Source organism: Pseudorasbora parva, chromosome 21 (genome assembly GCF_024679245.1).
Source record: "Pseudorasbora parva isolate DD20220531a chromosome 21, ASM2467924v1, whole genome shotgun sequence".
NCBI classification, from domain to species: domain Eukaryota; kingdom Metazoa; phylum Chordata; class Actinopteri; order Cypriniformes; family Gobionidae; genus Pseudorasbora; species Pseudorasbora parva.
Window position 1 is genome coordinate 6,883,654 of NC_090192.1, and position 1,153,433 is coordinate 8,037,086.

General features: G+C 38.6%; 12 protein-coding genes, 4 long non-coding RNA genes and 1 pseudogene across 33 annotated transcripts; 9 read left to right on the forward strand and 8 right to left on the reverse strand.

Annotated features, from left to right (window-relative positions):
- Positions 1-2,611: 2,611 nt before the first annotated feature.
- On the reverse strand, positions 2,612-145,760 carry LOC137056379 (uncharacterized). Of its 2 annotated transcripts, none has more exons than XR_010900319.1 (3): positions 145,549-145,760; positions 145,108-145,197; positions 2,612-3,051 (listed from the first exon to the last, which is right to left on the reverse strand). It is a non-coding gene; the product is annotated as an uncharacterized lncRNA (long non-coding RNA). The 2 variants fall into 2 exon arrangements; XR_010900318.1 differs by lacking the exon at positions 2,612-3,051 and adding an exon at positions 122,465-122,858.
- On the forward strand, positions 145,118-154,270 carry si:ch211-131k2.2 (protachykinin). 3 transcript variants are annotated; one of them, XM_067430432.1, is made up of 7 exons: positions 145,118-145,181; positions 151,596-151,653; positions 151,877-151,961; positions 153,342-153,374; positions 153,726-153,776; positions 153,887-153,958; positions 154,055-154,270. In XM_067430432.1, the coding sequence occupies exons 1-7, from the start codon at positions 145,153-145,155 to the stop codon at positions 154,093-154,095; spliced, it is 369 nt and encodes a 122-aa protein (XP_067286533.1). In that variant the 5' UTR covers positions 145,118-145,152; the 3' UTR covers positions 154,096-154,270. The 3 variants fall into 3 exon arrangements, with proteins under 3 accessions (XP_067286533.1, XP_067286531.1, XP_067286532.1); XM_067430430.1 differs by lacking the exon at positions 145,118-145,181 and having other exon boundaries at positions 151,409-151,653; XM_067430431.1 differs by lacking the exon at positions 145,118-145,181 and having other exon boundaries at positions 151,409-151,653; positions 154,058-154,270.
- Positions 153,973-168,425, reverse strand: kat7b (K(lysine) acetyltransferase 7b). The gene is made up of 14 exons (XM_067430425.1): positions 168,211-168,425; positions 167,692-167,839; positions 165,418-165,663; positions 165,138-165,220; positions 164,827-164,910; positions 164,428-164,526; positions 163,673-163,783; positions 163,336-163,527; positions 163,165-163,254; positions 162,869-163,009; positions 161,239-161,332; positions 157,414-157,560; positions 157,192-157,298; positions 153,973-154,771 (listed from the first exon to the last, which is right to left on the reverse strand). Exons 1-14 carry the CDS (start codon positions 168,223-168,225, stop codon positions 154,670-154,672), a joined length of 1,659 nt encoding a protein of 552 aa, XP_067286526.1. The 5' UTR covers positions 168,226-168,425; the 3' UTR covers positions 153,973-154,669.
- Positions 168,426-170,486: 2,061 nt separating this feature from the next.
- ptges3l (prostaglandin E synthase 3 like) lies at positions 170,487-173,194 on the forward strand. Its single transcript, XM_067429715.1, has 7 exons — positions 170,487-170,659; positions 170,841-170,954; positions 171,666-171,732; positions 171,945-172,043; positions 172,489-172,578; positions 172,704-172,763; positions 172,859-173,194. The coding sequence occupies exons 1-7, from the start codon at positions 170,631-170,633 to the stop codon at positions 172,865-172,867; spliced, it is 468 nt and encodes a 155-aa protein (XP_067285816.1). The 5' UTR covers positions 170,487-170,630; the 3' UTR covers positions 172,868-173,194.
- Positions 173,195-177,403: 4,209 nt separating this feature from the next.
- g6pc1a.1 (glucose-6-phosphatase catalytic subunit 1a, tandem duplicate 1) lies at positions 177,404-185,670 on the reverse strand. Its single transcript, XM_067430428.1, has 5 exons — positions 185,338-185,670; positions 184,710-184,819; positions 181,852-181,957; positions 181,644-181,759; positions 177,404-181,448 (listed from the first exon to the last, which is right to left on the reverse strand). The coding sequence occupies exons 1-5, from the start codon at positions 185,553-185,555 to the stop codon at positions 180,937-180,939; spliced, it is 1,062 nt and encodes a 353-aa protein (XP_067286529.1). The 5' UTR covers positions 185,556-185,670; the 3' UTR covers positions 177,404-180,936.
- Positions 185,671-188,936: 3,266 nt separating this feature from the next.
- g6pc1a.2 (glucose-6-phosphatase catalytic subunit 1a, tandem duplicate 2) lies at positions 188,937-192,365 on the forward strand. The gene is made up of 5 exons (XM_067430427.1): positions 188,937-189,216; positions 189,293-189,402; positions 189,504-189,612; positions 189,725-189,840; positions 190,985-192,365. The coding sequence occupies exons 1-5, from the start codon at positions 188,987-188,989 to the stop codon at positions 191,485-191,487; spliced, it is 1,068 nt and encodes a 355-aa protein (XP_067286528.1). The 5' UTR covers positions 188,937-188,986; the 3' UTR covers positions 191,488-192,365.
- A 5-nt stretch (positions 192,366-192,370) lies between these two features.
- On the reverse strand, positions 192,371-199,788 carry aarsd1 (alanyl-tRNA synthetase domain containing 1). Its single transcript, XM_067430426.1, has 12 exons — positions 199,678-199,788; positions 199,222-199,350; positions 198,968-199,127; positions 198,046-198,103; positions 197,800-197,956; positions 195,421-195,537; positions 195,176-195,306; positions 195,025-195,091; positions 194,843-194,934; positions 193,791-193,845; positions 193,602-193,696; positions 192,371-193,351 (listed from the first exon to the last, which is right to left on the reverse strand). Exons 1-12 carry the CDS (start codon positions 199,714-199,716, stop codon positions 193,213-193,215), a joined length of 1,239 nt encoding a protein of 412 aa, XP_067286527.1. The 5' UTR covers positions 199,717-199,788; the 3' UTR covers positions 192,371-193,212.
- Positions 199,789-200,972: 1,184 nt separating this feature from the next.
- Positions 200,973-248,324, forward strand: sgms1b (sphingomyelin synthase 1b). Of its 2 annotated transcripts, none has more exons than XM_067430094.1 (6): positions 200,973-201,243; positions 236,771-237,573; positions 240,304-240,421; positions 244,216-244,369; positions 246,778-246,944; positions 247,027-248,324. In XM_067430094.1, the coding sequence occupies exons 2-6, from the start codon at positions 236,960-236,962 to the stop codon at positions 247,198-247,200; spliced, it is 1,227 nt and encodes a 408-aa protein (XP_067286195.1). In that variant the 5' UTR covers positions 200,973-201,243; positions 236,771-236,959; the 3' UTR covers positions 247,201-248,324. The 2 variants fall into 2 exon arrangements, with proteins under 2 accessions (XP_067286195.1, XP_067286196.1); XM_067430095.1 differs by lacking the exon at positions 200,973-201,243 and adding an exon at positions 235,131-235,363.
- Positions 248,325-250,083: 1,759 nt separating this feature from the next.
- asah2 (N-acylsphingosine amidohydrolase 2) lies at positions 250,084-263,484 on the forward strand. Its single transcript, XM_067429747.1, has 21 exons — positions 250,084-250,213; positions 251,012-251,121; positions 252,666-252,809; positions 252,902-253,078; positions 253,203-253,330; positions 254,975-255,052; positions 255,241-255,361; positions 255,481-255,483; positions 255,667-255,792; positions 256,937-257,023; positions 257,107-257,211; positions 258,083-258,164; positions 258,912-259,027; positions 259,218-259,312; positions 259,417-259,456; positions 260,237-260,335; positions 261,454-261,549; positions 261,646-261,798; positions 262,172-262,228; positions 262,324-262,412; positions 262,941-263,484. The coding sequence occupies exons 1-21, from the start codon at positions 250,084-250,086 to the stop codon at positions 263,137-263,139; spliced, it is 2,235 nt and encodes a 744-aa protein (XP_067285848.1). The 3' UTR covers positions 263,140-263,484.
- Positions 263,485-267,964: 4,480 nt separating this feature from the next.
- a1cf (apobec1 complementation factor) lies at positions 267,965-286,795 on the reverse strand. Of its 6 annotated transcripts, none has more exons than XM_067429131.1 (12): positions 286,637-286,795; positions 282,443-282,586; positions 281,210-281,344; positions 280,827-280,957; positions 280,508-280,746; positions 280,107-280,271; positions 279,213-279,310; positions 278,853-279,132; positions 277,597-277,790; positions 277,367-277,503; positions 276,705-276,847; positions 267,965-269,204 (listed from the first exon to the last, which is right to left on the reverse strand). In XM_067429131.1, exons 2-12 carry the CDS (start codon positions 282,539-282,541, stop codon positions 269,065-269,067), a joined length of 1,761 nt encoding a protein of 586 aa, XP_067285232.1. In that variant the 5' UTR covers positions 282,542-282,586; positions 286,637-286,795; the 3' UTR covers positions 267,965-269,064. The 6 variants fall into 6 exon arrangements, with proteins under 6 accessions (XP_067285232.1, XP_067285230.1, XP_067285231.1 ...); XM_067429129.1 differs by having other exon boundaries at positions 277,597-277,814; XM_067429130.1 differs by having other exon boundaries at positions 281,210-281,359.
- A 14,753-nt stretch (positions 286,796-301,548) lies between these two features.
- On the forward strand, positions 301,549-543,885 carry prkg1b (protein kinase cGMP-dependent 1b). Of its 3 annotated transcripts, XM_067430423.1 has the most exons (19): positions 301,549-301,702; positions 302,366-302,745; positions 338,341-338,507; positions 384,546-384,659; positions 460,690-460,795; positions 464,496-464,559; positions 484,504-484,581; positions 485,572-485,666; positions 504,247-504,312; positions 513,531-513,605; positions 535,156-535,252; positions 536,905-537,044; positions 537,135-537,224; positions 537,306-537,447; positions 537,776-537,939; positions 538,054-538,176; positions 540,994-541,056; positions 541,289-541,355; positions 541,901-543,885. In XM_067430423.1, the coding sequence occupies exons 2-19, from the start codon at positions 302,483-302,485 to the stop codon at positions 541,997-541,999; spliced, it is 2,013 nt and encodes a 670-aa protein (XP_067286524.1). In that variant the 5' UTR covers positions 301,549-301,702; positions 302,366-302,482; the 3' UTR covers positions 542,000-543,885. The 3 variants fall into 3 exon arrangements, with proteins under 3 accessions (XP_067286524.1, XP_067286523.1, XP_067286525.1); XM_067430422.1 differs by lacking the exons at positions 301,549-301,702; positions 302,366-302,745 and adding an exon at positions 312,075-312,625; XM_067430424.1 differs by lacking the exons at positions 301,549-301,702; positions 302,366-302,745; positions 338,341-338,507 and having other exon boundaries at positions 384,638-384,652.
- On the reverse strand, positions 409,318-412,574 carry LOC137056378 (uncharacterized). 3 transcript variants are annotated; one of them, XR_010900316.1, is made up of 4 exons: positions 412,490-412,574; positions 412,121-412,219; positions 411,804-411,850; positions 409,318-409,767 (listed from the first exon to the last, which is right to left on the reverse strand). It is a non-coding gene; the product is annotated as an uncharacterized lncRNA (long non-coding RNA). The 3 variants fall into 3 exon arrangements; XR_010900315.1 differs by having other exon boundaries at positions 412,121-412,552; XR_010900317.1 differs by having other exon boundaries at positions 411,263-411,850; positions 412,121-412,552.
- A 4,541-nt stretch (positions 543,886-548,426) lies between the features above and the next one.
- dkk1b (dickkopf WNT signaling pathway inhibitor 1b) lies at positions 548,427-550,429 on the forward strand. Its single transcript, XM_067429820.1, has 4 exons — positions 548,427-548,867; positions 548,953-549,097; positions 549,188-549,322; positions 549,859-550,429. The coding sequence occupies exons 1-4, from the start codon at positions 548,664-548,666 to the stop codon at positions 550,107-550,109; spliced, it is 735 nt and encodes a 244-aa protein (XP_067285921.1). The 5' UTR covers positions 548,427-548,663; the 3' UTR covers positions 550,110-550,429.
- A 15,526-nt stretch (positions 550,430-565,955) lies between these two features.
- Positions 565,956-663,702, forward strand: LOC137056567 (uncharacterized). 2 transcript variants are annotated; one of them, XR_010900386.1, is made up of 10 exons: positions 565,956-566,161; positions 620,474-620,543; positions 640,954-641,061; positions 651,313-651,454; positions 652,293-652,474; positions 657,214-657,458; positions 660,486-661,934; positions 662,207-662,259; positions 662,372-662,425; positions 663,198-663,702. It is a non-coding gene; the product is annotated as an uncharacterized lncRNA (long non-coding RNA). The 2 variants fall into 2 exon arrangements; XR_010900387.1 differs by lacking the exon at positions 640,954-641,061 and having other exon boundaries at positions 565,957-566,161.
- On the reverse strand, positions 636,383-957,411 carry pcdh15b (protocadherin-related 15b). Of its 4 annotated transcripts, XM_067430706.1 has the most exons (38): positions 957,208-957,411; positions 919,869-919,983; positions 898,214-898,228; positions 897,803-897,868; positions 868,602-868,762; positions 863,856-864,011; positions 859,617-859,736; positions 858,121-858,231; positions 856,031-856,201; positions 818,885-818,993; positions 818,201-818,313; positions 814,472-814,678; positions 811,365-811,499; positions 799,302-799,451; positions 797,628-797,821; positions 790,781-790,913; positions 788,488-788,567; positions 778,819-778,912; positions 760,270-760,398; positions 740,481-740,786; positions 735,769-735,996; positions 728,254-728,370; positions 718,303-718,443; positions 714,797-714,909; positions 692,364-692,473; positions 689,629-689,769; positions 684,133-684,260; positions 668,502-668,717; positions 664,539-664,627; positions 659,796-659,972; positions 657,289-657,507; positions 654,811-654,819; positions 653,915-654,025; positions 643,410-643,431; positions 642,171-642,209; positions 641,921-641,994; positions 640,943-641,072; positions 636,383-638,986 (listed from the first exon to the last, which is right to left on the reverse strand). In XM_067430706.1, exons 2-38 carry the CDS (start codon positions 919,963-919,965, stop codon positions 637,487-637,489), a joined length of 6,111 nt encoding a protein of 2,036 aa, XP_067286807.1. In that variant the 5' UTR covers positions 919,966-919,983; positions 957,208-957,411; the 3' UTR covers positions 636,383-637,486. The 4 variants fall into 4 exon arrangements, with proteins under 4 accessions (XP_067286807.1, XP_067286805.1, XP_067286804.1 ...); XM_067430704.1 differs by lacking the exons at positions 636,383-638,986; positions 640,943-641,072; positions 641,921-641,994; ... (2 more) ...; positions 653,915-654,025; positions 654,811-654,819 and having other exon boundaries at positions 656,886-657,507; positions 957,337-957,355; XM_067430703.1 differs by lacking the exons at positions 636,383-638,986; positions 640,943-641,072; positions 641,921-641,994; ... (3 more) ...; positions 654,811-654,819; positions 957,208-957,411 and adding an exon at positions 934,420-934,556 and having other exon boundaries at positions 656,886-657,507.
- LOC137055962 (uncharacterized) lies at positions 671,183-677,491 on the reverse strand. The gene is made up of 4 exons (XR_010900142.1): positions 677,202-677,491; positions 676,844-676,885; positions 673,362-673,426; positions 671,183-671,390 (listed from the first exon to the last, which is right to left on the reverse strand). It is a non-coding gene; the product is annotated as an uncharacterized lncRNA (long non-coding RNA).
- A 175,804-nt stretch (positions 957,412-1,133,215) lies between the features above and the next one.
- On the forward strand, positions 1,133,216-1,133,332 carry LOC137056596 (5S ribosomal RNA; annotated as a pseudogene).
- The last annotated feature ends 20,101 nt before the right edge of the window (positions 1,133,333-1,153,433 follow it).

Genomic DNA, 1,153,433 nt, shown 5'->3' on the forward strand with positions numbered 1-1,153,433 from the left:
TTGTTTCTTGAGTAGAACACAAATTATTATTTTTTAACTCAAACCGTTGCAGTCTGTCAGTTCGTATAATACATGTGAATGGTAACAGATGAAAGCATGAGAACTATGAGAGTAAAAAAAAAAAAAAAAACATAAAAACAAACCAAACATTGATGTCTTAAGACACAAAATGATTGGTTTGTGTGAGAAACCGAACAGTATTTATATAATTTTCCCTTTAATACACCTCTCCAACAGCCTTCACAGTGCGATCACTTCCGGTAAGTGAGGTCTGTACACTGTAAAAAATTATTTCGAAAAAAAAGTTAAATGGTTGCCTTAAAATTTTGAGTTCATTGAAATTACAATTTTGAGTTAATACAATTAATTTTTTTTTGAGATTCGACAACCTTTATTAAAATATTATTAAAAGTTTTTGTAAGCATATTGGGTAATTGTGTGTGTTTTATTTATGATGACACAGTGAAAGCAACTTTTTTTTTTTTTTACAGTGTACACGATCTGGCAGTTTACACAGTTTGTGCCAGAAGTGATCTCTTGCACGTATCTCTACGCCATTTCGTGTACGTTGTTGACCTCACTTACCAGAAGTGATCGTGCACTAAAGGCTGCTGGACATAGTGGCGTATTAGAGGTAAAACATTATATTATGCAATGGTTGGAGTAAAAAATCTTCCATTTGTGTTCTACTGAATAAACAAAGTCATCTATATCTTGGATGCCCTGGGGGTTAAGCAGATAAACATCACATTTTCATTTCTGGGTGAACTATCCCTTTAAGTGAACGTAAACAGTCGAGAAAGACAACACATGTACAGTATATTGGATCTGTGCAGTATGTCTTAAAGTGACAACAGCCTAATATTCCTGCTGATGTTTGGGTTTTTAATGTTAATTAAACAACAAAAGACAAAGAAAAAAATCTCCCACTGCTCTTGACTGAATAACTTTATTAAGGACTAATTTATATTACCTGAAGAAATAATTTACATTACCTAAAAAACCCTAAAAAACACCATTTCATATATATCTTTAGCCCCTTTCACACTGCACGTCGGACCCGCTGTAACGGATTCACAGAGGCAGGATTCAATTGCAAGTAACTCAGTTTATTTAGACAGAAGTGTCACAGAAGTCAAAACTCAGAACACTGAAGAAGTCCGGATAAGACGGAGCAGTGAGAGAGGCTCTGTTGGCGACACGGGCAGGCTGTGAGCAGCTGTGACTCGGGAGGTCGGTACAGGTATTCCGGGAAGGGATCCAGCGTTTCACGGAAGGGGGAAACGACAACCAACACGGAGACACAAGGGGAAACATCCAACAACGCTCTGACAAAGACAAGAGAGAAACAGAGAGACTAAATAGGGTGAAGGTGATGATTTGCAGCTGGTGCAGGTGATCAGCCACAGGTGCGTGATGAGCCAATCCCAGGCTCCGCCCTCACCTACATTCAACACGCACCCAAGAGTGAGACAGGGAATCCATGAACCGTGACAGTACCCCTCCCCCTAGGAGCGTCCCCTGACGCTCCCAGCCGACCTTACCTGTTGATTGTAATCATCAATAAGGGAGTGATCCAGAATGTCCCTAGCAGGAACCCAACTTCTCTCCTCCGGACCGTAACCTTCCCAGTCCACCAAGTACTGGAAACCGCGTCCCCTCCGTCTAGAATCCAGAATGCGATTAACCGAATAAGTTGGTTCCCCATCTACGAGTCGCGGCGGTGGGGGAACCGGGACTGGCGGATTAAGGTGGGAGTGAAAAACAGGTTTGATTTTGGATACATGGAAGGCGGGATGAATCCTCCTGTACGCCGGAGGGAGTTTGAGGCGGACTGTCACCGGACTAATGATCTTGGTGACAGTGAACGGGCCGATAAATTTGGGAGCAAGTTTATTAGATACGGAGCGGAGAGGAATGTTCTTGGTAGAAAGCCACACTTTTTGACCGACGACGTAAACGGGAGGCTTAGACCGGTGGCGATCGGCTTTAGCCTTGGTGCGCGCTCCCACCTGGAGCAGAGTCTCACGGGCTCTGGTCCATGTGCGATGACACCTCTGGATAAAGGCGTGAACAGAGGGGACCGCGACCTCGGAATCCAGACTAGGAAAAATAGGTGGCTGGTAACCTACACTACACTCAAATGGCGAAAGGCCCGTAGATGACACTGGTAACGAGTTATGAGCGTACTCAACCATAGAGAGTTGCTGGCTCCAGGATGAAGGATTCTTGGATACCAAACATCGCAACACTCTTTCCAGATCCTGATTGGCTCTCTCGGTCTGACCGTTGCTTTGGGGGTGATAACCCGAAGACAGACTAACCGTGGCTCCTAGTAATTTACAAAACTCCTGCCAAAATTTGGACGCAAATTGGGAACCTCTGTCGGAGACTACGTCCATCGGGAGGCCATGTAACCGAAAGACGTGGTCTACTACAGATACCGCGGTCTCCTTGGCTGAGGGTAATTTGGGCAAGGGAATGAAATGTGCTGCCTTCGAGAATCGGTCCACGATGGTCAAAACGACCGTCTTGCCCTGGGAGGGCGGGAGGGCGGTAACAAAATCTAGAGCGATGTGGATGGTGTGTGGGGAATCGGCGGTGGGTCGGGCACAGTGGGACCGACGAGTTGTTGCATCTGTTGGGTCAGCTCGGCCACCCGTGCCACCAAGGTGTGTACTGCCTGTCCTGTGGCAGTTAAGTTCGCCTCCTGCTGGTCCAGTCTCTCGTTGCTGCTGGTCAGTAGGGCGTTGATACTCGCTGAATCCATGGTGGGTCAGAGCGTTCTGTAACGGATTCACAGAGGCAGGATTCAATTGCAAGTAACTCAGTTTATTTAGACAGAAGTGTCACAGAAGTCAAAACTCAGAACACTGAAGAAGTCCGGATAAGACGGAGCAGTGAGAGAGGCTCTGTTGGCGACACGGGCAGGCTGTGAGCAGCTGTGACTCGGGAGGTCGGTACAGGTATTCCGGGAAGGGATCCAGCGTTTCACGGAAGGGGGAAACGACAACCAACACGGAGACACAAGGGGAAACATCCAACAACGCTCTGACAAAGACAAGAGAGAAACAGAGAGACTAAATAGGGTGAAGGTGATGATTTGCAGCTGGTGCAGGTGATCAGCCACAGGTGCGTGATGAGCCAATCCCAGGCTCCGCCCTCACCTACATTCAACACGCACCCAAGAGTGAGACAGGGAATCCATGAACCGTGACACCCGCAATATTCCCGGAACATTGCCGGGTCGCCTTCTGTGTGAAAGCAACCACGTCCCGGGATTGATTACCGAATTCGACCCGGGTCGGGGACCTAGTAATATTGCGGTATTCGACCCGGGACGAGCGCTGTGTGAACAAAAGCCGTAACATATGCCGCAACGTGTATGTAGTTATCGTGCGACTCCTAGAGCTTGTTTTTTCAATAATACAACCCTGCAGTACCAGAAGAGCTAGTCGGTGTTTTAAACGCAGAGAGTGTTCGTATACAAAAGAAACTAAAATTAAACAAGCAGAAATGTGCACAAACTGGACACAAGTCGAGACCACGGAGCTCCTTACTATCCGGGCTGAAGCTGAGATCGGTCGCCACTACACGTCACATCAGGATGTCACGTGTCAGCTCGACCCGGGACTGTTAAGCGTTGTGTGTGAAAGCGCACATATTACGGTATTTCGCTGGCTGTGTGAATGGACCAAATCTAGCGACCCGGGAACAAATGCCGGGTGGCATTATCCGTGTATTTGCCGGAATCGCAGTGTGAAAGGGGCTATAGTTATACACTTTTTATTTGTGCGTTTTTTTAGTAATTTGATTATTTACTCTTTTTTTATAATTGTTTTGGACTTTGCATCTTTAAGAATGTTTTACGTTCATATAAGTTAGGCTAGTACTTTTAGCTGTTGTATCGAAATGGCGAATTTTGGTTTATATTGATTTAAGTTGTAACAATTGTTAACTTAGCAACATGCTATCCCCAAACTCCATTTAAATCCCTTATTTGAGTCTGCTGTGCATGATCCATGTACTATATGATGCACATGCCTATGTAGATTTAATGCCTATGTAGGGCGTTTTAATGTGATCCCATTTCTATTAGTATGCTGTCTTAAAAGAAAGCTGCCTATGTAGGCCGTAGAACACATTTGATCTCACTTAGATTAGGAACAGAGCCGTAGTGTTTTGTTTGTTGCCAACTAAAATGTGCATCAATCCCAAAGTTCTGCACTGATTGATCTTTTATGATGTCGGTGTAACTCTGTTCACTGTGATCTTCATGGCTCCACAGCCACATTTTAATATGTCCACACAAAGAGCTGACCTATTGTTGAAGTGAAAGACAGCGCCCTCTACAGTGGCTCAGGGTCACATGAAGATTGATGTGAATGGATCAGCGACCTTTGAAGAAGATCAAAGCCGCACAGGTTACATACGTCTGCCTGTTTAACTCTTTCATCTTCATGCAGCTCCGGGAGTCATGACCTGAGCCTGTTTATCTGGCCAGCCCACTGGTGGGAGCCTGAGAGATGCACCTGCACACTTTATTCAACACATTTTTAATGGAGGCACTATTGAACAGGTATGGAACATACTCCACCTGTCACTCTTAAACAGTGTTGGGTAAGTTATTTTAAAAAGTAATTAATTAATAGCTACTAATTCCATCTTCAACGGTGTAATTTGATTATTGTACTAATTACTCTCTCTAAAATGTATTGGATTACTTATTACAAATTACTTCTAAATCCCATATCGACCCCAACCAGCTGTACAAGGATAGACACAAAACTGCACTTTTGACTCTTTTAAATAAACATTATAAAATGGCATAAATTATTCTTGATCTGACCAAAGTGTGTAAAGGGAGAAGGTTACATTAAAACATTTAATGCAATTAGCTGCAATTCGGATTATTGAAACGTTCTTCACATTAAAAAAATATATTATTTTAAGAACCATTTACTGAAAAATGGTTCTTTAAAGTGTACAGCAAAATGTCAACAAGCAATAAAAAGCAAATACATTATAGCTCTTGTTGACTACATAACAGAAGCAGCCTAAACGTGCAAAGATTTGGCCTCATTGGTGGGTAACAAAGCGCTATTGCATTCCAGCAGTGAGAGTGAAGTCAATTAAGCCATTTCCCCTCCAATTTATCTCCCTGCAGCACCTAGATCAATTGGACTGCAGCTGCAAGGGCCATGTGTGTCTGGGAAAATGAGAAGATTGAGGTAAACCTCGCCTGGCCCCTAGGAGAAAGACTGGCAAGATTGTCTTCATACCTGCTTCAGATGAGTGGGGGTTTCAAGTCTGGCTGTCTTTAGGGTGTGTGTGTGTGTGTGTGTGTGTTTTGGGATAAGGATGGGGTGTGGGTTGATATAGATTTGTCACATGTAGTCAAAATCCAGAAAATGCTATCATACATGTGGCCTGTAATATATATTTGTCTGCCTCTTCTCTGCACTTGCTACGAACAATTTAAAATATAATAACTTTTTTACATTTTGTTTTTCTCACAATTGTTAGTTTACATTTTGCAATTCTGACTTTTTTTCTCAGCATTGCATGATATAAAGTCAGAATTGCGGGACAAATTAGCATGACAAGCCAGACCCACATCAAGATGTTTGGTCTGGAAACTCACCATTGACAGAGCTCAATCTGAGGGGCGGGATAAACGGTTGTCTTTCAAACTCCCTCTGCACGCGATAGGATAGCGCTACACCAACCAGAGCAACGAAGGTGAAGCGGAGCTTGTTGACAGATTAAACATTCACCGTATCCAGTCGGCTAAACTCCGAACACATCTTCCCTTCTTAAGAATGACTTCAGTGCCGTTCTTTGTTCTTTTCTCAGAGAAAAGCTTAACTCCAAGTCCATTATGTTAAGCCCTGCCCACCGACTCTATACACGCTGTGATTGGCCCGACCAGAGTTTGGCGATTACAGCTCAGAAGGGTATTGAGAGTTGCTAGACGACACTCGCGGACAGATTAGATTAGCTGCCGCTAGGGTGCGTCTAGATTTCTTAGCTAGAACAAACTTGCAATTGTGACTTGTAATTGCGAGTTTATATCTTACAATTCTGACTTTATACCTCACAATTGTGTTATAAAGTCAGAATTGCATGTTATATAAACTACCAATTGCGACTTTATATCACGCATTTCTGATATACTGTAAATTGCAAGATGTAATTGTGAGAAAAAAAGTAAGAATTATGAGATAAATAGTCGCAATTACCTTTTAAATTGCGACTATTTATAGCATAAATAATACTTGTAAAATTATAAAGCTCAAAGTTCAATGCCAAGCGATATTTTATTTAACAGCTGTCCAATCACAACACGGGAAGCGCTGGCCCAATCCGAACTCGTTACGTATTTCTGAAGGAGGGACTTCATAGAACAAGGAAATCATCAGGCCGTCTTTAGGACAGAGGAAACAGCGCTGTACAGATAAGTAAATTGTGTGAAAAATACCGTGTTTTTTTACACGCGAAACATGAACTCATGTTATATTGCACACTGTAAACATAATTAAAGCTTCGAAAACACGCGAAGAACGGGACCTTTAATTTTATTCTGTGGCAGAAACAACCTTCCATTGCTATCAGAACTCGAATAAAGAAGCCCATGTAACACAATTGAACTAGTCAATTTTTTAGCATTTTTCAAAGTAGAACTTTACACAATTTCTACTTATCTTTACTTAAAATTTAAACGCAACATTTCAATTTCAGTAATTAAGTCATTTGTCTTTTTTAATGTCAAATATACTTTTGATGGTGCTAAAAAAGGACAATGAAGAACACCAGCTAACAATTTTGGTTACCAGAACATTTTGAGAATGTTAGTTTGGTTTAAAAAAAAAAAAAAAAAAAAAAAATAATAAAAAAAAAAAAAAAAAAATATATATATATATATATATATATATATATATATATATATATATATATATATATATATATATATATATATATATATATATATCTAAAAAAAACATTAAATACATTAGGAATTGGTTTTCAAATAAGTAACATATTAACATAACATTTTACACACACACACACACACACACACACACACACACACACACACACACACACACACACACACACACACACACACACACACACACACACACACACACACACACACACACACACACACACACACACACACACACACACACACACACACACACACACACACGTTTAATAGGTCCTAGTGTATCATAAAACTATGCATCACATGACCTAAACAGAATCTTGTCATGATAAGTAAAACATTCATAAACCTAGTTAGGAGTGTTATAAAACACACTATAAGATGGTGTTGCATTTTACACCAATCTGACAATATATAAGGTAATGATAGGCTGGTGATTTCCCTTCAGAAGTGAAAAACTTTGAGATCTCTCACATTTCTTTAGATTCTGTGGTCGGTAGGCATTCAGCTGAACTGTGACCGGAGCCATCTGGAGCATTTCCCCAAAGGCACTCCAGCGCTCCACTCCAAACCCAATTAGCCAAATCACATTTCAAAAGTGCTTGAGTTTACCTGCCAATGGTCAAATCCTTCAGGTGTCAAAAAGAAGGCTTAGACCTGGAGGAGAGAACCAGAGAGCAGAATGGAGTGGGATTAGAGTGAACAAAAGGGCCACAGATATCCTCCAACACCTGTGCGGGTACTGTGGCCAGTGGAGTGTCTGCTAATGGGAAAAGCCTTTGGTCCAATTTGCAGGTGCTCAGAACCTAATCTCCCATCTCTTAGGATGGGCCGGGTATCTGTTTACCTCTGTACTAGTTTAGCAGACCCAGTCTCGCTTGATAGCAGAAGACTTCCATCCACCCTTGCAGCATAATCTAGGTGATCAATCATTTACATCAGTAATTAGGGCCTGGTGTCAAAACAGAAACGGAACATGAGCCTGGGGACTTGTGTGTAGCCGAGTTGACATCAGACTTGGCAAGTGTTATGGGTGATGTGGGTCTGCGTGGGTGAGAGTCTCTGTGGTCTCAATGCCCAACTGTGGTCCAGAAGCCTGAGGTTAAGACATTCCACACAACTTGATCCACGTTTAAGAATACCATTTGTTCTGGGACAAAAAACTCAAAGAAAAGCTCTATTAGAACTACAAGATAAAAAAAGATAAAAAAAAATCTCCTGAATAAAAAAAAATCTAAGATGAAAGATTTAGGAGCCAAGTGACCGTTGCATGATCCAATAGCATGATTCATTATTAAAAGCAAAACTGTTTTGTGAACATGAATCTTTACATGCTGCATGCCAGATGAAAGAAACTGACAGTGGTTCACTGACAGAGTTTGATTTACTGTGATGCAAGATCGAGACATGTTTCATGAATCAGTTTGTCTGACTCATTTTAAAAAGAATCACTTATATGAATCAGACATGACTCAGTGCTCGATGTCGCGTGCAGGTTTTCCTGAATTTAGCTAAATGTAACCAGACTTTTAATTATTGTGTATTTGTGGAATTTTGAGCCATTTTTTATTTGTAGTCTAGAACCCTATTGTCTTAAAAATAAAGTTTCTTAATTGGAGTTGACAATTCCATGAAGAAACATTCATGGAACCTCTACATTGCACAAAGGGAAGTGAAAAAAAAATCTTTAGGTTATTACAATGTTCTTCACAGTTCTTAAGTATGGTTTACTGAAAGGTTCTTTAGGGAACCAAAAATGATTCCTTTATAGCATCGCTATGAAAACTCCTTTTTGAACCTGGAATGTTGGTCTTTCTGGAGAAATACTGACTGATGGTTCATTCGCTGAATGTAGTTCAACTTATAAAATCATCTGGAATAGGCTGGTGCACAATTCAGAATTGAATTGAGAATGACTTCAAATTCCAATAAAATTCTTGAATTTGAATTGAATTTGAACTGATGTCAAAAACAGGATGTAGAATTACAATTCAAATTTAAATTGAAGGAAGTAGAATTGAAATTCAAGAAAAATTCAAAGAAATTCATACACATGTCCATCTTGCCATAGGAGCTTCCTCTCTCTAGTGTTGAAGGACAGATCTTCAGATCAGAATGCTGCAGACTCAATGATTCAACATTTGAGGAGCGACTGAGAATTAGATCATCAGTGTTGATCAGTGAGTTTTGCATTGGAATCAATGATAACTGCATTTACAACAACTTTGTGTTATTTTATTACTTTGAAATTAAAATAACATTGGAACAAAACTACATAAACAACATTGAGGGGTTAATTTATTTAAATGTATCATTATCTGTATTTTAGAACAAAATGTATGCAGGGTTGAGGAGCGACACTGTAAAAAAATAATCATGGGTCTTGTAATTTTCACAAAAAAATGAAGGTGATAAATTAAAAATAGTGAGTATTTGTTCTTAAGGAAATTGTGGTTCAGTGTTGTATAGAAAAAAAAAAACAAGAGATACACGTTCCTAATTATTTTAAAGAAATGTACGCAACTTTGAGGCTTGAATTGAAGAAATGATTAAGATGATAAAATTAAGGATAATAAGATGACTTGTTGATTTGAAGAAAATTAGCTCAATTGTGCAGTTTTATTTAGAGACACCATTGTTAGTTCCCAGCATGCTTTGCATATGGCTGGAAATGGAGATTAATATTGACATTTTTTAATGTGTTTTTGAGTGAAAGGAAACATCTGTTAATGTATAATGTTCATTTATGTTTGACATTTGAAAGAATTTGTTTTGTTGAAGTTTTGACCATTACCATTGTGCAGAAGAGTAGAGCTTATGGTTAGATTGTGATGTGAATAACTGCAAGTATTATTATTATTATGATGATGATGAAGAATGTCGCTTTGTTCAATGAGCAATAACTTGCTAGTGCAATAACAAGTTTGTTTCTACTTGTGCCAGCATCACACAGACTATTAATTGAATAACAACTGAAAGTCAAATATAAACAGGTTATTTCCATTTACTTTATTTTACATTTATTTTCCGATTACATTTCCAAAGTAACCTTCCTAACACTGAATGCATGTGAGAGTCAACACATTCTTTCAGTTGTGTGACTGTGGAATGTCATGAATTGCCATGAATTGAATTCTACTTCCTGTCATTCCAATTCCAATTCAACTTCCTGTGGGGCGGAGTCAATCCAATTCATGAATTGAATGGAGGCCAATTCTGAAATTTAGAATTTTGCACAAGCCTGATTTGGAGAAAAAAGGTTTAAAAACTAAAAAAGGAGCCACCATATTAAGTTGTGCAGACCTACAAAATAAAAGTAATAGAAATGATAGAAAATAAAACGTTTTAAAAAGTCACCAAACTGTACTGAAGCTGGGAATTGAAGCTGATTGAAGTTTATTACCCGTGGGAACAAGACAAAGTCTGCTCTTACAATAATAACACCACAACCCGATGAACTGAAGGTGTTTCACTTTAACCTTTCACGCTAAATACCAGTCCTGTAGCCCAAGGGAGGGCGAGAGTTTAAAAGTCTGTCTCAGAACGAAGAGTTTCTCAGCTGAACTAAATGGCCACGCTTTGAAGAGGTGGGCCAGGGCCATCAACTGGTCCAGGAATGAATTAATCCACTGGAGGAGGCTGTCCATGGGTGGGGCAGAAGATCAAAGCATGTTTCTCTTATTGCCTTCACCTGAGGTGAAGTTGAGGCATGCAGCCAGTTGGGGAGATACACTGTCCCACGCATCACCAGGAATGCAGAGAACTTTGTATCCCTCTAGAGTCGGGTTTCACTGTGAATGCTGCAGATATGATTTCATGCATGCATAGAAATAAGTTATTATGAAAAATGACTGCGGTCGAAATACCTAGCGAGCAACTGTAAAACAGAAAGGATTACTTAGTACAGAGAGGATAGATTCTTTGGAATTAAAAATAATGAATTTAAATGATTTATAACAAACTGTTTACAGAGATGAAGTATCATCTACGACTAAAAGCTGGTATCTAAATGCTTGGTAATGAGTGGTTTAATATCTAAAGTAGTGACAGATCCTTGCTTCCATATTGTGATGTACATCCAAGTGAAATGCTTATCCAAAAAATAAAAAAGTAGGGCAGGGATCTTTTAAAATGTGGGCGTTGCACTCAAAAATGGAGGCAAATCTGAATGTGAGCTAGCTGTTGATTACAAAATCAGAAGATCAAGTTATGAACATTTTGAAAAAATGAAACTTGCATGGAAAATTCTGATATGGTCACAATATTAACGATATGAACGTAAGAGCTTTTGGAGCATCACATATGAAAAAAAAAGGATCTAGCAGGGAACCAAGCACCTATTTGACATACATTCGTTTGTATGCCAGGTAGAAGTGATTTCTGTTTCACAGATGTTATGCATTAAAGATGTCTCTTTGGGGTTTGAACTTGGCTTAAAGTGTTTATCTTGTTTCTATCATGATTTCACATTGCTTATAGTGTTTGAGGATGCATTATGTAGTGACTAATTAGTATGAATATGCAAATTATATCATTATAGAAATGTATCTTATAATCTTAGACTTCAAGCTATAATGTCATCTTGGATTAGTTACATAAATCAGGCTTTACAAAAATAAACAAAATTTTTAACAAGTATTTTTTTGAAGCATTGAAATCATGCTAATAGATTTGTTTACATTTTTATCTCTTTTTTATGTAGAAAAAAACTCCCTTTTTCGTCCCTATTCCTCCATGGGATCTGACTTATGAGACTCTATTAGAGATCATCTCCTTTGGACCCTATTTTTAACCAGAATCCGCACAATCTGCCTCGGCCATATGTACGCAAAGGGAGTAAGACTGAGGAATTATGCCAAGATTCAGCTGACTGTGTAATCGGTACAACACAATCAAAATCTGAGAAACGTAATTTGCTTTGCTTCGCCATTGCCTGCCAATCATCAGCTTCCACTGGGTAAAGATAAAGCGCTCATTTGGAATAATAGCTCCTAACGTGCACTGGGATATAATCCTAGTCAACAAAGAAGCACTTTGAGAAAATCCACTAAACAGAGCAGAGGCTCTCCTGAGAACGTCCACTGTATGAAACAAACATCAGAACACATACAGAAGAGCCACTGAGACCTCATCTCACCGAGCTGGATTACTTTCCTGTGGGAACAAGTCGTCAGAGATCCATATTTGCCGCTCTCAATAGTTGCGCTGTATTTACTGTGCAACCACCGAGTGTTAATGCCATAATCACGCGGCTCTGCTGTTACTCAGACAAAGTGGGCTGTCCCCTAAAGAGGCTGTCGATAAAGGCAAAGCAAACCGGGATTTGTTTACATCATTCCAACACCTGTTTTTCCCACAAGTTCTTGTGAATGGTTTCTCTGTGATGCTGACTGGGGATGCGTGTGAGACAAATGGTCTTGGGATGTGGGACCTGTTGTTGTCTGTTCCTCTTGAGTCAACACAATTATATGTGGTAGATCAAGAAATCATTATCGCACAATAGCGCGCTTAATTCATAAACACAACCTCATGGGTGGAAAAGAGCACGGAGGAATAGACCCTGCACAGTTCCTGTAATTGAAATGCAAGAACTTATTCTTTATATTCAAAACAAAAGCTGTCATTTATTATCATTGACAGGTTTGAAGCATTTAAAGGAGTGAGGAACGTGGCTAGCCTTTGTGGCTTTTTGATTAGCCTTAATGATCTACCAATAGGGAAGTTTGGTTGAGATCACAAAAGGATGTGGTAGAGAGAATGAGAGAGAGTGAGCCACAAACCACAAACAAGACTAATGAGATAATATGTTTGCCTGCTAACAAGGTACTCTTCAGATTGAAGAGAAACAGCGTGAAGAAAATCCCTAGGGTGTCATTTTAAAAAAACAATGGAAAGCCACAAACTGCCAATTCAGGAGCGCTGATTTGAACTTTGGGCTGAGAAAAACTCAACATAGGCTCATTGGAAAAATTAGCCTCTACCCTAAAAACGTACCTATACATATAATCCACTGCAATTTGTTTTCAGCAGATTATGACAGATTATGGATTAATAAAGATTTATTTTTGTGCAGTTCCTTGCACAATACTATGTTATTATGAGTGTCACCATAATACAGGATTTGTAAATCTAATACATTTGATGTTTGCATCACATAACTTTCTCCATAAATATGACTTTTCTAATAAAGTTGCTTGGTAGCTAACATGGTCAGGGAGAGCTGGGCACACTAATGCGGGGTTTTCATCTCTGTTTTTTGTGTTTATTTAAAATGAGACATATCGGATATCTTTGTAATCTTATATCTGTTATTTAATAGTTCTTTAATGCTGATCTAACCAGCAGAATACACGAGACAGTGTGCAGGTGGGGTGCGATGTAACACTGCGTTACATTGGGCCTCTATTAGAAATACGCTATTATATTCTATACTTTTATTAATTCTTTTGAGAAACCATGAGAAAAATGTGAATAAAGACAGAGTCAATATTCAGAAATGATTCATTATTATTATGTTTTGAACTATGTTGTATAGCTGTATTCAGCGATGTGTTTGTTGTCAAACCTAACAATTTGTGTATTTTTAATGATAAAAAATGCCATAACTTGCATTTTTTTTTTATTATGGAAGGTAACAGGTATTTTATTCAAGATATCAGGTAACATTTTAAGCTGTCATTTGCTAATGTTACAATCTACCCACCCCGTATGACATGCTGTCACATTCACTTGCATTCTTTCGGGGTAAATCAAGAAAAAATGTATACACTGTATTAATAAAACAAAACCACTAGTACATAATTGTACTAGACATGTGTGAAATTAATATGGGAAAAAAATGAAAGTGGATTTACTCAAACTGAGAAAGTCAAAAAGCGTTAGGTTGAGCCCCGCTCTCCCATACAGCATCGCACTTGCCATGTGGAGCACTTCGATATGAATTCTGTGAATATGAGTGATGAAAAAAGAGCTAGAAGACTTGAAGTTAAAATGGCATGGTAGCTTCAGCAAATGTGTTTTTATCTCATGTTTGGCTTCGTCAAGAAGGTTTAGTGATTTGGTGTAGGTACCTTATTTTCAAACACAATAGAGCACTAAACTTTCAGCAGCACTGAACATTTCATTTCCGGACTGCCGTGATACATACAATAACCAACAGAAAATGTTGCCGGATTCACATCAGTGTGTTTTGGATAAAAATGAAAATGCTTTTAAAGCCAATTACTGCACAATTCACAGTGTCGCAAGACCTACAAGAAGTGACGTAATATCATTTTTCAGAAATGTAGCCACAGGCATTTTCTGGGTTGGAAAAACTAGGAAAAAACCAGGTTCAGAACAAGATAAGCAAAACTGACAGCATTTGCGGCATAATGATGATTACTTCCTTTTCTTTAAAAAGATAAATATCTACAGTAACGCACTTACAATGGAAGTGAATGGGGAAAAGCAAAAACATGAAGCATATCATTGTATAAAAGCACTTTTTCAATGATTCTTTTAAAAATTATGTTATTTAAGATGAATTGAGCCATTTTAGGGTTTAAAGACATTGTTATCAAGGCATCAGAGTTGGAAAGCTTGAAATAAACGTATGGAAAATGGTTAGTAAGCAAGTTTTCCCCCTGTAAAATCATGTATACATGCATATTGTTTATGTCTTGTGGCTATACCGTTGAGTATTTTAACAATTATGGATTGACCTAATTTGTTTTTCTTGAAGGAGGGAAAAGTCTAAATGTTTGTGTGTGGTAATGAACATTATGCCTAAATGAGCTTAAAAAGCAGTGAACCCACAATATTCCTTTAACCAAACTACTACCAGTTGCTTTGATTGAAGATTTTTGATTTCCTTACAAATATTCAACACAAAGTTACAGTACACGGACAACCCGAACACTCTGAAGTGAAGGGGTTGACAGGTGTGTTCTGCCCGTGATAATTATTCCAATCAAACCCAACACCTGTCTGCTGCGTGTCTCTCCCACATGTAGGCTGTTAGCCCCTTGACATATGTCACCTCTCAATCTCACGAGGGCTAATTCAGCGGTTAGCACAAAGAAATAAACACAGATGCTTCTGGCAAACTCAAAGATGACCTGCAACGGCTTGGACTGCGAAAGTAACATTTTCATATCAGTACTTTTATGCTGGTTTATTGCAAACGTCTATTGATTCTATTTTTTTTGAGGTAAGACAACAATGGATTGAAATCCTTGTGTTAGCAAATAAAAGAGTATGTGTGTGGTATCAGGGTCTTAGCTCTTTCCTAACGTTGCCTGTGTTTACCATCAAGATATGTCTCTGATGTGACCAGAGGGTTTGTCTTTTTCCTCTTTCTGACTCAGGCTACAGCGAGATCGCTTGATAAGCTCTCTTGGTCACGTTAACACAACCTCCATTACCCATTATCAGCTCCCAAGGGCCAAACTTGAAAAACAACAGAGGGTAACTTAAAATCTGCTCGAAAAAAACCTTCTATGTCTATAATTATCAAGCAGGACAGAAAAAAGCTCTTATCTGATTGACTTCGCTGTAGCAGTTCCTTTGACTGGCTTGGTAAAAGAGGATTTTTTTAATGCATTAAAATCTAGAAATTGGCAGGGGAAAAAAAAGTTAAATGATGCAGAACGGTTCTGTTTCACCCCACATTGCAAGTGATTACGACCTCTCAAAATTCAATTCTACAGCAACTGTGCCTCCCAAATGAGCAAGTCCCTGCAGAAATAAAAATAAAGAATGAGTGCTGGAATGAAAAAAAAACTGGAACGAGTGCTGCAACGCAACAAGTATTACGCAAACATACTGTTTTCACATGTTTGGGTGAATTGACAATTCAAGACCCCATTAATGTATCTGTGCCGGAGAGAGAGTTCATAAATGACACTAGAGAGTAATAGGAAGAACAATGTTTTTGAACCTTGAACATTGTATAGCCCATGGCAATTTAGGCTGAGGAATTCAGCTTTGAGGTTTGTCAAAAATGTTCAAAATATCTGAGCATCTGAACTGCCAAGAGTTTCTGAGATTCTCTTTATCATTCATGTAAGCATATGTATTTCAGGCCCCGTCCACACGGAGACGCGTTTAGCTGTATACGTATACATTTTGTACCGTATGAGCATTTAGTCCACACGGATCCGGCGTTTTAGAAGCATGAATCCGTTATTTTTTGAAACCGGGTCCCAAAGTGGATAAATCTGAAAACGTCAATCTTCCGTTTTCGTGTGTACAGCGAATCCGTATATTTTTTGAAACGGTAATGTCATCAAACTACGTCCAGCACGGTGAAAGAGTTAAGGGATACAACTACGGGCACTGGGCATGCACACATCAATATTGCGTCATTTAATTACCGTATATCTGCATTATTGTAAGGGTATGTTTTGGGTTGGGGTAGGTGTAGGCATTAATAAAACACATCTGTTAAGTAGCAAATGTATTTATTGTCATTTTAATGTGAGATTTTGCCTCACCTCCTACCATTGATTTACCCCTTCTAGCCACAACTCTTCTTCTCCGTTTTTAGGGTATTTCTGTGGCAGAATTACAGCGCCCCACACTGGCCTGGCATGCAAACTACACCGTTTTTAGCCGGTTTCGGTAATCTCATGTGGATGAAGATATTTCTTGAAATAAGGAAAAAATAATATTGGATTGGGAAAGCTCTGGCTTCGTGTAGACAGGGCCTCAGAAACATGCATCGAACAAAGGCAAAATCTTCAAATAACACCAAGTTTTAGATGAAAAAAGCTGATCCTAGAGCAAAGGAAATGCCTGAGTCTGGAGAACTGTTGATAAGACTTTCGGCCCCACTTTATATTAGGTTGCCTTAAGTACAATGTACTTACTGTGTTCAAATTGTATTGCAAAACACCTTTGCTGATATTGAGGTGGGATACGGGTAGAGTTAGGGACAGGTGTGGTGGTGTGGGTCAGTTTAAGGGTAGAGTTAGGGACAAGTGTGGTGGTGTGGGTAAGTTTAAGGATAAAGTTAGGGTCAGGTGTGGTGGTGTGGGTCAGTTTAAGGGTAAAGTTAGAGACAGGTGTGGTGGTGTGGGTCAGTTTAAGGGTAGAGTTAGGGACAGGTGTGGTGGTGTGGGTCAGTTTAAGGGTAAAGTTAGAGACAGGTGTGGTGGTGTGGGTCAGTTTAAGGGTAAAGTTAGGGTCAGGTGTGGTGGTGTGGGTCAGTTTAAGGGTAAAGTTAGGGTCAGGTGTGGTGGTGTGGGTCAGTTTAAGGGTAAAGTTAGGGTCAGGTGTGGTGGTGTGGGTAAGTTTAAGGGTAAAGTTAGAGACAGGTGTGGTGGTGTGGGTCAGTTTAAGGGTAGAGTTAGGGACAGGTGTGGTGGTGTGGGTCAGTTTAAGGGTAAAGTTAGGGTCAGGTGTGGTGGTGTGGGTCAGTTTAAGGGTAAAGTTAGGGTCAGGTGTGGTGGTGTGGGTAAGTTTAAGGGTAAAGTTAGGGACAGGTGTGGTGGTGTGGGTCAGTTTAAGGGTAAAGTTAGGGTCAGGCGTGGTGGTGTGGGTAAGTTTAAGGGTAAAGTTAGGGTCAGGTGTGGTGGTGTGGGTCAGTTTAAGGGTAGAGCTAGGGTCAGGTGTGGTGGTGTGGGTCAGTTTAAGGGTAAAGTTAGAGACAGGTGTGGTGGTGTGGGTAAGTTTAAGGGTAAAGTTAGGGTCAGGTGTGGTGGTGTGGGTCAGTTTAAGGGTAAAGTTAGGGTCAGGTGTGGTGGTGTGGGTCAGTTTAAGGGTAAAGTTAGGGTCAGGTGTGGTGGTGTGGGTCAGTTTAAGGGTAAAGTTAGGGACAGGTGTGGTGGTGTGGGTCAGTTTAAGGGTAAAGTTTTGGGTCAGGTGTGGTGGTGTGGGTAAGTTTAAGGGTAAAGTTAGGGTCAGGTGTGGTGGTGTGGGTAAGTTTAAGGATAAAGTTAGGGTCAGGTGTGGTGGTGTGGGTCAGTTTAAGGGTAAAGTTAGGGTCAGGTGTGGTGGTGTGGGTCAGTTTAAGGGTAAAGTTAGGGACAGGTGTGGTGGTGTGGGTCAGTTTAAGGGTAAAGTTAGGGTCAGGTGTGGTGGTTTGGGTCAGTTTAAGGGTAAAGTTAGGGACAGGTGTGGTGGTGTGGGTTAGTTTAAGGGTAAAGTTAGGGTCAGGTGTGGTGGTGTGGGTCAGTTTAAGGGTAAAGTTAGGGTCAGGTGTGGTGGTGTGGGTCAGTTTAAGGGTAAAGTTAGGGACAGGTGTGGTGGTGTGGGTCAGTTTAAGGGTAGAGTTAGGGTCAGGTGTGGTGGTGTGGGTCAGTTTAAGCGTAAAGTTAGGGTCAGGTGTGGTGGTGTGGGTCAGTTTAAGGGTAGAGTTAGGGACAGGTGTGGTGGTGTGGGTCAGTTTAAGGGTAAAGTTAGGGTCAGGTGTGGTGGTGTGGGTAAGTTTAAGGGTAAAGTTAGGGTCAGGTGTGGTGGTGTGGGTAAGTTTAAGGGTAAAGTTAGGGACAGGTGTGGTGGTGTGGGTCAGTTTAAGGGTAAAGTTAGGGTCAGGTGTGGTGGTGTGGGTCAGTTTAAGGGTAAAGTTAGGGTCAGGTGTGGTGGTGAGGGTCAGTTTAAGGGTAAAGTTAGGGACAGGTGTGGTGGTGTGGGTAAGTTTAAGGGTAAAGTTAGGGACAGGTGTGGTGGTGTGGGTAAGTTTAAGGGTAGAGTTAGGGTCAGGTGTGGTGGTGTGGGTAAGTTTAAGGGTAAAGTTAGGGACAGGTGTGGTGGTGTGGGTCAGTTTAAGGGTAGAGTTAGAGACAGGTATGGTGGTGTGGGTCAGTTTAAGGGTAGGGTTAGGTGTAAGGGAAGTGCCAACTGTGTAATTACAAATGTAACTACAGAAATTAATTACAGACGTAATTACATGCAGGTATTTTTAAAATGTAAGTACAATGTAAAAACATGTATGTACATGTGGCAAGGGGGGCGTGGTTCAGCGAGGTCTGCAGCGGGAGAGAGAGCCGCGGGACAAGCGGTAAGTGAGTGGATTGGAAGCAGATTAATAACACCTGTCTCTTGTTCTAGTAATGAGCGCGGAGAGGGAATAAAACCTCGGTGGAACCGGAGATCAAGGAGAGAGAGAGATCGGACGGTTGATACGAGCGCACAGAGACTGAGTTACCGGAAGCCGGAAGTGCCGACCCGGAAGTAAACGAGCGTCTATGAGAATCCACACCGCAGTGTGTGTTGTGAAGTTTATTACAAGTTTTGAGTTATAAATAAAGAAAGTATCAACCGTCCAGCCGACCCCCGTGTCCTCTTCCTTCCTTCCATTATCGAACTTACTACAGTGGTGCCGAAACCCGGGAAGGAAGTAGGACCGCGCCGCCGCCATGACAACACCAACGCCCTCCGCCACGCCGTTTGCGGACATCATCACCGCTCTCGCGGCCCTCCACCAGGAACAACACCAGTCCATGCTGGACCTGCGGGCGGACCAGGAGCGCCGTTTCGAGGCCATCGTCCGCGGCCAGCAAGAGGACCGCGAGAGGTTCCGGAGCTGGACAGCCCGGGAGGTTTGCACCGAAGCCGCCGGGCTCGCCAGCGCACCGGTCCACGTGCCCCTACATAAGATGGGGCCACAGGACGATCCCGAGGCCTTCATCGAACTGTTCCAGAAGGCAGCGGAGGCCTGCGGGTGGCCCCGGGCACAGTGGCCGGTGCGCCTCATACCACTGCTCACGGGAGAAGCCCAGGCGGCCGCTCAACAACTGCCGGTGGCGAACCTCCTGGATTATGAAGACCTAAAGAGGGCCATCATCCAGCGGGTCGGCCGGACCCCCGAGCAGCATCGACAGCGGTTCCGCTCGCTGGCGTGGGGTGAGGCCGGTCGGCCCTTCGCGATGGCCCAACAGCTCCGGGACGAGTGCCGCAAATGGCTATTGGCCGGTGGAAGCGACGTGGACCACATCGTCGATCTGGTGGTACTGGAGCAGTTCATCGCTCGGCTCCCCAGGAAGACCGCCGAGTGGGTCCAGTGCCACCGGCCCACGTCGCTGACGACGGCCATCAACCTGGCGGAGGACCATCTGGTGGCGTGCCCGGGGGTCGGTGAGCCCCTACTAACTTCTCCCTCTCTCTCTCCCCCCTCTGTCTTTCCTTCTCGCCCTGTCCCTCTCCCTAGGTCCCGCCCTCCAGGGCCCCCTCGTATTCCCCCCAGAGGTCGGGGTGGAATGGGCCCAGGGCAATACGGGAGTTCGAGGGCCCCGCCCAGGGGGGCGGGGCTGCTGGGGTCGGGCGGGGATAACGGTTCCGGTTCCACCCCCCTCCGCGCTCATTTTCCAATCCACTCCCCGCCGCAGGGGCGGCGGGCAGGCCTGGGCTGGCCTGCTGGCGGTGCGGCGACCCGGACCATTTTGTGGACCGATGTCCGATGATGGACGTCGGGACAATGATCCGGGTCCCGGACTTCCAGCGGACCACCCCTGATCAAGCAGGAGAGTACCAAATTCCTGTGAGTATCAAGGGGGGTACATATCAGGCCTTGGTGGATTCCGGCTGTAACCAAACCTCGATCCATCAAAGCCTGATGCAACCGGGGGCATTGGATACAAGCCGCATGGTTAAGGTGCGGTGTGTGCACGGGGATGTGGTGGAATATCCGGTTGTCCCAGTCACGATACAGTTTAGGGGAGAAAATCATAGTGTTGAGGTGGCGGTTAGTCCCCACCTCCGGCATCCGCTAATTCTGGGGACAAATTGGCCTGCCTTTCCGGCATTATTGGGGTCGTTATGCGCGGATGCCGCTTGGGAGAACAAGGCTAGGAACGGGGCGATGCGAGTGCAGGTTGGCGAGACTGATGCGGGGCCCTCGGGAACCGCTTCAGAGGAAACGAGCGGGGTCGAGAGACTGATTCTCTCGGACCGCGATGACTTCCCTCTGGAGCAGTCCCAAGATGAGACTCTAAAACATGCTTTCCAACAGGTCCGCACTATCGACGGTCAGTCCCTTCAACCCGCCTTGCCCGTCACGTATCCTTATTTTGCCATAATTAAGGATAGGTTGTATCGAGTGACCCAAGACGCTCAGACAAAAGTGGATACAACCCAGTTGTTAGTACCAAAGAGCCGCCGGGAAATGCTTTTCCAGGCGGCTCACTCTAACCCAATGGCGGGCCACCTGGGACAGGCGGCCACGCTGAATCGTTTAATGACCCGATTTTTTTGGCCAGGCATTCACGACAATGTGCGCAGGTGGTGCGCGTCTTGTCCTGAATGTCAGTTGGTGAACCCCCTGGCCTCCCCAAAAGCGCCATTGCGCCCCCTTCCATTAATGCAGGTCCCCTTCGAGAGAATTGCGATGGACCTCATCGGGCCATTAGAGCGATCCGCACGCGGACATCGTTTTGCGCTAGTTATCGTGGACTACGCAACACGATATCCGGAAGCAGTGGCTCTCCGCAACATCTCGGCGAAGAGTGTTGCGGACGCACTGTTTCGTTTAATCTCCCGAGTGGGGATTCCGAAGGAAATCCTCACTGATCAAGGCACGGCGTTTATGTCACGCACGTTAAGTGAATTATACGGGTTATTGGGCATCAAATCGATTCGGACAAGCGTCTATCACCCACAAACAGACGGCTTGGTCGAACGATTTAATCGCACTCTTAAATCCATGATCCGTAAATTCGTACAGGAAGACGCCAAAAATTGGGATCGGTGGTTAGAACCCCTCTTATTCGCTGTGCGAGAGGTCCCGCAAGCCTCCACGGGGTTTTCCCCCTTCGAGCTTCTCTACGGACGACAGCCCCGTGGGGTGCTGGACGTCCTACGAGAAACTTGGGAGGAGGGGCCCTCTTTGGCCAAAAACGAAATTCAATATGTGCTGGACTTGCGAACAAAACTCCACACCTTGGGGCGGCTATCTAGGGAGAATTTGTTGCAAGCCCAGGACCGCCAAAGCCGGTCGTATAACAGGGGTACGAGACTACGCAAATTCACACCGGGAGAGAAAGTGCTTGTATTACTCACGACATCGAGCTCTAAATTAATGTCGAAATGGCAGGGGCCGTTTGAGGTCGCTCGACAGGTTGGAGATCTCGATTATGAAGTGATACGGTCCGATAGGAACGGAGCACGGCAAATATATCACCTCAATCTCCTGAAGAAATGGAATGAGGTCGAATCAGTGTTGTTGGCGACGGTGATCGGGGGAGAGGATGATCTCGGGCCAGAGGCGAGCATCAAAGCACAATCGGTCGCACTGGCCCCTGGGGGAGATCACCTCTCACCGTCCCAACTCACTGATCTTTCAAAACTACAGGCGGAATTCGCCGACGTGTTCTCGCCACTACCGGGCCGTACCGACTTAATTCAGCACCATATCGAGACCGAGCCGGGCGTGGTAGTTCGCAGCCGGCCGTATCGTTTACCTGAACACAAAAAAAAAGTAGTTCAGGAAGAATTAGGGGCAATGCTCGATATGGGAGTAATAGAGGAGTCCAACAGTGACTGGGCGAGCCCGATCGTTTTGGTCCCTAAAACCGACGGCTCGGTCAGGTTCTGTGTGGACTACCGCAAGGTGAACGCAGTGTCGAAATTCGACGCGTATCCAATGCCGCGGGTTGACGAGTTGCTTGATCGGCTGGGCACGGCTCGATTTTATTCGACATTGGACTTAACGAAGGGCTATTGGCAGATCCCCTTGTCTCCATTGTCCAAAGAAAAAACAGCCTTCACCACGCCGTTCGGATTGCACCAATTCGTCACGCTTCCCTTCGGTTTGTTCGGGGCACCCGCTACCTTTCAGCGCCTCATGGACAGGATTTTGCGTCCCCATGCCGCATATGCTGCTGGCTACCTGGACGACATCGTGATTTACAGTCACGATTGGCAGCGGCATATGCAACATGTCCGGGCGGTCTTGAGGTCGTTGAGGGGAGCGGGGCTCACGGCCAACCCGAAGAAGTGTGCAATTGGGCGGGTGGAGGTAAGGTATCTGGGCTTCCACTTGGGTCATGGACAGGTGCGTCCCCAAATTGATAAGACCGCCGCAATTGCGACCTGCCCGAGGCCCAAGACCAAAAAGGAGGTAAGGCAGTTCTTGGGGCTGGCGGGATATTATAGACGGTTTATACCAAATTATTCGGACCTCACCAGCCCCCTGACTGACCTTACTAAAAAGGGGCTACCAGATACGGTCCAATGGACGGAGCCGTGCCAGCAGGCCTTCACCCGAGTTAAGGCTGCTCTATGTGGCGGGCCGCTTTTACACTCCCCTGACTTTTCTCTCCCTTTTCTGTTGCAGACTGACGCGTCGGACAGGGGGCTGGGCGCAGTCCTGGCCCAGGAGGTGGAGGGGGGAGAGCGGCCGGTGCTGTACATTAGCCGTAAGCTCTCGAAGAGAGAGGCTAAGTACAGCACCATCGAAAAGGAGTGCCTGGCCATCAGGTGGGCCGTTCTCACCCTCCGCTACTACCTTCTGGGGCGGGAGTTCACCCTCTGTTCGGACCACGCTCCTCTCCAATGGCTCCACCGCATGAAGGATACCAACGCGCGGATCACCCGTTGGTATCTAGCTCTTCAGCCTTTTAAGTTCCAGGTGGTCCACAGGCCGGGTGCTCAGATGGCTGTGGCCGATTTCCTCTCCAGAAATGGGGGGGGGGGGGGGGGGGGGGGCTGCAGGCCGGATGGCTCCCCGGCCTGAGTCGGGCGGTGGGGGTATGTGGCAAGGGGGGCGTGGTTCAGCGAGGTCTGCAGCGGGAGAGAGAGCCGCGGGACAAGCGGTAAGTGAGTGGATTGGAAGCAGATTAATAACACCTGTCTCTTGTTCTAGTAATGAGCGCGGAGAGGGAATAAAACCTCGGTGGAACCGGAGATCAAGGAGAGAGAGAGATCGGACGGTTGATACGAGCGCACAGAGACTGAGTTACCGGAAGCCGGAAGTGCCGACCCGGAAGTAATCGAGCGTCTATGAGAATCCACACCGCAGTGTGTGTTGTGAAGTTTATTACAAGTTTTGAGTTATAAATAAAGAAAGTATCAACCGTCCAGCCGACCCCCGTGTCCTCTTCCTTCCTTCCATTATCGAACTTACTACAGTACACAATAAGTGCATTGTATCAAATGATTCATTACAATGTTAGTACATAAGGCCACTTAATATAAAGTGGGTTTAGACTTTCTATAAAAGCCTGTATACTGTGCTAAAGTAACAATTCCCTGACTATTAAGATGCTAAAATCAGCCTACTGGAACTGTTTTAAATTTAATTCATCAGAATGGGATTTTTGTTGTTTTACAATGGAGCACACTTGAGTCATGTGAGTCAGCCATTACCAGCAAAAAGGTATTATTAATAAATATAGCTGCAAGAAGCAATTATCAGGGCCAAGCACAAAGAACAAGATAAGTCATGCCAACATGGTTGGGAGCATCAGATCAACTAAAACAATGAGCATCATATTATAATATTATCATAAATAATATTTTTCCATATGTGATATCTTTGTCAAATTCATTCACACATTATTGGAGAACAGTTTAACAAATCAACTTGAATTCCCTATATTTTTGTGAAAATCAGATGAACATCCCAGGAGATTAAAAAATTCTATTTTTTTTCAATGACGGAAAATGACGTTATAGGGTGCAAACATCATTTTGAGCCAAGAAATCAGAGATTTTGTTTCTAGCCCTTAAGGTTCAAAAGTTATTAGCATAAATGAGAATGTGACTTTGGACAGTTAGTGGCGCTAGAGGAAGTGAGTTAGAGACTCCAAAATTGTTACTGTGACAGTTCAGACTGTCCTTTATCTTTGTGCCTGCAAATGGTTCTATGGTTCATAGATTAAGAGTGAAAGAAGAAGAAAAAAACAGAAGAAGAAAAATAAGAATGCCCACGAATACAAAAGGTGCCTATCCTGGAGGAGTTTTGGTTCCTTGCCACTGTCGCCTTTGGCTTGGCTTGCTCAGTTGGGGACATTAAAATTACGTTACAATAAAGTTATTCAACAAAATATACAAATAAAATGAATTAATATTAATAACAATAATACTGATCTGCCAACATTGTCGCTATATGATAAATTAAAATAAGTTGATAACATAACCGTTTTCTCCAGAACGTACGGCCCAAGCCTGCAGTCTCCCTCTCATTTACTGAAGCTTTCGCGCCTCGATCGCCCCCCCCCGGTGACCGGTCCCAGTATAGCCGCCCCTCTGTGTTTTCTAATGGACGCGAGGCAAACTAAATAATAAAATTACACTTCAAAAATTTTCCCCCAAAGTTAGTTTATGTCACTGAAGGCAGTTATCATCATAATGATTTCATTTCAGGTGTTCCTTTTAAAAATAAGTTTAGTTTGAGTTAGTTATTTGATGCTATAAAAACGGGGGGTGTGACGTCATGATTGACAGCTGAGACCAAGCCTGCAGTCTCCCTCTCATTTACTGAAGCTTTCGCGCCTCGATCGCCCCCCGGTGACCGGTCCCAGTATAGCCGCCCCTCTGTGTTTTCTAATGGACGCGAGGCAAACTAAATAATAAAATTACACTTCAAAAATTTTCCCCCAAAGTTAGTTTATGTCACTGAAGGCAGTTATCATCACGATGATTTCATTTCAGGTGTTTGTTTTAAAAATAAGTTTACTTTGAGTTAGTTATTTGATGCTATAAAAACGGGGTGTGTGTCGTCATGATTGACAGCTGAGACTGACGGCTTCTCTGAGTGAAGTTGTCACTGAGGCACTAACGGACTTTTTTCGAAATTTTTGGGAGCAGATTAGAGCTTTAGCTTTAATTTCTACTTTTCTATAACTGTTTATTTCACACCAACATCATTAATTGTTCTGCATCTGCGAGAGTGTGGGCGGGTTTTTGATATCGCGACTATACTTCCTGCTCTACTTCCTGCGCTCTACTGCGCAACTCCGGTCCCGAAATCGCTACTGCGCAGACTCGGTCCCAATATGTCCGCGCTGTGCAAGGCCGCCTAAAAGCTTCATATCTGCCAAGCGGAAACGGATGATGTCGAGTCGTCCATATTTTTTTACGGTCTATGGTACAGCCAAATAAAATTTTGTTGCAATATTGTCCTGTTTAACACTGTGAAGCTGCTTTGAAACAATCGTCATTGTAAAAGCGCTATATAAATAAAGTTGACTGATTGATTGATTGACCCGTAACTATTATATTGTGTCATGGTCAAGCAATATATAATGTCTGGTCACAAGGATGAATGGTAATAGTAAAAACAAAGAAAGAGCAAAGTAAAATTTGCATGACTGAAACTTAAAGGGGTACTTCTGGGAAGATTAATCTCTATTTAAACTGGGTCATCAATGCAGTAGAAATGTGAAATTATTTTTGAAATTGGTGCCTTCTAGACTGAGAAAAGACAGAAAATGTATTTTTGTCTCATGGTGATGAAAGACTACAATTCCCAGAATGCTTCGCTGCCCTGTGAGGCCATTCCCAACTTGATTACTGTTGGAGAAGTTGGAGAAGACACTACAATTAAAAACTGAACGTGTCTGTTCAATATAATGAGTGAGTCACCGCGCGAGTATCACAGCACTGAGCACTAACTGCACGAGTGATGAGAGCTGAGGTAATCGCGACTACACTCGCGGCATACATTTACAACGAGAGTTCAGTCTGGCGCTTCAGTTCATGCCTTTGCAAGCTTAACTTTCATAGAAATTAATTTGAGAAGTTAAAAGACTTACATTGCTCACCATAGCTCCGTTTAAATGAGTGCCTGTAGCTGAGCTGAGCTCTGAGTGTGATCTCCATCCCCCATGCGTGGGTTCAAAACATGTGGAAATAGCTCCTTCTGCTGGCTGTAGTCTTTAGCCTTTGGCCAAACATTCCTCAGGTGATGCAAATATCGTTAATTTGCATCATAGGAGGAATTTTTCCAGAAATCAAATGCATAAATCTCTTGTCTAAGGGGATATGAGGGAGAAAAGCACAATCATTTGAATATATTCCAGGGTTTCTGCTGATGCAAAGCCATATGCTAATCGCTGAAGTAACCCTTTAATTGTCTTGTCAGCACAGTAAGCTCGACAAAAAGAAGAAAATCTAAATGTGCATGAGTAAAGTAGCAAGAAATTCTCCAAAATCATAATTAGAAAGTAGAACAAGTACTTTACACCTTTCATTATACAGGTTTCATTGAAAGTGTACCAAGTTTCTATAAAAAAAGCCTGAAGACAAGGTATCAAACGGATGCGTTTTGAATTTGGTGTGAATTCAGCTTTTGAATTCAGCTGTGTTTCTCAGCATACGTAATCAAATGCATACAGTACACCCCAGCCTGCAGGTGTTAAAGCAAAAGATCCCAAAAGAAAGCAAAAACAATAGCTCGTCTATCTTCAGCTATCCTCAGGTAAGGCTTTAGTCCACCTAGTACAGGTGAAGCACATAAAGCTGAGAAGGTCTGATCTGCCCCTTCAACTAAATATTGGATACAAAGCACAGGGCTTTAGGGATTACAGAAAAAATCTCTATCAGGCCTCTGAGCTGTGGTCAGGAGGAAGGGTGTGGCTGCCACGGCCTGCAACCGAAGAGGATAAACTCCCTAAAATCTCAGTATCACACCCCTCCATCATTTTGCATCCATGATGTCATGGGTGATTATACGTTGGCCACGCCGTGCTCTAGTAACACCAGGGACGGCGGGAGGCCGAGATGACAGAGATCTCGCCAATCTTTGTACTGCACATTCAAATATTCGACGGAAACCTTGCCTGGACCTCAGTCCATGGCTTAGCCCGAGGCAACCAACTGCACAGTGGCCTTCTCATTGTCATGCGTCAATGAGTGCAAGAGCCCATGGGGTCACATGGCTTGGAGGTTCATCCACCATTGTTTTTTGAGCTTCTGAGATTTGAAAACCTTACTTTTCCCCTACGTCTTCCACTCCTCCCCCACTCTGCCATCTTGTTACCTTCCAGCATTGAGGACTGGAATGTTTTTGAGCCTCATCAACAATGACAACAACAACAAAACCGGGACTTGCCCACCTGTGTACCCGCCCCTTCTGAAACAATGCTGCGTCCGAATCACCAATCTAGGCCTGCCAGTCATTCTAACCCAACCCATGGACCCCTGCAGATTCGGGAATGCTTAAAGAGACGCCTGATTTTTGTGTTTTTTGCCACTCCTTAAGTTCTCAGGGAGATTAGCTATAAAACTGGAGGGGTGCTAGTCTCCTATCAAACACTCCAGCTGTTTCTTACGTAAATATGAGGGGTGAGCCTAATTTAAACACTCATTAGTGACATCCATTTTAAATAAATATCACTGATGTAAGCAAAAAGCTACGTTATATCATAATGAACTAATATTTATTTTTTTGTTAATTCTTCATTAAAAAAAACACACAACAAAAGCAAAATACATTATATATTTACTTCCAGTGATACATTTGGAATAATCAAGAAGTCTCTTACGCTTGACAAGGCTGTATTTATTTGATCAAAAACTACTTTATTTGAAGTAAAAACAGTAATTTTGTGAAATATTACTGCAATTTAAAATAAATGTGTTGTATTTTAATATATTTTAAAATATAATTTATTCCTGTGATGGAAAAGCTGCCATTACCTCAATCTTCAGTTTCACACGATGTTTCAAAAATATGTATGTATTTGTTCTCAACTCTCTACACACTGAATAGATAGTGCTACATTAAAGGTATAGTTTACCCCAAAATGAAAATTCTGTTATTATTTACTCATCCTCATTGCTAACACACCTATATATATTTCTTCTGGGCTAGACAAGCACATGTTTTGAAGAATTTGTGCATATTTTTTCATGGAACAACAGGTCATAGTGACTTCCAAGTTTCAAAAAGGACAAACAAAAAAACAGCACAATAAAAGCAGTCCACATGACCAGTGCACTATATTTCAAGAATTCTTATAAGTTTGCTTTGTGAAAGAAACAGATATAGAAAATAATTATTACAATAACGTGTGCATATACACTTGAGAACCAATGATGTTTGATGTTATTGAAGCACAGCCTGTTAACTAGTATTACTAACTAATAATAACTTTGCTGGAAAATAAAAATTTCCAAACAATAATTGCTCCACTACTAACCTTAGTGATTGTGAAAGGATGGCTAGAATGTTTAAATGTTGCTAGTCAAAGAGGTATAACATTTTTTATTTTATTTTGCAATATGTTATACATACTTTACTGGCACCCTGGCAAACTATTTTTGATTAGTTCACAGGACACAAGTGAGAATGAGCTGAGTGGATTGGTGGGAAAGCCTCTTGAATCCGTGTCTGTACTGTAGGTACATGTGCACAGCACATTTTAAGCATCGCCCTCCAGTAAAATCAAACTGTGTTACAGAGGAAATAACAAAACAACAGCAACAACAAAAGAAAACAACAAAAATGACAGAGGACCACATAAATAAACAGGAAATTAGACCCCAGTCAGCAGTTGAAAAAAAGAAGAACTGTTTCTGAATGAATGAGATACCCTCACCAAATCTCACAGTAATAAGGCTGTGCAGTGATAGGGTCTTTGGATAGGGACCACATGGTAATGGGGAGCACTGGGCGTCTGGGCTTTATCACTCTGACTGACAGCTGGGTGGGGGCACAGCCTCTGGCAGTTTAATAGCAGACCTCTTAGCCCACCCACCTGACCCTGGCCAAACCCACCATCTTGAAACACCTATATTATGCTCTCAGGAAGAGGGTTAATGAGGGAAAAAGGTTCCGGAATCAGGAGCTATTTTTGGATTTAGGATTTCAGGCAGTCGGCAAGTGAGCACAAGAGATAAGTGAGTTATTGTTTTTAAATCTGAAGTTTGTGTATTGCTGTTTAAAATTTAATTAAATTAATTCAAACATATTAACATTTAATATAAAAACAAATGAACCGAATTAATTAACAATTAATTCACTAACATTCATTACTTTATAAAGTAAAAAAATGCCACAAAATCTGTCTACTATCACAAAAGGCCTGTTTACACCTGGACACTTCAGGTGTTTTTACCAGCCCGATCTCACGAAAATGCGTATAAATAGTACGAGTTTGCAATCTCGTGGAATGTATATGCCAAAATGAGTTTTGGCGTGCATATGGTACGCGTTTTTTTGCATGCATACGCAATACGCACTTTATGGCGTATTATACATACATTTTTTGAGATTCGACAACCTTTATTAAAATATTATTAAAAGATCTTTTAAGCATATTGGGTAATTGTGTGTGTTTTATTTCTGATGACGCAGTGAAACATGCCAAATAGCGCTATTTTCATGATTTATCACATTTTTTATGTGGTTCAGATACAAAAATATTTTGAGTTTCTATTTATTAAACAAATTTCCTTCATTGTATCAACTCAAATTTTTAATTTCAATAAACTCAAAATTTTAAGGCAACCAGGTTACTTACTTTTTTAAGTTAAACCAACAAAAAACAACAAAATTTTTTTACAGTGTAGATATATTACTACTAACAATGCAAACATGCATCTGTTTTTTCCCATCATCCTTTGGCTAGCGTTACATTATATGATCATGCTCGTATTCATGCAAGTGCTTTTAAACCATTCAAGACCAAAATAATGCGCTGTCTGTAAATGTCTTGTGTATGTGACACACACACGACGCACCGAAAGATACGCGCCAGTATCGTGCGCACAAACAGCAGCCAGAATCGAGTTCTCTTTCATGGTTAAATCAATAACACACAATTTTTGCCAAAATGTCTGTGCTGTCGAGTATCCTCATAAAAGCAGTCTTAAATTAATCAAATAATGTCTTAAATGAGCGTAAAGAGTTGTGAGAAATGTGCAGCAGCGGCAGGTCTTAAAGTGACAGCAGTGACTAATGTGTGTGTCATTAATGTTAACCAAAGAACAACTGTAACAGATACAATTACTCACTGCTCTTGACTAAAGATCTTTTGTAGCTTTAATAAGGAGTAATCTACAATATATTACCAAAAGTATTGGGATTTCGTTTGCCTTTACATGCACATGAACTTTAATGACATTCCATTCTAAATCCGCAGGGTTTAATATGGAGTTGGCCCACCCTTTGCAGCTATAACAGCTTCAACTCTTCTGGGAATTTTTGACCATTCTTCTAGAAGAACATTTGTGAGGTCAGGCACTGATGTTGGACGAGAAGGCCTGGCTCACAGCCTTTGCTCTAGTTCATCCCAAACGTGTTCTATCGGGTTGAGGTCAGGACTCCGGGCAGGCCAGTTAAGTTCCTCCACACCAAACTCGCTCATCAATGTCTTTATGGACTTTGCTTTGTGCACTGGTTCGCAGTCATGTTGGAACAGGAAGGGACCATCACCAAACTGTTCAAATAAAGTTGGGTGCATGAAATTGTCCAAAATGTCTGAAGCATTAAGAGTTCCTTTCACTGAAAATAAGGGGCCAAGCTTAGCCCCTGAAAAACAAGTCCACAGCATAATCCCCCCTTCACCAAACTTTACACTTGGAACAAAGCAGTCAGGCAAGTACCGTTCTCCTGGCAACCACCAAACCCAGACTTATCCATCGGATTGCCAGACAGTGAAGCGTTATTCATCAGAGTGCTCCAGAGTTCAGTGATGGCGTGCCTTACACCACTGCATCCCACGCTTTGCATTGCACTTGTTGATGTAATGCTTGTATGCAGCTGCTCGGCCACGGAAACCCATTCCATGAAGCTGTTGACTTCTGCGCACTATGTGCCTTAGTATGCACTGACCCCGCTCTGTGATTTACGTGGCCTACCACTTTGTGGCTGAGTTGTTGTTGTTCCCAATTGCTTCCACTTTGTTATAATACCACTAACAGTTGAGCATTGAAAATTTAATAGTGGGGAAATTTCACGAATGGACTTATTGCACAGGTGGCAACCAATCATGGTAACAGGCTTGAATTCACTGAGCTCCTGAGAGCGACTGATTCTTTCACGAATGTTTGTAGAAGCGTCTGCATGCCTCTGTGCCTGGTTTGAAACACCTGTGGCCGTGGAAGTGATTGAAACACCTGAATTCAATGATTTGGAGAGGTGTTCCAATTCTTTTGGGCAATATAGTGTATATTTAATTTATAATTTATGCAGTGCAGACCGTTTGATTTATTCAATTTCTGTATATTTTCTATCTGTTAGAGAGATAAGGGGCACAGGTAAATATGACATTTATTATGTGAGGATATTTAAATTTCACTTCAATTAAAAGTTTATTTTCTTTTGAAGCCTAATAAATGTTAAAATTGATTAAATTACAATCTAATGTTGAAGCGCTATAATTAATGTGAAAAAAAAAAGATAATTGAGACATCAGTGGCAGTATTCATTCAGCAGTTTCATTTGTGAGTTTGTGTGTTGGCTTACTGCATCGATACTCATGCTACTCATCTTCAGCCATGCGTGTTGCAGCAACGCTGTCATATCTGGCTATAACACTCTTTATTTATTTTTTTACATTTTGGGAGGTAGTGTGTGGATTCAAAAACCATGCATTTACACTTTAGTGTAAGTCCAGTTTCGATTGGAATGTCAGACCGTCACCTGAAGTGGTTTGAGTTATTAGATTTAGTTTTGAAGTCTTGAAAGCGTTTCGATTGGCATAAACACCTATCTTTTCACGAGCAGATAGCTGTCGAATCAGATAAAATACTGGTATTTAAAAGTTCACATGAAATGAGTTGATATATGTGAACAGAGGAGAGCAAGAATATCTGGCCAATTGGAGTAAAGCCAGACGTTCTGAAAGAAACTTTACACTTGCCAACTATCCCTTTAACATCAAATGAAATCTGGAAATAAACAGAAAATGTGCAAAACAAAAAAATAATAAACAAATTAATATTTAGGCCTGGTTTCACAGACAGGGGTTAGATTAAGCCAGGATTAGGCCTCAGTTAAATTAGGATATTTAAGTAGCTTTTATAAACATTCCTTAGAACAAAACAACAAAAAAACATCACCAATGTGCATCTTGAGTCAAAACCATGGCACTGACATATTGTTTAAGAAATGTCAGTGCAAGTTGCTTTGGTTTAAAACAGCTCAAATTTGCAATTTTAGTCTGGGACTAGGCTTACGCATTGTCTGTGAAACCGGCATTAAAGTTCTGCACTTTTTGTAGGTCACTCACTAATCAAATGTAAGCAAATTTGTGACACTGACCGTATTGACATTGTCAAATTATGCTGGATAACATGGATCATCTGGCTTTCTCATGTAAGCTCAAGTGATGCTGTAAGCAAAACATTACAAAATACAAAAAAATCATGTTAACTGATGTAACTTATATATATAGTATATATATACACCAAGTTACATCAGTTAAAAAAAAAAAAAAAAAAAAAATATATATATATATATATATATATATATATATATATATATATATATATATATATTTTTTTTTTTTTTTTTTTTTTTACTTAATTTCAATAATGCATCAAGCCAAACACCGGCTTGATACTTGAGAGAGAAATGTAACTCTTGCAGGTGCACTTTTTGTATACCCTCTCTCAAAGTCTGTGAAATAAACCAGGAGTATTTTTTTGCATGTGCGAAGGCAACCATTACAAAACGGAGACCAGTGTAACTTGGCAATGATAAATTTCACGTCTGGAATGGCTGCTTTCCAGATGAAAACAACTAATGAGGAAGTAAGGTGGAAAATCAGTCAAATCAGGTGGGTTCAAGGCGGGTGGGCTGAGGTGTCCACCCATCACCGGCTTGATACAAACCAGAGCACCTCGGAACCTGTAGTTTAAGTCATATTCTCTCTCATGCAAACACTCAAAATCAATGTTCATTCATAGACGCATTGAAATGAACATGGCACACAGCGTTATATTTTCGTATATAAAATAAGGAAAGAGTTGAACAGTGAACAGAAACAGAGGAAAGCAAGAGTATCTGGCCAGCTGGAGGAAAGCCAGAAGCTCTGTAAGAAAATTTGGCTGTTAAAGTCAAGGGCACATTACACTACAAACCTGCGATTACCAAGTCCCGAACGACATTTCGTAAAACGAAGAGGCTATTAAGCAGTTAAAGTAAAAAATAACATCAACTGTGCAAGTTCAAACATCCCTAAACCAAGTGTATACTTTTATCTGCATGCATACAGGTCAGAATATCTCCAATTCTGAGATAAAACATCTGTTTCAAGCTTTTATAATGTTTTTTTTTAAAAAATGTGTGTGAAAAATCTCTCAAATTATAATCAAATTAGCCATACATATTTAATAAACTACCACAAAAGGGGCAGAAGATGTGTAGATCTTGCATGATAGCTGTTCAAGTTTTTCTGTGAATTTCACATGGTCTTGCCGAAAACCTCATAAGATTAAACAGAGCTCACCTTGTGTTCAGTCAACCACAACCGTTAATAATGATGCTGTTTGCAACTGTGACCACAAACAGGTCTGAATCAAACCAATTACTTAGTCTGTCCAAAACCAGGCTCTAATCAAACCAATTACTTTACTTGTCCAAAACAGACATCCATAATCCTTTGATACTTTCCAGCGCTAAAGCTGCGATAACTGGTTTATTTGTATTTTCCGCTTCACGTTCCGCTTCATAGCCAGCATAGAAATAACAAGGGTTTGTGATTTACATAGATGAGCGAGATGCATGAATTTAGGATGGAAAGCAAATGCCTCTGTAGGACGAGTGTCTACGATATGAGTGTCTATGATGTATTTAAAAATAATAATAATAATAATAATAATAATAAAAAAAAAAAAATAAATAAAAAAAAATCTATATATATATATATATATATATATATATATATATATATATATATATATATATATATATATATATATATATATATATATATATATATATATATATATATATATGCATAAACACACACACTGGCCTACAGAATTATTAGGAACACCTGTTCAATTTCTCATTCATGAAATTATCTAATCAACCAATCACATGGCAGTTACTTCAATCCATTTAGGGGTATGGTCCTGGTCAAGACAATCTCCTGAACAACAAACTGAATGTCAGAATGGGAAAGAAAGGTGATTTAAGCAATTTTGAGTGTGGCATGGTTGTTGGTGCCAGACGGGCCGGTCTGAGTATTTAATAATCTGCTCAGTTACTGGGATTTTCACACACAACCATTTCTAGGGTTTACAAAGAATGGAGTGAAAAGGGAAACACATCCAGTATGCGGCAGTCCTGTGGGTGAAAATGCCTTGTTGATGCTAGAGGTCAGAGGAGAATGGGCCGACTGATTCAAGCTGATAGAAGAGCAACTTTGACTGAAATAACCACTCGTTACAACCAAGGTATGTAGCAAAGCATTTGTGAAGCCACAACACACACAACCTTGAGACGGATGGGCTACAACAGCAGAAGACCCCACCGGGTACCACTCATCTCTACTACAAATAGGAAAAAGTGGCTACAATTTGCATGACTTCACCACAATTGGACAGTTGAAGACTGGAAAAATGTTGCCTGGGCTGATGAGTCTCAATTTCTGTTGAGACATTCAGATCGTAGAGTCAGAATTTGGTGTTTAACAGAATGAGAACATGGATCCATCATGCCTTGTTACCACTGTGCAGGCTGGTGGTGGTGGTGTAATGGTGTGGGGGATGTTTTCTTGGCATACTTTAGGCCCCTTAGTGCCAATTGGGCATCATTTAAATGCTACGGCCTACCTGAGCATTGTTTCATATATATACATATATATATAGTTTTTTTATGTATATTTTTATAGTCAATGATCAAAGTTTTGTTTAAAAAATATACTACTAACAAACCTTTTCAAGAATGTAATTTTTAATAAGGCTTCTTGTTCATTATATCATTAAGATACTTGTACTTAACGCCCCCCAAAACATCAAAATAAAATGCTAATCATGAAAGAGCAGCATTCAAGTTTTAATATTTTTCGGGACCAAAATTTTATAAATTGATGCATATCAGATACAACAGACAGCAAGTTTTAGAGATATTTATCTATAGCTTTTCTTTTTACAACTTGACAATATTCAAAATATCCCCCTGTGAAAGTGAATGGGATGCAATGGTGGTGATCGAAAGACATGTCTCGATGGGAACATATGGCAGCAATTGAGAAGAGAAAGCGCTGTCTGACCAGCTGCAATTAGCACTGCCTCATGTCGGCCTTTCTTTTAATAGCTTGGATTGCCCTGTTTAGACTAAAAATAAATGGGCCAATTTAAGGCTGTGGGGACTGTCATTTCAGGAGCATGAACTCTGACCTTGGCCAAATCTGAATGTCCAGATGCCGTGGCACAAAACCCCATCCCTGCAAATCCAGAAGAAATGGCTTCCACACCTGCATGCATCACTGCAAAAGATCTGTACACTCTTAAAGTCACCATTAAGACCAAGTATTGACTTCAAGTACTGACAAGAAATCATCATTTATTTTAAATAATTAATTCTTGCATGCCATAAAAAAAAAAAAATCATGTGTACTCATAATCTTTAATAATAAACTTAATGTCTCCTCTCTCTTGCAGCGTTATCTCTTTTATTCTCTGATTATGTATTAAGGGGCACAATGGCGGGACAACCTGTAACTCACAGGAGATCCACCAATAGCAAACCACAACCATCCAATCCGATCCAATCAATTCCCCAGTCCTGTCCAACATGTTTTCCTGTTTGAGAAGTAATTTTACTCAAATGATCAGGCATAACATTATGACACAATATTGTGTTAGTCCCCCTTTTACTGTCAAAACAGCCCTGACCCGTCGAGGCATGGACTCCACTAGACCCCTGAAAGTGTGTTGTGGTATCTGGCACCAAGATGTTACTGGTAGATCATTTAAGTCCTGTAAGTTGCAAGATGGGGCCTCCATGGATCAGACTTGTTTGTTCAGCACATCCCGCAGATGCTCGATTGGATTGAGATCTGGTGAATTTGGAGGCCAAATCAACACCTCAAACTCATTGTGCTCCTCAAACCATTCCTGAAGCATTTTTGCTTTGTGGCAGGAGCATTATCCTGCTGAAAGAGGCCAGGGAATACCGTTTCCATGAAAGGATTTACATGGTTTGTAACAATGCTTAGGTAGATGGTACATGTCAAAGTAAAATTCACATGTATGGCAGGACCCAAGGTTTGCCAGTAGAACATTGCCCAAAGCATCACACTGCCTCCGCCGGCTTGCCTTCTTCCCAAAGTGCATCCTGGTGCCATGTGTTCCCCAGGTAAGTTACGCAAATGCACTCAGCCATCCATGTGATGTAAAAGAAGACATGATTCATCAGACCAGACCATCTTCTTCCATTGCTCCGTCATCCAGTCCTGATGCTCACATGCCCACTGTTGGCATTTTCGGCGGTGGACAGGGGTCAGCGTGGTCACCCTGAATGTTCTGGAACTATGCAGCCCCATACATACGTAACAAAATGTGATACACTGTGTATTCTGACTAGCCTGACAAGTCAGACCCACATCAAGATGTTTGGTCTGGAAACTTAAGCTTAATCCGAGGGGCGGGATAAACGGTTGTCTTTCAAACTCCCTCTGCACGCGATAGGATAGCGCTTCAACCAACCAGAGCAACGAAGGTGAAACAGAGCTTGTTGACAGATTAAACATTCGCCGTATCCGGTCGGCAAAACTCTGAACACAGCTTCCCTTCTTAAGAATGACTTCAGTGCCGTTCTTTGTTCTTTTCTCAGAGAAAAGCTTAACTCCAAGTCTTCCAGAGTCGCGGTCAAAGCTGATTCGAAAGACCGCCGTTCGCCAGCTTCTGTGTTTAATAGAAGCACCCAAAACAAAACTCGGCCGTCGTCATTATGGCCCCGCCCACCGACTGTATACACAATGTGATTGGCCCGGCAAGAGTTAGGGGAATACAGCTCAGAAGGGTATTGAGAGTTGCTAGACGACACTCGCGGACAGATTAAATTTGCTGCCGCTAGGGTGCGTCTAGATTTCTAGGCTATATTCTGACACCTTCCTATCAGAACCAGCATTAACTTCATAAGTAATTTGAGCTACAGTATCGGACCACATTGGCCAGCCTTCGCTCCCCACATGCATCAATGAGCCTGTCACCGGTTCAACACTGTTCCTTCATTGGACCACTTTAAATGTAAAGAGACCACTCCAGACCGGGGACACCCCACAAGAAGTCTAGCCATCACAGCTTTGAGGACAAAATGTTCACTTTCTGCCTAATATATTCCACCCACTAAGTCATGCCACATAACTTTTCAAGGTTTCAAAAAGGAGTAGAAGAACCATTTTGGATTACCCAAAGAACCTTTCAGTGAACATTCTTAAAAGAACCATGTTCACCTTAGTGTGAAGAACCTTTTTTTTTAAAAAAGAATCTAAAGAATACCTTTTCCCTATAAAGAAACTTTTGTGGAATGAAAGGTTAATTTTCCATGGATAATGCATAATAAAGAACCTCTATTTTTAAGAGTGTACCAGTTACACATAACATTGTCTAAACAAAAATACAATGATTCTTTGTAGATCTGTTTAAATTTCCATAGCAATTACACTGGATTTCTCAAACTAGAATTGGCGTTATAATATAAAGCCGGATCCAGATCACTATCTAGAGTTTGATGGGGTGTGAAAAGGAAACCCTCTGCATTTGGGACTCCGATAGCCAATCCCTAAATCACCTTCCATGTCCGCCCTGAAACTTTCTTCTGCTAAATTACCCTCTTGTTTAAATGGAATTTGCAGCCAGATTCAGGCTGAATTTGTTCCAGAGCACTGGGCTTGACCGGTAGTCCGGCACAGATGTTCAAATAAGCCCAAGAACAACAAGGAGAGCCCTTCACACCTGGAAAGTCTCAACACAAAACTTGGCACCCCAGAACCTGTAGACTTGTCCTGGCTCAACCTTTCACCCCTGGTGATGTCAACGCAACCTTCAGCCAATCGGAGTGCTTCGGCCCGCCATTGACTTTGCCGGCCCAGACACAAAGACAAATGAATCTATCAGATTAAATGTTTTTTAATGGCATATGGAGAAAGTCAGAGGACCTCGCTAGAAGCCATATGTGGATTTGCTCTGATAATCATTCAAAATGAGCTCTAATTTGTAATCCGCGAATGGAACCGCTTTGTCTCATGGGGGCCCGTGTGCAATCTGTGTTGTTTGTTTCTCCAGATGCACTGTATGTAATAACAGAAGAGCTTTGTAGTGTTAGAGAAAGGCCAACTCTTAGTGTTCTTGCCTACGGCCAAGTCATTTATTCCATCTGAAGCGGAGGAATACATTTGAAAATGTCAAGGAAAGGCAAACTGGAAATAAGACACAATAAGTCATGGTACTATTCCTTCCAGAATGAAATGGAGACCACCTGAGAATTACTGTGTCCAAATCACATCACACTTAATTAAATAGGACTGATAATGGAAAGTGCATGAAAAGCCCGTTAAATATTGTGTCTCATGTGACACAATGTCCATAACTAATTGCTCTGCTTTGCAAAAGTAACAGCCAAGTTTATCTGAATCATACTGGAGAATATCAAATGTAGTCAGTGCCTCTGAAGCTGTTAATGCAATTAGACATCCCAGAAAACAAATTCTTACAAATAATTAAGAGTGTTTGTTAAGACAACCCTGACTATTATGTATCCTCATACTTGAGGAAACCTCTGATCTTAAGTATTAAACTTTGGCGCTTAACTTGTCTTGAGCTGTGGGCATGAATCATCAGAGTTATGATTTTCACATTGCAGATGATCCCATGGAGAAAACAATCGAGATCCAAACTACATCTAGAGACAGAGTATCATAGAGACATGTGTTCTTCTGACTGGTGTCAAAACCCCAGAGCACCCTAGAAACAAAATAGCAACCCTCTAAAAGCACTAAAAAGGCAAATAGAGACAAAACAAACTACACAGTGAGAGCACCGAAATCCTGCAGTCCAAGAAGCTCCCAATGATCATCGGTGCAGCACAAAAGAGGCTTTTCAAAAGCTGCGCAAAGGTCAAGTGATGCTCCTACAAAAAGCTGTGGGTCATTTAGATCAGACGGACACTGTCCTCCTGTGGCGTTTCTTCATTAAACACACACAGGTGAGAGGACAGTTTGGATTTTGGCCCAGTCAAACCAGCCTTTACCTGTGATCACTAAAGCGTGAGTGGAGAGAGAGGAGGGGTTCAGGACCCTAGCCGAGGGGCAACCTCGTCACTCACCTGGGCTGTTGTCTTTGGACAGGACACTCGACTATCTGTAACAGCAAAGCACCCCCACACACAGCTTATTAAGGGCAGGTTTGTTCTTCCTGACAGAGCTCAATTGTAGATAATTGTCTCTTTCAGATCACTGAGGGCTTGTGTGATCCTCCATCCATTGAAGTCGAAGGAATGACGGATTCTTTTCGCATGTGGATGGAGGGAGTTCCACTTCACAGAAACCAATAAGGAGTCAAAGACCCTTTTTTCTCAAGGTTTAATTAAACTGTTACATTCAACAGATAGCCAATACATGAATTAAAAGGATATTTTTACTATTTAGTATCATTGCCAGTCTCAATATATTTATCCTTATCGTGAATATATTTAAAGTCTAATACATTTTTAAATGTATTATATTAACAGTTTCACTGTTTTCTTTAACATATGTGGAAATAAATAATACTAATAAAAATATATAATCATATATAAAGATATTTAAATAAATCCCTTGGCTATTATATTAGTGTAATATAGTTAATAAAAATCGCATACATCCTTAAATGAACAATAAATGAACAAATGAACAAACAAAAACAAAAAACATTAATATAAAGACAAAACAACAGAAAGCATTCCCAATGCACTGGAGGTGCAATTCAATTAACACCAACGCCACTACACCTTCAAATGATTCCAGTTCAACTTTCAACTTGTGATAACGTTTAGCTCCAAACTGTTTGACGTCATTCGAATAGAGAGGTTCCCTTCGTTGCGTTTCCTTCAGCAGCTCACGCAAACACACGCACAAATACACATACATGCACACACCTGCAGCTGGTCTGATTAACAAACTCCCAATGGCAGTCCGTTAACAGACCAGCTGTAGAACAGCAACAGAACCATGTGTGAAATTAGCAGGCTACAGGTCCTGTTTTGTGCCTAACATGGGCTGGCCCATTACTCACACACTAACACATACCTCTTTAAACTGAGATGAAGCCTGGTTTATTTGGACAAGAGGGGAGTCATTCCTACAAAAAAGTGCATTATCATGTCTCTATCATATGTCAATATATTGGATAAAATATTAAAGAAATGGGAAAAATACTTTGGTTTATATGCCAAATAACAAATTTAGATATTATAAAAATTATTAAGCTATTCCATATATATATATATATATATATATATATATATATATATATATATATATATATATATATATATATATATATATATATATATATATATATATATATATATATATAGTGTAAATTGTTAATAGGCGTTTCTACTTCCTTAATCTGTCAAGTAAATTCCCTTTCCTTAAAATAATCCTTGCAATGAAAAAAGTTCAGTTCCTCTAATGACATCATTCTCCAGGAATTGATTCTCCTTTTCAAGGGAAAACAATAGCTAAAATATGCTTTGCGCTATAAGCTTCTTTCCCTCTTATTTCTTCCATTTCATTTCATGCAATTTCCGAAATTGGTGTGATATTATCAACATTTTCAAAGTATGTTAAAAATCTCAAAGGCTCTGCTGTAAGATATGAATCAGGGGTCTGTGAGTATTAAACTATTTAAATGTATAATTAAAAATTGTTAGTAAATTGTTTAATTCATAAATAGCTCTTATAAAAAATAAATAAAAATTATATAATAGTCAAATAGATATCCCTGACGTAGATAAAGCATATTCATAAAAAAAACAAAAACAAGGATTGGAACGATGAAAACTGACACGTTGTCTTTTTTAGCATCTCGATCTTATAGCAGATCTGTGACAGACCCCAAGTTACTGTAAGTGTATTGAGAGCGATGAAGAGTGTCCCTCAGATAAGACTCAATATTTTTACCCTTCTTCACTCTATTCAAACCCATTCACAAAAACACACTCACATCCTCAGCCTCATGATACACTCAATGCACCAACAAAGACGCTGTACACATCCTGGATGGTCATGTGGTGACAATGTGTGCGCTGTGGTGGAAGTCTCCGAGAGGAGGAAGCGAGCTGTTGCCCCAAGCGACTCGTCCTAGGGAGGAATGTTTATCGTGTCCAGTGTCTTTGATCTCGCCCACTTAATCACTTCCTGCACACTGTACGTGAACTGCCGCTCTGCCACATAGGGGAAGCAGGGGGAGGCCATTAGATGTGGTTACTCCTCCACTACCTTCCACAAGTCATTAGATAGGGTCAGCGATAAGGTGCACAAATCCCATGGTTTCAGGGTGTTGTGGCTGATTCCTCGAACATCTCTGAGGACCCAGTAAGACAGCCTTTAATTGCTGTCTGGCTTCGATTGGCGTCTCCAGTGCTGGGAACTTCGCAGTATGGGGCGGACAGATGCTGGGCCGCCCTATGTTAGTTTTTACACAAGGGCTGGGTAGTCACAGAAATGTAATGATTTGTTTTGATATTGATTCACAAGCGTGCTATTCGATTTAGTTTCAATCGTGATTCAATTTGATTCGATTTATTTGGCTATCAGGTTCAGTACCTGTACATGTTTCTCAAGGAACAAATGTCTCTCAATTAATGCTGTAGAGAAACCGTTCAGTTAGTGTATTTCACTGTTAAAAAATACCTGTACATTTTACAGTAAAAATAGTTACAGTTACTGTTATTTTTACAGAAGCAGTTCTGTATTTTATCCTATAATGCCTCTGTAGATTTCAATTTTACAGCAATATTCTGTATATTTGAATCAAACCACCACGCAACCCCAGAATGCACCGCAGTTTACAGTAATATTTAAAGCACATTATTTTACAGTAATTTGTAAAGCAATTCATTATAGTGTATAATATTAAAGGTTAACATTATTTCTAAACTTCAACACAATTATAACTGGTTTATTTGTATACAAACATTGCACACAAGGCAGTTTTGAAAATACATTTCAATGACATAATTATGTTCCTACTCCCATTTTATTTTTAAGCGGTGGCTGTCATAAAACCTTTTTATGAGCAATCTGTCAAGCCATAATGGTAAGACCGCCAAAACATAATTTATTGCATATGTTTCATGATACAAGTGACAGAATTTGAAAGCTGAGACTTTGTTTCATATCATTTTTACGGTTTATTGGATGAGAGACATTACAAAAAATGTTTAGTGGAGTTTTGTTCATGCAACTGAAAACAGCAAAAATGTATTCCTAAGATTTAAGAATCGATATCGGATCATCAAAATTTGAATTGATTAAAATTGAGAAATCAATATTTTCAACCAAGCCCTACTTTATGCTCTCTATACGGCAGTCTTGGGCTTCGTTCCTTGTGCACACATGGAGGCCAAAGTTCACGAAACACTAAAAAGTGGTAGAAGAACCATGAAAAGGACTTTGCGCATGCCGCGACAAGTTGGAGGTGTTCTGAAAGTAACCTCCCCCTACTATATCTGGTTCTCACCATGATTTGTTTTCTGGGGCATTCCTGTCAATCATAAAAGCGACACACTGCTGCTGGGAACTGTGACTCAGTGCAGGCCAGCAGACTCCATTATAACCCCTTTACAGTCTCGCTCGGGTATCGGTGGAGATCTTCGCTGCCCTAAGTACAACTCAAGCCCTGAGGTTAACCGGCTCCTCCCTATGCAAAGCCTATTGCATGTAGGAGATTCTCACAAGCCTTAGAATAGGGATAAACCTGGCTCCACACATGGGAGAGGCACAAGCAGGGACAACCTGTTGGCTCGCCCGTGAAGGATTGGCTATTCGGGAGATTTATATTTTGCACTTCCTTGTCCTCAACCCTTACGTCAGTTGCTCTTTTGACTTTTGGCCAGGATTCAGTCTGTCAGTGGCGTGATGATGGCTGGGCAGTTGGCACGGCGTGTCTGCGCTCATGTACTTCGCCAGAGCCAACGGGTGTAGCTGATGAGTGTTACAGAAAACCTTTTGTTTCTCAGTGAGTGACGAGATCTACACAAGGAGGATTTACAGAATGTTCCTGAATCCATTTGTTACCGAGGGTCATGAACTGTTGATTCCCATTACAGCTTTCTGGGTGTTCTAGGATGAACAAACATGGCAATTATCCAATATTTGCAGCCTGTACTTTAAATAAAAACGTGCTCAGAAGTGGTATGTTGCAGAATTCAAATGTGTGACATTGGCAAAATCCTATGTATCGGACACCCTTTGCCCGTTTCTTTTTGTTTATTTGATGTCACTTTCAGCTACCAATCAGAGTGTGACTCCATTCAACACAAGTTTGAATATTCTAACCCACTACGTAGGATTACACTGATTTTTCATTGCAATCAGTGCTAAAAATATGAAAAAGTGCAGGGAAAGTGGGCCTTTTTATTAAACTTTTTAAGCTTGTATACACAGATATGGTTCTCCATAAGCTAAACATGGGATTCACTAAGGCGCAATGCAAAATACATCAAATATAATATTTACAGGATAGTCGGATCAATGACATATAAGAGTGTTCACAATAAAGAAAAGGGAAAAATTAAAAATCTTACTGATCTTCTGATATCGTCCTAATGTTGGTTTCAGATAACTTTTATACAGTTTTGGAATTAAAAAAAAAAATTCATTACATTTGGTGTAGCCATCAAATAAAAAAGCATTTCCCTGATATACTGAATACATGTGATTGTACACTTCCTAATAATTTATATATAATAAAAAATAACAAATTATTAATTCCTAAATATAGTCAGCCATGCAAGGGTTCCACAGTATGATGTCATATCCTGTTTCTTTGCCGAATGTTGGTTGGATTACATTATGTAGTTGTCACATTATACTTTGCTGACATTTAAAAAAATATGAAGTTTTTCTTTATTAAACAATAAAAAAAGATGATGCAAGCTACTTGGGTTTTGTTTTGAAAAATCATGAGGCACTTTATCATTATGATTTCTGGCCAGTTTTAGCACACTAACATGTTTTATTGTTTGCTTTATCATATCAAATACAATTAAAAATATGCTCATCATAGAAGAAGTGTATTCAACTTACTTTATGTACTGTATATATGTACTGAATTTGCATTAAAAAAAACTTATATATAGGCCAGGACGGAAAGAAAATGAGTTTCATGTCATTGACCAAATAAACAAACAATACAAATATTAAATAGTGGTAACTATGTGAGATGTGCAGGTTCAGATCAGCAGCGCGGCACAAACACTGTTATTATGGTACAATGTGTCATAGCAGTCATGGTGAAAGGGCCGGCATCTTTCATATTTTTCATTCAGCAATGCCCTCCAGCCTGTTTCTTTGCTGTCAAACTGTGCAGCTGGTACACATTCAGAGCCCGGCTTTCTTCCAAAGAACGTTTAGGATCTGTAGTCTCAAGAACTCGACCTGCCCAGTTTCTATTGACTCACAAATATGGGAGTAAAAATTCCTGCTCAGTTACATTCTGTTTGCAAAATATACTTTTTAAAAAAGTGCTGTAATCTATAAATTAAGTGCCACAATAAGAGTGCAGAGAATATATGTTCCTATGACAGCGTAATTGTTTCAACTGACAGGCCACTTGTTGGACAGTAACAAATGTCTTAACACTCCCATATTCTTTTTATGGTGGCACCACCCACATGTTTACAAACATAAGCCTAATTCTGGAGTGCAGGAGACATCGGTTTATGAGAAGACAGTTAGGTGGATCTATTTTGATACCAAAATATGCTCCATTAAATAAGGCGGCACACACCAGACCCCTCACACATTCACTCTCATAAATGCTAATGAGAGAATCGCAGTGTACAAAATAACTGCATAATAAACTATCATTATCATTTCAAGTACACATGAAACCCTCACAACCCAGTTTACTTCTGAAATTACATCATGTTATTTAATCAGGATACACACAACTAGCTAAAAACAATTCTCTAGTGGTCTCTGTTTGTTTGGAATGCAGGGTTTGATATTCAAGGTTTAAATTGCTGTGGAATTATCCGGACATAGTTCTTCCTCCAAACACTTCCTTCAAAGTAATCTGAAATGAAAACTTAAAGGGTGGAATAACACGAATCATTCACAATAAATGCAGATATATATATGTTATAGAAGTAAACAGGGTCAGTTTTGATTTGATGCTGACTTGACATTTAAAAATAAATCTTATTGGAAGCCAGGTTAACAGGAGACACGATGTTAACACAAACAATTAGCATAAATGATGTAAATAACGTTCATATTTAAGTCACCACATAATAATTAAGTCACAGAGGACCCAATTATCGATCCGAAGTTCATAATACCCTTCAACAAATATTAATACAAAGGCAGTACCCACAAAATACCAAGAGGAGCTGTTCTGGCACTGCGTGTACATGTCGGCTTGCGTGACTGGGGTGTGTGTGTGCAAAGGCTCCAGTCCCGCCTGAGGGTGCCGGCACACAGGGAGCAGCTCTTTACTTTTAATCCTTGAGAGTCTTAAAAAAAAAGTCATATAAAACAACAAACACTTCAGCTTTGACATAGGATGCCAACGATGCCCTGAACAACCACAAGCGGAGGTGACTTAGTGCAGAGTCTGCAAGCAAAGAACCAATACACACAAACAAGGGTACCATTATTTAGGAGAAAGAACGCTGTGCCAAGCACTGAGGGTTTTGGAAATGTTTTGGTGCAATGGTCTAAACACAGGGAAAACATTCAAATGAAGGGTCATATCAAACTGTTATCATAATTCAAGTTAGAAACACAACTATGGTCTGGTATGACAGTAGCAATGCAGCTGTTCAGTCAGTAGTGAGTCAGAACAGACAGGAGTTTTGGAAACACCTCAAATACGTTGACATGTCTAATGTTTCTGAGTCATACTGGTCGCACTCATCCTCCCAGCACACATGGCCTCCACAATACACAGAGTATCATTGTGGGCATTTCCGGATGTATCTTCCGCAGTGAAGCCACTGTTGACTCTGTGCTTTGTTGACTTGACAAAAAAATGCTAAATGTAAATTGGTCTTGTATAGTAAAACGTAGGTTAGAACTAGGGTCAACTAAAACTAAAATACTAGAACTAAATCTATATATATAAAAAAATTCTTACTTAAAAATAAAATATACGTTAACTGAAAGACTTTTTATTTCAGCTATACATGCCAGTGCAACATTTCTCACTTCCATTTTGTTTAAAGGGATATTTTCCTCAAAAATGCTGTCATTAATTACTCACCCTCATGTCATTCTAAACCTGTAAGACTTTCGTTTAGAACAAATGAAGATTTTTGATGAAATCTTGGAGCTTTCTGACCCGTAGAGATTGAAATCTTAGAGATTGGCAGCTACACAACTACCACTTTGATGCTTCAAAAAGATCATAAAGAGATTGTTAAACGAATCCATATAAATTCAACGGTTTAGTCGAAAGATTTTGAAGAAACTTGATCGCTTTATAACAGGAACAGTTTGAATTTAGGCTTTTTATTCACATATAAACATTTTATGAAGCGAACATAAACAGAAGCTCAACCAAACCTGCTTGTCGTGTGAGAAAAAACCTCATTGAGTCTTGCAGAACCTCAAACTTTGCTGCGTAAAACGAGAATGAACCTCATTGGTTCTTACAGAAGCTCAAACATGTAACACGAGAATGAACCTCATTGGTTCTTGCAGAAGCTCAAACGTGCTGCCAATTGCAGAATTATATATTAAATGTGATCATGTCTCATTCTGTCTTTAACTATCACAAATATACAAAGATAAGTAGTGCTTTTGTTCCTAGTATATTGGTGCCTTAACTCAAGGAATATTCCACATGTATTTTAGATAAACTTCCATGTCTTGGATAAACTGCCTCTGAAGTTCCACTGAAGTCGATATAAGGCACACAAGACACTGCAGAGGTTTTCTTTGGAAGACAGTTTGTTTGCCTTTGATTGGTCTTATTCGCCTCATTTACATTACATCTTTCAATTTGATCTGTGTTATGCTGGCTACCCTTACAAAGTTTATTCAAGTGTTCTGTTAGTATACTTCTTTTAAACTAAAAATAAGAAAGTATACTTTCAGTCTACTTATCATATACTTTTTAGAAATAAACTTTATGTACTTTATGAAAAGTCTAAGTAGTGGCATATACTTGTACTCAATCTTTTCATCGAGATATACTTAAAAGTATAATTAATTAGTATTAAGTATACTTGGCTTGTAATTGTACTTAATCTTTTTATTGAGTAGCCTATTAAATATACTTTTTTTTAACATAGTTTTACATACAGTCTTATTAAACTTACATTGTTCGAAAATATTGGTAAGAATATTGATATAAAACAAATATGTTCCTAATTCTGCATGTCTAAATTTTTGTGTAGGCTTGTCCACTGGTACATAGGAATTTACTTCAAATATACTTTACTCCTTCCCCTCCATTGACTGTATTTTCCAGCGATACGTTCACTGTTATATGGTAGGGGGCAGTATGACACATCTTCTAGTACAGGATCAAAATACAGGAGAAGAAGCAGAAATCAGTGATATAAGATTGCTCACGCAAATGTAAAATAACGCAATCCTCAAACATTAAACAGCAACGTTACCGGATTAAATGTCGAACTCATGAAGAGGAAACGACTGTGAAGCTTTGGAGGTGCTGATGGACTCGATCTACTTCATCTGTGTTTTGATCATCATTCTGAAACTCATCCAGACGTAGTCTTTGACAAAAAATTTGATTTTCTTGACTTTGTATTTAAAATGTTGCCTTTCTTTATGGCCCCATTTACACTGCATGGCTCAAGTGAAAGAAAACCACATGGATTCCGATATCCTTAGATTGGATTCAGGCCTCACTCATATGTCGTCTGCCATGTAAGCGGTCAAATCAGATTTTTCCCACTAAATGCGAGTCGTACGTCATTGAAAAACTGAAAAAGGCGAATGACATCAACTCACATGGACACGAACTGCGATCAAGGGCTCTCCTCTTTTTTTCTCCGCCTTACAAGATAAATGTTTTGCTGACCTTTAAAAGATGTGTGGAAAAGTGTGGAAAGCAAAACATTGAATACTTTCATTGTTTTACTTCCTTTTCTGGTTAAGAACGTCTTGGGCTGTATAGAGTAAATGCAAATATTGGATACGGGTTGCTTTTAAAAGATGATGTAAGCGGGTTGTCAAAACCCCCCCCCGGATATAGTCACCAAATCAGATTTGTGCATCAAGACCAGCAGTGTAAATGCGGCTTATGAAACTCAGATTCAAGTGTTGATAAAAAAAGGATGCATCAAGCTATAATAAAATGTTTTAAAAATGAAAGTTCAGTTAAAGGTATATTTCAAGTAAAAAAAAATGATATCTACATTTGAACATAGTAGTACTTGAAAGTACTGAAAATTAAAAAAAATAGTGAACTATAATTATAATGTTATGTTCACTTAAAGAAAAACTACAAGTATACTTGCAGTATGAACTACTAAAATAGTTTACTTATAAGTTTACTTGTAGTACAGATGCAGTACAAATGAGAAACCAGTTGTGCACATAAAGTTTACTACTTTTACACTTATAATACACTTAAACATATATACTAAAAGTAGGACAATTTAGTCTCAAGAAGTACTGAAATAGCACACTTACAAGTTTACTACTAGTACATTAATATTACTACATAAAGTATACTTAAAAATGTGTTACTTCAGTGATTAGCATTAAGCTTTGTATCAGTAGAAACCCGGTAGCATATTCAAATCATCGTACTTCCCCCCTCATACCTCCGGAGATAAGAGAAAATTTTGTATTTTGTTTCTGGAAAAAAACCTCAGATGATGCAAATAACGTCATATTGCGTCATCAGAGCAATTTTTGGCCTTGAGGCTAAAGACTACACCCAGTAGAAGGAGCTTGTTCCACATGTTATCAACCCACAGGGGTGGGATCGCACTCACAGAAAGTAAATGCGCACGGCCGTTTGACCCGGGCTTTCATTACGGAGCGGTGCGGAGCAAAGTGAGTGTTTCAACTTTTCACATGAATTCCTATTAAAGGTGCACTATGCAACTTTCCGTCCACTAGAGGGTGCCTATTCTAAACAAAGGTGTAGTTTGATGATGCCAAGTGTGAGCGCAGTATCTTGGGACATGTGGTCTTCACCTCACAGCCGGTGGAAAATAGGACTCGGGCAGAAATCACGTTCATGGATGCGGTTTTTAACGTTACTGTAGTGTAAAGCAGAGCCGGACCGAGTGTTGTGGAGCTGAGCACAGCCGCTGGAGAGATTGTTATACAAACACACGGCTCACGAGTACCGGGACTTTTAATATGACGGGACAGGACACAGTCGCCGGGCGCCTGCACTTACGCTTTTTTCGGTCATGATTAGGTAAAGCAGGTAAAGCAGCTCTGTTTATCATATCAGATACATTTAAGTGTGTTTAAAATGATGTTATGGCGTTACACTGTGCGTTCGCTCGGCGCTGATGTGACATGTTCACACTGCCAAGAGAAAAGCGCTTCTGCAGAATAAAGCTGAGGGAAACGCAAATATGACGCGATTGACAGGCGACTCGCTCAAACGCAATGCTGAAACGTCCTGGTTCATTGGTTAAAATGGCAATTTTCTCACCATTTACAAATAGTTGGAAACATTTGGGATATTGTAAGTACTCAACTGAACAAAATAACACTGGCCTAGTGTTTTTTGGATATTTTACTGCAAAAATACTACATAGTGCCATTTTAAAGTTAAGATTCCATAGACATGATCTAAAAACGCTGAACGCGTCGTGAATATATGCCAATGCCGTGCTTACCTCAGCTCTGCTCAGCTCTTCGCTCTCGTGATGAATGCAATCTGACTCCTGCTGCGTTTGTGCCGTGACTTTCGTTAGGCTCACTCACATGTTATTGAACAGACACATTCAGTTTTTAATTGTAGTGTCTGTTCTGAACTAAATGATTCTAGTTGTATGAAAATCAAAACGGCGATGGGGGCGGTGCCACGGTGGGCAAGTGATAACCAGTAACCATGGCTTTGGGAGTGGCCCCGTAGGGCAGCAAAGCAAGTGCATTCTGGGAGTTGTTGTCTCATCCACATGAGAAAAAAAAAACATGTTCTGTCTTTTCTCAGTCTAGAAAGCACCAATTTCAAAAATATTTTCACATTTCTACCTTTAAGTATACTTTATAAAATGACATTGAAGTATACTTCTTTTTCTTAAGGGTAAAGACAAATTTTCCTTGCATTTGGCACTGAGTGAGGTTTAATTTTGAATCTTGTCTGCATCCTTATTAGATTATATTAAAGGTGACATATTATGGGAGTTCAGAAACAGTAACTTTGCAGACCTTTTTCATGCTAGAATAGCGACATTACATAAAGAAAGTTGAAAAAAGGACCCAGTTACCCATTTTAATCAATATGACAAATTATAAATCAATTGGAAAAAGCAGTTCCTCGTCTCATGAGAGACACTTCCAGGACTGTGAGTAGGTATACAGCTGGTTCCTGCAAACGGTCGGTGTGCGCGAGCGCGCGCTTCTGAGAGCAGAAAGGTGGGAAGGGTGAGGAACCTGCTGTGTCCCGTCACAGGTGAAAGGCTTTACGTGGGGAGCAGTACAGAGGGTCAGGAGGCCCAGGCTCAATACCTGCTGTGCCTCTGAGACCCCCCTCACCTGGTCGACTCGTGTCTGAACAGGCACAACCTGAGCCCATTGTGATCAACGGCTCTGTCTCTCACCAGGGGCCAATCTGACAGGGCTGAATCTGCCGCCGCCGCTGCTCTCCACAGGCCAACTGCCTGACACCCATAACACGAGGGATAAAGACTCCCATCTGCTGGCCTTGACTTGGTGCCAGATGGGCTGAAGACTCATTGCAAAGCTGAGGAACCAGGAAGAGGCCGGGAGGAAGGAGCTTTTTTCTTTTCAATGAGTGCAAACGCAAGGGAACTCGTCCAAGAACAGCCAAAATCCTCCAAAATTGCGTAACCTGTGAAATCTGGCACACCTCTTGACTTGAAAACAATGGACCACCTTTAAAAGATCCCAATTACATTTCTGACAAGCCAGGAATCATCACACCTCCAAACATCCTAATGAATAAACACAGAACCGTTTCACCGATATTGAGATCCAGAAATAATGGTTTACAAGACTTCATATTAAGCAACCCCCATCTAGAGCCGCCGGTTCAGTTGTTGTGACATTCCAGTAAATCCATTGTGTGTTTGTCCTCTGTGCACGTGACAAGAAGTGGTTGTTTGGAGAAGCGAATAGAATAAAAAGAAAAGAAAGCTTTTGTTTACTGGACCTGGCCTCAGGTGCAGGTGACCTTTGACTCCTTCAGCTCGCAGGTGGAACAAAAGACCCTTGAGGTGGAAACATATGTCCCTCAAGCTAAGCCCCTACTAGTGCAGAGAGAACTAGCCATGAAATACCAATAGAAGGAAACATTGCTATAATTAGAAATAAAAAAACAGACCAATGATTGGTAATATAGACATCAAAGAGACACTCGCGGGTGCTAAAATATTTAGGCAAACAAATTAAGGGATGGCATGTAATTTATAGACCAAATGCAAAAGTGCTGTATAAACATTACAACATACTACATATTTAATGAATAATTTCAGGTCTTTTTTAATTTATGTTCCTGGTGTTTCTATTGCAGTATTTTATTTTATCCTATATTCATCACCTGTGAGCGACTATGCAGTTTAGTTTTTTTGGGGGTGGGGGTAGCCGCCTCTAAATATTAAAAAATACTGTACCAAATATTTTATTAACCATTTTCATTCAAATGGACCATATTTATTCAGGCCATTTTGTTTTCATTTAATAGGCTCTGTTCTTGGTATATTGCGTTGTATTATTGAAATGTCCAATTTGATATGTGGTGCTTACATTTAAAATAGTTGGTAGTTATTTATAAATAATATACAGTACATGCGTCTGTGTAGACGGCATGAGTCAGTTCCCCATCAGGAAGTATTACTATTTCAGCAGCTTTCCCAGGAGCGATGATGACCAACCATCAACACCAGTGAATCCCTGTTTGGCAGATCGATGATTGATTATTTATCTCTTTGGAGATTACATTTTCTCGAGACGTCTCATCCTTCAACCCATTCCCAGAAGCTAAAGACAGGATACGGTTCAGTGACAAGTAAGTCTGGTTGAAAGAACAGGAACAATACTTCCTCTTATTGCCAGATGACAATAGAACTAGTGACAATGAGTGCAGGGATATTTAAGAAAAAGGTATACAAATACAGTAGCTATAGTTAATCCAAAGAGAAAAAATACGTCTACAGACTCAATGCAGATATCCGCCACTGCACTAACTGTAGAAAGAAGAGTTTGGGTTTCTCCAGTGGTTATGTCCCGCATGCAGCTGTGTTTGGGTAGGTGGGTGTCTGTCAGACTGATACTGGCTCAACACTGCCACCAAGCGGTGTATCCTCAAAAAGCTGTGGGAAAATAGGACCTCTCTGCTTCTTGTCACTCTCTGGACGGGGTGAGCTGTGGTTAGGCTGGTGAGATGACCTCACTGGAAGGGAAACACATAGAACGGGATGGGATTTTCCATTGCGCTGTGGTGCGAGAATGCTTAGACCCTCTTGTTACTCCGCACGCTAATAAAAAGAAGCGTTCGTTTGAATTACAGGCAGAATCCTTAGCAGCCAAAAGGGAAATCCTTGTAATCCTTTAAGATTTCATGTTCAACATGTCTGTTTGTGTCAGAGTTATCAGACAGAGGGAAATGTGTCTTTGTAAAACTGAAAAAAAGTTGCACTGCAATCAAAATTATATTTTTCCAAGACAGAAATATACAATTTACAACTCTATTTATTTGGAAAATGCATGACATGAACTTGTCAAGCACATTCTGCCAGAAAAGGATCTTAAAATATCATGCCTGTTAAAATGATTTATATAGTAAACACTGCAATTCAAATAAACATTTTCCAAAAGAAGTCTGACTAAAAAATAAAAGTTTACATCTCACTATTTGGGGACACAAGATATTTGGGGATGGTGGACAGGAGGAAAAATGTCCTCCCACGTTACCCGTAGGTTGTGATTCCAGTAAACAGTGGGAGTGTTGAAGTGTTGTAAAGAATTTGTGTACTTGTATTTGTGTCCTCTACTTGTCTTATGGGTGTGTGGGAATGTAAGTACCTGGTAATACTCAAAGATGGCATACTATGAAGAACTGACTATAAAGAGTCAAACAAAAATGCTAAACAAATGCAAAACAACACTTCAGAATTAAGTACCATCAAATAACCTACAAAATAAGTGAAACAATGCTGCAATGTTAAGCCACCAACATACAACATTTTTATATATTCATTTATATATATGTAGATATATAAATTACACACACACACACACACACACACACACACACACACACACACACACACACACACACACACACACACACACACACACACACACACACACACACACACACACACACACACACTTAATTGTTTAAGATTTTTTTTGTGTGAAAATTAATTCCCCGAGAACTTTGAGTTCCTCACAAAACATAACGCGAACCTAAAGATTCTCAGGGGAACACACAATTATTGTGAAGGAGCATGATGTTTCTTGGAGGAATGCTCATTTTACAAGTTAAATTCTTTTTGTCCCATCTCACATTTTTTCCACCACCATGTTAGGGGCTCCGCACCTTTTCCCTTTTTCTTTAAAATTTATTAAATCTTTAAAATTAATTTAAAAAAAAAAAGAAGCCAACTCAACGACAATCATCTGTTCAAGAAGTGCACTAAGAACATTTTCAATTCTCTCATTTTTATTGTTTTCCTAGGAAATCTTAAAATACGATACATTTATGGAAATATCAGCATGAAATTCCGTTCTAGGAAGCATCTTTAAGTTTTACAAGTGTAGGCAAAACAACAACAACAAATAAACACTGTCCATCCTGTTACATGCATTCTGAAACCATAATTATATCCCAACATATACTACAAGCTTAAGATTGAAAAACACGAGAGTCAACCATGTCGCCTCGTAAACCGATTAAATTAGTGGTATTTATTCAAGGTTTATCACTATTCGCCATTTACAGTACACAAAACTAATTGTACAGCCAACATTCACAATTATGATTTAATGATAACTAACTTTAATTAACTTCTACAATGATACTTCAATTGAAACGCCCCAAAATTAGAAAGTCAGGGCCCAAAGAAAGACTTGATTACATCATTTAGGTAAGCTCATCTCGTAAATACAACCGTTCTGATATTACCTGTATTTATAGCATTAGTCGCGTTGAACGCTGGGGGTGTAATTATGGTGTGGTTACTGGGGGTTTATGATGCCCAAAGTATGCTGAATAATTCAAACGCAACGTCATCACATTAATGATCTCTACTACTCTTAATTCGACAAGCACACATTAGCATTAGCATACGCATACAAAATTCATCCCAATCTGGTTGAGATCTGGTAAATCTTACTATACAATAAAAAAGCAAACACTGAAGCACACAAACTTTCAAAAGCAAACACTCAGATGTAAAGTTGTGCATGTTGAAGTCGACACACAAAGTGCCGGGATTAGTGGTGTTGGCTTTCTTTCCATCGTGTGAGAGTGTGTTACCACAGGAAACCCGATCTTGTTCAATAATTCACAGTAACACTGGACCACTACAGCATTCTCCATTAGCCCAGCTCAAGACCTCTGGCCTCACACCTCTCATTTGCAGTCTTTCTTGGCAGTGGCACACTGGATATGTCAACACTAGATAAGCTACAATATTTCAAGTCCATAAGACAAGCACTGCAAAAATTAAACAAATACATTTACTTCAGCTGGACTTTGAAAGATAATCACACTTGTGTTCATTGAAAATATCATGGATTAAGTTGAATTCGGATTTATTGAAAAACGGAGAATTGAAAAACTGACATTTTACTGACAAACAAGTTTTTGATAAAGATTCCCCCAACTGTTCTGTTATCTAGGATATACCAGTGGCTATATCAGTATCTGATGATTTTTAATTTATTATTAGGGTCAGTTACTTTTATTAGAACATATAGACGTTTTTATTGATTTCTATAAATATCACCTAACTAATTTGTTCCCTATCATGAATCATTTTGGAGAAATGCGTTTTTTCCCTCAAAATGTTTCCAATTTACTCCCATTTAAAATAAAATAAAAATACTTAAAAAAGAAAACCAAAAGCAAAAAAAGAAAAGCATTTAGTCAATCTCCCTCAATATACTTTTTATTCTTGTTAACAGTGTCTTGAAATTGAGTTATGTCAACCCTGTTACAATCCCTTTTTACGGAGACCCTAAAGGGACATGGTGTGTGATCAGATAGACATAAATAATACAGCAATGCTTTTGCGTTCTCTCTCAAATGTTTGGTGTTCCCCAAAGAAACTTTTGGTTTGCAAAGTTTCTTGAGGGAATGCAAAAGTATTGCGAGTAAATACAATGTTTCTGGAGGGACGCAAATGAGTAAAAGAGTTTTAAATGTGTTCCTTTTTTAAATAATCTTTTAAATGAATCAAAAATCTCAACGACATAATAAAGAACATGTTAAATTCTGGCATTTATATATATATATATATATATATATATATATATATATATATATATATATATATATATATATATATATATATATATATATATATATATATATATATATATATATATATATATACCCTAGATTTTCAGTTAGAGACAATCTTAAAATATCAACAAAAAAAAATTATAGTATACACATGACAATTTATTTATAGAAATAGTATAAATTAATAAGTTTACAAGCTTAAACAAAAAATAAACAAACAAACAAAAAACTGTCCATCCTGTGCATTCTGAAACCAATTATAAATGCAAAAAAACTAAAAAAACAAAAAAAAACTTAAGAGACAAGAAATTCAATCTGGAAAAAGGCTTCCGTTTCTCAAAATGACCCAAATCACTCCAAGACAGACAAAGCTGTCATAAGAAGGAAAAGCAAAAAAGCAAGTAAAATGGGAAGACGGGAGACAAGGTGAGACAAGAGTAGTGAAGTGCTGGAAAAGCATCAGCCCTGGTCAAAAGCTCTCATGTGCACTTTGTCTCCATTTACTTAATTAAGATGTGAGGCAGCGGCCCGTTCTTGGAGGGCATAAATCCTCCGGTTGTCCTGGAAGATCTATAAACCACTCATGAATTATAGAGACCAGCAGCATGAGCGTGACTAATACCCACATCACATGCTTATTCACACCAGAGCTGCAGCCAATGAGCACCTATGGTGCCTTGACAAGACAAGTGCGTCACCTCTTTGACCGCGATGCTCCTTACAACCACTGGGCTGACCTTATGTGCTCTGTCACAGCTGATCATGGTGGTAAAAACGGTTGCCGTCTTTAATATTAATGACATACATAAAAAACATTTTTTTGTCAGCTTGTCTGACAACTCTGTAGAAAGTTAGACGTGTGGAAACAGAAGCCATGCTATCTACGGTATAAATTTTTAAGTGGCTCCTAAATTCACATGCCTGAATGGAGGAAATCCAAACTGTAGCTGCTATGAATGAAGCTGCTGCATCGAGCTGTAAGGACACCCTGATAGTTCCAAGTGAAGTAATGATATGTTTGATGCCACAACACCCTGCTCCTGTTGTTAAGCTGGTGAGCCATGTGGAACAGCCAACTGTTTGCGTGAGAGAAACTTTATGGCTTGGTGCCCATGTGTGGAACTCTGGAAACCTAAGACACCAGGACAACACTGATGCTGTTGTTCTTGACACCCAACTCAAGTGGCACTTTCAACGCAGTTTCATTTGACGGGACGCAGACAAGGCGTCCCGTCAAAGACAATAAATGCAGACAAGGCTCTGACGGGACGCTTTTAATCTCAAGATCAAGACTTAGTCTTAGCGGATCTCCATATTCAAAAACAACAACAAGGAAAACCAATCAACATTACAATCATTTATGACCAATATAACGTAATACAATTATTACGGTTTTGAAAAGGCTATTGCTCTGGTGGAAAAAGTGATATATTAAGAGACAATGTTAGATTGGTAAATGTAATTGGGTTAAAGTCAACAATGAAAACCATTCAACCCATTATCCTTCCATAATGTCATGTAACTGCAAATTTGAAACAGAATATTCAACAAGAAAATGTGGAGGTTGGAGACTCCAATGAGAAAGCAAAAGAAAACTGTGCAACATATTTTACAACAGATTGTACAATATATCATAGCTTAGAAGTTAGTCATTACTGACCTCAGTGACTAAGTGTTTTACATTGTCAGTCCGTGTCACGCATCTCTACAATGATTGCTACTCACCTGGCATTTGTATTTCTTCTGTTGTAGCTGCCGGTATTACCCGTTTCTGCACTCCTATTGGTTCTCCAGAAAACAAGCCAGTCTTTAAGCAAGTCAAACTTTAAGCAAGGGAAAAAAATACTATGGAAGTCAATGGCTCCAGTTAACTGTTTGGTTACTGACATTCTTCAAAATATCTTCCCTTGTGTTCAGCTGAAGAAAGACATTCATACAGGTTTGAAACAACTTGAATCTATCCCTTTAAGAACTATTATGAATTTTACGATTTGGTGAATTTGTTGCGAATGTGTAAAATCTCATTCGTATCCTACATTTAACCCTGTGAGGGTTAGGTCTGAGGTGGATCTACGTAAGGGGTTTATATACAAATCTTACATTTTTATACAAGTTCGACCGCACAAATTGATACAAAACGTGCAATACTTATGAATTCTCATTAGTTTGGGTTGGAAAGGCACACTAAGCGAAGACTATATTACATTTACAAAATACATTTTTTATGATTTGTCTCAAACAGCAAAATTGTACAGGATGCACAATTAGGGTTAGATAACCCTAACCCTAACACATAACCCATGACTTGAAATAAAATCCTGAAACACTATTTAATCCATTAAATCAATTCACTTCATCAGTCAAACATGTTTATTCTTAAGAACAACTCAAAGTCACATAAGTACACACAGGTCTCGTCTTAAGATCCATTTAGCATCAAGTGCTCGAAGCAAACTGTATCTATGTATACAACACTATCACCCAACAGCATGCCGCTGTTTTGAATGGGAGCAACCCCTGTAATGACAACATCGGCAGTTGTGTTCAATGGAGATACTTCTACTGATTCAGCTCTGGAAGAACCTGCTGCTATCTCACAGTCCTAACACAGAAACTGGCACCTGGGGCCCTACAACTAGCTTGTCTTAATTATCATATCAGCTGTCCTTCAATTAGGGTTTACTTTAATGGATGCATCCATTGCATCCATGCGCCAAAACCCAGACTAATGTAAATTATTGACAACTCGCGGCAAAGCAATTACAACCTAATTACAGCTTTTGTGATTCAAATGACAAAACTTGCAAATGGGGCCTGTAACCTGAAACTAATCATTTGTCGTGTCCCCCCCCCCCCCCCCCCACCTACCTACTGTACTGGCTTTCATTTCCCTTTCCACATTTGTTAGCTCGTTTAAAAGACCGTACAGACATAACAGAACAGGTAAGAAGAGGCACAGGAATGTGCAAACAGCCGCTTCCTTCTATCTCAGTCTGTCTTGTGCAACCTTTTCACGTTCTTTGTCATGACAGACAGCTGCAATCATTCCCATTGTGTGTCATGCAACATCAGACTCAAAGCGACAGAGATCCGCCTCTGAGCTTCACCTTTCAGAGAGCGTGGATTCTTTGATGCCGGTCGGGATGCGGAAATGGTACAGAATATTCCCTCTTAATCGTACATGTGGCTGTAAGGCTTTAAGCTGCGGTGGGTTTGCACCAGCATTTTACTAGAGTATTTTATGTGCTTAGCTTTGGTATGAATTATGGCAAATTTTATGGCTATAAACTATATAACAAATTCTGAGCTCTTGCCTGATCTAATTTAGGCCTCTAATAATTTTCATATGTCTTCAGAATGTCTGCCAGCACAGTGCTCTGTTAGTAAATCTGACCTCTTAAAACGTAGTGCATGTAGTCATTTGTTAATATGACTTTTAATATGGCATAAATTCTGGTCCAGTTTGCAGACTGGCCAAAAGAGCCGCCCACTGAGACATGTTCATCCAAAGTGACTAATCACAGTTTGTTTCATTTTTCGGTGCACAGTAATAAATGGGTGTGGATTCAGAATCAAATAATTACACTGCAGTGTGAGTTCAAGACTGTACAGATAACAATGAATTAACAGAAACGGAACTAAATGAATTTTCCTCTAAATCAACATATGGAAATGCTAACTATGATTCACAGTGATCTATTTAACAAACAAATGACATAATGCTAATTGGGCATTCCTGAAGCTTAAAAGTAGAGCATGGCACCAGCAACATTATATGATTTTGATTCCCAGGAAATGCATGTGTACCTTGAAACAATAGACCTCCCAAATGCATACATGTAACTGGAATTTACACTGGTTGCTGGAATATTATTTTTTAGCCGTTATACACAGTCCACTTGTCAAGAAATGTTTGCATTACAAATCCTTGAATAAATATTTTATATAAGTATATGTAAGTAATTTTTCAATTATCATCAATGGTTATTCCATTTCACATTTGGTCAAAATATCTGACTATAAATATGGTAAAAATAATTTTTTACCATATTATTATAAATTATAGATTATAAATACTTAATAAATAAAAAATAAAAAGTACTGATATAACTTTCCATTTTATGGTTTTCTTCAAACGGATGCTTGTATATTGATTTTATTCCACACTGACTTTGATTTGGTGGACAAACGTTTTTTCCAAGTGTTATTAATACTTTTGCAGTGGGGTAGGTGATTTTTTGGAAATGATGTGTTATGTCAATAATTTACAGTCTAAATCAATAAATAAGATGTAAATAAAACTCTTTTGTTATTGTAGTCCCATTTTATTGTAACATCAACATTACTTTTACTTGTATGTGTTGTTGAACAGATTGAAAAAAAAAACATTTGTACAGAATGTAAAAAAGTACTGCACAAAAAACACACACACATCTTGTCATTGACCCAATAGCAACACAGTAATTTGACTGCAGAATTTTTCAAAGCCTTCATCTCATATTCTATTATGAAGGTGACAATCATGGTGAGTGCTTGGTGCCAGTCGCATTATCCACTCTTTATGACGTGCAGAATACTGTATAGTCACACAGACATCATAGCGCTTTAAGAACTGGCTCTCTTAACTACCACCCACAAACTCATGAGAAAAACAAGACCTCTAGAATGAGCCGCAGTCAGCGGCGGGCCGGCGGCCCACACAAACATGATGCAGAAGGGGAAAAAAACCCTAGAAGAATGTGAAGGTGTTGGTGGTTGACGCCACTCTAAGCCAGTGTGGCTCAGGTGAGCATAGTGCTCTCGCAGGCCTGTTGTCTGGGCTTGGCTCGTCACACTCATGAGAAACTCCCATCGTGCCTTCGGGGCCTTCTCTGCATGGCAACAGGTATGCGTGTTGACACATGCTGAATCCCTCTCTTTTCTTCTGTTTTTTCTGCTCAAAGTTCTTGTGAGCATCGCGTAACGCCCTGTCTAAACCGCAGACATCAGAAAAACCACCTGAGTGAAGCTCTGACTTGTTTGATTGCACATGCTCACACCCTGGTCTCTCCCACTTCACCCCCTTCCCATTCCCAACCAGCCCCATCCCAAAAACACACACATGCACAGCTCTGATGGCATCAGCGATGCCACCTGTCCATCACGGTGCACTCCCCTGAGGCCTGATCCGGCCTGGGCCGCTGCCATGCGCTGGGAGAGAAGACATGCTGATAGATGGAGGAGGAGGTGGATTCCAGCGGCAGGTGAAGGAGGTGCCACCTTTGATCTGTTTCAAGTGTAGAGCGAGCAGGAAGAGAGAAAAAAAAAACAAGTGACAAAGCACGTCTCAAAGGTCAGACACTTTGTCATCATGTCAAGTGGTTGAGAAGCGATCCGTTGCCCTCTACATATGGTGGCCTTATATTTGGCTGTTATTGCATGATACACAGCAGGGTTTCCCAAATGAAATAAATAGGGATTGCATGATAATCGCGATATAGCTTAGTGTGATTATCAAATTGAAGGGTTTACTCTGAATGAATCACAAAGTGCATTTCATTATTACAATTAGGGCTGCAACAACCAATTGATCAACCAATGAATTTGATTAATAATGACCCGCGTCTGCGCACGGCGCATGGGAACCGTCAGCCAAATATCACATCGCTTTACAGTAGTGAATACTGAATAACCCATTTATATGGACAAAACCTATAGAAAATAGCTAAGGACTGGGGAGTGAGCTGCTGCGGGAAAGGTACATGATGTAACCCGAGAATGCTTTATATTTAAGCGCTTCATACAAAAGCATAAGCGTTTACCGCGTCTTGCCCTGTCGTGCTTTGACAGATGCTTGTGATGTTAAATGCCTCTGACACGTTTACTCACCGCATAACTTACATTTTATTGTTATATCCTTATATTTAACTGTTAGAATGTCCCGCAAGTATTTCCTTTTTGCATATTCTGACAACATGCTGTTAAACTTCAGTGACTTCATTGAAAGCGTCAAACAGATGGAGCGCAGTCTAAATACGATCACAATTTTGTTTAAAAAAAAAATTGTTTCAAAATTACATGTAACAAGTAATCATATGTTCAGACGAGTGCATGTGTGCGTTCTTCATGCCTCGTACAAGTTAACATTTTGGGCTTTTGTAAAATTGTAAGGGGGGGGGGGTCAAAAGATTATTAAACTACCATAAGAATCATTAAAAATAGTTGCAGCCATAATTCACACACACACACACACACACACACACACACACACACACACACACACACACACACACACACACACACACACACACACACACACACACACACACACACACACACACACACACACACACACACACACACACACACACATCATTACGTTCTTGTGTTAGTGTAACATAGGCCAGCTGTGCATGTAAACTTCACTCCCTGTGCTAGCAACTGATGCTAGGCTGTGGTCTTTAGCCTCCTTTTTAGTGTGCCCACTTCCCACACTTGGAGACCCAGGTTTGAATCCCCCTCGGAGTGGGTCGAGTGGAACTTGTTACATTTGGTGCCATGACCCGGATGGAAGTGATTGTAACAGAGGCCAGTAAGACTGTGCGTATAAACCTCACTCACCTGGTCTCAAGAGGCATGCTAGAGGCTGTGGTATTTAGCCTCCTTGTTAGCGAGCCCGCCTCCTACACAGGAGACCCCGGTTTTAATCCCGCTCAGAGTGGGTTGAATAGGACCCGTTACATTTGGTGCCGTTGACCTGGACGGGAGTGAGGTTTAGGGAGGTGAGTGTAACTTAGGCTAGTAAGGCTGTGCATGTAAACCTCACTCCCCTAATGCACTAGCGACTGACGTCCTTGTCAGGGTGTCCACCTCCCACACCAGAGACCCCAATCGAATCCCACTTGGAGTGGGATGAGTAGGACTGGTACATTAGCAATGGTTACCCCTAAAGAAAGATATGCAGCCATCATTGCTGTGCATCAATAGGGCCTCACATGTTAGGAAAGAATTGCTAAAAAGAATATTGCACCTGAAAGAGCCATTTACTCAATACTGAATAGCTTCAAGGAGAGAGGTTCAACTGCGGAAAAGAAGGCTTCACATCCCAAAGTGTCCAGCAAGCGCCAAGACTGTCTTCTCCTGAGGTGTCAGCCACCAGTGCATGCACAGTAAGGCCAAGACTTTCGGCAAAGGAAGGGCAGCAAAGAAGCCATTTCTCTCTGAGGAACACATTAAGGAGTGACTGAAATTCAGCCAGAAGTACAAGGATCGGATTGGGCAGCAATCTGTTATTTTCTCTAATAAGCACTGTTTGGGACATCTGGAAAATTGATTGTCTGGTAAAGAAAAGGTGAACACTTCTATGAGTCCTGTGTCATGCCAACAGTGAATAATCTATTAATTCAAAGGTCTTGGCCATCAATAAAGAATGGTATCAAAACATCCTACAGAAAGAACTTCTCCCAACGATCCAGGAACAATTTGATGATCTGTGCATTTTTTTCAGCATGATAGAGCACTATGTCACACAGCAAGAGTGATGATAAAGTGGTTTGGAGATCATCACATTCAAGTTTTGGATCTGTGACCAGACAACTCCCCAGATCTTAATCCCATAGATAACCTGTGGTCAGTCATCAAAAGGCAAGTGGACAAGCAGAAGTTCACAAATTGTGATCAATTCTGAGCACTAATAAGGAAAGAATGGTTCGCCATCAGTCAGGATTTGGCCCAGAAGCTGATATCCAGCATGCCATAGTGAATTATAAAGGTTATAAACCAGGATAAATACTGTAAATATTGACTCTTTGAATGCACTGAATATAGCCTTTAAAAAAACTATGCAGTGCTTTTAATTATTTTCCAGTATACCATAAGTTTCAAACTTGAAATTCCAAAAGATTTTTTAATTTAGAAACAAATCTACCATGTTTTCTATCTGTTCTAAAACTACGATGCGGTGCCTTCAAACAATGTGTGGCACCAATCTTGATTGGCAGATATTAAAAATAATTTGTTATGCTGCTATGGCGACCATATCTGCGAAGAAAGATGAGCAAACAAAGTTGTAAGTGACACATGATGAAATATTAGCATTGCAAAAGAGCCAAAAAGCAAATAGTCTGAGTTGCAGTGCCAGCACTTCACTGTTAGTAGGTTACAGACTGCTGAGACATAAACACATGTTACACAATGTACAATCTGTCTAACAAACAGAAAGTGATATCAAAAGTAGGGATGGCGAAAACTAAACATTTTCGTGACCGACCACCAAGCCTCATTAGCCGGTTGAAACCGGTAAACCGATTAGTTTAAAATTTGCTGCGCTATTCGAAATTACAGCCGTGAGCCGCGCCTGCAATTTCGCAACTCTGTCGCATCTCTCTATGTTCTCTCTGCCACTCTCTCTCTCTCTCTCTCTCTCTCTCTCTCTCTCTCTCTCACACACACACACACACACACACACACACACACACACACACACACACACACACACACACACACACACACACACACACACACACTGTCCCGGCGCCACCACCTCCCTCCCACTCACTTTTTTTAAATCCCCTACAGCGCGAAACAGTGTCCCGCAAGCGCAGCGCCGAGGAGCTTGTTTGTAATTGGAGGACAAATGGCTCCTTAGTTTCAAAATGGTTTAGGTGATCACGTTGAAAATAAAGGCATTTGTCTAGCGTTATAAGCTCATTTGTAACATTGCCGCGGCTCATTTAAGAAAATGACAGCTCCGAAGAGACGCCGCTTTAGTTCGAGGTAGTGCTAACAATAATAAAGAAAGATGATGATCAACACCTTATGTGTTACCACTGAAATGTAGATATAATATATTTCCTTATGCGGAATGCACGCTTCATACTGTCGTCTGCCCTGGCTCTAACCTCGAGTGTTTTAGCCTGTTTACTTTTTGCAAACCTTGTGAGCACGCAAACCCAAACGCTGTGACCTCATGCCAAATATTTTTATTGGTTTATTAAGTACAAACAGGCAAGTTATGAAAAATTTAGTGTGAGGGATTTGTTCACTTCACACAAAAAGAATGAGATTTCTAACTGTAGTAGCGTTTAATCCACTGTCTATAATAGCCTAATTTAGAGATCAAGTTTTTTTAACCGACAACTTTGATCGATTAACGTTGATACGGTCAACCATCGGTCAAACGGTCATCGGTTAACATCCCTAATGAAAAGCAACCTGACTCTCTATTAAGCCTTTGTCAGACTCCCAATATACACACACATAAATGATTATTAGGAACACCTGCTAAATTTCTTATTAATGCAATTATCTACTCAACCAATCACATGGCAGTTGCTTCAATGATTTAGGGGTGTGGTCCTGGTCAAGACAAACTCCTGAACTCCAAACTGAATGTCAGAATGGAAAATAAAGGTTATTTAAGCAATTCTGAGCGTGGGATGGTTGTTGTTGCCAGACGGGTCGGTCTGAGTATTTCACAATCTGCTCAGTTATTGAGATTGTCACACACAACCATTTCTAGGGTTTACAAAGAATGGTGTGAAAAGGGAAAAACATCCAGTATGCGTCAGTCCTGTGGGTGAAAATGCCTTGTTGATGCTAGAGGTCAGAGGAGAATGGGCCGACTGATTCAAGCTGATAGAAGAGCAACTTTGACTGAAATAACCACACGTTACAACCGAGGTATGCAGCAAAGCATTTGTGAAGCCACAACACACACAACCTTGAGGTAGATGGGCTTCAACAGCAGAAGACTCCATTGGGTACCACTCTCCTCCACTACAAATAGCAAAAAGAGGCTACAATTTGCACAAGCTCAGCAAAATTGGACAGTTGAAGATGAGTCTGATGAGTCTCGATTTATGTTGAGACATTCAGATAGTAGAGTCAGAATTTGACATTAACAGAATGAGAACAGGGATCCTCATGCCTTGTTACCACTGTGCAGTCTGGTGGTGGTGGTGTAATGGTGTGGGGGATGCTTTCTTGGCACAATTTAGGCCCCTTAGTGCCAATTGGCCATCGTTTAAATGCCACGGCCTACCTGAGCATTGTTTCTGACCATGTCCATCCCTTTATGACCACCATGTACCCATCCTCTGATGGCTACTTCCAGAAGGATAATGCATCATGTCACAAAGCTTGAATCAATTGGTTTCTTGAACATGACAATGAGTTCACTGTACTAAAATGGCCCCCATAGTCACCGGATCTCAACCCAATAGAGCATCTTTGGGATGTGGTGGAACGGGAGCTTCATGCGCTGGATGTGCATCCCACAAATCTCCATCAACTGCAAGATGCTATCCTATCAATATAGGCCAACATTTCTAAAGAATGCTTTCAGCACCTTGTTGAATCAATGCCACGTAGAATTAAGGCAGTTCTGAAGGCAAAAGGGGGTCAAACACAGTATTAGTATGGTGTTCCTAATAATCCTTTAGGTGTGTGTATATGAAGTCACACTGCAAGTTATAAAGTCGCAATTATGACAAATAGTGTAAGACTACAAAGTCACATTACGAGATATTAAAGTCACCGTGGAATCAAAAGTGATATTTTATGGATTATTGCAGTGTTTATTATAAACAATTCTTTAAATTCCTGATTGAATTACAACTTTTTTAGAAGCTGTTTCAAAGAGGATAGTATCCCTCACAATATAGAAGCCAATATTACCACAATTTCTGTTCCATGCCTCGTTTGTCATTGCAAGATAAATAAGATCCATGAAAATGTTTTTTTTAGAAACCATTGTTTGCCTCAAAAACATTTAAGTTTCCTACAAGTTCCTACAAGACTACTCATTAAACACATATCCTTGTGGTAGTTGAAACCTTTTTTAGCAACTTACACTCTTGAAGGACAGAAAATGAAATGGTAAACTCAAGAATTTCGTTTCAAGTTATGTTCGACGCTGACCTTTTTTTTCTCCATGAATCGAAAACTACCATAAAAACCCATTAGAAATTCCCTAGGGAACCCTTGGCTCAAAAACGCGAATTCTCTTCTGGGTTTTATGACTACAAACTGAACAGCTCTATATAAAACACAATATGGTCCTTTAAGGACATTTAAAACTTTTACTGGTGAAATTTGGGTCTTCTCTAATCCCAGCTACAGCTGTGAGCGCAGACGCTACAGGCAGCACTGAAAGATGTCTGCCTCAAAGGCACCAGTCGGTCCAGTGCAGGCAGCATTGTATCACACACTGTACTCATAAACAAGGCTGTCTTGTATTTCCTGTTGCTTTGCACGCCATCTTCTTGGCTGCCCGAGACGGGCTTGGCTGCAGTGACATAGTTGAGGTGGAGCGCTGGTGAAGCTGGGACACTGGGCAATTGGCCAGCAGAGAGGTGGTGGTTCAGACACCACCCTGGCTTCAGGCACTGCAAAACCGCAGCCCCCTTAAAAAAATCAGGCATGCTGGATACATCAGCCCTCCTCAACGACCCCCAAAACCATCATACAAAACCAAGACAGGATCCCAAAGTCCAAAACGTTCACCCGTCCTCACGGTGCAAACCTGAGAGGTAGCCTCATCCACAAGTTAATTGTCATAATGTAATAAAAGACATGCACAGCATAAATCATTTTCTTTTAAATAAAAGAATAATAAAAAATACTAAATAAATATCTAATAAGATATATTTCTACTACAAGTCAAACATCATTTAAAAAATAGATAAAGGGAATATATATATATATATATATATATCAACATCATTACTCCAGTCCATCATTACTGTGATGCATTTTTCCCCCATTATTCTTTGATGAATAGAAAGCTCAAAAGAACAGCATTTATTTGAAATAGAAATCTTTAACATGTGTCTTTAGTTTCACTTGAATCAATTTAATGCATACTTGAATAAAAGTATTAATTTCTGTTGAAAAAAAACAAAAAAACATCTTACCCCAAACTTTTGAATGGTAATGTATCACCGTTTCCAGAAAAATATTAATCAGCACAACTTTTTTCAACATTCTTGAGCACCAAATCAGCATATTAGAATGATTTCTGAAGGATCGCAGGATGCTGAAAATTCAGCTTTGACATCACTGGAATAAATTATCATTTAAAACATAAAAAAATAGAAAAAATATTTTTAAATTTTAATAATATTTCATAATAATGTCATAATAAATGCAGCCTAGGTAAGCATACGAGTCTTCTTTCAAAAATCGTATTTATTCCAAACTTTTGACTGCCAGTGTGTACACTGTTTCTATTAAAGGGGATGTCTAATGTTATTTCATGCATTCTGACTTATTTACACTGTTAAAGAGTTGGATTCTCAGGCTAAACATGGCCAAAGTTTGGCCAAAAAACAAATTGGATGTATGACAAAGTCATTTCTGTGCCAAAGGATTCAAACAAGTGTCAGAAGTCACAAGTTTTTTCTTTTCTTTTTTTGAGTATGGCCCTGTCTGATGTCATAAAGGCCGGGATTCCTTGTATGGGCACTTCTCCCGTGTGCACATCAACCAGAGAAAGAGCAAGAACATGCACTTCGAACTCTGTTCGGGTTACAGAAGCTGTCGGCAGCGCTCTCATTTAGTTTTAGACCATGAAATCAACAATGTCACTAAAGAAGTGTGTTTTTGGTTGTAAGGGAAAGATAACCTTGTTCAGCTTCCCAAATAACCCAGCATTAAAGGTAGGGTACGTAGGAATGATCTAAAACACTTTTGTCCAAATTTGTTTAAACTTTCTTTATATATTAATATATAATTAAAATGTAAGTACTCTGAAAAAGAGAGTATAAAAAATGAGTGACTCTAGACTTTTTAATCTGCAATAAACACCGCTCATTATTTTTGTTCGGGACGAAACAAGTAATTGGCTTACTGGTACAGTAATTTTACCACAGTAATTTACATGGTTCATTATATTTGGTATTTATATCCTTATTTACAAAGCGTGAAAAACAACACATCTGTCATTGCTGCAGTGACAGAAGATGGGTTTCCGTTTTCAGTTCGCCTTCGCCACTAACATTACAACAGCTGTTATGGGCTGCGGGGTCATTTTTCTGCCACTGTTGTGGCAGGCTTGTGGAGGACTGGCCTGTCATACTGGTAATATTTGGGCTTTACAGAGGGCCAGGGTATAGATAAGACCAATGACATTAGCACAGAAACAAGTGGAGCTAACCACACATTACAGCACACTTAATACTGTTACTAATTTCCATCCCTGGCGCGCGCGCTCCGAGCCGATCTCAGACTGAGCACCCTGTTGTTTTTTAATACTTATTGGGATGAAAATAAATATATTCATGAATACTTTTTGGAGTCAAATTCTTTTGACAAAGCTTGAACAAAATTGAATACCTTATAAAAGCATGATTAAGACTTTGTAATACCTTTTAAGGGTCTTCATTTTCCCAAAATGGATTTATCAACTTTTAATACTTTTTAAGACCCCGCGGAATGACTGTTTTGTAGGGAATCAGAGCGTGAGTTAGCCTGACAAGCCAGACCCACATCATGATGTTTGGTCTGGAAACTCACCATTGACAGCTCAATCCGAGGGGCGGGATAAACGGTTGTCTATCAAACTCCCTCTGCACGCGATAGGATAGCACTACACCAGAGCAACGAAGGTGAAATAGAGCTTGTTGATAGATTAAACATTCACCGTATCCGGTCGGCTAAACTCCGAACAAATCTTCCCTTTTTAAGAATGACTTCAGTGCCGTTCTTTGTTCTTTTCTCAGAGAAAAGCTTAACTCCAAGTCTTCCAGAGTCGCGGTCAAAGCTGATTCGAAAGACCGCCGCCGTTCGTCAGTTTCTGTGTTTACTAGAAGCACACAAACGCAACTCGGGCGGTTGTCATCATGGCCCCGCCCACCGACTCTATACACGATGTGATTGGCCCTACAAGATTTTGGCGTTTACAGCTCAGAAGGGTATTGAAAGTTCCTAGACGACACTCGCGGGCAGATTAGATTTGCTGCCGCTAGGGTGCGCCTAGATTTCTAGGCTAAGCGTGAGTTTGTCTGGCTATCACCCGACCAAGCTCAATTTAAAATTGAACATTGGTCTGGGGAGTCTGCTATGTATTTTCCACTGCAAAAGATGTGTGAACAACTGGAATTATTCAAAGAACTCTGCGCATTTGGATAGTCCTTCAACCAATCAGACCACAAGAGGCGTGATCAACGGGCAACGACCCTACTTATCTATCCGTCATCGTGTTAAACCCGCCAATAGCATGCCAGGTGGATAAGCCAGTTTGTGATTGGTTCCTGCAAAAGTGTAACGAAGCAGTATACATATATGTACAGGTTTCCAGACTGAATTGCTGGGCGCAATCAAATCACTGGCAGATCAGGCTGGTTTATAAGATTAAAGACTCTTTGGAGATATGGAGGATGCAATACTACTCTAAAGGTACTCAAGACTGACATGAGACTGGCAGAAACTGTGTTATGTAGGCCTACCCTTTAAGGAGTTAACATTTTATTCTACAAAAATCGAATTAACCTTGATGCAAGAATTGAATTTATATGACAGATGTGTGCTGATCAGTCATTTCACATGCTATAGTTACAGGTGTACTCAGTTTTACAACTATATTTTGTTGGTGTAAAACATGCTTGTAAAGCAGATTCTTGTAAAACAAGTCTTCATTCTGTAATGTATGAGGTTTAAATAGTCATAAACAGGGCCTAGTAAAGAATTATTTGCTATAAATAAACAGCACAGCAAATCATACAAAATAGACCTTTCATAATAAACCTTTATGATTTTCTTTTTTCCGTAGGATACAAAAGAATAAAACAGTAAAGGATTGAACTCCTTTCTATGTCACTACAATGAATGTGGCCTGGTTTCAAACTTCAAACCCGAGAACAAAAGCATCACAGTGCTCAAGTCTATACAACATAGTCTTCTGAAGCAATATGACAGCTTTGTGTAAAGAACAGCAAGAACATCTGCACAATGTTACAGTGAAGTGTTGAATGAAGTGTTCATAAACCATGTCTGTTCATCAAACATTAATTTGATTAATTAGTTCATGAATAATTAGCCGTGGCCTACGGTGCTAATGGTATAAAGACCTTTTAAATGTCAAAAGAGCAAGGCAAATTGCTCTTTTCGGTTAACATCACACTGGAGATGACAGCTTATCTGTAAAAACAAACTTACATTTCGGGATGTTCTTCACACAAAAATATCGTACGACTTGGAACATAGTACATGGCTCATATGGACTACGTTTATGATATCATGTCCTTTTCAAAATATCCAGTCTGTAATTATTTGTAATTACTTTGAATTAAGTTGTAGATCCTTCAAAATTTGCCATTTTGTGTCTTTATAAATTAAAAGGGGTCATGACATGAGAAATCAAATTTGCCTTGCTCTTTTGACATTTAAAAGGTCTTTATACCATTAGCACATCCAGCAAGTTTCAGAGCTTAAAGCGTCCTCCCTATATATGAAAGCATTGATTTATTCAAGCTCCAAATCCAGCTCGTTTTAATATAGTGAAATCACACAGGTGAATATATTTGCATATGAGAGCAAGACATTGACGAATAGTTATACTTCATCGCACCGTAGGCCACGGCCACTGGAATTCAGCATTAATTCAGTATTATTGGCATGTTACGTCAAAAGCAAATAGAACCCATTATAAACAGATGCTGTCTACACTGGATACAGTTGAGTTTACAGATGCACGTTCCGTTTCTGACCTGCTCAACGCATTTGAGTCTGCCGAAAACAGGACAAATGGAAGAGTGAAAGAACCCTTCGTACATGGATTACTCAATTATCTGGATTTTTACTGTTGACGGTTTGACATGATCCAGGACTGTCAGGTTCAAAGCTCATCCCAGAGTTGCTGTTATAGCAACAGATTCGTAAACTCAAACCTGCTCGAGAGCCGCTTATTTCATGTAAACAGGATTGATTGATTGCTGGTACAATCAATTAGATTGATTCTTTTTAAGCAGAAACACACATAAAATCTGTTCCAGCCACTGCTACTTTTTTACAAGAGTACCCTTTTGAACAAGGGAAAATAATAATTTAACATTAATCATAATAATTTACATTTATAATATGAAAGTAATCATTTACAATGTTTTGTAGTCACAGCGAGGTTTACTCATTGAGATTTTTTTCTCGTGGCTGATGTACAGTTCACACTGTGATTTTACCCGACTTTGACTCGCTAAATTCACAGGCAAATCGGTGCTCATTCACACAAGTGACAATCACGCAGTGTGAATGATCAAAGGCACGATCCGAGAGAATCGCAGACGAGTTGCAGACGCCCGTGAGATAGGCCATTTGGCATGCTAAGTATCTGGACCTGTCAGTGATTCAAAATCCTGCAGTGTGAAATGTGTTTTGACTGAAAATTAAATCTGCAATGACTAACAGCCAATGAGGGAGCAAGATACAGGGCAGCGGGAAGTTCAGGGAGGAGTTAAAGACCAGAATATCAGTATTTTAATAGATATGTTTACAGTGATATAAAACAAAAACAAAGCACAAACATTTGCTTGGCCAGCCGCTACAGCAACACTTTGCAAAATGATTTATTTACCTCTAACTTTCTTTGCAGAACACAATCCTTGCTCCCCGCATCTTCCCGACCATTTCCTCCAACATAATATTTTTCTTTGACTCCTTTTGGCTGCAAATCAGCGCACGGACAATTTGGATCACAAACTTTCTGCAGGCTATAATTTTAATGATATGTTCACATTCAGTATTGAGTGGGTGCTGATAAGGTTTAATATGCAATGATGTTAGCCAATATTAACAGTAGCTGTTTACTGACAAGTTTTATGTAACATGCCCTTTACTGATATATATATATATATATATATATATATATATATATATATATATATATATATATATATATATATATATATATCTTAACATTAGTTAATGTTAATGTTGTAACAAATGTAAAGTGTAAAGTGTTACCATTTAAAAAAAAAACTTTTTACTCAGGATGAGTATTTTTGGGAATCCCTGTTTTGTCAATAAATACATGAATTTTCAATAATAAAATAAAAAAATCCCAATGTAGGAAGTATGGGAGACTTAAAGGATTTCCCTTAATGTCCCTACAGCATGTTCTTCTGTCCTGCTGTCCCCCTCCCTTCATCTTGCTATACCTCCCTCCATCCCTCTGTCCCTCCCTCCTCAGAGTCTGGGATGAACAGTCTGTAATTGTGGATAGGCCACAGCACACAGCCAGGGATATAAATACCCATTTCTCCTGTTCCTGTCAAAATAAAGGACCTTATGAAAAAAGAAACAAGGACTCTTTTTTTGTGGCATCCGCCTGCCAGTTTATTTTGGGTGCTTATGGGCACTGCATGCGTACCTACAGCATCCTCAAACTGCTTTCCTTAAAAAGATGCACTTGACATCCTCATACACAAATAAATTAAAGTTTATCTTTTAGAATTTTATTTAAGGGTTCATTTGCCTGGGAGTCAACCCCTTGAAAACATGCCCAGGTGAAATTTCAAATTTCAGAAAAATAAAGCATGTTTTTAAGATTTGAGACATTATTTTTATGGCAATAAAAGGTGGGGTGAGTGATATCTGGTAACCGTTGTTTATATTTTAAATCACCAAAACAAACACGCCCCTAACCCCAAAAAGGGGTTCAGCCCTATATCGATAGCTCTGCCCCACACATACATAACCCAGGCAACGACTATGGCAGAATCTCTGTGTATCTAATCCAGGTCGAATATCCAATGAAAAAGTCACCCCTTCCATCACAAAAACACAAACCGTTCTCATAAACAACTTGATAGTACACGAGCCGACAGTCCAGCCAACGACATATTACAATTATGACAAGATTAGAGTTATAGCGATCACAAAACACAAACAGTTCTCATAAACAACTCGATAGTACACAAGGATGATAGTCCAGCTAATGAAATATTACAATTATAACAAGATTAGAGTTATGGCGATCACAAAACACAAACTGTTCTCATGAACAACTCGATAAAGTTAGTAGGCTATACAAGCTTGATAGTCCAGCTAACGACATATATTACAATTATGACCGGATGGGTAATATAGATGTAAAGAGGAAACAAACATACCGGTATATTAGGAGTATAATATCTTACCTGTCAAACACATTTTTTTAACATGACGCTTGAAACCTTGAGACAATCAGGGGATTTAGATGCTCCATACGGTGTGGACATGAACGGGTCTTTATCATCGCTGAAGTGAGCCACAATACGATCACAAATGGACTAACAAGCGAACATGACACAGCATATTTAAGCAAAAGCCAGCATATATTAGTTCGTTCTTGGCTAATGTCCTTCCTGTGTGACTCGTGTTTTGAATTATGACGTGCACTGGGCCTCTCTTCTTACCGTAGACACGCCCCTTACCTGCTGATTGGCTATAAGTTTGTTATTCCACTCTGCCCGAGTCCTTTTTCTAAAACAGTTTTGAAATAACACTTATCCCACCTTTAAGCATATTTTACTACAAATTACCGCACTGCATATTGATGTTTATTATAATAATAATAATGCGTTCGATTTATATAGCGCTTTTATAGGCACTCAAACCACTTTACATTGAAGGGGGGAATCTCCTCAACCACCACCAATGTGCAGCATCCACCATGATGATGCGACGGTTTTACATATTTGAAAGGGATAGTTCATCCAAAAATTAAAATTTGATGTTTATCTGCTTACCCATAGGGCATCCAAGATGTAGCTGTGTTTGTTTCGGCGTAGAACACAAATTAAGATTTTTTAACTTCAGCCGTTGTTCGTATAATGGATGTCAATGGGTCGTTTTTCTATGAGAGCCACTATGCGAGTAAAAAACACAGACATACGAATCCATATTAAACCCTGTGGCTCATGACGTTACATTGATGTCTTAAAGGTCCTGTTCTTCGCGTGTTTTCGAAGCTTTGATTATGTTTACAGTGTGCAATATAACATGAGTTCATGTTTCGCGTGTATAAAACACAGTATTTTTCACACAATTTACTTATCTGTACAGCACTGTTTCCTCTGTCCTAAAAACGGCCTGATGATTTCCTTGTTCTATGAAGCCCCTCCTTCCGAAATACGTAACGAGTTCTGATTGGGCCAGCGCTTCCTGTGTTGTGATTGGACAGCAGCTCAGCGCACTTTGTCCGGAAAGGTCCCGCCTCTTACCATAACCGGGAGATGTAAGTGCTGAATGCGCGCTCTTCTCCTCGTGGGAGAGCAACAAGACCACGCCCCCTATTTTGCGTGTTCTTGTGGGCGGAGGGTTAGTCAACAAACGGTTCTAGTGACGTCATTACATCCCTGCACTTTCTGCTGTAGTCCAAATCGGCCGTTCGCTGTAGGCTTTGAAAGGGAACTTCTGTTAAATAAAATATCTCGCTTGGCATTGAACTTTGAACTTTATAATTTTACAGGTATTATTTAACCTGTAGACACTAACTAAAGTTTGAAAGATGGAATCGCGAAGAACGGGACCTTTAAGACACGAAACGATCAGATTGTGTGAGAAACCGAACAGTATTTATATAATTTTTTTACCTCAAATACAACACTATGTATATCAGCCGTCCCCGCGTAATCACTGCCTATAAGTGAGGTCAAATTACACAATATGGCGTAGAGATACACGCAAGTGATCACTTCCGCCACTTATATACCATTGAGATACTCTGTTTCTTGTACATTTTACCTTACTTGCCGGAAGTGATAGAGCTAAGTGTAGTGTTGTATAAATACTGTTTTGTTTCTCACACAAACATACATTTTTGGTTTGTGTGAGACTGCTCTCCCAGCCTCACACAAAACTGCTCACCCCTCCCTTTCAATGCAAATAAAGATGCTACGGTGGCTGACACAGGACGCCGTCTGAGACAGCAGATAGTGACTAGCGCAACCTGTTAGCAAAATGCTTTGGAATTTGGAAAGCAGAGGCCTTTTTTTTTCCAGCAGTAGCTCCCAGCATCTTCTAATTAACTTTCTTTTGAACATAATGACTGTAGGCAGTAGGAGAAAGCAGCCAGTGTACTAATGTGCAATGCAGTTCTTCCAGTGTTGTTTTCAAGAATGCAACCGATTTGGACCTCATAGGCGGTAAGGAATCTATTTTAACAACGGCCTTGTGACTTTTCCACCGCAACCTTTTCTATATTAGTGGCAACACGCAATGTGCCAAGATAGAGAAAGGTATGTGACTACACATAGTCTCATTTAAAGGGGTGATGAATTGAGGAATCCACTTTCCCTTGAGCTTTTAATATATAAAAGGTCATGGTAATATAAGAATATCCTCTAAGTTTTAGAACTGAAAACTTCCTTGTTAGTCAAAGAAAAGCTTTTATAGACACCAGGTCGTGAGCTTCACCCTGACGTCACTGCGCGACGAAACACCGTCTCTACAGCACGTTTAATTTAGTAGCCCCGCCCACCGACTCATGGAGCTGTTCGGTCGATCACAAACCAGCAGCAATAAACAAGTGGAAGAAGCAAGATATTGTGGAAGAACACAGTCGCTGCATGAGCTTCCTTCGGCTCATAATATTAGTAATGTGTGATACTACATTTATTTTTAATGAAGTTTCAGCTCACGTGGGGAAGACAGTGGTGTTCACTTCAGTTCACTGCGGAATCGTTTGTAAACAAATCTCCAGTCGATGCTGGATTTGGATCCGACAGGAACGGTGCAACACACGTGAGTAAAATGTGTTTTTATTGTAGTGTTGCATTATTACAGATCGTTTTGCTTATGTGTACGTGTCCAACAAAACATACCTCAGCACGCTGGACTTAGACACGTATGGGTAAGGGCTCGCAAAGCCCGGCAGGCCGATAAATCTCATTATATTCTGTTCTTGTTCTGCTATTCTCTCTCTCGAGTTGACATCTGAACGTATATGTGTGGGCGCAAGGTTCACGCTCATATCGTCCGATCTTGCGGGCTATGTGTAATATAAAAATAATAGTCCAATCAATCGCGGGTTGATGAGAAATAAATAATTGTGTTTGTTTGATAAAGACGTTTATGAGCCCTGTGATTGAGAGAATCATTCTGGTTGCCGCTTCTCCCTCATTCTCTCCTCTCTCATGCGAACTGACAGGGGAGCTGAAGCTCATTAAATGACTTAAACGCCGTGGGCGTTTACTTCCAAGTCTCCAGTGTGGCACGCCCACCAAAACCCAGCGTTCAGAAGACAGCCTCAAAACCAGTGTAGAAAATAGCCTATTACTTATGAGTTATGATGTTTTTGAATGTAAAAACCACACAAACGTCATTAATTGACCTCAGACAACAGTATAATTTTGTTTAAAAACCAGTTCATGACACCTTTAAGTGGGTTTCACGGGTACTCTGAAGATCTATGTAGTATTATGTACATATAAATATTGTTTTAATCTGTAGCCTAGTACACAATGCAGAGAATAGAGCAATATTTCCCCTGAAAACTCCATCAGTAACGATCCAGAACTGTGTTAATTTTAACAAATATTACACAGAATATCATTATCGGGTGATACATTTTATAAGTTTAACCAGGATCCTTAAAATTAACACATTTCTGGATCATTACTGATGGAGTTTTCAGGGGAAATATTGCTCTATTCTCTGCATTGTGTACTAGGCTACAGATTAAAACAATATTTATATGTACATAATACTACATAGATCTTCAGAGTAATCAGATCTCCTGATGATGAACCATAAGATATAATATATTACTGAAAAGACAGAAGTGTTGCTGCTATTGCCACAACAAATGATATGGATCACTGACTCATGCTGGTGTAACCCGTATAAATATGTGCTTGAACTGAGGACAGTGTATTCTGAGCTGTGCGCTGTGCACAATTTCCTGCCGGTTGCTTTATTTATTCATTTCTCCCTTACTGACAACAAGTATGAAACACGTAGATGGAAAGTTTGCAAGATATTATCTGCCCAGTTTTATCAGTTTTCTCCTACTCTCCCACCATGAGCTGTGAAGTTTTTATTTTCCTATAGCCCATGATGCCACAACCCTAATAAACATCATGGATTCAAGATGATGTGCCTGTCTAGAAGATCTCCAGAGAAGTAAGTGTGGAAGACGAATGGGTGAGAACTTAACCTTAAAGTTTATCCTACGTTTGAGAGGAACTACTACGGAAGAAAGCTCTTTTCGTATTAAAACGCATAACTTTTGCTACGATTGTCCACACTATTCCGGAGTTTTCTGAGACTTTTGGTAAGGCTGCAGGTCCCGTTTTAGTTTGAAAACTCTAGGGTTGATTCGTGATGCCCATATCATATATTGTATGTAAACAATAACATGTAGATGGAACTGCAAGCTTTGCTGATTTTGGGTCCTATATTAACGATCTGAGCTTATGGTCTGAAGCCCATGGCACAGGTGCACTTAGGGTGTGTCCGAATCCACTTTTGCTAATTTAACCACAGAAAAAAACAGTCGGCGCGCCAGGTGCATGGTCCAAAAGTGTTGTATCTAGTCTCTTCATGAGTCATGGGTGTGTTTTGGGCGTAACATGCAATAAACCAATCTGAGTCTCATCTCCCAATTCCTTTAAAAGCCAGTTGCACTTCCATCATGGCGGATTTGCCATTTACATGATGGAATTTGCGAGCAGAAAAGACTGAACACTTCCCCAGAGAGAAACTCTTTTATTTTTAATATTTAAAAATGTTTGTGTGCTGCTGCGCTTCCCTGTGTGTGTAATAAGCAGAGTGTATGTGTGTTGTGCACCCACCTATACACATATTACTAACATGCCCTCTAAGGGTGTTTTCACACTTGGGTCCTCTTAAAAAGAACCGAACTTAAGACTGCTTTAAATAGACCAAGAAAAGGTGAAAGTGAAAAAGGACCCAGTTCTCTTTATGTTCACACTGTCCCTTTACCTAAAAGCGGACTCAGATCCTTTTTGGTTCACTTTAGTAGGAATGTGGTCTCAAACCCCTCTGTGTTCAGACTGGACAGATCTACTCCGCGGACTCAGATCCTTTTTGGTCCACTTTAGTAGGAATGTGGTCTCAAACCACTCTGTGTTCAGACTGGACAGATCTACTCCAGTTCAGGGTTTGATGGCTGACCCTACGCCCTTCAACATTTGATCCCATTCGCTGACATTGTTTGTTCCTCAGTAACAATGATATTTGTTTATGACACTGATACAAATGCTGTTGAATTAAGTAGTTTATCATTTTACAAAAGAAAAAAAAATACATTGAGAAATGTATTTTTACAATAGCTATATCACACGTCCACCTTTGTAACTAACATTTATTTTGTTTTAATCAGCACAGGCTACAAAAAACCAATTCGATATACAAAACAATAAAATAAAATAATAAAAGAAAGATGGAAATGAAATAAACTGCTAAATTGTCCAGGTAAAGTATCCACAACTTTCCTGCAAGTCTTAGTGGGCGTCGCCATGACACTCGATACTTCCGGTTGACGGTCTCTCAGTTCCGGTTTAGCGCACATAACAGTTATGCTGCGTTCACACCAGACGCGAGTGACGCGAATAAAGGGCGCTATTCGCGCGAACTTGGACGCGTGAACATTTTGACTCCATTCGCTTCATTCACTACACAACAGATGCAAATTTGCGTCATGGGAGGGGCTTCTACCAGGCAGCGGCAGTATTCAGAAGGACGAGCCGAGTTAAGGCTGCGCTCGCTGGGGTTAATGAGCGCTGAGCGCCTGGGTCTCACAACTCCGAAACCTTGCTTCCATAAACCATGCAACATAAACGGACCCATTTGACATGTTGCTAGCACCCTTCGCACTCCATTCAATGCCTAACGAGCTTCAAATAAACTCTGTGATTCGTGATGTAGAAGTAATATTTATATTTTAATATTTGTAATTGTTGAAATCATGTCAGACATTGTCAGTAGACTTTTTTTTAATCAACATGAAAATAGATGCATGAACTTCAATTAATTTAAGTGCATTGTAATAAAAATTAACATTTCATTGCTGTAAATTTAATTATTGAGTTTATATAATATATTAGTTTAACCTATTTAAAATACTGCAGTACAACTGTATAATTTTTTACAAGGGGTATGTTTATTGTTTTCAATAATTAACAGATTTATTGTGTAGCAAGACCGCTCTAACAACCTAACGTTACCTTCCAAATAGAGACCTGCACTCCCGCGGGACCCAGCACAACAGAGTGCGGCGCGGGATCATATTTGATGGTGAATGTGGATGCGGGCGGCAAGATATTATTATGTGCGTGTCGCGGGAAAATAAAATTATTTTGCGGGACTCCCGCAAAGTGGAAATATCTAACAAAATAAATAACTAGAAACAAATAAACCTTTATTTATAATAAAATAAAATCGATTTACAGGCACATGGACGGAAGGTAACTCTTGCGTGGTTCATAGGAACAGCCAAGCCGGCCTACCACACAGTGGCAAAATGTGTGCACGCATAACTCGTGAATCGCGTGAATCGCTTAGTGCAACAGATATTAGTAAGTTCTTGTAAGATAGTCAGATCCATGTGACCATCTGGGAGATGTGATCATTTTGCCTGAAGCGTTGTTGTAAGTCTACTCCTGAATCCTGATAATATAACCAAACGTTTAGCTGATAACAGTGCAGACTAACGTAAACCGGAAGTTCGTTACCGGCGTGTTCTATGTTGCCATAGCGATCATGGGAATGGTCAGAGTTCGGGAAAGTTGTGGATAGATATGCCTAAAAGCTAGCCTGACAAGCCAGACCCACATCAAGATGTTTGGTCTGGAAACTCACCATTGACAGCTCAATCCGAGGGGCGGGATAAACGGTTGTCTTTCAAACTCCCTCTGTACGCGATAGGATAGCGCTACAACCAACCAGAGCAACAAAGGTGAAACAGAGCTTGTTGACAGATTAAACATTCGCCGTATCCGGTCGGCAAAACTCCAAACACATCTTCCCTTTTTAAGAATGACTTCAGGGCCGTTCATTGTTCTTTTCTCAGAGAAAACTCCAAGTTTAACTCCAAGTCTTCCTGAATCGCGGTCAAAGCTGATTCGAAAGACCGCCGTTGGCCAGTTTGTGTGTTTACTAGAAGCACGCAAACGCAACTCGGCCGTCGTCATTATGGCCCCGCCCGCCGACTCTATACACGATGTGATTGGTCCGGCAAGAGTTAGGGGAATACAGCTCAGAAGGGTATTGAGAGATGCTAGACGACACTCGCGGGCAGATTAGATTTGCTGCCGCTAGGGTGCGTCTAGATTTCTAGGCTACCTAAAAACAGCATTCAAGTAAGACATGCAATACCCACATGGAAAAATAAATCTGCATACATAGCCTATTCTTCACTGTACTGATTCTTTTATTAGGCTAATAATGCAGATGTTTACATTAACTTAGGCCAAACCACCTGTTTATGTGAAACTTGTGTGTTTTTGACACTTACAAATAAATGGAATAAGACGCTAAAGATTGTGTTTATTTCACGCGCTGTGACAGCTGGCTTCTGGCCAGCCGCCAGCCGCGTCTCATTTCGAAAGCAGTTGAAATTGCAATATACAGGTGTATGCAATAAACAGCCGAGTTGTACATCTTATGACCAAACTACATTGGAATTCACGAACAGAAAAATAAGCCCAGGGCGGTTTGTGTTCAGACTGCGTTCTCGGTTCGCTTTAAAGGGGTCTGAGATCGTTAGAAGTGTTCACATATGGGCTATAAATCATGCAAACCGCGCTCAGACCCCTGAAAAGGACCAAGTGTGAAAACACTCTAAATTTTAGACCAGGTCAATGGCGTTTTCAGTTCCTTAAAATAGCAACGCAACAACAATGGGCCTGAATACACCTCGTCGTCAGACCAGCACGCACATGGCCGAACAGATGGGTGCAAACGCATTTGCTTTTGAATCAAACTGGACATGAAAATGATAACTGCGTCGGGCTGAAACTAGCAAAAAACACTTGCGTTGGGCCTGGTGGCGCATTGTGCTGGGTGTGTTAAAGGCCCTTAGAGATTCCTTTATAGCAGTCATTTTATAATAGTGCCTACACACACAAGAGGCAAACTATTATTAGAGTATTCACCGATGCATTTTCGGTGGCGTAGTGTGGACGGAGATCTTTTTGGTGGGAACCTTAGTATGGACGAGGACCATTTTCATTTAAAAAAAAAAAATTCTGTTACAATGAAATGAAAACACACTAGAGTGGAACTCAAATAACCTAAGAATACCTCAGCAGTACTGAGTTTTTTGTGTTGTATTCTTTTCCATACGTACATGTTTAAAGAATAAGATGAAAAATGTGTCTGTGGTCTGGTATTATGGGACAGAGGTGTTGATAAGAATTCTCTGAGCTGTGCGTGCATAGACAACTGTTGACGGGCCGCCTCGTTTGATCTTGGTTTTGACGTGCAGAGTGAAATCACGCTTCAAGGACCACACACCTGCCGCACAGGTTTGCTGCACTGTTCATTTTACACACACACACACACACACACAAAAATTTCAGCATGGTTTTAAATCATTTGCAATAATACCATAAAATATTTGCCTATTTTCCACATCTCAGACTTGCACAAAAAGGTTATAAATATATCACTAGAAACATACGAGTAATCAAAACTGACCACAATTACATTAAGGCAAATCCTAGGCTGTATCCGAAATCGGATACTCTAGTACTTATTGGCAGTGTTGGGAAAAGGTACTGTAATGTAGTAATACATTACAATATTGCATTACTCACTAAAAAGTAACTAACTGAGTTACTTTTTGTGGAAAGTAATGCATTGTGGTTATTTTGCATAACTTTTTCTTAAATATACTGAGTTTGTTTGTTTGTTTTTTTAGTAACAAAAAAGTAGTTCTATTTTTGGAAAAAATGAAAGGACCTTTTTATATCAAAAGTAAATAAGCCTCAGGCTAAAGGAAATGCAAATTCACACCTGTACAGTAGACGGCGCAGTTCAAACAAACCTTTCAGCTGTGCTGCCATTCTAGATTTCACAAGAAAGTTCAACACTATTACTTCAGCAATATGATGTTTATATACAGTAATTTTTGCTTATTAGTATGGTTTGTCAGTGAAGGTCAGCAGCAAAGACATTAAATACATAAAGTATATTCGTGTAATATAACATCTCATTATTTAAGGTTTGTGTAATATTCTGACTTCACATATCACTTTAAAAAAAAAAATAATTTAGAGGAAAACTGAATCTGTTTTTATGCAAGTGAGATGAGTAAATGCAAACTCAAATTTATTCTGTTTATACAGCCAACACAACTCCGCACTTACTCCTGATTTCACTCAACATGGGAGCAGGAGAGCTATCAGTTATTAAATGGGAAAACAAAGTTACTTATTTGAAAAAATAACTTAAATAAATGCGCTGACGTTCTCTTCCACTTGTGCACCGTCTCGGTTGCTTGCACTCAGCGGGCGGTTCGCTTGCTCAACACAACATTACAATATGACATAATTCCAGCCAATCAGAGATGAGACTGCTAAATTCTGATTGGCTGACTTAACCTATAACAAGACTGCATTTATCTACAGCGGACAACGAAATATACATGGTGGAAATATACAAATAGGATGTAACACTGTTATAAAGTCTTTGACATTATTGAAGTTTAAATGTCTACCATTTAACAAACACACATAAGCATCTTATGTTTACTAAATTAATATAAAAGGAAGAAGTATAAAAAATGTGTATGCTTGTTCAATCATGTGTATACTCAGAATGACAAATATACATTGGATGGTTTTGCATAGACTATGCATTGTCTATACAGTACAATACTGTAAAATATTTTGAGAGTGAATTACTAATTTTACATACTATTTAGGTTGGATAGTATGCACATTGAAATGCAGGCTTGTACTTTCTCACTGCAAAAAATACCTAGCTAGTTAAGTGGGTAACAATTACACATATGCAAATATAATAGAAAGTGAAAATCTTGGGTGTGCAACCCACAAAGTAGTGTCTTGATCTTCACTTAATGGTATATTAGCATGTATGTAATTTGTGTAATTTGTAATGTAATTTTATGTTTATTTTTTGCAATGAGGAAGAACAAGCCTGTTGTCACAACTGCACAGCCATCCCCCTCTGACACAGACACTCTGGCCACTCCCACTCATCCCCAATCGCCGGTATTCCATACACCTGTGCACAATCACCAGTAACACATATAACACTCCTCATCCCTTCACTCAGGGTCTGGTCCTGCACCGATCAACACCACTACTACCTGATCCTTTCCCGAAGCTTACCTGCCCATCTTCATCTTCATCGTCACCTTCATGGACTGCATTTATATATGGACTGCATTTATATAGCGCTTTTATCCAAAGCGCTTTACATTTTTGCCTCACATTCACCCATTCATACACCGACGGCGATGTCAGCCATGTAAGGCGCCATCCAGCTCGTCGGGAGCAGCTGGGGTTAGGTGTCTTGCTCATGGACACTTCGACACTTGGTCAGGTGGAACCGGGGATTGAACCACCAACCTTCTGGTTTGCAGACAACCTACATGAACCACTGAGCCACTGCCACCTTCATCCTCGTCTTCTTCTTCCTTGTGATCATCGTCTTCGTCTACTGTGATCACAAAGGAAAGTCCTTTATCTGTGTATCTCCTTCTACATGTTTAAGATTCACCTTAAGTATTCCCTGTGTCCGTTACCTCTGTTTAATAAATACACTTGCACTAACCATCTGTGTCCTCCTCTGTGTCTGACACCTGCATTCCAATGGACGATGCTAAAACGGACAGCAAATCTCTATCTGCAGGGATATTATGGGAGGCCGTTTCTGCATAAAAACGTTCCAGCGTTACTCGTCGTAATTATATTTTTACTAGTAACAATTCAATTAAAGAGCTCTATAATTCAATTTTTACTAGTAACAATTACAATTACAGAGCTCTATAATTCAATTTTTATTAGTAACAATTACAATTACAGAGCTCTATAATTGTATTGTTACTAGTAACAATTATGATTATAGAGCTCTCTAATTCAATTGTTACTAGTAACAATTCCAATTAGAGAGCTCTGAAATTCATTTATTACTAGTCATATGTCTCCATTGACTTCCATTCATTTTTAATTATAGAGCTCTGTAATTCAATTGTTACTAGTAACAATTGGGATTATAGAGCTCTCTAATTCAATTGTTACTAGTAACAATTACAATTGTAGAGCTCTCTAATTGAATTCTTACTAGTAACAATTGGGATTATAGAGCTCTGTAATTCAATTGTTACTAGTAACAAATACGATTAGAGAGCTCTCTAATTGAATTGTTACTAGTAACAATTCAATTAGAGAGCTCTGTAATTCCATTATAGAGCTCTGCAATTACACATATCCTTAATGTGTATTTTTACTAGTAATAAATCATTTGAAGAGCTCTGTAATTCAATTGTTACTAGTAACAATTCAATTAGAGAGCTCTCTAATCGTATTTGTTACTAGTAACAATTGAATTACAGAGCTCTATAATCCCAATTGTTACTAGTAAGAATTCAATTAGAGAGCTCTATAATTGTAATTGTTACTAGTAACAATTGAATTACAGAGCTCTATAATCCCAATTGTTACTAGTAAGAATTCAATTAGAGAGCTCTATAATCCCAATTGTTACTAGTAACAATTGAATTACAGAGCTCTATAATTAAAAATGAATGGAAGTCAATGGAGACATATGACTAGTAATAAATGAATTGTAGAGCTCTCTAATTGGAATTGTTACTAGTAACAATTGAATTAGAGAGCTCTATAATCATAATTGTTACTAGTAACAATTCAATTAGAGAGCTCTATAATCATAATTGTTACTAGTAATAATACAATTATAGAGCTCTATAATTGTAATTTTTACTAGTACAAATTGAATTATAGAGCTCTTTAATTGAATTGTTACTAGTAAAAATATAATTACGACGAGTAACGTTGGAACGTTTTTATGCTGAAACGGCCTCCCATAGGGATATGATAACACAGAGAGTAGCGTTCACAAGGCCGGCGTGTTCTGTCTGGTGGCCATCTACTCAGTGATTGGTGAAGAGCTAAAGCCAAACTTGGCCCAGCATGTTCACACGCACTCAAACAAATCAAGGCATTGCAATTGCATAAAATAATATTAAAGTTTCAAATAATAACTCAATTACAAATTATGCAAATATCTATTAAGCACATTGCAAAAATGCACAGTATAAAATAAAAATAAAAATACATTTTATTTTATTTTTCCACTGGAGAGCGTGTGGAAGCGCTGGTAAATAATAATGTACAGGCCTACTGGCCTGCAGAAAGCAAATGTAAAATAACTGCATATTTAACTGTTTAAATGAAAGATTAATCCTTATTAAACTTACAAAAGCTATTCAATCAAGAGTAGTGAATGATGTCTTTATCTTTTGTTTGACATTAAACAGACAGCAGTAAAGGCTACTGCCCCTTTAAGACCTAATGCAGGGATATGTGCCGTCTTTCTCGACTGTATAAAGTTCACTTAAGGCATAAACAGACTGTGTCCGCTAGGATACTCATCAAGATGAACATGTTGACATACTTCTTGTGTGAGTTTGTCCGTGTAAGCACAAGACTTTAAAGGGATAGTTCACTTTAAAATGAAAATTATGTAATCCTTTACTCACCCTCAAGTTGTTTCAAACCTGTATGAATTTCTTTCTTCAGCTGAACACAAGGGAAGATATTTTGAAGAATGCCAGTGTGGCAAGCAGCGGGGCGAGGGACCGCGAGAGCGGGCCGGTGATGAGTGGTAATGAGTACCAGCTGCGCAACACACCGGTCTCGTCTCGCGGCCGAGGGAAGGGAGCATAAAAGGAGGAGCGAAGGCAGCGGAAGACGAGAGAGGACCAGGCCTGGACTTTACGTTGAGTTTTGTTTATGTTTTGTTGTGTGTGTACGGGCTGTCGTCCATGAGGGGCTGCTCACATTTTATTATGTGTGTATGTGCGGGCAGTCGTCCGTGAGGGGCTGCCCGTGGTTTACTTTCGTTTTGTTTATTTATTTTGAATTAAAGTTTGTTAAACCTTCGCCGGTTCCCGGCTCCTTCCTTCCATCAACGAGCCTCGTTACAGTCAGAAACCAAACAGTTAACTGGAGCCATTGACTTCCATAATAGGAAAAAAAAGTCAATGGCTCCAGTTAACTGTTTGGTTACTGACATTCTTCAAAATATCTTCCCTTGTGTTCAGCTGAAGAAAGAAATTCCTACAGGTTTGAAACAACTTGAGGGTGAGTAAAGGATAACAGAATTTTCATTTTAAAGTGAACTATCCCTTTAAAGAGAACTCAATATTTGCGCGCTGTGAGATGTGCGCGCGGTTTCGGATGATGCACAGAGACAGATCTTCTCTCAGCGAGGGAGTTCTCATTCGCGTCTTCTGGCTCTACACCCGGATGATGACGGCGAAAACGACTGGTCATATTCGAACATACGGCAGCACTCGCATGTATTGAACAAATACATTTACAAAGAGGTGAAACAGTATGCTATTTTTTTACCCACCACGGTGGCCAGTAGGTGAAGCGAGTTTACCCGCCACAACTCAAAATCATCCGCATTTGGCTGGTGGCAGGTGTTAATTTCCATTCCTGATCGATGCACCCTGGGTTTTGTGGTGCATTGTGAGACTTTTAAGGGAGCGAACGTTTGAGTAAAGTGGAACGATTCTGCGATTGAGACAGCCCTTAAAATGGCCAACTCATGGATCATGACTACTGAACTAGAGAGCTGATTGAGACGCACCCCTAGTCTTCTAGTATACAAGCATGTGTGTTACTGCAAAAGAAAAAAAAAAGCACCATTTTTTTTAAAACAAAAACAACTGATTCTGAAACAATTTTCTTTTCAGCTGATGTAAGGAAGGTCTTTTATTATTAAACCCCTCACCATCTAAACCCTATTATCCTGTTGTATATCCTCAGAAACAACACATTTCTGAATGTTACTAATGTTTTGCGAATGCTATTTCATGTTGACTTCAAAAGAATCCATTCGTATGGTCCTGTTCTGCCACTGTCCCAGAAAAGGCTCAATAAAACTCAAGCAAGTCTAGATCTAATTCCCAAGAAACATGCGACACAGAGTCTTCAAAACCAGACATGCAAAAAACAATGTACACATGCATAAAAACATCCACACCTGCAAGCCAAAACACACACATAAATGTTCATAAAAAAGCACACACACATGCATCAGAATTCCCTGTCTGGTACGGCTGGGAAGGGCTGGGATGAGAGAAGAGGAAAGAGGAGGGTTATGTGTGGAATGCTCCAAACCCGGGCTGGTGTTGCGACTCGTCCCAGACTCTGTGCCGTCACCGCTGGGGTCTGTGGCCAGACCTCCCTGTGCCAGACCCACTGGCTCCAGAGACCGCCCAGGCCAGTTTAGCTGCAGCACAGGGCCCATAATTACCCAGCTCTACCCCCTACTCTCTCTCTCTCTCTCTCTCTCTCTCTCTCTCTCTCTCTCTCTCTCTCTCTCTCTCTCTCTCTCTCTCTCTCTCTCTCTCTCTCTCTCTCTCTCTCTCTCTCTCTCTCTCTCTCTCTCTCTCTCTCTCTCTCTCTCATACAATCCCTACAGCAGGGGCTTGTTAATATTGTTTTAAAACCTAGTGAGCTGCCTACATAGGCAGCATTTAAGGCATCATGCAAGTGCTCCCCAGTAATTTTTTATGGATATTTTGAAAGTAACTTCCATACAGAAGCTAATCCCATTATGTATTGCAACAAGCTCACTATGGAAAAAAAAGTCACAAGAACTGCAATCTAATATAAATATTGAGAATTACCGTAATGTAATAACATAACATTTTTAAAAACTATATTTGTTTACACAATATTGGTGTGGTGTATTTTTAGTATGTTTAGCTATGATAATAGTATATTGAATGAACTACATGAACTTTCTTTGTATGCTATTAATGCAACATGACACAATCAAAGCCAATCAAATATTAAATGTTTAACGCAAATGTAAAAGTAGTGGCATTTTGGACCAACAACAATTTAAAGTGGGTAGGGCAAGAATATTGCCACCGACATAGAAACTGTAGGTCAAATTAGGACAAAATTGTGTTGCATTGCCTCTGGTTAGGACATACTTGCAGCAGTAGCTCAAGAACATTTTAATATCAACCTCTATAGAGCGGTGTAAGGATGAATTCATTTTGTACGCCAACTCATATGTAAGCATCACCCTTGACACAAACCCAATAGGATTTTTCCATTGGCTTTTGGATTATTGCAGCAAATAAGCTCTGTGACCAACAAACTTATGATTCTTACTTGTTTTGTTCATCAATATAATCTTCTTATATAATCAACTTTTATTGATTTTGAAGCCTAAATACAAAAGCTAAGCATATAGACTATAAACAAACTAGGGGTGTGCGATATATATCGTCTGCGATCATATCGTAATTGTAGTTTTAACGACGTGCGATCTGACATTATCGAGTATATCCCTCACACACACCCAGAGTGTGCATACACTACGTGATATAGTCTTGAGGATTACTGCGGATGCACAAATCCAGATATCTAGCATAACAAATGTGATATTGGTTTTATAAAGTTTAATAAACAAGAATTTAATATTAAGTGACTTAAATTTTAGACAAAATATTGCCCATTTTTACTCCATTTTACCAACGAGAATAGTTCAAAACAAAGTCACAGCACTGTAAACGCGTCTCTGAGCAGCACACACGGTTTTTCCTTAATGAATGAATCATCTTTTTGAACGAGTCATTTGAATCAATGATTCAGTGACTAAGATAGATTAAGATAGTCAAATGATTCGTTTTTGAATTAATCAGTAATTTGAATTAATCGATTGAATCTCAATCATTAACAGTGACTTGCTGCCGCCTACTGCCAGTTTTAATTTTACATTTAAAGAATCTTTTCATGTTTTAAATAATTTCAAAATATCAGTATTCAATGTCATGTGTTTAAAACATCAAAACATTATTTTTGCATAACTGCAGGTTCTTTGTCACCTCTAAGCTCATTAAACAGTCTGTATCATTTTTGGGTGAACTGTCATTTTAAGAGAGGTACAACTGTTTGAAAGAGCGTGATTATAAACACAAACAAGGCTGTAAAAGTGGACTAGTGAGTAAATGAATTTATCTGTTTGGTGTGATGATTAATTTGTCAGGCTATCACCAGACCAAGCTCAATTTAAAACTGAACATTGGTCTGGGGAGTCTGCTCTGTATTTTTTCTCCTGCACAAGAGGCGTGATCAACTGGCATTATTCAAATAACTCTGTACGCAATTGGACAGTCCTTCAACCAATCAGACCACAAGAGGCGTGATCAATAGGCAACAACCTATGAAATGTAGCCGCACGTTGATCTGCCATTTGTGGGTCTTTAATGCAGAGACTCTCCCAAGGGGGTAATCTAGCGCTCGGAAAGCGTTCCACCCCTAGGGGCTGCCATTGCTAACCAAGCCATCACCTGCTGTTAGCATCCCATTGACTCCCATTCATTTTTGAGTCACTTTGACAGTGAATAACTTTACATCTGAGACGTTTAAAGACTCCATTTGTCCATTGTTTATTTCTAAAGAAACACGACAATGCATAAAAGGCTCCGTTACCTTGTATCTTACACTATCGCCCCACAGAAGCTGTTTTTGTAAAAATAGGCTAACTATTGCGTCATAACCAAATTAAGAAAATTACCGTCTAGACCTGAGGAGACGCTCGCAGGCAATCTTTACTGTCTATGAGGCAGTCGGGGGGACGTGGAGACATAAAGTCTGATAAAGTCAAGGGGGACGAATGGGGAGAAGCCCATAGTGAGCCAAAAGCAACGGGACAAAATATTTAAACAACGGGATTCAGCTTTCACTTTCCACAACTACTAGAAGACCTACAGCTGTCAGACAGGAGGCTCACGTCACATCTACGTCGTCAAGCTCAGTCTGAGCCTGCGCAGTTCGCTCAGCCATCAGGAAGTGAGTGCCCCTAGGTTGACTTCATTATTTCGCCGTTGACGTCAATGGGGTCGCTCGGTCCATTTCTTTTACTGTCTATGGACTCTCCTCATGTGTTTGCAGTTTAAATATAATGACGCATTTAAGAGATAATGGCCAAACGAGTAATTACAAAAGTTCACAATGCTGCTGCAGGTGAAATATAATGTGGATAGCACTGAATAAATATATTTTCGTGAGTTTAAATACTGATAATTGATCACTCAAACCTTTATCTAAACCACTCTACTTAACCGTTTGACTCGCACATCCATCATGTTTGTAGTTTTTTAACACTGTTTATCCGTGTTTATAGTTCTAATCGAATCCTCGTCCAACTCGCAATGAGTTGTGGGCAATATCGGCCGTTACAGTGAGCATTGATCCGCACTCTGAATTCTGACCGGAAATAGTAAACCATCCGTGTATCATTGGAATACTCTTTGCAGCATACTACGATTTGGGACATACTAATTCTATTTTTTTAATACTATTTAGTATGGATAGTCTGCCAATTGCGATGCAGGGTATATCTGTCATCGTGTTAAACCCGCCCAAGTGTGTGAATGAGAGAGAACCAAGTGGTACATTGAGGTTACAGGGAGAAGAGGTAAAGAAGGTGCAGGATTTTAAGTACTTAGGGTCAACAGTCCAGAGCAATGGGGAGTGTGGAAAAGAGGTGAAGAAGCATGTGCAGGCAGGTTGGAATGGGTGGAGAAAAGTGTCAGGTCTGTTGTGTGATAAAAGTGTACCAGGAAGGAATGAAAGGAAAGGTGTACAGGACAGTAGTGAGACCAGCAATGTTGTATGATTTGGAGACAGTTGCGCTGAGGAAAAGACAGGAGGAAGAGCTAGAGGTAGTAGAGCTGAAGATGTTGAGGTTTGGGAGTGACGAGGATGGATAGGATCAGGAATGAGTACATCAGAGGGACAGCACATGTGAGATGTTTTGGAGACAAAGTTAGAGAGGCCAGGTTGAGATGGTTTGGACATGTTCAGAGGAGAGAGAGTGAATATATCGGTAAAAGGATGCTGAGGATAGAGCTGCCAGGCAGGAGGTCAAGAGGAAGGCCAAAGAGGAGGTTTATGGAGTGAAGGAGGACATGAAGGTCGTCGGTCTGAGGGAAGAGGATACAGAGTATAGGACTAGATGGAGGCAGATGATTCGCTGTGGCAAACCCCTGAAGGGAACAGCCGAAAGAAGAAGAAGAAGAAGAAGAAGAAGAGGAAGAAGAATATAAAACCCACCCATAGCGTGCCAGGTGGATAAGCCAGTCTGTGATTGGTTCCCGCAAAAGTGTAACATAAGCAGTAGAAATGAATGTACAGGTTTGCAAAATTGCAGGGAGAAATCAAATCACTGGCAGATCGATTAATGCCCTCAACAACCTCTTTAATCCCAATTAACTACTTTTTAAAGACAAGTAGAAGCTTTAAAAAAATAATAAAATAAAATAAAATAAAATAAAATAAAAATCACGGGGGAGTATTACTGATGGATCTTATGTCGTAGAATAAAACATGAAAATATCTTGCGCTTAAGAACAGACATTTCAGGCATTTAACCATTGGCTTCAGGAAGATGGAACTGGAAGTGCTAAAATTGTGTTTTAGCCTACAAATATGCACCATCTCTGCAACATTCTTTTGAATTCATTTGTTAGTAAAGTAAGTCTCAAATGCAGAGCATTTTTTGTGTGCCATTATTTGAGTTTTTGCTTATGTAGAGTATTCTAAATCAGTCGAAGGCAGCTCGCTAGGTTTGGAGTACTCATTATTTATGTCATTCACTGCTGTTTTATAGATGTGCTACTGGGAATCACATAGCACAGTGTGTGGTGGGATGAATAAAAGACTCATTAAATGAACTGCTTATAAGTTTCCAAGTTTGCTAAACCATCGCTCTACATTGTAGAAATAGGGTGGAATGTGTTCAGCAGCACAAATGATCTCATAAAAAAGCTATAGTTCTCAACTTATGGTGGTTATAGCAAAAAAAAAGGTCAGTAAAATGCAGCAAACCATAAAATCAAATGTGTAATAAAACTATTTTCAAAAAGCTAGATAAAACACTTCCCAATATCTTTTCAATATCTACTGTATTTTAGCACAAATTCATTAGGAGATATCAATCATCAGAGGAATTCAAACTAATGTCTCCTGCATGAGAAACAAGGCTCAGGCTACACAATACGGATACATGAAAACTGTGTTTTCATTTCAAAACACTCTCCCGGCACACTGAAACTTAAAAAACCCCCGCTAAATTCACCTCACTGCGCATGCGTAAAACCTCATAAAAGCTCACTGACAAGGCGGATCAGACATCATTTCTCATGCTATTCTTCTAGCAGGGTCATTTTATTTAGCAAGATATCTCACTATCTATCTGCAGGTTTCACCAAGTCAAATTTAAGACTTTTGAAGACCTTTTTAAGACCATTATGAATTAAATTTAAGAACTATATTACAGGGCATATTACATATATTACATTATATATATCGGGCAATTAAAAAAAAACATACAAAGCAAATGCAGAATCACTAAATTACTTGCAAAGCAAATTCATTTATTTAAATTGAACAAAGTTTTAGTAAACTTATTATTCATAGCTCAATCCCTCCAGGATTAGTATATATATATATATATATATATATATATATATATATATATATATATATATATATATATATATATATATATATATATATATACATATACATATATATATATATATACATATATATACACACACACACACACACAATATTGTTATTTTATGTGACATCAGTTTTCAGCAGTTTGACACGCGATCCAAAACATGAATCAATACACTGATTCATTCAACAGTTTGAATCTTTATTTGAGGAACACAAACACGGAAGAGAAGACAATGCTGAATAAAGTCGAAGTTTTTGCTATTTTTGGACCAAAATGTATTTTCGATGCTTCAAGAGATTCTAATGAACTAACTGGTGTCACATATGGACTACTGTGATGATGTTTTTATTCCCTTTCTGGACATGGACATTATAGTGTGCATACACTTGCATACGCTCTCTGACTAAATATTAAATATCTTAAACTGGAGGTCTGATGGGTGTGGAACGATATTAGGGTCATTAATGACATCAATTTCATTTTTGGGGTGAACTAACCCTTTAAGACCTAGAATGCAATGCTTCCACAAATTGAAGACTTTTTAAGGCATATCTTTACCAAAAGTGTGAAAGTGAATAGCACATAACAGGCACAATACCAGCATACAATATGCGCCACGTGACTAAACGTGTCATTGTTTTCAAATACCTCTCTTTTCACAGTCCACACTACAATGATAAAACAGCATTTTCAGATGCATCCACTTGGGAAAGCGTTTTCAAAAAGCTCAGTTTTTGCAGGTCAAATTTGCTCAAAAAGTTGCCACTGTGTATTATTACCTTCAGTGTGGATGGAAGGCCAAAACGGAGAGAAAAATACGCTTTTTTAGATAAAAACAAATTACTGGACAAGGCCTCAGTGTTTCTGAACAAGTTTGCTAAGGTGGGACTCACCTAGACCTCTCCTTTAGACTAATGGTGAAATTTACGCTTCTTACAGCTGCTTTTGAGAGACTAAAGAGCTTGATTTCAGCTGTCATTGAGATCAAAGCAAAATCTGAATAAAAATCTGAGAAAATCTCCAAAAAGAAGCCGCTTTTGCATAACATTGCTGTAAAAGAGACAGAACGTAAACCCTCTAAAGTCCATGATTAAGACTTAAGGAGACACACAGAGACAGCATAATGATGCTAAGTGATCAAGGAATGTTCCAGGTTGAATATAACTTAAGCTCTAGCAACAACATTTGGGGCATAATGACGTTATGAAAATAAATTCTACTTGTACTTCAGCCGTTTTTTTTTTTCCTTTAACAAAGACACAAAAGTGGCAGCTTCAGTAAGGCACTTAGAATGGAAGCAAACCACCCATCGCATGGCTTAAATGCAAAAAAGAGGAATTTTTATGAGTTTATATGAGTCTTTTATGAAGTTTGAGTTTGTATATGAGTTGTGATTTTGCTTAAAAAATACAGGAACAAGCTGAAATTATTTTCTGGTGGTTAAAGATATTATTTCAAAATTCTAAAAGCATTTACACCTCCCTTGAGAGTAGTTAGCAGGCTGCATGACTGTGCAGCATTGCATAAAATTAAAGTACAATGATGATAATACGACCCTACATGCTAACAGCTGCTAACTGCTCATTTGTGGCCTCTAAGCTTTCCATGGAAATGGCTACACTGGTGACTAGTGTTGACAGTTTTACAACACAAGATGAAGTTTAGATAACGTACGCAAGCGTGCAGAAAGGGTTACAGCAGGAGACGCCGAACCCCCCACTGCGGTCTCCACAGCCTAAAGAAGACTGACATTGTTTATCTGGGGTCAAAGGGTTGGACCAGAGGCTTCATAAATCTAATGAAGCCTTCTCGAGGAATACCTCATCCTCCATGAGAGAAATGAGAAAATTATACACTCTACTGACCGCCTGTCCTTTTCTCCCCCTCTCTCTCTCTCCGTTTTACCACTGCTGCTATAATTTCCTCTAAAGCAAAGCTACCTAAAATAACTTTAACCTAAAATTCTCCATCCGGAGACTTACAGGACTTCCTGGAGGTCCTCCTGGGTGGCTTGCCTGCTTCATTCGCACAGGACTTTGAGCTGCGAGGTGGCTCCTGATTGATTAGACAGATGCTTAGAAACCAAAAGCCTTTGGTTTCCATGACTTCCATGATCATTGCCATTGGTTTGTTGCAGATTATGGCTGGTAGATTGAAAAAAAAATCTTAATCAGTAAAAATATCTAAACAATTATCTAGACAAAGCACTTGTTTCCCATGTCAACAATCCAATAAATTGGGTAAATTATTGTCTTCTAATTAATTTAAGGAGCAACAAAGAAGACAAAGTTGATACATTGGACAAGACATAAACGAGACTTGAATGTGAATGTCTGAAAGTTCTGTGTTTCAGTTGCAATACTATTTTCATCCTGGACATAAAGTTCATGCAGATAAAAACAAGTGTAGTCCGTTCAATGTCCTACTGTTGGATGTTGATCGCTCTACCGGGTGGCAAATAATTGAAAATTTTTTTTTTGTGGAAGGCCATATTTTTTATACAAACCCGATACCAAAAAAGTGGGGACACTTTACAAATGTTGAATAAAAAAAGGAATGCAATGATTTAAAAATCTCATAAACTTATATTTTATTCACAATAGGTCATGCCAAATATTGGCTCATTTTGGGTTTTGTGAGAGCTATACATTCCATAAAAAGTTGGGACAGGTAGCAATAAGTGGCCGGAAAAGTTAAATGTACATATACGGAACAGCTGGCTGACATATTTGCAACTTATTAGGTCAATTGGCAACATGATTGGGTATAAAAAGAGCCTTTCAGAGTGGCAGTATCTCACAGAAGTCAAGATGGGCAGAGGATCACCCATTTTCCCAATGCTGCGACGAAAAATAGTGGAGCAATATTAGAAAGAGTTTCTCAGATAAAAATTACAAAGAGTTTGAAGTTATCATCATCTACAGTGCATAATATCATCCAAAGATTCAGAGAATCTGGAATAATCTCTGTGCGTAAGGGTCAAGGCCGGACAACCATACTGGATGTCCGTGATCTTTGGGCCCTGAGACGGCACTGCATCACATACAGGAATACTACTGTAATGGAAATCACAACATGGGCTCAGGAATACTTCCAGAAAATTGTCGGTGAACACAATCCACCGTGCCATTCGCTGTTACCAGCTAAAACTCTATAGGTCAAAAAAGAAGCCATATCCAAACATGATCCAGAAGCGCAGGCGTTTTCTCTGAGCCAAGTCTCATTTAAAATGGACTGGGGCAAAGTGGAAAACTGTTCTGTGGTCAGACGAATCAAAATTTGAAGTTCTTTTTGGAAAACTGGGACGCCATGTCATCCGGACTAAAGAGGACAAGGACAACCCAAGTTGTTATTAGTGCTCAGTTCAGAAGCCTGCATCTCTGATGGTATGCGGTTGCTTGAGTGTGTGTGGCATGGGCAGCTTACACATCTGGAAATGGACCAGCACTGCTGAAAGGTATATCCAAGTTCTAGAACAACATATGTGACCCGTCTGTGAAACCAGTGACACAAGTCGGCAGCACTACTTTTGAGCAAAATGAGAATGAAGCTGTTTTTGTTGTTGTTGTTTTTTTCAAAATAGGTGATTTTCGCTTTTTTGTAGAATCTGTTAGTTGAGATCACGAAGATGCCTCTCCGTGTTTGAGATAGCAGTATTGGTATATCTAAAAGTAGAGGTCGACTGACAGTGGATTTTACCGATACGGTAACTAGGTTGGAACGCACTTGCCGATAACTGATTAATCGACCGATAGTTTTTAAAATGGATACTGGATAAAAAAAACAGTGCTAAACTTTATTACAAGAAATAAAAAACAGTACTGATGAATGAAAATGTGCTAAATTAAAAACATATAAAAATGAATATTAAAATAAGAAGTTCTAACAGAACAAATTCTTCAGAAAATGATTGAAACATTAAAATATCACAGGTCAAATTTGTTTCTTTACCTATAACCTGGAAACATGTATAAACATATCATAGGTAACAATATTCAAGTCCCTATACAACAAGGATGTGTTAGCTTACATGAACTATATGATTATGCATACATTTTTACAGCATTTAATATGAGCAATATTGTACCTTGATCATTCATGTTAGTTCATAGTGAATTAACCAAGGTTACCAGATAAAATTTAAATTCAAACTCAATTTAATGTTGAGATTACTAACAATGAACAATACTTCCATAGAATGTATTAACCTTAAAGTTACAGTTGGAATCTTATTGTAGTGTTACCATTTCATAAATCTAAACAGTCTGCCTTTTTAGAAGAAGATTATCTAATAAAAAACGAATGCGTTTCTGCTTTGTTTATGTTTCTGTCGGCAGCATGACGATACAGTTTGCTTTCTCACATCACTAATTTTATATATGCAACATTTATATATGCAATTTTTTTTGCGTCCTCTCAGCCTTGTCAACAAACATACACACTGCTGTTCTTTAACTGTTAATTTAGTATCTAGTCAAGAAATAAACTACTTTATAATGATTTGACAACAAGTACTGTAGTGTTCAGTATTCATACCGTTTCGCTGTTGTGTTTTAACCTGTTAAGCTGACTCCGAAATTTTGAAAAAATCCTAAGAAATGCATACTCTAAAACTATAAGACTAATAAAACTTATAATTAAACTATAAAACTTTATAAGACTAAAACAAATACAGTTTGTGAATCCTTTGCACTAAAAGCATAATTATGGTCTCATTTGAAAGCAGACACTTGGCAGTTTACTGTAAAGTCAAAATGATAATATTTTTCATAATCAAAAAAAGCTATAATAAGCTTCAAAGTTTTGTAAAGTTATTAGAAATTTATTTGTATGAAATATCTTTATGAAAATAAAATTGAAGTGGGCCTTGGAGAAATCTAGAAATGCACTACAGCTAAAGCCACAAGTCTGACCATGTTATATTTCAGATCTGAAGATGATCAGTCTAAAACTCTGAATTTTATTAAACGTTTTACAAGATCGTTTCATGTGATTTTATTTTGAGATATCTCTAAAATATCAACTGATGTTTATTGCCATGTCTTCTCAGCTTTCATTCACTATTTTGCCTCTATTGTTTAGAGGTGCAAACTGCCCCATTCAGTTTGTCTCCCCGGCACACATTCACACTTCTGCAGACTGGTTATGGCTCTAATTATTATTCGTTTGTCTGCATTATAATTACTAACGATTCTCTATTCAAACTGTTCTATTCAAACCTCATTTCTAAATCAAACTTCTCACTTTACCCTCACTGAGACTCTATCGAATGCATTTCGTCCAAATAAGCATTTCAGTAGTTTTACATTTAGAAAATGTTCATAAAAATAAAGTATTTACTCAGTGGCAGGTGCATCTAGGGCAAGCTAGCATGTTAGCTTAGCACACCAGCAAAACAACAATTTATACGATTAAAATCATGTTTTATTCAAAACTTGCTTCATATCACTTTATAATTTTTAATTCGAGTGTTTTATATAACAATATGTGATCTCATGTAGCTTGGGGTCAAAAAATCTGACAGAAAATATACAATGCTAAAAGCTATGTGGAATAGCATTGCATTATAAATATCATCTATTATGAAACCACCCAACATGGCATAAAGAACACAGACCAACCATATATTGCCGCGATTGTGTGTTTATTGTCTTAAAACGTGTCTATCTGCATAAAATAGCGATCTGACGATCTCATGAAGCAGTTTTGGAAATGTCAGATACTTCCTGAATGTCACATGGTGTGTCTGTTCTTCATCTATGCATATGGGAGTGAATTTTCAGTAGTACAGCTTTCCAGCGCCCTCTGGCTGCCAGAATGAATTGAAAACACAGCATATCACAGTCTACTGCTCTCATAATCATACATCCGTGGATTTTGGATAAAGATTGAATAAATAATACTTCTCTGTATAGAAATTTGACTCAAACATGTGAGAATCTATCAATATTTCTCCACATCTGCACACATTTGAAGTAAAAGCCCTGAGGGAAGTTGTTTTGTCGAGTGTCTTCATGACGACCACAGAGGAGTTTTTTATGAATGGGAGCAAATGACACGCATATTACAATCAATAGTGACGCCCAAGATCATATTCATAACTCCTGGCACATATTAACACATTACGGTCACTATAAGACTTTGAGAATAAAACAGAGGTAAAAAAAATTAAACTTTAGTCTTAAATCTTTTTAATGATGTACAGTTTGTCAAGGTAATTACTTACATCTGATAGTAATTTTGAGCTAATTTAAGCAAAGAGAGCTTCAGCACGTCCTCGTGACGGTTAACAGGTTTTAAACGCGCATCTGATGTGTCAGCACGCTCTGTAGGCCGCTCTCATGCTATTTAATGCCAGCAGATTCTTTTCTGGGCTTTCGTACTGTGTAATGACAGTGCACCCTTCTAAGCCGCTCCAGCAATAGACACATCCTCAAAAAAATATCGGTGTGGATTTTTGCCGATATCCGCTTGTTCCACCAATCAGTTATCGGTGCCGATTAATCGGCAAAACCGATGAATTGGTCGACTTCTATTTAAAAGCGTACATTTTGAGTTTGAAATCGCCTTGTTTTGTCTGTGCTTTTGTTATTGCCCCACTCTCCAAGGCAAGCGTAGCTTATTTATTCAGCTTAAATAAGCTTATCACTTATTTATGCAGCGCTCTGGCTGACTCTAGATGATATCAAAATTCAATGAAGATGGACGCCACAAAGATTATCGCAGACAAGCTGAACCGTGGCCGTTACACCGAAAATGTTTTGAAGTAAGACAAGCCGGATGCTTATGAACAAGCTCACTGATTCTGACGAGGATCTGAGTGACGATAAAAGTGCCACAATAAGACAGAATAATATCCCTAATCTATAACTGAGTGAAAATGAGGAAGAGGAAGAATGTGGTGTCAGACGAGTTGGACCGTAATATATCAGAGGCTATATCGATAGTAACATTTGATGGGTATAAAGAAAGAGAAATAAGGAAAATCTGTAACTTTGACTGTAAATGCTACACGAGGAGAAAAGAGAACTCTCTGCATGGGACAGTTCTGTAGCCAGAAGCTTTGTCCAGACATTATGTACAACATACGGCTGGATTCTTTAGCTTCGGAAAAAGAGTGGCAGGTCATGCAAATTATTGGACATTTAGAGGCAAACAGACGCACAGTACATCCAAAAAGAAGACCCCGACAAACAGAAAGTGTGCCCGAAAGACTTATTTCATTGGAGGCAACGAGATCGGCAAGAATTTAATTATCTGTTTTTTCTGTTTCTTATGGGGAAATTTTCTGTTTCTTATGGGGTGAGTTTACATAAACATCAAATTTTGCCGTTTTGTGTTCATTCTAAGAACATGTACACATTATCTCATGTTTAGACCTTCCCATACCTACCTATTGTTATTAACCGTCATTTTAATTGTAATCGTTAGCATTATATCACTTGCCAAAACCCCCCATTACTATAATGGGCTTTTAGATGGTAATGTTAGCATCTGCTATCCTTTATTATTAATAGTATTCCGTCCGATTTTTCCCGTTGCGTCTGTCATTGCTATGCAACCATGCATCTTTACAGGGGGAGGTTTACAGGGGGTATGGCTTATCTAAATGAGATGTAAATGAGCCATAATGTCACTTCCAGCAGGTGATAACAGGAGAGAACTTCACAATCTTTAGAGGCTGTTTCTTCAGTTTAAACTTTTTTAAATGCCTACCTTCAAATGGCCACAAATTCTCCAAATATTATCAGATTTCCATGTGTTACACAACGTTGGAAAGCTACATTTTCAGAATAGGGGAATAACTCAAAATACCCGAGAACTGACTTGTGTCCCTACTTTCCGTGATTGGTCACATATGCTCCCATCCAGACGTTGTCTCTTTTAGTGAAGACCTTATATTTTCCTTATATTATAACATTAAAATGCCAGACCACATACTGCATCAAATACAATTCAAATACTCCTTTTTCTAGCCAACTATTGAGGACATCAAATGCATTTCTAAGGTAAATGTACTTTAACATGCATTATATTGTTTACAATATGTTTTACTGATGCCTTTATTAGCGAAACCAAACATTTCAGTGTGTATCAACATACCTTCTAATGTTCATTTATGTTTATTTTGTGCTATAACTAGTAGTAAAGTAGTCTCAGCCTCAGACATCATGGCCCACGGACCATTGGTTGAACATCTGATACATATTGCACACTTATCTGGAAACACTTCAGGAGTTTCAAAGTCATCTTTTGAATGTGCTGAATTCTACATTCTAATTCTGTGGAAGAAGAAAGCCGTCGTGTTTACAACTGTGACAATTAGAGCTTACCAGGATCAACTAAATACTGGATTTTCAAAAGTATTTAAAGTTTGGTGCTTTATTATTGCAGTGAACTTACACAACATTCTAGAATTAATAATTTATAGACGTGCGCCAGTCCGTTATTGCAGGACCATCGATTTTACATTGTCACACTACTTAAGGTGACGTGGAACAAAACAAACTGTGATTGGTTGTGATACATGTCAGTCAAAGTCCTCTTGGGTAATCCTTGGCCAATGATAACTGTGAAAGAGTCCAGACCTCCTTCTGTCAGTCTGAAGATCTAGCTATGCGAGACTAGTAATAAAAAGGAAGAGATTATTGGTTCACGTTCGATCTGCTATCTGTAACGCTACATTAAAGAATACAAAAACTACATTTATTGTTTGAAGTTTGTGATAAAACTTGTGATACATTTTTTTTTCGAAAGATAAGACATTGTTTCATATCAAAAGTAACTAAGCAAAAAACTTAGCGGGAGCTGTTACAACTAATGTTTAGTGAAGTTTGGCTGATGCAGCAACTAAAATACCAGACCAAAATATTGACCCTGGGATTAAAGTACCAATATTGCTTTATCAAAATTAAGATAGGTTGTCATTAAGGTAGATATTGTCAATCCAGCCCTTTTAGCAGCTCTGTAGTTGCTGTTCAAATGTCACTTCAGTCCATTTATGTCAAAAAACACACTCAGCCTTTTCTGTCTCTAAAGTAACTTGTTTCACAGTCAGACTCAGATTATAAAAAGGTAGTTCTTAGAAGTAACCACAAAACCACAGAATACGATTGATGTCTGTTGAAACAGAGATGCCCATGATCTCATTTGAACCAAACGTTCTGCCTTTCTAAATCGTGAGCTCGTGCTCTGTAACACAAGCCTCATATTTCTCTTCGTGATCATCCCTTCTGTATATCCATCAACAGTAGTGACTAGCGACTGCTTATACAGTCGTGGAAAAGAAAACACAAACCTACAAATTTCGGTTAAGGTATGCAGACTAAAACATGGCATCAAAAAAAGACTGTGATTTATGATTTATGGTTACTTACTGAGACTCACTTTGTGGTTTTGTTGTTACAGTATGTGCACATTGTAACTGAGTGAAACGACAAAGGACAGAGTCTCAGTGTATTCAGTATGAAGAGCATGACAACCTTTAGTACACTTAGCAAAACTTAATACAGACATTGCGAGGATAAAAATGGCGATATATGCTTAAAATATTGTACACTAACTTATCTTTATATAAGGTACATAACACACAGTTTCTGCCAGTCTCATCTTCAGCTGAACACAAGGGAAGATATTTTAAAGAATGTCAGTAACAAAACAGTTAACTGGAGCCATTGGCTTTCATAGTAGGAAAAAAAAATAATACTATGGAAGTCAATGGCTCCAGTTAACTGTTTGGTTACTGACATTCTTTAACATATCTTCCCTTGTGTTCAGCAAAAGAAAGAAATTCAAACAGGTTTGAAACAACTTGAGGGTGAGTAAAGGATGACAGAGTTTTCATTTTAAAGTGAACTATCCCTTTACTTCACTATAGGTTTGTGTTGTTCACATTATATGCACTTGTTGTTCACATTATATACACCGATTACCAACAAAACAGACATTTGATGCAGTTTCACTCACCGCCTGCAGTTACAACTCATGACCAGGAACAAACAAACACACTTGCAAAACTCAGTGGATGCTGGATTATTTAGGAAGCTGAACAAGGTTATCTTTCCCTCGCAGCCAAAAAACAAACTTATTTAATGATTTTATTCATTTTGTAGATAAAAACAAAAACAAAATGACAGCGCTGCCGATGGCTCCCGTGACCGAACAAAGTCTGTTGATGGGCTCATCCGGGAAAAGTGCTCATACAAGCAATTCTCGGTGCCAGTCATACAGCGCCATACTCAGAAAAAACTTTCAGCACAGAAATGTTCCATCATACGTCCAACTCGTTTTTTGAAAGGTTGGACTATTTTTTGAAAGTAAAGTTTGTAATGTTGTGACCCACCTTGTAGCTGGCTGGCTTTGTTCATGGCTTATGACTTTTTTTATATCCCTATGAAAAAAATTAATTCTTCTGGAACCAACCATGCTGAAAACGTGGCCGGGCACTAATGCACTTTATAAATTGCCTGGATAAATTCTATTTTTAATGAAGTAAAATAAAAACAAATGTCAAGTATTATGTACAAATGCAAGTGCACTTAATATAAAATGCCATATTAGTACAAACTGAGAAACTCGACACACACACATTCAGACTCTCTGTCTAATGGAATCTCATGGGTGGCACTGGATAGGCAGAGCGCTCTGGAAATAGCTCAGGAGCAACCCCTCTGTTTCTCCAACCCAGATTTCCTTTTCTGAGGTCAGCGCAAGGGCTGGAAGTGCTGTGCTGCAAACCTCCAGTCGCCATGGCCAACCGCAGCGGCTTCTCTCACAGCACTTCAAGGGCCCGGCGGCAGTGACCAGATGGCCCACCTCACTGGAGCATCTCGTAGACTCTACACTCATTCACTGAGACTGTTAGACACACTCAATATAGCTTTTTTATTTCTGCCACACTAAAACAAAAATAAAAAAGGTAATTGCAACTTTTTCTCTTTAAATCACTTTTTATTTCACAATTCAGACTTTGAATTATGAGATAACTCAGAACTGCGCGATAAAAACACACAATTCCGAACTGTCCTCCAAAAAAATACGAGACTATATGTCATTTTTCAAGCACCTTATTATGACCTATATTTACGTTTTAAAAACATGCGCCCTCTAGCTAGCATAAAAATAATGACAATTACGTCTGACCTCATGAAATGTCGTTATCAATCAAAATGTGTGTTCATTTTAATGCAATGTGTGAACTTTTTACCACCATTTGTCATATTTCCATTTAGAAAAATATTTTTTTACATTTAAAACTACACCAACCCCATCCCTAAACACGTGTTCCCTTGGATCGAACTCACGATTGCATGATCACGTTGATAATGCAATGTTTTACAAACTGAGCTATGCAAAAACTGAAATATTAAGCATATAAAAGGAAAAAATGCTATAAAATGAAAGTGTCCTGCTGTCAATAGGAGCACAACTTTAGAAAACACTCCTGCATCGTATTTCATGAATTAAAATATTGTCGATAGGGTTGCAAGTTTAGTAACCGCTTCTATGGGTTACAGTGCCTTGCAAAAGTATTCAGCCCCCTTGAACTTTGCAACCTTTTGCCACATTTTAGGCTTCAAACATAATGATATGAAACTAATTTTTTGTGAAGAATCAACAACAAGTGGGACACAGACATGAAGTGTCCCACAGTCATGAAGAAGTTATTAGGAGAAGCGCGTCGGTCAGTGAAGCAGCTCGAATCGCAAGTAAGTGTTTCTGAAATACTCTGTATTTGCTGTATTGCTTAGTGTATTAATTACTACAAGAAAGTACATTTCGATTTTGCTCTTTTCTTCTTCCCTTTTCTGGTTTTTGCTACTCTGAGCAGTATACAAATCTTGGTATTTGGGGCACTTTTTGTGTTTCTTTGCCTCTTCTTGACAGATCGCTTCCTGTTCTCCTGAGTTGTAAGTCGCTTTGGATAAAAGCATCTGCTAAATGCATAAATGTAAATGTAAGTGGAACGAAATTTATTGGATATTTCAAAAAAAATTAACAAATCAAAAACTGAAAAATTGGGCGTGCAAAATTATTCGGCCCCCTTAAGTTAATACTTTGTAGCGCCACCTTTTGCTGCGATTACAGCTGTTAGTCGCTTGGGGTGTGTCTCTATCAGTTTTGCACATCGAGAGACTGACATTTTTGCCCATTCCTCCTTGCAGAACAGCTCGAGCTCAGTGAGGTTGGATGGAGAGCGTTTGTGAACAGCAGTTTTCATTTCTTTCTACAGATTCTCGATTGGATTCAGGTCTGGACTTTGACTTGGCCATTCTAACACCTGGATATGTTCATTTTTGAACCATTCCATTATAGATTTTGCTTTATGTTTTGGATCATTGTCTTGTTGGAAGACAAATCTCTGTCCCAGTCTCAGGTCTTTTGCAGACTCCATCAGGTTTTCTTCCAGAATGGTCCTGTATTTGGCTCCATCCATCTTTCCATCAATTTTACCCATCTTCCCTGTCCCTGCTGAAGAAAAGCAGGCCCAAACCATGATGCTGCCACCACCATGTTTGACAGTGGGGATGGTGTGTTGAGGGTGATGAGCTGTGTTGCTTTTACGCCAAATATAACGTTTTACATTGTTGCCAAAAAGTTCAATTTTGGTTTCATCTGACCAGAGCACCTTCTTACACATGTTTGGTGTGTCTCCCAGGTGGCTTGTGGCAAACTTTAAACCACACTTTTTATGGATATCTTTATGAAATGGCTTCTTCTTGCCACTCTTCCAGAAAGGCCAGATTTGTGCAGTATACGACTGATTGTTGTCCTTTAGACAGAGTCTCCCACCTCAGCTGTAGATCTCTGCAGTTCATCCAGAGTGATCATGGGCCTCTTGGCTGCATCTCTGATCAGTCTTCTCCTTGTATGAGCTGAAAGTTTAGAGGGACGGCCAGGTCCTGGTAGATTTGCAGTGGTCTGATACTCCTTCCATTTCAATATTATCGTTTGCACAGTGCTCCTTGGGATGTTTAAAGCTCGGGAAATCTTTTTGTATCCAAATCCGGCTTTAAACTTCTCCAGAACAGTATCTCGGACCTGCCTGGTGTGTTCCTTGTTCTTCATGATGCTCTCTGCGCTTTAAACGGACCTCAGAGACTATCACAGTGCAGGTGCATTTATACGGAGACTTGATTACACACAGGTGCATTCTATTTATCATCATTAGTCATTTAGGTCAACATTGGATCATTCAGAGATCCTCACTGAACTTCTGGAGAGAGTTTGCTGCACTGAAAGTAAAGGGGCCGAATAATTTTGCATGCCAATTTTTCAGATTTATTAAAAAAGTTTGAAATATCCAATAAATTTAATTCCACTTCATGATTGTGTCCCACTTGTTGTTGATTCTTCACAAAAAAATACAGTTTTATATCTTTATGTTTGAAGCCTGAAATGTGGCAAAAGGTTGCAAAGTTCAAGGGGCCCGAATACTTTCGCAAGGCACTGTATATTTTAAGGAAGTGACAAACGACCTATATAGGCATATTGGTTGGAGGACATGTTGCGCAACTCTGAGAAGAAAAGTCTTAATTAATTAAAGGGGGGGGTGAAACACTCAGTTTCAGTCGATCTCATGTCAATCTTGAGTACCTATAGAGTAGTATTGCATCCTTCATATCTCCAAAAAGTCTTTAGTTTTATCATATTTATAAAAGAAATATAGGCTGTACCGAGTCTTTCCGGAAAAAACAGAGCGCCTGGAGGCGTATCGTGTGGGCGGAGCTAAAGAATGACGATCGCGAACAAAGCGGTGACGTCCTCAAGCGTGGAGAAACCCAATGGCTATCTCAGCTAATACAGATAATGATCCACAATCAAATCTGAGGCAGAAATAAATTGAACAGGAGAAACGGCAACATCAGGACGTCCGTCTCTGTGGTATGTACTGTATTTAGGGGCCTGTCAACATTTCTGTGTCTTTACAAGCAGTTTATGAGGACATGATTCGGTTTATGGACTATTGTATGCGACTAGACCTTAGAAGTAGCAAGCAAAACGGTTTTGCACGTCAGAGTCAGACTAGTGTAACGTTATACAGAACAACAATGGAGTAACCGTTAGCACATTTGAATGACGAAGCACGCGATCGTGTCGTTTACTGATGTTAACTCACGCGACGAGCAAATAGCACAGACATTTGAAGCAGTTTTACTCACCGGCTGCTTCCAAAGCAGGACCGAACCTTTATCGCTGGGACCGCTCCGTCAAAAACACACTTCTTTGGTATGATTTGGTGAAGTCCTGTGACAGCAGTGGCGTGGAAATCCACTTTGAGACGCAACTGAAGCGATGCTTTGAAGCTTCCCGTCATTTCTGCGTTCAAATCGGTTAAAATGCAGCGCTGCCTTCCCGGAAAGCTGTGCTGAAGCGTTGAAGTTGCTCGACGTCACCCATAGGAATAAAGTGGAGCGCGGCGTGTGACATAAGTCTTCACGGATGACTGGATCTGCACCTGAGAGAGTGTTTACAGCGTGCATTTCCTCTCTCGCTCTAGTCACGCGCGCGCGCACACCCTACCGGGAGAAGAGCCCGTACGGCCCATACAAGGACCTCCTACGTCAAGTAGACCCATACTCGAAAAAAACCTCTCCGAAACTTGTGAGAAACCGGAAGGAGTATTTTTGACACAGAAATACTCCATCAAACGTCCAACATTAGTTTTTGAAACTTTGTCTATGTTTAGTATGGGAATCCAAGTCTTTAAAGGTGTAAAAAGCTCAGTATGCATGAAACAGCATTTCACCCCCCCTTTAAAATAAAGTCTTAAAAGTTTTAAAATACAAAAATGTAATTACCTTTTCTTTGTTTCTTTTTTTGTTATTCCATGGTGGGAACAAAAATAACTGAAATTGGGGGTGTAAACTCTATTTATAAATTGTGAGATTTTTATAAGAAATAGGTGTGAAAGACAAAAGAAAGAATTCTGATTAAGAATTTTAAGTAATAAATAGTTTTTTTCACCAAAAAAAGAAGATTCACTCACTGCCATGTCATTCCAGATACATATGACCACCATCCCCGTGGGATACAAAAGAAGATATTTCGAAAAATATCCCCGTGGGATACAAAAGAAGATATTTCGAAAAATATTCCTGCTACTTTTTTCATACGATGGAAGTGGATGGACTATTTCAAACTCTAACTCTATTTAAAACTCTTTTAAATACCAATTTTGACCACTTCTTTCTTGATTTCTTCGAAGGGAAAATGTATGGGTAGTCAATCTTTTTCAGATCTTTCTATCGATAAATGGATGAAATAAGCTCCCAAATTTCGTTTCTGCTCAGGAATGGTGAGAGAACATTGTGCTGGGTATGTTTTTTGACTTCTAACCAAACTCAGCCGACAAAGTATAAATCCTGTCTGGCTAGCGCACTTCCCATAATGTTTACTCATTGGATCAGTAGGTGGAGAGTAGGCGGTCTTTTGTGGCTGTCAGGAGGCATCTGACCACATGAGCGTCTACACTACAAAAGCAATCTTTAGAAGTGGTCGATAGTGGAAGAGCTCAAAATGACTTCATCTACACCTGTATTTAGTGGCATCCACTTGTGTTCAGATTGACAAAATCGCTTAATACCAGGTTGAGGGAAACACGAGAGTGGATTTTAAAACCTTTCCTGTCCCACTCCCACAAAAAAAAAAAAAAAAAAAAAAAATCCCATCCCATGAAAAAAACTGGGGGAAATCCCGTCCCAATCCCAGAAAAATGACTCCCATTCTTCCCACTTCTGTGTTGTGTTTTTTCATTTACAGTAAAAAGATAAAATAATATTTGACAGGGAAACTAGAATTAAGTCCCAAATTAAAATATTTATTTTATCTAAACGGTATATTTGTGTATAGTTGGTATAATAGGTATAATACAATTTCCAGTTTCGCCCACTCCTGCTGAATTTTTTTCTCTCCCATCCCAATCACGTGACTAAGAGTGATTTGTTTCCCATCCCGCGGATTCCCGAAAAAATGTCATCCTCTAGTGTAAATAGGGCCTCAGTTTTTCTGACATCATTTGTGTGATTGAATATTTACTGAATATCCTGCATTAAAAAACTCTTTGTCAACATTCACTTTCATTGAAAACAGCAGTCGTTCAGTTATAAATAACTGTTTTTCTGTTCCATGGAAGGAAGGAAGTCATATTGCTATCAAAAAGAATGAGTAAACGATGAGAATTTTCCTGAACACAGTTAAGCAATGTAAAAAGAGGACACACACACACAAACAGGCAGTCTGCCTGAATGTTACAATTTTTAAATGTTAGTATAAACTCTAGGTTTCCATTTTTACAGTCATTTTTACTCCGGCCAATGTTTTTCAAGCTTTCAGAGGGCTTTACGTTTCCTTTTCCTGTGGTTTTCGCAGACAAGAACAGCCAAACCCAAATGTAGATTCTCAGCTTGGCACATGGATGACTTAAGCATGCCGGACAGACAAGGCACAGAAGACAAATCAAGCCCGTTTATGCGTATGCATTTTTATTTCTCAGTGGTTATGCATTTTGCGGCCCAGACATGCAGACCCCGGGGATGATATTCCTACTAGACAGCTGATTTTTTTCAGCTGACTTACATTTTGGTTAAGGTAAAGAGCGCTAACGTCAATCCCAAGTGTCTAAAGATTTGTGCACACTGTGACTTGTGTCCCAGAGAATGTAGTATTTCCTCCATAAAGCAATCTCGACTTCAATACAATGAATTCTTTGAATAATCTTTTTCCTTTCCTCATGTCTTTGACAAATAGATGGAACTTGTTTATTTATCTAAGCAATCAGACTTTAGATTTTTGCCGGGCAGATGATAAAATAGACTAGATATCTAGTCAGATTTGCAGGGTCACAATTTGTTGTCCTATTTTGTAGTAAAACATTTTTTAATGGAAATCACACACAGTTTAAATTCATTTTAATTTTAATTAATGTTATGGGGCATAAAGAAATGAAAAGCAAAACCTTATTAAGATATCTTGCATTATAATTTCTTGATATATCACCTTGCCTAAACTGCTCCACTGCCTAATCATATTTGAAAGTCATGTGGTCCCCAATGTTTAGTGCTGTCCTAAACCATAAAATTCATGAATGAATCATTTAGATTTGTTAAAAAAGTGACTTTATATATATATATATATATATATATATATATATATATATATATATATATATATATATATATATATATATATATATATATATATATATATATATATATATTGAAACATTTGCAAAAGTAATGATTAAAGGGGTGGTAAAACACAAAAAACACAAGTAATGTTGCTGTTTGAGCATAAACAACATCTGCAAATTTACAACATTCAAAGTTTAAAGCAAAATATTTGCTTTTAAAGAAATCTATTTCTAAGGACTACAGCAAACAGCCAGTAGAGTACTACAGCCTTTCCTCCAGGCTTGCTGACATCAGTATCCCCAATATTTACATAAACCCCTCCTCCTCGAATAATAAATAAGGGGGACGAGGCCATTTTTTTATTGCTGTGGAAAAATAGGCTGGAGTTCTGCCAGTTCTGCAATGCCGAAATGCTGTTATTTGGATTGCAGGTCCACTTTGTTCAGTCTTCCTAGGGATGGAAGAGTTAGGGATCAATGGTTAAAATCTAAATTTCGCTCTCTGTGCTGCACATTTTAGGGAGGAAAGCTTCCACAATCGTCGCGAGTTCAATGCAGGATTCGCACAGCAGCTTGTCCTGAAAGATGGAGCAGTTCCAACTTTAAAAACAGAAGCTGTTTACAGGCCACAACCTGTAAGTATTTTTTGTCGATGGGTTTTCCTTTAATAGTTTGTTTTGTTAATTGTACATTTTAGCAAGGAAGTAAACAAATGACAATGCTGTTTGGTCCTGCAAACCAGTTTGTTAGCCCTTGGACACGTACAATCACATTCTAGGCTGGATCCCTCAGTGTACAATCACAAATGTGGTTAGAACAGTGATCAACTGCCAAATTCAAAAATGTAAATCTGCTTTAGCGCGTTGATTGAGAGACTGACTGAGCTCAGTGGCTTTTAATGTTTATTTTAGGTTTCATACAGTTCAAATTACATTCCACAATCACAAAAATGTCACATATATCAGGAGAAGTGGATGACTTGGAGGTTGGAGTGGAGGTGAGGTTGTAAGGCCGGAGACACACTGCAAGCGTGGCGTGGCGTGAGTGTGGTGTTTCTGTTGCGTGTCAGCCGCGGGGCGGCTGCCTGGCGTTTTCTCTGTCTTTGCACACCAGAAGCGTGTCTGACGCGGCGCTGCTACTGCTATTGATGTACAGGGAAGCCCTATACTTCATGTTAAATATAAATATATTGCCTACTGATACAGCAAAGACAACGTCGTCAGTAGCCTATTGACCATACATTGTCCATATGTATTGACGGCAAAATAGGCTACAGAATATTTCGTTCTGTATTGACACATTTAATATTTCAAAATCGATAATTGTGTTGTTTTTTATTAGTCAAAAAATACATTTATACGGTTAGTCCTATATCTGCATTTATGTTAACCTAGAGACTTTCAAACTTGAAAATGTAATTTATTAAAGACATTTTAATAAATGTGACTAATTGTAAGGACTAATATATAGGAATAATATATAGACATATAGGGCTAATTGTAATGTAATTTATTAATGTATTTGTGTCAAAATGGCAAATAAAAATATTTTCCTATTTTGCCTGGAAACGCTTCCAACACACTCGCGTGTCACATGTAAAATAGGTGTCTCTTCTATTTCAAGCATGCACGCATTTTCCGCGCGGCTCCAGCCGTGTGTGAGCTACGCGTGTCACGCAGCCAGTGTGCAAGCTCTAACCGGTTAACATGGGAACCGAAATAAAAATGGACACGCCATGCAGCCAAGACGGCACGCTTGCAGTGTGTCCCCGGCCTAGGGCTGGGTGATATAGCCCCAAAAAATTATCACAATTTAATTTTTGCTCCTGAGTGAAAAATGTAGAAAACAGACAGTCAACTGTGGTTTTTAACTATCTTTTATTGACAAAAACAATTTATTAAAACTGAGGTAGATTTATTTATTAAAATCTTAATTGTGGTCAGCATTTTTTTACTCTACACTGTAAATCAATAATATCATTACTTAATCATGTAAGTAGTAAAACTAAAACACAAATTGGCAAAAAAATATCATTCCTGTGTGTGAATGTAGTTAATGTAGATTTACCGTTGTGTTGGGCTCAATGTTATATGAAAGAACTTCGAAGAATCACGATAATTTAATAATTAAATCCCTTATTGTGAACGTGAACCTATGATAAGCAGTCCACATACGTCGCTCTGTTTTATGTCGGGTAGGATCGCCCAAATATCTCCAAACCACTGAAGTTGAGCGAACTAACTTGTCAACGATATCTGTGTCCTCCGAGCTGGTCGTGAGCTCTGATTTTTTTCTTCACTCTTTCTCATTTTTATCGCTCCTCTTCACTCCGATCCTCCAAGCCTGTCAGTCACTGACTGTAAACAACAGCGTGTGCAGCACCCAGAAGCCCGGTCTGCAATACACATGCGCAGCATTACGCATAGCGCGTAAGCAATATATCGAGAATTTAATTAACTGTCGTTATCGTTTTATCGAGGAAAATTATATTGTGATAAGCCCTATATCGCCTAAATCCAGCAGGCCCCATCTCCGTCAGTGTTTAAACATATAACAGCGGTGCGGACATAGCCCATGATAACTTTACCGATCAACTAACACAATCATTTTCTAAGAACTTTGCATATGATTTTTTTTTTTTTTTAAAGGTTTCCTTTTGTACTTTTTTAAAATCAAAGGTACTTTAATACATCACTGACCCTGAAAGAACCCTCAAACACCTAGCAACCATCCAGAACCCCTTAGAAACTACACAGCAATGCCCTGGCAACCACCCAAATGCTCTATATTAAAGCCACCACACTGTCTCTGAAGGCGGATATTTCCCCACCACCCAACTCTGACACACTGTCGCCCGCGTAACGCACTGCAGTGACCTCACTGTCAGTGTAACGTATGGAACCAATTTAACATGCTCCCCTTTCCTCTTCCTGTGTGGATGGGTCAAATCAGTGCACATCTGGGCCCTCCTCCAGCTTTACAACATCCAGACCCCTGCATGTCAAGACGAGCTGAGATGAAACAACAAAAACTGAGAAGCCACAACAGCCTGACGCAGGCAGCCAACATGAGAGCTCTGCTAAAAAACATGGACAGCAACGCCTCGCAACTGAACCAAGATCCCAGGCATGCGTTTACACACACGTCATATTGTGCTTTTTTTTTGTGACAATTATGATTCTTTTACAGTAAAGTTCACGGGTCAAAGACCTGTAACTTATTGTAAAATAATTATAAGAAAGAAAGAAAGAAAGAAAGAAAGAAAGAAAGAAAGAAAGAAAGAAAGAAAGAAAGAAAGAAAGAAAGAAAGAAAGAAAGAAAGAAAGAAAGAAAGAAAGAAAGAAAGAAAGAAAGAAAGAAAGAACGAAAAATTTATAATAAATAAACAAACAAATAAATACAGATAACTTACTTAGTTTAAAATACCAAATAAAGCTATGTGGGAAAATAAAAATAATATTTATAATTAAAAAATACATAAATACAGATAACAAATTATAATAAATAAATAAATATAAATAATGACTTAAAATAAATAAATAACTAAATGCTAGATTGAAAGAAAAAAATAAAATAATTTAAATAAATACAGATAACATAATAAATGAATAACTAAATGCTAGTTAAATGCTTACAATTTAAGTAAATACATACTGATAACAACTTAGAATAAATAAAGAAATCAAAGAGACAGAACAATTTAAGAATGCTAAAAAAAATTTTTTTAAATTGTTTATAATAAACAAATAAATAAATACAGATAAAAATAAAACAAATAAATCAAGCAAGTTGTAGTAACAATGAATTAATATTAAGTAAAAAAAATTAATAAATAAAGAAGAATAAATCAAGCCATAAATAAAGCTGGACATAAATAATGCTAATAATCTAAATAAATAAATGACACGGGCAGCAAATATTAAGGCTCTACTAAAAAACATGCGCAGGAACGCCTCACAACTGGACAAAAATCCCAGGCATGCGTTTACACACACACGTCAGATTGTGCTTCTAGACAATTATGATTATTTTTCAGTAAAGTGTAGAGGTCAAAGAATTAAACAATTATTTCAGTCACTCTTCCTGAATGCAGATCAGCTGGACAAGTAATGCAGGCAAACACATACGCACTTGCGTGCATAAATGGAGGACAGACAGGTTCTGCTGTTTGGCACACCTTATGAAGCTCTTGCCCTGAGGTAGATTCCCTTGTGCGCGCACACACACACACACACACACACACACATACACACACACACAGCTCATTCTTTGGCCTGCTCTCACATGCTGTGGGGAGTGTTGGCTGCCTGGCCTCACTGGTCAGGTCCGTTGCCAAGCCTCAGCCCAGAACTGAGAGGCCTGTGTTTGCCGCACGGAGCCTGGGTGCTCTCCCTCAGCCTTGTTTCTAAATACACTGCGGCTTCAAGGAACAGCTCTCTCAGCAGCTGGGCCAGCAGCCATGGAAAATGTAGACGCAATGAGAAAGACCAGGAAGAGGGAGGTGTGGAGGTGTTATTTTGTTTTCTGAGGTTTTTAAACCCCCCTTGTGAGGGGTTATTTTCATGTGCTCATAAGAATTTCTGACAACTTGTGATTTTCTTAAAGGTTTTAACACATTGTAAAAGCCTAACGGCCCTCATCCCTCGAGAAATCTATAACTGTTGTTTCTGCTTATTTGGTTTCTTCAGTGGCTCTTTGTTTGCTGGTAAAGCTAAGGCATTTGTCCAGGTGCTCCATTCATGGGCAAATTCACCTAACTGAGCCAAACCGAAACCGAATGCAGCACGCCGTCACGTCGGGCAACATCTGAAGTATATCATGCCCGAGTGCCGTGTTCAGTGTAACTGATGTAGTATGTCATAGTTAAGCTGTTGAGTGCTATAATTATCTAATGAAATTATATACTGCTGATCTGGCAGAGTGGTTGATTTAGATTTTGACACCTCACCTGACTCTCAGTCATATAATGACAGACTTTCACACTAATGATCTGTGTAACATGTTTATTTACTACGGCCCTTTCACTTCAATGACATAATCGAGCACTACAGCGATACCAAAACATTAAGCACTCCAAGATTTATTCTGGAGAATGAAAAGACAAAAGGAAAGTGCAAAACTAACCAAAATCACACTAGGTTGTTGTTAGTGCTATTTGGTTGGTTAGTTGCTTACTAGCCCAATTTAAGAGAGGCAGTAAATAAATAAATACATATAGCAACTTAGAATTAATAAAGACATCTAATAACTTAAAATATATAAAAACCAATAACAACTTAGGATAAATAAGTAAGTAAAGAAAGAAAGAAAGAAAGAAAGAAAGAAAGAAAGAAAGAAAGAAAGAAAGAAAGAAAGAAAGAAAGAAAGAAAGAAAGAAAGAAAGAAAGAAAGAAATAAAGAAAGAAAGGTAAGAAGTTATAATAAATAATATATCTGTATATATTTCTTTGAATGGTGTCCATTTGGTTTGCTTGTGTAACTCAAGACTTGTTTCAACATGATTGTTTCAACTGAAGGTCTCAGCAGCGGTTAATGATTTTATATCCGAATGAATCATCTGAACTTCTTGCGTAGGCATACGTTTGGAATAATACGTTGGAAGAAAAGTAAACTGTTATGAAGAAGCCATTTAAATATGAGGCTTGTTTATGATGGAGGTTACTGATGAGGTCACTCCAAATCCTGATTAAAGAACCTTCAGACTCGCAGTAATTGCAGGTGCAGCCAGAGCAGTCTGGGATATGTGGCCAGTTAAAGAATGATGGAGTCAGATAAGAAACTCTGTGCACTTCCTTGTTCTTTCTGCATTCTGAGCCATCACGCCAAATTCGAATGCAACCGGCCCATGGTGAGCCGAGATCACAAGGCTGTCGGCCTCCACTGGGCGGGTTATCAAAATGTTTGGCAGAGATGGCAATCAAAAACTAATCAGCACAGCTTGGAGGTCACCCAAAAGAGCTCCTTAATCAGTCACTGCCAAATCTAAATGAAAGCAGCACTAAAACCACAGCTAATCAAACAGGTATCTGAAGTCAATCAGAAACCAACTATAACATATTTCCACAGACGTTTTCTCTGGTGTGTTTGGATTAGCCAGCCCAATCTCATTTTTGTGAGGTTGTGATTTTTTGAGGTTGTATGAATTGTTATGATATGATTTCTATGGAAATATTTGGAAAAAAAAAGGAAGCAGGAAGACCCACCCCTAAACCTTACCACAATTCGTAACATTGAGTAGTTACACATTCCAATGAGAGTGTGTAGGAATACATACTATATAGCATATTTCAACTGTTTGCAAGCTGAAACTATATTATCATTCAGCTCTAATCTGCTAAATGCAACAATAAGGCTTGAAGATATTAAAGGGACATTTCACACAAAAATGTTTTATTTAATGCTTACCCCAAGGGCATCCAAGAAATAGGTGTTTGTTTCTTCAGTAGAACACAAATAAAGATGTTTTACTCCAACCGTTACTCATATAATGCATGTCAATGGGGTGTTTTTCTATGAGAGCCACTATGAGAGTAAAAAATACACAGACATACAAATCCATATTAAACCCTGCAGCTTGTGACGATACATTGATGTCTTAAGACATGAAATGATTGGTATCCGCAAGAAACCAAACAGTATTTATGGTATTTTTTGACCTCATATCAGACGAATCTCATCCAGTATTCCCAACGCCATTACTTCCGCCGAAGGTCAAAAACCCAGCTCGATCATAGATATGTGTACATAGATGCCTCATTCAACTGATTCGCGCAGGCACTAATGAGGATTATATTTTCTATGATCGCGCCAGGTTTTAGACCTTCTTCTGCGGAATTAATGCCGTTGGGATGGTAAAATGGTCTGCATCCCAAGCACATGGTCCAAAATGGTTGTCCAAATTCTCTTAATGAGTCATGGGTGTGTTTTGGGCGTAAACCAATCAGTCTCATTTCCCATTCTTTTTAAAAGCCAGTTGCGCTGGCAGATGCGCTATTTACATGGCGGGATATGTGAGTGGAAAGACTGAATGCTTCTCCAGAGAGGAATCCTTTTATTTTTAAATTTTTTGTGTGCTGCTGCGTGTCCCTGTGTGTATTAAGCAGAGTATATGTGCGTTATGCACCTGCCTAGGTGTATATTACTAACACACCCTTTAAAAACACACCCAGGTTTGTGTTGGTCAATGGCCCAGTCGTTTTCAGTTCCTCAAATAGTAACACGCCAACAATGCGCCTGAACACACCACATCTTCAGACCAGCAGAACAGATTGTGCATTCAAACAACATAATAATACTAATAATGCGTTCGATTTATATAGCGCTTTTCTAGGCACTCAAAGCGCTTTACATTGAAGGGGGGGAATCTCCTCAACCACCACCAATGTGCAGCATCCACCTGGACGATGCGACGGCAGCCATTTTGCGCCAGAACGCTCACCACACACCAGCTGATTGGTGGAGAGGAGACCGAGTGATGAAGCCAATCAGGATATGGGGATTATTAGGAGGCCATGATGGACAGGGGCCAGTGGGCAAATTTGACCAGGATGCCGGGGTTACACCCCTACTCTTTTTCCGAAAGACATCCTGGGATTTTTAATGACCACAGAGAGTCAGGACCTCGGTTTAACGTCTCATCCGAAGGACGGACATGACGCTGAAAAACACCTGTATTGCACTTGGTGTCACATTGCACTACTCTAACTATTTCTGTAGTATGTAGTATGTACACTAATGTGCTGTATACAATGTATTTATTTATTTGTGTGTGACAAATGAACTGGAAGCAACCAACATTTCTTAGGACAAAAAAAATGCAGACATTTTTTAATAGAAACAGATTGAACATTTTTCAAGATAAAAACAAAGTGACAAAGTCAAGTAGTGTTGCAAACAACGGTTTAAAATATGTATTTTGCATAACGTGTTGTTCCATCTGTTTAACCAAATCCACTTACAAATGAGGACCAGTGTGAACAACTTTTTTCAACCAAGTACATGTGTAAGTAAGCTAAAGAAGTGCACAAACTATAGCAGAAGTGAAATGCAGAAGAGTATACACTATGCTAGTATTGCCTTCCAAATGTAGCCTAAGCATTTGCTGCTCCGTGTATTTAGGTTTAGAGGTTTATTTGTCTAGGAGTGTGCCGTTCAAACTGCGCATGAACTCCTTAACCTAGAATGCAGCGGTGCATTGGAGATGTGGGTTTGGCACTGTTTGATCTCTATAGGAGGGATGCAAAGGGCTTCCTCTCTAATCTCTGGCTCTAAATGAAGGTCGGCACTTCAGACAAGAGATCCAAGCAGACATAAACCCTGCAGGAGGTGCGCTGGTGGCACGGCTGCAGACTCTCCTCTGTCTAGTGTCCCGGTGTACAGGTGTACCCACACATCCTTCCAGCTCACCACAAGCAAACATGCATGCAAGATCCTAAAAAAAACCATCACTTGTATTACCTTAAAAGGGTTGAATGCTTAAACCTTAAATGCTTTTAATTCATCCTTTGCCCCCCCTGGAAATTTGGCCAACTGGTGGGTCCTAGTTGATTACCACTGGAAAACAGCATTTCATTAATGGGATTGATTACCGAATGCATGATTTGACATCCACACCACTAGGTGTCAGTAAAAATTGCTGTTCCCACTAAGAACAATAACTATCTGCTTTTTCCATCAAGCCTACTCTTTTAGATTGGTGGGCACTTCTGGTTTCAAAAGGACTGACACAAATCATTTCAAATCATAAGGTTGTGGTACAAACAATCCTTATCCATCAGTTTGAATGCGTGAGCTGCAAAATTTTCTTCATTTTCTCACGTCCAGACTTCAAGAGAATATCCTAATGCTTGGCATTTTAATGTGACATGGTATATCAAGAATACCACTGAAAGAGCTCTTTCAGTCGCTGCATTCTTCCCCCTTCTGATTATTTTCTTTTTTTTTCTTTGTATTTCCCTGTAACAGTATGAACAGAAGACTGCACACTTGAGGTCTGCTCTCCTGATTTCATTTATGATAGATCCCATGAATAATTCACTAGAATGCACTAAGAATCTCTCATTTTTCTCCCCAAATTTTCAAGTCTCTTTTCAGGTTTATTCCACTGAAGTTCTAAAGCGTAATTGCCTTCCCTTTTTACTTCTAATCCCAGTGTTTACTGAAATGTTTCTAAAGCAATATTTGTTGTCTGTCAAAATAACAGAAATCACAAGACATTGTGTAACATAATACAGACATTCATTACAGTGTTATTTAATAGTGGTCACCATGAAACGGAAGTTGCGATTGGCCTTTTTTGTTCCCTGTTGTGATGTATAGTTGAGTGAAATGGCTTCTGAAATGAAAACAAATTGTAGGGTGGGGCTTGATTTTGAACTTCGGGAATTGATTTGATTGTTTGCAGTTGGGCTTTGCTAACAAAATGGAGACAGAAATGAGATAGGCCGCCCTCGCGCCATAGCACATGACATGAACAGAAGTCGTTTCAAGGGGGAGGGAAGGTTTACGATTTCATGATTTGATTTTAAAGTGACTAACATGTCCGTAAAATAATCAACTTATTCATGGTGTGATGTAGTAATTTGGTAATGCTTTTACACTTTTAAGTGTCCTTTTAATGTATGATGGTTGAAGGATGAATAGAATAATGTCAGCTGGTTGTACCCAGTTTTTGAAAATGCTCATAATTCATGGAGCGAACCTTATACCTGCTGATTATTTAGTTTAACGGAAGTTACTTCAATATTTCATGCATAAACTCATTACACAGACTGTGATGATGTATATTTAAAAAAATAAAAATGCTGGAAAAGTCGGTTTGAATCGCGCTCAGAACGGGGTGAGTAGAACCAGAAGGGTTAGATCTGGTGCCGTGACCCATATAGGGGTGAGGTTAATGGAGGGAAGCTTGTAAGAGTTCTTCAAGTAAACCTCACTCCCCTGGCCTCAAGAGGTGCGATAGCAACTGATGCTAGAGACTGCTGCCTTTAGCGTCATTGCTATTGCATCCGCCTCCCATGACAGAGATGCATTTTCGAATCCCGCTTGGAACGGGTTGAGTAGGACTGGTTACATTTGGTGCGTAAACCGGATGGGAGTGAGGTTTAAGGGGATGAGTGTAACAGAGACTAGCTAGTAAGAGCTGTGAGCAATAAGAATAGGACCAGTTTCATCAGTTAATGACCCTTTTGTTGTTGGAGCAAATGGAAATACAAAAATTTGCTGTTGTCTCCTGTTCACCCTTTCACAGACGTGTACTCAACAATGATGATTTTCGCTTCTGAGAACCCCTGAAATAGGAAAAGGGTCCATCCAAACCATAATGTTCTTTTAATTATAAGAATGCGCATTGATCATGCCACAAACAATATATTTACTGTAGTCCTCCAAGGCTATTTTTACTATTTCGTTATAATCTCTATTTAGAGTGCTAGCTAATTAACTAATCTATCCTAACAGCTATGTTGAAACCCATTTGCATGATTCTACCATCAGCTTAGCACTAATCTAAAAAAATATTTGACTGAAGAATTCCGATTGGCCAATCAGAATCAAGTTTTCCAGAGAGCAACAATAAATATACAAATTTATACTCGGGTTATCCTTTTATATAATTTTTCAGTGTGTATGGGCAGTTCATACCCACAAGAATGCCAGCAAACGCCAGATATACCCAAAATGAAACAATGACTTCACAAGTGTGAAGACAAACAAGCACGTTTGAGCAAACACACACACACACACAGAAAGCATTGTGCTATACTTCTGTGTATGTCTTGGTGTCTTTATTTATTTTGGTGTAGGTGTTGCGGGTGGGTGGATCGTCTGGGTCTGTTTGTGCTGTCTCTCTTTTTTGTTTGGTGTATTTAAAGAGACTCAACATTCCAAGTTTCTCTCTCTCTCTCTCTCTCTCTCTCTCTCTCTCTCTCTCTCTCTCTCTCTCTCTCTCTCTCTCTCTCTCTCTTTTTTTTTTAAAGGAGCTGTGCTGTGTTACAGCAGTCCTGAAAGTTAGGTGTGGGTTTTGGCATAGTTTTGAGCTGACTGTAGCATCACACGCCAATGCTGACGAACAGCACTACTCAGACAGGGTAGGTATGACGGAAACATGGCACTACAGTGTTCTGGAGTTTTGAATTGTGTGTGTGTAAATTTGTGTGTGTGTGAGAGAGAGAGTTGTACTTCCTGTCTATATTTCTCCGGCCCACTTAGACAGTGAGGGAATCTGGGCGGACTGCTGGCCACATGACATTTCTGTGCTCTTGCAGAGTGATGTGTTCAGTCCTTCCCTCCCTCCCTCTGCTGCTCTTCAAAGCTTCGACATGTCATCTCCCACCACAAAAACAGAGGTGGGAAGACTCACTGGCGCTACCGCTGCCTCAGGGTGTCTGGCGCTAAAGCCGCCTGCAAATACAGCGGAGGAGGGGAAGAAATGTACCGTATGTATTAAACAAGCCTCGTAAAGTCAATGGCATCAAACTCTGTGTGAATTTGTGTGTGCGTGTGAGCAATAGCTAGCTATCAGGTAGGTTTCTAGAAATCGGTATATTTAGGTGCCCCGTGTTTAAAAAAAAAATTATTATTATTAATTGTGAGGACTATTACATACAGTATGTTAGACAATCTATTATCCAACACACAATTAACACAGCATTAAAATGAACAAGCAAAATGTCTGTATGAGACCCAAGTCTAACGTCATTTGGACCCTTTCTACATTATTCTGGGAAGATCAAAATTTTGGAATACATTAATGCTCAAAATACAGTAAATAAGTAACATTGTGATGTTGTTACAATTAAAATGAGCTGTTTTCTATTTTAATATGTGGCAAAGCTTAATTAGCATCAATACTCCAGTCTTTAGTGTCACATGATCCTTCAGAAATCAATCTAATGCTGCTTTGCTACACAATAAACATTTCTTATCAAACTAAACTCTTCAACTTTTTTAAAAAGAAAATTATATTTAAGGTATGTTACTTTTGGCCCTCTAGCGGTTAAAAATCAAAATTGCATTGATTGAAAACAACTGTCATTGTTTTACTGCTCCAGTTTAGATGGAAATGATCTCAAGCTGATTAGCTGAAGACGTTACTGTAGATATACCTATTAATAGACGCAGTACTTTAATGACGTATGGCAATTTATATGTTCAATGAAAAATCTTACTGACCAACTCAGCAATAAAAACATCATCTCTGCATCGCTTTTACAACATTTCAAATCGCTTAGTTCTCGATATCTCCGCAAAGCCCAGCCAATGTTGATTCTCATTTTTATTATGAGCTGTGTCGTGTTCTCTTTTGGCCAGCAGACTCTCCTTTGTTTGCCGTTTTTGTAATATTTTTTTTTTTAACAGGCAAGTGAAGTATGTACCAATTTCCCGCTAAAACCATCCCTACAGGTCCAACATATAAACGCTTAAATTAGTTTCTGCATGAAAGCTCATTAGGCCATGTTTACACCTGGTATTAACATGCGTTTTGGTCAATTGAGTCACAAGTGGACGAAGTAAATACAGGTGTAAACAGGGTCTAAAACGTTTTGTGCTGGTCCAAGTTCGACCACTTCCAGAGGAAGCTGAAAACACATTAGACCGGATTGCTTTAGTGTAAACACCCATGTGGTTGAATGTACTCTCTGCTTACTGACCTAATGCGAAAACATTACGGGAAGCCAGGTGGAATTTACATTTTGTCAGCTAGAGGACCGAAGTTTGAAGACGAAAAACATATAGAGAGCTCATAGACCCTCCCCTCAATAAAATTAGGACAGAAGTGGTTGAGAGTGGACAAAAAAATATGGATTAAAAAATTACACCAGGTGTAAACGGGTATGCGCCTCTCTCTCATCCACTTGTGATCTGACTGGCCAAAACGCATCTTAATACCAGGTGTAAACAGGGCCTAAGACACATTTTGGAAGGATTTCTTATTTATTGACTCATTATTTAAATGTTATGTCAATTTTAAACAAGAAAAAAGTACGTAATTGATTTGTATAATATAATATAATATATTATAACGTGTGTATTTGATGTTTATTTAAAGGCACAATACAAAACTTTCGCCGCTAGAGGACGTGTGTTCAAAACAAACGCCTCGATTTCAGAGAATCGTGGGAGTTGTTGTCTTCACCTCTACAGGCGGTGGAAAAGAATCTGACAGGACTCGGGCAGAAATCATATTCATGTATGAGCTAATATATCAAAGATTTATTTACGTTACTGTAGTATAAAGCAGTGGGGCTGAAAGCTTTAGGAGCAAATGCTAATGAGAGACAAGCACGACACACGGCTCGAGAGCAGTGTGCTACAGTCTATTTATTCATAGACTATGTCGCCACTACCAATTATTTCGCTCATGCGTATGTGGGATAACGCAGTGCTGTTTTATCATTTTAGATACATTTGAGTGTGTTGAAAGTTGTTATAATGCTACTAATGTACATTTGCTTGGCAGCTAATATGAGACACTTGTTACACACTGCAGTGAGCTGGATCCATATTAGCATCTTTGGTGTTTCTACAAAATAAAACCGAAGGTAATGTGGATATGATGATATATGACGCGTCTATATCACGGTCTGGTTAAAATAGCTTATTTCTCTGGATTTAAACATTCTTAGAAACATTCAGGATAATGTAAGTACCGTATTTTCTGGACTGTAAGTCCCACGTTTTTCATAGTTTGGCTGGTCCAACGTGATCTCATGAAAATACGTGAGTATTTTAACGTAAAGTGTGATTCTACTACACGTACATTTACTAACGTTTTCACACACAATAAAATGTACAATTCTGACTTATTAACAGCACTAAAATGTACAATATTGACGTAATGACAGCACTAAAATGTAAATTATCTACGTATCCAAGTGTGAACGTGTAAGTTACCAGCCACCGGCTCCCATAAATCGTGGCATTAATATTGTTTATTTTATATCCAATAGTCACATCAATACATGTTTTCAGTCACATTCATTAAATGCATTTTACTAAGTTAATCAACCTAATATAAAATAACAGAAATATAAAATAGCATTTTGCTCTCGTGACTTCTGCTGCAAACTCATTTCGGATGACTAGATAATGTTAAAAGAAGACTGAATTTTAAAACCGTCAGATGAATAACATTCTTGCCAACTATTTTGTAGTATTTATCTTGTTGTTTGCTGTGAGACATAAAAAAAAGGCATTTTCTCCTATTCAGCAACTGGCGATCACAAGATACACCAAAACACAACATCAATTCACAAAACGCAACACTTTATTCGTTCGCTGTAATCCAAATCGTTAGAATCCATATGTTTGCGAGAAACAAATCCAAGTTGAGCCCGGTGACCTTCATCTCCATTAGTCTTTATCTTCTCTCAGTCAGTAGCGCGATGGTAAAAATCAAATCTCACGCTCGTTATGAATTCAAATTTAAAAAACGCGCTCTCATGAAGCGTTACGACATGATTTACGGCAGTGGCATCGAACGCTCATTGGCTCTCGCCTGCTTCGTCAAGCAGGTCATTTTGACATGCCGTGTTTCAGTCGATTTGTATTTGAAATGGGAAACGCGCAACTTCACAGAGAGAAGCCGGATTAATATTTTCATTGATTAATAGCTAACATTCTGCTCTGTACCTCATACAAAACTATTAACGTTATATACCACCAAAGAGGACTGCGACTGCAACACATCTTCATTTGAACTACTTTTGGTACCGCTTTTGACATTTTTGCAATAAATAAATTATTGTGATTACACTGGTCTGTCTGTTATGCTTTGATTTATAACAGTACGTTGTTTTAATAAATGCTAATGGGTAGGTTTAGGGGTAAGTGTAGGATTAGCCGTTAAAAATATTTTTTTAATGCTATATTGTTACCAAAATCGTCATTTTCCAACGTTTTACCTTTTATTTTATTTATATTCTGTATTAAATTGGTATGTTTAGGTTTTGGGTAAAAACCTATGTTAAGGGGTCGTACATGAATCAATAAAATGGTCAAAGGGAAATTATATAGATATCTTTATGATATAACAAAACAAAATGTTTTTACCAGAATAAAGTTTTGTATTCTTAAAAAAAAAGATTTCATGATGGATTCGTAAATATTTTACGTTTTTTAGCTATAAAAATGTAAAAATACTACGTTTAAATGTTGCAAATACGTCTATATTCTACATTTTAGCACTCCTCCAAACGTACTAAGACGTACGTTTAGTCTCTTTGAAAGTAACGTATTAATACCTACGTATTAACGATGAGACCAGGCTGGCTGGTCCTGCGACTTATAGTCCAGAAAATACGGTATACAAGTCAACCAATTATAACACTGTTCTAGTGGTTTTTAGATATTTGAATCCAAATATCTTACATATTATGCCTTTATGTTAATTGCTAATTACATAAACACACAAATCAAGGTTTAAAACACTACCCAAAAGTTTTCAAGATTTGGTCAAAGTTGCGAATTACAAACTAATTTTAAAGGTTGCTTTTTCACTGACCATTTGTTGCAAAAAAAAGTGAAAAAAGGACATGTTATTTACTGCATTCAAGGAAACTGCAACTTAATTGTTTAAATGCCATGTATAAGTTAAATGACAGCATATGAATTGGATATTAATCTGTAACATACATCTAGGCTTATTATAATAGGCTAAATAGTCCATAGCAACACCCGCCTAGCAGCAAGACAAACACTGCAACTGTATAATGTAAACATTAGTTACTATTAAAGGGAAAGTTCACCCCAAAATTAAAATTCTGTCATTACTTACTCAATCTCAAGTTGTTCCTACTATGGAAGTCAATATTCAACATCCACAAAGGGTGCCATGAACTTTCTGCTTACCAACATTTTTAAAAATATCTTCTTTTGTGGAACAACTTGAGGAGGGTGAGTATAAGTAATGACACAATTTTCATTTTTGGGGTGAACTGTACTTTTAATACTGAAGTTGGCACTACTTTGAAAGCTATCTAATTAGCTACTCCAACTTTTATTGATGAAGAAGTCATATCATAAAAGTATTTATAATATATATTTTAAAACAGTATTAGATAATATAATATAAAATAAATAAAAGGCCACCTAAGTGTACTTCAATGACTGTGCTTCTTAACACACTAAAGTACACTTTAAAGTGCAAAAAGTGCACTTAGTAACAATGTCAAAATAAACATAATTTAATTTGATGGAGTTGACTAACTTGCTAAAGCACATGTAAAGTAACTAAATATCATTTGAACCGTAGTTTGCATTTGATATTATATTTAAAGTTAATATATTTTAAGTTTACTAAATTGCAGGTTTATCCTTACAAATATCTTTCAACACATGACAAGTTTAAATAGAAGTGACATTAAACATATACATGACATATACTTGAACATCTTCAAGTATAAATCAGTGATATACATCCAGACTTACTGCTGCAGTGTGGCAGTAACAGTAGGAATGCGTCAAAGCACACTAGATCTGATAATTACAGAGGAGGTCAAATAGACATGAGGGATATGTCAAATAATAATCTATTCTGACGTGACTGACACAATGCCACATTGTGAATTTATTGCCATTTTCCTCATACACATTGGCCGATTCAGTTGTACAACACTCCCAGTCGAGCCATTATGCGCTTGGCTTTTGCACCTCTGTGGTTCACCAAAGTTGCTAGCTATTGGCTGGAAGACAAAGTAAGCAAATTTAACCATGCAAAGCGGAGCATTGTAGTGTAGTTCTCTGAGCACACAAAATTGCACTGAAAAATTGAACTGCATTCATTATGGATGCATAGCAGTTGTAATTTCAGATTGCTGAAAGGAAAAATGTTAGGACATAACCATGATAACAAGCTTTCAGGTTTTGGTTTCTGTGTGCAGCCATATGACCAGCCATCTAACAGGCAAACACAATGCACCACTAAGAGCCATCCTTACAAATTTAAGTCAGCGCCTGTTAAAAATGGTAAATAGTTGCTTGTGATGACCGTTATGTTGTTGGCAAAAGAGCTCACCCTTAATTACATAGTGTACGAGTGTGTATATCAGAGCATCTGGGTTATTGTTTATAGGGGACCCACATCAACACACAAGTCTGTGAGAAAGTGTCATTGTGCCCATGACTGATGTTTGTTTGAAATGGCAACCGTTCACTGCACAAAATGCTGGTTGGCACCTAATAAAGTGGTGTGAATTTAAATAAATACATTATGTGAGGTTAGGGTTAACATCAATTTCTACACGTCTGTCTTAGGAGCGACTCGACAATACACCAGACATCGGATATTACTATAAATGTATTACAATTATTAATTATATATCAGTTATTGAATTAGTAAGAAGATAAGAAAGAACTATAAAATGTATAATACAATCACTTTATTATATTATACTAAAAATACAGTACAGCATATACTATATAAAACATTTATTGTCATTACAAAAAAAAGAAGAAAGTGTTTGCTTCTCTTGGATTTGCTTCATGCAAGTCAAATGTTTCTCAGACTGTGTGTATTTTGGTGCTTTAATAAGTTGTATTCTCATGTGACGACAGAAATTCAAATAAAAAAAATGTCTCAAAGTCTCAAAGGATCTGGAGGTTTGCGGGGCTTTTACTGGTGAAAAGTGTGAGAGAAGAGATGAAAAAATAGAAATAAAAACAAATGTTACTGCCTCAAAGTTCCCTATTGCTTTCTCGTAGGCCACATAATGTGCTATGGGTCACAAAATCAAAGAAAATAGACTTGAGGAACATGAGAATCAGGCCTTTGGGATCAAATATGCAATAGAACAGGCTGTCTCTCTGACAATTTATAGCTCTATGCAAGTCTGGATGCTACGCCCGCTATTGTGACTAACTAAGACTTTATTTCAGGAGTCTGTCTGCACCATGCTAGCAGCCCAGAATGTTATATAACATAGTGCTGAGAGGATTTTGCCGCTATTATCGGAAATAACATTATGTAGTTTGTTTTATCCATGGGGGTGAAACACAAAAAGCAGTTTCTGGTGTGGAATTATTACACAAACGTGAGAAACAGCTTGAATTGGTTGTTTAAAAACAAAACAGATCCAATGAATCTTAAGAATATAAGCATATTTGTGTTTTTGTGAAAGGCCTGTGAATGTGAGAGGATAAAGATGCTGACATTATGGAGTCAGTAAAATCTCAAACAACTATGAATATCGTATAACCACACACACACACACGCACAAGGACATTGTACTTTCTAAAACTGAGCAGTCAAAATGCCATTGTCTACTAATTTTTTTGACGAAAGCATTGTTGTATATTTCTACAAGTCCTTTAACAGCTTTAGGTATGGAGATGGTCCAAACACAAACGTCCAATATATCAACATTTTGGATTGGTGCCACTTTTGTCACTGAAGAAGCTTGACTGGGAATTACAACAGCATTCATACTTTAGCCGCAGATAATCACACTTTTATTCAAGATAATGATTGGTTATTACTTGGTAACTGCAGATATAAATGGAAATGGTAAATGCGAGATTAAAGTCAGGTTAATGTTGGTAAACAGAGCATAGACTGCCAAGAAGAAAAAAAAGTGAACAAGGATCTGTCAGGATATTTTTAATGTTTCATAAATGAAACAAGACTGCCCTCTAATGACAGAATAAGAATCTGTCACATCAGAGCAGCTCCAGTTTTAAAGAGCCAATTTTTAGGCATGTTTGAGAGGCAACTATAATATTTTCAGAGTTTTCATTTTAGTTTCTAGGATCATTTCATAATGCATGCAAGGGAGATTTGCATACAGCTGGGTTTCAGAATGGAGGGGTTGATTTACATGTGGTGGCCTGAAATGCACTGCATTTAAAAGTCTACTGCAGTTATATTTTGATTTGTTTAATCTAGTGGCTCAGAATCGTTGTTGTTTTTACACTTTACAGATCAAGTCGTAACCAAAATGGCACCATTTTTTCATGCAAAAGTATAAAAACCAAATGTACCAAAGGTTTATTATACAAAATCAAACACTGAATGCACTGATAAAAAATATTCTGTGGTGAAGTAAATAAGACAGACAAAGTTTTAAATTTCAAAGTGAAAAAGTTAGTTCTAAGCATATTACTACTCAGTTCAAGCATTAAAGCGTAAATATCAAACGTTATAAAATTAAGTAAAACTACTCAACTTTTCTGATACGGGTGTTCCCATCATACACTGTGGTTTGAAAAATGTATGTTTTGCTGTATTTTGTAGTTTTATCTTGTTGTTAAGATTAATAACTTGCAATTTTGTGACATTTTTTACTAAAAATGACATTCACTACACTCAAATATACTATACTATATATTTATTATACTATATACTATACTATACTATACTATACACTATATACTATGCTATACTCTACAATACACTATACTCAAAATATGATCCATCGAATGGTACTGGCACTGTGTATTGAGTACCAAGTATTGTGGTCTCTGTGATCAGGTCCTGTGTTACCATATTACGCAGATATGGTGTCTGCACAATATCTTTTGTGTTATTTACTTAGATGTTTTTTTAAGTAAAGCATACTCTCTAGAAGCGTGGTGTAATTCAGTGTTATATTGTGTGAGTAAAATTATTTCAAACGACACTTAGTAGAAATTACTCAAACTTTTACTAATGTTAAAAAATGCTAAATTATTACCATTGGTTTAGGAAAACTGTCATTAAACAGCAGAGGTGTGATTTACCCGCCAAAAACATGGGACAAATATTATTGTAATTGTTTTAGTAATATTGAAGTCAACAGCATATTCTCTTTGCTTTTCAAAGTTCATATGCATACAGTATATTTAGACATTTCTATAAGTATATTTAGAAATCAGTATATTTACAGATTTCTAGAACATAAGTTATCTTTGAGTTGCCAACCATGTTATTTGGGGCAAATAATAAATTAAATTGGGCCTAGTACGAAACCCTTTGGGATTTTTTTAAATGCCGGAATCCAACCTTTCTCTCTGATTTAATATAATCCAAGTGTGACATATTCTAAGAATATGCAGATCCAAAGATGTCCATCAGTAGTTTGTGTTTGACTGTTAAATTCTGTTGCTATTATTGAAGCACAAGTCAAGACAATTATGAATAGCGTGACTAAAACTAAGTGTCATCTCTGAAGAGATACTGGCCTCACCCTGGTAGGATCACACCTGAAATAAAAGGTATTGGTTGAAGCTGCTCAGACCGTTCAACCTGGTTATGTGATGACTCCATGGGAGGAGACCTCAGGAATCTTGGAAGGTCAAGGACCAAATAAACTTGTCAGACAGGAATTGTCCCCAAGCAAGGGTTTACAGTCCTGCCTTGGTACACAACAGCTGCATGAGTGGTGTCTAATTTCCATGAAAGGCACAAAAAAATCTTGTGAACAATACCATCTGGTCAATTCAAACAAATAAAAGCGGTCCTACCTCCACATAACACACCCAAGCTGAAGTACTCGTCATTCCAATAGCAAAACAAAAAAGCGATTTACCAACCAGTTTAGTAGATCTAATGGCAAGTCATGTGTTTGTTCATCATGTCTGTTCTAAATATATTGTGTTTGTTTACATTGCATTTGCTTTTTGTTAAACCTATAGTACGTTTATCCAAGGTTTCAAGTGGTTTACAAGTGCTGGATAATGATTCTAATATTTAATCAGAAAAAAAACTATTAAATTAAAACTCAAAATCATTAAAAATGACAAATTAAAATGTATTTGTGATTAGGAGCACTATGTGAATTGTGGCTGCCCACTTTGACAGTGTCGCTATATCATTTTGTATTTCAACTTAAAGGTCCCGTTCTTTGTGTGTTTTCGAAGCTTTGATTATGTTTACAGTGTGCAATATAACATGAGTTCATGTTTCGCGTGTAAAAAAAACCAGTATTTTTTCACACAATTTACTTATCTGTACAGCGCTGTTTCCTCTGTCCTAAAAACGGCCTGATGATTTCCTTGTTCTATGAAGTCCCTCCTTCAGAAACACGTAACGAGTTCTGATTGGGCCAGCGCTTCCCGTGTTGTGATTGGACAGCAGCTTAGTGCACTTTGCCCGGAAAAGGTCCCGCCTTTTACCATAACGGGGAGATGCAAGCACTGAATGCGCTCTTCTCCACGTGGGAGAGCAACAAGACCACGCCCCCTATTTTGCGTGTTCTTGTGGGCGGAGGGTTAGTCAACAAACGGTTCTAGTGACGTCATTCCTGAAGGAAGTGCAGGGGTGTGGGCCGAACCCTGCCGTTCGCTGTAGGCTTTGAAAGGGAACTTCTGTTAAATAAAATATCTCGCTTGGCATTGAACTTTGAGCTTTATAATTTTACAGGTATGATTTATGCTCTAACAGCAACATTACACACTAACTAAAGTTTGAAAGATGGAATCGCGAAGAACGGGACCCTTAATGACTGTGGGATTAAAAACAAAAAATGTTTATATGGATTGACTTGGCTTTGTGGAATACAGCTGCTGGTCATATAATTAGAATATCATCAAAAAGTTGATTTATTTCACTAATTCCATACAAAAAGTGAAACGTATATTATATGCATTTATTACATACAGACTAATGTACTTCAAATGTTTATTTCTTTTAATTTTGATGATTATAACTGACAAGTGACAACTATAGAACATCCCAAATTCAGTATCTGAAAATTTGAATATTAATTAAGACCAATACAAAAAAGGGATTTTTATAAATTTTGGCCAACTGAAAAGTATGAACATTTACAGCACTCATTACTTAGTTGGGGCTCCTTTTGCCTGAATTACTGCAGCAATGCGGCGTGGCATGGAGTCGATCAGTCTGTGGCTCTGCTCAGGTGTTATGAGAGCCCAGGTTGCTCTGATAGTGGCCTTCAGCTCTTCTGCATTGTTGGGTCTGGCATATCGCATCTGCCTCTTCACAATACCTATAGATTTTGTATGGGGTTAAGGTCAGGCGAGTTTGCTGGCCAAATAAGAACAGTGATACCATGGTCCTTAAATCAGGTACTGGTTGCTTTGGCACTATGTGCAGGCACCAAGTCCTGTTGGAAAATAAAAACTGCATCTCCATAAAGTTGGTCAGCAGCAGGAACCATGAAGTGCTCTAAAGCTCTAAAGAAAACACAGTGGACCAACACCAGCAGATGGCAATGCACCCCAAACCATCACAGACTGTGGAAACTTTACATTGGACCTCAAGCAACATGGATTGTGTGCCTCTCCTCTCTTCCTCCAGAATCTGAGACCCTGATTTCCAAAGGAAATGCAAAATTTACTCTCATACTTTCATCAGAAAACAAACCTTTGGACCACTCAGCAGTCCTTTTTGTCTTTAGACCAGGTGAGACGCTGTCTGTTGTTCAAGAGTGGCTTGGCACAAGGAATGCGACAGCTGAAACCCATGTATTGCATACGTCTGTGCGTAGTGGTTCTTGAGGCACTGACTCCACATGCAATCCACTCTTTGTGAATCTCCCCCACATTTTTGAATGGTTTTTGTTTCAAAGTACTCCCCAGTGTGCGGTTATCCCTATTGTTTGTACACTTTTTTTCTACCACATCTTTTCCTTCCCTTTGCTTCGCTTCTTTATTACTGTGCTTGGACACAGAGCTCTGTGAACAACCAGCCTCTTTTGCAATGACCTTTTGTGTCTTGCCCTCCTTGTGCAAGGTGTCAATAGTCGTCTTTTGTACAACTGTCAAATCAGCAGTCTTCCTCTCGATTGTGTAGCCTTCAGAACTAGACTGAGAGACCCTTTAAAGGCCCTGAGTTTATTATCTGATTAGATTGTGGCAACAAGTGTCTTCAGTATTGAACCTTTTCACAATATTCTAATTTTCTGAGATACTGAATTTGGGATTTTCCGTTATAATCATAAAAATTAAAAGAAATAAACATTTGAAATATATCTGCCTGTGTGTAATGAATGTATATAAAATACAACTTTCATTTTTGAACGGACTTAGTGAAATAAAGCAATTTTTTTATGATATACTAATTACGGTCTAAATCGATGCATTTCAAAACACTTATAATGGCTTCAGAGGTTTTGCACGATACCAGACGAGGAATAGGGTCTTATCCAGTTCCTCCAGGATTTTGCGATGTAGCGATCACAACTATTAACGCAACTTCAACAAATCCCAGTGAATTCAGTGTGCCTCGCAATTTTGAACAATCATCGCAACTTTTCTGCAACTTTGACCAATCATCACTGTCTCCTGCTAAGCAGTGTCATATTATATATATAGCCATAGGCCTATATTAGGGCTGTAAAATTAACGCGTCAACACGAATCCATTTTAACAGCACTAAATTTATTAACGCAGCGTGCATTTTCTGTTTGATCCGTGGCATAGCCCATAGTTTGAGAAATCGAGATGCCATAGGCATAGAGGATGCAGCAGCAAACATTAGGGAAAGAAAAAGGTTAAGATTAATATTACTATTCTAAACCAAAGTGCAGTTATTGCCTACAAGCTACCAAATTTTCTGTTTTAACTTTTATTAGACTCCAGGTCGAAAGAAAAGCCCTTTTTTTTTACTGGACACATTCTCTGCAGCCCGAGTGCGATTGCAAGCTCACTCCCGCTCATATCGGGTAAATAATAATGCCATCACCACTTACAGTACATGTGTTTTATTCGTCTAAATACATTTCAATCGGCTGAAATGAATACGCAGGTTACTTTTCTGAACAAGAGCGCCCCCAAGTCCGTGTTTCTCACATTGTTCACCTGAATTGCGGCATAGTTCGGCGCGCACACAAACAAAATACAGGTAGTTCAAAAGGTAACACGCATCTCTTAAAGGGGCCACACTATATTCCAGCTCTTAAAGGGGCCGCACTATTCCTACTCATATCTTAATTACCTAGAGATATAATTATGCAAAATTCAAAAAGTAGTCAAAACGCAGATCATCTAACAGAACAGAAGTTGTTTATGTTTTACAGCATTATGTGCATTTCTTTTTTAATTAATGAAATGTAATGAAGACAACAATCTTCAAGATAGTAAAGACAGTAAAGCTCACATGTATAACGGATTGTCGCATCAAAAACAGTCCTTTGTGGTGGAACAAGCAATGCTTTAAATATAGTTAGCATTTTAATGTAATCCTTATTTTATTATTTTATTAGTTCATTAAACAAATGTAATGTAAAGAGCTATAATTACTAATTAAATATAGTAAATGTATAGATTAGAATTGCCGCATAGACTAAAGATTTTTCTAGCCAACTAGTAGTCATTCATTTAACCAATGAGTCGACTAATCTCATATTTATATTTCTGTTGAAATACTGGGTGCATGGAGGAATATAGCTTTTTTTCTGCAAAAGTATTCTAATAATAGCCCTACTGTATGTCTGAAAAAAATTAACAGGTAAACTTAATAAACAAGTGTTTTCTAAATCAGTGTCGGCTGCAGACTTATCTCCGTACATCTATGCTTTCGATTCGATTATTATATAATAAGACATCATTTGCTTGGATTAAACGGTTTATAATCGACATTTACATTTTTGCTGGTGCAGATTAAGAATAAAAGTTTAAAAATAAAGCTTAGTTTGTATTATTTTAATATCGTTTGTTTTGCCTTTTTATAAGGTTAGTTTTGTTCTCCTTATCAATATCCTTTTTAAATTGTAATGATTTAATGATTCAAATAAATAATGAGGGTGTTCTATGCTAGCAGCTAGGCGAGCATTATAATGTGTGTTTCAAAGTGAGTATATTTGTCTCTGAAGTAAAGGCTGGACTACAATAGAGCAGATGGTGAACAGTGTTTTCTGTGGGACATGGTAAGTCCCTTTGGGGTGCACTTTGGGCTTTTTCATTTTGTAAACCTATAACATAAACAAAAAAGATATTATAACACAATAAAAAATAAAAAAGCAAAAATAAGCATAATGAGCCCTTTAGGTATAAATTGATCTACCTTTGCTTTTTTAACCTAGAAAAACAAATGGCGAAAAACATCGCAACTTTCATTGCAACTTTTAAGAAAAGTGGCCGCAACATCAGGTATTTTAGGCCCTAACAATCACAAAAAAGGCCCGTGAAATCCTGGTGGGACTGCTTATCTAGCAAAATGTCATACATTTTTTTAAATGAAACCTAAATTTTCACTTTTTAACCTAAATTGTACCAAATTAACCTACAACGTTGAAAACGTCACACTAGAGTAGGCGCATCTTCAAAATGTCCGACATCATTGTTTTACCTTTTGTTTTTCTTTCCTAAAGGGTGTGTTTTATCAGTCTTTGCATGTGCGTTCTGTAAACACGGGGGCGGTACTTCTGCCTACATCAAGTGTGACATTTTCAACGTGATTGCGCAATGACTGGCATGCTCTAGAGCAACGCAAGATGAGCAATTAATGTTAAAAAGTATATTTATTTTTATTGTATTTTTAAAATGACACATTGTTTCACTAGATAAGACCCTATTCCGCTATTAGCACAATATAGAAATGTTAAACATGGAGTGGACAACAGTGAACTGTGAACTTCAGCTCTTTTTTCTGTTCAGAAAAGCTTTTAACTGTTATGAGTTGGTTGATTGTTTGTATTATTCTATATTTTTACTAGTTAATCATTTTTTGTTATTTTTTTCACATTTCCGTTGTTATTATTATTATTATTATTATTATTATTATTATTATTATTATTATTATTATTATTATTATTATTCCTCGTCTGGTATCGTGCATATCCTCTGAAGCCCTTCGAATCGCTTTGAAACTCCATTGATTTGGACCTTTAACCAGTTGGTTGCAACTGAAAACCATTATGCGAAGAAAAATCCTGAAGTGAATAGTGGCCTGATAGTGAATGATGGAAATGGAAAATGAATGTTTTCCTCAAAAAATGACTGAAGAAAGAAAGATACAAACATCTTGGATGAGATGGGGGTGAGTAGAATATCAGCAAACTTTAATTTTGAAGTGAACTAGTCCTTTAAAGTTATTTATTTTTCTGAATAAATAAAGCTGTAATGATATCACAAATTACAAGCATGACACTTGTAAATTAAATACTTTAATATACAGTTTATTAGTCTGTAATAAAAATATTAATCAGATTTTTATCATTTATGAAATGGATGATAAAAAAATAATCCATTGAGCTCTAAAATAGTTGTAGGGTTGACAGCATCAAATGATGTCATGCCACCCCCACTTCATGTGCACAAATGTTAAATCCAAAAATAAAATACACTGCTCAAAAAAATTAAAGGAACATTTTTTAATCAGAGAATAGCCCAAAGTCAGTTAAACTCCTGGGATATTGATCTGGTCAGTTAAGTAGCTGAGAGGGTTGTTAATCAGTTTCAGCTGCTTTGGTGTTAATGAAACTAACAACAGAGACCACTGACATTTTTTCCCCCAACTCATCTTTTCTGACAGTTTTTCACCAGTTTTGCATTTGGCTAGGGTCAGTGTCACTACTGGTAGCATGAGGTGATACCTGGATTAGGGATGGACATTCAATTAAATTTTCTTAGTCGATTGTCGGGAGAATTAACTATCGACTATTGATTAATCATTAATATTTTTATAATAAAATTAATTAACTTTTATAATTAAAAATGCAATGAATACAAAAATTACAGCGTTTTTCCTCCATGAGACCTTTATTACAAGATCAACTTGTGGCAGACAGATAAATTCAAACCAAACAGATGTGCGCGTGCATATGCTTTTCTGATGCGTGGCGCTTTCTATGTCTTTGCACACCAGAAACGTGTCTGATGCGCCACTGCTAATGCTAGGTGATGTACAGGGAAGGCCTATACTTCATGTTAAACATAAATATAAAGCCTACTGATACAGTAAAAAGACATTGACGGCAACATATGCTACAGAATAGTTTGTTCTGTAACAGGTGCAATATTTAAAAATCGATAATTATGTTTTTTATTATTACAATTAGACCTTTATCTGTATTGATGTTAACCTAGAGACTTCCAAACATCAAAATGTCATTTATTCATATGTATTCGAGTGAAAATTACATATAACCATCTTTTCCTATTCTATTTTGCCTGGAAACACTTCCACATGCTTGTGGGTTGTGTGAAAAATGGGTGTCGGCTCCATTTCTAGCATGCACGTGTTTTCGGCGCGACTCGAGCTACGCGTGTCATGCAGGCAGTGTACAAGCTCTAACCTGTTAACATGGGAGCCGAAATAAAAACGGACATGCCACGCAGCCGAGAAGCTCACATCACGAAAACACCCGCTCTGAGTGGACTGACGTTGCTGGGATGCACAGGTACCACTGCGCTAACTTGGCCAGCAGGATTCACCGACATTAAAGCAATATTTCACTTTTTAAATCAAAATGGTCCAACGCAACGCCACACTTTGCCGTGACCTCAAGATTATTCTTTTGAAATCAAAATGAAAGATCACAGATAACCGTGTGTTATTAAATATTGCACCCTGGTGGTAAAATGTTTAATTGCTGCCACACAGTAAAACTCATTTAATTGCTTCAAGACTCACACTATGCAATGCAACCAGCATTAGATTTAAAAAATGCAATAGATTAAACGATAACAAATTAACGTGATCTACAAAATTCTTAACGATTAATGATCAATTGTCAATTAATCATGCCCATCCCTAACCTGGACCCTACAGAGCCCAACTCCTCCAGGATGGCACATCAATATGTGCCATTGTTATAAGGTTTGCTGTCTCTCCCAGCACAGTCTCAAGAGGGAGATTTCAGGAGACAGACAGTAACTCTAGGAGAGCTGGATAGGGCCGTAGAAGGTCCTTAGCCCATCATCCAGGACCAGTATCTGCTCCTTTGTGCGCGGAGGAACAGGATGAGTTCTGCCAGAGCCCTACAAAATGACGTCCAGCAGGCCACTAGTGTGAATGTCTCTGACCAAACAATCAGAAACAGACTTCATTCTGTACTCACTACCCAGCACCGTGGAGCTTGACTGGCATTTGCCATTGAACACCATAATTAGCAGGTCTGCCACTGGTGCCCTGTGGTTTAACATCGATCAGCATGACTGGTTTGGTGGTGGGTCAGAGATGGGGAAGGTCTGGGGAGGCATATCCATTGAGGGATGCACAGATCCCTGCAGGCTAGACAATGGCACCCTGACAGCCATTAGGTATGAGGATGAAATCCTTGGACCCATTGTCAGACGCTATGCTGGTGCAGTGGGACCTGGGTTCCTCTTGGTGCACAACAATGCCAGGCCTCATGTGGCAAGAGTCTGCAGGCAGTTCCTGGGGGATGAAGAAATTGATAGCATTGAATGGCCACCACGCTCACCTGACCTAAATCCAATAGAACACCTCATTGTGTTCCTGTCCATCCGACAGCGCTAGGTTGCACCTCAGACTGTCCAGGAGCTCAGTGATGCCCTGGTCCAGATCTGAGAGGAAATACCCCATGACACCATCTGTCGTCTCATTAGGAGTGTGCCCCGACATTGTCAGGCATGCATACAAGCATGTGGGGGCCATACAAAATACTGAGTACCATTTTGAGTTGCTGCAGTGAAATTTCAGCAAAACGGACAAGCCTGCTGCATAATTTTTTCACTTTGATTTTCAGGGTGTCTTTGAATTCAGTCCTCTGTAGGTGGATCATTTTCATTTCCATCAAACAATGTGGCATCCTTTTGTTCATAACACATTACCTAGTCCATATTAGTATAGATATCCAGCATGATATTTTCACCATTGAGTTCTGATGCGTTTTCAAAGTGTTCCTTTAATTTTTTTGAGCAGTGTATTTAGATTACAACAGGTTACAACTGCATCTGTCGGGTGGGGGGGTGGGGGAATTACTTTCAGAACTTTTAATATATTCTTATTTTAAAAAGAACTTTATTAACATGTATTTATCTCTAACAAGTAACCTTTTAGGATACCTTTCAAAAAAAATTGAATAATAATTTTTTTGATAAGCCTGTCTGGGTGGAAGAGGTTGAGAGACGAGAGAGCGATTTTGTTAGTTAAGCCAGGAAGATTTGTCTTCTAGGGTACTGTTTAAAGGAACAGTTACCTGAAAAATATTTTTAAACCAAATGAGAACGAAGATTTTTCTGCAAGGAAACTGTTTAAATGCAGTTACCTGACAAATATTTTTGAAGTTAGCCCTTGAGTTAGGCCAGTAAGATTTGTCTGCAAAAGTACTGTTTAAACGCACAGTTACCTGACAAATATGAATAGCACAATCATAAACCTGACTCTCCATTTTCGTCCACTCCAGATAGGGGTTATACTATATATAGCCTTTATTTATTTATTATTTCATTCTTCTATGGATATTTTAATTCCATTTCTATGTAAAGCACTTTGAATTGCCACTGTGAACGAAATGTGCTATATAAATAAACTGGCCTTGCCTTGCCTAAGGAGACCTCAGAAATCTGAAACCAGAATAAAGAAAAAAAAGATTTTGCTCAAAACGGTGGTTTCTAAACAAAGTGAAAAAATAAACATGTATCAGTATCGGTATGGCAATGGCCAAAATGAGTTGAAAAAGATCGGCATATAGGATTGGCAAAAAAAACTATATTGTGCATCCCTACATATAATCATCTTTAAGAGCCTGTCATATATTCAAAAGATCTGCCATGCTGATTTATGTGCTGCTACACTCCAATAGCTAGTAAAACAACAAAAAACATCAAGATCTGTGATCACAGATTTAATTTGCTATAATTAAAGCAACAGTAATATGGTTTGCAATTTGAACGGGAATTAAATGGAGTCTGTAGACTCAATGATTGTTCTCACACACATACACAAACTGGCATTTAGCCAATCTGACGGTGAATCTGTCATCACAGGATTAGAGCACAATGATTTAACACAGAGTCCTTTAACAAGAAAGGAGACGTTTGGAGAGCCGAGGGCCTGGCTGCAGAGTCGCTGTCTTTATTCAGCGTAGACACAGTCTGTAAACATGTCCAACATGTCCATCCTCTTTTTTTCTCTTTTAAATATACCATTGCATCACATCTATCCTATCATATTTGATCCTTCAGGCTTTTAAAGCACATGTACTATGACATAGGAGAATATATGGAGCTCATACTTGTGAAATAAAACTCAGTTATTTGAAAACTGATGTATTTGCTAATATTTATTTGACCAAAAAGTAAGATGAGAATCGTGTGATATAAATCAATGAGATATTAATGATATCTAACTGTACAGCAGACTACTTTCAATATCTCCCAGAAATCTTATGATATTTAAATGCTTGATCCAAGCTCTGGGGAGGCAAATCATATAATACAATGATGACTGAGAGATGACCAAAAAAAGCTTTCCTCAAAAGCCATCATATTCAACTCACATCTGAATATTACTAACATAATATTTACTCTTACGTTGACTTTATAAAAGTCATTATTTTAAGATTTTACAGCAAACAGACATGCGAACCACTAGCTGGAAGCTGGACATTTTTACAATTATACTAAAAGGCCTTTTACTTGCAACAAAAGTATAATCCATCAATCAGTAAAAGTAGAGGTCTGTATAACAAATATGATTAAATAGGCCTTATCTTTTTCATTTGTGATTTTACTTTCCTATGCAGTGTAAAAAAATATCGGTGATCAGTTGACTTAACTTAAAAAAAGTGAGGAAACCTGTTGCCTTAAAATGAAGTAAACAAATATTATGCCTAATTGAAAAAAATACGTTGTGAGGAATTGGCAGGTTCACATAACTTATTTTTTTTAGTTTTATCAGTTAGGTCAACTGATCACTTTTTACTGTGTGGAATTATTTAGCTGACTGCAGCTAATTTCCCTGAAAAACCCATGATAAGTTAATGATCAAACGTCATATTTTAAAGAAATTCGAATGACGTTTTCAAGTCGACACTCAAATTATTGAGTTAACAGAAGATATTCTGATCAAACTGTACTGGTACGTTCTTTAAAGCTTTGGATAGCTTTCAATCTCACATAGAAATTGAACATGATTCATTTTAATGGCTGACAAAAACCTGTTCCAGCACACACTGTTCCACTCCTAACAATGCGAACCTGGACCTGCACTTCACTGAGATTCAACTGATTTGGACAAGAAAAAAATACTTGGAAATTACAGTACAAGTTGAACTACATCTACAAAGGCAAGGAATGTCTTCTCACATCTATTTAAAAGCAACAATATCAGCAATCAGGTGATGCACAAAAGAAGTTGAAGTACCTCCAGGAAATGTCAAGGGTCAAAGTAGCTGCAATCAAGACATATAGATTCCCAGTCACGATTTCCCACCGAGAGCACGACACTCCGCAGGAGGGCAGAAAAGCTGACCTCACAACGTGTATAAGGATTGCTAACGGATAAAACATTCAATTTACTTTAACAGTGTTATAGTTAATGCACTCAAAAATTCTTTTACATTTAAGATTTATATTTTTGAATTGCATATAAAGTACCCATCCATTTGGAGTATACTATTTAAACATAAAATAGCGTAAAATGGTTATGTAAGCAATTGAATTTGCTTGCCAATATGCAAACAGTTTAAAACAAAACTTAAAAACGAGACCTTCACAGACATCCTAGGCTGTCTATGGCTGCGTCCCAAATCACATCTCTTGAGTAGATACTTGTCAAGGAATTATTTCATTACTGCTAAAAAGTTTCTTTGATATAGTCTGAAATGTAATTTGGATGTACTGCAATCAATAAAGTTGCCCTTATCACGTGACCTACCGTGCCATCTGTTACTGTTGGGCCGAAATCGCATACTCTTGAGCAGTGTTGGGTTAAGTTACTTTGAAAAGTAATGCATTACAATATTGCGCTACTCCCTTGAAAAGTAACTACCTGTGTTACTTAGTTACTTTTTAATAAAAGTAATGTGTTTTTGAGTTACTTTTTTCCACCTGGGTTTTTTTTTTCTCACTGGCCAATGTAAAGATCTTTCACAAAATTTAATTAATAAACTTCAGGCTGATGGAAATGCAAATTAACGCATTTTAAGTAGAGGGCGCAGCAAACAAATCTTTCAGCTGTTATTCTGGATAACAGAAGAATAGGATGCAGGAGAAACAAGTACTTCACCAATAAAAACTAAATCTAAAGTCATTTTTGCTTACCGGTATGTTTTAACTGAATCATAAAAGGTCAGCATTCTCAGCAACAGAATTGGTCCAAAAAGTGAGATTAAATGCATACAATTATTTTTTTCATTAACATATTTAATTTTGGAGGTGTGCATATTATACTGATTTTCCATTTCACTGATTTTAATCATTTTAAGGAATACTGAATCCTTTTTTGTGCGAGTGAGATTAATAAATGCTCGCTTACATTTATTCTAAAACTAAATGAAAGGGTTACTTCAGTGATTTAGCATTAAGCTTTGTATTTAAACTGGGTCATTAATGTAGTAGAAAAGTGAAAATATTTTTGAATTTGTTTGCCTTCTAGACTGTGAAAAGAGAGAAAATTTATTTTTGTCTCATGGGGATAAAAGACTACAACTCCCAGAATGCACTTGCTTCGCTGCCACGCCACTGTCAAAGCTACTGCTACAGGATCACTGGATCAGTTTCCCACCGCGTTCATTTTCATAAAATCAGTTCAGTTAGAGAACAGATTCTACAATTAAAAACTGAACATGTCTAAAATAATGATTCAGCTGCGCAGCGAGTGTCATGGCACAAATGCAGGAGTCAGATTACATTCAGTGTGATGAGCTGAATGAGTTCTCGTGATGAGAGCTGAGGTAAACACGGCCGCGGCATGCATTCACAGCGTGGTGCATCCTCAGTTCATGCCTTTGGAATCTTAACTTTCATAGGAATTCATTTAAAAAGTTGAAACACTCACTTTGCTCCACCGGCCGCCACTCCGTTTACATGAATGCCTGAAGCTGCTTGAGCTGAGTGCTGTAAGTGCGATCTCACCGCCCCTGTGCGGGGTTGAAAACATGCGGAGATAGCTCTCTGTGCTGGCTGTAGTCTTTAGCCTCTGGCCAAAAAATCCTCCAATGACGCAAATTGACAATATTTGCGTCATCAGAGGATTTTGTCCAGAAATAAAATGCATAAATCTCTGGTCTAAGGGGGATATGAGGGGGGAAAGCACAATCATTCAAATATACTCCAGGGTTTCTACTGATACAAAGCCATATGCTAATCGCTGAAGTAACCTTTAACCTTCATGTTCATAAACAACACCTCCTTACTATTTTCTTAACATGTGGACAGAAGAGCTGTCAGTCAATAAATGGGAAAACAAAGTAACTTGCGTCACTCATTTGAAAAAGTAAGTGGAGAAATATATTATTTTTAAACATATATATATATATATATGTATGTATGTATGTATGTATGTATATATATATATATATATATATATATATATATATATATATATATATATATATATATATGTTTAAAAATAATGCGTTAAAAATAAAAATATATTTTAAAAAGCAATGCGTTACTTTACTAGTCACTTGAAAAAGGTTATCTGATTACATAACTTAAGTTACTTGTAATGAGTTACTCCAACACTGCTCTTGCAAGCTAGGTACTTATTTTTAAAGTACTTTATGATGTCTAAAAAATTATGATCTATTTATTATGAGTGTGAGTAGCATGACCATGTTGTCATCGTCATGTGACCTACCAGGATCCTCTCTGGGGCCTCATGGGATAGTAAGGTCCATCATATATGCAGCACACTTCAGAATCTCGGCGGAAGTAGGTTACTTTCTGCCTATATTAAAAAATGATAATCAAAATGAATGCTGCCTTCAGGTGCTACTGGAAATGTCTTACTTCACACTTCAAAAATCGTGATTTCAAGCTCATTGACAAGCTCATTCAAATTTTGACTTGAGAGGTTCATGTCCAATTTTTTTTCAAAGAGGAAACTTTACGTAATTCCGATAGCACGCAGCATTATTAATCAAAATGTGATGGTTCTGTTCTACGGGCACAATCAATGCTTATAAAATATTCAGAAAGCTATTCTGTACTGTAATGTCAAAATAAAATTTGTCCGCAAAGAACTTAGTCCAAATTGTTTGACATAGCCAAATATAGACTATAGTGTCATTTGAATTACCTCAACTGTCGACATGATGCTGGTGAATTGCAGAGATGGTGTAAACATATCCACATTGCTGCTTACTTATGTTATTTTCTCACCGCTGTCATTTTTGTTGTCTTTATTTTAAGAAAAACATGCGGAACACTCGCTTGGTCGTTACTGTAAATGTATTTTTAACTTCTTTTTACTTCGATGCAAAGACAGAAAAATAACTGCGCCATGACAAGGCCTATATCGGGCGGGGTCTTGTCTTGTTAGTGCAAGAGAGCACGAGCAATAAGTTACTGGCTGCAGTTCACTTATCGACCACTAGTGTTCTCTAATAACAAGTGTTTCGCAATTCTTCAAATAGCCTCTCTAGTATGATGCATTTGCCAGTCAAACATAAATGAACACGAACAAATGTCTACACTCGAAAATTACATGTTATTTGTTTATTTAATCGTTTATTCAAATGGCTTAGAACCTCCATAAATCTTTGTGAAATTGATTCAAATCATTCAGTTAAAAATTATAAGCATGGATGAAATACGGCTAGCTGTGGAACAAGCAATATGCAGTTAGTTTAAATATGAGATTGAAATCAACTGGATTTACTAATTATAAACAGATAAATCTGGTAATTGTGTATTTAGAACACATTCAGTTTCTTAGTAGGCTACTATTACAGAAATCTTACCCGTTTCATTATGACTGACAAATATGCAGCATCACATTAAGTTGTTTATTATGTTTATGTTAGCACATGCAATGGATGGAAATTTAAATGAGGATCAAATACATTCATCTTACCATTTTGGAGTTTTTTTTTAGGGTGCATGTCATGATCAACTGTCAATGGAAGCTTGTTCCATCCTATAACTCTGCCTGATAGGGCTAACAGTTGAGTATAACATGGTAATATGGTGTCAGCATTGTCGGACCCCATTGAATGAAGCAGTTTTCATATGCAAATGAAGAGCCTCTGATTCTTTTTGATTCAGCACTCAATGTTAGACCTCTGTGGGCTTGGAAGCGCATGAGTGGCGTTCAGGTGAAATTATCGAAAATTGGTTTCTTGCTTTGTTAAGCACCTGTGGTGAGATCAAAGAGCACAAATCCGGTGTGTCATCTAGGTTTCAATGAGAGGTGTTTTTGCTACGTCTGATACGTTAGTCATTTGGAATTAAAAAACAACTTTTAAATCTAATTGTCAGAAGAACACAAACAATGCATCAATCTTTTGAAGTACTTAATAAGTGATTTTTAATTGCTTCAGAGAGACAATTAATGCGTTTTGGGAGGATTCTCAGACGTTGACGTAATCAAATCCTCATTTCATTTGGATTCTCATATAATTCTCATATAATTTTGATACCATGTAAATATTACATAGAGACCAAAGGTTTTGTGAGGTGCTTTCATATATAGGAGAACCTTTTAAAAGTTGCCATCATGGGATCATTTTATGGATTTAGTTTTAATTAATTTAGTTTCAATTTAATTTGATAAATTAACTGAAAAACATACTTTATCACAGTAAAAGAACATGACAGTTAAAAGTGACAGTATTATGCCATTACTTAATATGTTTATTCTTAAAAGAACCATTTTGGCATTAAGGGTTCTTTACAATTGATTCAAGAACCCTAGCGGTCCATAGAATCCTTATATTTTCTTACTGAGTATGTTTTTCTTGTTTTACAGAACACATCTCAACATTTATTCAATCAAAGTACATTAACTTGAGAAGAAAAATGTATCAAAAAATAAAATAATTCTGCCAAATTGGATAAGACTTAAAAATATCTGAAGTCATTTTGCTTAATTTGAGAAAGCTGATAGATAGATAGATAGATAGATAGATAGATAGATAGATAGATAGATAGATAGATAGATAGATAGATAGATAGATAGATAGATAGATAGATAGGTAGGTAGGTAGGTAGGTAGGTAGGTAGGTAGGTAGGTAGGTAGGTAGGTAGGTAGGTAGGTAGGTAGGTAGGTAGGTAGGTAGGTAGGTAGGTAGGTAGGTAGGTAGGTAGGTAGATAGATAGATAGATAGATAGATAGATAGATAGATAGATAGATAGATAGATAGATAGATAGATAGATAGATAGATAGATAGATAGATAGATAGATAGATAGATAGATTAAAAAATGTTGGTTTAAATTTAAAAAGTAAGTAACCTTGCTTATATAAACTTTTTTTTTTTAAATAATTGTTTACAGTGTGTTTTGCAGTGCATCATTTCATAATTCCATTGTGATTTCTGTTTAGTTATTTTTCAGATGATTCCCTTATATTTTTTTTACCAACAATCCCGTGCCTCTTCATTCCACGGGATTTTACACTCGTACTATTGATACTCATGACCATGAGATCGTGTTGATTATTCCACATGTGTAAAAAATTATATGATCAATAAGTTATTAAGTTAAGACAACATACATTGCAGGCCAAAAGTTTGGTTACATTACTATTTGTAATGTTTTTGAAAGAAGTTTCTTTTGCTCATCAAGCCTGCATTTATTTGATCAAAAATACAGATTTTATTTTATTTTTTAAAATATTGTGATATATTATTACAATTTAAAATATTTGGTTTTCCATTTATTATACTTTAAATTATCATTTATTCCTGTGATCAAAGCTGAATTTTCAGGATGGTTCCTCCAGTCTTCAGTGTCACATGATCCTTCAGAAATCATTCTGATATGAGGATTTATTATGAGTGTTGGAAACAGTTCTGCTGCCTCATATATTTGATGAATAAATAGTTCAAAAGAACTGCATTTATTCAAAATAAAAACATATTTTCAAATAATATAAATCTCCTTTACTATCACTTTTTATTAATTTAACACATCCTTGCTGAATAAAATTATTGATTTTTTTTTTCAAAAAAAGAAGGAAAATGACTGACCCCAAATTACTGACCAGTAGTGTATATTGTTGTTACAACAGATTTCTATTTTTAAAACATTTGCTTCTTTTTATTATTATTATTCATCAAAGTACTATAAAAAAGTATTACATGTTATGAAAAATATTAAGCAGCAGAACTGTTTCCAACTGAAAATGAATCATCATATCAGAATGATTTCTGAAGGATCATGTGACACTGAAGACTGGAGGAATGATCCTGAAAATTCAGCTTTGATCACAGAAATACATGATCATTTAAAGTATAATAAATTGAAACCCAATTATTTTAAATTGTAATAACATTTATTTCTGTATTTTTGATCAAATGAATGCCGGCTTGATGAGCAGAAGAGCTTCTTTCAAAAACATTAAAAATAGTAAAGTGTCCAAACTTTTGGCCTGTACTGTATGTTTTTACATTGCATTAACTCATCAAAATTAGTTAAGCAATTTTCAAGTTTTTTCTGTCATACAAGATTCAACTCATTTGAATTCATTTTAATGTGATTTAGGTTGAAATGACTTAAACATTCAAGTTGATTGTACTTAAGAATGTAGTTTATTTTACAGTGCATGCACATAAACCTAAATCATTTAAACAAAGCCAAATGATGATCCATAGGACTGACACTTTAAACCATCTGAATCACTTTTCAACCGAATTCTTCATTTTCATCATATCATAAGCTTTAAGTGGTATAGTTTGAGTTAGCTGATTCTGTAAACCCAGGCTCATTTGGAAGCAATGGGCTTTTGTTTACAGGGATCTTGTTTGTGAAAAGAACTTACTGTACGATTAAGTACTTAATGATTTAGTCAATACTACTTGTGCAACTGAAGGGATTGTTTGCCAAACCCTGTTATATAGACGCCTTAGTCAATTTGTTTAGCTCGGGAAAAAAAGAAAGCTAAAATGTCAGAAATGTTTTTATAGTAAATTCCTCTCTAGTTGTACAAGCAAAGAAAAAAGAGGCCAAATAATGCCTAATGACATTTCAACTGTACACATAAAAAATTACTAGATAAAAATTTGTTTCAGTTTTTATTTATTGTTTTATTGCTGAAGTAAGAGTGTTGCTGTCATGTTTAGTTAGTATTCATTTCATTTTTAAGGACTTTTAGTTTGTTTCTCTTCAGTTATCTACCTGTTCACTTTGTTCAGTTGTCATGGATACTCATTTAACAAGCACATCTGTTTTTATTTTAGTTTGTTAATTATGTATTTAAAGGGTACATAACACAGTTTCTGCCAGTCTCATGTTAATCTTGAGTTGGATCCTTCGAAGAGACTTTAGTTTGAACATATTTATAAAAACAAATACGCTGTAGATTCTTTCTGAAAACAGTTAAAGCGTCACAAGCAGACACATTCCTATGACACACACACAGTACATCATGGCATTATCCCTGGATACAGACTGATCAATTTGCTGCCCTATAGGCAAGATTTTACTTGGTACCCCTAGTATAGAGGTTTAACACTAATGTTACATGTTATCAGTTTAAGTGGTGGAAACACTGGCACTGTTTTATTTTTGAAATGCATATTGTTGTTTTTTATGTTGGTTATGTTTTAAAAATTGTACCCCCAAATCCAGTCCATTCTACCCCGTCATTGTGTTCATGTGTATATATCTGCGCCCAAGTAGCAGTGCTTCGCCTGTGCTTCCCCATAATATAGTCCCAAGTTAGCCTAGAAATCTAGACGCACCCTAGCGGCAGCAAATTTAATCTGTCCGCGAGTGTCGTCTAGCAACTCTCAATACCCTTCTGAGCTGTATTCCCCTAACTCTTGCCGGACCAATCACATCGTGTATAGAGTCTGTGGGCGGGGCCATAATGACGACGTCCGAGTTGCGTTTGTGTGCTTCTAGTAAACACACTCTTTCGAATCAGCTTTGACCGCGACTCTGGAAGACTTGGAGTTAAGCTTTTCTCTGAGAAAAGAACAAAGAACGGCACTGAAGTCATTCTTAAAAAGGGAAGATGTGTTCGTAGTTTAGCCGACCGGATACGGCGAATGTTTAATCTATCAACAAGCTCTGTTTCACCTTCGTTGCTCTGGTTGGTGTAGCGCTATCCTATCGCGTGCAGAGGGAGCTTGAAAGACAACCGTTTATCCCGCCCCTCGGATTGAGCTGTCAATATCTGCCTAGGAAATCGCCAGTCTTAATCTGCATCACTATTTGAACTCGTTGTAAATACACAGGCCACAGGAAGTAATTAGGTGGGGTTTTTTTGATCACTTTTACTCGCGACATGCTAGCTGGCAACATAGGATTCCATTCATTATGCTAAGCTAAGCTAGCGGCGACCCTGCCAAACTAAAACAATGCATGCGCTGAGACAAAAATGCATTTGCCCACATATCTAAATCTAGGAGAGAAGTTGAATAAGCCCAATTTCTAAACAGGTTGAGTGTTCCTTTACCCACATGGCACATAACCTGCTTTCTAGAATACCCCTCTGGTGTGAAAGGGCCTTTAAATGTGCCAAAACTTTTATGTTAGTAAAAAACAAACAAGCAAGCCCAGCCCAAGTGAGGAAAAAGTAACACAAAAGTAATCCAACTCATTACTTTCCATAAAAATAACTAAGTGTGGGCTACTTTGCAATATTGTAACATATACTTCCCCCAACACAAAGTCACTGAATTATTTGGTTATATTTTTAAATCAATTATTCTATTATCTACCAATCTTCCATAAAAGGACCTAATAATGGATTAAATAACATTTTGAAAAAAATCTTTCATGAATTATTTAGCATTTTCACTGACGTGTGATGGCTTGATTTAATCCTGGAGTCATTGATCACTTAAGTCAAGTGGTATTTATTTGATTTTTTTTTTAAAGAGGAATTGAATTGATGATGGCAGAGAGATGTCGGTGAGTGGTTTGGTATCTCCGAGCAGGGAGGGGGTTGGCAGCCGTATGGATATAAATGCAGCCTCTGGTTTCAGCAGACCCTCGTGCAGCTGGACAGATTTACCCACAGGAAAAAACTCTTATCCGAGAAACATTTTTCTGTTGTATTTTAAGCCCATTGTCTGTTTTAAACACATATAATACTTGTAATTGCACATTTTCTGTTCCTTATGGAGATTTGGAAACTCTCAGCATTAATGCTCACCACACTTGCTCTTGCCTACAGTGTTCAAGGATTGTCTTTCACTTTAAATAGAGATCACTGGATTTCAGATAACTGGAAGGTGAGTAATGAAGTTTTGATTCTTTCTGATTTTATTTTATTTTTATTTATTTTTGCCGATTGTTCATTATGTAAGTGATCATTATGGTTATGGTGAATGAATACATTAATCTGGCTTTTTATCCATTACAAATGTTGGTACTAAAAGTTTTGTTTTTCTATCTAAAACAGTATGAAATATTCCTTTCACATCCACTATCTTAATGGTTTGGTTGTTAACACAGGATGAGCCAGTGGAGGAGACACTAGCCAGTCTACTTAAAAGATCTAAACCTCATCAGTTCTATGGGCTAATGGGAAAACGCTCCGGTAAGACGTAACCTCTTAACCATGTCTTTGTCTTTTGAATTTAGTATTTTTTCCAACTAATTTCATTAATTAGAGCAAAAGAAATAAATTGTGTGCTTTTTTCATATATATAATGTTATGCCATGTCCTTGTATGTGGACACCGGGATTCTATAACGGGACTCTCAGAAAAATAACACAAAATGACATGGATATTCAAAAACAATGGGATTTTTCTTTCATTAACCAAACAATTTTCAGGGTTCATGATTATTTTTAACCAAACTCAGTTTAAAGATGTTTCCCAAATATGCTATGAAAGATGTAACAAAATGAATTAATATATTGTTTTACATTATGCAATATGTTAGTAAAATGGCCATATGTGGATGTTCCTATTTACTGCAACTACAGACTGCATCTAATTTGCATATCAATGTGTTCTTGGAGCAACATGTAATGAAAAGAAATGTAATTTGGGAGTAATAGTTGGCAACATTTTCATAATATCGGTAACACTTTAATAAGAAGTAAACTACATTAGTTAACATGAACTACTGAACTGCACTTCTACCGCTTTTATTATTAATCTTTAATGTTAATTTCAACATTTACTAGTAAATAAAAGTTGCACTTGTTAACATCAGTTAATGCACTGGGAACTAACATGAACAGCTTTATTGACTTTATTAACGTTACCAAATATTACCACATTTTTTCTAATAGTTAGTTCATGTTAGTTAATACATTAAAAAGTGAAAACTTGTCTAATATTTTATAGGAACATTGATAATGTAATTTATATCAATATCAATCATGTAATTACCTATCACTTCTTGTCTCCCAAAATTCCTGATAATCATGCTTTAAGTCCCGGTGTCTGAAATGTTTTGTAACAAAAAGTAATATTTTGATTAGAATCCCCATAACATTTCCCCCAAATTACTCAGATTTAAACAATTACAAAATATTGTGTTTTCATAAGAATGCTAAATTTGATCATTCAGTCACTTTTAAAGACCGAGTTGTCCTGGTGAAACCTCAAATCAAATGGGATCTCTGAAAAACGCTGAATGTGCTCTTCACAGGACATCCTGACTAAAACTGACATGGTGTCAGAGAAATTCACTAAATTATAATGTCTTCATATGAGAACAGTGGCACCCAGGAGGTTAAGGTTTGATTTTGTGGGCTCTGCGATGTCCTTAATTCCTTTTTACTACTAAGTATTTATACCAAGAATATTTTAAATTCTAGTGCAGTATTTTAGAACAACTTGCCAATATATTCTTTTTTTTTTTTTACCAGTTATGCTGGTAACAATTTACAATGAGATAAAAACAAAAAATGAAAGCATTTTTGACCTCATTATACATAATCTTATTTCCCTTACTTGTTCTAGGAGTCCTCCAGCCTGTGAAAATGGAACGGAGAAGTGAGTAAATTCACTTATCTGAATTAAATACTACTAAAAGGTATGCAAGTTTATAACATCAATGTCTATATTTCAGCAGATTCATTTCTTGCCATTGTCGATGGCCCAGTTTCAGACGGCATAAACCAGGATTAGGCCTTAGTTCAGTTCAGCATTTAAGTAGCTTTTATAAACGTGCCTAATTAAAAAATATTACTGACGTGCATCTCAAGACAAAATGACATCGATGTATTTTAAGAAATGTCAGAGCAGGTTGCTTTCTGTTGAAACAGCTCAAATATGCATTTTAGCCTGAAACCACAGGTAAAGGTCTCATCTTGGTATAAAGACTCTTCCGTTGTTTCCTCAAAGGGCATAAGGGGGATGTGTTTGTGGGACTCATGGGCAAGAGGTCTCTAGGAGGTATGGCTTTACACTGCTCTACTTACACCAGCAATAACATGTTTTATTTAGTACTGCCAGGCCCTATTAGCTCATGTTTATACCTGCAGTAAAATGGATTATATCTGCAGGTGCTCTCACAAGAACAATCCCAGAGACCAGTACATCAATGGACAACTCTGCAGACGTGAACAAACAAAAAGGTACAACACTGAAAGAAGTGTATCAGAACTAGATTTATGCAAAAATGATGAAATGAACCAGTAGTTTATAAATCTGAAATCATGTTCTTCACACAGCAGATATTCGAGAGGAATGGGACAGACTGCAGTACTACTGATGACATTTTTTCAGCGCTCTGTTACAGACTTCACTAGCCTCGGTGTATCAGTATACAAATACTCTTCACTGGCACCAACATTAATGAGAACACATTTGGGAACATTTTGTTTTAAGCAAGTAAATGTCTTGCTATTGATATCAAATGTGACATAATAAAAGTATTTATCAAAAATTTGTTTTTTTCCCCCCGTTCTGATTTACAATGAAAACCTTTTCACAATCCATTCAACACAAATAAACCAAGAAACAATGTTTGAAGATGAAGAATGTGAAAATGTAAATCTAAAAACTTTTTTTGTAAGGCCCCATTTTTTTCTACATTCAATTGATAAACTATTTTTTGCTTTAAAAAAAAAATCCTTCCAATTTTAAAATATATGCTGGGGCAAAGATACTTTGGCCAGGGACTTCAAAAAATAAATAGCACTGTATAAAACAAAAGTGAGAGATTCCAGAGTTACAAAGAGCACATAAAAAGAGACAAATGACAAGAACAGCTGAAGCCATTGCAAAAGACTAATGGAGTCATAAAAAGATTTAACGGCAGTTAATATGAAAATGTAACTAGTCCATTAGGTTCCTTTGGGAGGGGTCCATTTTAGAGAGCTGGGGTCAATGGTCTTGTTGTTGTTGCCTCTTTTGGTCTCTTTGGCCTTCCACTCGTCAATCAGGTCCTATACCATTCAGAAACAAAAAAGAATCACTGTTTAAAGGTAGGGTAGGTAAGAATGATCTAAAACACTTTTGCCCAAATTTGTTTAAACTTTCTATATATGTCAAATTAAAATGTAAGTATTCTGAAAAAGAGAGTAAAAAAATCAAGTGACTCTAGACTTTTTAATCTGCAATAAACACCGCACCGTGAGAGGTCTACAGACACTCAATTTTTAAACTTTCTTTTTCAGAGTACTTCCATTTAATTATATATTGATATGTAAAGAAAGTTTAAACAAATTTGAAGAAAAAAAAAGTTAACCAATTCTTACCTACCCTACCTTTAATTCACAGAACCCAAAATAGCCAACACATCCTGTTAAACTTACAGGAAAAGGGCAGCAGTGGTTGCAAGATAATTTACATCTTATAACCATATCTTATTCTTACCAATCTACACTGAACTTTAAAATGTACCGAATTTAACGGAGTAACTTTTATTTTCAACTTGTGTTTTGGAAGATAGTGCTGTTAGGAATGAAATGGTTAAAGATTTAATAATAAACCATGGTAAAAATACCAGATAAATGTAATCTTCCCTCTGAGCAATGCCTAATAAAGTAGTGTGTCCCAGGGAAACCGCCATTTCTGCGGTTTCTGAAGCGCCACCTGCTGTCAGAAAGAGGATTTATATTTTCATTCAGTCTATCAGCAGTTATTGTTCAGATCAATGCGAAAATCGGATAGATTTTTGTTGAAAATATTTCTTCGATTTTCGTTTCAAATAGAAAATAAGCTAGTGCAATCTAAAAAATCTAAATCCAGAGGTAGAATTGATTATGGAGTACATTTCATCCATTATATAATTTTTTTGATGAATTATAGGTGTTATGTACTCCATAAACAATTCTACCTCTGGATTTAGATTTTTTAGATTGATGAAGTTTACCCGCAACAACTCAAAATCACCCGCATTTGGCTGGTGACGGGTGCTAATTTCCATCCCTGGTGGGGTCCATTTTAGTACAGTGAACTCATTGTCATGTTCAAGAAACCAATTTGAAATTATTCGAGCTTTGTGACATGGTGCATTATCCTGCTGGAAGTAGCCATCAGAGGATTGGTACATGGTGGTCATAAAGGGATGGACATGGTCAGAAACAATGCTCTGGTAGGCCGTGGCATTTAAACGATGCCTATTGGCACTAAGTGCCTAAAGTGTGCCAAGAAAACATCCCCCACACCATTACATCACCACCCCCAGCCTGCACAGTGGTAACGAGGCATGATGGATCCATGTTAGCATTCGGTTTATGCCACATTATGACTACCATCTGAATGTCTCAACAGAAATTGAGATTCAGAAGACCGGGCAACATTATTCCTTCATCAACTGTCCAATTTTGATGAGCTTGTGCAAATTGTAGCCTCTTTTTCCTAATTGTAGTGGAGATGAGTGGTACCCGGTGGGGTCTTCTGCCGTTGTAGCCCATCCGCCTCAAGGTTGTGTGTCTGGCACCAACAACCATGCCACGCTCAAAATTGCTTAAATCACCTTTCTTTCCCATTCTGACATTCAGTTTGGAGTTCAGGAGATTGTCTTGACCAGGACCACACCCCTAAATGCACTGAAGCAACTGCCATGTGATCTCCTTACACATCCCCTAACCAATAAATGCTTTCATTATTATTATTAAACATTTTGTTTGGCACTTTATTTCCACAATTAGAACATTTTCTTCATTTTTATTATAAATAAATGCCTTTCCGATGTGATTTGTAATGAGAAAAGATAAAAGAGCAAGCTTTGCAAAAGGCGGATTCAAAGCCGTGTTGATCGGGACAAAACCGCAATCTATTAGCCATGCATACACTTTACTGATTGCGCCACCTAGGATGTTGAATTATGGGCGGGTTTTTTAAATCTTGTTTGGCACAGCCAGGCATTGTTAGGCGGAGCTAGTGCGAATAGCACTTGCCAACAAAGCAAGCTATTTGCACTTGGTGTAAAAAGACACTTCAAAAAAATAAATCAGCAAACCTTTATTTAAACCTTTAGTCTGTGTTAAATTAGTAGATAACGTATATCACACAACTATATTTTCTAATATTTATATAAAATGTTTCACACCATTTTGTCTCTAGTAGACACGTACGTACATGCATGTGAACAATAATTTTGTCTAAAATATTGCTTATAATAACATGCAATTAAAATAAATGTTTTATGCAATATGTCTGCAAGAATAAAACCATAATGTAACTGCTAGAAAATTTGCATTTAAATATTTAATGGAAAAATATATTTTTAATATAAAATAATTTAATTTATATATAAAAGAGAAATAATAAGATTAAATCATCATCAATTGTCTATGAAAATAGCATCGTAAATGTGTGCTTTTTAAAATAAATAAATAAAAGAAGATTTTCCTGATACCTGTCGCTTCAAGACCAGATGCTTCCCCTTCCAGTACTTGAGCATCTGAAGTGACTGCAATGTACTGACAATGTCCACAGGGTTCACTGCAGTTTCTTGACTGATCTCTGAACAGTAGGGAACAACAAACAATGTTAAATCTGCTTGGATTTTACAGGGATGTCATAGTGAACATGCCTACAAATGTACATTCTCTTGTGTAGCAAGGCCATCTTATCTTACCCTTAATGGAGATCTCTTTGCCCTTGAAGTTGTACATGTACCGCAGCAGAACTTCCTTCCAATAGCTGCGATAACTAATGAGGCCCAAGTCCGAAAGAGGACGCTCGGGTGAACCAACCTTCTCTTCAACCTTCGACAGCAGGTAACCTAGAACCATGCCAAGCAAAGCATGTGATGCACATGTTGAGGAATAACAGCACAGAGTAGGGCTGGGCAACAAAACTCATTTTTTAATTAATCGTTTTTTAAAATGTGATCAATTCAAAATCCATTCTCAAAAGCCACAAATCGATTTTTTCCCCATATTTATTCATGCAAGCATTGTACGAAAATTGAATTACTAGTCTTCTCCACTAGATGTCACCCTCTTATTTCCCTTGCATGATGCTACAAAGGAGTGAGAGGCGTGCATGTCATTCATTCACTCAGTGCTTAAATGGCGGCTTGTGGTGTAACGTTTGTAATGCTGAGGTGAAATGCTGTAGTAATACCACATATCTGCAGAACCATTTGATGAGACATTACTCAGACATTGCAACACCCCCAAAGATGAGCACACAACTGCTAAAAATAGATCACATTAGGGCTGTATCTATCGATTCTTTTAGTAATCGAGTATTCTACCGATTATTCAATCGATTAATCGAGTAATTGGATAATAGTTACTTTTTTCTTTATTAAAGAGCAATACTAAATATATAAGAGAAAATAAGACATCTTAAAATTAACATCTAATTTGTTTTCTTTTTAGAAAAAATAAGTTTTATTGCTGAAATTGCATACATTAATAACTGAAACTAAATTTTAATGCATTCAATTGCCATATTATAAAAATCTATTTCAAATTACTTTAAAAAGGTAAACATAGCTCAATCTTAAACTAAACCTACAACCAATAAACCAAAATAATAGTAAAATAGATACTAATAATGCCTAAACATTGCATTTATGTTGTGCAACTTAACTTTAAAGTTTCAGCTTCAGTTCAGCCATGACATAAGCCTTTATTGTCTTCTGAAGGATTTGTGGCTTTTGTAATAATGAAAAAAAAAATTGGACAGGAAGGCAAGTTGAAATAAGAACAAGAGTAGAGGTGGGCATAGAGATCAGCTCTGGATCCGCTGTTAATAACAAACCATCCACCCGCACAAATTCAAATCCTCAGTGTTAAGCGCGATATGCAATTGTCACATATTAGCTACACTGAAGTAGGTTGCTTTAAAACAATTATTCTTCGGCAAAATTATATGTCTTAAAGGGGGGGTGAAATGCTGTTTCATGCATACTGAGCTTTTTACACTGTTAAAGACTTGAATTCCCATCCTAAACATGGACAAAGTTTCAAAAACTAATGTTGGACATTTCATAGAGTATTTCTTTGCCAAAAATACTCCTTCCAGTTTATCACAAGTTTCGGAAAGTATGAGTACGAGTCCGCTTGACGTCAACAAGAGCGGATTGTCCTTGTATGGGCCATAACGGCTCTTCTCCTGGAAGGGGGAGCGTGCGCGACCAGAGCAAGAGCAACACCCATTAACACGCTTTGCTTGGCTTTAGGGAAGTTGTTGGCTAAGCTGCAGTCACAGGACTTCACCAAATAATGTCACCAAAGAAGTGTGTTTTTAATTATCAGGGCAAGATAACCCTGTACAGCTTCCCAAAGAACCCAGCGTTAATGGGACAGTGAATGGAGTTTTTTTTTCTTGGAGCAGTAATGTGCAGTTGTGCAAGTGTTTTTGTTTGTTCCCTGCATTTCGGCGGCGATTGTTTTTATAAACAAGCCCATTTCAACTCTGGATTTGTAGTGCATCTACTACTAAAGGATGGAGCGTATCCTTTAAGGCACACGGTCATGCGTTGGAAGCAGGCGGTGAGTAAAACTGCTTGTTGGCTATCGGTGAGTATGTGCACATTAGTAAACAACATGATCAAGTATAGTTAATTTATTAATGGAGCATGCAATGTTATTTCATATTAAACCTAGGGCATTTTCATTCAAATGCAATACTATTCCATTTTTCTATTGTAAAAACACTTGTATGACGTGCAAAACCGTTCTACTTGCTACTGCTAACGTTAAATTGGATACAATAGTCCATAAACCAAATAATTTCCTCGTAAACCACGAGTAAACACACACAAATGTTGTAAACTCGCGCATGACAAGCCCCTAAGCAAATACGGTTACAGTACATACCACATAGAGACGTCCTGCTGTAGTCATTATTGCTGCTCCTGTTCAATTTCAGCCTCTGGGTCAGATTCTGTATCATATATGTATAGTTGTATAGTTGAATCTGATTGATAGCCATGGTTTATTTAGAGTAACGTTTTCTTTTCCACGTTTAAGGATGTCCGAGCTTTCATACTGGGCGCTCTCAGTCTCAACGTAATAGCTGCGCACACTCACTGATTTTCCTTCAAGGATTTTTTCAATTCGAGTAACTCGAGTTACACAAGGAATCGTTTCAGCCCTAGATCACATACACAGAAATGCTAGCCTTGTATTATGAAAATAAACTTAAGCGTTCACTTATGCAAGTATGTTAGCCATCATAGACATACTCAAATCAAACTTAGTCAAAAGACAGTGCAGGACCAATAATTCAATCGAAATCAAAATTGAATCAATCCATAAAGGTCTTCATAGCAATTTTTCGCAAGCTCATACAAATATAACATTTATATAACATATAACAGATATAACAGAACTATAACATGATATATAGATATCAGTAGTGTATGGTGGTTTTAAAATGAGTAGGCAAAGTACTCACTTATTTTATGTATCAAAAGTAATTTTTTTTCCCTAGTTACAATTGTTTTGTGGTTAAATATACATTACATAAAAAAGAGACCAAATACATTCTATTTTATATTTTTACACAATTCGTTCTCTTCATTAAAACCAAGTGTGAATTTAATCAAGTTAAGTAAATGGCATGCCACCTTCTGTAACTTCACCTATGGGCGTCACTGTTGAGTGATTTTTACACTGTGTAATGTCACATTTTGTAATATTTGAAATGTTTTATTTTTGTAATCTAGATTATTTTCTTATCCATTTTTTTGAGAAGACACTGCCTCCCTTGCCTCCTCGGAGGAAACACCCCTGATAGATAAGATATATTTTAGAAACTGATGAGGCAATACCATTTATATCAATATAAATTGATATATAGTGAAAAATAGTGGAAGAAAGAGTGAGCTGCTGCACGGAAAGTGCACCATCCAATTTGTCCTAAAGATGAGACGATTTACATTTTAAATCTTTAAATAATTAGCCCCTTAGATTGACACTATACCAGTTCATCCTTATTCAAAAGAACTCATAAGATACAGTTAATGCATATATTTCAAAGCGGCTTGCACTGTCAGATGCTTTGACAGATACTTGCACTGTTTAAAGCTTTTGAGATGTGGCGTTTTCCTCAGTGCTTACATTAGAGGTATATTCTCATCTGTAAATGTAAAAAAATATATATATCCTAGAGTGGATGAGCCTTATGCAACCAAATAAGAGGGCAATAATAATGATAACTACAAAATACATTTTGCTTTTTTGATATTTGGATATATTGATTTGTTGTTGGATAATAAATGTGTTATGTCAAATTTTAAAGTGATTTATTTTTATGATAGCAGTAACTGTAATGTGTCTACTGTTATAGGGTAATCAAATGTAGGCTAATATAATAACTAAACTCAAATGGTTGAATGCGTGTTTCTCTTACCAGTTACCCATCAACCCGAAAATACATAGATATGATTTTTTTGGCCATATCGCCCAGCCCTAATAGCAGACAGGATGTAACAGATACTCACTAAAATCAATCAGCATCTTGCCATAGCCCTGTCTCATGTACTGTGGCATAGTCAGGATACAAGACACGTTGTAATTCAGGAACGAGTTCTTCTCCTGTGGAGAAAAGCAGCAATTTAGCCGGTGCGCACTTTCCATGAAAACTCTCCTGTCAATGTTATGATCCAGCCAGAGACTTCAAAGACACTACCGACTAACATTTCTCAAAATTAACATGCAAATAAACGTAGCATTATATTTGCATGTTCTGCTGGTTTATGAGACTTTCAGCAGACAATTAGGGTGAAGTGCTCTTCAGGTTAGTACCACCACAAAACACTTTAGCCTGGTTCAAAATTTTATTTCCCAAAAAAAAACCTTTAAATAATTAGCCCCTTAGATTGGCACTCTATACCAGTTGATCCTTATTCATAAATTTAGAACAGAAAATATACAAAGATCAAAACAGAGAAATTAAGTCAATTGTTCCCTCCCTAGTTTCAAGCAGCATCCAACTAACCACCTTTTGTTAACAGCTACCGCCAGTCTTTGCTGAATTTATTCAGAGGTCTGTAAATCTAACAGATTAAGAATGGAAAAGGGGTTTTCAGACTTTTAAAGTGTTCTGTGTGTCTGCCCCTTCATGGTTGTTGTGGAAAGTTCACCCACCACTTCACTGAAAAAAAAAAAAAAACCTGACATTCATAAACTTGTTTTGCCTCTACTTTATTTGTATGTGTAAATATACAAATAAAGTAGTTTATCAGTATAAATAGTAGTTTATAGTAGTTTAAAGTAAAAATTATGCGGCTAACCAATGATGGATAAAGATATAACTATAAAGCTTTAGTTTTCACGAGTATTTTGCAAATTAAGAAACGTATGGAGATTATTGTTAACCTGACAAGCTAGACCCACAATAAGACGGGAACACACCATTGGCAGGGCTCAATCCGAGGGCGGGATACACGGTTGCCTTTCACATTCCCTCTGGATGCAACAGGATAACGCTACAACCAACCAGAGCACTATTAGTGGTGAGACAACAATCACAAGCGAGTTGTGGCTGAGTCCCATGCATTTTCCCACCAGCGGAGCTAGTTGATAGATTAAAATTGACGGATCCGGTCACCAAAACTCCTAATACATCTACCTTTTAAAGAATGACTTCAGTGCCATTCTTTGTTTGCAAGGAAGTAGCAGGAAATTCACGTGGAACCGTCGCAACTCTGCCGTCGTTATGTTAAGCCCGCCCACCGACTTTGTGGTCATAATTATAATGAATAATACAGCAGCCCTAATAAAAAAATTATACACCTTCATTTTAAAATGCTTGGTTATGTAATTTAGCATGGATAAACATAAGTGATATTTTGGATTTGTTTTATAATGAAAATGCTTGAATCTGATTTGAGTTCTTAAAAGTGAAGAAGTTCACCGGTTGCCAGCCAATGCCAGTTTAAAATTATTTAAAGCAAGTCTGGTGTTCCAAGAGGAGCGGACGGTTACCTCAGCAGAGACTTGAGTCTATGTGAATGAGGCTCATGAAAATAAAAATAATTTGCTAGTGGAACATTGGCCCTAAAGGCAAATGTGTTGATAAGTGATTATGTTTTTTGTACAAGTCACAACATGTCTCCAGCAACATATTACCTTTGAGAAATATCCTACAAGGTGACAGCCTGTATTATCAGCTTCAGTCATGACATAAAACAGGAACGGTTCCACATCATAGTACAACGTTTTATGGTCCAGGAACAGCTTGGCCAGCAAACAGAGGTTCTGGCAATAGATCTGTTAGGACAGGGATAGAAAAGTTACATATGTAGCAAACAACACTCATCAACAGAACATAATTTAATGTAAGAGGGGAAATGGTTTCTTTCACAAAAGCCACAAAGGTTGCATTTATACAACGATCAATGAGTGCATTAACATTAATTCCTCACCTTGTTCTTTTTTCCATCCACCTCAAACACAGAGATGGCACCTTTTCTGTAGACTTCATCACCAGGAGGGTGTTTCCACACACATTTTGCCTACATATTCCACATAGGATGAATATTTTAAACTACTTTCCTTCCAAATAGATTAATCAAGTAAGACGTTACATTTCATACCATATGTCTGCGCAGGATGGTCTGGCTCTTCATGTACTTGAGGCAGAACTCACAGACGTACAGACGCCCTAGACGGGCATACTCCTCAGGGTAGGGAGAGTGGTACCATGTGTCTAGCTCATAACGGCCAAACAAGATGGTCTTGATCATGTTACTGCCCTCTGTAATCTGACCCTGCAGACGCAGTTTCTCCTGCAAACACCAACAAAAAAAACATTAAGACAAATCAATTACATAACTGATTATTAATTTGATTAAATAACTGCTATTTAATTTTATGGGATGCAAGCCAGCTGAGCTGTGAAAAGTGTGAAATATGAGGCACGACTGTTCTCACCAGATCCTCTGATGCACGGGCCTGAGCTTTTCTGAAGAGCTCCAGATCATAATCACTTGTGATGTTCTCCAGCAGTGGTTCTCGAGCAGTACCATGCGTCTGTCTGTGTTCCTGATACATAAAATATGAACAGATGTATTTAAATCACAAACAACTATCCCCAAAAGGTTTGCTGCGGTAGTCTGTGTTAAATGGTGTTTGGCCATACATCAATCTCATTACCCAACGCAGCACTGCACTAACTGTCGTTTTGCTTTTCTATAGATATAAAACCCATTTAGTTCAAATGGACAATGGAAACTACAATTATAAACAGAAAGCATCTGCTCTCAGTCTACTCAATGACTCAATCACTCTCTTATGACTACAATAAGAGATAGCACTCAACGAACAACATCTTATTTTTTTAAGGATTTAAATAAAAACACAAATTATAAGGTAGCCTAAAAATGTATGTTGTTAAATTAAATTTGATTCAACTATGGTGTAGTTAGTTTACAACCTACATTTAGCTTTAAGTTGAAAATTATCATAATGAACAAAATGTGTAAGAATCAAACTGTTCTTCTGTTCTGCATTCATCTAAAAGCCAATGAAAAAAAACCTATTTGTTGTTGTTGTTTTTTGCAGAGGGAACCAGTTTGACCGGGCTGGCCCATAAAAAAAAAACATCACTACAACACTTTTAAGCCTACATGAATACGCAAACATTAATATACAGATATTTCAGTAAATCACTAAGAGAACACTATTACCATGTACTTTTCTTTTTGGTCTTTTGTCAGGCCAGAATCCCTCCTCTTCCTAATCTCCAAGACCTTCTCTTTATATCGAACCTGTCTTGGAGTGGGTGCCTGTGGAAAAGCAATGCAAATTAATTACACCACACTTTTACTAAAAGGTACATTGTGTCTGATCCAACTAAAGCTCTTCATGCAAAGCTCATCAGTCATAACTTCACTGTGGTTACCACAGAATTTATGGCTTGCAAACAATCACATCTCATCTTATCTTAAAACAAGCACCAAGCTGCTGAAGTTAGGACTTCAGGCAAGCGTTTCTTTTTTATCCAAAAGCATGCATGCACTTAAGAGGCATTAACGCGTTTGTGTGATGTTTGTTTAGTGTTGAGTGAACATCTGTTTGGTGAGAACCTGATGTCGAGTAGCGTGTCTGTTCTCCTCGTTCTGGCCCTGACTGCGCTCTTCCTCTTGCTTCTCACGCTCGATGGCTTTTACCTGAATGAGATGAAAAGCACACAAAGATAAAAAAAAGAGTGCTAAACAATACAGAAAAAGGATAAATCACACATGCTTATGCTAAAGGAAAATTACAATCTAGCTGTCGACCTAATTTTCTTTTAAGTATGAAGATCATACCTTTTCAATCCAAGAAGGTAGCCAAACGATACAATTTAATAATAGCATATAAGAACGCAGACAAGTATACTTTGGGCTTAACACACCTTGCACTCATCTGCTGACAGGTTATGGTAGAGAGGGCATCCTGATATGGAGAAATGTCGCTCATGTTTCCCTGTTAAATGTCCTGAACAAAAGAAAATCCGAAAAATGCACAGATTTTAGCTTTAAATTTGACTACAACTAATCCACAGAAATTTAAATTTAAATGTTTTAAAACACTACAAACATTGTTCTTATTTTCAATTAAGCCCTTGTAAACCATTAGCACTGAATTTGATTATTAAGCAAATGCAAAAGGAAATTAATTTGAAGAGCAATTACCCAGAGAATTGCACCCAGGTGTGGGGCACTTCATATTGAAGTTGTAGCTCTCATGAAATCGGCGGCGTTTTGGGCGATGAGAGGGATCGCTGCCAGAATCTTTCTGGTCTTTAGTCACGCTTTCATCATGGGATGCATTGGGGCTGGATATGTCGATATCTGATTCGGATGAAGGGGCGTTTCCTGTGGGCGTCCTAGGGGGAGACTCGTCTCTCTCTGCTGCTTGCTTCACATCTGGTGGAGCATCTAGATCAGGAACATAATTAACTTCTTATAAATTTATATAAAAGGTATTAAATATAATACATACAGTTTTTGCAGTTTTTTGTAATAAGAACAGCTTATTAATAACAGATTAGTTATTGACATAACTTTCAATAATTATAAAATATTTTAAAGGAAAAATACATCATAGCAATGAGTTTCTAGGAATGTGTGTGATTTTGAAGAATAAAGTGTCACACAATTTAACACAGTTTTAGGTTTTCTTTATTTATTTTCATCTATAATACAGTGATTTGAGTTGTATTGGTTCTTCTAATAAGTGATCTTTTTTTGATAATGTGATATAACTTTCCTAATTTAAAAGAAAAATGTAAAAGCTGTTTGCAATTTATATTGTTATGTGCATATAAAATCCAGCGTTTAGTTGATCCTGATTACCGCTCATTGTCCAGTTACATATATAATTATTTTTACATTTATTTTAATAGCCTCCAGTTTTACAACTGGACAATGAGTGCTTACCAGGATCAACTAAACGCTGGATTTTCAAAAGTATGTAAAGTTCATGACATCATTGTTGCAGTAAATTTACACAACATTCTCGAATTAATAATTTATAGTAACTAGGCTTTATAGGTCTGTTACTGCAGGGACATTTTCACGCCTCTATACATGACGCGGAACAAAACAAACTGTGATTGGTTGCATTAAATGTCAGTCTAACGTCCTCTTGGGCGGTCTTTGACCAATGAAAGCTGCGATGGAGTCCAGATCTTCAGCCATCAATCTGAAGGGTTGGCTATGTGAAACTATCAGTCGGTCAAAGCAGCGAATCCACATGCAAAATCTGTGTTGGAAAATCTTTTGCTGTCATGCAAAATTCCCAATCTTGTGGATTCCAACTGAGATGGCTGGATTGTATTAATTATGGAAATGCATTACTTAAATACATAGATTAGACATATGTGACTCAAAAGGAGTGTTCATACTAGTAGTTCAGTTCTCTTAGTTTGTTTGGTCCGGATCAAAAAATAAAATTATGCATTTAGTCCAGGTTTGCTTAGCTTCCATACTGTCATTTTTAACACCAATCCTCAATATAAAAAAAAAATGCTCTTATGGTGTATATTTTGCAAAAAAATTAAGATCTGCTGCAAGAAGATGCAGTTCCAACACCTGTATCGAACTGTAATGGGCAACTTCTTGACTATTATGAGAAAAAAATGTCTTTTACTGGGTCGCATCTTGAGACATCACGTCCTGTTATTGGTTTGTTTTGCTGTCTTTGGACACCGATGTGCACCAGGGTTAGGATGTCAAGGTTCACACTTATTAAAGGGTTAGTTCACCTCCAATTGAAAATTCAGTCATTAATTCCCCACCCTCATTCATCTTCAATCACAAATTAAAATATTTTTGATGAAATCCGAGAGCTCTCTGACTCCTCCATAGACAGCAATTTAATAAACATGTTCATGGTCCAGAAAAGCAGTAAAGACTAAAATCTACCATGACTAAAGTGGTTCAACCTTATTTTTATGAAGCAACGAGAAAACTTTGCGTGCAAAAAACTAACAAAATAACTTTATTCAACAATTTCTTCTAGTCTGTGTCAGACACTTACGCTGCTCCAGAACACCAGCTTACCATTAGCTAACGCTGTTCATGAGCACCACAACATGCGCACAAGGCACTCTGCAGTTGAACTAGGAAGCACTGCAATGTTTACACTACGTCAACAGTGTAGGAGACTGACAGACTAGATTTTTTTTTTTGAAAGTTGTTATTGTTTTGCGTACACAAAAAGTACTGATCGTTTCATAACATTAAGGTTGAACCACTGGAGTCACATGGACTAAAAATATCTTAACTTGCATTGCGAAGATGAACAAAGGTCTTACAGGTTTGGAACGACATGAGGTTTAGTAAGTTAATTAATGACAGAATTTTCTGTAACTTTTTTAAGCTCACACTTATAGCCCACATAAACCATCTACTGACACATACTGTACGAGAAACCAATGTATCAGCTGCGTGTTTAAGTTATACCTTGAGAGCTCTGGCTCAGGCGCAGTGATGCTCGGGTCATACGGGTATTATTGCGCTGATTGGCTTCACTATGGGAGCTGTCGGTCTTCTCGTGATCCCCAGAGTCGTCAGAATCAGCAGTCCCGTCTGAACTACTGCCTGCTGTTCTCTGCAAACAGGGTGTCAACACAGTTATATCACCATGCGTATGTAAACAGGTCAGACTAAAAATAATAAAGACAAACAAAACAACACACACACATAGCATAAAAATACACCAGAAACATGTTATTATACAGGCTGTGTTGTGTTTTAAAGCCAAACCGCTAACTAGCTTCATTATCAGTTTAAAACACCACATTTCGGAGGAACTTCGGCGTTTGTCGATTATCATGCGATAAAAAGTTAGCTTCTAATAGTGTTGATAGTGCTAATAGTGTCAATTATGCGTGGAAATCAAACTATATTTGTCCGAAAATGTAAATAAACACTGAGCTAGCATTTAGCGCGCGCCGAGGCAATTCTCGCATTTTCTCTCACCTTTCTCCGCGGCATGTTCCGCCTGATAAATCAGACCGCTGTGCTTTTTATAAGTTTGTCAAACGGGTATATTTCTTCTGTGCTATCTGATATAATAGAGCAGCAGTGTATTCATAAGTTTGTGTGTTTCTGTTCTCGCCGATTGTTCACTCTCTCGCGACTCGCGCCACACATTACCACAGCGGAAGTGACGCAGAGACGACAAACATGGCGACGCTGGAGCGCCGACCAATGTGAAAAAACATTTTTTTATATATATAAAAAAATGGTGTAGAGTAGAATACATACAATTATTTATTTATTTATCTTTCAAAATCAAAAATGTAATCTTCACAAAGCCAGAGCAAAATTTAAACCTAAATTTAGGATGTTTTCTTCGGAGGTAAAATCCCCTTTACCTCATTTGACAACAATATGTCAAAAATATAACATGAACGTGTGATGAAATAATTTTTTGTTGTGATAAATTGTTATGCTTCTGTTTTTATATGATGCTATTATAGGCCTAGTTTTCTTATGTTCGCCATATATTAAAATAATTATTATGTGAATAATAATGTTAACCTTCTTGGTTGAAATCGCGCTATTATTATCGATTAACCCTATAGCATGTTTTTACTTTCTTTTATGCATTTACAATGTTCAAGTTGTTTGCACAAATAAAAGATTTAAAATGTGAACATATGTTTTAAATAATCCAAACATACTGTTTTATCTGATTGAATAATACTAGCTCAATATGTGCTCAAAGCGAACTGATTTATATTTGTAAATAATTGTCATTTTTACTCATTATTTGTTGCAGACAATCACTAGCCTACAGATGGCGCTGCAGGACCCCCACTTTAAATGACAGACCATTCTCAATGACATTAAACTGATTCATTAACACCAGTTCTAGGGGGAAAACAAGAATCTCTCAATTTCACATGAAAACAAACAAGACAAGTTTGGTACAAGACAAAAATAAATGCAAAGAAATTAATGAATTTTGTTTAATTGCCTTTCATCTCTTTCAGCTTTATATCTACAAATGATTTAGTTTAACTCTTTTTTTAAAGAAAAAGAAAATAATGGCCTTTAAGGGTGCACTATAAAATAAATAAATATAATGAATCATGGGTCTTGTAATTTTCACATTTTCTTTTTGTAAAGGAAATTTAAGCAGTTTTGAGGCTTGAATTGAGAAAACTATTACGCCTAAGCTGATAAAATGAAGGGGAAAAGGCTACCTATTTAATTTAAGATAATTAATTAATTCATTTATTTTTATTTATTTTTATTTAGAGACACCTTATTTCCCTTTGCATATGGCTCGAAAATGGAGAGTTAAAATATTAGTTCACTTTAGAAGGAAAATGTCCTGATAATTTACTCACCCCCATCTCATCCAAGATGTTCATGTCTTTCTTTCCTCAGTTGAAAATACATTTCTTCAGTCAAAAATAAATAATCGTCTAGAGCCTCTGAAGCCATTAAGCGCTTTGAAACTGCATTGATTTGGACTTTCAACATTTTGGTTGCCATTGAAGTCCATTGTGTGAAAAAAAATAATCCTGGAATGTTTCCCTCAAAAAAATTATATTATTTTCCACTGAAGAAAGAATGACATGGACATCTTGGATGAGATGGGGGTGAGTAAATTATCAGGAAATTTTAATTTGGAAGTGAACCAATCCTTTAATATTAAAATTAGGTGTTATGTTTTTTGAGTGAAGGTAAATATCTGTTTATGTTTGTTTCATGATCAGTTATGTTAGGTTGTGAATAAATAATAATATGAAACATTTTACTTTGTTTAATGAGCATTACCTTCTAGAAGTTTGGTTCTACTTGTGCTGTGCTAGCAGCATACAGTCTATTAATTGTACAACATAACTCAAAATAAAATATAAACTGGTAATTTATATTTTCCAGTCACTCTAATTCACAATTTTTTGGTGTTTTTTTTAGTTTACACAGAGATGATAAGGGTATAATTTTTTTAAATGTGCACTTTGATAACTGATGCCAAAAGGCCCCCAAAATGCTATATTGTTGTGTAAATAAAGGGCCAAAAGGATACAAAGTTTTTCATTTTTAGTTGAAACCCTCAGACTCAAATAAACATTTGTTGAGGTTTGCATCTGTTTCTCTGGCAGATTCTCACCCGGGGGAGGGTTTTTTTGGAAAGCATATCATGGTCTGGGTGAGGGTAGAAACTACAGTGATTTTCCAGAGTGTTCCACCACTGCCTCTAAATGTGAAGAGCCAAAGGAGGGTGGGGGTGAAGCAGCTGATACCATCCATCCTAAAAATAGAGTCAATCACTCAGCCAGCCACACACTGAGCTCTCTCCAGTCAAGTCTGTCTTTTCTAGGCAGTAAGGAGAATCTTTCAAAACATTTGCACAAACTACATCAACTCTCTTAGAAGTCAAGATGCCCAAGATTGTGAGACCAGAGAACTGGTAGGTGTGAACGTCGTTGCTTTTGTGAAATGGCAAAAGCCGCATTCTGATGTCTTCATGGTACATGTGACTTTCACAACTTAAACTATATGGTTTCATCATGTTAGATGACAAAGTTGTGTTTTTAAAGAGCAACCAAACGAGAAATACTTTGCTTAAATGGGTTCTTTCATTTTTTTAGTCAACCAGCCAAAACTCTGTGGTTTGATCGGAAAAAGTACGTCACTATCAACTTTGTGGTTCAAAACCCAAAAGATGTTCAGATAGATATTCAGGAAACAAAAATTATTTTGAGGTAAGTAAATTATATTATTTACAATATTTATTATATACTGTAAGTATTAATTAATTTAGCTTTATAGTTTTTTCTCAGTAATATTGGAAATTCAGACTGTGATTCTCAGACAATGGGATTAAATACAAAGCAAATGCAGAATTTTGCTGACATACACTCTTAAAAATAGAAGTTCTCAAAGGGTGTTTTTACAGTGATGCCGGTGAAGAACCATTGTTGTTTCCCCAGAAAACACTTCAGTCAACAGGTCTTAAAAGAACCATTTCTTCTTGTATTTTACAACTTTTTTTTCCCAGTAAAAAAAAAGGACCTACTTTGAAAAGTTTCCAAGGTTGAAACAATCAATGCCATTGCTTTATTTTTAAGAGCTCAAAAATTCTCCTGTTCTCTTTTCTAGAATTCAGAGATCTCAACAAACAAGTGTTCAACATGAACGCAAAATCTATTAATGTTCATTTTATAGCATTATACTCTTGCTAAACACTAACTTTTGACCAATAGCTTTGTTTTATTTATTGTAAGAGTTTTAGAAGAAACATCCGAATGAAACTTATGATAAATTGAAAGCTCCATTAAGTCTCAAAAGCTCAAAAAGAGCCACCTTTGAGCTATAAAATAAAGCTTTGGGGGGACTTTCAGGTAAATTATGTATTTCACTATTTACAAGTAAGACATGGTCTAAAATAATAATAATGTATCACTCTTTTTCAGCTGTAAAGATGTGGATGACAACAATATCTACAATGAGATTGAATTTTATGACCGTGTATTTAAGTGTGTAAGTAGCTTACCGTCCTTTTTGTGATATAAAAATAAACCCTGGAGTTTGTGCTACATGTGCATATTTAATTCAGATTTAGTAAACATATTATTGTGTTTTACTGAAAGTAAAGGCTTGTTTTGTTCACCCACAGTTTATGAAATAAGTGAAATGGGTTAATTACATTTTAAGTAAAATAACTAATAACTTTGTGGATGATGCTCTTTTAGGATTCAAGGGACAAGGTCTTTGACCGAACAATTAATGTCTTAATAAGGAAAGTAAAGGAGAATGTGGCATGGCCTCGACTCCAGAAAGATCTGGCAAAGGTATCTATCTATCTATCTATCTATCTATCTATCTATCTATCTATCTATCTATCTATCTATCTATCTATCTATCTATCTATCTATCTATCTATCTATCTATCTATCTATCTATCTATCTATCTATCTATCTATCTATCTATCTATCTACCGTCCGTCCGTCCGTCCGTCCGTCCGTCCGTCCGTCCGTCCGTCCGTCCGTCCACGTCTCTATCTAGATAGCTAGCTATCTAGCTACTTGCTTGTCTGTCTGTCCATTTGTCTGTCTATCATCTGTCTGTTCATCCATCCATTCATCCATGGTCTTTCTATCCATCTGTTTGTCTGTATGACCACCCACCCATCCATCCATCCATCCATCCATCCATCCATCAGTCCGTCCGTCTGTCCCTCCATCCATCTGTCTTTCTATTGCATTCATCTGAGCTTTCTTTCCTCCCCCTTTCAGCCAGCATGGCTGTTAGTAGACTTTGATAACTGGAGGGACTGGGAAAATGAGGAGGAAGATGGCATGGCAGAATATGAGCAGTATGTAGATGTAAGTCTCTTAATCTGGATGTGGCAGATATCATTTCACTTACTGTTATGGGACTTATGTAGTATGTTGATTTTATACTAAATTCCTACCTTTCTATAAAAATGAATGACTCTTTTGTAATGTAGATGCTTAATGACATTAAGAACAAAGGAGAGCCACCTGCCATGGATGATCTGGATGATCTTGTGAGTACCAAAACCATACCAAATGGTTATGCAATCTTTGTTCATTTCATTTCAGTTTTGTGTTCATTATGACATTTTTTTTGTTTTCTTCACAGAGTGACTGAGTGGAACACCATTTTCCAAGATGAATCTTTACAGTCCAGTTTTTTTCAAAATGTTGAATGCAGTAAAAGCCCATTCACATTGCCCAAATAGATTTTGGGTTTTGTTATATCAGTACATAAACCCTGGCATTGTGAGCTAGACGTATGTAATATATAATTGTCACATGTTTACCTTCAAATACTTCAAATTATTGTTGCTTTGTGTGAAACAAAATTAGACATGTATTTATTTTCTATTTGTTTTGTTATAAATACGACTGAGGAAAGTTTATGCATAATTAATTTGCTATAAAATGTATGTTTTCTACATTAAAGACTTCAAAATGCTTTAGTATTGTTTTGTGAACAACAATTTTTATTAAATAATCAGTTCAATATAAATTATACATAACATACATTTCAATAACCCCCCCCCCCCCCAAAAAAAACAAAAAAGAATAACTAAATAATAAACCAAGTTTAATATTTTGATTGTTTATATATATATATATTTCACAAAATATTTTTTTTTGGGGGGGGGGGGATCTTGGGGGGGGTGGATGCTAATAAATGATCATATATTTTCAAAACATGCAATTTATTGTTTTAAATAAGTATTGTTTTATATTCAATTCAAGAAAAAAGACAGACTAAATATAGGCTCACCTATTATTCATTGAACAGCCTCCGCTCCTGCAAGCACAGCAGGTCTGTGAGCACAAGCGTCCATCACTGTTACGCATGGACAACTGTTGCTCAACTCTTACACAGCAGGATTGTGCCATCCTTCATTAAATACGTCAGCCGAGGTGACCCCTCAACTTAAGCCAACTTGACCTGTACTGTACGTCTGTGTGAGTATGTGTGTGTGTGTGTGTGTGTGGAAAAGCCTTTGCTATTTTATTGCAGATCATTCATGCAATAGACTGGAAAACAGGCCAAGTAGTCATTAACCTTACCTTTTTTGAAACTGGAGTCCATTGATCAAATCTTGTTTATCACTGCGTACAAAGAGGAAGAGACCCACTCAAGACTCTGTACTACAGCGATAAAAACCGATAAGGAGATTGTGATTGCTTAGGTGAAAGGAAAATATCACATGATTAGAGTCTGTCATCATTTACTCTCCTTCATGTTGTTTCAAACATGTATGACTGACTTTCATTCCTCTAAGGAATGCAAAAAAAGATATTTTGAAGAATATGTTAATCAGGCTTTTACAATGAAGAGGGAGAGAAGGACACAAAACCAAAATAAAAGTATAAAAAAATGTAGAGAAGTCACCTGAAGTCAAACCATAGCTTTGTGTGAGATCAACAGATCAACATTTAGGTTGTTATTCACTATAAAAAAGAATCCTCCTCAGCACATTTATTAAATGTTCTTGAGGAAAGTAATGTGACCGTATTGTTCTTTAGAGTAACATCTGTGTTTTAAAGATTGACAGCTTCTGACGCATTACCCTAGCCTAGACAAATGTAATTTTCAGCCAGGGTCAGCAACTCTCCGTTGGCTTGTGAGCTTGAATGAACTAAATCTATTCAGGCTAATCTCATCGTTTATAGAGTCGGTGGTCGGGCTTGGGTGGGCTTAAAGGGGGGGTGAAATGCTGTTTCATGCATACTGAGCTTTTTACACTGTTAAAGACTTGGATTCCCATCCTAAACATAGACAAAGTTTCAAAAACTAAGGTTGGACGTTTGATGTAATATTTCTAAGTCAAAAATACTCCTTCCGGTTTCTCACAAGTTTCGGAGAGTTTTTTTTTCGTGTATGGGTCGGCTTGAGGTCGACAGAGCGGAAGGTCCTTGTATGGGCTGTACGGGCTCTTCTCCCGGTAGGGTGCGCGCACGCGCGACTAGAGCGAAAGAGCAAACTCACGCCCATAAATACTGCTCTTAAGGTGCAGATCCAGTCATCCGTGAACGCTTCTGATGTGCCCTATGGTCGCGCCGCGCTCCACTTTATTCCTATGAGTGACATCAAGCGACTTCAACGCTTCAGCACAGCATTCCGGGAAGGCAGCGCTGCATTTGAACCGATTTGAATGCAGAAATGACGGGAAGCTTCATAACATCACGCTTAAGTCGTGTCGCAAAAGTGGATCTCCACAGTCACTGCCGTCACAGGACTTCACGAAATCAACAGCTACCAAAGAAGTGTGTTTTTGACGGAGCGACTAAATACAGTACATACGAAAATCAACAGCTACCAAAGAAGTGTGTTGTTGACAGGCCACTAAATACAGTACATACCACAGAGACGGACGTCCTGATGTTGCTGTTTCTCCTTTTTTCTCCAATTTATTTCAGCCTCCGGATCTGATTCTGGATCATATCTGTATTAGTTGAATCTGATTTAGGGTAGCGTTTTCTTCTCCACGCTTGAGGACATCACCGCTTTGTGCGCGCTCGTCATTCTTTAGCTCCGCCCACACGATACGCCTCCAGGCGTTCGTTTTTTTTTTTTTGAAAGACTCGGTACAGTCTATATTTCTTTTATAAATATAACAAAACTAAAGACTTTTCGGAGATGTGAAGGATGCAATACTACTCTATAGGTACTCAAGATTGACATGAGATTGACTGAAACTGAGTGTTTCACCCCCCCTTTAACATAATCACGGCAGAGTTGCACCGGTTCCGTGTGAATTTCCTGTTACTTCCCTGCTAACAAAGACCAACACTGAAGTCATTCTTTAAAGGAAGATATGTTTGGAGTTTTGGCAACTGGATACGGCAAAAGTGTAATCTATCAACTAGCTCCGCTGGTGGGTAAAGGCATGAGACTCAGCCACAACTTGCTTGTGAATGCTGTCTCACCACTGATAGTGCTCTGGTTGGTTGAAAGACAACCGTTGGTCCCACCCCTCAGATAGAGCCTTGCCAATTGTGTGTTCCCAGATCCAACATTTGATGTGGGTTTGGCTCGTCAGGCTACCATTACCCAGAGGGGTTGGGCATTTGATCCCTAGTTGGGCCCCACCTAGAGCCCATTTTTCCCATAAAATAAAACGCACACAGGAGAACCAGCTGATGATGTTGATCGTCCTCCATTTTTTTTACTACAATCGACAGGTGTGTGGTCTCAAAGTCTAGACGAATCTTCTAGTGTGCATTCATATTTCTCTCTACTGAAAAATACATAAAATAACACTTTAATCCCTACATTTACTCTCCTAGTGCAGTCCCTTGCAAAGCATGCTGACAACTGCAGATCCACTGGCCAGTTTGTTTGTTTCACTCAGCAGTGTTAAGTTGACCGAACAAACACTTATTAAGTAAAGTCAATACTCATTTTAGTAGAAACAACTCAGTAAATGTAAGTTCATGTTGTTACAGTACATAGTTACAGTGAGTTTTTTTAAGCAATTTGAACAAGATGATTTGAGTGCAACTAACAAAAGTTGTGTGTGTGTGTGTGTGTGTGTGTGTGTGTGTATGCACACTCCTAAACCTTGTGGAAACCCTTCCCAGAAGAGACTTAGCTGTTGTAGCTGCAAAGGGTGGGCCAACTCCATATTAAACCCCATGGGTTAAGAATGGGATGTCATTAAAGTTCAAGTGCATGTACGTTTGGCAATATAGTGTATAAAGATGTACTTAAAAACAAGTTAAGATTACTACATTCATAGAAAACGACATACATTTTCATTTAATCATAAAATAACAATTAAGCATCCAAAGAAAATTACATCCAGTTAAAGTGCTCTTTTTCAGTTAATGTGACTTCTTTCCACAAGGGTGCATGGAAGTATTTCACCCTCTAACAGAAGAATTAAACTAATGCAGGTTAAAGGCTTAGTTCACCCAAACATGAATAAAGTGCCATTATTTCTGTTCCAAACCTGTAAGTCTTTCGTTCATCTTTAAAATACAAATGAAGATATTTAAAATTAAATCAAAAGAGAATTTAAATGAAAGAGATTTCTGTCACAACTACCACTGTCACGAGAGATCGTAAAAGTAGTCCAAATGAATCGAGCGATTAAGTCTTACAGGTTTTGACGACATGAGGGTGAGTAAATGATACATTTTTTGCATAAAATACACTTTTTTTATAAATTTTTTTACAGGCAATGACCAAATAGCATTGTCCAGGACAGAGCAGGGCTGTGTTGGACACGTTCAACCCGTAACCTTCAGTGAAGAGTAAAAAAACATTGATAAGGTTGTTTGTGCAGTCTGTGATGTAACGGGCCACAGATTCTCCAGGCCACCAAGCGCATAAACAAAATGTTCTGCACTTTGGCCTACTACGCCCATCACAAACCCCACAGAAGAACAAAATTTAAACGTCTATAAAAGAGGTTAGAGAAAAGTCGGCAAAGGAAGTTAATATTTAAAAGCAGTGCTCAGGAGGAAAATTAATCAAAATGGATATTTTTCAGAAAAGTGAAATATTTTATTATAACACAAACATTTTTAACAAACCAAACATAACGTAAAGAAAAACTTTTCAGTTTTAAAAACTAAAAAAACTAAAACCCAATTTAATGAATTAATTTGTTCATACTCTGCCTTCTGGCTCTGGAAAAAGTAATACAGAAACAAAAAATGTCTCCCACTGTAAACATTTATTATTTCATTATGCGACATCATGTGCAGATAAAGTCTGCAAGTAAAACTGAAAGTCATGCCTACATGCAATTACATTGTTAATTGATAAAATATAAAGAATTATAGACCTATCCTAGAGACAGTATTCCATAATTAAAGTCATAAAAGGATGCCAAGAGATATCCCTGGATTAGTACTGCATTAGAATCAAATTCAGTAAATAACATTAGCATATCAATACATTTGTACATACGTACAAATATCCATTTGTTAATCTAATCTAGTGCAAATAATCTGTTCTTTGTTCATGTAAAGTCAGGTTTTGGTAGGACGTTAATGTGTAGCTCCAAGTATTCTGATATAGTTGAATGGTGCAATAACTCGCTTTGAGATGAATGATTCCTATAACAGCCGTACAATGTACACAGCCTTACTGTATGCACAGATCATGACTGAGGGACCTTTGAACATAAGATCTGAATGAAAGTTACTTAGTGAATGGGTCAGCCTCCTTTAAAACCATTCACAGATAACAAGATATGCAGGGAGGCTCCAGAATATGAAGACTTGCCAACCACATGCTCAAATAATCTTGGAAAGATCTGAGTGAAAATCACAGCTACATAAATTAGTCATAGTCATGCGAGAGTATTCCAGAGGAGGAACATCTTGAAAAGTAAATTCAATGTCTCATAATGCAACGTTTCATACTCAATAGGTTCTATTCATTTACAACTTAAATTTTTATAGCTCACCATTTTAATTTTTTAATTTTTTTATATTTATAAATTGCACATCAATTCAATGTTACTTACCATTGTTCCTATACCAATTTTTGTACCTACCAGGGCTGTCAAATAGATCAATCTAACATAAAAGTTTCTGTATATATACACACTCACCGAAAGGATTATTAGGAATACCTGTTCAATTTCTCATTAATGGAATTATCTAATCAACCAATCACATGGCAGTTGCTTCAATGCATTTAGGGGTGTGGTCCTGGTCAAGACAATCTCCTGAACTCCAAACTGAATGTCAGAATGGGAAAGAAAGGTGATTTAAGCAATTTTTAGAGTGGCATGGTTGTTGGTGCCAGACAGGCCGGTCTGAGTATTTCACAATCTGCTCAGTTACTGGGATTTTCACGCACAACCATTTCTAGGGATTACAAAGAATGGTGTGAAAAGGGAAAAACATCCAGTATGCGGCAGTCCTGTTGGCGAAAATGCCTTGTTGATGCTAGAGGTCAGAGGAGAATGGGCCGACTGATTCAAGCTGATAGAAGAGCAACTTTGACTGAAATAACCACACATTGCAACCGAGGTATGCAGCAAAGCATTTGTGAAGCCACAACACACACAACCTTGAGGCGGATGGGCACAACAACAGAAGACCCCACCGGGTACCACTCATCTCCACTACAAATAGGAAAAAGAGGCTACAATTTGCACAAGCTCAGCAAAATTGGACAGTTGAAGACTGGAAAAATGTTGCCTGGTCTGATAAATCTCGATTTCTGTTGAGACATTCAGATGGTAGAGTCAGAATTTGGCATAAACCGAATAAGAACATGGATCCATCATGCCTTGTTACCACTGTGCAGGCTTCTGGTGGTGGTGTAATGGTGTGCGGGATGTTTTCTTGGCACATTTTAGGCCCCTTAGTGCCAATTGGGCATCGTTTAAATGCCACAGCAATTAGGAACAACAGCCACGAAGAGGTAGGCCACGTAAAATCCAAGCGGCAACCTCCCACGATCTCTCTTGAAGCCAATACGGAAGTAATGCAAACTGCAATTCCTCAACTGGCCACTAGGGACAGGCTCCAGAAGGGAGCAGAATCTCATTGAGCCCCATGTTAAAATTCCCAACTTTACAGCAGGAAAAAACATGTTTACAGTCTGGTACAAATTGTGGTTTTGGCCTATACGGCTAATCTTGACCTTCATGAAAACTGTGAGCGGGTTGATTTTTTTTTTTTAACTCATTCCTTTACGTTAAGCCTTAAAGTTATGCATAATTAAGGGCGTGGTCACTTTGAGTGACAGGTGAATAGCCATTTATCCATCGTCTATAGTAATTGCATCACCTAAGCTCCACCCACATCCCACCTTTTTGCCCATTTTCTGTTATCCTGGAGTGACGTGCGCTGACTCGCTTGCAAGATGGAGACGCCCAGCTCGCCCCTACTCTAAGCTTCAGAACGGCTTATCGGAATCCTATGGGTGATATCACGGACACTACATCCATATTTTTTTTACAGTCTATGGTAAAATCACAGATGCTGAGGTGCACAGTGCACAGAAATCAGTCAATAGCTACAGACCTCCAAACTCTGTGTGGCCATCAAATTAGCTCAAGAACAGTGTGTAGAGAGCATCATGGAATGGATTTCCATGGTCGAGCAGCTGCATCCAAGCCCTACATCAACAATAACAATGCAAAGCCTGGGATGCAGTGGTGTAAAGCACGCCGCAACTGGACTCTAGAGCAGTGGAGATGTGTTCTCTGGAGTGATGAATCACGCTTCTCTGTCTGGCAATCTGATGGACGAGTCTGAGTTTGGGGGTTCCCAGGAGAACGGTACTTGCCTGACTGCATTTTTGCAAGTTTAAAGCCTGGTGGAGGGGGGGTTATTGTGTGGGGTTGTTTTTCATGTGTTTGGGCTTGGCCCCTTAGTTCCAGGTAAAGGAACTCTTAATGCTTCAGCAAACCAATACATTTTAGACATGCTCCCAACATTGTGGGAACAATTTGGGCATGGCCCCTTCCTGTTCCAACATGACTGCGCACCAGTGCATAAGGCAAGGTCCATAAAGACATGGATGAGTGAGTTTGGTGCAGAGGAACTTGACTGGCCTGCACAAAGTCCTGACCTCAACCCGAAAAAACACATTTGGGATGAATTAGAATGGAGACTTAGAGCCAGACCTTCTCGTCCAACATAAGTGCCTGACCTCAAAAATGTGTTTCTAGAAGAATAGACAAAAAATTGCATAAATACACATCTAAACCTTGTGAAAAGTCTTCCTAGATGAGTTGAAGCTGTTATAGCTGGGGGGCCAACTTATTATTAAACCCTATGGATAAAGGATGGGAAGTTCATGTGTATGTAAAGGCACCATATGTGTATGTGTGTGTGTGTGTGTGTGTGTGTGTGTGTGTGTGTGTGTGTGTGTGTGTGTGTGTGTGTGTGTGTTTGTGTGTCTGTGTGTAACCATATGAGGACACAAATGTGTATAATGACATAGGGTATGACATAGGTATTACAAGGAGAGGGTGAAATATGAGGACATTGGCCATGTCCCCACTTTTCAAAATGCTTATAAATCATACAGGATTAAATTTTTTAGAAAGTAAAAATGCACAATGCTTCCTGTGATGGGTAGGTTTAGGTGTAGGGGCAGTGTAGGGGGATAAAAAATACAGTTTGTACAGTATAAAAACTGAATCAGTTGCAATGCAAAACGGCATGAGTCAAACTCTATGGTTACGATTCACCAAGTTCAAGTTTTGCAAGATATCTGCACTACAGGTCCTTTTTATGCTTGTTTTCATGTAAAATCCAAGACATCGCTCCAGGAACAAGTGCAGTGGGAAGCACCAAAGCAACAGCGCACTTGCCGAATGAAAGAAGGTAGAAAAGTAACTGGTTGCTCGAGGAAAACGTCATCTTATCCAGGACCTGCAGCAACACCAATGACACACCAATACATCCTGTCCTGAAAGAGGCGCTAATGTGTTTCTTGCTACTCATTTCATTGTTGCTTGACAAGTGAAGACCAAGCCCCAGACCGAACAGGGTACCCATGTTCCTCAACAGGCTGGCAAAGGGGGTTGTGTCCATAAGGACCCAGTCTGATTTCACACACCATTTCTGGGCCTTTGCCAATGTCCAGAGCAGATCCACACCAAGAGCTTTCAGAAGCACATAGAAGCCCACCGCGAAGAGCAGCAGGAACAGCGTGACGTTGAAATACTTTCTCAGACTTGCATTGTAGATCCACTGCACTCTAGAGAAAGTTTCTGCAACAATTATACCTGGAAATAAAAGACCAACAGTTGTAAAATATTTCTTCAAATATTTTTCCTTTTTTTCATCATGGACAATCTGGACCCTATTTTAACGGTCTAAGCTCATAGTCTGAAGTGCACTTGCATCGTGCCTGGCATCGCATTTCGCATGCATGATAGGGCCCTCAATGTTATTGAAACACAAAAAATGAAGACACCTACCTGAAATAACGCCGCTGATAACTTGGTGTGGGAAATGTGCTGCCAGGTAAACTCTAGACATGCACACCAGTAACTCCACCAAACCCAGAAGCATCCAGAGCATCAGCTGTAAAAATCTAAAAGCAGACATTACTGTATATTGAAACATTAAGATCATTCTTGAGTTCATAGATCTTTCACAGATCTACTTATCACGTCTCAGACTCACCTATAACTTAAAGGAGGCATTTTTCTTTCAGCAACAATGGAAAGCACTGCTGTAACCATTACATACCCAACTCCTGCAGAACCCATGGCATGACCAGATGGACTCCCTGACAAAAAAACAAAAAAGCATTGTGGTGAAAAACAGTTTAGGGGAAAGTTAAGGCTTTACACTATTGCGTTACCGCAAAAAAAAAAAAAAAAAAGTAACTAAGTTAGTTCGTTTTTATGGAAAGTAATGCATTGTGTTACTTTTGTGTTATTTCTCTGTTACTTATATGAATTAGCTTACTAAAATATTTCACGTTCGTAATTGTTTTGACTTTTGCCAACTTATTCAGGTTTACAGCGCACACCAAAAGTGAATAAATCCTCAAACTGACACCTGTACAGTAGAGGCCGCAGCTCAAACAAACCTTTCAGATGTGCAGCTATTCTGGAGAAGAATGTTAATCTCTCATGATGCTCATCTAAAGTAATTTTTGCTAATTTGTATGGTTGAATTGGACACAACACTACAATATAAACATGTTCACACTGCTCGCAAAGCATCTGCACTTACTCCTGATTCTCTCAACATGTGGACATGAGAGCTATCAGTCAATAAATGGCAATCTAGTACTTTTCTGTACTTAATTAAAAAAGTAACGGATATTCTGTTGCAAATTTAAAAGTAGTGTGTAACTTTACTCGCTACTTAAAACAAGTAATCTGATTACATAACTCGTGTTATTTGTATTGCGTTACACCCAACACTGGTGAACACAGGGCAAAGGTTAAACAGAGATTATATGAAAAACAATTGTTTGATCAGAGATACATCTTGTCAGGAACTTTTCAGCTCAGCTGAAATCAGCCTAAAGTGGTTTGCCGGTCTTGGCTGGTTTCTTGGTTGGTTTAAGGAGGGTTTCGAACCCTATTTTAACAATCTGCGTGCATGGTCTTAAAGGTGCACTATGTAGTATTTTTGCAGTAAAATATCCAAAAACCACTATACCAGTGTTATATATTTTGTTCAGTTGAGTTCTTACAATATCTTAAATTTTTCCAACTATTTGTAAATTGTGAGAAAATTGCTATTTTAACCAATGACCCGGGACGTTTCAGCATAGTGTTTGAGCGAGTCGCCTGTCAATCGCGTCATATCTGCGTTTCCCTCAGTTTTATTCTGCAGAAGCGCTTTTCTCTTAGCAGTGTGAACATGTCACAGCAGCGCCGAGCGAACGCACAGAGTAATGTCATAACATAATTTTAAACACACTTAAATGTATCTGATATGATAAACAGAGCTGCATTACCTGACCGGAATAAGCAGAAGTGCGAGCGCTGGCGACTGTATCCCGTCCCGTCATAATAAAAGTCCCAGTGTTCGCGAGCCGTGTGTTTGTTTAACAATCGCTCCAGCGGCCATGCTCAGCTCCACAACACTCGGTCCTGCTCTGCTTTACACTACAGTAACGTTAATAACCGCATCCATTAACATAATTTCTGCCCGAGTCCTATTTTCCACCGGCTATGAGGTAAAGACCACATGTCCCAAGATACTGCGCTCACACTTGGTGTCATCAAACTACGCCTTTGTTTAGAATAGGCGCTCTCCAGTGGATGGAAAGTTGCATAGTGCTATGCACCTTTATGCACATGGCGCAGGTGCACTCACTGGGTGTGTTGCACTTTTGCTAGTTTAACGACGGAAAAAACGGCATCAGGCAAATGGTCCAAAAGGGTTGTATCTAGTCTCTTAATGAGTCAAGGGCGTGTTTTGGGCTTAACGTGCAATAAACCAATCAGAGTCTCATCTCCCATTGCCTTTAAAAGCCAGGTTTGCATTCATTGCAGCATGGCGGATTTGCCATTTCCATGGTGAAATTTGCAAGCAGAAAGACAGAATGCTTCTCCAGAAAGGAATCCTTTTATTTTTTATTTAAAAATGTAGTGTACGCAATTTATACAACCACCTTTAGTCGCAACACTCCCTTTAAATAACACAAAACATACTGTGATACACCCATATATAGGTGCACATCACAACAAAAAATACATTTGACTTTAGACCAGGTTTTTGTTGGTCAATGGTGCAGTCATTTTCAGTTCCTCAAAATAGCAACACAACAAAAATGCGCCTGAACACACCTCGTCTTCAGACAGCACACTCATGGGCAAACTGATGGGCATGAGTGCGTTTGCCTTTTAAACAAGATGGCGCTGGATGTGAAAATGATAACTGCATCGCGCTGAAACTAGCAAAAAACACCTGCGTCATGCCTGACGTCGCATTTTGCCAGGTGTATGATAGGACCCTTCATGATTGTCAGACAGTGAGACCAGCTAAAACTAGATAAAACCAGCAGAATACAAGCAGCCATTTAGATAAAATATCAGTTTATATCAGGTAATTTATGAGCCATTTGAATACTAATTCAGGTCAAGAATGAATGGATACTCGGCAGCAATAGGTGTAATATTACTCATAAATAATAGGCCCTTGAACTGAAGTGGTACGATAACCAGGTGCCAGATCCATTTCCACATGAGAGATTAGATCAGCAGAATAGATCAGTTAAATTACATAACTACTGCTATATAGAGTAGCAGATTTAATTGGGAGCTGTAATTCACACATGGCATATTCAGTTATAAAGTAATAAGAAGGGGATGTAATATACAATCAGCCAAAAATTGGCAATTTGGAAGCAGATTGGGAAGCTTTAATTCAGCAATACTGACCGATTTAAATTTTATTGTGTAAAAAAAAAAGAGATTGTAGATTGCCAAGTCTGTGACCACTTGATTGATTTTGATTGGTCAATCACAGCTTTCTCAGCTTTCACAGATAGCTATGCAATATAAATTTTAATATACCTGGTCCCGTTTCACAAGTGATGGGGAATTGTTGCAGTTCAGGATGTTTTATAGGGCCATAAAACTTAGTCTCATTCACCCACCAGTACGGCCTCTCACCGAAAAGCACCCTATGAATATCACAAAATATAGAAATATTTAAATTATTCATTTATTTGAAGAGGGAGAACAAGAGCACAAAGATAACATACAACACAATTTAATAATGTAATATAAATATTATTTACCGGTAATGAATAATAACAAATAATGCAAGTTTAATATTAATATAAATAATTAAAAATGTATATTTCTGGTCCAACTTTAAATGAAGTGTAATACGGGTAAGGTTAGGGACAGGGTTGGTGGTATGGGTAGGTTTAAGGGGTAAGGCAAGGGTCAACAGATTAATTACAAATTAATTACAGCTCTAATTAATTACATATAACTACAGTGTAAAAGTGCATCAGATCATTCATTTAAATGTCAAAGTTAAAGACACTTAATATAAAGTTGCTCAATATTTCTGATAATGCACCAATTTATTATGCACCAGCATAATCTTGTCACATTATATACTAGTTTGGGGATTTTTTTCCGCTTTGAGAAACGTTTTAATTAAGAATACACAAACCAAAGAGCATCTCACCACTTCAGGACGAGGTTTAGCCAGTCTCCAACCACGGCCACCCAGATGAGTTTAACACCCACGTCTCTGTGCAGATGAAACCAAATGGGGAAAAACACGAAAAATGTGGTGTGGAGATCCGCCACCGAGGAGACCCACTGAAACAGATTCTCATAATCCCGGTATTCTGTCTGCAAATGGACAGCTAGGTTCACCCCCCAGCTGTGAAACAGGTCCATCTCTGAAGCCTGAGATCGGGACGGTCACCCTGGACGAATGCGCGTTTGGTTAGTAGGGTAGACGCAAGGCGCAGGGATGGGGATCAAAGTGGAGATATGAAGGCAGGCTGCCAGGTTTCGTCTAAACTCGACCCCAGTTTTCTGTTCTAGTTGGACTTTATTCAAGGCTAGGTTTTTTTTTGTTTGTTTGCATGCTGGCTGGAGAACTCCGGGGCCCTCGATTTCATGACCTTTCACCTGTGATGATGCTGATGAGGCAAACACTGATAAAAAAACCGATGAGAGGACACAGTTTAAGTTTTGTCTTTGGTTTCATGAAGTGTGATGTCACTATGATGACATCTTAAAGTCATGCATTTAATGCAAATGATTTGACTTTGACTTTAATGGATCTGTATGGCTTGTGATCCTTCGTCACTCAGTACATGGGAAAAGGAAAGATTACTGTTTTGCAAAATCATTGATCCATCCGTTTTCTGACTTGAGATTTGGTTTTGTTGTTCTTTATGGTGCTATGTTCTTACAACACGTTTCAATTGGGCTCTTTCCTTAAGGAAAAGCACATTTACCTTTAAAAAAGGGTACTTACTACAGAAATAATACATTTATTTTAAACGTATTCACTTATTAATTTATATGTATGTATTTAGATGCTTAATTGCATGTTATTTATATATGTATAATAGTTTAAATGTATATTAAATACAATTAGTGCTTTTTGACCCACTTAAGTACTTAATTTCTTTATATGTAATTCTTAATTATTTCCATAGTTCCATAGAAATAGAGTTAAAGTGTAATAAGTGTAAAGTGTAACATATTACATACACATCACATGTTAGTCAACACATCAAAATAAATGACCTTATTTTAAGTACAACAAAAGTCTTTATTTATAAGACATTATTACAAAGTGGACTTTTAAAAGTGTACTTAAGTGTGTTAAGAAAAAATCATGAAAGTGTACACTTTAACTTTACACTTAAGTGGCCTTTTATTTAATTAATATAACATTATCTGCAAGTACAGTTTTTTAAATGCACTTTTAGGATTTGAAGTACACGGGAAGTGCACATTTAATACAATCAAGCAAACCTCTTTTTCATAAGGGTTTTGACTTAGGGATGTGTACTTGATCTCACATTGTTCGAAAAAGTACCCGAATGACCTACTGCTTCCGGCGAGGTTGGAAAGACACTGGAGAGGATTTGTGAATGGAGGTGAAATGATGCTGGGAGGCCACGAAACAGTAACAACATGGTGGATGGAGTACGTCTAAATTTCTTTAATTCTATCTAGAACATACTTTTTTAAACATTTGTGAAGTAAAATGAAATGTAGTACCTACTCAGTATACAATTTCGGACGACACATTTATTTATTTATTTATTTTTACCAATCCAACACCTTTGCAGAGTTTTATACTAGCAAACACCACTCACATTTTATTTGATGCAAGGATGGTCTGTAAATATATTTGACCAGGGGAAATATAACTGAACACAAATATCAGCTAGAAAAATCCATGCATTCATTCCAGTTTAGCTTGTCATTTAAGCAGATCAACTTAAGTAATGATTGATTTACTTTGTAACTACACACACGTAAACAAGTGATTCAATGCAAATCAGAAACTGCTTATGCAAGCAGCCAAATGAGTGGCTGTCTTAGAGTGATAGACTGCCACAGCTCTGAGGTTATCTTCTGAACAGGATTCCCCTTGTTGTTTTGGGAAAGTTTTGCTCTAGTTCCTCAAGTGTCAAAATGACGTAGGTCTATAGATTATTACAACACATGTTTGTTTTGGTGATAAAAGAAACTCAAATAGACTACTAAGAAAACAACAAATTAGGCTTGATTTTCTTCATGTAACATATAAATTCACTGGCCACTTTATTAGGTACACCGGTTAAACTGGTAGTTAACGCAAATATCTAACCAGCAAATCATGTGTCAGCAACTCCATGCATTTAGGCATTAAGACATGGTGAAGAAGATCTGCTGAGCATCAGAATGTGAAAAAATGTGATTTAAGTGACTTTAAATGTGACATGGTTGTTGGTGCCAGACGGGCTGGTCTGAGTATTTCAGAAACTGCTGATCTACTGTGATTTTCACGCACAACCATCTCTAGGGTTTACTAAGAAAGGTCTAAAAAAAGAGAAAATATCCACTGAGTGGCAGTTCTGTGGGTGAAAATGCCACAGAGGAGAATTTCGAGACTGGTTCGAGCTGATAGAAAATAAGCTCAAATAAGCACTGGTTACAACCGAGGTCTGTAGAAGAGCATTTCTAGAGCACAACACATCAAACCTTAAAGCAGATTGAATACAGCAGCAGAAAGGACACCGGTGACACTCCTGTCAGCTGAGAACAGGAAAATTAGGCTAGAATTCACATAGCCTCATTAAAATAGGAGAAGATTGGAAAAAACATTCCCTGGTCTGATGAGTCTCAGTTTCTGCTGCAACATTCAGATGGTAGGTTCAGAATTTTGGTGTAAACAACATATGGATCCATCCTGCCTTGTATCAACAGTTCAGGCAGCTAGTGCTGTAATGGTGTGATGGATATTTTCTTGGCACACTTTGGGACTCTTAGTACCAATTTAGCATTTTTTAAATGCTACAGCCACTATTAAGAGTATTGTTGCTGACCATGTCCATCCCTTTATGACCACTGTGGTCTTCTGATGGCCTCTTCCAGCATGATAACGTGCCATGCCACGAAGCTCAAATCATCTCAAACTAGATTCCTGAACATGTCACTGACTTTACTATACTTAAACGGCCTCCACAGTCACCCCATCTCAATCTAGAGCATTTTGGGGATGGGAAAGAGAAATTTGGAAGTGCATCTGACAATCTACAGCAACTGTGTGATGTGGTCAATCTGGACAAAATCACTGAGGAATACTTACAGCAACTTGTTTAATCTATGGCATGAAAAAGGCAGTTTTGAAGGCAAAAGAGGTCAACACGGTTCTAAAAAAGGTGTACCTAATAAAGTGGCCAATGACTTTAATAAATATTATTTTATTTATTTGTAAGAATCACACATTTATTTTAAAATGTGTGCAAATAGTTGAAGACTTTTTCAATTTCAAAGAATTTTGAGATTATATACAAGATGTTGACTGAGGCTGGATGTGTTTTTGAGGTCACAGATGAGTTCAGTGTTTCACTGTTACGTCTTTTCTACGTCCTTTTTCTCCTGAACTTGTTTGTGCGTTATCTCTTCTGACAGGACAAACACGCTCTTAACTCTGGCAGGGTTTTTTCTGTTCCACTCTGTGTTTTATTACACATGTGCAAGGTTCAAAGATCGGTTTGTCCATGCGTTGTGGTGGTGGGCCTGCTAGTATAAAAACCACAGGCAGGTGGTGGAGGACTATCACTCTTGACTAGCTCTGCCTTAGAGAACATCTTAAGATGAACGCTGTGATGGATACAGTGCACGGATTCGGGGTGAGTAGCACCCAATACCTGCAGACCCATTACAAAGACGCCCAAGGATGGTTTCTTTTCGTCTCCTTCGCGGCAGATCTGAGGAACACATTCTTCATCTTCTTTCCCATCTGGTTCCATCTGAAAGAATCAGTCGGAATCAAGCTCATTTGGGTGGCTGTGATAGGAGATTGGCTCAATTTAGTATTCAAATGGTAAGCAAAGGCAAAATTGAGTCTTATTAATTGATATTCATTGAGAAAAAAATGACAGTTGATTCATTTATTCAAGGATCCTGTTTGGAGAACGTCCATACTGGTGGGTCCATGAGACTCCCTACTACATCAACAGCTCGGCGCCACATATTGAACAGTATCCCATGACCTGCGAGACCGGCCCAGGTGCGTCTTTCCCTTCTAGAAGTACCACATTTGTCCACCAAACACTTTTTTCATCATACATCAAAAGCCCACTTTGATCACTTATCTCCTTCTTGATGCAGGCAGTCCATCTGGTCATGCTATGGGCGCTGCTGGGGTTTACTATGCATTGGTCACCTCCATCCTCGCCATAATGCTGAGCAAAGAGAAGAAATCATCGTCCAAGAGCCTGTAAGTCAATCTTTAGCACAATTAGGCTACGTTCACATCATCAGGAGCTTGTTTCAAAATAGTTGCTTCTGCAATATGTTTAAAATTTCTTTTTCTTTTTTTTTTAAATCAGATACTTGCGTGGTTCACTTTGGACACTCTTCTGGACAGTCCAGGTCTGTGTATGTCTCTCCCGAGTCTTCATCGCTGCTCATTTCCCCCATCAAGTTTTCGCAGGTGTTATTTCAGGTAAGCATCTCATGAAACCATCATAATGTTGAAACTTAAAATCGACAGTTTGGACCGGTCAACAATTTAGAATAATTACGATTTAAAAGTCTCTTTTGCTCACCATGGCTGCCTTTATTCATTCAAAAATGCAGTAAAAACTGTAATATTGTGAAATATTAGTACAATTTAAAATAACTATTTTCTATTTGAATATATTTTAAAAATGTAAATCATTTCTGTGATGAAAAGCTGAATTTTTAGCATCATTATTCTAGTTTTCAGAAATCCTTCTAATATGTTGATTTGGTGAAACATTTCTTATTATTATCAATGTTAAAAAAACAATGTTTATGTTGCTTATTTATTTTTTGAAACTGTGGTACAATACCATTCAAAAGTTTGGGATTAGAAAGACTAAAGAAAAAAATGAATTGCGTTAATTCAGCAAGAACACATTACATTGATCAAAATTGACAGCAAAGAAATTTATAATGCTACAAAAGATTTCCGTTTCAAATAAATGCTGTACACTCTTAGAAGAAAAGGTTCTATATAGAACCTTAAAAGGTTCCCTTTTTAAAGTGTCAAAAGGGTCCTTTCTTGTCTTTATAGAACCTTTTTAGCATAAAAGGAGGAGTTGAGTAAAGAACGCTATGGTTCTATAAGAACCCCAATGAACCCTTTTTTCTAAGAACGTAAACTTTCTATTCATCAAAGAATCCTGGGGGAAAAAATGTCTCATTGTTTTCACAAAAAGATTAGGTTTTCAACATAAAAAGCACTGTTAATAGTTGAGCACAAATTTTATATTAACTGAGCAGCAAATCATCATATCAGAATGATTTCCGAAGGATCATGTAACTGGAGTAATGATGCTAAAAATTCAGCTTTGATCACAGGAATAAATTACATTTTAAAATATATTCAAACAGAAAAGAGTAATTTTAAATTGTAATACTATTTCACAATATCCAATGTTTTAACTGTATTTTAAATCAAATATATGCAGCCTTAATGAGCAAAAGTGACTTCTTTCAAAAACATTACAATGTTGTAATTAATCAAACTTTTGACAATTTATATACATTGAGCTACTGCAGCATGAAAGTAATGTGTTAAAGTATTTAGGTAGTACAACTGACTTTATAATTGTTCTTTACAGGCATGATTGTTGCTGAGGCCTTCAACAGACAGAAATGGATCTATAGTGCCAGTCTAAAGCATTACTTCAACGTCACACTGTTCCTGCTCTCTTTCGCGGTGGGCTTGTACGTGCTCCTGAAAGCTCTGGGCGTGGACCTTCTGTGGACCCTCGAGAAAGCCCAGAGGTGGTGCGTCAATCCAGCCTGGGTCCATTTGGACACCACACCGTTCGCCAGCCTGTTGAGGAACATGGGCACCCTGTTCGGTCTGGGACTCGGTCTTCACTCTCCACTGTACACGGAAAGCAAGAAGAGCAGCAGTGCTCATGTCAGGATCGCCTGTATCGTCGCCTCTCTGTTTCTGCTGCATCTCTTCGATTCCATTAAACCTCCCACACACACCGCTGCCCTCTTCTACCTGCTGTCTTTCTGCAAGAGCGCCACCGTTCCTCTCGCCACGGTTAGTATCATCCCGTACTGCGTGTCCGGGGCCCTCGGTTTACAAAGCAAGAAACAGCTTTAAGCTGGGAAAGAACTCTACAAGACTGTAAGCAACTGCACAACTATTCACAGTATTTAAGACTAGCACATTTTCCATAATCCATTCCATCAGTCGAAGGAGCTCTGCATGATGAACAATTTGCCTGTTTAAATGTGTTTTTTTGTAACTAAGGAATGCAAAGTTTAAGTTAAGCATTGTTATATTGCATGTATTGTTTATGGTGATGTATTGTGAGATGAAGAATTTTGAATTTTTATATCTAAGGGGCCGCTTACATGACGCCATTTTGAACTAAACATTAAAAACTTTTTATGTGTTTTAGCCATTCACTGTTATGACGGCAGCGTTTTGGGGGCGTGAAAACGCAAACATTTGAAAATGGGATTCAAAGTGGAAGTTTAAAAAAAAACACTATTGTCTCCATGTAAACTACAAAAACTCAAAGTTGTGAAAATGGTTCAGTCATGCACATGCGTATTATGTGTTTAGTCTATAGATGTGTAGTTTTTCTTTACAACTACTGGCCTGGCAGCAGAATACAGCGTTTTTAGTCATTTTTGCGGATCCGTGTAAACGGGGATCATTTTGACAACATTGTCTTCTGTACGTAGAAAACACATATAGGAAACGCTATTCAATTTTTAGTGTATTGTTGTCGTGTAAACGTACCTTTAGTGTCTTTGGATCTAGATGAAAAGGTCCGGTATTTGACAAAAGAAGTATTACGTTCTTTTTTGAGAACTGAAATAATAAAAAACTACAGTATAAATAGGAGGACACATTTTGTCCTCCCTAATATGTGTACTTTTTTGGATGTTTTTTGTGTGTAATATTCTATTTTTTGGAAATTCTTTAGGTCTTTTTTTAATAAAAAAACAAAACAAACAAAAACACTGAAACTATGTCTTGTCCAGCTTTTTTTTCTTTTATTTTGCAGTTTTTTTAAGTTACATTTATAAAATGATGTATAATGTAATGTGTGTAGTGTGCAATGCAGTGAGCTAAATTCATACTTGTAACCATTAATATAAGGTTATTGAAATGACATGCTGCACAATAATTGGGAAAAAGTTTAAAACAGTTGCAATATTGCAGATTAAGAACCCAAAAGGATTTCATATCAACTACCCATCTGATGAACCAAATCATCTTCAAGAAACATGTCAAGCAGGCATCAGTCATCATTTAAATTTTGTTCAGATCCTCTTCTGAAGACTTGTAGTATAGCACATGACGCAAATAGACTACTTTCATGGTACATTTTTACAAAATTGACCAAAAAAAGTGACTTTAATTGTATGGGAACAATGGCTTGAATATTCTGCAAAATATCTCAATACAAAAAAAAAAAAAAATACTTCATTACTGCTTGAATCTTTACTTCAGGATTGAACACAAATACGGAAGAGAAAACAATGCTGAATAAAGTTTTAGTTTTTGTTATTTTTCGACAAAAATGTATTTTCAGATTACTCAGCCCCACTTTACTCTTCAAAACCGCTCTTCAGAATCCTATGGCTAATGTCACGGACACTATGTCCATTTTTTTTTACATTCTATAAGTAACACACATTATGAATACTTTTAGAATGGATTATACATAAAAGCTTTCTAGTAAAATTACTTAATTTGAAGGCCTAAGACGAAAAACATCACTGGCGTGGCAACTTGATGCATGTGTTCCGTGCAGACACAGTCTGGATCATCATCAGTGCACCTGTATGCCAGCATTGGTCTGTGGTCGTTTTACTCCTCTCCAGCGGTGAGTTTGCAGCTATGCTCCTGCAATAAGGCCTCAGCCTCTGCCCTCTTCACCAGACTGTTGGCTTTACCCTGGTAACGCCCAGCCTTTCCAGCTCCTTTACCCTGCAACAGCTCTGACACCCTGCACATGATGACACAAACAGAGAGCATTTCATTAAGAAGAGTGGCACCTACTGGAAGCATCACTACACAACATAATTCGGCATGCAAAAACTATTCAATTAGATTTATTACAGTATTGTTCTCTTGACAGACTTAAAGTCACATATGATTAAGTACAATGTAACTATTTCACATTAATATAAAGTGTAACCTTAGATTTTCCTGACTATTCATGTCAGATTTAACAGGGTTAAAAAAAAGGGTCTTACCTAGGTCCCACTTCAGTGACTATATTCTCAGGCCCAGCGAATAGGAACAGTCCTGCACCCTTCTCCTCACCCACGGTCAGGAAGATCACCGTGTCCTTCAAAACCACAGCAATGAGACTGTAAGCTACAAGTCAATCTCCAAAATGGGCATCTGTTAATAACACTGCCCATACAAAAGCTGTGGTTCACCTGAAATCCAATTTCATTCGCGATGATGTTCATGAACTCATTATCACCATCTTTGCTGTGAAAATATCACCAACAGGCAGAAAAGTTGATAAATGGGTTGAATTCAATCTTCCCCTACTACTTTCAAGTCGAATATCTTGTTTCATCAGGAAATACATCAGGTCATGGAAGTACAACGGGCTGAGGACAGTATTTCTTGATCATTTTATTCTCTCATAAACCTTTAAAGTCACCATGAAAATTAAGCCATTTTCAACTAAAAACGGGACAATAAATTACACGTTTTGGTCATTCATTTATACAACAACAGCGTTTTAAGGGTGTGAAAACGCAAGTTTTTGAAACCCTGTTTCAAAATGCAAGTTATCATCTCAGTGTAACCAACAAAGGGCCCTATCATACACCCGGTGTAATGCGACGCAAGTGTTTTTTGCTAGTTTCAGCCAGACGCAGTTATCATTTTCACATCCAGCGCCACGTTGTTGAAATAGCAAATGCACTTGCGCCCATCTGTTCTCCCATGGTCTGAAAACAATGTGTGCTGTTGGCGTGTTGCTATTTTGAGGAAACTGACACCAGGCAGCAGCACAAACATTTTTAAATATTAAAAAACTACAGGATTCTGCTTGCAAATCCCGCCATGTAAATAGTAAATCCGCCATGGTGCCACTGCCTTTTAATGGGAATGGAAATGAGACTCAGATTGGTTTATTGCATGTCACGCCAAAAAACACTTTTGGATTATGCACCTGATGCGCAGACTGTTTTTTGTTGTTACTAGCAAAAGTGGATTCGGACACGCCCTAAGAGCACCTACGCCATGGGCTTCAGACCATAAGCTCAGGTCATTAATAAAGGGCCAAAAAACACACATTTGTTAAAATAGTGACATTCTGCACATGCATATTATGTTATAATGAAATTGTCCAATAGCAAACCACAACCACCGAATTATCCAATAGAAAAAATTAAGCCCTGCCCTACATTTTTTCTTGTTCAAGAAGCCGTTTCACTCATATATAAGGCTTTAACAGTAGAAGTTAAGCACGCACTTGTGTAAGCTGAAGAAGTTTCCTCTGTCTGGTTTGTTTTTGAAGCTCTGCGCTATCAGAACAGCCATTTCCCTTAGGATAGTAAGATTACTCTGTCACAGGAACACAGGGTAATGATTAATAAATGCTAGTGAAGTGAAATATTAATCCTTGTTTTTCAGACATAGTAGTTTCTACAGTACCTTCTGAAGACGTTTGACCGTCTTTTGTAGCTTGTCCACGGCATCAACATGCTCATCGGCCCCAGTCCTAATATACCACCATATGGAGAAACGTTAGTTCATACTCGAGGGCAAGTGGACAGGTCACCTGATTCAAAGGGAAGTGACTCACTTGAGGAGGACGGTCAGAGATTTTTCAATGTTGTAACTCTTCTCAGCATATTTTAGCACTCTGTTGCCCGCTATGAAAATCAGGTTGGTTTTATTCTTCTTCCCTTTTTCGGTCCCCAAAATCTTTATAATCTAACGATCATGTAAACACATTTTTTGAGGGATTAAACAGAACCAAACATCATGTCTCACAGATTACATTGGTGGATGACCTAAATTGTGCTGGACAAGGACACAAGGGCTGACCTGTAGGTGACTGAGGTTGGACACATGAGTCCCACAGCACATGTTGGCGTCTACGTCCTCAATGTCAACGATCCTGACGGGTCCAGCGTGGTCATCAGGAAGACCACGGCTTCTAACCTATTTTTAGTTAATCAAAAGTGACAGTAAAGACATTTATTGTATGAAAGGTTTCGATTTCAAATAAATGCTGTTTTTCTTATCTTTTTTTTTCTTTTCTTTTTTTTTAACTTTATATTCAGCAAAATAATAAGCAATGTTTTTTGAGTACCAAATCAGCATATTAGAATGATTTGAAGGATCTTGTGTCATAGAATAATACGGGAATAATACTGTTCCTACTATATTTTTTTTATTAAAAAAAACAAGACTTATCTTTTCAAAAATCTTAACAACCCAAAACTTCCAAGCAACTGTGCATATTATATTTTTGAATATGACAAATAACATATGATGTTATGTTATCTATATATATATATATATATATATATATATATATATATATATATATATATATATATATATATATATATACATACACACACATATATATATATATATATATTTTGGATACCACTGAAATTTCCTTATTCATATCACCATTTTCAATATCACTTAAACTAATACTAAAACTAATACTAGCCTAAAAAACACAAGCTCACTGAAGACAATTAAACAGTGATTAAGGGCAAAGAAAACTACTAACTATAGAATAAAGACACAAATGAAATAGACCTACCTGAAAAATTACATAAAATATATGAATTAATCAAATGTATAAAAATCAATGCATAGTAAATTAAATAGACATTTATTCTTATTAAAGTTAGAAAAGTGATTCAGTCATATGTGTAATTCAGTGAGAGATTCAGTGTAATTTTTTTCTCTCTGTTTTATTGTTTGATTAGCATTAATAATGACAGCAGGTAAATGTGGATGCTGTCACTTTAAGACTGCATGGAACCATTATACTAGTGTGTTGTTCTTTCTCAAATGTTCATTCAAGCCCAATTAGGTGGGAAAAGACACTCAGTTCAGTTTTTACACGCTTTATTAGAAGCTACTTCATGTTGCGGGTCGCTCAGAGAGCGTGTGCAAATACTGAAATGAGTTTTCTCAAAGACTTTATATAAAACTGTGCAATTAGATTACTTATAAATGGGAGAAAGTGAAATTTGGGCGAATAAGTTACGGCTTCTAAATGAAAGGGCCATTTGTTGATTAATAAAGTCGTCGCCTCACTGCAGCTGCCATTAGAAGCTCTGATTGCTTTTTTTAGGTCTGTCCAGAATTTTTTTTGTTGTTGTCATGATTCATGAGAAACTACATTTAGAAGACAGTTATTGTCAGATCTCATTGGTGATTTTCAATATGACATTTTATCGTAAGCTAGGTGAACAGTTTTGAAGAATTTGATGTTTCTACATTTCTCAAAGATTTTTCAAATAACATGTTTTTAAACCGCAGTGCTTAAAAAAATGCATGGAAACGATAAGCTTTCATGACCTTGCAGCACAGCAACATCACATGAGCTTAATCCAAAACCAAATTAGCTGACAATATTCTACCGGTATAACGCCCACCTAGCCTAGAAATCTAGGCGCACCCTACGGCAGCAAATCTAATCTGCCCGCAAGTGTCGTCTAGGAACTCTCAATACCCTTCTGAGCTGTATTCCTCTCAATCTGGACGGGCCAATCACGTCGTGTATAGAGTCGGCGGGCGGGGCCATAATGACGACGGCCGAGTTGCGTTTGCGTGCTTCTAGTAAACACAGAAACTGGCGAACGGCGGTCTTTCGAATCAGCTTTGACCGCGACTCTAGAAGACTTGGAGTTAAGCTTTTCTCTGAGAAAAGAACAAAGAACTGCACTGAAGTCATTCTTAAAAAGGGAAGATGTGTTCGGAGTTTAGCTGACCGGATACGGTGAATGTTTAATCTATCAACAAGCTCTGTTTCACCTTCGTTGCTCTGGTTGGTTGTACCGCTATCCTATCGCGTGCAGAGGGAGTTTGAAAGACAACCGTTTATCCCGCCCCTCGGATTGAGCTGTCAATGGTGAGTTTCCAGACCAAACATCTTGATGTGGGTCTGACTTGTCAGGCTAACGCCCACCCTCACCAAACACTGAATTATTGAAAATAAGTCCATGAAATACTGAAGATAATTCAGCCATTCTGTAGCCACATGACTTTGGCCTCTACAATTTAATTTTTATAATCTAACATGTTTTGTTGGGAATCAGAAGATATCTGCTGTTTTAAAGCATGCATAAGTGCACTTGCTTTCTTACCTACCTAGGTAAATGCAGTATTTAAGCTTCCGAATAAAGACTAAAAGATGATTTATGATATTATTAAGATATTAAGTTGCACACATGCCTTCTCCACAGCTGGATCATCAATGGACAGAAGGTTGACAGTGACTGGAATGTGTGCACGAATTTTCTCATTCACAGCAGCTTCCAAAGCCTCCATTTCTCCAGGCTTCACCGAGGCGGTGTCCAGCTCTATGCTGCTCCGCTGACGTCCCAAATCCCTGTATCATTTCATAACCAGCATGCTTTAACATTTGGAAATCTAATTTAGTTTAGAGTTATTTAATAAATCCTATACCAAAGCTCTTACCAAGACGTAGTTTTGTATCCAAACATTGTATCAGCCAAAGCTGTGATCAAGTGCTGACCTTTAAAAAAGACAACATGCATGAGATAAAAATCAGTTTAAGTTTATTTAATTCTATAAATCCTACTGTATCATATTTGATTAGCAATTTTTTAAGGCCTCTAAATTGAATGAAATGAAAAAATGGTTGTGCATAATCTTCCACATGACTTGTCATCCTACTGATCCTACTTTTTTACAATCTTAAATGTATTTTAGTTCAATTCTAATTGTAGTATAACTGTGAGTTTGTTGTGAATATAACTGTAAGAATGGCTTTTATAGTATTTCATTATGAACATTTACTAGACCGAAGCAACTTTTTTCTTTAAGGAAAAAAATCACGTTTAGATGTGAGAATTAAATATGATGCGTTATTCATCCCTCAATCATCTGCATTTCATTGCATTATATGTTTTGCTTCCCCAATAAAAACTACAGCGCTTTGATCATAAAACTAAGCATTTAAATGTCATCTTAATAAGACATATTACTGGGCGATATAGAGAGCTTGATATTTAGATGCATTTTATGCAAGTAGTCCGGATTATTGTTATAAAAATCTTATTCATTTACATTACAAGCTACCAGAATTTAATCTTTTTGGCCTTTTAATTATATCATCAACTAAACCAAATTGCATATTTTGTTCAGTTAAGATTTTTTTTGTTTTTTTCCCTCTTCAAGCTTTATATAAATTTTATATTCTCCTATAGCATATTATATGAGTCATAAAAGTTTACAAACTCATTTTTAAGATATATCTTTTATAAATAAATTGTAAAAAAATAAAAAAACTTTTTTTCCCCACTATTATTTTATTTCATATGTCAGGTTTTGCAGGATTAAAGGAATGGTCCTCTCAAACATATTCTTTCTTCCTTACCCGAATGCTGCTGCATGTGGTCAAACCGTCTCTCCCAGTCCAGTTTGATGTGGACCTCCTGACCCTCCTCCAGAGCGGAGCTGATGAAATGCACTGCCTCTGGACCCTGTCTCAACACACGCAGGACTGGGACACCTCCGACCGTCCCATGATCATCAGGCTGGGAATGAAAAAAAGGCATCAATCTCAAATCAAGCTCATGCTATAAAAATATATATTTAGTGATTGCATGCAATTAGAGAAAGGAAACTCACCTGTCCTCCCCCCTCTGGAAACAGAATTGTGTCTTTCAGTTTCACATTAAAGCCCTTCAGCTTTTCTTTTTTCCCATTATTCTCTAGTTTTAATTCTGCAGGCACGCAAGACACGACAGACGTGTCAAACTGTAAAAGGCAAGTTAACAAACTAATTGGACATGGACTTTTAGGTGTAACTTTACATGTATACGTCGCTGAACTAAATAGTTCTGATGTGACAAATGCATTTTAATACAATAATAAAATTACAACCATGAATATTATCAACATGTGTGTAATATGTATACAATGCTAACTGCATGGAATCTCTGCAGCTGTCACTTCTCGACATGTAACAGTTACTGTCATTGAAAACACTGCACAATGTTCACACATTTAGATAATGTTCCTCATACACTGCTATGGCGCTACACATATATTGAAATGTCATAAAAGTCTGCAAAAGTCAAATACCTCAAGCATATAACTGTCCCTCTGACACTGAAAAGCCATTTTGCAGCAAACGAAAAGTACAAGTGATCACTATTTGCTACAGTAACCGCGACCAAACGAAAGTTAAAACGCAGCCATTCTTTTCAAAATAAAAGTATCTTTATTACTCATATCGGGTTTATTTGTCCTATGTAGTTTATATATATATATATATATATATATATATATATATATATATATATATATATATATATATATATATATATATATATATATATATATATATAAACTTATATATAATCACGTAACGTAATCTTGTATCAATGTAAGACATTTTACCCACAGCCACTGTTTTCAAAATAATAGTCCATAAACCGTTTCCATTTAATTTTCCCATGTAGTTTGTAGGAAATGTAAATTAAAATTAAAACGTGGGTAAAATGTCTTACATTGATACAAGATTACGTTAAAAGATAGTATCTACTATAATAGTGCATAATAGTCGACAAGATAATAATACAAGAAAATAGTTCATTATATACCGTTTCCATTTAATTTTCCCATGTAGTTCATTTATTTCTGTAAATATATGTAAAGCTACTTCAATACTTTTTGTGATGTTTTTAAATGTATAAATAAATAATTTGATACAGAATGATTTGCCATAACTAGATAATAGATGCTGTATTTTATTTATGAAGGCAATCTGAAGAGAACCAAATTCCCTAATCTATTCCGACTTGATGGCACGTCCAAAAAAAAATCTTCTTAAAATAGTACACAGACATACATAATTTTAAAGGTGGCAAGAAACTTCTATCCATGCACAACACAATGCAGACATAGCCTAAGTATAGGCCTTTTGTTTTTTGTTTGAACTTTTCTACAGTTTTTTGAGGGAGCATTCACATTCTTGACCAGCAGGTGGCGCAATTGACCAATGACAGTCTAAAGTAGGCTGTTTTAATGAAAATAATTGTAATGAGTGTTTTAAATGCGGCATGCTATTCATTTATACTCATAATACCCCAATATGTCTGTTGTATAGGCTCTCCGTGTGTATTTTACATTATTTACGTCATTGTTGCCTACATTTCAGGGAATATCTATATGTAAGTTAATAAGAATAGTCACTTAAGGACATTTCCTATGGAAGTCATTTTCTCAGCAAACAACAAAACAATCAATAATTGCATTCAACTGCAGACAACAGCCCATTAACTGTGAAATGAATATGGCACGACTTCGATTTTGCCATTCTCATCCTTTTTGCCCCCCCACAGATCCATCCTACCCAAAACAAGGTCTCGCCCCGCCTTCAGAGTGGTCAGTGATCACAAACCCTGGAAAAGTCTATCGGCGACCTACGTGCTTGGGCTACTAATAATCCATCAACTTCACCCACTGATTTCTGTGCAACTCCCAACACACAACACATGCGTGGTGAGTGAGTGAGTGAGCTGCCTAGAGCAGCGGCAGTGGAGTGGAGACTCTTCAAGACGTCTGCAGGCGTGTTTACGGTGACTTGCTCCAAGATGAATCTCAGAGCACACGCATCCTGTGGGTTTGTGAAGATCAGCTCTCGTGGTATGTTGTCCTGCATTAAACAATCTGTTCACTGTATTCGCCGAGCGCGTTTTAATGCAACAGCCTGCACGTCGCTGCATTACAGCGGTTATAAATGTTTCATCTGTTGATCATCGCAACTTTCTGCTGAGCTGAATGCTTACAGTGGGTTTTGCACTGAATCATGCTAGAGCTGCTGGTTTAATGCTGTCCCAACTGTTGGGAATTCATCATGTACGCACAACGTAGAAATGTATGATTTATGTTGTAATATCGAGCAGTGGCAGGATGATATCGTGACCTCAAAGGTTGCAGTCTTTCTCATTATGCCAATGTTAGCCTACTAGCATCCTAATACTTTTTTAAAGTAGGCTACTTAAAAAGACTCGAATTCTCCCTGTCACAAATTCGTTGGGGAGAAAGCAATTGGAAATGTAGGGCTATGTTACTGTGCCATGCATTGCTATTGTATGGAAAATCTGGAAATATTAGGGAATTGTTATTCTCTCCAGGCCTGGAAAAGTCATCGTCTTGCGGGAACCCTGTAATGTAGATCTCTGTAATGTGAATGTAGTTGTTTTCGCATTGGATTAATTAGTTTTTTTTTTTGCAAGTTTGTATAACATTTTCAACCCAAAATCAGATATAATGATTAAAAAAGGAGAATACTAAAAAGTTTACTGTAGAAGTATAAATGCAATGTTGTGTTGAAACTAGTGCTGTCAATTAATCACGATTTATCGCGTCCAAAAATAAAAGTTTGTTTACATAATATGTACTGAGTATAATTGTACACACACACACACACACACACACACACACACACACACACACACACACACACACACACACACACACACACACACACACACACACACACACACACACACACACACACACAAATTATATAAGTTATATACAAAATAATTATACTACACACACATATTATGTACACACAAACTTGTTTTGGATGCGATTAATCATTGTTGACTATTTTGTCCAAAGAAAAAGTATAAAATTAATAGTTTGAAACGTTAAAAGTGAGTTAAAGGGTTAGTTCACCCCAAAATTAAATTTCTTTCATTAATTCTTCACCCTAATGTTGTTCCACACCCGTAAGACCTCCGTTCATCCTCGGAACAGTTTAAGATATTTTAGATTTAGTCCGAGGCCTTTCTGTCCTTTGAATGTAAGTGTATGCCCTCTTGCTGTCCATGTCCAGAAGGTAATGAAAACATCATCAGAGTAGTCCATATGTGACATCAGTTGGTTAGTTAGACTCTTTTGAAGCGTCGACAATACATTTTGGTCCAAAAATAACCAAAAATACGACTTTATTCAGCATTGTCTTCTCTTCCGTGTTCCTCAAATAAAGATTCAAACGGTCATGAATCATGATTCGGATCGCGTGTCAAACTGCTGAAATCACGTGACATTGGCGAAATGAATCATGAATCAATCTGCTGATTCACGACCGTTTGATTCTTTATTTGAGGATTGAAAACAAACGCAGAAGAGAAGACAATGCTGAATAAAGTCGTAGTTTTTGTTATTTCTGGACCAAAATGTATTGTCGACACTTCAAAAGAGTCTAACTAACCAACTGATGTCACATATGGACTACTCTGATGATGTTTTTATTACCTTCTGGACGTGGACAGCAAGTGGGCATACACTTACATTCAAAGGACAGAAAGCCCTTGGACTAAATCTAAAATATCTTAACCTGTGTTCTGAGGATTAACCGAGGTCTTATGGGTGTGAAACGACATTGGGGTGAGTCATTAATGAAAGAAATTTAATTTTTGTGTGAACTAACCCTTTAAGGTGTGATAACATTATGTATAAAAGACATTTCAAAGTACTATTAAATGATTGGTGATATTAAAAATGAACTTTGAGTGCTAGATGACTGCAAAGATATTCGGTAAGTTTACAATGAGGTTCAGTTCGTTAACCTTTTTCTGCATGCATTAAGGATCAAAAAAAAAAAAAAAGCCAATTTTAATGTAACTATTTGTTAATGTATTATGAACAAACATTAATTAACTGAACAACAGTACATTTAGAAAATAACATTAACCAAAATTCTGTTTTTATTTTTCAAATTCATTTGGCTAATGTTAAATGTGTTACCATATAATCATGAAAATGTACAAAAATAGGCATATGAAATTAAATTTAAAATGGCTGATACATTTACAAAAAAAACCTGTTTTTGCATTTTAATTAGTGCTGTCAAACGATTAATCGTGATTAATCGCATCCAAAATAAAGGTTTGTGTTTGGATGTGATTAATCGCTTGACAGCACTCATTTTAATGTTTTTGAATAACTTGATATATCGTAATGTTGTTTACCCTATTTATCTTCAATAACATTGTGTACTGTGTATTGAGCTGCATAATTGTTTACTGAAATATTCGAAACCATATGCTTCAGGGAAGAAAAGGGTGTTTCAGGTTTTGTAGGTTGACATAATGCAGCATTTGTCTAGGTGGTTTCAGTGCAGGCTTTCTCGGATGACTAATGACTAAATGTAATTAGGATTAAGCAGGAGACATTTATTAGCTAGTGGGAAGACTGGAGCATGTGGTGATCTCTGGGTAATTGGCTGTCTCTGAGGTGTGTGTGTGTGTGCTCTGGAAGTCACTGGAAACACACGGCTAGCAGCTGGGTTTCAGTCCTAGAGGGTTCAGCTATAGAGACTTCTGAAATATGAATATGTACATTTTGAATGTGGAATGAAATGGTTTCTCTGTATAAAGTTTATTCAGCTTTGCATAAAGCTCTTTTCTTGCAAGTAGTCTCACAATTATCTAACCTCAAGTTTAAGTCTGAATGGGTGCTAATGATTCTTATCAAATGGTTTAGCAGCATCCATCCACTTTAATGTTGATTTAGTTTGTGGCTGTCCACCTCAAGCTCACATGTTGGTATTTGTTTCCTGTGTGGTCTCTCTCTGTGGTACGTTGCGGCTGACACTACTGACTCCAGGCTGTTTATGGAAAATATGAGGCATACACACTCTATGGAGACACCGACACGTGCTCCTAATATAGACTTTTTACTGTGGAAAGCACAATGCTGTCGAGTGTGTCTGTGGTTAGTTTGCCGCTGACACACTGATGTGTTTGTGTGTGTTGCAGAATTCCGTTTACTGTATGCAGGGTCAAAAATATTTTGAAGAAGCTGTAAATAAAAAAAAAAGAAGAAAAAAAAGAAATATGTTTTAAAAAATGTCACATTTCAGAGGCCGTTTACACTGTTTTCAACTAAAAATGGAAAACTTTTTATGCATTTGGTCTAGGGATGCACAGCTATGACAATATTATCGTTGATTATTTTTTAAATTATTCCCTTGACATTGTAAATTAAATTTGTATTAATTACATCTATTCATCTATTGAAAGTCAAAAATTTAATCTAAAGAGAATACTTATGATAAAGTTTTAAGCTTATTCTTAAATATAAACACTGATCAATTACTATTAAAATTATTTCACAAATATTTGCTAATTGAGAATTTTGATTGTATATGACCAATAATAAGCTGGAAAAAGAAGCAAATCTTTGCACTTGTATGTCAGAGTATGTCTTTGTTACGGTATGTGTGTGTGCTTTAGAATTGAGTGCGAAATCTCTATTAGTAGAATTATGTGTATCGCGCAAAATTCAGACCGTTTGCACACTAATACTATCACGCTGTCATGAGGAAAAATCCAGCAGAACGCACATTCGCTGTGTTCAGGCTAACCGGGCTGAATGAGAATAGGCAGTGCGTGTCAGCTCGCTGTCCGTCAGAGAGGAGAGGAGTGCGAAGCTGGGATCGATCCTGTAGAAACTGAGTTTTGTGACAACACTAGTTGCAGTCTGCCGACCCAGGCAGGCTTTTTAAAAGTGAAATAAATCTACACTTTAGAGCGCCACTTACTGTGCTCCATGGCTGCAAGCGGGCACAGCAAGCACTTCCAAGCAAGCAAATCAGGTGGCCACTATGGAAACCAAAACTTGTGGTTTGGAACCGATGATCGGAATTGAAAACAAATTTTCGAAACGATTCCAATGGCCTCGTAATGTTTAAACGGTTCCAAGTTAGAACCGGTTCTCGATTCCCAATCGGTGAATATGAATCAGTGAAAACAAATTTTCTAAATGATTCCAATGACATCGTAATGTTTAAACGGTTCCAAGTTAGAACCGGTTCTCGATTCCCGATCGGTGGATATAAGTGTGCAACACACACACGCACACGCGCGCGTGCACGCCCCTTCAAATATCACATCAAGAGAGTGAACAACACATCAAGAAATTAATGTTATTTCACTATTTAAGACTCACCGGCCTGCCGGCAGGCTTACGTTAGTAGTCTGTCTGGAAAACACACAGCCCCAGGATGCTGGGCTTTGCGAGCCCTGGCCCAAAACATTACATGTCCGAGTCTGATCCCAAATCATAACGAACCAACCAATAAAGGATTCTTCAGCCTGTGACAGCGCACTAAGGTATGTTCTGTTAGACACGTACACATAATCAAAATGATCTGTAACAATGCAATACTATGACATATATAAAAAAAAAATCTCACATAAGTGTGCTGCACCATTTTCAGTGTTTTAATCTCAATATGTCTGCAAATCCAGTGTCGACCTGTGTCTTGTTTACAAACAATTCCACGGTGAAATGAAGCGAACAAGGCACAGCGTAATATCTTCGGCATGTCTATTGCTCGTTTAGCTCCATGAGACGGTGGGCGGGGCTACAGAAGCAGACGCACATATTTATTTGTTGAGGTGGTGTTTCCCCGTTTTATTATGTCATTGATCAATATATATTTGAGAGCTCTTATTTTCTTGGCCTGGTGTCAATAAAAGCTTTTCTTTGACTAACAGGGACATTTTCAACTCTGAAACTTACGGGATATTCTCATATCATGATGAACTTTTATATATCAAAGACTTAAGGGAAAGTTGATTTTTCAATTCATCAGCCCTTTAACAAACAAATGCTTAGAATTCAGCATAATGTGTGCATATATGTAGAGATCTGCTGTTTTACATTAAGGAAATTACTCAGCCAGGTCAATAACTCTCTTTGTTGTTTGCAGTCATTTTTAGAATGGTTATCTTCTTGATACTTTTAACAGAGGGAAAAATCTTTAGATGTCAGTGAGAATGTTTAACCAAATGAAGCCTGAAGGTTTTTTAAATGCAGTTTATTGCTTGACATTTTCCCCTTACGAGTAAAGTTTCCTTTGTTTAACTCTTGCTTCGATGAGAGTGGAGCCAAATGATGTGATAAATAACATATGGGACTGGTCTGTCTTCCTGGTTCTTCACTTATCTGTAGGGATGCACCGAAATGAAATTCTTGGCCGAAGCCGAAACCGAATAATAATGAAATGCTTGGCCGAAGACCGAAGGCCGAATACCGAACGCGGTGTTTCGCATTTTTTCCATTTATTTGGCAATTTTTTTTTACCATTACAATAATTAAATAGTAAAAATTTGCTTTTTACTATTTTGTGTTGCTTTTCAGAGAAATAAATCAAATAACAAAAATACAATATCAAAATATTTATTTAACACTGAATTTTTTTTAACATTCCAGCAGATATTATACAAACTAAGCACAACATAACTTAAAATAAATAATTAGTAAAATAAAAAAATATATTTTTATTTGGCCATCTTAGAAGCCCCCCTTCTTGAATAGCTTATGTTAGGCCTATAACTGACTGCTGAAAGAATGTAACTCTGTATGTCTACAACAACTAATGTGCATTGAATAGTGCAAAAAATGTGGATGAACCCACAACAAATAAATAACTGTCTTAGACATAAGCCTACTTAGCCTACTTCTTCAGGAAAAGTGGCAGGTTCTTCTTTATGAAAAGTAGCTTCTCTGCTTTCTCACATGAAAGTCGGTTCCTCTTCTCATCGATGACATGAGCACTAAATTTCAGCACTAAACAGTGCTTCCACACTGCTGACATGTTTGCTGCATAAAGCACGCAGCTCTCACTCTACGTGGGTTACTTTTTGATCGCGTCATTAAAAACGTCATTGTTCGGCCAAAATTATTCGGCCTTTTTACTTATTCGGCCGAATGCCGAAAGTGCTTTTTTTGGCTATTTTCGGCCGAATAATTTCGGTTGCCGAATATTCGGTGCATCCCTACTTATCTGAGAGTATCCTGTTTTCCTGTGATTACTAAGCATGATTTAACTTTTTTTGGTTTTGGTAATTTAGCATTTTGTTAAACGTCAGTGAGCATGTAAACTAGAGTACTAGAGATGACAGTTAACAACGGTGTGTTCTGTGATTGTGATTCCATCCAAATCTTTACTTAAGCCCCCTACAACTGACCTCCCTAATTGTTACTTAAAGGTCCCGTTCTTTGCTATTCCATCTTTCAAACTTTAGTTAGTGTGTAATGTTGCTCTTAGAGCATAAATAATACCTGTAAAATTATAAAGCTCAAAGTTCGATGCCAAGCGAGATATTTTATTTAACACAAGTTCCCTTTCAAAGCCTACAGTGAACGGCTGGTTTGGACTACAGCAGGAAGTGCAGGGATGTAATGACGTCACTAGAACCGTTTGTTGACTAACCCTCCGCCCACAAGAACACGCAAAATACGGGGCGTGGTCTTGTTGCTCTCCCACGTGGAGAAGAGCGCACATTCAGTGCTTGCATCTCCCCGTTATGGTAAGAGGCGGGACCTTTCCGGGCAAAGAGCGCTAAGCTGCTGTCCAATCACAACACGGGAAGTGCTGGCCCAATCAGAACTCGTTACGTATTTCTGAAGGAGGGACTTCATAGAACAAGAAAATCATCAGGCCGGTTTTAGGACAGAGGAAACAGTGCTGTACAGATAAGTAAATTGTGTGAAAAATACAGTTTTTTTACACGCGAAACATGAACTCATGTTATATTGCACACTGTAAACATAATCAAAGCTTCGAAAACACGCGAAGAACGGGACCTTTAATTGTTAAAACAATTTTTTTACTATTGGAAAGCATATATTGCACATATATATATATATTTTTTTATCCACATATTTTACATTATTGCAGCACCTCTCTTCCCAGTCTGTCAGTAACACCTTTTTTTAGTTCCTGTCTATATAATGCCCCTCCTTCCAAAAAGCTCAGTGTGTTCTGATTGGTCGGCTGAGTGTTAGGGGTGTAAGAAAATATCGATACACTAGTGAGTATCATAGTATGTATGAGTATCGTAATATTATGTTTGGCGATACTGTATCGATTCTTAAAAACACTATCAATATTTCTTTATTTATTTACATCCAAGATTCGTGGCTTTGTGTTTGAATTAAACCACAAACTGTATACAGCCCAACCGTTAGATCGCAGCGTTATCTCAGAACGTAACTGACACAGAGCTGGAGAAGCGCAGGGTGAATCCTACACTGTAAAAAATTATTTAGAAAAAAAGTTACCTGGTTACCTTAATTTTAATTTCAATGAACTCAAAATTTTAAGTTAATACAATGAACATTTTTTGAGATTCGACAACCTTTATTAAAATATTATTAAAAGATTTTATAAGCATATTGAGTAATTGTGTGTGTTTTATTTCTGATGATGCAGTGAAACATGCCACATAGTGGTATTTTCATGATTTATCAATTTTTTTATGTGGTTCAGATACAATAATATTTTGAGTTTCTATTTATTAAACAAATTTCCTTCATTGTATCAACTAATTTTTTTAAATTCCAATAAACCGAAACAAAAACCAAATTTTTTTTGTTTTACAGTTGTATGGATTAAGAATGGGATATCATTAAAGTTCATGTTCATGTAAAGGTAGGTGTTCCAAAACTTTTGGCAATATAGTTTAAATGTCAGCCGATAACATTATGATGGCTGATATATTATGCATCCCTAAAAGAAAGTTGAAAATTTAAAAAAAACATTATATGTCCTCTATAAAATAAAACAGTAACCGGCTCATAAGAGTCACTTCTGAATTAGACTATATAGGCAACAGTTTTTCCTTGTTTTAGCGTGCAACCAGAGAGACTAGTGCAATATAAATTTTTTATTAAGACATGTTTTCATGTTCAATAGAATTGGAATATGAAAAGGTGAAGTAAGGCCTGTTTCAGACCTCATGCATGAGCAGTGCATAAGCAAGGCTGAAACCTCAGCTACACGTTAATATTTTGATGAATAGCCTATTTAGTTTGTAGTTTCATAAAAGACTTCATTGCAAAATATTATGTTGATGAATAGATTTATAATGCATTTTCAACATATTTTCAGTTCAGCTCACAACATGCAGCAAAATGTTTTAACCAGGGTTGTGCAATATGGCAAACATATACAGTTCTTTCAGGCAGGCAGAACCACAATCCACGATTCTTAATTGGTTTGAGACTCTTGCAAGTTTCTGAGAAATTTAGCCAAACTATTTTTCCCTATTAAAAAATACAGTTCTACAAGAAGAAAAAAATACACGTTTTCTTTAATAAAAGAAGAATGACTCATTTTATTTCATGATAATACTTATTTTATAATTTTGTTATTAGATCAATGATGAAAATTACATATAAAAATACAAACGAGGAGCAAAAGCAAGGCATTGAGAGAATATTTAACCATGTAAAAATGATTCACATTGACTTTTAATTAATAAATAAATGTTTAAAGGCAAGTAATAGATATAATGTGGTGAAAAAATTGTTGTTCCCTATACGTGTGTACTCTCAGTATCAGAAAGGGCAGACACTACCTCCAATCTTGAAACCTTACACCAACACTAAAGGACCAGAAAATGGATAACTCTTCATGTTAATATTAGAATAGAAAACCATCAAACTGAATAGACATCACATTTTCCTCAGTAATTCCTTTTTTAAAATGTATACAATTTTTTCAAAACAAAGCAGGGTGGGGACAAAAACTAATAAAATACGAGTGTGTGTGTGCCTTTGTGTTACTTGTATCAACAACCTTAGTACTGCACTGACTGATTCAGTGCTTTTGTCTGAGTGTGCAGAGAAATGCATCTATGAAAGAAGCTCCTTCCACTTTGATATCTGACTTTTTGAACTGCTCAATGTATGCTAGTGTGAACTCAAGCCGTGCAGGAATTGCTAATGAAGTTTCAGCTTATGGAATGTGAGTCGAGGAGTTTAGAAGGAGACAGAGAGTGATTGAGAGACTGAATGGATCTATTGTTGCCTGTTCTTCCCCATCAGCAGTGTTGCTGGCCATCTTATTCTGACCTGTAGTTTTAGAGTTGTGCATTTAACTGACCTTACTGTAGATTTTGAAATCTGTTATGATGAGTGGAGCTGGGTGCACACTGTGCGATTTTGGCCACGATTTGGCCGTCTGAGACAAATTGAGCAAATCTGATGTCTTTGAGCATTAGTTTGACAGGTTCACCAGCAGCCGATTAATGACCACTGCGATCAAATTTTAAATCAGACGAAATTCTGCCAGTGTCAGAAGATTTAGCGCACAATCCTGCAGTGTGACTTCTCCAACGACGACCGTCAAATATTTCGTTTTTTCAAGACAAACTATGACCAAAACGAGAGCTAGAGATTTCTTCATAGCCAGCATTTCAGTCCCGCGTGTAATGCAGCTCACTGTCACCGAACACGTCATTCATTGATGATAAACACCGGACGAGTGTTCTTGTGCGTCTGTTTTTATCGTGGCTTCACTATCGTGCAGTCTGACATTAAAGACAACTGAGATCTTACAGTGTGACATGGCTTACATCTGGGATCATGTTCGTGCAGTCTGACAAGGGACATTCGCAAAGGATTTGGAAAAATCGCACAGTGTGCAGGACCCATTAGGTCGGTTGATAAATTACAAAACAAAAAACGGTATTTTCAGCAATTTAAGAATATTCAATAGTTTCTCTATTTATTAATATTTATGTTCATATGCAGAATTGTATTGTACATGATCATTAGCCATCTCAAGTAAGTGCCTCTGCCTTGACATGTTTATTTTAATTTTACAATTTCATGATTAAATGTTAGTAGGCCTGTCGTGATTGGCTGATAAAATCGACTGCGCCGACGCTGATAATTAGTTGACGCCAATATTTTTAGTCAACTGGGTAAGTTGGGTACGATATGAAATTGTATTAGTAGCGGTACTTTAAAAATGGCAGCACTCTAATAAGAGCAGTATTTCTTAATTTGCATCTTTGTGAAGGCAGGAGTGAGGACGTGTGTGTGAGCTCCGCTTCCGCCGTTCACTAAAAACAACAGAAACGCTTGCATTAGAAAATAAAGTGCAGTGTGCCGCGGGTATGATACATGTTTTATTCAAACAATGAATAATAAGTTCTGTTACTTTTACTGTTAATTCAATTACTTTTACTGTTTTTTGCCATGGTATCGATTCGGTATCGATTTAGTATCGTAACAAGGTATTTTAGTCTGGTATTGTATCGAAGTCATAATTTTGGTATTGTGTGACAACATTATACTATATAAAGTATTTGCTGATAATCTCTTTTTTTGTTATGTTAGTTAACAAATTTGTAAATTTTATTAAAGGCTTGTTTACATTGATATTTTTTATAGTACACTACTGAACGCCAAAGTTGCAAATTAAATTGAATGTGTTTAAGTACATTTTGTTGAAAATTATTGCAATAAATTAGCCAATAGGTTAATCGATTGATCATTTAATTAGTCGATAGATTAATTGATAAAAAATAGTTGTTAATGGCAGACCTAAATATTAGTTTTTTATTAACTAACTTAACTCCTGCAGTTTCCAAGGAAACAAAATCACCGACATTTGAAATCACACTTTAAAGAGTTAGTTCACCCCAAAAATGAAAATTGTAATTCAGGGATGGAAATTAACTTTTTTGTCAAATTTCAAAATCTACCAGCCACTCAATGTATTTACCAGCCACTTTCTTGTTTATAACCGACAATGTGTAACTGCACGTGAAAATTAATACTACAAGCTCTACACTACTTAAGCTGTTTATTTAATCTCAAATCTCAATCAAATACTGACATTTTTTCTTTCACTCTTATACACACACAAACCATGAACTGATATACATTTCATTAAATGAGTAGGGCTCTGTGTGCTCTTTTTTTTTTTTTTTTTTTTTTTTTTTTTTTTACCTGGATGTGGCATTTGGATGATTCTTTTATGGCTTCCAGTTTTAGGTTTTTAGTACCAACAATGAAACTACTAGTTTTGGCATCTTCTGAAGCGTGTTGACGACATACCGAGCAGAACATTGTCAGTAGGGATGCACCAAAATAAAAATTATTGGCCGAAACCGAAGCACTAAAAGAAATTATGCCAATTATTCATTGCATTTATGGCTAATGCTATGACTGTGTAACTTTACTAAAAATCAAGGCATTGCAATTGCATTAATTAATATTAAAGTTTCAAATAATAAATCAATTACAAATTATGCAAATATTTATTTAGCACATTGCAACATCAAACAGTATAAAATAAAATTCAAAGTAAAATGTTTAACTTGACCTCACTCATGTGTACATTAAATAATAATGTACAGGTCTACTGGCCTGCAGAAAGGTTCAGAAATTGAATAAAGTAATCAAATGTAAAATAACTGCATATTTAACTGTTTAAATGAAAGATTAATCCTTATTTAACTTACAAAAGCTATTCAATCAAGAGCAGTGAGTGATGTCCTTTTGTTTGACATTAAACATAGCAGTAAAGGCTACTGCCCCTTTAAGACCTAATAGAAGGATATGCGTCATCTTTCACGAATGTATAAAGTTCACTTAAGGCATATTCAGACTATGTCTGCTAGAATACTCATCAAGATGAACATGTTGGCATACTTTTTGTGTGAGTTTGTCCGTTTAAGCACAAGACTTGAAAGAGAACTCAATATTTGCGCGCTGTGAGACGGGTGCGCGCTTTCGGATGACAGTGACGGATCTTCTCTCAGTGCGCGCGAGTTATTATGGTTATTATTCGCGTCTTCTGGCACTACATCCGGGTAATGACGGCGAAAACGACTGGTCATATTCGGACATACGGCCGCACTCGCATGCACTGAACACAGTTTATAAAGAGGGGAAACAGTATGCTATTTTTATTTACCCGCCACGGTGGCCGGTAGGTGAAGCGAGTTTACCCGCCACAACTCAAAATCACCCGCATTTGGCTGGTGGCGGGTGCTAATTTCCATCCCTGTTGTCATTAATTACTCAAACCTCAACTCATGTTGTTCCAAACCTGTAAGACCTTCGTTCATCTTCGGAACACAAATTAAGATCTTTTCAACCCAGGCCCGAGAGGTTTCTGACCCTCACATAGGCAGCAGTGTCACTGCAACATTCAAGGCCCAGAAAGGTAGTAAAGACGTCATTAAAATAGTTCATGTGACTACAGTGGTTAAACCTTGATATTATGAAACAGCAAGAATACTTTTGTGTGTAACCACACACACACACACACACACACACACACAGGCGAGAGAGAAGTAGAGAGAGCGTGAGAGTCTTACATACCACGCAGAATCGACCCGCTACATGTTAACAATATTCTTTGTTGTATTTTCCTGTCAAAATACTAGAGTTCATTTAGAAATATTCAGCTTTTAAGAACAAGCAGAAGATATTCAGTTTTCTTTCCAGTAGAGGGCACTCATCTTTTCCTGTCACTGTTTTGGATCAGTTTGAGCGAATGCTGTCAACGTGATTAATATTCATGAACCCAGCATATATAGTATATTTGTATAAAAGTATAATATTATATAATAAAGTATATCAGTCTGGCGACTAAACAAAAAAATGTACTAGCCAGTGGTGATTCTATTGCCAAGGTGTGCGTAGAGGGTTGAGTTTGGAACAACATGTGGTTGAATAAATGATAATGGTATTTAATTCTGTCGGGTCTCCTCAGTTACATTAGGATAGAGAACTAAAAACTTGTATATGAAACTTGTATATGCTATGCCCTTGCCTTGTAGTTATCATAACAATCAATCTAATATTATGTGCACGTGTTCTTGCACAAATAAACCTAGATACAGCAGGTGAAAGTAAGTGACACACAATACCGGTGGGAGTAAGAGAGATAGCCGTTTTTGTTCAGCCTCACACCTTCTGTTTGCTTTGCATAGGAGAAGCTGTTAAGTAACTTAAAACCACCTCGGTTAACAAAGGCTGTCTGACTTCTATAGATGGTTTAAAGAAATCAGGCGTGCATTTTTATTAGGTTCCTTTTTACAGAAAGTTTCGGTTTGTTTTTTCTAAAAAAGGAAAGTGACGTGTGCGCTGTACTCGTCATTTCTAAAATATATCCAGCAGTAGTTATAGCAACTGCTTTGCAAATACATGGTATGAGTAAGTTCAGATGAAATATCACTTATTCCTTGTAGCCATTGTGTATTTGTATAATGAGTAACCAAGCAACTGGATAAAGGAGTGAAGCAACTCCCTAAACTTGCATATGCTCTTTTTTTCCTTGAATACATTTGATTGGTTACTTAGGAAAAGCAACCAAGAGTTGTCTAGCATACATGTGCAATCTTTCAGTAGTGTTTAAAAAACATCCCACCTGCACCTTGTGAAGCTGGTTGAGGGAAAATAAAGATTGTGCAGAGCTTGAATAAAAGAATGGTGATTTGTGGTTTAACATTTGTCACTACATAATTCTTCAAGAATGTGACGAGGAATCATGAGGGTGGTAAGAAAGGCCTTTTCTGTGACCGCAAAGTGTGAACTCGACTTGGTTGCATGGTTTGTGAATCTGTTTAAATAAAACTATTGTTCAGATGTGTAGGTCAGTGTCTTACTTACTCAATCTGTATGCAGGGCTCGACATTAAGCACCGCCCGATGTCCCGGGGCCAGCTGAACATTGCTCAGGACAGTTGCTCGATCAAACCAGTGTTGCATTGTCACGGAAGTTTATCATTTGCATGTTTTGCAAATTAACTCAAAAGTTAACTAGTTATAAAATATTTCAATCAGCTGTAAGAATTAAAGGGTTAGTTCACACAAAAATAAATATTCTGTCATTAATTACTTATCGTCATGTCGTTCCAAAACCATAAGACCTTCGTTCTTCTTCAAAACACAAAGGAAGATATTTTTGATGAAATCCGAGAGCTCTCTGACCCCACAGACAGTAATTTAATTAAAGGGGTGGTTCATGTTTTTTTTTCTAGGCTTGGTTGTGTTTATGTGGCGCAGTATAACATGTTTTAAGACTTTTTTTTGGTGAAAAACACAATGGTCTTAGATTGGTTAGATGTATGTCTGCAACTCTCTAGCCTACTGCAACACCTATCTCTATTCCGTAATGACTGTGATGTGGCCACGCCCACTTTGTTGTGTTTGCGGGGGCAGTGTTTATGTTAATAGTAAGGGTTTATGATGTCACCAACCCAGGAAGAAGCTTGTTGTAGTCCAAACCAGCCGTTTTTGTAGGCAATAAACTGCCATAACTTTAAAAGACAATATCTCTGTTTGCATATAACTTTCAGTGAAGCACCTTTGCAGATACTGTTTATGCTCAAGCAGCAACATTACACACTAACTAAAGTTAAAAAAGTGAAATCACATGCAACCTCCACTTTAACACTTCAAGGCCTAGAAAGGTTCTGAATTCTGTGGACTCTAAAAAAATATGGACGTAGTGTCCGTGACGTCACCCATACGTCTCTGAAGAGAGTTTTTAAAGCCTAAAGTTGGTCGTTGCCATTTTTGCAACGCATCACTCCCCGATGACTGACAATGGGAAAAGAGTTGGTAAGTGGTCACCTGAGCAAAAACATTCTTTATACCAGACCTGTTCAGTAGTAATGGGCGATATGAACGATAGGCAATATAAAATATACAAAATTGGCCTACGATAGAGATTTTAGTTCTATTGCATGATAAACCGTTTGGATGACGACGCAATCTACCCACGAAATTTAGAGCCATGAGCTGCAACTGGCTGCAATGCATCATCATATTCATCATCTTGCGTAAACACGGTTAAAAACAAACGGAGGAGCTGGTTAAACATCCATTATTTGGATATAAGCCGTTCGACGAGCAGCAGCAAACTATACTGTAGAGTAGGGATGTGCGATATTGAAGAAAAATGCGATTTACAATACCTTGTTAAATAATGCGATATTCAGTATGCAATACGATATTGCTATTAGTGTAAATCTATTTAAATAATATTTTTTAAATAGAATGATACCATTTATGTGTTTCACATTATTTCTAGGAAAAGAAAGCATCGCTACAACTCAAAGTGACCAGCAGTGTTTTAGCAAAAATGTATGTCACAATCTGACAATATGATTTTAACTTCAATGTAAACAAACAAAAAATGTTATGCAAATATTTAAATACCAAAAACTCGTTGCTTGACTTGGTAATATACTGTAGTTATATCAACCTAAAACTTTACATCAAGAACATCCAGGTAAACAAAAACTCCTTAACTGGGATGGACGATTTGTTATTTTAATTTATCTTTGTTATTAAAAATAATAAAATAAAATAAATAAAATCTTCACATTAATTAAATATACAATGATACATAATAAATCTACAATGGTTACTTAGCCAAGAACACTGAGTCATTTTCTCTTTTTCTTTTGTTGTCTGTCACTTTAAGAGCTAATGCAAAGATCCTATTGACACTCATTCGGTTTCTTTCCCCAACTGATATTGTTCACTTAAAGCATAATCGACTGTGTTTACATAAATACTCATCAAGACATAACTGTGTGTGTATTTGACAGTTTAAATGTGTAACAAGACACAAAAACAAATTTTCCGATAGCACGTGAAGGCAGCATAAGCATGAGCGCCGGGGGCTGCTGAAGGCTCGCACTCATCGCAGGAACACCGAGTTTCTTTCTCACAAAACCTTATAGCATGCCTTCTGAACACTTTCAATATATGGCAGGCTGAGAACACTGTATCATTGCTTGATACTTTTGTATCCTTTTCGTAAAGTTTGAGCCTGGTCGGCCATTTTAGAAACTGCCATTATAGGAAGGAGCGCGTTTTGTTGTTGTTTCTGTTTATTTCTGCTTTTGAGGTCCGAAAAAGATAGAAGGGCATAGGGCATTGGAACAACAGCAGGTTGAATAAAAGATGGCGTTATTTTATTTCTTTTATTTTTTTTCTTAGAAAGTCTCTACAGCTAGTGTACTTGAGTTGTATTTCTTTGCAACATTATGTTGTATAATTACAGTTTCGCACAATAAATGTTCTCTAAACTACATGCAACGTAATGTTAACATAATGCAATGTAATAAATCAACCTTAAATGTTTGTTTATTGCTTATGAATTTTCTAATGTTTTCTATATCAGTTTTTTTAATACTTACTATAGTAAGTTTTTCATAATTTTTAATGGCAATGATCCCTAAACAATCCCCTTGTGAGATAAATTCTTTATTAGGCTTACAATATAAAATATTAATTATAACAGCCTGTAACATCATATAAAAACTAACTGAAGTATTTAAACTGATATATCAGTTTAAATGCTTCAGTAAAAAACAAACTAAACAAAAAATAAGTAATTTAAAAAAAGGTATGTTCAAGGGAACATGTGAACTCTTATAGTTATCTAAACACCTCTGAAACCCAAACCACACACACAAATCTATTTAAACTGATGTGTTACTGAGGTGTTTTAAGTTTGCATGCTACACTTTTGGTGGGTGTGTGAATGTAAATGTCTGTTTTGCTACCGTGTTGTGTCCATCATTCGTTATTTCCACCACACTTAATAAAGCCACTCTTCTTTAAAACATGATGACGCTTTATTTCACGTTTTTGTGTTTCACATTGCCTCTTATATTAAAGGGTTACTTCAGCGATTAGCATATGGCTTTGTATCAGTAAAAACCCTGAAGTGTATTCAAATGATTGTGCTTTCCCCACTCATATCCCCCCGAGACAAGAGATTTATGCATTTTATTTCTGGAAAATGTTTGACCAAAGGCTAAAGACTACAGCCAGCAGAGGGAGCCATTTCTGCATGTTTTGAACCCGCGCATGGGGGATGGAGATCACACTCAGAGCTCAGCTCAGCTACAGGCACTCATTTAAACGGATCTATGGTGAGCAATGTAAGTCTTTTAACTTCTCATATTAATTTCTATGAAAGTTAAGCTTGCAAAGGCATGAACTGAAGCGCCAGACTGAACTCGCGTTGTGAATGTATGCCGCGAGTGTAGTCGCGATTACCTCAGATCTCATCACGAGAGCTCAGCTCATTTATCTGACTGCTGCAGTTAGTGCTCAGTGTTGTGATACTCGCGCGGTGACTCACTCATTATATTGAACAGACATGTTCAGTTTTTAATTGTAGTGTCTTCTCCAACTCAGTCACAGTAATCAAGTTGGGAATGGCCTCACAGGGCAGCGAAGCATTCTGGGAATTGTAGTCTTTCATCACCATGAGACAAAAATACATTTTCTGTCTTTTCTCAGTCTAGGTACCAAATTAAAAAATAATTTCACATTTCTACTACATTGATGACCCAGTTTAAATACAGATTCATCTTCCCAGCACTGAAGTACCCGTTTAAGTTATTTGGACCGCAAACATGACTCTCATTCTCATTCTGACATTAAGTTTGGAGTTTTGGAGATTGTCTTGACCAGGCCCACACCCCCTAAATGCATTGAAGCAACTGCCATGTTATTGGTTGATTAGATAATTGCCTCAGAAATTGTACAAGGGTTCCTAATAATCCTTTAGGTGAGTGTATATCATTTTTAACCTCAAATACACTGTCTAAAACCCGCGAGCACGCCATCACTTCTGCTGGGTAAGGTCAAATGTACACGATATGGCGTATCTCAATGGGATACAAACAAGCGGAAGTGATCTCTTGCTCGTATCATAAGCCATATTCTGTAATTTTACCTCACCCAGTGGAAGTGATGACGCGGTCACAGTGTATTTTAGGTAAAAAATTATATAAATACTGATCGGTTTCTCATACAAACCAATCGTTTCGTGTCTTAAAGGCTCACTAAAATCAAAATTGAAGTTTTTTAGCTTTTAGTATGACTATGTTAGCCTTAAAGTTATGAATAAGCTGGTGTGTTCCAAAACAACATTTTAAGTGCTTACATTCTGTTTTTTTCCCTTTTGGACACAGCTCTATTTCACATCGTTCAGCAGCTTAATGGAGTTTGGCACAAATGATAATTTTAAGCGATTCGTTTTACATTTTGGTACACGGAGTCTTCTTCCTGATAGCAGGGTATCAGGGAAGAGGGGATGTTTAAGATCTGATTTAATTTTCATAGCCTGTTTAATAATTGTCTGATCATACAGGCTCTAGGCTCGTAGTATCTCCTTCCTATAATTTTTATTGCCGTTTTGTGCATGTTGGCAAGCTTGTTTTTCAGCTTAACTGTTACGTTGCCAAACCTAGCACTAATTCAATATCTGATGACACTCTCCAATATTGCACGGTAGAAGATTATCATGATCTGACTGCTCACACCATACAACCTTAGTCGCCGTAGAAAATAAAACCTCTGCTGCAGGTTATTGCACAGGTTGTCAATGTGTATTCCAGCAATGAAGATTAGCGATGTGGACATCAAAGTATTTGTATGAGGACACCTGAGTTACGTAATGGTTTTTAATGACCACTGGCTTGTAGTCTGTAACTTGCCTCAGGTCAAAGACCATCTCCTTTGTTTTTTGAATGTTTAAAATTAGATAATTTGTATCACACCATTTAATGAATGTATCTATATCGTCCTGGTACACAGAGGAGTCACATCCTTGTACAAAAGGCTCAAGATCGTGGTATCATCAGCAAATTTCATTATATAGTTGTTACAGTGTAATTTCCTCCAGTCTTTGGTGAACAATGTAAAGAGTATTGGTGATACAACACAACCCTGAGGAACTCTTGTGTTACAGTATTTGACCTCCGATAGTGTCCTATTGACCTTCACTTGCTGTGCCCTGTTGTTTAAAAAAGAATAAAACAATTAAAAAATTAAGATAGTATTAACATTCATGTTTTTAAGCTTCTCTAAAAGCATGAGTTTGCACTGTATTAAAGGCTGAGCTAAAATCGACAAACAAGATTCTAGCATAAGCTCTTATGTTTTCAATGTGTTTAGAAAAAAAGTGTGAGATGCAAAGAATTGCGTCATCGGTGCTGCGTTCTTGCTTATTGGCAAAACACATCTAGCTTTGACTCTACATCCTTCATGAGTATAGACACAACTCATTTTTCAAAACATTTCATTACAATCAAGGTTAAAGCTATAGGACGAAAATTGTTATTCTCTGAGGCGCCTGGTTTTTTAGGCAGTGGAGTGATTTCTTCCACAGAGCTGGGACAGTATGAGTATCCAACGACTGTAGGAAAATAGGGCACCCTGCCATTGATAGTTCTTGTTTTGAGCACAGCTTTTGAGCAGAAAGTCTGGTAGGCCATCAGGGCCCGTAGCCGTTCCCGTATTTACTTTGCTGAAAAGTCGTTGGATGCTACATGGCTCCACTTCCAGATAACAGGTAGAGTCAGTAGCTGGCAGGGACTGCAGAACACTGTCGCATTCCTGAGTGAAGTTTTTGGAATCAAATCGCAGGAAAAAGTCATTCAGCTCATTTGATTTATGTTGATCGTCCAGTGTAATGATATGTTGTTTTGCAGGGTCCATATTAGTCACTGATTTCATTGTGTCCCAAAGTTTTTTTAATATTTAATGTTTGGACCTTTTGTTCCATCGTTTGCCTGTTTTCCCTCGCATTAGTGAGGAGTTGTTTAAGTTCTTTTTGGACCACTTACAATCCCGCTCTATCTTTGCTTCTAAAGGCTTGCTTTTTCCAATTTATGCAGCCTTTAATTTCTTTTGTAATATAGGGTTTGTTGTTGAGGTACACTTCTATATCCTTCCTGGCCACCACATTTTCAACGCAGTATGTTATAGTACTAGTAGCCTCTTCAAGCTCTAAGGAATGAAAAATCGACCAATCTGTAAAACTTGCAATGGATCCCCTGGTCTTAAGATTTTGTTCAGGAGTGTATAAAATATATACTTCCGGTAGTGCTGCTCTGTAGCGACCCGGGCGTGTGCTGCGTTGCCTTTACGTGTTTTAAGCGCGTGGCGTTTTGTTTTAATTCTGAACCACGATAGTAGTCGGTAGCCCCAAAAATTGCCTCTGGCAGGTTGTTCGGTGGTGTTGATTTAAGTGGTCGGAGAAACAGCAAAGTTTCTCTGGAGTAACCACGACTTAGTTCATGTCCCCACAGCATGATTGTCACAGAGCAGGAAATGAAGTGATCGCTGATAAAAATCAGTACTTGAAGTGGAGGCCCGATGCCATTTTGTGGGCTACCGACTACTATCGTGGTTCAGAATTAAAACAAAACGCCACACGCTTAAAACACGTAAAGGCAACGCAGCACGCGCCCGAGTCGCTACAGAGCAGCACCACCGGAAGTATATATTTTATACACTCCTGAACAAAATCTTAAGACCAGGGGATCCATTGCAAGTTTTACACATTTTGCACATGTGGATCATAACCGGGTTGTAAGTGCTGCTTCAAAATGCCAAAAGAAGAAACAGGAGTAAGAGACAAAAAATAGAGAGTAGGCAATTTATTGAAAACTGCATTTAACCTCAAACAGGCCGTTCATCAGCTGATCAAAAGTTTAAGACCATAGCCCTAAAATAAACCCACAACAGTACTAAAAGTGTCAAAATAGGACTCAGTAGTGAGTAGCCCCACCGTTCTTGTTGATCACTTCAAAAACTCGTTTCAGCATGCTTGATGCGACTGTTTCCAGGAGGCTGGTGGGAACGTTGCTCCATGTGGTGAAGATGGCTTCACGAAGGGCATCCACGGTCTGGAACTGACGTCTATTTTTGTAAACCTCCCTTGTCATCCATCCCCAAATGTTCTCAATGGGATTTAGATCAGGGGAACACGCAGGATGGTCCAAAAGAGCAACGTTATTCTCCTGGAAGAAGTCCTTCGTCAGGCGGGCTTTGTGAATTGCAGCGTTGTCCTGTCGAAAGACCCAGACATTACCGCACAGGCGGGGGGCCCTCGGTCAAGAGGGATGCCCGCTGCAACAGATCCACATAGCCAGTCGCCGTTTGACACCCCTGCACAACCTGAAGCTCCATTTTCCCATTGAAGGAAAAAGCACCCCAGGTCATGATGGAGCTCCTCCACTGTGCAACGTAGAAAACATCTCAAGTGGGATCTCCTTGTCATGCCAGTAACGTTGGAAGCTATCAGGACCTTTCAGGTTACATTTTTTCTCGTCAGAGAATAAAACTTTATTCCACTTTTCAATGTCCCATGTTTGGTGCTCCTTTGCAAATTCTAAACGGGCAAGTTTGTGTCGTGGGAGGAGACGTGGCCTTTAAAGACGTTTTTTGTTCTTGAAGCCCTTCTCTAGCAGATGACGTCTTATGGTTATTGAGCTGCAGTCAGCATCAGTAAGGGCCTTAATTTGGGTTGAAGATCGACCTGTGTCTTCACGGACAACCCGTCGGATCCTGCGGCTCAGTGCAGGTGAAATCTTTTTGGGTCTACCAATTGACTTTTTTGTCCCATAACTCTCAGGATTTTTTAAGAAATGTAAGATGACTGTCTTACTGAGTCCAACCTCAGCAGCAATGGCGCGTTGCGAAAGGCCTTGCTTGTGCAGCTCAACAATCCTGCCACGTTCAAAGAAAGAAAGCCTTTTTGCCTTTGCCATCAGGAGATCTTGACAGTATGACTGCTTGAAGGACAATGACATGAAAGCCATATTTATGTGCAGATTTGACCTTTTTATGGCTATGGTCTTAAACTTTTGATCAGCTGATGAACGGCCTGTTTGAGGTTAAATGCAGTTTTCAATAAATTGCCTACTCTCTATTGTTTTTCTCTTGCTCCTGTTTCTTCTTTTGGCATTTTGAAGCAGCACTTACAACCCGGTTATGATCCACAAGTGCGAAATGTGTAAAACTTGCAATGCATCCCCTGCTCTTAAAATTTTGTTCAGGGGTGTATATTTAGTATATTTTTTAGTATATTAAGTATATTTTTTGTTATAAAGATGCAAGACACAAGACTGACCACCGGTCTGGTTAGAGGATGAGCAAAAATCAGCTGATTCTGGTCCCATCTCTAAAATGTCATTCTAAAACAAAGCTATTGTAATGTGATTTTTACAGTTGGCTTTCAAAAAGCTTTGAACTTAGGACATCAGTGGGGTTATTCTAAAGTTAAGACCGTTTTTAGTGTTTTTGTTGTTGTTGTTGGTTTAGGATGCTAATGCACTTTTCCTATCTGTAGTTACGATAAGATACTGCACTTGTGTTATTCTGTAACAACTTTTGTCCTAAATGAGGTCGTAACGGAAATAGCCATGGTTGCCAAACAGATAAGAGGATTCTAAAGTTAGGATCTTTCTGTAATATGCCCCATGCTCTGCATCTGAGTGTTAGTTGCCATTTTGGGGTACTTCACAGAGTGTGTTTGTTGGGTGGTTGGGGGCTGGTTGATCTTTCATGGAATATAACAAATAATTGTCTCTGAGCCAGGGCCGGCTCTAGCTCTTTGGTTGCCCTAGGCGAGATGGAGTTTTGCGCCCCCCACCCCTCCACCCCACTCACTTTTATCGTCTCTATTCTAATTCAGCACATGTCTGTTTTCCTAGGCCTATAACCGAGAAGCACTTATTATTAAACACGTTCGACGCTTTATTTCCACTTTTCAAACATTTTCTCACTTGTTATTGAAAATAAATGCCTTTCCGATCTTATATGTGATGGGAAAAAGTAATAGAGCGAGTGTGGCAAAAGGCGGGATCGAACCTCTGATGGATCTGCATCAAATCTTGATGCCATGCGTCTTACCACTACACTACAGCCTCTGTGAAGAATTTGGTGAACACAGCATATTTGTCTTTAATGTAAATAATATGGCATCTTTCGTTAGGCTGCTCTAGTAAAAAAAAAAAAAAAAAACGAGAGGCCGTATTTATTTCCTTCCGATGCCCACGTAGAGAGCGTTTGTACTTTTCATAAATAACATGTTTACGTTATCCATATTTATAACGAACTGGACTTTTGATATTTAAATGACATGTAGGTTATTGATTATTGTCAGTGAAGTTATGTTTGCATACGTATAGTAATTATGTAGAAAACTAGCAAGTGATAGCTTAGTGACAATATTAATAATATTTATAAAATAAATATTAGTTGATAAGATTGATACTAAGTAATTTTATTTTGTTTGACAACTTATTGGCTGAGATAAGAAGACTAACCTCTATACTGGGCTTTCTTTCGATTTTCTTCCTTTCTTTTTTTTCTCTTTTTCCGTCCCTGTGCATCCGCGGGGTTTAGACGCCTCATTTTTGATTAACGCGCAAGATGAGCACTTGCCTGACCTAACGCCTGAACTAATAATCAATAATCACCATCAATTCAACCTAATAATCAGGTTGATAAGTAATTAAACGTGTGGCTGAGGGGGCGCCCTATGATGATCATGTTTAATAAACATTATGTTGTATTTCGCTTGTTCCAATTCTATGCTTAATGGGAAGTAATGGGCGGCACTAGAGAGCGCTCGCGCCCCTAACACAATTGTCGCCCTAGGCAACCGCCTAGCTCGCCTATAGCAAACGCCGGCCCTGCTCTGAGCTGTCTTAATTGCTACATGTGTGTTTTTAAGCTTTACCAGTTTAAATAGTCAAGCTCCTCAAGAAGATGCGAAAGAGAACTTCCGTTCCGCAACGTTCCGCCTGTGTCAGACTGATGCTGGCCGGACAGGATTTACCACAAGTTTTGAAAACAGAATCATAATACAATTTTAAATGATAATGTTAATTATCAGTACATTTTATCGTGACACTGGTAATTGTTAGCCTAGAAATCTAGACGCACCCTAGCGGCAACAAATCTAATTTGCATGAAAAACCAAACTCTGGTCAGGCCAATCACATCAGAGAGTCAGTGGGCGGGGCTTAACATAATGACGGCAGAGTTGCGGAGGTTCAGCGTGCTACTAGTAAACACAGAAACTGGCGAACGGCTGTCCTTCGGGTCGGCTTTGGTCACGACTCTGGAAGTCTTGGAGTTAAGCTTTTCTCTGAGAAAAGAGCAAAGAACGGCACTAAAGTCATTCTTAAGAAGGGAAGACGTGTTCAGGGTTTTGCCGACTAGATACGGCGAAAGTTTAATCTGCCAATTAGCTCCGCTTCACCTTCGTTGCTCTGGTTGGTTGTAACACTATCCAATTGGGTGCAGAGGGAGTTTGAAAGACAACTGTTTATCCCGCCCCTCAGAATGAGCCCTCTCAATGGTGAGTTTCCAGACCTTGATGTGGGTCTGGCTTGTCAGGCTTGGTAATCGTCCCATCCCTATTAAAAAAATCAAAAATTTGATCAAATTAGCACAGAATCAACGTGCGCAGCTACCTGTGATCACATCAAGGATGAGCCAAATTTCCATGTGCATCTTGAAAAGCAGATGTTTTGGAAAGCGCCATGGAAAGTTTTTTTGCCATCTAGTGGATTAGAGGAAAATCAAATAAAATGCGCTTTTTACACTTTATATGCACAGCGCAGTCATAGTTACAGCATAGGAATATACAGGTGGGGTAATGTGAAGTAATCAGCAATCATGGGATTCATTCATGCTTTTTGATGCCAGGTTAGGATTATACTCTATTTTCCGTCGTGGTTTATGAACCCCCTGAATTAGCCTGGCCATCCGTTTTATAAAACTCTAGTTCCACCTTTGCTTTTATAGCCACTGAACAGCTGAGCAAACAAATTCATGGAATGAATGTATAGCTTTGCTCATATAAGTTAATGTTCTAAAGAGGCACAGGACATTGTGTGACTCAGAGCAGGTGACAAGCTCAAATGATTATGTTTTTTATGGAGTTTATATGTGAACATATTTTCCATTCTCTAGCATAGTTTCACATCTTTATTTAGCGGTGGTGCGGAAGAGTTTCCCCTTCTAGTTATTCATTGACATTTATGTATTTAGCTTGCATCTTTATACAGTTAATTCATTGTATGAATGCTCTCAGCATTGTGCTGGCCGAAGTAGTTTCATGAAACTATAAATTCAAAATCGAAAATATTTGATGTTCTCTTTTGCTTTGACAACTTAAATGTGGGTTTGTTTGTACTATATTAATAGTTCATTGTCATGCTTGGGTTTTGACCGTAGATTGCTTGTTTAAATGGATTACTCATTCAGACAGAGTTTTAGAACTAATGTCTGAAGGCCCTGAAAACTTTTGTAGCACTTCATGTAACATGCATACCAAATGCAGATACGTCTTATGACTACAGAGAGACACTAAATCTGTCTTGAGAACTTGATTAAGCTGTTAGTCAGCAGTTACCATTGGCGTTTGACATTAACTGTCACATTCTCAGACTGGTTATCTTCACTTGTTTACCCCTCTGTCTGTGGAGGAAAGGCTTCTTTATGTCATTCAAAAAAACATTGTTTTGTAAGTTAAATAAAAAACGCCACAGTGAATACGTTTTTATTTTGTTAATCCTATAATGAAAATGATATATAGATAAGTAATATACATATGATAATGAAAAACTGACTGTTCGTTTATCCTGCTTATTGCATGATTAATACTTAAAGGGGGGGGGGGGGGGGGGGGGGGTGAAATGCTGTTTCATGCATACTGATCTTTTTACACTGTTAAAGACTTGGAATCCCATACTAAACATGGACAAAGTTTCAAAAGTTAAGGTGGACGTTTGATGGGTGTATTTCTTTGTCAAAAATACTACTTCCGGTTAGTCATAAGTTTCGGCAAGTTTTTTGCGATCATGCGTCCCCTTGACGTTAATGGGGGCGGAATTTCCTTGTATGGGCCGTACGGACAATTCTACCGGAAGAGCGTGAGTGAGAGAGGGAGAGAGCGAAAGTAACAGGCTACGCCCATCAAAGCGCTGGCTCGTAGGCTGCTGCACAGGTGATGTGCACAATTACCAATGACATCAAAAAGTGCGTTTTTGGTTGCCAGACCAAGACAGTCCTGCACAGATTCTCCAAAACCCCGCGGTAAGGCAACAGTGGATGGAATTTGCTTTTCCGGATCAGCAACTGAGTTGCGCGAATGTTTATATCTGTTCGGTGCCGACTGTTTCATAAACAAGGCCCAGCTTGACGCCGGATTTTCCAATCGCCTAATGCTGAATGATGGAGCAGTCCCAACGATAAAGGTCCCAACGTTAGAACCGCAGGCGGTGAGTTAGACTGCTTCAAATGTCTGTGTTTTTGCCTATGCTCATCAAGTAGCCCAAACATGATCACGTATAGTTACAATATATATTACTATATATAGAAATTGATCAATGGAGCATGCGATGTGTAGTGCGTGTACATTTGTTTAGCTGGCCACTATATGTGTAACTTTATGTTTGTGTATTGTAAAAGCACTCCAAACAACAATACACAAAGAGGGGGGAAATATGTTGAACTAAATAAGCGCGCTTCTTCATTCAAATGCGCTACTATTCCGTGTCTTTCTATGTAAACACTAACTTAGCCTGCCGTGCAAAACCAGTCCGCTTAATAACGTTACAATTGTCTACACAAACCAGGCGTAAACACACACACACACGTGCACAACTGGACTTCTCACATGTACACCTTCAAAGACAAAAATACGACGATATAATTCAAGTATAAATATGTAAATAACACAAGTCGCTAAGCATATTATATAGTTAGTGTATAACTTGTACCACATAGAGACGTCCTGCTCTAGTCGTTTTTGCTGCTGCTCCTGTTCAACTGCAGCCTCTGGGTCTGATTCCGGATCATAGATGTATGGCTGTATCTGATTAAAAGCCATATTTTTATTTTGAATAAAGTTTTTCCCGCTGTTAGGGATGACACAGCTTTACGACGCACTCGACTCAACACAATAGCAGCGCGCTGCTGCACACGTCATTATTTAGCTCCGCTCACACGACACGCCCCCACCCGCTCGGCTTTTTCCGGAAAGACTCGGAACAGCGCATCTTTCTTATATAATTATTAAAAAAATAAAGACTTTTCGGAGATTTGCAGGATGCAATGCTACTCTGTAGGTACTCAAGATTGACATGACACTGACTGAAACTGAGTGTTTCACCCCCCCTTTAATTCCCAACAATAAAAGCTATACAAGAGATTTTTGTATGGACAAGGCGCCTGACAACCGCCAGTCTGCTCCACACGGAGATCTGATCTCACTATCATCGAGTCCATCTGGGATTTCATGAAGAAACAGAATAAAACTGAGACAGACTAAATCCAGAAGAACTGCGGCAACGTTTGCAGCAAGACGCTTGAGAAAAACCCTGCAAAGCTACACTACTGTGAAAAGTTTTATGAACTAGTAATGCTGAAAAGTGAGGATGTTTTCAAAAATAAAAATGTATAATGTACATCCAGCTGATTGTTATTGCAGAATAAGGGGTTTATTTTGTGATTTAAAACTGCCTAGATGTACATTATGTGAGTCAAAATATTGTATTAGCTCTTAAAAACACAAAGCTTCCGAATTAAATACATTTACATAAAATATTGATTTGAGTTTTAATATTTTATTTGCTCATTAAACACAAAGCTTCCATGATAAAAAAAAACGTTCCTAGCAAGCAAAAAGCGCTGACTTCAGATACCCAGATGTGTTATTAGTTTTAACTGGTTGTTATTGGGGAACAACATACTGCTTTTTACTGATTGTGTAATTAACCAATTAGAATCAAGTATTTCACAGCGCCATGCAATAAATATCAATTAACTTCTATTAAAGGGTTGGTTCACCCAAAAATGAAATTGATGTCATTAATGACTCACCATAATGTCGTTCCTCACCCGTAAGACCTCCGTTCTTCTTCAGAACACAATTTAAGATATTTTATATTTAGTCAGAGAGCGTATTCAAGTGTATGCACACTATACTGTCCATGTCCAGAAAGGGAATAAAAACATCAGAATATTGTTTAGTTTCGCTATTTTAAATGAAGATAACTGTGTTGAGCTTCAGGATGAGACGCTGAACATTAAAGTTTAATTTGTGGCGCGCGTCAGCTGAAGAGATACAACTCCAAACACATGAGCGTGATGGATTTTGCAAATGGATTCCTGTCATAATGTGTGAAATATTTAATGAGACTTCATATATACTTCGAAATACACCATTAAAATGTCTCAATGGTAGGCGCAACAAACATCAGAACAAGCTGTAATGCGCACATGTGTGTGTGTGTGTGTGTGTGTGTGTGTGTGTGTGTGTGTGTGAGAGAGAGAGAGAGAGAGAGAGAGAGAGAGAGAGAGAGAGAGAGAGAGAGAGAGAGAGAGAGAGAGAGAGAGAGAGAGAGAGAGAGAGAGAGACACGCAGATCATTTAAATCTCAAACTTATCATATTTATCATAATCTCACTGCTCATCATATTTATAGTAGCTTAATAAAACAAGCTGTGTTACAATGATGAATATGATTCTGATCTGTTAGAAACTTTACCTGAATTAAACACAAACTCATCTCTCGCGTTTGCTCATGTTCCAACAGTTACTCCTCCGTATAGGTTGTCAACCCTGGTTTAGGTTATTTAAGACATGTAATTTCGCCAAAGAATAATTGTTTTAAAGCAACTTACTTCAGTGTAGCTAATATGTGACGATAGCTTATCGCGCTTCACACTGAGGATTTGTGCGGGTGGATGGTTTGTTATTAACAGCGGATCCAGAGCTGATCTCTATGCCCACCTCCACTCTTGTTCTTATTTCAACTTACCTTCCTGTCCAATATTTTTTGATTATTACAAAAGCCACAAATCCTTCAGAAGACAGTAAAGGCTTATGTCATGGCTGAACTGAAGCTGAAATTTAAAAAAGTTAAGTTACACAACATAAATGCAATGTTTAGGCATTATTGGTATTTATATTACTATTATTTTGGTTTATTGGTTGTAGGTTTAGTTTTAAATTGAGCTATGTTTACCTTTTTAAAGTCATTTGAAATAGATTTTTATATAATATAATATAATATGACAATTGAATGTATTCAAATTGTTTAGTTTCAGTTATTAATGTATGCAATTTCAGCAATAAAACTAAATTTTTCTAACAAGAAAAGAAATTAGACGTTAATTTTAAGATACCTGTCTTATTTTCTCTTATATATTTAGTATTGCACTTTAATAAAGAAAAAAGTAATTATTATCTGATTAATCTATGGAATAATCAGTAGAATACCCGATTACTAAAAGAATCGATAGATACAGCGCTAAAACACACCTAGGCCTACATCTTTGATGCCCTGGGGGTTAGCAGATAAACATCACATTTTCTTTTTTGGGTGAACTGTACCTTTAAGGCCAATTTGATTTCTCTTGTCATGACCCCTTTAAAGATTTTATGCTCACCATATATATATATTAGTTCATACTGAAACTGCCCATGGCCAATTTCAATTACAGTTGGTAATAAACCATAGTAAACCAAGAGACTGCAGTGAGGAGGCTGCATTTCATATGTATTTTAATAGAGTGAAAAAAAGAAGAAGAAAAAACATGATTATGCTCAGTATATCATGACCAATTAGAATCAAGTATTCGGGATAGCTGCTTAATAAAGTGGTGATAAGAAAGTTGGGATGTAAAGGATGCCATTGTTCTGATTTAATGCATTGATCTTGCTCAGCTTGATTTAGATCTTTTATACAGGGTTGCATGCAAGGGTGAGAATGTCACAGGAAACCACTGTACACTCTGATATGATTATTGTGCATGTGAGATACTTTGTGTTACTTCACTTTGCTCTGCATTGCAAAATCATTTACACTAACTGGGAATGTTTTGCACTTCTCTTAAAACCAGTCTTCTAGTATGTAATTCTGCAAAATGGGGAAGGTTTCTCATGGCTAAAACTACTTTTGTGTGGTATAGCTTGCAGCCAGCAACAAGTTGTGACAGGAAGGAAGGCCATTGCATGCGTGTAGAAAAAGGACCCCTCCCTTTATTTATTGTGCACACACCCTAAGCAGCTGGTAAACACACAAAGAACTGTGATTGGTCCATTTAAATGTTATTCAAACAATGAATGCCTGTCTAAGTAGCTGTCTAGTTTTTGTCCAAAATACTGTGAATGCCTGTCTAAGTAGCTGTCTAGTTTTGTCCAAAACACTAAGGGTACTCATTAATGTTATTCATATGTGTAAAAAAGTTATTTTTGCATTTTTCTAAATGTGATTTCTGTCTTCCGGTTTGAAAAGCTGATTTGGAGCAACGTCACAAATGCTGACGTCAGCGTGTGCTTTCGGCCCAAGTATGAGCTGCTGGGGACATGCTGACGTCGACCGTTCCGAGCGATTATCTATATATATATATATATATATATATATATATATATATATATATATATATATATATATATATATATATATATATATATATATATATATATATATATATATATATATATATATATATATATATATATGTGTATATATATATATATATGTGTATATATATATATATATGTGTATATATATATATATATGTGTATATATATATATATATGTGTATATATATATATATATATGTGTATATATATATATATATATGTGTATATATATATATATATATGTGTATATATATATATATATATATATGTATATATATATATATATATATATATATATATATGTATATATGTATATATATGTATATATATATACTGTAGTATGCATACAAGATAATTTAGTTGCATGAGACAGTCACTTCTGTCAGGCTCGTCTTCTATCATTATTGTATGTTAGGGAAGTTTTGAAAGCAGCGTGTGTGGAAAAGTCAAGGTGGAAAGTGAGGCGTTATGCTGATAGGAATAACGTAAGGGTGCCGAGCGAGCTGTAACCGGGTGCGTCTGTGGAAGCCTTTGCTACAAAGGCTCGGTAAAGTACAATTAACTTGAGGAATCGCACGCCGAACCTGCAAGCGTTGACTATCTCATTTATGTCAGTGCAAAATAACTGATCTGTAGGCTAATGAACAATATTTTTGATGAAAATATCAATAAGAATCAAAAGCCAATTTTTCGTTTTATTTGTGGTCATAGACATGCACTAAGCAGCATGTGTTCGGGCTCTTAGTGAAACAGTGTGCGTATTTGGATATAGATTTAGCTGCCGAGTGACAGAGTGGATCGTCACGGCAACCCAGCGCGCATCGCTCTGTGCTTCAGATGCGTGGTCGAGACTATGAAGCCTCAAACCTCTTCGCTTTTACCCCGATCTAGAATTATGCTGCCTTCACGTGCCATCAGAAATTTGATAATTACGACTTCTGAAGTCATGATTACGAAATCATTAGCCTAGAAATCTAGACGCACCCTAGTGGCAGCAAATTTAATCTGCCCGCAAGTGTCGTCTAGGAACTCTCAATACCCTTCTGAGCTGTATTCCCCTCACTCTGAACGAGCCAATCACATCGTGTATAGAGTCGGCGGGCGGGGCCATAATGACGATGGCCGAGTTGCGTTTGCGTGCTTCTAGTAAACACAGAAACTGGCGAATGGCGGTCTTTCGAATCAGCTTTGACTGCGACTCTGGAAGACTTGGAGTTAAGCTTTTCTCTGAGAAAAGAACAAAGAACGGCACTGAAGTCATTCTTAAGAAGGGAAGATGTGTTCAGAGTTTAGCTGACCGGATACGGCGAATGTTTAATCTATCAACAAGCTCTGTTTCACCTTCGTTGCTCTGGTTGGTTGTACCGCTATCCTATCGCGTGCAGAGGGAGTTTGAAAGACAACCGTTTATCCCGCCCCTCGGATTGAGCTGTCAATGGTGAGTTTCCAGACCAAACATCTTGATGTGGGTCTGGCTTGTCAGGCTACGAAATCATTGCATTTTTGCAATTATCGTAAATACGAGTTTCCTAGGTAAAAATTGCAACTTAAAATGTGTAATGTGCAATTTTTACCTAACTCGTATTTATCATAATTGCGAGAGCACCTGAAGGCAGCATTACACCTCTATCGCATTTGCTAACATGTTCGTGGGTGGTTCACGTTCTCTTATCACATCGGAGCGTTGTTCATCTTGCCAAACAGTGTGCATATTTGGACAAATATAGTTTAATTATCACATGTTTGCAGAATATTTTGTCATACAGAATAAAATTTATTTTCATTTCTCACTGAATTATGCTGATTTGAAGAGCTGAAAAACTTGCGATCTCTGCACTTAGGCCCTGTCCACATGAAGCCAGCGCTTTCCCAATCCGATCTTTTTTTTTCCTCGTTTCAAGAAATATCTGCGTCCACACGAGATTACCGAAACCGATTAAAAACGATGTAGTTTGTATGCCAGGCCAGTGTGTGGCGCTGCAATTCTGCCACAGAACTAAAAACGGAGAAGAAGAGTTGTGGCTTGGCAGGGGTATATAGCAGTGGTCGGAGGTGAGGAAAAATCTCACAATAAAATAACAATAAATACATTTGCTACTTAACAGTTGTGTTTTATTAATGCCTACACCTACCCCAACCCAAAACATACCCTTACAGGTATGCAGATACGGTCATTAAATGACGTGATATTGATGTGTGCATGCCCAGTGCCCGTAGTTGTATCCCTTAACTCTTTCACCGTGCTGGACGTAGTGTGATGACATCACCGTTTCAGAAAATATACGGATTCGCTGTACACACGAAAACGGAAGATTGACGTTTTCAGATTAATCCACTTTGGGACCCGGTTTCGAAAAATATCGGATGCATGCTTCTAAAATGCCGGATCCGTGTGGACGAAACGCTGATACGGTACAAAATTTATACGTATGCAGCTAAACGCGTCTCCGTGTGGACGGGGCCTTAATGTCTCAGAGCTCTCTCATTCGCTGTACTCATCCCTCATATAATCTCACTGTTGTAAACAATGCCAACGTGAACCAAGAACATGTCTCAGAACCGCTATAACTGCTGCTGTTGGTATTGCTAATCTTAACGCACCTAATGCCACTCCCCTATTTATGCAAACCATTCCCTCTTTCCACACAATACCCATCCCACCTTTTCACAGTCGACCACTCCCCATTTAACAAGCCTTTTCAAATCAAAGGTGTGAAAAAACACTGATGCAGCAGGGGAGTTTCATGACCCTTTAAAGTTTCAATGAAATGGAATTAGCAACCGATCTTTTCTTCCTTTTTTCGATGTGAATTGTGATTTATTAAGAAAAAAATGTTGGATGAGGACTCTCTTCACTTCTATGCATCAGTTTGATTGGTCTTTGAGATGTGGGCGTGGGCGGAGGCAGGGGCGGAGTTTAACTGCACTCAATGATTGGAGAAGACCTGAATACACCAGAGACAAGTCTGTCAATGGAAGGGTCAGTTTTGACATTTTAATTTACCATTGCAAGGTCACATTTTATACAAAAATAAATAAAAACATTTGTGGACAAATTGTTCAAATGAAGATTGAACATACGATATACGTACATGTGATATATATGCGAGTGAAACGGCTCTTGAACAAGATTGTTTTGTATTTTGACTTCACTGCATGAGTTTAAAGCAAAACTCAAAACCTATATTTTTCTTTGGCTTTTAATTGTAAATGATTTGTGCTGTGTCTGGTCTGGTTTGTTCTGTGTAGCACCTTGGCCAACAAGAGTTGAGTTGAGTTCGAATCCTTCCGTATATAATTTATTGCTTAAAATTTACCTCATGGTTTTTCAATTGTTTTTTAGTGTAGGCAAATGAAAAGTTTTCATTCAGTTAGTCTCATTCAGTAAATGCAAGCCAGATGTTGTCCATGATAGATAGCTCCCTTCCCCCTACTGCTGTAATATAAACAGTCCTGCCACACCCGTGGAAACACACTCGAGAGCTCCTGAAATTCCTGCAGTCGGACGATGCATGTGGTCCTGATCAGTGTGTTTCTGCTTTAGCTCTCAGCTGTTCTGAGAACTAAATGTGCTTTTTTTGTAAATACAAGAGGATAAAGTATAGCAGGAGGTTGTAGCAGTTCACGGTTGCTGTGTTGACTACATGGGGTCCAATGTCATGCAGTTTGGGAAAGTTTCTACTCTGACAGTAAATTATGCCGAACTCGAGAGGAAAATGAAACTCGTGAGTACAGTTACAAGTGTTTTTTTAACTCTTGTTTTGCCATATTGGACAGCTCACTGGGCGTTGTTGTATTCTTCTTAATCTTGAATCGTTTTATGCACATGCGATCATGTACAAGTAAAAACGAGTGAAAATGCATTTGACTGAATTTGTCATCCTAAAGATGTGTTCTTAAAAGATTAAAATTAGTTTTGTGCCTAAATATGAATAACATAATGGATATAGTACTGTTTATATACCGGTATATATTTTATTTCGGCATGTATTTTAATTTTATTTGTATATGTATTTCTATTTTAATGCATAAGGTGGAGCAGATAGTGAAGGAAAATCAAGTGTCAGCATGGATGAGAACTTTTTCAGAACTTTTTAAAAGCATCCCAACACCTCATGAATTAGTTGAAGGATTTTTGACAAAACTTAAATAAAATGTAAAATTACTTTTACATTTCTTCATTGATACATATATGTTTAATTCCTAGGTCACCATATATTTCCCATATTTCCATTTGTGTTATTTTATACTTTTAATGGCTTTACTATTATTCTAAAATGTGTAAATTTGTTTTAAATAGAAATAGTATTTGTGTCCAGTTGGGGTGTAACGGTTCAAACGGTTCGGTTTTTATCAGGGTTCTGTCACAGTTTCTATGGTTTGTTATGTGCCATGTTCAGAAAAAAAGGACTACTGTTAAATAAAAATAAAGAAAATTAGAACAAATAATCAAACTACAAGCAACAGCACAAACTGTATAGACCTGCACTTGCTTGCTATCGACACCCGGGTGAGGATGCCATAAATGACTGATCATATTGAGCATACCGTATCCTATTGAACATAGTTTACAAAGGGTTACTGTTTTGTCCATATTTTTTGATCATTGCAGTTATAACACATTGGGAAGCCATAATTCATATACATCAACAGAAAAGTACAATAGCCAAACGCTATTTTCAACAAACATATTACAGATGCGAACAAATCATCGTTGGAGAACGGTACGTTTTTATTTTTTTACGAGAACCGTTACACCCCTAGTGTGCAACATGTGAAATAACATCTGGTAAAGCATTATTTTTTTATTATAAGTAAGATACTATAGTTTTTATTTCGGTTTTAGTTATTTTAGTATATCAAGTTAAACTAAAAAAGAATGAGAAATTTAGCTTTGGTGACCAGCTGAAGTAAGTTTGTTTAATTAATAAATGTAATATGATTTTTATATATTTAAAAAAAAAACGTTTTTTTCAGTTAATTAATTATTTTTGGTTTTAGTTCACTATATTAACCCTTTGTTGAGAAGCGTATAAGAAAATGTGGGGCAAAAGCATGCTGTGAATGTCTGTGTATTTAGATGTTTCAAAAGTGCTTTAAAAATGAATGTCCTTTTGTCCTTTCTGTTACAGGACAGGCGTTTATGAAGGGGTTGTAGGTGTGTGTCATATTTGGATTAAACTTTCTGGAAGTTGTGAGCCAGTCTTCCCCAGAACTCTTCACTTGACCAATGAGCATGGTTGGAGAAGGACTTCGTGCTTCGTAGCAGTGTGTGCCTATGTCGGATTCTCCATTACGTTTCTACAAGCTCAAGGGCTGATATGAATAAAGTAGAGTCGTGGTCAGAGGAGGAGGTCTCGCTCTGGCTGACTGATCAGGGTTTGCAGGAATATTCTGAGCCGTTACGAAACTACGACGGACAAGCTTTATTAAATCTTACCACGGAGGACTTCAAGAGGGCATCCCTCTCCAGGGTCACATCAGATAGTGGTCGTTTGCTCCTGGAAAAGATAGAGACTCTTAAGATTGAGCATCACATCGTTGTCCACAAGAATGGGCATGTCAATGGGCTTATGGTGGTGAATCATAACGGGAAGGCCGGGAGCGCCGGCAAGGCTCAGCGGAATGGCATGGTGAATGGCTTTCACAAGGAACCAGTGCAGATTCCCATACCAGAGCCAGCTTCTCCGCAGTTCCCTCCCGAATGGGGAAAGACCGCCGTGGCTCTTGTCTATGCCTTATGCTGCTTCGTCTTCACCACCATCATTATTTCTGTGGTCCATGAACGTGTGCCTCCTAAGGAGGAAACTCCACCACTCCCTGACAAGTTCTTTGACTTTTTTGACCGGGTGGAGTGGGCTTTCTCTGTATGCGAGATCAACGGAATGATTCTGGTGGTCTTGTGGATTATACAGTGGAGTCTCTTAAAGCACAAGTGAGTTTTCTGTATAGCACACGTCTATATGTGTATCATTTGAGATTCCTTCATGAATGTTGTCATGAAAACCGGATTATATTTCACCCCAAGAATGTTTATTTGGCTTATAAAAATGGTCGAAATCTGAAAATTATCTTTGTTCTTATGACAATTAATATAACATTTTCTCAAAAATTGTATTAAATTATATTTCCTTCACCCCAAATTCAATAGAAATACATAACTTTCATTTTCAGAATTTTCATACTTTGACTATTACAATTAAACACACTTTTCACTTAAAATTACATTACTTTAAGTCTGAACTAAATGTGTAATTAAGTGTAATTTGCTCAAAACAATTATATGAATAATATTTAAATATTTTCGTAACAATCACCATTTTCACTAAAATTATCATTAACTTAATGAAAGTAGGGGTGTCCATGGTTAACCGATTTACCGTTAAAAATTGCGTAACCGAGTAAAACATTTTGCTCGGTTAAGTGGCGTCAATGACGTGCTTTGAATTTAGTTGTAATATATTTTTGCACCACTAGAGACTGCCAGAGCGCTCCTAGACATTTGTAATATCCACAAGAAGAAGTCATGACCAGTTTTCTAACATGAAGCGGGCAAAGAAAAGTACACGTGGGAGCACTTTAAAATTGAGAGTGACGGGGCAAAATGCAAGTATTGCAATGCAATGCTTACCGCATTTTTCAGGCTATAAGTCGCACTGGACTATAAGTCGCATTAGGGCAGAAGCAGAGCGCGAGCCGCGCGCGTTGTGCATAACGGATCAGAAGAAAGAAAGTTTGAAGTGAGAAACTTGTGAGGGACTAGCGAAAAGCAGAGGTTACTTTAACTGTAATGAAGAAAACAAAAAAAGCTAATCGCGGACTGAAAGCAAGATGGCCAGAGCTGAAGGAACGAGTCCACAGATGCTTGGACTCTCTGCCGGGAGAGGCTCAGCCGCACGATTTGAACGCTGTGTGAATCGTTCTCGGCTGCATATTTTACTACACGCCCTTATCATGCAGGCGCCCTCGCGGCCACTTGCATTGCTCTGTGAACTGGAGCGCGCATCTCATCCTAATTTAACGAAACTCAGCGTACGCCTCACAGACATGAAATATATCTTATGAAAGCTTGAAATGTCTTTTAACAATTTAAAATGAAAAGAAATAGGCGACTCTCTGTTTATGTAATCCATGATGTGCATTTCTCTCTATAGGCGCATTCACTACGGAGATGGCGGTCGTCAAATTAATAAGCTAAAAATAATAACCCTGACGCACACTATGGTTAACTGAGTATTAACCGCTAAGGGCCTCGGTTAACGGTTATTGAAAAACTTGAAAACGTGCAGCCCTAAATGAAAGAAAATAGTCATATTATTCTCATACTATTTTCTTTTGATGAGCAGAGTGCAAGGTGCACTATGTAGGATTTATGCAGTAAAATATTTAAAAACCACTAGGCCAGTGTTATATATTTTGTTCAGTTGAGATCTTAAAATATCCCAAATGTTTCTAACTACTTATTAATTTTGAGAAAATTGCTATTTTAACAAAGCAACCAGAACGTCTGAGGGAGTCGTCTGTCAATTTCGTCATATCTGCGTTACTCTCGCTTTCCGGTTTTATTCTGAAACGCTTTACTCGCTTTACTCTTAGCAGTGTGAACAAGTGTATGGCAGCTGCTGAGCGAACACACAGAGTAACGTCATAACATCATTTTAAACACACTTAAATATATCTGATATGATAAACAGAGCTGCGTTACCTCATACTCATGACCGGAAAAGCTGAAATGGCCGTCACAATCAAAGTCCCGTTGCTCGCGAGCCGTGTGTTCGGCAACAATCGCTCCAGCAGCTGTGCTCAGCTCCACAACTCTCGGTCCTGCTCTGCTTCATACTATAGTAACGCTAATAACCGCATCCATCAACATGATTTCGGAGCTCAAACTTGCCGTCATCAAACTACACCTTTGTTTTGAATAGGCGCCCTCTAGTGGACGGAAAAGTTACATAGTGTATCTTTAAGCAAAACAATTATTTGTATATTTTGTTCTGATTGCTGTAATATGAAGCATATTTTTCACACAAATTCTCATCAATGTCTAATCCGTCAAAATGTCGAATTATTTAAAGGGGTGGTAAAACACGATTTCACTTTTCTAACTTTAGCTAGTGTGTAATGTTGCTGTTTGAGCATAAACAACATCTGCAAATTTACAACGTTCAAAGTTTAAAGCAAAGGGAGATATTTGCTTTAAAGAAATCAATTTAAGGACTACGGCAAATGGCCGGTAGGGAACTACAGACATTCCTCCAGGGTTGCTGACATCACTAACCCCAATATTTACATAAACCCCTGCTCCGAGAATATTAAATAAGGGGGGCAAGGCCATTTTTTATTGCTGTGGAGAAGAGTAGGCTGGAGTGCACTGGGCGGTTAGCGAATCAGAACACAGCTGGGCCAGCTAACCAATCGGAGCCCATTTGTATATTTTTGAGGAGCCGACTTTATAGAACCAAGAAACCATCAGACTGTTTTTACAATGAGAGACAGAGCAGTGTAGAATAAAGGTCAAATGTATGAACAATAATGCAATTTTAATATGTTACAGTGCACTACACAAACACAATCCAGCCCTTGAATGTGTTTTACCACCCCTTTAAATGATCTGTAAAGCAAATTTCTGTAGTTCACTCATATGAACCATATCTTCCTTCCACAGATCAATTGTTGGTCGACGCTTCTTTTTTATAGTAGGGACGCTCTACCTCTACAGGTGCATCACCATGTACATTACTACTCTTCCGGTGCCTGGCATGCACTTCAAATGTTCTCCAAAGGTAAAAACTAAAATATCCTTTTCTTCACTCTTCACTTTTCTTTTAAACGTAGTTGCATCATAATCAGCAATAACTTGTTAGACAGGCATGTTGGCCAGAGTAGTTTCCCCAGAACATTAAACCCCAATTTAAGCCATTTTTCAGTGAATATCATAACATAGTATAAGAACAACTGTACACAAACTAGAGAACATTAGAAAAAAAACTATAAAGTGTATGTGTGCTTTCTTTGCTACAGTGAATAGTGATGTGCTTTTTATTGATGGGTTATAAGCAGCTTATGGGGAAAAATGTATCCAGTGAATATTCTTGATGAGTTTTGTGTCAATTTTTGTCCAGTTACAAGAGTAAAAAACATATCTAATTTTCCTAGCTCTTGTAATGATCAATATTGTGCTTGTATTATCTTCACTTGCATGTTTTTGTATGTTCGATCTTACAATTTTATTCCAGAACCTTTTCAGCTCATTTTATGTAACGGGATGAGTCAGGCGACCATCTATGTTTTGAAGTGCTGATGTAAAGAATTTGTGACTGTTCTATAAATGTCCTCAGAGCAGAGGTCACAGAGACATATTTCACATTGAAGGGAGAAACCGTTCATGGAAAATGTGCTATTTTCATCTGTTTTTCTTTTAATATGCTCTGGCAACCCATTTATATTGAGGAAGACACGGGGGAATAAAGCGATGGAAATATGTTGATAGGATTTTTGGTACTTAAAGGGTTAGTTCACCCAAAAATGAAATTTATGTCATTAACTCCTCACCCTAATGTTGTTCCACACTCGTAAGATCTTCGGAACACCGTTTAAGATATTTTATATTTAGTCTGAGAGCGTATCTAAGTGTATGCACACTATACTGTCCATGTCCAGAAAGCTAATAAAAACATCATCAAAGTAGTCCATATGAGACATCAGTTAGTTCATTAGAATCTCTTGGTCCAAAAATAACAACAACTACGACTTTATTCAGCATGGTCTTCTCTTCCGTGTTTGTTTTCAATCCGCAAACAAAGATTTGAATGGTTATTGAAGCGCAAGTAGAAGCAAAAGAGAATTTAATATAGTATTCGTGAACAATGTTCTCTAGCCTGCATGCGTGCATGGCCGCGCACAAAGAATAAAATGCTGTGCAGACGACAGATGTGCAATGAGGGGAGAAATCCATTTGATGATTGTGGTTTAAATGAGAAATAATTGCAGCGCTCTGTTCAACCGCTATAGAGTTAGTTTTGATATAGTGTTAGAACCGGTGAATGCAGTTTACATGCTTCATAGAGAGAATGATGTCACGTGTGAGGTGAGCGGCATCGAGTCATGTTTGCTGTCCAAATAGCTCAATATGAGAAGTCATGTGAAACACAAAGACAATGCAACACAAAGGTAATGTCAAATAATGCGTCATCATGTTTTAAAGAAGAATGGCTTAAGTTTGGTGGAAATAACAACTGATAGAAACGGCATGATAACAAAACAGACATTTACAGTTCCCACCACAAGTTTATCGTGCAAACTCAAAACACCTCAGTAACATGGCAGTTTAAATAGATGTGTGTTTGGGTGTGTGTGTGTGTCTGTGGTTTGGCTTTCTGAGGTGTTTAGATAACTATTAAAGAGTCCACATGTTCTCTTGAACATACTATTAGATCTATTTATTTACTTCCTTTTTTTTCTTTCTTGTTTTTTTCTTCTTCTTTTTTTTTACAAATTGAAGCATATATAATATATCAGTTTAAATACTTCAGTTAGTTTTTATATTATATATTAAATGCTGTTATAATTATATTATATTGCAAACATAATTGATCTCACAAGAGGATTGTTTAGGGATCCTTGCCATAAAAAAATAAAAATAAAACGTATAGAAAATCTATGAAATTCATAAACAATAAACAAAATTTAAGTTTGATGGTTTAACCCCTTAACTGTCACCTGCCCGTATACGGGCATTCTACATTTACTCCACTATATTAGTATTAATTCCTAATGTAATCATGACAAACTATATATTGTTGGAAAGCTCTAACACTCTTGAAGAGATATGTGTCCGCTGTTTTATGATAAAAATTACATGATGACAGTAAAATAGTAATTTATGACGAGAGTGCCCCTCAAAAAAAAAAAATCTAAATCATAACAGCAGTTGTAACCTTTAACTACTTTATAATGAAAATCTTTTCTTATCTTGACAAAACACATATCATTTGAAAGGTCTGAGTCTCAATGTTCCATATTTGGTGACTGTTTTATGATGGAAGTGATATTTGGACAGAAATTTACAGGAAATACGTCAAATAAACAATCAATGAAAAACTGAATGACACCTGTGGCTATTTTTGGTATAGCGCCTAAACAAAATTACTTTGTTTTGTGGACTTCAATTTTTGTGATATCAACTTCAAATTTGGAACACAATTTGGTTAGACATAAGGCTTTGATTTCATAGTAAATTTAGAGTAAAACATTTTTTTGTAAAGTATTTATTTTATATAAAATAAAAATATTTAGTACTGTATTTTTCATTTTCAATAAATGTAAACTTCCATAACTTTTCTATTTATACATTAAAAGGTGCTGCCTGTCACCCAATGAAAACAATCTCCGTGTAACTGCTTAATTTTGTTTGTATTATTTTATATGATTATAAAAATTTAACTGTTTTGGGTGAGATTTTTAATAGCATTTCTATTTCAAGACAATTAGAATCATTGTATATAAAAATGTTTAATAAAATGTGCTTAAGTGACTTCTGAATAACTGCTTTAAAAAGAAAATAATAATATATCACTAAGTTATACCAAGGGTGAAACAAAATGGAAATAGCTTTATAAGTTATAACTGCATGATGAAACCACTTTTTGTGTTTTTGCTCAGGTGACCAAAATGTCCGCCGAATAGAGAAAAGTTTTGCTCGGGGAGAAAATAAATTAGGAAACATTGTTTTTGCGCTATACGAGAAAACGAATAATGTGTGAGAAAGCGAGAAAGCGAAACTCACAGAAAGCGAGTATGAATAATGTGTGAGAAGTACTAATGCTAAAGGTGAACCATTTTATTTTTATTTAAAAAAATTATATATTGTGAAATTTATTGAATCCAATTAGGAATCCAATTTGACCATAATCAGTTGATCAATTAAAAAATGCAACATTTTACTTATAATTATTACATCATCATTGTTATTATTTAAAGTGCAGCCGCAGAAACTTTTGGAGCATTTTGAAATAAGTGTTTTATTTTCTTCAGAAATTAAAGCGGAACTGTTTCCCCCACTCGCGGGCCTCTTTCTGTACTATGTGAATCTTAAAGCACAGACTGCACTCACTGGAAAATTTAGCAATATTATTGTGAAACGATTGTTTACGGTGCATCTGCTCTAGTGTTGCTATGCTCTCAGGCCACTGATGATCATTTTGCAACTGTGTGTGTGTGACTCAGTGTGGCGGATGGGAGGCTGTGAACATGCACTAGCTGCACATGGCAGGAAATCCACACCACAGGACATGCAGGAAACCTTTATTATCAAGCCCAGCAACTTGTTCACTCTTGTTATAACCTGCTTTCCTGTTGAAGGCATTTGCTGAAATAAAGCCTAAACATAAAGGGCAAGAACCTCGCTTTCTAGGAGCTGGCTGTTGCTTTTATGTTTTGTCTCAAAGGGATTATTTGTTGTTTTATGCTCTTGACCTGAACATATGCTTAACAGATTGGGTCAAGCAGTGAATGGAAACGGATTAAGGAATGATGGGAGAATAACATGATGCTGATGTTTGTTTGTTGTTTCTGGCAGCTGTATGGTGACTGGGAGTCTCGGATGCGGCGGGTGATGAAACTCATTGCAGGAGGGGGTCTGACCATCACAGGCTCCCATAACTTGTGTGGCGACTACTTGTACAGTGGTCACACGGTCATGCTCACCCTCACTTATCTCTTCATGAAGGAGTGTGAGTAAATGATTTGGGACAACGCCGCCCTCTAATGGACTGTTTAATACAGTTGTACGAATTGTTTTTTTTTAAAGAAATGTAGGAATGGTACATTAGATAACAATAAAAAATAATTTTTCAATTGGAGTATCTTTCAACCCCTATAATGCATTCAAAATAAGCACACACTTTTTGCACTTTTGAAAGATCTGTTTGGATCAAGTGGAGCTTATAAATCAAGTGTAACTTAATATTTGTCAATTATAACTATATTACATCTGATTAAATTATTGAATGCATAGCAATTTCAAAGTTATGTACGTATCACCATGTTATTACTACGTTTATACCCTTTTTATTACTAAAACATTCTTTGAAAGTTACATTTTTATGAGATTTTTCAACACTCATGAGAAATTTAGTTTGAATATATATTTTCCATGAAATTTAAAGGAACACTCCACCGTTTTTTGAAATAGGACTTATATTGGCAACAAAAAAAGGGGGGGCCTCAGGTTTCTATGCCTATATTAGAGATGCTAATGCACCTAATTTAATTGGTCATAAAATGTCTTGGGAAAGAGATTTAGGAGGGATGTTCAAGGAAGAAACATGGAATCAGGTTATATTAAAATGGCATAAAAATGTTTGTGAAACCCAATCCCAGTTGATCAATTATAAAATTCTTAACAGATGCTATTGGACTCCAAGCAGATTGGCTAGACTTAATCTAAGGGATACTGCACTATGCTGGCGGTGTAACAAAGATACAGGAACTATGGTTCATATGTTATATGAATGTGACATGGTAGAGGAAATGTGAGAGAAAGTTGTGCAATTTGTTAATAATATTTTCAACTTGTCATAGTGTAAAAACCCTGCCTTGTGTATGTTGGGTATTATACCGGAGGATATAAATATATCTCGACAATAGTGCCGCTTAGCTATGGCTTCTGGGTGTAGAATAATTCTGAGACATTGAAAGTCAGTCACTCCTTCCTCATATGACGAATGGATGGAACATATGTCCAATATTGCTAGTTATGAGCGTGTGATATTTAGACATCATGGTTTGTTTATGAAAATGTGGGCTCCCTTTCTTTCCCTAAATGAGAATGTATTATAAAAAGAGGATGAACCTCTCCCAGATATGACCTTTACCTCAGTGTTGTAACATACTATTCCTGTAAAGTCTAAACACGGTTTATTTAATCTCTCCACTGTAACCTAACTTTTTACTGATCTGAGTACTTGTTATTTACTTTCCTGTTATATGTGCTATTTTGTATTGTGTATTATTATTATTATTATTTTTTTTTTGTGGGATTATATTATTTTGGGATAAAATTTAAAACATGTCGCTGTTAACACTTAATTTCTGACTTATGTTCATTTTCAAAAAAAAAGAAATAGGACTTATTTAACTTCTTTCCTAGATTTAGATATGTGGGGAAATGTATTTTTGTCTCAGCGCATGCATTGTTTTAGTTTGGCAGGATCGCCACTAGCTTAGCTTAGCATAATGAATGGAATCCTATGTTGCCAGCTAGCATGTTCTGAGAAAAAGTCATCCAAAAAAAAAAACTAAACACCCAACTAATTACTTCTTGTGGCCTGTGTATTCACGAGAACAAATAGTGAAGCAGATTAAGACAAGGCGATTTCCTAGGCAGATTTCCAGGCGCAGAGATATCACGGCTCTCATCCTCACATCCTCTGGCTGTTGAGCAATCTCAGTGTTGTGTGTCTCAGTGAGCAATCTCATATCATCAATCTCTCTCTCTCTCTCTCTCTCTCTCTCTCTCTCTCTCTCTCTCTCTCTCTCTCTCTCTCTCTCTCTCTCTCTCTCTCTCTCTCTCTCTCTCTCTCTCTCTCTCTCTCTCTCTCTCTCTCTCTCTCTCTATATATATATATATATATATATATATATATATATATATATATATATATATATATAATTATTATTTTTTTGGATCACTTTTACTCAGGACATGCTAGCTGGCAACATAGGATTCCATTCATTATGCTAAGCTAAGCTAGTGGCGATCCTGCCAAACTAAAACAATGCATGCGCTGAGACAAAAATGCATTTCCCCACATATCTTGTAGGAGAGAAGTTGAATAAGCCCGATTTCTAAAAACGGTGGAGTGTTCCTTTAACAGAACATATAATCTGAATATTAACTTTTAATTCCATTGAAATCAACACAATTCCTTTGAACTCCTGACTGCTCTTTTTTTTTTTTTAAATGGACCCAAATGCATGATTAATTCAACATATTTAAAATATAGACAAAAAAAGTTACATTATGGTTGTCAATGACACAAGTTGATAGTCCATGTGATGACTTCCCCTTTGCTTATTTAATTCTTCACTTTACTAAAGGACATAAATCATTTTAATTTAATTTTCTTGCACCTCACAGATTCTCCTCGAAGGTTCTGGTGGTACCATTGGGGCTGCTGGGCTTTGTGTGCAATAGGAGTATTCTGCATCCTCCTTGCTCATGACCACTACACGATTGATGTTGTTGTGGCCTACTTCATCACCACACGTCTCTTCTGGTGGTATCATACCATGGCTAACCAACAAGTACGTCTGTCTGTTTCGATGTCAGTTTCTATTCAGAGCCCTATATTGTATTTTAACCTTTAACCATCTGCATCCGTATTAGGTGCTCAAAGAGACATCTCAGACCAACTTTTTCACCCATGTGTGGTGGTACAGATTTTTCCAGTACCTGGAAATCAACGTTCCTGCCGTCGTCCCCCGTCACTACCAGAAGCCTTTCTCGTGGCGATCGCTGCAGTGGGGTCACGTGAAGTACACACGGATAGATTCAGACTGACTAAGTTGGCGTCCAAAACATGTGCCCAAAGTGCCGGAACAAGCCTGACATTGTTGCTAATCCCTTTAACTGACAGGCTAGCCATCCAAACTTCTCATTTCTATGTGACGTCCTCACAGGATTGATTTTTGGATGCAAAACTTATCACGTTTGGGGCTGAGAACAATAGAGTAACCATGGTCAGTGATATGCAAGCAAGTTGGCGTGCGATGGCCTGTAATATCATCCTACATCAATAAAAAAATCATTAAAAAAACGAGCCAGCAAGCTAAAGAGTAGTTATTTATATTTTTCAAAATAACTTGACAGTGTCTCCAAGTACCTTTGCCCCTGTTTACAGGCACTCAGCCGTCTTCTTAAGATATTTTTGTTAACTCAAATAAGCAATTTATTGACACATTAAATATTGCAAATCTGAGCAACATAAAATCAGTTTTGTACAGCCTTACATTTTCTAGTTGTCTGCTATACAACATGTGCTTTAAGAGAAGGTTTATATGAATATAATTTGTATTTTTGAACTAATTCTTTGTTGTTTTGTTTTTTACTTCGAGCTACAGATGATGTATATTGTTTGGTTAATCTAATGCTCCTCAGTGCCTTAATAGTTTAGAGGGAACTGTGTTCTGTCAGTCATCTATAATATTGTATTTATGTTCATTCAAAGACAATTTCAGTGTTTTGGACTATATTCAGGGTGGTCGTGCCATAACCGCCCTTTGCGAACCACATATGCTTGAAACAGAACTCACCTTGTTCGACCGAATGTAACAGTCCTGCTCGTTTTGAATGATTATTTCCATGACAATGTCAGCTAAGCTAATTTCGTTGTCTATAACATTTCTCTGATGTTGTTTTCGGAATGTATTTATTAATGTCTTTGTTGTTTCCATCTGGAATCATATTTTGTCAGACAGCTGGTGCTTTATGGCTCTCTTACTGAACTCCAGGTGTCTGGAGGTTGTTCTGGGTTTGAATGACAAGAATGACCCATCCTTTCACAAGCCAGAACAGATGTTCTGTCCCAATTCAACAAGCTGCTATATTGTGATGTAAAAGTAGGAGGTGTTCGTCCATTGGCAAACAAATAAATTACAACTATTAGCACAAAACTGCTTTGCATTATTATTTATTTTGTAGTAAAAACGTGTGAATATACAAACCCGATTCAAAAAAAGTCGGGACACTGTACAAACTGTGAATAAAAACAGAATGCAATGATGTGGAAGTTTCAAATTTCAATATTTTATTCAGAATACAACATAGATGACTGTTGTAGATGACAACATAGATGACATTAAACTGAGAAAATGTATAATTTTAAAAGAAAAATAAGTTGATTTTAAATTTCATGGCATTAACACATCTCAAAAAAGTTGGGACAAGGCCATGTTTGTATGGCATCCTCTCTTCTTTTTACAAGTCTGCAAACTTCTGGGGACTGAGGAGACAAGTTGCTCAAGTTTAGGAATAGGAATGTTGACCCATTCTTGTCTAATACAGGCTTCTAGGTCAAACACAGTATTAGTGTGGTGTTCCTAATAATCCTTTAGGTGAGTGTACCTTTCAGCATTGATGGTGCCTTTCCAGATGTGTAAGCTGCCCATGCCACACACACTCATGCAACCCCATACCAACAGCAGGCTTCTGAACTGAGGATCCCAAAGATCCCGGGCATCCAGTATGATTTTCCAGCCTTGACCCTTATTTTGTAGTAAAGACTGAATATATAGATTATATAGATAGCTGATTATATTGTAACTTTTTTACCGCATGTATACCACTAAATTTGTTATATATATATATATATATATATATATTTTTTTTTTTTTTTGCTCCTAAATTAATACATTAAATGTTTTGTTTTGTACTGTTTATCAATAACTGAAAATTCATTCTGTAGTTAAAATAAACGTCTTGATGGTCTTTGGTATCTCAAAAGTTATGCAACTAATCTAATCTAATCAGAGTTTGGTTTCACACTGTCAACATTAAATACGGCTATAAACGGGGGACAGAATACCACCTTTGTCCTTGTGCTATACACTATAAGTGTGCATTTTTTCCACACTTGATTCAGTTGTTTCTTCTGTCCACAATCTACACCATTAACTGAGTTTGAACCCAGAGGAACACATGTAAGTATACTATAGTTTTCCGCATATTATGTATAATTATTTGATAATGTAAAATGCTTGTACTAAAATGTTGCTGGTATCAAATTGGTTGCGTGTGTGTATTAATTAAACTGCACTACTATTTTCAACATTGATAACAAGAAATTACACATGAGAACCAAATCTGCATATGATCATCTGCAAATGATTTCTGAAGGATCATGCTGTTACACTGAAGAAAACTTAGCCATCACAAATTAATGACATTGTATTAAAATTGAAGACCGTTATATTAAATGGTATTTAATATAATACATAAAATAAACATTACATCGCTTATTATATTTTTGATTACAAAAATGCAGCCTTGGTGATCACAAGATACATAACATTTTGAATGAGTGTGTGTGTGTGACTACATTTAGCAACACATGCATTTGTGTTTAAATCGTGTAACAGTGTAATTATACATGTAAGTACTGCTTAACATTAATGAACTAATGTTCATAAGGTAACGAATAGGGATTGGTTTAGGGTTAGTTGCATGTAATTAAGCAAATTCTATAGTTATTAGGCTTTATTACTGAATGTAATTGTTTGTAGTTTTATGCAATAAACAATAAAGACGCACGATGATTCAGCCCTTGCTTGTTTATTGCATAAAACTACAAACAGTAATGTGTTACAAGGACACTGTAAAATAAAGTGTTACCATATTTTGTATATTGCCTGACATGTATATGTTCTGTGTGTCTTTCAGTGAAGGATGGCACGCAAGACCGTGGGCTGTCGTCTCAATGGTCTGGAGCTCTCGCTCATAGTTCTCTTCCTTTTGATGACAGCAGTGTCAGTGGGGCTTATTACAGTCTTGGCCCTCAGAACGGATTCGGAAAAACGTAATAATATGTTTTAAAGTAATTTTGAACAGTACACCTGGTTTAATTTGAGAAAAAAGGGTCAATGGGGTTCTATAGAGCCCAACACTGTAAAAAAAAAAAAAAAATGTTGTTTTTTGTTGGTTAAACTTAAAAAAGTAAGTAACCTGCTTGCCTTAAAATTTTGAGTTCATTGAAATTTAAAATTTGAGTTGATACAATGAAGGAAATTTGTTTAATAAAAAGAAACTCAAAATATTATTGTATCTGAACCACATAAAAAAATTGATAAATCATGAAAATATCACTATTTGGCATGTTTCACTGCATCATCAGAAATAAAATACACACAGTTACCCAATATGCTTACAAAATATTTTAATAATATTTAAATAAAGGTTGTTGAATCTCAAAAAAATTTCATTGTGTTAACTCAACATTTTAATTACAATGAACTTTTAAGGCAACCAGGTAACTTTTTTTCTAAATATTTTTTTTTACAGTGTACAGTTCTTGACTTCTATATAAGGAGATCATTTCATTTTTAATGGGTTATAATTGTTTAATTCTTAAAATGTCATTAAAACCAAATCCATAAAAGGGATTCTAATATGAAGCACCTCATATGTAACTTTTATTCTCTAGAGTTTAAAATAACATTATATATCTCATAGACCAAAATGTATTTTTCTTGAGTGAAAATATAAAATATAAGCAAGCACTGGTGGTCTTAGACTTGGTTCCCAAGTGTAAATTTTCCATTCATATAAGCTTATTGAAAAATCACATGGTGTCTGGTTTGAATTATTTGTGCACCAGAAGAAGTGACTCCAGATGAACCGACCCCGACGGTAAATCCTCCAGAGAACCCGTATCTAATCGGTGTGGGTCGTGCAGACTGCACAGGGCCGGTGGCTGATCTGCCTATGGTTAGTTTCGTTTTTCATGTTCAGCTGATTTTTTGGATCATTTGATTTTCTTCCAAATAAAATCTATTGCAAGCTGTTCTGCTTGATTATTGGTGAAGCCTCTATATTTATCCAGAGGCAGACAGAGTATACACAGCTTCATTACTTGAGTAAAAGTACAGATACCCCTTGCTAAATTTTACTCAAGTACAGGTAAAAGTACTACAGTCAGATGTCTACTTAAGTAAAAGTACAGAAGTACTTGTTTTTAAAAGTACTTGAGTTTCAAGAGTAAATTTTCATTACTACTGCCACAGTGCTTACATTTATGTATACAGAAACATCCTACATGGAATGACAGAGTTAAAAGGTAAAAAAACGTTAATGTTAATACCTTGGAGAATGTAAAATCATCTTTATACCATGTTGCTTTATTTTACATTTCGCACTTGCCCACAAGGCAGTAGCACAATGGCAACACTCTGACAAACCTCTGCTAGTTTTAATGGATTTTTTGCACCCACATTTGAACCTGACTGTGTTAAACACAGCGCATACTCAAGAACATCACGGGTCGGCACATTCCCGGGATGGACCTGCTGCGTCTTCATCCATAGTTCCGTCTCTTATCTAAATCTGACCATGGTGTTGACTTTGGTGGAAAGCTGAAGGTGATTGCTGTGCTTATAGGCTGTCCCAATCAGTGGCGCCTACACAATCAGTCATGCCAGTAACGCGTTAATCTAATCGGACTACTTTTTTCCAGGAACGAACGCGTTACTTTTTCCAAACCAATAATCAGATTAAAGTAATTTATCCAAGTCACTGTGAGTTACTATTTTAGTCAGTTTCCTTAGTAAAAAATAAAATATATATATTTTTGCTTTCTTCTTGCGTCTCGGGGAGTGTATTTTTCAGAAAATATTTTTTAATTTCAACTTAAAATGTCAGGAGATACATTATTGACGTTACTGTTAAAAATGCACTTCAAATAAAGTGAGTGCTGGCAAAAACGGTTATCAAATCTATGTTGAGGCGTCAGGGGTGTTGTCAGCAACTGCTGAATGTAACTAATAAAGTAACTTGTAATCTTACTTAGTTACTTTTAAAATCAAGTAATCTGTAAAGTAAAGGAGTAATCAGTAATCAGATTACTTTTTCAAAGTAACTGTGGCAACACAATCACGTTTGAGAGGGGGAAAAAATGAATCGAGGGTTTCCGATATTTTTTAAATGATTTTTTTTAGTAGTAACGGGGATTTAAGGTTTAGGGCAGAAATGTCGTGGAGTAAAGAGTACAATATTTGCCTCTCAAATGTACTTGAGTGAAGTTATGAGTACTCCCCAAAAATGATACTCGAGTAAGGTGCAGATCCCTCAAAATTGTACTTAAGTACTGTACTCAAGTAAATGAACTTCATTACTGTCCGGCTTGGTATTTATCTGTTGTGAGAGTCTGATAATGTTTATGACTGTACATTGATCAGATAGAATGACAAGGGCCAGATAAGGCCTTTAAGAGTGTTGTGAATGCTGATGTTTTTGTATTTTTCTTCATGGGAAAGATGGGCTATGCCAATACTGAGCAGACGGCGAGAGGGATCCACACACGTCTGTTCAGTAGAGCCTTCATTGTGGATGACGGCAGTAAAAGAGTGGTGTTCGTCACTGCGGACATCGGCATGGTCTCTCAGAGGCTGAGGCTAGAGGTAGTGCACACTACACACTGACGCAGTCAATAAAAATGTGAATATTTGTATAGAAAAACATATTTATTTTTTATTGTCTCCTACCATTTTAGGTTTTTCGAGAGCTGAAGGCAAAATACGGAGACCTGTACCGACAGGACAATGTGGTCATGAGTGGAACGCATACACATTCAGGCCTGGGTGGCTATTTCCAGTACACACTCTTTATGATAACCAGTAAAGGCTATATTAAGCCGTCTGTTCAAGCCATCGTCGGTGGAATAGTCAAGGTATGCTTGTGCTGGCAAACGCTCATTTGAAATACATTCATATGTGCCTATATGATGCTTGCTCATTAGTTCATGAGAGTGCCTTTGACATGTCATTGATATTGATTTCTCTCCTCTCTGTCAGAGTATTGATATAGCTCATAGAAATATGAGACCTGGGCGAATATTCATAAATAAAGGACAACTAGTCGACAGCAACTTGAACCGAAGCCCACATTCATACTTGAACAACCCTGAGGAGGAGAGAAACAGGTTTGTTTGTTTACTGAAATGCTTATAATATTGACCCAGCTGCTGTTTAAAAGAGCTGATCCCACAAGTAAGAAATTGACTTTTACCTTTTGACTTTTTATTTTTATTAATAATAATAATGGTAATGGTAACACTTTAAATTCTCATTTGAACTTACAATGAACTGAACAATGTATTCTTACAGTTTTTATTCACAATATTATGTTAATGTTAGTTAATAAAAATGTTCTTGTTAATTAACTACTCCTACTGTTAACTGATACAACTAAAAGGGATAGTTGAGGCAAAAATGAAAATTCATCAAGTCATCATTTATTCATCATCAAGTTGTTCCAAACTTGTATTCCTCTCTTTGTTCTGCTGAACACAAATATATTTTAAAGATTTTTTTTTTCCTTTTGTAAACAAACAGTTGAGCACCATTGACTTCCTTAGAATTTTTTTCCATACTAGGCCTATCAACTGTTGCTCAACTGTTTGGTTACCCATATTCTTCCAAATATCTTACTTTGTGTTCAGCACACTGTAAAAAATTATATGTTCAATAAGTTATGACAACATATGTTTTACATTGTTTTAACTCATCAAAATAAGTTAAGAAATGTTAAACTTGTTTTATTAGTTATACAAGAGGTAACTCATTTTTTAAAGTCAGTTTAACATCATTTAAGTTGAAATAACTTAAACATCCAAGTCGATTGTACTGCAAAAGTTCAAAATTTGCCCCCTTTTTTTTTTTACAGTGCAGAAGAAAGAAATGTATACAATAGGGAGATGTGAGGGAAGATGTTTCGGCCGGGACTTTTTACTGCGCCGAGTCGAAGTACTTTCAGAAGTGCTAATCCGCCATACATTATAGTTCTCCTTTTTAATCCGCTTAGAAAAGCGCCACGTTTTATTTTATGTCCATACTTGATCGTTCAACTATTCGTGTAACTGTATTTAAATAGGGGAAACGTGGAGGTGTTTTGTCACTTCTAACTTGATCTCTGTTTGGTACCATAGTGAATGAACTGGGCTTAGTGGGCTAAGCTAAATGCTATCAGATCGTCACCGTGCTTTAGAGCATTTAAGTGCACACACTCAGACGAGAGAGGTATGTATCAACTCGTTTTAGTTAAAGGAATAACAGTTTAATATGAAAAAGCGGTGAAGTAACCCTTTAAATTACAAAATCAAATCAACATGAAGTACAAAAAGTCTGTAAATGATGCATAAGACATAGACAGGGTTATTAGTTATATTCCGATAACTTAAGGCTTAGAGTTACATTTCAGAAATTTAAACATTCCAGTATATCTTTATCTTTTTGTAATAGCTCTAGGGAAAAATGTACAGGTTGACTGTTATAATTTTATACACTATATACATGGTGACTTCCGTTTGAAGACGGTCCATTGTATGATAGAATATTATTGTCACAATAGCATGTTTGCGGTTTCATGAATTGCTTTGTCTCTCAAAATGTTTTCCAGTAAAAATGTGACAACTAGCCCCAAACTCTCATAATGTATTAACTTTTTCATCAAAACTAATTTCATATTAGCTACACATTTAACATTACTCGCCTCTGAGACAATTAATACATATTTCTGACAGCTGAAAGTCACTACAAGTTCATTTATGACTCTGTTTCCAACCCAGATATGAATTCAACACAGACAAGCAGATTGTCATCATGAAATTCACAGATCTGGATGGGGATGGCATGGGGTTGCTCAGGTATTATACACCTTTTACCATAGCTATTTATTCACATAAGAATTGATGATGCCACAACAACGCGTAGCTTCTGGTTATGAAACCTCCTTGATGAAGATCTTAGGGTCTTCAAGTTAATTGACTTCTGCTAAATATAGTGATAATTACTGCATCGGTAATTGATTTATTGGCTTTCCATCTGCCCTCAGCTGGTTTGCTGTCCATCCCGTCAGTATGAATAATACCAATCGCATGGTGAGCTCGGACAACCTCGGCTATGCATCCTATGCCTTCGAGCAAGAGAAAAACATTGGCTTTCTTCCTGGTGAGGTAAAAGGTCATCCTTTTAATTAGTCCCACTCCCTCAGAGCTCCACCATCAAGGTTAATTGATTGTCTTTATTACTTGTAATCTACTCGAAGAGTACACAAGGACGTTTGTCACTACAGAAAGTCAATAGTTTCCATTAGAATGCTGTAAACGCAGAGGAAGTTTAATAAAGATGGTTAATGAATGCTTCTATTATATGAGACAAGATACAATTTGTACTGCTTATGTTGATAGTCATCAGACTTTTTAGTTGTGGACATTATGACAAGCTCAGCGCTAACGCCTCATGGTCTGTTTACCTCCAGGGTCCTTTTGTTGCCGGCTTTTCCTCCAGTAATCTTGGAGATTCATCTCCCAACATTCGCGGCCCTGTCTGCGTGAACACGGGCGAGAAGTGTGACTACCTCAACAGCTCCTGCCCCGTCGGTGGAGTGAGTCATTATTACATACATGATGTACTGTATATCAACACGGTTGTGCATCATTTACTGTCAAACTGAAGTGAAGATTTCTTAAATGTTTACACACATTATGTGTGGTATTTCCAGAAACAATATTTCAGTGTCTTAAATGGGTAGTTCAAACAAAAAGAACAATTCTGTCATTAATGAATCACCCCTGTGTTGTTCAAAAACAACTAAAAAGTGTTTAGTTTATCTTCAGAACACAAATTAAGAAAAAATAAGTACATTTTTCTGTACCACCACTGACAACTATGCAACTACCACATTGACGCTTCAAAAAGTTCATAAAGAGATTGTAAAACTAATCCATATGAATTAAACGGTTTAGTCCAAAATTTCTGAAGAGACTTGACTGTTTTATAAGAGGAATAGATTGAATTTATTCACATATGAACATTGATCAACTCATCAGTTGTGGTAAATGGAAACTCGAACATGTTCATGTGACTTGCGAGATCCAATGAGGTTCATTCTCGTGTTACGCAGCACATTTTAGCTTCAGCAAGAGGTTGTTTTCGCATGTCAAGTTTGTTGAGGTTCTGTTTATGTTTGCTGATCAATATGAATAAAGGCCTAAATTATGTTTGTTTATCATATCATGCGATCTCTTCTGAAAATGTAGACAAAATCGCTCAGTTCATATGGATTCGTTTTTACAGTCTCTTCATTAATTGTTTGAAGTGTCAATTGCGTAGCTGCCTATGTAGGTACACATCGTCAAAAAAAATCTTAATTTTGTTTCGAAAATGAACTAAATTCTTAAGGTTTTGGGTCGCCATGGGGTTGAAAGAATCCCTTTAAGTACCATCTCTATTTAAAAAAAAAAAATCTTTCTACTTTTTTCTTTCAATTTATTTTATATAGTATACACAGACATCAGTCGAAAGTTTGAATAATTAAGCTTTTTTTATTTCTTTGAAAGAAGTATCTATCTGTGACATGCAGCTGGTGCTCATCATCAATCACGCACTGGGCTTGCGCCGCTCTCTCACGGCTCTCGCCCGCCCTGCTTGTCACACTATCTATCTAACTCTAACCTTGTATTTCAAAATAATTATAGACCCTTGGAGAATTCACTCACTAGTTCTAATTCAAATGTGCCTTTCAATAGAAAAAAGAATGCATAGCTTTTGGGCCGGGTGAGGACATGTTTGAAAGCACAAGGATCATAGGAGAGAACATGTACAAAAAAGCAAAGGTGTGTCACTTGTCATATTCCTTAATCCTTATGAGTATCTGCGGCATGATTGCTTTTCTTCACCTAGTGAATTTGTTCTGCAGGAGCTGTACAGCAGTGCAAAGCAGGAGTTACACGGGCCGGTTTACGGCGCACATCAGTGGGTCAACATGACCGATGAGACTGTCCCAATAAACTCCACTCATACAGTGAGTACAGGGTTACTGTGCACAAAATACGTTGTGCACAAAAATTACATTGAACAAACAGGAATTACATGTTACTCTACCTAAACAAGTACCGCAAAAGGGCAATTTAATACAACTTAGAAATTAAAAATCACATATTTTGTACCGCATAATTCCTGTATATGCCTCTTAATTATGTTTTTAACCCTCTAAAATTATTTGCCTCATAGACTGAAATTGTAAGTGCATCACCAAAACACAATTTTGCTTTGTTTTTCCAAACTAAAGGTAGAGTTAAAATGATCTGCTAAAGTTAGTAGCTGATTGTCACAGATCTAGTTATCCTTTATTCACCTTCAAGATGTTCCAGACCTATATTAATTATTTCTTCCATTGAACAAAAAAGAAGATATTTTGAAGAACAAACAGTTGATGGACCCCATTGACTTCCATAGTATGGAAAAAACAATACTACGGAAGTCAATGAGCAAAGTGTTTTTTTTGTTTTGTTTGTTTTTTACCAACATTCTTCAAATTTCTTATTTTTGTGTTCAATGAAAGAAATAATGAATATAGATTTCGAAAAACTTCAGGGTGAAGAAATTGACATTTTTCATTTTTGAGTGATCTATCCCTTTAACATGTTTACAGTAGCATGGTAAAACACCTGTTAAAACAGCTGGTTTTGTCTTTTGCACATTTCATGTAAGAATTCACCTATGCAATGCCACTTATGCAAAAGCAAAGTGACATATTTCAGAGACAAAAATAAGAGTACATAAGTTTGCACACCCCTGATCGTATACTTCGCTGCAGCACACTTTGGACCACAGACGCACTGTAGAATCTGGAAACTGTGCAAACATCATGCTGACATGCTTTCTGTCACCAGGGACGGACGTGTAAACCTGCTCTGGGCCACAGTTTTGCCGCTGGTACAACTGATGGGGGAGGAGAATTCAACTTCATACAAGGTAAGGAGATAAGCAAATATAGCTATGCCAATGGCCAGGATATTCCATACTTCACAAGAAAAGCAGGTGCTCAGTGGCCTTGCATAGCTTGGCAAGTCCTTTGAAGAAAAATGCAATATACCATACCTTGTTAAATAATGCGATATTCGATTTGCGATACGATATTGCAATTAGTGTTACATTACATAATGTACTTTTTTTTTCCAATTAAAACTGAGAATGATACCATTTGTGTGTTTCACATTCTTTCTTGAAAAAGAAAGCATCGCTACAACTTCTGAAAGTGACCTGCAGCGTTTTAGCAAAAATGTATGTCACAATCTGACAATATAATTTTAATATCAATGTAAACAAACAAAAAATGTAATTGCAAATGTAATGCAGACACGAAACTGAACTGAAGGGATCACACGCTTTTAGAGAGGCGACTTGTGCATGTTCAGGTGTGTGTGTGTGCCAGACAGCGCGAGACTGCAAAAGTTGTTGTTTTTCGCAAGTTATTGCGTTTAATAACTCTTTTTAACAACAAGCAAGTCACATAAGTAAAAGTCGTGTGCCCAGTCTATTCTCTGCTATATGTGTCGCAGCTTCGACCTAAAACATAGGCCTACACTTTTTCACAATGTTGAGCCTATTAAAATCATTCAGGTGTTGCGTGCCATTGCGATAATTTAGATATATTGCGCAGCCCTAGTTCTTATTGTTGTTACATATCTGATAATTATGGTTATTTTTTCTTGTCACCAGGGGATACAGATGGAGACCCCATTTGGGATGCCATAAGAGATGCACTTGTGGGACCCCCGTCTAACGAGACCACGGCTTGCCATCGGCCTAAGCCTATCCTCTTCAGCACCGGGGAGGTATACATAGAGCTCATAAATAAACAGAATAACAAATTCTGATATACACAAAAGATAACAATGTGGCAATCACTCCACAATTGGCACATTTTAGACTTGCTTGACAATGGCTAATGGAAAGAACTTATAAGACACGCTTGATTGTTTCATTTGTTCTGAAATATTAACAGTGATTGCTGTTTTCATGCAGCTGGATTCACCCCTCCCATGGCATCCAGCCATTGTGGACGTTCAGATCCTCACTATTGGCACTTTGGCCATAGTTGCAGTCCCTGGAGAATTCACGTGAGTTCTGTTGACTTGAATAAGCAGCAGCTGTGTTAATATAGGAAAAAGTGTCTCCATAACTAAGCAATATTGTTAAACTCAAGTTGTCTTCAATGTTCTAGTACCATGTCAGGGAGAAGGATACGGGAGGCAGTCAAAAAGGTGAGAACTGCACATACAGTCTCGGTCAAAAGTTTAGAAATATTTATTATGGATATGGATATTGATATATATATATATATATATATATATATATATATATATATATATATATGTGTGTGTGTGTGTGTGTGTGTGTGTGTTTATGTGTGAAAATGCGCAACAAGGCAGCATTTGTTTGATTAAAAAAACCCTGTAAAACAAAATATATTACTGTAATTGCAAAACTGAATTTTCAGCATAATTACTGCAGTCTTCAGATCTGTCAAAAATCATTCTAATGTGCTGATTTTCTGCTCAGTTTTTAATAATGGCTATTATTATCAATGGTAAAAACAGTTTTTGCCACATAATATTTTTGTGGAAACCATAAAACACTTAAGAATTCTTTGATAAATAGAAAGTTCAATAAACAGCATTTATTTAAAGTAGAAATCTTTTGTAACATTATAATTGTATGTCTTTATATGTCTTTTTCTGTCAATCAATTTCATGCATCTTTGCTGATTAAAAATGTATTTCTTTAAAATCTTACTTAGCCCAAACCTTTGAATGTTAGTGTATCACAATTTCCAAAAATTCAACACAATGATAAAACAAATCTCATTGATCTCCTTTTCATGTCTTCTATATTCAATAATTAATACTATTAAACCAGCCACAACAGGCTGACACACCATTTATGAATCCAAATATGAATTAGGCTCTTCATTTTTTTATTTTTTTACTGTATTCAGTTATGTTAAATACATGTATTTAAAATGTATCTCATGATTTTCATAGGAGTTGGAGGTGCAAGAGTCTTTCACTAATGCAGAGGTGGTCGTCGCTGGTCTCTGCAACATCTACACCCACTACATCACTACATATGAAGAGTATCAGGTATATATGCTTCAGTGTTAGTCCTGACCACCGGCCATTGACCACCGTAATACAGTCATGGTATTACAAAGATAGTTCACCCAAAAATAAAAATTCTGTCATTAATTACCCCCCCCCCCCCCCCATGTTGTTCCAAACCCAACTTTTGTTCATCTTCAGAGAGCATTCTGTCCCTCCAGCGGTTTAGTCCAAATTCAAGCTTTTATTCACATTTAAACATTGATCATTGAACATAAACAGAAGCTCAACCGAACCTGCTTGACGCACAAGAACAAACCTCTTGCAGAACCTCAATCGTGCTGAGCAAAGACTGTTATATACTATAAAATTGTGTAATTTTGATCTCGCAGATTGTTCTTGAAAAATCATCATTTCTTATGGTTGTCCGAGAACTATTATGTGGTTGGAAATGTTAAGTGGGCGGGGCATCTCTCATATGCAGAGATATGGACATGTTCAGCACCTGCTTTCTAATGAAGTATGGAATGTCCTGGCCAGAACAAACTTGTCTAAAAATGTCTTTTTTCTTGTGGAGTATTTACCAAGTTTAACACAAGAATGAACCTCAGTGGTTCTTGCTAAAGCTCAAACGTAACACGAGAATGAACCTCAGTGGTTCTTGCAGAAGCTCAAACCTGTTGCGTATCACGATAATGAACATTACTGGTTTTGCAGAACCTCATTGGTTGCACATCAAGCTGAACATGCTTGAGCTCTCATTTACCGCATCTGTGTGAGTTGATGAATGTTTTTAATTACATTTTTGCTAATAGCCTAAATTAAATCTGTTTCTTCAAAATTGATTTTCTACTAAAACGCTCAATTCATATGGATTAGTTTTATGACCTCTTTATGAACTTTTTAGTTACAGAGTTATATTTTAGTTACAGAGTGGTAGTTGCATAGCTGGAAGGACAGAAAACCTTTCAGATTTCATCAAAAAGATCTTAATTTGTGCTTCGAAGGTGAACAGTCGTAGGGGTTTGGAAAGAGGGTGAGTAAATAATGAAAGCATTCTCATATTTGGGTGAACTATCCCTTTAACACGGTGCTCCAAGGTAAATGAGATGACAGACGTGTTATTTGTCTTTTCATTTGGTTTTCTTTTTCTCTTACAGATCCAGCGATATGAGGGCGCATCCACCATTTTTGGCCCTCACACTCTCTCGGCTTATATCCAGCGCTACAGAGGATTGGCCAAAGCTATTGCTCATGTAACTATCCCCCTTCCATTGCCTTGCAGTGGTTTGTAACTTTTTGATGAACTTAAATGATCAGGCTGATCTCACGAATGAACCAATCTTACACAGGGAACAATAGGAGAGTTGCCTAAGGGTCCCGAACCCCCTTTCTTTGATGAAGACAAACTTTTTAATCAAGTGAAGGACCCCGTGGCAGATGTAGCACCAGCTAACGCCACCTTTGGAGACGTCTTACAGCAGGTTAACCCTGTCTATAAAGTGGTAGGTCAATAATTGTGATGGACATGCAGTAAAGTTAAGGTCATCAACAAAATTTTGTGGGCGAAATCCAGTCCTATTTCAACAGGGATGAAAGATTCGCATCAGGGCAAATAAGTCTCCCTTTCCCAGATTTGGCTTATTTTCAAGTAGTTCATGTGAATTTGCTGCATCGACCAACAGAAAGCTGCTTGTTTTGAAAGGAACTTGTGTTGGCAGTACGCTATTGACAATGGACATTTTTGCCCGCAAAATTTTACATAATATATATCTAATGTGACTAACATTTTACTGAAACGATTCAACTAGTGAAAGCTAAGCTTGAAACATACGTAAGCTTGCTATTATATATTGAAAAGGTTTGTTTATTCCAAAGGGAGAAATCGCTTCTGTCACATTTGTTGCTGGAAACCCGAGACACTCTGGAGATATTGTAAGTTCTTTATTAACAATAACCATATAGTAATCTTTTGCAAAACATGCTCTTATGCATGAGATATAACTAATCTGTGGTGATTATGATATCAGAGAGATAAGACACTCGTCACTGTGGAGAAGTTTCACAATGACACCAACACATGGGAAATAATTCACACGGATGCATCATGGGAAACAAGGTAATGTTATTTCTACATACTGTATACAGTATATGCTCAAGTTTTTCTTTAAATGTTCTCTGTGCTAATGTTTACATATCACATTGATTTTTGATATTTTGATACTTTGAGCTCGTGCTAATGAAGCTGAGTGTATCTCTCAAGGTCTGTCCCCCGATAAGACAAGGGTTCGCTTAACGCTGAGTCAAGGTCTTATCACTTATTATAGACAATTCAATCCTCAGGCCGAAATCCACGTACGATCCTAAATGAATTGTAGATTAGACAGTATAATGGCATAATTGGCAAAGGCAAAACACAAGTACGTCAGTAACACTGGAACTGAGAAAATGGTTTCAAGTTTTTTTGATTGTATGTTCATTTATTTGATATCAGTGTTTTTCAAAATCTAAATCTCTAAATCTGAGCGTAGTCTTTCAAAGATGAAACAATTTTGTTAAAAATATTGTATAATAATTACATACCTATGACCTACTATAATATAGAAGCAAAGATTCAGACTTATTTTGTGTATGTATGTGTAACCAGGTTTCACTGGATTAAAGGATTATTTGGCAGGAGTCAGTCAAAAGTGGAGTGGCACATCCCGGTCACAGCTCAGACAGGAACTTACCGGATTCAACACTTTGGACACTACAAACAATCCAGTGATAACAACACCATCATCACTCCATATGTGGGCACCTCTGATGCTTTCAAAGTCACCAAAAGTTTTTACTACTTTTGAGCAGTGCATTACTGAGGAAGAACATTAGATGCTGTATAATATTAGCTGCTCAGTTAACAGCATCAATCTGTAAACTAATGTTGTCGTCTAGGTTAAACTTTCATATGTAACAATACATCAAATGCACAAACATATGCCTTTTTATATTGCTATGGTAAATTAGTTGTTTGGTGAAGCCGATATCTTTTCCAGTCCTAACTTCTAATGGATCTCTACTGCTAAAATGCACAATATAGGCCCTATTCACAATATTGTACAGCACACACAAAGGCAAACTATTAAAGTTAGGTGTATGTCTTCTGAATGTAAGTCTTCTCAACTTTCAGTTGTTTTAAACTGTGCTCTAGAATAATATTTGACGTTGACATTGTAATGTATTTAATAAAATCATGTATGCCTATTTGTGTCATTATTTTAATTATGCACTAATTGTTTCGTAAAAGTAGCAAGCACCCTGTAATTGGAAGAACAAAATGATTCAATAAAGAATAATCAGTCTTAATGATAATATAGTTCTTCCAAAAAAGAAAATTCTGTCAATAATTACTCACCCTCAGGTTGTTCTAAACCAACTTTTGTTGATCTTCTGAGAGCTTTCTGACAATCATTTTTGGCTTGAGAAAGCCTGAATGGGCAGCCTGAGTCAATAGAGCCACAGCACGTCTGTTCAGTGTTCTGGAGCTGGCCCCACCACAAGAAAATACATTTGTTTTTGTGTATTTTGTATTCTAATAAATATGTTTATTATTACCGATTTAAAAAAAAAAAGTTCACAATAAGCAAAGTACAAGCAATGGCACAAATAAATCAGGTTTCAGGTTTGTAGGGTAGGTACAGAAATTGAATAATTAATCAAATAAAATTTGCTACAAAAGTTATTTTTTTCAAGAGTAGTGTGTGATTTTTTCTTTTTTGCATCACCAGGCATTAAAGTGCCCCTATAGCTAAAGCTCATTCGAATATGCCTATTCTCTTTCATGCAGTGTGTAATATATCTGTTTGTTAAAGGTGCACTATGTAGTATTTTTGCAGTAAAATATCCAAAAACCACTAGGCCGGTGTTATATATTTTGTTCAGTTGAGTACCTACAATATCCCAGATGTTTCCAACTAGTTGTAAATTGTGAGAAAATTGCTATTTTAACTAAGGACAGGGACGTTTCAACATTGCATTTGAGGGAGTCGCCTGTCAATTGCGTCATATCTCCGCTACCCTCGGTTTAGGCTTTTATTTGGCAGGAGCGCTTTACTCTTAGCAGTGTGAACAAGTGAACGCACGGAGTAACGCCATAACATCGTTTTAAACACACTTAAATGTATCTAATATGATAAACAGAGCTGCATTACCTCAAAATCATAACCGGAAGAGCGGATCTGTGCAGGCGCAGGGCACAGAATAAAAGTAATAAAAGTCCCGGTATTTGCAAGGCGGTATTTGTTTAACAATCGCTCCAGCAGCTGTGCTCAGCTCCACAACACTCGGTCCTGCTCTGCTTTAGACTACAGTAACGTTAATAACCGCATCCATGAACATGACTTCTGCCCGAGTCCTATTTTCCACCGGCTGTGAGGTGAAGACCACATGTCCCAAGCCAGCCTGGTCTCATCGTTAATACGTAGGTATTAATACGTTACTTTCAAAGAGACTAAACGTACGTCTTAGTACGTTTGGAGAAGTGCGAAAATGTAAAATATAGACGTATTTGCAATATTTAAACGTAGTGTTACATTTTTACAGCTAAAAAACGTAAAATATTTACGAATCCATCATGAAATCTTTTTTTTAAGAATACAAAACTTTATACTGGTAAAAACATTTTTTTTTTTTTTGTTATATCATAAAGATATCTATATAATTTCCCTTTGACCATTTTATTGATTAATGTACGATCCCTTAACACTACCCCAAACCTAAACCTACCAATTTAATACAGAATATAAAGAAAATAAAAGGTAAAACGTTGGAAAATGACGATTTTGATAACAATATAGCATTAAAAAAATATTTTGAACGGCTAATCCTACACTTACCCCTAAACCTACCCATTAGCATTTATTAAAACAACTTACTGTTATAAATCAAAGCATAACAGACAGACCAGTGTAATCACAATAATTTATTTATTGCAAAAATGTCAAAAGCGGTACCAAGAGTAGTTCAAATGAAGATGTGTTGCAGTCGCAGTCCTCTCTGGTGGTATATAACGTTAATAGTTTTGTATGAGGTACAGAGCAGAATATTAGCTATTAATCAATGAAAATATTAATCCGGCTTCTCTCCGTGAAGTTGCGCGTTTCCCATTTCAAATACAAATCGACTGAAACACGGCATGTCAAAATCTGTGACGAAGCAGGCGAGAGCCAATGAGCGTTCGATGCCACTGCCGTAAATCATGTCGTAACGCTTCATGAGAGCGCGTTTTTTAAATTTGAATTCATAACGAGCGTGAGATTTGATGTTTACCGTCGCGCTACTGAGAGGAGATGAAGACTAATGGAAGGCTAATGGAGATGAAGATCACCGGGCTCAATTTGGATTTGTTTCTCGCAAACATATGGATTCTAACGATTTGGATTACAGCAAACGAATAAAGTGTTGCGTTTTGTGAATTGATGTTGTGTTTTGGTGTATCTTGTGATCGCCAGTTGCTGAATAGGAGAAAATGCCTTTTTATGTCTCACAGCAAACAACAAGCTAAATACCACAAAATTGTTTCTCAAGAATGTTATTCATCTGACGATTTTAAAATTCAGTCTTCTTTTAACATTATCTAGTCATCCGAAATGAGTTTGCAGCAGAAGTCACGAGAGCAAAATGTTATTTTATATTTCTTTTATTTTATATTAGGTTGATTAACTTAGTAAAATGCATTTAATGAATGTGACTGAAAACATGTATTGATGTGACTATTGGATATAAAATAAACAATATTAATGCCACGATTTATGGGAGCCGGTGGCTGGTAACTTACACGTACACACTAGGATACGTAGATAATTTACATTTTAGTGCTGTCAATACGTCAATATTGTACATTTTAGTGCTGTTAATAAGTCAGAATTGTACGTTTTATTGTGTGTGAAAACGTTAGTAAATGTACGTGTAGTAGAATCACACTTTACGTAAAAATACTCACGTATTTTCATGAGATCACGTTGCCCAAGATGCTGCTCTCACACTTTGCGTCATCAAACTACGCATTTGTTTTGAATAGGCGCCCTCCAGTGGACGGAAAGTTGCATAGTGCACCTTTAATATAAACGTTGTACAAAGTTGTAAAGTCGAAAGTATACGATAAATAAAGCTACTGTCTAACAAAAGAAAGAATCGACTCTAACCGCCAATACGAGTCGTTTTTTGTTTCGAATCTTACTGCGTGACAGTTAATTCACTAGAAACATTTGCATAATGCCCAGCTTGAGCGATCCGCTCGCGAACAACCTGACGTCCACAAACACTTCATTTTACTGGCGACTAACGTTACTACTCAAATCTCAGAGTTCGACTCAGGATTCGTAAAACACTTGCTCTTACTCTTCACAACCTGTAATTTTGATTAATTATTGATTTTCTACTGTGTTTTGTGTAGGTCTCTCTCTCGTGTCTGGCTAACCAGCTAACTCACGTTAAAATAGAACTGCAAACCAGCTGTGGCCACTATACAGTGTTGATTAGTGCAGATTGTCTGTTGTTCTTATTATGAGTAGATAAAGGATAGAGCAAGATTTTCAAGTTAAAGTTACAACAGTCATTCAAGTAAGTGCTGGATGCACCGTTATTGATATAGTTCCCACATTTGCACCTGAAATAAAAAATATACAAAAGAAATACACACCCACATGGGTTTGTTGATGGACTTACACTTGTTAATGCCAATGGTGAGGAATTGCAGCAACATTTCATAGTGTACCTCAAACTGAGTAGCGCATCACTGAGAAACATCCTGCTCAAGTTGTCCTTGTGATAAAATTAAATTACTAGTTCTTCCAATGTTTTTTAATCAGACTTGCACTAGGATTGATATTGTAATAACTGAAAATTATTCTGAAGAACGTGGGTTTGATCAAAGCTAAGCTAAACGTTTACTAAGCTAATTGCTAGCAGAAAATACAAGCACGTGTCCTATACCCTGCATGACAAATTAGTGCTGCTGCCTGTGACCATGCAAGATCAGCCACATTTCCACTTGCATCTTGAAAAGTGATATTTTGGAAAGAGCTGATACAAGTTTTTGTGCCATCTAGTGGTTAAGAGGAAAATAAAATCAAAGGAGCCTTTTGCCCCGTTTTTTTACTGTCTATGTGTTGTACCCTGTATTTCACCAAAAAATGACATGACTTGCGGTCACTAAACGTTGCAGAAAATCCTCACGCCAGATATTTTTGGCCGGGAACATCATAAGTTAGATCAAAGACAAAACACAAGTGTAAGTTACATTGGTACAGCTTTAAAAAGGTTGAACAATTTGATGATAGAGTAGTTATGGCCAGGTTGCAACTTTTTGTTGGACAGGTAAGAGGAATCATTATTTCGTTTACTTCTCTCTAAAACTTGCTAGCAAGCAGGCTTATCAGTGTAATTTACATAAAACTCAGATGACATTCCGAAGCCTTTAATATCATTGCAGCATCAGAACAGCAATGCTAACGCTAGCTAAAAAATAAAATAAAAAATAGACTCTGGATGCCCCTCAAAATATTACAACACACACACACACACACACACACACACACACACACACACACACACACACACACACACACACACACACACACACACACACACACACACACAGACACAGAGACGCAGAGATACAGACATGTCTTTAGTCCTGAATTTGGTTTATTGATGGTTAGTTGATTTACTGGAATTATATTTTCACTACTCTCTTACTTTGTAGCACTATGAAGCTCTCAGCTTATTTATTTTTCCTGACGATGCCAGTCCAATTCTTCCTCCTGTTCCAATGCCAATCATCGAAACAATAAATTATCAGTCTTTTCTATGATCGAATAACAAAGTTCATATAAACAGAGCTGGAATTCAGGTATAAAAATAAGTTCTAAGTGCTACACAAACTTTAATACTGTCACCTTTAAGGCATCTTTATATTTAACAAAAATGTGTCCATGTATATTTAACAGTGCTCTCATATTCCCAACTTATAAGAATGAAGAGGGAAATATTAGTAGCAAGCCTGTAAATATCTTATAAAATATTGCAAAACTAAATAACCAGATACAAAGTGTCATTCATATTTAAAATGATCCCAAAACATGCAGATACACACAAAAGTGTATGAAAGCATATGATCTGTTAAAACTCTCTGTACTTGGGTGTTAATGCAAATACTGAAATAAAACCAACACAAAAAAACAAACCACTTTAAATACAACTTAATACCAAAGATTACTTAAGTAAATGTCTAAAAGTCCGTAGCATAATAGGGTCTTACTGTGTGTTTCAAAATGACTTGTATTCAATTTTAATGATTCAGTGTTAAAGGCAATCGTTCTAAGGCAAGCACTGAACAAGGGCCCAGCCTACATTTCTGTAATTTAGATCATTTAAAAGCTAGTAATAATCATAGATCAAATTTGATTGCGTCACCATTCTGGATGTCCCCAAATTATAAAGTTTAATTCAAGGCAATTTATACCTTGACAAACTGCAATAAACCATAAAACATAAAAATTGACATTTTCTGGAAACGTTTGGGATTGAGTTGTGGACAGCCTTCCGGTCGTCCTCTTCCTGAGTTAAGTCAAAAGTTGACTCCTATTCTTCAGTATCGCAAAATGCTCATAAAACACTTGGGAAGAAATAAAGTTATAACTCTGAACGAAAACTACAAAACATATAAACACAAACGAATGCACAGAACAGATAAACATAACAATGACAAAGACTGTTAGTAAGGGGTATCAAAACACTCCATATCCATCCCCACGGGTTGCCACAGCAAAGGCCGGGTAACCCTCGTAGGTTGCATAGGCAGTCAGGTCCTGACCCAGAGAAACAGCCTGTTTCAGCTGGGTAGCAGTGGTGCTGGCAATTGTATAACCTGTGAAATCAAAAGGAAAATACTTAGGGGAAAAATAATAACTATTGAAAACAAAAGTGTTTTTTTGTTTTGTTTTTTTTAATGTGTCTGCCCGTGTACTTTCTCTATGTGCTTCAAAAGGGAGGGGGAGTGGAAGACTGTTACAATTCACAAACTCAACACTAGATGCCGCTAAATTTTACACACTGAACCTTTTAATAAAATATGTATTTTAAAGACCCCCTGTGATGAAAAACAAGTTTTTAATGTTTATATGTCTATAGTTCTATCCGGCCGGTAATTGTTTTTCATGTGGTTGTCTGTAAAAATAAATTTGCATGCCACCTCAGAGATAAAACTCGTGCATTCGGATGGTGAACTATTCACAGTGGAGGAACGAGTTTTGTGATCCTGCGCACCTGGGAAAAATGCTCACGTGGTCAGTCTAATAATCGTCTGCTGTAAAAATGTCATGTGCTTGGAATAATAAGAATAAAATCATATTTAATTTAATAATAGGAAATTATGAATTATTTAATGAATTAAAGGGGCACTATGTCCACTAGAGGTCGCCTATTTAAAACAAATGCGTAGTTTGATGACGCAAAGTGTGAGCGCAGTATCTTGGGACATGTGGTCTTCACCTCACAGCTGGTGGAAAATAGGACATGGGCAGAAATCATGTTCATGCTTGTGGTTATTAATGTTACTGTAGTAAAGCCCTGCATTTATGCCCGAGCCCGACGGGCCCCGACTTTTTTACGCCCCTCGGGCCGGGCTTCGGGCCAATTTTCATGTCATACCTAAAACGCGGGCCGGGCTTCGGGCCTTTTTATAGGCTTCTCCTTCGTTTTATATTTATTTTATCAATTAAAAGGAACAATGAGTTCTGCGCTGGTGGAAACAACACGAGACCATAATAGCTAACGCAACTGTTAAGATGGCTCGCACAGTGTTCAGAGCATAGGTTCAGAGTCCGCGCCAGCAGCAGCGCACGTTTCTTCAACACGGAGACACACTGCAAGCATGGTGTGAGCATGGCGTTTCTGTTGCGTGTCATCCGCGGGGCGTCTGGTGCTATTAATGTACAGGGAAGCCCTATACTTCATGTTAAATATAAATATATTGCCTATTGATACAGCAAAGACAACTTCGGCAGTAGCCGGCCCATGCCATATCCATGGTATTGACGGCAAAAGGCTACAGAATAATTCGTTCTGTATTGACTGGTTTAATATTTCAAAATCGATAATTAGGCTATGTTGTCTTTTATTATTACAATTAGGCCTATCTGCATTTATGTTAACCTACAGACTTTCAAACATTATGTCATTATGTGTCACAATGTTTTATGGGCTATATGTTGTAGTCAGATAGATATGATGGTGCTGCAACACGCATCGCCGCAAATGACTAATGCAAGCCAACGCAAATGGCCGTAAATGAAACTTAAAATAAGTCTAAGATAGTCAAAAACACCATCATCTTCAATAAAAATGAATGAGATGAATGAGATCATTATCTTACCAGTGCGTCGCGCTCTCTTATGTGGTATTTGAATCTGAAATAAGCTGCTGAATAAAATGCATCTTAATCTTTTGCTTCCGTTGCTGTAAACTCCGTTAAATGAGCATATACCCCGGGAATTGAAGATGGGATTTATATTCATTTGCGTAGGTGTAAGGTAGGCTATAAGACAACCTGCATGTGCTTTTTTTATTTTATTTGTTTAGCTCCGTTTGCGAGAGCCGCGAGCAGAATCAGCCTGCCTCAGCTCGTCAAAAATGCCTTTTAGGCTACTGGTGGTAATAGTTGGCGAAATTAACTAACATTGTGATGCTTGAAGTGTTTTATGGATTTTATTATAGGCAAGACAAGTCAAGAGTTGATTTGAGAGACTAAAATAATTAAATATGCGGTTAACTCACTGTCGGCCGCTGGCCGCTTTTGGTCGTCACTTAAAAAAATTAAAACTTTAATTTAACAAACAAAAAAATGCTCTAAACATTTTTCTAAATTAACGTAACAAAGAAACGAAACGAAAAATAACTACTTTGACATTAAAAACAAAACAGAACTATTTTAATGGCTGCAACAATGTAAAAAAAAAAAAAAAAAAAACGGGCTCCAGTCGGACTCGGGCCGAGAATTTTGATAAGCTGTCGGACACGGGCCGGGCTAGGGCCTCAGCGTCTCGGGCCCGGGCCGGGCTAGGGCCTAGATTTGAGGCCCGTGCAGGGCTCTATACTGTAGTATGAAGCAGAGCAGGACTGAGTGTTGTGGAGCTGAGCATGGTCGCTGGAGCGATTGTTATACAAATACCCACCTCGCGAACACCGGGACGTTTATTATGACGGGAGATGGGACACAGTCGCCGGGCGCCTGCACAGATCCGCTCTTCCGGTTATGATTATGAGGTAATGCAGCTCTGTTTTAGCCTAGAAATCTAGACGCACCCTAGCGGCAGCAAATTTAATTTGCCCGCAAGTGTTGTCTAGGAACTCTCAATACCCTTTTGAGCTGTGTTCCTCAAAATCTGGACGGCCCAATCACATCGTGTATAGAGTCAGCGGGTGGGGCCATAATGACGACGGCCGAGTTGCGTTTGCGTGCTTCTAGTAAACACAGAAACTGGCGAACAGCGGCGGTCTTTCGAATCAGCTTTGACCGCGACTCTGGAAGACTTGGAGTTAAGCTTTTCTCTGAGAAAAGAACAAAGAACGGCACTGAAGTCATTCTTAAAAAGGGAAGATGTGTTCGTAGTTTAGCCGACCGGATACGGTGAATGTTTAATCTATCAACAAGCTCTGTTTCACCTTCGTTGCTCTGGTTGGTGTAGCGCTATCCTATCGTGTGCAGAGGAAGTTTGAAAGACAACCGTTTATCCCGCCCCTCGGATTGAGCCCTGTCTATGGTGAGTTTCCAGACCAAACATCTTGATGTGGGTCTGGCTTGTCAGGCTAGCTCTGTTTATCATATTAGATACATTTAAGTGTGTTGAAAATGATGTTATGACGTTACTCTGTGCGTTCACTTTTTCACACTGCTAAGAGTAAAATGAAACCCGACAAATAAAACACGACACTGAGGGTAACGCAGATATGACGCAATTGACAGGCGACTCCCTCAGACGCTATGCTGAAACGTCCCGGTCCTAAATTAAAATAGCAATTTTCTCACAATTTACAAATAGTTGGAAACATTTGGGATATTGTAGGTTCTCAACTGAACAAGATATATACAAAAAAAAAAAAATTCTCTTTTGAGCAGTGGTGAAAATTATTCTTGTAAATACTTTCCAGCATTTCAGTAATAGGCTAGAGCTTTAAAATGCATCCGAATTACAGCGAAGCGCAACAATACGGTGCTCTGCAGGGGTCAAAAAGGATATAAAAAGTAAATTTTGAAGCAATCTATTCTTGAAAACTCAGAGATGTGGATTCGGACGGCAATTAAATCACCACAAGAACTTGGTGTTTGTCTAAAAACAGTAGGTCATTCGGCTGGGGATTTTTACACGGGTGGTGGGAGAAAAACACTGACATTCTGGATTCGGACGGCAACAAAATCAAAGACTAGCCTTTGTAAATGGTGAAAATACCTTACGACCCCACGAGAAACAAATACCGTCCAAAAAGGGCTTAAGTGGTATTTTTAATATGCTTTAAAGCAGCACTAGGTAACTTTTCAACCTTCACAATATATTTGTAAGACTCTTGTGATGATAAATCGACTTACAATAGGTTGAATGACACGTCTGCCATAGCCTGATGGGGTCTGTATCGTTTTTAATCGTACTTTTAAACTTCGGGTTTCGGGTAGTAACCCGAGAAAAAAAAAAGAACTACAAAATTCGACTGCTTTACGGCATATACGTCACTTCCACCAACACACACACTTCCTTACATTCGGACGTGCGAGCCCAACTTTGTTCGTCGGATAATATAGTCATGTCCGAAGCAGCAGAGACAAATAAGAAAGAAAAGGTTTTGTTGGAGGAAAGCAATAAGAGGAAATGAAAAAGTGATGTGATTAAAGGCAGGATGAGGATCAACATGTGACCAGGGTTTGCTCGTCGGCGTGAGCTGAAGGAGGCGTGCCCGACCGATGCTGTCCTGCTTGTTACGGTGAGCTACCACTCAAACATTGAACTGAAGTATCATATAGATTCTGTAAAACGGTAACCAATAGACTACTATAATGACGCTGGCTTGTAAACGTGAGCATCGTGTTTATTTGGCATTTGAAAAAAATAAAACCCATGAAATTATATTCATATGACATGCTGAAAAACATATGCCACTGACTGTAACGTTACCTGGGAGGAAGACATTTCACACGCGACGCCAGAAGAACTCCTCTTGCAGTGTTCAGGGGAACTGTTAGTGCTGCACCGACCCGCGGGACGCTTTTATGAAGTTATTTGGCCCGCACCGCACCACTGTATATATTTTTACAACCTGCCGCGCACCCGCGACCATTAAATAGACATACGGGGTCCGCGGGTTATGAGACGACCCGTGCATCACTAGTTCAGGGCTATCAGGGCTGTCATGTCAACAAATGCACGCGCGATGGCATCCCCTGTTGTAGGATGACAGCTCTTACGACAGTAGTTGAGGACATTATTTTTTCCAAACTGTAGGGGGACCCCGAGAGCAAAAGTAGCCAAGTGGGGCTTTAAGACAAACATATTTTCTATTTAAAACTGCAGTGAGAAAAGGGCCGTCTCAAAAACGCGGTTTGAAATCACTTGTTTCTTCAACACATCACAAACTAATCAATCACATCAACGTGCGGGTGGGCTTGAATTATGTATATGATGGATATTACAATGTTATGATAAGCTATATACCTTTCTCCACCGACGTTCTACGAACCTGATTCCAAAAAAGTTGGGACAGTGTATAAATTGTGAATAAAAAAAGAATGCAATAATTTATAAATCTCATAAACGTATATTTTATTCACAGCAGAATATAGATAACATATCAAATGTCGAAAGTGAGACATTTTGAAATGTCATGCCAAATATTGGCTCATTTTGGATTTCATGAAAGCAAAAAAGTTGGGACAGGTAGCAATAAGAGGCCGGAAAAGTTAAATGTAGATATAAGGAACAGCTGGATGACCAATTTGCAACTTATTAGCTCATTTGGCAACATGATTGGATATTTAAAGGGTCACTTTCAGCGATTAGCATATGGCTTTGTATCAGTAGAAACCCTGGAGTATATTCGACTGATTGTGCTTCAATCAGCGTTAAAACACAGCGTTTTGGGCTGTGAGACTCCCTCAGCGGCTAAATCACATATTAAACAGACACGTTCAGTTTTTAATTGTAGTTTCTGTTCTCTAACTGAACTGATTTTATGAAAATGAACGCAGTCGTGGTGGGAAAGTGAAAGTGATTCAGTAATCTAGCAGCGGTGGCTTTGGGAGTGGCCTCGTAGGGCAGCGAAGCATTCTGGGAATTGACTTTCATCCCCATGAGACAAATATACATTTTCTGTTTTTTCTCAGTCTAGAAAGCACCAAATTAAAAAATAATTTCACATTTCTACTGCATTGATGACCCAGTTCAAATACAGATTCATCTTCCCAGCACTGAAGTACTCCTTTAAAAAGCCTCTCAGAGTGGCAGTGTCTCTTAGAAGTCAAAATGGGCAGAGGACCAAATAGCTGCGGCAAAAAATAGTGGAGCAATATCAGAAAGGAGTTTCTCAGAGAAAAACTGCAAAGAGTTTGAAGTTATTATCATCTACAATGCATAATATCATCCAAAGATTCAGAGAATCTTGAACAATTTCTGTGCGTAAGGGTCAGGGCCGGAAAACCATCCTGGATGTCCGTGATCTTCGGGCCCTTAGACGGCACTGCATCACATACAGGAATGCTATTTTAATGGAAATCATGAAAAGGGCTCAGGAATACTTCCAGAAAACATTGTCGGTGAACACAATCCACCGTGCCATTCGCCGTTGCCATGCTAAAAAAGAAGCCATATCTAAACATGATCCAGAAGCGCAGGCGTTTTCTCTGAGCCAAGGCTCATTGACATGTGGCAAAGTGGAAAACTGTTCTGTGGTCAGGCGAATCAAAATGTAAAGTTCATTTTGGAAAACTGGGATGCCATGTCATCCGGACTAAAGAGGACAAGGACAACCCAAGTTGTTATTAGCGCTCATTTCAGAAGCCTGCATCTCTAATCGTATGGTGTGCATGAGTGCGTGTGGCCTGTGCAGCTTATACATCTGAAAATGGACCAGCACTGCTGAGAGGTATATCCAAGTTCTAGAACAACATATGCTCCAATCCAGACATTGTATCTTTCAAAAAAGACCTTGCATTTTCCAACATGACAGTGTCAGACCACATACGCATACACATCGATTACAACATCATGGCTGCGTAGAAGAAGGATCCGGGTACTGAAATGGTCAGACCGCAGTCCAGACCTTTCACCCATAGAAAACATTTGATGCACCATTAAGAGGAAGATGCAACAAAGAAGACTTAAGACAGTTAAGCAACTAGAATCCTGTATTAGACAAGAATGGGACAACATTCGTATTCCTAAACTTGAGCAACTTGTCTCCTCAGTCCCCAGAAGTTTGCAGACTTATAAAAAGAAGAGAGGATGCCATACAGTGTTAATCATGGCCATGTCCCAACTTTTTTGAGATCTGTTATTGCCATGAAATTTAAAATCAACTTATTTTTCCCTTAAAATGATACATTTTCTCAGTTTAAACATTTGATATGTCATCTTTGTTGTATTCTGAATAAAATATTGAAATTTGAAACTTCCACATCATTGCATTCTGTTTTTATTCCCAATTTGTGTCCCAACTTTTTTGGAATCGGGTTTATAAATGTAATTTTGTTTTTCAATGATACGTTTTAAAAGAGATAAAATGATTTGACTATAGGGAGACTTTTTTTAAAATTCATAATTCTATGCTACATTTGAAATCCCCTTTACCACAGTTGTACATCATAGAGTATTTAATACAAAAATATGTCTGTCTGAGAAAAACGGTTCTGGTTCTTAAATTAATACATAATACTTTAATGTGAGTTATTAAAATAAATCTAGTTAAAAAGTATGTTCAGTTAAAAATTAAAAAGTAATGAAAACAAAATGAATGAATTATAACTATATTCATAAAATCATCCCATGATGGGAACCCCTAAAATGTTCTTCTGTATGAAGCACCTGACGGTTCTAGTATATAGAACCTTTTCTTCTAAAGGTAACTTCCAATTCTGTGTAAAGACACAGTGCAGTGTAAAAGCTAGATAAAAGTAGGCCTGCTCTGATCCTCCTCAGCCCCTAAATCATACAGTTGTAATTGTGTAAATGCATTTATGCCACCCCACATTTAACAGTCTATGCAAAGACACCTTCATAAGCACTTCTGTGCCATCTTTGCAGTGTAAATTTGGCATATGAGTGTATATACTCCATTATAACAGAATTAGCATCACAGTAAAATAAGTCTTACAGACCTCACATACCTGGGAATGCAGCAGCGACGGCCGCAGCAGCAGAAGCGTCAGCGCTCTCTGTCTGAACTCCAAGGATCTGCAGAGTGTGTTCAGCTGCATGCAGCTTAGCCTCATCCATCGATGTACAGAGCTTGGCAGGGGTGAACGGGTGTCTGGTTAGGCACATATACAATTATATTACTGAATATACAGTATATGGGGTTGAGAAAATAGGCTAGATATACTGTATGCTGGGAAGTGTTGTATCAATGTGAGATATGGATTGCTACATGTCGTGTCTGAATGAAGAGTGTTAATTTATGGCTACACTTCAGTTCATTTGAAAACTTTTCATACCTCTGAGATTCATTGTTGCTGATACTTTATACAATACATTAATTCACCAATCACCATATTCTTCCTTGGCTATTGTAAAATGCCGGTCAGGAGGGACATGTTAGCGGTGAATTCATAACCAAGTTGATTAATTATGACATGATTTTTGAAATGAACTCAAAAACAAAGTTATGGTTATTCAAACATAATTTAAATGGCTTATTATTAGTATCTGAGGTAATGAAGTAGTAAAATTATTGTGACTGCATTGCACAAAAATCTATCCAGGTAGGCTGCTCACTAGGTTATGAGACATAATTAATGCAAATATGGTTGAAGCAGAGGTTATTGCGTACATATTTGGATATTGAGTAGCCAGAGCAGGGATGGTCACTTTGTAAAGGAACAGTTGCCTCTGATCTGGTCCAATAGCAGAGTGAAGCTGGTAAACTGGTTGCCCCCAGTTATTCTTTTGGCAAATATCCTCCAAGATCTGCAAAAACAGCAAAACGGTCCTTGGAGAAATGTTTCTTGAAAATTCCTACCTTTAAAATCCCCAAGTGATCTGTTCAGTGAGGTTATGTACCTGTGGGGCATGTTTGATGCCTTGGGGCTTCAGAGTGACTGGGTTCATGGGTGTGAGCTCCATGCCAGGAAGAAGGTCATAGAGTTTGTCATCAGGGCGTTTGTCTGTCTTGAGTTGGTATGTGGTGCAGCCACGACCCACACCTGCATAGGCAAGGTATCCTCGCCCACCCAAACCACGTACGCCCGCTGCCCCTACAGGTACATTCATGTAAATTTCTAGGAATGCAAGAAGGCATTAAGTCGAATCAAATCACCAGAAATCACCCAGGTTTCAATCAAGATTCAGAGAAAATGAAAATCATATCGATATACAGTATTCCAAGCCAGCACATTACAGAAGCTGCACCTCTGATTCTTTTGTCTGATCATAACTTTTATAGATTTGAAAGGCTTGATTTCTATTGATTTATTTTTTTGTACCCCATGCATTCAGAATAATATTGTCACTAGACTGTAATATGCAGGCATGGATAACACATTCAAATGCAAGATGGGGCAAGAAAAACAAACAGTATAACAGAATATATTGTTTATGTTCACATGCAAAGAATATGCAAATATCCCGTAAATGAAACCTTATGTAAAGGTCTTTCATTAAAGAGTAATTTGCCTCTTTAAAGTCAACATAAAATTAAAATGTTCTCAATGTGCTTCCTGATCTTTAAGCTCCCCACCCCTGAATGTTTCATAATATTTAATTGAAATACAATAAAAATAATTCCCACTACCTGGCTCCATTCAGGTGCATGTATATAACACTCTTATTGGTTTTATCTAATTAACAAGGTTCTTGTTTTTTCATATATTTTAATCTCATTTAATATGGCATTTCATGAATAAATGTTTTTCATGTTGACTTTAATATTGTAGTTAGGCCTTGCCTGTATTCCTTTTGTTTCTTACTTGATTTTTATTTATTTTTTAGATACAAAGAGCCCCTAAAGGGACATGGAAATTATTTGGCAATGCTTTTGCATTCTAACAACTGTTTTGTGTTCCCCAAGAAATTGTGCCTTTTTGCATTGCCAAATTATTTTTCCTCTTTGCCATTTTTTTCTTCTTTTCCATATCCCTTTAGGGGCTCTTTATTTTGGTCATTAATATTCAGAACAATTTTATTTATTCATTAAGAACTGCATTTGTTTGCAGATATTTCACAAGCTTGATTAACATGAATGTGATTTATTTGTAGATGATTGTCATCCCTTAAATTACGTTTAGAACAGATTTCAACAAATTAATCAGATTACCCACCTCTCACAGAGGGCGAGCGCACCAGCCCTCTGGTGCTGATGTGCCCTTTGGCACTAGGGAAGCGGAATTGATTAGGGATGGTAGTGTATGCATGAGGGGCGTAGAATATTGGGGCTCCTAGGTAGGCAGCTGAGGGGTCGTACATTTGGCCCACGGTGTAAGCATAGTCTCCTTGGAGCAGAGAATTGCCACGACCCCCCGTGCCTCGGGTGTACCGCACATAGCTGTCCTTATCCACAGGCTTGGCTAGCGTGACCTCAATGGGAGAACCGTCAATGACCTGGAGGGAAGTCAGAGTTTTTTATACAGCATTTTTCCGTAATGATTACATTTTCCTTTATAGATTTCGACTAGGTTCACCTTTCCATTCAATGCGTCCATGGCGTTGATGGCATCTTCTCTTTGAGAGAAATGAACAAAGGCATAATCTCTGATCTTCTTTACCCTTTCAACAGCACCTGTAGATTAGCAAACTCTCTAAATATTTAAATGAAATCACATAAAACTAATACGTTCAGACTTAGAAACAGGTTTTTTTTTGTTCCTTTCTAAGGTAGGCATCATAAATATCATTGTTCAAAAAACTAAAGTTATATGAACTTAACTTTAAAGGGATCCCAGCATGCAATAGTTTCATTTCTTTGGTTTGGTTTCATGTTCTAGATGAGTAGTCTATTCTTGGACTATGGTTAGACATTCATACAACTTTTACTGACAGCCCAAATTTTGCCTGGTTTTAGCCTAGACTTTAGGGCTGTGTTTTCTTTTAAAAGCAAAATTGCTTGCTGGGATAGTTCAGCCACAAAGTTTCTCCATGTCATCACAAACCTAAATGACACAAAATTAATAATTATTTTGTCCATACAGTCAGTGAGGTCCAATGTTGTTTAAAATGCTGTTGAATGTTGGTTTGACACTCTTCAAAATAAATTAGTGTTCCTAATAAAAAAATAAAAAAAGTTTAGAGTGACATGAGGCTAATGACATTCAATTCTGTGTAAACTTTTTCTATGAGTATTAAACTTTAGTGCATAACTGCAGGTTTAATACTTATAGGAATAGTTTTCTGCAAAAAAGTGTTCTATAAACATGAATTGAAAGGGAATGCTATTACTGTTCTAAGTTATCGCACTTCTGGTTTTGCCTAGCGTATGATATAACGGGTGAAAAACCCCAAAGACTTAATAGAAGTGACCTGAGCCATATCCAGAGACCATAATATTAAAGTGGCTTTTTATTGTTTCAACAGCTCACCAGGTTTGATGCTGTTAAACTCTTTCTCAATGGTCTCCTCTGTAGTGGGCAACATCAGATTGCGAACATAGAGGATTTTCACTGTGGCCATGGTGTCCTCATCTACCTCTACTTCCGGTTCAGCCCAGTCGACTGCAATAGGATGACCCCACAGTTGAATTCTGCCTGGAATGAGATATTGAAATCTGTGTCAATGGCTATTGGGCAATGAACTAAGTATCTTTGGACTCAACATGAGTTCAGCCGGAGGGAAATCAATAAAATCTTGTCTTGCTTTGCAAGTGTGTTGGAGTCTTTTTTTTTTGGACATTATGGTATAATATTACACGATAATAGTAAGTAATATGCTATTACAGTATATCTGATATATAACTGAAATTATTTGTTGTATTGAGTTTTACCTGGAAGCAGTTTCCTCCTGGCCATGGCCGCAGCTCTATGGCTTTCATACTCCACGAATGCAAAACCTCGGTTCTTGTTCTTGTCAGCAGCACTTGGATAAACAATGACTTCCATGACACCGTCCGTCACCTTCTTCATCTCTGCCAGGATTTCTTCTCTTTTTTTGGTCTTTGGAATGCCGCCCACAAATAGACGACAGTTGTCTACACTTGCACACACGCCCAAAAGTCTTCCATTCCTGTGTGAATATGTATGATGATTGTAGTTTTTTTTGTGGTTACAAACTGCTTCATCCATTAGATGTCCACATCCACTCACCGGATTTCATAGTTGTTGAGCTGTTTCATGGCATTTTTAGCCTCTTGTTTTGTGGAGAAGGTAACAAATGCATAGCCTCGATTGTTGCCATTGAAGTCCATCATCATCCGTACTTCATAAATTTTGCCAAACTGCAGAGACAGGTAAGCTTAACATTTCTAAAGCTACACACTAAAGTGTATCTCCAAACATTTTTACATTTTTAAAATAAGAAATATTCACATTATGAAATATGAAATTTAATTAATTTGCAATTGCAGTTGTGATTATATTTAGATTTTTTAAATATTCTTAGGTAGAAACAGGCTTCTAATATCCTATTTGGTGCAAGTAATTTTAAATGTTATATTTAAAATGAGTTTGTTGATTACTTTCGCCCTTACTTTTTCACAGAGTGGCACCAGTTCATCCTCAAATAGGTCTCGAGGAAGCTTTCCCACAAAAATCTCACTGCCTCTCTCTGGAGAAGGGCCTTCCCAGCCAGGAGGTGGACCACCATATCTCCTCTGGCCATTTTCCTGGAGAGAAAACAACTGTGATGGCTTATAATACATGAGGTAATGTGCACACTGAGATCACCACAAGGACTAAGAAAAAACGTCAATGATTTAGGTACTACTACAGACCTCAAGGATGGACAAAGCATTGTACTGATCCACATTTGCTGCTTTTTTACAGATGGAAAGGAAGGAGTTTTTCTTTTCCACCACATGATGGTGCCACTATACTACATACTAAAACTGCTAAAGACAACCAGACAGATATACAGTCAGAATATCTCCAGTAGTGAAAACGTGGATATTATGGACCAGCAACAAATAGTTTCAGTCTCAGATTTCCACGAGTTAGTTCACCCGAAAATGAAAATTACCCCATGATTTACTCACCCTCAAGTCATTCTAGTTGTTTATGACATTCTTCTTTCATACGAATACAATCTGAGATATAGTACAAAATGTCCTGGCTCTTCCAAGCATTATAATGGCAGTAAATGGCAGCCCAAAATCTGAAGCCCAAAAAAGTGCATTCCGCATGGCTCCGGGAGTTAATAAAGGCCTTCTGGGGTGAACCAATGGGTTTTGTCAGAAAAATATCCATATTTAACACATACAGAAAAATATCAAGCTTCCGGCAGACCACTTTCCGTTTTCAACTTACGGAAAAAACACAACTGGTGACATTGAACGATTTTGAACTGCGAGAGGCGGTAAGTGTTTTGAACTGCGAGAGGTGCTGAACTTTCTTCATAAGTTGAATACGGAAGGATGTTCGCCGGAGGCTAGATATTTTACTTTATAAAGTTTTAAATATGAGTATTTTTCTTACAAAAAACATCAATTCACATTTATTAACCTCCTGGAGCCGCATGGATTACCTTTATAATGGATGGATGCACCTTTTGGGCTGCCATTCACTATCATTATAAAGCTTGGATTAGCTAGGACATTTTTTAACATAACTCAGATATTCGTCTAAAAGAAGTCATATACACATGAGGTGAGTAAATTATGGGATCATTTTCATTTTTGGTTTAACTATCCCTTTCAGCAAGTTTTTCTGCCCCTTAATCCCACAGCGGCACCTGTCCTGTTACCTAAGGCTGTGGTAACTCCTACCTGGTGTATGTGATATCCTGTGCGCTGGATCAGAGTGCGCAGCGCAGTCTCTTTCTGCGTGCCAGTCAGTCCATCCCCGCATTTTTGATTGGTTTCCATTGTGAGTGATTATCAGCAATAAATCAGCAAAATTAGGGGTGCTCACTGAAATTAAATCAAAGTTCAAACACACATAAATGACAGGGTAAGATAGCACACTCCTGCTTTAAATCTGAACATGATAAGAAGCCAAGGCATTTTGCTCATTGAGAGGTTCAAAGGTAAGTTGTTCCTATGTCCTAACCATGCCCTTTTGAACAACGCTGATCCATTACTAAATAGCCATTCTTTTCATTTATATGTAAGTGTGTGAACACTCTGATCCAGGTAAAGGGGAAACATGTTTGGTCTTAATAAAGGCTTGTAACATTATACCAAATTATTATACCATAACAATTATTATTGTTTCTGATCAAAGTCAGTTTGAACTGTATAAAGAAAGCTTTGGGGTTATGCTGGCTTTTTATCTACTGGACAGTGTTGGCAAGAAAAGTGGGGAAAGAGAAATTTTCCTCACCTCCAGGTCAAGGACCATGGTGTAATTATTAACTGAAGAGAGCAAATCAAAACAGCAGACGATCAGTTAGTCACATATGTGCTTTAAGAGGGGGACATCTGTGCCCTCCCTCATTTCACACCTTGTTTCATCTAAAAAAAAATATCTTACTTCAGTCAGAACTTAAAATTTAAATATAAAAGGATAATTCTATTATTACATCTAAAGATTGCTTCGACTATATAAATAGCTCAGCGCTCAGAAGACTTTAAAGGGATAGTCATAAATGAAGATTCTGTTATCATTCGCTCATCATTGTCACTCCAATCCTGTATGACTTTCTTTCTCCTGTGGAACATAAAATATGTGTACACTGTCAGAAAAAAGGTACATTTCTGTCACTGGGGCGGTACCCTAAGGTACAAAACCGAAAAGATACTAATATGTACATTTAAGGTACTAATTCGCACTCTTAAAGTACTGATATGTACCTTTTAGGGGTGAGTAACCTACAAAGATGTGCCTTTTCACTTTTGTACCTTAGGTTACCGCCCCAGTGACAGCACTCAGCGGCGTAGCACCAAATTTTGGGCCCTGGGTACAAACCATCTTACTGGGCCCCCGTACCATGTATGTGTATGTATAGAAAACTGACTTCTAAGGGCCCCCCCCTGCCTCGGGCCCTGGTTACTCGGTACCCTTTATCCCCCCAGTCCGACGCCCCTGACAGCACTGTACCTTTTTTTCTGAGACTATTTGCCAATGCCATGAAACTTAATGGTGTCCAAAACAACAATGACTCACTTTATTGACAAAAAATATAGACATTTTTCAAAATATCTTGTTTTGTGTATACTCTTAGATGACAAACAAATATCTTCTTTTTTAAACTATAACTTTACGGTATGTCATAAATGACAAGAGTATAGATCTAAATAGCAGCTCTGAGCAATTTATTAAATTTGATGACATGTTCACATATCACATTTGCTGTCTGCAATCAAAAGTGATATATATGTATGTATCACTTTTGATTGCAGACAGAAAATCTGAGCAGAGTTTAAGTAAATGTTTTCTTCTAAAACCGGATGGAAACTACAAGATTACTAAACTCTGTATCTGAGGACACAAATAGGGCAAGCTGGAGAACTAAGCAAAATGTATGCGCAAGTGCCCATTTTTCTTGATCTAATATTAACAAAATATCCTTTGTGATTATTCTTTCTTTTGAGATGAGTGCTATCAAGTGTGATTGAATGACACAACTACAGGTCTTTAAAATCATCAGTGGAGTGTCTATTTGTCTTTGTCTTTTTCAGCTTCACTTGATCAAAGGGAGATGCTGAAGACAACAAAAGATGGTGAGTACAGAATAGGGGTCAAAGGTGACATGACTGCTAGTCATTTTCAAAAGCTCTTGTAATCACGTCAGCAATCATGATACCAGGATTTCTGGGGCTCAAACAAGACTAAGGAAAACTGTAACTGTTTCTTTGGTTTTATATCCATTTATAGACTGATGCAAAAAATTGACATCTTCACCCTTTGTTCAAATAATATTTTGTTTTTGTAGGTATATTACATAGCTGTGGTTGTAGTTAATTGTTTTATCGATGAAATTAAGTGGAAATCCTTTTTGGCTGCACAAGCTGTCATAGAAAGCATGGAAGCTTGTTTCCACCACAGAATTAAACAATTTAAAAGATAACTGCTTATCTTACAATTCTGACTTTTTTCTTACAATTGCGAGTTTATATCTCACAATTCTCACTTTATAACTCGCAGCTGCAACCATATCACGCAATGCTATGAAAAACAGTCAGAATTGTGAGATAAAAAGTTGCAATTACCTTTTTAATTTTTTATTCTGTGGTGGAAACAAGCTCTTCAGGGACAGTGTCAGCCCAGATCCGGTCCACATCGGGTATGTGTTGAATCCACGTGCACCAGATGTGGCCCGGATCTGGGCCGACACTATGTTGCTGTCTAGGAAATTATGAACACAAGCGAAAACTAGAGAGAACCAACAAAATATTCATAACTGATTATGTTGTAGTCAACGTATGCTTTTTCCTTTGTTTTTTATGCATTAAAATAAAACCTGTTGCTATAGTTTGCCATTTTTGCCAAATAATTTTGTTAGATGAATTCCTCAACCATGCTTAGAGTTTTGTTCTTCCCTCATATTTAAAAAATGTAAAATATTTTCCACATATTGTGACAGTTTAATTGAACTTGTAGGGTCATTAAAGCAAATATCCCCTCTGTACATCACTTTTGACCTGTATATACCTGTTTGACCTTCTACTGTATATACAAACAAAAATTATGCCAGCACTCTAATACATTCTACACATATAAAAAGAAGCACTTACTTTTTAGAATATACTGGTTTCAAGTCTTATCTTGCCTCTGATTGCCATTGGTGCTCCCTTAAAAATAGATGCATGATGCCCCTGTGTGCCGTTTTAATTTTAATCTATTTTTTTGCCTATTTTTTCTATTTTCATTATACAATGCAATGCAGCTAACCAGCAATGACAGCGCTAATGTGTCTGCCTATACAAATTCAATAGCTTGCGCAAAGCACAGAGTTTATCCAAACTGAAAAGACTCGTAACAGATGACTCACGGAGTGAGATGCTATTACAGCAAGCTTTTGCAGTTAGTGAATGTTGCCTTTTATTCTGCCCATACAGTGCACGAGACCAAAAATCACAAATGACAGTTTTCTTGTTGCTCAAACATCAAGGGTATAAGAGAGATGGCTGAGCATTAGGAATCCATTAAAGAGAGCGTTTTAAGACAGTTGAGAAAGGGCTCCATTAGTCTGCAGTCCATCCACTGCTCTCTCCTAGACAACCTGGTTACCGTTTGCATAAACAAGATAACTAGACGTGCGCTTATCATGCCTGGATCTCTTGCTGCTTTTCAGCCCATGTTGACTGAGGCTAAATACACTTGTTCTGAAGGCCACTGTGCTGGACAGAAACTGCAACACAGGTGCAGGGAATATTATATTTGTAATTGCACTTCAGTGGCATTTGCTGCCTGCATCTGTATTTAAGCTTTTAAGGCCATACATTAAACAATATCTACCACCCCAACCGTACAGTTGCTACTGTTTAAATCCATCTGTGTGGTTGTAATTAGTCAGCATGGTGGTGTTAAATGAAACCGTATGATGGTGAAGTACCATATGCTGAAGCATTTTGGGTTGCAGCAGTGATTAGTTTTGAGTATATGTCACAGCTCACCTCTTAAAACCTATACTGATGCTCACATGTGCATGTACATATGTTAATGTTACAGTTGAAAAAAGTGATGAGTGGCTCGTTTTGTCATAATAAACACAGATGAAGCCTATCACAATAGAGTTTGCACAGTTGAATCTTTAAAGTGAATGATCTTTCCTAAAAATAAACTGTGATATTTACATAATTAGTTAGAATTAATGAGTATAATTCATTGGTGTCCCGTTTTGTATTATAGTATTTTGCCTAGACAGTGTCCTTACTGGACAGTTTAAATGCAAAATGATTAATTGCATTGCACAATTAAAAGCATTAACAGAGCCATGTGGATGAGCACAGTGTTTTCTAATGCCACTACCGGACAAGACTTGTGTTTCACAAATTAGAATTAAAGATGCAACTTACCTGAGCAATTTCAGAGATCACCACCCGGAAGACTCAGACCCTCATTCTGCTGAATTTGGCAACGTGTCACTGGGGTGATTCTGTAATCACATCATATCAAACTCCAAAGGTTCACTGTCCTGGGGCTGTTTTACAAGCCGGCGTGGTTAAACGTTAACCAGCTCTATCTCTGCCTCTCGCTGTAGGCCAGCCCTTTGACCAGGAACAGCACGATCATGGTTTGCCTGCAGCAGAGTGCCTTCTGAACTAGAGATCATGCTGCAGAAGGAAGTAGCCTTGTTTTGTCCCAAATATTAGTAGCTCTTGATCTCTTTATTTTTACATCATCATAAAGGCCACATTTAAATGCACAAATATACTGAAAATTTGTATATATTCGCATAAATTCAAGGGGCCTGAGATTAAGATGGGCCCCAGCAATTGAGCGGTATATAGACAAGTTTATCAGGGTCCCCCTCGGCACATGGGCCCGGGACAATGTTTAAGTTGCCCTTACTGCTAACGGTCTTATATATATCCTATTTGTAAGCTAGCATTTAATGACATAAGTCGCCGTCATCTCTTAAACAGAAGGGTTTTGTATAAGGGGGCACTAGAGGGTGCTAGAAAAAAAAAAGAGAAGAAAAAAAAAAACAGACAACCTAGATCTTTCAATGTCATTAAAAACACTGTTCAAAGGTTTTTTTCATCCAGCAACAGAGTATTTAAATTGATAAACTAAAATTCTGAAAAAAGACATCACAGTTTTCAAAAGAAATATTAAGCAGAACAACTGTTCTGACACTTTTCAACATTGAAAATAATAAGAAATATTTCTTAAGCTCCAAATGAGCATATTGGAATTATTTCTGAAGGATATGTGACAATAAAGACTGAAGTAAAAAATACAATTTACATAATTTACATTAAATGAGGGGACAAATATTCTTCAATAATATTTCACAATATAACCTTTTCTGTATTTTTTCCTGTCTTGGTGAACATAAGGTACTTTTACAAACAAAAAAAATCTGCCCTCAAGCCTTTGAACGATCCTGCATATACATAGTAATAATATCATAAATCTTTCCTTTACACAGAATAAACATGTCTTTAATCATGAAAATATGTCTTTATATTTTAGGAATGGAACCCCTGATCATAATTTTTGAGGGTCTTTTGCATCAAAGAGTCTAAAAAGACTGACCAAGTGCCATATTTTTCTGTTTTAACCTCCTAGATTGTCCTTTCTTTCCACTCAACACCAGGAATTGATAAAGTAAACATGCTACTGCTGTCTTGTTGTCATGGCCCACTGTTTGCTGTCTCCTGACTTGTTTGACTTTGATATGGGCAAGTGGTCCCATGGTCCCTGTGCTCTCAGGACAAACTTTGCTGTGTTATATGTGCTACACAGTATCTGACCTGGATTTCACATGGATACAGCCACTACAATACAACTGACGTCCAACAGAGAAATTCACCATGTATGTATTAACTAAGGAGGCATCCTGTCTGTTGGTCTATAGTGAAGATGGGAAATTGCTAGTATTTATGTCTCATAATTAATGGCGCCCCCTTGTGATGAAAATCACCCTCTGTCTGTAGAGTGGGGGTATGTGGGGCATTATTTTTGTATGTGAGATCCTGACATTCAGGGGTGTGAGTGGTGATTCATACAATGCTTTGCCTCTTTAAATGCAAATGTGGCTGTGGATAGACCTTTGTCTATAAGACATATTGAAAACAGTTCCACAGATAGTAACAAAGAGGATATATGCAGCATGTCAAAAAGCCTGAGAGCCATTGAGTCTTAAAAAGCTTCTTTTACTGACTATTGATTTCTGGTCCATGTGCAAATTGGGCTTTCTTTACTCAAGCTCTGCCTCAAACAATCACAATCACTCGCACTCAATATCACACCATAAAGCTCTACACAATCTCTAAAGTGTGTTTTATAATATTTTCTGAAGTAACCATGCAGGCAGGCAGCAATCATGCGTTTCCAGTGTGTCTTGCTTCATTTGCTGCCGTTGTTCTCCTCCTCTCTGACTCGGCCGCCTCTGCTTGATGACCTTTGACATTCCTTTGAGAGGACAAAAATGGATTAGTTCAGAACCCTGGTCTTCATAGATACAGTAAAAAATGTAAATAACACTTTATTTTGATGGGCCACTTTAGACATTCTACTAAGTGCAATTTCAACTAGATGTCAACTACCAGTCATAAGAGAATGAGCACACTGTTTGCTTAATATCTGCTAACTCTTTGGGCCCTTTCATACATCTGGCGTAATGCGGCTCTAACTGCAACGCAAGTGTTTTTTGATAGTTTCAGCCTAATGCAGTTATCATTTTCACGTCCTTTGCCATGTTGTTTTAATGTGCTATTTTGAGGAAACTGAAAACAACTGCACCATTGACCAACTGAAATTTGGTCTAAAGTCAATTGCGCAATATTTGTTTTGTTATTTCAGACTGATCTCATGAAATGCCGTATGTATGACACGCCAATTCGTATGCCAAGACACATAATCGCTTTTTATCAACAGCGTTTCATTCTACCCCCAATTTATTCAGAAAGTACAAATATTCCAAGTGTCAAATGATTGATGTGTGTGAAGAAATTCCCCAAAAGCGATCAGATCCATCTGCCAAAGATTAATAAAACATTTTAAATATTGCCGCCGGAAGAAACATCAGGTCAGGTTTGACAGCATTGGCTGTCGTGTGTCTCGTGACCAATTGCGTCACTCTAAACTTATCTTGTGTATCATTTGAATCAGAAATATTAACAAGTGGGTGTATGTTCTGTTCACGAAGGGGTGCGATCATCATTTCAATGACTAAAACATTAATATCAACTCTGTTCTTCACATGAAGATATCGTATGACTTCAGAAGACTTGGAATGCAACATGAGTTAATACTTTTATACTGTTTTTTGGTCCGTTTTTGCAATAAATACATGTGACTGTACATTTTTGTTGCCTGTTACGTGTTTAATATTGTTGAGAGTGGGTAGGTTTAGTGTAGGAGTGGAGTTAGTTACTCCAAAATATAGAATTAGGCTATAAATATTAATTCTGTCAGATCAGGTTGGCGGAATCACACGGCGTAGACATACACGCGGAGATGATGGTTAGTTTCAGCGTAGACATACACGCGGAATCACACGGTGTAGACATACACGCGGATAGCTCAAAATGCGTATAGATAACAGGCTACTTGGCTTTAGAAAGTGGCGTGTATGTTTACGCAAAGTCATGTCATGTTGGTTATTTAAAGAGCATGCTAGTAATGTGTGCCTATAGGCAGGTCCACAGTGCAAATACACTTTGCTAATTACACACTCAGGGATGCGCAGCAGCACATAAACATTTTAAAATATTAAAAATAAAATGCTTCCTCTCTGGAGAAGCGTTCAGTCTTTCCACTTACAAATCCCACCATATAAATAGCGAATCCACCATGGTGCAGGATCAAATGGCTTTTAAAGGGAATGGGAGATGAGACTCTGATTGGTTTATTGCATGTTACACCCAAAACACACCCATGACTCATTAAGAGAATAGGGAAAACCCTTTTAGACCATGTTTGGTGCACCGGCCATTGTTAAACTATCGTTAAACTAGCAAAAGTGGATTCGGACATGCCCTAAGTGCACTTTCACCTTGCCCTTCAGACCATGTGCTTAGATCGTTAAAATAGGGCCCTTTATTATGATGGTCCCTCAACAGACTTTGGAAGTATGTCAAATGATTCCACTTACCCCAATCCTAACACTTAACCCTAACCTAACAGTCTACTACAGTCTACTAATACTCTAATGAGAGTAAGATGACATGTGGTTTCTTACGTATAGTTAGTAGAATGTCTAAAGTGGACTATTGAAATAAAGTGCAACCATTTGTTCTTATAAACAAAAGCATTCAGGTTTTTAAAATGCATATTAACTGCATATTTTATAGCTCTTTTGTTATTCTAAAGTTAGCAGTGTTTAAAAAAAAAGTATGCATTCTGGTTTAAAAAAATGGCCTGATTTAAATTTTCTTATTGACATAGTACAAATAATACCATAAAAGAGAGCTTTTATGTAAGGTTAGGTTGTGCTTAATTAGGTTTTTATGCTGCCAAACAAAAAGACATAATAAAGAACAATATAATTGGTTCATATGAGTTTTCCAGATCCGTTTTGAGCTTCGGAAGCATTTAAATATGTAAACTGTTTATGCTAGACCATACAAACACCAGAACTGGTGTTAAAATGTAACCACAACTAAGCATAATATGGGAATTACCAAAATGTTTGCTCTAAAATGTTAATCTTTGACTGCTTTCTCAGTAAAACTGGTGGTTATGAATATAAATAAATGTCTGAAAAAATTACATTTTAATTATTAAATAAATATTTATATTGATTAGCCAAAACCAACACTGCTTCGTTTGGACATATTGGCTGTCATTTGTTTTGTGTATACTGTATATTCTTGCATGCATTATTCATTCATTTAGCAATGGAGAAATTTAGCAGCTGAATAAGCGGCTGTTCAATACAGTCCTCTCTGCCAAGCTGCTGTTGTGCACAGACACAGTGTACTGTAGCTAATAGAAACATTTCCCACTAGAATGCTAACTAATACATTTAGCTCCCTCTTCATAAGCATAAGAAGACTCAATTACAGACATGATTGTTTGGAGATCAGCTAGGAGAGAACTTTAATTCTCTCAAATCAGATCAGCATGGAAATACCATAAGTTCATCTTTATCTGATTTAAATATAGGTTAACTATACCCTAATATACTGCATGTGTGCATCTAGGCAAGATGATAAGAAAGCCATAATGTAAGATAACAAGTGATTTTAAATCTATTTGATAGCAATTTATATTATCATTATGTAGTACACTCTTTACCATAAAGCCCCTTTTATTGGCATCTATGATTCCTGCTTTAACATTGATTTGTGGTTCCATTCCACAAAAGGTCCTTTATTGTGGAAAAAGGTTCTGTAGGTTTTGAAAAATTTCTTGACACTTGAAAATAGCCAAACGGATACATAAAGGTTTTTGCAGTGATGCCATAGGATAACCATTTTGGTTTCCCAAAGATCATTTGAGTGAACAATTCTTTTTTTTTCTTAGAGTGTCCTGCAGTAGGCTAGTGCATTATGTGAATTATTAACTCAGCATGCTTAGAGATGTGTTTCAAAGGGTGGCTTCCTTGCCTGGTTTGTAATATATGCATCAATATACTGTAAGTAACCATCAACACTGAAACTGAGTCTTAGTTTTATCCGACAATAGGTATGATAAATATAGATTTGTGTGTGTGTGTGTGTGTGTGTGTGTGTGTGTGTGTGTGTGTGTGTGTGTGTAGCATTTAAATAACCCTTGTACCTTCTTGCCTTCTACCATATTCACCTTTGCTGTTTCCACCTTTGTCTGATGTTGTTCTTACAGGCCATTTACCATCTTATTCTTTGACTTGGAATTCAGCTAAAGCAACAACCTACTGGAATCAATTAGTGAGTCTATGTGTTCGAATAGTAGATAAAAAAAGTAGTGATTCTGTGTCACTGTCAACAATTGCTTAGTTTGTTAGAGGCAAAGAAAGGAAAAGGGGTCCTCTCCTACATACCCTAATGGGATCTCAAATCCGGCGGCTCTGGAGTCTTGTCCAACGGTGTTCTTTACCTTGTCTTCCAAATAAATTTTGGGGGGAGCTTCCGCATTACGCCCACAGAGGCCAATCATAGCTCCCTCGTCATAGTCATTGAGGTTTCATTTCAATCTCCAGACAACCAGGTGGCACTCCAGACTGCAGACGCTCGTCTCTGCCACCCCTCAGTCTACAGTCCTCAAACTCTCCTGGGACCCAGGATATATAAAACCAGAGAAATCTTTTGCCTGGTCCTGTACCTGCCCTGTCCTGGTGGTCACCTCTTTCACCTACTCCATCCTGCTGGCCACCTAATCAGTGAGGTCTACTCTGGCTCATCAGGCTTCTGGGACCCAGCAGCGAGCCCCATTTTCCATGCTCCTTCCCATCATGGCAGTCGGCTCTGACCTGAGGCAAACGCCGGTGACTCTGCTCACTCTCGCATGGCAGCCGACCATCCATAACCTTTGTGGACAGCAGCGAGTTCATCAGTCATCTGCTTTGGAAATAGATTAACTGTTTAATGAGTGATCTTGAGATGAGTCCCTGTAGCCAATTTGACTCATATGATCAAATGTTGTTTATTTTACAGATAAAAGATTATACATTTTTACATGATTTGTTATATCTAATTACCCCTTAACAGAGTTTTACTCATTTACCTCAATTGAATATAAAATATGGTTACACTTTATTTTAAGGTTACAGTGTAATTATACATTTAAGTACCGAGTAAGAATAAACTATGTGTACTTACTATAGAGTTAGTTTTAGTTGCATGTAATTTGGCATAATTTACTGTAACAAACCTGTACATTCACTACATGTAACAAGGACACTGTAAAACAAAGTGTTACTCATTTGTTAACATTGTAATCATGCACTTTACAGGTGCTTTAGCATGTTATTCAACATATCGAATCAGGGTGATAGAAAATATTATATACAGATTTAAAATGTTGTTTCAAAGTGTACTCTAAAGTAAAACTTTAAAGGGGTGATGAATTGAGAAATTAACTTTCCCTTGAGCCTTTGATACATATAAGTTCATTGTGATATAAGAATATCCTGTACGTTTCGGAGCTGAAACCTTGGATGGCTTGGGTGATTAGCTAAAAATGAGTGAGTCACTCCAGGACGCTCACTTGGCATATGTCAGATAATAATTGCATCATGAAGCTGATCAAACATTACCTACCAAAATTGTACCAGTTCTCATAATATCTTACAAGATATATCATTCAATGCATCATGATATGTCATACTTAAAGAGGTTCTTCCCATTTTTCTGATGCTACACACAAGAGCCTTTATCTATCCCGACAGTTTCTTATTATTTTGTCAAAACTAGTCTAATTTAAGTGCCCTGACCTTTTTGTCCGTGCACTGGCACCATGGATATAGACACAGAGGTGGGGGAGAGACAGGCACTCAAGGACCTCTGTTGAATTTCAATATCTCTACAGCCTGAGGGCTTAGAACGTTTTGGAGTTGCGAGTACACGTAAGCTGGTTTAGGATTAAAATGGCCCTCTGTTGCCCACACATTCGTTCTTTCTTAGCTCTGTGATGCGAAAAATGACATTTGAATTTTAGAGGCATGATTATTGTGTTTAGGCTTAGGTTGTGTTTAGGTAATGTTTAGGCTTATTGGCATGATTGTTGTGCCTACAATATTGGGACAGCCGGAACACACACACACACACACACACACACACACACACACACACACACACACACACACACACACACACACACACACACACACACACACACACACACACACACACACACACACACACACACACACACACACACACACACACACACACACACACACACACACACACACACACACACATGTTGGTCTATGTGGTTTACAGGGACTCTCCATAGGCGTAATGGTTTTTATACTGTACAAACCGTATTTTCTATCCCCTTACACTGCCCCTGCCCCTAAACCTACCCATCACAGGAAACATTCTGCATTTTTACTTTCTCAAAAAAACATCATTTAGTATGTTTTTAAGGCCATTTGAATTATGGGGACATTTGATATGTCCTCATAAACCACCTTTATAGTGTAATACCAGTGTAATACCCATGTAGTTATACAAATTTGTGTCCTCATAAACCACATAAACAGGCTCACACACACACACACACACACACACACACACACACACACACACACACACACACACACACACACACACCCTTAGAAAGTACACTATCATGTTAGAATGATTTCTGAAGGATCATGTGACACTGAAGACTGGAGTAAATACGCTGAAAATTCAGCTTTCTCATAATTAAAATAAAATGAAAGAAACACCACTTTGATGTACCAATCAATTTTTGCAGCTGTAGGAAAGAGGTATCATCTTCTGTAAGTTCCATCCACAGGGTCCAGTCTCCGGCAATTTGAATGAGGGCACTTGCGAATCATATCCTGGAAGGAGTGAGATCCAAGTGCTACAGATTCAGTGGATTTGAAAGGTATTGAAAAGATGAGTTTCATCACCTGGCAATTATAACAGCCAAGGAAGTAATCTGTGCCACCACTGTGAGAACGGTGCGAGGCCGGTGCGTGATTGAAGATGAGTGCCAGCTGCGCATCACACCAGTCTAGAGTCCTTTCACGAAGGAGCTCGGAAGCATAAAGGGAGGAGCGACGACAGTGAAGGATAAGAGAGGACCAGGCCTGGATTTTATGTTATGTTTTGTTTACGTTTTATTATGTGTGCACGTGGCAGTCGTCTGTAAGGGGCTGTCTGAGTTTTACTTTCAGTTTGTTTATTTTGGAATAAATTCTTTAAACGTTCCCTGTTTTCCGCCTTCTTTTCCCCTGTAACAAGTTCTTTAGGTAAGGAAGGTAAGGAAGTTCTTTACTTTTATTTCTCAATAAACTCAAAACAATGTACACTTCAACGTGTGTCTTTCTCAGTCTGAGATCACTTCCGAGTTGCGGTTTTACATCCGTTTCCGGGTCACTCAGGGTCTCTTGGGTGGAGCGTCAGCAGTCCCTCTCTCTCTCCCATGCTTCCGATTCCACAGGCGTTTTATCCTCTCCCCACGCCCATTACTGGAACAAGATACAGGTGTTATCAATCTGCGTCCAACCCACTCACTTACCGCTCATCCCGCGGCTCTCCCTCCCGCAGCTCTCTCTCCCGCTGCAGACCTCGCTGAACCATGCCCCCCTTGCCACATCCCCATATCAACATTCTCTCATTGGTGCCGAAACCTGGGCGGAAGGAGGGACAGCGCGGCATTTGAAGAGAATCTACTGTACAGCCTATATTTTCCCTGTAATGGGTCCTGCACACTGTGCGATTTTTCAAAATCCTTTGCGAATGTCCCTTGTCAGACTGTACGAACATGATCGCCATGTCACACTGTAAGATCTCAGTTGACATTAATGTCAGACTGCACGATAGTGAAGGCGCGCTAAAAACGGACGCGCGCAAGAAAACTCACCCGGAGTTCATATCATCAATGAATGACGCGTTCAGTGACAGTGAGCTGCATTACACACGGGACTGAAATGCTGGCTACAAAGAAATCTCTAGCACTCGTTTTGGTCATAGTTTGTCTTGAAAAACGGAGATATTTGACGGTCGTCGTAGGAGAAGTCACACTGCAGGATTCTGTGCCAAATCTTCTGACACTGCCAGAATTTCGTCTGAGGTAAAATTTGATCGCAGCGCTCATTAATCGGCGGCCGGTGAACATATCAAACTAACGACCAAAGACGTCAGATTTTAGCCTAGGATCAGAGGAATCTTTTAGGATTTGCTAAATTTGTCCCAGACGGCCAAATCGTGGCCAAAATCGCACAGTCTGCACCCGGCTTAAGTGGTTGATCACAACACATTGATCCAGCCAACCAACCAGAGCGCATTGTGTTTTTCAGAAGGAGGGGCTTTGGACAGGAGCTAAACAGAATGTTACTGACAGACTGACAAGAGATGAGCTGCAATAATATAAAACAATAATAATGTGCTTTTTTAAACATTCATGAGACCCCAAAAACAAACTCACTGCGGGGCAGAGAAGGTCGGACAGCGTGGAAAAATAAAGACTGCGAGTGGCTGGCCGAGGTGGTGGTGCTGGAGCGAGTGAAGACCCGGTGGGACAGATCCTCTTACGGAGGAGCTCAGAAGGACAAGAGTGGCTCAGTGGTTCATGTAGGTTGTCTACAAACCGAAAGGTTGGTGGTTCGATCCCCGGTTCCACCTGACCAAGTGTCGAAATGTCCATGAGTAAGACACCTAACCCTAGCTGCTCCCGACGAGCTGGATGGCGCCTTACATGGCTGACATCGCCGTCGGTGTATGAATGGGTGAATTTGAGGCAAAAATGTAAAGCGCTTTGGATGGCCATAGGGTCTGTTAAAAGCGCTATATAAATGCAGTCCATTTACCAGGGGCTACACACGCGCTAAAATAGTTAAATCATTTTTTTTTTTTTGCTGTGGAACCGAAATTGGGACAGAGTACCATCAAATTTTGGAATTTTGGGACCGTGACATCCCTAATAATATTTGATTTATCACAGTTGTTTAAATTATTTTAATGTAATTACACAATTATTATTACATTTCAAATACTAAAATAAATGGTAAAATCTATGGTTTTTACATAATGACTGAGTTCGATTGACAGCTGTGTTAGGCAATTAGTTGTCAGGCATCTCATGCATGTTGTTCCTGTGAGTTCATGAAGTGAACATACCATAAACTGGTGGTAGTAATAGTGTAGGGTTAAGGTGCATGGGATAAAGTTCTGACGCAGTCCACCTTTTGAAGAGCTCGCTCTACTTCCTTTTCCCATCACATATCAGATCGGAAAGGTGTTAATTTGCAGTAAAATTTTTAATACAATTCTGCCTACACCACTGGTATGCGTGCCAGCTGTCTGTGAGGGGCTACCTGAGTTTTACTTTCAGTTAGTTTATTTTGGATTAAAGTCTTTAAATGTTTGCCGGTTTCCGCCTCCTTCTTCCTATAACAACATACTCCATCAGTCCCATTGAAAAGCTGGAAAATAACAAACAATGCCCACATCATAGTGAATTCCAGCAATATTTCATTCTTCAACTCTCTCTAGGGTACAAGGGAATAGTTCAAAAACTGTCATTACTGACTCACTTTAATACCATGCAGAGAATATTTAAATAATCTTCATGAAGCTTTCTTGGATTCAGCAACATTTTATACATGCCTGTCAAGCTTCAAAAAGAACATAAAATACAAGGACCATCCATACAAAACCATGCTGCACATATTTTCAGACACATTTTTTTAGGCCAAAACCAAGGAACAAGTTAGCATTGTAGCACTTCCGGTTCCATTGTCCTGAAGTCAATGGGTTTTTTGAAGGTTTTTTTGGTTAAATGCCTAAAATAAGATAAGTGGTTAAGTGAAGCGCAATATATTTTTATGTTTTATTACAAGATCTACAATATAAAATACATCACCTTGTGATTTATTTTTGTATTTATTTATAAAGACTTACTTATTTTGAAAAAAGGTGGTTTCTGATAATTGGCTAAATGGGGAACACCATCACACCGAACAAGAAAACTCTACTTTACTAAAAAAAATGACTAGTCTGCATTCACATCTTAATTGTGTTTATAATCGTGCTATTATCATCATAACACAAACTTTCAGGGTAAATGTTTAAAAAAAAAAAAAGAGATGTTGGAAGCTAGCCTAGAAATCTAGATGCACCCTAGCGGCAGCAAATCTAATCTGCCGCGAGTGTCGTCTAGCATCTCTCAATACCCTTCTGAGCTGTAAACGCCAAACTCTTGTCGGGCCAATCACATCGTGTATAGAGTCGGTGGGCGGGGCTATAATGATGACGGGTGAGTTGCATTTGCGTGCTTCTAGTAAACACAGAAACTGGCGAACGGCGGTCTTTCGAATCAGCTTTGACCGCGACTCTGGAAGACTTGGAGTTAAGCTTTTCTCTGAGAAAAGAACAAAGAACGGCACTGAAGTCATTCTTAAAAAAGGGAAAAAAAACGGATACGGCGAATGTTTAATCTATCAACAAGCTCTGTTTCACCTTCGTTGCTCTGGTTGGTGTAGCGCTATCCTATCGCTTGCAGAGGGAGTTTGAAAGACAACCGTTTATCCCGCCCCTCGGATTGAGCTCTGTCTATGGTGAGTTTCCAGACCAAACATCTTGATGTGGGTCTGGCTTGTCAGGCTAGTTGGAAGCTTAAAGAGGACCTAATATGCCCCCTATCAAAGTCTTGAGTTTGTTTTTGGGGTCTCATGAATGTTTAAAAAAGCACATTATTATTGTTTTATATTATTGCAGCTCCTCTCGTCAGTCTGTCAGTAACATTCTGTTTAGCTCCTGTCCAAAGCCCCTCCTTCTGAAAAACACAATGCGCTCTGATTGGTTGGCTGGATCAATGTGTTGTGATTAACCACTTACAGGGCAAATATAGGCTGTACAGTAGATGCTCTTCAAATGCCTTATTCAAACTAGCATGTCACGTTCAGTTATATAACACATGTGTGTTACCAAACTTAGTGTGCCTTAAATATGAATCTTAAGCTATTACATAAATGCTTTCAAAGTGCTTGAAATGCAGCACACAAGTTGCATGGACATGAGGGTAAGTAAATGACATTTTTGGGTGAACTATCCCTTTAAGTGCTCTTCTGCATTCGTATTGAGTAAATCTGTACTTAAGACTCCCAGCCCCCTCCTTTCATCACAGTCTCTCAGCAACATCAGCTCAAACATTGTCTCCTCCTCTCTCCATTTAGATAAATCCAGCAGTATAGGCGCATGATGACATAAACATCATTGATTTTGCAACATCCTGTCTTCACTTAGGGACGCTCTACAGTTTCGATGAGAGAAATCGTATGCATTACAGGAAGACCATTGACTGTCAGGCCACTGAATGTCTGTCTGAAAGCTGATACTCCTTCCCCTAGAGAGGTGCGGATGGCATTGCCTCATTGGGATGAGATAACCAACCATGCTCAAATTTTGTGAATCACAGCAGCTTTTCCTTTGTGCAACATAAACAAAGCAGAGAGGACACAAGTCAAGGTGACCTGATCAGTCAAACAGAGAAAAAAATAGCTGAACAAACAAAAAAGGGCTATATTGTTTTGCTGAGAAAGAATTCATAAAGTCAAATTTGAAAACTGATATAGTAACATAGTTGTTGTGCTCAGGTATTAGTCTTTACCATCTGTAAGGTTGAACAGTGAAATTCTATTTCCATATTTTAGACCAGTGGCTTTGTAAAGATTAACTTTAACTTTTCTTGGATGACTGAACCAAGGCAACAATATGCATAATATGATATCTGAGGTGTTTCCATTAAGAGGCTGTAAATAACAGCTTTTGCTGTTAATGCAAACAGACCGATTGTATAATAGGCCTAGTAAAATAAGAAAAGAACAAATTTAAAGCACCATTTTCTCCCTTATACTTACTAAGAATATCACAAATTTAGCGTCAGTGACTGAGTGGATCAACCCGATCACACATAAATGCGTATAAATAGTACGAGTGTGCAATGTCGTGGAATGTATACACCAAAACTCATTTTGGCGTGCATATGATACGCTGTTTTTCACATGCATATGATACGCACTTTATGGCGTATATATGACACGCTCTTGGGTAGGTTACACCCCAAAATGAGTTTTGGCGTATACATTCCACGACATTGCACACTCGTACTATTTATACGCATTTTTGTGAGAATACCCTGGAGTGGATAGAGGGTATATAGACCTGAAGAAGCCAGAACAAATATACAGTAAGCCTAACAACTTAATAAATTGCTAGAAATTAATGCTATAAATAACAAACAAGAAAATAAACATATAAATACATACAAATGTTTTTATATATCTGTAAAACACAAAACAAACCAATCATTTTAATAGTGTGTATTTATTTAATAAATATACAATATAGATAATAATAGTATCTTTTTAAAATAAAATTAATGTCAGTCACTAAAAAACAATCACACAAAAATGTAAACAAGCAAACAAACAAATAAATAAATAATTTGAAATGTATTATAATGTTGTTTGCTACTAAAATACACTATATTGCCAAAAGTTTTGGGACGCCTGCCTTTGCATGCATAAACCCATTCTTAATGAAATCCCATTCTTAATCCGTAGGGTTTAATATGGAGACTTTCCACAGGGTTTAGTTTGGAAGTGTGTTTATGGGAATTTGTGATTCTTTTTCTCGAAGTTCATTTGTAAGGTCATGCTCTGATGTTGGACGAGAAGGCCTGGCTCACAGTCTCCGCTCTAATTCATCCCAAAGGTGTTCTATCGGCTTGTGGCCAGGACTCTGTGCAGGCCAGTCAAGTTTCTCCACACCAAACTCGCTTATCCATGTCTTTGTGAACCTTGCTTTGTGCACTGGTGCACAGTCAAGTTGGAAGAGGAAGGGACCATCCTCAGACTGTTCCCACCTGGAAGCATGAACTTGTCCGATGCTTTTTATTTTTTATTTTTAGGGATGTAAGGCTTGGATGCAGCTGCTCGGCCATGGAAACCCATTCAATTAAGCACTCTATACACTGTTCTTGAGCTAATCTAAAGGCCACAAAAAGTTTGGAGGTTTATAGGTATTGACACTGCACAAAATTGGTGATTTCTGAAAACTGTGCACCTCAGCATGCGCTGACCCCGCTCTGTGATTTTACGTGGCCTACCACTTCATGGCTGAGTTGTTTTTGTTCCCAATTGCTTCTACTTTGTTATAATACCACTAACAGTTGACTGTGGAATATTCAGAAGCGAGGAAATTTCACGAATGGACTTGGTGGCAACCTATCAAAGCACCACACTTGAATTCACTGAGCTCCTAAGAGCTACTCATTCTTTCACTGATGTTTGTAGAAGCGTTTGCATGCTAACTTAGTTAGTGCTTGATTTTATACACCTGTGGCCATGGAAGTGATTGGAACACCTGCATTCAATGATTTGAAGGGGCATCCCTATCACCTGTCAAGTATCCCGGTTTGGCCGGGAAAGTCCCGTATTTTACCCTTCTTTCCCGCCGTCCTCCCGTATTCGTATTTTCCCTTAAATCTCCCGTATTTTAACCTGCGTTATTAAAAAATAATAATAACGGAGTAAAAAAACAACAACAACAAAAAAAATCCAATCTGAGCTCTGTAACTAGCCTCGCGATAACTGCCATCTGCAGTAGCCTACAGGTGGCCGTTGTCGCGAGGTTATAGTGCGTGAGGTCAGATGACAACGAGTGACAACGCGGGGAAAAACAAAACAGAGACGGATGATGGACGTAACTAACGATAGAGACGGAAGGCACTCCTGCCAATAAACCCAAACCCTCGTGTAAATACCGTGATCAATGGGACAGCGAATTTCATTTTCTGAAGAGGAGCAGGTGGGTGACAGTCACGCGTTTTGTAAGTTTTGTAACTGCGACTTCATCATGTGCGACAGCGGAAGATCTTTTAAAGTGACAGTATTCACTTATAATGACAATGTAAAGAACAAAAGTAATCGCTCACTAAATATGCTCTGCTCTTGAGTAAATAACTTCAGTACCTTTAATAAGGATTGATCTATATATAATTCATAACTTATGCAGTGCAAACTGATAACAATGTATATTTACCACTTGTTAAGTTGTTATACAAGTAGGAAGAGCACAGGTACAAATAAAATGTATTATTATTATTATTATTATTATGGGTTTATGTGAGGGCATAATGATAAATATACGATTTAAACACACACACACACACACACACACACACACACACACACACACACACACACACACACACCAAACAAAACAAAAAAAGTTATTGTGGGTTTTCATTGTTACAGAAAGATAAATTATATTTTTGTTTATTACCTCTGCGTGGACTTACACTAAGGCACATCACTATATATACACTACATATATGATTATTGATTCTATTTAAGGCTCAATCGTGTGTTAAGAAAGCGTTCGCGTTAGACTGGAACGGAGTGACCAGGTCTCTCCGGTGAAGGAGGGAGAGGAACATCTAATTGGTTTCTCAATCGTCCCATTCTGCAGGAAGGGTGCGCACGGAGGGAGCGCAGCTGCTCTGTGGTGAGGTGAATCTTGACTGACAGAGTTAAGACATCATTCCGCGGGAGTTGCGTTCGGTCTTCTTCTGTTCAAACTTCAAACATGAGTGAGTTAGACGAAGAATTTGCCAAGATGCTGCTCATAAAAGAGGAGAGGATAAAGGAAATGGAGAGGTTGCTGTCGGCAAAGGAGCAGGAGGTGAATGAACTGAAGAGAAAGCTGCACAAATGTCAGTCAGTGCTGCCGAGCGCTATTGGACCCAGAAGAACCAGGCGCGCGCAGGGCATCTCAGCGGAACCGCAGACCTTCAAGTCTTTCCAGGACCTGACAAGCGAAGATTTGCGGAAACACCCCAAGTCGGACAGGTAAGAGCCCTTCATTTACTATGGGTGCGTCTCAATCAGGGCACTGATCAGGGAGTCAGCCCATTTGTTTATGTCCTGATCAGAGCCCTGACTAGTGAACTAGGGTGCTGCTTGAGACGCAGGGTATGTATAGACGTGTTTTTTTTTTGCATCGGTGTCACAACCAGACTGTGGACGGTCTCCCTCCGAATCGAGTCTCTGTTACCCCGCGGTGTGACTATAACTACACTTAGCAAGATTAGATTTTCACACGTGACTATACAACAATATCCCAGCTATAACAAAATATGTTCAAAGGACGTTTTGCTTACGTTCCAGTTAACTTTGAGAGAACATTGCCAGAACGTTAGGGGAGTTCTGAGAATGTTCCTTGTCAGCTGGGATACGAATACACGTGACAATACTTGGTCAAATTGTATGACAACTAATATGCTTCTACTTTAGGGGAGAGCAGGGGCGAACATACCATTTTTCAGAAACACTTAATTTTAAAAGAAAATTTGTACAAATGCAGTACGACTACAGTATAATTTTACTTTGAACATAAGATGCAGATTGTTACTTTTGACCCCATCAGTTGAGACGAAAGTAACACACAGGTGGGTCAAAAGTAACACAACAATATAAGGCAAGCTAGATTGTTTTGTGTTACTCTTGTTTTTATTAAATATACCTGACTACGACCTTGTTAATATGTATACTATACTATACTAGCCTAAAAAAAAAATTGCCGAAAAATTACTTTTTTCACGCTCTCAATGTGAACAGAAACTAGTCGAGGCGTGATCTGTTGTATAATATTGTGGACAGGTTCAGATTAATGGTTTCTATATTTTATTGATTGTACTTTTTGTGCTTGATTGTATTGTAGATGGGCATCACCATATTGTATTGGAGAAATCAGTTCTTAGAGCTTACTGAGAATGACTTGGTACTTCAGTGTATTGTCACTGACCTGTTAAATATTTCAGTAAAGTTTCGGTAGCCTACTTGGTTTTTAATGCAACTTTCTGGGAATTAAACGAGTGTAGCATGCTTTCTGAAGCTAGGAACGAGTTGTGGGTTAGGATCAGGGTTTAACATGGTTCTTTCTTTTGAAAGATGTGAAAAATGTTTTTCTTCCTCCAGTTTTGCCTCTAACCTGCAATAGATAAAATTAAATGCAGGTTCCATGTATTTTTTTAATTTTAATTTTTTTAAATATAAGCGTTTATATCATGGCATCAAGCTATATGCATCATAATTAGCTGACATTAACATCATCTTGGTCTAGATTGCCTAAATATAATGTATTCACATAAAAGTTCACATCTAGTCTGGTCTTTATGCTCTTGCATAAAAGCACTCTTTTGCTCGATGTCCAATAGGCCTCTGTACAGCCCTAACCTTGTTGAATATTTAATGCTGGTTGTTAAATATTTAATGTCATAGATATTCACAACTATATTTAGGATTCATATATTATAACTTTCAACTTTTCCTGGAAACACGTGGAATGTGCCAGATATAGTGGGAATAAGTAAACCCCATTTCTGTAAATGAATATCTTTATTAACTTCTGCAGGGGGCAGCTGGAGCTGTGGCTTGCTGAATATGAATGAGATGTATGCTACATTTGTTTTTGTTTTTGATAATAATAAACAGAAACAGTTTGGGATTGTAATAACCAATCTTGGCAGTTAACTGCACTTTAAAATAGCTCAAAAGTAAAATGACTTCCTGTTATTGGCCACTAGATGTCAGTAAAATGTCATCACCCCATTAGGGTTTGATGCTAAAACAGTGAGGAATCTACTACACTATCAGACTTTTGACAGGGGAAGTGAATGAGTATCTCTTCATCACAGGACCTTTTAGTGGGTGGGATATATTAGGCAGCAAGTGAACATTGTGTCCTCAAAGTTGATGGGTTAGAAGCAGGAAAAATGGGCAAGCGTAAGGATTTGAGTGAGTTTGACAAGGGTCAAATTGTGATGGCTAGACGACTGGGTCAGAGCAGCTGCAGCTCTTGTGGGGTGTTCCTGGTCTGCAGTGGACAGTATCTATCAAAATTCCTCAAAGGAAGGAACAGTGGTGAACCAGCGACACGGTGGGGAGCGAAGGCTAGCCCGTGTAGTCCGATCAAACAGACATGTATACACAGTGCATCACAGTTTGTTGTCTATGGGGCTACATAGCCGCAGAACAGAACATAGCCATGCTGACCCCTGTCCACCGCCGAAAGTGCAAACAATGTGCACGTGAGCATCAGAACTGGACCACAGAGCAAAGGAAGAAGATGGCCTGGTCTGATGAATCACATTTTTTTTTTTTTACATCACATGTCGTGGATGGCCGGGTGGATTTGAGTCGCTTACCTTGGGAACACATGGCACCAGTATGCACTATGGGAAGAAGGCAAGCTGGCAGCGCAAGTGTGATGCTTTGGGTAATGTTCTTCTGGGAAACCTTGGGTCCTGCCATCCATGTGGATTTTACTTTGACATGTACCATTTACCTAAGCATTGTTGCAGACCATATGCTCCCTTTCATGGAAACGGTATTCCCTGGTGGCTGTGGCCTCTTTCAGCAGGATAATGCGCCCTACCATGGTTCAGGAATGGTTTAAGAAACACGAGTTTGAGGTGTTGACCTGGCCTTCAAAATTTCCCAGATCTCAATCCGATCGAGCATTTGTGGGATGTGCTGAACAAACAAGTCCGATCCATGGAGGCTCCACCTCACATTTTACAGGATTTAAAGGATCTGCTGCTGACATCTTTGTTCCAGATACCACATTTTGGCAGCAAAAGGGGACCAAAACAATACTTAGGTCATAATGTTATGCCTGATCGGTGTATAACAGACACTGGAAGCTGCTCTCAAGGTTGCATTTCAAATCGCACACTTCTCTACTGTATAGTAAAACAGAATGTGATAAGAAGTATGTCCGAATGTACAGTACTTAGAGTAGGCAAAACGTATTTACTACTTCTGGTGAGATTCTGAAGTGTGTGCATATGATAACACTTTACTATCCCATGAGGCCACTGGAGAGGGTTTGTGAATGGTTGTAACGAGATGAAATGGACACTGGTAGGTCACATTATAATGACAGCATAGTGGATGTAGTACAACCAGATTAAGTTAGCACTACACACATTTATACTATACAGATAATACTTTTATAGCGCTTACAAAGTAAGTATTATTCAAAATAAGCAAGTATGCGTGTGTTTTTTTCAGTTTTTTTTCCTCAGTATTGTTTTACAGTGGTCATTATACTGAAATCTATCATGAAGTGTGGATGGAAAAGAAAACATCATTGGTTGATGATGCTATTGTAGTGCACTTAGTTATGATTGTAAACAATTTATACAGCAACTAATAGCAACTGAGTTATTGAGTGAGTAGTGTTTAGCGGTGTCCTGTGATCTCTACATGGCAGCCATCATGATGTTGGACATGAAACCAGACTGGCACATTGAGACATTGAGAACTGCCCCCCCGACTGAGTCTGGTTTCTCCCAAGGTTTATTTTTCTCCATCATGCCCTGATGGAGTTTTGGTTCCTTGCCACTGTCGCCTTTGGCTTGGCTTGCTCATTTGGGGACAGTAAAATTTTGAGTTGTTCAACTAAATATACAAATAAAATTAATGAATGAGGTCTTATTTAATTCTATAAACTATAATACTGATCTGCCAACATTGTCGCTATATGATAAATTAAAATAAGCTGATAACATCACCGTTTTCTCCAGAACGACTGTACAGCCAAATAAAATTTTGTAGCAATATTGTCCTGTTTAACACTGTGAAGATGCTTTAAACAATCGCCATTGTAAAAGCACTATAAATAAAGTTGACTGATTGATTGATTGATTGATTGAGGTTGGATAAAAAAAGCTTTTTCTAGGCCACTGACATCACTGAAGCGTTCATTACATGTGATTCAGTTTAAACATTTTATCAAAAGTACAATTCATTTAAGGGTAAAAACAAAATGGTGATTGAGGTTTAAATGAAGCTATATTTATCCATATGTAAAATATATGTAACCAATGTATGTATAAAATGTACAGTATGATAGTTCAATTAAATACATTAAATTAAATACTTTTGGCACATTATATATTGAACAGTTTATATAAGTATTTGAACACCCTGCTATTTTACAAGTTCTCCCACTTAGAAATCATGGAGGGGTCTGAAATTGTCATCGTAGGTGCATGTCCACTCTGAGAGACATAATCTATTTAAAAAAATCCAGAAATCACAATGTATGATTTTATAACTATTTATTTTTATGGTACAGCTGCAAATAAGTATTCGGACACCTGCGAAAATCAATGTTAATGTTTGGTACCGTAGCCTTTGTTTGCAGTTACAGAGGTCAAACTTTTCCTGTAGTTTTCACCAGGTTTGCACACACTGCAGGAGGGATTTTGCCCCACTCCTCCACACAGATCTTCTCTAGATCAGTCAGATTTCTGGCCTGTCACTGAGAAACACAGAGTTTGAGCTCCCTCCAAAGATTCTCCATTGGGTTTAGGTCTGGAGACTGGCTAGTCCAAACCAGAACCATGATATGCTTCTTATAGAGCCACTCCTTGTTTATCCTGGCTGTGTACTTCGGGTCACTGTTATGTTGGAAGACCCAGCCTTGATACATCTTCAATGCTCTAACTGAGGGAAGGAGGTTGTTCCCCAAAATCTCGCAATACATAGCCCTGGTCATCCTCTCCTTAATACAGTGAAGTCGCCCTGTCCCATGTGCAGAAAAACACCCCCAAAGCATGATTCTACCCCCCCCCCCCCCCCCATGCTTCACAGTAGGGATGGTGTTCTTGGGATAGTTCTCATCATTCTTCTTCCTCCAAACTCGTTTAGTGGAATTATGACCAAACAAATTCTATTTTGGTCTCATCTGACCACATGACTTTCTCCCATGACTCATCTAAATGGTCATTGGCGAACTTAAGATGGGCCTGGACATGTGCTGGTTTGAGCAGGGGAACCTTCCGTGCCATGCATGATTTCAAACCATGACGTCTTAGTGTATTACCAACAGTAACCTTGAAAACGGTGGACCCAGCTCTTTTCAGGTCATTGACCAGTTCCTCCCGTGTAGTTATGGGCTGATTTCTCACCTTTCTTAGGATCATTGAGACCCCACAAGGTGAGATCTTGCATGGAGCCCCAGTCTGAGGGAGATTGTAAAAAAACAACAACAATTAAACAGCAAATAGTGTTCTTAAGCAGCAAACCAGCATTGATTACATTTTTTATATTTTGATTATTATTTTAAAATAAATTTCAACAGAAAACAGCTCTTTTGAATTGTAATAATATTCCACACTATTATTGACATTTTAAACCTTATAACATTTTAACATTTGTTCTTATTTTGATATAGCATCATATACACTGTACATAGCCGGGTTCTTGTGACTGATAAAAAGCGATCTCTTTGACAAATACTGCCCGCCCTCTTCTCTGATCCTGTGTGTTCTAATGTAGAACTCCTTATATAATCAACAAGCTGCTTGAAAAGCACTTGAGAATGGAAAGTGCGTTATCTTTCCTGTGCTTGTCCTGCAGATACGGGCTCAGGCCTTCCACATTAGCATCACATCTCTCACGTCCACATTGGAGCAGACACTTTGATCTGTGCCCGGTCTCCAGTTCGTGCAAATGGTCTGCGAGAACGACAGAGCCTCATCAATAGTGCTTAATTGGTCTTTTCTGCTATGCATGATAAATGGGATTCACGTTCATTTTAGGGCAGTGCTCATGGAAAACATTTAAAAGGAAGGCATGGACTAGATACTGAATAATGTCCCTGGTGAGGTTTGTGTGCTACATTGTGGGTTTCAGGATTTAGGACATTTATTAACCAACTTATTAACATCCTTTAAACTAACAGAATGGTATAAAACAAGAAATGTTGCTTGTGAAATGTATAGAGTGCAGTGGAAAAGACATAACACACATAACAGTTTGCAAACATGATTTCTACAGCTTAATCTTATATATATATATATATATATATATAATATATGTGTGTGTGTATATATATATATATATATATATATATATATATATATATATATATATATATATATATATATATATATATATATATATATATAATCGGTTCGTGCTAAAGGGTTAGTTCACCCAAAAATGAAAATTAGCCGACGACTTTCTCACCCTCAAGCAGTTCAAAATGCTTACACTACTTCTGACAAGCTTAACTGGTGTGCAATGTCGTCAGATATAGCGTAAGCCAGTATTGTAGTACAAGTCACCAACTGTCGAGTCTGAGTCGAGTCCCAGTGTTCCAAATCCAAGTCTGAGTCACCAAAGACGAGTCCGAGTCGAGTCACCATTACCTGAGTTTGAGTCCGAGTCAAGTCTTGAGCCCCAAAATTCTGTTGCTTTATATTTTTTCATAACCTCTGTGATACTTTTTTTTTTAAATAGGATTCTTTGATTAATAAAAAGAGAAAAAAAGAAAAGAAAAAGCAAATGTTTTAAAAAAAATTTGTTACAACAATATACACTACTGGTCAGTAATTTGGGGTCAGTAGTTTTTTTTTCTTTCTTTTTTGAAATAAATCAATAATTTTATTCAGCAAGGATGTGTTAAATTCATAAAAAGTGATAGTAAAGGAGATTTATATTATTTGAAAATGTTTTTATTTTGAATAAATGCAGTTCTTTTGAACCTTTTATTCATGAAATATATGAGGCTGCTGGAGTAATGATCCTGAAAATTCAGCATTTAGAACTGCAAGGCCGTGGGCGTCATCTGTAAATTGAAAATGCATTTTAAAAAAGTATAAAAAATATGGATATTTTTCTTATACAAATGCATCCATTTGTTTCAGAAGGCCTTCATGTGGAGCTGTGTGGTGCAGTTATATGATCGATATTAATGCACTGTTGGACTTCAAAATCAGAACATAAACAGTCACTGCCATATAAAGCTTGGATTAGCCAGGACATTTTTAATAAACTGATTTTCATTCGTCTGAAAGAAAAATGTAATATACACCCACCTAGGATGGCTTGAGGGTGAGTAAATCACAGGCTAACTTACATTTTTGGGTGAACTAACCTTTAAATCTTTATTTATCTCCGTCTGGGTATGTTGCAGATGTTCTCCACAAGAGGGCGCGTTTGATCCTATTTTTAAAATGGTGTGTTCTTGCCATATGTGACCCTTTAACACAATGTAATGACACACATTGTAATTGATGTAATAAAAAACCATACATCAAGCTTATTTATTCAGCTTTCAGATGATGTATAAATCTAAAAAAACAAAAACGAACAACAACAACAACTTATGACTGGTTTTGTGGTCCATGGTCACATATAGCGACTTATTTTAGCTTAATGATTATATATGCATATGTATGAAGTAGTTTAAAAAAAAAAAAAATTTAGTCAAGGTGTGAAGCATACTCAAAATTCAAAATCTTTTGCTCTATTTTATTTAAAACATGGAGGAAAACACCAGTGTAAATCACAAATGAATTATTGAAGGATTCACACAAAATGAGATATACGAGACGAGAGAGCATGACTGTTATTTTAGTATCATTAATATATTTTTATTAATATTTTGAATTTTCTGCTTTCTATTTAATTTTAGATCAAATTTTAGTAAGGTTGTAGTTTTTTTTTGTCATTTTATTAGTCATTTTTATCATTATATTTATTATTATTTTAGGTTTAGTTTATTTAGTTTGAGTTATTTTAATATTTCAATTTAAAGAAAAAAAAAGATTAATGTTTTTTTGCAACTAGCTAAAAAAAAAGAGTAATAATTAAAAAAATTAAGAGACCACTTAACAGTGAGAATATATTTAATTTCAGTTTCTTTTATAAAATTGTATTTAATGATAATAAGAATTCTAGGATTCCAGAGGTTTCTATCTCAGGCTTTCTGATAGCGTAATACACATCAAGTGCACAGAGAGCAGACAAGTGTAGCAATTTCACTCTCAGACTAACAATTTGAGCTTTTTCCTCTCAACCAGACGGTGGGGCAGTTAATGAGGTGAAGTGGAGCACCAGCTGGTCGTGTGTTAATGGCAAGGAACGATCCAGATGATGTTATAGGGCCTGTGAAGCAGGTTGAACTCCAGAGCATTGTCTACAGCTTGTTCTCTGCTGATGAAGTAAAGCTGCAGTGGGTTAAACAACTTCCACAGAAGCTTTGTGCACATGGACATCATTAGTGTTGTATTTAAACATCCCTGAACAGTGAGAGTCTGCAGTAAATCACATCAATGAGATACAGTTTATTAATACATGAACTTGAACAGTTCATAATTGCAGCAGTGGTAAATATTGATGGATTCCTTCTAGACTATAAAACGTATTTATATCATACCCATAACGTATTCTTTAAATTTAGAGGGAAATGATAGGAGAATAACTCTGCTGTACAAGCCTAAACTGTAAACATATCTCTCAAATCTGATTGGTTGATGGAAATGTTGCTCCTGGATAACAAAGATGTTGATCCAGGAACATGTTGCACTTAGTAAAATGACGTTCATCAAACTTCACTAAAAGTGACATTTCGTTCATATATTTTGTTTTTCATAGTGGCAGTGATTCTTCTTTGACACTGTAGGAACAAGCTGAAATTAAAAAAGAGAATGTAATTGATGTTAAACAATGATGAAAAACCTCAAAAAAATGTACAAAGCATGTTTAGTTCAGGAAGTGTTTTATGAAACATTGGCAACACTTAAATACAGTCGTTCATGGTAGCTCACGGCGCATTAACTAAAGTTAACAAACACAACTTTTGATTTTAAAAATGTATTAGTAAATGCTGAAATTAACATGATGTTCATGATGTTAACTAATGCAGTTAACTAATGTGAACTTATGAAACCTTACTGTTAAGTGTTAATGAAATATTTTATTAAATAAGCCTTTCACCAAAAGGTCTTTCTCAAGGAGAAAACAACAAAATACAAAGGTTGCACTTTTTATGCGAGTTATTATTTTTGTGGCAGTGTGTTTATTTAATTTGATGTGTGTACATTTAGAGTGAGTTTACCTGGGTAAAATAAATAAATATTCAATTCGTTTCGCTTTGATTAATGTAAATGAACTGTCATTGCAACTATTGTTTAAATATGCTCGTGAAAATGGCGCGCTTGAAAGCTTTCTCAGCAGCTGTTGCAGGTGCGCGCTCGAGTCTTTCCCCATTGGCTCGTCAGGGAGCCACGAGCATGCTGCTCTCACAGCGCGTTCACTGCGCGCCCATGGCGTTCCACTCGCGCCCGACGCGCTCCACAGCTGCGACTGACGTATTTGGACAAAAAAAAAATTAATGCCCTGTGAAACTTCGTCTCCCGAATGTGATGTCTGCTGACGCCGTGGGTGTTTCCCCGCTCATTCCTCCGGTATAAGTACTCTGAAAGCACGCCGGTGGATTGGCGCGGCGTATTTTGGCGACCTTGTCACGGAACATACGAGCAGAAGCTTTTTGTTTTAATTTCATGAACGAAAACTGACCGTTCGCCAAGTTGGTAGCGGCCGCGGATCATTAACTGTGGGGAGAAATGGGCACTTTACGCGATCTCCAGTACGCGTTACAGGAGAAGATTGAAGAATTGAGACAGAGAGACGCGCTTATTGATGAACTGGAGTTGGAGCTAGACCAGAAAGATGAACTCATCCAGAAGCTACAGAATGAGTTAGACAAATACCGATCCGTTATAAGACCGGCAACGCAACAAGTCCACAAGCAGAGTGTCCTTCAAGAGCACCAGAGGACCAAGAGACAGGCGATCTCAGCCGAACCTACAGCCTTTGATATTCACGAACTCAGTCATGTCACCTTGCCTTTCTACCCAAAGAGCCCACAGTAGGTGCCACTTACATCTGATCAATGTTGTTTTGAAGGTGTCCATCAAATTAACCTGAATAAACCGATGATGATTTGCATTACTGATGACATTATGCATATGCAATTGAGCTGTTCTCATTTTACGCAAGCGATCTTGGTCACTAGGACATCTTGAGTTCTATACTCGTACCATAATCACAACCATCCATCAAACCTGTCTCCCTCATTACTTCACTAATGTGATGTATCGTGAATATAGGCAGACAGCCAGTCTGGTGTTTTCACCTGTTGATTTGTTCATCAACTTTGAAAGGGAGAAAAAAGTGCATATTCAAATTCAGTTTATACAGTTCATGCACATTGTTTTTTTAAAGAGAACATGTGTATTTTAAACATATATTTTTATGCATCATAAATATTTGATGGCAGTTCAAATGACCACTGTGGTGCTGAAGACATGGCACATCATTTAGTTTAGAATAGTATAATGTGCAAAAACGCATAGAGACCCCATTAAAACTGGGGAAGTTTAAGGATTTTGATAAATGTACTGTAAAACCAATAAGACCAATAAATATTTAAGATTCTGTATCAAAATATACTATATAATAAGCATATTTGTGACATTGATCACATGAACTCTGTACAGACAGTCAAATTTGATTGCAGCAGAACATCTCAAATACATCTGTTTTTTCCCCTCCTATATCCTGTTTTTTTTGTTTGTGCAAAAAACTTTATTAACATTATAAGTGAACCTCAAGACACCACACACACACACACACACGTCTGGTTCACTATCTTTGTGGGAACTCTCAGGCATAATGTTTTTTTATACCGTACAAACTGTACGTTCTATCCCCCTATACTGCCCCTGCCCCTATACCTAACCCATCACAGGAAACATTCTGCATTTTTACATTTTTAAAAAACATCATCCTGTATGATTTGTAAGCCTTTTGAAAAGTGGGGACCGCAGGCTGGTCCCCACAATGTAGGTGATCTCCGGTTTTACTATCCTTATGCTGAGTATATCTCTGTACAGTGTTTCATGCCACTCTGCACATCCAGACTTACATTAATAAAGTAATAAATGTGAAATAAAAAATGTTTGGGCATGAATGATCAAATGGTTTCAAGCACAGTTATTCAGGGTGTCCGCGGGGTTTTAAAAAGTATTAAAAAGTGATAAATCAAAATTGTCAAATTTAAGGCCATTAAAAGTGTTAAATTTGGCCTCAGAGGTATTATTTCTTTCCAAATTAGGTATTATTTTTTCAGACTATCAGGTGTCCTATTATATTGAAATTCTATCTGCGTTCGCGTTAGTTCGTTTAAATATGGGCTTCAGCATATCTGGGCACATAATCAAAGATCTTTCGTCTCCATGCTGACGTCATATTCAGTGGTCGTTCGGCATCATCTCAGAGCACAGCGCGCTCAACAGAAGTGGCTGGCTTACGTTTTATTTTAGACTTGCTTCAAGGCATATCTTCAACGACTATCCTCATAAGAGCGATCTTAAACGATGTATATATAGTCTAAAATGAACAAAGAGTTGTGAGAGAATGAGGCGCGATCCATAGATCCGCGTGTCTGTCTGCTCTTAAAGGGACCGCAGCCAATAAAGCTTCCTGTCAGTAAAGTTAAAGAACAAAGGGAACAGAGAAAATGACTCGCTGCGCTTGACTAAATAACTTTTGTAGCTTTAATAAGGATTAACTATTTAATTTATAGTTTATGCAGTGCAGACTACATATAACTTTGATAACTGTATTAAATTTCTGTATATTTCCTTACTGTTAAGACAGGAAGGGCAGGAATAAACTATAAATAAATTTATTAATAAATAAATGTATTATGGATTTATGTTAGCATTGTTTTAAGTTTACTTAAATTAAAAACTGTTATATTTTTGAAATCCTAATAATGAATGTAAAAAAAAAAATCAGTAACTGTATTGATATCAGTAATACTGGCCTTCATTCATAAAAAGATGCCATTTAAACAAGTATTTAAAATATACTGTCTTTATGTTGTTTCTACATTAATTTGATTAACTGTGAAATTATTATATTAAAAACGTACAAAAACTTTTTTTATTGCGATTAATCACAGAAAAAATGTGTGATTAATCTAGTTAAAGTTTTTAATCGATTGACTAGTTTTTAGTATTTTGTTTAATTCAACAACTTATCACAGTTATAGAAATGTAATATTTGGCTCAGGTTTTGTTGTTGGGAAAAAAACACTAAATAATTAAATTGCTGAATTACCAATTATTAATTGAAATCAAATGTGTATGCAGTCGTGCTTCTCCTCAACCAACTTTTGTGAATGTTGAGATGTATTTTACTGTGTCTGAATGATAACTTACAACAGATTTCCTCCTGGTGTCGATTCTAAATCTATTCTTTTTTGTTTGTTATATATATCAAAATCTGTGTAAATAATAGAAAGGTCGCTGATTAACACTTGCAATTCAGTGTCGTGATGGTTTTAAAAAATATTCTGAAGGTAGTAAAAAAGGTATTAAAAAGTAGTAAATTTAACTTAAGGATTGCTGTATATACCCTGTTATTGTTTTAGTGAAATTAGTCTTGCATATACCACCAGTGGTCATGAATACTAGCACAAAGTATGTGATGTCTTCACAGAAATGGTAGGCACCTGGCTCTCGACCAAAATCCACACCGCGACAAGAGTAAATATTGCCCAGACATAAACACAAGGAGTTTTGAAATGCTCACAATCTGTGAAAAAAGAGAGTGTAGGGAGGCTGTAAGTTGCAGAAGAAATTATGGCATAAAGGAGGCTTTTGGATAATACGGCTATAGAAATGCAGCTGAGGAGAAGATGGAAATATTCTCAGTGGTGCAATGAATTTGCTTTCCAGTTGTGTGCATTTCATGTTTTACTGAACAGGTACACCAGTTACTGATATCTGAAACCATAATCTCTCCCCCCAAGAATTTAATTTCTTCAATCTTCTGTTGTGATATTGTTTTAATATACATTTACATTTAGTCATTTAGCAGACGCTTTTATCCAAAGCGACTTACAAAAAGAGGAGAGCAATAGAAGCAGCGAAACAAACAAGGCCAACAACCTGCAAGAGCTGTAAGAATTCTCAGTTAATCGAGCATAGTACACTAACTTTTTTTTCTTCTTTTTTTTTTGACAAACAAACAGAAAATTTTATTTGATAGTTAAGTGCTAGTCTTTATTGGTCAGGTGCAATTGGAAAATATGTGTCTTAAGAGGTTTTTTTAAAAATGGCTACAGACTCGGCAGCACGAATTGAGATCGGCAGGCCATTCCACCAGGTGGGAACGGTCCAGCAAAATGTCTGTGAGAACGATTTCATGCCTCTTTGGGATGAAACCATGAGGCGTCGTTCACTCGCAGAGCGTAAGCTTCGGGAGGGTGTGTAAGTTAGAACAAGCGAGTCTAGGCATATTGGTGCAGAGCCAGTGGTTGCTTTGTAGGCGAGAACTAGGGCCTTGAATATGATGCGAGCGGCCATTGGCAACCAGTGCAGTCTGATGAAGAGAGGTGTGACATGCGCTCTCTTTTGCTCATTAAAGACCACTCTCGCTGCTGCATTATGGATTATTTGCAAGGGTTTGATAGTGCATGCTGGAAGCCCAGCCAGAAGAGCATTACAATAGTCCAGTCTAGAGAGAACAAGAGCTTGAACCAGGAGTTGTGCAGCCTGATCTGATAGGAAGGGTCTAATCTTTCTAATGTTGTATAAGGCAAATCTGCAGGACCGGGCTGTTGCAGTAATGTGGTCAGTGAAGTTTAACTGGTCATAAATCACAACTCCAAGGTTCCTGGCTGTCCTGGATGGAGTTATGGTTGATGAACCGAGCTGAATGGAGAAATTTTGATGACGTGCTGGGTTGGTTGAGACAACAAGTAATTCTGTCTTTGCAAGATTGAGTTAAAGGTAATGCTCCTTGATCCAGTCATAAATGTCTGTCAGACAGGCAGCGATACAAACATCGACTGTAGGATCATCTGGTTGAAATGAGAAGTAGAGTTGAGTGTCATCAGCATAGCAGTGATAGGAGAAGCCGTGTTTCTGAATGACAGAGCCTAATGATGACATGTAGATGGAGAAGAGAAGTGGTCCAAGCACTGAGCCCTGGGGAACCCCAGTAGCTAGATTCACCTCTCCATGACACCCTGTAGGACCTACCAGAGGGGTAAGACCTGAACCACTGGAGAGCAGTTCCTGAGATCCCCGTCGTCTTAAGTGTTGACAGGAGGATCTGGTGTTTAACTGTGTCAAAAGCAGCAGACAGATCCAGCAGGATGAGCTCTGAAGATTTGGAAGCTGCTTTTGCCAGTCTCAGTGCCTCAGTTACCGAGAGCAAATTTTAATTTGTTTTACTGACAGCAACACTTGCGCTGATGTGAACAAAATTATTATTTTCTACCCTCATTCTAACCCTCTGACAAAACAAAATGCTCTGAACAAACATAATCATTCCACGCAAATCCAGGACCCCATTAAAATAAATCATACACTTGTTTCTGATGCTGGGATCTTTCTGAAGTCTGTACAGAGGCACAAACAAGCTGCTTAACCAGAAACGTTCTTTAAAGTAAACATTCTTTTACTCTTTTACTAACCGACTCAAGTACGTTGTATGTATGTCAGAAATTGAACTGTTTATTGTATCCAATATAGACTGCGTTTGTAACATAAGTCCACTGAAGGCAAGTTGGAAGAACCCAAGCACAGTTTAATCAAACTCAAAATCCAAACATAAAACAAAGACTTGGCTTGGCTAAATGATAAACTTGGCTTGACTAAGCTTGACTTGGCATGGCACGAACAGACTTGACTTAGAACAGACACTCACCAACAGTGGCTTACCACATTCAATAAAGGACAAAGACACAACAAACAAAATTGGGTTTAAGAAACTTAAAATATTATTGTATCTGAACCACATAATTTTTTTAAATATATCATGAAAATAGAACAATTTGGCATGTATATCCTCAACATATCTTCAGATGTTAATTTATGTTTATTCTTTAACTAGGAAGAGATGATCCTATACAGATATCCTACACTGATGCTCCTACATAGTGATCTGTTATGTCACATTAAAGAATGTCATAAGCCGCGTTTCGACCACAGGAACTTTACCCAGGAACCAGGAACTTTGGGTGGTACTCGGTGTGTTTAGACTGCAGGAACCAGGGTCTAAATGAAGTTCCGGGTAAATATTTCCCCCTCCAAACGGCCCTGCTCGCGAGGTAGTACTTTTTCAAAGTTCAGGAACTTTCGAGGGCGGGACTTGGGCGCTGAACATGCTGATTGGTTTAGCATTTTAGTTCAACCGGCATTTTTAAAAGTCTTTTGCGAGGCTCCTTCTGAGTTCAGTAAATATCAGTCTTGCTCTCTGTCTGATGGCGCGCGTTCGTCTCACCCATCTCACGTTCAATGTCCGTAATAGCTGATAATAATATACATTGTCATTTTAAATCTAGCTTTACAAGCTTTCTGAATATGCTGCTGAATCTGCATATAGTGCTCTTTTCTGTCGTTGTTAATTAACTCTTTAGAAAACCTATACATAACCAGCAAAAGCAGCACAGTTTGAATCTCTTCCATACTCGTTATTAATTTTTTTACAGTCTATTTTTCACCATGTATAACGACCTGAGCGATTACTTTTAAGTGTGCGTCCTTACATGACGTGACAGCGCGCGCCGCGCTCATGTTGACAAGAGAGGAAAGTACATTTTTCTGAGGAGTAAACTTTTTATTTCGTAAGTTATGAAGATAATGTTGAAATAATGACACAGTGTATATTGCCCCAGGCAGTTTTTACTTTAACTGCGCCTGACAGAAGATTTTTTTTTTCTGAGATGATTATTACACTTTACAACAAATAAATAGCTTATTATATAATACTGTATTAGTCCTGGTGGCCGTTAAGAGTTGCTATGGCTACAGTTAACACATTCCAGCTGCTGGAGAAAACAGCGTTGACATTTTTGATGCGGCAGACAAACTGCATGTGACAAAATGATTGCGTTTGAAAGTCATCACATGTAAACACCAGATCGTTTTAGATAACGTCTCATGTAAACAGTCCACTAAATCTTTCAATCGGTACACGCAAAAATGATTACTGTCCATCACTGACTTGGAGGAGCAGTTGTGGGCAGTCCTACATCACCAGACTAATCTGCCTAATCTTCACGGAACTTTAGATCGCGGTGGAAACGCAGACAGTTGCAGGTCTGGGGGGGAGAAAAGTGCCTGAAAAAACGTTCCTGGTACAAATTGTTCAATTTTGGTGGAAACGGTGCTATAGTGATAGTTGATAGGCTGGAACTTTACATTATAAAGTTTTAAATATGGATATTTTTCTTACACAAACTCACAGCTTCAGTTCAGAAGTCTTTAATAAAGCTCCGGAGCCGTGTGGAGCACGTTATTTAATGGACAGATACATTTTTTTATGGACTTCAAAAACAGAGCAACAATCTCTGCCATTATAAATCTTGGATTTTATTTGTCTGAAAGAAGAATATCATAAACACCTATAGACTTGAGGGCGAGTAAATTGAAGTCTTCTTCCATTGTAACCCGTGGTGGTTAAAGGGTTAGTTCACCCAAAAATGAAAATTATTTCATTAATTACTCACCCTGATGTCTTTGGACACCCGTAACACCTTTGTTCATCTTCGGAACCCAAATGAAGATATTTTTGTTGAAAGCTGATGGCTGAGAAAGGCTTCAGATAGGCCTCCATTGGCATTCAGTACATTTCCACTGACTCACTCCCACTCAATAACTTGGTGAATAAAGTCGTTATTTTGATTTTTGTGTGCAAAATAACTATTTTTGTCGCATTGTAAAATTATTGTACAGCCACTGTAGTGATATGGACTTTGTAACGACGTCTTTAGTGCCTTTTATGGGTCTTGTGAATGGGTCAGTGGAAATGTACTGAATGCCAATGGAGGCCTATCTGAAGCCTTTCTCAGCCATCAGCTTTCAACAAAAATATCTTCATTTGTGTTCCGAAGATGAACGAAGGTCTTACAGGTGTCCAACGACATGAGGGTGAGTAATTAATGAAATAATTTTCATTTTTGTGTGAACTAACCCTTTAAGTGTGTCGGCGGTTGTTATCTGGGATTATTACACGGCTCTGTGGAATACTTGATTCTAATTGGTCAATCGTGCATTCCAGCGGTATGTTATTCCCAATTAACAACCACCAAAAATGAATAACACACGGCTCATCCGGGTACTATACTGGAAAAAAATATTTTTAAAATAAGTTACCTGGTTGTCTTAAATTTTTGAGTACTTTTGAAATAAAAATTTGAGTTAATACAAAAAACATTTCTGAGAATTGACAACCGTTATTCAAAAAATAGTCAAATATATAGTAAGCATATTGGGTAATTGTGTGTTTTATTTGTGATGACACAGTAAAACATGCCAAATTTTTCATACATTTTCATAAATCATTTTCATGATTCATCTCTTTTTGTGTGGTTCAAATACAATAATATTTTGAGTTTCTATTTATGGATATTTTTTTTTACACCAACGCATCGATTCGAATCAGAAAGCCTCTATTAACCAATCGGAGCCGTGTGTGGCACGTTATTTGACGGAGAGCTCCTTTTTTTTATGGACTTCACTAATAGCTGCAACTACTGCTTGGATTAACGTTAGCCAGGACTTTTTAATAACTCCGATTGTGTTCGTCTGAAAAAAGAATGTCATAAACAACTATATGACTTGAGGGTGAGTAAATTATGGGCTAATTTAAATTTTTGGGTGAACTAACCCTTTCAGCATTAATTTCAACATATATGGTAAAAACAAGTCTTCAGCAATAGATAAAGGCTTAACACCGTTTGGAACTATTTTTCTTCGCGGAAGCTTTGCGTAAGAGCTAATAAAATATTTAAACCCAAGACAATACATGTATATATATTTCGTGTCTAATTTACTTGACAAGTAACGTTAGCCGTGGTATAAGCGGGATAATGTACACCCAGCCGGTTGTTATCGCAGAATAAACCCAGACAGAGTGACAAAAGACCTGATCACTCTGTCAGGGTTTATTCTGCGATAACAACCGGCTGGGTGTACATTATCCCTTACATAACATACCGCTGGAATGCGCAATCGACCAATCAGAATCAAGTATTTCACAGCCGTGTAATAAGAAAAAATACAATTCTTTATAATGTTTTTGAAAAAACTATATGAAACCATCAAGACTACTAAGATTTCTTAGAACTTACTTAGCACATCTTTTTTTTATAATGGTCACTGTTAATTGTCATTTACCTTTTTTAAACATCAAACCAGTGATGCTGACTCATTTTACATTTATGGTAAATAAAATGCTATTAAGAATGGAACTAATATTGTACTAATATTGTCAATATTTCAAAAGCTGACCATAATTGCTTGCTCAATAAAACATCATGCATATATGTTTAAAAACAGACACACTATTTTTGAAAGTGGCAGTTGGTTGCCATATTTTAATTGACATTTGGCTTTTGTCACAAACAGAAATCGTGGAAGCAAAACGTACATCTATATTGCAAAAATAATTCTCCCCATGGAATCTTTTAAAGCACAAACATTACACAAAGGCTACTTCTTTTGTCCTTTATTATACGGATGCACTGCAGTGACCTTTCAAATCAAATGCTGGGGCACCTGGCATTTGTTTTAATGTTTGTTACAGACACGGTGAACAACTATGAGTGTCTTCTCATTGTCTTCTCCCACTCTGGGGCCCCTGTTAAGTTTTGCGGAATGTATCCATCTTGCTTCCCACCAAAAGAGCATATTTTCTCCTTTTAAGGAAATCACTCTGTGTTGTTCTCTGTGCCTGGGCAGACATGAATCTTTGTTAAACAAAAGAGTGGAGAGTGGGTTAAGAGCTGTAAAAAGCGTGCTGAGAAGGGAAGGACTGTTAGGTAGGAGATGGCAGCACACACTGCAAGTGTGCCAATCTACTCTATCTGCCAACTTAACAAAGCCATGCTCCATCTGGCCAAAAAAATCACTCTGGCATTCCACCGAGCGGCCTGCCAGGACACCATAATGATGCCTCAAATATCAAAGACTCTGATAAAATTGCGAGGTGGCATTTTCTGCACTTTTTGCTATGGTAACCCCTTTGGAGCGGTACCGTCGCCCGTCTCTGAAGACTTTGAAATCTGTCCACCACCTGCAGCTGTGAGCTCAAAGAGAAAGTTGGTTGTGATGGCTTTTTAGTTTGCACTAATGAACATGAGGAAACAGGGTTTGACACTGATCACGGGCCAATGATCAGCCAATATGGCACCAGCTTCCTGTTTATTTTCTCTGCTTTATTATTTTTAAAAGCATCATTATGGTTTCAGTCAGCACTGTTCATTTCCTCTGGAACTGCATGTTGGTCCACTTGGACTGTTTCTGGTAAATGAGCCTTTGGGAATTGAGAAGCTAAAATTAGGCAAACATGAAGGAATGGCGCTCTTGCATGAGAACACTGCTACACCATAAGATACATTATTTACTGCCTTCATTCATGTCAGTGTGCTTGTGAATGTGGCCTGTGTTCTGATCATGATCTGCTAAGCGGAATACTTGAAAATGATTTATGGATTAGTGATTTGCCATTCAAAATAGGTCATGATACCAACGGTCTGATATGGTATCATATATATGGGACGCTTAGAGCAGGGTAGGCAAATGTTGAATGAAAAACGTGTCAACATGAAATCAGATTTCACCCTGTTTGCTTTTTACAATGCAATCAGTTCCCAAATAAAATCAAGCCTTGCTTTCTAGTTGATTACGAAATATATTCAGTAATATTGATTTGGCTGCACTGACTATAGGATGAGAACAAAACTCAAACTGAATTGAGCTGAATAATTATTGTCTTTGGTAGAGCTGCTTTATAGCTGAATTATTGCATTGAAAAGCACACCATTATACAATGTGTTGACGTAATTTCCACTGAAACGGGACGATAGGGCGGGACATATTGATCAACTCCTCCCCTTTTTTAAAATAGCCAGTAGTGTTTGTTTATATCACAGCTCGGCCAGAGCCGTTGTGCTCGGTAATGCCACAGTGTCCTGCTAATCTCCTCCATATCACTTTAAAATATAGCATTCTGTTCAGAATTTAAATGGGTCCAATATGTTTTGTGGTCTGTGCCGACTTGTGGGATCTGCTCTGTGTTATTGTGATGGTAATGACATTAATGCAAAACCAGACTTTATTCGCCCCAATGGAAAGCATATTTACACTGTCTATATCGTTCCCTATCCCCTATAGCGCATAATGTGCCATTCACCATGTAAAAAATAGTAAATGTGTGAATAAGTGACTGATTTCAGCTGAAAATTCAGCATCTATTTGGGGGCGGGGCGCTATAGATTAGAGATTGCATTTGATTGGACAGAAAATCTGATGAGAAGCTGAAGTGCGGAGTTATGTCATATTGGCGGAAATGTTAGACTATACATTTTTAATGCTTATATCTTCTAAAATCTTACAGTTAGACTAACATATTAACACTGAAAGAAAAAAAGAAAGAAAAAAGTTTAATTTCCTGGGGAAACATCAACAGAAAACATCAAGCTCTGATCGCGTTTGCCCCCGTTGTAAGGCATTTGTATTGCGATTAGAACGCGATTTGCAATATTTTGAAAATAAAATAATATTGATGAGTCTTTGGAAAATTGTCTCACAAACTTTATTCAAATTCAGTCATTTCAGATGTGTTCTTCTTGAGCATAGTTATGCTAGTTATTTATTTACAATTATTTAAAATCTTTACATGACTACCAGTTTGGTAGGTCTGAGGAAATAAGCACAGAATGGCCAGATCCAGAGCTGCTGTGTGTGTTAGCACATGATCACACTCCCAATCCTCCTCATCAAAGTAGCCGGTGTAATCCACATCTAGTAGCCGAGTGTTGTTCTTTGCTCGGGTTTTAAGGAAAAGGAAACGTTGAAATCGCTTAAAACAGATGTGATAGTTGATTTGAACGAGTAATGTTCCACAGCTGCATCCATCTTTGTAATGTACAAATCTGCTTCACCATGGATACACTGGCGTAATCGAGTAAAGCCCGCCCCAGCGCTTCTGATTGGTGCCGGGATTTCGATGGATCGGAAATGGGTTTGAATGGGCTCTATGCCAGACTACTTGCAGAGCAAATCTTAATGTGCCAGAAGTTGTCTGGGTTTTCCCAGGCTAGAAGTTTGCATCATTGATTAACTTTCATTTCTGTGGATCAGTTCAAACTGCCAATTTTAGTTAAGTGATTCAAAGCTGACTTTTTTATATATTAAATATGATAAATGATATTACTATACATTAAATATGTTTTCCAACTCTTTTCTAACTGTTTTTATTTGAATATATAAAAAATCATTATGAAATGCTAATTTGGTTTAACATTTATTATTATTATCAACAACAACAAAAAAGTGTGGGAACCGTGACAACGCTTTAGCAATCACATTGTAATGTTAATGTCATTTCATATAATATTTGTTTTGGGAATGTGAGCTAATGGTATAGCATCAGACTGTGAGAAAAAAAATCCAAACAGAAAAAGTACTGATTTTTCTGCCAGGACATTATCTGTTCATTTTACTGACACAATTTTGGATGTGTAATTCAAAATACAGGTAAAACACCTACGAAAAATCAATACTTCTTATTAACAAATCGTTCCTAATATTTACATACTTTTCTTAGAGTGCACCTGTGCCTTTCTGAGGGATTAATCCTTATCTGGCTTCTGTTTCTCTGTCCCCTTGTCTTTTTTTACACCTCTCATTATTGTTGGTCAATGGCTGCCCATATCTGTGTGTGAATAATAGATTGCCTCACTGCAATGTCTTCATCAACTATGAAACGTGGAATGATTTGTCGTTAATCCTCTATTCAGCTTCAGACAGAAGGAACAATCGAGGCCATATTTCTCTAGACAATTGCATGATCGGGGGATAAGAAAACAACTCATGAAATTAGTTTATATTCCTATAAGTGTTCCATTAGTTTCAGTCTAATGTTCCCTTTGGAATTCATATGCATACAAATGATGTCTTTATGAGTTTGATTTGAACAGTTATTAGTAGTGATCACTCAAACCTCTTATCAGCTGGTTTGAACTGTATGGCTAAGAGACAAACATGATTCACATGAGGTGTATTTGGTTGTTGTTCAGATCAGTAGTTCACTGATTCTTGAGCACTGGGACAAAAAACATTTAGGTAACACTTTATTTTGATAGTCCACTTTAGACATTGTATTTCAGTCATTTGACATTTCAGTAGGTTAGTCTGTATTGGATCTAACATTCACGAAGTCATTACTGCTGTGCTGTTTGGGAATGTCTGAACTTGTTGAAGCTTTATTTCTTGTTAATTTAGCCACAGTATCAAATAAATAGCTAGGGTTGTGTGTGTGTGTTCTTGTAAGAGAGTCGAAAAGTAGGCAGATTTAGAAGTTTTCCATGCCTCTCTGTATACAGTAACACCATCCTTCCACATAATGAAAAATAATAGTTTTTTTTTTCCTTCTAGCTGCACTCTTTCTTTTCAGGCTGCTCTCTTGAGGGCACAAGTGTGTTTATTATACCACAACATTTACCTTAATCTTCTGTAAGTGCAAAGGAACAACCATGTCTAAAGTGCTGGAAGACAGAGAGTCAATAATCTTTGTTGTAATATCGAATTCTTCTAAAGGAATCTGGTATGCTGAATTTTTTTTTTTTTAACTAATCAGGCAGAATATTCATAAAGCAATATGTAGTGGTAGAAGTGATAGTTTTACCATATTTGTAACAAGGAGTTGGTTTTACAACTTTGGCTAAATGGAGTAAACACGAGACTAGATAATGATCTGAGATGTCAATATGTAACTGTAATGGGGTTCATAGATGGAAGGAAGGAGGCGGGAACCGGCAACCGTTCAACAACTTTTATTAAATAAATAAACAAAACGAAAGTAATGTGGGCAGCCCCTCACGGATAACTGCCCACACACACACAACAAAACATAAACAAAACTCAACATAGTCCAGGCCTGGTCCTCTCTTGTCCTTGACCGATGTCGCTCGTCCTTATATGCCTCCGAGTTCCCTCATGAGAGGACTTGAGACGGTGTGGCTCGCAGGTGACGCTCTTTCGCAATCACGTCCCTGGTCTTGCTCACTTCTCCCATGTCTCTCGTTAGTTCACCTCGCAGGCCAGGGGGTACACCCGAGACGGTGACTACTCCCCCCCCCGAGGGACCCAATCTCCGCGTCTTACACATCTGGGGTATGGGCAGATGAGACGAGAAGCTGGAGACAAAGACCGAGCGACAGGACGAGAGAGTGGAGAGAGAGAAAATAAAAAAAATATATATATATTTTTCCGGTTCCCGGACACACTGCCGCTCGGTCCTCACCAGCTGAGAGGGTCTTCCTTGCGGTGCCATGCGATGGTGCTGGAAGGCCTGATCCTCCTCCGCCCCCTGGTAGCCGGCGGTGGCTCCTCCGCTTGAGTGAGCCAGAAGCAAGCTCTGCGTTCCCTGCTCCTCCCATTAAGGCGGACTGCAGCAGGCTCCAGCCCACGGCGAATGCCGGCAACTTCTCCGCTCCCCACAGGATGGCCGCCTGGGCATGGCAGCGAGCTCTCCGTCCCACCCATAGACCGTAAAAAAATATGGACGACACGACATCATCCGTTTCCGCTTGGTAGATTTGAAGCTTTTAGGCGGCCTGCACGGCGCAGACATCTTGGGACCAGCAGGAAGTACAGCTGCGATATCAAAAGCCCGCCCACACTCTTGCAGATGCAGAACAATTAATTATGTTGGTGTGAAATAAACAGTTATGGAAATGTACAAATTAAAGCTAAAGCTCCAATCTGCTCCCAAAAATTTCGAAAAAAGTCCGTTAGTGCCTCAGTGACAATTTCACTCAGAGAAGCCGTCAGTCTCAGCTGTCAATCATGACGTCACATCCCCTGTTTTTATAGCATCAAATAACTAACTCAAACTAAACTTATTTTAAAACGAACACTTGAAATGAAATCATCGTGATGATAACTGCCTTCAGTGACATAAACTAACTTTGGGGAAAAAATATTTGAAGTGTAATTTTATTATTTAGTTCGCCTCGCGTCCATTAGAAAACACAGAGGGGCGGCTATACTGGGACTGGTCACCGGGGGGCGATCGAGGCGCGAAAGCTTCAGTAAATGAGAGGGAGACTGCAGGCTTGGTCCCACCGGTCTTCACTCGCTCCAGCACCACCGCCTCGGGCAGCCACTCGCGGTCTTTCCTCATCCGTGCTCAGCACCAATGTAACGGAGTTCATAGATGAAGAAGGAGGCGGAAGCCGGTGAATGTTCAACAACTTTAATTAAATAAATAAACAAACCAAAAGTAACGCGGGGGGAACAATAAAGTGCACGCACTCAGACGAGAGAGGTATGTATCAACTTGTTTTAGTAAATGGAATAACAGATAAATATGAAAAAGTGGTGAATTATCCATTTAAGCGTTTTAGAATGTCCCTAGCCACAGACATTTTTTTATATCATTGTTCTTTGTTTTAAGAATTTGCTGGGCAATCTGAATCTGTGGTTTGTCTCATTTGCAAACAAATTGTTACTTTAAAAATCTAATGTGAATACAGATTACAAAGCATTCACCAAAATCATGTGTTTTTGAATTGATTTACCATCTAATCAAGAAAGCAACATAATGACATGCTAATTAAAAAGCCACCTGAAAAAAAAAGACAAATTACCCCCCCCCTCCCCGAACTTTACAAGGAAACTGACAAACAACCAAACCAACCTAACCTAACCTGTTTTGATGAACATGATTCCCATTTTTTTATATTCATGATTTCATAGTGTTTGTACACCCTTATTATTTTAATTTCAAAGTTGTAATTTAATTTTTAATTCAACTTGAATAACAGATTTGTTACATGACGGCATTAATTAATATTTTTTAAGGGTCAAGATTAAGTTATCTGCATCTCCTGTGCCACATCAAGCCACTTCCTAGTTTTGTCACGATACCAAAATTATGACTTCAATATGATACCAGACTAAAATACCTTGATACCGATACTAAATCGATACCACGGTAAAAAACAAAAAACAAAAAAACAGTTAATATGAATAATATAACAACAGAACTTAAATTATTCATTGTTTTATTTTTTGTAAATGAAAAATTCACTTGGCCAGCATGTTCCTGCACTGGTTTTTGACCATTCCCTCCTCTTATTGCTATAATAACTATGACTGTGTGAACATCCTTACAGTGATCACATTATCAATCATGTTATCGTTCACCAACCTTTCACTTCTCAACAGGTTGGGATGACCAAATTAGCACATCCTGCGCCACGCTTTTTCTTCTCATGTGCGCATAATTCTGTTGGTTTCTTTGTCATGCGCTGGACGTATATATTTAACTCTTCTACTTTCAATGTTTAGTGAACGGTGGAAGCTGAGCTCTGCGCTCACGTCCTGACACCTGCTGTCACGCATTGACGCAAATTAAGAAATTCAGCTCATATTAGCGCTGTCCTCCTTAAAGTACCGGTACTAATAAAAGTCCATATCGCACCATTTGTAATAGCAGGGTATCGCAATACTTTTCTAGTACCGGTATATCGTGCAACACTACCACTCCCATAATACCCATCATCACTCAAATTAATGCACGGCTATTATACAGAATATGACAGCAAGTACAGGATGAACGTCGAAGAACCAAACAATCCAAGATCATGCAAATTGTCAACAATCAAATCCAGCTAACGATATAAGAAGAACTGACCCCAGGTCCTCTCTCATTCTTGACTGTCGTCGCTCCTCCTATGCATCCGAGCTCCTCCGTGAGATATGAAACTGGTGTAATGCACAAGTGGCACTCATTTGCAATCCTGCCACAGGCCTCGTGCCATTTTCTCACGGCTCTCCCCTGACTTGCTGGTCACACAATATTAGATCTAAAGTATGATTACATCACTAAGTGGGTCCTGACATGTGTTGTCTAACTTCAATTGAGTTTAGACTGTCTATAGATGCAAATTCCAATGCTGTCATGGAACAGTGAGAGAGGACTCAGGGACAGAATGAGATTAAACAGTTTATTTGAGACACACAGCAGACAGGACAAGAGATTGTGGGAGAGGAGTCGAACACAGTCCAACAGAAGGCAGGGAACAAAGCACCAAGACTGAACCACACAACAGGGAACGCAGACAGGAACAACTTATGGCAAAATCCAACAACGGGCAAGGAAAGCATATAAAGTACAAGGTGTCACAGGTAGCACAAATACAACAAAGTGGCAAAACATAAGGAAAAGAGAACCCAATAAGGGAGCAAAGAACATGAGGAACATAAAGGTGAGCACACTCAGAACAATGAAGACTTTATGAGGGCTTTAACAAGGAGGCGTGGTAACAGGAAACAAGGAGGCTGGAAGAGAGGAGCACATGGCCAACACAAACAGAGACAGAGCCATGTGGAACAACAAAACAAACAAGGAAACATTAAACCAAGATAAGACAGACAGAACAGACAGACAAGAACAAACAAATGCATCTTTTTCATTATCTACATGGATATTAAAATCACCAACAATTAAGACTTTATCTGCAGCCTCTATGTACTAATAAAAAATCAGCAGAATAAAGTCTGTATGGTGCCCTGTAGCACTGTCACTTCTAAATAATTAAATTTAATAATTAAAACAAGTCCTCAGAGTAATACTGAAAATATTACTATAAATTGCAGCAACACATCCCCCTTTGTTCTTCAGAGGAGGCTCATGTTTATAACGGTAATCTCAGGGAGTAGACTCATTTAACATAAAGTAATCGTATGGTTTTAGCCAGGTTTCTGTTAAAAACAGCAGTTTATTATCTGATCATATAATTTACAAAAAGTGCTTTTGTAGAAAGGGATCGGATATTTAGCAAGCCAAGCTTTATCGCTTGTTTTTTATTTGTTGAACACACATTAAAGAAATACCCTTAAATTGAATCAGGATTTTTTTTTTTTTTTTACCAGATTGGGGGACAGGTACAGTCTCTATATTAAGACATCTAGTTAAATGAATCTCTGTGCTGAGATTGATCGGACTTCTGTGACATGAGGCGGCTAGCAGGCGGTCGGTTTAACCAGTCTGCCTGCTTCCTGACATTTCAACAGGTCAGGTCTGCTCCAAAAACATGTTCAATTGTGTATGAAATCTATGTTATTACCCGGACACCACTTAGACATCCAGCCATTGAGTGATGACAGTCTGCTATGTATCTTGTCAAGCCGGTAGTAGTGGAATCGACCTTTAAATTGTTTACAGAGTATAGTGATAATGTAATATCATATTTTGAAGTAAAAAGGAAAAAAATGACATTCTAATACTTTAGAGATCATATCTGATTAATTTTATTGCAGAAATGGGGTGTTTCCCCAACTAATGGTGGTTAAAATCACAGGACATGTTTAGTCTCATATCTCAAGAATCAGTGAGTTGTTTAGTGGGAGGTCAGTTTCATATACAAAACGCCATTGTTTGTAGCGCTGGTGCCCACATGGATGACGAATCAGAAACTGTGCTGATTGTTAATGTAATTTAGTCCAGGCAGAACCACAGATCTTGAGGTCTTATCATCCGCCCATGGGACATTAGTACCCAGCAGAAATGTGTGAGAGGTAGTAATGCAGTGTATCTGAGCAGTCACCTGTCCGCTCCATGTCCTCCTCGGACTCCAGTATTCATGCACTCTTGCACAGATGGTCAATTTCTTGCTATCATTTTTATGCCATTTCTAATCAAAAGAGAAAAGCAATCCAATATTTCCACAAGCAGACAGGCTTGTGCAATAATTGAATAATCAAATTTACCTGTTGCATGATTAAAAAATAGATTTGTGAAAGAAAACTTGGAATGCACTAGCAAGGCCATATGTGACAAGCACTGTCAAATGAACTGTGGTGTTGTCAATGAAAATGACTCATCACATCGCCAAGATGCACTCCATATAAAGGTATTCATCCATTAATGTGGCGAGGTATTGATTTCATTCACAAACACAGCTATGGGGGATTCTCTCTGATTATTTCAGAAGTTGATACTTTTATGAATAATCTCACATGCTGTGGTGCTGAATAGACGTGTCTGGGCTCTCAAAGAAAAATTAGAGATTTGTGACTCAGTTTTCAGTTCTGCTGCAGCAACCCAATATTTCAGTTTGGTTTTGCTCATGGATTTTCAAAAATGTCTATCTCTTTTTGATTTTATAATTACAGAACGAAGACCTTCAGGAAGAACATTGAGTTTGAAATTGCCTGGTTTAAATGCCTTTTACATGCTTTAATAAGTATCCAGCTAACAGTGAACATTTAACACTTGGTTTTGTTATATATTATATTGTTATACACTATTTTTGCCTTTGTTTCTTTAGTTACCCTTGTTTTTCTACAAATGTTGGGGGTGTATATATTAATGATCCCCAGCGGTTGCATCACTGGTAGCGTTCACCTGAAAATCGCCTGTTTTTCTGTGGTGTTTTTCACAAACAAGATTTACATATGAAGGAGGAAATAATGGTTTTTGAGACTAACTGTATGAAATGTATGGGATAATGTACACCCAGCCGGTCGTTATCGCAGAATAAACCCTGACAGAGTGATCAGGAGGGGTCTTGCATCACTCTGAAGGGGATTATTCTGCAATAACAACCGTCTGGGTGTACATTATCCCGCTTATTACACACTGTCAGAAAAAAAGGTACAGTGCTGTCACTGGGGCGGTACCCTAAGGTACAAAACTGAAAAGGTACTACTATGTACCTTTAAGGTACTAATACGAACTCCTAAAGTACTGATTTGTACCATTTAGGGGTGAGTAAGGTACAAAGATGTACCTTTTCACTTTTGTACCTTAGGGTACCGTCCCAGTGACAGCACTGTACCTTTTTTTCTGAGAGTGCATGGCTACTAGTCTCAACTAAATTAGACACAAAATATTGTCTTGAGATTAAATATTTTATTAGCTCTTACACAAAGCTTCTGCGAAGAAAAACAGTTCCAAACTGCTTTAAGCTTTTATTTAAGCCTTTAAAAGCTTCCTGTTTTAAGCTTTAGGGTTAGTTCACCCAAAAATGAAACCAAGCCTATGATTTACTCAAGTCATTATAGGTGTATATGACATTCTTCTTTCAGACAAATAAAATCGGAGTTATATTTAAAAAGTCCAGGCTAACGTTAATCCCAGCAGTAGTTGTAACGTTAGCTGTTTTTGAAGTCCATAAAAAATGCAGCTGTCCGTCAAATAACGTGCTCCACACGACTCCGATGGGTTAATAGAGTCTTCTGATTCGAAATTGATGCGTTTGTGTAAGAAAAATATCCATATTTAAAACTTTATAAAGGAAACCCGCCTTGAAGTCTTCCATTATTGCCATGGCTGTTTAAGTATTTAACAGCCACAAGATGGCGCCAGCGTTAAGCATAGAAGTAGTACCGGTCAAGATAACTCGTAGTACCCGGATGAGCGGTTGTTATCTGGAAATAACATACCGCTGAAATGCGCGATTGACCAATCAGAATCAAGTATTTCACCGAGCCGTGTAATAAGTGTAGTAAGCCGTGTTCATCACACAAAAATATAAGTTTTGAAAAGATTTATAAAAAGCTTTAGTTGTCAATGACCCAAGCACAAAAACATAATTTAAATGTTGTTCATGGAACTTTTTTCACCTGAAACATTTCAGTTAGATGTTCATTTAACGATTGTTCCCTTTATCGAGGGAACTCAACACTGCGTCGTCGAGTGACGACACTCTGGGAACGCCCCCAGCGTGACGGCTCTGAAGTATGAATGAAATCAGTCACCAATCCGATTGGTGCAACGTCCTACGTAGTAGGCGACGGCGTAAGCGGAAGCTATAAGAAGGCGCCGCCCCAAACGAAAGACAGTCTTTGCTCTTCAGCGAGGCGCTCTGTGTGATATTGTATGTCTGTCACCGCATTAAAACAAGCGGGCTGATTAGGAGGTGTGTGCACCCGTGCCCGCGCTTCATTTCGGGCTCGGACACACACCGGCTGTGTGTGCAGTGTCTCGGGGCGCAGCACGCTCGGGCAGCGCTTGAGGGTGCCGCCTGCAGCGGGAAGCTGCCGCTCCGGGTGCTGCGCTCACGGCTGGCCGTGTCTAAGGAGAGCGGCCGGGCTCGCAAGCCCCAGGGATCCGGTCCCGCGTCTGTTGAGGCAGCGCGGCGGCGTAGATCATGGGGCTCACAACTGGGTCTCGCGACGGGAGGCGGGCATGCGGAGGCATCTTCCCAATCCTCGTCCGATGATTCAGACGCTCTTCCGCCTCGTGAGGAAGCCCGCGCTGCGGCTTCTTCCTCCGAGGCGGAGAACCCGATGCTCGAGCCGTCTGATTCTGAGGAATCGGACGCGCACAGCATTGAGGCCGTCGAAGCGTTAAGCCAGTAAATACGCTACTTCATTCATAAAATAAAGGCGCGCCGGCAGCTCTCGAGGGGGTTGTCTGTAGCTGGCCAATGTTCTCATTTCTCGTGTGGAAACCCACGCTGTGGCTTTTTCCCCCGGGATGGAGAATTAGATGCTTGAGCGGTCCGATTCCGAGGAATTAGACGTGCTCAGTATCGAGGTAGCGAAGTAGAATGAGAGCTTGTGCTTCATAATGCAAGGCTTAATCGCGCGTTGCCGAGGCAGCGCGTAGATTACGGTCTGTAATATTAGTGAACACACGCCATCGGTGCACATGTGAGACTGTTTGGCGCGAGTGCAGTCAGCTCCTGAGGGTGCTGGCTGTGTTTGTTGAGTATCTCGCAGCGTACAGCCGTGCGTTTCGAGTGTTTCAGCCTCGCGCCTGTGGTCTTTCATCTCGAGGGATGAAAGCCAAATATGTTGTAACGAGTCGAATCTCGCGTTGCTGAGGCAGCGTGTAGATGGCGATTCGTTAAATACATGTTTAAACAGTATCGTCTGGGAATTATGGCTGTATTAATTCTGAGGAATTATAATTAAACATTATCTGACTTTGAGGAGTTGGGTATGTTTATTCAGCCTATTATTCAGACCATGTTCACCTGAGGGATGATTAGGGGCATTTAATTCTGAGGAATTAAATGGGATTTATCTAACTTTGAGGAGTTAGATTATCAGCCTATCATCCAATTGTGTTCACTGGGCTTTTTATAGCCCCTCTCCTGGGGAGCGATCGAGGTCGCCTCCCCTGTGGAGCTTTCTGGAAGTCGATGCTTGCGGTCCGCCGTCTACACGCTCTGACCACATTGACTTCCAGCGAACGCATGCTGCTCTAGCCGCCTCTAGAAAGACTGCAGCTGGGCAGCGAACGTGTTCGCGCACCGAAAATCCTCCCCGACTAAGCCCTGCAGGGTGGCCCTTCAGGGGGTCGGGCAGGAGGCGCGGTGGGTACCAGAGACCAGCCTTGAGAGGCTGGTTCCCCTAGTCGAATATCGCGGCGCATAGTTATGCTCCCGAATATATCTACTTGGGCCCTGTGTACCGTGGGCAGAGGGTACAGACCGCAGTTCAGTGTTCCAACACCGAATTCTTCAGTGTGGTCTGGACTGGGGTGTACCCAGCCCAGTGGCCTGCGGGCCAGCCCCCTCTCCCGGGGAGCGATCGAGGTCGCCTCCCCTGTGGAGTTTTCTGGAAGTCGATGCTGCGATCCGCCGTCTACGACGCTCGGGCCACATCGATTTCCAGCGGACGCATGCTGCTCCAGCTGCCTCTAGAAAGACTTGCAGCGGGGCAGCGACTGCGTTCGCACACCGAAAATCCTTCCCGACTAAGCTCTGCCGGGTGGCCGCTTCAGGGGGTCGGGCAGGGGGTTCGGTGGGTACCAGAGACTAACCCCGAGAGGTTGGTTCCCCTAGTGGAATATCTCGGCGCATGGCTATGCCTCCCGAATATTTCTGCTGGGGCCCTGTGTACAGTGGGAAGGGGGTACAGATTACAGTTCAGAGCTCCACCACCGAAGTTCAGCGGTGTGGTCTGGACCGTGGTCCCCCCGGCCCAGAGGCAGGTTATGGAACAAGAAGTGCAGTCTCTGCTGGTCAAGGAGGCGATAGAGAAGGTCCCTCCGCCAGACAGGGAGTCGGGCTTTTACAGCCGCTATTTCATTGTTCCCATAAAGGGTGGGGGCTTACGTCCAATATTAGATCTGAGGTACTTGAATCGGTCTCTGAGGAGATTCAGGTTTAAGATGCTCACAATTCAAATGACCGTGAGCTGATCCAGTTCGAGGACTGGTTCGTCACGATAGATCTAAAGGACGCATACTTCATGTCTCCATCCTTCCTGCCCACAGGAAGTTCCTGAGGTTCGCTTTCGGGGGCGAAGCGTACCAATATCGGGTGCTTCCTTTCGGCCTAGCTCTTTCCCCTCGCGCGAGATGGCGATTCGGCATCGAGATGTCGTTTTAGCCCATCCCAGGTGCTTGGGGCTGAGACTGAACACAGCCAAGAGCGTGTTAACACCCGCCCAGAGGACCATGTTCCTCGGTGTAGTATGGGGCTCAACCTCGATGCGAGCGAGCATGTCTCCCGCACGGGTGGGTTCCATACTGGCGGAGGTCTCAGGAATGAAGCTAGGCCACAGCCGCACTGTGAAGCAGTTTCAGAGACTGCTGGGACTCAGGGTAGCAGCGTCCAATGTGGTTCCGTTCGGCCTGCTATACATGAGGCCCCTCCAGTGGTGGCTAGGGACCAAGGGGTTCTCCTCGAGGGGAAAACTTTTCCGTATGATCAGGGTAACGCGCAGATGCCTTCGTTCCCTCGTCATATGGAGAAATCCGAGGTTCCTGTCCCAAGGGCCAGTGTTAGGAGCGTTATGTTGCAGGAAGATCCTTTCAACAGACGCCTCCCTCACGGGCTGGGGCGCGGTCATGGAAGGCCGGTTTACGAGAGGTCTGTGGGGGCCCCAGCATTCCTCCTGGCACATAAATTGCCTGGAGATGTTGGTGGTTTAGAAAGCTCTGAGGAGCTTTCAACCCGGACCTCCACGGCTACCATGTCCTGATACGATCCGACAACATGTCGGTAGTGTCGTGTCTAAATCACCAGGGGGGTCTGAGGTCGCGCCCACCATGCGGGTTGGCGCATCAGATCCTCCTGTGGTCCCAGGGGAAACTGTCGTCTCTCAGAGCGATGTACGTCCCAGGGGACCAGAACCAGGGAGCAGATGTCCTGTCGAGGCAGGGGCTGAGGCCCGGGGAGTGGCGGCTCCACCCGGAGGTGGTGGAGGCCATATGCGAGAGGTTCAGCCCGGTGGAAGTGGATCTGTTTGCATCTCTAGAAACGACCCACTGCCCGCTGTGGTTCGCCCTCAGGCTCCGGCCCCGCTGGGGCTGGATGCCATGACACAGACGTGGCCGAGGCGGCGTCTGTACGCATTTCCCCCGATCGTTCTGCTCCCGGGAGTTCTAGAGCGAGTCCGCCGGGAGGGCATCAGCCTCCTATTAGTGGCACCCCGGTGGCCGTTCCGAGTTTGGTTCTCCGACATTGTGGCGGCCCCCCCATGGCAGGTCCCTCTGAGGAGGGATCTGCTGTCTCAGGCAGGGGGAATGATATTCCACCCCAGGCCAGAGCTGTGGGATCTCTGGGTCTGGCCCTTGAGGGGGCACAGTACCCAGGGAATGGCCTGCCACAATAGGTCGTAGAGACCATTCTCAGCTCTAGGGCTCCCTCTACGAGGAGACTGTATAGCCTTAAGTGGTATGTCTTCACTAGCTGGTGTAGAGAACGGGGGGGGGTGAACCCAGTTAACTGTGCAGTTGCCTCAGTGCTGGAGTTCCTCCAGCACCGTTCCTCCGCCGGTTTGACCCCATCCACCTGAAGGTGTATGTGGTTGCCATAGGGGCTTTCCACTCGCCTTTAGAAGGGGGCCCGCTGGGCAGACACCACTTGGTAGTACGGTTCCTCTGTGGGGCTAGGAGGTTGAGGCCTGCGGCTTATCCCAGAGTCCCAGCTAAAGGGGACCTGGTAGTGGCTCTCGAAGGGCTGGTTGAGGCCCCCTTCGAACCATTAGAGTCGGCTGAGGCGAGAAATCTGACCCTCAAGGTAGCTTTTCTCCTCGCTATCACTTCTCTGAGGAGAGTGGGGGACCTTCAGGCCTTGGCGGTAACGCCAACTTGCTTGGAGTTTGCCCTTGGCGGGGTGAAAGCTATCTTGTACCCCAGACCGGGCTACGTTCCCAGGGTCCCATCTACGGGGATGGGGTCGGTGTTTCTTCAGGCATTTCATCCTCCGCCTCACGCGACGGCAGAGGAAGCTAGGCTGCACCTGCTCTGCCCTGTCAGGGCATTGAGATTTTATTTGGACAGGTCAGCTCATTGGAGGAAGTTGGACCAGCTTTTGGTGTGCTTGGCCCCCCTAAGAAAGGGTTGCCTGCGGCGAGACAGACTATTAGTAACTGGATCGTGCAGGCTATAGCCACGGCTTATCGGGTGCGCAATCTGCCTTCACCCATAGCCGTGAGGGCTCACTCTACGAGGGGCTTTGCCTCCTCGGTGGCCCTCCTTTCGGGAGCCTCACTTATTGAGATTTGTGAGGCGGCAGGATGGGCTAATCCACACACCTTTATAAGATTTTATAAGCTGGACCTCCCGGCTACGCTGGGTGCTAGAGTGCTTGCGTCCTGAGTGTGCCTGGTTTCCAGCTTCACACCAGGACGTGCGTGTCTCGGTGTGGCATAGTGGGTATTGACGTTCCCAGAGTGTCGTCACTCGACGACGCAGTGTTGAGTTCCCTCGATAAAGGGAACGTCTCGGGTTACTATTGTAACCCTTGTTCCCTGAGAGGGAACGAGACACTGCGTCTCGTCGCCACACCTACACGTAGAGCGCTCGCTTCATCGCAAAGGCTGTCTTTCGTTTGGGGCGGCGCCTTCTTATAGCTTCCGCTTACGCCGTCGCCTACTACGTAGGACGTTGCACCAATCGGATTGGTGACTGATTTCATTCATACTTCAGAGCCGTCACGCTGGGGGCGTTCCCAGAGTGTCGTCACTCGACGACGCAGTGTCTCGTTCCCTCTCAGGGAACAAGGGTTACAATAGTAACCCGAGACGTTTTAGTGGTACTTGTTTCAGAATGTGTTCCAGAGAACATTTAAAAGTAAAGTTCCTATAATGGTTGCAAAAGGATAAAAATTTAATGTTTCCATAACCAAGAACAACTGTTTTAATAAACTGGATGTTTTCAATTTCAGAGAACATTCAGAAATAATATTTTCATAACTTAATGGGAATGATAAAAAAAGGTTCTTGCATATTGTTAGCTGGGTATTAACAAAACGCAAGTAAGAGGTGTATATTTACAGTTTTATACTCTTTGGTGGAAATAACCTACAAATTGCTTTGAGCATAGTCTTGGTTATCTTTGGATATTCAGATGAATATGAGTGATGAGTGAGTGATAATCTAAAAAAAGACCATTGCAGTAAAATTGCAGGACATGTTTTGTCTAATATCTCAAGAATCACTGAGTTAAATGCTGGTGTGGCAGTGCAAGGTTCTCCGTGTCCGGTTCTGTTGGGCGAACCTTCTTGTATAAAGTTATAAATATGAATTTTATCTGCTGAGAATATCTGATTTTATAAATTAAACAATTTCATCCTTTCATCCACAGGTCTAAAGAACTAATTAAAGAGGCCATTCTTGACAATGACTTCATGAAGAACCTGGAGCTATCTCAGATTCAGGAGATTGTGGACTGCATGTACCCCGTGGAGTATGATAAAGAAAGTTGTATCATCAAAGAAGGCGATGTGGGCTCCCTGGTCTATGTCATGGAAGGTAGGTCATGTCCAAGTATCTTTGTTTTATCCTATGTTTACTTTACTATGTTTTACTACGGTACCAGATGATTTACAGACAGGGCAGTAAGTCACAAGAGGCTGTTTAACTTTCTAAGTATTCAATACTTAATACAATAGTGCATTGTTTTGTTTTGTAAACAAACAAAATGCATTTTAACATGTATTTACATTTACAATTATTAAGCATCATTATATAGGGTGAATTAATGTGAAAAGAAACCACTTTTTGCAAAGACTGTCAAAATGTGGCCCAGTTTACCTCATTTCACCCGATGACATGAGACAGCCAGTAACACTTTACAATAAGGTCTCATTAGTTTCACGTTATTTTACAGTCCGTGCACTTGCATCTACCTACTTAAGAACTGGGTAGCATATGGGTTAAGGTTGGTTTTAGGGGGTAGGTTCGGGGTTAGCACCTAGCTATTACCCAGTTGTTGGAATTACTATACATAGTATGTCGGGGAACAGGCCTGTAAATTAAACTAACTTGAACTAACAACTAGCAATAATTTTTTTAAGAATGTATTAATCTTTGTTAATGTTGTTGTTAATGAAAGTACTGCACAGTTGTTTATTTTTTTATGCAAATTCACAGTTTTAACTAATGTTAACAGATTGATTGATGTATTTCAAAATACATTAGTACATCCATGGCCAAAAGTATTGGCAGTGACATAAATTTTGTGTTTCGCAAAGTCTTCTGCTTTAGCCTTCATAGATTAGTATTAATATAATTAATGTCACTGCCTATACTTTTAGCCACAGCTAAATGTTGAAATTTACATTATTTAAAGGTTAATGAATGCTATAGAAGTATTTGTCATTTTTAGTTCATGTGAAGTAATGTAGTAAACAAATGTTAACAAATGAGACCTTATTGTGAAGTGTTACTGTCAGTCTTTGACTACTGATGAAAGGGACGCTGTGAATTTGTTCCTCGTATCTTTTTCTTTTTTGGTGGGGAATATTTCACCACATGGAATTCTGGAGGAAAAGACATAATTCAAAAATTTCTAGACGATTAAGCAGTTTATAGATACAGTTGGGGGTTTAGTTTTTGCCGTGTGGATTAATTATCACTTGTAAATTAGATTTCATTATTTTATAGTTTGTAATAGCTCTCACGGGCCCTCTCCATTGTTGAATTAATGACTGTTATAAAAGGAAATACATGTAGTAGCTCATAATTCTTTTTTTTTTCTGTAGCCACAGTAGAGGAAACAAGTTCATAATCAAATGATATGTGAACAAAACCATATGTTTAGCTCTCTGAAATAGAACTGATGCTGTTTAAAAGTTGGTTTAGAACTGAACCTGAAGAGTAATAAACATAGCCTGATTTAATGCACTTCCAATTTAGCTTTTCATCTCGAGGCGGGTGGTTTAAATGGCGAGTTTTATGGTCACCTTGGATCTTTTAACAGACATAACAGAGATATTTGTGCGACCTGTAGCAGGTTCTGCTGCAGCGCTGTTGTATGTGTTCTCTCTAATGCTGTTTGTGACACACACACACAAAAAAAAACTATCGTTGTTTTGTTGACCTTAACCGATCGGTCGTCCTCATGGTTTGTTTCAGATGCCAAAGGGTTTTTCTGAATGCAAGGCCACCCTCTGTGATCCTGCAGTCTCTGGAAGCATTTAAAAGTTCACGTATGGCTTGTCTGAAAAATTGTCTGACATTGATTGTGAAGTGCACCTTGTAAAAAATACTTTTTGGTGCCAAATTGGTCTCTGAGTTGCACTTTGAAAATATTAACCATTATTCAGATGGTTTCTAGCCTTAAAGATGTCTCTTTAACTGATTTCATAGTGTCTGCTCAGCCACTGATTGCATGGACATAAAACAAATCAAACTAATTATAGCAGTGTTGCCAACTAGGTGGGAACACATCATTTCTCACACTCAAGAGTCATTGGATGTTTAGCAAGAAAGATTGCTTCCAAAAAATGTCAGTCAAGATTCAAATTCATCATTAAAGGGATAATTCACCCAAAAAAGAACATTCTGTCATTAATTACTCAACCTCATGTTGTTCCCTTGTCAATAGGCAAGCTTTCTGCACCTCCATCGACGGTATCCAACTAACACTTTGATGCTTTAAAAAGTTAATAAAGAGATCGTAAAATGAATTCATATAAATTGAGTGGTTTAGTCCACATTTTCTTAAGAGCTTTAAATGATGAATAACAGATTAAATTTAGGCTTTTATTCACATACAAACATTCATGAAGTCATTGTTGCAGTAAACAGAAGCTCAAGCATGTTCTCTTGATGATCAGGAACCAGTGAGATTCAGTCTCATGCGTTACACAGCATTTTAAGCTTCTGCAAGAACCAATGAGGTTCATTCTTGTGTTGTGCACAACATGTCCTCCAACCAATCCTATATAGGTTGTTTGTCACTTCCTTGAAATTTGACCCATAGAAGCGTTTACTAAACTTGCGACCCTATCGACACTATTTTAATTAATGAAATACGATGCAGGAGATTTTTCTAAAGTTGTGCTCCTACTGACAGCAGGACACTTTCATTTTAAAGCATTGTTTTTATCAGTGTAATATTTCAGGTTTTGCCTAGCTCAGTTGGTAAAGCATTGCATTATACAACAACAACATGTGATCATGCAATCGTGAGTTCGAATCCCAGGGAACACGTGCACATAGTGTGTATGCACTATAAATCACTGGGTAGGTTTAATGATGGGGTGGGTGTAGTTTTAAATTAAAAGAAATATTTTTGCTAAATGGAAATATGACAAATGGTTTAAAAAGTTCACACATTGCATTAAAATGAACATGCATTTTGATTGGTTACAACAGTCATACTTCATTTCATGATGTCAGATGTAACACGACACTGTCATTATTTTTGTGCCCTGCATGTCTTTAAAATGTAAATATAGGTCGTAATAAGGTGCTTGAAAAATGATCTATAGAGTCATTTTCCATAGAGAGGACAGTTTGGTTATGCAGCACATTTGAGCTTCTGCAAGAACCAATAAGGTTCATTCTCATGTTACACAGCACATTTGAGCTTCAGCAAGAACCAATAAGGTTCATTCTCATGTTACACAGCACATTTGAGCTTCTGCAAGAACCAATAAGGTTCATTCTCATGTTACACAGCACATTTGAGCTTCAGCAAGAACCAATAAGGTTCATTCTCATGTTACACAGCACATTTGAGCTTCAGCAAGAGCCAATGAGGTTCATTCTCATGTTACACAGCACATTTGAGCTTCAGCAAGAGCCAATGAGGTTCATTCTCATGTTACACAGCACATTTGAGCTTCAGCAAGAGCCAATGAGGTTCATTCTCATGTTACACAGCACATTTGAGCTTCAGCAAGAGCCAATGAGGTTCATTCTCATGTTACACAGCACATTTGAGCTTCAGCAAGAGGTTTGTTTTAGCATGTCAAGCTGGTTTAGGTGAGTTTATATTTGTGTTCACTGACCAGTGTTTAATTGTGAATAAAGGCCTAAATTAAATTTGTTCATCACTCAGTGATCAAGTCTCTTCAGAAAATTTTGTCTAAACCGCTCAATTCTTATGGATTCATTTTATGATCTCTTTATGAGGTTTGTTGAAGCGTATAATAAGCGTAGCTGTCAATGGAGAGACAGAGATATCTCAGATTTCATCAAAAATATCTTCATTTTGAAGAACAAAATCTTATGGGTTTGGAACGACATGAGGGTGAGTAAATTATGGCAGAATTTTCCTTTTTGAGTGAACTATCCCTTTATGCACTGTAGGATTTAGGTATTTACAAAAAAATAGAGTGGAAATATCGTGTTATGAATAGGTATTCAAGTGAGGCAGATGTACCATTATGTTAAGTAGAGCCACTTACTGGGGTGTTTTTTTTCACAGCGCTGCACCCATGTGCAAAAAAGTCCAACCACTTTTCCCTCTCCAAACTAACCCCTGCTAGTCACCACAGGAGGCATGCTCTTTACCTCCAAACCCTTCATTCTGCTCCCAGTAATGTACACTCTGCAGGCGGCTCACCTCCTCCTGGTGTATTGTTGTCCCTGTAGAATATGTCTCACTAGTCGCCTCTGGTGACAGAGATGCTAATTTACTCTAATTTATTACTTTGTCCTTGGCTTGTATCTGCCCTCTCATTTGATTCCAACCCACTAAGAATGGTTGGGGTCAACCTCACTAATAAATTTGAGTTTTTGGCATTAAACAAGTCACCTTTATTTTTATAGCACTTTATGCAATGCAGTTAAAAACAGCTTCGGAGTAATGAACAGGAAAATAACAGAATAAATGATGCAAACTTCATCAAATATGAGACAAATTATATCTTGAATTGTCATTCTTGAATAGCTAAAGTCAGTTCAGTGTTGATTCAGTTCTGTTCAATTTCCATTTAGAGCTTATCAATTATGAAATAAGTTAAATTCATCTATATGCATTTCAACAGAAGGCAATAGTGCCGTTCAGTTCAGTTCAATAACGGTGTTGATGCTGCAAAATTCATTAATTATGTAACAAATTTGATTCAGCTATAACACGTCTTTGCAGAAGACAATAGTGTCATCATCCAGCTCAATTCAATTCAAGTTTTGATCTTATCCGAGTGTCAGCGCAGTCAAATCGACAATATTACTGAATTTAAAGTGTCTTTGAACATGTGTTTTGTTGCCCTGATATTTGTTCTGCTGTACCCAAACTGAAAGTTTAGTAAAAAAAATTGTCATTTTAAATGTTTTAAAATCAAAATGCCTTGATATCCCACGGTCCTGTGTGTTCCATTCTGTCACAGTTAAGCTAAAAAATAAAGATGGTGCCTGAGAGTTGCAGCTGGATGTCAGTTTGTGTGGAAATGTATGTTTTTGACAAATATTTCCATTTCTGATGTCATTTCTAATGAGAAATTACTACTGTAGTAATTAAATATGTGTGTGTATTATTACCAAAGCTCTCTCTATTTTGCTGCAGTTTAGATACATTTAAGTGTGTTTAAAATGATGTTATGACGTGTGTGTTCGCTCGGCGCTGCTGTGACATGTTCACACTGCTAAGAGAAAAGCGCTTCTGCAGAATAATACTGAGGGTAATGCAGATATGACACGATTGACAGGCGACTCCCTCAAACGCTATGCTGACACGTCCCGGTTCATTGGTTAAAACAGCAATTTTCTCACAATTTACAAATAGTTATATTGTAATTAGGATATTGTAAGTACTCAACTGAACAAAATATATAACATTGGCCTGGTGGTTTTTGGATATTTTACTGCAAAGATACTACATAGTGCACCTTTAAATAAGGTTTAGGGTTTCTGGATATTTGATTGTATAATTGATTTTGCTTTACTTACAGCTGTTATATTATACTTCATAAGATTAGAAAGCAACATAAGTTAGCCTAAGAAAAATTCATTTCATTAATAAAACATAAAATGCACTTGAAAAGATTATTTCGGTCAATGACATCTGCGATTGTTTCTTTGCACTACTACTTGTGCAGTTGTAGTAGTACCCTTCTCATTTCTAAACATTGCTTCGCTTGTTTGAGCATCTCGACCAGCCCGGCAACAGTGGCTTAACCAATGACGTGAGTTTGAGCAGGACTCTGTTCAATGGCAGGTGTGGAGAGTGTTTGTGAAACCTGTTGAAAAACTCAGAAAGTCAGAAAGAAATGCAATTCACCTTACATGGCCCATACAGTAAGCTTCAATAGCTCAACACAATTACTACCAAATGACTAGAAAATATAATGGATATTCATTTTACGCCAACTGAATATGCTAAATTAACTTTAAACCGATGGCTTTGGTTCACAGCTGCTTAATTTGAAACAATTACGTATTTGAAGCAACAGGTCACTGGATTTTCTGGGAAGCAAGTTAAAGAATCCAAGGTTAGGAATATATTAATCTGACAGCTGTTAATGAAAAACCCTTTTTGTGTTAGTGTCACATGTCAGATACATCTAAATAGAATCAGAAATTTAGCTATATTGTCCAAGTAACCTCTGACAGATTGAATTGATTGATTGTAAAAATCGATTGTTGGCCAGTGATGTTTAATTATGTTGAAATATGATGAAAATATATAAACTGATTTTAAAGCCATTTTATGTCAAATAAATTGGTATTATCAAAGTAATCAGCTAATTTTCGATATGTTTCAGGAAGTTATCAATTATGTGATATGATATATATATATATATATATATATATATATATATATATATATATATATATATATATATATATATATATATATATATATATATATATATATATATAGAGTATATAAAGTATGTGCTTGAAGTCTGTTATCTCTTTGTGCTGAAGTGTTCTGTTTCTGCGATGAAGCAATAAAAGCTGTTTTTGTGTCTGGACATTTGTTTTTATAGTTCTGTGGTGCTTCATTTAAGGCATCAGCTGAAAGATATGGTGTGAGGGCTCTCTGACTGCCCCCCTTTTAGATGTTGACTCATAAAGGTCCTGGAGGAAGGGCAGATTGCAGCTGATGAATTTCACTCTGCTTGGATCCAGTGCAGATCTATATCAGATGGTTATGGATGAGTTGATGATAGGTTCAGTGATGCCTCTTGGGACAGAGGCATCATTGGCAGATTTAAGTTCTTGAAGTTACTAACTCAGGACTTACTTCCTCTTTAGTAGGGATGTGCATATTGACTAGTTGGATTGCCTAACTAGTATTATTTTACTACAAGACTGGGATGACACATTTCCAGTTGTTAACGGTCCCATGGCATGAAATGTTAATTTTAGGTTTTTAAACATTATGAGTTCCCCTAGCCTGAATATTGTCCCCAAGTGGCTAGAAATTTTGATCAGTGTAAACCAAGTTCAGGCTGTCTTTCTCTGCATTTAAGAAATTGAGAGCCCAGTGATCAAGTCTCTTCAGAAAATTTTGTCTAAACCGCTCAATTCTTATGGATTCATTTTATGATCTCTTTATGAGGTTTGTTGAAGCATTTAATAAGCGTAGCTGTCAATGGAGAGACAGAGATATCTCAGATTTCATCAAAAATATCTTCATTTTGAAGAACAAAATCTTATGGGTTTGGATGTTAATTTTAGGTTTTTAAACATTATGAGTTCCCCTAGCCTGAATATTGTCCCCAAGTGGCTAGAAATTTTGATCAGTGTAAACCAAGTTCAGGCTGTCTTTCTCTGCATTTAAGAAATTGAGAACTCAGTGATCAAGTCTCTTCAGAAAATTTTGTCTAAACCGCTCAATTCATATGGATTCATAAGAATATATATAGTATATATATAGTATATATATATATATATATATATATATATAATATATATATATATATATATATATATATATATATATATATATATATATATATATATATATATATATATATATATATATATATATATATATATATATATATATATATCAGTAGTGCACACTTGTCCAAACTAACTGCCATTTGAATGACGCTGTTAAGCTCTTACTGTATTCATGTCGGTGTCGTGTTTGTTGTTAGCTGTGGTGAAAGCATTTTGTGAGAGAAATAATGTTGCAAAGTTCACTCGTGTTAATTCAGAGCTCTCAGATACAAACAAAATAAACTTGTGCTCTCAACAACTCGGTACAATAACAGTTCCTAAGGAATCTTTTCCTAGTTCTCTGTCTCTGGACTGGCAGTGCTGCAGCTGCTGCTTGTGCCTCACTAAACCACGCCCCCTCTGCCACATAATCTCATTTAAAATGTAAAGATGTCAGCCAATCACAACAGTGTTTTTTTTTTACTGACGTCTCACAATAGACACGCCCCTTGAAACAGAGCATTCAAGCCAGAGGGCTAATATCAGTATAGAAAAAATGCATTTTATTTCTAAATTATGACATTTTTTGATGTAAAAACATACTAACAATAGAAGTACCTTCGTTTTGGCGCGTTTGCGGGACTCATGTTTCGTGCTGTAGGTGATTTTTAAAAAGTGATGTGAGTGGAAGGGAGGTGGCGGCGCTGGAACAGTGTGTGTGTGTGTGTGTGAGAGCTGGAGGCAGAGCAGCAGAGAGATGCGACAGAGTTGCGAAATTGCAGGCGCGGCTCTTATTTCAAATAGCGCAGCATATTTTAAACTAAACGGTTTACCGGTTTCAACCGGCTAATGAGGCTTGTGGTCGGTCAAGAAAATGGTTAGTTTTTTGCCATCCCTAGTCAGCACCCAAGTCCCACACCCGAAAATTCCTGAACTTTGAAAAAGTACTACCACTGACTTTCTGAAGGGGAACTTTTTATCCAGAACTTCATTTAGACCCTGGCCCCTGCAATTAAATTCGCTAGTTCCTGGGGAAAGTTCCTGTGGTGGAAACGCAGCTTATGACAACTTCGAGAACTTCGATATCTGCCCAGCCAAAAAAGTCACTATTTGGATTTAAACAGACAAATGCTTGGATCTATGTATATGATTGGACCATTATTGCAGTGATTATGATGTTTCTAGCGTGTTATATGTTTGGCAACAGTTTCTTAACCCTAATTAATTGCGTGTGTAGCTTTTTATTTGTGATAGTTGATTAAACGCCTACTTTGGTCGAAGAACATCATGGTCATATTCCAGGATGACTGTCAAAATCAGGCTCAAATTGTGAAAGAACGTTTGGGAGTGAGAATGAAGGATCATTTTCACATATGTTTTGGTACCTCTGAGTCCAGACCTTAAATTAATTGAAAGTCTTTGGGATGTGCTGGAGGAGACTTTAGAGTGATTGACTATACAAGATATTGATCAAATTGATGCATCTCTTGATTGAAATAGCATCACAACCTTAATTTGGCATATGTATACATATTTAAGCCACAATATGTAATTTTTTTTGCCGCTAGAGGTTGCTTGTTCAAAACAAAGGCATGGCTTGATGACATCTTGATTTTGATGCTTCTGCTTCTTCCCATTCATGCATATATGTGGTAATGCAGTGCTGTTTTATCATATTAAACAATTGAGGGTAACGCAGATATGACGCGATTGACAGGCGACTCCCTCAAACGCTATGCTGAAACGTCCCGGTTCATTGGTTAAAATGGCAATTTTCTCACAATTTACAAATAGTATAAATATATAACACTGGCCTAGTGGTTTTTGAATATTTTACTGCAAAAATACTACATAGTGCACCTTTAATAATTATTTTAAAAATATTTGCGTTTGATCTACTTCTAATAGTGGCTTTAACACAGACCTCAGATTAGTGGTGGAAATTTTGATTCTTTTAAGAGAGTCGTTCATTTTCAGTTCGTTCACCGAAATAATTTGTTCAGATTCGTTCAGTAACATTTAAAAAAAAATATATATTACCGGTAATTATGACCGCAGGTGACGAAAAAGAGTTTTATGTGTAATGTCTTAAGTCAACGAACGTATTTACTTACAAAAAAACTGATTTGGCTTTATTAAAATGTGCATAATCTACTCATTAAATAAAATAAGTCTAAATAAGTGGTTTAGATGACCAAAGCATGTTTTCTTGCATGATTAACATTTAATTGTTTGGTCAGACATTTAGACATTCATATATCTGGGATTATGGTAAACATGGGGTTATAAACATGAGGTTTGTCTATAACTGTGCTTTGCATCCGCTTTCTGCTGATTGCTGAACGAGACTGACACGCATGCTAAATGACCGAGGTAACTGTTAGCCTAACAGTTCGTTCACGAACGAGATCTCTCTCGTTCAGACTCAAAACAGCGATTCGGTCAGTGAAGTTCGTTCAGTAGCACAGAATGCTATTAACTGATGTGACACACAAGATCTTTTTAACCATAGCTACTGTCACATTTTTGTTTTGTTTTAAAGATTTTAGAGAAGTGCATGACATGACTCAAACGTAATGAAGAAACCGGTTCAAAACATAAAATACAAACATGCACTTGACTTTACTCTGTAGTAATCATTTAACCATCAACCTGCATTATTACACTGTTTTCATTACAGTGGTAAAGTGTACATTTCTTTCTTTGCTGCCAAACATGTCACCTTCACAAACGAATGACATGTACCAATTCGTTCACGACAGAGTCAGACTCAAAGCCTCTCGGTCAGTAAAGGGTGTATTCGTTCACTGAATTCAACAAATCACATGCTCCGTCACATCTCATACTCGAAAGCTATTGGCTTGAGGTTTTGTCATTCTTTGACAGAATGAAACAGTCGACAGAGCTGCGCATGCGCTCGCTGCTAATAGCGCCACGCTGCGGTAGAGGGAGGAATTTCAGTGAACGAGAAAAATGAGTCAATAGACTACGTGAACGAGAACGATTCGTTCAAAAAGAACGATTCGTTCACGAACGTAACATCACTACCTCAGATTGTTCCAAATATTCTCAGACAGTCAGAGTGTTTAGCAGTTGGCAAATCGATTACAATTTAAATAAACTGACAACAAAATCACTGCAATGTTTTTCAGAAGAAGACAGTGTTTATGTATCAGGCTTCTCTCTGGGCCATCATCTGTGGTTTCATGCGTCACACACTAAAGCTTTATTAGAATTCACTGATGTTCTGCCAAGTCGAGCCAATGATGACTAGTGCTGGATTATAAAACATGTTTCAGAATGACCATCAGTGACGTAAAATAGTCACAACGTTTTTGCGCAAGATCTCTTACGTAGGATAAGGAGTTGGCAAGAGACTCACTACATTTCCAGCACACAAGTAAGTGTGATCTAAACAGGAAAAGCCCCCCTTGACAGAAGCGATGATGAAACTGAGCTATACTTAGCCGTGTGAGATGTGAACACTGAGAGCATGACTTGCCACATTTACTTTTGGAAAGACGCAGATGCAGCGGATCTCTGCTCTAGAAAACAGCAAGAAACAGTTTCTCCATTTTTCGGGCCAAACTGCCACAAACTGTCCCTGTATGATGATAGTTGCATAGCAACACCATGAATGCTCACCCGGGGTAGTTTATTTACATCCGCATTAATATACTGTGCCCCACAAACCCAGCATGGGGCATTACATAAGATTGTCTGATGTTTCAACTATGTGGAGCACTATGTGGATATGTGTGAACTATGGTGAGAAAACATGTTAGCTGTCTGGGAATCACTGTTTAATTGACAGGTCACTGTAAAAAAAAAGCATAAAGAGGCTCATTCATTTTTTTTCTCTGATTGGTTTGTACATACATTCTCATGCAAATTGTTGCATGATGTGGTAGTTCACCCCCAAATGGAAATTCTGTCATTATTTATTCACACTCATCTTGTTCCAAAATACTCCTGTTCTTTTCTCCATGGAATGGTAAATAAGTTTTTTTTGTGTGTGTGTGTGTGTGTGTGTGTGTGTGTGTGTGTGTGTGTGTGTGTGTGTGTGTGTGTGTGTGTGTGTGTGTGTGTGTGTGTGTGTGTGTGTGTGTGTGTGTGTGTGTGTGTGTGTGTGTGTGTGTGTGTGTGTGTGTGTGTGTTGTTATTATTAAATTATGATAACTGACTTAAATTTCCATCTGTTCCTCACACCAAAAAAAAAAAAAAAAAACCCTACACAAATAGAACCCAAAACCCAACAAGTTAAAGGGGTACTTTACCACGGGTAGACTGGGCCTTAAATAAATCTAGGCTGTCTTTACAGTATAAAGACAAAACTTTTTTTAAATTGGAGCTACATGACTGAGAAAAAAGCTTGTTGTCTTCCCTTTTGCCACATAGATAAGAACTTCAACAACCATAATGCACTGGGCGTGTTGCCATCAAGGCCACTCCCACCAGTCTGCTATGGAAACTCAGAGTAGAGGATGGATACCCGACCGGAGCCCGACGGTACCCGACGGGTCGGGCAGGTTCGGACAGATATTTAGAAATGACGTTCGGGTTCGGGGTCAGGCTCGGTCACGTCAGCTAGATAAGGCATTAACCTTTTAAATTTAAAACGGCTTATTATGTAAGTAGCCAATGGGCCTTTTTAACTTGATGAAATGGTTTGTTTTTGTGATTTAAAATAAATGTAAAATATTACCCTAACATCCGTCTTCCTGTGTGCCTTAATGCCTTTCGGGCTCGGGTCGGGTTCGGTTACTGCTCTGTCGGACGCGGGCCGGGCTCGGACAGAAGAATGCAGCCCGATCTGCACTCTAAGTCAGAGTAAAATACTGCCTTGCTTTAGTAGGAAATACTTATTGGTAAACTTTTAGGGCCCTGTCATGCAGCCGGCGCAATGCGCTGCCAGACACAAGTGTTTTTTTTTGCTACAACCGAAAATCTGAAAATTGGGATGTTTGTTAAATTGGAATAAATTGAAAATAATCACATGAGCCAATATTTTATTTGCACTAGACCATAAATAACATAATAACATAATATTTTTATACTGTTATACACTAAATAAGCTCATTTCAAACTTGATGCCTGCTACAGGTCTCAAAAAAGTTTGGACGGAGGCGTGTTTACCATGGTGTAAAATCTCCTCTTCTTTTTAAAAAGTTTGAAGACATCTGGGCATCGAGGTTATGAGTTTCTGAAGGTTTGGTGTTGGAATTTTCTCCCATTCTTGTCTGATATAGGTTTCCAGCTGTTGAAGAGTTTTTGGTTGTCTTTGACATATTTTTCTTTTAACGATGTGGCAAATGTTCTCTATAGGTGAAAGATCTGGACTGCAGGCAGGTCGGTTCAACACCCAGACTATTCTACGACGAAGCCAGGCTGTTGTAATAGCTGCAGTATGTGGTTTTGCATTGTTCTGCTGAAATACACAAGGCCTTCCCTGAAATTGACATTATCTGGAGGGGAGCGTATGTTGCTCTAAAACCTTTATATAACTTTCAGCATTAGGGCCTTCCAACACATGCAAGCTGCCCATACCGTATGCACTTATGCCCCCCATACCATCAGAGATGCTGGCTTTTGAACTGAATGCTGATAACATGCTGGAAGGTCTTGCTCCTCTTTAGCCTGGAGGACACAGCATCCATGATTTCCAACAAGAATGTCTAATTTGAACTCGTCTGACAAAGAACACCTTTCAACTTTGAAATATAGTCCATTTTAAATGAGCCTTGGCCCACAGGACACAACAGCGCTTCTGGATGTTCATATGTCTTCCATTTTGCATGATAAAGCTTTAGTTGGCATCTGCAGCTTTAGATGGCACAGTGGATTGTGTTTACCGACAGTGGTTTCTGGAAGTATTCCTGGGCCCATTTAGTAATGTCATTGATACAATCATGCCGATGAGTGATGCAGTGCCGCCCGAAGACCATAGGTATCAAATAAAGGTCTTCAGTCTTGTCCTTGTGCACAGAGATTTCTTTGATGACGTTATGCACTGTAGATGATGAGATTTCCAAAGGCTTTGTAATTTGATGTTGAGGAACATTGTTTTTAAAGTATTCCACAATCTTTTTATGCACTCTTTCACAGAGAGCCCATCTTTACTTTTGAGAGACGCTTCCTCTCTAAGACATGTCTTTTTATAGCTCTTCATGATACAGACCTGATATTAATTAGTTGCTAGATGTTCTCCCAGCTGAATCTTTTCAAAATGTCTTGCTTTTTAAGCCATTTGTTGCCCCTGAGTCAACTTTTTTGAGACCTGTAGCAGGCATCAAGTTTTAAATGAGCTCATTAAGTGGATAAAGGTGTAAAACGTCTCAGTTTAAACTTTTATGTTATTTGTGGTCTATTGTGAATAAATGATTGGCTCATGTGAAAGTCTTTTAGGTTTTATTTTATTTAAAAAAACATCCCAACATTTCCTGAATTCAGGTTGTAGTTTCATGACCGTGCCACGTTGTGTAAATAGCAAATGCACTCTTACCCATCTGTTCGCTCATGGGCGTGCTGGTCTGAAAACGAAGTGTATTCAGTTTTGAGGCAAATGAGAACCTGCGCCATTGACCAACAAAACCTTTTTTAAAGTCAATAGCACAAAAGTTTTGTGTTATTTAAAGGGTACGTTAGTAATATGCACCTATTGGCTGGTGCACAACATGTTTACACTTTGCTTATTACACACAGGGACAAGCAGCAGCACACAAACATTTTTAATTATTACAAATAAAAGGATTCTTCTCTAGAGAACCATTAAGTCTTTCTGCTTGCAAATTCTGCCATGTATATAGCGAATCCACCATGGTGCTAGCACAACTGGCTTTTAAAGGGAATGGAAGGTGAGACTTTGACTGGTTTATTGCATGTGTGTCACGACGCGAAGAAGAGAACCTTAATGTGAAGTGTTACCAGGTTGTTTTTTTGTGTGTGTGTGTGTGTGTGCAAATTCACCACCCAGTCTCTGTTGTGTCCTGTATTACGTAAGCAAGCAATAAGGTATGGGAGGCTATGTCTTTATGAGTGAGTCAGTCAGTAGCGAAGACTTTTATATTGACAAAATGCTATATCTATTTACAGGTAATACACTCGCTCACTCTCTCGCTCTCTCACAATACTCTACACATAATACAGTAAGCTTCATGTACAATATCAATGAGATCAGACATATGTTTAGGCTTACGTTGCTAAGAGTGGTTGCTAAGGGTGCGGTGTTGTAATACACAGAAACGGTCATAGCCGTGTTTTATTGTGAATAAAACACAGCTATTGACCAATCACAAGGACCGGAACTAGCTGTTTCATAAATGTGTTTACACCACTTTCATTTTATTTAATACATTAATCAGTAAGTTATTAAATTACTAAAAATCTACATTGCTTATGCCAGCTTGAAAAACAATGTATGCTTGAAGTAAATTCCCAAAAAATATTTCATGAACGAGGCTTAGTCAGTGTATGCTGCTTTCATTCTGTAATATTGAATAATCTAATCATTCAGCCTGTAACAAGCTGTTGATGAGCAGGAAACAGAACCTGGGGTGCAGCAGCAAAACAATTAATACATTTCCAAAACAGAGGAATTCGTTTTGAGAGCCTTCTGGGGCGAAGACTCTCATGGGAAATATAGATCCGGTTTGATGTAGATTTTTAAGTGTTGCTTTTATGATGTGTTTTAAGTATTTAATGCCATTTTGTAATATTTCAGACTGAAGTGGGTAGTGTTTGGCATTTGGTGCGAGTTGGTGTGTGGGAGTTGAATATTGCAGGCTGGACTTTAGATTGCAGGCCTCAGCTTTTCATGCTTGCATTGACTCATAATTGTTCGGGCCAGTGTGTGAGACCTCCAACTCGAGGATCAAGTGTCAATTAAAGAGACATTGTCAACAGCAGGCACCACTAATCTGAAGGTTAAATCCAAAGGCATGAACGTTTTGCAATCAAATGAAGGGTAAATCTAGCTTGAAGCTCTGCTACGGGTAATGCTCATGAGGTGTCAGCGAGGGCAGGCCAACTGGAACCAAAGGAATATGGCTTGTTTTAGTATTCACAAAGATCCCCCATTTTTTTGTGTGAATTATGTTCTTCATTGTGCTTGTCGACAGAGATGATGGCAGTTTATTTCAGGTTCCTTTGAAACCTTGAAACCAGACTAAAACATCTTTGACCTCTACTGCATTATGTGGCTCCGTTATGCAAGAATGTATTCAGATAATTTCTGACCTTGTCCATCTATGAGCCTGTATTGTGAAAGCACCAGTGAATTTAGTTTATTTTTATTTTTTATTTAGTTTTAAGGAATATATTTTTCAGTGCTGGAAGAACACGATTTTACTGCCACGTTTTAAATTAAGCTTGCAGCTGATTATATAGTTGCATTATTCATAATGATGTCACAGTGATCACAGACCAGGCTTTTAGTAATTTAATTTAATTTCAATTCATAACAGCAAGGTTATCATCTAAATTATAAATACATAGTGACCTTATGTTGCTGATTTATTTATTGCATTTTATCAGTCAAAGTGCGGAACATAAGCACTCTTATTAAATGAAGAGTTCCGCATTATGGAAATGTTATGATGTTTTGTTGTAATGTTACTTTTATAATGGCTTCAAATGCAGCTCATCAATCAGATTTGTAATATTTTTATTTTTGGCTCTGATTTCAGTCTTTTTGCATTTATGAATAATCTTATCTTTTGGTTCGCAAGTTCCAACTGAGTAGAAAAAAATGTCAAAACAGTCATTTGGAAAGTATTAAATTCACTAGATTATCAAAAATTCACATTACTACATGATTATGTCAAATATAACTGTACTAAATTCCTTATATGGGTAGCATTTCTATGTGTATAATGTAGTTGTGCACGTACTGCGTGCTGACGGCAGTTCTGTCATCGCGTCTTTGTTTACTCTGTTTCGTTTCTGCCACCATATTCTATGAGTGATAAATACTACTTCATTATCTTTGATTTATGAGACATTCTGGCATTTGTTTCAACGAAGAAAAATAAATAAAAACAAAACAGGGTCATGACATGAGAGTAAATGTGGACATAGTTTTCCTTTTTGGCTAAATTATTCATTTAAAAATCCATGAACAGACAGAAGCTCTATGCTTCATTACCTTAAAAAACAAACAGACAAAAACAAGAAGACATGAAGTAATTTGCTGAAGGGCATGGAGCAAATGTTTAGAGCAAGTGTTTGGTTTTACTTGTATCCACATCCCTGGCCACCCAGAACAGGTGTCAGAGCAGTTTTCTTCCTTATGAGACAGGGGCAAAGAGCAAATGTTAATCATAAAATCAATGATTTGCATCTCTGTGTCCTGACTGAGCTTATGTAAAATTGACTGCATGAATATTAATGTAAACCATAACGTAGCCTGTGTTTGCATTTGTAAAGGAGATGCTCAGGAGATCTACTGTTAAATGAAAGATGGCTGTATTTTTTCTTTAAATATTTAAAGTCCCTATATTCACAATAATAATAATATTTGAATTTGGTATATTTGTAAAAATGGATTCCTTAAATGTTTCATTTATAACTTTGTGATCTCAGTGTTGCTGAGGCAACACAATCTGTAATTGTATCGCACACGCAGACCCTGTGGGCTATTTTTTTCTCTTGCTTCTAACAGTGAAAGCAAATGGCCTATATATACGGTTTTTACCACTTATTTTTTTTACTTTTTATTTTTGATTTGATTTGTTAAAGCTGCACTATGCAATTTTTCCGTCTGCTAGTGGGCGCCTATTCAAAACAAAGGCGTAGTTTGATGATGCCAAATTTTAGCGCAGAATCTTGGGACATGTGGTTTTCACCTCGGAGCCGGTGAAAAAGAAACTGGCTAGGATTTGGGCTGAAATCATGTTCATGGATGCAGTTATTAACATTACTGTAGTATGAAGCAGAGCAGGACCGAGTGTTGTGGAGCTGAGCAAGACCGCTGGAGCGATTGTTGTGCAACACACGGCTCGCGAGCAGCGGGAATTTTATTATGATAAGGGACAGTCGCCGGTGCTATTTCCGCTTTTCCTGTCATGAGTATGAGGTAACGCAGCTCTGTTTTTTAATGTTAGATACATTTAAGTGTGTTTAAAATGATGTTATGACGTTACTCTGTGCGTTTGCTCAGCGGCTGCTGTGACACTTGTTCACACTGCTAAGAGTAAAGTGCTTTCGGAAAAAAAAACAGAAAAACCAAGGGTAAAAAAAAACGGAAACCAAGGGTTACGCAGTTATGACGCAATTGACAGGCGACTCCCTCAGTCACTATGCTCAGATGTCCCGGGTCCTTGGTTAAAATATCAATTTTATTCACAATTTACAAATAGTTGGAAACATTTGGGATATTGTAAGTACTCAACTGAACAAAATATATAACACTGGCCTAGTGGTTTTTGGATATCTTGCTGCAAAAACACTACATAGTGCACATTTACGGTCACATACTGGTCAAATCTCGCTTGGAAGCTTTTTACTTTTGCTACTTTTGCTACTTTTCGAATCCATTTTATGTATTTTCTTGTTTTACCTTTTTTGGTTCAATTTCTAATCAGTATTAAATTGTCAAATTAAAAGTAAAAAGTAAATTATTAATATTAATTTGGTATATTTCTGTTATAGTTAATTAAACATAGCAATACAATATATGCCATTAGTGGATTTCCATATTTAATCACTGTTAAAGAGTTGACAAGTTAAATAAACTAATAAGTTTTAAAGGAGTCTAGAGCAGTGGTTTTCAAACCTTTTGGGGCCAGGGACCCTTTAAAGGGTAGAACATTTTCTGAGGACCCAAAGTTAAAGGAACACACCGACTTTTTGAGACTTCAGCTTATTTACCATATCCCTCAGAGTTAGATAAGTTCATATATATCATTTTTAATCTCTGTGCGTGCCATAACTCTGTCTGACGCATGTTATAATGTTATGTTACAAAATACATGAATGCGCCTCACCGGCCGCTCAGCTGGAAGACGTATTATTTACCCGAGAGGAGCGGAGTACATGTAGTGACATCATGTCAGAATCACATGTAATAAAAATCTAACTTTATCAGTATGAATATAAATAAATAAAATATATTTTAGTACTCACTATCAAGCTAGAATACCGATACGGGTAAATAAAAGTTTAAAATAAATTTTTGTTTGATTCGGTAACGAACTAGTTATATTTATAAGGCAAAGCTAAAAACGGGTAGCATTGATAAAAAACATCAGTAAACATAGGTAGAGAATATAAAAACAAACCAAAGGAAAATAAAAATAAACGTTCCCGGTGAAAAGAGTACCGTAAAAGGTAGAAGAGTTCAGACAGAGGGTAGTAGCTAAAGCTAACTTACTTCTAAAAAAAGTTCCTGGATGCAGTGTACTAGATTTTACACATGCATTTTGTTATCTAAAGTTAAATTTTCCGTAATTCAACATGACAGCGATCAACTTGAGCTAAGCATATTGAGTATTTATCATCTCTACTAATGGCTAAGTGTATAACATTGTAACCTAATGCTAAGTCATGTTATGTTAGCTATATTAGGCAGCTTCATATGCTAGTGATATATGCTTCATAAAAACATAAACCAAAAAAATGTATAATCAAAATGAAAGATTACCTGTCCAGCAGAATTACAGCTGCAAGGAGTCGTTTTTCAGCCCCTTGAGGTCCCTCAGCTCTCTCGTTGAAAAGCCACGCAGATATTTACTCGTGTTTGATTTCTTTGTTTATCCAAAGACTTTCTGTGCATTGCCTTTTCTCGTACTGTCTTCCTTTTTTGCATTTTGTCTTTGCTGACTGCAAAACCTGGCACTGTGAATTTTGAATGCTCTTTCTCTGCCGTTATTTTGCTCTGCGCGCACGTGGGCAGATCCTGTAGCGAAAGCGGTGGTTGCCATGGTAGCGAGAGAGAGTGACAGTCACCCAAGCCAATCACTTGTTTCGGCCCAAACGAAAATAATGAGCGGCGTTTTTAATTGCAGATTAAAAAGTCTAGAGTCACTCATTTTTAATACTCTCTTTTTTATACTCTCTTTATGTATTGACATATAAAGAAAGTTTAAACAAGTTTGGACAAAAGTGTTTTAGATCATTCTTACCTACCCTACCTTTAATGGTAGCCTATTCAGAAAAATAAATAAATAAATGCAATTAAATAATGACATGAAATAAATCAATAGCCTGATTAAAAATACAATAATAGATATAACAATAATTATATTTATAATTATACATATATTATTAATTATACATATAATAATAATATAGTTGCATTTTTGGTGACTTTGGAGCTGTTTACTATGTCTTGTTGTCCAGAGAGGTGGACTTAGAGGTTTTTGCAAACAAACAAAAACAACAACAAAACAAATAAAAACATGAATGGACTTAGCTGGTTTTTCAACAATCAGCATGTTCTATTTTAGTCTGGTATTCTAGCGTCTCAGTCTCTGTGAACTGGAGCGCATCCCATAGATGACCCGAAAGCATATACTGGAGCACAGGCATGAGAAATATGTCTACAAAAACCTTTTAAGCATTGAATTTTAAGTGTCTTTGTTTTGTTAATTAGATGTTAAATGCATTAGGCTATATTGGTCACTTTGGAATATAAGTTGCAGTATGTTTTAGATGAAAAAAAAAAAAATTGACATAGCCCAGCAAGCAATTTTGAATTTAAAAGACGTCTAATAGCTCTAAACACAGCCCTGACGTCTAGGCTAAAAAAATTCAACATTTGGGCTGTCAGTGTAAATTTAATAGACGTCTAACCATAGCCCAAGAATAGACTAGTCATCTAGAACACTGGTTCTCAAACCTGTCCTGGGGACCCCCCACCGGTGCACTTTTTTCATGTCTCCCTCATCTGACACACCTGATTCAACTCATCAGCTCATTAGTAGAGACTGCAAGACTTGAATTGGGTGTGTCTAATGAGGGAGACATACAAAATGTGCAATGGTGAGGGGTCCCCAGGACAGGTTTGAGAACCACTGATCTAGAACATGTCAAAGAAATGAAACCAAACACCTTGTAATCATTGTTGACCTTGCTTACAATGAACGAATATCATACATCAAGTTATGTAGGTAAAAACAACATTTTATTTTTGCTAGAAGTGGGTTACTCATAAACTGACTATATTGGGTCTATAGCTTACCAAAATGGTAAAATGATGGCTATTGTTTGCTTGGAGGCCGTAGTCAGTAAAATATGGTAGCCTATAGTAAATTATTTTGCGTCACGGACACTTCTTTAAGAACCGCTGAGGCAAAAGTGTCCATGTAGTTAAAGAAACACCCATTTATCTATTGTACTGTAGCCACCATGTGTTTATGAACTGCATATTAGATTAGCAAAGTATTTATCAATGTTATACATGACCACTCATCATCCTAGAGAAGAATGTGTGATTGAGAGTGTTTGACACTTAAACATCTGGATGAAAAATAAGTGGCCTCCTTTGAAATGTCATGCTAAAAAAGGGTTAGACCGCTGAATTGTTTCCAGACGTTTTGTTTACTTGTGCACGACAAGCATCAGCGACCCAATGTCGACTCCTCTCTCTTCGCGGATCAGATAATGTGCAAATGGACCCATTGGGATTTGCATTATTGGCTGTACTTCAGCTCCCAGAGTTAAGGAGGAAGTGAGGGCGTTCTTGCTGTGGTTTCAGATAAAGGATATCATTAGTCCTTTGAATAAAGAGCAACATTACAGGGGTGAGACAATTTATGAACGGTTTTAAAAAGCAGTTCTGAAAAGTGTTATTTTTTTACAAGAGCTTATCCATATTTTGCATTCAGTAATTGCTGAACAGAGTTTTAGTGGCTATGTAGCTTATATATAAGTATTTATTTTGCAAGTTCTCCCACTTGGAAATCATGGAGGGGTCTGAAATTGTCATCGTAGGTGCATGTCCACTGTGAGAGACATAATCTAAAAAATCTATCTAGTCTACTAGCTAGAATTCTGACCCTCAAAGACCTGTTAGTCTGCCTTTAAAATGTCCACCTCCACTCAATTTATTATCCTAAATTAGATGCACCTGTTTGAGGCCGTAAGCTGCATAAAGACACCTGTCTACCCCATACAATCAGTAAGAATCCAACTATTAACATGGCCAAGACCAAAGAGCAGTCCAAAGACGCTAGAGACAAAATTGTACACCTCCACAAGGCTGGAAAGAGCTACGGGGAAATTGCCAAGCAGCTTGGTGAAAAAAAGGTCCACTGTTGGAGTAATCATTAGAAAATGGAAGAAGCTTAACATGACTGTTTATCTCCCTTGGACTGGGGCTCCATGCAAGATCTCACCTCGTGGGTTTAAATGATCCTAAGAAAGGTGAGAAATCAGCCCATAACTACACGGGAGGAGCTAGTCAATGACCTGAAAAGAGCTGGGACCACCGTTTTCAAGGTTACTGTTGGTAATACACTAAGATGGCATGGTTTATAATCATGCATGGCACGGAAGGTTCCCCTGCTTCAATCATGCTTTGGGGGTGTTTTTCTGCACATGTGACAGGTACTGCATTAAGGAGAGGATGACCGGGGCCATGTATTGCGACATTTTGGGGAACAACCTCCTTCCCTCAGATAGAGCATTGAAGATGGGTCAAGGCTGGGTCTTCCAACATGACAATGACCCGAAGTACACAGCCAGGACAACCAAGGAGTGGCCCTGTAAGAAGCATATCAAGGTTCTGGTGTGGCTTAGTAGTCTCCAGACCTAAACCCAATGGAGAATCTTTGGAGGGAGCTCAAGCTCTGTGTTTCTCAGTGACAGGCCAGAAACTTGATTGATCTAAAGAAGGTCTGTGAGGAGGAGTGGGGCAAAATCCCTCCTGCAGTGTGTGCAAACCTGGTAAAAAACTACAGGAAACGTTTGACCTCTGTAATTGAAAACAATGGTACAGACTACTGCACCAAATATTAACATAGATTTTCTCAGGTGTTCAAATACTTATTTGTAGCTGTATCATACAAATAAATAGTTTAAAAAATCATACATTGTGGCTCTTTTTTTAGATTATGTCTCTCACAGTGGACATGTACCTACGATGACAATTTCAGACCCCTCCATGATTTCTAAGTGGTGGACTTGCTTTAGACATACCTAAAGGATTATTAGAAACACCATACTAATACTGTGTTTGACCCCCTTTCGCCTTCAGAACTGCATTAATTATACGTGGCATTGATTCAACAAGGTGCTGAAAGCATTCTTTAGAAATGTTGGCTCATATTGATAGGATAGCATCTTGCAGTGGATGGAGATTTGTGGGATGCACATCCAGGGCCAAAGCTCCCATTCCACCACATCCTAAAGATGCTCTATTGGGTTGAGATCTGGTGACTGTGGGGGCCATTTTAGTACAGTGAACTCATTGTCATGTTCAAGAAACCAATTTGAAATGATTCGAGCTTTGTGACCTGGTGCATTATCCTCCTGGAAGTAGCCATCAGAGGATGGGGACATGGTGGTCATAAAGGGATGGACATGGTCAGAAACAATGCTCAGGTAGGCCGTGGCATTTAAACAATGCCCAGTTGACACTTAGGAACCAAAGTGTGCCAAGAAAACATCCCCCACACCATTACATCACCACCACCAGCCTGCACAGTGGTAACAAGGCATGATGGATCCATGTTATCATTCTGTTTTCGCCAAATTCTGACTCTACCATCTGAATGTCTTTGAATTGAATTGAGACTCATCAGACCAGGCAATATTTTTCCAGTTTTCAACTGTCCATTTTTGGTGAGCTTGTGCAAATTGTAGCCTCTTTTTTCTATTTGTAGTGGAGGTGAGTGATACCCGGTGGGGTCTTCTGCTATTGTAGCCCGTCCGCCTCAAGGTTGTGCGTGTTGTGGCTTCACAAATGCTTTGCTGCATATCTCGGTTGTAACGAGTGGTTATTTCAGTCAAAGTTGCTCTTCTACCAGCTAGACCTCTAGCATCAACAAGGCATTTTCGCCCACAGGACTGCCGCATACTGGATGTTTTTCCCTTTTCACAACATTCTTTGTAAACCCTAGAAATGGTTGTGCGTGAAAATCCCAGTAACTGAGCAGATAGTGAAATCTTAGACTGGCCCGTCTGGCACCAACAACAAGGACGTTGTCTGCCGTTTTTTCACTGCTTCTCTGCTGTTTTTGTTTGAATTATGGTATTCTAGTTTGAAGAACATTTAACGTTACTCACTGCAGCTGCTCTCTCTTCTGGGTGTCGACTGCTCACTGGTGTTCTCCCTCAGACTTAAGCTACATGGTGTATTGTCTCGCTGCGGTTTGGCCTCGAATCGGACCTGGTGCATAGCAACAATTGCTTTCGGTTGATCATCTTTGTCCCACTGTTGATGAGCCCACAGTTAGACCATTGAGTCACTGGTGTCCCTTGTTGCCAGAGGGAAACTATGACTGCTGTTGGCCTAGCTCAACTTGACTGGTGAGCTTGTACTGTCTGAAATTGCCGGTTGATTAGCAGCGTTTGCACCGTGCTAACGTCATCAGCGTCCGGCATGATGTTAAAATATTTCGCTTCTCAACTGCTGAGTCTCAACTGCATCACTGCTCCATCTTGCATTACAACCATTAAACAACTTGGACTTCTGCGCCAACTCCGGTATATCCACAGAAGTGCCCGGAAAAACTTGTGCGTCCTGCATGGGGCCGCGACGAGACCCATCATCTGGTCTTCAGCTGAGCGTGTCACATCTCAACGACGTCATCAGGACACTGCTGCATTGGGAATATGTAGCAACAGAGCCTCTATCTCTGGGAGAAATGTAAAACATGGAGTGGACCGGTGTATTGCAGAGCTTACAGAGACTTCCACCATCAGCTCTGTCTCCTGCCACTATGGATTTATTCAACACACCATATTTTGAATAAAGGACTGAACTTAATGTGCCTAGTGGAAACTTGGCACAAAACAGGAGATCACTCAGTGCTCAATGAAGCCTGCCCCCCGGGGCTATGGCTACATGGAAAAAGCCCATAGCTCTGGTCGTGGGGGTGGATTGGCTGAAACTTTCTCTCCTGCCACTTTCTCTGATCTTACCTTAATGGAATGTTTAGCCTTCAAATGTAAACCCCCATACTCCATTACAGGTCTTATCATATGCTGTCCCCCCAAAGCAAACTCATAATTTCTCTCTGAAATTCATTATCTTCTCACATCACTTTGTTCCATGTCAACCAGACTTGTTATTTTTGGTGATTTGAATATTCATATTGACAAACCCTTCTATCATCTTGCAACTGAGTTCCTGAGTTTGATTGACTGTCTTGGTCTCCAGCAACATGTGAAGGCTCCCACGCACATCCAGGGCCACACCCTAGATTTGATCATCACTGACGCGACCCCCATAAACAGCCTGGAGGTGAATGATATGGGTGTGTCTGACCACAAGGTGGTCTCTATGGCCATTACATTTTCGGCGCCTATTATCAGACCCAAACGCCAAATATCTTTCCGGAACTAGAAACAAATTGACCCAACCTCCATCACTGTAGACCTTCAACAAAACATCAACTGCCCAGTATCTGCAACAGTGGACGGACTGGTGGATCACTATAATACATCTCTGAGCAGTGTTTTTGACCTCCATGCTCCTATCAGGACACGGGTTGTCAACTTTAAACGCTCTGTTCCTTGGTTCACTCAGGAACTGCGGCAAATGAAAACTGAGAGCTGTAAACAGTCTGGTCTAACTGTTCACAAGCTTGCCCTCTGCGACCATCAAAAAGCTTATCTTAAGTCCTTGAAGGGTTCGCGCTCTTGATTCTATTCCAACCTCATCAATAAAAATACTGGAAACTCTAAGCAGCTTTTTTCCACAGTAAACAATCTCCTGAAGCCGAAGTCATCTTCATCCATTGAAACCATAGTGGAGCAATGCAACAGCTTTATTGACTTTTTTAGATCTAAAGTCAATAATATTCACTCTTCAATATCTGGCTCTTCCTCCCTGTCTCCACTGTCCTCCAACCACTCGCCCAGGAAATTGCCATCCCTTCCACACTTTACTGAGGTTCAGCAGGGCCACGTTGAGGAAACCATCAATAAAATGAAGTCGTCCAACTGTACCTTGGATCCCATTCCGACTGTTGTACTCAAGTTATTCATTCCCTTTGTCAGCCCAATCATCACCCAGTTTGTTAATCTCTCTCAAAACTGGTCACGTCTCTCTTGCCCTTAAAGGTGCTTTCATCCGTCCTATACTTAAGAAACCAACCCTAGACCCGGAGGTCCTTGCTAATTATATGCCGATCTCCAACCTCACCTTCCTGTCAAAGGTTCTAGAGAAGGAAACCGCCTCTTAGTTCCACAACCATCTAAAAATATTTCAATCAGGCTTTCGCTCTGCCCACAGCACCGAAACTGCTCTGCTTAGGGTGACCAATGACCTTCTAATGACAGCTGATTCAGGATCACCATCACTGCTCATTCTCCTCAACCTATCAGCGGCATTCGACACCGTGGACCATACCATCCTCCTGGACCGCCTCCACAAAACAGTTGGATAATCTGGAGCAGCACTGCAGTGGTTTCTGTCCTACCTTTCTGACAGGACTGAGCATATTATTTTGGGAGAATGTGAGTCCAGGCTGCTCCCTGTTACATGTGGAGTTCCGCATGGGTCGGTTCTCGGCCCATTTTTATTCATCCTCTGCATGCTTCCCCTCGGTCCTGTCATCAGCAGACACAGACTATCTTTTCATTATGCTGATGACACGCAACTTTATTAAAACTGCCCCGAGCCCCTCCACAGCTCTGCCACGACTCACCACATGTCTTGAGGAGATCAAGGCATGGATGGGAACTAACTTCCTCCAGCTGAACTCCAGCAAAACTGGTTGGCACCCCTCATCACATCCAGACCACTACCAGATCCAAACCTAGGGGTTCGGTTTGACCCACAGCTGACCTTCAATGACCCCATTAGGCACATTTGTAAAACTTTCTTCCACCACCTTTGAAACATCTCCAAACTCCGTCCCCTTTTAACCTTTCCAGATGAAGAAAACTTGTCCATGCCTTTGTCTCCACCAGGCTGGACTATTGCAACGGACTCTTCAGTGGGATTTCTGCCAGAAATATCCAGATGCTTCAATACATCCAGAACAGCGCTGCCTGAGTCCTTATGAGAGTCCGTAAATATGATCACATAACTCCTATTCTACACTCACTGCACTGGCTCCCTGTTTCTTCCCAGATCGACTACTCACACAAAAAATGCATCATTGTACATGCATCTCCATATCTACAGGAACGTATCACTATGAAATCCTCCACCTGCACCCTCAGATCTTCCGGCCACCTGCTTCTTCAAGTTCCTACCACCAGGCTTCGTACCATGGGGGATCGAGCTTTCTGCTCGGCTGCACCACGGCTTTGGAACCACCTTCCCAGTGAGCTGAGAGCAGTACAGAGCCTGGGCCAGTTCAAAGCTGAACTGAAGACTTTTCTGTTCAGAAAGGCTTTTATGTGTTGATTGTTTGTATTATTCTTTATTTTTACTTTTTATTCATTGTTATTTTTCCCTTTGTTATTTTTTTCCATTGTTGCACTTTGAGATTCTTCTGAATGAAAAGTGTGTTATAAATTAAATCTATTATTATTATTATTATTATAAATTAACCATTATCTTTTTTGGTTTATTTCATTGCAAAGATTACTTTTTTAGCTATATTTTGAAAAGCAATTAGTCTCACACACACACACACACACACACACACACACACACACACACACACACACACACACACACACACACACACACACACACACACACACACACACACACACACACACACACACACACAAACAATTAAAAAGCATCCTGCAGAGATAATTGTATTTAATGCAGAAATCTATAACATTTATGAATATGCTTTTAAGCCCATGTGGAAACCTCTTTTCTGTAACGTCATTATCCTCATCATTTTGATGTTGACATGGAGCAGTGAAAGCTTTAAAGTAAACCTCTTTGTGATTATGTTTACTTTGTGTGTTAATTGAGTTTGTGCCTCACGTTAGCCTGAACTCAACTTAGAGAAAGGAAACCTGGCATGATTATGATTTGTAAGTGCAATTTTCTTCTTTGGCATTGTAAGTAATGGCAACGAGTAGGAGTCAGTCATTGTAGTTAAGCACAGTATATCTGCTTTGCTTGGTTCAGTGGTTCTGAAAGCATTGCTTTTTTTTGGTGATACAAAGAGCAAAGATAAGGCAATGAACGGTTATCATGCTTTATCAGCTGAGACAATGAGAGAAGAAATACCTGCATGGCCAAAGAAGAAGAAAAGGTCTGAAGTCAGAATACAGAAAGAATAACAAAGAAAAAAGTAACAAGTATGGCTTTACACAAGGTGGAAAGATTTGATGACAAATACAGTATTGAGTCATGATGCCCAAGTTGCATGTCCTCCTTAGCTCTGGGACCATTTTTGAGGATTTGGTCTTCCCAAATTGAAAAGCTTCCCATTCCCATAAAAGTTGTCTAAACACACAATTTTGTGTAATTTTACAGTAGACCATTTGAAGTTACATAAACACTGCTAAAAGTGATAAACATTTAAGTATAAGTTGTCTGAGCTGTAATAACCAAGCTAGCCTAGACAGTTCTCAAAAACTCAAAATTACAATTAGGGTACAAAACAGATTCATTTCGATAGATGGCAGTACAGCATCTAACACCATTGAGATATCTGTATTTTAAGTGCACGAATAACAGTGATTCTAACACTAGCTAAAGAACTACTGAAAATACTTTCAAATACTTTTTTATGGTCCAGCTGCCATTACTGAAAGGCCTATAAACATATTTAAACATATCTGAGGTTCTATTGTGTTCAATGGATATGTCTGTGATTGGTTACAACATACAGCTTCTGTAAAGAAACTGGATTTTTTACCCAATGGGACCAAATAGAATGGAATCCGTAATCGTCACTTTTAATGGTTAGTTAATTGTGGCAGCTGTAATCTCAGTTATTAATTGATTAATTGGTCAGCCCTGCCAGATTTGACTCTCACTGTAATTGGACAGCCACGATACCTTGGCGCTAACCATAAGCAGCATGACACCGCAGCAGCTTTTTTCCAGAGGCTGAGCTGGTTTAATTCACTGCCATGTTTGCCAGTCTGGAGATGACACATGTGATTTAGGACTGCCGGCTGTCTGAAGGGCTGGGATCAGCTGTAGAGCAGCCAGGAAGTGCATAAACCCCGCTGGTGGATGTCAGCTCTACACCTGGCATCGACCACAGCTACAGGTCATCACTGGACCAGAACCAAACCACTGAGTCCAGCTGGAGCCACTGCTGACAGGCTCATTTGTGTGTTCCCTGCCTGAGATAATGAGCCAGTACCGTGGATAGATCTACAGGTCATAGCCATTACCTTGGCAAAAAGTGTTAGCAAGATCTAGCTTTGGTTTAAGCTTTTTTGACAATGTTCGAATGATTGTATTCTATGCCATCATACTGCATTAATTTACATGATGACAATTGCGAGAACCAATTTTAGATGGCCTTCAAATGTAGAAGACATCTTTAAAGGGTTAGTGAATGTCAATTGGTCATCAAGAAAACAAAAACAAAAAAACCCACACTGGGTATTGATGCCTGTGTGACATTCAAACAAAATGGAGAAAGCCTATGTGAGGGACGTCATGTAGGATGAACTCGGACCCTTAGTTCAAATCCACATTCTAATCTAATTTAATACCGGCAGAGATATAAGAAAGAGAAGAGGATATGATATGTGGAATTGGGTATAGCATTGATATGAAAAGCATGTGTTTTAAATTGGGAATCTAGAAAATGTGATCCATATAAGGGGGGAAAAAATCTTTGGTCCGAGAACAGAACCCTGGGTTACTTCTGTGATGATGAAGCGCAGATTCAGAGAGGATGTTATATTTTAATAAGTGCTTTGCCATTGCAGAAAAATAAAAATATAGTTTTACATGTACTTTTTATATCTTACAATATTGTAAGATATGCAGCTTTGGTGAACAATAAGACTCTTCTTTCAAAAACATTACACTTTTGAATGGTATAATTCAGCAGAGGACCTCAACAATCAATAACTAGAATTATGATAGCTTAATAATAAAAAAATCTGTAAATGTGTAAAAGGGCTTTATTTGAATTCTAGTTGATGGTTTTTGAACAGAGTGTACTGGAGTTCACAGCTTCTAAATGTTTCTTTTGTGATTTTGCAAGAGAATTCAAACATGTCATTTTTCTTTTATCCGTTTTAAATCAGCTGAATCTCAAATCAAACATTTATTGTCTTCTTTTTAACAATTGAAAGCATTTAATGATGGTCCGTACCTCAACACAACCTGCATGAAATAACTTTTTTTTTTCTTTTCTTTTTTTTTTGTCAGATTGGATGTATATTTGAACAGGATTATTCCAGCTGAGCTGCATCTTTTTTAGTGATAATTCCTCTACCATGCTGAAGGAACCAAGTCCTGCCCTAGATGCAAGATACCTTTTTTATTTCATTGCTTTTGGATGCTCAACTCAACTCACAAGTTCATAGCTGTTCTGTTTTACTGTATGTTATTTGGGCTAACACTCCATTGCTAAAAGCACGGGGAATATGTATGTGCCAGATGACATTTTATGTATGGTGTATTTAAAAAAAAAGAATAGTGAGCAGAAAAGGGATGCCCTCTTGTTCTTCTCATGTGATATGCTCTTGAGAGGGGAGTGTGTTCAGGGTGAGATGAAACAAACAGGTTTGAGTACACACTGAAAGTACGAGTGGCCGTTCCATCGATCAACAGCACTCTTCCTCGAATTCCTCCAACACAGAGGCACTTTAACGTGAGAGCGCTGCAATGGGACTCCTACACAAAACCATCAGAGATGTCACAGGTCACACAGAATGTCTGAAATTATCACGCTTTCCTGGCAAGATGCATGGTCTGCATAAGTGCAAATAGAGGTAGATGTTATTTGCACCTAAGTGTATTGTAGTATAGCCTATTATAAAACAGTATGCAATATTAACTACATATTCAGTGTATATGATATTTAACAGCATCTGTAAGGATTCTACATATCCATATCATCACGTTTGAACTATTCCCGTCTGAGAGGCATGATAAGACATTTTATACCAGTATTTTATGAATGAGGAACAGTTTTTCCCCAGAACCATTGACGCTCTGAATGAAGCCAACAAGCCTGTGTGTTGAAATTTTTTATTTTATTTTAATTGTTTGGCAAATTTGAAGCCTACAGCTGTAGCCTACAGCTACCCCTTAACCTATCCATAACCCTACCTGTTATACCCAATTTTACAACCCATTCTCACTCCCAAGGTGTCAACATCTGAAGCATGGTCAAGTGCCTTCTGCGTCACAATGAAGAAACTAAAGGTGCCTCTAGGCGTCACAATATTGACGTGCAGGGTGCTCCATTCATTTCTGTTCTTTACCCAATGCATCAGATCAAGACGCATTTAATTCTTTGCATTTGTAAAAGCAGACATGATTTTATTCATATTTAAAGGCTACTTTTATATTTTGGAGCAACTAACCCAACTCCTTCAATATAAAACCCATAACAAGCAAAGAAAAGTACAGTGACAGGTATTTATTGCAAAACCAAAGGTTTCTCATTGAAATGAATGGAGCACCCAGCATGTTGAAAAATGCCTAGAGGCAACTTTCACATCTTCATTGTGACGCAGAAGGTACTTGCTTCGAATTTTGACACCTTGGGAGTGAGAACGGGTTGCATATTCTTATGAGATGTCAATGTCATTATTTAATGTTACTTTGGTAATTTGTTACTAAATGAAAAGTCTCTCACCGTAGGAAAACAAACTTTTCTGTCCTGTCAGCACAAATACTTTTTGGGCAAATTGTGTGTGTGTGTGTGTGTGTGTGTGTGTGTGTGTGTGTGTGTGTGTGTGTGTGTGTGTGTGTGTGTGTGTGTGTGTGTGTGTGTGTGTGTGTGTGTGTGTGTGTGTGTGTGTGTGTGTGTGTGTGTGTGTGTGTGTGTGTGTGTGTGTGTGTGTGTGTGTGAGAACAATAACAATTCAGACTCATTTGTGAATCAGTTTAACTGGCTCAAAGACTCACGAGAATAATATTTTCACAATCATTCATGCACTGTAAAAAATTATTTAGGAAAAAAGTTACCTGGTTGCCTTAAAAATTTGAGTTCATTGAAATTAAAATTTTGAGTTAATACAATGCACATTTTTAGAGATTCGACAACCTTTATTAAAATATTATTAAAATATTTTATAAGCATATTGGGTAATTGTGTGTGTTTTATTTCTGATGACGCAGTGAAACATGTCAAATTGTGATATTTTCATGATTTATCCAATTTTTTATGTGGTTCTGATACAATAATATTTTGAGTTTCTATTTATTAAACAAATTTCCTTCATTGTATCAACTCAATTTTTTTTATTTCAATAAACTCAAACAACCAGGTTACTTACTTTTTTAAGTTAAACCAACACATATTTTTTTAAAGTGTGGCCACTATCATATAAAAAAAGAACAGTTACAGGAAATGAGCTCATAAATGAATAAGAGGTCATACAGGTAAGAAAATAATGACAATGGACTATTTCCTTAAGCATCTCCTTACCTTTGTCCTTGAATAACAGATTAAAAGGTGATTGATAGTCTCAGTCATGCTGGTTTAGGGTTAGTCAGAGTAATTGGCCTCATACTGGAGGATTCATTAACCCACAGAATCAAATTCCATGGTCTCATTTCAAGTAGTAGAAATGTGTTGCATGCTGTGAGACTAATCCTAAAAGTACTGCACTGTAAAAAATTATTTCGAAAAAAAGTTACCTGGTTGCCTTAAAATTTTGAGTTCATTGAAATAAAAATTTTGAGTTAATACAATGAACATTTTTAGAGATTCGACAACCTTTATTAAAATATTATTAAAAGATTTTGTAAGCATATTGGATAATTGTGTGTGTTTTATTTCTGATGACGCAGTGAAACATGCCAAATAATGATTTATCAAATTTTGCATTGTGGTTCAGATACAATCATATTTTGAGTTTCTATTTATTAAACACATTTCCTTCATTGTATCAACTCAAATTTCAATAAACTCAAAATTTTAAGGCAACCAGGTTACTTTTTTAAGTTAAACCAACAAAAACCAAAAACCAAAAAACATTTACAGTGTGATGAAAAAGTTACCAGTCTGATAATAAACTACAATACAATTCCTGATGGTTAGCATTAACTTTTAATATTTTAATTATCTTTAAAGGGGTGATGAATTGAGAAATCAACTTTCCCTTGAGCTTTTGATATATAAAAGGTCATGGTAAGAAAATCCTTTTAGTTTCAGAGCTGAAAACTTCCTTTTTAGTCAAAAAAAGGTTTTATAGACACCAGGCCCAGAAAACGATCGTGTGCTTGATCCTTATGTCATCGAGCTACAAAACACCGCCTCTAAAGAACGTGTAATCCAGTAGCTTCGCCCACCAACTCATGGAGCTGTTCAGATCACTAACCAGCAGCAAAAAACATGTGGAGGAAGATAGCAAGATATTGTGGAAGAACACAGTTGCTGCATAAGCTTCCTTCGGATCATAATATTAGGAATGTGTGATACTTCTTTTTTTTAATGAAGTTCCAGCTCACGTGGGGAAGACCGTATACGTGTGTTCGCTTCATTTCACTGCGGAATCATTTGTAGACAAGTCTCAGGTGCTGGATTTGCAGACACAATGGTGTTCCATCAATATTGGATCCGACAGGAATGGTGCAACAAACTTATGTGAGTAAAACGTCTTTTTTGTAATAGTAGTCAGGGGGCTGTGTGTTTTCCAGATGTTTTGGGCGGCCGTGGCTCAGTGGTTCATGTAGGTTGTCTACAAACCGAAAGGTTGGTGGTTCAATCCCCGGTTCCACCTGACCAAGTGTCGAAATGTCCATGAGCAAGACACCTAACCCCAGCTGCTCCCGCAAGCTGGATTGCGCCTTACATGGCTGATCTCGCTGTCGGTGTATGAATGGGTGAATTTGAGGCAAAATGTAAAGTGCTTTGGATGGCCATAGGGTCTGTTAAAAGCGCTATATAAATGCAGTCCATTTACCAGATGGGCTACCAAAACGTACGCTCGTCGGGAGAAATTCTTTCTTGATCTAGTTGTGTGTGTGTGTGTGTGCGCGCGCGCGTGCTGTTCATGCTTATATCGGCCGATCCTTCGGGCCATGTAATACAGAAATAATATTCAAATCAATCGCAGTGGATGAGAAATAAATCATTGTGTTTGTTTAATAAAGACGTTTACAAGTCATGTGGTCGAGAGAATCTTTGCAGTTGCCACTTTCAAAATAATCTCTCCCTCATGTGAACTGACAGGGGCTTAGATATGGCAGCGGGGCTGAAGCTCATTAAATATGCAAATCTTCTCCAATCCTAGCCGTGGGTGTTTACTTCCAAGTCTCCAGTGCGGCACGCCCACCAAAACCCAGCGTTCAGAAGACAGCCTCAAAACCAGTGTAGAAAATAGCCTATTACTTATGAGTTATGATGTTTTTGAATGTAAAAAACACACAAACGTCATTAGTTGACCTCAGGCAACAGTATAAAAAAATAGAGTAAACAGTAAAAAAAAAAAGCCTTTTAAAAAAAGAGTTTTACAACCTCTACAACCTCTGCTGAGGGAAATTATATGAATGAATGATGGGACTTTGTTTTGAAAAGGTTAGATGGAATTTTCTTTTTATCTTACATTTATGTAATGCCTAATATAGTAGCGTTTATAAGGGCAGTGCTCAGTGGAGAGATGACTCCAAAAGAGTTGACTCTGAATAGCCCTAGGGTCATGGTCGACTCCAGCACAGCAACCCTCTTTCTTGACACCTTTGATGTGTCTTAAATTGGTAATTCTCTAATTCCTATATAGAACATTGCAGTTTGGTGCACTACAGCAACCAGTGAATGAAATAAAGCAAGGAATTATGACACTGACATACTTCCATTTATAACATGTTATGTTATAATGTTTTTATAAAGAAAAAAATTACTTTCTGAAATAATATTCGACCACAGCTGTTTCTTGTGGCTTTTACCTCTGTAAAATTAGGTTTTAACAGCTAGATAATGACATAGCTACTCATCATTTCAAGAAACAAAGTTGGGACCATGAAATTGTCCAAAACTAGCCTGGATGCCAGCCGAACCACAACATTTTTAGCTCGGGCAGTTCGGTCTGGCCTTGCTCCATAGAGAAGTAATTATCCCGGAACAGAAACTGTTCGGACCAATGAAATCATCAGGGCGGGCTTTAGACGATGACGGACAGATGATCAACAGTAACGTAATCATGCACGTCATCAAAGGGGCTTGGATTATATTTTTTCGAATCCTAAACGGAGAGCTTGTTTGTATATGCATTCACCTTCATAATTTCTCTCAGAAATGATGATCATGTTGGGTAAATACTCTGTGTATCATTAAATTATTTAATTTTTTTACAACACCGGCAAAGATTGTGTATTCCAGCCTGATTTCAGCGCGCGTGCAGACAGGGTTGCCAAGTTTCTACAACAAAACCCGCCAGCTACTAGCCCTAAACAATAGCTTCTCGGGGGGGAAATGGCGTTTGGGGGGTAAAATGTGTTATTTTGGCAAGGTTGCCTGCTAAAATTCGCACTCATGAATCTATATATCACATAATAGTCGCTTTAACCCGCGGACATAAAAAACATGCGCGGGGGGGGGGGGGGGGGGGACTTGGCAACACAGTGCAGTTGAACTATGTTGACATTTGACAATGCGTAGCTTCGTTGCTCTGATTGGTTGTGTAGGTCTATCCAATTGATGTCTTGATGTCATGAGTATGACCATGTCAGGCTAGTCCAAAACGCATTGGTATGCTGAAGCATTAAGATTTCCTTTCACTGGAACCCAGGGGCCATGCCCAACCCCTGAAAAAAACAACCCCGCACCATAATCCCCCCTACACAAAACAACTGTGACATCACAATCATGTTGCATTTTGCATGGGATCTCCCTGAAGTGTACATTTGGAGTAGACGCGCTGCCTCTGTCAAAACTGAGGGGTTGAGCATCTGTGCAAATTAACTTCCCCCATCTACTTGACGAAGTTGAATGCACTTAAAAATGGTGGTGGGAATTCCCAAGGGGAAGTGCTGATGAGTGTATGTCTAAAAGTTAAACAGCCCTATTGTAGGAGTCAGGAGCCGGAGTCTATCTGAAATCCCTGAACACTAAGATTTGTGCTAGCAGCACTTACAGCGCCACCTACTGTCAGAGTATGGACTTCATTTTTATTTATTCAACAAACCTTTTATTTTATAACCAAATTGTATTATACACTGTCAAAACATTAAACTTAAATATACTAAAATATTAATTCAAGTTACTGATAATTAAATTGTGCAGAAATGCAAGTGAAAATTATGGAAAACTAAATTTGTGTAGCTAATATGTGGCTACAAATACAGTGTACACGTCACATGAGGAAAAATATTTAAACATTTTACTAGTTTTATATAATTTAAAAACTTCTACAACAGCAGAGATGTATGGGCATTAATTAGCATTATTTTACATAAAATTGCAGTGACATAAATATGGACATGTCCACATTTAAGAATTTCAATGTACAGCTCGACTTCTACAGCAGATTTTACTTCACTGATAAGTGTCAGGCATGACCTAAATGTTTTGTTGGTTTTCAATAAAAACTTTTTTTGTGAACATTTCCATTTTAATACCGTGATAACTTCACTGTAATCGTGAAATGAAATTTTCACACCATTTCTTCTCTACCTCTCTATGAGTGCTGTCTCTACTTCTGAGAATTACTGATCACATCTCATGTGATAGAAGCCTGGAGATGCCTATCTTCAGTAGATCTTTAACCCTTTCTGTAATGAATAACCCTGTGTTTATTAAAACACACCAGCTTTAATATATAGACCTCAAGACAAAGGTTAGTCCAAGTGTCATCTTCAATTTTCAGAGCTCCCCTCAAATGCACTTTTTCTAATCTTTTTCGGGGACATCTATCTATCTATCTATCTATCTATCTATCTATCTATCTATCTATCTATCTATCTATCTATCTATCTATCTATCTATCTATCTATCTATCTATCTATCTATCTATCTATCTATCTATCTGTCTGTCTGTCTGTCTGTCTGTCTGTCTGTCTGTCTGTCTGTCTGTCTGTCTGTCTGTCTGTCTGTCTGTCTGTCTGTCTGTCTGTCTGTCTGTCTGTCTGTCTGTCTGTCTGTCTGTCTGTCTGTCTGTCTGTCTGTCTGTCTGTCTGTCTGTGTCTATGTTGGGGAAGCTTTAAACTATAGCTTTTGTTAAAGCCGCACTTGGCTACTTTTGCTCTCGGGGTCCCCCTACAGTTTGGAAAAAATAATGTACTCAACTACTGTCGTAGAGCTGTCATCCTACAACAGGGGATGCCATCGCGCATGCATTTGTTGACATGACAACCCTGATAGCCCTGAACTAGTGATGCGCGGGTCGTCCCATAACCCGCGGACCCCGTATGTCTATTTCGCGGGTGCGCGGCGGGTTGTAAAAATATATACAGTGGTGCGGTGCGGGCCAAATAACTTGGTCGGTGCAGCACTAACAGTTCCCCTGAACACTGCAAGAGGAGTTCTTCTGGCGTCGCGTGTGAAATGTCTTCCTCCCAGGTAACGTTACAGTCAGTGGCATATGTTTCAGCATGTCATATATGATTTCATGGGTTTTATTTTTTTCAAACGCCAAATAATCATGATGCTCACGTTTACAAGCCAGCGTCATTATAGTAGTCTATTGGTTACCGTTTTACAGAATCTATATGATACTTCAGTTCAATGTTTGAGTGGTAGCTCACCGTAACAAGCAGGACAGCATCGGTCGGGCACGCCTCCTTCAGCTCACGCCGACGAGCAAACGCTGGTCACATGTTGATTCTCGTCCTGCCTTTAATCCCATCATTTTTTCGTTTCCTCTTATTGCTTTCCTCTAACAAAACCTTTTCTTTCTTATTTGTCTCTGCTGCTTCGGACATGACTATATTATTCGACGAACAAAGTTGGGCTCGCACGTCCGAATGTAAGGAAGTGTGTGTGTTGGTGGAAGTGACATATATGCCGTAAAGCAGTCGAATTTTGTAGTTCTTTTTTTTTCTCGGGTTACTACCCGAAACCCGAAGTTTAAAAGTACGATTAAAAACGATACAGACCCCATCAGGCTATGGCAGACGTGTCATTCAACCTATTGTAAGTCGATTTATCATCACAAAAAAATATATTATGAAGTTTGAAAAGTTACCTAGTGCTGATTTAATTTTGTTAATGCTCGAGACAAGAGAGGTATGTATCAACTCCTTTTAGTTAAGGGAATGACATAGTTTAATATAAAAAAACGGTGAAGTATCCCTTTAAAGTTAAAGGTTTTTACAGAGGGGGTTTTGTGACTCTTTTTACCACTGAAAATACTGTCAACAGCCTTTATTAAGGAAATACTGCAACTCTGTCAAATTATATATGAACAAACCCTTCTGTAAAAACCTTCAGAATAGATTAATCAAATAAAACTGGCATGTTTGGTGTTGACAAGTGCTACTGAAGAGTATTGTAACGGAAATATTCACACTAAAAATAGATAAAAGGGTTAACAAACCGTTAAGAGGTTTGTTCACCCAAAAATGGGTGTCATCATTTACTTACCCTCATGTTGTTCCAAACCCGTGGGACATTTCGGTCATCTTCGGAGCACTGCATATTTTTAATAAAATCTGAGCAATTTCTGTCTCTCCATTGAAAGTTAATTTGTTCATTGTCATGTTATGTTTCAGCTTTTGCAAGAACCAATGAGCTTCATTCTCATGTTACTCAGCACGTTTGAGCTTCCAAGAACCAATGAAATTCATTCTATTGTCAGGCAGCACATTTGCGCTTTAGCAAGAAGCAATGAGCTTCATTCTGGTGCTACGCAGCATGTTTGAGCTTCCTCAAGAACCAATGAGGTTCATTCTCATGTTAGGCAGCAAGTTTGAGCTTCAACAAGAACCAATGAAGTTCATTCTGATGCTATCCAGCACGTTTGAGCTTCCTCAAGAACCAATGAAGTTCATTCTGGTGCAATCCAGCACGTTTGAGCTTCCTCAAGAACCAATGAGGTTCATTCTCGTGTTACGCAGCAAGTTTGAGCTTCAGCAAGAACCAATGAAGTTCATTCTGGTGCTATCCAGCACGTTTGAGCTTCCTCAAGAACCAATGAAGTTCATTCTGGTGCTATCCAGCACGTTTGAGCTTCCTCAAGAACCAATGAGGTTCATTCTTGTGTCACGCAGCACATTTGAGCTTCAGCAAGAGGTTTGTTCTCATGCTCCAAGCATGTTTGGTTGAGCTTCTGTTTATGTTCGCTGATCAATGTTTAAATGTGAATAAAAAATAAATTAAATCTGTTCATCATATAAAGCGATCAAGTCTCTTCAGAAAATATGGACTATCCGGTCAATTCATATGGATTCCTTTTACAATCTCTTCATAAACTTTTTGAATCGTCAAAGTGGTAGTTGCTTAGACTGTCTTTAGAGAGTACAGAACTGGCTCAGATTTTATTTAAAATATCTTAATTTGTGTTCCGAAGAAAAAGGTATTATGGGTTTGGAACAACACGAGATGCACAAGTAAATGATGAAAGCAATTTAGAAGAATATTATAACATCTGATTGGAATATACACAGCATTATTTTTTAAAATGCGCATCTTGTTCTTTCCGAGCCCTAAAGCATACCACATTTTCCTTCCTAGTTACAGTTATTTCCCTCGGTTGCGGATTCATCAATGATAATAGAGCACAAGTCAGTGTGACCTGCCCGAAAACAGGCTGATAGTCACAGCTCCCTGATAACAACATCCTTCTTTTGTGCCTGGTCTCATTCCTCATATTGCCCTGCCAAGATAAAGCCATCAGAACATGATGGAAATCTAATAAAACTTTAGGCTGAAGAGGAGACAGTGACAGCAGTACATTTGGTTTGATGTATTACTGTGGTGCATGTTTCAAATTGGACTCAAAATGTGTGACTGAATTTGAATGTTTGAGACTTGACTTTGAGATTCAAGTTGCTGTTACTTTTGACTTGACTCAAACTTGCGTGTCAAACACTAATATGATGTCATATAAAACAGAGTACCATTCTTCCATGGCAATAATGGCTGATGTCAAAGTATGTTGTTGATGATTTGACACAATCCTAGATTATTCTGTTCTTCAAAGCTCACCTCAGTTGTTTTCAGCAACAGGCCCTTAAACTTAAACCCACTCAAGAGCAGGTACATGTAACATACACAGGATTAGATGGCTTGAGATGGTGATAATCAAAGTTTGTCCCAGACACAGCTTCATTCTTACGTGAGAACCATATTAAACCATAGGCAATAACATTTTAGTGTTAAAAATTACACTGTAAAAAAATAAAATAAATATTCAGGTCTGATCATTTTCTAGTGACTGGTCACATCTCATTTTTTTAGTTGGCCAAATTGAATTGATGTTAACTAAATCGTATAATTTCACAGAAATTCAATTTGGCCAACTGAAACATTTAGATGTGACCAGTCACTAGAAAATTTTCAATTAAAGCCTGAATTTTGTGTGTGTGTGTGTGTGTGTGTGTGTGTGTGTGTGTGTGTGTGTGTGTGTGTGTGTGTGTGTGTGTGTGTGTGTGTGTGTGTGTGTGTGTGTGTGTGTGTGTGTGTGTGTGTGTGTGTGTGTTAGTAAAGGGTATCTTGCCCTTAAGAAATGTATTATGATTTTTATTGTGCTTCAATGCAGCTGCTTAACTGGCTTTCAGATTATTTTTTATGGCGTCATGCAACTTTTTAGCTACAGTATGTAATTCAATTTAAATGTATTTATAACCCTGACACTGACAAAAACAACAACATACAACCTGCCTAGCTACAAGCATAAAAACATAATTAAATTGGAAATAATTCAACTCTTCATGTTCACAACCTGGTTTTTAAATAAACGCATTACTCTTTATTCTATTGTTTTGTTTGTTTCCTTGCGTAAATAAAATCCATGAATATTAATTACAAATTCTAGATATTTGGAATAATTATTATATAAAATGTTTATATATATATATATATAGGATCTGAAAACCCTGAACTCTAAGATTTGTGCTAGCAGCGGTTACAGCACCACCTACTGTAAGAATATGGATTAAACAATTTTACTCAGCTTGTCTAACATTTTGATTAGACCAATGTGAAAATCTGTAAATTTTAACCATTTGATGAAAATATACATTCTAAAAATCTAAACAATTAGTGTAATAAGGTATCTAGAATTATTTGCAGATTAAATACCTATAATCATTTATCATTTTCGAAGTACACAAATGAAGCAGCTGAGTTAAAGTAGCTACAGATACCCTAATAACTAGAGTTTATTTTATATATATATATATATATATAATATATATGTGTGTGTGTGTGTGTGTGTGTGTGTGTGTGTGTGTGTGTGTGTGTGTATGAGAGAGAGAGAGAGAGAGAGAGAGAGAGAGAGAGAGAGAGAGAGAGAGAGAGAGAGAGAGAGAGAGAGAGAGAGAGAGAGAGAGTAAACTCCAGTAAAAATACTCAAATTTCATTTGGGGGGAAAAAGGTACTCGGAATTGAATGTACTTGGGTATTAAAAGGGTAAATTTTTTTTTTTTTTTTAATACTTTTATCCCAAGTGACTTAGAAATGAGGAGAGCAATATAAGCAACTAAACAAACAAGGGGCAGCAGCTTGTAAGTGCTGTAAGAAGTCTGTTAATCTAGCGGAGAACACAGTACAGTACACATACACTTTTTTTTTTTTTTTCAGCATACGTCACTTACTAGTGATGTTAGGTTCTTGAATGAATCGTTCTTCTAAACCGGTTCTCAGCAAGTAACCGTCGAGCCGGTTCACTAATCGAACTGAATCGAACTTAAGTTCCGTGTTGATGACGCAAGACGCAAAAGCCGAATTAGCACGTCCGACTGAAAAAGAACCGGTTGAGGCGCTTCAAATATCTGCCGAAGTTTGCTGAGGATTGCCGAGGCGAGGCTGATTGAGTTGACAATGAAAGTCTGATGCACGTAAACTACTGGAAATGTGCTTATTAGGATGACTACTGTTATTAAATAACATTTTATTATTAATGTTGATCAGTGCCTGAATGTGTGCTGTAGTTGAGCAATTTTCAGTCGAATCCGACACGAAGGATAAATGAATTAACTGAACACAACACCATTAAGTAGGCTAAATGAAAGGCAATAATCAGAAAATGCACTCACGCGTATAACTATTTGATTGTTTCGATATGCATTGATACAGATTATTATTAGACAATTATTTGAATGTTCCCTTGATATAACATGACACAGAGAAATGTATTAAAAAGCATAAAAGAAATGCATAGTGACATCATTGCTTGATGACGTCAGGAAATTATGAATCGGCTTTTTGAACCAGGTCATTGAGCTGAACTGTCCGAGAAGAACCGGTTCGCGAATCAGTAAAAATGTTCACGAGCAGCTATAATGCATGTATTTTGAATTGATATTTCATGTCGAAATACAATGATTACACACTTAAAACTGATCATAGTGTTTATATCTCTGTAAGACTGGCCAATCTATAGAGCAATGGCAAGGGAAACTAACTTTATTGCACTCCAAGAGCCCCTCGTGATCGGGGCCCACCATATATTTTGGAGTAGCCTGTGCACTTTTGTTTTTGTTTAATAATGTTCATGCTGCATTTTAAGATCATCTATACATGTCATCATCATCTCTGACATCGTCTGGGACAAGTAACTCATTTAGAATTTGTCATATTATCTTAAATGTACAGTATGAAGTTATGAAGAACAGGGCTGACTTGTTCATTGACACACTCCGAATCATACCCGGACTTTGTCAGCAACATTTACTTTTTTTTTTTTTTACACTAAACTCAAAATGATAGGTGTGTAGTTAGCTAAGCGGTGGACCATAAAGTAAACAATGTAATTTTAGCTTTCCAATGCCATCAGCTTTTCACTTGACTCTTTGTAAATCAGCTGTTACAGTCATTGAGCCAGTGAATCTGGGTCAGATTGTGAAGTATTTGGTAATTACTTTTTTACTGAGTGTGTGACCTGATTTTATCCATTGCAAATTGTTGCATTTGGATAAATACTTCACGCGCTGTATTTCTATTCACAACAGTGTTCAAAAAATCCACATGATTTCTTTATTTATAATATTTGCTATGTCAAACAGACCAGACCAAAGCCTTCAACTTGGTTTGATTCGGTCCTGCAGCGTCTAATTCAATCCAGGAAGTCTAGGATTGGAGATTCGTCTGATAGGATGTCCCAGATGTTCAGGTTTAATCTAAATTGTAAATTTAAAATAGGCCTTTACATTGTATGTACACATTGAGTGCGTGGGCTGGTGTTCATGGTGGGGGTAAAGTGGATGTGTTTGTTTCGTGCTGTTAGAGCTCAGGATGGCCAGTGGTGATTCAGATCCATCATTAGACAGACCCCAGGTGGCAGGAGAATAGAGCCAGAGCAAACTGATTCTGGGTCAGTGTATTTGTAGCCTGTTTGAATTAGGCTTGCTGATAGCATCAGAACTGCAGACTAGCCTACCAAGAATTATGATGAAGAAGATAAGCGCAACCCCCCCCCCCCCCCCCACACACACACACACACACACACACCCTGTGGAGAGGACCCTTACTGTCAGCTGATTAACATTTAAGACTCAAGTCTCTTCTGCTCACCAAGGCTGCATTTATTTGATAAATGAAGGAAAAACAGTAATATTGTGAAACATTATTACAATTTAAAACTATATTAGCCTACTGTATTTTATTTTCATGTAGAAATAAGTTCCATTTTCTGCAGCCATTATTTCTGTCCGCAGTCACGTGATCCTTTAGAAATGTTTCTGAATCTGTTTTATTATTATTTATTGTATTTTATTTGTTACATTTTTGTGATTCTTTGATGAATAGAAAGTCAGTGAAGAGCATTTATTTGTATTGTAGTGTATCAAGGTTCCCACAAAAACATTTAGTTTCCATTAAAATTGATAAGCAAATCGGCATGCTAGAATGATTTCTAAAGGGTCATGTGACTGAAGTAATGGGAATTCAACTTCACCATGACAGAAATAAATTGCATTTTAAAAAACATTCAATTGGGATTGGGGATTGGGATCTATTTTTAGAGTTTCGACGTACGTTGAACGTGACTGACTGAAAGGGAACTGTTCTTTTAAATCATAGTAATATTTCAGAATATTAATTGTTTTATTGTATTATTAATCAAAAAAATATTTAAAATAGTGTTGCACCAATCATGATTTTTCATGGCTGATTCCGATACCGTTTTCCGATTTCTTTTCTTCTTGTTTAAGCAAATGTATTTGTTTATTTGCTATATAACAAGAAAAATGGCCCTGAACAAAAATATTTGAAATTAAAGGCAACCACTGCATTTTAACCATGATCTGAACAAAGATGTTAAACACATGTATCATGAGCTGTAGTTTTTAGAGCTGTAGATTGTATAATTTTTTTGTAGAGCTGTAGATTGTATAATTTCAATATTTAAAGCAAAAATGTTCTGTTAACCTGTTAACAGAATTCCCTGTTTGAGGACATGAGCCACTCTGAATATAACGTCACGCGTTGTCATCTTGATACTATGGTAAATACGACGTGACATGAATGCAGCATAAGTCTGGAATAGAGAAAAATGTGTGTTTGGAGAAACAAACGCCCGGTTCTGATTTATGGCCAGTCTAGTGGTGCATTAGCCTGATGTTGTCATACTCAAATTCTGTTCAGAATATAAGTCTGATACGGCTCCATTGGGCTGTGATTATGGGGTGTGTTTCAACTGAACCAGGAAAGAAAATACCTTTCAAATGGATAGACCTACAACCAATCAGAGCAACGATGTAGTTGATGTATGTTGAGCGATGCATAGTAGTAGTGGGGAGTTCAGATCATTTCACGGAGTCAGATCTTTGAATCTCGTTCAGCCAATTGAACAAATCTGTTTTCATTTCAGTAATTTAGTTCATGTCAGCAGAATGTAATTAAAATGTCACATGTTAAATTCGCCAACACATCTAGTTCTTATGCAAACGCCAAACGTTGATCACATTTGGAATAAAAAATAAATTATAAGCTAATGCAGCTTTAAGAAATAATTAATTAATTGCTTTGCGGGGTCTTCAGGCTATGCAGTCTGTTAGTTAACCTCACCTCCGAATCAGAGTCGTTCTTTCTTTTGTCCTCTCACATTTAATCACGTCTGTGCCCAGAAAAGATTGGTACAGCTATCCTGTCTTCGGGTTCAAGACGTTAGTTCCGTCATCAGTGTCTGATCTGGGCCGTGACAGCCCTATGAGCAATGTGTGCCATCCCGATGAACAGAATTGATCACCTTTCGAGTCTTTGGGTTCGAGTCATTCGTTCACCAACACACAGCCTCATAGGCTGAATGCAGAAGATCCTGTACAGAACCGATGGCCTGTAGGGCATGCGCGGTCAACACAAAACTTGACTCATATTAAAGTCATGTTAAAAAAGAACAAATTGTTCATGAACGACGCATAGTTGTTAACATAACTCAACTGCACGCACGCTGAAAGAAGATAAGTGTAAATGATATTTGCTGGTGTTTAAGGAATACACAGAGTACTTACTGAAACTATCATAATTTTTGAGAAAAATAAAGGCAAATGCATAAACGAACAAGTTCTCCATTTAGGATTCTTTGGTGATGTGGATGATTACGTTACTGTTGATCATCTGTCCATCATCGTATAAAGTCCGCCCTGACGTTTTGATTGGTCCAAACTGCTCTGCTTCAAGCGTAGCTGCTCCACAACAGATCAAGCCCAGAATGAACTTCCTGACCTCAAATGTTATGGGCGGGGATGAGTTCGGCTGGCGTCCAGGCTAGTGGTGCATCTCTAATACCATACTGAACCCAACATCGTGTTATACAAAACCTTCATCACGGGCCCCCATGCTTTTTATGAATAACATAAGATTGTAAATGTCGGCATAAACATCTTTGCTTTTATTTGCTACCTCGCTGTTTCCAGCATTTAGCAGGAAGCATTTTCTTAGACCTACTTTATTCCAAGTAGGCCCCCACGGAAGCTTTGGTATAATTCGAAAACTGCATGAGGTGACAGATGAGCTCTTCAGCCAAGCCTGTTGTTGAATTTCCCATGAGCTAATGCAGAGGAGTTACGTGTGTCTTACGCATTAATCCTGAAATAAGAGTCCCAGGCCCTCTCGGTATGGTTTCACTGCATCTCATCTAATAGTTCAGGCATAATATTTTGCTAATCCTCCACTCCTTTTTTTTTTCTTTTCTCTTTTCACTGGCCTATTTCGCTCTGTGCCCGTTACATTAGAGAGCTCCTACCTTTCCTAGTCATTTCACCTCCCCCACTCCCCTCATAGCTTCTGCTCATGTCTGCTGGCCTAATGAAATGAGACTGTTATTGGAATGCATTAGGCCAGGCTCGGTCCAATCCAGGCAGTCGGCACAGATGCATTTCCAGACTGTCATGCTTACTTTCATGAACAGAGCATCATCAATGGACTTAAGGATATACCTCCTGATTGCTTTCAGATGGCAAGGTGGAGGTGACCAAGGAGGGCATGAAACTCTGCACCATGGGACCGGGGAAAGTGTTCGGAGAGCTCGCCATCCTCTACAACTGCACCAGGACTGCTACGGTACAGAGTGAGTGAGGAGAACAATGCACCTGCACATTTACAGTTCATAAGTTAATCCATTCAAATTGAGTGTACTTTGTGTGCAAAACATCAGTTACATAGGAGCAAATGAGATTGCATACGCAAATATGCAGACACACATGCACATGCATGAATGTGCACATAGAAAGACCCTTTCTCTTTATAACTGTGCAAAGATGAACCACAATCTGGAGTGAGTAACCATGGAAACACATACACTGTGTTGTCATCCTTAACTTAGCAAGAACAGCTACTCTCTGGAGGGAGTAACCATGGAAACGTAACACACACACACACACACACACACACACACACACACACACACACACACACACACACACACACACACACACACACACACATACACACACCGTTAGGGATATATACTATATCAACATATATGAAGTAGCTTAAATTCCTTGCATAGTTTTTTTCTTCTTCTTCTTTTACATATTTTAATGCAAAGCTTTAAGGCATGCTTACCAGCAAAACCAGTAGATTGTCTTGTGATTTTTGTGTGTTTTGTCTGCCCAGTAAACAATTCAAATATTGTTCCCTATTGCTCTATTCGAGTTTGACAAGGTCTTGTATTCCTAAAACAATATGACAAGCTAATTTGTATGCATGACAGCCTGGCAAAATAATTTGCAAGCCTCACTTAATTTAATTATCAAAATGTACAATGCATAATGGCTCCAGTTCTTCCTCTGTTTAACCAGATGCAACACTGTGTTTTATTAGAAAATTACATATTGTTTGTCTTGCTGTGTGATAGTACTTCAATCTTTACTAAATCACTGATCTTTCATGTGCTTGCATTCCTGTTATTGACACTGGTAGAAACTGGTGGCGTGAAATAGTGAGATTTATACCAGCAACGGAAAGAAGTGAGTCAGAATCTCTGTCTCATCTGCATCTCTTAAGTGCGACAAATGCCAGGCCACTTCCTCAGATTTGAAGAGAGCCGCCAAGATGAGAAACACAACCACAAAGCCATTATTTTGTCATGATGAAGTACAATCTTCAGCATCTTATTTCTTTCCCCAGCTTTTTGCCTCTGAGGCAAATGCAAATACAAGTGCTCCCCAACTCTCGTTCTGTTTTTCTGTTCTCCTCTCCTCTCCTCTCCTCTCCTCTCCTCTCCTCTCCTCTCCTCTCCTCTCCTCTCCTCTCCTCTCCTCTCCTCTCCTCTCCTCTCCTCTCCTCTCCTCTCCTCTCCTCTCCTCTCCTCTCCTCTCCTCTCCTCTCCTCTCCTCTCCTCTCTCTCTCTTACGCTCATGGTTTCTGTAAAGCAGCTTTTGCTTTATAAAATCTGATTAAATATTTTTTTTTCCTGCTGTTTCTGTTTTAGTTGTTTTTATTTTAATTTTAAAGGGATCGTTCACTCAAAAAATTTAAATTGCCCAATGATTTGCTCACCCTCAAGCCATTCCATATTCAACTTACGTCATATACACCTAGGATGGCTTGAGGGTGAGTAAATTATCCACTTAAAATCCACGGACCCTGTGCAGGGTCCAGAATGACATCATCATGTATATACTTTCAATTTTAAATGTCTGTGGATGAGCTATGACCTCATCTGGTACCATTTGAAAGCTTAGATTCTCTACTTTCTGGAGATATGCATCACTTTGGCATTTGTTTTAGACAAAGTAATGTATTTATACTAAATTACTCTGGTACCAAATTACTCCTGGATTTGGCCTACCCAAATTGAAAAGTCTCCCATAAACACATACAGTGGTCTAGGTTCAAAATGTTGGTGTCATTTTACAGGAAACCCTTTGAAGTTACATAAAACACTGCTAAAAGTCATAACCATGTAGTCGTCTGAGCTGTAATAACCCACAAAAAGAGATGCTATTTTTTTATTTTTTTGGTTATACATTTTTGAATCATTTTTGAAAGTGTGTAACTCAGGCCCTGTGTGCTCTAGCACCCTGCAGACAGTTTGGGCTGTTTCCACTAAATTACAGAAAATAGTGGAAAAAAGAAGTTCTGAAGGGAGGTCCCCCCCACCACCCCAACCCCCCTTTCCCCTTTTCCCCCTTTTCCCCCACTGGTAGATACATAAAAACATTTTCTACTTTATTTTTTATTTATTTGTTGTGGGGGGAGGGGTATTACAGCTTAGACTACATATACTTACATGTTCATGTTTATGTAACTTCAAAGGGTTTACTGTTAAATGATACCAACATTTTGAATGTGGAAATCCCAAAAATGGTACCAGATGTTAAGTGGTTATGGAATAATTCTTGTGTGAACTATCCCTTTAAACAGATTGCATTCCTTAGTGAAAAAATAAATATACCAAAATGTGTTTTAAATACATTTATTTTATGCTAAGTATACTACAAATACCTTTACATATTTATATACTAAAATTATAAATAACAAATTTTGTACCTAATGCAGTTTAGTAATCCAGAAATGGTGCTGATTACTAAATTAAATATTTACTTTAGTATACTTGATTTTTGCTAAAATGGAACTATTGCAATTATGCTTTAATCTCTTGCATTTTACGACTAACATTAGCGATCATACTATCCTCACTAATAGTGATATTAAAAAACTTTTTAGGTTTAATATTAAGAAATGTGCATTGTGCACATTAAAGAAGTAAAGAAGTACTCCAAATAAAGTTGAATTATAATATTTATATCAGTAAGTCTCGAGTGATATGTCAGTAAATATGTTAATGGATTTGTAGTATACTTAGTATGAAATAAATGTAACTTAAATATACTTTGGTATAGGTTTTTTCACTAGGGATAGCTAAGAGTTTTCAATTTCTTTTGAAGTTTTGCTAAATATACAATGAGCAATATATGGGAACCAGGAATGGGCAAAGATGAATAATTTAGCTCTATTTCAGTTCATGAGTATGACGTATCATTTATTTGGCCATTTGCCACAGGATGTTGAATTGGAATACACACACACACACACACGCACACACACACACACACACACACACACACACACACACACACACACTTATATATCTCAGCGAATCCAAATGCTAAGAAAACCAAGGAGAGCGATCAGGAGAGAAGGAGAGAGGGGACAAAATAATGACGAATATATACATCAAGGTGAGACCAAGTAAAAAGGATTTAGCCGTGCCAAAACATTCCCTGGTGATCTCTGAGTTTGCTGATCTCTACACAGTGTTTTGTCATAAACTACAAGGGGTAAGCTTCTCAGAGAGGTGTGCTATGAGTCACTGCCATATGAGAAGCACATGCATCACACAAGACGTACAATGTAATAACGTGTGAGTGGCTTTTATGGAGCTTAATCTAAACACAGATGATGATAACATTTCCATAATAAAAATAAAATGACATAATGACAAAACTATCATTTGGATGTGAGTCATGATAAATGCCAATTAGTACCAATTTTATTTTTCTACATCTACTACACCAACTCTGGTGGTGTTTTATTAAACACACAACATCAATACTACAAGGAAAATTAGTGCTCTCTGACATTTGCAATACCTAATCACTGTGTCTGCTACGGTGGCCCAGTAGTGCACAACACAACAGAATTTAAAAAGCATACACAAGTTCACAGCACAACGAAATAAAGCCACAACACAACAAAAAAGCCACAAAACATCGGGAATGCTCCCAACCACTAGGGGGCTCTCGGAGTGCATAAAGTTAGTTTTCCTTGCCATTTTTCTTATATATTCGCCAGTCTTACAAAGATAAAAACACTATGATCTGTTTTAAGTGTGAAACCATTGTATATCGACATTAAATATCAATTCAAAATCACCTACATGCATTATAGCTGCATATTTTGTTTCAAACAAAGGAACACAGAGAACAGATAATGGCAGTAAACAGAGTTTATTGAAGGAACCAGGAAGTGAGTGGAGCAGGTGAGTGTCAGATGTGATAGTTCAGATGATGAGAGATGCTGAAAGGATAATACTGTACCCTTGATTGCAGATGGAGAAGGAGGACAAGATAATGGGGCACTGGAGATGTTGGAGACAGGAGACGAGACGAGGAGAAACGTTGAGAGCAGGTAAGTATAGCTGATGAGTCCTTGAGGTAAGCAGTAGCATCCGCAATATATAGCAATCCGAGGGGCGGGATAAACGGTTGTCTTTCAAACTCCCTCTGCACGCAATTGGATAGTGCTAAGACCAACCAGAGCAACAAAGGTTGCGGAGCTAGTTGACAGATTACATTTTCGCCATATCCGGTCGGCAAAACTCAGAACACATCTTCCCTTTTTAAGAATGACTTCAGTGCCGTTCTTTGTTCTTTTCTCAGAGAAAAGCTTAACTCCAAGTCTTCCAGAGTCGCGGTCAAAGCTGATTTGAAAGCACGCCATTCGGCAGCTTCTGTGTTTACTAGTAGCACGCAAGTGCAACTCTGGTGTCATTATGTTAAGCCACGCCCACCAACTCTATAGACGATGTGATTGGCCTGACCAGAGTTTGGTTTTTACAGCTCAGAATTGTATTGAGAGTGGCTAGACGACACTCACGGCAGATTAGATTTGTTGATGCTAGGGTGTGTCTAGATTTTTAGGCTAGGACAAAATTCCCATCGGGCCTGTGGGGGTTCAGACGTTTTTTACCTCATGGATGAAATCCTGTAATACGGAGGGGGCATTGGCCAATCCATATGGCATCACGTGGTACACGTAGTGGCCTGTAGGAATCACAAAGGTGGTCTTCCACTCGCCCCCCTCATGTATTCGGATGAGGTTGTAAACGTTGCTGAGGTCCAACTTTGGTGAATACCGTGGCACCACAGAGATGTTCCAGGGCAGCTGGGATGAGAGGAAGGGGAAAACGGAACTTAACGGTAATGTTGTTGAGGGCAGGGTAATCTATGCAGGGCCTCAAGCCTCCGTCCTTCTTTGCCACGTAGAAGAAACTCAAAGCAGCAGGGGAAGAAGCCTTGCTCCAGCGCCTCCTTGATGACTCCTCACTTGCCTTCTCCTGCGGAAGTGACAGAGGGAAGATCTTTCCTTTGGGCGCTGGCTTACCTAGCAGCAGATCAAAGGCGCAGTCCCATGGCCGGTGGGGAGGCAGCTTAGAAGCACGTTTGGGGCAGAAGACATTGCTGAAGATGGCGTAGAAAGAGGGAATATCCACTGAGCGTTTCTCCACTGGACTCTCGATGGATGTGGTGCAGACATGGCGATATAACAAACAGGAAAGGTGAAGAAACAGTCCGGGAAACAGCTGGCGCCACACTCCAGGATTTCCCCGGTCTCCCACAAGATGATGGGATGATGCTGCTCCAACCACGGGCGCCCTAAGATGATGTCAGTGGTGGTGTTGTTTCCCGGAAGTGTTCAATGGTGGTGGTGCAGGCATGCTAGGAGTGAGTTTTTGACGAAGGATGTGCTCGAGTTCCTGGAAGGGATCTAGGGTGCTCATCCTGGTGCTGTGCGATGATGGTCCAGTCTTCTGTTACAAACAGAGGAAAACAGAGAACAGGTAATAGCAGTAAACAGAGTTTATTGAAGGAACCAGGAAGTGAGTGGAGCAGGTGAGTGTCAGATGTGAGAGTTCAGATGATGAGAGATGCTGAAAGGATAATACTGTACCCTTGATTGCAGATGGAGAAGGAGGACAAGACAATGGAGCACTGGAGATGTTGGAGACAGGAGACGAGACGAGTAGACACAGTGGAGACGAGGAGAAACATTGGGAGCAGGTAAATATAGCTGATGATTCCTTGAGGTAAGAAGTAGCGTGAGCTTGGTGCAAAAGAGAACGAACAGTGACTGATTGCAGGTGATTGATGAAGTGCAGGTGTGTGAGATCAGTACTTAGGTTATGAGTGCGCTGTGATTGGGAGAGGGTGGAGCCTGGTGTGCTTGTAACATATTTATACTTTAAGCTTGGGACATACTCTGCGAGAACAAAGAAATTTGTTCGTTTTCTCGAGGTGACGAGAACAAGAACAAAGTTTGTTCTTGCCAGCACATTTCATACTTCACGAGAAAAGCAGGTGCTGATCATCTGCATATCTCCGCATTAACCACGCCCACTTTAAATGTCTGACCAATCAAAGAATAGTTCTTGAACACCCGCAAGAAAAAAGTTCTGCTCAGGCGAGGTGTCAAGAACAGGCTGCGAGAACTCCAAACCAGGGCTGCGAGAACAAAATGACGTAATTTTGTTCTCACAGCCCAGGGAGCGAGAACTTTTTTCTCTGTTCTTGCGGAGTATTTTGCAGCCTTTAGAATGCTTTTACTCGCTATCACAGCGCAAGAAGTCTAGGGGAACGTCTGCCAATTTCACCATGTGGTTGACACGTATAATTTAATGAGTCAGTCAGTTTTAGTAATACAACCAAGCTGTGGAATTTTAACATGTCTGTTTTTAAATGTTAAAAGTAATTTTAATTCATACAAATTATATTTTTCAACTACATGTTGGAACTGGCAGATGTTCCCTTGGCCATCAAGTGCCATGGTAGTAGGTAACAGCGTTCATGAGTATAAATATGCAGCTATAATGCATATACAGTAGGTGATTTTGAATTGATATTGTTACACACTTATCTATAGAACAATGGCAAGGAAAACTAACTTCACAGCACTCCGAGAGCCGCCTAGTGGTCGGGAGCATTTACGTTGTGTTGTGGCTTTTTCATGTGTTGTGGCTTGATTTTGTTGTGTTGTGAACTTGTTTGCTTTTTAAATTTCATTGTTGTTATGCACTACCGGGCCACCGTAGTCTGCAGAGAGACAGAAATTTATTCAGTTTTTTAAATGAAAGCATATGTTTTAAAAGGTAGTTTATTCCAAAATAGAAAGTCTGTCAGCATTTCAGGTTCACACTTGTAGTTCGGTTAATTTGGTTAACAGCAAACCTAAAGTAACGAAACCAAAAGCATAGGGAGACGCTCACAACCCGATTGGTCGGCTTATATGATGTAGGAGCTTGCTTACTGAACATTCAAAACCATGCTGTGTGCTGGATTAAACGCGATTATTTTATGCATGTACATTTTATTTTTACCAGTTGAGAATTCATGAAGAGCTCATAAAATGTTCAAAACATCCAAAACAGCACCAGGATTTCCTCCGTTGTATGCAGAAAAGAGACGCCAGTTCTGTCATCTGTACCGTCAAATGGGCAACACTGCAGGTCCTTCAATGAGAAGAACCAGGTGTGCTTTTTGTGCGTTTTTTCTAGCATTTTTGAAACATGCTGGTCGGACCAAATATTGATGAGGCACTTCCTCGTTGCTCTACGTTGGCCCTCTAATGTTAACGTTATTCATTTTGGATACATCGATCTTTCTGCGTCGTCAAATCAGCTGACTATGCGTCGCATCTTGTGACATTACATCCGGTTTTTGGTTCGTTTACATGTCTTTGGTCCGTGTTGCGTTCATATATCATTCGAACCGCACCATCTTTTTAGCGGTCTCAGTCCACTTGTTTGGTGCGCACCAGGGTTCGGATGGCAGCGTTCACATATGTTCAAATGAACCGCACTAAAGGAGCAATAGCACCAGGGTTCGTTTTAATCGAACCAAACATGACATGTGTGAACGCACCCTTAATCACTCTCATGCCATTCCAAACTAGTATGACTTTATTTTGAAGAGCACAAAAAAAGATATTTCACCCTATGTATTGCACCAAAGATTTTTTACATTTATGCATTTGGCAGATGCTATATGTATGTGTACATCTATATCTGTATCTATTTCTATATCTATATTATCTATACATTTATCTTCATACACTAGATTTTAATCTGTAGTGTACCCTCACTTTTTCTTGCATAGCAGCACTTTTTTTACTTTCGAGCAATGTCTATATCTATATCTATATATTTATATCTATATCTATATCTATATCTATATCTATATCTATATCTATACTGTACACTCACCAGCCACTTTATTAGGTATCGCTGTTCAACTGCTTGTTAACACAAATATCTAATCACCCAATCACGTGGCAGCAACTCAGTGAATTTAGGCATGCAGACATGGTTTAGACATGGCTATCTGTTGAGCATCAGAATGGGGAAGAAAGGGGATTTAAGTGACTGAATGTGTAATGGTTGTTGTTGCCAGACAGGTTACAAGCTGATAGAAAGGCAACAGTAACTCAAGTAACTACTCGTTACAATTGAGGTCTGCAGAAGATGATCTCTGAAGCACAATACATAAAAAACGTATACATACAAACGGTCATGAATCAGCTTATTAATTCACATAATCAGGAATCAATATGCTGATTCAAACAGTTAGAATCTTTATTTGAGGTTTTAAAATAAACGCGGAAGAGAAGACAATGCTGAATAAAGTCGTAGTTTGTGTTATTTTTGGGCCAAAATGTATTTTCGATGCTTCAAGAGATTCTAACTGATGTCACATATGGACTACTTTGATGATGTTTTTACTGACAGTATGGACAGTATAGTGTGCATACACTTGGAAACGCTGTCGGACTAAATATAAAATATCTTAAACTGTGTTCAAAAGATGAACAAGGTCTTACGGGTGTGGAACGACATTAGGGTGAGTTATTAATGACATCAATTTCATTTTTGGGTGAACTAACCTTTTAAAGCGTAATGGCACAGCATTAATGTCAACTAGTCGATAAGTCGAGTAGTTGGTGCAACCCCTAGTATGGATATAAATGCCCCAGGAAAATGAGCAATGATGGTGAAATAGGGTTACAGTGATAAAGTGAACGTCATTATTGTTAGATAACAAAATGTTATGCACTTGATAAAGTGAAAAATTAATGTGGGTCAGGCTACTAATATTGTAGTACAGGAGTTGTACCACATCTGTATGATCTTGAGGTAAGTGAAAGGGAAAAATACACACGCACACACACACACACACACACACACACACACACACACACACTTTGTGTATACTTTGCCGTAGGCCTCTGATTTGAAACCTCATTAACTCTGTATGTATGGAGAAAGGTCCCATTCAAAGACAGTCAGCCAGCCACACAAAGCTTGCTCTTTGATTTCAGCATCCAGACTCATTAAGGGCATTAGCAGCCAAAATTTAGAGAGCAACACATTATCTGTCACTTCAGTTCATTGTTGCATTAAGTGCAGTGAGTTGCTTGTTTCCATAGAAACCCGTGCGCATTGAATTTTAGTGGTGAAATCCCCAAGGGAGATCGTTTCACCCTTTGGCTTTTGCCAGTTGTCCCTTTGCTCATGGTTGGTATGGCGCAGAATGTGACTTCATTAATACCAGCTTTTCTGATGGAAATACGTGTTCAGAGTCCAGTGCTGTTTAAACGAGATAAAGCCAGAGGTTTTCTCTTAGATGTTTTTCTAAAACGTGTTTCTGAATGGGAAATTTATCTTAAAATAGGCGTGTGCTTTCTTATGCAGCCTTTTGAGAATCACTGTATCCAAGTGAGACGTTTGGATTATTCATTATAAAAAAGTGCTGTTTATTTCAGTCTTTTGTGAGAAATGGTCCTTTATAGTTCCCGTAGTCATCATTTACTCAGCCAGTGACGACGATACAGTGTTTTGCAATGATTTCCTTCCTCATTAAAAAGTCAAAGCCTTTTCGAAAGATGATCGTTTAGGACTGCCCATTGCTTATCACGAGCTGTAGGATTGCCTGAATCTCTGGTTATGATTAAATGTCGCACTGCTACTATAATAACAGTTTCCTCTCTGCCAGACGCGCCTCTAATGCCCCAAAAGGATGACATGACTAACCTTTTAAAGTTGAACTAATAGGCATCACCATTATCAAGTTTTAACAAGATGGTTCTTTTTTTTTCTTCTGCAAAAGAAAAAGGTTTGTAACACCAGTATTTTTTGCACCACTGTAATAGATCCAAAACCCGAAAAATGAGCTGAGAAAAAGCTTTCAATACCCCCCCTCCTTTTTTTTGCATTAGATGAATAGAAAGTTCTATTCTTATAGGGTAATGTGTTTGAAATAGACATTTTTGTAACATTATAAATACCTTTACTGTCCATTTAATGCATTTGTAACAGAGTGCATACAAAATTCCCAAGATTGTGATTTAAAACTGGACAGAACATCAGGAAATAAAAATTTTTTCTAGGTTTTATTTGATCATGAGCAATCTTTTGTTTTTGAGTGATTTTGAGTTGTTGTGGACACAGCAATAACATTGACCTAGCTCATCACCGCGTGGATCAAGATGGCGAGCCACCCACCGAATCTTGATTCAAGTTAAAATGCTTAACTGATGTAGAACTCTCTTCTCTTCTCAATCGACAGTTTTCTGTTTGTTCCATTCAGCATGACGTCTCTCACTGCTGCTCTCTATGAACCTAGAGTACTGGTCTCCTTTTCCCTTTGTATGACTCACCTGGGTGTTCATTCAGCCGCAGTGTCCTGAGGGGAAAGTGCTACACTTCAATTTAAATTTGAAGTCAGAGTTTCAAGTCAAAGTCAAGTTGTTAATGTTATTTATATGTCTATGTGGTGTTTTTAATATGATATAAGAGAAACCATGTGCAAATTCATAAGTCAACACCATTGCTGAGTATGTTCTCCTTAAAACTGCTGTGAATCAAAAACACGTTTTTAAATTGCTGATGTTGCTAACATCACAAACTACCTTGTAACCAGGTTAATGCATGGTCGTCAGCTGGTGCGATTAGGTAGAGGCGGGCCTCATTTGCATATTCATAGAACTACATATACTGAATGAAGCAAGGGTGTAGAGTTACATTCAAGCTATTTTAAGCCATGAAGATTTTTCAAAGGCATTTTTTCTATACTGATATTAGCCCCCTGGCTTGAATGCTCTGTTTCAAGGGGCATGTCTGCTGTGAGACGTCAGTGAAAACACCCACTGTTGTGATTGGCTGACATCTTTGCATTTGAAATGAGTATTTCAAAGTATTTCACTGCCGGTCCAGAGAGAGACGGAGAGCTGGTGGAAAGATTGCTAAGAAAGTGTTAATGTACCGAGTTATTGAGAGCGCTGTGAGTGCGAGCTTATTTTGCTTTGAGAGGCAGTCATGCCGACTCTTATTCTATGAACTTTGCAACGTTATTTCTCCCAAAAAATGCTTTCACCACAACTAACAACAAACACAACATCGACATGAATACAGTAAGAGCTTTTGTTGAGCATAACAGCGTCATTCATTGTAACAGCACTTTGGGCAAGTGTGCACTGCAGATATACTTTTGATTTTGTGAGTCTTGTAACATCTTGTGACCTTGAATTCCCAGAGTGCTCAGCTTGGTTCTTGGCAGTGTTGGGATGTCTGAACAGCTATAAGTGCGCTATGTAGTAAAGTAAGAGGGCTGTTATCTGGAAGTAAGAGTGATTTTGGACAAATTGGAAGTCTGTAATAGTCCGCAACCCTACTGCAATTCAGGAGTTCATCTCCTTCTACACCAGCCTTTTAAGGTCTTTACACTTTTAGTATCATTGACAAAGAAATGCATTCTATGTGATAGCTGTGAAAAACATCTGTTACCACAGTTATTATTAAATGTGGCCACAGTCCAGCTGGTTTGGTTGTTGAATGCGGTTGTCACTCTGGTTTATAACTAAACTGTGTAAAAATAGAACTACATTACTCCTCTAACAGAAGAGGGATAGCCCTGTTCCACTGAGTAAACACAACACATTCTCATTCCCAAAGCATTAAAAACTGAAACATGGTAAAGTGAGTGTCACTAGACACTAAAGGAATCCTTAAGTCAAAAGTATACTTCGGCCGTCCACGTTCCACGACAGACAACAGTGCATGCGCAAAGTAAATGTTGTGACAGTTGTGGTGTATTGTGCAGTAGTTGCATACAAAAGAAGAGTGTGGAAAGAGTGATACAAAACAACACTACTGTTCCAAGAACAGTAAGAAAAGCAGCATATCCTTCTCCATCGTTTTTGTTTAGAGTTTTGTTCTAAACTTTGCATGCAATGGCGGATCTGCAACATTCCATATTGTGATAAAGTTCGTTATTTTCCATAATGTAATGATACAAATTAAACTTTCATATATTTGATGATTTTGGCATACAGCTCATGAAAACCCCAAATCTCAAAAAATTAGCATATCATGAAAAGGTTCTCCAAACGAGCTATTAACCTAATCATCTGAATCAACCAATTAACTCTAAACACCTGCAAAAGATTCCTGAGGCTTTTAAAAACTCCCAGCCTGGTTCATCACTCAAAACCGCAATCATGGGTAAGACCTGACCCTGTCCAGAAGGCCATCATTGACACCCTCAAGCGAGAGGGTAAGACACCGAAAGAAATTTCTGAACAAATAGGCTGTTCCCAGAGTGCTGTATCAAGGCACCTCAGTGGGAAGTCTGTGGGAAGGAAAAAGTGTGGCAAAAAACGCTGCACAACGAGAAGAGGTGACCGGACCCTGAGGAAGATTGTGGAGAAGGACTGATTCCAGACCTTGGGGGACCTGCGGAAGCAGTGGACTGAGTCTGGAGTAGAAACATCCAGAGCCACCGTGCACAGGCGTGTGCAGGAAATGGGCTACAGGTGCTGCATTCCCCAGGTCAAGCCACTTTTGGGCTACAGAGAAGCAGCACTGGACTGTTGCTCAGTGGTCCAAAGTACTTTTTTCGGATAAAAGCAAGTTTTGCATGTCATTCGGAAATCAAGGTGCCAGAGTCTGGAGGAAGACTGGGGAGAAGGAAATGCCAAAATGCCTGAAGTCCAGTGTCAAGTACCCACAGTCAGTGATGGTCTGGGGTTCCATGTCAGCTGCTGGTGTTGGTCCACTGTGTTTTATCAAGGGCAGGGTCAATGCAGCTAGCTATCAGGAGATTTTGGAGCACTTCATGCTTCCATCTGCTGAAAAGCTTTATGGAGATGAAGATTTTGTTTTTCAGCACGACCTGACACCTGCTCACAGTGCCAAAACCACTGGTAAACGGTTTACTGACCATGGTATTACTGTGCTCAATTGGCCTGCCAACTCTCCTGACCTGAACCCCATAGAGAATCTGTGGGATATTGTGAAGAGAAAGTGTAGAGACGCAAGACCCAACACTCTGGATGAGCTTAAGGCCGCTATCGAAGCATCCTGGGCCTCCATAACACCTCAGCAGTGCCACAGGCTGATCGCCTCCATGCCACGCCGCATTGAAGCAGTCATTTCTGCAAAAGGATTCCCGACCAAGTATTGAGTGCAGAACTGAACATAATTATTTGAAGGTTGACTTTTTTTGTGTTAAAAACACTTTTCTTTTATTGGTCAGAGGAAATGTGCAAATTTTTTGAGCTGTATGCCAAAATCCTCACTATTAAAACAATAAAAGACCTGAAATATTTCAGTTGGTGTGCAATGAATCTAAAATATATGAAAGTTTAATTTTTATAATTACATTATGGAAAATAATTAACTTTATCGCAATATGCTAATTTTTTGAGAAGGACCTGTACATGTTGGGGTATGATTTCCAATTTAAACAGCCACAATAATTGTATTTCCACTATTTAGACATTTTGAGCACCTTACCAGACCCCGTATCCTAAACATAACCATTTAATCAAAATAAAACACAGTACATAATTTGCAGATACAACTACTGTTAATTATTATTCTAATCCTTCTTCTTCAAAGACCATCATCTGCCATAACACTCAAATCACAAACACATAAAAAATTGCTGCCTAAAAAAACGTTACTTCAGCTTTGATTGAAAGTGTATATGAATCATTTCTACTTTTATAAATGCATGCAAAGAAATAAATGATTCTTGAGCTGATACATTAATCAAGCAATTGAAAGTCGATTCTGTGGTATATTGGTGCAACTGTGTTTTATGTATTATGGTTTTTTCATAGCGCCCATGCGCTGTATGTTGTATTAGTGTTGGACTAAGGGAGTTAGAAAAACAGTAAAGACTACATACTTTATACCTCCATGTTTCTCTCTTCTTTTCCCCATAAAAACACTACAGAGTCCTAGTTTCTTAGTCGATATAGGGGTACCTTTAACATCTTAATTGTAATGCTAAAGGAGCTTGACCATGCTTTTGCTTTATGCAAATATGGGATCAAATATATACACGTCTTCAACTGGATCCAGATACCAAAGTCTTATTACATGCTGAAAGAGGAACTGATTTGGACACAGATTACCGAACCGAACAATGAGGCATTTGGCATGGTGCTGTTTATATTATTGGAAAGATCTGTATAAATGAATAATTTTTTATTTCACTTTATTGGTAACCTGCAGTCTAGACAATGATAATACACACTCCAAACAAAGATTCCAAACAGGAACAAGTCTGCTTTCCTTTTTGTATATAAAACAGATTTATAAGTATGCCTATCCACATGAATACAGCATACTCAAATAGGTATATACTATTTGCTTGATACAACTGCTTGATTGCTTCCATTGTTGGCATATGTAAACTATATTAAGCCATCTGCGTTACTCTTTATATTTTAAGTAGGGCTGTCTTTTAAATGTATTAAATGAGTCAATTAATTATATAAATTCCATATGAATGGATCATCTAAGCTTGAAGTCCCACCTGCTACTACAGGCAAGAACTGAATAACAGAACACATTTACACATGGCCTCTTTTTCTGTTCAAAAAACACTTAAATGCTCCACAGAATGCAGGCGCCTTGAGATTTTTATATATATAATACAGTCTAGTCTCTTGGCTGATGTCAACAAAACAATTTTCTGGTACCTTCTTTATTAACAGATAGATCCAGTGATCCTTCTTTAACTTTTGTTCACCTTTGCAGAAATTATTTTCAAGATGGAAAGTAGCTCTTCAACGGATGATGAGTTCTGTTTGGCTGATGTGCAGTACTGTGACAGAGCGCTTGATTGTAACCACACGTTTCCTAATGAATATAAAGAGTGGTCACAGTCCTTCAGAGTGTGAAAATGACATGGAGATTCTGAACTAGACCCCATGTCTTGCACTCACTTTGCTCTTCTTCTCTCTCCACACCTCTTGAGATGTTAGTGGAGTAAGACTTTATTGAGTCTGATTAGGGTCATGTGCCCTGATTATAACCCTTGGCCATAGTGATTTGTGTGATTGTGAGAAGTTTTCTTAGAACAGAAAATATGTGCAATTTAAATATCTTGTAAAGCTCTTGGTTTCAGACCATTTAAGGCAGTGATATACTCACGGCAAAGTTCTTTTTCATTTTTTGTTTAGAGATAAAAAGAAGTTTGAAATACGTTACCAGTGATATACTGCTGACAGTGACATTTAGATGAATATGTAAATATGCGCTGCATGCTTTCCTTTTAATAACAAAATAAACATGCAACAAAATTGAGAAAACAGTAAGCATTTTTTAATGAAGCATAAGAAATGCATCTGATCATCATAGCAATGCGGATATGTTTGTGCGAGGACTGCATTTCGCCACTCTAGTCAAGAACCTAGAGTACTGGTCACATCACGTTTATTTATAAAGCATTTTATACAATAGATTGCTTAAAATCAAGCAGCCTTAACGGTATTAAATATTCCATCAGAAGTGCAACTTAATTTTCTTATATAAAGCAGCTCTCCAGTGTTAAAGTTTTCATTCACGGATGTCTGACCTCATCCTACTGAACTGTCCAAATGAACCAGAAAAGATTTCAACATGAAAGGCGAAGTGTTCGCGCAAGCCTACCTGTTACATAATCGCCACGGACCAATGGTAGTACAAAGGTGTTTAATTCCCGAGAAAGTTCCCGTTGACTGTTTTGCAAAAAAGCTGTTTTGAACTCACAAAACAAACTCCAAAAGAAGTTCGTTTTGGGCTGAATTTGTTCGAAAATACGTCACATCTGTTCGTTTTTTAATACGAGCTTGAAGTATATAGTTTTTTTTGGTGGAGCATGCCTGCACTCTAAAAAATGCTGGGTTAAAAAAAACCAAGATGGATTGAAAATGAACAATATCTGGGTTTGTCCATTTTCAACCCAACTTGGGTTGTTTTTAACCCAACATTTTTAAAGTGTGGGCTCTATCAAACTAAGAATGACAGTCATTCAAAATCTTCAGATGTCTTTATTTTGGTTCCAGGCCTTCGACTTTCATTGTGCAGATGATAGCGTTCCAACGCAGGAACTTTCCTTTGGAACTAGGGACTTTGGGGTAGTATACTCGGAGTGTTTCGACCACAGGACGCAGAAATTAAATGAAGTTCCGGGTAAATATTTCCCACCCAAAACGTCCCTGCTCACGATGTAATGCTTTTTTTTTTTTTGCAGTTCAGGAACTTTCAGGGGTGGGACTTAGGCTCTGAACATGCTGATTGCTTGAGTTAATGCAGCATTTTATTTCTACCTAAAAGTCTGTTGCAGTGCATGCAGTAAGAGTTGTTGGCTATTCGAATTAAGTTTAAAAAAATACGACCGATGGGCCATCGACGAGGTTCAGGCTTTATTAGGTTTATAAGCGGATGACAAAATCCAGTGGGAACTCTAAACTTGCACGCAGTCCTGCATCACCAAACTAACCTTCACTGTACTTTAGACCATGATAAAACACAGACAGAAACAGGTCTGGGGGGGAAGGAATTGTTCTTGGAAAAAAAGTTTCTGTACTACCAATGAGCAAATAATGACAGAGCTTGGATTTAAGTATAGCCTTGTAATTCGTTTTAGAGCTGGTTGGTTTTATAAATGGCCTAATTCTTCATTGAAGATGTGCCCTATGATTTTTTTTAGCAGTCCCATAGCTCACAAATTTTACAAATTGAGGCTTATTCCTTACAGTAATGTACAATGGTAACCTTATTGTTTAAGCCACAATAATAATCACTACAGTTAATGCTACTTTCTATAAATCTCTATAATGTGACGATGAATATTTGAGTTTTTGGTAAGGTTTTATTTGTTATTATTAGTTATTCCAACATGAACTAACAATGAACAACATCTACAGCATTAATTAAATGTTAACATTTACGACATTTTAAAAATCAAAAGTTAGTTTACATTATTCAAAGTGCTCCTAATATGTTTTGGGGGGATATCATATTACATGCAGTGTGCAATATCACTGTTTGTGAATGTACTTTTTTTAAGTTTCAAAGATTAAAGTGCATGACAAATGGAGTTATTCTCTCTCAAAACATTTTTTTTTTGAACTGGCTGAAATTAGTTATCAGTAATTATAGTCAAGTCTTCCTACTCAAACCTGTAATGCTGCAATTTAAATTACAAAGAAAATGTAAGTGTTTTTGTCCTTGAATCCACGTAAACCCATTGTAGGAGACATTTAAAACTAAAATAGGAGCCTTTAGAATAGCACAATAGGGGCTTTTTAATGCAATAACATTAACAGTAACATGTACCGTGTCTATAGTGAATGTGTGTGTGTTCCTGCATAACATTCCTCTAATCTGGTCCAAGGGGGTAATCTATCACTCGGAAAGCGTACCACCCATAGGGATGGCCATTGCTTACCAAGCCATCACCTGCTGTTAGCATCCCATTGACTCCCATTCATTTTTGAGTCACTTTGACAGTGAATAACTTTACATGCCGTTTAAAGACTCCATTTGTCCATTGTTTATTTATAAAGAAACACGACAATGCATAAAAGGCTCCATTACCTTGTATCTTAAACTATCGCCCCGTAGAAGCTGCTTTTGTAAAAATAGGCTAACGATTGCGTCATAACCAACGCGACTCTGTCGCACAGTTGAGAAATTACCGTATAAACAGGAGGAGATGCTCAGAAACAATCTTTAACTGTCTATGAGGCAGTCGGGGGGACGTGGAAACATAAAGTCCGATAAAGTCAAGAGAGAAAAATGGGGAGAAGCAGATAATGAGCCAAAAGCAACGGAAGAAAATATTTAAACAACGTGATTCAGATTTCACTTTCCACAACTACTAGAAGACCTACAGCTGTCAGACAGGTTGCTCACGTCACATCTATGTAGTCAAGCTCAGTCTGAGCCGGCGCAGTACGCTCAGACATCAAAAAGTGAGTGCCTCTGATTGGCCTCATTTTCCGCCATTGAAGTCTATGGGTCTATTATTAAGTCTATGGGAAGTCTATGATCTGGTCACTGCGATTATTATTTTTTTTTCAATTTAATGTAGGGATTTAAACCGGCCCTTTGCATAATAACTTTTTTTTGCACATAATGTATAGCACAAATATACCATAACAAACATTAACCATGGTTTTATTAGTGTTACGTGTGGTTGGAGTCAGGCAATGAGAGATACAAGACATCCAAACTAAATGGGTTTGTTTAATAACAGAGAACTCAAAACAGATACATCGAACACACTAGAGAGAAACTTAACACTATATTCACACAAGATCAACACACACTATACCAACGTAAGAACCGACAATGAGTGCAGGGAGTGAGTCCAAACATAAAGGTGTGCTGATGACGAAGACCAGGTGCAGGGAATCCGGGGAGAGCGGGAGAGATGATGAGGAAGTGAGTTCAGGTGTGAGACAGGGAGGATCTTGGGAAATGGAGTCCGGGAACGGGAGTGACTGTGACAATTAGATAGTAACACCATAGTTCCTTTTTATAAGGCATATTCACTATGCATGATTTCATAGCACAGCTGGCATGTTTGTTTGAAGGACAGCAATGGGAAGGATGTGGAATAGTTTGTTTTGACAGTAAAAAGCACAGGTGCTGGTCATATAATTAGAATATCATCAAAAATTTGAATTATGTCACTAATTCAATTCAAAAGGTGCAACGTGTATATTATATTGTTTTATTACACACAGACTGAAATATTTCAAATGCTTATTTATTTTAATTTTGATGATTATAACAGACAACTAAAGAAAATCCCAAACTCAGTATCTCAGAAAACGTGAATACACTCCTGAACAAAATCTTAAGACCAGGCGATGCATTGCAAGTTTTACACATTTCACACATGTGGATCATAACCGGGTTGTAAGCGCTAACATGCTAGCTTGCCCTAAGATGCACCTGTCACTGAGCAAATACTTTATTTTTATGAACATTTTTGAAATGTAAAACTACTGAAATATTTATTCGCAAGAAATGCATTTGCACCTCAAAACAATAGAGGCAATACACTGAATGAAAGCTCAGAAGACATGGCAATAAACATCAGTTGATATTTTAGAGAAATCTCAAAATAAAATCACATGACAAGATATTGTAAAACATTTAATACAATTCAGAGTTTTAGACTTATCATCTTCAGATTTGAAATATAACGTGGTCAGGCTATAGCTGTAGGGCATTTCTAGATTGGTCCAAGGCCAACAATTTTCATAAAGACATTTCATACAAATACATTTCTAATAACTTTACAAAACTTTGAAGCTTATTATAGCTATTTTTGATTATAAAAATTATTATAATTTTGACTTTACAGTAAATGCTAAGTGTCTGCTTTCAAATGAGACCATAATTATGCTTTTAGTGCAAAGGATTCATGAACTGTATCTGTTTTCGTTTGAGATACAGTGGGGAGAACACGGAACAATCTTGGTTATAAAGGGACTTAAGACACAGAGGTTAAATTTTACCAAGGCTGTAGGAAAAGGATCCAGTGCACAGGTGGATGGTTTCATTATACTGATGATGTCCTCAACCTCACGCTGTGTGATGATAGAGAAGCAGCAGAGATGTTGGAAGGTCCCTGGTTGTGGATCAACAGATGGGACAGGCAGAGCGGAGGTGCTAGATAGGAGCATGTAGATGTTGTCTACTTCGTTCCTAAAAAAGGTCATGAACTTATTGCACCTCTCTTCTGTGGCTTCTGGAAAAGAGTGAGTTTGTGGTTTGAGGATGTGATTTATAGTGGAGAAAAGCTTCTTGGAGTTTCCAGGGTTATTGTTGATGATGCAAGAGTAAAACTGAGACTGAGCATCTCTCAAGGACCTTGCGTAGGCCTTCTGATGATCTCTATAGGCTTGCCTATGAACAGTGAGTCCTGAGAGCTTGAGACGACTCTCAAGTACACGCCCAACCGTCTTCGTCTTCCGCAGTTCACTGGTGTACCATAGGGCTGAGCGTGAGAAGGTGACCATTCTAGTTTTGACTGTGTGTAGATCTAGAATGCTGCTCAGAGACTGCTTGTAGAAGTCGACCGACTCCGTGACTGAGGAGAGATCAGCAGAGGAGAATTGCTATAGATATATATTTCTTGTTTCTTCCGATTAATCTGAAAAATAAACGGCCAACTAATCGTCTATACAAATAATCGTTAGTTGCAGCCTGTGAACTAAAATAAGCATTAACATTATAACACACATATTAATAACATAAGTTAATAAATGCTGTAAAAATATATTGCTCATTGTTAGTTCATGTTAACAAATGAGATCTAAAATATCAAGTACAATTTTTTAAAGGCAATGCTTTCATAGTTTTATTGTAGTTACAATGGTTAATATGCTACAGTGATAAGTCCTCACAGTAGTTGCTTAATTGTCAGCTATTTGCTGATAGCGTAAAGTATGCATGCGTGCAGGTCAACATAATGATAATTCTGGAGGGATGCATCCTTATGACATTACACTGATGTGTTCATTAAAACACATCACATTCACCTGCAGCTAATCAAGTCAGCTCCCTTTGATCAGGAAGCGAGCTGGTGAAAAGGGCTGTTGTCCACGATCTGCTTTCTGTCCCTCAACGGTTTGTGAAGAACACCTCTCCAACATCCTGCCAACCACTTAACTGCTCACAGGGCTTGTAGCTCATGTTGTGAGACCTGTGTTATATCAATTCGCTGCTTGTAAAACAGGGGGAGGCAGGCAGAGTGCATCCCCCGCTAGGCAGTGCTATGTAAACATGCCAGGAGCCTGACCGAGAGGAACTAACAAAGATGCTCAACATTGAGTCGGATGGAATCTCAAGCACTGCGTTCATTGATCGTCTCAGAATCTGACAGCGCGCTCATGGAGCGCCCATCATACGTTTGCTGGCCACGTTGTGAACGTTGCACACAAAAATGGCAATAGCTGATTCCACACGCTGATTCATAATTATTGTAGAACCACAGAGTAATTAATATAACATAATTTTCATTTTTGGGTGAACTAATCATTTAAATTGTTTTTTATTTTTTTAATAACATTTTTTTTTATAATATTTAAATAAAGTTTTTCTGATGCCGTACATCTCTTTTGGCCACTACTATATCAGCGATCTTGGTGGAATTATGAAGTCTGCAATTCCTAAGTGTGTTCATGGCAGTGAATAACCTTCTGTAAAAGAGTTTTAAGCTATGCACGTTTCATATGTTTCATATGATATCAATATGATATCTCAAGATCTTTGGTTAAAATGCTTCATTCCTCAGACTCAACCTACTTTGGTAGGTAAACTGCTCTGATGACTGGTTTTTATGATGTGTGGTGATGATAAGGTCTTTAGTTGCCATGGACAACACAACTACACCCCATCAGAGTAAACGCAGTCTGACTGAACAAACTTTAACTTGATTGCTCTAAAGCTGTGTGTGTGTGTGTGTGTGATGTGAATGTGTAAAGTCAAGACCTTCCCTCAATATGTAAGAGAAGTGTGTTCCAGCAAATTCATCATCAACGCACCACACTGTCATATCACATCTATAATTTTTTTTTTTTTTTTTTTTAGGGATTGAGTATGCATAGGTGTTTGTATATAAGTTTAAAAATAATAAATGTTGACATCAGTAATAAAAAAAATGTTTTACATTAAATTGATCAAATGGGATTTCATAATATTAAATATGTGACACTGAAGACTGTAATGACTGTCATGGTATAATGATGTTAAATTTTTTTACTTTGCATCACAGGAATAAATTACATTTTAAAATATTTGTAATTATTTTAAAGGTTATTTTAAATTGTAATTATATTTAGCAGTATCACTGTTTATGCTGTATTTTTGATCAAATAAATGTAGACTTTGTGAGAAGACCCACCATAAACTTTTGAACGATATATATATATATGGGCCGACTGATTCAAGCTGATAGAAGAGGAACTTGATTGAAATAACCACTCGTTACAACCGAGGTATGCAGCAAAGCATTTGTTAAGCCACAACACACACAACCTTGAGGTGGATGGGCTACAACAGCAGAAGACCCCACCGGGTACCACTCATCTCCACTACAAATGAGAAAAAGAGGCTACAATTTGCAGTTGAAGACTGGAAAAATGTTGTCTGGTCTGTTGAGTCTCGATTTCTGTTGAGACATTCAGATGGTAGAATCAGAATTTGGCGTAAACAGAATGAGAACATGGATCCATCATGCCTTGTTACCACTGTGCAGGCTGGTGGTGGTGGTGTAATGGTGTGGGGGATGTTTTCTTGGCACACTTTAGGCCCCTTATTGCCAATTGGGCATTGTTTAAATGCCACGGCCTACCTGAGCATTGTTTCTGACCATGTCCATCCCTTTATGACCACCATGTACTCATCCTCTGATGGCTACTTCCAGCAGGATAATGCAACATGTCACAAAGCTTGAATCATTTCAAATTGGTTTCTTGAACATGACAATGAGTTCACTGTACTAAAATGGCCCCCACAGTCACCAGATCTCAACCCAATAGAGCATCTTTGGGATGTGGTGGACCGGGAGCTTCGTGCCCTGGATGTGCATCCCACAAATCTCCATCAACTGCAAGATGCTATCCTATCAATATGGGCCAACATTTCTAAAGAATGCTTTCAGCACCTTGTTGAATCAATGCCATGTAGAATTAAGGCAGTTCTGAAGGCGAGAGGTGGTCAAACACAGTATTAGTATGATGTTCCTTACAGAAAATCTTTTATTAAATATTATAATGTAAAATTAAATATTCTATTTGTTTAAAAAAGATTAACTTGTCAATCAAAAAATTATATAAACTTCAATGGATTTGCATGAATTTAAAGTAATTTTTTGCTCATAATATGTTGCGTTTCAGTATCTAAAATACTTCAAAAAATGATTTTGAGAACTGCAGTTTACAGCTAATGAGATAACATTGAATATACAGACTGAAATGGTGATAGCAATTTGTCTGGTTATGCTTACTTTTCCAAGGGTGGTCCAGTCTACTTACTGGAATATTGCTTCAAAATGACAAACACATAACCAAAGCAATTTATATTTTTATTGAATGATGTGACCCAGAAATATTTACTGCTTTGTTTCTTTGCCAAAATGGCAGATAGACTGGACAGTATTCATATTATAAAAGCATGTTTATTATAGCACAATTTGTCATATTCTGGAGGTTTTTTATGAAAGTTATTGTAAATGTGTATGTTCAGGGTAACGAGGTACATTCAACATCTTGTATTTATTATTCTAAGTAATAATATGTCGTATCATTCATGATGTACTCAAGGTCGATCAAGTTTTTAAATATCTTTTGTTTGGTTCTGTGTAACAGGCCCACTTCATCTGTTTATGAAGTCTCTGTGGTGTTTTTAGACAGAAAAGGGCGGTGCTGTCGACTCAATATTTTGTAATATACATGTTAATTTCTCTCTGAGTCCAGTTAAATTTAAAACATTGCCTGGAAACACGCTGTTATGTATGGAAATTATTCAAAGTGGGAATGAGAGAGACAAATCAGTCCTTTCATTGAGTGGGAGCGGATAGGATGAGTGTGAAAGAGAGATATCCACCGTTTTGCGTTGAAAAAAAAGAGGAAAAAGTCATGACCATCAAACAACATCAGAGCAAGACGTTTTAGAGACAAAGTGCGGAAAAAAAACCCCACTGGAAATATGTGTTTGTACAGTATATCTCAATAATATTAAAGGCAACATATTTCATCAAACTCTACAGTATTTTGTTGGAAATTGGTTGATAAAATAGGTAGATTCATTTCTACTGCTTCTGTTACACTTTTGCGGGGACCAATCACCGACTGGCTTATCCACCTGGCGCGCTATTGCCGAGTTTAACAAGATGACGGATAGAGAAGCGATGGGTCGTTGCCCGCTGATTAGTCATTTAATTGCAGAAAAAAACTTCACAGGAAGTGATGAAATCACGCAGACAGATTGTTAAAGTCAGGAAATTCAAACATTATCCAAAAATTGTCCCATCATTCATCGACATCAAAGATGGCTTATCACTTGAAACATTCAAGTAGTAGTAAGTCTGCTTGTGCTAATGATAATCTAGATAGTGTTCGCACTTGAAATACTCCATAATTTTTGGTCATGTAATATTAAAAGGCCTACTTCTGTAAACTTACAATAAAAACCAAAATGTTGTGCTTTGAAAATATTATAATGAAATCAAAAATAATAAAAACAATCGGGATGTGCTTGAAGCAAAAAAAAAGCAAAACTAAAACTCTGTCCTCAAACTACAACTATACACTGTAAAACCCAACAAGTTACGGTAACTCAAACCATTTGAGGAAACCGATTGCTTCAAACCAATTAAGTTTTAAAACCATTAAGTATGAGTACTGAAAACTCATATACATTGAGTTAAATTAACTCATATTTTAGTGTTGTTTAAGTGTTAAAACTTATATTTTAGTGTTGTGTTGATCAATTATTAAGAGTAAACTGAACTTAAAGATTTTAAGTTAATTTTATTAATTCAGTTTGAATTCAGGTAACAAATCTAACTAAGTCTTAACAACTACATGGTTACTTAAATGGTTTTAGGAAACAGATTGCGGCAAATGGTTTAAGTTCATCAAACTCAAAGTGATTAAGTTACATAAGACTAAGCACAAGCTAACATTGGTACAAAATGAAGACAGAACAGGAGGGTATTTTTAAGTAATTTATTGAAATATAACATTTACATCATAAATACAGTATGCCATATGTTCACAAATATAACTAGACAAAAAATATTAGACTTTTTCACCAAATAAAACAGCACAAACATGTTTAAAAAAGTCATAACATTTAAATAACAAAACATATAAAATAAAAAAAATTATGTAAAAAGGTACGTTTCCTCAAAAAGCAAAAGCACTGTATGATCTTTAATGTACTCTAAGTGTATTGCACTGACCGAAGACTTGGCAGACATCACCACCTCATCTTTAAAGACAATCAAAGCATCCAGTGGGTTTAAAGGTAACGTTCCCTCTTCCTCCTCGACAGTAAGGATGGTGACTGTTGGCTTCTGCACCTGGTCAAGCTCCTTTTTCTATATGCATTGGAAAAAAAGTTTGTATGTCACCACATATAAAAATAACCCTTGTCAGGGCAGACACCATATTTCAATTTTCATAAATAAAAAAAACGTTGTTATAAGGAACGGATTATTGTTGATTTAATTGGGCGTGTGCTTATTTAAAACCCTGTAGTTCAATTTTGTAAAGATGTTAAGTTGTTTGTCAGCAAGGTTTAATTGGGGGAAAAACATTTTCAGGGGTGTATCAGCCGAATGTTCTAGACCTTGAATTGAATGACGAATTGAATTGAATTGAATTCAAGCGATAATGCACACATTGCAAAACATTTGTTTTTCATGTCAGTATGTCATAAATAGAAAGAAGCAACAGTTTACTGTCAAAGATTTGTCGCTCACATCACGCCGCATCCAGTGTAGACAACATAACGGACTATAAGGGGCTCTTTTGTCCTGTCGCGCTGCTCACATCCGGTGTAGACAAGGTGAAACAAGACAGATTTGATTAACAAATTTTAAATGGATAATGGCAAGACATCCTTGGTGTAAATTACGTTCTTCTTTCAGATTAATATAATCAGAGCGGTATTAATAAATGTCCTGGTTAATCCAAGCATTATAATGGCAGTAAATGGCTGTCCAAAATTTGAAGCCAAAAAAGTGCATCTATTCATTATAAAAGTAATCCACATGACTCTGGAGGGTTAATAAAGTACTTCCGAAGTGAATCGATGGGTTTATATAAGAAAAATATCCATATTTAACTCGTTATAAAATAAGAAAATAACTAGTTTCCGGCGCAACGATGACGTCGGATATAGCGTAAAAAAGCATAACAGCCACGGCGTTGACGGCGGACGCAGCGTAAAAAACATAAATGATGTGACGATGATGTCGGGCGTTGCACAAGCGTTTTGAATCACGAGAGGATATTTTTCTTACACAAACCCATCGATTTAATTCAGAAGGCCTTTATTATTCCCCCGGAGCCGTGTGGAGCACTTTTAAAATGGATGGATGCACTTTTTTGGGCTACAAATTTTGGGCTGCCATTCACTGCCATTATAAAGCTTGGACGAGCCAGGACACGTATTAATATAACTCTGATTGTATTCGTCTGAAAGAAGAATGTCATTTACACCAAGGAGGACTTGAGGGGGGGAGTAAATCAGGGTGAACGATTCCTTTAAGCTTGAGCTGAGATTGGTTTATTATGTGTCAAATAAGCTTTTGCTGTGCTCAATATGCTAATGAAAGCCTAAATTAAACGTTTTGAAGACTAGATTTTCAATGGACAGATTAATAAAATTCTTATGTGTTTGGAACAATATGAGGGTTGGTAATTTATGAATCATGACTGAATTTGTATTGGCAAGTGGACTATACATTTAAGACAACTTGAATGATCAACTATCAGTCACTGTAACCACACCATGCATTTATGCTGGTGGCAGCTGAAAGGTTAACATGTTTCTAAATAAATGTAATGTAGTTTTGACATGTGTCCTACCTTGTGTCTTGAAAACATCTCCTGACTCTTCCTTTTAAATAGTAACAGACCTGCCAGGATCGTAGTTTTTTTTATGATTCATGACAAGACTTCTTTCAACCACTGCAAATCTAGCATTGCCAATTACCTTACACCTTTACAAACCCAAGGCAACTTCAGGATAACTGCCAGTGAAAATATAACACACGAAATGTTTCTGTTTATATTAGGAAAGCCGACTATAACAACAACTTTCAAGACTTGACCAGTATTCTCCTGAAGCAATACAACATGACTTTGAATGATAGACAGACTGGACTTTGGACTTTAAGCCTTTTAAAAAAATCATATTGCTTCAGAAGACTTACAAGTTGTGCTAAAAGACATTTATGGTCATAATTACGTTTGCAAAAATAGCAATTCATTCAAAAATTAAAATTGAAGAACAAACTTATATTTGTATGAACATTATGTAACTGTTCATAACGTTATCATTTGCATTTTGCACAGTAACGTTACAAAATTCCATTGATTTGTTCAATGTTAATTCTAACTTACTTACTCATAGAATTGTAGCCACGTTGCTGCCATTGCACCTTCGTCTTTGCTCTGAAAAGATTTAAAAGCATGGCAACAATGTGTTAGTGTGAGTTTCAAATGAGAAAACGTCATGAGAAACAAATGACAGTTTAAAATTTTATCTAACGTTAGCAAAACAGGATCTAAAATGCTCCTCAAGTCACTTTGTTCACCCCGGAGCTTCAGCTGCTTTAGTCAAATTAACTAGCATCACATATGATAGAGGAAACTCGAATTCGATTAACATTACATTTAAAACGGTTGTAATATAAGGAATGCGTGAGTTTGCATTAACGTTACCTTTTGCTTTAACGTAAGTTAGTTAACGTCACTGTGGCACGAGACGAGAGACATGGAAAGATGGCCAACTGTCTCAAAAGCCAGCGTTTATCTGTCCGACTGTGAGAAAGCACAAACATATATTTTTTAATTCCCCGCTGACAAACTGCAGTGTAAAACAGCATAATTAACTCCAAACGTGTACATTACCGTTGATAACACTGGTGCAATAGCGCATTTGCTCCTAATGTTAGATTGTTTGCTGGCTAACTTTACACACAACATTACTGAGCTGGTTAATCTTCGGATAAACATAAAAGAGGTACGAAAATAACACTGAAAACGTTCAAACATGAGCGAAATATGAATAAATAAGTTTGAAACGCTTACCTTTTGTTTTTCTTGACTGTAGCGCGAGCCGTCCTGCTGTGACTGGACTGAAGGAGGGAAAATGGTGCGGTTTTTGTTACCTCGGAAACACACTGGGATGATACTTTGACATGACTAAATGTAATGACTTTAAAAGAGCTTAATGTAAGACTGTAGGCTTAATATGAGGTAGATTAATGTATATACTATTGTTTATTTATTTATTTTATCAGCTTTTAGTTATTTAATTGGCCATAGATGTAAAATACTAGATTAAATAAATATCTGTAACTTAAACCATTAGAGTTAAAAAGTTTTAGTAACTTATTTAGATTGAGGTTTGCTTACAATAATACATTTTTGAGTTAACATCACACATATTTGTTAAGTTGAATTAACTTTTTTGGTAACATTAAGTAAAATGAACTTATTTCATTTAGTGAATTTCACAGTTAGGTTTTACAGTGTAGTAATATTAGTAATAATCATGTCATGATGCTTGTCTGGTATAACAATAAGGCAGCGACTATTTGCAAGTGATAATAGCATATTTTTTGCGATAGATGATAATCCGTGGCATAATCCATAATCCATAATTTGGATTATGCAAATTCCACAGACCGATGGCATTTTCATGCCATTGGCTCATTTTGTAGATCTCGAAGGCGACTGGCTTCTAAGTGAAACACCCATTTCGTCAGTACTGGCGTTACTTTGAATGTACTGATTGAAATGGAACATAGAGTGTAAATTATTATATTTATTAAAATTAATAAATGGACGCTGATTTAATAAAAGTCCTCCTTACCCCTAGCACATTAAATGTTACCCACCTTACCCAATAAATATTATTATAAACTTTTTTTATTATATATCTTTTTATTTATAATATTAAAAAAACATATTATAAACATTTCGTTAGACACTTTAGTTCAACTTTTAGAACATTTTCTTAATTTTTATTGAAAGTAAATGCCTTTCTGAAGTGATATGTGATGGAAAAAGAGAGAAGATTGAGCTTGGCAAAAGGCGGATTCGAACTCGGGTCAATCGCATCAAAACTTAGATCGTTAAGCCTTTACTGATAGTTTGTAATATGTTTGTAATATGTTTTTTTTTTTCTTGTTTGGCCAAACATTGTTCGACGGAGCTAGCCAACAAGGCATGTTTTTTCACTTTGTGTAAATAGACGCTCTAGAATAAAGCTGCACACAGCAATTAGTAGAATCCAACAGCTAGACCTGAGTGCTAAGTTTGTAATTGGAAAAATCAATCCAGAAGTCCAGATTTTGCTTTGTTTTCTCTGACATCTTTCTACAGAACCAATTATTATAGACACTTGTAGAACAAATGGGACTTGTGTAGTTAGTGTGCTGGATTTTTATCTACTATAATGCAGCTCAACAGGGAGTGAGTCCATATTCTTTATAAATAGAGCAATTTCTCTTTCCAAATGTGAAAGATAAACCACCACCATGGCTCTGACAGATACAATGTTTATTGCATCAATGAAGAGTCAAATCCACATATCTCTTTCAAAAACTGCAGGGTGTCTTGGCAAGAAAGCAAAATGACTTTGAAAAATACATTTTCTATAGGACAGTATAATGCGTGATGTTTCACATTGCATTTCATTCTAGATCACACAAACTCGACAAATATATTGAGTTTTGCTAATTAATTTAAGGTATTACAAAGCAGATCAAAAAAATAAATGTATTAAGCAGTTCATGAAAGGAAGGTTTTTTAAGATTTTGCCAAACCTGTAAAAGTGACAGGTCTTTGAGGAACAAGTACTCCCCTTGAGGAGAGAGACTCTTGTGTGAAACAGGGTGGCAGTGTTGATGTTTTGAATATTGCAAATTTAACCACTAGTTTCTAGGCAACCATACGTTCTATCCATCCCAAAACGACTCCAAACGCAATTAGCTCCAGACACTTCACGCATGCAAAGTTTTGTTTTCACCATAGGGATCAAAAGTTTTAGCTGCTCACAATGAGAAAGAATAATATTAATCACTCAGAGAAGTCAAAATGCAAGCAGTGTTAGCTTTTCCCTGTATACGCCTAGTATTAACATCAGGTGTTGAACAGAGATAAATGTGTTTACAGGCACATCAAAATGTAAAGACTTGTAATCGGATTTCATCTGGATGGTCTTCAATTGCATGAGCACATGCATCACTTGCTACATCAGAAATGTGCAGTTCGTGACTGTTTTTTAATTTTTTTATTCCACCAACTGCCAGTTTACCCAATAGTACTTCTACAGTTGGCTTAAAACACAGCGTATTGCAACCATGGAAGCCAGCAAACAAGCTGGGTCAGAGATCGTAGATTCTACCCAACCTAAAAAAGCTTGGCATGCCCATCTATAAATCTTGGAAAGCTCGTAGCCTTCCGTTGTCAATTGTGTTGGCTCTTATTCCATGTCCTCAATCTGGCAACCCATGCGAGAGTTGAGTCTAAGAAGGAGAGGTGGAACAAACAACTCTCTCAAAATGTTGAATTTGGACTGCAGTACCCATATCAACCACTAGTTGTAAATACTACATACTGCACCTCAAAGGAACACTCCAAATATTTGGAAAATAAATTTTCAGACTACTGAGTTAAACACTTGAGTTTTACCTTTTTAGAATCCATTAGAACTTGCATATATCATTGAATCGGATTAGACCACTGTTAGGGGTTAACAGCTTATGACCCAGGACCAGTAGTGAAGAAATGAAGAAAGAGTCAGGATTCCAATTAAATAAAAGAAAAATTTACTTAAGAATAGTTTGCAGTTTCAAAAGCAGAAGCCAGCTTCAAGTCTCACAAGGAGTTCGTAGGCCGCGCTCCCTCTCTCACCGTCTCGTTGCCTCGCCCTCTCGTACATACAATTGTCCCAACAGTTATACCATTTTCAAGGTCTATACACGTCATTACTGCAATGTGGATGGTTCTGATTGGCTCAGAGACAATGCACAGTCATGGTAAATTTCCACTCGAGTCAGTTAATCTGATGCACGTTTCCACTGACGTGTCATTTGTTGATGCTTTCACCCCAGAATTAGGCCCGTAGTGACCTTCCAGATCTGGAGCAGGCGCCAGCTTGCCCAGAACAACAAGTCCACCCATCTCTTAGGGTGCCTATTGTACACCATTCTGATCTGTAGCATAGAATATTGCGCACATACACAGATACACAGTCTCTCCAAGGTTGGAGCTGATTAAGCTCCAGTTCTAACTAGTTCTTACCAAAACATACTGATAACATGTGCTTTCTTTCATTGAGAGGGACACACAATAGTACAGGCAATATTCATCTTGATTCTTTAGTGTTTCAGTAAAAGGAAATATAAAAGGAATAAAACATAATAAATTAAATTATGTTTTAAAGACAAATCCATATTTCATATCTGGAAGCCGGGCTAAGTGAGCAAACGCTGTTACTGCACTCCTGACATGTTAGGGGTGTGTGATACCTCCAAAATCCAAACACATGACCTTGTTGCCAGTGTTTAGTGACACATCACACATCTCTACGCCAGACCCTCAGTCACTCCTCAGAGACCAAATACACACTTTAGAAAACAAGAAACTAAAACAAAATCATAACTGGATAGAATCATTATAATAATATAGGATAAATATTGATTAAAGTTTTGATTATGAAGTTAATTAGGATATGAATATATACAGGTATATTGAAGCGGCAGTGGATTTCAGAATCCCCCCCTTCACCACTCAAAAAGGAACAAAGACTTTCAATATTTTTCCTATTTAAAGCTTGACTCTTCTGTAGTTCCATCGGATACTAAGACCGACAGAAAAGGTGCCCTGGATGTGCATCCCACAAATCTCCATCAACTGCAAGATGCTATCCTATCAATATGGGCCAACTTAAAGAATGCTTTCAGCACCTTGTTGAATCAATGCCACGTAGAATTAAGGCAGTTCTGAAGGCGAAAGGGGGTCAAACACAGTATTAGTATGGTGTTCCTAATAATCCTTTAGGTAAGTGTATGTCTCTGGAGCCAGAATAAACATGAACTGTTCGTATAGACAAGCAGTCTAATACAGATATGAAGATCTCTTCAGTTCACGGGTCATTCTTACCTATGTAGAATTTAACCTGGAGCATTTGAAAGCTCAAAAATGATGGGCCTGAGCTGCACAATATTACTGCATGTTGCTTTAGGTAAATTTTTTGCCAAATGCTTAAAAAAGAAAGAAGTCTGTAGTACAATAAGCCAGTGATTTTTGAAGAGGATGCTCAGAATTATTAATGATTTCTTCGGTGAGTTCAGAGTGAGACCGGGAATGTAATCTGATCTTTAAGTTTATTTAGCCATTTAAAATTGCCTCAGCTGGAACGTGTGAAGTCCTGAATCTCCAGCCCTGGCCTTTTCTAGTTGAACCGTGCCATCTGTCCTGTTTGCCATTCAGATCGACTCCCAGGTGCATATGCTTATGAGCCTGTACCACCACTAAATTTTCTCCCTGGATGGTAATTATGGTAGTCTCTGGTGTCCGTTGGAAATTCCCCAGCAGTCAGGACCATTTCTGTGTAGTGATCAGGCTTCACTGCACTGCTATTTATCAACGCTGTTGCCTGGATGCTTCACTTACTGCCTGAAGTCGGACTGATCAAATGATTAATCTAAATGGTTACTTACAGTTATGAGCAAGTCTGGAAAAGAAAAGCTATTTTAAATGGAGAATTTTATGTTAAATATATTAAAATATATAGTAAAAATTATATATATATATATACAGTAAAATATTTTTTTCCATGTTTTTGGAAGACATCTCTTAAGTTCCCCACAGTTTCATTTGTTTAATCAAAAAATCTGAAATATTTTATTAGTGCTACATTTTTAATAATAGTTTTTCTTTTATCAATGTTTTTTGCTGCTTAATTATTTTATTTTTTTGTTAAAACATGATTTTTTTTTTCAAGATTATTTGAGAAATAAGAAGTTCAAAAGAACAGTATTTTAAAGCAATAAGCCCTACACTGTTAACCCGGATACGTTGAATTTACATTTTTTTTTTTTTTGAGGAAACGGGTTGTCCTAAAACAATTAAGTAATGTGAACTTGAATTTTTAAGTTAATTTAACTTAAAGGGTTACTTCAGCGATTAGCATATGGCTTTGTATCAGTAGAAACCCTGAAGTATATTCAAATTATTGTGCTTTCCCCCCTCATATCCCCCTGAGACAAGAGATTTATGCATTTGATTTCTGGAAAAATTCCTCCTATGATGCAAATTGACGATATTTGCATCATAGGAGGAATGTTTGCCCAAAGGCTAAAGACTACAGCCAGCAGAGGGAGCTATTTCCGCATGTTTTGAATCTGCGCATGGGGGATGGAGATCACACTCAGAGCTCAGCTCAGCTACAGGCACTCATTTAAACGGAGATATGGTGAGCAATGTAAGACTGAACTCGCGTTGAATGCCACGAGTGTAGTTGCGATTACCGCAGCTCTCATCACTCCTGCAGTCAGTGCTCAGTGCTGTGATACTCGCGCGGTGACTCACTCATTATTTTGAACAGACACGTTCAGTTTTTAATGTAAGTTTCTTCTCTAACTCCGTCACAGTAATCAAGTTGGTGGCTTTGGGAATGGCCTCACAGGGCAACGAAGCATTCTGGGAATTGTAGTCTTTCATCCCCATGAGACAAAAACACATTTTCTGTCTTTTCTCAGTCTAGAAGGCACCAAATTCAAAAATAATTTCACATTTCTACTGCATTGATGACCCAGTTTAAATACAGATTCATCTTCCCAGCGCTGAAGTACCCCTTTAAAGTAGTTTGTAATAGCAATTACTTTGTAGTTATTATTTTCACATAGAGTTATGTTTGTTAATGGACTTCCTGTTTTCATTTGTCACTTTGTTCAGTGTTCACAATGTTCCTTTGTTCAGTTTCCTCCCACTCATCTATCCCCATGGTTAGCCTCATTAGTTTTGTTCTGTTCATCTGTGTCTTGTCAATTAACTCGTTTCTGTTTGCAATTTAATTCTTGTCTTGTCTTTATATAGAGTGTGTGTACCTATCTGTATTGACTGAGTGGTTGGTTTCATTAAACTTGTCTGGGATCTGTATTTACCTGTCCTTGCCTTTCTTCCTGAACACACTGTGACAAGTATATTTAAGTTCATTGTACTAAGTGATAGTGATGCAAAGTCCGAATCATTTTTGTGAACCGGTTCTTTTTGACATTTTGGCTTTATTGAACCAGTTTAAAAATGATTTATAGGTTCCTGACATCATCATGATGCCACTATGCATTTCTTTTATGGTTTTGTATGCATTTCTGAGTGTAATGTTATATTAAGGAAACATTTAAATAAAGTAGTCTGTGTAAAGGCATATTGAAACAATCGAATAAAGTTATTTGCATGAGAAAACAATTTGAGTTGTTTTACTTTTTTATTTGTTAAACTAGAAAATTAAGGGGGGAAAACAAATAAAAGGTATATTCAAAAAAAATCTGTTTTAGTTTAATTCAATTTGAAAACTGTAAAAACTAATTTGTTCAGTTTACTTCATTCAGTTGGGCAAGCTCGTCACCTCAGGTTGTTCTTACTTAAACCATTTAAGTTTTGTCAACTTAATTATATCTGTGATCTGAGGAAGTGTAATTCCAGAGTGCATTGCGGCATGAATAAATGAATTGCTTTTTTTTTTACTTAAAAAGCCTTGTTGCCATTGTTGTGTTTTGCATGCTGAATGTTGAAATTTGTGTGTGACTCAAGCATGGTCAATTGCAAGATATTGTCACAAATATAGAGGGATTAAATCAACCCAAACGGTTTTACACACACACACACGTCGTGTTTCCATGTTTTATGGGGACTTTCCATAGGCGTAATGGATTTCATACTGTACAAACTGTACATCCTATCCCCTTACACTCCCCCTGCCCCTAAACCTACCCATCACAGGAAACATTCTGCATTTTTACTTTCTCAAAAAAACTCCTTCTGTGTGATCTATAAGATGTTTTCCTCATGGGGACCTAAAAATGTCCCCACAAGGACAAGGATTTCGGATATTGCCATCTTTGTGGGGATTGTCCCCATAACGTAGGGATTACCAGGCCACACACACACACACACACACACACACACACACACACACACACACACACACACACACACACACACACACACAAATCAGTTAACTGTGATTTCTTATTGTATTACTGCATCAATAGGAAGAGAATAACAATAATGTGAATGAAGTTCCAAGTGCCCAACCAAAGGTAACACAAGTAGAGCAGTGTTCCTCAAACTCGGTCCTAGAGGGCCAGTGTCCTGCAGAGTTTAGCTCCAACCTTAATCAAACACACCTTCCTGTGATTTTCTAGTGATCCTGAATTGATTAGCTTGCTCTGGTGTGTTTGATCAGGGCTGGAGCTAAACTCTGCAGGACAGTGGCCCTCCAGGACCGAGTTTGAGGAACACTGAAATAGAGGAAATAAGTGAAAAGTCTATTAAAAATTGCCCGCCTCATAAACCTTTTGGCTGCCGGGTTTTTTTTATTTTATTTTTCTTTGGCAAAATGGTACTCAAATCAGTCAACTATTTTTTACTTGGGTTTTGAAGGCATAGCATGCAAACAGTTGAGTTTACTAAATTGTTTTAAGTAAGTTCAAAAAATTATTGGACATTAAGTAAAGTTAACTAAAGTTTTTGTAAGAACAACTGTTGGATTTTACAGTGAAAGAAGCCATGGTTTACAGTGAATTTATAACAGCTAAGGGACGTTGTTATATACGCATGGTACAAAACGGAGTGCCTAAATCCTCCTTAGCTGATATAAATGTACTGTAAACCACAGTTTCACAGGGATTATGTCTTTTATAAAATGGTTACCACACAAAACAAATATTAAAGCCAAAATATATATCAATGCAACTTTCATGAAGTAAAAAATACCTCCTGACCGTGAATAGCAACCACTGATCTATATAAATGTTCTTTAGTGACAATAACAGAAGTTTTATTATTACGGCATTAGATGGCGCAGAGAGTTTTAATAAGTGAGTCACTCAATAGTGAAGATTTTTATGTTTTAAGGACTGAAACTTTTGTGAACACAAGAACAAGAAACAACTGTCTAATGAGCACTGTAACTCTGTCAAAAGGATAGATATCGCAGAGGATGTTCACCAGATTTTTATTACGAACATGGACTGACCTGAAAGAATATGCTAAATCTGAATGCAGGCAATACACTGTCACTGAATCTCTCTCTTGCTGTTACGAACCCCTCTTTAAATTCAACAGAAAGAGGACAATAAAGGACACGTGAAACCAAATCCCGAAGTATAAACATTTATTTAAACCACAAAACTAACTATAACACAAAAGGAAACGTGTATCGCCAAACCAACAAATTATCTTCAGAACAAAATATAATTAATACAAACAACTCTAACGTATCAAGACAACAAATATAAAGAAAAACTCACTTAAGAAAGAACCTACAGATAAGAGAAACTATTATACAAAACAGAAGTCATACAAAACAAAGAGCTTGTTTGCTGGTGAATCTATTCTCTCCTGCCATGCTCCGCTTCAGCGTCCTTAATAGTTAATCAGCAACGACCCACAGGTGCGTGGGGCGGACCTACAATCAGACTCAAACGAGAGAGAGAAAAAGAGCACCGTCATGATGTCATGAGTGAGGACAACGCACACAAGGCACAGGCTGTAACACTCACAACAATACAAACTTCAATGAACAATATCAATGAGAACAAACATACATTTACGGTGCTAAGCGTGGTTGCTAAGGGTGTTGTGCAGTGATACAGAGAACCGTTGAGTGAAGCGGTCATAGTCTGTTTTATTGTGGACAAAACACATCTATTGACCAATCAGAATCAAGGACTTGTACTAACCATTTTATACTTTTTTGTAACATTATAAAAACCTTCACTGTCACTTTTGATTATTTAATCTTAATCTTAGTCCTTAATCTTACTTTTAATCCCCAAATGTATAGTTTATCACAGTTCCCACAAAAAAATATAAAGCAGCACAACATTGATAATAATAAGATACGTTGATAATACAGATAATAATAAGAAATATTTCCTGTGCAGCAAATCCGCATATTAGAATTATTTCTGAAGTATTGTGTGATACTGATGCTGAAAATTTAGCTTTGCATCATGGGAATTCATTACATTTCAAGTATATTCAAATAGGAAACTTAATATTTTAGTAATTAATATTACTGTTTTTAAGACTCATCTTTCAAAAACATTTAAAAAATATTTTGTACATATATATTTTGGCATATGTATATGTGTGTGAAAAGTGCTATAAAAATTAGGAATAAATGTTGGATATTTAACATTTTATTGTACTAAACTTAAAGTTCACGTTGTCTTTATAATTTTATCCATAATGCACAGTATGGTGACCTACTACTATACTTTCACATAAAATGTCTCCACACAAAATTAAAAAATATATAGATGTGTTTATATTTTAGGAAGGAGGAGTTGATATCACAATGGAAGTCTAGAATAGATTCTGAACTAACCTTGAAGTGGCAATGTGACTCCCCAGTCCAACACAGTCCTGCAACCTCACCACCAGCTGCCCACTGGGAAGTTATTCCAGGATCTGGGAGACTGCTGGGGCAATGAGTTCTGTGGAGCGTGTAAATCAAAATGTCATTCACACCTATGCGTTTCCTCACGCAGCAAAGAATGGGCCATGGTCAGAGGTTAGATGGATGTAAATCGGCTTATTTTACTAAACACTGCAGAACATCTGTGTAAATGTAGATTAGTCGTGCTCAGAGCTGGAGCTAAATTTTTTACCTTTACTGACAGGAAAATGTATATTGCTCAGCTTCTAAATCTCAGCGTGTTTGATCTGTTTTCAGTGGTTCATAGCACCTGCTCTTGCACATTTATACTCTATCTCTAAGTTGCAGTAGCACATGGATGGTTCTGGCTGACTGATAATGTGCTGAATTAATAACTGCCATAGCATCAGGCTAGAAAACTTTATGAACTTTATGGAATATTACAGTATTTATTACACATGATTTATCCGTATACATCATCATTTATTTTTCTTAATTATGTGAACTCATTATAATAAAAATAACTGTTCCCTCCCTCTTACAGTAACATCATTTTTCTGATGACGTGTTTACTGGTGTGAAGGTGGGGCAAACTGTCAGTCACATGAGATCATAGCAATAGCAAACCACAAACATCCAATTAATAGATTAATAAAATCAAGTCCAACCCTACACATTTTTATCATATGAAAAGCCGTTTCACTCAGATATACACACACCTAAAGGATTATTAGGAACACCATACTAATACTGTGTTTGACCCCCTTTCGCCTTCAGAACGGCCTTAATTCTACGTGGCATTGATTCAGCAAGGTGCTGAAAGCATTCTTTAGAAATGTTGGCTCATATTGATAGGATAGCATCTTGCAGTTGATGGAGATTTGTGGGATGCACATCCAGGGCACGAAGCTCCCGGTCCACCACATCCCAAAGATGCTCTATTGGGTTGAGATCTGGTGACTGTGGGGGCCATTTTAGTACAGTGAACTCATTGTCATGTTCAAGAAACCAATTTGAAATGATTTGAGCTTTGTGACATGGTGCATTATCCTGCTGGAAGTAGCCATCAGAGGATGAGTACATGGTGGTCATAAAGGGATGGACATGGTCAGAAACAATGCTCAGATAGGCTGTGGAATTTAAACGATGCCCAATTGGCACTAAGGTGCCTAAAGTGTGCCAAGAAAACATCCCCCACACCATTACACCACCACCACCAGACTGCACAGTGGTAACAAGGCATGATGGATCCATGTTCTCATTCTGTTCATGCCAAGTTCTGACTCTACCATCTGAATGTCTCAACAGAAATCGAGACTCGTCAGACCAGGCAACATTTTTCTAGTCTTCAACTGTCCAATTTTGGTGAGCTTGTGCAAATTGTAGCCTCTTTTTCCTATTTGTAGTGGAGATGAGTGGTACCTGGTGGGGTCTTCTGCTGTTGTAGCCCATCCACCTCAAGGTTGTGTGTGTTGTGGCTTCACAAATGCTTTGCTGCATACCTCGGTTGTAACGTGTGGTTATTTCAGTCAAAGTTGCTCTTCTATCAGCTTGAATCAGTCGGCCCATTCTCCTCTGACCTCTAGCATCAACAAGGCATTTTCACCCACAGGACTGACGCATACTGGATGTTTTTCCCTTTTCACACCATTCTTTGTAAACCCTAGAAATGGTTGTGCGTGAAAATTCCAGTAACTGCCATGCTCTCTGTAATCTTGTTCTCTGGTATAGCTCTGTTATAGTTATTATGCAAACAGCTTTTAGAATTATAGGTATGTTGACATACGTAATGTGGCTAAATTATAAGTCTTGATGTTCATTATAAAAGTTGCCATTAATTGTGTCAAAATGTTAAATGTAATAGTCATAATCTTTTTTTGAAGGACATTTACACGCAACAGAAGTTCCCCAAATTCTGTACACCAATAGGAAAGCATAGAAAGTGGAGTGAAAAATAAAAATAAACTATAAAATATGCAAGAATTAAAAGTAATATGATAAGCACTAATAATATTAAAATATAATATTTGATAATAATTTAAAGGCGCAGTGAGTAATATTTATAAGGAATCTATTGACAGAAATGCAATGTGATAATACATAACTATGTTTTCAGTGGTGTATAAAGAACTTATGAACCATTAGGTTTTTATTATTGTAGAATGAGGCATTTTTATCTCCACACCCCTTACTGTAAAATCGCCATTTTGCACCACCATCTTTCTACAGTAGCCCTAAACGGACAAACTGCTCTACGGAGCAGTAGTTACTCTCTGCTGTCTCAGATGATGACATTTGTCCTGTGTCAGCCACTGTAGCTTCTCTATGTGCTTATGGGTGGGGTGAACGGTGGGTTATTGCAACTCGCAACCTCACCACTAGATGCAGCTAAAATTTACCCATTGCACCTTTAACAAACTTTTAATAAATAAATAAATAATGAACAGATAAATATTATATTTTTATCTGTGAACAAACATCCTCACCAATGTAAAAAGCCTGATTAATATTTATATAAAAATAGAAAACAGTATTAAATGGGTTTTTTTCCCGCCAAGTAAACAGTTCACTCTAACAAACAAGCTTGAATGGCTTGTATCAAATGCCAAAAACAGCAATATGATAAAAGACATTAATGTTCAATAAATTGTATGTATTACTAATAATACTCACTAAAAGGTATGTGCCTAATACAATCCATTAGCCTAACTGTGAGCTGTTGCCAAGCAACATAATGATCAAAGAAAGTTCAAAAAGTTTCCTGGCCTGTAAAAAAAGCATAAGTCTTACAAATTCCCAAACATTTTTATAGCGCACATACATTTTTCTTTAAAATATTAAATTCCTTGCTCTTTGTGAGTGCAATCTCTGTAAACTGTTTTTTTGCTGTTGTTTTTTTTCCCCAAAATCTTTATATGAGTTATGGAAATGCATGCTAAATGGTAAAAATGGTATATGGACTGCATTTATATAGCGCTTTTATCCAAAGCGCTTTACATTTTTGCCTCACATTCACCCATTCACACACCGACGGCGATGTCAGCCATGTAAGGCGCCATCCAGCTCGTCGGGAGCAGCTGGGGTTAGGTGTCTTGATCATGGACACTTTGACACTTGGTCAGGTGGAACCGGGGATTGAACCACCAACCTTCTGGTTTGTAGACAACCTACATGAACCACTGAGCCACTGCCGCCAAATGTGCTGGAAACCTGATTTGTGGTCACAGGTGTGCACATTTTGGCTATTTTACAAAAGCTTTGAACACTGCTCATCATCCCAGTTTACTTTATGGACTACATTTTGTCTTATTGTGCTATAATGAATGAACCTGGAGTCACACGGTGTCAGAGAGTCTCCTCTCATCGCAATCGTCTGTTTAGACATATAACAGGAAAGTGTGAGTGTGTTTGTTTTTTAATATGGATGGAGTACCTTCCCAGTCGCAGGTGTTTGGCAAAGAACCGAAGAAGCGTCACCATACAGCTGAATGTTTGAATCATGATGGAATGCAGCTTTTTTTTGTGAGAAAGGAGTATGAGGGCTGCTCTTCTGTGACCTGCATGAGTATTAAATCTCAGATCTCTAGAGAATAGCCCTGCCAATCATTTCTTGGTGACGAGTTGTTGTGGAGGAATGTGGGAAGCCGCTGGGTTTTCTGGAGAGTTGCTTTGAATGCGACTCACTGATGCGTCTCAGAGCAAAGGCAGCTTGTGTTGGTCATATCCTCCGGCCGTTCAGCGAGGTTACCTGGTAACTGAATGCTCTAATCCACAATAGCACAGCTATGAAAGTAGATTTTGGTGGCAGTCATGCTGTTTATATGCATGACAGCTGCATGGTCTATATCCACAAAATAGAGCAGTGAGCAGTCTGCTTTACTTTCAAGCATTCCTTGTGTTTTATTTATAATTCTGCAGAACTCTTTCTCATGGAGGAACAGAGTCAAACAATTTCCCACATTAAAAGACTCTGTATTGACGCAAATGTGGTCATCGTGGTCAATAGGAACGTTTCGTAATCACAGGCTTAAAGGAATATGCCAGGTTCAATGCAAGGTTCTATTGACTGCATCTGTGGCATGATATCGATTTACCATCGAAAATGACTGACTCATCCTTCAGCTTGTAAAAACAAACAAAATCTTATAGATTACAGTACTGTCATTACATTTGTGATTGTTTATAAAAGGGCTTAATGTCTATTAAACCCAGAATATTTATTTAATGCTTGCTTTGTTATGGAAGTAACATTTTCTTTGTAAGTATACATACACTACCAGTTCAAAATTTGGAGTAATTAAAAGTGCAAAATGTAAGAGTTTTGCAGTAAAATATCCAAAAACCACTAGGCCAGTGTTATATTTTTTGTTCAGTTGAGTACTTACAATATCCCAAATCTTTCCAACTATCTGTAATTTGTGAGAAAATTTGTGAGAAAGATTTTTAATCGAGGAACCGGGACGGGTGATGAGTCGCCTGTCAATGGTGTCATCCACTTTTCTGTTCTTACTGTTGTAGAAACCATGGCGACAGACGTGGACATCTGCATAACGTCTAGCAGCCGCTGTTGTAGTTTCATGAGTCGTAATTCAGCACTTGCGGTTAGTTCGGCAGAATGAAATGTCCTCATTTCTTTATATCCGCTAGGACTCACGTGTGGCGCTGAAATCTGTCTCTTATCAGTAATTGTGGCCTGCTTCATACCACAGTCATGTTAAAAAAAATTTCACTGATCCATAAATATTATTTCCTTATAAACATTATTAGATCCATAAGTATGATGACAAGTTCTATTATTCCACGCTCACTGCATCACCAATCTACACATCTGTTATTTAGTGATGGGGAGTCGACTCCAAAAGAGTCGATTCCTCGACTCTGAATAGCCCCAGAGTTGGGGTCGACTCCAGTACAGGAATCGACTCTCGGTGTCGACTCAGTTGCTGTGTCCAAAATCCCTCTATTTGAATGAATCTCTCATCTAAAGTTAATGGCAGTTGAGTGCACTATAAACAAGGAGTGAGTGAAATGAAGCGATCCGCGAGGTAATACACTGACGTAGGCATACACCGCGTCAGAGAGCTGTCGTATTGTCACACATTTATTTGAGTGCTTACTTTAGAAATAGAAATCAATCACAGCGACTTAAGTTTGTAATTATAGGCTTCCATGCTAGCTTTAGTTTAATTGATGGTATTATTGCAATAAATATAGATTTCAGTTCCCATGGTTAATGTGTTCATTAAACTAATAAATCATAAAAATATCAAGAAGAAACACATCAATAGTGTGCATTATTTTATGTATAGTATATTTAACTCACCTTTTAAGACAATGATCATGTGCGTTTAGCGCCATCACTCGACAACATCTTTTTTCGTGACTTTTCTTATGTAAAATGATGTATTGGCAGTAGATACAGAAACGTTTATAGCCACGAAAGTCATCGCTAAATTGGACTCATTTGGACGGCCACGCTAAAAGTGTGTGGTTTTAAGAGGATTTTAGAACTTTGTGTTGGGGGAAATAGTTTAAGTTTTTAAAAACAAAAATTTTGTCTGATTTCTAACCCTGTTTTAATGTAAAGTAAATGGAGTCGAGGAGTCGATTCCATAGACTCCCACAGTGGGAGTCGGGAATCGGAGTCGACTCCAAAAAACCTGGAATCGAACACCCCTACTGTTATTGTTTCGAAACAAGGTTAGAGACCCCTAGTGGTGAAAATATACATTATTGTAGCTTAAGGATTACGTTTTTTTTTTGTTTTTTTTTTACCTCTTTCCCCACCAGTGTTTTTGATAATTTTAACAAAATTTCATGGTCCACAGAATACTTTTTTGTTTGAATATCTGAACAGAGCCTCTGCTTTAAAAACAACAACAGTTTTTTCTCTCTAATTTTTAATTATTTTCATGCCAGAACAATAGCCTGCTATGCCAGGCCATGTTTGATAAAATCAATTAATGAAACTCAGTTATTATAATATCACAAGAACAACGAGAATCACATGAAATCCAAACACCAGTTTCCCCTATTAACTCCAGTCCTGCAGCAGCTCTTCTGCCACTCAATCCAGCTGAAGGGGCGTGTTCCTGCGGGAACGTGACATCAATCCATACCCTCTATTGGGAAAGAGTTAAAGAAGTCTCTAATGCTATTGTGACTGGAGTAATGATGCTGAAAATTCAGCTTTGCACAGGAATAAATTACATTTTAAAACTAGGGCTGTTGTTTTAATGTGTGCATTTAATTAATTATGGAAAAGCTACTTAGGTCATCTTACATTTCATAGTTGACTGGTGATGTACATGAAGCAGAGCAACAGCTCACTGCATGATGGAGCCTATAGAATTTACTTAAAACGCCCCAAAATTAAAATATCAGGGCAAAAATGCCTCTGTATGAGTTTTTTCTCATATAGCTAAGCAGTATCACACGAGTGCTGTTTTTCTTCCCACGCAAGTGCAAATGTGATATTGATTTTATGCAATTCAATAAATAAGATATAATAATATTGTGTAATATTTTAGACACAACATTGTCTGTTTTGCTCAGCTTTGCCAATGAAAATATTACCTGTAAAGCCAGAGCAGAACTGTTGTGCGTCTCCAAGCAGCACACAGCTGTGTTTCATTACTAAACAAATCCATGTTTTTGAGCAAATCAATCAGCTGAACCAATGATTCAATGGCACATTCATAGCTGAAAAGGGTAGAAAATTGCTGCAAAAGCTATCATAGCTGGCCAACTTCATATTAAACCCTACAGATTAAAGGTGCACTATGTAACTTTTCCGCCCATTAGAGGTCGCCTATTCAAAACAAAGGCATAGTTTGATGACGTCATGTTTGAGCACAGAATCTTGGGACATGTGGTCTTCACCTCACAGCCGGTGGAAAATATTCTGGATAGGACTCTGGCAGAAATCATGTTCATGAATGCGGTTATTAACGTTACTAGTATGAAGCAGAGCAGGACCGAGTGTTTTAGAGATGAGCAAGGCCTCCTGTGCGATTGTTAATGAGATGAACGCAACACACAGCTCGTGAGCAACGGGACTTTTATTATGCCACAGTCGCCAGTGCTATTTCCGCTTTTTTGGTCATGAGTATGAGGTATCTCAACCCTGTTTATCATATTAGATAGTGTTGTAAATTATTTTATGACGTTATTTTGTGCGTTCACTCAGCGACTGCTGTGAACTTGTTCACACTAGTAAGAGTAAAGCGCTTCTGCAGAATAAAACTGGAAACCGAGGGTAACGCAGATATGACGCAATTGGCAGGCGACTCCCTCAGATTTTTCTCATGATTTACAAATAGTTGGAAACATTTGGGATATTGTTAGTACTCAACTGAACAAAGTATCAAACAATGGCCTAGTGGTTTTTGGATATTTTACTGACATTTTTTTACATAGTGCACCTTTAAGGACTGGATGTCATTAGAGTTCATGTGCATGTAAAGGCAGATGTCCCGAAACTTTTGGCAATATAGTGTATATATCAGGAAGATAGGAGGGCATTACTGTGAGGAGATGGTTTGAGATGTTCTGAATTGATCAAATACTTGACCTAAAAAGTTTGAAAACCAAACAACTGCCACTCTGCACAGGAGAGATCACTGAGTGTCAGGAGCAATAAAGAGACTCTGTCTCTCTGTCTCGTGTTTGTCAAAATCAATGAAGATTCCCTCATTCTCACCCTGGTAGAACAAAACTGACATGTTATGATTTATTTATAGAGTTGCACAGAGTTGTAAATATATGTTTTCATGCCGCTGTTTACCATAAAGTGTCACATCTTTAAAACAAAGTAAAGACACAGAAGAGAGCATTGCAGATAATATGAACATAATTGCAAATGAGATGACACTGTGATGCACAATGGTCCAATTTGCATTTAATAAATAATGCTTTTAATCTGCTGTATATTTCTATTCATGAAATTAGGTTAGAGGAAAAAAGTGTTTACTGAAATATTAATAAGAGTGAAGAAATACAGGAAAGAGATGTTTTAAAAAATGGTTTAATATGCAAGACACGACAATGTCACTAAGCCATATCAGATGTATTATTGGCTTTCTGCCTCTATATCACAAAAGTCTTTCTCTCTTCTGAAATGGAAAAGTATGCAAATTTGATCTCCTTTCATGGAGAAAGCCATTGTTTCCCTATTTTTTTTTTGTTGTTGGGCAAAACAACCAATATTATGAGGAAAAAATGAATATGGTGGTTGTTGTGGCATGCAGAAACATTTTAGGAGTTTAAGCCAATGCAACTCATTTATCTGGGCATGAATGGATGAAATACATTTTCTTGTTAGTTTTTTTTAGAAAAAATAATGTTTTAAGTTTTTTTTACTTTGAATATAACAGTAAGAAACAGAAATGTAATGCAAAAAAAAAAAAAAATTTGTCAAAAATGTACAAAAAATAAAATACAAAAAGTACATTAAAAAAATCTTCATACATTAAAGGTATATAACACACTATGGAAGCCGTTTCTGCCACTAAATTTAAAACTAAAAGAATAGTTTTAATTAAAAGAATTAATTGCAACTTTTTATCTTAGAATTCTGACTTTTTTTCTCACAATTGCGCGTTATAAAGTCTTATAAAATGTACCTGATAAAGATTTAATTCAAAATTTGAAATTCAATTATTGTGTGAAATCTTCCCGAGGAGCCCTCCATTCTTTAATGTGCATTATACAATTGTAAACTTTGTTAATGTTCTCATACCATTTTACCCTTAATCCATGCATAATCTACGTTATTAATTTAGTCTTGATTTTTAAGAGGTTTTATCTTAGAAGCTAACCACTGTTGTGCCTCAAGCCTCATAATTGTTTTATTGGCTCATCATTGCCAGAGACAGTGAATAGGCTGTGGAATTCTTAAGAGGTTTTAATCGTATGGTCGCAAAGGCCCCTCATTGTTTAGTGTAATCTATATTTTGCAGCATAGCAGAAAATAGTAAATTAGTGTAGTATTTAATATGGTTTATGATTCAAGTAATACATCTTATATTACAGTTAGTGCACTTGAATTCAAATTGTGGCTTTCCCATCACCACTGCGGCTGCTCTCAAGGGATAGTTTTAATTTGTTATGAGCATGCTGTCCTCCTTTTCATTCTTTTAATTGAGTAAGTGTCTAAATCTGTTGGAGTGGATGAAATAACAGAGATAGACGTTCATTTAAATTGGCAAAATAATTGCTTTTGAAAAGCATTCAGATATCAGTTTGACTAAACTTCCCTCCTTCCCTCAGTCTGATAACAGTCTCTGCTTACTGTACGACGCGTAATGAAATGCATACACCTTAAATGTTCCTTAGCAGCTTTTGAGTGCAGTTTCATATTTATTTATCTGTCACAACATATCCATGCAGTGAACTCCCCATCTCCCTGTAATCACACTAGACAAACAACTATATATTTCCATTAGTAATGGCCTCCGATATATGGCTGATATGTTGGAAAATGCCTTTGAAAGTGTTTATGTCAGAAATACTCCTGACAGTTATACTGAAAATAATTTTTCCTTGTATTTGGCAGATACTTTTAGCTTAAGCAACTTGCATTCCATTCGTGGAATTATCAGTTCTTGCAAACCCATCATTTTGGCAATTTCTAGCTCTATGCTCTACTACAGTCCCTGACAAAAGTCTTGTCGCTTGTGTACAAATTGACATAAAGTGCCGCTGAAATATAATTCTAATCAAGATTTTTTTCAAGAAATGGCTCATTTTAATCCCACCAGCTTTTGTGATAATGTTTCAGTGAAAAACTAAACTTTCAAAAAGTATTCTAATATTCACAGCTTGGTAAAGCCCATTGAGTCAATTTTTGCTAAGACAAAAGTGTTGTCACCTTGTCATATGAGCTTCACTTGTGACTAATAGTGGATCAATTAGGTCTCAAGTGTGTATAAAAAGAACCCCAGTACGCTAGACCTTCACATCAACTGCAACTAGACCTCTGCAAACATGCCTAAGATTCACCCAGAGACTAAAGTTTTGATTATCAAGAGGCTGAAGACCAGATCAACTGCTGATGTGGCAGACACCTTCAATGTGTCTCAGCGTCAAGTACAGAGGATAAAAAAAAAGATTTGAAGAGACTGGAGACGTTTTTGACAAGCCCAGGTCAGGCAGACCACGCAAGACATCTGCTCGGGAGGACCGTTTGTTGTCTCAAAAATCCAAGGCCAGCCCATTTTCCACTGAAGCAGAGCTCCACGAGACCTGGTCACCTGAAGTCCCTGTGTCAACCAGAACAGTTTGTCGGATTCTGTCTCGAAATGGCCTCCATGGTCGAATCAGTGCCCAGAAGCCAGCACTAAACAAAAGACAATTGAAAAACCGTGTGGCATTTGCCAAGGCCCACAGCCTGCTAAAAGGATGGACGCTGGAAAAGTGGCAGAAAGTGGATTTTCAGATGAATCTTCTGTTGAATTACACCACAGTCGCCACAAATATTGCAGGAGACCTACTGGAGCCAGAATGGATCCGAGATTCACCCAGAAAACAGTGAAGTTTGGTGGCGGAAAAATCATGGTCTGGGGTTACATCCAGTTTGGGGGTGTGCGAGAGATCTGCAGGGTGGAAGGCAACATCAATAGTCTAAAATACCAAGAAATCTTAGCTACCTCTCATTCCCAACCATAAAAGAGGCCAAATTCTGCAGCAGACTTACATCTCCACATCAAAGTTCCTCAAGGCGAAGAAGATCAAGATGCTCCAGGATTGGCCAGCCCAGTCACCAGACATGAACATCATTGAGCATATGTGGGGTAGGATGAAAGAGGACGCATGGAAGACGAAACCAAATAATATTGATGAACTCTGGGAGGCATGCAAGACTGCTTTCTTAGCTATTCCTGATGACTTCATCAATAAATTGTATGAATCCTTGCCAAACCGCATGGATGCAGTCCTTCAAGCTCATGGAAGTCATACAAGATATTACATTTGGATCTCACAGCACCACAACTTAATTTGCTGACATATTTTTGTATTTGCTGTAAATTTGTTCAATTTCTGTATAGGCGACAAAACTTTTGTCTTGCCAAAATTTGACCTTTCTGTCTTGATTGAATGATAAATATTTTTTCTGTGAACATTATTTATTTCAGTGCATTAAACATCATTTGGGAGGGTTTTAGCTTTTCATATGAGCTATTTCTAACACCGATTAATTAATTAAAAGTCAGGTTAATATCAGGTATTTCTAGAAAATAGATAAGCGACAAGACTTTTGTCAGGGACTGTAGAGCATAGTGCTAGAAATTGCCAAAATATTGGTTTTGCAAGAACTGATAATTCCACTAATGCAAGTTTCTGTTGCTCAAACATTAGACTGTTTGAGCAACAGAAACTTGCATTTTTCACAACCCTCTACAATGCGACTCTTTACTCGGGGTGACTAAATAATGTCTATCACCTCAAAATGTTGGCAAAACCCAAAAATGTCTCAACCCATCTCAATCGTGAATGAAGTATTGTGCACATTTTAAAGACTTCTTCTTTCGGCTGTTCCCTTCAGGGGTCGCCACAGCGAATCATCTGCCTCCGTCTATTTCTATCCTCTGTATCCTCTTCTCTCAGACCGACTACCTCTATGTCCTCCTTCACTACATCCATAAACCTCCTCTTTGGTCTTCCTCTTGACCTCCTGCCTGACAGCTCTAACCTCAGCATCCTTTTACTGATATATTCACTCTCCCTCCTTTGAACATGTCCAAACCATCTCATTCCTGGTCCTATCCATCCTCATCACTCCCAAAGAGAGTGCAAAGGTAAATAAAGATCTGGTTGTATGAATAAGTACAGCTTTTTCTTTTCTAAAAAAAACCCCCCACAAAAGCTAAAAACAGCTAATGTTTTATGGTTAATAATAAAATGATACATGCATACTGTGTCTGACGGTAGTACATAAGGCCACAATACTAACTTTGATAACATGGTGTTCAATTATAAATTAAGAAATGCAACAAAAAAACATATTTTTTAATAGTAATGGTTTTACACTAACCCGCAATTATTGCTGGTTTGAAAACACCACGTTGGATATTATCTGCCCTTAATTTTCACTTAAATGTAATGCTTTAATGGCTAGTGACATATTGCAATACTGCCACAGTTAAGCCCTGCACGATGGTCACTTTAAAAAAGACATTTCATTGTATATGTACATGAGCCATGCCTAAATGATCATAGTATTTTTTGTTGTTGTTGTTGTTGCATGTATGTTGATTTTGAGCATTTGTATGAGCATCTGTTTGTTTGAGGGAGAATTAGGAGGATTTTTTGCTGGCCTCTAAGGACTCTTATTATGATGGGCATACCGATAAGACAAAAGGGTGGCCATTTTTAAAAAATGGGTGTTTGGTGAGGTGGCATGGTTTTGGCTAACATAGCTCAGACTAGTAATGCGTTTTAGGCAGGTTTTTGAGCCCATAGGTTACGACTTCAGACTATGACTCACGACTTTGTAGCGTTCCAGGCAAAAGGATAAATAACATTAGAGCAATACCTTATTTTAATAAACAATTTGGTTTTTAATGTACAACTTTCATACACACCACATCCGCATTTTTTGTTTAGCTGTTGTGTTGTGGGAAACTAGCATAGTCATGAACTTGTTCTAAATGGACTCATTTATTTAAGTTTGTAAAAAGAGTGGACAGATTGTGTAATGCTTGTAAGTGTCTAAATTGCTTTAAATTTTCAATCCATTTTCGGGGGGGTCTTTGATATTGTTGAAATCATGCTGGTTTTGTGCATTTCATTGTTGGCAGTTTAGCAGGCAACCAACAGTCAAACTCCCCTGGTGATAGTGATGCAACCTTTTTTGTAAATGGTTGCAGTAGTTATAATATCTTTTGAAAAACTCCAGCGTGTCGCTATTGCAACTGATGACTTGATAACGGAGCATGGACTTTTTTCACTAAAATGATTGTACAGTATTTACTGTAAATTTGTACTGTAACACTGTTGATTATCTGTTTTGTACTGTAATTCTAACTTCGATCTCCATTCATTTAGTTATGTACATTACCAGTCAAATTTTGGAATATTTTTTTTTTTAATAACATTTAAAGCCTTTATGTATAATGCACAGTTTTGGGAGTAACGCATTACTGTCACATGCCTGTCCTGTCTTGTGTGCACTTGTGGGTTTTGTTATGTTGAGCATGTGCTCGTGTCCCTGTCAGTTCCCTCCCCCTTGTTATCTGATTATTGGTTAATTTGCCCCACCTGTTCTCCCTCATTATCTGCCTTGTTTGTTCCCTTTATAATCTCCTTGTGTTTGTCAGTCTGTGTTGGATCCTTGTGTATGTTATGTCTGCGTCTTCCGGTTCCCCGTGATTTCTCTGTTGGTATGTTTTTGAGTTATGTTACAGTACTGATTATGTGTTTTTCCCCCTCGTGGGTTTTTGTGTTGAGTTTATGTTTTATTTTATAATAAATTATAATTTTCTCACTGCACTTGAGTCCTCGCACCAATTTCCTGTTTCCTCGTGTCCGTGACGTAACAGAAGGATCCAACCACTTGAGGACTCAGCAGGACTTGTTTTTTTTTGTTGTTTTCGTTTTTGTTTTTGTTTTTTCTCCCGGTATCCTCCTATGGAGTGGGAGAAGAACCTGCGGGTAATGCGTTACCTGAACTCCCGGTACATCCGTCAACAGGGGACGGATGTGCAACAGTTCGCAGGCAGGTTCCTCAGGGAGGTGGACCATTTTAGACTCAATGAGGCAGAGTGGAAGGAAGCTTTTAATCTCTGCCTCGACATGCCCCTCTCTCCGGAGGTAATGGATAGTATGGGGAGTCTGGGATTCTGGGAATTCATCAACCGCCTGGGCCCCAGTCCTTCCATGGTCCCAGTGCCGGCGGATCATATGCTGGTGGTCCCAGTACCGGCGGATCGTGTTCCGGTGGTCCCGATTCCGGCGGATCGTATTCCGGTGGTCCCAGTACCGGCGGATCGTGTTCCAGTGGTCCTGAAACGGAGGAGGAGAAGGAAGTCTCCCTCCGTGCCTTTTCCGGTGGTCCAAGCTTCAGTGGTCCCTGTGCCGGTGGTCCCAGTGCCGGCGGATCGTGTTCCGGTGGTCCCAATGCTGGCGGATATTATTCCGGTGGTCCCAGTGCCGGCGGATCATGTTCCAGTGGTCCCAGTGCCGGCGGATCGTATTCCGGTGGTCCCAGTGCCGGCGGATCGTGTTCCGGTGGTCCCTGTGCTGGTGGATCGTGCTCCGGTGGTCCCTGTGCCAGTGGATCGTGTTCCGGTGGTCCCTGTGCCGGTGGATCATGTTCCGGTGGTCCCTGTGCCGGTGGATCGTGTTCCGGTGGTCCCTGTGCCGGTGGATCGTGTTCCGGTGGTCCCTGTGCCGGTGGACTCCGTTCCGGTGGTCCCGAGTCCGGAAACGGCCTGGAGGGCTGTGATGGGATGCTTTGTGGTGGCAGTCCTGCATGCGTGGAAGGAGCACAGGGCTTTATCCGAAGCCCCGGAGGCAGTTCCGGTGGTCCCAGTTCCGGTGGATCGTGTGCCGGTGGTCTCAGTTCCGGCGGATCGTGTTCCGGTGGTCCCTGTGCCGGTGGATCGTGTTCCGGTGGTCCCAGTTCTGGCAGATCATGTTCCGGTGGTCCCAATGCCAGCAGATCGTATTCCGGTGGTCCCAGTGCCGGTGGATACTGCTGGACTGGAGAAGTTTCCCCAACGCCCTGCCTGCGCCGCTGAGGCGCCCTGCTCTCCCTGCGCCGCTGAGGCGCCCTGCTCTCCGTGCGCCGCTGAGGCGCCCTGCTCTCCGTGCGCCGCTGAGGCGCCCTGCTCTCCGTGCGCCGCTGAGGCGCCCTGCTCTCCGTGCGCCGCTGAGGCGTCCTGCTCTCCGTGCGCCGCTGAGGCGTCCTGCTCTCCGTGCGCCGCTGAGGCGTCCTGCTCTCCGTGCGCCGCTGAGGCGTCCTGCTCTCCGTGCGCCGCTGAGGCGTCCTGCTCTCCGTGCGCCGCTGAGGCGCCCTGCTCTCCGTGCGCCGCTGAGGCGCCCTGCTCTCCGTGCGCCGCACAGGCGCCCTGCTCTCCGTGCGCCGCTGAGGCGCCCTGCTCTCCGTGCGCCGCTGAGGCGCCTTGCTCTCCGTGCGCCGCTGAGGCGTCCTGCTCTCCGTGCGCCGCTGAGGCGTCCTGCTCTCCGTGCGCCGCTGAGGCGTCCTGCTCTCCGTGCGCCGCTGAGGCGTCCTGCTCTCCGTGCGCCGCTGAGGCGTCCTGCTCTCCGTGCGCCGCTGAGGCGTCCTGCTCTCCGTGCGCCGCTGAGGCGTCCTGCTCTCCGTGCGCCGCTGAGGCGTCCTGCTCTCCGTGCGCCGCTGAGGCGTCCTGCTCTCCGTGCGCCGCTGAGGCGTCCTGCTCTCCGTGCGCCGCTGAAGCGCCCTGCTCTCACCGCGCCGCTAAAGCGCCCTGCTCTCACCGCGCCTCCCTGGCGCCCCCTGCACTCACCGCGCCTCTCTGGAGCCCTGCTCTCACCGCGCCTCCCTGGCGCCCTGCGCTACCCGCACTGCCCTGGCTGCCTGAACTCTATGGGCCACCCCGGCCGCTTGAACTTGGTGGGCCTCCCGAACTCGGTGGGCCGCCCTGGCCATTCGAACTTTGTGGGCCACCATGGCCTCCTGAACTTTTTGTTTTCCTCGTTCCTCCCTTGTTTACCCCTCCCTTGTCTGTACCTTCTTTGTCTGTCCCTCCCGTGCCCCCCTGGTCTGTCCCTCCCGTCCCTCCCGTCCCTCCCTGGTCTGTCCCTCCCGTCCCTCCCTGGTCTGTCCCTCCCGTCCCGCCCGGGTCTGTCCCTCCCGTCCCTAGTGGAGCGTCTGGTAGCCGCTCCTTAAGGAGGGGGTAATGTCACATGCCTGTCCTGTCTTGTGTGCACTTGTGGGTTTTGTTATGTTGAGCATGTGCTCGTGTCCCTGTCAGTTCCCTCCCCCTTGTTATCTGATTATTGGTTAATTTGCCCCACCTGTTCTCCCTCATTATCTGCCTTGTTTGTTCCCTTTATAATCTCCTTGTGTTTGTCAGTCTGTGTTGGATCCTTGTGTATGTTATGTCTGCGTCTTCCGGTTCCCCGTGATTTCTCTGTTGGTATGTTTTTGAGTTATGTTACAGTTCTGATTATGTGTTTTTCCCCCTCGTGGGTTTTTGTGTTGAGTTTATGTTTTATTTTATAATAAATTATAATTTTCTCACTGCACTTGAGTCCTCGCACCAATTTCCTGTTTCCTCGTGTCCGTGACGTAACAATTACAAAAGTAATGCATTACAGTAACTTTTTGCTATTTTCAATAACGCTTGCTTTGCAGCCCGCTTTTTTTCAACGGTGAGCGCGTTGAAGAATGGATGACGTGCGCAGGCAGTCAGCCGTGGCTCGCGCTGCTGAGCCAAACGGTATAAACCTATTTTTATACAGTCTATGGTATAAACAAGGCTTAATGGGTGAAGATGGCAGAAGAAGAGTGTACATTCACGAGATGATATGCGCATTACTTAGAGTTTAACGTAGGCTAATAGTCAAATACAAATGCGGTAAAATGCAATCTTTGTCTAAAACCGAAAGAACTATCGATGTCGCGAAATAGCACCAGCAATAAAAAATAAATAAAAATATAACTTTTTTCATTACATTTTAGTTTAGAACCTCTTGAATTCAAAGAGAATAAAATAATGACAACAATAAGAAAATAACAAATGTGTATCTTGTCATGGCATTAGAGTTTACACATTGTAAAAAAAAAATGTCTCCAACTGAAAATGTTCTAGTGACTGATCACATCTAAATTTTTCAGTTGGCCGAAGTGAAATTCTGTGAATTGATGCAGTTTAATTCACAGAAATTCAATTCGGCCAACTGAATTTTTTTTAATGTGATCAGTCACTAGAACATTTTTGAATGTTGAATTGGAGACCTGATTTTTTTTACAGTGCATACAGCTATGTTGTGTCTATGAACTATTGCCAGATAATTACTTTACCTGCTACATCATATCACCTTCTACTGGATGTCAAATGCTCTATAGTACCCTATATTTTGTAATTTTAGAATGTTAAGTTGTACTTCTGTAGTTACTTTGGTAAAAGTAACTCAAAAGTAATAAAGGAGTAATGTAATGCCTTACAGTTCTGAGACAGTAATATTGTAATGTAAAGAATTACTTTTAAATAGCAGTAAAAAGTAATCTATAATGTATTACAGTTTGGATGGAACGTCTCGGTTACGTATGTAACCCTCGTTCCCTGAAGGAGGGAACAGAGACGCCACGTCGGAGTACCGACGAATAGGAATCTCGCTTGCGAGAGCCAATCTACTTCGAGTCTAACTAAACGAGCCAATGCACATTGGCATGCAATGATTGCACCAGGTGCTCATGCCACGCCACGCGGGTATAAATGAGACACAGGTGATTGCATCAAATTATCTTTTTTGCTGAGGAGCCGAGTAGGTAGACTGGCGCCCCGGCAGGGACAGAGGACATGGCGACGGGACGTGGCGTCTCCGTTCCCTCCTTCAGGGAACGAGGGTTACATACGTAACCGAGACGTTCCCATTCAGTCGGTCACTCTCGACGCCACGTCGGAGTACCGACGAATAGGAATCCCTACCAAAGCGCCATGGACTCTGCCCCCTTCCAGTGCCCTGTGTGAGCCTCCTGAGCTCTCTTACCTGATGAGACGGGGCTCACACCGAGAAGTCCATCACTGCTGTTCCGCATGACCCGCTCAGTGACTATTGGATAACACTGGGAAAGCGTGCCCAATGGGGGGCCGCTGCGGAACCACATCATACCACGGGAGTTATGTGGGGACCGAGCTGAGCCGTAGCCCGCCGCCGTGAGGGGGGCTCCATCCCTAAAAAGGAGGGCTCTCCCAAGGGAAAGACACGGGCTTCCGAGAGGAGCAACCGTGGAAAAAGTGTGGGATCCCCGTAGGGTCACTCACATGGCCCCAGCCAATTACCGGTTCTCCAGGATTCAGCGGTAAGGGGCCTGATGCCGGACGCTCCGCCACGCCCGGCACCGAGGGCGGTGGAGGACTCACAGAGTTTGCTTCTGGAGAATTAAGCGCCGAGGCGCAGCAAGCCGACAAGAGCCGGGCCTCTCAGTGCTTCTACCCGTTTGAGGTGAGAACACAGGAGGAGACCGGCTCTACACGTAGGCTATAAAACCTAGCGAACGTGTTAGGTGTCGCCCAGCCCGCAGCTCTACAGATGTCTGACAGCGAGGCGCCACGTGCCAGCGCCCAGGAGGATGCAACACTTCTAGTAGAGTGTGCTCGCAGCCTGAGCGGGCAGGGCACGCCTTGTGCCTGATAGGCCAAGGTGATGGCATCCACTATCCAGTGGGCCATCCTCTGCTTGGAGACAGCCTTTCCCTTCTGCTGGCCTCCGTGACAGACAAAGAGCTGATCTGAGGTCCTGAAGCTTTGGGTTCTGTCCACGTAGATCCGCAGAGCGCGGACGGGACAGAGCAAAGCTAGGGCTGGGTCTGCCTCCTCCAGGGGCAGCGCTTGCAGGTTCACCACCTGGTCCCTGAAGGGAGTGGTGGGAACCTTGGGCACGTAGCCAGGCCGGGGTCTCAGTACCACGTGGGTGTCACCCGGCCCGAACTCCAGGCACGATTCGTCGACCGAAAATGCCTGCAGGTCCCCTACCCTCTTGATGGAGGCCAAAGCAGCCAACAGCAAAGTTTTCATAGACAGAATCTTCAGCTCTGCTGACTGCAAAGGCTCAAATTGGGCATTCTGCAGTGCTCGGAGCACCAGAGCAAGATCCCAAGAGGGTATGGAGGGTGGACGAGGAGGATTTAACCGTCTCGCCCCCCTAAGGAACCTGCCGACCAGGTCGTGCTTCCCCACCGACTTACCCTCTACATGGTCATGATGGGCAGAAATAGCAGCAACGTAAACCTTGAGGGTGGAGGGCGACAGCCTCCGCTCCAACCCCTGCTGCAGGAAGGAAAGCACTGACGCGATCGAACATCTTCGGGGGTCCTCCCGGCGGAGAGAACACCAATCGACGAACAGGTTCCACTTCAAGGCATAGGCCCGTCTCGTAGACGGTGCTCTAGCTGAAGTGATGGTGTTAACTACCTCTTGAGGTAAGTCACCTAGAACCTCCGCGTCCCGTCCAGGGACCAGACATGAAGTTTCCAGAGGTCTGGACGCGGGTGCCAGAGGGTGCCCCGTCTCTGAGTTAGAAGATCCTTCCTCAGAGGAATCGGCCAAGGAGGGGCTGTCGCGAGGAGCATGAGTTCTGGGAACCAAGTCCGGTGGGGCCAATACGGGGCCACCAACAGGACCTGCTCCTTGTCCTCCCTGACCTTGCACAGTGTCTGTGCAAGTAGGCTCACTGGGGGAAACGCATATTTGCGTAGGCCCTGGGGCCAGCTGTGCGCAAGTGCATCCGTGCCGAGTGTGCCCTCGGTCAGCGAATAAAACCACTGGCAGTGGGACGTTTCTGGGGAGGCAAACAGGTCGACCTGTGCAACCCCGAACTGAACCCAGATCAGCCGGACCACCTGGGGGTGGAGCCGCCATTCTCCCGGAAGCGCAGCTCGTGACAGCTCGTCGGCCGCCCGGTTGCGCACCCCAGGGACATGAATGGCCCGAAGCGACCTCAGACACTTCTGACTCCAGAGGAGGAGATGGCGGGCGAGTTGCGACATGCGACGTGAGCGTAGACCACCTTGACGGTTGATGTACGCAACGGTCGCCGTGTTGTCCGTACGGACCAGTACATCTTTGCCCCGTAACCGGCCCTTGAGTCGGCTCAGTGCACGATGTACTGCTAGCAACTCGAGGCAATTGATATGCCACTGCAGGTGCGGGCCCGTCCAAACCCCTGACACTGCATGCCCGTTGTACGTGGCACCCCAGCCCATGGACGAGGCATCCGTGAAGACCACAGCATGCCTGGATACCTGTTCCAACGGCACTCCGGCCCGAAGGAACCCGGGATCTGACCACGGGCTGAAGGTTTTGCGGCAGGACGGAGTGATGCTCACCCGATACGTGCCGCGTGTCCACGCCCATCTCGGGACTCGGCCGTGAAGCCAATGCTGAAGCGGTCTCATATGAAGCAGGCCGAGCGGTGTTACTGCCGCCGCAGCCGCCATATGCCCCAGGAGCCTCTGAAAATGTTTCAGTGGAACCGCCATCCTGCCCTGAAACGTGTTCAGGCAGTTCAGCATCAACTGGACGCGCTCGTTCGTGAGACGCGCAGTCCGCTTGACCGAATCCAACTCCATACCGAGAAAAGAGATCCTCTGCACGGGGGCGAGTTTGCTCTTTTCCCAGTTGACCTGAAGACCCAACTGGCTGAGGTGTCTGAGCACCAAGTCCCTGTGTTCGCACAACTGCTCCCGGGACTGTGCAAGGATGAGCCAGTCGTCGAGATAGTTTAGGATGCGAACGCCCTGTTCTCTCATGGGCACAAGGGCCCCCTCCGTGACTTTCGTAAAGACGCGGGGGGACAGGGCCAGCCCGAAGGGTAGGACCTTGTACTGATATGCTCGCCCCTCGAACGCAAAGCGCAGGAACGGCCTGTGTCGGGGGAGAATCGAGACATGACAGTACGCGTCCTTCAGGTCGATCGCTGCAAACCAATCTTGGGGACGGATGCACTCGAAAATGCGTTTCTGCGTGAGCATCTTGAACGGTAGCTTGTGAAGGCTCCGGTTCAGTACTCGCAGGTCCAAGATTGGCCGTAACCCACCGGTTTTCTTGGGTACAATGAAGTACGGGCTGTAGAAGCCTGTCCTCATATCGGCTGGAGGGACCGGCTCTATCGCGTCCTTCGCCAGTAGGACTGCGATTTCCGCACGCAGGACACTGACGTCTGCAGCTTTCACCGAAGTGAAGCGGACGCCCGTGAACCTGGCATATGAATCGCATAGCCGAGCCTGATGGTCCGAATGAGCCAGCGAGACGGACTGGGAAGCTCTAACCAGGCTCGCAGAGACCGAACAAGCGGGATCATCGGGACCACCGGCGTACCCACCGAGGGGCAGCGAGGTGGAATACAGGCACCGGTCTGGGGCGGCTGTCTCGTGGAGGCGGCCCGCAGAGAGGTGTGAGTGTGCCGTGCGACACCTACCTGATTCCACGGCTGGGCAGAGGGTCCGCACGGAGTTTGTGGGGTGTCCGTGCGTCGTCCGCTGCTGCCCACTGGCGACACAGGAGGAGGATGAGAGTGGTCCGGCGTTTGACCGGCCACAACTCTCCGAGCCCCCTGGGGACCCGGAGATGAAGGAAACTGCTCTTTTATTGAAAATTTGGGTACCGCTGGGGCTGAGCCCAGCGGCGGAACAGAAACAAAACGGAACACAAGATTCTCCACCCGGCCCTCCTCCGGGGGAAGGAGCGGTGCGGTCACCGTCTCCTGGAGAGCAGTCCTCCTCATCTCCGGGTCGCCCGTCTCAGGACCGCTTCCCCTTGCCTTTGCCCTTCTTCGGGGCTGCCTGGACGGGCGGGACGGCCGGCTTGCGCCCGGCTCCACGACGCCGCTTGGGTGGAGGCTGCTGCTGCGACGCGGGAGCGGAGGCAGACGCAGACGGCCGCCCTCGGCGACGAGCTGGCTGAGGCGCTGCCAGCGGCGGGGTGGAGGCAGCAGCTGACCGCCGCGGCATGATGTGACTGATGGCCTCAGTCTGCTTCTGTGCGGCCGAGAACTGCTGGGCGAAGTTCTGCACCGCGTCGCCGAAGAGGCCAGTCTGGGACACGGGGGCATTAAGGAACCTGATCTTGTCGGTATCCCTCATGTCCGCCAGACACAGCCAGAGATGGCGCTCCTGGACCACCATAGTGGACATCGCACGTCCCACGGCACGCGCCGTAACCTTCGTCGCACGAAGCGCGAGGTCCGTCGCCGCCCTCAGCTCTTGTAGAACTGCGGGATCGTGACCACCCTCGTGCAGGTCCTTCAGTGCCTGGGCCTGATGAACCTGCAACAACGCCATAGCGTGTAGGGCGGAACCTGCCTCTCCACAAGCCTGGTAGGCCTTCCCGATCAGATCGGAGGAGTACCTACAGGCCCGGGAGGGGAGACACGGGTTCCCCCTTGATGTGGAGTTAGGGCACAGTTGCATAGCAACGGCCCGTTCCACGGGAGGAACCTGCGTGTAACCCTTTGCAGGTCCGCCATCAAGGGTGGTGAGGGAGGAGGAACCACTGGGCCGGTTTCGGGCAGTAAAAGGTGCCGTCCACGACCTAGTGAGCTCCTCGTGCACCTCCGGGAAGATAGGAACCGGGGTGGGGCGCTGAGAACCAGCACGGGCCACCCCGAGAAACCAATCGTCCAACCTCGACGGCTCGGGACACGGTGGAGGGTTCCACATGAGCCCGACCCTCTCGGCAGCCCGGGAAAGCATGGCCATCATCTCCGGATCAGTATCGGGCACAGCGGGTCTTCCCGAAGGAGCCCCCTGCGCCGACACGTCATCTCCAGACAACTCTGACCCTCCCTCCGATGCAGCGATGGACATTTCGTCATCGTGGGGAGCCCCGAAGGATACGGGTGGTGCGCATCTCGAGGACGGCCCACCTCGTTCCAACGGCAGCTCTACTGGCTGCGGAGCGCGGGAGGAGTGAGGATTCCCCGCGGGCTGGTTCCCTGGAGGAAGCGCGCTCACCGTCACCCTCAAATCGGCCGCGCTACTACCGGAAGTAACCCTCTGTGGAGGGTTAGATCGCGGCAGAGGCACGGGGACTCCGCCTTTTGCAAGACGGAGCCGCGACCGCAACTCCGAGATGGTCATGTTCCCGCAGTAAGAACATGAGTCATCCACCAGCGCTGCCTCAGCGTGCTGCACGCCCAAACACGAGATACAGCGCTGATGACCATCCCGCGGTGAAATGAATCCACCGCACCCAGAAACACACAGATAGAATGTCATCTTTAAAAAGACGCAAGCTCTATCTGTGTTGCTCTTTTAGAATGACGCTCTCCTTGGTGCTGAAACACGCAGGGGGTGGGGCCGCGGCGACACAGACAGGAATGTAGTGCAGCCTGTCGTGCGCGCTCTCTCTCACAGGACGCTTTCAACAGCCGTGAGAACGGCTCTTTAGCGCTCTCCACCTAGCGCACCGTACCAGCTGTGAAAACAGCCCTTGTGGTTGCTCTTATGGACAACGAAGAGAGAAGATCCGAAGAACACACGACCCGCTGCTGTGTTGTCACACCAACACCGACCGAAGAGATCTCTTCCAAAAGGCAGGCTCTTTCTCAGTCGAACTGCGAAGTGAAGAGTGATATCTGGCATACCACTCGGCTCCGAAGCAAAAGGATAATTTGATGCAATCACCTGTGTCTCATTTATACCCGCGTGGCGTGGCATGAGCACCTGGTGCAATCATTGCATGCCAATGTGCATTGGCTCGTTTAGTTAGACTCGAAGTAGATTGGCTCTCGCAAGCGAGATTCCTATTCGTCGGTACTCCGACGTGGCGTCGAGAGTGACCGACTGAATGGGAACTTGCACAACACTGATAATGCATTTATAAAGGTAATGTGAGTTATAATAAAGTTAATACTAAAGTTAATTATATTTGCATTATATTTCCAGAATAGTTGTTTGTCATGTGTTTTAATATATTATACTTTTAAAAGGCTTAACATGAGAATGATAAAATATTATAAATGTGGTTGTCATTATTCATTAGATCATACAATGGATAGACTACTGTATTATTATATAATTATAATTAATTATACGCTGTGAGAGTTCTTCGCTTAGTATTTGGTCCGTACATTTAAAGAGCTTTGAGCTCCTACGTGGTCTCAAAGACTTAATAATCACATCATCATCATCTACTACAAAAACATTTGACATCTAATTTAACAATCAACTGACATGAAACACTCAGGCTTTGTCTAGTCTAAAAGCAGAAGGTACTTTAGGTCGCCACATTTTCCATGTTTAATTGACGCCTCGTTTAATCAGAGTGACAGAAAGGCAATCTCACTGCTGAAGAGTGCTGCAGTGATTTGTTGTACGTTACCATAAATAACATTAAGACAGCTTAATCAATAAGAAGATTAGATTTGATTTAAGTTGACCGATCACCCTCTCCGCTCTGTGCCACTGTCACTTGCTGCTTGTTTTCTGAGTTGATTCTCCTCCCAAGTCCCTCCTAAAACGCATTAAACAAGTTTGATTGAAGTGAGGTTGGCCACTGTAAAACGGTGAAAGGTGCTAACAGCTTGATGACAGATTAAAGATTGCCTCTGCTTATATTGAATATTCATCATCTTGCATCAGAATAACAGCAGACAGCATCTGCTCAGCTCTGGCTCTGAGCCAGCTGCTTTATTGTCTTTGCGATCATGTTTATCATTCAAGAGTTATTGGCAGGAGTGTTGTAATTACCTTCAAATCGAATATTTCCATAGCAGTCCTCAGCACTGTGTCATCTCATATGCGGTATTGTAGCTAGGCTTGTTGATTAGAGGCATGACCTGTTGGCTTGATCTTCAAAGGACAGTTAGTTCAATCATGACAACTCTCAGAGTGAGTTATTTAACCAGCTTTTATTGGCACGGGGTATGGAAAGTACATTTGCTTGATTTTGGTGGATGAGATCTCCCATGCTGATGCTGCTGAGCAAAGTTTAGCTTAGTTAAAATAACATATAAAGGACATGCTGTTGCAGGATTAAAAGCCCTGTAGCAGAACTCTACAGGTGGTGCTGGGGAGGAGGAGTGGCAAACAGAAGTTTTACTAATCTCGCAGCAGGAATATCTCAGTCTAGGGTACAAAATATATGGTTACACTGACTAAGTATGTCTGGTTGGCTAATGTCTCTGATTTAGAGGAACCATCAGTGCTCGCTTAGAGTTTCACGACTATGTAACAGTATTTCACACAAAAATGCTGCCAAAAGATTTATAAATTATGTTAAAGCACCATTAAAGGAACACACCAACTTTTGGGGACTTTGGCTTATTCACCGGGAGTTAGATAAGTCCATACATACCATTCTCATCTCTGTGTGTGCCATAACTCTGTCTGACGCACCCACGGCTAGCCTAGCTTAGCACAAAGACTGGAGGTAAACAGCTCCATCTAGCCTGATACTTAATAAGTTATGAAATAATGTCAACATTTCCCTATTTACATGTTGTGGTGTGTATAGTTACATTGTGTACTAAGACTGACGGAAAATGAAAAGTTTTGATTTTCTAGACAGATATGACTAGGAACTATACTCTCATTCCTGCATAATAATCAAGGAACTTTGCTGCCATACCTTGGGTGCAGCACTGCAATATTACCTTAAAATAGGTATTATTTATTGAGCTGTAGGCTTACTGAGCAGCAGTCTAGATGGAGCTGTTTACCTCCAGTCTTTTTGCTAAGCTAGGCTAGCGGTGGGAGCGTCAGAAAGAGTAATGGCACACATGGAGATAAAAATGTCTCCATGTGAAACCAAATAATCTGGGTGTCTAAATCATTCAATTTAATTATATTGAAAAGGCCAGCCATATTCTTCAGACATTCTTTCAGCGCTTCAAGTGATTTGCTTTAAGGACAAGTGTTCACAATCACTAGGCTGTGCTGCTAAGACCTGTTTGCATCTCATACAGACACACGATTTTACTTTCACTTTAGACATAACCGACTGTGTTTATATATGTTAACCTTGTGTGTACCGGTACAGTGTGTTTTAGTGCAGTAAAACTACTTATTCAGAGATTCTTTCAGTGCTTCATGTAATTAGCTCAAGGGCACAACAATTATTTAGGAACCTAACTCTTCTGTTTGTGACTGTACTTTTTAGGTATTTTTGCAGCGGGTGGGCAGGGGTGGGGTCGTTAGGGACAGAATTATTTCTTCACATTCATTTAATAGCCAGGTCGAGGACAAATAAGGATGTCGTATTTGTTAATGAAAATGATTAAATATGATTAATATGTATTCAGCTTTTTAGAAATCCTTGTATACACTTTGGTTTCATATGTTTTGAAAGCAATTCAACAAAAGTTTTGATAAAATTACTAATTAAAAATGCCACGTAAGCATTTCCTTTCACCTTGAATATGTTTGGCCTCAAACTCACTCCCACTAAATATTTACTCACTGACCTCGACCCAAGTTCGAATCCACCTTTTTCCAAACTTATTATACTCCCTTTCCTTACTCAAAATCGGAAAGACAGTTATTTTCAGTAAAAATTAAGAAAAAAATTGAATAGTATATAATACAAAAAAAAAAAAAAAAAGTCTAACGTGTTTATTAATAAGGTTTATCATTTAGGAGTAGGTGTAGGGAGGTCTTTATTATCCCAATAAGGCAGAATCCATTTAATAATTTTAATCTATATAATAACTCTGTTACTGAATACTGTTTAATGCACAACACTGAAGTGCAAATAGTATCTGCTCTCTATATATATATTAACCTAAAGGATTATTAGGAAAACCAATCCAATACTGTGTTTGACCCCCTTTCGCCTTCAGAACGGCCTTTTTTCTATGTGGAATTGATTCAATAAGGTTCTGAAAGCATTCTTTAGAAATGTTGGCTCATATTGATAGGATAGCATCTTGCAGTTGATGGAGATTTGTGGGATGCATATCCAGGGCATGAAGCTCCCGTTCCAACACATCCCAAAGATGCTCTATTGGGTTGAGATCTGGTGACTGTGGGGGCCATTTTAGTACAGTGAACTCATTGTCATGTTCAAGAAACCAATTTGAAATGATTGGAGCTTTGTGACATGGTGCATTATCCTGCTGGACGTAGCCATCAGAGGATGGGTACATGGTGCAGCCCAAAGTGTCTGCAGGGTCCTAGAGCACACAGGGCCTGAGTTACACACTTTAAAAAATGAATATATATTAAAAATCAAAAAGCGCCTAATTTTTTGGGGGGTTATAACAGCTTAAGGCGGGCGTACACGGTGCGATTTTTGCTGTCGTACGAACTCGCAGACGTTTTTTTTTCTCGGGAGAAATCGCGTGGACATCGTGGATGCTCGTATGGTCGCGGCTCGCACCGTGTGAGAGGAAATACGAGACGAGCCGAGCACGTTAAGAGCAATGTTGACACCAACATTTTGAACCTAGACCACTGTATGTGTGTATGGGAGGCTTTTCAATTTGGGTAGGCTAAATGACATCAGAGTAATTTAGTGTATATACATTACTTTGTGTAGACCAAATGCCAAAGTGATGCATATCTCCAGAAAGTAGAGACTGTAAGCTTTCAAATGGTATCACATATGACATCATAGCTCCTCCACAGACATTTAAAATGGAAAGTAAATACATGACAATGTCATTCCCGACCCTGTACAGGGTCCTCGGAGTTTAAGTGGTTAAAATAAGATCCAGACACAACATGAGCACTGTGTGATTTGACCCAGCATTTAAACCAACACCTGTCATATTTGATTTTTATTTTTTATACAAATTAAATATACAAGTTTCCCTCAACATCAGTGAGAAAATGGACAGTTAAGTAATTCTGCTGCAATTGCCTGAATTATGAAAAAGCAATGTCTAAGCAGTGGAAGTTTGCTTTGAAGAAATGTTGACATATAAGATGTATATACATGTTCCATATACTGTTGACTGAAAGGTTTACATCGTGACCAAAATGCTTATCAGAATGAAGCATCTGCAAAACACATTGTGTTTGTTGGATGTAAGGGAAGCAGGTGCTTCATCTCTAATGTGATTTGCAAAATTATTCGTTATTTCTTGGTCAGGCTCATTTAAGTCTCCAGATATTACTGGGAGATGAAAATAGTCAGGGGAATGTAGTGTGCAGGCTTAGCCAAAAAAAGAGTCTGATGAGTTTAATTTGTCCGCTGATACCGAGAAACCTGTCTCAAGCACTTATGCTTGTGAGGCAGAGGCTTTTGGGCATTATTATAGTGGAGGTCTGGTGTAACCTCAACAATTTTACCTGTTCAATTTGCAAACGTATTTGAATGGTGACTACCATTTCTAAATTCACGCTGACAGCCAACAAAATTGTCTATAATTAATATTTGCTTAGTTGGTAGGGCTGGAATGAAGTCTGGTCTGAAAGCATTCATTTCTCAGGAAAAACATTTATATTTCAATGTGTTGTCTGCCTTAAATGTTTGATGAAACTGAAGTTCTAGTGGAGAATTCACCAAGAATGCATTGCACCTAGCAATAGTGTTGTTTTTAATGCACATGCTGTGTTGTTTTAGTGCTCAATTCACTAAAGGAATTATACGGATCAGGTAATGCCGCAAACACACCTGCTGAATATAATTACCTTGTTAACGTAGACTAATTATGCCTGTTTAATCCTCGATTTGGTGGTGACTATTTGTAGAGAAATTACTCTCTCTTATAGTTGTAGAAAACTTCAGTACTGTCAAAACAACACCATTGTCAAGACTCAAGACTTTCATTTTGCCTGAATGTCCACCATTTAGTTTCCATGTAAGTGTATAAAAATAAATATTGATTTCATATGCTTTTTTTTTCATGGAAATCATGATACACTACCATTCAAAAGTTTGGGGATGTGAGATTTAAAAAATAGTAAAATGAATACCAGCAAATAATGCATTAAATTAATCAAAATTGACAGTTAATACATTTATAATGTAGATTTATATTCCAAATAATCTATTTCTTTTTCTTCTATAGAAAACTGAAAAAATAATGCTATTTTCACATTAAAGAAAAGCATTGATGATAATCGTTATTGAGTAATATATATTATTCATATCTATATCTATATCTATCTATCTATATATATATATATATATATATATATATATATATATATATATATATATATATATATATATATATATATATATATATATATATATATATATATATATATATTATTATTATTCCAATATTTTGACCAGTAGTGTATATTGTGCTATAATTATACTTAACACTGTGAATCAGGAAATTTCATAGTGCATTAATTCTGTACTGGTTGTTTTTTTTCTGTACTGGTTGAAGGTAGGTGACCTTCATGAAAATGAGCAGTAATTAATATATAAAATGAACTGTACAAATGGGGAAACCTTCTATGGAGAGTGTTGCCCGATTGGGCAGATCATTTACTGACCAAAAGCTCTCCAAAACCCACCCAAACATTCACTGCCAGAGGTATGTGATATAATTCTTTTGTCACAACAACCAGTGTTTATAAGAACCATTTGCCTCCTTGAAACTAAATAATAATGACAAAATAAAATGAACCAATTTCCCTGCCAGGGGAACAATAAAACAGGAAAAAGTATCAAAACAAGACAAATACAGTTAAAGAAAATCTGCCAAATGACAAACAGGTAGAAACTAGATGTCAAATATTGGCATTTAACCCTCTGAACTTTAACCCTTGAATACACACATGCATCGTTTACAATGTCAACAGAAAAAACAAGCCAATTCCAGAGCAAAAAAAAATCGTATATGTATAATACGCCAAATAGTGCGTATCATATGCACGCGGAAAACCGTGTACCATATGCACGCCAAAACTCATTTTGCCGTATACATTCCACGATTGCAAACTCGTTCTATTTATACGCATTTTCGTTTGATCGGGCTCAAAGTACTTGAGAGTTGGTTCACTCTCCTACACTTAACACTAGCTACAACTTATATTTAGGCCACTTTTTTTGTGAACAGTCTCTTCACATGTCAGTTAGATGCCTCTTCTTGTCTAACTGTGCAGTTCATGGCTAGCAAACTCAAATCAAAAGTCTGTTTAGACAGCGCTATCTATTCCCAGACACAAAAGAGCAATCAAACCCTCCATTGACTCTCACCAGTTCTCCTCCTTCCTTTTCTCTCAGTAAAGGGACAGTATGTTGTCTCTCCTTCCTCTATGATGTCCATTTCTTATAGAGAAAGAAGATTCAGTTGGTTATCATGTATCACTGCCGCTGACATTAGTGACAGAGAGAGTGATAAACCCCCCCACAAAAGAATCAATACATGCCGCTTGCGTGGAGGCATTCCTGTCGATAGTCTCTCTGGGCACAGGCAGTGCTTGTAATTGCTTGGCTCTTAGTTGAGATGCTGATGGTCTACAGTGGTAATTGACCCCCAGTCTGACCTGCATTTCATTGTTAAAGAGAAGATAAAAAAAAAACACTATTTTCAGATGAACAGTGGCCATTTGTTCAAAAAGTTGAATCTGATATCAGAATGATCTGGATTTGAAACTCCAATGTTTTGCTATCCAGGATCAGGTAATTCATCTTTCTTTTGTGCCAGTTTTTCATAACAAAATTGGATTGGATTGGATTGGATTACCATGATCCAGATACACAGATCTGGAGTGCTCTATGGAGCCCCTAAAGGGAAAAAGAAACTCTCCCAGAAACTTGACTGGGTCATCTCTTATGATTGTGCCAATGTAGTTCAATTAAATATATTTTTTGTTTGATATTTACAACTGTTTAAGGATTATTTTATGGCACCAAAATCTTTACTGTAGGTAACTGAAAGCCTTAATAAATAAAGTGTGTGTGTGTGTGTGTGTGTGTGTGTGTGTGTGTGTGTGTGTGTGTGTGTGTGTGTGTGTGTGTGTGTGTGTGTGTGTGTGTGTGTGTGTGTGTGTGTGTGTGTGTGTGTGTGTGTGTGTGTGTGTGTGTGTGTGCCTGTTTATGTGGTTTATGAGGACATATCAAATGTCCTCATAATTCAAACGGCCTTAAAAACATACTAAATGATGTTTTTTTCAGAAAGTAAAAATGCAGAATGTTTCCTGTGATGGGTAGGTTTAGGGGTAGGGGCAGTGTAAGGGGATAGAAAATACGGTTTGTACAGTATAAAAACCATTAAGCCTATGGAGAGTCCCTGTAAACCACATAGACCAACATGTGTGTGTGTGTGTGTGTGTGTGTGTGTGTGTGTGTGTGTGTGTGTGTGTGTGTGTGTGTGTGTGTGTGTGTGTGTGTGTGTGTGTGTGTGTGTGTGTGTGTGTGTGTGTGTGTGTGTGTGTGTGTGTGTGTGTGTGTGTGTGTGTGTGTGTGTGTGTGTGTGTGTGTGTGTGTGTGTGTGTTTTCTGTAATAATCATTACCCTTATGCAGAAGAGTGGTGCCTGTATTTAGGCTGTGGGCACTCATATAAACACATTTATTGGATGGACATCCTGCCCTCAATTAAGTCATTTCTGAATTTAGTTTTTAAACATTCACTTGAAGAAGAAGTAGTTAATAGAATAAGGTAAATTAAATCGATAATTGTGTTCACCTAACATAATAAATGTTTATAAATGCAACTCAACATTATTAAGTAAACTACACATAAAAATAGTATGTAACAGCGACAAATTCAAATGGTTTATATTACTTAAAGAAATGTTGTCAGCTTTTCTTGACATTCTTTTGTTAATATAACTAAATTGATATTTGTACAACTTACCTTTAGTTGTGTGGAACCACTTGACCATGCTTATTAGTCTCGGTAGACCTATTTTTTTTTTACAGTCAATTCAACAAATTAATTTTTTGAGTGTACTAAAAAGTTTTGAACTATACAAACTGATTATTTGATCCAGATAAAAAACAAGATTGGATTCTGTGATCTAATCTGATTTCAGAAATCTTTTTTTCTTTTTCTTATCAACAACAAATTTTCAAGATTTGATCCAATATGATAGCCGAAATCCGATCAGATTTCTTCTGAACAACTGGCCCCAGGTGCTAAACCATGTCTTAAATGTGCAATATGTAAGATTTCTGCAGTAAAATATCCAAAAACCACTAGGCCAGTTTTATATATTTTGTTCAGTTGAGTACCTACAATATCCCAAATATTTCCAACCACTTGTAAATTGTGGGTAAATTGTAATTTTAACTGAGGAACTAGGACGTGTGAGAAGTCGCCTGTCAACTGCTCCATATGCGTTTCCCTCGGTTTCATGGTTTACTGCCGTAGAAACAGACGTGGCCATCTGCATGACGTCTAGCAGCCGCTGTTGTAGTTTCGTTCAAACATTATGGACCATCGCAAGAAGACTTCGGAACAAAATGAGAAATCAAAAAACGACCAGTATCGACGTGCTGTTTTCAAGACGGCGAGAGCTTTGCAACAAACTTCGACTTGACAGAGATGCCGTTCTTCATGTGCTTTATTAGACATGTAAGCAAATGTACATGTAATGTAGCTCAACGAGATGAAATATTAGAATATCATCCGTTTGCTGTTCTAATGTTGCCGTAGCTTACTGCTAGTCTCAAACAGCCAACAAACTAACAGACAGAATAACATTATAACTTTCAGCTCTCTCAAATGCAGCATTGTGTTTCCTCACAATTTTAATTTGTCACATAAACTGACCTGTATGAGTCGTAATTCAGCACTTGTGGTTAGTTCGGCAGAATGAAATGTTCTCATTTCTTTATATCCGCTAGGACTCACATGTGGCGCTGAAATATGTCTCTTATCAGTAATTGTGGCCTGCTTCATACCACAGTCATGTTAAAAAACATTTCACTGATCCATAAATATTATTTCCTTATAAACATTATTAGATCCATGAGTATGACGACAAGTTCTATTCGCTCATTCACTGCGTCACCAATCTACACATCTGTTATTGTTTTGAAGAGGTTATAGACCCCTAGTGGTGAAAATATACACAGTGTAGCTTTGACTAGTTACACTTGAAGAAAATATACCAGCGACTAAAAGTGAAAATGCTGTGTGATGAGACAAAATGGCCAATCAGAACATTTTCATTTTAAAGTCACCTTGAAATATTGTCAAAATTGTATATTTTTGTATGGAATATTGCAGTGTTTATTTTAAATGATTTATACATGCACATCATTATTGTGCCCTTGTAATCTCAAAATATCTTTCCCTCCCTCCACATTAGATCCACCAATAGCAAACCACAACCATCCAATCAAATCCATATGGACAAAATGAAGTTCCGCACTACATTTCCTTCTTGTCAAAGAAGCCATTTCACTTGAAAATGTCATAACAGGGAAGAAAAGACTATTGCAACTATCGTTTCATGTTGCAGTGTGGAATGACACTGATCACAAATGAGTTTGCATGAATGCTACAAGAGTATCATTTACATTTATGCTTTTGGTAGCTGCTTTTATCCAACGTGACTTACATGTACTAGTGTGGTGCTCTACGGTTTGAGCTACAGGATGTCATTATTATTAAAGGGAAACTCAAGGTTTGCTGTAAGCCACACATTTGGCAGTGTCAGTTGGCAGAGACAAACTGGTAGTGGTCATAATTAGGCTTCTGTTGTGAATGTTGACTCTATTTTGTTGGCATTATGTACACATTATTGTGTACTTTTGTTGATGACTAGCAATCAAGATTGCCTGAAAATACCATACATATTTCCGGTTGCCAAGGCACCATTCTTGTGTGACTAAACTAAATTCTCTGAGCTGACACAGAAGTCATTATAAATAATGCTGTCAATTGATTTTTTTTGTGAGTGTGTGTGTGTGTGTGTGTGTGTGTGTGTGTGTGTGTGTGTGTGTGTGTGTGTGTGTGTGTGTGTGTGTGTGTGTGTGTGTGTGTGTGTGTGTGTGTGTGTGTGTGTGTGTGTGTGTGTTAAATCATGATTAATTGCATCTAACTTTACATTTTTAATATATTTTTGTATTAAATTCAAATTTAATCTCCAAATCAATGTACAAACAGCATAAATACAGTAGCCTATATTTTAAATATTTGTTGAATGGCATCGTTTTATATTAAAGAAGATATACTGCTACTCTATGAAATACATTTTTATCTTAATTGTAGGCATTCATTATAGCCATTTAACATTATAGTATAACTGAAAGCTACCCATTTGAACATTTATTACACTTTAAAATGTGCATTAAGATTTTCAGGAGAGTCTAGCAAGTTATCAAACACTTCACAGTCTTCACTGCATAAATTATTAATTAAATATAGATGAATCCTTATTAAAGTTACACAAGTTATTCAGTAAAGAGCGCTGTCATTTTCTCTTTTTTTGTGTTCTTTGATTAACTTTTTGTCATTTTATTAACTTTTATTAGGTTGCTGTCACTTTAAGACCTGCCGGACATGACACAGATTTGACACATATCTAATTTTCTCACATAAACCCATTATAATAAATGTCACATTTACATGTGCACATATCAGGACTAATTTTATCATTGGCTTAATCTGACCAGCTCAGATTTGTACTTGCCCTCTCGAAATGCACACAAAGTTATTGTTTTCATTTTTTTGACCCATGTAAACAGTGCTTTAAGATGTAAGTTATCAAACACTACACAGTCTTCACTGCATGAATTATTAATTAAATATAGATTAATCCTTATTAAGGCTACGAAAGTTATCTAGTCAATTAATTGTTATTCAGCCAATCAGCGGTGTCATTTTCTGTTTTGATTTTGTTCTTTTATTAACTTTATGACAGACAGCGGGTATATTAGGCTGCTGTCACTTTAAGACCTGCCGCACATGACACACATCTGACACATATCCCATTTTCTCACAACTCTTTATGTTCATTTAAGACTTAATTTAACTCATTTAAGACTCTGCTTGCGAGGATACTCGACAAAACAGGCATTTGGGTTTTTTTTTAATGTTCAAACACTGTGTGAAGCGACTTTCTACATGCATTCCAGTGGTATTAGTATTGACTACTGACTTTTTGCTATCAAAACAAATCCTGTACGCTTGTCGCTTTATCATGTCACACCCTCAGGCCACAGTGTTACAAGGATTCGGTATCTTTTAATGGAATCTTATTTATGTCCTCTTAGAAAACATTTGTACAACAAGAAATTTCTGAACTTTAATTTAAACATTACACCGACTGACTGTATTAAAAAATGAAGATAAATGTTAGAGAGGCCTGTACTGCTAATGATATATTAATATAGAGTAATTGCACACCTGTGTAAAAGCACACTGGTAGCACAAACCCTCTCATGAAAGAGCATCAAAGAGCATTTGATCAGTACTCTTCATTCTTAGCATCTGAGTTAGGTTTATGAGCGCATAATCAACATCCCGCTAATCAACGTCATGACAAGGGATCAAAAAGAAGCTTGCGTTATATAATCAGAGTGTAAATGTTCCACTGAAATAGACTTTCCCCTGGCCAACTGAGGGTTTGCCGGATATGAATGACAGGAACAACAGCATGGCTCGTGATCAAACCACTCAGAGAGACAGACAACCATAAAGAGGTTAATTTTGTCTTGCATTTTGCTCCCCAGTGAAAAGCGGAGACAGAAGAAGCACTCAGCCAGTATTTAATAAGGTGTTAAGAAGTGGTTTTGATTTGGATTCATGGAAAATTAGAAGCCTATGCAGCACATTCAGATTAAAAAAGATGTCCCGGTCCATGAGCAGCCAAGCGGCAGCATTCTGTTTATTTTGAATTGGAATGAGCCAAATTAGCCTGTCTGCAATTGTTCAGTAAGGTGTTTTTTTATTCTAATGTTGAATCTTGTATTGGCTTCATCTGAGATTTGCTTTCTCTGACATTCACATTTTGCCTTAAAAGCGGCATCTTAATTGGAATGAAATGAAAGTGTGGTTGCCAATTATATTTGGCAAGTTGTTCTCACACTCTAAAAAATGCTGGGTTAAAAACAACCCAAGTTGGGTTGAAAATGCACCAACCCAACAATTGGGTTGTTTTTACCCAATGGTTGAGTTGTTCTTACCCAGCAATTGGGTTGTCTTAAGCAACATTTAACCCAACCACTGGGTTAAAACAACTCAACCATTGGGTTAAAACAACTCAGTTGTTGGGTTGGTGCATTTTCAACCCAACTTGGGTTGTTTTTAAACCCAGCATTTTTTAGAGTGCACACTTTCACATTTTCATTACCATCTCTTAAAAAAATGTGGAAATGGCAATTAAGGATTTACTGTATTGCTAACCATATTAATATCTCAGTGTGTGCATCCATTTGATGATATGTGATATATCTCAGTATTTGTGTATTTGCTATGAAATTTTATTTACACTGTTTTTATCTAAATTAACACAATTTAGGTAAAACACATCATATGCGCATATACACCGATCGGGGATAACATTGTGACTTAATATTGTGTTGGTCTTCCTTTTGCTGTCAAAACAGCCCTGACTTGTCGAGGCATGGACTCTACTAGACCCATGAAGGTGTGCTGTGGTATCTGGCTTCAAGATGTTAGCAGCAGATCCTTTAAGTCCTGTAAGTTGTGAGGTGGAGCCTCCATGGATCGGACTTGTTTGTTCAGCCCATCCCACAGATGTTCGATTGGATTGAGATCTGGGGAATTTGGAGGCCAAGTCAACACCTCAAACTCGTTGTGTTTCTTAAACCATTCCTGAAGTATTTTTGCTTTGTAGCAGCGTGCATTATCCTCCTGAAAGAGGCCATAGCCAGCAGGGAAAACTGTTTCCGTGAAAGGTGGAAGTTTCCTAAATCATCACACTGCCTCCGCCTGCTTGCCTTCTTCCCATAGTGCATCCTGGTGCCATGTGTGCCCTCGTAAACGACACACACACACGCACACACGCTCGTGCGTGTGATTCATCAGACTGTGGTCCCGTTCTGATGCTCACGTGCTGACGGTTAGAGCTTTCGGTTGTGGACCAAAACCAGCATTAACTTCTTGAGCAATTTGAGCTGCAGCTTTTCAGTTTGATCGCTCCCCACGAGCATCAATGAGCCTTGGCCGCCCATGACCCTTTCGCCGGTATACCACCGTTTCTTCCTTGGACCACTTTTGATAGATACTGACCATTGCAGAACGGGAACACCCCACAAGAGCTGCAGTTTTGAAGATGATCTGACCGGGTTGTCTAGCCATCACTATTTGGCCCTTTTCAAACTTGCTCAAATCCTTACGCTTGCCCATTTTTCCTTCTAACATATCAACTTTAAAGACACAATGTTCACTTGCTGCTTAATACTATATCCCACCCACTATTAGGTCCCGGGATTAGGAGATAATCAGTGTTATTCACTTCACCTGTCAGTGGTCTTCATGTTATGTCTGATCAGTGTATATCACCCCAATAAATAGTGATGTTGAATAATTAAAGCATGTACAAGTGAGTCATTGACCGCATGTGCTTTGATTCACTAATTTATGGGCAGTTTGATGAAACGTATTCATTAAAATGGCACCACGGTCTTTTGAATGCTTAGTGGTTAAATAAAAAGTAATCTTTTGTATTATGCTAAATCATCCGAATTTTCTTCATATTTATAGAATTAACCGAATAATATATAACCTATAAATAATATAATACCTTAAATATTTAATTAATTACCAATGCCTACTGTTTATTTAACATCTGTAGAGAATTATGTGCTGATTTTAAAGGTTGCTACAAACCCAGACAACTTCAAACTTGTAATTGATTTTGTGTATTTGAACGCACACACAGTGCACACACACAGAAAGTAATCATTTGTCAAGACATTTCAGTACTATAAAACAAATCCACCATAACTGGTCAAGACTCAATGAGCTCAGAAACCGTTAAAAGCGTTATGAGACCAGGAGTGTGAATGTGTCCCTTACTGTTGCTATGAGAGTGTGTATTTTTGTTTCGAAAATGATCCTTTATGAAGTATTTCTTGTTCCAGCATCATTTGCCCTCGCTGCATGAGGGTGCAAATGATGCATGCTTATAAACGCATTCCTGTTAAATGAGGGTTTATTAAGTGGGAAACACTTGTGCTGCAATTTCATGAGATTGCATCTCTACAAGCTCTATAGCATTAGTATATTGTTCTTCCGATACCTTGCAGATCTTTGCAGTGTTGCAGTGCAATATAGTCTTTAATATAATATGGGCCAACATTTCTAAAGAATGCTTTCAGCACCTTGTTGAATCAATGCCACGAATTGAGGCAGTTCTGAAGCCGAAAGGGGGTCAAACACAGTATTAGTATGGTGTTCCTAATAATCCTTTAGGTGAGTGTATAACTTGCCTTCAGGAAAGGCCAATTGACAAAAAAACTGTTATCCAAAGACCATTTGGGCCCTCAAAATGTGGCAGGTCTATGGCAGAAATTAGCATAAACCTTCAATACGTTATATGCCTTATACATAACACGTTCCTCTACAACTTGCGTGTTCAGATTTTTGAACGGTGGGCAAGTGTGAATTACAACATTAGTTAAGGATAGTATGTTATAATGCTATTTCCAATGGCTTAATACCTGGATCTCACATCTGCGAAAGCGTCTAAAAGATTTATACAGGCACTGTTTATATATGAGTCACTACTTTTGCCAAAAAATCTTAAATCTACATTTCATGACAGTATTTATAAAAAAATATGGTGGATTTCGGCTTGGCCACCATGACATGATACGAACGGTGAAAGATACAGGGAGAATATCACACGGCTGGAAAAGTCTCTCAGCCAGATCGAGAGTCAGAAAGAGCTGTTGTATAAAAAGTATTACAAAATATCAATCACTATCATGATTAACATTTTGTAATACTTTATATCAATTAGTCTTTTTATGAAGATCAAGATTTGAACCACTGAGGGGACATTGTGCTACATGGCTATATAAAGATGACGACATATGACATATTTTCTTATTTATTTTCATATGTTGTTCTCAGCCCTCACAAATGTGAAGTTATGGGCCATCGACCGCCAGTGTTTCCAGACCATAATGATGAGGACCGGACTCATCAAGCATGCAGAGTACATGGAGTTCCTGAAGAGGTGGGCTGCTTCTCCTTTCTTTTCTATTCTTTTTCCAACCCTTGATATAAGATAATAAAATTCACTGATTTTCATTGTGAATGAATAACACAGGAGTGAATGGTTACACAATCACGGTAACTCAGGCTTTACACTCTGTCTCATCATTTATCCCCCAGGTGATGGATTTTGATGAAATGTCATTTTACTCTTAAACGTTTCTAATCAACTGTTGTTATATTTTGGCAGTTTTTCTGAGGAAAGTGAAATGTGTATTGGTTAGACGGAGGCCGGGGCAGATAATGATTAGAGTGCTGCTGGTTTCTGTACGTTCACTCTGCTCGTTTGAGTCTAATTCTTCTCCTTCCACTCACTTAGTCAGGAAATATTGATTTTCAGCCCTGAGCTGTTTATGAATAGCATTGCTTTATTAAAACATTCTTATTTTTATTATATAATATTGATTAGTCTGCCTGTCATAAAATGACGTTCACACCACATTAATGGGTTTTGCGCTCATATTTTACTATGAATTGTAAGTAGAAAGTATATTTTTGCTTCTTAAGTGTTTCTGAGTGAATGTGAGGAGCAGTGCCATTTTTTTCTACTGATGTCTCTGATTGTTCAAACATTAATGAGAGTTATTCAACATTACAGTATAATTGAAAGCTATAAATTTTAACACTTATTAGGCTAAAATAACTTTTAAATTAAATGAACTTAAAACAATATTCATATATAATAAATGTCATATTTTCCTATGCCCATCATATCAATATACAGAAATTGAATAAAGTTATCAAACACTTTACAGTATTAACCGCATAAATTATTATTTAATTATTGATGAATCCTTATTAAAGCTACAATTTTCTCTATTACCTTTGTTCTTCGATTAACGTTAATGACAAACATCACAGCAACTCTGTGATTTATTAGGCTGCTATCACTTTAAAATCCACCACCACCACACATGACACAGATCGGACGTGCTGTCACGCGCATCTATTTTTTCCCCCATAACTCTTCTATTTAAGACTTTTTTAAGCTCATTTAAGACTGCTCTTTTGAGAATAATCGATAAACTGGGCATTTTGGCATGTGAGTTATTGTTTGTTCAAACGCAAAAGAGAACTCGATATTGGCGGACGCCTTTCTGTGACAGCTAATCTATGCTACTCTTACACCAATCATGTCAAAATAGCCAGAGCAACTTTTCTCTATTTACAGATATGACACAACATGCACGGACGAGTGACGTATGTATGCAATTTCCAGCGAAAACCAACCTGCCACATCTAAAATATAAACGCTTAATGATTTCAAATTCTCATTGAGAACCACTGTGCTAGGGTATTTTGTAGGGGTGTGCATTAGCACTGCCTTCCCGATTCGATTCGATTACGATTCACCAGGTAACGATTCGATTCAATTCGATTCTACGATGCATTGGGATGCATCAAAATTCTACTGCACACAAAGCAAATTTTTCATCAGTCATGAGGCAATACAAGCAGATATTAAACAACAGATTGTATTGGCTGCTATGTGTCTCCTGTATCTTTTACATAAAAGTTATTAAATAAAATAAAATTTAATTAAATAAAATTAAATAAAATGCAATTAACTCTTAAATGCATGACTGTTTCACCAAACATTCTTACATATTCAGGTCGTTAGCGACCCAGATCTATATTTAACATGGATAGACCTCGACCTGTCGTGATAATATATAAAACTCCTGATTTTAGAGTAACAGCTACAGAAAAATAAAATAAAACCTATTTCGTTACCTTTTGGAGCTTGGAAGGATTCAGTTTGAGCAGATGTTTAATACCGTCATCATATGACCTCGTCAGAGATCGTTTACCAGTGTATTCAGTATCTGCCTCATATTCGCCATCTCCAGCATATTCTCCAAACTCATTTTCAATGTCTTCAAAATCAATATTTTGATCACTGACAGCTTCTTGACCACATCCATCATCAAGAGACAGTGACACTAATATTTGATTGTGTTTAGTACTTGCTCTCTGAAGTAAATCACTGAGTCATTTCAAGTTTTGCAGATTATAATAATTGTTTCGTTTTCTGTCAGAGGTAACTATGAGTGAAACGTCACTTCATCATTGGGTATCAGACATTGCCACCTTGTGGAATAAAGGTGAATTGCACCGTATTTCGTCATTATAAATTAATTTATTATTGTGCAAAAAATATATACGTACAATCCTACACACCTCGGGTCGTTAGCGCGTTTTTAATAACCCGTCTATCGCGGTCATCTCCTTCCTTGTTGTTGTTGTTATTCTCCCGGAACCGGAAGTATTTGAAACTTCACAACTTTATCGTCCGCCAGAAAATAAACAGTGACATAATTGATTATGGCACTTTGCCGCATCGATGCTGAATCGTTCATGCCCCGCATCGCGATGCATCGCCGAATCGATTATTGTTGACACCCCTAGTATTTTGGGTTTTTCTTGTGACCATTGTGTTTGCCAGGGTGTTCTGAGTGGATGCTTATCGAAATCATTCATTGTCAAACGGCAAAGACATTACTCTTTCAGTGAAAATGGCAATTCTTGACTGAATGCAATGATTGGATGAACATTTTTTGGTCCTGAGATATGTTATTAATATTTAGACCCCTTCTATTATTGATTACTATCAGGATGTGAATGTGATAAAAAATGTTTATAGAAAACACTGCCTACCCTACCTTTAATCTAGAAAGCTGTACATCTCAGAGAATTAGATTAATCAAAAGCAAAGAAATTAAGTTTGGAAGAGAATTGCCATGTTGTGTAGATCACAAATAATATGATCGGACAATCTGTGTTTTCATTTTTTTTCTTTTCTTTTCTGTGTAGCATTAGCAAACACCTAATAAACTTTGATCTGAAAATAGAAAGGAAACAATGTTATGGTTTTATCTGTAATGGATGATTGAATACTTAAACAAAGAGGTCAGGTTTTGTTTCATTTTTTAAAACAATCATTCGGTTACGGACTCCAAAGCGTCTGGCAACGCAAAATGTCATTTTCCAAATTACATTTTCCTAGAGGCCCCAGACCAGCTTAACAGGTAAAATGGCTGACGATGTCAAGGAACAGAAATGGACTCTGCGTTTAAAGGAAGCTTAAGATGTCTGTGTGTGATCTGTGAGAATGTGACAGCAGAAATTCATTCAGTCTTCAATCGTGCTGTATCCTATCGGGAGCTTCAGATGTTTAAAAAAGTGTAGAAATAAAACAACTAAAAAGTCAGAAAAAAAAGTTCATTTTTATTTTTATGTTGACTTCAGTGTTTAAATTAGTGTTAAATCATCTCATGTTTATTCTACTGAGATCTCTTCTAGGAAAGTTCTTTCTGGCTGGCTGGTTTTTCCCAGATATTTAAAATGATTGGCAGCTTCTCTTTTTTATGAAATCTCATGAGAAGTCCACCCACACATCAACCTGAGGCATTCATTCTGAGATTGAAAAGGTGTGCTTGCCCGATTCCATAAATTTAATAGAATTCATAGAATTTTTAAAACTCCAAGTTATCCTTTTGTGATATTACTAAATTAATACTGATGGACCCCTTCTTTAGCCATTCTTTGAAAACGAACTCTTGAGTTGTTTTTCTGCTGGTCAGATATGACCCTTTGTGGCCTGATGGAAGCAGCTTTATTGGCTCACAAAACCTCAAACTTGCTCTTCGTCTTTTTCACAGCGTTCCGACGTTTCAAGGCCTTTCAGAAGAAATACTCAGCAAGCTAGCGGATGTGCTGGAGGAGGTAAGCCACTTAACTGTTTTGTATAAAATGTGTTTTTTCTCAGAAGAGCCAGTTAATGGTATGACTCCATTGTTCATTAAATATAGTTGATTGGGATTCATTAAATATCACTAGACAAAGGTTTTAATCAGAAAAAAAGGTCTCACTGGCAAAGTTATTTTAATTTTGATTGTTGTTGTTTCATGAACATTTGGAGATCATGTGATTGTACTTCATTGGAGTGGTCCAGTCCTTTTATTTTAATGCTGACAGCAAATTTGGTGGATCTTTCTTGAGGATTATGGGATATTTGGCAATTAAATTTGATTCAGTTTTAAATCACATTAATATATGACTTTGAGAGAAGCACATATCATCACTAAAGACTCTTGGAGCTCATTATTGGTCTACATCCCATAATTTGTACATTATCAGTAGAAAATAATATCTCTATGGATAATGTTTTTTTTCTACAAAATGATAGTGGAAACCAGTGGTATTATTAATATTTTTTTTTTTTTACATTTATTGACCGACCACCCTCTTGTCCACATGTTGAGAGAAATCAGGAGTAGTGCAGAGGCGCTGTGTGTAAACATTATGGTTAGTGTAGTTCGGGACTAAACGTGAGCTTGCAAATGTGATCAAAAGTGAAATGCAAACTCAGAATATTATGCGAACTTGCAATAATTTAATATGTTAAATTACACAAAATATACTTTATGCATTTAATCTCACTTTATTAACTTTAGATAAGCACCACATGTGTGTTTCACTTTATTGCTGAAGTAAGAGTGTTGAACTTTCTTTTGAAATCCAGAATGGAGGCACGGCTGAAAGGTTTGTTTGAGATGCGCCTTCTACTGTAGAGGTGTGAATTTGCATTTTTTTTCGACACGAGGCTTATTAATTACATTTTTGGTGTTAAAGGGCCTTTAGAGTGTAAATTTGCCCCAAATCTCCCATTTTTTTCCCACCACCATGTCCCTTTGTTTTATTTCAGTTAATGTTTATTTTATTTCTGTTAGTTTATATGTAAGGGATAATGTACACCCAGCCGGTCGTTATCGCTGAATAAACCCAGACAGAGTGATCAGGATCAGTCTTGCATCACTCTGAAGGGGTTTATTCTGCGATAACAACCGGCTGGGTGTACATTATCCCGCTTATTACTAGTCTACTAGTCTCAAATAAATTAGACACAAAATATTGTCTTGAGATTAAATATTTTATTAGCTCTAACGCAAAGCTTCCGCAAAGAAAAACAGTTCCAAACTGCTTTAAGCCTTTATTTAAGCCTTTAAAAGCTTCCTGTTTTAAGCTTTAGGGTTAGTTCACCCAAAAATGAAACCAAGCCTATGATTTACTCACCCTCAAGTCATTATAGGTGTATATGACATTCTTCTTTCAGACAAATAAAATCGGAGTTATATTTAAAAAGTCCAGGCTAACGTTAATCCCAGCAGTAGTTGTAACGTTAGCTGTTTTTGAAGTCCATAAAAAATACAGCTGTCCGTCAAATAACGTGCTCCACACGACTCCGATGGGTTAATAGAGTCTTCTGATTCGAAATTGATGCATTTGTGTAAGAAAAATATCCATATTTAAAACTTTATAAAGGAAACCCGCCTTGAAGTCTTCCATTGTAGCCATGGCTGTTTAAGTATTTAACAGCCACAAGATGGCGCCAGCGTTAAGCATAGAAGTAGTACCGGTCAAGATAACTCGTAGTACCCGGATGAGCGGTTGTTATCTGGAAATAACACACCGCTGGAATGCGCGATTGACCAATCAGAATCAAGTATTTCACCAAGCCGTGTAATAAGTTTGTTTAATGTTTAGTTTTAGTTGCCGATAATAACCCATGTGGCATTATTTACTTAGCCTGGATGCCAGCCGAGCTTAGCCCCGCCCACAACATTTTTAGGTCGGGAAGTTCGGTTTGGACTCGATCCGTAGAGGAGTTATTATTCCCGAACAGAAACTGTTCGGACCAGTCACATTGTCAGGGCGATGATTGACAAATTATCATCAGAAACGTAATCAGCCACGTCATCAAAGAGCGCTTGGGTTGAAGAACTGAGATGTGTAGATTCCATCATCGCGTCTGTTATAGAACATATCGACAGCGCATTCATTTTAAAAGATTAACAGAGGACTGCGATCAAGGCATTTATCGATGGGAAAGATGTTTTGCCGCATTGGTCTTTACGGACCACCCGAGAACCGTGGACCCGGGACACGTACGGGTTTGGGTCTATATTTTAAATGGTCGGCTGGGTCCGGGTCGGGTCTCAATCTATTACTTTGAGTCCCGAGTCTGTTTAACATTGTGTGTAATACCCGATTCGATCGGACCCGGAGAACACCTGGCCGTGATCAGAGTCAGCACGGCTTTTGTGTTTTGTGTAACTTGTAACTTGTACATTTTCCAAATTATTGTGCACTGTTAAAAATGTTGGTTAGTTTTTGTTGGTTTAACTTAAAAAAGTAAGTAACCTGGTTGCCTTAAAATTGTGAGTTTATTGAAATTAAAACTTTGAGTTGATACAATGAAGGAAATTTGTTTAATAAATATAAACTCAAAATATTATTGTATCTGAACCACATAAAAAAAATTATAAATCATGAAAATAGCACTATTTGGCATGTTTCACTGCGTCATCAGAAATAAAACACACACAATTAACCAATATGCTTACAAAATCTTTTAATAATATTTTAATAAAGGTTTTCGAATCTCAAAAAATGTTCATTGTATTAACTCAAAATGTTAATTTCAGTGAACTCAAAATTTTAAGGCAACCAGGTAACTTTTTTTCTAAATAATTTTTTACAGTGTGGAATATGAGACAATCGGGTCCAGTCGGGTCCGTGTCTTCCCGGCGGGTTCGGTTCCAGCTTTTTAAATAATAGTTTACATTTTGTTTACACTCATCTTCTAGTAGTTCCAGGTATCTATAATAAACTAGTTATAAACTAGTTCCAGACAGCAATGCTATGCGTCGCTCAACATACGTCACTTACTCTCTAGCTCTGATTGGTTGTAGGTCTATCCAATTGATGTCTTTCCTGTGTCGGTTCAAACACACCCCCATAATCAAAGCCCAATGGAGCAGTTTCAGACTCATATTCTGACTAGACCATGTCAGGCTATTATTTACTGGCCCCTGATTCCATTTTTGAATATCCAGTTCATTTCAAATAGGTCATGAACAATTATGCCCATTACCCTGTACCATATTATACATAGGCATGACGGTTCATGTTGTGAAATTTAAGATCCTACTTGCCTCCATTGACCTTTAAGGCTGTTGTTCTATGTTAAATTTGAGATTTAACATTGCTCTTTATTTTGTTTGTCATTATCTAGATGAGCTCAATTTGTCATGTTGACAAAAGCACACATTGGGCTTATTGAGTCAGAGGGAGTTTGGCGACATTTACTCAAAAGATATTCCCATACAGAATGACATTTATTTGGATTTAAGTAAGAAAAAACACCAAATTGCTTCCGACAGGCTGTTACCAAGGGTAGACACTTTAAGTAATAAGTCCTAAAATGTTAAGTAAAGGACAGCTTTGACTTTTTGGACTCTCTTCAGAAACATTGCTTATGAAACACATCTCTCATTTGCATGTGGTTCTTCTCTCAAACATATGTAAAGATGCCATCCAAATCCACCGGAGCGTTACAACTTGATTAATTATGCAAATCCATATGTGAGAGTATAACTGACCCCCTTAAACTAATTTGATTAGCCAAATATTGAGCTTATAATTTCTTCTAGGTATAGAAGTGCTACCTAATTAGAAACCAAATGCAAAAAAATTTACCTCTTTTATTTTGTTGTTCATTTTCATAATGTTAAAAAATGTTAAAATGAACAGAGTAGCCATGAGACGGTCACGTCCTTGTTAATTAAGATCATCAATGAATTCAAAACTACTTTGTATTAATTTCATATTTTTGAATTTGTGTTTACAAATGGGGCTATTAGCATTCTTACGTAATACATATATCACAACCATAATGTGGCTTTTCTCAGTTTTTACTTAATTAAAGATTGTATTACAAGAAGTACACAAAATGATTAAAGTGCTTTCAGTAAAGCCTCTTTTTTTACTTAAAACTTTTTTTCGCTGTCCGCTGTCTTCTGTAATCAATTCTGTGTTAAACATTGGTGACACTTTATTTTATACTCTTTGCATGTTACATATAGATACTATAATCATTGCTGTAACCCTACAGTAAGTACATGTAGTTAATTATATTATATCATTGTAAATGTATAATTTAATACATTTATAAATGTATAAGGACACCTTAAAATAAAGTGTAACCAAAACATTTGACAGCCATATATCTACTGTTTTATTTTTTTTAAACTCTCTACAGAGTAATAATAATTAAAAAATAATAATAATAATAATTTTCTCCTTAAGTCTCCTTAAAATTACTGTTTTTGCTGCTTAATATTTTTGTTGAAACCATGATTTTTTGCAGGATGATTATTTGATAAATAGAAAGTTCAATAAACAACATTCATTTGAAATGGACATCTTTTGTAACATTATACATGTCTTCAACATCACTTTTGATCACTTGAATGTGTCCTTACTAAAAAAAAAAAGTATCATTTCCTTTCTTTCTTTTTAACCTTTCTTACCCCAAACTTCTGAATTTATCATGTTTTTCCCAAAAATATTACGAACAACTGTTTTCAACTTTGACAATAGTAATAAGTGCTTCTTAAGCACCAAATCAGCATATTAAAATGTTTTTTGAAGAAACAAATTATTTAAAATTTACTATCACTGGAAGAATACTTTAGAATAATGGTCTGCCATTAACTATGCGGGAAGTAATGCACGACAAATAAATGGTACAGCTACTATTAACTAATATGGGAACAAGATTAACTAATCAGTAAGTAATAGCAAATTTATGATGGTAATCAATTATTACTGAATGAGATTATGGCTACAAACTAACTATGATATCTTATAAAGAATTACTATTCACAACAACTTGACAAGATCACAATAAGTCGCTCTTCGAGAACTACTGATCTGGGCCCGGTTTCCCGATAACGCTCACTCTTTAGCCCTATTCGGACTGGATTAGATTAACATGGGGACGTGGGGGTAAAGTAATTATTACCAGAGGTTCTCTGTGATTTTAGTCCCGTCCGAATGTGCCATCTCGGTAGTCATTACGGACAATGTCAGTAAAGATTACCAAGACTTTTACCTTCTTTCTATAAAGAGGTCCGGAAAAATGACCTGGGGTAATACTAATCCCGTTCGAATAGACCCGCTGTAAAAAAGTGAGGTAAAATTCCATCATTTCCTTTTTAAAAGTTTTTTTTTTTTAAATGTATTTTGCGAGCTTTGAGGCGCTTGAAGCATTCGGTTGCGTTGTAGGTGGAGGGAAAACTCTGTGGCAAGCCTCCAGTATTTTCCACATATCATTTAAAACAAAAAGAAGATCAAAAGCACTTATTAGAGGCACAACACTTATTTTAGCTTTAGGAAAGTGTCTATTACCAACATAATCCAATCAGAATCGTTAGACTGGATCTAACTGTTTATTAAAACAAACATTATATTGTAGACGGTGTTCAGACTGGCGCTCATGTGTGTTTGCTCACGTGATAACAGCAACGTCATACGCACATGACGACACGGAGGTTACCGTGGTGTGTAAAGCGAGTTACTCCTCCCACTTCTGCTAGTTTTACTGAGATGTCTTAATCCCGTGCGAATTGACCATTAATATTAAAGACGTCCTGAGGTAAAAAGACTTTACCCCGACGTCCCCATGTTAATCTAATCCCGTCCGAATAGGGCTTTAGCCCGCTAAGAAGACTCGAAAAGATATATCTTACCAAAGTTGTTTATGTTCCTAAGTATGTTCCCCGAAGTGTCTCTTAGGAAGCTTCTTAACACGCTGCCTCTAAGAATGACTTAACAAAGGTGAAGCTGTCCCAAGTGAAGCTGCTGAATCGATTGCTCAGAGATCGATTTTCCACTTCACGCGAAGGTGCATTACAGCTTTAAGAAAAACAGCACGTTCTATGCAAATGAAACATTCCTCAAATTATTACAGTAACATTTATCTCAACATAGTTTAAGTTATCCGTAAAATATAGAATATTAAAGCTATAAAATTGTCAATAATATGTTCTCACGATATGTTGTGAAGGGTAGATGGGTATACCTTGCTAATCATCCACCCTCCTTATCCCGTTGTTCTTGACATGGGTTTAAAGACTTCTAAAAATTATGTAATACACTTTTATATTAATGGTACACAATGTATTGTGTTAAACTACTTAACACGTCGTGTCATTTTAACACATTGTGTTATTTTGTGTTGATTTTGAGTTCAAATAAATGAAATGGACAACATACTTGGGAGGCAAAAAAAAATTTAATATAGCAATGTCAGGCAAAATGTCAAAAGGGCTTAAGTTTTGTCGAATAAAGACTTTGACATGGACTGAATGTCTCCGTGGCGGGCGTCGTCTTTGATTTAATAGAAGGATACGTTGTATCACTGCCATAGTTGGTTGCTTACTGGACACCACCATGCTTACCCATTTATAGATCTTAGCCATTTAGAGCCAAATTGTCTGATGTTAATTATCTAAAGTGATTGCCAATTTAAACGCTTTAATGACATTACAAAATAGCTCAATTAGCAACATATTAGTTCTGATACCAAATAAAGTCAACTTCATAAATAGGCCTGTATCCATTGCAAACATTTTATTATTAGTCGTAAAATGCCCATAACATAAAATCATTGTTTTTATTTTGTACTGTACTGCACTGATTTCTAAAGACTGCTGCACAGTGGCGGTGACTAGCGTCTTGAGCTTAAACAACGCTAAGAGAGTGCTACGAATGGTCCAGACCAATCTTGCGAAAGTGTGACTTACATAAGATATACTTAGTGCCATAGGGTTAAGAGAGAGGTTAAGGAATAGGTTAAGAACTACTTAGCGATAAGAACGTTTTGGGGAACTGGGCCCAGGACCATTATTTTAAAGTTAAAATTATATTTTAGATGTTTAGTGAAGCATTTTATGACTATTCAGAGTAAAAAAAAAAGATGTCTCAGATGCACATTAATGTGATTTAATAATTGGTTATTCTTCATAATTTGTCATAGTTGATAGTATTTTGAATTTTAATAATGCACTCCTGAAAAATCTTAAAGGGTTAGTTCACCCAAAAATTAAAATTCTGTCATTAATTACTCACCCTTATGTCGTGCAACACCCGTCAGACCTCTGTTCATCTTCGGAACACAAATGAAGATATTTTTGATGAAATCTGATGGCTCAGAAAGGCCTTCATTGACACCAGGGCCGGCGTTTGCTATAGGCGAGCTAGGCGGTTGCCTAGGGCGACAATTGTGTTAGGGGCGCGAGCGCGCTCTAGTGCCGCCCATACTTCCCATTAAGCATAGAATCGGAACAAGCGAAATACAACATAATGTTCATTAAACATGATCATCATAGGGCGCCCCCTCAGCCACACGTTTAATTACTTATCAACCTGATTATTAGATTGAATTGATGGTGATTATTGATTATTAGTTCAGGCGTTAGGTCAGGCAAGTGCTCATCTTGCGCGTTCATCAAAAATGAGGCGCCTAAACCCGCGGGTGCACAGGGATGGAAAAAGAGAAAAAAAGAAAGGAAGAAAATCGAAAGAAAGCCCAGTATAGAGGTTAGTCTTCTTATCTCAGCCAATAAGTTGTCAAACAAAATAAAATTACTTAGTATCAATCTTATCAACTAATATTTATTTTATAAATATTATTAATATTGTCACTAAGCTATCACTTGCTAGTTTTCTACATAATTACTATACGTATTGCAAACATAACTTCACTGACAATAATCTACAATAACCTAAATGGATGTCATTAAATATTAAAAGTCCAGTTTGTTATGAATATGGATAACGTACGGTATGCATGTTATTTATGAAAAGTACAAACACTCTCTACGTGGGCGTCGGAAGGAAATAAATACGGCCTCTCGTTTTTTTTGTTTTTTTTTTACTGGAGCAGCCTAACGATAGATACCATATTATTTACATTAAACACAAATATGCTGTGTTCACCAAATTCTTTACAGAGGCTGTAGTGTAGTGGTAAGACGCATGGCAGCAAGATTTGATGCAGATCGATCAGAGGTTCGATCCCGCCTTTTGCCAACCCGCTCTATTCCCTTTTCCCATCACATACCAGATCGGAAAGGCATTTATTTTCAATAAAAAGTGAGAAAATGTTTGAAAAGTGGAAATAAAGCATCAAACGTGTTTAATAATAAGTGCTTCTCGGTTAGGGGTAGGCCTAGGAAAACAGACGTGCTGAATTAGAATAGAGACGATAAAAGTGAGTGGGGTGGGGAGGGGTGGGGGGCGCAAAACTCCATCTCGCCTAGGGCAACCAAAGAGCTAGAGCCGGCCCTGATTGACACCAATGTCATTTCCTCTCTCTAGACCCATAAAAGGTACTAAAGATGTCGTTACAAAGCCCATCTCACTACAGTGGCTCTACAATCATTTTATGAAGCGACGAGAATTGTTTTTGTGCACAAAAAATAAATAAATAAGGACTTATATAGTAATGTGGCGATTTCAAAACAACGTTTCGAACGGCTATAAATCAGCGTATTGATTCAGGATTCGGATCAAGTCAACTGGTAGAGCCAAAAAATTTGACCTGCACTGAGCCGGAGGAACTGACGGGTTGTCCGTGAAGACATAGGCCGATCCTCGACCCAAATTAAGGCCCTTACTGATGCAGCCCAATAACTATAAAACGGCATCTGTGAGAGAAGGGCTTAAAGAACAAAAAATGTCTTCAAAGACCACGACTCCTCCCTCTTGAGCCCATGTCCCTTTGAAAGTGAAAGTGCCCTTTTCGATCGCACCGTAGTGCCCCCACGAACGGGATTTCCACCGATGGGGACCCCACCCCGAACGCGATCTCTACGGAGGGAGAGATGTTTTTTTTTAAATGGATCAAAGAAATAACAGATTGATGCCTTTATGAAACTCACTATCATCTTTTAAAAGCAGAGCTGATGAACATGATCATGGCCTAAAACTGTGGGTAGATTGACTAATGAGCTGTCTTCCTGCTGGGTCTCTACTGGTCACCTGCTACATTCTACTGCCCTGATTAAACTACAGAGCTGTGTTCTCTGCTTTGATCTCTCGCTCTGTTCTCTCGACATTCTCTTAGTCCCTCATTTCTTTGTCTTTCTCCTCCTATCTCTCCTCTCTCACTTGTCTCTACGGGTTTTCTGCTCTCTTCACTGGTCACTTGCTGCAGGCAGAGATGGAGGATATCTCTGACCACATGCTTGAATCTGCTTCACACAACAGCTTCCTAACCCTTCACTAGGTATGATTTATGATGTAACATACCCTACGAATGAGCTCTATCATCTTAAGTTTAGTAGTTTCCACTGATTTCTTTAGATCATTAGTTATATAGTTTTTAAAACAGTGCAATAAAAATTATATATTATACTAAACGAATCACTGCAGTCACTGTAAAACTTTTGCTGTGCACTAGATTATTTTTAAACTATCTTTAAAAATCTCATATGACAGGGTTTTTAACATTTTCTTTTGATGCCTTAATCCCCTAAATATTACACTCACCTAAAGGATTATTAGGAACACCCTACTAATACTGTGTTTGACCCCCTTTTGCCTTCAGAACTGCCTTAATTCTACGTGGCATTCATTCAACAAGGTGCTGAAAGCATTCTTTAGAAATGTTGGCTCATATTGATAGGATAGCATCTTGCAGTTGATGGAGATTTGTGGGATGCACATCCAGGGCACAAAGCTCCCGTTCCACCACATCCCAAAGATGCTCTATTGGGTTGAGATCTGGTGACTGTGGGGGCCATTTTAGTACAGTGAACTCATTGTCATGTTCAAGAAACCAATTTGAAATTATTTGAGCTTTGTGACATGATGCATTATCCTGCTGGAAGTAGCCATCAGAGGATGGGTACATGGTGGTCATAAAGGGATGGACATGGTCAGAAACAATGCTCAGGTAGGCTGTGGCATTTAAACGATGCCCAATTGGCACTAAGTGCCTAAAGTGTGCCAAGAAAACATCCCCCACACCATTACACCACCACCACCAGCCTGCACAGTGGTAACAAGGCATGATGGATCCATGTTCTCATTCTGTTTACGCCAAATTGTGCTTCTACCATCTGAATATCTCAACAGAAATCGAGACTCGTCAGACCAGGCAACATTTTTCCAGTCTTCAACTTATTTTGGTGAGCTTGTGCAAATTGTAGCATCTTTTTCCTATTTGTAGTGGAGATGAGTGGTACCCGGTGGGGTCTTCTGCTGTTGTAGTCCATTCGCCTCAAGGTTGTGCGTGCTGTGGCTTCACAAATGTTTTGCTGCATACCTCGGTTGTAACGAGTGGTTATTTCAGTCAAAGTTGCTCTTCTATCAGCTTGAATCAGTCGGCCCATTCTCCTCTGACCTCTAGCATCAACAAGGCATTTTCGCCCACAGGACTGCCGCATACTGGATGTGTTTCCCTTTTCACTCCATTCTTTGTAAACCCTAGAAATGGTTGTGTGTGAAAATTCCAGTAACTGAGCAGATTGTGAAATACTCAGACCGTTCCGTCTGGCACCAACAACCATCCTACGCTCAAAATTGCTTAAATCACCTTTCTTTCCCATTCTGACATTCAGTTTGGAGTTCAGGAGATTGGCTTGACCAGGACCACACCCCTAAATGCATTGAAGTAACTGCCATGTGATTGGTTGATTAGATAATTGCATTAATGAGAAATTGAACAGGTGTTACTAATCCTTTAGGTGAGTGTATATTGATATTATATTTATTATATTTATATTACATTTTTATATAATTTTTTTTCATATTTGGTTTTGACTTGATGTGTGTCAAACTTGGTACTATTACCATGGATTTTAAGGTATTGTTGCTTGGGGATTTTGTTTTGAAAGCTTCAGAAAACTTTAACTTTAGTTTTTCTGAAAAACTGACTTTGCTGAGTCGACTTCAACATGTAGCTCAGTCCTTTTTTTATGCGATTCAAACAAATACATTATTTTGAAGGTTTTTGAAAATATTTTTGTATCATTTGCCAGTACAGCTCACACATATCTAGTTCAGTCATGGAACTCTAGAGGGGGTGCAAGGCTGTGTATGATAGGGTCCTAACATTGTCATGATTGATCTGTTTAGACTCAGATGTCTGAAATTATTTATGCAAAGAAGTGTGTATCTAGTACAGTACAGCCACGGTATTAGTTATTGTCTCCACACTAAGACCTTCATAACCGAGCAAGTGGATGTGTGGGATGTGCTGCACTGCCAAATTTTCTTGGCACGTTGAATATCTTTGCAAACTCTGCAAGCCTGATAGTGAAACAAACTCATGGCATCATATTTTGCAGTTCAGTATGGAGATGGTCATCACAGAGAATTACTCCGCATGGTGTTCCAGTTTAAATATCCATGAATCTTTAATTGATGACTCTCCTGAAACCCATTTCAAGAAGGAAATTACAACAAATAGCTTTTTGTTTTTAAAAAAATGGATGCTTGTTGAACAAGGACAAAGAAACGAGGGGAAAAGAAACTTTTCAGTATTACTTTTTATTCTCATTGACTTCTCATTGAGAATTCTTTCGTTTCACTCCATAATCATTAATGATCAAGGCCCTAAAACATCAAAATGTTGTTTAGAAAATATGTCTTTGTGATTACAGCATTTTCTTCTATGAGGATAAAGATTTTCAGATTAACTGTTTTTCAAAGACATTCCAATATCACTAACGATGTCTGTCTCACTTTGATCACCTTCAGAGTCATCAGTAGTGATCACCCACTCCCAGTGATTTAAAGGTGTAGTAACACTTTAATGAGAGTTGCAAAGTTACTTAGCTAACAGAATCTTCAAAAGAGTCCAGGAATATGGAGTATAATAGACTCTCTGTTATTATTCAACTGTTTATACAGTATTACCCTTGATTTGGTTATGCAATTTGCAGTGTATCAAGGCATGAGTAGCTAATCTCCTCATAGACATTAATTACATAGCCTTGTACCCTTAGTCTGATTTTCACATCCTTTTTTATGTCAAATCTGGTTGCTTTGATGCATGTTTAGAGCTCTATATATATTTTTTTAAATATTTATTAGGTAAATGAAAGGGAAACAAATCTGAAAACAGGATTGCTTAAAAAGTGGGCGGTCTCTTTTGCACTCTGTTGCCCTTTGTCTATGGCAACTAACTGTGCCTGGGTTTTATCCCAAACAGACTTGTGAAGTGCTGGAATTGGCAGGCATTTCCACACTGTACTGTTGTACTTAGAGCAACATGGGTCAAAAAGTCAGCTTTTTTCCATCAGATGTGTAATGTCTTATGTTAGGAATAAAAGAATGTGGGGCAAAGAGTGGAAAGATGGTGGATTCTGGAAAAGAATCACAGTTTAAAAAGTAATTCAGTAAGGATTGTGCAGCAATAAATATCTCTGCAGTTACTATGAAAAGTAATGCACTACAATATGGTGGTACTCCCTTAAAAAGTAACTAATTGTGTTACTTTTTAAGAAGCATTACATACAGGTTACAAAACCTGGGCTAGGCTTGTTTTTTTTCTTTCAAATAAAAAAGTTATACTTTAAGCAAACCTTTTCACACCAAAAGTAAAATAATAAGCCTCAGGTTGAAGAAAATGCAAAATCATGTGTGTACAGTAAAGGGCGCAGCTCAAACAAACTGTGGAAAAACAGGATGCAGAATATTTTTTTCTTATGGTTTACTGAATCATAGATGGTCAGCAGCAAGTACATTGGTCAATAAGCGAATTTAAGCGAAATTTAATTAATACAAATATTTTGTTTTATTTAAAATATTTAATTAATGGAGGTTTCTGATTTTGCATTTCACTGATGTTATTCATTTTGAGGAATACTGAACTTTTTTTTGTGAAAGTGAGATGAGTAAATGCAGTCTCACATTTAGTCTAGAACTACACTAACCATCATGAAACACCACCCAATTATCTCAACATTTGAAATAAGAGCTGTCACTCAATAAATGGGAAAACGGCTCGGTTACATCTGTAACCTTAGTTCCCTAAATAGGGAACGAGACGCTGCCTCACCGTTCTGGGAACGCCCTAAGTTCCCATGATAAGGAACAAAGTAACTGACATTACTTATTTGAAAAAGTAACTCTGATATTTTGTTGTACATTTTAAAAGTAATGCGTTATTTTGCTAGTTACTTGAAAAAGTAATCTGATCACGTAACTCATAAAAGTTACTTTTAATGAGTTACCCCAACACTGTTCAGTCACTAACTGTAGTATATTTGTGTTTAAGTGGCATTATCAAAATTATTATTTCACATTTTTAATCCAATTTTGTCTTTACATGTCAATGTTTGGCAGTCCGATTGGATAATGTCAAGAACAAGATGTTAAAAATCGCAGCTTATATTGCGTTTCATGAAGGTCATGTGGAGTGCATTAAACATGCAGGACAATGTGTTCCACACACATTTTGTTGGTCATCTAGAGATTATATGCATTTGTTTACTGTGCACAGTACACTGTAATTTTTTTTATTTTTTTTTAAATCAGGTGACTGATCACATCTCAGTTGGCCAAATTGCATTTCTATAAATTGATGCAATTCCCTTCACAGAAGTTGTGTGTGTGTGTGTGTGGGTGTGTGTGTGTGTGTGTGTGTGTGTCTGTGTGTGTGTGTCTGTGTGTCTGTGTGTCTGTGTGTCTGTGTGTGTGTGTGTGTGTACAGTAGTATGCTGTTATTGGCATATTTTAGAAAAACTCCACAGACAGGAATTTATTGCCAGAATGTATCCACCAAGAGGACAATTTAAAGCATTTTAAGGACATTTGAAAACTGAAATTCTGCAAATAAACTTTACAGAGATAATTATATTCAGCTTACAAAAATAAATAAGTAGATAAAAGCTGTACAAATTTCACATTTATCCCTCTGGTATGTCTTGCCCTGTGAACTTCCATTGTATACACATCAATATAAATGTGTTTTTCATTCTCGCTTTAAAAACTGCTGGATGAGTCAGAATTATTTCCTGCAAACCACAAATGCCATGTAAAGGTGGTATTTAACAATAAATCCTAACAGTACAAAGGAGAGTCACATTCAATCCTTACTTCCTCAAGGTGAGCTCAGTGATAGCCTGTACAATGCTGCCGGAGCAGCCAGTTCATTCTGTGGCTAAAAACCAAAGAACAAATGTGAGCTTCTTCAGATCTCAAATCAAATCTTTAAGCTTCCAGGACTTCAGGGACTCAGCTTGATCTATGAAATAAAAAATGTGTTGGGTCTTGATGTCCAGAGGCTGGATTCACAAAACATTCTTAAGAATACAATTCTTCTTTTTATCACTTACTCGCCCTGGGGGGATGGTTCTTCCACCGCCATATATACCTTGGACTCTCAGTTGATTAACCCAAACCTGTCTTACTCAAGGTATGCTGGTTCCAAAAACATGTCTGTGAGTAATTTCAGACAACTCAGAGTAGGTTAACCGTGAACACACAAGACATTCTCAGAGCGACAAATCGATAATTCACCATGGAAACAGACGCCAAGAAAGAGCGTGCCATTCTACTTCCTCCTTTTATGCGTCCGAGACGAGTGCAGAGCGCATGGGGTGCTCATTATCATCACTCCACCAGCCTGGTCCCATTCTCACGGACACTATGCCTCACTACTTGTCACAATAACACTATAGTTACCTATAATGTTGTCTGGCTGTCACCTGACCAAGCTCAATTTTAAATTAAACTCTGGTCTGGGGAGTCTGCTCTGTATTTTCTACTGTACAAGGTGTGATTAACGAGCATTATTTAGAATACTACAATTGGATAGTCTTTCAACCAATCAGACCAAAAGAGGCGTGATCAACGGGCAACGACCCATCGTTTCTCTATCTGCCATCGTGTTAAACCCGCCAATAAGGCGCCGGGTGGATAAGCCAGTCTGTGATTGGTTCCCGCAAAAGTGTAACAGAAGCAGTAGAAATGAATGTACAGGTCTCCAGACTGAGTTGCTGGGTGAAATCAAATCGCCGGCAGATCAGGGTGGGTTTACCCAGTCTACCTATAATGCATATTGCTACCTATACTACCTCTGAAATTACACTGATCGATCAGGAAAACATCACTGTGATACTTCCAAAGCGTTCATTCTAGCTATAACTAGAGAGGCAGCACACACAGATACCGGACGCATTCACTCAAGGGAGAACAAGAAAGACAGAGCATAATAAATGGAAATAACCTCTGCATTTTATTGAGAAAGGCTCTGTTAGTATAGCTATTTTAATTTCACACACAAAAAACGCGACGCTGAGCAATTAACTTCCGTCAAGCCAGGTTTTGTTCATTCAGCGAGTCTTCAGCAATAGCCTCCTTTCAATCAGACAATAGCAAAGCCCTTTAAGATGTTCTTTAAGATGTTCTCAAAAGAAATATTTGATAACTCAAATTGCACTTAGGAACATACTTATGAATTTTCTTAATCTGCTTCTTTAGAAGATTTTTGTGAATCCGGCCCCAAGTCATTGGGTGTGGGATGATGAGACCTGCTGAAACACCTACTACCTACACCTACTACTAAAGCACAAATCATCCAGTTTCAAACCATATTCAATGCTGTTGTCAGGAATAGCAGATCCAAAGAAAACCCATTTACAATCCTATCGCATCATGTGCAATGAATATTGATTATTATTTCTTCCATTACTTCAGTCTAAAGTGTTGAATTAAATCGAAGGTCAGGCTGTTCCTGTTGTTCATCCTCAATGTGTTTCATTTTGTTACTGTGTCAACTAGCTTTAGTGTGTCGATAGATTACTTCAAATGTATTTCTTATTTTGTCTGTGCCTGATTCAGTTTAAGGGTAAAGTTAGGGACAGGTATGGTGGTGTGGGTCAGTTTAAGGGTAAAGTTAGAGACAGGTGTGGTGGTAAGGGTAAGTTTAAGGGTAAAGTTAGGGTCAGGTGTGGTGGTGTGGGTAAGTTTAAGGGTAAAGTTAGGGTCAGGTGTGGTGGTGTGGGTAAGTTTAAGGGTAAAGTTAGGGTCAGGTGTGGTGGTGTGGGTCAGTTTAAGGGTAAAGTTAGGGACAGTTGTGGTGGTGTGGGTCAGTTTAAGGGTAGAGTTAGGGTCAGGTGTGGTGGTGTGGGTCAGTTTAAGGGTAAAGTTAGGGACAGGTGTGGTGGTGTGGGTCAGTTTAAGGGTAGAGTTAGGGACAGGTGTGGTGGTGTGGGTCAGTTTAAGGGTAGAGTTAGGGTCAGGTGTGGTGGTGTGGGTCAGTTTAAGGGTAAAGTTAGGGACAGGTGTGGTGGTGTGGGTCAGTTTAAGGGTAAAGTTAGGGTCAGGTGTGGTGGTAAGGGTAAGTTTAAGGGTAAAGTTAGGGACAGGTGTGGTGGTAAGGGTAAGTTTAAGGGTAAAGTTAGGGACAGGTGTGGTGGTGTGGGTAAGTTTAAGGGTAAAGTTAGGGACAGGTGTGGTGGTGTGGGTCAGTTTAAGGGTAAAGTTAGGGACAGGTGTGGTGGTGTGGGTCAGTTTAAGGGTAAAGTTAGGGACAATGTTGGTTGTGTAGGTAGGTTTAAGAGTAAAGTTAGGGACAGTTGTGGTGGTATTGGGTAAGTTTAAGGGTAGGTTAAAGTGTAAGGGAAGTGCCAACTGTGTAATTATAAAGGTAACTACACAAATTAATTACATATGTAATTACATGCAGGACATTTTTAAAATGTAAGTACAATGTAAAAACATGTATGTCCAAAGTAAGTGCATTTTATCAAATTATTAGTTAAGTTAATAATTGTTAATAAAAGTTAATAATTATGAGTCTGATATATGAATATGAGTCTGATACTGCTCCATTGGGCTGTGATTATGGTGCGTGTTTCAACCAAACCAGGAAAGAAATTGCCTCTGCACTTAATTGGACAGATCTACAACCAATCAGAGCAACGATGAGTTAGTGACAAATTTACTACTTTAGTTGTCAACAGAACTGAACTGCACACGCTGGAAAAACAAGAAAAGAAGATGCGTGTAAATGATCTTTGCTGGTGTTGTAAAAATAATTTAAAGATACACATGGAGTACTTACCAACACTATCATAATTTTTGAGAGAAATAAAGGTGAATGCATATACAAACAAGTTATTCATTTAAGATTAGAACAAATTCAACCCAAGTGCTCTTTGGTGGCGTAGATGATTACGTTACTGTTGATCATCTGTCCATCACTGTATAAAGCCCTCCCTGACAATTTGATTGGACCGAACTTCCCGACCTCAAAAGTCATGGCAGGGGCTGAGTTCACCTGGCAGCCAGGCTAATAATTACAGTGCCTTGCGAAAGTATTCGGCCCCCTTGAACTTTGCAACCTTTTGCCACATTTCAGGCTTCAAACATAAAGATATAAAACTGTAATTTTTGGTGAAGAATCAACAACAAGTGGGACACAATCATGAAGTGGAATGAAATTTATTGGATATTTCAAACTTTTTTAACAAATCAAAAACTGAAAAATTGGGCATGCAAAATTATTCGGCCCCTTTACTTTCAGTGTAGCAAAACTCTCTCCAGAAGTTCAGTGAGGATCTCTGAATGATCCAATGTTGACCTAAATGACTGATGATGATAAATAGAATCCACCTGTGTGTAATCAAGTCTCCGTATAAATGCACCTGCGCTGTGATAGTCTCAGAGGTCCGTTTAAAGCGCAGAGAGCATCATGAAGAACAAGTAACACACCAGGCAGGTCCGGGATACTGTTGTGGAGAAGTTTAAAGCCGGATTTGGATACAAAAAGATTTCCCAAGCTTTAAACATCCCAAGGAGCACTGTGCAAGCGATAATATTGAAATGGAAGGAGTATCAGACCACTGCAAATCTACCAGGACCTGGCCGTCCCTCTAAACTTTCAGCTCATACAAGGAGAAGACTGATCAGAGATGCAGCCAAGAGGCCCATGATCACTCTGGATGAACTGCAGAGATCTACAGCTGAGGTGGGAGACTCTGTCCATAGGACAACAATCAGTCGTATACTGCACAAATCTGGCCTTTCTGGAAGAGTGGCAAGAAGAAAGCCATTTCTTAAAGATATCCATAAAAAGTGTCGTTTAAAGTTTGCCACAAGCCACCTGGGAGACACACCAAACATGTGGAAGAAGGTGCTCTGGTCAGATGAAACCAAAATTGAACTTTTTGGCAACAATGCAAAACATTATGTAAAAGCAACAAAGCTCATCGCCCTGAACACACCATCCCCACTGTCAAACATGGTGGTGGCAGCATCATGGTTTGGGCCTGCTTTTCTTCAGCAGGGACAGGGAAGATGGGTAAAATTGATGGGAAGATGGATGGAGCCAAATACAGGACCATTCTGAAAGAAAACCTGATGGAGTCTGCAAAAGACTAGGACTAGGACGGAGATTTGTCTTCCAACAAGACAATGATCCAAAACATAAAGCAAAATCTATAATGGAATGGTTCAAAAATGAACATATCCAGGTGTTCGAATGGCCAAGTCAAAGTCCAGACCTGAATCCAATCGAGAATCTGTGGAAAAAACTGAAAACTGCTGTTCACAAACGCTCTCCATCCAACCTCACTGAGCTCGAGCTGTTCTGCACGGAGGAATGGGCAAAAATGTCAGTCTCTCGATGTGCAAAACTGATAGAGACATCCCCCAAACGACTTACAGCTGTAATCGCAGCAAAAGGTGGCGCTACAAAGTATTAACTTAAGGGGGCCGAATAATTTTGCACGCCCAATTTTTCAGTTTTTGATTAGTTAAATTTTTTTGAAATATCCAATAAATTTCGTTCCACTTCATGATTGTGTCCCACTTGTTGTTTATTCTGCACAAAAAATAACAGTTTTATATCTTTATGTTTGAAGCCTGAAATGTGGCAAAAGGTCGCAAAGTGCAAGGGGGCCGAATACTTTCGCAAGGCACTATACTACTAATACTTCTGTACTTCTACTACTACTACTACTACTAATAATAATAATAATAATAATAATAATAATAATAATAATATGTAACTTTAAAAAAAATAAAAAATAAGTTTACATTTCCAAAAATAATTTTTACCATGTTTGTAATAACACAATATTTTCAAACTGTTGCTCCACCATGAAGATATTTGATCTGATAGAGAAAACTGGCTGTAAAATAAGATATACTTGTGTTATGTTACAAATTGCATAAAACACATTTTGGAACAAACATATTTGCTGAAGAAAATGTAAGGTGTGCTTGAAAAGTTGCCATGGATGTTCTGGGTGGTTTCCTGGAAATTGCTTACGGGGTTGCTATGATGTTCTTAGAGGTTTCATCACATTGCTATGCAGTGTGTTCTAGGGGATTCTAGGTGGTTATTTATTGGCTCAAGTCAATATATTGCATCCCCAACGCATATGTGATTTGCTGAAGTCCAGGTTTTTATAAAAGTAACAACACACCTCTACTTATCAAGCCACACAGTTTGAAGTATCTTTCATAATCACAGTAGAAACAGAGCTGGACAAGGTCAATACTTTTTTACAGATCCCTACATAGTAGTAGTCTAAACATTGATGTTTCAGCCAAAGTTGCTCAGAGTTCTGGCGACTTACATTATGTACGAGTTGCCGGTAGCATGGATTACTTCTAAAAGGATGTCTGATCTTGTTTTGGAGTTGTAACCCTGAAGCGGACTGTTGCATAATTAAGGCACTGTTTTTGTGATGGCTTAAGGATGCTTGTGATGGAGGAACACTGTAAAAATTGAACCAGAAGGAAAAAAATACACTTAATTCTGTCTCTCTGCCTCTCTCTCTTTATCTCACTTCTCAGACTCACTACAGTGATGGAGAGTACATCATTAGACAAGGTGCCAGAGGAGACACGTTCTTTATCATTAGCAAAGGAAAGGTAAGGTCTTTTCTGGCACAGAGGTTGCATGCACAAACTCAACCCCAAAATGAAAATTCTGTCATCATTTACTCACCCTCATGTCGTTCCAAACCTTTATGAAGCTTTTTTACATGGAAGTCAAATGGACGGAAGAATTTGAAGGATTTTCAAAATCTTTGAAGGAACTTCATGCAGCTCTCTTTTATATACAACGATAGCAGTAACACTTTTGAAAATCCTTCAAATTCTACCTTTTGACAGCCAAGACAATAAGATTGTATTAATTAACATTTGTTCATGGTTAGTTCATGTTAACTAATGAATTAACAAACTTTAACTAATACAACCGTGTTGTAAAGTGTTACAATAAGGTTGAATTAGTTAACATTTGCTAATGCATCAGTTAACTTGAAAAACACCTCTGTTATTGCCTGTCAGCATTAGTTCACCTTTGTTAATGTTAAGTCACATATATTAATGAATCTATTCACTTTAACACACTGTAAAAAAAAAAAAAAAAATTATAAAACATTTTTTTTTTTAGAAAATGTAAAAGTTTAAGGCAACCAGCTGCAGAACATTTACTTAACTTAGGGTCAGTTAATAAAGTTAATAAAGTTAGATAATTATTATTAACTTTAATTAACTTTAAGTATTTTTTTTACTGAAAATCTCCCCCTCCAAATCAGATTTTCGGATTTGAGGGCTACAGTAAAAGGGGTGTTTAGTAACAATAACTTCATTCCAGGTTGCTCCTTACACAAAGCCAGGACTTGACATTAACTCCACTGTGGCTAGTGATTTTCCAAAGTTACTAGCCACTCATTTTCACTGGCCAAAATGTGTTGTTGGGAAATTTGTTGCTGGCTAAATGTAATGAAATATATAACATGACAGGTCATCAAATAGTGCTGACTTATAACACATGCGAATGAAAAATAGTTTATATTCTAGGAACAAATCGGAGGATGCTTTAGTCTTTTAATGATCAATTATCTGTGATTGCAGGTAAGCGTTACTCGAGAAGATCCACCCAATGGGACTCCTGTCTATCTGCGGGCATTAGGGAAAGGGGACTGGTTTGGAGAAAAAGCCCTTCAAGGGTAAGAACTTTGCACACTAATACAGCACTGCAATCACAGCTGGCCGCTGTCCATGTTTACGGACGCAAGCACTGACATCAATTATGCACTCGATGGATCGTTTGCTGCAGCCTAATGGGCTGTTAACTGAGAAAAATCAAATGCACATCCAAACAAAGCATCTGTTTTGAGTTGTTATAGGAATACTTTTTGAATGGTAATAGAAAGCATTTCAAGTCAACATAAAGTTAAAGTTGACCTTATTTGGTTCCGTAAAGGGATAGTTCACCCAAAAATGAACAAAAAAAATTCTGTCATCAGCCTTGTTCACTTTTGTTCATCTTCGGAACCAAGCGATTACTGTCCCTCCTTTGACAGCTACACAGCTACTACTTTGACGATTAAAAAAAGTTCATAAAGAGATCATAAAAGAATCGAGCAATTTGGTCCAATTTTTCAGAAGAAACACAATCACTTTATATGATGAACAGGCTTTTATTCACACATAAACATTGATCAGCAAATATAAACCGAAGGCTCAGCCGAACCTGCTTGATGTGCTGGAACAAACCTCTGGCAAAAAACGGGCTGCGTAACACAACAAAGAACCTTATTGGTAATTATTGAATCTCAAATGTGCTGTGTAACTGAAGAATTAACCTCATTGGTTCTCACACGTCAGGCAAACATGTTTGAGCTTCTGTTTACCACAGCGGATGTGTGTTGATGAATTTAAATATGAATAAAAGTCCAAATCTGTTAAGCATATAAAGTGGCATTGGTGACTTCACAACTGGTCAATTCATATGGATTAGTTTTACAATCTCTTTATGAACTTTGGTAGTTGTGTAGCTGTCAATGGAGGAACATAAAAGTTCTCAGAATTCATTAAAACATTAAGTTGTGTTCCGCAAATGAACAAAAGCTTTATGTTTGGGTGAACTATCCCTTTAATGTAGATTCCTGATCAATGGTTTTACCAAATTAAAAATGCAATAACTTGCTCCACATCTAAAACAACTTTCTTTTAATAAGAGGGATTTTTCAGCAATCCCTCTTATTCGTTTGGCTTTTAACCTGATTTGAAATGGGCTTATGCCTCTCATATTTGAGGCTTTATTTGCAAGGGTTCCATCTAATGGACTGGGAGTGCACAGCGCTTAGTGAATAGAGCTAATTTGAGGAGAAGATGAGACTGGTTGTGTCAGAGCAGTCAGATGTACATCATATCCCCTCATCTTATAATTTCTCAAAGGGTTGGTCGTTTATGATTTCATCCTCCACTCTATTTCATATTCCTGTTATTCCCACCACTGCTAATTTAATAGAGACCAACTGCAGGCAACATCACTTGGCTTCTAATATGGCTATCGAGCTGTTTCAAGTGAAAGCTATTCCTGCAAAGCATTTATTTTCACATGATAGTTTTAGTTTTTAAACTTTTTGAAAGCTGTTGCAAGGGACGGAGACAGAACATATGCAGTGAGGACCCCTTGTGGAGATCAGAGGAAGTTTTAGTGCATTAATAGTGCTGGTTGTGACAGAAAACAAACCATTTTATCGTTATTGTTGTAAAATACCCTACTGAATAGTGTGAAACATATTAAACGTTTTCTGTTTTCAAGGTTTGCATTTTTTTTTTCTTGCATTAGTGCACTTGGCTGGTTTTGCACAGTTGTGTTGCAATATTGAACTTGTTATTGACCCTGAAAAAGGGGCAAGCTGCTAATGAACCGGAATAAAGAGCCTGCGGATTGAAGACAAAATATAAGGTCCATGCTGGGAGAATTTATATTTGATAAAATTAACTTGAATAAGAATGGAGTAGGATATGTTGTGGCCACAGGACTCATGGGACAAGAACTCATGATTAAAGCTTTGATCAAGAAGGACATACTTTCATACCTTTTGAACCCCAAAATTTAAGAAGTTACTGCCTCTGTGATGCACAAAAGAGTGAAATGAAACCTGAGCTTCCTGATTAGATCAAAAGTAAAGATAGAGCTAAGAATATAATCTAGACTTTTTTAGAGTTGTTTAAATTTTAGTTTAAGTGTTTGGTGTCTAAATGTCTCTTGAATTCAAATGGTTTCATTCTCCCTGCAGTCAGTAATGTACAGCAAAAAAACATTGTGTACTGTATAATAAAAAAATATATATTTCAGTTACAAACATTGTTTATCAAATGGTACAAATCGAAGGACAAATAAACGGCGCCGGTTTGAATGGCATTACACTGTCCGAATAAGCCTACATTTGTTATTTCTAAGAAGGGGAATACATGCGATATTCATTTTAATGGCACAATCCGGCACAAATCGAGCACACTGAACAACACAGTTTCTAATATCTGAGGAAGGAGAATAAAAAAAATGTGGAAAATAGTGTTTAACAGCAAAAAACAGCACAAGCGATGTCATACATCCAAAAAAAAATGATGTCAATCTAAAACACCAAACTAACACAAACATTTGTTTTGTTTTGGTGATTATTTAATTTCATGCCAACTTCAAGGAGGCGGTTGTTTGTTACAAATGATATCAGCTATTTATACACCAGAGTTTATAGTTATACATTGTGTGATCTATTGATCAATTGCTACTTTTCTTCTATTCACAAAGGCACCTAGTTAGATGGCTCTTGCTTTGATCTGTGCCTAAGGACGACCAAGCTGATGAGGAGTTGTAATAAGCTGTTCAGTGTATTAGTTTTTGCCTGAAGAGGTTTTACTCCTACAAATGTGTGTTCTTGATTGTCATGTCTTTGATCTCACCTCTCACTCTCAGCTTTAATTAGGACAGAGTCTTGCGTTGATGTTTTGGTTGTTGATTGTTTAGTTTCTTTTTTTTTAAGTGGTAGCAAATCAATCAGCACTTTAGTGAAGTGGATCAAGTCAGTCTTTCATCTTAAACAATATTTTTATGCCGTTATGAGTCGTGATTGTGTTATATGATAGCTGCCTGGGATTTGACTAAGTAACAGCCATAACAATAGCTGTGGTCTTGTGGATTAAAGGCCTCCCAATGCTTTGATGTGCAACAGCTTGTATGCTAAGTAAACTTTCATGTTCCGCTTAAGCAAAATGCCTTGTTGAGGCAAAATAATTAATTTATTGACAGTTAAGGAGATGTTGATTAGACCTTAGGATAATTGTCTTCTTTTAAAATGTAAACACTGGAAGGGAAGTATACGAACACATTCAGATCAAGGAGCACTGTATGGGTGAATCTAATGAAAACACAAACATCAATTAAAACCAGGCTTATTTTAAGACCATTAAAGGATTAATTTAGCCTAGAAATCTAGACACACCCTAGCGGTTTAGCAGCTCTCCATAGACTTGTAAACTGGAGAAACCAAACTCAGTCGGTGGGCGGGATTAACATAATGACGGCAGAGTTGCAGAGGTTTCGCATGCTACTTGTAAAAACAAAGAAGCTAGCGAACAGCAGTCTTTCGGTTTGAATTTGGCCGCGACTCTGGAAGACTTGGAGTTGAGCTTTTCTTTGAGAAAAGAACAAAGAACTAGCCTGACGTGGCCATACTCAATTCTAGTCAGAATATGAGTCTGAAACTGCTCCATTGGGCTGTGATTATGGGGCGTTTTTTTTTCCCCCCGTGGGTTGTTTTCTATGTCCACGGGTTGAAGCAACTATTATGTGATATATAGACCAATGAGTGCGAATTTTAGCAGGCATTTTTTTTCGGCGAACCCCCCGAGAAGCTATTGTTTAGGGCTAGTAGTTGGCGGGTTTTATTGTAAAAACTTGGCAACCCTGTCTGCACGCGCGCTGGAATAAACGATCTTTGCCGGTGTTGATGTGAATGATACACAGAGTATTTACCCAACATGATCATCATTTCTGAGAGAAATTGTGAAGGTGAATGCATACAAACAAGCTCTCCGTTTAGGATTTGAACAAATATAATCCAAGCCCCTTTGATTTCGTGCATGATTACGTTACTGTTGATCATCTGTCCGTCATCGTCTAAAGCCCGCCCTGATGATTTCACTGGTCCGAACAGTTTCTGTTCGGAGATAATTACTCCTCTATGGAGCGAGGCCGGACCGAACTGCCCGAACCAAAAAAAGTGTGGGCGGGGCTAAATTCGGCTGGCATCCAGGCTAACAAAGAACAGCACTGAAATCATTCTTAAGAAGGGAAGACGTGTTCGGGGTTTTGCCAACCAGATACGTTTAATCTATCAACTAGCTCTGCTTCACATGCTCTGGTTGGTTAACACTATCCAATTTCGTGCAGAGGGAATTTGTAAGACAACTGTTTATCCCACCCCTCGGATTGAGCCTGCCAATGGTGAGTTCCCAGACCCAACATCTTCTTCAGTCAAAAAAAGAAAATAAGTTTGTTTTTTGTTTTTGTTGAGGAAAACATTACAGGATTTTTCTCCACAAAGAACTTCCATGGCAATGAAAATGTTAAAGGTCAAAATCAATGCAGTTTCAAAACGCTTTGATGGGCTTCAGAGGCTCAAAACGGTCTCAGACGAGGAATAGTCTTATCTAGCGAAATTATTGGTCATTTTCAAGAAAACAAAAAAGAATATACTTTTTAACCTAAATTGAGCATCTTGCTCGGCTCTGCGACGTGCCAAGGATTGCGTAATCACGTCAAAAAGGTCACATTAGACATAGGCCAAAGCACCGCCCCAAGTGAACGTGTAAGAAATTAAGCTTATGCACAAGTTCTGCCAGGAAGATTCAATATTACGTCACTTATCATATTTTGACCTATCCATCAAGTCATAATTCTCAGAGAATTAAAGTTTAGTAATTACACATGTCTGAGTTCACAGATGCTGATGCCAACAGTTACCTTCATCCTCCCCACCACCAGGTGGGTTCTCGTATATATTCCTCCCAGGGGTCGGTTGCGCCCCTGCCTTTATCTTAAGGCAGGATATGCAGAGTCCGTTACCCTCGTGACGAGCGCTGTGGACTAACCAAAGAACCTCTAATTACATTACTCGCTGGTCTGCTAATAAACTTGCTAAATTATCATACTCCATCTGGACTAACGAGTCTTTCTTGTAGAATTAAAACAAGTGCCCTTTACCAAAAAACACTCAATCTTAAACTTCAATATTGTATAATATTGTTTTCCCCTTTTTTTGCTGAAGGAAGTTTGCCTACGTCTAGCATGCCCTTTTCGACGTGATTACGCAATCCTTGGCTCCTCGCAGAGGTGAGCAATTTAGGTTAAAAAGTATAATAATTTGTTATGTTTTTTTTTTTTGTTTGTTTTTTTTAAAGGACCGATCGTTTAGCTAGATAATACCCTATTCCGCGTCTGGGATCACACAGAGCCTCTGAAGCCCTTCAAAGCGCTTTGAAACTGCATTGATCTGGACCTTTAACATTTTGGTTGCCATGAAAGTCAGTGGTGTGCAGAAAAATTCTGAAATCTTTTCCTCAGAAAAGAAAACCTTTTTTTTTTTGACTGAAGAAAGAAAGACATGGGCATCTTGGATGAGATCGGGAGTTGTTAACATTACTTAACTACATTTATTAACATAAACTTGCATATTTTATATTTTAAATGTCATTTGTTTTATACATAGTATATATTTTAAGACTCTATGACATTTGACAGAAATAGTAATTTGCCACATATATAATTTAAACATATAATATGTGGACTAAAGATATATGTCAAAATATGGAATTTCTGATGCTGTGCATATATGTGCATTTATGTTTTTACTCTAAATGAGCATATTAGGATATTTCATATATGAGACCTATATGTCAAAATATGTACTATACATACATAAACATATATAATATATGGGAAACATTTATATGTCAATATATGGAATTGTTCCAATTTCTAATATGTTTCATAAATGTTTTTTCTTTATATATCACATATATTGCATATATTGATATTTCATATATAGACATATATTACATTTCCGTATGGGTAAAATGAACAACATCTACAGCATTTATTAATTTCAGTTAGTTACATTTACTAATACATTATTAAGATCAAAAGTTGTATCTGTTAACATTAATTAATGCTCTGTCACTAACATGAACATGAACATTTTTAACTTTATTACCTAAACTTTATTACCTAGACTAACATTACCATTGATATTCCAATTTAGGAGCATTACATTACTATTAACTAATGTTAACAAATAAGATTTATTGAAAAGATTTATTGAAAATTGTCTAAAATTGTATTAAATATATTGAAAATAGAACAATAACAAATACAACCATTATGTATAAATACTTAATGAAATTGGGGATGAATTGTCATAAAATCATGTTACAATCCAAAAAAAATCCCTTTGTAATAGCTATCCTGTTTTTAGCTACTTGTAAGAGGTTGATATTAATTCAAACAATACAAAGTGACTTTATTAGACCTTCGGTTACACTTTAGTATGGGGAACACATATTCTCTACTAACTATGACTTTTGCCTCAATAAACTCTTAATTTACTGCTTATTAATAGTTAGTAAGGTAGCATTTAAGTTTCGGTATTGGGTAGGATTAAGGGATGTAGAATAAGGTCATGCAGAATAAGGCATTAATATGTGCTTTATTAGTTCTAATAAACAGCCAATATCCTAGTAATATGCATGCTAATAAGCGACTAGTTCATAGTTAATAACTGAACCTTAAAATAAAGTGTTACCAAACCTTATTTTGGTACCATAAGAAGTAATGTGAAAAGTATTATATGAAAGTACAAATCTCCCAGAAAATTAAAAGCATTGCTATATCCATGTCATTACATTGTTTGCCAAACCTTTTCACATTAGCCTTTAGTTCACCCCAAAACAAAGATTCTATCTTTATTTACTCGCCCTCATGTTGTGCCGAACCTATATGACTTTCTTTTTTATTTTTAATACAAAGAATTCTCACAATTTTTGAAAGCATACAGTTAACAAGAGCTACCATAAATGTATTTTGGGGTGAGCTAACCCTATTATTACAATGTTACATTAAAGACCTCTCATGCTTCACAGCCAGCGTGTTAAACTTGGTTTCAGTTACTTGGAGAAGCTCACAGTGTCACCTTATCTTTGTCCTGTTATTCTCCCCGCTTGATTGACGGCTCTGACCTTTCCCTCATAAACCTACTCCATACTTGCTGTGATGTGCGCTCACTACATCCAGACTTTGACTGACAGCTGAAACATGTTTGCGCTGGCTGGTCTTAACCTCCCTCTGTCTTTCTTTGACTCTATCTTCACCTAATGTTGTCACAGCATTCAAAGACATCTCTCTGCTTCTGAAGTGTGACGGGATAATTGAAGGATGTTTCCCTGTGCTGGACTTTCTCTGTGGCAGTTTTAAATCTTCATGTGCAATGGATGTGATAAGTGTAGCTGTGATGTGAATAGCATGGGACTGTTGTAATAATTACTTTAGATGATATAATTGGACCTTATTCGCAAGAGCTGCGGCAGCTCCGATATGTTCTGTCTCAATGGGAGTTATCTTTTTCACAGTTGTACCGGGAAACATCATATCTAACGAGAGCCAGTCTGAGGCAGTTGAATTCACATGGCGATGGGTCTCTAGACAGCGGACACTAATTGCACCCTAAACATAGACTTATCCACTGGAAAGTGAATATTCACAACTACATGGTGCTAATTGGAGAACCATATGTCAAAGTTGAGGATGAGGGTGGCATGTCACAGGGATTTTTTGTCCTCATGTTATATAACGGTTACTTTAAAACTGAAAACATTTTACCTTTATCATTTATTTATGCTACTTTTCAAATGCATAACAGCCATGTCCCATACCAAGTGTTTTAATCTTTAAAAAATTAAGTTTAATTTTAAATGTGAGTGCACGCCATGACTGTGGGGATGTGGCAGGCAATTTACAGGCTATTTATGGTAATTGTACGTAAGTGGTCTACTGTCTGCAGCTGGTTTTGCTGATGTCCTTGTAATGTTGCTGAACAAATCAGTCATTTGAAGAACAATCAATGTAATTGTAAAGCTGTAAAAAGACTTTTGCTGTTTGTTTGAGTGGTGCTTGCCTGTTTAAAACTCACTGCCATGATGCAAGGGGTTGTGGGTGGTTGTCAGGGAATTGTTATGCTGTCACAGGTGCTCTGACTGGTTTTTCCATGTGTAGCAGTTGCTATGGAGTTTGACAATGATTTATGTCCTTAGCACAAACAGGGTGAATTGCACCATAAAATGTAATACCAATAGTTAGGAGCAGTGGCGGTTCTACATTGAATTACACCCTGGGCAAGACCCCCTTCAAGACCCCCAACCCATACCCCCCCCCCCCCCCCCTTTTTTTTTTTTGTTGTTTAATTCTACATAGTTATATTTTACTATAACAACATAATTGACATAGAAAATCATATTTCTCAATTGCACAAATCGTTCATTAGAACATTTTAAAAACACTTAAAGGGATAGTTGACCCAAAAATGAAAATGTGATGTTTATCTACTGACCCCCAGTGCATCTAACATGTAGGTGTGTTTGTTTCTTAAGTGTAGAACACAAATGAAGATCTTTAACTCTAACCGTTGCTGTGGGCCAGTCATATAATGCATGTGAACGGGTAACAATTCTATGAGAGCAAAAAAACAAAAAAAACATGCATAGACAACATGCACAAAGAGCCCTGTGGCTCATGATGACACATTGATATGTGTCGTAGCCCTGTGGCTCATGACGACCTTCTTTACGCGCTTCGCTTTTGGTTAGGAAGGTCAATATACACGCTCTGGCGTCATGTATGTGTAAAGGCATCACTTCCGGTATACACGATCTGGCCAACGCCAGAAGTGAATCTCGTACGCCAAATTGTGTACTATTGACCTTACGGAAGTGAAGCGTGTTCCAGGCTGTTGGATATAGCGTTGTATCTGAGATAAAAAATGATATAAATACGACTCGATTTCTCACACAAACTGATTATTTTGTGTCTTAAGATATCAATGTGTAGTCATGAGCCCCAGGGCTCTATGTGCATTTTGTCTAAGCATGTTTTTTTTTTTTGCTCTCATAGAATTGTCAACCATTTACATGAGTTTTAACTCAATTTACATTTTTAACATGAGTTAAAAATCTTAATTTGTGTTCTACCGAAGAAAGAAAGACACCTACATGTTGGATGCACAAGGGGTAAGCAGATTATCATCACATTTTCATTTTTGGTTGAACTATTCCTTTAAGAAAACCCAGTTATTTAACTAGTGCAATTACAGGTGCATAATCTCCACCTCCAACATTGCCAAATGACAATGAACACAATTATGCACAAAATATGACAGTATCAGTTATCAGAACTTTAATATACACTACACATAAATGTGCCAAAAATATCCTAAGCCTATGTACAATCAGATATGTAAAAATTTAACTAGCAGAGAGCAACAGTAATATAAAATATAAAGAATAATATAGGCTACAAATAAAATATAGAAAATATTTTATATAGCACAAATCCTTCATTACACATTACAATGTCATTACATGCTATTATCTAAGGCTGTATTTACACTGCATGGTTATGAGACCAAATTCCGGGGGGTTTTCCCCTCTAATGTGACAAAGATCTAGCCTGACAAGCCAGACCCACATCAAGATGTTTGGTCTGGAAACTCACCATTGACGGCTCAATCCGAGGGGCGGGATAAACGGTTGTCTTTCAAACTCCCTCTGCACGCGATAGGATAGCGCTACAACCAACCAGAGCAACGAAGGTGAAACGGAGCTTGTTGATAGATTAAACATTCACCGTATCCACATATGTATATGAACATATGTGGTTATGGTTAAAACTACATAGTTTCTACTATTTTTGTAGTTTCTAATAGTTTATATTTACTATTATAATCAATTACAATATAAATAATTATTTCTAATGTTCAAGAATGTTCATCATTAATTGACGACGCTTTGAAGTGACACTAAAGGGAGCAAGGATATTTCATTTCACTTGATTCAATTATTCCGTCCCTCGATGAAAGGGAACTAGAAAAGGAAACAAGGAAGCACAAATAAAATTGAGAAGTACTCATAGAGAAGCTACGGTGGCTGACATAGGACAAAGATGTCATCATCTGAGACAGCAGAGAGTAGCTAGCGCTCTGTAGAGAAGTTTGTCCATTTAGGGCTACTGTAGAAACATGGTGAAGCCAAATGGTGACTCCAGATAGAAATGTCTCATTCTAAGGGAATAAAAACATAACAGTTCCTTGTGGAAGGTGTTTATACACCACTGAAAACATAGTTATTTATATTATATTGAATTTCTGTCAATAGATCCTCATACATTTTACACATTGCACCTTTAATGAATAACTCCAAAAGCGTAGATATATTTTACCTCAGCTTCCTGCTGAAATGAACACTAGTGGTAGTAAAACAGCAACATCATTAATTCCTTTTCACTTAAATTAAACCTTATTACAGGAGCAAAATATCTTTTAACAAATACTTTTTTTTTCAAGAGGTCCATTGAAGAATATGTTATGACCACTTTTACCATAGTTCATGGTTTGTAAATTAATTATTTTTGCACATAACCAGCTCAATATGTATGGTTTATCTAACATAGTAAACTTGTTTGGTAGCTCACCTGTTACAGCCCTGTACTTGCGATGTGGTGCATTCAGGAATGAATTCTGTGAAACATGAAATACAATGAAATATGTCAAAATCGTGTAGAAGCATGTTAAAATGGCATAGTCAATTCAGCAAAGGTTTTTTTTTTCCTCTCATGCTTTTGTAAACACTATCAGTAAGGTTTAGGGTAGGGATTTGTGTTGCCGGTATGTTATTTTTAAACATGATAGAGCATTAACCTTTTAGCATCACTCACCAGACATTTCATTTCTGAATTACCATGATATGTACAACAACCAATGTAACGCATCACTTCACTTTAAAAGTGGTGCAAAACATGCAAAAGGGAACATAATATAATTTTGCAGAAATGTCACCACAGGCATATTTTTCCAATGAGCCTGGTTTGAGAGTTAAGAGGCACTTCCTGTTTGTGTGTGAAGGCAATCCCACCTGGTCATTGTGAATTGACATTATGCAGCTTGGAGCTGTCATCCAGAATTCTGGTTCACACCGTTTACAGCACACACACCCACACAGTTTCGCTATCTTTGTGAGGACTCTCCATAGGCGTCTTTTCTATCTATCTATCTATCTATCTATCTATCTATCTATCTATCTATCTATCTATCTATCTATCTATCTATCTATCTATCTATCTATCTATCTATCTATCTATATATATATATATATATATATATATATATATATATATATATATATATATATATATATAATTTTGTACTGATTAATGTTTTGTTATACTAATTTAGAATAGTTTACTGTCATGGTGACTGTCAAGCGGTGTATGTGGCTTGGTTTGGGATCAAGTATGTTACATGCTTTATATTTCTGCACTCATTCAGCAACTGCTATACATGCTATTTTTAACATGTTAGCAAATTAGCAAGTTAGCATTTTTTACTGCACTGTATATATATATATATATATATATATATATATATATATATATATATATATATATATATATATATATATATATATATATATATATATATATATATATATATACTGGAAAAACTGTGTATTCTATCCCCTTACACTAACCCTACCCCTAAAACTACTCATCACAACAACAAAACAAAAAAAATTCTGCATTTAAAAACAAGCAAAAAAAAAAAAAAATTATAATTTAATATTAATACATTTCCCCATGGGGACTGCTGGTCCCCGCAATGTTCTCAAAAAAAAAAAAAACTCCTCACAATGTAATATAAACCTTTACACACACGTGAATATGTTGTGTTTTCGTGTTTTATGGGGACTTTCCATGGACATTTTTTTTTTACTGCACTGTAAATCCGAAAGTTTAAGTAAGCAGAACTGGCCAATTTTTCTTTTGTAATCATTCATTTTAGTTGATCTGAACTTGAAATATTTGAGTACACTAATTCATACAATTATCTTAAAATGTTTTTTAATACATTTTTATTAGTATACTTTTTTATTTATTTTTATATTATTGTCTCAAAAAATGCTAACTTGCTAATTTGCTAACATGTTAAAAATAGCATGTATAGCAGTTGCTGAATGAGTGCAGAAATATAAAGCATGTAACATACTTGATCCCAAACCAAGCCACATACACCGCTTGACAGTCACCATGACAGTAAACTATTCTAAATTAGTATAACAAAACATTAATCAGTACAAAATTAACATTAATCTAGCAGCAAAAAAATTTTAAAATAATTATACAACACGTATTTTTAGCATTTACCTTTTGAGTGCCAAAGCTTGCTGGAAAATAGAAATTCCCAGTTTTAGTTAAACTTAAGTAAAAAATAATTTTTAAAAACTCCAAACAATGACACACTTCAGTTTTCTTAAAATATATCAGTTATGTTAACTTGAAAGAAAAAGAAAGGGCTAAATACTCATAAAAGGTTATTTGACTGAACTAATTTGTTTACTTTAAGTTTGTCCTACTCAAACCAATGAATTATTTCGAGGTTTTACAGTGATATTCTATCCCCTATACCCTACTAGCCTGGCTCTGCCCTCCTACGTACTTCCGCTCAATTTTCATTTCCCTTCAGTACTTCATCTGGGACTGCAGTGAATTCTTAGGTTTTCTCCGAACATATTTTTACCGGTCCAATCAGCGAACAGAGGGAGTGGCTGAGAGCGATGACGTTGATGTCGTCCGCTAGTTTGAGTTGTAGTTCAGTAATGGCGCCAGAGAAAGATACGAATGAAACCATTCATTCCGGTTGTGGCACCGCTACCGAATATCCAGAAGTTAAAGCCGGAGCAAGAACAATCTTTGCTGGGGTTTGTTGGTGGCCATGATGTTTTCGCCCTCCTTCCCAACAGGGGGAATTCTGGAAAATAATTTTTCGGGTGAATTCGTATTCCACCATGAATAACACAATCACAATCCGAATGCACGAGTTTGAGGTTTTATCCTATGGTTTTATCACCGAGGTGGCCTGCAAATTTATTTTGACAGATTTGTGAGAAACAGGTGAAGGGCACATGACATACGTCACGACCAAACTTTAGCAATTGGTTATGGCAGATCCAATAGTTTTAAACTTCCTGCCTTCGTGGAAGTAAACACTTGTCAATGGAGAGTGGCCAGACTCTGTACAAATGAAATGTACGAGAGTCTGGTAAGACCAGGCTAACCTCTACTCCTAAACATAACCCTTAGCATTTTTAGATTTTCTAAAAACATCACTTATTTATAAGCTGTAAGATATCCCCACAAAGACAAAGGTTTTGGATAATGCTATCGTTGTGTAAATTTTGTCCTCATATAGGGTTTACCTGGACTCATAAGTTCTCAGTCCATACCTTCATCTTTCCTGTAGACATATACTTCACTTCATGTGATTGTTTGTCAGACTCCAGTAAAGAAGAATCGGTAACACTTTAGAATACTGTTTCTTACTTAATGCATAACTAATAAAGAGTTATTGCAGTACTAATGAATAATTCTTCATTAACACTCAAGTCACTAATATTAACTACTAAGGAATGAGTGTTAACTAATCAATATGTAATAGCATTTTTTAATTGTGTTAAGTATCAATTAGTTAATCAGTAACTATTCAATTCAGTTATGCCTCCTTAAGAACTACTATTAAGTAACTACTAATTCAGCTTCACAAGGAATAACTATTAAGTAACTACTAATTCAGCTTCACAAGGAATAACTATTAAGTAACTACTAGTTAACAGTGATGCACAGTATCAGATAGAGGCCCTTTCTTCTTCTTTAGTACTAATGTTGTTAGATAAATGTACTACTGTTATGTGTACTATATGTAAATATTCATTTACATTCACTCTCAAATGTGCCGATTAATGTTTCTGTCTGTGTGTGTCCCCACGCTATAATGTTGCAGCATTAAATCAGAGAAAACAATTCTAGTGAAAGAATACACAGATTCATGAGTGCACATGCAGAGTGCACAAAATGTGAGCGCACACGCAATTTCTGTGAGTCCAGTTTTGTGCGAGAGAATGGATTGAGATTCCGCTTGTAAGCAGAGATTCATTGCTTGTAAACTTGATGTGCTCTCGCGGTACAATATTAATACTACATTAATGAGGATGTTGATGATATTTTTTTTTTTTTTATGTAAGTATTGTCTGCAACCAGAAGTTCAGGACGGAACCCCATCCCCAATCTAAGTGCCTTGCCAACATGGCTCAGGCATTTTATGTTTATGTGATACCAAATGATTTCTGTATTTAAGGCAATGACTGAGGGGAAAATGAGAATACAGGGAACCTATGAGTCATTAAAAAAGAATTACCAAATAGTTCTCAAGTAGTTACTTAGAACCTGGAACAGTATTCTAAAGTGAAAACAAACCCATTCATAATTATTGAAGAATTACCAAATAGTTAAATAATTAAGCCTAACTACCATTAATACAGAACTAAGAATCTAGAGGGCAACCATGCTAAATAATGTCACAGAAACTGTTGTGTGTCGTGTGTTTTTGTTTTGTGTTATGAGAAACCTTACAGCGATGGATGTTTGGGTGACACAGTGCCATGCGGTGAAAAATATTGTGCAATAATGATGATGATTAATGTTGCTTCATTTGTCACTGATTAGGAAGATTCAGTTTTCTATGGATGCAAATTTTTCTGAAACAGTATCATTTTTTTACATGCTGCGCAGTTTCATTTCATTGTATTTAATTATAATGAAGTATGATCTTACCAATCAAGTTTGGAAGCATATTTGGAGGTTGCCCACAGCCCAGTCTACAACCCTCACAACCCTAAAGAGCAGCAGCTGTTGTATACAGTACTTTTATTTTTGTAGAAATGTGTTACATGTAAACAAAAAATTGGCAGTTGCTTGTCATGGAAGAACAATAGGAATGTAAGAATGCGTGGTGTTTTTACATTGCTTTAAATCATTAAATTAAGTTGAGCCAATTTCAGTTATACAAGATTCAACTCAGCTGAAGGCAATTTAAGTTGAAACGGCTTAAAGGTTACTTCAGCGATTAGCATATGGCTTTTTATCTGTAGAAACCCTGGAGTATATTCAAATGATCGTGCCCCCCCCCCCCCCCCCCCATCCCCCTGAGACAAGAGATTTATGCCTTTTTGAGTTACTACATTTTGCAGACATACAAAAGAGTTCAGATTTTCCAGCAAACAGTTGTGACAGTTTAACTTACATTTCTACCAGAAAGATTCGGAAGCCAGATTAATTGCAAAAAGTAACACATTTCTTGATAGTCCAGAAAGTATGATAAATAGAGTTCTTTGGCATAGGCCCCGTCCTTAGCTTTCGTTTTAAGGGTAACGGACTCTGCATATCCTGCCTAAAGGTGAAGGCAGGGGCTTAGCCGACCCCTGGGAGGTAAAGACAACGGCCACCTGGTGGTGGTGGGGAGGTTAAGGCCGGAACACACCAAGCCGACGGTCGGCCGTCGGGCAGTTTTTGTGCGTCGGCCAACTAAGTTTCCTCGGTGTGTTCCACACAGTTCCACGCCGTCGGCTGGCGTTGGTCCTCGTCGGCTGTTTTTCCGCCGATTCGACATGTTAAATCGGCGTCGCGGCATGTCGGTCAGTCGGGACATATGGTCGTTCTGATTTGCTGTTCAGCTAGCGAACCAGTGCACGAGAAAATAAAACGGAAGTGACGAAGCAAGTAAACGACAGAGTCAAGAGGGAACACAGAACGCCTGTCTCCTCCATAGACAGTAAAAGAAAGGTGTCGTCTCATTTGATTATATTCCTCATTACGATACATGTTAACACATGTTAATATATATGGCTGTGTAGACCGAGGCAAGTGAAGACAAACTGATCAGCATGATCCAGCAAAGGCCAGCTTAGTATCACACTACGGGAAAATGTTAACGTTATGTCAACTGTGTGGCGAAAGCAGAACTGTGGCGTGAGATCGCAAATAAAGTTGTCATGTCAGGTAAGATTTCCTTTTTGCAATATTTTTTTCTTCTTCAGTAGTCCATATTTAAAAAAAACTGCATGTTAGATTGTTGTGTGCAACTTTCATCTTTGCACAGCAGTTAATTTCACATTCAAAATGCACTAAAGATATCAAAACACTTAATGCATGTCTTTATGTCCAAAAGCAATGATAAATCCACAGTTTAGCCCTCATATATTTCAGTTGTACTAACTGTGTGGAGAGTTTTGCAAAAGTGACCTAAATGTATTGAGAAATGTGTTCAAGCGACTGTAAAAAAAATGCTGTCATCCAGAATACATCCAGTTAAAAGTAGAACAAAAATGAACATTACAATAGCCATGAAATTGACATAACTCAGCGTAATGTTTTTTTTTTTTTTTATTGTCCCTCAGAGAAAGAGCTCAAGAAGCGGTGGGATTCATTGCGAACCCACATGTGTTACAAGAAACATGGACCCTCAGGAAGTTCTGGAGCTCAGAAGACCCACCTGCAGTTTCTAGAACCTCACACAAAAAGGAAGGAGTGCACCTCAAATCTAACTATCAGGGTACACACACACACACACACATATATATATATATATATATATATATATATATATATATATATATATATATATATATATATATATATATATATATATATATATATATATATATATGTGTATATATATATATATGTATGTATGTATGTATGTATGTATGTGTGTGTGTGTATAATTTATTTTATTTATTTTTTCTTTCCATTTGGACAAATGAACATTTTGCTTTTGGTAAAGTGGCCAATGAATGTTCAGATGGGTCTATTTACAAGTAATTCAACAAATCAACTTCCACAATGTGCATCTGAATAGATCCATTTAGCCAATTTGCAGGGTATTGTTTTAGCTATGCCCTATTATTGTTATGGGTTATTGGTGATTAAGTGTAAGAATCTATTGTATCACATTGTTCACATTTTGATTGTTTCTTTAAGGAACCTTTGTCTGAAAGTGAATCCTGTTTACCCTCAGATGGTACCAACAGTGACACCTGGATTGGCCCCCGTGAGGAGCCCAGCTTCATTACGGCTGAGCTACGGCCCAGTACACCCTTGGCTGAATCTACCTATATAGCTGCTTTTATAGCTATTCTCTATATAGCTATTTGTGCCCATTGTACTGAACATTGGAAAATAAAAAACTTTGACTTTGGGTACTTGCATTCACAGTTCTTTATGTAAAAAAGGATCACAAAACACAAGATGATGCAGAATTCTAACCCTTATTTTGCTATTTGACATCTAACTAGCAGGGTAAATAAACACATCTGTATTGATGTTTTAATTTAAGAATAAATAGATTTTCAATTAATAGAGACATATTTTCATAATGTGTTACTTCCACAATACAATGTTATCAAAGTGCAATATCTGTAAATTAATAGTTAGCATGGTTACTGTCAGTTAAGTTCAGTGTATGGTTTAGTGTTACATTATTTTCATTAACATTTCTGTGCCACTGGAGATTTCATTTCCAAACTGCTGTTATGTGATGTGCATGAAGCAGCATGATATCATTTTGAAGAAATGTCACCATAGGCATGTTTCCAATGAAAAAAATATATACAAATTCTGTCATAATTCATTTAACTAGCACCAAGCATTGTCACAAACATAATTTACTGTAAATCAGAATGCGTCATACACATATATTTATTTTAACAATCCTTATAAGTGGCCATTGCTCAGATTGTGTCACATTAACTTCCACAATGCATCTGAATGAGCCAATTTGCAGGGTATTGTTTGAGCTATGCCCTGTTATTGTTATGGTTCATTGATAGGTGAACAAGTGTAATAATCTATGGTTTCACATTTTGACTTCGGGTATGGTTTCACCCATTTAGTGAGCGTTTCTTTGTATTTTTCGCGTCCGCTTCTACCTTTCCTCTTCCACAAGTAAAAGACCAAGGGCTGACAACGGCAATGCCATTTGCAACGTTCTGAAATGCACGAATCCGTCTGTGTGGGGAAACGAAAACGACAGCTGATATCTTTATAGCTCTTCCGGTTTCCCGCTTCGAATAACGAAAACAGACTACTGCCACCAGCTGGGACGGAAAGGTATTTCCTCTAACGCAGGCGCAGAACGGACGCGCTATTGGCCGTCTGATGTCGAGCGTCGGCTTGGTGTGTCAGGGCAACTTTGGACCGCTTTGGACCCAAGACGCTGCCAACGTGAGCCGACTCAGCAGTTTGCTTTCGTCGCCACTAGTTGATCGGCGTCGGCTTGGTGTGTTCCTAGCTTTAGAGGTAACTGTCAGCTGCGAACTCAGACGTGTGTAGGTGACCATCTTTTATACTCTGTGGATTAGGACGTGATTGGTTAGGTCTGGAAGTGACGTGTGACATAACATTGAATTTTCCTGGCAGAACTTACGCTAAAGCTTACGGTTAAGCCTTTAGAAAAATGTGCCAAAGCTATTGAGAAAAACTAAATAATATCATGTGGTTAATTTATTAAAAATATATATTTTAAAAAACATTTTTTTCTGGCTGTGTATGATTGACATCAATTCTTTGTGTCCCCGCAGAGAAGACATCAGAACAGCTAATGTCGTCGCCGCAGAAGCTGTCACCTGCCTCGTCATCGACAGAGAGTGAGTTTTGTGTGTGTATGTGTGTGTGTGTAATGATGCTGTGAAATTTGATTAGTCTTTCATCTTTTCCACTTTGTGCTCACTAAATTACCGCCGCTAATTTCTAATGACCTCTCACGACTTTCACTGCGGCAAGTTCGGGCTAGTTTACGCCAGTTAACTTCAGGGAGCGAAATCTTCTTGTTAGATAGCAGACTGTCAGGAAACAAACTATGCCCTCATTTGAGTGGCACAGCGTGTGACAGAACAGTGGGGACACAATGCCTTACTGCGCGGCAGGGCTCGCAAAACCTCCTCTCGTCCCTGTAGACATCATACTTCAGAGACTTTGGTTTTCCTTTAGTCTGAGGAAGCGATAAAATAAGGAACCAATCACGCAGACTGACTTTCATTCTCACTGCAGGAAATCGGCCATTATCTCAGTCCTATCATCAGTCAGAGGGTTTATGGTAATGCTCATTAAGAGACTCTTTGTGTTGTGTGCTAGCTGACCTGTGATCAGTGTGGGGTTATAACCACTGTTCATGCAGCTGATTCCCTGTTGGACACACCAAGCTGAGATCAAAGAAATAGCGTTGACGAAAGCTGACTATGTTGTCGCCTCTCGTCAGCTGCGTCTAGGACAAACAGCTGCGCTTGAACACAACAAAAGGGATAAAGGTGACTGTTAACTAGCATGTACGTTATGCATGCAAGTAAATAACTGTTTATATCAGCAGGCATCAATAAACTATCTTCATCATTCAAAAAGGGATACTAAAGCTAGGACTGCAGATATACAAGCCGTAAGCAAAGCAATCACGCTGATCTTTATATTTGATGCTGAAAATATTTGTGCTCAGGTAAATGAGGTAAAATTATAAAAGCCTTCTGTCTGTACCGTCTTGATTTCTTTGCTTGCTATAGTCACTTTCGCTATTATTCGACTCGTTTGATAAGCTGAACAGCCAATCAGAGTTCTTTCTCTCACAGATGGCTGTTGCCCAAAAAACCCAGAAGACGTATGACTCAAGCCAACTGTGTGGAACACAGTTGAAAAACTAAGCCAACCGATGAAAAACGGCCCAATAAAAAACCCAAAAAGGTTTTTAGCACGTTTTTTTTAGCAGCTTCGAATTCAGTGTTTGTACCATTAATTTTCTCCATAAAGGAATTTCAGAAAATTGTAACCCTCATCCTTCCCTCGTGGGTTAAAATGACCCAAAGCCCTAAAATTATACTTTTTAGTTTTTACATTTTTAGTTTTGTTTTATTTACCTTTAGTTTAGATTTGATCAATAAATAATAAATGAATAGTAATTTAAAGGGATAGTTTCAGACAAAATTATATTAAAAAAAGAGTTATATTAAAAAAAGTCCTGGCTCTTCCAAGCTTTATAATGGCAGTAATTGTTGCTCTGTTTTTGAAGTCCATAAAAAAAATTATCATGGCTCTGGGGGGTTAATAAATGCCTTTTGTAAGCAAATGATGCATTTGTAGAAAAAAATATCCATATTTAAAACTTTATAAAGTAAATTTCCAGCTGATCGCTTTCAGTACAAAAGTGTTGAAAGTGCCTTCTCGCAGTTCAAAATGATTACGCTACGTCTGGTAAGCGTACCTGGTAGCGTAAGCCTTTTAAACTGCAGAGGCACTTTCAACACTTTTTTTTTTCTTTACTCAGTTCATCATGAAGAAAAATGCCTCAGGAAAATATTTATTTTTATTTTTAAGCATTCTCTTTTCATGGTAATGTAACATGAAATGCCACAACAACAATCCTCAAACACAACAAAAATACATTCCATGACTAGAAGAACAGGAGTGGGATAAAGAAAAATATGAATATGAAATTCCTAAAATAATTTAAGTACTTTTGCATAATTTTGTATTATTATTATTGATAGTGGTAGTAGTAGTAGGAGTAGTATTTTAGAAAAGAGGCAATCAATCAGTATTGTTAAAATGTTATGTCATAAGGTACAACCCACAAAAAAACAAATTATATTTCAAAATGTATATTTGTATTTGTAAAGTAAATATGTATTTTAAAAAGTCTACTCAAAAAATTGATTATAATTACGATCTGTTCACTCACTTGTATGCTTGAGACGAGTTAAAATATGTTTTATATATTTTACTTGGTTACAGCATATGACTTTTTTAGATATAAAGTATTTCGATATAAGTTTATTAAATAAATGTATAGATTAATAAAGCTTTTGTACAACATGCTTTTTAAAATCATATGAAACCAACAGTAAACATTTTAATGAGGTTTTGTTTTTTAACAATAGTGAACTACATTTGTTAACATGAACTAGCAATGAGCAATACTTGTACATCATTTGTTAATCTTTTATAAATTAAATGAGCATTTATATTTTAAAAAAAAACTAATAATTTCAAAAGTTGAATCTGTCAACATGACATGAATATGAACATTTACGATGGTTAATACATGCTATAACAATGTAATGCTCATTGTTAGTTCACGTTAGTTAATGCATTAACAAATGTTAAAAAATCAACTTGTATTTTAAAAACTAGATTTTGATAGGGGTTTATTCTAGGTTTTGGACTTATTTGTCATGGACACACTGAATGCCTGCATTTATGGTTCTGTGACTGAAGCAGAAATGATAGACTTAACCTTTACGATCTGAATCAAACTCAATGATCTTTAAATAGCATACATCTCGGTGAGGAAGTATCTTAATGCCAGAGATATAAGTATGTGAGTGACATTCATGGGCTCACACCCCCAGAACATTTCTGCTACTAACTCTGACGCTTCACTTGGGACTGTGCTAAGAATAGTCCACACATCATAACGGGTCAAACAGTGCAGTGATATAAAATCATTCACACTTTAAATGTCCATCAAATCATTATTATGGCTTGGGTTACTGGTTGTCCTGCCTGACCGCAGCTGCAAAGACTTAAACGACTGTATAAATCATGGTAACATCAAACGAAACGACGCCATTAGGATTTAAAGCTTGCGATTAGTCCAACATTTCAACTCTAAACCATAAAATCCGGTTTTAGTTTCAATGTTTCATCAGAGTTCTAACAAAAATATGAAATAATGTGAGAATTCTCTGGTGGATGAGTCACATCCTGAAGCCCAGTGGCTGTAGTAATGAGCACTATTACTGGCTCCCTCTCATATCTAAATCTCTTATCCTGTAGCAACATAGGCAAGAAAATATGTATCTGATTTAATAAGAGGACGGGGGAAAACTACTTTTTTGCATCATGCTGAAATATCATTTTAACCACTGGCGAGCTATGACATTAGATGCATGATGAATTTAACTTTTAAAAGTAAAAATGAGTGACAATCAGGAAAAAAAGAAAAGAGAGTTTGATTCAAGTTGTTTTTCTACTGAGTATTTCTTAAAGGGGGGGTGAAACACTCAGTTTCAGTCAATCTCATGTCAATCTTGAGTACCTATAGAGTAGTATTGCATCCTTCATATCTCCGAAAAGTCTTTAGTTTTATTATATTTATAAAAGAAATATGGGCTGTACCGAGTCTTTCCGGAAAAAACCGAGCGCCTGGAGGCGTATCGTGTGGGCGGAGCTAAAGAATGACGATCGCGAACAAAGCGGTGACGTCCTCAAGCGTGGAGAAACCCATGGCTCAGCTAATATAGATAATGATCCAGAATCATTGGGAGGCTGAAATAAATTGAACAGGAGAAACAGCAACATCAGGACGTCCGTCTCTGTGGTATGTACTGTGTTACAATCTTTCACCCCTTTCTAAGGGTGGAATTAGCAACATTGAAATTATGACCACTGTGTGTGCGTGGTGGCGGTAAAACAAAAACGCTGTCACACTACTAGTGAATAAACCCGATTTATTATGAATAAAATCAAGGTATTTCCCAGACGTGAGATAATAAATTATAATGATAATAGTAATAATGATAAGAAAGAACAATAAGGAATATAGACAATAAATATAACAAACCTAAACTTAAACCGGCGAAAACAAGACAAACAGTGGCACCAAATAAAAGAACAAAACAAAAAGGAAAACCCCAAGTCTAACTCAAGTTCAACCTCTAACCTAACTGATGAAAAGAAAATTAAGTAAAGCAAGTCTTCAGCGTTTCCACGCCCTAACTTACCTACTCTCACTAACCAAATCAAAACATACAGAAGTGGTGCTCACTTCTAAACTAGTGTGTCTATACATTGATCACTGGGTATTGCAAAATGTACGTCACGTGACATGCTACCTGTCCAGTTTTCCCACGGTCCACAAAGGTAGGCAGATGCACCCAAAAATAGCCCAGGAAAGAATTAACAGACCACGTCAAAACCTAAACCAAATTCCTAACTTAACAAACATAATCAAACGGGCAGATACACAAAGAAACAGGAAAATCAAGCCGCCCCCGCGTCCGTCTCTGTCGCTCTTTTAAGCTCTGGCGCGGGACAGGATTCGCTGCGGGAGTCATGACGTCACACCCGTTTCGGACGACGAACGTTTCTTGAGCCAATCAGCCGTTCCGTGTATAAGGCTAGGTGTGTCTAAGAAATTGACAGGGAAAGAGAGAAAGAGAGAGAGAGAAAAAGAAGAGCACACACACAAGCACAAACAACTGGGGACGTAACAACTGTATTTAGTGGCCTGTCAACATTTGTGTGTCTTTACTCGCAGTTTATGAGGACATGATTCGGTTTATGGACTATTGTATGTGACTAAAACTTAGCAGTAGCAAGCAAAACGGTTTTGCACGTCAGACTAGTGTAACGTTATAACTTACATAGAACAACAATGGAGCCCGTTAGCGCATTTAAATGACGAAGCACGCGATCGTGTCGTTTACTGATGTTTGCTCACGCGACGATAGCCAACAGCACAGACGTTTGAAGCAGTTTTACTCACCGGCTGCTTCCAAAGCAGGACCGAACCTTTATCGCTGGGACCGCTCCGTCAAAAACAAACTTCTTTGATATGATTTGGTCAAGTCCTGACAGCAGTGAACGGTGGAGATCCACTTTTGCGACGCGACTGAAGCGTGATGTTGTGAAGCTTCTCGTCATTTCTGCGTTCAAATCGGGTCAAATGCAGCGCTGCCTTCCCGGAATGCTGTGCTGAAGCGTTGAAGTCGCTCGACGTCACCCATAGGAATAAAGTGGAGCGCGGATCGACTGGATCTGCATCTGAGCAAGTGTTTACGGGCGTGCATTTCCTCTTTCGCTCTAGTCACGCGCGCGCACCCTACCGGGAGAAGAGCCCGTACGGCCCATACAAGGACCTTCTGATCTATTAACGTCAAGTAGACCCATACTCGAAAAAAACTCTCCGAAACTTGTGAGAAACCGGAAGGAGTATTTTTTTGACACAGAAATACTCCATCAAACGTCCAACATTAGTTTTTGAAACTTTGTCTGTTTAGGATGGGAATCCAAGTCTTTAACAGTGTAAAAAGCTCAGTATGCATGAAACAGCATTTCACCCCCCCTTTAATTGAACCAAATAAACGAACATGTCTGTTTGGCAGAGATTAGGTTCAATAGGCAAAGTCCTGCTTTAATAATTAATTGTTTTAGACATTTTAATTTAAAAGCTTTTCTTTTTTTATATAATGTAGTCAACATCATTATACCACATAATTAAATTTTAGAGTGTTTTGAAATCAGGAACTCGCACAATAAGAGAAACGCTGGTGTAAAGGCTCCCAGCCTCATGGCATAAAGGGGTTGATTTTTCCTCTTTGTTATAATATTCATGCAAATATTCATCAACAATATTGTTGTTCTAACTGTACTGACGCTGTTGTATGATAACTGAACTGATCTGGATGATGGCCTCATTTTTTGCAGAACTGCTTTATAGATCAAATTAACTAATTTAATAATTGATGATCTTTACAACAGAACTGACTTCAACTGAACAAAAGTCAAAATGGGTATTTTTTATTTTTTTTATTAAATTCCTTTTATTACCGTAAAGCTGCTTTGAAACAGTCTGTATTATATAAAGTGCTGTAGTGATAAGGTGACTTGACTTTTAGTTTTAGTATACCCCTATACTACTATTGAAATGCCTTTAATGTAGAGATTTGATTATTTTACCCTTCCTTAGTTAACTGGTCCTACTCAACCGAGATTCAAACCGGCCTCTCCAGCATGGGAGGTGGGCACGCTAAAGGCTGATTTATTCTTCTGGGTTGGATTTACGCCGTAGCCTCTACTCCCATGGTTTTCAAACCGTGAGACTTAAGAAATGGGTCGGCAGGATGATTTAAGGAAAATGGTTCCATAAAAAAAATGTGTTTGTTTCTTCAGTAGAACACAAGTGAAGATTTTTTACTCCAACCGTTGCTCCAATAATGCATGTCAACGGGGTCTAATTCTAATAACGAGCAACGCTTAGAGTTAAAAATCTTCATTTGTGTTCTACTAAAGAAACAAACACACCTACATCTTGGATGCCCTGGGGTCAGCAGATAAACATCACATTTTCATTTTTGGGTGAACTATCCCTTTAAAGGCCGGGGGAGTGAGGTTTACTCACACAGCTCTTAGTTTGCTTCTGTTACAGTCTTTTCCCAGACCCAGACCTTCAAGCTCTACAACTAAATCTTTGTATCAGACTCAGCTGCTCTGTGTGTGATACAGACACATCGTGTCTTACACACAGATGGGAGAGAGAAAGGCGCAGATGCCTTCCTTAAAATAATAATGAACGACTGGACGTTTAATGGGGTGAAAATCATTTGGGATGCACTGTTTTTTTTTCTTCATAAATGATAATTGTCTGTTAATGGAGTCATCCATTAGTGGTTTCTTATTTGACACATTTTGTATCACTATAGTGTCTATTTTTCTTAAAAATTCAATATAACTAAAATTTTCTCAAACTTTTTGGGAAACAAAAGATGCCTTATAAACCTGAGCGCTTTATTATAAAGCATTTTAAATTACATAAATTGTCCTTCATTTTTTCTTTCAATCAACTTGATGAACAACATTTTTGCCTTTTGTGTTTTTTTTGTGTTTTTTTTTATCATCATACAAATTTTCATTAATTCTCAACTGGTCCCCGTGCAAAGTTTGTTTTATCGGCATTCTGTCACCTGCTGGAGTCTGGGTTTCTTGCCACTGTCGCCTCTGGCTTTCTTAGTTGGGCACATTTAATATTCAACTATTTTATTGATCGGACTGCACTGACTATTTTGATAAGAGCTGAAATTATCAGTTTTCTGCAGCTGCTTTAGCTTAATTGTACTAATTTAATAATTGATGATCTTTACAATGGAACTGAATAAACACTTTACAGCCAAATGCGTGCGTGCGTGCGTGTGCGTGTTTGTGTGTGTGGGCTGGTAATCTCTACGTTATGGGGACAAAATGTCCCCACAAAGGTGGCAATTTCCGAAATCCTTGTCCTTGTGGGGACGTGTGTGTGTGTGTGTGTGTGTGTGTGTGTGTGTGTGTGTGTGTGTGTGTGTGTGTGTGTGTGTGTGTGTGTGTGTGTGTGTGTGTGTGTGTGTGTGTGTGTGTGTGTGTGTGTGTGTGTGTGTGTGTGTGTGTGTGTGTGTGTGTGTGTGTGTGTGTGTGTGTGTGTGTGTGTTTATGCAGTGTCCCACTGTAACTCTTTTAGGCTCTGTCACACGCTCTCACTCTGCCCAACTTAATCTCCCACCAAATTGCCCAACCTGCTTTTGATATTAAACAAAGCTAAACTTTAAAAAAAAAAAAAAATAGTTGTATGCGAAATTCAAACAATAAATAGCGTTTTGGCATAATGTCAAAGCCAGAGGCATTGAAAAACAGAGTTGCAGGCTTGCGGCATGCTCCCGTCTCCCTGCGGCGCACGCAGTCATGTGGCTCATGAAGCTCTCAATACTTCTAGCGCTCGTGGTCAATGCATTTGAATGGCTTAAGCGGATACACAACAGTTCCACTATACAGATGTTTGCAGCAAATTTTGGTAAACAGTACAGCATAGTGTGCACTGATTATTAAGTCAGCCATATTTACAGGATCGTTTTATTATTGAGAGTGATAGAGATGCAACATTGTTAACATTAATTTTATTCTTGTATTTAGCCCTCAGATATTTCTTGCTAATTAGTTACACTCATACTCATTGATGGTCAAATGTGACCATATACCGTAATTATTTTTTAATTAAATAAGTGTTCTATATTTTCGTTCAATAACATTTCTTGAATATTTTGAGGAGATCTTTTAGTAGTAAACACTATTTGTGCAATAATTATTGTCAATTAATGACCACTTAAAATATTTTTTTTCTAATATTTTTTTAAATTTATATTACAATTAGTGTTAGCCTAGAAATCTAGACGCACATTAGCGGCAGCTAATTTAATTTGCCCACGAGGGTCGTCTAGCAACTCTCAATACCCTTCTGAGCTGTATTCGCCTAACTCTTGTAGGGCCAATCACATCGTGTATAGAGTCGGTGGGCGGGGCTATAATGACGACGGCCGAGTTGCGTTTGCGTGCTTCTAGTAAACACAGAAACTGGCGAACGGCGGCGGTCTTTCGAATCAGCTTTGGCCACGACTCTGGAAGACTTGGAGTTAAGCTTTTCTCTGAGAAAAGAACAAAGAACGGCACTGAAGTCATTCCTAAAAAGTTTAGCTGACCGAATACGGTGAATGTTTAATCTATCAACAAGCTCTGTTTCACCTTCGTTGCTCTGGTTGGTGGTAGCTCTATCCTATCGTGTGCAGAGGGAGTTTGAAAGACAACTGTTTATGTAGTAATAAAGGTTAAAATAGAGAATTCCAATTCAAAGAGGCAAATTAGAGTCATTTTTTGGCTAAAAAAATAATAATGTTCATTTGTAATGTCATTAACCAGTAGGTGCCCTATAGCTCTTTAATAAATATGCATGTATCTAATCTAGTTGCTCAAAAAAGTATTGCAGTCTTGCAGTTTAATAAATATTTAGATATGATCAAACACTAATTTTAAAACGCTAATAACTTGCATCCTACTGTTTTTAATGAATAATGATACTTATATAAGCACACACAAGTAAATAATGAATGCGAGCACATATAATTTGACCCAAGAAACATTTAAAATAGTGCTAAGACAAACAAATGTTTTTTTTATTATGTACAGCAGACTATACTACATATGAATTGATACTGAATCAAGATCGAAATCGCTATATATATATATATATCTCATGGATGATAATAATGGCTTGTTGTTGTTTTTTTCATGTTTGCAGGTCCTTCAAACACTTGATCGGAGGCCTGGATGATGTCTCAAGCAAAGGCTATGATGATGCTGGCACCAAAGCAAAGTAAGTCTGATACTCAGCATCTTCTGATAATGTCATCAGACTATATGGAGTTTTGTACATTCAATTGTAATTCAATATGATTCATTTAAGGACAGTACATTCAGAAAGTCTGATTGTAATGTGCCTTACACTAATGTACTTTAAATGTTTTTCCAATACAATCTTAACCCCATAATGACAAAAAGTGTTGAAAATACTACACACAAAGACAACACACTTCATTTCTAAAAACACCTTTTTCTGTGACATGAATTAATCTCATCTGTAATGAGTTCGACCATGTGGTGTCTGTGATGAAGGTCCGTACAAGGCAAAAAATAATTGGTTCTGTGTCTTTCATTTGATTTGCATGTCTGGCCCTGACCTCCTTGTGGCTATAATTATCTGAGCTGCACAGGTTTTCAGGAATGAGTAACCCAATATGATCAAATGTATTATAGTCTGTGCCATGTCTGGAGACATGTAGAGCTTCCCTGTTCAGATGGGATTGCTTGTATCATCCGTCTTTTTGTCCCTCTGTCTGTCTGTCTTTCCAACGGTCTCTGTCTCTGTCTATCTGTAAATTTAAGAATGGTTGTTAATGTTAATTACATTAATGTTAATGTTAATGTTACTTACAATTTGCTTTCCTAAGAAAATACTGGGTAATATAAGGTAACTTCATGAGTTAGGCTAGGTTCCGGCTTAGTACCTTGTTATTACCTAGTTACAGCAATAGTATGTACATTGGGAACATCTATCTATCTATCTATCTATCTATCTATCTATCTATCTATCTATCTATCTATCTATCTATCTATCTATCTATCTATCTATCTATCTATCTATCTATCTATCTATCTATCTATCTATCTATCTATCTATCTATCTATCTATCTGATCTAAGAGCGCCCTCATGTGGAAAAGCCTAGACATACAATATCCAGTTGTAAATAAATTGTTGTCATTATTTTTAAGTTACTGCGCAATGCAAACACAGTTCAACAATTTATGCAAATTGATCATAATTAATTCGTGTTACATTTTTATAAGCCCACTGTGCCCTTTGCCTGCGTAAAACTCTTATTTGGTAGATCGAACAATATAATTATATGCAAGTAACTTGTGAATATGAGGGGGTGGTTTCAATATGCATAAAATGATATAGCTGCATACTGCTGATGAGCTCTAGCTGTAAATAGATGTTATAATAGATGCATGTTTAATGAAGAGAGAGTGCCTGCTAAAAGCCCACATATGAGGAGTTGAGATTCAAGTGCTACATTATCAGACAGAAATTATCCAGTAGCTGTAGTCAGTCGATTTTAAGCAAAGGATTAATTTATCCCAAAAAAATTAATTGCTAAATCTTGTTCCAAGCCTGTATGACTTTCTTTCTTCCATGATACACATAAGGTGAAATTAAGACATTGTTTTGTTGTGTGTTGCATCAGATTTTAATTATTATTGACTGCTCAAATAAATAGTCACATTTCTTCTTCACCAATATACAGCGGATAACTCGTATTAACTTTTATAGGACTTTTTTGGGTAAAAAAGAAAATATTGTACCTGACCCGCTTCCTGACCCGCATTTTTTAATAGTAGTAAATGCTCACCGTAGAATCAATTTATTCATTTATTTATTTTCTTTTTCCTTAGCAATTAAGATGTTGCATGTGTTTATCCAGTCTAATCAAAGTGTGCGTCTCTCCCCCGACTTTACCAAATCCCGCCCCCTCTCAGAAAATACATAAAACTGACATTACTGAGCTATATGCGTTTAAAAGTAGCCTATTAAAATGGTACAATGGCATTGCTCAGTTCAACATGTTGGGAAATCGCCAATCGGACACTTTGTCCCGCGTTAGGAAAGGGGTTAAAAGAGCTATGCAACGGTGCCATTGGTGGCCTAAAACATTAGATTAGCCTACTTATTTTTAGCTTTCCTCGCACTGTGTTGATATAATATTGAATCAACCGTCCCTGGGTTGAGACGGTTTCATCTCGCCTCTATGACTCGACCTGTGGAGCTGAATGTGCGCTCACTGCTGCACGTATGCTGGAACGCAGAGGATTCTCCTGGCCAATGTATTTTATAGTCAAGACTCAATTGTGTCTAGTCCTATATAAATTGCAACGGTTTAATTTGCATCTTTATTACAAACGGCTCGACCAACCGCAACCCGAATATCAAAAAAATAAAAAAGGATGACCCACGGGTAACCGGGTGACCGCAGGCACCCGCTCATTTTGGATCAGCCCGCGCATCACTGGGACCCACACAGACCACAGAGTGAACGCCCCCTGCTGGCTTCACTAACACATCTACCAGCAGCTACCTAGTTTTCCCAGGAGGTCTCCCATCCAGGTAGTTGACCCCTTGTAGCTTGACCACTTGTCTACTAACATTATGTATTTACTGGATTTGGCCCAAGTGTTCAAGTGGACATGAAGAATGCAAGTGTTGATTGTCAACTCTTTAAAATAAACTTTCAGTAGTCTGTTCAGTAGTCTCTATGTAATAATTTAATTGTGGTGCTTCAAACTAAGTAATGAAAAGCAGTTTATAATACACATACTCATCTCTGCATCAATTACATTTTTAAAATGTAAAATCTGTATGAACATTTCCCAGTTGACAGGATAAAACCTTGTTTGCTCAGTGCATATGCTGCTGTTGGTCCAACACAGCTGGAACCGTGACTCATCACACTGTGATGCCTGCTTCCAGTCGTCTGCTGACTGTAGATGATGAATCACAATGTTCCTCTGACATCCCAAATAAACGAACTTGAGTGGAGGATGTTCTCTCTCTCTTTTATCACACGCTTTCTGTTCCGTTCGGTGCCTCCATCTAACAGCAAATTTCGCAGCATGTCACGTGCAAAAAGCCCACAAGTGAAAATTCTGTCATCATTTACTTAACCTTATGTTGTTCCAAACCTGAATGAGTTTCTTTCTTCTGTTGGACACAAAAGAAGATATTTTGAAGAATGTTGGTAGCCAGACAGTTGATTTGTTTTTTTTTTACTACTATGGAAGTCAGTGGCTACCATCAACTGTCTGGTTACCAACAGTATTCAAAATATCTTCTTTTGTGTTTAACAGAAGAAAGAAACTCATACGGGTTTGGAAAAACATATGGCTGAACTTTTTTGGGTGAACAATCCCTTTAAGGGATGCTTTTTTGGGGCATTCATTATTGGCACAAATACCAATACATTAACTGCAAACCTTAGTAAATCACATTGCGAGATTTGTTTAAATACTCTTTTTTTTCCATAAATTTTGCATTCGAAACTCTTACAAATGCCTGCACAACAATGTCAGCTGCAAAAATAACAGTCCTTTTTATCCAGTTCTTTTAAGTAACTTTTTATCGCAATTTTTCACTGTCTTTAGTCAGTCCTGACAGTAGTTTGTTAACGGCAAAAGAGGATTTGCCCTGGCGTAAACTGTTTAGCCTATATTGTTAGAGATGGGACAACTGCACAGTCCAAACACTGACATTAGACAGCGCCCTGACGTTAAAATCTAAGGTTATTTAGGTCAGTGAAACAAGCGGTCAGCTTGAAGGAAGGCTGCAGTGATGCCGACATCTCTAAATGTCATAACTGCCACTGTCATAACCATTGTTCTTCATGGTCATATGCACTGATGAACATGTGCTGTACAGTAGTCTTGTTGCCATGGCGGCGTGTGTATTCAGCTCCTCTGTTCTCATTAGAGCATGAGGCGTCTCGAGTGGTGAATACACAGTGCTATGAAGTTGTGTTAATGAAATGCTCTGTGCTCACAATAGCAAGTGCCTAAACAACCTCTATCACCCAAGAGAATTACGCTACGTTCATTAGTTACTAGGAGACTGGCCTTTGGCTTAATGTGTGCATGTGTAAGTGTGCTTCATACATGTAGACTGTTCTCTTTTGCAATTAGTACATTTAGATATTTAACAATTAGACAGTTCGATATTTCAGAAATAGTGATGTTTGCCTTGCATTTGATAGGGCACGGTAGTGAAGTGCAGAACAATTATTCATTGTTGTATTGCTAATATATTTATTTTACCATTGTTTTAATAGTTCAGAGCCTTATCTGTGAGCTATGTGCAAGAATCAAGAACAAGCTATTTTGTCCTTAAAGTTGATGTGTTAAGCAGGAAAAATTAACAGGCATAAGGATTTGAGCGAGTTTGACAAGGGCCAAATAGTGATGGCTAGACGACTGGGTCAGATCATCTCCAAAACTGCAGCTCTTGTGGGGTGTTCCCGTTCTGCAATGGTCAGTATCTATCAAAAGTGCTCCAAGGAAGGAACAGTGATGTTCAGAAAGGAATATTTAAATTCAGAGGAACAGTACATGTACAGAAGAAACATTCATGTTGATGAACTCTTAATAATAAAGATTGAAAAGATTGGTTCAGTTGTTCTCTTGTTTTTTTGTTTTTTTTGTGGAATACTTGATTGGGCCCAGCCTGACCCAGAGTCTACCTCCGGCGGCCCCCATGTAAATTGAGTTTGAGACCCCTGATGTACACCGTTTCCCTGGTGGCTGTGACCTCTTTCAGCAGGATAATGCTCCTGCCACAAAGCAAAAATGGTTCAGGAATGGTCTGAGGAGCACAACAAAGAGTTTGAGGTGTTGACTTGGTGGTGTAATGGTGTGGGGGATGTTTTCTTGGCACGCTTTAGGCCCCTTAGTGCCAATTGGGCATTATTTAAAATCCACGACCTACCTGAGCATTGTCAGAAACATTTTAATTTTGGGGTGAACTATCCCTTTAAGTTTTTGGTTAGTAAGATACTTTTATTTAATAAGGATGTGTTAAATTGATCAAAAATGACAGTAAATACTTCTAAGTTGTTCCAAATATTCCTACAGGGTGTCCGCGGGGTTTTAAAAAGTATTAAAAAGTGATAAATCAAAATTGTCAAATTTAAGGCCATTAAAAGTGTTAAATGTGGTCTCAGAGGTATTATTTTTTCCAAATTAGGTATTATTTTTTCAGTCTATCAGGTGTCCTATTCTGATTAATTGAAATTCTATCTGCGTTCGCGTTAGTTCGTTTAAATATGGGCTTTAGCATATCTGGGCACATAATCAAAGATCTTTCGTCTCTGTCTCAACGTATGTTTGATGCTGACGTCATATTCAGCGGTCGTTCGGCATCATCTCAGAACACTGCGCGCTCAACAGAAGTGGCTGGCTTACGTTTTATTTTAGACTTGCTTCAAGGCATATCTTCAACGACTATCCTCATAAGATCAATCTTCAATGATTTATATAAAGTCTAAAATGAACAAAAAGAGTTGTGAGAGAATGAGGCGCGATCGGGCGCGATCCATAGACAGTAGTTTATAAACAGTGAGATCCGCGTGTCTGTCTGCTCTTAAAGGGACAGCAGCCAATAAAGCTTCCTGTCAGTAAAGCTAAAGAACAAAGGGAACAGAGAAAATGACTCGCTGCTCTTGACTGAATAACTTTTGTAGCTTTAATAAGGATTAACTATTTAATTTATAGTTTATGCAGTGGAGACTGCATGTAACTTTGATAACTTTATTAAATTTCTGTATATTTCCTAACTGTTAAGACAGGAACGGCAGGAGTAAACATGGTATTTATTATGGGTTTATGTTAGCATTGTTTTAAGTTTACTTAAATTAAAAACTGTTATATTTTTGAAGCCTAATAATAAATGTAAAATGAAAAAAATCAGTAACTGTATTAATATCACACTCTAAAAAATGCTGGGTTAAAAACAACCCAAGTTGGGTTGAAAATGCACTAACCCAACAATTGGGTTGATTTTACCCAACGGTTGAGTTGTTTTAACCCAGCAGTTGGGTTAAATGTTGCTTAAGACAACCCAACTGCTGGGTTAAAACAACTCAGCCATTGGGTTAAAACAACCCAATTGTTGGGTTAGTGCATTTTCAACCCAACTTGGGTTGTTTTTAACCCAGCATTTTTTAGAGTGCAGTAATACTGGCCTTCATTCATAAAAAGATGCCATTTAAACAAGTATTTAAAATATACTGTCTTTGTGTTGTTTCTATGTTATTTTGATTAACTGTGAAATTATTATATTAAAAAATATATTAAAAACGTACAAAAACATTTCTTTTTTTATTGCGACTAATCACAGAATAAATGTGTGATTAATCTAGTTAAAGTTTTTAATCGATTGACAGCACTAGTTTTTAGTATTTTGTTAAATTCAACAACTTATCACAGTTATAGAAATGTAATGTTTGGCTCAGGTTTTGTTGTTGGGAAAGAACACTAAATAATTGAATTGCTGATTTACCAATTATTAATTGAAATCAAATGTTTATGCAGTAATGCTTCTCCTTAACCAACCTTTGTGAATGTTGAGATCTATTTTACTGTATCAGAATAATAACTTATTTCCTCCTGGTGTCAATTCTAAATCTATTCTTTTTTGTATGTTATATGTGTCAAAATCTGTGTAAATAATAGAAAGGTCTCTTATTAACACTTGCAATTCAGTGTCGTGATAGTTTTAAAAAATATTCTGAAGGTAGTAAAAAAGGTATTAAAAAGTAGTAAATTTAACTTAAGGATTGCTGTATATACCCTGTCCTATTAAAATAGTTTGTATCTTTTTATTAATTAAATAATCATGTATTAAAAAGTGTATCACAGAAAAGTTTCTAGCAGTAAATCAGCATATTAGAACGATTTATATCGTTCTTTGCATCACAGGAAAAAATTACATTTAAAATATAAAAACGTTTTTATTGTATTTCTGATCAAATAAATGCAGCCTTGATGAACATAACACGCTGTTTTCTAAAACATTAAAAAAAAAATCCAACCCCAGACCTTTGAATGGTAGTGTATGTTTAAAACAATAGTCCTTCAGCAGGGTTTATAAAACGAACCTGCAGCATGTAAAATTGTTAGTGACTTGGACTTGTGACAGAGGACTTCAGACTTGGACTCAAAGACTTGGCAACGTGTCTGGCAAATAGTTTGACAGTCTAATCTGAGGTTACCCCAAAAGTTGCTCCACGTTGGTTTGCCTTCCTTTGCCATGCTGAGAACACCGATAAGGCAGATGTCATTTCACACTATGTTGGAACAGAAAAATGAGTACACTATGTTCTGTCCTCTGCAATAGGGCGGACACTTTGGCTTCATGCCATCTGTCAACAAATACTTATGATACTCAGGTCTGAGCTCTGTTTTGTTTATCACTCAGGGGTAAAAAAAAAAAAAGTATAATATAAGTATAATATATAAGCGAACATCCTCCCATACTGCTGAGAGCAGCGATAAATATGTAATGTGCTACACACTTTCCTCTAAATAACAAAATAAACACACAATAAAAAAGCTCTCCAGTGTGTCTGTGCTGTTACTCGCGGACGTCTGACCTTGATAGACTGAACAGAAGAAATAAAGATGTCAGCCTCAAAGAAGGCAGAGCCACACATACCTATTATGTAATCACCACAGACCAACTGTACTTCAAAGGTGTTTACGTGCCGAAACAAACTTTTATGGCCTAATTTTGTACAAAATGACGTGTTCTTTGATTTCGCTTAACCCATTTGCGTCGGATGCTGCGCGCCGAAACATTACATCTACCGACGGTTACTGCGTTGCGCAACTCTGAACCTCCTGCCGGCTGCTGCGTGGCGCAGCATTTTGAATTCGTCATTAATTTCATGGCGCGTGCAGCATAGAACGCACTATCATTGGTTCAAATACACATGAGGTGGGTCTTGTTGATTTTTCTAAAGACCACGTGACCACCCAAATGTACCGTGGTTCGCTGAAAATCATGTCAATCAATCCGACATACACATGCAATTGGTTTGGATTTTTCGGAGACGCGAGCTTGAAAATAGCAACGACAGAGGAGGATTTTGACAGCGAGGGGAGTGACATTGAGTTGGAAGATAGTGAGGAGTTTGAGAGGGAGGAAATGTTGCAAATGTTGAGTGTTCTCTGAAGCACTGCGGCACCGACGTGCGTCCTGGGTCAACTCTGATGGGGTGCAGGCAGTGTAACCTTCCTCTGCACCGCTAGTGCTTTATTTACCACGTCGTTCGCCACAAATGATTTGATGTGTGTGTGTGTGCGTGTGTGTGTGTGTGTGTGAGAGAGGATAATGCTGTTCAAAAGTCAAAGAGGAGAGATCTGAGCCATGGAGCTCAGAGACTGAGACTGTTCCCAGTTCCACCTCAGGACTTTCCCCACCTCTCTCTCATAACAAGATGCCTTATTCAGTGTGTTGGCATGTTAAACATTTTATGTATTATATTTTATATATTTGAATTATATATTTTTTCTTCCCCATATGATTTTGGGAATTTTAAGAAAAAATGTATGTTAATGCAAAGGGAGCATGTTTTAATAAAACCTGTGATTCTTACCTTTAAAATGTATTTTATTTCATGTTTCTAAGTGCTACAGAGGCTGAGATATTAAGGTTTTGGTAGACGTTGACAATTCTTAGTATTTTTTTCAGAAAACCCTCAGGAGATAAGATATTTATCCTAGAATAACATAGGTTTTTATAGGCGTTTTTAGCAGGCGTTTTAGGAGTAAATGGGTTAATGTACATACGGGCCTTTATGGATTTCCTTAATTTCTCTTTCTTAGCTCCTCCATATAAGTATCATGCGTGTTGACTGTGTTTGGGCTGGACATGCAGTGGGCAGCTGTCTCCTGTCCCTCCTTCTACCATGTTGTTTTTCTTGGGAATCGCCTGACATAAACAGCCTCTATATGTAGCAGCAGAGGAGACCCTGCAAAGCGTATCACACAGCTGATTAGGTGATACATATTACTGAACAGAGATTGGCTACAGACCAATATTGGCATGTAAACAGAACATGTTCAGAAAACAGCATGCCAAACATATGCAATGACATATTGATGGATGTGTAATTGATAGTCAATGATACAGAATACAACTGAACCTCTGGAGGATGTAAGCAACTGAGCTGTCAATGAGTTGTACCTGAGAGTGAAAGGCCAGGTGCAAAAATAAACACTTATATAAGCATCTGTCAAGATTGTGTTTCTTGATATGAAGGATTCTGCAGTGTATGTCTGGGCAGATATTACAAGAGGATGCAAGCAATGTGGTAAAAAAGATGACATTTTTAGTGCTGTGCTGTGTCTCAATTAAATTAAATAAAAGGTTACATGAATAAGCTATGATATGAACAGTGATATGCTGAAATTAAGTGCGTGATTTTTTTTAGAAGGTCTAAAATACAAAAAGTGTTTTGTTTTTTTTACTTGGACCCAATATTTAAAGGTGAACTATTGGCTCCACCTTTAGTTCTAAAGGTAGTATTTTTGCAGTAAAATATCCAAAAACCACTAGGCCGGTGTTATATATTTTGTTCAGTTGAGTACCTACAATATCCCAGAAGTTTCCAACTATTTGTAAATTGTGAGAAAATTGCTATTTTAACTAAGGACAGGGACGTTTCAGCATTGCATTTGAGGGAGTCGCCTGTCAATTGCGTCATATCTCCGCTACCCTCGGTTTCGGCTTTTATTTGGCAGGAGCGCTTTACTCTTAGCAGTGTGAACAAGTGAACGCACGGAGTAAAGTAATAACATCATTTTAAACACACTTAAATGTATCTAATATGATAAACAGAGCTGCATTACCTCAAAATCATAACCGGAAGAGCGGATCTGTGCAGGCGCCCGGCGACTGTGTCCCGTCCTGTCATAATAAAAGTCCCGGTATTTGCGAGGCGGTATTTGTTTAACAATCGCTCCAGCAGCTGTGCTCAGGTCCACAACACTCAGTCCTGCTCTGCTTTAGACTACAGTAACGTTAATAACCGCATGCATGAACGTGATTTCTGCTCGAGTCCTATTTTCCACCGGCTGTGATGAGAAGACCACATCTCCCAAGATGCTGCGCTCACACTTTGCGTCATCAAACTACGATTTGTTTTGAATAGGCGCCCTCCAGTGGACGGAAAGCTCCATAGTGCACCTTTAAATCATATTTTAATTTTGAGTACATAATTTTAGTTAGGGGATCAATGCTAAAGGGTTGTCTCTATAAACCAAATCAAGTACAGCATCAAATTGCTTACTCAAAACAATGAAATAACACGATAGTCTGTTTAAGAAACAAATTCATTTTTAAACTATTCATAAATCAAATATAATTTCATAAATTGCATTTATAAACAAAGCCCCCTTCTTAAATAACATACCAACTGGTAAAAAAAAAAAGTGTGTTTAGGCTCTCAGGATGTTTTTTGTCACATCAAATTAAATCAGTAATATGAGAAACAAAGACTATGTAATATAAATACGAATCATTACATTTACTATGTAAATACGAAAAATTAAAACTATGATTGTCAGCTATTTCACTCTAGAAACTCCGCTACTCTGAACTTTTAGAGGGCTAGTTCACCCAAAAATGAAATTTCTGCCATTCATTACTCACCCTCATGTTGTTCCAAACCCGTAAGACGTTTGCTCTTCTTCAGAACAAGATATTTTGAAACATAAGATACAAGATATTTTTGATTAAATCCAAGAGCTTTCTGACCCCACATAGACTGCAACACAATGACCACTTTCAAGATCCAGAAAGGTAGTAAAGACATCATTAAAATAGTCTGTCTGACAACAGTGGTTCAAACTTAATGTTATGAAGCAATGAAAATACTTTTTGCATGCAATTTTTTTTTTAAATCAACAATCTCTTCTCTCCCGTGTCTTCTCTTTGTTTTTGCTGGTTTCATTTATTATTATTGTTATATCTATATGTAAGCACTTTTTTGAGTTCATCTTTTCTTGGTCTGCAAATCTGATGAAAACTTAGCATGTTTTAGTTTAATAAATTATGGCTTAAAATAAAAAATAAAAAATTAATTAATATTGGCTTAAACTGACACCTTGGACTCTGGAAGTATTTTATATCTAGATCTATAGTACTTGGAGAAAGCTATCATATTGTAAGTCTAGGACACATTTCTCATACTTTTTCTCAGTTAACTTTTAACTCTTTACACGGTTCTCCTATCAACTTATAGCTTGGCAATTGGCACAGCAGTTCACTTCATATTTAAAATACACAAAAACTATTCTTTCATAGCAACGGCTGTCACCAAACAAACTCACGGTGGCTATGTTCAGTCGAAATCCGATTATATATGATTATCTGATTCAAATCTTATCTATCTACAGGTGTTAGTATTTCAAATTCATTACCATCTAAAAGGAGACATCTTAAAGGATTGATTTTGAAAAAGTGACCCAAGTATTGAGAAAAGTGCCCTAGCAATTGTAAAAATTGCTAAGGGCAAAGTAAATTGTTTTTAAATTGGGCAAAGTAAAAAGCTTTGAGTATGTAAATATGCCCATTTTTCTATATATATAAAATATATTTTTTGTGAAAGATGTGGTGAGTAGCTATGGTGTTTGTGCTTTTTTGTGCATGCTCAAAATTGGAATATCACATAAAACATTTGTGAATAAAGTCCTGTTTTCATCCCATGTGCCCAAGAGAACAAAATCATGTCCTGGGAAATTGGGGCAAAATATCTTTAATAAAAATGGAAGTTGCTGCAATCGGGGTAGCCACTGTGGTTCTATTTTCTTACATCATATGACTTGTTTCTCAGAGTACACAGGCGAAATGCAATAAACGCTGTCGTGTTACCTTGCGTTCAGATGCCTGGTGTTTTGGAACGTAATCATGTCAAACACTTTTTCAAACATCAAACCAAATTTTGAGATGCTGTGTATGACAGTGATCCGCTAGTCCAGGGCTGGCGTTTGCTATAGGCGAGCTAGGCGGTTGCCTACGGCGACAATTGTTTTGGGGCGCAAGCGCCCTCTAGTGTCGCGCATTTCTTTAAGCATAGAATCAGAACAAGCGAAATACAACATAATGTTTATTAAACATGATCACCCCCCCCCCCCCCAATTCAGCACATGTCTGTTTATATCTACTTCTAACCGAGAAACACTTATTATTAAACACGTTAGATGCTTTATTTCAACTTTTCTAATATTTTCAAATTTTTTATTGAAAATAAATGCCTTTCCGATCTGATATGTGATGGGAAACGGGAGTAGAGCGAGTGTGGCAAAAGACGGATTCGAACCTATGAACGGTTTGCGACAACTTGATTACAAAACTTCACTGCGGCTATAGTGTAGGGGTAAGACGCATGTCATCAAGTATTGACGCAAACCGATCATATAGGTTCGAATCCGTCTTTTGCCACACTCGCTCTACTCCCTTTTCCCATCACATATCAGATCGGAAAGGCATTTATTTTCAATAAAATTTGTGAAAATATTAGAAAAGTGGAACTAAAGCGTCCAACGTGTTTAATAATAAGTGTTTCTCGGTTAGAAGTAGATATAAACAGACATGTGCTGAATTGGGGGGGGGGGGTATGGGGCGCAAAACTCTATCTTGCCTAGGGCCCCCCGTAACACCATGGTTCATCTTCGGAACACAAATTAAGATATTTTTGTTGAAAGCTGATGGCTGAGAAAGGCTTCAGATAGGCCTCCATTGGCATTCAGTACATTCCCACTCACAAGACCCATAAAGGCACTAAACACATCATTACAAAGTCCATCTCACTACAGTGGCTGTACAATAATTTTACAATGCAACGAGATTGGTTTTATGCGGAAAAAAAATCTAAATAATGACTTTATCCGCCAAGTTATTGTCTTCCGTTTAGGTCTCTGACGTAATCTCACGTGATCGCGGCACTCCTCCTCTTCTGGGTCATGTATCTGAACGGTGGAGCTGCGTCATATTCTTGCGCATGCGTCGAGTTCACGTCAATAACTTGGTGGATAGTCATTATTTTGATTTTTGTGCGCACAATAACTATTTTCGTTGCATTGTAAAATTATTGTACAGCCACTGTAGTGAGATGGACTTTGTAATGATGTCTTTAGTGCCTTTATGGGTCTTGTGAGTGGGTCAGTCAGAATGTACTGAATGCCAATGGAGGCCTATCTGAAGCCTTTCTCAGCCATCAGCTTTCAACAAAAATATCTTCATTTGTGTTCCGAGGATAAACGAAGGTGTTACGGGTGTCCAACGACATGAGGGAGTAATTAAAGGGGTGAAACACTCAGTTTCAGTCAATCTCACATCAATCTTGAGTACCTATAGAGTAGTATTGCATCCTTCATATCTCCAAAAGTCTTTAGTTTTATTATATTTATAAAAGAAAGATAGGCTGTACCGAGTCTTTCCGGAAAAAAACGAGCGGCTGGAGGCGTATCTTGTGGGCGGAGCTAAAGAATGAAGAGCGTGGAGCTACTGCACGAGAGCTTCTGAAAGCTGACATCGTCATGCGTGGAAAAGAAAACGTTACTCTAATAAACCATGGCTATCAATCAGATTCAACGAATACAGATATGATCCAGAATCAGATCCGGAGGATGAAATAGATTGAACAGGAGAAAAAGCAGCAGCAGGACGTCTGTCTCTGTGGTATGTACTGTATTTAGTGGCCTGTCAACATTTGCGTTTGTTTACTCGTGGTATATGATGATGTGATTTGGTTTATGGACTATTGTATGCGACTAAACCTTAGCAGTAGCAAGCAAAACGGTTTTGCACGTCAGATATTGTAAACAATGGAGTAACGTTAGCGCATTTGAATGAAGAAGCACGCTTTGTGAGAACGTCTCCTAGCATAGGTTTATGTTTGGGTGGTTTTACAATAAACAAACTGACATATTAGTCAGCTAAACAAATGTATTTAAACACACACCATACATCGCATGCTCCATTGATACATTAACTATACACGATCGTGTTGTTTACTGATGTTTACTTATGATAGCCAACAACACAGACATTTGAAGCAGTTTTACTCACCACCTGCTTCCAAAGCACGACCGTGAACCTTAATCGCTGGGACCGCTCTGTCAAAAACACACTTCTTGTTGATTTGGTGAAGTCCTGTGACAGCAGTGAACGGTGGAGATCCACTATTGCGACAAGACTTAAGCGTGATGTTGTGGCGCTTCTTGTCATTTCTGCGTTCAAATCGGTTCAAATGCAGCGCTGCCTTCCCGGAATGCTATTCGTGCGCATTAAAGTCGTTTGATGTCACCCATAGGAATAAAGTGGAGCGCGGCGTGACAGAAATGTAGCACGGACGAGTCGATCTGCACCTGAGAGAGTGTTTATGGGCGTGTGTTTGCTCTTTAGCTCTAGTCACTCTCGCGCACCCTTCCGGGAGAAGAGCCCGTACGGCCCACACAAGGACCTTCCGCTCTGTCGACGTCAAGCGGACCCATACTCGAAAAAAACTCTACGAAACTTGTGAGAAACCGGAAGGAGTATTTTTGACACAGAACGTCCAACTTAGTTTTTGAAACTTTGTCTGTTTAGGATGGGAATCCAAGTCTTTAACAGTTTAAAAAGGTCAGTATGCATGAAACAGCATTTCACCCCCCCCCCCCCCCCCCCCCTAATTAAATAAATAAATATTTTTGGGTGAACTAACCCTTTAAGTTTAGGTATTGGGTAGGATTAAGGGATGTAGAATATGGTCATGCAGAATAAGGCATTAATGTGCTTTCTAATATCCTAGTGCATGCTAATAGGCATCTAGTTAATAGTGAGAACTGCACCCCAAGAGTTGCCATTATTTTTAGTTAACAATAATTATACAAGCAAGACCTTGTCAGTCAGTTAAACTGCCAAGCCGTTCTTCTGTCATGCGTTATTACTGTCCTGCTGTAGCCGGAGAAAAACCACCCGTACATCATAATGACAGATGTTATCTGAAGAGGGTGTTGAAGGAACAAAGCTGAGATTGGTGCGAGGTCAGTATGCTGTCAGGATTCATGTGACTGAGACCTCGCATGTAGATCTAAAAACAGCCGAAGAAAAAAAAACAGGCCATTATACCAATGATACATGAGCCAGAGGTAATGCTTGTTGCATAAGCTGATAAACTTTTCACCCTGATGTTTGCGTTTTACTTCTGAAGTTACATTTTACATTGAGGCATTATGTATAATATTTTTTATTGTACTAAAGCGTAACAAAAATCTCTCAATCAAATGGTGAATAGTATTACCATAAACGGCACTGTACCAATGATTCCCACTGAGAGTTCAGTTGACAATTGTTTTTGACAGTAGCATTCTAATCAAAATATCCAGTTAATCAGATATATATTAAAAAAATTATATATATATATATATATATATATATATATATATATATATATATAATGCAAATATCAGTATGTATAATTCTGTCCGTTTGACCTTTATGATCCAAGCTTAAACAAGTCGAGTGTACATTGGTGGCTTTAAAGCGCATCAGATTTCACATGTATAGTACAGTGGTCACATGCATGTACTGGATTTAGCTTGCTTCAGTCTATTAAATTAAATTTTTGTTACTTGATATTTTACATTTTACAAGGACTGTTGCAGAATTATTTTAACATTTTTAAGTCCCAGTGTGGTCAAATAGGTCATGTAAGACACGTGCAAACTTAAATGAGTAAAATATAATGTGACAAGAACCAAGTCAACAAGAGCTGGCCTAGACTTAAAAAGGTCATCTTAAGTCAAGGGGATGTAATGTAGTCAAATGCTGCATTGTGGAGAACACCTGGGCAGGCCGCCCGCAGCACGCTGTTTTCTGTCATTTCATCCATCTTTTCTTTGTTGGTTATGAGGTCAAACCCCAGCACCCAGCCGTTCTTAGCTAACCACTGACCCCTGAGGAAACTGCCCGCGGTCCAACTAGAGTTCGGACTTAAGGCTTATTTTCACAGCTGTAACAGCAGAAGTGGATATGGTGAAAGGCTGGCGTTTCTGCATGGAGGAATGTGACTGGTCTTCAGCTTTTTATGAGAGACTGGAGGCCAGTCAAGGTCTAGAACATTCCTCCTGAAAACTCTGGTGTTCATGCCAGATAGGCAGCGTTTTAAAAGGATACTTCAGTTCTGTGTTCGTTTGCTCACCATTGTGTTGTTTCAAACCTGCATGACTTTCTTTTCTCTATGAAAAAAAGATGGTTTGAAAAATGTTTTCTTTGTCCATACACTGTGAATTCCAATGGTTGTTCTGACTTCACACTAAAATGTACTTAATGCCTTAACTGTGAAAATCTGTACTATTCACATACCATGCCTTGGTTACTCAGAAAACCCAAGCTGAGAAGAGCTGAGGACTATTCTGGTGAGAAATGCACCCAGGGGTAATTAACACATCTTTAGATCTTTCTCTGGGATACGTTTTCATGAAATTTGAATGTAAAGAGTTTTATCTCTAAAAACAGTTTAGCTTATAATGGTTGTCTATGGGGCACAGGGTAGTAAAATTAAATCGCTAGTTATATATATATGTATAATACCACTAACAAGGCTCAAAATAGCCTCACACTAACACGGTAGCATAATGAGGGTCCCTACATGCAAATCGGACGATTGAGAACTTTTTAAGTGTACAAACAGTTTAATAAGAAGATACTTTATAAACACAGTGCATTACGCATTCACGGACATGCGACATCTTGGAAAACAGTCTCGACGAATTGATTCACGAACGCTGTTCTAAGTAAAGTGGTCGATTGGAATTAAGTTTGTGAAATTTAATTACAAGGACATTTTTATTTTTTATTTTTCTCTGTCACGTTCAGTGCTTTCTTCCGGAAACAACGGACCATATGAGATTCCAAGTCACAGTTATCACTTAGCACAGCGTTCGTGGATCGATTCGTCGAGACTGTTTTCCAAGATGGCGCCTGTCCGTAAATGCGTAATGCACTGTCTTTATAAAGTATCTTCTTATTAAACTGTTTGTACACTTACAAAGTTCTCAATCCTTCAGTTTGCATATAGGGACCCTCATTATGCTACTCTGTTAGTGTGAGGCTATTTTTAGCCTTGTTAGTGGTATTAACGATCTACTCAGTAACCATCTGTTAATTTCTCACTGGAGTTGTCCTTTAATGGGAGAATCTGCAATGCGCTATCTTGCAGAAGTCCCGCATTCTAAAGTAAAAGAGCCAATTGCTGATTGGTAAAGTCTTTGTGTCAATCGTGCTGCCGTTAGAAGCTTACGACTGCGCATGCGCATTGGATCATCTAGCCTGAAAAATATGCTTTTTCAACGCTATTTGAGCATAAGAAACAACATTTATAGGACAGTTTATGTCAGATTTTGTTGATATTATTTAACTGTGCGGTGAGATTTCAGGATTCCCCCATTGAAATTGAAAGGACTTGGTTTTGTAAGCCCAAAATAGCTGTCCAGAGGCGTTGCAAATATGGCATCCGAGTGAACATACTTTCCTTGATAAGGACTTTGGTTGAGATTAAATGATTGTTTTGAGTGCCATTTTGTCAAGGAAAAAAAAAAAGACTTTTTGAGGTAGGGGCATTTTTAATAGACTTTTTACTAATTTCCTCCACTTCTGCAAATATCTTTCTCTATTTGCATTTTCTCATTTTCCAAATCTTTGGATGTTGAATTGTCAATACAACGGAAAATCTTGAGAGAGAACATCATATACGCTGATTTCATTAAATTAATGTTGATTTTCCTCATTTATATATATATATATTGGAGGAAAATCAATATTAATTGAATGAAATCAGCGAATTTGATGTTCTCTCTCAAGATATATATATATATATATATATATATATATATATATATATATATATATATATATATATATACACACATACATATGGGGTTTCATAACACACTGTAACTATTGTCATTAGTTTAGCAAAACTAATTAACTTAGTAAAACTTAGCAAAACCAAACTCAATCAAAATCAGTTGCTTGACAGACAAGATTGCCAATGTAGTGCATTCCAATTCACTCAAATGCATTTCAGTTAGGATTCTGCCCTTAACAGTAGACCACAAGGCAGTGCACTAGGTTTGGAACAAAGCCTATATCAAATGATTTCTTCCAGTTTTAAGACCCAAGTACTGTAAACTGGCTCTGGATATTTCAGACAATGCCTCTCAGTCAGTACCCTGGACATGTTTACTGTCCCATGAACGGGTTATAAGTACATATGGGTTTTCATAACACACTGTAACCCCTGCTCTCGCTAGGGTAGTGGAAAATTACTCTGGTTGACCGTGTGACGGCAGTTTTCAGTAGCTCTTCTCAGAGCTCACACCTAACTTATCACCTGTCAACAGCTTATGTGAAATCCAGCCCACTCCCCTATGCCCAAATATGGAGCTCAAACACTTGACGGGTTATACTTGTAACCATATTAATGAAAAACAACCGTAGCTGGAGACACCTGTGTAAAAATGGCTGATTTGAAGAAGAAAATTAGAAGAAAAAAAAGTGAATGACAATTAATAGGAACTTGACTAATTTGACTGGTTGATTGTTTAGTATGGTTAATTTATTTTAATGTACTTTTTAGTTACCTGCAGTAGCCTGTGCCCGATAAAACAACCATTGCCCATACAGTTTAATTTATCAAACTAGAAACAGCCAAGTCACTACAGTATGTGGTGTGTTGTTCTTATGCAGACAGCTTGTGGTCTGAGTTCCTCTGGTTGCCTGGAGAGGTTGGAGAGGGTGGAGAGAGCAGTTGTACCACTGTCCATGGAGTCTTAGTTAAATGTGGAAACTTAGTGCAGATACTGTGTCCTTGCCGTGTCAAATAGCAGTGGTATTCCTCCAGGGTGTTTTCCAGCTTCTAAAGTGACAGAAGGGATTCTGTGCTGTACTGAGACTTTGACCTCAAGACTTTAAGCATTTTACCATCTAAATTTGTTAAAAGTATTGCAAAATTATATTATTGTGCTCACCCTCATGTGGTTCCAAACCTTTATGACTTTCTTCTGTGAAACACAAAATAAGATATTCCACAGAATGTTCTGGTCCAATGAAAGTTATTCCCATTGGGATTCCATTGGTTTGAACTCTTTGGACCAAAATTCATCTTTGGGCGCACTATCAGGTTTTAGCTAGATAAATGGGCCATTCTTCAAATAATCTACTTTGATGTAGAAGAAAGTAAGTAATATAAATGGTAAATGGACTCCATTTATATAGCGCTTTCAACAGACCATATGGCCATCCAAAGCGCTTTACATATTGCCTCACATTCACCATATGGGTATAGGTTTGGAGCGAGAAGAGGGTTTGTCTGGGTACCATGTAATTATGTAATTTTGAATGTAATTTGTCCTATGTAAATGTCCAGTTCACAAGAGTTCACAAGTTTTACTGAAGCCTATTAAGAATGAAATTAAATACATTTCAGATTTTTAGTTGTTTGAGATTTGACAGACAGATCAAGTTTCTTTAGGACAAGAATTGTAACCACTGACTGTAAAACAAAAAAAAAGTATGGACGTAGTGTCCGTGACGTCACCCATATGATTCTGAAGAGCAGTTTTGAAGCGTAATGTGGGGTCGAGCTGGCCGTTCCCCTCTTGGCAGCATGTCATCGTGCATCACTCCCTGATATCTGACAAAGGGCAAAGAGGCGGGACGTGGGCGGAGCTTAAGTGACGCGATGACTAACAGACAGCAGACAAACGGCAATCCACCGCCCTTAATTATGCAGAACTTTAAGGCTTTATATAATGTAAATGAATGAGTTATAAAAATAAGATGAAAATCCCCCCCTCACAGTTGTCATGAAGGGCAAAATAAGCCATAACCACAATTTGTACCAGACTATAAACATGTTGTTTTTTTCTGCTGTAAAGTTGGGCATTTCATCATAGGGCTCAATGAGATTGTACCCTTTTGGAGCCTGTCTCTGGCGGCCAGTCGATGAATTGCAGTTTAAGTCACTTCCGTGTTGGCTTCAAGAGAGTAGGTTGCCACTTGATTGTAACACAATCACAAAATGTTTTGCCGTGAAATATGTAACAGGTTTTTGCGATCTTAAGGGGTTCATAAATCAGTTTTTCCCCCTGGAATTGATTAGATTTGTACTCAAGTAAATTCATCAAAACGTTTAGTGAAGTACAATTACTGAAGATTATCCCATATGATCTCCAGTTTGCAACAGTTTGCATGCCATCTATAGCTAAAGCAGACTGATCTCATGAAATGGCGTATATTTGACACGCCAGTTCGTATGCCATTTTGGCGTGCTATCAAGACGCATAATCGCTATTTAGCGTGTTTATCAACACCATTTCATTCTATCCCCCTACACTACCCCTACCCCTAAACCTACCCATCACACACACAAACACACACACACACGCACACACACTGCCCCTGCCCCTAAACCTACCCATCACAAGAAACATTCTGCATTTTACATTTTCAAAAAAACTATTTAGTATGTTTATAAATCCATTTACATTGTGGGCACACACACACATAATGGTTCGTTTCGGCGTATAGACATTTGCGCGGAATCACACAGCGTAGACATACAATCGGAATCACACGGCATAGATATACATGCTGAGATGTTGGTTTGTTTCAGCGTAAACATTCACGTGGAATCACACGAAGTAGACACACACGGATAGCTCAAAATGTGTACAGATAACCCGCCACTTGCCTTTAGAAAATGGCGTGTATGTTTACGCAAAGTCATGATGTCATGTTGGCTAAAGATACATTCTTCCCGCTATTGCACTTATTTCCAGGACAGGCAAACTTCTTTTATTATATCTTAATTGAAAGGTTCACACTTTCTCAGTGCTAAAGCATGTAAACGGGCTCATAATTACGCAACAGCAGTGTCCTTCTCATGTTAAATTTGAACTTAAAGGAGAGATGTGAGGGCAGAGCGGGGAAACCTTTTTTTGACTAGGTGAAGCGTAAGCCAAGTTCACATGCTAAAAATAAAGCTGGATCAGGCAAGGCAGTGTTAGTAGACTGGCACTCACATAGAGAACACAGTCAACCTCAGTTTTGGCACAGACTGTGACTTAGTAGCAAGGACAGCACTAGTCTCACCAGTCAATCGTTCTGTCTCTGGGCTAGCACTAGGACAGGATCCCCTGCTTTGAGAGATTTTCAGCAAATCAGCGAGGACCTTTGCTCGACTTTTAGTACTGTCTCTGCTGATGACAGTGACAACTTTGGGTATTTCTGCATCCAAACTTTGTGTCCAGAAGATCTTTCACGGGCCAATATTGATGCAGAGAGACTCCACCAATCTGGATCGCTTTGTCCTTCTCCACACTCGATCTGCACTGCATCCCAAATCTCGAAATGTAACCTGGAAATGGCGCCTTAACTCCACTTTCGAACAAAGACTGTTGTTATTATTCTGCCATACGTGCTCTTGAGGCGAGGACTATATTGCATCTTGCAAGCCAAATATTGCAATTTCATCTTTGCAATATTGCTGGTCTTTTTGAGAATTGTACATTTAACTATTTCACAGTATTTGATTTGGTCAAACCACAAGGAGGCCAGAATGCGTGAGCTACTTCCTATCCCGGTAAAGGAGAGAAAGGAGAGGGAGCGAATAAACAGCATTCCTGCCCCAATTCCTGCTCCAACATTCCCTATTACATACTCAATCCAAACCTCTAAGAAGTTTCCCTTTTTCCACTTCAAAAAATGCAGATATGAGGCAGAGAATGCCTTCTTCTCCAACCTGAAGCTGGTGGACTTCAACATCATTGACACCTTGGGAGTTGGAGGATTTGGAAGAGTTGAGCTGGTAGGATGGCCCACCTTCTATATGTGTGCATCTCATGTTTTATGTTGTCATGTAAATAAAACTATAATAAAAAAATGCAATCTAATACATCAGCTCCTATAAAAAAGCACTAGTGACTTCAGCAAGAGAACAGTTTAATGCATATGACGTTGTTGTCTTATGGTATTCTTTTTCTGCCAAAAACAAAACCTTCTCTTAACTGATAATACAAATACATTTTACTAATGTGCACTGCAGGGAATATGATCAGCTCTCATATGCTGTACGGTGCTAAAGGACAGGTCAGCTCTGGGAATGCTCGAATCCTATTCAGGGTAACTTTCCACAACAGAGCTAATAGGGCAGACATCTGACTTAATGCCACACAAGTTCTAGAAGACGATGATAGATAGATAGATAGATAGATAGATAGATAGATAGATAGATAGATAGATAGATAGACAGACAGACAGACAGACAGACAGACAGATAGACAGATAGATAGATAGATAGATAGATAGATAGATAGATAGATAGATAGATAGATAGACAGACAGATAGATAGATAGGTAGATAAACAGACAGACAGGCAAAGATAGATAGATAGATAGATAGATAGATAGATAGATAGATAGATAGATAGATAGATAGATAGATAGATAGATAGATAGATAGATAGATAGATAGATAGATAGATAGATAGATAGATAGATAGATAGATAGATAGATAGATAAACAGACAGACAGACAGAAAGACAGACAGACAGACAAAGATAGATAGATAGATAGATAGATAGATAGATAGATAGATAGATAGATAGATAGATAGATAGATAGATAGATAGATAGATAGACAGACAGACAGACAGACAGACAGACAGAGATAGATAGATAGACAGACAGACAGACAGAAAGACAGACAGAGATAGATAGATAGATAGATAGATAGATAGATAGATAGATAGATAGATAGATAGATAGATAGATAGATAGACAGACAGACAGACAGACAGACAGACAGACAGACAGACTGACTGACTGACTGACTGACAAAGATAGATAGAAAGACAAAGATAGATTGATAGATAGATAGATAGATAGATAGATAGATAGATAGATAGATAGATAGATAGATAGATAGATAGATAGATAGATAGATAGATAGATAGATAGATAGATAGATAGATAGATAGATAGATAGATAGATAGATAGATAGATAGATAGATAGATAGATAGATAATCTTCCTGTAGAAAATGACAAAAACTTTGACATAGAGAGGAGGGCAGAAATCCGCATTGCGGCTCAGATTCTATTGCAAAGGAAAGCCCATTGGAAAGAGGATTCCCCTTTCCACTCGCCTATTTCTGGCAATGCGGCAACATAGTAAAAACAAATGGCCTTTCGCCGGGCAGTGATATTAATGCTAGTGCTATCCGTTTGCTAGATAGCTACAGGATCGAGTGAACATGCAAATGCCTTCATAGAGACGCAATGTGAAGAATTCCTTCTCTCCGTCACTCTATTTCGAGGACCCTTAACACATAAATAGACCATGACTCAAGTGCTATATTAAGGAGGACTAGCACTTGTTTTTATGGCTAGTTTCCATAGGAAATGTGCTTATTGGCACCTTTTCTGGGCTCATGTTGTGTATGCCTTTGGTGTCCACAGGTACAGCTCAAGAGTGAAGAGACCAAAACATTTGCAATGAAGATTCTGAAAAAGCGTCACATCGTGGATACGCGGCAACAGGAGCACATCCGCTCTGAGAAACACATCATGCAGGAGGCTCATTCAGACTTCATTGTAAGGTAGGTGCTAAAACCTCCTAAGAGCATCATTGAAGGTCATATCCTAAAATTAAAATTGGTTGACAAAATTGTGTGGTTGTGTTCCCTCAGGTTGTACAGGACTTTCAAAGACAGCAAATATCTGTACATGTTGATGGAAGCCTGTCTAGGAGGAGAGCTTTGGACCATTCTTAGAGACAGGTAGCCAAATTGTTCTTCTTGCTAATCAGTCTAAATAATAGAAACCCAATAAAACATCAGGTTGTTTATCTATACCCGTAGAGGATCATTTGAAGACTCCACTACACGGTTTTATACAGCCTGTGTGGTCGAAGCATTCGCTTACCTGCATTCCAAGGGAATTATCTACCGTGATTTAAAGCCGGAAAATCTCATTCTGGATCACAGAGGATATGCTAAGCTTGTGAGTATACATCTCAAGATCCTTTGTAATATGAGATGACATTGTGAGGATGGTGAAATTTAAAGACTGCTGTTAGTGCCAAGTGGTATCAGGGGGGAGGGACTTCTCTTTCTAGAGAGCATCTGATTGGACAATTTATATACCCCCTTGAGTGCAAAATTAGCCATCAATACTTTTGGTCCATTTACCCAAAATGAGAGATATTTTTAAATGTACATACCTTTTTTCTTATTAACTTTTTAGTAAGAAATTCAAGGCTAACATACATGTACTAAGAGTTTCGGCGTAGGTGTTAATTTGATATTAAGATTCCGTTCGTCTCTTGTAGGTGGACTTTGGCTTTGCTAAAAAGATTGGATTTGGGAAAAAAACATGGACTTTCTGTGGAACACCAGAGTATGTAGCACCAGAGATCATTCTTAATAAAGGCCATGACATCTCAGCAGACTACTGGTCATTGGGAATTCTTATGTATGAACTCTTGACTGGAAGGTAAATCAAGTTCTCTTTTCATTATGTTTGAAAACTTGTTTGTCTTTACAAATAAAGCTAAAGTGTTTTCAGTTTGTGTGTCTAAGTTGACTCCGATGTGTATTTGTTTTTCAGCCCACCATTCTCAGGACCAGATCCAATGAAGACATATAATATCATTTTAAGAGGAATCGACATGATAGAGTTTCCAAAGAAGATCACCAAAAATGCAGGCAATCTTATTAAAAAACTATGCAGGTGGGTGCATTTGAAATATGTGCTTATTTATGAACAATTATTGACACATACGTTTTTAGTTTTAAATAAACTTAGAGGCTACGATCATACTGCAAATGTATAAATAAATAAATATATATATATATATATATATATATATATATATATATATATATATATATATATATATATATATATATATATATATATATATATATATATATATATATATATATATATATATATATATATATATATATAGAGCTGATCACATTGTTGTTTAAATGTGGCCAGTTTCAGCTTCCATTGTGAACAGATCATGGTCCTGAATGACCCGTACTACACGCAGCAGGCTGTTATATGGAAGTAAACATGGAGAACATTAAAGTAAACGATCTGTTTTATTTACAGTGTGATCTGCCAAGGAAGCCTGTGAGGTAATACACAGGCAATATTAAGTACAAAGACAAGGATGCGAAAAAAGAGAGCAGAGTTTTTTAAGTAAGGGATAATGTATATTCAGCCGGTTGTTATCGCAGAATAAACCCTGACAGACTGATCAGTCTTGCGTGGCTCTGAAGGGGTTTATTCTGCAAAAACAACTAGCTGGGTTTACATTATCCCGCTGATTACACGGATACTAGTCTCAAGTAAATTAGACTTAAAATATTGTCTTGAGTTTAAATATTTTATTACCTCTTACACAAAGCTTCCGCGAAGAAAAACAGTTCCAAACTGCTTTAAGCCTTTATCTATTGCTGAAGATTTGTTTTTACCATTTATGTTGAAATTAATGCTGAAAGGGTTAGTTCTTCCAAAAAAAATGAAAATTAGCCCATGATTTACTCACTCTCAAGTCATCCTAGGTGTAAATGACAGTCTTCTTTCAGATGAAAAAATATATTTTTATTTAAATAGAGTTTTAAATAGAGTTATATTTAAAAAGTCAGGCTAATCCAAGCATTAAAATTAGTTAATTGTAGCTCTGTTTTTGTCCATAAAAAAGTCCATAAAAAAATACAGCTGTCCATTAAATGACGTGCTCCACACGGCTCTGGGGGCTTCTGAAGCGATGTGTTTGTATAAAATTTTTTTTTAAAAATTAAAACTTGAAGTTCCGGCCGATCACATTCCGTGGAAAAAGTGTTGAAAGTGCCTTCTCGCATTTCAAGATGCTTACGCTACATCTGCAACCAGAGGCACTTTCAACACTTTTCCCATAAATTGAATACAGAAGGCAATTGGCCGAAACTTTATTTTATAAAGTTTAATATATGGATATTTTTCTTACACAAACTCATCAATTTGCATCAATAAGGCCTTTATTAACCCCCCGGAGCTGTGTGGAGCATCTTATTTGACGGACAGATGCATTTTTTTATGGACTTCAAAAACAGAGCTACATCTACTGCCATTAAATGCTTGGATTAGCCAGGACTTTTTAAATATAACTCTCATTTTATTAGTCTGAAAGAAGAATGTCATATACACCTAGGATGACTTGAGGGTGAGTAAATCATGGGCTAATTTAAATTTTTTGGTGAACACCTTGAAGTCTTCTTCCCTTGTAACCCGTGGTGGTTAAGTGTTTCAGTCACAAGATGGCACCAGACAGTCGACGACAGCGGAGTGACACGTTAAGCATATGATATAAGTAGTACCTGTTAAGATAACATGTACCCAGTACCCAGATCAGTGGTGTGTTATTCACTTTGGCAGTATCTGGGAATCAAATTAAATTAGTTTTTTTTTTAAACATCAGATTTGTTTGCATATAGAGCTGTCACTGTAATAGGCCATCTTATGAATTCTTACACATTACTGTCCTTCAACTGACTACCTTTTGCAACTGTCTTGATAACTTATACCCGTTACATAGCGGGTATGTAAAATTTGAAGTGACACCCACACACGCAGAATTGGGACAAATATTACTTTAGAGTGATGTAAAATTAGCATGAATATGAGTGTTCAGACAGAGGTCGCATTGCAAAACATCTGACCTGTATCAGATTTAGTACCACACATGAAATTGGCTAGACTTCCCACATCAAGATGTTTGGTCTGGAAACTCACCATTGACGGCTCAATCCGAGGGGCGGGATAAACGGTTGTCTTTCAAACTCCCTCTGCCTGCAAGCAATTGGACCAACCAGAGCAACGAAGGTGAAACGGAGCTCGTTGATAGATTAAACATTCGCCGTATCCGGTCGGCTAAACTCCGAACACATCTTCCCTTTTTAAGAACGACTTCAATGCCGTTCTTTGTTCTTTTCTCAAAGAAAAGCTTAACTCCAAGTCTTCCAGAGTCGCGGTCAAAGCTGAATCGAAAGACCGCCGTTCGCCAGTTTCTGTGTTTACTAGAAGCACGCAAACGCAACTCGGCCGTCGTCATTATGGCCCCGCCCGCTGACTCTATACACGATGTGATTGGCCCGACAAGAGTTTGGCGTTTACAGCTCAGAAGGGTATTGAGAGTTGCTAGACGACACTCGCGGCAGATTACATTTGCTGCCGCTAGGGTGCTAGAAATTGGCACAAATCGGACTTGAAAACATCAGATTCCACGCGGTCCGTGCCGTTCACACTGTCATGAAAAAAAAACAGATCTGAGAAAAGCTGGATTTAGGCTACATTTACCTGCAGTCTGAATGTAGCCAACATGTTCTGCTGTTCCAAAGTTGCTAACCTCTAGCACACATTTATATTTAAACCTCATGGTTTGAACACATCCTTAATTGGAAATATATTGGATCTGGGTTTGGAAAAGGCCGTTTTTTTTTTTCAAAATCAGGTCCATAAATTAATCTCTTCCCCAAAATATATTGTTTCCCCCAGGGACAATCCGTCTGAGAGGCTAGGAAACTTGAAAAATGGAGTCAAAGATATCCAAAAACACAAGTGAGTACTATAATGTAATGTTCTTATTATTTGGGAATTTTTTTTTATTGTGGCTTTTAGGTCTGGAAAAGTACTGAAACTTTTATAAAAACATTAAAGTCAAAGCAACTATATATTTTGTCTTATGCTGTTTAAATCTATTAATTCCTATAAGAATGGTATGTTACACAACTGGAAATAGCACCATACGCAGGATCTTTATTCTGATCTTAATTCTATTTTTCCATCATAGATGGTTTGAAGGCTTTAACTGGGAAGGACTGCGCAAAGGAACTCTCACACCTCCAATTATTCCGGACGTGAGTTTTCCACATCCACATTTTTTTGGGGGCAAAATATCTTTTTTGATTCATAAGTGTACATTTGAAGAGGAATTAAGAGACAAAACATAACTACATTGTTCCTTTTGGTAAATACTGTCATAAAAATTAACACAGCCATCAAAACAGATTTTCATTTTGCTGCACAATTTGGCCAAAAATATGTTGTTATTGTTATTAATATTATAATAAAATAAGAATAATATTTATATTATAATATTTCTCTGTAATGTATTTAAAAAAAAAATAATTGTATTGTACAATGCAATTACTATAAAAACTGACGTATTTATATATAATAATTAAATACTAATGTACTGTATATTGATAGCACGCCAAAATGGCATACGAATTGGCGTGTCAAATATACGCCATTTCATGAGATCAGTCTGGAATAATGCATAACCAATGCAGGAGCCACACAACATTTTTGAGCTCTTTTACAGTTGTGTTTATGACATTCACATTAATGTTTAATATTTGTGCATCTAACATCCCATTTCCTCCGCTCACACAACTCTTAGGTCGCAAGCCCGACTGACACCAGTAACTTTGATAGCTTTCCTGAGGACAACGAGGACCCTCCTCCAGATGACAATTCCGGATGGGACACTGATTTCTAAAACTGTAAGTCGTAACATGCCCCGTCCTGGAGCGTCCCGTGCGGTTCGTCAGCCTGAGGGTACGATCGAAGAGGAGAACGGAAGACGTCTAGCCCAGCTCTGTGACACCAAGTTGCCTTCGTCCATGCTTCTGTACTGCGGTGCCACTGGGGCGTCCCAGCTGCCCGCCGCACCCCATGACTCCCATAACCGTCCTAATCATAAAGACTGGAGTTCATATTTGACCTCAGATATGGATTCTGACTGGCACCTATGTTTCACAAATGAGCCCATCTTACTATTTTTTTCTGTGCTGTTTTCTGTTTGACCGATTGCACAAGCAGCATTTGCAGGTTTTGTATCTGGGTCTTAAAATGGAATCATAAGTAGAAACAGGACTATGATCTCAGCTGAGTATTGATAATGTTGCTAATGATTTTAGTTTGTGGTTACTTTTAATTTCATGACACAGTTATGACAGAAGCACACCAAAGTCACATCCTTTAAAAAAGTTTCTGTAGTGGATATAGATCTAGATATAGTATGTTGTCCTTTTTTATGAATACTCCTTTAAAGAGGATAATCCACCCAAAAATAAATCTTCTGTCAGACTTATGTCCTTCCAAACCGGTATGTTTTACTTTCTGCAGTGGAACATAGAAGATAATTTAAAAAAGGTTTTTGTTTCCATTGACATTATATGGACAAAAAAAAAAAATGGAAGGCAATGGGAACAAAGTGTTTGGTTACCAACATACTTAAAAATTTCGTCGAGTTCACAGAAAAAAAGAAAGATATACTGGTTTGGAACGACATGAGGGTGAGTAAATGAGAGAATTGTCTTTTTTGGGTGAACTAACCATTTCATGTTTTATTCAGAATCTTCTTTAAAAGATTTCTAGACTGGATATTTTTTATTTGTAGTATGAGAAACAGAATGTTTTTGAAGGTTCTGATTGTTCTTTTGGTAACACTAATGTTTTGTCATAACTACACAAACAAGTGAGTAACACAATATTAACCGTCTAGTAACTTATTATAGAACAATAAACTCTGATTAACGAATGATAGCGCTCAGTTGAATGGGGGAGTTCACTTTTAGCCAATCAATCCTTTTTTTCATACCTCCAAGAGGACTAAGAACTTCTGCGTGTTCAGTGAATAATGCATAATGTATAATTAATTGTAACGTGAAGATCTTGGTAACCCAGTAGTAACGGTTACGAAATCATTCTAAAGCAATTGTATTGTAAAGTGAAAAGCATGATAACACTAGTAATGACAGAAGTCATTATAAGCTTTGGGTAATAATTCCTTCTGATTGATTTGTTAACACTTTAGTCAGTGAATTACCATGACCTTCACTTTAGAGTAAATTATGCATTATTCACATGAATACGTAGCTCTTAGTAATCCTCCGAAAGGTGTGGAAAATAGTAGTTATTGATTAATAATTGATTAAGGTTTTTTTGTTAGTTAATAAAATGTTAAAATTGTGTTACTCGTTTATTCCTGTGTAGTTATTCATTAATGACCGAACTATATCCTAAGGTTTTGTGTGTTTGTTTTAAGACATTGGACATCTACTCAAATATTGAATAGACTCAATGCCGTTTGTGCACCACCAGAGGGCAGGCTTTATACTCAAATACTCACCATACATCTCTAGTGGAAGGGCTGTCAAGTCACAGCTTCCCAGATAAAACTCTACTCAACTCTAATATTGACACCAGACATATATTTTTTTTTTCTTCCGTCATGTTCACCAATCATATTCAAGACTCTACCTGACTCATTTAAACAATGATGAGAAGACTGCCTGTGGTCTAAACTAGCTTGAACACAAAGTGCTGTGCTGGAAAACCAATTATGTAATAGTATTTATTGTAGGACCAGGGGTAAATATTTATGTATATATATATATATATATATATATATATATATATATATATATATATATATATATATATATATATATATATATATATATATATATATATATATATATATACACATATACACATAGTGGTAATATTTTTGTGATATTTGTAGAGATTTATTGTCAGAGTAAAACCAGTCCAATTGTTTAGGGGTTTGTTTTTCCTAATATCGGTCAGCTATTTTAGTTTTCCTCTGTTATCTTATCGAGATGGATATTCTGTGCTCACCATATATCTTTTGGCATTATTGAAAGTGCCTTAACACAATGGCATTCAGAATTCACCCCGCTTGTTTTGATGCTGCACGGCTAGGTCAGACACCTCAAATGTTGTTCTTAATCAGTTGTGGCTTCTTTTTTTTAAAGGTACAGAGATTTATATGCCTTTTTCTTACAATAAAAGCATCTTTCAAATAAATACTTCTGCCTAAAGCTGCTGTTTTCATCGCATGCTATGCTCAGAAGTTCAGAATGTCCTACAAACAAGATTTGCTATCTTGTCCTACAAACAAGATTTAGCTGAAGGTGTTAGTATTATGAAGGGTCTGACTCATATCAGCTGGTGATAATGCTCTGTAAACATCTGCCCTCCCCTCTTCCCAACAGATAACACACGAGCAAGGTAACTTTTCAAGCACTGTGGCCTAAAGACATCAAAAGATGTAAACCCAGGGGGTAGAAAATACATCTTTGACCTCCAGTTCACAGCTAAAGGCATTAGTCGGTGGCATATCTGGGGTCATTCTTACAGTCATACGCTGTCGAAAAAATCTTTAAAACTCGATTATGTTTTAAGCCTCGACAGAAGGAAAAAAAATGTCAATCATAAAAGAATAATCCTTACCCACCATTTCAAAATTCACATTATGACATTTGTCCACCATGTTACAATGCAGAAGGGTGAACATAAGGGTGGAATTTTGAATAAGCCCATATTGATAGCAAGAAAAGAGCAACATGCTAGCAGAAGACTAACATTTAAGAGGGAATTTGAATAGATATATAAAAAACAGTACAAATTGACACAACAAGGGAATAATTGTTTTACAGTTGCATAAAAATGATAAGGAGGGTTAGAAAAGTTTATGCTGCTTGCTTAATGCTTTTGTTGTTAAAGTTGCTTTCCCTTAAACTGTAAAAAATAAAACATCCAGGTCTCCAAATGAATATTTAAAAAAATAATAAAAAATAATTTTCTAGTGACTGATCACATTTACAGTTTTCAGTTGGCCGAATTGAATTTCTGTGAATTAAATTGCATCAATTCACATCATTTAAATTCGGCCAACTGAAAAATGTAAATGTGATCAGTCACTAGTTTATTTTTATTATAATTTTTTTTTTTTTACAGTGTAAATTAAATGTCACTTCTAGCAAGTCATAGCAAGGCAAAAAGCACCGATGTAACAGGGTGGACTGAAGTTTCAATATGAAAAATAAAAAATATGTATCACATTAAATTGTAGCCTATTTTATGTAAAAGAGAATATGTTAATGTATGTACTGATACTTCAAATTGCTCATTATACCCTTTATTTCAAAGTTAAATTAAGAAAACATGATTTGAGGCGAGAAATTGCCTGTTAAATGCTTCAAAAATGTTTATTGGGGTACATATACAGTGTTTCATGGAGGGATGACCCATCTAGGCCTACTAATAGCCTAAGTGATTTTAACAATAAAGCTTTTAATATGTACACACATAAATAGACCCAACAATCTTACAAAAGTCCTGAAAACATTAAATGCATATCACATTGGGTTATGGTCATTTAAAGCTAGCCTAAATGTCAGAATAACTGGGAGAGATTGCTGCCATATTAGCTACCATATATGGGGCTACATATACTTACAGTAAACTCACTCAACTTCAAACATGAAGTCCGACAAAGCATCAACAGCGAAACAAGTTTGTTTTGGAGAGTCATCAGAGGACCTGCATCAACCCCCCGCTTCGACACTCACACCAAAGGAGGACAGGACAGCAACCTACGAAAGTAAACGACCTACCTTTGCATCCCTTCTGCAGAATGAATAACACACTGTTCCCTCAAGAGAGAAGGAATGTCTGACTCCCGCACGACCATTTGAAATCACACAATGACATAAAATGATCTAATTAACACTTTCAAATGCCATTGCTTTTTATCTAGGTGAGGAGAGTTTGTGTTGTTTTATCAAGTTCCGACTTTGAAATCTGAGCTAAAATAGCGATGTCGTTTGAGTCGGATCTTTTTCCAGCCAGTTAGTAAACCGGTAAACAGTCTTAATATAATTTTATTAAACCATAAAAACATCAAGGGTTGTAACAGTTGCAAGTAGGCCTAAATGGAGTTGGTAAATGGTAAATTATATAAATGTAGCTACAGCATGGTTATTAACATGTTCATGGCTTGATTAATGGATAACAAAATTAACCATTTAAAAAACGTAGGCTAATCAAAAGAAAAAGCGTAATAAACAAGATGCATATATGGTATTCAAACATGTTAGGACATGCAAGCTACGTTAAGTGGTAGAGTAATTAGGCTACGTCAGATCGTAAAAGAATGATTCGGGTCTTTGAAGAGACATATTCAAAAAAGAACCGAATCACTATTCATCCATTGCAATGAACTGAAAAATGAACGCACATTAACCTAAATTGATGTGCCAAGTTAAGTTGCGTGGTGGCAAACGTAAAGTAGGCTAGGCTATAACATAGGCCTATAGCTAATAGGCATACGACCATTCATTCATTCATTCATTCATTCATTCATTCATTCATTCGTTTGTTCGTTCGTTCGTTCGTTCATTCATTTATTCTGTATAGGCCTTTCGAACACTGGTGCCATTTATTTTTATTGTAGCCTAAATTATTATTATTATTATTAGCCTATTATTATTATTATTAGCCTATTATTATTATTATTATTATTATTATTATTATTATTATTATTATTATTATTATTATTATTATCTATCGCTGTAGCCTATACTGAGTAAGGGCCCTGACCTGAATGAGCTTTCATCAGGAATTTTAAAACAGGATTACCTGGCATCCCACTAAATGAATTTGCTAAGTAGCCTAGAATGTCTACAAAAAGCCGCTAAAAGCCGAGCAAATGGACTGTTTGCGAAAATGCCATCGCTGTGGAAGTCTGATTAAGACACGGGCTCCAGTCCTGTTTGATCTGAGCTCATCAAAGGGTTCTTCATTTTACACCACTGTAGGCTTTGGATGTACAATTAAAACAAAGCCAATAGACAAAGGGATGGGGATGAACCCTGCCAATTCACGTTTAATGAAGTGTATTGAGCGTTTGTCCTGTGGTCGTCTATTAGAAGTGACCCGGCCCTGTCAACAACATCAAAGACGTCGATTTGGGAGTTATCCCGGAGTATTGGGCAGACAGACACTTTGAAATTGTTAACTCATTTGCGAAGTTTTTTGCCCACCAAAGTGCCGTATATTATACTAGGCCCATTATTATTGATAGTTTTAATTTATGAGCAATCTATTCATGCAGCAACAGATCTCAGTTTAGACAGCGATCTGTAGAACTGGCTCAAATCACCAACTCAACAGACAAAAATATGTTGCCTATAGGTTATATTTTGATAAAGTTTCTCAAGTCATTTGGATTATAATGCGAGGTTAATCAGGCAATTGTTGTATTCTGTTCACGAGAGAGAGAGAGAGAGAGAGAGAGAGAGAGAGAGAGAGAGAGAGAGAGAGAGAGAGAGAGAGAGAGAGAGAGAGAGAGAGAGATCAATAGATGAACCAGGCCACATTCTTATCTCAGATTGCTAATCACGCACTATTTGTTTAAAAGCACAGACTGAATGATAATTAATTCGGTAAACTTCTCACTTCTTATTTGCATATCCACTTTGATCTTTTGCACTTGTTTAATCAAACGCATTTCAAAGAGCCCATCACGGTTATGACAGTCCTGCTAAATCTGTCAAAGACTGCTTTCTAACATGAATATACAAACTCATCGTAAAAAAAACTATTACACTATGGGGGAAAAAAATTAAATAAATCTGGATATTCAGGCGTAGATAGATGTCCACTGGCATCGTTCAGCTTTCTAAATAGGCTAATGAAATAATCAGACTTCGTGTAAAACTTATTTTAGGCTAATTATTATTATTAAATTAATATTCCAGTTCTAAATAGCCTATATGGTAAATGTATTCATTCAAAACCATCGTAGCTCTAGCCTAGGCTACTATATAAAAAAATAAAAATGAAACATGTTTGAACGTCGAGACTTTTTCATCACTTACACTATATATATATATATATATATATATATATATATATATATATATATATATATATATATATATATATATATATATATATATATATATATATATATGAATAAAACACACACAATATAATAGTTTTTTTTTTTTTTTTTTTTTTTTTTTTTTAATTCAGCTTCATATTTCTCTCAGCTTGACGGATTTCCCCATTAATGTGAAATGTGAATTAAATAAGCATTATTACTGAGTTGAGGTGGCTGTTTGATCGCAGCTCATGAAGACGTCCATACAAACACACTGATAGACAGACAGCTCATGACACAACGCTTTGAAATTTCATCCAGCTCTTTGTTACTCTCAGCGAGGGGCGGGAGCGCAAACAACCCCGCGCGCGTATAAATGAAGCGTCTTGCGCTCATGAGGAACCACAGAAGAGCTCTGCTCACCTCCGGAATACTTCCTCCATCCAAGGAATAGCAGACCCTGACGATGCTGCACATTGCCATGTTCTCCACCGCGTGCCTCTTTCTTGTGGGCTACATCAAAGTGGCATCCTCTGGTTCTGTGGTGCTCAACTCGAATGCTATTAAGATCGGCTCAGGTGTGGCGAGTGCCAGTCTCCCGGTCAGCCCGAGTCCGGGTGTGTCACCTGCGGACAGCGGCAGTCTGAACTTCGCCATCGATACACCACAGGTAAGAACATAAACGAGCACGTGTTATTGAGACAGCTGCTTTTACTTCGTGGTCGTTAGACTAATAGTGTATTTCTGAACTCCAGCTGCCTCTGATCTGCGAGAGTGATGAGGAATGCGGTGGCGAGGAGTTCTGCTTCCTGTCTCGAGGTGTCTGTCTCCAGTGCAAGAAGCGCAGGAAGCGCTGCATCCGGGATGCGATGTGCTGCCCTGGCAACCACTGCAGCAATGGTAAGATCGAACTTACCAAAACACTTTACTTCTGTATAGGCTAAACCATTCACAAGCAATGTTGGCTAACATTTAACCTCTCCCTTTTAGGAGTTTGTCTTCCAAATGATCCTGACATGCAGATTGGAATGGAAGAGTTTGTGTCCATCTCCCAGGAGAACTCTACTTTTGTGCTGCCACCAAAAGTTGCGACTCAAGGTTTACCACAAAACCATATGCAAAAAGGTAAACAATGCTTCACATATCTAATAGACTTGATTAACCACCATGCTATGTTGACTTTATTGGCTTTGTGAATAGCTTCAGGTCATTTTAAGATAAAGTTCCTTTGACCCAATTGTGGCTGTGTTTTTTTTTTTTTTTTTTAACTCACTATTAAAAATATAAGTTCTTTGGTGGGATGTATGGTTCCATGAAGAACATTTAATCAAACCAAAGAACCTTTCCATTTCACAAAATGTTCTTTGTAGCGCAGAAAAGTGTTTCTTTAAAGAACCTTTCACGAAAAATGGTTCTTCTATGGCATTGCTGTGAAAAACCCTTTTTTGGTTCTTCCTGGCACCTTTATTTTTTTAAGGGTGTAGGCACAAACATTTCAGGAATGTGGGTGGATGTGAAAAGCAAGACTTTTGCAGCATATTGAAATGTGTTTACAGTCCAGTTTTAAGACGTGCTTATAAGGTTTACATTAACGCATCATCAATGTGCCATTTTTTGCCAAGTCAGTTATGATATTCATGGATGTTATTTTGTTAATAAAGGACTGGAGGGAGAAACCTGTCTGAGGTCATCAGATTGTGCCGAGGGACTCTGCTGCGCTCGTCACTTTTGGTCCAAAATCTGCAAGCCCGTCCTAAAAGAAGGCCAGGTCTGCACCAAGCACAAGAGGAAAGGCACCCATGGCTTAGAGATATTCCAGCGTTGCGATTGTGGAGAAGGTCTGTCCTGCAGAAACCAAAGAGGAGACGGCGGCAAGGCTTCACGGAGTCTGCACACTTGCCAGAGACACTGAATGAACATTCAAAGGGATTTTCTTTCACAAGGCTCAGAGACGCGGAAAACAGACTTAAGCGACGAGCGGTTGAGGGAAGCAGGACTTAGAATGGGATACTCTGTTTTTCAACTGGTTTCCTCCATTTTCTTGTGTCAACATCGCAGAGTAGATATAATTGTTTCTCAGCGGAACTTAAATATTGCAGTAAATTACTGTATTATACTGTAAATAATATAAGGCAGTTGGCACTTAATTGAGATATTTTTGTCAACCCTGTTTTGAAAGAAAGTGCTTCAGTCTTTTGTTAGTCTATCTTAATTGTGTATACATCTGTTTTTTTTTTTACATTCATATAGAGCTGATTTAAATGTCTATTTTATGCTAAATAAAGAGTGTAAATATGATATTCAGTGTTTTAAGTGATGCTTGCATTAAGAGAATACACAGTGTTAAGTTAGGTGTGGTCAGAGCGGTGGAGGGTTTATGCATTCCCCTCTAGAACTTTAATTAAGGTATTTAATAAGGTGTGTCTATATTTAATAAGCCATACGAGACATTTCCGCCACTGAAAAAAAAATGAAATTCAAAGTCTGCATTTAATTACATCAGGGAATCTTTTTTCCGTTTGTATTACTTTGAAGTCATTTTATGATGTACATGTTGAAACTAATTTACCCAAGAGAGCAAGGAGATCAAAATGATCTATTATTTAAAAAGCACTCTTTTATGCATACAATATAAACCGTCACGAGCAAAACACTACAGACCAATGTTACAACAATAAAGAAAACAAAATAGCAGTACCCATCTTGAAACGGAGATTAAAAGCCACCCATGTCTGATTGATCCGATGATTTCAAAAGCATTTATATAGACAGGTCACACATTACAAACAAGCATCTGTTTGAGGTCTGCTTGTGAATTCTGTCTGTCTCTCTCTTTGAAGGTGAGAGGCTTTAATATGGTCTAGCACGTGGAGACTGACTTTAGTCACCTTCTCTTTAAAGTTCAAGGATGCTCACTGATAGTGGCAGCGTTTAATGGCTCTGTCTGCTCATGGCGAGAGCATGAGATGCAGTTTTATTACATCTCAAACCTTCCAGCAAATTGCTATAGCACATATATCAAACTTGAAGGAATTGATGAACAATATTGACCTCTTTAATATTTTAAAGTTGGACGTTTTAACAGAATAGCATATATAAAAAGAACACAATGGGGCAAAAGAGCAAACACCACCCTCCTTCTCAAACCACGCCCTGAGAGTTCGTTTTGCGGGTGCTGCTTCCTTTTGCATTTCTCCCAGCTGTAATTGGAAACTTTAAGTCTTTTACCTGGAGCTGTCAAGAGAGACAAAGCAGTGGGGTAAGCATTTCAAAGCACAGGATATACAGTTTGCAATAATGTCCCTTTCCCATCCATGTGCCTCGGCTGGCATTGGAGAGGCTTTCTCCCAGCTTTTGTCAATACCGTCAACAGCTTGAAGACCACAAACATCTGTGGATGGAATTCCGAGCTGCACAATGGTACGAAAGAAACCGAAACCACTGCAGTCTGCATACAGTAAAGCATTATAAGCAACAGGTCAAGGCCATTTGATCTGCCTCACTAAGAGGAATCAAGAGTCCATAAAGGATGTTTCTAGTGTTTGGGCAGAAATGATCTGCAAACATGAGTGTGAAAAGGCGGATTTCCTTCTTTTTTCAAACTAGGTACAATAAAGCCGCAATCTGGGGCTTCTGAACATGGCAGTGTGAATGTTTGCGAACTGCCCCTAAAGCCTGGTTCACTTTGAAGTTGAGATCAGTCAACACTTCACGGCACATACTATTTTTCAACAAATAGTTAAGTAACTGGGACTCACACGCAGAGTTACTTAAAAGAACCCAAACACATTAACGTGAATTGAGCATTTACCTTCGAAAGTATGTGGCGGTGAAGGTATAGTCTGGCTGGATAGATGAATGGGACACATGGCTGTATGTGCCATAATATTTGATCCATTTCTTCTGATCTCTTAAAGTTGAGAAACTGTAAAGGAATTAAATTAGCAAACAAGAAAATACAAGTGACCAGATTATATTTGAGGGGCTCTCAAAAGAGGTTAAGATAAGATTAAAGTTAAAGTTTATTAGCCTTAAGCAGGGAAGACAGAAGTGAGAAGAAAACATTTTGTGTGGTAAAAGATGCTTTTCACAGCTCTGTATTTTAATGTAGGATGCGCTGTATAAATGAATGACATTTGCGCGGTTGTCTTTAATTTAAAGGTTGTGTGTAATTACTAGTATGATCTTACCTACCTACTAAAGTCACTGTTAGATGTTTTCATCAAAGGGGTGAAAATACTGATGAGGTGATTAAAAAGGTAGGAATATTATACAAATAATTAAGCAGCATTACTTTTTTCAATTTGTGGGAGGCTGATTCGCCTTCTGAGCTATTTTTGCAGTATTTCACTCGATTGACTCGCACAGTTAGCATTTGAGGAATTATATACCCAAGTCTAAGCAATGTGCATAAATACAGAGATGTCTCGTCGGTGTCACACAGAGTAGAGGTTTGTGGGTCAGCGTTGGCTGTAGAATGGCTTGGAATGACCCTGTGCTGTTTTACTAGCTGACTGACTGCCATGCTTGCAAATTACAGACAGCGAGATCCGACTGTAATGATGGCAGGCGTCACAGATATGAGCTCTTTAAGATGCATGGTTTTCAGCAGCAGACAGCAGCCTGACAGAATCCAAACACAGAGTTAGAGAACATAACGCCACCTTCTCTAAAGCTCTGTTTATCTCAAGTCAAAGGACTTGTATTTTAAGAGGGCAAGAAACATAGTTAATAATGTTAACAACTGGTGAAGTTTACGATATGGCATATATAGGGCAGAGGTATCTCAAAATGACAAACAAACCACTTAAAATGCCGTACTTTTCAACACATATCATTTTTGGGCCTGAATCTGACAAAAAAATTGCTCAGAGTCGTGTTGTATCAACCTTGAAATGGTTTGATGTTGACATAGAGTATAGAGCTATACAATGACTAGTAGTAGTATAGCTCAGATAACTTTTTTTTATGAGAAATGTTGGAATTCATATTGAGATCTCTATCCAATTATCATGTCAATCCAACCATCTGTCAGCAATCAGTAGTCAACATGTCTACCCAATCAGCACAAATGGATGATTATATAACAGCCAGTCAACTCACCATAGTTTTCAGCATCCTTCCACCACCTGGTCTCCTCACACTCGCCTGGTCACTTCCTAACCAGAAATATGTGCAGAGTACTCTGGGTTTGAGCCAAAATATAGAGCTCGGAGCCCTCTCCTTGCACAGCACGCCAAATACACACTACTTTACTCTATTCGACTTATGAGTATGTATGAACGGATTAGCCTATTTGTAAGTGTGAACTTGTTAAATTAGAGTTCGAATCATTGTTGAGATCTCTTCTGTAGACATTCACACACACTGTAAAAAAAAATATTTAGCAAAAAAGTTACCTGGTTGCCTTAAAATTTTGAGTTCATTGAAATTAAAATTTTGAGTTAATACAATGAACATTTTTGAGATTCGACAACCTTTATTAACATATTATTAAAAGATTTTGTACGCATATTGGGTAATTGTGTGTGTTTTATTTCTGATGATGCAGTGAAACATGCCAAATAGTGCTATTTTCATGATTTATCACATTTTTATGTGGTTCAGATACAAAAATATTTTGAGTTTCTATTTATTAAACAAATTTCCTTATCAACTCAATTTTTTTTATTTCAATAAACTCAAAATTTTAAGGCAACCAGGTTACTTACTTTTTTAAGTTAAACCAACAAAAACCCAAAAAATATTTTTTCAGTGCAGCAACAATACGGTTGTTAGTCCTGTATTTGAGGCCTTAACACAGTTATGCTCCATTAAAGGTGTGAAAACCTCATTCTATAACCGAGCTCACAGCCGTACATTTTTAGGACTCAGTCACAAACATTTACAGTGTGAATGTAGCCATTGAGATCTCTGACTAATCAAATCAGAGTTTGAATCATTGTTGATAACTGGCCACGTTCACACAGCAAGAGAATACGGTTGTCGGTCCTTAATACGGTTACGTTCACACACAGTACAGTTATTTACAGGAGTGACAACTGCATTCTATAACCAAACTCACACATTTCAGGACAGCAGCATTCTCAGAAAACCTGCGCTGTGTGAACGGAACCGGAATAGACAACTAGTTGTATGTAGTGCGAGAGAGTCACTCTGCTAAGAGGGGTGTGTTTAACTTTCGGTAACTTACAGCGAGGGAGATATGAGCTGTGTGTCATCTGAAGGTAGGTCCAGTCACTTTTCTCAACCGAAGCGGTTCCCGTCAGTTTTTTGTTCTATGCGCAACACGCTGCAAAGGATGTCAGATGCGACTGCAATGGTTAAAGGGTTTTATAAGCGCCTGTTTACACTGAAGATTCTGTCAGTTAATTAAGATTTGACAGATAAACTGACGGCTCAATTGGACTCTTGCTGAGTTTTATGGATGTCGCCATCTTTGTAATTACTTTGGTCACTGTTGCTATGGTTACTAGTAAGAAAATACAGACTTAAATCTCGTTGCACGTTCAATACAGATATTATTCGAGACACTACAGTAAAGGCTTCAACATAGCTACTCCGCAAGAACAGAGAAAAAAGTGCTCGCTCCCCGGGCTGGTCAGCCCTGGTTTGGGAGTTATCGCAGCTTGTTCTCGAAACATCACCTGAGCAGAACGGTGTCCGAGAACTATTGTGTGATTGGTCATACATTTAAAGTGGGCGTGGTTAATACGATGATCGGCACCTGCTTTTCTCGGCAAGTATGAAATGTACTGACAAGAACACATTTCTTTGTTCTTGCAGAGTATGTTCCAAGCTTAAGTTTCTGTGTGAATGGGACATTTCAAGGGTCACATCTGTAAGTTAATGTGGTTGTCAATCCCTAACATTAACAGTGTAAATGCAGCCCTTGACATCTCTTACTAATCAAATCAGAGTTTAAATCATTGTTGAAATCTCTGGCCACGTTCACACAGCAGCAGAATACGGTTGTCAGTCCTGTATGTGAGTCCTTAATACAGTTACATTCACACACAGTACGGTTATTAACAGGATTATATAACCCAACTCACACTCGTAAATATTCAGGACCCGGAAGCGGACTGGACATTTAGTTCTTTGTCATGTCATACGGTGACAAAGGGCATTCTACCGTCTACCGTGTGTTGCAGGTTTTCATGTATGGTTTCGGTAACTTACAGAGACGGAGACATAAGCATGTGCCATGGCATCTGAAACTTTTAGAGTCACTGTTCCCCACCAGAGCTGCTTACATCAGTTTGGTGTTCAATGTGGGACTCAAATCCTCCGCTCCACACCCAGATATATAAAAGCTGCTGACGATTAATAAAGGTTTGAAGGATGAACTCATGGCTCAATTGGACTCAAACGAGATATGACTTTTCAGGTTTACTAACGTCGCCATCTTTGATATTACTTTGGTAACTGTTGCTATGGTTACTGGTAAGAAAATACAGGTTTGACTCCAGTTGAACGTCCATACAGATGCTTCAGTAAGTTGCTGTGTGAACAGGATATTTCGAGAATCACACTTGTAATTAAAACCGGTTGTCAATCCCAAAAACTGACAGTGAACGTAGCCTCTTTTGAAACTCTAGATGAGATGTTTTTGAAGCATTTTAAATAAACCATAGCAACATATTCAAAAGTGATGCTTTGGTTTGGATGCTTTGCATCAAATTAATGCAACACTTGGTTTAGTTAAATAGTGTACAGTGTGTTGGTTTTTTAAGACATAATTTTGACGCATTATCTAACTGTTTATATAATCATTAAACTAAAAGGGCATGTTATGTCATGGAACATCTGAGAATGTCTGAACACTCGTTCTTGTACCACGCAGCTTTACGATGTGATTTATGGACGTCTTGGTCACTTGGGCCTGTCAGTATAATTATCAAAATTACATGATAAATATTTGGCATGTTTTGATGTCTTGTGGAAAAGTGATTTTCATTCGTGTTGACAAATTACTTGTTCAGTATTATGCCTTCAAACACTGATGGAGAATATGATGTGAGAAAAAGAACAAACAGCCTTTCACTCAAGTACACTGTAAAAAATTATATGTTCAATAAGTTGTGACAATGTATGTTTTCACATTGTTTTAACTCATCAAAAAAAAATTAGTTAAACAAGATGTAACTCATTTTTTAAAGTCAGTTTAACATAATTTAAGTTGAAATAACTTAAACATCCAAGTCGATTGAACTGCAAAAGTGCAAAATTTGCCTTTTTTTTTACTTTTTTTTTTTTTTTTACAGTAGATTCTGGAATGGCTAGTTTTATGAAAGTTTTATGATGACCATCACTTGTGCACCTGCCATGTTTTTTTAGACATTGAATCTTCAGTAACAGAATAACCTTCAAACAAATGAAAAGGCATCTTCTCACAGTTTGCAAAAAAAATTAATAAAGTCTCCTAATTTTTGCATATTTATTAGTTATTACCCATTTAGAGTGTCTGCCAGTTTCATGTTAATCTTGAGTACTTATAGAGTAGAACTGCATCATTCATATCTCCACAGTCCAGTTTTATGAGATTTATAAAAGACAGATATAGCTGATTCTGTCTGAAAGCAGCCGAGCTCACGGAGGCGTGCAGTGGGCGGAGCTAATCCAGCGTCGAAGTGGGCCTTGTTTATAAAACATTCGTCACTGAAATGCCAAGAGCAAACAAATACACTTCCGACACCTAAACGCAGCTCACTGATGGACATGCTCTCGCTCTGGTTGATGTGCGCATACACTCCTACGGGAGAAGTGCCCATATTAGGAATTCCCCCCTTTGTGATGTTATACAGGGCCATACTCGAGGCAAAAAAATAATAATAATAAATAAATAGAAACTTATACGAAGCCTGAAAAGCTGATGATACACGGGGCATCTTTATGAGCAATGTTGCTTGGGCATTTTCCCATTGAGAATGGGCAACACATTTCTATCTGGATATCCAAAAAGAAATGTGTTGCCCATTCTCAATGGGAAAATGCCCACAGCAACATCGCTTGGCAAAACCAAATATAACACTTCAGTATGGGGAACACACTATTAACTTTTGCCTAAATAAACTTCTGATTTACAGCTTACTAATTGTTTGTGAGGTCATTTTTTTAGCTTTTAAATTTAGGTATTGGGGATATAGAAAAAGGCCATGCAAAATAAAGCATTGATATGTGCTTTATAAGTACGAATCAAGCCTGCAGTCTCCCTCTCATTTACTGAAGCTTTCGCGCCTCGATCGCCCCCCGGTGACCGGTCCCAGTATAGCCGCCCCTCTGTGATTTCTAATGGACGCGAGGCAAACTAAATAATAAAATTACACTTTAAAAATTTCCCCCAAAATTAGTTTATGTCACTGAAGGCAGTTATCATCACAATGATTTCATTTCAGGTGTTCGTTTTAAAAATAAGTTTAGTTTGAGTTAGTTATTTGATGCTATAAAAACGGGGGGTGTGACGTCATGATTGACAGCTGAGACTGACGGCTTCTCTGAGTGAAGTTGTCACTGAGGCACTAACGGACTTTTTTCGAAATTTTTGGGAGCAGATTAGAGCTTTAGCTTTAATTTCTACATTTCCATAACTGTTTATTTCACACCAACATAATTAACTGTTCTGCATCTGCGAGAGTGTGGGCGGGCTTTTGATATCGCGACTGTACTTCCTGCTCTACTTCCTGCGCTCTACTGCGCAACTCCGGTCCCGAAATCGCTACTGCGCAGACTCGGTCCCAAGATGTCCGCGCCGTGCAAGGCCGCCTGAAAGCTTCAAATATGGCAAGCGGAAACGAATGATGTCGAGTCGTCCATATTTTTTTATGGTCTATGGTACGAATCAATAGCTAATATACATTAACTAGTTAATAGTGAGGAGTGGACACTACAATTAAGTGTTACCGAAACAAAAGAGGAATTATACACTTGATTTGGTCCACAGTGGAGAATTGGAGTAGAAACATGTTTGCAATGCATTATATCAACCTTTAAATTAAATAGTTGAGAATAAATTTGCAGAGAAGCATGCAAAAGTGTGACACTGAACTAGATGTAATAATGCATTGTTAAGTTTCTTATAGCAGCACCGAGCTGGCGATGTGGCTGCGTGTGGTTGTCATGTGGAGGATAGGGTCAGCTTCGTTTCTGTCACCATGGTGCTGGGTGTCATCATCGTTTAAGTGTCTGATTTGTCCAAAAGCTTCCACACCCACTCATAAAAATACTCTATTGGGTATCAATGCCTTAGCAGAGGGGCAAAGAGAAAGGGCTGGGCTCCACTTTTTACTAAAAGAAATAGTTCATGCAACAAAAAAAATCAAAATAATCAAAACTACAAAGTAGTACAACTTGCATGTGACCCAGGACATTTTGGCAACATTTTTATGAAGCTTGACAGATATTTTGATTCTTCAGAGCTTGAGCAAACAGTGACAGACTTCTCAGTTTGGTGTAAACCGTCCTTTAAGACAGCGAATAAATATAGCCAACTAAACATTTAAAGGCGTTCCCCATGTGATGCCTTTTCTCGTAAGGCTGGATCTGCGATTCCCCGAAGTGCAAATGCCGGAGGTGTCTTCCTCTTTGAGGCTCGCAGGTCACCCAGAGTTGAAGACAGATAACACTGCAAACCTCAACAGAGGTTTACACAATCGCTTCGGAAAAGAAAGCCATATCTCCTGTCTCCCTCTGAAAAGAGACAATGTCATTCCACAGGATCGCTCAGACCGCTGATCTTCATCATTAAAGACAATTCTGTCACATTCGCTTCTCCTCTCTCTGCTCTGAAGGGAAGTAGCCAAAGCCAATTTAATGTTCCTCAATTGTCTCCTTTGTACTGCGTACAGTTTACTGGGCTTAATAGGGCAGGCCGCTTCCCTTTGATATCACCTCTTCCTCCGCCAAACCCATAATGCCCCCATTTGTTCTACACAAAAGCCCAACTTAAACTACACAAAGAGGTGGTTACACAGAATTTCATTTGCCTAAGTGATTGCATCCACAAAAAAGGCTTGAATCTTTGATCTCAGTGAGGTGCAAATGTGTTGGCTTTACTCGGACCGCAGGCCGTTGTGTGGCAGCGTGAGGCGCTGACCGAAACAATGGCGCCCCTAATTCGAGCTATTACCCGCACATTACTATCTGCGTGTTTGCTCATTTGCACAAGGGTTTAGGAGAAAAGAATACGTGTCGATGGGTGGACAGATGCGGTGAGTCCGTCAAGTTTATCTCTGTCATCCGAGAGGACCAGCGGGCAGGCTTAATTTGGAGGGGCCACTTCAAAAAGAGCAGCTTTGGCCGCTGTCGAAAGGCAAACAACATTTAGCACCTCAGCGCCTAGTGCTAATGACAAACAAGCTGCTCGGATCCACATGAAAGAGGGGCATCCTTGGGTCTCCATCAATGACCTTTTCAAATACACTTCCTCCACACACAAAAGAGCACACCATCCATCTCCTCGGAGGAGCAACCGTGCTACCCAGGCCCATTCACCAGCCCTCACTCTAAATATGAATGCAAGGACGGGGGAAAAGTTTTTCTTCTCAACTACACTTGAAACAAATACCATAAATAAGCCAAAGAGAAGGAGGGAGGGGTAGGTGTACATTACATGACTTCAAAGGCTCGCTCTCTTCCCCCATAGATCCCAGGCGGTGTGCTTACCCTTACGAAACAAAAATATATTGCAATATACTAGAATTTATATTGCAATACATTAGAAAATATATTTCAATGTATCAGAAACTTCCTCATATATTTGAAAATATATAGCAATATATGGATGGACAACCTATTGCTATATATTGATTCATATATTAAAATACATTGATATACAAACAAAACTGAATTATTTCATGTATGTTTATTGAAACAAAGTATTTTTTGTGAGTTAAGCAAGCTCCTGCATATGTTTACAGAGGTTGATTAACAATAGCCCAAATCAGATGGTGCATGACATTCAATATATTTTCTATATTTAGAAAATATGATGGTGCATGACATTCAATATATTTTCTATATTTAGAAAATATTTCTATTAGGGCCGGGACTTTAACGCGTTAATTAAGATTAATTAATTACGTGACTTTAACGCGTTAATTACGTGACTTTAACGCGTTAATTAATGACACAAAAAAAAAAAACATTTTTTTTACCACACTTATTTTTGCACCGCGGAACGTTTTTCAATGAATGAGTTTCGACGGACCAATTATACTGGAACACCAACTAGCGCTCCGGAGCCACGACAACAACGAACCATGTGAACATGAACGAAGCTATGGAACGAAGAAGCTGATGAGACTGCTTTGCTTGGCCCCGTGGATGGGAAATTTTGTTTTAAAAAACGAAAGAATGGAAGCGTCGTCAAGAGCATGGTTGTGTGCAAGCTATACAACAAGGAATTCGCGTATCACCGCAGCACATTGAGCCTCAAATATCACAAAAATGCTTTTGCTAAACTGGCAAACATGCACTGGTCTGCTGGACTGAAATAAATAAACAATATTTTGTTGATTAAGCTTATGTATTCAGTCATTATTCAATGGTATACTAAAAATACATGTGAAAAATTACTTCTCATTGTTCTCAGGTCAAATATTTATATGCAATTAAAATGCGATTAATTAATTACAAAGCCTCTAATTAATTAGATTAATTTTTTTAATCGAGTCGCGGCCCTAATTTCTATATTATATTTTAATCTGTTATATTTTAAAATATATGACAGACAGTGTACATTAGATTATTTCATATTTACATGTATACAATATATATGATAATTATATACTATGTAATATAAATCAATATATTTAAGACATATGTTCCCATATAAATCTGATTATATTATCCAGTACATTGAGGTATATTATCTCATATAATTTTACATATATATTTACATATATATACAATGACTCTTCCAATATATAATTTCATATATTGTAGGATATATTTCAATATACATAGCAATATATTGAATAGTATAATGATATGTATTTAGTCAATATATGAAAACGGCAATAATTGCAGTATTGTCCCATATATTGCAATATATGACTTGCATATATAATATATTATTATATAATATATCATATGATATATTACCATGTAAATTTCACAATATATGGAGACACATGAAATATATTGTCAACTAATATATTGAGAAATATATTGTCAACTAATATATTGAGAAATATATTTTTGTTGCGTAAGGGTATTTTCAAGGTGCTTATTCATGTGTGCAGACTTGGGGCTACATCACTCAGCATTACCCGAGGGACACTTAAAAGTTTCCTTCAAAATAAAAAAGGGAGGAGGTCTAAACAGATCCCGCAGAACTTGAAACTGACAGAGAGGATATTTCCGAGGCGACGGCGGTGACCTCGCAGGCTATGTCAATTAACCTCCCGTTTTACAGTTGGCTGCCTCGTGAGAAGATACACACCAGCACAAAGGCTAAGTATCATCAATTATATCATAAAACAACAGAGTGGCCTCACATAAAAGGAGCTTAAGTTGGCCGATATTACTTTATTTGACTTGTAAAGACTTTTTATCTCACGTCATTTCAAGATGACAGACGGTGACGTTTATATCACGTCACACATCAACGCCTTCAGAGGTAACGTAATCTGGTTGTCGCTGATGTCACATTTTCTTGCATTACATATTTTCGCTTGTAGGTTCGTGTTTTATTTTGTCTTTTCCCCCACAGGCACATCACAAAGGGTTTACAAGTCATGAGTCATTTTTGTCATGCACGGTACATTTATACTTTAGTAGATTTTCTTTATAACAGTTGTATGCTCTCTTCTTCACGTTTCAAATGGAACAGAAAATGTTGTTATCCTAATCTCTGATCCTGTATTGATTATGGCATCTACATGACTGCCTCTGTTTTCAAAGGAAATTGGCTTTTTTGTTGTTGCTTTAGTCCTATATGGAATAAGATCATCATTATAGGGTGTAGAGAACTCATGAATGCTTAAAAATATTATTTCAGAATTACTCATTAGGCTACTTATTGATTAGACTACATGGTAAAAAGCATTGTGTCACAGGGCTGTTGATCTGTGAAATAGGATTAGTTTTCCATTTAGATATGATCCCTGTTCACGGATTCACGGAAATGATTAGAAACGCTGTTTTATGCGGCCAGGCAAGTACAAGAAGGCTAATTGGTGATGTCACTCTGTAAAGAAACGCTACCTATGCTGCGTTCCACTCCACTATTAGACACACACTTCCCAAAGCACTACCCCTCGGGGGAATCCCCGCCGCCATTTTGAAGTGCGTTCCACTTCGTGAAGTGGACAAGGGAAGTTTATATGGACAGACCCTTGCTACCTCGATTTTGACTTAGGGAGCGAGTATACTTCATATGTACACTTCAGGCAGCTTCATATACCACAATGCAATGCGATTGTGATGTCACCGCATATCGCGTTTAATTTACCCCAACACAAACAACTATGGAAGCCCGTTTCCGCCATAGTTGAGTAAAAAAAATATGATTCTTTAAGTCAAAATAATGAGAAACTTTCTCGAAATATTGACTTAACATCTCGAAATATTGAGAAACGTTCTCAAAATATTGACTTCGTTTCTCATTATTTCGAGATGGTAAGTCAATATTTCGAGAAAGTTTCTCATTATTTCGAGATGCTAAGTCAATATTTCGAGAAAGTTTCTCATTATTTCGAGATGTTTTCTCGAAAAATTTACTTATCATCTCGAAATATTGAGAACCTTTCTCATAATAATGACATATTTTCTCGTAATTATGACTTAATCCACACATGGGTAATTTGCACATTGGCACAGTTTGGTGCAGCAACTCCCATCAAGTGAGGCGGGCAGCATAGGCTGTGCTATCTTATTAATTTATTTCTGTTCCTTTAGCTTACTGTTGGATGAAAACTGCTGCCCGATCACAACCTCATATTTCTGTTGCAACTTTTCGGCAGCAGAACCCTGTCCCTGTCGTTTACCAACCCGATCACATCTAAATGCGTAAATACGAGTGCGCAATGTCGTGGAATGTATACACCAAACTCATTTTGGCGTGCATATGCTATAGGCCTACGCTGTTTTTTGCATGCATATGATACACACTTTATGGCGTGTATATGATGCGCTCTTGGGTAGGATTAGGCTGATGGGGTGGGTGGTTCGTCCATATAATACGCCATAAAGTGCGTATCATATGCACACGAAAAACAGTGTGTGTGTGTGTGTGTGTGTGCCCAGAGGTTTGAAGTTGTTCAATGGATGTTGCCACCTCGCAGCCACCTCTGTTCTGTTCTTTCTGCACCAAAGCTCGTTCTTGTTTAAAATCCTCTCAAGAGCGCGTTTGCTCAGAGATAGGCTATTCAATGCAAATCAGATAATAAGATAATAAGGAAATAATTGAATCATTAGTAGCTAAAACCACAGTTAAAATACTACAATTCACCCTTTTTCGGGTTGCGGCAGATCATTGAGCAGCATGTTATAGTTTTGATTTAGTAAATCCTTATTTCGTTTGCAATAATGACAGTTTCTCATTATTTCGAGATGCTAAGTCAATATTTCGAGAAAGTTTCTCATTATTTCGAGATGCTAAGTCAATATTTCGAGAAAGTTTCTCATTATTTCGACTACAAGAATCATATTTTTTTACTTAACTGTGGCGCGGAAACGGGCTTCCATAAACAACTCTATGATATTTTAAATATTTTAAAAAAACATTTTAAACAACCGAAATACACATATATACATATAGAATGTTGCATTAACAATTTCTTAAAGAAAAAAAAAATCATAATAAATACACTCCATAGTGGACTGTAAAAAAAAATAAGGATGTAGTGTCCGTGACGTCACCCATAGGATTCCGATAAGCCGTACTGAAGCTAAAAGTAGGGGCGAGCTGGGCGTCGCCATCTTGCGAGCGAGTCATCGCGTGTCACTCCCGCATGACAGAAAATGGGCAAAGAGGTGGGATGTGGGCGGAGCTTAGGTGACGCAAGGACTATAGATGGCAGATAAATGGCTATCCACCACTCATCAAAGTAACCATGCCCTTAATTATGCAGAACTTTAAGGCTTAACATAAACTAATGAGTTATACCCCCCCCCCCCCCCCTCACAGTTGTCATGAAGGTCAAAATTAGCTGTATAGGCCAAAACCACAATTTTTACCAGGCTGTAAACATGTTTTTTTTTCTGCTGTAAAGTTGGGAATTTTAAAATGGGGCTCAATGTGATTCTGCTCCCTTCTGGAGCTCTAGTGGTCAGTCGATGAATGGCAGTTTACATTAATTCCATATTGGCTGCAAGAGAGATCGCGGGAGGTTGCCGCTTGATTCCAAGTGATCAAGGGCTTAGGGCGTTCCAGTCCATTGCAAAATTTCCGCCAGTAGTGGGCACTCATGCAACATAAGCAATGACGCACATCCGAGTGAACGGGATGGAGGGAAGTTTGTGTCTTCACAAATGAAGGGCATATTAAAGGAAGTGTATTTAAGATTGTGGCCAAAACTGGTACTGCAGGTGTGTCCCCTCTCCCCCTCCCCCCTGACTCGAGGTTACCAGATAGACTGCAGGATCAAGCAGGAACGTTTGTATCTGCAGCTGTGGTAACTAGAGCAGATCTGGCAACCCGGATGGAGAAACACTACTGATGTGATTGGTCGATAGGTGGAGGGCGGAGCTTCAGGCCAAAACACAACATGTCAACATCAACATTTGTTGAGGGCTGCAACAACAACTTTTAAATGACAATAACCCAGCCCGGACTACTGTTGTCAGAGATATAAGCATTTGAAACGAACATGATTTCTTAATGTCTAGTGACATATCAGGGCCATTTTATGATTAACTGAAATACATTTCTTACATACAGTTCCTTTAAAAACTAACTGGAACGCAGCACTAGTATTGAGCACGTAATAGACGTAATACATGCTTTTTTTCACAAATCCACATTTTTGTAGTTTACACAAAGATGATCAAAGATGATCACAAAAAGTAAAAAAACGTGCACTTTGAAACCCATTTTTAAAAGTTCTCCTCAGAACATTACACTGATTTGGAACAACAGGTTAGTAAATGATAACAACAATATTTTGGGCTGAACTGTTCCAATACTGTCATTGCATTGTGAGTGAAGTCTTTGAAACAGACTACTGAGAATCGTATTATCAGTCAAACACAGTCCTCCACGCTGAGAGAAGCTCCTAATCTCATCTACAAGAACAGGTGTTTCCCATCCAAACAAATGTGTTTAGAGTAAGTAGAGACTTAAAAACAACAATTGACTTAAAGCTGAACTCAAATCCATTCTAGACTGAGATGGTAAAAAACAACAGCATTTGTTTTAGCAAAAACTGACAAGCTAATGTAAATTGATTTATAAACAATGATATAGTCTGTGCAGTGTTTACCCAAAAATTTGAAATAGTTACTGCAGAATATCTATTAGAACAAACCACAAATGGATTTAATTTCACCACACACCGTTTTTATTTCTTTTCTCTCATTTCCTTAAATCCATTTAATCCTTTAATTATATAATTCCTTTAAAACAACAATAGGCTACACTCCATTCACTCTACACTGGTTCATGGATTCATCGCCCCCTAGTGGCAAACCATTGACATTTCAAAACGTTTTCAAACATCTATGACGCAACGTGACTTTGGCCGTTTGATGTGATTCACTGATTCTGATTCACTGATTCGAAACGAATGATTCACAATGGGTTTGAAGCTTCACGACACGTGTTTCAAAAGCGCCGGCGCCCATCAGGGGAACCACCGTTTAAATAAAAAATAAAATGCGAACAAAGAAGAATGGCAAAAAGATAATGTGACAGCTCATAATAAAACGAGAATAACTTTTAGTTAAGTTTTTCGGAGATGGTGATGAGGATTTGGAATGTTAAAGCGCCGCAGAGATGTTTAATAGCTACGAACTCAACAGGTAAGATATTTCATGTAGCTCTCTAACAGAGTTTATCATTGTAAAGCATTATCTATTGTGAAGGGTCATTTTTGGTTGTTTCTTTGCTATTACTTTTTGAGAACGTAATTGATAATTCTCTGAACATATTCTAAACATTTTATTCCAACGCCCCATTAAGCTTTGCACAAATTATATGTTAACCACTAATCTATATAAATCAGTGGATGTAACTTCCGTTGCTGTAAACAGTCAGCGAAAGGCTTGCTCTATTGCAATAACACGTTTTTGTGTGTGTGTGTGTGTGTGTGTGTGTGTTTTTAACTGTGCAAAATAAGATGACATATACTCGCCATTAATTAACTAAAGTAACGTTACATTTAAAAGTGTAAAAGCATCAACTAGTTACTTCTAACAGACCATAAATAACCCCAAACGCGCAATAGGCTAACAAACGTGTTTCAATTGTTCATTAACTTCGGCATTGATTCCCGCCATTTTGACACATCTTTGATTCTTGAGATGAGGGTTAAAGTTAAAACATGTCCCAAACACAAAAGCCCTATTTATGTTAAAAAGTAAATATCAACAAAATACAAATACCAATATATTCTAATACTTTTATTGCTAATAATTTTAAATAATGTTTTTAGTAGCCTATTATTGTATGATACAAGATAGAGAAGCTCTTTAATCTTTATACACTTAGATGTTTTATAGAACACTACAAAAAAGTAATTTATTTATTTTTCATTTTAAAAAATGGCTATAAAAGTTCTGTCCTTGCTTAGCGTCAACTCCGTCAGGATTTTGTATAATTTTGTATCCCAATCAGGCAGTGTCATGGGCAGCTTTAATTCTGGGGAGCACTTAAAGGGGTGGTTTGATGTTTTTTTTTTTCTAAGATTGGTTGTGTTTATGGGGCACAGTATAACATATCTTAATACTGTCAGGAGTTTGGTTTGACTTCTCTGGCTTTACTCTTCTCTGTATGCCTTCTCTCAGCTGCTCGCTATATTAATTAGCGGCCGCGCTCTGTGCATCTCACACCTGTCCCCCCTTTGTCCTGATCACCTCGCTATTTAACTCTCATGCTCTTCTCCCCTCTTTGTCGGGTTATTGTTTGTTCTTTCATGTCGGCAACTAACGTCTTGTCCTCTTATGCTCGCCTAGTCCTGTTTCGCCGTGTGTGTGTGGTTCAAGAGGATTTTCCCCTGGGTTCTGCGGTTTCCCAGTCTGCTCTTCAGCACCGCCGTATCAGCCGAGTGAGGTGTGCGTTTCGACGCGTCCTGCGTGCGCTCCCTGGCCAGCAGTACCCGTTACCAGGCTACCCGCCAGCTCCTTATATGTACTCTTTTGCTTATCTCTCCTGACCTGCGTCCGCCTATACGGCTGGTAACTGGCAGTCAGCCTTATTTTCCCTGTTCCCGCTCAATAAATTACTAATTTACCAGCATTCGCTTTTGGGTCCTTTCTACATTGTGACAGAATAACCCGACCACTATGGACCCAGCGAACGAGACGACGACCATCCGCTCAGCGGTCGAGCTGCAGGGAGCTATGCTGGGTAGACACGCCGAGGAATTGGCAGCCGCTAAGCACGCCGTGGATGCACTCGCTGCCCAGGTAACGGATTTGACCGGCCAACTACACCTCCTGCGTCAAGACCAGTCCTCGTCTCCTGGGACGCGACAAGCAGCCGAGCCTCGCGTCAACAACCCCCCTTGTTATTCCGGCGAGCCTACAGAGTGCCGGGCATTTCTTACCCAGTGTGAGGTAGTGTTTTCCCTTCAGCCGGTCACGTATGCTTCGGACCGCGCCAAGGTTGCGTTTGTGGTGTCTCTTCTCACGAGCCGAGCCCGGGATTGGGGAGCGGCAGTCTGGGAGGCTGAAGCTAACTGCTGCAAGCAGTACACCTCATTTAAAGAAGAGATGTTGAAAGTGTTTGATCGTTCTGTTTTTGGTCGCGAGGCTTCTCGACAGCTAGCTGCTCTCCGCCAAGGAGGACGTTCTGCGGCCGATTATGCGATTGACTTTAAGACCTTGTCGGCCACCTGTGAATGGAATGAGGCTGCCCTCACTGCACGCTTTTTGGAGGGCCTGAATGATGACCTGAAGGACGAGATTTTTGCTCGTGAGTTTCCCTCGAACCTAGATGAGTTGGTGGAATTGGCCATTCGGTTAGACAAGCGCTTTGATCTGCGCAGACGCGCTCGTGCTGACGTCATGGGTTTCCGGGGATCCCCATCCACGCCTTCGGCATCACCGGAGTCACGCCCAGACCCTGAGCCAATGCAGCTGGGCAGAATACATCTCTCCTCCGCTGAACGCCAACGCCGCATCCGGGAGCGATTGTGCCTTTACTGTGGTGGCACTGGGCATTTTGCTGCCACATGTCCGGCAAAAGAGAGAGCTCGCCAGTAGATCGGGGAGTATTGGCGAGCGCAACTCCTCTATCCCCATCCTTCAAGTCTCGCACCTTGATTTCGACCATTCTTCGCTGGGGTACCTCATCTGTCACCTGCTCTGCCCTCATTGACTCGGGGGCGGAGGGAAATTTTCTTGATGAGACGTGGGCGGTTAAACACGGCCTTCCCCTTCATGAATTAAAGGAGACTCCCACAGCTTTTGCCCTGGACGGCCGGGCGCTGTCTAACATCCGTTTAGCCACCGCCCCGGTGAGTCTCACCACATCTGGCAACCACCAAGAGACCATTTCCTTTCTAGTGTTTCATTCTCCTATGGCCCCCATTGTCCTAGGACATCCGTGGTTAACACAGCACAATCCCCAGATAAACTGGTCAGATAGTTCTATTATGTCATGGAGCTTGCCTTGTCATACAAATTGTCTTGTCTCTGCTGTTTCCTCTGTCTCACCTGTGTCTGTTTTTCAGGAGGAGTCCATTGATTTATCTGGAGTCCCGGAGGAGTACCACGATCTGCGAGCGGTGTTTAGTCGTTCCCGGGCCGCTTCTCTCCCTCCGCACCGTCCTTATGATTGTAGTATCGACCTTCTTCCTGGCACCTCTCCTCCCCGTGGGCGTTTATATTCCTTGTCTGCTCCTGAACGCAAGGCACTTGAGAGATATCTCGACGAATCTCTCATGGCGGGTACCATTGTTCCTTCCTCCTCCCCCGCCGGTGCGGGATTTTTCTTCGTAAAAAAGAAGGACGGTTCCCTGCGCCCCTGCATTGATTATCGTGGGCTGAATGACATCACCATTAAGAACCGGTATCCGTTACCACTGATGTCATCGGCCTTCGAGATCCTGCAGGGGGCAAGGATTTTCACGAAGTTAGATCTCCGTAACGCATACCACTTGGTGCGCATTAAGGAGGGGGACGAGTGGAAGACGGCGTTTAATACCCCGTTAGGACACTTTGAATACCGGGTGCTACCGTTCGGGCTGGTAAACGCCCCAGCCGTTTTTCAAGCGCTCGTTAACGATGTGTTAAGAGACATGCTCAACATCTTTGTCTTTGTGTACCTGGATGACATCCTCATTTTCTCCCCGAATCTCCAGGTACACACCCAACACGTTCGTCGCGTATTACAGCGCTTATTGGAGAATCGTCTCTATGTAAAGGCGGAGAAATGCGCATTCCATGTCCAGTCGGTTACCTTCCTTGGTTCGGTCGTGTCGGCAAGGGGCATAAGCATGGACCCCTCCAAGATTCAGGCAGTCACTGATTGGCCCGTTCCCGAGTCTCGCTCGGCTCTTCAGCGGTTTCTGGGGTTTGCGAACTTTTATCGCCGCTTCATACGTAATTTCAGTCAGGTTGCCGCTCCCCTGACTGCTCTTACGTCTGCGAAGTCCCCCTTTGTCTGGTCTGAGAATGCTCAGTGCGCTTTCGAACGTCTTAAAGGTCTGTTTACATCTGCGCCTATTCTAATTTCGCCTGATCCGGAGAGCCAATTTATCATCGAGGTTGACGCGTCTGAAGTCGGAGTGGGAGCTGTGCTTTCGCAGCGCTCCCCTCTCGATCATAAGGTTCACCCGTGTGCTTTTTTTTCGCGCCGGCTCTCGTCAGCTGAACGCAACTATGACGTGGGTAATAGGGAGCTCCTTGCCATCCGGCTGGCCTTAGAGGAGTGGCGTCATTGGCTTGAGGGAGCCTCCACTCCGTTTATCGTCTGGACTGACCATCGTAACTTAGAGTATATCCGCTCCGCTAAGAGACTTAATGCTAGACAGGCTCGCTGGGCTCTTTTTTTCGGGCGTTTTAGTTTTACGATCTCTTACAGACCTGGGTCTAGAAACGTTAAACCAGACGCTCTTTCTCGCCAGTTTTCTTCCTCTGATGATGGTGCCACCACGGAGACCATCCTACCGGAGGGATGCGTGGTTGGTTCCGTCACGTGGGGAGTGGAACGGTTGGTGAGAGGAGCGCTGGCGCACACCGTCGTTCCTCGGGGGTGCCCTGAGGGTAAACTTTTTGTCGTACAGTCGGTTCGTCCAGCTGTTCTTCGCTGGAGTCACGCCTCTAGATTTGTTGCGCATCCAGGGGTGGGGCGCACGATGGCAGTGGTCCGCCAGCGATTCTGGTGGCCTGCCATGGAACGTGAGATACGTCGATTTGTCGCGTCATGTTCTGTCTGTGCGCAGCAAAAGTCCGGTAATTCGCCTCCCAAGGGTCTTCTTCGTCCCCTCTCTATTCCCTCCCGCCCTTGGTCCCATATTGCCCTGGATTTCGTCACGGGGCTTCCCCCCTCCTGTGGCAATACGGTGATTCTGACTGTTGTGGACCGATTTTCTAAGGCGGTCCATTTTGTCCCTCTTCCCAAGCTTCCGTCGGCTAAGGAGACTGCGCGTACGGTCGTGGACCACGTCTTTAGGATTCATGGACTTCCTACGGATGTGGTTTCGGATAGGGGGCCCCAATTTGTTTCTAACTTTTGGAGGGAGTTCTGTCGGCAGATTGGGGCTACCGCCAGTCTGTCGTCAGGGTTTCACCCACAGACTAATGGTCAGGCCGAGCGCGCTAATCAGGACCTTGGGCGGATGCTTCGCTGTTTGGCAGCTAGAAACCCCTCCTCCTGGTGCGAACAATTGACTTGGGCAGAATACGCGCATAATTCGTTGCCGTCGTCGTCCACTGGCCTGTCTCCGTTTTCATGTTGCTTGGGTTACCAGCCACCTCTGTTTCCCTCTCAGGAGAGCGCGGCTGCCGTTCCCTCGGTTCAAGCGTTCATTCAGCGCTGTCGTCGTACTTGGAGGAGAGTGAGATCGGTTCTTTGCCGGACAGCGGAACGCACCCGTCGGGCCGCTAACCGTCGTCGGTCTAAAGCACCTAGGTATGTGTGTGGTCAGAAAGTTTGGCTCGCCACACGTAATTTACCCATTCAGACGCCCGCTCGTAAGTTGGCTCCCCGTTTCATTGGGCCCTATGTCGTTACTAAGGTTATCAGTCCAGCGGCAGTACGGCTCAGGTTGCCACATTCCCTTAAGCGCGTTCACCCGGTTTTCCATGTCTCATGCATTAAGCCCGCGGTTCGCACTCGGTTGCCTCCCTCCCCCCCCCTTGCCATTCGTGCTAACTCTCCCGTCTTTAAGGTTAAGAAGCTGCTGGATGTCCGACCCCGAGGGCGGGGTCATCAGTATCTTGTCGATTGGGAGGGATTCGGTCCGGAGGAGAGAAGCTGGGTACCAGGAAGGGATGTGCTGGACCGCTCGCTTATCGAGGACTTCCTCCGCTCCCGGCAGTCTTCCTCGGGGGCGCCAGGTGGCGCCCGTCGGGGAGGGGGTACTGTCAGGAGTTTGGTTTGACTTCTCTGGCTTTACTCTTCTCTGTATGCCTTCTCTCAGCTGCTCGCTATATTAATTAGCGGCCGCGCTCTGTGCATCTCACACCTGTCCCCCCTTTGTCCTGATCACCTCGCTATTTAACTCTCATGCTCTTCTCCCCTCTTTGTCGGGTTATTGTTTGTTCTTTCATGTCGGCAACTAACGTCTTGTCCTCTTATGCTCGCCTAGTCCTGTTTCGCCGTGTGTGTGTGGTTCAAGAGGATTTTCCCCTGGGTTCTGCGGTTTCCCAGTCTGCTCTTCAGCACCGCCGTATCAGCCGAGTGAGGTGTGCGTTTCGACGCGTCCTGCGTGCGCTCCCTGGCCAGCAGTACCCGTTACCAGGCTACCCGCCAGCTCCTTATATGTACTCTTTTGCTTATCTCTCCTGACCTGCGTCCGCCTATACGGCTGGTAACTGGCAGTCAGCCTTATTTTCCCTGTTCCCGCTCAATAAATTACTAATTTACCAGCATTCGCTTTTGGGTCCTTTCTACATTGTGACAAATACATCCTTATTTTTTAAACAGCATATTTTTCTTATATTTCACCTGTAGTCCCCACTGTCCTTTGAAAAGCTTGTTTGCTTCCTGCTTCTATGAAGCCCATCCTTCTGAAAAACGCAATGGTCTTAGATTGGTTAGATGGCCAAATGTGGTTTCATGTATTTTTATTGGCTGAAGTGCCAAGCACAGGTTTCCAGAAACGCCATGCCCCTTACCAGGGGCGTAGCCATCTTTTCAGAAGTGAGGGGGACAGAAATTATTTGTATTTTTTTGGACCAATATAATTTATCGCATCTCTTGCTTTTAATTGGGCAAGATATCAAATACACTGCTGAACAATAACCACTAATTAATATTTATAATATTATTCTCCTATTTTTTGTGCCAATTTTATGATTGGTTTATATACTAGCCATACAAACACTTGTGCATTAAGACTCCATAGATTTTATGCAATGTAAAAAAATATATGTTCTAATGTAAACCATGCTGTTCTCTATGTAAAGTGTGATTTATTCCTGGGATCAAAGCTGAATTTATCATCATCACTCCAGTCTTCAGTGTCACATGATCCTTCACTAATCATTCTCAGATGAGGATCTGATGATCAACACACATTTATGATTATTATCAGTTGTGCTGCTCATGGTGATGCTTAATTTTTGTGGAAACCATCTAAACATTTGTGGTAAAATTAAAAAAGAGAGAAATTAATACTTTTGTTGATCAGACATGCATTAAATATTACAATATTACATTAATATTACAAAAGATAATAATTTATTTAATGAATGCAAATAAATGCTATCCATTGAACTTTCTATTCATTAAAGAATCCTGAAAAATAACATGTATTACATGGCTATCATGGTTTCCACAACATTTTTAAGCAGCACAACTGTTTTCAACACAGATAATAATCATAAATGTTTCTTGATTATAAAATCATCATATGAGAATGAATAGTGAAGGATCTTGTGACACTGAAGACTGGAGTAATGATGATAAATTCAGCTTTGATCACAGGAATAAATTACTATATATTCACATAGGAAAAAAGCTGTTTTAATTTGTAATAATATTTCAAAATATTACTGTTTGAACTATTTTTGATTACATAAATGCAGCCTTGGTGAGCAGAATATACCTAACATTAAAAACTGAATTATTCATATGATGGCCTATACTTTATTGTCAATAAATAGCCTACATTGAGATGACTTGAAAAACACACATAAAGCATATATTGTCGCAATCGTCTGATTGTCGTCGTCACGTTTCATCACTCGTAACAATTGTTTTCCTTCAGCTGCAGCTCCAGCGTGACTGGATATTACCTCTACGAATCCACGTTTGACATTCTGTGAGAGCGCCCTCCTCATATTTAGATGCGAATAAAATGACAGGTCATGCATAGATTATTTTTTGTCTCTGAATTTAAATCTTGATGTATTCACGTTGGTTTCTATGTAAATACACTTGCCCGTGACCTCAAGAAGCGCGCAATCAACCCAGATTAAAGAAAGCTGTTTTTAGCGTCCCTGTTAACTTGCCCGCCCCCGCGCAGGTAACGCCGGTTCGGATCCCGCTCGGAGCGGGTCGACAAGGATCGGTGAGACCCAGTAAAAGTGCGGGGGACGAAAATACTTTTTATTAAAAGTGAGGGGGACACGTCCCCCGCGTCCCCCGCGTAATCTACGCCCATGCCCCTTACCATTACGGGTAGAAGTCACATCTGCGGAGACTAGCAAGGGTTTATGATGTCACCAACCCGAGAAGAAACTCGTTGAAGTCCAAACCGGCCGTTTGTGTAGACAATAAACTGCCATAACTTTAAAAGACAATATATCTGTTTGCATTGAACTTTCAGCGCTGTAACTTTGCAGATACTGTTTATGCTCAAGCAGCAACATTACACACTAACTAAAGTTAAAAAAGTGAAATCGCATGCAACCTCCCCTTTAATATTTCCCGCTCATTGTTGATCTCACAGTAGGGCACATTGTGCTTGACGTTATAATATTTTAAACAAACAATATTGAAGTATTTGTGGTCACGGTCTTAACATGTCACCTCCGTCATCGCAGTGTAATAGTTTCTGTAAATAGTTGTGGGATAAATCTAGCCATTTTGATGTTTATTAAAGGGGGGGGTGAAATGCTGTTTCATGCATACTGAGCTTTTTACACTGTTAAACACTTGGATTCCCATCCTAAACATAGACATATGATAGATAGAGTATTTCTGTGTCAAAAATACTCCTTCCGGTTTCTCACAAGTTTCGGAGAGTTTTTTTCGAGTATGGGTCTACTTGACGTTAATAGATCGGAAGGTCCTTATATGGGCCGTACGGGCTCTTCTCCCGGTAGGGTGCGCGCGCGCGTCACTAGCGCGAGAGAGGAAATGCACGCTGTAAACAGTAAACTGCTCTCAGCTGCAGATCCAGTCGTCCGTGAACACTAATGTCGGTTATAGTCCGCTCCGCGCTCCACTTCATTCCTCCCCTTTGACATTAAGGCGACTTCAACGCTTCAGCACAGCATTCCGGGAAGGCAGCGCTGCATTTGAACCGATTTGAATGCAGAAATGCTTCAGTCGCATCGCAAAGTGGATCTCCACACTCCAAGAAGTGTGTTTTTGACGGAGCTGTCCCAGCGATAAAGGTTCGGTCCTGCTTTGGAAGCAGCCGGTAAGTAATACTGCTTCAAATGTCTGTGCGGTGCTTATCGTCGCGTATGTATACATCAGTAAACGACACGATCGCGTGCTTCGTCATTCAAATGCGCTAACGGACTTCATTGCTGTTCTATGTGACTTATAACGTTACACTACTCTGACGTGCAAAACCGTTTTGCTTGCTACTAAGGTTTGGTCGCATACAATAGTCCATAAACCGAATCATGTCAATTTGACAGGCCTCTAAATACAGTACTTACCACAGAGACGGACGTCCTGCGGTTGCTGTTTCTATTTCAGCCTCCGAATTAGATTCTGGATCATATCTATAAGCTGAGATAGCTGAGATGGGTTTCTCCACGCTTGAGGACGTCACCGCTTTGCGCATATGTCATTCTTTAGCTCCGCCCACACGATACGCCTCCAGGCCCTCGGTTTTTTTCCGGAAAGACTCGGTACAGCCCATATTTCTTTTACAAATATAATAAAACGAAAGACTTTTCGGAGATATGAAGGATGCAATACTACTCTATAGGTACTCAAGATTGACATGAGATTGACTGAAACTGAGTGTTTCACCCCCCCTTTAAGGCAGCTACAACTAAGAAAAAAAAAAATCTACTGTACAACCCGTGGTTAAAGTTTCCCTAGGATAATTGGAAACAATATATTTTTTTAATTGTTCTCTGATATGTTCTTCAGCGATGTTGTATGATTTGGAGACAGTTGCACTGAGGAAAAGCTAGAGGTGGTAGCAGAGCTGAAGATGTTGAGGTTCTCTTTGGGAGTGACTTTACACTGTTTTTAGATAGATTCAATTAAATTACCATGCTTTTTAGTGTGACAGAGTTGACACAAGTTAAGTTATGGAGTGAATAAATATAAAATTTTAGTAACAATATTTAGAAATAAGCCTGTCCCCTGACATTGTTCATTATCTGAGACATTTGTCTACACAATTTGAATAATGTAGCGTTAGTTTTTTTTTTTTTTTTTTGAGAGAGAGAGAGAACTGTTAGTTGAGTAGCAACTGCATAGCAATGTGCTAAAAACTTCTCCAAACATATTAACCGTTGAGAAGCATTATATGCAGTATGATGTTGAACAACACAAATGACTTATCCATTTAGTGTAACACATTTCTAGACATTTTTTTGCACCAGAATAGTTTTATCAGAAATAATCTTTATTTATAATGAATGATCTTATTTGAGCCCTTTTTGAAGTGTAATTTCTGAATGCTCATTTGTCATCACTGTGACTAAGTCAGTGAGCCACTGTAAAGCTTGCATTCAGACAGATTTTTCCATATTTTTGTTAGACAGGCTTTGTGTTGTAGGCTTTGAATGTGGCACTAGAGCCACCAGAGAGCATGTCTTTAACAGCTTGCATGCCACAGACTTGTAATGGGTCATTATGAATTTGATTTATGATGAGGTTTAGCCACTTGAAGTTTCCGTCATCAGCTGATCACACATTGCACATTCTCCAGAGTCTCGGCCACAACCACTCCGCCTCATCGTCACCTCATAGGCTGTTCACTGGACAGGCCACTAGACTAGAATGACAAACTATTTAAGGGCCAATTAGAGGGTAATCAGGATGTTTGAGCATTTTGAGAGGGTGGCAATGGATAATTGCCAAGACCACAGTGCAGAGACTGTCAACACACCACAGAGTTGCTCCAGTCCCCAAAGCAGTGAAATCAAGACCTGGCTGCAGTTCAATGTGGTTAAAGGCATGTGTGTGGAATGTGGGGCCCGTCTGATGAGGACCTGCTTTTCTATTCAGTGAAGTCTCTCCTGGTGTTTCTCATCTAGAATAGTGGATTTAGCAATCAGATTTTACATTGGGCATCAAGTGGCAAATCAACACTATACCCAAATTCTTAATTTGTAGAAATGTTAATATCCATGTCCTGAAAATTCCATCCGTATTCCAAAACCACTTGCCCTACGTTGGAGTCTTTCCCAGCCATAGGCAGGGAAACACTTTAGATCAGGAGTGTCAAACTCAATGCTTCGAAGGCCACAGTCCTACAGAGTTTAGTTTCAACCCTACTCCAAGACACATACCTGTAGTTTTCTAATAAGCCAGAAGGAAATGCTTAGCTGGATCAGGTGTGTTCAAGGTTAAAGCAAAACTCTGCAGGTCTGTGGCCCTCCAGGAGTTTTTGACTCCCTTGCCTTAGATGCATGATTAGTCGATTGCAGGGCTAACAGACTTTTGGGTTTTGACGGGATATTCGAGTGCATGTGAATCGCTTACCTGGGGAACAAATTGGACCAGGATGCACTATGGAGAAAAAGGCAAGTCACTCACTTCAATGCAACAAGCTCGTAATCACAACTTCAGATTTGGGAATTACTAAATTTCCGATAGCATAGTTGTAAGGCAGCATTAATCTATAGGGTTTAATACAGAATTGGCCCACCCCGTGCAGCTATAACAGCTTCAACTGTTCTGGGAAGGCTTTCAAGGTTTAGGAGTGTTTTTGACAATTTTTCTAGAAACCCATTTGTGAGGTCAGGTACTGCTGTTGGTTGAGAAGGCCTGGCTCGCAATCCACTCTTATTCGTCCTTAAATTGTTCTATTGGGTTGAGGTCAGGACCTTGCTTTACGCTGGTGCACAGTCTTGTTGGAACAGAAATTGGCCATCTCCAAACTGTTCCCAAAAATTTGGCAGCGTTAAATTGTCAAAAATGTCTCGGTATGCTCAAGCATTAAGAATTACTTTCACTGGAACTAAGGGGCCAAGCCCAACTCCTGAAAAACAACCCAACACCATAATCCCCCCTCCACCTGACTTTATACTTGGCACAATGCAGTCAGGCAAGTTCCGTTCTCCTGGCAATCGCCAAACCCAGACTCATCCATCGGATTGCCAGACAGAAAAGCATGATTGGTCACTCCAGAGAACACGTCTCCTGCTCTAGAATCCAGCGGCGACTTGCTTTACACCACTGCATCTGGTGATTTGCATTGTACTTGATTGTAAGGCTTGGATGCATTTGAACATTCCATGATGCTCTCTGTGCACTGTTCTTGATCTAATCTGAAGGCCACATTTTGGAGTTCTGTAGCTATTGACACTGCAGAAAGTTGACGACTTCTGCGCACTGTACGCCTCAGCATGTGCTGACCCCGCTCTGTGATATTATGTGGCCTACCACTTCGTGGCTGAGTTGCTGTTGTTCCCAATTGCTTCCACTTTGTTATAATACTTGACTGTGGAATATTTAGTAGTGAAGACATTTCACAAATGGACTTATTGCACAGGTGGAAACAGTACCACGCAGTACCACGCTTAAATTCACTGAGCTCCTGAGAGCGACCCATTCTTTCACAAATGTTTGTAGAAGCGTCTGCATGCCTAGGTACTTGGTTTTATACACCTGTGGCTAGGGCTGGGCAATATGACGAAATATATCGTCTGGACGATAGAAAATGTCTATCATTTTATATTAGGCTCTATCGCTTATGCCACGATAAGGCGTTTACGGCAGAATTTTACATCAAGATGCACCTTACGCCACGGCATGCCCATGCACGCTGCAATACATAAACAAACATGGAGGAAGACTGTAGTAGACGCGGTTCAGACCAGGGTAATTCTCAGAGTAATTATGCCAGAGTCTGAACAAACTTCAGACACAGACGCTGCAACGGGCTTGTGTGGCACACCATATAGCCATATATTGAAATATTTTAATGGCAGGTGTAGGGATGGCGAAAACTAAAAATTTTCTTGACCGACCACCGAGCCTCATTAGCCGGTTGAAACCGGTTAACCAATTAGTTAAAAATATGCTGCGCTATTTGAAATAACAGCCGCGAGCCGCGCAACCCTCTCTCTCCCTCTCTCTCTCACACACACACACACACACAAACACACCCGCACTGTCCTATCGCTGCCGCCTCCCTACCACTCACGTCACTTTTTTTAAATCCCCCACAGCGCGAAACACGAGTCCCGCAAACGCGGCGCCGAGGAGCTTGTTTGTAATCTGAGGACAATGGCTCCGTAGTTTCTAAATGGTTTGGGTACAAGGTGATCGCGTTGAAGATATAGGCATTTGTCTAGCGTAAGAAGCTCATTTGAAACATTGCCGCGGCATTTTAAGAAAATGACAGCTCCGAAGAGACGCCGCTTTAGTTCGAGGTAGTGCTAACAATAATAAAGAAAGACGACCAACACCATGTGTGTTTCCACTGAAATATAGATGTAATATATTTCCAAAAGTAAGCCCATTTTAAGCGAAATGCACTCTTCATACTGTCGTCTGCCCTGGCTCTAACCTCGAGTGTTTTAGCCTGTTTACTTTTAGCAAACCTTGTGAGCGCGCAAACCCAAATGCTGCGACCTCGAGTCAAATGTTTTTATTGGTTTATTAAGTACAAACAGGCGAGTTATGAAAAATTGAGTGCGAGGGATATGTTCAATCACACAAAAAGATTTTGGAATGAGATGGCTAATTGTAGTAGCGTTTAGTCCTCTGTATTTAGAGTATGTAGTATTTAGCCTAATTTTTTTTTTACCGACAACTTTGATCGGTTAGCGTTGATACGGTCAACCATCGGTCAAACGGTCATCGGTTAACATCCCTAGGCAGGTATTATCTTTACCAACTGTCTTGCTTGAAAAAATGGTTCTAAATAAAATAAAAATGTAGTCCATACTACCTTTATTTGTTTTGTATATCATTTTAAACTGCATTTCCACATTGCAATTTTGTATATATATGACTATTCATAAACTGAATTAACAGAAAAATTGCTATATTGTTATGTATATCGTTATCGGGATATCAAATGAGCTATATCGGGATATTAAATTTTGGCCATATCGCCCAGCCCTACCTGTGGCCATGGAAGGGATTCAAACACCTGAATTCAATGATTTTGAGGGGTATCACAATACTTTTGGCAATATAGTGTATATGCAATGTTTTGTCTCCAATTCACCTGTATCTGTAATGATTTTGTGCAGGAAAACCAGAGCACTCAGGCTTAAAAAGACAGAAACTCAAGTAAGTTTTACTATAGTGCATGATTTATAAACTATTGGTAAAACATTTTGAAATTTACATCACATAACCAGTTCAATGTATATGGCTTTTCTAATTTGTAGATGTTTGATTGCTCACCCGGTACAGCAGGTCAAAAGTTTGGAAACTAGGGGTGTCCCTGACTAAGGATTTACACATTCGAATCAGAATTGTCGAATCTTTCTGTAGTGGACTGATAGTAGAATATATAGTAAGAAACTGATAGATTTGTGTGTGAATGGGTTGGGAGGGGCATGAAACTAGTCAGCAGAAGGGTAAAACTATTTTTATTTTCCTTTAGACACTGCACACAGCAACAACTTTTATTAAAGCAATCAAAACTGTTTGCCAACTGACAGACAAACTGACAATAGCTTTCTTATTTAGTAGGGGTGTGCCAAAAAAATCGATTCACAGAAGAATCTAGATTCTTATTTGCAACGATTCAGAATCGATCTGAAATGTCCAAGAATCGATTTAATAAATTAATAAAATCTGCTGGCTGTTCGTCTCCATTTTAACTAGCCTATACGCGACGTACAGTCCTGCAATGGGTCGGGTTCGGGTACCCGCGGGATACCAGCATAAAAGTGGCTAAAACGGGTGGATAATTAACTCTTTTTGGGTGGGTAGTAGCACGGATGAAAAATATGTGCAATATTTCTGTGTCGAGGTGGACGAGCGAGAGCGAGCGAGACCGGGCGTAATTGTGAATGAGCGTCACCTGCGAGCCACACCGGTCTCGAGTCCTCTGAGGGAGCTCGGAGGCATATAAGGATGAGCAACGCAAATAAAGGAAGAGAGATCATCAGACCTGGATTTGACGTTGAGTTGTGTTTACGTTTTATCATGTTTCAAAATAGAAATCTTTTCAAACAATATACAATTTTACTAGCACTTGTTTTAAATCAATTTAAGTCTTTGTATCTTTAAAAAAAATACTTTTTGGTAAAACACATGACACCAGGATGTGCTATGGGAAGAAGGCAAGCTGGTGGATGCAGTGTGATGCTTTGGGCAATTACTTTGTTACTTTGTGTGTTACTTTGACACATACCAAATACTTAAGCATTGTTGCAGACCCCTTTCATGGAAATGGTATTCTCTATGGCCTCTTTGAGCAGGCTAAAGCTTGGAACATACTCTGCAAAAACAAAGAAATTTGTACGTTTTTTCGAGGTGACAAGAACAAGAACAAAGTTCGTTCTTGCCAGTACATTCCATACTTCACGAGAAAAGCAGGTGCTGATCATCTGCGTATCTCCGCATTAACCACGCCCACTTTAAATGTCTGACCAATCACACAATAGTTCTCGAACACCCACAAGAAAAAAGTTCTGCTCAGGCGATGTGTCGAAAACAAGCTGCGAGAACTCCCAAACCAGGACTTCGAAAAAAAAATTACGTCATTTTGTTCTCGCAGCCCTGGGAGCGAGAACTTTTTTCTCTGTTCTTGCGGAGTATGTTGCAGCCGTAATGCTCCTGCCACAAAAAAATGGTTCCGGAATGGTTTGAGGTGTTGACTTGGCCTCGAAATTCCCCAGATCTCAATCCAATCGAGCATCTATGGGATGTGCTAAACAAACAAGTCCAAACCATGGAGGCCCCACCTCGCAACATACAGGACTTAAAACTAACATATTGGTGCCAGATACCACAGCATAGCATTGCTATTCAAGTTAAAACATTACAGTAGTTAAATTATAAAGATTTCTCTATAGTTGAACTATTTTAGGTGGAATCTGAACTGGCAACAATTTATTATTTTTTTTATTTTTTTTACATTTTCACATGGAACATCTGTCTAATCAATAATCAAATTAGAGTATGTTGTCAAATTCGTATGTACAGGTGATGGTGACTGGGGTATATTTCTCAAGCAGTGTTTTCTTTCTTCCCAGAGGCCTGTAGGACACCGACAGGCTTTAATGGGGCTCTCAGGGCCAAAATAACATTGTAGCATAAATAAACAGCTGTGGTCCTGACCTGTTACATATACTCCTCTGTGGAGATATTTCTGACCTACACTTGGGGTTACCGTTTGAAGCAGTTAGTAACTGTGCTGTTTAAATAAAAGACAAGTAAATTAAAGTAAATTAAAGATGTGAAGTGCAATATAAATACAATCATCTGTAATAAGAGAGGACACAAAAGCCATCATAAACCATAACCATGTCATCTCACACCAGTTAAACCATAAACATGGCCATGTTTCTATTTCTGCTCTTTTGAATCTCCATTTTGACATTTTAAACTAAGAATTCTTTGATCGAGGTGGCATGCGTCAAGTGAAAGTTATGTAAATAGTTGAAGTGTAGTATTGTACTTTTCACAATACACATTGTTTGTCAGGTTGTCAAAAAGTAATTTCTCTGTATAAATAGCACGATATATACAATACGTGCTATAGATACGCATGACTATGAGAATGTGTTGATATAGTTTACATTTTTGCAATAAGCTTTTAAGATTTGCTATATAGCAGGGGCGTTTCTAGGATTTTCATTTTAGGGGGCTTAGCCCTCAGTGAGGGTAGGCTATAAAAATTCCTACACTTTAGTTTTGGGTCCAAATTGCGCTATTAAGTAATAGCTTACAAATATGCACACCCATAGGATATTGGCTGTTTATTATTACTTATAAAGCAAATATTAACACCTTACTGCATGACCATACTGTACATGCATTAATCGTACCCAATAATGTAGTCAGGTTTATAATCCATGATATCTCAAATGTTAGGGGGGTTCAGGGGCACTCCCCCGAGAAAATGTATTTCTTTGATCTACATATGTGCATTTTAAGATATTCTGAAGGCCAAAAAATTTGATGACAATAGCTTGAAAACCATGTCACTGGGCAGTAGATTATTTGTCTCTTATCACCACATCTCTCTTTTTCTCTGTTTTTATCTTGCCCTGTCCCTTCCCCTCATAACTGATATAGCCTAGTTCTTTCCATTTTCGTCAGTGAATAAAGTAAACATGGTTTACATATTAACATACTGATATTTGTTTTATGAATAATTTTCTTAGACGCATAAATTTCCTATTTATTAAAGTTTTAAGTTTATTACATTAATTTACAATATGCTCACATTCTAATCTTATGCCAAATACAGACTGAAAAAAAGGTGAGTTTTTTTTTTCTATTTGAAGTCAATTATATTAATTTACAATACACATTCATTATTTTATGCCTAATCTGATGAAAATGGCTTTGATAATGTTTCTTGTTCGTTAATGAGGCCTATATTATGAATCACACAGGCGTATTTTCAGTTTAAAAAGGCGAAATTAAACAAGTTTATTTATTTTCCTGACTATTTTTGTCCTTTGTTTAACATTTCTGACACAAAGTAGCAGCTGTCAAACATGAATGTTTAGTTTAGCTGCTTACATTTATCTTACTTGATGTCGAGTTGCGCTGCAAAAATCAGCCTCAGCAAAAACTCAGCCTCAGCAGTGTGTAAACATAATGCAAAAATTGTGATTTTTCAAAAATACTCTGATTTGAATGTTTTTTTTTTTTTTTTTTTTTTTTATATTTTGACATTGACGAGTGGTGACAAACCAATGAGGCTCAAATTTATGCACACACCTCTGCTTCTGACGTGCGCTCTGCTCAGTGCCGCTGCGGATTAAAGAACACCCAGACTAAAAGATGGGACGAAGCTGAAGCCTCACGCCAGTTTCATATGTTTTAAAGGTTAATCACATATAGCGACGCCACTGCTATATAGTATATAGATGCTCTACTAAAGTATACTGTATGCATAAAGTTGGACGGGTATATATGCAAACGGAGACACGTTTAGCTGTACACATATACATTTTGTACTGTATCAGCGTTTCGTCTACATGGATCAGGCTTTTTGGAAGCATGAATCCAATATTTTCTGAAACCAGAGTGGGATAAATCTGAAAACGACAATGTTGCGTTTTCGTGTGTACAGCCAATCTATATTTTGTAAAACTATGATGTCATCACACTACGTCCGGCACGGTGAAAGACTAAATGGAATCAACTTCGGGCACTGGGCATGCGCACATCAATATTGCATCATTTAATTATTGTATTTGCATTTTTGTGAGGGTAGGTTTAGGGTTTGGGTATGTGTCGGTGTAGTTGTTAATAAAACACATCTGTTAAGTAGCAAATGTATTAATTGTTATTTTATTGAGAGATGTTGCCTCATTACCTACCACTGCTAAATGTGGTAAGCTCAACTCTTCTTCTACGTTTTTAGTGCATTTCTGTTGCAGAATTACAGCACCACACACTGGCCTGGCATGTATACTATTTCAGTACGGTTTTAGTGATCTCAGATTAGGAAAGCTCTGGCTTCGTGTGGACCGGACCTAAGGACTCATTCAGTAAAGTCTGAATCTTAACGCAGACTGTCAGGGCGATTCTTCATGCAAAATGGCATGAATTTGTAACACAGATAAAGATATAACTGTAAAATGAAAGTTTTATCACACATTAAACAGCACACGCATCTGTCAAAGCACCTAAAACGTTATGCTAATGGTGGATTAGTTTGAAGCTTAAAATAAAGAATTCTCACTTTTTGGGCAGCTTGGATCACACATCTTTCCAGTAGCAGCTCACTGTGTTTCCTTCACTAATTTAAGATGTAATTTGTCCATAGCAATGTGTTATTCAGTGCTTTAATTGGACTGACTGGTAGAAGTTTCTATACATGGTGGAGCGATGCGGCTAATCGATAATGACTTTTAGTTGTCAACGATTTTTTTCATTATCGATTATTACCGATTAGTTGTTGCAGCCCTACAGTGAAGAACAGCGAGTGTTATTTCAGTCTTTTGCTGTTTGATTAACATTATTATAGTGATGGCAGCAGGAATATTAGATTGCTGTGACTTTAAGAGCTGTTCAGATCCAATCCAACTGTTTTACACTTAAAGTCCCAGTAAACCGGGAGTAGCAAGTGAGTTTCCTGACCGAAAGTAACTTATCAGATTTTGATTAATGTGTATAAACATTCATGGATTACTTGTTCACTGTAAGACCTGTAAAATGTGCTAACAAAGTATATTGGGTACATTTTAAGGACTCACAGGGACTTTAAGACAACCAACTGTGTTTGCGAGGATATTTTGACATTTTTGTCCATTCAAGTTCAAGTGCAAAAAGAAGCGGAATAGAACTCAGTTTAGCATGCTTTCTGTGTGCGCGTTTTGGATGTGTGCGCAGCACAGAAAACTCTGTTTAGTTCTTGTTTCTATGAAACCCCTCCTTCCTGTACAGGGATGGAAATTAACTTTTTTGTCCACCGACCACTGTGGCTGGTGGATTTCAAAATCTACCAGCCACTCAATGTTTTTACCAGCCACTTTCTTGTTTTTAACCGACTATGTGTAACTGCATGTGAAAAATTAATACTACAAGCTCTACAATACTTAAGCAGTTTATTTAATCTCAAGTCTCAATGAAATAGTGACATTTTCTCTTATTCTTTCTTATACACACACAAACCATGAACTGATATACATTTCATTAAATGAGGGCTCTGTGCTCTGTGCTCTCTCTCTTTTTTTTTTTTTACCTGGATGTGGCATTTGGATGATTCGTGATCTTTTATGGCTTCCAGTTTTAGGTTTTTAGTCCCAACAATGAAACTATTCGTTTTGGCATCTTCTGACGCGTGTTGACGACATACCGAGCAGAACATTGTCAGTAGGGATGCACCGAAATAAAAAATTCTTGGCCGAAACCAAAACACTAAAAAGAAATGATGCCAATTATTAGTACCATTGCATTTATGGCTAATGCTATGACTGAGTAACTTTACTAAAAATCAAGGAATTGGAATTGCATTAATTCATATTAAAGTTTCAAATAATAAATCAATTACAAATTATGCAAATATTTATTTAGCACATGGCAAAAATCCACAGTATAAAATAAAATTCTAATTAAAATGTTTAACTCGACCTCACACATGTGTACATTAAATAATAATGTACAGGTCTACTGGCCTGCAGAAAGGTACAGAAATCGAATAAAGTAATCAAATGTAAAATAACTGCATATTTAACTGTTTAAATTAAAGATTAATCCTCATTAAACTTACAAAAGATATTCAATCAAGAGCAGTGAGTGATGTAATTTAGTTTGACATTAAACAGAGCAGTAAAGGCTACTGCCCCTTTAAAAGCTAGTGCAGGGATATGCTTGTCTTTCTTGACTGTATACAGTTCACTTGAGGCATATTCAGACTGTCTGCTAGGATACTCATCAAGACGGACATGTTGGCTTACTTCTTGTGTGAGTTTGTCCGTTTAAGCGCAAGACTTGAAAGAGAACTCAGTAGCTGTGTCTCATTTCAGAAGGCTGCGTCCTCCGGAGGTCACATTTGAAGGGTGCATACGTCATAAGGCCGTCTCATTTCAAAAAAGTGAGAAGGACACTCCAAATGTGGCCTTTGAATGCGTCCTTCTTTCACAGGATTTCGGAGTGTGCATGAGGTGTAGCCTTCACGGCTGGAGATAACCCATAATTCTTTGGGTCGCCATTAACAACCGTCATATATATATTTTTATATTATATGAAAACACTGCACCACTGCCAGATATACATGCGAGCGTAGGTGTGGTGTTCAAAATGTATGTTCAAGCTTGTTTTTATTTTTCATCTCTATTACCTCAAACAGATAGTTGTGGTTAACAGGATTACAACGCTTTAGTGCTTTTTAAACGTTTAGAACAGTACATTGCTGTCAAGACAAGAAACATTTCATAGTAATTTTCAAGTTATAAATAATTTTCATTCATATAAACTGGCGTGAGAGCGCAACGAGGCTGAATGTGTTGGCATAGCAACGTGATACTTCCTGCCTGTGTGTCCTACGAAGGACGTCTCATTTAATTCTGATTGAGGACAGTTCGTATACTGCATCCTTCACAGGACGTGTCCTCCGGGGGACGCAGCCTTCGAAATTTAACGAAATGAGACACAGCTAATATTTGCGTGCTGTGAGACGTGTGCGCGCTTTCGGATGATGCACAGTGACGGATCTTCTCTCAGCGCGTGCAAGTTCTTATTCGCGTCTTCTGGCACTACATCCGGGTAACAATGGCGAAAACGACTGGTCATATTCAGACATACGGCAGCACTCGCATGCATTTAACAAAGTTTACAAAGGGGTGAAACAGTATGCTATTTTTATTTACCCGCCACGGTGGCCGGTAGGTGAAGTGAGTTTACCCGCCACAACTCAAAATCACCCGCATTTGGCTGGTGGCGGGTGCTAATTTCCATCCCTGTTCCTGTAAAGCGAAATGTGCTCTGATTGGTTGACTGGAACAGTGCGTTGTGATTGGTCAACTGCTTAGAGCGTGTATCGGAAATGTTACACCCCTTACCATAACTAACTGTGTTAGATCCAGTGTGAAAACCCCCCAACATTGTCTCTTGTCCAACAACATACTATCGCAATAGATGGGAATAAAATTAAGAATAGTGTGATGTGTAACGCAGTAGTGTAAGGCATTACTAATCTTTTTTTTGGTAATATTTTACTCTGTACATGTCCAGTAACACTTGCGTTACAACACACTGTTAAAAACAGAAACATTAACGGGGGGTGTAATAATGTAAAATAAATAAATGATACAATTAAAGAAGACGTAATAATCAGTGCACACTGTGGTACTGTTTACCAAAGATTGCTGCAATTACCTGGCTGTCACTTTTTATTCAGTATATGAATACCTCTAAATAAACAATTAGAACTGCCTTAATTCTACGTGGCATTGATTCAACAAGGTGCTGAAGGCGTTCTTTAGAAATGTTGGCCCATATTGATAGGATAGCATCTTGCAGTTGATGGAGATTTGTGTGATGTCACTGTGTCACCAATGACGATCAAACAAAAGAGAAAACGACTTGTAGCTTTGTTAAATAATTATTCATCAATTATATTAGCTATATTTAATTTATACAGTTAAGACTGTTATTTTGCATTTGATTATTGCACTGCTTATTTCAATAGTTTGTTTCTTATATTGTATTAATCTATGATTGTAATTTGTTTATTTTCTATGCAGATTCACTCCTTTACAAAATCACCTCAATTATTCTAGAATGATCGGTTCTTTTAAAATAGAGGTATTCAAATCATCTGGTTAAATTCTTTTCATACGTCTATAGATATAGATATAGATATATATAGATATATAGATAGTAGATATAGCAGAAAAAAAGATGTCACTGATATAGAGATTAACCCCTTTTTGAGTGACTTTGTGATTTGTAATGTCGCAGACCTTTTTCATATTCAAAACAGCAACATTACACACTAAAGAATCTTGAAAACATAAACTCATGACTGACTTACGAAGCACTGCAACTAGAGTCAAATCCACAGTTTCACACTTAAAACTTTGACAACCATTTAATTTGACAGCAAAGCCATGTAGGGAAAGGAGCAGAAGACAACCACACAGAATTTGAGTAGGGCAATTATTTTAGAATAACTAGCTGGTGTTTGTCAGCCAAGAGCCATTCGAAAATGATCATTTAGTATAAATAAGCATCAAAGAAAACAAATGGGCAAGCTATTTTGAGGTGACGCAACATATTATTAGCTAAATATAGTGAGTTGATCTGAAAAGCACTCTTCTTAGAATGCGTTTAATTCTCTTTCAACTGGACATTCTTTGATGATTTGGAATGTCTGATGTTCTTCCTGGATTCTGCTGGCGAGAGACAACTGGATTCACTAATTGTGTCCATAAAAAAAAAAGAAACCTTGTTTGAAAGATAACACAAAGAATGCCTGATAGCCTGAACAATCTGCCATACTTAAAAGACATTGAAGCAAGATGATAATGGGCAGCTCTGCTGCGAAGTTCCCGACACACAGACCGCAATGCTAATGATAATTGATGTCACATGTTCTCCATGCTCTTCCCAGAGACAGACGGTTAAAGAAGAAAGCCAGATATCTGTGTCCTGTCCTCAAGTCTCCCACTCTCCTTCCGCCTTGGTGCCTTCGTCTAATTTGTAGGCCGAATCATGAAAGCATTGTGATAAATGGGGGATTATGGTGGATGGACTGGGCATTAATGAAATATCAGGAGGATTAGTGGTGACGTAAATTGTTGGAGTTGGGAGGGCTCATGGAGCCCCATTGAGGGGTCTAGAGGAGTGTGAGGGAATTAATTGGAGAAATGCAAGGCGTGGTCCTCCTTTAATCCTCTCAACGTCTCATGCCTGGCTCCAGTCCACACCCTCATATGATTCCTAATCAGCCTGACTCACTGCTAAAGCACTGGAATCTAGTAAACCTGAGTTTCTCTAATGTAGTAATAACAGAGTTTGACAGATCTTATCATCATGCCAAAAGGTGACTGTTGATGTCTGAGAGGGGGCTTGAAGACAATGCACGCAGAAAAGGGCTTCCGGAAGAGAGTTCTTCAACATCAAAAGGCTGCCTGTGCACTTAGACGTCTTCTGTTGAGTCATTTGTTGATCTATAACTCGCTCTGAAAAATGCTCAGTGGGGGACAAGGCAGTGTGGAGCCAGGGAGACATTATAAAGTGTTGAAGGAGACAAGATTGAGATTCATGGATAAATAATGACATGGTCCAGGTCAAGAGAATTAGAGCCTGTCCAAAACACATCAACATAGAGGGGAAAACACATTTATTATGGCATTGCAAAATAATAAAATACATTTATAAAAAAATGTATACATTTTTTTTTAAATATTAAATACAACACAAATTCAAGAAACTACAAAAAAGCTACTATTATATTATTTAGTAAAAACATCAGATTTCAAAGTCCCCCACTGGTAAATTTAACGCAATTTAGAATACAAAGTAAATGTTGTGAAATTATTCTTAATAAATAATAAAAATATTAAATATTGAAATATTGATTACATTTTTCAAATATTACATTTTAAACCCCCCTAAAATCAAAACAACATAATTGCTTAATATTTACAATTTCATAATTATAATATATATTGTACAATATGGAACTATATGTAGTTTGTAGAATACAAAAATATTATAATATTATTAATAATAAAATAATATATAAATAATAATAAATAATAATAATAATATAGTTAAATATTGAAAATAAATTATCCCAAAAACATAACAAAAATAAGTTATTACAGAAAAAAATAGTAAATACAAATTTCAATGATATAAGTAATGAAGTGAAAATATACAAGGGTAAGCTATTTGTTTAATTTTTAGTATCTAATATGAAATCATTAGCTTGTTGTCCTGCTTTTCTCACAAGAGACTAATAAAACCATGCATGCATCCAAAACCTAAAAACAATTAATTGAGCAGGCCTTTTCTTAGACTGCAGGAAGTGATATTCATATTGATCATTGTAGATGGCCCAGACTCATGTTACCCTGGCCAGACTTTCTCATACAGGGTTGAAACCTGATCCGGAGCCAGCGTGCACTCGGTGGCAGACCTCCTGGCACCAGAGCAGAGAGGGCCCGAGCTCACAGTGCTGCAGGGAAGGCCTGTCATTAGAGGAGCTGACTCCAGATCAGTACCGTGATTAATTATCTAGCTCGGGAGACACACCTTCAGTCGAGCGCCTGTTAGGGACAAACTCCCTGGTCCTCATTATATTGCTGCTTGGCTTGTAATTTACTGTCTTCTCCGTCAAACGCTGTCAGAGGAACTGGAATTGATGCCGTCAATGGAATTCTGACAGAATTGTTGAGATACCTTTAGAAGGACACTGATGGAGATGTATGTGTCCCCTTCTGTGGGTTTGACATACTGACTAAATACTGACTTCACTGTAAAAAAAAAAAAGGTATAAAAAAAATACATTTTAAAAATGCTGGGCAATATTACATTACAATATTTTTTATGGAAATTGAACAACAATAACTGAATAAGTTTCATCACATCAATGCATTAACTGCTCCACACACACCAAGTTTTGACACAAAACTAAATCTAAACTGTGATTGGATGAGCCACACTGAAAGTTATTACCATGTTTTCTGGAATATAAGTCACAAATTATAGTTTTTGGAGAAAAAAATATATATTTAAAAGTTTAAATTTTAATATTATAATAAAAAAAGCATGTTCAAAAACAACACAATTTAGAATGGCAAAAAATATTATAATATTTTAAAAAAATGTAATTTAAAATATATAGAATAAATTATTCCAAACAATAACAAATAATATTTAAATGATATAGGTAATGAAGTATCATATAAATACAATAACCCAGAATAAATAGCATAGTATTGTTAATAAATAAATAACAATATAAAATATTAGGTGTATATTATTATTATTATTATTAAATACAGAAAAAAATAGTTAATAAAAATCTGTGATATAAGTAAAAATACCCTATATGAGTTTTTTTTTTTTTTTTTGCATTTTTTTGCATTGTTGTTCCACAACTGTAAACAACTAAACTTTAACCACCATTAACCAACTTAACTTATTTTGGAGGCATCTGGCTTTGGTTGATCTGAATCCGATCAATTCATTGATCTGGACAAAGTCTTTGACAAAAGCACAATGTTCTTAGCTTTTTGTTTGAAATGTTTATTTAATTGTATGTATATGTGTGTATATATAATATAATATAATATAATTATAATATAATGTGTGTGTGTGTGTGTAAAGAGACTTGCTTTTTCTTTTGATATATTTACTGTTTATTGTTAACACATTCTGGGGGCCATGAAAATTTAGTGAATATGATTAGAAAAGCTGGCACTGCCTAGCAACTTAAAAATAGTATTCTGGTGAGAAAGTCAAGCAGTATACCACAGTATCAACAGCCTAGCAAAATCTCAACTAAAAACAATTATGCAACAGTTTTGAGTGACAGCGTGGCGTCAGAGTTCTTCCCCGTAAGGCGAGTGACTTTAGCAGGTCTCTGCGGGTGTGAATGTGTGTGTTCGTGTCAGAGGAGGGTAATGATAAGGTTTCCTGCGGCAGATGTACAGGCCGTGCCCAGGAGTGACAGCAGGAGCGTCTTGTCAGTGGCGTCTTTCCTCTGCGGACCATCCGTGCAATTTCTCTTATTACAAGGCTAGACGGGGCTCACAACAACCACAAAAATAAGCAATTACATTTAATTAGACAACAACAACCAAAAGACGGTCTCGGACACAGTGTTGGCAAATAAAAGGAAACGTGAGGCGGCCGAAGAGAGTATAATGAATGATAGATCAAAGTCCAAAGCTAAATGACTCTTTCATTAGTTGCATGATTTCTTCAAAGCAGAGATGAAATGAGTAAGATAAAGGGGAGTGGAAAAGGGACGGACAGGGACAAGGCAGAAAAGTGAATGATCAAGAGCAACTTTAGGGAACTATCCTTCTGATAGTTAGTCTGTGTTTCGCTTTGAGTGTGAGAGGTTGCAAATTCTGACCTAAAATCACTTTTACCAAAGGTCATTTGGTCAACAAAATTTAGGTTCTTCCACATTGGTTTTCCTTTAATTTTGATGGTCCACTTTAAAAGTGCAGTGCGTGATATTTATTGGCATCTAGTGGTGAGGTTGTGAATTGGACCCCACCTCCCTTTTGGAGCACATAGGGAAGCTACTGTGGCGGACACAGAACAAAAAATGTCGTTGGAAAGAGCAGAGAGTCACTACTGCTCCGTAGAGCAGTTTATCCGTTTAGGGCTACTGTAGAAACATGGCGCTGCAAAATGCCGATTTCACTGTGAGGGGACCCATGGTGTATGGGGATAACAATGGCTCATTCTACTTACCTTATGTAAGGTCTTTATACTCCACTGAAAACATAGTTATGTATAATATATTGCATTTCTGTTAATAGATCCTCATAAGTACACACGCTGAACCTTTAAACAATTCACTAACTATATGTAACTTTGCAACTATATATTGACCAACTCTCATTAAAGTTTTAGTAGACTGTAGTTAACCTTTTTTTTTGTAGTAGTAGTTAAAAAAAAAAAAAGGTTGTACTGAAGAGCGCAGGGAATTCAAGTGTGGTACTGTGCACAAAGTAAGTTTGTAAAAATGTCATCCCTGCTAGATATTCCAAAATGAACTGTAAATGGTATTATTGGAAGCATTTAGGAACAGCAGCAAAATCACAGAGCGGGGTCACCAATGCTCTGCTGAATCCAAAGCTGAACAGTTCCAAACTTCCACTGGCATTAAAATCAGCATAAAACCTGTGCAATGAGAGTTTCATAGAAGCTTTGATGCTATGTGGCTGTTTTTCAGGGGTTGGACTAGCCTCCTTACTTCCATTGAAGGGGAATCTTAAAGGGTTAGTTCACCCAGAAATGAAAATTTATTTCATTAATTACTCACCCTGATGTCTTTGGACACCCGTAACACCTTCGTTCATCTTCGGAACACAAATGAAGATATTTTTGTTGAAAGCTGATGGCTGAGAAAGGCCTCCATTGGCATTCAGTACATTCCGACTGACCCACTCACAAGACCCGTAAAAGGCACTAAAGACTTCATTATCCATATCACAGTGGCTGTACAATAATTTTACAATACGACGAGAATAGTTTTTGTGTGCAAAAAAATTAAAAATAATGACTTTTGTGTTACGGGTGTCCAACGACATGAGGGTGAGTAATTAATGAAATAATTGTCATTTTTGGGTGAACTAACTCTTAAATTCTTCAGCATACCAAAACATTTTGGACAATGCTATGCTCCCAGCTTTATGGGAACAGTTTGGGGAAGGCCATTTTCTATTCCAGCATGACTGGGTCCCAGTGCTCTAAGCAAGGTCCATAAAGACATGGTTCGTTGAGTTTGGTGTGGAAGGACTGGCCTGCACTGAGCCCTGTCGTCGACCCCATCACACACCTTTGGGATGATCTGAAAAGGAGATAGCATGTCAGGCCTTCTCTACCATAATCAGTGCCTGACCTCACTAATAATGATCTGCTGGACCAATGGGCAAAAACTCCCACAGAAACACTCTAAAGCCTTGTGAAAGCCTTCCCAGAAGAGTGGAAGTTGATATAGTTACAACTATTACTGTCTTATGTATTTAGAATACAGTAATGATACTGTATTCTAAATACATAGACAGTAATATTACACCAATTTTGTGTTTGTAAGCAGCGATGACATGTTTTGTGGGTGGAGCCTACCTGGTAGCATAAAATGACAGTTCTGCAATAGCACTCTGGAAGCCCCATAATAAAACAAAAGGGAGTTTGCAAGTTAATTTTGATTTCCAATTTTATAGAAGATATATCAGAATTGCAAGATATAAACTTTATAAGTCTTTTTTCCTCAGAATTGTGGGTTTATATATCGCCCCCTCAATTTTTTGATATCACCATTGCAAGAAAAAAAGAGTTGAGATGGCCCTATAAAAGTGATTACCTATATAAAACGTTATAGGTTTAAATATTATTTAATGCTGTAACTGTAAAAGTATTATGCCCCATGTGAATATTGTGTAGATCTATTGTTTACATCAAATCCATGCTTTAATAGTAGACTAATCATTGCAGGTTTCAGGTTTCATCAGTGCAGTCTGTGGCTTGCAACCATAAATGTCTGTGATTAGCTTCACAGTGCATCTTCGATGATGGTATTCTGTAAATATGTAGACCATTTTTTTGCATTCTGATTCTGACATCCAAAGATACAAGACATTTTTATATCTTATTTCGTGGATTTTGCCCATTTTCCTCCACATTACCACAGTTTTTTCTGCCACCGCACGCAAATGACATAACCGGGACGTTGACTCTGAATTGGTCTATACTTTATGTACATACATGCATGACAGTTCTTCAGTTTCTCACACTATGGGCCAACTTTATTGTTGACCCTTGTATTAAAGAGATCAAAGCTTGAAACGCCCTCATTCATACAGATAACCATGCAGCTCACAGTTGTGATTTTTTTTCGTAGTGGTGCACGGTTAAACGCTCAGCTCAGTTTTATCCCTAGAAGAGAGACTTTTCTCCACTAGTTGGCACAGTTGAAAACCACAGTCCTCTTCTTGTGTTGTTGTTATTGCTGCTGACTCTTAGCATGCTGTCTCAGCCACTCTGCATAATGCGTTTGCTTGGCTTGCTCCTAATTTCCCAAGCTTCTCATCACTGTCAGGGAGTTCCTGTTTGATCTGAGGGACACCCTCCCTCTTTCTCTCCCTCTCTCTCTCGGCTGTCTGCAGCCTGGGAAAAGCCGCAGCGACACAGCAAACTGTCGCTGCCTGAAGGGGGGAGCGGGTGCAGAGGCGCGCTCTGAGAACATGAAAGACAAACAGCCGCGGTCTGCCGCTGCACCCCTGTCGCCAGGCCTGCCCGTCTGTCTGTGGCAAAAGGCGGTCGGGAGCTGGTGATGCTGCTGCAATGGGAGGCCAATTTCTGGGTGATCTGAGTTGCACTGTTTGGTTTAGCCTGAGCGTCAGGTCTGGGAACAACCTGACTGCAGCCTTCAATGGTAAATAAAGCCGGTCTTTTAGAGAGCCATTGGGGCAGATTTCTGGTTGCCCCGCTTATTTTCATGTGACGTTACGTCAAGTAAACGTCGCTCCAGACTTAGGTGATATCATCAGGTCACTAACTAGTTGGCATGTCTGTTCTTCCTGGAGTAGTGTGTCAAATTAATCAAAGTATAACCCCTTTAGTTAAAATGTGCTTGTGGTTGACCATACCTACCTCCTATGTAATCCCCATGGACAAATGTGTTTATCAGCCAGAGCGACATTTTTTTGGGAAGTTTTGGCGGGCTATTTCTAACTCCAGAAACAAACTGAAAACAAGCTCTGTTTTGGTCGGATTTTGTTTGAAAATGTAGTCACATCAGGTTATTTGATTTAGCTTGAAGTGATTTTGCTTTAATGCGAACAGGCATTAGTCATTTTAGTCACCTGATTTGTTCTACAATAGATTTAGTTGACTAAAATCTAATGAGTTTAGTTAATTTGTAATGCATTCATTGAGTATTTAAGCATTACATAACTGACTGTTGCTTTTTGACATAATTGTTTTTGAGCATTCAAGTGCAAAAATACACGAAACATCTATATAGTTTTTGTAATGTTGTATTTTTGTTTTAGTTTATCGGGCTATTTGTTTTTTTAAATTTCAGCTAACATTTATTTAATTTCAAGTAATGAATATTTTGAATGGTTTTAGGGTTAGTTCACACAAATTCTGTCAATAATTACTTACCCTAAGGCCATCCTTAAAAATATTCTTGTTTGCCGTAACCCGACCAACCCTGTCAATTTAGGGCCGACTCAATTATTATAATTTTTTTTCCTTTTAGTCCGACTGACTCTACGGTTGTAAATGTGCTTTAAGACCGACCAATTTTTTTTTTTTCTCTTCAAACAACTGATACAAAAGTAATAAAATAATATGAATTATATTTTAGTAAGTATTAGAAATATAATGAATTGCCTAGGCCAACATACAAACGAAGGCTACGTTCTTTCTATTATAGAAAAACCTGTGACGTCATCTATGTTTACACTGTGGTTAACGGATGTCACACTATGGCCTGTGCGTTCGTACGTTTCGGCTCATACTCTCATTCACTGTAACGTTAGACTATTAAAGCCGTGTCGGAGATTTAGCCGCATTTTGTGACAGGAGTCAGGACCATGGACACGTTACACACACCAGGCAAGTGCACTGCAGAGGGGAGGGCTTTGGGGGTTTGAGCCCCTGCCCTTTTCAAAATTAATTTTGAAATTAATCAAAAGTGCCCCTCTCAACATTCATCATTACTATATTGTGGCCAATAAAACAGAATTTGAATTATAATTAATATAACGTGTACAAAACAGTAACAAATGGTGGAAAAACCGTTTATCTTGTATCTGTCAGTCTGAAATGTCGTTGTCATAACGCGTTGCTATGGGTAGCGTGTGTTTTACTCGACTATGCGGAGCGCGTGGTGGGAGCGGCGGCACTGGTTGTAACTTGAAAATTAATGCTTTATGTATGGTCCTGTCGATGGATACACGTGCTGGTTCTTCAGTGTTAGGCTACACTACAACAGCGCTAATAAAAGAAAAACGTGGGTAAAACGGTAGGGATGGCTCGATACCACAATTTTGGCTTCGGTATGGTACCACAATCTAATACCGAAGTACCGATATCAAATCGATACCACAAGGTCTGATATTAGCGCGGGTATATTGCACGCGAATGAGAACAATTATACAAGTTTTGAGTTTATAAAGTGGGAAATTACCACAAATGTTTATTAGTAAATTAATCAGCAAAGCTTATCACATCAAATCAGTCATTTGAAAACTTTCTTGTGAGAAATAATTTCAGCAAAAATCTCTCAAAATTAGCATATTGCTTCTGGTTTCAAAAGACATCGCACTACACTAAAGCAATCTGCATAATCCGATTCAACATTTCACGCTCGTCTCGGGATGGAGAACGGAAATCATTTGAACACGCAAGAGATTTTATAGCATTTTGTAATAACAGTTACAGGAGATATGAGCTCATACGACACACACACACACACACACACACGCCTGTCACTTAGTCACGCTCGCACATTACACATTAAGTTTCCTTAAGCAGTCAAATACACAGAATTATGTACAAATGTCCGTCTTTAGTGAGTATTCACATAAACACAGTCGGGTGTGTCTAACGTGAATGTAAATAGTGTAATAGTACGCGTGCAAATATAATGAGATCTGATTGTCATCGGTTGAAACGAACGCTGGAGATTGTGATATTCGATCTTATGTTAGGCTGTGTGTGCGTTGATCAGTGTTAAAAGAAAATAAATGTCTAAATGAGATGGTTTGAATGGTTCACTGACCTGTCGATCTCTTAAGAAGTCTTAAAGTCAGGATAGTGACAGATACTTCTTGGCTAGGTTTGATGGTTCTTCATCAGTTTTATAAGCAAAGTCATTACAAATGTCACTTCTACTCCTCTCTTTATTAATTCGTTTTGGGCATCTTGAGTGAGATTCGACTGCTTTATCCATTTTGTTCGTCTATCTTGTTGTCACATTTGCCGGTTGTTTCGGGTCAGTTTGGGTAGCGCGCTGCCATCTAGCGGTGAACTTCGGAAAAGCAGCATATACCGAAATGTGCCAAATCATGATATCGTACCGTTTTAAATAAAATATATACCGGTATTTTTCCAGTACCGGTATACCGCGCATCCCTACTTTGTAAACTGTTCAATGCATGCGAGTGCTGCCGTGTGACCAGTCATTTTCGCCGCCATCACCCGGTTATATTCGCCAGAAGATGTGATTGAGAACTCTCTGCAGTGTGAGAAGATCTGTCTCTGTGCGCTCGTCCAAAAGCGCACGAACGTCTCACAGCGCACAAATATTAAATTCTCTTTCAAGTCTTGCGCTTGAACAGACAAACTCACTCAAAAAGTATATCAACATGTCGATCTTGATGAATATCCAAGCAGACATAGTCTGTGTATGCCTTAAAGGGATCCCCTGGTGTTGAGACTTGTATGGCTTAATATAACATAAATGATGTCTCTTACTGAATTATGTAGTAGAAAACCCATGAAAGATCTACGTTATTTAAAAAATCGATTTTATATTTGGACCATGGGCGGCGCCATTTTGTTTGCGTTCTAGGTTGATGACGTAGAATGGTGGCACTCCTCAATCAGCTGGCGCTACCCGTAGCTATTTTTACCACAACGCAACTCGAAAATTGTTTCAGAGTTAAACAAAACTAATGAATTGCTTTGTAATTGTACTTAAAACACACTCCAACATACATGTGCAAACAAACTCACCTACACAAGTCACAAACAGATCGGCGGCCGGGCACACACACCTGACAGACTGCGTTGTCTCAATCGAGATGTTGGGCTGCTCAGACCCCCTATACCCTGAAATAGGGCATTATTTGAAGGGACGGCCATTTGTAGTGTTGTCCGACACCATAGGGACATGTTCAAGTGCAGTCACTCAGTCTCACGTTCACCGCAATAACGAGTGTACAGCCGATTTACACACAACAGCTGTCGACTTCACGCACTCGATCGTCTTCATTAACTCCTTCAAGTTGTATTAGTGAACAAAAGTAGCGAAAGTAATTTGTGTCTTAAAAGTGAAAGTTTAAAGATTGAGGTTAATTCACTGAGCTTGTGCTCAAACTTTAATGCACAAACAATCCCATGCATCATCACCAAAACATCCTGCCTCTCTTCCTCCTCACGTTAACTTATCCCATCATCCTACCTAGATATTTCCCTCTGCTGGATACATTAGGCATTACAGTTAATCTACTGCATATCAACAGTCTAGATCTCAACACAGGGAATAGTGATTGAGGGTTATGTATGCGCGCACGCAGTGCGTGTGTGTTCGCGCCGATCTGTTGGGGGGTGTGTGTGTGTGTGTGTGTGTGTGTGTTCGCGCCGATCTGTTGGGGTGTGTGTGAGTCTGTGTGAGCGAGAGAGTTTGTGTGCACATGTATGTTTGGGTGCGTGAAGTCGGACAGCTGTTTGTAAATCGGCTGTACACTCGTTATTGCGGTGAACGTGAGACTGAATGACTGCACTCGAACATGTCCACTATGATGTCGGACAACACTACAAATGGCCGTCCCTTCAAATAATGCCCTATTTCAGGGTATAGGGGGTTCGGATTCAGCCCCTGTCGTGGAGACTGAGCAGCCCAACATCTCGATTGAGACAACGCAGTCTGTCAGGTGTGTGTGCCCGGCCGCCGATCTATTTGTGACTTGTGTAGGTGAGTTTGTGTGCACACGTATGTTTGAGTGTGTTTTAAGTACAATTACAAAGCAATTCATTGGTTTTGATTAACTCTGAAACAATTTTCGAGTTGCGTTGTGGTAAAAATAGCTACGGGTAATGCCAGCTGATTGAGGAGTTCAACCATTCTACGTCATCAACCTAGAACGCAAACAAAATGGCGCCGCCCATGGTCCAAATATAAAATCGATTTTTTAAATAACGTAGATCTTTCATGGGTTTTCTACTACATAATTCAGTAAGAGACATCATTTATGTTATATTAAGCCATACAAGTCTCAACACCAGGGGATCCCTTTAAGTGAACTGTATACAGTCGAGAAAGCCTGTATTAGGTTTTAAAGGGGCAGTAGCCTTTACTGCTGTCTGTTTAAAGGGTAACTAAACCCCTTTTCACAGCCTAACTCCGCCCACTGGCAATATTTGAAAAATGCTGAAAAAGTGGGCAGAGCCCAGCGGAGACAGAGGGGACAAGACGAGGGCGGGGCTGAGCAGGGGGGCGTGCACCTGAGACCCACAGTGACGGATTGTTTGACAGCTGTCAGACTCGCAAAGATGGAGTGACTGGAGTGACGACAGTAGCTATGCAACAGAGTTGTCATCTAAAGTAGAGGACTTTTCTCCACCACCTTCACCTGAAGTGGAGGAGGGTGAAATGTCTGTAGACACAGAGCCTTATCATTCGAGCTGCTGACTCACTGCGTTAACTCCCGATGCCGACGATACTTTCATTCATTCGTTCATGTTAGTTCATAGTGCATAAAAAAGGTTAACAGATAAAACTAACAATGAATAATACTTCTTAGTGTTGTCACGATACCAAATTTTTGACTTCGATACGATACCAGATTAAAATACCTCGATACCGATACTAAATCGATACCACTGTAAAAACAATCAAAAAACAGGTAATATGAATAATATGACAACATACATACAACATACAACAACTTATTATTCATTGTTTAATTTTTTTTACTAAAAATTCACTTTGCCAGCACGTTCCTGCCCTGGTTTTTGACCATTCCCTCCTCTTATTGCTATAACTACATGCCAGTGTGAAGATCTTTATAGAGATCTCATTATCAATCATGTTATCATTCACTTACCTTTCAGTTCTCAACAGGTTGGGATGACCAAAATCTTATTTTATTATATGAGTAATTTAATATTTTTTATTAATATATTAATTAATAAAATACATTAATACATTAATATTCAATTTCTCTACCTAAAAACTAATGTTAGACCTACCTGAAAAATCTGAAAAGCATTGTTTATTTTATTAGTATCTTTGCTCGATAGTATTTATTTGTGCTGCTGCTTGTATTTAAGTTTTTTGTTCTTATTTTCTTTATTTGACAGTAGTTCTTTCTTTCACTGAGTATGGAAAATACCAAACCGTACTGAAACCGTGAACCTAAAACCGTGATACAAACCGAACCATGAGCAATCTGTACTGTTACACCTCTAGTGTAACTTATGTATGGGGGTGCCATGACTGAAAAAAGGTTGGGAAACACTGATTTAGTGAACGGCTGTGGTTCGACGGCAGGAAAAACAATCCAAACAATCACGATTTTTAAACCTTTTTCATCATTAACGTTAATCAAAGCTATTATTCTAAATGTAGGCTGCCAAGAAGGAGGAAAGAGGGGCAGTGTCGTCAAAAACAAAACAAAAACTGAGAGACAATACATAATATTTCAAAAATAAAATAACGTCTGAAAAAAATGGGCTGCCATTGTCTGCGATGTTTGTTTACTGTAATATTTACCAGTAAAGAGTAGGTTATAGCTACTTAATTAATTGAATTCATAAAAACAACTTTTTGCTTTTTAATATTCAAATATACTAGTCTATATCACCAGATGCGTTAGTCTAGCAACAAGTGCAAGCCACTTCAGAGACGCAGTTAGTTGCGTGTTCTGAGTTAACACAATCGAGCCTAAAAATACGGAACATATCATGGGAAAATACTAAAACAGTAAGACAGCGGGAAAAGAGCTAAAATATAGTGAGAATAGCGGAAAAAAGGGAGGGTTGACAGCTATGAGTCAATAGCCGCGTTTCCATTACCCTTCAAATTGCGAATTGAAAATACGCCCAATGGAAACGTGGCAATTTCGCAAAAACTCCCATATATCGCAAAAAAGTTTTTATGCTCTCATGAGGTGGTTTTTCAGGCAGTCGAAAAAGGACATTTTCGCAAAACTGCAATGGAAACTTTTTTTTCGCATTTACAGGTCACCTGTTGCGGTTACTCATTGCTGCAACATAGGGCCAATATATTATATTTTCCACTCAATTGTGTCATAACAACAAGATAATGTAGTTAAAAGGACATATATTTTCTCCTAATAAGGACTACAGGCTATATATACTGTAATTAAGACATATATTCAAGAAATGTATTAAAACAGAAAGAGCTAGCCTATAGTTTCAGCCTTACTCAAAGGCTGAGGAAACGGGCCAGTTACGCATGTCAATCCATTCCAGACGATCTTAGTTTGCTTCTTATTTAATAAACAGGCAATTAATTGATGAAACATCGATCAAAATAAAAATACAATTTATACAAAACTAAATATTTTTTTAAGAAAGACTTTCTAGAAAATAATACTCGAAGTGATCAAAATCATGTAACTCCCCAGGTCTCAAACATTGGGATTCTTACTCGTGCTGCTCACTTTTCATAATCAACATATCAATTAAAATAATAATATTACAGGCTTGTGTTGTCAAAAATATCGATATTTCGATATATATTGATACTGGAATATCTGAAACGATACGATTCTCAGTTTTTACAGTATCGATATCAGCTGCGCTCTCCTCTCTGACCGTCAGCGAGTTGACACACACACCGGCATATTCTCACTCAGCCCGGTTAACCTCTGAGCACGGCGAACGCGCGTTCTGCTGGACTTTTTCCTCATTACAGTGTGTTAGTGTTAGTGAGTGATCGGTCTGAATTTCGCGCGGGATTGCACATAAATGAATTCGACTAATCCCCGCAGATTTCGTGCTCCACATCTGAAGCGCACACACACATAGCCTACCGTAATAAAGCCGCCTCTGACATGATACAAGTGCAAACATTTACTTCTTTTTCCAGCTTATTATTGGTCAAATACACTCAAAGAATTATCAGTGCACATCTGGAAGAGTATTAACGTAAACACAGTCGCAAACCGTTCAGGAAGAACGAGGAACAGGAACAGTGTGCAGGATCCATGCGTCTGTTAGTCTTAAAGGGACCGCAGTCATTTGTTATTCAAACTACAAAAAGACAAACGATCAACTGCTCTTAACTGATCAACTTGTGTAACTTTAATAGTTTCATCTGTACGCTATTGAATTTTTTACAAAGAACATTATCCAATGTTGTTTTAAATGTAATTACTATGCATTTTTTTATTCAGTTTCTTATCTGAATGTTAGACCTACCTGAAAAAATAAAGCAGTCTATTTAATTTGTATCTTCTATTCTATTGCATTTATTTGTGCTATTGTTTGTAATTTGTTTATTTGTTCTTATTTTATTACTGTTTAGTAGTCTTTTTAAATTCAATTTAACATTCGAAATCAAGCTTTCTTGTGCTGTGTGTAAGCTATTGCAACACAATTACCCCGTTGTAAAAAATACATTGAGATAGCAAAAATTTGTGAGATAATTTTAATAGTAATTGATCAATTGATACATTAATTGTTTAAATCAAAACGATGGCCAACCCTAAGGAACATGCTGGCCACATGAATTTTTAGTAAAAAAATAACAATGAATAATAACAAGTTCTGTTGTCATATTAAGCATCTTATCTTATTTATTTATTTATTTATTTTACTGTGGTATCGATTTAGTATCGATATATCGATATTTTAGTCTGGTATCGTATCGAAGTCATAATTTTGGTATCGTGACAACACTATTACAGGCTAATGTTTAGGCCTAAACGTATCCTATTTCGTTTCGTAGTTAGGCTATGTTTTCTTTAACCCACGTCCGATAACAGCGCCGACGTTCTCATTTTTTCCTTCTTCCTTTAAGAGAGATGAAACAATTCACAATACTCTGTCATTTTTAGCTATACAGATGAGTCCAAGACATAATTATAAACTATAAACTGTCTATTTTTATTTGTGGACTCGAGGAACTAATTATTTTACTCACTCCACTCACTTAACACACTCACTCCAAACGCTGTCTTCATTTAAAAAAAAATATTTTGTTTATTAAATGCCAATTTTTTCTTTTCCAAAGCATTTCTAAATTCAATTCATATGCCCAACAAACGAAATGTCTAGCCAAAATAACGAAAGTAGTAAAAATAAATAAATAAAAAATAAATAAAACAATTGAGTTACCATGCAAATTCAAACATTTCGCTCCTCTCTATATGCGTCAACCTGGCACGCGTAAAAGTCGATCATTCTTTACAGTTCTTTATTAAACTCATAAAAGACAATAGGATTACAGTAATACAGTACTGGATTCTAAACACAGAAATGCTACATTATCATGAAGACCTTGAAGCAGATCTGACACACACACACACACACACACACACACACACACACACACACACACACACACACACACACACACACACACACACACACACACACACACACACACACACACACACCTCATATCCGTGCCGCTTAAGTAACCTAAGGGGCTTTCCTTGCCATTAATGCTTGGATAACACGCACGTCTCCTTCCAATAAAAATAATGGCTAGTGTGGTGGATAGGATATACAAACCTACCAAGTGCTATCATTTTGGAATGACCTATCGCGAGAGGAAAATAATGTTTTAGTCGAATAACTGCAGCTATGGAAACGCTGTCATTTCGCAATAGTTTTTTATCGACATTTAAGAAATATCACAAAAGTTTTCCGCAAATCTGTAATGGAAATGCAGCTACTGACAGCTAGCTGGTGGTTGGAACCTTTTCTTAATGAATGCACCTGAAATGTATGCAATAAACATGTTTTTGACAAATATTTAAATTTGTTAGTGGTCCATATAGCCTGCAATTAGCCTATGCGCCCGAAGGGACGGCTTGAAGACCCAGTCAGGGACGTCACAATATGCTAATTTAAATTCATACCTACGTAATCACCATCAACAAAAATGTACTTTTTTTTTTACATTAAAATTAGAAGAAAAAAAAAGACCTACATACTGACCCTTTTTTTTTTTTTTTTTTTTTTTTTTTACTGTTACTGCAAACCAAAATATTTTTAAGGATGGCCTAATGTTGTTCGACACCCGTAATATTTTATATTTAGACCGAGTGTATTTATTCATGATTCGGATCATGTGTCAATGTCAAACTGCTGAAACCATGTGACATTGGCCATCCAAATTCTGAATCGATACCCTCATTCATAACCGTTCTAATTTTTGTTTACGGATTGAAAACAAACACGGAAGAGAAGACAATGCTGCATACATTTTTGTTATTTTTGGACCAAATTGTATTTTCAATTAGATTTCAAGAGATTCTAAATAACCAACAGATGTCATGTTGACTACTTTGATGATGTTTTATTACCTTTCTGGAAAGGGACAGAATGCCGTACATCATCGGCGTCGGAAGCAAATAAAAAGTGGGTGGGTCAGTAGCGGCTAAGACAAAATATGCTAGGTGGGGAAATTGTTTTTGCGGGGTTCTGGGGGTTCTCCCCCAGAAAAAAAAATTATTTCATAAATGTGATTTCCTGCATTATGGTGCGTTTTAGGCCATATCCCTTTCCTATACCAAAAAAGACCTCAAACCAGTCAATACCAATAGTCTAATAAAAAGGCTATATTCACTGCCATAGAAATCAAGTTTCACAGATAATGATAATGAACAAGTTGCATGTTTTTATGCTCCGTATCCAGACAGAAAAAGTACCGTTTACTAAACGATTGATTGGGCCAGACAAAATGACAGAAATCACTGAATTATTTATCTTTGCTATAGAGTAGGGGTAAGACGCATGGCATTAAGTTTTGACGCATATCGCGAGCATAGGTTCGAATCCACCTTTTGCCACACTCGCTCTACTCCCTTTCCCCATCACATATCAGATCGGAAAGGTATTTATTTTCAATAAAAAAATAGAAAATATTAGAAAAGGGGAAATAAAGCTTTTCGGTTAAGGGGAAGTTAATGTAAGCAGACGTGCTGAATTAGAGACGATAAAAGTGAGTGGGTCCAATATCATTGGTCTTAAAAAATGGGTGGGTCTTGTCCCACCCACACACAATGGTTCCGACGCCCATGCCGTACATACTATACATTTAATTGAGGAACAGAAAGCTCTCGGTCTAAATATAAAATATTTTAAACTGTGTTCTGAAGATCTTGCGGGTGTCGAACAACATTAGGGTGAGTAATGACATTTCATTTTTGGGTGAACTAACCTTTTTAACTATTAACTCTGATACCGATGAATACTGTGTCCAATACTGTTTTTAGTATTTCCTCCTGACTATGAATTTAATGGGAATTTAATTAAATACAGATTGGGTAACCAAAAATGTATATGTGTGACTTTTAATTATAAACAAACTCGAAATTAGGGATGGGCATTTTTGTTAATTTTTAATTTCGATCATCGATAGGTTTTCAAAAACGAGTAATTGATTAACCGCGGGCGGGGCTTGTGTGGGGGGCGGGGCGTCTCCATCATGGAGATATGAAACTTATTTAAGACTGTTACGAAAATTGATGCTGACAAAAACATGAGATGTCTATCCAAATATATGAACATATGACTGTAAAAAAATAACTGCTAGATGATGCATAAATGTATTTGAAAAAGAAACTAAATAACAGTCTCAAATAACCTAGTCAATGATATCGGGCATTGTATTTGAGCTGAAACTGTTAATAATAATAATAATAATAATAATAATGCGTTCGATTTATAAAGGCGCTTTTCTAGGCACTCAAAGCGCTTTAAATTGAAGGGGGGAATCTCCTCAACCACCACCAATGTGCAGCATCCACCTGGATGATGCAACGGCAGCCATTTTGTGCCAGAACGCTCACCACACACCAGCTGATTGGTGGAGAGGAGACCATAATACACAGAGGTGGACAAAATACACAACTTCTTTACTTGAGTATATGTACTACTAGTCAAATATTACTCCGTTACAAGTGAAAGTTGTAAAAACAGATTTTTACTTGACTAAAAGTACAGAAGTATTTGTTTTCAAATGTACTTAAGTATTACAAATAAAATGTCCTTTTTTATGTCAACGCATTATTTTATTATTGTTGTATAAATGCCAATATGCCATCATGGTTTAGGACAGTCAGTGATGCTCCATCTGACATACTAGCATACGACGAACTTAAACTCATTTAAATACTTGTATAAAATTTACAAAGCTGCTGTCATTTTAAGGCCGAATGCACGGATCCAATACACTGATACACATCTGATATTCTCCAACTGTTTACCTTCACTTAAGACATAATCAACTTTGTCTATGTGAATACTCAACAAAATGAATATTTTAACATCTGTCTTCTTCCATTTTGCTATAAACTATAAATCAGTGTTTAATAAATGCTGTGAAATCATTGAACTTCACGAGACTCTACAAGAGTGATTTTTGAATGCGCTCTTCCCTTAACAACAACGCTAATACACGGGCAACAAAACCACAGATCATTTACAACGCTATAATCGTGTTCTCATTATAATTCTATGTAGCCTACATGACAGATTGGCGCTGCACATAATTGTATTTTTCATGATCAAAGTGAGTAGGCTACAGCATCACTGCACGTTTTCGAATCCATGAGAAACAACTTAAAAACAGATCTACTGTTAAAAAATGAGTAACATTTAATATTAATAATGCAATGCTGCATTATTAATATCAGCAGTGATTTTGAAAAAGAAATAACCTATCTAAAAATATCTCAAATAACCCAGAGTCGATAATGTCGCTGTTCGCATTTGAGCTGAAGAGAATGAACACCAGCCGAAATAACGGCAGCGCTTTGCTAGCTGGTTATTAAACTCAACCAAACGCTGTCCTATATGAGATTAATCAGATATAGAAAACATATAATCAAGTATTAAACAAAATCTTACAACTTGCATCTGTGGAAAAGGGCGCAGATGGACTCTCATTGTGGATTTGCTTTAACAGTGCGCACTGATACACGGGGAACTAAATCACAGAGAATACAACATTATATTACAATCGTGTTCTCATTGTAATGCTGTGTATGTAACAGATTGGCGCCGCACATCTTGCACTGTATTTCATGATAATTCACAGTGCTTCAGGCATCACTGCGCTTCAGTTTCACTTTATTTTTGCGGTCTGGAAGGCGTGCTGTCTAATGCTAACCAATCAGACCTCAGTTACCGTCCAAAATGTCGCTATAACTAATCCGAGAATATATACATATATATTTTTTAAAGTCAGGGCGATCATTGTTTTCATGATCGATCGTCGCTGTCACGTCTGAGTACTCGAATACTCGACCACTGTTGCCCATCCCTACTCGAAATTCACTTTGACTCTTATTTTGAAATGTCTGCGCCTTACTATTGCAGTTGCTCATTCAGATGAGTGAGACAAAATATGCAGTTACAACTGTCTAAATCATATTACTATATAAACAGCAGCATAAACATTAGTTCATAAACATTACCTGGCATAAATATGCGCTATTCGTTGATTGTGAACTGCTCTGAAGCGCTGTTGCGTGAGCCTGTAGAAGCACAACAGCTCCACATCTGTTACCCAGGACATCTCTTCCCTAATCATCCCTCCCTAACATCTTCGTCTCGTTTTTATTCGTTGACAAAAATGACAGTAGATTTTTGTCATTGTTTTTGTCATCCATTTTTATTTAGTTATCGTCTTGTTTTTGTCAGTAAAAAAAAAAGATTGTTGACGAAAATGTGACACTAATTATTTGTCAATGAAATGAACACTGCTTTGGCATTGCCAAATGCATAAATGTTAGTGTAGATAGTTTCTTGATGGATCATGCCAATTGCAAACAAGCCTTGTTGTAAATGAACCTGTATTTAATGTAGTCTAGGTCTTATTTTCTTTTACCTTTTTTGGTTGTGTCCCACCAGCTGAGAAATCTCTTTCAAACCAAGCAGCTTTCTTTGGCATAGCATGGCACATTCACATGACCATACTTGAACATGAGAGAAATCTGCAAGGTGAACTAACGCAAAACTCCAGATTACACCTAAATTCCTTTTTGAAATGACTGGATTTTGTCTGAGAAATTTTGCAGAGCAATGCCAAGTGCGCCTTTATAAGATGTGTAACATTTGCATAAAACCCCTTTTTTCCCCCCAACCTGGCTCAGAGCATCTCAGAGCAGTGATCTTCACAGGTCTGACTGTGATGAGAACCAGAGCGGGGCAGGAGCAAAGCCTCTCCGGCAGGATTTTAGTAGCTTGTTTATCACATTTTGACAGTTATAGGAAAGCAGTCATCCCTCTTTCCGCACCACTCCTTACTCTCAGACATACCATTTATCTGCCATAGAGCCCCTTTCAGAGCCAGAGCCCTTGACTAAACCCTGTCTCTTCTGTACTGTACATCTCACTGGACCAAAACACTCTTGTATGAGATGAACTCCTGCATGATCTTGAAAATGACTCAAAGCTGAGTACTGCAAGTTGATAGACTTATGGGAATCTGGAAGTGTGAAAAGCTTGTCTCCCCCCCCCCCCCCCCCCCCTCCATTTTTCATAGTGTATCTATTTGTTTAGATCAAATATACAGTTGGTTAACAAGTCTGAGACCACAGTGAAAATGTCATGTCGTATTTATTTGTGAATCTAATTCATTTTTGTGAAACTCCTGCATATATTTGTGAATATCATTCTATTTATTTGTGAATTTATTTCATTTTTGTGAATCTCTTTACATTTATTTGGATAACATTCTATTTGTTTGGAATAATGCAACAATTCTAACCCCATATTTTGTATCCTCCTTTACATTATGCTTCTGGTTATTTATTTATTTATTTATATTAGTAATTAGTAATTTTTCAATAGTAGTCTTAGGCTTTTGGACCCTACTGGAGGATTTCAACGAAGATATTTTTTCTTACAAGATTGGCAACAGTAGTATATTACCATTTCAGATATAATACATTTATATATGTATTACATATACAATATAACTTCCTGAAACTTATGAATTCATGTAGGGCTGTAGGCCTATCTATCGTTTCTTTTAGTAATCGAGTATTCTACCGATTATTCCATCGATTAATTGAGTAATCGGATAATAATGACCTTTTTCTTTATTAAAGAGCAATACTAAATATATAAGAGAACATAAGACGGGTATCTTAAAATTAACATCTAATTTGTTTTCTTTTTTTAGAAAAAATAAGTTTTATTGCTGAAATGGCATACATTAATAACTGAAACTAAACGATTTTAATGCATGCAATTGCCATATTATAAAAATCTATTTCAAATTGCTTTTAAAAAGGTAAACATAGCTCAATCTTAAACTAAATCTACAACCAATAAAGCAAAATTATAGTAATATAAATACCAATAATGCCTAAACATTGCATTTATGTTGTGCAACTTAACTTTAAAGTTTCAGCTTCAGTTCAGCCATGACATAAGCCGTTACTGTCTTCTGAAGGATTTGTGGCTTTTGTAATAATCAAAAAATATTGGACAGGAAGGGAAGTTGAAATAAGAACAAGAGTGGAGGTGGGCATAGAGATCAGCTCTAACGTATCTGGATCCGCTGTTAAAAACAAACCATCCACCCGCACAAATCCTCAGTGTTAAGCACGATAAGCTATCGTCACATATTAGCTACACTGAAGTAAGTAAGATGTCTTAAATAACCTAAACCAGGGTTGACAACCTATACGGAGGAGTAACTGTTGGAACATGAGCAAACGCAAGAGATGAGTTTGTATTTAATTCAGGTAAAGTACTTCACACATACAGATATACATTTTGAGCCAGGGGCGTAGCCATCTTTTCAGAAGTGAGGGGGAAAGGAATGTCGTAATACCATTTTCTTTTGACCGATATAATTTATCGCATCTCTTGCTTTTAATTCGGTAATATATCAAATACACTGCTGAACAATAACCAATAATAGCTATACTTTTTTCTCCTATATTTTATGGCAATTTTATGATTGGTTTATGTAGCCTACTACAAACACTTGTGCATTAAGTCTCCATAAATTTTATGCAGTGAAATATTTCAGTGAAATATTATTCTGATGTAAATCAGCTGTTCTCTGTGAATTATTCCTGTGGTCAAAGCTGAATTTATCGTCATTACTCAAGTCTTCAGTGTCACATGATCCTTCACTACTCATTCTCATATGAGGATTTGATGATCAACACATTTATGATGATTATCAGTGTTGAAAACAGTTTTGCTGCTCATGGTGCTGCTTCATTTTTGTGGAAACCACACCATTCAAACATTTGTTGTAAAATTAAAAAAAAGAGAGAAATTAATAGTTTTATTGATCAGACACGCATTAAACTGATCACAAGTGATATTTTTTATATTACAAAAGATGATAATTTATTTAATAAATGCAAATAAATGCTGTCCATTGAAATTTCTATCATCAAAGAATCTTGAAAAATAAAATGTATCATCGTTTCCACAACATTTTTTAGCAGCACAACTGTTTTCAACACAGATAATAATCATAAATGTTTCTTGATTATAAAATCATCATATAAGAATGATTAGGGAAGGATCATTGAAGACTGGAGTAATGATGATAAATTCTGCGTTGATCACTGGAAGAAATTACACTAGTCTTGAATCTATAGTATTCACATAGAAAAAATCTGTTTTTAATTTGTACTAATAATATTTCACAATTACTTTTTTAACTGTATTTTTGATTAAAAAAATGCAGCCTTGGTGAGCAGAAGATACTAAATATTAAAGGGGTACTTCAGCGCTGGGGAGATGAATCTGTATTTAAACTGGGTCATCAATGTAGTAGAAATGTGAAATTATTTTTGAATTTGGGGCCTTCTAGACTGAGAAGACGATTCCTAGAATGCTTCGCTGCCCTGTGAGGCCATTCCCAAAGCCACCGTTACTTGATTACTGTGACACACAATTAAAAACTGAACGTGTCTGTTCAATATAATGAGTGAGTCACCGCGTGAGTATCACAGCACTGAGCACTAACTGCAGGAGTGAGATAAATGAGCTGAGCTCTTGTGATGAGAGCTGAGGTAATCGCGACTACACTCGCGGCATACAAAGCCATATGCTAATCGCTGAAGTAACCCTTTAAAAAAGCTGTCTGTTTGCTTTGCATTAGCCTATTCATATGATATACTTTATTGTCAATAAATAGCCTACATTGAGATGGCTTGAAAAACACACAAGCATATTGTCACAAGCGTCTGATTGTCATCATCACATTTCATCACTCATAACGATTGTTTTCCTTCAGCTGCAGCTCCAGCGTCACAGGGTATTACGTCTACGAATCTGCTTTTGGACTTTCTGTGAGAGAGCGCCTTCCTCATATTTAGATATGAATAAAATTACTGGTCATGCATAGATTATTTTTTGTCCCTGAATTTGATGTATTCACATTGGTCTCTATATAAATACACTTGCCCGTGGGCCGTGACCTCAAAACCGAGGTTGGAGAAAGCTGTCTTTAGCGTCCTTGTTAACGTGCCCGCCTCCCGCTCAGGTCCCCTGCGTGAGTAGCTATAAATATGATTAATCTCTCACGCGCGATCTTGTGCGCGCATTACAGCTTTTTCTGATGTTTGTTGCACCTAGTGTTGAGAACATTTAATGTGTGTTTATTTCGAAGATATTATCAAGTGTATATATATATAAAGTCTCATTAAAGATTTCACACACGTCACAATTAAAATGACTGATCCATGTGCAAAGCTGCAAAATCCATTGCGTTTATGTGTTTGGAGTTGCTCGTATCTCTTCAGCTGATGTGCGAACTGCCACAAATGAAACCTAAATGTTCAGCGTCGTATCCTGAAGCTCAACACTGTTATCTTCATTTAAAAATAGTAAGACTAAATATTACCCGTGCTGATGCCGCTCTCTCTCGCACTGTGGTCTTTGATCTCGACATGAGCTGAAAACCTTGCGTTTTACCCTGAAATGAGTTCCTTGTCTTCCGTGTCTAGTTAAATAGACTAAACGAAGTGTCGAGGCAGATAATTTTTTTTAATTCGAGTTACTCGAGGAATTATTTCGGCCCTAAATTCATGCACACAGTTCTGTTGGCAAATGATTGCATACAATGCAAATTTAACAGATTTGTTTGATACCTCCAAAACTCATTCTCACAATTCTGACAAATCATCACCTATGTAAGAAAGACTGTCTGGAAATGCTCTCACACTGGTTTCAGGCCATTAGTCCTTGAGTCCTACCACTAAGAATATACACTGGCATTAAAAGCAGTCCATACCTTGTGTTTTTATGCGTGTCAAAAATAGAAGAATGAGGGGCGCTTAGTTGTGAGGTAAACTTCAATTTACACATTTCTGGTGTCTCAAACCGCAAACATAACAGCACGCTCCCAAAATTATGTTTAAAATGTCTGGCATTCACTTGAGCTTTCAAGACTCATAAAAAAATGTGGGCTGGCCAATTATCTGAATAAATTATGGCAGTTCACGCACATCATCATTTGAATGGTTTACACAAACCGTTGTTATCTTCCTACAGCCGAGTCATGTCTCCCCGGTAGTGCCGCCTGCGTGTTTCGCAAGAGTGAGCAGGCGTCAGCGTAAGTGACTGGAGCTCGTGCGACCAGCATACCAAACACAGCTGTGCTTATGCAGGAGGAAATGCCACAAACATCCTATTGCTGCAGTCTCCATCCACACACACTGTCTGTCAAAAGCTCACGACGGAAACAAGGACTGTTTACTGGGAGGGCTGAGATGACAATATCATGATTGTGTTATTGAAGTGGGGCTTTACAGCAGAAAATGTGGTGTAGTTGACACAATAACAGACCAAACATATCATTAGAGATCCTTTAGAAAGTTTTGAAGCCATAGACCAATTCAAACGCAGAGCATGATGTAAAGGAGGATAACATAACTTCAGTAATCCAAGTATGCCGCTACATACTTTAAAGGTGCCATAGAATGAGTTGAAACAATATGTTGAAACAACAATTCTGATATCTACATAGAGGGTATGTCGCTTATTTAAGGGCAAATATTGTCCAGATACAGTTTTACAGGTCCATTTATAAACCTATAAATTGTTGAGCTCTGCTCTGATTGGCTTATTTCAGCAGCTCACAGCACACAGCAGTTCAGTGAAGCGGCTCGTGAGTCCTGACCATCCTGACAGAACACAGACCAACTGTAAATGAAACTTTAAGCACAACATCTCAAATGGAGATTGATAAAATGCAGCTTACTTGTTTATTTGGTGTTTTCAGATCATTCGCACGCGAGAAAGAGCTTGCGTTCGTGCGGTTGCCAGATTTCAGTAATTAAATTCCCCAAACAGAGCTTTTCTGTGAAAAGAAACCCGTATACACTCCGTTTTTTTACCTAAACATGTCCAATTTGGCAACCATATGCACTAGGGCTGCACGATTTGGGGAAAATATATAATTGCGATTATTCTGGGTAAAATTGCGATTGCGATTTAAAATGCGATTGATATATTTTTTACAAATGAAAAGTGTGTATATAACACTTTATGTTTATATATTAATATGACTAATACTTATAAAAATACAAAATTTTTACAAATAAGAAATATTACCATTACAATAACATTTTCATAATTACAAATAAAAAAATTGTCAGAATAAATATAAAAATATAATACTAATACTAATTATTATTATTAATTATTATTATTATTATTTTTTGTAATATTTTAAAGAACTTATTTTTACAAAAAAACAAAAAAAAAAAAACAGCTGGGTTACCTTTTAATATTCAGACAGCCTATGACTAAAAAACATTAGAAAGGTCTAAGCCTAAAAAGTTATTGTAAGAAAAATATTATAAAAATAAAAATATTATAAAAATCTGTGTTTGTTTATCTGTGATATCAATTTCTTGGAAAAGCGGAAAAGCTACATTTGCCTCAGAGAAGTAATGACATTAATTTTCAGGAAAACCCTTATGTAAACAGAAGATAGAGACGCTTTGATTAAACATGACGACAATAAACACGACTGCAGCAAAATATGGTGTGAGTTCAAGTCGTCAAGGGTATTTTCATAATAATAAAGTGTATTATAATGCAGTGCTGATTGACATAGACTTTATCACTGTATAGAATACTATAAAATAACACATCGTCTGCCTCACTCTGTGATGTGAAGCCACATCAGCTCACACACACTCGACTGACGATATGAAGTGAGGTAAACATGTTATTAAACGTTGCTTTTTGTTGAACAGGTTTATGAACGCTTCACTAGTTTGTGAAGATGTTTGACTCGTGTTGCTTTTTCAAACGCATGTTATAAACAACTCAAACTTGCAGCCTTTCAGACGGAGCAGCGTTTACTCCTGACTACAGACCCGCTCTTCGCTAACACACTGGGCATTTATTTATTTAATTAAAATCGCAGCTTTGAGCTTTCATAATCGCACACAAGCCAAATCGTGATTGCGGTTCCATTTCGATTAATCGTGCAGCCCTAATATGCTCGCGAGCGCTCTCTCACGCAAGGACGTTCTGAAAACACCAATAAACAAGTAAGCTGCATTTTATCAATCACCATTTGAGATGTGCTTAAAGTGTGTCATTCAGTCTAGAGCTGCAACTAACGATTATTTTTTTCTGTCGACTAACCTAACGATTATTTTTTCGATTAGTCGGCTAATCTAACGATTATTTTTATTAAAATAAATAATTAATCTAATGTTCTTTTTTGTAGTTAGCTCATGAATCCTTTGGATAACTTTACAAAAAAAATATAAGTACAACTTCTAATATAATATTTCAACCTTTATTCATTTTCAATCAATGTGGTTGAAGTTTTTACAGTATAAAATAATAGAGGCAAAGAAAATTATTTTACTATGGTAAATATGAGTTTATGGTAGCGTTTATAATTAAACCACAGTAGCCATACATTTACAGTTGTCTGAGACGTCATGAAATGTTCGTTAGCATCACAAACCATAAAATGTAGTCAGGGTTCTGCTATGGCTTAACATGGTTTCCAGAGATCTGGAGCTGGTAGCTCGGTGGTTTGTGACTGTTGTCTTGCGGCGCGCTGTCTTTTAAGGGGCCGTTCACATATCACGTCTTTTGCGCGCTCAAGTTCATTATTTTCAATGTAGGCGCGCGATAAGCGCTCTCATAATGAAAGCGACGCGCTCGTTTTTTCCAGGCGCGTCGGCACCGCAACGAGTTCATCTCAACTTTTCAGAATGCCGCAAGCACGAGAATATCGACCTGAACCAGGAAGTTAGTCACCAGATCACACGGAAACCAGTTAAACCGTAACGCCGAGCGGGACGTATCTTTTCCTCTGAGGTGCTCGCGCATTGCAGTTGTGCTGCCGTGGTACACCATATCGGTTTTGCAAAGGGAACAAGGGGCCATTTTATTTGTCCTCTGTTTAAAGTATTCCCATACTTTTGATAACAGTGGTCTCTGTTTTTGTGATAGAATGCAACTTTCTCCATTCCCTGTATGCCATTACGCGAGATGTAAACAAACAGTGTGACGCGTCGACGCATTTTACGCACGTCGACGTATTTTTGTAGTCGATGTAATCGATGACGTTGACGCGTCGTTGCAGCACTAATTCAGTCTACATTTTAGACTTGTCTTTTTTTGTCAACGATATTGCATGTTTAGATAACATTAGTCACAATGTAGGCTAACGTTACACAGTGACTGTGATGTAGCCTAATCTGAAATACAAATAGGCAAAAACATCATAGGAAACGCCATACTTCAGTTCTCAAAAATATAAATATATAATTGTTATATTTTTACAAAATGAATAGCCTTGTCAAATGACTATCGTTTTAATTCATATGGTGGAAAAGGTGACGTTTGCTAGAAGGATCGCGTGAACGATCTAAGCAAAGTATCTACGGTTGTATTTTGTAATACAAAATAATATTACCCTTTGTCATTAGACACACTATTTAGTTTGGTATGGTACTTGGGGTTTCCTATTGTTACTGTACTACCATCTTGCGTTATGAGTCTATAAGTGGATAAAATCACAACTTACTGCTTGCAGGAATATAGTTGCCACTTTCTTCAGTTTAAGACGCTGAGCGAAGCTTGCTTGAAATGGGTCGAACAAACGAATGATCTTGAATTAAATTGTTGTGGTATCGGATTATTAACATCAACCATGACTGTTGACATTTTTTATCTGTGGGAAGGATATGTAAAGTCCTCAGGTCTCCTGAACAGCCTGGAACATGAAGTGTGTCCATGCGAGCAGCTTGTTTACCTGATTATTCGCTCTATTTTCGCCTGACAATGAACGATGTTTGGACAGATGCAAATGTTGGGGCGTGCATATAAATGATCCCCGATGCTTGCTTTTTTTCAGTGGAGTTTTGGATTCATGAGATTTACATAAGAAGTAGGAGGCAATGCTGTTTGTGATGTCCATGCACTGAACTCTTGTTATTTCACCATGGCAAGGTTAATTCAATTTTTCATTCTAGGGCACCTTTAAATGTTAAATACAGGTGCTGGTCATATAATTAGAATATCATCAAAAAGTTAATTTATTTCACTAATTCCATTCAAAAAGTGAAACGTGTATATTATATTCATTCATTACACACAGACTGACAGTGTTGTGCAAGTTACTTCCAAACTGTAATATATTATAGATTACTTATTACTGCTATTTAAAAGTAACTCTTTACATTACAATATTACTGCCAGTTACTGAAAATGTACCGAGTAAAATATTACTGAAAATTCATTAGTAATGCCTTACACTACTGCGTTACATCAAAAAGTAAGTTACTGTAATGTATTACTTTTGTAATGCGTTACTCCCAACACTGCAGACTGATATATTTCATGTTTATTTATTTTAATTTTGATGATTATAACTGAAAACTAAGGAAAATCACAAATTCAGTATCAAAAAATTTGAATACTTCATAAGACCAATACAAAGAAAGGATTTTTAGAAATATTGGCCAACTGAAAGTATGAATATGAAAAGTATGAGCGCTTAGTTGGGGCTCCTTTTGCCTGAATTACTGCAGCAATGTGGCGTAGCATGGAGTCGATCAGTCTGTGGCTCTGCTCAGGTGTTATGAGAGCCCAGGTTGCTCTGATAGTGGCCTTCAGCTCTTCATCATTGTTCGGTCTGGCATATCGCATCTTCCTCTTCACAATACCTATAGATTTTCTATGGGGTTAAGGTCAGGCAAGTTTGCTGGCCAATTAAGAACAGGGATACCATGGTCCTTAAATCAGGTACTGGTTGCTTTGGCACTGTGTGCAGGCACCACGTCCTGTTGGAAAAAGAAATCTGCATCTCCATAAAGTTGGTCAGCAGCAGGAAGCATGAATTGCTTTAAAACTTCCTGATATACGGCTGTGTTGACCTTGAACCTCAAAAAACACAGTGGACCAACACCAGCAGATGACAATGCACCCCAAACCATGACTGACTGTGAAAACTTTACACTGGACCATAAGCAACATGGATTGTGTGCCTCTCCTTCCTCCAGACTCTCGGACCCTGATTTCCAAAGGAAGTGCAAAATTTACTTTCATCAAAATGTACTTTCATTCAGTCCTTTTTGTCTTTAGCCCAGGCGACACACTTCTGATGCTGTCTGTTGTTCAAGAGTGGCTTGACACAAGGAATGCGACAGCTAAAACCTTTGTCTTACATACGTCTTCAGCTGGAGTCCACTCTTTGTGAATCTCCCCCACATTTTTGAATGGGTTTTGTTTCACAATACTCAGTGTGCGGTTATCACTATTGCTTGTATACTTTTTTCTACCACATTGTATCCTTCCCTTCCTTCACCTCTATGAATGTGTTTGGACAGAGCTCTGAACAGCCAGCCTCTTTTGCAATGACCTTTTGTGTCTTGCCCTCCTTGTGCAAGGTGTCAATGGTTGTCTTTTGCACAACTGACAAGTCAGCAGTCTTCCCCATGATTGTGTAGCCTACAGAACTAGACCTTGAGGCCTTGTCCACACGGAGACCTGTTTAGCTGTATACGATTACATTTTGTACCGTATCAGCGTTTTGTCCACATGGATCTGGCATTTTGGAAGCATGAATCCGATATTTTTTGAAACAGGGTCCCAGAGTGGATAAATCTGAAAACGACATTCATCTGTTTTCGTGTGTACAGTCAATCTGTATATTTTGTGAAACGGTGATGTATCACACTACGTCCGGCACGGTGAAAGACTAAAGGGATACAACTACGGGCACTGGGCATGCGCACATCAATATTACTGTATTTGCATTATTGTAAGGGTAGGTTTAGGGTTGGGGTAGGTGTAGGCGTTTAATAAAACAAATCTGTTAAGTAGCAAATGTATTTATTATTATTTTATTGTGAAATTTTGCCTCACTTCCTACCATTGCTTTACCCCTTCTATCCATAACTCTTCTTCTCCATTATGTGTATTTCTGTGGCAGAATTACAGCGCCACATACTGGCCTGGCATACATACTACATCGTTGTGAGTCGATATTTCTTGAAAGGAGGGAAAAAAAAGATTGGATAGGGAAAGCTCTGTCTTCGTGTGGACGGGGTCTGAGAGACCATTTAAATGCCTTTGCAGGGGTTTTGAGTTAGAGTGTGGCACCAATATTTTCACAATATTCTAATTTTCTGAGATACTAAATTTGTAATTTTCCTTAGTTATCAGTTATAATCATCAAAATTAAAAGAAATAAACATTTGACATATCAGTCTGTGTGTATATGCACATGCACAAATAATTCTGAAACACAGACCATATAAGAAGTGTTTATATTTTATTAGAAAAAAACCGCAATGGTAATCAACTGTATATCAGTGGTCTCAGATAAAAGTATAAGAAGGAATAGTTTAAATTTTGACTTTGCAAAATATATGTTATTCTGAGCAAACGGTGAGAGGTTTTTTTTCCTGTGAAGCAACAGAAGAAATAAGCAAATGTGTCTTTGGTTACTCTCCCCTCATTTATTTTTTTGCCATATTGGAAAAAGAATATATAATACATGTGCTTTTCTTTCCTATGGATATTGAAAGCAAACAAATCAGTAGGTTTGTATTGTATGCTACCATCTAAGGAAATGTGCATGAACTCATAACTTACATGAAGCTGTATGATTTTTAGCTATTATAAAAAATAAAAAATACATTGTAGCCTATTGTGTTTGTATTACATTGTAAAATGCAGTGTTATGCCTAAATGTTTTAAGATATGCTTCTATACATTATTTGCATGTTTAACAAATAATCAACTTTTGCAATGAATCATCTCTATTAAGAAGTTTCTGAGCATTTTGCAACTATGCCAATAAGTCAAGTCACTTAAAGCCAAATCTTTCACAGGTCGCTCTTCTCACAAGATGAAAGTATCGGACCACTTAACCTGTCACAAATGAAGACTGTCCACCAAAAGGTAAAAGTAAGCAGAAAATTGTCAGCTAATGACTGTTCAACCTTTATTAAGAGAGTGCATCCTTCAGCATTAGAGAAGCATTAGAAAACTTCACAAGCATTGCAGTCTGATATCACGTCATTCAGAAAGATATAATCAAACATTTCAGCTATTAATAGAGACCTTAGAGATATAGCACTACGGTAAATGTAAGACTGAGACGAAAACCAGCACCCTTAACTCTAATGGGCTGCTTCTTTATAATTAACCTGGGAAAGGTCACAAATCAAAGAGTCTCATACAGCACTGGCGCCACAAACTCTTCTCTTTGACCACTAATGACTCCAGAGAGAGTACGAGTCAACAATGCTTAGCCTCCATTTTATCATTCATAATGCTAAATGGTATTATTATCCTAACATTCATAATAAACATAATTAACATTAGGCTACTTCTAATTGGTGTCTATATAATTGCCTAATCGATTGAAATTTCTTGTACAATTGACCCACTAAGCATTTAAGCCACATTTGTAAATATATATCAATGTCTCTGCATTAAAAATGAAACATCAAAGCCATCTTCTCTCAAAAGATGTTAGAACTTTTTCCAGGACCAGCACTTTCAGAACCATTTTTGGATATATAAAGCCAGTTCTCAAGTTCACACACAGGTGCGCTGTTAGAGCAACCACAGGTGTAGTTTATACCATCACCTATCAACCTGACCCTCTAATGGTTGACAACCACAAATGATCACAATCCTTGAGTGAAAGGGTTAGTTCACCCCAAAATTAAAATTCTGCGATCAATTATAATCTCTGTGTGGACTACAAAAAACATGAATTTGTGAAAATGATGTCACGCGCACTCGTTTTACATGTTCACCCCATATGCGTAGTGTTTTTTACAAAGTGACATCGCCAACTACAGACCTGGCAGCAGTGTTTTTAAATCACTTTTTTATTCTCGAACCTGAGGCTTCAAAAAGTGAATTCTTTCAAGTGTCAAAGTTTTGGTGGAATGAACTTTTAAAGGAGGGACAGAAATCTCTCAGGTTTAATTGAATTATTTCATTTGTGTTTCGAAGACAGAAGTCTTATGAGTTTGGAGTGACCTGAGGGATTTGGAACAGTTTTGTCTTTAAAGTTTTATTAGCAATGTTTTGGTGAATCGAAAAGATCAATACAAAGAATGATATAGGATTTTTTTTTGGGAGAGGGGGCGGGGTGTTTTATATATGTAATTTATTTACATTTTTATTACTTTATATTATACTTGCATCCAACGTACTGTACCTACAAGGGATTTTGGTGTGCAAGGCCCTGTACATTCTATTTAAACTGATCAAATTTGAAATACTGTACTGTATATCTTGTACTTGACCAGTAATATTTATTACAACCCCAAATCAGAAAAAGTTGGGACAGTATGGAATGTGCAAATAAAATTAAAAAGAAGTGATTTCTAAAATTACTTTGACTTGTATTTCATTGCAGACAATATGAACACAAAATATTTCATGTTTTGTCTGGTCAACTTCATGTCATTTGTAAATATGCATCCTTTCCTGTCATTCAGACCTGCAACACATTTCAAAAAAAGTTGGGACTGTAAAGCATTTACCACTTTGTAATGTTGCCATTCCTTTTCACAACACTTAAAAGACGTTTAGGGATTGAAGACACCAAGTGATGAAGTGTTTCAGGTGTAATTTTGTCCCATTCTTCCTGCAAACAAGTCTTAAGGTGGGCAACAGTACGGGGTCTTCGTTGTCGCATTTTGCGCTTCAAAATGCGCCACACATCTATTGGAGACAGGTCGGGGACTGCAGGCAGGCCAGTCAAGTACCCGTACCCTCTTCCTCCGCAGCCAGGACTTTGTAATGTGTGCAGAATGTGGTTTTGCATTGTCTTGTTGAAATATGCATGGACGTCCCTGGAAAAGATATCTTCTTGAAGGAAGCATATTATGCTCCAAAATCTCTATGTACTTTTCAGCATTAATGGTGCCTTCACAGAAGTGCAAGTTACCTTTGCCAAGGGCACTGACACAACCCCATACCATGACAGACCCTGGCTTTTGGACTTGTTGCTGGTAACAGTCTGGATGATCCTTTTCTTTTTTGGTCCGGAGCACACGGCGTCCATTCCTCCCAAAAAATACCTGAAATACTGATTCATCTGACCACAGTACACATTTCCACTGTGTGATGGTCCATCCCAGATGCCTCCGAGCCCAGAGAAGTCGACGGCGCTTCAGGACACTGTTAACATAAGGCTTCCTTTTGGCACAGTACAGTTTTAACTGGCATTTGTGGATGTAACTACGTATTGTGGTACTTGACAAAGGTTTGCCAAAGTAGTCCTGAGCCCATGTGGTGATATCGCTTATAGATGACGATTCTTGATGCAGTGCCGCCTGAGGGATCGGAGATCACGGTTGTTCAGCTTAGGCTTGCGGCCTTGTCCTGTACGCACTGAAATTCCTCCAGATTCCTTGAATCTTGTAATTGTTATGCACTGTTGAATGTGAAATATCCAAATCTCTTCCTATCTTTCTTTGAGGAACATTGTTTTTAAACATTTCAATAATTTTCTCACGTATTTGTTGGCAAACTGGCGATCCTCGGCCCATCTTTGCTCCTAAAGGATTAGATCTTTCTTGGATGCTGCTTTTGTACCAAATCATAATTTCAATCACCTGTTGACATCACCTGTTTCAAATCACATCATCATTTAACCCTTTTACCTCATTACCAGCCCTAAATTGCTCCTGTCCCAACTTTTTTTGAAATGTGCTGCAGGTCTGAATGACAGGAAAGGATGCATATTTACAAATGACATGAAGTTGACCAGACAAAACATGAAATATTTTGTTCACATTGTCTGCAATGAAATACAAGTCAAGTAAATTTAGAAATCACTACTTTCTTTTTTTTATTTGCGTTTACCAAACTGTCCCAACTTTTTCTGATTTGGGGTTGTATATTGGCAAGTCTAATTCTGCCATATCTAGTTGATCAATTTGCCAGCATACAGTAAGTTACAGAAAAAATAATCAGCACCTGACATTTAAAGATCACAGATGCTCACCAGGGACCCATCTGTTGAGTCATTTGAGACTAGGGAATGATGTTCGAGGTGCTCAAATATGTATTGAGGAGTGTGGGTTTGGCCGGACTGACTGATAGCCTCATTAGCATTACAGAGAGATCAAAACAGACCCAATGACGGAAAGAACAACCCACTATTGTTTCCTATCTCAGCGCTGATGGATGGGAGCAGTGCTGCCTGAGGATGTGAACCACTTTCTGTTGATTGTAGGCCAGCATGTGGTGAAGTGTTAGACACTTTTTGTAAAAGCATGTTGCCTACTTGCCTTTTGACTGCAAGCCAAAAAGGGGGTATTTGGGCATTTAAACCACACTTAACTTGTAATTTAGTTATCGTTTACTCACCCTCATGTCTTTCAAACCTGTATGACTTTCTTCTGTGGAACACAAAAGAAGATATTTTGAGAAATGTGTCTAGTTGTGACAAACGGTTTGTTTTCCAACATTCTTCTACAGTGTTCTGCAGAAGAAAGAACATAATTGTTTTGGAAAAGCGTGAAGGTTAAATTATGACTGAATTTTAATTCTTGGGTTCATTTTTTTTTTGCCTTTAAAACTACATGACAGTCACTGCAACAATTATGTGAACACTCCTTTCTAATGCCATACAGAGGATCTGGTGACATTTACACATTTTTAAGTGTCTTAAGTGGCCGAATACTTGAGATATTTCAATAAACCACTCTTATTAAGACTTGTCACTTCCAGTATAAAGAACCCATAACAAGCACAAAGCTTTCCAAACACTCCTATAAATACAGTGGCTAACACATCGGACATGTGACGTTTTTCATGGGAAGAAATCTCAGTACAAATCTCTGCTTTGATCATACGTTACAGACACAAACAAGTCAGCCACCCCAAAACTAGAGTTCAAACCTCAGAACGGGGATGTTAACGTCATTTAACCAATGTCATTTTAAAAGGCGGCAGCGGCGCCAGGCTCCGCACTGCCATGATAAACGGAGAATAAAGCGTAGAGCTGCAGCGGGACACATGCTCTGAATCCCGCCGCAGCCGACCGCAGCTCTGAGCACTCAGTGTTTAACTGGTGTTGCATAGTTCAGGATCACCGCACTGAGCTGGCAAGCACTGCCCTTCACTGTCCAAGGACCGTGTTTTCCTGTGGCATCAGATAAAAATGATTCCATAAAACAACAAACTGAAACTTTAGCGATATCTGAAGCTCGCCTCTAGTAAAACTGTCGCGTGGGGTTCATGAGGCAAGTCGCAACATCAGCTGACGGAGGGTTAAAGGTCAGGGTCTTGGTGTGAGTCATTTATGATTCATGGCTCATCATGTTACATAATCTAGAAATTGTAACTGTTTATGTGGTGAGATGCAAAATATTATTGCTTATTAAATGCAAACTGTAGTGTTCAACTGACCAGAAACTGGTCAACTTTTTATGCAGCCTTTTATCTTTTTCCTTTAATTTTCTCCAAAGGCTTTTCAAAAATATTTAAAAAAATACTCCAGCCTGCTGGAAAAAAACTGTATTGGAAGCAAATAATAATAAACATAAATGTGACAATCAGGCAAAGGAAGTAAACTTAAAGAGAGTTATATATATATATATATTTTTTTTTTTTTCATTTACTCACCTTCATGTTATCTTTTGAAGAACTAATAAACTGTTCGTCCATGTGTTATTTTGGTATCATTGATATAATATTATAGTTTTTTGTTGTTGTAAATAATTGTAATAATTATAATATATAAAATATAAAAATAATATTTTTTAACTTCGAATTAGTTTAATTTTTAGTAACTTTATGCCTTTTTTATTTGTTAAATATATATATTATATATAATATAATTTCAGTTAACATTTATATAGTTTTTAAGCAAACTTTTTTTTACATTTGGTTTTGGTTAATGATAATAACCCTAGTTTATACAAAGCAAATCAATGAGGGTCAAAACAACATTGGAAACATTAGATATTTTATTTTTATAGCTTGGCAATGCTTTATCGAGTCTTTCCGTGGTAACAGCACTTTCTTTAATTGGTAGATTGCACTTTGGGGTTGTGGGTATTCCACCAGGACAAATAAACAGTTTTTCTACAGAAGCATATACTATCATATATCAATGTCAGTCTTGGTTTATACACATTCGCTGTTTCTCTATTAAGAAAATAAATTAGATTTTTATTTCTGAACTGTTGTGTTCTATTGTGTGTTGGCTCGAATAACTAGCATTGACTAAAATGGCAACTTCTAAATGAATTATATATATATATATATATTCTAGTCAAAAATCTATCTAAATACATTAATTTATACTACAAATCTATTTTATGGAGTAAATTAGGTAGAAACAGCTCTTTAAAGTGACAATTGCAGGTTACAGTACCACTTTTATTTTTGCATTGCGAATTAAGCTAAACTTGCACGGGAATATAGTTTAATGCCTTACTTGTCTCATTGCCACTCTGAAAATTGGGGTGGTAGTGGTGAAGGACAAATGGGGTAACTACTTGATGACATACAACAAAATTTTGTTCGGGTAAGCAAGAAAAAACACTGAGAGGCACATCAACACCCACAGAAGCCTGGCGAACACACAGCACTTCTGTTTGCTTTCAGCGAGCAAGCAGCGAAAGAGACGCCGCGGTTTCTCTCTCGCGCTCGGCCCTCACTGAGGCTTTTATGAGAGCAGATAGTCAAATTCTCATTTCAAGATCTGCGTTTAACCTCAGTCCAGCAGGCGCTTGTACCGCAGAGCTCCTAACTCCTCTCATCTCATTTCTCTTTAACTAGAGGCCCCGCTGATGCCACAGTGCACATTAATACTCGCAGGCCGTTGGCCAAGCACCGCTGTGTCGAGCTCCATGGCTGATTCATTGCAGAGAACACCCAGTAGCTAAAGCACACTGGAGGGATGGGGCGTCACTCCAGGAATTAGATTTGCAGCTTTTGTACTACGATAAAACCACAAGTAGCAGAAAAAAGGCATAAACATACTCATGTCATTTCTGTGAAATTTGGCCCTGTCAGCTGTACTCAGCCAAAATGAATCTTAATAAAACAGGAACAGGCTGCATGATGAATTGGTGCATTTAAAGTGCATCTACAAAATTTTATGTGCTGTGTAATAAGCATGTTTAATCATTGAGGCCCTGTTTTTTTATTTCAGAGTGAAATAAATTTTGTTTTATCACATTTTTGTTAGGCAACAATGTAGTATGGCCACACTGGCGTCGGTATCATGAAGGAATCCGTACTCTGCTCATTTGCAGTCAACAGTGTCAATGACATACTCTACTGTAGTCAGTATGAGGACGAATGAGGAGGGTTACAAGGCACAACCAAAGGTAGAAGCTGACTATTTCTCTGCTTCACCTTCACATTCACCTTCTCCTTCGTTGTGAGGAAACCGCCTTACCCACTAAGCTGTGCAGGGTTGAATCTTGCTTGGTTGGGAAGGCTTATACAGCAGCGGATCAGGCTGGTCCCTGCACACTACTGCAGTTCTGCAGGCATACTAGGCCGACCTGCTCAAAAATCACAGAGCTCGCTAGGGCCTGGGGCAAACCAAGAGCTCTGTCAACCCACAGACTTGGCCCTCTGGCGGGTCTACAGCCGTTTGAGCCATCAGCCTTCTCTAGCCGTGCATGAGTGGGGCCTAGCTCAAAGAAAGACAGGAGAGGAGAAAGGTAGGCCTGCACAGACTAGGCTGCCTAGGAGGAGGACTAACTTGAGGGAAATCATCTCTGCTAGAGCAGCCAAGAAAAAACAGTGATAACTCCTTTTGGCCCCAGTCCCTGAGAGCGTCCCCTCCTGGACAGATTCTAGTTATACCGCTCGATCATGTTCCATATCCCCTTCGGGGCTCCTTTAGAGAGGACGTTTGAACTTATTGCGCAACACTTCAGTGACTCGGGAGGTGGAGGAACCCAATGGGCCATTCACCCCCAACTACATATGGCCCAGTGTCTCTCAGTGGGTAATAAAGACTATAATAAAAGGTTCTAGAATACAATTTGTCCCCCATCCCCCATTTAAAAGATTTCGTAATGACAAAATATTTTGGTTAAAAGACGAGCAATTTCTCTGACAAATTCAAGAGAAAGGGGTCATAGAACCTTCCAGGAAGAGAGAGAGACAGGCTTCTATAGTCTGTACTTTATGGTTCAATATGTTCATTCTTAGGATCATAGTGTCACATATACAATCCCAGGATTGGTGATGGAATATTTGCCAGAATACAGGAAGTTTCTCAGTTTGTTTTTTTTGAGAGCAAAGCTTGTCAATATCAGATACTTCCATTCGGCCTAACCATTTCCCTGTGCATGTTCACCCAGTGCATTGATTCTGCTCTAGCTCCCTTTTGACTCCAGGGCATCCATGTACTGAATTACATGGCTCATTCTAGCGCAGTTGGAGGAGTTAATGGCTCATGTAACCCCTTATTTATACTGCTTTACCCCTTTTAATGTGATTTTTGGGGTTCTAAACCCCAGAGCAGTCTACACTCTGGGGCATATAAATGTCGGTCAGACATCCTCCGAGTAGTGGAGTACATATAGCAGAGGTACGGCCAAGCAGAAGTGGATCTGTTTGCCTCCAATCAGACAACTCGCTTTCCTCTCTGGTTCGTCCTCACATCTCAAGATCAGCTGGGTCTGGACGCCTTTCCTCCAATAGCTCTTCTCTCAGCAGTTCTAGCAAGGACAGTGGCTCCATTCTGAGTGTCCCGAGTGTGGTTTGCAGACCTAGTATCTCTTCCTGATGGCCTCCCATGGGAGATCCCGGTCCAGACAGATCTTCTATCACAAGTGAGAGTGGCGATATTTCATCTCTGGCAAGAGATATAGAAACTGTAGATCTGGGCCCTGTACCTCTTATGTGGTACCATTTGAAAGCTTAGTCTCTACTTTCTGGAGATATGCATCACTTTGGCATTTGTTTAAGACAAAGTAATGTATTTACACAAAATTACTCTGGTACCATTTCCGCCTGGATTTGGCCTGCCCAAATTGAAAAGCCTCCCATACACACATACAGTGGTCTAAGTTTAAAGCTGGTGGTCTATTACAGCTCAAACAACATATACTTACATGTTTATTACTTTTAGCGGTGTTGTATGTAACTTCAAAGGGTTTTCTGTAAAATGACACCAACATTTTGAACCTAGACCACTGTATGTGTATATGGGAAGCTTTTCAATTTGGGTAGGCAAAATCCAGGTGGAAATCCCAAAAAATGGTCCCAGAGTTTAAGCAGCTAGCATCTTCTAGAGCTCTTGCAAGGGGTGCACCTTTGAAAGATGTTTTTGTGCGGCAGTAGACCGGTCCTCTCCACACATCCTTAAAGGATGTACGCTTTTGAGTGTACAATAACATAAAAATACCTTAATATGTTTGCAGATATTTAGGAAACATGCAGAGTTCACTCACTTGTTTCTCAGAAAAACAATGCTGCAGCCAGTTATTCTACTTTGAAATGTGCGGTCCATGTGGGAATGTCTGTTTTTGTTTTGGTCTGTGCGAGGAACGTATGTTTTAATGCCAATTTATCCAATAGTATTTCAACACCACAGGTTGCCAGTTGGTGGAAAACACAGCAATTTGCTGCCATTAAAGCCAGCAAAGAAACTGGGTCAGAAATTGCAGATTCTACCCAACCTAAAAAGCCTAGGCAGCTGAAAGTTTAGAGGGACGGCCAGGTCCTGGTAGATTTGCAGTGGTCTGATACTCCTTCCATTTTAATATTATATCTTGCACAGTGCTCCTTGGGATGTTCAAAGCTTGGGAAATCTTTTTGTATCCAAATCCGGCTTTAAACTTCTCCAGAACAGTATCTTGGACCTGCCTGGTGTTCCTTGTTCTTCATGATGCTCTCTGTGCTTTAAACGGACCTCTGAGACTATCACGGTGCAGGTGCATTTATATGGAGACTTGATTACACACAGGTGGATTCTATTTATCATCATTAGTCATTTAGGTCAACATTGGATCATTCAGAGATCATCACTGAACTTCTGGAGAGAGTTTGCTGCACTGAAAGTAAAGGGGCCGAATGATTTTGCACGCCCTATTTTTCAGTTTTTGATTTGTTAACGGTGGTCCCAGCAGGTCATTGACCAGCTGCTCCCGTGTAGTTGTCGGCTGATTTCTCACCTTTCTTAGGATCATTGAGACCCCACGAGGTGAGATCTTGCATGGAGCCCCAGTCCGAGGGAGATTGACAGTCATGTTTAGCTTCTTCCATTTTCTAATGATTACTCCAACAGTGGACCTTTTTTTTGCTTGATGAGCAGAAGAAACTTCTTTCAAAAACGTTTCAAATAGTAATGTATCCAAACTTGTGGCCTGTACTGTATAACTTGAGGAAAAGTTTATATTATTATTATTATTATTAATATTTTTAAACTTTCGTACCATTTTAAGAAGGAAAAAAATATGCATAAAAAAGACAACTGAACAAATAATGGGGGAAAATTTTTTGTGGACAAGTATGGGTTTGTTTACGGCATGCCAACTCAAAACTCAAAAGCACGCAGGTACAAACAGCATGCATGACGGCAAATGAAGGACCATTTCTATATTCCTGTGACATGCTATATTACTGGTTACGGTGGCACGATGGTCAAGGCATATCTTCAAATGTCTGCACTGGAGCCGTGCCTGATCAACCCCTTCATTACGAGAGCCAGACTGCCAAACTTATATTTTTCTATATGCCCTGCCTTTCAGAAATAATAAAATGCTTGGGTGGGATGCCATCAATTTTTTTCCTCTCCTAGAGTATGCGGCATGTTCGCAAGTGCAGCAGTGTGATTTTTTTTTTTTTTTTTTTTTGCCTGGATGATCACAAACATCTTTCAAATACTAACTTTCTCTGTATGGATATAAATTATACAGGAAGAGGAACACTTAGCATATAGTTTAGGAAACCAAAAACTAGCCAAAAAATGGCTCCAAATATACACAGTTCACAAAAATAGTTGCTATGTCTGGTTTCGCATTGCAGGTCTCGTGAATTAGCGTGCTACACTAGGCCTTTGGGCCAGTCAAAATCTTTGTTTGTGTTCATCTAAATAAAGGTTCATATACATATAGGACGGCATGAGAGTATTTTACATAAAAAAAATTAAGGAAAATTACATTACCAAGTTTAGGTCTGAGGGAAATTGTACTGGTTCAATGACTGTGATAATTCTGATAGAAACGTATATAGTTATATTAATGCAATCATTTTATCTGGACATTTGCAACATGATTAAAACGCATTAAGCCGGTGAGGTATTTATACATTTGTCGCTCATGTCCAATAAAAACAAAAGGCCTGTCTTTCTGACACCATAGACATCAACACTTAATTACCACAATCAAAGGGCTCCTCATCTTGACACTAAATGTGTCAGGTGTGTTCTCCACATTCAGCGCATTTAAAACATGACCACAAACCCATTAAACACACAGGCCAAACTGGCGGCTGGGAGCTCTTGGATGACAGCCAGTGGAGTGAAGGTTAAAAAAAAAGTGTGTGTTTTTGTATTTAGTGCTTTTTAAAGACACGCTCACACACCCTGACACTTTACATTGGCTCCAGGATGTGCAGTTTAATACTTTGAAACGTGCTCTCTCTCTGTCTCTTGTCTGATGGTTAATTATAGAATGTTAAATATCCATGACGCGTGGGCAGGTACCCGTAATAACACACATGCCAGCTTGTAATTATTGACTCTATTTACTTTTCGGATGTTTGTTTGAAATGATGAACTGCTGCTATCATGATCTGAAGATCAAAGTGACGAGGACGTTATTAACATGCGCTCATCAGGCAAGGATAATCATTTAAAGTGTAATTACTTGGCCAAGCCCAGGATAATCATGTTTTTTCTTGCTTTTGGCATTTTTAATTGTATGATTCAGTCGTTAGTGTGTTCCCCGAGGGCTCTTTAAAGGAAGAGAAGGCTGCACGACTTTTTCAGGCATAGGCTATGATGTTACATAAGGATGTCAGTTAGTTCATTGACACGTTTAAACGTGTTTCTTTAATCGAAGACCATTGTTTAAAATGACTAAGACATATAGACGGACATAGCCTATATTTGGCAAAAGCTTTAGAAGCACAAATGTATGAGTCTCGTGACACCTAGTGGAGAAGTGGTTTCTGCACAGAGGTCATACTCGTTTGATTTTCAACAAATGGACACTTATGCCAACTAGTGGCGAAAATGAGAGCAACACGTGCTCTGAAATGTCTAACGCACACACAAAACTGTCATATGAATTTTTACGGTGGCAAGGGGAGGATATTATACGGTGGAGGATATTATTCAAACATTTGTGGAGAGAGAAAAATGTATACTTTAATTCATCAAGGGTACATACAATTGATCAAAAGTAACTGAATACATTTGTTACAGATATTTAATAAATGCATTTCATGTTTTTCTATTTATCAAAGAATCTGAAAAAGTATCAGCATTTCCACAAACAACTGTTTTTAGTGATAATTATCAGAAATGCTTCTTGAGCATCAAATCATCATATCAGAATGATTTCTGAAGGATCATGTGACACTGAAGACTGGAGTAATGATGCTGAAAATTCAGCTTTGATCACAGAAATACATTTCAATATAAAACATGTCCAAAGAGAGAAAAGTTTTTTAAATTTGAAATAATGTTTCACAATATTATATATTTTTTTTTTGATTCAGTGAATGCAGCCTTGGTCAGGCAGTAAGATTTTTTTTTATTTTAATTTTTTTTTAACACAAACATTTTTAATGTTTCCAAACTTTTCACAGTTACTTTATATGGAATTTTTTATAAGCAGCCTATTATTTTTAAGGCTTCGCTCATTCTTGCAACACTTTATGATGGATTATGGTAGCCAGGGGGTGCTCGTTGTTTATTTGTGTCATCTTATGAAACTAATTTGACAGGAAATTGAAGAGAGAAGATTGCTGGTTAAGGTCACAGTGGTTGCAGAGGCAATTTCAGAGATGGGCTTAAAGTGTGTTCACGGGGAAAGAGTTTTTGTCCCCCTTTCCCATGATCTCCGGACATTCAAACTTTGGTGTTTTGGAATCATTTTGTGTGTAATTTCTGTGCCACTAACTGGACTAAACAGAATTGCAGTGTTTGTTTGACTGATCTGAGCGGGTTGGTCATCACGGTTGGCAGACGTGCAAATTTGTGTACGATCCAAAACTTCTTCCAGTTGGATATCAAATGCAGCATATATGTAGTCTTTGTTGCCATGATATATTATTATTATTATATCATTACATATATTATTATTATATATATATAATTGGATCTTAATGGGAATGGTTCTTAGAAAAACATAAATTCTGTCATTAATTATTCACCCTCATCATTCCAAACCCGTAAGAGCTTTCCGACCCCTCCATAGACAGCGATTTAATTAACACTTTCAAGGCCCAGAAAGGTAGTAAAGACATTGTTAAAGGGTTAGTTCACCCAAAAATGAAATTGATGTCATTAATAACTAGGGATGGGTATCGTTAAGATTTTAACGGTATTACTACTCTTACCGATACTGCTTATCGGTCCGGTACTTTAACGGTATTCTTATCGATATATATATACACACACACACACACACACACAATTAACAAAAATACACATTATATAGGCCTATACAGTGCTTTAATTTCAGGAAGAATTCTAGTAAAATAACACTGCATAGTTTATCATAAATAGCCAAAATAATGTGTAATAAAGCTGAAGTTATTAATTCAAGAGCTGTGAGTGATTTTCTCTTTGCATTTGGTTGTTTAATTCGTAGTAATTCATCAGCATGTTTATTAACACCACTGCCTCTTTAAGACAGACGTGCAGCTCTAGGCGACTGATAATAGGCAGATACACTACACTTTCTCCTGACTATATCCATAATAACTACGTCCATTTTAGACACAAACTAAAACTGTTAAACTGTTGTGTTTAAGAGACTCTCCAAGCCGGGATTTTGACATAGATGTTTGTGTTCATTTGATCGTTTAGACGCGAGTGTGAAACCGAAAGTGTAATTTGCTCGTCTCGTTGCGGCTGTTTCGGAGCGCGTGCGCCGACTTGGGAACATCCTCTTGCGCACATTTTTGTGCTTAATCGCTCTTTTTATTATTAAAACGCATCCCACAATTTACCAACAGTAGCTAGACTGTATTTTACAACAATCTCTGATCGTGCTGATTCTGTCATTGCGTTTGAGTTTTATGGCGAAATGACAGCGGCTACTGCTGCAAAGGGAATTAGCCTACATAAGTTGCGCTAGACATAAATATTATTTTAATCTTTGGAAGCCAAAATCTAAAATAAAATTAGACTATCACAGATCTAAAGTGTAACCAGGCTATGTTTGACTGTTTAGTTCTGTCCTCTGTCGTTTTGCTCGTGGTCTCTCTCTCTCTCTCTTTCTCTCTCTCTTTCTCCACACGTGTATTTTCAAAAGTACCGACAGCAGAACCGATAACGTCCGAGCTTATCGATACAACGGTCTTTCAAAATTCACCCCCGGGGCCCATTTAATACCGGTTTTCGGTACCCATCCCTATTAATAACTCACCCTAATGTCGTTCCACACCCGTAAGACCTCCGTTCATCTTCAGAACACAGTTTAAGATATTTTATATTTAGTCCGAAAGCGTATGCAAGTGTATGCACACTATACTGTACATGTCCAGAAACGGAATAAAAACATCATCAAAGTAGTCCATATGAGACATATGTAGTCCATCAGTTAGTTAGAATCTCTTGAAGCATCAAAAATACATTTTGATCCAAAAATAACACAAACTACGACTTTATTCAGCATTGTCTTCTCTTCCGTGTTTGTTTTCAAACCTCAAATAGATTCAAACGATCATGAATCAGCATATTCATAATTATTAATAATAATATAATAATATTAATATATTATTTTTATATATATATATATATATATATATATATATATATATATATATATATATATATATATATATATATATTATTAATAATATTATTACATGATTTGTCAATTAGTAAATCACATTTGGCAGTAGTTTTGATTTGACAGCAGTAGCCTGATTTGGGATGTGGATGTAAATTTGTTTCATTAATAAAATCATTAAAACTGACAGGAAAACACAAAATGTGACCATTCAGCTGCAGTCTGGAGCCCTGCTCAAACCATCATCAGATTCATCCACGTTCCTAGTACTTGCAATTTTGTTTTAACCACAGATGTCTAGATATCATTTCATAATGTACCTTTTAGTAAACAAATGACGTGCCTTCTTGTTTCATTATATTAATGAAAATAAAGATAAACAGAAAGCCGTAGTTTTATCAGGAATGTTTTATTTGATGTGCCCGTTTCTATGCTTTGTAGAAACAGCCAGATATTATCAAAGGCTGCACAATGAGAGCAGTTTCTGCATTCTGCCTTCTCATATATATATATATATATATATATATATATATATATATATATATATATATATATATATATATATATATATATATATATATATAATATAAAAAAAAAATAATACACCAGCCTGCCAATAATAATACAAATAAAGTAAAATGAAATTAAATAAAACAACAACAACAAAAGTTGTTCTCTTCAGTTTGGCAAGTCTCTGTAACTGAATATGACCATATACTGAATAAATCTGTTTGGATATAACTTGGTATAAAAAAGCCCAAAAATATAGCACTTTGAACTCTGTTACAAGTCAATTCAAATGACTGGCATTAAGCAAATGTACAGTGCATAAGTGCACCTTAGATTCATCACAATTATTTTCATTGATGACTATTTACCAAAAATACACTTCAGCAGACAATTGTTTTTGCCTTTTAAACTGTAAAAAGCACAACAGTGTATTTATGAAAGCATACAATACATTAATAATAAATTCCAAATAATAATAAAATAAAGTACTGATGAGCAACAATCACTGGGCTAAAAACAAGTTTTTGATTTTTAAGGTACGTATGAATGCAACAATCATTGAGAAGCTCATTGTTCAGGGCCATGGAAAAGCAAATATAAAACTGAATGAAAGTGCAATTTCATCATTTTATGCTGCAAATTCATTAACCCCCAACACCCCACCCTCACCCCCAAGTTCTTTAAGACAATAGAGCATCTGCTTGTAAGTCACAGTTTTGTCATTGGTATGTGCAGGTTATTCCAAGGCCCCATCCAGAGCTCCTCCTCATCTGACTGGGTACGGTCACTATGTGATCCTAAAGGGTCCCTCACCTCCTGATTGTCCACTGTGGACTCTTGTTCATCCACATTGTGTGTTCTTTCATCCCCACCATTCACCACGTTTGATTTTGACGCTATACTCTCTGGGCCTGTGGTGCTGGAGGCCAGGGACCCACTGGAGGGCCTGGTCGTTAGGTTCTGTTCACCTGCTGAGGCGCCTGTGATTATGGGGCTGTTTAAAGGAATTCGCTCTTCGTGTGTAACAGCAAGTTTGTCCAGTTTCTTAAAGTGCTTTCCCAGTCGTATTGGAGAGTTGACCTTGATGTTGTTGGTGTGTGCGACCCGTCTTGTCCGGATTATTGAGCCGTTCTGGGCCAGGTATATGCTCCCATTAATGTTGCTGTGGCTGTTCACATTAGATAGGCGGTTCCTGTGCGATTCAGGGGCACTTTCATCTCCAGTTGAACTGGTCTCGTATTCACGGTCTACAATTAGCTTGATCCTCTTTTTTCTACCATACTGAAAAAAGAAAACAGGAGTGTAAGATGACTACAGAATGATAATGGAGGATATATATATATATATATTTTTTTTTTACACAGCAGAAACAGTGGTGTTCTGTCCAAGGAGGCAAGTAAGGCTGATCCTAATTACAGCTAAAGCTGTATTATTAACGTTTTTAAAACATAGTTTTAAGTGATTTCCCATTATGCATATGGGATTTTTTTGTTGTTGTAATTTTTCATTGTTTTCTTCTCTCACGCGTGATATACTGCCATACTGTATGTATGATGAATATGCCTCTCCATTAATTCATACGTGTTTGTAGATATATCCATTTCTATCATATGACAAAACGTTGGGCATAATTTTTTTTTACCCAATTTGCCAGAAAATTACGTCCTGGACCACCACTGCATTAAAAAGCAAAACAACCAAACACACACTTAATGTCCTTTCATGAGCTCATTCAAAGTAATATGCTCATTGACCAAATGCCATTCGATTAGACTGGGCAAACCCAGCCTGATCTGCCGGCGATTTGATTTCACCCGACAACTTGGTCTGGAAAACCTGTACATTCATTTCTACTGCTTCTTTTACACTTTTGCAGGAACCAATCACAGACTGGCATATCCATATGGCGCCTGATTGGCGGGTTTAACACGATGACGGATGGAGAAGCATTGGGCCGTTGCCCGTTGATCACGCCTCTTGTGGTCTGATTGGTTGAAGGACTATTTCCTTCAATTGCATAGTTATTTGAATAATGTCAGTTGATCACACCCCTTGTACAGTAGAAAATACAGAACAGACTCCCCAGACCAGTGTTCAATCTTAAATTGAGCTTGGTCTGGTGATAGCCAGACAACCATTGGATTACAGGTTTTCTTAAACAACAAAAAATAATCAAATTTTCATCTGAACATTAATTGCTGGCTTAATTTTGAAGGGTGACCTGTAAAGGTAAGTCTACATAGGAAAGAGCATGCATGTTACTCAGCAAAGGTTAAGGAGAAATGCCAAGTTATGCTCAGCGAGAGGAAGACAAGAATAACAACTCCAATCAGATGAGGGCATTCAAAAGGCCAATAAAAAGTTCAACACAAGAAATGAAGGCAAATGCTAGTCTTACTGAATATATAAGAATATAAATCAGGAGGCACCGACAGTCTCAACTGCATCTGAATCCTCATCCTCTCCATCTACTTTAAGGATTCTTGCTCCATCCGAAGAGCTTGAACCATTACCAGGGCTGCCACCCCTCTCTGGAGTAATTTCCCCTTCTTCGTTCTCATCTATTGGAGAAAGTTTGTCGATTTCCAAAGCCCTTGCTACACTACTGCTGGCCACTGAGAAGCTGCTTATGCTGTGGAAACTGGAATCTTGTCTTCTCTCTGGAGAATGGCTGCTTTTAGACATAGAGGGCTTTGGATCCTTAGTTTGGGCCTCAGAGTCACCTTCTTTCAACTGCTCTTTGTCTGTCTTATCATTCTCATCCTCATTAAGGATGGTCTCTTCTAATGCTTTCGTGTGGGTGAAAGTAGTTGCAGGTTCTCGAGATGATCTGCTGCTCTTTTGCCTGTAGGTTTCTGAACTCTGGGTACCACTGCTGGGAAAACCAGTTTTGAACTTGATGCTTTCAGAGGTTGTGCTGCTGTGTCTGGACTGGGAAGACCTGACAGATGACACTGTTCCACTTTCCTCTGATTTGACACTCTCTTTTCCGCTGCTACCTTCCTCAGAGCTTGACTCCTTTGCAGCCTCTTGTCCGGATTCAGATTCATTCTCTGTCTCGGATGTTCTTTCTGTGTCTGACTCTTGATCTGTCTCAATCTCTGTGTCTTGGTCTGAATCTGATTCAGTCCTCGACTCTATTTCAGTGTCACCTAATGGAGTTTTTATTTGGCTCTCCCTGTCTGAATCAAAAGGACTCTGGTCTTGATCATCATCAGAGTCTAAACTACTCATATGTGCTCCTTCTTGAAGTCTGTATGGACGGTTAGGAGTGAATGTCATGGCACTTCCAGTGTATGACTGTTGAATGATGTCTTCCCTGTTTCTACCTCTTTCTTTCTCACTTTCCATAATATCACCTGGGATTCTCTGTGATTCCCTCTCTGACTCGTTGTGTACCGAAGACATTGAGGTGTTCACATTACTTCCATGATCTATAGTCCCACTAATGCTGCTCAGAGTGTTCTTTTGAGACTGCATTGTTTTAAAGATGTTAATTTGACTCAAAACTCTGCCAAGTCTTGTCTTTGCTGAAGGCATGGCTTCTTTAGTCTGGAAATAGCTGCCATCAATGACCATGCCATTGTCCACACTGTTTGAATGCTGCATCCTGGTTGGTTTGGGGTCATCTGTACTTCCTCCTTTCTCCTCAGGAACTACACTAGGAAAGATTTTGTTGTTCTTCCATGGAAGGTGGAATGGAGCTGGGGCGAGCCTTCTGTCAAACATTTGGCTGAGTTGTATGGGTGCTTTAAGTTTAGTTTCAGCCTTTGAGTTGTAAGGTTGTGTGATGCCCTCAAATGGTCCAGGCAGGTGTTTCTCAAGCCCTGGAGGTTGATCTCCAAAAGCTAGTCTAGGGGGCCTCCGTGTTGGAGACTTGCCTGGTGGTGGAGCCAGCCTTCTGCTTTGCCTCACAACCTATTACATTGATATTAGCCAGTTTTTTTTTCATTCAGAATATTTAGTCAACAATTCAGATCACTCATTATCTTTGTGACTTTGGCCATTTCACATGACTCACATGAGCATTTCCCATTGCACTTTGGGGAGTGTCAAGGGAAAAGTTTTGTCCCCGGTACTACATGCAAATGTTGCAACATTATGGTTCAAGTTTAAACAATTTTAACCCAATTTCCATTGATTACTGGTCAATCAGATATATCACTATATGGGTAATGCCAGCAAAAATCAAAACATTATAGAAAAGGGAATGATGGGGGAATGTTCTATCTGAAATGTCCTGCTTCCCACTTTAAGTCGTGATCAAAGACCTTTTAAGACGTAATCTCACTTTGCGACCACCTTCGAACCGCCTGTTCGGCATGCAAATGCAGCTCTTATCTCATCACATTCTCAAACTGTTCATAAAGCCTACGATTAAATTTCATATTTGAAATCACCAATATAATCTGACAACAACTGTCTCATACATTTTGTTTCCTAAACGTGCACAGGACAGCTATGGCATATGCCACAGTGCTGCCCATAAGGTTATTGCTCCTACATAACCGCTTTTATTAATCAATTCTCTTGTCTTTGGGTCGTTATATTTCTGCTTTTCTGAATCAGATAAAGTAGCCCAAAGTAAAGATTAGGCTACATTTATAGAATGCATGAGAAAGAGAGAGAGAGATTGCGTGTGAATTAATTCTACCTGGCAGTGTCTCTCTATTAAGAGTGAAGCAGCGTGAGGGTTTTAGTTATCAAGAAATATATGCTAGAACGTTTCTAATCAATTTTATTGATAAATCAAAGTGTTGACAATACATTTCTGCACTACCGAGTAATTCTGTGTGGCACGCACAATCTCCACGTAATGTGCGAGCTACTTGTGTGCGTTAAAATGAATGCAGTATGCATTAGTTTAGAATGATGATTAACACTTCGTTTATAAGCTTTTTAAAACCGGAATTCTCTCGATCAATTTGAGCATCTAGATAGCATAATCAAACATGTCTTTTGGAGAGCTCTCTGAGTATGCGTTTGTCATTTTAATTTCTAAAAATAAAAACGGAGCATGCATTTCAGAAAAAAATGGCTTATCATGTTGCGCCCTCTATAGACCAGCGACTAGTCGACGTCCAGCTGAAATTGCAGAGCATTTAATTTGATGAATCGATTAGTCAACTAGTTAACCCCTATTACCAGAAACCCTTTTGGAAATTGTCGAGTTCACACATTCAATCCTACATTACACCGCAGTAATAAGTGTACAACCGTTGAATTTGGACAGCCGTTGAGTGTACACTCTCGTTTTCGTTCACACCTTAGAAAGAACTGTATTTGTGGACTTATTCCACCATATTATTTGTTGCACATTCTCTCATTCATAAGGAATAGGAGTAAACTGTCTTTCTGTATAGCACATTTGTGTCGTGATTTAACGCCTCATGTCATTAAAATTTTGTCTTGAAAAACTAGATTTTTTTAACCCGTATTTACGATAATTCCGATAGCACATGAAGGCAGGATAACACCTGGAAGTAAGTATGCTCTTGTACGAGAGTCACCTTCTAGATAATATTGAGTGATAATGTACATCTGTTTACAACGAAATAATATCGAAAGCACATGATTAAATTCAGAGTAAAAAAAAAAAAATTGACCAGTCATTTTTGATTTTCTGCAATGTTTCTATGTAAATAGCAGGCTCTTTTTTCAGTTTAATTTGTTTATTGAGTAAACATTGTGTAAACTTCCGGCTTTCTGACCACCTTGCTATCTTAAATGTTTTCCGAGTGAATGTGAAAGTGCTGAAAGCATTGAAGCCCTGATGAGTCATGTGTAAGCCAGAGGCAGGATAAAACTAACTTTACTGCACATTGTATTGGTTTTGTTTAAAGTAACAAAAAAGAACAAATAAAAATGTGATACCTCTCCCTCAGATTCATGTGGACTGTAGTAGTAGCTGCCGTCATCTTCCATGATCACCTCTCCATATTCATCATACATCCCTGTTGGAGAGATCAGCTTCCGTCGACTCCCATATTGAGGCAAGTCATAGCTAAACAGCAGGTATACAGGATTAATGCATATACCCCCCACACACACACACACACACACACACACACACACACACACACACACACACACACACACACACACACACCAATGCAAACATTCCTGAATAAATAAGCAAAAACTTTGCCCCTACAGTCCACTACATCAATACTAAAACTTTTGGGACGGAGAAGTAAAAGGCAAATCCAATAAGATTTAGTTGCAGAACCTCCACATAAAACTGTATAGAAAAGGTCAAAACAGACATTCATTAGAGGACTTTGAGTATTCCTGGGCACAGGCTGTCTGAACCCAAATACAGCTTGGGCAGCCTATTTAACAAGAAACGGGCTGAAATTCAGGATTATATTGACCCTCACTCGCCTTTAGTCATGGAGGCCTTTCATTTGGATTTATTGAGAATATAATGCTATATTGAAGGCTGGGGACTGCTACAGATCAAATCTGTATGACCTAATTTATAACACAGTAAGAAAACTTGGATAACATTTAGTTCTGCTCAAATATATTTTATAGTCTGCAATTACCATCACTTCCCTCAGGAGGGCATTCATTTATAGCACATATTTCTATTTTCTCCAGCTCATTAGGATTCCAAATGGACAGTTCACCTTGCACAAGCATCAGTAAATAATTATCTTCACTGTTACAGTCAAAAAGACACAAATGGGTGCCCACAGTGTTAAGGGGAAATGACAAAGTTCATCATCTGGAAGACATAAAATAGTGCTAAAATCATACAAACTGATTTATTAAAAGCAGCAGGCCTGGAATGTATCTGAAAGGTGTGATTTGGACCAGTAGCATTTTAACCAATGGCAGCACACTCACCCATGTTCATAGTTATAGTAATCCTGTGTATAATAGTCCTGTCCTGGGTCAATGCCAGACTCCATAGAGAGTTCCTGCGAGCAGAGTAAAGAATTATAATTGCATCGCTTTAGGCAAAATCCTTGGGGAAGGCAGATGAAAGTGCTGTCTATTAAAATAAATAAATACAAATTCAGTATACAGTATTTGCATATTCTACTATAAGCATGTTCAGCTCAACAGAAACAGGAGAAAAGTTCAGATTCTCTACCTCTGGTCTCAACAGAGAGGGCCGAAGCAGCTGCTGTTGCTGAACAGCATTCAGAAGAGAAACAGTGCAGAAACGAGAGAAAATTAGGAAAATGATGAATATATGTGGAGGTGAAGGATGGAAGATAAATACAGTTGGATCCACAAGTCTGAGATTACACTGAAAATCTGTAATTCAAGATAAAATCTTAATTTACACCTGACAATTTTAGCGTTAAAAAAAATTAAACAGAGAAACATCAAATTAGAAAATGTGTGATATTTGAGGACGAAGACATTTTGAAATTTTTGTTCATTTTAGTTCTCAAAAATGAACAAATGATGCTGATAATATAATTTTGGAAAAAAGTTATTCCATTAGAAAACCTAGAAATAGAAGCTTTTTCTCCTGTGTTGTCAGACTTGAATCCCCATTGGAAAAATATAGTGTTTAAAGAAGAACTAATTTTATCTGTTTACATGTGAAGTTTTAAATAATATGAATGTTTCCTATAACGATGATGATAATATTTAACATTACTAGAGTTTACAAAATGATATAGTAAAACATTCAGAAACATCAATTAGGAAATCATAAAGGAGATCATTTGTGATTCTTCTTAGATGAGCCACTTTGATGCTGCGTTTCAAATAAATGCACATCTGTGAGCACATTGTATAATGTGCCAAGTTAATATGTACCTTTTATAGCCATCATCACAAAATACTGCCCAGCGTTACCCTAAAGGGGTTTATTTTGTGATGAATTATCACCTGACTACACAGATTATGGCTGATTAGCAAGTAAAATAATGTTACACAGCTATGTAATACATCTTGACTGGGACAATCAGTAATTAATATATATATATATATATATATATATATATATATATATATATATATATATATATATATATATATATATATATATATATATATATATATATATATCATATTGATATTGCTATAGTTTTATAAAAGCAACAAGCCACTCAAATCTCGAACACACTTGGGCATTCATAAACTCAAACCTTCTAAGAACAAAAACATTTGAGGAATGTTATCAGCAAGTCAAACTCCAGAATGACAGATCTAGCCTTCAGCAATTTTAAAGATGAGATCTTGACAAATAGTTATTTCCGCTCTCATCACTGTCCTTATAAAACAAAATCAACTGATAAAAATGATGGACAATAAAACTGGCCCAGGTGGGACATTATTGAAACATAATGCAATTCCAAAGAATATAAACACATACCTCCTGATGCCCGTAGCCTCTCCTGTGAGGAGATAACAGTATGGAAATAAAGTCAGTAAGATTATTATGATAAAACCTTGATGTATAATATCTAAAAAAAAAAATTACAATAGAAAAAACAATTCTCAAACTGGACTGTCAGATGTTAAAGTCTTTAAATGTTTAGCATATTTAAATATATGAGATTGAGACGGCATGTCTTTGATATGAGGTTTCAAAGACAATGTCCCCACAGCTTCTGCATGGCTGTCTTAAACTCTGATAAACAATGTATAACTGTGAAATATTGAGGATATGTGTGCAGATTAATATGCAGAAGTGCAGTAGTAAGATGTGGTGGTGGTGGTGGGGAAGGGGAGAGACTAATGGTTGTCTTTAGTGGTTTCCCATGAGGATGTTTTAGGAAATTAATAGGTAACACTTTATTCTGATAGTCCACTTCTATTATACATAAGTAACTACTGGCCATTAGAGTATTAGTAGACTGTCTGCTTAATATCTGCTAACACTATTTAATGGTCCCCTAAAATACATTCTACTCACTATAAATAACTTTGCAAGCATGCCAACTTATTCTACTAACCTAACAGTCTACTAATGCTTGGATCATTATTTGACATGTAGTTGAAAAGGTACTTACAGTTAGTAGAATGTCTAAAGGGGACTACAAAAAGGAAGTGTAACCTACCAGAGTTGGGAGGATTACTTCAATGGGGTGCATTCCGTTACAAATTACTTAATAAAAATTATTCAGTAAAGTAACCCAAGCACCGCAGTATCTAAGTAATTTAGTCTTAGATTACTTTTGGATTCCTAATGTTCACATATGTAAATAAATTAAAGTAAAAAGCAATATGTAAGAGAATGATTGCACATGCACAAGTAGGTGGCTCAAGCGAGTCATGACTGGAAACAGAACCAGCGGTCAAGTAGAGATGTGTGGATCAGTTTAAAAGTCAATCCGTTAATGTAAACCGTCCACCTGTCACCCTCTCAAACCTACGATTTTCTTCTTTTCAAAATTGATCTCGGATCTGTTTTGGCTCCATCGCTGCTTAAGAAATTAGACCCTGCAAATGCGTAGCTTAATGAGAGTCTGCAAATTAGTGCCTGATGAAAAATGAAGCTTTAAACACGGTAATATTTTCATCATCATGTTGGAAAAAAATATTAGAATAATTTCTGTTAAGCTTGTGTATATATTTTTAGAAGGCTATTGAGCTATTTCTTTCCCCTTTTGGTGCTCTGTGTGTGATTTTAGCGCTTGGTCTGAAGCGCATGGTGCAGATGCACTTAGGATATGTCCGAATCTACTTTTGTTAGTTTAACGACGGTAAAAACAGTCAGGGTTCCAGGCGCATGGTCCAAAAGGGTTGTACCTTGTATCTTAATGAGTCATGGGTGTGTTTAGGGTGTAACATGTAATAAACCAGTTTCATCTCCCTTTCCCTTTCAAAGCCAGTTGCTCTTGCACCATGGGGGGTTCGCTATTTACATGGCGGAATTTGCGAGGGAAAAGACTGGAACACTTCTTCAGAAAGGAATCCTTTTATATCTTTTAATAATTTTATTTATTTATTTATTTATTTATTTATTTATTTATTTATTTACAAAGTGGCGCTGGATGTGAAAATGACAACTGCCTCGGGCTGAAACTAGCAAAAAAACACATGCGTTGCATTGCGCCGGGTGTATGAAAACAAAAGTATATTTTTCAATTTACCAGGAAATGAGTTCTGTGTCCTTAATAAATAAAAAAATTGACATTAAAAATGTCTCTTATCGACCTGCAACTCACCCCCAAATAATGTTAAATGTTATTTTTTTATTACTGTACTTGGCCTGTCTGATCCACAGATTATCTTCTGTCTCCAGATAGAATTCCCATTTTTATAAAATGTAACTATAATCGGATTTTTGATGTAACACATTACAGTTACAAGATTACATAACTCTGTTATATGCATTCCGTTACTCCCCAAACACTTACATACTATATTATATATTTTATACTATAAAAAAAAAAAAAAAAAAAAATATATATATATATATATATATATATATATATATATATATATATATATATATATATATATATATATTTTTTTTTTTTTATAATATTTTATATAATAAATAAATATATATATATATCAGCTACTTACATTACTTTTCTTTATGGATTGTACCATTAATTATGAGATTTTAGTCTAGGGAACATTAGTTTAGGGGTCAATCAGTGTTGAGCACTAAATGGCAATAAAGCTCACAGTCCTCATCGCACAATGAATCTGTGTTAACACCACCGATTCAAAATAGACAATGAGAGAATGACATGCCTATAGAGGAGAAAAGCTAGACACTGTTTAGCTGCAAGGACAAGTGGCACACTGTTTGTTTATCAGACAGATGAATGTTAACACCCTTGAGGCTCTTATGACATTAGACAATATCATCTGTGACAAAGCTTGGCACGCGAAGACTGAAAAAACCAAAAACAACATTTGATTAAGCTTATCAGGTGTGTTAGGGGTACACAGAGTGGACATGGAGACAGGCCAGCGTTTCCTAAGTGGCAGGGCCATTTCACTGAAAGCGTAGCAAATTAAAATTCTCTCCAGGCAGCAGATCAGCGAGAGCAAATTACAGCAATTCTTCCCTGATGTGGGCATAACGAGGGATTCAAATGAAGATTTATCTCTTAACGATAATATGCGACTTTCAAGGGACTTTTGTTTTGTTGACTTCTCTCCCTCTGTACGAGTGTGTTTGCAGGTGCAATAATGTGCCAGTCCATGAATTAAACATGATGTATTACATGATATGTAATTATAATTAAAGTATATAATTACACCATGATTAAATACTAATTATGTTATATAGCTTTAAAAGGGTCAAGGTACAATTGCAGTGGCATTTCCAGCTTTTTTATCTTTCCGAAAAATTTACTTAAATTAAAGCCTATATTAATTATCTCCTTTTTTCCTCCAAGGTCACACTAAATAATTATTGAATTAAAAATAATTTACCATTGGCTGGCATTCTCTCTTTAGGTAGAGTTAATGTTAATTAATAGTAATGGGAACCTAAACCACTGGTTTTACTGGTAGTGCACAGTATGAAGAATAGTTGGGTATATGTTGCAGTTTACTTTTTGCTATCCTCACTTATGAGTGTCCATCCATGAGTAAAAAATATATATCTAGTGTCTGAATAATTTGACTGTATATTCAAGATTTGTATTAATTATTAATTATGTATTAATTATACTGACTGATAATATATGATAACATAATATATGTTGAAGAAAGTAAAAAAGGATTTTGACCAAAAATGTAGAAAATGATTTGTAGGATAAACACACACATGAAAAAGTTATTTCTCACTATTATCCGTAATATAAATAGTTAATATAGTATAAATAGTAAAACAGGTTTAAAAAGGGCCATTCACAAAAAAGAATCACAATTACAATATGCATATTAATGACATGCAGTAGATTGTTCTTTTTATAATCAAAAACTGAACCGAATGTGCTGACAGCACTAGTTTTAAACATATATGCTTTTCTACATTTGAATTTTGCCATCTGCTTTGAGATGTTGACTAAACAGACAATAGTGGTGACAGATGATGTTTGATCGTGCTAATTTTAACAGAGAGTTTTCCTTCCTCCTCTGATTGCCATAAAGATGTTTGCTTGTTTGTTTGTTCTCTAACACTGTTAATATGTCATGATGGCAACTGCTAGTCCTAATGGAACATGGCGCTGCAGATTAGATAAACAAATCGTGATATGAGATGAGAAAGTGTGGCATGCCTGGGTTATCTGCAAAGAAAATTTGAAGGAAATAACAGTGCTTGAATGATAGTAAAGGAATAGTCTTTTATGTGAAGTTCTAGGTATTTTCAGGCTTTAAGCCTTTCTTTGCAAATGAAGTGACACGTGAGTATTAACACAGCTTATAGTCCTTTCTTTGTAAAATAACTAAATAGTTACATATATTAGAAATAAAAGTCAGTGTACAAATAAATAGAAGAAAGAAGAACAAATCACGCTGCTGGTTACATTTTGAAACCTGAATTTCTTTAGTTTAACAACACAAGAGTAAAGACAAAAATATGCACACGAACAATGAGGTGATTAATAAAACAAATGTTTGAGTCTGTATTAAGGGGCTGAATTTATTGCAGAACTTTAATAGGGAAAGAGGTTTAAAACAAAGCCTAACCAGAATATCCGAGTCACATCAATACAGCGCTGCTCACTGTAAACACAAGGTGCGAAAGTTACAGAAACAGAACAGGATCTATTTTCATAAGGTCATGGAGACACTTCTGAATGTGCCACAGCACAAAAACAATATAGTTGTGTACTGCTGCGAGTCGACAATAACCGGATGTAATGGTGCAGTCGCCACCCTTTAGTATCATAACAATTAAAGCTGGGATTAGGAGGACGTTTACTGAATTGAATGCAGCGTGTTTCCGTCTCAAAGAGTAAATGGAGGACATGTCGCCAATCACACAAGCTCTCTATCCCACACACACAAATGTACACACACTAAATTGATTTAGTCAGTAATTACAACCAGCTTTCAAACCTCCTAATGTGTGCACAGTCACGTAACATAAAGCCATTTAACATTAAAACAAACTTGTTTCTCTTCTGTGCCTTTCTAATCCTTCTACCAGAAACCACATTTTAGAGCAAAAACTTGCACTGAGAGAGACACGATACCCCATAACAGCTGTACCTGATAAATTGCTCATAGTTTACATAAATATCTTGTGCCATATATTGGTGAAAACTGGCAGACAGTTTAAATGTGGGCACAGAGGCTATGCTAACACAATTAACAAAAGAGGGTACAAACAGAAAAGAGAATAGTGAGAGCATACAGTGTACCTCAGAGAAAAGCTTTATAGAGGCTTCATGACATGCAGTGAGAGTAACTTATAGCCAGACATTAGGGCGTATGATAAGAATTTCTATGAGCAAGTAATAGCATGTTGTGTACTAAAACAGTTTGAAGGGATCAAATAAAATGCCTGTATGAATGCTTTAACTCGACTAAATAACAACACTTGCAAAACTGATTGAAAATATTTTACAAAAACTGTAAAGCACAAACACTTGATTTTGTGTTACAGTAAGATGAAACACAATGGTAAGACAAAAATGTATGAGAAAAATGTAGTGGTAGTCTTAAGGGGCCATTCACACAGGACACATTCGCTTGCTCCTCCATAATTGTTTCAATTGATAACTTGATATTGTCGGTCTACATACATGTGCACTAGATTTTTTCATCCCCCCCCCCCCCCCCCCTTTTCAGTGTCTTGAGTGCCACATTTTAATTATTTTATATTAGAGCTGCCCGATTAATCAAAATTAAACTGCTTAAAATGTAACTGATAATAAATAAAATGTATACTTCCGTGTTAATCGACATAGCCTTTATCAGCCTGTGTAGAATACTATGAAATATTAGGGGTGTAAGAAAATATCGATACATGTAAATATCGCGATATTATGTTTGACGATACTGTATCGATTCTCAAAAACACTATCAATATTTATTTATTTTACATCCAAGTTTCATGGCTTTGTGTTCGGTTTAAATCACAAACTGTATAAAACCCAACCGCTATATGGCAGTGTTATCTCAGAAAGTAACTGACGCGGAGCTGGAGAAGCGCAAGGTGAATGTGTGTGTGTGTGTGCATTAGCAATCCTCACAAGACGATAAAATTATTCCGCTCCCATGGTTTACAGAGCTGAAGTATGGACTCATTTTGGCTTTAGTTATAAAGAAACCACTAAGGAAATCGACAAGATTCATTTTGCTTGCAAAATAGGCCAAGTTAAAATCCAATACTTGGGAAACGCATTGAAGCTGAGAGCTTGCTTAACATCCGGACGTCATCCGCGCTGCTGAGAAGCATTTCGATAGAATATGTACAGCACAATTTTCTCTCAGTAACAAAATAAACACAACAAAATAGACAGCGGTGGCAGCAGAACGAAATCATCTGATCATAGTGATGTGGATATGGATGCACCAGTGATGTACGTGAAAGGACGTGAAAATAGCAATTTATTAAATAGACTGCTTTAAAGAAAACAACTTTACAGTGTTACATATAAAACAAACAGTCATTCAGTCATGGAATGGACTATGCACTTTCTGTTGTTAGATAGTTTAGAAATGAAAAACTGCTATACTGTGAACCTTTAAAACATACACACATGAATCCTGCAATCACTTTACTGTCTCCTTTTACTTGGATTGAACAAAATAGTGATTAGGGATATAAATTATACTGTATTAATTAAACAAAATAGTTCTTTGTCATGTTATATATATATATATGGTTATGTTCTTTATTCTTTTAATTTAGATCTTTTTTTAAAATCAAAAACAAGTAATATATTGCCTTTCTTACAAGATAGCAATATATAACAATTAGGTGTGACCCCCGAATAATCGAAGATTTGATGCATCGATATGCAGAGCCAGATTCTACCACCGAACTCACAGTCGAATCTTTGCGGGTGTTATGTAACGAGGATCATACCATTTTGGCAATATGGGGGTGCTCAATATTTTAATGACGTGACTATGCTTAAAATTTGAACAAATTTTTTTTCTCAATGAGTGTACGCACACGGGCGGCGGCATTCGAGCGCCTGTCCGCGGCGACTCAGGAATTGTTTAAAATCTTGCCGTGCCACAGAGCGCCATTTTAAGGTTTTGTATTACATTTTTATTATATTTCTCTTAAATTGTCAACGTACTGATTTCACCCTGTGCTACATGATACACGCATCGTGTAGCTCTTCTGTCAGATGTCGATTCAAAATTGAGCTTGCGTGTATATCATTTTAGGTTTATTTATCAAAATGTTTTTTGCTTACTTATCTTTGTTCTGCATTTCAATCGCAGCTTTAAAATGTTATGAGAAAACGTTTTACAAATGTTTTTCCACCAAATTACCTTTTCTTTAAACCTAAATAAGAAAGCCATTGTCAGTTCGACAGTTTTGGTCGCATTATTAAAAGTCGTTGATGTGTGTAAAGGAAAATAAAAAATAGTTTTATCCTCCTGCTGACTTGTTGTGCCCCTCCCAACCCATTCACACACACACATAGATTATTCAACTATTGGTCGACCATTGAGAGATTCGACAATTCTGATTCGAATGTGTAAATCCTTAGTCGGGGACACCCCTAATAACAATATATCGTATCGTAAGCCCTGTATCGTGTTGAAGTGCGTATTATGTCGCCAGATTCTAAGCAATACACAGCCCTATGAAATATGTTGTGTGCCTTATTCTGTGTATGGAGTTAAAACATGCTATTAAGTGTTGTCTTTTGTTGGACGTGTGGATTTCTTTTTCAAGTGCACATGCTTTCAGATGGAGCAGAATTTACTACTTATCACAGAACTTTGCTGCACTGATAAGCTGCATATATATGTATGTGTGTGTGTGTATGTGTATGTATGTATGTATATGTAATCTATACGGAGTTGTGGATCAATCTCAAATTACTTTTCTTTTTATTTCTTTTCAGTTTTGCTGTACTGCGTTTGCTAGAATGCATCCTGTGTGAACTGCCTCTAAAAGAATAATAGCAACATGGACAAAGAGAGTGTCACAGTACAGTGGACTGAGATGGAAAGCGTTTCTCCAGCTCCTCCACTAGTGAGTTCATGTTTGGATTGGGCTCTGGTTGTGGTGCTTCTTGTACAGACTCCGCATCTGACACCCTAGCCTCTGGTTCGACAGACACTTGCGGTTTGGGGACAATCTTTGGCGGGCACTGCTTTTTATCTATTTGTTTGTACATGTTGGCAACAGATTTCTCTAAGTCTGCTATGTTCTGGATGTTCTTCAGGATCCCCTTGAGTTCTCTCTTGGGAGGCTCCGGCTCGGATGGCAGTGGAGGTGCTGCGGGGCGTAAGGACACCGGTCGGAGGGATGTGATTGAGGGAAGAGGAGGAAGGACAAATGGAGAAGGAGGCATGGGACGGGAAGAGGTTGGTGATAAGGGAGGGGGGAGAGGAGGAGGAGGTGGAGGGGTTGGATGAGGATGAGGAGGTGGAGGGGTTGGATGTGGAGGAGCAGGTGAGGATGGAGGGATAGGAATAGACTGAGGTGGGGGAATGGGTGGAGGTGGTGGTGGAGCAGGTACATCTGGAGGGTCGGGGATGATCTCCACATTGACCTCATAAGACTCCACATCAGGATAGGTCGTCATTCTGCTGTATTTCCGCAGCACTGGTGGAGTGGGCTTGTGACTGGGTGGAGGTGTTCCATCACTCTGGGTAATGATTATTGATGGGGGCCTGTTGTTATGTCCCATGAATGAAGATTGTGGGGTCTCAAAAACAGAGAGAATAATTTCAGAAGAGAGTGAGCCACGAGAGTCCTGGCCTTGCCTCAGCCTGTCCTGCATGGCCTGCTGCTCAAACTGCCGTGCCTGCTCTTTTACTGTCAATTTGGGCTCTGGATCTTCGTCCACAAACTCATCAAATCCATCAATCATTTCTTTACTGTCATTAAGGCCAGACTTCAGAAGCTGCCGCTCCCACTGAACTGGGTCCATCACCACCCTCCTACTCCGTAGAGCTTCACTGGTCTCACATTTGTGCAATCTAGAGGGTAAAGTCCAGAAGTGTCCTGAGCCAGCAGAAGCCTGTGGAAAGCACTGGATGGACTTTCTCAGACTTCTTGTGCCGGGTGAATACGTGCCCAGGAGGTACCTCCGATTTTGGTGCTCAGGGCTGCTAAGGGTGCCGTCATCATGGTACAGGGGGTTGGTTGTAGTAAGTGGGTTTTCATCTGAAAGGAAGGTAATGTTGCTTTCTGACTTAGGCAAGTTGTTCACCAGGATTCCATTGGCCGTGGACAGCTTGTGAGCAGCGATGGCACGGGAGGCAAATGAGCTAATCAGACGCTGCCGATCGCCATCCTTCAGAACACACCTCTTAGTCCTGCTTTCAGCATAACCGCAAAAAGAGACAAAGAACGACTTAACAGAGGATGTGAACAACAAGGTATAGATGGGGAAGGAGGATGGAAGCCAGCTACACAAAGCACCTGTCTGGATTGACATAGTAATAATAAGAACAAAAAGTGCTAATTAAATCCTAGGCAAACACCTACAATAAGTTTCAATGAAGGGCACTAACATTTCTTAGCTGATATCACTACTGATTAGAAGCAAGGCAACTGATCACAGTGCTAGGAAACTACTTGGAAGGAAAGAATGGTCAACAGCTTTCTGAGTAACGATCACAAATACAACTCTACTTTAATTAAATTGTCTATAACATTTGGAAACAGACAACTGCCTACTTACTTAGGTCTGATATCCAAGAAATGAGAATGAGAGATGAGGAAAAGACAAATATGTAAGTGAAATTAGCAAGTTCTGTAACGTTTGTGTGTAAGTGCTAGTGCTTTTAGGGGGAAACCAGTCTAACACAAGGCACACCATTTCAGAGAAATAATTTTAGGGGTTCAATAACGAAAAAAATTATTTGATCTTTTGTAATAAGTTTGATGTGACATTTTAACCAGGAGCACATTATAATATGGCTGCCTACATTTAAAATTCATTTAGAAACTTTAAGTCAAGTACCAGGATAACAGAAGTAGAACAAATAATATTTTATGACCTGAGCAAGAGAACACAATTATTCCATTTGGTAATGGTTAGATAATCACAATTAGATCAGGGTAGCAGTGGAAAAGCAAATCAGAAAGATTGTAGAAACCAGCAAGGAATCATTTGGTTTTCTGCACATTCTTCCTCCAGACTAAAGTATTTGGAAGGCCCTGGAATTGTATGGTAAAAAGTAACACAATTCGCCAAATTGTCTTTTACTTTGCCAGTTTTGGGATCTAAAGTTATGGAAAACAAAAACACTTTTCCTTACTGGAATTGTTGGCATGTAAAACACTCCCAAATATGACTGAAAAATATCAGAATTTTGACTATCTTGGCAACAAAACCCGATAATTGTCATGACTCTACTGTATGTCGCAGGGATAAATACGTAGTTTACCCTCCTGCCTTCTTGCACCTAAGAAAAAGTCCAGTCTTCAACAAAAAACTTTGTTGATCACCTCAACCTGAAACACCACCAACAGAAGCCCTAGCCCTATCTTTGCAAAGCCATACAATCAGGTTTTGTTCATTCATATGCTTATTATAACAGAAATACTGCACCCAGAGCATCTTGACGACCAAAATTTTTGCTATAATCATACAACTTGATATAATCATACAAATAACATTGTGGTTAGAAAAATATAAATTATAGACACAAACAGAGTTGTGCAATTTAACTTTATATCAGTTAGTGTTTGCAGTTTTCCCCTCAAGAACATTTGTAAACAATTCCCCCCCTTGTAACAATCTGTAAAAAAGGAAGGTGAATTAACCTGACTTGACATTGACAAGTATAATGTTCTGAAGGCTTAAAACTTACATGGTGTTGTCGCCGAGCTCTTCATACAGATTATTGGTGGCAGCACCTCCGGATTTGCCAGTGGGAAGTGCCATTTGGATCCTGGCTGTTTTTGCACATTCTGCCTGCCGTCTTTAGATAATGAAGTCAACAAGTTGAGCAAAATAAAAGCATTGCCTTATATAATGAAATATTCCCTTTTAGACATTTGTTAGGATTTAGACATTTATCTATTTTGGAGTTTTTCAGATAAAAACAATTAGATCAGTGGTTTTCAACTTATAATATCATTCAATCAACAATATAATAATAATAATAATAAACAATGCTATGCAAATAGTAAAATGCAGCTAAGCAATCTTAGCAATCTAAATAGTTAGGAGTGCACAATTTTTTTTAATCTTTTTTCATTGATGCCAAAAGTTGTCAATTCAGATACATTTTAGCCAAAATACCATCTGAGTTAGTCATATTTTGGCAAATGCCATTATGGACAGGTTGCATGATGTGCCCTCAGTCTTGGAAAAATACACAAAATACTAGAAAACACATCCCAGACTACATTAAATGTGTGTCGTAATGATATAAACATAATTTGCGCTATGAATTATGAGCTGTCGGGAGATCAAACATTTTAAATTCAAGAGACTTTTAGAAACCAAACACTCAAATAATATTTTTATGTTAATACATTTCACTGTTGTTTTTCATTGTCGCATCATTGACTTTTGTATGACAAGCTATTTAAGTAGCGTTGGGTTACTATTATTATTTTTTTGCTATTATATATTCATTTTAAAATCTGGGTCTTGAAGCAATACCATTTGAGAATCACCAAATTAAATAATGCTTGAGAAAGGGAAATGGTTATATAACCAATATTTCATTACGAATGCATGTCTCTGTACAATACTTACTCTTTGAATCTGAAGATGGTGCATTGTAAAAGAATAAAAAAAGAGAGATATATTAGACAATGACACATTGCACAGCAGCATCAGTAACAGCACTGCAAAAAAAAAAATGCTGGACTTCAGCCACAAAATGTATAAATCTGCTCTCTCTTTCCCAGAAGTATGAATTATTTTCACCCCAAACTAATATGGAGGGATTTTTCAGTCAGATTATAAACTAAAAGTCTAAAACTAAAAGTCTTAAACCAAAACTAAAAATCTAAATTTGAAACTTAAAGTCCAAGTCGAAAATGAATTTGGTATTTAGGATTGGGCATTTGGTATTTAGGATTGGGCATTTTCTATTTAGGGTTGGGCATTTGGTCATTTAGCCATTTAGGATTGAGGATTGGGGATTTGGGGATTTAGGATTGTGAATTTGGTATTTAGGATTGGGCATTTAATCATTTAGCCATTTAGGATTGGGGATTTAGGATTGGGCATTTGAGGATTGAGGACTGGGGAGTGTATGCAAATTAGGAGGCGTGGCCCAAATACTGGAGGCTGGGTTTGAAATGGCTGGTGCGCAGATGCACCTTATGGACAGCAGAGGGAGCTCCCAGTGCTAAGGAGGAGCACACTTTAATGAAACCAAACGGAGCGAGTGAGCGGCTTGAGCGAGGACTGTGCGATAACTTCAACTTAATGACAGCTTTGTAACATTTGTGGCCTCAAACACAAAGTCACCAGTGAAAGGAGTGCTATCGGTCTGACGACGAGAAAGCAGCAGGTAAGATGCTAACATTAGCTACTAGTTATATAAGCTGATATTGCTAATATGCTTTAGTAGGGAATTATTATATTGGGACATGCTGCCTTGTTTTTTAAACTGCGGTTAACCCCGATCTGACATTAGTAGATACACTCCTTTCCCATTGCCACTAGATGGTCTTGTTTATGTTTTTTTCTTTTTTGCTATATAGCCTATATACATTTTATTAAGATTGTGAGAGAAAAGAAATTAGGCTTGTTCGACTTGAACGCTGCACACTGCAAGACCTATCGGTTTATGACATCAAAGTACTGCGATGCAAAAGCATAAGGAGCGTCTACTCTCTTTGATGTCATATGTTGTGTGTGTATGTATGTATGTATACGTTAAGACGATGTCAGTCAGAGCATAATATAGCAATATATTGCGGTCCTTTTTACACTGCACAAAAACCCTGCTGTTACATCGTCACTGGCCTTCATGATTGCTTTCCTAACCTTGTTTTTATATATATATATATATATATATATATATATATATATATATATATATATATACACATACATATATACACACACAACATATGACATCAAAGAGAGTAGACGCTCCTTATGCTTTTGAATGCCAATATAATAATTCCCTACTAAAGCATATTAGCAATATCAGCTTATATAACTAGTAGCTAATGTTAGCATCTTACCTGCTGCACTGTCTGCTGCTTTCTCGTCGTCAGACCGATAGCACTCCTTTCACTGGTGACTTTGTGTTTGAGGCCACAAATGTTACAAAGCTGTCATTAAGTTGAAGTTATCGCACAGTCCTCGCTCAAGCCGCTCACTCGCTCCGTTTGGTTTCATTAAAGTGTGCTCCTCCTTAGCACTGGGAGCTCCCTCTGCTGTCCATAAGGTGCATCTGCGCACCAGCCATTTCAAACCCAGCCTCCAGTATTTGGGCCACGCCTCCTAATTTGCATACACTCCCCAGTCCTCAATCCTCAAATGCCCAATCCTAAATCCCCAATCCTCAATCCTAAATGGCTAAATGATTAAATGCCCAATCCTAAATACCAAATTCACAATCCTAAATCCCCAAATCCCCAATCCTCAATCCTAAATGGCTAAATGACCAAATGCCCAACCCTAAATAGAAAATGCCCAATCCTAAATAGAAAATGCCCTATCCTAAATACCAAATGCCCAATCCTAAATACCAAATTCATTTTCGACTTGGACTTTAAGTTTCAAATTTAGATTTTTAGTTTTGGTTTAAGACTTTTAGTTTTAGACTTTTAGTTTATAATCTGACTGAAAAATCCCTCCATAAACTAAACCCTCAATAATTCCAGAATGATCCTTATATCTCTAGCTCACCGTCAGGTCTGCCATATGGCATTGGCTCAGCTGGCACCACATGTAAAGCTCAGCCCCTTAACCACAGACAGTTTCTCATATTTACCTCTGATGGCCTTAATTCATCTTCTTTTGCACAGAATAAACATAAGATCAGACAGTTCTCAAAGGTGTTACCATTGTGAAAAGAGAGAATGTATGTACGTATAAATGTTCCACTGAAATCCCAGTGGAGGGAAGCGGCCTGCTTAACACAGAATGTCTCTACCTTAATGAACTTTACATTATTTGTGGTATTTATTTTAGGTAGCTAAGTGGAGAAATCTTTCTACTGATTTGGATGAGATTTAAGGTGTACTGGACTATAGTGGTGAAACTCACTGTCGGTAGGTGATGATGACGATGAGAATGGCTGGGATACAGCACATAATGATGATGACGGCCAGGGCCAGCAGGGCTCCTTCAGTGTATCCAACAGACTGAACCGCCTTCTTCACACTCTCCACCACATCTGGTGTGCGGATCTCCAGGATGCGCCCTCCGCGACCTAGGTAGGGCTGGAACTCCTTATTGATGTCCAATAACTTCCCATCTAAAAATCTGTAGAAAACCACACGAACAGTCGCATATGTGACCTTGCATATGCCATACGATTAGTTCTGCAGTGCAAGCAACATCAATCTGACAATGGAGATCTCACTTGCTTTTGAGCAAATCAGTTGATGATTAAACAAATGTAATTCAAATTCACAAGTCAAACTTTTATAATTACTTTTTTTTATTTATATATATATATATATATATATATATATATATATATATATATATATATATATATATATAACTGTAACTACAATGTAATAGGTTGATCTTATACTTCGGCTACTGTGAAAGCAGAATTTCTAAATATCATTCACATTGCAGACAGCTAAACAAAACATTAATAAAAGAAGGACTGTTGTCTATATTAGAACTGAAGGGTTTTAAAGCGCATTCGACAGCCTACAGTTCACAATTTGCCCGTACAAATGTTAGAAACAGTGCTGTCTGAGCAGGCTAATTACTGTGACAAGACAGACAATCTGGCTAAGGATTTAACCACAAGTCTCATTTTTATGAAAAATGAGAACATGTCTAAACAAACATAAGCACATACTCCATTTGCTTTATCGTGCTTTTTGGATAAAAAATGGGGAAACATAAATTCATGCCGTAAGACTAACTAATGGCTAGAGGTGGGTGGGCTCTTAAATTATGCTGAGAAATTTTATATCACATTTATTGTGGAACCTGATGGATTCGAAACAAAAATGATTATTCATGACAAATGCAAGGCTCCAGACAAAATTTTTAATTACCGCTAAGGATCAATTGGCTCCTATAGGAGAAAAAGTTAGGCGCCAAATACAGTTTTCAAGTGCCACAAAAGAATAAACGCATTTAAATGTTTCACGTGCAATTATATGGACAATGTTGAGTGTAATTTTTTAGCTCCTTTTTTTTCTCATAAAGACAACAGACAACAGAATGAAGACAACAGTTTAAGTAAAAATCTTTTTCGCCTGTGTAGAACTGAAACTCCAACTTAAATCAATGCACCTCATTTTAACACACACACGGACACGTGCACACACAAAGTGACTTTTGCATTTTTCTCACCCGTAGGCTTATAGGCTTTATTTATTTATTGTCATGTACATACAGCGCTTCACAGCCGTTACACATCACATAGGCTACCCGACACATGATTGGTCATGTTAAACTACTTGACTAAAACGCTCCGTTACTTTGACTTTAATTCCTTTTGTTTTTCATTTAGTAAATTCTGCAAATTAGTACCTGAAAAAAAAAAAAAGTTTTAAACACATTAATATTTCCAAACATTATGTTGGAAAATTCTTATCAGAATAATTTATATTAAGTTAGTGTATATTTTTAGGTTTGTTTATATATATATATATATATATATATATATATATATATATATATATATATATATATATATATATATATATGTAAAAATACATTTAAACTTTTTGGAAAAGATAATGCCTGTCACTGCTGTGAACTGACCATCACACAGCATTTGAAGAATATCAAAAACTTTAGGAGTCAGCTGATCACCAGCACAATAAAACAAAATATCATCTAATTATCGTTATCGAGAAAATCCCAGAAACTAGAGATATAATATTTTGTAAATATCGCACACCCCTACTCGTGACTAAACAAAGGACGCCAATATAAGTTTGCGCACGAAGCACAAAACGGCAGGTGTAAAACCGCCATCTGTCAACTCTTCGACCAACAAGATTGCTGTTTTTGTTCACATGCCTGGAGCTGCAGAAGTTACAGTAAAACATGATTTGGTGGCGCTCAAGAACAAAATGGTATTGTCCAGCACACATTGATACCTAAGATGATGACGAAGAGGAACGAGGAAGCAAGTAGACGAAGAAAAAGATGCAACAAGGCAAGATGAATGTAAAGCTGCTGGTCTCTTAAAAAAACAAAAAAATGCCACAGCAATTACAAAAACCTTGATAAGAGGGTGTTGTTACGGAGAGGAATTGCAGCTCAAATAGGATTCGATGGTGAGTTTGCATTGAATCCTATTTGATCTGAAATCAAATAAAACGCTCCATCTACTGTCAGGGAGTGAGATTGCACAGTCACTCCGCGCATCTCAAGTGAAAATCGCTTGGCCATGAACACAAAGTGCTGGCGATAAATGTGTGCAATTATCATCCCGGGTGTGCACAAGGCTTAACACAGTGTTTTTAGTCGTTTTTGTGGATCCGTGTGAACGGTCGTTGTGTGAACTTACTCTAAGAGGGAGAAGAGCACAGCAGAAAAGAGGTTTGGGAGGATAAGTTGAATGCACTTACTTAAAGAGCTCCTGTCTTGAGAGAGCTCTGTTGGTCAGAGGGTCGATTGCATAAACCATCAGGTCAGATTTGGAGTAGTCCTCCTGTTCATAACCCTCGCCAAAACGTCGGGGCCCGATTGACTCCACAACTACTTTAGCTCCTGGGATCTGGTCCTGGACATAGCGCTCTAAAATACTGAATTAAAGAGACAGAAAATGAGAGCTCTGCAATAGATCTTCCTGACATACCAAAGACATACAATTTTTTTGACAGTATTCATTTCTAGAACACTACACAAAAAGCCCTGTAAAGAATGCCCATTTCACACAGGGCATGTTCAAAACAAAAACAGCCAAAGACATCTGACTGGCACAGGTGTACATACCAACAATTAGAAAAATACTGCATATGGACTTACTGCAAAAACATTCACACGTTCTTACACACCAAAAACAACAAAGCATGTAAAATTAGAGGTTATTTCGGTGCTAATTTGAGAGCTCCTAAGCCATTAATTGGTGGGCACGTATCAGAGAAAATAAACTGACAATCAACTTCAACACGACTGCAAACATGCACAACAAACCCTAATTGCAGTAATCACCGTAACTGGAGAAATAAAACAGGAAAAATTACACAAGAGCAACAATTACACTGCCTAAATATAACACAAGCACTGCAAACCCCTATATTATCCATGTTTTTCAGGCTACACTGAGCGGGAGCTGTTTTGAACACAGAAGTGCATGGAGGACAAATACAAAGCAAGGGCTAAAATGAGCTGTGTAAGACAGCGTTGCTTCAAAGCTGGTGTCCTTGTCTCCCAGTAGGTTCCTTTATTACCCCTCAGCTCACATCTCAGAGAAGCCAGCCTTCCTCAGCCAATTACCTGCAGTGCCTCAGATATCCCCCCTTCACAGCTGCTGAGGTGAAATAAGAACATGGGACAAAAAAGAACAGAGTCTAGAATGATAACTCTACTTGGGGAAAAAAAAAGGAACAAGGAGCAGGTTTGCTGAGGAAACAGCCTGACAAGAGATGAGGAGGTGGTTTGGGAAAACTCAGGCTGTGAGTTCTATCACCTGAGGCAGAAAATGTGTGCTTGTGTCTGTGTATATACTAGGAATATAAAGATGTGCTTATGTCTTCATATTAGCACTGCATTTTATCAGCACTTTCTTGCATTTTTGTCATCCCAAAACCCAATATTTTCTGGTAATGCTTTATTTTGATGGTCCCATTTCTGTTGACAAGTAAAATTGCACCTAAATGTCAACCAACTCTCATTAGAGTATTGTTAGACTGTTAGGAGTAGAGGTAGGGTTAGTAGAATAAGCTGCAAAATTACTTATAAGCAGTAGAATGTTTGTTAGGGGAAAGTTACAATAAAGTGTTAGCAGATATTAAGCAGACAGACTACTAATATTCTACTAATACTCTAATGCGAGTTCACAGATTCTACATCTTGGAAGAAGGACCAAAATATGAATTTTTACCAGAAATGACACAAAGACGAATGGTGATATGCTCGTAATTATAACACCACTCCAATGAAAAAAACATTATTATTATAAGCTTACTGTTGTGATCAATAATAACCAACTGCAGAACCGCAGAACCCATATACGTCACTCACAACGCTCTGAGGACAACAGCGCCATGCCACAGTCTCATGCCGGAAGTGGGCGGAGTTCACGAAAACTAAACAATCGGCACGGCGGAAGAAGAGAACACGGTAAACAGCTGTTTTGTGTTGTGGTTTTAATCTATCAAGTTTATTTGTGTTGTGTATTTGATCCATCGTTGTTGTATTAACACTTTATACAGAACGTGGCTCTATTTTTTTCTAATGTGCTCTGCTTTACGATGTCTATCGCGTCTGTTGATATGGTCTTGGTTTAAGTAACATAATTGTTTGTGATTTTATTTTGTTGTTGGCGCCGTATTTTTTATTTGCTTTTATCTGATACTGACCAGTGTTTTATTTATTTTTCCCCCACTAATTTATTGAGGCATTACGATTTGGAGAGGATCAGCTTTACTTCATGTACATCAATGCAAGACATTCTGCAACAGTTTCTAATGCCCAGTGTTTTAAACTGACCAGATGGCACAGTACACCTTCAAATTCACTTCAAAAAGCAGCTGTCCATGGAGGTATGAAGGTTTTGAGTTATTTGTTTATACACAGTAGCAAGAAATAGTATTTATTTGTTGTCCCTTTTGAATTAGTTGGTTATAAAGTTTCAAGTGTATATATATATATATATATATATATATATATATATATATATATATATATATATATATATATATAGTGCTTAAGCTAACAAAATGCAAACACTATTTCATGTGTTTGAATGTGTCCCATTAAAATTAAATTAAGTACACAACCAAGCATTATATATATCTGTTTGATTTTGTTGCAGTAAATTGACAATCAGAATGTCACCCAGGATAATGGAAGCTGATCAAAAACAAGGTTAGTTTTAAAGGCTCTAATAAAGACATAAGCTACTTATACAGATAGTGTGTTGTTATATGTCACATTTTCCAGGAATGTTCTTCTATTCTATAATGTTCGATTGTTTTAGACTGTTCCACAACAGTTGGATGGCTCTATTGACAGTAGGATCTTCATGTTAATGGTAAGAAAAAGAAGGAAAAGGTTTTTTAAATTTTTTTTAAATACAAGCTTCCCTTCATTAGGATAAAAAACATGAGGGCTTTTCACACTTGAAATAGTAAACTCCGGGTATACAGAATCGTGGGTTATCTTGCTTCATGTTTCACACTGATCATCATTTACCTGAGATGAACAATTAATCCTGGGTATTCATACACTGCCGTTCCACACTGTACTTTAATAAACCATGAGATAACATATGTGCAGTATCAGGGTCACTGACAGACACTGCACTGCACACAATATGTTTTCATAAATGCTCAAGCTTTGCATGTCCTTGTATTACAAGTTTTTCCTGAATGGACATTTCAGACTATACAATAATTTAAATGGTCTCTTCTTCGCTGCAATTGCGTTTTCTGTTTGCATTTGATGTTTTTCCTCTTCAATGCTGACTTTATTATTTATATAGAGTGCACAGTGTTTCAGTGACTGTCCAAAGCACGTAAATATAAAAGTGTGAAATGTTACTTTACCCGAGGTTAAAAGTGTGTTTAGAATGACGATAAGCTCAGTGTGAGAAGCCCTATGAAGTGCTTGCCTTTAATTTCTGTATACACTTTGAACTGAAAATGGTTTGATTGTGACAGGGTATCATTTATGTCAGAAATTTAGACATGAGAAACTGAATTTCACAACTTTATTATACATGCTACATCCTGACTTAAACACACGATATTGTTAAAACACTTCCAACATTTCATCCTATTTTTTTGTACCCTTGTCTCATGAAGGAGCCACGGATCACAGAAGACTCTGGAACAACCAAAAGTTTTCAACAGTTTAGTGGAAGAGCCCTGATTTCTGAAATGTGAAAGTGGAAGACTAGGAAAAAGCCCTTCAACTTTCACAGGCTGAATGGTTGACCGACAACTGGCCAAAGAGACAGTTGTCAATGTTTATAGAGGTTACATTTATTTTAGATTTAATTTGTCATGTACCTGCTGTGCAATAACTTTCAACTTAGTTCAATTTATTCCCCTTGGTCTGATTGTGTATTTTTTTTAAAGCAAACCCAAGCTAGTATATGATGCCTTTGCTACTTAAGGGGATTTTTAAGGAACATTTTATAAAATTAAACAATTTCTGTGTGTTTTGGGGTTTGATTAATCTGAATCATGCATAACAGTGTAGAATTGTGTAATATATATTATCTACTATGAATAAAAGGTTTATTCTGAGATGCTTGAGTAAAAAACAAATATATTGTGTCATAAAAATAAATGTTCAAATGCTCAATCTTTGTTTTCATTTTTTGTGTGTTAAGATTTATGTTCAGTTTATCTAATATAATATTTAAGACATAATATAAATAAATAAAAAATAATAGCAACTTTTTACTTTAAAAACGTTACAATGTTTTTTTTATAAATACATTTTTAACGTAAATTATTTTATTTTGTATTAATATCCAGTATTGTTTATTTTAAAACATATTTATATGATTTAACTATGAGTGAGTATATCTATCTAGTCTATCTATCATCTCTCTATCTATCTTCAGTTAGAACTTATTAATTAAATACTTGACATTATTAACATCGTTTAAACTTTGGGCTTGAAACGCTCCAAATAGAGCAATGTATGCGAAGATAAATCAGCTCCGCCCACTTCCGGCATGAGACTGTGGCGTGGCGCTGTTGTCGCCCTCAGACTTTTGTGAGTGACGTATATGGGTTCTGCGGTTCTGCAGTTAGACCTGTCTCGTGATTCGGGCTATGGAGATCGTTTTGAACACTGGCAAAAACGAAAATTGATTTTGGATCATTTTTAACAAAAAAAAGTTATGAACTGCAGCTTTAAGCATTTGAATCAATGTTAAGTGCTATCCCATGGCTGACAAGGGAAGGTGGGGTTTCTGATTATTCTGCTCTTGACGCAGATGTTAAACAGTGTGGGTCCTGCTTTTATCTGAGAGGGGTGACAGAATCAAGCAGCCCACTGATTTATCCCTAACATAAACATCTGCACCCGCACGAGTCAAGTACTCATGCATACATTATAGCTTCAAGCACTCTCTGACTGCTCAGAATGTTATGTCTGGGTGAAATGTGTGTTTGTGTAGAACGAGTTACCTAATCAGCTGATCCTTGTTCTGTTCAACTACAGTGGGCGGCACGTTAGATACGACCACTTGCATGTCCAGCTGGTTAACCACTGACACCTGGGAACAAAAAAGTACAAAATAATTTTTTTCTAAAAGGGAAAATTATGATATAGCATGACGGTTCTAAGCTGTGTAACATTTCAAATACACGTCGTTCCCGTGGTTGATGAAATGGAGACAAAATTATTGCCAAATTATTTTGTGAGATAAATACATTAAAAGTTCAATCAAATGATCAAAAGTCAATCAAATGATCAAACACTAAACTTGGTTAGAGTCATAAAAAAGAAATATCTCCTCTGGACATTGAATTGATTATTATACTTGAAGTTAATTTTTATTACATTTTTATTTACAGTATACATTAGTGGCAAACATCCCCACTGGCATATTGATTAAAGTCTGTTAGATCTAAGAAAAGCTCTAGCATGATTTGTTTTGGGATGCCCCTTGGTTTGACTACAATAATGAATGGAATCGTTGAGGACTCGCAACCGGTTAAATATTTAAATCGAGCTCTATGCATGGAGCTGTCTAGCTGGACTAATTTAAATACCAATATGTCCGCATATTTGTTTAACTCACAGACCAAGTACAGGTTCCAAGATATTGAGTGCTATTGAGAGATTGATTTATGGGTTTAAATACTCCTGGAGCCCCTCAGCCCACAAAAAATAAATAATCTATGCCTCTTCAGCATCAGCTTTGGATGTTCTTCAAGCAAGCTTACAGGGACTGTATTTTTCTAATCAAAATCAGCTAACGGAGTTGCCGCTGCTGTAAAATCAGATGATGGATTGCATCTCAGGACAGATTACTGCTTTAAACTTTAATCAATCCGTTCAAACTGCCTCGGATTGTGTATTTAAAGGGGGGGTGAAATGCTGTTTCATGCATACTGAGCTTTTTACACTCTTAAAGACTTGGATTCCCATCCTAAACATAGTCAAAGTTTCAAAAACTAATGTTGGACGTTTGATAGAGTATTTCTGTGTCAAAAATACTCCTTCCGGTTTCTCACAAGTTTCGGAGAGTTTTTTTCGAGTATGGGTCTAATTGACGTTAAAAGATCGGAAGGTCCTTGTATGGGCCGTACGGGCTCTTCTCCCGGTAGGACTAGCGTCACTAGCGCGAGAGAGGAAATGCACGCTGTAAACAGTAAACTGTTCTCAGCTGCAGATCCAGTCGTCCGTGAACACTAATGTCGGTTATAGTCCGCGCCGCGCTCCACTTCATTCCTCCACTTTGACATTAAGGCGACTTCAACGCTTCAGCACAGCATTCCGGGAAGGCAGCGCTGCATTTGAACCGATTTGAACGCAGAAATGCTTCAGTCGCATCGCAAAGTGGATCTCCACACTCCAAGAAGTGTGTTTTTGACGGAGCCGTCCCAGCGATAAAGGTTCGGTCCTGCTTTGGAAGCAGCCGGTAAGTAAAACTGCTTCAAATGTCTGTGCTGTTGCTTATCGTCACGTATGTAAACATCAGTAAACGACACGATCGCGTGCTTCGTCATTCAAATGCGCTAACGGACTTCATTGCTGTTCTATGTAACTTATAACGTTACACTACTCTGACGTGCAAAACCGTTTTGCTTGCTACTAAGGTTTGGTCGCATACAATAGTCCATAAACCGAATCATGTCATGTTGACAGGCCTCTAAATACAGTACTTACCACAGAGACGGACGTCCTGCTGTTGCTGTTTCTATTTCAGCCTCCGAATTAGATTCTGGATCATATCTATTAGCTGAGAAAGCTGAGATGGGTTTCTCCACGCTTGAGGACGTCACCGCTTTGCGCATATGTCATTCTTTAGCTCCGCCCACACGATACGCCTCCAGGCGCTCGGTTTTTTCCGGAAAGACTCGGTACAGCCCATATTTCTTTTACAAATATAATAAAACGAAAGACTTTTCGGAGATATGAAGGATGCAATACTACTCTATAGGTACTCAAGATTGACATGAGATTGACTGAAACTGAGTGTTTCACCCCCCCTTTAAAGGTGATGTGTATCATTTCTATGCTTCTTGCAACAGCAAAACTGCACCTCATCGGAAATTGCCCTGATTCTTAATAATTCTGGTTAATACTAAAATTCTTCAACTCTTTCCTCGCCATTGATGAGATTTTGTTCATTTAACAATTCCCAGCTTTTTCCATGTTTTCACTGTTATACGGTAGGCTGGCTATTACACATCTTCTGAAAGAGTACAGCATCTCCGGATACAAAAGCAAGCAAAGAAGAGAATCTGTGTAAACCAGAAGGAGCGGATATAAGATTGTTTATGCACATCTAAGCTTTGTGGACTCAACCTACTCTCCATCTGTTTTGCTCATCGGTCTGAGCCTGATGCGATCAAAGTCTGACAAAAACTTCTCAAAACTTTTTGTTCGAAATGTTTTTTTTTTTTTTTTTTTGAAAAACTTGCCCTCATTCAAGTAAGCAATCAGATACAAGAGGCTGCTTTTTCACGTCCTGCCTAACAACACCCTTCAGCTGTGACTTAACCCGGGTGCACACACTGCGATTTTGTCCACGATTTCGCCGTCTGAGACAAATTTTGCACATCCTAAAATCTGATGTCTTTGAGCATTAGTTTGACAGGTTCACCGGCAGCCGATTAATGACCGTTGTGATCAAATTTTAAATCAGACGAAATTCTGGCAGTGTCAGAAGATTTAGCGCACAATCCTGCAGTGTAACTTCTCCAACGACGACCGTCAAATATCTCGGTTTTTCAAGACAAACTATGACCAAAACGAGAGCTAGAGATTTCTTCATAGCCAGCATTTCAGTCCCGCGTGTAATGCAGCTCACCGTCACCGAACACGTCATTCATTGATGATAAACACCGGACGAGTTTTCTTGTGTGCGTCCGTTTTTATCGTGCCTTCACTATCGTGCAGTCTGACATTAAAGACAACTGAGATCTTACAGTGTGACATGGCTTACAGCGGGGATCATGTTCATGCAGTCTGACAAGTACATTCGCAAAGGATTTTGAAAAACCGCACAGTGTGCAGGACCCATTATTCGCCATCAGATGGCAGCAAAGACTGTCCATCATTAGCAAAGACTTATATTGAAAGGACTGAAAATGTCCATGAAAAACATGAAACAAATCGCAACTGACAAATGCTTTGACTAACACGGTCAGTGTATGGGAAAAGCTCTGAACTGTTAAAAGGACTACATAATTGTAGATAAACACGTAAGACATACCAGAAGGAAAAATGTTAAATCTGAATGCAGGTAATACACTCGGTCATACTCTTCAACATTATATAGTAAGCTTCAATGAACAATATCAATCAGAGCAAACATACATTTATGTTGCTAATAGCGGTTGCTAAGGGTGTTGTGTAGTGATACAGAGAACTGTCGGGTGAAGCGGTCATTCACGATAAAACAGCTGATGATCAATTAAAATCAAGGACTGGAACTAACCGTTTTATAAGTGTTAAGTGGTAAAACAACGCATGAATAAATCTAGAATAATTAATTGTTTATTTGATTAAAAGCAGAGGCTCTGTTCTTTCTTTTGATATATTAAATGTTTACATATTCATACAACAAAATATTCTGGGGGCAATGCAAGTTTTGTGAATATCATCCAAAATACTGCCGTTGGCTGGCGGGGAAAAAGCTATATGTTTAATACTGTATATGCTAAACAATTTTGGCAACATATTTTTCTTAATCCAAGTACCATTTCTTAAAACATAATCTTTTGTATCTAGTTTCTTTAACTACGTCTTGAAAGTTCCACTCATTGAGTAAGATGTTACATTTAAAACTGAATTATCGAATAAGGGACTTTTAATCAAACCATCTTTTTCAGCGATTAATTTTTCATTCTTGAATCTGACTTTCAAATGGAAAATGACAGAAACGCTCAACTCTAGCCTCCCGATCACATACGTACCACCACTTGAGCACTGCTGCTGAGTCCCTCCCCGTAGTCGTCTGTAGCAACCACGTCAAATTTGAAGTAGGAGCGCCGCATGTTCCTGTACATGATGGCCGTCTTAATTACACCTGTGAGGGGCTCAATAACAAAGCCGTCTTTGCCGTCAGTAGTCGGGGGGATAATCAGCCTGTACAGCATGGCACTGAAATTCCCTGTGTCCTTATCCAGAGCCTGTCAGAAACAATAGAGCAGACATGTCAAAGAGGGGAATAGCCACAAGCTACTTTTCACCTACAACACAGAGCTGCTCAACCTCTGCCTTCACCCGCAGTTCCACCTTCGGCCCTTAGGAGGAGCTCTAAGCTCCAATTTACCAGCACTAACGTCACTTTGGCTCATCTCAGATGAACATTATAGCACTCCACTGCAGTGACAATGATTTATAATGGCTTTTTACAAGAGAGGGAAACAGGCGGCTCCACAGGCAGCAGGATGCCCCGGACCAGGCAGAGTCATTTAACGCAAATGAGACTTTTTCCAATATGCCTGGGAGACCAGTTTCAATAAATACAGCTTGTGTATTACAGTCCCGTGCAAACAAAAGGTCTGTTTTTTAATTGCTCATTTAGTGTGGCTAAGCGTGGACATGTCACTTGGCTGTGAAAACCTTTGGTCGTTGCTGCTGTGTAGATCTTGAGACGAAACTGAATCATAGTTCCAAGTAGTTATTTTTCTTTTTTCACGTTTCAACATAAGATTTAACTCAAGGAACATCAGTAAGTAAGGCAATGTTTCCTCAGAATGCCAATAGATTGCTTAAACTAATTATCAGTTCAGGAGGGAACAATGAATGCAGAATCGGAAATCACCGTGTCAATCCATCACCGTGTCATTAGAGTTGGCTGAGCAAAGAACAGTTTCAATTTTCTCGCCTTTTTCTCCTCAAAGCTATTTAAAGAGGAATTTCAAAGTAGATTAAAGTCTAATCTACGAGCCCCTGAGCTGTTTTTAAAAAAGTCTGCAGTAAGCAATTCCTGTTACACCTGAGAAATGGACAACAAGCATACACTGTAAAAAAAAATCTCGTAAAAAAATGGTAAATGACTGGCAGCTACGGCTGCCAAACAAAAACCGTAAAATTAAAGTAAAATATCTTAATTCAAATAAAATGCAAAAACAATCATTTTACAGAAATTTTCATTAAAAGATTTATTGAAAAACAATGTTATTTTACAGATTTTTTCCTTGTTTAAATTAAGGTGTTTTACCTTTTTTTTACGGTTTTTGTTTGGCAGCCGCTGCTGCCAGTCAATTACCATTTTTTTATGATTGTTTTTTTACAGTTTAAAACTGTTATTTCACGGGCATTTACCAGATTATTGCAATCAAACTCTTTCAATAAAATGACGGCACTGATAGTTCTACAGAGAATTACTGTAATTTTACAGGCATTTACCAGATTATTGCAATCAAACTCTTTCAATAAAATGACGGCACTGATAGTTCTACAGAGAATTACTGTAATTTTACAGGCATTTACCAGATTATTACAGTCAAACTCTTTCAATAAAATGACGGCGCTGATAGTTCTACACAGAATTACTGTAATTTTACAGGCATTTACCAGATTATTACAGTCAAACTCTTTCAATAAAATGACGGTAATGGTAGTTCTACAGAAAATTACTGTTATTTTACAAGCATTTTCCAGATTATTACAGTCAAACTCTTTCAATAAAATGCAAAGACGTGATAAAGATTTAAAATTATTTATTTTATTTTGGCAGATAAAATAAGTCTGAAAACAGTATAAAAAGAATTCAAATCAACTCAAACTCTGATTTGCAGCATTTGTTTACACAATTTAATAGTGTTTAAATTATGTAAAACAATCTAAATAAAATGGAATGATTCCATCATTAAATTATTGATATTGATATAAATAAAATACAACATTTAAACTACTTCAGTAATTAACAATAGTTTTATCAAATTCTCAAACTTTAGGATTATGGCTATACAAGACTGTGTAACACTTTACAAAATGTACAACGTTTATTAAAATTATACAGCATTTATTTATTAAATGTTAAAGGGTTAGTGAAAATAATGTAACTTATTCCTCACCCTCATGCCGTTCCACACCCATAAGACCTTCGTTCATCTTTGGAACACAAATTAAGATATTTGTGTTGAATCCGATGGCTCAGTGAGGCCTCCATAACCAGCAATGACATTTCCTCTCTCAAGATCCATTAATGTACTAAAAACATATTTAAATCGGTTCATGTGAGTACAGTGGTTCAATATTAATATTATAAAATGATGAGAATATTTTTGGTGCTCCAAAAAAAACGAAATAACGACTTATATAGTGATGCCCGATTTCAAAACAAGAAGCTTTGGAGCATTATAGATCAGTGTGTCAAATCAGCAGTTCGGAGAGCCAAAGTCACATGATTTCAGCAGTTTGGCGGTTTTACACGCGACCAGCGTGTCAAGCTTCTGAAGCTTCAGGAAGCAGTTTTGAAATCGGTCAGTTTTTTTTGGCACACAAAAAATATTCTTGTCATTTTATAATATTAATATTGAACCACTGTACACACATGAACTAATTTAAATATGTTTTTAGTACATTAATGGATCTTGAGAAACGAAATGTCATTGCTGGCTATGCAAGCCTCAGAGCCATCGGATTTCAACACAAATGAGGGGGGTACAATCCACAAACCGTCTCTAACTCGAGATATCTGATTACAAATATAACAGTCTTTTATTCAGAATTCTAACAAGCGTTTTAAGAAGTAACAAAAAAAAAAAAGATCCATGATTTGTTACCAGAAGATAAAGCAGATAAAGAACAATCCTTCAAAATACCAGTAATCAGCAGGGTCCTTGGTGCATCTGGGAAGAAAAAAAGAACACTATGATTCTCTGAAAAGTCTTAAAAAAAAAAAAAAAAGATTTTAAATAAATGTTTTTTTTTTTTTATTATTATTTTTTACTTTAAACAAGCTCAATTTATTGTAATTAAAGTTTTCTTTTTGTCTTCTGTTTCATCTGGTAGCTGAGGGTCTTTCCCTCAATATTTTTAAGGGAATTAAATATAGGATTAATGACGGCATATTTTTTAACTAACTAAAAAGACATGAAAATACTTGAGATGGTTTACCACCCAAAAATGGAAATTCTGTCATCGTTAACTCATCCTCATGTCGTTTCAAACCTGTATAATTATTTCTTGATATATTTTGAGGAATGTTGGCAACCAAACTGCTTTCCTTTGTATGGAGAAAAAAAAAAAAAACACTGAAAACAAATTGATCAAAATAAAGAAAGTCATACATGTTTGGAACAACATGAGGGTGAGTAAGTGATTGATAGACTTTTAATTTTGGTGTCAACTATCCCTTCAGTTTGTGTGTAGAATTTCCTGCAGAGTGTAGCTCTAAACATCTGCCTGGAATGTTCTGGTAGTTCTGAAAACCTTGATTAGGTGGTTCAGATGAGTTTAATTAGGCAAATTCAATTAAAACATGACAAGGTTTTTAAAAAATATATATGCTTTATAAGGGGACGTTTACACAACGCGTTTTGGACATTCATTTACACAACAATGGAGTTCTGGTGGCCTGAAAACACAATGTTTTTGAAAACAATACCGTTATCTCTGTGTAAACTTAATGGTGATGGACACACATGCGCATTACATGTTTAGTTTATAGGTATGCGTGTTTGAATGCATATGTGCGCAGACAAGGTAGGTCTGCGCACATATGCATTCTTTACCAATGAAATTGCCAAATCACTTGTCTAGAATGTATTAATACAGAGTTATTTAGTTGTTTTCGTAGAATTGTGCAAACAGGGATTTTTCAATAAATTATTGTGATTTGTATAACATTTTTTTAACAAACACGTCAGTATACACATCATGACAATAATCCAAGAGAATTGTGAAGCTCACATGATAAGATAACTTATTATTATTATGTAGTTTCTGAAGCATGCTTTAGTATAATGCAAGTTTATATTCAGATTTATTTTTCTAAGCACATTTTACCAATTCAAATCCAAAATTATAAGTGATATATTTTTTTTAAGAAAGGCTCGGAGTGAAAAATGTCTTGTATTCAGGTGTGCATCATTATTACACAGGTTTTCATTTATAGATAAACTGGGCAAAAAAAAAGGATTTAACTTAGACTGGAACGTCCTTTTTTTAAATACCCATGAGAAAGATGCAATACTAGAAATTGCACAATTAAGGCATGCCCATTGGACAGCAAAACATCAATTCAGCAAAAAAAACAGGTGAAGAAATAAATTAACTTCTAAAACAGTTCTGGAAAATCGGCCTGTTTTTGTATGACCCTGCTGAATCAATAAGCATTTTGCTGTCCAATGGTCACACCTTAATTTTGATTATTGCATTAGTATTGCATCATTCCATTTTAATAATTTTTGACTCTTCAGTCTGAGTTAAATCTCTTTTTTAGCCCATTTTACCTTTTTCACTTTCAGCCTTCTTTAATTATACATCCCTTATAAATGATTTAATAAATTAATAGTAGTTATCAAGATTAATATGGTGTGGAATCATAGACTGTAAAAAAGATGGACAACAAGTCAGTTTTTAGGACTTGTGTGGCACACTTGTGTGAAATGGGTAAAATGTGCTTGGAAAAAAATAAGATCAGAATATCACCTTGTGTAATTATGCACACACTGTAGGCCTATATGGACTCACAAAGATGAATCACTTTTCCAACAATCTGTGGAAAGCTGGGATGGCATGATGAAGGGAAAATAGAGCATTTTGGAGTGCATTATACCTTTATGGTCTATGGTTTTATATACTGCATTGATACTTACTAGTGATGTACTTGTTTCTCTGTTGGTACCTGTTCTGCCCTGTAAACATTGTTCCGATGCTTGATCTAAAGAAAAGGAAAATAAAATAAAAAAAAGTTAAAATGAGCTTTATCTACTTTTAAAGTTTTATCATTAGCAGTTATCACAGTTGGAAAAGGAAATGTCAAAAATACTTGGAAAGAAACAGGCAGTCAAACATAATTTTAATCTCTCAAAGACAAGCACAAGCTTCATCATATTTTTATGTTGCTAAAAAAAAAAAAATATATATACATACATACATACATACATACATACATACATACATATATATATATATACGACAGCCGTACACACCGTGTATACTATATATATATATATATATATATATATATATATATATATATATATATATATATATATATATATATATATATATAGTAGGGCTGGGCGATAAATCGATTTTATGGATTAATTCGAGTTTTTAGTTTACGACGATTTTTGTGAATGAAAATCGGTTTTCTCTTTCAAATCCGCCGACGCTCCCCTCTGGGCTCCCGTAATGGCTCAGCCCTCCCCGCGCGCGTTTGCCACAGAGGTACACAAACAACAAGGATCGCGTCTAACAACATACAGTGTCATTCGTAATTGCTTCAGTTTTTCACAGAACAATTAACAATACCCCGCTGCAAAGTGTGTTTGAAGTCTGAACGGAACCGCGCTAGGCGCTATACTCATTTAAAGCTGCGCTGACACGAACGCAGCGCGAGCTCACACACGGGCCAATCTCGTGACAGACACAGCGCTGGTGATCCAGTGAGAGACCGTTTAAATTCACCACAGAATTAATAACATCGCTACTGTGATCTAGTGGAAGCGGTCGGGGCAGAATTCTGTTATAAACCACAGATATCAGCTCTAACAGAGCTGAGCGAAGGTCAGGGGTTTCAGTCACAAAACACCAACATTTACCACGATTGTACTGTAGTAAAACCACATGGATTTAATGTTGTTGTTGTCATTATTTATCTCAGGATTCGTACAACCTTTTGAGATTGAAATTCAAGCACTTTCCAATGGTTTTCAAGAGCTTCACACTTATTTCCAGCACTTCAAAGCTCTAGATATCCGATTGTAATGTTATTTTTAATGTGATGGTTTGTAAAACTAAAAGTTTAAAGGGGTCTTGTGAAAGAAATAGCCGAATGTTTTTTTTATTTTATTTTTTTAGTAGCATTTTTATTTAAAAAAAGATATGAAATGCCCACCACTATAACCAGCAGAAGAGCACTTATTGATTTATTAGCGATTTCCACTCCCTAATGTATGGAGAAAAGTACGAAGTCACAGTCTCAGGAAAAACTAAACTTTTCTTCAAATTGTGACTAAATTACAGTAAAGTAAAGAGCTCCTTTAATAATAACTGAAGCTGTCGATCAGTTCAGTGTGAGACTATTGAAAAACAATGCTAATCTATATTTAATAAGAGCATAACATTTACATTTTCCCTATACTTTTTTTGCACATTACTGTTGTTAATAAAAGTTAATTTTATCTGCATATCAATTCATAAACCTTTGATATGTATAGGCCTACTGTATATTGCAAAAGATATGGTGCCCATTTATACTGTGGAATAGTCCGGGTTATTCACATGTGGAAAGATTTGCACCCCAGGTGGCACTTCTACCAAGCTGCAAATATTTAATTTTACCTAAACAAAATAAAGTTAAAACTTGTTTTGAACAATTTCTTTGTCATCTGCAGATTGATTTTAAGTAGGAAGGGGAAAAAAATCGTTTTAAATCGTAAATCGAATTTTTGGTGAAAAAATCGGGGATTTTTTTTTTGGGCCATATCGCCCAGCCCTAATATATAGTGAAAATTGAAGTGAGCAGCAAGTAACCATTTTGTCCTCAAAGTTGATGTGTTAGAAGCCGGAAAAATGGGCAAGCGTAAGGATTTGAGCGAGTTTGACAAGGGCCAAATTGTGATTGCTAGACGACTGGGTCAGAGCATCTCCAAAACTGCAGCTCTTGTGGGCTGTTCCCGGTCTGCAGTGGTCAGGATCTATCAAAAGTGCTCCAAGGAAGGAACAGTGGAGAACCGGCCACAGGCTCATGGCACAGGCTCATTGATGCACGTGGGGAGCGAAGGCTGGCCCGTGTGGTCCGATCAAACAGACGAGCTACTGGAGCTCAAACTGCTCCAGAAGTTAATGCTGGTTCTGATAGAAAGGTGTCAGAATACACAGAGCATCGCAGTTTGTTGCGTATGGGCGGCATAGCCGCTGACCAGTCAGGGTGCCCATGCTGACCCCTGACCCCGCCGAAAGCACCAACAGTGGCACGCGAGCATCAGAACTGGACCACGGAGCAATGGAAGAAGGTGGCCTGGTCTGAGGAATCACGTGTTCTTTTACATCACGTGGATGGCCAGGTGTGTCGCTTACCTGGGAAACACATGGCACCAGAAGAAGGCGAGCCGGCGGAGGCAGTGTGATGCTTTGGGCAATGTTCTACTGGGAAACCTTGGGGCCTGCCATCCATGTGGATGTTACTTTAACACGTCCCACCTACCTAAGCATTGTTGCAGACTATTTTACACCCTTTCATGGAAACCCTTTCCTTGGTGGCTGTGGTCTCTTTCAGCAGGATAATGTGCCCTGCCACAAAGCGAAGTGGTTCAGGAATGGTTTGAGGAGCACAGCAACGGGTTTGAGGTGTTGACTTGGCCTCCAAACTCCCCAAATCTCAATGGCAAATCAGCATATTTTAATTATGTGACACTGAAGACTGGAGTAATGATGCCATGCAATGTGCTTATTTCGAAGTTCAACAAAATTCAAAGTTAATGATTTTAACCAGAATTCATAATAATACTAAATAACTGAACAACATCCTTGAATATTTTGTGGGAGTGACACCCCTAGTGTAACAAATCTTAGCGGCCAGCATGATGTAATAGTCATAGAGAATAGGGATTCATATTCAGGTTGTGCCAGAGGCACTATGTGCATTTTTATATTTGAATGTTTTTATATTTGAAATTTTTATATTTATATTTTCATTTTTGGGTGAACTATCCCTTTAACACTTAAAATTTGGCAACTCTGGGTTCATTGGGGGTCATTCCTATGTTCCCCACGTTTATATGGCACATAAGGGAAACATGACTATGATCCCCAAAAGATATAAAGTATGCTCTAATGACTCCAAGATTGGAAACAAGACCCTAAAAACATAGCTCACCCAAAAATGAGAATTCTCTTATCATTTACTCACACATATGTTGTCTAAACCTGAATTAACGTTACAAGTGAAACGTTACTTCTGTTTTCATGTGTTGTCTCCCACACGAATGACCTTCATATCTTCAACAAATGAAATTAAATATTAACATAACGACAAACTTCCAATAAAATGACTAACGTTACTACTGTGCATATCAGTAACGTTAACGTTATCAATTCACTGTCTTCGTGTTAGTATTACAATACTTACCACCCCTGAAGATCGTGAGGCTGGATTTTCTTCCCAAAATTTCTGGTTCATGAGGGAAACAAACACACAACAATATTAGCTATTTAACTTACTTACTAACAGAGGTATTTTCAAAAGTCAGTTCACTCAATCCAAAGCTTCTATATTGATTTTTTTTTATCTCAAACCTAGCTTATAATATTAACACATGCAAACAACGACAATAACGATAGCTGGTAGTTAATGATTACAGTATGTAACTTACTAATGTCGTTATTGGGGTAATCGCGATTTGATTATCACTTAAACATTTATATCTTGATGTAACAGAAGATTTTAAAAAATAAAAATAAAACTAACGTTAACTTAGTTAACTTACCTTCTGCAGTTCCAATATGTCCGTTACGTTGGTAAAAGTTGCCCATATGAATTTTTTTCTTTCTTCTTTTGTCCTCCATTAACATCCCGCAACTTAAATTCGCCCAAAATATAAAACATTTTTTAAAAAAATAACCAAGTAGAAATCCATGTAAAACCGAACAGAACCGAAGTTAGCTACTGCATTACAGATGCCCGAGCAGTAACGTTAACGTTAGCAGCGCACACACTCACTCTACAACAAACGTATAATTCAAATTTGACCTGTAAAAGGCGCGCGCATTTGTCATTGGCCAGTATACCGGATGACAGTCAGAATAACCAATCATGCTCAAAGCAATACAGAGAGACAATGAATTAATGAATTGTTTAAATTGTGTGTGTGTGTGTATATATATATATATATATATATATATATATATATATATATATATATATATATATATATATATATATATATATATATATATACATACATACATACATACATACATACATACATATATATATATATATATATATATATATATATATATATATATATATATATATATATATATATATATATATATATATGCCAACCCCTACTCTGCTAAACACATACAGCGTAAACACTGCATATGTATTAATTTCAATTTCTGCATCTTGGTGGCATTACAGTTACATTCATGTGACCTATAATGACCCTTTTACATTTGTACAAATTACTGACCTTTCCTTTAGAAATAATCTTGCCTATTGTCAACTTTCATTTTCCCTTTTACTGTGTGGCACTATAACATAACTTGTTGATTTAGGGTGGATGCTCTGTCCAAAGCAACACTTGTTTGCTAATATTGCCATAATTCCATACAAGTTACACCATACACAGATGAGGCTTTATGACCACCTTCCTAATATTGTGTTGGTCCCCCTTTTGCTGCTAAAACAGCCCTGACCCCTAAGATGTTAGCAGCAGATCCTTTAAGTCCTGTAAGTTGCGAGGCAGGGCCACCATGGATCAGACTTGTTTGTTCAGCACATCCCACAGATGCTCGATTGGATTGAGATCTGGGGAATTTTGAGGCCAAGACAACACCTCTGCTTTGTGTCAGGAGCATTATCTGCTGGAAGAGCCACAGCCACAGCCACCAGGAAATACCGTTTTCCATCAAAGGGTGTACACGGTCTACAACAATGCTTAGGTAGGGACGTGTTAAAGGAACATCCAAATGGATGGCAGGACCCAAGGTTCCCCAGCAGAACATTGCCCAAAGCATCACACTGCCTCCGCCGGCTCGCCTTCTTCCCATAGTGCATCCTGGGGCCATGTGTTCCTCAGGTAAGCCACGCACACGCACCCGGCCATCCACGTGATGTAAAAGCACACATGATTCATCAGGATTCGTGCTTTGTGGTCCAATTCTGATGCTCATGTGCAAATCATGGCGAAAAAAGGCCATCATTTACCCACCAAACCTGTACAAGTTTCTTTTTCTGTTTGTTATGAAGAATGCTGGTAACCAGACAGCTGACTGTCATCGACTACTGTTATGGAGGTCAGTTTGAAGTCAGTTAGCTGTCTGGTTACCAACATTCTTCATAACAGCTTCTGTGTTCAAACAGAAAAAGAAACTTGTACAGGTTTGATGGGTAAATAATGACAATTATTTTTATTTTTTTTTGGTGAACCATCCCTTTTAACTCCCGAATTTAATAGAAGAATGCTTTATTTTCAAATGTGTTTTTTTCCAAGGTTTTGACAAAAATAAACGTGTTTAACTATCATTTGTTTTTTCCTGATACTTATTTTACTTTTGTCAGAATTCTTGGCTTTCTTCATCTAGGCCAGAGTTGAATTTGTATATAATTTAAGAAAACAGAAAAAATACCATAATATAGTGATTTTCTCATAAATATTTGATTTACAGTTATTTGTCATTAATGATTTAATACTAAAACTTGCAGTCAAAATATTAATTTACAGATATTGTTTGTAATTTTACATTAATGTTTATCAAATTTATGAAAACAGAGATCTACTCTATAAATAATAGTCATTTAAAAAATAAGAATTACTGTTATTTGTCATTAATGATATAGTCCTTAAAATAATAGTCAAGTTGTTAATTTACAGATATTGTTTGTAATTTTACATGAATTTTATGTAATTTATGAAAATAGAAAAAAATTACTGTATAAATAATAAGGTAATTTCCTGTATTAAAAACTGAGAATTACTGTAATTTGTCATGAAGGATATGATCCTTAAAATAATGGTTGAGTTGTTAATTTACAGATATTAATTGTAATTTTACATGCATTTGTATGTAATTTATGAAAACAGAAAAATACTATATAAAAAATACAGTATTTTTTCTGTATAGAAAAATAAGAATTACTGTAATTTGACATTAATGATATAGTCCTTAAAATAATAGTCAAGTTGTTAATTTACAGATATTGTTTGTAATTTTGCATGAATTTTTATGTAATTTATGAAAATAGAAACAAATACTGTAAAAATAAGGTAATTTCCTGTATAAAAAAACTTAGAATTACTGTAATTTGTCATGAATGATATATTCATTAAAATAATGGTCAAGTTGTTAATTTACAAATATTATTTATAATTTTACATGCATTTGTACGTAATTTATGAAAACAGAAAAATATTATTTAAAAAATACAGTAATTTTCTTGTATAAAAAATAAGAATTGCTGTAATTTGTCATTAATGATATAATCCTTAAAATAATGGTCAAGTTGTTAATTTACAGATATTGTTTGTAATTTTACATAGTTTTAAACATAATTAAAAATTACAAAAAAATACTGTAAAAAATTTAGAGTTATTTTCTGTAATTTTAGGATTTTTTTTTACAGTGTATCCAAGCAGCATATTTGGCTTTTTGCCCGCTGAACTTAACATCACAAATGTTTCTACAAGTAAACAAGACCTTGACGATGGTAATCTGTATTCGCAGTGAATGTGACCCTATAAAACCTTGGACTTCTGCTGCGTGGCTTAACACAGTCTGGGGTCTTGGTTAATAAGGTCTCCTTGAACGAATGCAGGACGCCGGCCATCTGATAGCATCACTGCCACTGTTCTTATAGTCGACACATGAACTTAAGGCGGGGTGAAGCCTAATGAGGTGAAACCCAGTGCGAGTGGCAGCATGTCTGATTAGAGTAACACGGATGTAATTAAATGGGTGGCTTTACAGGCAAGAAATCGAAATGCCTGTTGAATACATTGTAATTTTGATACCACAGTAAAAACTAATATTCTATTAGAACTAATGAAATCAACAGTGCTTGTTTTCTGGGTATTAAAACATCACTATCAAGTAAAGTCAGAAATTGGAAAAAAGTAATCAGATGCCAAAGAAAATTATACTTAAATACTTACAATGTTTTTTTTCATCCTAGCTTTGTGGAGAAGTTTGAATAGTTTGCAAGAGCATGATTATAAACCTAACAAGGCTCTGAAAGCGGACTAGCGAATGTATCCCCATTTAGTCACTTTTTTTTTTGCAGTACAATATCCCAAAACCACCAGGCTATATATATATATTGTTCAGTTGAGTTCTTACAATAGCCCAAATGTTTCCAAATATTTGTAAATTGTGAGAAAAATGCAATTTTAACCAATGAATCGGGACGTCAGAGGGAGTCGCCTGTCAATTGCCTCATATCTGCGTTACCCTCGGTTTCCTCGGGTTGGGAGTGTGAACATGTCACAGCAGCCGCTGAGTGAACGCACAGAGTAACGTCATAACATCATTTTAAACACACTAAAATGTATTTCATATGATAAACAGAGCTGAGTTACCATAAACTCGTGACCGGAAAAGCAGAAATGGAGCTGGCGACTGTTTTCCGTCATAATAAAAGTCCTGTTGCTCGCGAGCCCTGTATTGCTAAACAATCGCTCCAGTAACCGTGCTCAGCTCCAAAACACTCGGTCCTGCTCTGCATCACACTACAGTAACATTAATAATCACATCTGGGAACATGATATCTGTCCGAGTCCTATCCCGATTCTTTTCCACATGTCCCAAGATTCTGCGCTCAAACCTGGCGTCATCAAACTAAACATTTGTTTTGAATAGGCGCCCTCTAGCAGACAGAAAAGTTACATAGTGCAGCTATAAAAAAACAGGGAGTATTACTGATGTATTTTATGTAGTTAGAATAAAGCATGCTTGTGTTAACCACAGACGTTATTTCAGGCATTTAAGCAAAAAACCATTTACCAAAACAACTGAGAAATGCTAAAATACTAATTTCCAGGTTTTGGCATACAATAATACATCCATCCCTGTTAACTCACTTTAACGGATAAACTTTTACTCTGCCATGAAAGAATTTGACCTGAAGGATTGAAGACATTTTTTTTGCAAACACTGATAATGAACTGCATGAACTGTATTATAAACCCCATTTGCAAAAATGCGTTAAATTGAGCTGGAGAAGCTAGAAGTGTTTGTTTATGTACTCGTTTAGGGTACATTTTAGGCTAATGGTTGACTTGAAGAATAAATGATTGAAAAACAGTGAGAAATGCTAAGTCTGTAAGAGAAAAGAACTTGCAGAGAGACAAAACAAAAGAATATTACAGAGAGAGAAAGAGGCTGGGAAAGGACAGTGATCTCTGCTCTAAGAGAATGCCTGGCTGATTTATGAGGATCTTTGATTCATTTTCTTTTCCAGAAAATGCGGTGCCCTTGTCCTCGCTATTGACAGCTGTGTTGAGATGTGTATCAGCGAGCCTCCGCAGCCGTGGCATTTTATAAGCTGTCTCAAGATGATCCAATCTTTCAGACCCCAGCTGGTCAGACTTAAGCTCTTCAGCCGAGACCAGCAATCTGACCAACCAGAGAACAACACCTCACACAGACAAAGAACAACCGGCACAGAGGAAAACTGGTGTGATGAATTCTCATGGCTTTTCCATTCCTTCATTAAAATACGTCCTAACCAGATGCAATGCGATGAGATTACAACGATGAGCAAGAACAAGAAAAACAAACAAACAATCAGACGATTTTGTGGGCGGAACTATGTCTGCAAGCATACTGCACTAAGTCATAATACAATTTTAATATGACACAATTTTAGCACCTTAAAACCCCTTGTCGCTCGTTGCGTATTATCGTTGTGGCTGAATAGGAGGCTGATTTAAGGTTTTTCAGGAAGATGTATTCAGATAAGTAATAGCATACAATAGAAATTGAATAAAGTAATCTATAATAATCCTTATATAAAAAAAACAGTTTAGTCATTGACTAACAATAATGACTGAAGCAGATTTATTAGGCTGCTGTCACTTTAAGAGCTAACGAATGGACCCAATATACTGTTACACACACACACACACTTTCTCAGTGTTTACATTCACTTAAGACATAACTGACTGTGTTTACGAGGATACTTAGTAAAAGCGAGGTCTGCACGAAGAGAGAGAGAGAGTCAGAAGAGAGCATAGGTCAAGTGCAAATGATAAACACAATGGATTGCAATAATTGGCGCGGAGAGACGGTATAAAAGCCACAAAAAAACGAGGACTGAGGGAGAGAGAAGCGGATGACTCGTGTATGTTCGCCGTACGCTCTGGAGAGCCGTGGGGGAAACTGTGTGGATTGTATTGAGTTTATTATATCACTGTGAGCGAGACGTAGGCTATGCTTTAAAGTTGAAGAAACGAAATAAAACACACGAGTCTAAGCAGACTTCTTCCTCCTTTCTTTACGAACATTGTTACAATGTTGTATTTAAAGATTGTTTGTAACGGTAAACAAACGCAGTGGTCGGACAGGTGTAACGGTTTCTGAAACTCAAACTTTACACTTCAAAAAGTTCACGCAGTGTTGCCAAGCTATTTATACAAATAAATCCGTCTCAGTACGAGTTATGAAGGAAGAGAACGGCATCGACAGTTGATCATAATTCTTCCAGAGTGTAGCTTTTTCTGCATCATTGCATGGAACTGTGACTTCCCCCCCCACAGTTCCACCCCACCTCGGAGGGCGCGCACAAAAAGCTGCCAGGGAACAGTGTCTGTTTCACGGTGTAATAAACTTTAAATAATAACACTGTATCATATCAATCACATCCCACAGTTTAACAACAGGAGACTGCGTTTTACATCACTCACTTATTCGGCTGATTTGGATGTCAAGTTTGGGCTTTTAGGGGGGAATGAAAGCGACACCGATGTGAAGGAAAATAATGGAATGTGGCACTGGCACAATAATCGTTTCACGTTGATTGTCTTGAATTCATAATCATTGGAAGCCAAAATCGAAAATATAAATTACGATTGATTGCACAGCCCTAACCAAAACTCTGATCAATCGAAAATGAGACTTTTATCTGTTTAGGACACCATGTTAAAGTCATTTAAGAATCATTCCAATTCAGACCACTTCATAAATGAATCATTCAGGTGAATTAGAGAACTGATTCGAATGATGCATTGAAAATAACTGACTCAAAAGTATGACTGAAAAGTATGATTATGGTTTTTCTTTAAGTTTTTCTCCACACAAGAGCAAAATCAAACCAGTCAAATTCTAGAAAAATGTATTCACCACAGAAATGTCCATGACTTCTAAGATTTGATTAATACCCATGACTTTTCGGAGACAGAAAAACACCATTTTAAAACTCCCTGATATTTTCAGGTCTTCCATGACCATGAAAATGGGTGATTTCCTTCTGTTGAAGAACTGAATTGTTATTCACTGCTGTGCGGCTTTGTTCTCTGAAATGCTTCCATTGGTGATTGGGCATCTTATTATGCATGCATAGCAGCCAGCCAATCAGATTACAATTGGAGCCAACTTTTGTCATTCTGATGAAATGTGCATCAGTAAGTGAACGATTGCTGCCTGCACGAGGCCTCACGGATACGGTTACAACCCTGCAGGGGAGAGACACTTTACCTGGACCTGTAAAACAGAGGTGAAGGTCTTGGCATCCTCTGCAACCCCACCGAGGTAAAACGGCTTAGTGAACTCTGGAGGATGGTCATTCTCATCTTGCACATCGATAAAGACCTTTGCTGTGTTGCCTGAGAAAAAAAGACCAAAAACAAACAAAATTTTAAAAATACAAGTAATCCTTCAAATCATTTGTGGAAGTATAAGGCCTACAGAACATCCAAGAACATGTTATAGCAAGAGGCTTTCTATGAATAGAGTACAAACCAGGGTCCGAAACTCTTCGGTTTTACATTCAATAAGCAAGATAATATTTTAATTTTCCAATGGTTGTAAAAGGCTGCAAATGTAGCCAAAATTAAGCTGTCAGAATGAGCCACCTAATTTTGGACCAACTTTTAAATTATAGCTGTTAGGGTTATTTTACATAATTTCTTCTCACAACCAGTGTTGAATGGTTAACATCATAATGTACCTGAAGTAGCAGCAGATTTTTTCTTCCATATTATGACATACATCCAAGTGTCTGGTATACGTCACCACAGAGAAGTCTGGAGTGTGTCTTTTTACCCAGAAAATTCAAGTAACGATATTTTGAGAAAAATTATGAGCGCTCTCTCTCTTTCTATTTTATTTTGTTAAAGAAAAAACATGTGCATGGGTGAAATGTTCACAATAAGATCAATACGACACATTTAGAAAATTAATGTGATAGTGAATTTTCATTTCATGTTGACTTTAAGTTTAAGAAATTCAGTCAACCCAACAAAAATTTAAAGATTTGTTCACTTTAAAATGAAAATTACCCCATGAATTACTCACGCTCAAGCCATACTAGGTGTATATGACTTTCTTCTTTCTGATGAACACAATCGAAGTTAATAAATATCCTGATGCTTCCAAGCTTTATAATGGTAGTGACGGGGTCCATTGAGTTTGAAGCTCGAAAAAGTACAATATAACGTAATCCACACGGCTCTGGGGGATAATAAAGGACTTCTGAAGCAACTAAATGGGGTTTTGTAAAAAAAAAAAATCCATATTTAAAACTTTATAAAGCAAAATATCTAGCTTAGATATCTAGTATATTCTAGCTTAGGTACCTAGCGTATTCAAATTACGGAAAAAGCAGAACTGGCGCAACACAATCACTAGATATTTTACTTTATAAAGTTTTAAACGGATATTTTTCTGACAAATACCCATCGATTCACTTCAGAAAGTCTTTATTAGCCATGCTGACTATGTTTATTATGGATGGATATTAATAAAGGTCAGAATATCCAAAAATGTCCAGCCAAAAACTGACTCAAAACCCACGTCAAATCCCATATGACAGCTACAGGGCCTTAAAATAAATCTATTGATGTTGTATATCTTATTTGGATGATTTTAGATATTATTGTTTTTATATAGCACATACTGTATATTTGTAATTGTCTAATCTGTATTTCATTCCTCTTCAGTTATTTAATAATTTTTACTCTGTATTTTCAGCATTTGCATGGTAAATTATTTAAAATGCTAGCTATACATATCAATAACACTCACAATGTTAAATTCTGACATAGCTACCCATAAAATGCTATAGCAGTGTTTGTCTTTAAACATGTATAGTCCTTTCACTTTTCCAACTTTGTTTTTTCTGCAGGCGCAGTACAGTTCTCTGCCATTTTTCCCACGACCGCATTTTCATTCATGGAAATTGCCCCAAAGCAATTACAATCAAATTCAATAAATCATCAAAACCCAGCTCACCACCCTCAGATCTGCACATCTAGGCTTCTAAAGTATCTCTATACACAGCATTTCTTCATCAAGTGCTTCAAGACCATCATCTGTCACTTCTCAAAGTAAAAGGCAGAGTCATATTTTGTGGGGGTATGAGAGCAACAACACGATTTATCATCTGACAGACTTCGGCATTCATGCCAAGGGGTTTCCAGAGCCTTCTGCTCATTTCTGCACAGTCACTCCGAGTGGAGCACTGAAGCATCTCTGCACAGAGCAGAGTGACACGGCAAAAGAGTATCGCTGACCACTGAAAAGCAATGAATAAAATGAGCAAATGGGCCACCTGAAAACACAACGCAAGCCACATTTTGTATGGCTTTCGTTTGCCACAACCATATAACATCATCATCAGTAGACACTGATCTATGCAATAATATGCATATGTACTCCATCTAGATATTCATGAGACCCATAAGCTCTTATTTAAAGCAAGGACCTGGCAGCTTTTTCCAAGCACACTGACAAGATATAATTAATTAAAACTCACTTTTAATAATCAATTAAAATCACTAAGCTGACAGACTGACTTGACTCAACTAATCATTTGATTTTATCATCAGGTTTGCATACTTGGAATATTAAACTGGTTAATCAGATTCTGGTTCATCAAAAAAGCTTTTCTCAAATAATGATTTTCCATAATCACCTCCACATGGAAGGGATGGACAAGTAGCCCCCATCCCCGTGCTCACGGAGCGCTAGATGACAGGAAGTCATTTACGATTATAGTTTTATTATATTGAGACACTGCACTGACACGCTGGAAAGGATGTATTTTATGCATGCTTAATTGAAATGAAAGCAAAATCATCCTGAACTAGCCTTTAAGCCACCTAAAATGTCCAAGGGTCAACAGCAGACCTGTACAGATTGTTCTTTATTGTGGATAATTTGACAGATGTTTTCAACACATTTGAGCATTTAAATCCATTCTGAAGAATTTGAATTTAGCCATATTTATGACTATAGATCCTGAGTAAGGACCTGTTCATACCAAGATAGATACCAATACAATAACTAGTGTTATTATCATCTGTGTTTATTATAAGCACATGCTGCAATTATGCCATCTGCACTTTAAATACTTCCGCTCTTTAAAACATGATGATAATGTGATTGATTCTAATGCTATTGTTACTCTGTGTCGACATTGTTATAGTCATGGTGTGAACTATTCTCATAGAATTTGAACATTTAGTAAAACTGTATAATTATTATTGTACACTCCTATTATTAGGAACACCTATTCAATTTCTCATTAATGCAATTATCTAATCAACCAATCACATGGCAGTTGCTTTAATGCATTTAGGGGTGCCTCAAGTTGCTTCAAGCATTTGTGAAGCCACAACACACACAACTTTGAGGTGGATGGGCTACAACAACAGAAAAAGCCTCTTTTTCCTATTTGTAGTGGAGATGAGTGGTACCCGGTGGAGTCTTCTGCTGTTGTAGCCCATCCGCCTCAAGGTTGTGAGTGTTGTGGCTTCACAAATGCTTTTCTGCATACCTCGGTTGTAACGTGTGGTTATTTCAGTCAAAGTTGCTCTTCTATCAGCTTGAATCAGTCGGCCCATTCTCCTCTGACCTCTAGCATCAACAAGACATTTTCGTCCACAGGACTGCTGCATACTGGCATGCCTTTTCACACCATACTTTGTAAACCCTACAAATGGTTGTGTGTGAAAATCCCAGTAACTGAGCAGACTGTGAAATACTCAGACTGGCCCGTCTGGCACCAACAATCATGCCACGCTCAAAATTGCTTAAAGGGGGGGTGAAATGCTGTTTCATGCATACTGAGCTTTTTACACCTTTAAAGACTTGGATTCCCATCCTAAACATAGACAAAGTTTCAAAAACTAATGTTGGACGTTTGATTGAGTATTTCTGTGTTAAAAATACTCCTTCCGGTTTCTCACAAGTTTCGGCGAGTTTTTTTCGAGTATGGGTCTACTTGACGTTAAATAGAGCGGAAGGTCCTTGTATGGGCCGTATGGGCTCTTCTCCCGGTAGGGTGCGCGCGCGCGTGACTAGAGGGAGAGAGAGGAAATGCACGCTGTAAACAGTCTCTCAGGTGCAGATCCAGTCGTCCGTGAACACTTATGACGCGCCGCGCTCCACTTTATTCCTATGGGTGACGTCGAGCGACTTCAACGCTTCAGCACAGCATTCCGGGAAGGCAGCGCTGCATTTGAACCGATTTGAACGCAGAAATGACGGGAAGCTTCAAGGCATCGCTTCAGTCGCGTCGCAAAGTGGATTTCCACGGTCACTGCTGTCACAGGACTTCACCAAATCATACCAAAGAAGTGTGTTTTTGACAGAGCGGTCCTGCTTTGGAAGATGCCGGTGAGTAAATCAACTTCAAATGTCTCTGCTATTGGCTACCGTCGCATGAGTAAACATCAGTAAACGATACGATCGCGTGCTTCGTCATTCAAATGCGCTAACGGTTACTCCATTGTTGTTCTGTATAACGTTACACTATTCTGACTCTGACGTGCAAAACCGTTTTGCTTGCTACCTCTAAGGTCTAGTCACATACAATAGTCCATAAACCGAATCATGTCCTCATAAACTGCACACAAAGGCCCCTAAATACAGTACATACCACAGAGACGGACGTCCTGATGTTGCCGTTTCTCCTGTTCAATTTATTTCAGCCTCAGATTTGATTGTGGATCATTATCTGTATTAGCTGAGATAGATGGGTTTCTCCACGCTTGAGGACGTCACCGCTTTGCGCGCTTGTCATTCTTTAGCTCCGCCCACACGATACGCCTCCAGGCCCTCGGTTTTTTCCGGAAAGACTCGGTACAGCCCATATTTCTTTTATAAATATGATAAAACTAAAGACTTTTCGGAGATATGAAGGATGCAATACTACTCTATAGGTACTCAAGATTGACATGAGATTGACTGAAACTGAGTGTTTCACCCCCCCTTTAAATCACCTTTCTTTCCCATTCTGACATTCAGTTTGGAGTTCAGGAGATTGTCTTGACCAGGACCACACATTTAAATGCATTGAGGCAACTGTCATGGGATTGGTTGATTAGATAATTGCATTAATGAGAAATTGAACAGGTGTTACTAATAATTCTTTAGGTGAGTGTATTTCATAACAAAACTTTCCGAACATCCAAAACGATGCTGTGTGCTTGGATAAATGCGCTTGTTGTATGTGTGTAGCTACATATGATGGTATTTTGACCAGCTAAGAACTCTTATAAAATGCTTATAAAATGTGTAAAGGATTCAAAACAGCATCAGGAATTCCACAGCACACACACAAATGAAGATCTGCTGTGAGGAAATACAGTTTTGACGCCTGTACCTAACAGTGAAAGACAACATTGCAACTATGACAAGAAAAAACAGGTATGCTTGAGCATTCAATCTTTGTTAGGGTCGCATCTTGTGACTATGTCCTGTTTTTGGTTTGTTTATATGTCTTTGGTCCGTATTGCAGTCATATTTAATTCTAACTGCACCAGAGTTCATTTGGAAATGGACAGAGAGACATCTTTTCAGCGGTCTCTGTCAACTTGTTGGGTACACACCAGGGTCTGCATGGCAGCATTTACACTTATTTAAATGAACCCTACTAACAGAGCAATCGCATCAGGGTTCATTTTAATCGAACCAAACATACTAAGTGTGAACACACCCTAAAAAAATATGCAGTAAAAGAAGCCTCACTTTTGGATGGGGCTCGTAAGTTGGACGACACCACCCTCATGGAGTCGGCTTCCACACGGAGGACGTAACTGCTGTTGCTCTCGTAGTCCAGCGGCTTGGCTGTGCTGATAACTCCAGTGATGTTATTCATGATGAATTTACCTGTCGCAACAGGAGAGAAAACAGCAGATATTTTCACTTGCTATTTTACAACAGCTTCAACCGAAAATTTCCAAAATAAAAAAATAACTGGTAACACAAAACGATATATTTTTTAACATAAGAGGTGAAAGGTTTTTGGGGTCTAATATAATAGGTTTTCATGCTTGAATGTTCAAAAATCATCTTTTTTTCCACACGTATTTTACATTGTTGCAGCACCTCTCTTTCCTACGGTGGCCCAGTAGCGCAGCAGTACTAAATTAAACCACAACACAACGAAATTGCCACAACACAAACTGCTCTTCAGAATCATACGGGTGACATCACAGACACTCCATCCATATTTTTTTTTTACAGTCTATGTAAATAATCCAGTTATGTCGAGGATGTCCGGAACACAAAATGCAAACAAATGGAGAAACACGTTTTTAAATGTGAGGAAACTAGCTTTCAAGTGACATGTCAATCAAGCGTCTACTCCACTCAGTCGCCGCTATATTCGACGAATCAGTGCAGCAGGTGAGGCAGGGGGGTTGGATCACATCGACGCTTTCACACACGCAGTTCAGTTCCAGTGATGAGCTGTTTGACAGAAGATTTTCATGTGGATTTATAGTTTGTCTACTGTTTTGATTTCTAAAATGGCATACGGAGAGGATAAAGCACCAATGTCACTGACAGAAGCGATCTTGAAGTACCAAACTTAAATGGTTACTTCACCCAAAAATGAAATTTATGTCATTAATCACGTGTCACACTGCCAAACTGCTGAAATCACGTGACATTGACGATTCGTAATCATGAATCAATCTGCTGATTCATAACCGTTTAAATCTTTTTTTGAGGATTGAAAACGAACGCGGAAGAGAAGACAATGCTGAATAAAGTCGTAGTTTTTGATACTTTTGGACCAAAATGTGTTTTCGATGCTTCAAGAGATTCTAACTAACTAACTGATGTCACATATGGACTACTTTGATGATGTTTTTATTCCCTTTCTGGACATGGACAGTATAGTGTGCATACACTTAGATACGCTCTTGGACTAAATATAAAATATCTTAAACGGTGTTCTGAAGATGAATGGTGATCTTACGGGTGTGGAACATTATGGTCAGTCATTAATGACATACATTTCATTTTTGGGTGAACCAACCCTTTAAAAGGAATGTGATGTGGCGTGGCGTGTGATGATTCGGTGAAAATGACAGCTCGCTAGAGAGAGAGAGAGAGAGAGAGAGAGAGAGAGAGAGAGAGAGAGAGAGAGAGAGAGAGAGAGAGAGGAGAGGAGGAGGACCTGCATTTGACTGAATAATGCTTAAACAGCAACATTACACACTAAAGAAAGATAAAAAATTAAATAAGCATAATATGGTCCCTTTTACTACATTAGTTAACATGAACTAACAATAAAAGATACTTCTAAAGCATTTTTTACACTTTATTTTAAGGCGTTCTTTTTATGGTGTAACATGAACTAAGAATAAAAAGCTGATTTTTTTTAAATTAAATAACATTACCAAAGACTGATAAATAATGTAACAAATGTATTGTTCATTGCTAGTTATATTATGCTAACTAATGGGACATAACTGCAAAGTGCTACTAAATAATCACATGAGATAAAGTAACTTTCATTTGTAAAACATTCTCTGGATTTGATTCACCTGATTACCAAAAAGGTACTATACTAACTTTTCCATTGCATTTACAGAAAGTAATAACTATATTGTTATCCATACCTTTACCGTAATATGACATAACTCATGCCATGATGTAAGAATTTGTGCACACAGTAATTCTAAGTCCAGGTCTTACAATTCATCCCTTAACCATATCGGTAATGCACTTAGCTATATTAGGATTTCAGGCCCAGTGTGCACTACCCATCTTTTGAGACTGATTAACATTCATAAAGGATTAGCTTCAATCTTGGGTGATGTCATCGCATTAAACATCTTTGATCCAGGCGGTTTGAAGGGTGTGATGATTACCTTATTCTTCCTCTTTTTCTCGTTTGCGCTAATGAAAACAGCCCTTTGATTACCTATCAACGCTCTTTGATTCAGTCTAATGAGAATGTACCGAAACGATTTCCCCTTCGCTCTAAACCAGCACCAGATGTATTCAAATGTGATTTCGGCTAAACACATTCTGAACACAGAGAGGATTTAATCACACACACCTCCCTCCTGCTCTCACTCAGTCTCCGATGACACACGGCAACAGGAAGTACACTCCTTAAAAAACCCCAAAAAAACCTTTTTGATAACTTGCAGCTGACAACCACCTAAGAAATGCCATCTAGGAGTGTGGGCTGTCATTATCCCATGCTTGATGTCTTACAAACTATAATTTATTACAATACAATAATATCCAGCTCATAAAAGACCAGTGTGACATTTCCCGCAATCTTGTCTTTTTTTTTGCACTGAAGTTACTGATGAAGGAATAAACCTTAGTCTGGTTGAAGTATATACTTGAAGGGCAAGCATGTATGAGAACTGCCAGTGACGGTTTAATTGCGTGCCCTTTCTGCATCGTTTTAGCACTTGATTCACTAAACAAATTATGCAAATCCGATAAGTGCTCACCGCCTTCATTTCCTTCGATGATGGAGTAGATGATGGTCTGGTTTATGGCAGCCGCCAAGATGACTCCTGCGACCGTTCCCACAGGGGCGTTCTCGCTGACAGGAGAAAACCTACACATACACAGTGAACTGCATTAATGATGTATCACAAATCAAACAAAAGACATTATTTGAGAGGCTGCAGAGCCAATGGGTGGAGCTTGATGGTCATAACCCTATCCTTAAACATAACTCCACCCATTACGTCAATAGAGGTGGAGCTTGACTTAGTCCAGGTCCAGAGATGGCGAACTGGATGTCATTTGGCTCTGCAGTAAGCAAAATTTGCCAATAAAAACTTTAAAAAGTCAATGTATTCAGTTCTGTTTACTTATATAACATGAATTTAAATAAGATTTCTGAGTGGTCTTCATTTAAACAGTTATTGTTCATAATTAGGGTTGGTATCATTTGAATTTCAACTATTCTGATTTGATTCTGATTATCGATTCTGATTCTTATTGATCCCTAATTTTGATTCCAATAAAGCAAATAATACAAAAGAATTTAGATATCATTCACATTTATTCTATGTCTTATAGCAAAACATTTCATTGTAACTGAATACCACACTGTAAAAAATATTGTTGGTTTAACTTAAAAAAACAGTAAGTTACCTGGTTGCTTTAAAAATTTTAGTTAATTGAAATTAAACATTTTAAGTTAATACAATGAAAGGGATCAATTTAAAAAATATAAACTGAAAATATGATTTTATCTGAATCACATTAAATATAAGTTCATTTGACAAAAGATAAAAAGTTAAAGGTGCCCTAGAATGAAAAATTGAATGAACCTTTCCATAGTGAAATAATAAGAGTTCAGTAAATGGACATCACATACTGTGAGTCTCAAACACGTTGCTTATAGATCGTTTACTCGATCCTTCTAGCAAACGTCACCTTTTCCACCATATAAGTTAAAACGACAGTCATTTGACAAGGATATTAATTTAGTAAAAATATAAGTTATATATTTTTGAGAACTGAAGTAGGCCTATGATGTTTTCGCATGCTTGTATTTCAGAGTACATCACAGTCACTGCATAGCCTACATTGTGACTAACATTATATAAACATGCAATATCGCTGAAGAAAGACAAGTCTAAAATGTAGACTGAATGACACTTTAAGCAGAACATCTCCAATGGAGATTGCTGAAATGCAGCTTACTTGTTTATTGGTGTTTTCAGATCGTCCGCGAGAGAGAGAGCGTTTGCATGCATATGGTTGCCAGATTGGACATGTTTAAGTAAAACACCGGATAGTATACATGATTTTTTTCACAGAAAAGCTCTGGTTTGTGGGATTTAATTACTGAAATTTGGCAACCGCAAACACGTAAGCTCTTTCTCGCACGTGGAGGATCTGAAAACACCAATAAACAAGTAAGCTGCATTTTAGCAATCTCCATTTGAGATGTTCTGCTTAAAGTGTCATTCAGTCGGTCTGTGTTCTGTCAGGACGGTCAGGACTTATGAGCTGAACAGCTGATTTGCTGTGCTGTGAGCTGCTGAAATAAGCCAATCAGAGCAGAGCTCAACATTAATATTCACGACTCTTCCAAATAGGGAAAAAACTGAGCATTACATCCTAGGGGCAATTTATAGGGTTACAAATGGACCTGTAAAACTGTATCTGGACAATTTTTGCCGTTAAATTAGCCAAATACCCTCCATGTAGATATCAGAGAACAATTTAACATATCGTTTCAACTCATTCTAGGGCACCTTTAAAAGAACACCAAGGCAAGGAACTTTTGCCTATGGTTTAAAAAATACCTAAAACAACTAGGCTAACTAACTAAAATGAATTTCAAGCATTATTAATGACAAGTTATCATTTATTAAAAATAAATTAAAAATAAAAAAAGCTATTGAAGTAAACAGTTAAACAACGGGTATCTTTTCTCTGTCTTTTATTGTTTGATTAACGTTATAATAAAGACAGCAGCAGGAATATTAGACTGCTGTCACTTTAAGAGCTGCACAGATCCAATATACTGTTAAACGTGTTTTCTTTGTCAACAGTGTGCATTTACTGAAGACATAACCGGCTGTGTTTACAAGAGTATTTTGACTTATTTGTGTGTATTTGTCTGTTCAAGGGCACAATGGTATGAAATAGAACTCAGTTCAGTATCGAGCAGTATAAAGTATGAAAGGTGCCTTTCTGTGTGCATGTTTTGGATTTGTGCAGAGCAGTCTTCTTGGGCTTTGAATGGTTTAAAATGCGCACACAGGAAGTGATAAGCGGAATCAAAATGCACATTTCTTATCGAATCACTGGTTCTTAGAAATTTGGAACCAGTTCTTGATACCCATCCCTATTAATAATGTGCACCACTGTGCATAAAAAAAATAAAAATAATAAAAAGTGCTAAAGAAATAATTTTATTCAGGAAGGATGCATTAAAAAAAAAGTGACAGTAAAGAACTTGCACATTTTATTTGAGATAAATTCTGTTCTTTCAAACTTTCCATTCTTAAAAGAATCCAGTAAGAAATGTATCATGGTTTCCACACAAATATTATGCAAAAAAAGGTTTTCAACATTGATCATATTCTGAAGGATCATGTGAAGACTATAGTAATGATGCTGAAAATTAACTGCTAATTTAAATTGTATAAACTAATATCTGTGTATTAGTTGTTTTTTGTTTTGTTTTTTACATTTCATTTGATTCTAACCAATGAATTTGCCATTTCTAATGCTTTACTGTACTATTTAAGCTACAGGCAATGTTTGAAGGTACAGAAGAAAAGCCTGAGGTGTATATAGGTTGAAAAATGGTCATTCAAATGTGTGGCTTGCATTTCAAGAACTGCTGGAACTGCAAAACCACATATTAAGGAATATCTAATTAATAGTCTAAATGGTGCACATTTGCGCCTTGATATAAATGCAATGTAGGCTATCAAACGGAATAAAATGTACACGTACAGGTCTGACAGAAAATCAATTGCCAGTCAGCACAATTATTTCACCTTCTGAAATCAAGCGGACAGCTACAGTTTTATTTTATAAAGCAAATTCAATTAATTTAAGCTGTAATGGATTCGGGTCCATAATTACAAGACAAAATATTCACAGGAATTTAATCAATCAAGAAGTTAACCAGATCAGTGTAAATTGGGCATCCTACACAGTTGCTAAACTAAGCAGAATAAAGAGTGTTAATGGAATGTGAGCGTGAGAGTGAACAGATCTTCACCTCGGATGAACCCAACAGCAGAACTGATTCATAATGAATATGTTTGCTATCAGCCTCACTACAAGTCATATTTTGGAGCCAGTGGGTGAGAAGAGCACAATTTGAACTAGGGCTGCACGATAATGGTTAAAATGATAATCACGATTATTTTGCTCAAAATCATAATCACGATTATTCTGTCAAAAAAGGTTAATGTAGTTATGGCCATTTTACTTGTTGTTTACCAACCTACACTTCACCCAAAAGGCCTGTAGGTGGCCCACCGACTTCATTTAAACAACTATGATAACTTTGTTAGATGGTGAATCAATACAAAACACAGGGTTTTGGTGAAAGCTTTTAACCTCTATTCACATTAGATTTTTAAAGCAACACAGTTCGTTTGCAAATGAAACAAACGACAGATTCAGATTGCCCAGCAAATTCTTAAAGAACGTGATATAAAAAAAATTATGTGGCTAGGGACATTCTAAACGCTTAACGTGAAAAATGCTTAAAGTGGAAATGTGCACTGACAGTAATATTAAAAGACCAAACTCCTGAGACCTGTACTGTACAGTAGCCTATGGTTTATTATTTTTGCAGAGTTCATATTCTGGGCTCAACTGTTTTGCTGTACAGTCTGTACAGCAAAACAGTTGAGCCATGAACTCAGCGCGTTTAATTACACATTGTGTTTTCCTCCCATAGAAGACTGTTACACGTTTAGCCTACTAGTGATATTAAAAGATCAAATTCTGCACCAACCAATTTTTCTCTATAGTATGCTTTATTAGTATTTAAATGTCACTGTAGCCAACATTAAGCATTTTCTTAATGGAAGGAAAATGCTTAATTAAACGTGTTGCATTCCTATTCAGGGCTCATGCTTTTCTGTACATAGTAGCCTATGCTTTATTAGTATGGTGTTCACTACGTGTGGTTTGTTAATAACACTGTCTTCTTTAATTAAGCCACGTTAAGCTTTTTTTCACATTTTCATGTTTGAGAACGTCCCAGTGGCAATATAATTTTCAGCTGATTCACATTATGAAAACTGCTAAAACCTTTAGGAACTTCAAAAGATAAAATGGCAAAACTCCTAATATTATTTCCAATAATTCTAAATTAGGTCCCTTTTCCTGATTGAATAGTCCCATCGGTTGCAAAGGTGCATTTATTCTGCAAACAGTAAAGTGGAGATCCGTAGGCTATGAGCATTTGTTGAAATTCGTCACTGAAGGTTTGATCATGGCTGTTTTACTCACACAAATAGCACAAGTGTCTTGTGAAGAAACAAAGACTGGCTGTATGAAACTTTCATTGAAGTAGGATTTCGCTGTGGATATCTCTAAACTCCAGCGAATGTGTTTGTTTTCAGCTCATCAGCGCTCCTTCCGCATTTAGAGAAAGCGCGTGCACAGGGTTGCCAGAGTGCACAGATTAAGTAAAACACTGGGAAGAAAGTATATCCTCTAAAGGAGGAAAGCTCTATTTGGGGGATTTAAGCTCTTCGCATTTGGCAACCACAAGCATGACTGCTAGTGGAGGCTCGTTATCAACACAAACCCCAAAGTTTTAAGGATAAATAACGAGCAGGCCGATATCGTGACGATTATTTAAAATCAATCGACAGAAGTACTACCCTGGTTTTTTTAGCCTCTCTCTTGGAATGCTCGGTTTTTATGGGCATGCCGCACTGATGACTTGGAAGTAAATGTCCTCTGCTTTGCATATTTCATGAGCTTTGGCTCCCCCCTGAGTACACACGAGGGATTGTTTTGAAACCATGTGGGGAAAAAGCATCCGAAAAGATTCGCCAAGCTCGCAAAATGTCTTTATCAAACTAACACAATGATATATCTCTCATGCACCTGTAATTAATTGGAATGCTTTTTTTTTTTATTACTTGGCCCACCCGATCTTGTTTAGAAACTAATCCACGGTGAAAAGAAGGAACAAACACGCTTTATTATGTCTTCCCCACGTAAGCTGGACATTCATTCAAAATAAAAATAAAGTCATCCATGCATTCATAATATTGTAATCCAAATGAAACTTATGCGGCATGTTTATTGCTTGGAAGTTCTATTCGGTTTAGCTCCACGTAGGCTTATGTTATTCATCATGTCAAACAGAGTCAGTGGATGGGCCTACAGAATCAGGCATTGGTCATCTTCTGTTGAGGCGGTGTTCACCAGACGATGACATCACAGCCTGGCACATTCTGAGATCGATCGTTTATTGGGCCTGGTGTCGATAAAAGCTTGTCATTGACTAACGAGGAAGTTTTCATCTCTGAAACTTACAGGATATGCCAAAAAATCTCATCAGTGGCAGAGTGTTTTCTCATAAAAGTCAAGATAACTCATCAATAGAGGTGGGAATAAATGAACACTGTAAATACTGTTCTTTCTATTCATCAAAAAAATCCTCAGTAAAGTGTATCAGTTTCCACAAAAAATATTTAGCAGTTTAACTGTTTTCAATAGTTTTTGACTTTTAACAATAATAAGAAATCTCACAGCCAATCAGCATGTTAGAATGATCTCTGAAGGATCAAGTGACTGAAGACTAGAGTAATGATGCTAAAAAAGTAGCTATGCATCACAGGAAACCCTTTTTTTTTTAAAACAAGTATCGAATAAATGCAACCTTGTTCAACTACACGTTAATTTTAAACTGCTTATTAAAGCTACTAAAGTTAACCAGCCAAGTGTAGCAAAGGGTTTTATTCCTATATATGTCAATATTGTTCTTAATATCCCTTAATTACCCATTTTGTATGCGTGTGCAATCTAAAAGGCCTCTGGTGCATGTATTTAGTAAATTCCATGTGCTGTCTTTTGTTTTACCCCAATATTAGTTATTAAAGCAGCATAAATTAGATTTTGGAATCTATTAGCTCAAGAAAGGCGCATGTTGGTGAATAATTGATGAAGGACAATTAACAATTTGTCAAATGCACCTGCATAATGTGGGCAAAATAGTGCATCATTTAACCGGCATCTCCCATTGTCTGAAAATTGAAAATATCGTCGACATACAGACTCACAAGGACAAACATTCTGTACATTTCTGTAAGTTTCACTGTTAACTGTTCACTGCTGGCATAGCGCTTACGTCTGTGGGACAAACTGAAGAAAGTCTCTCAAAGCTGCAAGTCTTTCAAAACCTAAAGCATGGAAACAGTGAGGTGAAAAGCTCTGCGTTAGAGTGTTTTCTCCTATCGACTCCAACAACATGGACAAAAACAAACAAACACTCAAGGACACTTTGAATACAACATTGAATAATCCTGTCACAGAATAGGCTGATCTGTGATTTTTACTTTTGTACACGGTGTTTCTCACGATTGGCTTGGTGACAAGGCAACCTTCATCCTCGGTTTGGAGTTTGTTGTGCACGGGTTTACAGGGTGATTTGTCTCCCTTGTGCTGCGTGGAAGATGCACAGGTTTTTGTTATTCAGAAAGACGACAAAGTGCCTTTCATATAATCCCTCCATACGTTCACGGCTCCTTCTTGTCTCGTGGACAGTGTGCTGTGCTTGCAGAAAATCGAGAAAAGAATCCTTGTACTCCTTGTACGCTCTCTGTTCTGACAGTGCTCTAATGGTTGCTTCACACAAGCACATGCTCAAGTGTTTGACACTAATGAGGTCCACTGAGCATCCACGCAACCTCCATTCCAATGCCATTATTTTATAAGACCACTTTTTTTGAAATCGGGACGCTGCCTATGGCGTTCAATCAGTCGAGACTGAACTGTGTTTAATCCAAAAGATGAGGATGGGCCACAGGGCAGCTTCTAACTTCCTTTCCGTTATGTTTGACGTTAGATTTTCTGTTTGTTAGATTAAGATGTGATATCAAAATAGCAATTCCGAACCTTTGGCCTCTTCCCATCGAGACATAAAAATGATTGTGATATCAAAGATTGTGTTAATCAACAATAGATCGCAGGCCTTTTCATGTAGATTTGCAGTGCTTTACTTTGATGACGTGAGATGCTGGAAACGGTTGAAGTCTAATCCCTGCATCATGTTCTTTGATCTTGGTCTTTTATTAAATGAGTGAGAACCACAGGCCTCCATTGGCAATACATAACAGCTATCAGGACTTATTTAATCCTGCTATTTAATAAAACACAAGACGCTTGTTATTCAAGGTATCTACATCAATCTGCTGGAATACAAATTCATTGAGAAGGTAAAAGGTTCTTTATTCCTTTATAGGGCACTCATTGAAATCCTTTAAAATTCAAAATTTCAACCCAAGATTGTTATTGTATGTTCTTACTAGGACTTTTGAACTTTAGTGGAAAAACAAAACAAAGAAAAAAAAAACATTTTTATGTTGAAAATCAAGGTCAATGAAATTACCATACATGGCTCCTCGCCGGTCTATGGTCATTCAAAGTGTGTGTATATATATATATATATATATATATATATATATATATATATATATATATATATATATATATATATATATATATATATATATATATATATATATATATATATATATATATACACACAATTTTAAAAAATACAGAAAAAATGTATAAACTTCATAAAATATTTATTTAGAATTAGGGTAATTAGTTTTTTTCAAAAACTGAATATGCAACATATAAGACACAAACATAAAATATATTTAAAAAATAAATAAAAAACATGCAAAATGAATAGCATATTTTTATAGAAGAAGCATTGAGGCACAGGTGGACCTTACATAAGATCTACTAAAAAACAAAGAATATTGACATATAAATTGTAAATATATAATAATGAGTGGAAAAAAATTCATACTGATGGTGCCACTTATTTTAGCAGTAATAAGTAATACAAAAAAAAATACAAAAATGCCATACTAATATAAACTGGGTTAGTAGTAATACTTATAATAATAAATAAAACTGACCAAAATTATACATATTTCACTACTTATGGCTTGATCATTTCAATAAATGGCTTAGGTTCCCCACTGGATCACTGTATAATATTATGCAAACCTATGGCAACATTCAATGCTCCAATGAGTTCTAGTGTCCTATATGTTGTAATGCATTGCGTGAAAAATAGCACTATAAATACTGGTGGTACCACTTATTTTAGCAGTAATCAGGCTCACAGTAAAAACAAACACCAATATATGCCATTTAAGTATACAAAAAACAGCTATAAGGTCATAAAACAGACCAAATGTACACATATTGCATTATTTCTGTCACGTTGTGGTATGAAAGATGGTGTGATCATATATATATCATCTTTCATGCCACAACGTTCACTAATTTGTAGAAATCCTACGCAAACAACATCACAGAGAGGCATGTAAACACCAATGTGAATGCGCGATTAAGTTACCAAATAGGGTTCTTCGCCCGATAAAGAATCAAAGCCAACTGTCTTTAAAATCTCTGTAACAAATTCCCAAACATGGGATTTCTGGCAAAACAAATGAATCTGATCTTAATTGCACAACATTTTGTAATAACACATACACTTGTCTGAATATAAATATGCTTCTTGAGATGGCTTGACAGTTGTATTTGAAATGACTCCAGTTTCTCCAGGCATTTTTAAAAAATGTTGGCCCACGACAGGAGAACTACTGTATCGGCTAAAGTCAGAAGATGCAACGCATGCAGCTGATTAGACGACGCGGAAAGATCGGTGTATCCAAAATGAATAACTTTAACATTAGAGGGCAAACGTGGAGCAACTTTAGGTTCACTGTTAAAAATGCCCGTGTGAACGCTAAGCGGACCAGGACTATTATGTTTTGTTTTTTGGTCCGGACCAAACGATCCAAACTAACCGAACTACAAGTGTGAACGCACCCTTAGTTATTATTTTCACATCAAGCGCTTCGTTGTTTAAATAGCAAATGCACTCACACCCATCTGTTTGCCCATGGGCGTGCTGGTCTGAAAACCAGGTGTTCGCATTTTTGGTGCATTACTATTTTGAGGCAACTGAAAATGACCACCATTGACCAACAAAAAACTGGCCTTAAGTCAACAATAGAGTATTTTTGGTGTTATTTAAAGCACGCTTTAGTAATGTGGGCCTATGGGCGGATGCACTCTGCTTATTACACACACAGCTTTTAAAGGGAATGGGAGATGAGACTTTGATTGGTTTTCCATCGTTAAACTAGCAAAAGTGGATTTGGACGCCCTAAGTGCTCCTGCGCTTCAGTCCATGCTCTGTTCGTTAAAATTTGGCCACCTGTGATTTCAATGGCATCTGCTGTAAAAAGCTGAATAAAGCTCCTATCACGTATCATTTTCCACAACTTATATTGTCTGGAGTTTTTTTCCTACTGCAAACATATAATTACAAGAAATTTTAGTGTTTCATCAGCAGAACAATCCAAAAACACATTAAAAAACAGTGGAACCCATTTAAGAGATGCGGATCTATCCCTCACAGCCTGGCTTTCATTCTTTTTAGACATCAAAGATGGCACAGCTGTGAGTTAGGGATTGCAAAGACTAGTCAACTTTAATGCTCTGCCATGACGACTTGTTGACTAGACGCTGATCATGGCCTATAGAGGGCGCAACAGGATAAGAAATCTCTGAAGTCCACTTTTACTCTCTGTTTTCACCCCCCCCTCACAAATCGCATTCTAAACTAATGTGCCGCCCCTGCATTGTAACGCACACAGAATCATTCAGTAGCACAGAAATGTATTGTCAACACTGTTCAGTGATTTATCAATAAAATAGCTTAGAAACTGAAAAGTTCTAGCATATATTTCTTAGTAATAAAACCCACAGCTTCACTTTAAGTAGAGAGACGCTGCCATGTGGAATTAATTCAGAGGCAATCGCTCTCTCACTAATGCATTCATATAAATGTAATCTTTACTGCTACTTTATCTATGTCTGATTTAGAACGAGCAGAAATATAAATATAATGACCCAAAGACAAAAAGAACTGATAGAAATAAGCTGTTATGAAGGAGCAATAGCCCGTGGGCAGCACTGTGTCATATGCCCTAGCTGTGCACAGGGCAACCCGTGTTCAGTCTCAGCTCCAGGTTCAGGCCTATTCTTCAATAATGACGTCATCAGCGACCAGTCGACTCGACTTTCATCATATAAATGTTGACTTAAATCTGAAGTCATTCAACTTCTACTATGAATAAAGTCTATAGAGAGACAGACTAATTGATGGATGGATGGATATATTTCTTAAATCAGCAGTCAACACTAGACAAAAACAAGTCCAACATCATGATACTGCAAAACCACCAGCCCCTCTTCAAATGTAAGAGCCTTTCTGACACTTTCAAAGGTTCTGCCTGTGGATTAAACACTGACCTTTTCAAACTATTTGTGATCGGTGCGTTTGGCAACCGTGTGACATACTGTGCCTGTCCTTTCTAAACAAGAGGCAAATGGCAAATTTCCTCCTGCTGAACTTAAGGTAGGGAGGCTTGCTCATTTTCCATCATTCAAAAACAACTTTCGCTCCAGCAGAATATATGAATACTGAAATAGCCATGCATAACATGCACAGCCAGTGTACGACAAACAGGGTTGTTTGATCCGGAATGGGTTTACAAAGGGCAAGTCTATGTTCCACAGCATTTAGCACTTCACTTAGGAGATCCACACACACTCAGTAAGTATAAATATGGATTAGCAATGACAAAAGTGGAGTCAACTAGCAACAAAATAGCAAACAAAATGGAAGAACGGGGACTTCAGTGCCAAAGGAAGGTGACAAAAGGCCAAAATAACCAATTTTGCTCTCTTTCTTTTCGTTCTTCTCCTCTTCAGCACATGCTCATTAATGTTATGGCTTCCATTACACAAACATTTTTGCTAACATCCTCTATAGCCTCCCGAACTTTAGTGCAACAGCGTGCTGCGTCTGATGTCATTGATATTGTTCTTTTGCACATGTGGGTTAGTTTGAAACCTCAAACAGTTCACACTGGAATCAGATATAGGACACATTTTAAAAGGTAATGTGACAAAAAAAAAAAAAAAAAAAAATCAGATCTGAGCAAAAAATCAGAATTGAGCATTAAGACTTGCGGTGTGAACGGGGCCTTAATGAGTCATGGGTGTGTTTTGGGAGTAACATGCAGTAAACCAATCAGAGTCTCATATCTTCCATGCCCTTTTAAAGCCTGTTGCACTTGCACCATGGCAGATTTGCTTGTTACATGGCAGGATTTCATTAAGCAATTAAAATGATATTTATATAATTATTTTATTACAAAAATTTGAATACAGTTTTACTATTCTCATTATATTTATTTTAGGAGTTACTGCTGTCCCCTTGCCTCATTTGTGACAACGCCCCTGTTATATTAATATTTTATTTAAAGAGTGTGTTCAGTAGCATATTAGTTTTAGCAGTGTTATTAAAATTAGTTTTGGGAATCGTGAAATTTCATTGGTATCGACTACTGAAATATTAGTATCGTTATAACCTTAATAAGGATGTTAGGCTTGAGGGTCAATAGCAAAACCTGACAGCTGAAGACATGAGAGGAGAATAATAATGAGGGATGGTGCTTCTACATGATGTTGAAATGACATAAAAGCTGGTGAAGGCAAAGAGAGATGAATAGCTCCACTTGAAAGCTCGAGTAGCTATAAACTCTCAGCTGGTCTCGTTGAAAATGTCGGCCTCATTTACATACATAGCACACTTTCAGAAGTTTACTAATCACATGCACGAGTGTCCTAAAACAAGATAAGGGTGTATGAGAGATAAATTATTGAAAAAGTAATGAATATTTGATGAGCAGCCCAAGTGAAAGACACAGACAAAAGAAAATGCGGTAAAGCATCTCGGTTTGATTGACCCGTTCTGGGGGAAAAAAAGGGAACAAAAGCTCATTGAGATGATTAATGGGAAGCGGACCTCGTAGCTGCCTTCTATTCTCTCTCAAACGGGTGTCAGACAAACACAGCATGCACTCTAAACTAGACTGCAACAGGACACAGAAAAAAAATAGATGAGATTAGCCAGAACAGAACAGCTTGAAGGGTTATATATTAAAGACATGAAACAGATTTGTTTATATGACTTAAAGTGCTGCAAGGTCACAAAGTTTTAAGAGTCAATACAAATGCACCTTTTAGCTTTTTTATGGCTCTAATGGAAGCATAACTTTTAATTAAGGAGGAAGATTTATTTAAGTATTGCAGTGTGGGGATGCTGACTTTGAAAGGGAAGTCATTTTTTTTTTTTTTTTTGTTGACAATAGGTGTTGATAATTTATATATCTGTACCAAACTTTAATTCGGGGAGATGGGTGGCAAATTATAAACAAGGAGGTTTATAACACCCGGTGGAGAAACAACCCATTAGCATTCACATTCATCTCAATGCCGGTTGCTCGGCTGCCCCCTAAAACGAGCCAGTTTGAATTTTATCATCTTCACTCATAGGAACCACACAACTTTTTGGGCCAACCATTCGAGCTGTAAATACCATGTGACTCGTCATAGACACCAGAAAATGACAGTCACAACAGCGATTGGTTTATGGTACCATACGAACACAATTAAGAACTTAAAAAAGTTCCTTCACTAGACTATACTGAGTTGAAGCATCAAAACCAAGCGGCAACCTCCCGCGATCTCTCTTGAAGCCAATACGGAAGTAATGTAAACTGTAATTCCTCAACTGGCCACTAGGGACAGGCTCCAGAAGGGAGCAGAATCTCATTGAGCCCCATGTTAAAATTCTCAACTTTAAAGCAGAAAAAAACATGTTTACAGCCTGGTACAAATTGTGTTTTTGGCTTATATGGCTAATTTTGATCTTCATGACAACTCTGAGGGGGGTGAATTTTTTTATAACTCATTCGTTTACGTTATATAAAGCCTTAAGGTTCTGCATAATTAAGGGCGTGGTTACAAGTGGATAGCCATTTATCCGCCGTCTATAGTTATTGCGTCACCTCAGCTCCGCGCACATCCCGCCTTTTTGCCCATTTTCTGTTATCCGGGAGTGACACGCGTTGACTCGCTCACAAGATGGCAACGCCCAGCTCGCCCCTACTTTAAGCTTCAGAACGGCTTATCGGAATCCTATGGGTGACGTCACGGACACTACGTCCATATTTTTTTACAGTCTATGATCAAAACCAAACAGTCCATTACATTTAATATGCTTTTACACTCAAAAAAAAAAAAAAAAAAAAAGTAAATAAACATCCAACCAAACAAATTAAAAAACTTATCAAAATATTCACTACTATTTTTTTTAAAGGTACATTATGTAACAAAACTGCATGCATTTTGCAAAAGAACTGTGTTTGCTGTGTTTTGGCTCTACGTGCCTGTGCGAATGAATATAGTTATCTTATCCTGAGCATACAACATAAACATAAGAACAGACCCTCTACTTTAAAACAACAAAATAATCTTAGTAATTTTTTTTTTTTTTAATCAACACTTGAATGCAGTATCGGCTCCTGGCCATACATTTAGGTAGAGCAGATTCTGGGTCTTAGCGCTAGTTTATTACAACCATTTCGTAAGCTTTATATTATAATCGCTATAATAATTCTAATGTCTTTGCATTATTCAGCCTGAGGGTGATGCTCTAATAATGAATGACAGACATTATTTCACACGACAAATGCATAGAATGCCATCTTAGAGTTGCCTTAATGTTATATTTATTGTGTCGTAATGTCGTTTTGGAATATTGCAAATTGTGTAGGAATTCCAGGGATGTGTTTTCTCAGAACACTCATAAAACAAATGTAACAGAACTACTGTATAAAGTCTATTCACTTGAGCACATTTAAATGAAAGGAGTTATAATGTCCTTAATTTGACACGCTAATCCACATAAAAAAGAACAGACATGTCAACTTGTTACTGATCTGATGCAGACACAGCTGAAGCGGATTGATATTGTCTTGGTCTGGAGTGAAGTTAATGTAAGGTATCTGCTCCAATGGCTCCCTTCCACCACGGATTTACATTGGACATTTTTGGGTCACTGAAGAGCTAGGGAGGGCTCAGATACCGGCTGTCCCGCTAAGTATCATGAATATATGCCTGTCAAATCAATGCGCTTCATTTGAATATATCCTGCTCAATTTAAGACTTAAAATAGTCAAGAAAACCTGAAAAATATTTGTTGCAGAATGCTGAACATATTTATAATTTATTATTAATTCAGTGTACTGTATCTATATTGCTTGTTTCTGCTTCTTCACCCGTGTTTTGATCAGGAGATTCAGTACTCTTTTGGAAGATGTGTCATAGCGCCCCCTACCATAAAACACAGGAAGGCGGAAATTTCCATCAATTCAAGAAAGCTTTAAGTTTAATTTTGTAATGAAACATTTTTCTCTTATTTGAGAATGGAAGTCTGAAAAGTTCTACAGATATGAATCATTTTATTAAAAGCCTTGTAAAAGACTTGTTATAAACAAATATCTTATATAACACCATGTTACTAGTAGACTGGGTAAACCCAGCCAGATCTGCCGGCGATTTGATTTCTATCCTGTTTCCATTACAAATTTCACAATATCACAAACCGATTTATACACCTGGCGCGCTACTGGCGGATTTAACATGATGACGGATACAGAAGCGATGGATCATTGGTCTGATTGGATGAAAGACTATCCGAATGCGTACGGAGTCATTTGAACCATGCCTGTTGATCATTCCTCTTGTGCAGTAGAAAACACAGAGCAGACTCCCCAGACCAATGTTCAGTCTGAAAAGATTGAGCTTGATATGTGCCGCGTCACAATAGCTGTAAGATGTCTACACTGGACGCGACGAAGAGACAGTTGCAAATCCATTCCTGAGAAGTCTCACAAGTGCTTCAACTCAGCAATCTTTTTAACTTGAGGACTATACAGTATGTAAACGTTATGTGAAATAACTTTTTCAGGGTGATAATAGAAGAAATTAAGAAAACATGCAATTTATTATTCTTATTTGTAAAAGTTATTAACATTTTGCAAGCAAGATTTCACAATAAAAGGAATGAAAACTTTTATTTGAGTGTGAGCTAGCATTAGCTAGCGTAGGCTGTGGCATACTGTATGTCAACAACACCTGAACATAAACACAGCCAGTATTCACCAATATAAATATATGCGCTAAAGCAGCGCCCAACATCAAAATGATCGTTTCGGAATGATGATAGATAATCCAATACAAGAACAATCAGATCTTACCAAATGAAATGTCATTTTGCGTCCTAAATTACCTGTTTGTCGAGGTGTATGCTAAATACATCATGATGATACATCACACAACCACAGAATCTAAAAAAAAAAATCGCAGTTACATTCATTATCAAGTCTAACGCCAGCTTGCCAGTGTGTTGGTCTGCTTTACATTTTAATAAGGAGCGCTGTGCTAATGGTGTGGTTGTTTGTCTGACCCTGAGCTGGTGGGACGGCACAAAGGGACCACCAGTGTCTGCATACTAATCCTGCAGGTGCAGCAGAGACGGGGACTCCCGCGCAGGCCAAACACTTCCATTACCTCCGCAAGACTGGAGGCAAAGACGACAGGGCATCAGAAAAGAGCTCCACATGTGGCTAATTGGAGTCCCGATGCTGTAATTCATGGCAGATTACATTAGGCAAATGCAACGTTTCAGCTCACATAAGAAGTGACGCACTGTACAACGACCCGTACCCCGTAACAGCACTTCAGATCAAGGCATGCAATCGTCAGCCAGCACTCCAAACTAAACTAGTCTCAAAACTTGCCGTGAATGACTTGCTCTCCACCTGCGAGCCAAGCGCTCTTGGGTATTGTTCGTGAATCTTCAACAAAAAAAAAAAAGATAGTTGAAGACGAAAATCAAAGTCATGAGTTTCTGTCAAGAGAGGAACTCTGTTGCCGTCCGCATGACTTTACCCACAGAAACTAATCATACTTCAGTTCAGGCGACGGCTCAAGTGCTGCTCGTTCACTGCCAAATGAAGCTGCGTAAAGAGGATCCCAATCTGCACTCCAGCATCTGAGGTGATGGAGGGAGAACCGCAGCCGTATGATCGACGGTCTCATCACACATCCAGTGTATTCTTGCCATGAAGAGACACACTAGTGTACAGGACCCTGAACCTTTGCAGAGGCCAAATAAATTCAGCATTGATAAATACATTTACACTGGAATAGCTTTTGTGGGAACGATTTATCACGCACTTGAAAACTGAACATTGATTCTACCGCGCAGCAGGCAGAAATGCGTGTCGAACCTTGTAGAGCACCAGATTCAAGTTTTTTAAATGGCACAAAAAAACAGAAAACTGAACAGTAATAGCCACAATAATGAAAGTTTAACACAATACATTCTGTTGTCATTTAATCATTCTGATGTTATTTTGTTCAACTTCAAAACACCAATGAATACATTTTCATTGCAATCTTTCTGTCCTTTCATTGAAGGTCTATTTCTCCAAATATCTGATGATTAAAACCCCCATGAAAAAGAAATGTATTCAAATGTGCAATTATTATATACTTAAAAATATACTTTTATATGCTAAAAAGTGGGCCGATTTAGTCCCAAGCAGTATTGAAAGTGCACTAACAAGTTTACTACCAGTAGATTGATATTAGTATACTTACAACATAAAGTATACCTAAAAATATACTTGAAATTTACTTAAGTTTACTTCATAAAGTGAACATGAAGTACACGTTTTTTCCTTCATAAAAGCATTGATGTTATTCGGAGGGAATATTCCCTTTGAAAACAAAACTCAGCCACTGTGTCTTCAGCGGTTCGGATTTAGGAACATCAAAATGACTGCTGTGTTCATTATTACACCCAAGAACAGAACACCACAAATCGCTTAGACACCATTCTGCTCCAGCGCATCAACAATGGCGGACTGAGATGAGCTCGCTCAGAGCGGGTCTGTGTTGAAACACTGTTGTCAATCAACAGTCGTGAGAGAGGCGTCTGACTGTGTGACGTCTCAAGGTCGAATGACTTGAATTGAGACAGGGGAAAACATATAAGGAGATAAATAAATATAAAAAACTTTTTCTAATGTTTAATAATGTGTCTAACATGGCATCATTATGCATCATGTTCGCATTCTGGCCAAATATGCTTACCTGTATATAGTCAGCATCTAGAAAGTGTATACTGGATTTTGTCTTTTAATATCACTATCTTAGTACATCAGTGCTTAGTACAATAATTGCCGGTGGGGCAAAGGAGGAAAACCTTGTTCTGTCCTCCAAGCTGGCATTCCTATTCGTGTGTGACGTGATGGTAAAACTATGAATGGGAACATAAAAGAGGTTTGCAGATTGACCAAAATTACACTTGCTATAAACTTTCACGCATACATGATTATTGTGGGGGAAACCTTGAGCCCAGAAACTAAAGCATGACACTCATGATACGTAACATCTAATTTAAACATTTGCAAACCAACCTGTAATTATCTATAGCCTTTCTGCACCAATAAAACAACACATGCTAATTAAACCCATTCCTGCAGACCCTTAGGATCGGAGGGTGCTTTCATGATGTTCTTGTCACATAATTACTAATAATTTCCAATTTCAGTGCTCTTCTACCATACGTGTCTGTTACTTAATGTAAAACACGACTTCAGTCATTCTAACTATTAGCTATAGGTAGATTATTGACAGTTATTATTACGGCTTCAGGTTTATTTTGAGAAGCTCTGGTGTGAAATGATTTAATCAATATAAGTTAATGCATTGCACCACCATTTAAAGAACAGTGCGCTCTCAGGTCCGCATGACGGCTTTCACATTACCAATTTCTCATACAAACTGTGCCCTTTGCTGAATTTAACTGCCAGTGTAAAAACTCCCTTTAATTATATCTTAAATTGAGAGAAATCACTGCTTATTCTGAATTTTAAAGCTTAGGCTTAAGAGACATGAACTAGTTCTTTGACAAACATCTGTGACCTTTGATACATGTCATGCTCTGAGTATGGTTTCACTAATAATAACAGTACATTTGCATAAAGCATGCATATTTGTCCATACTCATGTTGATTAGAGTATTATAAATTTGAAACATTAATTTAAGGTACATTTGGAACTGATAAAAATGTGCGCTTGAATTGGGATTAATCACAAGTTAACTCATGACAATATGCGATTAATTGCGATTAAATATTTGAATCGATTCACAGCCCTAGTTTATATTTAATTTTAGTGGCCACTGAACTGAGTGGCCACGCATTTTAGATAGTGCGCAACAATTGTATTCTCTTTTTAATTTAACATACACCAATGAAACAGAAACAGAAACATATATTATGAAAGTAAATAAAACAGCAGAATAACTGAGGTATGAAATAAACAGGTATTCTGAAATACACACCAGTATGGGCATAACCATGTTAGTTTTGGCATAAGCTTAGCATGCCAATACAGATACAGTTTGATGCCTAACTAAAGAGGAAACTAAATTTATTTAAAAAAAATCACAAATAGGAAAGTGTAAAAAATGAGTGAAGGGTATGATCGTCAAAATAAACAACAGTGGCAGGATGCTCTGCGGGTGATTTAGCAGAGAATTTTTTATGAGATATGCCGTGATATGCCTAATGATTAACATCACAAAACTCCAAGGGCTTTTTAAAATTATTATTAATTCATTTGTTTTTGGTGGCATTTCTGCCTTTGAGCTTGTTTATGATAATCCAAATGTGGTATTTCTAGTTAATTTTGATTTGGCTGCAAATCATCAGCGCGAGGCATCTGGTAAGCGCGCATGGCTGCGTCGCCACACCCGTTTTTATTCAGATTGTATTACACATCTCAATGTGTCAATGGGACGCAATGATCGCTATGTAGAGCCCTGATGATGGGGGCCACTGTGCTAATTGGGACCTTCAATGTACCCTTTGCCAGATCTGTGCCTCGATACAATCCTGTTTTTTAAAACCATCGAACTAGACCAGCCTGAGGCCCTGTATATATCTGGTACTAAGATGTGTTCTGGTCGGATCACAAGTGAATGATGCCAAATACAGGTGTAAAGGGGGTCTAAAACGTTTTAAGCTTGTCCACTTTCGGCCACATCCAGAGGTAATCGAAAACGCATTAGACCGGATTGATTTCGTAGTATAGACACGCATGTGTCGGACCGGCTCGATCGACCAAAGCACATCTTAATTCCAGGTGTAAACAGGGCCTAAGTGTTGCCAAACAGGTTGGAGGCCAGTTAAGACAAGTAAACCACTTTAGTCTGGATTTCAGCAGGAATGCCTAAGTTTATTGAAAAAAAAAAGGCTCGAAACCGACTATCTTGCCCTTAAGACAATGAACAGAATGCATCTGAGGTACCACCATGATATGAGGTACATTTGCATAGTATTAGCAATAGAAATAGTTATGCTTGCCTCACACAATTGAATGTAAATTACTAGAAGATTACTGCTGTAAGTAGGTAATTATGGAGGCAGTGTTATATCTTCTCCACCTCTAGATGATACCTCAGAGCAGTTTCCTGAACCAGCAAAGCCAGGCAGATCAGACAAACTCTATCCAGCCCTGTGCTCACCACACTGGGGCAACAGATACCCGTCTCATGTGTCCGCTGGCGGTGGGCTGCATCTGAAAGCTATTGTTATTCTCACTGTGCTGCAGAGCTACTATCAACTATGACCTTTCTGCAGCTCTATAGGACACAACATTAATTCAGCCCTTCGGCCAAGTCTTTTCATCTCCATGTTTCTGTCTCTGTAGCCCTGATTAATCAATGGATAAGGATGTTATCAAGGCTATTTTAACCCCATTTGTCATCAAAGCCAGCGTACAAAAACCACTTCACTATAAAGCTGTTGATACAATTTTTGGTCACAGATCTATGCGCACAGACAGTGCTGTCTTCTTCTGAACATACTGATGAATATCCTGTGTGATGAATTCAGCAAAATAAGCTTAAATGTTTTTGACTTTAAATCAATTTTTGCAAGCCAGTGCAAGTGTTATTTGCCTCAGAACTGTGTGAATTTAAATGATTACCCCTTGTGTCAAATATATTAAATATGTAATTTAATAAAGCAGTCATAATGCATTCGAATGGAGGGCAAATGTCCTATACCAGTGTGTATAAAACATTACATTGCACCTTTGCAGCACACTTTACCTTGCAGCTATTATACATATTCATAAAGTCTATGGTTAAATCTATGCTGACGGTTTTACTGTATAATGAATACAACTACCTAAAACTGGTTCTTTTCATAGTGCTTATAAGCTAATGACCCTGTTTACTTTCAAAATACACATTTCTGGTTGTATTGTGCATGATCTACAATTGCATGTTAATATGAAAAAGGCTTGTTTGTTCATAATCTTCATGATCAAAACAGGGTTAATTTTGTACTAGCTCCACCTCTGCTTTTCGGCTTAGGACAATACAATTACATTTGTTTGATTTAAAGTCAAATCAAAATAAATGATGTGCATATAAAAATAAACATACTTTAAAAACACTATGACTATGTAATTTAACCAAACATATATTTGTGTAAAAATCAACTTTTAAACACATGGCCATCAGAAAACAGCAAATTAATATGTTTAAACAATGTATACAGATTCTATAAAATCCATAAATAAACTGCTATATTTAGTTCTGCTGATTGCTAAACTTGTGCTGCTGAACTTGTTACTTCGTCTTTGGCTCAAAGCCACTTGCTGTATATAAAAGCAAGCAGTTGTATATAAAAAAAATATATATAAAAAAATTGTGGAAGCTTCATGTTATTATTTCCCAGAGGTAGTTTTAGTGTATTGAGGTCAACGTCCACTTGCCTTGCGTTCGCAGATTTGAAGCGTTTGCCCCTATTGCAGTGACTTTCTTTTTGCATGTTCTGCAGACAGGGCGAACATACTCGATTCATTTTCCCTCAGGACTTTTATAAAAGCTTAAATATGACCACACCTCAGATTTGGTCCTTTTAGAAGGCTGACAAACCTCCCGGCACTGTCACCGCCTTCTGCCATTTCTTCTCATTCAAAAAACAACGTTGCGCCCTGTGACAGACTGCTTGCTGGACAGGATTTACCACGAGTTTTCAAAATTATGACAATCAAACTAAAATTATCATAATAAATTTTTAACAATATTACTAACTGCCAGTACATTTTATTGTGGTTTACCGTGAAACCGGTAATCGTTTCATCCCTACAGTCGACAGTATGAACAGTTTTGTGCAATCGCTCACCATGAGTTACAACCCATGTAAATACTGCAAAAAATGAAATGCACATGTACAACCTCATGTGCAAGTACTCTTCGCGCATATTCTTCTGATGATGAAATTTGCATCAAAAAGTGAAGTATACATTGGCCAGACTCTAGGCCTCAGTTAGTATGCTAAATGTTAAAGTTCATGACATCATGAGTGCAATTAGAAAAAGACTGAAAAAATATATCTTGTTTGAAAGAGTTGCCAGGAGAATGCTTCGTCTCTCAAAAAAGAACATGGCAGCACAGCTTAGGTTTACAAAGTTGCTTCTGAACAAACCTCAAGACTTCTAAACACATCATATCAGCACAAACACCCCATACCAACTGTCCATCATGCTGATGGAGGGTTGATGATTTTTTGGCTTGTTTTGCAGCCACAGGACCCAGGCACCTTGCAGTCATTGAGTAGACCATGAACTCCTCTGGAACGTATTCTAAAGAGAAATGCGAGGCCATCTGTCCAACAGCTAAAGTTTGACTGATATTGGGACATGAAACAGGACAATGATGCCAAGCACACCAGCAAATATACAACAGAATGTCTGAAAAAGCAAAGAATGAAGGTGTTGCAAGGACCCAGTCAAAATCCAGACCTCAACTCGATTGAAATGTTATGGCAGGACCTTAAGAGAGCTGTGCATAAACAGATGCCTACAAACCTCAAGGAAGTGAAGAATAGCAGGCCAAATTTCCTCCCCAGCAATGTGGGAGACTAATAAACTTTACTAATGTACTTAGTTTGTCACACAGCTTTACCATTTTGGCTTTATTTTGTTAAATACATAATGACACAGTGTAATATGGTGTGTTGGTGCTCATCTGAGGTGTATTTACCTCATTTTAAGACCTGCTAAAGATCAAATGATTTTTTTTTGTCCTGAATCTTTATATGCAAAACCATATAATGCAAAAGGGTGTTCACATGACTATATGCATATATTTTTTCCACAAGCGTTTGCTCACCTGTACTCCTCCTGCGTGAATACAGGAATGATGGACGGCTGCAGGACAGTGATCTCCACCAGAGTCTTATTGAACTTCATCGGCTCCCCATCATCATAGGCAATAACCGCCAACTGTTTGGAAACGAGAGAAAATCTATTTAACGATAAAAAGGACAAGGAATACACATTGGGAAATATAATTATTTAAAATCTGATTTGTATAAAGGTTTGTATAAAGGTTGCATGTATTAACACAGGCCAAAACTATTTTCAGATTAAATAAATAAATAAATAATAATAATAATATAATATAATCACTATGACTAAAACCCTTAAGTACTGTTAAAATCAGATACTCTAAGACATTTACTCAAGTAGTATTTGAGTAATTGGTGACTTGTAACAGTTACACTTTATTTCAAAGGTCCACTTTTGATATTTTACTAACTAAAAGTAACTTTGCAACTACATGTTGACTAACTCTCATTAGAGTATTAGTAGACTCTTTACTAGCCTGTTAGGTTAAAGCTGGCATGTTGTTGCAAACAAGTTGACATGTAGTTGCAAAGTTACTTATAGTCAGTAGAATGTCTGTTGAGGGTCCATCAAAATTCAGTGTTAGCAGATATTCAGCTTACAGTCTACTAATACTCTCTAGCATCTGGTAGCTGACATGTAGTTGCAAAGGTACTAAGGAAGTCATTTTCACTGTAAGATATCTCTACTTTTACTCAAGTATGGTTTTCAGGTACTCTTTGCACCTCTACACAAGTCTTATGTCTGTGTGGTGGCCCATCCCAGAACCCTGCACGGGTCTCAAATCTAGGCCCTAGTCCGGCCCTGGCCCGAGACTCTGAGGCCATAGACCAGCCCGTGTCCGACAGCTTATTAAAAATCTCCGCCCGAGTCGACTAGAGGATGGGGTTTTTTTTTTTTTTTGCTTTAGATTTTTGTGCTTTTTTTATTACATTGTTGCAGCCATTCAAATAGTTCAGTTTTGGGTATTAATGTCAAATTAGTTATGTTTCGTTTTATTTCTTTATTGAGTTAATTTAGAAAAATATTTAGAGCTTTTTTGTTTGTTAAATTAAAGTGTAATTTTTTTTAAGTAACGGCCAAGAGGACAGTGGCCCACAGTGAGTTAACAACGTTTGATCCATTTACCCTTTTAAATCAACTCTTGACTTGTCTAGCTAATAAAAACCAGAGATATAAAACACGTCAAGCATCACAATGTTAGTTTAAACATTTAACCTACTATTACCACCACCACCACCACCACCACCACCACAGTAAAAAGGCATTTTTGACAAGCTGAGGCAGGCTTGCAAACAAAACGGCTATACAATCCAAACCAATACAACATAAACAAACATGCAGTAGCGCTGTCATATCTGACTACAACATATATAGCCCATAACATGCTCTCACACATTTATTTTTTAGCAGCTGTGTGAGGAGTGTCCACTGGCCCTAGGATGGTAAAAAAGTCGGGCCCCTCGGGCTCGGCCATAAATGCAGGGCTCTAGCCCATCCTGGCAGTCCGTAACACCCAAGGGGATTAATCTATCACTCGGAAAGCGTTCCACCCATAGGGACGGCCATTGCTAACCAAGCCATCACTTGCTGTTAGCATCCCATTGACTCCCATTGATTTTTGCGTCACTTTGACAGTGAACAACTTTACATCTGAGGCGATTTAAAGACTCCATTTGTCCATTGTTTATTTATAAAGAAACACGATAATGTATAAAAGGCTCCATTAACTTCTATCTTACACTATCGCCCCTTAAAAGCTGTTTTTGTAAAAATAGGCTAATGATTGCGTCATAACCAACATGACTCTGCCGCACAGTAGAGAAATTACCGTATAGACAGGGGGAGACACTCGCAGCCAATCTTTTACTGACTATCAGACAGTCGAGACAAAGTCCGATAAAGTCAAGGGAGAAGAATGGGGAGAAGCCGATAGTGAGACAAAACATTTAAACAACGTGATTCAGATTTCACTTTCCACAACTTCTAAAAGACTTACAACTGTCAGACAGGTTGCTTACGTCACATCTATGTCGTCAAGCTCAGTCTGACCTGCGCAGTACGCTCAGCCAACAGGAAGTGAGTGCTTCAAATTGACTTCACAATTCGCCGTTGAAGTCTATGGGGTCGCTGTGTCCATTTATTTTACTGTCTATGGTAACACCCCAGCCTCCCCTCCCATTGAATTCCTTTTTAGTTGTTTTCTCACTACTACTGTCTCTATCAATAAAAGGGTATGAAAAGTATATATAAAAAAGGTTTAATATTCCACACACCCCTTTCTTAACATAAATGTATCTAATTTTAAGAATGTTTAAAGGAAATGGAAAACAAGTTAAAAATACAGAACAGATTAAGGGGCTGTTGAAGTCACGTCTAAAACGAGTGCAAAATACAGAACATGCCACTTTCTCCTCCTTTCAAAAGCACTTTGACACTTGTGCACCCTTGGTGTCTGCTGTAGCTAAGCAATCATGAGCCGCTTTCTCCATTAAAACGAGAAAGTTTCAGCAGTGGATAAATGGAGTCCCAGCCCATGCATTAGCTTTGCTACTAGATATATTTAAAAATCCCACCATGTACAGCTATCATCAGCTATTCGTCCATTTTAGCTGAGCTTTCAATGTTGTTACGGAAAGGGTGAAGCTGCTTCTTGACCTCCTGTGCGCTTGCAGCATTCTGAAAAGATTTCTTCATCTTGCTGCGGTGTAGACGCTAAAGTGTCAATCTTAGAGCACTTAAAAGAAGCACTTCAGAAGGCCTTTATTAACCCCTTGGAGCCATATGAATTACTTTTATGATGGATGGATGGATGGATGGACTATTTTTTGGGCTTCAAAATCTCAGTTACTACTCACTCCCATTATAAAGTTTGGAAGAGCCAAGATATATCCGGTTGTGTTTGGCTGAAAGAAAAAATGTCATATACACCTAGGATGGCTTGAGGGTAAATTATTGGATTTTCATTTTATGGTGAACTATCCCTTTAATACATTTAATCTTATGATTTCCTTATAAACTTTCGATTCAATGAGAAAAGTGAACCTTTTTGGGTCATGAAATTATTTGAACTCTGGCATAAATGGAGCAAGCGTAACTGACAGATGATGAGAGAAGATTATGATTGCTGAGGTCAGAACAGACTTGATATGATGTCCAATGTCTAAGAATGTGATTGTGCACATGTACTGCTGCATCAAGTGCTGTGGCTCATCTATTTTTACAGATGTGTGTATATGCATCTGATAAGGAAATTTGTGATGCATTGGGAAACTATGTCCAGAAAATCCTGTCAGAACTGGAACTATTACAATGACTGTTTCTAAACTCACCATTGAGTTAGTTTTGCTCAGACAGCATCAGGCAGTCCAGCAATTTAATCTAAATCAATCTGTAGGACACATACAAATGATTGACTGGCCAGTTATATCCTGTGGATTGCTAGTTAACAAGCCTTACTGTTTTAGGAAAAGACCGTTGTGCACTTACACTGAATTTAGTGTTGGGTTCCTCATTCAGATTGACCCTGGTGAGAACGCTCCCCGAGTTCTCCTCCACGCCGAAGATACTAGTGCTGTAAGGAAACTGCTCCAAATCCACTTTATAGTGAATTCGACTGGCCGCTGTACCCTGAAAGATAATAAAATCAAAAAATGTAAAATAACTACTATATATATAATATTAATACATAATAATTACATACCTTCATGTTGTTACAAACACATAAGACTTTCATTCATCTTCAGAAGACAAATTAAACATTTTTATTTTGCAATCTCCTCCATTGACAGCTACACAACTACCACTTAGTGCATAACAAAGTTCATAAAGAAACCTTAAAACTAATCCATATTAATGGAGCGATTTAGTCCAAAATTTCTGAAGAGACTCGACCGCTTTATAAGAGGAACAGATTGAATTTAGGGCTTTATTCGCATATAAACATTCAACAACTTGCTCAAGCATGTTCGCTTGATGTGTAAGAACCAATGTTAACCAGCAAAGTTTGTGCTTCCACAAGAACCAATGAGATTCATTCTCGTGTTAGGAAGCAAAGTTTGAGCTGCTACAAGAACCATTGAGGTTCATTCTCATAATACGAAGCAAAGTTTGAGCTTCCACAAGAACCAATGAGGTTCATTCTCGTATTACGAAGCAAAGTTTGAGCTTCCACAAGAACCAATGAGGTTCATTCTCGTGTTAAGCAGCAAAGTTTGTGCTTCCACAAGAACCAATGAGGTTCATTCTCGTGTTAACCAGCAAAGTTTGTGCTTCCACAAGAACCAATGAGGTTCATTCTCGTGTTAACCAGCAAAGTTTGTGCTTCCACAAGAACCAATGAGGTTCATTCTCGTGTTAAGCAGCAAAGTTTGAGCTTCCACAAGAACCAATGAGGTTCATTCTCGTATTACGAAGCAAAGTTTGAGCTTCCACAAGAACCAATGAGGTTTGTTCTTACACGGCAAGCTTGTTGATATGGATTAGTTTAATTATCTCTTTAAGAACTCTTAATATTCATGAAGTATGATGTCAACAGAGGAACAGAAAGCTCTCAGATTTGGTCAAAAAAATCTTAATTTGTGTTCCGAAGATGAATGAAAGTCTTATGGGCTTTGAAGGACAAAGAATTTTCATTAGTGAACTAACCCTTTTCCAAATGAGAGAATGTGGACATTATATTAGAAATATTTAACAATGACTGCTGAATTATTAAATAAACACTCGAGGATAAGCATGGCATTTTGTGGTTCTTTTGCAGTGATTGACTATGTGAAGTTCTGTTAGGGTTGGAATACATTACACGACTCTTCTGAACAGATTTAAAAACATTCATTCACTTGTGAACTGTAATTGGTTATTGAGAAGAACTGAGCATCATATACTAAGGGTCAAACACTACGATACTTGCAAGTCGTTCTGAACACAACAAACTCAAGGAACGTGCTTTTACGTTAGAAAACACATGACAATTGAACACATTTTTCTCTGACTGGCCAAAATCTGCAGATTGGCTGTTTGTGACATGTTCAGACTGCAAATCTGGGCTAAATTAATGTATTGTATTCTAGCCTGTAAAGTGTAAATTTGCAGGCATATTTAAACCAAAATCTTTCAAACATTGGTCAACTTAAATTCTTCTGTGAAGCGCTCTTAGTGGGATTCAAATAAATCTGACAGACTCAATTTGTTCACTTTGTTCTGTTCATCTAAAGTCACACCTCCCGCTGCGAGTTCCATAAGTTATGAGTCTGCAAGAGCTGATGTGTAGCGTCGGCCCGGGGACAAAAGGGTTTGTAACCCTGCTGAGATGGAGATAATTACGAGGGGGATGCCGGGTGAGAAATGCAGCCCGCGGGTGGGCCTGTCCTCGCGAGAACGAGCTGAAAAACCCATCCATCCACCCACGGGTGGGGACAGCACCACACATAGTGCCTGTCGGGGCATGCGTTGTGGTGTGAAATCAGACTACAAATGATTTTTTTCAGCTCACTCCTGTGTCTTCAGGGCATATGGAGAGGATTGGGGTCATGGGGCTTTCGAAAGCACAAGGAGTTCTGCCATACTGTGTTTTATCATACACTACATTTCCCCGCTGCTCTTTTAAAATCCAGAGGAGTTTGATTAACATCACTCTCATATCTTCTCTCCAGTCAGTTTGCTTCAATATTTATGTCTTTTTATTTTTAAGAGACTCTATAATTGCAGGTATGATTGCATCATGCCTAGAAAGTGTGAGAGCTTCTTTTTTCACAAGGTAGGCGTGGCAAAGATTCTGGTTTATTTCTGTGTGGTTGAGGATGGCTAATGAATAAAACAGGCTGATGGGCATGAGAAGACATCAGATGGCAGTATACTGAAATGCCATCTGACAGATGCTCAGAGAATAGGGGAAGAAGAAGAGAGTAGCCAGACCCACATTGATAGACAGAAAAACACACTTGTTCACCAGCGGGCTGAAGAGACGCCATAAATAAGACCTGCTGTTAGCGGAAAACAAAATCATTATGTGCCAGTACAAAATAACCCTTGAAAATGGTTTTGCTTAGTGGGTTTGAATTTTTTTAATGTTTTATTATTGTGTTTAATTTGCCAAGAGAATATGTAAAAGGCCATCAACAAGATTGAAGTAATTTACGGGTAATGGACTTCTTTGGATATGGTCAGGGTGAAGATTTCTGCCTGAACATCTGCAAAAGCCTCTATCAGATGTTTTTTCTGTCTATCACATTTATTGTCCAACAACAAATATTTTAGAATATGTACATTTAAGCCGGAATTACTCTATTGAATTATATTATATTGCACTCCGTCTGTTTGGCGTGCATGCGATAGATTCACTCCTGACAGCAAAATGGAAATATTTACATGAGTTTCTAACATTTGAAGGAGATGGAGATGGAGCGCAATAACAGGAGGAGAATATACCTTTGAAAAATAAGTTATGCACTGAGGAAAGCACTACATCTCAAAAAGTTGACATTTATATGATGAAAGTCGAGTCGACTGGTCGCTGATGACGTCATTATTGAACAATAGGCCTGAACCTGGAGCTGAGACTGAACACGGGTTGCCCTGTGCACAGCTAGGGCATATGACAGTGCTGCCCACGGGCTATTGCTCCTTCATAACAGCTTATTTCTATCAGTTCTTTTGTCTTTGGGTCAATATATTCATATTTTTGCTCGTTCTAAATCAGATAGAGATAAAGTAGCAGTAAAGATTACATTTATATGAATGCATTAGTGAGAGAGCGATTGCGTATGAATTAATTCCACATGGCAGCGTCTCTCTACTTAAAGTGAAGCTGTGGGTTTTATTACTAAGAAATATATGCTAGAACTTATCAGTTTCTAAGCTATTTTATTGATAAATCACAGAACAGGGTTGACAATACATTTCTGCACTTCTGGAGTTTGTGCGCGCAAAATCTGTACATGGCATGCGGGCTATGTATGTGCGTTTCAATGCATGAGTAGCACATTATAGAACGCACATACAATAAGCTGTTTAAAACGTGCATTCACCTGATCAAAATGGAGTAGGGATGTTAATGATTAATCGATGATCAATTCATTGTCGATAAGACATTTGATTGTTAAGACTTATCGATCATCAATTAAGCAGGGTCATGCATGTGCGTGCAGCTCAACCGCAAAACAGGAGGAAAAAAAAATTGCACTTGAAACAAAACAAAAAAAACACTACCCATGACTGTTGATGACTGGCCCTTTTAGCATAGACATACCCCTGAGTGGGAAGAACAGAGTCACCATTTCTGTTTACTCCCTGTATCAGCGATAGAGTAATACAATGTCTGCACCAAAAACATTACCAATGTTCTGTTGTTGAAAGTACCAAAGAACATACAAGTATCCATAGACTCCTGGCATGAATTTAATTTTTTGAAGGAAATCACAATCATTTGCAAAAATCATTTTACACATGACTGCTTTACCAACGAGAGTCATTACCCTCCCTAATGGTGGATTTGAGGAAAAGTTGTTTGTTTAGTTTGTTTACACTGAAGGATAGGTCAATACCAATGCTATTTCTGACATTTTGGCTGCATGAGATTTGCCTGTTTTGTTGTTGATGGAGTTTCCAAAGCTCAAAGGATCAGCCCTGTTCTGGAAGGGGGGCACGGAGCACTAGCTCATTTGCATTTAAAGGGACACACAAAAAGGCGTTTTTTTGCTTACACCCAAATAGGGGCAAATTTGACCAGCTATAACAAATGATCTAGGGGATATTTTTAGCTGAAACTTCACAGACACTTTCTGGGGACCCCAGAGATTTATATTACATCTTGTGAAAAGGGGCATAATATGTGATTAAAGCATCACGGCAGAGCATTAAAGCCAACTAGTTGATTAATCAACTAGTCTGTGCAACCCCTACTTCAAACACATTAAACAGCAGAAGTATCTATCCGTCAGCACATGTACCTGTCAGAGCATCAGGGCAAGCCCCTTTAAATGATGCAGGTTATATCATACCTGTTATTTTGAAGCCCTTAATATAAAGCATGTCTTTATTATTACAAAGTGGATGATGCACTTTCCCCACAGCAGCTCACTCTGTGCCCTGCACCATTTTTCAGATTCACACATATCAAACTACTGTTAGTAGCTAGTGCTAGAGTAGCTAGTGCTAGAGGATAAAGTGCTTCATGAGGTCAAATATGCCAAATTAGAATCCAACTCACTGAGTCCCTCAGATGCAATCTGAATTTTTGGAGGAAACAAACTGGGACTGACTTATGGATAGGGCCAGTACTGTAGGTTCTTAGATTGACCAGAGGCCTCCAAAGCCTCAGGGTGCACGGCCCGAGACAAAGAAAACTAAAGCAGTGCCTTTGGCTTATAATCTGCAGGCTAACCATTAGGGCCATTCAGATGCCTGAGGAATATACAGTGCAAGCTGACCAACAAGCCTCTAAGGCCCTCATGGCCATTCTGCCTTTATAGCACAAGCTGACCGTTAGGGCTCCAGGGACCCGGAGTGTATACAGTCTGAGCTGATTGCTATGGCTTTTGGGGCGATGGGTCCTTTTGCCACTAAGGCTCCCGAGCCTCTCAGAATAATCAGTGTGATCTGACCAATAAGGCTCTAGGGCACCTGGAAATACCCCAATAACCATCTGCTACAGAAGGCCACAGGGCCAAGGGATCGATGTTGAGCCAACACAGGTACAAATCCAGACTCGCACACCACAACACTAACAAACACAGAGAGCATCCTATAAGGGAAAGCACAATCCACTGAAATACATACACCCCGAGGCTCATGAAAGGGCTCACAATTAAAATGGTCCATAACAACACGTGACTGTAGAGCAAATCAGTCATATTAATGGGGAAATGTCTTTCACTCTTGGATGCATTGCTTCATACCACTTCAGTGAATGATTACCGCACAAGCTGTTTATAGGATTTTGTTAATTGCGCATCACATTGAAAACATTATTAGGCAAGATGGTAAATTGGAATAGTAATTGAACTCTTGATACTGAAAGCCCAGTAGACTGTGATTACCCTGCCCTCATTAAGAAATGCAACTTTCTAATGATACCAACATTTCTGGATGCGTAACGAGTAATCACAAGGAGTCTAAGCCTTGAATTACATAAAAAACAAACACAATTTAAAGAGGGGAAGGGACACTTTCTGATACAAAGTCTTGGAAACTTTCTGTTCAGGTTTTCATTCTGCTGCTCCAGTTCGATCAAGCATCAGTTTGACCATACATTAAAATTAAATTATTTTCTCTCTTTCTGACCAATGAATTTCACTAATTTCCCCAAGACTTTTCCATTCGTTTGTCATGAAGACAATTATGAGGAATTACTGGAAACACTGATGTTGACTACAAATTTAGTTTTTAATTACAGACTTTTATTTTTAAGACTTTTCCAGGCCTGTAGGTCACATATATATGACAATGAAAAGCCTGCAAATAAAAATGTAAAAGTCACAATTCGCTGTTTGTTACTGAGAGTAAGACAAGGTGACAATCTGTGAATGAAGTCATGAAATTGCAGACTGAAAAGCTTTCATTAAGTTGCTTTAAATCTCAAATGACAGCTTTCAAGAAGAAAAGAATATTCAAAATATGTCGGAAACGCATTACAAGTGTAAAGCGATTCAAAACCGAGCACTCCTCAGTAGTGCTTTCCTGCCGAAATTGACCCATTGAAATGTCATTTATGGTGGGAACTGGGAGGTTGTAGCGTCTAGACTCTGACTCATGCTTAAAAATAATGTCTGGCATTCAACAACCACCATTTGCAACAAAATGCTCTGGCTCCTATGAATGATAACCACTTTCCGCATGATCAGATACAGTGAAGATGATAAGTATCCCTCAGTTTCAAAGACAGATAAACAGTGTCGCTTACACAAATTTACCTCACTCCTTCGAATTCAATGGGCTGACATTTCGTACTGTGCCATTTATCAGAACGCTCACTAATAAAGCCCCTGTGTATCACTCAAGTTGACGTCGGAGTCAGAAATTCAATTTAGGTTTAGCGCTACAACAGATGTAGGCTCAAATAATTATTTGTTCAAATCACTCATGTAGTCCCAGTGTTAAGTAGCTAACCACACGCAGTGATGCTACTAACCTAACTTCGTTTTTCAGTCATGTGACAGCAGCTCAGGGTGACAAAATGCAACATGTTTTAATGTCACATTTTATAGCATTAATTCAGAGCTCCATTTCACATGCTGCTGTTGAGCAAGCAGAGGCATAGAGCAATGCAGATTCTCTCAAGTAACTTCATTAATATTTTATTATTTTATAATATTTCATACTAATTTCATTAACAAAATCTATGATGAAAAAATGACGATGATGACACTATCAATAAACAATAATTGTGACTATATCAACATATATTATCATTGGCGAAAAAAAGATGAGACTAAAATGTAGTTTAAAAATAAAACCTTTGCCGTAAATATCTCTTTTTTTTTGTTGAAAGAAAGGAGACAAAATATTACAGTCTGTTGTTAACAAGACTCTACGAGCGTTCAAGTTTGCGGTTGCCAGATGTCAAGGTTTTAAACTCCCAACCAGATCTTTTCTCTTAAAAGAGCGGCTTTCGCAGCGGGCAGTTCTAGGAACATAATTCTAGGAACTAGCCACTAGGGTGGTTCCATGAGAACTAATTGTTCCCCTTGGGCTATTTTCCTGGTTGCATTCTCACCGCCAGTAGGATCTCTGAAGTAACATATTGCAGCACTTCTTGTTGCGACTTTTATTTTGACGGCAAAAGAATGCCAGAGCCTGAGCACACAGCTCTAACATTGTCCGTCTTCATTAGTTAACGATCTGTTCTATATGTGCTAGAACAGTCCGGTCTAATACATTATTAGATAGAACTGTTAAACAAAGAAAGTAGCCTATATGAAAAGTTTGGGTGTGGTTGATGCCCAACGTCTAAATGAGCAGAAATATACATATGTATGTTTTGCTCTGTCCCCTCACAGTTGCATTGGTACTTCGACTCGGTGCAGTAAAAAGTCCCGGCTGAAACGTCCTCCCTCACATCTCCCCCTCCCCCCTATTGACGGAAATGAGAGAGGGAGATGTGGGGGAGGAACCATAATTATTTTAAATGAACTAGATCAGTATTTTTATGGTGTTCTTGCTCTGTTCTTGTGTTATTTTTTTTTTTAATTTAAAAAACAAAATGTTAAGTTTCAGTTTTTTTAATTTGATCAAGTGTGGCTAGTTGTTCCAGTTTGTTAATGTTAATTGAATTAATATCCATATTGTGTTTTTTTGTCAGATGTTATTTTATATCAATAAATGTTTTTATTCATAAAATAAAATTAGATAAATTTATTAATTTATTAGCTTCAATTTAACCGATTTTTGTTTGCAGCTTGAAGCACAACTTATGTAATAATGAGCAGATTGAAGCTTAGAAAGCAACAGTACTTTAGAGTTCACCAATGAAAACAGAAATCTTTCCATTAACTTACTATTTAACAGCAATGTACAATGTAACAATTGCTTATTTGTCTAGGGATGTAGTGAACTAAAAATCCCAAACAGTGTTTTATACAACAACTGATGACATGCAACCATGAATGTCAGGTTAAATTCAATTTCCAGCCACAGCTGGGGCTGTTGGCCTGCTTTGCCCCTGACCAGTCTTGGCATGTGCGCTGAGTTATGGGCTGAAGAGAAAAGCACAATTGATCTTTTTAAGGTTGAGTTTTCTGACAAGGTGAGGGCATAGAGAACCATTTCATCTGCAGACCTCCACAAGAATACGCATTTGGCTTGAAAAAGTAAGAAAACAGAATGGATGAAAGAGCAAGTAAGAGGGGAAGAGTAAAGCTAAATCGACAACAAGTAAAAGAAAAGTTGTTTGTGTGGTTGATATGTGGGATTTGAGAGACAATGTTATACATAACATTACAAATATATATATATATATATATATTGTTAACCTGTTTACTTAGAGTTTTACTTGTATGTATGCATTTAAATGACAAACCACTCTAAGTAAAACATCACAGGTTTCCATCTCTTCTAAATTAAAGTAGTTATGGTGTGAATGCAGCACAAGCTCAATGTTTAGGTTTAAATGAAACTGTAAAAGGTGGCTGCTGGCTGAGCATTTTATGATCCTACATCTTCCAAAGATATTATATAGACTTACCTAAAGGATTATTAGGAACACCATACTAATACTGTGTTTGACCCTCTTTCGCCTTCAGAACTGCCTTAATTCAATGTTGTATTGATTCAACAAGGTTCTGAAAGGGTTTCTTTAGAAAAGTTGGCTCATATTGATAGGATAGCATCTTGCAGTTGATGGAGATTTGTGGGATGCACATCCAGGGCATGAAGCTCCCGTTCCACCACATCCCAAAGATGCTCTATTGGGTTGAGATCTGGTGACTGTGGGGGCCATTTTAGTACAGTGAACTTATTGTCATGTTCAAGAAACCAATTTGAAATGATTGGAGCTTTGGGACATGGTGCATATCCTGCTGGAAGGAGCCATCAGAGGATGGGGATATGGCACCAACAACCATCCCACGCTCAAAATTGCTAAAATCACCTTTCTTTCCCATTCTGACATTCAGCTTAGAGTATTGAGCAAAGGATACAAATCCTTGTGTATATGTATTTTTTTTAAAATAATTTTCAACAATTTCAAAACAAACTTCTTTCATACTGTCTTTATCGGGTATTGTTTGTAAAATTTTGAGGAAAATAATGAATTGAATACATTGTGGAATAAGTCTGTAACTTAATGTGGAAAAAGTGAAGCGCTGTGAATACTTTCCAGATGCACTGTATATAAATACATATAGACCTCTTAACTCAGGGATTGCTATCAGGACATGAAGAGACTTTTGAAGTGAGGAGCAAATTGCCTACCCTGCCTTTAAGGTCATGCCTTTTGCGACTGAGGAGGTTAGAGTCTCGGGCTTCATGCTAGAGACGTGCCAGGCTGTTACTCACCGGTTGAACTGGTGTAGTTGCCTCTTCAGTTAAACCCACACACACAGCTTTGAGCCTTTTGCTGAGGATTCTTTTCCTCTTATCTTTGTTTTATTGTGCTTAGCCTTTTGAAGTCATGCCACATTGCACACATTCGCTCATTGCACACCGCAGTCAGACCTATTAACAATCACATCATGCAACGACCAATAAAGCCTGTCAATGACACTCAAGCTTAATCATAAGAGACTTGATGCTACACTCGATATATCTTCAGTCACAATTTAAAAAAAATAAAAAAATAAAAAGATCAAGGCGACTGTTGTCTCGTGAAGCATTACATTTGACTATCGGGATGAAGTTCCATGTGTTCTCATAGCTACTAAGCATCTGTGCATGATGTGGTTATGAAACAATTGCACAATGAAATACCTTAGTGATGAAGAAACACACACAATCATGCCAACTCACCGGTGGGTCCAGATCCTCGGCATGCACTGTGGTCACTAGGGTCCCCTTGATTGCGTTGGGTGCCACCATTCCCCGGTACAGCATTTGACTGAACACTGGTGGGAAGTCGTTCATGTCCTGTCCAGACACAGAACATCAAACACAGATTAGTGCCTCAATTCCTGATCCCTTTCCCCTGCCTTTGCTCTTTTGCAATTGTCAGACTGTGCACAAGCTCAGGCCCCATTAGCCAGCCCCGAACACTAAAACACTAAGCAAAAATGGCATTTGTTCAATAGTAGATCATGCAGTGCATTAAGGATGTGTCACAGTGCTATGTGCCCAGGGACTTTTTGAGAGAAAAGTTGGGTGAGACATAATTATAGCCGCTGAGAGACTGCAAAAGGCAGATAAAAAGGTTACTAGAGAGAATAAAGAGGCAAAGCTGCAAAAGGGGTGCAAACATAGTGCAACTCTAGGATTAAGGAGTTCAAATATATTAATTTTATCCTTATAGGAATACATTTTAACTATAACATAAACCATGCCCTGAGGAGTTTGTAAACGTGGCAATATGCGTATGCTTGTTTTAGTAAATAAATAAATAATTAACCATAATTCTAAACAGATATACACCATCAGATAAGTCGTAGTTCTAGAAATGACAGTCACTGCAAAAAATATGTATAGCAACTGTTCACTCCCATAACTATACAACACTAGTCACTGATATTTAAAAAAAGAAGGATTTTAGATGTAAACAAATGAATAGTTCTGATGTTTATAAAGCACTCAAATAGCTTGACACAAACACATCACCTGGCCCTGATGGCGTGGAATCTGTCTATTTGAAATTAGCAGCAGACTTTATTTCATCCCCTCTGACTTATATTTTTAATCTTTCAATAAATACCGGTGTTCTTCTGGAAATCCGCGTTTGTTGTTCCCTTTTTTAAAAGGGGGAGATTCTACTATATTATATAATTGCAGCCCAATTTCAAAGCGCTGTGTTTTGTCTATGACATTACAAAGCCTTATCAGTGAACAGCTGACATGTTTTCTGAACGCGAACAAAGCGTGAACAAAGAGTCTATTAATCAATTTGGGTTTTGTAAAAAGCACACTACGACTACAGCTGTACTGAAAGATCTAAATGATATTATGGGCTCGATTGATAATGGTGACTTCTGTGCTTCTCTGTTTATTGATTTATCAAAGACTTTTGACATAGTGGATCATAAAATACTGCTGCATTGATTTAAGAGTGTTGGTTTATCAAGTGATGTTATTCCCTGGTTTAAGTGAAAGAACACAGTGTGTACAAGCTGATGGTAAACTGCCTGGTTCATTAGTAATTGCCAAAGGTGTTCCCCAGGGATCAGTGCTGGGCTAACTTTAATTTCTAGGCAGATGACTCTGTCATGTAATGTAGTGCTTCTTCTGGACAACAAGTTGTTTATACTGTAAACTATCTGGGCATTATTGTAGACAATGCCTTAGCTTTTAGCTTTCACATTACTCAACTGAAGAACAAATTGAAAATTAAGCTTGAGTTTTAATTTAGGAACAAGTTTTGTTTTTGTCAATGTACGAAAGAAACTTCTCTCCTCTTTAGATGCCGTTTATCATGGTGCCTTGAGATGTATAACTGATTGTAGATCCTAAACTCATCACTGTATACTGTATAACAGAGTAGGTGTAACGAACTGCTCTGAGACAGAAGGTTGGTTAAAGATCCAAACGCAGTATTATTGAAGGGTAATCCAAAGTCGTAGTCAATAGAACAGGCAAAAGGTCATAACAGGAAATCCGTCCAAAAAGGCAAACAAAACAGAAGGAACAGGCAAAAGGGTAATCCACGGAGAAGGCAAAAAATCAAAGACCAAGATACATGAAACCAGAAAAACGCTCAGAAATGCAGTTGTGACACTAAACAAGACTTCGCAATGAATGACAGAGTGAATAAGGTATATATAGGCAGAGGTAATGAGGTGATGAGACACAGGTGTAACCAGTGAGTGCTAATGAGTCCGAGGATTATGGGTAATGTAGTTTGTGATGGAGTGACAGTCCTCTGGTGGTGATCACGGGCACTCACACTGGTGAATTGTGACAGTAGGTTGGTCTTCATTGCTTAATAGACGAAAAATGCACTGGTAACTACTTATTTATTCGGCCATCTTTGCTCACAAAATTGTTTTATTCTCTGTTCCTTTTGTTCAGTCAGAATTAGGCAAAAAGGCTTTTATGTATGCAGCTCCTACTGACTGGAATCTTCTGCAATCGAAATTAAAATGACAGAATTTGCTGTCATTGGATAATTTTAAAACAGTTATTTGACAAATGGACACTGATTCAACGATATGTAACAGTTATTAGTGTTTTTTAGTCTCTGTGTTGTTATAGTTTGTGATGAAACTGATGTGTTGCTGTCCATTTTGGCCAGGACACTCCTGTGAAAGAGATTATTAATCTCAGAGTCTTTTCGGGTTAAATAAAGGTTAAACATTTGAAAATATTTCAGTATAAAAATATTTCAATATATATTGCTGGATCTTAAATTTTATAAGTCTTTTTTTTCTGGAGGTCCTGGACATCTTGTTTAGAATCATGGTATCATGGATTCTAGCAAATACCAACAGATGAAAAGATCAAAAACTAAAGGCCTCTGCTAGAAATCTTATAATGGGCCGTGGTTGGATCTTCTGTCAGGACAATGATCCAAAACAGACATCAAAATCAACACAAAAATATGTCACTGAGCACGAAATGAAGCTTCAGCCATGGCCGTCCCAGGCCCCTGACCTGAACCCTATAGAAAATAAGTGGGGTAAACTAAAGAGAAGAAGCACCAACATGGAGCTGGGAATCCGAAGAGATTCAGTATATACTATATAGACACCAGATATACATTTTACTGGTGGGTGCAGGACACTACAGTTAATTTATGTAAGTGGGGATAGCAAAATAAAGTAAACTGTGACAAATATACACACAAATTTGGGAACAAAATCATTTGTTCTGACAGTTTAACTCTGAGATCATGTCTTATTTTATTACCATTTTCGAAACTATAGTGAATAAACTGATAATGTGAGAAAAATGTGAAGATATCTGTATACATTTTGGATAACAAAAATGCAATCTACAATCTCACTAGGTATTTATTTAAAGCTTCTGGAAATCACTACTAAAGCATTTTAATGTAATATACTAAAATGTTATGTTTACTAGTTAATATAAAATGCATTATATTATAATATAGTGTAATTGTTTCAGATCTACAGTTATATAAAAAAGTTTGCTAATATCATAAATATTTTAGAGGAAGCATGTAGGCAGTCGGCATGCATAATCCATTGTGTCATTTGTAATACCTTACGGGAATTTTCCCTCCAAGTTTTATTCTTTAAATCAACATGTTTAATGCTGTTAAGTTAAATGTTTGGTTTATGGTTTTGAACTCTTTGAACTTTGAAATAGTGAGTGCTCACTTTGCAGAGGGCATTGCCTTTTCCCCACAAAGTTATCTATGTGAAAAATACAGCAAAGAGGAAAAGTGCAGCTGGCTCCCATGAATGCAGATGACACAGGTGATTCCGGAGATGCAAGACACGCGACGCGACCTAATACACTCAATAGAGCAGCCGTCTCCGAGTCCAAGGAGAGGCCAGGCGGGTTCAGGTATCCAAATTACACCTCCCTCCCCGTTAATCCCCCCACCCTTTGTCCTTCCTGCGAGAATGCGCTTATTCAAGGATGCCCTTGAGTCTTGCGTACCGACTAATAAAACTTTGCTATTGCTCACATCCCCAAAATAAAAGGTCTTGAGGAAAGTACTTCGGAGTGAAATTGGTATTTTCTTCTCTTATTTTCCAATCCTACACATTTCGTTGTCTTCTCTCTCTCTCTCTCTCTCCCCAGATGAAAAATAAAATCTGTCAAGCCTTAAAGTAAATCTGCAAAGTGTAGTGAGTTCACGATGGTGCTCTTAGTCGCACTGGGACCGTTTTCTCCATCAGGACGGTGCCTTGGGGCCTCTATCCCATCATAATCACTCTGATATCCCGAGTCTCCATGCATCAGGTAGCACACTCGTTTCCACTGCTCACTTCTGCTTTTTCTCTTTCCACAGCAACTAATTTTCAATTAGCCACACCGTGCACAGAAGGAAAATTAATAAATGATCTCAACACAGAAACAATTAGGGGTTCTTGGGAGACTGTAGAGGATGTAATACGCTGTGTTTCCTTGCATGAAAATGCTTTTGCTTAAACTCTTTATCTTTGACGCTGAAGCTGATCAAACTGCAGGTGTTTTCTAATGGAAGTATAACATAAAAATAAAAAAACAGATATCATTTTAAACAACTGGTTAATGTCTAACAATGCCAAGTGCCCTAGCTCTCTTGACGAAGAGGAATATAACAGTCATGTGAGTAGCAAGACATTTAGAAACTGAAGGTTAAACTACAAGCTATTTAACTGTTTAACTACAGTTAAACTACATGATGTAGTCAATTTTAAACATGGTTATAACAATAGGTAACTAACTTTATTGAAGTAATGTCTTTTAAGTGAAAAAGTATCAGTTTATATCAATTTAGCATTGAGAACAGAATTCCTCTGGCACGAAAAACCATGAGGATTTCAAAAAGGGCTGACAGTTTACTCTAAATGCAACATAAAACAAAAATAATAAAATAAAACAAAACACCATTTATATAATGGATTTAAACATAAAGATTAACACTTAAATTCTCTAAATGTGCTAAATGAGAGAATAATATAGGAAAGAATTATTATTGCATCAAGTCACTTTACTGTTATGCTGTGTGTGAGCAGATTAAAGAATGGCAATGTAGCACTTTGAAATACTACTCTGCTATTGTTGGAAACAAATAAGTAATGCAAAACAAAATACTGTACCAACACAACCATCTCTTCTACCCTCTTAACCGACAGCCGCATTTCCAGCGAGAGCTAATTGGCATTCGTCCAGTGTGTAGAACTTAATCTTCTGAGACCTTACAAATCAGCTAGTTACACAACTGAGTTCTTGTGGACCTAATGACCGTTTCAGACAAAATACCAATCCCTAGCTGTCAGTGTCCACAGGGCTTAGCAGTGACTATGGAGAACAATCAAAAGAATGGCAACAGTTTTGGGATATCCCCTGTTAAAAAGACCAGTGTGAAACTTCTAATTACTACTCATTAATAGTTAGCAAGGTAGGTGTTAAGTTTAGGTATTGGGTAGGATTAAGGGATGTAGAATATGGTCATGCAGAACAAGGAATCAATAAGTGCTATATAAGTACTAATAAACAGCCAATATCCTATATGCATGCTAATAAGCAACTAGTTAATAGTGAGAACTGGACCCTGAATTAAAATGTCACTGAATCTACTTGCTTGCCAGGCTTAAACATTAGGCATAAAGGAGCTTTGTTGGATACAGATAAGAGCTTTTCACAATGCCTTTAACCCTGGTTTGTCGTCACTCCAAGCCACACTTTTAACAAAGGGTAAAGGAACATTTCACGCATGCAATTTGAAAGTAGGGTTAGCACCACTTTGTTACATTGCTTCTTGCACGTTTAGTGTCAAACGTTGTAGATCGAAATGTTACTGTTTAATATTATTTTTTGTATTTTTAGTATTCATAATCAGTTAATATTATGTATTTGTATTATTATTCTTAACTAATATTCATTATCATTTGTTTAATCATTATTATTTAGTCAGAATGAGTCTGAGCACAGGAGTGTAAGAGACATGGAGAGGAGATCATTTTGAACACTGGAATATGCAGGACAAGTTTTCCAATTATGCACATGTGACTGTAATTCTCTGTAAGGAATTATTGTGTGGCATGATGTTGTTTTTCTACCAATGCATATGACACATGTCACAAGTTCTCTATAAGACATATTTTGAACAATGAACAACAAGTTTCTCTATGCATAAGTTCTAGGGTATATTATGCCGCGTGAAAGCCCGAAGTATAGCGCAAACAACCTGTTTATCTGGTAATGTAATTAATTTCTCTGTTTGAGCAACCTATAAAATCCAAACTGGGTGTTCAGGAAGACAGAGAAAGCTGGAATGAAGATAATCTCCCAGAAAATTGTCGTTCTCTTCTATGTCTGATATAAAGTTATATAAAATAAATCTCTTGGCAAAATAACTGGTGTCCGGTCCTGTGAATGTTACGGACAGATTTCTTTGCAACCAATAGCCAATCACATGCTTTGGACTGTCACACAAATATAGGGCCTTATAGTACACCCACCGCAACCCAGCACCACAATATTGAGGCTTTCTACAGCTGTCGGCTAAACATACTCTGGCTCCATCCTCTACTGTAGCCACACCCCAAACTAATACTATCGGTTAAGCTGGAAAGAGATCTAAAGATACAGTATCTGAGGACCGCTCTCTCAGTGTTTAGACGGTGCTTGCGGGGCTCAATGTTTACACTTTTAAAGGAGGTAATACCATGAAGGGCATAGTAGTTAAGAGAATGTATTTGAACATTAAAAAAAATACATTCTTTGTACATTCTTCACCTTTATAGTCTGAAAAGACCATTGAGAACAGTCTGCAATATATAATATGAGGATGTTCAATCGACACTGACACCCCAAATATAGAAATAAAAGTTTAAGAATATACAGTATGAAACGTCAGCATATGAATACCCGGAATCAACTTTTTTGCTTACCAGCCACTGTGGCTATTGGTTTTCCAAAGCCACAAGCCCCACAGCATTTTCACTGGCCAGTTTTCATCAATACCATGGGGAAAACCCCATATAGATATTTTTAATATTATTTCATAATATGGCAAAATATGGCACTTTAAGACCTGACACACGGCCATTATACTGTTACAAATGCATTTTCTTTAAATTTGCTGAAAACATAACTGCCTTTAGGTGAATACTAACAGCATTTGGACATTCATTTATGTGTATTTGATTGTTTTAGAGCAATAAGCAGCATAGAAAGAAATAGATGACGGCTTTATGTGCGTGTACTTTGGATGTGAGCACAAAATCAGGAATGAGTAAAATGATGTGCACTGTGTGTAATTCAAGGACTTTAACACTAACTATATTCATCTGGGGCAAGTTAAATGAGTGAGTGAGGGGAGGCAAGTTAGTGTGTCAACTCACAGTCTGAGAGATGAGAGAGCAGAAAGAACAATATGTCTATTCTGTGGAAAATGAGTATTGGAAGTGTTTCAGACATTATCGATATATAATGAAAAATCTTTATTTTTGACAACACTACATGACACTTACATTTATTATTTCAGATGCTATTTTAAAAGACTACCTATTATATATACAATTCAACCCACCAAAATGGCTAGTAGGAATAACTGCATTACTAGCCCTGCCCAGGATATATTGCTAACCCCAGTTAAATCCTGAGCAGAGTGAAAAGTGAAGCAAGAAAACCCAGGATTTCATTCACTTTGCTTAACCGGTTAAGCCCTATAAATTAGTCAGAAAATTGAGACTCTCTTACCAATACAGTGACAGTAACAGAGGCCAACCCCGGGGGCATTTTGCCACTTCCGCCATCCACAGCCTCCACTACGAAGGTGCGTGTTGTCCCATTAGGTGAGAGTTTCTCGAAATCAAGCGAGCGAAGCACCATCAGCTCTCCAGTGAGGGGGTTCACTGCAAACAGCTCTCTGGCCTCCTCGGTCCTGATACGGTACGTGACGTTCGCGTCCAGATCAGGGTCCAGTGCCTGTGTGAAAGAATCATTAGAATCAAAACACGGATGAGCAATTCTACTCTGAGCATTAATTAAACTCTTACACTTTTTCTGAATAAACCAAATGACCGGGTTACATTAATGATTGAAACGAATCCTGTAGTGACCCTGAAGCAATGAGTAAATTAGAACCGGCAGCAAGGCACAGAGCAGCAGGAACTAATTTACCATCACGTCAAACTGAACAACAACCCAGGGCTTTAGATATATCTATGATGCAGCATGTAGGTTCTGAGGACAAAATTGTGTCTGGTCTTGTACTGTAGTACACAGTGGTTATCAAATGATGAGGACAAACCGCAAAAATAGGCAGCAGGTCTTTTTTGATTGAGTCATAGTTGCAGCATAAAAAAACATTGCTAAATGCAAATGTTAAAATGCAACTAACCATACAGTCCAACCCAGGCTCATTGCCAAATATCACATTGCTTCTTGCATGTATTGTGACACTTTTAAAGGGATCCCATGGTGTTGAGACTTGTATGGCTTACTATAACATAAATGATGTCTCTTACTGAAATATGTAGTAGAAAACCCATGAAAGATCTACATTATTAAAAAAATCTATTTTATATTTGGACCATGGGCGGTGCCATTTTGTTTGCATTCTAGGTTGATGACGTAGATTGGTTGCACTCCTCAATCAGCTGGCATTACCCGTAGCTATTTTTACCACAACGCAACTCGAAAATTGTTTCAGAGTTAAACAAAACCAATGAATTGCTTTTTAATTGTACTTGAAACACACTCAAACAAACATGTGCACACAAACTCACCTACACAAGTCACAAACAGATCGGCGGGCGGGCACACACACTTGAGAGACTGCGCTGTCTCAATCGAGATGTTGGGCTGCTCAGTCTCCACGACAGGGGCTGAATCTGAAATCGACCCCCTATACCCTGAAATAGGGCATTATTTGAAGGGACGGCCATTTGTAGTGTTGTCCGACACCAGTGGACATGTTCGAGTGCACTCATTCAGTCTCACGTTGCACCGCAATAACGAGTGTACAGCCGATTTACAAACAGCTGTCCGACTTCACGCACTCGTCTTCATTCACTCCTTCAAGTTGTATTAGTGAACAACAGTAGCGAATGTTATTTGTGACTTAAAAGTGAAAGTTTAAAGATTGGTAATTCACTGAGCTTGTGCTCAAACTTTCATGCACAAACCAATCCATCATCACCAAAACATCCTGCCTCTCTTCCTCACGTTACCCTATCCCATCATCCTACCTAGATATTTCCCTCTGCTGGATACATTAGGCATTACAGTTAATCTACTGCATATCAACAGTCTATCTATGATATCAACACAGGGATTGAGGGTTATGTATGCGCGCACGCAGTGCGTGTGTGCGTGTAATTCGCGCCGATCTGTTGGGGTGTGTGTGTGTTCGCGCCGATCTGTTGGGGTGTGTGTGTGTGTTCGCGCCGATCTGTTGGGGTGTGTGTGAGTCTGTGTGAGAGAGAGAGTTTGTGTGCACGTATGTTTGGGTGCGTGAAGTCGGACAGCTGTTTGTAAATCGGCTGTACACTCGTTATTGCGGCTCAACGTGAGACTGAATGACTGCACTCGAACATGTCCACTATGATGTCGGACAACACTACAAATGGTCGTCCCTTCAAATAATGCCCTATTTCAGGGTATAGGGGGTCGATTTCAGATTCAGCCCCTGTCGTGGAGACTGAGCAGCCCAACATCTCGATTGAGACAGCGCAGTCTCTCAGGTGTGTGTGCCCGCCCGCCGATCTGTTTGTGACTTGTGTAGGTGAGTTTGTGTGCACATGTATGTTTGAGTGTGTTTTAAGTACAATTACAAAGCAATTCATTGGTTTTGTTTAACTCTGAAACAATTTTCGAGTTGCGTTGTGGTAAAAATAGCTACGGGTAATGCCAGCTGATTGAGGAGTGCAACCACTCTACGTCATCAACCTAGAACGCAAACAAAATGGCGCCGCCCATGGTCCAAATATAAAATCGATTTTTTAAATAACGTAGATCTTTTATGGGTTTTCTACTACATAATTCAGTAAGAGACATCATTTATGTTATATTAAGCCATACAAGTCTCAACACCATGGGATCCCTTTAAAGTGATATGTGGTGATTTATTGGCTGCAGAGACCATACAACTGTTGAATTCCATGAAACATATACACTGTATTGGCAAAAGTATTGGGACACCCCTCCAAATCATTGAATGCAGGTGTTCCGATTACTTCCAGGACCCCAGGTGTATAAAATCAAGCACCTAGGCATGCAGACACTTCTACAAACATTTGTGAAAGAATGGGTTGCTCTCAGGAGCTCAGTGAATTCAAGCGTGGTACCGTGATTGGTTGCCACCTATGCACATATGCACTCGTAAAATTTCCTCACTACTACTAGTCAACTGTTACTTGTATTATAACAAAGTGGAAGCAATTGGGAACAACATTAACTCAGCCACAAAGTGGTAGGCATCGTAAAATCACAGAGCGGGGTCAGCACATGCTTAGGCGCACAGTGAGCAGAAGATGCCAACTTTTTTTTGCAGAGTCAATAGCTACAGACCTCCAAACTTTGTGTGGCCTTCGGGTTAGCTCAAGAACATTGTGTAGAGAGCTTTATGAAATGGGTTTCCATGGCCGAGCAGCTGCACCACCAAGTGCAATGCAAAATGATCAGAACCAGTAGTGTCTGGGTCTGGTTTTGGTTGGTTGCCAGTAAACGTTACTTGCCTGACCGCATTGGGCCAAATGTAGCATGTGGGGGAGGGAGGGATTATGGTGTGGGGTTGTTTTTCAAGGGTTCTGGCTATCACTGCTCTATTATCTACTGCACAAGACGTGTGATAAAAGAGATGTTTTTTTGACTCTGATATTTGAATGACTCTGTACGTAACTGGATAGTCCTTCAACCAATTAGACCACACAAGGCCTGATTAACAGGCAGCGGCCCATAGTTTCACTATCTGCCATCGAGTTAAAACTGGCAAAAGCACCAGCTGGATAAGCTAATCTGTGATTGGTTCATACTAAAGTGTAACACAAGCAGTAGAAATTAATGTACAGGTTACCAGACTTGCCGGGCGAAATCAAAAATCGCCAGCAGATCAGGCTGGGTTTACTCAGTCTAGCTTGGCCCATTATTTCCAGTGAAATAACTTTGAAAATAACCAAAACATGTTGATTTCTCAATGTTCTCAAAGTGGTCTTAATTTCTCAGAAAAACTGTTTCCTTAATATAATAATAATGTTTCCTGTGATGGGTAGATTTAAGGGCAAAGGCAGTGTAGGGGGATAGAAAATACGGTATAAAAACTATTATGCCTATGGAATGTCCCCACATTTCACAAAAAAAAAATACACATACACACGTTTGTTTTTATATATGCTGTATAAAAAATAAGTATTTTTAGAGAACATAGCTGGATCACAACAAACTATCATGTATGCTGATTACTGCACAAGAGCAGGAACTTAAGTTACTAGCTATATTGAAAGGAAGAGGAAAAAATCCATAATATCTGTATTTAGGCAATTTTCTGTTTACTTTAGTGCGGTAAACATTTTTGGCTCTGTGCTACTAAATGTCCAAAGTAAAATCTAGGTCTTGAAGCAAATCTGGTTGAGAACTCCTACTAGTGTAATACGCATATGAGACGCTGGCCAATTATCAGAGGGAGAAAACTGCTGAATGTAGAGCAAAACAGAAAGGCATTCACATCTGTTAGTACATTCTAGCAAGTTTTCTGCTAAAAAAAAGAAGATAGTTTACCTAAAAATAAAGTTTCTGTCATCATTTTATCATCCTTATGTCTTTCTACTTGTAAAACGCCCCTAACTCATGTTCCAAAGCTGAACTGAAAAGTACCAGAAACTTGGAACAACAAAAGTAAATGATGAACCTGAATTAATGACATGAAAAGGGTGAAATGATTACTTCTGTTTGTTACTTCTCAATTACTTCTGTTTTTTCACTTCTCTAGAAACTATTTTTTGCAATTAGCTTCCAATTAAAAAAAACCCCATCACATCACAATTTAGCACTTAAATATAATTCTTTTAAAGTAAATGATTTCCATATAAGTACTGCATTTCAAAGTATGATAAACAGTACTACTAAAGTGTTTTTCTTTTTTTTTCTTTTACAAGTGTATGCAAACTAGCACTAATTAGCAATAACCTCACTTCCACAAGCATAAAAAATGGTCTAAGCTGGTGTTGTAGGCAAGCTACAAACATGCTTTTCATAAAGGTCATATTCCAAATAAATTAACTTCCAGCTAAAAACACCTTTACAAATGTAAAATATGTCTGACTTGTCAAGTTAAGACATAACATTACCAAAGAAATGTTTTCCCGAGGGTAATTTCAAGGAGTCATGTTTTTATCTGGCCGTGTACAATGTGTTGAATATGTATGCATGGTGTGTATATGTGTGTGTGTGTTTGCCTTTGTGTAACTTACACTGATATTGAGTATGACCATGCCCACTGGGCTGTTTTCTGGCAGTGTGACTTGATAGGCAGGCTGGGAGAAGACTGGGCTGTTGTCATCCACGTCCAGCACTTTGATGGAGAGTGTAATGGTGGTCCGGCGAGGGTCCTTGGCCCCATCCGAAGCCTCCACAACCAAATCATACTGAGCCCTCTCCTCACGGTCCAGAGGCACAGCTGTGAAGATGCTGCCATCAGTGCTAATCCTGAAGAGATCCGTGTGACTGACCAGTCGGTAACGGACCTGCCCGTTAAGTCCCAGGTCCAGATCAGTGGCCTGGATGAGGACACACACACATTGTCAAAAATAGTAGCCAAAAGTCAGCCATGTCAAAACACACTTTCCTGCATTAACGCTGGAAGTTACAACGGGTGTTGCTGTTAGGAAATCATGCAGGTGTGCACTCAAGTGCGGCCATGAGCGAAGGCGCTCTCACACACACACACACACACACACACACACACACACACACACACACACACACACACACACACACACACACACACACACACAATTTTAGAAAGAAGACATACATGATTCCCGGAAATCACACTCATATGTGCTTGTGACATTTAAGATTAGGATTCTTTCTTTTCCCAGACTGCTGGGAAAACACACTAAACTTTCTTTTAAAATATATTTATATATTTACCACTGTTAAAAAGTTTGGGGGCATTTTAACATTTGTGACCCTGGACCACAAAACCATAAGTTTTTTTATTTTGTATTTATTTATTTATACATTATCTGAATAAATTAACTTTCCACTGATGTATGGTTTGTTAGGATAGGACAATATATGGCACAGATACAACTATTGAACTATGAACATCTGGAATCTGGGGATGCAAAAAAAAATAAAAAAAATATTGAGATCATCACCTTTAAAGTTGTCCAAATGAGGTCCTCCTTACCAATGTACATTACTACTAATAAAACATTTTTGATATATTTACGGTAGGAAATTTACAAAATATCTTCATGGAACATAATCTTCACTTAATATTCTAATGATTTTTGGTATACAATAAATAAATATATAATTTTGACCCATACTATTGTTGGCTATTGCCACATACCTGTGCAACTTAAAACTGGTTTTGTGCTCCAGGGCCATCAAGTCTCTTATGCTCACCAAGACTGCACTTATTTTTATTATTTTCTTAGTAACAGTAATAATGTGAAGACATTTTACAATTAAAAATAACTGATTTCTGTTTTAATATATTTAAATAATTAAACAATTCTAATAGGCAAGTTTGGTGCTCAAGATATTGAACAATACTTTTTCAGCACTTTTATGTTATTACCATTTTATTACTAGTACACATTAACATTTCACGTTACAATAGTTAAAATTATGACCACATTGTTGAATGATATTATGAAGTAACAATTAATATTCCAAATAAACATAAATTAGAAAAGAACAATGGAATATTATATCAATACCAGATGCAAATATTCATTGATACCTCATTGATTCTTAAAGGGGGGGTGAAACACTCAGTTTCAGTCAATCTCATGTCAATCTTGAGTACCTATAGAGTAGTATTACATCCTTCATATCTCCGAAAAGTATTTAGTTTTATTATATTTATAAAAGAAATATAGGCTGTACCGAGTCTTTCTGGAAAAAAACGAGCGGCTGGAGGCGTATCGAGTGGGCGGAGCTAAAGAATGACGAGCGCACACAAAGCTGTGACGTCCTCAAGCGTGGAGAAGAAAACGCTACCCAGATTCAGCTAATACAGACAGATATGATCCAGAATCATATCCGGAGGCTGAAATAAACTGAACAGGAGAAACAGCAACATCAGGACGTCCGTCTCTGTGGGATGTACTATATTTAGTGGCCTGTCAACATTTGTGTGTTTACTCTCAGTTTATGAGGACATGATTCGGTTTATGGACTATTGTATGCGACTAAACATTAGCAGTAGCAAACAAAATGGTTTTGCACGTCAGACTAGTGTAACGTTATACATAGAACAACAATGGAGTAACTTAACCGTTAGCGCATTTGAATGCAAGCACACTTTGTGAGAACCTCCCCTAGGTTTATGTTTGGGGTGTTTACCAATAAACAAACTGACACCTATAGTGGTCAGCTTAACAAATGTATTTAAACACACACCATAGATCGCATGCTCCATTAATAAATTAACTAACGTTATACATGATCGTGTTGTTTACTGATGTTTACTTAACGTTACGCGATGATAGCCAACAACAGACATTTGAAGCAGTTTTACTCACCGCCTGCTTCCAAAGCAGGACTGAACCTTTATTGCTGGGACCGCTCCGTCAAAAACACACTTCTTTGGTAACTGTTGATTTGGTGAAGTCCTGTGATAGCATGACCGTGGAGATCCACTTTTGCGACGCGACTGAAGCGTGATGTGACGCTTCTCGTCATTTCTGCGCTCAAATCGGTTCAAGTGCAGCGCTGCCTTCCCGGAATGCTGTGTTGAAGCGTTGAAGTCGCTTGATGTCACCCATAGGAATAAAGTGGAGCGCGGCGCCACAGAAGTGTTGCTCAGACGAGTGGATCTGCAGTTGAGAGCAGTGTTTATGGGCGTGCATTTCCTCTCTCGCTCTAGTCATGCGTGCGCACCCTTCCGGGAGAAGAGCCTGTACGGCCCATACAAGGACCTTCCGCTCTGTCGACGTCAAGTGGACCCATACTCGAAAAAAAACTCAGAAACGTGAGAAACCGGAAGGAGTATTTTTGACAGAGAAATACTCCATCAACCGCCCAACATTAGTTTTTGAAACTTTGTCTATGTCTAAGTCTTTAACAGTGTAAAAAGCTCAGTATGCATGAAACAGCATTTCACCCCCCCCCTTTAAAGCATTCCAAAATTCCTATAGTTTTCCATTCTATTTATAAAAAAATAAAAAAAATAAAAATCAGGTTTTCCTTGACTGTGGGATTCCTGCCACACACAGAGAGAAATAATCTGTCCATATGGCTGTGAAAACATAACCTTAATTTATAATTTCAAAACGTCACCACGCAGAGCCACCGAACCACACACACACCCCAGAGACACCTGCTTCATCAGCGGGGTGATGAGACAATCAACAAAAACACCAGCAAGATTTGTGACTCCCTGCAGTGGCGCAGACAGGTGCACGGTGTTGTTGTTTTTTTACATTCTTATGGCAATTATCCCCACTCAGCTCACAGACACCAAAAAAAGTCATACTAAATCATAACGATAAAGAAATAGTTCACCTAAAAATCATACACTGGTGAAAAAAGTACTCAGAGCAAGTACTTGAGCAAACGTACAGAATCCTTTAATAAAATATTATCCATTATCCACATTATTATATTATTATAATAATATCCAGTATTAAGTACTCCTTTTTTATTTTACTTAAGTTAAAGTACAGAAGTACTTGATTCATGTACTTAAGTATTATAAACAGACATTGCATAGGACAGTGGTTCCCAAACATTTTGTAGCACGCACCCCTTTCTAATGTTTGATACCTGTCAAGCACCGCCAGCATCTTATTTCAGTTAAACATCAAATTTTTATTAGCAATAACTAAATACAAATATCCTCTGTATATAAGAAAAAAAATCTACATTTCAGTTGTAATATATACAGCATAGTTAGGGGGGTTCAGGGGCATGCTCCCCCGATAATTTTTATAAATTTTCTGATCTACATATGAGCATTCTAAGACATTTGAAAGCCAAAAACATTATGAGAAATATCTTTAAAACTAAGTCAGTGGGCAGTAAATTATTTGTCAATTCCTGCTCCCTCCTCATCTCCATCACTCCTTATCTTGCCCTGTCTCTTCCCCTCCTAATGCATTCAACAAAACATACCATAAATTTATAGCTAGAATATTTTTTTATCTGAAGAAAACATATTCATTAATGTTTCTTGTCCTCTCACATTGACAGTATAGTGAATTATCACATGAAATCACATTATAAATTAAACAAAGGTTTATTAGTTTGCCTGATTATTTTTATCGGTAGTTTAACATTTTAATCCTAAAACAGCTGCAAAATATGAAATGTTTAGTTTAGCTACCACACCATACCTGGAGGAGGTCCATATTCCACGAGTAGGAATATAGTGCGGCCCCTTTAAGATATGCGCGTTCTCCATTGAACTGCCGGTATTTTGTGTGTGTGTGCGCCGAACTGTGCCGTGATTTACTTAAACAGTGAGAGACACACGGACTTGAGAGCGCTGTTGTTCAGAAAAGTAACCTGCGTATTACTTTTAGCCGATTGTAATGTATTTAGTTCAATAAAAAAAAACACATGTACTGTAAGCCGTGATGGTGTTTATGATTGACCTGAGTGAGAGTGAGCTTGCAGTGAATTGCGTTCGGACTGCAGAGAATGTGCTCAGTGAAAAAAAAACACAATTTTCTTTCGACCTAAAATGAAAAGGGCAGGGCTTTGACGTAGACACGCTTGTAAAATTAAATGAAAATATGATTTACTATAATTTACTACAGCTTGTAATGTGAAATTTGCATTTATCAATAATACTCTGATGTGAATTTTATCCAAGTTAGTTATGTAAAATAAAACTGTTTATACTGTCAGCTAATGACGGTGTGGTTTTTACATTAAAAAACATCATAATGAATAATTAGGCTATTTTCTACCCTGATTTTGAGGTTCTCCTGCAACGCTCGGATTTTAAGGGCGAATTATACGTTCCACAGGGCTTATTTATCTCTCATCCAGCTGCGATTGATTGGAATATAATTTTTGTATGACTTGGCCCACCCGATCAGTGGATATATGTGTGAACTGTGCATCACACACACACACACACACACACACACACACACACACACACACACACACACACACACACACACACACACACACACACACAGCAAGTAAGTTGCAGACAAAATGATCAAAACTTCTGCAATTGTATTTTTCCTTCAAATATCAAGTCAAGAGAGTGAACAACGCACATCAAGAAAGCAATGTTATTTCACTATTTAAGATAGCCCGTCGACAGGCCAGTGATACATTTTGGTAGCACGTCTGGAAAACACATAGCCCGGGACATTGGGCTTTACGAGCACCAATTCATACCCGAGTCTGATCCCGAATCGCAATGAACCAACAACACCACAAATAAAGGAATCTTCAGCTATTGACCATGTGCTAAGGTATGTTCTGTTAGACATTAGGCATTAAAAATGTTAAAGTTTATCCATGCATTCTTAATATTGGAATGCGAATGAAGCTTATGCGGTATGTTTATTGCTTAGAAGTTGGATCCGGTTTTGCTCTATGCAGGCCTATGTTATGTCAGGCACGAGCCGGTGGGCTGGCCTACAGAATCAGGCGTTGGTCATCTTCTGTTGAGGTGGTGTTTCACCACATGATGACTTCACAGCCTGGCACATTTCTGAGATCGATCGTTTGTTGAGCCTGGTGTCTATAAAAGCTTTTCTTTGACTAACAAAGAAGTATTCAGCTCTGAAACTTACAAGATATTCTTATATTACCATTACATTTTATATATCAAAAGCTCAAAGGAAAGTTGATTTCTCCATTTATGACCCCTTTAATACAGATGATACAGTTATTAAGCCTAAGTGTGAACGGATAATAGGCTAATACTGTAGCTCTCACTGCTGTGTTGGGTTTTGCTCAATATTATAGGAAGAAGCCATACATTTTAATAATTATATTATGGCATGGTTAACCTATGATAGCTCATATTTGTTGGCCAGATAAAATCACAGAGAAAAGAAAAACAAAAAAAGAATCCATGTTTGACCACAAATTGGACACCACTATTATTTCTATTTACATAACATTGACTCCCTATTGAGTCCCTATTGACTTTCGTTATATTTATATTATGGAAAAGAGCAACTCAGATTTTGTTCAAAAACTGTCCTGCTTCAAGGAAGAAAGTAATATGGAATGCCATGACAAATGGACCATCAATAAAGTGTCTCTTCCCCTCTGTGGCTACTCAAGTTTCTCCATTTAGACACGTCTTAAAAATGGGATCAAACTAACTCCCCACTCCCTATCAGCTTCTTATCTGTGCAGCACTTGTGCATGAAAGCACCTCATTGACACTCAGGAAAAGTCCTTTTGTTTCTGATAAGGCCTGAAACAAAGCACTCAAAGAGCGGCTGTGATAAATTTTACAGACATAGATAGAGCGAGCACTGTCCTTCGCCAAAGGGTTGGACCCAAACTCATTTACTAGCGTCAAAGCTGAAACCCAGAGGAGGCTAAGATGGCAATGGTGCAGTCAATGACAGAGTCAACCCTTTGACAGACAGGTCTTTGAATCATTTTCCATGTTTAAAGGAAAAGAATCAGAAAAATCAAGCTCTTTGATATGTATTAGAGAAGAGATATAAGCTTCATGCAATGGTTGCTTGAAATGTTCCTTTCATTTTTCCTGCATTCATGTGCATTACAGAGACTATCATCTGAAGTGTTTCATATAAAATTAAGAGATAAATGCTTAAAGAAAATGTCAATGACATAGACAGTTCAGAGAAAGATGTAGCATGAAGTAACTGAAGTGGTGGTGAGAGTAAGCTTTCTAAAGCCCACCAAGCTTCTCCAAAGTAACAATGAAAGTGAAAATTCAACCTGTTTCTTCAATTCAAAAAATAAGCCAACACTGAATAATACCAAATACTACTCTTTTTCTGGTATTTGAAAAGATCACAGCAGCTATTAGCTGCCACTTTAACTGCTAATATGAATAAAACTACTGTTATGATGTCAGTATTAAAATACTTTCTCCAATCCCAGTTGAATATGCAGTGACTGTAATTTTACCACGAATCAGCTGGTTTCACAAATAATGTTCCGTTAAATGATGCTCAATAGATGATGTATTAAGAAATCCAATGGCAGCACTAGCGTATGTTTTGCAGGTGTGCGATTATGAACAGAGAAGATTATTTGCTGTTTTATACACCTGCCTCAGCAAATATTTTCAGAAACTTTTGAGTCGTTGATGCATGTTATTTGCATAAAATTACATTTTCATCATTACGAAGTGCAATTCTATAAACTATATGTCAGGGTTGTGTCACTTCGGTCTAGCTTTCTCTTGGTTTTGAGACAGAGCCCTGACACTCCTGTATTGTTTGTGTTGTCTTGTGTGAGCGCACAGCTTTGAGCATACTCGAGCTGCATGCTCTTCTAGTGTGGTTTCGGTTTTGTGTTAGGATTCGGACATTTGTGCTCTACGTCAGGGGTCCCCAATCTCGGTCCTGGAGGGCCACTGTCCTGCACAGTTTAGCTCCAACCCCAATCAAACACACCTGAAATGGCTAATCAATGCCTATAAATGCATTGATTAGCTGTTTCAGGTGTGTTTGATTGGGGTTGGCGCTAAACTGTGCAGGACAGTGGCCCTCCAGGACCGAGATTGGGGACCCCTGCTCTACGTGTTTGTCTTCTGTTGTGAGCACACGGAATGAGCATTTTTCAACTACATCTAGATTTTACGCCCATTCGGAACCAAACCAGTGCAAACATATTCTCTGGAGTCTAAATATCCATATTATTGATGTTTTTAAGTTCATTACCGGTAAGTATCTGTACTTTTATAAAGGTTGACATAAACTCTCCCATGAGACATAAAATGTCCCATGGCATGTACTTTTGTACTATTTTATAATGTTTCCTGAGTTATATTGTCAGTATGGTTTTTACATAAAAAAATGTCATAATTAAGAAAAAAAAAGGCATTTTTTCTATACTGATATTAGCCCTCTGGCTTGAATGCTCTGTTTCAAGGGGCGTGTCTATTGTGAGACGTCAGAGAAAACACCCACTGTTGTGATTGGCTTACATCTTTGCATTTTAAATGAGAGTGGCAGAGGGGGCGTGGTTTAGTGAGGCACAAGCAGCAGCTGCAGCACTGCCAGTCCCGAGACAGAGAACTAGGAAAAGATTGCTAAGGAACTGTTATTGTACCGAGTTGTTGAGAGCACAAGTTTATTTTGTTTGTATTTGAGAGCTCTGAATTAACACGAGTGAACTTTGCAACATTATTTCTCTCACAAAATGCTTTCACCACAGCTAACAACAAACACGACACCGACATGAATACAGAAAGAGCTTCTGTTGAGCATAACCGCGTCATTCATCATAACTACAGTTTGGACAAGTGTGCCCTGCAGATATACGTGTGATTGACCAATCCGATCATTATAAAGAGTGTTCTTTGATCGCTCTCTGTTGTTTAATCATATAAATAACAGATTTGTTTCATGCTACTAACAGAAATGACGTGAAGTTAATGTTAATCATTTAGTAAATGCTTCACCCTGGTGGTGGTTGAGAGACCCCTGTCATGAGTGTTAAGCACTGTGGGTGTACAGTTGTACATATGAAAGCGCTATATAAATGCCTCATTCATTCATTAATTTGTGGCAGGGCACATTATCCTGCTGAGAGAGGACACAAACACCACACTGTAAAAAATTATTTAGAAAAAAAGTTACCTGGTTGCCTTAAAATTTTGAGTTCATTGAAATTAAAATTTTGAGTTAATACAATGAACATTTTTTGAGCTTCGACAACCTTTATTAAAAGATTATTAAAAGATTGTAATATTGTAAGCATATTGGGTAATTGTGTGTGTTTTATTTCTGATGACGCAGTGAAACATGCCAAATTTTCATGATTTATCAAATTTTTTATGTGGTTCAGATACAATAATATTTTGATTTTCTATTTATTAAACAAATTTCCTTCATTGTATCAACTCAAATTTTTAATTTCAATAAACTCCAAATTTTAAGGCAACCAGGTAACTTACTTTTTTAAGTTAAACCAACAAAAAAGAACCAAACATGTTTACAGTGCAGGGAATAACGTTTCCATTAGGGCTGTCAACGAATATTCTAAATTTGAATATATATTCGAATAGTTTTTACAAAACAAATTTTCCCCGCTGCGGCGTGTCTGTCTGCTTTGCGAATGAGCACGCGCCTGAGGTTCAGGGACAGGTCACAGGAGGAGTCGCACTTGTCACTGTTGAAAGTTGACGCGTCTTGCAGGGAAGATGGCAGAAAGTGAAGAGCCCAACTCGACCGCAGCAGAGAAAGAGATTTTCACTCCATAATCTAAAAGGCCATGTCTGGAAGTAAGTTGGATTTTGGTCGGTAGGAGGTAAAATTGTTGAGCCGCGAGATAAATTTATATGCAAGCTATGTAAGATACAGTTAGCATACCATGCCTCAGTTTATTTAACGTTAAATAGAAACATTACTAAAATGTAACGGTAGGCTACTGTACTGACTGAAGAGATGTTGCATGAATAAATGATAAGTGCACTGCTTTCGCTGGTGTGATTATTTACCATGTCAAGGAAAAGCTCCATGTTTACCACAGCAGAGCTCGCTCGGAGCGCTCATTATGCTGTTAAACTTCAATTATTATTAATACTATTTGTTTCAATCACTGAATGAAGCCTGCTATATTTGGGACAAGAGTCGCGAGTTTCGCGACCTTAAATTGTTTGCACAAAACTCTCGATCAGCACTCAAAGTTTGTTCATTTAAACCATTATAGAGAGAGAGAGAGAGAGAGAGTGAGTGTGTGTGTGTGTGAGTGTGTGTGTGAGAGAGAGTGAGAGTGAGAGTGAGAGTGAGAGTGAGAGAGAGAGAGAGAGAGAGAGAGAGAGAGAGAGAGAGAGAGAGAGAGAGAGAGAGAGAGAGAGAGAGAGAGACTGCGGTCTTGGCCATTAGTTCATTTATATATAATAATTATACAATTTATAATAACAATCTACTTGTTTTTGTTACAACGTTATACGTTGTCATATATGTATAAACTAAAATAGACAAACTATACAAGTAGTTATGTCTCTTTGTATTAATTTGTCCTGTTATTGACGTAATGTAGCCTGACAGGGCCAGAGCCACATCAAGATGTTTGGTCTGGAAACTCACCATAGACAGCTCAATCTGAGGGGCGGGATAAACGGTTGTCTTTCAAACTCCCTCTGCACGCGATAGGATAGCGCTACAACCAACCAGAGCAACGAAGGTGAAACAGAGCTTGTTGATAGATTAAACATTCGCCGTATCCAGTCGGCTAAACTCCGAACACATCTTCCCGTTTTAAGAATGACTTCAGTGCCGTTCTTTGTTCTTTTCTCAGAGAAAAGCTTAACTCCAAGTCTTCGCGGTCGCGGTCAAAGCTGATTCGAAAGCCCGCCGCCGTTCGCCAGTTTCTGTGTTTACTAGAAGCACGCAAACGCAACTCGGCCATCGTCATTATGGCCCCGCCCGCCGACTCTATACACGATGTGATTGGCTCGTCCAGATTGTGAGGAATACAGCTCAGAAGGGTATTGAGAGTTCCTAGACGACACTTTCGGGCAGATTAAATTTGCTGCCGCTAGGGTGCGTCTAGATTTCTAGGCTAGACGTAATGCGAGCCCAGATGTTCGAATAGTTCGAATATTCGTGTTTGTTTTAGAGGGAATATTCAAACGTCATTTTTGAGCAATTTTGACAGCCCTAGTTTCCATGAAAGGGTGTACATGGTCTGCAACAATGCTTAGGTAAGTGGTATGTGTCAAAGTAACCTCCACATGGATGGCAGGACTCAAGGTTTTTCCAGGAGAATATTGCCCAAAGAATCACACTGCCCCCTCCGGGTTGCCTTTGTCCCATAGTTAATCCTGGAGCCATGTGTTCCCCAGATAAGCGACACACACATCCGGCCATCCATGTGATGTAAAAGAAAAAGTGATTTATCAGACCAGGCAACCTTATTCCGTTGCTCCATGGTCCACATGCCCACTGTTGGCGTTTTCAGCAGTGGACAGGGGTCAGCATGGGCACCCTGACTCTGCAGCTATGAAGCCCCAAAGACAACAAACTGTGATGCACCAGCATTAACTTCTTGAGCAGTTTGAGCTAAAGTAGCTCATTTGTTTGATGGGACCACACAGACCAGACTTCGCTCCCCACGTGCATTAATGAGCCTTGGCCGCCGATTACCCTGTCGTCACTTCACCACTGTTCCTTCCTTGGACCACTTTTTTTACTGACCACTGTAGACCAGGAACTCTGACCCAGTCGTCTAGCCATCACAATGTATGCATGTATATGTAAAGTTATAGATATATACAAGCACCGCACCTTTATTATAGGCTGTTAGCTATGGTGTCTTTAAAAATATGTCTTTCTTCTGCTGCTCTAAATGGATGTCAAATTGATTATTTGGAAACATTTAGGTGAGCTGCCCTCAGAAAAACATGACAGAAAAAACAAAAAACAAACATGAAATAAAGATAGCATTAAGGAGATGGCAGAACTTCCTGTTCGTTCTTTATCGCATGCTAAGGTAAGCAAAAGCCAGTAATGGAAGCATTCATCTTCTCAGTAATCAATCGAAAGTTAATTAAACCTGAATATAGGGCACAGCAGAAATGCCACACGATGCTTGCTCATGTTTGAGCACGTGTTGTGATGCTTGTCTTGTAAAAACTCAGTAGGATATGATAAAAAATGCAAATTTTTAATTAACGTTGCTGTTTTTATGGAGTACCACACTGAAATGTGTGTTCTTACATATCTCAGCTGTCTCTGTCATGGTCCAAGACAATAAACATGTTACTATTGTTTTGGTGATTAGAAAACTTTGCATTGACCACCACATGAAACTAGTAAAGCAAACTAACCTGGTTGCGGGCTTACTAGCTTTGAAGGAGGCAAAAAAAGTGACTCTCAAAAAAAGTTAGTTCTTTTCACTTAAAATGTATTAAGTCAAAATAACATCACATTTTGTATTTCTCTGACGTTAATAAACTTTTCTGGTCTTTAATCTTTCATAAAAAATGAATGACTTGGTCTACTACTAAAACAGCTTTCTTTTTTGGCAGAAATCACGGATCCCTCTTACTTTTCAGCCTTTTCAATCCAAATCCCTGACTCCATTCCAGTATCTAATGGTGTTTACACACCAAAAGCAAAGCGGATATTTGCATCGCCTTACTCGCTCTAGTTTATTCGCAGGATAACTTTGTTTTTCGCATCACTCACGCGAATAAAAACATTGCACAATTACATTTTTCCCCCCCGTTATCAAACATGTTGGAGATATCTCAAACTGTTGCTTCTCTGTACCTTTTGTGGAAGTCCCAAATACGGCAGAAAGCCAAATGCCGACATGTCTGGGTTCAAAGAACCAATTTTTCACTGAACCGTTTTCTACATAAACTGTGCCTGGATGACAGCCACTTCCAGCGGTACTTGCGGATGACGGGTGCCCAGTTTGATAACCTGTCAAACAGGACTTGGCTTGCCCAACAATGGGTCATTAGGGCTGGGACGGTAAGGTAATGGTAAAAGCAAGAAATTCCTGCGGTTCAGCGGTAAACCGCGTTTAAACCCGTTAAATAAAAAAGAAAAGAAAAATAAGACGTGCAACAGGCGTGGCGCCGCGCCCGCCTCTTGCACGTCTTGTTGTGAGTGCCACACACATTAGTCTTTTTCTATAGTTTGCTCTGTAAATTTAAATTGAGAGTATAACTAATGCATATATGCTATTTTAAATACTATACTGTATTCCAGATATATATAGCCTACATTTTACAATAATAAACGTGCAAATATCCATTTGCATGCGTGTTTATTTTCCATCTGTGAAACAACACATACAGCCTGTAAAACATTTAAATGCTTATAAGTAAATAATGGTAATCTTAAAGGGGGGGTGAAATGCTGTTTCATGCATACTGAGCTTTTTACACTGTTAAAAGACTTGGATTCCCATCCTAAACATAGACAAAGTTTCAAAAACTAATGTTGGACGTTTGATGGAGTATTTCTGTGTCAAAAATACTCCTTCCGGTTTCTCACAAGTTTCGGAGAGTTTTTTCCGAGTATGGCTCGGCTTGACGTTAATAGAGAGGAAGGTCCTTGTATGGGCCGTAAGGGCTCTTCTCCCGGTAGGGTGCGCGAGCGCGCGTGACTAGAGCGAGAGAGGAAATGCACGCCCATAAACACTCTCTCAGGTGCAGATCCAGTCGTCGTTATCGTCCGCGCCGCGCTCCACTTTATTCTTATGGGTGACATTAAGCGACTTCCAACGCTTCAGCACAGCATTCCGGGAAGGCAGCGCTGCATTTGAACCGATTTGAACGCAGAAATGACGGGAAGCTTCACAACATCGCTTCAGTCGCGTCGCAAAGTGGATCTTCACCGTTCACTGCTGTCAGGACTTCAACAAATCATACCAAAGAAGTGTGTTTTTGACGGAGCGGTCCCAGCGATAAAGGTTCGGTCCTGCTTTGGAAGCAGCCGGTGAGTAAAACTGCTTCAAATGTCTGTGCTGTTGGCTATCATCGCGTGAGTAAACATCAGTAAACGACACGATCGCGTGCTTCGTCATTCAAATGCGCTAACGGACTCCATTGTTGTTCTATGTATAACGTTACACTAGTCTGACGTGCAAAACTGTTTTGCTTGCTACTGCTAATGTTTAGTCGCATACAATAGTCCATAAACCGAATCATGTCCTCATAAACTGCGAGTAAACACACAAATGTTGACAGGCCACTAAATACAGTACAGTACAGTACTGAGATTGATAGCCATGGGTTTCTCCACGCTTGAGGACATCACCGCTTTGCACGCTCGTCATTCTTTAGCTCCACCCACACGATACGCCTCCAGGCGCACGTTTTTTTCCGGAAAGACTCGGAACAGCCCATATTTCTTTAATAAATATAATAAAACTAAAGACTTTTCGGATATATGAAGGATGCAATACTACTCTATAGGTACTCAAGATTGACATGAGATTGACTGAAACTGAGTGTTTCACCCCCCTTTAAGAATATAAGAAAATTATATATTTGTTTAAAAAATATTTGTTTTCTAGCCTATTGCCCCGCAAAGGTGCGCCGTGCCGGTCTGCGCTTTGAGATGAATGTGGGACACGAGCTGGATACACACCTTCTCGAATATCTTCGTCTTCATGTTTTTGTCCTGATGTTGTAAAACGTCTGAAGAGTGAATTTTATCTTCCACAGGGTCAAGACATTTAGGCTATGTTTGATTATTCACTGCTAGAGAAAACGTAAGTAAAACCGCTGAGTGCACGTGAACTGCGCTATGCAAATAAACTTGATGCGCCTCAAGTCTAATAACAAGCACAAACTGTGTTAAATAATATTTCGTCCTACAGTGTTTTTCTACTTTACCACAGTAAAAGATGTGAACGGGTTTAATAGACAAAAATGAAAGCAAATGAAAGGAAGAAACGTTTATAATTCCCTGCAAAAATGAGTGCGCCGCGAGTGAAGATTTGGGAAAAGAAACGAGATGTACCGTGGACTAATGTTAGACCTATTGTTAAAATTCGCTGAAATCGAAATATCGAATGACCAGATTGCAATACAGAATTAAAAAGCTGGCAAATCTTCATTTGGGCTCAGCCTCCCTCTCATTCGGCATGAATCCATAGCCTGTTTTCATGGCTGCGATGTAACATCTGCGAATGTATTTCCCTTGTAAAAGCTTTGTGCTTCACCCCTGTGGTAAAAATCACATAAAACCGTGTTCACCAAAAAAAAACAAAAAAACACTGGGTCAATATTATAGTTCGAAATTATAGTTTTAATTAAGTAGAAAATAGTATGAAAGGAATTATTTAAATTTAATTATTATTTAATATTAAAATAAAAAGTGCACAACTCCTCCTAAGTGGAAGCAAGAAAAATGTTCCCCTCACGTGCAAACTAGCGCAGATGAGTCCTTATTCGGGTTAGTAAGATAACAAAATGTAGTAGAAAATATATTTATGTAAAGCGATAATACATTTTATACAAATAAAAATTATGATAAAGTGAACATGCTGGTTTTTTTTCTAGCAAAAATATGAAGGCTGGAATGTAAACCTTTTTTTTTTTTTTTTCGGTGATGGCGGTGACGATCTCAGACCCGCGGTAGGCATCACGTGACCGCGGTATTGCAGTAAAACGGTAACTGTCTCAGTCCTATAGGTCATGCACTTTTTTGCTAAACGTGATTGAGGCTAATATCGCGTGTTCACAGAAAACGCGTTGCCCACTTTGCTTTGTGCGAATTTGTGTCTATTCACATCATCGCATTGACTACTCATCATGACATCGCAATGCAATCTACTTGTAATAAATGAATACATTTGCGTTTGGTGTGCACACCATTAGGCCTACCGTTCATAATCCAATTAATTAAAACTAAATCAAGTCTAGTCCTACATTTTGTTCTCATTGAATATACTGTTTAACTCGGAAACGCATCAGATTATGCCATTAAATAGGTTGTGAAAGGCGTTTCACACTAACTTTAAGAAGTTTGATTGCGTTATTGGGCAGATGATGGCAGAAAGACAAGTTCTCTCCATCTTTTCTAATTAGCACTCACACTTCACACTAATTTGTAGCACCTCTGATAACAACAGTAGCTCACTTATTTATCTCACAGTTGCTTTGAGTTTAAATCATTATTAGGCGTACTGACGGAATGCAGACAAGCACATCAAAGAGAAGACCGGCAGAAAATTAAGGTGTCTGCTTCTGCCCACATCAAAATGGAGAGTACATGAGTTCATAAAAAGCTTTCTGATGAAAAACAAGTACAAGAGTCTAGACAGCAAGTCAACTGACAAGCTCTCCAACCACAAACAGTGAAACTGGACTCTCTGGCCTAAACTTAACCGACTTCAAACAAGTTTAAATTCCCCATGCTGTGGCTTATTTGGAGTCATTTGAAATGAGCACGCCGGCCAGGTGTAATATCTACAGCGATGCAGGCTCTGCTGTGATAGCGCTGATAGAGCTCTGTGGGCATTTCTCTAATGATATGGAAACCTCTGCTGCTCCATGGTAGCCGTAGGGGATGTTTAGCTAGCGTTAAGCTTTGGACCATATCCAACATGCCTCGCTGGGAGACGTGTGAGGAGCGCCAAATGAATTCAAGACAAGTGAGGGTTTGTAAATGAAGCTTGTCGTGCTGAGGTGTGCACATAACTACCAACTTGTCAAGAAGTGAACAATTAGCAAAAGCACTGGTGTTGTGCCAAGATGCCGTATGCCTCTGACAGTAGAAAAGAGTAGAGATTTTGCTATACTGTTTATACAGCAGAATACATTTTGTCGTGAATATCAAAGGGCAGGACTTCTTTGTGTTAATTAGACCTGAGAAACGGGGAGTAAAAAATGGAGTGGGATGTGGCCCAGTTCAAGATGTGAAAGTCAGTTAAAGGGATAGTTCACCCATAAAACATAAAAATCATTCTAGTTGTATATTCTTTCTTCTTTTATATTAAAAAAAAATGTCCTGGCTCTTCCAAGCTTTATAATGGCACTGAAAGGCTGTTTCAGTTTTTAAGTCCATAAAAGTGAATATATCCATCACATGAATGTATCCTTCTCCATTATAAAGCTTGGAAGAAAATCAAAAACAACAGATATCAGTCTCCAGACTGTTTTATAATATTAGCTTCACTGCTTTGTCTCTCTTTATTTATAATATGAAGCTGTTTCAGCACTGATGCCAGACTTATTCATTACATTTACGTATAATCTTATTTTGGCTTTGCATTCAATCAAGTCCCAAATAAAATGGAAAATAATCAAATGAGATGAAGTAGCATTTATAAACCATTTACTGTATTGTTCAGAATATAAGAATGTTTTTTTTCTTGGAAATACATCAGGAAAAAAAAATGGTTGTCTTGTATTTGGGGTCTAAACTGACAGGTAATGTCAGTACATAGACAAAAAAAAAAGAAAAGAAATGAAGGACTGCACATAAAACAGAGCCATCATCCAGCTTAAGTCACTTGAAATCGCCTAACAGCTGAACTTACCGACCAGCGAGGCCTAGCATTTCTTATTTCAGCTATGTACAGACTGACGAACTTGCCTGTCAATATCCTCAAAGCAGCAGCTGTGATGCGCCGTAAGAATGATGCGGCGCTTCTGGAGCCTGTCCCTAGTGGCCAGTCGATTAATTGCAGTTTAAGTCACTTCCATATTGGCTTCAACGGCAACTGGGGGAGGTTGCCGCTTGGTTGAAAGTTGTGTTATAACATTAATCTCCGCATTTGCTCACTGGTTGGTATGATAGACTTTGTTGCACTTTGCAAGAAATCAAGATAATATTAATAAAAACACAACGACTAAATGACTGTTGGTAAATTAAAAAGTAAAATACATTGTAAGATGGAGAACGCTTATAACTTGACAGCAGGAATCAAAAGCCCTGGAACATGGCATCTGTCAAACTTATGAGGTGTGATGTATATTTATCAGACACAAAGTAGACATGTTTAAGGAACGCTCTGCTAATAAACAGTCTGCCAGCATTAGCGTGTGATTATTCTGATGACAAAGTGCTCTATTAATCTAGACCTCTAATTACAACTCTTCGCAGCTTAACAGCGCCCAACAAAGCCGCTCATTACAGGACGTCCCTGAAGGTAACAAATTATTTAAATTACATTTCTTTAATTGGAAAATCATAAACAGTGGAGCGGGCAGGGACTTTGGCGGATAGGCTGCGGGTGTATGCCAGCTGGGCGATGGGAAGAGAGTGAGATGAGGGCTCAAGAGGGCAGAGGAAGACACTCCAGCTGCTGGCGTCACGCCCACACCCCAGCAGGCACTGATTAACACCGCTCATATGAGACTGCGGAAATCCTCAAACAGAACTGGACAAAAGAACCTTCATGTTCAGTGCAAGTAACTATGACAGATAGGAGGACGGGACAAGCACATGATTTGAGATTTCATGTCTGTAATGCAAATGCTGCAAAAAGGAATTACATGCAGGTAAGGCATTACTTGGGGTTAGGGGTATTCAAATCCATAAAGGCCCAGATATACTTCAAGTGAAACCAAAGAACAAACTGGTGTGATGCCAAAATGTAGTTTGTTTCTGCCGTTTAATACAGCTTGCCAAAGCAAGCTTTTTGGAAAAGTTTGTTCTGGTTTGTAAATGATCTGTGGGGATTACAAAATAATCAAAGGGTTCCACCTTCATTGACGTTACAATCTTCTCTGGTTAATTTCTTCTTCTCTTAGATGCGTGTAAAACGATGAAAAAAGTGGAGAGCTACTTTATAGAAGAAATTGAAAGAGACATTGATACTGATGTTATGTTTAATAATGTAAAACTGTTTGCTTTAAAGCAATCTGATGTATGAAGTCCTATATTAATAAATGTGATGTGACTGAACTGTGCAGAATTGCAGACCTTATTCACAGCATGGTTGGGAAAAGTTACTTTTAAAAGTAATGGATTACAATATTGTGGTAGTCCCTAAAAAAGTAACTAACTGCATTACTGGCGTTACACTCACTCACTCCAGCTCAGAGATCCACTCAGACAACTTAACTGTAGTACACGCTGCACAATGGTATCGCTCTTTATACATAACGGTAATTAATATGATTAGCCTTTTGCTTGACAGCTAATAATGTTCTGCTAATGTTACACAAATTATGTCCTAAAAGTATCTTTGGAAATGCTTTGAACATCTTAGAAAGTCAGTGGAGAAAGGCATATAGCTCATCATAACATCTTAATATGCATCATATACATAATGCACACACTATATTGTTAAATTTACACGAGACCCCCCTGATTCGCAGCATAGTTAAGGAAAGGTAAAGCCCACCTGCGCGTTGATATGATTGGTTATGTTAAGGTAGTTTGTGAAACACCAGTGATTTCAAACCACATTTTTCAGAATGAGTTTTTGGATCACTGCAGTTTTAAAGAGAACACGCTCAGCAATGGTGTTGACTTATTCATTTGCACATTGTTTGTCTGAAAGCATATTAAAAAAACACATAGATATATAAACAGCATTAAAAACTTGATTTACACCACATGGAGTCCATACAAATTTCTACCCATACTCCAGTGTCTTCTGAAGTCATATAACACCTTTTTGAGTAGAACAGATTTAAATTTACATAATTATTCACTGAGAATTTGTTTTTTATGAGATAATTAGTGTAGTCTAATTCAACGTTTAACACGATTGAAAGATTGGTATTGTAAACTGGATAAACTGATTAATTGAAAAGTTCTAACACAAATAGATTTAAAAGATGAATTCCTTTCTTATCTGTAAATCAATTGTTCACAAAACCAGTTTGAATATTTTGAGAAGTAGATCAAATTCACAAGTTCAACTCTCCAATTCAGTCTGTTATTAGCAGTTATCCGCTCCAAGGAGGTGATGATCATAAATAACATCTTAGTTATGTATGTAACCCTCGTTGATGTTGAGATGCCATGTTGATGACCAAGGAATAGGAATCCTATTCATCGGCCATCGATGTGGCATCAAACGTGACCGACTGAATGGGAACATAAATACTGGCCTGTTTCTCACAAAAAAAGAAAAAAGAAAAGAAACAAAAAACATCAGAAGACTTAGAATATTCAATATAACAGGTGTAAAAGATGATTTTCCAATTTCGTTTTTCCTTTTGTGTTTCACCAATGAAAGCAATAGAGGTTTGGAGCAACATGAGGGGGACAAAAATCACTACTTTAAACCAACTATAAGAAATCAGAAAAGTGTAACCACAAAGTTAAACTCTAAAGAGTAAACTTGGAGAGATTCATGATTTCCATCTGCGGTGACTCTAGAGGGCAGAAAACAGCTGCGGAGCAAATCGTTCGGAGATCAAACAGCGAGGAGAACAAGTATAAAGAATTTTGAATGTGGTTGCGGCCTTACCTTTACTTGACCCACAAAAGCATTCGCCTCTTCCTCTTGAACTGTGAGATTACGGGCCAGCAGAGGATCAAACTCAGGGTCATTGTCATTGACATCAGTCACCACTATATTCACCGTAGTAGTAGAGGTCTGAAAACAAGAACCTTCAGGTTACTCCAATCTTTACATTGACACCTCTAAATAAAAAAAAACGTCCCCACTATCAGTCAGTAATTTAAAGCCGTCAACAAATCTGAAATTCGCGCGAACCTAGAGTGCCTTTGTGTGATTTTGTTTGTGTCTGGTAACAGACAGTTCTGGCTTTCACACACACAATTATCTATTTCCCCTGATTAATTTCCACAGAACTTGCAAAATTGCTAACATATTTGCATTCATCATCAAGCTATGAATGGGATCTAATGAAAAATATCCACAGCTGTTGAGCGGATTAGTGTTTCAGAGTATAGATCGCCTCAACAAATTGATGGATGCAACCAAATTACCATGCTGGCAGGGAGAATTCCGTCAACTCAGTAACAACAATTAACTGTCTACATTTCCGATCTTTTACGAAGTGTCTCATTTTGAAAGATGAGCAATGGAAACATACAATTTGAACATTCATGCAAGTGCAGCAAACATATAACAGGCATGTGATTGCCTAAGGACAAAAAAGCAGGAAAATATACCATATTTGATAATATAGACCACCCCCACCCCGCCGCGCCGATCAAACTGGTGGCGGATCAATACGGACAGTAAAGCAGGACCCATAACAACTTATTTGAACAAAAAAATACATTTTATTGTAATAACTTTTTTGTACAGTATGAAAAAAAAAACTAATTATTTGGTGGATGCATTTTTACCCAATTTTAATAGCTAAATGTGCAACATGCACATTTTCATGTCAAAAGAAGGCCTCAATTTTTGTATGACTCTTTAGCCTTTGTAGAAAGCTTATTTAGAGCCTCTACACGTTTCTTTTGGAATTTGCGCCTGGCATGATAAATTAATCTATAATGACGAAATGGGGGTGCAATTCCCCTTTATTCCACAAGGTGGCAATGTCTGATACACAATGATGAAGTGACGTTTCACTCATAGTTACCTCTGACAGAAAACGAAACAATAATAATTATAATCTGCAAAACTTGAAATGGCTTAGTGATTTACTGCAGAGAGCAAGTACTAAACACAATCATATGTTAGTGTCACTGTCTCTTGATGATGGATGTGGTCAAGAAGCTGTCAGTGAGCAAAATATTGATTTTGAAGACATTGAAAATGAGTTTGGAGAATATGCTGGAGATCGCGAATATGAGGCAGATGCTGAATATACTGGTAAACGATCTCTGACGAGGAAATATGATGATGGTATTAAACATCTGCTCAAACTGAACCCTTCCAAGCTCCATAAGGTAACGAAATAGGTTTTATTTTATTCTTCTGTAGCTGTTACATCACTCTAACATCAGGAGTTTTATATATTATCGCGACAGGTAGAGGTCTAACGTTATCCATGTTAAATATAGATCTGGGTAAGGTTCTATATTTAATGTAAGAATGTTTGGCGAAACAGTCATGCATTTAAGGGTTAAGCTATGGAATGGCTTCAGATGACTTTGTCACCCAAACTGACGTGAAAAAAGCGGGGGGCGCCGAAAAGCGCGCTGTTTGCATATATAGCTAGTGCTAGCAAATACAAGTAATGTTAGCTGTCAAGTTAATGTTAAATGCAGCTTAAACATCCTGCCATAGTGGAAAATCAATCAAAATCGATCATCTAATCAATCGACAACAAAGTCAAATTAGTAACTTATAGGTTATATATAGACACAAGCAATAGTATACCCAGATCATCCGATCCGGCGATGTTCTTGTCACGATACAGTCCTTGTTGCCAGTGTTGCCAACTATTTTCCAAGAAGTAGCTAAAGCCGGCCAAAAAAAATCGCTAAATGTCGCTAGATGACGTTATGCGTTAATTAGCATATTAGTGACGTCATCACGCCGTCCTTGCGTTCAGCCTGCGTAACGTTTTTCATTTAGCCTACTATATTTTACAATAATATAATAGCCTACAGCCGATTGTCCAATAAATGTTTTCATTTCCTATACCTTTTTGTCATACAATATATGATATAGTGAATTACAAAAAAAATTATGTGTAAAATCTGAATTGAGAAACTGGATGAACTAAAGCTCTGTGAGAGAGTAATATAAGTGATAAGCACAAGAGATGGAACTCATCATAACTCATTTATTTAAATATAAAACAAAAGAAGCAGATAACATTAAGTGAGAAATCGATGGCAACCTTGTGTGCTCATGTGTAGCTCGCTCATTCACGTCTGCAGGGTTGCCAACTTTTAAGTTTAGGTTGGAGTGAGATTTTTAGAGGGCGCGGGGGGGGGGGGATGCTTTTGATCTTGATTCAGTATCAGTTTATATCTAGTATATATACTGTACATAATAATATGTTTGTTTTGGCACTAGTTTAAACATTTCTTGGGTCAAATTATATGTGCCATTCCTTAATATTCACTTGTGACTGCTTATATAAGTATCATTATTCATTAAAAATATTAGGATGCAAGTTATTTAAGTTTTGAAATTTCACATTTAAAGAAATCTAGTGTTTGATCATCATATCTAAATATTTATTAGAATGCAAAGACTGCAATATATTTTTGAGCAACTAGATTAGATACATGTATATTTATTAAAGAGCCATAAGGCACCTAATGGCATTACAAATAAACATTAATATTTTTTAGCCACAAAATGACTCTAATTTGCCTCTTTGAATTGGAATTCTCTATTTTAATATTAATTACTACACTAATTGTAATATAAATTTTAGAAGAAATACAAATATTAGAAGAAAAATATTTTAAGTGGTCATTTATTGGCAATAATTGTTGCACAAATAGTATTTAGTACCAAAAGATCTCCTCAAAATATTCAATAAATATAATTTAATGAGTATGAGTGTGACCTATTAGTAAGGAATACCTGAGGGATAAATACAAGAATAACATTAATGTTAACTATGTTGAATCTCTATCACTCTCCATAATAAAACGATCCTGTAAATATGGCTGACTTAATAATCAATACACACTAACACTATGCTGTACTGTTTACCAAAACTTGCAGCAAACATCTGTATAGTGAAACTGTTGTGTATCCGCTTAAGCCATTTAAATTCATTGGCACGGCGCTAGAAGTATTGAGCGCTCATGGGCCACGTGACCAGCGCGCACCGCAGGGAGACGAGAGCGTGCAACTCCACTTTTCAACGACTCTGGCTTTAACATTATGCCACATTAGCGCCAAAACGCTATTTATTGTTTGAATTTCATTAAAACACATTAAAAAAAATTAAAGCTTATAGCTTTGTTTAATATCAAAAGCAGGTTTGGCAATTTGGCGTGAGATTGAGTTGGGCGGAGTGAGAGCGTGAGACAGAGCCTGAAAGCGTGAGTATCACGCCAAATGCGTGAGAGTTGGCAACCCTGCGTCTGTCAGCTGCTGTCTGTAGGCGCGTGCAGCTCCCCTCAGCCATTCACTGAACAGGGCAGACGCAGAGAGAGGTGTGTGTGACGGCAGCATAGGACGGCAGAGGGGAAAAAAGACCTCGCGCTCGCAGGACAGTACTGCCGACATTTATAAACTAAAGTAGCTGAAGTTTGTCCAAAAAATCGCTAGAGGGGTCTGAAAAGCCGCTAAATATAGCGACAAAGTCGCCAAGTTGGCAACACTGCTTGTTGCCCATCCCGCGATCGTGGTTTCGTCCCGGGTTACCATGGTGACGGCTGTGAGATGACGGTCAACCCCCCCAATCCCCCCTGCCCCCGCCATTTTTTTTTTTTTTACAGATCTGCATGATTTACGTAGGTCACATTTTCAGGTCGGAAAATCCGGAATTCCGGATTAATCCGGAAAAATCACATCCCTGATATAATTAAATGTTCTCTACTGTTACTTATTTAACTTGCATACATATGATTGTCTTAGGGTCAGGGAACACTGGCAAATGAGTTAATTGCACTAAAACTACCAATAACATATTTCACTCCAAATTTAATTTAATTTTTTTAGAAAAGAGAGAATGAGAAATCATTATCGGTCCCACTTTATATTAGGTGGCCTTAAATACTATGTACTTAGATATAAAATAATAATAATTCAAAAAAGGTACAATGTACTTATTGTGTTCATATTGTATTGCAAATAACTTTCGCTGATATTGAGGTGGGATACGGGTAAAGTTAGGGACAGGTGTGGTGGTGTGGGTCAGTTTAAGGGTAGAGTTAGAGACAGGTGTGGTGGTGTGGGTCAGTTTAAGGGTAAAGTTAGGGACAGGTGTGGTGGTGTGGGTCAGTTTAAGGGTAAAGTTAGAGACAGGTGTGGTGGTGTGGGTCAGTTTAAGGGTAAAGTTAGAGACAGGTGTGGTGGTGTGGGTCAGTTTAAGGGTAAAGTTAGGGACAGGTGTGGTGGTGTGGGTCAGTTTAAGGGTAAAGTTAGGGACAGGTGTGGTGGTGTGGGTCAGTTTAAGGGTAAAGTTAGAGACAGGTGTGGTGGTGTGGGTAAGTTTAAGGGTAAAGTTAGAGACAGGTGTGGTGGTGTGGGTAAGTTTAAGGGTAAAGTTAGAGACAGGTGTGGTGGTGTGGGTAAGTTTAAGGGTAAAGTTAGGGACAGGTGTGGTGGTGTGGGTCAGTTTAAGGGTAAAGTTAGAGACAGGTGTGGTGGTGTGGGTCAGTTTAAGGGTAAAGTTAGGGTCAGGTGTGGTGGTGTGGGTCAGTTTAAGGGTAAAGTTAGAGACAGGTGTGGTGGTGTGGGTCAGTTTAAGGGTAAAGTTAGGGACAGGTGTGGGGGTGTGGGTCAGTTTAAGGGTAAAGTTAGAGACAGGTGTGGTGGTGTGGGTCAGTTTAAGGGTAAAGTTAGAGACAGGTGTGGTGGTGTGGGTCAGTTTAAGGGTAAAGTTAGGGACAGGTGTGGTGGTGAGGGTCAGTTTAAGGGTAAAGTTAGAGACAGGTGTGGTGGTATTGGGTAAGTTTAAGGGTAAAGTTAGAGACAGGTGTGGTGGTGTGGGTCAGTTTAAGGGTAAAGTTAGGGTCAGGTGTGGTGGTGTGGGTCAGTTTAAGGGTAAAGTTAGGGACAGGTGTGGTGGTGAGGGTCAGATTAAGGGTAAAGTTAGAGACAGGTGTGGTGGTATTGGGTAAGTTTAAGGGTAAAGTTAGAGACAGGTGTGGTGGTGTGGGTAAGTTTAAGGGTAAAGTTAGGGTCAGGTGTGGTGGTGTGGGTCAGTTTAAGGGTAAAGTTAGGGTCAGGTGTGGTGGTGTGGGTAAGTTTAAGGGTAAAGTTTAAGACAGGTGTGATGGTGTGGGTAAGTTTAAGGGTAAAGTTAGGGACAGGTTGGGTGGTATGGGTAAGTTTAAGGGTAAAGTTAGGGAGAGGTGTGGTGGTATGGGTCAGTTTAAGGATAAAGTTAGGGACAGGTGTGGTGGTGTGGGTAAGTTTAAGGATAAAGTTAGGGACAGGTGTGGTGGTGTGGGTAAGTTTACGGGTAAGGTTAGGGACAGGTGTGGTGGTGTGGGTAAGTTTAAGGGTAAAGATAGGGTCAGGTGTGGTGGTGTGGGTAAGTTTAAGGGTAAAGTTAGGGTCAGGTGTGGTGGTGTGGGTCAGTTTAATGGGTGCAGCAGGCGCAATGATATAACTCAAGTCAGCACCAAGCAGTGTTTTAAAAAGTTGTCCTAAAGGTTATGAAAGCAACGTTTGGCATATGTTTTCTTTCTCAGTCAAAAAGTCAAGCACTTTTGAATTTACTTTAATTGCAGTAGACTTCATATTATATAAACATCAGATTATTTGTGTGTGCATTTGGTCATATTCTGAGTATAAATGTTTTTTTTTTTTGTTTTTTTTTTTGTAGCTGTAAGCAGCAGTCAATTCAAATTAGAGCTGCATAGTATACAGGGTGAAAGTTGTGTCTGAGAAATGTTCATACAAATGATTGCTTCTCCTCCCTAAAAGTCTTCTATATAAAATAAGTATTTGAACACCCTGCTATTTTGCAAGTTCTCCCACTTAGAAATCATGGAGGGGTCTGAAATTGTAATCATACGTGCACAACTGTGAGAGACATAATCTTTAAAAAAATCACAATGTATGATTTTCTAAAAACTATTTATATTATACAGTAGGGCTGGGCGATATGGCCAAAATTTCATATCCCGATATAGCTCATTTGATATCCCGATAACGATATACATAACGATATAGAAATTTTTCTGTTAATTCAGTTTATGAATAGTCTATACAAAATTGCAATGTGGAAATGCAGTTTGAAATGATATACAAAACAAATAAAGGTAGTATGGACTACATTTTTATTTTATTTAGAACCTTTTTTTAAAGCAAGACTGTTGGTAAAGTTAACACCTGCCTAGGGATGTTAACCGATGACCGTTTGACCGATGGCTGACCGTATCAACGTTAACCGATCAAAGTTGTCGGTTAAAAAAAAAAAAAGATCTCTAAATTAGGCTATTATAGACAGTGGACTAAACACTACTACAGGTGGCCGTCTCATTCCAAAATCTTTTTGTGTGATTGAACATATCCCTCGCACTCAATTTTTCATAACTCGCCTGTTTGTACTTAATAAACCAATAAAAACATTTGGCGCGAGGTCACAGCGTTTGGGTTTGCGCGCTCACAAGGTTTGCAAAAAGTAAACACTCGAGGTTAGAACCAGGGGCTTACATTTGGAAATATATTACATCTTCATTTCAGTGGTAACACATAAGGTGTTGATCGTCTTTCTTTATTATTGTTAGCACTACCTCGAACTAAAGCGGCGTCTCTTCGGAGCTGTCATTTTCTTAAATGAGCCGCGGCAATGATTCAAATGAGCTTCTAACGCTGGACAAACGCCTATATTTACAACGCGATCACCTTGTACCCAAACCATTTCGAAACTAATGAGCCATTTGTCCTCTGATTACAAACAAGCTCCTCGGCGGCGCGTTTGCGGGACTCGTGTTTCGCGCTGTGGGGGATTTTAAAAAAGTGACGTGAGTGGAAGGGAGGCGGCAGCGCGTGTGTGTGTGAGTGAGAGAGCGAGAGAGAGACAGAGGGAGCGCGGCTCGCGGCTGTTATTTCAAATAGCGCAGCATATTTTAAACTAATCGGTTAACCGGTTTCAACCGGCTAATGAGGCTCGGTGGTCGGTCAAGAAAATGTTTAGTTTTCGCCACCCCTACACCTGCCATTAAAATATTTCAATATATGGCTATATGGTGTGCCACGCGTAAAAGCCTGCTGCAGCGTCTGTGTCTGAAGTTTGTTTTGAGCGCTTATGCCACTATTCTGGCATAATTACTCTGAGAATTACCCTGGTCTGAACCGCGTCTACTACCGTCTTCCTCCATGTTTATGTATTGCAGCGTGCATGGGCATGCCGTGGCGTGAGGTGCATCTTGACGTAAAATTCTGCCGTAAAAGCCTTATCGTGGCGTAAGCGATAGAGCCTTATATAAAACGATAGACATTTTCTATCGTCCAGACGATATATTTCGTCATATCGCCCAGCCCTATTATACAGCTGCAAAAAAAAAAAAAAAACTGATAAAATTAATGTTAATATTTGGTACAGCAGCTTTTGTTTGCAGTTAGAGACGTCAAACGTTTCCTATAGTTTTTCACCAGGTTTGCACACACTGCAGGAGGGATTTTGCCCCACTCCTCCACACAGATCTTCTCTAGATCAGTCAGGTTTCTGGCCTGTCGCTGAGAAACACAGAGTTGAGCTCCCTCCAAAGATTCTCTCTTGGGTTTAGATCTGGAGACTGGCTAGGCCACACCAGAACCTTGATATGCTTCTTACAGAGCCACTCCTTGTTTATCCTGGCTGTGTACTTCGGGTCATTGTCATGTTGGAAGACCCAACCTTGACCCATCTTCAATGCTCTAACTGAGGGAAGGAGGTTGTTCCCCAAAATCTTGCAATACATGGCCGCGGTCATCCTCTCCTTAATACAGTGCAGTCGCCCTGTCCTATGTGCAGAAAAACACCCCCAAAGCATGATGCTACCACCCCATGCTCCACAGTGGATGGTGTTCTTGGGATGGTACTCATCATTCTTCTTCCTCCAAACACATTTAGTGGAATTATGATCAAAGAGTTCTATTTTGGTCTGATCTGACCACATGACCTTCTCCCATGACTCCTCTGGATCATCCAAATGGTTACTGGCAAACTTAAGACCATAGACAGTAAAATAAATGGACATAGCGATCCCATAGACTTCAACGGCGGAAAATGAAGTCAAATAGAAGTCACTTCCTGATGTCTGAGCGTACTGCGCAGGCTCAGACTAAGCTTGACAACGTAGATGTGATGTGAGCAAACTGTCTGAGAGTTGTAATTCTTCTAGTAGTTGTGGAAAGTGAAATCTGAATCACGTTGTTTAAATGTTTTGTCCCATTGCTTTTGGCTCACTATGGGCTTCTCCTCATTCTTCCCCTTGACTTTATCGGACTGTATGTCTCTACGTCCCCCTGACTGTCTCATAGACAGTAAAAGATTGCTTCTGAGCGTCTCCTCTTGTCTATATGGTAATATAGTAAAAGAGTTATGATGCAATTGTTAGCCTATTTTTACAAAAACAGCTTCTACGGGGCGATAGTGTAAGATACAAGTTAATGGAGCCTTTTTTGCATTGTCGTGTTTCTTTATAAATAAACAATGGACAAATGGAGTCTTTAAACGGCATGTAAAGTTATTCACTGTCAAAGTGGGAGTCAATGGGATGCTAACAGCATGGTGGAACGCTTTCCGAGTGCTAGATTACCCCCTTGCTTAAGACTGGGATGGACATGTGCTGGTTAAAGCAGGGGAACCTTCCGTGCCATGCATGATTTCAAACCATGACGTATTAGTACATTACAAACAGTAACCGTGGTCCCAACTCTTTTCAGGTCATTGAACAGCTCCTCCCGTGTAGTTGTCGGCTGATTTCTCACCTTTCTTAGGATCATTGAAACCCCACAAGGTGAGATCTTGCATGGAGCCCCAGTCCAAGGGAGATTGACAGTCATGTTTAGCTTCTTCCATTTTCTAATGATTACTCCAACAGTGGACCTTTTTTTAACAAGCTGCTTGGCAATTTCCCTGTAGCTCTTTCCAGCCTCGTGGAGGTGTACAATTTTGTCTCTAGTGTCTTTGGACAGCTCTTTGGTCTTGGCCATGTTAATAGTTGGATTCTTACTGATTGTGTGGGGTAGACAGGTGTCTTTATGCAGCTAACGGCCTCAAACAGGTGCATCTAATTTAGGATAATAAATGGAGTGGAGGTGGACATTTCAAAGGCAGACTAACAGGTCTTTGAGGGTCAGAATTCTAGCTGATAGACAGGTGTTCAGATACTTATTTGCAGCTGTATCATACATGGATTTTGTTTAGATTATGTCTCTTAAAGTGGACATGCACCTAAGATGACAATTTCAGACCCCTCCATGATTACCATGGGGGTGAACTTGCAAAATAGCAGGGAGTTCAAATACTTATTTTCCTCACAGTATAAATTACGCATTTAACGCACATGCCCTGCCTCGGACCTACTTAGGTCATCTTACATTTCATACAGTTGATTAATAAAGAATATTAAAATAAAAGGTATTTTTATATTATTATTATTATTATTATTATTATTATTATTATTATTATTATGTGTGTGTGTGTGTGTGTGTGTGTGTGTGTGTGTGTGTGTGTGTGTGTGTGTGTGTGTGTGTGTGTGTGTGTGTGTGTGTGTGTGTGTGTGTGTGTGTGTGTGTGTGTGTATGCCCTTGTTTATATTACATTGTGGGGACCAAATGGATAGTAAAACCTGAGATTACCTACATTGTGGGAACCAGCCAGCGGTCCCCAGTTTTCAAAAGGTTTATAAATCATACAGGAGGTTTTTTTTGAGAAGTAAAAATGCAGAATGTTTCCTGTGATGGGTAGATTTAGGGGCAGGGGCAGTGTAGGGGATAGAAAATACGGTTTGTACGGTATAAACACCATTACGTCTTTGAGAGTCCCCAAAAAGATAGTGAACCAGACACAGAACACTGTGTGTGTGTTTGTGTGTGTGTGTGTGTGTGTGTGTGTGTGTGTACAAGTAAACCAATAAATTAATAAATGAATAACCAAACAAATACAAATGAATGAACAAGTGAGCCAGCCGGGCCTTTTAGACCAGCAGTGTATTGTTATGATCAGTATCATTTAAAACAAATTTGTACTTGATTCTGATTGGCTGGAAGGTGTGCAATAAAACCATTTAATGCACAGGTAGTTCAGAATCAGTTGAATCACTGTTCTATATTAACATGAACACACATCCCTCACACACAGAGCAGAGGATGGGCTGGGCAAAAAACATACAACAGCACAGAAATGTGTTATCAACGCTGCATCATGACTTTTAGAAGAAAAGAAAAAATAGCTTTGCTATTGAATCGCTACATTATATTTCTCAGCAACGAGGGGGTACAATGCTATTTTGAAGTAATTAAACTCATGCTGCTTCATTGTTAATGGATAGAGAGAGAGAGAGAGAGAGAGAGAGAGAGAGAGAGAGAGAGAGAGAGAGAGAGAGAGAAGAGAGAGAGAGGAGAGAGAAGAGAGAGAGAGAGAGAGAGAGAGAGAGAGGAGAGAGATAGAGAGAGAGAGAGAGAGAGAGAGACTGAAGAGAACGCAAGTACAAATCTCTCTTTGATTGTTAATTCAATTCAAATAAATGCTATAAATAATTAATTCAAATAAATGTAATCTTATGCACTACTATATCTCTGTGTCTGATTCAAAGTGAGCAGAATGCTAGATCTAAAGAGCCGTAACTGACTAAAATGAATAACTGACTGTAAATTTCACAATTTCCGTCAAATATTGCACGGCAAACAACAAAAACAGCTTTAAATTATCAATGCTGGAAAATGACATAGAACAAGTGGGATAATCCACGGCTAGCTGTGCATTAAGAAAGAAATAATGGAGAATGTCAAAAATAATGGAGAATGTCAAAACTAACAGAGAATGTCAAAAAGCGTTAGGTTCTGCCCCTCTCTCACCTAATTGATGACGGGCCGTTGAATTATTAGAAAAGTAATGCACACCTGAGGTGGTAATGCTGTAACAACGCGAAGCTGCGTTACACAGTGCATGTGCATTATTTTCTAATAATTTAGCCCGTCGTCAATTATTCCGCTTATACTACAGTTACCACGCCTCAAAACATGCACGAGATTTGTCAGGTTTTATCCTTAAAACAAGTATGTGAACTACCTCAGTGTGCACGTCTCTTTCAACAGTGTTCAGCGTCAGCGTCTACTAATATGAAACTTTAAGAACAGTGTCTTTATTACCTTGCTAGTGAGAAATGTCTTGTAGCTTTTAAGTAGTTCAACTATTTTACTAATAAAACCATAAGACCTGCACTGACAACGTTTCTGTGTGAGTGTGAGTCTTGTGTGTGTGTGTGTGTGTGTGTGTGTGTGTGTGTGAGAGAGAGAGAGTGAGAGTGTGCTTTACGTACATAATTCAATTTAATTTTGTTGCAAAAAAAACAAGGAAATAATTAGTAGTTTTTATCCTATTGTTTCCCATATTCATCTACTTGATGAGGTGTTGTTGTGGGTTTTGGTTCTTTTGCTGTAGTCGTCTGCAAAGACCTTTCATCATTTGGCAAAGTGATATTGAACTGCGATGCGGTCAAAACCTGCCTGGAGTTACTTTTGCAGTAGCCTGACGTGGTCATACTCAATTCTAGTCAGAATATGAGTCTGAAACTGCTCCATTGGGCTGTGATTATGGGTCGTGTTTCAACCGAACCAGGAAAGACCTCAATTGGATAGACCTACAACCAATCAGATCAACGGAGCGACGCATAACGTTAGTTGTCAAATGTCAATAGAATTCATCTACTCTGTGTTGCCAAGTCTGCGTGTTTTCCGCGATTTGTTTTCCATGTCTGCGGGATGAAGCGACCTCAATTGTGTGATATATAGACCAAAGTAACAGAGGTGTAGTGCTAAAAAAAGAGGTGGGTAAACTATAAATTCTGGGTGACTGCATCGTGGTCACGGTAAGGTGGGCCACTGCCTACCGGTGTATGCAGCCCGATCTCACGGCAATTCGTAGTAAAACGAGGTGGCTAATATTAGCACATATAAGAGAACACACTAGAACATATTCACATTAAACAAGCTGGAATCAAAGAATTTGACTTTTGTCTTAAATTACTCAAGCCGACTAATCGATTATCAAAATAGTTGTCGATTAGTTTTTGCCAATTGCTAACGAGGCAGGTGCAGATTAACGACAGAAGGATGAATTTGGTGCCACATATTTTAATTTAAAGAAAACCCAGTTTCTGTAATTAACAGAAGAAAGACTATATAAGTTGGACTGTATTTTCCACAAGTGTATAGCCTAATGGCTGCCGACATTAACAGATAATTTTGCTAAACTAAAAAAACAATAAAACCAAAAATTTTCTATTGAACACAAAATACACTGCATCATTACAGCTTTTTTTACAGGGTGTCGACATGCTCTCTATATTAAACCAGCTGCCTGTGATTAATTAATATCACAACAATGTCCAGAGTGCCTCTTTGTCCTCTTGAAAAGTGATTGAAAAGTGTCACAAGCTGATTAAATGTACTACAAATGGATAATTATGTCATTTACTGTAGGAACTGTAGGCTATTTAGAGGTGGATAAACTCAATTTAGAGGTGGATAAATGCACTTTGGAGGTGGGTAACGCTATTTCTGAATTTTGGGAGGTGCGTAAACAGCGTTTACATCCGTTTAGCCTCCACTACATCCCTGAAAGTAACCTTTCCAAAATAACACATTTTACCCCCCAAACGACTTTTTTTCCCCCCGAATTTTGTCACTGGGAGCTACTCTTTGCATTAAGAATACGGGCCCAGGAGTTTTGGAAGTGAGGGTGTTTCCCCATGACAACATAGTTGCTTAGTCTCTTGCTAGATCATTCTGCATTCATTTATGTCCATTCAGAGTCAATCTTGTTTAGTTTTTTTCCCCAGAAACATAAAACATTGCAGGGAAATCCCAGATGGTCCAGCGAGGAAACCAATAATCCATAAAAAAATCAGATTTTTTCCCTTTCCCTGCTGCTTGGACTTATTTGTTATTTTGCTGGAGTATTTGGCAGATCGGCCCTGTAAATTTTTCATGTACCGGCAATAAAGCCTGCTGAGTTTGCACTACGCTGTGGGGGTAACATAAGGTAAACTGATCTTGAGCTGAGGCAAATGCACACAAGCTGCTTTCATTTGTCAACAAACACAGGTTCACGTCTTCTGATTAGGAACGGCAAGGATACAAGCTTTGAACCGACAGACAGACAGACAGGCAGGCAGGCAGCGAGACAGACAATTTTTCAATTCTGAATTCTTTCCTTTCCTGCAAAGACAACAAGAAAACCTTTATGGCCAATAGTCAAGTCTGTGTACACAAGAACGACATCCGGCTGTGTATGTTCCACTAACCAGTTTGGGGATGAAAAAGTCTCTTGTGGACTTTGTCTCTGTGAATCAGTCTGGCTCATATCGCTCCTACTCCCTGAGCAAAGCAAAGAGCAGCCCGAGTGACCACAGCAGGCACAGAGGTCAAGAGCTGAGTTTCACCCAGGGCCTTTAGAAAGGGACCCATTTTCCCAACTCACCTCTTCAGAAAAAGGACTAAATTGGATAATGACCAGGTGGTTTACCAAAGGTCACTGAATTTTAAAAACCTTCCAGACCGCACAAGCTCCCCCGGCCTTACGTCTCAACTTCATCCTTGGTTCTTAGCCTAGAGTAAAGCAGAAAGGTCAGGCAGGGACACTCCTGGGTAAATGGGAAGATGGGAATGAAACCTGCTGCACTGTTTTCTCATCTTGCATTCATGAGCTAAGCACACAGGGACGTCTTTCTCAACAGGCCAGGAAAGAGGAGAGATCAAGGCTCTGAGAATTTTGCCAATTAAGATGTGCTTTGAATTATTCTAGAGGTTGTTAAAGTATTGTAATCGCCTTCATTTGTTTGTAAAGTCTATGCTAACGTGACAGTGAAGGCAAAGATATGTGACTGTGATGTAACATAATTCCACCATCTGACAACCACAGTGACAAGTTTGGCTATAAATGAACACCATTGTGCTTAAAGCAGAATATTTATGCACTTTCTTCCGGAGGAAGGCAAGTGATTATCCTTGAGTTTGGAGGTGAACACATCACATGTCCTTGAAGCTGGTTGTAAATCCAGACATCTCTTTTATTGATGAATACTAAGTGAGATTATCTCTGTTGGTTCATCCAGTAAGGGATATAGGCTCGATGAGAGATTGGAGTGAAAGAAGGTGCTTCATAATTAAAAAGCCTGTTTGGCTCATTTATCTCCATCATTACAGCATAATCACTCTATTGTAAGATGCACCTCATTTTCCTCTATTTAGATCAATCCCTATGAGCCTTTTGTGAGAGTGGAGTGCACAGGTGAAACCAGTCAATGGTGACTGCTAGGAAACTTACACCATGAAAGGAAATCAAATCATTTAGCAAAAGAACAAACAAAGGACAATCAGTGAGTGAAGGAATCATTTGTTTGATTGACTCGCGTTATTGATTGATTCGTTACATAAATGAATCCGGGTTAGACTTCTCTTTACTTTGATTCTGATTCTGAAAGTATATTTATATAATTAGTATAAAAACAAACAAATCAAACACCTTTGCAAGAAATGAATGAATAAACAAACAGCAATAGTTTGATTGAATGAGTGGCTGATTGACTGAATAAATTAAACAACGGAAAGCTTAATGCAATATATAAAATAAAATTAAATCTTAAAAATGTCCACTATTGTGAATATAGTACTAGTGGTGCACTGAAATTCTGAGATTGCAGTTTTCGGTTTCGGCCTAAATGGTTTTGAAGGGCCAAAAAACAAAGTAACTTTTAATTTACATTTATCTAATGGTGCATATTGCCTATTTTGTGCAGTTTTGCACACGTAAGTTTGGATTTTCGGTAAAAATACACTTTGATTCATCACTACACGTATCTGTTATAGATGAGCAATATTACACTATATGTCTGTGTATCAGCACGGCTGTGATTCAACCATAGCCACCAGTTTGCAGGCCGAGTGCTGCAGGTCACATCAGCGTGCTGATATACAGCCAAATCGCATGGCTATGAGTGTGATATTGTGTTTATACAACAGTTTGACGGCAGTATGTAAATAAATCAGAAACAACAACAGTGTTTTGTGCAAAAAAATACTTCCGCCAAAGATTCAAAACTCAAGTTGACAGTTGAGCCCAAGCCTACATTACTAATTCTAAAATGTCACTTTAGAACCATAAAAAACATTTAAAAAATGGACACAGTGTCCGTGACGTCACCCACAGGATTCTGAACAGCAGTTCTAAAGCGTAAAGTAGAGATGAGCTGGCCGTTGCCATCTTGGCAGCGTGTCATCGCGTGTCACGCCCAGGTAACAGAAAATGGGCAATGAGGCGGGACGTGGGCGGAGCTGAGGTGAGGTGACGCGATGACTTACGCCGCATTCACGCGGGGCGTAGGCGTTAACGCTTGACGGAGGGTGTGGCTGAAGCCGGGTGCTGCCGCGATCCTCATAATGACAACAGCCAATCACATTAACTTGCCGCTTGGACCAAAACACAAAAAGCCTTTTTATGACAGCTAGCCTGTGAGACGAAATGGATGCCGATTTGGTTGTATGTGTGAGTGTGATTGCCCGTGTAGTTGTTGTCAGTGCACTGCACAGGTGCACTAAGCTGTTAAGTACATTAAATCCTGAAAAAGCGCTCTGACAGCGGGAATAATATCACGTAGTTGTCCGGGAGCTGCGTCTGGATGGTTCACAAAGCAGTAATGAACGCAATTGGCTAGCGTCTGCTGTAGGATTTTTGCATACGGCGATCTGATTGGATGACGCCTGCACTGGCGCTTGAAAAGTTGAGAAATCTTCAACTTCTGCCGCTTGCAACGCGAGTGAAGCGCCGCGACGGAACCCACAATTCAGTTCGGCAACGGATGATGTCACCCATTCAAAGTAAATGGGAAGCGTTAACGCCTACGCCCCGTGTGAATGCGGCGTAACAGACACCGGATAAATGGCAATCAACCTGTCACTCCAAGTGGCCACGCCCTTAATTATGCAGAACTTTAAGGCTTTCTATAATGCAAACAAAAAAAATTCACCCCCTCACAGTTGTCATGAAGGGCAAAAGCCATATAGACAAAGAAGAGACAAGTTGCTCAAGTTTAGGAATAGGAATGTTGTCCCATTCTTGTCTTATAGAGGCTTCTAGTTGCTCAACTGCCTTAGGTCTTCTTTGTCGCATCTTCCTCTTTATGATTTGCTAAATGTTTTCTATGGGTGAAAGATCTGGACTGCAGGCTGGCCATTTCAGTACCCTGATCCTTCTACTACACAGCCATGATGTTGTAATTGATGCAGTATGTGGTCTGGCATTGTCATGTTGGAAACTGGGAGCGTATGGGAGCATATGTTGTTCTAGAACTTGGATATACCTTTCAGCATTGCTGGTGCCTTTCCAGATGTGTTAGCTGCACATGCCACACACACTCATGCAACCCCATACCATCAGAGATGCAGGCTTTTGAACTGAGAGCAGATAACAACTTGGGTTGTGCTTGTACTTTTTAGTCCGGCTGACATGGCATCCCAGTTTTCCAAAAATAACTTCAAATTTAAATTCGTCTGACCACAGAACAGTTTTCCACTTTGCTACATGCCATTTTAAATGAGCCTTGGCCCAGAGGAAACACCTGTGCTTCTGGATCATGTTTAGATATGGCTTATTTTTTGACCAATAGAGTTTTAGGCAACGGCGAATGGGACAGTGGATTGTGTACACCGACTGTGATTTCCATTACAGTAGCATTCCTGTATGTGATGCAGTGCTGTCTAAGGGTTTGAAGATCATGGGCATCCAGCATGGTTTTCCGGCCTTGACCCTTACACACAGAGATTGTTCCAGATTCTCAGAATCTTTGGATGATATGATGCACTGTATATGATTATAACTTGCAATGTTTTCTCCGATAAACTCTTTTCTGATATTGCTCCACTATTTTTTGCCACAGCATTGGGGGAATTGGTGATCCTCTGCCCATCTTGAATTCAGAGAGAAACTACCACTCTGAGAGGCTCTTTTTATACCCAATCATGTTGCCAATTGACCAAATAAGTTGAAAATTGGTCATCCAGCTGTTCCTTATATGTATTAACTTTTCCAGCCTCTTATTGCTACCTGTCAACTTTTTTGGAATGTATAGCTCTCATGAAATCCAAAATGAGCCAATATTTGACATGACATTTCAAAATGTCTCACTGTCAACATTTGATACGTTATCTATATTCTATTGTGAATAAATAATACGTTTATGAGATTTGTAAATTATTGGATTGCTTTTTTATTCACACTTTGTACAGTATCCCAACTTTTTTGGAATCAGGTTTGTACCTAAGAGACATGAAACTGTTCTCAGTGGGTACATGAGCACTGAACGGCCACTGATGTCCTAAAGTTTGCATCTGTAAAAGCTTGTAAATCAAATGTAAAAATGTAAGTTTAAAAAAACTGCTGTTTATATATGAATCACATATTCAAGGTCCAAATAACTAAATTTTCACCTAAAAAACGGTTAAAACTACATTTTGTGACAACAACGTTTTTTTAAAACTTATGCTGGATTTGCATGATTGCCATGACAGTTGCCACAGGCTGATCATTACTTAATATATTTTTTAATGTAGTTATACTAAATCAAATACTTTGCAAGAAATGAATCAATGAACAAACAACAATCAGTGAGTGACTGATAATAATTCCATTGTCTAACTGACTGACTATACAAATTTTGTACTGATACTAAATTTCTCCATCAATACCAATAGCCGATTATTCTGAATGATTTCTGCCGATGCTGATAGTTTGAATTTCTTAAAGTAAAAAAAAAAATCTAGTTGGGAGAGGTACTGATTTAGTACCATAGGCGTAATTTGTGGGTGGAACATGTCCCCAAAACATTTTGCTAGGGTCGATATTGTTGACTTTTTTGAAACATCTCGCACCACGGATATACCTAATAGAAAGAAACATTTTCATTTGATTACCAATTGTTTTTTTTTGTGTTAAATAAGATGCCCCTGCTCTTGATACAGAATCACGTATGAACACCTTTGGTTTTAATTAAATAATTAAAACCAATAATTCTGGGAGTACACTACTCCCAGCACATCTTTATAATCGTATCTAACTCTTGTGTCTGCACTTCTTTGCTTTAATGTAAATAATTCCGCTAGACTTTCCTTGACATGTTGTACTGTGTCTACATGTGATGTTTGTTTAAGCAGAAGATTCAATTACGACCTTTTAAACTGCAGCTATAGCAGTGTTTTGTCTTTGGTGGGATGTGATTGACTGACAGACTTCAGTCTTACCCCATCTGGTTTTCCATCGGAGGCTGTGACCGTTAGCGTGTAGTGATCAATGATCTCTCTGTCCAGTGTCTTCGCCAGCAACAATAGTCCAGACCTGAAAGCACAGATTATGTTGAAAACCTGAGGACAAGCACGAGTGGAACAGTGTGTTAAAATTCACGCCATGTGCTAAGAATACAGAACTGGAAAAAGCCATACGCACGACAGGCCACAGCTAAAATCCAGACAAAGTGAATCATTTTTGGCTGAAATTAGTTCATCAAAAATGGGCTGGATGGAATTATGTGCTGCTGAATTGCACGGCCAGCCAATATGTTCATGCCTTGCAAGACTTGTGCCACTGTGGAAGGCTGAGGATATTTTACGTGTGCCTGGGGACGATTAAGACTGAATTAATTGTCAGGCAACAGCAGCCATAAGTGAAACATTGTGGCCCATTCAAATGAGTTCTGGTACACAGTGCATTTGTTCACACATTTACCTTTGTTTACATGGCAATGCAAGTTTAATTGAGAACTCGTTAAGCAGTGAGTGAGCCATACAACAAACTGTGGACAGTTAAAGGGATGGGTTACTTAGAATGTTTATGCTACCAATACCAAAACTAACTAACTACACACTTTATGGTATATTCTATGGCACTAATAGAGGTTAGTTGCGCATTGATTTAAATGAAATAGTTGGGAAGTGGATAATGTACTATGCTCAATGTAGGGATGCACGGTATACCGGTACTGGAAAATACCGGTATATATTTTATTTTGCGATATCATAATTTTGCACATTTCGGTATATGCTATTTTTCCGAAGTTCACCACTAGATGACAGCACGCTACCCAAGCTGACCCGAAATCTGTCACTATTATGACCTTAAGACTTCTAAAGAGATCGACAGGTCAGTGATCATTCAAACCATCTCATTTAGACATTTATTTTCTTTAACACTGATGAACGCACACACACAGCCTAACATAAGATCTAATATCACAAAATCTCCAGCTTTCGTTTCAAACAATGACATTTAGATTTCATTATATTTGCATGCGTACTATTGCTCAATTTACATTCGCGTTAGACACAACCGACTGTGTTTATGTGAATACTCACTAAAGACGGACATTTTTACATAATTCTGTGTATTTGACTGTTTAAGGAAATGTAATTTGTAATGTGCGAGCTCTACGTTACGTTACAGGAGTGTGTGTGTCGTTGTTATGAGCTCATGTCTTCTGTAACTGTTATTACGAAATGCTATAAAATCGCTTGCATGTTCAAATGATTTCCGTTCTCCATCCCGAGACGAGCGTGAAATGTTGAATCGGATTATGCAGATTGCTTTAGTGTAGTGCGATGTCTTTTGAACCCAGAACCAATTTGCTAATTTTGAGAGATTTTTGCTGTAATTATTTCTCACAAGAAAGTTTTCAAATGACTGATTTGGTGTGATAAGCTTTGCTAATTAATTTACTAATAAAAATTTGTGGTGATTTTCCACTTTATAAACTCAAAACTTGCATAATTGTACTCATTCTTGCGCAATATACTCGCGCTAATATCAGACCGTGTGGTATCGATTTAATATCGGTACTTCGGTATTAGATTGTGGTACCGTACCGGAGCCAAAATTGTGGTATCGAGCCATCCCTAGCTCAATGCGACTTTTTTATTTTTATTTTTATTGCAGTTCCAAGCTAAACATGGATTATTGATTGTCTTGTGGTGTGACTTTCCTCATCATAAACTGATACAAAAACTTTTTTTTTTTTTTTAAATGAAAATATGCATAAAATGAAATATATTGACATTATCTAATGTGGGTCTATTATCCAAATAATATATATTAGCATTAATTAAAAACAATTTTGTGACCCGTGGAGGGACTAAATATTTCAAATTGGACAATATCTTGGGAATCTTAGAGAATTTTCAGAGGGAATAGCTGTCCATATAACTGCTGGTCCAGGGTTTGCTTTCTTTGTAATAATGTAATTAGCTAAAAGGATCTCTGAAGAGCGTCAAAATATTCAATTTCCAAAGTTTTTTTTTTTTTGCTTTGGTGAGCGACGTAGCCAATTATGTTTGTTTGTTTGTGATATGTTTGTTGATTTCTCAAATGCAATGGCCAATAGCAGGTGTTTAAAGTGCCCTATTATGGTTATCCGAATATTCCCTTTCATGCAGTGTGTAAAAACGCTGTCTGTGAATGGAAACATTATACAAAGTTGTAAAGTCGAAAGTGCATGATAAATAAATTGGGATTGTCTCCCAAAAGAAAGAATCGACTCTGAACCACTATAAAGAGTAATTTTTTTGTTTTGAATCTTGATGTTTCTAGAAAACACATTTGCATAATACCCGCCTATGTTCTGAGGTGTCTGCCCGCTTGCTCTAGAAAGATGGGCACTCAGTTTATTTGGACCAGCTGCTCCTCAAGTATAATTATGGATGTATATATTTTCTTACCCGTGTTCAAAATATGTATGTTTTATAATGTGTAGGTCTCTGGCTAACCGGCTATATTACGTTATTACTGTCTTACTGAAATACTTCTGCAAATGAACTGTGGGCCACTATTACCTAAAACTGTGTCTATTAATGCAGATTGTCTGTCATTCGTACTACTTTTAGTAAAGATGAAGGATGGAACAAGATTTGTTTTACAAATTTTAATGTTAGATCAGTCGTTAATGTTAACGCTCGGCTAACAAATGCAGTTCCCACATGTGCACCGCATAACATTAGAAATATAACCACACATGGATTTGTTGATGGACATACTTTAACTTGTTAATGCTGATGGTGACAAATCACAGTTGCAACATCAAACATGTACCTCAAACTGAGTAGTGTATCACTGAGAAACATCCTGCTCAAATTGCCCTTACGATTCAGGTTGAATAACTCGTTTTTCCGACGTTTCACCATTGGACTCAGTGTTACTGTTACTGTCTTTACAGTGTATACAATCCCCTTATATTGCCCAATCAATATTGCCCAATCGATGAGCTGACCAATCGTAACAGTCTGAGCTATCTGGCCAATCATAGCAGAGTAGGCTTGAAGAAAGGAGGGATTTAGAGTGACTCATCCATAGAGACGTTGAAGAGAATCATTGAACAATATGCGGTGTATATTATGAGAAAATGAGGAAAGTGTTTTTTGTTCTTTGCACAATGTCTAGGCAATAGGATAATACTAAATATAGACCTAATATATTCAGAATTTGAATACAACTTTTATTTTCCATGCTTGAAAAGCTTTAATACATAGGCCCATCCACATAAATGTGGGATTCACTCTCACAATTGCGATGACTGACACAGTGATAATCAAAGGCTATAGCAAAGGATGAGAAATACCCTCACTAATTTCTCTGAGATTTGATTCTGGAACCGGGCCTGGTCCAAAAGCAGGATTTTACTGCATTAGGTAAGGCAATTGTTATTTTTATTTGTATTGGCTGCCATGCCATATCACACACACTGTATGCTTTGTTTTCTGTAAAAATTAACAGTTTTTCATGAATGTACACTTTAATAAGTGTACTGGCCAAAATTCCTGGCCAAAGTCCTGGCCAAATTCCCTCGATTGGCCCTTACCAATCATGGCCTCCTAATAATCCCCATCCACTGAATTGGCTCTATCACCCTCTCTCCTCTCCACCTATCGCTGGTGTGTGGTGAGCGTACTGGCGCCGTTGTACTGTGGCCGCCGTCGCATCATCCAAGTGGATGCTGCACACTGGTGGTGGTTGAGGAGAGACCCCTGACATGAGTGTGAAGCGCTTTGGGTGTACAGTAGTACATTTGAAAGCGCTATATAAATGCCTCATTCATTCATTCATTCAATAACAAATAATTTATCTGGAGTGTTTATGTTATGACGTGTAGTTTGTTGCAAGCAAAACATAATATCAAAACTATATCATGGAAATATATAACACTATAACACACTCATCCCTGGCGCCAAGCCTTTCAAAACCACAATGTGAAGTACAAAAAGACAATTGTAGTCCTTATTCCAGTGTGTTGCTTCCACATGATTTAAATTATGAAATAGAGATTTGAATAAGCATAAAATGGGAATGCTTCAGGGTGGTTCAACTAGGATCTTATGGGCACCAGTGCAAAAACACTAGATAATCAAAATGTGTAAATGTGAATACAATTAATTCATCATTTACTCACCCTGGTGTTAATGCTGTATGCCCTCCTGTATGCCTACTGTTTTGTTTTTTTGTTAATACATTATTTCAGTTAAAGATATTTTGAGAAGTCCTATTTATTTAATTCCTTTATATGGTTCATTTGATCCAGTTTTAAATCCTCATGTTCTGTTGTTTATGCTGCTATTTGCTAGCCTGACAAGCCAGACCCACATCAAGATGTTTGGTCTGGAAACTCACCATAGACAGGGCTCAATCCGAGGGGCGGGATAAACGGTTGTCTTTCAAACTCCCTCTGTACGCGGTAGGATAGCGCTACAACTAACCAGAGCAACGAAGGTGAAACAGAGCTTGTTGATAGATTAAACATTCGCCGTATCCGGTCGGCTAAACTCCGAACACATCTTCCCTTTTTAAGAATGACTTCAGTGCCGTTCTTTGTTCTTTTCTCAGAGAAAAGCTTAACTCCAAGTCTTCCAGAGTCGCGGTCAAAGCTGATTCGAAAGACCGCCGCCGTTCGCCAGTTTCTGTGTTTACTAGAAGCACGCAAACGCAACTCGGCCGTCGTCATTATAGCCCCGCCCACCGACTCTATACACGATGTGATTGGCCCGACAAGAGTTTGGCGTTTACAGCTCAGAAGGGTATTGAGAGTTGCTAGACGACACTCGCGGGCAGATTAGATTTGCTGCCGCTAGGGTGTGTCTAGATTTCTAGGCTAGCTATTTGCGTATTTAAAGCTAGTTTAATTTAAAATTCTAATCTTAATGGTAAATGGTTGACTAATGAGCTTTGGTTGTCAGTCAGTAAATTATCTAAATGATCAAAATGCGCTTATTTTAATTCTCAGCCAGATTTGATAAGCTGCACGAAAGTTCACTCTATCTCAAAAACTTAACACAAACTGAGACCTGATGTGAGATTTGATCGTAGCCAGCGCTCAAGTCATTATTGATAAATATGTTAGAAAAAAATAAGAGCTACTTTAGTACTAATTTAATCCCACTTTTATGCTATCGACTTTGTTGCTATTCAAGATTCAAGTATTTCATTATTTTCTATCATTTGATAAATAACTGCTGTCTTGTTGGACAGAAAAAGCCACACACACACACACACACACACACACACACACACACACACACACACACACACACACACACACACACACACACACACACACACACACACACACACACAAACACATTATTTCAGCACAATTAATGCCTTCTTAAATGGATTGCGAGTGTTTATTGAATAAGATGCAGAGCTGAAATGCGCAAAAGTACCACAATTATTTTTTGAATTTGCCCTTTCATGTTTTCAAATAGCCAATAATTCTGTCTTGACGCAATTTAAATGTCCCCTGAAACCCCATGGGATCTGTGAAGAAGGTGGACACAACCGCAGTCATGCTTTCTCCAAATGAAATAAACAAATTCAAAGCGGCATCTTTAAGACTCCAGAGGACCTCATATATATTCATCACACATTCACTGCAAAGCATCGTCTGCACATGTCTAAAAGCATGCATGCACCCTAAATTACTCCCCTACTGAATAGCATCAATAGTAATGATAACCAGAGAATACAGATTTTATTATTGTTATTATAGGCTGCAGCTGCAAAGATAAGCCAAACCAGACAAGCTTTTTATGGAAATGCATATATATCTGGGAGATTTTATGAATAACTGAAAATGAACTGTATGACATTTATATGTCACACAACTTGAAATTTGTTGTGATTTGCACATGATGTCGCCACTGAGTGAAAATTAGGGGTTGTGGATCAAGTTTTCTTCTTTTCTTTTCATTATTAAAGAGTTTGGTGTACTTAAAAAAATAGACTAACGTTTAGAGCTCTTCAAACAAAACTAAAGTTGAAAAAGAGACTGAAGTTACTTCTCTCTTACGTCAGGCAGAATACATTTGAATAAATGCACTTAAACGCAAGATTCCCCACAGCAACACATCAATAATGACAGAAACTTGCCCCTCCAGTCACATTGAGGTAAAATAAATGTGACATGTCGAACACCATATTACACTATGTAGAAAAATCTGCTAAACATTTGTGCTATTCCTGGCTGTGTGTAGCACCTACAGCTCTACATACCCTTTTGAGGAATCCCAATGTTCAAAATTATTGAATTAAGATCAGTTTGTAATCTTATATGTAAACAATGTCTATGATCATTCCAGTCATTTTCCAACCTTTTGAATGTAACATTTAAGTCCAGATTGTTTCATAAATGTCACAATGTACTTTCATTAAAAAGTTTGAAAATACCTGATATATAAAATCGTGTCAGAAGAGCGCAAGGCTCATGGAACTTTGGTTTTGACACGATTGAACCACGTTCGAATCCACATTTTGCAGAATCTTCTCCCTCTTCTCCCTTTTCCCATCACATATCACATCAGAAAGGCATTTACTTTCAATAAAAAATAAGAAAACTTAAAAATGGAAATAATGAAAAAGTGCGTAACGAAAATGTTTAATAAAAATAAAAGTTTTTTTGGGTAGGGTTAGGAGTAGATGTAGGGAGGGGTTTTATTAAGGATTTATTCTTTCAGGATTTACTAAATGCCGAAACAAGTTTTTGAAGTGATCAACAAGAACGGTGGGGCTACTCACTACTGAGTCCTTTTTTGACACTTTTAGTACTGTTGTGCGTTTATTTTGGGGCTATGGTCTTAAACTTTTGATCAGCTGATAAACGGCCTGTTTCAGTTTAAATGCAGTTTTCAATAAATTGCCTACTCTCTATTTTTTGTCTCTTGCTCCTGTTTCTTCTTTTGGCATTTTGAAGCAGCACTTACAACCCGATTATGATCCACATGTGCGAAATGTGTTAAACTTGCAATGCATTCCCTGGTCTTACGATTTTGTTCAGGAGTGTATGACTGATTTTTATTTATTTATTTATTTATTTATTTATTTATTTTTTACAATTATAGCAAATTCACAGAACTGAACTTTTTAAACACTGCAATTTTTGCAATTCCACTCCCTTACATACAGAACAAAAGACACTTGCATCAATAAATAGTCTGAACAAATGCATTTTTTAAAATACAGTGCAAAGTCTTTTTAAGATTAATGCTGTTGCATATTTTTATTTATAAAATATTAACAGGCAAAATAAATGTACAATGTCTAATGTTTTCAAATGGAGAACATAAATAAATGAGAGTTGAGTCTATCAACAACCCTTAAATATAAGTATAAATAGTTTAGTTTTAAACTACAGTTTGTCAGAAAAATAAACAAAATCGCAAATCATCGTTATTATAGAGTCCATCTCATCTGGCACGTTCAAACATGTTATTTGGCACGTTATCAGAATTATTAATAATGTTTGTGTCGGTCTAGATTTGTGATACACCTGACAGAGCGCTGTTTTCTATGCATTTACACAGAATGTCTCTCACAGAGCTATGCCTAATAATTCATTTCAACAGAGCTGTAATTATTTCAATGTTGATTATATAAATGTTATATAGCAGACGTTTATATAATTAAAGGAGATTTAAACGAGTGGGTCTTGTTTAAAGTTACATACGGTGACTAGCCTATGCTGGAGACGACCGGTGAGTAAATGGGAGAATGCGACTACACAAGATGAGCATAAACAGAAATTTATTTAACATAAATTTGGCACTTGAATTTCCAACATGCTCTTATTCATGTAAAGTTACCTCTTTATTGTGACATGGCGGATTACCTGACTCCTTGAGTTTGTCTCATAGTAGCATCCCATAACATCTTATTTGTGTCCATCTCATTTGTGCAGTACTGGTTATGTTGACTAAAGTTTATAAATTAAGGGATGCAAGTTATTTTACCTTTGAACATCGTTGTTGACTCGTCTCCCCTCAGACGCACTCCTTTAATGGCAGGCGTGTACACGATTCTCAAAGCGTCCACAAAATGGCGACATTTATCGGTGAATCAGATATTACAAAACCGATAACCGATTATGGGAAAATGCTTAAATATCTGGGAAAATATCAGGAAACTGATATATCAGTCAATCACTACTAAAGGCATGGACAGAGTTATTTGGTGACCTTATTGAATAGGCATTTGCAGGAGTTTCCCTTTCAGATGCAACATTTATAGGAGGTAAGTATTTAAATGAATCATGCAAGGTGATTTCCTAACGTTTGCACTTGTCAGTGTAATGAAGTTTGCGCCATTATTTACCTCCCCAAAAAGCACATCTTAAACCAGACACTAACAGGTAGATTGTGTTGTCATTACGGAAATAATCTGGCTGCATCTGTGTTTTTTACTGTGCATGGCGTTAGTAGGTCACGCGCAGAACTTTCCACTTGAGAGGAATTGCCCTCTCAAGCTAATTTGCCCAGTTTAATAAATCTGCCCATAAGTGTCTTGAGCCCAAGGAAACAAAGCTAAAAGACCTAATCTATTGTGCTTTATGTAAATATTATCAGACATATCTGGTTTCCAAAATAAAGTAGATGAGTTGGAACTCTAGCCTAAGCTAAATTGAGCCTATCTAAAATCCATTTAAAACTCTTACATCCCTTCTGCTTGAAAATCTATCACAGTCATTTGGAACTTTTCTAAATAATTCCACTTTTTCAATTCCATTTCGCTTACTTTATGAAAGGATAACCCCACACTTTCAACCCCATGAAAGTGTTTTTTAAACATATACTTTATATTATCATATCCACCCTCCAGCCAGACTTTTACAGACTCCACAGTTGCACAATCCCCTCTAACAGACAGCTCTATCGTAAACTCTGCAGGGCGCAAGAAGGCATTGTGGGAAGGAGGAGAGAAAGAGAAGAGGCTGTAACCGTAAGCACAGGTAGTTCTAGAAATTAAGCCACATTTGTTCTTTTCTTCATCTGCAGCTTATTGAAAGGACAGCAGAAGTTCATAAGAAGTGAATCCTGGCTCCAAAATCTTGCTTAAATAACTGGAGAACAGGATCAGAAACTTTGCTCAGGGCTATGATTGAAATGGCCTTTGGTACCCTGCACACTACGGAGTATAACATGCTTTACTAAATGCATTACTAAAGAAAGAGAGTGCGAGATATCAGCCACTATCCACATCTAATGTTGTTTACTCCTTTTACTGAGTGCTAAATCAAATAAAATGCATCTGAGGATTTGCTCTAAAAACATTTAAGGTTTTTCAGTCCTTCACTGCAAGCAAAAGCTGAAAAGTCTTAAGCTGCTATTTGAACTGGAATTAATATTTTCATCGCTTCTTATTAATTATGCATCATGTTTGTGTCAGAATGTAATCTGCATCCAATGCATGTCAGGACGTAGCTAAACAAAATACACAGATATTTTTTTACAGAGAATATGCTTTTGTTTCTCTGCATTTTTTGTGTGAGAGCAAAATAAAGACAGTGCCTGTATCACAATTAAGACATCCTTTTTTTGCTTATTCAAAGCCAAAACCTATGAATTTTGGCAGAGCAGCCTTCTTCCGGCCTTTCAACGCCAGCTTACGTTTGGGAGACTTCAAAGATGTTGTTTGGATCTCCTCTCAGGATGGTATACGTAATGGGATCTCTTTCACGGTCGGTTGCCTGCAAATGACAGAAAGCGCTTTTGTGTTACACTAATTCAATTATGCTCGAAAAGACTCCATACTTTGTCATCACGAATCCTCTGACATAAAAATACGATATTTATATATATATATATATATATATATATATATATATACACACCTTTTTTTTCTCCCAACATAAAGGTTTACGTGAAAGATACATCCTTAGTGTGCTCACAAAGACTGCAATTATTTGATAACAAATACAGCAAAAAAGCACAAAAAAGCAATACTGTGAAACATTACAGATGTTTTATTTTGTTTTCAAATGTAATTTCTTCCTTGTGATGAATTGTCAGTATCATTACTCCAGTCTCCAGTGTCACACGATTCTTCAGAAATGATTCTAATATGCTGGTTTGCTGCTCAAGAAAATCATAATTTTCAAGGTTACAAAGGATCTATATTTCAAATAAATGTTCTTTTTATGCTTTCTGTTTATCAAAGAATCATGGACAAATAACTCCATCTCAAAAATATTCAGCAAAAACAAAAGAAATCAACATTAATAATAAAAAGATACATTATTAATAATTAAGCAGCAAATCAGCATAGAATAAAAGCTAGAAAGATTTCTGAAGGGTCATGTGACAATGAAGACTGGAGTAATGATGCTGAAAATCCAGCTTTGCCATCACAGGAATAAATCACATTATAACATATATTCAAAACAAAAGAAAAATAATTAAATTGTAATAACATTTCACGATATTATTTGTTTTTGCATTTTTGTATTAATTGAATGCAGCCTTGGTGATCAGAAGACTTTTAAATAAAATAAAATAAAATCATTATTATGAACCTTGATGGATTAGTATATGTGTGTGTGTGTGTGTGTGTGTGTGTGTGTGTGTGTGTGTGTGTGTGTGTATATATATATATATATATATATATATATATATATATATATATATATATATATATATATATATAGTTTATTATGTTAATAATGTTCAGGGCTTGACATTAACACCCGGTGTATTTCAGATGTGGCGTGTAAATACTTCAAGTAGACTTTGGCAGTTGAATTGTAATGTAGTCTTCTCAAAAAGCCTCTTCAACAATCGCATGGCGCATTATAACCAATCACATCAGCTTTGCATTACCAATTGCTCTGGTAAAGCTCTATTGAGCGTATGAATGCAATGTCTAATAATCAGAGGCATTCATATTAGTCATCACTGAAACGCAAGAGTTTTGTTCAAACCCTTATGAAAAAAAGGAATGTTTTTTTGGCTAATTGATTACCAGTTATATAACCACAGTTTTACCACAAATACCATGGTTCATTTGTGGTTACCATGGTTTAACTACAATACACTTTTTTTTTTTTTTGGGGGGGGGTATTTGTAGTAAAACCATGATCCATTTTCGTAAGGGAAGCACTCTTTCACTCACTGAAATTTGCACACTCACCATAAACAACAAAGCCGTGATGTTTGTGCGATATTCGTGCGAGATTCATTCATCATACAGCGACTGACTTTTTTGTTTTTGTTTTCAGCAGAGAAAATAGTTTCAAACAAAGATCACAGCAGAACCACAGCGCATCTGATGTGATTGGCATTAAGTTGGCTTGACATTGGACGCTCGATACTTGTGATATTTACGTTTCTAACTTAAATAGCATTTGAAGAGAATAACTTACAGTCATAAAAAAACGTGCAAAGTGTTCATCTAGGTGTCAGGTGTAATTCACGCCTTTTAGATTCTGGATATTTAATCAAATAAACTGTTGAATCACATGAAAAATATTGAAATGTATTTCACTAGACTACTATATGTGCTCATACACAAAAATATGCTAGATTTAAATGTCATAGCTGATAAAATTGCTTGAGGATAAATTATATTTACACCAAAAACTTATTTATTTCAGACAAGACAGTGTTTTTCTTTCTAGATTAAGAAGCTTTGCACACAACATTATCAGAGTTAAATAAGCCTATTTGATGACCTGTCGTGTTATTTATTTTGATGTAGACTTGATATGTGGCCAATAACAAATGTCCCAACAACAAAATTTTGGCCAGTGCTGAGTGGCTAGTAACTTTAGAAAACCATGTAGCCACAGTTGCTGGAGAGCCAAAAAAGTTAATGTCAATCCCTGATAATGTTTAATACACTTTTGTTTGAACAAGATCCTAATGAGAGTATCTTGATCACTAGTGGAGCTGATGGGTATGTTACCTGTATGTTGAGCAGTGTGGCTCCAGTCCTTATTGCCTCATTGATCTCCAAGCTGTATATGAGTTGAGGGAAACGAGGAGGGCTCTGGTTGTTGGGGGGAAGCACTTCGATATACACTGTAGTGATGGAACTTCTAAAGAAACAAAAAGACAAAAGGAACACAGTTTATATTCATTTATTTGACAGCCATATTAAAGCTGCTGTCCGTAACTTTTTTGTGTTCAAAAATTTAAAAAAATTATATAATGAGAATGTACAACATGAATCCATTTTCCAAACCGTGTTTTTGTCTTACCCTGAATCATTATGGTACACTTATAATAAGTATTTATATTAGGACTATTTCAGGCAGGTACCGCTGCGGAGGAACAGTCCCTGCGTGATCTGCCATAGACATAAACAGAGAGAAGTAGCTCCGGCTGCAATGTTCTTCCGCAAGACGCATGCAGTTCTGTTTATTAACCACTAAAGTGCAAAAAGTTACGGACTGCAGCTTTAAGTGTCTCGCTTAAGGGTATAGCTTATAGGGCTGTCCTCGACTAAGGACTTAGACAATCGAATCAGAATTGTCGAATCTCTCTATGGTCGACTGATAGTCGAATCATCTGTGTGTGTGTGAATGGGTTGGGAGGGGCACAACACTGTCAGCAGAAGGGTAAAACTATTTTTATTTTCCTTTACACACTGCACACAGCAACAACTTTTAATAAAGTGACCAAAACTGCCTGCCAACTGACAGACGAACTGACAATGGCTTTCTTATTTAGGTTTAAATAGCCTAAAAGGTAATGTGGTGGATAAACATTAATAAACCGTTTTCTCATAACATGTTAAAGCCGCAGTCGAAATACAGAACATCACACAAATATATAAAAGAACATTTTGATAAATAAACCTAAAAAAATACCTGCCTAGAGAGGAAAAGAACACTGAGTGCGTTTACATGCACGTTCTGAAGCCGATTGTGCCTAAAGCGGGTGAAGACGTACGAGAAGCTCAGCCCCGCGCGCCTCAGGATCTCACTCACACCGCCACCTGACGCGCACATTATATACACGCGAGCTCAATTTTGAATTTACTGACAGATGAGCTGCACGAAAGCGCTCTGTGGTGCAGGAGGATTTTAAACAACTTCCTGAGTGGCCGCGGACAGGCGCTGAATGATGCCGCCGGTGTGTGTACACTCATTGAACGTGTTCTAATTTTAAAGGCGCAGTGGGAAGCTCAGTGCCCTTAAAAGGGTCGCACACCGATGCTCAGCTCAGCTCAGCTCAGCTCAGCGCCGCGACAAATCTTTAAAATATTGAGCACCCCCATATTGCCAAAATGGTATGATCCTCGTTTCATAACACCCGCGAAGATTCGACCGTGAGATCAGTGGTCGAATCAGGCTCCGCATATCGATGCATCGAATCTTTGACTATTCGGGGTCACCCCTAATAGCTTATGCTATGAAAGTATAAATAAATAAAAATATAGCATATGTCAGTTGCTATTGTGGCTCTTGAAGCCAGGAGAATGGGGTTTACCTGCACAGCTGTTTGCTAGTTGGCCTCAGTTACAGTCACTCCCCTGAACCTCACTCCCACACGGGTCACGGCACCAATATTACTCCTCCAGTTCTACTCGCACCACTCAGAGAGGGATTCGAACCTGTGTTTCCAGCATGTGAGGCGGGCGAACTAACAAGGATGCCAAAGACTGTGGTCTCTAGTGTCAGTTGCTAGTGCGCCTCATGAGGCCAGGGAAATGAGGTTTTCACCTCACAGCCAGTGGAAAATAGGACTCGAGCAGAAATCTTGTTCATGAATGCGGTTATTAATGTTACTGTAGTATGAAGTAGAGCAGGACCGAGTGTTGTGGAGCTGAGCACGGCCGCTGAAGCGATTGTTACATAAACACCCGCCTTGCAAGAAATGGGACTTTTTTTATGACGGGACGGAACACAGTCGCCCGCATTATTTCCGCTTTTCTGGTCATTGGTATTGGGTGATGCAGCTCTTTTTATCATATTGGACACATTTAAGTGTGTTTAAAATGATGTTATGAAACATGTTCACACTGCTAAGAGAAAAGTGCTTCTGCCAAATAAAACCGGAAACTGAGTGTAACGCAGATATGACGCAATTTGACAGGCGACTCGCTCAAACGCTATGCTGAAACGTCCTGGGTCATTGATTACGATCACGATTCAATATGTATCTTGATACTGAACTCACGATATGTATCCTGATATTTTAAGGCAAAATAACTTTTTTTATTTTAATTTTTTACCTTTTTATTATTATTATATTATTATTATTATTTGTGTTTTATTATCAGGACCCACAAATATTCCCCCACTGCATTATTATACATTATATTCAACATTATGTATAGTTGTTGTATGATTCTATGTAATAAGATTATTAACATAATCACTGAAACTGAAACACGCTTCCAATGCAGGCAGCATCTCTCCCCATGCCTGCTATGCCCTGCCTCTCCTGCTATTAATGCAGTATGTAAGAATGAACCATCTGAAATGCTTTGAATAACCATACCACTAAAACTAAATGTGATCTGGTGATTTAAATTATGTTTGCGCTTTGACTATGGAGTGTTGCTTTAAATGATGTTTGCGCTTTCAATCTGCGGAGCGCCATTCCGGCAGCGCGTGCACTTCAGATGATCAATGCAATCCGTCACAGCTGTAATCGCAAGAAAGCTCGTCAGAATGACCGCTCTCAAAACTGTAAACGTTTAGCTCATCCAAGAATTTTAATTCTGCATTTACTCTCTCTCATGTTGGTTTCGCACGTCACGCAACCACTTGAACGTCCGTGTTTACTACAGTATGTGCGTCGTGTTAAATATATATTCATCAAATAAAGCCATTGTGTCTCTTCAGAAGACTAAAGAATGTTTGGATTAGACACTCGATTAGTTATTTTTACATGCCTTTATGACATTCTTTGCCTCTTTTAAGTTTGAGAGGAATGGACTTTAAAAATGGAGGGACATAAACCTCTCAGGCTTCATAAAGAATATCTTCATTTTTGTTTGGAAGTTAAATGAAAAACGACACGATGGTGAGTAAGTACATGATGACAGATTACATTTGTGGTAGCCTACATTTGTTAATTTGTGTTAGGGTGAATTATACCTTATAAATAAGCTTACTACAGCAAGTTGAGCCTGGGATAAAACGACTCTATATCACAAATCATATCGTTTCCATCAACGATACATATCGTCATATTTTTATATCGCGATGTATCGTTTAACGATATATCGTTACACCCCTAGTAGGTACTCAACTGAACAAAATATATAAGACTGGCCTGGTGTCTTTTGGATATTTTACTGCAAAAATACTACTTAGTGCACCTTTACGTCCTTATCCTCATGTCGTTTCAAACCCGCAAGACCTTCGTTCATTAAAATATTTTTGATGAATTCCGAGAGCTCTCTGACCCCTCCATAGACAGCTATTTAATTAACCAGTATTTTTGTCGCTTCATAAAATTAAAGTTGAACCACTGAAGTCACATGGACTATTTTAACGATGTCTTTCCTACTTTTTTGGGCCTTTGAAAGTGTTAATTAAATAGCTGTCTATGGAAGGGTCAGAGAGCTCATCAAAGAGCTTGGATTTCATCAAAAATATCTTATTTGTGTTCCGAAGATGAACGAAGGGTTTGGAATGACATGAGGGTTAATGATTAATGACAGAATTTTAATTTTTTGCTGAACTAACCCTTTAAGCTAGTTCAAGAATAAAATGCATGTTTGAGCTGTTTTAACTCAAAGCAACTCGCATCACAACTCGTCATTGTTTTGTCTCAAGACTTTTTTTTTTCCAGGTACATTTATAAAAGCGACTGTAAATTCTGTAATTGAACTAAGCCCTAAGACCTGTCTTTATAATTTGCGTTTTTGCCATGTTTGAGTTCCAGCATTTTGATGCTAACATTTACGAATACGTCACAGAAAAGTTTTTGACTTACCTTGCTCGCTAGACTTCCATTGTAAGTTAATTACTGTAAACACTGTTTTCGCATGGTTTCAGATTTTTACAAACTGAAGGACAAGTCAAACATGTAGTAGTCAAGAAATGTAATCAGATGCTAGATTGAGAGGATTGAACAAATGCAGCCTTTCTCGTATAGGCTTTGATATAGATTTTGTGTCTTTTGACAAAAGAAATCACCATGAAGCTTCTTCCCAGTAAGTCTAGATAACAATTATAGTCTAATTGTTTAGGTTGTTTTCTGGATGTTTAGTGAAAACCCAACCTGGTATTGTCATTATTTTATAACACATTGTATCAAGGATTTCATCAATGTGTGTGAAGTGGTGGTTGAAGCAAATTGTATTGGGAAGTATTCTGTTTGGAAACATTCCAATATGGTGGATTTGAAGCCAGCACGCATACAGTTTTAAAATGGGAAAATAAGAAATGAAAATAACTACCTAGTTCTCGCAAGCTCAGCTGCCATCTGTCCACCACATATGATAGCACACCTGTTGCCTTTAACCATAAACCTCTCCACACTCCAAAAATATACAGCATTTATGTCTAAATTTAAGTTTAATGTATTTGTATATAAAAAGTCCATCTGTTTAGATTACACAGTTTTAACTGTGTTTTAACAGTTTGTGGTTTAAATGCACAATAGCCAGGTATATCTATATATTTTACTTATAGTGACTGTGTTATTTATTAATTTCAGTTTATAATGAATATACTCTTTCAATTTATAAAAACATTTCTTCATAAATATCTTAATTTGTGTTCCGAAGATGAACAAAGGTCTTGTGGGTTTGGAACGACATAAGGGTGAGTAATTAATGACAGAATTTAAATTTTTCGAAATTGCAATTTTAAGTATATTTCTGAGAAGTACATAAAACGTAGACTGAAAGTATATTTATTTTACTTATAGGAACACTCCACTTTTTTTGTTGAAAATATGCTCATTTTCCAAGTTCCTTAATGTTAAACAGTTGAGTTTTACTGTTTTTTAATCCATTCAGCCGATCTCTGTATCTGGCGGTAGCACTTTTATCATAGTTTAGCATACATCATTAAATCGGATTTAGCATTGCGCTCAAAAAAAATGACAAGACTTTCAATACTTTTCCTGTTGAAAACTTGACTCTTCTGTAGTTACATCGTGTACTAAGACCAACGAAAAATTAAAAGTTGCACATTTTTTTACAGAACGATTATAGCTAGGAACTGTTTTCTCATTCCTGCATAATTAAAACGGAACTTTGCGGCCATCATGGGTGCATCAGCGCAATGGCATTATACAGCGCCTGAAAATAACTTCCATCAACATAACCAATGTGACAATCTGCTTGCACAGAGAGTGTGCCTTGTAACCATGGAGACGTTTGAGAGAGACAATTCAGAAGATATCAAAGATTTACTTTGGTGAAGATTCTGAACCGTATCTATTTGAACCGGCATACACTGAAGACGAGAAATGTGAAAGAGAAAGTGTGGCTGAACAGACTGGTGAATCAGAATCAAACTGTTGAGTCAGAGAAGAGTCAGAATTCAAGGAAAAGATTGTCCGACATGGATTTTGTCTTCCGACCTTTTGATTTTGACTAACGCAATATGTGAATTAAATATGCTAAGACAGTGCTGCTTGTGATGAAGACAGAGAGAGTGCACGCGCTCCGCTCTTTCTCTCTTTTACTCAGTTAACATGCACCCTGTCATCTACATCACTCATAAATCTTACAACACACAGAACCATGGCTAATCCCACAACATAACTAAATCCACAACATAATTTGCCAGCTGCAACTCTGCATTATCTGCAGCAACACAAACTTAGTGCCGGTCGCATTGGAAGTTACCTATCTGAGGACTACTTTCAGGCGCTGAGTAATATCACTGCGCCGCTGAACCCATGGTATGACCGCAAAGTTCCATGATTACTATGCAGGAATCATAAAATAGTTCCTATCTATATCGGTATAAAAATCTAAACTTTTAATCTTCCGTTGGTCTTAGTACACGATGTAACTACAGAATAGTCAAGTTTTAAATAGGAAAAATATTATCTTAAAAATAAATAAAGTCTTTGATCATTTTTGAGAGCGATGCTAATGGACTAATATGATTCAATGATGTATGCTAAGCTATTCTAAAAGTGCTACCGCCAGATATAGAAGTCGGCTGAATGGATTCAAAAACAGTAAAACTCAACTGTTTAACTCTTAGGAACTTGGGAAATGAGCCTATTTTCAGATTGAAAATAGTGTTCCTTTAAAAGAAGTATACTAATAGCACACTTGATTAAACCTCTTTTTCGTAAGGGAAGGGATGGAAATTTTATATGCAGCTTCAAATAAATAAATCTTAATTTTAAGCCAAAATATTTTTGGAGTATACCTTGATAAAGTTGGTACACAGTTCCAACCAAGTATATCTCTGTGGAGAATAATTTAAAATTTAGGTTGTGTATATTAGAGGCTCTTAAACTACTTCCCGAACAGCAAAACGAAACAATGCATTTCCTGAACTTTGCTTGCCCTCGTTCTATTTCTACTTCATTCCACTTTATTGATCCAGCAGTCAGCAAGAATTACAGAGGGCAGCGGCTGGTATGAATTGGACAGGAGGGGAGGTAGTGGCAATTAGAGTGAAAAGCCCTTAATTTCCGTGTCAGATGGACAAGAGCAGGGGCCAATATCGGCAGAGTGTTCTCAGAGATATTTCCGAAGCAAAATCTGTCACCATGTGGCACTGTATTGATCTAAAACTCGACATGTGAGGTTGAGTCTTCTGTTAGAGAGTGAGAAGGACACTCTTTTTCAACCCTTATTGGGTTTTCAGTTGATTTACCTTCTCTGGGACACAGGGCCGTTGTCTGAGGCCCTAACGGTGAGGGCGTAGGAGCGGCCCACCGTAAGGTTGACACCGGGTGGCACAGTGATCACTCCTGTACAGTCATTGATGGTGAAGTGTCCCTGATCCCCCGCCAAGATTTTGTAGCTCACCAACCCATTGGTACCCTCATCAGCATCCACTGCTGTCAGCTAAAAAAAATAAATAGGCAAAGGTGCTTAATCACATTCATCCCTATCCAAGCTTCTGAATCATGAACCCTGCCAAATACATGTCCGGGACCAGGTCATGCTTCATTAAAATATTCAGATGGACTATTTCAGCACATTCGGCACTTAGCTACACTGGATAGTTGGTGGCTTGTGAATAATATTTTTTATTTTTATTTTTTTGTGCTGAAGTTCGATTGATTGACTGACTGACTGATTGATTTGATATAATGTTAAACAAAATGCCTTTACATGCAAATGAACTGCATGATAATGAGGTCCCATTCTTAATCCGTAGGGTTTAATATGAAGTTGGCCCACCCTTTGCAGCTACAACAGCTTCAACTCTTCTTGGAAGACTTTCCAGAAATTCCATAAAAGTATTTAAATCTAATAGTTATGCCTCAGGGTAGTATTGATTACTGTCTTTAATTTATACTTTCTAATAAATTATTAATAAAAACCTAAATACTTACACAGGTGGTAATACAAGAAATAATGATATTAATAATAGTAAAATTACAAGTAATACAGTAAAAATCGTGAAAAATAAAATAAAAAAAACCTCACCCTTATGCTTCATAATATTTATGCAGATATGGTTTTATGGAATGTGACCCATACATGTTTTCTAAGAATTGCACTAATAATATGTAGCATCAATGTTTTCTGACTCACTGATTCTACAGATAGAGAGATAACGATTTATTTCAGAACCTTTATAAAGTGACAACTACCAGCATACAGTGGAGCAGTTAACCTTTTAGATGATATAACTTGCACTTTTTAATTTTGACTTCTGGGGTCAATCTTTCAGTATGTCAGAGCAAATCTGCACTCTGCTCATGTCCTGATTGCAAAGAGATCAGTTACGTACACATCTCAAAAGAAAATTCCGGTTAAGACAAAGATTAAACAGAGATCTGAGCAATTATTTCAGCAGTAAGCCCCTCGTAAATGTGGGAACTACAGCTATTAATTCAAATAAGTGGATTAAGAGTGATAAGCTCTGCCAAAAAAAAAAAAAAAAAAAAAGATATAATTTTGTCTTCTTCTAGGAAAGACATCTAAACATCACTAATGCAACATCAATGTAGAAGCTAAATTGTGTAAAATATTAAGATTACAGCTATTTTCAAAGAATATATCCATAGTTTATTTTATGACTATATCTATATAAAACACAAAAATATATTTTCTGAAAATAAAGTCAAAAGTAAATGCATGGCCTTTTTAGAGCAGGCCACAGTCCTCCATCCCAATCAAACACACATGATCAGTGTCTTCAGGATTACTCCAAAGCTACACACAGGTGAGTTTTTTTATCAGGGTTGGAGCTAAACTCTGCAGGACAGTGGTCAAAGTTGCCTATCCCTGATTTAGAGGATGCTTAGAAGTCTTCCATGGAAAAGCTATTAAAGAAAGCTATTTTATTGCAGTAAATGCGTAGCTCATTGATTACCTGTAAGACTGTGTCCCCGGGCTGCATGTCTGTGTAAACATTCACACTGTAGGAGACGTTGTGAAAGGTGGGTGTGTTGTCATTGGCATCAATCACAGTAATATTAACAGTGACTGGAGAGCTCTCCTGAACTCCATCTGAGGCAATCATCTACAGACAAAGGAAAGTAATAAAACTGTTAATATCAGACCGTGAAGCAGATAAAGGTATTTGCTGCTTAATTTCATAATTGCACATTGTGCACACAGATGAATCACTGTAAATCAGCCATTTTAGAAAGGGAAAGCTAAAAGCAAAATTTGAATACTGCTGATAGCTGCACATCAGCAAACGGATATGTGATATAAAAGGCAGATCCTCACATTTTCCCTCTGATTATTGTGATAGCAAAGGCCTAGCCAAATTATTCAAATGAATGCTCTTGCGTGGAGAGAGCAGTCCACTGGCGGTACTCCCAACTGCCTCACTAGCTGTCAACTAGACTAATGGGATATCACAGATAAGTTGTGGACTGCGCTGTGAGAAGGGCGAAGTGTTTCTGTCAACCTCCACATGGAATACAAAAGCTGAAGCTCGAGCACAAAAGAAGGTAGTCAAGTCAAATATTATGAATGAAAGACAGCACAAATAAAAACATGTTGATAATTGGTAGCTGACTATATGTTGTTGTTTTTTTTGTTGTTAAGGGCCAATATCAATGCCGATATAGGCCTATATGATATTACAGTATTTGATTTAAAGGAACTGTATGCAAAAAATGCATCAAAAAACAAAACAAAAAAAAAAAACTTATATCACTGACAACAGTAGTCTGGCCAGGATATTGTAATTCAAAAGTTGTCGTGTTTTGGCCTGAAGCTCCACCCTCCACCTAATCGACCAATCACGAAGTCAGTAGTGTTTGGGCATCCGGGTTGCCAGCTCTGCTGTAGTTACCACAGCTGCAGATACAAACGCTCCAGCTGGATCCTGCAGCCAATCTGGCAACCTCGAGTCAGGGTGGAGGGGGAGAGGGGACACACCACTCTAGGAATTTAAAAAGGGATTGCAGTACTAGTTTTGGCCACAATCTTACATTCACTTCATAGAGTAAATAACATTTCTGCAATTAAATGCATTTTACATAATATTTACAAAAATTGTTTAACAAGATTTAATCTTTAATATGAATGAGTTTGTCTGGGATTATCATAATTTGTACGGTTATTATTAAGATGTCGGCACAAAAGTTAACTCTAATCTGTTCAAACATTAAAATTTGCTGAAATGAAAAATCTTGTTTTGGTCTTTGTCCTGGTAACTTTAAAACTAAAGCTAAAAATAGAAATGTGCTTGCAAAAGAAAACCTAAACTAAAACGAGCAAAACAATTTAAACGAAACAAATTAAAACTAAACAGAAATGTATAGCAAAATTGAAACCGATATTAAAATAAAAACTAATTTAAAAACACAAATCAATAATAAACTTGGCAGACACTGGGAAATAATTCGACTGTTCAGTGTACACGTGTGGACCGCATGTGTGTATGCTATCAAATAGAGTGGACACCCAAAGGCTTTGCGTTCAACAAAACAAAGCTTCCTTTGGCCTCCATCAACACCACCTAACAACACTCCAGACAACACATTGTCACAAGCCCCTAAGAACTTTCATTACAGCATGCTAACAACTAACATTTTGGCAGATAGTTTTGCATATTTTCCTCACAAATTATAACAATATAGTTTCTTCTTTTTATAAACCTAGTTACTGATTACTCTATCAGTGTAATGATCACTGCAGTACATTTTATTCCGAAACATTAGTCAAGGAAAAAATAAGCTGCAACCGCAATACTTTGTCATTTCAGAGAATACTTTCCTCCAAATTAACTGCATCATGGGTATATCAACATGGCCCTACAGACTCATTTAAACGGGTGAAAACTATGCTTATTGGCTACAAAGACAGGACAAATGAGATACTTGATATTCCACAGCTCCGGCAAACAAAGTTCATCTTGTGGCAGAGCTGATAATGGCATCTCTAAGCAGCCATTTGTATGTGACACACTAGCCTAACATGGCACAGTAACATCACCGGCGGGACCCGCACTCTTGTGTTCCCTTAGATGAGACCAGCTGGTTTCAGTTTCTGAATGAACCGGCACTCGGCAGGAGTGAGGTGGAGTGCAGTGAATGTTAAGTCCCACAGCACGCGTCCCACGAGCCAACTTAAACACACGTCTGACTGAGAATAAGCATTCAGTCGCTGCCCCCTCTTCTTCTTTAGCCTTCTTATACCATAATTATGCACTCCTATAGAAATCAGGCACAAAGGTCTTTTCAACAGTGAAAGCATGTTGAGAAATGCATATTGATATAGCTCACTGTATACAGTACTTTGCTTTTTACACATCTCAAATCTCAACTGAGTGGTATATCCTCAAAAATGTTTTACTACATTATCACCCAGAAATATATTAAAAGTTGGATATATAGTGCATCCTACTTTACCTACATCTAATCAGTATACTTATGTTGTCACAGATATGTCAGGCTCCAACGTCACCCACTCACAACGCACACCCTCTCCCGAATTCTAATCACGCACACCTGATCCTCATCACCACCCCAATCTACCACAGCACAAAAGACACACACACCCCATCAGTCACTGTCCGGTCGTCTATGAGAAGGTACTAATGCTCTTTGCTTTACCTCAGGACTCCCTCGAAGTATCCCTGTGATCTTCAACGTCTCTTGTCAGAATCTCCTCGTGTGTCCCTGTCCGGTGTGTGTCTCCAGCGAACTCTCCAGCGATTCCCACTACCCTCACGAAGACTCACATTCACCTGCCCACTTGCACTTCACTTCAGTTTCACTCTCGCACTCGCTCAATAAACTGAGCTAACTAACACCTTTGTCTCCTGCAGTCTCTGTACCCGTGACATATGTAAAGCAAAAAATAATTTATAGCAAATCTATCTCAACTTGAAAATACCATTGCAAAATTTAAATACTGTAATGCCATTGCCATAATAAATACACATACAAACTTTATCCACATGTGCAGTATGCTGATCTAGAGCGACAAAATATATAGCATAGCTCATAAGGCACGAAGATTAATTTAAGGATTTTCTGTAAAGCTTCTTTAAAAAGTTGTGTATTGTGACAAGCACTATACAAACACATTTTAAATTAGTTTGTCCATAAGGCTGTTGTTTCACAGCCAAAAAAGAAACAGAGACAGAACACAATTTTTTTTTTACTTTATCGTTCATAAGAATTGGAGAGAAATAAATAGCACACACGGCAAGGATGACATTTTTCCTGCACACTTGTGTTGACCACCTGCATGTCTGCTATCAAATGTAGCATGCTTTACATGTGCTCAACTACGCAAAACTAAAGTATGTCTACAACTAAGTTTCATTGTGCAACTAGTAGTGTGAAAGTGATAGTACAGTGTACACACACTAGGCACTAGAGCTGCACGATTCTGAAAAAATTGAGATCACCATTTTTGTGTAAAATGGAGATCTCAATTTTATCGGAGCCCGTTTCCGCCATTAAATAAAAAATAAGTAAATTTTTGTCAGAATTCAGACTTTTTTTCTCACAATTGCGTGATATAAAGTCAGAATTCTTAGATATAAACTTGCAACTATGTGATATAAAGTCACAATTCAGACTTTTTCTTACAATTGCGAGTTATAAAGTCAGAATTCTGATAAAAAAGCTACAATTGCACGCAATATCACACAAAAGCTTTATATCACACAACTGCAATTGCAACTTTATTTATACTTTATATATAAAGTATAAATAAAGTGACTATATCACGCAATTGCGAGTTCATATCTCAGGATTCTGACTTTAAGACTCGCAACTGTGAGAAAAAAAAGTCAAAATTGTTACTTTATAACTCAAAATTGTGAGAAAAAATTCTGAATTCTGGAGATAAAAAGTCGCAATTACTCTTTTTTACTTTATTTTGTATTTAGAGGCGGAAACGTGTTTCCATATAATCTCCCACGATTCTGAAGAAAAACATTAATAAAACAATAACATGCAAACTAGAGGTTCTGACAAAATGTTCATTGCTTTAGTCTTTAAAATATATATTAACCCCTTGCCTGTCACCCCCCATTTTGGCAAATGAGGCATTTTGACATACCCCAAATAAAAGGGCTGGTGCTCGCAAGTCTTTTTGAGTAGACACATAAGTAACATATATCTAGAAAGCCAACGCTTAAGAGTTTACAATTCAAGAGTTTGAAAGAAATAAAATAAAAATATTTGAATGGAGTCAATGTCTCATTCATAAATACTTGTTTGTGATGAAATCTTTTAAATTAATGAATTCAGAATTTTTGAAAAAATATGATTTACTCTAATTTTGATACTAATAATATATTTGTACCCAAATTATGAACTTTGATCACAGTTCACTTTTACCCTGGTTCACACTGTCGCTTGTAATGTGAAACATGAATAAAAGACTGCAAAGTCGTAGTCATTTAGGATTCGAGATTGCGATCTTTTAAAGATTAATCATGCAGCTCCACTAGACATGGTTTCCGCGTACTTGGGTGCAAGTACACCTTTAGTGTCCCTTTATGTCACAAATAAGTTATAACTACAGCTGGTGCAACATGCCCCAGGCAGTCAGGGTTTGGCTTAAAAGGCGTAAGAACCGCTCCCATCAATGTTGTTTTCTGTGAGTCTGTCAGAGACAGACGTCATTGCACAGTTCAGTGACATCTGTCAGGTAGGGCATGTTCACTTGACATGTCAGGCACTCTTGTGGTAGATGCAAGTTTGCATCTGGAATGGGGAATGCAATTATCGGGACCCACTCCTCTAATCCCTCACAATTTCCTGCCTCCTCTTCACTGCATAAGTCTATTTATGTTATGTGCCACTCTTGCGTAGTCAGACCTTCAGATATGACAGAATTTCTGGACTCCATAGTAGCTTTCACTGGCCAAGGACTGCACCATGAGGCTGTCTGACTGACATGTAAAGCAACCAATCAAAGTTCATTTTGTTCAGCATCATGTTTAAGGATGTGGAAATGAAAGTCGAATACTCTACGATAACTGACACGGGTGTAAAACTCTTTGGCTTCTTTTAAAGAGTACATGCAGTGAACTTCACATACTTTCGAAAATCCAGCACTTAGTTGATTCTGATAAGCGCTCACTGTTATAACTGTGAACATGACGGCTTTCTTCTTCAATGATGGAATTTGGTGTCACAGCGGATTTGTTTCCAGACAGAACAATTAAAGAATGTGACACACACATCTCCTGGAACTCAGATGATGACTTTAAAACTCACAAAGTGTTTCTCATTTTGTCCGCCGTATTAATCAGATGTTCAGTCAACTGTGGGCCGTACATTGAAGCGTTTTAAAACTCGGTTGCGCAAGCCGTTTCCGTGATAATGGACATCCATACCTTGACCAACATTTATTTGATGAATCCTGTTTATAATGGACTTTTGAGTTTGTACTTATTGTACTTATCACTTTTGTTAGGGCTGGGGAGCTGTAACAGCAGCACAGGACTGGAAGCAGAAACTAAACTCACTAAGGCCAGTTATGGTGCTGATCTCAGAAATCTCCAAGCAGATTATCCTCTTAGAACCTACAGTCAGCTGGGAGGACTGTATTGAGGAGGTCAATGAGAGGAAGAGTACACTGAGCTGGTACAAGAGAGCTGAAGTAATGTCTAGAATGCAAGGTGTGAGCCCATTGAGATGGAATGCAGAGGGTTCACAGCCCAGTCTCTCTGCAGGGCCTGTAACATGCTGGGCATCAAAGGGCCAGTAGGCGAAGGGGCATTACTTCGGCCACGAAGGCAGCGGAAGTTGCTTCGAGGTGGTTGTGGATTAAGTGAATGCTTACAATTGCGGTCAGAATTATTGGCACCCCGGGCAAATATGGTCAAAGATGGCTGCAAACATACATCTGCATTGTTTATCCTTTTGATCTTTCATTAAATAGCATTTTGAATGAAATAATTGAAAGAGGGAGAAAATCAATTCATGAAATGTTTTTTCTACAAAACACCCTGGCAACAATTATTGGCACCCCTAGCATTTTAGTAAAATATCTCTGAAGTATATTCCCACTGATATTTATGTTTTTCAGCACACCAGGGTGGAATTGTCTAGCTATAACTTCACCTGGGAGAATTAATCAACATAATAAACTACAATGAACTACAAAACATGACAAACCAGGAAATAACAAGAGTCCTCGCAAAGACAGGAAAACACAAGCTGGAATCAAGACAACTGCACATACAATTATTTGTCTAGCTTCTGTTTTTTTTTTTTTTTAACTAGTTGACTAGTCAATTACAAAATGCCTATTTAAACATAAGTGATATTAGGCATGGTGCATATCTCTAATTAAGAGTGCAACTGCACAAAAAAGAATGCAATTGGAAGTTGCTGTTGCCAACAAGACAGTGAAGGGGAAATCAATTATACAGTCATGACATCATCTCAGTGAGGTGCTTCAAGACGAGCTTATCACATGTGCATCACAAGTTCGGCATGTCAAACTAGAAAGCATAGACACCTAGTTATCTCCAGGGTGTCGCTTAGGTAGTCAGGTCGGCTCCCTCTGCTCAAAAATAAATGCAAGGACTTGTATATCCAGTAAGCGTAAGCTAGCTGCATTTTTGAAAGGCATCACGCTAATGTTGAAATTGCATCTGTATGTACCAGTACTACTGTCATGAAAATAGCTTTTTTCGTGTTCATTAAGTGCCATACAATTCCAAGCATACACCTGCGTTCATTTACATTTCCAGGACATTTCTGTAATACCTCCATTACGGTAATGTCCTGACAATTAAATGCAAGCAGGTGTATTCTTGGAATTGTATGGCACGGATGAACAGTTTAGCCTGAAAATGTTTTGAACTTGACACATATTTGCATTTGTTTTGTTTTGTTTTTTTTAAAAAGTTTTTTCGTAGCCTCGATTGAATACAATTAATGTGAACTTATTTTTTGTGTGCAGGAAACTTCCTCTTCGATTAATCTGGATGGATTAACATTTTGGAGTGGTGTTTGGCAGTACACTGTTCATCTCATTGTTAACTTTATAGAACAAAATGATTTTAGCTACTTCACTAAACTCCATCAAACTCAGCTACTGTATGAGACTACATAATAATCGCATACATCACAGAATGCAGCTGCCCAAAACAAAGGTGCATCTCTATCCAGGGCCACATTTATAATGAGAAGTACATAATAAAAACCCATTACATATTCTGGCTCCACAGAAAATGCTACTAAAAAAGTAGGTGCGCCAACATTCACAATTGCAGCAAACATGTTTCCATTAACCAGGGAGATGCAGTTGTGCATCCTTTGTGTAGGTCATAATAGTAGGACCCATACTACCATAATTGCCTGGTCCTAAAAATACCATTGTTCTCTCTCATTAACAAGCCAACAGGGCTAAAACTCCACTCCAGTGCACCACTGTAATATATGTAAAGAGACTAAAATAACTATGGACATGCTTAGCAGAGTTAATACAAATCCATTCACCATCAAGCAAAGCATGTAGGGAAAACAGCAACCTCCATGTTACCAAACTGAGATTTGCATATATCCATAATACAGTTTGAAAAACAGTGAATTATGTTGCTTTGTGCGAACTGAATAGCAGGAACCGGAGAGAATTAGCTGATGGCACAACAGTGGCCTGCATTGTCCATGAGACCTGATGCAGCGTTTTGATATTCAGCATTGTCGGAGAGTAACTAAAAGCAGCAACACTATTCACTATTTTTTTTAAATAATGATTAGTGTATACTCACATGTATTTAATGTGTAATTCAAGGCTTTTTACTTTTGACTATGGTGGCTTTATGGTTTCACACATTCTTTTTTTTCCTTTTTAAAATGTAAAGGTCTGGGGAGAGGGGGGTGTTTCGTTGAGACAGGAGCTACACAGAGAGTTACTGACAGACTGGAAAGAGAGGTCCTGCAACAATGTAAAATATGTGAAAAAATAAGGTGTTTGAACATGCAAGCATGAAAACCTATTCGAGCAGAGTCCAAAAACAAAATCAGGATAATCTAGGCATAATAGGGCCTCTTTAGTTTCAAACTTTTATGATAATAAATAGCATCATTTTGTTATAAACCAATCTTATGAAAACATCATGAATACTAGGGGTGTGACAAGATTTCTCATTAAGGTGAAAAGCTAAGTATCGCGTCTGCCTGACAAGCCAGACCCAAATCAAGATGCTGAGTCTGGGAACTCGCCATTGACAGGGCTCGATCAGGGGCGGAGCCAGGCGACGTAAACATTCGGGGCTTAGCCCAAACCTAGGGGGGTCCAGGGGCATACTCCCCCGGGGAGATTTTTTTCCCATTTACATCAGCTAAATGCACTATTTTCCAGGCTGTTTGAGATAATAGAATGCCTAAAAATCTATATACTATCTGGGAAAATTATAAGTTACTTTTAAAAAATTCAGCCAGTAGAGCCTACAACCTGTTTTGTATTTAACTGTTCTCCAGCTGTAGTGAATCCAAAACACCAAAAATGTTAAGGATGACTAATTTTAACCCCTGGCAAATAAAAAGGCAACCATTATCTGACTATGTTTAAGTTAGCCTGCATAGGTGAAATTAGAATTTGGTGTAAACATCATTATTAATCTTTAGAGTTCAGTTTGGTTTACTTTGTGCTTAGCTGACAAATTTGCTACATCAGAATCCATGACCAATCAGATGTTGTTTTCGGCTGCAAACTTTCGCGGTTGGTTAGTTCTTCAAAGGAAATGCCCATATTTGGATTAGACAGCACTGTGTGTGAGACTGAGAGCTTTATAATGATACCAGGCATGACATGTTTCTGTGAATGGAGACGGCACGGGAGCTCGCGTTAGAGTAACTTTGGATGATTTCAGTTAGAAATCTAAAGGCGCACGGTGACAAAATATAATAAAATAACCACCTTAAATGTGTAATGTTGCCTTTTTTTATTTTGACATGAAAGCTTACATGTTAAGGGAGTAAACTGGCCCAAAATCTCAAAATTGACTATGTTTTCACCTGTCGTGTCTCGCCTTAATAAGTAAAACCTAACGTTAACTCTAGCTAGCCAGCAATACAGTCATGTAACTCAAGTGTTACAACAGCGGATTCACAAACCTGTAACACTTTCGTCTGACGCAGAATCTCTCTCTGGCCGGTGAGGTTTAGTGTTCCTTTTAAAAAAAATGTGTAGCGTCCATGTTAACTAGTTAACTACGACGCCGGTGAAATACAAAAAGCCTGCGCCAATCCCTGATGACAACGACGAAGAAGATGTAACTGTTATATTCTTCTTCGTAAGTTTTTATTGGCTGTTGGCATTGGCAAACAAGATGAGTGATGTGCGACGCATTGCCGACTGCCACACACATGGTAAAGGAGCTTTTGTTTCATTTTTTGCCGCTCCAGTCTGTAAGACTGAGAGGAAATGAAACAAAAATAAAAAAAATATATTTTTATTTTTTTCTAAAAGATTCAGGGCTTTTGACAAAACATTCGGGGCTTAAGCCCAATCAGCCACCCCCCCCGCTCCGCCCCTGGGCTCGATCCGAGGGATTGGGGGATTGGGATAAACTGTTGTCTTTCAAATTTCCTCTGCACACAATTGGATAGTGATACAGCCAACCAGAGCAACGTGAAGCGGAGCTAGTTGATAAATTTTCGCCGTATCCAGTCGGCAAAACTCTGAACATCTTCCCTTCTTAAGAATGACTTCAGTGCTGTTTTCATCGGGACTGCGGGTAAACAAGCGACACAAGGCTATGTTTACATTATGCCTCCACTCTAGTTTTGCTTTTTATAGAAATTAAAACTATTTAATTCAGGTGGATCACAGTCACTTCAATTCCATGAGCTCATCTAGAACGAGCTGTTCGAGTTGTGCATATTGCGGCGCACTGATCGCGTGACGAGCATGTTAACTTAAGAGTGTGTTACATGTTAGTGAAGTGCTAGAACTGTACGAGTGTTACATGTTATTGGACTAGACCGTGATGGAGGATTTGTTGCGCAGCAGAAGCGGCAGACATGTATCCTAAAATGCGCGTTCAGCACCACCGCTCCCTATTCACAGAGTACACACGATCACAAAATTAAACATGAAAGTAAACATGAACAGACATGCAAACGCGATTTCAATAAGTTACGGCTGTTTGAAAGCGGCTCCCTGAGGCATGCGAATATCTTCCAATATGAAAGCTAGCTAGTTGAAACCATCTCTTAGCTCTGTACCATGTGTGAAGAAAAAAATGGTCTCTATTTGCACTTTGAATATTGAGAACTTTGATCATGGTTATTGTTTGCACTTCATATCTATGATCAATTTGTGGGAAGGAGTTTAGTTAGGAGGTCAAAAGAGTTTTGGCAAAAACCTTTACAGTGCTTTTCATCTTTTACTGTATACAATAATTATAATAATAATTTAAATTTTAACAGCGCTTGTCTACGCTCTCAAAGCACTTTACATGGAAGGGGGGAATCTCCTCAACCCCCACTAATGTGCAGCCTCCACCTGGACGATGCGACAACAGCCATATTGTGCCAGAACGCTCACCAAACACCAGCTGATTGGTGGAGAGGAGACGGAGTTATGAAGCCAGTCAGTATATGGGGATAATTAGGGGCCCAGGATGGACAGAGGCCAATGGGCAAATGTTGGCAAGAATGCCAGGGTTACACCCCTACTCTTTATCGAAGGACATCCTGGGATTTTAATGACCACAGAGAGTCAGGACCAGATCCAAAGGATGGATAATTATGATAATTCATACTCAGAAAGTAGAAATTAAATACATTCATTACAAGTTGATTAGTTAACACATTTCAAATGCACCTGCAAACTATTTTTCTGGTTGTGTATTTCATCATTGAGGATTTCTTAAATATACTATGTGAAAAATCTTGCCTTGTCTTTTTCTAGAGAACCAAATCTCGTGTCTCGTCTTGTGAGATGAGTGCCTCGTCAAATCCCTAATGAATACAAAGAATACATTTCTAAGAACTGTATTGGAGGCTGTCAGTTTTCATTGACCCATATCATAAAGGTCCACTGAAGCGCTTTAAAACATGCAGCATTAATCAGTGTGGTGGACGTCATTTCCAATGAAACAGGAAGAGAGGGTGGGACATATCAAACAGCTCCATCCCTTTTTTTTTAAATAGCCAATAATGTTTAGTTTATATCACAGCTCAGCAAGAGTCACTGAGCTTGGTAAAGCAACATTTTCCTCCCCATACATTCCTAAAATATAACATTCTGTGCAGAATTCAAACGCGTCTAATATGTTTTCTGCTCCGACTCGCATATATGATGTGCTGCTATGTATCTGGACCGGAGCAGACTGTGTGTGTGCGCGCTGTGGCGGGTCATGTGACACTACCGCGAAACCAGACTTCATTCACCCCGATGGAAAGCATATTTACACTCTCTGAACTGTGTGCACTATGTGCCATTTACCATGTAGAAAATAGTAGATGTGTAAACAAGTGACTGATTTTAGCCGCAGCTTCAGTGTCTATTTATAGGACGCTTCAGGTTCTAGAGAGCATTTTATTGGACAGAAAATCTGATTAGAAGCTCGAGTGCATCGTTCGTGATGTCATCAAAATCATTGATCCAAATTGTTGGAAGTGAGGAACTAAGTTTTAAATGCTTATATCTTTTAACTGCAAATGTTGTCATTGTTTTGAAGCACACTAGCCTATATATAAAAGTAGGACTAGCTTATTCATACTAAAAGCCAAAAAACGTAAATTTTGATTTCATGGCAACTTTAAGAAGCTCCACTTGCATTGAGAAACTATCTAACCACATGGCTTGCAGTTGATCAGAATTTCTTGAATGCAGTATGCAGTTCTAAAAAGAACCCGAGAGCGAAAATCGAGTGGTGTGTGGAGAAGCGAGTTTAGACAAAGTCCTTGACATGAAAGCCGCGAGCCCCAGTGACAGAGACAGAGCTAAGCAGGCTTGTCAAGGAAAGGTGGCACGGAGCCCTTACCGTGAAGGCATAACTCGGCTGCTCTTCATGGTCCACGGGCCTCAGTAGTGTCAGGTAGCGTGCTATCCCACTGGGCGTCACTGCAAAGATGCTGTTGTAGTTGTCCAGAGAGATACGCACCATGGGATCTTTCGTCTGCAGTGGAAATAAATCACCATAAATTCTTGTGTCAGATGGCAGAGACATCAGAAGATAGAGCATGCTGGCAATATGGCTACACAAATTGACATGAAAGGGAAAAACACTCATAGACCTATTTTATTAGAGAAACACAATGTATTAAGGAGAACTCAAGAAAACTAGTCAAAAGAAAGATAAACCACTCAAAATCTTTTGAAAGAAAGTGCAGGAGCCAGTATCTGCAATATTAAAGGGTTTGTTCCCCCAAAATGATCTCATAATTTACTCGCCCTCAAGGTGTGTGTGACATTCTTCTTTTAGACGAATACAATCGGAGATATGTTAAAAAAATCCCCAGCCCAACATTTGATTTTTTACTTTATAAAGTTTTAAATATGGATATTTTTCTTACACAAACCCATCGATTGACTTCAGAAGGCCTTTATTAACCCCTTACATGTTTTTGGGCTTTATATTTTTGGCTACCATTATATTGTTTGGAAGACCCAGGCCATTTTTTTTATATAACTCTGTACCTGTCTAAAAGAAGAATGTCATATACATCTAGGATGACTTGAGGGCGAGTAAATTATGGGATAATTTTGGGTGAACTATCCTTTTAAGGAACATAAATACTGAATCTAAAGAGATTTTACAAGAGCATTTCAAGACTCAGTGAGCTGCTAAAAACACTTTCACATTTACAGAATTTGCTAAAATAGTGTTGAATGGGCACAGAGGATAAACATAATATTATCACATATAATCTAACAATATTTTAATATTTGCTTTAACAAAGATACTCTACACTAAAATGTTGTGGTAAAAGTGTTACTGAAATCACATTAGGAATTTTCCATCTATATGAATGCTGGTATTTCACGTGGTGCTCTCCCTCCCACAAACCATTATCTAAAAGAGCAGATTGTGGTTTATACCTGCTCAAATTCCTGCCGGACCCTAGAATGTCTGCAGTACTACGATCTATGGAGACTATTAATTCAGCCATTATGCCCTTGCAGTACATACATTTTTCATGGCACACTATGCATTTTGTGAGCTGAGTGCGGATACTGCAGCAGACCTCTTAAAAAGTGCACAACACACATATTTAATTGCAAAATATAGTGCATATATATGTGACCCCTTGTGTAAAATATATGTGACCCTGGGCAGAATCTAATCATTAACAGCATCAAAGTAGTCATAGCCATAAAAAATGACTAAAATAGGTAATGTGTGCTTATTGCTATGAATGATAGATTATACCAAGGGATTCAAGATACAGTTCTCAAATTGTCATTTATAACATGATACATACTGAAATAAATGATTTTATTAAAACTAAAGGTGATTATTTTGCTAAAACAACAACAACAACAACAAAAAAAAAAACGGATGCTGGCTTCCTAAACATTGATTTCAATCATCTCTTGGTTTACTTTCGAGGCAGAAACACCTGCAGATTCTTGCATAATTTGGTCCAGGAACTGAATTTCAACTATTAGAAAAGGCAAAAAGACCTTAATATCAATTCGCACAAGCGATCATGTCAACACTGATTAAATAGATAGTTCACCACAAAAATACAAATTCTGTCATCATTTACTCATCCTCAAGTTGGGAATAGTGTTTGGGGAATATCCGATACATGTAAATGTACAAATAGGATTATTTTTGTATTTACATTTAGTGACGCACAAATCACAGACTTCAGATTTAACACTGATGTTGTTTGCAATTCCTCATTATGCTCTAAATGTTTCAGCTGAATGCAGTCCTCCGAATTTACAGAATTATTAATGAGATACATTAGATCAATTGCCAGTCCACTCAAAATTGTAAATGAAAATCAATAAACAAGACGCAAGGCAGTAATCATGCAGAGCATTAAGCAAATTGAACAATACAAAGAGACAGCACAGCAAAAATGAGAAAGCGAGAGAAGGCAAACAAGGGCTTTTTCACTTCTCACATCTCACACACTAATTTCATTAATACCTACAGGCACATCACTGAGATTCAGCTTTAGATGGGAGACAAAACATATGCTTGACATTAGAGTGTGTCACATCTCTAAGACTTACGGGATTAAGGAGATAGTTCACCCATAAATGAAAATTCAGTCGCTTACTCATCCTTATGTCATTCCAAACATGTGTGACTTTAAAGCATGTCCAGACTTTATTCTCAATCCTTAGAATAAACTGGTGTGATGTCATTTTAAACAAAACCAGGCCAAAACGAAGTTTGTTCCGGGAGCTTGTCAAAAAGATCTTTCTAGAAAAGCAAACATTACGTTTTTTGAAAAATTGCTGATTACGTGATGAGTATGGGACTATGGGTGTCTCTTCTTTGATATGGAAATATTCTCTGGTTAATTTCCTGTTGTTCCCAGATGCGAATAAAACTATGAACACACTGAACAGCTGTTTTACAGTAGAAAGTGTAAGATGTAATTCTAATGAAAAGTGACACTGGCACTATTTTTTTCTTGTTTAATATTGAAAGCTGGTTGGTTTTCACCAATATATTGTATAATGTATATAATAAATAAAGGTGACTTGACTTATGAGAGAAGAAGCAGGGAAAAGAACAACGTGAACATTCTTCAAAATATCTTAATTTGCATTCAGCTGATTTAGAATGCCATGAGAGTAAATACATTACTTTTGATATTTGTGTTTGTCAGAATTCGCTATGTTCTGAATAGTTCACAATCTATAAAGCAGAGATAATTACAAAGAAAGAACATTAGCACACTAAGCGCCACCCCAGAAAGTCTTTAAGTGCGAGCTTCTGAGACCGAATCTCTGATGCTGTTTTCAATTTTAATTTGCTTTTCTAAATGCTCCATAGAGCAGGAGCTTTGGTTAACATCTGAGGAAAATTTCTATACACACACACGCACACACACACACACACATCCCTCAGGACATGTGAAAAAGATTGCCGTCTGAGCACAAGCACAGAAAGAGAGTCCTCACCTCCTCGATGTCGTTATCCAGGGCGATAATGGCGAGGGGGGTGGAGAGATTGGCACTGCTCGAGATAGTTGTGCCCAGCGGAGCAGACTCCGAGATGAATCCATGATAAGTGGCCACCTGGAAATACGGCGCCTGATTGTTCTCATCAAGCACCTCGATGTGGAGATTGGCGAACGCTGGGAGAGGGTGTCCGTTATCCTGCTCTGCCTAGAGAAAAGAATGCCATGAGTTGAGAGATCCTAACTTTAAGACGGAAAACTATGGTGTGAAACCATGGCTTTTTTTGGATTATGGCATGCAGCATATATATTAGAAGGGCAATGTGATAAGCCTCTATTGGCAGACACGGGCTTAACACTATCTACAGACTTGCCCAGCTAAATTAAATAAAGGCCATGGCTGATTAATTCAGGTCATTCTCAAACTTAATTCTCTCTGAGCCTGACATGCACTCAAGTGCCCTGAGCATTGGAATATTTAGCGTAGTAACTATTGCTCATATTCCTAGCTCACCAGAAGCACCTATGTGAAACTAAAATAAAATCTTAATGACTAAAAATCGGAGTTCTTTGGATTACTTGGTAATGCAGTGATTTTGAAATGTCAAAACTGCATGGTTTACGGTCTCCATGTAGATATAAAGAAATGTTTTGTACTATTAAAATTACACACTTTCTAAAGCGGACTGAATACTAAGGCTGCAATATTTAGGGTGAAAAAATCTAATTGCTCAATTTTGAGGTAAAAGGGATAGTTCTATTACTGTTACGATTGGTCACATCCATTACCATAACTGTACTTCAGCTCAGGGGGCTTCCTCAGTCCTCAAGGATCCTCAGTGACGTTGATTTTACCATTTCAATCCGAGCACGAGTCCGATGATGATTAAACATTGGACGATCTAGTTATTAACTCTTTCCCCGCCAGCGTTTAAAAAAGAAAGTTGCCAGTCACAGCCAGGGTTTTTGACAATTTTTACAAACAGTGAATAGCTCCATAGAATATTTGGTTTAATGAATATCTGAGCATGCAATATATCAAAATAGAAAGCTGACCCTCTTCTTTATAAAAACAAAAAACAAAAAACGTTTTCTCACTATTGACGAAAAATTCCGTGTTTGGCGGGGAAAGTGTTAAACCTGAACCTCCATCGCAAGGACGACGTGAGCAGGACGTTTCTCAGCGATACACTACTCAGTACATTATATGCCGCAGCAGTGCAAGTGTACGTCCATCAACAAATGTGTGTATATATCTAATTTATTGTGGTAGTGAGGACGGACAGAGAATCAAAAAGACTAAACAAAATGGATATATATGAATGGTAAATATGAATGAATATAAAGCATCCAGTTTTATGAACACTTCACTCATCAGAATATGAAGTTTATTGCATCAGCTAGATTACTTCTCATGCTTAAATTGAAACCTTGAAGGCATTTTTATTTTGGAATGCATGACAATGTGAAATGAAATGTATGATATTTTGGTTGTGTGATGTATACTGACTTACAGCGAGACATTATTAAAAAGATAATTAAAGCAACAGAAAGAGAATCTATTTCTGTCAATAAAGCTAGTCTCAGTCTAGCGAATGCCTATGGTTCACCCACAGACTGTTGACTGACAGTCTGAGGCAAACTGGACAAAAAAATAGCTAAAACACTGAGTTTGATATCAAAATCAAATCACATCACCTTTTTTTATATAGCGCTTTTTACAAGTCCAATTGAACAACAGAATTTGATTGGGCTGTAAAGCCACTCTGGTAAAAACAGTGATGTTATCCAGCCAGTTTCAATTATCATATAGTGTCAATGCGGGCATATCAGTAATATAGTTGAAATGAAGGTGTCCCCAACTGAGCAAGCCAAAAGCCAAAGGCAACGGTGGCAAGGAGCCAACCCAAATATACCAAAATATACCAAATACTGATAAATTGCAATAACATTCATACATTTTTAAATGTTAAAAAAATATTTTTGGGAGTCACTTTATATAATGCATATTACAGAATCTAACTGAAAGATGTGTAAACCGTTGGATTCTGGAAGATTCTGGATTCCTGTAGAGTATGGACTACGTGATTGGATTTTGAGGGGGCTCACTTGCTGCTTTTGCTTTGAAACTGGGATCTTGACTGGCAGGATGACATGCTGTTGTCACAATAGGACTGATTTTATCTGTATAGTACTAGAGCTGAAATTCCCTGGGAAAAACTAAGTTGCTCTGTTGCTGATCTTACGCTGATTTGCAGAGGCAAAACTACTGTACCTGGCAGTCTGTGATACTTTGAGATCAAGTATCATTCATTTGATCTTGTGTATGACAGCAGTACATTCATGAATATATCCAACCCATGAACCCAACTAACATTTCATTTTGGTTGTGGGAATATTAAAAAGTATATAATAAATAAAATGTTATTTAAAAGTTAGAATTCTCCTTCCACTTATCATCTGTGAAGCGGAACCGGACAATGTCCCACCAGTCCTTCAATGTTTCAGACACTCATCCACAGATGCCTTGATTGAATTCATTCCGATTGAGCTAAATGGTGTCCATGTAAAGGTATCTACTGTTCACGCTTCGGTCAAGCTCCAAAATGGACATAAAAGCACCAAATAGGGACCAAATAATCCATATTCAAATCCATATTATTTCTGATGTGGGAAACAAAAGGGGCTTGAACCTCATGTGCCAAGATGTTTAGATTTGCGAACATCTTAGCACATGAGGTTCAAGCTCCTTTTGTTTCCTACATCAGAAAGAATATGGATTTGAAATTAGATTAAGTTAATATTTTCAGTTTTAATAATGTAATCAATTATCCTTGAATCTATACACACTTATGGACTCATAGCGGTATTGGTGTATGCATCTAGTCTTGTTCTATTCACTCACGTTGGCATTTAATTTCACTGATGCTCCAAATGTATGCATATACATGTTTGTTTATTTATTTTTTTATTTTTTTATTTATAACATTTCCTGATTTCTGACATTACATTTCACTGATTTTTGAGGCAGTCATTCATTGATTTGCTCGCTTGCTCACTCCCGCTCACTGACTCACTCACTCACTCTGACCGACTTACTGACTGAGTCAAAGACTCACTGACAGACTCAACGACTCCCTGACTCCCTCCCTGACTCCCTGACTTACTGACTGACCGACCCACCCACCCACCCACCCACCCACTCACTCACTCACTCACTCACTCACTCACTCACTCACTCACTCACTCACTCACTCACTCACTCACTCACTGACTCACTGACTCACTGACTCACTGACTCACTGACTCACTGACTCATTCACTGACCGACTCGCTCACTCACTGAACGACTCACTCACTCACTCACTCACTCACTCATTCACTGACCGACTCGCTTACTCACTGAACGACTCACTTACTCACTCACTCACTGACTCATTCACTGACCGACTCGCTCACTCACTGAACGACTCACTCACTCACTGACCGGCTTGCTCGCTCACTCACTCACTCACTCTCCAAAATTATGAGATATTTAAAATGTCTTAATGTTTGACAATAATTGTACATGTTTTGCAGGTATTTAAGTATATATGTCTGTGTGTGTGTGTGTGTGTTTATTTATCCAAAAAATATATTTAAAATTTCCTGATGTTTCACATTTAATTTCACTGTCTGGCTTACCTATTTACATTAGTGACCATTTTGTTGTCAAAGTTGTCATATTTACCTTAATTACCAAGTCGAAATGTTGGTACTGTTCCCTGCTGATGGGTTTCAGGAGCTGGAGCTCAGCTGAGGTCCGATTCAAGGAGAAATACTCTGCATATGGCGTTGGTTTCCCTACAAAAACAGAAAAATGGTCGAAATGGAGGGATGCATAAGACTAACGACTTGATTTGACTTGATGTTTGCCACTGAACATAACTCATTGGGGCACCATGACTTTGAAACATGGTGTATTCATTTTCATAGCCATATTTCATACAGAAAGGCAGAATAAAATCATTAATGCATTTCCTCTATAAATAGCCACACTCAATAGTGAGTGCTTTGTTGATAGTTAAAAGCATGACGCTGCTGTCAGATTGAGCCGGCACAGCTGTGGCCTACAATATGTTCTGAAACCTCTCTGACTGAAGGTCTAACCATTTCGGCAGAGCACTTTGGTTCCTCGGCTCAGGTCGCAAGCAGCGTGGTTTCCTGAGCCCACTGCTCCGCTTCCAGGTTTCATCTCAAAGCACAGTTGGTGGGCGCACCTTGCCTGCGGCATAAACGCATTTGACTCTCACTGAATTTCCAACCTGCCGCTCTGCTCTGCCTTTCCTTGGAAAACCACTGTTTCCTCCACAGTGAGGCCTTGCATGCCGGTAGCGACTCATTATAGAGTAGAGAGAGCCTGACGGAGACCTACCGATGAGAATGGAGTACAGGATTCCCGGGCGCTCTGAAGGAGGCTGGATGTTTCTGTCTTGATCCACAGCTTGAATGGGAGGAGTCACATTGACAGGGTTTACTCGGCTCTGGAAAAGAGACAAAGAGAAAATTATGGCATTATTTACACACAAAAAAGTTATTTCTAAAATCTACTTTTAAATATTTTAAAGTCATCAACAAACAGTATATATATATATCAAAATGGTTAGTAAGTGAAATGTTGACCCAGTACGAACTACAGATTTGATTCTAAATCTAATCCAAATGTAGTCTATGACTTTTTGCTCAAAATGTTTTTCTAAATGAAACTTACCCATATTCAATTGTTTATAAAAAAAACAATGCATTAAGTTAGAAAAAAACAGGGTCTGTTCTTTCTTTTGATAAATTGAATGTTCAGATATTCATACATCAAAATACTAGGGGTGTCCCCGACTAAGGATTTACACATTCGAATCAGAATAGTCGAATCTTTCTATGGTCGACAGAATTTTTTTATAAATAAACCTAAAAGAAATACCTGGCTAGAGAGGAAAAGAACACTTTGAGTGCGTTTACATGCAAGTTCTTAAGCCGATTGTGCCTAAAGGGGGTCGCACACTGGACGCGAAGCTCAGCCCCGCGCCTCAGGTATCTCACACCGGAAGAGCACATTATATACGCGCAAGCTCACTTTTGAATCGACTTCTGACCGAAGAGCTGCACGATGCGTGTATCATGTAGCACAGGGTGAAATCAGTACATTGATGATTTGAGGGAAATATAATATACAATTAATATAAAATCTTAAAATCACGCTCTGTTGCGCGGCAGGATTTTAAACAACTTCCTGAGCCGCCACGGACAGGTGCCGAATGCCGCTACAGATGTGTGTACGTATACTCATTGAAAGCAATATGTTCTAATTTTAAAGGCGCAACACTGAGCTTCCACTGAGTAAAGCAGAGCAGGACCGAGTGTTGTGGAGCTGAGCACGGCCACTGGAGCGATTGTTACACAAACACACGGCTCGCGAGCACTGGGACTTTTAATATGACAGGACGGGACGGGACACAGTCGGCGGGTGAGTATAAGGTAAAGCGGCTTTGTTAATCATATTAGATACATTTAAGCGTGTTTAAAATGATGTTATGACGTTACTCTGTTCGTTCACTCGGCACTGCTGTGACATGTTCACATTGCTAAGAGAAAAGCGCATCTGCAGAATACAACCGAGGGTAACGCAGATATGACACAATTGACAGGCGACTCCCTCAAACGCTATGCTGAAATGTCCCGGGTCCTTAAATAGCAATTTTCTCACAATTTACAAATATTTGGAAACATTTGGGATATTGTAAGTACTCAACTGAACAAAATATATAACACTGGTCTAGTGTTTTTTGGATATTTTACTGCAAAAATACTACATAGTGCACCTTTAAAAAAATTTAAAAGTATTACGACACTTAAGACAAATTCATTGGATGTTATTCAATTGGACAAATCTTTACTAGAAAAAAAAAGATTTTTGCACTGTCAGGTTACATGCAACGTACTTGTAAATACAGAAGAAAGCAGATGGCTAGGAGAGATTGACGCTGCATAAATGTATCAGGGAACGAAACGACAACACAATGATCACATGTGAGAAGTAACATAAACATTCCTGTCACTTGCTGCAAATGAGCTGCAGATGTTTGTCCGAAAAATTCAAGGACGCATTTCCCCTCTCTCGTTTATGAGCTCCGGAGACTCGTCTTCCACGTTTCCTGAGCCTGAGGGATAAGTAAATCTCCCTCTGCCTTTCTCTCGGTCTCGGCCATAATATCACCAGTCAGTAAATATGCTCATCTATAATTCAAACCGCCTCTGGAAAATGACAGTGTTACAGTGAGTGGCGTGAGTGAACCCTGAGACGACTGGGGAAAAATGAAGCTGCCAGAGAATAAAACATAAATAAAAAAATAAAAAAAGCTAAAAAATAAAAGTCAGCAAAGAGCAGGGAGAAACTAATCCTCAAGACAGCTGTGCCAAAACCCTGTTCCGAAAAACTATTTGTCCAATTGGGTGGCAGGATCTTGAGATAGACACTTTTAGCAAAGTGCCTGACGCAAGCTTAAAGTTATGATGAAACTGAAGTAATTGTAGACATTTTCTTCCATATTGTGACATACGTTGGGGTAGTGATTCGCTTATTTTAAAATGTTAAAACAACACATTTCTGCCTCATTTTATGACCAAATTCCACATTAGATCGCAATTGGAAGATATTACAAACACTCAATGGTAGTTTACAGTGAGTTTTGAGCAAAGGCCTAGAGTTAATCTCATAAATTGTCATGTGTAGTTTGATGCCAATTGTAACAGTTCCCATGTTACCCACGATTATGACACGATTCTATTTAAAATGATGTATGTTATCAAAAGAATTCATATAAGGTCGCAAGAAAATATTTTGTTATCTAGAAAGATTTTTGATAATCGGTGGGTATAATGTACATATCGGGAACAAAGGGACATGGATGAGTAAATGCCACAACTTTACTCTTAACGTTATTCAACCAAGTTTTTTGTCATAATTTCTCCCATCAATGCAATTGGCTACAGCAGTTATCTGACTTCACTGGCATGACTATTAAAGTGCGTCTGCATATCACATCATCAACTTCGATTTATCTGAAGGAAGATGCACAGAAATGGGTAAATTAGGGCGAATGGTGAAACTGGGGTATCTAGGAGGAAGGATTTCTCCTCCTTTATCCCCAAGAGATACCGGCACATACCAAAGGTGTCCCCATAGCGTCAACAACTGAAGCAGCATCTCATTCCCTTCTCAGGGAATCTCGTAAAATATGTAACCCTAAAACATTAATTCAACCCTGCAATTTGTGGAGCGTTCAAGTCTTCCAGGAAAGTTTGTATTTATAAGGTAGGAACTCCTCTGCCTTCAAGTCACTTTTTTCGGAGTAAGATGGCGGAGTACTTTCTCTTAAAGGTGTCATGAACTAGCTTTGAGTAGAAAATGTCATTAGTTTTATCTGAGTATAAAACTAATGACGTCAGTGTGGTTTTTACATTCAAAAACATCATAACTAATATGTAATAGGCTATTTTCTACACTGGATTTGAGGCTCTCTCCTGATTGCTGGGTTTTGATGGGCGTGCCGCACTGGAGACTTGGAAGTAAACGCCCACGGCTAGGATTGGAGAAGATTTGCATATTTAATGAGCTTTAGCTCCCCTTCCCCTTCATGAGGGAGAAATTGAGGGATTGATTTGAAAGCTGCAACCGGGATTCTCTCAGAGGGCTCGTAACTGTCTTTATCAAACAAACACAATAATTTATTTCTCACCCACCCGTGATTGATTGGAATATTATTTCTGTATTACACGGCCCGCATGATCTGTGGATATAAGCGTGAACACACACACACAGATGTGCGCGCGCACCCAGAACAAGAACATATTTCTTCTCATTTTGATAGCCCACCTAAAAAACACAGCCCAGGGACTACTATTAGCCTACATATAAAGAAAAAAAAAAAACATGTTTTACTCACATAAGTTTGTTGCACCATTCCTGTCGGATCCAATATAGAAGGCACAACATTGTGTCTGCAAATCCAGCACTTGAGACTTGTTTACAAACGATTCCGCAGTGAAATGAAGCAAACACACAAACGTTCTTCCCCATGTGAGCTGGTACATCGTTAAAAATAAATGAAGTATCACACATTCCTAATCCTAATATTATAATCCGAAGGAAGCTTATGCAGCGACTGTGTCCTTCCACAATATCTTGCTATCTTCTTCGACGTGTTATTGCTGCTGGCTAGTGATCCGATGAGTCGGTGGGTGGGGCTACTGAATTACACAGACTTATTTTTCTGTACAGGCGGTGTTTCGCCACTAGATGACGTCAGGGTCAAGCTCACAATCATTTTCTGAGCCTGGTGTCTATAAAAGCTTTTCTTTGACTAACAAGGAAGTTGTCATCTCTAAAATGTACAGGATAATCTTATATTACCATGACCATATATATATATATACACTCTAAAAAATGTTGGGTTAAAAACAACCCAAGTTGGGTTGAAACTGCACCGACCCAACAATTGGGTTGTTTTAACCCAATGGTTGAGTTGTTTTAACCCAATGGTTGAGTTGTTCTTACCCAGCAATTGGGTTGTCTTAAGCAACATTTAACCCAACCACTGGGTTAAAACAACTCAACCATTGGGTTAAAACAACCCAATTGTTGGGTCGGTGCAGTTTTAACCCAACTTGGGTTGTTTTTAACCCAGCATTTTTTAGAGTGTATATATCAAAAGCTCAAGGGAAAGTTGATTTCTCAATTCATCGCCCCTTTAATTAAAGCTACAGTCCGTCGTTTTTCCTCTTTGTCGCCATCTCTGTTCGAAAACTGGAATTGCAGTTATTCGCGGAATTATCAACTCTACGTGAGTTGTGCAGAGAGCGGAGGAATCCAATGTGGATACTATCATTCAGAAACACATACTCTACTGTCTGAAAGTATGACTGACATATGTCAGCTGAACATAGCTAACAACCACTTTTGTTCTGAACAACTAAGGGGGGGAAAGCATTGCAATCAATCACAATTATTAAATCTGACGATTGTTTTTATCATATCACGTCAAACCATGCAAATTATAATTTTTCATAATGTTAATGTTAACATCAGCAATGTGTGACTACATTTAATGTCCATTAGGGCTACCAGTAGATCAGTTCCCAGTTCCTTTCTGTGCAATGTGGAGTAATGTTAGAGCCTTAGAGGTGAACTGCTTCCTCTCAGAGCTAGCACAAAATAATTCATGTTTATCATGACGCACATAGCAACACGAGAAAGACACAACAAAGAAAACTCCGTAACTGAATGAATTATGTGAAAAAGTGTGCTACTGTTACATAGCTTCACGCCACCTTTAAAGGTGTCATGAACAGGCTTTTTTTTCGTTTTTTTATACTGTTGTCTGAGATCAACTAATGATGTTTGTGTTTTTTACATTCAAAAACATCATGACTAATAAGTAATAGGCTATTTTCTAAACTGGTTTTGAGGCTCTCTCCTGAACGCTGAGTTTCGGTGGGCGTGCCGGACTGGAGTCTTGGAAGTAAACGCCCACGGCTAGAATTGGAGAAGATTTGCATATTTAATGAGTTTAAGCTCCGCTGTCAGTTCACATGAGGGAGAGATTATTTTGAAAGCAGCAACTGCGAAGATTCTCTCAACCAAAGGACTCGTAAACGTCTTTATGAAACAAACACAATAATTTATTTCTCATCCACCCGCGATTGATTTATGTATTACATGGCCAGCACGATTGGTCGATATAAGCGTGAACACACACAGACACACACATACTTAGATTAACACACGCTTAGATTAAGAAAGAATTTCTGCCGACAGGCATACGTTTTGGTAGCCTGTCTGGAAAACACACATTAGCTGTGTCTCATTTCGTTAAATTTCGAAGGCTGCGTCCTCAAGAGGACACGTCCTGTGTAGGATGCAGTATACGGAGTGTCCTCAATCAGAATTAAACGAGACGTCCTTCGTAGGACACACAGGCAGGAAGTATCACGTTGCTATTCCAACACATTCAGCCTAGTTGCGCTCTCATGCCAGTTATATTAATGAAAATTATTTATAACTTGAAAATGACTATGAAATGTTTCTTGTCTTGACAGCAATGTACTGTTCTAAACGTTTAAAATGCACTAAACAGTTGTAATCCTGTTTACCACAACTATCTGTTTGAGGTAATAGAGCTTAAAAAAACCAACAAAAAACAAAAAGCTTGAACTACTAATTTTAAACACACCTACGCTCGCATGTATATCTGGCGGTGGTGCCGTTTTTTTCATATAATATAAAAAAAAATGACGGTTGTTAACGGAGACGCAAAGAATTGTGGGTTATCTCCAGCCGTGAAGGCTACACCTCATGCACACTCCGAAATCCTGTGAAAGAACAACACATTTGAAGGTCGCGTTTGGAGAGTCCTGCTCACTTTTATGAAATGAGACGGCCTTATGACGTATGCACCCTTCGAATGCGACCTCCGGAGGACGCAGCCTTCTGAAATGAGACACAGCTATTGTTTTCGCACCGGCCCGGCTGAAGTCTCTTCTTTCTGTAGCAACCCCCCCCCCCCCCCTCCCCCTCCCAATTTGAGTATTGTGGTAATCCGCCATGTTTCTCACTGACACGCCCACATCTTAAAAATATCGAGGCTTAAAGAAAATCCAGAGCTTCCCACTTATGTCATGTCTGTTGCTTTCATTGTGTTTTTGGTTAAAGAAACTGTGACCTAGTTTTCCCTAGTTATGTCATTATCCTGTGTTTTGTTAATCACCTTGTTATCATCTCATTTGCTCTATGTCTTTAGCCTTCAGTTAACTCCAACTGTTTGTCAGTCTATGTAAATGCTAGCCTGCTTTTTGTTCTGTCGATGCTAGTTTTTGAGTTTCTGTTATTAACGTTCTTAATTCAAGTTCTTCCCCGTCTTCGCAAGTTTTACACACTTGTTACGTAACACTACTGGTATTGACGACTTAATGGTACTCTTCATGTGCGTGACTTGAACGCACTATTAATCAATGGCTTAGAAAATACTTTGCTACTGAAATGACATGATTTAAAAATTAAACCACATGCTACAAAATTTGTGACGTTATCACCTCGCTACTGAGAAATGCAGTTAAACAAATAACTCTTGTAGTGAGGATATTGTCCCACATTGAGAACCACTTCTATTTTTCAAAATATTTAAAAATTAAGGTTTCTATGGCTGAATTTTTACTCAGGAACGAGAGTGACGTCTCAATTGCATTAATACTATTGGAAAATATTAAGACATCTTAAACGGTCATATTTGTCTGTCTAGACTTTACCTCGCCTTCTACAATGTTTCCTGCCAATAATTTAACAATACATTTGTGTCTGCCATTATTTCTGTTGTTTGTTTATAATTAGAACGATCAATGTTCAATTAATGTATGAATTGTTCTTTTGAGTATTTTTGTTGTTGTTGTTGTCAATGAATGGGTCAAATCACTTCTTTGAATCTGTTGATTTAGAAGCACTAAAGCACTGTATCATTTGGAGTGTTTTCTCAGTCTGTAAAATAACAAAGGGCATAAAAATAGATGAAGTGGATATTTTTCTCAAATCAGTCGAAATCAAACCTGTCAGAGGAGTTTTTTTATTGCGTTCAACACCTGCACAAGCAGCTTGACTTTTCAAATGAAAGAGTGTTAAAACACTACACAAGAATTGATTATCGTTGCTTGGACATGTAACCTGGTCTTCTTTTAAATACATTGAATACATAACACAAGTGAATAGTTTAGGGTTTAAGACTCACTAGAAGGTCTCATTTTAATGTAAAATAAAGTACAAAAGACTGCATTCCAGTGTTGTTGTATTACTTACATTGCCCTCAACTAACATTGGCATCATGGTAAATATGAGCAAAGGCGACTATGAAAATAAATCTGCATTGTTTATCCTTTCATCCTTCAGCCTAATATTTCTGAAGTATATAAAGAATTTAAACACAGAAGAAAATGATTTCCATGAAAGAGAATAAATAAAGGAAATATCTTGCTATTAGTGCAAGTGAAAGCTGTGAAATCAGATTATATAGTTGATTATACACACACACACGCATATATATATATATATATATATATATATATATATATATATATATATATATATATATATATATATATATATATATATATATATATATATATATATATATATATATATATGAGCAAAGGCGACTATGAAAATAAATCTGCGTTGTTTATCCTTTCATCCTTCAGCCTACTCTTTCATTTAAAAAATCCATGAAATTCTAACCTTTCATTGAAGTAAATATAAAACAAATTATAAAATGAATGCTTTGCTTCAGTGCATGTTGGCCACAATTATTGGCACCCCTAGACATTCTTATGAGCAAAATATCTCTGAAGTATATTCCTGAATATACTTTAGCACATCAGGGTGACTAGGTGCATGCAAATTGAATAGATTAGTTGAGTCTTAGGGTCAAAAAGCCTAAAAAAACAATTTTGTGCAACAGCACCTACATCAAGATGTTTGGAAGGTTGTCAAGAAAAATCATCCTTACTTATCCAAAAACCAACTCCAGCATATACAGTTGTCAGACACGACTGGAACTTCAAAAGGGACATACTTCTATGGTCAGATGAAACAAAACAATAGCTTTTTTTGGCAGCACACCCACCAGACATGTTTGGTGCAAACAGGAAAAAAAGCAACCCATGCACACAGTTAAATATACTGCTAGATCTTTAATGTTGTTGGTCTATTTTTATTTTTATTTTTCTGGAGGTCCTGGACATCTTGTTTAGATTCATGGTATCATGGATTCTAGCAAATACCAACAGATAAAAACTAACGGCCTAAGCTAGAACTCTTATAATGGACCGAAGTTGGATCAGGACAATGATCCAAAACAGACATCAAAATCGACACAAAATATGTCACTGAGTACAAAATGAAGCTTCAGCCATGGCTGTCCCAGGCCCCTGACCTGAACTCTATAGAAAATGAGCGGCTGAACTGAAGAGAAGGAGCACCAACATGGAGCTGGGAATCTGAAGGATCTAGAGATTCTGTATTGAGGAATGATCTCTGATCTCTCACCAAGAGTTCTCAAAACTCAGATGTTAACAGATGACCGTTTGACCGATGGTTGACCGTATCAACGTTAACTGATCAAAGTTGTTAGTTAAAAAAAAAGTGATCTCTAAATTAGGCTATTATACACAGTGGATTAAACGCTACTACAGTTAGAAATCTCATTCCAAAATCTTTTTGTGTGAAGTGAACAAATCCCTCACACTCAATTTTTCATAACTCGCCTGTTTGTACTTAATAAACCAATAAAAACATTTGGCGCAAGGTCACAGCGTTTGGGTTTGCGCTCACAAGGTTTGCAAAAAGTAAACAGGCTAAAACACTCGAGGTTAGAACCAGAGCAGACGACAGTATGAAGCGTCATTCCTCATAAGATGGACTTACATTTGGAAATACATTACATCTGCATTTCAGTGGAAACACATAAGGTGTTGATCATCATCTTTCTTTATTATTGTTAGCACTACCTCAAACTAAAGCGGCGTCTCTTCGGAGCTGTCATTTTCTTAAATGAGCCGAGGCAACGTTTCAAATGAGCTTCTTATGCTAGACAAATTCCTTTATTTTCAACGCGATCACCTTGTACCCAAACCATTTCAAAACTAAGGAGCCATTTGTCCTCTGATTACAAACAAGCTCCTCGGCGCTGCGTTTGCGGGACTCATGTTTCGCGCTGTAGGGGATTTTTTTTAAAAGTGACGTGAGTGGAAGGGATGCGGACAGTGTGTGTGTGAAAGCGGGAGGCAGAGCTGCAGAGAGATGCGAAATTGCAGGCGCGGCTCACATATTTTAAACTAATCGGTTAACCGGTTTCAACCGGCTAATGAGGCTCGGTGGTCTGTCAAGAAAATGTTTCGTTTTCGCCATCCCTACTCATCAGGCATTACTGGAAGAAGACTCAGATGTTCCCTTGAGAGGAAACTCGCACTGCATCGACTGACGCTGTGGGAACACTCTGTGTGATTGCAACAGCGTCAGTAAGCGCAGAATCTCGTTTCCTCTTCAGGGAACCAAGGTTACCGTCATAACCAAGGCGTTCTCTTAGGAAAAGGACATTGCGATATTTGGGTGCCAATAATTGTGTCCAAAAACTATTTCATAATGGGATTTTTCCCCACTTTCAATTGTTTACTTCAATTAATGGTTAGAATTTTGTGATTTTAAAAAAATCATAAAATAAATGTTAAATATTTTCACAGCCGCTTTGCTCTTATTTACCAAGGGTGCTAATATTAGTGGAGCGCACTGTATATACAATCTATTACTGTTTTTACATTTTCAGTTTCCTTAATTTTAGATTAAGGTTCGTTAATTTCATTGTGTGCTTTTGTCTTTATTAGGGAATTCGCCACCCTGTTTTAATGTCCACCAGGTAAAAATAGAAATTCGGGTCCGGTTAGAAAATTGCACAGCTTTTCTCAACAAGCCGCATAAAATGTGATTGTTAGATTGTTCAATAGTGATAGTGATGTGTACCTTAAGGAAAGAAAAAAACACTACTGATTTAAAATGAAATGACAACTGACTTTGAATGTAATTAGATAGGCTTATATAAACTTATAGGATACAAGCATGAAGCACTATAAATAAAAATCCAAATACACCGGCAGATAACAAATGCCAAACACAAGGAGAGAAATACAATCTCAAAGTTCATTTCTCATTTTAAAAGAAGAGAAAACATCACCCGGTCTCGGCTATGCTGCTTAAAAATGGTAAGTGGACACACATACACATGTATTCCTTCCAGACTTAATAAGCAGCAGCAGAAAATCAGCATGGTTAAGATTTATCTCTCATGGTTGCCCTGTAATTCCCAGCCCCTGCAATTATAATGCCTCTGACAGCAGTAAATCACAAGCTTGTGGGGTCTTCGCTCGGTGTGATTACCCATAATACTCTCTCAGTCATCCATTATGCACACAAATGCTGCATTTGTACAGTCCTAGGAGAAAATACACAAGGGAAAATGACTTATTTACAGTAATATATTTGATATTACTTATGCAAGACATCGTAAGCTGATGTAGCTCACAATTCTCAGTGTGCTTGTTTCATATTAGCTAGAGCAATGCTTGTCTGCATGAACATGAATATGTTTAGCTGGTATGCTTGCTTTGTCAAATCAGTATTTTAAAATACATAAAGGCTGTGTGTACACCAAAGTTATTAGGTTGCATGGCAACAGCATGAATAGTTTAATTAATGAACTATACTAGCATGTGGAATTGATTATTAATAAAGAGTAGTGCTGTCAAAATTAGCACATTAACGCATGCAATTCTTATATATTTTTTCAGCTTTAAGCGTTAAAAATATTTATGCAATTAACACAGCATACGTTTTTATATCATCCTTTGGCCAGCTTTACTTTCTATGCTCACTCGCTTATTCATGCAAATGCTTTTAAACGATTTTATATATAATACATTTTTACTTTATGCAGTTTAGAAAGGTGTTGATAACTTTATTCAATTTCTCTATATGCCTAACAGGAAGGCCACCGGTAAATATAACATTTATAATGGGATTCAAGTGAAAATTGTTTTAAGTTCCCTTCAATGAAAAGTTATTTTTTTAAAGCCTAATAAATGTTGAAGTTGATTTGGAATTCCTAAAGACAAAGAGTTGTTGAAAGGCCTGTATGCCAATATGTGTCTCACACCTTTAGTACAGTGGGAGAAGTTTACATTTTTTGATCTGGTCAGTTTTAATGTCTCACATTTGGGTTTTAATCACATGGTCAAGGATGGGATAAAAGAAGATTTTAACTGTTGTCTCTTTTATTCTCTGCATCTTCCTCTCTCCCTCTCTGCTAACATATTCACGCTGGGTACAATTAATGATATAAGTATGATTTTATCATCTCGTACATCTCTTTTGTAACTATTTTAAGTGTAACCATAATCATATATTGTTATTAAATAATTTTAATTACAAATACTGTGCTAACTAGTTTTGACTCGGTATTAACTTTGAAGTGCTATCTATTGCAATACAATATTTTCACATTATAGCAATGCTCTCCCACATATTTTGCTATTGTAACTGGGCTGGTTGTTGGTATAAATAGCTGTGGGTGGTAATAGACAAGAAATTTACAGTTTTCTACCATCTTGCAGATAACATTTCTTTAGTCATTCTGCAGCCTGAATCACTGTAGGCGAACCCCCCTTACACTGTATGTGGTCAAAAAGCCTTTCCCCCCTCATTTATGTCCTCCTTCACACAAACAGAATAGTAGTTTAGTCTCGCTCAATAGCTACACAACAGCCCTATTTTCTGCCATTTTTCATAACCTCACAGGAAAGAGTATTAGTGATTGACAGCAAAACAACAACCCCACCAAAGAAAGTGCTTTTGCTACATGTACGTCAGTGACATGACAGACAGCTAATTGTCAATTGTGCTTCTGTTAATACAGTACTTACCAAGTGAACACAATCCAAACATTTAGTCATGACCCATCAAAATTGCAGGTTGTCACATATGAACAGAAACCTATTTAGCTTATCAAACAGTACTGACAACTGTATAGCGCTGTTGTATGAATGAAGCCCAAGGCACGTGATATACCTAAGTATGTGAGGGCAAACACTTCTCGCAATTGCAAACTGATGAAGCATATACCCCTAGCAGGTGTGACGCAAGTGTTTTTTGCTAGTTTCAGCCCAACCGAGTTGTCCAGTGCCATGTTGTTTAAATAGTAAATGCACTCGCGCCCATCTGTTCACCCATGGGCGTTCTGGTCTAAAAGCCAGGTGTGTTCAGATGTATTATTGGCACGTTGAGACAACTGACAACTGCACCACTGACCAACAAAAACCTGGTCTAAAGCCAAATGGTACAGTATTGTGTTATTTAAAGGGTGCATTAGTAATATGTGCCTATATTCGTGTGTACAACATGCATACACTCTGCTTATTACACACACATGGATGAGCAGCAGCACACAAACATTTTTAAAATATTAAAAATATTTCCTCTCTGGAAAAGCACCCAGTCTTTCCGCTCGCAAATTCCGCCATGTAAATAGTGAATCCGCCATTGTGCAAGAGCAACTGGCTTTTAAAGGGAAAGGGAGATGAGACTCTGACTGGTTTATTGTACGTTAGGCCAAAAACACACCCATGACTCATTATGAGACTAGGGACAACCCTTTTGGACCATGCACCAGGTGTGACAACCGTTTTTTTTTTTTTCTGTCGTTAAACTAGCAAAAGTGGACCTGTGCCATGTGGTTCAGACCATGTGCTCAGATTGTTAAAATAGGGTCCATTGTGTCACAATGCAATTCTCAGCGTTACCACAAGGAGTGCTATAGTGGGCATTAACAAAAACATTCCATTTTCTATTCAGCATCATTACTCTTCAGCGTTACGATTGCTCAAAACACATTTCTTATTATCAATGTTCCACTCCTTAAAGGTGCACTATGCAACTTTTCGTCCACTGGAGGGCGCCTATTCTAAACGGCTCGCATGTACCGGGACTTTTATTATCACGGGAGAGGACACAATCGCCGGGCGCCCGCACTTCCGCTTTTTCTGGTCAGGTAAAAACAGCTATTTTTATCATATCAGATACATTTAAGGGGCCGAGGGCTTCAGCCATCCATCCACTCTCTTCCCTGAACTGATATGAAGTAGTGGGCTTTACTTTCCACACGATTGACATCAGGTTCAAGTACGCCAGGTTGGCTGGTGGTTATGTTGCCCGCATACCGCCTCCCATGGCTGAGACTGGTATTACGATACCTGACGGGCCGGGGCAAGTAATGCTACTGCTAATTAAGGTTGATATCTCTGCAGCACTATAACTTGACATTTTTTTAATGACATCATCGCCTTTATTTCTTCTCATTTTTTGATGCGTGTAGGTCATATTTTGGATATTTTTACCTCCATTTTTACACAGGGCACCTTTAATATTTTTTTGGGAATTCAGTTTTTTTTTGTGATAAATAGAAAGTTCAAAAGAGCACATTATAAATGTCCTTACTGTCACTTTTGATCAATGAAATGCATCATTGCTAAATAAAAGTATTCATTTCTTAGAAAAACAAACAAACTTACTGACTTCAATCTTTGTAACGGTAGTGCATTTGTGGTCATTATGGTCCTATTAACTGCATCACCGTTTGGGGTGACCCGATTCTGAATTCTGGCATATGTTCCTTTCCAGTTCCTTCTTTTTCTCTCTTTCCTAATTCCTACTTCCTGTCTACATTCCACACGTTCCTATCTCAATAACAGCAAAGCAGCAAAAAATAAATCTCACCAAAAAATGTATTTATGGCTCTGCATTGAGTATGTTCCTGGCCTAAGTGTTCAGGGAGTTCAGTCCATGCGGGATCTTTGAACCCGGTCTTTTATTACAGTAATTAATGTGGAACGTGACTCATTACTGGTGTTTTATTAACCTCCCACCAAGAGCTCCCAACAGTAGGCCGCTGAAGCAATAAACTGGCCAAATAACCAAATTAGAGTATCAAAAAGTGTGTCATCCTGTTTGCTGCCCTTTAGATATAACTGGACTGACTTCAAGACGGCTTTCCACTGAGAGTTCACATGCAGAGTCTCCAAAATAACACATTCAGACCCCTGGTGGGATAAAAACAACTTATTAAATCGGGTTTAAAAAGATTTAATAATCTGTCTGTTGACTGCCAAATACAATTTTAATCAGTATAAAAGAAATATTTTACATTTTAATTATTTTAAGGTGCAGTGTGTAATACTTGTGAGGATCTACTGACAGATATGCAATACAATATACATAACTATGATTTGAGTGATGTATAAAGACCTTACATAATGAACCGTTATGTTTTATTACCTTACGATGAGCCATTTTTATCTACATACACCGTTACAGTGAAGTCACCATTTTGCGCCGCCATGTTTCAACAGTAGCCCTAAACGGAGAAACTGCTTTACGGAGCGCTAGTCACACTCTTCGGTCGAAAACAATGTCATCTTTGTCCTGTGTCAGCCACCGTAGCTTCTCTTTGTGCTTCCAAAGTTAGATGCCGCTAAAATTTACATAATGCACCTTTTATTCCTGTTTTGTTGTATCACAGTAAATTTAAGATAAATTTGCAAATTTTCATAACCATAATCTAGAGATGCACTCATTGACCAGCTTGGGGTCAATTTCCTTATGATCATCCTGAACCGTTGACCAGCCAGTCAGTCTTAGCTCCTTCCGATTACTACCTTGAATAAAAAATTCTCCTAAAATGTTTAACAAGTTTCCGATTCAATTTAATATTTGAAATCAATAAAGTCTGACAACAACTGTGGTTTCTAAACGCTCGATTCTTGAAAGAAAAAAAAAACCTAAATGATAAAAAAATTCATTTTTCAGCCTGGAAAAAGTTCATGCACATGCGCAATCCTAAACGTGTCTCAGTGTGTCTGATGGAAGCTGCAATGACATGATGACTTTACAAATCAACGATCAACTCTTTCATTTAGAAAGCAGGGCTTATTTGCCATATTGGGCGTTGCACTTTCTCCCATTCATAAGTGATTTACACACATTTTTATTTACACATAATTTAAAAGTAATTCACACTTACAAAAAACTCTGAATCAGCCAAAAAATTTGCAATCAGTGCATCTCTATCATAATCATATTCTCCAAATATGTGCACCTTTGGACTAAAAGCCCTAAGGGATGCTGTTCAGTAAAGCTATGTAAACACAAATAAACCGGAGCAGATGTGAGGGAATCTGAAATATTCTATTCAAAATAGCCAAAATTACAAACTGATTATTTTGCACTCCTGACATAAATTAAGAAATTAATGTCACTGCAACCTAGTTTTATCCTAAACAGTGGTCACATTTCCAAGATTTAATCTTTCTAATGATACTCAGTTTGTCCAGAACAAGCAAGAGTGTGATGTTTTAACGTGAAGTGAATGTTAAACAACATTCTTGGGGCTTGGGGCTGTCTGTGATCTTTGCCTATAAAAGTGTTAAATAAAAATAAAATATTTAACTGGAAAATTCAATTTAAGAAATGAAAGTTTCCAGTGTTTGAAACCATAGAAACCTCTATGGCGGTGATACAGTAATGGATGCCCTCAACTCGCGAAATGCACATGGCAAAAGCAGAAGATTACCTAATCATCGCCATTACAAAATTTATAAAACAGCACCTGGATCACAACGGCTGCTGCATTTTCTCACTCATCCTTTCAGCTGTCTGTTGAAATGGGGAAAAGCCATTAGAGTGAATCCTGCGTGTATATGCTCAATAATCATCCATATGTAGGAATGGGAGAGGACTTCAAATAGCAGCCGTAGCTCAGCCAAAATGGGCAGTAGACTCTGAAAAAAGCTATTAATTTCTTCAGTGCTGGATCCCCCATATGTGACATTTACACTCATTGGTTTCCCCAAATGTATTTGGTAGCTGCGGTATCAATTTTAGATGGGCTATGCAGGGGAAAGATGGCAAACATGAGGTGGTCACCACTTGAGGCAGGCTTTGCTTGACCTTTCATGTTGTGTTAGGAGTGGAGAGGCTCTCAGAGGCCGAATAAAACACCTGTCAGACATGATCAGTTTGTCTAGGTGAAAGCGTCTGCAATCCTCGTACCTTCCACATGCTATTCTTCTGTGCAGGAGAGCAACAGATGCGTCTCTCTTCTGCTGATTTGCAGAGAGAAATGTCTCAAAGAAAAAAGCTTTTTTTTCCTTTCTGTGAAAACAAATAGAGGATTGAAAGGATAAGGGAAACTTGAGGTAAGGTGTGTATGCGTGTGTGTAGGCAAGCTGTATGAACTGTTAATACAAAATGTTTTGAGAAGCTAGCGCTGGCCGATATGAAGGCACATATCAGAAATGATTTGTTAATCCGGATTCTTGTCTTGTTTTCCAGAAAAAAACAACAACAACTATATCCTTAAAACCAGTACAAAAGTACTACACTAAAATACAAGCATTTATAGTTAATATAATTTATAATATATAGACATACATTTTTATCTCTAAAAGATGAAGCAAATGTGCATATCATCTATTAATTAATATCATGCTTTATCATTCAGAGATAAAATATAAGACTTAAGAATTAATTTGTCAAATGTATGAATATGTACATACACAGATATATTTATACAATTGTTACAACTAAAAGGGGAATGTATTAGGTTTTTATAAATAGCACACACACACACACACACACACACACACACACACGCGCACGCGCACGCGCACGCGCACGCGCACGCGCACGCGCACACGCACACGCACACGCACACGCACACGCACACGCACACGCACACACACACGCACACACACACGCACACACACACACACACACACACACACACACACACACACACACACACACACACACACACACACACACACATAAACACAGAAAGAACTGTTATATATATAACAGTTCTTTCTGGTTCTCGAATCAGTTTTTTTTTAGGTGAGAATGTAGTTATTTAGACCTCAAATATGTGACTCATATACAGACACAGTGCCTGTTTTACAATTAGTTTAAAAGCTTTTGCAGATGTGAGCTTCGGGCCGTCAGTGACCGTTCAGTGCTCATGTACCCGCTGAGAATAGTTTCATCTCAGCCAGTCCTTTGGGTATTTGCTCCTGGCTTTTACTGTTTATAATGGTTAAATATGAGATATAATTAATTTGGTCTATATCTAACAGGCAATCTTTGGTCTTTGGCCGGTTTTAGTTAAGGGAAAAATTAAGCTTCATAAATTAATATTTAGGCTATATTTATCAAAAAATGCTGAAGCCTACAAGAGCGCTGCTTTTGTACGTTTGACTGAATTGTTTGCTTGTGTTTATATCCTATTGTCTTTTATAATGGCTGTTGTTTTTCATTTAAATATAATTGTTCAATACATATCATTATAATATGCCGTATTTGGTATTGAGAAAGGGTCCATTAGTGATTATGATTTTTAATTCAGTGACAGTTACATTATTACACCACTAGATTGGGGATACCACTAGATATAATCGAGATAATACAAGAAGCTTCAATAAAGCAACTCATGTTCCTTCGTTACTAGTTCTAAAGTGCGAAAAAAATAATCCTCCATTACTTTTTCTCACTTTAGAACTAACGTTAGTAACGAAGGAACATGACTTAAGCTCAAAAGAGGTTTTAAAGACACTCCATTGTTGTTTCTTATTCATTCACTTGTGCCGTCGAACTGTTACTAATGATAAACACAATATCCCTGTATACCCGTGCTACGAATGTGATATGTAAGGAATAATTAACGATGGGCCGATAAATTATTACAAAATAATGCACATTCAAGGTGGTAACGTGGCCACAACGCGAATCAATATTTTCAATAATTCAGTGTCAATTATTCTGCTTATACTACGGTTACCAAACCTCAAAACGCAAATTCATTTTAAAGGCACTAAATTTATTAACACGCGTTAACGCAGCACGCATTTTCTGTTTGATCCGTAGCCCGTAGTTTGAGAAATCGGGATAAGCCATAGTCGTAAAGGATGCAGCAGCAAACATTAATAGGGAAAGAAAATGGTTATCATTAATATTCTAAACCAAAAGTGCAGTTATTGCCTATAAGGTACCATATTTTATGTTTAACCATAGACACCAGGTCGTGAATACACTGAAGCTCACTCTCGGTCATGTCTGAGGTAAATCACTGACACATTACCACTTACAGTGGTACCACTTACACAATCGGCTAAAACGAATGCACAGGTTACTCTTCTGAACAAGAACGCTCCCGAGTCCGTGTTCTTCACACTGTTCACGTGAATCGAGGCATAGTTCGGTGCGCACACGCAAAATACCCGAAGTTCAATAGAGAGCGCGCCTCTCTTAAAGGGGCCGCACTATATTCCTACTCGTGGAATATGGACCAACTCCGGGTATGGTGTGGTACTGGTGTGCTCACAGGTCCGCATGACAGCTTTCACATTACCAGTTTTTCATACGACCTGTGCCCTGTTCTGAATTAAACTGCCAGTAATACTCCCTTTATTTATATTCTTAATATGAGATAGATCCCTGCTTTTCCTGAATTTTTAAGCTAGGCTTAAGAGACATGAACTAGTTCTTTGATAAACATCTATGACCTTTGATACATGTCTAGTCTTCATGCTGTTTTATTGATTATTATTGAATAAGTATTATATGGTTTCACTAATAATAAACGTACATCTGTATAAAGCATGCATATTTGTCCATATACCCATGTTGATTAGAGTATTAAAAACTTAATTCAAACTTAATTTAAGATACATTTACAAGAAATAAAAATCTGCGATTAAATTGCGATTAATCGCGAGTTAACTCATGACAATCATGCGATTAATTGCAATTAAACAAATTTACCGTTTGTTATCTACACACTAAACCCCTCGGTTGGCATGTTTAAAATTGCGTTACAAAAATTACAGCACGTGTAAGCTTTCCTTTATTTCCTTATTTAAAGGGGTGGTTGCATGTGATTTCACTTTTTTTTTAACTTTAGTTAGTGTGTAATGTTGCTGCTTGAGCATAAACAGTATCTGCAAAGTTACAGCGCTGAAAGTTCAATGCAAACAGATATATTGTTTTTTTTTTTATGTTACGGCAGTTTATTGCCTACAAAAATGGCCGGTTTGGACTACAATGAGCTTCTTCCCGGGTTGGTGACATCATAAACCCTTGCTAGTCACCGCAGATGTGTCTTCTACCCGTTATGGTAAGGGGCGTGGCGTTTCCAGACAACCTGTGCTTGGCACTTCAGCCAATAAAAATACATGAAACTACAATTGGCCATCTAACCAATCTAAGACCATTGCGTTTTTCGGAGGGATGGGCTTCATAGAAGCAAGAAGCAAACGAGCCGTTCAAAAGACAGTGGAGACAGTGGTGTGGAATAACGGTTAAATATAAGAAAAATAGGGCTTTAAAAAAATGTATAATGTTATACTGCGCCCCAAAAACAAAACCAAGACTAGAAAAAAACCACGGAACCACCCCTTGTTGTTTTTTAATCTATCAAGAACGTGAACTAAATAATTAGCAGAGGTACGGATACACTCCAGGAAGCACAACATGAGATCAGGAGGCTGTAGGAAAAAAGGAAGAGAAACACGACGAAGTGGGTACAGACAGAGGGAAACACATCGAAGTGAAAAAGAGGCTAGCTGTGGAGTGAACCGACCACCTGAGTAATGGCGCACAGAGCAGAGCGTGGCTCTTCTGACAGCTGATAAAGGCGGCTGGGCTTTAGAATACCTAATCATTGGCCACGCACAACACAGTCCCTCTAAAATGTGTCCTTGGATGCATCTGCTGGCCCGGAGTCAAGCGGCTCCAAATGTTAAAGTAAACATGATTTAGAGCACCTCTTTGCTCACTCTGGCTGTCAGACAAGTACGGATAAGGCAAATGGGCTGAAAGAGCTAAAGCGCTAATGTACTAACACTCCCACAATGAACAAAAAGCTTTTAGGTTGCTTTTATTATGGCTGGGGGTGGGGGGGTGGGGGGGTTGGGGGGACACTCAAAACTTGTATGTGTTTTATGCAACTTTTTCTAGTTTAGATTATGGGACTTTAGAAACCTTTTTAACAAACAAAAACAAAACAAAAAACTGAAATGTGTGAACAAATTTTCTTATTTTCTTGCTAATGTTATAAAACGGAATGCTTCTGCGGTGAAAAGTAAGGCTAAGAAAAGTTTTTTTTTTTCTTCTTCTTCTTCTGTTTAAAAAAAGGTTTCCTTCAGTTGGCTGTTAACAAGCTATCTGTTTTACATTTAAATTAGGAACATTTAATCAATGAATCACTGTCACCTCTCGTGTTTGAAGTGTTAAACTAATTACCTGTGAATTATCGGTCTCGTAATGCTTTTAGCTTTCTGTGCTTTTAGCACTATTAACATACTTTGTGAACTGACAGCTTGACTGTATAAATACACTATAACAAAGAAAAAAAATATTATCCATGTTGAGCTTTTTTTATTTACTCTTTAATGTAGCTTCTCTAATGTTTCCAATCAAATGCAACAACATTTCTATCTTTATTTGTACAACAGATTTAAGAGTTTCATGACTAAACAATGAGGACTTTATACTTTAGTTTGTTTTTATTTCTGGTCTCATTTAAAATCATTTTAAATTTTATTTAAGTTTATTATTATTATTTTCTATTTTTGGTAGACTTTTCTTAAAGAGCATCATTTATTTTTAGATTTATTTGATGGCCAGTTGGGGTCTGTCCAATATATATTACAGTTCTACACAATCTATTTTGTTTTAATGTTCCACTATATTACTGATATTTACAATAATGTATTGAATTTGATAGGTGTCTCTCACATTGTCCCACAGCAACATTAAAATAGTGTAGATTAGTGTACAATGTTTTATAATAATAATTTATTCTATTTAGTCTGCATTTCATTCATTTAATATTGGGGGCATCCAAGTTATTTTACATATTTGAACATTTAAAAAAATTGTAACAGTAGTTACTTTTCCTGGTAATTAGTTACCTTTTTTAATGATGTTACTAATTTAATTACTATTTGTGAGTAGTAACTCGTAAAAATAACTAATTACTTTTTTAAGTAACTTGACCAACACTGTCAATAAATATCAAAAGTTATGTACAAACACTTGTCTGTTCTACTCATTTCAACTGACTTGTGAAAACTGGTTAAAAAATCTAAATTCTATGACTTATAGCAACTTTTTTTATTACAGTAAAGCAAATAGTTACTTTCCCTGGTAACGAGTTACTTTTATTATAGAGTAATTTAGTTACTAACTCAGTTACTTTTTAGAACAAGTAGTGAGTAACTATAATTACTTTTTAAAGTAACGTTCCCAACACTGTCTGTTAGTGCTGTTCATTGATTCAAATAAATACTTTGACATAATATGGTGTAAAAACGTCTGAGTGCTGCCCTCTTAAGGTTGAACTGTGGCTACTGCAGTTGAATTTTCCTATTGGACGTTGTAGGTCATAGTGATGTACGTTGGTTCTTCCAACGGCTCACTATCCACGCCCTGGCACAAGCTCACCACGCCCTAAGAAACGTTTTCCCGCATTGATCACATTCAACACTGGAGCTTCACTCCAGCATGATCTCTCATTTTACATTAAATAGAAACATTATGAATGAAACTTACTTGACACTTTCAACATTCTAATGAAGAAAATATGGTTCAATAATGCCGTCAGTACAGGTCAGGCTTTTTTTGCAATATTTTTTTGTGTACAGACCGAAAGTTACTTCTCAGATTTTGATTAAAGATTACCAAGACAACCTATTTTTTCTCTGTATGAACTTGCAAAGATTAATTGATCACCCTAAAATCTGTAATATGTGCTAACAAAGTAAAAAATGTAAAGGACTAATATATTCTGTAGTTAGGTGGAGTGCTAGTCCACTACGGAACTCCGGCAAGAAGTGTGACAGGAGACAGAAGATCGTTTGACTGGTTTATATCTCGTCAGTATGACCATTCACATGTTGAACATACAGCCATTAGGAAACAGAAGTGATAAAGTGTGGTTTAGTCTGCAATAAACAAATAGAATATATATCAAATTCGGTCTGCATACATTAACATAAACATTTACCTCAGTAAACATAATCTATATACGTTAGTATTGTCTACAGCACGTTAAATGGCGCTAAACATACACACATGCATTACACTGTGCATCACTCGCCTCAGACACATCAAATCACGATATGATCAAAGTCATAATGATCAGATATACTATCACGACATGAAAGGGTTAATATATCGCGACATAACAGATAAATACAAAGATGGATGAACTTACATTCATGCACGCACATTTATCACTCATCGAAGATGACGGCAGAAACGAAACTGAAAGTAAACAAAGACGCGATGACAGAACTGCCGTCAACGCACAGTACGTGCACAACTACGTAATACACATAGAAAAGCTACCCATATAAGGAATTTAGTACAGCCGCCCCCAGATTAGCATAGCTAATATGCAAAACATATACATTTCTCAGTTCTTAACGTTTGTATCATCATCGTCCGGGAGTGCTGGGAGTGGAACTAGCTTAGCCACAGGTCGAAGATACAGGCGATCCTTTATTCTGACCTTTGCTGACCTAATATGGCCATCCTCGCTGGGCACCAGACTCTCGATCCTACCAATGGGCCAGTGAGCACGAGGCAGTTGTGAGTCCACCACCATCACCGCAGTACCTTCTGTCAGATCCTGGGTCTCACGCTGCCATTTAAGACGTTGTTGAAGGTCAGGGAGGTAATGTTTGGTATAGTACACCCAGAAGTGATCAGCTATAGTCTGAGCATGACGCCATCGACGCTTGGACAAGGGCTCTGGCGTGTAGACCACTTGGGGTAACGCAGCATCCCGCCGCCCCATAAGGAGAAAGTTGGGTGTGACTGGGTCTACATCGGCTACATCAGACGAAACGTAGCCCAGTGGCTTGCTATTCAGGATACCCTCTATCTCCACTAACACAGTTTGCAAGACGTCTTCAGACAGGGTTTGACTTCCTACAACAACCTGTAGGGCTGACTTCACAGATTTGATCTCACGCTCCCAGGCGCCGCCAAAATGCGGTGCCGCAGGAGGATTCATCTTGAATGTAATCTGATGGTCAGCCAGCCGTTCCTGCAGTTGAGGCTCCATCCGTCGGAAGGCCTCTCTCAGCTCTGTTTCGGCACCTCTGAAATTGGTCCCTTGATCAGAGAGAATTTCCGAAGGAGTACCCCGCCGGGCTATGAAACGTCTCAGGGCAAGTAAGAAAGCATCGGTATCCAGACTGTTGAGGAGATCGAGATGTATGCAACGAGTAGTCAGGCATTTAAAGATCACACCCCATCGTTTTTCTGAACGACGGCCTATTTTGACAGTGAAGGGCCCGAAACAGTCAACACCTGTCGAAAAGAATGCAGGTTGCTGAAGCCGTAGGCGAGCCAAGGGTAAGTCAGCCATAATGGGTACTGTTGGTTTAGCCCTCCACCTCTGGCATTGCATGCACCCCCTTTGGTGTTGCTTAACCGCTTGCCTACCTCTCAGGACCCAGTAGTAACGACGGAGCTCAGCAAAAACTCTGTCTGGCCCAGGATGAAGCAAGCGTTCATCAAAGTCCTGAATGAGGAGCTTAGTGATGGCGTGATGAGGGTCTAGGACTACCGGGTGAGTCTCAGAAAAACTCAGGCCTTCCAACCTTCGGAGTCGTCCCCCAACTCGAATTAGACGTAATGCCTGATCAAACTCCGGGGCTAGGGTGTTCAGACGACTAGAAAGGGGAACTGGTTTCCCTGCCTCCAAAGCTTTGAACTCCAGAGGGAAGGACTCAGCCTGAGACTGACTCAGGATAGCTGCTTCAGTTCTTCGAAAATCAGGGCTTGGTGTTCCTGCATCAAGGGTAGCCGCCCCATGAAGGGACTGGTAAGTTGCTTTAACCAGGGCTTTCCAGGAGGTGAATTGAGCTGCGTCAAGCCCATGTGGATTCTGACTATCAACAGTTAAACCGCAGAATACAGTCTTCCTGGTTTCTGAGGAATCATCTCGATTCTCCCTCGGAGGTATAGCTGGCCACTGATCTGGTGGTCCACGGAGGAAACGAGGTCCCTGATTCCACCGACTGGGACTTGCCAACTCTATAAGTGTCTTCCCCCGGGTGATGTCATCTGCAGGGTTATTTGCTGAATCCACATATCGCCATGAATGCCGGTCAGTCAACTCCTGGATCTCAGCCACTCTGGTGCCGACGAAGACTTTATACCTGCAGGACTCCGACTGTATCCAGGTCAAGACAGTAGTAGAGTCGGTCCAGAGTGTCGTCGTCTCAATCTGTACGGTCAGCTCTTGCAGTAGAAGCTTAGCGAGCTGTGCACCCGCTAGTGCTGCACAAAGTTCCAACCGTGGCATCGTCAATTGCCGCTTGGGAGCTACTCTCGACCTGGCCATCAAGAAGGAGGTGTGGATTTCACCCTGTTGCTCAATAAGCAGGTACGCTACAGCTCCATACGCCACCTCAGCCGCATCACTGAAAATGTGCAAGCTGAATCGTGATGTCTCCTCCTTGAAATGTAAAGGGATGTAACAACGAGGGAACACTACCTTAGTGAGGTTAGGTAACTCATGTTCCCAAGACCTCCATCTCTCAAGAAGATCCGTGGGAAGGTTGGGATCGTCCCAGCTTCTTGGTTTAGCCCAGAGCTTCTGGACAAGAACTTTAGCCCTGGTGGTGAAGGGGCTGACAAACCCCAAAGGGTCATATTGGGATGCCAGGACTTTGTAAATATGCCTCATTGTAGGGAGACACTCTGACGTTGGGCGGTGCCTATAACCCAGGCTATCATCTAGGCAGTGCCACATCAGACCCAAAGCTGGCTCCTGAGGGTCGGAATGATTCTTCTGCAGCCATAGTTCTATACTCTCTGATTTAGCATTTGCAGGTAAGTGCTCAACAACTGAGGGGGCATTGCTGGCCCACTGCCGTATTTCAAACCCCCCAGAGGCAAGAAAGGATCTCATCTTGTTGACTAACTGCTTGGCTTGTTCCACAGTGGGGAGGCTCTGTAGGCAGTTGTCCACGTAGAAACTCTTTTCTATGGACTGCCTCACTCCTTCGTCACCGGCCTGCTGGTCTCTGACGTGCTTCTGCAGTGCAAAGGTCGCACAGCATGGGCTGCAGGTTGTCCCAAAAGGCAAGACTTCCCACTGATAGACATCAGGCTGATCTTCCTTTCGCATATTTCGCCAAATGAACCTCAGAAGAGGTTTGTCCTCTGGCAGGAGTCTCACTTGATGAAACATTGCACGTATGTCGCCGCTGATAGCGACTGGATACTGTCGGAATCGAATCAGGACTCCTAGTAATGAAGCACCAAGGCAAGGGCCAGGAAGGAGCTGCTGGTTGAGAGAGAGACCTTGATGCACAAAGGAACAGTTGAAAACTAATCTGTCTTTACCGTTGTGGTGGACAAGATGGTGTGGAATGAACCACTTTTCCTTATCAGCATGTAGAACATCGGGCGGGACCTTGACTACATATCCGGCATCTAAGAGCTTCTGGATCTCAGCCTCATAAACCTTAGCTTTCCCTGGATCTTTGCTCAAGCGTTTCTCCGTGCTTCTGAGATTGGGTAAAACTGAATCCCTAGTACCCTTCAATGGTGGTGCATTTGGCGTACGTATGAGGGGGGTAGCATAACGCCAGATCCCATCCACCTCCACACGCTGAGTTCTGCTCTCCAGTAGCTCCATGGCCATTTGGTCCTGTCGTGAACGCACTACCAGCTTCTCATTGCGGTAAGGAAGGACGTCCAACTGCCACAGCTGTTCAACCTGTTGGAAGATAGGATCTCGCACTGATGAAAGGGAAGTAAGCAAACATTGTTGAGGTGGTACCTGGTGCGGAAGAAGCCCGTCCGGTCCCTGCAGAACCCAACCGAGCTGCGTATGAACAGCTGCTGGTCCTCCATCTGGGCCTAATCTGATGGGCTCCTTTGCAGTAATGAGGCTTGGGTAATCGGATCCAATTAAGAGAAGGGGCTGAATCTTACTGAATGATGGAAGAGGAATGCCCTTTAGGTGACAGTAGCTCTGCTGAAGCCTCTTGGTAGGGTATGTTTGTTCAGTCAAGGTCAGAAGAGGTGCAGAAAATACCCCAGCAAGGTTGTACCTCTCTTTTGGTCTGCACTGGGGTGAGAGCTGAAAGTGGACTGACTGTCCCTCCAACTGGGTAACATCATGCCGGATTGTGCGAAGGGCCATAACCTCCCTCTTACCATGTAGACCTAGCTGCTGGACTGCTGCGGGAAGAAGAATGCTGCGCTGTGCACCATCATCAAGGATCGCATAGGTTCGTATAGACTTTCCGCCTTTCCACAGCAGCACAGGGGTAACCTTGAGGAAAACACGTCCTGTATGGCTAGTTGGTGTTATGTAAATGCGGTCACTTGGTGTTGTAACTAGCATGATGCTTGGGCCTTGTCGTGCTATGCGGTGAAGAACTCGGAGATGAATGTCCCCACATTCCCCACATGGTTTCTTCAAAGTGCACTCATTAAAGTTGTGGCTGGTGCGTCCGCATTTCCAGCATCTCTTACCTTCCTTTATCCACTTGACAAGTCGCTCAGGTGGGCATTCAGAAATCTCACTGCACTGAGAGAGGTAATGCTCTTCACTGTGACAGAATAAACACATGCGCTGGGTTCTTTTGAGCGGTTGCTGGTGTGGAGGAACCTCAGTAATGCCAGGCTGTACATCTTTAACCTCCTTGAGCTGATTACTTCCATGATAAACAGAGATGGCCCGGGTGCGTGGCTTAATAATAGATGGACGCGGAGCTGGACGTGAAGCTGGAACTGGAGCCTTCTCAGTGTGATAGCGTTGAGCCATCTTTGATGAAAGCCGTTGGGCTTCAGCCTTGACCTTCAACCACTCTGAAAGGTCATACAAATTATATGGATTAAGACTGTCTGTAGTCAGTCTTCCCCTTAACTGGAGGTGCTCTATAAAACTATCCCTGTAGTGTTTAGGGAGTTTACTAAGCAACCTGTCAACATGACCGGTACAGGTAAGCTCTCTTCCATGTGGTCCCTCCAGAGATGTAAGCATACCCACCAGAAGATCAACATTAAGAGCAAAGTTCTGGAATGCTTTCGAATCTCCAGCCTTGATATCTGGTGAGTTCAGTAGAGCTGCAATCTCACTTTGTGCTAGCTGGTGTGGTTGGCCATATTGGCGTTGCAGAGCTGACATAGCTGCTGTGTAAGGTGCAGGGTGGTGACGACATGCTTGGGCTATCAGTCTAGCTTCATCAAGGACCAACTGCTCCATTAGCACACGGTATTTGTAGTGTTCTGTGAGCTCAGTGTGGGGGTTCAACAGATTATCGAGAGCTATCTTCAGATCAGTGAACTCTCTTTCACTGTCATTCACAAGTTTTGGCAGCGATGGGACTGGGACTGGTTGAAGCACAGGTGTTGCAGGTGCTGGCTGGCATACTGGATGTGCATGTGATGGCGGAAACAGCCCAGTGTGTGCTGCCGGAGAAGGATACCAGTTCTGCGCTGAAGATTGACTGGGGGGGTGAGGTGTATAATATCCCGTAACCATGGGTGAAGGCTGATACAGATCTGGCACAGGTGTTGGTTGGTACTGGACCTGGCTATGTGCTGGTATTTGTAATTGGTAGACTGGTGGCACCAGAGCATTGCGTACGGTCGTGGATATAGGTATCTTCACTGACGTGATGGTTTGCGGCAAAGATGCTATGACATTAAAGGAAGCAGAAGATGACGTTGTACTACATGTCACTGGTGTCTGCCTTACGTAGGTCGCTGCTGGCAGCTGAATAAAGGGTTGAGAGGTAGGTGTGCTGTACACCATACAAGCTGCCGTTGGAGATGTCTGCCACCATTCTGACTGCTGGGAAACGTCCTTGGGTACCCGAAGGCATGAAGTGAGTGGCTGCGAATCCAGTAACTGGATGGCTTGGGCTGCAGTAACCTTTGGTCTAACAACAGGTGGTGAGTAAGCTTGAACCTGTTCCATTCGCTCACCGAAGGGAGAAACAGTCCCACTACTTAACGACTCACACCCTGTCTGGCTGTTATATCTGTGATGTGGTACTGGAGATGTGTAATGGGAAGAGGAAGGAGATCTCATAACATCTAGCTGCTCCACAAGCCCACTAAGCCCAGCGTCTATACTGGTCCTACGGACTATAGCCGGATCTGGTCCATACTGCAGAGATGATAACTCATGCCTAGTCGGCTGTACCCCAGTCGAGACTGGCTCGGCCTGCCCACTGAGGGTCAGCGATGCCGCTGCATGGTCCATCTTCGGCTGCTGATATGGATCGTATGGCCCAGAAACTGGCAGAAGGGATTTGGGCAAGGCTACCTCATAAGCCTGCAAATACGAAGGGATCTGACGAGCTCTGGCTTGCAGTTGAGCAGAATGCGTGGTATCTGGTGAATAATGCGGTGTCTGGGGCTCCATGTCACCGTAGTGGCTATAGCATCCGGCTCGAAGGACCAAATGTAAAGGACTAATATATTCTGTAGTTAGGTGGAGTGCTAGTCCACTACGGAACTCCGGCAAGAAGTGTGACAGGAGACAGAAGATCGTTTGACTGGTTTATATCTCGTCAGTATGACCATTCACATGTTGAACATACAGCCATTAGGAAACAGAAGTGATAAAGTGTGGTTTAGTCTGCAATAAACAAATAGAATATATATCAAATTCGGTCTGCATACATTAACATAAACATTTACCTCAGTAAACATAATCTATATACGTTAGTATTGTCTACAGCACGTTAAATGGCGCTAAACATACACACATGCATTACACTGTGCATCACTCGCCTCAGACACATCAAATCACGATATGATCAAAGTCATAATGATCAGATATACTATCACGACATGAAAGGGTTAATATATCGCGACATAACAGATAAATACAAAGATGGATGAACTTACATTCATGCACGCACATTTATCACTCATCGAAGATGACGGCAGAAACGAAACTGAAAGTAAACAAAGACGCGATGACAGAACTGCCGTCAACGCACAGTACGTGCACAACTACGTAATACACATAGAAAAGCTACCCATATAAGGAATTTAGTACAAAAAAGGGTATAACATTTTGATTTCATGAGGACTTTAAAGGTGGGGTAAGTGATATCTGGTAACCGTTGTTGATATTTTAAATAACCAAAACAAACACGCCCCTACCCCCAAAAGGGTCTCGCCCCTATTTTGATAGCTCCGCCCCGTACATAACGTAACCCAGGCAACGACTACGGCAGAATCTGTGTATCTAATCCAGGTCGAATATTCAATGAAAAAGTCATCCCTTCTATCACAAAAACACAAACCGTTCTCATGAACAACTCGATAGAACACGAGCATGACAGTACAGCTAATGACATATTACAATTACGACATGATTAGCGTTATAGTGACCACAAAAACACGAACTCTTTTCATGAACAACTCGATAGTACACAAGCATGAGTCCAACTAACAACATATTACAATTATGACCAGATTAGAGTCATAGCGATCACAAAAACATAAACCGTTCTCATGAACAACTCGATAGAACACAAGCACGACAGTCCAGCTAAAGATATATTACAATTATGACCGGATAAGGGTTAAAAACACATCTAAATCAATCATGTTAGTGTTTTATGCATTTTTACAGTCATTCCAAAATAATAACTAAATAGTAACAAGATATATTTGATTTGCGAACAAAATTTTTTTCTTTTTAAATGTCAACTTATTTTCATCATGTCATCAGGCTTGTACACACTGGTCACAGACACAAAGATATACCTTTAATTTTCCCAAGTTGATTGCTCTCTTTTTGATAACATCATATTAGAGGTGAACTGTACCTTTAAGGACTAGGCTGCGCTGCGGTCAAATGAAGACCTGGTCATGACATCTCATATACAGACGCGCAATTTTACTTTCACTTTAGACATAACCGATAGTGTTTATATGTTAACCTTGTGTGTATTTGACAGAAGTGCAGTAAAACTGTCCAGTAATCACATGTGTTTGACAGATGTTTAGTGTGTGCGTTCAATGCAAAACAGCGCATTAGCAGCTAAATGAAATGTTTAACCGGCAAGGCTTTAAAACACGGCTAACACCCCCTAAGTGCATATGATTGGATATTTGCTCATATCAGCTCGTAGACACACAGGCACACTCAAAAAGAGCCAAAATAAACTGAGAGAAATATTTCAAATGGAGAGAAATGGAAATAATTAATTAAATGCAAAAACGCAAAAAACGCAATTCACCAGCGCGTATTGAACCGTGAATGCCGTACCGAACAGTTCAATATTATATTGAGTATTATGGCATCCCTGTTAACTAGCATTGTTTTCTTGTCACTCTCACTTCACGTTATCCAGTTTACTCTTAATGAATACAATTATGTTCTGTTCTACCCTTCTTTTTGGTTGATTACCCTGTTTCACTTGTAAAACAAAACACATTACCAAATAAAATTGGTTGTGAATGCATCTTCATGCTAAACAAAACCCACAATGTGCAATATTCAAGTCAAACATCATTTCACTTTGTTGAGAGTTGAGAGTTGGCTGAAAATAAATCAAGTTTTCAATACATCAACCAAATCTGAAGCTAATAGAAATGCTGATTTAAGGTTGTATGCCCTATGGCCATAATTTCATGTTTTTAAAGAAGCATTTATCACATAAGCCGGGTGGCGATATGCTAGTGCTCAAGGCTCTGTGCTGGAGCTGCAAATATTGCAGGTGCAATCGTAGATAGGGGTGACCCGTGAACTGAGTTACTAAGAACCCCATCACCACTTTGCCCTTGAGCCAAACAAAGTTTAGTGCGCACACACACACACACACACACACACACAAAAACTTTTGTATTATTTACACTTGCATTGTGTCGCCTGCACATTCACTCACTCTCACAAATTGTGCCTTAATCACTTCATTTATCTACATTATAAGTTTCACGTCACAAAATATATAATTAAATTGGTAATTGAAAACAAATGCCTTGTTTGCAACCAAGAAATGGTTCTTAAGCGGAACTGTGTCCACTTTGACAAAACTACTGGAACCAGAATGTTTGTAATGGCATTCAATATTTGATTTTAATGGCGAGTTCACACTCTTTTAACTCTTTTTAACTCTTATATTGCAGCCATTTGCTAAAATAATTTTTTTAAGTTCATTTTTTTCTCATTAATGTACACACAGCACTCCTTTTTTGACAGAAAAACACAGAGTTGTTGACATTTTTGCAGATTTATTAAAAAAGAAAAACTCTGACCCTTTGCTGTGACACTCATATATTTAACTCAGGTGCTGTCCATTTCTTCTGATCATCCTTGAGATGGTTCTACACCTTCATTTGAGCTGTGTTTGATTATACTGATTAGACTTGATTAGGAAAGCCACACACCTGTCTATATAAGACCTTACAGCTCTCAGTGCATGTCAGAGCAAATAAGAATCATGAGGTCAAAGGAACTGCCTGAAGAGCTCAGAGACGGAATTGTGGCATGGCACAGATCTGGCCATGGTAACAAAAAAAATTCTGCTGCACTTAAGGTTCCTAAGAGCACAGTGGCCTCCATAATCCTTAAATGGAAGACATTTGGGATGACCAGAGCCCTTCCTAGAGCTGGCCGTCTGGCCAAATTGAGTTATCGGGGGAGAAGGTAAAGAAGAACCCAAAGATCACTGTGGCTGAGCTCCAGAGATGCAGTCGGGAATTGGGAGAAAGTTGTAGAAAGTCATCATCACTGCAGCCCTCCACCAGTCAGGGCTTTATGGCAGAGTGGCCTGACCGAAGCCTCTCCTCAGTGCAAAACACATGAAAGCCTGCATGGAGTTTGCTAAAAAGAACACCTAAAGGAATCCAAGATGGTGAGAAATAAGAATCTCTGGTCTTGAAAGGGATACTTCAGCACTAGGAAGATTAATCTGTATTTAAACTGGGTCATTAATGTAGTAGAAATGTGAAATTATTTTTGAATTTTGTGCTTTCTAGACTGAGAAAAGACAGAACATTTATTTTTGTCTCATCGGGATGAAAGACAACAATTCCCAGAATGCTTCGCTGCCCTGTGAGGCCACTCCCAAAGCCACCGCTACTGAATCACTGATCACTTTCCCACCACCGCGTTCATCTTCATAAAATCAAATCAGTTAGAGAACAGACACTACAATTAAAAACTGAACATGTCTGTTCAATATAATTTGATAGAGCCACTGAGTGAGAGTCACAAACGCAGCAGGAGTAAGATTACACATCGTGAATGTGCTGAGGTAAGAGCGCTCATCGATCGTTCGAATATACTCCAGGGTTTCTACTGATACAAAAAATGTTAATCCCTCAAGTAACTATTTCATTCTAAGCAGTATGTGTAGAGAAAACCAGGCACTGCTCATTACCTGTCCAAATAAAGTCCCAACAGTTAAACATGGTGGTGGCAGCATCATGCTGTGGGGGTGTTTTTCAGCTGCAGGGGCAGGATGACTGGTTGCAATCGAGTGAAAGATGAATGTGGCCAAGTACAGGGATATCCTGCATGAAAACCTTCTCCGGAGTTCTCAAGATCTCAGACTGGGCCGAAGGTTCACCTTCCAACAAGACAATGACCCTAAGGACACAGCTAAAATAACAAAGGAGTGGCTTCACAACAACTCTGTGACTATTCTTGAATGGCCAGCCCGAGCCCTGATTGGACAATTGAGCATCTCTGGAGAGACCTGAAAATGGCTGTCCACCAACGTTTACAATCCAACCTGACAGAACTGGAGAGGATCTGCAAGAAGGAATGGCAAAGGATCCCCAAATACAGGTGTGAAAAACTTGTTGCATCTTTTGTTTTTATATATAAAAACAAAAATCCAATATATACATTCACAATTCCAAAAAAGCGCAGATGGAAGTGAAAAGTTCTGTGCATGATCTACTGACAACATTTAAATTAAAGAACATCGATTCAACCGGAACATTTCCGTAATGACCAACGCGATCTTCCCATTAGCGCCTGGTTTAAGACATGCTTTTTTGGGCGGTAAATAATGGTCTAAACATCAGTACATTGACAAGCCTTAGTAAGTATTAATTTAAATACTCTCCTCCCATAAATTTTGTGCCTGAAAGGGAAACTCCTATAAATACATATGCAATAAGATCAACCGCAAAAATAACTCTGTCCACCCCTTTTCAGTGTGATTTTTCACTGTCTTTAGTAAATCCTGACAGTAGATTTTTAACACCAAAAAGGATTTTGCTCTGATGCAAGCTGTTAGTAAATCTGGCCCAAATTGTCTATACCTGCAATACAGATTCGTTGACAAGCTATCAGCATATTAAATAGCTGTCTGATAAATGATCCCATTACTATTTCAATCTGAGAAACCCTTGCAGATGAATCAGTGTATTGGTGTTGCGATATATCGGTATTGGCAATAACCGTAATATTTCGGATGCATAGTATATGGGTAAAAACTTTATTTTAAGGTGACATAGTTACATTGTACTTACACAAATAAGTGCTCAATCCAATATAAGTAATTCACCCAAAAATTTAAATTATCCTATGATTTACTCACTCTTAATCCATCCTATGTGTATATGCCATTCTTCTTTCTGACGAATTAAGTCATGTTGCATACCGCTGACTGCCGGAAGCTAGTTATTTTAGCATATAAAGTTTTAAATATGAATATTTTTCTTTCACAAACCTCTTACACAAACGTTTTATATGATGTAAACAGAATATACCACTATTTTCACTTATTAAATAGCATCTACAGCTATTTCCACTTCTATTTGCTTATTTATACTTGGTTAAAATAGCATCTATTGCTATTTGCGCTTAGTGCAAATAGCAATTATCTTTAAGAAAATATGGTTAAATATGAAAATATGAAAATAAGTTGCTATTAACACGTTTGAAATAGCATCTATCAATCTCTAGCAAATATCAATAGATGCATGCAGTTAATTGTAACTAATTGTAGTTAAAATTAGTTAGTTGTTGTTAACAACTAACTAGAGAACTAACTGTAGGGCGAAGCGAAGTGGCAAGAAAAATATTGTTTGTGTAAGAAATAGGGATGGCAAAAACTAAACATTTTCTTGACCGACCACCGAGCCTCATTAGACTGGTTGAAACCGGTTAACCGATAAGTTTAAAATATGCTGCGCTATTTGTGTATTTGTTTACATCCCTTTGTTATAGTTATGACCTCCAGTTTTAGCCTGTTTACTTTTTGCAAACCTTGTGAGCGCACAAACCCAAACGCTGTGACCTCGCGCCAAATGTTTTTATTGGTTTATTAAGTACAAACAGGCGAAAAATTGAGTGTGAGGATTTGTTCACTTCACACAAAAAGATTTTGAAATGAGATGGCTAACTGTAGCGTTTAGTCCACTGTCTATAATAGCTTAATTTAGAGATCACTTGTTTTTTTTAACCGACAACTTTGATCGGTTAACGTTGATACGGTCAACCATCGGTCAAATGGTCATCGGTTAACATCCCTAGTAAGAAAAAGTAGCAGTTCTTTGCAATATAAATAGTAATTAGATGTAATTTATACTTTATTTTGACAGATACATACTATTTGCCCCTCAGTATTGTTATACATTAACAAGACGCAATAATAATATAGAGTGTAAATTATTATATTTACTTAAATTATTAAATGGATGCTGCCTTAAAGGGACAATAAAAGCCCTCCCTACACCTATCTCTGACCCTACCCAAGAAATGTTTTTATTATTATTAAGCATTTTGTTAGGCACTTTATTTCCACATTTAGAACATTTTCTTAATTTTTATTGAAAGTAAATGCCTTTCCGATGTGATTTGTGATGAGAAATGAGAGAAGAGCAAGTTCTGCAAAAGGTGGACTTGAACCCGTGTTGATGGCGTCAAAACAATAATCCATTAGCCATATGCTTTACTGTTTGCACCACTGAAGACATTGAATTCCTAGAGGTTTTTTTAAATGGTGTTTGGCACAGCCAGGCATTGTTAGGCGGAACTTGCCACTAACAATGTATAGCACTTGCCAACAAGGCACGCGATTTGCACTTAGTGTAAATAGACACTGCGATGATAATATGGCGTAAATTATCCAGTGGAAACATCTGGTTGACATCACAAAGTACAGATGCCATTTGTCATAAAGCAGAAGCAGACACACCACACAGCTGCTACTTCCATGTAAAAGCATGTTGTCGGATATGACAAGAAACGTAGCTAGTTTTTTGGATTCTGCGAAAAAGACTCGTTAATTACCCTAGTTCAGGACTTGCCGATCAACATTGAGCGCAACAAACCACCAACCGCTTCACCCACCTCTGCCAGATTTGGCAATTATTGCAATTATTTTACTAGTCCTGAAGCGGGAAATGTTACACTAACCTGTTAGGTTACTGCAGACACATTTCTGTGTTTTGTTATAGTTACATCCCTCAGGGCTTTTATTCTAAAAGTGTGCTCATTTGTATAAATCAATTATCGCATTATCGTGTGTTTACTTCAAATATCTTTAGAGCAGTATTTATTCCCTATTTTTTCCTAAAATAGGATGATGTGAGCATTTTAGAGCACCAAACTCTTACATGTAATTTATGTTTCATTCATACTCTATGCCAGAGGTGCAGAAAGTCCACAAGTTAGACTAATAAGTAATAAATTCCTGGAAATCCCTAATATGGACAAAGACAACAAATTGTGACATGTTGACTGATTAAACAAAGATAATTAACACATCATTGCGACATTGTATTATGGTTTATTTGTGTTCTTCAAGACATCTTGGGTATTTTCATAACGATAAAGTAATCATAAAGCAATGCCAATCAACAGCCTTTATCACTGTATATAATAATATAAAATAACAATTTCTTTTTAATTTCTATGTGACTGATAACATTATTTGTTCATAATATTTCTATAGATATAGCAATATATCATTATTGTGAATTATTTTGACCACGATCACTGTGTATTGAAAAATCTGATGTCTTGACAGCCCTAATTCAGTGTATGATTGAACACTCTGAATAGAAAAAAACTGATTTGCAAAAAAAAAAAAATTACCGATTAAATAAACACTTGCGAATCTGGCATTACTAGTATTCTAAACAGCTGATAGAAAACACTGAACAAGATTTTCAGGATAATAATTTTGAGGTGAGTATATGGCAATTTCCATCTAGAAATAAGGATTTATCCATAATATTTCATTGGGGTGCAGTAATGTTTCACTAGTGCTCGTGTCCCAGTAAAAAGAATGTAGCGACACCTTCCAACTAAACATAAATATAGTAAGAGTTGTCTATTTCACAAAATGAGCCTGTGCTTCTCAAAACATTGCAAACTCAAAGGTTATCAGTTTAAATCAGTCTAATGATACACTTACTATATTGGTTGGCGTTACTATTGACTTATTCACTAATTTTCAAAAAATGACAAAAAAAAACCTCAAAAGGTTTTTTAATCTGTTTGAATCAGTTTCATTAGACACTCCCTCCCCAAATCCCTCAACTTATTTACTGAACCGCAAGTCATTACTTTCGACATGTCCGATTCAAAATGAAAACTTGTGCCAAAAGTCTCATGACACTAAAAAGAATCAAAACCCTGGAATTGTTAAGTTGGTTTGGAAATGAAACCATAATTAAAACGATCCTTAACGTTAGAAGCATGTTTAAGGCAAAGCCATTTGGTCTGTCATAGAGAATAAAGATGTTTTTCAAGACCAGCAATGCAAAACACACTACAAACCATCGGCAGTTCAATTCTCGGGCTGAAGCTACAAGATACAGGATGAGGAGACTTAAAGCAGCACAGGATCAGGAACCACTCACCGGATCTGTGAGCTCCAGGATGCTGGCGCGGTAAGTAAGAGGTTTGCAGTCACGGGTGTTGTCTACCAGGCTGCAAGGTAGAAACATGGGGCCCAGGTCATCTCCGTCCAACACATCCACCGTAAGCGTAGTGGTGGCGGTGAGCCGGTCCCTTGGGTTTGGAGCTCGGTCCTAAAGGGAAACACAAACTTGGTTTGAAGGGAGAAAAATCTTTGTTTTAGGGCTGATGTCTGAATCCAACTCCAAGATCCCAAACTTAATCACCGGCCAAATAGACTCTACAGTCAAAGTCAAAATTGGGTATTTTTCTTATGCCTGGCTCACACTACAGGAGTTTTAAAATCCTATCCGATTGTAAAATCTGGTTGCAGCACACACTTCAGGAGAATCTTTGCAGATTTTCTTCCCTCAAATTTTAAACATGCTCACACTACAGGATTTAAAAATCAAGGAGTATCACACACTCCAAAATATTATTAAGATTATTATTATATATATTTAATAAAATATATATTTATTATATTTAATAAAAATATATATTTATTATATTTAATTTAACAAAATACATATACATTATTAAGTGCTCCTGTCGTTCTGGCACTCGTTGTGTATAGCTGTGTGTGTGTGTGCAATGTATTTTTCCCCTCGGGGCTTGCCCTATAAAGGTGGTGCATGCACACTTTTTGTACTGGAGTGCAGCGGGTTTTTCAGGCTGTTTTTTTTGTGTTTGACCGAGAATAAAGTGAAGGAACGTTCAGACGACTGTCATTTATTGTTTTCTTATTTCTATGTCACACTAGCGCTATGTCACACTAGTGTGCTATAATGTTTACCACTGCCTAGTTCAAAAGCGATCGTCACCTGTTACAGTGTAATAGATTTGTGCTGTCAAATGAAAAGCAGGAAATGCAGATATTCATTCTCTCTCTCTCTCTCTCTCTCTCTCTCTCTCTCTCTCTCTCTCTCTCTCTCTCTCTCTCTCTGAGAGCTACAGCAAACTACGGCAATTCAACTCGCGGTTGCCATTTTGAAATGTCCGTCTCGCCGTAGTTGTTTCCCATTGGCTATTGTGACAGTACTGACGTTATTACAATCTTGCTCATCCCGATAAATATCAAACATGTTTGATATGATCGGGGCGACCCCGATTTGCATGAGAGCAGATCGGGAGTTGCAAGATTTGATCTGTGAACGCCTCACATTACCAGATAATCTGCGCCAAACATCGGAACCGATCGAGTCCTGGAACATATTTTTTCTCCGAGTCTCGGGAGGGGAAAATCGGGCATAAATCGGCCTAAAACTCCTGTAAGTGTGAGCCAGGCATCAGTTTTTCCATCCCTTTTAAGTTCCTTCAAGTCATACTTTTTTTCTTGTTGAATATCTCGTGAATGAAATTGGTTGGACTTTAAGGCTGTTTAGGTCTAAAAAGAAATCTACACACAAACAAGACCAAGATACTGATTAAAGTTGCGGTCATATTAGCGACATTTCTGTGTAAAAAGTTCAATAGTTGTCAATAGTGTAGCAACGTATAAAGCACAACTAACACAAAAGTCACTTTAAAATCAAGGGCTTTCTTCTGGTCAAGGCAGTAATTCTGTTTGACCATATTGAACCTGTTGCAAACCCTAACATAGGGTCATGTGGATTACAATTGAAACCGATAAATGTGACTGCACCTTAAGAAACCATTTTTGCTTTAAAATGACCATAAAAAAAGTATCATACAATTAGTTCGAACATATCTTTTCCCCTATATTCCAAATCTTCAGCCTTTGTGTAAAAGACAGACTGAAATTTATGCCCAAAAATGCTATTTATTAGCACCAATTAATGCCAAACGCATAGCATTACGTGTCAAAGACACCGTTTCTGAATTGAACACAACAGCAAATGAGACTTGAGAGATTTCCAGTGAATAACAGCTCCAATTTCAGTCTGTTTCTCACACAAACTGCTCATATGACTTCAGAGTTGTATCATTTATGGTGTTTTTTGGAACATTTTAGAGTTTGGCCATGTAACTGCAGAGGGTGAGAACATTTTTCATTCTTTTGTACAATATTTCTCATTCCATGCAGACTTACGTTGGCCTGAATGATGACAAGGTAGCGCGTGATCTCTTCATAATTCAGCCTCTCTCTCAGAACCACCGATCCTGACAGGGTGAGAGGGATGTCGAATGTCCTGTTTGTGCTCTGTAAAGAAGTGTAGGTCAAAAGGGTTTCCCTTACACACACACACAAAGGCTCACACAATTCCAGCCTCATGAGAAATTCATCATCTATCTGCTTCAATAAGAAGAGAATGCTGATGGGACAAAATAGCCTGACTTTCAAAACCTTCTCACCCTTATTAGCAATACATACAATACATTACACTTAAAAAGGGACATGGAGACAGGATGTTCCTTGCTCTTTTGAAATAAAAATGTTTGATGTGTAAATGGCTACCTATCACAATACCTAACCTTTAATTAGAAAGCGAACGCAGTAGTCTTTGCATAGCTAAACTTTTGATTATCAGCATTAAATCCAATCCACATTTCAGGTTACTGGCCAAGAACCACCCACTTAGACAGAATAATTATTCATCTTGAAAGTTTTCTGTTATACCTTGAAAGCAACTTTTCGTTTCAGATGAACTTATGAAAAAAAAACAGTTTAGAGCTCAGTTACAGATTTAATTTGGTCACATTGAGAGTGATTTCTAGTGAACATATGCATAAGATGGTCAGTGAACACACTGTGGGTGGTGTGAAGCTGTTCCTTTGGGGCTTAGACATCGAATTTAGAGATGTCACACAAAACACTTCTTTCAATCCTGGAATGGTTAAGTGGTGTTTAGCTCCTCTCACGGCATTAATGCTGCACTCATTAAGAAGCAGTACGAGAATGTCACCAATTTGCATTTGTAATACCACCATATTCATTTAAATGATTTGTTGAAGAAATTGTATTTGCATTTCATCATATGCAAACTTTATGCTATATATACTGCTATTTTGCCGGTATATTTTCATGATGCTAAATTGTGTTCAATTATACTCTGTGATAATCAATGATGCACATCAACGTATTCATCAAGGATTAGGTTTTGTAAGGTTTTGTAAGTAAACCAATTAAAAATAACCTGCTGGAAACTCTCTGTGTTCCCTATCTGGCACATCCAGACCATACAGGTGCTAGTGATATGATTAGAATATCATCAAAAAGTTGATTTATTTCACTAATACCATTCATAGAAACGGAATTGATGATATTCAAACTATATGACCAGCACATGTATAGAGACTTGTGTAAAGACATTAATATAGTGATTCATGTTTCACTAGTGATTAATGTTTTACTAATTAATATAGTGATTCAACTTGTTGTTGTTGTTGTTTTTTTATACCATTTTTTCCTGAGGACACTCTGCACACAAGAAAGAAAGAAAGAAAGAAAGAAAGAAAGAAAGAAAGAAAGAAAGAAAGAAAGAAAGAAAGAAAGAAAGAAAGAAAGAAAGAAAGAAAGAAAGAAAGAAAGAAAGAAAGAAAGAAAGAAAGAAAGAAAGAAAGAAAGAAAGAAAGAAAAACATGTACCGGATCTGTAGGGTTGTACCGAATGGTGTATTCAATTTGTCCATTAGGACCATCATCAATGTCAACAGCCCCGTTGTTTCCTGTAAAACCTGAGAAGATGGTGGTTCCGACAGGCGTTAGCTGGAAAAGATAGAAACACAGAAGTTAAGCATCTTTAACACTCTCTTGGTTGGCCACCTCTCAGCGTGAATGTCGTTTCATTCTTAGTTCTACTGCCATTTCATCATTTTGTGCTTGATTCCTGGTGCTAGTAAGTTGGCGGACTAGTTTATGCTTCAAGCATCTTGACCGTTGTGTTAAACAGCACTCCTTTGAGGGAGAATTTGATGGACATGCTCTTGTAAAGTACACAGCGCTCCTCTTTATCTCTCTCTTTCTGGCTGTCATAATGAGGTCCTGCTGTGGTGCGGCTCTCAGAAGTGTGGGGAAAAAGAGGAAGTAATAGTTAAGAGTCTGCTGCGGAAGCTGGAGGCACCTGGGAACTCAGACGTTAGTTCCTGCGCTGCTACTCTGACGTTCTGACAATATATATTAGAGAGAAAAAAAGACAAATTCCTCACAACAAAAGTGGCACAGAGTTAGGATGCTTCAGAGAGCCTTTATAATGAAAATAACTGCCATCACGATCTGAAGAATACTCTCAGACTGCTGTCACGAAGAGGTCACATAAGGCTATCTGAACAAAGAATAATTAAGCAGCCTGTTATGCATAATGAGCTCTTAGAAGCAAAATCCTGAGTGAATCTGACAGTGTTAAATAAAGCACAATAGCATTTCTATTAGCATATGTTCCAAGTGCAATAAATGAGATTTTTATAACAGTATAGCTAATAGGCTACTTATAAAACTGCATAAAAATATTAGCTGTCACTCTAAATCTCTCAATAATATGTCTTAGTAATAATATATTTAAATGCTTACTTTCATGATCAAAGCTCTGTAGTTTTTAACATATAATGCAATGAAATATAATGATGATCGAGAAATTAACAAATAAACAATGTATATTTGATACTAAAATGTATATATATGTGTATATATATATATATATATATATATATATATATATATATATATATATATATATATATATATATATATATATATATATATATATATATGTGTGTGTGTGTGTGTGTGTGTGTGTGTGTATATACTATACACAGATACACACACACACACACACACACACACACACACACACACGCACAGATCAGGCATAATATTATGACCTAATATTGTGTTGGTGCCCCTTTTGCTGCCAAAAGCTCCACTAGACCCCCACTATTCCCCTGATGATATGCTATGGTGTCTGGCACTAAGATGTTAGTAGCATATCCTTTAAGTCTTTTAAGTTGAGAGGTGGGGCCTCCATCCCACAGATGCTTGATTGGCTAAAGATCAAGGAGGCCAAGTCAACACCTCAAACTCTTTGTTGTGCTCCTCAAACCATTCCTGAACTGTTTTTGCCACGTGGCAGAGGCATTATCCTGCTGAAATAGGCCACAGCCACCAAGGAATACAGTTTCCATAAAAGGGTGTACATGGTCTGCAACAATGCTTAGGTAGGTGGTATGGGTCAAAATAACATCCACATTGAGTAGAGGACCCAAGGTTTCCCAGCAGAACATTGCCCAAAGCATCACACTGCCTCCACAGTCTTCAACCCATAGTGCACCTGGTGCCATGTGTTCCCCAGGTAAGAGACGCACACAAACCCGGGCCAGCCATGGATGTTGTATTACATTTGATTGGACTGCACAGGCCAGCCTTCGCTCCCCACGTGCATCAATGAGCCTTGGCCATCCGTGACCCTGTCGCCGGTTCATCACTGTTCCTTCCTTGGAACACTTTTTATAGATATTGACCACTGCAGACTGGGAACCCACAAAAGCTGCAGTTTTGAAAAAGTTCTGACCCATTCATCTAGCTGTCACAATTTGGCCCTTGTCAAACTCGCTGAAATTCTTACGCTTGCCCATGTTCCTGCTTCTACCACATCAACATTGAGGACAAAATGTTTTTGTCCTCAAAATGTGCACACTTGCTGCCTAATATATCCTACCCACTAACAAGTGCTGTGATGAAGAGGTAATCAGTGTTATTCACTTCAAATGTCAGTGACCAAAATGTTAAGCCTGATCGGTGTATATCTATAGTATTCATATTCATATTCGCATTCAAAGCAAAAAAAGACATGTGAACCATGGCCGTGCAGAAATTTGTGAATGATACTCTCATAGTGCCATCAGAGTTACGTCATTGTATGTTCTGGGAAAACTGCAGTTGTACGGACAGTGTCAGTCACAGTTTTAGATCCAGCAATAATTAATTTACCAATTAAGCTTTATTTACACATGCCAGTCGTATTTACCCAGGAGTTAAAAGGTTTAGACACAAGCACTTCTTAATACTTTTCATTGGTAAAATATTTTCAAAACCCACAGACAGATGTATAGTCTGACAAACAGTAATGATTTGTGGGAGAGAAAAAAAACACGAAACACGAAAAATGGAGAATATGGAGAAATATGGTTTCTGTCAGACAGCAATGAAAGCAAGTAGCAAATCATGGTTTTTGCCACCGACATAAATACAATTCTACAAGCAAATATAGCCGTGGCTAAAATGGTCATCAACTGTCTTTAGACTGACAATATTCAGTATAGCACAGCCTTTTGTAGCTTACTGTTTAAGACATCTAATCAATCTCAATAGCTGCAGGGCAAAAGGACATTAAGTTGGTGACATTGATAAATGGAAACCTGAACTTCTCTATAACTTCACAGCATCTGCAGACACTCAATGAACACAAACAACCCTTTAGCCATTTAGAGCCATTTAGAATCCACACGTCCATCAAATGCTTTTTCCCTAACATTATTATTTACTTCACCATCTCTCTTAAACTCGGCATACTACTTCAGCACTCGGCGGACTTATATAGTGCACTCTTCAGTGCTTGTTGACTGATGGACTGAGCTGTGTTAGTCCCCCTTATCTGTGCGTCAGTCAGACGTTTCAAACTCCGGTTGAAATCGATGGTGGGCAATACAGCCTGCCATTTTTTGAGGCCACTCGAGAGGAGGCTGCCTGCCACTGAAGCTGCCTCCTAATGAGGGAAATCTCTACTGACAGCTCTCCGGGGAACAACTCTCAATTAGCTGAAAGCCACACACTCTCCATGCAGTCAATCCAATGTGAGAAGATCTCTGGAGACCGAGGCAGCATTCCTACAGACCCACAATGACACTACGTGTTGAATGTTATCGGAAGCTAATCCAAAGGGAAGGAAAAAATAAAAATAGTGCTAATGAATGTCCAGAAACGGACGGCATTTTTAACGGTAAAGACTGAGTCATAGAATGCGAAGTATTGTGACCATAATGGCAGACCCACAAAAAAAATCTGCACCATGAAACTGGCATTACTGTCATTCAAAAAGTTTTACACATCTCCTGCCCTTTTCATTTCCCTTATATTTGGACCTATTAATAATACATTTAACCACCAAAATGAGATATCAGGATATTAAAATGATTTCTGAAGGATCATGTGACACTGAAGACTGGATTAATAATGCTGAAAATTACATTTTAAAATATATTAAAAACAGAAAACAGTTATTTTACATTGTAATTGTATGTCAAAATATAAGCATAGAATACTTATTTAAAAAAAAATCTCAATTATTCCAAACTTGTGACTGGTTGTATGGATCGGACTTTTAACTATTGTTATCTGGGATGCAAAGTATAGGAAGGTTTTAGACAAAATTTTAGTATTGTGTATACTGAACAACGTCGTAATGGCAATCCACAATACAGCCCTTGCTGTGGAAAAACAAAGAGAAGCTAAATAAGTCACAAAAGGTGACTGGCAGAATTATTCAGTGAGCTACAGCACTTCTGGGGTAATTACACAGCAGTCAAATACAGAGAAATGTTAACTGCTAAATGCTTCAGCTCCAAAGCCCACAAGTGCAATTTATTTAGCGCAAAATAACCTTGTCGTGGGTAAACCATCACACTGACACAATTCACTGGTTGAAATTCCAATTACATCAGGCAAATGTTCAGTTTTAGCTAAAACGACTCACTTCTGCAAACTTCTAATAATGTGTGCTCCAGAATGCCAGTGACTTCCATGTTCTCCAGAAACCGTATAAAAGTAACTCATGAAAAAGTCATTACAACTACAGAAGAAGAACAAAAGAAGGCCTGCTAAATAGAAACTCACCTCATTAATCGCTACATAGTAGCGCGGCTGCTGAAAGCGTGGGGTGTTGTCGTTTCGATCCCGTACGACTATCCGCACTTCGTGTAGGATCACCGTGCCAACAAGCTCATTAGTACACTGAACCTGCACTACAATGGACTGAATGTAGGAGGGAGGCTGAAAGACAAAAAGAAAAACATCGAAATCAAGCAGTTCATTTGCATGGTGTGCATTCAGCAGGGCAAACTAAAAATGACCATTTCCTTGCAGTCCATTATAAAGCCCATTACAAAGTGCATGCTGTGAACAACAGATTTCCCAGCTAAAGAGAAGAACGTTTTTTTTTTTTTTACCATAGTTCTGATTGAACCTTAAGAGAGTGTATAAAAGTCTGACATCAGTCAGTAAAAAGTCTGATTGACTGTTTTGTTTTAATACAGATTATATTATCCTCCTAACAATTGTAGGATTTAAAGTGCCACTATTATGCTCTTTTTAATTTTTTGCTTGTGAATGTAAAACGTCTGCAGAGTTTTAAAGGGGACATATTATAACAGTCTTTTTCCATGTTTAAGTGTGTGTATATCAGTGTCTATAATTGGGTCCCAGTTAATTGATGAAATTTAGAAAACGCGAAAAAGGACAACCCAGTAACTTTGTTTTGATAAGCCTTTTTCTGCAAGCATGTGAAATGTATCTCCCCATATGACGTAGGAAGGGGGTCTATTATAATACCGCCCCGTAATCCTCCATTTTCTCTCTGCGTCCGAACAGTTTTAGCGACAACTGTCTTGTAAGCTATGCATGTGCATTGCCTGAACGAGGACAATTCAAGGCAATTCAAGGTTTTGCTAAAAAGTTCAAACTGTTTGTGGTCCAGCTTATAGTCTCCGGAGCGATACTGGTTTCAGCTTGTCTGGCTATCACCAGACCAAGCTCAATCTTTTAAGATTGAACATTAGTCTGGGGAGTCTGCTCTGTGTTTTCCACTGCACAAGAGGCATGATCAACGGGCATGGTTCAAATGACTGTATGCAATTGGACAGCCATCCAACCAATCAGACCACAAGAGGCACGATCAACGGGCATAATTCAAATGACTCTGTACGCAATTGGATAGTCCTTCAAACAATCAGACCACAAGAGGCACGATCAACGGGTAACGATCCATTCTTCTCTATCCATCATTGTGTTAAATCTACCAATAGCGGCAGGTGGATAAGTCAGCCTGTAATTGGTTCCAGCAAAAGCGTGACAGAAGCAGGATAAACGAATGTACAGGTTTCCAGCCTGAGCTGCAGGGCGAAATCAAATCGCCAGGAGATCAGGCTGGGTTTACCCGGTCTAGGTCACAGCACTAATGAAAAGGAGAGCACACACTTTATAATGCTTTATCTGAGTTTTTTTACGGATATAAAGTTTATTAAGCACCCCCCCGAAAAGACATAATGTCTGTACAGCTGCAAGAAAAAGTATGTAAACTGCTTGCAGAATCTGTGAAACTGAGTACTTTTAACCAAATTAAAAAGATCACACAAATGTTATGTTTTATTTAGTACTGTCCTGAATAAGATATTTTACATAAAAAATTATTTACATATAGTCCAAAAGACCAAAACAACGGGTGAATTTATTAAAATAACCCGTTCAGAAGTTTATGAATCATTGATTCTCAATACTGTGTGTGGTTCCCTGGATGATCCACGGCAGTTTTTTTTTTTTTTTTTTTTTTTTTTTTTTTTTTAATGGTTGTTCTTGAGTCCCTTGTTTGTCCTGAGAAGTTAAACAAACTATCTTTTCAAACACAACTATTAACAAAGGTTCAAACCTTATTCACTGATGCTTCAGATAAAAACACGGTGCATGAAGAGGCGGGGGGTGAAAACATTTAAACAGGATGAAGATGTCTATATTTTTCTCATTTGGTATAAATATCACTTTTATTCATTTAGTACTACCCTTCAGAAGCAAAATAAGATACTTGTTTCCCGGAAGACAAATTAAGTACAATTTACCTTGATCTTCAAAGCATTTTCACCCCCCGGCACTTAATGCATTGTTTCTTCATCTGAAGCATCAGTGAATGTCTGAACCTGTGTTAATATTTGTGTTTGAGTTCCTCAATTGCCCTCAGTGTGAAAAGATGGATCTCAAAATCATAGTCACTGTTGGAAAGGGTTCAAATATGCAAAAGATGCTGGAAAACTGAAGAATTTGCAAGACCTGAAAGATTTTTCTGAAGAAGGGCAGTTTAACTGCCCAGGACAAACAAGGGACTCAAGAACAACCATAAAATGTCTTATTCAAGATAGCACTAAACAAAAAATAAAATGCATTTTGTATGATCTCTAATTTAGTTAAACTTATTCACATTTTACAAATTCTGCAAGCATTCACATACTTTTTCTTGCAACTGTATTTGTTTACTGTTAGTCGTAATGAGTGTTTGTGTCGCTGTGTATGCTGATGGTAATGCAAGGGAGAGAGTGTTTATGGATAAGATTTTAATTCACACTTCTTGTTTATTCAGCTCTTATGGTGATTGATTTTCTGGAGTGAAAACAGATGCTTCATCTTTTGTGTGATAAACAATAAACTTCATAAAATTCATCAGTAAAGTTTTGGCCATCATTCGGACAGGGTCTGCTACACCAGGCTTGTACTAATTGGGGATAAAAGCAAGATGGCAACATAAATTAAAATTTTACCTTAAAAAAAAAAAGTAAAAAAAGTGATTTTTGCATTTTTGCAGAATCTGTTAGTTGAAATCATGAAGAAGCCTCTCCGTGTTTGAGATAGCAGAAATGGTATATTTAAAAGTGTACATTTTGAGGTTGAAATCACCTTGTTTTGTCTGTGTGTATTTCCATACTGGCTTTTGTTATTGCCCTGCCCTCCAATGGACGCGTGGCTAATTATTTATGCATAATTATGTCTTATTATGCTTGATGCCCAAGGGAATGTCTGCAAATCCCACCATGTGGTTGAAACGTATAATTTTATGAATTAAAACTACTTTTTAGTTTGTTTAAATGTTCAAATTCCAATGTTGTGCATTATTGAGTCTGAGAGTCTACTAAGGGTTTTTTTTCACAATACAACCAAGCTGTGGAATTTTAACATCCATCCAGTCCGTTTTTAAATGTTAAAAGTAATTTAAATTCATACAAATGATATGTTTCATGGTGTATGGTGCAACCCTTGGGCATCAAGCACCGTGATAGCGAGTAAAAGTGTTTTCAAATATAAATATGCAGCTATAATGCATGTAGGTGATTTTGAATTGATATTTCATGTTATATATACAATGTATGAAATGGATATACAATGGTTACCAACCACAAAAGTGCTTATATCTCTGTAAGACTGGCCAATCTATAGAACAATGGCAAGGAAAACTTTCCCCCACTCCGAGAGCCCCCTCGTGGTCGGGAGCATTTCTGTTGTGTTGAGGCTTGTTTCCGTAGCCTGGGAAATCCCAGACAACTTTCGGCATATTTAGATTTGCTCTGCAAGTAGTCTGGCAAAGAGCCCATTCAAATCCATTTCCTATCCGTCGAAATTGCGGCACCAATCAGAAACGTTGGGCCGGGCTTTACACGATGACAACGGTGAAGCAGTGGAACATCACTCATGCGAACATGCTATCCCGTCTGTTTTAAGCTATTAAAACTTTTCCCTTTCGTTAAAACCCGAGCAAAAAACAACACTCGGCTACCAGATGTGGATTACACCAGCTACTTTGTTGAGGAGGATGGGGAGTGTGATTATACACACAGCAGCTCTGGCCCTGGCCATTCTGTGCTCACACTGGATCTGGTAATCATGTCAAAAATGTAAATACTTGTAAATAAATAACTATCGTAACTATCCTCAAGTCTGAAAATATTCTAACACATCTCAAATGACTGAATTTTGAATAAAGTTTGTGAGCAACAATTTTCCAAAGACTCTTCAATATTTTTTTTATTTTCAAAATATTGCAAATCATGTTCTAATTGCAATACAAATGCCTTACAACGTGGGCAAACGCAGTAAGAGCTTGACGTTTTCTGTTCGACCGTCAATCCGAGATGCTTCATTCGGTCTGAGATGTTATTAGGCTTTCCAAATTTTGCAAAAAATGTTGATGGAGTGGCGATGGACACCAGCTATTATCATATTTCTTTTACAACGGCAAAAGTCTTCAGAAACCATTGCAACATCTTCCTCAAAATCACAAAAAGATAATTTCTGTCTCAGATGTTTCTCCGTCCCTCCCCTACGTCATCGGTCGTTGGTGACGCCCCTTTGGAAATTATTTGTTTATGAAGCTTTGCCAGACCATAACTCAGTTACTACTTAGAATGGTCTGGTTATAACCAGGCTATTGTTTTCATGGTGTTGTGGCGATTTTTTTGTGTTGTGGTTTAATTTAGTACGGTTGCACTACTGGGCCACCGTAGAGTAGGCTCCCGGGAATTAGGGGTTTAGAGGAACTGAACCTTCGAATTATCCATTTTCATACTCTTTGAGAAATTAGGTGATGTGCAATGTATATTATGACAAAATGTTTTTGACCTTGAACACATGAAGTCTATTGTAGGAGACCTCTAAAACAAAGTCAGCAAACTTTAAAATTGCATAATAGGGGCACTTTAAAAAAAAAAATCCTAAATTTTCCCATGTTTTATTTTCACGTTTAAAGGTAAAGTGTGTCATTTTTTTCACTAAAAGCATCCAATGGTGGTCTCAGACTTGAAAAGCAAAAGGATTTCAGATAATCACATCTCGGTCCAGAACTCGTCCGGTGCTGTTGAGATACAAGCGCTGCTTGACCGGGTCCAGAATGACCCAGTAGTCATGGTTGTCCCGTAGAGATAAAGAGATGGTCCTGTCAGGGTCTTCTGCTCTCCCGTTTATCTGCATGTTCTCCACCAGAAGGGTTCCTGTGATAATAACAAACAAACATCATATGTACTCACGGTTTATTTTTCAAAAAGCATTAGGGGCATATTCCCAATCATTTCATTATGCTATTAAATAAAACTGCATGAATTACTTGTTCTTGCCATTCACATGCAAATACAATGGCACACATGCAAATATAATTAGGGTCAGTCTCTGTGATATTTTCCAAGTGTCAGTTGTTTTTGTTTAGAAAGAAATGATAAAGTTAATTAGACACTTAAGATGCAGAGCGGATGTGTTTTTATTTCCCTTCTAAAGTTTTATAAGACATCTCAGAAAAAGAACTCAACATGAACTCAAAAAAGTCTCAACAAATTATTCCAAAACTAAATGACCTGAACTCTGATATTCACATTCATTTTATAGTTCTATAATAACACTGTCCTTTGTGAAAAAGAACAGCATACTAAAGGATATACTTCAAAGGTATAATGTGTACATTTTAAGGACTTCTAGCGTGATGTTGTGAATTGTATCTGCCCACAGCTCAACCCTCCCTTTCGAAGCACATAGAGAAGCTACGGTGGCCAACACAGGACAAAGATGTCGTCTGAGAGAGCAGAGAGTATCTAGCTCTCTGTAGAGCAGTTTGTCCATTTAGGGCTACTGTAGAAACATGGAGGCGCAAAGTCTATGTAGATAGAAATGGCTCATTCTAAGGTAATACATACATAATGGTTTATTATGCAAGGTATTTATACACCACTGAAAACATAGTTATGTAGGCAATATTATATTGCATTTCCATCAATAGATCTTCATAAATATTACACACTGCACCTTTAACATATAAAAACTGAATGCACTGTTTTCGGACACTTGCTATTTACTATTAAACGGAAATGTATTATAGTTTTCATCTATATTAAATGCAATCAGTTAAGAGTGGGTTTTTTGACAATTAAGGACTTTATATGTCTTATCTGTATATGTACTTTTTTATATAATTACTTCTATTGTCTTTGAAACATGATTAAAGCATATTTCTGGTAAATTTAACTTAGCATTTATGTTAAACTAAAATTAGCTTTACTGTGATTTCTATTGAAACACAGTGTCAGTACGTTAACACATTTTTTTTACTTTAAAACAATTAAATTGTCTTTCAAAGGTTTCATTAGACATAAATGAATAGTGAACTATTTAAGTGTACTTGAGTGTTTTAAGATATGGTCATGATACAGCTCTTTAAGAGGGGAGAGCGGGGCACAACCTAACACTTTTTGACTTTCTCAGTTTGTGTAAATTCACTAGGGTTCAGAGTATTTTTTTAATTAGTTTTCCTTATTGTTTTAAACTTTTTTTTTTGTTTGACAACAAACACGCAAAGCACAGCTTTACAGCATACTTCAAATCATAATAATAATTAATCATTTCTGAACATTGACTCCTAATTGAGTCTTAATTTACCTTTTTCTCATTGTTTCTCAATAGAATTCATTAAAGTATGGAATATAGCATAACAGGGGCTCATTGTAACGCAGTGTTATAGCATGCCCCACCTGCACATCAAGGATTTAAAACCAACTCGTGTCTTCTGCTGTTTAGATCAACTGTTAAATAACAGATTTAAAATTACAATAATATCAGATTTATCTCATTTAAAATAAACTAAAAAAACAGAGATGAAGAATAAACTTAAGGAACTTTCGCTAAATTTTGCTATGGTTAAATCAATGTTCAGTGATATCTTCCAAAGATTTTTTTTCTCTAAATAATGTTGATATGGCAACTATACACTACGTTTCGTCATCCAGATCCATGTAGAAAGTTTTAAACCATGTGCATTACAACTAACCCCGCAATTTGTGTCCCGCTCACCCCTACATATAAGTAGCCTTTTAAATGTATACACTTAACCCATTTAATCCCACTGGTCACAATTGTGACCACAATTTTTCCTTGCATTTTTTAGTGTAAAATTGAAAAGTAACTCATATTATGAAGCATATGTTCATATATAATGAAAATGTAAGATGTCTATATGAGTTTATGGCAGGTCTAACATGATTGGTTAGTTTGGTCATGTGACCACACACATTTATTTCCTGGTACTGCTGTCTTAACGGAAGGATGACGTCAAAGCTCAGAAAGGACAGGTAAGAATACTAAGTTCCTTTTTGAGGAGCTCATAATTTTTTTGCACATATCATCATGAAAGGCTTATCTATACATACACATTGAAATTAAATGAAAACATGCTTTATTCTGTTGTCAAATTGCAAATAAATGAAGACGGTCACAATAGTGACCGGTGGTATAACACAGGGAGTCTATGTTACCCATATGTAATTCTGTGTTATTTTTATGAACTCTCTTACAGAATGACTTTAAGTCAAGTTTTGGATTTACTTGACACTGATGATCCAGAGCCTGCAATTTGTAATATAGCAGTGGTCCCTAAGATAGAGAAGGATGCAATAGAAAGCGACTGTGATAGCGATGCATCTGACATGGATTTTACTGGTGACTCAGCTCACATACCATCAAGAATTTTGAATTCTACTGCAGAACTGTTTGGATATGATAATTTTGAGGAAATTGAACCTGAATGCGAGGACCAACCAAAACTCACAATTCAAACAAGAAGTCTCTCAAGAAAACTTGAATCTGCTTCATCATCTTTGTTGCCATCTTCAGATGCTACTACTGCCACCATGCCGCCCTTGGCAGAAAACATCCCTGAAACTGCTTGCGATCACCAACCGAAACTCAAAATCCAAACAAGAAATCGTACAAAACAACTTGAAGTTGCCTCATCATCTGTATTGCCTTCTTCAGATGCTACTACCACCACCATACCAGTGCCCTTGGCAGAAAGCACCCCTGCTCAGCTGATTAAAAGGAAAAACAAGAGTAGGTGTTTCAGAAAGTCTAAAAAAACCGCAAAAAGCAATTTGCCTGACTACATTGTGTATGAACCGACTGCAGCACAATGTCTAAAAGCAACAAATCCGAATCCATTGGATGTGTTTTTAGCAATGTACCCCTCATCTCTGAGAGATCTTACCATAGAAATGTCAAATCTCTACTCTGTTCAAAACAAAAACAAACCTCTTAATTTAAGCATGGATGAACTACTTGTATTCTATGGTGTGCTCCTCACCTCTGGATATTGTACTGTTCCACGACGGCATTTGCTCTGGTCACTAGATGGGGATGTCCACAACAGCAGCATCTCCAATGCTATGAGACGAAACCGATTTGATGAAATTATGGCTTCCATCCATGTTGTGGACAACACAACGTGCAACAATGACCCCTTCTTTAAGGTGAGGCCAATCTTCCAGGAGCTAAATAGCTCATACAAAATTCTGCCATTCAGTAAATGGCTGTCAGTAGATGAAAGTATGATTCCCTACTATGGGCGCCACGGGTACAAGCAGTTCATAAAGGGAAAACCAATCCGCTACGGCTATAAGGTTTGGAGCCTTGCATCCTCAGGGGGTTACCTCTACCACATGGAGCCTTATGCTGGAGTGCATACCCTTCTTCCAGAGACTGGGTTAGGTCATGGGCCCAGTGTAGTGCTGGGTTTGGCTGAACAAGCCGGTGTTCCAGGAGGATGCAACTTCACGCATGACAACCTTTTCACCACATTATCCCTGATTGATGAGATGACAAAGCGAGGATATGGGTGCACTGGGACCATGCGGCAAAACCAGTTGTGTGATGTGCCATTTAAACCAATGAATGAATTCCAAAAGCTACAGAGGGGCTCCACAGAAGTTTTGTCTGAAGGAGAAAAGCTACTGGTGAGGTGGAGGGATAACAGTGTGGTCACTGTTGCAAGCAATGTGGAAAATGTCTACATTGAGTTACCAACTAGGAGATGGAACAAGGAAAGAAAGGCATATGAGTACCTTCAACAACCTCAAATAATCCACTCTTACAACCAGCAAATGGGAGGAGTAGATCTACATGATCTTCAGGTGTCCCGTTACCACTGCACAATAAGATCAAAAAAGTGGTGGTGGCCAATTTATGCCTGGACTCTCCACAGTGCTGTGGTCAACAGTTGGCTGTTCCACAGAGATGTCATGGATGGTGACTATGATCTCCTTGGATTTCAGCGAGTAGTTGCCCAAAGTCTCCTGAAAAAATTTGGTACTGCACCAAAAGGACAAGGGAGGCCATCCTCAATGTCAGCTGCTGTAACTGATATTCCCAGGTTTGATGGTGTTGCTCACTGGCCGATAAACACAGGTAGGCAGATTTATATGAAGATTTGTTTTTATTATAACATTTAACACCTGCAGATGTGTTCCAAAAGCTATACAAAAGAGAAATCATTGTGTAATTGTTAATTTTGTTTTAAAGGGAACAGGTTTCTCAGATGTCGTGTCTGTGATGGTCGCACATCATTTGGTTGTGAAAAGTGTGCCAGGCCAATGCATATTGAGTGCTTCAAAACGTTTCATAACGTCTGAGGGAGTTACCTAATCAATGAGTTCCGCACCAGGACACCGTTTTTTTCCCCGCTGCTATGTCCTTAGGAAGGTGTCTACTCAAGTTACATGAGTTCCAAACCAGCACACAGTTGTAACTGTTGATTGATAATTTTTGTGACGATTTGTTGTTATTAATGAATTATGTTCTTTGGCATTGTTACATGTTACATGTTTCCTATAGGCTCATATTTAATAATTTGTTTATTTATTTTAATTTGTTTATTTGTTTTAATTTATTATTTTATTTCTGAAAGTTTTTTTTCATTTTGTAATTTTAAGTATTTTGTGTTATTTATAATGATTACATTCTAAGCAATTTCCTACAATGTGTTATTTTACCATAATTTTATTAAAATATTTATTATTTTTGAAACTGAGCCAGACAATGTTTACCTATTTGTTAATCGAATAAAACACTTCAACAATTTAATCCAGTCTTTATTTTTTTTAATTTCTGGAGATTTATGTATTTATATACAACAACTTAGACTCCCTGTGTTCTACCACCGGTCACAATTGTGACCAGAGATAAAACTAATTTTTTCATGGACTTTTCAAATATTTTTTTACATTATTGACATTGATTGTTTAATATACTTACAAATACAACACAAACTCATATATTTCATCTCTGGGAAAAATTTGGGATTAAATGGGTTAAGATTCGAAATGTACGACAAGTGCACATTAAGCACACTTCTTTTACATGGGGGATGTCAGAAAATGCAAACAAAAACTGTACAGCAGTATCCTGGTGTTGTTATGTGGGTTTAATGAGACCTTCCTGGCTGCAGCAGGTAATTTAAAGCAGCTGCCAGCATAAGAACACATTGCGTGAGCTACAGCAGCAGTTCACTGAGTAGAGCAGAACATCTCACGCTCACTTCAGCCTTTCATTTCAAACAGCTGTAGGACATTATTAATTCAAACTAAATCCTTGAGGAAATACCACTCTGAGTTGTTGTTTAATATTGTTTGATATTCCTAGTTTGTGTTGTAAAACACAGTCATAGCTTCCATAGTCGGTGCACTAAGACACATAACAGGGTCTACAAAGCACAAACCTTGAGCAATGGAAATAAACTAATATGGATCGATAAGTCATCTTTTCCCTGGAAGTCATTAGCCTGAATGATTACTGTGCATAAAACAGCCCGGGAACACAAGTCCAGTTTAAAGGAACAAGTGCATCTAACAGTGCTGCGAATACTATAACACTGTAATGCTAACATCATTTCATTTCATAATGCTGCCTATACAAATCGATGTGCTGCTATCCCAAATCAGAAGAATTGTGCTGAATCCAAATATGCATGCTTCCACACTATATAGGAGGTGAAAAACAGTATTTGAGCTGAGTAGTATGTACGTATTCCGGATGAAATACTACTTCCAGCGAGATTCTGAAGTGTACATTCGATGGACACTTTAGATTAATTATTTTAAATCGAGAAATTACAGTTTTGAATAAAAATGTTAAATGACCTGACCACATGATGGCCCGCCTGATTAACCGCTCTCGTGTGACACGCTCTATGAACACAGAACACCATGCTAGTCTTGGGATGGATGGATGGATGGATGGATGGATGGATGGATGGATGGATGGATGGATGGATGGATGGATGGATGGATGGATGGATGGATGGATGGATGGATGGATGGATGGATGGATGGATGGATGGATGGATGGATGGACGGATGGACGGATGGACGGATGGAGTTTATATCTCGCAATTCTGACTTTGTGTGATATAAAGTCGTAATTGCATGTTATAATTTCAGAACTGCGTGATATAAACTCGCAATTCTGACTTTATAACTTGCAACTGCAACTTTTTATCACGTAATTGCGAGTTATAAAGTCAGAATTGTGAGAAATAAACACAAATTTTGTTTTGTTTTTCCCTCAGAATTACACCTTATCACTAGCAATTGCTAGTTTATTTCTCACAATTCTGAAAAAAGAAGTCAGAATTGCAAGAAGTCGCAATTATCTTTTATTATCTTTTGATAAAAGATCATTTTAAAATTATCTTTTTTATTCTGTGCGGGAAACAAGTTTTCATAGTTTCCTAGTTGAAAAAAATAAGGAAAAAGAAATATCATACTTTGACAACCTACTAATGATATCCCCAGCACGTCAAAGCACTAGAAATGTGTTCTTCTCCGTCTTTTCTTCCTCTTAGCGTACACCTACAGCTTATTCACACTATTCCAGGTTGCACGTAACCGCTTCTCCTCCCCCTCTCTCTAAAGCCGTGTCTCTCAGCGTGAAGCCAGATGGTTTTCTATGTCACACCAATGGGTGATGAACGTGTTTTTGGCGAGCACTGGGCCGATCTCGGCAAGCGGCGCGCCGTTCCCTTTCTCGGCTGTCTTAAACAGCGGACTGCCTGATCCTGGACGTCCCTTGGCAGCTGGTTTGCAGCAGGCCGAGGCCATTGCAAGCTGGCAGCACACCTGTGCAGGGCAAGCTGGGTGATGCTTGGCACAGCATGTTGAGTTATCTCCGCTCACGCATCAATGTGCGTCCTCCTCCTCTCCTTCATTGTTCTCACTGTTCTCTCTATAGGGTTCCACCCCACCAGAAAGCACCGTGTCCATCCAGCTCGATCATTCACAGCCTGAAAATGTACTTCTTGTGTTCTTCTGAACTGCAGTAGTGTAAAGAGACTCTATGGGCACGGGGAATCTTACATTCTGTGAATGCTTTATCACTCATAGATAACGGTATAAAAAAGAAATATACTGCACATTTGTTCTCATTCTCTCAGTTGGAGACCAAATGGCAGTTTTATCAGCCATTCCTGCTAAGCGGAGCCAGGCGGTTACATCCTTACCCTGATATTAAAACCTATGAATATAATTTATATATTAGTAAGAATGGTTTTAACATTGATAAGGACATTTACGTTTCAATCAAACTACACAGGCCACCATTTATTTTAATCAGATTCATAGAGAAACTGCCTGTTACTACTGGTCAGTTATTGGTTTTATAGTGCTTGAGAGTTTGAACTCTATATTTTATATATTAAATAAAAAAAGGTTGGTTGGTTGGTTGGTTGGTTGGTTGAAGTTTAGTTTGGTAATTTCATTACAAAACATTCTGGCTAAATACATTGTAAAATCAACTGGCTTAATACATTGTAAAATTAAATATGAAATAATTTATGAATTAATTGTATTTCATTATTTTAAATGTGAAATTCAAAAGTAAACTGTAAATATTTTAGAGCCTGACATAGCTGCTATAGATACTAGCAGATGTGTTACAATATTGTGTTACTCCCTAAAAAAGTAATTCATTGTGTTAATTAGTAACAGTTTATGGAAAGTACTTTGTGTTGTTACTTTTGCATTACTTTTTTCCCCTATGCTGGGCTTTCCAATTTATTTGTTTTTAATAACAAAAAGCCAAAAGTTTTAATGCAAAGGCCCATTCACACCAAAAGTAAAATGAATAAGCCTCAGGCTGAAGGAAATGTGAATTCACACCTGTACAGAAGGTACAGCTCAAACAAACCTTTCAGATATGCTTTCATTCTGGATTGCAGAGGTAAGTTCTGCAACACTCTTACTTCAGTAATAAAAACTAAACAATTAAACACAAATGTGAAGTTTATCTAAAGTCTTTTCTGCTTATTAAAGCAGCACTAGGTAACTTTTCAACCTTCAAAATATATTTTTTAAGACTCTTGTGATGATAAATCGACTTACAATAGGTTGAATGACACGTCTGCCATAGCCTGATGGGGTCTGTATCGTTTTTAATCGTACTTTTAAACTTCGGGTTTCGGGTGGTAACCCGAGAACAAAAAGAACTACAAAATTCGACTGCTTTACGGCATATACGTCACTTCCACCAACACCCACACTTCCTTAAATTCGGACGTGCGAGCCCAACTTTGTTCGTCGGATAATATAGTCATGTCCGAAGCAGCAGAGACAAATAAGAAAGAATAGGTTTTGTTGGAGGAAAGCAATAAGAGGAAACAAAAAAGTGATGGGATTAAAGGCAGGACGAGGATCAGCATGTGACCAGCGTTTGCTCGTCGGCGTGAGCTGAAGGAGGCGTGCCCGACCGATGCTGTCATGCTTGTTACGGTGATTACCTACCACTCAAACATTGAACTGAAGTATCATATAGATTCTGTAAAACGGTAACCAATAGACTACTATAATGACGCTGGCTTGTAAACGTAAGCATCGTGATTATTTGGCGTTTGAAAAAAATAAAACCCATGAAATTATATTCATATGACATGCTGAAGCATATGCCACTGACTGTAACGTTACCTGGGATGAAGACATTTCACACGCGCCGCCAGAAGAACTCTGAACTCCTCTTGCAGTGTTCAGGCGACCTGTTAGCGCTGCACTGACCCGCGGCGCCACTTTTATGAAGTTATTTGGCCCGCACCGCACCACTGTATATATTTTTACAACCCGCCGCGCACCCGCGACCATTAAATAGACATACGGGGTCCGCGGGTTATGAGACGACCGACGCATCACTAGTTCAGGGCTATCAGGGTTGTCATGTCAACAAATGCACGCGCGATGGCATCCCCTGTTGTAGGATTACAGATCTTACGACAGTAGTTGAGGACATTATTTTTTCCAAACTGTAGGGGGACCCCGAGAGCAAAAGTAGCCAAGTGGGGCTTTAATATGGTTGAATTGGATCCCTGAAGGTCAGCAGCAAATACATTGGTTAATAAAGTTAGATTAAATACATAATGCACTATGTGTGCAATTTAACATATTTTATTATCTCAGGTTATAGACTTTGCATTTCACTGTTTTTAATACTTAATACTGAGTAAATGCATGCTCACATTGGGTCTCATTCACCAAGAATGCTACGCACACATTTGTGTGTGAAATGTGCGTATTGTTTATAAGAACAAATCACAATTTCACCAAAGATTTACTTTTTTTTTCTTCTAAATGTAGGAAAAAATATAAGAACTGAAACCACACGAACTTACTCTGAATGGCATTATAATCGTACATACAGAGCCCAAATGAGTAATTAGTTGGGTCAAAAAAAATCGAAAGTATAGAAACTTATAGTTTTAAGCATAAAAAATTATGTAAAGCTAATAAAATAAGTCATTAAAAGTACACAACTCAAGTGGAAGGAAGCTTTTTTCTTTCACGTGCAACAATAGGCTATAAGCTAGAAAGCGTGGAGTCATTATTTGGGTTAAAAAATTATGAAATTATAGTTTTTTAAAGTAGAAAATAATATTTATGTAAAAAAAAATATTAAATTAAAAAGTGCTTAAAAGTACACAACTCTTATTAGAAGGAAGCTTTTCTCTCACGTGCAACCTATTTAGTGAGTGATTAGTTGGGTTAGTAAAATAACGAAATTATAGTTTAAGTAAAAAAAATATTTATGTAAATAGATATAGTAAAATAAAAAGTGTTTAAAAGTGCACAACTATTCTCAAGTAGAAGGAAGCTTTTCCCTCACGCTATGAAATTGCCAGAGGATCCGGGCGAGAGCGCATCTAGCTCTTATATGGAGATGGGTTGGGTGTGTTTAATACAAATGAGTAACCTCAAGCATGCAGCCGCCCATTTAGAATACTCCACATTCACTAATCAGAATGAGGTTAAAAACAAATTCATGCACGTACGAACGTTTTATATTTATATTTTTTTCGGGTACAATCTGGAGCCCTGGGCTTAGATAAGCACAAAAGTGACTGAACACAGTTGCGGGAACCAAATATTCATCAGAGTCGGTAACTTACTACAGAAACACTGGTATCATCACATTTTTGAAATTTTGGTACCAAATTTCCAGTCTGAAATACTGCTAAACAGTGGACATACTGCTAACGCGTTTTCATTTCTTCTTCGCCGATACTAGTATCGGAAATCGGAACAACTCTAAAAGAATCTACACAATTATTGGTGAAAGATACCCAATTACACTATAACTAAAATAAGTGGTGTTGGAGAACGTTACTTTGAAAAGTAATGTATTACTATATGTTACTCCCTTAAAAAGTAACTAATTGAATTACTTCCTTTTTAAGAAGAGTAATGTGTCTTAGGGCGGCTACATTTTTCACAGCTTTTTGTTGTTGTTTTATTAAATGCAAGCTTACATTTCATCAAGAACTATAATAACCACTATGTTTACACAACATAGTGTCTCTATATTTACTCAAATTCTTCCTCAACATGGGGACAAGAGGGCTGTCAGTCAATAAATGGGAAAACAAAGTAACTTGCGATATTACTAGTTACTTGAAAAAAGTAATCTGATTACGTAACTCAAATTACTTGTAATGCGTTACCCCCAACACTGACAATACACATTCTGATGTCTCTCAACAAATGTAAAAGCAATGCATTACTTTACTAGTTACTTGAAAAATGTAATCGTATTACGTAACTTACCATACATGTGATACATTACTCCAACACTGGATACTTGCTAGTGTTTGATCACCTCTTGCACGATCAACTACTAGCAAAACATTTATATTTTATTGAAGTTTAGAAAATGTTTACATTAATCAAAATGCTTCTAGCTGGTTCATCTTATATTTTTTCTGACATATGCAGTGTCGATTACAAGCACCTCTCACCGCCAGCAGCTCACACAAGAGTTAATACGTCAAGGCTTAAACAAGGCTTATTCACACAGTCATGTGTTAGACCTTAGAAACTAGGTTATCAGTTATCATAGCAACCTACTAATACAGTAACACAACCCTAGGAACTGTTTTTTTTTTAGAATGTATTTAATGATTTAAATATAACAAAACATACTTTTTTTTTTTTTACAAAAAGTCTGTAATCTGACTGTAAAAACAAGTATCACTAAAAATATTGAAATATTTCATAATTCTCTGTTAAAGAACTTTAAGAGGCATGTCTTTACCATTCAAACCCAAATCTATTTTTACATTCTAAAGTCAATGCTAGGCTGACGTTGTCTTCCTTTGGTATGGCAGTAAGAGGATAATGATGTCCAGTGAGATTAGAATCAATTATCTTGGTGCAAATGACCCTTATAGCTTAACAACGGATGCGGTGGCTCGGAAGCACCTGGATGAATGACACACGTTCTGAAGGTTATGGAAGGTCTAAAGGATGTCCCATGATGTTTATGTAGGACAATATTTCTCAGCCAATTCAATGCAAATTTTGCTCATACACTTAAATTTAAAATTTAGAAATAGCCGTAAATGTGTTATTTTATTTGTTTATTTATAAATAATACATTTGTTCTGAGATGATAATCCTCTCAATAAGTGATTTCTATGGCACTGTAATACATTTTTCTGTGTGAATTTCCACTAATCAAAATTAAATATGAATAACGCTACAGAAAAACAATGCTAATTGAATGTTCTGTACAGTAGCTCACACACTTTTAGAGTTATCCACAATTCTGACAGAACAGTCCACAAATAATATCATAAAACTATAGAAATATTTATATATAGACACATTTATATTAAGCCAGCTTATGTTGCTATGGCTCATACTTAATGTTTGGAATCTCAACAAATTCATAAAATATAATATTTATTATAATTTATCTTACATTTTAATTGCTATAAATTATTTATGCATCATATCAAAGTAAATTTTTTTTTGCATAAAACAAAACATGTAAGCTGAGTGACTAACCTTATACAGTATTTGTTAATTGTAAATAATTATTTTCTTAGTTCTTCAATTGCTTGGAACTTATTTTAAACTATTTATATTTTAACTCCACGTTAAGGCAGAATTTGTATTAAGGTGTGCTGTAATTTGTGCTACAAACCTGAACAATATCACAAATTGTGTGGATAGTGTGGAGACTTTGCCTGGCTGACAACAGGCATTGAAAGAGACTTGTAATACCCTAACAACCATCCAGAATGCCCTAGCAACTGCCTAGCAACACCTTGAAAACCATCCACAACACCTCAAACATTGTGGTGCTGAATTTTGCATAAGCATTTACAGTCAAATTTTCTTCAGATAAAGTGAAAACTTCTTTCAGCTCATATTCATTCTCATTATGGCACAATTTGTATTCACACAAATAATTGACATAAATAGTGTCTATAGCAATATAATGTTTGTGAAGAATCCAGAATATTTAGCACATTAGGGGAGATAAACAATTACGCAAGAATCCAGAGCAAGTTGTGACTCAACAAAACCTGTCATGACAGTCAAGTTCAAAGACATACTAAACCATCTCCAAAAGCTGTGCAACAAACTCTGTTCTCCAATTCCCTACTTATAACAAAAACATGAAACTCATAATTCAGAATTCATATTTTGTTTGTACTTCCCCAGCCTCTTGAGTTGTGACTGCAAGGCTTTATTTCTGAAACGTTAGTACGCTGAAACATTTGTCTTTTTGTGGAATATAATAAGAAAAAAAAAAACATCCTCCACTTCTTTGTTGGGATGTGAAGTGGAGAAGATGTTAAATAGCCTTGACCCCCAGAGGCAGTTTTATGTTACCCAGTGTGCTTAAACAAAAAGGCTGCTTTTCATTTGACTCAGTCCTCCACTGTCACACATACACAACAACAAAAAGGGTAAAAAGCCTGTATTGAAATCACTTAACCTAACCCATGAGAATGTCTTATATAGAAAATCCAGGGGAAACAACCCAGGTTAAAGTTAAATGCATCAATATGGTTCACCATGACAACAAAATTAAGAGCATCAACCAAGCAAGAGTTTTCAGTGACCACCTAGACATTACAATACATGTGTCATGGTGTTTTAAGGAAATCAAACTAATTGAAAATAATTGATAAAATAATATTTTTTTGTAACTGTAAAAATTAACAATGCAAGTTGTGTTTTCAAATGCATGTTGATTTCACAGTACATGCAAATATGGATTTCATCAGAGATGGAGCCGCTATGAGATGCTGAAAACACTACGAGCTGTTTGCGTGAACACAGTGCCGTGCTTTGCTTCGAAACAGTGCGACAGATTACACGGGTCAAAATCTGCTATATGGGGTTAATTAAATGTAACATGTATAAATATATCATCTTTTATTAGAAAACTAAACAGCATATTATTCAACTTTGATTATTGCCTTAATCTTTTAAACAACTGAGAAGATAAGAAAACTACATTTTATAACATAAATCAGCTGTCAAGTTCCCAAATATTCAAAATCAGAATCAGAATGCATAGAAAATATCCGCCAAAACATAACATACAACACAATGTTAAACACAGCAAGGTTATTTCAGGCTGATTTGCATTTATTCTCTTTAGTAGGGGTGAAATGGTTCTCTGTAAAAAATCAAACCGCGCCATTCTCCACCCATTGTTCGGCATGCATTTGCACCGCGGTTCATCTCAAATATGACGACGCATCTATAATAGGGTTTGTCACTTTATTTTCGTACTTTTTTTCCTGGGGTCCGTTCTTCCTACATGGCTAACTCAGTTAGCTGGATTTGATTGTTGACGATTTGACATGATCTCGGATTGTTTGGTTCTTCGACGCTCATCCTGGACTTGCTGTCATAGCAACAGGTCCATAAGCTCAAACCTGCTCGGGAGCAGCTTATTTCATGTAAACAGGATTAGATTGCATCTTGAGGTGATACTTAGAATGTCCAAGCCACTGCTACTTCATTACAAGAGTTCATTACTGAACCGGGGGCAATACTAATTTTAAATAATACTCATATGAAAGTTTATTTGAAAATAAAATAATATTGTGTAAAAGGTGTACAGCTGCTGGTCATATAATTAGAATATCATCAAAAAGTTGATTTATTTCACTAATTCCATTCTAAAAGTGAAACTTGTATATTATATTCCTTCATTACACACAGACTGATATATTTCAAATGTTTATTTCTTTTAATTTTATTATAATTGACAACTAAGGAAAATCCCAAATTCAGTATTTCAGAAAATTAGAATATTGTGAAAGGGTTTAATATTGAAGACATCTAGTACCACACGCTAATCAGATAATTAACTCAAAACACCTGCAAAGGCCTTTAAATGGTCCCTCAATCTAGTTCTGTAGGCTAAACTATCATGGGGAATAAGGGAAATATGTTATAGAAAAAAAGTGTACAAGCAATAGGTATAACCGCACCCTGGAGAGGATTGTAAAACAAAACCCATTCAAAAATGTGGGGGAGATTCACAGAAAGTGGACTCCAGCTGGAGTAAGTGCTTCAAAAACAACTACGCACAGTTGTATGCAAGACAAAGGTTTCAGCTGTCGCATTCCTTGTGTCAAGCCACTCTTGAACAACAGGCAGCCTCAGAAGCATCTCGCCTAGGCTAAAGACAAAAAGGACTGCTAAATGGTCCAAAGTTGTGTTCTCTGAAGAAAGTACATTTGGCATTTCCTTTGGAAATCAGGGTCCCAGAGTCTGGAAGAAGAGAGGAGAGGCACACAATCCACGTTGCTTGAGGTCCAGTGTAAAGTTTCCACAGTCAGTGATGTTTCGGGGTGACATCTGCTGTTGTTGCTCAACTGTGTTTTCTGAGGTTCAAGGTCAATGCATGCGTACACCAGGAAGTTTTAGAGCACTTCATGCTTCCTGCTATTGACCAACTTTATTTATGGAGATGCAGATTTCATTTTCCAACAGGACTTGGCGCATGCACACAGTGCCAAAGCAACCAGTACCTGGTTTAAGGACCATGGTATCCCTGTTCTTAATTGGCCAGCAAACTTGCCTGACCTTAACCCCATAGAAAATCTATAGGTATTGTGAAGAGGAAGATGCGATATGCCAGACCGAACAATGATGAAGAGCTGAAGGCCACTATCAGAGCAACCTGAGCTCTCATAACACCTGAGCAGAGCCACAGACTGATCGACTCCATGCCACGCCGCATTGCTGCAGTAATTCAGGCAAAAGGAGCCCCAACTAAGTATTGAGTGTTGTACATGCTCATACTTTTCATGTTCATGCTTTTTAGTTGGCCAAGATTTCTAAAAATCCTTTCTTTCTATTGGTCTTAAGTAATATTTTACTTTTCTGAGATAGTGAATTTGGGATTTTCCTTAGTTGTCAGTTATAATCAACAAAATTAAAATAAATAAGCATTTGAAATGTATCAGTCTGTGTGTAATGAATGAATATAATATACAAGTTTCACTTTTTGAATAAAATTAGTGAAATAAATAAACTTTGTTTTGATGACATTCTAATAATATGACCAGCACCTGTATAATTCTATAGACACAGTCACTTGATTGAGAGATTTATTTGTGATGGAATCATTTCTTTATAATTTTATTGGAGTCTTACACACATGCAGTAACGTTACTCTGAGCCGTGCATTAATCTGAGTGATGACGGATATTATGGGAAGGTTTGATGCAGCGCAGGAGATGCAGATAACTTGATCTTGACCCTTAAAAAAACTTTAATTATTGCAGTCATGTAACAAATCTACTTCAAATTGATTTAAAAATGAAATGAATTGCTATTAACAACATTGAAATATGAAAGTAAAGGGTGTATAAATACTATAAAATCGGGAATATAAATAATTGGGAATCATGTTAAAAAACATTTATCATTTTTCTATTATAACTTTTATGTCGGTTTGGTCGGTTGGCTTATTCCTTATAAAGGTCCAGAAATCGTAATTTTCCTTTTTTTTTTTTGACAAGTTTTTTGCCAGGTGTCTTTTTTTATTATTATATGATGTCATTATGTTGTCTTGACATTGCTGATCGTGGTTTCAAGTATCGATGGCCTCTTTAGTGATCGCAGGAACGTGCAGTAATCTTAGATAACAATCCAGATATTTTAATTCAATCCACAAATTTGTATGAAGAACCAAATTAGCCAGAGATCAGTCATCACGATTAGAAGATCTGGGATCTATCAAATCATCTCAGATGTATTAAGCAAAGTATCAAGACCCCTGAAAAATCTGAACCGTTTCATCCCTACTCTTTAGCATGCAGGGTGAAGTATTCCCCGGTCACTACGATTAAATTTTAGCGAGTGAAGAACAAATTTACACGCATATGTTTTGTATTATGTATGTTATTGTCTCTGACAGACAGGTTGTTGAAGCTTTTTTCAGAAAGCAATAATGTACGAAGATAATGTAGAAGTTCCGTGGCTTAAATAAATTACGTTTCTCAGAGACTAACATGTTTGGCCTGTCAGCTGTCACAAACTAACATAATTTTAAAAATCCAGGTTTTTTTGTTTGTTTGTTTTTTACCAGGAAAGGTGTGTTTTTGATGCACAAATGTTTTATTGTCTAATAACAAATATTTTATTCAAACCCAAGAAAATGCAGTTTCTTTTGTAAATAGTAAAAAAATCACTTGTTTCATCATTAACGCAGATTTTGACTCATATTCTTAATTAAATCGCCGGTTTCTGTGATTTCATAAACACACTTAGCCATCACAATTTTGTCACAAAAATGATGTGATTTTAGAATTCTTATAAGTTTTTCTGAAAAGTGTATTTTTTTGTGTTTTGGTTCATTGCGAAACTTAGGTGCGATAAATTAAGTTGAAATTAATAGGAAACATATAATATAATATAATATAATATAATATAATATAATATAATATAATATAATATAATATAATATAATATAATATAATATAATATAATATAATATAATATAATATAATATAATATAATTAATATAATATAATATAATATAATATAGTTGACAGAACAAAGAAAGTCATATGGGTTTGAAACAGCTCAAGTTTCCAACAGCTCTTCTCACAACATACACATATAAAATACCTGTGTGTAGTTTACTTCACTGTAGTCATATATTATACAGCTAAAATATTCCTGTTTCATTGCTGGAGACAGAAATATTGACTTATGGGAGTTATGGGAATTTATCTACGACCAAACTGGCTGACGCATGTTAACAATAGTCCTCCAAACCACTCAAGCAGTCTTCAAGAATTGTTGACCTCTGCCGTCCCTTCAATACCTCTGACCAAAAAAGACCTTACCAAAAAATTGTATAATAAGATGCCTCTCAGACTGCAATACAGTGCACACAGAAAATTTGTAGGAGAAATACTGAAATGTAAGACAAAGAATTTGGGGACCTAGAGTTTACATTTACAATTGACTAGTCGATTAGCGCATTTCTGGATGAACAGTCAGCTAGTAAAAATAAGAGGCCATGCAAACCCTAGTGTTTGGTGGATGTCAGTGATGAAGTGATTTTGGGAAGGACTCAAGCTGCTGAGACAGGCTTATTTCCCCTATAAACCTATATATGGCCTGGCAGGTTGTCGTTAGAAGAAATTGATGTGGGGAAGAAGATGGCCTGGTGCCAAGCTATGTTCCACACTAAAACTAGCTTGGACTATGACCAAAACGCCATGCTGGTGTAATTGATGGCGCTGATTATGTAAATATGTTGATTTGCATACAATACGTCACACTGTTTACGTTCATCCCCAATTCCTGTCATGATTCACACAAAAGACTCCATAGAACAGATCCTTATTCCTAGTATGGCAAACAACATTTGGTATTTGTTTCAGTGGGCAAAAAGGTCCCCAGTTCGAGTCCCGGCTGAGACGGGAGTCTTTTCTGTGTGGAGTTTGCACGTTCTGTAGTATTTGCATGGGTTTCCTCCGCAATTCAAAAACATGCAGTATAGATGAATTGGAGACGCTAAATTCCCAAGCCATGTAATGTTGGGGTTAATCCTGGCAACTCACACAAAGCGAGAGATGCCAAAGTCACCAAAAGAAATGGTAATAGATAGATATAGCACTGACAGCTAGTGGTTGAAATGGGCACTGTATTCCAAATTCAAAATATTGGAAAGAGTCGTTTCGACCGCCCCTCCTCCTCAGACTTGGCTCTCACACTGGTTGCCAGATTGAGAACGCGCAACAAGAGTGAGTGCAATTGATAATGGAAGGCGACAAGCCTTACACTGTTAGTTGATGACTTGATGTATCCATGTTTTAATATGCCTCGGTCATAGAGCTTGTTAGGTTGGGTAGAATCTTCAATCTCTGACCCAGTTCGTTTGCTGGCTTCAACAACCTATCAACAACCTACACATCCCAGCATAGACGCCTTTGTTATTAAAGTGGTCATGTTCACAAATTTGAACAGGCAAGAATATGCGTGATTCGGCATGGCAGCCAGAGTAACCATTGCATTCCCTAATGCAGCGAAACATGCGCTGTCTTCAAATTCTGAATAGATTATCACCTAGAACGTGCATGAAAGCTCTCTCTTTAAAATCAATAAGCTGTTACTCATCGTAATTCATTGCGATCTCACAAAAGTTCTATTAATCAATTAAGCTGACTGTACAATTAATCTCTTTTAGCCTGTATCATTTCTACGCTTTTTTGTTAAATTATAACAAGATTTGAGTGTGCAGATATCAGCACTGGACAAAAACTCAGGTGTTGTGACTGGTGAGGGGACGCTAACAAACACATCTGATTTGCGATTTGTGTTCAAAAAAATCATTAGATATCTTTGTGATTTTCTGCATTTCTCAATCCTGCAGTCAGAAACCAGAGTTCAGCTCACACACTGCCTCCAGCGTTTCAGCGATTACCAATCTTAACAGCTCTGATTGGCCACTGCATTCATAAGCTAATTTAATTTTAACACTTTATTACTTAAATTTAGTTTAAATGTGCAGGTGCATTGTTGGTCCCACAGAAGGCCAGAGGGCGCACCACCTATGCTGGCTTCCATGGCTGCAATATGCCATGTTTTCAGCAAACTTCCAAAATACTATTGGGTAAACTGACAGTGGGCAGAATCACACGGTCAACAACAAAAACAGACATTGCGACACGGAACACACATTTCAAAGAATAACTGGCTATAGCATTTAGTAAACTTGGCATGTTTCCTACATTGCTGCAAACGTATTGTATTTTTATACTTTAGTGCAGTCAAAAAAATACATACAGCACCTTTAAAAGTTATGATTGTCAACAGATGCCTAGATCGGACGCTGACAACTGTGATAAAACATCCTGGTGTCGATATTTCAATTATGTTTACGCTATGGTTAAAATATGTTTGTAACTTCAACTGTTTGATCACAAAGATTTATGTATTCAAGTCGCTACTTTAATCTGTGGAATGAACAGAACATTTCAAGACGCACACATGTGAGCAATGCTGTTGCCAATCCGAAACAGCAGCTGTAAATTTAGCCCACAAAACCAGAAAATAAACAATTAAGAGTAATAAAAAAAATCTGTATATTAATCGACCAATCTGAAAATAATCAATAGTTTAGCCATGGACCAGGCCAAGCATCCTGACCATCAAGGTCAAGACCTCATGCATAGATCAGTGGATTTTAACCCCCCAATCCCCAAATAGTATGACATCTTGAGGCCCCTTGGAAGTTTGTTGATGCCCCTAGGTTGAGGACCGCTAGCATGTTCAAGACAGACTTTGAGAAGCTCAGTAGGCGTAGGGGACAAGAAAACACCTTTTCAAAAACAAAAATTGATGCTGGTCCTAATTTAAAGATGAGGACAAAACTAATAACTCATACTGAATGCAACCTACTAATTGACAGAGTTGGCTGAAGAATGAGCAAATCTAATCATCAAGCAAGGGTCACTTCGGTCAGTTGTGTGGCTCTAATTGGACGCAGAGAGGATGACAGAGAGCATGCAGGATGTTTAATAAGTGCCAGAGGAGAGCACGGTCAGATGAAGAGGATGATTTGAGCAAAACATGTCGAATGTCGGGGTATAAATGGATGCCCTTCCACCCCTCATCCTTGCATTCAGACAGAAGGTCAGTTTATTTTTAAGAGCCCTCAAAATCCTCCAACAAATCCACCTCTACCTTGACACCAAAATCCCACACTTTTTCCAGATTGTCTAGATCAATAGTTTTTCCATCCAACCATCACTCAAATGTAGTAATAATTACCCACTAAGCCAAGATGTCCACCTTTGTCTCCTCTGCTACTGTGGACACTAAAGGGGATGTTAAACAGGGTTTGTCTTGGTCATCCACTGAGCCACCCAACTTCATCGAGTTTTGACAATAAATCGATCCAGCATCCAATGCGGTAACCTCCAACGTACACTCAATCAACAGCAAGATCCTCACCCCTAATACCTCGCATTCACTATACAAAAATGAGCACAAGAACAATAATGAGGTGCTAGTGTACTAATGGTCATCTTGTAACAGTTTTCCATGCCTTACAGGACTAAATAATGGCAAGGGGCTTTTGATGAAATCGTTCCTTTTTTCAGTAGAAGGCTATTCCGTATCATAACTCCAGCCATTCGAAGAAATTGCTGAGACAAGTGTTAAGTGAAATTGTCCTTGAGGTTACAGTTTGATTTGCTTCCTGCCACTGGAAATTTTTTTATTTCATTTAAATGAATTTCCCAGCAGTTGCAGGGACATTCCAGATTTTCTGTGTCTTGATTCAAATGCAGTAGCATGTAAGAAGTATCATACACAAGTCATATATTAAATTAATAGATTAGTACATTCATAGCAACAACCTGAGTAATGATTGTTGTGTCCCAATAAGTCTAGGGGTATAGAATGTTTGAAATATCGCAGGCAGGAATGAGTCAAATAATTAAAACTCCAACTGACGTTACACTAATGATATTGAAGAATTTCCCAGATTAATTTAAATAAACATAAAAATCAATTCATAATGACTGCAATACACCACTTCTATTATATCATATTTTTTAGTGTATAACTGTAATAAAAAATAAATTAAAAAAATGGGTTTTGCAACTTTACAACTATCAGAGAGAGAGAGAGAAAAAAAAAATCGAAATCTTGAAATAAATCTTTGATTATTCTCACAACAAAATCCCTGTGTTGCAACCAATATGTAATAAATAAAAAACATACAAAGTCATAGAAGAATCCCTGCAGTCTCTCATATGTGACTTAATACATGAAACTTACAAATTAATAATTCATACATACACTATATTGCCAAAAGTATTGGAACACCCCTCCAAATCATTGAAATCAGGTGTTTCATGACTTCCATCAAGTTTGATGGAGGGGGGAATATGGTGTGGGGTTGTTTTTCAGGGCTTGGGCTTGGCCCCTTAGTTCTAGTTAAAGGAAATCTGTTGGACAATTTCATGCTCCCAAATGTGTGGGAAGTGGCCCCTTCTTGTTCCAACATGACTGTGCACCAGTGCACAAAGCAAGGTCCATAAAGACATGGATAAGTGAGTTCGGTGTGGAGGAACTTGACTGGCCTGCGCAGAGTCCTGACCTCAAGCCGATAGAACACCTTTGGGATGAATTAGAGCGGAGACTACGAGCCAGGCCTTCTCGTCCAAAATCAGTGCCTAACCTCACTAATATGCTACTAGAAGAATGGTTAAAAATGTCCATAAACACACTCCTAAACCTTGTGGAAAATCTTCCCAGAAGAGTTGAAGCTGTTGTAGCTGCAAAAGGTGGGCCAACTCCATATTAAACCCTACGGATTAAGAATAAGATGCCATTAAAGTTCATGTGCATGTAAAGACTTCACCTATGACAAAGTGCATTAAACAAAAAGACAGAGAAGGAAAGAGAGGGAAAAGATTTTACATCAAAAAAACATTTATCACTATTTCCCTGTGACAACTTTGATTACAGTTTGAGCTTCCCAAAGTTGACACATTTTTAGCCAAAATTATTATCTTTTATGTGGGGTAGCTTTCAAGGGGATTTAAAGATAATGTGTGGATCTCAGAGACGGGAGGATGAAATGAGTGAAAATGGAGGAAAACAGCATATTATCTGTAATTTGAGGTAAAAGCAGCATCCCATTGCATACATTAAGGAGGATAATACTCTCGCATGAATATGATTATTCTTTACTCTAATAATTGCATAGAGATTCACAGCTGTAGGAGAGAAATTTCAAGGTAAATTGCAAAAGGAGAGATTACCACAAATCCTGCCAACTTATAGAAGCTCTAAAATAAGCCTAAGAGAAGCGATTTTCCTTAATTTGACCAAGCAAACACTTCTCCAACTTCTGGACAAAAGTTCAACTATTTCATCTATTTCTGCAGTGATATGGTATTAAAGACAAACAGAGAGAAGATATTCACTCATACTAAAATAATTGTATGCTGAGATGATCTCCAAACATTAGAAAAGACGAAACCATCAAATTTATAACACTTAATGCAATGCAAAATATTTCTTATATTTGCATTACATTAAGACTTTAAGAGCTTACAATTTGAATGCCAAAATATAATTTTAATATGCAAACAATGGTATGATTTAAAAAAAATATATTTTCTTCCTTCTAGTATGTAGTCACTTCAAAGTCCAGTCAATTCCCAATATATACAACTAAATGTTTTTTTGTTCATTAAATATCCAGCTTCATTCAAAATATACATCAGATTAAGTAAAATGGGTGCCGTATTAACCAAATCTTTCTATAAATCTAAATGTGTAAATCTATAAATCTATAAAGGTTTTTTTATTATTTTATTTTTTAAACCCAGCTAAACAAAGGGGAAACACCAGGGACCTCTAGGCATACAAACTTTTAAATAATAGTAAAAAAAAAAAAAAAAAAAAGTCCTTAGTTCAATGTTATTTTAGAATTTAGAATTTGACAACAAACATATAAATATTTTTAAGGAAATAAACCCTTCAAATCTGCATATGCATGTTGTGTAGACATCTCCATATTAGGATTTTTCCACCTAACGCTTTTAGCTCTGTGATTGGTGGACCAGCTTTAAAATGACAGAGGGCCAAGTGCAAGTCAATGAAAGACTTATTTTAAATAACAGGAAAACTGACCAATATCGTTCCTCTCAATAGATTGGGCTTGTTATCGCTAAGATTATGGCCATGGTGATGATGCAATTCTTTCTAATGATGATGTACATTTTATTACTTTTCTCTCATGCTCACTATGATGTTTGCTTGCGGCATTTCTTGTCATATGAAACATGCAGTATTATAGAAGAGGACACAGCAAGCTAGGCTGATGTTAGGCTGAGTTTATTTTTTTCCCGATTAGCGGAGGGGGTTAGGAGACAAGGTTCGAAAGTCACAGTTCACTACTGCAGCAAAAAAGTACGTAAAAACTTTTAAGCTCCTATTATTTTATGAAAACATTATTTCTAAATGTACTCTTTACATTAAAAACGTGACTTTTTATAAGCGTTTTGTATGAATTTTCAAAATTTTGTATGAATATGTTAGCCTTAAAGAAGCAGGCGTATTCCAGAACAATGACAAAATTCACAATTAGGAGATATAAGGTTAACACTTTACAATAATGTTTCATTAGTTAACCATAGTTCATGTATTAATTAATATGATGAACTAACCATGAGAAATACATCTGTTACTGTATTTGTTAATCTCTGTTAACGTTAGTTAATAAAAAATACAGCTGTTTCCGTTTGATCATGTTAGTTCACAGTGCATTAACTAATGTTAACAAGATTTTAATGAAGTATTAGTATATGTTGAAATTAACATTAACAAAGATTAATAAACGCTTAAGTGCTGTGCATTATTGTATTGTACTGTATATAATGTAGTTACCTAATGTTAACTAATGAACCTTATTGTAAAGTGTTACCGATATAAGTGTTCAAAACGTATAGTCTCCCACTTCCAATTAAATGGATCAAAGATTTTTGTGACATCACAGAGATTCACATCTTTTGTCCAATCAAATACTCTCTAGAATCTGAAGCATCTTGCCCCATAAATAGATGCCGAAGCTGCAGCTGAAATCAGTTCATTTACTATTTTCTACATGGTGAATGGCACATATAAAGCACTATAAAGTGGATTCAAACTGTGTAAATACATTTTCAGTTGAGGTGAATCAGGTCAGGCTTTATGTTAGTTTCATGTGTACCGCCACAGCACACACAGTCTGCTACGGAGACACAAAAGCACGAGTCAGCTCAGACAACAAAACATATCAGACCCGTTTGAATCCTACACAGAATGCTAAACAGTTTCAAAAAAGGGGAGGAGCTGATTAATATGTCCTGTCCTGTCTAACTGTTTTAGGGGAAATTACATCAACACATTGAATAACGCTGCGTGTTTCATTGCACTTCAGAAGGCCTTTAAGGTAACATTACACTTTTATTATTTTGCAAACATTATAGGAATGTTATTCTGAATGTTCTCTGAATGTTCTGAAAGTTTTATATGTTCTGAAAAAAGCGCTGTTGTGCTACATTTTGTGCAGCATTTTAAGAACATTATTAAAGACTAGATAGCTCTGACCGAACTTCAATTTACCATCGCTGAAAGAATGTTTGCTCATAACTTGGAGAGAATCTTGCCAGAACGTTCCCTGTTAGCTGGGTAGGAGGTCAGCAAAAGTGGTGACCCTTTATCACACCTGTAAGCTGTTCCAATTATGTTCAAAGGCAGATGTAGCTGTCAATGTTCTCCTGAAACCTTCTTATAGCACCTCAGTATTTGAGCACACAGAACAGGTAGCAGATGAAGAGAGGATGAAAAGACAGTACTTGAAAAGACCCATCAAAGTAGCAACGCACTGTACACCATCTGTGCATATGTGCCCTGGTGAGGGGCACCATGGGAGGTCTAAGATAAGTGTGAAGAACAAAAATTGCTTTCATCAGTGCAACATACACATCATTTTGTCCAAAAATGTTCTCCAATGGATTAGAGCAAATCTGGTCACATTAGTCACTGTCAATTAGCACAAATAGAAGGGAAACCGCACCGGAGAGTAGCGCCACTTTTGTAAGCTGCATTTCAATATGCCTCTTATTATCTAACCACCCACAATCCAGTTTAAACATGAACATTCTCTGCACTGTGTCATGAGTATGTAAATCAAGTCCTTTGTCATTTTTTCAGCAAACGCATATCTCTTTAATATGTAAAAGATCATTACCACAAAATAATGGCAAGAAAACAGGTCTGTTTTCACAACCAAATGACTCTTATGAACCAGTTCTTTTAAGTGAATCGTTCAAAAAGACTTGCATGCTTCCATACTATATAGGCAAAAAACAGTATGTGACAAAGTAGTATGACCAAATTCACAGTACTCATTAAACAATATGCAAAAAGTACCAGGATGATCTGCTTCTTCCGGAAAATTCTAAATTGTGCATACAATGGACACTTTACTATCCCATACGGCCACGGGAGAGGATTTATGAATGACAGTGAAGCCACGTAACTGATGCTGGTAGGTCACATAATAAAGACAACATGGCGAATGTAGTACTACACACAGTCATACTATATAGAACGACCGTGAAGTAATTACTTATTCAAAATAAGTACCTACTTAAGAAAGAAAGCAATTTTGGACACAGACTTAGGAGTTATATTTCAGTCTGATTAATGCTTCACTGAAAGAACTCACTGAATCTGTACTGAATCAATATCAATGTACTCTCAGACATATAATACAACATGGAGGTCTAGCGGAGAGAGAATTTCTTTCATATAGGCAAAATGGACATTGTAACTGAAATATATGTAAATGAAACAAAATCGGACTAGAGATGCATTGGTTGACCAGCTATCAATCGGAACCAGACAGTTTCATTTTCAAAAACATGATCCACAACCTGACGTTTGTTTTGTTTTATTAAGGCCAATCTCTGTTCTGGACTCTGTTCTGCAATTAAGGCTGTCACTAACGATTGGTGTGGAAATAAAAATAGACCTAAGCAAACAATAGCCTTTATGACTTACAATAGATATATAATAACAACAAGGCAATAATATTTGGTATCAAAAGCAAGTAATCATATGGTTTTATAGAACAACCCTGTTAAAATATAATACAATATACATAATATATCAACAATTATCAAATTTACATTACGTATTATAACAAATAGGCCCCACTTTATTTTATTTATTTATTTATTTATTTATTTATTTATTTATTTATTTATTTATTTATTTATTTATTTAACAGGGACAATGCATAGCTACAATACAAGTACTGCAAATGATGAGAGAAACAATGGTTACAGTTTTGGTTTGTCTTCAGCCATAACTTAAGCCTAGATGTGAACTTTTTAAAGTCAGATATTGTCTTTAATGTCCAGTGGTAATGAATTCCATAGCTTACAGCTCTTGACAGAAAAAGCTGACTGAGCGAAGCTTGTCCTGCAGTATGGTATTATGCAGTTATAGTTTAAAATACTTCTAGTTACTCTTTTGCTGTTATGTATCTTTACAAATTTGCTAAGTGGCTCAGGTGCTAAATTATGAATACATTTAAAAAATAATTAAAAAAAACTCAAATCACTAAAGCTGTCAAAGCTCAGTAAATTATATTTTTCAAGGACATGGCAATGATGATGGCAGATTGGCTATTTATAAATGATTTTTATTGCTCGATTATATAGTGAACCAATATGTTTAGTTGCAGACGGAGCTGCAATGCAGTATGAAATATGTGAAAAATCATAGCATGCATGTAAAGCAGGACTGCCTGCTTTGATATAAAGTGTCTGATTAATTTAAAAGAGTTAAGATTGCTTTGTATTATTTTAGAGATATTCTTTATATGTTTAGTAAATTTAAGTTGAGGATCTAAAACCAATCCAAGGTATTTAAACTCTGAGACAAATTAATGTTAATTTTAAATCTTTCATTTAAATCAAGTTTCTTAATAGAAAAACACATTAAGTATTATGTACTTACATAAAAAAATAAGTGCAATGTACTTACTGTGTTCAAATTGTATTGTAAAACACTTTTGCTGATATTGAGGTGGGATACGGGTAGAGAGGGACAGTGTGGTGATATGGGTAAGTTTAGGGGTAGGGTGTAAGGGAAGTGATAACTGTAATTACAAATGTAACTACAGAAATTAATTACAGATGTAATTACATGCAGGTATTTTTAAAATGTAAGTACAATGCAAAAACATGTATGTACACAATAAGTGTGTTGTACCCAATGATTAATTAAATGTTAGTACATAGTAGTTAAGGCCAGCTAATATAAAGTGGGTCCAACAAATATAAGAGGTGGCCAATTATTGTTACACTTTACAGCTGATCAAATCCTTGTTTAATAATGTCCAAACTACATTTAATTTAACATAAATGTTCACTTATTAATCTTTAATATTTGGCAAGATAGAAATACTACAGCCACATGAACAAGGATATGTGGACATCAAAACATGCAAATTCAGAGCAAGGGTTTAAACTTTTATTTTAAAATTGAGAACAGTTTGCAAAGATACTGCTGTATTCTCTCGTGTTGCTGTAGATTTATAAATTATTTACCTTACAAATGTGATGAAATGACGCACACTGCGATCCCAGATGAATGTTAACCTAAACTCACAGCATATGCAGAGATTGAGTTTGAGACATGTTCGACACATTTAAATGAGGACATGCGTTCTGAGACATACGTAACCTACACGCATGTAAATAAATATTAAACACACAGGACATATATTTATTAAACTGAATCGCAGCCTTCGTGAATTCATAATAGCACTTTTCTATAGGTCTAGTATGATTTTTAAATGTTTTTTTAATATATCATTCAGCCTTAGAAAACCGTCTAATAATGAAGTTTATGGATTTTAATTGCAATCCTTTCCCAAAATGTAATTTGTGTGTAAACAGACCAAAGATGGGACACGCTTACGAAAATGGACGTACAAAGGATTGGAAAGCACAGAGGCCAGCAGAAAAAAAACTCTACCAGGCATAGCAAGTTCACTGTTCACGATGATCCAAATTTTAGGAAAAAAAATCTAAATATTGAATTGGGGGTGGGGGGTTGTATGCAAGCATCTCTGAAGGGAACATCAAAAAACATTTCAATAGTTTTTTATTCCTTTTACCTTTGAATAATGCCTATAGTAGTGTTTATAAGTGCAGCCTTGCTTTGTGTACAGCAATAAGCAAGGAAATGATATATCACTGTTAGAAAGTGGATTTGTATTTTCATTCAGTACTTTAGCTGTTTTAGTTTGAGCAGGTGTTTTATGCAGCATAATTGCAAAAAGGTAACATCAGGCTTTTGCTTTAGCTTTAAATCTATTAATTATACCATCTAATTTAAATAAAAAAAAAACAACTTATACTGCGTGTGTAGCATCTTTGTTTGGATCCTGATTAAAATGCAGCAGTTGCCTCTAATTTCAAGTGGCTAAAGAATTATTTATTTATTTTTGCCATGAAAAATCTGATTCAGTGCATTCCTAAATTGAATCAATCAAAATCAAATCAAATCGAGAGCCTGTGAACCGGAATTCTCCACAGCCCAGCATTCATGACCCACAAGATTGGGACTTGCACTATGCATATTGCACGTGTCGTTACCTGATTGGGTCGTTCCTTTGGTGAATCAGCAACAGAACGACAAAAAACACCGCATTAAGTGGGCACAATTCATGAATTGTCCACCACAGATAATCTGAGCCAAACTAAAAACTGGCAGACTTGAATTTCATAACTAAGTGCTGTTCTGAATTCTGACCACACGCTTTAAAACTTACTTTCCTTCATTTTAGTTGATGACATGCAGATAAAAAAGAAACCAACAATACAAACTTACCATTAGGGCTCTCCTCATCTATGGCTACAATGGTGGCAGGTGGGCCCGTTCTGGAGAGCTTGCACTCTAAAAAGCAAGGACACATAGTAAATGGAAAGCAGGAACGGAAAAAGGAGACATCAGAATTTCATCAAATCTAGACCACGATGTAACTCATACTAAACAAGACATTTCAATTTCAGCTCACATTAAGTCACACAACCCGCACATAAAAAAAAGATCTACGAGTACTGTAACCTATCCACTACCAGGACCGCGGGACCACAAGTCCAAGATAGATTTACAAAATGATTTCTTTATGTGTATAGAGAGAGCTGTTACCACTGAGGTTGCGAAGGGTTAATAGAGTTGTGCTCTCATGCCTGATGAGAGAACAAAAGAGTAACAGAAAGATAAGATACAAAGTCTTACCCTCATACTGCCAGTCTGGAATCACAGATAGTGTCATCGGCAGAGAGCAGGAGAAGGATGGAGTGACAGAAAGGTGGGGTGAGACAGAAGAAAAAAAGAAAAAGAAGCACAAAATCAAATTTTCCTCAAAATCTTATGAGATAAGAAAAAAAGGAGCGTAGAGACATATACATGGAGAATTTTAGAAGACACTCAATATAAATGGGGTTCATTTAAAGGGTTAGTTCACCCAAAAATGAAAATGATTTCCTTAATTACTCACCCTCATGTCGTTGGACACCTGTAAGACCTCCGTTCATCTTCGGAACACAAATGATGATATTTTTGTTGAAAGCTGATGGCTGAGAAAGGCTTCAGATAGGCCTCCATTGGCATTCAGTACATTCCCACTCACAAGACACATAAAGGCACTAAAGGCGTCGTCACAAAGTCCATCTCACTACAGTGGCTGTACAATAATTTTACAATGCGACAAAAATAGTTAGTCCGCACAAAAATCAAAATAATGACTTTATCAACCAAGTTATTGACGTGAACTCGACGCATGCGCAAGAATATGGCGCAGCTCCACCGTTCAGATACATGACCCAGAAGAGGAGGAGTGCCGCTATCACGTAAGTTTACGTCAGAGACCTACACGGAAGACAATAACTTGGAGAGTAGTCATTATTTTGATTTTTTGCTCACAAAAACTATTCTCGTCACTTTCATAAAATTATTGTGCAGCCACTGTAGTGAGATGGACTTTGTAACGAAGTCTTTAGTGCCTCTAATGTGTCTTGTGAGTGGGTCAGTGGGAATGTACTGAATGCCAATGGAGGCCTATCTGAAGTCTTTCTCAGCCATCAGCTTTCAACATAAATATCTTCATTTGTGTTCCGAAGATGAACGAAAGTGTTACGGGTGTCCAACGATATGAGGGTAAGTAATTAATGAAATAATTTAAATTTTTGGGTGAACTAACCCTTTAAATACATTCATTTTCTGGTGGACCTCAGGTAGGCCTGTCACGATAGTCAATAAATCAATGAATCGCATGATTTAAAAAAATGAGCTCAATAATTTTTACGGCCACAATAAATTCCAATTGAATGCTTGTTTGTTTTCCTCGTCCCTCTGGCTGACTGAGAGCACCTCGTCCGTTTGGGGAGGTGTTTATACTCGATGCGCACACTGAGTATGGCGTAACGTCATGCTCGGCCAGATTCGCCTAGAACTCGTGCTTTTTCGGTTTCTGAGCCGCACGCAAAGTTACAAAATTTGATGTGCACACCGCTAAGCGAAACGGGGTCTCGCGCTCTCTGCGTTGGCGTCATTTTTGCCACGCGCACCCTCGCGCTCGAACGGACACGCAGAGCATAAACAAGGCTTAAAGCTACACCGAAGTCAGTTTGATGAATGCAAGTTAATTCTTCAGTTCAATCTTTGTGTGCTAAAAAGGCACAAGTTCCTGTGTAGCAATACACATTCTCCTTTTTTCCAAATAAATGAAAAGCATGTCATCAATGTCTTATATTGTTTATCGCAATAATTTCTTGGCCAATTTATCGTCCAGCAAAATTTGTTATCGTGACAAGCCTATGGATCGGTGGATCGTGCAAGACCAAACCAGTGAAATGAAAGTCTCAAAATCCAAATGAATCAAATAGAAACGACTCGCAAACGAGTCAATGAATGCACGCGCATCACCGGATCCACAAATGCACATCTTACTTCTTGCACGCACAAATTCTGACCAACATTAATACAAAATCGAATTTTGGAATTCACAGTTGTGTCTCTATTTGTACAAAATGCTGCACATTCATGTATATCTGGATTTTGCACACCCAAGTGATAAAGTATTAGTTTAAATGTAGAAATGTACATTTGGTATTTGTGCATACATTAATAATCATCACCAGGCGTATTCACTGGTTGTTTTTTGTGTGTGGGTTGTGAAATGCTTGAAAATGTGAAATGAAAGTCTCAAAATCCAAATGAATCAAATGAGATCAACACAGCCAATTAATGCATGCATGTCACATGATCCACAAATGCACATCATCTTTTTTGCATGCACAAATTATTACAAACTAATGCAAAATAAAACATTTGCATTCACAAAAATGTCTGTATTTATACAAACTGCAGCACATTCATGCAAGTCTGTGTTTTGCACATACAAGTTGAAAGGCATTTGTTTGTGGATAGTAAAAAGTTCATGGATAATTGTGTGTGAATGTATTAATCATTTTGAGTCTAAAATCATCCCATACTGAACCCCCATGCACGTGCTCACTCGCAAAGCAGACAGCCACGCCTCTACTACCGCAACGTTTTTTACCGCTTTTTTTTATTTGAATATTAATTTTCACCTTTGAAACTCGTTTTTTAAAAACTATTCGATAATATATTTAAATTTAGAATATTTGTTGACAGACCTACGATACAGTAAACCTGCTGGTGTCTGTCAAACAACAGAAGAAAAAGAGAAAGTCACTCTTGGCTGAATAACCTTTGTAGATTTATGTATCAGTGTATATTTAATGAATAGGAAGACTACTGTTTTTAGTTCTTATTTTTAATAACAAAGATAAATAAAAATAATCGTTCAGGAGTCTTTGTTTACCTGGATGTTCTTGATGTTAAGTTTTAGGTTGATATAACTGTAATTACCACATAATTACAGTATATTACAACTATTTTAATTCATTTCTATGTAAAGCACTTTGAATAGCCATTGGGTATGAAATGTGCTATACAAATAAACTTGCCTTGCCTTGCCTAGCCTATTACCAAGTCAAGCAAAGAGCTTTTGGTATTTAAATATTGGCATTACATTTTTGTTTGTTTACACTGATGTTAAAATTATAATTTCTGATTTATGACATACATTTTTGCTAAAACGCTGCTGGTCACTTTCAGTTGTAGCAATGCTTTCTTTTCCCAGAAAGAGTGTAAAACACATAAATGGTCTCATTCTCAGGTTTAAAATATATATTATATAATAATATAATTTAAATAGATTTTACACACTAATAGCATGTTGAATATCGCATTATTTAACAAGATACTGCAAATCGCATTTTTCTTCAATATCGCACAGCCCTAATCAGGAGTATGCCTTTAATTTTTAAATCATGACCATTTTTGATGTAAAAATCATAACATTATAAGTGCACCACAGGAAACATTATACAACAATAAAACAATGAAAGTTATGATCCTTTTAAACTCTGTTGACAAGACTGACAAGAGCCCCAACCACATCCTTAACATTAACGCTAAAATCAAATGGCTTTAAAATGGTTAAAGTAATTTTGTTCCAGGACAAACAAGGATGATGATTCTACGCATGTCCAATTTGTCCAAATCACTGTACAGCTTGACAGCAAAATGGGCTGCAAACAGTTTGAGTCTAATGCAATTTCTACATCAGCGCAACATGTATTAAGAACAACAAAGCGATGATTGGCATTAATATAATTGTTCCTGACAGTAGTGATTGCATTTTTCAGGGCCATTGGCTTGCCATTAGAAAACGTTCTTCAGACACGTTGCATCTTGTCTTTAAACCAGAGACCAGGGAAACCTTCAACTCTAGTACAGTACAACTTTTGAATTTCGCTGACAAAAGAAAGTCCCCCAGGAAAAGCAACGAGCTGTTTACAACTTCTAATCGTCAAAGTACCGCAACATCTAACTTCTAACCTCTTCCATGTACCGTTAAGCTTCATCCAACTTATTCTACTTTAAGCTTCAACTGAATTGTGCTTAAATCCTTTGAGCTTTACTACGCCTCAGCATTGCAGGAACTGACTATCGGCTCTCTTGATTTACAGTGGCAAGCGATGAGACAGTGCTACACTGCAGTCCTTGAGTGACTGATTTGATTAACATGCTCCTTCACGGTAGGCAAGACGAGATCTACGGCTGCTGTTGCTTGCTGTTGCTATCACGAGGAATCCGGTCTCAACCCGCTGGCTTTTCTCCACCAGTATCTCCTCCCTACAAACCTTTATCCGAAAATTAATGGCAAGTTATGAGAAGAAGACAGTAGAATATAAATCATACAAAATCGACACCATGAATCCTGCAACACAGATCAGTGATTATGAACAAAATGGGTTTTCTTCAGAGGCGCTAAACCGCGCTTCATTTACAAAGGAGGACAAGTAGGAAATTAACTGTCCCGTTACACAAAGGTTAATAGTTTGAAGAGCAAATGGAGGTCAAGTCTACAGTAAAAGTTCCTGGGATCGGTTTGCTATGTTGTGACGACGACCATTTGGATCTGTGCTTGTGTCTCCAAGTCCCGTCTCTGGCCTGCCACTCATGAATTAGAGATTGATGGCATTTGTGTGGCTTTGCGTAACATCAGAAGTGCTGACACGTTAAACCGAGGCAAGCTGGACTCTCTTAGCAACTGGGCCGATGATGGCGAGCAGGGTTTCAAAGGAAAGACCAACTATCGTGTTCCCATTAAATATTCATGGCATGACTCAGGCAGAAGCATAGTTATCATTGATGAATTTGGGACTAGGGATGGGCAGTATTTCAGATACATGTATTTAAAATACGCATCTGAAATACAAAATACTATTTTACATAGATATGCCTATTGAGGTAAGCAAATATATCTTTGCAGCTTTTAGTGGGCAGGCATAATTGGAATATTGGAGTGGAAAAAGAGCATGGTGTGATGTGATTTGTGTTATTATATCTGCCCTGCCGAGAAAGAAAATTCACATTCACACTTGCACATTGTAGGGATGAAACGGTATGGAAATTTCACATCACGATTATAGTGACCCAAATGATCAGTTATCAATATTATCAAGGTTTTGTTCAAATAATATAAAGTGTTCAAAAAGAACAGATGAACACACCGAAAACAACAAGTTTTATATTTGAAAATCAACAAACAACAAATAAATCAAGCACCTCTATGCACTTTTTTAAAGCAAGATTCTATTCTGTGGGATTTCCTTCCTCATATTGGCCGTCGACAATATCACCACATAATGCATAAATAATAATTTAGTGTAAATATAATCTCTAATATTATCTCTATAAATATGTTCAAGTAATATTCTCATCAGTGTCCTATCAGCTATGACGCATTTAACATAACTGTATCCCAGTAAAATAAGTAATAACCATATTTTCATTTGATTTGACAGTTTATTTTATTAATATCAAAAATCTAGAAGGTGTGCATTATACCCGACACCTAGCTGAACACTTTACAGTCAGTTTGATACAAACGAGCATACCAATGTTGTATGTAACTTTAGAGACGGTCCCTAAATTTGAGAATCTCGAACGTCAAGCCAACGTTATGCCAGTCGTATCAGATTTGCTGGTTCTGCGGTTTGTTTTAAACTCTTTTCGCTGCTGAGAACAAAAACATTTAACCATATGCTGAATGAATCTCCTGCGTACATCGTACGTTCATCTCGTCTTTGAGTGCAGATTTCAGTGAGTGAGAGCGCACTCTCAACAAAACTGGCAAATCTGAACGTATCTGATTATTAGACATTGCATTCATAAACTCAATAGAAACACGTTTAATAGTTTATATGCGCAATGTGATTATAACAGAGGGCTTTTGAGAAGCCTATAATAAGTAGGTGACTAGCAACAGTGACTAGTATGAGTGACTGTGTTACACGCCACAGCCGAAATACACCAAACATACGGCGGGTGTTAATGTCAAGCCCTGATTATTATTCCTTAATGTATACCCTATAGTCGTGTCTGAACTTGTTTGTTGGTCTTTGGCTTAAAGTGAAAGTCCACTTGCCTTGCGTTCGCAAACCTTTGCAGATTTGAAGTGTTTCCCCCATTACAGCGACTTTCTTCTGCCTTGTGGTTTATCGTCAAACCGGTAATCATTTAATCTCTAGCACATTTGAAATAACAATAACAAACTTGTAGCCAATCAGCAGGTAAGGGGCGTGTCTATTAATGATGGTGAGAAGAGAGCGCTCAGTGCATGTCATTATTCAAAAACACAAGTCACACATAACAAACATTAGCCAAGAACTAATATATGCTGGCTTTTGCTTGAATATGCTTGTGTTATGTTCACTTGTTTGTTCATTTTGGATCATATTGTGGCTCACTTCAGCGATGATAAAGACCCGATCATTTCCACACCGTATTGAGCATCTAAATCACTTCACTGTATGTTTCAAGCATCAGCGCACACAATGTGTCCCACAAGTAAGATACTATCCTCCAAATATATGTTTGTTTCCTCTTTTCATGATCTATATGACCCTTATCTGGTCATAATTGTAATATGTCGTTAGCTGGACTATCAAGCTTGTGTACTATTAAGTTGTTCATGAGAACGGTTTGTGTTTTGTGATCACTATAACTCTAATCTTGTCATAATTGCAATATGTTCTTTAGTTGGACTGTCGGCTCGCGTTCTATCGAGTTGTCATGTGAACGGTTTGTGTTTTTGTGATCGCTATAACTCTAATCTGGTTATGTAATATGTCATTAGTTGGACTCGTGCTTGTGTATCATCTATTGAGTTGTTCATGAGAACGGTTTGTGTTTTTGTGATGGATATTTACTTTTTCATTGAATATTCGACCTGGATTAGTAACACGCAGATTCTGCCATAGTCGTTGCCTGGGTTACACACGTGTGGGGCGGAGCTATCAAAATAGGGCGGAGACCTTTTTGGGGGGGCGTGTTTGTTTTGGTGATAAGGGTGAGTAAATCATAGGGTAATTCAAATTAAAATGTTCCTATCCGTTTAAATCATTATTAGAGTACATATTTGTCCTTTTTGGTCACATTGCACCTTCACTGTATGGAAAGGTGCAGTGAAAACATACTGTCTAACATCTCCTTTGAGTTACACACACACGCGAAAGTAAGTCATGTGAGATTGATTGTGAGTAATTGTCATAATTGTAATTTTGAGTAAAGCCTTTTTTAAATGTATGGCATCAGGTTTCACTGTAAAAGTAAGACCATGAGAGTCTGTCTTACGCATGCCTGAGATAACATACCTCCGAAAGCTTGGAGAGGAGCCAATGGGAGTAATCACAGAAGAAAAAGAAAAATCAATATTCTGCAACAAGCCAGCACAAAGGAAGGAAACAGATCTCTAAAGAGCAACAAATCCAGAGCGTGGACATTACAAACATTTTCAGTTTCCTACTGAAGTGTATCATAATTTATCAGTATTCTGTTTTAATGTGATAATATCAATCTCTAAATTGTAAACGGTCTGAATGCATAAGACAGTCATATTTTTTAAAAATAACTTTTTTTATTCTTATATATATATAAATATACTTTTTGTCTTAATTAGGAAAAAAATGTATAATATCAAAACTAAACACCATATTTGCCATGTGAATAAACATTTATATATAAACCCATGCAGGAAACCTTAGTACATAAAATTTTCAATGACGCATCTGAGACTGCTCTGATCTAACGGGTACAATTACAGGTTTAATTACTCAAACTGTGATTACAGAAGTCCACCCAACTCGCTTCTGATTGAATCCTCTTATTGATCATCATTCATGTTACATGACACTCTGGGTGGAATGGTTTTTAATGATGGGAATGGTTTTCTTTGAAGAAACATCTTAGGGAAGCTAATATGATTCTCTAATTACTCTACATAGCGGACTAGATTGGAGCGTTTGAATTTACCATTTTATTTTTCATTTTGGTGGGGAAAAACCAATTTTCCATTTGTCAAAAAATCCAAACAAAAATAACAATAATTATTGAATTGAATTTCTGAAAATGTGTTCCATTCAGTGGCATCCCTTTTCAAATTGGTGCTGACTGCATGAACAGAACGGGTGAAATGGATCATAATCCGTGATCCACGATTCAGCACACGTTTCGCAGATTATTTGTCGTCAATTTGGTACTCATTCACTGTTATCTGTGCGCAGCCACACACACACCCGAAGCAAGCACACAAAGTAGGAGTTGCGTTTCAGATTGATTTCCAGCAAATTGATTCCTCTTTCGCATCTCCATGTGTTTGAATGGGCACATTCGCACAAAATTATGTCAAAAACCTCTGCAAGTTCTCGTGAACGCAGTCCATCACGTGAACGTAAACAGTTGGGAAAGAAATTGGATGTGTATCATTATATTGGAACTGTATTATAATGGAATTTGGTCTTAAAGTTACAGCAACCTATGAATATCTGTTATTTATTGTTATTTTGCATTTAGGCCTGTACCCGAGTACAAAACCGTTAGAGCTTACTTTATTTGTAACTTAGTTATATAGTATTCATCTAGAAAGAGTTAAGTAATGAATGGAAAGCAAAGTTATACTTGCTGCTCGCAACCCCAGACAATAGACCCCCCAACCCCCCACAATTTTTTTTTTTTTTTTTACTGATCCGAAAAAAAGAAAAAGAAAAAAAAAACATAAGCAAAGTTTCTTGTTCAATATTTATGTCAGATATTAACTACACTTGGATGTCTCTAGTCTGACTCTTGAGTCACATAAATATCTATCAATATGACGTGTATAACTACTGGTATGTGACCGCAGCCTGTCTGAATAAACATGATTATGGATAATTCACCTTGAGTGTTGTTGTTTTTTTGCGAATGCTGTGCAGAGAGTGGGACATTATTTTAGGTTCTTTTGTATGGAATTTATGGCTTAACAGGGAGGCAATAAATGTATTTTAAATATATTTGAAAAACTAAATGAATATTGGAGTAGTGAGTACCCAAGGTCCAAGTTTATAAAAAAAAAAAACAGAAGATAATAACTAAACAGTATATGGCAGGTTTACTCAATGGACGCCCCCCACCTCAATTTGGATATTTTTTGAGAATACATTTGCAGTAACTGGGTCAACAATACACAGCAAAGCAGCCTACATCCCAAGATTTCGTAATGCGCAGAGTCTAGTTTCTTTATTCCACACCACATGTCTTGCGTGGGGTGCAAAATTTAAAGTATATTTTAAATGACATTTAGGTGGTAGTATAATCAGATTAATTTACAAAGGTTTTATGATTCATATTTCCTTTTTAATAATTGTAAAGAATTAGGAAATGCAAATAATGTCATCAGTGATTTGTGACATTTTTTAAACTGTGTATGCTTCATTTGGCAGCAAAAATGTAAGAAAATAGCACCCAAATGACAAAAGCTTATAGCAAAATAGAAATTTCAACAAAAATGTTTTACCAATTCCTAAAACACTGCATCCAGTAACTGCTGGAGATCACTGCTCTGGACTATCGGACGGATGGACGGACGGATGGATGGAGTATCACTTCATTTACCAGGTCATTTTGTTCACTGGCCCCTGGGAATGCTGCATTTTCAAAAATGTGGCCCCTGAGCTGTGCAATTTGAGTATATCTGATATACAGTTTTACTGCCCCAGGGTTTCTATGATGAATCTCTAGAACAATAAAAGGACAGTGCAGTGCAGGAATGACATACACGTCACAACACTGCAGCACATGGCTGGTTGTCCAGTGGGACATATCCATCACAGCTAAGGTCAAAGATCTGAACTTCTACCTTCTGAGTGGGATGGATGTCTCCACGGGGAGCCATTCACTACTGTCTGCTGATCAGTCCTTTTCACGTCTCCTATACATCAATCTGCCCTTGTGCTTAAGTCACAGCGCTTGGCAGAAAATAAGTGTGAAGATAAGAACACTCAGCAAAAACTTCCAATCAATTTAATTTGTTTTGAATTTGAAAGTACTAAAGTTTGCATGAGTGTTTTCTAATTTTAATCGAAACTGTTCTGGGTTTTACTGCATGCAAGGATGCAATGATTGGGAGGACGACGGGGAGGGAATTGCAATGATGGCACACGTACAATAACACGCGGATTTTTGCTCATTACTCATAACTTTAAATCACAGGCCAAATTTACTTTAAATCATTTTTAAGCCTTTATATGAGGACTGACCTCTTTTGAGTGGAGAAATCCACTCAACTCCAATGGGTCTGCAGCATATTATTCATTATGAACAGCTCTGACCTGATACAATATAAACATGTTGACTCACACCGTGTGGCATCCCTGAAGGGAAACATTATTGCAATTCTAATGACCACTGAAATGTTTAGCGATGAAGCATGTCTGAGCTGCAAATTCATACAGCCTGATGAAAAATGGATGAGATTATATTTCTTGGAATGAATCTTGGCCTTGTCCTTAGTTAGCATTCAGTGGACACAGAGCCTAGCTGACCTACTCTGGCTGAACCATATCCCTGAACGGAGCATGTGCCTCTGAATCTTCGGGGTAAAAAGAAAAACCGCCTGGGAAGCTGGACCACCAAAATCTAGTGGTCATGGTTCAAGAGAATGGAGCATACAAGGCCAACTCCGCTATCAGCTTCAGCCTGTAATAGTCTAATGGTATTCTTGCACACTACAATATTGGAAGTGTCAACTTTTCAGTTCAAGTCCGTAGGGGTAAGAATCCACCAGAGAACTACACAATATAATAGAATCAAAACTTAATGGACCAAAAGGTCAAGGTTTAGCTGGTTAGCATGGGCCCGTTATCAGATACAACTATACATACTGTTCTAAAAAAAAAAAAGATTTTATCAAAGGACAATACCAGCATAGCTACTGCCATCTAAATGAATGGGAATGCTTATAGATAGCTCTCTCTAAACCTCCTTGTAATGGACAGGAACCTCAACAGAAAAAGTTTAAGAGAACTCTCAGAATAACAGGATCACTGTTGGTTTTGTCTTATTACAAAGCTGCCATCAAACTGAATGTGTTTTGCCATCTATGCATTTCACATAAGCTATAAAGAACAGCAAAAGCGATGGCCCTTTTTACAACTGGTATTAACAAGCATTTTTGTCCATCCAATCACCGTTGGATGATGCTAACTACATGTGTAAATGGTTTCCAAAACATTTTGAGCTTGTCCACCTGCAAGCAAATGCACTCACGCATATCTGTTCGCCCATGGGTGTGCAGGTCTGAAAACAAGGTGTGTTCAGATGAATTGTTGTCGCGTTGCAATTTTGAACTGAAAACTACTTTGTCCTTGACCAACAAAAACCTGGCCTAAAGTTAATAGTGCAGTATTTTTTGTGTTATTTAAAAGGGCACGTTAGTAACATGCGCCTATAGGTGTGATTAGACATGTGCCGATTTTCGATAATGCGATTTATCACGATAATGAATATGCATGATATTGTTATCGTGGGCACTTTAAAATATCGTAAATAATAATTTATTAACAATTTATAATTTTTTTATAATGCATTCAAGAATACTTTGCCCATCAACCATATAAATGCTCAACACCGCTGTATTCTGCGTCAAAGGGACACGCGCTCAGATATAAACAAGCCCAACGTGCGTTTGCACATGACTGAACCGGTGAAGGAGACGCGCTGCTGAAGTGCCGCTCAGTGACAGCAGAGGGCGCTGATGAACTGCAGAATGCGGCTGTTACCCCGGGAACCAGCAAACAAACAAAAAAACTGCGTGTAGTTTTTAAAACATCCATTCGTTTTTGTAATCTCAATGTTGTTCATCAAAGCACCAAATACTTAATACTTAAAGACTTAATAGGCTATTTATTTTCAAACTTAAACATTTTTATGTTTTAATCTGGACTACAACATGCCCTAATGATTAGAACTGTTCTAATTATTTTTTATTGTTCAGTAAAACTTTGAGACATAGGACTTCATTAGTTAACATGTTAATTCATTATTCACCAAACTGACAATGAAAAATACTTATAAAGAATTAATCATTCTATGTTCATTTCTTAGTTACTGTTTAATAACATTAAAATCAAAATCAAAATAACTTTGTTAATGGACCTAAGATAAAACTAACAATGATCAGTATTTCTTAACTAACATTAACAAAAACATTATACTTTCTGTACCAAATGTAGCTATTGCTCAATCTTAGTTAATGCATTAAATAATGAGACCTTATTGTAATTTGTAAGCCTACCTGTTGTTCTTTATAGCCTAATTTTTTTGCAATTTAATCTGTTTGAAAATTGTACTTTTACAGCTCTGAAAAATATCAAGAGACCAATTAACATTGATTTCTCAATGAGGGGTCTCTTAATTTTTTTCCAGAGCTGTATATATTTTTGGTGCATTATTGTATTTAAACATTCAGTTATTTTTGTTCTTACAAAAATAGTTATTAAAGCTGTTATGCTATGGCAACACTTTTTTTTGCAACTTATTTCAATATCGTGATAATATCGTATATCATGATAAAACTTCATCAATTAATCGCAACATGAAAAATTGATATCGGCACATGCCTAGGTGTGATACAGAATTGTTAGGAACACCTGTTTAATTTTTCATTAATGTAAAATATAATCAACCAATCACATGGCAGATGCCTCAATGCATTTTGGGGTGTGGCCCTGGTCAAGACAATCTCCTGAACTCCAAACTTAATGTCAGAATGGGAAAGAAATTGAGCGTGGCATGGTTGTTGGTACCAGATGGACCGGTCTAAGTATTTCACAATCTGCTCAGTTAATGGGATTTACATGCACAACCATTTCTAGGGTTTAAAAGGGGAAAACATCCAGTATGCGGCAGTCCTGTGGGCGAAAATGCCATGTTGATACTAGAGGTCAGAGGAGAATGGGCCAACTGATTCAAGCTGATAGAAGAGCAACTTTGACTGAAATAACCACTCGTTACAACCAAAGTATACAGCAAAGCATTTGTGAAGCAACAAAATGCACAAACCTGAGGCGGATGGGCTACAACAGCAGAAGACCCCACTGGGTACCACTCATCTCCACTACAAATATTTACTATTTATTAAGAAGCTACAATTTGCACTAGCTCACTAAAATTGGACAGTTAAAGACAGGAAAAATGTTGCCTGGTCTGATGAGTCTCGATTTTTGTTGAGACATTCAGATGGTATAGTCAGAACTTGGCATAAACAGAATGAGAAAATGGATCCATCATGCCTTGTTACCACTGTGCAGGCTGGTGGTGGTGGTGGTGTAATGGTGTGGGGGATGTTTTCTTGGCACACTTTAGGTCCCTTAGTGCCAACTGGACATTGTTTAAATGCCACGGTCTACCTGAGCATTGTTTCTGTCCATCCCTTTATGACCACCATGTACCCATCCTCTGATGACTACTTCCAGCAGGATAATGCACCATGTCACAAAGCTTGAATCATTTCAAATTGGTTTCTTGAACATGACAATGAGTTCACTGTACTAAAATGGCCCCCACAGTCACCAGATCTCAACCCAATAGAGCATCTTTGGGATGTTGTGGAACAGGAGCTTCGTGCCCTAGATGTGCATCCCACATATCTCCATCAACTGCAAGATTCTATCCTATCAATATGGGCCAACATTTCTAAAAAATGCTTTCAGCACTTTGTTGAACCAATGGCACGTAGAATTAAGGCAGTTCTAAAGGCGATAGAGGGTCAAACAGTATTAGTATGGTGTTCCTAATAATCCTTTAGGTAAGTGTATATTCAAATATCAAGTCAAGAGTGTGAAAAACACAGGTCAAGAAAGGAATGTTATTTAACTATTTAAGATTCACCAGCCAGCCAACAGGCTTACGTTTTGGATCCTGTCTGTAAAACATAGAGCCCTGGGACCATGGGCTTTGCAAGCCCTGTCCCATACATGTCCAAGTCTGATCCCGAATTGCAATGAACCAGAATACTATCACATATAGAAAACATAATTTACTTACATAAGTGTTGCACCATTCCTGTTGGATTCAATATAGAAGGCACAGCATTGTTTTAATCTCAATATCTCTGCAAATCCAGTCTCGACCTGTATCTTGTTTACAAACAATTCCACTAGAGAAATAAAGCGAACAAACGTGCAATGTCTTCCCCACGTGAGCTGGAACTTCATTAAAAATAAAGCTCAACCACTCATTCCTAATATTAGAATCTGAAGGAAACTTTTTCTGCAACCAGGCAAAGCACAATATCTTGCCAACTTCGGCATGTTTATTGCTCGGTAGCGTGATCCGTTTAGCACCACGAGTCGGTGGGCAGGGCTACAGAAGTAGGCGTACATATTTGTCTGTTGAAGCAATGTTTCTGCATTCTATGCCGTCAACGGTTGACATATTCTGAGATCGAGCGTTTGCTGAGACTCGTGTCAATAACAGTTTTTCTTTAACTAACAAGAAAGTTTTCAGCTCCAAAACTTGTAGGATATTCTTATCTTACAATGGACTTTTATATTTCAAAGGCTCAAGGGAAAGTTGATTTCTCAATTCATCACCCCTTTATGGCTAATTTAAGAGTGATTCAACATCTGAAACTGTATAGGTAATATATGCAGAGCTGAAAGAGAAAAATTGGACTCAATAACGTTGGAAAAGATATAGGAGCAGCCCATGAACATCAAGGTCAAACTCAATAAACCATGCTAACATGTACATATCTCTACAGTTTCTTTTAAAAATCCATTTACAAAAGTTTCCACGCTGGAAAAAGGTGGAACCAATAAATCAATGTTCAGTCTAGAATATACTTTATCTTCATTAAACCTGGAGGTCAAATGCAAATTAAGTCTTCAACCCAGACAGACTCACTGTAGGTTAAATGTGTGGCTTATTGATGTTAAAGTAATACAGTATATGGCAAAATCCTCTTCTAGTTTGACTATTCCAATCATATCAGTAAGGACAAAGAATTTCTATATGGATATTGGGCACAGAGTAAAATGTCATTCTGAAACATAAAAGGACCCTAAAATCTAAAATTGTCCCCCAAAAGAAAGACTCTGAACCGCCTAAACGAGTCGTTTTTGATTCGAAACCTACTGCATTACGGTTCTACATCACTAGAAAACACATTTGCATAATGCCTGTGAACAACTTGACCCACCCTCAAGTTCTGAGTTGAGGGATTCGCAAAATACTTGCTCTTGAAATATGTTCTTTCCGATGTTTTATCGTTACCGTTTTTACAGTGTGGACAATCTCTGTTGACTAAGGAAGCCTCCGGAGCTGAAGTTCAGTTAAGTTCAGTTATGGTAATGGGTAACCGCTGTAAACAGTAGACAAATCACAACAGACTAGGCCATCTGGCCAATCAGAGCATTTTATTTTTTTCTTTAATTTGGCACCACCACATTCCTTTTTCCCCATTAGTTTGTGTTTATTGTATTTCTTCTTTTTATATTTCCTTAAATGCATATAGCGCATACGTACTGATTAGTGGCTTCGGCTTTATTAATAAGTCAATTTGCCATATCAACTTCTGTGAATGGTGTTTTCTGCTGCCCGCTCCATTACAGCAATATTAACATCTAAATGTTACGTCCTGACCCTAGACCTTTAAAAGTTCGTAACAGTATATTATGAGAAAATATTACCTTTTTGGGTTGTTGTTGTTGTTTTACCTTTGATGCATGTAAACCCTTTTTATTGTAGGAGACCTCCAAAACAATCAGGAGCCTTTAAAATAGCATAATAAGGGCACTTTAATGCAAGGAGCAACGTTGTTAATAAATGACCAAAATTCTTTGGTAAAACAGGATTCAGAAAACTTAATTTTATGCTACCTTATGGTGTCTTTGTAATTTTGGGGTCTTAATAACTATGGTACCTATAAACGACTGTTAAATAGAGAATATAGTAAAAATGTCAAAAAATCGTATTTAGTGTAATAGAGAAAAACATATAGGTTTAGAATGTTATGAAGGCCTGTGAATAAATTGAGAGAATTATTATTATTATTATTTTTTTTTTTTTTTGTAAACCGTTTATTTAATGCTCAAGGTAAAACAAAACAATTTTAATTGTCTCCAAAAATGACATATAGAGTGTGTCCAAAAGAAATTGGAGAAGGATCAATATAAAGAATTTCTCTGATTTCATATCAGTGTGCTACATCAGCAAAATACTTGGAACTAAGACATCTATGCATAAACTAGACATAATACTTATTTTGCCATATGAAGGTCACATTAAAATGGAAAGTATGTCATGCTTTCATCATCTTGCACCTTTTCAAGTGCCTTTTGTGGATCGATTTTTCCATTGAACATTTGTCCGAGACTTTCAATCTTGAAATACCAAAAAAATAAAAATAATAATAATTATTTAATTATTTATTTTGTATTATAAATCTAAAAGCAGCACATATATATTATACAGTCACTGGCCACTTTATTAAGTACACCTTGTTAGTACTGGGTTGGACCTCCTTTTGCCTTTAAAACTGCTTTAATTATTCATAGCATAGATTCAAAAAGGTGTCGTTAACATTGCTCAGAGATTTTGGTCTATATTGAAATGACAGCGTCACGCAGACTTTGCTCCAGATTTGTCGTCTGCACATCCATGATGTGAATCTCCCGTTCCACCACATCCAAAAGATGCTCTATTACAGGGATTCCTAAAGTGTGGTGCGTGCACCCCCAGGGGTACGCGAGCTGCCACCAGGGGGGTGCGCGAGAGGAAAAATGTAATGGCGGTCTGTTTTTTTTTTAGTGGGATTTTCCATACAATAAAAAAAAGACAAGATCGCGGAAGATTTAGTTTCAAAGTGAAATGTAAAAGTGCCTAAGTGAGTTTGTCATTGTGTTGTTGCATTTTTCATTAAGAATAATAGGCTAATGAACCCACAGTTCAAGAAACCTGCCCCGAATCGGCGCTAATTCTAAACCGAAACTAAAATCTGCTAGGCCTCAAAGAGGTCATTTACTGACGAGCTGTCATTCACGGTGTGCGCGCACTGGTGCAGTTTCAGTTCATGCATTTGGAAGCTTAACTTTCATAGGAATTCATTGAAAGTACTCGCTTTGGTCTGCTCCATTATTAATACCGGAGCAGCCGTGTGCATATGTTCCTTTCGGTTAGATAGAATTAGTGATTTAAAAGCCCAGTCGGTGATACCGGTATTGTCACACGTTGATTAACCGGTGGGTTAATTTCCACATCTCTATGCGTGCCAACTCGTTTCATTCATTCCAAACGTGCATGTGTGCGTGTGCGTATGTGCGTATGTGCGTATGTATGTATGTATGTATGTATGTATGTATGTATGTATGTATGTATGTATGTATATATGTATATATGTATATATGTATATATATATATATATATATATATATATATATATATATATATATATATATATATATATACACACACACACTGTTTTATAAAAGCTATTTATTTGTTGTAAAGTGTAATAATCATCTCAGAAAAAATTAATTCTATTGTCAGGCGCAGTTGAATTAGTTGATTGTTTGCTTACATGTGTAGGTTTAGGGACAGTATCATTATGCCAACATTATCTTCATAACTTCTTACGAAATATTAAGTTTATCCTTCTCTTGTCAACATTATAGCTTAGTGCATGTGAGCGCGGTGCGCGCTGTGTACGTCATTTACGTGCCAATTTTGCTAAGAGCGGATAGCGCATTTCATTGTCTCTCCACCATGCTAGTGGATAAGCCATAGAGTCAATTGGTTGTTCTTGGAGATAGCAGGTTAACTCTGTGTCAGCAGCGCGCTCTGATCGGTAAAGGGGCAGAGATTTCAGACCTCCGTTTATTAAGGAGATGATGATATCCAAGATTTATCTTCTTGCTAGGGGGTGTTGCACAGACCTCTCCCGAATCATCTCCAGCAGTAGAAGCCCCCGAAGCACCACTAACTCCGCCTCCGCTTCCCTCGTCAGCTGATACAGTTTATTGATTTATGTTTGTAAAAAATGCCGGTTATAGAGTGCTAATGACGGTGTTTAACTATAACCGTCAGTCTCACGGTTATATACTAACCGTCACACCCCTACTGTCAAGTGGGACAGTTAGTGACAAAGGAGGAGAGGGAGCAAGAGAGAGTGAGGATTTGGAGGCAAAAGAGACGGAGAGAATAGTGAAACATTTTATGTTTGATGTTGCACTTGAAAAGTTTCAGATTGATCCTTGTGTTTATTTATTTTATCTATATCGGACCGTATTCTCTTTAATGCTGTGGATCATTTGTAACTTCATTGAAATTTAATTTAATGTACTGTCGTTCTAATTTCCATAACCGTTGTGTTATGATGATGATGATGCTAGCTCCACAGTCATTGAATTGACCTAGCGGCCTGTTTCTGCAATGTTTCTTTTATGCGGCTGGAAATAAACGTGCTTTCTGTAACAGCCTGTGTCTGTCACATCCTCTTAAAAGTGGAAGCTTGCGCGTAGCTTTGTTGCATTATATTAAATCTTTTTTGATGCTGTTATTGTCATTCGTGTTTTGGTTATTTGCCCATGATTAAACAGGAGTCTTTATATGGCGATAAAACAAAGCTGTTTTTTTTTTGTTTTTTTGAAGGGTATTGGGGGGGGGGGTGCGAACCCGTTCGGGACATAGAAGGGTAAAAAAAAGTTTGGGAACCGCTGCTCTATTAGATTGACATCTGGTGACTGTGAAGGCCGTTTGAGTATAACGAAGTCGAAGTTATCCTGCTGGAAGTAGCCATCAGAAGATGGGTACGCCCTGATCATAAGTGGATGGAATGGGTCAGCAACAATACTCTGGAAGGGTGTGGCTTTTAAATGACGCTCAATTGGTACTTAGGGGCCCAAAGCGTTCCAAGAAAATATCCCACACCGTTACAGTACCAGCCTAATACAATGCAGAATGGATTCATGCATTCATGTTGTTTATGCCAAATTCTGACCCTACCATCTGAATGTCACAGCAGAAAATGAGACCAATCAGACCAGGCAACGTTTTTTCCAATCTTCTATCATTCAATTTTGTAACCTCAGTTTCCCGTTCTTAGCTGACAGGAGTGGCACCGGTGTGTCTTCTGCTGCTGTAGCTCATCAGCTTCAAGGTTCGATATGTTGCGCGTTCAGAGATGCTCTTCTGAAGACCTTGGTTGCAACGAGTGTTTATATGAGTTACTGTTGCTACTTTCTATCAGCTTGAACCAGTCTGGCAATTCTCCTCTGACCTCTGGCATCAACAAGGCATTTTCACCCACAAAACTGCCACTCACTGGATATTTTCTATTTTCTGACCATTCTGTGTAATCCCTAGAGATGGTTGTGTGTGAAAATCCCAGTAGATCAGCAGTTTCTGAAATACCAGCCTGTCTGGCACCAACAACCATGTCACATTCAAAGTCATCTTTCTTCCCTATTCAGATGCTCCATTTAAACTTCAGCAGATCGTCTTTACCATGGCTGCGTCCGAAAACCTAGGCAGCTGACTTGTTGCCTCGCTGCCTTATCAGACAATGACTTAAGGCAGCGTAAGGCATCGTTTTGTGCACGAAGGCACCTCACGAAACTAATTTCGGACAGACTTCTGAGGTGGTGTAACAGTTTAATGATCTATAGCTACATTAGTAATTTCTCGCTAGAAATGACATCAGAAGTGCAAAAAATTGGTTAAAAAAACAACAACATACATTTACACACAAACTGACCAGCAAACGCACCTTTCGGAGACCATCTTTTTTTCTGTCACTGAATGTGTGTGTGTGTGTGAGTGTGTGTGTGTGTGTGTGTGTGTGTGTGTGTGTGTGTGTGTGTGTGTGTGTGTGTGTGTGTGTGTGTGTAACAGAGGTGGACAGTCACAAAGTACATTTACTTCGAGTACTGTACTTAAGTACACTTTTTGAGTATCTGTACTTTACTGGAGTATTATTTTTTCTGGAAACTTATGACTTTTACTTCACTACATCTGAAAGACAAATATCGTAATTTTTACCCCTCTGCATTTCTATCAAGGTCGAAAGTCGTTTCTGTAGCAACTCTGAAAGTCAGAGGATGATTTTTTTTCATCTTTAAAAGGTTTTTTGTTGACAGTCTGTCGGGAATCTCTCTGATAGGGTCATATACATTTTCCCCCCTTTTTTTGAACACTGATCCACCAGTTCATAGCAAAATGGAAGACGACGGTTCTTAGGCACAAGTGTGTGCACCCAGTGCCATACTTTGAAAGTATGTTTCAGTTTAAAAAAAAATCAAGATTAGTATAGTTGGCATACACTTGGTGCATGTCTTATAAAATATTAAAAACATAAACATCTGGGAGAAAGAGAAGAGTAAAGTTGGGAGAATATCAGATGTATTTCAGTGTATTGGATCCGTGCATTCGGCCTTAAAGTGACAGCAGCTTTGTAAAGAGCTTCGTAACTTATATACAAGTATTTAAATTAGTTAGTCAAATGCTAGTACGTCAGATGGAGCATCATTGAATGACTTAAACCATGATGACAGTGTGCATTTATACAACAATAATAAAATAATGCATTGGCATAAAAAAGGAAATTTACTTTGATACTTAAGTACTTTTCTGTACTTTTACTTGAGTAAAAATCTGTTTTTACAACTTTCACTTGTAACGGAGTAATATTTGACCAGTAGTACTTTTACTTTTACTCAAGTAATAGAGCTGTGTACTTTGTCCACCTCTGGTGTGTAATCTTTTAATTTTATCTGTAAACGTTAGGGTTCTGTTATAAAATCTAGTGTGCTACATTACTGTATACTGCTCAAATTGAACCCCAGAACTACACTGTTGATGCTAGAATTTTACTATTAGTTCTGCTAATATAACAATTTACTTTAAATGCCCTGATATACTTTAAGCGAAACCAAAGGGCAAACTGGTGTGACGTAATTTAAAACAAATCAGGCCTTTTAGTTGAAGGGTACATAACATGCACAGTTTCTGCCAGTCTCATGATAATCTTGAGTACCTATAGAGTAGTATTATCTCCCAGTAATCTTTAGTTTATCATATTTAATAAAGACCGATACGCTGCATAGACTCTTTTCGAAAACAGCTGAGCTCGTGCAGGCGTGCAGTGGATGGAGCTTCAAGCACACACACACATCATGGCATTATCCCTGGATAATTTTCTATTGAATATACGTTCGTGTTGTTGACATTATATGCATTTATGCACTGATTTCCAACAAAACAGATTTAATGCAGTTTCACTCATAGCCTCCAGTCTATCTCTACTTGCATTTAAACTCCATCCACTGTTTCCTTAATGCTGAGATATTTGGGAAGCTGAACAAGGTTCTATTTCCCTCACAGCCAAGAACACACTTCTTTAGTGACATTGTTGATTTGGTGGTCTAAAAACAAAATGAGAGCCCTGTCAACAGCTTCTGTAACCCGAACGAAGCTCGTTGATTGCTTCCGCTCTGGTGCACACGTGCTCATCCGGGAGAAGTGCCCAAACAAGCAATTCCACCCTTTATGTTGTCGTACAGCGGCATACTCGGAACAACTTTCTGACTTGTTCGAATACTCCATAATACGTCCAACTGTTTTTTTATTTTGGCCATGTTTAGCATGAGAATCCAAGTCTTTAACAGTGTAAAGTTACTCCACCCCCCTCCCCCCGAAAACTAGCCTCTCTGAAATTAAACAAATATTACTGCTACTTTTCAGTAATTATTCACATTAATGATCAGCATTTCTCTCACATTGTATGCCATCGTATGCAGCATAATCATGCTGCCTAGCTTTCAGAACATCAGGAGTGTGTCTGTCTAGGTGGGCAGCTCACAGCTTATGAAGCAGAACTTATGAGTAATGGAAAACACATATATCATCATCTCAATTCAATTGCTCCAAAGCAGGAATGGAGATGCAAGATATTTAGGAAGCTTCCTGGGGAGGAACTTACCTTCAGAATCTTGTGAATAGCTGGCAGCGGTGAGCAGAAGAACGCCAATGCCTATTCCCAACAACTTAAAGAGCCACGACCTCAGGCGCATCTTCATGTATTACAGCATGCTCACCTGCCGACATAAAAAGACAGATTACGTTCACCTCAATCGCTGGTGCTTTTCTCACATTCATGAGTTGCATAATGTCGCACAATTTAAGATGCATGAGTCATAAGTCATATAATAGGTTTCCTTTTAAATATGGTGCATTTCATATTAGACCACATGGGGATTCAGATGCCAAGTGACCGTTTGATTTTCATCTCTTTGAAAAAAATTATTTACCATTTGTCACAAAAAGCAAACCCAAGACTTTGAAGTTTACTCAAAGAACATTCTAATTAATTCTGGTATCAAAACAGACAATGAAGCTGGCTGAGTCAATTTCCCAGCCATAATTACTCGAGTCATTTTACATCATAAAAATAATAGAGAGTTTGGCTTTAGGGATGTTGCATCAAACTGAAATCCGCTGTAATGACAGCGGGCAGGAAGCATTTGCTGCACATATAACCTTTCCCTTTGAAGTGAGCAGGGAGATAGATAGTGTTCTCCATGTGAGAGATATAACAATCCACAGCAAAGTGCAGCTTTGAAGTCTGCAACATGTCTGAGGGGTCAACCAGCTCCTTCCTGGAAAAGACTCAAAGAGCAACCTGTTTTGACAGGTCTGGATGCAAGGGAGAGATAAGCTTTGCTCCTAAAGGAATAAAGTATGTGTATTTATATTATGACTAATCAGAAAAGAGAGTCTGAAGTGAATCTTACAATGATAAAAGTCTGTAACATCTGAAAGAATATAGATAATACAAGCAAATCAATAGTAATTCTTTAGATAAGGCTGTAATGAATGATGACAGTGGTCATCAACAGATTTTTTAAGACATTGGAAAAAATTATGCCTAATTTTACGTCATTACTTCTGACAATAGCACTTCCATCTCATCAGAAAATGTCCTAAATAAGTGTACAAAATCACTTTAGTATGTCTATATTATCAGAAGAAAATGTATTTTATTATTATTATTATTATTTAATCACTGTGTTACAACGTTTCACGGCTGCTCTTTGTTAAATCCATATTATATTTAGGATTGATTTTTTAAAATCAGAGTGGTGTAGGGATGACGCATGTTTGTAGGCCAAAACCTGTAAAGGAGTTTAGAACCTCCTGTTCCATCATCCTCAAGTCAATGGGTTTTTGGTTAAATGCCTGAAATAAGGACTGTGATTAAGCTCAAGATATTTTTAAATTTTATTCTATGGTGTAACATACTTCAGTAATAACCCCCTTGTGATTTTTTTAAAATGCGTGTCTTTAAAAAGGTGGTTGCCAACACGTGGTTAAATGGGACTGAGTGGTGTGTGTGGTCATGTTAACTGAAAATTTTCCATAGTTTTTTATCAGTGACGGAACAACCTGAAGGCAATCCTTCATTTTGACAGATTACATGAGACACAGCTTTTGAACTGCAGCGTTTCATAGCAGCAGGAGCAGCGCTTATACAGTTAATAGTCACGCTATATAGATTGCATTTCTATTAAATATGAGCGGTTATAATATTTAACAACAAATGCTTTTAAATAAAGTCACTTTTCTGTTCATACTTGCATAAGATAACGTACAATGAGCAATATTTTATTTAATTATCATGTTAATGAAAAATACAAACTACTTTGCTGTTAGTTCATACCGCATGAACTAAAATAGTGAGAGCAAATAGACTACTTTTAACCTTTTAATTTTTACATTTTATTTCCTTCATGTTGTTACAAATAGCAAAAAAAAATTTAAACAGTTGGAATATAATGTAAAATATTCTGTATTTAATAAATGTAAAGCCTTGAACATGTGAAATTCAAGTAAATAAGACATTCGAACTAGAGCTGCAACTAACGATTATTTTTTCTGTCGACTAATCTAACGATTATTTTTTCGATTAGTCGACTAATCTAACGATTAATTTTTTTGAAATTTGTCAAAATTCTGTGGCACCCCCTCACATAAGTTATGCTAGAGGTGTAACAGTACAGACTGCTCACAGTTCGCTTTGTATCGCGGTTTTAGGTTCACATTTCAGTACAGTTCGGTATTTGCTATGTTCAGGGGAAAAAGGACTACTGGCAAATGAAAATAAAGAAAATAAGAACAGATAACTTAAATAGAAGCAGCAGCACAAATAAATACTATTGAGCAAAGATGAGAATAAAATAAACAATGCTTTTCAGGTAGGTCTAACATTAGTTTTTAGGTAGAGAAATGGAATGAAGTAATCAAATGTAAAATAACCACACATTTAACTGTTTAAAATGAAAAAAGAATCCTTATTAAACTTACAAAAGCTATTCAGTCAGAGCAGTGAGTGATGTCTTTATCTTTTGTTTGACATTAAACAGACAGCAGTGAAGGCTACTGCCCCTTTAAGACCCACGGATAGTCGTCGTATTTTCTGTATTAAGTTCACTTAAGGCATAGAGTAGGCTATGACAGTTTGACATACTTTTTGTGAGTTTGTCCGTTTAAGCACAGGATTTGAAAGATAACTCAATATTTGCGCGCTTTGGGACGAGTGCACAGAGACAGATCTTCTCATTCGCGTCTTCTGGTTACACACGGGTGATGACGGTGAAAATGACTGCTCATATTCGGACGTACAGCAGCACTCGCATGCGTTTTATAAAGTTTACAAAGAAAGACCGTTTTGCCCACGTTTTTCTTTTATTATCGCTGTTGTTATAGTGCATACCTGAGGAGTCAGCACGTGTATCCATCAACAGAAACATACATACAGCATTATTTTCAAGTTACAACCCATATTAAAGATGCATCATCAGATGCGAGATGAACCGAAGTGTAAGTGCGTCCCCGCAACTTTTGCTCGGGATCCCGGTTGGGAAACACTGGTCTGTATTGATTGACACCGCGCTGGTTTGTTTAGAATTATATGAGCGCTGTGACCGCATGCTGCCGCGTGATGAAGGCGTGTCGCAACGCTGTTATTCAACTGCTCTGGTTTTAAAAGCTATGTCACACTAAATGCGGCAAAATGCAATAAAACTTGTTTTACGGTCGAATGCAACGCGTGTGAGTGAGTGAGTAAGAGACGCGCAAAAGGGCGGAGAAAGGAAATGCAGCTAAACGAATATGCGTGCGTCTTTTAAATAGCGTAAAAATGAATGAATGACGAATGTGGCGGCCGTTATTGATTATGTGGCAGTCCGCCACAAATTAGTCTATGTGTGGGAAACACTTTTTGGCCTCTGTTTAAAGTATTCCCATACTTTTGATATTCGCGGTCTAGTTTTTTGTGATAGAACCAGGAGCAGAAGCCAACATTAAGCGAGATGAACGTCTGACACGACGCGTCGACGCATTTCACGAACGTCGACGTATTTCCGTAGTCGACATCATCGATGACGTCGACGCGTCGTTGCAGCACTACTTTGAACAAATACGAATATGGTGAGTGGTGCACAGTATTTGAGTAAATGTAATTAGTTATAGTACTTAAGTATGTTTTAGGCTACTTTAACAAAAATAACAAAAACTACGACTTTATTCAGCATTGTCTTCTCTTCCGCGTTTGTTTTCAAACCTCAAATAAAGATTCAAACGGTCATGAATCTGCATATTGATTCATGATTCGGATTGCCAATGTCACGTGATTTCAGCAGTTTGACACGCAATCCGAATCATGAATCAATACACTGATTCATGACCATTTGAATCTTTGAGGTTTGAAAACAAACGCAGAAGAGAAGACAATGCTGAATAAAGTCGTAGTTTTTGTTATTTTTGGACCAAAATGTATTTCAATGCTTCAAGAGATTCTAACTAACTAACTGATGTCACGTATGGACTACTTTGAAGATGTTTTTATTCCCTTTCTGGACATGTACAGTATAGTGTGCATACACTTGGATACGCTCTCACAAAATATCTTAAACTGTGTTCTGAAGATGAACTGAGGTCTTACGGGTGTGGAACGACATTAGGGTGAGTCATTAATGACATCAATTTCATTTTTGGGTGAACTAACCCTTTAACAACTTTTACTCTTTACTTGATTAAATCTTTAAACAATTAAATGTTACATGTGTAATTTTGCTGTTTCTGCAGCAGTTTATTTCTGCTATAAAATCGCCATCTAAGGAAATAGAAGGTACTTCTTGTGTGTTTTGCCTTTACTCACCCAAACATGTCGTCAAGTGCATTAGCAGGCAGTTGATGAATCGCAGGTGTTTGATTTATGAGATGAGTTCATGACTGCAGCTGGTGATGAGGCTGAAACAGCACATCCAGTGCAAGAAGTCTTTGACTACTTCATTTTACTTAACATTATTTAATTTATCTGCTATATTGACCAGACATTTTTGAAGTATATTGATTTATTGAAGATGGCATTTTTGTGCACTTGATCTTAACTGAAACTTGAGAGTTTGTAGACGTTTAAGAGGCTGTTGTGTCAACCTTGATTTATTGCAAAATTGAGGTGTTCAGTCAGTTTTATTTAGATTTTATAAAATGAACATGATTTCTCATCTTACAAATCTCAATTGTTTCTTATTTTCACTGGTATGTCTAGTGTATCGTTGAACCTATATCTGGTATGAGTAAAATACTGAAGAACTGCTAAAATCAGATATAGGGTGTTGTAAATGTTTGCAATTAACTTATTGTATGATTTGTATTTATTATTGAAGAATATTAATATAATTTAACAAACAAATTAACAAAGCACAAAGATTATTTATTGGATGGGAGGTACGCTACAATGTTCTGTTCATTCATCATCTGAAATAAGCCTACACTAAAATATAATTTCTTAGCATTTAAGAATAAATATCGAAATGAGAACTGATTCAAATTGAGAAATTGATGAATCGATATCTCCCAGACCTAAAAGGGTTTGTAAAATAATGGGGCTCGTCTAGGCAATGTTACAAACCCTTTTAGGTCTAGATCTTGTATCTCATAAGCTGTGTATCTTTCGCACTACCTGTACTGATTCTGAAGTGAAATTCAGCTGAACTGATTTCAATCTAATAAAATGTGTTAATGATAACAGAGTACAACAGTCTTACTCCATAATAGCAAAAGTTTCTTGTTTCTTAAGTTAATTTTTCATCTGTTTTTTGTTTCATCAAAATAAGACAAATGAGATATTATTGTAATCTTATATCTGTTATTTAACAGTTAAGATCATTCTTTAATACTGATTGTGGTGTGGCAAGCAGCGGGTCGAGGGACCGCGAGAGCGGGCCGGTGACGAGTGGCAATGAGTACCAGCTGAGTGACACACCGGTCTCGTCTCGCAGCCAAGTGACGGTGTCATGACAAATCCTGTCCGCTATGAAATTGTGTCCGCAAGGACCCCCAGAGCGATTCTATTGGCTGAAAGAAATTTTAATAGTTAATCTGTTCAGAGCCTGATTACAATTCTTGCAAAATCACGTTTTGATTTTTGCTGTTTAAATTGTGTTAAAATAGTCTTTAATGTCTTACAAATCATATGTTTCATATACTAGTAGGATATAACTGAAGCTATAAGTGCTTATGTAAGTATATAAGATATATGCATACCTTGTATATAATCTATTTATTTTGTGCACCTGTTCTATATATTGCTGGGTTTTCTTTTTTATTCTTTATTATTTACATTCTAGGTACATTACTATGTCATGATTTTGTATTGGTACTTAGTTTATCAGTCAAAATAATTCAGAACATGTTTTTGCTCCCATAGCAATCAATTAAATATTTCAAATAAATGTTTTGCGTGTGTATGCGTGTATCCTTAGTATGGCAATGAATTCATAGTTTATTTGTAGGAAATTTGGGAAATTGCTGCCGCTCCACTCCGCTCACATAGCTTACTCTGGTGTTGACTCGCAGCAGGGCGGGGGCGGGGGCGAGGGTGGTCAGCCATCACGATGGACAATGATATCGTCCATCGGCACAACCCTACTCGAGGGCAAATTCACCAAATGAACGTCCTCGTTGTGCAAACATTTTATCGCCGCCGACCGGAAAGGAGGAGAAGACTAACCTTTTTAGCCAAACAATGTATTTTGTTTTATAGTTATGTTTAAATATAATAATGTTATTTTTAAATTTCATCTAGGCTATATTGGTTATGAAACGTGCACAGATGTGCAATATATGTCAAAGACATCGGGTCAGAAATTATTTTGACCACTTCATTAAGTTTTGTTTTGTAGAAAGCTTTGTATAAATTGTATCTTAATTGTAATAAATGTTTCAACATTTGCCTGAATTTAATAAATAAGCTTTAATAAATAATATAGCAGACAAACCGTGACGGAGCGATTATTTGCGTTGCACATGAAATGGAGCGGTCTCATAAATAAACCTAAACTCAGCATACAGGCTACTTCTCACAGACATTAGAATATATATATGAGTCAAGCAGAGCACGCTGATCACGTGAGCTGACTACACAAGCGGTTCTGTTTAAAATGCTACGCGCTCCATCACTGCATGTGCTGTGAGGAGTTTAATCTGTGTTTTTTTCACAGTAAATATTTAAGGATTGTAATATTTAATAAAGAAATGTGTAGAGCACTACAAATACTTTGATTGTGTGGAAACGTGAGTTCTACATACAGATTCATATGGGTCTGCTAATAAGCAAGGGTAAAAACAAACTTAGTTGCACAAAAACACAACCGCAATTCATTTTTGTTTCTGTGACCTATTTTTGTCAAAGTATTCAAAATAAAAATAAGAGGTCATTGGCAGATATGACAGACATCAGATGAGAACAAGCTAGTTTTTGACATCTGTAATACAATCTTGATTCCTTTCCAGTATCAGGACATGGCTTTGCAAAACATACAGAGGCTATTTTAAAAAAGTAATATCAACAAAAATATAACTTTTGATCCAGATATGAAATCAAAACAGCAAATCCAACGATACTTGATGAAGATCCATTACTGAGAGAAGAAAAAAGAGACGAGCACAGAGAGAGAGAGAGAGAGAGCGAGAGAGCGAGAGAGCGAGAGAGCGAGAGAGCGAGAGAGCGAGAGAGCGAGAGAGAGAGAGAGAGAGAGAGAGAGAGAGAGAGAGAGAGAGAGAGAGAGAGAGAGAGAGAGAGAGAGAGAGAGAGAGAGAGAGAGAGAGAGAGAGAGAGAGAGACATGCACTTTTAAAGCCTTTCGAATTGTACTACATCAAAACCCTCAACACCGGAGTCGATCATTGCACTGCCATGCTCACTGACTATCATTATGAATAGTCTTTGTTCTTCCAAACTGAAAGAGTCTTTGGAGACACAAATGTAATTTCATCCTCTGTTGTCAGGACGGAAGCATATCTCTCCCCTGTGTTCCTCAATACAAAGGTCTTCCTCAGGACAATCAATGAGAGATGCTTCAGCGCTACGTTGTGAGAATGCAACGGATTGACGGCAGACACAATATGTCAAGGGGCGAGTTCTATAAGTGCGTTTCCTTCGAAATTTCCTTTTTTTCTTTTGGGTTTCGAGAAATTAGATGAAACTAAGTGCAGGCTTTTGTGTGCAGCCTCACAATCAATGAACAATAAGGCTACGGGCCTCCAATAAGCTAATGGTCTAGAACAGCGCTCTAGTTCAACTCTAATCTTTCAGAGTAACTGAGACAACACCTTCTTGACTGTGTAAAGGCTTATCAGAGCCACAATTTCACAAAGAGGGGCTGAAGATATGCTGCCTTCAAATCACATCAGAATACTCGCATTTATGAGATGAGTGCACATGAGCTACGTCTACATTACCACTAGAGAACCTTTAGTTATAGCTTTTCTCAATCGCTTTGGCTCAATTGCAAATTAGACTTTTTCCCCCTGAACAATTCGTTTCTTGTTCACATCAGATTAGAATTTGTATTGATTTAAGCAAATTGTGTTTGTTTTGGCATATGTGCAAACGAGTTAGTACAATTTGCACAATGACTAAATGCACATAGCTTGTTGATCTAAACTGATGAGTTGATTCTCAGCGAAACTCTTCACAACATTCTTTCATTGTGTGAGTCACCACATACCAAATGATTCAGTCAGTGATCAAATTCTTTCAGACATGGTGTATTCCATTAAAATGTATGACATGGAATGTTTGCTAAATTGGCAAAGGTCTGTCGTGTATATATATATATATATATATATATATATATATATATATATATATATATTAGGGATGTCAACGATTAATCGATGATCGATTAATTGTCGATAAAACATTTGATCGATAAGACTTATCGATCATCGATTAAGCAGGGTCATGCGCGTGCGTGAGGAAACGGGAGGAAAAATGATGCGAGCGTGCCCGAGTTCTATTTGGAACCATTTTACAGCTGGAGTTACACCTTCATCATTACTGCAAGTTTGCATGTGCATTCGCAGCCTTTTGTTTTGTGCAAATCTAAGTTGTAATATTGTGTTTATTTTGTGCAGGACTATGTTTAGCTGATTTATCTCATAAGGATGCATTTGGTTAATAATTAACGTTAGAGGTGAGGTAGTAAAAGCGTGGCTGTGATCAGCTTCAGTGTGCAGCTCCAACAGCACTAATAATGACTATGATTGGGACTTTCATATTACACCACATTAATGAGAACACTATTGTAGCCTAATAAAACATTGTGATTGTTAATTATTTGGGTTTATTTGCCGTGTGTTTCATTGCGTTGATCCAGGAAGAGCGCATGCACAACATGAGTCACGCATTCTGACTCGCGCATGTAACTTAGTTCACTTGTGCATTCGCATCAGATTGTGCTGAAGTAATTTGTAATATTACATTTATTTTGTGACGTTATATATGTGATCAATCATATAGGATGCCTTTCTTTCAAGCGAAATAAAACGCACTAACAAATGGCTTCAGTCAGTGATGGCTACCGGTTTTCATTCAGTGTTTCGGCTTTAGCGCATGCAGAGCAATGCATAATAACGATGATTGGGACGATCATATTATATAACAGAAATGAGAACACTATTTTAATAAATGCTTGTAAAGTCATTGGGTTTAGGTGCCGTGTTCAGAGCGTTGTTCCTAGAGCGTGTGTAGGCGTCTCCCATTCTGAATATGAATATCAGCAACTCAATTCAAGTTCACATGTCCATTCGCATCATTTTGTGAAGATATATAATTTGTAATATTTTGTTAACTTTATATAAATCTGATTAATCTCATATAGGAAGCTTTTTGTTGAGTTAAATAACGTGCTAGCAAAGTTTCAGTGTAACTTACCAGTGATTCAGCGCATCCGCTTCAGCTCGCGCTGTTCAAACAGCAACGCACGACTAATAATAACTATGATTGGGACTGTCACATTACATAACATTAATGAAAACAATATTTTAATAAATCGTTTTGAATTAACTGGGTTTAGGTGACGTTTCAGCACGTTGCTCTTGCAAGTGCGTCCACAAATTCTGAATAACAGATCTGAGGCGGCGTTCGTGTTGTATTACATGTTATATTTGGTTATTAAATAAGTAGCCTAATTTAATTAAATTATAAATAACATCGACTAATTTTACAATCCCATAGCCCTTTGTTTAGATAAAAATCCTTTTCATTCATTTGGTAAAGAACATGGCGTTTTGAGCAGCATTGCACATAGGCCTACTGTCATGCTGTCGGCTATAAGCTACTGCTGTAGACGCATATTTCAGTATTATGGATAACGATTAATCGATTAATTGATCGTTAATTTAAACGACGATCGATCATGGGAATTTGTGAAAATTGACATCCCTAATATATATATATATATATATATATATATATATATATATATATATATATATATATTAGGGCCGGGACTTTAACGCGTTAATTAATTACGCAATAAAAAAAAAAAAAAATTTAACCACACTTATTTTTGCACCGCGGAACGTTTTTCAATGAACGAGTTTCGATGGGCCGATTATACTGGAACACAAACTAGCGCTCCGGAATCACGACAATAACAAACCATGAGTGAACATGAACGAAGAAGCTGATGAGACCGCTTTGCTTGGCCCTGTGGATGGGAAATTTTGTTTTAAAAAACGAAAGAATGGAAGCGTCGTCAAGAGCATGGCTGTGTGCAAGCTATACAACAAGGAATCTGCGTATCACCGCAGCACATCGAGCCTCAAATATCACAAATATGCTTTTGCTAAACTTAATGGCAAACATTGCGCTGGTCTGCTGGACTGAAATAAATAAACATTTTGTTGATTAAGCTTATGTATTCAGTCATTATTCAATGGTATACTAAAAATACATGTGAAAAATTACTTCTCATTGTTCTCAGGTCAAATATTTATATGCAATTAAAATGCGATTAATTTCGATTAATTAATTAGATTAATTTTTTTAATCGAGTCCCGGCCCTAATATATATATATATATATATATATATATATATATATATATATATATATATATATATATATATATATATATATATATATATAGAGAGAGAGAGAGAGAGAGAGAGAGAGAGAGAGAGAGAGAGAGAGAGAGAGAGAGAGAGAGAGAGAGAGGAGAGAGAGGAGAGAGAGGAGAGGGAGGAGAGGAGAGAGGAGAGAGGAGAGAGGAGAGAGGAGAGAGGAGAGAGGAGAGAGGAGATATGTAAGAAGATATGATTGTGTTAGAGTGTTTAAAGAATGCCGTTTACCATTCTGTACGGCATTCACGTTCAATATGCGCTTGTGAATTGGATTTTTTCGGATTTGCATTTAAAGTTTTATCATTTGCCTCCATCCCAATATACTGAACAACGCGGCATACCTTTACATCACACGTTAGTGGTAGAGTTATACTCACAGAACACTATAGTTATTCACAACCACCAAAGTTCATTATTTGCATGCGTTTTAAAGCTTTGGCGTTTAAACATTTGATTTGTGTGCTTATGCACAGTTTTAACATGCGCTTTTCTGAGCGTGCACACTAAACACCTGTGAAACATGATTACTGGCCTAAGTAGTTGTTGGCCTAAGTTTACTGTGTTAATACTATCAAATATACACAAGGTTATGTCTAAAGTGAAAGTAAAATCAGTATGTGTCTGTATATTAGATGCACAAAGGTCTTAAATTGACAGCAGTGCAGCCTAGTGAACACACTGTCCTTAACTCTTTCCCCGCCAAACACTGAAATTTCCGTTATTTGTGAGAAAACGCTTCCAGGCCAATAACGGAATTTTCCGGGTTTCCGGGTTTTCACTGTCGGGCGCTAGGGGGCGCTATTGCGCATCTTCTGAATGAGAGTACTGCATCTCCTGATCAAAACACGTGAGGAAGACGCAGTGAAGCGAGCGATCGCATGTAATCATATGCATATTAAAAATAATGTGATCATCCTCATTAACAGCATATGAATCAAAACTATGCAATGTTACTGAATGAAATGTGGACCCAGGACGAGCTACAGGACTGTGTAAGCATTAGGGGTGTTGATGGACTCGATCTACTCCATCTGTGTTTGATCATCGCTCTGAATCTGATCTGGAAACAGTCTTTCACAAAAATTTGATTTTATCAGCTTTTTGTTCAAAATCTTGCTTTTTTTATGAAACCTACCCATATTCAAGTGTTGATAAAAAAGGAATGCATGAAGCTAGAATAAAACAGGTTTGTTATTTAAAAGAAGAGGGTCAGCTCTTTATTTTGATATATTGCATGCTCAGATATTCATTAAACTAAATATTCTATAGGCTATTAAAGTTTGTTGAAAATTGTCAAAAACCCTGGCGGTGGCTGGCAAAAAAATGTTTAAACGCTGGCGGTGAAAGAGTTAAAGGGACAGTTCTCCTCTAAAATGTTCATTATTTACTCACTCTAATATTTTTACAAACCTGTGTTCATTTCTCGATAACAGTTTTCATTTTTGAGTAAACTATCCCTTTAATTTTAATAAAACAACAAAAGACAAAGAGAAAATCACTCACTGTTCTTGACTAAAAACTAATACTGTAGCTAAGAATCAATGTATATTTTATAGTCTATGTAGTGTTTTATTTTTACATTTATTCATTTAATATCAGACTTAAATGAGCCGCCATGTGTAAATCTTTATATATTTATTTTATATTATACAATACACTAGGAATGCGTACAAGGTTTTTTTATGTAAAGTTTTAAGTTTAAGTAAGGTTTTAACCTCTTGTTGTTCCTGTTGCTTAAGAATAGCAAAAAAAAAACGATGTGACAAGCCATCAGAACCCAACCGACCTGAAAACCGCGGTTAAAAACCAAGGTATGTATTGAACCATGGACTGTTTTGTTGCATCCCTAGTAAAAATTAACAACTTTCTGCAAAAATAAATGTATTGTATAAATACAAATGTTCATTTTCTTTTTGTGTAATACAGTATTGACTTTTCCCAGTCAATTTGTATACTGTCTGAATCCATATCTAAAAAGGTGTGATCCACAAGAGCATTCAGCTAGACAAAAGTGATATTCTTGTATAATACAGAAAGCATTTTGTCAATAAAACAAGTAGAAAACAATCATGAAATAAATATTTCCATGATGAAAATCATCTAAACATTTGACCAGTGTGGCTCACACGATGACAAAAACACATTTTAATTTGGTGGCATTGGCCAATTTACTGACACAATAACTAGGTGTTTAAAGATGAATAAAATGTTCTGGGTGAGTAACTACATTTTGCAGAAATGCAATAGGGTTCTGATGTTCCAGCAAATGGCTGACAATTGAACTTTAAGTTTTCTTTAGAGAAAGTTAAAACAAAAAAAATGTGGCAAAGCAATTGAGAAAAACTGTAAACCCAGGTATTAAAAATTGGGGGTATATATGTCTATGAACATCGAATGATATACATAAAAAAATAAAATAAAATAGAGGAGTGACATGGAGTGACAGTTGGAAGGCTACCTAGAATATATAGAGTGACAGAGTGATAGAAGGATGGATAGAATAAAAAGACAGAGGTAGAAGGATAGATATATAGTGACAGATAGATACAATAAATCTATACTTACTATATATAATAAATATTGACAGGTATAAGGATAGAGAGAGTAAATAGTGACTGACAGACATACAGACAGACAGACAGAGTAAAAGGATGTTGAATAGTGACAGGTAGAAGGGTAGATAGAATAGAGTGACAGATAGAAGGATAGAAGGATAGATAGATAGATAGATAGATAGATAGATAGATAGATAGATAGATAGATAGATAGATAGATAGATAGATAGATAGATAGATAGATAGATAGATAGAAAAGTACTGTATAATGATGGAAGGATAGAAGGATGGATGGATGGATCTAATGTCAACACAGATTACAAGTTTTCCTTCAATTGATGACTGAGTCGATTGAAATGTCACCTCAAGACGACTGTTTTTAAAGATAGAATGATAGACCCCAAATACACACATCCCAACACATGAAACACACAAGCACAACTGGCAAAAAGCCAAATCTTCTATTAAAATAATTTTTCATTTTTCATTTTTTTTTTACAATTCCTGGAAACAAGCAAGACTACTCAAAGTGTGAAAGCACTTTTATTAAAGAACTGGGTAATGCTACAATCAGTCTGTCTCAATGCTGAACGGATGGGGCTGTGATTCTGACAGAGATCAGTAAGGTAATGGGCCACACTGAACCTGTCAACACAGGTAATCCATTACACTCCTCTCTGTTTCACTGACTGTGGGACAATACACCATTACTTCAGCCACACGGCAGCCAGAAAACAACAGTCAGGACATAATGAGGCAGGGGCGAAAAGCAGTGTGATGGAACTGCAGAAGGCAGTGATTTATTCTGCCATGAGGAAATTAACATATTGTTCATGTTGACCATGCTGGATAGTTTTGCTTAGCTGTAGTAAAGTTTAAATGGACAGTTAATTCAAAAAATAAATCCTCTGCAACTTTAAACGAGGGGTGGAATGGTTCAAATTTTTCACTGTTCAGTTTGTATCACGGTTTTAGGGTCACGGTTTCGGTAGGCTAGATGGGCTACTGTATCAATTAAATAAAGATGAGTCATTATTGATGTTACAAAAGCTATTCAGTCAAGAGCAGTGAGTGATTTCTTCGTCATTTGTTGTTTGGTTAACAATAAAAAACACAAACGGCTGAAATATGCTTCTCTTCCTTTAAAATGATGCACAGATTCAGTAACTTACACATGAACAGTGACTCTCGACGGTTAGGCTTTACTTAAGACATAACCTACTATGTTCGCTAGGTTTACTCACCACGACGGGCATGTTGACATATTTTTTGAGTGAATTTGTCCATTCGAGTGCAAGATTTGAAAGAGAATGAAATATCTGCGCGCTATCTGCGACAGTCTGCGATGTGCCGTGCGCGCGCGCTTTAGATTATACCTTCTCTCAGCGTGCGCGAGTTCTCGCGTCTCGCTCTTGAATGTTTAGAGTGGCAATGCTTAAATGAGTTTAGTTTAAACACAACGTGTGCTGTTCAGAGGGGTATTCCAGAAAGCAAGGTTACCTTACCGTCACATATACCTTGAACTCCCAGTTGATTGACCCGAACCTTTTTTACTCGAGGTAAGCTGGTTCCAAAATCACGTCCGGGAGTAAATTCAGCCAACTCAGAGCCCGGTTAACTCACAACACAAGACATTCTCAACAGAGCAACGAATCGATGATTCAACTTGGAAACAGACGCAAAGTAAAAGTGCGCCATACTTCCTCTTCTTTTGTTTAATGGCGATTTACATAACCTATTTGGTGGTTATGCAATCATTTTTTCAATGTTTTCTTTTAATAAGTAGGCTAATATTTATTCACTGAAAATAAGGATTATATTGTTTGTTTGATGCTAATTACTTGATTGCAGATCCATGTAGCCCTATGAGATGAGATGTCAATAAAATAAATAATAAATATATTTGAATTGCATTAACAATTCAAATGCAATTTTTTTATTTTTTTTTATTCTAATTCCTTATAATTCATATAATATTGTATATTATATAACAAATTTGGTTATATAATATTGTATATTATATAACAAATTTGTTAAATAATAAACAATATTATATAACAAATTTGGTTATATTAATTACATAAAACACATCTGAATACCTCTTAAGCAAACTAACCCTGGAACATAACCTTGTCTAGAAAAGGTTATGTGGAGAGAGTGAATTGGCATGGTTACTTACATACCCTAAAAGTTACCTCAGTTTTTGGAGGAACCAAAAGTGGAGGTTATCTGCTAACTTACTCTTAAACATACCTGGGTATGTCACATAACCTGCTTTTTGGAATACCAGGTCTCACCTGCGCTCACACAGTAGCAACACCCGGATGATAGTCATGTTCGAGCAGCCGCTAGCATGCAAGAGTGAACGCGTATCCATCGACAGAAACATACATTAACCTTACTCTGTCTGTCTGTTTTACACATTATTTTCAAGAAACCATATTATAGATGCGTCATTTGAGATATGGCTGGAGAACTGTAAGCTACAGTTAAATTATTCACCTTGAACCGTTTCATCCTTGCTTAATATAAGTGTTTTTTTTTTCATCTTACCTCAACTTTTGAAGGCCACAACTTTTTTTAAAGGTGCAGTGTGAACTATTTATGAGGATCTGTTGACTATGTTTTCAGTGTTGTATAAAGACCTTACATAATGAACCGTTATGTTTTTATTACCTTACATTCGAACAAACAATTTCTATCTCCATACAATGCGGGTCCCCTTACAGTGAAGTCACCATTTTGCGCCGCCATGTTTCTACAGTAGGCCTAATAGGACAAACTGCTCTACGGAGCGCTACCTACTCTCTGCTGTCTCAGATGATGACATCTTTGTTTTGTGTCGGCCACTGTAGCTTCTCTATGTGCTTTGTAAAGGAGGGGTGAGCAGTGGGCAGTTGAAATTTGCGACCTCACTGCTAGGTGGCGCTAAAATGTACTCAGTGCAACTATAATAATAAGAAATGTTTCTTGAGCACCAAATTAGCATTTCATAATGATTTTTAAGGATCATGTGACACTAAAGACTGGAGTAATGATGATTAAAAAAAATCTTAATTGTTCCAAACTTTTGACCAATATATAACCAGTAATGTGATGTCTGAAGTGGATATTTGTTTGATTATCAAAATATGAGGAAAAAAAATAAATATGAGGGAAGAAAACTAAATTTGGTTAAATCCACAATGTGTGTAATTTTTCACTGCTAGAGGTCGCTTATTCAAAACAAAGGCATAGCTTGATGACACCTTGATTTCAAAGGAGCTTCTGATTCTTCCGCTCATGCGTATGTGGGCATTATTTGAGTGTGTTGAAAGTTGTTATGATGCTACTTCGCGTTCACTCTTTGGCTACTATGAGACACTTGTTGCACATGCAGTAAGCTAGTTAAATATTACACATGGTAAAACATGGTACTCGCAGTAAATCAAGAAAACATGATTTAGGGGGGGGGGGGGGGTGAAATGCTGTTTCATGCATACTGAGCTTTTTACACTGTTAAAGACTTGGATTCCCATCCTAAACAGACAAAGTTTCAAAAACTAAGTTGGACGTTTGATGGAGTATTTCTGTATCAAAAATACTCCTTCCGGTTTCTCACAAGTTTTGGAGAGTTTTTTTCGAGTATGGGTCCGCTTGACGTCGATAGAGCGGAAGGTCCTTGTATGGGCCGTACGGGCTCTTCTCCCGGAAGGGTGCGCGCGCGCGTGACTAGATGCACGCCGCCCATAAACACTGCTCTCAGGTGCAGCAGATCCACTAGTCCGTGCGAATGCGCCCTTCTTTCACAGGAACTCAGAGTGTGCATGAGGTGTATCCTTCGCTGCTGCAGATAACCCACAATTCTTTGCGTCGCCATTAACAACCGTCATATTTGTTTATAATATATGAAAAAACGGCACCACCGCCAGATATACATGCAAGCGTTGATGTGGTGTTTAAATGTAATTAGTTTTAAGCTTGTTTTTGTTTTTTAAGCTGTATTAAGCCGGGTGCACACTGTGCGATTTTGGCCACGATTTGGCCGTCTGGGACAAATTTAGCAAATCCTAAAAGATTCCTCTGATCCTAGGCTAAAATCTGACGTCTTTGGTCATTAGTTTGACATGTTCACCGGCAGCTGATTAATGACCGCTGCGATCAAATTTTACCTCAGACGAAATTCTGGCAGTGTCAGAAGATTTGGCACACAATCCTGCAGTGTGACTTCTCCTACGACAACAGTCAAATATCTCCGTTTTTCAAGACAAACTATGACCAAAACGAGTGCTAGAGATTTCTTTGTAGCCAGCATTTCAGCCCCGCGTGTAATGCAGCTCACTGTCACTGAACGCGTCATTCATTGATGATATGAACTCCGGGTGAGTTTTCTTGCGCGCGTCCGTTTTTAGCGCGCCTTCACTATCGTGCAGTCTGACATTAATGTCAACTGAGATCTTACAGTGTGACATGGCGATCATGTTCGTACAGTCTGACAAGGGACATTCGCAAAGGATTTTGAAAAATCGCACAGTGTGCAGGACCCTTTAGGCTACCTGAAACAGATAGTTGTGGTAAACAGGATTACAAGTGTTTAGAGCTTTTTAAACATTTAGAACAGTACATTGCTCTGAAGACAAGAAACATTTCATAGGCATTTTCAAGTTATGAATAAGTTTCATTCATATAACTGGCGTGAGAGCGCAACGAGGGTAACGATGGTATGATGTCATTGATAAGCGATGCAAGGACAAGGCCCGTTAAAATTGATTTAAACATTCTTGGAAACATTTGGGATAATGGAGGTACACCTTTCATATTGTGTCTTTAAGGTATTTATCTGACAGAATTATTTGTCAAAAATGACACTTTTGTTTTACAATACAAAGAAAATGCATATAAAAGCTCACAGGATAAAGTATAGATTGAATATCACAAAAAACGGACTCCAATCACAACTACGCAATGTGTGCACAAAATCTTAAAAAAATTACATTTGAATAAAGGGTGAAGTTGTCAATTTTCCTAGGCCAGACATCACTTTTGACACATACACAAACACACATTGGGTATCCATTTCATAGACATAATGGTTATAACTGTATATTCTCTCCCCTGCTCTAAATCTACCCATCACACAAAACTTTATGCATTTTTACATTTTCAAATAAGATCTTTCTGTATGCTTGTCTCCTCATGGGGACTGAAAAAAATGTCCCCACAAGGTCAAAATTAGCTGGTTTCAATTCTATATTTGTGGGGATAACATATAAATACCAGGACCACACACATACACACACACACAAAGGGCTGTGCAATTTATCAAAATATCGCAAATGTTCATATCGCAATATGCATATCGCAATGGCACGCAATATCTGAATGATTTTAATAGGTTATTTCAACACTGTGTTTTAGGTTGATGCATATAGCAGAGAATAGACTGTAGATTATTGTTACTTATGTGACTTGTTTGATGTTAAAAATAGTTATTAAAGGCAATAACTTGCGAAAAACAACTCCTTGCAGTCTTGCACTGTCTGCTGTCTTACACACACAGCGAAACGTGCACAAGCCGCTGCTCTGAAATTGTGTGATCCATTCAGTTCTGTTTCATGTCTTGTTATACACTCGAACTGTCAAATACACACAGTTATGTCAAAATGGCTGTCTTGATGAGTATTCATGTAATCCCAGTCCATTATGCTTTAAGTAAAAGATATCAGTCGGGGAAAATCCGAGTCAATAGGATCCGTGCATTAGCTCTTAAAGTTAAAAACAACTGAAGTTGGGTTGAAAATGGACGAACCGAGAAATTGGCTTGCTTGAACCCATTGAATGGACCCATTCAAACAACCCAATTTCTGGGTGTGTCCATTTTCAACCCAACTTGGGTTGTTTTTAACCCAGCATTTTTAGAGTGTACCGCTGTATGTCAAACAACAGAAGAACAAGAGAAAATCCCTCATGCTCTTGGCTGAATAACCTTTATCATGTATCAGTGTATATTTCATTCAGACTACTGTTTTTATTTTTAATAACAAAGATAAATAAAAATAAAGATAATCATCCACCCCTGGTTCAGGAGTCTTTTTTAACCTGGATGTTCTTGATGTTAAGTTTTAGGTTGATATAACTATATATTACCAAGTCAAGCAAAGAGTTTTTGGTATTTAAATATTTGCATTACATTTTTTGTTTGTTTACATTGATGTTAAAATTATATTGTCAATTGTAGTGATGATTTCTTTTCCCAGAAAGAATGTGAAACTACGGTGGCCCAGTAGTGCAGCCGTACTAAATGAAACCACAACACAACGAAATCACCACAGCACGACGGAACTGGCCACAACACAACAGAAATGCTCCCGACCACGAGGGGGCTCTCGGAGTGCAATAAAGTTAGTTTCCCTTGCCATTGCTCTAGATTGGCCAGTCTTACAAATATATAAACACTACGATCAGTTTTAATTGTGTAACTATTGTATATTGACGTCAAAACTCAAAATCACCTACAGGCATTATAGCTGCATATTATATCTCAAAAACGTTTTTACTCGCGATCACAGCGCTTGATTCCTAAGGGAACGTCTGCCAATTCCACCAAGTGGTTGAAACATATAATTTTATTAATTGAAATTACTTTTTTTGTTTTGTTTAAATGTTTAAATTCCTATTTTATGCATTGAGTCAGTTTTTTTAGAATACAAAAAAGCTGTGGGATTTTAACATGTCTGTTTTTAAATGTTAAAAGTAATTTTAATTCATACAAATTACATGTTTCAACTGCATGGTGGAATGTGCAGGCGTTCCCTTAGGCATCAAGCGCCATGGCAGTGTGTAAAAGCGTTTTTGAGTATAAATATGCAGCTATAATGCCTGTAGGTGATTTTGAATTGATATTTCATGTCAATATACAATGGTTACACACTTAAAACTGATCGTAGTGTTTATATCTTTGTGAGACTGGCCAATCTAAAGAGCAATGGCAAGGGAAACTAACTTTATTGCACTCCGAGAGCCCCTCGTGGTCGGGAGCATTTCCGTTGTGGTGTGGCGATTTCGTTGTGTTGTGGCTCGTTTCCGTTGTGTTGTGGCTTAATTTAGTACGGCTGCACTACTGGGCCACCGTAGAAACACATAAATAATCATTCATTAATTTCATCATTCTCAGTTTTTAAATGCTTTTAAATAATAGCTATAATAAATTAAATAATAATACTTTTTAGACTAATAGCAATATCGTATTGCATATCGAATATCGCATTATTTATCAAGATATCGCATATCGCATTTTTCTTCAATATTGCACAGCCCTAACACACACATTTGCAAATACCCTGCTTATTTTACACTGTAAATTATAAAAATGAAAAATAGTTAATAATTGGACCTTAAATGTTCTTTTATGCCAAACTCAGATGATAAATCAATTCATTTGATTCATTTTACCCCACATTACGATTGTTCATATCAGAGCCAGAAACTCATTGCTTCTTGTGTTTTTGAATGAAAGGAAATTGTCACCAAATGTGGATAAAAACCAGTTAATCATTTATCCTCATTCATATGCTAAACAGTTTTAATTCAACGTGGATGTCACTCATCACAAGGCAAATAGACATTAGTGAGAATAAGTCGTGAGTCAGAGGAAAGACTATTTTTGGTCATTTGTCGTGGCAGATGGCGTCCGTCTCTCTAAGAACACACACTGCCTGATTACCTCACACCAGAGATAATGAAAGATGATTGATTTCAGCCACTCTCCTAATGGACAGTAAAACACCCTTGGCAAGATCAGGCCTTTAAAGAACAGTCTATCCCAAAATGTATTCTGTAAAAAAAAATGACAATCGTGGTCACTATAAACTGTATGGAAAAGAGCCGCATGAACATTTTGCAGAATATCTGATCGTGTGCTTCATGTTAAAAATAACAGAATACAAGATTGATTTTGTGTGTGTGTGTGTGTGTGTGTGTGTGTGTGTGTGTGTGTGCGTGTGCGTGTGCGTGTGCGTGTGCGTGTGCGTGTGCGTGTGCGTGTGCGTGTGCGTGTGCGTGTGCGTGCGTCCATCAAACACAAGCTGAATTGATTCCTCGCTTCATTCTATTCCTGAAAGCATTCATGGAGTAATTTCCATAGCTGTTTCAGTTCACCATGCTAAAATCAAGGATGAAATGGGAAAATTATGAAAATGGCTTCAAACGGACTTCTTCTCTTCCATAACAGTATTAAGCAAACTAAACAGGTCACTAATGCAAATCTAAATATCACGCGTAAAGAACTCATCTTGGTAAACTAATGGAAGTGTAATCTCCAATCTCATTCCTTTTCTTTTTTTTACTGATCATCTAACTGAGGCATAATTAACCATCCCTACAAAAGACAGAAATAATCCTGCTGATTCATTACACCTAGTCAAATGTCGCAATACGCAGGGAGAGAAAGTAAGACTCTTTCATTTTTACATCTTTTTTTGGCTCAAAACACATGACCATGTAAACAAAATCGTGGCAGGTTTATGACTTATTAGATTTGGATGTCACCCAGACAAACAACTGTGCAATAATGCTTGTGAAGGATTCAAAGATGCATCCAAGCATTTTATCTGTAAATGAAATAAATAATTGATAGTTCTCATACTCTCATGTGTTTTTTATTCACATGCATTATCCGACTGACAGACTGTAACGGTTAAATGGTTAATGGTTCAAAATATTAATTTGTGTTCTACTGAAGAAACAAAGTCACCTAGATCTTGGATGCCTGGGGGTAAGCAGATAAACTACTTTATTTCTTTTTTTGGGGTGAACTACCCCTTTAAGAATGTTAACAAACAAGAGGAGAACAGATTTCATTCCTGAACTTTGTAAGCACAGATTTTACCTGACATTTCAGAGTGGTATAGTTTTTGTAATTTTGTGATCTCCTATAAGGTACATCGTTATAGGCCTACACCAATTAATCATGATACTTGTTGGAAAACGATGGTAATATAACAATAACCGATAGTAATCGAACACAAACCATGGTTAATTTTCCTAAGAGGCGGTGAAAAGTCTTACAAAAGCGAGAGCTTACAAAAGCTACAGTAAGTATCAGTAATAATATCAACAGTAATATTGACTAGCATTGGAGCAGAGGTGAAGCTTTGCCCTTTGTTTACATCGTAGCAACAACGTTAACCTTATAATTGAAACTGTTAAAAGAAAACAAAAAAAGACAAATAATAAGACATACTTATAAGTTCCACAAACAACAGATTGTCCCGACATCCAGGAGAAGCTTTTGTGCGTTGCCTGCATTGTGCTCTCAGGTTCTGGAAGCTGTCTCCGTAAAATGCGCAGCACACAGAGGTCATAATGTCCAGGAGCAGTGTTTAACAGTGCATGCACTTTAACTACTTTAAAGTACTTTTCACACGGGATTAGTATTATCTAAGGACCTCTAATTTAAAAATGACTCCCCCACATCTGTGTTTTGCGTGGCGCATTCGCACGGGATAAGCAATGTCTGTGATTTTACTCCAATTTACTGACTTCGGCATCGAATATCGTTTTGATTATTTTATTGTAATAAACATAATTTCGTTCAGTTAGAGAACAGACACCATGAACTGAGCACAGACCGGCGGCAGGAGTCAGATTTAATTTATCATGAGTGAGAAGCTGACAATATACGACAGAAGATTCTGTTTCAAAATTAAATATAAAAGCACTCATTTAAACAAGCTTGTCATTGTACTGTACTGTTACGTTTTTCATTAAGAATTGTATTGATGTTAATATTAAACATATGCACCATTCAAGCAATTTTCTCCCAAATTGATACTCATTCTAAAGTGAAAGTATAATCCGTGCGGCCACACAGAAATTCATAGCGGTGCACAATATTACGGAGCCTCCATTCTTCGAAAGATAAAGATAGAAATGCACACAGAAAAAAAAAACTTGCAAAAATGATATATGATCCACCTAATCCTGGCCAAATCACAGAGATGCCGATTCGCATGGGACTAATATTATCACAGGACCTTGGTGTTCGGCGAAATATGGTGGGTAGTTTCCGGGGGGATTTTTACTTTACAAATTACAGACATGGCCGATTCGCATGTGATTAAGATCACAGACATTCTCTGCAATTATTACAAATCACCAGAGGTCCCCAGATAATACTAGTCCCGTGCGAATAGGGCTTAAGACTAAGTGTATCTGCCTTAAAGGTGCACTATGCAACTTTCCATCCACTGGAGGGCGCCTATTCAAAACAAAGGTGTAGTTTGATGACGCCACGTGTGAGCGCAGTATCTTGGGAAATGTGGTCTTCACCTCGCAGCCAGTGGACTCGAGCAGAAATCATGTTCATGGATGCGGATATTAACATTACTTTAGTGTAAAACAGAGCAGGACCGAGTGTTGTGGAGCTGAGCCCGGCCACTGGAGCGATTGTTATACAAACACACGGCTCGTTTTTCCGGTCATGATTATAAGGTAAAGCCAGCAGCTCTGTTTATCATATTAGATACATTTAAGTGTGTTTAAAACATAGACCGTAAAAAAATATGGACGACTCGACATCATCCGTTTCCGCTTGCCATATTTGAAGCTTTCAGGCAGGGGTGCACGGCGCTGACATCTTGGGACCGAGTCTGCGCAGTAGCGATTTCGGGACCGGAGTTGCGCAATAGAGCGCAGGAAGTACAGCTGCGATATCAAAAGCCCGCCCACACTCTCGCGGATGCAGAACAATGAATTATGTTGGTGTGAAATAAACAGTTATGGAAATGTAGAAATTAAAGCTAAAGCACCAATCTGCTTCCAAAAATTCAGAAAAAAGTCTGTTAGTGCCTCAGTGACAACTTCACTCAGAGAAGCCGTCAGTCTCAGCTGTCAATCATGACGTCACACCCCCGGATTTTAAAGCGTCAGATAACTAACTAAAACTAAACTTATTTTAAAAACGAACACTTGAAATGAAATCATCGTGATGATAACTGCCTTCAATGACATAAACTAACTTTGGGGAAAAAATATTTGAAGTGTAATTTTATTGTTTAGTTTGTCTCGCGTCCATTAGAAAACACAGAGGGGCGGCTATACTGGGACCGGTCACCGGGGGGGCGATCGAGGCGCAAAAGCTTCAGTAAATTAGAGGGAGACTGCAGGCTTGATTTAAAATGATGTTATGGCGTTACTCTGTTCGTTCGCTCGGCGCTGCTGTGACATGTTCACATTGCTAAGAGAAAAGCACTTCTGCAGAATAAAACTGAGGGTAACGCAGATATGACGTGATTGACAGGCGACTCCCTCAAACGCTATGCTGAAACGTCCTAACTAAACGTGATTAGTTAAAATAGCAATTTTCTCACAATTTACAAATAGTTGGAAACATTTGGGATATTGTAAGTACTCAACTGAACAAAAAATATATAACACTGGCCTAGTGGTTTTTGGATATTTTACTGCAAATATACTACATAGTGCACCTTTAAGAAGCTCAAACAAATGAGTATTGGGAAATGGATGGAAAAAACTGCATCTCTTTGACATAGCAGCAGCTCCACCAGGCCTCGCCCTCCTATTTTACGTATTCAGTGGGCAGAGATTATTTAAATGAGTAACATTGTGACTTCATAAAGCCTGAAAAAAAATTTGTTAAATGAAATAATATCTCCCTTTGGAGTGGACTTTGAGCTTTGTAACCTTGCAGATCTTTTTTATGCTCTAACAGCAACATTACACACTAAAGCTGAAAAAGTGAAAAAGCATAATAGGACCCCTTTAACAAAAGGGGTGAAATTACACCTGATAGATCTCTAACACTCAAAATGGAACCTTATTGTAAATTGTTACAGATTTTCAGTGAATAATGATATTGTGGTTTCAGACAATATACCATATAGCATATGTTGTACAGGCATCGCTAATGATCCTTATAAACTAATTCAAATAAATAAAATAATATTAAAAGTAATAAACTAATAAAAATGTTGTGCTCCATGAAAAAAGAAACTAAAGGTTACAGCATGTTACAGCATACACGTGTGGAACAACATATAAAAAAATAACAATTCTGTCTCACTCACCCCAAAGATGTTCCAAAGGCATAAGACTTTTGATTTATCTTTGAAACACACACACACACACACACACACACATACACACACACACACACACACACACACACACACACACAAATATATTTTAAATTACACCTGATAGATCTCTATCACTCAAATCCCTAAAATCCTCAAAATTAAATAAAAGATCCTAAAATAAATACTTACTAATTGAGCAGTTTAATCAAACTGTAATTTTAAATGGGCACAATAACTTAATATGATGAACAGATCTAATTTAGGCTTTTATTCAAATGATCAGTGAAGATCCATAGACAAGCAAGGAAGGTGGAGCTTAAAAGGGTACTTCAGCGCTGGAAAGATGAATCTGTATTTAAACTGGGTCATTAATGTAGTAGAAATGTGAAATTATTTTTGAATTTGGGGCCTTCTATACTGAGAAATTACAGAAAATGTATTTTTGTTTCATGGGGATGAAAGACTACAATTCCCAGAATGCTCCGCTGCCCTGTGAGGCCATTCCCAAAGCCACCGTTACTGGATTACTGTGACTGAGTTAGAGAACAGACACTACAATTAAAAACTGAACGTGTCTGTTCAATATAATGATCGAGTTGCCGTTTGAGTCTCACAGCACTGACGCTGCAGGAGTCAGATTACATTTAACGTCATAAATGAGCTGATGAGCTCTCGTGATGAGAGCTGAGGTAATCGCGACCACACTCGTGGCAGTTGTTCACAACGCATGTTCAGTCTGGCGCGTTTTCAGTTCATGCCTTTGGAAGCTTAACTTTCATAGAAATTAATTTGAGAAGTTAAAACACTTACATTGCTCTCAGCATCTAGTTTAGTTTCCATGAATGCCTGAGGCTGCAGCTGCGAGCTGAGTGCTGTGAGTGTGATCTCCATCCCCCATGTGCGGGTTGAAAACACGTGGAAATAGCTCCCTCTGCTGGCTGTAGTCTTTAGGCTTTGGCCAAACATTCCAAAGATGACGCAAATATCGTCAATTTGCATCATGGGAGGAATTTTTCCAGAAATAAAATGCATAAATCTCTTATCTCATGGGGACATGAGGGGGGAAAGCACAATCAGTCGAATATACTCCAGGGTTTCTACTGTTTTTCTATAGCATTAAGCATCATGTCATCTATGCATTTGTTTGGTTTCTTCTTTCAATAAATAAAAAAGTTAAATATTTGCATGGAACGGTAATAGGGGCTTTCACACTGGGTAGGTTCTAGGAAATAAGGCTGCATTCCAAGCAGATTTATTGAGCCCGTAATTGACCCGACTCATGACTCATGCCTGAGAGTGAGAAATTGCGGACCGTATGGAGCTTAAACGGATCATATAATGACATTTTTGTACAAGGTAATATGATTCTTTAGTGTCTAAATGAAAAGTTTGTAATATACTTTAATTAAAAATTCTCCTTAGTATTGTACAAATACTCATTTTACCTGGTCAAAAACAGCTCTCTTTTCAGCAAGCCATTATAGTGCATAAGGCTTTAAATAACAATGTGCTTTGCTCACCCTGCCCCTCTGTCCTGTGGGGCGCTTTGACACACACTCACGCGGATTATTGCTTTGACAACAGTTGTGGTATATTTTGGAAAAAGAATTGCACATCGTATCAATTTGAACCCGGAACAAGATGACAGCTGGCAAGCTGGACGTTTCTGAATGGTTGGTTAACGTAATATCACTTTGATTATATGCACTGGCAGGGCAACGTTAGTGCAAATGCAACATGTTTACTGATGTATCCATTAATTCATTAACAGATTGATGTTACAGCTAATGCTAATAAAAAACTTTTTTTCTGTAAATGTAGGCTTGTCAGTGATGTGTAACTTTATCTATGCAGTGTTAGGTACAACTTCTAGGGCTGAAGCTCTGACATTAGGTCACCACGAGAATGTTTCAACAAACATCGTTACAAACCATTTAACTTTACAAAAGTAAGCTTAGTGTAGCGTTACCGTTAACTTTATCAGCAGCGTACACAGTTTGTAACAACACAATAACCATAATGCGTTGTTCATTATAAACGTGGAATTATGAATTATATTGAGAAAATCTTACATAGAAAACATGACTTTATGTAAGTTAAAGGTCCACTGAAATCAAAATTTACGTTTTTTAGCTTTTAGTATGACTACGTTAGCCTTAAAGTTATGAATAAGCTGGTATGTTCCAAAACTATGACAAAATTTGCATTTAGGAGATATAAGCATTCAAAATTTACAGTCTCCCACTTCCGTTAAAACGAATCTCAGATTTTGGTGACATCATTGCAGACTTCACTGTCTCGTCAAATCTTCTGTCCAATCAAAATGCTGTCTAGAATCTAAAGCCCGCCCCCTACACTGCCGAAGCTAAGGCTGAAATCAGTCAGTTGTTAACACACATTTACTAATTTCTACATGGTGAAAGGCACATAGCACACTATATATGTGATAGGTAACAATTTAGTGTAAATATGCTTTCATTTGAGGCGAATAAAGTCTATTTTTAACGTTAGTTTCACGCACCCCAGCAGCGCACACACCCCAACGGCTCTGGTCTAAATTTAGACTACAGACGCGAGAGCGCAGCGCGGATCATATGCGCGACTCCGCGCAGATAACAAACATATCGTCCCATTTAAATTCTGCACATAATGCTGCATTTCAAAGCGATATGGAGATTATGATGGTAAACAGTGTTAGAGGAAACTGGCTTTACCAAACAGAGAAAGGTCCGCTCTTGCCATCTAGTCAAAAACTGTATATTGATGAAACGCTATTGGCTGTTTTAAAAAAGGGGAGGAGCTGCTAACAACTGAAGCGGTTTCAGGGGAAATCACGTCAACACATTGAATAATGTGGCGCGTTTCAAGGCACTTCAGTGGGCCTTTAACTTACCCTGTAAACTTTTGCCGCATTCATCGTGAACTCATTTCAAACTACACTCACTTCTTCTGGAGGTGCAGCACTGCCAACACACATTTCTGTACAATCAACTTGTAAAAGTGCATGTACCATTATATGACCCCTTTAATGCTCATTTACAATCATTTCTATCGCCAAAGGTGCTTGCTTTGCTTAATTGAGGGAAACAGTGGAGAAAAAAGGGCGCAAAAGGCAAGTGTTACGGGACAGAGGCTACGGAGACAAGATGGTAAAGCACAACAGTTTATTTGAGCAACCAGGAGAGTTTACTGAATGATGACGGGGTGAAGTGAAGAGGTGATGGCATTGGAGCCTTGCGAGGATTGAAGAGGAGTTCCACACAGACGAAGGAGAGACGAAGGAGGGAACGCTGGAGTACGCTGGACACACACACACACACAAGACAAAGGAGAACTTTGGAAACTTGGACGAAGGCGTAGGAGATTCGACTAGCGTCAAGGGAGTCCTTTGGTTTAGCAGCAGGAGAAAGTACCTAGTACAAATGAGACCGGACAGTGACTAAAGGTGTGTGTGTGTTTTAAGTACTGGAGGTGATGGTGATTGCAGGTGCGGGTGATTAGTACTCAGGTGAGGGTGTGCGTGGTGAAGCTGTGACGTGGGAGCATCTCCCCCCCGGCCCACTCCTGAGGGCCGAGGACCCCGACGCTGTGGTGGTCGGCCTCTTCCTCGAGGTGCAGGTCTGTTGGGATTAGAAGCATGGAAAGATTCGAGGAGTTTAGGATCAAGGATGTCATTTCTGGGTACCCATGAACGTTCTTCAGGCCGTTAGCCTTCCCAGTCAACGAGGTATTCTAGGAGAACACCACGACGTCGGGAGTCCAGGATCTCCCTGACCTCATAGGCCACGCCGTTCTCCACGATGAGTGGGAGGGGGGTCTCCTCTTCTCCGCCAGGCTCTGTGGAGGGAGAAACAGAGGGATTGTGAGGTTTGAGGAGTGATACCTGGAAAGTGAATGCGGAGTTCGGGTGGCAGGTAAAGCTGATATGTGACGGGGTTGAACTGCTTCTTGATGGTGTAGGGGCCAATGAACCTGGGACTCAGCTTCCGGCTTGGCAAACGCATCTTGATGTCCCTGGTTGACAGCCAGACCTTCTGCCCGGGCTGGAAGGAGGGCGTGGAGGATCTGCGAAGGTCTGCTGTCATCTTGCGTCTGCTCAGGGCCCGTTGTAGCTGATGGTGCGCCGAGTCCCAGACCCTCTCACTCTCCCAGGAACCAGTAGTCGACTGCCGGGACGTCCGATGGTTCCCCCGACCAGGGGAATAAGGGGGGTTGGTAACCAAGTATGCATTGGAATGGTGTCAGTCCCGTGGAAGCTTGGCAAAAAGAGTTCTGGGCGTACTTGGCCCAACCCAGTAACTGGCTCCAGGAGCTCTGATGACTGTGGCAGAAGGTACGGAGGAACCTGCCAATCTCCTGGATCTTTTGTCTGTGGTTGGTCTCCTGACGATAGGCTTACGGTCACACCTAGGAGTTTCAGGAAGGCTCTCCATACCCTGGAAATTAATTGGGGTCCGCGGTCTGATACGATGTCCTCCGGTATCCCATAGTATCTGAAGATTACGTTCAACATGATCTTGGCCATCTCCATGGCCATCGGCAGACCCTTCAGGGGAATTAAACGACAGGACTTTGAGAATCTATTCACTACGACGAGAATGCACGTCTGACCATCGGACACAAGGAAGATCTGTGAGGAAGTCTACCCCTAGGTGTGACCATGGTCAGTTGGGAACGGGCAGAGGGAGGAGTTTGCTGGCAGGGAGGTGTCGGGGACTCTTGGAGATGGAACACTCCCGACACTCTCACGTACCTTCTTACGTCCGCCGCCATGTGCGGCCACCAGAAGCGATCGCGTAGCAGCGAGAGGGTCTCATTGACCCCTGGGTGGCCAGTGCCCACGATGAGTGAGCCGAGTGTATGAGTGGAGTGCAGCATGCCCGTGGTATGTACTGGGATCCTGGCGGATAACTCGGCGGAGTGGTAGCGGAGGCCTTGGAGGAGGGTAAGGTCTCTTCCGGCCATGTGATGGGGCTGATGAACAACTTCTCTGGAAGAACTGGTTCATTCTTCTCTGGGCTCTCTTCTGCCGCATGCAGGCGCGAGAGGGCATCCGCCTTGACATTCTGCGACCCGGGCCAGTAGGAGATGGAGAAGTTAAACCTGGTGAAGAAGAGAGCCCACCGGGCCTGACACGGGTTCAGTCTCTTGACATCTCTAAGGTATTCAAGGTTCTTGTGATCAGTCAGAATGGTGAACGGATGTTGCAACCCCTCCAGCCAATGCCTCCACTCTTTCAGGGTGAGCTTAATGGCCAGGAGCTCCCGGTTTCCGATGTCATAATTCACCTCCGCCGGGTTGAACTTCCGGGAGAAAAAGGCACATGGGTGGAGCTTGCCCGGTGTCCCCTGCTGTTGGGAGAGCACCGCTCCCGCTCTGGTGGTGGAAGCATCAACTTCTACAACAAATGGCTTGGTGGGAACAGGATAAACCAGGAGGGGAGCGGTGGTGAAGGCTTCTTTGAGATCTCCGAATGCTTTCGTGGCTCCAGGACAGAGACTTGGGCTTACTGCGTAGGAGTAGAGTGAGAGAACTGGAGATTATACTGTAATTCTGGATGAATCTACGATAAAATTTGGCAAACCCAAGGAGGCGTTGTAATTCTTTAATGGTGGATGGAATGGGTCAAGATCGGATGGCATCCACCACCACTCATGTGAGGGTGTGCGTGGTGAAGCTGTGACCTGGGAGCCTGGCGTGTCTGTGACAGCAAGAGTAGCAGTTATACCTTTTATTTGACATAATTTGTTTATTTGAACATTAGGGCTGTGATATATTGAAGAAATATGCATTACCTTGTTAAATAATGCGATATTGGATGTGTGATACGATATTGCTATTAGTGCGTAAAATCTATTTAACTTATATTAAAATTTTTTTTTTTTTTTTTTTTTGTGTGAAATTTGTGTTGCTTTCTTTGTGTTGCTGTGTTGCTTTCTCAGAAATAATGTGAATCACTACAACTTCTGAAAGTAACCAGGAGTATTTTAGCAAAAATTGTGTGTGTATTTGATAGTTCGAGTGTGTAACAAGACACGAAAAAGAACTGAAGAGATCACATGCTTGTGCACACGTTTCAGTGTGTGTGTCAGACAACAGACAGCGCAAGACTGCAAGTTGTTTTTCGCAAGTTATTACATATAATAACTCTTTCTGACATCAAGCAAGTCACATAAGTAACAATAGTCGTGTGCCCAGTCTATTCTCTGCTATATGCCAACCTAAAACATACACTTTTCTCAATGTTGAAGTAGCCTATTAAAATCTTTCTGATACTGTGTACTGGAGATACTGTGTGCCATTGCGATATGCATATCGCGATATGTACATTTGCGATCTTTTGATAATTTCGATATATTGCGCAGCCCACGCAAAACACGGGTTACAGGTTGCCAGGAACGCAGTATTAAGCCCTATTCGGACTGGATTAGTTTAACATGGGGACATGGGGGTAAAGTCATTTTACCTCAGGACGTCTGTAATATTAATGGCCAATTCGCACGGGATAAGACATCTCAGTAAAACTAGCAGAAGTGGGAGGAGTAACTCGCTTTACGCACCTCCTTGACGTCATGTGCGTATGACGTTACCGTTATAACGTGAGCAAACACAACCTGAGCGCCAGTCTGAACTCCGTCTCCAATATATTTGTGTTTTAATAAACAGTTAGGTCCAGTCTAACGATTATGATTGGATTATGTTGGTAATAGACACTTTCCTAGAGCTAAAATGTGTTGTGCCTCTAATAAGTGCTTTTGATCTTCTTTTTGCTTTAAATGATATGCGGAAAATTCTGGACATTTTCCACAGATTTGTCCCACCACCTACAACGCAACCGAATGCTTCAAGCGCCTCCATGGTCGCAAAATGTGCTCTTTTTTAACTTTTAAACAGGAAATGACTGAATTTTACCATACATTTTTACAGCAGGTCTATTCGAACGGGATTAGTATTACCTGAGGTAATTTTTCCGGACCTTTTTACAGAAGGTAAAAGTCTCGGTAATCTTTACTGACATTCTCCGTAATGATTACCGAGATGGCACATTCGGACGGGACTAAAATCACCGAGAACCTCTGGTAATAATTACTTTACCCCCACGTCCCCATGTTAAACTAATCCAGTCCGAATAGGGCTTTAGTTATAGTAAATAACCTCTAGGGTGGTGCAAGAACTAAATGCTCCCCTAGGGTAATTTTCCTGATTGCATTCGTACCGCCAGTAACTCTGAAGTGACGTAAGCCTCGCTTGTTTTTTTTACTTTTATTTTGACGGCGTAAAGGACCTTTATTTTGATGCCGCTGAGAACGCCAGAGACTGAGCACATAGCACTCTCATTTTCCAGCTTCATTAGCTTACGATCTGATTAACAGTCCTGTCTAATATATTACTAGGTAGAACTATTATACAAAGCAAGTAGACATTTATTGTTAGAAGTTTGGTTGATGTCCGATGAGACTAGCTCAGCAGAATTACATAATCATGTTTTGCTTGGTCCCCTCAAAGTTGTGTTGGATTTTCTCCTTAACATACAATTTGAGAGGTCCTTCTATCACCGTTTTCCATGTTTGTAGAGTCAAGTCAAGTCACCTTTAGTAATATAGCACTTCACAGTGATAAATAGGAACGGAATGCTGTATAGTCGCTCTGGAGAAAACGCAGGGATGTCAACCAGCTCAGTTCAATTATCATATAGGGTCAATGCGGGCAGATCCATAATATAGTTGAATATTTAGTGTCCCCAACTAAGTAAGCCAAAGGCAACAGAGGTGATGGTGGCAAGAGTTAGTTTGAGGAGTTAGTATATAGGTTGTGTACACAGCTTTTGCTAAAAATAGCGGGGGCTATACCGTGCTGGTGTTTCATGTAATTTCATGTACATTCGACCCATCAAACTAGCATGCTCTAAACACACATCTTAAGCATGGAGAATAAGGTAAGTGGATTTTTTTGTTATGTAATCGCAGCTTTGAATGATACGTAATCGTGGTGTCCGTAATCGCAATCAGAAATGGGATTAATTGTGCAGCCCTACTATATTTGATGAGCTCTGTGATTAAGTGTTGATATGAGTTCATTTGTGTTTCGAAGATGAACAAACATGAAGGTGAGAAACTGATGGCAGGATGTTTTATGGGGGGGGGGGGGGTGAATTACCCCTTGGAAGTAAGTGAATAATGACATTTTGGAAATGCAACAAGCATGTGGAAGTATTTGAGCTTGTGATCTGCAACATAGCAGCACAGTAGCAAAGAAATAAAACAAATCTATAAATATCAAGCTCAAATCTGACAGAAAACCCTGAACATCTACAAGCTGAGAAGTATTTAGTCAGGAGAAAGACCTGTGGTCCTCTAAGCCTTGACAGAATTCAGCCCAAGAGCAAATGTAAAGCCACTGAGGGTTCTGTCAGAGGTCGACCTCCATCAGAGGGTCAAAACTCTCTCACTTTGTCCCCTTCCAGGTTTTGCCAACCCCAGACAGGTCAGACGTGTCAAATGGCATTTCTTTCTAATGACAGGCTCGCTGTATCCCGCAAGCCCTCTGCGATGCCGCCACCGCTTCCAGTCAGTGTTTAGAGCAGGTGGCCGAGATGAATTGGAGGGGCGAACGTCCCTGAGTGTCTGATTACAGAGGCCCCATTTGATGAGGGTGCTCCAGCTAAATGAGCATTTACTATGGTTGCCTCAGAGCAGGATAAATCCTATTAGCCAGTGTCTTTAATGAGACAGCCAGAGACAGTGAAACAATGATGGGCAGCCTAGCAATGAATCAACCCACGCAAAGCACGATGGTGGGGTGGGTATGATGAAATATACAAAATCCCAAGCATGTAGGACATACTGTAGCTAAAAAGCGATGGATGCTTGGCTTTTGGCCACATTGGCAATTTCAAAATAACCAGTATGAATGTGCGTACAAAGAACTAATGTTATATTGTGAGGAAATTATGTAGTAAGAGTCTTGTCATTGGATGTAATGAGGATAGGTTTGGATTAGCTCATTAACTCATTCCCGGCATTGACAAAAATTTTCCCTATTTATTGTATGAGGCAATGCTTTCCGTCATAATGGAATTTTCCAGTTATCACTGTTATACGACGGGAGCTATTACACATCTTCTGAATGACTTCAGAGTCTTTTAATCAAAACACAGGTAAATAAGAAGCAGAAACAAGTAATAGCATATATAAGCAGATGCACATGTAAAAATGAACATTTAACAGCATATAAATCAAAAATGCCTAATGCTACTGAATGAAATGTTGACCCAAAAAGTAGTAAACGACTGTGAAACGTTGGGGGTGTTGATAGACTCGATCTTCTCCATCTATGTTTTGATCATTATTCAGAATCCGAACTGGATGTAGTCTTTGACAAAAATAGTTTCCTCAGCTTTTTGTTCAAAATGTAGCTTTTTTTATTTTATTAAATGTACCCACATTCAAGTGTTGTTAAAAAAGAATGCATGAATAAAACTGATTTTGTTTTTCAGCAAAGGGTCTGGTATTTATTTTGATAAATTGCATGTTCAGATATTCATACAACAAAATATTCTGGGGGCCATGAAACTTTTGTGAAAATTATCTAAAATGCTGGTGCTGGCTGGCAACTTTTATTCAAAAACACTAGCAGGGAAGATACACTGTATTTAAGTTACCTTATTACACAGCTCTCTAAAAAGCTTGATTCTGATAGGTCAGTTGCAACATTCCCAAGTCAGTTATTCCAAGATAATGACCATCGTCGATAGCAATACTGTATAATGACCGCTCATATGAGTATTGGAGGTCAGCATTTCCTTCATGTCTTTTGTATAACACCACAGACAGTCTCTCTCTCTCCCTCTCTTCCCCCCCCCCCTCTCTCTCGTTTTATTGAAATGTGCCATTTTGCATCTTATATTGACTGTATTTACAGGAAAATTAAAGAGGAGAACTTCAGTATTAATCTATGTGTGTGGTATTATTGTTGAGGTGTTCATCATGTTGCTAGAACAACTACTTTGTACACTATAAGATGATAAACAGGTTAAGGTATTAAAATGTTATATAGTCCATGTCCTCATCATTATTTATTAAGTGAAAAGCTGTGTAATAAGTGACACAATGATCTTGTTTGAATTTGCTCATTTGTCTAGGCTCAAAGCTGCTTGCTAAGAACTGTTTTTCTTCATGGAAGCTTTGCATTTATTGAGCTAATAAAATATTTCAACTCAAATCAATATTTAGTGTATAATTATTGACTTATATGGCGAGTAGCCAAGGAAAATGTAAATCCAGCCAGTGGTTATCGCAAAACATAAACCCTTTCAGGTTGACTTTATCACCCTTTCTGGGCTTATTTTGCGATAACAACCAGATGGATGTCCCTTACATATTCTTGCCAGCGGAGGAAATGGGGATAAGGTTGGATTAGCTAATTAAACACGCACGCAGTATTTAATTTACTGTAAAACCCAGCAGCACATGTCTATTTCTGTAAATATTTAAAAGGGGTAAACACAGCGTCATGGTAATAGACCCATTGGGTGACTCACAAGCTGTTGACCTAACCTGCAGCACAGCGACAGACACCATCACAAATAACACGGGACTTGAGGAACATGTGGTGGGGGTCAATAATTAATGAGGAAGGAGGGGGGAAGCCATACGTGCTCCAGAAGAGGTTATCAGAAGACCAGCATCACTTCATTGTGTTCACTTGGCATTTAGCGCTCCTGTAGTTCCACATCAGCTCCTTCTATATGGTCTAACTTTGTAATTCATCACTGGTGTCAGATCACACTGACATGTCTAGAGGAACACTGAGATGGGAACATTCACCAGAGTAAAATTATATTGTTCTGAAGTTTATATATATATATATATATATATATATATATATATATATATATAGAGAGAGAGAGAGAGAGAGAGAGAGAGAGAGAGAGAGAGAGAGAGAGAGAGAGAGAGAGAGAGAGAGAGAGAGAGAAAATCAGTCACAGTAGGTTTTAAGTATTAAAAATATAATTAAGTTTGGATGTAAATAAAAAATAAAACAAGTATACATGCCATAACTCCGATTATTTGGTCTAGGGAGAATTTGATAAGAAATGTTCGAGTTCACATTGCTATCCGCCATTGGACATTATGGAGATCTGATTTGGAACCCTATAGAGGAAACATACATAGGAAGTAATTGTTTTTTTTAATTTGCTATCTATGAGAAACAAAATTTCGATATTAATTTGATTTCTTTTATTATTATTTTAAGGGAAGTTTGCCCATTCCGGTTTCTTCTCTTGAATGCTGGTAGATTATAATAATGACATGATCTAGATCTGTTGAGAAATCCTTTGAATTGTAATGTTTAGAATGCTATCTTTATGTGGCAATACCAAAAGGACTGGTTTTATTCAAGTCAGTTTCTTTAATATGACTAAATCAACCAAACTACAGTAGGTACAGAAGTCGTTTTCAAGGGTCAAGTTAGGTTGAAATATCTCCCTGATGTAGCAACTGCACATTGTCACCTTTGTTGTATTTTAATTTTTTTACTATGCATTCACAGATCGTCTTCATTAACACTAACATAATTTACAACATTTTATTCCATTTAAAAACAAAATCGACCAGAACGCCATAGTTACCGTTGTTACAACTGTAAAACTGTTAAGTAGCCACATTGTTATAAAAAGAAATGAAAATGGGTTTGTTTAAAAGCGATCTCATATGAATTGAAGAATTAACAGTATCAATAACTGTATTAACTCTAGTATATTGTGTGTATTAACGATAGTAAAACGACTGGATGCAAGTCAAACTTTTCATGCGCACGGATCTCAGCCTATGTTTTAGACTGTGATCAATATTTCAATAAGTCTGATCAATTTCTCCTTTACTTTCTTAAATGAATTAAACGCGGAGGCAACAGATTGCGGGAATGCGCGGCGTAATAGGATGAGCAGCATACGGTAATCCGGAGTCCTGTAGACACATCCCTCATGTCAGGCTGGGAAACTGTGTCAGTCACTGTCAAAACCACTTGCCGGTTTTCATCAATACATCTTCAAAATGCATTTGCTAGCAAGTCAACGCGCCCTGTGTTTAATTCACAACATTCCCAAGCGCCGTTACGCGCCACGAACCGAGATTCTCTACTACAACCCGAGCCCCAAATGTGATCCAGTGCAGCCGACCCAAAGAGAAATAAACCCCTCACTTATTTACTCACCTCCTCATCCAACGACTTGTCAACCATCGGAATAACAATCCCAAAATCGAGTCGCTTTGCGCGCGAAGTGTCACTAACTTTCCTTGACGCGCTACTGCGCAGCGATAGAAGAAGCGCAGAAAGTCTTACCGCGTGAGTTGTAAAGCCATGCAAATCCTCCTCAGACGGCTGGAGAGTATCAGAAACTCCTCAACGCCAAACACATCCCGAGCAGTCGGGTTTAGGCGCTCTGCTGCCCTCTGTCTTTAATTCACTCAGGAGGAAAGCGAGGATTCCCACACAGAGAGAAAATATCAGGAAGTTGGGTGGCAATGCGATCTAGCCCCCGAGGTGTCACCCGCCTTAATGGCAGCCATCTATTTTGAGAGCTCAAATTGGTGAATATGCACCTGCCGTGGCGTGGGAGTAATCTTATTAGAGTGTGAAGAGCGCACAGCCACCCACATGAGAGTAAAAAAACACAAATGATATCTCTTTAAGATCTCCAATGTTACTACCAATGGGATTACACGGAGAACAATCGGAGTCTTCGTGCCTCTTAAATTGTTCTTCTGAGAAAAAAGAGGAGCTCTTAAACTGTGTTCATATTAGCCTAAATCTGCAATAAAAGTCACACATCACAATACAATGTAAAAAAAAATTCCCATGAAATTCTCCAAACGCAATATTATCAAAATTAAGAGTTTTGCTTTTTTTTTTTTTTTTTTTTTTTTTGTAAGATCAAATATGAAACTACTCAGTTAACTATTTAGTTAAATTACTTTCTGCGGTTGTAACTTTTACACGATGTAACTTTTGACAGCATCTACTATTACATTAATGTCATTAGCATTTGATTCTTATTTCAAGGCTGAGGGGATGATTTCGCGGGAAACTGCACTTCCTGCACGTGTATGATGTGCGTTATGTTGTCACACATTTGGTGCAGTAGCAGCTTAAAGTTTTCTGATAATCTTTTTTGTTCTCTTTCGTTATTTAGCCTATTTATTTAAAGGTCCCGTTCTTCACGTGTTTTCGAAGCTTTGATTATGTTTACAGTGTGAAATATAACATGAGTTCATGTTTCGGGTGTAAAAAAAAACAGTATTTTTCACACAATTGACTTACCTGTATAGCGCTGTTTCCTCTGTCCTAAAAACGGCCTGATGATTTCCTTGTTCTATGAAGTCCCTCCTTCAGAAAACGTAACGAGTTCTGATTGGGCCAGCGCTTCCCGTGTTGTGACTGGACAGCAGCTTAGCGCACTTTGCCCGGAAAGGTCCCGCCTCTTACCATAACTGGAAGATGCAAGCTCTGAATGGCTCTTCTCCACGTGGGAGAGCAACAAGACCACGCCCCCTTTTTTGTGTTCTTGTGGGTGGAGGGTTAGTCAACAAAGGTTCTTGTGACGTCATTACATCCCTGCACTTTCTGCTGTAGTCCAAACCGGCCGTTCGCTGTAGGCTTTGAAAGGGAACTTCTGTTAAATAAAATATCTCGCTTGGCATTGAACATTGAGCTTTATAATTTTACAGGTATTATTTATGCTCTATTAGCAACATTACACACTAACTAAAGTTTGACAGATGGAATCGCGAAGAACGGGACCTTTAAAGGACGGAGAGTTTTGATGTGCTTAGTGAAATGTATCCGCCAATGCTCACAGTTTCATGGTTTTACCGCTAGGGGGCCGAAATTTACATGGAGTAGCTTTAAAGATACACTGTGTGATATTTTCCCCCATCTAGTGGTGAAGCAGTATATGACCATCCAGGGAATATTAGTTTCTGTATCTCTCAATTCTGATTTCGTTTAAACTCCTACAGTGGCCGATTTAGTCCAAGATTAACATGGCAACCCTGCTTTTCACATTCGACACGGTGCCATCGAGGGTTAAAAAAGGCGAAGCTTGAATTTATGGGTATGTCCCTCTTTGGCTAATGTACTTTCAAGATGGAGGGGCAACATGGCGACCAGCATTCGAACCCCTCACCCGTATGGATTTTCAATGGCATATTATAAATTTACGAGCATACTTTATCACTTGAAAGAAGTAAATATACATTAATGAGCACATATATTTTTGAAAGAACTAAGTGTTTTTAGCTAAGAATAAACTAAAAAAGTTACACAGTGTAGCTTTAAGCATTTGTAATGTTGAATAATGTTGATTACCACAAATAAATGAATGAATGATTGAATGATTGAATGAACGAATAAAATAAATAAATAAATAAATAAATAAATAAATAAATAAATAAATAAATAAATAAATAAATAAATAAATAAATAAATAAATAAATAAATAAATAAATAAATAAATAAATAAATAAAAACTCTGCACCCTAGTTTAAAAAGCAACAAAAAATTTGTGGTGAGGCATTTATAATAAAAATTAATGGAGTCAATTTAAAGGGATAGTTTACCCAAAAAATTTTTATTCGCCTGATTTATTAACCCTCAAGGTGAATAAATTGGTCACCTAGGGTCACCTGCCACCTGGGTCACCCTAGGTGTATATGACATTCTTTTCTTTCAGACGAATACAATTGGTGTTATATTAAAAAAAAATGTCCTGGCCAATCCAAGCATTATCATAGCACTAAATGGCAACCCAAAATTTGAATGTTGTAATTTGATATTTAGTCATTTTAAATTTGGGGGGAATTGTCCCTTTAAAAGCAGAATGTGAAGCTATATTTTTATAAAAGCAATTACAGTTCTTTAACTTGCATTTTGTTTGAGATGTAAAGTTGTTCTTGTCATATTTATTGTTTTGTGGCATAAGGCATTGTATTGTCATGACAACGAATTTTTAAAAACTGGATTTAACTTTCCTTGGATATTATTAACTTTATTTAATTATTAAGGATGTTGCAACTAAAATCATGCTATCATATTGCTTGCATCTTTTGGCTATATTTTTGAAATGGACTATTTTAAAATGTACTGGCCACTTTCGTTTCCACTGTAAGTGTTTCACTGGAACCCAGATTTGTGTGTGCGTGTGTGTGTGTGTGTGTGTGTGCGTGTGTTCGTGTGTGTGTGTGTGTGTGTGTGTGTGTGTGTGTGTGTTTGTGTGTGGCATCAACACATGTTGCCAATTGAGTTTTTATTTTATTAGATTACATTATAGATTACATTTTAGGGACTCTTTAATGAACCACTTGGTTTCTAAAATGAAGACCAATCTCTAAATGTTCATGCGAATTCATCATTGTTTGGGGGAAACTCATGTCCAGATATGATTCAAGACAGTGAGAGGCTTTGGGAGGGGCTGCACTGGGGTATAAATATAGCCCATGGGTTAAACGTAGGTCTGTAAGGCAGGGAATGCTATCAGACCATCTGTTCCCTGAGTGGGATTACATTAAATCCTATTCAGCCCCAGTATTAAGAAAACCATCCACCAAGAGGCCATCAAATAGTCTACCAAGGAGAAAGGGAATTTATAAGCCGTATAAGAACAGCCCGAAAGATACAGGGAACTTTTAACAAGCATGCGTTAGGACACTCGTGATAGTAGGATATGAGATCAGTCAAATTTGTATTTTCGAAAGAGACAGACCATAATACACTTAAGATTAAGCAATGAAAAGAGTGTTTGTGCTGAGATGCATCAGAGGCAAAATTATTTAAGATGCTGTTCGTTAACAAAGGACCCCCCCCCCCCCCCCCCCGAGATATTTAGCAAAAACAAAGATGATATGAAAAATGTGCATTGTGATGACAATTTAAACTGTTAATTAAAACATGACTAAAAAAAGCAAATTACAAAGAGCTTCTAAAAAAAAAAAAAAAAATCTAGAGAGCGTTTGATTTTCAAATAGTCTAATCAGTCAGTAAAGTTGAGGATTGACATGCTTGAGCTGAAGCTGAAAAGTCAATGAACACCGATGAACTGAAGCGCTTTATAGTGGGTTAATGAACTCACCCGAAGGCATCCTGCAGATCTCAGATTAATTATAACATCATCATCAACAGAATATTACTACAAATGCACAAACAAATCAGAGGCAAAACTCCAAGGTTAGCAGAAAAAAGTCTAATGCTGTGATGGAGAGGTGGAGGAGGCCAGGGTTGGTGTTTTTTTAAATAGATGTCAACAGGGGTGAGTTTTCTCTATGCTGAATAAAGTGCTTTTGTGGAGAAACACCTTATCACATAATAGATTGATAGCCTATCTGCTAATCTTCAGTGTGTTTGCTATGAAACTTTTGTTTTGGATTAATCCATGTTTGGGGTTGAAAAATGCTGTTTTATAAAAGATTCCACTGGCAATTTACATAGGATTCCGTTGACTGCCCTTCACATTTATTTCTAGGATCTGCAAACAGTGATTGACTGGTGAACATTGTTCTCTCTGACAGAAATTCAATGACATCTTATTTATTTAATAAATCGTCAGCCTATCTGTTAATCGTCAGTATGTTTCCTATTAAAGGCTCGCTGAAGTGCCTTGAAATGCACAGCATTATTCAGTGTGTTGACGTAATATATCTACTGAAACAGGAAGACAGGGCGGGACTTATTGAACAGCCCCTCGCCTTTTTAAAAATAGCCAACAGAGTTTTGTTAATATCAAAGCTCTGGCAGAGCCATTGAGCTCGCTAAAGCCACAGTGTTCTGATAATCTCTAATCGTATAGCCTATATCTAAGTTACTGAATAAGATAATGAAGTAAGATTTATGAAAATTATATTTTCAATAAAATAAGACAAGAACTACACTCTTGGTTCAGTGAGGGTTCTTGTCTCAATGTTAAAGGGATAGTTTACCCAAAAAGGAAAATGTGATGTGTATCTGCTTAACCCCAGGGCAACCAAGATGTACGTGTGTTTGTTTCTTCAGTTGAACACAAATGAAGATTTAAAACTCCAACCGTTGCTCGTATAATGCATGTCAATGGGGTGTTTTTCTATGAGTGTAAAAAACACATCCATACATTGATGTCTTAAGACACAAACAGTTAGTTTGTGTGCGAAACCGAACAGTATTTATGTTATTTTCCCTCATCCAGTATTTTCAGCGTCATTAATTCCGTCGAATAAGGTCAAAATAACGGCGCAATCATAGAAATGTTTACATAGATGCCTAATTCGATCTATCTATCTATCTATCTATCTATCTATCTATCTATCTATCTATCTATCTATCTATCTATCTATCTATCTATCTATCTATCTATCTATCTATCTATCTATCTATCTATCTATCTATCTATCTATCTATCTATCTATCTATCTATCTATCTATCTAGCTGTATGTCTGTCTGTCTGTCTGTCAATATATATATATATATATATATATATATATATATATATATATATATATATATATATATATATGTGTGTGTGTGTGTGTGTGTGTGTGTGTTCGCGCTGGGATTTTGACCTTATTTGACGGAAGTAATAGCGTTGGGAATATTGAGCCCGATCACACGAAAATGCATATAAATAGTAGAGTTTGCAATCTCGTGGAATGTATACGCCAAAATGAGTTTTGGTGTGCATATGGTATGCGGTTTTTCGCGTGCATATGATACGCACTTTATGGCGTATTATACATACGAACCCCCCACCCCCCACCCTAAACCTACACAAGTGAGTATCATATGCATGCAAAATACTGGGTAGCATTTGCACGCCCAAACTCATTTTGGCGTATCCATTCCACGAGATTTCACACTCGTACTATTTATACGCATGACCATGAGATCGTGTTGGAATATAAGATGAGATTCGTTTTATGAGGTAAAAATAAATTGCATAAATACTGTTCGATTTTTCATAGAAGATATGTTTTTTACTCTCATGGTGGCTCTTATAGAAAAACACCTCATTGACATGCATTATACGAGCAACGGTTAGAGTAAAAATCTTCATTTGTGTTCTACTGAAGAAACAAGCAAAATATCAAAATATTGTTTGCCCCACCCCCTCCTCCTTAGACTCCACGCTCATGGAGGTTGCCAGTTTGAGGACGCGCAACAGGAATGAGCGTAATTTACAGTGGAAGATGAGAAGACTTACTCACTGTAAGTTGATGAGTTGATTTATCAGCGTTATAATGTGTTTCTGTTCATAGAGATATTTACATGAATGCCGAGGCCTTTTAGGTCTGGTAAAATCTGCGATCTTTGACCCAGTTTGTTTGCTAGCTTCCATGGCCACTACACTGTGTTTTCCACCAACTGGCGGAAATACTATTGGATAAATTGGCAACGTGCGGTATCACACAGACCAAAACAAAAACCGACATTCCGACGAGAAACAGAGCATGCAACACAGCTTCTTGTCCAAGCCCTGTTAATTTCTAGACTTGACTATTGCAATGAGCTTCTGGCTGGACTTCCATCTTGTGCAATCAAACCGCTGCAAATGATCCAGAACGCTGCGGCACGTCTTGTATTCAATGAGCCCAAAATGGCTCATGTCACACCTCTATTCATCTCTCTGCATTGGCTACCACTCGCTGTCCGGATCGAATTCAAAGCTCTGACTCTTGCTAATGGATCTTCCACAAGCTCAGCACCCGCATACTTCGACTCACTCCTACGAGTCTACACCCCCACCAGAAGCCTTCGCTCCGCAAATAAGTGAAGGCTTGTGGTACCATCACAGAGAGGCATGAAATCCCTCTCCAGGACTTTTTCTTTCATTGTTCCAGGTTGGTGGAACGATCTTCTGTTCTCCATACGCACGACAGAATCACTCGCTTCATTCAAAAGACAGGTAAAAACTCATCTCTTCCATGAGCACTTAATCATACATAAAAATAAAAAATAAAAAAAACCTCTTCCCCCTCTATTTCTCTTTTCTTCTTCCCTTTTCTGGTTTTTGTTACTCCGAGTAGCATACAAATCTTGGTATTTGGGGCACTTTTTGTGTTTCTTTGCCTCTTCTTGACGGATCGCTTCCGGTACTCCTGAGTTGTAAGTCGCTTTGGATAAAAGCGTCTGCTAAATGCATAAAAGTAAATGTAACACACATTTCAAAGTAGAATAACTGGCTTTAGCATTGATTTTTCTTAGAAACGAGTATGTGAACTCAGCATGTTTCCTACATTGTAGAATTATGGTATTTTTATGTTTTATTTAAAAACTTACATACAGCACCTTTAAAGAACTCTTTATGCCAAAAAGATTTTATATAAGTAGAAAGCCATTCAATAATTAACTTTTTTTTTTCTAGTGTTAAAGCATGTTTATGAGTTGTTTTTTTAAAATCTAAGTACAATTTTAAATGAATTAAACCTAAACTCATAAAATAATTCAGTGATGGGAAAAGATTCTACTATATACACCAACTCTTTATAATTCGATATAAAACCTTTTCTCCAAGAGTGTATGACTAAAATCGAACAAAACAAAACAAAAACTGTAAAAAGCTACTGTGCTTTATTTGTTTAGATGCTACAAAATCGAGAGCAGATGTTCAGCGCTTTCACAATCTGAAAATGTGTGTTTCATTAGGCATAATAGGTGATTTACAATACACATCTGTTCATTAAGTGATGCGTTCCATTTTTTCAGTGCTCATGATTTGAATACCAGCTCTTGACCATAAAAAAAAAAGCTCGCAGGTATTTGAGGGCTACTGTTTGATGCCAGGTGCTCGGATGCGCCTTTAAAACCCAAGCCTGAAGAGCTTGCAATACCACTCGATATGCATATTTGTCAAAGAGAAGCATTCAAATGCGTAGTCTGCATAGCGCAATGGCTGCTACAAAGAGGCCACTCTTGCAGAAAGACGGATGAGTTCATGTACAGCACCAATACAAAAGAGGAAAAAAAACCATTGCAATTACACACTGCCATGAATAATGCTTATAGATGCTAAATAGCCTAGCAACAGACATAGTGCAGCCCATGAAGTGCACTTGAAGTGTTTGACATGCTGCGTGTGACGTTATTGCGTTCAAAGATGACTTATTCTGTGTGTCTGAAAGCTTTTGTTGTGCTTATCACAATATCAATTCTCTAGCATTACCAACCCGCTATTTTCTTCACAGCCTCGTAGAGAGACTCTTCCCCAGAGAGACTCATGAAACCAAACAGCCAATAAGGTCTTGTGCAGTCTGGTGCCAGAAAACATTTTGTACTGTGGTTTATTCAAATTACACAGCCTCAATAACTTTCAGAGCTCCACTGCTGCGTGTCAGGGGTAACGAATAACTAATTTAAAAGGCGATATGTGTATTAGGGTACGTGTAGATGTAATGATAGCTTAAAGGGAGCAAGCAGATAGATGTTAACAATGATGTTTATTGTGCAGCATTGAAGTGGATCAAACAGTTGAGTATTAAAGGCAACCTATAATGCCCCTTTTTTAAAGGGGGGGGTGAAATGCTGTTTCATGCATACTGAGCTTTTTACACCTTTAAAGACTTGGATTCCCATCCTAAACATAGACAAAGTTTCAAAAACTAATGTTGGACGTTTGATGGAGTATTTCTGTGTTAAAAATACTCCTTCCGGTTTCTCACAAGTTTCGGCGAGTTTTTTTCGAGTATGGGTCTACTTGACGTTAAATAGAGCGGAAGGTCCTTGTATGGGCTGTACAGGCTCTTCTCCCGGAAGGGTGCGCGCGCGCGTGACTAGAGGGAGAGAGAGGAAATGCACGCTGTAAACAGTCTCTCAGGTGCAGATCCAGTCGTCCGTGAACACTTATGTCGCGCCGCGCTCCACTTTATTCCTATGGGTGACGTCGAGCGACTTCAACGCTTCAGCACAGCATTCCGGGAAGGCAGCGCTGCATTTGAACCGGTTCGAACGCAGAAATGACGGGAAGCTTCAAGGCATCGCTTCAGTCGCGTCGCAAAGTGGATTTCCACGGTCACTGCTGTCACAGGACTTCACCAAATCATACCAAAGAAGTGTGTTTTTGACAGAGCGGTCCTGCTTTGGAAGATGTCGGTGAGTAAATCAACTTCAAATGTCTCTGCTATTGGCTACCGTCGCATGAGTAAACATCAGTAAACGATACGATCGCGTGCTTCGTCATTCAAATGCGCTAACGGTTACTCCATTGTTGTTCTATATAACGTTACACTATTCTGACTCTGACGTGCAAAACCGTTTTGCTTGCTACCTCTAAGGTCTAGTCACAATAGTCCATAAACCGAATCATGTCCTCATAAACTGCACACAAAGGCCCCTAAATACAGTACATACCAAGGAGACGGACATCCTGATGTTGCCGTTTCTCCTGTTCAATTTATTTCAGCCTCAGATTTGATTGTGGATCATTATCTGTATTAGCTGAGATAGATGGGTTTCTCCACGCTTGAGGACGTCACCGCTTTGCGCGCTTGTCATTCTTTAGCTCCGCCCACACGATACGCCTCCAGGCGCTCGGTTTTTTCCGGAAAGACTCGGTACAGCCCATATTTCTTTTATAAATATGATAAAACTAAAGACTTTTCGGAGATATGAAGGATGCAATACTACTCTATAGGTACTCAAGATTGACATGAGATTGACTGAAACTGAGTGTTTCACCCCCCCTTTAATGTAATGTAATATAGGCTCAGGTGTCCCGAGAAAATTTTAGCTCAAAATACCATGAAGATCATTTATTATGCCATGCTGTAAACGCCCATTTTTGAGTGGAAGGAGAAACCTGGTCTGTGTCTGAAATCTCCTCTTATACCCTTAAATAGAGCATTATTTAAGGGGACAGCCATTAGTTGTGTCCGAAATCATAGTGGACATTATTGAGTGCCCTCCTTCAATCCCACATTGCTCTGCAATAACGAGTGTAGTATACTGCTGGGGCATGTTCAAATCCAAAGCGGTACGCAAACTTTTGCTATGGTTTCCGGGTTGAACGGCATGTTTCTTGGATCAGTTGCAACATGTATATAAACCGTGCAGTGTTAAAGAGACAGCTCGCACAGTGGGTCCAAGTAGCCAGCAGCCATTTCACCCTGTAGCCCAAGACTGGTTTCCCACTGAAGCTAAGCAGGGCTGCGCCTGGTCAGTACCTGGATGGGAGGCCAACTGGAAAAACTAGGTTGCTGCTGGTAGAGGTGTTAGTGAGGCCAGCAGGGGGTGCTCACCCTGTGGTCTGTGTGGCTCCTAACACACTAGTATAGTCCTTCGGATGAGACGTTAAAGTGAGGTCCTGACTCTCTGTGGTCATTAGAAATCCCAGGATGTCCTTCGATAAAGAGTAGGGGTTTAACACTGGCATCATGCCCAAATTTTCCCATTGGCCTCTGTCCATCCTGGGCTCCTAAACATCCCCATATACTGACTGGCTTCATCACCACCAATCAGCTGGTGTGCGTGTGTGTGATGGGCGTTCTGGTGCAATATGGCTGTCGTCTCATCATCCAGGTGGAGGCTGCACATTGATGGTGGTTGAGGAGATTTCCCCCTTCAATGTAAAGCACTTTAAGTGCCTAGAAAAGCACTATATAAATGTAACAAATTAAGTAAAGTAATTTACAAATGCATCCGCTGCAGGTCGGTATACACAACAATTGAAGATATTATGTAAAGGAGGCCAGCTAGTAGTTGCTGTGCGAGTAAAACCTTACTCCTCTGATCTCAAGAGACGCTCTACTGACGCTAGAGGTTGCAGCCTTTAGCCTTTAGATTTAGAACGTCCGAGTCTCATGCCGGCGGACCAGGGTTCGAGTCCTGGTCCGAACTGAATTCATCCTAAATGCGACGCAAATGTTGGATCACAATAACTAGGAAAATTCTTGTTATAATAAAAAAAATTATGGTAGCCTAGTTTTTACAAATCCGTTCACTCTATAATCTTGGACACAAGGGCAGTGACTGCAACATCAAGCATGTTTTGCAGTATTAAACATGTATTTATACTGATTTCTTCAGGCTCTGAAAAGAATGGCCTTCTCAGCTGCCATAATTGCAACACCTGCGTCCTCAGGGCAAACAGGGGCTGCGTCCGAAACCTGGAAAATGCTGCCTTCGGAGGACACATAGATTAGGAAGGCATCAAGCCACGTCCTAATCTAATGTCACTTCCTGTCTCCTTAGATACCTTCATCTGATCGATTTTTGAAGGCAGCATACATGTATCCTTCACTGCCTTTGATACCTCACAATCCTCTGCTTTCCATTCAGTGACAGTTGAGCTGGGGGAAAAAAGATGGTGTCCGAAAGGTGTGTTTGCTGGTCAGTTTGTGTGTACAATTTTTTTTTTTTTACCAATATTTTCCACTTCTGATGTCATTTCTAGTGAGAAATTACTAATGCAGTTATTAAATATTTGTTTAGTTCTCACCAAAGCTCTCTCTCTCTCTGTTTGGCTATAGATCATTAAACTGTTCCTCTGCCTTAGAAGTCTGTCTGAAATGAGTTTTTGTGAGATAAGCCATTGCCTGATAAGGCAGCGAGACAACGATTTAGCTGCCTAGGTATTCAGACACAGCTAGGGTGTTCACCGCACCAACGTTTCCATTTAAAAAACTTTTGTCAGGGCTGAACATACCCATAATGCACTGTGAGAGTCACGCTCTGAATTACTTCCCGCATGTCACAAGGAAATGGTGCCCACAGCTAAATCAACCATCCATCCATTTTCCAAACCACACTGATCCAGCGTAATATCATACAGGTATACATTGCTTTTAAATTGACTATTTAATTGTTTAATTGCACTTTATTCATGCTAGTTTCCATGACATAGTTTAAGATAAATCTTTACTCATTACTGGAGCTGACAGTTTGCTAAGTTTCAAATTTCAGAGTTCACTCACTGTCTGAATTCACTCACTTATTTTCATTCACTCAAGGTGGACTATATTAGTGGAGTAATATAGGGCAGTGGTTCCCAAACCTGTCCTGGCGGACCCCCAGCACTGCACATTTTGTATGTCTCCCATCATCAGACACACCCATGGTCATGCCATCTCTACTAATGAGTTGATGAGTTGAATCAGGTGTGTTAGATCAGGGAAACATGCAAAATGTGCAGTGCTGGGGGTCCTCCAGGACAGGTTTGGGAACCACTGATATAGGGAATAGTGACTGAGGGTATAGGGGGAGATTTCAAACACAGCAATGCTGTTTTTGTAGTCTCGAAATCTAGACGCACCCTAGCGGCACCAAATCTAATCTGCCAACTAGCAACTCTGAATTCACTTCTGAGCTGTAAAAACCAAACGCTGGTCGGGCCAATCACATCGTGTATAGAGTCGGTGGGCGGGGCTTAACTTAATGACAACAGAGTTGCGCTAGCGTGCTACTAGTAAACACAGAAGCTGGCGAACGGCGGTCTTTCAAATCAGCTTTGGCCTTGTCTCTGGAAGACTTGGAGTTAGGCTTTTCTCTGAGAAAAGAACGGCACTGAAGTCATTCTTAAAAAGGGAAGATTGCTCCGCTTCACATTGCTCTGGTTGGTTGTAGCGCTATCCAATCGCGTGCAGAGGGAGTTTGAAAGACAACCGTTTATCCCGCACCTCGGATTGAGCCCAATTGTGAGTTTCCAGACCAAACATCTTGATGTGGGTCTGACTTGTCAGGCTACTGTTTTTGTGCATGTATCTTTAAATTGAACTTTTTATACAAACAATATTGTATAAAAAATGATTGTACTAGATCCCTTTCGTAGATTCAATTAAAGTTCCAAAAGTATACTCAGCATTTGGAAAACATGCTTTTTCTTTTTATGCTTTTTTGGGCTTGGAATGATCAGTAAAGTAAAGTAAAACTAGAGATACTGCCACCTCTGAGTACTTTTAAATGTCTTATAAGTGCTTTTCTTGATTTAATCTTTATTAATGATTGTTGTTTTTGTGTTTATGTATGAAACTCTATGTGCTGCTGTCTTGACCAGATCTCCCTGGAAGAAGAGATTTAATCTCAATGGGACCTCTTGGTTAAATAAAGGATAAATAAATACATTTAAAAAAAATACAAATGAGCTGCTCTCCATCGCTTTCCAGAAGAGGACGGATCCTGTACTGCTCTTGCCCTGGATACTCTGCCAAAAGCTAAAACATCTGTTTGGTTTTGATTATCATCTCTTTACATTTTAAACCTCTGATATATGGTTTATGAGTGAATTGTTACGGTATTGTGTAATTCCAGTTATGTTTATGTATATATTTATTTTTTTGTTAATGCTTTTCCTGTGTGTTCTTTTTTTTTCTTTCTTTGCTGTCTGTTAAATTGGAATCCTGCTGTGAGATGGTTCCGCCTTTTTCCATGATTGGACCACAATAATTGCCTTCCGCTTCCAAACGTTGAGCATTTGCGATTCAGGGCCTGTCGCACCTCTCCTGTCTACTCTCCAGCCATCAGACCTCCATTGCATATTCTTTGGATTTAGGCTTATGTTTTCGTATTTCTTATCTTATTTTTTTCCACACTGGATGTTATTGTAGGGCTGACGTGCCCTCTATTTGTGAAATTAGGCTCGCTCTGTTTTTGTTAGCGTAGTTAGGGTAATTTGTTGGATTTTGACTTGTTACTTTGAGGGAAGTTAATTAGAATTTTTGATTTATTACCTGCTTTTGTTTGTTATTTGGGGCCTTGGGTCTTCCTAAAAAGTATGTTACCTGGGTGCCTTAAAATTGAGTTAATTGAAATTAAAAATTTGAGTTAATACAATTAACATTTTTGAGAATTTACATCACCCTTTATTTAAATACTATTAAAAGGTTTTGTAAGTGTATTGCGGAATTGTGTTTTATATGTTATAATGCAATAAAACATGCCAAATTGCGCTATTTTCTTGATTTATCACAAATTTTTATTTTATTTATGTGGTTTAATAATATTTTTGAGTTTCTATTTATTAAACCAATTTCCTTCATTATATTAATTCAAATTCTTAATTTCAATGAACTCAATATTTTAAGGCAAGTTAAACCAACAATATTTTTTTACAGTGTATAGACTACACATCCATGTTATGTTACTTTGGAAATACAAGTTCAATTGACTTTGTTAACTTACTTTATCTTAATAAAACATTTATCTTCTTGAATTTTGGATTTATTTATTTTTTTGTCTGATGGACGGGGGAGTCATTTGCATAATTTTGGGTCTAAACCTAGACAGATCATAATAAAAGATGCCAGAAGGCGCGTCCCATGAGTATTAAACCAACTTCTCTTTCACATCTCATTGCGCTTAAACTGTCAAAAACACACAAAGTTAACATAAACACAGTCGGTTATGTCTGTGAACATAAACAGCAGGGAAAGAAATCTCATGTGTATATTAGATCTGTGTATTACAGTGAATGCATCATAATATACAGTACCTGCTATGCTGTTTATAGGAATCAAACTACTGCTCTTGATTGAATAACTTTTGTAGTTTTACTACTAAATGTATCAGAATACATTCCTTACTTGAATGCTGCTGTTAAATGTTCTGGCGAGGAGATACACATGGCAGAGTGTGTACCAGATTATTATTGTAACTATATGACACATTTTGTTTTTAATAAAACTATTTTAATTATAAAACATGCATCTGAATACCTTTTAAGAAAATGAATCCTGGAACATGAGCTGCTCTGGAGCAGGTTGTGTTCAGAGAGTGAGTTGCTATGGCTACTTACATACTCTGAAAGTTACCTCCATTTTTGGAAACGAAAAGTTTCCAAAGTTCATTTGAGTTCATTATGATAAATACTTTGCTTGTTACATATACATGCAACATTTCAGCAGTAAATAAATTATAAATGTTAGCTAGATTATGTTCATTACCTGTAGCAATGTATGTTTATTCGGAAATTAAAGTTTGGAAAAAAAAAAAAAACTGTAGTGAGTTGGCTCACTTGATTTAAGTTTCACGCTTCAGAATTTCCGTTAAGGGAACGCAGTGAACATGGATGCTCCCTGGTTTTCATGGCGCACGAGTGTTTCAGTGCCCTGGAAGGATTCTGCGTTTGAGACAGCCCTTAAAATGGTCAACTCTACTACCCTACTGAGCTAGGGAGCTTATTGAGATTCACTATTTGTCTTTTCTAGGATAATTGACAGCTGGAGTGGAGCTATGGATAGTACACACCTCAGTTGCTGGTGACAGGTGAGATCCATGGTGAGTTGGGGAGTGCACGCCACGGTGACAGGGAAGTGATACGCTGGAGCACAGAGCTGGAGAGGAAAACTTGGAACGAAGGAGCAGGTCTTTTTTGGCAAGTAGATCACAGGTAAGTAGTATTTTCACATTGGAGACCACACAATGGCTGCATCCGAAACCTGGAAAATGCTGCCTTCGGGAGGACACATTTCGAGGTAGGAAGGCACTTTCTGTATCCTGAGATACCTTCATCTGATCAATTTCTGAAGGCAGCATAGATATTCCTTCGCTGCCTTTGTATCCCACAATCCCATGCTTTCCATTCAGTTGAGCAAAGACGGCATCTGAAATTTACGTTTCCTGATCAGTTTCTGTGTAAACATACGTTTTTTACCAACAGTTTCCACTTCTGATGTAATTTCTAGCGAGAAATTACTAGTAAATAAATATTTGTTTAGAAGAGGTTCAGTCATCTCAAAAAATTAGCATATTATCAAAAGGTTCTCATAAGGAGTTATTAACCTAATCATCTTAATCAACTAATTAACTCTAAACACCTGCAAAAGATTCCTGAGGCTTCTAAAAACTCCCAGCCTGGTTCATTACTCAAAACCGCAATCATGGGTAAGACTGCCGACCTGACTGCTGTCCAGAAGGCCATCATTGACACCCTCAAGCGAGAGGGTAAGACACAGAAAGACATTTCTGAATGAATAGGCTGTTCCCAGAGTGCTGTATCAAGGCACCTCAGTGGGAAGTCTGTGGGAAGGAAAAAGTGTGGCAAAAAACGCTGCACAATGAAAAGAGGTGACCGGACCCTGAGGAAGATTGTGGAGAAGGACTGATTCCAGACCTTGGGGGACCTGCGGAAGCAGTGGACTGAGTCTGGAGTAGAAACATCCAGAGCCACCGTGCACAGGCATCTGCAGGAAATGGGCTACAGGTGCCGCATTCCCCAGGTCAAGCCACTTTGGGCTACAGAGAAGCAGCACTGGACTGTTGCTCAGTGGTCCAAAGTACTTTTTTCGGATGATAGCAAGTTTTGCATGTCATTCAGAAATTGAGGTGCCAGAGTCTGGAGGAAGACTGGGGAGAAGGAAATGCCAAAATGCCTGAAGTCCAGTGTCAAGTACCCACAGTCAGTGATGGTCTGGGGTGCCATGTCAGCTGCTGGTGTTGGTCCACTGTGTTTTATCAAGGGCAGGGTCAATGCAGCTAGCTATCAGGAGATTTTGGGGCACTTCATGCTTCCATCTGCTGAAAAGCTTTATGAAGATTTCATTTTTCAGCACGACCTGTCACCTGCTCACAGTGCCAAAACCACTGGTAAATGGTTTACTGACCATGGTATTACTGTGCTCATTTGGCCTGCCAACTCTCCTGACCTGAACCCCATAGAGAATCTGTGGGATATTGTGAAGAGAAAGTTGAGAGACGCAAGACCCAACACTCTGGATGAGCTTAAGGCCGCTATCGAAGCATCCTGGGCCTCCATAACACCTCAGCAGTGCCACAGGCTGATCGCCTCCATGCCATGCCGCATTGAAGCAGTCATTTCTGCAAAAGGATTCCCGACCAAGTATTGAGTGCATAACTGAACATAATAATTGACTTTTTTGTATTAAAAACACCTTTCTTTCATTGGTCGGATGAAATATGCTAATTTTTTTAGATTTTTGAGAATTTGGGGTTTTCATGAGCTGTATGCCAAAATCATCAGCATTAAAACACTAAAAGACCTGAAATATTTCAGTTGGTGTGCAATGAATCTAAAATATATGAAAGTTTAATTTTTATCATTACATTATGGAAAATAATGAACTTTATCACAATATGCTATTTTTTTGAGAAGGACCTGTATATTGGATCAGACAGGAATAATGCAGCACACTTAAGTGAGTAAAAAAAGTATTTTTTTATATGTAATAGTAGTCCCGGGGGTGTGTGTTTTTCAGACGGGCTATAGTGAAATAATATTCCTTTCTTGATCTGGGCACATGCACGTGTGTGTGTGTGTTCGCGCTTATATCCACTGATCGTGCGAGCCATGTAATACAGAAATAATATTCCAATCAACCGTAGGTGGATGAGAAGTAAATCATTGTGTTTGTTAGATAAAGATGTTTACGAGCTTTGTGAGAGAACCTTCCCGGTTGCTGTTTTTAAATCAATCTCTCCCTCATGTGAACTGACAGTGGAGCTTAAGCTCATTAAATATGCAAATCTTCTCCAATCCTAGCCGTGGGCGTTTACTTCCAAGTCTCCAGTGCGGCACGCCCACCAGAACCCAGCGTTCAGGAGAGAGCCTTAAAACCAGTGTAGAAAATAGCCTATTACTTATGATGTTTTTGAATGTAAAACACACACAAATGTTATTAGTTGACCTCAGACAACAGTATAAAAAAAGAAAAAAAAAAGCCAGTTCATGACACCTTTAAATAAACACAAAAATCAGAGCTGAAAAATAAACTTAAGATATTTACTTTTGCTATTTTAAAATAAATGTTCAGTGATATTTTCCAAAGATTTTTAAATTTTAGTGCATTTTTTTCTCTAAATAACGGTGATATTGCAACTAGTAAATAGTATACTTAGTTTTGTCATCCTGGCACCAGTGGAAAGTTTTAAACCATGTGTGTTACATCAAACCCAATGTTAGGTTGTGCCTCGCTCTGCCCTATATGCTGCCTTCAAAATTAATCAGTTGAAGGGATCTCAGGAGAAAGGAAGAGAAGCTAACATTGGATTCAGACGTGCCTCGATGCCTTCCTACCGTGGAATGAAGCCTTCAAAGGCAGCATTTTTCAGTTTTTAGACGCAGCCTGGGGTAGCCGTGACAGTAGAACTGTCGGCTTTTAAAGGCATATTGATTCACCTGCTTTCCCAGCACATGCAATCAGAAAGCTTGTTGTTGAAGCCGAAATTAGTAGCAGCAGTTTGTACTAATAAATCAGAGCATTTGTGTGCTGCTCAATACAAATGCCGTGGTGCAGTAGAAAGAAAGTAAGATTTCAAATTAACTCAGGTCTTACGTCAGGCTGGCTTAGATTAAATTGTTCATTTCTTTTGACCAACACAACACAAGAGTGGATTAGCACTGATCTCTCATTACTTTAAACTGTAACAATGTATCCATCGTTGTTTGCCTAGTTACTTTAGGGATCTATATGTAGCTTAATTTCATTTGGACATTTGCCCAACCTGTGCAATTATGCCACTAATTTTTCCCTCCTCAACCCTACAATAACTAACATCAGAGACTTTTTCTCAGGGACACTTGAGAAAAAAAGGTACAAGAGCTGTTACTGGAGCAAAAGACACACATTTGGTACACCTAAAGAGTGCACATCAGTACCTCAAAAGCACACATTTATACTAAAAGTGTACAGATTAGTAACTTAATGGTACATATTATAACCTTTTTAAAGAGAACATTCCAGTGTCAGCTTTTATGTATTTCAAATTAAAGTGATCGTTCACCAAAAAAATTAACCAGGCAGTTGACGATAGCCATTGACGTCCATAGTAGGAAAAATACTATGCCTAAGTCAATGGCTACTGTTAACCATTTGATTACAAACATTCTTTTAAATATCTTCTCAGAATTCTCAGATTTTCTTAAATATCTGTGTTCAACAGATACTCATACAGGTTTGGAACAACTTGAGGGTCAGTAAATGATGGAAACATTTTTGGATGAACTATCCCTTTAAGTAAAAGTCCATGGAATACTTTGAGAAGTTTTGAGTCTACATTGAAAATCTAGAATTTAACATTTTAAACTAAAAAATAGTTTTGGATTTAACATAAAATGATCCAGCAATGTAATTTAGAATAAAAAACAAATTTTGTAATGTAGATATTTTTTAATGCAAATATAAATCCAGATCCAGCAGGAGCGTTTGTTTCTGCAGCTGTGGTAACTAGAGCAGATCTGGCAACGCGGATGCAGAAACACTACTGACGTCGGGATTGGTCAATAGGTGGAGGGCGGAGCTTCAGGCCAAAACACATGTCAGTAACATGTCAACATCAACATCAGTTGAGGGCTGCAACAACTACTTTTAAATTACAATATGCTGGCCGGACTACTATTGTCAGTGGTTTAAAGTATTTTGAAATGAACATGATTTCTTGATGTCTATTGACATATCAGGGCCATTTTATGATTAATTGAAATATATTTCTTACATACAGTTCCTTTAAGCACCTTATTACAATCTTTAAGTCATATGCCCTCTAGTGGCGTAAAAATAATAACAGTGTCGTGTTACGTCTGACATCATCAAATGACACATGACTGTCGTTACCAATCAAAATACATGTCCATTTGAATGCAATGTGTGGACTTTTTACCTCTATTTGACATATTTCCATTTAGCAAAAATATATTTTTTTATTAACAACTACACCCACCTAATCCGTAAAACTACCCAGCGATTTATAGTGCATACACACTATGAGCACAGGTGTTTCCTGGGATCGAACTCATGATTGCATCATCACTTGATTACATAGTATATTGTATATTGTAGTATATTGTAATTCTTTGTCAATTGAGCTATGCAAAACCTGAAATATTATACAGATGAAAGAGAAAAATGAATTAAAATGAAAGTGTCCTGTTGTCGATATGGGTGCAACTTTAGTAAATGTTCCAATGGGTCGTATTTCAAGGAAGTGACAAACAACCTATATAGGTATTAGGGATGCACCGATACCATTTTTCCAGAACCGATCCGATCCGATATTAAAAATGTTGAATATCGGTCGATACCGATACTAAACCGATCCGATACCAATGCAGTTTTGTCTATGTAGAATTTCTAAGCCTTAGTGTGTAGAATTAAATAAATTAGATTAGTGAATAATACAGCAGCAAAAGTTATAAAATCACGAGTCCATAATAATTGTATAAAATCTAAACATTTAGTTGGGAAAAAATAAAGGAAACCACAAAAGTGAATAACTGTAGCTGTAAATCTGGTAAAATATGTTACACAAAATATATTCATGAAAAACAAGTAAATATATTTATAGAAATAGGGCCTATATACTAAGAAATTGCATTTATTTTAAATGTATAATGCATATTTTTAATGAGGCAGCAACATATATATAGAGCAGAACAAGAAAGGCTATTAATAAGGCTTTCATAGCGCAACAGTAGCATAATACAGAGCGGCACAAAGCGCTTATGCGCATCCCGTGCGCAGGATGATGCGCTTGAAGCAACACGGAGCAGAGTCCTGCAACGGGTCGGGTACCCGCGGGTATCCGCGGGTACCCGCATAAAAGTGGCTAAAACGGGTGGATTGTGACATTTATAAAATTCACGGGCGGGGATGCGGGCGGATAATTAACTCTGTGCGGGCGGGTAGTAGCGCGGATGGCCGGATGAAAAATATGTGCAATATTCCTGTGGCAAAGTGAACGAGAGAGCGAGCGAGAGCGAGCGAGCGAGACCGGGGCGTGATTGTGAATGAGCGTCACCTGCGAGCCACACCGGTCTCGAGTCCTCTGAGGGAGCTCGGAAGCATATAAGGACGAGAGATCACCAGACCTGGATTTGACGTTGAGTTGTGTTTATGTTTTATTATGTGTGTGCGCTTGGCAGATGTCCATGAGGGCTGCCCACGTTACTTTCGTTTTGTTTGGTTAAAGTCTTTTAAATGTTCGCCGGTTCCCGCCTCCTTCTTCCCCCATCGAACACATTGTAGGCTATTACAATTTCTATGTCCGAATTACCATTACACACACACGCAACAACGATATGCAATTTGACCCATCACGTCACCACCACTGCGACATTGAAACTTTTGTTGATGCCTCTCGTAGCGCAGATGGAGCGAGCGTTGCAGGAGTAGCAATGGATGAAGTAAAAGTAAAGTTGGTGAGTGGAGTAGCTATATGAAATTGTTGACAATGAGTCTTTAAAGGCACTTTTGCCTGTTTCATTAGCCCATTCATGACGCTGTTGATGTTGAGAGAGGTGTAGGATAAAAAATAAAGCATGTTTTAATTTGAATGTTTTAGCGTGTGTGATTTATCGCGGGCACGGGTCGGGTAACGGGCCAAATATTAACGGGTCTGGGCGGGTGCGGATTTAATTTTGATATTTTCACGGGTCACGGGTCGGATCTGGTGCTAAACCTTGCGGGTACGGGCGGGGGCGGGTCTCCAAAAATGGACCCGTGCAGGACTCTGACACGGAGTCACATGCTCACAGCCACAGTCATAGACGCTCACAGCGCGCCGCGCTCCGTCCGCATTGAGAAGTTTAAAGCAAGATATAGACGCAGTATTCTTATAAGCCGTTTATTTTAACAGTTTAACATTTCAGTTACTGTGTGTGAAAAACAATATAATAACTAGTCCAGTGTTGTGATCTAACTGACACCCGGTAGAAAGTAACACGGTTTACAGCAATAAACGCCAGCAGATAGCCATTTTTTTAGAAACCATAACGTTAGAGCGTTATCTACAGATCAAGCATAATAACAGAAACAATAAATAATCTTGGAAAGTTTCATCGTGTTGAGTGTCGTAACCGAACGCGACAGTTTAAAGCTGAATGGAGAGTGACTGACAGCCGCAGTGGAGGGAAGCATTGACGTGAACTAATCTGTACTCGCATTAAACGATGGAATGGCTTCAGAACACTTATAATATAGTGCACGAATCGTTGATGCTTTATAAGGTTTTTGTGCCTTTTGTGGGGCGCTGGGGCTTAACAATAACACAGAATATTATGCGCACAGTATCGAATTTGGATCGGTCCTGTCTGTCCGATACCCGATCCGGCAAATAATGGCAGATCAGAGCCGATACCGATCCCGAGTATCGGATCGGTGCATCCCTAATAGGTATATTAGAGGACAAGTTGAATATATATTATTAATTAATTAGACAAATGCAAAAGCACTTTCTTCATCGGCCTGAGTTTTGAGCCAGCTGTATTTATACATGTATTTAAAGTGCAGTAACTGAGTATTTCTGAGAAACACTGTTGAAAATAGATCGGACAGACCACAACACTCATCTTGCCAATCAGCAGTAGGGGGCGTGTCCACACATGATGGAGGAGGAGAGAGACCGAACAAGAGGGAGATTTGAGGAAAGACTGTAGAAAGTAAGATGGCTGAGAGACATTATAAAAAGGACCCGTGTGAATATTAGAAAAGCTTTCAAGCGCTGGAGAGACCTAAGGAGGGGCGATCTGAAAACAGATCCTGAGGTGCCGTTGTTTCTGCTCCATATATGAGTATCCTTGGTTTTGCTGTGTCTCATAGAACCAAGACGTGCTGTTGTATTAATGTTGGCTATAGTAGGAAAGTTGGCATTGTTCGTCTGGAGCCGGTCTGCTGATAGTGACTAACATCCAACTCTTGCTTGTTATACTCTAGTGTGCTCATTTTTTGTTCTTTCTTGTCTTCACTTTATTTTTTGCTGAGAAGTATTTTGCTTTGCTTCAGCTATGATAAAGAGATATCCACTCTTGCATAGGGTGTTTTTTATTTTTAGGACTTTAGGGAGGATTGTGTTTGTTTGGGTTGATTTCAAATATCAAGTGTTTCTCAGAAATTACATACTGCACCTTTAATGTACATGTAATTTGTAGATTATAAATAAACACTAATACTGACCATGTTTGTTTGAAAGTAAAGCAAATGCAACCGAAATCCATTATGCCCAGAATGGGCAGGAGATGATAGAGCTGTTTTCTCCTCGTGCTGTCCGTGCTGCTGAAAACACTCTCCTCTGCAGTGGAGTTGGGGGAAACAAACAAGCTGACATTTTTCAGAAGTGCTTTGAAGAGAGTCTCTCAGTTTCTGCAGGCCCAGGTTTAAGAAATGAGAAGTGCTTCTAGCTTATTCCTAATTATTTTTATTTTTATTTGGACAGGAAGCTGTCGTAAACATCTCTTCTCTAGCTCTTCATAGATGGAAAAAAAAAATCACTGTATTTTGAGGACTGTATTTATTATTCAGGCTTCATCAAAGAAGAAACCACGTTTTTCTGCAGCATACATAAATAAAAATAATCTACGTCCATCACTAATGGTATGTTGATGGGCTTGTGTGTGCTTTTAAAAAAAAAAATTTTCAATATTTTAGCATTTGTTCATTTCAATTAGTTTAAAACACAGCCTAACAAATCAGCTCAAGGAGATATCTTTTTTATTTTCAGTTTCAAATGATAGTTCTCAAAAATAGAAGACGATTGGCATTCGCACTCCATTCATGTCATTTTCTTCAGCATCTAAGATGTGTCCTTACAATTTAATTGGCTCTCAATGTCCCTGAAACAAAGACCAATGAGACATAAGTCTTCTGAAACGTGACATATGAGGCCCCAAAGCACAAGGACGATGCTAACAGAATTAAAAAGATGCAGATGCCTTTAATTTGACACAAATGAAATCTAAGCTAGAAAAAAAAACATGTACAAAACCTTTTCCTGTCCTTCATAAAGATGTTTACACCCTGTATTCACCATTTCACAATTTCTCTACTATGTGTACAGTATACAAAGTTCTGTCATGAAACTCTAGATGGTGCAAGCTGATAGGTACTTGACTCAATCTGCTTGAAATAACATCATTCTCTATAAGGCACAGCTGATTGGTCCTTGATGTATCAACAGCCAATGAACTTGCTGCTCAACTATTTTAAATACTTAGTCATTGTTTGCTGTGGCAGATTGCAGCAAGCTTTCAGAAACCCTCCACCTTCCCCAGCTCCACCTAGACCAAACATATTAACATTGCCGTAACAATATTGTCAAAACACTCCGAGAGTTGTCATGACACACATATAAAACACATATAAAAATTAATAATAATAATAAAAAAAAAATCAAAAGCGCCTAATTTTGTGTGTGTGTGTTGGGGGGGGGGGGGGGTTATAACAGCTTACACAACATATACTTACATGGTTATCACTTTTAGCGGTGTTTTATGTAACTTCAAAGGGTTTCCTGTAAAATGACACCAACATTTTGAACTTAGACCACTGTATGTGTGTATGGGAGGCTTTTCAATTTGAGTAGGCCAAATCCACGTGGAAATGTCACCTGAGTAATTTAGTGTAAATACATTACTTTGTGAAAAACCAATGCCAAAGTGATGCATATCTCTAAAGAGTCCCGGCATGAAATCGGCCAATCAAGTGATTCATCCATAAAACTAAATGGCACAGTGCTGTCCATCATCACAGTTACTAATTGTGCTTCTTCTGGTGATGGAGTGGAGGCTCTGAGGTCAGCAGTGTGACAGGTCGCTAAACACACCACCGATCTGCATCCAAATGTCAAAACCACGATTAAATAATACAGCTCCTCTGTTTATTTTTTGATGTTAAAAAACATAGAAAGTCCCATCTTAAATTTGGGTTAACAACTATAATTAAGCTATATTTAGGATTAATTCACCCTAAACAAAATATATCAACACTGACACAGCAACAGTGTGTCAATTAGTTAAGTGTTTTATTAACTTATTTTTCAGGTTTTCACTTTTGCTAGTTTAACAATGGAAAAAACGATGCCAGATGCATGGTCTAAAAGAGTTGTACCTAATATCTTAATGAGTCATGGGTGTGTTTTAGGCGTAACATGCAACAAACCAATTAGAGTCTCATCTCCCTTTCCCTTTAAAAGCCAGTTGTGCTAGCACCATGGGAGACATAAGTAATAGGCTGGTTTTGAGGCTCTCTCCTGAACGCTGGGTTTTGATGGGCGTTGTCACAGGGTGTTTTGGTGTAGGTTCATGTTTCATGTTTTTAGGTTTTCATGTTCACTGTCATGTTTTGTCATGCACTTCCTGGTTTTGTCATGTATTCCCTTGTCATGTGACTCTATGCCCTCATGTGTTCCTGCGTCATGTTTTCGTTGGTTTATGAGTTGATCATTGTTCACATCTGTCCCTTGTCTTGTCATTAGCCCCTGTGTATTTAAGCCCTCATGTCTGCCATAGTATTGGTCAGTTATTGATGTTGTAGCCCACAGGTGGTGAGTGTTTGTTTGTCAAGTTAAAGTCAAGTCAAATCTTCCGTTTGTTTTTGCCAAGTCTTTGTTTTATGGTTTTGATTTATGTTAAGTTTTTTTAGTTTCCATAAGCTGCACTTTTAGTGGATATCTGTTACAAGCCCCTTTCACACTGCGATTCCGGCAAATACACGGATAATGCGACCCGGCATTGGTTCCCGGGCTGCTAGATTTGGTCCATTCACACTGCCAGCGAAATACCGTAATATGTGAGCTTTCACAAACAACCTGTAATGGTCCCGGATCGAGTTGACACGTGACTTTCAAATGACCGTTCAATATGAACCCAGCAGTATGCCTATTGCGTCTCCACCAGGACCATTGATGCCTAGAGGATTATGTACAGGAGTTTTGTGGACTTTGCTGCCTGGTGGAGTTTAATGATACTGCCCTCAAAGGCATTTTTCGTAATGGTCTTAGTGACATTTTAAATTACTTAATGCCTGAGAGCTATGTCCCATGGACCCTGGTGGACTACATCGACCATGCCCTGGTCCTCAGTAGTTCATCTTTTACTGCGGGAATGGTGGAGGAGGAGCCCCACAGTCCCACAGCTACCCACATCCATGCTCCAGCCCATTAGGCCGCTCCAGCTCCAGCCCACGTCCATGCTTCAGCCCATTAGGCCGTTCCAGCTCAAGCCCACGTCCATGCTCCAGCCCATTAGGCCGCTCCAGCTCCAGCCCACGTCCATGCTCCAGCCCATTAGGCCGCTCCAGCTCCAGCCCACGTCCATGCTCCAGCCCATGAGCCCACTTCGGCTCCAGCCCATGTCCAGGCTCCAGCCCATGTCCAGGCTCCAGCCCATGAGCCCGCTCCGGCTCCAGCCCATGAGCCCGCTCCGGCTCCAGCCCATGAGCCCGCTCCGGCTCCAGCCCATGAGCCCGCTCCGGCTCCAGCCCATGAGCCCGCTCCGGCTCCAGCCGATGTCCAGGCTCCAGCCCATGAGCCTGCTCCGGCTCCAGCCCAATTCCAGAATCCAGCCCATGAGCCCTATGGTTTTGATTTATGTAAAGTTTTTAAGTTTCAATAAACTGCACTTGGGTTCTCAACCTCGCCTTTCAGTGGATATATGTTACAGGCATGCTGCACTGGAGACTTGAGAGTAAACGCCCACGGTTAGGATTGGAGAAGATTTGCATATTAATGAGTTTCTGCTCCCCGTCAGTTCACATGAGGATGTGAATCACCGGAATGATTCTCTCACAGGGCTTGCAAACGTCTTTATCAAAAACGTGATTGATTGGAATGGTATTTTTGTATTACTTTGCATGCCCGATTGGTGGATACAAGCGTGAATTTCTCAATTCATCACCCCTTTAAATAACACAAAGAAATACTGCACTATTGACTTTAGACCAGGTTTTTGTTGGTCAACGGTGTAGTTGTTTTCATTTGCGTTAATATAGCAATGCTCCAAAAATGTGCCTGATGACACATCGTTTTCAGACCAGCACACCCATGGGCGAACAGATGGGTGCGAGTGCAATTTAATTGTGCTATTTAAACAATGTGGTGCTGGACAATTCATGAAAACTAGCACTGGCGCAAAACTGGGCTGAAACTAGCAAGAAACACGAGTCATGCCTGGCATCGCATTGCGCCGGGTGAATGATTGTGCCCTAAGTAACATTTTGCCTTGTGCCTAAAGAAAATGTATTGATTAGGATATAATTTTTAAAAATGGATAATTTATTTACTTTACATTAATGTTTTGTCTTATATTTTAAGAAATATTTTTTGATAAACTGTATTTATCAAAATGCTTAAAATTAAAAATATATATGTTAATAGCATAGAGCTAAGTGGGGATAGGGATTATTTTATACAAAAAAAATCTGTCATCATTTAACCCTCATGTTGTTTCAAACATGTATGACTTTATTTTTCCGCGGAACACACAATAATATGTTTTACTGTATTATAGCCAAATGAAACAACAGTAAAGTAAAAAATACACTTTTAAGATTTAGCTCTATACTATTAACATATATATTTCAATTTTAAGCATAATCCTCACTAAATACTCAACATTTTATGCTCCAAATTAAACTATACCATTACTGAATTGTTATTCGAATCTCATTCTCAACGCAGTGAGGTTTCTGGTGGTTTTGAATTTATACCATACTTTTGCTCTCAGCAAGTGGTCCTTATTTGAGACTATAAAACAAAGCACAGCAAAAAGGGATAAGAAAGTGTGTTCATGCTAATTAAAGTGAGCTTGAAAATTACAAATCCTTGGGACAGAATTTTTGGATTTCAAAGCATCAAAAATTTCCATCACAATTATAAATAAATATGGTTTGGCCCTCTCATCTTGTCCTGCTGTGATGTTGATAAGAATTGAAAATACGGGCATTCACGTAGACATTATGAAGATGCCTGAATCTGCTGACAAACAGTCAGCCAGCCCCATGCAATTCGTATTATATTATATTAAAAATGGTTGAAGATTTGGCCCATGCAAATAACTGAGATTCTCTCTAATCTCCGGAAAACCTAATTCCTGACCTGCCTCTCTGGAGGCATAATTAGGAATGATTCATGTTTTACTTGCCAACTTTTCTCATGAAACTTCACAGCCTTAGAATCCACAGATCGGAGTCTTCCATAGAAACTCAAATGACTCAAAAAATGTGAGTCTGAAAGTTTGTGGGAGCTAAAAGTCATTACTGTGATCCTGAAGACGCTGCAGAAGGGTGATTACCACAGATTACTTCCACCTGCCTGTAGCTTCAGTCTGTGGCACCTGAGAGACGACATGCCCGCCGCAGTGAACTTGCACTAATGAAGCTAATTACAAGGGAACTAGAAGGACACTGCAAGGTCCTCCATGAGTTCCTGCTCCTCGGGCGGCTGATGGACTTTAAGGGGGATATTACCTGCTTATTCTAAACCACTCCTCTGGGCAATGTATCCAATTTATAAGCTGTGTGTATGGCTGTGAAGATTTGGGTAAAGTTGGCAGAGTAGTAATGAGAGGGTATCTTAGCTAAATGCAATTTAGAGTATAAAAAAAAAAACATCCTACAGCCTTCCACAGAACTGTGTATTGCTTGTATTTCATAAGTTGTCAGTTTTTTGGATGCTGCTATTTGGGTAACATTGTTAACATTATTTAACTGCGTCCAAAAACTGAAAAATGATAGTAGGAAGGCGTCAAGGCACGTCTGAATCAAATGTTAGCTTCACTTTCTGTCTCCCGAGATACCTTCCTCTGATCGACTTTTTAAGGCAGAATAGATGTATACTTCACTGCCTTTGATATCCCACAATCCTTTACTTTCCGTTCTGAGACTGTTCAGCTAAAAAAAAAAAAAAAATACAAAGTCTGCAAGCTGTAATTGGTGGTCATTTTTAAATGTATGTTTTGACCAACGTTGACAGATGTAATTTCTAGTAACTATAGTGATTAAATATTACTATCACCAAAGATCATTAAACGTTTCTCTGCCTCAGAAGTCTATCTGAAATCAGTTTCATGAGATATACCTTTGTGTGCAAACGCTGTCTGCAGAGTCATTGCCTGATAGGGTAGGGAGGCAAGCAACGAGTCAGCTCCCTAAGTTTTCGGACACAGATCACATTTTGTGTGCCGGTGTGCATGGCACTTTTTATAAGTCTGTGCTTGACTCCACTTCTGAAGATACACCAGTGTAAGTCATCTCTGGCCAAGCAGGTACAGCTGTACTGTCACCCATTTTGTGCTTGTCCAAATGAATTTCGTACAAGTCCAGTCAACTTTATTTATATAGGGCTTTTACAATGACGGTTGTTTCAATGCAGCTTCAAAGTGTTAAACAGGAAAAAATAGTTTTTTTTTATTTTATTTTTGTTCAGCTGTACAGTCATTCTGGAGAAAACAGTGATGTTATCAGCTCATTTCAATTTATCATATAGCGAACAATGTGGGCAGATCAGTGATAGTTGATATAGTTAATTTAGTAATTAATTTTATTTGGATATTTAGTTGAAAACTTCGAAAATTGTAATGTCCCCAACTGAGCAAGCCAAGCCAAAGGCGACAGTGGCAAGGAACCAAAACTCCACCAGGGCTTGATGGAGAAAAATAAACCTTGGGAGAAACCAGACTCAGTCGGGGGGCCAGTACTCATCTGGCCTATTAACAAACTGTGTAAGATTATTATTCTAGCAACCTTACAGGTCAGAAATCATATTAGATCGGAATATTCGAGGTATCACGCTGGAGACGAGTTTATTGATGATGACGATTAAACAAAAAAAGGAATATTTAAAGAATCGTGCTGGAGCCGGGTTATGTTGAATTGTGTCGAGAAAACAATTATTGAATTGGAATATTGAGTCATAATGAGTCATCACACATACATTTACAAAATGAGCCTAAAATAGAAGAAATTCTTTGGTAATGAAAATAAAAGGGCACTGATAAAAAATATTTTGTGGTGAAGTAAATATTAAAGAAAAAACAATTATAATTTGTACATGAAAAAGTTAGTTCATGCAAGTTCTTAGTACTCAATTCAAGATTGTATTAAAGCATAAATATGAAATTCTAAAATTAAGTAAAACTACTGAACTTTTCTGATAATGGTTATCTTGGACAAGGGGCTTGAATAATTAATACGGTTGATGTTTCACTGTTTTCAGGCTGTATTTACACAGTTAGTGTCACAATTCACCAGTGTGAGTGCCCGTGATCACCACCAGAGGGCACTTCACCACGGACTGTCACTCCATCACAATCTACATTACCCATAATCCTTTCCCCGGACTCATTAGCACTTACTGTTTACACCTGTGTCTCATCACCTCATTACCTCTGCCTATATATGCCTGTTTTTTTCTGTCATTCATTGCGAAGTCTTGTTTAGTGTCACAACTGCATTTCTGAGTGTTTCTCTGGTTTCATGTATCTTGGTCTTTGATTTCTTGCCTTCTCTGTGGATTACCCTTTTGCCTGTTCCTTCTGTTTTGTTTGCCTTTTCGAACTGCCTACCTGTGTATGACCTTTTGCCTGTTTTATGGACTACGACTTTGGATTACCCTTTAATAAATACTGCGTGTGGATCTTCAACCTTCTGTCTCAGAGCGGTTCATAACAGTTAGTTTTATCATTGCTTTTGTTGCTATGTTTAGTAACTTGCAATTTTGTGACATTTGGGGCCTATTTTAAAGATCTGAGCGCATGGTCTGAAGCACATGGCAAAACCACTTTTGCTAGTTTAACGGCAGAAAAAAAAAACGGTCGTGCGCCAGGCGCATGGTCTAAAAGGGTTGTACCTTGTATCTTAATGAGTCATGGGTGTGTTTTGGGTGTAACTTGCAATAAACCAATCAAAGTGTCATCTCCCTTTCCTTTTAAAAGCCAGTTGCGCTTGCACCATGGGGGATTCACTATTTACATGGCGGAATTTGCGAGCGGAAAGACTGAACACTTCCGCAGAGAGGAATCCTTTTTTTCATATTTCTTCATCCTAATTTTCATATTTAAAAATGTTTGCGTGCTGCTGCGCCTGTGTGTGTAATAATCATTTATATTCAATTTCTATTAGTGCTAACAACATGCATTGGGGAAAACATTTATTTCATAATGCGAATTCCTCCCCCACACACTTTCAATTGTTTTACTTCAATGAACAGTTAGATAAATACAGCCTTGTTCATTGCTAGTTTACTTTATATTAATGCCAATGTTAGGAAAGTCTCACAGATACGCATTATATGTGTGCTTTGACTAAGAGTCTTGTCACATTCAGTCATTTTTTATTATCATTATGATATGACTTTCGTCTTCATTATATGTGAATTTACAAGTTGGTTTATAATGTTTTCTGCCAAAGCTGTAGAACTACCTCAAATTCAAAATCAATCTGAACATCTGCGTCAAACATGCTGCTGTAAATATGTGCCTTTATGAAACTACTGTAGGTTCAGTAGTGCTGCGTAAGCAAACCGACCTGTGAGTGAATTTACCATCCACCCAATTTCTGAACAAGAGGCAACATTTTCACTTTAAATTAAACTGCTGATTTGATTTGAGAGAGGATGTTATTTTCCCTCGGTCAATAGACTCTACAAGCCCTCAACTCGATACAGAGTCAGAGAACTATATGTGCATACCTGTGACAACTGAGAATTCAATTACAAGTCAGGACACACTCAGCAAGCAGTTCAAAGTGGCAGCATTAGTCAGGTCACGTGACTTCACCAGGCCATAGAGGATTCTTTTCCAGTCCATTTGTTTGCACCTGTTTTTATTCAAGCCTCTCCTTTATGGCTGGTGACAATCCACTTCCTAAAGTTATGACTCCGCTTGAAACTCATTTGTGAGAAAGTGTGCACATTTTAGACAATGGCTGTTGTCTTCTGCTTGAGTAAGTTTATCCACATTAAAGAGATCTATGAAGGGTTTTGTAGCGGAGCACCTTTAATTACTTCCAATACTTCACAATAAGTGTGTGTGTGTGTCTGTGTGTGTGGAGTCTGGAACACCAAAAGCACAGAAGTGACAGAAATAGTTAAACAGCCCAGTTTTGTTCATAAATATCAGCACCTTTTTTATTTTCTTTTTTCTTTTTTACTTTAAGAACACCACCAGTGATAAATTGTGCCATCTGGGTAACATCATTTATGAAAGCATTATGAATGGAAAAGCTTGGCATATGGATTTGGAGGTTGTTTCACACGGTAGAATTAAATAAGAATGATTGATTATTGATTAAAAACTGATATGAACAATTTAAAGCTTCTATAATGGCTAGTTAAATTATTTTAAAAAACCATTATAAAATATATAATTTTTTTAAATAAATATTATATTTTTATATAAATATTTTTTAAATAAATTATATATACATAAAGTTGTGGTCAACATTTTAGGTACCCCTGGTAAATATGATCAAATATGGCTGTAAAAATAAATCTGCTTTGTTTATCCTTTTGATCTTTTATTTAAAAAAAAATCACAAAAATCTAACCTTTCATTGAAGTAAAAGAATTGAAAATGGGGGGTAAATCACATTATGAAATAAATGCTTTTCTCCAAAACACGTTGGCCACAATTGTTAGAACCCTTTTATTAAATATTTTTTGCAACCTCTTTTTCCCAAGCCTTCTTCTGAAATGCCTGATGAGTTTGGAGAACACCTGACACTAGATCAGAGATCATTCCTCCATACAGAATCTCTCCAGATCCTTCAGATTCCCAGATCCATGTTGGTGCTTCTTCTCTTCAGTTATCCACTCATTTTCTGTAGGGTTCAGGTCAGGGAACTGGACTGGTCATGGCAGAAGCTTCATTTTGTGCTCAGTGACACATTTTTGTTCTTGATTTTTTTTTTTTTTTTTTTGGATCATTGTCCTGATGGAAGATCCAACCACGGCCCATTATATGATTGATAGCAGAATCTATCAGGTTTTGAATTTTTATCTTTTGGTATTTGCTAGATTTCAGTATACCATGTCTCTGAACAAGATGTTCAGGACCTCCAGCAAACCACAACATTAAAGATCCAGTGGTATTTGTATCCATGGACATGGGGTACACTCTTAGAAGAAAAGGTTCTAGATAGACTCTTAAAAGGTTCTATCGGCGTTACGTAGTTGGAACCCCTAAAAGGTTCACTGCAAAAAATGCTTTTCTTACTTAGTATTTTTGTCTTGTTTCTAGTCCAAACATCTGAACATTCTTAAAACAAGTATTTAATAGACAAGCAAAAGTAATTCTTATTTTGGGAAAAATAACTTAAAATTAAAAGAGTTTTTGCTAAGATAAGAAATGTTTTTTTTTTCTTTGATAAGAAATGCATTTTTTTTTTTTGCAGTGTTATATTTAGAACAATTTTTAAGTGCCAAAAGGGTTCTTTCTTGTCATTATAGAACCCTTTTAGCATAAAATGATCTCTGGAGTATACTCAATACTTCTATGTATATAACCTTTTAAGGGTTCCAAATAGCAAACCAATCTGGTAGATTTGCTGCCAAAAAGCTCTTTTTATAGCTTAATCTGACCACAGAACCAGGGGCCTCATTTATAAAGCTTGCGTACGCACAAAATGGGGCTGAAAACATGCATACGCCAGTTCCTGCGCAAAAGGTGGGATTTATAAAGAAAAACTTGACGTGAAAATATGTGCACCTACACGCAAACTCTGACCCATGCGTACGCACATTTTGAAGACAAAGCAGTCTGGCGACACTGATGGTGAGTTGAGGACCTGACTGCGGATAAAAGGAATTAACCCTTTGCAAAATGCCAAAATTTACTTCAATATTTACAATATTTACAAGTTATTCATAGGTCCCGGTTACAACAAAAAAGTTGAAAGTACATATGTTTAATTTCTTTCACTTCCGTTCTTAAATGGATGTAGGCCTATCACTCATTATATAATTAATGTGATAAGGTGTAAATGATTAAATCTGATAGCTGAAAACATGAATAGCCTACTGCAGCAACACTTAATAATAATAATAATAATAATAATAATAATACATTTTATTTATAATGCACTTTATATTAAACAAAATCTTAAAGTGCTAATCACTTAAGTGCATATTGTATGATGGATGCGCTGGCACTGCTGGAAGATCATGCCAATGGCAGAATAAGGAGAGAACGAGTTTTCATCTAGAGACATTATCAGCAAAACTGCATGAATTTTATTTGATTCAAAGTGTGTTAAAATGAACGAAATATTTTTAATTAGTCTAAAATAACACTATTTATTTATGTTTTTATGGATATTTTGATATATTTATTTTACAACATGAAAAGGATATTGAATGATATTCAGCAATGTAATGTGTAAGGCACAAATGGCATTTATAGTCGGTATCTAATATTTTTCAATGTCTTTTACCTTTAACAGTGTTAAACATGGTGTCACGTGGATGGGAATATGCATTGAAATGATATGCAGATGAGGTCATGTATAGTAACACTAGGCGTTGTAAGCTCCATATATGGTGATTTCGGGGAAGAGTCAGGGTGGAGAAGTACGTACGCACAATCTGCTGCTGGCTGTGATTTATAAAGGGATTTTTGCGCAGGTTCTGGCGTACGCATGGTTTTATAAATCTGATTTTTTTTTTTTTTTTTTGTGCGTACGCAAAATCTAGCTTTTGTACATGCGTACAAGTTTTATAAATGAGGTCAGGTTTCTTTTAAATTTCCAGTCGTGTCTGACAGCTGAATATGCTGGAATTTGTTTCTGGATGAGCGAGGAGGATTTTTCTTGAGTCCCTCCCAAACAACATGTGGTGATGTAGGGGTTGTTAGATTTTTTTTTCTAAAACTTCTAAAACTTCCAAGACTCAACTAATCACTGCAATTCTCCATCTGTGATCTTTGGAGAGTCTTTGTGCACTCAAATGTTACTCCTCACCGTGCATTAGGACTATATACACACACGTCCTCTTTCAGGCAGATTCGTAACATCTTTAGTTAAATGGACCTTCTTAATTTTTGCCCTGATGATGAAAATGGGGATTTTCATATATATATATATATATATATATATATATATATATATATATATATATATATATATATATATATATAGGGCACCAAGATATTAGCAGCATATCCTCTATATCAGCATATCCTATATAAAAACTATATCTGGATAATACTAAAATAACATATCCATATATCCACAAATAATACATGTAAGTATGTATGTATGCATGTATGAATGTATGTATGTGTGTTTTGTTATTGCATTAAAATAAAAAAAATATGTAACGTGCTGTGATATTCTAATAATATTAAGCAAACCAGCTTCCCCTTAAGTTTATGTTTTGAAAAAGGTCACACCAATGCTCTTTATATTTCCCTATATCATCCTGAAATGAGCTTGATATTCAGCTGGATGACCACCACTCCAGAAATTCCCTTCTCCCTCTGTGAGTTAATGTCTGCTTTGAGGAGATAATGAGGAATTATTGGTTATATGGCCCTGAAACCCATGTTTGCTTTATTTTTAATTACCTGTCATTCCCTGCCAGCTGTAAGCCTAACAAATGTCATTGATCTGCAAAAGCATTTAGGCAAGAGACGATTTGGCTAGGTCATCTAGATATTAATAACAAAACATATTTCCTTCTAACAGCATATTCCACTATCATCGAATCCCGTGAGGACACACGGCACATGGCCTGATCCCATTTAAAAAGCAGAGTGATGAACACAAGATCCACCTTAAAAATCAGCCCTAATGTTAGCAAGCTCAATTAATCTGGGAGCTCATTTCCTTCAAAGAAATAAAAAAAAGCCTTTGCTGGATCTTTCAGACCATTGCAAACTCCCTCAAGCGTTAAATTTGTCTTATGAGGCAGTTGGAAACAGAATGAAATTAAATGAGATTTTACTCACTTAACAAGTTCATTGTCTCTCAGCATTAACTACAGAACAGTAAGTGTCTGTTTTTGAACACCGCCGCAGAGATGAATGTAGCTGTCATGTGATCTACACTGTAAAAAAAAAAGCAATTATATTTTATCCACTTTCTGAGTCACATACATTTCATCCAGCACTAGTGTTGCATACAGTAGCTGACTATCATGAGCATGAGGCCAAGAACAATACACACCAATCATGACTAATGACTAATATTGTGTTGGTCCCCCTTTTGCTTCCAAAAAAGCCCTGACCCGTCGAGGGGCATAGACTCCGCTAGACTCCTGAGGGAGTGCTGTTGTATATCGAGCACCAAGATATTAGCAGCATATCCTTTAAGTCCTGTAAGATACTTAAAGGTGGATATGGTAAGGTCCATAAGGTGGATCTTTATGTATCAGACTTGTTTGTTTAGCACATCCCACAGATGCCTGATTGGATTGATATCTGGGGAATTTGGAGGCCAATTCAACACCTCAAACTCTTTGGTGTACTTCTTAAAGCATTCCTGAACCATTTTTGCCTCGTGGCAGAGGCATTATCATGCTGAAAGAGGCCACAGTCACCAGGGAATACTGTTTCCATGAAAGGGTGTACATGGTCTGCAACAATGCTTAGGTCGGTGGTACGTGTCAAAGTAGCATCCACATGGATGGCAGGACTCAAGGTTTCCCAGCAGAACATTGCCCAAAGCATTACACTGCCCCCACTGGCTTGCCTTCTTCCCATAGTGCATCCTGGTGCCATGTGCTCCCCAGGTAAGAGACACACATGCAGTCGGCCATCCATGTGATGTAAACTAAATATTATTATTCAAACCAGGCCACCTTCTACTATTGCTCTGTGGTCCAGTTTTGATGCTCACGTGGCGCTTTTGGTGGTGGAAAGGGGTCAGCATGTGCACCCTGACTGATCTGCGGCTATGCATTCCCCATACACAATAAACTGTGATGAACTGTGTATTCTGACACATTTCTATCAGAATCAGCATTAACTTCTTGAGCAATTTGAGCTACAGTAGCTTGTCTGTTTGATCGGACCACACGGGCCAGCCTTTGCTCCCCACATGCATCAGTGAGCCTTTGACTGCACATGACCCTGTCACCGATTCACCACTGTTCTCCGGCAACACTTTTGATAGTCTGACCACTGCAGACCGGGAACACCCCACAAGAGCTGCAGTTTTGGAGATGCTCTGAGCCAGTCATCTAGCCATCACAATTTGGTCCTTGTCAAACTTGCTCAAATCCTTCCGCTTGACCATTTTTCCTGCTTCTAACACATCAACACATCAATTGTTAATTTTGTTAATTTACCCAGGTGCCATGATGAAGAGCTAATCATAGTTATTCACTTCACCTGTCAGAGGTCATAATGTTATGCCAGATCTGTGTACACTCAACCTAAAGGATTATTAGGAACACCTGTTCAATTTCTCATGAATGCAATTGTCTAATCAACCAATCACAACCATTTCTAGGGTTTACAGAGAATGGCGTAAAAAGGGAAAAGCATCCAGTATGCGGCAGTCCTGTGGGCGAAAATGCCTTGTTGATGCTAGAGGTCAGAGGAGAATGGGCCGACTGATTCAAGCTGATAGAAGAGCAACTTTGACTGAAATAACCACACGTTACAACCGAGGTATGCAGCAAAGCATTTGTTAAGCCACAACACACACAACCTTGAGGTGGATGGGCTACAACAGCAGAAGACCCCACCGGGTACCACTCATCTCCACTACAAATAGGAAAAAGAGGCTACAATTTGCACAAGCTCACCAAATTTGGACAGTTGAAGACTGGAAAAATGGTGCCTGGTCTGATGAGTCTCGATTTCTGTTGAGACATTCAGATGGTAGAGTCAACAGAGGCGTAAACAGAATGCCTCTTCCAACAACAAACTCTGAAACATAGATTAGTATTAAGCTGGAGATTCTAGGATTACCAACATGTCATAAATCAATTCAAACCAAGACAAATGATACTGTTTGACAGAGTTTCAGTCCATAACAGACAAAAAAACATGATTGAAGATAAATTTGATCATTTCGATAGATCTTTTTCTATGACCTTTACCAGAATTAGCAATATAATTCAGACATGTGGAGGCGGTTCTAATAACTGCTCAATTAAAGCAGGAGAATTCAATGCTCAATTGAAAGGTTAAACTGTCTTAGATTTCTTGGGGGTGGATAATCATATTGATCTGTTTGCATTTGGACTGTCCTGTTAGGCTGGGAAGGCAGGATCATTTTTTGGCTTATATGTTAAATCCTGATGCTAAAAGACCCAAAGCTATCTAAACTCCATTCCCCTTAAGACCGCCTGATCATTTAGATCAGATACGTCGTGTATTGACTACAGATACAGCGGATAAAAAAAAGGAAGGAAGTTAAGTTCTGAAAGTCTTCATGAATAAGCCTAACTTAAAAATAGAGCATCATTTCCACATCAATGGCAATTACATAACTGACATGGCAGGACTATTGCTGCATTATAACAAGATTCATGTTACCAGCAAGTCAAGAATATTCATGTTACAATAAACCAGCAAGCACTATATGAATTTATTATCAATAATAATGATAGTTAAGGTCCATCTGATTGTTTAGCACAATGTTGTAGCCATGCTCTGCCTCAAATACAAAAAAATACTCAAAATATGGTGACAAATTTGTCCCTTGACATGACAAACATTTCAAGAGACTGAAATAAAAAAATAAAAAAAATTATTAAATACATTTTAAATGGGTCATGAACTGCATTGTATTATAATGTTTCTTGGGGTCCACTTACTTTTTACATCAAACATTCTCATACTTTTGAAATAAAAGGCATACTTCTACCCTGATTTTAGCCCTCTGATTTGAACGCTCTGTGTGAAAGGACGTGTCATCTGTGAGACTTCAGTGTAAACTCCCACTGCTATGATTGGCTAACATCTTTGATTATGAATTATCTAAATATTACATGTAACTCTTTAGAACATTTTTAGTAAATGTGTACTATTACAGCTCTCAAGGTCAACTAATTGTAAAAAGTGTTGATTATAGCATTATATTTAGGTTTATGGCATGCATGGTTGCAGTTATGAGCAATGTAGCCGATCACATACATATTCATGCAACCCAGGCACACTGAAAATACGTAACTCTGCCTACATTTTTGCAACACCCGAAATATGTACCTCCAGGTACGTTTACCTGCACTTTTTGGGTGAACCGTCCACCGGAGGCGCTAAGTGGTAATATTTTTTCTCCATTCCCAGACTGATCTCAGGAAATGGCGTATGTATGAGGCCAATTCGTATTCCATTTTGGCGTACTATCAAGACGCATAATCGTTTTTTAGCGTGTTTATCAACGCCGTTACATTCTATCCCCCTACACTGCCCCTACCCCTAAACCTACCCATCACACACACACACACACACACACACACACACACACACACACACACACACACACACACACACACACACACACACACACACACACACACACACACACACACACACACACACACACACACAGCCCCTAAACCTACCCATCACAAGAAACATTCTGCATTTTTACATTTTCAAAAACATAATTTAGTATGTCTATAAATCCATTTACCTTGTGGACAAACACACATATTCAGACACATTTTGAACGCGTAACTCAATCCCTTCCCTAAACCTACCCATTTGTGTGTTATAAAAACAGGATATAACAGGCAGATACGACTGCATGCATAATTTATTCAGGAAGTACAAATATTCCAAGTGTTCCGAGGCCAAACGATTGATTTGTGTGAAGAAAATCCCCAAAAGCGATCAGCAAAGTCGAGTCTAACCTTCAAAGATTAATAATACATTTCAAATATTGCCACCGGAAGAACCGTCACGTCAGCTTTGACAGCATTGGCTGTCGTGTATCTCGTGACCAAATGCGTCATTACCTCAGCTTTGATTGTAAAATGCCATTGGCTCTCGTGTGTCTCGTGACCGATCGTTGCCGTGTGTGTGTATCATTTGAATCAGAAATATGAATGAACGAGTGTGTGTGTGTTCTGTTCGCAAAGGAGCGTGATCATCATTTCAACGACTAAAACATTAAGATCATCTCTGTTCTTCACATGAAGATATCGTATACTTCAGAAGACTTGGAATGCAACATGAGTTAATACTTTTATACAGTTTTTTGGTCCGTTTTTGCAATAAATACATGTGAATGTAAATTTATTTGGCTGTTACGTGTTTTATATTGTTGAGAGTTGGTAGGTTTAGGGTAGGAGTGGAGTTAGTTGCTCCAAAATATAAAATTAGGCTATAAATATTCATTCTGTGAGATCAGGTTGGCGGAATTACACGGCGTAGACATACACGCGGATAGCTCACTTAGCGCCTACGGTGGACGGTTCACCCAAAAAGTGCAGGTAAACGTACCTGGAGGTACATAATTTGGGTGTTGCAAAAATGTAGGCAGAGTCATGTATTTCCAACAAGCCTGGGTTGCATTCATGTCACTGCAACTCAATTTATGCTCTCTCTCTCACAAATGATTTCTTCATAACTAACAGTGCAAACACAATGTGAATAAGAGATTTGTTGATTTTTACAGGAGTTTTAGCGAGAGTCCAGAACTCGGGCAGCATTCTTTGATTTCTTTCTATATGAAAGTTAATCACAGTTTAATTAACAGATTATTTTCATCCAACTAAGAGAATCAATGTGAAGTTGTTTCTAAAGAAGTACAATGTTTAGTCACACTGTAAAAAAAATATTTTGATTCAATTTAATTCACATAAATTAAATTTGGCCAACTGAAAAAAATAGATGTGATCAGTCACTAAAAAAAATTCAATTGGAGACCTGAATTTGTTTTTTTACAGTGCACCGCTTTGATTTACTGACTCATAGACAGCAATTTTGTAACAAAGAACATCTGACTATACATGAATCATTACACATCAGAATCACTGATCACAGATCAGTCATTAGAATGATCCTGTCTTGCTCATCTCTCCTCGTCATCTCACTAACACGCCACTGGGTGGGCCGAAGTTACGAAGATGAAGTAGGGGTTCATTTTCTTTTGCAGAGGCGGTTTTAAATGACGTCACAAATTCAGGCAGGAAATTATTATAGTATGATGACCTCTTATGTCAAAACCTCAAGGAAAATGTGATTTCTTAATTCATGACCCCTTTATGTCAAGTGCCAAGTACACATAGTTCTATTACATTTACAGTTATTTATTTATACATTTACAGTTGTTAATACAATTATTTATATAATATTTATCTATTGTCCTGGGTAAAAAAATTACAAGAGTTCAGAGTAAGAGGATGTTCAGATGTGCATGTTTTGACCCCCCCCCCCCCCCCCCAAAAAGAGTCATGCATTTTTAATAGGATAGCTCTGTGTCGTTGTCTAAATGAGTTTGTTTTTCTCAGTGGTGTTTATAATCATGGCTAAATTACATTCAAAGTCAGCAACCAAGTCGTGATGGCGCACACCCTGAAACCATCACAGACATGTATTGTTTCATAAGACAAATAAAGGTATTTAGGTTCTATATTATAGTGGTCATGGTAAATGGACTGCATTTATAAAGTGTTTTCAACAGACCCATGGCCAGCGAAACCAGGATGACTGACATCTCTGTGAGAACTGTACATGGCTTTATGCTGAATGCCCATCCAATGCATAATATTTCTGTATTGTTTTATAATGTTCAAACTCAACATCAATACCTTTATGCTCCATATCATCACAATCGATAGAAAAATGACCATTTATACAGCAAGGGTTTATAGTGAAATTAAAACAACAAAATGAAAGTGTATAAATAAATGATAAATCTTGGTCTCTGAGGATATTTCATCTCATTTCATTCGGTTTCAATATTGGAAATAAGGATTGCTGTGCAGAGCATGCAAATGCTTGCTCATCCTTCAAAGAGACACACGAGCGATCCCTACTTACCCTTTTGGGAGCGCATGCATTTATTTGCACTGTCCCAAGAGTCCTTCAGTCGGTACACCACCGCCCCATTATGACTCACCAACAAAGAGACATTCTGAGCTCAACGCTGCAAAATGTTATTCATCGCTCTGACACTTGACACAATGTTTCCATTATGTTTTCTAAAGAGACTTGGAATCTTGGCAGAATAAAATAGGACTCTATTTTCTCATTATAGCGCGAGGGAGCACAGTTTCGTTCAAAACAATGGCTCTCCCAGGATGACTGTTCACCTGGAAAACAAATATCGGAAATAGTAAAGGTGGTACTACACAGGTAATGGTCTAGAACACTTTAAATCTTTTTTTAGTGCCTTCTTAGCGTGTGCTGTCATTTAAAGACCACATGAAATGACTTTTGCTTCCTGGCTGTCCCAAAGTGTAAAAATGCTGCTGTACTCTGTGTCCTAACTAGATTTATCACAAAATGTTTCCAGCGGCCTGTCCACAGTAGCAATGTTTCCATCCACCTGTTTTTATGTGCATTTTAGGATATTGCAAAAAAAAAAAAAAAAAATATGATGAATGGAAATGGAAATGCCACAATGTACATAAATTCTAAAATGTGATTGGATACCCCGCCCAGACTGACAAATGGACACATTTCATTGCATAGCATCTCAAAAGTTGGTTTGATCATTCGGAATAACCTGAGCCAAAGTCTGTCATCAAAATGACATGGTTTTATTCTCTCCCAGAAGTTTCTCACATGATTCTCAAACACCAGGCATCTGAACCTAAGGTAACTCGGCAGCGTTTATTGCTTTTCGTCTGTGTACTCGTAGAACCAAGTCATTTATGATTTAGGAAAAAAGAGCCACAGCAGCTTCCCTAATTGCAGCAACTTTCATTTTTATTAGCAATATTTTGCAGCAAATTCCCAAGAAGTGACGTTTTCATTCTATTGAACACATGGGATGGAAGCGCTGCCTCATTCGCAAATGCGCTATTTCTATTTTGTGTTGAATTGACAACTGTGGATGGAAAAATTTTCTGCACTTTCTCCATTTTTCAAATAAAAGAACACATTTTATTTATATACAGTATAAAAGAGAAACAAAACATAACTGTCAAAAAATTATGCTAACGATGCGCTAATGATGTTGCAACCCCTATTAACAGCAGAAGAAAGAGAGATATTTAGTATAGTATAGTATAGTATAGTATAGTATAGTATAGTATAGTATAGTATAGTATAGTATAGTATAGTATAGTATAATACATTTAGTGTAATAAAAAAGTCAACACGGGGTATCCCTTTAGCGTAATTTTTCAATATGCAGGGTCATCCAGACACATTGGACATGGTTATCGTCATGATGAAACTATATATTGAGTTATGAATTGCCATTATGACATGGAGTGTGATTGTCAATTTAATCAGTCAGCATTTTCTTTTGATTTCTTTTCTTTTTTTATTTACACTGTTCAGACACGTTTGAACACGTAACCCAACCCCATCCCTAAACCTACTCATTTGTGTATTTTATGATATAAAACACTAGCCTGACAAGCCAGACCCACATCAAGATGTTTGGTCTGGAATCTCACCATAGACAGGGCTCAATCTGAGGGGCGGATAAACGGTTGTCTTTCAAACTCCCTCTGCACGCGATAGGATAGCGCTACAACCAACCAGAGCAACGAAGGTGAAGCGGAGCTAGTTGGTTAGTTGATAGATTAAACTTTCACCATATCCGGTTGGCAAAACTCCGAACACATCTTCCTTTATTGATTTCAGTACCATTCTCTGCTCTTTTCTCAAATAAATCTTAACTCCAAGTCTTCCAGAGTCGAGGCCAAAGACAAATCGAAAGACCGCCCCTCGCCAGCTTCTTTGTTTACAAGTAGCACGCTGAACTTCCTCAACTCTGCCGTCATTATGTTAAGCCCGCCCACCGACTCTATGCAAGATGTGATTAACCAGACCAGAATTTGTTTTTTCCAGCTCAGAAGTCTATTAAGATTTGCTAGACTACACTCGCAGCAAAAAAGATTTGCTGCTGCTAGGGTGCGTCTAGATTTCCAGGCTGATAAAACACAGGGTATAACAGGCAGACAAGACAAAAAGTACAAATATTCCAAGTATATATTGCGAGGCCAAATGATTGATTTGTGAGAATAAAATCCCCAAAAGCAATCAGCCTGTCCAAGATCACACACACATTCAAAAAATGCATGCATGAAGAAACGCTACGTCAGATTTCATAGTGAAATTGCATCAGCTGTCGTGTACATCTTGACCAGTTGCGTCATTACGTCAGCATGTATTGTAAAATGGCATTGGCTCTCGTGTGTCTCGTGACAGATCGCGTCATGCTAAAGAGTCGGGTGTATCATTTGAAGGAGATTTTTGAGTGGAGTGGAGCGGAGTGGAGTGTGTGCGTTCACGGAGGAGCGGGATCATCATCAACTCTGTTCTTCACATAAAGATATCGTATGACTTCAGAAGACTTGCAATGCAACATGAGTTAATACTTTTACACTGCTGTTTGTCAGTTTTTGCAATAAATACCTATGACTACTTTAGTTTGCCTGTTAGCCTGCGTGTTTTATATTGTTGAGAAGTGGAAAGGTTTAGGGCAAGATTTAATTTAGTTGATCCAAAATATAAAAGTAGCCCATAAATACTCATAAAATCATGTCTACTTTTAAAAATGCAAAGAATTAAAAGCATCTTGATCGGACGCATTGGGCAAACAGCTGAAATCAAATGGAGTATCCTGTGCGTCGGAAAATGATGCTAAAAGGGTACCCTGTGTGTTAAAAAATGACGCAGAGGGGTTCTGACCAAGCATCAAAATGTGACGAAATGGAGTGAGACAGTGTTGCAAAAGTCTATTTTGTGAATTTGTACTAGCATATTATGACCTCAAAGTTACAAGACCTAGACCAGGGGTATAAAACTCAGTTCCTGGAGAGCCACAGCCCTGTAAAGTTGAATCACTGGAAGGCAGGCCTGTAACCTTTAGCTAAAAAGCATAGCAGCTAATGCTAACGCTGCTGCTTTGTTGGTACGCAGGGAAGGAGACAAGGTAATATTTTTATGGATATCAATGGAGGAGAGGCTTTACTATGATGATTAAATGGCTTTTGTGGGGAAATAGCTTATAATTTATTGAATAATCAGCCTTTTGTTGGGAACTATATGTAGATTTTACCTTGATAAAAATGTAATTTTTTTAAGAGATGCAGAGTAAGGAATGTCGCAACAGATAGGGATTATTTACGGAATTATCACCAGCAAATGTGTTGTAGTATTTAATAATAGGTGTTGTGTAATATTGAGTGATATTGTATATATGTTTAAAGACAATAAACAATATAAATGCTTTCTACCAGTTATAATAGGACTTGAAATGACTATAACCTATATGACTGCCATGCACTCTGATGCTGATATAATGCATTTAATAAAATAAAGACAAAATTAATGTCTTTAATAATTTTCAAAGACGAAAAAAAATATATATATATTGTATAATATTGTTGTTTAATGAAAACAAAAATCATGATGTGTTCTTTCTATGGCTTCTCGTTTTCATCAACTGAATTAGACTTAAATGGAATGATTTTATGACTGCTGTGTAAATCTAATAATGGTCACGATAGGTGACACTGACCGAGAATACATTTTTTCCTCATGGAAGCATCTTGTAGGTTTTCCTATTTGTCTTTAACCTTGTCCGCTTCATAACATACAACAATTAAGATAAATAAAGTTTGGTACTACACAGGAACATTCACTGAGTTTCTAAAGTGGATTTTGATTAAATAATGACGTGCATTATTTGTAGTGTTTTGTAATAAACTGAAGGCTACACCTGCATAGCATCTCTCATTCTTTTGTTATAAAAATAGCCCAAGCCACATGAAAAATGCATATAGAACATATATCTTCGTAATCATATTTATTTGGCTTCATAATTCATCTGTAGGAATGTTTATCTCAGTTGTTTATGTGCATAACCTTGCGTAACACAATAAGGAAATGAACTCAGCATCGTCATTCGCAGGGGCAGGAGTTAAGATCAAATAATATTGACAGCTCTTGAGTTCTCTGACTCATAACAGACACGCATGAAAGAAAAAAGCCCTCTGTGTGCTGTTTCAAGCTCTTCAGATCGCATAATTCAGCAGATTTTTTTTAAATACGAGTGTGTCGCTGAATGTACAGTCTTGTTCAAAATAATAGCAGTACAATGTGACTAACCAGAATAATCAAGGTTTTTAGTATATTTTTTATTGCTATGTGGCAAACAAGTTACCAGTAGGTTCAGTAGATTGTCAGAAAACAAATGAGACCCAGCATTCATGATATGCACGCTCTTAAGGCTGTGCAATTGGGCAATTAGTTGAAAGGGGTGTGTTCAAAAAAATAGCAGTGTCTACCTTTGACTGTACAAACTCAAAACTATTTTGTACAAACATTTTTTTTTTCTGGGATTTAGCAATCCTGTGAATCACTAAACTAATATTTAGTTGTATGACCACAGTTTTTTAAAATTGCTTGACATCTGTGTGGCATGGAGTCAAACCAACTTGTGGCACCTCTCAGCTGTTCCACTCCATGATTCTTTAACAACATTCCACAATTCATTCACATTTCTTGGTTTTGCTTCAGAAACAGCATTTTTGATATCACCCCACAAGTTCTCAATTGGATTAAGGTCTGGAGATTGGGCTGGCCACTCCATAACATTAATTTTGTTGGTTTGGAACCAAGACTTTGCCCGTTTACTAGTGTGTTTTGGGTCATTGTCTTGTTGAAACAACCGTTTCAAGGGCATGTCCTCTTCAGCATAGGGCAACATGACCTCTTCAAGTATTTTAACATATGCAAACTGATCCATGATCCCTGGTATGCGATAAATAGGCCCAACACCATAGTAGGAGAAACATGCCCATATCATGATGCTTGCACCTCCATGCTTCACTGTGTACTGTGGCTTGAATTCAGAGTTTGGGGGTCGTCTCACAAACTGCCTGTGGCCCTTGGACCCAAAAAGAACAATTTTACTCTCATCAGTCCACAAAATGTTCCTCCATTTCTCTTTAGGCCAGTTGATGTGTTCTTTGGCAAATTGTAACCTCTTCTGCACATGCCTTTTTTTTAACAGAGGGACTTTGCGGGGGATTCTTGAAAATAGATTAGCTTCACACAGACGTCTTCTAACTGTCACAGTACTTACAGGTAACTCCAGACTGTCTTTGATCATCCTGGAGGTGATCATTGGCTGAGCCTTTGCCATTCTGGTTATTCTTCTATCCATTTTGATGGTTGTCTTCCGTTTTCTTCCACGTCTCTCTGGTTTTGCTCTCCATTTTAAGGCATTGGAGATCATTTTAGCTGAACAGCCTATCATTTTTTGCACCTCTTTATAGGTTTTCCCCTCTCTAATCAACTTTTTAATCAAAGTACGCTGTTCTTCTGAACAATGTCTTGAACGACCCATTTTCCTCAGCTTTCAAATGCATGTTCAACAAGTGTTGGCTTCATCCTTAAATAGGGGCCACCTGATTCACACCTGTTTCTTCACAAAATTGATGACCTCAGTGATTGAATGTGATTGATGTAATTCAACTAATTGCCCAATTGCACAGCCTTAAGAGCGTGCATATCATGAATGCTGGGTCTCATTTGTTTTCTGAGAATCTACTGAACCTACTGGTAACTTGTTTGCCACGTAGCAATAAAAAAATATACTAAAAACCTTGATTATTCTGGTTAGTCACATTGTACTGCTATTATTTTGAACAAGACTATACGTCAACAGGGCTGGTCCGTGGCATAGGCGGAATAGGCAAATGCTAGGGGTGCCACTCATCCATATAGGGGCCCCAAATGAAATGATTTTTCCGGTTTTATTACTTCTACTTTTTATTAATATTAATTCGAAATATTACCAAAAAAAATCTTAAACAAATCCCCAGACTCTTCCCAGACCACAGCATCAATCTCCTCCTGCCCAGCGAGTGCTTTAGTGTGTCCGTTATTGAACGCGCGATCAGTTTAACATTGTGAATTTGTTGTCGCGTCGCCTCTCGCGCATCTAACAGACAGGATTGCTTTCGTTTTTAATGTGCGTGTTTGCTCGCGCCAGACAGTGAAAGTTGCCTAATTATTTATGACGGATGGCCAATATGTCAAAAAGGCGGAAGCCCTTTGATACAGGAAAGAAAAGGAATAAGGAGATAAAGACAGAGGTAAAGTGGTGAAATGAAAGTGAGCTTTACTCACCCCGGCCCTCTGTTCTGTGGGCCGGCACATGAAGCTGTTGCCCTTGAAAACAGTAGAGGCAAAAGAATGGCGACGGGAGTCGTCAGCTTGGAAACAACAGGTGAAAGTAAACCTCAATAAAAATAAACAGTTTACCCAAAATGTGTCTCTATAATTTGTGTTTATTTATTTATTATTCATAACCGATATATTACAGATTTATGATTTCTGAACCGCATATGCGTAACGTTACGCCATAAATAATGTAAACACATCTGGAAATTCTTCATTGCTTCTCTCAGTAGAAGGACTCTTGTACTTGCACCTTTTAAGTCCAGTAAAACTGTTTAGTACTGTAGATTAGGCTAAAGTTGCGTTCACAATTCAAATCATGTCAAAGCTGCATTACGGGCCATACTCTCATATGTTATCCCTTATGATTACGTTACGCTATGGAATTGCGATATGATATATGTTGATTAAACAAATGACCCACTGGCTGAGATCAAGCAATATTATTTTAAATACCGACCTTTTCGTTAGGCTATATTAAAAAAACTGCGAAAGAGAAATCAATGTGTAGTCCTGTGTGTGGTGCGATAGACGGCCGTATTATTTCTGATTGTATGAAATTAGATGAATATGTGCAATGTCCTGACATTACGACTGAGTGCTCATGTACGCAAGAGATTCAAATATTAGTACATTCATTCCAAGTGAGTGCAAGCAGTTCTTAAATAACGCGAATACAGTTGTTTTTTCTCTAGTGATTCGTATTTGTTATCATTGTACGCTCATGAGCGTGACCTAAAACATGGCGGCGACTGCCCAGAATGCAACGCGCAGTGATGTTGATTCCCAGACTTAAAAAAGTGAAATCACATGCAGCCACCCCTTTTACTCTGGTGCAATGGTTTATGGACTTTTTAACAAACAGACCCAAATATGTTAGAATGTATGATCATAAATCTAGTAGTATTATTATAAATACTGGGGTACCACAAGGTTGTGTCTTGTCATACATTTTATTTTCCACATACACAAATGAAATTAGATGTGGAATTGAGGGGGTGTCACATTACAAATACGTGGAGGACATGGCTTTAGTAGCCTGCATGACAGGCTGTATACAGGCAAACTGAACATGTTGTTGGATGGTTCCTTGACAGACCAGAGAGTTGTGTGAGTGAGTTTGTCCATCTAAAATGTCTTCTTTTGTCCTTTCTGAACCACTTAGGTTGAGGGTGGTCAGGTAGTGGAACAGGTTGAGTCCTTTACATATTTGGGGATTGACAGCAAACTATCCTTTGCGCAACATGTCAATTGTATCTATAAGAAGGCTCAGTGACGCTTATTTCTTCTGAGACAGCTGAAAGGATTTAATGTTAGACAGGATATTATGATAACAGTGTATCGATCACTTTTGGAATCAGTCATGACTTTTAATATTGTTTCGTAGTATAGCTTAAAGGGGTACTTCAGCGCTAGGAAGATGAATGTGTATTTAAACTGGGTCATTAATGTGGTAGAAATGTGAAATTATTTTTTAATTTGGGGCTTTCTATACTGAGAAAAGACAAAAAGTGTATTTTTTGTCTCATGGGGATGAAAGACAGCAATTCCCAGAATGCTTCGCTGCCCTGTGAGGCCACTCCCAAAGCCACCGCTACTGAATCACTGATCACTTTCCCACCACCGCGTTCATCTTCATAAAATCAGTTCAGTAAGAGAACAGACACTACAATTTAAAACTGAATGTGTCTGTTCAATATAATTTAATTTAGCCGCTGAGTGAGAGTCACAAACGCAGCAGAAGTAAGATTACACATCATGAATGAGCTGAGGTAAACGTAGTTCTAAGCACGTGTTCAGTCTGGCGCGTTTTCAGTTTGTGCCTTTGAAAGCCTAACTTTTAATAGGAATTAATTTGAGAAGTTAAAATACTTACTTTGCTCCGCCGGCCGCACCGTTTACATGAATGCCAGCAGCTGCGAGCTGAGCTGTGAGTGCGATCCCACTCCCCATGTGCGAGTTGAAAACATGCGCAAATGGCTCCCTCTGCTGGCTGTAGTCTTTAGCCTCTGGCCAAAATGTTACAGATGACGCAAATTGACGATTTTTGCGTCACCGGAGTAGTTTTTCCAGAAATAAAATGCATAAATCTCTCGTCTCAGGGGGATATGAGAGGGGGAAGCACGATCAATCGAATATACTCCAGGGTGTCTACTGATAGAAAGTCATATGCTAATCGCTGAAGTAACCCTTTAATTTCAATGCAAAACAAGAAAAAAAAAAAAGAAAAAAAAAGAGGGTCATATAATGGTACATGCACTTTTACAAGTTGATTGTATGGAAATGTGGTGGTGCCTGTACACAACCCTCCTATAATGATAAGTGGGTTTTTTTGTTTTTGTTTTTAATTTCCTTAAGTTTTCTCCTGTCTCAGTTCATGCCATTCCACCGTGTAACGTCACACGGATGGACACCCCTCTCCCGATTGTTGATTGACCAGCAGCGTTTTACCTCAGACCCGCTCTGAGCGAGTTCTTTCATCATCATCATCACAGACCGCCATTTATTGATGCGTATAGGAGAAGAATGGCGTCAAAACGATTGTTGTGTTCTGTTCTAGGGTGTAATAATGAACACGGCAGTCATTTTGATGTTCCCAAATCCGAACCGCTGACTATGCAGTGGCTGAGTTTAGTTTTCGTCAATACTTTTATGTTTGCCCGAACCGCGAAGCATTTCTCACCAGACCGCTTTATAAATGAGGGTCAGTATAAAACAGGTTTTGCTAAGAAGCTGCTCCTGAATAAAGATCTGTACCAGCTATTCATGTTCCTGCTGCCCCTCCAGAAGAAGTGAGTGTAGTTTGAAATGTTTCACGATGAATGCGGCTAAAGTGGTTAAGTTAAGTTTGAGCATGCTTTCTATGTATGACGTTCTCAATATAATTCATAATCCCAGTTTTTGTGTGCCAAAAAAAAAATTCTAAATAACAACTTAATCATTATTGTTGTCTTCCGTGTAGGTCTCTGACGTGAACTCACTTGATAGCGGCACTCCTCCTGTTCTGGGTCATGTATCTGAACGGTGGAGCTGCGTCATATTCTTGCGCATGCGTCAAGTTCACGTCAATAACTTGGTGGATAAAGTCGTTATTTTAATTTCTGTGCACACTATAACTATTTTTGTCGCATTGTAGCATTATTGTACAGCCACTGTAGTGAGATGGACTTTGTATCAATGTTTTTAGTGCCTCTAATGTGTCTTGTGAGTGGGAATGTACTGAATGCCAATACTGCCGTGCAAAGGCAAAAGGCCGTAACTTCGTTTTTGGTCGAAAATGAGTTATTGACATTTTTGGGACATTCAAGACCTCCTTTATCATGTGGATAAATATCGTTAGTCAGTTATGTTGTTTTTTCGAGAAAATTATGGATTGTCTTAACAGTAACTTCCAAAAGCCCAGGAGAGACCAAGGCAGAACACCGTAACAGCAGTTACCGCTCTTTGCCTTTGTTTTAGAACACTCAAACTGAGTTACGGTGCTCTGCCTTTGTTTAGCCATGCGTCTAAATTAAGTTACGGTACCGACATGCAGTTATGGTGTCCCGCCTTTGTTTTACTGTCTATTAAAGTTTGCCGCGTTTAAGTTACAGTGTAGCCTGTGTACTGTCATACATGTTTTCATAATGCAGAATATTCTCTCAGCGCGCTGTGTCTGGGGCTGCCCACTGCACGAGTGTGTGTAGGCTACTCGAATGCAGTGACAGCGTGCGATCACGCATACAATCAGTAGTAACAGTTCGCAATTATATCCATATATCCTACCTTTTCTTGTAAACCCGATAAAATCCATGGCAATGAACGTCATCGGGGATGTTTAATCCACAAGCATTCTGAGAATTATTCCTACTTGTCGTTCACATCAATCTAAAAGTTGTCCTTTTAGGCTATAGGCGATTTTCATTCAAAGATGTAAAAGTATAAGCTATGTAGCCTATTGTATCTTTTTTTACTAGATAAAAACATTAAAAACATATTGCAATAAATAATTACTCTGTTTAGCCTATGAATGGGCAATCCGATCCAGTCAGCGCTGTCATTAGAGTGTGATAGCCAAACTTAACCCTTGATTAACCAGCGGCACTATTTGCTATTTATCTTATTCCAATCCCATGCATTTTTACATGATTTGTTATTTGTTCTATTTTTTTATATCTTTGCATTATATATGCAAATGTTTACTCATTAGAAATAATCTTATCTTGTTCATATAATTCAGTGTCACCTATCAACCTGTAAGTTTTGCTGCACACCAATGAAGATACTCTTTACTAGAGGTATTGTGTCCTTAATAATAAGAAGATGGCTATAATTAATTGTAAATCATCCAAAATATCATGATCATTAGATTTTATAAAGGTGTTACTATATTGATTTTGCAAATGGTGATCAGCAACCAAATATTGATAATATGGAAGTTACTGCCTTTTGCCTTGGCATGACTCCACATTTTTTGCAGACAATACAAAGGCCGTAACTTCAAAATAGGGGTCAAAAGTCAAGTTTGAGTAAAAAAAAAAGTGTATGTAGATAATTGTCATTACTAAAACATCTAAATGCCAGATTTCCAGTGTCCTACCTATAACTAATTTGGCTGGACAACAAAAAATCTTTAAAGTCATTTTTCTCAGTTCCACACTCCAGTGAGTTAAGGTCTTTTGACTTTGTAGGGCAGAATAGATGCCTATCTGAAGCCTTTCTCAGCCATCAGCTTTCAACAAAAATATCTTCATTTGTGTTCCAAAGATAAATGAAGGTCTTACGGGTGTCCAACGACATTAGGATGAGTAATTAATTAAATAATTTTCATATTTGGGTGAACTAACCCTTTAAGACATGTTATACTGTACCCCATACACACAACCAAGCCTAAAAAACCCACCACAGAACCACCCCTTTAACTTCCAATGATAAATGAATATTGAATAATGTAAAATCCAAGAATAAAATCCTAACAAGTTCATTTTTGAGGGTCTAAATGTCTAGTAGCAGTGTCTAAAAGAGACAAGCATCCTCAACTCCTCTTGTAAGCAAACTGGAGTTGTTCTAACCCCTGTCCTACACTGGCATTGAGCTCTCCTGCTACCACCCTCTCCGTACATTTACAAAGAACTGAAGTGCAACCACTCTGAAATTCACCATCAGTTTTTTTTAGGGACAGGAATAAGGATAGTCTCTTTCCATGCTTTAGGAACAAAGTCAGTGTCCAACATGTAAGAATAAATCTGTTCTCAGACACCTAAGATAACGCTCAACATCCATTTAGTTTCTTTTCAGTGTTTACATGTTTTTAAAACGGCACCACCACTCTCACACCTTGTGCCTGGTAAGCTTAAATCTAATTGGATGGCTCGTTTCATTGCGGGGTGACCAGGAAAAAAAATCAACACAGTGGCTGAAAAAATAAATCATGTTTTTTTTTACACTGCGATTGGTTGTGCCCGATGTGAATAGCTCTATAGGGATCTATTGTTTCTATTGAAGAGTGTCATCACGTCGTACATTTGTGCTGTTTAATCGCGCTCAGTGAAAGGCACTTAACTCACTGTAATAAAACTCTGAATGCTTGCCACTGACTTCACTGCTATTATATGACAGTCTGAGGTACCTCATGTGTTAGCTGTTGTGCTTTTTATAAATGGTAAAAGCCACAGATTTTTTTATGGTAAAAGCCACAGACCCTCACATCACGCAACAATAAGACAATCTGTGGCTTAACTTCAATCAAGTCCTCCGGCTTACATGACAACAACAAAAACTACATTGTGTTTGATCTGGGCTGGAACCTAACTCTACAGGAATTGAGTTTTGCACCCCTGACCTAGATTAAAAGTAAAAAAAGTCGCATTGTATTTCAAGGGGTCTTTAAAATGACACCATTACATCACTGCAACTCAAAACATGGCAACACTGTGAAAGACTTGCACTTAGATGGTGGGGCTCTCAAAACATTCCATAACAGCAAGAACATACGCGAGCCAATCTAACCGAGTCTACGGAACTCATCACTCCTCTCACCAACTCTATCTTCAGCACCAACATGAAAGTACCTTTCTTATTTTGGCTTGAAAAGAAACTGAAAAACGCTATTAAATTCTGGGTTAGCATTTATATGGTTTGTTATGGGCTGAAAATCGTGTTGTTACATTGCTCCTTGTGCTCGGCAGAGCGACTGTTGTGGAGGGAGATGGCACTGCAGACTGGCTTTCATTCAGAGCAAATCAAGCGTTGCCAGCATTCAGAGATCAAAGAAGGAAGACGCTAGAGGTTCTTTCTCTGTAAATAAAAAGCCTTCATGGCAGCATGTGGGCTCGTCCTGTGATATATTTGATTAATAAACCCAATTACACACTGTTTGCATAACCATCCCCAGATCTGTAAGCTGGGCTCCTGGATGATTGACACAGACCTGTGCAGGTGGCCATAAACCATCGAACATAAAAATCAGCAAAAAATCATTATACGCGATCAAGGTGTTCGGAAAACTATGAGGATTATGAAGCGAATTAATTAAAATTAAAATGAGCCCTATTTGCTTTTTTAATACACCTTTTTGATCTTACTGTCCATGAATTATTGGTGCACATTATTCCAAATATATAACAAAATAATAATATCACCAGGGCTTATGGCTAATGTCACCATGGAAGTCCTTGAAAAACTTTCAGCCAACCCAAACACCTGCAAATCTACCCCTCGGACTGTTTGACTTAAAGGGATACTTCACCGCTTTTTCATTTTAAACTATGTTATTCTCTTAACTTAAAGGAGTTGACACATACCTCTCTCATCTGAGTGCATGCACTTTATCGGTCTTATGCGCGGTGACAATCTGATAGCATTTAGCTTAGCCCAATAAGCCCAGTTCATTCACTATGGTACCAAACAGAGATCAAGTTAGAAGCAACTAAACACCTCCATGTTCTCCCTTTTTAAATACAGTTACACGAATAGTTGAACGACCAAGTATGTTGACATAAAATAAAACGTGGCGCTTTTCTATAGCGGGTTAAATTGGAACTATAATGTATGGCGGAATAGCACTTCTGAGAGTACTTCAACTAGGAGCAGTAAAAAGTCCCGGCTGAAAGATCCTCCCTCACATCTCCCCCTCCTCCCTATTGACAGACATGAGAGAGGCAGGGGAGATAAGGGTGGATGTTTCAGCCAGGACTTGTTACTGCGCCGAGTCGAAGTACTCTCAGAAGTGCTATTCCGCCATACATTATAGTTCTCCTTTTTAATCCGCTTAGAAAAGCGCCACGTTTTATTTTATGTCACCATACGAGATCATTCAACTATTCGTGTAACTGTATTTAAATAGGGAAAACGTGAAGGTGTTTGGTCGCTTCTAACTTGATCTCTGTTTGGTACCATAGTGAATGAACTGGGCTCAGAGAGATAAGGTGCAAGCACTCAGACGAGAGCGGTATGTATCAACTCGTCTTAGTTAAGGGAATAACATAATTTAATATGAAAAAGCGGTGAAGTATCCTTTTAAAGGGTTTGTTCACCCAAAAAAATAATTTATGTCATTAACGTCTCACCCTAATGTCGTTCCACACACGTAAGACCTCCGATCATCTTCAGAACACAGTTTAAGATATTTTATATTTAGTCCGAGTGTGTATGGAAGTGTACGCACACTATACTGTCCATGTCCGGAAAGGGAATAAAAACTTCATTAAAATAGTCCATACGTGACATCAGTTAGTTAGTTAGAATCTCCTGAAGCATCGAAAATAATTTTGGTCCAAAAATAACAAAAACTACGACTTTATTCAGCATTGTCTTCTCTTCCGGGTTTGTTTTCAATCCTTAAATAAAGATTCAAACAATTGTGAATCAGCATATTGATTCATGATTCGGATCGCCAATGTGATTTCAGCAGTTTAGAAAGCAGTTTGTGTTGACACACACAAAAAAAGATACATTTTATTTTTGGGTGAACTAACCATTTAACATCCACTTTTCACAATCCAATCAATTTTCAATGGATAAAATCAAGTACCGCCCTACATTTCTTCTTGTTGAATACTGTTTCACCTAAATATAAATTCCATTATGAAAGTAAAATGGGTTTTAATGCAGTTTCAAGTTGACTTACTACATTGCGGAGAAAAATTCATAATTCATAGCCATGCTTCGCTTTAAATGAGAATAGTGCGTACAACACATGCAGTCATCTACTATATCGGCTCAGCATTTTGGAATATGCCAAAATCAGCAACATAAAACAGTAAGAGATCATCAGTTTCAATGTCCTACACACCAGTGTTTGAAGAAAAGCTGAAAGTTGCATCATTTGATGTAACACCCCTTTAATGACAGTAAAGGTGGAGATCAAAGATCTGTCAAAAACCCAGAGGGTTGAACACTCTCCCGCTCTTACAAATGTGGAAGTAAGTGAACAATTTCCTTCTTATCTTGATTCATTAGAGCAGTGATACCCAACCAGGGGTCCTTCAGCAGGTTCCCCCGCAGGTTTAAGTTCAACACATAAGATTTCACAGACAAGGCTTGTATATCTTAAAATATGTCAATGCCATTGTTTTGACTCAAGATTCACACCAGTAATGTTTTTTTATAAGGCATATTTTAAAAAGCTTCTTAAATGTCCTAATTAAACTAATCTTGGTTTTGGGCCCTATTTTAACAATCTGAGTGCATGATGTGAAGCGCATGGTGCAGATGAACTTATGGCGTTTCCGAATACACTTTTCCTAGTTTACTGATGGAAAAGTGGTCTGCATGCCAGGCACATGGTCCAAAAGGGATGTGCCTAGTCTCTTAATGAGTCATGGGTGTGTTTTGGGTGTAACATGCAATAAACCAGTCAGAGTCTCATCTCCCTTTCCCTTTAAAAGCCAGTTGCTCTTGCACAATGGCGGATTCACTATTTACATGGCAGGTTTTGCAAGTGCAAAGACTGAATGCTTTTCCAGAGAGGAATCCTTTTATTTTTCATATTTAAAAATGTGTGTGTGCTGCTGCGCATCCATGTGTGTGTAATAAGCAGAGTGTATGCGGATTGTGCGTGCACCAGCCAAGAGGCGCGTATTACTAATGTGCGCTTTAAATAAAACAAAGAATTTCAGTCATTATCAAAATAGCAACTCACCAAGGAAGTACAAACACCAACCATCTGCTGGTTTTCAGACCGGCGAACAGATGAGCCCAAGTGCATTTGCTATTTAAACAACGTGGTGCTGAACGTGCTTCAGGCTGAAACTATGCAGTTATAAAAGCAACAGATTCTTTAAATAATAATGTTTCAGTTTGAAATTAAGCTACTTTCTGAACTGTTTGCTTTTAAAGATTAAGGCAATAAATGTATGCATATCTATGGAAGTTGGTTCACCACAAAAAAGAGAAGGAAAAGAAAAGGTAATTGCGACTTTATATCTCTCAATTCCACCTTTTCCTCCCTTAGTTATGATTTTCAGATTTTACATTTCAGATTTTTTCCTCCATAATTGGGAGATATTAATTGCAAGTTAAAAAGTCATAATTGTCTGCTGACTTTTATTTCTCAGAATAGTGAATTTATACATATATATAAACTCAATTGCAAGAAAAAAGAATATAATGAGATATTAAGTCGCAGTTAACTTTTTAAATTATTTATTCCCTGACAGAAAACAAATTTTCATACATATGTATGAACATAAATAGTATTTTATAAACTCTTAATTTTTCTTGTATTCTGCGAATAAGTTCTTTCATTCTGTTAATTTCAAAGAATCGATTCACTTAACAAGTGTTGACTAAACTACAAATTGACAACATTAACTAACAATGAAAAATACTTAAATAAGGCCAACTGAAGTGCCTTGAAACGCGCCGCATTATTCAATGTGTTGACGTGATTTCACCTGAAACGGCTCCAGCAGCTCCTCCCTTTTTTTGAAACAGCCAATAGCGTTTCGTTAATAATATTACAGTTTGACTAGAACCTTTCTGTTTGGTAAAGCCAGTTTCCTCTAACCGTATATCATCATAATCTCCTCCATATCGCTTTGAAATAAATCACTCTGTGCAGAATTCAAATGGGTCCGATATGTTTGTCGTCTGCGCCGACTCGCGCATATGATCCGCGCTGCGCTCTCGTGTCTCTAATCAACGGCTTTGGTCTAGACTCTGTGTGTGCTGCTGTGGTGTGTGAAACTAACGTGAAACCAGACTTCATTCGCCTCAAATGAAAGCATATTTACACAGAATCGTTTCACCATGTAGAAATGAGTAAATGTGTTCAAAACTGACCGATTTTAGCCGCAACGTCTTCAGAAGCGTAGGGGTCGGGCTTTAGATTCTAGACAGCATTTGATTGGACTGAAGATTTTATGAGAAGGTGAAGTCTGCGATGATGTCATCAAAATCTGAGAGACTGTACGTTTTTATTGTTTATATCTCCTAAATGCGAATTTTGTTTTCACGGCTTTTGTTTTGTAACACACCAGCTTATTCATAACTTTAAGGCTTTACTAACAACTAAAAACTTCAATTTTGATTTCAGTGAGAATTTAATCATTTCTTAAACTTAGTAAATGTTAATTTCAACCTTTACTAATCAAAAGTTGTATCTGTTTATATTATCCAATGAACCTGAGCGAACATGAACCTAACCAATTAACAGTTCTATTTTTATAAACTAATGTTAACAAACATTAATAAATACTGTAACAAATGTATTGCTCATTGTTTGTTAAAGGGGGGGTGAAACATAGCCTGGCTCTGCCCTCCTATGTACTTCCGCTCAATTTTCATTTTCCTTCAGTACTACGTCTGGGACTGCTGTGTAGTCTTAGGTTTTCTCCGAACAAATTTTTACCGGTCCAATCAGCGAACAGAGGGAGTGGCTGAGAACGGTGACGTTGATGTCGAGCGCTAGTTTGAGATGTAGTTCAGTAATGGCGGCGGTGAAAGATGCAAACTAAACCGTTCATTGCATTGTGGCACCACTGCCGAATATCCAGAAGTTAAAGCCGGAGCAATAACAGTCTTTGCAGGGGTTTGTTGGTGGCCATGATGTTGTAGCCCTCCAACAGGGTAAATTCGGGAAAAGTTTGAATTTTCAGATCGCTTCGTTAGATATGAAGGAGTTGGCTGAAGCTATTCGGACGGTAACTGTTTCTCATGGGGTCGGAAGGTATTGCCATCATTTAAGTTACAGGGACTGGTCAGTTATTTTATTGCCGCCCGTCTCTCACCACCCGCGTAAAAATCCCCGGCCGAGTTACCTACTGCTTTTGACAAACGCAAGGTCGTGTGGTGATGTAATAGCTGTCCGAATCCACATCTCTGAGTTTTCAACAATATATCACTTCAAAATTCACTGTTTGTAATCATTTTTGACTACTGCAAAACACCATACGGTTGCTTTGCTGTTATTAGGATGCATTTCTAGACTTGTATTTCCTTAAAATGCTGGCAAGTATTTACAAGAGCAATATATTTCATCACCGCTCAAACAAATTAAAATAAAAGCACTTAAACATTTGAATTGGTCCGTTATTTATAGCAGCATTTATTATCATACCAAGCATAAGACATTTTATTTACAGCATACAATAATGTTACAGACCACGTGGACGCCGCATTCCAGATCACAAAGCTCTCCTCTCCACCGTGGCGTGAATAAATCACAATCCGAATGCACGAGTTTTAGGTTTTATCCTATAGTTTTATTACTGAGGTGGCATGCACATGTGCACTTTTATTTTGTCGGATTTCCATGAGTGAAACAGGCGAAGGGCGCATGACATACGTCACGACCAAACGTTAGCGATTGGTTATGGCAGATCCAGAGTGGCTCAGGGCAGATCCAATAGTTTTAAACCTCAACAAGGTGCCCCCCTTCGAGGAAATAAACCCTTGTCAATGGAGAGTGGCCAGACTCTATGTACAAATGAAATGTACGAGAGTCTGGTAAAACCAGGCTAGGTGAAACAGGTCAATCTCATGTCAATCTTGAGTACCTATAGAGTAGTATTGCATCCTTCATATCTCCGAAAAGTCTTTAGCTTTATTATATTTATAAAAGAAATATAGGCTGTACTGAGTCTTTCCGGAAAAAAACGAGCGCCTGGAGGCGTATCGTGTGGGCGGAGCTAAAGAATGACGATCGCGAACAAAGCGGTGACGTCCTCAAGTGTGGAGAAACCCATGGCTATCTCAGCTAATACAGATAATGTTCCAGAATCAAATCTGAGGGAGAAATAAATTGAACAGGAGAAACAGCAACATCAGGACGTCCGTCTCTGTGGTATGTCCTGTATTTAGTGGCCTGTCAACATTTGTGTGTCTTTACTCGCAGTTTTTGAGGACATGATTCGGTTTATGGACTATTGTATGCGGCGACTAAACCTTAGCAGTAGCAAGCAAAACGGTTTTGCACGTCAGACTAGTGTAGCGTAATACAGAGAACAACAATGGAGTAACCGTTAGCGCATTTGAATGACGAAGCACGCGATCGGGTCGTTTACTGATGTTTACTCACGCGACGATAAGCAACAGCACAGACATTTGAAGCAGTTTAACTCACCGGCTGCTTCCAAAGCAGGACCGAACCTTTATCGCTGGGACCGCTTCGTCAAAAACACACTTCTTTGGTATGATTTGGTGAAGTCCTGTGACAGCAGTGGCGTGGAAATCCACTTTGCGACGCGACTGAAGCGATGTTGTGAAGCTTCCTGTCATTTCTGCGTTCAGATCGGTTCAAATGCAGCGCTGCCTTCCCGGAATGCTGTGCTGAAGCATTGAAGTCGCTCAAAGTCAACCATAGGAATAAAGTGGAGCGCGGCGCGGACTATAATCGACATAAGTGTTCACGGACGACTGGATCTGCACCTGAGAGAGTGTTTACGGCGTGCATTTCCTCTCTCGCTCTAGTCACGCGCGCGCGCACCCTACCGGGAGAAGAGCCCGTACGGCCCATACAAGGACCTTCCGCTCTATTAACGTCAAGTCGACCCAACTCTCCGAAACTTGTGAGAAACCGGAAGGAGTATTTTTGACACAGAAATACTCCATCAAACGCCCAACATTAGTTTTTGAAACTTTGACTATGTTTAGGATGGGAATCCAAGTCTTTAACAGTGTAAAAAGCTCAGTATGCATGAAACAGCATTTCACCCCCCCCCCCCTTTAATGCATTCAACGAATCTTAACTAATGGGACCTTAGTAGAGTGTTCTTATTTAAATTTGCAAATACAATATTTTGCAGTGTTACAAGTGTTTCAGCCGTTTAATCTGAATCTATGACACATGATGTATTTCGAGATGTTGAGTTTGCACTGAACATTTAGATTATTGTTTCTTTTTGAAATGTTCAGGTCATGGAAAGGTCTTAGAATCTTAAATGAAATAAGGAATTAAATATGCTTGAGTGTTTTACCCTACACACTTCTGAGAATCACAGCATTAAAGAGCCACTTTAATTCAATCACCATTTTCCCGCACAGCTGCTTCACAAGCTGCTAAGCAAAAAATGATTCAGCTCAAATACCACACACATTAACAGAATGGACAAACTTATCATGTGAGCTCATAAATTCCTAAATACCATAGTCGGTATTCAGAACATTTTCCACAAATTTAGGATTCAACGATTATTTTTTTCTTTCTTGTGATGTGCTTTTATTCAGAGAGGTCAGAACTCATCAAGTGTAGCTCATCCCAGACGTTCACTCGCTCTTGAAATACTTTAAACGCATCACAGAAAGCAAGAGCAGTCAGGATAATGATGACCCCTGAGACATCCCAGTCCAAATTTCAACAAAACAACTTTATTTATTTATTTATTTTTATTACATATAAGACTCTGTAGACAGTTCCATTGAAACAGAGGAGAGCATTAAGTGAGAAAGGTTAAAGTAGTGATAATGAATTGTGAGAAAACATGTAAAAATGTATATATTTTTTAGGTTGTATTATTTAGTTCTAGATTAAATAATTAAATGATACCAAAATATAACATTTATATCTTGTACATCTTCTGAAAGGCTGTTTACAACAAACACAAGAATATAAGATAATATAATATAAGAGAATATAAGAAATAGGTTGTTGCAAGAGAAAAAGAACTCAACCCAGACTAAAATGAATGTGTGAGCGGTCTTAACTGAACAAAAATATGTCAGTGGTTTTTCTCAAGAATGCACAACATTTTTGCCCATCCCATCAAATCTGCACCTATGGGTTGCATGCCTACTTTTCTTGAGCTGCTGTCCAAATCATTTGGAGAAAGACGGTACCAATGGAGGCCTGATCAAGTCCTGAAGATCCTCGCTGAAGCTATCAGGGCAGGAGCTGAAGTGGTAAAGAGGTCCCGACCCTCCAAGTATTGAATCGCTTTTTTCAGAGCTGGGGAACAGCCTAAATCTAATAAAAGGAAATTGGCAGGCATGCTGACCTCTGCAAGGGACTAGCAATTGTTGGTGTACCTGGAAAAGGTGAAGTTCCCTGGCCATAATGCAGTTAATAACCTCCGACCAGACATCGTCCTAGTGTCAGCATCCACTAAACAAGTTGTGCTGCTGGAACTGACAGTCCCATGGGAAGATCGCTTGGAACAGGCCTTTGAGAGGAAGCTCTCTAGGTATGCAGGACTGGTCAGTTACTGCAAGCAGGAGGAATGGAGAGTGAGGTGTATCCCAGTGGAGATTTGGATGTAGGGGATCTGTAGCACGTAGGGGTGTGCGATATTGACAAAAAATTATTTCTCGATGACGATATTTTGCCGAGTATGTTATCGTGCTGGTGATCAGCTGACTCCTAAAGTTTTTGATATTTTTCATATTCTGTGTGATGGTCAGTTCACAGCAGTAACAGGTATTATCTTTCCCATATATATATATATATATATATATATATATATATATATATATATATATATATATATATATATATATATATATATATATATATCCTTTTTTACCTTAATTATATGGATGCATCATCTCTTGTGTTAATTTCATGAATTTAATCAAATTCAATTGTAATAATAAGACACAATAGGGCTGCTTCCAATCAAATTAAATGGGTATCAACAAAATTCATCTTCGCAATGGCGAGGAAACAGAAGCTGCATTTGAAGTGCCATGTACACAGACTGTTTAATGAGCTTAGAGGTGACAAATAACCTGTAGTAATGCATAAATAACATGTTGATGTTTTAAACACATAATGTTGGATATTGATAGGCTATTTGAAATTATTTAACAAGTGAAAAGATTCTATAAATGTGGAACTAAAACCGCCACTAGGCGGCAGCAAGTCACTGTTAATGAGTGAGTCATTGGTATTTAACCGATTCATTCAAACGACTGATTTGTGCAGAAATTAACAATTTGACTATATTAATCTGTCTTATTCACTGAATCAATGATTTGTTCAAAAAGCTGATTCATTCAGTAAGAAAACACCATGTGTTGCTCAGAGACACGATTACAGTGCTGTGACTTTGTTTTGAAATATTTTTGTTGGCGAAATAGAGTAAAAGACTTGGAAGTAAACGCACACGGCTAGGATTGGAGAAGATTTGCATATTTAATGAACTTCTGCTCCCCTGTCAGTTCAGTTCACATGATTATCTCCATCACAGGGCTCGTAAACGTCTTTATCAAACAAACACAATGTTTTATTTCTCATCGACCCGCGATTGATTGGACTATTATTTTTATATTACACATAGCCCGCAAGATCGGACGATATAAGCGCGAACTGCGCACACACACATACACGTTCGGCGTGTGTGCCGCCCTTCAGATGTCAAGAGAGAGAGAAAGAATAGCAGAACAAGAATGGCAGCGAGTCCAGCGTGGTAAAGGTATGTTCTGTTAGACACGTACACATAAGCAAAACGATCTATAACAATGCAATCCTTTTACATATAAAAACACGTTTTACTCACATAAGTGTGGTGGACCATTCCTGTTGGATCCAAATCCAGCATCGACCGGAGATTTGTTTACAAACGATTCCGCAGTGAAATGAAGTGAACACCACTTCTACCCCAATTGAGCTGGAACTTCTTTAAAAATAAAGTTCAACCACTCATTCCTAATATTAGGATGAAAAGGAAGCTTATGCAGCGACTGTGTTTTTCCACAACCAGGAATAGCACAATATCTTAATCTTCCTCAGCATGTTTATTGTTGTTGACCAGCTAGCACAGTCGGTGGGCGAGGCTACTGGATTAGACGTGCGGTAGATTCTGTAGAGGCGGTGTTTCGTCGCGCACTGACATCAGTATGAAGCAGAGGACCGTTTGCTGAGCCTGATGTCTATAAAAACTTTTCTTTGACTAACAAGGAAGTTTTCAGCTGTGAAACTTACAGGATATTCTAATATTACCATGACCTTTTATATATCAAAAGCTCAAGGGAAAGTTGATTCCTCAATTCATCACCCCTTTAATGCTGTGAATTATTTTAATTATTCATATATGACAGCTGTGATTGTGTTTTATTGCCTGGACATGTGTTTCCAGTTTACTGTCATGATAGTTCTGTTGGGAGGCTCCCAGGAATCCCCGTGGCGTCACACAGCAGCTGATTAAAGGGTAACCCAACCTCTGGTCAGAGCCTTTCCACCCACAACTCCACCCACTTGCAATATTTGAAAAATGTTGGAAAAGTGAGCAGAGGCCAGTGGAGACAAAGGGGACGAGTCGAGGGCAGGGCTAAGCTGGGGGGCATGCACCTGAGATCCGCAGTGACGGATTTATTGACAGCTGACCTCTCGAAAACAAAAATGTTCTGTGTCTGCAGGGTCCTCTTCAGGATTTAACCGCCAAAACTCTTTTTCACACAGCTGAGTTCCTTAATTTTAGCAGTGGCCCATCTTTGGCAAAATGAACTCGGGGCCTACACACCTCTACACAGAGTATGGCCCTGAAACTAGCACAACTGCTGATGCTGGCCCATACAGAAAAACACATCAGTCAGCCAAATGTGTAATGCATAGTGGGCACAGATCTAGCCCATTATATTGTCACCTATAGCTTGACGACTCTTACCGTGACGATCTTTCGAATATTCCTATTCAATAATTGTTTACTCGACACGTCACCTCAAATAAACCCGCCTCCAGTGCGATGACTCCGATCCTTCAAATATTCATATTTTTGTGTAATCGGCATGTCATCTTCAATGAACCCGTCTCTTGCGTGAGACCGTGAACATTTTAATATTCCGATCTAATATGATTTCTGACCTGTAAGGTTGCTAGAATAATAATCTTACACAGTTTGTTAATAGGCCAGATGATAACTGGCCCCCCGACTGAGTCTGGTTTCTCCCAAGGTTTATTTTTCTCCATCATGCCCTGATGGAGTTTTGGTTCCTTGCCACTGTAGCCTTTGGCTTGGCTTGCTCAGTTGGGGACACTAAAATTGTGAACTTTTTGAATTAACTATATCAACTATATCACTGATCTGCCCACATTGTCGCTATATGATAAATTGAAATGATCTGATAACATCACCGTTTTCTCCAGAATGACAGTATAGCCGAATCAAATTGTGTTGCAGTATTTTCCTGTTAACACCGTGAAGCTGCTTTGAAACAATCGTCATGTTAAAATCTCTATATAAATAAAGTTGACTGGACTTGACTTGACTATGCCGACAGTGAGCCAACAGTGCCGCGTTTCAGACAGAATTGGCCCAACTGTGCTTGCAATCTGGGAACTCCAGACTCACTACAGTGGTTTTGATGGAACAAGATGTTTTTATACTGGGGTTGAGCCTATGCCAAGTGCGTGGTGAGCTCATGCCAGTGGAGTGGGTAGTGTTGGAAGAGTCTCCATACGTCACAATTGCAAACAACGTACAATAGGAAAATTCAACTGCAGTAGCCACCATTCAACCTTAAGAGGTCAGCCCTTTTTTACACTATATATTGTAGAATTAAAACAGTTTATAACATGATACCATAACATAATGCAAAAACATTTACTTGACTCAATGAACAGCACTAAATGAGCCCTAGTCTTGCAGATCATCAATTAAAAGAAGTTGTTTTAGGGTTTAGTTACCCTTTAACACTTCCAATAAAAGAAGTGGCCGGTGTGAGGCCGATTCTACACCCACAAAGTAAAAAAAAGTAATGTCTCCAATTGAACATTTTCTAATGACTGATCATTACATTTTTCAGTTGGCCAAACTGAATTTTTGTGAATTGCTACCTAAAAAATATAGATGTTATCAGAAATTTTCAATTGGAGACCTGAATTTTTTACAGTGCACCCACACCACACCACACCCCACCCCACACACATACACACACACACACACACACACACACACACACACACACACACACACACACACACACACACACACACACACACACACACACACACACACACACACACACACACACACACACACACACACACACGTCTGGTTCACTATCTTTTGTGGGGATTCTCCATAGATGTAATGGTGTTTATACCGTACAAACTGTATTTTCTATCCCCCTACACTGCCCCTGCCCCTAAACCTACCCATCACAGGAAACATTCTGCATTTTTACTTTATCAAAAAAAAAAAAAAACTCTTCCTGTATGATTTAAAAGCCTTTTGAAAAGTGGGGACCGCTCGCTGATTCTCACAATGTAGGTAATCTCAGGTTTTACTATCCTTATGGGGACATTTGGTCCCCACAATGTAATATAAACAAGGTCGCGCATACACACACACACACACACACACACACACACACACACACACACACACACACACACACACACACACACACACACACAGTACATACCCACACATTGTATGTATGCATATGTAAGGGATAATGTACGCCAGCCGGTTGTTATCGCAGAATAAACCCCCGACAGAGTGATCAGGACTTGCATCACTCTGAAGGGGTTTATCCCGCTTATTACACGGCTACTAGTCTCAAATAAATAATTATTAGACACAAAATATTGTCTTGAGATTAAATATTTTATTAGCTCTTACGCAAAGCTTCCGCGAAGAAATACAGTTCCAACCTGCTTTAAGCCTTTATCTATTGCTGAAGATTTGCCACATGCCCTTGCTAAAAGTTGTAAATTAATGCTGAAAGGGTTAGTTCACCCAAAATTGAAACCAAGCCTGTGATTTACTCACCCTCAAGTTATCATAGGTGTATATGACATTCTTCTTTCAGACAAATACAATCGGAGTTAACGTTATATTTAAAAAGTCCAGGCTAACGTTAATCCCAGCAGTATTGTAACGTTAGCTGTTTTTGAAGTCCATAAAAAATGCAGCTGTCAGTCAAATAACGTGCTCCACACGGCTCCGATGGGTTAAAAGAGCCTTCTGATCCGAATCAATGCGTTTGTGTAAGAAGAATATCTATATTAAAAACGCTACTAAAGGAAACCTGCCTTGAAGTCTTCCATTGTAACCCACGGCTGTTTAAGCCACAAGATGGCGCCAGCGTTAAGCATAGAAGTAGTACCGGTCAAGATAACTCGTAGTACCTATGAGCGGTTGTTATCTGGAAATAACATACCGCTGAAATACGCGATTGACCAATCAGAATCAAGTATTTCACAGAGCCAAATATATTAATTTATTTGTTTTCAGTTTTATACACTTTAGGTTAGAATTTATTGTCTTTTAAAGTTTATTGTGTGAGCATTGAAAACACATTGTTAAGAGGGTAAAAGAACAATTTATAGTAGAGTAAACCACGTTAAATAGTGTTAAATAACATGTTAGATAACAGTGTAAAATAACATTTTCATAAAATAAGCTGACAATGTGCTTAATGTGTTCATGTATTACAAAACACCTTTGCTGCTATTATAGTGTTTAATTTTTAAGTAGCTCGTCTGCAACAGCATTTTGATTATATTCACAAAACTTTCATGGTCCCGAATATTGTTGTATGAATATGTAAACAGTCAACATATAAAAAGAAAGAACAGAGTCTCTGCTTAATTATTTTTTTCTATTTTTTTTATTTGATCAACATTTGAATGTGGGTAAATGTTGGTAACAACATTTCAATCAAAAAGACTGCTTTGTCAAAGACTTCATCCAGATTGAATTCAGAATGATGATCAAAACATAGATGGACCTATTTTTTTTTTACAGTAATATTAGATATTTTTGATTTATATGCTAATGAATGTTTGGTTGTCATTTTAGCTTACATGCGAGTAAGCATCTTCTATCTGCTCCTTCTGGTTAATGATACGATGTCCTACCTGCCTGTCAACATAGGCCCATGCATTTTCACCTCCGCACACCCTGCTCACGCAGACATCAGGCCATCAGACGTCAGTCACCGAGCACCGCAACCGCAACAGCAGCCATCTTTGTTCCTCTTGAACCAAAACAGCAAGCTTATGCTGTGTTCATGCCATGACTACTATAATTTGGAAGAGATGGAAACCCATGACATTATATTCGGTGGCCCGAATATATGTTTCAATGGCAACACTATCAACGCCAAAATGAATCTGCAGCAGTTTTGTGGTACAAGAAAGAGCTCTTTAAGTTGTTTATGTAGTTCCTTTATGTACCTTCATGAGGTAGTTTAATGCTGTCTCTCGTGATGCTTTTGATTGCTCCCTACTGTACATGTTCGTGTGTTTTGAAGGAGAGGTTTGGAGACGCTCTGAAGGATTGTGGGATCTTATGCTTTCAAAGCTAGTTTGCTAGCCTTTCCTAATATGGCCTAAGCTACCTTTAATATTCGCAACAATGCAGTTAAAAGTTCAAAGAATAGAGTTATTTGTCACAAGGAAATACAAATTTTCATCTGAATTATGCATGCAGATACAAAACACATATTTTGTGCACATCAGTATACAGACATCCAGTAAATTCCTGAAATCTGGATACTTATTAAATTCTACAGTGTATTTATGATACATCTCTTTCATGAAGTCATAAATGTGGGTTTTGTGTTGAGCACACACATTATTGTTATAAAGACAAGCTTTCGTTTAATAAAGGTTCCCTGACTGCTGTGATTAAAACTTAATTCTCTCTTAAATAATACATGCACACTAGCTCTAAAATGCAAAGCTGAACACTATCTGTGGAGGCAAATATATGTTTACATGAATTCAGTGTAAATTATTCCCTGCTCTGGAGGCACAACAGCTTATGTTGTTGCGGTAGTCTGAAAGAAATACACCCCTAAAGCCCCAGAGGCTGTGGAAATGGTTCTCTGTCCTAACTACTGGCGTATTTTCACAGCCGCAGCATATCAGCAGAGACACAGCACAGAGCCCAAAGTCTGAGAACAATGGAAGCAATAATAGAGACCGGGCACTTCTTGAAAGCTGATACTTTTGCATTCGAGTTCAATGATAAGAAAAGGACAAGAAATGGTAGCTTTGGCATGAGATACACTTAAGTGAGATAATATAAATCTTTTGTAGGCTAATGATTTTGAAATGTCTACAGCAAAAGTTTGTACAGTATATGTGCATTTTACAAGGGCTCTGAATGCAGCTCATCCAAATAGAATATAGATTTGGAACAATTTATCTTAAAATAGTCTTCTTTCAAGGTTTGAGTTTTTAAAGTGGTCAAGAAACAGACATTACAATAGGCTTTTCTTCTTATTGTGATGTCTATCAGTGAAACGGCTTCTCAAACAAGAAAAAAAATGTATGGTAGGACTTGATTTTGTCCATTGGGAACTGATAAGATGGTTGTGGTTTGGTATTGGTCAATCCTATGAGACAACAGGGAGGGAGATTGATTAATAATTATGAGGGCACATGAATAATAATAATAATAATAATAATAATAATAATAATAATAATAATAATAATAATAATAATAATAATAATAATAATAAAAAGACGTGCATGGATATTTTAAAACAAATAGTGCAGTATATTTAATAAAAAAACTATTTTAATTTTATGGTGACTTTAAATGGATATTTAATCCAAAAATGAAAATGTGATGTTTATCTGCTTACTGCCAGGGTTATTCAAGATATAGGTGACATTGTTTCTTCAGTAGAACACAAATGAAGATTTTTAACACGAATGATGCAGCCTTTCAAAAATCTATGAAAAACATTTTTAAAAAAAACATGCACAGACAAATCAATACAAAAATGCTGCCTTCGGAGGACACGTTTGAAGGCAGGAAGTCATCAAGCCACGTCCGAATCTAATGTCCGCTTCACTTCCTTTATCCTGAGATACCTTCATCTGATCGAGTTTTTAAGGCATACATGTATCCGTCGCTGCCTTTGATATCCCACAATCCTGTGCTTTCCATTCAGTGACAGTTGAACTGGGGGAAAAAAGAGGGTATCCAAAAGTAGCGTTTGCTGGTCAGTTTGTGTGTAAATGTACCTTTTTTTTACCAATATTTTCCACTTCTGATGTCATTTCTAACAAGAAATTACTAATGTAGTAATTAAATATGTGTTTAGTTCTCACCCAAGCTCGCTCTCTTTTGCTTTAGATCATTAAACTGTTACACTGCCTCAGAAGTCTGTCCGAAATCATTTTTATGAGGTGCCTTCACAAACGCTGCCTTACAAGTCATTGTCTGATAAGGCAGCGAGGCAACGAGTCAGCTGCCTAGGTTTTCGGACGTAGCCTATAGGGTTAATGCAAGCGTCTCTTGTGCGTATCTTTATGCCATATCGTGTACATTGACCTTACTCACCGGAAGTGATCGAGCACTGAAGGCTGTTGGCAGGGGCGTACCTAAGTTGGAAAAAGTTAGGACAGTTCTAAGGGCCCATGAACTTTTGGGGCCCCCAGAGATCAGTTTTATTAGTAGTAAAAGTACTAGTAGTAATGAAATTGTAAATGTATAATCTACCAGAGTAACAAATAAAACTAAATGAGGTCTTACGTCAGCTTTGATTGTAAAATGCCATTGGCTCTCGTGTGTCTCGTGACCGATCGCGTCACTTTCCGTGTGTATCATTTGAAATAGAAATATGAATGAACGAGTGCGTGTGTGTGTGTTTTGTTCGCAAAGGAGGGCGATCATCATTTCAACGACTTAAACATTAAGATCAACTCTGTTCTTCACATGAAGATATCGTATACTTCAGAAGACTTGGAATGCAACATGAGTTAATGCTTTTAAACTGTTTTTTGGTCAGTTTTTGCAATAAATACATGTGACTACATTTATTTGGCTGTTACGTGTTTTATATTGTTGAGAGTTGGTAGGTTTAGGGTAGGAGTGGAGTTAGTTGCTCCAAAATATAAAATTAGGCTATAAATATTCATTCTGTGAGATCAGGTTGGCTGAATTACACGGCGTAGACATACACGCGGATAGCTCACTTAGTACCTCCGGTGGACGGTTCACCCAAAAAGTGCAGGTAAACGTACCTGGAGGTACATAATTTGTGTGTTGCAAAAATGTAGGCAGAGTCACGTATTTCCAACGAGCCTGGGTTGGTCAAATTAGAGATGTCTTCACGCTCGACAAAGAACTATAAGTCTGTTCATCAAAACAGAGGCTACAACGATAGTCTATTCAATAGGTTACGTTTTTCACAACTGAAAAGAAAAAGAATGTCATTTTGTTTTTTGTAAATTTGACTCATTTAATGCATTTAATGTCAAAAAAAAAAAAAAAAAAACAACGCTCCAAGGGCCAAATGTTCACAGCTGCTGAGCGTGAAATCCAGCGCAACACTTCAGTTAACAGTCACAAAGTGCAAGATGAGATGTGTAAGTTAGCTAACTAAACAGCTGTGTTACGATAGGAGTCAAACGAGCGACAGAAACAATCAGTTTGCAAAGACTGTCTCAACCAAAGCTCAGCTTTGAGAAGGGGAATATGCAGGTCAGGAAGAAAGAGAAGGTGATGGAGATGCGAAGCAGCTATTGTGCTTTTTAACACAGACACTACCAGTCAAAAGTTTGAGTAAGATCGGTAAGATTTGTAAAATGCTTAGTTAGAAGTATCCTTCTGCTCACCAAGGCTACATTTATTTGATCCAATACAGCAAAAACAGTATTATTGAGTAATATTTGTACAATGCAATTTTTTTTCTTCTGTTTGAATACATTTTAAAAATATATTTTATTCCTGTGATCAAAGCTGAATTTCTCCTCATTACTCCAGTCTCAAGAGTCATATAATCCTTCAGAAATCTTTCTAATGTGAGGATTTGATTATCAACAAACATTTATGATTATTTAATGAATAGAAAGTTCAAAAGAACAGCATTTATCTGAAATATAAAGCTTTTGCTACATTATAAATGTCTATACTGTCACTTGAACAAATCCTTGCTGAATAAATTATGTATTAATTTATTTGTTATTTCTCAACAAAAAAACCTTTCTATTCATTAAATAATCCTAAAAAAAATTGTTTTACACAACTGCTTTCAACATTAATAATAATCATTAATGCTTCTTGAGCAGTGAATCCTCCAATGAGAATGATTAGTGAAGGATCATGTGACACTGAAGACTGGAGTAATGGTGATAAATTCAGCTTTGATCACAGGAATAAATCACACTTTACTATATATTCATATAGAGAAGATATTTTACATTTGAATAATATTTCACAATATTACAGCTTTTTTGTATTTTAATAACAAATGCAGCACTGGTGAGCAGAAGAGACTTCTTTAAAAACATTTTAAAGGTCGTGTTCTTCGCGTGTTTTCGAAGCTTTGATTATGTTTACAGTGTGAAATATAACATGAGTTCATGTTTCGCGTGTAAAAAAACACAGTATTTTTCAAAAAATTTACTTATCTGTTCAGCGCTGTTTCCTCTGTCCTAAAAACGGCCTGATGATTTCCTTGTTCTATGAAGTCCCTCCTTCAGAAATACGTAACAAGTTCTGATTGGGCCAGCGCTTCCTGTGTTGTGATTGGACAGCAGCTTACCGCACTTTGCCCAGAAAGGTCCCGCCTCTTACCATAACGGGGAGATGCAAGCGCTGAATGCGGCTCTTCTCCACGTGGGAGAGCAACAAGACCACGCCCCCTATTTTGCGTGTTCTTGTGGGCGGAGGGTTAGTCAACAAACAGTTCTAGTGACGTCATTACATCCCTGCACTTCCTGCTGTAGTCCTGTCACATGCCTGTCCTGTCTTGTGTGCACATGTGGGTTGTCATTCTGAGCATGAGCTCATGTAATTGTCTGATCCCTCCCACCTTGTTATCTAATTAGTGTTGATTTCTCCCACCTGTTCCCTCTTGATTTCTTCCCTTTATAAGCTCCTTGTGTTTGTCAGTCTGAGTCGTATCCTTGTACTGTCTACGTCTTCCGTTCCCCTGTGACTTCTATGTGGTTTGTGTTCAGTTTTAGTTTATGTATTTTCTAGTTTACGTTTTCCCCCTCGTGGGTTTTGTTTTGTTTTTATGTTTTATTTGTTGTAAATAAATTATAATTTTCCTGCACTTGAGTCCTCGCACCTTTTCCATTGTATGTGACGTGACAAGTCCAAACCGGCCGTTCGCTGTAGGCTTTGAAAGGGAACTTCTGTTAAATAAAATATCTCGCTTGGCATTGAACTTTGAGCTTTATAATTTTACAGGTATTATTTATGCTCTAACAGCAACAAACTGGCTCTACCAAACAGAAAGGCTCTAGTCAAACTGTAATATCATTAACGAAACGCTATTGGCTGTTTCAAAAAAGGGGAGGAGCTGCTAACAGCTGGAGCCGTTTCAGAGGAAATCACGTCAACACATTGAATAATGCGGCGCGTTTCAAGGCACTTCAGCGGGCCTTTAAGAGAAATGAACTAGTTCTTTGAAAAACATGTGACCTTTGATACATGTCTAGTCTTTATGCTCTGAGTATGGTTTAACTAATCATAAACGTACCTTTGCATAAAGCATGCATATTTGTCCATAGCTATGTTGATTAGAATATTAAAAACATATTTGTTTAAGGTACATTTAGAACTAACAAAAATGTGCAATAAAATTGTAATTAATCACAAGTTAACTCACGACAGTATGTGAATAATCGTGATTAAATATTTTAATCTATTGACAGCCCTAATCTTAAGACATCAGTGTGGTTGATGCAGGGTTTAATAAGGATTTGCATGTGCATGTTTTTTAGTTTTTTACTGTGATAGAATGTGTTACCATTTAGATGCATTATATGACTTACAGACTGCAACGGTTGGTGTTAAAAATCTTCCCTTGTGCTCTACTAAAGAAACAAAGTCACCTATCTTGGATACACTGGGGGTTAAAAGATAAACACATTTTTTGGTGAAATATCCCTTTAAAGGTAGAATATATTTGCATAGTATGCATTGCATAGTAATGGCTTATAAAAAAATCTAAATAAAAACCTCTTTAAAAAACAACAACAAAACAATATGATTCACAGGAATACCTGACAAATACTCTAACACATGCGACATGATAAAAACATGCTTGCAGAGGCATCCAGCGTCAGGTTTGTCATGCTCAGTTGAACAGACCACAAAGGAAAGCTGGAATTACGAGAGCGGCTCCCAAACTCATTAATCATCTCACTCAGTAGATCTAACTGCTTTGTAGGGATATAAATGTGAGCCATTTGTGAGAGGAGACTGCTGCCTGGGAGCTGTGAACTGGCTGGCCCATCATCTTAAAATGACAGATATTGTATTCTTTTAACTCAGGGTCTCTTTGTCACACTCGCTACGGCCCACCGAGCCACTTCATCGATCACCTACACTGTGCAAACAAGCATGAACTCCCTCATTTCTGGCTAATAAATCTGCCTCTGTCCTGACTCGTGGAGTAAAATCGTGCACATGGTTCATTCCGGAAGTCAGACCTCCCACACCATTCAAGCTGATTCTGGACCACTGCTCAGGAACTATGCACATAAAGATAATGCATTTCTCTGTTCTTCTCTGTGGTTACTTATATGATGGCTGGTATTGACAGATTTCACAAATCAATTGGATTCTGATTCACAAGCTCTTGATTTGATTAGAATTAATTTGGATACACTGTAAAAAAACGGTGCAGGCAGCTGGCAGCTGTGGTTGCCATGATGCTGTAAAAATACAGAGCACTGCTGTTTTTGACATTAACAGCTAAATACCATTTTTTCAGCTACAGTAAATGTCTACTGTATCTGAAAAAAAACTGTATTTAGCTGTTAGCTGCCAGTAGATTACTGATAATTATTATTTTTTTTTTTTTCAGGGACATTGTTTACAGTGACCGATCAGAACGTCCTATTATTGTGTTGGTCCCCTTGCCCTGACCCATCGAGGCATGGACTGGCACCAAGATGTTAGCAGCAGATCATTTAAGTCCTGTAAGTTGCGAGGTGGGGCCTCCATGGATCGGACTTGTTTGTTCAGCACATCACACTGATGCTCGATTGGATTAAGATCTGGTGAATTCAGAAGCCAATTCAATACCTCACACTTTACCTTAAACTTGTTGTGCTCCTCAAACTATTCCTGAACCATTTTTGCTTTGTGGCAGAGACATTATCCTGCTGAAAGAGGCCACAGCCACCAGGGAATACCGTTTCCATTAAAGGGTGTACATGGTCTGCAACAATGCTTAGGTAAGTGGTAAGTGTCAAAGTAACATCCACATGGATGGCAGGACTCAAGGGCAAAAACTGCATAGAGTAACTGTAGGATTTAACTTAATATATTGGTTCATCAAAATGAAGACTGAAAAATGTATATTGTCAACCTAACCTTATTACAGATGGTCTGGTCTTTTAATGTTATGGATTTATTATTTTTAATCAGTTGTAATATATGCATGCAAATATTGTTCTTTTTTAATAAAATGCTATATTTTAGGTCCATATTTTAATAATTTTGGACTCATTGCCTGGGTCTTAAATGAAATTGTAGCTGAGATGGCAGTTTACTTTATTTGAATCAGAGTCCAGACTTGTTAATTACCAAATATAAATATTAATGATCATAACAGAAGATTAACTAAATTGGACACTAAGCCCAATTTTGCAAGTTGGTTTGAACTTCTTACACTTTATGCCAAATTTGGGTGGTCATATACACTGATGCCGAGATTCAAAGACTTATCTTAATTAAGACTCAATTAGAATGAACACACGCACGCACGCACGCACGCACGCACACACACACACACACAAATCTGAACAACAGTGACGTGGCCGAACATGCCTCTCAGCTGGATGCTTCTAACTCAAATTTAGCTTTCTTAATCTAATGCTTTATCCTAATACAGCCTTACAGTTTAAATGCATCTTTCCCTGAGAACCGACAGTCAACAATTATAATTAACACTTTCATTACAGAATTAACCCGTTAACTGTCACATCCCCCTTTTGTAAACAGAGCTAAACTTAAATGGATGTAATTTGAATGGATTTCTTTTTAAATAAGACAGAAAGTTGTATAAGATATACAAGTTATTTGTAAAAAAAAAAAAAAAAAAAAAAAATGAACACAAGTTTACATTTGCTTGGGGTGCTGATGGTGGTTTTGTGCATTGGAATTTATCCTCTTAAACTCCGTGGACCCTGTACCGGGTTTCCGGAATGACATCGTCATGTATATACTTTCCATTTTAAATGTCTGTGGAGGAGCTATGACCTCTTATATGATACCATTTGAAAGCTTAGAGTCTCTACTTTCTAGAGATATGAATCACTTTGGCATTGGTTTTACACAAAGTAATGTATTTAGACTATATTACTCTGGTGCCATTTCCGCCTGGATTTTGCCTACCCAAATTGAAAAGCTTCCCATACACACATACTGTCACAAGGTGTTTTGGTGTATAGTTCATGTTTTAGGTTTTCATGTTCACTGTCATGTTGTCATGCACTTCCTGGTTTTGTCATGTGGTCTTTTGTCATGTGATTCCATGCCCTCATGTGTTCCTGCCTCGTGTTCCTGTGTCTTGTTGTCATTGGTTTATTGGTTCATCGTTGTTCACAGGTGTCCCTCGTTTTGTCACTAGCCCTTGTGTATTTAAGCCCTCATGTTTGCCATAGTCTTTGTCAGTTGATGTATGTGTAACCCACTGTTGGGGAGTGTTTTGTAAAGTCTAAGTCTAAGTCTAAGTCTAAGTCTAAAGCCTAGTTCACACTGCCCGATTTTTGCCCCGATTTTGAGTCGCCGACAGGTTTTGTGAAATCGCCGACAAATGCCCGAGATCACAGGCAAATCGGTGCTCGTGCACGCGAGTGACAATCACGCAGTATGAATTATCAAAGACGCGATCAGAGAGAATCGCCGACGAGTCGCCGACGCCGGTGAGATATTTGGCATGCTAAATATCTGGACCTGTCGGCGATTCAAACTCCTGCTGTGTGAACTGCGTTCTGACTGAAAATTACACCGACAGCCAATGAGAGAGTGAGATACAGGGCCGCAGGAGGTTCAGGGAGGAGTTATAAAGCAGAATTTCAGTATTTTAATAGATATATTTACAATTCTATCAAACAGAAACAAAGGCCAAACATTTGCACATCCAGCCACAGCAGCAGCACATTAAATAATTATTTATTTACCTCAAACTGTCTTTGCAGAACAAAATCCTGGCTCCCTCTGTCTCTCCAACAATTTCTTCCGCCATAATCTTTTTTCTTTTTCTCCACAAATCAGCGCACATACAATTTGAAGCAAACTTTGTGCAGTTTGTCATTTTTAATAACAATTCCAAGTCTCGCGCGAGAACTCCGGTCTGACGCACGTGTGATCTCGCGTTGTTTACTTGTCACATCGCACGTGTGTTTGGGAAACGTAGTTTGCACACCGGAGAGCGAGAGAGTTGTCGGCGATTCTTCCTCTTGTTCAGTCATGCAGTGTGAACTCCTCTGTCGTCAAACCATCGTGCAGTGTGAACACAGCAGTGACTGAATGATACCCCAGATAGTCATGCAGTGTGAATAGAGCTGTGACCCGACGAGTTTGAAAATCGTGCAGTCTGAACTAGGCTTAAGTCTAAGTCTAAGTCTAAGTCTAAGTCTAAGTCTAAGTCTAAGTCTAAGTCTAAGTCTAAGTCAAGTTCAAGTCAAGCCGAGTTTATGTTCTTTTGCCAAGTCTTTGTTTTACGTTTATGTTTGGATTTATGTTAAGTGTTCAAATAAAGCTGCACTTGGGTTCATCAACCTCGCCTTCAGTGGATCCCCCTGTTACACATACAGTGTTCTAAGTTTAAAATGTTGGTGTCATTTTACAGGAAACCCTTTAAAGTTACATAAAACACTGCTAAAAGTCATAAACATGTAAGTATATGTTGTGTAAGCTGTTATAACCCCCCCCCCCCCCCCCAAAAAAAAAAAATTAGGCACATTTTGATTTTTATATATAAATTCATTTTTGAAAGTGTGTAACCCTGTGTGCTCTAGCACCCTGCAGACAGTTTGGGATGCTTCCAGCATGTATAATTAATTTAATGACACTGGAATATTGCATTTATATCACTGTATATGGTGAGGGGGAGGGGTGGTGGAGGGGGTAGTGGAGTGGAGTGCCTTTATGGGTCTTGAGAGAGGAAATGACATTGGTGTCAATGGAGAACTTTCTGAGCCATCAGATTTCAACAAAAATATCTTCATTTGTGTTCTGAAGATGAACGGAGGTCTTACAGGTGTCCAACGACATGAGGGTAAGTAATAAATGACAGAATTTTCATTTTTGGGTAAACTAACCCTTTAACGGCTTAGTTATACCTCTGTAGCTGTGGTAGTTAAACTCAAAATGCTTTTATACGGTGTAAGTTTGTATTACTGCTTTTATGTCTTTGGTATCAAAATAATCCTCTTTTCTTTTCTTATCTTTTCTTAATTGATTGTGGATAGTATGTTAGGCATCATGCTATTTAAAAAAAAAAAAATCACAATCTCTATCCCACCATAAACATGCAAATTACAGTGTGAAGAAAGAACAAAGACCTTCTCCTGGCTCTGATTGGTAAACTCACCAAAAATGGGTTTGATTGATAAAGCCTTTATGAGTTCCCTATCTAGAAACATCTTTGCTCAATCTCTTTTGAGACCATGCTTCCTAGAAGATGATTTATTTCCTAGAATTGATAACTGATTATGCGGTCTGTTTCGTGGATGAACTGATTAAATAATTGTAACATTAATTCTGCAACAGTGAATTCTGGATCTAATCCAAATATTTAAAATTAATTATGATTCGTTGTAATTAATTATACATATTTCCCCTTCAAGCTAATTTGCCACAATCATCTCACAGTGTGTTTGATGCTACGACCTGTCTACTGAAAAAAATGGAACATGAAATGAAATATTGATCAATGTGATATGCTGCTCAAACTTAAAACTACTTACTTCAAGCTCCATTTGCAAGATTGGCATGAAAAGTTGGCCTCGTTTCCCTTGCCATGACCACATCTATATTCTCCTCATTCGCTTGCTTCTCTTTTTTCTGCGTACATAAAAACAACAATGGCCAAAGTGTGATTCATCTTGTTCTGTTTGTTGAGCATGCTGCAGACGTTTTATTCTTCTATACTATCTTGCGTTGTAGCTTATAATTCAATAGGTGTCATCATCGTATAGTCTACATGCATGTCGTACTCAAGTTGAATGAACAGTGTGCGCTGAGGTATGGGAATACATATGTTGACAGGCAGGTAGGACATCCTATCCAAATTCAATCCAAATGCAATAATTGTACAAACACAAACAGACTTCCACAGAGGGTACACTATATTGCCATTGGAAAATCAAAGTATTGGGACACCCCTCTAAATCATTGAATTCAGGTTTTCCAATCACTTCCATGGCCACAGGTGTATAAATTCGAGCACCTAGGCATGCAGACGCATCTGCAAACATTTGTGAAAGAATGGGTCGCTCTCAAGAGCTCAGTGAATTCAAGTGTTGTACCGTGATTGGTTGCCACCTGTGCAATAAGTCCATTCGTGAAATTTCCTCACTACTAAATATTCCATGGTCAACTGTTAGTGGTATTATAACCAAGTGGAATCAGTTGGGAACAACCGAAACTCAGCCATAAAGTGGAAGGCCACGTAAAAATCACAGAGCGGGGTCAGCACATGCTGAGGTGCACAGAGCGCAGAAGTCGCCAACTTTCTGTAGCATCATTAGTCAAAGACCACCAAACTGTGTGTGTCCTCCAGATTAGCTCAAGAACAGTGTTTCATGGCCGATAAGCAGCCCGCAGCTCAAAATAACTATCGTTCTAAAATGTTAAATAACTTTTAAACGGCTAATCCAATCTGTATGCTGTAAACTGCACCGTTATTTCATAGTTTGTTGGTCACAACTTGTTGCATTGTTTGCATTGGATTTTCATGTTCAAATTATAACATATTTCTCTGAAGAAAAATGTTTGGTTTAAGTGTTGTCATTATGTAACAGTCTTTCTATTTACTTTACTACTTGAACTTTTTAGGACATTACTGTCAGTAAATAAAATACAGCTGCTTTCACTCAAAAACCTAGAAACAAATAAATAATGTTATAATAAATGGCTATAACTTGCTGAAGGATTGTTAAATGTAGACAAAATTGCATCTGGAAGTGTAAAACAACCAAGTCTAACTTTCTAAAGGAGCAAATCCAAACTTCATGAAGTTCTGTTTAAGTTCACAGTAAAAAATACCACATTTTTGCTGCCGTTTTTCTTGAAATTATATTCATTTAATCCATTCTCAGAATAAAAATTGGGACATCATATTAGCTAGATTCTCCTCTTTAAAATGATAAATAGCACATGATGCTCTAGAATGGGTGAGATAAACAAAGAAAAGTGCACTGTAAAAAAAATATTTAGAAAAAAAGTTACCTGGTTGCCTTCAAATTTTGAGTTCATTGAAATTAACATTTTGAGTTAATACAATGAACATTTTTTGAGATTCGACAACCTTTATTAAAATATTATTAAAAGATTTTGTAAGCATATTGGATAATTCTGTGTGTTTTATTTCTGATGACGCAGTGAAATATGCCAAATTGTGCTATTTAAATTATTTATAAAAAAATGTATATGGTTCAGATACAATAATATTTTGAGTTTCTATTTATTAAACAAATTTCCTTCATTGTATCAACTCAAATTTTTTATTTCAATAAACTCAAAATTTTAAGGCAACCAGGTTACTTACTTTTTTAAGTTAAACCAACAAAAACCAACAAACATTTTTACAGTATGGCGCCCCAAAAATGTTCTGTCTTTAAGGGTTAAACACTAAGATTAAGAATGTCATTAAAGTTCATGTGCATATAAAGGCAGGCGCCCCAAAACATTTGGCACTATAGTTTAATAACTTCTATTATTGATATAGCTATCAGGACGTGAAGAGAATTTAAACCAGTAAAAAGGCCCTAACTTAACTCTTTGCTAAATAATTTCTAAATCAATTGAAACATGAGTCCTACCTCCCATAATTCTCGAGGGTCTCGGATTCTCAACCACTCATTAATTCAAAAGCTGCCTACTAATGTATAGGAGATCATGCATAATCATGCATTATGATTTTCACACGCACACGCACACACACACACACACACACACACACACACACACACACACACACACACACACACACACACACACACACACACACACACACACACACACACACACACACACACACACACACACACACACACACACACACACACACACACACCTAGGACAAAGAGAACCATGAAGAACCATGAACAAACTGCTCATAATTTGACATCCTCTACAAATGATAGCCTTTGGGTTCCTGACATTTGATTGATTGTCAGTGTCTGCAGGAGCCTTGGGAATCACAATACACCGATATTCTGTGCTGAATAGAGTGCAGACATCACCTTGAGATGGGATAGAGGGTAAAGTATTGGCATATTATAAAAATGAAGCACCACAACGACACAGTGCTCTCAACCGTACTACAATTCTTAAAGATGATCAACAGTGCTGATCATCAAACAGCTTAAAACACTCAGCGTTACATAGCGTGTGATGTTCATGTGACTGCATTAAAGTAGCCCACTGGGGTAATACTTCAAATAAATAAATAAACTGAAAACTTCTATAAAAGAAAAACACAGCCATACCAACTGACTGTAAGTTGAATTATTTTCCACAACCCTGGGTGCAATTTCCTGGTAATTGCTATATGGTCAAAATATATGATGAATGAAAATTCATATATATGGATGAAAATCCATATTTGACAAAATGGAACGATATTTTTATAAATTTTATTCATTGATAAATATTGAGTTTTGGAGGAGTCACCTTACATAACATTACAAACTGAACCCATGTTATTTTAGTATCATTGCTAGACTGTTATATTATCTTAGTATTTTGAATTGGATTTTATTTTCATATTTTTATATATTATTTTATATCATTCAATTTATTAAGTTGGTTGTAAATTGGTTGTTTTTATCATTTTTATTACATTTCTTTAAAGGAATGGTATGTAAGAAATGTATTTCAATTAAACAAACAAAAAAAAAAACATTCCCAATATATAAATTAAAATGGGATGAAAGATATAGGATGTATTAAATGTTAGCTTGTTTATTGTGACCAAGAGCATCCTCGATTTAAAGGAAGTCAACAGAGGACAGCGTTCACCGAAAGATGTCTTTCAGACGAATAAAGTTATATTTAAAAAGTCCTGGCTAATCCAAGCATTATAGTGGCAGTGATTTGTTGTCCTATTTATTAAGTCCATAAAAGTGCATCTATCCATCATATAACTGCTCCACACAGCTCTGGGGGGTTAATAAAGGCCTTCTAAAGCGGTGCCGGATTTGTGAAAGCTTGCTTGTCAAAGCTTGTGATGTCCCTGTACATCACTTCAGGGGTTACTCTTTTGGCGCAAGTCAAATTGCACACGGTTTTCCACCGGAAGTTAGTAATAGTCTATAAAGTTTTAAATATGGATATTTTTCTTACACAAATGCACCATTTCACTTCAGAAGGCCTGTATTAACCCCCCGGAGCTGTGTGGAGCAGTTATATGATAGATGGATGGATGGATGCACTTTCATGGACGAGGCTATCATCAACTTTCATTTACTGCCATTATAATGCTTGAATTAACTAGGACTTTTTTAATATAACTCAATTTTATTCGTCTAAAAGAAGGATGTCATAAACCTACACAGTAAAAATTTAGATGTGATCAGTCACTAGAAATGTTTCATTTGGAGACCTGAATTTATTTTACAGTGTAAGATAACTTTAGGGGCAGTAAATCATGGGCTAATTAAATTTTTTGGGTGAACCATCCCTTTAAGTCCACATCTGTCCACAAGTTAACCACATCACGACGGCCATTGCGAAACTATGGTTTCAGGAAACGCCAAATCTTTCAGAATGACAGAGCTTGCGACCATAGTCGTCTAACAATGCTTTTGGGAAATGGACCCAAGTAAAGGTTGAAATAAGAAATCATAAATTAAAAGAAGTTATTTTTCTACCACTACCTTCAATCTGCTGTTAAAACCAGAGAACATCATATCGTAAATGAACAGCTTAGCGAAGTATATTTTGCTTGACATATAGAATGGTCTGTGTTTTTAAAGAACAGTACTGAATCAAGTCTGTTTATGTGGTAGCCCTGATGAAAAATTGCAAAGTGAAGTCATTCCCATGACTATTTGAAGGAGGGAATTTTAAATTAATATGTACATCCTGTTCCATGTAGTCAAGAACGCTTTCCATCCATTTGAGCCCCCAACAACAAATCCAAGGACAATGACAGAGAAAGCATATGTAATTTGAATATGCAAATGGAAGGAATGACAAGTTTACACTGATCTCTCTCCGATTTCTTTTTGCTTGTAATAAGTGTGACTGAAGGACTCTCCATTTGAACACCGCGACCTCCACTATAATTCTCTGAATGATGCTGCACTAGGTTTTGTTCAAATTGTTGAGAACCAGTCTACATCTCTCTGTTACCATGTCTGCAACAATTAAAATAAAAATACGAGTTAATTTTGATTAATTATAATCTTTAAATCTAAAAAGTCATTGAATGGGTTTTTTGGTAATATTTTTTTTTTTTTTTTTTTTTTTTGGAATCAAGTGCTAAAATGCTTGTAAAACTTGTTTCTAGATTGTGGCCAACAAAATACATAATCCCTGTTCCAAACAGGGCATATGTATAACGCAGTGACAAAACATTTCAAATTTACATGCATTACTTTAAATCAGTCGGAATGGATCCGATCTGTTTTAAGATAGTTAAGGTTCTGTTAAAGAGCCCTAATCTGAATCACATATTCATTTAGATGTGCATTTCATTGTATTCTGAACAAAACTTCAGCATATGTACAGTTTCAGGGCCGGCTCTAGCTCTTTGGTTGCCCTAGGCGAGATGTTGTTTTGCCCAATCCCCCACCCCCTTAAATTAAATAGTTATTACAAAACTTTTATTATTTAGTACTATACAAACACAAATGCTCTCATAGTCACTCCAACACTTAATCAAGCAAATTAGGACTTGAAGGATCAACTGTAATAAATTGTTCATACACAAATGCTAGAAAGAATGTTCAAGGTTATTTACAAAATATTAACTCCATAATCTGTACAAAAACACTCTTAAGCACCTTTAAGGACACTTGAACAAATTATGACCCATAAACTGGATTCACTATAGCCTCTAACACCCCCCCCCCCCCCAAAAAAAAAAAAAAAAAAACCAACAACAACATTACAAAGTATGAAACACTTACGAACCTCAAGACAAATTTACATTTTGGAAAACATTTTTTACCACTCATAAAACACAATTACATGGGCAAAACACTTTTACCAAGGACAAAACTAATTTACATTTAAGAATACAAATTAAGAAGACGCAAAACACTTTTACCAGTCCTAAAACAAATTTACAATGACCGATTCTTAATTGAAGGGGAATGTACCACGTACCGGAAATAATAAATAATATATTTTTAACGCACTTTTCATTCCGAAGAATCTCAAAGTGCAAAGGTCATAATAAAATAAAATAAATTGCATCGAAATCTAACAGTAGCCTACAATTAACTTGATTTTGGGTGGAGAAGCTGCGAACAGAAAACTATAAATAGCATGTGTGTTGTGGCTTTGTAACAAACATTTTGGGTGAAAATTTAAGCTATTTGAACACTTCATTTGAATTACTAATGATTCATTACGGTTGTGATTTGCCGCCACCCACTGGTGGTTTTAGTTTCATACTTCATACTACGTAGCCTTTAATATCATTTAAAAACTATTTCATATAGGCCTATCAATATTCAACCAAACAAAACATTACTCGCATAGCATTTTAACTCCAGTGCAATATAATTTTTTTTTTTCCAACAGATTAAACTTTCGCCGTATCCAGTCGGCAAAACTCAGAAACCATCTTTCCTTTTTAAGAATGACTTCAGTGCCGTTCTTTGTTATTTTCTCAGAGAAAAGCTCAACTCCAAGTCTTCCAGAGTCGCGGTCAAAGCTGATTCGAAAGACGGCCGTTCGTCAGTTTCTGTGTTTACTAGAAGCACGCAAGCGCAACTCGGCCATCATTATGTTAAGCCCCGCCCACCGACTTTATACAAGATGTGATTGGCCCGACCAGAGGTTGGTTTTTGCAGCTCAGAACTGTATTGAGAGTTGCTAGACAACACTCGCGGCAGATTAGATTTGCTGCCGCTGGGGTGCGTCTAGATTTCTAGGCTACATGTTTGTAGATATCTACAGTACAACAGAATCGGCCAATCACAGGTGTTGAACTTGGAATCCACTCACCACTCGACTGTTCTGTCTGGGCAATATTTATTATTTATATTTTAGGTCATATTTAGAATTTGAATAAAACTTTTGTTTTCCATTCGTGACAAGCGGCTACATGTATCGGAGGACATGTAGGAACAGCTGTGTGTGCAAACCTGACTCCCCTTCGAGAGGCTGTGGTCTTTAGTGTCCTTGGTGGCGCGCCCGCCTTTCATGCCAGAAAAGCCAGAACAAATCATAAGCAGTATGAGAAGAACCGGAGTGGTGCAATTGGTGCCGTGACCCAGATAAGAGCTAGTAAGAGCTGTGCATGTAAATGCCTTGGCATCAAGAAGTGCGCTGGCGACTGATGTTAGAGACAGCAGTCTTCAGTGTTCTTGTTACTGTGCATGCCTTCCATGCCAGAGACAGTTGTCTGAAAAGGACTAGCTATATTTACATGAATGACCCTATCATACACCCAACACAATGTGGCGACAGTGTTGCGACTGCCCAGTTTCTAGCGTCAGTTTGACACAGTTATCATTTTCACGTCCTGCGCCACGTTGTTTAAAGGGTTAGTCCAACCTCCGTTCATCTATGGAACACAGTTTAAGATATTTTATATTTAGTCTGGAAGTGTATGGAAGTGTATGCACACTATACTGTCCATGTCCAGAAAGGGAATAAAAACATCATCAAAGTAGTCCATATGTGACATCAGTTAGTTAGTTAGAATCTCTTGAAGCATCGGAAATACATTTTGGTCCAAAAATAAAAAAAACTACGACTTTATTCAGCATTGTCTTCTCTTCCCTGTTTGTTATCATTCCTCAAATAAAGCTTAAAACGGTTATGAATCAGCGTATTGATTCATGATTCGGATCGTCAATGTCACATGATTTTAGTTTGGCAGTTTGACACGCGATCCGAATCATGTACAGTATAGTGTGCATACACTTCCATACGCCCTCAGACTAAATATCTTAAACTGTGTTCCAAAGAAGAACGGAGGTTTTACGGGTGTGGAACGACATTAGGGCGAGTCATTAATGATATCAATTTCATTTTTTGGTGAACTAACCCTTTAAGTGTATTTGCACCCATGGGTGTGCTGGTCTAAAAAAAAATGGTGTGTTCAGGGGCATTGTATGATTTGGGTGTGTCTGACCACCAGGCCATCTCATTGGAGCTGCCACGCCCCTCTTCCCTTACCAAAGATTCCCGTCAAATTTGCTTCAGGAACCTGAAAAAGATTAACCAAGGCTCTTTAACTACAGACCTTCAGCAATTCTCCTCTGTTGATCTCTCCTCAGTCTCTGAGTCGGTTGACTTCTACAACAAGTCTCTGAGCAGCCTTCTAGATCTTCACGCACCTGTCATAACTAGAATGGTCACCTTCTCGCGCTCAGCACCCTGGTACACCAGCGAACTGCGGAAGATGAAGACGGTTGGGCGCGTACTTGAGAGGCGTCTCAAGCTCTCAGGACTCACTGTTCATAGGCAAGCCTATAGAGATCATCAGAAGACCTACGCAAGGTGTTTAAGAGATGCTCAGTCACAGTTCTACTCTAGCATCATCAACAATAACCCTGGAAACTCCAAGAAGCTTTTCTCCACTATTAATCACATCCTCAAACCGCAAACTCACTCTTTTTCAGAAGCCACAGAAGAGAGGTGCAATAAGTTCATGACCTTTTTTAGGAACAAAGTAGACAACATCCACTTGCTCCTATCTAGCACCTCCGCTCTGCCTGTCCCGTCTGTTGATCCACAGCCAGGGACCTTCCAACATCTCTGCTGCTTCTCCATCATCACACAGCTCGAGGTTGAGGACATCATCAGAAAAATGAAACCATCCACCTGTGCACTGGATCCTTTTCCTACAGCCTTGGTAAAATCTAACCTCAGTGTCTTAAGTCCATTCATTACCAAGATTATTAATAATTCCCTCCAGGCTGGCCATGTTCCTTCATCTCTTAAAACTGCTATCATCAGACCACTTCTGAAAAAACCTACTTTAGACCCAGATGTTAATGACAACTACAGGCCCATCTCCAACCTCCCATACCTCTCTAAGGTGCTGGAAAAAGTTGTTGCTGCACAGCTTCAGGTCCATTTGGAGCATAACCATCTTTACGAGAAATTTCAGTCTGGTTTCCGCTCAGGACACAGCACAGAAACAGCTTTGGTCAGGGTCACAAACGATCTTTTGATGGCGGCAGATGCTGGTTCCCCATCCCTTCTCATCCTCCTGGACTTAACTGCAGCTTTCGATACAGTTGACCATAACATCCTCCTTCACCGTTTACATTCCACCATTGGTCTCTCTGACTCGGTCCACAACTGGTTTTCTTCTTATCTCACTGGGAGAACTGAATATGTTGCGTTAGGAGAAGCTACATCCCTGTCACACAATGTCACCTGCGGTGTCCCTCAAGGCTCTGTGCTCGGACCCACCCTGTTCATACTCTACATGCTCCCCCTTGGCCGTCTCATCAACCGGCATGGGATTTCTTTTCACTGCTATGCTGATGACACTCAACTTTACTTTAGGACAAGTTCATCTCCCTCTGCTGACCTCACACAATCCACTTTGATCACTTGCCTGGATGAGATAAAGGCGTGGATGAAGCAAAACTTTCTGCAGCTAAACAGCTCCAAAACTGAAGCTATCCTAGTCGGCACTCCACTTCAGGTCCAGAAGTCCGTTATCACCAGCATTGCTTTCTCTGATCAGGTCATTCCTCTTTCCACTTCAGTCACGAATCTGGGGGTCAGAATGGAATCACAGCTTACTTTTGAAGCGCACATCAAACACCTGTGTAAGACCTCCTTCTTCCACCTCAGAAACATTGCCAAACTTCGTCCCATTCTATCACTGGCTGATGCGGAGAAGCTTGTCCATGCCTTTATCTCCTCCAGGCTGGACTACTGCAATGCGCTCCTTATTGGCATCCCTAGCAAAAATCTCCAGAGGCTGCAGTGTATTCAGAACAGCGCTGCTAGGATCCTCATGAGGGTGCGCAAATACGACCATATCACCCCCATTCTAAAATCACTCCACTGGCTTCCTGTGTCGTTCAGGATCGAGTACAAGATCTCTCTCCTTACCCACCAGTGCATCCATGGTGATGCTCCCTCCTATCTCAAGGAACTCCTCACCACACAAACAGCCACTCGTAACCTCCGCTCTGTTTCGCTGTATCGCCTCAAAACTCCCACAGCCAATCTCCGTACTATGGGGGATCGGGCATTCTGCTCTGCAGCCCCCAGTCTGTGGAATGCTCTCCCTGACCACCTGCGGACTCCACAGACTATAGATACTTTTAAGCGTGGTCTTAAAACCCACCTTTTTAGCAGAGCTTTTAATTGACTTTTAATTGACTTGCTACTTGTTTAATTTATTTTATTTTATTTTTCGGTTTTATTTATTTATTGTTGTTGATTGTTTTGTTTTTGTTTTTAAATTCTGTAGCACTTTGAGATTTTGTTTAATATAAAGTGCATTATAAATAAAATGTATTATTATTATTATTATTATTATTGTTGGTGTTTCAGTTCCAGCTTTCCATTCCAGGAATTTCCTCAAAACTCTATTACAGTTTTGAGGAAAATGTTCAGTTTGGTTTTTTTCACTCACAAATTCCGCCATGTAGAGAATCCGCCGTGGCTTGATCGCAACTGGCTTTTAAAGGGAATGGGAGACTCTAATTGGTTCATTGCATTATATGCAAAAGTGGATACGGACACACTCTAAGTGCACTTACGCCATGCACTTTACACCATGCGTTTAGATTGTTATAATAGGGCCTTTTCAGGCTTTTCAGTTAAGCCATCAATCCGATCATTCGTTTTTCTGAATTGCTAAAACACAATTTTCAAAATCATCACCCACTTTCTCAAAACCTTAAACAAAACCAAATTAAACTACATTCAAAGAAAATCAGACTCTTCTTGCAAAATCAAACAGCTGCCTCAAAACCATTTTATCTGTGCTTAAAATCAAATAAAGCTTTCAGATCATACACACAGTCAGTGAAAATAGAAACCCTGCAGATCATTCATTAGATGCTACATCGAATAAATAATTAAATAAATAAATGGAGAACAGCATCCACAGCATGCAGTAACAGAAAAGGCATATTGTAACACAGTAAACTAATTTTGCAACTACACTGTAAAAAATTATTTAGAAAAAAAGTTTCCTGGTTGCCTTAAAATTTTGAGTTCATTGAAATTGAAATTTTGAGTTAATACAATGAACATTTTTTGAGATTCGACAACCTTTATTAAAATATTATTAAACGATTTTTGTAAGCATATTGGGTAATTGTGTGTTTTATTTCTGATGACGCAGTGAAACATGCCAAATAGTGCTATTTTCATGATTTATCACATTTTTTATGTGGTTCAGATACAAAAATATTTTGAGTTTCTATTTATTAAACAAATTTCCTTCATTGTATCAACTCAAAATTTTTATTTCAATAAACTCAAAATTTTAAGGCAACCAGGTTACTTACTTTTTTAAGTTAAACCAACAAAAACCAACAATTTTTTTTACAGTGTATGTAAAATATTATAGTAATCACAACTTATATAAGTAAGATGACTAAATTGTACGCTGTATGCACTGCAAGTATATTGTTGAATATTACTGATTGTCTGTATTTTTTACATACTGTAAAAATGCCATAGTCCAACTGTAAAAGCCAAAAAGGTTAAAAAACTTTAAATGATGTTACAGTATACTCAAGAGTTCAAAGTCAGTGAGAGATTTGTGCTGGGTCTGGCCTGAGGACTTTCACAGGCAATGTTGTCTCTTGCCTGGCAAAGAGAAAAACCCTCTAGTGTGCCAAGTCCAGTCTTAACAATATTATCCACACCTCGCTCTTTCTCGTCCCCATCCTCTTCCTCCTCATCCACCACCTCTTACACATACTCTTCCCCACGTTCCTTCGCAGATTGTTTCCATCTATTGTTCGTATCAACATTCAGTGCACTTGTGAACTCTGACCTGGCTTATTTAGTACTTTGATCACACCATTCGAAATAAGTGTGAACAATTTCAAATATGTGTGTGTAAACAATTACAGCTGTTTTAGTTGTTTGTTTTTGGCGTTTTTAGCGTTTTGCAGCACAAGTGCATCATAGTGCGATATGTGTTTTAGTGAGTGAAAATGTTTAGAGTTTTGCAAAAAATAGTGCATGAAATTTGCAAATGGCATCTAACTGCCTGAACTTGTTTAAGGTTTTACTTTACAAATGGGTTTAGGCTGTTTAGAATTTGGTTCAGAGAATTGGGTTTAGTGTTTTAGCTATATTGTAATGTCCCAATCCAACCTTTTATTCTTTGACCATGTAAAGTCAGTAAACCCAGTAACATTTTTTTGATATCCTTTGACATAACTAACTGAGGGACAAGTCTGTACACCCCCCCCCCCCCCACACACACACACGTAGAGAAAAGAATACGCTATAAATAATAATAAAAAACAGCACTAGACATATGAAAGAGCACCAGGATGTGTTTAATGTTTGTAAGAGATGGAGATGCAGTGCAAATAAGATGAGTCATGCCCTACAGAGCTTTAAAACTCAATGGGTGGTTGACATGAATGCCCTAATTGGAGACCACAAAATATGTGACATACTTTTATGACACCAGGATACAAGATCATTTAAAAGAGATCTGCTCAAAAATACACTTTAAATGATACAGCGTTCAGTTGAGACTAAATCAAACTAAACTGAGAAATCTGAGGGTGGCTGAATTGGTTTTCTCTTTTCTCTGCCAGATATGAAATAAACCGAGACCCTTTCAGTCAAGCCTCCGCGCACTTGTGTTTGAGTTTGGTGGCAAAATTATGAAAAATGACACTTGGAATGCTCAAGCACTGCTTAGCCATTGCTAAGGCTCATAAATCAATGCACTAAAATATTTAATGACTTCACTGAATTTAATTCAACAGCCATCATGTACTATAATTGTCATTGTTTGAATAACCCCACATTTGGGAGCTACCACATTGTAACATTTTGCACACTCTGTAAATATAATATATAGCCAAAATTTTTAGGATGTTTACATGAACATGAACTTTAATGACATCACATTCTGAATCCGTAGGGTTTAATATGGAGTTGGCCCACCCTTTGTAGCTCTAACAGCTTCAACTCTTCTGGGAAGGCTTTGTACAAGCATTAGAAGTGTTTTTATGGGAATTTCGGACTATTATTCTAAAAGCGTATTTGTGAGGTCAGGCACTGATGTTGGATGAGAAGGCCTGGCTCGCAGGCTCCGCTCTAATTCATCCCAAAGATGAATCGGCTTGAGATCAGGACTCTGTGCAGGCCTGTAAAGTTTCTCCACACCGAACTATGTCTTTATGGCCCTTGCTTTGTGCACTGGTGCAAAGACGACAGGATGGGGGAGTCCAATCACACGAAAATGCATATCAATAGCACGAGTGTGCAATGTCGGTGAATGTATATTTCAAAATGAGTTTTGGTAACGTTTTTCACGTGCATTTGATACGTACCTTATGGCGTATTATATGCATGAATCCACCACCCCCCTCCTACCCAAGAGAGTTTCATAAACAGGGCGTAAATTGTGTATCACATGCACGCGAAAATCTTCGTGCCATATGCATGCCAAAACTCATTTTGGCGTATACATTCCATGACAATGTACACTTGTACTATTGATGCATTCTCTTGTGATGATGTTGGAAGGGGCCATCCACAAATGGTTTCCACAAAGTTGAGAGCTGAAATTGTCCAAAATGTATTTGGGCTGAAGCATTAAGAGTTCTGTGGAACTAAGGGCTTGGCGCTCAACCCCTGCAATACAACCCCACACCATAACCCTCCATCCACCAAACTTTACACTCAGCACAATGCAGTCCGGCAGGTACAGTTCACCTGGCAACCACCAAAAGCAGACTCGTCTATCAGATTGTTAGCATGATTCGTCACTCCAGAGAACATGTCTCTACTGCTCTGGAGCAGAAGTTCAGTGTCTCAGACTGTCTCACTTAAAGCAGCATGCACTGACAGACACATTCTTGATTCTAAAGGTAGCCCTATTGTTTTTTTGAATAATGGTTACGTTAATGGGTGTCCCTTATTTGGGTTTCTTACATTCCATTTATTTTATTATTAGTAGTAGTAATAGTTTAAGAAAAAAAAAAAATATCAGATTGATATCAGAATTGGCAAATAGCCGGAAGTGAAAAAAAGTGGTATCAGGACATCCCTAATGTAAACCTATTAAAACTCTAATACACATAAAAATCATTATAATATATAGAGTGGTTAAAACATGTGTCACACAAGACACGTAAGGTTTGGATGCAGCTGCTCAGCCATGAAAACCCATTTCACGAAGCTCTCTACACACTGTTCTTGAGCTAATCTGAAAGCCACACAAAGTTTGGAGGTCTGTAGCTATTGACTCTGCAGAAAGTTGGCGTCTTCTGCTCACTGTGTGCCTCAGCATGTGCTGACACCGCTGTGATTGTATGTGCCCTTAACACACACACGTACACACAATAAAACATGTACTGAGAAAAGTGAACTTGAGCTTTACAAAAACAAACTAATTCAATGGCGCACAGAGAGACAAATTCAGAAAGGCCGTCATATCTCCTGGGCCAGCAAAAGATATGATAAACAAGCAACAAAGCAGAAGAATAAAATGGCTCCAGGTCTTATTGAAGGAATCATTTGGCTCTGTTTGCATATCAAGCATTTTAATTAAATGCTTAGGTGAATTGAGGCTAGTAGAGATGCACTAGTGCACGGCAACATTAACTGACTTGACAGCAGCCTCAGATAATTACTTTGGTTCAGCCATGTTCATCAATGCAATCATTGGAAACATCCTCATAAATATTTGAAGTATGTTCTTCTGTTCGGGTGTAATTAAGATGAGTGCTCCATCTCTTTAATTGAGGAAAATTTTCTGGTAATTATATCGTTATCTTCAATCACACAAGCCTTATACTATATATATATAGCACGATATAGATAGATAGATGGATAGATGGATATATGGATAGATAGATAGATAGATAGATAGATAGATAGATAGATAGATAGATAGATAGATAGATAGATAGATAGATAGATAGATAGATAGATAGATAGATAGATAGATAGATAGATAGATAGATAGATAGATAGATAGATAGATAGATAGATAGATAGACACCCACACAAACACAAAATAGAAATCGGGTTAAATTATATTACTAGGCAGTGACACAGATACTTGCTGCTGATTTAGACAGAAAAAAATCTGTAAATTATAATATGGTTATTATTGGGACCAGGCAATTAAGGATTATTACACATTTGATCATCATGAAATCTAATTGGCACAAGGGGTGCCGGTGGCATATTTACATCCACATGGTAATTAATCTACAGTAAACTGCTTAAATTGTCTGAACTCAATCAGACCAAGTCAATTGGAAAGTAAATGTGCACCACTTGCATCAAGCCCAGCAGACAGTTTTCTTCACAATAGTGATTAATTCTCTATTTTTTAAAGCCCATATTAAAAAAGATTGTGTTAGGTGATGATTTGACAAGATATTTAGTGCCTAATTTGATTAATTTACTATAATTGTCAGCGTTTGTATGCCACTTTAATATAAAAAAATTCTAAATAATAGAAGAAAGTTTCTTTAAGATTGACCATTGGTCTGGGGAGTCTGCTCTGTTTTCTACTGCACAAGAGGCCTGATCAACAGGCATGGTTCAAATGACTCCGTATGCATTTGGATAGTTCTGCTACCAATCAGACCAACAATCCATCGCTTCTCTATCCATCATTGCATTAAATTGTGATTGGTTCCCGCAAATTTGTAACAGAAGCAGGATAGAAATATGTTTAGGTTTCCAGCTTGAGCTGCAGGGCAAAATCAAATCATCTGCAGATCGAGCTGGGTTGACCCAGTCTAGAAGAAGGTTAAACTGATTAAAGGCATCTTTACACAGCAAACACGGCACAAAAATCGATTCTGAAGCGGCATAAATTCACAAAAATGTGCATTTACACAGACCGTTTAATCCTTCTCTGAAGCGGCATAAATACATTTGCACAGGAATTAAAATCGCGGGTAACAATGCGTTGCACATTATTTAAAACTACAGTTTTAACAAAGTGTTATAAATGAATTTAAAACAAATAATGAAATAAGGTATAAAAAAATAGGCCTAAAATAAAAATACGGAATTTTAAATAATTTTGTTCTGCGTGCTATATTGCGCTTTTGATGTTTGTCATAATTCTGTAGGCCTACTGTTATTATATATATATATATATATATATATATATATATATATATATATATATATATATATTATATTATATATATATATATATATATATATATATATATATATATATATATATATATATATATATATATATACATACATACACCCCCTTTCGCTTCAGAACTGCCTTAATTCTATGTGGCATTGATTCAACAAGGTGCTGAAAGCATTCTTTAGAAATGTTGGCCCATATTGATAGGATAGCATCTTGCAGCTGATGGAGATATGTGGGATGCACATCCAGGGCATGAAGCTCCCGTTCCACCACATCCCAAAGATGCTCTATTGGGTTGAGATCTGGTGACTGGGGGCCATTTTAGTACAGTGAACTCATTGTCATGTTCAAGAAACCAATTTGAAATGATTCGAGCTTTGTGACACGGTGGGTTTCTGCTGTTGTAGTCCATCCGCTTCAAGGTTGAGCTTGTTGTGGCTTCACAAATGCTTTGCTGCATACCTCGGTTGTAACGAGTGGTTATTTCAGTCAAAGTTGCTCTTCTATCAGCTTGAATCAGTCGGCCCATTCTCCTCTGACCTCTAGCATCAACAAGGCATTTTCGCCCACAGGACTGCCGCATACTGGATGTTTTTCCCTTTTCACACCAGTCTTTGTAAGCGGTTGTGCGTGAAAATCCCAGTTACCGAGCAGATTGTGAAATACTCAGACCGGCCCGTCTGGCACCAGCAACCATGCCACGCTCAAAATTGCTTAAATCACCTTTCTTTCCCATTCTGACATTCAGTTTGGAGTTCAGGAGATTGTCTTGACCAGGACCATAACCCAAAATGCACTGAATCAAATGCCATGTGATTGGTTGATTAGATAATTGCATTAATGAGAAATTGAACAGGTGCTCCTAATAATCCTTTAGGTGAGTGTAAGACTGATATAACAAGCAGTTGAATAGGTGTACCTAAAGTGAGTGTACATCCAAGTGAATGTATACACACACACACACACACACACACACACACACACACACACACACACACACACACACACACACACACACACACACACACACACACACACACACACACACACACACACACACACACACACACACACACACACACACACACAAAAAAACTTGATCTGTTGTTTTACCAGAAGATCAAGTTATGGTATTGTAATTTAAAAATCACTTGGTTATAAACAAATAATAATAATAAAAAAAATGTATGCATGAAAATATAGTTCACAATAAGATCTACATGCATTTAGAAAATACATTTTCATTTCATCCCGACTTTAACACATCAAGAAATATTTAGTTTGATTATCGAAATCAACAAGTTACAGTAAACATGCCAAAACGACCGTAACAAATCATCAAGAAGAAATACAGATTTGGGCTAGTGATTCTAAATAAAACCTATGGTTCCAGATGCAATATTTACCAATTAATCCATTTAATTCATAAATATTGCAAGGATGCCAACACCCTGCTCATAGCTTTGATTTATTTCCAAATTCCAAAAGGCCTTTCACATGTTGCCTGACACAATTTTCCATGCCAGCTTTGTGCTGGATCAAACCTCAACAGGACCATCAAATATTTAGGGTGAAAATCCCTCTTACTCAAATCACAAATCCTCAACAGAAGCGACCTGGAATAATGGAGATTGAAGGAAAGTTGCACTTATGGCAGCAGAGTAGTCTAAGATTCTTCTTGTTGTCAATTGTAGGTTGATGGGAAGGTTTTCTGTAAGCAAATGATTATGAAAGCATGAATGGGGTTTAAATATCTCTGAAAATCCCAGTAAATTAATGTGAAACAGTTTAATGCTGCTGTGTATAACACACACGCTCCTAATGTATGTGAAGAAATGAGTGAGGGATCAGGGGAATTCACCATGAATTGAGGCTGCTGATAATTCTATTCATTTTCGTGCGCTGTCTGTGCTGTTTTAGTGCCTCATTCACTAAAGGAATTATGCAAAGCAGACAAAAACGATATTGCACCCAAAATAAATGCTAAATGCATTTTGCAATGTCCCATGTGCCGGTGCTAGGTTGTAGAGGGTAACAGACTCCCACAACCTAACATGCTATGCTAGGGCCATGCTAATTTTGCTCCACCATGACAACTGAACCGGCTCTTTAAAATGCTGAACGTGCTTGACTACAACATGCATCTGGACATGCAACACTCTTCTCCATCATTTGAATAATTACTTGTGTCATAATCGATAGAAAATGTACTCAAATATCTCTTTTAGATTAAATTAAATTTACCGCTGTATTTCATTTGCCGCAACATATAATGAGACTCATTTGCATGGAAATAGAGTTTGTGCTGACATGAATGACAATGCTTTAAGAGAGAGTTCACCAAAAATTAACGCATGGCCTTTATTAACCACCCTGGAGCCGTATGGATTTATTTTATGATGGACAGATGCACTTTTATTGACTTCAAAAACAGACACAGAATCAAACTCCCACTGCCATTATAATGCTTGCCAGGACATTTTTAAATTTAATAATTTAAAAAATGTTGGTAATTAAACAGTTGACCATTAAAGGGTTATTTCACCCAAAAATGAAAATTAGCAAGTTATCTAACAGTGTATACACTCTAAATAATGCTGGGTTGTTTTTTAACCTAAAGGGATAGTTCACTTTGAAATTAAATTGTGATATGTTTTAGCTTACCTCATGGGTATCCGAGATGTAGGAGTATTTGTTTCCCCAGTAGTTTCAATTTTGATCATTTTAGGTCAAACCGTTCTTGTCTGTGCCTCACATAATGCTATGGTCACCACCTCAAAGAGCATACACAGAGAAGTCCAAATTAAACACTCCCCCATCGTAAGTACACACTGATGGCCTAAGACACGAAACGAGCGGTTTGTGTGAGAAAACGAACAGTATTTATATCGTTTTTACCTCTTGTACACCACTACGTCCGACTGATCCGAGGGCGCGCGTGGGTGTTTCCTGTTGTGACATTCGCGCGTTCTGGCTTTAGTCAGCGCAAGCGAGAAAAACGCCGGAAGTGGATCTCTCGCGCGTGTACATCTCTCATCGTTTACACAAAACAGAGATTATAGGTGAAAGTATAGTAGTAATATATAGTATATAGTAGTATTAGTATCATTGACTGCACCCTTATGAGTAGTACACATAGTTTCACATTGGTTTCACTAGATATCTCTCTCATGTAAAACCATTCTTACCAAATATATGGTGACCATATAAAAAAAAAAAGTTTTAGTTATAGAAATAGCAAGTAACGCCCTTCGAAGACGTCAAGACTACATTTTATTGCTCATTCATGTAATGCCAGCTTTACAAATAGAAATAACACATACAAAGACGTTGTTCACATACCTCCGTTGGATGCGAAAACACCATAGGCACAGCTGATGATGTCAGTACTATGCGATCCACTCCTTGCTTTGTAAAATCATCAGGGGAAAAATGATCGCTGCAGACCCTCCACAACTTTAGTACGTTTATGGGTGTGTTGATATACAGCCGAAGAGCAATCAACCATATCTCCAAGAGAGCACGCTCATAAATTGGGAATTTGTGAAAACTCACCACTCCCGGATGAGTTTGCGCAAGCATATGTAATTGTTTTCTTTTACGTCGGTTTAAACATCCCAGAATAAGCGCAAATTGGTACCATTTCTATTAGCCATTTCACCTGTAATCTCTGTTTTGTATAAACAATGAGACGTACATGCGCGAGAGATCCACTTCCGGCGCTTTCCGCGCTTGCGCAGACTAAAGCCAGAATGTCACAAAAGGAAACACGCACGCGTCAAAAACAACATTTTCTCCATAAAGCTTTTCAGCAGATGGAAGCATGAAGTGCTCCAAAATCTCCTGATAGCTAGCTGCATTGACCCTGCCCTTGATAAAACACAGTGGACCAACACCAGCAGCTGACATGGCACTGACTGTGGGTACTTGACACTGGACTTCAGGCATTTTGGCATTTCCTTCTCCCCAGTCTTCCTCCAGACTCTGGCACCTTGATTTCCGAATGACATGCAAAACTTGCTTTCATCCGAAAAAAGTACTTTGGACCACTGAGTGCTGCTTCTCTGTAGCCCAAAGTGGCTTGACCTGGGGAATGCGGCACCTGTAGCCCATTTCCTGCACACGCCTGTGCACGGTGGCTCTGGATGTTTCTACTCCAGACTCAGTCCACTGCTTCCGCAGGTCCCCCAAGGTCTGGAACCGGTCCTTCTCCACAATCTTCCTCAGGGTCCGGTCACCTCTTCTCGTTGTGCAGCGTTTGTTTCCACACTTTTTCCTTCCCACAGACTTCCCACTGAGGTGCCTTGATACAGCACTCTGGGAACAGCCTATTCATTCAGAAATTTCTTTCTGTGTCTTACCCTCTCGCTTGAGGGTGTCAATGATGGCCTTCTGGACAGCAGTCAGGTCGGCAGGAATCTTTTGCAGGTGTTTCGAGTTAATTAGTTGATTCAGATGATTAGGTTAATAGCTCGTTTAGAGAACCTTTTCATGATATGCAAATTTTTTGAGATATGAATTTTGCGTTTTCATGAGCTGTATGCCAAAATCATCAGTATTAAAACAATAAAAGACCTGAAATATTTCAGTTGGAGTGCAATGCATCTAAAATATATGAAAGTTTAATTTTTATCATTACATTATGGAAAATAATGAACTTTATCACAATATGCTAATGTTTTTAGAAGGACCTGTATATAAACTCTGACTTTATTCGTATAATTGTCAACTGTTTGATTACCAACATTCTTTAAATTATTGTCCTTTGTGTTCAACAGAACAAAGAAATGCATTCAGGTTTGGAACAACCTGGGGAGAGTAAATGATAAAAAAAAAATTGCAACTAAATTTTTTTTTGGGGGGTTAACTAGCCCTTTAACTCAATCTGCATGCAATCACATCATTATCTTCAGGGCACAGCTGACTGGTTTCTGCTGTATCAGTAACCAGTGAGCTTGCTGCTCAACTTTCAAATACTTGGTAGCATGTAGCAGTTTGCAGTACACTTTCAGAAACCCTCCACTTTCCCCAGCTCCACCTGTATAGATTTGCTACAGGTAATTCAGTGTTATTGTACAGTCTCATCCAACAGCTATAACATACACTTATGCTATACCACATCTACATACACATGGTGCAGTTATGTATCCATTGTTTGGTATTAGTTACTGCCCTCAGGCACATTTCTTAGAAAAGGTTATTGTATCCCATATTTGATGATAAACAACCAACAATAGTGCCCTCTTACTGTGAATCAATGTAGAGTGTTAAATAATGACCTCCAGTTAATTAAGACATCCTCTCAGACATATTAGAATAGATTTTTCTAGTGCCTTTAGTTGGCCGCACACACGTCTTTTGGTGCTCAAGTAGAAATTAAGTTAAATACTTGTTGCATCAAGCAGGCATCGATACACGATCAGTAGAGTTAAAAAAAAAAAAATTATTCACTAACGTACAATCCAATTTAGAAGGTTTCTTTTTTTTTTACTGTTATTCAAGAGGAAATTAAAAAGTATTAAATCTATATTGAATTTATTAATATTAGAAATGCAAAAATAAAATTATATATATATATATATATATATATATATATATATATATATATATATATATATATATATATATATATATATATATATATATATATATATATAATAAAGATAGCACACTGTAAAAAAAAAATCAGGTCTACCATTGAAAATTTTCAAGTGACTGATTACATCTAAATTTTTCAGTTGGCCGAATTGAATTTCAGTTAATTAAATTGCATTGATTCACAGAATTTCAATTCGGCCAACTGAAAAATGTATCAATTCACAGATTTTCAATTCAGTCAACTGAAAATTTTAGATGTGATCAGTCACTAGAACATTTTCAATTGGAGATATTATAATTTTTTTACAGTGCATATATTTAGGGGAGACCAATAGCATACACTTCATCACCTTTTTGAGCTAACAAGAGAAGTGACGTGACTGTGAGCAATATTGTAAATTTTATGACCAAAATACTGATAAAGTAAAACAATTTATTAAGATTAAGCTTTGACTAGCAATAATTGTATTGAAGATACAGTTATTTGACTTTAATAACCTAAAGTAGCTGTTTCTCTAGTTTAATTAGATGTTTTGCATTCATGCTAACTTCAAACTCACATGCTAAAACCAATGCTTTCTCACAATCAATTTGTATATATTTGTACGATTTTTTTAAACCGTAGTCATGGTTTAGGGGTGGGGTTTGAGGCTAGGTCATTCGTACAAAATCATATGAATTAGGCAATTCTTCAATTACAAACTTTTAATAAATTGTACGAGAGAGCTACAAATTCGTCCAAATTAGCCACCTCGTAAAATACATATAAACTGCTGTGAGATTAGGTTGGCTAAAACCGTTAGCTAAGTTAAGGTTGTTTGGGTGGGGATAGTTGTAACAATTAAACATGTTACAACCAACCCATTATGATGATTCCAGTTGTCAATCACATCCCTATAGTTAAGATTATGTTTTTTTTGTTGCACATATGCAGTAAATGTGTTTCCAACTCACACAAATGGTAAATGTTTTACACTAGATTTAAAAGTAATAAAAGTAATACAATACAGTGTTTCAATACAGATTATTTGCTCTTCAATAATGTTCTTGCATAAATTTAGATTGTGTGGTCAGCTAGTGTTACAACTCATGGGTAAGTTGTACCACATAGCTATTTGTGTTTGACATTAACTCACAATCTGTGATTTGTTGTATGTCTAAGTAAGTTATATTTGTAATAGACAAATGTGGCTATCATGTATCAAATTTTGAGAGATCTAGCACAAACGAGTTACTGATGCTCAAACTAAATTGTAATTTTAAAGGTGTAATTTTCACCCACAGTCTCCCCTATATATAATTATCATATCATTAGTGCATTTAACATTTCCATGGATTACAGTTTTGACATAAACTAATAAACTTAATGTGATGCCTATATGTCAGGCAAACATAAATTAAACTGCTAAGATTTCTTGTAATAGAATTGAACAACGTGTTAAACACATTATAAATGTATTTCATAACTTATTTTCTCATACATTTTAGCTAACTGAATATTGCCCCACAGCTAGCCATAGTTTAACCACGTTTATGATTTATTTTATAATTAATATATATATATATATATATATAGGGTTACATAGGGATATATATATTAAAGGTTTACTGCCTCCAAACTTGACAAAGATAAAATGCTCCTTGACTTTGGAATAGAAGTGAACATACAGCTCTTATATGAACAGTCTGCTGTGAGCTGTGAATGCATATTGCCTTTAGCACACCCCAACACCTTAATAAGGCATTGAAAAGCTGAAATATAGCAAGTACCAAAATTACATAGTGTTTATCACAGCATCCAGGTCGCACAAATGCAATATCAGGCAAAAAGCATCTGGTACAATACCCGAAAAAGAGCATGTTAAAAGAGTGATGTCTTCCATTTGGAAATTTAATATGCAAAACACACACCCACTCGACAATTTTAGCATAATGAGAGTTAAGGGGGAGATTTTTTCAGCAGCCAACTCTACCACCACCCATTTCCATTCCACAGCAGATGGCTGTATTTGCGCCAACTTGCATCAATTTACAAAAACAGAATGAGCATGGATTTTCCGTAAGCGCACACGAGCAAATTCAATTAAGATTTCAGCTGCGTCCAAATTCAGAATCCTCTCAGCATCATGAATGTCACCGGCGCTGAGTAAATAAAATAATAAAGAATGCCTGATGAGAGTCTTGCAGGTCAACCATGGCAACCATAGTTTAACCCAAAAATAACAGCCATTACAGTTACCCATGCAACTAATCTTTAAAAGGGGACTTTTCTATTTTACCTTTCCTTAAGTCTGTAATGTTCCTGGTTGTGCATGTAAACAATCTGCAAAATTACAAAAAGTCTGCGCCAAAGAGAGGGAATCTCTCCAACAATAAAACACTTGCCTGACATGCCTCATTTGTAGTCCTGCCCTTATTTCTGTGATGTAGCATCATGTAAAACATTTACATAATGCCTGCTTGCTGGCTACTTGGGCTTGCCCTAGTTAGGCCAGGAAGAGTTTATAACTATGTCAAGGAAACACTTTTTTGTATTTATTTTTATTGCAGCATAGAAAGTAATTGATGTTACCTTTTTTTTTTTTTAAACGTGAGGAAACGTTACCTTAAAACAACTGTATGGAATGAACTGTATTCTATATGGAACCTTTTCTTCCTAGAGTACAAGGTGAACCTGCTCTCATTTGTGAAAACCACAGGGCACCAGTGACAGACCTGCCAATTCTGGTGTTCAATGGGGAATGCCAATCAAGCTCCACGGTGCCGGTCAGTGAGTACAGGGCCCACTAGAGGACGTCGGCCCTCAGACCACTCTCATGAAGACTGTTTATGATTGTTTGGTCAGAGACATTCACACCAGTGGCCTGCTGGAGGTCATTTTGCATGGCTCTGGCAGCGCTCATCACGTTCTTCCTCACACAAAGGAGCAGATACCGATCCTGCTGATGGGTTAAGGACCTTCTACAGCCCTATCCAGTTCTCCTGGAGTAACTGTCTGTCTCCTGAAATCTCCATGCTCTTAGACTGTGGTGGGATACACAGCAAACCTTCTGGCAATGGCACGTATTGCTATGCCATCCTGAAGGAGTTGGGCTGCCTGTGCAACCTCTGTAGGGTCCAGGTATCGCCTCATGCTCCCAGTAGTGACACTGACCTTATAGGCCGTTATCGGCATTAACGTGCTGAGTCACATGAGACTCTTATCGGGCGATCAAAAAAATAACGCCGTTAATCTATTCTCAAAGTTGGGTTGGAAGCTGGGTCTACAGCGTTTCCCAACCGGGAAGCCGTGGCACCCTGCGGTGTGGTCTGACGTGAGCAGGGGTGCCGTGTAAAAGGTGCCGGCACGCACTTGCACCGCGGTTCATCTCACATCTGATGATGACACATCTTTAATATGGGTTGTAACTTGAATTTGTATGTATGTTTCTGTCGATAGATACACATGCTGGCTTCTCAGTGATACACTACAACAGCGATAATAAAATAAAAACGTGGGCAAAAGGTCTCTCTTTGTAAACTGTTCAATGTATGCGAGTGCTGCCGTATGTTCGAATATGACCAGCCATTTCGCCGTCATCACCCGGGTGTAGAGCCAGAAGACGCGAGTGCGCTGTGAGAAGATCTGTCTCATCCGACTTGAGAGCGTGCAAACGTCTCACAGCGTGCAGCTATTGAGTTATCTTTCAAGTCTTGCGCTTGAATGGACAAACTCACACAAAAAGTATGTCAATATGTCCATCTTAATGAGTATCCAAGCATAGTCTGAATATGCCTTAAGAGAACTTTATACAGTTGAGAAAGACGATGCATATCCCTGCATTAGCTCTTAAAGGGGTAGTAGCCTTTACTGCTGTCTGTTTAATATCAAACTAAAGATAAGGACATAACTCACTGCTCTTGATTGAATAGCTTGTGTAAGTTTAATAAGGATTCATCTTTAATGTAAACAGTGAATGCAATTATTTTACATTTGATTACTTTATTCAATTTCTCTACCTAAAAACCAATGTTAGACCTACCTGAAAAGCACTGTTTATTAGGGGTGTAAAAAAATATCGATACATGTGAATATCGCGTTATTATATTTGGCGATACTGTATCGATTCTCAAAAACACTGTATCAATTAGAGGTCGACCGATAGTGGATTTTACCGATACCGATAGCTAGGTTGGACCTCACTGCCGATAACCAATTAATCGACCGACAGTTTTTAAAGATACTAGATTAAAATATAATAATAATAATAATAATAATAATAATAATAATAATAATAATACATGAAATAACAGGTTAAAAAGCAGTGCTGAACTTCATTACAAGAAATTAAAAAAAAAAGTACTAAACCATGAAAATGTGTTAAATTTCATATGTAAATAAGAAAATATTAAAATAAGAAGTTCTAAAAGAAAAAAAAATCTACAGCAAATAACTAAAACATTAAAATATTACAGATAAATGTTTCTTAAGCTATAACCTAGAAACATGTATGTAAATGTCAGGTAACAGACTGCAAATCCCATTTGTTAACAAGGATGTATTTATTTAGCTAGCTTACATGAATTAAATGCATTATGTAATGTACATTTTACAGCATGTATTAATATTCGAGCAATACAATTCTTCCTTAATCATTCATGTTAGTTCATGGTGCATAACAAGGTGAACAGATAAAACTAACAATGAATAATACTTCTACAGCATTTATTAACCTTACTTATTGTTACAAATGGAATATTATTGTATTATATTAAGTGTTATCATTTCATATAAATCCAAACAGTAAGCTTTTTTTAGAACACAACGGTTTTCTTATCAAAATAACAACGTATGTATTGACATCTAATGCATTTATATTTCTGTTGGAAGCATTATAAAGTTTCTCACATCAAAAAAAGTTTCTCTTCTTACATCGTTTTAAATGCTTGAGGTAACCGTTGCTGCTAACATTAGCGTCAGCCTCGACGACAAAGTACATATACTGCTGTTCTTTTGCTGCTAAAGCATCTAGTCAACAAATCAATTACTTTTATAATGATTTGGCAACATGTACTGAAGTGTTCTGTATTCATACCGTTTCTCTGTTGGTGTTTTAAACACACATCAGATGTGTCAGCTCCCTCTGTGCTGCGAGCTGTGAAGGGCGGAGCCACGTGTTAATGTAAACAATCAGTGATAGTTTTTCATTTGGCCTCTAGAGGCCGCTCTCGCGCTATATAATGCCAATAGACCCTTCTCAGAGCTCTCGTAGCTACTGTGTAATGACACCCCCTTCTCAGCCGCTCCCGCAACGGACGTAAACCGGAAAAACTATCGGTATTGATTTTTGTCGATAACCGATTGTTCCACCAATCCGCTATCAGTGCCGATTAATCGGTAAATCCGATGAATCGGTTGACCTCTAGTATCGATAATTATATAGTTCGGTTTAAACCACAGACTGTATACCACCCAACCGCTAGATGGCAGTGTTCTCTCAGAACGTATATCTGATGCGGAGCCGGAGAAGCGCAAGGTGAAAGTGTGTACGTCGCTAGTGTTTGCATTAGCAAACCCATCTCTCAAGACGATAGCATTATTCCGCTCCTGCAGTATACAGAGCTGAAGTGTGGACTCATTTTGGCTTCAGCTAAAAAGAAGCCACTAAGGAAATTGACAAGAATCATTTTGTTTGCAAAGTAGGCCAAGTTAAAATCTAATACTCGGGGAAACACATTGAAACAGAGAGCTCGCTTAACATCCTGACGTCACCCACGCTGCGCTGCTGAGAAGCGTTTCGATAAAATGTACTGCACATTTTCCTCTCAGTAACAAAATAAACACACAACAAAACTGACAGTGGTGGCAGCAGAACGAAAGATCATAGTGATGTGGATATGGATGCACCAGCTCCACAGCTCAGAACTTGAAATGACACTTTATACAATACACTGCCTTATAGAAAACAGCTTAACTGTATTAAATATAAAACAAACAGTCATTTAGTCATGGAATGGACTGCAGTCACTTTACATTTCCCTTTACTTAGATTGCACAAAATAGTGATTAGTGATATAAATTATACTGTATTAATTAAATAAAATACTTTGTGTCATGTTTTAGGCATATGGTTGTGTTCTTTATTCCTTTAAATTATAACAAAAAAAATAAGAAATATCGCAATATATTACAATATATCGTATCGTAACCCCTGTATTGTGATACGTATTGTATCTAAGATTCTTGGCATTACACAGCCCTACTGTTTATTTTTTTTTTAGTATCTTTGCTCTATAATATTTATTTGTGCTGCTGCTTGTATTTAACTTATTTGTTCTTATTTTCTTTATTTTTATTTGACAGTAGTCCTTTTGTCCCTGAACATAGTAAATACAAAACCGTATTGAAACCGTGAACCTAAAACCGTGATACAAACCGAAACGTGAGCAATCTGTACCGTTACACCCCTAGCATAATGTATGTGAGAGGGTGCCTCAAAATTTTCAAAGGGTGCCCTGACTGAAAAACAGTTGGGAAACATTTATTCTTCCAGTCTTGAGTACCACCTAAACGCACACTTTTTTGACATTGAAAGATTCAGTGGACTGTTTCAATGAGACGTTATCTAAACCGATCTGGGGTTTACATGTGCTGACTTTCAGTCGGAATCATTTTGTGACATGTTCTGACAGTTTGTCTGCCGCTTCAGAAATGTCAACGCAGTTTGGGCATTTTTATTCCGTTTGAGGTGTTTATATGGTGCATTTTCATTCAGACTGGACTTTTAAACCAATTACAGTGCTCCATGAAAAAACACCTATTATTTGGGTAGCACACACATTCTGAAAGCCTTCGGTTAAACAATTATTAGGAACACCTGTTCAATTTGTCAATGCAATTATCTAATCAACACATGGCAGTTGCTTCAATGCATTTAGGGGTGTGGTTCTGGTCAAGACAATCTCCTGAACTCCAAACTGAATGTCAGAATGGGAAAGAAAGGTGATTTAAGCAATTTTAAATGTGGCATGGTTGTTGGTGCCAGACGGGCCGGTCTGAGTATTTCACAATCTCCTCAGTTACTGGGATTTTCAAGCACAACCATTTCTAGGGTTTACAAAGAATGGTGTGAAAAGGGAAAAACATCCCAAAATGCCTTGTTGATACTAGAGGTCAGAGGAGAATGGGTCAACTGATTCAAGCTGATAGAGGAAACACTTTGACTGAAATAACCACTTGTTACAACCAAGGTATGCAGTAAAGCATTTGTGAAGCCACAACACTCACAACCTTGAGGTGGATGGGCTACAACAGCAGAAGACCCCACCGGGTACCACTCATCTCCACTACAAATAGGAAAAAGAGGCTCAAATTTGCACAAGCGCACCAAAATTGGACAGTTGAAGACTGGAAAAATGTTGCCTGGTCTGATGAGTCTCGATTTCTGTTGAGACATTCAGATGGTAGAGTCAGAATTTGGCATAAACAGAATGAGAACATGGATCCATCATGCCTTGTTATCACTGTGCAGGCTGGTGGTGGTGGTGTAATGGTGTGGGGGATGTTTTCTTGGCACACTTTAGGCCCCTTAGTGCCAATTGGGCATCGTTTAAATGCCACGGCCTACCTGAGCATTGTTTCTGACCATGTCCATCCCTTTATGACCACCATGTACCCATCCTCTGATGGCTACTTCCAGCACCATTATGCACCATGTCACAAAGCTTGAATCATTTTGAACTGGTTTCTCGAACATGACAATGACTGTACTAAAATGGCCCCCATAGTCACCAGATCTCAACCCAATAGAGCATCTTTGGGATGTGGGGGAACAGGAGCTTCGTGCCCTGGATGTGCAGCCCACTGCCAGGGTTACACCACAGTTGTCAACTCTGAGGGGTCAGGACGTCAGTTTGTCATCTCATCTCATTCAAAGGACGGTGCTCTTTTGACAGTTTAGTGTCCCTATCACTTTACTGGGGTGTTAGGACCCACTTAGACCACAGGGTGAGCACCCCTGCTGGCCTCACTAACACCTCTTCATGCCACAACCTAATTTTCCCAGTTGGTCTTCCATCCAGTTACTGATCAGGCTATAGGGTGATATGGCTGCTGCACCTTTCTCTCTCTTTTTTAAGTATATTTTTATTTTTATATATAATTTTTTTATAAGTATATTATCATATATCTGATCTATAAAGCTAACAGAAAATGTGGGTCTATACAGTAGACTTTGTGTCTCATGTATGTGAATATAGTAGCAGATGTTTACCACTGTCACGTCTCAGGACAAGACAGCGGCAGTTGTTATTGAAGTACGTGTCCCTTTGGATTTGCCACCAAAACTTCACAGAACAGCACTTGTACTTCTCTGCTGCAAACGCATTGCAGGAGATACGAAGACGACGAGCTGTTCTCAAAAGGCCATTTTTTTAGTAAATCAACTATGAGAATTGCATAAAACTTTAATTAGCATTAACTTGGAAAGATACCAAATATGTGTCACCACTTCCACAAGTTAGGACAAATTGCTTTCAAACCAGTTGTTAACAACTAGTTCACATTTTCAAGAGGAGTTTCAGACAAAGTTTTTCACAATAAACAAACTGAACTCTGACTTCAAACTGTCCAGGGCAAAAGCTCTTTCATGAAAGCACCCTGGAAGACTGAACTCCAGAAAATATTACAGTAAGAAACTCCGCAAACTCTTGCTAGAGACACCGACACCTCTGACAGCCCGTAGTAAAGAGGCATTGCCCCAAGTGCACACTGAATCTGAGTTGGATTCATTATGTCCATAGCACAGCCGATACACCAAAAATAAATACTTAATATTAGGGGTTTGAAAATGAGCAATAGTAATAATAATGATTTCCTCAGCAAAGACCCATAATGATCTTTTAGAGGGCTAGTGTGACCAACTCGCACATTAACACAATCAATGTCTAATGATGTATAGGTAACCTGTCTGCCCTCAGATCTAAGTTTATGGGAGACAAGGGACTAAATCAATGACTTAAATAAACATGCTGCATAAGCTACAGGAAGCTTGCTGAATGCTCGATGCATTAAACTACATCATAAAGAACCTTTGGCTGTTATTGATGTGTTGATGTGATCAGCTATTCACAGTTCTGCGCCTTCAGATTCACTGAAGCATAAGAGCAATCTTGTTTAATACATCGCCATAGAATTAATGAGCTAAATCTAAATAATACCCATTAAGCCTGTGAATTTGCTAAATTAATAGAATGGGGAAAGAGTGTTTGTTTTGTTGTTGTTGTTTTGTGGGCATGACATTTTTTTTTTAAATGCATTACATTTTTATATGTAATATTATATTTTAAATATCAGTGTTCATTTTAATACATATTTTAATATATATTAATTTTTGGAACTTGATTTTGAAAATGGGTGCTACATGCAGAATTGAGCCAAGTGGTTGGAAGGGAACAGTTAAAAAATAGGAGGTATTTGTGACAAAATGGAAAGTCATTTCAGAGATGAAAAATGTTACGCTTTGATCAATGATTCCCCCCTTAAATAATTAATAATATTTACCAAGAACATATATTAAAGGTGCCCTAAAATGAAACATTGAACTAACCTTGCCATAAGTAAATAACAAGAGTTCAGTACATGGACATCACATACAGTGAGTCTCAAACACCATTGCCTCCTCCTTCATATGTAAATCTTGTTTGTGAAAAATATCACAGAAAAACAAGCGATTCTTAACAAAACGACAACCTGTGACGCAATCGCTGGGATCATTAATATGTACGCCCCCAACATTTGCATGCCAACACGTTCATCAGCCGAATCATCAGTTCTGCATGTAAACAAGCATCACGCGTGGATAGCAAAAACGGCTAAAACAGATCATGGAAATAAATGTTATGATCCAGACTGTGCAGGGGATGTGAGGACTTTTCATACCCATCCCACAGATAAAAATGTCAACAGTCATTGTTGATTAATTCAAAATTGTTCATTTGCTCGCCCCATTTCACCACAAGCTGTTTTTCTAACGTGGACAATATCAAGCAGGATTCGCTCAGCGTCTAAACCTAAAGAAAGGGCCAATTTCAACCATATTCCTGCAAGCAGTAGGTAGTGATTTTACCCACTTCTTGACTGTCTAACCCATTTCTGAATAAATTGAAAGTTTTTAGTAAGACAAAATGAATTATAATATCCCCTAAGTTGTCTAGATCTAACGCAAGATGTTAAAGTAACAATTGGAAACTCCAAGTAGCTTACATAACAGTTTGTCAAATGACAACGGTTAATATTATTTCCTGCCAGTGTTTTCATAAAATACAGCAGTAGATACGTATATCAATCCCTTTTGTCAGATTGAAATCTAAATTAGCCTAAATTTCATCATCAACACATCTCAGAAGCTAACTGTTTACTCCTACTGTTTAGTTGCTTACAGATCGCTCAGTCGATCATTGTAGCTAACGTCACCTTCCTCACCATCTAAGTTGAAACGATAGTCATTTGACAAGGCTTCTAGTCAATCTGTTAAATAAATATACGTTTTAAAGAACTGAAGTATGATTATTTTGCAGCAGATGAGTGGTAAACATGACTTTTAAATCAGTACTCTACTGTCAAACTGTAACGTTACTGCACAAACAACATTTATGCGCTACCCAGTTTAGTTCGTGATTCAAAGTTAAGAAGCTATTATTGTCAAATCATTGCCATGACGGATGGTATATGTGTGTTAGCTGTCACTGAGCAGTAGTGGAGTGAAACAGCCAATCAGAGCAGAACTCTGCATTAATATTCACGACCCTTCCAAATAAAGCCAAAACAGAGCATTACTTCCTAGGGATAATTTCTAGGGTTGTAAATGGACTTGTAAAACTGTATCTGGAAAATGTTTGACCTTATATAAGCCACATACCCCCCCCCCCATTCCTGTTTCAACTCATTCTAGGGCACCTTTAAGAAAGTCTTTTTTTCTGACTCTACTCTTAGCAATTAAACTTATGACAGCTGAACATTTTTGAACTTTAAACTTTTATAAAAACAAATATTAAGAAAATGCATGAATTTTGAAAGGTCGAAAAAGTCCTTAAAAGGGTTAGTTCACACAAAAGTTGATTTATTACTCGCATTCATGTCGTTCCAAACCCATAAGACTTCCCTTCATCTTCTGAATATTCAGTCTTTTCATCATATAAAGCATATAAAGTGTCAAAGTGGTAGTTGCATGGACTGTCAATGGAGAGACAGAAATCTTTTCATTTGTACTCTAAAGATGAACAAAAGTCTTATGGATTTGGAACGACATGAGGGTGGGTAATTAAATGACAGAATTTCCATTTTTGGATGAACTATCCCTTGTATAGATGTGTCTCTTTTAAAGGCAAGAATTTGAATGCTGAGCTACTTAAACATCTTAGTTACGAGCAGAATGAAGAAATCTAATGAAATGTTACAGACGGATATGCATGTGTCCAAATTAATAAACCGCTGCCATGGTTTTAACTTTATTTATCAGCTGTATATTGATGTAAATATTTGACAAATTTACAGAGATATTGTGTTGACATGGTGTACCAGTCTCTGTAATATGCATCTGAATCTGGTCTGTCAGTTTGAACTGAAACTTAAGGAAGTGACTGGATGTGCTAGTCTCAGCAGAAGTGGCCTGTGAATTCACAAGGGGGAAAGATATTTCAAAATAATTTAATAATTGGTCCTGCTGATTGTAATCACATTTTTTTGTGTGTGGGGGAAAGTCTCTGATGAGCGATTACTTTTTGCATTTGATTAATGGTGATCACAGACCAATCATTATTCATTGTTCCTATTGTCCTGAAATGTTTAATTGATTGTTAATGGTAATTGATTGTGATAATGTATCCTGAACACCCGTTCATGTCTCTTTGAATTAAAAAATCATAAATGTTCATGCAAATGCATAATAGAACCAATTACACCAACTTCGTGCAGTGTTTTCCTAATCTGCCAGTTTATGTCCATACAAAATGGTGTTGTATCGCTGGTACTAATGTTTACGAATCCAGATTATACTAAATAAGGGAGCGTGTGCCCACAGTTGTAATTATTAGTATAATACACGCCCAAACAAATTCAGTATAAGGAATTTCCTGTCCTGTACAACAAATTGTCACATTCTGAAAATGAACTAGTCACCATTGGCTAGTATTTTTTTTTTTTTTTTACTTTTTACATTGTTCTTGCTTCTAAAGCAATATATATAGAGTTATATATATCAGAGTTTCCGCTAGAAAAAATGGGAACCAGCTCCTCAGGCAGAGGTTTCGTTTTCCGGACATTTTGATGATATGCCGGTCAAAAACTCCTGAAAGCAGTTTATGTAACTTAAAAAAAAAAAGACATAATCAGGCCATATATGCAACATGTTTATTAGCCTAACTTTCAAATAGACGGAATCAAAAAAAAAAAAAAACATGAACGTCCGATTGGCGTCAATCAATCAATTTTTTTAACTCATAGGCGTAATTTGCGGGTGGGACAGGTGGGACATGTCCCCACTACTTTTTTAAAACATCTTGCTTCACGGATGAACCTAACTAATACAAACAAAACATCTGGTTAACTAGAAGAGTATAATTTCATTCGCTTGTTAAATAAGAGGCGATCTGGCGCTCGTTGCCGCTGTTATCAGTGGAGCAGATTTCTCTCGCGGCTCATGTAGTCTCCCCACAGACAAGCGCTGTAATCTAACGCTTAACGCCGTTGCAGAGACTTTCTGTTTGTTGTCAGATCACGAAACAAAATGCACAAAAACTGTCCCTGCTCTTGATGTACAACCACTGATGGTATTCGGTTTTGATGAGAGAAAAAATAGGCTACGAGGGCAGATTAGAAACTAGAACTTCTGACAAGTTTATCAGACTAGACCAGGGATTATAAGCAAAGTGTGCAAATCTATTTGCCTTTATTCATGTGAAAAATCTTGGCACAACACTATTGTGTTTAGATGCAATAATTAAACGCAATTAATACATTTAATTATAAACTCAGTATGTCTCATTTAGTTGGTAACATTTAAATTGGCCAGACCCTTTCTTAGACGAGCCAAAACACACTAACAGCTGGTCAGATTTCCTCCACTGTGCGGACCTCTCTAAATATATCACAAAGGGCTCTGACGGGGCAACAAGAGGAAAAGTCTCCCTTCTTCCGCCGTCACATTGGGGTGGAGGATGAAAAGCCTGCAGAACCAAGGACCTGACCACATTAAAGGGCACCTTAGGCACATAGCCTGGCCTAGGGTGCAGGATGGCCTTAACTCATCCAGGGGCAAACTCCAGGCAAGTCGGCATAACTGCCAAGGCCTGAAGATCCCCCACTCTCCTCAGATATGTGATAGCTAAGAGAAATGACACTTTTAGTGTTAGATATTTAGGTTCAACTGATTCCAGTGGCTCGAAGGGGGCCTCAGCCAAACTTTCGAGAACCACTGCCAGATCCCAAGTAGGAACTCTGGTACGAGCTACGGTTCTCATCCTCCTAGCCCCACAGAGGAAACGTACAACCAAATGGTGCCTACCCAAAGGCCCATCACCCAAAGGAGTGTGGAAAGCTCCAAGAGCAGCCACGTACACCTTAAGTGTGGACGGGGTAAGCCCTGCAGAGAAATGTTTTTGGAGGAACTCCAGCACTGAAGCCACTGGGCAGTTAACTGAGTCCACCTCACATTCCCTTCACCAAGTAGCGAACACGTTCCACTTCAGGCTGTACAGTCTCCTTGTAGATGGAGCCCTGGAGCTGAGTAAGGTCTCTATCACATCTGCTGGTAGTCCAGCCTCTTGAGACGCGAAAAGATCCACTTCCACTGGGCCGAACCTCTCGCATATCAGCTCTACCACTTTGGGGTGGTGCCGCCATTCCCCGGGCCTCAGCCCCTGCCTCAACAGTATGTCTGCCCCCTGATTTTGTATTCCCAGGATATAAATCGCTTTTCGATTTTCGGTGTAAGGAGACATGCCGTCCAGTCGCAGGTCTTTTTCAAGGCGACTGGAGCAGCATCTGTCCATGTGAAAATGTGGCCCGAAGTCTCTGTGATGGCGGGATTACCACATCGTTTTACCAAGAGCACAGCACGGGATGCAACCTCAGTTGCCCCCGTGCGGGAGGGACCGCTCTTAGAAGTCCTGCCACGGATATGACTTCTTCCCAGCAGCCTTCTTAGTGAGAAGGACATTCCTCACATGGCCCTTCGGCCTTGAAGACTGCTGGTGAGAGCGTCGCCTTTGTTGCCAGGCTCCCGGAGGAGGGGCTCTAAACACGACTCTCTCTTTTTGCAGCTGCCGGTGCGAGGAGCTGGTTGACGGCTGAGGCTGCCCGCTTGTGACAGCCTTCTCCTTAGAAATGCGAGGGAGAAACTGCCGGAAAGCTGCCGATTGTTTTTTCCCCTCCTGGAATCTGTCGACGACGGTGTTAATGGCGTCGCCAAACAGACCCGAAGGCGAAATTGGGGAATCTAGGAGAAAGGTTGTCGTTCTCCTTCATTCGCGATAGATTGAGCCACAAATGTCTCTCCACAGTCACCATGGAAGCCATGGAGCAGCCGATGGCACGGGCTGTCTCCTTGGCGATGTGGAGAGACAGATCGGCAGCTTTCCGGAGCTCTAAAATATCCTGTGGAGAGGGACCCTCACCCTCATCTAGTTCTTTGAGGAGGTCAACATGGTATGCCTGCAAGATGGAAAGCATATGCAGGGAACTAACAGCCCGCCCAGCCGCCATATATGCCCTGCCCACCAACGCTGATGTATCATGGTTTAGTGGGCAGTACCGGGGCTTTAAGGGTCAATGCCGATTTGGGCAAAAGATAGCTCCATGAGAGCATCCTTCACCCGCGGCATCGTCCCATAACCAGCCTCGTGCGCTCATCACGTTAGAATATTCAAATACTGGGGGGTTGGAAACGCGCATGAATAGTTGGTACAGATCCTTTATTCAGGAGCAGCTTCTTATCAAAACCTGCTTCATACTGACCCTCGTTTTTAAAGCTGTCTGGTGAGAAATGCTTCGCGCAAACATGAAAGCATCAGTGGTTCAGATTATCAGGATGACTGCTGTGTTCATTATTACACCCAAGAACAGAACACCACACCACAATCGCTTACATGTAAATCAGTGGCCTAAATGCATAAGTTTTCAGAAAGAAAGAAAGAAAGAAAGAAAGAAAGAAAGAAAGAAAGAAAGAAAGAAAGAAAGAAAGAAAGAAAGAAAGAAAGAAAGAAAGAAAGAAAGAAAAGAAGCTGATACACTCATTAAGTAACTTTGTTTCAGATGTGAACACTGATATCATCATAAACTTGATATCACAAAAAAAATTATAAATAAAATAAAAACATTACATGTGAACCTTTCCATCTCATGTCAACAGGGAATCAAAACCGAGTTGAAGCTAGTCAGCATGACAGAGGCAAGATTACACAGCTTACACCCTATGATGGAGATACTTGTGATTTTTTTAATGGATTTTATGGATTTCCATCATGGGAGACAGAGCGTGCCTTACCAGGGTACAATTTCTTATGTGCTTTGCAAACACCACGTACAACTCTAATTTTCTGCACTTTGAACATAACCAATAGTTTTAGCCTCTCCAGACACTTTTTCTTTTGACAGCTACAGTATGATGCAATGGAGCAAATATGGAAATTTGCTCCTCTAAAATATTGTATTCAATTATTGCATGGGACTATTCATTAAAAGTTTGAAAGGGTTGCTGTAAAGCATTCCAATTTATGTGCTAATACGCTTTTTCATCTCTATTCATACTCTTAGGTTTGGTCAAAGAGAACAGATCTATGCTGCTAGAAAACCTTATTCTGATCTCCGCTAGCATAAATGTGTACACTATTCACAGATGTAATCTCAATAAATATCACATCAAACATTAGTGTTGCAGATTTTACACAGAGCTCTCCAAACCCAAACATATAGCTTACTGCAGTGGTTCTCAAAGAATCCTGATGACTTCCACTCTTTTCAGCTGCTGTACTAATGATGCACCAATGAACCGATTAAGTTTGTGCATATTTCAACTGTATATGTATGCTTACAGCTCTTAAAGAAAGATGCTGCACCAAGTTTTCACGGGTGGAGAGAAGTGTTTAAAAATGTTGAACCCTCGCAAATCCTTTCGTAAAACATAATGTACACTGACAAAGACATGTATGGTGCAATGTAGACAGCTTTTTAGATTATAACAAACAAAACAGACAATGTTTTAGAAGGACATGAGGATAAGTTAATTATATTTGAGGGGATGAACTAATTCTTTAATATTTGTAAATCAACATCGCTTCAAATTTATTAATTCATTTTAGGATATGTAAGCAATAAGGTACAAGAAGCTGTGCTGTATCATGAATAAGTCATGGCTGAAGGGCGTTTATACAAATAGGCACTATACAAACAAATCGTGACAATCACGATATAGCACTAGTCTCAAATACCTTATTGCTTTTATATAACGGTTCACACAATACAAATATTGAAGCTAAAAAAAAATATGTATCAATGCAACTTACATGACGTAAAAGCACTAAAAGCATTCCTTCCACTTGAAAAAAATAGTCCCTGCATTAACAGCAACAGACATTACATTATTACACCACTAGACGCCAGTAGAGATGATCTTCATGAGTGAGTCAGTCAGTGGCGAAGACTTTTATATTGAAAGGACTGAAACTGGTTGTGAACACGGAGGAGCAAGATGCAACTGGCAAACGCTTTAGCGCTGTCAGGGCATGAAAAACCCTTACCTTTGAAAATAACGATATTGCAGTGGACACTCAATCAGATTTTTTATTACAAACATATAACTGACTCATATATTTCATATACTGCTATATTTAAGATCTAATAATTAATCAAATCATCATCAGATATCAGACCCTATTTACTTTGTTAGCAAACATGACAGGTCTTGAGGTGAACAATAAATCTGTCTAAATTAATAGTAAGCTGTAACGACACATGGACTCTGGACGCAATTGCAAAAACGCTCTTTGTTGAATATGAGGCCGAAGCCAAGAAGATGAACACAGGGTCAGACAGTCACAAGTAGACAGGGATGGACGCAGGGACTTCGGTGGACAGCGTGGTGAAGGTGCTCCAAATCCCGTGAGTGATCCAGTGAACAGTGCTCAAATCCCGGTGCTGAGTGGAACAACCAGACGACAGCACACAACGAATAACAAGTGACTCCAGGGACCAGAAACAGCGAGGGAACAGAGCAGGAACACACACAACAGGAACCACAACGAACTGACAACATGAAACACCAGTTACTGAACATATAAAGACACACACTGATGAGAACCAGCTGGCGTTGCTGATCAGCGCTGACTCCAACCGTTAGTCTGCTATGAGTGAGATAGAGAGGAGGAGCGCTAAAGTAAAACCCTGCCCTCTGCCCCCAGGCCCGTGGATGACACTGGTAGCATTTTATGTGCGTACTCAACCATTGACAGTTGTTGACTCCAGGAGGAAGGATTCCTGGAGACCAAACATCGCAAAACTCTCTCCAAATCTTGGTTGGCTCTCTTGGTTTGACCATTGCTCTGTGGATGAAACCCCGAAGATAAATTAACAGTCCCCCCCAGAAGTTTACAAAGTTTTTGCCAAAATTTGGACAAACTGGGGACCCCTGTCAGACACAACATCTGTCGGGAGGCCATGTAACCGAAAGACGTGACCAATGACAGTAACCGCTGTCTCCTTAGCTGAGGGTAATTTGGGTAAGGGAATGAAATGAGCCGCCTTCGAGAACTGGTCCACGACAGTCAAAACGACCATCTCGAAGGGACTGACAGCGGTTGTAATAACCCATCCAGAGGACGATTGGAAGTTTTACCAGTGGCACAAACCGACCATGCCAAGACAAAATCGCGGATGTCGCAAGCCATACGCGACATCCGCAAGACATAAAAGATGAGAAAAAAAACGTGCAAGGGTGCATCTTGTCATCTGTGGAAGAATGTTGGGAGAGAACTGCGCCTACCCCCACCTCTGACGCATTGACCTCTACCACGAACTGACGTGATGGATCAGGGGCCACGAGGATTGGAGCTGAAACGAAGCAGCTTTTCAGATGGCGAATACAGCCTTAGCTGTAATCTGGACTTGGCCAATCTATCACAGCCTTAACCTTGTCAGGGTCCATACATACTCCCTCAGGAGATTCGTCCTTCTTCCCCACAAAAAAGAGGACGTGAGGAAGGGCGAACAAACTTTGATGCTAGTGAATCAGAAATATATTTCTCCATAGCCTCTCTCTTTGGGACAGAAAGTGAATATAATTTGCCCTTAGGCGGAGACTTACCCGGTACTAAATCTATGGCACAGTTGTAGGGATGGTGCGGAGGAAGAGAAGCAGCTCAAGACTTACTGAACACTCTTCTCAGGTCCTGGTACTCCACGGACACGTTAGACAAATCTGACCTCCTCCAGGAACACAGACACAGGAACCGACACACAAGCAGACAATAAACAAGACTCATGACACGCATTACTCCATTCAGACACAGTGTTGTGGCCCCAATCCACCCTGGGATTATGCTGGGTGAGCCATGGATGTCCCAGAACAACGGGTGCCAGGGGAGAGTGCATGATGAAAAAGTTTATTGTCTCAGTGTGATTGCCAGATATGATGAGAGGGAGTGGGTCAGTGATGTGTGAAATGTTGGGAAGTGGTTGGCCATTGAGGGCATTAACGGAGATGTGATGATAAACGTGAGAAGGGAATTTGAAGTTTTTGTGCAAGTCCAAAGTCCATGAATTTACCCTCCACTCCCGAGTCCAGTAGTGCTTTGGTATCGTGAGTGTGAGCTGCCCACCTTAGTCTTACCGGAAGGAAAGTGGATGATGGTGAGGTCTTCTCAGTGGAGATCCCACCCGATAGTAGCCTCAGTGTTACTATCGGGCTTGATCTTTTTAAGTGTAGAAGTTGATGAAGTGGCCAGGCTTGCCACAGTATAGGCATAGTCCCTGGAAATCTCTCTTTGGACACGGTCAGCCAGCCCATGCAGGAAGCGGTCCCACTGCGCCTCCTTGTTCCAACAGCACTCTGCGGCCAGGGGGCGGAACTGGATGGAATACTCTGATACCGAGCTCTCTCCCTGGCGGAGACCGACGAGTAGTCTGGCCGCCTCCCTACCCACCACCGCATGATCGAACACTCTTCTCATCTCTTCGGAGAGTGCCTGGAACGAAGCACAGCATGGATCACTTTCCCACACCGCCGTTCCCCAAAGAGCCGCCTTGCCCGATAACAGTGTGAGTACGAAGGCCACATTCGACTGTTCCTGCAGAAACGTCTGCAGCTCTAAAGAGAAGTGCATGGAACAACGGGTCAAGAATGCTCTGCAGTATTCAGGATCACCTGCATAACCCTCCGGGGTGGGTAGTTGCGGCTCTCGTGGGGAACCAGCCTTGATGGAAATAGGCTGCACGGGCGGTGTGGGTGGTGCAGTGGGAGTCCTGAGCAGCTGTAGTTGGTGGGTGAGCTCGGACACCTGCGTCACAAGAGCTTGGACTGCCCGACCTGTGTTGGGGATGGATCAACAAGAGAAAGGCATTCTCGCTATGCTGCGTGAGGCGAACTCGTCCCAACTCGTAGCGTCTGCTGCATCCATCGATGGTCAGATCGTTCTGTAACCACACATGGACTCTGGACGCAATTGCAAAAATGCTCTTTATTAAATATGAGGCAGAAGCCAAGAAGATGAACACAGGGTCGGATAGTCACAAGTAAACAGGGATGGACACAGGGACTTCGGTGGACAGCATGGTGAAGGTGCTCCAAATCCCGTGAGTGATCCAGTGAACAGTGCTCAAATCCCGGTGCTGAGTGGAACAACCATAGGACAGCACACAACAAAAAACGAGTGACTCCAGGGACCAGAAACAGCGAGGGAACAGAGCAGGAACACACACACCAGGAACCACAATGATCTTATAACATGAGACACCAGTTACTGAACATAAAGACACACACTGATGAGAACCAGCTGGCGTTGCTGATCAGCGCTGACTCCAACCGTTAGTCTGCTATGAGTGAGATGGAGAGGAGGAGCGCTAAAGTAAAATCCTGCCCTCTATTCAATATTCCGTTTCACTTGGAAATATGCCAGAGCACTCATGAAAACTCACTTGCTACTTCTGGTTTACTGGGACTTTAATCTCAACGAATTTAGAAAGAAAGAAAATTACAATTTTGGAAGAAACAGCAAAAACTTTACATTTCAATGCTTAACTTTACTAACAAATAGCTTGTGTTTTTCCTCATTTGTGAATCACTTTGGACAAAAGCATCTGTTAAATCAAGTGTTTTGTTGTTGTTTTCCCAACTTTTTATGTGCCAGCATTTGGCAACAATACTGATACATGTTCAGATTGGAGGGGTGGGTGGCTGTGGGCGCATAATGTTTTTTTTAATGTTTTTATTTTTATATTAATTTACATAGGAAATGTTCTAAATGAAGAAACTCTGTTAATTTATATAATGCAAGACCAATACAGGTTTATTTTTATAGGTGAAACTTAGAACTGCATGCCTGCCATCTGTTGACCCTTATATCAGCATCAATTAAATCAGCCTTAATTTTAAATGTAACCATAATCAACCCTAGTTAATAATAGTTCTGTATTTGCTTTACATCTAAAGAGCTACAATCTTTAAAAGGAAACGACTCCTCTTTTCAAATATTTGTTAAAATTGTCACACTGCTATTCACTCCTCTTTTCATACATTAATTTGACTTATGACACAAACGTGCTTTTCACATAATTCACAACACCACTAAACACCACTTGGTCCCATTTATTCCAGTTGATTTAAATGGGGACTTGCTATGCTATATCACTTACTAAAGGAAAGAAACTGACTGGTTGGGGAGACACGGTGAGCAAGGATTGTGTGTGCTGCAAAGTTGGAGGTAAATAAATAATTTTGCAATGTGCTGCTGTTGTGGCTAGTCAAGCAAATGTTTGTGCTTAGTTTCTGTTTGATATAATACACCTTTATCACAGAGGAATTGTTCTTCTTTGAACAAGTGTATTGATTCTTTCGGTTATGTATATTTTCAATGTGCTGTTAACACCTACTGACTAAACACCTCTTAATATGAGCATCCACAGAATAATTTCAAAATGAAGACATTTTCAGAGACAGAAGAAGGGATATTCTGATTCTTATTATGTACAGGGTTTCCAAAACTCAAAGGGCCTTGAAGGTGTAATCAGAAACAAGCTAAGGCTCATAAACACGTGATTATTTCACCACAGTGTCAGCGCTCGGCTAAACAGTGACCGTGACACTGCAGTGTGTGTGTGAGACCTGATGAATAAGATTGAGAAATCAACTTGGTAATAAAAGAATATCCTGTAAGTTTCAGAGCTGAAAACTTCCTTGTTAGTCACAGAAAATATTTTATTGACCCCAGGCCCAGCAAACGATCGATCTCAGAATATGTCACACCTTGACGTCATCATGTGGTAAAACACTAATTCATGAATGATTTCGTTTATTTTGAACACATCTTTAAAATGAATCGAGAACAACGAGTTGTCTCAGAGTGATTTGTTAATTTTGTGTTGACCAGGCATTTGCAACATCCCATATGTTCTGTACAGCATACAGAATTGATTAGTTCACCTCTCGAGTCTTTAGGTTCAAGTCATTCTTTCATCAAGTCCCAGCCCCATAGGCAAGGCTATGCAGTCAATGGAAACAGAAAAGATTAGTTAATCTCTCGAGTCTACGAGGTTTTTGTTTGTCTGTTTTTACAGAGAGACTGACTGGTTGGTTCAGTACTAGAGTTTCTTCAAGAGCGTCTTTATTACTATAAATTTACTCTAATGCCATTACTTCTTGTATTGTAGTGCAACGGCTAGGATTGGAGAAGATTTGCATATTTAATGAGCTTCAGCTCTGCTGTCATATCTAGCCCGTCAGTTCAGTTCACGAGGCAGAGATTATTTTGAAAGCGGCAACTGCAACTTGTATTAATCAAACAAACACAATTAATTATTTCTCATCCACCCGAGATTGTATTACATTGCCAGCACCTGCACGAACGGTTGATATAATGGCGGAGACGCACTGTGAGCGTGACGTTTCTGTTGCGTGTCAGCTGCGGGGCGGCTGCGTGGCGTTTTCCCTGTGTTTACACACCAGAAGCGTGTCTAACACGGCGCTGCTGCTGCTGCTATTGATGTACAGGGATCTTTTCTATTTCTAGCATTCACGTGTTTTCACGCAGGCAGTTTGCGAGCTCCAACCCGTTAACATGGGAGCCAAAATAAAAAGAAGCTGAGAAGCTCACAGCACGCTTGCAGTGTGTCCCCGGCCTAAGCGCGAAGCGCGCACTCACACACACATGCACGCCCAGATCAAGAAAGAATTTCTGCCGACGGGCGTACGTTTTGGTCTGGTACAGCCCCGGGACTACTATTACATATATATTTAAAAAAGACGTTTTACTCACATAAGTTTGTTGCACCATTCCTGTCAGATCCAATATAGAAGGCACAACATTTTGTCTGCAAATCCAGCATTTGAGACTTGTTTAAAATGATTTCAAAAATGATTCCACAGTGAAATGAAGCAAACACACAAACGTTCTTCCCCATGTGAGCTGGAACTTTATCATTAAACATAAATGAAGTATCACACATTCCTAATATTATGATCTGAAGAAAGCTTATACAGCGACTGTGCTCTTCCACAATATATTGCTTGCTATCTTCTTCCACATGTTTATGGATGCTGGCTTGTGATCAACCGAACAGCTTAATGAGTCAGTGGGCGGGGCTACTGGATTACACGTTCTATAGAGGCGGTGTTTCGTAGCGCTATGACGTAAGAATGAAACTCACGTTAATTTTCTGTGCCTTGGTGCCTATAAAAGCTTTTCTTTGACTAACAAGGAAGTTTTCAGCTCTGAAACTTAGGATATTCTTATATTACCATGACCTTTTATATATCAAAAGCTCAAGGGAAAGTTGATTTCTCAATTCATCACCCCTTTAATAAGTTATGTCCAGTCACGGGTCTTAGGGTTAACGTCCACCGCTCAGGACAGTGCCGTGAATCTCATCAACTTTTTTTCTGCTTTGAAGGGTGCAACTGAGGTTCTATATGACTATATCTCATTGGGTTTCAAATATTGTCACATTGGTCTATAAAGTGCATTAGGTATGCATTACGGCCCATTCTACCAGAAGTATTGCCGCATCTAAGGTGCTAGCAAAAGGTACATCTTTGAGTGATGTTTGTACTGCGGCAGGCTGTTCCTCTCCGTACACATTCATTAGATTTTTAATGTGGATATGGATTCAACCCCAGGGTCTCGGGTCCTCTCAGGATGAATAATTCCTGTATTGTAGTGCTTGTGCAAATTTTTCACAACCTGCTAAATTTTTACAATCCTCTCATCAACACTGTGACGTGGCATCCATGTTCCCTCGAGAGGAAACGTATCTAGGTTGTGTATATAACCCGCTTCCCTGAGAATGGGAACGAGACGCTGCATCATGGTGCCATACATCAAGTACGCAAGCATTCTTGTTATGCAAAGCTGAATTCTCAGTATCGTTGCACATCATTCAAATGATTTCAACATTGACAATAATCAGAAATGTTTCTTGAGCAGCAAATCAGCATATTAGAATGATTTCTGAAGGATCATATGACACTGAAGACTGGAGTAATAATGCTAAAAAATTTGTCTTTGTCAACACATGAATAAATTATATATAAAAATATAAAAATATAAGTTATTTTAAATTTTTATAATATTTCACAATAATACTGTACTGTATTTTGGATTAAAAATAATTGTAGCCTTGACAAGCATAAGATACTTTTTAAAAAAAAACATTTTAAAAATCTTACAGATCCTAACTTTTGAAGGGTATTGCATATAGTTTAAATAGCTGGGTCAACTGGGAAAAATATTTGATGCTGCATATGGCCAACCCAACCAGATGTAATTCTGCCAGTATTCTTTTGATATTTCAGCAGTCAGCTTATTAAAACATTCCTGCCTCCCCTCTCCAATAGTTAGCTATAACTACAAATTCACTGATTTGAAAAGACAGCCATTCAAGAAATATCTAGATTTGTGGAACGTGATTGTTTTCTGAGCATGTGGGGATGATGTCTTCACTGGGTCTCCTTCAGAAGTAATGACTGAGTGGTACTGCTCAGCCAGCGCTCTGTGTCACGAGCCAATCAATACAATTTCACACCATCAATATATGCTGTGATGACAAGGTTTTATAAGGGCTAAGATGATTAATCTCTCAGTCTGCTCCTCTTGCCGTATGTAGTTCATCTGCATTGGGATGTTGTATAAAACAGCATGAAAGGAGAATCATACAGACTGCTCCACTTTGAGTTGAAATACTCATTAACGTGGTGTATAAAGATTAAAGAAAGATTAACATTCAACAACATTAAAAAGTTTGAGGGTAGTATGTGCTTTGAGCTTGTAGAATTTTTTTAAAAACTTTATCATTCCAAGCTTGGGCATATTTGGGTATGTGATGTAGGGACCTGTCCCAACCAAATTTAAAAGATCCAATGAAATCAGTTAGTTGTGCGTCTTTCATGTCTTTGAGGTCATGTATATGGCAACACGTTGTCTAAACATAAAAAAAATCTATAAATATGACTTAAATAAATATATTAACAGTCTCTCCTGGGGAAATATTGATGACTCATCCTGCACTAAACTGATGTTTGTCCAATGAACTGTTCTCTAGAATGAGAATGCCCCTCCCTCTGATACCACCTGACACTGACTAGCAATAGCAAACTAATGACATAAACTAAAGGCTATTTCATAAAAAAAAAAAAAAATCCACCAGTCCTTATGTCCCACCAAAACGTTCTTTTTCAAAGGGAAGTGTGTGAAAAAAAAAAAAAAAATCAAGCCATTTCATGGGGTATTTAAGAACAATCTCTACAAGTTTTTGACCAGGCGTTTGATGGGAAAGAAACAAGACATTCACCTTATTAGATTACAGGCCTGTGTACAATCAGATGATTCTAAAACTGATACTGATAAAAAGTTTATTTGCTTTAAAGGTCCCGTTCTTCGTGTGTTTTCGAAGCTTTGATTATGTTTACAGTGTGCAATATAACATGAGTTCATGTTTCGCGTGTAAAAAAACTGTATTTTTCACACAATTTACTTATCTGTACAGCGCTGTTTCCTCTGTCCTAAAAACGGCCTGATGATTTCCTTGTTCTATGAAGTCCCTCCTTCAGAAAACGTAACAAGTTCTGATTGGGCCAGCGCTTCCCGTGTTGTGATTGGACAGCAGCTTAGCGCACTTTGCTCGGAAAGGTCCCGCCTCTTACCATAACGGGGAGATACAAGCGCTGAATGCGCGCTCTTCTCCACGTGGGAGAGCAACAAGACCACGCCCCCTATTTTGCGTGTTCTTGTGGGTGGAGGGTTAGTCAGCAAACGGTTCTAGTGACGTCATTACATCCCTGCACTTCCTGCTGTAGTCCAAACCGGCTTTGAAAGGGAACTTCTGTTAAATAAAATATCTCGCTTGGCATTGAACTTTAAGCTTTATAATTTTACAGGTATTATTTATGCTCTATCAACAACATTACACACTAACTAAAGTTTGAAAGATGGAATCGCAAAAAACAGGACCTTTAATATGGATTAGTGTTCTAATGAAGAAACAAAGTCATCTATATTAGATGCCCTGCATGAGGGTAAGCAGATAAACATAACATTTTCACTTTTGGGTGAACAATCCCTTTAATACGTAGGTATTAACACATAATTTTTTGTACTTTTGGATAGGTGCTGAAACGTAAAATATGGACGTATTGGTGACATTTAAATGTAGCATCATTATGTTTTTACAGCTAAAATTTTTTTTATATTTATGAATCTTTATTTTCATAAAGATATCTGTATAATTTCCGTTTCACCACTGTACAGATAAATGTAAGATACCCTCACCTAAACATAACCATTTTATACAGAATATTAAAAGAATAAAACGTAATGGACAGAAATATAGAAATAAATCAATTGTATAGAGTTAGTTCTGACAGGGCACAGCCCTTAGTCAAGTTTGCATCAGCTGACTGTCAGCTGATCACGTCTACTCATAGAAATATGATGCCTATCACAGCATGCATATATAAGCTCCTACACTATTATCAGCTGCTATCACGTTTCTCATGAGCTATTTATGATGTATTTCCAATTGAAGAGAATATATTTGAAGAGGAAACCTCCATCTCTCATCTCTAGCTCACAGCAGTTGTTGTTGGATGTTTAAGGCACAGTTTAAGGATGTTTCTCCCAGTGGTCATCTGTCAATATCAGAGAAGGAACACCATTCCAGAAGGGAAGACATCTTCAAATTTTGAGTCAAAATTATTAAAGACTGCTTGCACGGATGACAGTTACCATAAGACTACTGCCAACAGTCGTGTACATCTGCACCTTCATGAGAGGAATAACGGTCCGCACTAGCAGGTGGTGGTAACATTCGTCATTCAAAAACTGGAACTTGGACTGCTGATAAGCAAGCAGTTTGACATTTACAGTCGATGAAGATCACTGGACAAAGAGCTTAATTTGGATCTGTTTCTTGCAAACATATGGATTTTAAAGATTTGGATTACACAAAACAAATAAAATGAATGTGTTTTGCTGTATTTAGATTTTATTGTTGCTGCATCGGAGAACTATTACAGTATGAGTAAACTGCATTTAATAAATGCATTTAATAATTGCATTTAATAAATGCAACTGAAAACATGTAATTGATAATGCAATTAAATACAATAAAATCAAAACTACAATTTCATGATTTTAATATTCATACATGGGAACTGCTACACATTCACACCGATGCAATCATAGTTTACGTTTTTTAGAGCAGAACCCCACTTTACGTAAAAATAGACACATATTCTCATGAGTTCATGTTGCATAAAGACATGATAGGTAATAAGTTTAGACGGAAGATATTTTTTGCAAGGCTGAACCTATGTGGGCTTATGTCCCTTTAAACTTTACCTTTAAACTTTCTAAAATGTTTGCTTTAAGCTTTGATGGATTTAGTTAGATGGAGGGTGACAAGGCAAAGTGGAAAACGACTAATGCAGAGGGAAAGACTTGAGGCTACATTGAACTTTGGGGACAGCTTAGAGTTTCAAGTGATAATAGATCGAACTGACGCAATCAGGAGAAGGGAGATAATACTGAAGATTAAAATTTTGTGAAGCATAATCATTAGGAGTGTCAACTATCTCTACTAATTTGGTCCATTCACCATTCACTTACTTTTCTGATGAATATAATATTTAACACAGAATGAAAAGAACATAATTCATAATTCAAAAAAACATCTCTTAAAATATGGATGAATAAATGATGAAATATCCATAATTTCAGGATAAAATGTCCATTATTTAGTTTTTCCTCAACCGATTTTACACATTTAACCAAACTTAGGTTAATACTCTTAAATTGATTGATGCAGCCATTTTACCAGACTCAATGAGGAATACTAAATTGTAAATAATACAAATCAAGGAACCATTGCAATTTATAGCTAAGGTCAATAAAAAGGCTTGTAAATAAACACTATTTTCTTTTCTTTTTCAAAGGCCATGTGTTCAATAAAATATAAGGTTTTAAGTCCATTGACATATTTAACAACCAAAAACCTATTAAAAATTGCACTAGCAAATGTTTTGCACTAGCAAATGTAATTGAACATGTAATGTTCAGTTGTGACACGTGAGAAACAACAGTATTTCTTGAATTGTAATTTTGTGCAAAATATGTTTTAAAGCTTCAGAGATGGGCAAGTCTGCTTAATGCATAATAAACACACAACCTCAGAATGGAGTGAACAAGTCATAGACACCATTTTCACTATAAAAAGAGCTACATAAAGATTATTAAAGGTGCAGTATGTAAGACTGACGGCTTATGGTTGAAATTGGTACTGCAGTCCAAATTCAAAATTTGGACTTAGCATTGTTTTTTTAGATAAATTAATATGTAAACTAAGCATGTTTCCTAAATATCTGCAATTATATTATGGTACCTTTATGCTTTAGTACAGTCAAAAACGTACATACAGCACATTTAAACTCTTTTAACTTTTCTCCATTTGTGTTTCACACTTAAAGGGATAGTCCATCCTGGAATAAAAATAAAGCCATCTTTTACTCACCCTTCTGTTGTTCCAATGGCCTATGTCCTTTTATCTTTTTTGGATATCAAAAGCAGAATATATTTTTTTTAAACTTCCTACACATGATCCTCCATATTATTTATCTATTTATTTACCTTTATTTAACCAGGAAGTCTCACTCCATATAATGGCAGTGAATGGTGACCAGGCTAAAACTTTACAAAAAGGATACAAAAGTATCACGCAATGACACGGGGAGATGCGCGCCATATATGGAAAGTGTTCAGGTGGCATACTATTAGGTTTTGTGAGAAAAAAGGTAAAAAAGGTCTGGTATCTGATAAAGGTAGGCTATTATTCAGTCAAAATACTAAGGTCGGCCTTTACTCTGTGTGCATTCCTGAGAGTGTGTGCGAGCCGTCAGCGGCCACTCACGCAAAATTGTCATGACAACCGGTACACAACAGGAACTTCAGGATGTTTACCTTTAATTCTTATTATTTACATTATCGAATAGCCAAGAGTCACGTTTGTTTCTATTGAGCCTGATTCTCAAAATGGTGCGTGTGCTTATCCTGGGTGCCACGACAACAGTGCGGCTGCTGACGGCTCGCACGCACTCACAGGAATGCGCACAGAGTAACGGCCGAACTCAGTATTATGATTGAATAATACGTTTTTGGGGGGTAAATTATCCCTTTTAAACTTATGAGGAGCCCACATCACATACAAGACACTCAGCATGGTCACTGTACATCCAAGTATTTTAAAAGCCTTCTGAGAGAAGCATTTATATAAAGACTTTGTTCTTGGTTGGGCTGCTCCCATTAGAGAGACTCCAGGGGGGAGTTTAATTTATCCGTCCCTCACACGAAAGCGTGGATTCATTGTTCCCTGGACAATTAGGTGATTCTCGCATCTAATTATCCATAACTCAAGATGTACCATGACCAAACCTGAGACTGACACTGATTTGAAAACTTCAATTATTATAGCGAACATGGAACATTTCTGAACTCTTGAATATAGTTATTTCCCATGGTGATTATGTCTTTCATATTTTTATTTTTAAGATATTTAAGATATTTAGCTGGATTGTGATCCAGCACTAACCCAAACCCAGTTTTATATCGAGTTATTCACCACAGCACTGGTTTATTTACCTGATAGCATGGCCAACTGTCACCTCTGTCACAGCGCTCAGCACTGAATGAGGGGAAGACACCATTTCACCTTATTTATATCAGGAGCGAGACAAGTGACTGTTGACTGATAAATAAATTATTTTTTGTTCTTCAGGCCTGGCAACAACACCAAATTTCAGTACACTTCTATTCTAGCCTTTTTCTTAAGAATGAACATAAACACACAGACTATTTGTGGTTATTTGAAAAAGTAGTCGAGTAGTGAGTCTTTAAGGCCCTGATATACTTCAACATACTGATGTGATGTAATCTCAAACAAAACCAGGCCAAAACAAACTTTGATTGGAGTTTGAAACATCTTGCCAAAGAGAACTTTCTGGAAAAGTTTGAAGTACAATGTAACAGGCAGGTGTGTGCAGAGACTATATTTATATATTTTATCAACCTGAATGAATGTGTGCAATGTGAATAATACAAAAATGTACAATTATTAGTAAATAAATATGAAGGTCCCTAAATATGCCCGTCAGCAGATCGTATGAAAACGTACAAATGAGATTGTATGAATAAGACACCAATCCATAAAATAGTTAAAATAGTCCGTAAAAATGTTAATATAGTTTGCCATGAGATTGTGTTAACTGTATATCACTGCAAATAAGGTTGTTCAACAAATCAAATTCATAAAGCACGTTCAAAACCATTAAAATAGACCAAAGTGCTGTCCATAAATAATAAACTCAAAAATAGAACAAACATAAAATAAGACCAGGATAAATCATACAACCAATCACCCAAATTTCTCAGACCTAATCGAATGCTGAAAGCCTGATTAAATAAGTAAGTCTTGCTGATGATTTTATAGATAACAGCAACATATTCCAAAGTGCAGGAGCCACAACAGAAAAGGCACAAAGCCTCAAACGAGACCGTGGGATGATTAGGAGCATGCTATGAGAGGAGCAAATGCCGTTGAAACTGGAAAGGGATAAACATGTCCGTCCCGATTATGCAATTCTTTGTAGACAAAAACATTAAAGGACAACTCCGTTGAGAAATGAACCTAGGGATTATTAGCACATGGTTACCGAGTAGATCGTTCTCTGGGATGCGTTTTCATGAAAATCGAATGTAAAGACTTTTATCTCTAAAAACAGTTTAGATTGTAGGGTGACCCCTAATAGGCTAGTCGAAGATTCGATGCATCAATATGCAGGACCGGATTCGACCGCCGATCTCACGGTCGAATCTTCGCGGGTGTTATGAAACGAGGATCATACCATTTTGGCAATATGGGGGTGCTCAATATTAGTGTTATTAAGACATGTCGTGGAGCTGAGCGATCGCCCCTTTAAGGGCACTAAGCTTCGCACCGGCGGACGCGCCGCACCTTTAAAATCCGAACACATAACGTTACACCAACGGCGGCATTCGACGCCTGTCCGCGGCGATTAAATGTATATTTCCCTCAAATCGTGAATATACATACTGAATTCACCCTGTGCTACAAGATACACTCATCATGCAGCTCTTCTGTCAGAAGTCGATTCAAAATGTTCATGTCTGCCTGGTGTGAGATAGCCTACCCGAGACGGCGCTGAGCTTCAGTCCGGTGTGCGACCCCCTTTAGGCACAATCGGCTCAAGAACGTAAACACACTCAAAGTGTTCTTTTCTTCTCTAGGCAGGTTTTTGTTTAAGGTTTATTTATCAAAATGTTCTTTTATATATTTGTGTGATGTTCTGTGTTTTGATCGCAGCTTTTAAATGTTATGAGAGAACGGTTAATTTACAAATGTGTAGTGTAGCTTAGTTTTGATCACTTTTAAAAGTGGTGGCTGTGTGCCGTGTGAAATAAAAATAGTCTTAGCCTCCTGCTGACTAGTGTCCTGCCCTTCCCAACCCGTTTATACCGTTTATTTTTTTACGGTCAATGGTTTACGCACACATAGATGATTCGACTATCGGTCAACCATAGAGAGATTCAAAAATTCTGATTCGAATGTGTAAATCCTTAGTCGGGGACACCCCTAAATGCTTGTCTATGGGGCACAGGGTAAGTGAAATGAAATCATTAGTTAATACCACTAACAAGGCTCAATATAGCCTCACACTAACGCATAATGAGGGTCCCTATATGCAAACCGAAGCACTGAGAACTTTGTAAGTGTACAAACAGTTTAATAAGATTATACATTATAAAGACAGTACATTACGTGTTTACAGTCAGGTGCTTCAATCTTGGAAAACAGTCTCGAGGAGTTGAGCCACGAACGCTGTGCTAAGTTAGCTGGTCGATAGGAATTAAGTTTGTGAAATCTAATTACATGGATATTTTTATTTTTATTAATTTGTTTTCTCTGTCACGTTCAGTGCTTTCTTCCAGAAACAGCGAACCATATGAGATTCCAAGTCACAGTTCATGGGTCAAGTCATCGAGATTTTTTTCCAAGATGGCTGCTGTCTGTTGATTTAAAAATAGAAATCCTTTGTAACAACAATATACACTACTGGTCAGTAATTTAGGGTCAGTCATATTTTTTCTTCCTTTTTTAAATAAATCAATAATTTTATTCAGCAAGGATGTGTTACATTGATAAAAATTGATAGTAAAGGAGATTTATATTATTTGAAAATATGTTTTTATTTTGAATAAATGCAGTTCTTTTGAACCTTTCATTCATCAAATATATTAGGCAGCAGAACTGTTTCCAACACTCATAATAAATCATAATATTAGAATGATTTTTCTGAAGTATCATGTGATAGACTGGATGTCACATGTGACACTGAAGACTGGAGTCCGAGTAACGATCCTGAAAATTCAGCTTTGCATCGCAGAAATAAATGATAATTTAAAGTATAAATTGAAAACAAATATTTTAAATTGTAATAATATATCACAATATGAAAAAAAAATATATGTATTTTTGATCAAATAAACTGATGTATCATGGCTTGATGAGCAGAAGAAACTTCTTTCTAGAACATTTCAAACAAACTTTTGGCCTGTAATATATATATATATATATATATATATATATATATATATATATATATATATATATATATATATATATATATATATATATATATATAGAGAGAGAGAGAGAGAGAGAGAGAGAGAGAGAGAGAGAGAGAGAGAGAGAGAGAGAATATCAACCTCACTCACCGGTAGTCATCGCACACAATGCACCTATATTTCGCAGGTAGCCAGTGAAGAGATATTAATTATAGGTGTTTTATTAGCCCGTTGTCTGGTATTTGTTAACATTATCGCAGCAGCATTTTGTACATACTGCAGATGAGTAACTAGAGATTCACTTATGCCTAGATACAGTGGTGGCCAAAACTATTAAACCAGACTAAAAATGTTGACCTTTTTTGCCTCTAAAACATGATTTAATTTCATAATGTTCATGAAACATGCAGGTGGTTGCTCTGACCATCAAATATCAGTCATTGAGTTGACCATCATCAGAGTTGTACTGTTGTTATCCACTTTTAAGTTTAATATTTGGTATACCCCCCTTTTGCAGCAATTATAACAGCACATCTCTCTGGCAAAATATTTCCAAGCCATCCCTCAGTCAAGTACTTATGAAAGTTAGCAAATGTTGTACAGCCATCACACTCCAAAAGAAAATACAATTGTAATTCATCAGCATACAAATGATAATTAATATTTTATTGCCTAAAAAGCATTTATAAAGAGAATAGAGTCAGACCAAGAATTGATCCCTGAGGAACCCACCAAGAGAGGGTTGAAACATAGTTCCATAGAAACATAGGATGTAGAAAAATAGTTTCCGATTTAAACAGAGCATGTCCTGTTCTGAAGATAAAAAGAAAAACACTTAAGGGCTACACCATTGATCCCTGCATAAGCTTTGAGGCATTCTATTAAACATACATGATCTAAAGTATCAACGGCTGCGCTCAAATCTAACATCATTAAGGCAACACCTTTCCTTGAGTCAATACTTAATAAAATGTCATTTGCAGCCTTTAATATAGCTAATTCTGTTATATGTTTGGTCGTAAACGCACACTGAAAATGATCCATTATGTTGTTTTCAGTCAAAAAGTCAATAAGTTGATTATGGACAACTTTTTCTAGAATCTTGTGGCATCACATTATCTAAGATCTCTGAACAAATATGATTAAAAGAATTTACCAATTCATCAAGGCCTTTCACAACGTTGTACACTCAATAGGAAGAGATAACTCAGTAGTACTAAGAGCAAATAATTTATCTCATTATCATCTTTAAAAGGCAGGATTATCCCCAAGGAAAACACCAAGTTTATGTTAAGCATATGCCCGTGATCATATGTAGGTCCAGAACTACATTGAGATAAATAAATGAAAAACAACTAAATAAAAAAAAATAAGTCCTTGGTCATGGATTTATAAGGACAGGAAGACATGGTTATTAAAATGACCCATAATCAAAAACCTGTCAGCAGATGGGACGACCTCAGATGAAAATCTCAAAAATTATTAACAAAATTATCATTATAACCAGGAGGCCTATCAAGGCAGAAAGCAAGTCAATCTTCATTAACTGAACTTCAAAACTCTTGAAACTTGCACTTAAAGGACAACTCCAGCGATTTTTTAAGTTTATTTTGATTGTTGTATCTTTGTGAGTACATTCTATAGAAAAAATAAATGAACCGGATTGGGGGCATAAAGGTAAAGGGTGTCTTTGTGCCTCTTAACAGACACAAAATGCAATTAAAATGTCTGTCCAACATTGACAGGGCCCTTACATGACAACGAGATGTGTTTAGCCACTTAGCCATTGTTTAAATGTACCTGTTTTAGACGGTTAGTTGTATCTCGCGCTGAAGTCCCGTGGGAATGCCGTTGTAGCCGGAAAAAAATGCAAATAGTCCAGTTGGGAAGAGTGTCGTGTGTATGAAGAGGCTCTGCTCATTGGCTCGTCAGTTCTCAATATCGAACGTGTCCGAAAAGAAACGGTTTTCGATTCTGTACTGCTGCTGATCCGAGGACCGCTGCTCGTTGAGTTACTCGCTCATGCTCAGTATCAGCTGCTCGCGAGTTCATCAGCTCTCTCAGCAAAACATGACTCAGTTCAGTGAACGGTTGGAGTTACAACATATAATTCAAGACATTAGTTTATTTCTATTCGGAGGGACTGTCACTCATGTCAGAAAGTGAGTAACTAAAGTAACTTGTGGGATCAGCGCTGATTTGAGACGCGAACCGTTCAGAATGATTCAGTCCGATTTGGTGAACTGGTTCACCCGGTTCACTAAAAATAACCTGTTAAAAAGAACGATTTGATCATGAACCGGACATCACTAGAGTGATGATCTAATCGGGCTCACAAGTGAAGATGAAATGGTTCGCGTTTGTGCCTTTCCGAATTGTGGCAACAGAATGCGAAAATTTGCAGCGAACGCTTTGACAAGGATGACAAAACACACTTACACAGATACAACACAGCGTGGCCGGTTGAAGAAAAATGCCATTCCGTGGTCGAAGACGGGTGCAGCCACTGTAAAGGTAATGTAAACTTTATGTATCCTTCCATTTGGGCACACACGGTTTGAGGAAAGATGTGCAGTAATAAAATAATCATGCTTTACACACACAACACTCTTCCCAACTGGAGTATTTGTCTTTTTTTCGGCTACACTGAGCTTCAGCGCGAGACTAAAGCTAGTCGTCTAAAACACTATTTAGGTGAATTTAAACAATGGCTAAGTGGCTAAACACATCTCGTTGTCAGGTAAGGGTCCTGTTCATGTTGGATAGACATTTTAATTGCATTTTATGTCTGTTAAGAGGCACAAAGAACCCCTTTACGTTTATGCCCCCAAAGCTGCCGTTTTAGCTGAGGGGGGGCTCTGGGCATTAACTGTAATAACTCCGTGTTGCAAGCACTAATCCGGTTCATTTTTTGTTTCTATAGTTGTCCTTTAATCATATTGTTAAAAAAATAAAAATTTAAAAATGTAAAAAAATAAAAAGGCCAAGCCTCCACCTCGACGTCTAATCCTTGAGTTACATAAATAGCAATAGTGCTCTTATCAGCATCATTTAACCAGATTTCACAGTTCTAACTCGCTTCGAATGAATGTTTTATTAACAACTGAGCGTGCATTTATCAAAGCCATAAGCACTGTGGTCAACTCAACACACCAATTAGAAGAAACAACAATTAGCTTCATTGACCCAGCTCATCTCACAGGATGCAGATACCCGTTTAAGATTTGTTTAAGAGCTCTCTGTTTGTTTGTTGTTTGTTTGTTTATTTGTTAAGCCTTTTTACACAATTGGCCATTGAACAAAGTGCTGTACACTATCTAAAAAGCACAGAGACAATCACAACAATCAAAAAAATACAGCACTAAAACCACAGTTAAGACAACACAGAAAATAAATCCCTCCACTTTATGCACAAACAACCTCTATACCTCACCTAACACTGATGTGAGGAGATATTCATTAAGCTTGTGTTAAAAAAACTCTTAATGTGGGTCCCGATCTAAGAGAAAATGGTAAGATATTCCAAAGTTTTGGAACTATCACTACAAAAGCTCGATCTCCACTTCACCATTTAGTTCTAGGAATCTTCAAAAGCAGCTGGTCAGCTGACCTTAAAGACCGTTTTGGTTTGTGTTTCTCGATCAAGTTTACCAAAGACAATGGAGCCATACTGTGCAATGATTTAAAAACAAAATTCCAAAATGTTGAACTGTATAGTCAATCGGTAGATATTGTAAAAAACAAAAACAAAAACTGGAGTAATATGGTCCCTCTTGCGAGTGCCTGTCAAAAGCCTCGCAGCACCCAGATCAACAAAGTTTTTTGGGACTCCAAACCATACGACTTCAGTTTTTTCTTCATTCAACTTTTTATTCAAAAATTACAGATAACCATGATTTGATATTATGTAAACATTCCCACAGTGAGTCTGTTTGCTTCTTACCGATCTTTTTGAGAGGAAGATAGACTTGCATATCATCTGCATATAAGTGAAAAGAGATCCAACGCTTGTTAAAAATTGATCTGAAGGGTAGCATATACAAAGGAAACCAGATTGGGCCGCGAATGGAGCCCTGAGGAACCCCACTAAGCAGAGAAGCAGTTTGTGAAAAATCTTGACCAACATTCACAGAAAAAGTTCTGTTTAAAAGAAAAGACCTAAACCATGCAAGAGAGTGACCATGTGAGAGTAAAATATCATGGTCTATAGTGTCGAATGCAGCATTAAAGTCTAGTAAAAAAGGAACTGCTGAAGACCCTGAGTCAACTGCAGTCAATAAGTAATTTAAAACCCTTATCATAGCCGACTCAGTATTATAATATTCCCTAAAACCTGATTGAAACATTTCAATAATATTGTTTTGAAACAAAAAGGTGCTTCATCTGATTCAAAACCACCTTCTCCAAGACCTTTGATAGAAAAGGTAATTTTGAAATTGGCCGATAATTTGATACAACAGCAATGTCCAAATGTGTTTTTACAAAGGACCTTTTTACTTTACTTTTTACAAAGACCTTTGAGGTTTCTATTTACAGTGTGTTTTTGAAGCGCTGATCATTGTAGCTAATCACAATTGTATCTGTTGAGTGTGTAAATGCAATGGCCCATTAGAGTTGCTAGTTAGTAAGTTAGTCAGAATACACTTAATACAGCTGAAAATGTTTTTCCGCACAATCTTAAATCCTTATTATAATCCAGGGCCATAACTGTGGCCTCAACGCATCACCCTTGCCTACTCGGAGCTCAATAAATAAATATAGAACTACATTAAAGCAGCACTTGGCTACTTTTGCTCTCGGGGTCCCCCTACAGTTTGGAAAAAATAATGTCCTCAACTACTGTCGTAAGATCTGTCATCCTACAACAGGGGATGCCATCGCGCGTGCATTTGTTGACATGACAGCCCTGATAGCCCTGAACTAGTGATGCGTGGGTTGTCTCATAACCCGCGGACCCCGTATGTCTATTTAATGGTCGCGGGTGCGCGGCGGGTTGTAAAAATATATACAGTGGTGCGGTGCGGGCCAAATAACTTCATAAAAGTGGCACCGCGGGTTGGTGCAGCACTAACAGTTAACCTTAACACTGCAAGAGTTCATATGCAGGTGTTCTTCTGGCGGCGCGTGTGAAATGTCTTCATCCCAGGTAACGTTACAGTCAGTGGCATATGTTTCAGCATGTCATATGAATATAATTTCATGGGTTTTATTTTTTTCAAATGCCAAATAAACACGATGCTCACGTTTACAAGCCAGTGTCATTATAGTAGTCTATTGGTTACCGTTTTACAGAATCTATATGATACTTCAGTTCAATGTTTGAGTGGTAGGTAATCACCTTAACAAGCATGACAGCATCGGTCGGGCACGCCTGCTTCAGCTCACGCCGACGAGCAAACGCTGGTCCAATGTTGATCCTCATCCTGCCTTTAATCCCATCATTTTTTCGTTTCCTCTAATTGCTTTCCTCCAACAAAACCTTTTCTTTCTTATTTGTCTCTGCTGCTTCGGACATGACTATATTATCCGACGAACAAAGTTGGGCTCGCACGTCCGAATTTAAGGAAGTGTGGGTGTTGGTGGAAGTGACGTATATGCCGTAAAGCAGTCGAATTTTGTAGTTCTTTTTGTTCTCGGGTTACTACCCGAAACCCGAAGTTGAAAAGTATGATTAAAAACGATACAGACCCCATCAGGCTATGGCAGACATGTCAGTCAACCTATTGTAAGTCGATTTATCATCACAAGAGTCTTAAAAAATATATTATGAAGGTTGAAAAGTTACCTAGTGCTGATTTAATGTAAAATAAATAAATGTAGTTGTTATGTTCTGACGTTTTTCTGGTCAAAGAGAGACCTCTTGTGGTGATTCCTAACCTAGCATGTTGTTTACATTTACAAGCAGTCTCGCGTCAGTTCAATGTCTCTCGGTGAAAAGCGATCTCATATTTTTCACTCTTGATTTATTTTGGCCAGAAAACACGTTTGCCTGTAAGTACGAAGTCATATAGTTCCCTATCTCGAGGGAACTTCGAGCTGCGTCGAAACGCTAGGGGACGCCTCAGCGTGCCATGTCATGAAGCACTTGTGTAATCAGTCCAATAGCGGGACGATACGTCACGGGCGGGTGACGTCATCGACCAGGAAGCTATAAAGCATGCCCGGACCAAACAGTCACTAGCTTCTGTGTCTTCACAAGCGCTCTGTGTGAATTGTATGTCCATTTATTGTGTGTGTGTTCAAAAAAGAAAGAAAGAAAGAAATATGGCAAGTCAGTATAGGTGTTGTGTTCCTCCTTGTGGGGATACACACGTCCTAATGTGTGATGTGTTTGGGGCTCGAGCATGCCCAGTCAGCTCTCGAGGGGGTCGGCTGCGAGCATTGCGAGAGACTCCCAATGCACATATTAAGATCACGCCGGGCACTCTTCGAGGAGAGTGCTTTGGCTCGCGGTCCTCAGGGCTCGGGTCCCGCTGTTGCCGAGGCGCAGCGAAGGCTCGCGTCCTGGGGATCGCAGTTGGATCTAGTGGCGGGGTTAGAGACGGGTGATCCCCTATCTCTGCCTTTACCCGCTGGATCTCATGCCTCAGTTAGCGAGCTGGAAGCACGCTCTGCGGTTTTCTTCCGCTCGCGCTGAGGCACAAGCGCAGCAGCACTCCAGCTCCGAGGAACTGGATGTTGTTAGCGCTGATGATGATCTGCCAAAAGAAAACGACACACACACACTCATAAAAAGAGGTGCTATTGGTGTAACTCGCGCTGTGTCCAGGTTAAGTTTAGACTGGCCGGCCGAGTGTCAAGAAGTTCGCCAAAAAATAAATAAATATATAAATAAAATAAGAAAGAGAAAGAACAATATAATGGCGAGCAGACAGTGTGTTTGAGATTACGAGGGGCTGAATCTAGTGGCTCGGATCTCGCGTTTGCCGAGGCAGCGTGTAGATCACGGGTCTACAATATAGATTCTATGACTCGATCGCGGATCTCGCGCTTGCCGAGGCAGCGTGTAGATTACGGGGTTGAGTTTAGTGGCTCAGATCGCGTGTTTGCCGAGGCATCGCGTAGATTATGGGTCTGCATCTATCATTCAGAAAGGGCGACGATGTCTCGCGGGGAAGAGACGCTTGCGAGCTATCTCTCCCCCGAGTCCACATCGTCACACAGCCCCACAGCTGCCCACAACAAGCCGGTAAAAAAAAAAAAAAAAAAGTCGGCTTTGGGGGTAGGGCATATTCGGCAGCAGATCAGGCGGCCGCCGGTTTGTATACGGCGGTTGCCCTGCAAGCATATAAAACAAGCAGACCTGCTGGGGGATATTGATATTGAGATGTGAAATATAAAAATATATATATATAATAAATAAATAAATAAATCAAAATGTCCCTCTGGGGCTGTCGGGCGGGGCAGCCTCAGCCGAGTACATCCTTTCTCAAACCTACACCGAGCAAAACAAAGAGAGAGCGTGGCCGCTCGGGGCCCCCCCCGCAGAGAGATCGGGGATCCGGGCGACACGCTCAGCCGGGACCTTCCCGTGGTAGGGCGGATCTGAGGGCCGTCCTTACTGCTAGGAAGGCCTCGGCTAAGAAGTCCTGACGTCAGAGGCGCAGGACTTCCGATGGCAGTCCCCTCCGGGAGAGTGCGGCTCGCCGAGGCGCCCGCTCTTTCCCGGTGCCATCGGGGGGGGCCGGTCTGCCAACCCTGCCACCGTTGGTGCTTCAGGGCGCGGCGGTCCCCGGCGAACATATATCTCCTTGTCCGCCCGGAAACGTAGCGGCTTGGGGATGTTCGCGCCCTCTCGTGAGGGCCCCGGGGCGGTCAGTTCGGTTGCTACCTGCCGGTTATCCGTTACAGGACACCGGGCTGACCACCCAGGAAAATCCAGAGACCAGCCTCGAGAGGCTGGTTCCCTTAGTAGATTTTCTGGCAGCGTGGAAACTTCTGCCGAATATCTCAGAATGGGTCCTGCTCACATTATAAAAAGGGTTCGGGTCACACCCACCCGTGTTCAGCAGGGTTACTCCTACGGTAGTAACCCCCGAGCAGCCTCTGGTCATGGAACGAGAGGTACAGACTCTTCTGCGAAAAGAGGCTATACACGGGTCCCTCCCCTCTGCAGAGAGTCGGGCTTTTACAGCCGGTACTTCATAGTTCCAAAGAAGGATGGAGGGTTAAGGCCTATTTTTAGATCTGCATCAGCTAAACAAAATGCTCACGATAAAACAGATCGTGTGTCACGTCAGGTCCGAGGACTGGTGTGTCACAATAGACCTAAAAAATGTATACTTCCACATCTCCATCCTTCCGCAGCACAGACAGGTCTTCAGGTTTGCTTTTGGGGGCGAAGCTTACCAGTATTGAGTGCTGCCATTCGGCCTAGCTTAATCACCCCACACTTTCACCAAGTGCGTGAATGCAGCTCTGGCTCAGGTGCGACTCCAGGGCATTCGCGTGCTCAACTATATCGACGATTGGCTGATGTTAGCATAGTCGAAACAGTGGGCGTTCAGCATTGAGATGCTGTTCTCGCCCATATGAGAGTGTTGGGGCTAAGGTTGAACGGAAAGAAATGTGTGCTGGCACCTATAAGCTGCAGAGTACTACTTTTCTGGCGGTAGTCTGGGACACGAAAATAATGTTGGCTCGGCTATCCCCTCCCAGGATAAAAACGATCCTGGATACCGTGAACCAGATAAAGCTAGGTCAGTCACTCACTGTGAAACACTTTCAGAGAGTGTTAGGGCTGATGACAGCAGCGTCCAACGGGGTACCTTTTGGCCTGCGGTACATGAGACCCTTACAGTGGTGGCTCAGGACCAAGGGGTTCTCCCTGAGGGGAAACCCTTTTTCGCTTGATCAAGGTCACGCGGCGCTGCCTACGTGCCTTAGTGAAGTGAAAAGATCCTTGGTTCCTGTCCCAAGGTCCAGTTCTGGGGGCTCCTTGTCGTCGCGTAACGCTAACGACGGATGCCTCCCTAACTGGCTGGGGAGCGGTCATGAGTGGCCGCTCGGCCCAAGGTCTGAGCGGCCGTCAGCTCTCCTGGCACATAAACCAGCTGGAGCTGATGGCTGTGTTTCAATCATATAAAATCAAACACTTCCTCTCAGACCTGCGGGGCCGCCATGTGTTAGTTCGGTCAGACAACACTTCGGTGGTCTCGTATATAAATCACCAGGGGGGGTTGAGATTGCGTCGGGTGTGGAAGCTGACGGGTCATATGCTAACATGGGCCCACGGCAAGATGCTCTCGCTCAGGGCGATGTACATCCCGGGGGTCCTGTATGTAGTGGCAGACTCCCTGTCGAGGCAGGGAGTGATGCCGGGAGAATGGAGACTCCACCCGAGGTGGTGGAGGAGCTGTGGATCCGCTTTGGGCGAGCCCAGGTGGATCTGTTTGCGTCTCGAGAGACGACACTGTCCAGCATATTTCTCCCTCACGCATCCAGCCCTGCTGGGGCTGGACGCAATGGTACAGACGTGGCCGAGGCTGCGTCTGTACGCCTTCCCCCCTCTGGCATTGCTCCCAGGAGTGCTGGAGAGCGTCCGCCGGGACGGGGTTCAGCTTTTATTGGTAGCCCCGCTCTGGCCGGGCCAAGTATGGCTCGCCGACATTATGTCTCTCCTAGAAGGTCCTCCCTGGAAAATCCCAGTCAGGAGAGATCTTCTTTCGCAGGCCGGGGGGGTCAGTACTGCACCCGCGCCCGGAACTGTGGAAACGGTGGGCTTGGCCCCTGAGGGGGCCCAGTTCATAAACACGGGTCTATCTACTGAGGTGATAGAGACCATGTTGCACTCCAGAGCACCATCCACAAGGAGACTTTACGCACTCAAATGGAGAGTTTTTGTCGCCTGGTGTACGCACCAGGCTTTGGACCCTGTTAACTGCCCGTTCGGTTCAGTTCTTGAGTTCCTACAAGAAAAATTCTCCGCAGGGTTATCTCCGTCAACACTGAAAGTATATGTGTCGGCGATATCTGCTTATCATATTCCATTAGATAATAAATCATTGGGGAAACACCCTTGGGTCATGCGTTTCCTTCGTGGTACTTTGAGGCGCAGACCTGCGGCACGCTCGAGGGTGCCTACTTAGGCAGTGGCACCCTCTTGTCTGGAGTTTGCACCAGGAATGGTAAAAGCATTTCTCTTCCCGAGGGAAGGATATGCTCCCAAGGTCCCGACTAATGTGCCGGGACCACTAATGCTGCAGGCTTTCTGTCCGCCTCCGTTCACTAGTCAAGACCAAGAGAAGCTAAATCTGCTATGTCCGGTCAGGGCCCTAGATGCATATGTCCACAGGGCTGCCCTGTTGCGAAACTCAGAACAGTTGTTTGTGTGTTTTTGGGTCCCCGAGCAAGGGAAAACCGGCTTCAAAGCAGATGCTTAGCAAGTGGATAGTCGAGGCTATTTCGCTCGCTTATGAGTCGGCCGGACATCCTTCACCAATGAGGGTCCGCGCCCACTCCACTAGGAGTATGGCTGCCTCTATGGCTCTTATTTCGGGAGTTTCATTGTCAGAGGTATGTGATGCGGCTGGGTGGTCCTCTCCGCATACATTTGTGAGGTTTTACAATCTAGATGTAGCCTCTACACCGGGGTCCCGGGTGTTTCTGGGTTGATTCACACATACAGACATTTGGGACTCTGGCGGCGTGGGTATTGAGGTCCCCTAGCGTTTCGACGCAGCTCGAAGTTCCCTCGAGATAGGGAACGTCTCAGGTTACGTATGTAACCATGGTTCCCTGAGAGGGAACGAGACGCTGCGTCGAGATGCCATACTCCCGGCATGCCTGTGATCGATTTGTTCGACTTTTCCAGAAGCTAGTGACTGTTTGGTCCGGGCATGCTTTATAGCTTCCTGGTCGATGACGTCACCCGCCCGTGACGTATCGTCCCGCTATTGGACTGATTACACAAGTGCTTCATGACATGGCACGCAGAGGCGTCCCCTAGCGTTTCGACGCAGCGTCTCGTTCCCTCTCAGGGAACCATGGTTACATACGTAACCTGAGACGTTATCTCATCATCTAGCACTAAGAATAATAGTAATGAGATCCTTTGTTAATTAAGTTTAGTTCATTCAAAATGTGTATTTTGATCGCATATGCTAAATGTTAGCTTCGTAATGTAAATTCCCATAGAAGTTAGCATTAAGTTGGCATATTTATTTGTATATGTTTTTCAGATTCAATTTCAATATTTTTCATAAACAACTTCTGTATTTGAATGGAATACTGAAATGTATTGTTCTTTGAAGTTTTACAGTGCTTCCTGAGTAAAGTTTGGAAAGGATAAACGAGCTTCATTCTTTGTCTTGGGGAAACTGTTAACTATCTGCCGAGCTGATGTAAAAGGCTAGACTGCGCCATACACACACAGAAGCGGGGGCAGAACAGTAAAAAGGCATAACTCTTCTAACGGCCAGCGTTTTGTCGATCTGTAAGTAGAAAATCACTCAAAGCAATCATCATGACTCACAGAATAGAAGAAGAAGATTTGGATGGATTAGAAACCAGATCACAAATATCTAACTGCTCAAGAACCAGCAGACAATCTAACTGCTCAAGAACCAGCAGACAATCTGTGGCTAATTCTATGGCATTGAAAGCACGGGCTAAAGCAGAAGCCGCACGTGCTGAGCTTGCATTTGCTAGGAAAGAGGCATAGCTAATAAAACAACAAGCCATTCTAAACGCTAGTTTGTATGAACTGAAATTAGAACGGGCGACGGCTGCTGCTAACGCTGAAGCCGAAAGCCTTGAAACAGCTGCTGAGGAGGAATATGAACTGTTAAATCCACTTCAGCAAATAGAAAAAAACACAATGCCTCTAACTCCAGTCGAAATTCATTGTGGAAATGCTGCAATGCAGATTCCTATCATACATCCAGGTCACCAACCTTATCAGAGTACACAAGCAGCCAATACAGTAAATTTAGTTGCAGTTTCACAATCAGATAAAAGACCACAGACGACTTCACCAGTGCGCCAGCTTTTCATGGACAGCAGTGAAGTGGACAACCAGGTCAACGCGTCACCAAGTAAAATCAGTGAACACAAGTTTCTTGAGCAAACTCAACATCACTCGTACAAAAGAGAACCAATCTGGACACCAAATCAGATATCCAGCACTGCACAGAGAAAACCATACAGTGAGCTCTCCCACAATGTGAAACAAACCAGTGACGATTTCAAGCCTCCCCAGTTTTACTACACACAGCCACTCCCTACGTACAACACAAGCCCACCCAGTGCTGCAACAGACCTAGGGAAGTACCTGATGCGACGAGAGCTAGTGAGCTCTGGCCTACTGAAGTTCGACGATAAGCCGGAGAATTACTGGGCCTGGAAGACATCTTTTATCAGCTCTACTAATGACCTGAAACTCTCTGCTAGAGACGAACTTGATTTGCTGTGCAAATGGCTCGGGCCCTCGTCATCTGAGCAAGCTAGAAGGATCAGAGCGGTACACATTCACAATGCACCCACAGGCCTCAGGATGTTATGGCAAAGACTGGAGGATGTTTATGGCTCACCTGAGGTGATTGAAAATGCTCTTTTAAGAAAAGTTGAGGAATTTCCAAAGATCTCAACCAAAGAAAACCACAAGTTAAGAGAACTGGGAGATATTCTCATGGAACTTGAAGCAGCCCGAGCAGATGGATACTTACCTGGTCTCTCATATCTCAACACCTCCCGTGGAGTAAGCCCAATAGTCCAGAAACTCCCTCCCAGCCTACAAGAGAGGTGGATTACTGTAGGATCACGTTACAAAGATCAACACAGGGTAACATATCCTCCCTTTGGAGTCTTTGTCAACTTTGTTTGTGAACAGGCAAAAATACTCAACGATCCTAGCTTTGCCTACATTACAGGAGCATGGTGTGCATCAAAGACAGAAAAGAGTGTTTATCAGCCAACCAGTCATCACGTGAGAACATCAGTTGCTGTGAGGAGGACTGAAATCTCAACAAGTGGCAGCGACAGAGATACTACAGCAATAGTTAAGAAACAAGAGGATCCTGACAAACAGTGCCCACTACATAACAAGCCTCATCCATTGAGAAAATGTCGTGGCTTCAGAAACAAAACTTTTGAGGAAAGGAAAGCATATCTGAAAGAAAAACGGATCTGTTTCAAGTGCTGTGCTTCATCCACTCATGTTGCTAAAGATTGTAACAGGCCTCTGCTGTGCCAGGAGTGCAACAGTGACAAACACCTGTCAGCGCTACATCCAGGGCCCGCCCCATGGAAAACTGATGTACATGTGAGTACTGTGGATCACAGCGGGGAGCAGCAGCCGCAGGAGGCCATTCCGTCCGTGACGTCCAAATGCACAGAAATCTGTGGGAGTGTGAACACGTCAAAATCCTGTTCCAAAATATGTCTTGCCTTAGTGTATCCTGTTGGCCAAAGAGACAAAGCCATGAAGACCTACATTGTTCTTGACGAACAGAGTAATAAGTCCCTTGGAAGAACAGAATTCTTTGAACATTTTGGAATTCAAGGCACAGGGTCGAGGTACACTCTAAAGACATGCTCAGGAGTAGTGGATACAGCAGGGCGACGTGCCAGCAACTTCACAGTGGAATCAGTAGACGGTAACATCCACATTCCCTTGCCTACTCTTATTGAGTGTGACATGCTGCCAGATGACAGGTCCGAAATACCATCACCAGAGGTAGCCAGACATCATCCGCACCTCAAACACTTGGCAGACAAAATCCCAGTCCTGGATTCCAACGCGTCCATCCTCCTCCTACTTGGGCGAGACATAATACGGCTGCACAAAGTGCGTGAACAGTGTAATGGGCCACACAATGCACCGTTTGCTCAGCGACTCGACCTTGGATGGGTCATAATCGGAGATGTGTGTCTGGGTAGAACTCATAAAACCACTACTGTCAGCGTCTTCAGAACCAGTGTGCTGACAAGCGGACGCCACTCCATCCTTTACCCATGCACCAGCAACTTAATGGTCAGAGAGAAGATTGACAGCGCTGTACAACCCCACACCTTTCCATGTGTGTCTCATGCAGCCAATAAAGCAGATAGCATGAGCAGAGACGTGTTTCAAAGAACACGGCACGACGATCAGCTTGGGCTGTCCATCGAAGATCAGTTGTTCCTTAACCTCATGGATAAGGAAGTCTACATAGACGAAGCAAACTGCTGGGTAGCACCGCTGCCATTTAAGCCAAACAGGCCGCATCTGCCCAACAACAGACAACATGCTGTCAATCGTCTCGCCTCCCTCCGTCGCATGCTGGAAAAGAAACATGGAATGAAAGAACACTTCTTCAACTTCATGCAAGCAATGTTTGATGCTGATCAAGCGGAGCTTGCCCCAGCACTGAGGCCACAACAAGAATGCTGGTACCTACCATTTTTCGGTGTTTATCACCCACAGAAAAAAGACCAGATACGTGTAGTGTTTGATTCCAGTGCGAAGCACGAAGGCACCTCCCTTAATGACGTTCTTCTCAGTGGACCCGACATGAACAACACCCTACTGGGGGTCCTCATGCGTTTCCGCAGAGAGCCTGTAGCAGTAACTGCAGATGTCCAGCAGATGTTCTACTGCTTCATTGTCCATGAAGATCATCGTGATTTTCTCCGATTTTTGTGGTTCAAAGACAATGACCCAAACAAACACATCACTGAGTATCGCATGAAAGTGCACGTTTTTGGCAATTCTCCTTCCCCTGCAGTAGCCATCTACGGCCTGAGAAGAGCAGCCTTGCATGGAGTAAAGGAACAGGACAGTGATGCTACACAGTTCATCATGAGAAATTTCTACGTTGATGATGGGCTCTCCTCATTCCCCACAGACGAAAAGGCCATTGCTGTACTGAAAAACACAAAAGAGATATTAGCAGAGTCAAGCATTAAGTTACACAAAATAGCCTCTAACAGTCGTACTGTGATGGATGCCTTTCCCCCTGAGGAGCGGGCCAAAGACTTGGTGGATCTAGAGCTAAATGTTGACCCCTTGCCACTGCAGCGGAGTTTGGGACTCACCTGGAACTTGCAGTCTGACACGTTCACGTTCTGTGTATCTAGAGAACAGAAGCCATTTACTAGAAGGGGAATCCTGTCTACGGTCAATGGACTTTACGACCCCCTGGGGTTCGTAGCACCTGTCACAATCAAAGGAAAGGTCTTAGTCAGGGAGCTGTCTGTTGAGCAAGCTGATTGGGACGCTCCTCTGCCAGTGGCGAAAGAGGAACAGTGGAGAATGTGGACGGATTCACTCTGTGAGCTTGAGCAGCTTCAAATTGACAGACCCTATATGCCAGTTTCCTTGTGCTCCACAAAACACAGAGAACTCTGCATCTTCTCTGACACCTCCACTATGGCCATATCAGCAGTGGCTTATCTCAAAGCAACAGATAAAAATGGAAACACTCACATTGGATTCCTCATTGGCAAGGCAAAGCTGGCTCCTCATCCCCCACACACCGTTCCACGTCTCGAGCTTTGTGCTGCTGTCTTGGCTGTTGAATTGGCAGACTTAATTAAAGAAGAGCTTGACGTAGGCATTGACAAGGTCACATTCTACACAGACAGTCGGATTGTATTGGGCTACATCAACAACACAAGTAGAAGATTCTATGTTTATGTTGCCAATAGAGTCACACGCATCAGAAAGTCTTCAAGCCCGGAACAATGGCACTTTGTCAGCACAGAACACAACCCTGCAGACCATGGGACTCGCTCAGTGCCAGCTGCCATGTTAAAAGACACCAACTGGTTCAAAGGTCCAGCCTTCTTAGCCAAAGACACCTCATCGCCAGAGGAGTTTGAGCTCATTGACCCTGAGGCAGACGCAGACATACGCCCACAGATCCAAGCTTTCATTACCAAGACCTTTGAAAGAGAGCTGGGATCAAACCGATTTGAACGCTTCTCCAACTGGAAGTCACTTGTTCGAGCCATTACCAAACTCATACACAAGGCCAGGTCTTGTACAAAGGGCTCAATCGGCAATACGGATGAGCCGACACAAGCAAGGCTAATAGTCATCAGAAACGCTCAACACGATACATTTGCTGAGGAGATGAAATGCCTTTCCAGAGGCGAAGTCGTTCCAAAGTCAAGTCCTCTAAGGAAACTGAATCCAATTGTGGATAAGGACAGCCTGCTGAGAGTCGGAGGACGCATTCATTTGGCTGACATACCCTGGGAAGAAAGACATCCAATCATTGTCCCCGGAAAACACCACGTAGCAACCTTATTGGTGAGACATTACCATGCAAAGGTCGCTCATCAGGGAAGACATCTGACAGAGGGTGCTGTTCGCTCTGCTGGACTGTGGCTGATTGGAGGCAAGAGACTGGTGTCAAGCATCATACATAAATGTGTGACCTGTAATAAGCTGAGAGGAAGAATGGAAGAACAAAAAATGTCAAGCCTACCTGCTGAACGACTCAACCCAGGTCCTCCGTTCACAAATGTAGGTGTCGACGTGTTTGGCCCATGGACCATAAGCTCAAGACGAACTCGAGGCGGCATTGCAGAGAACAAACGCTGGGCAGTCATCTTTACTTGTATGGTAACAAGAGCTGTGCATATTGAAGTTCTTGAGTCTCTGTCCTCCTCAAGCTTTGTTAATTCATTAAGGAGATTCACAGCTGTCCGTGGTCCTGTCCGTTTGTTTCGTTCTGACCAGGGAACAAACTTCATTGGGGCATGCAAGGAACTTCAGATCAAATCTGATGACCAGGAACTAAATGCTTACCTTCACAATCAAAGCTGCACCTGGACCTTTAATCCTCCACACTCTTCCCATATGGGTGGAGTGTGGGAGCGTATGATAGGTATTGCCCGTAGGATACTGGATGCTCTGTTGTTACAGACAAACACTGCCCACCTGTCTCATGAAGTTTTGGTCACACTCATGGCTGAAGTTATGGCCATCATGAATGCCAGACCCCTTGTTGCTGTGTCATCCGACCCAGATATGCCCACAGTGTTCACTCCTGCCATGCTGCTGACACAAAAAGTCGACCAAGTGCTGCCACCAGCGGGACAGTATGACCTTAAAGACCTATACAGCAAGCAGTGGAAGCAAGTACAGGCGTTGGCCGACTCATTCTGGAAGCGCTGGCGTCAAGAATACCTGGTGTTACTTCAACCAAGGAAAAAGTGGCACGTGGACAAGCCAAACCTGAGTGAAGGAGATGTTGTGCTGCTCAAGGATGCTCAGGTCAAGCGGAATGAATGGCCTGTCGGAGTGGTGGTGAACGCAATTCCCAGCAAAGATTCTAAAGTTCGCAAAGTGGATGTGAGGGTGGGCAGAAAGGATACTCAGAGGGTGTATTCTAGACCAGTCTCAGAAGTTATTCTACTTGTAAAAAGGGAATAGTGTTATAATACATTATAACAAGCGGGGAGTGTTATGTTCTGACGTTTTTCTGGTCAAAGAGAGACCTCTTGTGGTGATTCCTAACCTAGCATGTTGTTTACATTTACAAGCAGTCTCGCGTCAGTTCAATGTCTCTCGGTGAAAAGCGATCTCATATTTTTCACTCTTGATTTATTTTGGCCAGAAAACACGTTTGCCTGTAAGTACGAAGTCATATAGTTATCTCATCATCTAGCACTAAGAATAATAGTAATGAGATCCTTTGTTAATTAAGTTTAGTTCATTCAAAATGTGTATTTTGATCGCATATGCTAAATGTTAGCTTCGTAATGTAAATTCCCATAGAAGTTAGCATTAAGTTGGCATATTTATTTGTATATGTTTTTCAGATTCAATTTCAATATTTTTCATAAACAACTTCTGTATTTGAATGGAATACTGAAATGTATTGTTCTTTGCAGTTTTACAGTGCTTCCTGAGTAAAGTTTGGAAAGGATAAACGAGCTTCATTCTTTGTCTTGGGGAAACTGTTAACTATCTGCCGAGCTGATGTAAAAGGCTAGACTGCGCCATACACACACAGAAGCGGGGGCAGAACAGTAGTAATAAATAAATGTGGAAATGAATAAAAATAGAAGTAAATGTGGAAATGTGAAAATGCATCAAAATAAAAATGAATAAATGTATAAATAAATAAAATAAATGTGGAAAAAAAACTTTATATTTTTTATATTCCTTTATTTTTAATTTTGGCAGCTTTGAAATTCCATATTGAGGAACGTTTTGAGGAATTTTTATTATAATATTGTATATTAATAACACATCTCTCAATCATCATTGTATTGCATTATAGGTTTGACAGATTGACTGGTATGGAAAAAAGATGGGTATGCTATTGTAATTTTTTTTTTTTTTGTGCACATTCTCAGTCATTAACTTGCATTGCAAATAAAGTTCATAAATACTCTATGACATGAGTACACCAAATCACATCAGCATTCAATTAAAAAATATTGCAAAAGAATCTAAATCCATAACCTTTCTGCTTCAATGGAAATTTGCGCGATTTTCCATAATTTTGCTGTCAAGACTTATTTAAGCACAACTATCTGCTAGGTAACAAAACCGCAGCAGTGAAGAACTGCTGTAAGTCAAAGGTTTTTGCAAAATTAGCACATGCAGCTGTAAAGGCATAAGAGCCTATTCCTTTTAATTGCCTTTCTGACTGAAGTCTCTGCTTTGGAGCAAAAAGAAAGAAAATCATTTATTTTTACCCTGTTCTTGGTTTTTCAGGCAAATGTGAATGCAATTTGCAGACCTAAAAATACAGAGGTTGAGGACTTGGTGAGAGGTTGTCAATATGCAAGAATATGCACGTGTTTGAATATGCGCAAGGATCTTTTGAAGGGCATATACAGCTACCCTTCATTATTTCTAAGTACATTTATTGTGAGATCTGCTTGAAGAACAGGAATCATGGAAGACATCAGGTTTGTTCTTGCCTATTTATTGGAAAATCTTATTAAAGCCAAAATTACATTTAGCATCCCATTCATTGACAACCATATAAACATTGACTGCAATTATCATCTTGCTGAAAATTCTGGCTATTTTCCCAGTGCATAAAACAAACAATATATGCTTAAAATGATTTGATATTCTGTAAAAAACAAATGAATAAAACAATTAAACAAAGACTTAGTTATATATTAACATATTGTTTATTGACCTCTTCTAATAATTGGGTTGGCTTGAATAACAGCATGGTTAACTGTGGCCTCATGCAGATTGAGTGAATGAAGACATTGTCAGGACCATTTTTGATCACATTTTTGGAATATGTAACCAAAACCACCACAGTATTCTGATGTAGGAAAAAAAAAATCATAATTATTTCGTTTTATCATTTTATCATTATTCAACTTATAAATGATCATATTTTACCTGCAATACTCCTATTATTATTAGGCAAATAACAATTTTCAGATTTGCATTGTGTCAGATGCATTGGTGTTTCCAATGTTTCAAGGAAATGCATATTTGGCAGCATTATTGGTGTGTGTTTGTTTGAATAAACACTTTTATTATCTGTGACTTTGTACTCATGCTTTTCTTGTTGCGTTTATTTTTTGCTCTATTGTTTTTCATTTTTTGCTGTCTCCATAGTTTCTTGGCTTTCAGAAAGACAGAGTTAAGCAGTCTCACCAGGGTTTGCCAAATAAAAGGTTTTCATCCATAGCCATGGACTGAAAGAATTGACCACATCAATTTCCAAAAAAAAAAAAGGGGTAAAAAAAGGTTAACAAAATATCCTGCTCGTTGTCATTCTCTTCTCATTATGAGAGAACACAGCTGGCAGTCTGCTGGGTGCCATTCTTGTGTGACCTATAATATGTAAGAATCAATTTGCAATGGATGAGTAAAGCCTGAATTAGAATAACCCCATTGTGAATCCGTTTCTGAAATAACAAAAAATAGTACAAGGTTTAGAGGTAAAATGTAACAAGGCCATTATTCTTTTGTTATCAAGTCAGTAGCACATTGGAGCACACAACTTATAAGTATAACTTATAATAAGTAATAAGTAAGAGCAAAAGTATATATATATATATATATATATATATATATATATATATATATATATATATATATATATATATATATATATATATATATATATATATATATATATATATATATATATATATACATACATTTTATTTGTATTGCACTTTACATTTGTAACAAATCTCAAAGTACTATATATATATATATATATATATATATATATATATATATATATATATATATATATATATATATATTATAAGATTTGCATTCCTTCAGTGTTTTTGAGTAATCACATTCTTTTATTATTAGGGCTGTTTGACTTTTGCAAAAACCATAATAGTGATGTGGTTTAGATACTGGTGAAATTTCACAGCACCCTCTCCGTCAGTCACTTCGATGTGGTGTCGAATACTGACATTAGGGATCGCACTTGGGAGCCCCAAACACCTCTGATACTTTAGAAAAGGCCAATGAGAACTGGCGAGTGGTATTTAGAATGCACACTCCCCCGGACAAATAAAAGCAGCTGGCGTGCATCCTGATCCACTCATTCAGATATGTTCTTCAGGGCCTAACGGTGTATATGAATTCAAAGAATCTGGATATGCAGAACATCACAGTTATCTCTGCCATGATGACACATTTAAGTTCCCCTGGGTGCTTAAGGTTAAAAAAAGAGTTTTCTCTGCTCGGCCACGATTTCTGCCTCGTGTGTCTGGGTCATTCACACACTGAGAAATCTTTCATGGATGGCTAATATCCTCACTGTGAGAACATGACTATGGCGACTTTGTGGTCGCGACTCTCTTTTTAGGTTCAAGAGAGAGTCACCTCAGCTGCTCCCTGCTCTGGTCTTTCTGGAATCCATAAGGGCTCGTGGCTAGCGCTGCCACCAGACTGTCAAGGTTACGCTTGTCATCTGCCTGACGCCGAGGGCATCCAGGAAAGTGACGCAGCCTGCTCATCAAGTGGCCGCCAAGAACACCAAGAAGGTTTTGAAGCGTCCCTGAGACAGGGGACCCAGAAAAGGCAGGAGCTGCTCTTTCCAGGAGATGGTGAAGGTGGAGGGCCAGGTGGAGAATACTTGGTTTCCTTTTCCTTTTGTTTTGCCACTGTCTCACGCAAAGCTTCTCCATCCACAATTATTAGCACCCCTAGAATTTTAATAAATGATTACTGACGGATTCCACTTTAACATACATTTTTTAGCACACCAGGGTGACTAGGAACATAAAATTGTCCAGCTATGACTTCCTGTTCCACAGGAGTATAAATCTGGGGAAACATAAAGGCCAAATTCCCTTAATCATCCACCACAATGAATAAAACCAAAGAATATAGTTCTGATGTGCAGCAACAGAGTGTTGAACTTCACAAAATAGAAAATGCCTGTAAGAAGATAGCTAAAGCATTGAACATTTCTATTCACATTCAGGGCAATAATTAAGAAGTTCCAATTAACTAAAGATGTTGAGGACGTGTCTATATCGTCCTAATGCACGATGGCAAGGAGGAGAGATTGAGTGGCCAAAGACTCTCCAAGGATCACATATAAAGAAAGCCTTAAAAAAAAAAAAGCTAAATAAACGACCCCTACTTCATCACATGATGTTTGGAAGGGTTTCAAGAAAAATGATAAAATAATGAAAGATTAAAAAGATACATTATGCAGATTTATATTACAGTCATCTTTGATCATATTTATCAGGGGTGCCAATAATTCTGACCACAACTCTGTGATAAAGTTCGTTTGTGTAAGGAAGGAAGAGGACAAGGGGGTCGGTTTGATTGCTGACGCTTCTCTTTATTAGAACAAAAACTCAGTCTCTTCACACGGCTATTGCCAGTGTGTATTTCTCTCAGTCACTTCCGGGTTCCGGTCAAACGTTCCGCTTCCGGGTCAACGTGTCTCACACCTCAATGTCCGTGGGTGTGTGTGTGTGTCGCGTCAGCAGTCCCTCTCTCTCTCCTCGATCTCCGGTTCCACCTAGGTTTTATCCCCTCTCCGCGCTCATTACTGGAACGAGAGACAGGTGTTATTAATCTGCTTCCAACCCACTCACTTACCGCTCGTCCCGCGGCTCTCTCTCCCGCTGCAGACCTCGCTGAACCACGCCCCCCTTGCCACATACCCCCACCGCCCGACTCAGGCCGGGGAGCCGTCCGGCCTGCAGCCCCCCCCCCCCCCCCCCCCATTTCTGGAGTGGAAATCGGCCACAGCCATCTGAGCACCCGGCCTGTGGACCACCTTGAATATAAACGGCTGAAGAGCTAGATACCAACGGGTGATCCGCGCGTTGGTATCCTTCATGCGGTGGAGCCATTGGAGAGGAGCGTGGTCCGAACAGAGGGTGAACTCCCGCCCCAGGAGGTAATAGCGGAGAGTGAGAACGGCCCATCTGATGGCCAAACACTCCTTCTCTATGGTGCTGTACTTAGCTTCCCTCTTGGAGAGCTTACGGCTAATGTACAGCACCGGCCGCTCTCCCCCCTCCACCTCCTGGGCCAGGACTGCGCCCAGCCCCCTGTCCGACGCGTCAGTCTGCAACAAGAAAGGGAGAGAAAAGTCAGGGGAGTGTAAAAGCGGCCCGCCACATAGAGCAGCCTTCACTTGGGTAAAAGCCTGTTGACACGGCTCCGACCACTGGACCGTATCTGGTAGCCCCTTTCTAGTAAGATCAGTCAAAGGGCTGGTGAGGTCCGAATAATTTGGTATAAACCGTCTATAATATCCCGCCAGCCCCAAAAACTGTCTTACCTCCTTTTTGGTCTTGGGCCTCGGACAGGTTGCAATTGCGGCAGTCTTATCAATTTGGGGACGCACCTGACCATGACCCAAGAGGAAGCCCAGATACCTTACTTCCACCCGCCCAATCGCACACTTCTTTGGGTTGGCCGTGAGCCCCGCTCCCCTCAGCGACCTCAGGACCGCCCTCACATGCTGCATATGCCGCTGCCAATCGTGACTATAAATCACTATGTCATCCAGGTACGCAGCAGCATATGCAGCATGGGGGCGCAAAATCCTATCCATGAGTCGCTGGAAGGTTGCGGGCGCCCCGAACAAGCCGAAAGGAAGCGTGACAAATTGGTGTAATCCAAACGGCGTGGTGAAAGCTGTCTTTTCTTTGGACAATGGAGACAAGGGGATCTGCCAATAGCCCTTTGTTAAGTCCAGTGTCGAATAAAATCGAGCCGTGCCTAACCGATCAAGCAACTCGTCAACCCGCGGCATTGGATACGCGTCGAATTTCGACACAGCGTTCACCTTGCGGTAGTCCACACAGAACCTGACCGAGCCGTCTGTTTTGGGGACCAAAACTATCGGGCTCGCCCAGTCACTGTTGGACTCCTCGATTACTCCCATGTCGAGCATTGCGCCTAATTCTTCCTGAACTACTTTTTTCTTGTGTTCAGGCAAGCGATACGGCCGGCTGCGAACTACCACGCCCGGCTCGGTCTCGATATGGTGCTGAATCAAGTCGGTACGTCCCGGTAGGGGCGAGAACACGTCAGCGAACTCCGCCTGCAATTTTGATAAATCAGTGAGTTGTACCGGTGAGAGGTGATCTCCCCCAGGGGCCAGCGCGACTGATTGCGCTTTAATGCTCGCCTCTGGCCCGAGATCATCCTCTCCCCCGATCACCGTTGCCAACAACACTGATTCCACCTCATTCCATTTTTTTAGCAGGTTGAGGTGGTATATTTGACGTGCCCCGTTCCTATCGGATCGTATCACTTCATAATCGAGCTCTCCTATCTGTCGTGCGACCTCAAACGGCCCCTGCCACTTTGACATTAATTTTGAGCTCGACGTAGGGAGTAGAACGAGCACTTTCTCTCCCGGTGTGAATTTGCGTAGTTTTGTACCCCTGTTATATGACCGGCTCTGGCGATCCTGGGCTTGCAACAAATTCTCCCTAGATAGCCGCCCCAAGGTGTGGAGTTTTGTTCGCAAGTCCATGACGTACTGAATTTCGTTTTTGGCCAAAGAAGGTCCCTCCTCCCAAGTTTCTCGTAGGACGTCCAGCACCCCCCGTGGCTGTCGTCCGTAGAGAAGCTCGAAGGGGGAAAACCCCGTGGAGGCTTGTGGAACCTCCCGCACGGCAAATAAGAGGGGTTCTAACCACCGATCCCAATTTTTGGCGTCTTCCTGTACGAACTTACGGATCATGGATTTAAGAGTGCAATTAAATCGTTCGACCAAGCCGTCCGTTTGTGGGTGATAGACGCTTGTTCGAATGGATTTAATGCCCAATAATCCGTAGAGTTCGCTCATCGTGCGTGACATAAACGCCGTGCCTTGATCAGTGAGGATTTCTTTCGGAATCCCCACTCGGGAGATCAGACGAAACAGTGCGTCCGCAACACTCTTCGCGGAGATGTTGCGGAGAGCCACTGCCTCTGGATATCGTGTTGCGTAGTCCACGATGACTAACGCAAAACGATGTCCGCGTGTGGATCGCTCTAATGGCCCGATGAGGTCCATCGCAATTCTCTCGAAGGGGACCTGCATTAATGGAAGGGGGCGCAATGGCGCTTTTGGGGCGGCCAGTGGATTCACCAACTGACATTCAGGGCAAGACGCGCACCACCTGTGCACATTGTCATGAATGCCTGGCCAAAAAAATCGGGTCATTAAGCGATTCAGTGTGGCCGCCTGCCCCAGGTGGCCCGCCATCGGGTTCGAGTGAGCCGCCTGGAAAAGCATTTCCCGGCGGCTCTTTGGTACTAATAACTGGGTTGTATCCACTTTTGTCTGAGTGTCTTGGGTCACTCGATACAACCGATCCTTAATTATGGCAAAATAAGGATACGTGACGGGCAATGCGGGTTGGAGAGACTGACCGTCGATAGAGCGGACCTGCTGAAATGCATGTTTTAGGGTCTCATCTTGAGACTGCTCCAGAGGGAGTCCGAGAGAATCAGTCTCTCGACCCCGCTCGGTTCCTCTGAAGCTGTTCCCAAGGGTCCCGTATCAGTCTCGCCAACCTGCACTCGCACCGCCCCGTTCCTAGCCTTGTTTTCCCAAGCGGCATCCGCGCATAACGACCCCAATAATGCCGAAAAGGCGGGCCAATTCGTCCCCAGAATTAGCGGATGCCGGAGGTGGGGACTAACCGCCACCTCAACACTATGCTTTTTCCCCCTAAACTGTATCGTGACTGGGACAACCGGATATTCCACCACATCCCCGTGCACACACCGCACCTTAACCATGCGGCTTGTATCCAATGCCCCAGGCTGCATCAGGCTTTGATGGATCGAGGTTTGGTTACATCCTGAATCCACCAAGGCCTGATATGTACCCCCCTTGATACTTACAGGAATTTGGTACTCTCCTGCTTGATCGGGGGTGGTCCGCTGGACGTCCGGGATCCGGATCATTGTCCCGATGTCCATCCTTGGACATCGGTCCACAAAATGATCCGGATCACTGCACCCCCAGCCGGCCAGCCCAGGCTTACCCGCCACCCCTGCGGCGGGGAGTGGGTTGGAAAATGAGTGCAGGGAGGGTGTGAAACCGGAGCCATTGTCGCCACCCGCCCCCAGCGGCCCCGCCCCCCTGGGCGGAGCCCGCGAACTCCCGGACGGTCCTGGGGCCATCCCACCCCGACCTCTGGGGGGAATGCGAGGAGGGCCTGGAGGACGGGACCTGGGGAGAGGGACAGGGCGAGAGGGAGAGACAGAGGGGGGAGAGAGAGAGTGAGAAGTTAGTGAGGGCTCGCCGACCCCCGGGCACGCCACCAGGTGGTCCTCCGCCAGCTGGATGGCCGTCTCCAGCGACGTGGGCCGGTGGCACTGGACCCACTCGGCGGTCTTTCTTGGGAGCCGAGCGATGAATTGCTCCAGCACCACCAGATCGATGATATGGTCCACGTCGCTTCCGCCGGCCAAGAGCCATCTGCGGCACGAGTCCCGGAGCTGTTGGGCCATAGCGAAGGGTCGGCCGGCCTCGCCCCATTCCAGGGAGCGGAACCTCTGGCGGTGTTGCTCCGGGGTCCGACCGACCCGCTGTAGGATGGCCCTTTTTAGATCCTCATACTTCAGGAGGTTCGCTACCGGCAGATGTTGGGCGGCCGCCTGGGCTTCTCCTGTTAGTAATGGAATGAGGCGCACCGGCCACTGTGCCCGGGGCCAGCCGGAGGCCTCCGCGGTCTTCTGGAAGAGGTCTATGAAGGCCTCCGGATCGTCCTCTGGCCCCATCTTGTGGAGGGGCACGTGGACCGATGCGCTAGCCCGCCCGGCGGCTTCGGCGCGAACCTCCCGATCCATCCAGCTCCGGAACCGCTCGCGGTCCTCTTGCTGGCCGCGGACAATCGCCTCGAAGCGGCGCTCCTGGTCTGCCCGCAGGTCCAGCATTGCCTGATGTTGGTCTTGGTGGAGGACCGCGAGGGAGGTGATGATGTCCGCAAATGGCGAGGCGGAGGGCGTTGTCATGGCGGCGGCATCCTACTTCCTTCCCGGGTTTCGGCACCAGTGTGATAAAGTTCGTTTGTGTAAGGAAGGAAGAGGACAAGGAGGTCGGTTTGACTGCTGACGCTTCTCTTTATTAGAACAAAAACTCAGTCTCTTCACACGGCTATTGCCAGTGTGTATTTCTCTCAGTCACTTCCGGGTTCCGGTCAAACGTTCCGCTTCCGGGTCAACGTGTCTCACACCTACATGTCCGTGGGTGTGTGTGTGTGTCGCGTCAGCAGTCCCTCTCTCTCTCCTCGATCTCCGGTTCCACCTAGGTTTTATCCCCTCTCTGCGCTCATTACTGGAACGAGAGACAGGTGTTATTAATCTGCTTCCAACCCACTCACTTACCGCTCGTCCCGCGGCTCTCTCTCCCGCTGCAGACCTCGCTGAACCACGCCCCCCTTGCCACAAACTCTATATAATATACACTCACCTAAAGGATTATTAAGAACACCTGTTCAATTTCTCATTACTGCAATAATCTAATCAACCAATCATATGGCAGTTGCTTCAATGGATTCAAGGGTATGGTCCTGGTCAAGACAATCTCCTGAACTCCAAACTGAATGTCAGAATGGGAAAGAAAGGTGATTTAAGCAATTTTGAGCGTGGCATGGTTGTTGGTGCCAGACGGACCGGTCTGAGTATTTCACAATCTGCTCAGTTACTGGGATTTTCACACACAACCATTTCTAGGGTTTACAAAGAATGGTGTGAAAAGTGAAAAACATCCAGTATGCGGCAGTCCTGTGGGTGAAAATGCCTTGTTGATGCTAGAGGTCAGAGGAGAATGGGCTGACTGATTCAAGCTGATAGAAGAGCAACTTTGACTGAAATAACCACTCATTACAACCGAGGTATGCAGCAAAGCATTTGTGAAGCCACAACACTCACAACCTTGAGGCGGATGGGCTACAACAGCAGAAGACCCCACCGGGTACCACTCATCTCCACTACAAATAGAAAAAAGAGGCTACAATTTGCACAAACTCACCAAAACTGGACAGTTAAAGACTGGAAATATGTTGCCTGGTCTGATGAGTCTCGATTTCTGTTGAGACATTCAGATGGTAGAATCAGAATTTGGCATAAACAGAATGAGAACATGGATCCATCATGCCTTGTTACCACTGTGCAGGCTGGTGGTGGTGGTGTAATGGTGTGGGGGATGCTTTCTTGGCACACTTTAGGCCCCTTAGTGCCAATTGGGCATCGTTTAAATGCCACGGCCTACCTGAGCATTGTTTCTGACCATGTCCATCCCTTCATGACCACCATGTACCCATCCTCTGATGGCTACTTCCAGCATCATAATGCACCATGTCACAAAGCTCAAATAATTTCAAATTGGTTTCTTGAACATGACAATGAGTTCACTGTACTAAAATGGCCCCCACAGTCACCAGATCTCAACCCAATAGAGCATCTTTGGGATGTGGTGGAACGGGAGCTTTGTGCCCTGGATGTGCATCCCACAAATCTCCATCAACTGCAAGATGCTGTCCTAACAATATGGGCCAACATTTCTCAATCAATGCCACGTAGAATTAAGGCAGTTCTGAAGGCGAAAGGGGGTCAAACACAATACTATTATGGTGTTCCTAAAATCATTTAGGTGAGTGTATATATATATTCCCTTCTTGTAATTCCACCTGACTGAAATAAATGCATCAGATACAGGTGACAATACTATAAAAGTATAATTTTATATATGTACGTTTAACAAGAATTTACTACTCAAAGAGTTATTCATTCAGAATGCTCAAGGTTTTATAAATAACAATTAACAAAACAAATTGATAATTGTTTTAATTATATTAGTATATTAAGGGCAGCATATCATAAATGGATATTCATCACACTCTAAAAAATTAACTAGTAATAGTAGCACTTTTGAGTGTGTTGCAGATGAGTTAACAAGCTTTGGAACATAGTACTTTGTTACAACTGCATCTTTAACAGACAGCTGCAAGCGGCTCTGTCGCTCCCATACATCCTGTCACCATATAAACTGCCCTGTCAATCATCTGTCACAATTAAAATCCTCCTCATTCAATTTATTCTAATTCACTACCATTTCAGAGAGAAATATAGTAGCACATTGATCTGCCAGTTGCCTCATACGGAGACTCCTCTCATGTGTTTGCAATTTGCATAATGTTGCAATTAAACTTTAATGACCAAATAATATCTTTACAAAAGTTCACAATACTGTTGCAGATGAAATATAATATAGATAACACTGAATAAATATCTCAGACCCCTTTATCTAAACCTCTACTTAACCGTCAGAGTCGCACATCCACTACGTTTCTGTATTTTTTTTAAATATATATATGTATACATATATATGTATTGTCACGGGGTGAAGAACCACTCGACAAGGCAGGCTTCGTGAAAAGTGGCCCCGGAGGGTAGATTTATTTACAGTGAAATCAAACTGGTGAAGGAAGGGAAGCCGGTGCGTGATGGCTGGTGCTTTAAGTGCTCTTCAGTGCTCAATCCAACCAAAAGTGGGTGACCCAGACGTGCTCCAAAGGGGTGGGCTGTCGGTCACTCGCTGCTTTCTGGGGAGAACAGAGAAACAAAGGTTAGACCAGCGGTTTGTCGGCTCAAGACCTCAGTCTTCCCCATCTGCTCAGTCTGTGCTGCTTATGTGGCTGTGGGCTGATTGGGAGCAGCTGTGACCGATCAGCCGGTGATGAGGAGGTGCAGGTGTTTTGTGTTGGTTACCAGGGCGACGCTGATTCTTCCAAGGATGCTCGTCACATTCCCCCCCCCTAAGCGTCGCTCTGGTCCTGTGAACAAACGGAGACAGCAGGGGTGATGTAAGGGGAGGGTGGGGAATGACCCCTGACAGATCTGCATACGCTGTCCAGATCCGTGAGAGGCCATCGGCGTTCGCGTTGGCAGCCCCGGCCCGATGTTGTACCTCAAAGTGGAAGTCCTGGAGCGCTAGGAACCAGCGGGTCACCCTGGCGTTGGTGTCTTTGGCGCGGGCCATCCACTGTAGGGGCGCGTGGTCTGTGACCAGGGTAAACTTCCGGCCTAGGAGGTAGTACCGGAGCTCCAGGACTGCCCATTTGATGGCCAGGGCTTCCTTCTCCACTGTGGCGTACTTCCTCTCGGCCGGGGACAGCTTCCTGCTGATGTAAATGATCGGATGCTCCTCACCTTCCTGGATTTGGGACAGGACGGCTCCCAGTCCTGTGTCGGAGGCATCCGTCTGCAGCAGGAAGGGGCAGCTGAAGTCTGGAGCACGGAGTACAGGCGAGGACGTCAGCGCTGCTTTGACTTGGGCAAAGGCCTCCTCAAGCGATGGGGTCCAGCATACTTTCTCCGGCTGCCCCTTCCTGGTCAGGTCTGTCAGGGGGGCGGCTAAAGAGGAGAAGTTGGGGATAAAACATCGGTAATACCCCGCCAACCCCAAGAAGGCTCGTACCTGGGTCTTCGTCCGGGGTCTCGGGGCAGAGTGGATGGCCTCTACTTTCTTTTCCTGCGGCCGTATGAGGCCTCGGCCGACTTGGAAGCCCAGGTACTTGGCCTCGGAGAGGGCTAGGTGGCATTTGCGGGGGTTGGCGGTGAGTCCAGCCCGCCGGAGATCCGAGAGCACCCTCCGCAGACGATCCAGATGTTCCTCCCATGCCTCGGAGTGGATCACCACGTCATCTAGGTAGGCAGCTGCGTACGCCTGGTGGGGCCGCAGGATGATGTCCATCATCCTCTGGAATGTTGCGGGGGCCCCGTGCAGGCCAAAGGGAAGGGTCCGGTACTGCCAGTGGCCACTGGGGGTTGAGAAAGCAGTCTTCGGCTTAGCCGTTTCAGAGAGTGGTACCTGCCAATAGCCCTTGGTGAGGTCTAGGGTGCTGATGTACCGGGCCCTTCCGAGGCGGTCCAGCAGCTCGTCGACCCGAGGCATGGGGTACCCGTCGAATCCGGAGACTTCGTTCAGGCGGCGGAAGTCATTACAAAAGCGGAGGGTGCCATCCGGCTTTGGGACCATCACAATGGGGCTGGACCACGGACTCCGGGATGGTTCAATTACCCCCAACTTTAGCATTTGTTGGATCTCATCCTCAATAGCCTGCCGACGAGCTTCCGGGACGCGGTAGGGCCGTTGCCTGACGATGACTCCTGGGGGGGTCTTGATGTTATGCTGGATCACGTTGGTCTGCCCAGGTTGGGAAGAGAACACATCCTGGAACTGACTGACCAGGTGCTGCAGCTCCGTCTTCTGGGCAGCCGAAAGGTGAGGGTTGACGTCCACAACCACGGGATCGGTGAGACTCAATGCCGCCAGCTGGTCCCGGGTCCCCACCCACTTCTTCAGGAGGTTGATATGATAGAGTTGCTCTGTCTGCCGTCGACCAGGTTGTCTCAGCCGGTATGTCACTGGTCCCATTCTTTCCAGTACTGTATATGGTCCTTTCCATGAGGCCAGGAACTTGCAGGTAGAGCTGGGGACCAGTACCATGACGCGGTCTCCAGGCTGGAATTCCCGTGGTTGGGCTGCCCGGTCGTAGTGGCGTTGCTGCGCTTGTTGGGCCTTGCTGAGGTGTTCCCGGACCAATGGCATCACTCGATCGATCCGTTCTCTCATCTGTCGAACGTGTTCGATGACGGTGCGATGAGGGGCAGGCTGCTGCTCCCACGCCTCCCTGGCGACGTCCAGGAGCCCACGTGGTTGACGGCCGAACAGGAGCTCAAAGGGGGTGAAGCCAGTGGAGGCCTGGGGAACTTCGCGGATCCCAAAGAGCACGTAGGGAATCATGAGGTCCCAATCCCGCTTATCCTCCGCCGCCACGCGTCTAAGCATTTGCTTTAGGGTCTGATTGAATCTCTCTACGAGTCCGTCCGTCTGAGGGTGGTAGACCGTGGTCCTCAACTGCTTCACTCGCAGCAGCCTGCAAAGATCCGCCATTAGCCGGGACATGAACGGGGTCCCCTGGTCAGTCAGGATCTCCGAGGGGAGGCCGACTCGGCTGGCCAGCAGAAACAGCTCCTGGGCGATGGACTTCGCGGTGGCCTTACGAAGGGGAACTGCTTCTGGGTACCGGGTGGCGTAGTCGACGATTACCAGGATGTGTTCGTGTCCGCGGGCAGACTTTGGCAACGGCCCCACTATGTCCATTCCGATCCGCTCGAAGGGCACCTCGATGATAGGCAGCGGAATGAGCGGGCTGGGGGGAGGGGTCTTGGGCGACGTGACCTGGCAGGTCGGGCAGGCTTGGCAAAACCGCTTCACTTCGGCCTCCAGGCCCGGCCAAAGGAACCGGTCACGGATGCGCTGAATGGTGTTGGCTGTCCCGAGGTGACCTGCCATGGGATGGGAATGTGCCAGCTCCAGGATGGTTTCCGTCTTAGCTCGAGGTACCACCAGCAATTTCTTCTCCTCCCCCCTCTGCTGAGCGACACAGTACAGCAGGCCATTCTCAATGACAAAATGCGGGAGAGGATGGGGCCGTGGGAGAATGTCTTTTCCATCGATGACTCGCACTTGAGCCCAGCAGTGCTTGAGCCGATCGTCCTCCCGCTGTTCCTTGGCGAATGAGCCCCCTCCAGCAGCCTGTTGGTAAATATCATAGAACAGATTAGTATTCTGGGCAGGGGACTCACCATCTCTCCCGCTGTCAGAGGCGAGCAGGGCCGGTCGCCGGCGGGGTCCCCGAGGCCGTCTCCGTCTTCGATGGTTTCCCTCCGGGCTGGCAGGCTGAGTAGCAGCGTTGAGCAGTCTGTCGAAGCCAGGCCAATCCCTCCCAAGCAGTACGGCCACCGGCAGGTCCTTCACCAGGCCCGCTTCTACCGGCCAGGTGCCTTGGGGTGACGAGATGATGACTCTGCGGGCCGGTACTTGGCGAGTGTCTCCGTGCACACATGTAATCGGTAAGAAGGTCTTCTGGCCGCTTCGAGGGGCGCACAACCGTGACTGGATTAGGGTGACCGCACTGCCTGAGTCCAGCAAGGCCCGGAACCGTTTCCCTTCCACCGTCACTTCTGCCTCGGGGGCTCCCGAGGGTACATGCTGGTGGACGATGCAACCTGCCAGCCATGCTCGCGGAGGTGATGGAGGCTCAGCGCTGGGCATGGGCTCATCTCGGGGTGGGGGAACCGTCGGCCTGCTGACTGGTCGCGGGGTCCCTTCGAGCGGGCGTCGCTCCTGGCCGACTCTCCGGGAGAACGGCGGCGGTCGGTCCCCGGCCTCGCGATGATGGACGGCATCCGCCAGCTCGATCGCCTCCACAAGTTCCAGGGTGTTGGTAGGGTTCCTCATCCCAACCGCTTGCCGATGAGCGCGGGGTAGCGCGCGGAGAAGTCGATCGACCACTACCCGTTCCGCTACCTGTACTGCGGTGGGGTCCCCCTCCAATAGCCAGTGATGCGCGATGCGGCTGAGCTCGGCTGCCTGGGCACGGGCTGGTACCCGGGGCTTGAATTCCCATTCGTGGAACTGCTGGGCGGCGCAGACTGGTGAGAGGCCGAGCCTCGCTAAAATTTCCCGCTTGACTTTGTTATAGTCTTCGGCGGTCTCAAGGGGGAGCGAGAAATAAGCCCGTTGGGCTTCTCCAGTGAGGAGGGGTGCCAGCGCACGCGCCCAATCATCCTCAGCCCATGCCTCATGTGTGGCGGTGTTTTCAAAGACCTGTAGGAAGGCTTCCACATCATCATCAGCAGTCATCTTTGGCAGCAGGCGGGTAGCTTGGGCGCGAGGATCGGGTAGCGGAACGCGTTGGGCGGCGGCAGCACGGACGGCGAAGAGCTCGTCCTCTGTCCTGCCCTGGCGAGTGGCGAGATGTTCCACTATCTGTTGCTGGCGGATGCTTACTTCTGCGAGTCGCTGTAATACCTCCTCCATCGTGGGGACGAGCGCGCCGCGTTCCCCCGGCCCGGTGTCTACACAGGAAGAGAGGATAACACAAAAAAAAAAGGATTAAGGGGTGGAGCGATGAACTTGTCGGTGATTCCTCACGAACGTGCCCGCATTCTCCACCACTGTCACGGGGTGAAGAACCACTCGACAAGGCAGGCTTCGTGAAAAGTGGCCCCGGAGGGTAGATTTATTTACAGTGAAATCAAACTGGTGAAGGAAGGGAAGCCGGTGCGTGATGGCTGGTGCTTTAAGTGCTCTTCAGTGCTCAATCCAACCAAAAGTGGGTGACCCAGACGTGCTCCAAAGGGGTGGGCTGTCGGTCACTCGCTGCTTTCTGGGGAGAACAGAGAAACAAAGGTTAGACCAGCAGTTTGTCGGCTCAAGACCTCAGTCTTCCCCATCTGCTCAGTCTGTGCTGCTTATGTGGCTGTGGGCTGATTGGGAGCAGCTGTGACCGATCAGCCGGTGATGAGGAGGTGCAGGTGTTTTGTGTTGGTTACCAGGGCGACGCTGATTCTTCCAAGGATGCTCGTCACAGTATATGTATATGTATATATATATATATATATATATATATATATATATATATATATATATATATATATATATATATATATATATATACACTTTTTATTTGTGTTTGTAGTCCAAAATGTGGCAAATGTGGCAAAAAGTGTTGTGGGCAATATTAGATGTTAAAAGTGTGCAGAGATTTGCCCTTTGGATTCTAACCAGAAAAAGTAGACTATATGAGTATCTTTGGATTACTATTTTCAACATACTACGATTTGGGACACACTAATTCAAATTTCGAAAACTATTTAGGTAGTATAGTATGCAAATTGGAATGCAGCATTTGCTTCCATTGCTGCCTTGTTTGTTCCCATAGTTACCCTTGTTTGTTTCCATAGTTACCCTCGTTTATTCCCATAGTTACCCTTGTTTGTTTCCACCTGTTCCTTGTTCCAGCCTTTGTTATTTTTTGTATTTAAACTGCAGTGTTTTGTATTGTATTGTATTGTATTGTATTGTATTGTATTGTATTGTATTGTATTGTATTGTATTGAGTTGTGTTGTATTGTGTGTTGTAGTGGGTGTTGTATTCAGTTCAGTTCAGTTTAACTTTGTTTTGCATCCCTTGTCTTAATTTACTGCTTTTAGACCCTACTTTCTTTTGTTTCTGAACCCTGTTACATATACTTTGATACACTATTTCCAAAAGTATTAGGACAAATCATGGAAATTGGTTGTTTCAATCACTTCATTGCCAATGATGAATAAAATTAAGCACCATGCAGATGCTTCTACAAACATTTGTGAAAGAATGGGTCGCTCTGAGGAGCTCAGTGAATTTAAGTGTAGTTCCGTGATTGTTGCCACCCATCATTTCGTGAAATTTCCTCACTACTAAATATTCTACAGTCAACTTTTAGTAATATTATAACAAAGTGGAAGCAACTGGTAACAAGAGCAACTCATCCATGAAGTGGTAGGCCAAGTAAAATAATAGAGCGAGGTCAGCGCTTACTAAGGTGCACAGTGTGCAAAAGTCGCCAACCTTCTGCAGAGTCAATAGCTACAGATCTTCAAACTTTGCGTGGCCTCCAGATTAGCTCAAGAACAGAGGGTAGAGAGCTTAATGGAATGGGTTTCCATGGCCAAGCAGCTGCATCCAAGCTTTACATCACCGATGGCATCGGATGCAGTGGTGTAAATCACTGGACTCTAGAGCAGTGAAGAGATGTTCTCTCTAGTGACAAATCCCACTTCTCTATCTGGCAATCCAGTGGATGAGTCTAGGCTTGGCGGTTGCCAGGAGAATGGTATGGAATGGAATGCCTAGCTGCATTGTGCCAAATGTAAAGTTTGGTGGAGGAGGGATTATAGTGTGGGGTTATTTTTCAGGGGTTGGGATTGGACCCATAGTTCCAGTGGAAAAAAACTCTTAATGCTTCGGCATACAAAGACATTTTGAAAAATGTCATACTCTCAACTTTGTGGGAACATTTTGAGGATGGCCCCTTCCTGTTCCAACATGACTGTGTACAAAGCAAGGTCCATAAAGACATGGAGGAGTGAGTTTGGTATGAAGGAAGTTGTCCTGACCTCAACCCAATACAACACCTTTGGGATAAATTAGAGCAGAGACTGCGAGCCGGGCGGTAATGCACCAAAAGTTGGTTGCAAACCGCCGTTAAAAACAAAAAAGAAGAAGAAGAAGAAGAGACTGTGAGCCAGGCCTTCTCATCCAACATCAGTGCTGGACCTCACAAATGCGCTTCTAGAAAAATGGTCAAAAAATCCCAACACACTCCTAAACCTTGTGGAAAGCCTTCCCAGAACAATTGAAGCTGTTATAGCTGCAAAGGGTGGGCCAACTCCATATTAAACCCTATGGATTAAGAATGGAATGCCATTAAAGTTCGTGTGCATGTAAAGGCAGGTGTCCCAAAATGTTTGGCAATATTTTTTATGTTTATATAATACAAAGACATAAATGTCTTGATAATGCCATAAATGTCTTGATAATGATACATTATCTATTAAAATCCAGACACACTTTATTTTATTTTTTGTTTTGTTTCATTTTATTTTATTTTATTTTTTTGCCAGAGCAGTCAGAGTGTAATGAGATTAGCTGTGGAGAAAAATCTGAGATGAACTGGACACACTGTTGGGTCTCTCAGATCGTATTGTTCCCACAGGAGAAGTCAATTCACACCTTTGATATGAACTAAGCTAAGATTCATCACAGAGGAGCACACTGGAGTGCTCTCTGAACCTGAGTTACATGCTCATGTGAGTGTGACATGTTGAGGGATTATCCATCCTCCCAGAATCCCTGACTGAGAGGAAGCCAGATTCACACAGACAGAATGGGAAATATGAAGAGAGAGAGGAACCGAATGGTATGTTTTTAGAGTGGAACAAGCATGAGGTAAGACACTGACTTTTTTTCTTCTTTTTTTTTTCTTTGAAGCTTCTTCTTATGTGTGTAATCCATGCAGTGATGATGTCACTGGCGAGAGTCATACGTATTTAATCCCATTTTAAGAGGTGGATTCGCATGATCAATAAGAGTTGCTTCAAATTATGTCATGCTTTGATTATTTTTTCTTAAATCATATAAACTCTTCAAAAATAAAGTTGACTAAAGTTCAACAGTACTTAAATTTAATAATATCATGATTGCTTTATGTTTAATTCAATGTTAAATTGGTATTTTTCTTTGTGCATGTTTACTAGAATTACAGAATGTGAAATTTTCCCTGAATCCACTCTTCTCCCTAAATCCAATCTTCCAGAATATGTTAATTCATCCCACACATTTAACTGCGTTTCATTGAACATTTACCACCACAGTGAGCCTCTGCCATTGGCTGTTATAGAAAGACCTGTGGCATAATGTGCAAATTATCATTTATATCACATTGGATAGAAGTGACGGTTTCAAAACCTAATAAGCGGTCAAAGTAGGCAGCGTCAGAGGCAAGGTGTAAGAGGCAAGTTCCTTATTTCAAAAAACCATTGCATGTATCATTTACAGAGAAGGCACTACAAGAATGCATTGTGACAAACTCAATGAAAAGACGCAGAACAAAGCAAGGGAAATGTCCATTATACATTTATTCAATATTGAAAAGTAGCGTTATAAAATAGCATTAAACCTAATAGGAGGGACCCCTAATAGTCCAAGATTCGATGCATCGATATGCAGGACCGGATTCGATCACCGATCTTACGGTCGAATCTTCGCGGGTGTTATGAAACGAGGATCATACCATTTTGGCAATATGGGGGTGCTCAATATTAGTGTTATAAAGACGTGTCGTGGAGCTGAGCGATCGCCCCTTTAAGGGCACTAAGCTTCGCACCGGCGGACACTCCGCACCTTTAAAATTCGAACACATAACGTTACACCAACGGCGGCATTCGACGCCTGACCGCGGCGATTAAATGTATATTTCCCTCAAATCGTGAATGTACATACTGATTTCACCCTGTGCTACAAGATACACTCATCATGCAGCTCTTCTGTCAGAAGTCGATTCAAAATGTTCACGTCTGCCTGGTGTGAGATAGCCTACCCGAGACGGCGCTGAGCTTCGGTCCGGTGTGCGACCCCCTTTAGGCACAATCGGCTTAAGAACCTACAGTAAACGCACTCAAAGTGTTCTTTTCCTCTCTAGGCAGGTTTTTTTTAGGTTTATTTATCAAAATGTTCTTTTATATATTTGTGTGATGTTCTGTGTTTCGATCGCAGCTTTTAAATGTTATGAGAGAACGGTTAATTTACGAATGTGTAGTGTAGCCTAGTTTTGATCACTATTAAAAGTGGTGGCTGTGTGCCATGTGTAAAGTAAAATAAAAATAGTCTTAGCCTCCTGCTGACTAGTGTCCTGCCCTTCCGAACCCATTTATACCGTTTATTTTTTTACGGTTTATGGTTTACACACACATAGATGATTCGACTATCGGTCGACCATAGAGAGATTCGAAAATTCTGTTTCGAATGTGTAAATCCTTAGTCGGGGACACCCCTAAACCCTAACTACATAATTCAAAAACTCCAAAAATGTACCTATACAATTCCAACTTTTATTCTATTTCACAAAAATACATAGATTAATAAGTATCGATTTCTATGTATTGCCACGTGCTGCTTGTACAATACTATCTTATGACCTATAAACACTTTTACTATAGTAAATGATTTGTAAAATAATAAAATTTGATGTTTGTGTCACATAATCCACTCCATATATACCCTATATTTAGCCTGGATGCCAGCCAAACTCAGCCCCGTCCAAAACATTTGAGCTCGGGCAGTTCGGTCTGGACTTGATCCATAGAGGAGTAATTATGCCCAAACAGAAACTGTTCGGACCAATGAAATTGTCAGGGTGGACTTTAGACGAATTTTGACAGATGATAACATAATCAAAGACGCTTGCCTTGGATTTAATTTGTTCAAATCCTATACGGAGAGCTTGTTTGTCACTGTAAAATCCAATAGTTGTTCTTACTTAGACTTTTTAATTGACTTTAGTTAATGTCCAATTATTTGTTGAACTTACTTTGAAAAAAAAATTGAAATCTGAACTATTTGCATGCTAATGCTTTGTTACTCAGAAAACCCAAGTAAATATTACTTGAGTAGTTTGAGTACCATTTTGCCAAAAAAAATAATAATTAAAAAAAAAATAAACAGGAGGGCAGGCAAAAGGTTAGGGGGGGGGGGGGGGGGGGGGGCAATTCTTAATAGACTTTTCACTAATTTCCTCCACTTCTTCAGTCATCTGCAGGATCCAAATCCAGCATCGACCGGAGATTTGTTTACAAACGATTCCGCAGTGAACTGAAGTGAATATGTCCCCCATGTGAGCTGGAACTTCATTAAAAATAAAGTTCAACCACTCATTCCTAATATTAGGATCAGAAGGAAGCCTTTGCAGCGACTGTGTTCTTCCACAACCAGGAGTAGCGCAATATCTTGCTATCTTCCTCAGCATGTTTATTGTTGTTGACCAGCTAGCACAAGCCCTCCATGAGTCGGTGAACGAGGCTACTGGATTAGACGTGCGGTAGATTCTGTAGAGGTGGTGTTTCGTCGCGCACTGACGTTAATATGAAGCACAGGACCGTTTGCTGAGCCTGGTGTCTATAAAAGCTTTTCTTTGACTTACAAGGAAGTTTTCAGCTCTGAAACTTAGAGGATATTGTTATATTACCATGACCTTTTATATATCAAAAGCTCAAGGGAATGTTGATTTCTCAATTCATCACCCCTTTAAGCTTATTCACCGTATCCCTCAGAGTTAGAGAAGTCCATCCATACCATTTTTATCTCTATGCGTGCTATAACTGCCGCACCCACCGCTAACCTAGCTTAGCTCAACTCAAAGACTGGAGGTAAACCGGTCCATCTACCCTACTGCTCAATAAGTGACAAAATAATGCCAACATTTTCCTATTGACATGATGTGATGTGTATAGTTAAATCATGTTCTAAGACCAAAAGTTGCACATTTCTAGACAGATATGGCTAGGAACTACACTCTCATTCCTGTGTAATAATCAGGGAACTTTGCTGTCGTACCATGGATGCACCGGCCCAAGGATATTACGCAGCTCCTGAAACTTGTCACGTTGGTTATGTTGATTCAGGTTAGCATTTTTTCAGGTGAAGAAACAAGGACTCTGACCACGGCCTGAAGGTTTGTTGAGAGGCTGGTGTGATACTCACCCATTGAGTGCCGCGGTGCCACACTCATCTTGGGAATCAGCTGTGAAGCCAATGCTGAAGTGGTCTCATATGAAGCAGACAGAGCGATGTTACTGCCGCTGCAGCCGCCATATGCCCCAGGAGCCTCTGAAATGGTTTCAGTGGGGCTGCTGTCTTGCCTTGAAATGTGTTCAGGCAGTTCAGCATTGACTGGAAATGCTCTTATGTGAGACGTGCCATCTGCTTTACCGAATCCAACTCCATACAGAGAAAAGGAGCCAGTCATAGAGATAGTTGAGAATGCGAATACCCTGTTCTCTCATGGGCACTAAGGCCTCCTCTGCGACTTTCTTGAAGACATGGGGAGACAGGGATAGCCTGAAGGGCAGGACTTTGTACTGATATGCTTGACCCTCGAAAGCAAACCGCAGAAACGGTGTGTCGAACAAGAATCGAGACTGAAAGTACGCGTCCTTTAGGCCGATTGCTGCAAACCAATCTCGGGGACAGATGCATTCGAAAATGGGTTTCTGCATGAGCATCTTAAACAGTAGCTTGTGAAGGTTCCGATTCAGAACTCGCAGGTCCAAGATTGGCTGTAACCCACCGGTTTTCTTAGGTACAATGAAATAAAGACTGTGAAAAAGCTCTCCGAACCCCCGGAGGAGATAAAAAAAATGCTGTTTTATTGAGAATTCTGCTACCATTGGACGAAACACAAAAAACAAAAATAGAACAGAAGATTTTATACTAAGCCCTACGTCGGAGGAATGAGTGTTGCAGTCACCATCTCCTGAAGAGCAGAATCAATGACAAGCATTCTTGCATGCACCTCCAGTATCCACTGTTCTTAACAACATTTGTTTCTTTTTTGTCAAGGGGTCGTGACTGATTTGACTTGAGAGCTAGAAGCAGATATGACTAAAACAAGCATTGTAAAATTCTGAGAAATTTGAAGTTAAATACCGCAGTTTAATTGAAGTTAAATGACACTTCTGTCTCAATAAACAAAAGTTAATAATCAACATTTTTCTTCAGTTGTTTTTGGGGTTTCAAAGGCATCCAAGTGCCAAATCATTTTTTTTTTAATCATGTCATAGTAGACATGCCCAATCGTTTCCACTGTTATGTTCAGTTGAATGTATGGCAGTGAAGACAATGACAAATCACATTGTTTCTTGTGAAATAATGAATTAGTGGAATATAGTTTGTATGGTCCTCTCTGGACCACTGACTGCTCAAACATGTCATTTATTAATTTAGTGCTACTGAAAATCTGCTAATCGTATTGAGCATATTATTAAAATGCTAAAGTTTAAATGTAGAAATATGAGTAATTAAAAAAGATGAGTTATAACAGTTAATATTATCATACTGAAGAATATTTAGACAAATCGTTATCATCATTAAGAGTTGTTACAACATTAATTTGTTTCTCCCTTTTTTCTCTCACTAACAGTACATTAAAGATGGTCTCTCAACAAACTCTCAATTGCTTTTATTTATTTATTTTGCGATTCTTTATCAACAGAACTACCATGAACTTTGTTCATAATTCACAGTAGAGCGGCATAGGTACTTTGCATAAATTAAAAAATATAAATAAATATCCGTATTTAATATTTAGTCAGCCACCAATTGTGCATGTTCCTCCACTTAAAAAGAAGAGAGAGGCCTGTAATTTTCATCATACATTTCAACTACACTGTAAAAATATGTTGTTGGTTTAACTTAAAAAAGTAAGTAACCTGGTTGCCTTAAAATTTTGAGTTTATTGAAATAAAAAAATTGAGTTGATACAGTGAAGGAAATTGGTTTAATAAATATAAACTCAAATATTATTGTATCTGAACCACATAAAAAAATTGATAAATCATGAAAATAGCAAAATATGGCATGTTTCACTGCATCATCACAAATAAAACACACATTTACCCTATATGCTTACACAATCTTTTAAGAATATTTGAATAGAGTTTGTCGATTCTCATAAATGTTCATTGTATTAACTAAATTTTTTATAAATTATTTGCAATTTATGGTGGGAAATAAATATTTGTTCAATAATAAAATTTATTCTCAATACTTTGTTGTATATCCTTTTTTGGCAATGACAGAGGTCAAATGTTTTCTGTAAGTAACCACAAGGTTTTTACACACTGTTGCTGGTAGTTTGGCCCCTTCCTTTTTGCAGATCTCCTCTAGAGCAGTGATGTTTTTTGGCCGCTGGTGAGCAACACGGATTTTCAACTCCCTCCAAAGATTTTCTATTGGGTTGAGATCTGGAGACTGGCTAGGCCACTCCAGGACCTTGAAATGCTTCGTACGAAGCCACTCCTTCGTTGCCTGGTTGTGTGTTGGGATCATTGTCATGCTGAACGACCCAGCCATGCTTCATCTTCAATGACCCTGCTGATGGAAGGAAGTTTTTACTCAAAATCTCACAATACATGGCTCCATTCATTCTTTCCTTTACACGGATCAGTCATTCTGGTCCCTTTGCAGAAAAACAGCCCCAAAGCATAAAGTGTCCCCACCCCCATGCTTCACAGTAGGTATGGTGCAACTCAGCATTCTTGACAAGTTGAGTTTTTACCAAAAGCTTCTATTTTGGTTTTTATTTGACCACATGACAGTCTCCCAATCCCCTTCTGGATCATCCAAATGCTCTCTAGCAAACTTCAGGCGGGCCCGGGCCTCAGACTGGCTTAAGCATGGGGACACGTCTGGCACTGCAAGATTTGAGTCCCTGGTGGCATAGTGTTACTGATGGTAGCCTTTGTTACTTTGATCCCAGCTCTCTGCAGGTCATTCACTAGGTCACCCCATCTGGTTCTGGATTTTTGCTCAACGTCCTTGTGATAGTTTTGACCACACGGGGTAAGATCTTGCGTGGATTATAAGTGGTCTTGTATAGGGAAGCACCGAAGTTTCAGCCACCGAAAATTTTCAGCCGAAAGACTTTTATCACCGAAACAACACGGCCAAAATGTTGTGATGACGCAAACAGAAACCCAGACCTCCACGATATTGTCTAAAGCAACATATCTGCGTTGTGGACGTATGTGGTTCATCTCACATCTGATGACGCATCTATAATAATTTGAAAAAAAAGCTTTGTTTATGTTTCTGTCGATGGATACATGTGCTGGCTCCTCAGTGATACGCTACAACAACAGCGCTAATTAAAGAAAAACGGGCAAAATGGTCTCACTTTGTCAACTGTGTTCAATGCATGCGAGTGCTGCCATATATCCGAATATGACCAGTCATTTTCGCCGTCATCACCCGGATGTAGAGCCAGAAGATGCGAATGAAAGTCGCATCAGCGACTTTCTTGTCAAGAATTCTTGTCAAGAATGCTGAGTTTTGCATGCTGTGAGAAGGTGCACTCATCCGAAAGCGGTCACTCGTCTCACAGTGCGCAAGTCTTGCGCTTGAATGGACAAACTCACACAAAAAGTATGTCAACATGTCCATCTTGATGAGTATCCTAGGAGACATAGTCTGCATATGCCTTAAGAGAACTTTGTACAGCCGAGAAAGACGACACATATCCCTGCATTAGGCCTTAAAGGGGCAGTAACCTTTACTGCTGTCTGTTTAATGTCGAACAAAAGATAACTCCCTCACTGCTCTTAATTGAATAGCTTTTGTAAGTTTAATGAGGATACATCTTTAATTTAAACAGTTAAATATGCAGTTATTTTACATTTGATTACTGGATTCAATTTCTGTACCTTTCTGTAGGCCAGTAGGCCTGTACATTATTATTTAATGTACAAATGAGTGAGATCAAGTTAAACATTTTAACCAGCAGCCATATCACCCTGTAACCCAAGACTGGTTTCCCGTTGAAGCTAAGCAGGGCTGAGCCTGGTCAGTACCTGGATGGGAGACCAACTGGGAAAACCAGGTAGCTGCTGGTAGAGGTGTTAGTGAGGCCAGCAGGGGGCGCTCACCCTGTGGTCTGTGTGGGTCCTAATGCCCCAGTATAGTGATGGGGACACTATACTGTCAAAGAGCAACGTCTTTCGGATGAGACGTTAAAACCAAGGTCCCGACTCTCTGTGGTCATTAAAAATCCCAGGATGTCCATCGATAAAGAGTATAGGGGTGTAACCCCGGAATCCTGGCCAAATTTGCCCATTGGCCCCTGTCCATCATGGCCTCCTAATAACCCCCATATAATGATTGGCTTCATCGCTCCTCCTTCATTGTCTCCTCTCCACCAATCAGCTGGTGTACGGTGGGCGTTCTGGCGCAATATGGCTGCCGTCGCATCATCCAGTTGGAGGCTGCACATTGTTGGTGGTTGAGGACACTGCATGAAAAGTGGGATTTTCGTCCCCGTAAACGGCCGGAAATCTCCCTGATTTTCGACAATTAACGTCAGTTTACAGCCTGTGAACGTCGCGTTCGTCTGTGCCACATATTGACGGAAACGAACCATGACGTATGTGGAGCTTGCGGAGGCATGCTGGCGCCGGCGCTAATGGCTCTAATTAGCATATGAATAGCAGCTCTGGGCGGCGCCTTGCCGGAATGGCTTGAATTTCCCTTACTCACTATTGGTTGAAACTACTACATTGAAACAAGAAATATCACTCGTGATTGGTTGGCAGATCTGTTACTATTGGTCAACCTGGGTAATAAATTAATAAATTTAAACCCCCAAATTATAATAATTTTACACACATATATATATATAAAATTATGATTTGCATATTATTTTTTAATTGTATATATTCATATTCATGTGATATGCTATTATGTTTTATATTCATGTCATTGTTATCCTATGGACTACGCTATTATAACCATCAAGGACATTCATTTATTGAGGAAAGGAAAATATGCCAGGGACGTGCAGTTTATTCAAAGAAAGAGCTTTATTAGAACAAACACAAACACACAACCAAATGCAAAACGTTTGAGATCTGCCCACACAACAATAGGAAGCTCACGAGAAGCCCAAAATCCTACAGCACCATGAAGTCTCTGTTTTCCGCTTCAGAGCTGTAGGTAACTAGCGCCATTCTGTCTGTTTTCAGTCCATTTTTCAGACGTCTGTCGTGCGTTGCCCTGTTCTTTGGAATCGCCTCTAATCTCGATTGCAGCGTGGCACAGAGCTCGGCGAACAGTCCATCCAGACACCGCGCGAACGATGCCGTCTTCATCATCAGACATCAGGTCTATGGTAGCGCACTTCCAAAGGCCCACCTCATATCCTCAGCTAACACACTCTTTCTTGCTTGTAGCAGCTGTAAAAACAAACAATAAAGACAATCAGTATTGCGCGATGTACTGCGTAAAATGCACCTGAAAAATAGTCACACTGACCAAAAACGGATCTAATCTAATAAATCTTACCCTCTTTCTTCTCAATCGACTCCGAGTTGAACTCTTCACAGCTTTTCAAGAACTGGATGTTTGTACCTCCTGCGTACTGTCTCTATGTCTTACATGCAGCTGGAAAACAATTAAATGAGTGTTATGACGAAGTTGTGAAGACGGCGTACTGCTTCCTGTAAAATGACCAGAAAAAGAAAACACTTTTATAAAGCAACTTACATTTGTTCTTTTACAAGGCTAATTTCAGCTTGTGCTACTTAAAAAGCGTTGCTTTAGGTTACTTTAGCTTAGATAACAGTCTTACCGCAATCTTAGGACTGGTCTTCTCTTCTTAAAGTTAGTATCTTCCACACAGTTTTTCGACTCCAAAGCAAGCAACCTATCATCTATGGACAGCAACCTGGAGATTACTAAAGTTAACTGCTCGTTAAAATCGGCAGCAAACTGAGCAAGCTGACGAGATAGCCCACTGATTGCATTCAGCTGTTTCTTCCCGCCGGTGTTACGGATCAACTGGGGATCATGTTATCTGGGGATGGGCGCGTGCACGCAGCTAGTTTTACCTGGATTTACAGCAGATGTTAGACGAGGACAGATTCGTCACAGCGGATTTTCCACTGAACAGATTTAAAACGCTTTCCACATTATTGGTAAATGTTTGCATAATATCAGGCTCTGTGTTTTCCTCTGTCGCTGCTTTGCTGTATGTTTCAAACGCAGTTTAAGGGAAATTTTAATGTGGTTTCATTTCACAACACAGACCACGCCCACATTTTGTTACATTCTTTTCGATGAAAGTCGTATCCAATGACAATTACATTCAATAAATTACATTGTGTCGTATTAGTATCGGAATTTTTATTTTATTTTTAATAACTATTGTTTTTGTAATTTGCTTAGGGTATTTTTTAAATTATATATATATATATATATATATATATATATATATATATATATATATATATATATATATATATATATATACACGATATATATATATACACGATATATATACATACACGATATATATATATATATACACGATATATATATATATATATATATACACGATATATATATATATATATATATACGATATATATATATATATATATATATATATATATATATATATATATATATATATATATATATATATATATATATATATATATATATATCCTAACTAAAATAACTCATAGCCTGTCATATTACCTTTCTCATATTAGCCTATTATATTATATTATAATCTATTATATTGCCCACCCCTTGCCCACCTGCACATCCCAGCTGATATACAAGATTTGGGGGGTCATTCTGCATTTGAAAGTTTGAAAGGGTTTTAAATCTTCTAAATAAAGTAAAATGATTCAAAATCAAGTAATTTATATATGCCAAAGTCAACTTTAAACATATACAATGTAATTTCCAAACAGAAAAATTGTGGCCAGTGAAAATGCTGAGTGGCTAGTAACTTTGGAAAACCACTAGCCACGGTGGCCGGTGAGCAAAAAAGTTAATGTCAACCCCTATATATATATATATATACACACACACACACACACACACACACACACACACACACACATATATATATATATATGTGTGTGTAGTGCCGTTAAAATTAATTTGCGTTAACACGTTAATTTTGACAGGCAATGATATATGATATATAAAGTTTGCTGATGTATGACGCCGCTTATTAGCAGGAGACCGCAATGATTGGTAAAAGTTGCGGTGATTGGTCAAAATTGCGAGTCGCACTGAATTCACGGGGACTGATTGCAAATGACACACAATAAATAATCTAGAATACTTTCATCAAATATATAAATTCAAGCTTAAGTTTAAGATTTTACAGTTAGGCTATACTGAGCCTGATCTATCTAAGAGATTTTCTTAGAAGGAAGTTCATACCTTTTAGAAAAATGTCACATGGGTTAAAACTCCTGCTACCCTGATTTGCATTTGTATAGCTCACAGCATGTTCATTTACATGTTAAAGCCTCCCCTGGAGTTAAGGGAAGGGGGGTCTTGGGGGGGACAACTGCCAAGCAAGGCCCACGTCAATTTCTGACAATTCACGGCAGTTTTCGGTGTCGCCTGCAAACTGCCATGTACAGTCGTAAACCTGATCTTCCACGACAATCTACAGTGCCGCTTACTGACGAAAATCCCACTTTTCATGCAGTGGGAGATTTCCCCCTTCTATGTAAAGCGCGTTGAGTGCCTAGAAAAGCGCTACATAAATGTAACAGAATGTAAACATGTAACATCTGTCTGTGGAATGGCTCAGAGGAGAACTGCCAACTTTGCAATGCCCCAAACCCGAGCCTACAGCACATCCTGTCAAGCTGCAAAACAGCATTGACCCAGGGTCGGTATAGGTGGCGCCATGACCGAGTCCTGCGGAAGCTGGCGGAGATCCTGGAGGTACGCAGGGTGGAAATAGCCAGGGAGCGCCTACCACCGACATCAAGACGGATGATCCACTTCGTCAGAGAGGGAGGTGGGGCCCCTAACATCACGCAGCCGCAGAGATCAGTCTTGGCAGGCAGTTGCGAGTGGAATCTGAGAGTGGACCTCGACCGGCAGCTCAGGTTTCCAACTGAGATCACCACAACCAACCTTCGTCCGGACATCATTCTCTGGTCTGGCACAGCCCGGGCAGTAATTTTGGCAGAGCTCACTGTCCCGTGGGAAGGAGGAATGGAGGCAGCGTTTGAGAGGAAAAAAGATCGCTACTGCGACCTCATAGCCGAATGCAGAGAGGGAGGGTGGTCAGCTGTCAGCTATCCGGTGGAAGTCGGCTGCAGGGGTTTCGTGGGAGCATCTACCCAGCGCTTCCTGAAAAACATGGGAGTTACCGGCCCTAAACTAAGAAAGGCTCTGAAAGACCTGACCGAGGAGGCAGAGCAGGGAAGCTTTTGGCTTTGGTTAAGAAGGAAGGACCAGGCGTGGGGAAAGCATGGTTCCTAGGGCTAGCTGCAGGGGGCGGCAGGGAGACGTCCCTGTCATTGCTCCACCACCGTGAGATGTTCCGGGATTAATGGAGCGAAACATCAATGAAGGGTGGCTCCCGGCTGATGACCCTGCAGCTACCCGCAATGGCACCGTCGGAGGTGCAACAAGCAGAAATGCTTAGCAGGCAGTTACTTGCCTGTGCTACTATCTAACAAATTATTATTATTATTATTATTATTATTATTATTATTATTATAGTTTAGCTTTAATTTAATTTTATAAAGTGCATTGTTGCAATGTGCTAAATAAATATTTGCATAATTTGTAATTGGTTTATTATTTGAAGATATTATTATTAATTTATGCAATTGCAATGCCTTGATTTTTAGTAAAGTTGTCATCATAGCCATAAATGCAATGGTTATTTTTGGTTACAATTACTAATAATTGGCATAATTTATTTCAGTGTTTCGGTTTTCGCCTTGGTTTCCTCTTTTTCGGTTTCGGCCAAGAATTTTGATTTCGGTGCATCCCTAGTCTTGTATGTCTTCGATTTTCTAATAATTGCTCCCAAAGCTGATTTCTTCACACCAACCTGCTTACCTATTGCAGATTCAGTCTTCCCAGCCTGGTGCAGATCTATAGTTTTGTTGGCCCTAGTGGAGTTTGGAGGCTGACTGTTTGAGGTTGTGGACAGGTGTCTTTTATACTGTTAACGAGTTCAAACGGGTGCCATTAATACAGGTAACGAGTGGAGCCTCTTTAAAGCTACACTGTGTGATATTTTCCCCCATCTAGCGGTGAAAAGGTATATGACAATCCAGTGAATAATAGTTTCTGTTCCTCTCAATTCTGATTTCATTTTAACTCCTATGGTGGCCTATTTAGTCCAAGATTAACATGGCTTCCAGTTTGACCTCGTTCATGACTGCCATCGAGTTTTAAAACACGAAAAGCGAAGTTTGAATTTATGTGTATGTCCCTCTTTGGCTAATATACTTTCAAGATGGAGGGGCAACATGGCGACCAGCATTCAAACCCCTCACCCGTATGGATTTTCAATGGCATATTATAAACTTACGAGAATACTTTATTACTTGAAATAAGTAAATATACATTAATGAGCACATGCATTTTTGAGATACATGTGTCAAGTGTTTTTAGCTAAGAATAAACTAAAAAAGTTACACAGTGTAGCTTTAAGAAGTTACAGGCCTGTGAGATCCAGAAACCTTGCTCTTTTTTTGTAGGTGACCAAATACTTATTTTCTACCATAATTTTCAAATAAATTCTTTAAAAAATTGCAGATCTCTATCTCTCATCTTTTTAAGTGGGAAAACTTGCACAATTGGTGGTTGACTACATACTTTTTTTGCCCCACCGAACTTACATACAGCACCTTTCATTTCCATTGTATGGACAATCACTGAAATTACTCAAAATATCTTCATTTATGCTCCAAAGACAAAAGAAACGCAAACATGTTTGGAACAATATGAGGCGGTGTAAATGGTTTTCATTTCATTGCTGAACCATCCCTTTAAGAAGCTGGAATCTTTCCATATGGTTCCCATCCTTGGATGGGACTTTCCTTTCCAACTTTGCTGCATCTGAGCACACGCTATCAGCACAAAGTTTGATCACTCATATGAGTTGCTGGGTCAGTCAATAACGTTGGCACATTAAATATGCAGTAGGCGTCACAAGTCAGTCAGTCATAGAAGGAGCACCTGAAAGAGCCCATGTATCAGTTTAAAACAAATCTTATATATTTTTAAATTTGGAGTTAAGGTCAGTGGACTGGTGTGTTGGTGATGTCTCTCTGATTGCTTTGTCAGCTGTCAGCTTATTCCCTCAGCCCGAGAGAAGCTTTGCACATGGTTGTCTGCTCTCATTAGACTCAACTGCTGAAAGTCTTCCCCAAATTGTCACTGTGCCTCTGACGATTTCTCGTCCCACTAGTCATGAAACCACCGTCAAACAGACCCCAACAGAGCCAAGTTCTCAAGATACAGGCATAGCTGATTTATGAATATAACACAGAGGCCCTAAATACATTTGGACACTTGAGGCACTTTTAAAAAAGCTATTGCATTGTATAACAATATCACACCGAGTGGTGTTTATTTGAAATAAAAATGGCACAAATAAACTTTTCATGCAGAATATTATTCTCAAAATATATATTGTTGTGCAGAGAGAGGCTGCCTTTAGACATGAAGTCAGTTCCTATAACAGCTGTAGTCAGTTTCTTCCCAGTTTTAGCCATCACATGTCTATCCACACCAGAATATTGATATTCTTATATATGAACTGTGTCTTAAAAACCATCAACACAATATCCAGCATTTCATAACTGCTGCCAGACAAGTTTACCTGATACAAATTTTGTGTGGATTGCACAATCTTTGTAGGATTAGGGATTTGAAATGCTTTTGATATAATATCAAAATGGACAGTAGGTTATATTGCAGACTGTGGAAAAATGGTAATTATATAATGTTCAAGGAATCTAAATAGAGCAAAAGACATGAGGATGGTGGCAAAGACATCTGCACAGATTGGTTTCAACACTCCAAAAGCATTGCCAAGATACAGTCTCGATTCATGTTCAGTGTCATTTGTCAGCTCTTTAATATGATGTTAAATATCAAGAATCCTTTTTAATCCTTTATATGCAAATTAGGCTCATTTTGCATTGTGCCTTATTCACAAATTCAGTGTCAGTGCTATTTGCCGGCTCTAATTAAAATCGTACTAACGTTGTTAGTCTGCTGGATCCTACACAACTGAGCACTCAGAATCGACCCAAAAGATCAACATTTGCAGCTTTCAAATTGCACTCAACACAGATTTAATGAACCCATTTTCACTCTTACCTGATTTGTATAATTTCTTAATAGTGAATCAGGTGCCAAAACAGCACGGGACAGCATGTGCACATAAACAATGATATCAGCGGACGCATTTCATTCATAGTTAATTCCCCCCCTCAAACTATTATGTATGTATTTATAATAAGTTTGAAGAAGTTCTATAGCAAATTTTCTTAAAGAAGATTTATTATTCTTTAAGCTAATGACTGGATTTCTCTACATTCTCCCTCTAACCATGCTTGTTGGTTGCCAATTTCTCTTTGTTCTTGGTGTTTTGCCCAGTTAACCTATACAATCTTGTTTTTTTTGTGTGTGTGTGTGTTTTCTGATATGCCTATGTATCGTATTTGCTCATGTTCAAGATTAATCTTTGATCTCTTGCCATTAATTTTAAATTGTGTATCTGAAATTTGTCACAGCTAAAAACAGACATGTTACATTTGCTGTGAAGTGTGACTTTTTGGGCACAATGTATGTCTATATTTCTATGTGTCTATGTATGACAGAGTGTCTCTGAATTGAGGGGATGTCAGTCTAAAGTTTGACAAACCCAGCTGCAAAATGAACTTTTGTGGCCGGTAGTGGAGTGATGTAGCCTGACAAGCCAGCCAAGATCAAGATGTTTGGTCTGGAAACTCACCATAGACAGGGCTCAATCCGAGGGGCGGGATAAACGGTTGTCTTTCAAACTCCCTCTGCACGCGATAGGATAGCGCTACAACCAGAGCAACGAAGGTGAAACAGAGCTTGTTGATAGATTAAACATTCGCCGTATCCGGTCAGCTAAACTCCAAAAACATCTTCCCTTTTTAAGAATGACTTCAGTGCCGTTCTTTGTTCTTTTCTCAGAGAAAAGCTTAACTCCAAGTCTTCCAGAGTCGCGGTCAAAGATGATTCGAAAGACCGCCGCCGTTCGCCAGTTTCTGTGTTTACTAGAAGCACGCAAACGCAACTCGGCCGTCATTATGGCCCCGCCCGCCGACTCTATACACGACGTGATTGGCCCGTCCAGATTGTGAGGAACACAGCTCAGAAGGGTATTGAGAGTTCCTAGACGACACTTGCGGGCAGATTAAATTTGCTGCCGCTAGGGTGCGTCTAGATTTATAGGCTAGGAGTGATGGACTTCTTTTACTAATAATGAAATCTTGCTTTTTAATTTTGTCTTTCTAGTTCTTTGATCTGCCAAAGTAATGTTTTTGGATGATGAAATTATGGCTTTTCTTAGCAAGTATTTATATACACTGTAAAAAAAATAAAAAATAAAAAAAGGTCTCCAATTGACAATTTTCAGGTAACTGATCACATCAAAACATTTTATTTGGCCAAATTGAATTTCTGTAAATTGCATCAATTCAAAGAAATTAAATTTGGCCAACTGAAAATTTCTGATTTAGTCACTAGCAAATGTTAAATTTGAGAGTTGTTTTTTGTTTTGTTTTTGTTTTTACAGTATATGTAACATAATTGATTGATCTAATTAATTAGATAATATCATGTAATTATCTTAGTTTGACCTATACTGTATGACAGGGGAGTGCAGCCCTCAAGCTGTGAATTGTCTACATACCCAGGCATTCATGAATGTTTAATTTGTTAATTCACATTAACACTGTATAATAGGGATCGAAAGTTTGGGCACCCCAGGTAAGAAAAATAAATAAATAAATAAAATATTAATGTGAATAAAGAAGCTAAGAAAAGATGGAAAACTCTCCAAAAGGCATCGAATTACAGATTACACATTCTTATCATATGTCAAAAAAAGTTTCAAAATAACAGAAAAAAAGAAAAAAAATGGCATCTGCAAAAGTTTGGGCATCCTGCAAAGTTAATACCTTGTACTGTCCCCTATACGGCACGCTGAGACCTGACAGTGTCATGGATTGTTCTCAATCACTGTCTGGAAAGACCAGGTGATGTCAGTCTCGAAGGTTTTAAATGCCCAGACTCATCTGACATTATCCCAACAATCAGCACCATGGGTTCTTCTAAGCAGTTGTCTAGAAACTGAAAATAGTTGACGCTCACAAAGCAGGGCTATAAGAAGCTATAAGAAGATAGCAAAGTGTTTTCAGATGACATTCTCTTCTGCTTGGAAGTTATTAAGAGTTACGCAAAAAAAACGAAATAACGACTTATATAGTGATGGGCCGAATTCAAAACAAAGTTTGGAACTGTTGAATCATCTTATTTATTCATGATTTGGATCGCCAATGTCACGTGATTTCAGCAGTTTGACAAGCAATCCGAATCATGAATCAATACGCTGATTCATAACCGTTCAAAACTTTGTTTTGAAATCGGCCCATCACTATATAAATCATTATTTTGTTTCGTCTCCAATTGAAAAATTTCTAGTGACTGATCACATAAATTTTTCAGTTGGCCAAATTGAAATTCTGCGCATTGATGCAATTTAATCCACAGAAATTAAATTCGGCCGGCCAACTGAAAATTTTTGATGTGATCAGTCACTTGAAAATGTTCAATTGGAGAACTGATTTATTTTTACAGTGCATAGTAATCCTTAAATATCTTTATCAATTGGAAAATTGGAATATTTAACTTAATTTATAATCCTAATTTCGTAATATTTTATTTAGAGTGCTTTTGTCCCCCACAGGATCACCCGTGGCTCACTCTGTGCAGCATGAGGAGATTATTTATTTGCATACTGTATCGGTAAAATAAAACATAAATTAATTATGATTTATGAATTGATATATAATTTCGGGGAGCCTCACTTGTGTTTTGTATCTGTATGCGCAGAAGATGAAGATCAATGTGAAATGGAACTGAGCGTGAATTCTCTCGGAGCGGTGGCCTTGCAGGCTGGCACTGTGAGTGGCATCTCTGTGTGTGTCCACTGAGACGGGCTGTTGAAATGAGCTCTGGTGCTCAGGGTTTGGCATCATCTCTCTCCTCCACCTCCCTCCAGTAGCCTCAACCCACAAAACCCAAAAGCATCTGCCAGCCAACACTGCTCTGCCAGACCCCCTACAACCACTCTTTCTATAGGAAAAGAAAATAGAGGAGGAAAGTACAATTACCGATAACAATTTTAGTTAAAAAAAGAATTGTAAAATTAATGTGAATGTTGTGGCATGAAGCCATTCTACATAAAATTGTCGCAATTAACAACAACAACAACATCCTTCCAGCTTTAAAAAAGAAAAAAATTATGTACAGCAATCTGTATGGAACTGTTCGCACATTGGGGCTGTTTATTAAAGAGGAGTTGTCAGAACGGTTCACTGAAGCATAATGGTAATATGATGGCACTAGTGTAGCTGTAAACAAGCCATATCATAACTCTGCCAGTTAATTAAAGCAACATTGATGACTTTAAAATCATATGTTGTGTAAGGGCATCAGAGATGTGCAGGAATCGCAAACAACGCAGATCGTAGACAACCCTTCATTTATCATACAAGTCCTCCCATCATATGAACAACTTTACAGCATAATTACAAAATACAAGTCTGATTGGTATGCATTGGATCGAGTCTTTGGAATGCCATTAGCAGTGAGCTTTTAACCTCACGGTGAACCCTGATTTGTAATTAAAACTGTGATTAATGCTACTTATTATCAGGTCACTTACAGCTCCATATGCCAGTGACAGCTATACCACCACTCTCAGAGAGAGAGAGAGTGAGAGAGAGAGAGATTCAATAGAGTGCTAAAGTGACCACCTACTTTTTCACCAGCTTTAATGCTGGATGATTTTTTTCCCCCTCATTTATTTTCTCCACACGTATAAAGAGTAAAAAAGAGTAAAGCTTGAAACAAATCAGGGCTGCCTTTCCAAAAAAGCATTGTAAACCTAAATAGCAATTGTGACAATGGTCTTTCAGTGTACTTTTAGGATATGTTCACACTGTCAGTCCAAATTCGATTATTTGTGTATCTGATTGGAATCTTAAATTATTGACCGTCCAGTGTGTCCACATTGTGAACTGTTCAGATCTGATTTGTATGCGTCCCATGCAGCTCTTTTGTTTTTCAGAATATCTCTGTTTACGATCTCAGAAATCTAGAATATCACGTACAATATCAAAATCAACACGCTTATATCAGATGCATACAAATCAGATATGGACTGACAGTCATAGTTCTGAGGGCTTTTCACACTGCGCTTAACCCTGGGTTATCGTCGTTCTAAACCCTGCTTTTAACCCCAGGTAAAGAAATGTTTCACACTTGTAATTTAGAAGTAGGAATAGTACTGCTTTTTATCCAGGGTTAGTATAGGGCGGCAGTGGCTCAGTGGTTCATGTAGGTTGTGTACAAACCAGAAGGTTGGTGGTTCAATCCCCGGTTCCACCTGACCAAGTGTCGAAGTGTCCATGAGCAAGACACCTAAACCCAGCTGCTCCCGACGAGCTGGATGGCGCCTTACATGGCTGACATCGCCGTCAGTGTATGAATGGGTGAATGTGAGGCAAAAATGTAAAGCGCTATATAAATGCAGTCCATTTACCATTTAGTTGCTCTGGAGGAGTTAGCACCACTTGCCAAACTCGAACATTGAGAAATGATGCAGTGATAAGCCCTATTATATTATATATTATAATATATTATATATAGGAGTTCAAACTGGCGCTCATGTTGTGTGTTTGCTTACGTGATAGCAGCAACGTCATACGCACATTACAACACGGTGTTACTGTGGTGCATAAAGCGAGTTAGTCCTCCCACTTCTGCTAGTTTTACTGAGATGGCTTATCTCGTGCAAATTGCCCATTAATATTACAGATGTCCTGAGGTAAAATTATTTCACCCCCAAGTCCCCATGTTAATCTCAACCCAGGCTCATTGGAAATACATGACTCTGCCTACATTTTTGTAACACCCAAATTATGTACCTCCAGGTACGTTTACCTGCACTTTTTGGGTAAAACGTCCACCGGAGGCGCTAAGCGGTAATATTTTTTCTCCAGTCCAGATGCGCAATATGACATCATGACTTCGCGTAAACATACACGCGTCAACCTGATCTCACAGAATAAATATTTATAGCCTAATTTTATATTTTGGAGCAACTAACTCCACTCCTACCCTAAACCTACCAACTCTCAACAATATAAAACACGTAACAGCCAAATAAATGTACAGTCACATGTATTTATTGCAAAAACGGACCAAAAAACTGTATAAAAGTATTAAGTCATGTTGCATTCCAAGTCTAGTGAAGTCATACGATATCGTCATGTGAAGAACAGAGATGATCTTAATGTTTTAGTCATTGAAATGATGATCACGCTCCTTTGCGAACAGAACACACACACACACACACACTCGTTCATTCATATTTCTGATTCAAATGATACACACAAGTTGAATGACGCGATCGGTCACGAGACACACGAGAGCCAATGGCATTTTACAATCAAAGCTGAGGTAATGACGCATTTGATCACGAGATACACGACAGCCAATGCTGTCAAAGCTGACGTAACGTTTCTTCCGGCGGCAATATTTGAAATTTATTATTAATCTTTGGTGGATGGACTCGATGTTACTGATCGGCTTTGGGGATTTACAGTTTGGCAGTTTGACACGTGATCCAAACTGCTGAAATCACGTGACATTGGCGATCCGAATCATTGAAAGATTCACTGATTCATGACCGTTTAAATCTTTATTTGAGGTTTGAAAACAAACGCGGAAGACAAGACTGAAGCTGAATAAAATCGTAGTTTTTGTTATTTTTGGACCAAAATGTATTTTCGATGCTTCAAGAGATTCTAATCAACCAACTGACGTCACACATGGACTACTTTGATTATGTTTTTCATTCCCTTTCTGGACATGGACAGTATAGTGATGCTAAAAACTTTATACACCATGTAAAACTGGATGAAATCGTCACAACTGCGTGGCCAACTGCCGTCTGCCACTCTCTCTTCATAGTGCTGTATCAGAGGAATTAAATCACTTGCACGCAGCTGCAGCTGATAGAATGCATTGATGCATTGTGACAGAGAAAAATAAGTCAAAGGTAAAAGGTCAAATTTAAAAGGTCAAATTTGGATGTGCATTGACCTCAGAGAGCCAAATAAAGGGGCAATCGTGGACTCTTTTCCATTGACACACATGGATGAACTACTATCTGCTCTAAAAGCTTGTACTGTTTTCTCTACTATCAACCTGACTATTTCTTACTAACAGGTTCCGCTGCATGAGGACAGTCATGACCTCACGGCCCTTATTACGTATGACGGGCTGTTCAGTTTTTGTCATGTTCCTTACGGATTGGCTTCAGCGCCTGCGGCATTTTAGAAGATAATGACCATCATCCTGGCTGGCTTGTCAGGGTTGGGATTTACCTGGACGACATTATCATCCATGGACGTGACATGTCTATGCATGGCAAAGCACTTAAAGCAGTCTTACAACAATTAGAAGCTACTGGCTTGCAGCTCAATAAAGACAAGTGCCACTTCCAGCAAACCATCCAGCAGTTCTTAGGTCATGCGTTTCAGTTCAGGGTCTTCTTCCAATTGTACAGGTAATTCAAAATGCTGTCTATAACCTATAATCTATATCTATCCCTTACCTTCTTGTGCAGATAATTCTGTTGCTCCAGCTTCTGTTAATGATGTTGATGAGGAGTTTGTTGCTCTTCTGCAGGGGCAAGAAAAAGTATGTGAACCCCTTGCAGAATCTGTAAAAATAAGTATAATTTAAACAAAATAAAAGATCGTACAAAATGCACTTTTTTTCTTTTGTACTGTTCTGAATAAGATATTTTACATAAAAGATGTTTACATATATTTCACAAGACATAAAAATAGCTGAATTTATAAAAATGACCCCCGTTCAAAGAAAAAATCTTCATCCTTTATTCTGTGATTGTTTTGGATTTGGAGCAACCCAGGGCGTTTCTAATTGCGCTGTGTGAAATACAGACTGAACGGCGTCTCAAAACACCCAACCGCTTCATGAACGCAGAATACGCAAACTACACATTCAGTTGGATAAAAAAAAAAAAAAAAAAAAAAAAAAACGAGTGGCTAAAAAGTTTTGATGGATGACGTTTATTATGAAGGTAAAGCCGACTGCAGTGACATTCATTAGGTATGCAGATGACTTATAATTAATGCGCAAACACAAAAAAAAATGTGCTCTTTTGGCTCACTGAATAAAGTTTTGTTAGGATGACAATTTGAATGGAGGTAAAGACAATTGCAGTGATATGCAGGAGAGGAGTCATACATTAGGCACACGCGAGAACGTTATTATTGATGCCTAAACAAACCGTGTAAGTGCACTCTCGGCTCACTGATCGCTATAACATCATTTTTCTGCATTAACGCATTTCAATATATTCACGTAGTTGTAAAAATGAATGTACTGTGACTGTTTCTTAATGAACGCTCGCCAAAGAAATGTGTTTTGGGTTGTTAGTATCTGAGTAATCTGACAGAGTCACTGATGACTTCAACCTCAGATGGCTAAGTTTTAGTGTATTTTAGTGTTTATTAATTATGAATGGATCCGTATTGTAGTTATATGCGGTCCTTTGGCATCTCCTGTGGTTCTGTTTTGTATGGCAGGTTGACTTGTGCTCATTTGTACTTATTGTACTGAGCAAAGTAAGTATGTTTATGTTGTAAAAAAAATGGCTGCAAGTATGTTTGCAAAAAAGTACATTGAAGGTTAATATACATTGAATTTCTTTAAATGTTTTAGTTGTAGTTGAAATGTAATAACACAAGAATACAAGGGTTGGGGGGGGTTCCTTGCAGTATTGATTTGGAGAAGAGGGCGGGGCTTTGAGTAAAAAAGGTTGGGAACAACTGTTGTTGACTATATGTAAACACCTTTTATGTAAAATATCTTATTCAGGACAGTACTAAATAAAAACATATAATAGCATACAATCTCTTATTTTGTTAAAATTGAGTTCACATACTTTTTCTTGTATCTGCCCACTGTAATTCTCGGTCTGTTGCTGATGTTGATGCTACATGTGTTTCTTTTCCTGCTCTAACCAAACTTTACACACAGATTTTAATGGTTGGCCCTTTTTCACCCAACGGGACTGCACGTTGTGTTGTTGTCTTACTATAAACTGCATCTGGAACTGTCTGTAAAGGACAGCTTCATCTTTCGAGGCTCACCGTTTATAGACTGACAGACTGATTGTCTCCATAGCACACTATACCATCAGGGAGAGGTGAGAACTAAACAATGCCTTCGGGATCTATATTGGTAGACAGGGATGGATCATCTCAATGACAAAACTGTCAAGCAGACATGTTGTGTAATATGAGGGACCAATAAGAGCATTTTCTTATTAAAGCAGCCACATTCAGCTTCTGGAAATAAAAAGCAACTGTTGCGTGAAGTCGTCATTGCCATTTTTTCAGACTAAAATAATAATAATAATTTTGTGCTTTTATGTTGAAATTATGGATGATGAGGGAGAGCAATCCACAGCTGACTAAACATGCACAGCTTCATCTGGCAAGAGGAAACAAAGTGATACATGGACTCATTTTACTGTTAGCATTACAGAACAAAGGCAGTGTGCAATCTGTGCAAAACAACCATTAGCTGAGGGGAAAGATACCAAACATCTGAGTACAAATGCTATGCATAATCATGCATTTTAAGCACAGATCTGTGCACCAGTTCTGCCTCTTCTCCAATCATAGTGGCAATATATGTCAATATATTAGATTTTTCCACTGATTCAACAAAGCTACAAAAAACAGATTCATGACATCCAAGAACAGCTTGGGTTACCACAGAATGCCATGATACAAGATGTATCGATATAATTCAATCATGTACATGCTTGAGAGGAACCTGGAGCAGAAGAATGTAATTTTCATAGGAATTCAAATGGACCTTGGGAGTCCCCGTCTCATCATCAATGGGAACTGCTAGAAACATCAGGGAAAATATTACACATTTCTGAGGAAGCAACATGCACCATAAGCACAGATAAAGCAACTGCCCTGCTAAAAAAAGTCCAGCATGCATTATGTTTGCATGCTGGGAGCAAAATGGGATGCTGGTTACTAATTTGCTGCATTCCAGAATAGGATGCTGGTTCGTTGGATCCCAGAATAGAATGCTGGTTGCTGGTTGCTAGTTGGCTGTATCCCAACATAGGATGCTGGTTTGCTGGACCCCGGAATAGGATGCTGGTTGCTATATCCAAGCATAGGATGTTGGTTGCTGGTTTGCTGGTCCCCTCCCTGGGATGCTGGTTGCTAATTTGCTGGATTCCAGAATAGGTGCTGGTTTTCTGGATCCCAACATAGAATGCTGGTTTGCTGGATCCCAATATAGGATTCTGGTTGCTGGTTTGCTGGATCCCAGAATAGGATTCTGGTTGCTGGTTTGCTGGATCCCAGAATAGGATTCTGGTTGCTGGTTTGCTGGATCCCAGAATAGGATTCTGGTTGCTGGTTTGCTGGATCCAAACATAGGATGCTGGTTGCTGGTCCCCTCCGTGGGATGCTGGTTGCTGGTTTGAAGGTCCCCAATATGGGATGCTGGTTGCTGGTTTGAAGGTCCCCAACATGGGATGCTGGTTGCTGGTTTGAAGGTCCCCAACATGGGATGCTGGTTTGCTGGATCCGAGCATGGGATACTGGTTGGTGGTGCTGGATCCCAGCTTGGGATGCTGGTGTGCAGGTGGACCAGCATATGTTGTCTTTTGGGTGCTGTATGATTCCAGCAAGCCCACAACAAAACTTATGTATATGATACATCTCACATTCCTTAGTGCGTTTTTCATTGTTAAAGACCAAGACAATTTTCCAAATTTATTTTGATAAATTATTTAATTTAAAAAAATGCATATTGCTGGTTACATGTTTGCACAGTAAAATCCTCAGTGTTAAACATACACTGCTCAGTTTTTATATGGTCCCAATCTATAAAGAGTAAAAGTAGCACTGCAATGTTGCAGTTAATTCAATCATATGGTTCCAATCCATAAAGAATAAATGGGGTGGAAGTGGCTCAGTGCCACTATGTTATGTAGTTATGTAGGTTGGCTAAAAAATAGAAGGTTGGTTGATCCATCCCCAGTTCCACCTGACCAAGGGTCGAGGTGTCCATAAGCAAGACATTTAACCCCATCTGCTCCCGATGAGCTTGATGGCGCCTTGCATGGCTGACACCACTGTCTGTCAGGGTTTGTTGAAGGGAAAGGAGCGAGGACTCAATTTGCAGGAGGAATGGGAGAAGACAGGTAGAGCAAATAAACCAATAATCAGGAAATAAGGTGGGCGGGGTTAGACAACTGACGAGAGCACATGGGACAAAGAAACCCATGAACATGTGCTCACATCAAACGTGACATGAACATGCAGCTAATGAAAACTCAAACTGCATGTTCAAACAAAGCCTGACAACATGAAAGCATGCAGCTAGTGAATAACACCAGCTGCATGCTACACAACACAAGACAAACACACGGACAGAAGAGAGCACACTTACATGACAAAAAAAAGAGCGCACAAGAACGAGCGAATGCTCATTCCGTGCGCTCACAACAGAAGACAAAACACGAGGAGCATGAATGTCCGAATCTCAACACAAAACCGAAACCCAACTAGACCGAAGTGCTGGGATCCGAACTCCACGCCCCACACAGAAAACTACAAGGACAGAAGAGCACGCAGCTCGAGTATGCTCAAAGCTGTGCGCTCAAACAAGACAAGACAAACAATACAGGAATGTCAGGGCTCTGTCACAAAACCAAGAGAAAGCTAGACCGAAGTGACAGAACCCTGACACTGTCGGTGCATGAATGAGTGAATGAATGGGTGAAAATGAGACAATGTAAAGCGCTTTGGTGGCCATGGGTCTGTTGAAAGCGCTACATAAATGCCTTCCATTTATCATTTTGTGAATATAGTTTTGAAATTTCATTATCAAGTTGTTATTAACTGTTCCATTGAAAGAGCTCTTCTCATAACCTCTGTTAAAAATGCTTATAATTATGCTTTTATTAGGCATTTTCTTTTTTTATATCTCTAAATGTTTTTGCTATGTATTGTACAGAAGCTCTTTTTAACTGATTTGTGTAGATCTTTTGAAACAGGAGATAATTGATGCTTTGAAACGTTTTATCATTTTGCCAGGAATTTTGATTAATAATTTAATCATAACTAAAACAAATTAATTTCTACTTTCAGCCGAGGGTGCAAAAGAAATTACAAAGTTATAATCATATATTTCAATAAATCATAAGTTTTAGCAAAAACAAGGCTTGTCCTAAAAACAGTCCTTGCATACAGACAGCTGGCCTACTCACACTCAACCCCACAAGACAGCTTTAATAGCTCTGTGTTGCTTTAGAATATCATGATGGACCACAAGCTAGACCAGCACTATACCAGCATAAACCAGCCTGGACTAGCTCTATAACAGTATAAACCAGCCTGGACCAGCACTATACCAGTATAAACCAGCCTGGACCAGCACTATACCAGCATAAACTAGCACTATACCAGTATAAACCAGCCTGGACCAGCACTATACCAGTATAAACCAGCCTGGACCAGCACTATACCAGTATAAACCAGCTTGGACCAGCACTGCCTGGACTAACACTATACCAGTATAAACCAGCCTGGACCAGATCCATGCTGCTGGATTTTTGTCTTGTGTCATCCCATGTGTCCAACCACTCAAAGCAACTCTGGGGAATCTGGAAGCTGATGGAGCTGTAAGGAAGCTACCAGACACAAGAAAGCTTGTTTCAAATCTTAAATTAACTGGATTCACTGTTTCAGTCAGTATTTCACAACCCCACTGGCCCATACTTCAATGCAATGCTTTTGGACCTCAGTTTCAAAGGAAGGCCCGACTCTCTTCTCACTGATGCAGATTTTAGCAGGCTGAAGGAAAGTGTTATCACTGAAGGCGAGCATGAGATGATAGAGAGCCAGCCAGCTGCTGCTTCAACTACCACTGGGAAGAGTCAGCTCAGTCTGATAGTCTGTTTTGGGGTGAAATGTTAACCATGGCCCAGGAGAGTAACAATCCAACATTTCTAATGACTGCCTTGTGGTGCCATAGAATGCTACCTCAGTGAGAGCTGCTCACTAACATCAAATCCAGTGGCTACTTACTGGTCAAAACATGCAGGTAAGATTCCAGCACTGGCATATATTGCCTTGAAATACTTAATTTGCCTTTAAAGTGTCTCACTCGAGTGGCTTTTCAGCACAGCATGCAGGAGACATTGCTTCTCCACATCGGTCAAGACTTCTTCCATGTCATTTGAATCAGCTTGTATTTACTAAATTCAGCAAGACGTTTCTGCTGCATTAACATGTTTTATACATAGACCGTAAAAAATATGGACGACGCATCTTCACTACCTTCCACTGAAGGAAAGTGAAGCCTCCGGAGGTCGCAGAGTCTGCACACTAAAAAAATTCAGGTCTCCAATTGAAACTTTTCTGGTGACTGATCACATCTAAATTTTTCAGTTGGCCGAACTGAATTTCTGTGAATTAAATTGCATCAATTCACAGAATTTAAATTCGGCCAACTGAAAAATGTAGATGTGATCAGTCACCAGAAAATTTTCAATTGAAGATTTTCAAGTAGAAAGTAGGAAGTAGAGGCACGATATCAAAAGCACGCTCACACTCTCCAAAACAATTTATTGTGTCGGAGTGAAATAAACAGTTATAGTAATGTGGAAATTAAAGGCACGTCGAGGCATGTTGGCTTCAGTTTTTAGGGATAAATTTACTCAAAACAAATGATGCACACTCATGTTAAAACTATTACACATTAAACTGTTATTATACACTAAAAACTTTTTGAATGTTAAACTTTGCAAAT

Coding starts and splice junctions, on each gene's coding strand:
- prkg1b (XM_067430422.1), top strand. CDS start 312,321: ATGGGCACTTTACGCGATCTCCAGTACGCGTTACAGGAGAAGATTGAA. Junction 485,667..504,246: donor GGAGAAAAAGCCCTTCAAGG/GTAAGAACTTTG, acceptor GTGTCCCCGCAG/AGAAGACATCAGAACAGCTA. Junction 538,177..540,993: donor CTTATTAAAAAACTATGCAG/GTGGGTGCATTT, acceptor TGTTTCCCCCAG/GGACAATCCGTCTGAGAGGC.
- asah2 (XM_067429747.1), top strand. CDS start 250,084: ATGGCACGCAAGACCGTGGGCTGTCGTCTCAATGGTCTGGAGCTCTCG. Junction 259,313..259,416: donor GCAGTCCCTGGAGAATTCAC/GTGAGTTCTGTT, acceptor TCAATGTTCTAG/TACCATGTCAGGGAGAAGGA. Junction 261,550..261,645: donor TGGCCAAAGCTATTGCTCAT/GTAACTATCCCC, acceptor AATCTTACACAG/GGAACAATAGGAGAGTTGCC.
- dkk1b (XM_067429820.1), top strand. CDS start 548,664: ATGCTGCACATTGCCATGTTCTCCACCGCGTGCCTCTTTCTTGTGGGC. Junction 548,868..548,952: donor TCGCCATCGATACACCACAG/GTAAGAACATAA, acceptor TCTGAACTCCAG/CTGCCTCTGATCTGCGAGAG. Junction 549,098..549,187: donor TGGCAACCACTGCAGCAATG/GTAAGATCGAAC, acceptor TCTCCCTTTTAG/GAGTTTGTCTTCCAAATGAT.
- sgms1b (XM_067430094.1), top strand. CDS start 236,960: ATGAATAAAGTAGAGTCGTGGTCAGAGGAGGAGGTCTCGCTCTGGCTG. Junction 237,574..240,303: donor TGGAGTCTCTTAAAGCACAA/GTGAGTTTTCTG, acceptor TTCCTTCCACAG/ATCAATTGTTGGTCGACGCT. Junction 244,370..246,777: donor TTATCTCTTCATGAAGGAGT/GTGAGTAAATGA, acceptor TGCACCTCACAG/ATTCTCCTCGAAGGTTCTGG.
- g6pc1a.2 (XM_067430427.1), top strand. CDS start 188,987: ATGAACGCTGTGATGGATACAGTGCACGGATTCGGGGTGAGTAGCACC. Junction 189,217..189,292: donor CTCAATTTAGTATTCAAATG/GTAAGCAAAGGC, acceptor CATTTATTCAAG/GATCCTGTTTGGAGAACGTC. Junction 189,403..189,503: donor GACCTGCGAGACCGGCCCAG/GTGCGTCTTTCC, acceptor TTCTTGATGCAG/GCAGTCCATCTGGTCATGCT.
- si:ch211-131k2.2 (XM_067430430.1), top strand. CDS start 151,540: ATGGAGATTTGGAAACTCTCAGCATTAATGCTCACCACACTTGCTCTT. Junction 151,962..153,341: donor GCTAATGGGAAAACGCTCCG/GTAAGACGTAAC, acceptor TACTTGTTCTAG/GAGTCCTCCAGCCTGTGAAA. Junction 153,375..153,725: donor TGTGAAAATGGAACGGAGAA/GTGAGTAAATTC, acceptor GTTTCCTCAAAG/GGCATAAGGGGGATGTGTTT.
- g6pc1a.1 (XM_067430428.1), bottom strand. CDS start 185,555: ATGGACCTGTTTCACAGCTGGGGGGTGAACCTAGCTGTCCATTTGCAG. Junction 181,958..184,709: donor CACTTGTGAAACGGGACCAG/GTATATTAAAAT, acceptor TTTTTTTGTCAG/GGAGTCCATCTGGTCATGCC. Junction 181,760..181,851: donor ATGCCTCCTTTAAGTTATAG/GTGAGTCTGAGA, acceptor GTCTGCTTTTAG/ATTTTTACAGCTGATGCTCT.
- aarsd1 (XM_067430426.1), bottom strand. CDS start 199,716: ATGGCTTTTCAGTGTCAGAGGGACAGTTATATGCTTGAG. Junction 199,351..199,677: donor GGGACAGTTATATGCTTGAG/GTATTTGACTTT, acceptor TGCCTTTTACAG/TTTGACACGTCTGTCGTGTC. Junction 195,092..195,175: donor TCTCTGACCGTCCTCCTCAA/GTGAGTCACTTC, acceptor GTGGTATATTAG/GACTGGGGCCGATGAGCATG.
- ptges3l (XM_067429715.1), top strand. CDS start 170,631: ATGCCCAAGATTGTGAGACCAGAGAACTG. Junction 170,660..170,840: donor ATTGTGAGACCAGAGAACTG/GTAGGTGTGAAC, acceptor TCATTTTTTTAG/TCAACCAGCCAAAACTCTGT. Junction 172,579..172,703: donor AATATGAGCAGTATGTAGAT/GTAAGTCTCTTA, acceptor TTTGTAATGTAG/ATGCTTAATGACATTAAGAA.
- a1cf (XM_067429128.1), bottom strand. CDS start 282,541: ATGGAAACCAATCAAAAATGCGGGGATGGACTGACTGGCACGCAGAAA. Junction 280,747..280,826: donor CTCAACAACTATGAAATCCG/GTGAGTGGATGT, acceptor ATATTCACACAG/GAATGGAAGACTTTTGGGCG. Junction 277,504..277,596: donor GCATCAAACATGCCCCACAG/GTACATAACCTC, acceptor CTGTTTTTGCAG/ATCTTGGAGGATATTTGCCA.
- pcdh15b (XM_067430706.1), bottom strand. CDS start 919,965: ATGAAGATGCGCCTGAGGTCGTGGCTCTTTAAGTTGTTGGGAATAGGC. Junction 790,914..797,627: donor GGCCCTGTGTCCCAGAGAAG/GTAAATCAACTG, acceptor TTGTTTCTTTAG/AAGTTCCATCACTACAGTGT. Junction 659,973..664,538: donor AACAAGGATCAGCTGATTAG/GTAACTCGTTCT, acceptor TCTTTAATTCAG/TATTTTAGAGCGCTATGTCC.
- kat7b (XM_067430425.1), bottom strand. Junction 165,221..165,417: donor ACCTGGGTGCAATTCTCTGG/GTAATTGCTCTT, acceptor TCTTTTGTTCAG/GACATTTAACAGGGAAACAT. Junction 163,528..163,672: donor CCCGTGCATCAGAGGATCTG/GTGAGAACAGTC, acceptor TGGTGTTTGCAG/GAGAAACTGCGTCTGCAGGG.